General features: G+C 46.7%; 3 protein-coding genes across 10 annotated transcripts; 2 read left to right on the top strand and 1 right to left on the bottom strand.

Annotated features, from left to right (window-relative positions):
* Positions 1-208,634: 208,634 nt before the first annotated feature.
* Positions 208,635-625,993, bottom strand: xmas (RRM_XMAS2 and SAC3_GANP domain-containing protein xmas). 4 transcript variants are annotated; one of them, XM_075896259.1, is made up of 28 exons: positions 625,912-625,993; positions 625,064-625,363; positions 616,445-616,618; positions 591,302-591,395; positions 553,395-553,559; positions 550,392-550,484; positions 536,404-536,528; positions 507,459-507,671; positions 507,133-507,401; positions 474,114-474,339; positions 453,868-454,068; positions 443,141-443,261; positions 441,049-441,131; positions 428,436-428,578; positions 420,375-420,536; positions 369,478-369,681; positions 347,672-347,820; positions 346,482-346,696; positions 331,730-331,885; positions 303,281-303,460; positions 301,929-302,081; positions 288,548-288,662; positions 285,010-285,190; positions 256,439-256,556; positions 248,795-248,885; positions 235,266-235,421; positions 226,499-226,654; positions 208,635-208,812 (listed from the first exon to the last, which is right to left on the bottom strand). In XM_075896259.1, exons 2-28 carry the CDS (start codon positions 625,361-625,363, stop codon positions 208,661-208,663), a joined length of 4,395 nt encoding a protein of 1,464 aa, XP_075752374.1. In that variant the 5' UTR covers positions 625,912-625,993; the 3' UTR covers positions 208,635-208,660. The 4 variants fall into 4 exon arrangements, with proteins under 4 accessions (XP_075752374.1, XP_075752373.1, XP_075752375.1 ...); XM_075896258.1 differs by having other exon boundaries at positions 625,875-625,963; XM_075896260.1 differs by lacking the exon at positions 331,730-331,885 and having other exon boundaries at positions 625,875-625,963.
* An 18-nt stretch (positions 625,994-626,011) lies between these two features.
* Positions 626,012-693,999, top strand: LOC119174075 (uncharacterized). 4 transcript variants are annotated; one of them, XM_075896264.1, is made up of 8 exons: positions 626,017-626,134; positions 632,297-632,417; positions 643,499-643,573; positions 643,667-644,211; positions 668,768-668,878; positions 676,054-676,192; positions 682,322-682,431; positions 693,031-693,999. In XM_075896264.1, exons 4-8 carry the CDS (start codon positions 643,690-643,692, stop codon positions 693,571-693,573), a joined length of 1,425 nt encoding a protein of 474 aa, XP_075752379.1. In that variant the 5' UTR covers positions 626,017-626,134; positions 632,297-632,417; positions 643,499-643,573; positions 643,667-643,689; the 3' UTR covers positions 693,574-693,999. The 4 variants fall into 4 exon arrangements, with proteins under 4 accessions (XP_075752377.1, XP_037280761.1, XP_075752379.1 ...); XM_075896262.1 differs by lacking the exon at positions 632,297-632,417 and having other exon boundaries at positions 626,012-626,134; positions 693,034-693,999; XM_037424864.2 differs by lacking the exon at positions 632,297-632,417 and having other exon boundaries at positions 626,012-626,134.
* A 117,055-nt stretch (positions 694,000-811,054) lies between these two features.
* Positions 811,055-851,072, top strand: LOC142818051 (uncharacterized). Of its 2 annotated transcripts, XM_075896257.1 has the most exons (6): positions 811,055-821,142; positions 822,924-826,973; positions 831,310-831,449; positions 835,249-835,434; positions 837,069-837,866; positions 838,283-851,072. In XM_075896257.1, exons 2-6 carry the CDS (start codon positions 826,487-826,489, stop codon positions 838,286-838,288), a joined length of 1,617 nt encoding a protein of 538 aa, XP_075752372.1. In that variant the 5' UTR covers positions 811,055-821,142; positions 822,924-826,486; the 3' UTR covers positions 838,289-851,072. The 2 variants fall into 2 exon arrangements, with proteins under 2 accessions (XP_075752372.1, XP_075752371.1); XM_075896256.1 differs by having other exon boundaries at positions 811,055-826,973.
* Positions 851,073-1,105,270: the final 254,198 nt, after the last annotated feature.

Genomic DNA, 1,105,270 nt, shown 5'->3' with positions numbered 1-1,105,270 from the left:
ATAAATTGGCATGTATACACACTACGCCAGAGCGCTATTCAAGTATATCTTGTTACACATCTGTTATGTGGAAAATGCATATTCTTTCGTAAGGTTGCCGCTATGTTTGCCAAAAACATTGAGGATGTTTTTGTTGTAACATGTCTGGTTTCCGTACATCCTACTCTTTTAAAATACAACGTTCCAGTTCATTCTAAATAGAGTTCCAAATTCTACTTCGCCAACAGACACATCAGTAAATTGTTTTTTTTTGTTTCTCTTGCAGCCTATACATGCTCGTCGTAGGAAGAGAGGGTGGGAGACGTCTGGACTAGCTCATCATCAAGGCTGGCTCGTGGAAAATTTGACTGCTGGTGCACATCAGCAGCGCATGCCTTCTGTTTCTTCTGAAAAGCGAGCTGCAGAGAGCCACCTGGTAGCTGTATTCAAGGAGCACAAAGGTTCAGGGTGTTCAAAGTTAACCCTTTTGTTTTTTCTTAAAAGAGAAGTCAGCACTGTAAGTTATGTATGTAAAAGCCACCTCTGCTGATAGCTATGTATCCAGGAGGACGCAATGCGAGACAATAATTATCACTGTCAGCGGTGCCATTAAGATGTATTAATCAACTTAAAACTTAATAGTGACTGCAGCAGAAGATCTTGTATGTGTTAAAATTTGAGCCAGTCACATTTCTAAATATTATCATTTGTAAGAATTCTAGCATGCCTGTGCTCAGATATCCTCCTGGAAATTTTGTTGCGGCTTGCATTATTATGTGTGCAGGACAGTGAGCACAAGCACAGACTCTCTGATTTCATGCATTTAATCTGACCGTGGGTGGAAGGCATGGGCAAACATTAAAATGGTTACTCTTGCTATTCGCTGGCGATAGCAAGAACCGACTGCTCGTTCCGCTATGGAGTGATATTTTGATGAACCTCACTGCCTTGCATGCATAATCATGAAAAGCAAAATTACTTTCAAACGGGATATCTAGGAGCATAAACATAATCAAAAAAGTTTTCCAAATGAGACTGTGTAGAAACACGACTGCCTCCAACTTTTTAATGCAAACATACCTGCATATTTGTGTTACTAAAATTTCAATATTTTTGGTTGATTGGGCAGATGACAGCATTATTTTATTACTTTGTGCCTCCTGGACACAATCTGCCAAGGTGTTTTTGTGATAAGGCTAAAATTCAATGTAACTAGGCAGCGCATTTATGAATGTGTCAGTGCTACTTACTGAGCTCTTCATTGGATATTTTGTTTTTTCCAAGATCTACTGAGTGAGTTGCTCGCCAGACTCGCATGTCATGTTAATTGACGCCTTATGTGCAATTGCCATTTAAAACACTTTTTGTGTTGTGATAAAAAGTAGCACATTAATGATTTTATCTTCAGTGTAACCTTCACTGAATATTCTAATATATTTTTTACCTTGTTATTTCAGTGCCTTTGGGAAGTTCATAAGTGCAATCAAATGTTTTCCTACTCTCATACTTCATCATACCTGACTTTGCCAATACCAAACCATTTCGGATATTTTACAGTGATACATACTCATGTTTAAAATTGTTAATGATAACTGATAGAAGGCATACTAGAATATTGTAACGTGAGTCCTTGGATCGGGGGGTTGAATGGTGAATTTTTTCAACTACATAGTAATATCTGCTTGCTTTATTTCATGTCAAGTGTAATGAGAATAATATTTACTGAGGTTAACGTGTTAAAAGCACGATATATTTATCAGGGACACAGGAGTGGAGGGTTTCAGATATTTTGACCACATGGGGTTCTTTAAAATGCACCCACGTCTAAGCAGACAGGTGTCAAGCATTTCTCCTTAATCGAAATTGCAGCCACCACAACCATGGTTTGATTTTGCGGCCTTCAGTTTAGCAGTCAAGGGTTACTTGAAGCGTATATTAGTTTGGGGCTGTGGTCTTGCTTCTATGATGCCTCTTAAGTACAGCAGTTTGGTGCCAACCAGACATCTCTACTAGTGCACTGGTGTTGTGTTTTTGCATTCATAATTTACTGCAATATTTAAGTATTTTATCAAGATGCATTTCTGAGCAGCTCTGCGAAGTGTGTGATGGTGCTTATTATATTCCTAAATTTTTGCAAGAGGTAATGATTGTTGCATGTATTCTGAGTTAGATATGAAGTTACGAATTTTCCTTCTTTTATACTCTGTAAGAGTGCAAAGCCCAACAAGTCACTCTGATATACTTTGCATATTGTACATCAGATGGCTAAATTGTTTGTGCAGAGCTTATATAAACAGCCCATAGTATTTCGAATGCCTTGAAAACTCTCTTAGGATCAGAAAAAACTGTTGTGAAGAGTGGGATAGTCTGGGTGAACAGTGGAAGTTCCTCAGATAGGCTGGCTGATGTTTCGATAGGAGGATTAATGTTCGTCAAAAGTGCCTTTCCTTCTCATCCTTGGCATGTTAGCTTTAAGGGGATTAGTAGAGACGTCATCTCCTGGTGGTGGTGCGTGTCCTTGTTGGCAATTGCCGTCGGAAAAGAAAAAAAAACTAGAAAGCAAACAAGTGTAGTCCTCACTTCACTTCAAGTTGGCTGGTAGCAATTCACAATGTTCTCGGAGGGTAGAGAAAAAAAGGGAAGCAAAGAAGAGGAAACACGCAAAGTAGGAGCGGTGTGCTGCCGCTACAGACACGAAAAAAAGCAAAGAGTTTGAAAGTTCGAAGCCAGCAGACGGTCCCCGCATTTGGCCATCACAAAGGGTTGCCGACGATAAAGGCCTATGCTGTTCTCGAACATCTATGAATGGGACTCATAAGAAAGCGGTTACAAAAAAGCGCGAGAGAGAAGCAGGCGGCTACCTTTAAATGCTAAGATGTCAAAGGTAAGCGACACCAGATGTGTTCGGAAGAGAATGTGTTTAATTGGGAAAGTCATTGGTTAAAATATGCTTTCACTATCCCCGTAGGTGGCCCGCTCAACAGAATTGCCTCAAGAATTTGGTGGCATGTTGGCAGAGAAATGGGGAAATTCAGAATGCAAAGGAATTGAGCATCAACTAAACACAAAAAGAAAGGAAAAAATGAAAAAAGGCGGGTTGGAGGTAGGTGACACGCTAGCGTTAACAGACGAGGAAAGAAAAAAAGAGATGCTTTCACTATCCCCGTAGGTGGCCCGCTCAACAGAATTGCCTCAAGACTTTGGCGGCATGTTGGCTGAGAAATGGGGAAATTCAGAATGCAAAGGAATTGAGCATCAACGAAACACAGAAAGAAAGAAAAAAATGAAAAAAGGCGGGTTGGAGGTAGGTGACATGCTAGCGTTAACAGACGAGGAAAGGAGAAAAGAGACGCAGAGAAATTTGTGGCTTGGCAATGACTTGATTGTGCACGGTAGGAGTGCTTTTTGAAGCGACAAAAGAGGGAAGAAAGCTGTGGTCGAAAGGTTCTGGAAAATAAAAACTTCGTAGTTGTGTGTATATAGACACATGTATATCTATATTTATATTTTAAAAAATTTTGAGAGAACATCAATAGTACAACTTGTAGTCTAGGAGCGATTCCATGTAATACCGGTTATGTGTATTTGAAGGTGGAACCTTTCTCGTTTCTAAATGCTGTCGTAATTATACTATGGCTTTCAGCGATTCCAAATTGCGACGTGCTACATTGTTTCGTGATCGGTGTAGGTGCTTACATTTGTGTATCAAATATCATTCCATGTATTTTCTCTCTTAAGGTGAGCAGAAATTTGTAGAACATAAAGCTTTGCTTGGTCGAAATTGTGGCCATGTTGGTTGAAGTGACTGGCTACTGCTTTTGGTATATTGTGTTTTGTGTCAGCACAAAACACATTGTGTGTGGTATATTGTGTTTTGTGTCTGTTTTGTGTCTGCGCTCCTACTTTGGGTGTCTCCTTTTTTTCCTTTCTTTTTTTCTCCATCCTCTGAGAACATTCTGAATCACTACCACCCAACTTGAATTAAAGCAAGGACTGCACTCCTCTGCTTTATAGTTTTTTTTCAGGCTACGATTGCCAACAGGGACACATGTCACCACCAGGACATGACGTCCTTACTAACCCCCTTGAAACAAATATGCCAAGGATGAGAAGGCTAGGCACCTTTGACGAAGATAGGTTCTCCTATCGAAACTTTGGTCAGCCAGGCATTTCCACCTGTCGGCTCTCATTTTGATTTTGTTGTGAAGAGTGTGTTTTTGAGAAATGGATGCTGATGCTGTCTCTATTACCTAGAAAGATGCTGAAAAATAAAACTTGAAATATTATTATGTGGTGAAGCTTCATGGGGTGAGGGCCGATCTGTTAATCATCTTTCTTCAGCCGCTGACCTTACCTGTTCAAATATTGGCGGTAAAATGCTCTAACTGTAGTATGTATGAAATATCATAATAAATGTGTTTGCTTTCAGTTGAGAGAAAACCTGTGTTGTGGTACATGTACTTGACATTTATCTTACGCCAATATATGTCTACTTTTACGAAGGGGAAAAGATATTTATCAATAAGTGGAAACGATGTCTACCAAAGCAGCTCTGTTATTTTTGTATAATAAGAAAGTTTGAAATGAACTACGTGATGCCGAACTCGCATGGTTTCGCGATACCAAGTGAAACTGCAAATGAAGTTGCTGAAATATGTATATGTCTAAATCCTGCATGAGACGTGTGCACTGTTACGGGTAATGTTTTCAATATAATGTGTTTGTGTGTCTACACAAACGTATGCATACCAAGCGCCCTTGCTGTATCAACTCACTGAGCCACCAATTGATATACCCGAGATGCTTATGTTATTTAACACTAAATATTTGTATTTAATTGTATAACCATGACAGGCAGTCTAAATTTTTATAGTCGGCTTTACAAAGAAGGCTTTGAGGAATATCATTGCATTTCAGTAAGCTTGCTTATATACACACACACAAACACACACACACACACACATATATATATATGTATATATATATATATATATATATATATATATATATATATATATATATATATTGAGATCAAACAGACAATATTGCCAAGGAAAGTATAGGGAAAGTTATTAGACCGAATTGTAATGTGAATGTGAAGAAAGAAATGTGGGTGAAAAGATAACTTGCCATGGACAGGAACCGAACCTGCGACCTTCGAATGATGCGTTACTCGAAGGTCACACACCCTTTAAACACCCTCTTAGAAGGGTGTTGAAGTATAAGAACACCCTAACATTTTGCTGAACACCCTTCGTGTAGGGTGTTCAGCTAACACCCTTTTATTAGGGTGCATCTGAAAACACCCATGAAGGGTTCCTCTGGCGACAAGCCAGTTTACACCCTTAAGGGTGTAAAAAACTTCTTGCGTTCACAGTAAAAATTTTTACACCCAGACGGGTGTAAATGAGCTTGTCCCGTGGACGACACCCTTAGGGTGTTAATTCAGCACCTTTCGAAAGGGTGCTTTTTCGTGCACCCTTAGAATAGGGTGTACGTGTAAAAAAACTGTAGGGCGTTACAAAAACACCCTTAGGGAAAGGTGCCTTCGATGTCCTTCACTTTTTAGCACCCTCTGAAGAGGGTGCGAGGGGTGCACAAGGGTGTTGAGTGCCCATGGCAGGGGTGCCAGTATTCTTTTAGACTGCACTAATAGATATCAGCATGCACTGATTACACACTACTTGAAGAAAGTGGTCCTGATTATCAATGGTGCGCCACCTGTCGAGCTCCATTCATTGCGTGTGGGCAAAAATATAAACACGAACAATCGTGTATGAACTTGTGCTGGATCTATATATACTTCCCAGTATATGCATAATGCGCGTTACAGAAAACGAAGCCTTGCTGCCCTTGCATATTGCATTTATTCAATAGGCAAATAAAACTTATAAACTTTTCTTCTGACACACGACCTTTTCACCAGATGTGTAACATGTTCACGTATACGTACACTACACATGCAAAACCTCAAATGTTCATTATGTTTTTTCAGTTTCACTTTATTGACAATTCTTTGCAACATACAATTAAACTGGTTTCAGTTTAGTATACTGCTTCAAGTACATAGAGACTACAAATGAAATACACGCTAATATATCCCTATAATTCTTTCAAGTATCTACAAGCACAGTGGTTTCCAGTTTAATACCCCTTCATGTACACAATCGGTTAATAGGAATGAAATACAGTCGAATCTATACTTATAATTCTTTTATATATATACAATCACCATGATTTCACTATATACGCCTTCATGTACACAATCGTTCCCAAGAAGTGATGCACACAAAAATATATACGGATAGTGCTTTCAAATGTATACAATCACAGTGGTTTAAGCTTTGTATTCCTGGATGTATACCCATTGGTTATGAGAAATGATGTACATACAAACATATACGGGTTTTCGCACATATAACTTTAGCGAATACTTAAAAAATCAATACAATGATCAGAAACAGAATAAGCTAAAAACGATCACAAAACTGAGTCGGGACACACAAAAAACAAAAGAGGTAAAGCATAATTATGGCTAATGACACCGCTGGGTCACTTTATGCCAAATGTCCCAGCTATTTTGGCAACCATCTCAAATGTATTCGAAAATAGTGAACTTCTGGAATATTTAGGAGAGGAAAAATATTTGGTCACGTGACTGCCTTCTGAACTTCCTTGAATGCCGTTTAGGTGTTGTATGTGAAAAATTTTATTTTAAAAGCACCGCTCCTTCTTTCTATACGAAACTCGTTCTACGTGTTACGTAACAAGAGCTTAATTTAGGCGAGTTGCTTCATCGTGGTTGTGTGATAGTCACAGCGCGACAACTTCAGGAAGAGACAGAAAGGACAGGAAAGAGCACCGACTGTCAACTGAATGTAATGAATGTGCTACGAGTGCTTTTATACGGAGTACAAGAACCGTGTTCATGCACGACGACACGTGTGAGCACTACAAAATAATCTTAACTGTGAAAAGAATACTCCCTCTTGGAAAGGATAAGTGAACGTGTAGTGATGCACTGATCATTGGTTTACCTGATAAAAAATACTTCTACAAACGTTAAATTGGCATTATGTAAACCTATTCTCGTGACGAATGGTGCAAGATTGACTATTCTTGTTGCTGTTTAGTACACACACTTTTGAAATCTTGCTAGGGGTGGAAAACAACACGTTAATATCATATCTGCTGGCTATTTTTTTAATTGTGAGACACGTGATGTGGTAAAACATGCGAAGGTTTTGGTCATTGTTTTTTTGTTGGTCCCGTCTTCTTTAACTTTACTTTCTGCAGGAGTGTTTTGCAAACAGATGTGATGATTCTTTTGGGATATCCGGCATCTTTTAGTCTTTTAATCTGGTTTTTAAGCCTGACCTCACCCTTGTGCTAACATGACTTCTGAAGGGTGGCCTGAATACATGTGGTATCAATTCCTCTTTCTACTAATTTTGAATGCCCACTATCAAAAGTCAGAACATTCTTAGCACTCCTGGGCTGATAGCATCAGCCAATACCCGAACAGCATCATCACACTTGTTTGCGAAACCCTCCTGAAACCCTCCTACATAAAGTAAAGTTTAAGGAAACAGGACCAAAAGAAAAAGAAAATGACCAATGACCTTTACATGTTACACGGTTCTACGTACATAAGGTGTCTCACAATTTTAGGAAAAGAGCCAGCAGATATGACATTGTGGTTTTCTACCCCTTGCAAGCTTTCAAAAGTGCATGTACTTACAGCAACAGGAATAGTCAATCTTGCACCATTCGTCACTAGAATAGGTTCACTGAATGTCAATCTAATCTGTATGAGATACCGCTAACATGTGGAAAAGTAAACATAGGACAAACTGGGCAATGCTTCAATGATCAAGCAAGACAGCATGCTTTAAATGTTAAGAAGGGCTATAGTAGCCTCGGGGCCGGAAATCGTAAAGAATGTAAGTGTAGTCCTAGGTTTCATAAAACACGGTTTTTGAAGAAAAAAAGCAAGGAGAAAAATGAGAGATTTAAGAACTATCGGGAAGGCCAAAAATCAATGCATCAGTACACCTTCACTTATCTTTTCTGAAAAAGAGTATTCTTTTCTCGGTTAAAATTATTTTGTGATGGTCACACATGTGTTGTTTCAGATGAGCCCTGTTCTTGTGCTGAGTATAAAAACGCTCGAAGCACCTACAATAAAGTTCATTTGATGGCGCTCTTTCCCGACCTTTTTCCGATAAGATTTTTATTATAAAAAAAATTTCATTTTCTTACAGTTTCGGTATAATGATGAGTTTTTATTGTATTACAACATGAAGCAAATTGCATCTCAATACAAACAAAATCACGATTTTGTGAAATTCGTGATACTTTCTCGTATAATTCAGCAGCTTGAGAGGTCTAAAGAAATTATTTCCTGAAAATATACCTTCTGTGGAGTAAGTATTCACTGCTTAGATATTCATACAAAGTGGAATACTGCAATGAAAAATGCAAACATAACACATTTTGGCTTTATTCTCAGAAGCGAATGTGGCAAAAAAATCACTAATATTATTGAGCTTCAGATACCTTACAGGAGCACATTTACTTAACAGGTAGACCGAATTTGCTTTAGAAAAATTAAGTAGTAGTATTAAAATGACATTTACCACAAATAGCACACAGACGGCACTATGCCAGGAAGTTCAGAAGCCAGTCACATGAACAAAACTTTTTTCTCGCTGAAATATTCTAGCAGTTCCCTGTTTTCAACGCAGTAAGTTAGCACAGTTTTTTTTTTTCAAATACATTTCAGATGGTCGCCAAAGTGGCTGGGACGTTTGGCATGGAATGGTCCAGCTATATTTACCAAAATAGCTTACACAAATAACAATATTTGTTCATCTACCATGACCACACTAGGAAAAATTGTTCAGGCATTGTGACACTACATTTTCAGCGTCGTACTGCCTGAACAACTTCTTTGATAAACTCCAAACTCACGCCGAGAAAAAGCCGCTCAATCACGATGGTTGTTAAAGGCCTTGCGGCCGTAGACAATGTTGAAAATATAAAAAATCAACTCAACAATGCTGTCACTCCTTCTTCGTCATTACAGATTTGGAAGATTTTTCGGTCATCCACGTGGAGGTTCAGGAACTAGGCTTGCTCTAGGCTGGGGCCGGGGTAGACTACGCAGGACGTCAGCAGCCCCCTGTCATCCTGTAATAAGAGCAAATATGACTTTTCATAAAAGGATGTTCGTGCTGTTCTGGCAGCACCATATATGGAGAATGTAGAGTGTATCCTTTGAAATGGTGTGTACTTGACATTACACCGAACTTGAAGCATACAACCCATACATTCCAATAATTTCGTATGATAAAGATAAGAGTTTTCCAGCATACAGCGAATTCCCAAATTGAGGTGAAGTATAAGACTACAGCTCAAAAATGGCACTTACGAAAGCCTGAACTCACCTAAGAATCAAATTCCTTCTAGGGTAGTGGGCCATTGTGAAAAACAATTCTTAAAGTACAACGTTCAGAACATGTAGCAATAATCAAAACGCACAAGACACTTACGCCTTCATGTACAAACAGTGCAGGCATCTCTGCTTTCTCTTTTACATGAGAACAAATGATCTTGGACATGGCACTAGCAAAGAGGTCTGCAAAAGAAAGTAAAAGATTTACTGACTTTAATCACGCCTCTAACAATCTGAGGAACTGAGACAATTCAGCAATCAGTGCAATTCTGACTGCCTCTATAAGCGCATCAAAAATGAACAATTTTCTCATTCTTCTTACCCTCACAAGAAGCTCCGTCAATGGCATCTAATCCAAATTTGACGCTGTGCTTCCTATTTGCCTGCTTTCTAGACGTAGGGCTGCGAACATGTATTTTGTACACCTAATCTAGCACAGAAATTCGTCATCTATAATTCAATCATCTTAATTCATTGTAATTTGATAAAAGATGTGATAGCTCGTCCAGTTTTTAAAGAGTTGCGGGCCTGCAATAGGCGCTGCCTAGCACGTATGAAAGTATTTATTTTTTTTTAAAAATCCTCAAAGCTGGCTTTCAGAAAAAGCGTCTGGCATATTTCGACAACCAAGCCCATCCTCTGATGGCAATCAGGGGCACGCTATTAGCGATTATTGACCACGGGATTTACAAACGTAACCCGTGCCTAATTACTCAGTTAAACACAATCAAGCAAGTAGGAGTGCTCGAACGACACCAACGCGCGCGGACGCCGTCTACGTTGTAGCAGCCATGGCTTGTGCTAGGGCTACCGCACATAGCTCCCACAGTCACGTATAATCTCTCGATTCTGTTATAACGCCCAACGTTATCGCTGATGAAAGCAAAGCACGAAAACAGCAAACAGAAACGAGAGAAAACAACGCACGGCGACGGCCACAACAACGCGTCTTTGGAAGTCTACTAGATCTTTCCCTGTAGCAAGTGACACGTGTCCTAAATATTTTAAAAGACCGACGCGCACGTGCTGGGAGCATCGCGGCGTATCAGCACCTCAAACTATACCGTCTTTAAGCAAAAAAAGCCATTTCGTACAGTTCGCCTCAGTACATATTTTTTCTCTTTTTCTTTCTTTTTTCACGCTTACACCGACAGAAGCCCGCTGCACATTTGAGTAATATTAGAAATGTTATTACGATGTAGCCTAAAGCGCATCTTGAAACAATATCAATCACTTTGAGCAGAGTAGAGGCAATGTGCGATCAGCAACGAATCGCGCCCTTGTTAAGTGATCACATCACTCACTGTATAAGTGATGCAAGCACTTACACAACATCGCGCATAGCAGTGTGAAGTCGATAAGTCACACGTTTATTCGGGCATCTGCAACAGGCCCGCGAACGCATGCTGTTGTAAATGGCTGGCAGCCTACTTCGGCAGAGCTGCTGCAGGCGCCCAGCTAGCGCTGTATGATTACTACCTACAAAAACAGTACACTCACCGTTAACAGGCCCACGTTGTCCGTGTCCGCCGCTCCATGAATATTCCTTAATCCGAGAGTCACTTCGAACACGATGTCATGCGTGACCACCATTGAAGATGCGCCTGTTCGCTAGAACTCACACAGCGACCAAGACCCCAGACCAACGCAACGCATTTGAAAGACGGATGAGACAGAGAGAGCAACGTTGAGAGAGAGAAGGAGGAGGCACTGGCGGCGGCGCCGCAGCTGTCGACACAGGTGTTCGGTGAGGCAACTATTCGCTTATCTACATCGTCGTTGTGGGGGCAACGCTGTCCGGGGTGAGCGGGGAGGGGGGAGCGGGAAACCCGCCAAGACGGCGCCGAAAGGCAAACGCTATGGCGCATACGGCGGACGGTGGTTCGACGCGGAAGGCAATCCAATTGCGCTTCAAGAATGACTCCTTGTAAATGGCAACTCTCCTTCCAGCCAGCCGCCGAGCGACGCAGGTTATTTACCCGCCTCGGGTTCTTTTAGTATTTTGACGGAATGCGATTACTGTTGGCGAAAAATAGTGAAGCAAAACTTGCGGAAAACAAAGTGCACCATGGAATGGCCAGAAACAATAATTATTTCGTCCTTGGTGGCATTAGCGGGAGAGCATCGCTACACCTTTTTCCAGAGGAATTTCTTTTCGCATTGTCTGTGTCTGGCCATTCCGCGTATGGTGCCGCAAACACTGAATGCGTAGTCGAAGCTGGAACAAATTAATCCATTGTCGCGGATGTTTAGAAGGCTTGTCATGCACCACGAAACGTGCCGAGGTTGTTATAACAAACTTTTTGCTGACCACATGATCAGATCATAATTCCATATGGTTGCCCAATGAGCAAGCTAAGCACCTGTAGCAAAGGGAGGGCACGTTCTTGTTAAACGTTGTTAATATAAACGATGGTTTTGCATAAATGCAGTGACAGCTTTCCGTGTGAATTGGTCATAACCCACGTTTTCGAGCATAGAAGCACCTCAGCGGACCTAATCGGCTACCACAGCAAGTTCGTAAGCAACGATGAGGTACGAAAATGTGCAGCTGTTTTCCATGTACTGAATAGTCCGTGTACAGTGCGTTGACCACCGCCATTCCTTAAGCCACCTCTCATATAGACTCCCAGTCTGAACAGGTGTGGGACCTTAAACACTAAGAAGCAGATCCCCCCCCCCCGCACACACACACACGAAATTCGAGGGCACACGGGCTGATACACACGCATACTTATTCACAGGCGCACACACATACACGTATACACACATACGGCCACACACACACGCGACCGTAAACGCGCGCATGCAAGGGCGTACACATGTGCACAGGCACGCTTAACACAAGCACGGACTCGCACATACACGCGCACGCACACATGCACGGGTGTACACACAATCGCGCTTACACGCGAACACATGCGCAGGCTCACGCACACACACCCATACTTGGGCGAATATTATGTTCATGTATATAATCCATAGCAAACATGTAGCTTATAACCAACGCTAAGGTGAGCTTTCGTACCGTGGATTCCAGTTAAGTGCCCATATAGATGAAACGCGATTTGCTTCTGCTGGCATTCTGCTGTATTCGGAGAGCACCTTCACACATTCTAAGTCTAGGTCGTCATTTAACGCAAGGTCCACATATTCGTACAGTAGCTACGCTGCTCAGCCGCCAATTCGAAGGTCGCGGGTTCGATGCCGGCCATGGCAGTCGAATTAAGACGGAGGCGAAAATGTAGAAGCCTGTGCAATGTGCGATATCAACGCCCAATAAAGAACACCAAATGGTCAAAATCTCTAGAGCTTTCCACTACGACGACCCTCATAATCATATCGAGGCTTTTGAGACGTAAAATCCCAAGTATTATAACTATGTGTTCTTCTTATGCTGCATATTCCATCTGATGAATCGTCACCTACACCCTTCTCAGGCACAAAAGCACCCTTAGAGCCTATTTTAGGGTGCTATCGAGGCAAGCACCCAAACAAAGGAATGCTTTTTTTTCAATCGGCACAAAGGAGTGCTTTTTTTTTAATCAACCATTCATGGGTGTTAAAGGGTGTTGCAAAGGGTGCTTTCTTGTAAAAAAACCCTTTTACACCCTTTTGGGTGTAACAATTTTTACTGTGTAAAGTATTACTCCACTTGCAATCCTTAACTACACTCTAAAAAAAGAGCGAGTAAAAGGGGTGTCTTTTTGTCCCACAACAATAATCGTCATCTATATTGCGTTCCATCCTTGCGCTATCGCCCCGCGCCCGGTACATTCCGGTCACGATCGACATGCCCATTATCAGGGTTACATTGCATTCTCGATAGGAAAGTGGCCAGCGCCGAGTTTTCAAGAAACGAAGCGCACGCAAGCCTGATGACGATTATTGTTGTGGGACGAAAAGACACCTTTTTTACTCGATATTTTTTTAGCGTGTACTCTATCAGAGATTTGTAGATTCCGCCTTATTGGAGAATAGCGAAAATAATTCTTTTAATAAAAACATTATTCTGGGTTCACTTTAGCTAACAATATGCTTATTTTACTTCCATTTATTTAGTAAAATTAATTAAAAATTCTACACATTAGGACAGACAAGTGGTTGGACGAAAACATTGCCCATGACAAATACGATTCAGGCATGGCTGCTCCATTTGATGTGTTCCTGTTCACTTATAAAGCAAGATACATCTAGCGCAGATCACGAAACATTTCGCTGCTTCAGTAACTTTAGATATTTCTAAAATTTTGACAGCGTGCAACATGTTAAAATACTACATTCGGTTACGCACGTAGGTTTATTAAATTACTTTGTTACATGGATTCATTCCTTTTTAAGGACATAGAATTTTATTTTCGATTTGGGTGCACGTTAAAGAACCCCAGGTGGTCAAAATTTCCGGAGCCCTCCACTACGGCGTCTCTCATAATCAAATGGTGGTTTTGGGACGTTAAACCCCACAAATCAATCATCAATCAGAATTTTATTTTCTCTTAATTTGGTGTGTCTTCTTGAAAACATATACAAAGTAGAGGTCTCCTCTATGATTCGGGATTGTCACCACATTTACTGTATGCTATGACACTCCACAATAATGGTCGGACATGCGAAGCGTTTAGAATATATCTTAATTCACCTCCATAGTGTACCTAAATACTCATTATCCCGACCGAAGTAGAACTGCTGTAGTTCTCCCATATATGTAGGAAGGGCAACGAAAGTTGTATATATATAGTGTTTCTGGAAGAAGTAAAAAAGTCATCTAATTTTTGTATGCAATTTGGCGACACCGCGGGGTGCCTTTTAGAGAATCGGAGAAGGGATTTGTAGTGTCGTATCACCATGAGCGTAGGCGTGCGCAGGTTTCCCTTTTCTGGGTAGCAAAGGTTCATCGCAGCGCACACCGTCTCCAAGTGTCAAGGTATGGGGCTGCACTTTGCGCCCCCCCTCCCCATCGCTGAGGCCAAACCCCATTATGTTGTTGTGTGGGACTGTGTTTGCATACCCCCCCCCCCCGCCTCTGCTAGGTAACTGTAGTGTTAGGGTGCACACCTGAGGAATGTTAGGGTGCGGCTACTATAGTGGCCACACCCAAACACTTTTTGGGTGCGCACGTTTCTTGTCGTGAGGTGTGTGACCTCCTGAGACCTTTATTACGTATATACCGGCGAAGCATCCCGGCTGCTGCACGTTTGTTTTGCAGGTGCTTGTGTGGCACCTGTGTGTGAAAGCAGACGATAATCTTCACGACGTGTGTCATAGTCTTGTGTGGTCACGTAATCAAGCCTCCTGCACTGCTACGTCACAGCCCTGTTCGGTGTCCAGAAACCAAAGCTGAAAATGGTCCACATGAAAAGCCATTAATAATTTATTTGTAGAGAACAAAGTAATTTTCATGTGCGTATCGTGCTTCCTGGAGCTACAATAAACGCTTGAAACAGAGAACGTGCAGTCACCAAGTATGATGGCACCACGCCTTTGATGGTGTGAATTCCTGCATGTACAACACGACGTGCAGGTGTATGCATACTGTGACCACATCGCATTTTCCGTTACAGCTGAAAATCTACATACACTGTATCAGAATCTACAGTTTGATATTAATGCTCTATAAACGTGGTCGGACGTCATTAATCTATCATTAAAGACCAAGAAAACCACATTTGTATTTTTCTCCCTGACTGTCCCTGTGCAAACTTCGGTATTTTACAGACAGGACGTTATCCCGCAGGTGGAATAGGTTAAGTATATAGGAGTGACTTATACCAAAACACTCATTTGAAATCTGCATATAGAAAATTTCATAGCTGAAGAAACCTGGGTGGTAGGGTTCCTTCGCAAACTCAGCAGTAAAAGATCTATTACGTCATGATGAACTCGTCATGATGTATTGTATGTATATTTACCCGACATTAGAGTTTGACTGCCTCTTGTTTTCTGGAGCACCACCCTACAAACTTTAACCACGGGTACTTCTGCATGCGAATCTTTACGGTTATGCCTTGGTCTCTCTAGATGTGTCGCAAATAAAATTTTATATAAAAAAGCACGCCTGTCTTTTCTTCTCAGAAGGATTTAAATACTAACAGTTCATATCTTTCGAAAAATATATGCATCCCCACAGAGGAAATGGCATGAACAGAAGTGGTCTAGGGCATCTATTTATTTATTGAATTTATTTATTAGAATACCCTCAGGGCCCGTAGGGCATCACAGAGGGGGTGGGTACAACATTTTATAACACACAAGAAAAAAAGACAAAAAAGAAACAAGTGTCAGATGCGCAAATCACGAAGGCAACATAAATCAACTAAAAATGTATAAGTAAGAATTCAAGCACATACAAGACAAAGATAGATAATGGAAACTGCGTATAGTTACAAACATTGCTGAGAAATTGCAGTCTTGAATAACAAAGGGTCTGTTATTGTTACAACGGAAGAGGGAAGGTGGTTCCAATCGGCGGCTGTTTTCGGTAAGAAGGCTGCTCAAAGGAATTTGGTGCGGCAATACGGAATGGCAACCTTATGCTGGTGATCAATGCGCGATGAGTGGTATGACGGTTGTGAAATGAGGTCTCGCTTCATTGATGGATTGTGAAAAAAATATCTTATGAAAAAAATGCAGTCGCACCAGTTTCCTCCGGACAGTTAAATTGGGCAGGTCAAGGTTAGATTTCATTTCTGATATGCTAGCAGTACGGGAATAATTAAAACAAATGAACCGAGCTGAGTGGTTCTGAACAGATTCTAACGAGTTGATTAAATTTTGCTGCACGGGATCCCATATAGCGGACGCGTACTCAAGCTTTGGGCGAATTATTGATCGGTATATGCAGAATTGGCTCAGTTTCGCGGAACTCAGGATATTCCCGAACTCTGCCGACACCCCCTTATGAACGAGCCAACAGGACGAAAACGTCAAATTCACCATTCAGCACTCTGCATTTCATTGGTTACGTTAGAACCAGTCACCGCTTCAAGGATGGTGGACTAAGTTGGGTGGTGTTTTTAAAAAAGCGGCTTTTTCTTTCATTTGTTCGTCGTTTCACTGATTTCAGATGTGCACCTATGCAATAAATGTGTCAGAAACTTTTTACGGTAATCTTTTTTTAGAGGCAGGATTGTTTAAATTTATTCTCAAGCTTTAAAAGTTTGTGCTTCGCCTGTTTTAGAAAAGTCAGCATGGTGGCCTCTGAGATGAGTACTGACCGAGCGTCTTAAAATATCGCGACCGCAGCTAAATCCCAGGCCACGTGTCCGTCTGTACATTCTAGAGAGGCCATGTGTCAGCGTGTACATTCAAGCGCGCTGCTCGGCCGGTGTGCGTAGTTTTTGTTGTGATCACCTGCTAGCCCCCGAACAAGTGCGGCTGGATATATCGCTATTTTGCTGAGGGGTGTACTTCACTAGTTAGGCCAGGACATGTTATGACCAAGCAAGTTATGCCAAGCCACGGCAAGGAGCAAGTAAATACGCCACATCATAAGAAGACCGTGGTGATGTAGTCATGTGCAGCCAGAACTGGGCTAACAAATGCATGCTAGTTGATGAGCTAACTAAACTATGCTAATTAACATGACATTATCTATGGGCACACTAAACCATGCTAGTTATCCATTACAAATATTATGACAAATAGTAACCTGTTAATCAGGATTACGTTGATTAGCTTCACACTGACCATTCCCTTGTTAATTGCGCCTGAGATATTGCGTTTGAATTGAAGCCTCATTAGTGAACACAAGACAGCTCCGCGTATTGGTCATTAGGCCGCAGTCAATTAGTTCAGTCATGCTTCAGACAGAGGTGATGCCGTATTCACTTCGCAGCCGACCACGCACATGAGTGGACAACCAACTTAAAATGCTGCAAGAACCTATGTTATCATAAGCTGCTCCATGGCTTTAGCCTTGCACAAGCGTTGTAAGCTAACCAAATTGTTCTATATGCGAAGAAGCTGCCGCTTAGCGTTCACTACATCAAACGCTTGACAGTCACACCGTCAAAATCACACTCCCAAGTTGAACTGGGGCGTTCTCAGCATCAACAAGTTTGTATCCGAGTTCACGCGTCAATCAGTTTGATTGACACTCGCCCGCGGCAGAGGTCGGGTAAGCACACCACGTAAATACTTGTGAAGCACTGTTACTAAAGAGACCTAGTCAAACAATTAGAATAGAATTCACCGTACATCCCCTAATAATTGCAAGGATATTCCCAGTAGGTACCCAAATATCATTTTGAAAGGCCACCTGACAGGTTTAAAGAATTAAACATAGTCTGATGAGTGTGGTGACTGAAAACAGCACTTGATATCGGGCTCGGCTACCACGAGGCAGCTAGAGTGAAGTAGAGAAGGAAGAAGAGTACATTATTGCGTGGCTGAGAGATTTTCGAAGGCAAGAAAATGTGATCGCCTTAAGGATGGCTGCGCTTCATCACAGTTTAAACAAACTCTTGCTGAGGAGCAGTACTCACGTCGAGCGGCACGATTTATCTATCAGGTTTATCGAGCAGACCATGCACACGCGCACGTCGAAGTAAAAGTAATATCGCCACGCGGCTACAATGTTTCGTATTCAATTTCACCACGCTCACGAAGTTGCCAATCACAGTTGCGCTGCCGACATGATATGAGCGCCCCTGGTGGCCACTTGTCGTTTTCTTTATCTCCAATATTTCATGGGAGTGAAACGAGCAGCTCAAGAGGGCTGCGTGTGCATACTTGCTGCCTTCGAGAGTGGAAATTTCTATGCTGCAGGTGGAACGAAAGAACCTGTCCGAAAGAGGACAAACGCCCACGAACACGCATGTGGGAAGTGCGTGTTGAGTTGGCAAAAAGATAGCGCGGCAATCACGCTGACGTCGCTGCGCTGTTAAAATGTTGGCTGAGTGGCGACGCCGACGTGTTCGCACGCGCTGTTTCCTTTTTTTTTTCATAACCACCGTAAATATCCCGCATGCATTTCCAACGCCACGCGCGTTCTTGTAGCCATTTTTATCAACGCTGCTACCCGCGCTCCAAACTGTCTTCATGCCATGGCCACTGCAGAGCAAGCTCGTCTACCGAGGAACGCAGACCATCCTGAATTGCACCCTAGATTGACGTGCCCACAAGTCATCGTCGTACAGGAACTCTGGAAACATTGCAAGTAAATACTTGTGAAGCACTGTTACTAAAGAGACCTAGTCAAACAATTAGAATAGAATTCACCGTACATCCCCTAATAATTGCAAGGATATTACCAGTAGGTATCCAAATATCATTTTGAAAGGCCACCTGACAGGTTTAAAGAATTAAACATAGTCTGATGAGTGTGGTGACTGAAAACAGCACTTGATATCGGGCTCGGCTACCACGAGGCAGCTAGAGTGAAGTAGAGAAGGAAGAAGAGTACATTATTGCGTGGCTGAGAGATTTTCGAAGGCAAGAAAATGTGATCGCCTTAAACTGCGCTTCGTCACAGTTTAAACAAACTCGCGGAGTTTCCCAACTGTCTTGTCTCCAATATTATTCAGCATCTTAATAAGTTCAATCCCCCACTTCCAGAATGATCATGTCTACGTGTATGCTGATGACATTGCCTTCTTTGCAGCAAACATTGACATTGATTCCTCATATCAAAAACTATAGAATGTGCTATAGGGGTGGCTAGAGACATTATACATGTTGCTAATGTAAACAAAAGTGCGATGTTGATATTTTCGTTACCATATTTTATATAAATTACGATTTCTTTTAAAGAAGAACCTATTGCCCCACCGCGGTGGTCTAGTGGCTGAGGTACTTGGCTACTGGCCCGCAGATCACTGGATCGAATCCTGGCTGCGGCGGCTGCATTTTTGATGGAAGCGGAAACGTTGTAGGCCAAGTGTGCTCAAATTTGGGTGAACGGTAAAGAGCCCAGGTGATCGAAATCTCCGGAGCTCTCCACTACAGCGTCTCTCGTAATCATATGGTTGTTTTCGGACGTTAAACCCTACATATAAATCAAAAAAGAGCCTATTCTGCAAGTTGATTCGCTTAAATGTTTGGGAATCATGTATAATGATAGATTAAATTGTACTCCTCACATACAGAGTATGTCATGGAAGGCGCAACGTGCCTTAGATACGGTTCGCAGATTGACCAGCAGAGGCTATGGTTTACGTAGGGACACTCAGGTTATGATTCATAAAATGTAAATGCGTCCCATACTAGAATTTTGGTGTGCGTTATTCTCAGGTGGCCCTGCTTATAGGCTTAAGCATTTGATTGTCTTGAAGCGTGAAGTCATGTGACTAGCCTTAGGGCTCCCTAAGTTTGTTGCGAACAGTGTTTTGTATCAGAAGGCGCATTTGCCAACATTGCCTTGTCGATTCGATATTGTGACAGTTGAAACATATCTAAAAGTTTATAGCTATTTGTTAGGACGATCAAAATATGTATACATCATCAACGACCCAGACACTTTTTTTTGCTCATTGGCCACGTTTTAATACACCAAAAAGTATTTTTGTTCTGAAGCAACTAGACAGAATAAACTTGAAAATTGGAGATGAACCAGTACATGTGTCAAATCAAAATCTTATCATAGTGTATGATGGCATTTTCTCCTATAAGCTTAACTTTCAATCACACAGGGTCCTAAATAGCCACTTGCAAGATTATCTTGCATACGTGGAACCAAATATGTAATAGCCGCTGATGCTTAATAATAGACGAAATGGCAGGAATATGTATTTACTCTCCTTCACTTTAGTGGTCGTTTTCAGTAAGACTACCAAACGTCACACCTATTTTTGAAGCTGAACTTTCGGCAATTTTTCTAGCACTACGAAACTGACTTCGAACACCAATACTGCTATAACAACTACAGACTACCTGTCCGTATGTACGTAACTTACAACTTTATATCAGATGCCTTGAAGACATCCCCTATGCTGATTCCTCCACAGCTGAAGCTGGTAAAATTATTATGGGTACCTGGACATTGTGGATTACAATTAAATGAAACGGCAGACTCGTCAGCTTGAGCGGCATTAAATGGGCCATTACTATCTGTCCTTCCTGTATTGGCCAGTGTAACGGCGATAAGGTATCGAAACTTTTCCCTCGGGGCTGATGCCATAAAATCAGTAACACCATGGACTGAATTTAGACATTTAAAATATCAATGGAAAACCGACTGCTCTCATACTAGACAACTGTATGTCATGCTAACTTGGTTACGATGTCATGTGTCCCCTTTAAATCTATATTTACACAGGGCTGGCCTGGGCATAACTCCCCTATGCAGCTTTTGTTCAGATATGAAATCAATAGAGCACTATTTTATGTCATCTCGCCGTTACAGACTGTTAAGAGAAAGTCTCCTTGTCATCCCATTCGCGAACCTTGGGCTGCCCTTCACCTTTGAGAATATACTGTCCTTTGGTACTTCGGTGTTAGGCTACAGCCACAGGAACGCCTTTGATGCCATTTGCAGTTATGTTCATGAAACAAAACGAAGACGCCCCTAAATGCCTATTTGTATATTTTATTATCATATTAATAACCAAATTTTTACATAAATTTGAAGCATGATCAAAATTACCGCAATTTTATTTCAAGATAGATACTAATCTGTCTGTTCTGAATCGCAAAAGGAATTATTGCACCCGTGTTTTTACATTTGTTTTATCCTCTTTTTGTTAGAATAATGTAACACTTGAAAGGCTTTAAATTTGATACCCTCCATTCTTGGCCAATCCCCCTGGGTGGGTAAGAGCCATAGTAAAGGCATCATCATCATCATATAGAGCAACCAGCCTAGCATACGATAGGGTGTACTTGAACAGGGGAGTGTTCGGACCAAACTCCGAGAAGTGAAGCCCAAACAGGGTCAATCCGCTTGTGGCACTGGAATCGGTAGTCTGCAATGTGTCGTCCTTTAAAGAGCTGCACACGGCTCCGTAGATGTGGTTGAGGGGTAGAAGACTCGCTTCCCACTCAAAAGACCCGGGTTCGAAACGGAGATGTGAACGGTAAATTTTTGTTTTTAAATTCACTTGCACAGCTGTATTGCTTGGTTTTATTTTAGGAGCGATGCTTCTTATAGCGTTGGTCTGTCGCTCCTTTGTATGTACGTATGTATGTGTGTATGTACATACTTATATACATACGGGGGTACTGGAAGACGGGGGGGTACTTGGGGTGTTCACTAGATGGACGCGCGGACGGATGGGGTGTTCACTAGATGGACGCGCGGATAGATGGACGCGTGAACGAAGACTAGCAGATGGATAGATGTATGGGTGGATGGATGGACGAGCGGACGTACAGACAGATGGACGCATGAACGAACAGACAGACGGATGGATGGACTGGTGGACGGACGCATGAATTGACGCATGGATGGTTGTGCGGACGGACGGAAGCAAGAACGAATGGGCAAACGGAAGCACGGACGGGCTTACGGACGCTTCGCCCCACTCATCATCATTCACTCCGTGGATATGCTGTCATTTTTTTTCATCTAGATTCGGTTGCTACATGTTGTTTCGAAAAGTGACACGAAATAATAAATAAAAATCGGCCCCGTATTTGCAAGTAATCTGCAAATGTCATCGAAGGACGATAGTCTTGCGTGTGGAGATAGTGAACAAATCATTTATTTGATGTTCTGCGCAAGAGAATTGGTGAATGGTATTCTGGAGGTGCTGCGTTAGAGTGCCTCTAGAATGCAGTGGAGGCGCACAAGCGCATCAGGTCACGTCACACGTGAGACATGAGTGCCACCTGGCAGTTTTTTTTTTTTGGGGGGGGGGGGAATGAAGCACGTGGCTCTGAAACATATATGCGCGCCCGTCTCAGTGGTGATAAGGTGTAGAACGCAAGGCGGTGGGTAGGTGCCTCTCACACCGGTCCCGTTAATTAGGGAGGCGATCACCGGGCTAATTCCAAGAGCCGATGTATCGGCCCCCCAAACCGCACCACGAAAGCGTGGACAATTTAGAAGTGGTCCTTATTGGCGCGCCAGCAGACGCCGGCTGTGGCCCAAAGAACAAGTCAGAGCCGAGAGTTGATAAACAAACAAAATATATTCTCAATAATGGCAGATCGAAAACAATACACAAGTATGCACACTCCACAATAGTTGAGTACAATATGTCACCAATCAACCAACGTACTACACAGTACAATCAGCCACATTCAAAACAACGGACACAGACAACAATTCACACTACAATGCAGTTGCATGCATTTAACAACCAAGACACTTCAGACTAAAGAGATAGAAAACCTATTCAGTCCAAAGTCCTTGAAACAAAAGTCTGAATGATACTCTTCCGAGAATCACTCACTCAAAGTCCAGCGTTGTTGTCGTTCCGCTGCCCCCTGAAGTTTCTCTTCCAGGAAACCTCGCGTCTTCAATTGGCCACTCTTCAAGGTTCAACTTCTTCGCCGGAAACACGTCGGCTTCACACACGCAGCTGTTGCCACGCGTCTTCGCTCGATAGCGGTAAACACACGCTCTTGCCTGTAGCTCGAGCCTTCACCCCTCAGGTGGAAATCCTCTTCTTCTCCTGCTTTGCCCCTACGGACAAAACCTTCGCCGACTACACGGCGGGTTACCCAACGCGCTCTGGCGCTAACTTCCGTCTTCTCCTGATCTCTCGTCTCGGTTGCTCGGTTAAATACCTTCCGCGCGACTTTCCAGAAGGTTCTCGTCATTTCGTCGGCGCGATACGCAGCGAAGGCTGGGGGGAGAGCGAGACGGTTGGAATGCCCTCCGCGGAGGATGACTCAACTCGGTAGGACCACGCCCCTTTCCTTCTAGAAAAATCGAGTGCTTGCTCGGCCACCGTTGTGGGGTGAGGAGGTTCGTCGGCGAAGCCACGCTTCCGAGGGGAGAGCGCGCGCCCGGGGAGCCTTGGATGTTTTTTTTTTCTTTTGACCTCGCGGCGTTTCTCCCGCCCGTTATCGCAAGAATTTGGCGGCGCGCCCATTTTTAGCGCTCGTTCTGTGACAGTGCCACCACCGTCTCGTCTTAGCAAAGCGTTGGAAACACTCGCCTTTTCGTGCGAGCGTTGCATGGTCAGCGCAGCGTTATAAGCGCTACGGTCCTTAAAATTACCTATGTATGCACTTTCCAGTAAAATACGCACAAGGAGAATATATACGTGATGTTATGATTCCCCAGTTATGTGCAATAATTGCTTTTTATTTGACAATTGCACAAATATGAACGCTGAATCTTGAGCAACATTGGTGGGCGCTGCGGATCGGGTCGGTCGTTTTAAATACCCGATGCCGTTAGGAGTGGACAAACAGACAAAATTACAGACAGGCAGACAGGTCAAAATTTTTGCGTCGAAGGTCCCCAAGAAAGATATCGACTTTACAAAGAAGAAACTTCACAGCGAGCGTACTGAGACTTGACCGGCGGCTCCCCAGTACACTCGCTGTCAAGTTTCTTCTTCTTTACTTCATACTTCGTGCCACGCTTCGTAACAACACGTAGCAACTGAAGCTAGATTAAAAAATAAAACCAAGCAATATAGCTGTGCAAGCGAAATTAGGGATAACAAAATGTACCTTTCTCATATGGGTTTCGAACCTAGGTGTTTTGAGTGAGAAGCGGAAACTCTACCTTTAAACCACTTCGGCTTCCTTCTTTATTTCCGGTTCAACTTCACAAACGGGTTGCTAAGATAAGTATATTACAATTCACAACGAACAATACAATAAACTTAAAAATAACTAAGCCCGTCAAGCATTACTATACCACATCACGTCCTAGAATTCCTTCATGGTCAGTAGGGCTTCTACCCTTTCTACCTATAAAGGTACACATTCGTCTGTTCTTACTACCTCGAGTAATCTTGAGATGCTTTCTTTGAAATACTCTCTTGCTGGTATTCTGTCTGGGTCACAATGAAATCCAGCCATTCTAGAGCGCCATATACTGTGCAAGGCAGTCATCATGATAAAATCGAAAGGTAATCCATCCTCATTCTCTATTGCCAAATACCTGATCCCATGAGGGTCTAACGGGAACTCTTTTTTGATTGTCCTTTGTAATACGTCCCAAAAATAAACTCCTTCCCAACAGTGCAGAAAAACATGGTCAATAGTTTCCGGTTTCTTACAGATTAGACAGTGAGATCCCCAAGGCATATGAAACCCCCGCTCCTCTAGGAAGGTTCTTACAGGAAGTGTTCCAGTGTGTAATTTGAAAAAGAACGTTTTCGCACTTGGAGCTGCTGGCATTTTTTTAACTCGTTTAAGTACATTCTGACCCTTGCGTGCTGTATATAGCGCTCTGTACAGTGGGATGGGGAGCATCGTGTCACATAAATCTTTGTACAGTTTTTTCTTTCCAACAGACCACCGGTAGTCAGTTGAAAACCGAACACACAAAAACCGCACGCTGGCCACAACTTCCTTCATGTATCCATGCACAGCCCCTGTGGTAACATGAGTGCTCACAACAAACTCGGGCAACAGTCTACTTAGTTTTGTTTGGCACACTGTTAATAGGAAAGGATCTCTTGTCTCACGAAAAAAGAAAAACCTATTTACTAACTGCTTGATAAACAGATGTCCTAGCCCAAGGCCTCCACACTTCACCCGTCTGAACAAATTCGTGCGACTGCACCTTTCCCAGTTAGAACCCCACACAAATACTGCAAACACCCGATGTAATTTTTGCACATTGACCCGTGAACAGTACAGCACATGCATCACATACCACAGCTTAGACACAAAAAACCAGTTGCATGCAGTAGCCCTAGCAAACATGGACAGATAGGTTGCATTCCACCTATTCGCTTTCTCTTTAATTTCTTTCGTTTGCAGTGTCCAATATTCATCAGTACTTTTGTATGACTCGAGCGGTACTCCAAGATATTTAACTGGCGTTCTTGTCATTTTAATGGCTGCAAAAAATCCTGGTGTTGAAGGCCAATATCCATGCCAGAAGCCGAGGCATTTACCCCAGTTTATATGGCTTCCTGTAACTTCAGCGAAAGATTTAGACACTCTGATTGATTCTTCAATACCTTCATAAGAAGTGCTAAAAATCGCAACATCATCAGCGTATGCGAGTATTTTGACCTCTGATGATTGTACTCTAAATCCATTAATGATGTCATTCTGCAATATCGACCGACATAAAGTTTCAATATAGATGCAAAACAAAAGAGGACTAACAGGGCAACCTTGACGCACTGAGCGCTCAATTCTTATGGGGGGGCCCAATGTCTTGTTGATAATTAGTCTCGTACTACCGTTCTGATATGCCATGGCTACTTCGTCAATAATTATCTTACCAACATTAATGTGCTTCAATACTGCAAACAAAAGAGCGTGGAAAACGCAATCAAACGCTTTCTCCAGATCCAGCTGGAGTATGGCCACATGAGCATAACTGGTGTCAACACATTTGAGCACGGATCGCATTTTATGAACGTTTGTAACTATGGACCGACCTTTTATTCCACACGTTTGGTGTGAACCGACGACATCTTTTATTACTGATTGAAGTCTGGCCGCCAAAATTTTCATGCATATTTTGTAGTCTGCGTTTGTCAGTGCGATTGGCCTGTACGCTGTGACGTGCCTGAGCTTTTCAACCTCGTCTGTTTTCGGAATCAGAATGGTACGCGATTCACCAAAGGATGGTGGTAACTTCTTTTCCTCATATGCCCCATTAAAAACGCCCGCAAGTATTGAAGACAATTTGCTTTTAAAACATTTGTACCACTTGGCACAAAGACCATCTGGTCCTGGAGATTTCCCAGGATTTAACTTATCAATCGCCCGTTCAACTTCAGATGCAGATATAGATAATTCCAAAGCGTTTTTCACTTCCTCACTCACTTGCGGCATGCGTCCTAAATATTCGTCTTTAAATCTTTCTAGGTTTGCCTGTCTACACGCAAAAAGGTTTTCAAAATGACTTGAAAATACGGATAAAATGCTGTCCGTATCGGTTACTTCGTGACCATCCTTCTCTATTTTTTCGATATGATTCCGTCGAGCGTTCGTTTTCTCGACCCCTAACGCTCTTTTGGTTGGCGTCTCTCCAGCCGCTAAAGCCTCAGCCCTAGCACGGACGAGTGCACCGCGGTAGCGTTCCTCGTCATACAGTGCAAGTTTCTGCTTAATGTTGCGTATGTCGATTTTATACTCTCCCGGTTGTTTGCACTCCAAGTCTATTAGTCTTTCCAAAGTCTTTCGGAGTTCTTTTTCTTTCTTTTTCCTTTCATAACTCAATGCGCAAGAACGATCAATAGCTTTTATTTTTATTCACTGCTTGAACTCTTCCCATTGTTCTGCAAGTTTAGCTCCATCATCCATTTTTATTTCATTGATGCAGTTCATAACCTGATCTAAGAAATATTCGTAAGTATTCAAAGTGGAATTCATCTTCCACAGCTCCCATGAGAAAGTTCCACCTTGTGTTTTCTCTCCCATATCACATTTACCTAAACAATGATCGCTAAAGTGTATTGGGTAAATAGCATATGTCTTGCAGTGGGCTAATAATTCAAGCGACACGTAAATGCGATCAAGGCGCGCATGGCTATTCCCCTGAAAATGTGTGAAACGCACCTCCCGCGTTCCCTCCATACAGCTGCCCACGTCTTCTAACTCGAATTCAGTAACTACGTCTGCTAGCGTATTTTATCACTACTACTTTTATCGTAATTGGCGCGTCTCGATCTCGCCCATTGAGGACGCAGTTAAAATCACCAAGTAATACAGATTTCCTTTCCAAAGTGAAGTGCTGCTTTAGGCTTGAAAAAAAAAGTGATCGCTCCTCCCAAATGGTTGATGCATAAATACACACTATACGCCACTGACATTCATTGAATACAAAATCACAGGAAACCAATCTACCAGACGGGCAAGCGAAGGTATCTTGCACTACCAGACCCGGTAACTTCTTAATGAACAAAACGCAGCCTGCAGACGTGCCTATTTATTGACTTACAATTGCGTGGTAACGCGCCGTAAACCTCAGCACCATGCCCCGGGTCTCCTCCTCACCGTCTACTTTTGTTTCTTGTACAGCTAGTACATCCAGATCATGATCCACAAGTAGCCTGTAGACTTGGCTCTGTTTCCGCTTGGCGGCAAGACCTCGAACATTTAACGTTGCCACTCTAAGTTTCGGTGCAAAAGCCATGTCTACACAGTGAAAAAGTTAGCCCGGGGCATGGTGCTTACCTTCGGCGTCTAGCATAGAGCTAGACATCTTTGGAGCCTCCAGGTGGACCCGTGCCACTGGAGGACAAAGGTGGCCAGTGTTTGTCCGATATCGGGTTGGGACGCAGCCTTGTGCTGCTGCGTCTGAACGAAGTGGCCTTCGCAGGTGGCCCCTCTTCTTGCTTTTCGCTGGACGCCTCACGCCGTCCTGCAGACTGCTCGCGGGGTCTTTTGCTTGGCGCCCCACCACTGATACTCTCGCACGACACTGGAAGTTCGGTTAATTCCACCGGCTCAGGCTCCTTCGATGGAGTGCTTGTGAAGCCTTCTTCGGTTTGGCCGGCTGGCTCTTGAGTAACCACCTCCCCAGATGCTATGTCTGCTTTAGCTGTTGGTTCATCACCACCAGTCGGTGTAACTGTACCTGTTGAAGCTTCTGGGTTCACCACGTCGCCTGCGCCTTTCGCCGCGTCTTCAGCCTCGGTCACGCCCATCACCAACTCTGCTGTGTCTTCACCTTCGGCTGATCCGATAGCCGATGCGTACGTGCGCATGCACGCATCTTCGCTGTGGCCGAACCACCGACAACGCGAGCATCGGGGTACCTTACACTCTCTTCTAACATGGCCGGTACCTTGGCAGCGCAGACACTGCATTGGCCGACCAGGTGCAACCACAAGTGCCAGTTCACCAGCCACCCTGATTTGATGCGGGAGATCTTCAACCTTCACGCCACTCTTGAGCTTAAGAAGCACAGTCCGTGTGGTTGAACCCTTGTGGCTGACACCTTGAACACGCCAATGCTCCCTTGTGACTTGTACGACCTTCCCAAAAGCCGCCAACGCCGTTCGCACGTCTTCATCGTTGACGCCGTACAGCAGCCAATGAAGACGCAGCCGCACCTGCTGATCCTGGGGGTCTACGATGATGCAGCGTCGACCCTTGACTTTCAGCTCCTTCACGTCCAGCAAGCGTTTCGTAGCGTCCGCGTTGTTCATGGTGACTGCCCAGACATGATTTATCTGGTAGGCCCCCAGTGCCAACACCTCCGGCAGCAGTCCTGTAGGTCCGAGCGCGTCTCGGAAATCTTCGACTCGATACGGTCTGCCGCGCACATCACCGTGTAAAAACACGGTGTTTTGCGCGACGCGTCCCTTGGGCAGTGGTGGCAAAATAATCTCGTATCCTGCGTCTTGGTCTTCGGTCATCCTGTTACCGCGGCTAGTATGTGCCGCAAACGCCTACGGTGGACATGATTCTTGCGTCCGACGCGCGTGAGTGCCGACGAAAGAATGAAAACCACTTTGGCAGAGCAGCACAAAGCTCTTAAAACGATGACACATTGCAGACTACCGATCGCAGCGCCAAAAGCGGATTGAGATTTACCGTGTTTGGGCTTTACATTTAATACATTGGTGCTGCGGCCATTCCGAGCCCTCCCCTGTTTTAGCGCACTCTACGTACGGGCGTTGTGTCCGATTTCTCCGTTACAATGGCGCAGCTCAACAAGTGTACCTTGCGTCTCAAGCCACCTGTCCGTACCCTCATGGCTCATCGGCAGCGCGGGTCTCTCCATCGTACGAACGCAGTTCACGCTTCCTCGAACATAGGCTTCACGACCCAACTGCTGCTGCACCTACCCACCGAATCAACTGCGGACGGTGTCGATGCCTCCTCGTTGGTACCAGGCTGCCACTTGACAGGCGGCAGGCTACCACCTTCATCTCCGTATGCGCACGGGCTGCTCACATCAGAGTACGTCGCGCACGGATTTTGTGGCCTACATCCCATGCCCAGTTCTCTTACAACGGGTAAACATCCAAAGGACGCTGTTGAGGCTTCCTTGGACGTGCTTGTCACTACCGTGAGTATTCTTAGCACCGCATACTCCACGGATGCGAACCAGAGATGTTCCGAGGCCTCTTGCCACAGAACCGTGGAGCTACGGCGTACCGTCGTGCGCCTTCTTGCCATGGTCAATACTATTAGAGTGACGAGCTCCACGCTCTTCTCTGCCATTTTGCCGGTGCTGAGTACAAGCCACACTTTGTTGGACGCAGTGACCTCAAAACCCCTTGAGGCCTGCTCATTTGAGCAACGCAGAGAGCAGAGGTGCGCCCTCCTGAAGCTCAAACTAGGTCGCCTGCTTTGACTCAGTGATGTTGGGATTCTCACATGCCGACCCACCATCACCGGCCGTCAGCAAACCACTGGAATTCAAAGAACTTCATAACGACGCCGACCGCTGCGTGGCAACCGTCAACGCGCGCGCAGCGCGTGCGTTCTGGACAGAGCTTCAAAAATTGTCCGTGGCGGCAGACCGTCTTCGGGAAAGAGCCACGACGTGATCCCGGTATGAAGGCGTAAAGCAGCAGCAGTCATGGGTGGAGTGGAGCTCCAAGCTCATAGCTGCTTCTGGTCAGATTCTCCGTGATACCCGCCAATCCAACTTCACTTCTCTAAGGACGGCACTTAGGGAAAGCCCTCCCTAGAGTACAATTGCTGGGCCCTTATCAGCCTTCATACCCCGCTGACCAAGGCGGAGGTCACCATCCCGATCACGTAACGTGGTTTGCATGGACGTTTCCTCTATTGCATTTCGAGGACCTGAGGAACACCTGCCCGACGGTGTAGCTGTGTCCAGCTGGTCGCTGCACACCAACTCTCCTGCTGGTGAGACTGCCTGTTACCGGGACATGTCATGCGCATGCAAGACTTTGACAGGGGCCACCAGCTCGACCCACCACCAGCTCAACCCACCACCAGCTCGACCCACTACAAGCACTGTTGGCCGCTCCAGTGCTCGCAGTCATGGCCGAGTGTGCCACTTGCTACCGGGCTCAGCTACCACAAGGTAGCTACAGTGAAGTAGAGAAGGAATAAGAGGCGAAATACAACAGCTTGCCCGGCGAATGAATGTTGTGTCTGGCTCGCTCATTACAATAGCAATAGAGACTAATGCTTCAGTTTGTAAAGAAGAGACAGAAGTGGGAATTGCATTGTCAGTTTTGGATTGGTCGCTTTCAATTCGTTTACCTAGCTTTATGCCTATTTATCAAGCACAATCGCTTGCTATTCTCCTATTCTTTAGCAAATTACACGTATCAACAACAGATGCTATCATATTGAATGACAGACTATCTGCCTACATGGTCTTCATTAACTGTACCTAACATGTCGAATGCCCTATAACTGCCTTATGCTCTTGTCCCAGAACATTAACGTCTTATTCGCTTACTGAGGGTACCAGGTAACCAAGGTTTACCCTTCAATGAACGTGTTATTGCACTATCACATGACAGTTCTATAATTTCTATATTGTCGACGCCAGCATTTGTCTCCGCCACACGATTTCGGGAATTCTCCACGTCGGATAACTTTGTGAAGCCTCGTTTGGCAACATCTGAGTTCGTGTATCTTAACTATTGTTGGAAAAATCGATGGTGCTTCTCTAAAAGAGTGGAAATATCAATTACCACACCACGATGCCGAGTACCCCAACTCAACTTTTACCTACACAGGTCTGGTCAGCAGATCGGTAAAGTCGACCATGTGCCTCCACTTCAACAAGAGTGAATCTATGCATCATTTTTTAGCTTGCAGATTATTTGCCATCGAAGCAAAGAAGAAGATTGTTAGAAGAACCTCTGTGTAAGATGCTTTCATGTTTATTCCTTCCAATGGTATCTTTTTTTGAGCTACTGAAAAGAGCTTAAGCCACAGGGATGTTCGCGAAGCTGTATGAAATTTCCTAAGGGCACCAAAGTGAATAGAATTTCAAGCTTTAGCATAACTTCACCTTATTTTCAACCATAGCTTACTGTGTTTTCTTTTTTTTCCTATAATTATTCTATTTTTATCCCATGTTTTGTCATTGTGTTCTTTTTAAATATTCATATGTAGGCGTATGCAGCAGGTGAAAAAATTTATCTATAACAAGAGGTACCGTCCATATTATGGCTGATCCCCGTGGTGATTTCCGCCGGCACTTTAAGGACCGACCGACTGTCCGACCAACCAACCACACTTTTTCTTTCTGCCACGGATGAAAGCGAGCGTGAATGCGGTCTCACCCGCGAAAGCCAAACTTGACACAAAAATCAAGCTAGCTTGCGATGCAGTGGCGAAGCGCCAACGCCCACAAAAAGGTGCTACTCTGGAGAGGATAGCACGCCATGCGGCAGCTGAAGCTCATGCAGCGTCTACGGAGGCAGCAAACTACTCCGAAGGAAAGAGCTCGGAAAGCAGCGATCAAGCACTCCACGGCTTCCGTTCATGAGCATCTGGCGTTCAACGCACAGCAACAGGCCGTGAGGAATCAATGGTAAGGTGATCAACGTCCCGATAAACTTACAGAAAACGGTGCAATGCCTTCGTAGAAACATACCTGACGACGTAGCAATCGACGTGCGCATAAAGCGAAAGCTTGTAAGCAGTCGCGTAACTAAATTAGACGGTGCCCTGGCAAGTATGTTTCCGCACTCGCTCATAATAATACCTGTAGGAACTATTATATTATTATTATTATTATTATTATTATTATTATTATTATTAATATTATGATTATTATTATTATTATTATTATTATTATTATTATTATTATTATTATTATTATTATTATTATTATTATTATTATTATTATTATTATTATTATTATTATTATTATTATTATTATTATTATTATTATTATTATTATTATTATTATTGTGCAAGAAAGACATTTGTCTCATTCGGTCAAAATATAATTTTTTTTCGTAATTGATGGTTCACTACAGTAGACTCAAACTGTCTTGCACGTCCACGCATTGTAAGACACACCAGAAACCCACAAAGCTAAAAATAATGTGAAGAAACAAATGAACCCTGCCGGTTGCCTGCCGCCATCTCATTTTACGCGAAATATGCGACGTGGGTAATTATATACAACTACAAAAACGAGAACAGCGAAGTAGACATGTAACTGTTCCTATTGTTTTTGGCTATATCACCACAAAGTGCATTGTTCAAAATTATTTTCGCATGCATTACATTTGCGTACTATGTCTACATTTTTACAATGCTAAAAAGGGCATCTAGGAACTCGTTCTGTCAAACCCTGTTTTCGAATATTTTATTTCATTTTCCAATGCCAGTGCTGACTTTGATCGTGAACAACGGCTGTCAAAAAAACATCACAGCATATCCGCGATGTGAACGATGACGAGTGGGGCGAAGTTCTCCGCAGCCCGTCCTCGGGGTAATACAAGTGCGCGTGAGTTAGACCAACGAGGAATAGGCGAACGTCAGTGCTTCGTCCACCGACGTCTCGAAGGTCAACATCGCTCAGAAGTACGAAGTAATTCCGCCCGAAAGAGACACATGGACGGATGGACGCACGGAAGCAGGGATGGACTGATGAACGCTTCGCTGTAGTCATTATCATTCATTCATTCATTCATTCATTCATTCATTCATTCATTCATTCATATAGGATGTTTCAGCCTTAAAAAGCACCAAGCCATAAAAATATAATCAAGAGTGCTACGCGTCTACAGGAAGCGCAGTGTTGTTCGCTGCCGTATAGAGCACAAACAATTAACGTTATTAAATACGCAGCATTCTTTTCGCGTACTGCATGCACCTTTAGCGTCTGTCTGCGATTATATCTATTTACCTACCTCTCCATCTACCTAGCAGCCTACATCAGGGTGCTCTCGTGATTCCTCCCTTGAAGGAGGATCCCTGACCATGAAAGTTTTGTATGCCACCTTAAGATGCGAAGCTTTTTATGGTCGAGCTCAGTATGGTGTGCAGCGTAACCTCCCTTACTGTGCTTGCGCATCCCCTCCCGCTTTCTTTCCTACGATCTCTCTCTGTCGTTTCGCAACGCCGGCGCAGACAGCGTCTGCCAGCCAACGCTCGCTGTCTTCTCTCTCTGTCTGGCCATCCCTTTCCACGCAATTTACAACCCAATTGCACATGCGCTCCCCCTCTTCCTCCTTGACCACGCCCCCACCCCCTCCATCTCTCGCCTCGCAACGCCGACGTAGGCAGCGTCTGCTAGTGAGTTTATTGATTGAAAACACCGACTGCTCGCTCTGTGCAACCGTTCACTGGCCGCCCCGAATATATAAGCACTGCATCTTGACCTCCAAGGCAGTGCCAGTGGAAGATTTTTCCTGTTCGTTGTTGGACACTAAAAAATCGCAGCGTGCCTGTTAACTAAGTTCGCACTGCGGGTCTCGGTGTCCGAACGGAGTCATCTGCCTCTTATTCCCATTAGTTGCGATTGGCATATTCCATCAGGAAGCAGCAGTCTATCACTGCGTGCTTTGCGCCTCCTCGGGTTTCTTTTCTCCGCAATGCCACCACCAGTGCAAGCGTTAGCGCCCACAGCTTGCATCTACACATCACATGGTTCTCTTTAGCGAGAGATGTTTTTTTAGGGATGAAGCTCCTTTTGGTCTAACATGGTCCGGCGTAGAGAGTAACCGAGAGACGAAGAGACAGGAAAAAAAGAAGGTACAATAGGCGAACAGTACGATAGGTGGCGCTGTAAGGTAGAGATCAAACCAACCAGGAAAAGACACATGCCCAAGAGATGGTGAGATGAGGAGGTTAAAAGAGCCATAGTAAGACGCAAGCAAACCTCCAGGGAACACATTTAGCTTTTTCTGCATTATATGGACGATTGCTTTTGCGTCATTAAGACGGCTGAAGTTGAAAACTTCAGATAACATCTAAATTCCGTGCACCCAGCCATACAATTCACGACCAAGTGTGAAAGCGACCACTGGTTGCCCTTTCTCGACGTCCAGGTGGCAAGAAAGCGCAACGACCTGGACTTCTCTGTTCATAGGAAGCCAACGCACACTTGCCGCTACCTTCAATTCTATTCTTCCCACCCCGCCTGCCACGAAGCATCAGTTGTGACCACGCTACTCGAGATAGCTAGGAACTTATGCTCTAATGACACCGAGCAGAAGAAAGAGAAGGCCCGCGTAATTGCTGACCTCAGAAAAAACGGACACCCAAAAAACTCCATTCGAGCCACCATCTACACCAAATCTTCACCCCACTAACCCGGAAGACACCAACTCATGTCCGTGACGCCAGCCACTTCGTGCAGCGAGCGTCAAATATTCGCATCGGCGATGACGACAGCATGGTCTCATTTACCGTCATTTCATTGTTCACCAACGTGCCAGTTCCCTTAGCTGTCTCCGCTGCCAGTGCTGCACTTGAGGAGGACGCAAGCCTGAGTGAATAGACTCCTTTGGCGGTTCACGAGCTCTGTCGTCTACTGGAGTTCTTCCTCTTTAGTACGTACTTCTCCTAGAAAAGAACTAGTTTCAGGTAGAAAAGTAAAACCGCGATGGCAGCTTCTATCTCCATCCCGATGGCAAACCTGACAATGGAGTACATAGAAGAGGAAGCACTCAGCTCTTTCTCGCCGTGACCCAAGCTTTTTCTGCGTTATATGGACGATTGCTTTTGCGTCATTAAGACGGCTGAAGTTGAAAACTTCAAACAACACCTAAATTCTGTGCACCCAGCCATACAATTCACGACCGAGAGTGAAAGCGACCACTGCCTGCCCTTTCTCGACGTCCAGGTGGCAAGAAAGCGCAACAGCCTGGAGTTCTCCGTTCATAGGAAGCCAACGCACAGTGGCTGCTACCTTCAATTCGATTCTTCCCACCCCGCCTGCCACGAGGCATCAGTTGTGACCACGCTACTCGAGATAGCTAGGAACTTATGCTCTAATGACACCGAGCAGAAGAAAGAGAAGGTCCGCGTAATTGCTGACCTCAGAAAAAACGGACACCCAAAAAACTTCATTCGAGCCACCACGCAGCGCGCAGAGTAACAGAGGATACAAAAACACCAATCAACCTCAATTGGCAGCCCCCCGAAACGCGTACCGGTTCCATACGTTCAGGGAACCAGCGAGGCGTTGGCGCTGGTTCCCTCTTCAGGAAAGAAGGGGTTCGCATCGCGCACGTGCCTTCGTGTACGCTGGGCCGCCTCCTCCCCCGCCCGAAAGACAGGCCAACAATAGACAGGCGCCCCGGTGTCGTTTACGAAATTCCGTGTGCCGAGTGCCCCTCGTCGTATATCGGCGAGACCGAAAATATACCGGAACGACTGACGCAACACGCCAACGATGTGCGGAAATTCTACAAAGAGCACAGCGCAGTCGCCGAACATGCTGAGACGGTGGATCAAAAAATAAATTTCAAAGCGACAGCCATCCTTGAAAGCGATTCAAACTGGAGGAGAAGGTTGTTACTCGAGTCGTGGCACATACAGAGGACCGCCCATAATATCAACCACTCTCTCGGAACCCTTCCCCCAGTGTATTCACACTGACCGCGCTCCACGGCAAAACGAGAGAGAGAGAGAGGGGGAGGGGGGTCATTAGCCACCCCGGGAGTGCTTTGAAGACGACACTGCTACGTAGCCTCTGCAGTCACCCCTGAGGAAGAAACCAAGTCGGTTTTGAAACGTCGGGTTTCTTCAAAACTTTTGGTTGAAGTCTAAATCATCTCCCAGTTTCATACCCAAGCAGACAGACTTCTGTCGAATGTTTACTTTGAAATTTATGCTAAACAAATGGGTGCACCAGAAGATGATGTCAAAAGAAAATGGGATAAGATTTTGAGTCGCAGAAAGGAAATTACCTATCTGATAAGTGAAAAGATTAGACAAAAAGAGGCACGATGAATGGCGGAAGTAAACAAAAAAGGATAAAAAGGCAGCTGCAAAGTTTTGGAACTGTCTCAATTCTCTGAGTAATAAGACAAGCATAAAAGAAAGGCTTATAGCCAAAGTTCAAGGAGTTAGGCCCGTATTCACAAACGCTCCTCCACTCGACCCTTCACTCGAAACGCTCCTTAAGTGGCGTTTTCCCATTCACAAACCGCCCTTCACTTGAAACGCTTCCTTCACTTGAAAAAATCTTGAGCGTTTTTTCGAGAGGGGGGCGCTGCGAGCGCTCGATGGTGACGGACGCACTCCACATCGCCTCCGTAGATTTTCTGCTATTTCTGCAGACATCCACCCTGGTACCCCTGAAACTTGGGTTTATCGTCACCGCCAAGTTCTCCGCTTCGCCTAGACAACACCTTCGTCCAGGTGGGTCCAGTTTTGACAACTTGAGGGACATCCTTCACTCCCTGCTACAACGCCGCCTCGCTAAGGGCTCTCAGCCGGCGATGGCGGCCGCCAACGTGGTTACGGGCTATGATCCTACCTCAAGCCAAGTACTGTCCATGGAGATTTCATCCTCCGTAAACACTATGCCATCAGAAGACGAATACCTCGACGACTTGGTGAGACTGTGGCAACACAAGCAAGCCAAATCAAAGTCTGCGTCTCAACAACAACGAGACGCCACAGCTGGTCGCCATTCCCCAGCCTTGCAAGGAACGCCGGCGCGCCATCCCTCCGGTGGTGTGCCTACCTCTGCTCCGTCCTCGCAGCCAGCGAAGCAACGCAAGTGGCGTCCGCGTCAGACTCCTCGCCTCTCTCGCGACGACTACATCGTAGTAGTAAAACCTCGCGTTCCCTACGAGCTACGCACATTTGTCCCGGCCGATCGCGCGGGCGACGCCATCCGCAGCTACCTCGGCGACCGGACTACCACGCAAATTCAAGTGTGGCCAATCTGGGAACAGAACATCTTGGTCTGTAGCACCACCATTTTGCCTATGGCACAGCGACTCCTCGGGGACTTCCAGCTGCAAGTGGGGGATCAGCAGCTGCCCGTTCGAGGCCACGCCAAGGCACCAGGGGATACATGCAAGGGCGTCATCAACGTAAACCCTGCTGAAAGCCCGGAGAAGATAAAGTCTGAACTGTATTGGCCTTGAGGTACTATCCTTGCGGTCCGCAAACTCGGAGATTCCGCGGCGGCGGTGGTGACTTTCGAGGGCACGAAGTTACCCCGCTTCCTCTTCTATCACTGCGTGGCGACGTATATCCGCGCCTACAAGAAAACGGTCCCTGTTTGCACCAAGTGCGGTACCATCGGCCATCGACCATCTCAGTGTCCTCACCCCGCTCCAACGCAGTGTGCCAAATGTGGAACCCCCGCACCTGCAGGTCTCAATACCCATGACTGCCACCCCAAGTGCCTCCTCTGCCACGGCGCCCATGAGACTGGTACCAGTGGCTGCACGGCAAAATATAGGAAACGCAAGAAGCCCTCAACATCTCCTCGAGAAACCACCTCATATTCGTCACAGCCAGACAGCGGCACCAACTTGCATCAGTCGGCTCCACCACTCCACGCCGACACTCAGGCATTCCCACCGCTCGAAGCACCAGCGGCGGTACCTCAGGTGAGCAGTTGGGCAGGGAAAGCTGCTTCTAAGCCTCTCTCATCCCCTTCTGTCGATCCTCCTTCTCCCGAACTTGCGGCCCTTCACCAGCAAGTTGCGGCACTTCAAAAGCAAAATTCTCTTTTGACTAAACAACTCGAACTCTTAAATAAGCGACTTCAACCCCAACAACAGTGTACTGCAAGGCCATCCGGTATCGCCTCCTCTGTCCAGGCGGCTACGCCAGCTACGTCCAAGCTTAGTCCTCGCGCTAAGTCCACTCCCATTAAACTGCCTGTTCAAGCAGCCATGTGTACTCCAGCACTCGGAACCGGTGCCACATCTACTCCAGAAGCTCTTGAGGATCCTGGGGCACCTCAGGTTCTCTTGCCCGCTAACCAAACTCTCCCTAGCGAAGAGCGCACCCCGCGCGTAGAGGAACGCCTCACGCGCGTCGAAGCTTCGATTAATGACCTCCTCACCAGCTTCTCGGTCCAACGCATAGTAGTAGAGGTTACCCAGGCTATTCAAGCCTGGGCAATCACCCAGTTTCAACCCAAGGCATCGCGTTCCCGCTCCTGCTCGGTGAGCAGTGAGGGTACAGCTCCACGGCGTCGTCGTAAGGTGGCTACCACCACCCCGCCGTCGGACGATCCGGCATCTGTGCCCCTCCCTGCCTCTGAGGATTCCGAGCGGGACATGGAGGGCCAAATATAAAACCTAAGACAATCACGATGGCTAACAATCGTACGTCCCGTTCACACATTGCGTCTAAACTCGAGATCATACAGTAGAACGCTGGAGGCTTCGGGAACAGGCGAAAGCGTTCACATCTTTCCCTTTTCCTCAGCTCACTTGGCTCTCAGCCGGCCGTCTTGGCGCTCCAAGAATCTGGCCCTGCTCCATCCCTTTCTGGATACTGCTCCTATGTAGGCGGCACCACCACATGTCTCCTCGTGCATAAAGCTTACACGGCGATACAGATTGACCTCGATCTGGATCTTCCTTACGACTACTGCATGATATCAGTGCTGTCTCAGCGGAGGGGCCAACCATAAATACATATCTTAAACGTGTACTGTCCCCCTCGCCTTGCGAGGGCTTCGTTTGCGCATCTCTTCCATCGGGCGCTGCGTATAGCGGCCCGACAACCACTGGTGATTGTCGGGGACTTTAATGCCCCCAGCCCTCACTGGGGTTACCACTACGAGAAGGCCCGGGGCAGAGAGCTCAAGGAGCTCATTTCCTCGCTGAGCCTCACGCTTCTTACCGATCCGGCACAACCCACACGTTCCGGCAACTCGGTCACGCGAGACACATGCCCCGACCTCTCCCTCACCCGTCACATCCGCGATGCTACATGGGAAAATTTAGGCGAAGCTCTAGGCAGCGATCACTTTTTACTCCGCATTTCGTTCACACCGCGGCAGAAAATGCGCCAACACTGGGGCCAAGCCCGTCTCACCGATTGGACTCAGTTCAGAATGCAACCATTTTCCGCCGTCCTCTCCTCGACCGAATATGCAGCGTGGGCATCATACGCCCTTCATTTGAAACAAGTGAACACTCGCACCCTTGCAACCTCTAATTTGACTCCTGCAATCAATCCACACCTCCTACATCTTTGGCACGCTCCCCGCGGGCTCGTAAGGCGCTGGAAACGCAGCAAACTTAATCGGAAACTTCGCGCTCGCATTGAGGTGCTCACTGCAGAGGCGGCCGCATACTCTGCACAACTTTGCGATGCTAACTGGGCAGACACCTGTTCGAAGACTGCAAACCAGATGAGCTCTAAGAGTGCGTGGCGACTCTTTAGAAGCCTTCTCGGTTCCTCCACCACCAGGGGAGAAACGCAACGCCAGCTCCACCGTGCTCTGCATGCCTTTCAGGGCACTACGAATCAACTCGCGCGAGAACTTTGTGACCGCTACATCTGCCGCACAATTGATCCCGGGGGCCCAGCATATACGTATTCCGGCGCCCCTAACAATGATCTCGACGCCCCATACACGCTTTCCGATTTACGATTTGCACTCACGAAAATGCGACGGGGCACGGCCCCTGGACGCGACGGAATCACAGTATCGCTCCTGGCAAATCTTCCCGACCAAGCAGACCTCTCGCTACTCCACCTTATAAATTCGATATGGGACGGCTCTCCGCTGCCAACGGAATGGACCACATCGGTCGTGACATTCATACCCAAATCGACAAAGTCCATTAGTATCGAGGCACTGATACCCATCTCACTTACGTCCTGCGCAGGCAAACTCATGAAAACCATGGTTCGCGAACACCTTTCCGCCTACTTGGAGGCCAGGAGGACCTTTGCCGACACAATGTTTGGCTTTCGCCCGCATCTGTCGGCGCAGGACGTCCTGCTCCAGCTTCAACACGATATCATAGAGCCGACTACTATGCGCCATAACGATAAAGCCGTGCTCGCTCTCGATCTCCGCGGGGCGTTCGACAACGTCAAACACAGCACTATACTCACTAACCTGTCTACCACAAACTGCGGGCAGAAGACTTTAACTACATTCGCGCCTTTCTATCACATCGCACCGCCTTCATTCGCCTTAATTCTACCGAACACGGCCGGTACTTATTAGGCACGCGGGGTACACCTCAAGGGGCAGTCCTGTCTCGTCTTCTTTTTAACCTGGCGATGATGAACCTCCCCTTTCTTCTAAGCGAGGTCGAGGGAATACAACACGCACTATATGCGGACGATATCACAATCTGTACTAACACCGGCGCCTTAGCGCAAATCGAAGAACGCCTGCTACAGGCTGCCCTTCTGGTGTATACCTACGCTGGTTAATGCGGCCTGGAGTGCTCTCCAGCTAAATCGGCTCTTCTTTCAGTCTCTCCGCTACCGCCGCCTAAAATTTTTCTTCCGTCCGGGCCCGTCCCGCCAGTGCAAAATATTCGGGTTCTTGGCCTTCACCTCACATCGTCCTTGGATCCAAAGGGCACAATAGCAGGCCTCAGACGCACCAGCGAGCAGGTGAGCCGCATGATACGGCGAGTGTCTACCAAGCGCGGCGGCCTCCGCGGGTCTCAGTCCCTCCGATTGGCCCACGCGTTTGTGACCAGTCGCGTCCTCTACGCCTTGCCTTACCTTCGCCTGCGTCGTCGACACGAGCACCAGCTGGACGTCCTTCTTCGTTCAGTATACAAACACGCTCTGGACCTACCTATTGCAACTTCCAACAGCCGATTCGCGGCTCGGGGGGTACACAACACCTTTGCAGAGATGCGCGAAGCTCATCGCGTTAACCAAATCAATCGACTGTCGCAGACGTCTTCAGGGCGCCGTCTTCTACACAGACTTGACCTTAACCCGATATCTGACCAAGACCCTCTGCAGCCGGTACCAGAGCTCTGGCGTCAAAAGCTATGGGTGGAACCACTACCCCGTAATATGAACCCCGACCTACATCCTGGCCGTAGACTAGCACGCGCCGCGGCCCTTCATACGCGACACTCCGATCGTCCTGGTGTTTTCTACGTGGACGTCTCGGGTCCCTCCCCCTCGGGTCACTTCACGGCTGCCGTGATTACAGAGGGCAAACACGTCGATGGCCTCTCCTTTCGAGCAGACACAGTAACGCACGCTGAAGAGGTTGCCATAGCTTTGGCCGCCTCTCACCCTGCCTCACGCACCATCCTGACGGACTCGCGCTCGGCCTGTTCTCAGTACCTTCAGGGTCCCATTGCCCCGCTGGCGGCTAGCCTACTACAGGCAGCCTCTTGGCGCTTTAACCCTCATTCCATTCGTATAGTCTGGACCCCAGGCCACTCGGGCCTTCCCGGCAACGAGGCGGCAAATGCCACTGCCCGCGCTTCTCCTGTCCGGGCCGTTGCCCCTCCATGTCCCGAGACGGAATCTGGCAATACCAACCTGACGCGCTTTCGCGAAATTTTGGCTTATTACCGGGCTTCGCGCCGCCTCTACCCGGACCCCGCACGCGGTTTGTAGAAAGCGGACGAACGACTGCTACGCCGCCTGCAGACTAACACCTTTATCAGTCCGGCGGTCGCCAGGCGCTTTTTGCCGGAAATCAATGGCACCTGCTCGACCTGTCATGTCCTCGCCGACACATATCACGTCGTAGCATCGTGCCCAGTTAATCCCGTTCCTTTCTCATCCCCTTTTCCTATCCCAACTAGAGAGGCTTGGGAGGAGCACCTGCTCGGCTGCTCTACCTTGGCTGCGCAACGCTCCTTGGTGGAGCGCGCACGGGCAGCTTCCAGCTCCACTGGCGTCCCGGAATAGGGTCTGGCCACTCTAGCACGCCGATGGGCCACGTCGGCACTCTCTAGTAGACTTTTTCTGAAATAAATGTTTTTTACCACCTACCATCCTCGAGATTGTCAAGGAAGCGATCGAGCTACCTTGAATCGTCCCTCGAGTGAAATATTTGCGCCAGTATCGCGTCCATGGCGGTGCCCGTCTCACTTCGACGGCGTTTCTCGATCAAGTAGGCTGCCACCGCCGCGTTCTTTCGACAATGACGGTGCGCGTTCACTACGGAGCTGTCTTTGAACGGCTCAGCAACGGCTACTGTGGCGCCGGGACAAGTGGGCGTGGTGTCAAAAGGAGCACTCATCAGTGCCGCGATGTGTTGCGTTCCGTGCATGAGCCAGTGGATTACCTGCCTTAGGGTGTGCGTATACTCTTCGTGCAAGTGCTCCATGACTTACTGCGGATTCCAGTGCTTTGAAGTGTTTTGATGAAGCTCGCACACCGTATCAGTTCAAGCGTGGTGCGAAAACTTGACAAGCAAAGATGCGCTGGGTTCACCGTACTTTAGAGTGGCTTCCTCACCGGTGAGCCTTTGATGCCCCAGCAAAAATTTACGACGAAGCACACCTCCGTTAGACGACCATCTGCATCAATGAGAAGGTAAGCTCTCCTGTGTTTTTTTTAAATTTTTTTCCTGCTTCGGTCAGATTACTATTAAAGACAGTTTAAGAAAGGCACAACACAATAAATTGGGCGCAATGAGTGTGCTGCTGTAGCTACTACGCGTGAAACATAGCTTCTTTATACAGTGTCTATGCAGCCCACAATACCAATGAACAACCAAGTACACATTTAGGGGATCAAGCAGATGATCATGCTTTGTAAAACCTGCATGTACGCAAAAGTGCGTCGAGAGTCGTATGAAAACGCAAACATATGAAATATAAATACAGCAGATACATAATGAGATTGTTTTTTTTTAATTTAACCCCATTCCTACTCCCCGAAGAAGAATTGCTGGCTATGGCACTGATTCGTGCAATTAGATAATGAAATTATATACCCATATGCCTGGTGAGCTGCCCAAGTGCCTGAGCCAAACTTGTGTCAAAATAGTCAAAGCTCAATACTTCAACCATGTCTGTTCTTGAACGCGAGACATACTAATGAATGTGTGCACAGCTAGAATTAAAGAAAAATGCGGCTTTTGTATCCAAGCTATTACGTTTTTCTAATAATATTTCTTGCCTCTTTTCTGCAGGGGACCAGCTGCCGACAGAAGAACACAGAGAAAAGGCCTCCTAGAATCTGCCATACTATCAATGCATTGCAGAGTTTGCACGACTGTATACAAAAGCACAAAAACAGCTATGAATGCGTGCAGCTACACTGCATTAGGCGCGCCATGGTGTCTACTTTCTTAATCTTATTTATGATGTCCTCCGAGCTCGTACTTTATCTTTACAGTGTGTAGGTTGCATATGTTTGATTGATGAACACTTTTCATTTGCATTCTCATGTTTGCACGTTGCTCCTCATCAGCCACATGTCATAAAGGTTCATTTGTTATTCACAACTTCAGTTTTGTTCATTTATTAATACATAATTATCGTCGTGTTTGTCTTGTTATGATGAGACAGGACTGCAAAAACCACTTCTTCGATTCTACAGGAAAGCAGTTCTAGGAAAATTAAACTTGTTTTATATAAAGCAGCACCACTCCTCTTCCACGGAACTGAGATGGCATGGTTCTAACTGGTAGACTTGCTAGTGATGCAGCAATAGCGAATATTTTATTTACAGGGTTCTGACCAGATGTATCCGCGATGACTGCAATACTCTTCAGCATTTTTCACCGCTTTGTTGCACTGGTCTTCAATAAATCAGCAGAATAATATACGCTGCTCTTGACGACACTTTCTCGAAGGTTGAGAGAACCCAAAGGATAGTTTTTAAAACATAACAGCGCCTAAAGTCACACGCGGCTTCAATTTTATGATTTCCAAAAAAATAAAGCATCCCCTATAATTTATGTTGTGCCGGGGCTTCGGAATGCAGCACAGACACCACGATCCTTTTCAACAGGTATTTCCAGTAGTTATATTGCAAATAAAATCCAAAACATTAGTGCGAAGGTCATTCATGCACTAACGATTGTGCTTCTGAGCATGCAGATGAAGGAGACGGGAAAAAAATTTAAGACGTTGCCGCTGTGTGAACTTGGACACAGAAGCTACACAAATTTAAAGGTTACTTCTATGCAAATCTGTCAAATTAGACGCATCCACAAATGCAAAGCAAATAGAAAAACAATGCAAAAACAATAACTTATTCCTTGGAAGTTTAAAATGTTAAAGTTGACACACACACACACACCAGTCCCTGTTAACCGACTATATATGTTACTAAATGAAGAACACAACTTTAAAATGTATTTTTCGCCAATAGTGAAAAAAAGGCACACGATCGCTTTTCTTCCCTTGCGTAGCAGTCTAATTCAAACGCTCAGCCACGAGTATAACATGCCTAGTTTTTAACGCTACCCTGGTATAACCTTGAATATCAGTTACGAGCAATGTCTTTTAAATTTCCTATTATACGCAGAGGAACAACTACGAAAGCGCCACGGTGAAATTCGCAGTAAATGAGAAAAATAAACATTGCACAGGCTCTGAAATTAGGAACTGTGCACGTACTCCCATAGCGAGAACGAATTTACGTACGAGTAATCCTTATACATAATGCGGTGGTGAATGCTAAAAGCACGCCAACATACTGTTATATATATAGTAAAAATACTCATTCCACCGCGTTATACATTCGGTGGCTACATTAGTGATCAGAAGGCTCTCAGTAAAGCGAAAGTAAACAAAGCAACAAACCATCTATTGCGCTTCCTGTCATCACTCACGTAGTTCGTTAGTCACCCCGGCGAAAGTAGGCTCTCAAACGACACACACGCAAACACTAGCGTAAATATAAACTGCAATTATTAGACGCATACAAGACAAAATAAACTAAGCAGGTAGACACGTTCAGCAGCAGACGAAATGCCATCAGCTGTTCGTTCAGCTGCCTGGGTTCGACTGTTGCCAGACTTGAAGGAGGGTTTCGCTAACTCTATCAGCACAAGGCTTAGGGAAACAACACTACCACTCTAAATGCACGTATTTTGCTGCATTGTCAATTTAGAAAAAGAATACCTAAAAAAGGCGTTCTCTTAATGTACATAGATAGGCATTTATTAACCACAATAGCGAATACTCTCGTTATCAGGCTCTTTTCTCGGTGCATGCAGTTCACTCAAGTGAAGATAGCATTTACAAGGCCTCCCTTGGCGAAGGAAGTGTTGAGGAGCGTTCATGAAACGCAGCGGCCCCTTGAGTGGAGGAGCATGCTCAATCTTGGCTTCGTCAAGTCGAGGGGAGCCCTTGAGTGAAGGAGCGTTTGTGAATACGGGCCTTAGACTATAAGTGTATCAGGCAATGAAATGTAAATACCAAGGATGCGCTGCATGCACCATAGCAGATGAGGATGAACCAATTAGCGCAGTGGCTCTACTGGGACAACAAGAGTGAGAAAGGGCAGAGAAGAGGGTTCTTAATAGCACATCAGCTGGTCCTGACTTAAACAAATTATGCTAATTAAGAAACTAGGACCAAACTCTAAGCAAACAATAAGAGAGGCAGCAAGCAAAACAATATTAGATGGTGAAGCCCCCAATGGGTGAAAACTAAGCAGTAAAAACATGATCTATAAAGGAAAGGGGAGAGAAGCTGATATAAACAACAACCATCCTATAACAGTGACATCAGTAGTTTACAGGCTGGTGATGCAGATAGTAAAGACTAAAGACAAGGGTGGAGAGTGAGGGAGTGCTGTGACAACTACAAAATGGGTTCTGTAAAGGTAGAAGGTTGGAGGACAATCTGTTTTCGTTGATTCCGTGTATTAAAATATCGAGAAAAGAACAGAGGCTCCTGTGGCTGGCTTGTTAGATGTCAAGGGAGCTCTATTGTGATTCGAGAAGACTTATGGGGAATACTGGACACACCAAATGTGGAAAATAGAATAACTAATCTTTGAAAGGATATATATAAAAGTAACAAGGAAGTAATCGAATGAGGAGAAGAGGCATCTCAACCTATAGAGATGCAACGCGTGCTTCGACATAGATGTCGAAGCACGCGAAGACTGGGCTCGGTGGCACCGTTCAAAGCATCATGCTAAACTACGTGCTCTTCGTTATACAGGTATGCCTTGGTATTCAAGGGACTGAACGTGCGTCCCTGCTGGGTTGCTGTTGTCATTCCGCCACAACGCCGATGTCATCAAGTACCCAACACGTCAACTTGGGACAACGCTGCTACCGCTATCAGCATGGCCGAACGAACCCCCTCATGATGCGACGCTTCGCACGTCACGTCCGGAGGATCCTTTTGGCACACCAGCGACATCTGGCACATCGGCGGGACTGCATAAAAGGCCGAACATGACCCGCGCGCACTTTACTGGGCTTGGTGGCACCGTTCGGAGCATCATGCTAAACTACGTGCTCTTCGTTATACAGGTTGGTGGTAAACGGTCCTTTGTTAAATGTACTAAAACAAGTTACGTTGGACTAGTTGTGCTGCCAAGCCCACAGTACATGTTGTTTTGCTACCTGCAGTGTGTTCGCGTGATATTTTTGTTATTGCAACTGAGTGATGGCGTAGAAGAGAACCCAGGTCCTGACAAAATAGATCAAATCCTAAAGGCCGTCAATGAACTTAGGACATCTCATACAGCTCTTGACACGGGTCTTAAAGATGTCCAGCTAAGGCTATCTCAGATTGAAAGTACCCTTACTTCATTAAAGCAATGTCAGGAGAAGATAGAAAAATGTGAAGCAACTGTATCGGCTATGCGCAGTGAGTTCACTGAAATGCACAACAAAGTAGAAGAACTAGAAAATAGAAGCCGCCGAAACAATATCATTATTTATGGTCTTAAAGAAACAGAACAAAAACCAGGAATGGTGCAACAACTTGTGACGCGAGGGATATTTTCTGAAATGTTGGGCATCGAAGTGAAATCTGTTGAGCATGTGCACAGGCTCGGTCTTCGGAAGCCTAACCGCGACCGACTGGTTATATTGCGCTTCTATGATTTTACAGAAATAATGCTTGTATTACGAAACTGTTATAAACTAAAAAATACAGCCATATCTGTATCAGAAGACTATTCTAAGTTTGTTCGTAAAACTCGGAGGAAGCTGTGGCAGGCGTCTGCGCTGAATCGCAGCAACGGAGATAAGGTGACACTAGTTTACGACAAACTTAAAATCAACGGAGAATGCTTCACGTGGAATGAGATAGAAAATAAAATGGTAGCTGTGAAACGTGCTCGTACCGATGGTCACAAGAAGGCAAGCACTTCTCAAGCGTGACCAAAAACAAAAGAGCTACTTACGCTGCTTTGCTTTAATGCAAGAAGTATTGTAAACAAAACACAGCAGTTGGAAGAATTGTTGCTTTTGTACAGTCCTGATGTAGTGGTCATTATGGAAGCGTGGCTAAACCCTGATATTCACGATTCAGAGATAGTGCCACCAGCATACGCACTGCTTCGTACAGATCGGGATGGCCGTGGCGGGGGTGTGGCCATCGCCATTAAACGGAACACGCCTTTTCATAAAGTGGCATTGCTGGTCACGAAAGTGTGTGGTGTTCAATCCTTATTGATAACGTCCCTGTGTTGATTGGTGGTGTATACCGGTTTCCGGGTGCTCCTGATGAATACCTTGTAAAGATACAGAACTTTCTTCATGGCTGTGTAGGTGAGTGAACGAAACTAATACTTACTGGTGATTTTAGTGTGCCGGGAATAAACTGGGACACTTTTGTCATCAGAAATACGGCTGTTAAAGGTTCAGATATACTTTTTGACATTATGTTTAGTCACTCGTTAACACAGCTGGTGATAGAACCGACTCGCATCCACGGGTCGGCATGTTCAGTGCTTGATCTTGCATTTGTGTCTGGCTCATCAACACCACAAATAAGTATTGAAGAGGGAATCTCTGATCACAAGCTCATTCTGTTGACATTACATGGCATGGGCAGCCGCTTATCACACGCAACGACGCGCATATCAGTTAAAGATGACTACAGAGCAAATGACGAAAGTGTTATAGATTTTCTTGAAGCATCACAAGACGATTTCTTTAATACGTCATCGGGTGTCGTGGATCTGTGGAATAAACTAAAATCTGGAATCACGCATTGTGAATCAACCTTCATATCTACTAAGCTAAAGAAAAGTAATCGTAAAACGCCGTGGATAACGAGAAACATAATCCACCTAAAGAGAAAAGTACAACGACTCCGCAAACATAAAAAGAAATGCGCTGCGCTCAATGAGCTTTCACGGCAATTAAAAACGAAAATAAAGATGGCAAGAGACCACTTTTTCTCAAGCACTCTGACTGAGTTTATGACAAATCAACCACGTAATATTTGGAAGTACTTATCAAAGCCAAAAAGCATAGTAAATAAAATGGAAATATCGGGTAGTCTTGTTGAAGATGCACGGATTATTGCAGATGCTTTCAACATTTACTTCCAATCAGTTTTCACGCGTACGCAGCCTTCATTTTTACCGTCGTCTAACAGTGAAAACCACATGCCAGAGTTAACAATAACAGAGTCTGGCATACTCAACCTGCTTCTTCAACTCGATGTCGAAAAATTGCAAGGCCCGCATGAAATTTCTAATGCTTTTCTCAAGCGCTATGCCGCTCAGTTAACCCCTTTTCTGCAAAAGATATTTTCCTTATCATTAAAAACAGCTGTGCTTCCGGATGATTGGTTGTGTGCAAAAGTAATTTCTATCCATAAAAGTGGGGACAATCAACTGATAAACACATACAGGCCAATATCACTGACAAGTACATGCTGCAAGCTTATGGAGCATATAATAAACAAAGCACTTATGAATTCTCTAGAGGAAAATAATCTGCTTTATCTGAACCAACACTGTTTTAGAAGGAAGCTTTCGACCACTACAAAACTTTTAGAGATTACTCATGACTTTGCTTTAGCTATTGATTCTAGACTGCAAATAGATGCAATATTTATTGATTTTTCTAAGGCATTCGACCACGTTCTGCACTCGTTGCTCATACAAAAACTTGAATCATTTGGGGTTGACTCAAAAATCGTCCATTGGATAGCCGCTTATCTTTCCAACCACACCCAGTATGTTTCTTATAATAATGGCGAGTCCGACCGTGCCGACGTGTTCTCTGGTGTTCCGCAAGGGTCCGTACTAGGACCAACACTCTTTCTCATATACATCAATGGCATCTACACTGCTATGGAACCAGGTATTACAATGAGGCTTTTTGCAGATGACTGCGTCATATACTCTCCCACTAGCACTACAGAAGACCAGGTGAAACTTGACAAATCTTTAGAAAATATTGGGCAATGGTGTGAAAAACATGGTATGCAAATTAATACAGACAAATCCATGTGCATTACAATTTCCCATAGAAAGACACCACTTCACTTTCAGTACAACTTCTCTGGGGCAGACATCAAGCACGTAAATACCGTTGAGTGCCTGGGGGTTGCAATAACATCATCCTTAAAGTGGAATGTCCATATTAATCAAATTTCTGCACGTGCATTTAAGCAACTAGGTTTTTTAAGGCGTAAACTAACCGGAACTTCCCCTCAAGTTAAACTAACAGCGTACAAGACGCTCATTAGACCCATCCTGGAATATGCAGCTATAGTTTGGAACCCGCACCAAAAGAACATGATTGATGCATTGGAACAAAATCAAAACCGGGCTCTTAGGTTTATTTTTTCAAAGTATGCCAGGCGGGAGAGTGTTTCCGCGCTGCGTTTGCAAGCACGTGTCGCAACTCTTGCTAGTCGACGACAATTAGCCAGCCTGAAATTTCTTTTTCTTCTTTCAAACAACCTGGTAAATTTAAGTAAGAATGATTACCTTAAAGCTCCGCACCGTCACTCCAGTAGAACTAACAATGACAAATGCATACGCCCATTCCTGTCACGTTGTAACACGTTGAAGCATTTTTTTCCCGCTGCTATAGAGATGTGGAATGACTTGCCGAACGACGTTGTCAGTGCACAATCACCTGAATCATTTTCATCGCTGTTGGAAATCTATTTAGAGACATTGCAATAAATCCTGTGCTATCTTCGCCGAAATAAAGGTTTAAACAGTGTATCGCGCATGTGCTCCCACATTTCTTCATGTGCTTAACCGCCTGCATCTGCATATCAATGTTACCGTTGATGTTAACATGCTAAGTATTTTTTTTCAGTGAAACACATGTGCATTGTTCATTTATTGCTTTATACTGTTACATCGTTATTTTCTTTGCGATATGAAGTGTTATTTGCTCTGTACGCCCTCTCCTGTATAGGCCTGGAAAGGTCCACAGTATTGAATAAAAAAATAGAAAATAAAAGATGTCTTTTGTCCCCTTTGTTATTTATGCTGTATCTACATGGACTAAACTAAAAGCCAAATTAGAGGTGAATGGACTCGGCTTCAGCATCTCCTTTGCCAAGTAATGGAAACACATTGAACAGTCATTGCCAGCATTGATAAATGCAGATGATATAGTAATAATAGCCGACAACAAGGAAGATCGGCAGAGATCAATATACATCTCCGGTATAGAGGGAGATAGTTTAAATTTGAAGTTCAGTAGGGAAAAACGAGCATCATGATTAATAATGATAACAAAGGCAGTGAGCATAACATACAGAATGTCACACTGGAAATAGTGGATCAATACGAACGTTTGGACGTATGGATAACTAATGGGGCTGAGTACCTAGGGAAGCACGAAAGACCCCTAATGACTAAGGGTAACATGAATGCAGCTGTAATGAAAAATAGGGCACTGTGGAACTTCAATAGGTAGGACATTGTGAGAGGGATTAGAAAAGGTGTCATGGTCCCGGGTTTGACGTTCGGTAACGCGGTCTTGTGCATGAGATCTGCAGTTCAACAAGATTTAAAATAAACAACGTGGCATAGGTAGACTTGCTTTGGGAGCACACAGGAATACCCCAAATCAGGAGGTACAGGGTGACATGGTATGGACATCGTTAGAATGCAGGGAAGCTGGCAGGAAGATAGGACTTGAGGAGCAATTGAGAAAAATGGGAGAGAAACGTTGGGCTAGAAACGTTTTCAGCTTCTTGCACATGAAACATTTTAACACTAAAGAGAGGAAGTGAACTCGAAATTTGTCAAGCTAGTATTTAGACAGCAGCAGAATACCAAGCCTAAAGAAAACAGAGGTTAAGAAGATGGTAAAGAAAATAGAGAGGGACATGTGAAATATTGGAATGCTTACGAAATCATCAACAGAGACCTGCCGAGCTTTCAAGAAGAAAATTGGAAAAGAAAAGTTCTACGATAATTCTCGGGGTAGTTTTCTGCTGTTCGAGGCCAGAACGGGAGTATTGCGGACCAAGACGCACCAAGCCGAACACGAAGGCACAGACACGTTATGCAGTGTGTGTGGAGAGGAGAAGGAAACGGCTGAACATTTGATAATGTCCTGTAAAGGGATCCACCCTATAGTTCAAGATAATTTCGCGTAATTTTTCAAAGCATTGGGGTTTAGAGATGGTGAAGGCAAAATATACTTTAAACGGGTACAAACAAACAAGAGGAGGTTAACTGATTGGTGGCTACCATCGAGGCACAAATGAAACTCAATCGGTAATCACATAGTGATGGTACTTGACTTTATGGCTATGCGGCGTGAGCCGCCGCCTCATCTAAAGGGCACAGTCGGATACATCCGTCCTTCCATCCATCCATCCATCCATCCATCCATCCATCCATCCATCCATCCATCCATCCATCCATCCATCCATCCATCCATCCATCCATTCATCCATCCATTCGTGCATCCATACAAACTGCAGTTGAGTGAGGATATTCTAAATTGCGCTGTACCGCTACTTTCCAATTGGCTACTGCGCTGGTTGTGCCTTGGTGCACCAGGAAGGAGTGCCTCTCTTCGTCTCCTAGATCGTCGCCTTATGTGGCGGATATTCGGTGGGGCATGGACGAAGCAGAGTGGTGGCTCGTGCTCATGGCCTCATTGGTGGGGCATGAACGAAGCGGAGTGGAGGGTTTTGGTGGCTTGTGCTCGTCGCCAGACAGACAAAAAGGCAGACACGCAGACAGACAGACTGACGGATGGGCGCATGTACAGACAGATTGATGGACGGACGCATGCATGGTTGAGTGGATGGACGTACGGATAGATGGAGAGATGCTTCGCCCTATTCCTCATCTTTCAATCCGTAGATATGCTGTGATTTTTTTACATTAATTACTAGCTTTACGTTTTCTCATACTCAAATTTAATCGCAAATACCGTAACACATCGTATAATCAATGCTATCATCGTTACATCAGAGCGATTTCGCATCAGTTCAAAATGCCCACCTAAATACTACCGCCCCACAGTGGGGCGGCGCCTGTGACTACGTGAGCTGAGACACGGCCGGTCTGGAGAGAGAAGGCGATTCTTAAGAGCGAAAGAAAGAGAAAAGTGAGCCCCGTAACTGTCTGCTTCAGTGCGCGACACCTCAACAGTAGCTCACAAGGGATGGGGGTGAGGAGGGGTAAAAGGGGTAGGAGTAAAGTAGTAGAAAAAAAGGAAGAGACATGAGGTGGTAAGCCAGAAGGAGTGACAACAAACTGGGGGGATAGGAGAGATAGGAAAGATGGAAACACGGTCACGGGAGTCCGAGCACGGGGCACCACTTGCGAGAGCTCTTGTCGGCGTAGTAGATGGCGTAAAGCAAGTCCAGTCGGTCAGAGCTACACTGTCGTCAAAGGTCGTCAGCGTCAGGAGGTGACGTAGGGCGAGCCCAGTCGACCAGAGCTACGCTGACGCCGAAGATCACGAGGGCACAACCGGTCGGCACGGAATTCAGCAAGCGAGTCCCGGTCTGGAGGTATACCCTACTGGAGGCGCGTGCTCGCTTCCTTTAGGGCCGTTCCACGCACTAGCCGCACAGCCACAACGCACGTGCCGGGACCACTGCCGCACTCAAGCGGGGTACAAATAAGCCAATTGGCGACGCTCTTTCACCCTACGTTTGGTTGTGGAGGTGTGCCGGCCCGGCCCGTATACTCTTCTGGAGGCGCGTGCTCGCTTCCTTTAGGGCCGTTCCACGCACTACCCGCACAGCCACAACGCACGTGCCGGGACCCCTGCCGCACCCAAGCGGGGTACAAATAAGCTGATTGGCGACGCTCTTTCACCCTCCGTTTGGGTGTGGAGGTGTGCAGGCCCGTGCGTTGCGGCTGTGCGGCTAGCGCATGGAATGGCTACCTTTCGGCCCGGCGACTTTTGTCACCGCAGTCAAAGACGACGTACCCTGACACATGACGATGGGGCTGCCCTTCGGCGCGGTAACTTTAGTTACCGCACGCAAAGTGGACGTGCCCTCACATTGTCGCACGCCTGGGCGCCTGCGACGTCTCCTCAGGACAGATGGGCTATTGCTCGGCGCAAGGCGCTTTGCGGTATTGGACAGTCTCTTCAGTTCAGTTTATTTCCTTAAAGGCCCCGTTTATAGGGTTGTTACATAAGAGGTGGGGACAAAAAGTAATGGGTGAATCCAAATAAAAATAAAAAAGCACTAGAACTTCGGAAAAAGAGAAGAAAGTAAAACAAAAAAATGTTGATACACTGTGAAAACGAGAGCACGCGCTAAGTAATCACTTTGGTAATATTAAAAGAAACAACATGATGTGGCAATATAACGTAATAATCATTGAAAATCTTGCACAAAAATAACACTGTACAAATAAATACAACAATAACAAAAAATGAACGCTGTAGAAATAAAGACTCGCGTCCAGTACAATCAATGGCAACTAGTTTGGTAAAACAGAAGACACAGCAGCGTAGAACATGGGACGGTTATTTGTAGATACAACATAGTGCGGAAGGGCATTCCAATCTGACGTTGTACGAGAAAAGATGAAGTAGAGAAGGTAGTAGTGTGTGTCCGTGGTTTTGAAACCTGTAGTGGGTGACCAGTGCGTTGCGATATTCTTGATGGTGGGGTGATGTACGGCATGCGGTTAAGTGAACTGTAATAAAACTTATGAAAAAGACCAAGGCTGAATATCATACGACGGTGTAAGAGGAATTGTAGTTTAGATTTTTCTTTTAGGTTCTATATGCTTACGTCATATCAGTAGGATGAATGAATGAATGTTGCTGCGTGATTTTGAAGAGACTCAAGTGCGTTGATGAGGTATTTTTGATATGGGTCCCAGATCGGTGAAGCATATTCAACTTTAGGCCTGATTAGTGTTATGTACGCTAGTAATCTTACGTCGCATAGGGCATGACATAAGTGGCGCCTCAAGAAGCCGAGTTATTGGTTCACCGATGACAAAATTCAAATTATATGTGTGTCCCAGTTAAGATCAAATGAAATTAAGACTCCTAGGTACTTGAATGATGGAACTGTTTCAATGAGACTATTGGCTATTATGTAAGGAAATGTAATGGTGCTGTGACTACGGGTAAATGATATATGTCTGCAGTTTTTTGGATTGAGAGTCATTAGCCACCGGGTACAGCGAGACTGCACGGGGTTAAGATTTTGCTGTAATGTGTCGGCGTCTGTAATATTGTTAATGGTATAATAAATCACGCATTCGTCTGCGAACATACCAATATTACAATTTACATGAAGGGGTAAGTCATTGATATTTACCAGAAAATGAAGTGGGCCAAGAACAGACCCCTGGGGGGACACCTGAAGTAACCGGAAGTGGGACGGAGGACTGATCACTGACGCTGACGAATTGCGAACGGTTGACTAAGAACGCTTCAAGCCATTTTAGTACGTCGGAGATGAAGTTTAAGAAGGAAAGTTTATGTAACAAGTGTCGGTGAGAAACCTTGTCAAAAGCTTTTTTATAGTCGAGGAAGATAGCGTCAGCTTGTCTGTTGCAGTCAAGATTTATATGAAGGTCATGAATGAAAAGAGCTAGCTGTGTTTCGCGAGAAATGCCCTTGCGGAATCCATGTTGTGCAGGATGAAAGAAATGATTGGCATCCAAATGGTTCATAATGAGTGAGTAAATGACGTGCTCCATGATTTTACTTGGCAGACTCGTGAGGGAGATGGGGCGATAATTTAGCGGGTAAAGCCTGTTACCTGCTTTGTAGATGGAAATGACTTTTCCCACTTTCCAGTCGTGAGGAATGCAACCTACTGAAAATGACTGAGCAAACAACATACACAAAAATGACGAGGAGATATCTTTAGTGTTTCTTAGCAGTTTGGAGTTAACATCATCGATACCGGCACAGGACGAAAGTTTTAGGTTATCAATCACATTTGAAATACCATCTACGCTGAGCGTAATGGCCGGCATACTGGATACTATGTTGCTAGACAGTAAGGGTAGAGGAGCACTAGTATCCTTAGTAAAAACTGAGACGAAGGCATTGTTGAAAGTTGTGGCGCAGTCAGCATCAGACATAATGTTTCCCGAATCATCAGCAAGTGTTAAGGCACTAACATGACGATAGTTATAGCGCGAAAACGAAACGACGACACAGAGACAACAAGAATGACACGAAAGACACGAGCGCTCGTGTCTTTCGCGTCCTTGTTGTTGTCTCTGTGTCGTCGTTTTGTTTTCGCGCTATAACTATCGTCATGCCATACCAACTAGCCCAAGCTGCCACACCGCTAACATGACTTTGGTTTATTACTTGCCAGAATTTCTTTGGGTTTTCCCTGAGTATTTTGGGCAATTCAATGTTGAAAAAGCATGCTTGGCACCACGAACAGCAGATAGATATATTTTTCGGCAAAATATTATTTTTCCAAAGTGTTAGCATTCGTACCCTGTTTGGCAGCTCGGAAGTCTTTTCTTATTTTCTAAACGCTTTAAGTGATTAGTGAACCACGGCATCTGCTGATTCTCACGGAAGGTAGTTTTCAGTATATGTTTTTCTGCTAATTGAATCATTTTACTTTTAAAGAGCACTCAGTTATCGTCAATAGATTGCTCGTGAAATCGAGACTGAAAGTTAGATAGAAAGTCAGCTAATTCGTCATTAATGGCTCGGAAGTTTCCTCTATCGTATAGGCTGATTGTTTTGCTACATTTTGCACGTGGTGGTGCGGAAAATAAAAATGTGGCGTGAAGAACTTTGTGGTCACTGATAGGAGGAAGAAAGGTTAAAGATGATAAGCTTTCTGGGTGATTAGTTAGTATAAGGTCTAAGACGTTCGCACAGTCACGCGAAGCACGTGTTGGTTCGGAAACAAGCTGTGAAAGATTAAAGTTTAAGCAGACGTCGATGAAATCTCTAGCCTCAGCGTTAGTTGATGTTCCGGAAGGTAGGTTACGCCAGTTGATACCGGGAAAGTTAAAGTCACCGAATAAAAGAATATGAGCATTAGGATGCGCAGCTGTAACCTGGCACAAAACGCTGTTAACTTGCTAGGAAAATCGGGGCGGAAGTGAATGGAAGAAGCCCGTAGCTTCATTTCGCTCTCTTAATTCAGTTATTATATTGAGTTCAGCATCTTTTTACAGTGAGTGCGGTGGGTGGACTGTCTCCAGAGTGGCAGCTAAACATCGGTGAGTCGGAGTTTCACAACGCATCGCGATCAGAATTGGCCCTTAGTGGGCCCGTGCCTCATACCTGGCAAAGCCCGGGTATTGGGGACAACGAGATGCCGCTAGCGCCAAGCGGAGCACCACTTATCTATCCCGCTCGACTTCAAGTTGCTGCAGGCTCAGCAACAATATCGACGTCCCATACAGAGAACAGCGAGGCCTCGCAGTGTAAGAAGAGGCGTACAGAGGAGGAAGAAAAGGTTGACAACGATGACGCTACATCGACGTACTCCCTTAACGACATGACACAGATGGATACAGAAGCACCCAAGGAAGACGAGGGAGCTAACACGGTGGTCACCCATCACAAGAACCGAGCTACGGGGATACCGGTGGCGTTCAGACCAATCGCTGCCGAGGACTCCTTCTGGAAGGTGAATCCCAATCGCGTGGCATCTGAGATAATCTCTGCTATCAACGAGAAAGTGACATGGTCAAGAATCAACAGAGACGGAAGTTTTTGTGTTAGAGTACGGTCTTTGTACTCGGCAAACAAGTTGCTGCTGATCAAGAGTCTGGCTAGTTTGCCTGTACGTGTGATGATACCTTAGTCTTACATGAAGACCCTAGCAAAGATAAGAGATGTTCCACTCGAATACAGTGATTATGACCTACTGGAATATCTTAAAGATGCTGGAGTAATCTCCGTCACACGACAAAAGAGATGTGCAAGAAATGAAGATGCATGTGCCACAATGCAGCCCATACGTAATGTAATACTCCAGTTTAGACATGACATGCCATTGCCAAAAAGAGTTGCTCCCGGCTTTACGGTTCACACTGTCGAGGAATACATTGAGCCGGCGGTAAGGTGTTACAACTGCCAGAGATATGGGCATAAGGCTAAGACTTGCAGGGGAACCAAGAGATGCAAGGTATGTGCGGGCGCACATGATTACAAAGAATGCACCTCGAAGCGTCAACCTAAGTCTGTCAACTGTGCTGGACCACATCCGGCGTCGTTCTCAGGCTGCTCTCAAAACCGTTTGGCATCAGCGGCACAAAGAGAGAGAATTGTAAAAGGGTACCACAAGATACAAAGAGGTCCAGCACCCAATACGGATATAGTCGAAGATGTTCCTGCGGCACGAAGAAATGCAAAACAGTGGCGCCACGACTCTTACTCGGAAGTACTCAAGCGCTCAGCACCAAAACATCGCGTTGGCAAAGAAGTCCGGGCCCAGGAACATGCTGAAGTGGAACTTTCTGCCGGGCCAGACACAGCCAAGGAGCCACTGACTACCAAAGGGAAGGGTCACAGCAGCTTGCTGAGGAAAAATTCTTCAATAAATGCGATCTCGGCGGAGACAGCCGGAAACGAGCAAGTCATTTGCTCGTTTCCGGCTGTGAAACGAGCAAGTCAAAACAGATGCGCTGGAATTTGTTAGATGCAAGGTGAAGTTTGGTAACGTTACTGTAAATGTAGTTAGTGTTTACGTGCACCCCCAAGCAAACGTTTCATACGCAGAGTTGGCTGCAGTGTGTAGATCTGACCATGATCCCATAATGATATGTGGTGATTTCAACGCGCACCATGAATTGTTGGTTAGTGAGCGTTGTAGTGTAAGGGGATCTGTTATAGTAAAAATATGCGAAGATTATGGTTACACTATACTAAATGACGGTTCTCCAACGTTTCTACGGGGGCATACCCACTGCAGCGTACTAGACATCACTGTGTGCTCCTCTGAATTAGCGGCTGGAGCAGACTGGACTGCAGACGCTGATACAAGGGGAAGTGACCACTCGCCAGTATTCATATATCATCCAAAGTTGAAGAAAACGAGAAATAACCGCACAACAAGAATTACAAATTGGGCAGTCTTTCGAGAACTACAGAGACAAAATCTTGAACATTGTTCTGACGCAAAAACGTATGCATTGAAGATAAAAAAATTTCTAACAAAAGCAACTCGTGCAGTACCCATTCCAGATGGGTATTCGGGTGTTCACGCTGAGCATGAGAGGCTTCGGGCAATACGACGCCGATCTGAAAGAAGATATCGCAGGTCGGGTAATTTAGAAGATTTCAAGGCTGCACAGAAAGTACATTCTGCAATGCATAACCAACTGCAGAAGCTTTCAACCAAAAAGTGGCAAAATTTATGTGCCTCACTTTCTCCATTTACCTCGGCACCTCAACTGTGGAACATGGTACGCGCCCTACGACAGCCAGTAGTCCACTTGAGACCACTACACGCTCTAGCGCTGTCTCGAGGAGTTAGCGAACGTATGATTGCCGAAGAATTTTGCGATCTTATACTGAGAAATGGAGAAACCGCCCAAACTAGCGAATATAAATCCTCAGCAGAATCAGCTTCGGCGGTTGTAACAAAGTTCTCTGCAATCAGTTCATCATATCTGGATGACAGCTTCACACCAGAGGAGCTCCAATATGTGCTGTCTTCAGTAAAACGAACAAGTTCACCAGGAACAGATGGAGTTACATACGCTGCTCTTGCTAATTTGTGCAAAAAAGGAAAATTACACCTGTTGGACATCTATAATAAAAGTTGGCAAGAAGAAAAAGTTCCGGAAAGTTGGAAGATATCAAAAGTAGTACCGTTACTAAAGCCAGGGAAGAGCCCTATGCCGTTGGACTCGTTTAGGCCAGTTAGTTTGACAAGTTGTTTTTCAAAAGTGATGGAAAAAATGATCAATTAACGAATTTTATGGTGGCAAGACAGGAAAAAACTACTACCAGAAAGCATAGCCGGCTTCAGAAGAGGTAGATGCACAATGGACTGCATTCTGGATTTGGTCACAGAAGGAAAACCAACGAACGCAAGGAAACATCACTGTCGCTGTATTCCTTGATGTCCACCAAGCATACGACACACTGAGTCACGTTCACGTTCTGGAAGGCCTGGCGTTACAGGGATTCAAGGGCAAGATACTGCATTGGATCGCTGACTTCCTGAAGCACCGGAAAATTTTTGTAGTTACGCAGGAGGGCCCAACGTCAGAACATGTCGTCAACCAAAGAGTGCCACAGGGCAGCGTGTTAAGCCCTAGTCTTTTAATGCAGTCATGGCACAGCTCCCGTATATTCTTCTACCTAACATCACATGTTCAGTATATGCTGATGATATAAGTATATGGACGTCTGGTCCATCGTTTTCGGATGTACAACAAACTCTACAAGAAGGATTGGATTATGTAGACCGTTTTCTAAAAAAAAAAGAGGTATGGCACTGAGTCTGGCTAAAACAGCCATACTTCCGTTTACATTAAAAAGACCTGGAAATTTCCAGATTATTCTGCAAAATCAGCCTATTAAGATGGTTAAAACTTATAAATCCTTGGGAGTAATTTTAGACCGGAGACTAACATGGTCGCCTCTTGTCCAGTCTTTGGAACAAAAAGTGAATCAGGCCAGTCGAACCCTCCGGCATCTCTGTGGGGCCAAATGGGGTGGTACTACAGAGTCGTTATTAGCCCTACATGTTGCCTGGATACGCCCCATTGTAGCTTACTCACTGCCTCTGCTGCACGGACTCCCAGCCTCCACCGAAAGGAGACTTCACTTGTTATTGGCAAGGAGCTTGAGGGTATGTCTGGGTTCACCACGGTCAACTTCCAGTGCTTTAGTGTATGCGGAGGCTCGAGAGCCACCTTTGGCAGTACTCCGAACTAAAGGAACATCTCGAAATTTGTTTAGAATTTTCACGCAACATGAAAGTCATTTTTTATCTGGGGCACTAACACAAAGAACGGCAACGAGACTACGTGCTACTATATCATCATTTCAAGCAGTAGTACCAGAATTTAAACAATGGAAACCTTCAAAACCACCTTTGACGCTGCCCCTTCTCAACGTTATTCGTGAAATAGACGGCTTAGAGAAGACAGCAGACATGGCACCTCTAGTAACGGCACAGTTGGTACTTCATCAGCTTCATGTAATGCATAATGAAAAAACGAAGATATATACAGACGGATCATGCACAGAAAAAGCGTCAGCCTGTGCGGTCTTTATACCGGAAATTCAGAAAAAGAAGATGTACAAATTATCGCACAAATCTTCATCGACGACGGCAGAATTGGTGGCTATCTTTGAAGCAGTTAAGCTTATCTGCGAGAATCTTGAGCCACGAAAATGGGTGATACGCACTGATAGCAAACCTGCTGTTCAGCTAATCAGAAATGTGAGATCTCCTTACGAAAATGGTAAAATAGCACAATGCATCGCAGAAACTGTAGAATATGCCTCATCGCAGGGTCACGACGTCGTATTCTAATGGATACCCAGCCACATTAGAATAAAGGGAAATGAAGATGCTGATAGTCTCGCGAAGAAACCATTGAAGGAAGGACGAGATTGCGCAATCCCTATGTCTGGGGCGGATATTCGACATTTTATATCGCAAGGAGCTAACCATTGTTCGATGGAAAAGTGGTTTGAGAGCCCTAAATCAAAGGAAACGATACTTTATGAAGTTGATCCACACAGAAAATTTTCCATAGCGACAGACCTCCCACGACACCTAGAGACATTGATCCACCGACTTAGATTGGAAGTAGCATACACAAACAGCTTCCTGCACAGGATACATCGATCCAACTCACCGGAATGCCATCGTGGTTATACAGAAGAAAATGTTCGCCATATTCTTTTGGAGTGCATTAAATAGGCGAATGAAAGAGCAAAAATTAAAGAACAAATTAGCAAGTTTGGACAGACGGCCCCTCACAATAAAGAAACTACTTGGACCATGGCCTCAGATGCATCTCCAGAAAAAGGCAATAATCTTCCTGACAGACTTTTTAGTGGAGACGGGACTGGACAAGCGCCTATGACTGACAGCCAGAGATGGGTATTATATAAAATGTGGTCATGTATATACTGACACTATATTAGTAAAGTGTGCGTGTAAGTAGTTTATGACTGTGTGAAGTGCGCGAAAAAACTGTGTATTGGCATGATATTTGAACTGGTTTCAGTGTGCTATTATGTTTTTTTTTTCTTTTCCGTATGTTAATTTTTGGGTACTGTTCTGTATTATTATTTTATTTTTCGCTGCAGAACTTTGTGATATGGAGTAGCCGAGGCAATAAGCACCTCAACCTCTCCACAGCAAAACAGTTAAAACAGAACAGAACAGAACAGAAAATCGGGGCAGTTAACAGGGCGTCGATAACAGACTCCCAGCATGACAGCCTGTGGGAATGAGCGGAGAAGTAGCCAGGTTATCTCGAGGCCAGCAGGAGGTGCAATTGTTGTGCAAAGTAATTGCTTGCTCAATCCTACAAAAACTCCCCCACTTCACGTTCCCAGGCGGTCGTGACGATGAACTTCGAAGTTTGGCAAATCTGATAATACCTCATTGTCACTGATGTCACCCGTGAGCCACGTTTCTGTTATGATGAGTAAATTACTGCTAGATGGAGAAACAAGACTTGATATATCTTCACGCTATGGAAGGAAACTGCGGGCGTTAGTGAAAATAACAGATAAAGAAAGATTATTCGCTGTGGCAATGGGGCGAGGGTTTCGTAAACCTTTGTTGCGCTTTGATTGCTAGTGACGCTTTTTAACGGTATTGGATGATTCATCATATTCATAGCGTTTGGATCCTATGACAAGTGTCTTGAAACGTAGTTTGAAGGGCGTTTCTTTACTTTTGCCGAAAGCAGTAAGATGTTTGAGGGCATTTCGAACTGCTGGTGAAAAATCTTCGCCAATTGTGCAATTACTCCCCTTTAACTTACGACCGCCAGCCAGGACTAATTCTTTCGTGTTGTAAAGCGAAAATTTAACTATGATGGGGCGGTTACGGCCACGTGAGTACCGTCCCAGCCGGTGTGCACGCTCTATTTTCTTATCATCAAGGCTTATGTGCATGTGCTCACGAATCTCATCAATGAATAATTTTTCGGACAGCGTAAAGGTTTCAGAAGGGTTGGAATCAGGAATGCCATACAATATTAGGTTACTTCTACGAGACCGGTTGTCAGCGTCGTCTATGCGGCTCTCTAGAATAGACACCAGGCGACCAGTTACGCCAGTAGCAGCATGCACTGCTTCTAATTCGTTGCGTAAGGGCATGAGTGCCTGGTAGTGTTGCTCAAGTTCCGTCATTCACTTACTTAGATCCGTCAGTGTTTTATTGGTACTCATAACTTGGCTCTTTAAGCTTTGCACTTCAGTGATTAGTTTGCCCGGCTGTCAGCTTCTGTCTCTCAGCGAGAACATCACTCATACCAGGCCCTGGATTGGTTTCCACATCTCCTGATAGCAACAGCAAAGACTGGATGACATGTATACATTCACCAAACAAAGCAAGGCCGCACTGGGGGCTCGGGAGCTGAACCAAACAGTAATCACTACATTTCTTATTAAATAGGCTGTATTTCGCACTAACCTGCATGGCGAAAACCAGCTTGTTAGAAGACAGCGTTGTGGCGCAGCCACCGAGCCCACAAAGCGGTCGCGATGGTCGCTGATTCTTTAGAGTTGGCGGACTTGCAGTGTCCCTTTCGATGCGGAATCCCACGATGGCTGGATGATCCAGTAGTAGGGTGTCGATATGCGTTCCTCCGGCGAAGCCAAGACAAGCGGAACGGCAATCTGATTTAAGTAATGGTAGAATGATGGCGCATATTTTATTGGCACCATGGTGCATACCGTCTGCACAAGATGCAGCAAAACATGGCAGAGATCGGCGGTGATCATCTGCACGGCGAAAACCAGCGTGTTAGAAGACAGCGTTGTGGCGCAGCCACCGAGCCCACAAAGCAGTCGCGATGGTCGCTGCTTCTTTATAGTTGGCGGACTTGCAGTGTCCCTTTCGATGCGGAATCCCACGATGGCTGGATGATCCAGTAGTAGGGTGTCGATATGCGTTCCTCCGGCGAAGCCAAGACAAGCGGAACGGCAATCTGATTTGGGTAATGGTAGAATGATGGCGCATATTTCAATGTCACCATGGTGCATACCGTCTGCACAAGAGGCAGCAAAACGTGGCAGAGAGCGGGGGTGATCATCTGCACGGCGAAAACCAGCGTGTTAGAAGACAGCGTTGTGGCGCAGCCACCGAGCCCACAAAGCGGTCGCGATGGTCGCTGCTCCTTTATAGTTGGCGGACTTGACAGTGTCGCTTTCGATGCGGAATCCCACGATGGCTGGATCATCTAGTAGTAGGGTGTCGATAAGCGTTCCTCCGGCGGAGCCGAGACAAGCGGAACGGCTATCTGATTTGGGTAGTAGTAGAACGATGGTGCATACTCCATTGGCGCCATGGTGCATACCGTCTGCACAAGAGGCAGCGAAACGTGGCAGAGAGTGGCGGTGATCATCTGCATGGCGAAAACAAGCGTGTTAAAATACAGCGTTGTGGCGCAGCCACCGAGCCCACAAATCGGTCACGATGGTCGCTGCTCCTTTATAGTTGACGGACTTGACAGTGTCGCTTTCGATGCGGAATCCCACGATGGCTGGATCATCCAGTAGTAGGGTGTCGATATGCGTTCCCCCGGCGGAGCCGAGACCAGCGGAACGGCCATCTACTTTGGGTAGTGGTAGAACGATGGTTCATGCTCCATTGGCACCACGGTGCATACCGTCTGCACAAGAGGTAGCAAAACGTGGCAGAGAGCGGGGGTGATCATCTGCATGGCGAAAACAAGCGTGTTAAAAGACAGCGTTGTGGCGCAGCCACCGAGCCCACAAAGCGATCGCGATGGTCACTGCTCCTTTATAGCTGGCGGACTTGACAGTGTCGCTTTCGATGCGGAATCCCACGATGGCTGGATCATCCAGTAGTAGGGTGTCGATATGCGTTCCTCCGGCGAAGCCGAGACAAGCGGAACGGCAATCTGATTTGGGTAATGGTAGAATGATGGCGCATATTTCATTGGCACCACGGTGCTTACCGTCTGCACAAGAGGCAGCAAAACGTGGCAAAGAGCGGCGGTGATCATCTGCACGGCGTAAACCAGCGTGTTAGAAGACAGCGTTCTGGCGCAGCCACCGAGCCCACAAAGCGGTCGCGATGGTCGCTGCTCCTTTATAGTAAGCGGACTTGACAGTGTCGCTTTCGATGCGGAATCCTACGATGGCTGGATCATTCAGTAGCAGGGTGTCGATATGCGTTCCTCCGGCGAAGCCAAGACAAGTGGAACGGCAATATGATTTGGGTAGTGGTAGAATGATGGCACATGCTCCATTGGCGCCACGGTGCATACCGTCTGCACAAGAGGCAGCAAAACGTGGCAGAGAGCGGCTGTGATCATCTGCACGGCGAAAACCAGCGTGTTATAAGACAGCGTTGTGGCGCAGCCACCGATCCCACAAAGCGGTTGCGATGGTCGCTGCTCCTTTATAGTTGGCGGACTTGACAGTATCCCTTTCGATGCGGAATCTCACGATGGCTGAATCATCCAGTAGTAGGGTGTCGATATGCGTTCCTCCGGCGAAGCCAAGACAGGCGGAACGGCAATCTGATTTGGGTAATGGTAGAATGATGGCGCAGGCTCCATTGGCGCCACGGTGCTTACCGTCTGCACAAGAGGCAGCAAAACGTGGCAGAGAGCGGCGGTGATCATCTGCACGGCGAAAACCAGCGTGTTAGAAGACAGCGTTGTGGCGCAGCCACCGAGCCCACCGGACACAGTGAGACTAGATTCCTAAGACTGGATTCCTGAGATAAGACTAACCACTAGGGCGTCGTGAGACGCAATTCGTCCTTTAGGGGCTGCCCTTTAGTGCAGAAGTCACGGCTGCATCACACTTACCCAACGTTCTTGCCAACTTGTTCACCCTCCACAACTTCCTGACGCCGCGTTGCTCTTGCCGTATGGCGCCCCGTCCTCAGACTTCTTATACCGGCTCCCAACTTTCCTATCCTCTTCTTTTTCTCTCGTTTAATGTCCTATTTCCTTGCCCCACCGTGGTAGTGAATTGACTAAGCTACAGGCCACGTGATCGAAGCCCGGCTGCGGTGGCTGCATTTGTCATGGATTGATTGATTGATATGTGGGGTTTAACGTCCCAAAACCACTATATGATTATGAGAGACGCCGTAGTGGAGGGCTCCGGAAATTTAGACCACCTGGGGTTCTTTAACGTGCACCCAAATCTGAGTACACGGGCCTACAACACTTCCGCCTCCATCGGAAATGCAGCCGCCGCAGCCGGGATTCGAACCCGCGCCCTGTGGGTCAGCAGCCGAGTACCTTAGCCACTAGACCACCGCGGCGGGGCCATTTGTCATGGAGGTGCTTAGATTTGGGTGCACATTAAAAAAAAGCCCAGGTGGTCGGAATTTCTGGAGCCCTCCAATACGGCGGCTCTCATAATCATAAGGTGGTTTTAGGACTTTAAACTCCCTATATGACATTATGTCTTATTTCCTTATCTACATATGTTCTATAGTCTTTTATATCCCGCCTTCTTCCATCCCCTACAAGGCGCTGAGCCATGCTTCCGCAAGGGCTGCAGAAAATACTGCCTCCTTTTTTCAAGCAACCACGCATTCAATCGTCACCCTGGCGGCCGGATCCAACAAACCTGGTCTGGCCTACATGCATTTTCCCTTTACGCCTAGTCGTTGCTCAGTTGAAGTTGCACGGGCTTCGCCCTTGTTTCAATTTCTTGAGCGCTTTTAAAAACATTTCTTTATGTTTGTGAACTCGTATATAATTGAACGTCTTGCTACGCAATTTTAGGCTTCTGGTACCGATTTTATTGTCACGGGTGAAGTGAAGCGCTGCGAAGTTTCTTCGAGCGTGCCACCCGTGGTTGTGCCCTTCGTGCGACCTTGTCAGCCGTTGTTGCGGCGAAAATCAGCCTACCCATTTCACTCCGTACGCCAGAATTTGTCAAATGTGGGCGCTTGCAGAAATCAGTAGCCGCAAGGTGAGGTTTTAAAGCTACCAAGAAAATGTGCCCAGCATGGACACCGACAACTGGCAAAAGTCAACCACTTTTAGGGGCGAAGCTCCTCAAGCCATGCGTCCCCTATCTATGAGTAGTATTATTGGGTAGCCACCTCTCGTTCATTTCTTGGAATATTCATTGGATAGTGGAACTTATAAATTATGAATACACGATAAAAATGTGCGAGGTGGTGGTACTTGGAGTGTTTACTAGATGGACGGATGGGGAGACGATTGGAGAGACTCATAGACAAATGAACAGACAGAGAGACAGACAGACAGACAGTGAAGTAGGCAGGCAGCCAGATAGACAGACGGACGGACAGACAGACAAACATACGGATGGACAGACAGACGCACGAAGGAACAGACAGAAGCACGGGCGCGCGGACGGACGAATGGACATACGGACGCAAGGATAGACGCACGGACGGTTGCATAGACATACGCACGCACGGACGCGCAGACGGACTGGTGGACGCTTCGCCCGGCTGATCACCATTCACTACATGGACATGCTGTGATTTTTTTTGTCCGTGTGCCCGCAACGAGCAACCAGGAGCCTCGGGGTTCAAAGTACACTCGCCAATGGCATGCTACAGATAAGGTGACGCGTTCACTTTTCTAACGTCTCATCGGACTTTTATTACCTCATCGAATCTTTTTCTCAACATAATTATTGTTCGCCCTTTCTTGTTTATTCTCCTACTAGTGTTCTTACACTTGTATTCGCTCTAATATTTTCATTTTCTAACCGATCAAGTGGTCACGTGTGGTTAATTTTCACGCACGATTCGTGGGATCCTTTATGTTCGTTAGAATGATGTCGCGATATTAGAAGTGCATGTTTAAGCCTTGGTTATATTGTTACGTGATTTCGTCTGACTGAAAGAGGGCATAGTGGGGCATACCCAAGAAAAGGTGCCTCAGACTGATAGTAAAGAAGTGGACGTTGTTGGTGAGCTGCGTTGTGGCTGCGGACTGACAGCTGTTATTTTCCACGTAACATTTTGGTGGAAGTGCTGGGTGCTCTTCTGACAACGGAGCTACGCAGTGGACGCCTCCTTAAGTCTGCTACCATGGCTCCGGGTGAGGATGCGGCTTCGCCACCTACCTCAGCAACGACAGCAACCAGTGATCGCAACCCCGTGATCCCGGTACCTTTACTGGAGAGGACAACGCGAATGTGGACAAGTGGCTTAGCATGTACGAGCGCGTCAGCAAGCAATATGGCTGGGACCCAACCATTATGCTTGCGAATGTCATTTTCTATCTTGACAAGACCCCTCGCATCTGGTTTGAGACCCACGAGCACGAAATCACAAGCTGAGAAATGTTTAAACAACAGCTTCGTGACCTCTTTGGCAACCCGTTTGGTCAACAGCTTGATGTCCGAAAGCAATTGGCCGTACGTACACAGACGTCCACTGAGCCCTACTTGACTTATATTCAAGACGTCTTAGCGTTGTGTCAAAGGGCCGATCCCAACATGACTGAGGCCGACAAGATTTCGCACGTTTTAAAAGGAATCGCCGACGATGCGTTCAGCCTGCTTGTATTTACCAACGTAACGACCATCGACGCCGTGATCAAAGAGTGCCGCCGTCTCGAGCAGGCGAAGAGTCGACGCATTTTGCAGCAGTTTCAGCGCCTACCCAACACCGCGGCAACGTCGTCTTGCGAAGCCACTCCTTGTCATCCGTCTACAACCGAAGACGTGACGCGCATCGTCCGACGTGAACTCGAGGCCGCTTACCCGGCTGCCAACAAACCGACGTTGCCCGACGCCTCAACGCCAGCTGTCGCCTTGATCCAGGCTGTTGTCCGCCAGGAATTCGCTAACCTTGGTATTCTGTTCACTGCACCCACCCTGGATAATACTGGTCCCTCGATAGCTTCTGTGGACATGAGACGTCGCCATCCGTACTCTATTCGAACCAGGAACCCGTCTAATGGCGAACAGCTGATGATAAGCCGATCTGCTTCCGCTGTGGTCGCGCTGGACACATCGCTCGTTACTGCCGCAGCCAATGGCCATCTATGTCTTCTGGCTCGTACCCCGCTTACAGTAACTCATTCCGTCCACCAAACCACCGTTATCCGACCCGCACTGAGTCTACAGTATTTACTGCCCCTGAGGATTACGGCCACCCTGTCCCGTCGTCGTCGTCGCCTCAAAGCCGCCCTTCTCGTTCAAATACGCGTCGCCGCTCTCCCTCACCATCGTTTAACCGCCGCATGTCCCCGAAAACTAGGCTGTGCAGCTTCTGGAGGTGAAGCTGCCCTGTCGACCTTACCCAAAAATCCTCTGTTGCCCTTACGTTTGAACCGGAACACCCTAGAAGTATATGTTGATGGCACACTTCTTGAAGCTTTGATAGATACGGGCGCTCACATCTGTATTATGAGTTCGCGTTTTCGTCGTCGCATGAAGAAGGTTCTCACGCCCCCCTTGACCAGTGTCGTCAAAGTTGCAGATGGTGCAACAGTCCCTGTCGTCGGTATGTGCACAGCTCAACTTACCGTAGCCGGTCATCAAGTGGTCGTCCTTTTTACCGTGCTTGCAACATGTCCCCACGACCTCATACTAGGCCTCGATTTTCTTGCCGCCAATTCTGCTCTAATTGATTGCTCCGCTGGTGTGCTCCGCCTTGAACTACCACAAATCAGTGCCGCCCCGTACCAACCTACATGCTGATTACAATGCAGCAACTTTGTTCGCCTGCCCTGCAAAACTGTGACGTACGTCAATTTTCTGTGCTCACCAGCTGTGCCCGATGGTGACTATTACGCTACGCCTCTCACCGACGTACTCCTTGCGCACAATGTTGCAGTGCCCTATACGGTGCTCAGCATCACAGATAACAAAACTTGTCTACCTCTTCTAAATTTCGGCTACATGAATCAGGTGCTTCCACAAGGCATTTCTGTGGCCAACCTGTGTCCGTTGCTCGATTCACAAATTGAAGTGCTTGCCTTAGACACACTTGTTTCACCGCAGCGCACATCACTCGCAACGCATTCGGGCAGCCGTCAAACTGTAGACATGATCGCCACTGATCTTCCGCCTCCGCAAGTTGAAGCCCTACAACATCTTCTCGAGGCCTACCAGGATATTTTCGATTTTGGCGACCGACCTCTTGGGCAGACGTCCTTTGTCCAGCATCGCATACACACAGGTGATGCCAACCCTGTTCACCGCCGTCCCTACAGAGTGTCTGCTTTTGAGCGGAGCATAATTCAGAAGGAGGTGAACAAGATGCTAGCAAAGGACATTATTGAACCATCCTCCAGTCCCTGGGCATCCCCGGTTGTATTAGTTAAAAAGAAGGACGGATCATGGCGATTTTGTGTGGACTATCGCCACCTTAACAACATCACCAAGAAAGACGCATACCCTCTGCCCCGCATTGACGACGCCCTTGATTGCCTCCATGGTGCCGCCTGCTTTTCTTCCATCGATCTTCGTTCTGGTTATTGGCAGATTGCCGTGGACCCCATGGACCGAGAGAAGACGGCTTTTGTAACACCTGATGGCCTCTACCAATTCAAAGTCATGCCTTTCGGCCTATGTAATGCCCCCGCCACCTTTGAACGAATGATGGACTCCCTGCTCCATGGATTCAAGTGGTCTACGTGTCTTTGTTACCTGGATGACGTGATTGTGTTTGCTCCCACTTTTGAAGCGCACCTTGAGAGACTGTCGAAAATTCTTGATGTATTCCGTCTCGCCGGCCTTCAGCTGAATTCATCCAAGTGCCGGTTTGGTCGCCGTCGCATTGCAATACTTGGACATATTGTTGACGCTTACGGCGTACAGCCTGACCCAGAAAAAGTTCGAGCTGTGAAGGACTTTCCTGTGCCAAAAAACCACCAAAGATGTCCGTAGCTTTGTGGGGCTCTGCTCCTATTTTCGGCTGTTCATCAAGAACTTCGCGGAAATCGCTCGGCCCCTAACAGATTTACTCAAACCAGATGAGACGTTTACCTGGGGTCCCTCGCAAGCAGCAGCATTTTCCGACTTGACCACTTTGCTCACTTCTTCTTCTGTGCTGGCTCACTTCGACCCTACGGCACCGACAGAAGTGCGCACCCATGCCAGCGGTTACGGAATAGGCGCTGTGTTGGCTCAGCGACAACGTGGGCAGCATCGCGTGATAGCTTATGCCAGCAGGCTGCTGTCCACCTCGGAGCGTAATTATTCCATCACAGAGCGCGAATGCCTAGCGCTGGTGTGGGCAGTCGCGAAATTTCGCCCTTACTTATACGGCCGACCATTTATAGTTCTCACCGACCACCACGCTCTCTGCTGGCTCGCCTCCCTCAAAGATCCCACAGGTCATCTCGCCCGCTGGGCACTCCGCCTTCAGGAGTATTCTTACACCGTAGTGTATAAATCAGGAAAACTGCACAAAGATGTGGATTGTCTGTCACGCTACCCTGTGGCCGACTGCGATCCTACGAGCACTGATTCTGTGGGCTGCGTCCTTTCCATCTCCCAGCTGCTTCATCTCGGGGACGAGCAGCGCCGCGATCCGGATATCAGCCGCTTAATACAACAGCTCGAATCTTCACCGCAAGACGCTTCTGTTCGCATGTTTACCTTAAAGAACCACACCTTATATCGGCGTAATTTATCGCCTAATGGTCACGACCTACTTCTGGTTATACCAAAGCACCTGCGTTCCACAGTCCTACGTGAGCTCCATGACGCGCCAACCGCGGGTCACCTTGGTGTCTCTCGCACATATGACCGTGTCCGCCGCCGCTTCTACTGGCCTGGCCTTTCACGCTCTGTACGTCGTTATGTCAACGCTTGTGAAATTTGCCAACGTCGCAAAAAGCCGACGGGACTCCCTTCCGGATATCTTCAGCCCATCGACATCCCATCGGAGCCATTCTTCCGTGTTGGTTTGAACCTCCTCGGTCCCTTCCCAACATCCGCCTCCGGAAACAAGTGGGTCGCGATGGCTACGGATTACACAACCCGTTATGCAGTTACGCGAGCCATGCCCACAAGCTGCGCTACAGACGTCGCTGATTTTCTACTACGCGATCTCATTTTAGTGCATGGAGCCCCTCGTCAACTGCTGACAGACCGAGGCCGTACGTTCCTATCGAAAGTGGTTGACGATATCCTGCGTTCCTGCTCTACCCAACATAAGCTCACGACATCGTACCACCCCCAGACAAACGGGCTTACAGAACGTTTAAACTGCACCCTGACAGACATGCTATCAAAATACGTCTCGGCCGACCATCGTGATTGGGACCTTGCACTACCCTATGTGACGTTCGCATACAATTCCTCCCGGCATGACACTGCTGGGTACTCGCCATTTTACCTCCTGTTCGGACGCGAACCAACATTGCCGTTGGATACCTTCCTGCCAGCCGCTGCGCAGTCTACTTCTGAATATGCACGCGATGCTATTACCCGAGCTTGCCACGCCCGTCAGCTTGCCCGCAGCAGATTAATGGCGTCCCAAGACTCACAGAAGCATCGTTACGACGAGCGGCATCGCGACGAACACTTTCCAACAGGTTCCCTCGTTCTTCTTTGGTCCCCTACGCGACATGCAGGCCTTTCAGAAAAACTTCTCTCTCGTTTCACGGGCCCATACCGTGTGCTTAGACGAGTGACCGACAATACATATGAAATTGTCAATGATAATCCATCAACCTCTTCCGCTCTGCTGTCAAGGGACATCGTCCACGTATCAAGGCTCAAGCGTTACCACACTGCTCCTGCTGTGGCCCCGTAAACTCGCCGGGTCGGCGCTTTTGCCGCCGGGGGTTGTGTTACGTGATTTCGTCTGACTGAAAGAGGGCATAGTGGGGCATACCTAAGAAAAGGTGCCTCAGACTGATAGTAAAGAAGTGGACGTTGTTTGTGAGCTGCGTTGTGGCTGTGGACTGACAGCTGTTATTTTCCACGTAACAATATCTAGAGGGTTTTTTTTTGTCTTTTCACCTGTGGTGTCATGGCATAGTTAAGGGCTATCGAGGTGTGATATGTCACGCTTTATATTAGATGGTGTTGTATGGCAAGGGTTATTTCTAGATTGTGCTTTAAACTCCTTAATGCAGATGTAGCGAGTTAACTTGCATGAATCTAATTCTACTGTAATACCTTGATTTAGTTATTTTTAGTGCATTTTTTATTCAGAGGTTCATATATTATTTTACTGTGTTATCGACAGAGTCCGACTGCTAATATAAATTTGTTTCCTCACAGTATTCTGTAAATTATGATTGCGTTTTAATTGCATTGACTTGTTCTTGATTTACGTGTTGAGTGTTTGAATCGTGTAAATATTAATGGGCATGAACATTTCTTCAACCACTATTGGCCATTTTTTGGAATAACTGAAGATCTTTCATGCAAATTTCCGTCCTATTTTTTCCTGCTCACGCATTTTCCTGATTGCGTTGGCTTTTAGTAGAAACTCGTTCACACACATAGGCATACGCATGTCACCGAAAAGGAGTGGTTGGTAGACAGTGTTCGTGACTGTCGTAGAGACTTAGTGTTTACGGTTCTTTACTGATGATCGCACAGATCGGGGCTTGACCTTGGACGTCGAGGTCACATTTCGGCGGAGAAGAAATGCTAAAGCCGTGGCGCCAGTTGGGCGATGTTATCCAGAGCCCTCCATGCGGCTACAAACCTCATAGACGAACCGACAAATTGTTTACAGGGCGTGTACGAACATGCTTCAATAGAACGAGTGTAACCAACTGCTAACCTACTGTATTGAAACACAAGTTACTAGATGCTTAACAGGTTGCTCGCGGACAGTTCTATTATGGAGACAATGTTACTGGGTCGTCTATTGAACATTGTTGACAGGGCATTACTACGTGGTCAACGGAGGCCTATAAACAGGATTCTGTTCAAAGCGAGAAGGTTGACAGATAGTTGGTAGGTGATGATTAGTGCAGTTTATAGGCGCAAGGGCCAGATGTGGCCAAAGAGCGCCAGAGCGATGATAATTGAATGTGCATTACGCACTGTGGATAAAACAGATTTGAGGTGGCTGTAAATGGGTCTAAATACAGTCGCTGTAGGTGTGTAAAGTATAGAGAGTAAAATTATGGCAATGACAAATGATGTGTGCTGTGAAGACATAAAATTCATAAAAAATGATACGAATATGAAATAAAAACTTGGCGTGGAGCACTAGTGCCTTGGCTGAGCCCATAAAACAAGGGCATGGAGGCCTGGGCTCATAGAAAGCTGCTATCACAGTGGCATCGTCTGGACAGAGGATGTGCTACGAACTTGTTGGACTAAAAACATTCAATACCACATCTTTTAGAAAGCCAAGGACTGATTTTGCGTCAAAAAGCGGCTCTTCGCGGAGAAACAAAATAGCATGCAGAGGAAGATGATAGCGATATGCTAAAGGAAAATATTTCTTTCTCTCTCTTTCTGCTTCCAGACACTCCAGGAGGACGTGGAGGACAGTTAGCCTCTCGCCCCATCTACCACAAGTAGGAGGCTCATAGCCAGTCAGCAGGAATCTATGGGTACCATATGTGTGTCCGATTCTGAGGTGACAGAATAGGACATCAGTTCACCGTATTCTCGTAGCGGATGGCCAGTAACCTAACTACGGCTTAATCAAGTGAAGCTTATTATTTATTTCTGTGTCCCACAAGCGTTGCCAGTGGCTTCGCAGTTTCTTGCGTAGGATGGCTTTCAGATCTGTTGCAGGGACAGTAGCGGTTGGGTTAATAGCGCGCAATATAATTGACGTGGCCATTTGGTCAGCTAACACATTGCCCTCGATGCTTCTATGGCCAGGTACCCAGCAAATAGTAACACGCCGGTTGGACATATACGCTCTACACAGAACGAAATACAGCCCAATTATTACCGGATTTCTGAATCTGAAAAGGGATCCTAATGCATTTACGACGCTTAACGAGTCTGTAAATGTAATTGATTTTTGTATGTTTTATTTACATATATGCTTCACAGCCGACAATAGTGCACAACTCTCAGCCATAAAGATACTTCTTTCGGGTTAAGTACACCGGATTCCGAGAAGGATGGTCCGACGGCTGCATAGGCCACCCCTGCATGCGACTTAGAAGCGTTGGTATAAAACTCTACGCATGAGTAGTTCGATTGGAGTTGTCGGAAATGCATTTTAATATGTGCGTCTGGTGCGTGTTTAGTGATCTTGACTAATGAGGTGTCACAATGTAAAAGCTGCCACTGCCACAGCGGTAAAAGTTTCGCTGTGGGCATAGGATAAAGTTCTAGCAGTGGACCCATTTCTTCACTTAGGTTTCTCCCACACAAAGAGAACAGATTTCTCGCTGCGGGTCGATTATGGAAGAGGGTGGCAGTGGTCATATCGTTTATCGTAGAATTAGAAGGATGCTTGATGTTTGCGCCTACATTTATAAAATATGTGAAACTGCTCTAGGATCGCTGCAGGTGAAGTGACCACTGATTCTACTCTACATAGAGACTCTGAATCAGACTTGTCCTGAAAGCACCGGTTGCGAGTCGGATACCCAGATGGTGAATGGAGTCTAGGATTTTTAATGGACTTGGCGTTGCAGACTGATAAACTATAGAGGCATAATCAAGGTGCGACCAAGCAAGGCTTTTGTACAACTTCAAGAGGCGCTTTCGATCACTACCCAATGTTGTACGTCATAGGAGCTTTAGGACATTCATTGCTTTCAGGCATTTTATTTTTACATAATTTATATGGGGAATGAACGTCAGCTTAGAATCTAAAGAGGTTCCCAGGAATTTTTGCTCGCTGCTCACAGAAAGTTGGTCTCCTTTGATCGCAACGTTTGGTAGTGGCATTACCCCTCGTTTGTTGGAGAACAGTACGCAAGTACTTTTCTGGTGTATGAAGAAGTATTGGGTCATGCATAGCTCGGAAAACACATCGTCAGTGCTAAGCACGAAACGCTTGCCCCGGACATTGTCGCTGCTTTCGCTGGCTAGGCCTACGCGCCTACCTCGTCTGAAATAAAAGTTCTGACTGTCTCAATTCTTTATTATATTTGGTGGAGTTTGCTGGGTCTCCTCGCAATCCTGGAGTTACGAAGCCGGACTCGACCTGCCGCTATGACCACTGCATCTGCCACAAGCCCTCCGCCTATGGCTCCCCAGGCCATCGTGTGCTCCGGCGCGGTTTGTCAGCGGGACCCCGCCCCCCCTCATATTCAGCGGCACTGACGACCACGACGTCGACGACTAGCTGGCTACCTACGAACTCGTGAGTGTCTTAAACAAATGGGACGAGGCCACGAGACTGGCCACCATCGGCATTTACCTCAGTGAAATCGCCCACTTGTGGCTTCGGAACCACGAAGCCAACGTTCCAACCTGGACAGCATTCAACACACATTTCAGCGAAGTCTTTGGTCGTCCTGCTGTCCGCAAACTTCGTATGGAGCAGCACCTTCAGTCAAGATCTCAACTGCCTGGTGAGAATTTCACCAGTTACATAGAAGACGTCATTGACTTGTGCAAACGCGTCGATGCGAACATCAGAGAGGTGGACCGCATCAAGCATATTTTTAAGGGTATTGACGAGGACGCATTCCAGATGCTCATTTCAAAAAGCCCGGCTACTGTCGCTCAAGTTACAGAGCTCTGCCAAAGCTATGATGAGCTCCGCCGGCAACGTCTCGTCACCCGCAGTCCTGGCCCACATCAGGAATCGATGTCTGGCTTAACTCCCTCGCAGGATCCCGTCCTCCTCTCGCAGATCAAAGACTTTGTGCGCGAAGAAGTTGCCCGCCAACTGTCACTCATCTCCGGCCTTCCGGAGCGCAGTGCGCCGCTTAGCCCTGCACTACGGACTATTATACAAGACCAAGTGTCTGAGGTCTTTCCTCCGCAGCTGGTGCCACCAGTTGATGCACCATTGACGTATGCCCAAGAAGCAGCACGACCACGACCACAAACGTTCCGAGCGCTGCCTCCACTGCCTGCTCCTGTTTATGCCGCCCAGCTGCCACGACCTCTAGTCCACCAAATCCCTAATCCATGGCGCACTGCCGACTACCGACCAATCTGTTTTTCGTGTGGTCTACCCGGACACGTCGCACGTCTGTGCCACCGCCGCCCACTACATTCACGTGAAAACCCACGTTCGTATGAGTACGACCACACGTTTCCCTACACTCCAGACCCAGAATTGCACCCTCCTCGACCAAGCCACCAACCACCTTCTGATCACTGATCTCCTTTTCCACGTCATCGTTCGCCCTTCCCGATGCGCCAACGCCCCCTACAATCGACGCGGAAAACTAAATGACGCAATTCCCGAGGCAAGAACTGCGTCCTCGTCGCAAAGCACAAGCCCTTTTCGTTCGCCGCCGAATGTAATTAATGCCGTTCTTGAAGGTGTACCTGTACTTGCCCTCATTGATACTGGTGCCGCCATTTCTGTAATTGCCGAAAAAGTTTGCCGTTCAATTCGTAAAGTTACAACTCCTTACTTGGGTTCGTGTCTTCGTACTGCCACTGCACAGCCTGTGCAGCCTGTGGGCGCGGGTACCACCAGATTTGTAATTCAACGAGTGCCCTACACAGCGCAGTTCGTAGTGCTCCAGCACTGTTCTCACATCATTTTAGGCTGGAATTTTCTCTCCCATCAAGCCATCATTGATTGCGCTCGTGCCGAAGTCGTTTTTTGTCCCCTTGTGATGCTCTACCTGTGGACGATCACCCTTCCTACGCAAAGTTGGTCATAAGTGACGACACCCAGATCCCTCCGCGCGCTACTGTCTTCACACTTGTGTCGTGTTCCGCCGTCGTCGACGCTACCGCATTCTTCACACATTCCGCTGCTTTCGTTCATCGCCACCTATCACTGCTCCCAACCGCTCTTGTTACTCTTCAAGGTGGTGGGACCGACGTGCCTGTAGGGAGTTTGTTCCCATTCACGATTACGCTGCTTCGGGGCGAATGTATCGGCTCAACCGAATCATTCGAAATCATCGCTACACTTGACGTTCCTGATGGATCATTGGAAGTCAGCGCCCTCACCTGTAGTTCCGGGAATGGCCGTTCAACTGCCGACATTTCCGACAGTGTCATCGACGAAGGCCTAAACCCACAACAGAGGTGTGAGCTTTTGAACCTTTTTTTATAAGTTTCGGCCATCTTTCGACAGTAACAGCGCTACCTTAGGTCGGACATCTACTGCACGCCACCAGATCGACACAGGTAATCACCCACCACTACGGCAGTGGCCGTACCATGTTTCACCGACTGAACGCTGTGTCATCGACGAACAAGTAGGTGACATGCTGAAGCGCGGCGTCGTTCAACTATCAAACAGTCCTTGGGCGTCGCCGGTTGTTTTAGTTAAAAAGAAGGATGGCACAATGCGCTTTTGCGTAGATTATCGTCGCCTAAAGAAAATAACACGAAAGGATGTTTATTCTTTCCCTTGGATCGATGACGCCCTCGACTCTTTACAAGGCGCAGAGTTCTTTTCCTTCCTTTATCTACGCTCTGGGTATTGGCAAGTGCCCATGAATCCGAATGATTGACCAAAAACTGCCTGTGTTACACCAGACGGCTTATACGAATTTTACGTGATGCCATTCTGCCTATGCAATGCGCCAGCAACATTTAAGCGCATGATGGACACTATCCTACGAGGCCTCAAATGAAAGTGTTTGTGCTACTTAGATGATGTGGTGGTGTTCTCGCCCGATTTTCCCACGCACCCTTCGTCGCTTGGAACAGGTTCTACGCTGCCTTTTTGCAGCAGGCCTCCAACTAAACTTGAAGAAGTGTCACTTTGGAGCACGCAAGCTGATCATTCTCGGACACGTTGTGTCGAAGGATGGCGCTCTCCCGGACCCCGCTAAGCTACGTGCTGTTAGCGAGTTCTAGAGGCCCACGTCTCTCAAGAAGCTCCGTAGTTTCATTGGGCTTTGCTCATACTTCCGCCGCTTCGTCCGGAATTTCGCCTCGATCATGGCACCTCTGACAGACCTACTTCAGGGAGACCGCAATCTATCTGCGTGGTCTCCAGCCTGCGACAGTGCCTTTGCGAAGCTCCGTGAACTGCTTACATCACCACCCATACTGCGACATTTTGATTCAAGCGCTCCCACAGAAATCCACACGGATGCTAGCGGTGTCGGTCTGGGTGCTGTACTCGCCCAACGAAAGCCTGGTTACCGACATTATGTTGTTGCGTACGCAAGCCGCACTCTTACAAGAACAGAAGCAAATTATTCGGTAACTGAGAAAGAATGCCTAGCGGTCATCTGGGCCATTACCAAATTTCGACCTTATCTGTACGGCCGCCGTTTCGACGTCGTTACCGATCACCACGCGCTCTGCTGGTTATCCTCCCTCAAGGATCCCTCCAGACGCTTGGTACGATGGGCTTTACGGCTCCAAGAGTACGACATCCGTGTCATTTATCGCTCAGGCCAAAAGCATGCCGATGCCGATGCTCTTTCGCGTTCGCCCGTTTCTACTGATATTGCAAGTGTCTTCATCAAGACAACTTACTTCCACTATCAGGATCCATTGACATAGCTGCGGAGCAGCGCAAAGATTCGTGGATTGCGTCTCTGATGGATTACCTATCGGAAACACTCGCCCACCCGCCATCTCGAACGCTACACCGACAAGCCTCCCACTTCGCCATCCATGATAGAATACTTTATCGCCGCAACTACCACCCTGACGGCCGCAAATGGCTACTCGTCATACCCAGGCAACTCCGTGCCAGCATATGTGCTGCTTTTCATGCCAATCCGCAGTTTGCACACGCCGGTTTGTTTAAAACCTACTCTAGGCTACGTTTTCGGTTTTATTAGCGCGGCATGTACACATTCGTTCAAAAGTACATTCAATCTTGCACAGATTGCCAACGCCGAAAGCATGATCCTAGCCGTCCTACTGCACCAATGCAGCTGTTACCGTGCCCAGTGAGACGATTCGACCCGGTTGGAATAGACCTTTATGGTCCTCTGCCATATACATCAGCTGGGAATCGCTGGATTATTGTAGCGATCGACATATCACGAGATATGCAGAAACGGCCGCTCTATCAGCTGCGACAGCACGTGACGTTGCGTCTTTCCTGCTCCAACATTTTGTTCTGCGTCATGGCGCTCCACGTGAACTTTTGAGCGACCGAGGCCTCGTCTTTCTCGCGGATATAATTCAAGAACTTCTTGCTGAATGCCATGTGGTTCACCGCTGTACTACCGCATATCGTCCCCAAACGAACAGCTCGACCGAACGTTTCAACCACACTCTTGGCGACATGCTTTCTATGTATGTCGCCTCCGACCACACCAACTGGGATCTTATCCTTTCCTATGTAACGTACGCTTACAACACGGCGCCTCAAGCGAGTACCGGCTTTTCTCCCTTTTTTTTACTCTGTGGTCGAGAGCCATCATCTCCAATCGACACCATTCTTCCCCACCGACCCTACTCATCCGAAGGCACACCAGTTTCCGAAGCTGCTCGGTAAGCGGAAGAATGTCGGCAATTAGCTCGCACCCTTACAACACAAGAACAAGGGCTACAGAAATTTCGTCACGACGATGGACGGGCCCACTACCAGTTTTCACCCAACTCTCTTGTTTGGCTGTGGGTGCCTCCCATTGCTGCTCCTGGTACCTCTACACAGTTCGTCAGCAGGTACCACGGGCCTTATCACGTCATACGGCGAACTTCCGCTGTCAACTACCTCATCGGACCCCTCACGCTCCGGACCTGCGCCGCCAAGGCCGCGAAATCGTACACGTGGATCGTCTCAAACCGTATCACGAACCACTTGTCCTTACGACACCTTAGAACACCTACTTGGCTCCGTCTTCAGCGAGGGGGAAATATGTAATGAAGAAGTAGTGGGTCATGCATAGCTCGGAAAACACATCGTCAGTGCTAAGCACGAGACGCTCGCCCCGGACATTGTCGCTGCTTTCGCTGGCTACGCCTATGCTCCTGCCTCGTATGAAATAACAGTTCTGACTGTCTCAATTCTTTATTATACTGGGTATTTATTTTAAAACCATTCTCATCCGCCCATTTAGAGAATTTATTGATTCCAAGCTGCACTTGTCGTTGGCACATAGACGTATTGCACGATTTAAAACTCATCAGCACATCATAAACATATAAAGAATAAAACATCGTGCTTGGAATTACTGACTGCAGGGAGTTCATTTTTACAAGAAAGGGTGTGCAGCTAAGCACGCCCCCTTGCGGAGCACCAGTCTCTTGGGTATATGATCTAGAGAGAGCATTTCCTACTTTTAACCGAAAGGTTCGGTTAGACAGATAACTTGCAATTGTTCCGATGAATGCCCATGGCTGCAAGATCGCGTAAAAACCGGAATCACCATGTGGTATCAAACGCCTTCTCCAAGTCTATGAACACCGAAAGTACAAACTGCCCATGAATAAATGCATCTCTGATGTATGTCTCTATGTGAACAAGGTGGTCTATTGTCGACCTCCTCTTTCTGAAACCACACAGAAGGGGATTTAGTATACTGTTACCTTCTAGAAATTGGATTAAGCGCCAGTTAAACATTTTCTCATATAGTGCGCGTTCACAGCTTGTTAACGCTATTGGCCTGTAGCTGGCGGCCAAGGACGGGTCTTTGCTTTGTTTTGGTACCAGGATGACTATTGCTTCTTTCCATGACAATGAATTATACCCATGGAGCTGCTCGCATGATATTGAAGAGGGCTAGAAGTGTTTTCAGTGCTTTGGGGGGGAGGAGGAGGTACTTGATCATTTCATACATTATATGATCGCCACCTGGCGCCGAGTTGTTGCAGCACGCAAGAGATGCCTTAAGTTCAGCTAATGTAAATGGGCAGTTGTAAGTCTCACTGGATTGACGTTTACATTTAGGGGCTGCCGCTCTTCGCGTTCTTTAAATCTTAAGAACGTTTCTGTATAATGTGATGCACTTGAGACATATTCAAAGTGTTCGCCTAGGCAGTCCGCCTGCTCCTCCAGGCTCTCATCTCGGCTACTTACCAAGGGTAGGGGGTGTACTCCGGACACAATAACTTGTTTACCCTATTCCAAACTTTCGTTTCGTCGGGGTAAAAATTTATACCAGTTATGTACCTATTTCAACTTTCTTTCTTTGCAAGACGACGCGTTCTTCTGGCTTGTGACTTGACCTGTTTGAAATTGACGAGGTTGTAAGCCGTTGCGTAATTTCGGAGTCATCTCCAAGCTTTATTTTGACTATTGCGCGCTTTCCGACAATTGTCGTTCCACCATGGAATGTGACGCTTTATTAGTCATTCCGTTAGTTTGCTTAACACATTTCACTGCAACGTCAAAATAAAACCTGTTAGGTATGCCACAGCATTGTCTATATTAAAATCAGTAATGTCATCTTCGTCTAAAAATTTGTTTGCTCGGAACAGTTCTCAGTTGACTGACTTGATGTTCCAACGGGAGAAGTCAGGAGAGCATGTATCTGCTTTTGTTAACTTCAACATAATCAGGAAGTGGTCACTCTCAAAGGGGTTCTTGAGAACGAACCACTCCAGATATGAAATTAGTGTACTCGAGACCATACTCAGGTCTATAGAAGAGTAGGTGTTGTGTGTAGTGCTATAATATGTTGGTTCGTTTTTGTTAGGTAAACATGCACCTGACGAAAACAGAAAGTCTTCTCTTAGGCGTCCTCGCGCATCCAAACGGGAGTCGCCCCAAAGAGTATTAGGTGCGCTTAGGTCACCAACGACTATATATGGCTCAGGAAGTTCATCAATGAAGCTTTGAAATTGTGTCTTCAAAAGTTGATAGCGTGGAGGAATGTAAATAGAAGTAATCATTTGTTTGCAGCTTCCCGAACAGCACTGCTCGGACAGCAACTGCCTCAAAAGAAGTTCAGACGTTTAATTGCTTACAGGCAACACTTTTATCAACAATTATAGCGACACCGCCCGACGAGGCGGTAGCGTCGTCATGGTCTGCGGAAGATGGCATATTGCTTTAGAAAGTTTGTTTGTGTGGACTTAAAATATGTTTGCTGAACACACAGCATCGTTGAAGTATGTTTATTAAGACGTTGTCTAATATTGTCGAGGTTATGGAGAAGTCCTCTCACATTCCACTGTAATATATGTGTGTCCATTTAGGATGCGTTTTGTGCTGTGTGCTCAAGGATGGAAATTAGCTCACAGACCTTTTCCAGGGGCCGTGACACGAGATTTTTCTTTCTTGGATCGCTCGACGGAGTCGCGCCTCTTGTGAGGCACTGGACACGCGCTCTTGCGAGCGTTGCGTTTGTTTTGAGGGCCCCAGCCCGGAGGTTGGTGGGTCCTTCTTGGATGGCGGAGCAGCACTGGCTGCAACCGCCGAGGGGGCGGATGGCGTCACCGCTGGCTCACTACGCGTGTGCCAGACAGCCGCTGGGGGCTGTCATGGCACTGGCCCCTGGCGCGCCACTTCGGCAAAGCTGATTTCCGGTAGGTAGGACACCTGCCTTCGTGCCTCCCTAAATGAAATGTTTTGTTTGACTTTAATTGTGACAATTTCCTTTTCTTTTTTTTTCAGCATGTGCATGACCGTGAGTACGCGGCATGCTCCCCCTTACAGTTCGAACAGTGAAGAGAGTTTTCACAGGCATTAGATGCGTGTTCAGCACTGCATTTCGCACAAGTTAGGTGGCCTCGGCAGTTCTGGGATCTGTGGCCGAACCGCTGGCATTTGAAACATCGGAGAGGGTTTGGTATATATGGCCTCACTGATGTACCCAGCCTCGGTGTCCCCAGCCTCGATGAAGTCGGGCAGTACACTTGAATTGAAAATATCATGTGCTCAGTCTGGACTTCTTTGCCATCACGCCTCATCCTAATTCGTTTCAAGTTGATGACATTTTGTTCGCTGAAACTCTCCAGGAGTTCAGCCTCCGTCAGCCCTAACAAGTCATCGTCTGAAACAATGCCATGAGTGGTGTTCATGGTTCAGTGTGGGGTTACTATCAATTTGGTATCTCCAAATTTTCTGGTCTCGGAGCTCCAACAGAAGGTCACCACTTGCCATTCTTGCTGCTTTATATTCTGGACCAATGACTTCCGTCAAAGACTTCGAAACAAGAAAAGATGAAAGTGCTCGCATTGGTTTGCCGGGTGTGTCAGCGTGAATAACGTGAAATCGGGGAAAAGATACTCTCCGGTGACCAAAAAACTGGAAGAATTCATCGGTGCGCCCTCTTTTCTGAGGGTGATCAGGGAGTGGGGGGAAGGAACTAGCCATATGATAATGTTTAATTTTCGGAAGCGGCGCCAGCCACCCACCATGGAGTTGTAGTGCCACCATCACCATCATCATTTCTCAATCACCGCGCCGCGCCTCTCGCGCAGCTGATGCTAGCTCGAGCTGCGCGAGGATTAGAACAAGCTAGCGAACTTGGTGTGTCGGACGTGGAAAGCCACGCGGCTCCGCTGCAGGCGTGGAATAAAGTGGCGAGAGAACGACACGACCACGTTGGCCGCCGTCCCGTCTTCCTCTCTCGCTACATTGGTGACCCGGAGAACACGCCCTTCACGAAGCGGCCCGCTGCCATGTTCCCGCAACTCTGCCCGCCAGTGCCGCCGTTCATATCGACCTACCCCAAGGTATGGTTCATGCAGCTCGCTGCCGTTCTTGCGTTGAATGGCGTCACGGACCAGCCGCTGATGCATGCCATTCTTCATGACGCCCTTCCAGTAGAGTTGCGTCATCTCTCTGGCACTTCAACCTCCAGCCAGCAGCCTTACGATGACCTCTGCTCTGCGGTGCTTGCCAGCTATGGCCTCACCTACCACCCGCTGCCGTTTACAAGCGACTTTCAGGTTTTCCCTGCGTCGCAGCGTGCTGGACCCTCCGGCCCGAAGCTCTCATCTGACCGCAACCTAACTTCCCCGGCAACGTCTCCCTCCACCTTGGGTCCGGCCACTAGCGCAGTGATCCTCGCACCCGGTCACAGATCCGACGAGGTGCTTGAAGTCGTTCCTGCTGCCGACAACCTGTCCACCACGAAGTGCGTTTTCTCGAAGTCCTCGGCCGATGGTCCTTATGGCACGCTTGCTACCTGCACGTTTTCCACGAGAGCGACGGCAGGCGACACCGTGGCCCCACCAGACTCCATGACGGCCACCTTGCCGCCCGCCTCGGAGTCTGGCACAGGTGACTTTTCGCCCGTTATTGACTTCCCGACCTCGAAGCTTTCGCCTTCAACAACGTCCAATAAACGATACTTAACCTCTCGTCTGGCCACTAGCGACGCGTGTCCTGCGCCCGACTGCCCATCCGCCATGGTTCTCGACATTTGGGCTGAAGGCAACCAGTCAGCCACGGGGTTTGCGTTTTCATCGTCCTCGGCCGACGACACTGCAGGCATGCTTACCACTGGCTCGTCTCGGCCGACCTCCATGGCTCACAACACGGCTGACACGTCAGGTGCTACGACGGCAACATCACCGAACGCCCTGGTGTCTACCATGACTACGGACATCGACACGCCTGCTATTCACCCCCCGGTCGCGAAGGCTTCAGTGTCGACAATGCCCGAAGGTGCCTCTCCACTCACCTCAATGATCTGCGTGTCCTGCCAGCAGCAACCATCCTCGCCCTCGCAGTCTCTCGCAGGTGAAGTTGAAGCCACAAGCTGTCAACCACGGCCAAGCTTCCAAGACGCTGCGACTATGACTGACGCGCTTGAGGACGACGTGCCCGGTCCGCTTCACACAGGGCTCACCAGACATGCAACGCCTGCGGTAGAGCAATCTAAGGGGTGTTGGCTAGAGGCAGCCATCAATTATGCAGACGTGCACGCCCACCCTCGTGCGCGGACTACCAGAGGTCATTACACGAGCACAGGTGTCCCATCCAATACTCCGGGCGAGCCCACGCTGACTGGGTTCCACCACCACCATTCCCCGGAGCCTTTGCCTCCGGACGGCAACAACCAGACGAGTGTCCTCAGTGCGAGCTCGTGTGTCACAACCGCGACGACACTCATACCTCATACGTGTCTAACACCCATTACCCTACGTCGGCGACGACAACGTGCTTGGCGTCACACATTGCGGCAACTTTTGAGCCGCCCTGCTACGCAGCCACGAGTTGCAGTCACAGCCCTGAAGACGGCGCAAGCGCCTACTCGGCCTATCCGACGCAATGTCCCACCACTAGTCGTGTACCCGACTACCCACCGTACACTTGGCGGCATTGTTAGGACACGTTCCTGCGTGCGTCGGCACGTCTATCTATACCGGCACGTCAGACGCCGCTCGACTTTGAGGTCTGTGTTGCGTCTACCCCAACGTCAAAGCCCACACTGCCGACCCTCAACCGACGTTAGCAGCATGACCTAGCGACACACGGTCCACTCTCGGCCTGTCCGACCAGGTCATCGTGAGACCCCCTTGTCGGCAACCACAACGACCTGGCACTTCCTTCTTCGTCCCTTGCGCTTCTCCCAGAGTCGCCCACCGGAGACACACTGCTTACCGATGGCCTATAAACGTTGACAACCTGGACTTGCCAAATGAACACTCTATGGATTGTCGTTCATGAATATAGCATTTGTCACTCTCTTTCTTTTTTCATATGCCTTCAAATCGCGCAAAGCGCTAGGGGGGGAGCCCTGTAGTGCCACCATCACCATCATCATTTCTCAATCACCGCGCCACGCCTCTCGCGCAGCTGATGCTAGCTCGAGCTGCGCGAGGATTAGAACAAGCTAGCGAACTTGGTGTGTCGGACGTGGAAAGCCACGCGGCTCCGCTTCAGGCGTGGAATAAAGTGGCGAGAGAACGACACGACCACATTGGCCGCCGTCCCGTCTTCCTCTCTCGCTACAGAGTCTTACAAAGGGACGTTGCAGGGTCTGTAAGCACAGGCCCTGCAGACGCCAGCTGTACGCCACCACTATAAGCGAATATGGTGTATCCAAGGTAGAATAGCCACACATGGTTAACCGTTGCCGCCAGGAAACACAGAAGTCAATGGAAGACAGTAGAGGAAAAGAAAGATTTAAAGTAAGAGAAAAGACGAAGATGTGAGGAGGAGACAGGAAAAGGCGACTGCCGATTTCCCTTGGGCGGGTCAATCCGGGGGTGCCGTCTACGTGAAGCCCGGGCCAGAGGGGTGTGTTGCCGCCGCTGGGGGGCCTTAAAGGTCCAGTTACCCAGCATTGGCTCAACCCCCAGGATCCCATTGTCCCCTGACACCGGAAAGCCACACACGGCTAGGCGTGGGAGGGAACCGTAACCCCCGTTTGCTCGGGTCCATGGTGTCGCTACAAACCAAACGCCTACTTGCGCAGACGCCCCTGCGGGGAGATAGTTGGTAAAGCAGTCTACAGAAAGTTGGTATAAACTTTTTTGATTGTCGTTAGGTTCTTGCAACAATAGTCTTTACACAGTCGACTTATTGTTCCTAAGCATTTTTGTAAGGAAGGCCTCACTGACATGCATGTGTGTGAGCATAGCCAACTGAGACGTGCGACTGCAATGTTCATGTCAAATGCTGCGAAAGACACCGCAGAAATCGGCATGAAGTTTCCATATTCAATTATTATCATTACAGCTAAATGATAACGTGCCGATCGCTGAAGGCATTAGACTTCTGACTGGCTCTGTTGCGAATCATGCTCACTGAGAGCGACCATAAAGAATGAAATCTGTAGAACATGACGTATTGATGTGGTGAGGAAACGGAATCGTAATTAGACTGCTCAAATATATTTGACATCAAGGAGTTGACGTGGACGCAATGAACGGTCACAACAAAAAAATTGGCAGATCCCACGTACACTCGGAATCGATGATATGCGAAGCACGAATTAGGAAGGTTGAAATGTCACTTTAAAATCAGCACAACGTTACGAGGTGAAGGTAAATTATGCTTTACATGGCTTCTGTGTCATGATTATCATGTTTGGATGTGTCGTTTACCTTCGTAATCTATTCACGTCACGTGATACCAAATTTAGTATATGTGCAGCTACTTTGTCATTCATTGACGTCAAGTAACACCTAATCAGCAGACCCAGTGCTGATGCAAGGACTGCACCTCACCAAATGATTGCCGGCATACCACCTCAAGCGTCCAGACACGCCGACAACAAATCATCCAAGCAACACAAGACCATTACCGGCTCGCTTGAAGCATGACCAGCGCTGCCAACGATAGACTCGCCATTGGAGCCGCTGGATCGCTCATCTACAATCACTTAGGAACGAGAATTCAGTGATCGTCGCGATAAGGAAATCGTAGACATGGTAAAGGCCCTCATGAATACCATTCGTATGCTCCTCGCTAGCATTAACAGTTCGGCTGCTAAGAGTGCACTTCAGTTACTGGATGCGCTGAAGCCGCTGCTATCAAGTCTGGAAAGGCACCATGGCTTCCCCTCTGCGAGCCTTTCGTAAAGAAGTCAAAAAAGCTTCAATATTTCAGTGTGTGATGACGTTTATTCGAGCCGAGAAGTCGTAGCGAGGTCGCAACGGAAAGTGGGCGTACGGCAAGTCTGGCAGAGGCGGCACAAACTCTCGCGCAAGCAGAGCACGGGCTTTTCGTTGTCTTCCGAAGGCGCATACGCGTTGGTGCGTATGCTCCACTACAATGCCCCCGGGGTGAAGGGTAGCCATCCTGGCGACTAAGCGAGTAGGCACAATGAGGGGGTCGTAGTAGGGCTTGAGACGGTCGACGTGTACGGTCTCGCGTCCTCGATGGCGCAAATCTGGTGATTGTGTTAACGGCTCGATGATGTAATTCACCGGGGAGGTCGCGTCAATGACACGGTATGGACCATGGTACCGGGCCAAAAGTTTAGAAGACAGGCCAGGAACGTGCGGGGGCACCCAAAGCCATACAAGGGAGCCAGCAGGAAATGTAGGAGCTATGCGGTGAGCGTCGTCGTGTCGAGTCTTTTGTAGACATTGAGCCTCACTTGTCAGAGACCGAGCCAACTGACGGCAGTCTTCAGCGTATCTGGTGACTTCCGAAAGCGGGGAGCACTCAGATGCATCAGCGCGTTACGGTAGTATAGTGTCGAGTGGGTGGGAAGGTTCGCGGCCGTACAATAGAAAGAACGGGGAAAAACCGGTAGTCGCTTGCGTCGCGGTGTTATAAGCGAAGGTAACAAAGGGCAATACAGCGTCCCAGTTAGTGTGGTCGGAGGAGGTGTACATCCTCAGCATATCGCCAAGTGTGCGGTTAAACCGCTCAGTAAGACCATTTGTCTGTGGATGGTATGCGGTAGATTTCTAGTGGATAATGTTGCATTCAGCGAGGATAGCTTGGATGACCTCCGACAGGAACACTCGACCCCTATCACTGAGTACTTCCCGCGGAGCACCATGGCGTAGAATGAAGCTGCTGAGAATGAAGAGTGCAACTTCGTGGGCGGTCGCTGCCGATAGAGCTGCAGTCTCAGCGTAGCGTGTCAGATGATCGACTCCGACAATAATCCACCGGTTTCCAGAGCTACTATATGGGAGTGGGCCATAGAGGTCTATGCCCACGCGGTCGAATGGGCGAGCCGGGCACGGGAGCGGCTGTAACATGCCAGTAAGGTGCCGCGGAGGTGTTTTGTTCTGTTGGCAAGTGGTGCAAGACTGAACGTATTTCTGCACAAAACGATACATTCCTCGCCAGTAATAGCGTTGGCGTAGCCTTTCGTAGGTTTTCAGGACACCTGCGTGAGCACTTTGGGGATCTGCATGGAAATTCATGCAGATGTCAGAGCGCATATGAGTTGGGACAGCAAGGAGCCACTTCCGACCACCAGGCATGTAGTTGCGGCGGTACAGAATGTTGTCACGTAAGGAAAAGTGGGCTGCTTGCCGGCGCAGCGCTCTCGTGGAAGGGACAGAAGACGGATCGGTAAGGTAGTCGACTAACAAGGCAAGGTATGGGTCTTTACGCTGCTCCGAAAGCATGTCAGTGCTGTCGAGTGGTGACAAGGTGGTAAAAGGGGGTGACAGAGAAGCCACATCTGGCGTTAATGGCGATCGGGAAAGTGCATCGGCGTCCGCATGCTTGCGACCGGAACGATATACGACACGGATGTCGTATTTCTGCAATCGAAGTGCCCAACGCCCCAGACGTCCGGACGGGTCTTTCAAGGTGGACAGCCAACATAGAGCGTAGCGGTCTGTGACCACGTCGAAAGGACGGCCGTAAAGGTACGGGCGAAACTTTGTAAGCGCCCAGATTATGGCCAAACACTCCTTCTCTGTCACGGAGTAATTCAAATTAATTCAGCCTTCTTAAGAGCGCGACTGGCATAAGCGACTACGTATTCGGTTTGGGTGCCTTTCCGTTGTGCCAAAACTGCGCCAAGACCAACGCCGCTTGCATCAGTGTGAACTTCTGTGGCAGCAGTGAGGTCGTAGTGGCGAAGAATAGGTGGCGAGGTCAGCAGGCGGCGCAGCTGGTGAAATGCGTCGTCACATGCAGTTGACCATGCAGATATACCTTTGCTGTTGGAAAGCAGACTAGTCAGAGGTGCAATGATGGACGCGAAGTTCCGCACGAAGCGACGAAAGTAAGAGCAAAGACCAACGAAACTACTTACGGCTTTCAGTGATGTGGGCATTGGGAAGTCCGCGACAGCTCGAAGCTTATCAGGGTCCGGAAGAACACCGTCTCTTGTGATGACGTGTCCCAAGATGGTTAGTTTTCGGGCTGCGAAGTGGCACTTCTTGGTGTTAAGTTGTAGGCCTGCAGAAGCTAGACACGTCAGAATCTCGTGGAGACGATGAAGATGTGTCGGGAAATCAGCTGAAGAGACTACGATGTCATCTAGGTAACACAAGCAAGTTTTGCACTTGTGGGCCCGCAGTATGGTATCTATCATGCGTTCAAACGTCGCAGGCGCGTTGCAGAGCCCAAATGGCATGACTTTGAACTCATACAGGCCATCCGGCGTTACAAAGGCTGTTTTAGCGCGATCACATTCAGCCATTGGCACCTGCCAATACCCAGAACGCAGATCCAAGGATGTGAAGTACTCGGCGCCTTGTAAACAGTCAAGAGCATCGTCTATTCGTGGTAGCGGGTAGACGTCTTTATTTGTAATCTTGTTCAAGCGGCGATAGTCCACGCAAAATCGAACGGTGCCATCTTTTTTCTTTACCAGAACCACGGGTGACGACCAAGCGCTTTGAGAAGGCTGTATGACTCCACGTTTAAGCATGTCATCTACTTGCTCCGTAATGACGCGGCGCTCTTTGGAAGAAACGCGGTAAGGACGCTGTCGCAGAGGCGAATGTGAGCCGGTGTCATTAGTATGAGTGACAGTCGTGGTGCGGCCCAAAGCAGGTTTCTGAAAGTCGAAAGAAGAGCGAAACTTGTTAAGGAGAGCAACAAGTTGGCTGCGATGCGAGGGGGGAAGGTCTGCGTCAATAGCATTGTCGAAGGCTGGTGAGCTTGATGGCTCAGACGCCTGAGTGATTGCGGCAATGTGACATGGCGTTTCGTCGGGAAGAATAATATCATTGATATGGTCGACAGGTTGCACATATCCTAACGTTTCACCACGAAGCAAGCCAATGGGGTAGTTGCAGTGGTTGGTAACCAGCATTACGGTTAAACCAGACGCAATCGTAAGAACGGCAAATGGAAGCACGATGCCCTTGCGTTCAGTAAAAACAGGAGATGGCGTAAACACCACCGTGGCGTCAGGTTGCGCCACACATGAAAGGCTAATAGGGACTGAAGCTTCCGGAGGCAAGGTGATGTCGTCGTCAGCGATGAGTTTGCAGAGCAGTGGTGAATGTTCGGTCGGTGGAAATTCACAACTTGGCACTAGGGACACTTCCGCACGGCAACAATCGATGATAGCTTCATGACCTGATAAGAAATCCCAACCCAGGATGAGGTCATGAGAGCAAGATGGTAGTACAAAAAATTGGACGATGTACAAAACGTCTTGGACGACGACGCGCGCCGTACACACAGACGAGGGCTGAATGCGTTGCGCGCTAGCCGTGGACAGCACGTTCGTCACAGAAACGGCGTCCCCAGTATCAATTAACGCTTGTGTGGCGACTCCCTCCACATTGACATCAACAACATTTTGCGGCGAAAATGGAGGCCTTGATAATTGCGCAGAAGTTGCAGTTCTTGCCTCTGGAACTGCACTGATTAGTTTCCCTCCGATCGGCGACGAGGAGATGGGAAACGAGAAGTTGATGGGCGACGATCCGAGTCAGAGTGCCTCTGTTCGTATGCAGACGTGGTGGCCTGCTGCGACGCATAGGTAGGAGTTCCAAAGGAGGCATACGCAGGTGTGGGACGGCGGCGGCAGTAGCGTGCAATGTGGCCAGCGATGCCACACGCGAAGCAGATAGGACGGTTGTCATGGGTGCGCCACTCATTAGATGGACGGAAAAAGCGAGGTGAGGGCCTGTAAACCGGAGGCGCTGCCGGAGGAGGTGGAGCCGATAAGGATACTGGATGCGGTGGGGGCCGCACAACCACAGCTGCGTAGCTGAGAGGTGGAGATGGTGCAGGTGGTGCGTAGCTGACAGCTGAGAGATTAGATGCTGCTGAATTGCATGCGTAAGGGGCCTGCACTGTAGGTAGGACATCGCAAATTTCAGTGCGTATGGCCTGCTGCAGTGTCGAAGGCAGACTTGCGGTGGGCGCGTCGCTATGCGGCAACAGGGAGAGCTGTCGGGCGACTTCTTCCCTGATGAAGTCTTTGATCTGGTTGGACAGACTTTCTTGGCGAACGTTGGCATTTGCGAGTGCGACAGCCGAGATCGAATCTGGTGGTGAGACACTCTGTCGGGCGATGGAACGCTGACGGCGTAATTCATCGAAGCTCTGGCACAGGCTTACGAGGATTGCCACCGTGGTCGGGCTTTTCGCTAGCAACATCTGGAATGCGCCATCCTCAATGCCCTTGAGAATCTGCCGAATTTTCTCTTCTTCGGGCATAGATGGGTTAACACGCCTGCAGAGGTCGAGCACATCTTCAATGTAACTCGTAAACGTTTCGCCAGGCTGCTGGGCTCTGTGGCGCAGACGCTGGTCAGCGCGGAGCTTGCGGACCTCTGGTCGGCCGAACGCTTCTGTTACGAGGGTCTTAAAGGAGGACCAGTTGGCGATGGCGGTTTCGCGGTTGGTAAACCAAAGCTTAGCTACGTCTGCCAAGTAAAAGATAACGTAGACGAGTTTAGAGTCGTCGTCCCACTTGTTGCTGGCGCTTACGCGTTCGTACAAGGAAAGCCAGTCTTCGACGTCTTGCTCACCACTTCCGCTGAAGATTGGTGGGTCCCGCTGGCGAGTAGCACCGGGGCAGGTAGACGGGGCAGCCGATGGTGCTGGCTGGGCTGGGACGGGCTGGTTGGCGACTGCGTCAGTCATGTTTCGCGGTAGTCTTTCAGGCAACTTGCGAGAGCGGAGCTCCAGGTCTTCTTGGGGATCTCAGCAGCCTCCATCAAATGTGATGACGTTTATTCGAGCCGAGAAGTCGTAGCGAGGTCGCAACGGAAAGTGGGCGTACGGCAAGTCTGGCAGAGGCGGCACAAACTCTCGCGCAAGCAGAGCACGGGCTTTTCGTTGTCTTCCGAAGGCGCATACGCGTTGGTGCGTATGCTCCACTACAAGTGTAATGCCCGAGGCCTCAAGCCCCGTATTTCTGATATCCGACAATTTGTGTTTAAAAACCAGTTTCTAATTATTGTTAACTGTGAGCCACGGCTACACAGTGTAATACTGTGTAGATAGATTCAGGTACGAAGCCTTCAAGTCCGCTACCTGCAACGTACAGAGTAAAGTCATTGTATATACCAGATGCAACCTTACCTATATCGAGCACTGTGTAGCCCCTCACGATGACAACCAGTATGTCGGCTGCACAGTAAAACGTAGAGACCTCAATTTCACGCTGGTAGGCACATATATATCACCTTCAAGCTGGTTTGAACCTGAAAGACTACATGCACTGTTAACAGCCACACCTGGATCATTGATCATCACCAGAGATTTCAACGCTCACCATCCACTATAGGGAAGTCACAAGACAGATTGCCGCGAAAGGCAAGTATTCTCTTTTGCTTTGGAGCAGCAGCTGCTTTGTGTAAACGACGGAAGCCCAAGGTTTCTACGAGGAACGACATATAGCAGCTGCCTTGACTTAACATTTGTGTCACGAAGCCTAAATGGAAAGGTTAAGTGGTTCGCAGACTATGAAACTCATAGAAGCGACCACATACCAACTTATTAAAGATAAAGAGCCTGGAAAAATCTCAAAACTACGACACTTCGACTCGCATCAGCTGGTCAAAGTTCAGGTTACTGACGGAAAAGAGGTGTCAAGAACATGAAGCACCTCCTTTCAACATCGCCGAGGATATGATTAGAGGTGCTGCTCAAGAAGGGACTTATTATATTGAACATAGTTCAAAATATTGTCAATATCAAGGGGAATTTGAATGGCTCAGAGCGATCTGTCGTCGTGCAGAACGAAAATAAAGGCGCATTAAGTATATTAACGACTTGAGGGGGGCAAGGTGCCTACAGAAAACAATTCAGCGGCCAATCAATTCACTTCAGTCCTTTCGGTGGAAATCTCTGTGCGAATCATTGGATCTGCACAAGCCTTTGACGCCGACATGGAGGATCGTTCGTGGCCTACAAACATCGCCACAACATCGCCCCTTCAAGTGTCTGTCTCTCCACCAAGGCCGCACCAAAATTGAAGTAGCAGAAGATTTCTGCATGAAAGTTGCCGGTCAGGCGTCCGCGTGCACCACGTGTCACCTACAAAACGCTCCAGTCTCCGGAGATTCAAGAATAGACCCATTTTTATCTCTAGAAGAACTCCAAGTGACCTTGACGGCATGAAAACGATCTTCATCACCTGGTCCGGATGGGATCATGTACACGGCTCTTTGCAACCTCGGTGAAGCAGCTCTACGGACCCTGCTATCCGTGTACAACAACTCATGGAGAAGCGGATTTGTCCCTCATTCGTGGAAATCCGGCCGCCTCGTCCCTGTGTTTCAACCAGGTAAATCTCCCCTGGACTGACCTCTTATCACCCCATCGCGCTTACTAGCTGTTTCGGGAAAGTGATAGAGAGGATGATTTTGGCTCAACTAGAGTGGTACCTGAAGCACCACGAGAAATAACCTGATTCTATAACGGGCTTTCGGCGTGGGCGGTCCACAATCGATAACGTTATTGACCTGGTATAGTCTGTGCAATATCAAAAGAGACTGAAACGTTCATCTGTGGCGTTGTTCTTGGACGTGAAAGGTGCGTACGATATAGTATCACATGAAGCCATTCTAGATCTCACGAAAAACGTTGTATTAGGGGCCCGGGTTTGCCAATGTATCGACAGCTATTTGAAAGGAAAGGCAGGACTTTTTTGTACAAACAGAGAATGGCACAACAATGCATCGTTTTCAACTCGCCAACGCACCCATTTCAACTCGCCAAGACAAGAACTGACTGCAGCTCTGGATAGACTAGATGATCAGCCTTTGTCGGAAAAAAAGATTCAGGGTCATTGGCCGAGCCCATTCTATGCCCAGAAGGCTTTGAAAGCTTTGCTGCGCTTTTTGCGGCCTACTCGCCTCAGAGAGAGACTTTAGTGTCTTATACTTTTTGATGTTGCCTTTCCTCTGTCGCTATTTTTTTGTAATTTCTCTCTCTCTCTCTCTCTCTCTCTCTTCGCAACATTTTTTATCATCTTTTATTCCCTCACCCCTTTCCCCAGCACAGGGTAGCCAGTGGATCTAAGAACTGGCTAACCTCCCTGTCCTTCCGCTTGAACTTTCTACCTCCTCCTCCTCCTCCTCATAATTTAGCATATGTGGAGCTAGCGAAACGGCCGCGAGCGCATCATGAAGGACCCAATATACTCCAACGTAACGTTGACGCGCACGCATGCTGGGCAAGGCGACGCTACGTTGATGACGTAACGTGAGTACTCTATAGTCTGACGCCATGCGCGACAGCACGACCAGCGTCCGTTGGCGCTTCCCGATGGCAACCGGCGCGAAATGCGACATGGCGCATTTCGCGCGGATGCGTTACCCAGACAGCACAGGGTCTACCTGTTCTCGTGACGGAGGGACGCCGGACGCGCTGAAACGCGCATTCATCGAAGCAACGTAGCGCGGCGCGTGCCTGTGAGTTTATGGCATGACCGGCGCCTGGCATGGCAACGCCGGCGTGATACGACAAAACTAACGCCGGGTCACGTCAAACACTATGGGCGCCTTGACTGTGGCATGTAGTCTTGCTCTTCCATGACACACATGTCGTAATTATCATGTCTGGATGTGTCATTTACCTATGTCGTCTGTTCGCGTCGCGTAATACCGAGTTTGGTACATGTGAAGCTAGCAAAACGGCCACGACCGCGTCATGAGCGTAGCACGTAGTCTTGTTGTTACATGACACGCATCCTATGAATGTCATGTTTGCACCAGTCGCATACCTTCGTCATCCATAGATAGATAGATAGATAGATAGATAGATAGATAGATAGATAGATAGATAGATAGATAGATAGATAGATAGATAGATAGATAGATAGATAGATAGATAGATAGATAGATAGATAGACAGACAGACAGACAGACAGACAGACAGACAGACAGACAGACAGATAGATAGATAGATAGATAGATAGATAGATAGATAGATAGATAGATAGATAGATAGATAGATAGATAGATAGATAGATAGATAGATAGATAGATAGATAGATAGACAGACAGACAGACAGACAGACAGACAGACAGACAGACAGATAGACAGATAGATAGATAGATAGATAGATAGATAGATAGATAGATAGATAGATAGATAGATAGATAGATAGATAGATAGATAGATAGATAGATAGATAGATAGATAGATAGATAGATAGATAGATAGATAGACAGACAGACAGACAGACAGACAGACAGACAGACAGACAGACAGACAGACAGACAGACAGACAGACAGATAGATAGATAGATAGATAGATAGATAGATAGATAGATAGATAGATAGATAGATAGATAGATAGATAGATAGATAGATAGATAGATAGATAGATAGATAGATAGATAGATAGATAGATAGATAGATAGATAGATAGATAGATAGATAGATAGATAGATAGATAGATAGATAGATAGATGCGCTCAAAGTCGCCGAAGTTTGCCAAGAAATGCTCCGCGTTCAAAAACAACTACGAACACACATGGCAAGCAACTTGTATTGTCATGACTCTTTTACCGTGTGAAATACAACTTGAAAAGGGTAGCTTTGGCAATATGGCAATATGTCATCCGGTAAAAAATTTGCAGGACACGTTGATTTGGGCTTCTTTTGAACAACAAACGAGATTCGTTGAGGCTTCTTGCTAATCACGTTTCTTCCTGCGTCGTGGGGAGGCCGCCAGGGGGCCAGAGAGTTCGGATGGTGCTCGCTTCAGCTCCGCAGAAAGTTGTTTTGTCTGGTGAAAATGCTGCAGTTACAGCAAACAACTCCTATAATCGCCTGCGTGAAGTTCTAGGGATCATCTAGACCACGATTTCAGGATTTTGAGTACGTTTTGGGACATCTTATGGCTATTTCGGTGTCGACTGCGTCTCCGCCTAGCAGAGCCTAACGCTAGCGGTAGAGTGTACTAGAACTTTTGAGTGGCGCGACCGAAACGCTTTCCCCTTGCTTTCTCCATCCCCAACTTGTGGCGAAAGTAGCGGCGGCGCTGCCATCGCCCAATCTTCCCACTTGGTTTACTCGGCTGGCTCGGCGGCATGGCCGGCATCTCGGTTTTAGTCGCGAAATGACGAAGAAGTAGCGTCTAAACGATTGTTACGTGCGAGGTTGCGCAGCTAGATATCCGCGTGTGCAACAAAGTCGGAAGTTATCAATTTTTAAGGCCCCGAAAGACGAAGAAGGACGACTTCTTTGGGAGCGGAACCTCCATCGGCTTGATAAGCCGCTTGACGCCGATTGTGCTGTGTCCGAGTTACATTTCAAACCGCATTTCATTGTGAGAGACTACGTACATGTTATCAATGGTGTTCAAGTCCGAATTCCTAGGGGAACGCCGACACTTGCCCCTGATGCAGTCCCGACGATCTTGCCCAACCTGCCTGTATATTTGACGCTCAAAACTCCAGCTCCGCGGACCCAAACAAAGCGGCGTCATCAGTGTGTGCCGGCTGAGAATGACAACAGAAAACGGCGACGCATTAGCACTCCTGCACAGCTCCTTGTGTATACCGACGGTGCAACTTCTGCAGATGGCGACGAATCTGACGAGGCAAGCTCAAGTCCCTCGTCTGACGCGGTTGTTACTCTCGGTGACCTTCGTGGTCTTGTCCTACCATCAAAGTCATGGGCGCTGCACGAGTTTCCTGGATTTGCTGGCGTGTCGTACGTAGCGTGCTCACTGAATCCTAGCACTCGTGAACTTTGCATTCAACGAGCCGTATACTTCACCTGTGCAGACAATGGAATCGTGCAATGTGAAGCGTTCGTGCAAGGGAAACTAATCAGCAAGTCCAGTTTAGTATCTGTTCGAGAAGCCTCAGATGCTCTGCAGCTTGTTGCAAGCGTCCCACTCTGTTGTAGAGCAGCAGAAACTTCATTTTTGCCACCATCGGACCTTACCCACGGTCTACACGCGCAAATGAAGTCAAGATGAGAAATCTTCTACAGTGTCAAAAGCGCACAGAAGCACCTAAAATTGAGTAGGCTATAAATTTCTACAGTGGCGTAAAAAGGATGTCATTTTTCGTGCATATTTTCTTACACTCTTAATTTTTTGACGGTACACTAAGAAGAAAAACAATTTTTCCTAGAAGAGGCTTGTAAGCGAGAGAACGTGCAAATAATGACGCGAAATCTCAAAATAAATTTTTGATCTTGAATCTTCTTGTATTAAACCTGTGATGGTAAATTTAGCAGCATTAGGTATCTCGGTGCATAATTCATCGATCTAAGCCAATTCATTGTTGCACTTCAGTGTCCCTTCAAACGATCTTTCGGCCATGACATCTTTTTTTTGTGCATTTTGGAAAGACAACCTTAACTCTGTCATTCTGTTTGCTTTGCTTTATGTTATCTTTTGTATCCTGGCTCTATATATTACGTTTTTTACAATTTACCTAATTGCAAATGCATTGTTTTATAAATATGTACACCTTGCATTTTTATGTTATCAATGAAGATTATCATTAGTTACGACTCTGCTTTGCAGTGTTGTTGCGTTTTTTAAACTCTCAAAATCTTCCACTACTACGTTTCACCTAAGACATTCTTTTGCAGTATTACGTATTTGCATTTTTGTGGGTCCTACAACAATGAATCTATTCCCATATTTTAAAACCAAAGGGATGTTTGGAAAAACTCTGCTGTTCTTCAAATATTATCAATAAAGCCTACTTTTTTGTCGTGTGTGCACGCAGCCACAAGCAATGAGCCTTTTATTTGAGTCCAGCTTTGGTGTTTTACGTGGAATGGACCAAGAGTTCTTCGTTTTGTGTGCACCATATTCCTTTTTTTTGGGGGGGGGGCGCTTCCGGTGTGTACCGGCCAGCTGGTTTCTCGTCTAAAATGTGTACACTTTAAAAATTAAAAAAAAACGCGCTCGTTATATTGTACAATGTGCTATGCTGCTTCGGGCTGCAGTGCGGGCCTCAGCAACTTCAATAACAATAATGTCAAATAACCTTTATTTGCGCGGAAAAGGGGAGGTGTGTGAATAAGAAAAAAAAGAGGGAGATCATCTTCACACTAGGCGCGACAGAGAGGTACCAACACGTACGCGGAACGCCTGCCAGCCATCCGCCCGGGAAGATTGGTCGACGGCAGCGCCACCGCATCATTCCACGCCGAAACGGCCGCTCCCAGGTAGGGTGCCTTGATGCCCGCGCGCTCCGCTCGCGGGGGCGCGCGCATCGAGGCACTGTACTCCCAGGCAGCTGCTCGCGCCACTCAAAAGCCTCTAGTACAGTCTACTAGCGGTGAACAAACGCGGCGGTTCGGCGGTGCCCGACGCCTCCAGCGTTCGCTTCAGAGCCCCGTTGTGGAGACGCGACGGCAATGGAGGTGACCGTGGAGTGTACCGAAATTACCCTTGAAGAATTTAGAACCGTGGACTGAATCACGAAAGTTGGAAAACCTGTCAAAGAGCTGTGGGGCTCCGCTAGAGGTGGTAGACAGGGACGCCAAGATGGCAACGCCCGGGCAGAAAGTGGAACCGAGCCCGGCAAAGACAGGAAGAAGACGGTGGCTGCGAACGCAGCGTACAAAAATTTGGGGCACAATATTGTGGAGCGATCGATTGCGTCGCACCTACCACGGTTGCCGGCGAACGACTACAAGATAATCACTTGTCCAAGCCTGAAGTGTGGGCTGGCGCTCACAAAAGTTCCGGACACCAGGCTCAGTGAGGCGGTGCGCATGCAGCGCTAAGTCCATGGATTAAGAAACAAAAAAAGGAAGTGCTCATTGTTTATGACAAGCAAGGCATCCTGGTTTTCAGCACTCCAGACATAGACACTGTCTGGAAGGTGACCAGGATTACGTCTATCAAGATTGAAGGCAAGAACTACGACGTCACGGCGTACCTCGCGCCGCACGAGGATAGCGGGTGGGGTGTAGTGCGCGGCATCGACCCGAGATTGTCAGTAGAGGAACTGACAGAGGCTTTCGGCAACTCAAGGAACCCGCCGATACTTGGCGTTAGGAAGCTGGGGAACTCAAGTTCAGCGGTAATAATCTTCAAAAATGAGACAGCGCCCAGATGAAAGTACTATTATGGCGTACCGCTGAAGTGCGTGCTTCATAAGAAATGATACGAGGTGTGCTACCAATGTGGCGAGCTAGGACACAGATCGGACGTGTGTATCAGCGACCATGTTCGCTGCTGGGGATGCGGAATGACAGCTCCCCCCAAAGACCATGCTTGTGAGCCCAAGTGTAAGCTGTGTGGCAAAGGTCATCTGACAGCAGATCGGAAATGCAAGGAAGCTTTCAGGACCCCTTATACAATAAAGAAGAGACAGTGGGAGGCCTGGCGGCGCATGGGAGGAGAAGAGCGGAAGACGAAAGACGCCGATCCACAAACGTGCAGAATGGAAGAGATCAAAGGACGGTCCAGGAGCCGGTTGAAGCATCGGAGTGGGTCAAGAGGAAGAGCAGGTTCCTTCCCAAGACTACAGAAAAGGCAAGAAGGAGAGCTGCCACTAATGACTGGACCAGTAAATGAGGGGACTTCCAGCAGTGCTGTCATAAACAGTGGGAGACCCACGTAGCCGAACCACTAGGTGGATCGGGGAGAGAGCGCCTCCCAAGATAAACGTGATGAAGAAATGTTAACCATTAAGGAAGAGAATCGCATGCTTAAAGAGCAGCTAGCAATGATGAGTCGGCAAATAGAAGAGCTTCAAATAGCTATTAAGTCGTCTAACACAACACCGGTTTCCCTACCACGAATACCACAGATTCCAAATACAGAAAGGCTGGAGGAGCAGAGCACTACTCCGCCTCCAGCTAAAAAGAGGGCAAAAGAAGCGGAAAAGCCCGTAATAGATGAGAACATAGAGACAGTGGGAGACATGAAAATAGCGCAGCTGGATGCGAACATTGAAGCCAAATCTACCCAGGACGATGAATGGCGTAAGGCCTTCGAGAAACGAATGTTCAAGATGTTTCAAAATATGACACAGCAGTTGCATCAGTGGGATAATAAACTTACCGAGGAACTTAAAACAGAATTCGCGAAGAGGGATCGGGCGTATGAACAGCTCGCCCAAGAAGTATTAGGCAGGCCGATGAATAACCTTATATAGTGGCAATCATGGCTCACAGATCCAGTAAAAACACCGTTTGGCAATGTAACTGCAGAGGCTTCACGCGCAAGCGTGCGGTTCTGCAGGAATTCCTGAGGAAATGGGATCGACCGGATGTTATAGCTTTACAGGAATGGGGGAGAGAGGCGACATTGCCGGATTATAAATCCAATGTAAGCAAAAGCACGAGTACGCAGGTGACCACGCTGGTCAGGCGAAACGTTACGGCGGTGCAGCATGACATTGGTAATGCGCGCATCGACCATGTTCTCATAGAACTAATACCCCAAAAAAAGAAAAACGCTACCTTGTTCGTATAAATATATACAGCTCTCCAAGACAAAGGCGATGCGACTTTGGATATCTCTTCGCTTCTACGCGACGTAAGAGTAGGAACAACCCATTGCTGATCATCGGTGACTTTAACGCTCACCACACGGCATGGGGATATGAGCAAGCTTCAATTAAGGGCAGGAAATTGTGGGATGACATGCAAACTCATAATCTGGATCTAATAACCGACCCGTTGCAGCCAACGGGGAAGGGAAATAGTGTCGCGGTTGACACCACACCCGACCTTACTCTGACGGGGAGCGGCACTAGTGCCACATGGTGCAACACAAACGAGGACCTAGGCAGTGATCATATTGTTACGTAGCTCGCAAACACACGGAAGAGAGAAATGAGCGTATTTCCTATATTTACATGCCAAAGTGACGCTTCAGAGCTGCCAGTCTCTCGCGCGGCGAGTCCACTTCTTTTTCATCGAACTGTTGTCCACGACGGTAGAGCCATGCCCACTGCCTCGTAATATCACCCCCGGCGAACAAAGCGCCGTCACGGCGCCCCTAAGTCAATCAGGACTGGCAGTATAGTAGGGCTTTAGGCGCGACACATGAACAACATCAGTAGATGGTGTAGCAGAGGATGAGTGCGGTTGAACGGGAGTGATGAGGTAGTCGACGTCGGTGACCTTGCGGAGAACTTTGTAGGGTCCTGTGTATCGTGGGAGGAGCTTCTCGCACAAACCTTCACGTCGATACGGCGTCCAGAGTAGGACAAGAGAGTCATCAGGGTAGTCAACGTCGCGGTGCGAGTCATCGTAGCGGACTTTTTGTGCGGCCTGAGAAGCACTGAGCCGAGTGTGCGCGATTTGGCGAGCGACGCGGGCTCGAGAAGCAGCGTCCTGCGCATAGACCGTTGGTTGGATAGTAGCAGAAGGAAGGAGTGTGTCGAATGGCAACGCAGGGTTGCAGCCGTACAAAAGAAAGAATGGAGAGTAGCCGGCGGTGTCATGTCTTGACGAATTATATGCAAATGTAACGTAGGGGAGCATTGCGTCCCAGTCACGGTGGTCAGCAGAGACGTACATAGACAACATGTCTGTAAGAGTTCGGTTGAGACGCTCCGTGAGACCGTTAGTCTGGGGATGGTAGGCAGTAGTAAGGTGATGTTCGGTAGAGCAGCTCCGGAGGATTTCGTCGATAACTTTTGCGAGGAAGCAGCGGCCCCGATCCGTCAAAAGCTGGCGCGGAGCTCCATGCCGCAGAATGACGTCATTTAGGAGAAAGTCTGCGACGTCTGTAGCGCAGCTAGTTGGCAATGCACGAGTTATCGCGTATCTGGTCGCATAGTCGGTTGCGACAGCGATCCACTTGTTGCCTGACACGGACGTCGGGAAAGGTCCGAGCAAGTCGAGGCCGATGCGGAAGAATGGTTCCGGGGGAATGTCGATAGGTTGGAGCAGGCCAGCCGGACGGAGAGCAGGACGTTTCCGACGCTGGCAGCGCTCGCAAGCAGCGACATAACGGCGCACAAATTTATACATGCCAGGCCAAAAGAACCGTTGCCGCACGCGGTGATAGGTGCGTGAAAAACCCAGGTGTCCCGCCGTCGGTGCGTCATGCAGATGTTGAAGAATAGTGGCACGCATGTGTTGGGGAATAACTAACAAATATTCCGGGCCATCAGACTTCATGTTGCGACGATACAGAATGTCGTTGCGAAGGACATATTGACGGAGAGAAGGGTCGGAATGTCCTGAAGATACTCGCTGAATGACCTTCTTGAGGGTTGCGTCCCGGCGCTGCTCTGTGCCGATGTCGTGCAAATCAGATATGGCGAGCACACAAGAATCGCCTTCATGGACAGCGAGGCTAGTAGGGTCCACCGGATAACGCGAGAGACAATCAGCATCTTGGTGCAACCTGCCCGACTTATAAATTACGTCGAAGTTATACTCCTGGAGACGTAGAGCCCAGCGACCTAGGCGGCCAGTTGGGTCCTTGAGCGACGACAGCCAACACAGAGCGTGGTGGTCCGTAATAACTGAAAACTCGCGGCCATACAAGTAGGGGCGAAATTTCGCTACAGCCCAGACCAACGCAAGACACTCGCGCTCTGTTATCGAATAGTTTCGCTCAGATGTGGAGAGAAGGCGGCTGGCATACGCAATAACACGCGTTTGGTCTCCCTGGTGTTGAGCGAGGACGGCGCCGATTCCGTGAGCACTGGCGTCTGTGCGTACTTCAGTCGTCGCAGACGGGTCAAAGTGAGCCAGTATTGGTGGTGAAATGAGCAGGTCGATCAGCGTGGAAAACGCAGCTGCTTGGTCTTGGCCCCACGAGAAGGGCACGTTCTTTTTGAGAAGATCAGTTAGTGGTCGTGCAATTGTAGCGAAATCGCGTATAAAGCGGCGGAAGTACGAGCATAAGCCCACAAAACTCCGAACATCTTTGGTTGAAGAAGGCAGAGGGAAATTCTTGACAGCGCTAATCTTGTCAGGGTCAGGTCGGACGCCAGCAGCACTTACAAGATGACCAAGGATCGTGATTTGTTGTCGGCCGAAATTGCACTTTTTCGAGTTCAGCTGGAGTCCTGCTCGACGAAAAACGGCTAAAATGGTCGACAAACGAGTTAAGTGAGTTTCAAATGTTGGGGAAAAAACAATCACATCGTCGAGGTAGCAAAGACAGATGGACCATTTATAACCACGAAGAAGAGAGTCCATCATGCGTTCGAACGTTGCCGGGGCGTTGCACAGCCCAAAAGGCATAACCTTGAACTGATAAAGGCCGTCCGGTGTGATGAAGGCAGTCTTTTCTCGGTCTAAGTCGTCGACAGAAATTTGCCAGTAGCCCGAACGCAGATCAATAGATGAGAAGTATCGCGCGCCATGAAGGCAATCAAGGGCGTCGTCGATTCGTGGCAGCGGATATACGTCTTTGCGGGTTATCTTGTTCAAGGCACGGTAGTCAACGCAAAATCTCCAGCTGCCATCCTTCTTTTTCACTAAAACAACAGGTGACGCCCATGGACTTGAAGAGGCCTCTATGACTCCTTTGGAGAGCATTTTCTCGACTTCTCGTTGTATGACCTGGCGTTCGGACTGGGAAACACGATACGGTCGCCGTCTAACAGGATTAGCATCGCCGGTATGTATTTGATGACGCACGAAGGACGTTTGACCTAAAGGGCGGTCATCGAAGTCGAAAATATCTCGGTAGGTAGTCAGAACGTGGTGAAGTTGCGCCAACTGACAGGGCAGAAGATCAGGGGCGATCATCATCGTGATTTCGTCGCTAGGTGCGTTTGCTCGGCTGGCTGCAGTATGGGACGAACAGTCTTCAGGGTCCAATGCCACGATGCTACATGCATCAAGTGGGGAAACGTGGGCTAACGAAATGCCTTGCGGGAGAACTTGGGTCGAACTACTGAAGTTAAGGAGCGGAAGCTGAACGTAGTTGTCCACAATAGTCACGATTGTATGCGGCACAGCAACACTTCGAGCCAAGAGCACATCCACCAATGGAGACACTATGTAGTCACCGTCAGGAAGAGCTGGTGATATCGTTAAGGCAACACACGTGGTGGCTTGCGGTGACAGCCGAACATAATCAACAGCGCACAAGCGGTGTGACGGTGAGGACGGCACAGGTCCAAGTCGAGGCAGTTCAAGTTGAAGAACGCCGGTTGCACAGTCGATGAGAGCAGCATGGGTGGACAAGAAATCTAAACCAAGAATTAGGTCATTTGGGCACTGCTCAATAACTGCAAAGAGAACAGATGTGGGGTGATCGGCGATAGTGATGCGTGCTGTGCACATTCCTGTGATGGCAAGACTTCTTCCGTCGGCGACACGAATAACGCCAGGGGCAGCCGGTGTGAGCACTTTCTTCAGGCGGCGACGAAGTCGGGCACTCATCACAGAAATATGCGCCCCAGTGTCAACAAGTGCAGAAACAGTCAGGCCGTCAACGTCGACGTCGATCAAATTTCGTCGTGTCGGCAGTACAAGGAGAGGATTTGAGGTCGGTACCGAGGATGCAGCTTCACCTCCAAGAGCTGCACCGCTTAGTTTCCCTGGTGAGAATTGAGCGGGGAGGTCGGGCGTCGTCGTAGAGGAGAAGGGGACGACGGGCGACGTCCTGGCGGCGAACGAGACTGGTGACGTCGAGGCGACGGTGAGCGGCTGTGCTGCGTATCAGGGGCATCGCAGGCGTAGGAATCGACGGGCAGAGGCCGGCGGTAGTTGTCGGCGATCGGCTCAGGAGGTTGGAAACGACGGTAGCTATCGGTGCGGCGAGCAGTGTTATACTGGTTTCGGGACGAAGACCAATGGTTGTGGCAATACCGTGCGACGTGACCTATGCGGCGGCAGTTAAAGCAGATCGGCCGATCATCCGCAGTTCTCCATTCGGCCGGATTGCGAGAGCGTGGATAAGACCTTTCTTGGGGTGGTGACCTGGGGCGAGGCGGCGACCTTGAACGGAAGCCAATTGGTCGAGACTGAGCAACGGCGCAGACATCGAAGCCCAAATTGCTCAGTTCTTCCCGCACAATCGACTGTACCAAGCAAACCTGAGGTACTTGCAAATCGACGTGGCCGTTGGCGGGAAGAGTAGGTGTAATTGCTTCGATTTCCCGCCGGACAATTCGCGTAATTTCAGACGCTGGTGAAGACTGCCGATGGGAGGACAGTCCATCTTCGCAGGAGGACGTCGCTGCGGTGTTCGGCAGTCGAGTAAATGATCTTGAAATCCGCCTGCTTTTGGCCAGTTCAAAACGCCGGCATTCCTCAATAATTTCGTCGACGGTCGCACAGTTCCGGCACATTAGCAGGTTGAACGCGTCGTCCGCTATGCCCTTGAGGACGTGGCCAACCTTGTCGGACTCCGACATGTCGTTGTCAACTTTATGATCATAGAAATAGTGGTAGAGGGAGGCCCGGCAACACCTCGGAAACGAAGGGTAGAGGCCGTAAATTGAGACTCTTTCAGGGACCTCAGGGGTGACCCCACTCCCATTTCTGGCATTGCCGAGTGGTGCGATGGGGTGTTACGTACTGTTAAGGAAGCCACTGAAGTGGTAGAAACCGAGGAGGATAACGAAGTGGTAGACAGAAGATTAGTAAATCTTTAGAAGAAAAAGAAAGCCTTGCAAAACTGATTATAACAGAGAAGATAGGATCGGAGAAAAAGAAAGCTTTGGAAAACCGACTTCAACAGAGAAGATGAGATCGGAGTATCAGGAAATAAATAGCGGCTTTAAACAGGCAAATTGAAAATCACGCCATCACGCTCACGAAGCAAAAATGGGGGAACGCCTGTCAGGAGATGGATAGAAATATAAGTACGGCCGGGACGTAGCGACTTCTTCGTCACCTTTTATATCCGGAGAGCACGAAGACGGTGTCTAAACAGCAATTAGAGAAGATGGCGCACCAATTTGAAGGCACTAGGAAGAAACCCTTAGAAGTAGTTCGGAGCATAGACATTAATCCCGCCGGATTCGAACCTCTCCCAGATTAAGGAGGACGGAAAAACGCAGCCTTAGACGCCCCTATCTCCCTGGCTGAGGTGCGAGCGGAGATTAATCGGCTAAGGACGAGATCAACGGCAGGGCCGGACAGAGTGACCAACAAAATGCTCCGTAATTTAGACGATAGGTCCATCGCTAACCTCGCAACGTACATGCAGGAGTGTTGGGAAAAAGGGACGATACCGCAGGAGTGGAAACTCGCAAATGTAATTTTCATTCCTAAACCGAGTAAAAAACTCGGTTTAGAGAAACATAGGCCGATATCGTTAACGTCTTGCGTAGGTAATCTCATGGTGCATGTCGTTCAGACGCGGCTCAATAGGTACATGGAATACAATGGTATGTATCCGGACACCATGATCGGTTTTCTACCCCGACTATCGGCGTGCGACGTGATGCTACAGCTTAAGGACCAAATTATAGACAAGACAACGCGATGCGCAAAGGTTATCGTGGGTTTAGATGTGGCAAAAGCATTTGACAACGTGAGGCACGTATCGATCTTGGAGAATCTGAGCTCCCTGAATGTCGAAAAGAGAGTTTATGACTACGTCTAGGACTTCCTTTCGAACAGGACAGCCACTTTAAAAATCGGGGAAGAATCCGTCGAGAACATTAAATTAGGCAACAGGGGGACACCTCAGGGCTCGGTGTTATCACCCACCCTTTTCAACATTGTGATGTTGAAACTGCCTGAACAGTTAAAGGATATTGAGAATTTAAATCACTCCATTTACGCGGATGACTTAACATTATGGATGAACAAGGGCAGTGACGGCCAAATTGAAGGCTCTCTGCAAATCGCCATTGATAAAATCATAGAGTACCTGGAACCCAAAGGACTGAAATGCTCGGCCGAAAAGTCGGAAGCACTCTTCCTTATGCCCGCCGGAAAACGGCGGCTCCACAACAAGCCTGAAGTGGACATTCACTTGTATGTTAACGGTGCAGAGATCCCAGCTGTCGACAGTATCCGTGTCCTTGGGCTGAGGATTCAGGCGAACCGTAAGAATCCTGAAACTCTTGCTAGGTTAGAAGCCAGTTCTAATCAGACATGTCGTCTGATCAGACGAATAGCAAACAAGCATGCTGGGATGAAGGAGGTGAACCTTTTTAGATTAATGCAGACCTTCATTATAAGTAGGATAGTGTACGTGGCACCTTATCTAAAATTAAACCAAGCGGAGCGGGGCAAACTCGACACCATTCACAGGAAAAGTGTGAAAGCCGCGCTCGGACTTCCCCCCAACACGTCCACTGACAGATTTATCAAGTTAGGGGTATCTAACACACTCGATGAGCTTATTGAGGCTACTGTGACTGCACAACATCAAAGACTACTCGGATCTAAAATGAGGAGAGCAATCTTAAAGAGATTGGGCTATGAGCCCATGCGTGAGCAAGCTCGTTCAAAAGACATGCCGATACAGATCAGGGACAGGATAAAGATACCTCCGCTACCCAAAAATATGAACCATACCTTTCATGAAGGCAGGCGTAAAGCCAGGGCAGAGGCATTACAATCCAAGTACACCAGTCGACAGGACGTCGCGTATACAGACGCTGCGGAATATGAAAGCAAAGCGACGCACACGGCAATGGCGGTCAGAGAAGATGGTGGCCTGATTGCGTGCTGCACAGTCCTTGGTGTCGAGACTGTAGAGGCCGAGGAAGTGGCCATAGCTTTGGCCACCAGCCAAAAGGGGGTCAGGGTAGTCATCAGCGACTCCAAAAACGCCGTGAGAAACTATGAATCGGGAAGGGTGACGGAGACTTCCGTCCGTATATTAAACATGGTTGGAGTACCTAAGAGCAGGTTCTGCTTGTCTGGGCTCCAGCTCACCAGGGACTTAGAGGGAACGAGGAGGCTCATTCGGTCGCCCGAGGTCTCACCTACCGGTCAACCCTTGCAACCTCCCAAGTTACCGAACAAAGAAGTGAGGATATGCGCACATGCCGTGAAATCGTCGCACACTACAGGCTGAATCGGCAAGTATACCCGAGAGCGGACAACTCATTGAGTAAGAAAAACGAGGTTTTGTGGCGAAAGTTACAGACCGGGGTATTTCCTTACCCCGCACTTTACAGTAATTGGCAACCCGCAGTTTTCCAGTCCCAGTGTAAGTTTTGTGATGAGGTAGCGAATTAGGTCCACATGGTGTGGACATGTCGAAGTCAAAACGATGGTTCTCGCACTGTAGAATCCTGGGAGGCCCTGCTCCGCAGCCAAGACCCCAACGTCCAGCGCGACATCATCAGTCAAGCCCTTGCTGCTGCCGCGTCCCAAGGGATTCCGGCCGACAGCTAGGGGCGACGGGCCATGCCTGAACAATTGATTAACTTTTTAATAAAGTTTTCTCTCTCTCTCTCTCCTGCGTCGTCTTTTCCAACCAAGGGGTGTGTATACTGCCTCGTTGACAGAAATTATGACTTTCCCTGTGCGAATCGCCAGACATCAGACCATGGCGTACATTGTGTGGATTTACTCCAAGCATAAAACAGCTCCCCTGTTAAAAGTCAATTTTTCTGTTTCAGCAATATAAGTTTTTCCTTCCGCCATTCTGCCACCCCCTCCCGCTTTCCGCTTTGGAGCTCTTGGGGTATGATGATTTTACATATACTATGAAATCACCGTGCACAGCACGGTGATTGTATTGTATCTATTGTATTGTATTGTCCGTGCGTGCGTGCATTGCACAAACGGAGTCACGTTCACTCCCTCTTCTATTATTACGCAAAACGTCACCACAGTCGGCGACAAACCCCGAAAGCAACAACCACAAACGAGATTAACAAAGTGCACGGCGGTGGCCCCAGCAGCACGTGCCGTTGATACTGTTTAGTCAGAGTTCTTCACCTTCCTCACCAGGCGTGTGCAGTTTAATCAATTTCCCACATACATGCTGGAAATTTCCCACTAAATCTTGTTACTTAGCACTGTGTCTCCTGTCGACAGTGTTGTTGGTTATTTTCAGACATTAGTGAAATTCTGCATCAATAATAACATTCCATTAAAAATAAAAAAGGTGAATAACAATCTGCCTTGAAATAACGGAGATATATTGCATTTATCTCGCCGTGTTGCCAGACTGCGTAAAACCAGACATGCTAGCCCTGAGTTTCAAGCTTCCGTTGAGAAAGCCAAGGTGGAACTTCGCGCTTGCACAAAAAACCCTAAAGACTTCTACTTTTCTGTACAACTTCCTTTATTATTTACATCAAATCCTCGCAGGTACTGAATTTCAGTCTTGTCTAGTACAACAACCAGTTCCTCTTTCAAGATTAATGACACCTTTACAAACGACCCCATCGTAGCTTCTAATGCATTTAACTTTTATTTTCAGTCAGTTTTCACCCTTGCCAATCATGTTGTTCCAATTTTTAATCATGACGTACAAACCAATAAACTAGGTGATATTGTAATAAACACTGAAGGTGTATTTAACTTATATTTATTCTCAGCATAAAGAAATGTTGCGCATCTGACGGCATACCGAATTCCTTTCTTGTGAGATACTCCTCATGGACAGCCCGTTACCTCACTGTAATTTTCCAGAAATCCCTAGACTGTGGTGAAGTACCATCTTCAAAGAAAACAGCGAAAGTTTTGCCTTTGTGTAAATCTGGTGATAAACAACTCTCATCTTTTTACAGATCAATATCTCTTACACCACAGTCACGCAAGATGTTGGAACACATTATTCACAAGCACATCATTGAATTCCTCGACTCCGATGAAATTGTAACGTCTGCTCAGCCCGGTTTCTGTTGTGGCCAAAGCAAGGTTACACAATTAGTCGATTTTGTTCATGACGTTGCCTTTAACATAGACAAAAGAAATAAAATAGGTGACATTTTCAATGACTTCTCGAAAACTTTCGACTCTGTTCTTTATTCTAAGTTGCTAGTGAAATTAGATACTGTTCTCAGAAATTCCCGTCTTCTTTCTTAGATCGCCAGTTTCCTTCATTATCGCTCACAAATAGTTTCCTTCAACTCAGTGGATTTATCCCTTGTTGACGTCACGTCAGGCGTTCTTTGGAGATCTGTACTAGGCCTATTATTATTCCTCATATATATTAATGATTTACCTTACTGCACCTCACCTAAAATAAAACTTTATGCTGATGATTGCGTATTATACGAGCCTATTAATTCTGCGGAAGATCATCACCGTCTTTCACAATCGCTCATTTCTTTCAGCTCTTGGTGTAAAATATGGCAGATGAACGTCAATTGCATTAAAACAGTCGTCATGTCATTTACCAATGCACAGAATATGTTTCCATTTGATTATTACTTGAATGGTACACAACTTAAAATAGTCTCACAATATAAATATCCGGGTGCGATTCTGACAAAAAATATTTCCTGGACCAACCACATTGAATATATCAGCGCGAAAGCTCTAAAAAAGATAGGTCATTTGCGCCGTACTTTGGCTAACTCCCCCGTGATACCAAACTACTTCTGTCTGAAACGTTGATTCGCCCTATTCTAGAATACGCATCTGTCGTTTGGTACCCTCACAAACAAGGTGACCTAAATATCCTTGATAGCGTTCAACGTAAGGCCATTCACTTCATATGCCGTAACTACAGCCACAACTTCTCACCAACAAAGGCTCTGCAATCACTGAACATTGTACCAATGCATTCTCGTTATTGCATTGAATCTTTAAAACTATTATATAAAGTCATCAACTTCTCTCCAGGCATCTTTGGTGGTAACTACATCGCATTTATGGAAGAATCTTGCACCCGCAGCTCCCACATCTTGAACATAAAGCCTTTATTTGCTCGTACTAACACACTCAAATTTAGTTTTTTCTCACGTGCTATAGACCTCTGGAATGCCCTACCGGGCAGTATTCGTTCACTATCATTACAAAATTTCAATGATGCCACTATTGCCCATTTAGAAAATAGGTAAAGATCAAGTTTGCAATACCGTAGTGATGTTTTCTTATGTATTGCCGTAATGTGTTTCAGATTTATTGTTGTTTTATTGTCATTGCTCTGTTTGTATTAGTTTTGTATAACTCATCCACTCCTGGCCCTGCATTCGGGCTGCAGTATATTCAAGTAAATAAATAAATAAATAAATCTGCACCTCGAGCTATGTAATCTATACTATACAAAAGCCATTATATTTTCCCCACACGGTGTATTTTTAAGACAATAGCGTTAACGACCTCATTTCGCAGAAATTCCGATGTCGGCGCCGGTGTTGGCGTCGTTGGCTGTGAACGAAAAATCGTCATTTCATGATAATATACGATAACAAACCCTGTAACAGAGTGGGAACCGAACCAGGACTTTTGGGGTGCGAGTGGGGATCAAACCCGGCTCCTTCGCGTGGTATACGGATGCTCTACTACATGGCCACGTCTTTGCTTGTGAAAACAGTGAAAAGAACTTCCTCTGTTTGTAAAATGCAGTGGAGCTAGCTTTCATTCTTCACAAACACATGTGTCTTTTATATGTGCTTCACGATGCAACATGAAATATGTTGGTCTAGTGTCTAAGGTACTCGTCTGCTGACCCGCAGGTGGTAAGATCAAATCCCGGCTGCGGCGGCTGCATTTTTCATGAAGGCATAAATACTATACAAAAGTATAGTACAAAAATCTCAGCACACGTAGGCACGTGTGCTCAGATTTGAGTGCACGATAAAGAACACCAGGTGGTCAAAATTTCCGGAGCCCTCCGCTACGGTGTCTCTCATAATCATGTTTTGGGACGTTAAACGACATATATCTATCGACATGAAATATTGCAGTAACTTTGTGTGGTCAAGCGTTCATTGCCAATGAACGTCAGAATATGCGATTATCATGTTAGCGCCGTGGTTGAAAGCCGGCACCCCACTACAAGTGGCACACATGCTGCTACGCATATTCCCTTAACCCTTTCAGCCCTGAATTTTTTCAGCCGGCAGATATTTTTGTTTGATTTAAAGTTACTACATCCTGAAGAATACGAAAATATTTTTGAGCATCCCTTCGGTACACAAGAAAAATGGCTTCATTTCCTAAATATAGGACATCAGGGGTTAGTGGTTTTTAAGAGAAAAAAGGTGAATTTAAGTGAATCTATTTATTTAACCCTGTTAGTGCAAATTATCGTTGTGAAACCAACATACAGCAACCACGTATTTGTTACAGTGCCTAAACTGCCCAATAGCAAGTATTTGCGCTCGTGATACGCAGCTTCTCATTGCACATGAGTGGCCACCATCTACATATTGAACCCTAATCGGGAAATCCAACATCTTAAAAAAACTGCCACAGCCTGCTTTGTGGTGCCAGAATTGTTTGCGGCCATGTTTGAAAGAGCAAGCTGATTTAACTACGCTTCATCATCGTCTTCTTCTAACTCCATCACACACCATTATTATATTACGTAAAAAACTAAAACATTTTACGTACTATGTCGCTATTATACACCCCTTACATATTCACCCCTTATATACACCCCTTACATATTCAGGATTAGCCTGAATGCATTCAGAAGTCTGACAACTACTCAGCCCTGGTCAGAGTTATTTAATCCACGAGTTGTGAAACTGCGTTCCGAAACAGGGACACGTCATTGGCCGATCTAGCTGGAGTGAGCAGATTGTCGCGCCATCTGGAAGCGACGATTAAAAACACTGCGTCGCCTCCTGAGCGTGCGCTTTCTTTTTTAGGCTACTCAATAGCCTCGACTTGCACGTGCCCGCAGCCATTGTCAGCAGTTTTCACCCTGCCAAGTCCTAACCAGAGCCGTGTCAAAGCGTCTAAATTCATTTCGTCTAAGGTGGTGCTTCTGATTTCATGTTACAAAAGTTTTAACGCTGTGCCCTGATAGTTTTGTTACTCCTCGTTTGCTCGTTTGAAAACGTGCGCTCGAAACCGATTGCTCGCGGGAAGTTTGAGAAGAATCCTCTTAGTGTTCCGCTCTGTGGTTCACGATGTGTCTCACGAACACGACGTTAATAATGGTTGCACAAACAAGACACTGATACGGTGCAGTGCAAACAAAAGAACAACAGACCCGATCAGTACTGACCGCGATTTGGCCGCTTTGTCTTGCGCGCAGCAGTGGAATTCCACTAATCGCGAAAAAACGAGGCACCGACTGGGATACCTTATAATCATGAAAGTACGAAGACGAGAAAGTGGGAACATTGAACATTCCTATTTAGTTGCAACTAGCACTGCAAGCTCTCTTTTCTTTTCAGGTGCCATGCTCGTGGAGTCTTTACAATGGCATCGGCGTTGGCTGCTCGGGCAACGTCATCTGCTGCAGTTTACCGACTTGCACTTACTCCAGATCTGTTCTAGAATTTTCAGATGTTTTGTGTACTAATTGGTGTATTTATCGTGCTGACATTTTAAGACCGAATAAAGTGAAATTGGCATTGCCTAAAGCATATCGTCTGCATCGTGTGTTTTGCCGGAGGTCCTCGGCAGCTGACCAGACTCCCTGCAGTTTCACACTTTCGCACGCTCACACAACACGATGAAGTATGCCTAGAAAATGCTCGGTACCCGGTTGCTCGTCCAGCGGCAAAAGCACCCTATCCAGTGACGATACTAACACAAGGTCAGTGTAGCGAGGCTTCCCGTCGGGTGAACAACGACCTTATTGCAGTTGGGTTAGTGCTATATAAAGAGAAGCGTGACGTAACATGTCATGGGCTTACGGGTGTTATCTGACGGCTGTACATTCGGCCGGGTTACATCTTCCTTTTATTGTAGCGCAAATTAATTATACCTTTCAGGCTGTGGGTATTGGCAGGGCTGGTGGCGATCTCTCGTACTTCGGCGAAGCTCTTGAGAAGAGTTGTCTTCTCTGGGGCCTTCGTTGCTGTGGGTTGTCTTGTCCCGCAGGTGCTCTCTTGTGCGCCTGAATTCTCAACCATCTTCTGTTCTCAGGATCGCTGACCGGGGCATGCTGGCTGGCCTCAGAAAAACCGCCGGTGACCACGTTCGCTGGAGGGTGTTGTAGCGGACACTGGCTGGCCTGGAGACAGGGCTGGCAGATCCATCGTTCCGCGGTTGTAATAGACCTTCTGGCCTTGACGGATCTCTTAGAGCCTGTTGTGAACAGCTTTGCTATAAACTGCTTCTGGTTCCAGGTGGCTTTTGGACACAGGCAGCAGGGTCCTGGTTCGCCGTCTCATGAGTCTCTACACAGGGACCTTTAGCATATCATCTCTGGCGGTATTGAGCCATTCCAGCAACGCCATATAAAAATCCACCCGGTTGTGCAAACATTTCTTTAGTAGCTTTTATAGCTTCCTGTGCGGCTCTTTCCGTCATACCATTGGCACGGGGGTGATAAGGGCTTGTCGTAATATGAATAACGCATAGCTGTCACAAGAACTCTTTGAAAAGCTGGCTGTTGAATTGTGGACCATTATCGCTGCAGAGTTGCGACGGTAAGCCATTTGTGGCGAACAATTCTGTCAACCATAATGTCAGAGCGCTAGCAGTGCTCTGCCGGAGTTTACGGATTTCAATAAAGAAAGAATAGAAGTCCACTATTATGGCGAATGCACGCCCTTCATGGAAAATAAGGTCCATGCCAACAAATTTCCCGAGCTGCTTCAAGATGTCTTTGCTGTGAAGAGGCATTTTGGTGTTCCGCGATTGATACTTCTGAGATACCCTGCAGTTTTCGCAAAATTGCACTATTTCACGCGACATATTTGGCCTGTACATTGTCTCTTGCCCGCGCCTTCATCTTTTAAACTCCCACGTGTGCAGCGTGGAACAGCAACAAAATTTCTTGTTTCTATGAAGTTGGTACATTTTCTTGTTGCTGCGAAAAACAAGACCACCCTGTGTCTGCAGTTCCTCCTTGTAGAGCCAGTACTGACGAACAAATTCGGGCACCTCGGTTTTTTCAGGCCAGCTTGTTTCGGCGTGACCGCGAAGTTTGACCAGGGCAGGATCTTCATTCTTTGCAGCACGAAGATTCGTCAGGCACTACTGCGAATCTTAAATATATTCAAGCAGATTCACTTGAAATTGCTACGTTTCTTCTTGCATAAGCTGTTTGCAGGGAAACCTAGATAACGCGTCAGCTAGGCAGAGCTCTTTCCCTGGCTTGTCGATCAATGCAATGGGATATCGTTACAAAGTCAAACGCATGCACTGTAAGCGAAGCGGACATTGACAAAGTGGTTTGCTGAATATCGGCACCAAGGGGTGGTGATCGGTCTCAATGATCACAGTTTCTTGGCTGAAGATGTAGTCGTGAAACTTGACGCAACCATGTACGATTGCCAATGTTTCCTTTTCAATTTGAGTGTAGTATTGCTGCACCTCTGTTAGTGAACGTGACGAAAATGCGATGGGACGACTGTCTTGAATAAGCACAGCGCCAACTCCCATTTGGCTGGCACCGACAGAGAAGCTAACTGGCTTATTTGCATCGAAGAAAGCAAGAACAGGTGTATTTGCTGAGTTTTCACGCAACTTAGCAGCTGAGAGCCAGTCCGAACCCATACAATGTCCATGTGCAGCAATGTTCGTAGTGGGGCTGTCACGTCGGATATGTTAGGAATGAAGCGTTGTACATCATTCACCACACCTAAAAATACTTGGAGTTTCTTACAATTCTTTGACTTGTCCATTTCCAGTATGTTTTCCACTCGACCTGGGTCTAGGCGGAGGTCTTCAGTGCTAAGAAACTAATGTGCCCGAGGTAGCGGACTTCAGGCTGCAAAAAGGTGCACTTCTTTTGCTTAAGCTTGAGGTTGTTTTCACGACAGCGTAGCAACAAAAGTGATAGGTTGTAGTCAAGCTCCTCTTTTGTGCGGCCCCAAACCAATTTGTCATCCATTATCACGGCTACGCGCGGCAAGCCTTCCAGCGTGCCATGCATAGCTGCTTGAAATATTTCTGGGGCAGACGCGATGCCGAAAGGCATTCGAAGAAACGGATAACGCTCATATGACGTGCTCATCGTGCAGAAATTCAAGCTTGGTTCGGTTAGCTTAATTTGCCAGAACCCTGACGCCACGTCAAGCGTTGAGAAGTACTTTGCACCGGATAGTTGCGAGGCTGCATCTTCTAAGGTTGGCATTGGGTAATTCTGCCGCAGCAACACTTTGTTAAGCGCTGTAGGATCCAGGTAAATGCTAACCTTGTCCTTCTTAACAACTGTCATCATATGGCTCGGTTGGTTCGGTTGCCTTTGCGACGAAATCCTGGGCTTCCATGTGCTGCAGCCCAGCTTTGACCTTGTCCTGAAGAGCCATGGGAACTCTTCTCGCTTGAACGGCGACTCCCATTGCGTATGGCTTGAGCGTCATGTCATACTTCAAGTCTTTTAGCTGCCCGAGTCCTCCGAAGACACCTGCGAAGGATTGCACTGGCGAACACCGTTCATGCTGTATGACTCGCATACGGTAGATGAAGCCAAGACTTTCAGCTGCTGCACCACTCAAAGTGGCAGCGACGTCTTGTTTGACAATAAAAACGTTTGTTCTTTAGTTCAGTGATTCGCTGAACGCATCAACTGAGCTTGCGCATGCGCGGCTGTTGTGTGCCCAAAAAATGCTGTGAGCTTAACGTTGCAAGCTTGCTGAGGTTTATCTGGCAATTTTTCAAAATCGTTTTTTTGAAAAACACTACAGTTAGCACCGTTATCTAGCTTGCATGTGATGGAATAGCCCTCGACGTACACAGTTGCGCTCCAGTCATCACTGGCGATCGCGCCGACAGTCAATGTTTGTAGCAAAAAATTGTTGTCTTCTGCTCGAACATCTCGTATTTGTTGGCTGACGTTTCGCGAGTACTCGAATGACCTGCATACTCTAGCGAAATGGTTTAAACTTCCGCACTTTCAGCATGTTTTTCCTCTCGCTGGACACATGTCACTGTGGTGCATTTGACCCCCACATTTGTAGCAACAGATACTTTTTCCTACGGCGACTGCACTTATTAGGGTGCCTTCACCTGATTCTGAAGCTCCACTTATTTCTTTGAAGTGCTCTTTGCTTTGTTCCTGTGCACGACACATGTCGACAGTGTTTTCGTACGTCGGATTTTCGGCTATCAGTCTTTCCTGGAGGCTTTTATCCGTGGTGCGCAAATGATTCGGCTTCGTAGCATGCGGTCTTCCAGGCTCTCGAATTCACGGTTCTTCGCTAACACACACAGGTTCGTTAGCCACTCGTTAAATATTTCGCCTACTTTTTGGTTTCTTCAACCAAAAAGATATTCTTGAAAAGTCAAGTTGGTCGCAGGCCTGTAGTGCTCTTTAAATGTTTTAATCAGAACTTCCGCATCACTTCTGTACTCCGCTTTCTCGAACTTGAAGGTACTTTATGGCTTTTTTTTATGGTGAGGTATTCTTTATTTATTTATCGTGAATACATTGAAAGGCTGACGACAAAATCTGCATACAAGTAGCTTGACAGGCCCGTCAGCCCAATTCAAACGTCAGCAGCAGACGGCAGATATGCATGCTGTAGAAATTTACAGTAATAGACACAACACACCAAAGTATCGCAATTCTATTGCGATAACAAAAATATGCAAGTAAAAAATATATGCACGCTAACAACTAAACAAAGAAACAATATTGTATTCGAAAAACATGGGAACGCTACAAACAAGAAAAAGAGAAACGACGAGGCAATACTGAAACATACAAAAGTGCAAATAGTGTCAATTTACAAAAAAGAGATGCACCGGTAAAAGAAAGACTGATAGTAAAAAGTATACATATGAGCTACTGCACACAACAGAACAGGAATAAGCGCTTCAAAAAAAATGGTTACACCAATCAGGGTATCACCCACACTGAGATGCATATGCACTAAAATGTTACACATAGGAAAACCAACGGCTAGTAATTGAAGGCCCGAAAAATTGGATGCATAAGCTTCTTCACCTATGGTAACTAACAAAGTGGCTGCTTGAACATTCTATGGCTGTGTGTTCAACTTCGTAGCAGTGGAAAACAACAGAAACTCACTTTCCCAAGTTTTGCAGGCAATCCGAGGTTCCTGTGAGGCCTTTATGGGCTTCGGGGGTGGTAATAACGCTGAGGCTATCGATGCATCAGGTGGGTTCCGCTGCCACCATGTAGCGAGGCCTTCCGTCGAGTGAACAACGACTTTATTGCAGTTGGGTTAGTGCTATATAAAGGGAAGCGTAACGTAACATGTCACGTGATTACGGGTGTTATCTGACGGCTGCACATCCAGCCGGGTTACAGTCAGTGCATTTCTTCGAGGTGCCTAAGACGCTGGGGCCGCGAGTGAAATGGGAACAGGCACTTTTACGAATGGGCGAAGCATTCCGAGGCCACTGCCTCATTTGCGAAAAACTCTTCGCGTCCGAGGACATCTTGAAAAGCCGGATTCACAATACGGAGGGGGAACTTGTGGAGATAAGGAGAGATCAATGGGACGTGAGGGGAAATGCAGTTCCTGTACATTTGCATGAGGCAGAATAGCACATTGGCCCTAGCACAGACACTGCAGAGGGTGCGTCCTCCCAAGAATTGAATGGCTGGTTACCAATTACTGAGATGTCGAAGTTATTAAGCAGTAAGCAGCTCTGTGATTGCACCACCCAAAAACATTATTGATAATACATTTACAATCTACAAGGCTTCTGTGATCAATGCAGTTCTCCTTATCGACAAGGCAATTATTGTGGAAACAGAAGGACGCATCACAATAAATGCAGCTGAAAACGTAGTGGTACCAAGGCCTTTTCACAGCTTTACAAACGCAAAAGATGTGAGAAGTTTTGTGGCCCTCGTGGAGCGGCTAGAAAAATTGAAGTTTGGTGAAAGCTTCGTATTTTAGGTATTTTATACAACCACTATGGCATTTGCGAATCTGTTTGGTTAAATTTTCTCAAAGAAGTAAGACTGAAAATTCAGGATGCACGGGATTTTGACTTCCCGCTTCTTGAGCGGAGGTACCTAGCGCAGACTGTATATTGCGGTCGCATTTGGTACCTTTCTCACGTCGTGCAACCATCTTTACGTATCGTGCGATCACTGCAGTCTGCTTTGTGTTCCTTTTTTTTTGGTCAGGCGGCACTGAGTTGGTCTCTCGCGCGGCACTGGGACAGCAGAGTTCTCAGGGAGGCTTTGCTTTCCCTTCAGTGTCCATACGCTGTCGGCTGCTGGCACTGCGCTTCTTTTCGCGCCTAGTGCAAGGGGAGGAATCTCCCGCACGAACGCTTGCATATTACTTTCTGGGTACTCACCTTCGGCATTTGATGCCTAATGTGCAACTTAACAGGGGGCCGCAGTCAATAACACTTCCTGCGTTTTATGCAACAACTATTGCATTTTTTTGCCATGTCAAGTCGAGCTGTCCTGGCATAGATGTTTTCAACAACCACATAGTTGAGACAACTACTGCTTTGTTGCTTCCGTTGGTCCCGCCAGCCCGCCGTGCTCGCTTTATACGGGTGTCTTGGAGCACCTTAACGGCTTCTTTCCTGCCTGGACACCTCCGGGACTTCATGTGGCGCCTGGGATGGGGTGTGCTTCCCACTCTCGACCGCCTTGAAAGGTGGAGAATAGTCCAGTCTGAAACATGTCCGAACTGCTCCCTTCGGGAAACAAATCAGCATTTTCAGAGGCATTGTGTCATTGCTCGCGTTTTTTGGAGAGCCGTACATGCCGGATTTCACTGCCTAAGAGTAAATCGCTTCCTTTCTTCTGGGCGTTGTTCGCGAGGCCGCTTCGCTTGTCTTCTCATCGTTGCTGGCTCTTTCTGCCTCTGACGCAACCGCTGCGAGGTGGCTGCAGCGGGCCGCCGCCGCCGCGTGCTCTACCAGATCCTAGAACGATTGTACTCGGAGCTGCTGTCTGTTTTGTCGGAGGAGCTCTTCTTCCTCGGTGAAGAGGAATTTCTTCGGCACTAGTCGTGCCCTTTTGTGTCGGTCTATGACGGACGAGTGAAACTTGTCCTTGTCTTTCGGCTGGCCTGGTATTGGTAGGCTGATCTGTCGATGCGCCAGCAGAAATGGCATGCCAACATGTAAATATGCAAAATGTACATATTTAAGTTTTATTTGCGTCTCTTGTTTACCTTGAAGTATTTTTGTGGTTGTGTTTGTGTGAACCATCGAATGTACATGTTCTTTCAACGTCATCTTATATCCATGTTCATGTAAATAACGTCTGTTTTGTCACCATCGTTAGAGTATGTCTAAGAAGGAAATGTTCTGTTGAGTGTTATTGACGTTTGTGGAAATAAATTTTTTCTAAACAAACAGCACAACTAACAAAGCACATGTGCAGAGTAAGAAATGCGCCATACTTGTATACAGTGCAGTATGCACTATGTGCACAAGAGCGAGAAGCAGGGCTGTGGCAGCAACATTCCAAATCCCCCACAAGAACAGGCTGAAGAAAGCAAATGTTGCCCTCAAAAAAACAGGCCCGCAGTTCAAGCAGCAAAAACGAAATATACAGCACTAGAGGCACACACTGAAAAGAGAAAACAGGCAATTGAAGAGAAAGCTAAATTAAGAAAGTGAGGAGGACCTGCCACATGCCCAACGTGTGTAATTATGAACAGCAGTGAAGTTACTGGGAAGAAAATCCAACAAAGGGATGCGCTACGAAAAGGAATGGCTCCTGAATTGCCTTCTGTTGAGAATTTCAAGCCCAAAAGCATATCGTCTGAATGACAATATGAAATTGCTTCCCCTTCCATCAATGAACAGGCTGCGTTAAATTCTGAAATACATGCCATGCTGATTTGAATTTAACAAGACGGCTCTTGAGAACAGTGCTAGTCAGATGAAAAACAAGAAAGGATTCAACTGCTATCGATTATTAATATTGAATGAAATGAAAGTGCGACAAACAGTTGAATTTGATGAGAGCAATTTGAAATTCGAAGGTTTTGTCGACTACGGCAAAGACACCACTGAAAAAGACCTTGCAGACCATGCCCTTGTGATCATGTACATTCCTTTATTTAGTAACTGAGTGCAGTCAATCGCCAGTTTCGCCAGCAAAGGAGCTGCACCAGGTGACGTCCTTGCCAGACTTGTGCTCGAGGCTGTCGAACTTTTCAGGCAAAACGCAGTGGAGATTGCAGTAGTCAGAAATGGTGCCAGCAGCAACAAGTTCATGTGGGCACAGTTCGGGATATCTGGAAGATGGAAAGCTGCGGTTAACTAAGTGAAGCATCCCTGCCTTTCTGGAAAGCATCTTCACTTCTTGTGTGATGCGCCACACATCATTAAGTGCATACGCAACCATCTCCACAAGCACAACGTTGCACAGGTAAGCTATATAGAAATCGAAATTTATACATGCTCTGCAATTCATGTGCACGTGTTTTTCTAGGCTGGACAATGCAAAGTCGCCTGCGATCACTACCACTTGCTCGACAAAGTCGAAGAGAATCAGCAGCTTCGTGTGGTGCCAAAATTGACGCAAGCACACATTGACCCGGACTGCATGCACAAAAATGTACACCTTGCTGCACAGGTGAGAAGTGACAATTGAAATGACACAAGCAAGGAATGGTATAAAAAACTTTTTTTTAGTATTAGTTAACACTATTGTTGTTAGATATATTGTCATGTGGGAACCACATAGGGTAATACTGCTAACGTGTCTCACTGTTGTACACTTAATTGCAGCTTCTCAGCCATGAAACAGCAATAGGGTTGGAGTTTTACAAGAACCAAGGGGTCCCCGGACTAGAGAACAGTGAAGGCACTGCAGGTTTCACTAAAGAGGTGAATGACTTGTTTGACGCTCTCAATGGAAAGCTGCCAGAGGAAGTAATCAGGTCTAGGTCATCAAAACAAAAAATTAAATATGCATGCATCGCTTGCAGAGAATGTGTGTCTACTTCATAAGACAATGCACCAGTGGTTTTTAACATGGCACTTTACGTTGTGAAAAACGACAATGTTTGATTTTGTCAGATATGCAATAAATATAAACACAACTAAAAAAATAAAGGCTCATATGTGTTTCTATGGAATCCCAAAGCATCGAATCTAACTGCTGCCCATCTCCTTGAAACCAGACGTTAAATAGCCATTCAGTGGTTTTTATTTTTTATCCGTGAATTAGACTTCAACATGAAGTAAAGCAGTTCAAAGGACCTGAAGAGTGCTTTCATTTTTTATAAACGAAACCTCTACATTGAATGCATGTATTTTTAGAAAAATATCTGACAACTCTGATGTAGTGAAACGCGTATGGTAGAAGTAAGAGAAACTGAAATATGGCTAGAACTCTCAAAACACGAGTACAATTCCCAAACAAATGCACTGAAGAATCATTCGAAAGCACTCAATAAAAAGTTGAAGCTGAAGCGAAATGGAACTCCGCGACATCGAAGCTTGGCAATTATGAAGCTATGTAGGTCAGAGTTGGCATACCTGTTAGCAAAAAAATGCTCCAACAGTTCATGCCAGCGTTACCTCTTACATACGTTGATTTGTGAAAAAAAACACACTTGAAAATGTTGCATACAAGGTTTATTCATGCTGTTTACAAAAGAAGGTGTTCCCTAACCATAGTGTGAAAATAAACGTAGGGGCGGGTGTTTTGGTGGAATAGAAACATAGCATGTTAGCAATGTAAAAATGCTTGAAAAGAACAGCTAACAAGACAAAAAGACTTCAGTATACTGATTCAAGCCCAAAAAATGATCGAAGTAGCTTGATAGCATGAAAAAATGCAAAGTAATCACTCAATTAAAGGTAGTGCCCAAATTTAGCTTTTCGTGCAGTGGTACAAGTTTCGCAAACCATGGCATGTTATTGCTATAGCTCGTATAATGTAGCAATGTACTCAGATACTGACACACATACTGTGCTTTTCTTTAGAGCGCTCCCCCCTCCCTGCCCACGAGGTTGGTGTCAGGGTGTCGGTAATCAAACACTGCAGTTCAATCAAATGCAGTTCTGTATTCAGTCAGAGCGTTATACTGCCAAGCTTTCACCTCTCATTAACAGCAAAAAGAACAAAAGCATGGCAGGAAAATTGTACCTTTTCTTTTAACAAAGATCTTGCTACATTCCATTCTTTAGGCTTTACACCTCTAGACCTCACGGGATCACTGCAGAGGAGTGTGTATAATGGCAGACGGGAGAGTGTCTTAGGGGTTCACAGATGTATAACAACGTTGAACGGACACGACATCGCGCTTTCTCTGTCATCTAAACCCTTTTGGTCCTGGTGTCCTCAATTAAGGACGCCACACAAAAGTTCTACGAGAACCTTAATATCGTAATTGAACCCGCTTATTCTTGGAGAAGTATTTCTACAACTATCCCCAATGCGATAGACAATTTCTTTGTTTCGTTTTTGTTGAGCATGGAGCCGTAAAGAAGAAGAATCTGGACCGAGGTAGTTGGTAACGATGAAGCCGTGAAGCAGAGAAGGGAAGGCGCCACTTTCGAGTTCAAGTCCTGAAATTATTTAGGAGCTTCAACTTATTCAAATACTACGTTTGTTCAGATTTTGTGCACTCTAGAGCATAGCAGAAATAAATTTGTCATTTTGTCATTTGATGACTATAGGGTCATGATGATCTAATTTATGTCATGGCTGCAAATCCATAAATACTTACACTACTGAATAAATGTTTCGTTTGGGGTCTTCTGAAGCCCTAACTATTAGTAAAATACGTACTGAGAATGTGTCTGACAAAAATAAAAAAACAGCGGAGAGGAAATGAGGTGCGTCCGCTCTCAACGCTGACCGCAACGCCTTCAAGGAAGAAAGGCTGCCACCTCATTTTGTGAATTTAAGGGGCATCGCGAAGACGCGCTGCTGTTTTCATGTGCTGGGCGCTACGTGGCTAAAATTACTCGATGAAGTTCCGCTGTCCTTGAGGTCCGCGCAGAGATGCGACACGTGGCGTCTTCGTGCCGCGGTACAATGCTGAGCTTCCGCCGATTATAGACGTCGGATCACCACGCTGTGCATCACTGACTGATGAGCCGCCGACGCTCAAATCAGTACCAGATATCTAGGTATGGTCCCTCGGAGGCGCCTAGACTGCGATCGCCGTTCGACAAAGCTTCGGTGGTCGGCGCGAGCGCCGAAATCACAAACGCGTTTCACCCCTCTCGCTGGAAGCAAGATTCGCCGAAAGAGGCAGCATCGCCAGGACCATACACGTGTTCGGTTTGTGTATGTGTGTTTGTGGGGGGTGGTGTCGGCATAATGACATTCGAGTGTGCTGCATGACATGTTATTGGACAGTGCCGTATGTACCTATTCTCCGATCTAAGGATCTGGGGAGATGAGACTATTTAATCAGCCCTCACGGGCTACTTAGTGTGCTTCACGGAGCTTGTTCAAGAGACAGCCTTTTTTAATGTAGAGCTTTAAATGTAGAGCTTCGGGACAGAGAACCCGTGCCATGTAAATATAGTAAATAAACCCTCCCTACGAAGTTCAACCTCCTCCTGTCTCGACATCTTGATCCCGGATCTCCAGTGCCGCATACCTCGGTCGCAACACCGGACTACTGCTGACCTTGCCAAGTGGCGTTGACAAATGGTAAATTTACGATGTCGGCCCATCCACACTTGCCGACCTACTGACAACCTGGCCAGATGGCGTAGGCTGATGGTAAATCTATGATGTCAAACCAAGCATGGAGGCCGGCCTACTGCCGACATGGCCAAGTGGTGTTGGCGAATGGTAAATTTACGACGTCAAGCCAAGCTCACTGGCCGACCTACTGCTGACCTGGCTAAATGGCATTGGCTGATGATATATTGTCACGGAACCGTGACGTGGCTAAAGACAGAAAACTTCGTGTTGGGATTTAACTGTTTATTTGGGCGAACCTGTGCCCGGTAAAGAGAAAGCCTAATTACAGCAGCAGTCTTGCACAGATAGCAGTCTCGGACTGATAGCGGCGAACGCAGCGTCGGCCTTCGATCAACAACTGACAAGCGGCGAAGCGCGTCGGCATTTATACCCTTGCCGTCGAATGTTCTAGCGTTATCGCTGGCGGTGGCCTAGGTTCCAGAACAATCTGTACCGTTCGCACAGTGGGCGTGATCTTATCGAAATGATCTACTACAGTCCGGAACCTTCTCGAAACCTGCAGGCGCGGTTTGCGCCGAGAATCGTGTGGTGTTTCGGAACGATAACAAAAAATTTGTGAAATGGAACGTGGCATTGCCCCCATCTGAAAAAAGGCACCGTCCCGATGCTTTAACTAAAGATGAAGGTACAATAATAATGCCAGAAAGTACAATGAATAAAGTACAATACAACAATAATACAAAAAACACTGTTTCAGTTTGTTAACGTGCATGAAACGGCTTGAGGCGTGCGACATGGACGACTTCAGGTCGCGATCGGCGTCGTTGAGAGTTCGTGATGCCGTCGGGGACAACCTCGTAATCAAGTGGGCCGAGACGTCGAACCACCTTGTACGGTCCGAAGTACCGTCGCAGAAGCTTTTCACTTAGTCCACGTCGGCGTATCGGCGTCCACACCCAAACGCGTTCACCGGGCTGGTATTCCACGAAGCGTCGTCGAAGGTTGTAACGGTGGCTGTCGGTCGTCTGTTGATTCTTGATACGAAGACGCGCAAGTTGTCGGGCTTCTTCGGCGCGTTGAAGGTACTCGCTCACATCGAGGTTTTCTTCGTCGGTGACGTTGGGTAACCTGGCATCGAGCGTCGTTGCCGGGCTCCTTCCGTAGACCAGTTTGTATGGAGATATCTGCGTCGTCTCCTGAACCGCCGTGTTGTATGCGAAGGTCACATACGGAAGAATGGCGTCCCACGTCTTGTGTTCGACATCAACGTACATTGACAGCATGTCGGCGATCGTCTTGTTAAGCCGCTCGGTGAGGCCGTTGGTCTGTGGGTGGTACGCTGTCGTCCGGCGGTGGTTTGTTTGGCTGTATGCCAAGATCGCTTGAGTTAAGTCGGCAGTGAATGCCGTTCCTCTGTCGGTGATAAGGACCTCCAAGGCGCCGTCACGTAGGACGATATTTTCGACGAAGAACTTAGCTACCTCGGATGCACTGCCTTTTGGCAGGGCTTTTGTCTCGGCGTAGCCGGTGAGGTAGTCGGTAGCTACCACGATCCACTTGTTTCCGAAAGCCGACGTCGGGAACGGCCCCAGTAGGTCCATACCAATCTGCTGGAAAGGTCGGCAAGGTGGATCAATTGGCTGCTGAAATCCCGCTGGCCTTGTCGGCGGTGTCTTGCGTCGCTGACAGTCCCGGCATGTTCTCACATAACGAGAGACGTCGGTGGTAATACGTGGCCAGTAGTACCTTTCTTGTATCTTCGCGAGCGTGCGAGAAACACCGAGGTGCCCTGCCGTCGGATCGTCATGCAGGGCCTGCAGGAGTTCTGGTCGCAGAGCTGAAGGCACCACAAGGAGGTACTTAGCTCGAAGCGCTGAAAAGTTTTTCTTTTGTAGAAGACCGTTTCGTAGAAAGAACGACGCAAGTGCTCGCTTGAATACCTTCGGGACTTCGGCGGTCCTGCCTTCGAGGTATTCTATTAGGGCCTTAAGTTCCGGGTCGGCCCTCTGTCTTTCAGCGAAGTCGTCGGTAGTTATCGTTCCTAAGAAGTAGTCGTCATCCGGGTCGTCGGGTAGCGGTTGGTCGACAGGCGCACGAGAGAGACAGTCGGCGTCGGAGTGTTTTTTGCCGGACTTGTAAATGACAGTAATGTCATATTCTTGAAGTCTCAGGCTCCATCGTGCGAGGCGACCTGAAGGGTCCTTCAAGGTGGCTAGCCAACACAATGCGTGGTGGTCGCTCACAACTTTGAAGGGTCTGCCGTAGAGGTAGGGGCGAAATTTCGACGTAGCCCAGATGAAGGCGAGGCACTCCTTTTCTGTTGTGGAATAATTTGCTTCTGCTTTGGATAGCGATCGGCTGGCGTAACTAATAACCCTTTCAAGTCCGTCAGCCCTCTGCACAAGAACGGCGCCAAGACCTACGCTGCTTGCGTCAGTATGTATTTCTGTCTCGGCGAATTCGTCGAAATGGGCAAGTAACGGAGGCGTCTGGAGGCGATGCTTAAGCTCCTGGAAAGCGTGTTCCTGCGGCGTTTCCCACTTAAACTCCACGTCGGCCTTGGTAAGGTTAGTGAGAGGATCGGCGATGCGGGCAAAGTTTTTCACGAACCGCCTATAATAGGCACACAGGCCCAGAAATCGGCGCACGGCTTTCTTGTCAGTGGGCGGCGGGAAGTCGGCGATGGCGGCTGTTTTTCGTGGATCGGGACGAACTCCAGACTTGCTGATAACGTGCCCCAGAAACAAGAGCTCCTCATACGCAAATCTGCACTTTTCTGGCTTCAGTGAGAGTCCGGAAGTCTTGATGGCTTGAAGTACAGCTTCAAGGCGCCGAAGATGCTCGTCGAAACTCGAGGAAAACACGACGACGTCGTCCAAGTACACAAGGCAAGTCTGCCACTTCAATCCTGCCAGTACTGTATCCATAACGCGTTGAAAAGTTGCAGGCGCTGAGCAAAGACCGAAGGGCATCACCTTAAACTCGAAGAGGCCGTCCGGTGTTATAAACGCCGTCTTCTCTCAGTCTCTTTCGTCGACTTCGATTTGCCAATAGCCAGTCTTGAGGTCTATTGACGAGAAGTACTTGGCGTTATGGAGCCGATCAAGGGCGTCGTCTATTCGTGGGAGAGGATACACGTCCTTTCTTGTGATTTTGTTCAGGCGGCGATAATCGACGCAGAAACGTAGGGTCCCATCCTTTTTCTTCACTAACACCACGGGGGATGCCCACGGACTCTTGGACGGCTGGATAATGTCATCTCGCAGCATTTCATCAACTTGTCTCTTCATTGCCTCACATTATCGCGTCGAAACCCTGTACGGACTCTGACTGAGTGGTCTGGCATTTTCTTCGGTTATGATTCGATGTTTCGTGATTGGGGTCTGCCGAATTTTCGATGACGACGAAAAGCAATCTTCGTATTGCAGGAGCAGGGCCTTGAGCTGATCTTGCTTATCGTTCGGAAGTCTGGGATTGACGTCGAAAGCTATGGGAGGGGCTTGGTTCCTCTGAGCAGGTTCCGCAGGATCGGCGAGGGCGAAAGCACTGGTGGCTTCGACAATTTCTTCGATGTATGCGACCGTTGTTCCTTTGTTCACATGTTTGTACTCATTGCTGAAATTCGTGAGCATAACCGTTGCTTTGCCTCCCCGCAGCTCTACAAATCCTCTTGCGACGCAAATATTTCGGGTGACCAACAGATGCTGACTGCCTTCAACGACGCCTTCCAAGTCAGGTGATTTAGGAGCGCCGACTGAAATAATGACGCTTGAGCGAGGCGGAATGGTGACTTGTTCTTCCAGCACATTCAAGGCATGGTGTCCTGACGGTGTGCGCGGCGGTAGTTCTTCTTCGGTGGATAACGTTATCGACCTTGTTTTTAGGTTGATGACAGCACCTTGGAGGCATAAGAAGTCCATGCCAAGGATGACATCTCTCGAGCAACGCTGTAAGACTACGAAGTCTGTAGGATAAATACGGCCGTTAATGGTGACTCTCGCTGTGCAGATTCCTGCAGGCGTTACGAGATGACCTCCGGCTGTGCGGATTTCAGGGCCTTTCCAAGCTGTCCTAACTTTCTTTAACTTCGCGGCGAACGACCCACTGATGACAGAATAGTCGGCTCCAGTATCGACGAGAGCAGTCACACTGTGGCCGTCGATAAGAACGTCGAGGTCGCTAGTTCGCCGTCTCGCATTACAGTTAGGGCGTGGCGTCGGGTCACGGCTGCGTCGGCTTGTTCCGCTGCTTCCAAGTTGCGTCGTCCGGCCACCTTCGGTAAGTGAGCTTTTGCCTTCAAGGCTTTGCCTGGTTGGGGTTGTGTTCAAAAAGCTCCGTCGCGTCGGCGTCGTCGTCGGAGGATCTTCGGTAGTTCGTCGCACAGCAACCGCACCTCCATCGGTTGCTGCCCTTAGTTTCCCGGATACGGGCTAGGAGACCGGCCCCGCGTTGGGCCAGAGTACTGCCGGGGGTGCGGTGACATGCGGCGGTTGGGCGACGGCGAACGGGAAGGACTTCGTGGTGTCCATTGAGTTCCTGCCAGGTAGTCGGCGATGTCACGTGGCCGATCTCCTGGCTGCGGACGCGGTGCATTGACGGCGAAGCCACGCAGTCCCATCTGTCGGTACTGGCAACGGCGGTATGTGTGTCCGGCCTCGCCGCAGTGGTAGCAGAGCGGGCGATGGTCAGGGGTGCGCCAGACGTCAGTCTTCCTCGGTGCGCTGCGCTGGCCCGCTGGAGAACGGTAGGACGTCGGTTGGGGTGGTGGCGGCGGCGGCGTGTGGCGACGGAAGTGTGACGGGGCGGCGTTTTGGCGTGGACGGGGAGGAGCGTTGTGGCGCACTGCAGCGGCGTAGCTCATAGTTTCTGGCTCGGGCGGCGGTGTTTCGGGAATTCGAAGCGATTGCCGGACTTCTTCTCGCACAATGTCGGCGATCGAATCCACTTGAGGCTGCGCCGAAGGCAACAGTTTGCGCAGCTCTTCCCGCACGATCGCTCGGATCGTTTCACGCAGGTCGTCGGAGTCACTGGCTTGAGCAGCAGCGCATTCTGGAGTCAGGCGACAATTATACTGTCTGGTGCGCATATCCAGCGTTTTTTCGATGGTGGTCGCCTCGGATACAAATTCTTGGACGGTGTTCGGTGGATTCCTCATTAGTCCCGCGAAGAGCTCCTGTTTGACCCCTCGCATGAGGAAACGAACTTTCTTTTCCTCGGGCATGTCTGGGTCAGCGTGACGGAATAGGCGGGTCATCTCCTCTGTGAAAATTCCAACCTTTTCATTTGGTAGCTGAACCCGGGTCTCGAGTAGAGCAGCGGCCCTCTCTTTGCGAGCGACGCTTGCGAACGTTTAAAGAAAATCGCCGCAGAAGACATCCCACGTTCGGAGCGTGGACTCCCGATTCTCTAGCCAGGTCCTTGCGGTGTCTTCCAGGTAGAAGTACACACGACGGAGCTTTTCTTCGTTGTCCCAGTGGTTGAGGGCGGCCACACGGTCGTATGTTTCTAGCCAGGTTTCCGGGTCTTCAAACGATGAGCCATGGAACGTTGGTGGTTCCCTGGGTTGTTGAATGACGATCGCGGGCTGGGACGCTCCAGTTGTCATTGTCGCTGCAGTCGAGGTCATGGTCTTGGTCTTCCGCGCCTTGTCTTGTAGCAGGCCGTACTCCGGTGGGAGACCTTGCTGTCGGCGGCTCGTTCGCTGCTCTTGGTTGGCGTCGGTGTCTTTTCCGCGAAGGGGGCTGGGTTCACGGCTTGACGGGGGCGTCCGGTACATGAACGAAGCAGCACCTCCACCAGATGTCACGGAATCGTGACGTGGCTAAAGACAGAAAACTTCGTGTTGGAATTTAACTGTTTATTTGGGCGAACCTGTGCTTGGTAAAGGGAAAGCCTAATTACAGCAGCAGTCTTGCACAGATAGCAGTCTCGGACTGATAGCGGTGAACGCAGCGTCGGCCTTCGATCAACAACTGACAAGCGGCGAAGCGCGTCGGCATTTATACCCTTGCCGTCGAATGTTCTAGCGTTATCGCTGGCGGTGGCGTAGGTTCCAGAACAATCTGTACCGTTCGCACAGTGGGCGTGATCTTATCGTAATGATCTACTACAGTCCGGAACCTTCTCGAAACCTGCAGGCGCGGTTTGCGCCGTGAATCGTGTGGTGTTTCGGAACGATAACAAAAAATTTGTTAAATGGAACGTGGCAATATCTACGATGTCGGGCCAAGCACGATGGCCGGCTTACTGCTGACCTGGCCAAGAGGTGTTGGCAAATGGTAAATTTACGATGTCGGTGAAGCACACTGGCTGACCTACTGCCGACCTGGTCAAATGGCGTTAGGTGATGGTAAACCTACGATGTCACACCAAGCACAGTGGCCGGATTATTGCCTACCTGATCAAGCGGCGTTGGCAAATGATAAATTACGACGTCAGTCCAAGCACGCTGGCCGACCTACTGCCGACCTGGTCAATGTCTAGTCATGGGCTGACCACTTTTTTTGGTTGTCTCGTCAACTAAACTGGCCACCGACTGGTTGCCGACCCTTAACCAACCATCGGCCGCTGGCCATGTCCCCTTGGCTATGTATCACAAGACCATCAATACTGGGATCCTGCGCGACGTTCGCGTACAAATCGTCGCGACACGACACAGCAGGCTTTTCACATTTCTACCTATAGTATGCAAAAGAGCCGAATTTACCATTGAACATTGTCATTTCAAGCACCTCGTTCACCAGCGAGTATGCTCGTGGCGCTACTGCACGAGCCCACAATGACCGTCAGCTCACCCGTGCTCATCAAACGGCGTTGCAGAGCAAGCAACGACACCGTTAGGATTCTTCGCATCCCGATGCACATTTCGCTCCGGGTACCCTTGTGTTACTCTAGATGGTCTCCTCATCGTCAGGTGGGGCTATCCGAAAAAAAAACGTTGTTTTGTTACATGGTACCTTACCGTGTATTGCGGCACATAACACATGTTACTTATGAGAGTGGCCTCCCCTCTCCATCGTCATCAGTTCAGTGGAGTGATGTTTACCTTTCAAGCCTGTCAAGGCTCAAGATCTACAACTCTGCTTCTGTGGGCGACCTCGAAATCTCTGGGCCACCATCAACGACAATCCCACAGCACTGGAGCACTCACTTCGTCGTGCTATTCAGAAGCAAGTTGCCGAGGCTCTCCCTTCGGCCGCGTTCCCAATATCAGTTACAGCACTGCTGACTTATTGAATTTGTTTATTCACAGCAACAAAGTTGCGAGGATGACCAGGCAAAAAAGCTGCGTTGAGCAGCTTGAGGGGAACCTGGCCACCTCATACACTGGGCAGCTTCACAGCGGTCACACAAAAACATGGTATACGTCATGAATGAGCTAAATTAAAAAACACAAAAACAGTAAACATCCATGGTCGGAATAAAGAAACAAGGTCATTATAGAAACATTAAAAAAAGGGGAAAAAATAAGCGAAATGCTAAAGACAGAGAAAAGGACAAACAAATAAGTCCTTAGCAGCACAAGCAATTACATAAATACGTTGCGTAGCTTTTTTAGCGACAGAGTTGATACACTGAGACCATCTCCTTTGTGTAGTTGATTTAGCACAGTAGGTAAACAGGATTGTACCATTTGGTCACCGTATGTAGTTCTGTTTTCGTTAACAATCCAAGGCTCGGAAATGACGAAACTTATAAGAATTATGTTGCTGTAAGGATGCCAATTTCGCTAAAGCGTTATCATTTTTAATTTTTTCCATTCTATACATGCGACATAGCTTATATGTGTAAAAAGATTCAATTCTTATTGTTCTAAGCTTTGTAAACAAAGCAGCAGTATGCCAAAGATATGGCACTCTGCAGACAAGGCGTATTGCTGTTTTTTGTAATACCACCAGCTTGTGAATGTTTTCAGCTGAAGTCGTCCCCCAGAGTAGAATTCCGTATTGAACTAGGGAAAGAAACATTGAATTATATAACATCATAATTATGGATGTACAATGGCGACGCAAAGTACCTATTGCTCTAGATAATTTACCGAGTGATTCACTCGGCAATCCCACGACATAGTTGCAGAGAAATATACGCCAAGCGATTTGTAAGACTGTAGTATTTCTATTTCAGTATTATTTAATTTAATGGGGGTTAGTTGAAATTGTTTGTTACGTGGATGAAACAACACTGTCTTTGTTTTTTCTACATTAATCTTAAGATAATTACTTGTAGCCCACTTTTGTATACTTGCAAGCGTCTTATTGGCTCGATTTGACATTTCAGCACCTAAGTCACCGTCAAAAAACAGACTTGTGTCGGCTGCGTAAATTACGCACTTAACCGAGGAATCAACATTGACTATGTCATTAATGTACAATATGAAGAGATATGAACCCAATATGCTCCCCTGTGGGACGCCGGTTCTTACAGATTTCAACTCCGATTGATCCCCGGCTATAGCTACGAACTGGGTTCTGTGCTGAAGGTAGGACGTAATAAGAGAGTGAGCTACGCCGCGAATACCGTAGCGATCAAGTTTTTTTAGCAAAACATCATGACTGATAAGGTCAAAGGTCTTGAAAAAATTGAGGAACAGTCCAAGCACCATTTTCTTTTCCTCAAACTTTTGCAATATAAACTCCTTTTGGGTCATTAGGGCTAATTCAGTTGACCTGTTTTTACGAAAACCGAACTGTGCAGGACTTATGATACCAAAGTGGTCAGTAAACGAAGAAAACCGTGCTAAAATCACCTTCTCTAAACTTTTCGAAAAAACAGGCAACACTGATACAGGGCGGTAATTTGAAAGATCATTCTTGTCGCCTTTTTTGAATATTACTGTCACCTCAGCCGTCTGCATTCTACGAGGGAAAATGCCTGTTGACAAACATAGATTAAAAATGTACTCTAGGCAAGATGCAATTATGTCTATGACGAATTTTACCGGCGCTGTTTGAATACCAAATGCATCTGTGGCCCTGCTGTTACTTAATGACAAAAATCAAAAAATAACTTCTTGTGTTGTAACACCTCTTAGGAATAATGACTGCTTATTCGGTGGGTTCATGTAAGAAAGGTCAATACCGTCACATGCCAGACCAAGGTACAAAAAAAATCGTTAAAAGCATTAGCAAGATCAACCCCTTTTAATTCATTGCCGTCTTTTAGGACTGTGGTAATTTTTTCAAACGCAGTTCCAGTTATTGAAGCAAGTGTCCTCCAAAGTTTATCAGGACGTCCTGCAGATGAACTGAAGAAATTAAAGTAATAGTGCTTCTTAGCAACCCTTAACTATTTTGTAACCAAGTTCCTGTATTCTTTAAATGCTTTTAATGCTTCCGGTGATTTAGTTTCCATAAATGAGCCGTACAACCTGTCTCTCTTATTTATAAGCTTAAGCAGGTGCTTATCTATCCACGGTTTGCGACATTTCTTTGTCTGCTTTAAAGTTTTAACCGGGAAACATGCGTAGTATATTTCCATAAATAATTGCATAAACTTGTCATAAGCCGCATCTGCATTTTTTTCTCTATACACATCATCCCATTTGGTACTGGCAAGACGTTCTCGGAATACTAACAGGGTGTTAGTATTTACGAGCCGATACGAGAACGCTTGATGTACTTGTTTTTGTTTTTCAACTGTGCTAGCAATGAATATAAACACAGGTAAGTGGTCACTTATTGCATATACTAAAACACCAGGCTTCACAGAAGACACATCAAAGTTAGTTAAGAACAAATCTAATGCAGTTTCACATGTTGGCGTAACTCGCGTAGGCGATGATACATTTTGACAGAGATGTATATTTAGGAGAGATTCTAACTCTGATTTCATCTTATTCTCGGTACTCGTATTTATGTTTAGGTCACCTCCAATAACTATTTGGTAATTGTTTTTGTCAACAAATTCTAACAGAGAATCTAAATACGACAAGAACAGCAAATAATTTCCCGATGGAGGCCGGTAGCAAACACAAAAAATTATATTGCTACATTTAACTACGACAGCGCACAGTGCTGATTAGTACGACAGAATTCAGAAAGAAGCTCAGAGGTAAATGAATTTGAAACCAGCATTGAAACACCTCCCCCACGTCTATCACGGCGGTTCATGTAAAAGGATTTGTAACCGGAAAAACTATACACATCATCTTCTGAAGCAAACCATGTTTCCGAAAACATCACAACACCAGTCGACATTCTGTTCCACCAAAAAAGCAGTCAAGTTCATCTCTCTTGTTTCTACCAGATCTAAGGTTAAAATGTATGCAACTGTAGGAATTCAAACCGTGGCTTCGCATGATAGTATCTAAGTCTGAGAAATTTACTCGGTCCATGAAAAACAACGCAGGTTAGAAGATAAGTTGGCTATGAAAATTAATGTGCTGGATAGTTTATCAAGGTCAGTCATGCAGCGGATGACAACCACATATTCGTTCTCTTGCTTTCGAACAAGAACTTTCCCGTTCGCATGCCACGCGAAGCGATAATCATTTGCAGTTGCCCATTCTCTCACGTCACGCAGCAGTTTCCGGTTCTGTACAGTCATGTTTTCACAGATTGAAATGTCAGAGCGCATGTTTTGCAGAACTTTGCGTTTTTCGATCCATCTGTCTCGCAGAGAGAGCTGTAAAAATCGGACGATTATACCAGGTACTTTGCCTTGTCGCGAAGGCAACCTATGTACCGCCTCGACATCAGTAGCGCTCAGCTCTGACAAGCTCACCGATTTTGCTACTTAATTTAGCTTGGTGATGAGATTTTCGTTATCAGTTCCTAGTATTCCATGCACTTCAACGTTCAGCTTCCTGCTGCGCCATTCAAGATCGTTTACAGATGCCTTGAGTTGCTGATTATCGCTTGGCTTTGCATTTTCTTCGAGCTTGGATACTTTTTTCTTCAAGCTGGTTAGTTCTTTTTCCTGGGCAACCTGACGACTCAGTATGTCATCGTATTTTTGAGACATAAGCTGGATTGAAGCCTTCACGTCTTCAACCTGCTGTGGCAAGTTAGTAAGCATGTCTAATTCGCGAGTTATCTCTGCCAAGACGACCGAAAGGTCCGTATCCATCACCGGTTTATCTTTTGGCGCTCTGCACACCGCACATCGCCATGCCCTACGCCCACTCTCGCCTTTACTTTTATATGTTGCTTCACTGCAGCCAGAACAATCACCGAGATGGTAGCCGTACTCACATTCGGAGCATTTCATGAAGCGTCCATCTGCGGGAAGGGAGTCGCTGCAGGAGCGGCATGGCATCTTCAGTGGCCCACTAAGCGTACACACAGTGCAAAGAGTTCCAAAACGCCAAAGCACTTGACACCAAAACAAGTATCAACACGGCGGTAACGGGAGTGGCCGTGGCAAAAAAAATAGGACAAGTCTTTAGTCAGGAATGAACCTGAGTTTACCAACCTGCAAAGGGTAGAATACAGATGTAAGGGGGGCGTCCTTCCACCACCACCGTCACCGCCCGTGTGAGCTGGGTAAGCTTGACCGTCACGAGCGCAGCCAGCACAGCCAAGATGAATAAAAGTTCGTGACGTCAGTGCGGGCAAGAATCCTTGAAGACGGCGCAGCGCTTCGTGGTGAGTCCAGCTGCAAAGGGTAGAATATAGATGTAAGGGGGGCGTCCTTCCACCACCGCCGTCACCGCCCGTGCAGAAGCCATCCGCCGACCTCAGGCCCAACCGCCGCTCCCTTCATACAGTCCAGCCACCAAGTACTACAGGTCGCCAGTTTCATTTTATCTGGTGAATCGACCTTTCTCGCCACCTCGAGCACCTGTAAACTCTTGGCGCACTCCGGAAAACCGGCCCGTCTGCTAAAACTGCAGTATTCCAGGGCATGTCGCGCGCTACTGTCGTCGCCTTAGATTCCACTTTAATGATGCCCAGCATTCCCGTAGCATCCCTCGGCAATCAGAATTGCATGTTACACCTGATGCATCTGACCCCCACTCACGTCGACTAGACTTCAGCCCACGTCGATCTCCTTCACCTCATCTTCGGTCTCTTTCTCCCGTGCTTCGCCATTTCAAACACGCCCACGAGAAAAACTAACAGTCGCAGTTCCTGAGGCAAGAGCTGCGCCGCCGACGAAATTTCCAAGGCCTCGTCTTTCGCCCCCTAACAATATTGTCGTGTTTATGAATGGTTTCGTCACAACTTCATTTGTCGACACAGGTGCCGCTATTTGTATAATCAGTGAAGTGTTATGCCGCAAACTGAACAAAGCGACGACTCCGCTGGTTGAAATTTCTTTACGCACAGCGAGTTCGCAGCACGTCTAACCTTTTGCTGCATGCACTGCTCGTGTTGTGATTCAAGGAGTGCTTTACATCATTCAATTGATCGGCCTTTCGCGTGCGTCTCATGAAATTATCTTGGGATGGAACATTCTTTCACTGATCATGTGGTTGTCGACTGCGCTCATGCTCAACTCGTTTTGTTTCCATTCAGCAGGACATACATAGATCTCCTTTGCTCAACCAAAAAGATGATCATTGCCGCTGACGTCGTCATCTATGCTTTTTCAGTCGCCGTGGTCTCTATTTTGTGCACCTCCGTCTCTGATTCAACTGCCCTCTTTATGCCGTCGCAAGAATGCGCTCGTCGCCGGAACCTTGTCGTCCCGTTTGCCGTCATAACGCTTGCCGATGGTTCCAGTGCCGTGTACATGTGCAATCTGTTCCCTTGTCCCGCTAACTTATTGCATGGCGAATGTATTCGGCGTCTTGATGCTTATGACGCGATCTTTCGATGCCCCTTCTGAAACGACGTCGATATCCGTAGATGCTGTCACGGCTGTCACTGCACACTCACTTCCTGACGAAGACGTTCTGTTGCGCAGCCTGGACACTGGGCTTACGTAAGACCAGCGCAATTAGCTCGTTCAACTACTTCGTTTCCACACCTCCTTCGACAACGGACAACCTTTCTTGAGACGCACGTCAGTTGTTCTCACCATATCGACACTGGCCGTCTTAATCCACTTCGTCAGCGCCCCTACCACGTCTCGCAGGCTGAGCGTGACGTCATCACTCAACACATTGATGAGATTCTGCAACGTGGTATCATTTAACACTCACACGGTCCTTGGGCTTCGCCAGTGGTCCTCGTGCAAAAAAAAGGATGGCTCCTTTAAATTTTGCCTGGATTATCTGCGACTAAACAAGATCACATGAAAAGATGTTTATCCCCTGCCACGCATTGATGACGCCTTGGACTGCCTTCAAGGTGAAAAGTTTTTCTCTTCGCTAGATCTGTGCTCTGGATGTTAGCAAGTGCCAATGGCCGAGCCATATGGTCCAAAAACGGCGTTTGTGGCCCCTGAAGGCTTATATGAATATAAAGTAATGCCCTTCGATCTTCACAATCCGCCTGTGACTTGGACAGTGTCCTTAGGGGACCTTAATGACACATCTGCCTCTGCTATTTCGATGACACAGTTGTCTACTCTGGAAGTTTGGAAACTCATAAATTCCATCTGGAACAAGTTCTCCAGTGCCTTATGGCAGCCGGGTTCCAACTGAATTTCAAAAAAATGTCATTTCGGCGCAAGAAAACTCGCAATTGTTGGCCACGTCGTCTAAAAAAAGGAATATTGCCAGATCTTACCAATCTTCATGCCAGTGCTGAGTGCCCCAAGCCTACTAACGAGCTCCATAGCTTCGTAGGCTTGTGCTCGTATTTTCAGCGTTTCATCTGCAATTTTGCCTCTATAATCGCCCCCTTTACTCAGCTTCTTTCCAGTAGCGCAGACTTCTCGGGCTGGAATTCCCATTGCCATGACGCATTGACGACACTGCGCCGGCTACTCACGTCTCCGCCTGTTCTCCACCACTTCGATCCCAATGCACCTACTAAAATTCACACGGATGCTAGCGGTGTCGGCCTCGGTGCTATTCTCACTCAACGCAAGGATGGCTGCAATGAGTACGTTGTCTCCTATGCCAGGCATACCCTAACGAAGGCAGAGTCCAACTATTCCGTCACGAAAAAGGAGTACTTGGCTATCATTTAGGCTGTAGGAAAATTTCGTACTTACCTTTACGGACGCCAGTTTGATGTTGTCACAGATCACCATGCCTTATGCTGGCTAGCATCCATGAAAGATCCTACTGGCCACCTCGCTCATCGGGATTTACGCCTCCAAAAATACGACATCAATGTTAATTATCGCTCAGGACGCAGACATTCAGACGCCGATGCTCTATCCCGTTCTCCGCTGCCTCCTGACCTTGCCTGCTTACCAACTGCCATCTGCGATTCGTCATCGCTCAGCCTCACCGACAAGCCATCCGAGCAGCGCGAGGATCCCTGGATCAATTCTCTGCTCGACGTCCTCTCTCACAGTTCGTCAGAATCGACTTCCCGCTCCTTCTCTTGTCAAGCAAGACACTTTGCTTTCCGTGAAGGCTTGTTGTATCGCTAAAATTACCTGACAGATGACCGTAGGTGGCTCCCTGTCATCCCCCATCATTTGCGCTCGGACATCTGCAGCGCTGTCTTTAACGATGACCCCCAGTGTGGCCGCGCTGAAGTATTCGAGATTTACTCTCGCCTTTGGCTAAGGGAACACTGGCGTGACATGTATCGGCACGTTCGCCAGTACGTTCGGTCGTGTGCCACGTGTCAACGCCGCAAGACGCCTTCTCACAGCACTGCTGGCCCTTTTCAACCGTTAACCTGCCCGCGTCGGAATGAATATTTATGGTCCTCTACCCAACACTCTTCGAGGCAACCGTGGATTATTGTCGCCGTCAGTCATTTGACACGCTACGTTGAAACATCTGCGCTGACTGCTACCACTGCGAAAGACGTTGCTTAACTTCTTCTTCACCATCTGATTTTGTGACACGGTGCACCTCGTGAACTACTGAGTGACCGTGAACACGTGTTTCTTTCGAACGCTGTCGACGAGCTGCTCAAGGAATGTCGCATTGTCCATCGGAAAACCTCGGCATACCATCCTCAAACCGATGGCATGACGGAACGCTTTAATCGTACCCTTGAAGATATGTTTGCCATTTACGCGTCTGACGACCACACTAAATGGGACCAAAAGCTCTCTTTTATCACGTACGCGTACAACTCTGCGCCACTAACAACCACCGGCTTCTCTCCTTTCTTCCTCCTGTACGGACGCGAACCATCATGCTTTATGGACACCATTCTTCCTTACAGACCTGATGTTTCCGAAGCGATGCCTGTTTCCGAAGCAGCTGCTTATACCGAAGAATGTCGTCAACTTGCTCGCTCGTTTACCGCGGAAGACCAATGGTGCCAGAAAACTGACCACGATGCATCTGCGTCTAGTGACCACTATAACCCAGGAATGTTGGTTTGGCTTTGGGTCCCATCTATTCTCCCGGTCTTTCCCCAAAGCTTTCGTCGAATTACCATGGCCCCAACCGTGTGGTGCGACGAACATCTCTCGTCAATTATGAAGTTTAGCCCATTGATCCGCCTTCAGACCAACGCTGCCGTGGGCGTGAAACAGTTCACGTATCACGCCTCAAACCGTGCCATGACCCCCCTGTCGTGTCATTTCCTTAAGTTGCCATCAGGTTGGCTTCTTGCTGCGCGATGAGCAATTGTACTGGAGCATAGTGGCACCAGCTCTGTGCCAGCGTGGAAAAAGACGTTGACGTCCGTGTGTCTGGTGCTTGCCGGATTCCTTATATATATATATATATATATATATATATATATATATATATATATATATATATATATATATATATATATATATATATATATATAGTTGCAGCAAAGAAATAACGCTGGCCCCGGTAGAATAAGGAAAAGTAGAGCACGATGCACGTTGGTTTTGCACGGTATATTCTGACTGACGTTTCGGCTGGTGGAGCAGCCTTTGTCAAAGTAACCACTTTACTTTGACAAAGGCTGGTCCACCAGCCGAAACGTCAGCCAGAATAAACCGTGCAAAACTAACGTGCGTCGTACTCTATGTTTCCTTATATATATATATATATATATATATATATATATATATATATATATATATATATATATATATATATATATATATATATATATATATATATATATATATGGCACAACGGGAGCGTTGTCAACAAAGATAAATATATTTATTCCCCAACAGTTTCGGGAGGCGACCTCCCTTCATCAGGGGATGAGTTATAGCTCATCCCCTGATGAAGGGAGGTCCCCTCCCGAAACTGTTGGGAAATAAATATATTTATCTTTGTTGACAACGCTCCCGTTGTGCCATATCCCATACCTTCACGAAGACTAACTGGCCCATTGAATTATTACTCCCACTATATATATATATATATATATATATATATATATATATATATATATATATATATATATATATATATATATATATATATATATATATATATATATATATATATATATATATTCTTCGCAGCTGCAGTAAGTGCATGTAGGAGAGCTGGCCATTCCAATGAGATAAGAGTATGCGTTCGTGAAGGCCACTCCAAGCTACAGGCGGCATAGAAGAGTCTCTTCAGCTCGAGATATCTTTGGGGGAAGACAAAGCTGCCGATCAGTATCCAAGTTATGCAGGCGCGCGTTTGTGAAGTCTGTTGAGTTTCACTGTACCAGTGTGAGGTCACGTGCAAGCGAACGAAGTCTTGTAGCTGCGTCGGTTCTTGAGAACGGGATGGCTGTGTATTGGGTACCATCGTGTGCAGATCTAGTGGCCTCATCTGCGCGGTCATTGCCATATATACCGCGATGACCTGTTATCCAATGATACACTATGCTGTGCTGTTTTTTATTGCTTAGTGATGAAGAAGCCATATTTCAGCTACTAACTGTTCATATTGAGTGCAAGCGTTGCTATTGAGCATTTCAAATAAACTTACAGTTAAGTGCTTCAAGTCTATTGAGCTGAATGCACGAAACTGTGCAACTCGACAGGGACTAATCACCGTGGACTTTTTTTTTTTCGAGTGAACTCGTAAGTTAAAGGTACGCGACATATTTTTACAGTGCCATCTGCATTGGCCCTCCTCCATAGAAGCATGTTGCACCTTCAAAATATTTCTTGCATCTGTGCCTCCTAACATTCGCACCATGGAGTTTCATACAATTGCACGAACGTGGTGACACTTCAGTCAAGTTACAGTGGGGCGGGGCGGTCATTCGGGTACGACCGCTTCGAAGAGAATTTCGGCCCAAATAAAACTACCTCGCACCAAACGCAATGGAATCCGAAGACGCCTAGCAGCTTCGCAAGTCGCCTACTTGTATAAAAAACAATTGGGTTAAGCCCGTCTTTTATTACTCTTGACGATGCAGCCTTCAGTGAGAGCACCGGGTCAATGCTTTCGAATCGTCACCGTCGCGCACGGAAACGGATCACCCCTGTCTCCAACATTAAGAGCCGCCGGAGGTAACGTTCTATTCTCGGAAATGTATCCTTTCATCGCGAAGGCGTGCAGCAGCACGGTGTCGAAAGCAAACAGCGAAGTTGTGGCGCGAAGCCTTCTCGGAGAAGCTGTCATGGGCTTAGAAAACCTCTCGCGATGGTTCGCTGAAGGTGGCGCACGCAACAGTGACGACATACACTCCCTTTAATGTGAACTTTTCAAACACGTCATCCGCGAACACAGCGATCTCATAAAAATGGATATTCACAGAGAACAAGCCGAGCAAAGGTGTGATTTGCCGACGACGCGAGACGACGGGGCCATGACGAGCATCGACGGCGTGCCCGCATTGTCATAGCAACCATTGCGAAAGAGCACGTGACTTAAGCCACACTTTTTTTTCTGCCACTTGGATAGCGAGGGCCACTCCTCAGTTTTCCTTCCTCCATGACAACCGTCAATTGAGACACTTCACTTCGAGGCCGCTGATCGACGCTCGCCTATTCTTCTACCGTGCACAATGCGAAGACCGGTGCGTTGGTCGAAACCGTTGGAAATGAAATTAAGACCGCTAAGTTGTGTCTCATCTCTTCCTAAATACGTTTGGCCCACAGAAAAAACATATATATATATATATATATATATATATATATATATATATATATATATATATATATATATATATATATATATATATATATATATATATATATATATATATATATATATATATATGTATGTATTGTAGCGAAGCCTCCGAACTATGAAAGGGGTCGAACTCTTGAGTACCTTCTAGTGGGGCTACCCAACAAGGACGCCGCTCGCGCTGAGGGCCCGTGCTTGGCTGTGACTGTCGCCATAGTGTATTCTCGCTCGTTGCCGGCTAATAAACGCCTTAACAATTTGGTGGAGAGTGCTGCGATCCCTGTCTGTGCCTTTGGAGCTACGATCACGTACCCTGCCATCTACTATGTACCAAGACGCTTCTCAGCGAACGCCTCCTCCAATGCCACCCCCTTGTCCCGGTGTCCCCAGCATCCGCGATCCACCCATTTTCACTGGCGCTGATGGCACTGACGTGGAGGACTGGCTCGCCATTTACGACTGCGTCAGCGTCCCCAACAAATGGGACGAGGACGGCAAGCTGACCAACTTGGTGTTTTACCTTGCCGGTGTCGCCAGTTTGTGGTACAACAACCACGCGTCCGATTTTGCCACCTGGTCCGATTTCAAGACCGCAATCGTCAACGTCTTCGGCCGCCCTGCTGTTCGCAAGCTGCAAGCCAAGCAGCGCTTGCGTGAACGTGCTCAGGAGGCTGGTGAGTCATTCACCAGCTATATTGAAGATGTCCTCGACCTATGTAACAAATCCAATCACACCATGTCCGAGTCTGACAAGATCCGAAACATCGTGAAAGGCATCGACGATGATGCCTTCACGATGCTGCTCGCCAAAAACCCCGGCACGGTGGCTGAGGTCATCACACTGTGCCAGAGCTACGAGGAGCTCCGCCGGCAGCGTTCGATGACCCGACGCTCCCCACCACGAGCTGCAACGCTTGCTGGCTTGGAGGCCAGTTGTGACCAAATGGCGTTGATGGCAGAACTGAAGCCCTTTATCCGTGAAGAAATCGCGCGTCAGTTCTCCCTCCTGCACTTTTCCCACCAACCTGCTGTTCAACAATCGGCTACTACCCTTCTCCCTCCCATCCGCCGAGCGATTGAACAGGAAATAGCGGAGGTAATGCCTGCTTACCACCCCCAACAGCCTCCGGCTCCTGCGTCCCTGAGTTACGCGCAAGTGGTCGCCAGGCCACCCCAAGTCGTTCAAGCACCCGCCCCTCTGACCTACGCTGAAGCTGCTGCACGACCTCCGTCCGTTGCAGCGGGTATGCCCGCTACGTATGTTGACGTAACCCCTCAGCCTCAGCTTCAGTCCACCATGCAGCCACCGTTCCGTCCATCAGTCCTTGCGACATGGGTGAGACCTACCCCGGTGAACAGATGGCGCACAACCGACAACCGGCCCATCTGCTTTGCCTGCGGTTACGCCGGTCACGTGGCCCGTTATTGCCATCGCGTACAGCCGGCTCCAATTTCTTCACCTGTTGCTGGCCAACTCAGCCGTCCTTATCGCGAAGAACAGCCGTCTATGCCACCTAGATCTCGCCCAGGTCCATCTCGAAGATCACCGTCTCCACGACGCCGTTCCCTGTCTCCCATGCGGCCAAGTGCGGCAGCTCATGAGCGGGAAAACTAGTCGCCGCAGTCCCTGAGGCAAGGACTGCGACGCTATCGCAATGTGAAAGCCCTCAGAGCAGCTCCTCGAATGTCATTGACGTGCTTGTGGACGGTGTTTGTGCATCGGCTCTTATTGACACTGGAGCTGCCGTATCAGTTATGGACGAAAAACTCTGCCGCTTACTTCGAAAAGTGACGACGCCACTTTCTGGGTTATCCCTCCGTACTGCAAGTTTGCACCGGATTCATCCTACAGCAGGGTGCACAGCTCGCGTTGTCATCCAGGACGTTCTGTATGTCGCCCAGTTCATCGTCATTCAGGCATGCTCTCATGACGTCACCCTGAGATGGGACTTTCTCTCCCGCCATGACGCCGTCATCCATTGTGCCGCCGCCGAAATTGAGCTCTCACCCTTCTCGCATTTGACGCCAGAAGACAGTCCCCCGACACTGAGCAAGATTCTAACGAAAGACGATACAACAGTGCCCCCAAACTCGACGACGGCTGTGTCTGTCTACTGCGCTGGTCTCTCCGACACCATTGGACTTGTTTCGCCATCTGACCGCGCTTGCAGCAGGAAAGGGTTGCTAGTACCTTTCGCGACCGTGCAGGTCAACCAGGGCAACACTGCTATTTTTGTAACCGAACCCGTTCCCGTACGCTGTTACCTTGCTTCGAGGGGAATGTCTCGGCAGAGTGGAACCAGTCGACGACGCACAAGTCCTGGACGTACCCGATGACACGCGCGCTCCCAGGTCGTGTACCATCAATGCTGTTTCCACTTCTGATTCGTCCTCTGCTGATGTATTTGGCCCCTCCATCGCTGACAACCATACGGCCGTACAGCGTTCCCAACTTCTGGACCTGTTACAAGAATATCGTTCTTCTTTCGATGTCGGGCGAAGTTATCTCGGTCGCACGTCCGTTGTTACGCATCGCATCGACACTGGTGCCCATCCACCTTTACGGCAACGTCCATATTGCGTGTCGCCTGCTGAACGTCGAGTAATTAATGATCAGGTTGACGATATGCTCCGACGCGACGTTATTCGGCCCCCCGACAGTCCATGGGCGTCTCCTGTTGTTCTTGTTGCGAAGAAAGACGGTTCTGTGCGGTTCTGTGTGGACTACAGACGGCTCAATAAGATCACTCGCAGGGATGTTTATCCACTGCCACGCATCGATGACGCGATTGACAGCCTTCATGGAGCCGATTTTTTTTCTTCTCTCGATCTGCGCTCGGGGTACTGGCAAGTACCCATGGCTGACGACGCTCGACCAAAGACCGCCTTCGTCACGCCAGACGGCTTGTACGAGTTTAACGTCATGCCGTTTGGTCTACGTAATGCACCTGCGACCTTTGAGCGCATAATGGACATCGTTTTGCGCAACTTGAAATGGTACACGTGCTTGTGTTACCTCGACGATGTCATTGTCTTTGCTCCGGATTTCTCCACGCATCTCCAACGTCTGAAAGAAGTTTTCGCACGTGTGAGCAATGCCGGCTTACAACTAAATCTGAAAAAGTGCCGCTTTGCAGCGCGGTCCTCACCATACTGGGGTACGTCGTGTCCAAAGACGGCATTCTTCCTGATCCTGCCAAGCTTCAGGCCGTGGCCGAATTCCCCAAACCTGCATCTGTCAAAGAACTGCGTAGTTTCGTGGGCCGGTGCTCATACTTCCGACGCTTCATACGAAATTTCGCCACGATCATATCACCGCTGACGAAGCTCCTTGGAAGCAACGGGCCCTTCAATTCGTGGTCATCCGAGTGCGACGACGCGTTCGCGAAGCTCCGCCATTTGTTGACATCGCCTCCCATTCTACGCCACTACGACCCTACAGCCCCAACGGAGGTGCACACGGACGCCAGTGGAGTAGGCCAAAAAAAAAAAAAAAAAAAAAAAGAGTAGGCCTCGGTGCTGTCCTGGCGCAGCGAAAACCCGGATTTCCTGAATATGTCGTAGCATATGCAAGCCGTACGCTCACGAGAGCCGAGAAAAACTACACCGTCACGGAGAAAGAGTGCCTGGCGATCGTCTGGGCTCTTACAAAGTTTCGACCTTATTTGTATGGTCGCCCATTCGATGTCGTCACCGACCATCATGCACTATGCTGGCTTTCATCATTGAAGGATCCCTCAGGCCATCTCGCCCGTTGGGCTCTTCGCTTACAAGACTACGATATCCGCGTGCTGTACCGCAACGGACGCCAGCATGCTGACGCCGACGCCCTCTCGCGCTCCCCTCTGCCTGAAGGTGATGTGCTCTGCTCAGTATCCTCGGCTGCTGTTTCTGCCATTGATGTTGACATCATCGCTACCGAACAGCGAAAGGATAATTGGATCGGCCCGCTCATCGACATGCTCTCTGACCCATCCGCAACGCCATCCACGCGTGCATTGCGTCGTCAAGCTCGCCATTTCGCCATTCGTGACGGCCTCCTACACCGACGCAACTACGACGCCGACGGCCGGCAGTGGTTACTCGTGATACCCCGCAGTCTGCGGTCAGAGATATGTGAATCATTCCATTCTGATCCGCAATGCGCGCACTCTGGGGTATTCAAAACCTACCATCGCATTCGACAACGCTACTTCTGGCGCGGGATGTACCGCTATGTGCAGCAGTTCGTTCGCTCTTGCCTCACTTGCCAACGCCGTAAACCGTCAGCCCACATGTCGCACGCCAGTCTACAACCGTTACCTTGCCCTGACCGTCCCTTTGGGCGCGTAGGTATCGATTTGTATGGACCACTTCCTCTGACGTCGGCTGGTAACCGCTGGGCCATCGTTGCCGTTGACCATTTAACGCGATACGCCGAAACCGCCGCTCTCCCTGCGGCTGCTGCGCGCGATGTTGCGTCCTTCCTGCTGCATCGATTTATACTGCGCCACGGACCACCCCAAGAGCTTCTCAGCGATCGAGGCCGTGTCTTCTTGTCGGAAGTCGTCGAAGCCATTCTGACGGAGTGCCATTCTGTCCACCGCAAAACTACTGCTTACCACCCACAGACGAATGGCCTCACCGAACGCTTTAACCGCACCCTCGGCGACATGCTTTCTATGTACGTCGCTGCCAACCACACTAATTGGGATAATATACTGCCCTTCGTCACCTACGCCTACAACACCGCCCCTCAGAGCACGACTGGTTTTTCACCTTTCTACTTGCTGTACGGAAGGCACCCGTCGCACACCATGGACACGATACTCCCGTACACGCCGGATCCATCTGAGTGTACACCTATTTCCGAGACAGCCAGGCTTGCTGAAGAGTGTCGCGAGCTTGCCAAGACTTTTACGACGCAAGAACAAGAGCGGCAGAAGAGTATCCGGGATGGCTCCACCACTTCTGAGCCCACGTTCCTTCCTGGTGCGCTTGTATGGCTCTCGATCCCAACCTCTGCCGCTGGCCTCTTTTCCAAACTACGTCCCAAATACGAAGGCCCCTACCGTGTCATCGAGCGCACCTCACCCGTCAACTATCTGATCGAACCCGTTGAACAATCTTCGGACATGCGCCGCCGTGGGCGAGACATCGTCAACGTGGAGCGCCTGAAGCCTTATTATGACCCGCTCATAATAACAAGCTGTTAGGTCGCCAGGCGGCTCCCTCTTTGACCCCGGGGTAACTGTAGCGAAGCCTCCGAACTATGAAATGGGTCGAATTCTTGAGTACCTTCTAGTGGGGCTACCCAACAAGGACGCCGCTCGCGCTGAGGGCCCGTGCTTGGCTGTGACTGTCGCCATTGTGTATTCTCGCTCGTTGCCGGCTAATAAACGCCTTAACAATATATATATATATATATATATATATATATATATATATATATATATATATATATATATATATATATATATATATATATATATATATATATATATATATATATATATATATATATATATATATATATATATATAATCTGTGTGTGTGTGTGTGTGTGTTGTCCCATGTTCGCATTTTTGTCTATCTAAGTACATATACATAAGTAAAATATATATTTGAACAATTTTCTAAAGCAGTTCAAAAATGACACTGTCTAATTGGTAAACTTCCTACCATATTTTTATACAGGCAGCAGCTCGACTTGTACAGCAAGAATAAGTATATTAGTTACCCTAATTCTATTATATCTGGATATCAGTACGGCAGCTTCTATAACGGGCCTTTTAAGCACAGACTTGTGGAATAATGTAAGTTTACCTGGCATTGCTTTTTTGTCAACTGTCGTACTTTACCTAAAACTTTGCTCTCGGTGTGCCTTGCACGTTACCTACACGAATTCAGCACAGGAATTCAGTACAAGAAACCAACCAAGTAGCCCAAATAGCCGTTGTTCTTCGCTGTGAGGGAACCCAGCGCAAAAAGCTATCGTGCGTAGCAGACGCCTCTCGCTTTTTTCTCGCGCGGAAAGCCTTCGGGTGAGGCGCAGCAGCGGTTCACCGCAAAGGACCACGCGGGAGCCTGCGCTTTGGTCACCCTAACCCCAAGACGCGGCTATGAAATGCGGCGCGACCACTTCGTTCGTTCCACTGCCCCCCACCTCCCAAGGAACAATTTGTCCTTGACAAGAGGTTGGCGAGAGGTCTGTGACTGTTAAGTGGTTGGCCCGACCTTGGCAACGAACGTAGAAACGGTCTTGGGGATTTAAATTGGCCTAGAACCGGCACACATCATAACACAACGTAGGGCCGACCGCGTTGGCCGACGAGCCCGAGTGCGTGTCGCGCGCAGGTTGACCATGGTCCGACCTTACACAAGCGTCCATTTATCGACGGCTGTAGGTCGGTTCCAACGTTCCTTGCTCTGCTTTCCTATTTCTCTATTTTGTGCACATGACATTGCCTCAGTGCACTTGTAAGACGAAATTAAACGCCTCTAATAAAAACACACAATAAAAGAAACGCGAACGTAAGCTGCCCCAATTTATATGTTATTTTACAGTTGCATAAATGCACTATGTTTTCATGCAACTTTGTCGCATGGGACGATTTGCTGCAGGCCTTGCGCAACCTATTTATATAGTCGATGGAGTGGTATTCCTGCTATATCACTTCTCTCTTTCGATGAATTTTCGGGCTCTTAGCCATGAATACGTATTCAGTGTGCGACGTCTTACCACCTAAATGCGAGGCTTGTACCGTTCTGTTGCTAGGAAAAGCTGAAAAGAACGAACAGAATGATTAATTCCTAGAGAAATGGAAACTATTTACATGACTAGTTGCACAGTCGCATGCGTTTATAAGCTCTATACGACAATTCGGCAAAACAATTTTGTGGGCATATAAACAAATAAGAAAAAAACTGTGCACTTACAATAATTATGTTCATGCGGTGATATTCTGAAACGTGCTTGAAGCCCCAGAGCACACAGTTTCCTCATAATACGTCGCCGGAAAACAAACAGTACAGCAAAGAAATTAAAGACAACACATCTTATTTTCAAGGTGGGCCAGGCAGAAATTTTTCAGTCGTCGTTTGCAGCTCATTTGCGACCTAATGTAACGTGAAGAAAACTGCGTAGGACTTTAGCAACCAAGCTTTCACCTTACCAAACTTCCTTTCAGCACGGTGAGACAAGTGCATTCCTCTATCCACACTTTTTGCAGTCCTTGTTGCAGTGCTGCCTAACGGGAAAAGTATCAATATATGTCATGTTCTTGCAAGATAAACAAACGAACAATAAAAACACGAAAGGTGTATACATACCCATAAACGATCAACGACAACTGATACAGCAGCCGTTCACCTGAACCACTCTTATCCGTCAACTAGAAGAGACTACTGCATCGACACATCAGTTGCGCAGATCAAAACGAATTTTTCCAAGAGACAAAAAATGGCAATGCGTCAGGAAACATCGCCATTACGTGTACGCATGAAATCCTCGGTGGAGGGACGCGGCTGCCTCTAGGAACATGGCAAAGGAAATGCTGCTCAATGCATGAGACTTTACATGGTAGCGCTTCAGCTATTCGCCGGCGCTCCAAGCGTTGTCTCCTTCGCAGCACCGCGATTTAAAAAAAGTAGGGAAAAAAAGCAAAATTCCCTCATTAGTATTAGGTAACCTTCAGCGGCCTGTTGTGTGTAGCGCAATTAATGCGGCTGATGCAGAGCGCGGAGCCAGTTCCCGACCCGTCAACTAACGAAGCTGATCGGTTCCGCGAAGCCAAACGCGGGAGACCTGGGCACGGAAAATAAAAGAGACTCCTTCGTTCACACGGTTCACGAGCGGAGCCGTCAAGGTCACCCCTGTTTGGGACTAGAAGGGGAAGGCTTACTCGGAAGAGCGTCTGGCAAGAAGCAGGTCAGGCGCCGCCGTCTGAGTTTTAAGCCATTGTTGGCATGTACGCACGTCATTGAGAATGACGTGGGGATGTGACCACTGGGCTGACCGAGACATAATGTCGACACTGACGTGAGCTTATGCTCCCCCGCTATACGTCATTAGTGTCGTTACGATGGCGGTGCGCCTCGCTGTCGCATGCACACCTGGTCAGCGCACAGAGCCAGACGGTGTAATCTCCGCGCTTACGGAGGTAAAAAGCGACATTAATGAGAAAGCTGAGGGAGCCCGAGCGTGAGAACGGCTACCGACAGAGGTCGGCCGATACACGCCCTGGCATGGGAGATAGTGTGACACGCGGACAACCTATCCCCGCTCGTGCTGTATTTTGTAACGGGATTTTTACCAATGCAGTGCTTGTTGTGAATGTGTTTCTGCGATTGGGTGTGTTGATGCGAGCCCACACGTGTGATTGGGGTGTCTGGAGACCATTTGTTCAACCAAGGTTTGAAAAGATGTTTGAATCTGAGTTAGGAGAGCGGAGGTTCGGACTTGGACTCGGGCAGTAGCCTGAGGCTGCAATAAAGCGTCTCTTCACCGGACTATGGCTCTGCCTTCGCGCTGCCACCATGCACTCGTGTCATCGAGGGGACCCATTCCGAACCACAAATATCTTCCCTCCTTAGCTAGTGGTAGAAGCTCGTCGAGGAGAAGGAAATTAACTGCCCTTGTCTCCTTCGCGTCCTTTTGTCGTCCTTCTGCTTTTGTGCTACAACTATGGCCCAACGTACGCTTCGCCCCCATCGGCGCAGAACCGCGTTCATTTCCTCCCTTCAGTTCTTCTTTATCTGAGAGAGATGTGAAGAGTGGTGTATGCGTTCGCTCCCCAAAGCCGAACCGCAGGACCCCCAACTTTTCATTTCTTTTTTTTTCTTTCAAGAAAGGCACATGCTGCTCTGTTTGGTGGGAAAACAAATACCATCAAAAAGAGGGGTGCTTCCGTCTTCCCACTGGCACGGCCGGGCTATACACACAACCATGCAGCAGTAAACAGGCAGTGCGTCGTGCTCCCGACCAGGTTGCAGAAATTAGGTACCTTTACTCATCTTCTAACCACTACCACCACCACCAGCAGTAAACTTCTTGCTTCACATCTGTTTTTCCCCCTTTCCGTGTTTTTCTGCTAGCACGCGATTCCTGAGTTGACCTTGGCTAGCAGGCGCTACGAGGTGCTCCCAACCGGGCCGCAGAAATTTGTTTGTTGGTTTGTTTCCTTGGATAAAGGGCACAACTCACTTTAGGCGGCTTTTTCTTCTTCCAACCACTGCCACCACCTTGGCTTGCCTGTACTTTTCCCGCGCTTTTTCCTTACAAATGGCATAAATACATCTGTTTGAGTCAAATTTGCTTACGCTAGCGATCTAATATTTACATAATCAAATATTTGACGCAGAAATGCATCACTTCTTCAGCCACATTTCCTATAAGAATACGCTGTTGTATTGAAGAAACACAAAAGCGTACTTGCACATCCACACACACACACACACACATATATATATATATATATATATATATATATATATATATATATATATATATTAGGCAGGCATGGTGGTTGAGTGGCCGTAGCGTTGCATATAGTCAAGTAGATCATCCGTGAGCGGTCACAATGTGGTTTATTTCGACGTTTCGGTCTAGAGTCTGGCCTTCACCGGGAATCCTGATGTAAGTATTCAGGATTCCTGAATACTCACATCATATATATATATATATATATATATATATATATATATATGTGTGTGTGTGTGTGTGTGTGTGTGTGTGTGTGTTTAGTACGCATATAGGGTGAACAAGAGCACAATGAATCATTATACACAGTGGCACACTCTGGGACGTGTTTACTCACATCCTACAACAAAACGTTCAAACTTATACAGCAAAGAGTTTCGACTGACCTTAGTGGCACAGGTTACAAGTAAGTTTTTGTACACTTTTTTTACGTTTTCCGGCAATACCACAACATGCGCACACGTAAAATGTTGTATCTGATGCTTAGACACACGGAACTTTATTAACGGTTTCACAATATTGAACGGAATAAGTACTACAGCTTATCTGGTTTTTGCGAACACGATTACCCCAAAGTATGCATGAAATGCCCACGTCATTCCGAACGCTGCATCATCTCTCGACCACTGCCACAGTTATTTATTTTCTTGAAGCCTCCGAGAACGCAAACGCTTGCCGCGCGCTGTAGTCATTTCGGAGGTCACGTTTTTTTTTTTTTTTTATTCTTCCACTTGTTACTCAGAGAGGGCGCACAATGCAGACCAGACTTAGTCTGCGTCGTAGTAGGAGTTCTGTGGTCGCGTCCACCTCGTTTTGTTCTTTCGTGGTAACGTTTGCTTATATTCTTTTTACGTGCTTACCAGAAGTGTGACCACTAGCCATGGATACAGTACACCGCTAGCCCTTCAATGACAATATTTTTGAGGCGGTAACGACCGTTCCAGCAGTGTATACGTACGTTACAACGCAGGTCTTACAAGAGAAAATAAGCGATGACCTCGCATCCGACGTTATTTTTTCGTGAGCGGTGCATGGCAGTGGCTGTTGGCGTCGTGGCAGCTCTATTACTTGAGTGGAGGAACTAGCGCTGCAGTGCGCAAATTTACTATAACGTTATAGCATGCTGTGAATAGGTACTTTTCTGCTTCAGATGCCTCTCGCGATTTGCCTCGCGTGTCAACTTGCAGTCATAGTGAGTGCCACAGTTTTGTTGTTAGCGCTGTGGCTGTGGTGGTTACTATTACTCTGGATTTGGCATACTCTTTTCACAAAGGTGAGTGAGTGTTAGTACTTACCTGCTGTGCACAGCTGTTACTAGAAGTGCATTTTGTGTTGAGTTTCTCACGACAAAAGAGAATCACGGGCGAGAAAGGCATACTGAACGCGTGCATAATTCCGTCTTACCTCTCAGTGCTGGCATGGGCAGTTCGAAACGCATGTGATTGAGAATTTGGTTTAACTGACGGAATTCATTGGTTTACTTTTCACAAAAGTGTAGTTATGATGATGTTTAAAACGCTTCTGATGGTTGTAACCCAGTCTGGCGAATAAACACTCGATGAAATTTCGCAGCCTGTTTCCCTTCGTGCTTCCACCTGCCGTGGTAGCATAGCCGCCTTATTAGGTTTCATGTGACTATGCCGGAGGACGCAGGTTCGACTTCCGGCCACGGCGGCCGTATTCGAATAGGGGTAAGCTGCAAAGAACATCTATATGGCGGTAGCGGCACGTATAACTCTATCAATTGTATATGATCGTGCTTTCACACATGGACTGTACAGTAATATTAGGTTTCCTGGAATGTTGAAAAATTAAGTGTGATGTTTTTTTATGCACCTCGTTGGATTCATGAGTGCTGTTGATGCTATGCAAAACCAAAAATGCGTGGGCTTACCAAGCATGTCGACACCGAAAAAATTCATTATGTGTGCACAGTCTAAGGTAATCGATAAAGCAAGACTGCTTGTGAAGCAGAGCTCCTTGTATTCGTGACAAATTGGTAATATAAAACAACACGAGACACACAGGGAAGTGCGCGAAGCATCGTGCGAGTGCATGGTGATAAAAAAAAGAGAGGCTTTTTCTCTACACGAATAAAACAAGAAAACGTCACTCCTGCATTGCTTGCATCAATCTTAGGTAAAAGTAATCGCTCACGACTGGCCGCGGCCGGCTGCTCGGCGTGCGCATGCGCGCGCGCAAGACCCCCGTGATTGTGGAGAAACTTGATCACTGAAGGTGCAACGTTGCTCCTTTGGTCCTTGCCGCGAGAGGGCGCGACGGGTAAAACTCCCGAAAGGGAGGAAGTCGCTGCACCGAAGGAGAAACGGAGCCCGTCTCTCTATTCTCGCTCCCTTTATAATTATTTTTTTTGTGTGTGTGCCGTTAGTCTGAGGATGGTATGCGGAAGCGGTGCGGTGTACAATGCAGCATTCTTTGAGCGGAACCTCGATGGCATTTGAGAGGAAGACGCGGCCACGGTCACTAAGTAATTCACGAGGGGCTCCACGGCGCAGAATGATATGAAGAAGCAACCACGCGATGTCTTTCGCGGTGGCGGCTGGTAGCGCAGATGTTTCTGCGTAACACGTGAGGTGGTCGGTGGCTATTATCGACTATTATCTAGCGGTTGCCGTCAATAGTGGTCGGGAGTGGACCGAAGAGATCGACTCCGACGCAGTTGAATGGTCGGGCAGGGCAAGGCAATGTCTGTAGAGGACCAGCGGTACCGTGAGTAGGAACCTTGCGACGTTGGCACGCAGGGCACGACTGACCATACCGGCGAACGTATCGATACATGCCACGCCAGTAGTACTTCAGGCGAAGACGCGAGTACATCTTGAACGAGCCAGCGTGACCGCACTTAGGATCGTCGTACGGCATGCACTGCAAATGATTGATTGATTGATTTGTGGGGTTTAATGTCCCAACACCACCATATGATTATGAGAGACGCCGTAGTGGAGGGCTCCGGAAATTTTGACCACCTGGGGTTCTTTAACGTGCGCCCAAATCTGAGCACACGGGCCTACAACATTTCCGCCTCCATCGGAAATGCAGCCGCCGCAGCCGGGATGCACTGGAAATGTCGGCGCGCAAATGACGGGGTATCATGAGGAGCCACCTGCGGCCGTCGGTCAAGTAATTGCGACAATGCAACAAGCCATCACGAAGTGCGAAGTGTTGGACTTGACGACGTAGGGTGCGTGAGGCGGAGTTTGGGGCCCGTTGAGACAAAATGTCAAGCAAGGAAGCGATACAGGGATCGTTGCGCTGTTCTTCAGAGATGTCGGTGATGGTTAGAGATGATGCGTAACAAGTTGAAGCTGGTAAGCCGGCAGAGTTGGAAGTCAGCGGCGACCGAGATATGGGGCGTCAGCGTCCGAGTGTTTTCGTCCAGAGCGATGAATCACACGGATATCATACGCCTGTAATCGTAAAGCACAGCAAGCCAGGCATCCAGTCGGGTCTTTCAAGGACGACAGCCAGCATAGCGCATGGTGGTCGGTAACAACATCAGACTGACGCCCGAAGAGGTAGGTGCGAAATTTACCAATTGCCCAAACAATTGCCAAACACTCATTTTCTGTGATGGAGTAATTTGACTCCGCCTTTGTGAAGGTACGACTGGCATATGCAACAACGTACTCGCCAAAGTCTAGTTTTCGTTGAGCGAGAACCGCGTCAAGGCCAACACCGCGCTAGCGTTCGTGCGTATTTCTGTAGGCGCGTTGGGTTCATAGTGGCGCAGAATTGGATGAGACGTAAGGAGTAGGCGGAACGTCGTAATGACTCATCGCAATCAGCATTCCAAGCTAAGAGGTCGTTGCTGCCGGCGAGTAGCTGGGTCAAGGGGGATATAATGGAGGCGAAATTTTGTATCAAGCGCCGAAATGTGAACACAGCCCAATAAAGCTTCATAGTTCCTTTAGAGTGCTGGGCTTGGGATATTCGGCAACCACTTGAAGTTTGGCAGGATCTGGCGAAATTCCTTCTTTGGAGACGATGTGGCCTAGGATGGTAAGCTGACGGGTGCCAAAATGACATTTCTTTAGGTTCAACTGCAAGCCAGCGTTAGTGAGGCACTCGAGAACTTGTTCAAGGCGAGAGATATAAGATGGAAAATCTGCAGAAAAAACCACTATGCCATCTAAGTAGCATAAACAGGTCTGCCATTTGAGGCCTCTGAGAATGGCATCCATCATCCTTTCGAAGGTAGCAGGAGCGTTGCAAAGGCCAAAAGACATTACGTTAAATTCGTATAAACCGTCAGGGGTGACGAACGCTGTTTTCGGCTGGTCGGCTTCAGCCATGGGAACTTGCAAGTAGCCTGAGCGCAGATCCAGTGATGAGAAATATTCGGCTCCTTGAAGGCAGTCCAGGGCGTACAGGAGGTGGAAGGCCAGAAGGTGGAACCGCCTCAGCAACTTGAGCCTGAATGACACGACGGAGCGAGTGATTCAGTGCCGTGGGACTCTCGGTGACAGACGTGACAATAGAGAGCTGACGAGCTACTTCCTCATGAATGTAGTGCTTAGTTTGCTGCAGTAAGGTGGAATATTCAGCGCCAGTGCTCTTGGCTTCCAAGGATGAGAGGTCCACCGTGGGAATTCTAGCGCGACGGGTAAAAAGACGCTCTTTGCGCAGCTCGTCAAAGCTTTGGCACAGTTCAATGACTTGCGCTACTGTCTGAGGGCACTTTATTATTATTATATGTGTGGTTTAACGTCCCAAAACCAACAAATTATTATGAGAGACGCCGTAGTGGACGGCTCCGGAAATTTCGACCACCAGGGGTTCTTAAACGTGCCCCAAATCTGAGCACACGGGCCTACAACATATCCGCCTCCATCGGAAATGCAGCCGCCACAGCCGGGATTCGAACCCGCGACCTGCGGGTCAGCAGCCGAGTACCTTAGCCATTAGACCACCGTGGCGGGACTGTCTGAGGGCACTTGGCTACCAGCATATAAAATTTCATTTCATTTAGTTTTAGGGGCGAAGCTCCTTATGGCGTGGCTTGTGCATCCCTCGTAGTACGTAACCACCAGTGACACATATCCGAAATAGGTATAACATTTGACCTCCAAGGTGGTGCCGTTGAGAGATTTCTTCTGTGCGTTGTTTAACAATAAAAAATAGTGCTGAATGTACATGCCAATGGCTGCTAATGGAGAATGAGAGACAGGAGCATTCGGCTTTTAGTCAACGCGCACGCTGCGATCCCCATTAGCAGCCATTGGCATGTACATTGAGCACTATCGGACAAGAAAGTGTTGGTACATTATACTCGCTGGGTGTAACCTCCTTAGTTTTAGAAAGGTTAAGCGAGCGTTGAGCCGCAGGGCCATGAATACAATGAACTAGTATATACCATAAATGAATTCGAGGTGGTTAAAGGGGGGAAGCAGATACGAAGCGCAAGCTGTAAGAAATTAAAAGCTGAATCCTCCTGTCTCTCATTTCACATTAGCAGCCACTGGCATGTACATTGAGCACTATCTGACAGGAAAAGTTGCGACGTTATACTCGCTGGGCGTAACCTCCTTGGTTTTAGAAAGGTTTAGCGAGCATTGGGCCGCAGTGCCATGAATACAGTGAACTAGAATATACCATGAACTCAAGGTGGTTGAAGGTGAGAAATAGACCCGAAGCGCAAGCCGTAAGAAAGTGTGCGTGTGCCACCTCTCGTTTAGTCCTTGGAATGTCCACTGAATGGCGGTGCTTCTATATGGGGAATATATGATAAAAAGATGTGAGTTGGTGGGACTTGGAGTGTTGAATAGATGGACGAACGGACACACAGACAGATGCCTGGATGAACGCATGAACGGACGCAGGGGTGGATGTATGAACGAACGCAGGGACGGGCACACGAACAGACGCATGGACGGTCACCCAGACGGACGCATGGACGGGCGAATGCTTCGCCCCACTTTCCATTATTCACTCCGTGGATATGCTGCCATTTTTTTTATTTCCTTAGGACCCCACGGGGCTTATTACATAAGGGGTGGATACACAGGAAAAGAGAACATTTGAACACGTTAATTTTCGCAGCACAGGTGATTTGTAACATTTGTAAAATACATTGTCATCTATGTCTTTTATTATGTCCCTCATTTTGTCAGACTCTACCATAGATGCGATCGGGCGCTTACACAGATCGATGACGTCCTCAATATAACTCGTAAACGTCTCACCGTACCTTTGGGCTTTGTAACCGAGGCGATGTTCGGCGCCAAGCTTGCGCAATCCAGGCCGACCGAAGAACGAAGAGATGGTTTGCTTGAATGCCGACCAGGTGGTGAACTCGGCTTCATGGTTATAGTACCATAGCTTCGCTACATCGGTCAGATAAAAGCTTACGCGCGTCAACTTAGCAGGGTCATCTCATTTTTTGGGACTGCTAACACGCTCAAAATATACCAGCCAGTCATCGACTTGAGTTCGCCGGTGCCGCTGAACATCGGAGGGTCATGTTGACGAAGCGTCCCAGCACACATGACCATAGGTGGTACTTGAGAAGGAGCGGCGTCCTCGGCCATTTCAGGGGCAGATGGTAAATTCCGGTTGCGGAGCTCCAGGACGAAAAGGGAAACAACCCAGCAGCACTCCACCAAATGTAACAAGCGTGTTCTTCGGTGGAGTTTCAGCAAGACGCTCGCCAGGGCAAGTGAGACAGCTGCAGCACAGAAAGCAGGAGGCTGAGAGCGCGACACACGAACGTCGTCGTGAGAAAAGACGACGACGTTCGTGTGTCGCGCTCTCGTCGGTGTCTTCTCCGCGACGTGAGCTAGGTTCACGACTTGACGAGGGCGTCCGGTACATGGACGAAGCAGCACCTCCACCATATGTCACGGGGTCATGACGTAGCTGAAGACAGGAGACTTTGTGTTGGAATTCAACAGTTTATTTGGGCGAACCTTTGCCCGGTAAACGGAAAGTCCGATTACACTAGCAGTCTTGGACTGATAGCGGCGAACGGAGCGTCGGCCGTCGATCAACTATTGACAAGCTGCGAAGTGCGTCGGCATTTACACTCTTGCCATCGAATGTTCTAGTGTCATCGCTGGCGGTGGCATAGGTTCCAGAATAATCTCTACAGTTCGCAGAGTGAGCGTGATCTTATCGAAATGACCTAATAAAGTCCGGAAGCTTCTCGAAAACTGCACGCGCGTTTTGCGCTGAGAATTGTGTACTGTTTTGAAGCGATAAGAAAACCTGAGAAATGGAACGTGGCATTGCGCCGCTCTGAAAAAGGCATCGTCCCGATGCTTTAACTAAAGATGAAGGTACAACAATAATGCAAGAAAGTACAATGAATAAATTACGATACAATAATAATACAAAAAACAATGTTTCAGTTTGTTAAGGCGCATGAAACGGCTTGAGGCGCGTGACATGGGACGACTTCAGGTCGCGATCGGCGTCGTTGAGAGTTCGTGAGGCCGTCGGGGACAACTTCGTAATCAAGTGGGCCGAGACGTCGAACCACCCTGAACGGTCCGAAGTACCGTCGCAGAAGCTTCTCACTTAGTCCCCGTCGGCGTATCGGCGTCCATACCCAAACACGTTCCCCGGGCTGGTATTCCACGAAGCGTCGTCGAAGATTGTAACGGCGGCTGTCGGTCGTCTGTTGATTCTTGATACGAGGACGCGCGAGTTGTCGCGCTTCTTCGGCACGTTGAAGGTACTCACTAACATCGAGGTTTTCTTCGTCGGTGACGTTGGGTAACATGGCATCGAGTGTCGTTGCCGGGCTCCCTCCATAGACCAATTTTTATGGAGATATCTGCGTCGTCTCCTGCACCGCCGTGTTGTATGCGAAAGTCACGTACGGAAGAATGGCGTCCCACGTCTTGTGTTCGACATCGACGTACATTGCCAGCATGTCGGCGATCATCTTGTTAAGCCGCTCGGTGAGGCCGTTGGTCTGTGGGTGATACGCTGTCGTCTGGTGGTGGTTTGTCTCGCTGTATGCCAAGATCGCTTGAGTTAAGTAGGCAGTAATCGCAGTTCCTCTGTCGGTGATAAGCACCTCCGGGACGCCATGACGTAGGACGATATTTCCGACAAAGAACTTAGCTACCTCGGATGCACTGCCTTTGGGAAGGGCTTTTGTCTCGGCGTAGCGGGTGAGGTAGTCGGTAGCTACCACGATCCACTTGTTTACGAAAGACGACGTCGGGAACGGCCTCAGTAGGTCCATACCAATCTGCTGGAAAGGTCGGCAAGGTGGATCAATTGGCTGCAGAAGTCCCGCTGGCCTTGTCGGCGGTGTCTTGCGTGGCTGACAGTCCCGGCATGTCCTCACATAACGAGTGACGTCGGTGGTAGGACGTCGCCAGTAGTACCTTTCTTGTATCCTCGCGAGCGTGCGAGAAACACCGAGGTGCCCTGCCGTCAGATCGTCGTGCAGGGCCTGCAGGAGTTCTGGTCGCAGAGCTGAAGGCACCACAAGGAGGTACTTGGCTCGGAGTGGTGAAAAGTTTTTCTTTTGGAGGAGACCGTTTCGCAGGAAGAACGACGCAAGTGCGCGCTTGAATACCTTCGGGACTTCGGTGGTCCTGCCTTTGAGGTATTCTATTAGGGCCTTAAGTTCCGGGTCGGCCCGCTGTCGTTCAGCGAAGTCGTCGGTAGTTATCGTACCCAAGAAGTAGTTGTCATCCGGGTCGTCGGGTGGTGGTTGGTCGACAGGCGCACGAGAGAGACATCCCGGCTGTGGCGGCTGCATTTCCAATGGAGGCGAAATGTTGTAGGCCCGTGTACTCAGATTTGGGTGCACGTTAAAGCACCCCAGGTGGTCAAAATTTTCAGAGGCCTCCACTACGGCGTCTCTCATAATCATATGGTGGTTTTGGGACGTTAAACCCCACAAATCAATGAAATCACGGCAGAGACAGTCAGCGTCAGAGTGTTTCTTGCCAGACTTGTAAATGACAGTAATGTCATATTCTTGAAGTCTCAGGCTCCATCGTGCGAGGCGACCTGAAGGGTCCTTCAAGGTGGCTAGCCAACACAAGGCGTGGTGGTCGCTCACAACTTTGAAGGGCCTGCCGTAGAGGTAGGGGCGAAATTTCGATGTAACCCAGATGATGGCGAGGCACTCCTTTTCTGTTGTGGAATAATTGGCTTCTGCTTTAGATAGCGATCGGCTGGCGTATCTAATAACCCTTTCAAGTCCGTGAGCCCTCTGCACAACAACGGCGCCAAGGCCTACGCTGCTTGCGTCAGTGTGTATTTCTGTCTCGGTGAATTCGTCGAAATGGGCAAGTAACGGAGGCGTCTATAGGCGATGTTTCAGCTCCTGGAAAGCGTGTTCCTGCGGCGTTTCCCACTTGAACTCCACGTCGGCCTTGGTAAGGTTAGTGAGAGGATAGGCGATGCGGGCGAAGTTTTTCACGAACCGCCTATATTAGGCGCACAGGCCCAGAAATCTGCGCACCGCCTTCTTGTCAGTGAGCGGCGGGAAGTCGGCGATGGCGACTGTTTTCCGTGGATCGGGATGAACTCCAGACTTGCTAATAACGTGCCCCAGAAACAAGAGCTCCTCGTACGAAGATCTGCACTTTTCTGGCTTCAGTGTGAGTCCGGTCGTCTTGATGGCTTGAAGTACAGCTTCAAGGCGCCGAAGATGCTCGTCGAAACTCGAGGAAAACACGACGACGTCGTCCAAGTGCACAAGGCAAGTCTGCCACTTCAGTCCTGCCAGTACTGTATCCATAACGCGTTGAAAAGTTGCAGGCGCTGAGCGAAGACCGAAGGGCATCACCTTAAACTCGAAGAGGCCGTCCGGTGTTATAAATGCCGTCTTCTCTCGGTCTCTCTCGTCGACTTCGATTTGCCAATAGCCGGTCTTGAGGTCCATTGACGAAAAGTATTTGGCGTTATGGAGCCGATCAAGTGCGTCTTCTATTCGTGGGAGAGGATACAAGTCCTTTCTTGTGATTTTGTTCAGGTGGCGATAATCAACGCCGAAACGTAGGGTCCCATTATTTTTCTTCACTAACACCGCGGGGGATGCCCATGGACTTTTTTACGGCTGGATAATGTCATCCCGCAGCATTTCATCAATTTGACTCTTCATGGCCTCACATTCTCGCGTCAAAACCCTGTATGGACTCTGACGGAGTGGCCTGGCATTTTCTTCGGTTATGATGCGATGTTTCGTGATTGGGGTCTGCCGAATTTTTGATGACGACGAAAAGCAATCTTCGTATTGCAGGAGCAGGGCCTTGAGCTGTTCTTGCTTAGGGTTCGGAAGTCTGGGATTGACATCGAAAGCTTTAGGAGGGGCTGGGCTCCTCTGAGCAGGTTCCGCAGAATCGGCGAAGGCGAAAGCACTGGTAGCTTCGACAATTTCTTCGATGTATGCGACCGTTGTTCCTTTGTTCACATGTTTGTACTCATTGCTGACATTCGTGAGCATAACTGTTGCTTTGCCTCCCCGCAGCTCTGCAACGCACATATTTCGGGTGACCAACAGATGCTGACTGCCTTCAACGACGCCTTCCAAGTCAGGTGATTTAGGAGCGCCGACTGAAATATTGACGCTTGAGTGAGGCGGAATGGTGATTTGTCCTTCCAGCACATTCAAGGCATGGTATCCTGACGGCGTGCGCGGCTGTGGTGCTTCTTCTGTGGATAACGTTATCGACTTTGTTTTTAGGTTGATGACAGCACCATGGAGGCATAAGAAGTCCATACCAAGGATGACATCTCTCGAGCAACGCTGTAAGGCTACGAAGTCTGCAGGATGAATACAGCTGTTAATGGTGACTCTCGCTGTGCAAATTCCTGCAGGCGTTACGAGATGACCTCCGGCTGTGCGGATTTCAGGGCCTTCCCAAGCACTCCTAACTTTCTTTAACTTCGCGGTGAACGACCCACTGATGACGGAGTAGTCGGCTCCAGTATCGAAGAGAGCGGTCACACTGTGGCCGTCGATAAGAACATCGAGGTCGCTAGTTCGCCGTCTCGCAATACAGTTATGGCGTGGCGTCGGGTCACGGCTGCGTTGGCTTGTTCCGCTGCTTCCATGTTGCGTCGTCAGGCCACCTCCGGTAAGTGAGCTTTCGCCGTCAGGGCTTTGCCTGGTTGGCGTTGTGTTCGGAAAGCTCCGTCGCGGCGTCGTTGTAAGCGAAGAATCTTCGGTAGTTAGTCGCACAGCAACAGCACCTCCATCGGTCGCTGCCCTTAGTTTCCCGGATACGAGCTAGGAGACCGGCCCCGCGTTGGGCCAGAGTACTGCCGGTAGTGCGGTGACATGCGGCGGCTGGGCGACGGCGAACGGGAAGGACTTCGTGTTGTACACTGAGTTTTTGTCAGGTAGTCGGCGATGTCACGTGGCCGTTCTCCTGGCTGCGGACGCGGTGCATTGACGGCGAAGCCGCGCAGTCCCATCTGTCGGTACTGGCAACGCGGTGTGTCCGGCCTCGCCGCAGTGGTAGCAGAGCGGGCGGTGGTCAGGGGTGCGCCAGACGTCAGTCTTCTTCGGTGCACTGCACTGGGCCGCTGGTGAACGGTATGACTACGGTGGTGGAGGTGGCGGCGGTGGCGTCCGTCGACGGAAGTGTGATGGGGCGGCGTTTTGGCGTGGACGGGGAGGAGCGTTGTGGCGCACTGCAGCGGCGTAGCTCATAGCTTCCGGCTCGGGCAGCGGTGCTTGGGGAATTCGAAGCGATTGCCGAACTTCTTCTCGCACAATGTCGGCGATCGAATCCACTTGAGGCTGCACCGAAGGCAACCGCTTGCGCAGCTCTTCCCGCACGATCGCTCGGATCGTTTCACGCAGGTCTTCGGAGTTACTGGCTTGAGCATCAGCGCATTCTGGAGTCAGGCGACGATTATACTGTCTAGTGCGCATGTCCAGGGTCTTTTTGATAGTGGTCACTTCAGCTACAAATTCTTGGACGGTGTTTGGTGAATTTCTCATCAGTCCCGCGAAGAGCTCCTGTTTGACCACTCGCATGAGGAAACGAACTTTTTTCTCCTCAGGCATGTCTGGGTCAGCGTGACGGAATAGTCGGGTCATTTCTTCTGTGAGAATGGCGACATCTTCATTTGGTAGCTGAACCCGGGTCTCTAATAAAGCAGCGGTTCCTCTTTGTGAGCGACGCTCGCGAACGTTTGCAGGAATGCGCCGCAGAAAACATCCCACGTTCGGAGCGTGGACTCCCGATTTTCGACCCAGGTCCTTGCAGTGCCTTCCAAATAGAAGAACACACGACGGAGCTTTTCGTCATGGTCCCAGTGGTTGAGGGCGGCCACACGGTCGTATGTTTTTAGGCAGGACTCCGGGTCTTCGAACACTGACCCATGAAAAATTGGTGGTTCCCTGGGTTGATGCATGACAATCATGGGCTGGGACGCTGCGGTTGTCATTGTCGCTGCAGTCGCGGTCATGGCCTTGGTCTTCCGCGCCTTGTCTTGTAGAAGCCCGTACTCCGGTGGTAGCCCTTGCTTTCGGCGGCTTGTTCGCTGCTCCTGATTGGCGTCGGTGTCTTCTCCGCGACGTGGGCTGGGTTCACGACTTGACGGGGATGTCCGGTACATGGACGAAGCAGCACCTCCACCAGATGTCACGGCGTCGTGACGTAGCCGAAGACAGGAGACTTTGTGCTGGAACTTAACTGTTTATTTGGGCGAACCTGTGCCAGGTAAATGGAAAGTCCGATTACACTAGCACTCTTGGACTGATAGCGTCGAACGGAGCGTCGGCCGTCGATCAACTACTGACAAGCGGCGAAGTGCGTCGGCATTTATACTCTTGCCATCGAATGTTCTAGCGTTATCGCTGGCGGTGGCATAGGTTCCAGAATAATCTGCACAGTTCGCAGAGTGGGCGTTTTGCTCTGAGAATTGTGTAGTGTTTTGGGGCAATAATTGATTGATTGGTGGGGTTCAACGTCCCAAAACCACCATATGATTATGAGAGACGCCGTAGTGGAGGGCTCCGGAAATTTTGACCACCTGGGGTTCTTTAACGTGTACCCAAATCTGAGCACACGGGCCTACGACATTTCCGCCTCCATCAGGAATGCAGCCGCCGCGGCCGGGATTCGAACCCGCGACCTGCGGGTCAGCAGCCGAGTACCTTAGCCACTAGACCACCGCGGCGGGGCGTTTTGGGGCGATAACAAAACCTGAGAAATGGAACGTGGCAATATTTATATATATATATATATATATATATATATATATAGAGAGAGAGAGAGAGAGAGAGAGTCTGGCCTGATGAAGGCCAGACTCTAGGCCGAAACGTCGAAATAAACCACGTTGTGACCGCTCACGGAGGATCTACTAGACTATATATATATATATATATATATATATATATATATATATATATATATATATATATATATATATATATATATATATATATATATATATATACGAAGGCCGTGCCACGGCCGAAACGTTAGTAAATACGATCCTTTTCTTATGTGCTATCTTCAAGTTATTTCAATATATATATATATATATATATATATATATATATATATATATATATATATATATATATATATATATATATATATATATATTGTACCGAAGCATAGTGGCGCCAGCTCTGTGCCAGCGTGAAAGCAGACGAAGAAGACGTTGACGTCCGTGTGTGGCTCATACTTTCCGGGTTCCTGCTTGTACCAGCTTGTTGCGGCTAACGTTTCTCGAATAACAACCTGTGTTTTTACGCAACCTTGCTCATTGCATTCGGTGGAAACGTGCTGGGTAACGTCCTGGAGCTCCACAGCCGTAAGCTACCATCTCAGTCCGCGATGACCGAGCGCGTCGATCCCCCACAAGCCTCTTCCACGCTGCTGCCTGTCATGTGCCCTGGTGTACTTCGTCTGCGTGACCCACCAGTATACAACGGCACTGAAGATCAAGATGTCGAGGACTGGCTGGCAGAGTACAAGCGTGCCAGTGCGATTAACAATTGGGATGACCCTGTGAAGCTGACTCACGTCATCTTCTACTTGACGGATTTGGCCAACTTATGGTTTACCAACCACCAAGCCGACATCCCCACCTGGTCGGTTTTCAAAGAGGCCATCACGTCGTTTTTCGGCCGTCCAGCCATGCGTAAGCTTCGTGCTGTACTGGGCCTGCGGGGACGATTTCAGCGAAATGGTGAGAGCTTCACGAGCTACATTGAGGATGTGATCAGCCTCTGTAGGCGAGTTGATGCGAGGATGACGGAGGCTGACAGAATAAAGAATATATTGAAAGGCATTGATGACGACGCTTTTCATATGCTTGTGGCCAAAGACCCACTGACCATCATGGCCGTGATTCAGCTATGTCAAAGTTTCGATGAGCTGCGCAAGCAACGAATATCTACACGTCGCGCTAATACGCAAACAGCTGATATTTGGGCTTTAGAGTGCAAAAGCAGTGGCCCAGACTACAGCGTGGTAATGCCTCAAATTCAACAGTACATCCGGGAGGAAGTTGCTCGACAGCTCTCTCTTGTCGCCACCATCAACGAGACCCCCACAGCACTGGACCAATCACTTTGCCGTGCTATTCAGACGCAAGTTGCCGAGGCTCTCCCTTCGCCTGCGTCCCCAATATCAGTTGCTGCACCGCTGACTTATGCAGACGCCGTCCGCCGACCTCCTGTCCAACCGCAGCTCCCTTCATACAGTCCAGCCACCAACTACTACGCGTCACCAGTTTCGGTGTATCCGGCAAATCGTCCCTTTGCACCACCTCGAGCACCTGTAAACTCTTGGCGTACTCCGGATAACCGGCCCGTCTGCTACAACTGCGGTATTCCAGGACATGTCGTGCGCTACTGTCGTCGCCGTGGATTCTATTTGAATGATGTTCAGCATTCCGGCAACATACCTCAGCAATCAGAATCGCATGTGACACCTGATGCACATGACCCCTGCTCACGTCGACCAGACTTCAGCCGACGTCGATCTTCTTCACCCCGTCTTCGGTCTCCTTCCCCCCCGCTTCGCCGTTCCAACCACGCCCAGGAGGAAAACTAGCAGTCGCAGTTCCTGAGGCAAGAGCTGCGCCACCGACGAAATTTCCAAGGCCTCATCTTTCGCCCCCTAACGAGATTGCCGCTTTTGTGGACGGTTTCGCCACAACTGCTCTTGTCGACACAGGTGCCGCTATTTGTATAATCAGTGAAGTGTTATGCCGCAAACTGAACAAAGTGACGACTCCGCTGGTTGAAATTTCTTTACGCACAGCGAGTTCGCAACACGTCCAACCTTCTGCCACTTGCACTGCTCGTGTTGTGATTCAAAGAGTGCTTTACATTGTTGAAATTGTCGTCCTTCCACATGCGTCTCATGAAATCATCCTGAGATGGAACTTTCTTTCCGCCTCTCATGCGGTTGTTGACTACGCTCGTGCTTAACTCGTTTTGTTACCATTCAGCCCGACATTCATAGATCTCCCTCGTTCACCCAAAAAAGTGATCGTCGCCGCTGACGTCGTCATTTCTGCTTTTTCGGTCGCCGCGGTATCTCTTTTGTGCAACTCCGTTTCCGATTCAACTGCGCTCTTTATCCCGTCACAAGAATGCGCTCGTCGCCGGAACCTTGTCGTCCCGTTTGCCGTCATAACACTTGCCGATGGCTCCAGTGCCGTGTACATGTGCAATCCGTTCCCTTGTCCCGCTACCTTATTGCATGGCGAATGTATTGGGAGTCTTGACACTTATGATGACATCTTTCCCTTCGATACCCGTTCTGATACGGCGCCGATGTCCGTGGATGCTGTCACAGCTGCCACCGCGTCCTCAATACCTGACGAAGACGTTCTGTTGCGCAGCGTAGACACCAGCCTTACGCAAGACCAGCGCAATCAGCTCATTCAACTATTTGACCGTTTCCGCGCCTCCTTCGACCACGGACAACCTCCCTTGGGACGCACGTCAGTTGTCGCTCACCATATCGGCACCGGTCATCATACTCCACTTCGTCAGCGCCCCTACCGCGTCTCGCAGGCTGAGCGTGACGTCATCACTCAACACGTCGACGAGATGCTGCAACGTGGTGTTATTCAGCACTCACAGAGTCCTTGGGCTTCGCCAGTGGTCCTCGTGCGAAAAAAGGATGGCTCCATCAGGTTTTGCGTGGATTATCGTCGACTAAACAAGATCACACGCAAGGATGTTTATCCCCTGCCACGCATTGATGACGCCTTAGATTGCCTTCAAAATGCGGAGTTTTTCTCTTCACTGGATCTGCGCTCTGGATATTGGCAAGTGCCAATGGCTGAACCAGACCGTCCAAAAACGACGTTTGCGACCCCTGACGGCTTATATGAATTTAATGCAATTCCCTTCGGTCTTTGCAATGCGCCTGCGACTTTTGAAAGAGTGATGAACAGTATCCTCAAGGGACTTAAATGGCACATCTGTCTTTGCTATTTCGACGACATAGTTGTATTCTCGGCGAATTTCGAAACTCATCTTTCCCGTCTGGAACAAGTTCTCCAGTGCCTTACGGCAGCCGGGTTGCAACTATACTTCAAGAAATGTCGTTTTGGCGCCCGCAAACTTGCAATTCTCGACCACGTCTTTTCAAAAGAAGGAATATCGTCAGACCCTGCCAAACTGCGTGCCGTTGCCTAGTACCCCAAGCCTACTACCCTAAAGGAGCTTCGTAGTTTCGTAGGCTTGTGTTCCTATTTTCGGCGTTTCATTCGCAATTTCGCCTCTATAATTGCCCCCCTGACTCAGCTTCTCTCCCGTAGCACGGACCTCTCTGGCTGGAATTCCCACTGCGATGACGCATTCACGGCGCTGCGCCGGCTACTCACGTCTCCGCCAGTTCTCCACCATTTCGATCCCAATGCACCCACTGAAATTCACACGGATGCAAGCGGTGTCGGCCTCGGTGCCATTCTCGCCCAACGCAAGGATGGCTGCGACGAGTACGTTGTCGCCTATGCCAGCCGTACCCTAACGAAGGCAGAGTCCAACTATTCCGTCACGGAAAAGGAGTGCTTGGCTATCATTTGGGCTATAGAAAAATTTCGCACTTACCTGTACGGACGGCAGTTTGATGTTGTCACAGATCACCATGCCTTATGCTGGTTAGCATCCATGAAAGATCCTACTGGCCGCCTCGCTCGTTGGGCTTTACGCCTTCAGGAATACGATATCCGTGTTGTTTATCACTCAGGACGCAGACATTCAGACGCCGATGCACTATCCCGTTCTCCACTGCCTCCTGACCTTGCCTGCTTATCAACTGCCATTTGCGATTCGTCATCGTTGAGCATCACTGATATGCCATCTGAACAGTGCAAGGATCCTTGGATCAATTCTTTGCTCCACGTCCTCTCTCACAGTTCGTCAGAAACGACTTCACGCTCCCTCTCTCGTCAAGCAAGACACTTTGCTGTCCGTGAAGGCTTCTTGTATCGCCGCAATTACGTGACGGACGGCCGTAGGTGGCTCCTTGTCATCCCTCGTCATTTGCGTTCGGACATGTGCGCTGCCTTTCACGATGACCTTCAGTGTGGCCACGCTGGAGTATTTAAGACTTACTCTCGCCTTCGTCTAAGATACTAATGGCGCAGCATGTATTGGCACGTTCACCAGTACGTTCGGTCATGCACCACGTGTCAACGACGCAAGACGTCTTCTCACAGTACTGCTGGCCCTTTGCAACCCTTAACCTGCCCAGCGAGACCACTCGACCGCGTCGGAATTGATATTTATGGTCCTCTACCCAACTCTCTTCGAGGCAACCGGTGGATTATCGTCGCCGTCAATCATTTGACACGCTACGCTGAAACATCTGCGCTGCCTGCTACCACTGCGAAAGACGTTGCGTCCTTTCTTCTTCACCATCTCATTTTGTGACACGGTGCACCTCGTGAATTACTGAGTGACCGTGCACGCATGTTTCTCTCGAACGCCGTCGACTAGCTGCTCAAGGCATGTCGCACTGTCCGTCGGAAAACCTCGGCATACCATCCTGAAACCAATGGCATGACGGAACGCTTTAACCGTACCCTTGGAGATATGCTTGTCATGTACGCTTCTGACGACCACAATAATTGGGACCAAGTGCTCCCTTTTGTCACGTACGCGTACAACTCTGCGCCACAAACAACCACTGGCTTTTCTCCTTTCTTCCTCTTGTACGGACGTGAGCCATCATGCTCCATGGACACCATTCTCCCTTACAGGCCTGATGTTTCCGAAGCGACGCCTGTTTCTGAAGCAGCTGCTTATGCCGAAAAGTGTCGTCAACTTGCTCGCTCATTTACCGCACAAGACCAATGGCGCCAGAAAACTGACCACGATTCCTCTGCGTCTAGTGTACACTATAACCCAGGAATGCTGGTTTGGCTCAGGGTCCCATCTACTCCTCCCGGTCTTTCTCCAAAGCTTTCGTCGAAATACCATGGCCCCTACCGTGTGGTGCGACAGACATCTCCTGTCAACTATGAAGTTGAGTCCATTGATCCACCTTCGGACCAACGCTGCCGTGGGCGTGAAACAGTACACGTATCACGCCTCAAACCGTGCTATGACCCCCTTGTCGTGTCATTTCCCTAGGTCGCCAGGTTGGCTCCTTTCTGCGCGGGGAGTAATTGTACCGGAGCATAGTGGCACCAGCTCTGTGCCAGCGTGAAAGAAGATGTTGACGTCCATGTGTGGCTCGTGCTTGTGCTTGCCGGGTTCCTGCCTGTAGTAGCTTGTTGCGGCTAACGTTTCGAATAACAACCTGTGTTTTTACGAAACCTTGCTCGTTGCACTATATATATATATATATAGTGGGAGTAATAATTCAATGGGCCAGTTAGTCTTCGCGAAGGTATGGGATATGGCACAACGGGAGCGTTGTCAACAAGGATAAATATATTTATTTCCCAACAGTTTCGGGAGGGGTCCTCCCTTCATCAGGGGATGAGTTATACTGACATGAATTTCCAAACTTCGTTGCTGCCGCGTCCCTCTCGCCTTGAAACATATTTGCGAGAGTGAGGGGAACTAAAATAGGAAAACAACAAAAAAGGGGGGAGAAAAAAAGAAAAAGAAAGAAAGTAAAAAAGAGGAAGAACCACTGCCAACACTGAGAACGAAACCAACTGTCCGTGTACGTCCACATACGTTTCTTATCACGTGCTGTTCAGTTCTCGACGTGTGTCGGGCCACCTAAGATTGTCGCCACGGTGCCGGGAGGGTCCGTGACTGCGTGCGTAAAGAAAGGGTTTCCCCGTAATGGGTCGGTCGGCGTGCGGCGTGCGTAAAGGAAGGGTTTCCCGTTAATGGGTCGGTCGGCTCTTTTTACCTTTAATCTTCGTCCGTTTCCCTTCAATCGTCATCCAGTGGTAGGCGAACGAAAAAACTTTGTATGTGCAGGTGGAAAAAAAAAGAAAAAAAGGAAGAAAAGAAAAAGTGAAGAAAAAACGAAAACAAGAAAGGACAGTGTACACGTACGAGTCAGTCAGAAAAAAGCATGGTCTCCAGCTATCAATCTTTGTCACCAATTTTCTCCTGGCTTACTTCTCGGAGGCAGTTGAGTTTTCTGGGGTACTCGTTGATGCCGGCTACCAATGTCCGAAATTTGAAAATAAAATATGCCTCACGCTGTTCGCCATCGCGTCTGTTTGAGAAACCGGACTGCAAAAGAGTTACGCTGATATTTTCAAAATTCTGGTTTGGCAGGCGCAGATGTCTAGATAAAGGTAGCTTCGGCAGTGAAGTGGCGTGGTACCGGTGATTATTGAACCACAGCTGAAATGGCGTGTCTGTTTGGCCGATATATTCTTGTCCGCAGACGTTGCAATGTAGCATGTATATTAAGTTACTGTAGTCACAATTAAGGCTTTCAGTTATGCAGACTTTGAAATCCGAGAAATTCGCTTTGGATTCACGTGTTGTGACCATCTGTGGGCATACCTTGCATCAAGCTTTTCTGCAGGGATGGCACCCTGATTGAAATTTGGGGGTGGTTGTTTTTGCTCTGACAAGAATGTCCTTCAGATTTTTATCCCGGTGGTACACCACGTGAGGTGGCTTCGCGAAGATAGAAGTTAGTCGTTTGCTTTGCCTGATTATGTTAAAATGGCGGGAAAGTATGTTGTTGATTCGTGGCGCTGATGAGGAGTACGTTAGTACAAGGTTCGTTTGGGAAGTCGTTTTAGATACTCTGTTTGGTCCCTTAATTATATCATTCTTGTTCACGTTGCGAGCACGCAGTATGGCATCGTCAATGATGTCTTCCGGATAATTTTGTTTCAATAAGGAATGCTTTAGGTGTTCCGCGTGTCTGTCAAATTCCCGCATATCGGTGCATATTCTTCGGTACCGGTAGGCCTGAGAATATGGAATACCCGTTTTGCAATGCTTTGGGTGGCTGCTGTTGAAATTTAGGTACATTTCACGGTCTGTAGGCTTTTTGTGAAGGTTTGTTGACAAGCGGTCATTTTCGACCGTGACAGTGACGTCCAAAAAGTTAATGCTAGTTTTGGAAATTTTGTGCGTGAATTTTATTGACGGGTGGCACTTGTTAAAATCCTCTATGAAGCAGAAAAGACTTCCCTCATCATGGTTCCATATCATAAAAATATCGTCTAAGTATCTTTTGTAGTAGAAAGGTTTCAAGGTGCGTCCCTCAATGAATGGGATTTCAAGTGAAGCCATAAAGGTGCTCGCGAAGTTTGGGGCCATTTTCGTGCCCATTGCAGTGCCACTGACCGGAAGGAAATGCTTGCCATTTAACTCAAAATGCTTATAATTTAGTACAAGTTCAAGGAGTGTAAACAGTACCTCGACACTTACACTAGTTGATTAGTCAGATTTTACATATTCAGAAACCATAGCCGCTATTCCGTCATGGTGGGGTATGTTGGTGTACAGTGAGCAGACGTCCATGGTCACCAGAAAACTGCCGCCTGGGATGTCGAGACTTGAAGTTTCGCAGATGAAGTGGTTTGTGTCTTTTAGGCAATAGGGAAAATTTGGGGGGATGTTTTTTATTAAGGAATTGATGAATTCTGATATATTTTCTGTTGATGTGCTGTTACTGGATACTATCGGACGTCCCGGATTACCTGCCTTGTGTATTTTGGGGAGCAAATAGAATCGACCGGGAACAGAATGGGCCGGTAACATTGCTTTTAACATTTTGCCGGTAATTTTCTCGTCCCGGCGGAGATTGTTTAGGGTTACTTTTATCTCCCTTTCAAATTCGGGAGTCGGGTCAGTTGGAAGTTCTTTGTAGAATTTTGTGTCTGATAGCTGTCGTTCCCCTTCCGTTAAGTAGTCCGACGTGTTTAGAATTACTATGCAGCCCTCTTTATCAGCCGGTTTGATGGTAATTCCAGCGTTTTTTCGTAGTTCATCGAGTGCCCTTTGTTCTGACTTTGATATGTTGTTTTGAAATGGCCGATTTTTTTCATACGCTTTGATGATATCTTTTTGAACTGCTGATATATACATATCGAGGTGTTTGTCCCTCTGCTCACCTGGACACCATGATTTGTCACCACCAATCAATCTATTCTCGTCCGTACAGTCCTTGCGATCATGAAAGTATTCACGGAGGCGGAGATTACGCGCAAAGTTATCGAGGTCTTGGTACAGTTCAAATTCATTGAATCTACCGGATGATGGACAAAAGGTCAAGCCTCTCGACGAAAGTTGAAGCTGAGCGGGTGTTAGTGTTTCACATGGCGAAACCATGTACGAATTTAATTACTAATATTTTTGTTATTTCGTCTATAATGTAATAGGATTGTCGCACAAGTACTCTCTGTCAATCAAAGTGATCGAGCTTAAGAACACAGGTATATTGTATCTCACTGTCTCCCGGGTGTATAATTGTTACGTGGTGTAACACACTGGTGTAATTGTTACGTGGAAATAACACTAATTCAGTCGTAAACCACAGTACGGCTCACGCACGAACGTCAACTTCTTCAACTCCCTCTTCGAGGACTTTTTAGATCTGTGAGAATGTTAGTTAAAATCACTCAACAATATATTTTATGCCAGCCTAAATAAATTCACATCGTTTTACTATGCTCACTCGGCAACCAGGCTGGCCCGATGTGTTGCCGACTGGTCACCCCGAAGAATGCTTGGCACGATCGCCGTTCACTCAGCCGCCGACCAAGTGCCGACGTAACCGGCAGCGCACCTTTGGCAGACCTTTTCGAATGTCTGGGGGCCAGTGAAGTCGGCTGCCGACTACATGCCAGCCATCTGCCAATGGTCGGCAGTTGGCCAAGGTTCCTTGGGCTCTTCCCACTGCTCTAGCGGCGCCGGTGCTCGCCTTCGCGTCGAACTGCGGCCACCCCTGTACACTTCTTGTACACTCTAACTCCGGCATGACAGTGGAGATGGCGCCTCCGCCTCACCGATGGATGGATGGATGCTATGAGCGTCCCCTTTATAACAGGGCGGTGACATGTGCGCCACCAGGCTCGCAAGAAATACACGAAAATAAATCTGTCTTTTTATGTTGGGCTTACCAACTTCAAAAAAATCAATCCTATTATAGCAAAGAAAGATGTAAACTTCTGTTCCACATCTCTCGGCCGCTTCACGAAGAATGCCCTCATTTTCCCACTATTTCTGTCATTTTTATTTTTCTTCCGCCAGTACTCCAACCGTCTCGTACTTGCATGCTTGTTCAGCTTTCAGTGTTTGTCCCTGAAACTCAAAGCTTCATGTAGCCTTGTACCTACACGTATACCTGGGTGGAGATCACCGCATTCAACCAGAACATGTTCCATTGTTTCCTCAGCTCTACCACAGCATGTACAGTCGGGTTCGCTGTTAAAGGAACACTTGCATATGCAGCACATTTGTGTTTCACTCTCTTGAAAAAGCACAGTGGCTCAGATTTACAGGAAACTTGTTACTGGTTGTTCGGGCTTCTTTTGACAGGCTAGTGCGCGGCATGAGCATTGTTTCCTTATTCACTTGCCACTAGACGTCCTGCCATTTGAACGGTGATCATTGTAGTGTGTGGGGGTGCTGACATGCCCAACATGGAGCTCTTGGAGTATCGGAGGACAGTTTTTGCGGTTCGGTACAATCTTTTGTTTGAGCCGGGGAAGAGTAGGCCTAGGGGGGACTTCTCATTGCTAGCGTGGGCGGTGTGCTTTCTTGAGAAGCGAGGAGATCGGTTTGTAACGTGTTTGAATTTCTCGGCAGGTGGAGTTTCTATTTTTTATTTTGCTCGCAAGAGTTGTTCTTTTTTGTTGGTGTTAGTTTTCAAAACCGTTGTTGAATTGGCACGAGAACCATGCGGTCTGCATCCTGGGGTGAGCAAGGCCTAGAGCACGTGGTTTGTAGGCCAGGCCCGAAGCGAGTGAGTGCGGAAGCCTCGTGGGTGGTCCGATTTTCTGTAAATAGCTTCTTTTAACTCTTTGGGCTCAGGGAGCTGGGCGTCGTTGTTGTCTTGTATTGTGGCTCGACGCCGGGGCGTCGTGACAGCACCCGGGGCGGTGGACGCCGATCGATCGGTAAGCTGCTGTGTGCGGCGAGCGAGTGGGCTACCTCACAAAGTGTATGTCTCATCGCGGCCGCCTCTTCTGCGCCAAGGCTGGGTGCTGGGTGGATGCCGGTTGTTGCCGAGCGACTCATTAGGCCTAAGGCTCTGCGCAGCCGCCTGTCGCACGTGGCACAACTAGGTGGATCGTGGCGTCGAGGTGTTGCGCCCTGCTTCCCTCACTTTTTTTTCATCTTGCGATGCACGGGTTAATAAAAGTGATTCTTGTTTTATTTTGATGGGCGTCTCGACCGCCGCCGATGTATTAGCTATAGCAGTACTGACCATCGTACCACGTGGCCGAAAAGCCCGAAGCTCCCTTCCCTAGGCCCTGCTCCATTGTTTCTTTCAAGTTTTTTTTAATGTATTCAGCGGGAGGGATGTCATCCATGGCCGGCTGTATTCTGCACATCGTCAGCGTCGCTGGCCAGGAATGCGGTCGTGAGGTCGGGCAATGGAGATGCCTTGGACTTTTGCAACTGCCTGCAGTCCAGCGCCCTCGTGAGTGCTGGTCGCAACTGGAAGACTTGTCGGCGCTAGCGACGGTTCGTCACGCCGACGGCAACGTTGCTGTTGCGGGGCCGGTACTGAGGTGAAGTCGAGCCGGACAGTGCAGCAGTGTCGACCGGCGGTGGTGTCGTGGTGCAAGGACATTATGGACATGTGATGTCAAGCTTGTTTAGCTGATCGCTTTGTTTTCTGGATATGGTTTGATTTGAGGTTTGGGGAATGTAGGGGTCCTGGCACCCCCTGAAATGTTTGTGCCGTGTGGTGCACGTGTCTCACCAAAGGGCCGCATTTCGGGTTACGGCTACCGGGTGGTAGGTGGCGTTGATTACCACTGTCATCATCACGGAGATGCCATATATATGTGTGAAAGAGATGATCATAGATGTGTGTGAAAAGCATGATTTGATCATTTGCAACAGTACCGAGAAATGTGAAGGGCAAATAACATGGAAGGTAGGAAGGCTGCAGTCGACGATAGATTACGCACTGATGTCACATAGGATGTATGATAGCTCAGGAGAATGCACATAGATGAAGGTGGCTCCAGAAGTCTGGGTAGTGATCACACACGTATCAAGCTACGTTTGGGAAGAGCAGTGAAAGTGGAAAGGAGACAAGATGAGCAACTACAGGAAAATTTTCATTGAGAAAGGCAAATAGCAATTGCTACTAAACAAATTGAGAAAGTAATCACTGAGGATAATAAAACAGTGTGACATAAACAAATCTAATTAGACTGCTTGAGCTAGAGCTTGCTAAGGCACGTGACAAGTTACCCTGGAAAGCAAGACACAAGCCCAAGAGTTGGTGGGATGAGGAAGTTAAGAGAGCCATAGCAAAACGTCAGGAAGCTTTTAGGCAACACAGGCATGCTAAGTAGCGGGGTGAACCGAGAAACGATGTTGAAAGAAAATGGGACATCTTTCTAAGCTCTAGAAGGGAAGCATCCCTGCTGATCAATGAAAAGATTAGAAGAAAGGATTCACAGTGGCTGGCAGAAAGGCAGCTGCAAAATTCGGAAACCATCTAAACTCCCTAAGAAATGAAACAAGCCTAGAGCAGAGGTTTACAACTACAGCTCAAGGCGCTAGGCTAGAAGGGGACGAAGCTATTGAATATATAAGAACAAGCGTGACAGAAAAATTTTAACAAAGAAGTGCCTTATGCACCAGAAGAGACAAAGATGGATCAAGTGGCACAATGGCTCCATTTTCACAACGAGTGTGGGAAAGGGCTGAGAAGAGGGTTCCAAGTAGTACACCAACAGGCCCAGATGGCATTCCAATTATGCTGATAAAGACATTGGGTCCGAAGTCTAAACAGACTGAGAGAGGCAGTAAGCAGAATAATAATCGATGGTGAAGTCCCCGATGGATGGAGGCTTAGCAAAATGAGCATGATCTCTAAAAGAAAGGGGTACAAAGCTGACATAAGCAAGTATACCGTGCTATAAGAGTGACATCAGTGGTCTACACGTTGGCGATGCAGATTATAAAGGAAAGACTGCAGGCATGGATAGAGGATGAGGGGGTGCTGGAAGAACTGCAGAATGGGTTTCGGAAACACAGGAGGTTGGAAGACAATCTGTTCTCACTGATGCAGTGCATCGAAATAGCAGAGAAGGAACTAAGGCCCCTGAGGCTAGCATTTCTGGATATCAAGGGAGCGTACGATAGCGTGGTTCAAGAAGACTTGTGGGGAATACTGGACACACTAGGTGTGGAAGATGGAGACACTAATCTTTTAAAGGAAATTTATAAAAGTAACAAGGTAGAAAAAACAGGTATCCAAGCCCACACAGGTGAAACAGGGGCTTAGGCAGGGGTGTCCTTTGTCACCCTTGTTATTCATGACGTACCTACAAGGATTAGAGGCCAAACTATAGGGAAGTGGACTTTGCTTCAACCTCTATTTCGTCAAACAAGGAAAACTCATTGATCAGGCACTACCAGCATTAATGTACGCAGATGATATAGTGCTAATGGCCGACAACAATGAAGATTTGCAGAGATTGATGGACATCTGCGGTAATGAGGGAGATAGGTCAGGTTCCAGATTCAGTAAAGAAAAATCAGCAGTCATGATTTTTAATGATAATGAAGGTTGTGAGCTTCGGATACAGGAAGTCACGCAAGAGATAACAGATAAATGCAAATATCTGGGCGTATAGATAAACAATGGGACCGAGTACCTAAGAAAACACGAAATATACGTGAACACAAAAGGTAACAGATATGCAGCAGTGATGAAAAATAAGGCACTGTGGAATCACAATAGGTATGATGTGAGAAGAATATGGAAAGCAGTCAAGGTTCCTGGTCTAACATTCGGCAATGCAGTCTTGTGCATGAGATCAGAAGTTCAAGCAAGATTAGAGATTAAGCAACGTGTAATAGGTAGGCTTGCTTTAGGAGCTCACGGGAATACACCAAATCAGGGAGTACAAGGTGATACCGGATGGACATCATTTGAGGGCAGGGAAGCTAGCAGCAAGATAAAACTTGAGAAGTGATTGAGAGAAATGAAGGAGGAGCGTTAAGCTAGGAAGGTTTTCAGCTACTTGTACATGAAGATTGTCGATACAAAATGAAGGAAGCGAACCAGGAAGTTGACTGGTAAATACTTAGAAAACAGCAGGTGGCCAAACCAAAAAGAACCATCGGTTAAGAAGAAAGTGAAGGAAACGGAGACTGACATGTGGAAAATGGGCATGATTAAGAAGTCCGCACTAGAGATCTATCAAACTTCTAAGCAGGAAATTGCCAAGGAAAGGATCTATGATAATACTCGGGGTAGTTCTCTACTGTTTGAGGCCAGGACGGGAGTATTGCGAACCAAGACATATCGGGCCAAATACGAAGGGGTAGGCAAGGTATGCAAAGCATGTGGAGAGGAGAAAGAAACTGCCGAACACTGGATAATGTTCTGTAAAGGGCTTCACCCTATAGTTCAGGATGATGGGACAGAGTTTTTCAAAGCACTAGTGTATGGTGGCTAGAAGGAGAGGTGTCAGCATCGGCGCGCTGGAGAGCGTGCGAAAATTCGTCCGGATGCGGCAGCGCAGCGGTCGTTTCCGAGATTCCCCTCCTCACACGTATCTGTTGTTTTGCATTGCAAATATTTCACGCTACCCTGCGGATTGTAACAAAGTCTACATTGTCACAATTCTGGCGGCACGCTGCAAAGCGTGTATTGGCACTGAAAACTGGTGTTTTCAATTAACTTCGTAGTATATCATCTACGAAGCTTAGAAGATAGAGAATCAAGTGACTTTCCGTGAGCTTGACACTAAAACAAAGTCCGTGCAGTTTTCCAATTTGATGCTGCAGTGTTCTCTATGAAGTCTAAATGCACGTAAAGGTATCGGGAATCATTATTTTTATGACTCGCGCAAACAAGGTCTTTTTACAAGCAAGACATTTATTTTCTCGAAAGCGAAAAACAACATGAAAATAAACACAACATATGCATTAGGGTGAAGAAAACTGCAAGTTATATGAAACTCAGCTAAAGCAAGTGAATAAGGCAACTAAAGAGAACAGTAAATATACGATGATACAATGGGTATACATATACACATAACATTGAGATTTCATTGGCAAACATAGATACAGTCACAAACCAGTTCACGAAAAAATTTATTTCTGCATATGTGAACACAGCCAGACAGTAATATCACAGTTGTTAATGGGAGATTTATAACAATGTGAACAAGACAATAGTAAAATCCCAAGAAGCAACAAAGTGTGAGTAATGCACAGTAACATAAAACAAAACCTTGTTTGCTGAGTTAACACTGTGACAGGTAAACCAGACGTCTCAACTTCAAGAACTTCATTTTTTCTGTCTTTTTTTATTCGACGCATTTTCTCCAGCAAAAGAAAATGCATTCTGGTCAGTGTAAAGAATCTGATTTGTCACTTCCAGTTTGTGGTGTTCACAGCCGACCATTTTAAACTCTCCACCGACAGGCAAGAGATAAGGTCTGCTAAGCTGTCACTTTTCAACTTGTTGAAACTGAAGCAATAGGTGAGTCCATCTCCCATAGCTTTCACCAGGTCTGCTAAGGACTCGGAGGAGTCCAGAAAGCATGATTCTGCCGGAAACAAGCTGGAATTATGAGTGAAGCAGCAACCTGCTACATTCGTTGCACTTCGTCTTTTTCACCATCTTCCAGGCCACATAGCCACTGACATAATAAGTGATCTGGGAGTCACTTTTGCGTCCAATAAGATGCGTAGTCAGGGAGGGCTTCACAAGCAACAATAATTTCATGAACGTCATTGAGGCATCCCACATCTAGCAGCTCATCCAGCTTATTCTGCAATTTTATTGAATTATTGTGAATGCCCGGACATAGAAGGCTGCTCGGAACTCCAGACGGTATGTTTCCACTGGGGGTGACGGTGCCAAACTGTAAAAACTGAGGCAAGCCACAGAGATAAAAAATTGTGTCGGCGAAGGGTGATCATTCGAGTCAGACATTTGCTTCAGAATTCCAAAAAGATCTTAAGTGCATCTTGGCAGAGGCGAGACTACATCAAGGATTTATAGCCCAAGGTTTTTATCACATAGTGCCGGATGGAAAGGGTGCTGGTTAAAGTGACGCGGAGTCCTTCGGCAGTGGACTCACTCAAGAACCCACCCTCCTTAGGGACGCTTTTTCCGCTTTTTCCCAAGTTGCTAAGAACCCGTTGATAACATGCTTGTAGCTACGGACGATGAATCTTTCGTCGAATTGAGCTTCGCACACAACGCAGTTCTTTTCCAGTGGTTTGTCAGTGCGAGGAATCAAAACGCTCCCAGGTCTTCCTCTGTTCATTGTCGCAGGGAGCAGAGAAGAGAAACGCTTTCTTCCCTTGTTTGTGGGCCGAAGCATTTCCCGTATTGCATCCAGGTGCAAAGCAGTGTCTCTGCTGTTTACTCATCATTGTTGCTTGGTCACATTGGTACGTATTGATCCCGAACAAGTCCAAATAGGCAAAGCGCAGACGTTGCGACTTGCGAGCACACGAGCAAACGACTGAAAAAGCCGCCCTAGTGGCTGGCAAGCGCTCTGGACCGATCACGGTGGCGACTTGCGCGCCGCTACGCGGCGAGATGAAATACCAGCACGCCTCTTTTCAAGGCATGGCCGGGACCACGGAGGAAGGAAAAAGGTTTCTTTTTCCTTCCTCCGTGGCCGGGACGATGCTGACACCTCTTCTTCTAGCCACCATAACTGGGGTTTAGGGACAGGGAAGGCAAAATAGACCTTAAGCAAGTAGAATTAACTAGAAGAAGGTTATCTGATTAGTGGCTAAAGTCAAGGCACGAGTGAAAATAAACCCTTCACTGTAAAGTACCAGTCCTCAACTCCACTGTTTAAAGAAAAAAAAAGATAAATCTAATGGTTAGTTCACTAAGTACACGGCCAGGTGGCGTCAGCCGCCGACCTTTTTCCTTCCTCCGTGTTGTGACTAGAGGTGTGCGCCGGCTGGTCGGCGCGCCGCCGCCGATAGTTTTCGCCGCCGCGCCGCCGCCGCCGACGCAAACTGATCGGCGCGCCGCCGCCGCCGACGTTTTTCATCGGCGCAATTGGCGCGCCATTTATGCGCCAGTACTGACTTTTCACAGATTTGTCTCCTTTTTCATCCTGATTTATAGCTTCGTTTCACATTTTATGTAGCCAGTAAAAACTAGGCTTCTTAGTTATCTTCATCCAGCTTCAGAGACCGAGAGTACCACTATAAACAGCGGAACGAGTTCGGCGGCCGCTGCATAAAATGACATATTGGACAAATTGACAAAAAATAAATGTAACAGTTACAGTAAAGCATAGACACTGCCATTTTAGGCTTAGAAGCAATTTATCTGTTTTTTGTGTCGTAATTAGCTATGATTACGGTGATACGACGTTGAATGTAATGGCCCAGCGTTTTGATGCGTGCGAGTTCGCCATAGCACAATTCGAATATTCATACGGATGGAAAACGGCATCATTATCAGTCCAAGATGGCAGCCTATAATTGTGCCCGAAACAGGGCGTACATAAAGAAGAAATGAAGTGGTAGCAGTGCAGCACGAATGCAGCGCGTTAGATGAAGGCAGGAAGAGGAATAAATGAGGAAGGACATGGAGGTTAGGCGTTAGATGAAGAACTGATTGATATGTGGGGTTTAACGTCCCAAAACCACTATATGATTATGAGAGACGCCGAGATGTGTAGAGATGTTCGGGGTTTTGTGTAGATGAAGAACTACACAAAACCCCGAAGGATGAAATCGAAAGGGAGAAATTTAATGAAGATTAAAAGCATCGAGGCATAATACATGCTCGAACCTACTCAGGGTATATCAGCACCTGTCCGCGGTGTTAAAGTTGAAAATTTTCGAGGATGACCACTTATATGCAGCGTCTGAACATGCTGCAGAAAATATTCACCATCTGTTTTATTCTTTAACTTGTCTGTTTGTACCGGCCTTTTAAGACATTGGATACCCAATGTCTTAAAAGAAGGCAGATATCGACGCTGTGCATCACGTGCCAGCAAAAAAGGACACGAACATAATCGCGAGGTTTTGTTCTCGGGTCAAGAAGGATGAATTTTTGCGTAAAACACGCCGGGCACGTCTAACAACCGAGTCACTCGGTTTTGCTCAGTCACAAGGTGCCAATGTGTACGTTAATGACCACCTCACACCCAACAACAAAATATTGTTTGCACAAGCGCTCTCACTAAAGAGAGAAAAGAAATGGAAGTTTCTGTGGGTGGACAATGGTCGCATCAAGGTGCGCAAAAATGAGGACAGCCGAGTTCACGCCATCGCCAGCGTGCAGGACCTCTCAGTAATGAGAGAATAGCCACTTTTAATGACCAAAGCGACTGTTACCTAAAGAGAAAGATGGCAGACAAAGATTACGTGACACTCGAAAAATTAGGCGCATTACTTTCCACGAAAAAGAATGGCTTGTCCTTCCTTCATCTCAACGCACAATCTGCGCGAAATAAAGAAGACCAAATAACCGCCCTTATTTCAACTATACGCTCTGAACCTCATGTTCTTATGATGACGGAAACATGGTACAGGGATGAATCTGAGGTTCTAAAATCACCCGGCTATGAAACCTTCTTTTTGAATCACCCAACAAAAATAGGAGGTGGTGTTTTGATGATGGCTAAAAACTCAGTAAAATGTAGGCTGGTTCACGAGTTTTCGCATGTCACTAATTATTATGAAATATTGACTGTACAAAGTGACGGTTTTGTTTATGGTGTTTTATACCGCCCTCCTAGTGGTAACAAGTCGAACTTCTTAGTATTCTTAGATACATACTTGCGTTGGGTTGGAGACACTGGTAGTACACTAGTTCTTGCAGGTGATCTCAATATCGACGTTGCAAAGCCATCAGAAAGTCAGTTAGAACTTTGTCAAGTTATTGAATCCAATGGGTTTTCTAATGTTATCACCATCCCAACCCGCATTGACAAAAACACTGCGACATTAATAGATATGTTCATTACCAACATAGAAGCTTCGAAATGTTTGTCCGGCGTACTAAGCGCACCCATCAGTGACCACCTTCCTATCTTTATGCTGATAAACGAAACCGTAAACTGTGCGCCAGCCCAACTCAGAGAACCGATAGTTATTCAAGATATTAATGAATATACACTGGCTGCATTTCGCAAGGAGATATCGTTAACCGATTGGTCAGGCGTGTATTGCGAGCAAGAACCTGAAGCCGCCTATGATATTTTCCATGACAAACTGATAAGGGTGTACAAGAAATGCTTTCCGTACAAACAGCTCAAGCATACGCGCAAAGCCAAAAAACCGTGGCTGACTAAAAGTTGTCTTAATGAACTAAAACGTAAAAATAAATTGTTCGAAAACTTCCTGAAAAACAAGAACGAAGAAACGCTTAAACGTTTCAAAGCCCAGCGAAATAAAGTAAACAGCCTGTTGCATTACAAAAAGAGAACGTACTTAAACAGCATCTCCAACAAAGATGTAATGAATAAACAAGACTTGGCTTGGTCTAGACTAAACAAATTTCTTGGCCGTAACGGTGATGACTTCAGGCCTACTGAGCTTGTGATAGACGGTGACGTTATTTGTAAGGATGATTTAGCAAACTTATTCAATGACTATTTTGTATCTCTAGCAAAGGAACAGTACAATTCAGCTTGTACCACATATTTGTCTGACAGTATCTCTGAGAGCGCGTTTTTGGCGCCAACCACAGCTGGTGAACTTTCACATGCTTTTTCGTCTGTGAAAAACAGCACGCGTTGTGACGCATATGACATACAGATTAAGCCCATCAAACACGTATTAGATATCATTGCTGAATTATTAGAGCATATCTTTAATCTTGCTTTTTCCACCGGAATTTTCCCACAAAAGTTACAAGTTGCAAAAGTGGTTGTGCTGTACAAAGGAGGAGATAAAAATGCACTAAACAATTACCGACCGATATCTATACTTCCAGTAATTTCAAAAGGTCTGGAAAAACTAATTCAAAAGCGTATGGTTTCTTTCCTAGATAAGCACCACATCATCACTCCTCCGCAGTTTGGTTTTATCAAAGGCCGTACGACTGAACATGCTCTTTTAGAACAGAAAGAATTTATACTAAATGCTTTTGAACGCGAGCTACACACTTTAGGCATCTTCGTAGACTATTCAAAGGCGTTCGACACAATAAATCACATTACGCTGCTAAAGAAATGTGCACACTATGGATTTCGAGGTGTTTTCTTACAACTCATGGAATCATACCTAATGTATCGGCAGCAGGAAGTAGTCGTCGGCAATTGTACCTCCAATTTACTAAAACTTTCAGCGGGTGTACCACAAGGTAGCATATTAGGGCCTCTGCTTTTTTGTATATACATAAATGATATTGTAAAAATTGACACGTCTGTAAAATGTATTATATACGCTGATGATACAACCTTGCTTCTTACTGCTGAAAATTATGCAAACTTAATTAATGACGCAAATGAGGTACTGGTGAAGTTGGCCACGTGGACATGCGTTAACTATTTAAAACTTAACACATCAAAAACAAAAGCTGTATATTTCAGGCCGAAAAATAAACAAACCCCTTGTCGTGTCCCATTAAAACTTGGCAGTTCAGAACTTGAGATAGTACAGCGTATTAAGTGTCTGGGAATAATTTTCGATCAACACATGTCTTGGAACGCACACACTGAAAAACTATGTGGCACTATATCAAAAATTTCGGGCATATTATCCCGGGTGCGTTTCTCGCTACCTAAGGCAGTTAAACTTCTCATCTATAAATCTCTGTTTTTATCTGACGTCAAACTACTGTTATCTGGTTTGGGGTACGACAACAAATATCCGCAAACTGCACATCATACAGAAAAGGGCTGTTCGTGCCGTTGCAAATGCTCCATATCGCAGTCACACCACTCCCATATTTCACGACATGAAGCTGCTACTTCTACCTGAATACTACCGTGCAATGCTTGTGAAACGCTACCAGGCAGGATTAAAAGGCGACAACCTTTTAGGAACCATTGCCAACCTAAACCACCGCAAAGTTCTTTATAACACGCGTTTCAATCACACATGGCTTATCCCGCGCACGCGCACTAACTACGGCAAAGAAATGCTGCGCTTCCTCCTGCCGTTTTCACTTGAATGCCATACCTTCTTCCATTTGAGTGACTGTTCTGATTGTAAGTGTAGTAAGGGTATGGGCACATGCCCCATATTTCTTTTTTTACTTTGGTGCTAATCTTGCGATCTTCTTTTCTTGCATCGTTACACTCTCTTATTGATATCGTATGTGTAAGGAAATAATTACGGTCATTTCTTTGAGTTTATTACTTTTCAATCTTCATGCTTTACTATGCTTATGCTTTATTATGCTTATGCTTATTATACTTTATGCTTTATGCTTGCTCAAATTTTTTGTACATTGTCACTGCAATAAAAGTGTTGCCTATGCTGCCCATTTGTAAGGGGTCGTGGTCCCAGTCAAGCCCATTAGAGGCTTTTTGACCACGGCCCTCAGCATCCCGAATGTTGAAATAAATAAATAAATAAATAAATAAAATAAATACCCGGGATGAAGATGCCAATGCAGTAAGATGGCAAGAGAGAGAAAGGAAGGCTGGGGGATTAACCATATCTTGGCATCCGGTTTGCTGCCTAGCACTGAGGGTTGAGAAATAGGGGCAAGAAAGGGCGTGTAAAGAGACAGAAAAGAAAACGCATGTGCACTCAGGAGTAAGATGGCAAACTTAACAGAGTATTTATTACATTCTGTACAGACAGGGCGGGAGGTCTCTTGCGAATGAGCTGGGTGGCTCACTATAAAGTGTACGTTTTGACTTAATCAGGGAATGGGTCTAGAATGCGCTGTTGAATCACGAGACACACACCATTTCTGACGGTGCCGCTCACACTCGCTCAAGTCAAGGTCTTTGATTGGGGCGTGGCCACCACACTGCACCTGTGACACCAAGAAACCATTGTGGTCGTCTCTTCGAACGTCTTATGGTGTCGGAATGCCACCTCACTTTCCGGCTAAGATGGACAGTACAAGGCGGACAGCAGGCTGGCAGCCCTTCGGTGACTTGCTTGATGAACAAAGAACGCGGCCCTCCCCCGTCGGCCCAGGCGCCGCGCGTAACAACGGCTATCCAGTGGTGAGAAGAGGCGTAATAAGCTTGTCTGAGGCCGCCAGTTTTAAAAATAACAAAACAAAATTTAAAAAAAACTTGCCAGTAGAGACTTTACAAAAGACGGCCGGATTCATCAAAAATGCAGAGACCGAAATTTGAGCGACATGTCATATATGACATAGTCCAGCAAAGTGGTTTTCACCACGTAACTTGAACGGACCTACTTGCACTGGGAGAGGTTAAGAATGATTGTCACTGACAGATGTACTTCTGTTGCGAAGGTAATGCTCAGAGTCAACCAAATAAAACTTAACATTATATTTAAGTCTTGATAAAAAAATAAGTCAAGTTAGAAAGCTCCTCAGGTGGCCAAATAATAAATTACTTCACCATACTATATGAAGTAATTTGCAAATAAATAATGCAACTGCTGTTTAAATGACAATCAATGACGTGACCGCAATCAACGGTGTGTCGTCGCTATAAAACGGGAAAGTTATATGTGGACACGATCAGGCGAATGCGGCGGAGAACGAATATGTCACGTAATAAAAGCGATGTGATGTTGCACATTTTCATCTTAACAACTCCGTGCCCTTTTGCTTGATCGTGATGTGTTCGAAGGAGCTAGCCAAGTCTCAGGTAGAAGTCAAGCAGAGTAGCCGGGGCTGATAAGAGCAACTTTATGTTCACTATTTACACACTAAAGATAGCATCATGGAAGCTTGATGAGAGCTTCTGAGAGCTGGTTCAGAGCGTCTCGGTGCTCGCGTTTTAAGCCGTGGTCTTCCTAAAATTCTCTGCAGGAGAAAACAATAGACAGTTTGCAATATTCTGCACGGTAGCTTTTCTGTAAGGTTAGTTTTCCAACCATAAACTCTCGTTCACAGACTGCTTTTCTCGCTCATTTTGTTTTTGCCATTCACCTTTTTGAGATCTTGTGCTCGCGTGCCTTTGCTGGAATTTGGAAAGGTGACATTTTGTTGTGCTCGCGTGCATTCGCTGGAATTCGAAGTGGTAAAGACACAATGAGGGAGAAAAGCAGTCTGTGAACGATAGTTTTTGGCTAGAAAATAAACCTTACAGGAAAGCCGCCTTGCAGATCACTGTAAAGGGACAGACTGCATGTCCATTCAGTCCAGGGCAGTCCAAAGAAATTGTCGTCTTCATCTCTGTCCCCCAAATGGGGGGGGTAGTGGTTAGAAGAAGGCGCCTGATTTCTGCAGCCCAGCAAGGAGCACGGCGCAGCGAATAAAGATAAAAAAAAACGAGAAGGAATAAGAGAAAGTCAAACACTGCCTTCTTTTCTACCCAGAAAATAGAAAGGATGCACGTTCAGTTCGTCACACCGCGAGAGAGAAACACAACGTAGGTCATAATGCAATAATACGCACAACACAGCACAGTGCAATAACGTTGTATCGCACGTGCAGAATAGGGCCGGCAGCGCTAGGCAGGCTAGGGCCTGGGGGAGTGGAAGACTTGAAAGCACCACAGAGTGTGGAAAACATACCTGACGACGAATCCCAACCTCTCGGCTAATTATTCAGCGCGTCTCATGGCACGTGGAACAAATCAAGCTGCCTCGATTTCCGACAGCTCTTCCTAGGCCGTCAGTTAGTCAGGCGCTTCCAAAAAGTTTTTGACGAGGGCAGCCAACAGCCCTAAAGAATTCGAAGTATGACTTTCAAGTTGTCGCCTCTTTTGGCGCACCTCGAGAGCGTTGACCCGGAAAAAATCAGGGTAGGTGAGGTGACTTTCCGCGAACCTTACCTGCTTTCTAAACCAGTTACTGCATGCAAGCATCCCCTGAATGGATGAATGTGTGGTTGAAGAAAAAGAAAAAGACACTATCTTCCCTTGCGAGACCACGGCTCAGTCCCTTGAAGGAAAAGGGGAGAGTGGAGAAAATAGTTTAGAAGTAGGTAGGAGGAGAAGGTTTGGAAGAACGTGAAGGTCATGGCTGCTAGAGCAGAAAGAGAATAGGGGCCGTCGGCAGGGCAGTCCGAGTCGTACAACTTGGAAATGTGGAGCTGCAACCATGTACGCAGATACCTATGGTCATTCCCACGAGAAAAAAAAATTCTGGATCACCTTTCTTGGGCAAGAATACAGAAAACTAGCTAAACGAGAAAACTAAAATAAGTAAAGAAATAACCGATAATCTAACCACCAATTGTCACCACAGCTGTGGAAGGAAAGAAGCAAAAACGTAATCTGCGACCTCGGCACCAGCGGCTACACAGAGGCATTTCTTCGTGGAACACTGTGTATAAGAAAAGACACGGGAAACACGACACCAATGGCGCCGCAACGACGCCACGTGTCGACCAAACTTGAGCTCACGGAACAGGGAACGAAGCACAATGGCAGAAGACTGCGAGACCACTCACAACATATTTGCGTCATGCATACCAGTCCCGACGGCACGGTGTACAGCTCGTTGGGTTGTATTGTAGTCTTTCTGAATTCCTTGAAGTGCACAAAGAGCGCGAAAGGTTGGGTACAAGGAACTTGAACATAGAAAACGACTTTGCCATCAAGCCTTTTGCAGTGTGTACTGGACGAACGCAGCAACGGGTGATGAACGACCGGAATTCAGTTCTTATGCGCTTCAGAAATGACTATGAATGGAAAAGTTTTTGAATGGGAATGAAAAAAAAATCATCAAAAACATGGGTGTTGCTATGTCGGTGCAACAGAACAGCAAGCCTGTTGGAAAAATATGGCAGCGATATCTCACAAAGAGACTGGAGAATTAAAAGCCTCTCTGATTGCCGAGAAGTAACAGGATTTTTCAATCACGTTACAGCTTGAATAAATTGATTTCCACGAGTGATGAAGGATCACGTATGGCACGAACGGTGCGTTTCTGCCACCTTCCTTCTTGAACTATGGCCGCGACAATTTTCATGGTAACCTAAATTACGCAGCCACTGTTTAATTGGTAGCAAATGACATGACAAAACTTATGATCTGTGTCATCGCTACATTTTAACAAAACTTGAAATCCTGCCAAATGGCGCATTGCTATCGGGGAATTTCGAGCGCTAACTAATGCCTCCACGCGACGTTCACAAGCACCCGTCCTGTCTCTCTCATTCTTGTTAGCGCCTTGTTTGGCGCTCACAACTTTCTAGATCGCCACATTTATTCAAAAAGAAATTGAAGTGGCATCTCAGGTCACAAGCAGTTCAACGATGATAGAGAGAGAGAATGGGCGCTCGATTGCTCGTGAATCATGCTGTTTTCTCGTTTTTGAAGCCACATTAATAATGAATCCGGAGCTTAGCTCTTATTCTCCGTTGATTAGGTACATAATCATAGATCAAGCTCAGTGTGGATTCCGATGTCATGTAATAAAGGTGACCTGGAGTGGCACATGTGTCACAACATGCTGCAGAACCCAATTCCATGCCTTCGTACCGTCATGCTCGTTTTATACGAACGTTTGTAGATTGGACTACAGAAACAACATGAAAAGACCGAGAAATATTTAATTCTTCCGTTCGTTAGTAATGTACTTCGTTATGCGTTTTTCTGTTCTCTGGGAGCATATCACGAGAGTTGTGTAGCATGAATGAACATAAATTGCTGTTTCTATTTCACCACAGTCGTTGAACGGTGTACTCTATAAACGCATCATCTACAATAAACTTCGCGCCAGCACAATGCATAAAATGCTCAATTACATCGCCAGAAAAAAACGCGGATTTCAACAAAAGAAACTCGTAAACCTGGTTAGACATTCATACGTCAAATTTAGAAATAGCACTGCCATGAACGAGATTAACTCCATGGCCAAATTTCACTGCAAAAAGCGCTCGAATAACTGCACCTTGCAGGTATGCAATATACATTGCATGAGGTTTTAGAAGTGTGGTGACATTATTAGTTAAGGTTACATTGTTTTAGCGTTGAATTAGCTCTTTAGTCACGTTTACTGTGCTTTTAAAGTTAATATTTCACCTCATCGGTAATTTAGTGACGTCATTTCATTTCCACATCTTTAAATGAGAGTTATGAATAGTTGATATCCAAGCATTTTTTTAAAGATATGTGACTGGTGTTTATCAAAAGACCAACCCTAGAACAAGTGCCGGGGAGGGGGGGGGGGGAGAGATATGAACAGTTCATAATTTGAAAAATAAAATTTTCGGCTTTACAAGCCAGAACGTCAATACGACACCAAGGCACGCCATAGTGGGAGGTTTTAAATATTCGAAACCATAGGTCGGCAAAATAAATAGAGCCTATACATAGACTCTCTCAGTAAATAGGCTTTTATCTTAGGACTCAATATAGGGCCCAGCCTATAGCTGATATTTCAGTCACATATAGGTCACCAAAAATTTTTTTCTCTCGAAAGGATTTTCGCGATAGACTGATTTCAATGGAGTAAATCAGCCCGACTTTTTTTTTTCGAATACACCTGAGATAGTCGACAAAACGTTTAGGACGTTTGGCGGGGAACGACTGATCAAACTTTACGTCGATACCTATCACTTTTCGTCTCCACTGTCTCTTTCTAAGTTTATGTTCTTCCTTTCTTGACATTCAACTTCACAGTATTTTAACGAATCCGCATCATATTGGTTCTGTAGAAGAAAATAGCTTGTGGTATACGCATCTTAAACAAAACTTGGCCGTGCACTTACGCCCCATCTCACTGTTTTGTATCAATCATTTCACCGTTCTCATTTCATTTACGGTATTGCCGCGTGGTTGCGACGTCAAAGAAGATGGTACGTGGGTTGCTCAAGACGACACTTTTTATTGAGTGAACATGTGCATAGGAAAGTGCAAAGTGCTCGAAATTCGTGCTTTACACAGATAGCGGTAATCAGAGCATTGGTCGTTAATAATATGACCTGCGCAAAGGTACGTCGCCATTTATACACGTAGCATCCATATCGTAGGTGTCTCAAGCTTATCGGAAAATTCTAAAATAATCTAGAGTGTTCGCAGACAGCCAAGCGTCCTTTGCGCAAGGCAACTGATTAATATGTGGTGTTTAACGTTTCAAAACCACCACATGATTATGAGAGATGCCGTAGTGGAGCACTCCAGAAATTTTGACAACGTGGGGTTCTTCAACATGCACCCAAATCGCAGCACACGGACCTACAGCATTTTCGCCTCTATCGAAAATAAAGCAGCCGCAGGTGGGACTTGATCCCGCGACCTGCGGGTCAGCAGCCGAGTACCTTAGCTACTGAACCACTACGGCAGTGCCTTTGCGCAAGACTGTGACATAAAAATACAAGCGAGCGTGGCAGTATAATAATGTTGCGATAAAATTTCAGCAGATACAACATGTTTCACTGTGGATGCCATTTTCATACAGAACCGTCATCGGGTGGCCACGCGTTGCACGGTGGATCGACGTCTTTGGGTATTTTGAGTAGGCTAAGTTTCTACCTAAAACATACCGCGTGACGACCGCACTGACGTTGACTGTAAACATTACCGAAACGAAGTGCACGCTTCGGTGGGATGATATGCATATCATTAAGAAACTGTTGTGTATTCCTCAAAGGTCTAGATCCTCAATGGTCGAGCAACCCTTCTGGATGAAAGGAATATATCCATGTAATGTTTACAGCCAGCCTGTAGACCGAAACAACTAACGGTGTGGGCCGACATCACTCCTGTAAGTCTATTTAGTGATGTATCCGTTACAGTAAAAAGTAACTAAATTCCTGACTAGTTACTCAAATAAGAAAAAGGGGAACGTTTCACGGCTCGACGTTATATAGATACATAAAAAAGGTAACGCTTTACCGTTACCGTAACCGAAAAAAACAGAACGAATGTTACCTCTGCCGTAGCTCCGGAGTCACCAGTTTTAATCAATGTGTCTTTGCTGCAGAAAACCACAATGATAATTTTAAATCTCAAATTTATGTTTCACACATACTAACCCAAGCAAGGATTATACTCAAAATGTTCAATTAACGAGAATTATTTGTACAAATGTACTGAACATTAGCAATGTCATATAGAATGTTAATGATGCCTGCACATGTGATAGCTTCTGACTCTGCAGTGACACAGGATGAAACCATTTTTTTTTTTCATTGGAGCATTATACACAAAGTGAGGTCCAATAATCCACGGTACTCATAAAGAAACTATCACTGAACTCTCAAGAAATTTACAAATATCGGCCTTTTCTTGATCCTTCAGCACCTCCTCCAATAAAGCAAGTCGAAATCGCCACTGTTGGATCTAGCCACCGGAATGGCCCGCTGCGCGCCAGTAGGCAATCACGGAGGCCTACAGACGCCTACATTGGTGCCTTTTTATTAGAGGGGGGGGATTGGGAGATGTCGTGGGGAAAAGGGGGGGGGGGACACTTACAAGTTTGTGACACCAGATGTGCCTTGCAGAGACTTAAGTCTAGAAAAATCACGTCTTGCTACACACATCTTGCAATAGCAGCCTTTTTTTAATATGTTGCAAGTTTTATTTTTGTTTATATAAGAATTCAAATGATGCCTAGAAATCAAATATACAAAAGAACAAAGGTTCCCAGCACTCGTAATTGCATTGTTCTATTGTGTCTTTTCTGGAACAAGTCGAGAGTGGCAGTTGCTATTTCGATTTCTCACACATCTGATGGGTATTGAGCACGTGAACACGCTACAAAAAAGCATTGAAAAGTTGAATGTTTTATACATACTTATCAAGCATTCTTATTTGTGACGTTTTTAAGAGAAATTTTAATGGGGCCCACTTGCAAGGGGTGTTCCCCTCCCCTGACCAAACACCAAGGGGTCGGGGAGTCAACGATCTCTGCAGGCGTGGTCAACGGACGCCCAGCTCGTGACCAGTATGGGCTGTCTATCTGAGCAAATATTGCATTTGCTCTCATCAGCACATATGACCATCGACAGGTTTTTGTCTTGGGGGGATGCAAACCCTTCTTTCAACTTGCATCACGACTGAGGGAGTAGGTCGTGTTGGTGTCGCTAGAGTGGGTATTGCTGGTGGAGCTTGAAGGGTTCAAGTGTCCTTTTTGCACCACCCGCCTCGCCCACGCCCATGCCTACACTTCATTCATTGAACACCGCGCTGAGAACTAGTTGAATAAATGCGCAGATTTGTCTCCTTCCGCATCCTGTACCGCTGCATAAAAGATTCTCACATTGCGAAAAGTAGGTATTTTGATTCGTTTGAAGGAAAGTTACATTCAAAGCATGACAGATACTCAAAAAAGCGGTTTCATGCAATCGTAATAAGAAAACTCGAAGCAGAGGTGCTTCTTCTTTTGTGCAGCGTACAATGTAAAAGTAAAATCAGATCCGGAAAAAGCGAAATGAGTGACGTGCGTCACTGCTTGCTCATTGTTCAATGAAAAAAGGTTTCATGAACTATGACGTTGCCAACAACAACAACAACAAACTGATGCATCTTAAATTTAAAAAAAAGCTAAGTGCTGCACATTTACCGTAGAACATGGACATAGATTGAAATACGCGTTAATTTTTCATGAAAGTGAAACAAAAAATATTTTACAAAACGCTTTGCATTCATCGGCATGTCGACACATCTGTGTAGTGTCATTTATGCTATTTGGATTAAAATTCCTGAATTTCAACTAATTCAGTAACCTGTGGCGGAAGAGCCTTTTGAATTTTCAGTTTCGGTTTCTGCGCCGCCGACGCCGCCGCCGCCGACGAAAATTGGCCGCACGCCGCCGCCGATGAAAAAACCGGCGTGCGCCGACAACGCCGCCGACTCTGGACGACCCCCACGCCGCCGCCGGTCAAAATCGCCCAAGGAGGAAATCGCCTCGGCGCACACCTCTAGTTGTGACCAAGGAGGATATAAAAACCTGCTGGAGTGGAAGCCGCCTATGCTTACCCATGGGAGGGGGTGAAGCCGCGCCGAGCCGCCGGCGGCCATCTTGGCAGAGGCAAGAAACAGCCGAGTACAGCTGCGCTCGCGCTTATCTAAGCAGCAGGTGCAGTTTCTCGCGTCTTCAAAGCAATAAAAACAGTTGTGTCAGGTTGTAAGCATTTATTCTTTGCTTTTTGGTGGCGAAATGGCCTACGATAACGCTTTGAGAAACTCGAAAATGGCAGAAAAAACACAATCACACAAACATTAAAAATATATGCGAACAGTATAGCTGAAACGAGCAGTGCGGGGAGACTCACTGATGTTTGAAAATGATCATTCTTGGAAGAACTGGCCTGACCCTGTCCTTGATGATCTCGCAGTTTCTTTCTTTTGTCATATGGTGGATGCGGATTTTCACATACAGCTCCGCAACTTTTTTGCACAAGCTGTAGATATGATTGTCGAGGGGATCAAGGTCAAGAATGTGCTGCTCTAGCTTCTGAAACCATTTTTCCTCTACAGACAGTCGTAGCACTTCCAAAACGAGATGCTTTGACTGGGAGTTAACTGCTTGAAGTGTTCCACACTCAATCTGTAGCCGTCGCAGCCCCTTTTCAACGGCTTCACACAAGCCAATGACATCCTTGGACGGGGACACAAGCCCACCTCTGTTTTTCTGCTCAACTAGGGGAACTAGCTCATCTGAGTACAGGGCTGCAATGCACTCTTCGCATGTTGTTGTCTTGCACACTTGGCGTACAACGAAGCCTGCGATATAAGGCACCACCGCAACAACTACGGCAGAAAGGTTTTCAGGATGCGTGTAGTCGTGGTCATCGTGAGGCTCCAAGATCGAGGACCTGCACATGTCTGTGAGCGCGCTTGTTGCGTCTACCTGGGCGACAACAGTAGTGGCATTCAGGATGGAAACCATGTCTTTGGTGCAGTTTCCCGAGCTAGAAGACGTCACTTCTGTTTGCACCAGCAAACGCTTGTATGCTGCCATGAACTGAGCAGCGGTTGGGTTGTTGTTATACCCACCTCGGCCACGAACAGATCCGAAGAAGTTCTCAGCGTGATCCTGGCTCAGTTTGTGCGTCAACAAGTACTTCAGCTTACCCTGGCCAACAAGCTCGTCGAACATTTTTTCAGTGCTCGCCATGCAGATCAAGAAGCCCACAAAACCAGTTTTTTTCAAGCCTTCTAAAACTGGCCGCCCAGCCGGATCTCTCAATCCCTTTATATACGCTTGGGTGTAGGCAAAGAATGGCTTTCAGCAGGCTTCATTCTGCTTCCGCAGAGGAGCCTTGTACGACCTTGCAAAAGGGTTCCTAGAATTAAAAAGATCGAACAGGTGATCGAAGACCCTCACGAACTTCGATGTTGCACTGGCGCCCCGGAACTGGGGTAGCTTCAGCACATTTTCACAGAAGTCCAAGGCGTCAGCCACAGAGGAGCTCAATGCTTGCGCAGCATATCGCACCTTCATCTTTTGTTTTTCCCATTGCACGTGGACTTTCGTGAGTTTGTTGCCCAGCCGCAGCCCTTCGGAACGCTGCAATGCCTCCAATGCCACTATGTAGGCCCACTTTATGTGCTTTCCTTCAGCATCAACAATGTAGCTTAAGTTCGCCAAGGAATTGCGAATAAGCTTAATCATGTGGCAGGCGTCTAGGATAATGTAAACATTCTTAGCATCGTCAGCTGGGTTCACAAAGCTTGAAGAAATTTGCTCACAGTCAACACGAAGTTGAGCACCTAAACACCTGGCCATAGTGAAATTCGAAGAGGCTCCATCAAATGTGAGAGAGACTACTTCAGCCTTCACCGACGCAAGCTTCTCAATGCACTGTTTGGCCAGCTCGGCCCTCTCTGCTCCTGTGAGTGAGTCTATTAAGAAGTATCCAACTGGCATCTTAAATCTGACGTTGATTCCAACGATCATGAAGACACACGCATTTGCAGCTTCAGGAAGACCGTCATCGTCAAGCCCAGTTCCGAAGTCAACATACCCTACTACCTTATCTCCAACTAGCTCTACGTGTTTCCTGATGGCCATGTCGTCTACAATGAGAGCGCAGTAGAAGGGTTCATCACGTGCTTCCGCAAACTTCTCAAGGAAAGCAAATGCTTCGGCTGTGAAGCCAGGAGCTCCTTGAATCGACTTGTACCAGCCCCTTAGTGTTCGCTGGGATGGGAGGGCTTCGTTGAATTTGGATCGTACATACTCGTACGCGGCTGGACTGTAAAAATGCAAAGTCAGTGCAAATTCTCGCAGCTCAGGTGGGTACTTGCCCTTCTGCTCATTGCCCACCCTGCAAAGTAGTTGCTGAATGTCATCCGAGAAAACAGATGAAAACACATGTGAGCCTTCTTCTGACAAGAGTTTTTGCTCTCTGATTTCTTTGATGATTTCTTGGGCGGTTTCTTTTCTCTTGACCAGCCTTCGTTTAGTTTGTTGCAGTGTTTTGACCTTCTTCTTCAACTGGGTTATCTCTTCTTGTGAGGAAAGAACCTTGTCTTTGTAGAACAGTTTGGTTGGAGAGTCTTCAGGAAAATTTTCAGCTCCAGGCAGGTCGCACAACCCAGAACACTCAGGACCAGGCGGGGCCGGGAAATCTCGAGACTTAGGGTCGGGACGCTCTGTTTGACCTGGGTTTGAAAGCATACGTTTTCTCAGACGAGCTAAAAAGGCAGCAAGCGCAAAAACTAAATGAAACCTCACACGTATAATGTGGGTACAATTAAGCTACACATTTTCTTTGAAGAAATAATAAATGTATTAAGTAACAAGCTTTTTCATAATCGTGCACGAGACATTGTATGCCAGCAAAAAGGACATGCACCCGCTCTGGTATAACTTTCCATTCGCCGGATGTGCCTTTAAGTAATGAATTGTAACCACTGTCAGTATGCTGTGGATATCAATAATGTTTTTGTAGTAAACATTGCTGTATGCCCATTCCTGCTTAAGACCTGGTAAACAGGTCAGCAGTAATAAATAAATAAATAAATATGTATCTTGATCACCAGTTAAGGCGAAGGTGAAGCAGTTACCATTACCGGTAACTTCACCTTCGCCGGCGGCGTCCGGTAATGCGGTAAACGGTAACGCAAACACGGTAACGATATGCTAAAACTACAGCTACTCCTCCACAGTACCGCCAATTCTCGGCACGCAATCAATGCCACGTATACCCGCAACAACATTTCATGGAACAAGTATTATGTAGCGGCCGTAACGCCACAAGCGTTATGCACGCTACACATTACGCTTCTCGTCCAACGATGGCAGTAATACTCACAGGTTTCTGCAGATGAGGCGGAAAAGCTGGAAACCACGTGGGCACACTTCCCACCCGCAGTCGCGTCGTTTGCCCAGTGTGGTCAAAGCACTCAGGACTGAAATGTACAGAGCACAGGCGGTCTCCATCCTTAGCGCGCCACCCTTCACGGCGAACTGCCCGCTCCCAAAGACTCCGAACTTCTGCATTCTTTGGAAACCTGTCAAGAAATATACGACAATAAACTGCGGCACACGTACACACAATGCCATTTTGCTGCTCTTTCATGCGCGGGCCTGCAAGCAACTACAATGCGGCTGAAATGACCGCGAGTAGAACACGCTAAATTTCATGTACTTACAGGTGAAATGTGAGGCCAGAACCTTTCTTCAGCCTGTTTGTGCATCCGTAGGCGACGCAGGAGGTAACCATTATCCAAGAGCAAGACTTGCACTCATTGAAAACTTTGAAGAGAACAGCGTGCACCAGCAACGAAGCGTGGAGGCGACACACCGGCAGCGCGCTTTCTGCCTCCGCAAGATGGCTGCCGCTGGCGTCACCTGACGGGCGTCGCTTCCACTCCAGCAAGTTTTAGATGCGGAAGCATCTTATACTCGCGCCTTGTAGTGCGCCGTCCGCGCCGTCCGCACCGCTTCTCGAACATTCGACAGCTGACGCGCGCGCATGCGCCGTCGCGCTGTCGCCCACTCTTCCACCATCTGTGCATCCCTTCCTCCTCTACACACCGCGCGCGCTTCACTCCTCCACCATCTGTGCACCCTTCCTCCTCTACACACCGCGTTCGACATCTACAATTCTCCTGATTCTCCAGTGGACGCGCATGTGGCGTCGCGCTTCGAGAACATTCAACAGCTGACAGTGCATGCGCCGTCGTGCTGTATATATACTCAAGGTCGGCGCTCGCTCGCTCAGTTGCCGCTCGTCGGTTGGTTTGTACGGCGCGTCGACGTCCAAGGTCGCGGTGAAATGAATTCCAACGAATCCACAAACACAATGATCGACGTCCCTTCGACCAGCGCCGCCCTTTCGCATACGTGTGTACGTGTTCACTCATTTAACACCCCCTCCTACAACCACGTTAACCAATTTAGCCATCGACCCAAGTAAGTCGCAATTTAACACCCCATTTCACAACCAAGTTAACCAATTTAGCCATCGACCCAAGTAAGTCGCACTTTAACACCCCGTTAACCAATTATATGCTCCGCATCCTCCTCAGTGTTCCCCCGAGGGAAGCTGCGGGCAATTTTTTTATATCCTCCTTTATGGTGGCTAGAATTGGGTGGTGCGACGGTAGTGGTGCGACGAATTGGGTGGTGCGAGGTATGGTGGCTAGAATTCTAGCCACCATACCTCCTTGGTTGTGACAGGATGGATGGATGGATGGATGGATGAATGAACACGGCTGTACCCTTTAGATTGGGCGGTGGCTAGCGCCACCAAGCTGTAATCCTTAATAAACTCAAAACTATATTTATTTATTTTTTCCTTAAAAAGTGAGTTTGAGGATTCGTACTTTGCAGTGAAGAGTTTAATTTTCACTCGTGCCTTGACTTTAGCCACCAATCAAATAACCTCTTTCTAGTCTACTTGCTTAAAGTCTATTTTGCCCTCCCGTACCCCAAAACCACAGTGCTTTGAAAAACTCTGAGCCATCATCCTAAACTATTGGGTGAAGCCCTTTACAGAACATTATCAAGTGCTCGGCAGTTTCTTCTTCCTCTCCACACGCACTGCATACTGTGTCTACCCCTTCGTATTTTTCCCGATATGTCTTGGTTCGCAGTACTCCCGTCCTTGCCTCAAACAGTAGAGAACTACCCCGAGTATTATCATAGATCCTTTCCTTGGCAATTTCCTGCTTAAAAGTTCGATAGATCTCTAGTGCGGACTTCGTAATCATGCCCATTTTCCACATGTCAGTCTCCGTTTCCTTCACTTTCTTCTTAACCGATAGTTATTTTTGGTTTGGTCACCTGCTGTTTTCTAAGTATTTACCAGTCAACTTCCTGGTTCGCTTCCTTCATTTTGTATCGACATTCTTCATGTACAAGTAGCTGAAAACCTTCCTAGCCCAACGCTCCTCCTTCATTTCTCTCAATCGCTTCTCAAATTTTATCTTGCTGCTAGCTTCCCTGCTCTCAAATGATGTCCATGCGGTATCACCTTGTACTCCCTGATTTGGTGTATTCCCGTGAGCTCCTAAAGCAAGCCTACCTATTCCACGTTGCTTAATTTCTAATCTTGCATGAACTTCTGATCTCATGCACAAGACCGCATTGCCGAACGTCAGCCCAGGAACCATGACCCCTTTCCATATTCCTCTCACAACATCATGCCTATTGTAATTGCACAGTGCCCTATTTTTCATCACTGCTGCATTCCTGTTACCTTTAGTCGTCACGTATATTTCGTGTTCCCTCAGGTACGCGGTCCCATTGCTTATCCATACGCCCAGATATTTGTATTTATCTGTTATCTCTAGCGTGACGTCCTGTATCCTAAGCTCACTACCTTCGTTGTCATTGAAAATCATGACTGCGGATTTTTTTTTTACTGAATCTAAAATCTAACCTATCTCCCTCATTACCGCAGATGTCCATCAATCTCTGCAAATCTTCTTTGTTGTTGGCCATTAGCACTATATCATCTGCATACATTAATGCTGGTAGTGCCTGATTAATAAGTTTTCCTTGATTGACTTAAGAGAGGTTGAAGCCCAGCCCACTTCCCTCTAATTTTGCCTCTAATCCTTGTAGGTACATCATGAATAATAAGGGTGACAGGGGGCACCCCTGCCTAAGCCCCCGTTTTACCTCTGCAGGCTTGGATACCTGTTTTTCCCACTTTATAACTACGTTGTTACCTTTATAGATACCCTTTGAAAGATTAGTGACTACATGTTCCATGCCTAGTGTGTCCAGTATTACCCACAATTCCTCTTGAACCACGCTATCGTACGCTCCCTTGATATCCAAGAATGCTAGCCACAGGGGCCTGTGTTCCTTTTCTGCTATTTTGATGCACTGCATCAGTGAGAACAGATTGTCTTCCAACCTCCTGTGTTTCCGAAACCCATTCTGCAGTTCCCCCAGCACCCCCTCATCTTTTATCCATGCCTGCAGTCTTTCTTTTATAATCTTCATTGCCAGCCTGTAGACCACTGATGTCACTGTGATAGGACGGTAGTTGTTTATGTCAGCTTTGTCCCCCTTTCCTTTATATATCATGCTCATCCTGCTAAATTTCCATCCATCGGGAACTTCACCATTGATTATTATTTTGCTCACTGCCTCTCTCAAAGCCTGCTTAGACTTTGGACCTAATGTCTCCATCAACCTAATTGGAATGCCATCTGGGCCTGTTGATGTACTACTAGGAACCCTTTTCTCAGCCCTTTCCCGCTCTCGTTGTGAAAATCGAGCCATTGCACCACTTGATTCGTCCTTGTCTATTGTGGTGCATAAAGTACTTAGCTTGATACTTAGCATAAACTTAGCTTGATACGTTTGTGATCACTACCCAGACTTCTGGAGCCACCTTCATCTATGTGCATTCCCCTGAGCTTATCATACATCCTATGTGACATCAGTGCATAATCTATCGTCGACTGCTACCTTCCTACCTCCCATGTTATTTGCCCTTCACACTTCTCGGTACTGTTGCAAATGATCAAATCAAGCCTTTCACACATATCCATGATCATTTTGCCTGTCGGGTCGGTATACCCATCTATATCTTCTATGTGCGCATTCATGTCTCCTAGTATAATTATCTCGCACTCTCTTCCTAACTCCTGAATGTCCTTTGATATACACTCTATCATTGCCTGGTTTTCCTCTCTGGCCTTTGCTCCCGTCCACAAGTACACGAAACCAAGGAGTGTCATTTGACCTGCCACTTTCCCTTTTAGCCATAAATGTTCCTTGCACTCCTGCTTGACCCTTTGCCAGTCTGTACATTTATAAATGAATGCCCCAATACACCCCCCCCCCCTTTTCTGCTGCCTTCTGTTTTTTACAATCTTCCCATGCGTAGTCCGGATTGTTAGGTGGTTGTTCCTTGTCCCTGATATGTGTTTCTACAAAACGAAATACCATTGGCCTCTCCTCCCTTAGTTGTTCTATCTCTTCCCACTTTTAGCCTATTCCTTCCACCCTGCATGTTAATGTACCCTACGTCTGCATTGGCTCGGCCCTCGTGGCTACGTCTATTTATGCCCCGGACTCTACCTATCTTAGACATTGGTGCCACTTTGAAATCATATCTGTCCATAACACCTGTCGAAGAGTCTCCCTGGTTGTTTTCCTCGTTACTAGCTATCCTGCACCCCGAAGGGCTCGCTTGCCCCCCAAAAAAGCTACTACGCGTCCTGCAAGTCGCCAACCCACCTCATGACCTAGTCGCCCATCGAAGTGAATTCTGTCTCGTTGAAAACCACCCCACCTATGCACCTTTCTGTTTATTTCCACCACCTCAAAGCCTTTCTCTCGACTCATTCGCCATATCTCTTGGTTTGCGTTGACAACCGCTCTTTGCAGGTCGCTATCACGCACAGGTACCTCCGGTATCGTGCATATCACTACCTGTACCTTAGGAGAAGTGGCGCGCATGTCATCGACGGCTTTCGCCAGTGTGCCTGCTAGTCCTGCTGTATCTTCATTTAAGACATCGTTTAAACCGCCTGAAATTATCACGAGGTTTCGTCTATCAGCTGTAGTTTTGAGTTTTGCGCTCGCTTGCCTCATGACTGCTTCAAGCTTGCGTCCTGAGAACGCCCCTACTGCAACCCTCTTGTCACCTCTTACCCTCTCTTTGATGGCTTCTGTGCATCGATTTAAATTCGAGTCCCCGGCGATTATCACATGCTGTGACTTTTCAGATGGAGCGTCCTGCACCTGGGGGCTACTTGCACCTGTGACGCCGGCTGCTATGTCCCCTTCCAGCCCCACCACTACCTCGCTGAAGCTGGGCCTTGCGACAGTTGAACCGGCTAAACCTGTTTTTTCCAAACTTGCTTGTTCTTCCTTCTGCACCGTTCTGGTTGCCGGTTCTCTACTGTTCTCTCCGTAGGCCGCTTCTTTGTTCAGCTTCGCTAGTGCTTCCTCGGTGGACTTCAGTCTTTCTCCTATTGCCCTCGTTTTCTCTTGCTCTGTCGCCAACGCAGTCTCGAGCTCATCGATTCTCACCAGCAGTTCAATTTGGGCAACCATCATTTTCTCCATTTTTTCCTTGACCTCACATTGCCTACACTTCGCGTCAGCCTCTTCTCTATCCGCTTCTACGCTTGAGTCCACTTTCAAACCCACTCCACATCCTGAACACTTTACAGTCTTTTTAACCATGTCTTTCTGACACCAATTGTCCCTATACTCGATAATTATTAAACTCGAGCCGTGCACTACGAAAAAAAAGGAAGTCTAAGCTCTACTACAAAAATTTGCGCGTTCAATGTACGCGCACCTCCCCCACAGGGTGGCAAAAGAAAAAAAACAAAAAAAAAAATTCAAACACACACACACCCGCACTAATAAATACCTGGTGACTGGCCCCCCAAAAAGCCGTACCATAAAATTAGTGCTACGAAGATTTCAACCGCTGCCTTATAATTATAAAGACAAGCTCAAAACATGCAAAAACACTTATCTGCGCAGTTGATCCGGAGCGCCCGAAAAACACGTCCATCCACCGTGACAGCCCGACCACCTGGTCGGGCTGTCACGGTGGATGGTAGCGCCGGTAGTGACCCCTGGCGGAAGGCAAGCCTTGGTGGCGGGCGAGAGTTGAGCGAGCCCTCGTGGTAATTCAAGTGTTGGCGACGCCGCTTTGGATATGTTATTGTGGGTTTGGTGTGTTACTGTATTATGTTGTTTGTATGATAGCGTGCTAATTACAATTGATGTACCGATTCGGCGGATATCGTTTCTTCTAAAATTAGTTAAATAAATGTGTATGTGTTTGTTGGTTTGTACCGACCGCGTCTATGTGTTCGTTCACTTCAAGAGCGTGGCGCTCGCTCGCCAATTCGAGACCCCACAAGTGTTCCCTTTTACAGTGGACGGTACTGTACATTGTTCCTCTTCTTTACTGAATCTCGCTTTATGACTACGTGTTCTAGGGCAACCTGACCTCACTTCAAACAGTATAGCGCTTCCCCTTGAATTATTATGAAACCCTTCCCTCCTTATTTCGTTTTCGCCCTTTCAGTAGTTACTGCATGAGAGCTGACTTCTTTTCCATCGCTGCAATTCAATAAATCCTCTCCGCATCTCTGACTTTTCGCTTAATACCCATTTTTGCCATGACACCCACAATGCCAGCCATATATTTACTGGTGAGCCTCCTATTTCTTTTTCTATAGTTTGTGTCCACACTCTTCTTATACAATTACCTGAGCACCTTCCCTGCCCATTTACTCTTCTTAATTTTCCTAAGCTTCTCTTCAAATTTCATTTTGCTCTAAGCTTCCGTTACTCCAAATCTGTACATCCCATATCCCCCTTTACAGCCTTATTCGTCGCCTTCCCGTGAGCGCCCAATGCGAGATGTCCCACAGTCCTTTGATTCACATCCATTAATGATTCCACCTCTGACTTTGTGCGCATCCCTGAGTTCCCAAATGTAAGCCTTGGAACCACTACGCTTTTACAGACCTCGAAGCACTTCGTATCTATTGTATTCCCATAACGCTCTGTGCTCCATTATTGCAGCATTCCTCTTTCCCTTTGCTGCCGATAGTTTTTTTCATGTACGTCCATATATCTACTTCCTCATTTATTCGTACTACGAGGTGATTGTACTCGCTTAACCTCAGTATTTCTCGGTCCTGTATTGAGACCGCCTGGTCTTAGTGATCATTGAATACCATCGATCCACATTTTGTTGCACTAAATCCTAGTTCAGCAAGTGTCTGACACGGCAGCGCCGCTGCACGGGTGCTCACTGCGAAAGGCCCTGACTTCTCTCATTTGTTCGTACGGCGCTTGGACACTCTCCCTTCTCTAGGCCACTCGAGTGATGTTCAGATGGCCGATAAGTGGCGGCGGGAGCATCTGCATTTTGCCCGCAGCCGTCGTAGCCTACGAAAGCGCGTAACTGCGTGTTTCAAATGCTTCCAACGCATTACTGAGTTTTAAACAGTGTGTCAGCGCCTGCTACTCGTCGTGGCGCACAAATAGATGTGCAGGTGTGTCAAAATTGCGCCGAGTCATTCCCTGTTTGAGGAGCCTGCCGACCCTCAAAGAAGGCTACAGTCTGATTTTACACAGATGCACTTAGGTGCTCCCCGATTGATGTGCGTATTGCAAGCAGCACGTCGAGCCGTGGCACAATAATAGAATACAAACGCACAAAGAAGAGTGACAAAGTAACAAAGCAGCGACAAAAACCTAGTGCTATGTTGGCACTCCCTTCGATATCTAGAGCATTGATGCTTATATGAGCTCCAATGCGCTTGATTGTCTCATTAGTAACCTAGTACACATAGCGCCACCTCAATGTTTATATAAGGAATGGCTGAATACTATTGTGCCAGTTTCGCGCAGTTTATTAAGGCGAAATGCCATCTTATTTCGACAGCATGCTTCAGAGTTACTGTGCATCGTCACCTTGAAGCGCTGTACTCTTCCAAGGTTGTTGTACATAGCTTTTGCTTTCCGCAGATTCCTTGTAAAGGCAAGCAGGTGAAGGGGAGACAGAAAATTAGGTGGGCAGATGAGATTAGGAAGTTTGTGGGTATAAAGTGGCAGCACCAAGCACAGAACCGAGTTGACTGGCAGAACAGAGAAGAGGCCTTTGTCCTGCAGTAGGCATAGTGACGCTGATGGTGAGTACATGTGAGCATGAAAGTGAGTGCGTATGAGTGTCAGTAGGTATGAGTATGAACGTGAGTGAGTTTGTATGTGTGTGAGTAGGCGTGAGTGCCTATGACTGTGAGTAAGCGTGAGCACGTACGTGAGTGAGAGCCGATGTGTGTGTGTCAGTGCCTACGAGTGTGAGTAGGCGTACGTACGTGATTGAGTACTCATAAGTGTGAAAGGGCGTGAATGCAAAGGTGAATGATTGCCTACAATCTTGAGTAGGCGTGAGTGTGAACATGACTGTGTAACTATGAGTGTGAGTAGTGAGTATGAAACGAATGAGTGTGAGTAGGCGTGAGCATGAACGTGAGGAAGTGCCTATGACTGAGTAGGCATGGGCATTAACACGGGATTGCTTATGGACGTTAGCAGTCATGAGTATGAATTCGAGTACTTGTGAGTGTGAGTAGTTGAGTACTCATGAGTGTGAGTAGTCGTGACTATGAATATGAGTGAAAACCACTGAATGAGAGTTGGCGCGAGTATGAATTGTGGGGGTGCTAACACCCCCTGTAAAGTTGTTCGCACCTCGTGGCGCACGTGTCTCGCGCAGTAGCCGCATTCAGGGGTCGCGACTATCGCGCGGTAGGTGGCATTGTGCTCGCGAGCGTTTATTACCACCATCGTCATCATGGTATAGCGCCGGCGGTGACGCCTGGCGGAATCCTGGGTGGCGGCACACGAGAAAGAAGCGGGTCTCTTCGGTGTGTGGCAGTTGGGGCGAATGCTCGTCTCTAGCGGTGGGTCTGCCGTAGGAGGCACCGCGGGCCGTCTGCGGTGAGACCTCGTGATAAGTCGGGCATTGGCGAAGCTGCCTCGAGTGTGTTCTTAGGTTTACGTTGTTAAGTGCTGTGTAATATCGTGTAAGGTTGCTTAGTGTGCTGACAACGATTGATGTATAATAATTTGGCTGAAGATATCGTCGTTCTAAAGGTAGTTAAATATGTATGTTGTTTCGGTTTGTTCCAACCGTGTCAACTGTGTCCGTTCACTCCAAGAGCGTGGCGCTCTCACAGCGATATCCCACAGAACGTTGATTGATATGCAAGGTTTAACATCCCAAAACCACTATATGATTATGAGAGACGCCGTAGTGAAAGGCTCTGGTAGTTTGGCCACCTGGGGTTCTTTAACGTGCACCCAAATCTGAGCACACGGGCCACAGCATTTCTGCCTACATCGAAAAGTGGGTATGAACGTGAGTGCTTATAGGCGTGAGTAGTCGTGAGTATGAGTGCGAGTGAGCACTCATGAGTATGAGAAGTCGTGACTATGAGCATGAGTGAGTACTCATGAGTTTGAGTAGTTGTGAGTATGAACATGAGTGAGCAACACTGAGTGTGAGTTGGCATGAGTATGAACGTGAGTGAGTGCCTGTCAATGTAAGTAGGCATTAGCATGAAGCGAGTGAATGCTTATAGGTGTGAGTAGACATGAGAATGAACGTGAGTGAGCACGAAGGCTGAAAAAATTGTGGTGAGTGAGTAGTCTCTCAAAAGAGTCACGCTATTCTATGAACCATGGGCAGTACACGAAGTGAATAGAACATATATTTATTTTGCTTCACGATTCTAAAACTGTTGTAATAAAGTTTGTGAACATTGCTGATGTCTTCCGGCTATCTTGAACTTTTGTTTCCAGCATGGCAAGCATATCTTCAATACTCTGGGTGGAAGTTGGCCTCTGGCAAGGTGTATCATTCATTTTTCTGTCCTCTGAAATAAAGGAAGAGTTTGAAAAATATTACTGTGGCCAAGTAAAGGTGCCGTAAAATAAACTTCCAAGTGCTAGCTTGAAGAACACATTTTTAATGCATTGAGCCTTGCTTATTCCACTTAGTGACAAGCAGTGTTCAGCAGTGCAAAAATCTTTCAGCTTTATGGAATGCACGAAGCTCTTATACAAGGCATGGGTGAAAATTGAACGACAAAGAAACACAAAAAGACAACTTCCCCCACACAACACATGCAATGCTCCATTAATTATTCACCTCAGCACAATGCATGCACATGCCCATGAGCTGCATTTAAGGGTGATGCACAAGAAATGAACTAAAAAAAAAAGCGGAATTTCTGACTTGGTAGCATGACATACTGCTATACTCAAGGACAACTTCCTGTCGCAATGAAGGGAAGGCTACAAAACCAAAGTGGGCGTGTGCCACTGCTGAAGAAAATTTTTTTCGGCGTGACAATAATGAAAAAACAATACTTTATTTTCTGCTAGATACTGCTTATAAAGGGACGCTGCACGAACCCATGAGATATTATTACCTCTTTTACTTCATGAAGTGTCAATTCGTGTTTTTGCATGCCTGAAAACGTCACACGTTTTCGATGCACTCAGTCGAAATGGCGTCTTCCTTTTCAGATGAGTGCTCGTCCCACTCCAGGTATTACGCAAATTAGCTAAAGGAGCTTTTATCAAATTTCACTCACAAATGGCTGTGTAAGCGAACGCAGCAAATTCTATGCAGTGTTATTATTTGTATACGACCATCATTTGAAACAAAAGTCAAAGTGGACTACTTTGCCGAGGAGTACATGCGCTGGAGCTCCGCCCCTGCAGCTTTCCCTTCATTGCCACAGAAAGTTGTCCTCAAGTATCATCATGACCATCATCAGCCCGACTACGCCCACTGTAGAACAAAGACCTCTCCCATGTTTCACCAGTCAATTCGGTCCTGTGCTTGCTGCTGCTGCTTTATACCCGCAAAGTTCTTAATCTCGTGTGCCCACCTAACTTTCCATCTCCTCCTCACCCGCTTGCCCTCTCTGGGAATCCAGTCTGTGATCCTGAATGAGTAGCAGTTATCTTGCTTTTGCACAACTTGCCTGGCTCATGACCATTTCTTCTTAATTTCGACTATGACATTCTTAACCCCGGTTTGTTCTCCGACTCGCTCTGATCTCTTCTTGTTGCTTAGAGTTACACCTATCATTTTCCTTTTCATTTCTCTCTGCGTGATCCTTAACTAACTTAAGGGGAGACGTGGCAATGAAAACTATTTTTGTTATTTATGGGACTAAAATGATGAAATTTGGCACACCGATGTGATTTGTTATGCTGATATCATAACTGAAATCAGTTTTGAGCTACCTCTTGTAGTTTTTGAGTTACGGCACTTGATATAGTCTTACTGTCATCCTAAAATTAATCAATAAATAAGACAAAAGTTCGTCAAAATTTTTGATTGAGCATATTCAGCAAGGCACACTGGTTGCCGTAAAGCTATTAGTTTATTTTTTTTAATATCCACACGAGCACAGAAAAAAAAAATTTTTGAAATGTCCTATAGATATTTTCTTAACGACAACTTTTGCAAAAATAAAATTATAAAGATTTTTATGATGGCCAGATAAAAATGAATAGCGTTACAGCGCTCACCAATGTATCAGGATCTAAGTGCAAAAACAAAATGATTTTATCTTCATTAGCTCTGAAGTAGCACTACGATGACTGACAGCAACTACACAAGAAATGGAAGCTGTGAAAATGGAGCTCAAAGTTTTATTTCATGAAAGCAGTTAAATATTAACTTTGAACACCTAAAACCCGCCTAGGATGTAGTCCTTTGCCTCTGCAGAGAGATTCTGTTTTGATTTTAATCCATTTTTTTGCTTCTTTGGAGCAGTTCGTGCACTTTGGTCGCCTTTTTCATACGTCGTGCGTTCTCTTCAGCAGCGTGCCGCAGGGAGCACGATTCTGGAATGTAACCAAGTTGTGGTGTGATTCCTTGTCGTGCTTTTCCACAGCCAGCATTAAAACGGCAAACTGCATCTGCCAAAGAACTCTCAACAGTTAGGAGAGAGGCACACTGTGTTTTGGATTGGAACGACCAAATCATATTGTTGAGAATCTCAATGGCATTTTGAGTTCTGCCTTGCTGGCATCTTTCCAGAAGTTCCCTTGCTGAAAGGCGCTTATATATAGGCAGGAGTGCTGCCCGAACATGTGCAGGAAGCTGCAGCTTGTGTGAAGTTGCTGGTTCCCCTGAGGTTTCCGCCGCATTAAACTTGCACAACGAGTTCACTCTAGTAGGGCATTGCACATGGCGAGGCTCGTAATCAGTAGATGTAACATGGTAAAAAGTAGCCATGATGGCCTTTTCCATGGCTGGCACATCGTTTGGGTTACTTTCGATAGCCCATTCATAATAGTTGGTGAGCTTTTTAATTAAGCCATGTGTGAGGCGGCCTCGTCTGCTCATGCTGAGCTCTCGGTACTTGCTTTTGTTTTTCTCAACAAGGTTGTGCAAAGCCGTGCCCATCCTTTTTTTTTTTTTACATGGTTCACACATTCTTGCTTTTGTATGGTTATGAAGCCATACACTTTATCCTCACTGAGGGCACTATACAGGTGGCTATCGCCATCACAAAGGATATTTGTATAGTGGAGCTGATGTTTTTGGAGTGATCGCTGAAACATGGTCTTTGCCGCAATTGTTTCCATCTGCCCTGCATTTGCCTCAGTGTTTTTTTTTTGACACTGTAGTTCATCTTTTTCTTACCACTCCAACTATCCACTGTCTTGATGCTTTGGTCCAAGAGCACAGCCTTGGCAGTAGTTGGAGAGCACAAAGTGGTCCAAGTCAAGGCCAGAGTATAACTCGACGACACAGCTAACACCGATGTGGCTTGTGTGGCCCCTTGTCATCCAAGTGCCATCGTAGATGACGTCAATGTTCCCTGGGGCACATTCAAGGTCCCTATATATCTGCCGCACCTTCTCTGTGATTGCTGCCTCTATTGCTGTGGCTGCAGATGCAGTGGCAGGGTGACTACGCTTGCAGTGTAGCCTCCTGTATAACTTACGATGCAGACCCCTATGCGAAATGTTCATGTGGAAAAAAATATCGTTCAGTGCAGTTGATTTTTGCCAACAGACTGCACAGCTCTCACCTTACGAACGTTTATTTCAAATGGATTGATCTCCTGGGGACCAGCACATCTTGGGGATGACCACTGTTGTGTAGTGTGACTGTGGCCGCTAGGTTTGGCGGCAACAGGAAAGACAGCTACGAACATGTGATGTGTGGCCGCTCCACCTGGCGGCGTTGAAGTGGTCCTGAGTTGTTTTTGATACGCATGTTCTCAGTTGGTGTTTGCCGGCGGAGTGTAGCCTGGCGTAAATAAACGTTCGTGTTCCTCAACCCACAATCTGTAATACTGGCGACGAGGATGGGATAGATCGGCGTGCAACCTGCGCGGCAATGGAGGACGGGCGGAACCCCGGACAACGGGAGGCCTCCAGCAATGGCTTCCTCGAGCAATTCAACTTGTCACAGCCGGACGAGTGGGAAGACTATGCTCAGCGGTTCGAATTCTTCCTGGAGGCGCAGGGCATTACGGACGCTGGAAAGAAAAGGTCGACGTTTCTCAGTCGTTGCGGGGCCGCGACGTTCTAGTTGGCCAAGGCCCTCGTCGCGCCGGACCAGCTGAAAGATACGCCGTACGAGGACATCATCGCTGCCCTTCGAAATCATCTTTCGCCGAAACCACCGGAATTGGCGCGGCGATACGAGTTCCATCGCAGAGAGCAAGCAACCGGTGAGTTCGTCGCTGCATACCTCGCGGCTCTGCGAACGACTGCACAGCACTGCAACTTCGTTGACCTTGATAAGGCACTCCGAGACCGTTTCGTTTTTGGCCTGAGGAACGATAAAGCTAAACGGCGCATTTTGGCGAAAAAAGAAGTGTCGCTCGCCTGCGCCGTCGAGGAAGCTACCGCCGCTGAGGCCATCGACCGTGAGGCCAGCCAGTCGCGACTAAACGCAACCGCGCCGCGTACCGAGCCAGTGCACCAGGGAACGGTCGCCGACTGTGGAGAGGACCAGGACGGCCTCGAGGAATGTGTTCGTCAGTTACGTGCAGACACCAGTCAACGCAGGGACGCAGGACTGGGGGGCGGATCTTGTGCCGGTTGTGGGGGGCCGCACGAGCGCCGGTTGTGTCGTTTCCGTGATGCCCAATGCCGAGGTTGCGGAAAAACAGGGCACATAGCCAAGGTCTGCCGGTCTCAACGGAAGCGGGACCGCCGTGCAAATTTTGAGACAAACGGCAGGACGGACAATTCGCGGACCACTCCGCGTGCGAGTACCTCGTACTGCGACAACCTCACGGAGACCGCCATCCACGATGTGCCCCAGCCCGGGACAAAGAAGATTCACGTTGCTGTCGAAATCGAAGGTGTGGAATGCGAGATGGAGGTGGACTCGGGATCCACGTTTTCGCTCATCTCCGAGGCTACGGCCAGGCAAATCTTCCCGAATGGGCGCATCCCGAAGTTGAAGCAACTCGACGTCGTTATGAAGGACTATCAGGGAAACTGCATAGCAGTGCAAGGGATGGCCACAGTTACAGTAAAATTCAGGGGTTTTGCTGGCCCACTGAAACTTGTCATTGTCAAAGGGCAGCGTCAAAGCCTCCTTGGACTAGACTGGTTTCCAGCATTAGGAATTAAGGTCACCGGAGTGCAGGAGTGCATCGCATGGACGAACTGGCCACGGCATTTGACAAGCTGTTTGAGGAGTTTGCTGTTGTCTTTGACGGGGGACTGGGGTGCTACAAGGGACCACCTGTGAAGTTGGCCTTGAACCCGGAGGTGGTGCCAGTCCGCCTAAAGGCAAGGAGGGTGCCCTTTGCACTGCGCAAAAAGATCGATGCCGAGCTTGACAAGCTGCTACAGCAGGGTGTTCTGGAGCCAGTGGACTGCGCGGAGTGGGAAACCCCTATTGTCACACCATTGAAGAGAAATGGAGACATCCGCATCTGTGCAGACTACAAGTGTACCATTAACAAGGCCCTCCAGCAGCATGCTTATCCGGTGCCGGTGGTCAGCCACGTATTGGCTTCTCTCTCAGGCGCAACCATTTTTGCAAAGCTCGACTTGGCCCAGGCTTACCAGCAGCTGCCTGTCACCGATGAGTCTGCAGCAGCACAGACCATCGTAACGCATCGTGGGGCGTTCAGCGTACGCCGATTGCAGTTTGGTGTCAGTGTCGCACCTGGCATCTTTCAAAATCTAATGGAAACCCTCCTACGTGGAATACCAGGTGTAATTCCATATTTTGATGATGTGCTAATTGCAGGGGCGTCAGGTCAAGAATTGCTCTCTCGCCTTCGCGAGGTCCTTCGCCGTTTCCAGGATGCTGGGCTGAAGGTAAAAAGAGAGAAGTGCCAGCTGGGTGTCGCCCAAGTCGAGTTCTTGGGGTTTCGAATAGACGCCGAGGGCATCCATCCGACCCCAGAAAAAACACAGGCCATTCTTGGTGCACCTCGCCCGTCAAACAAGACCGAACTCCAGGCATTCCTGGGACTGGTGAACTTCTATCATGCGTTCTTGCCACACAAGGCCACTGTTGCGGAACCACTACACTGACTTTTGGACAAGAAGGCCACCTTTGTGTGGGGCCAAACACAACAAAGAGCGTTTGAAAGCGTGAAAGAACTCTTGGCATCCAATCAAGTCTTGACGCATTATGATGAGAAGCAACCTCTCATCCTTGCCTGTGATGCGTCCCCATACGGAATAGGAGCTGTGTTGAGCCACCGATTGCCCGGCGGCACAGAAGCACCGGTCGCCTTTTATTCAAGGACCCTGTCGAGTGCAGAGCGAAACTATGCAGAGATCGATAAGGAGGCACTTGCCTTGGTTGCAGGCGTCAAAAAGTTTCACGACTACCTGTTTGGCCGGCCTTTTCAGATCCAGACGGACCACAAGCCGCTGCTCGGGTTGTTCACGTCTGACCGCCAGACACCACAGATGCTGTCTCCGCGGATGCTGCGCTGGTCTATCTTCCTGAATGGATACCAACATACGCTGCTCCACCGGGCTGGGAGGCACTTGGGCCATGCGGACGGCCTCAGCAGACTGCCCTTACAGCACCAGTGCCACGATGACCCCTCTCCCGCAGAGGTTGTCATGCTCCTGGATGCGCTGCCAGAACCATCCCTCCATGCAGCGGACATTGCCACCCACTCTGCCAAAGATCGCACCCTTTCACGTGTTCTTAACTGGGTCTGGAAGGGGTGGCCAAGGGGCAGCATGGGCCTAGAGTTTTCTGCCTTCACATCAAGGCAGCACGAACTGACTGCCCACAAGGGTTGCCTACTCTGGAGTGACCGTGTGGTGATTCCACAAAAGCTGCGGTTTCGGGTGCTGGAAGCACTGCATTCTGGGCACCCTGGTATTATCCGAATGAAGGCACTTGCCCGCAGCTATGTGTGGTGGCCAGGCATGGATGCTGCCATCGAAGAATGGGTCCGATGCTGCTCCTCTTGTCAGGAGACGCGGCCAGAGATGCCTCGAGCGCCCGTCCACCCTTGGGAGGCGTCTCGGAACCCATGGTCCCGCCTCCATATGAATTTTGCCGGTCCCTTTCAAGGGCAGACCTTCTTAATCGTCGTGGATTCGTATTCAAAGTGGCTGGAGGTCATCCCAACATCCTCTATGACGTCACAGACAGTAATCAGTGCATTACGGAAACTGTTTGCCACGCATGGTCTCCCAGACACCATTGTCTCAGACAACGGAGCTCAGTTTAAGTCCACAGAGTTTCGAGAGTTCCTGGACAGCAATCTGATCCGCCAGGTAACTTCGGCACCATTCCACCCATCTACGAATGGCCAGGCAGAAAGGATGGTACGCACTACCAAGGAAGGCCTATCTCGCATCATCCAGGGGAACTGGGCACGGCGCCTGGCAGATTTCACACTGCAGCAGCATATAACCTCACACACGACTACGGGGCGATCCCCGGCCGAGCTCCTGATGGGCCGCAAGTTGTCAACGATGTTGGACCGCCTGCACCCTGATCGGGCCCCAGAGAAGTCCACACGGTTGGCAGATTCCCCGTCCAAACCACGCACGTTTCAGCCTGAAGACCCTGTCTTCGCACGTAACTATGCTCAGGGGCCTCTGTGGATTCCAGCAGTGATCTCCCGTGCAACCGGACCAATATCTTATGAGGTAACGGCCCCTGATGGTCGAGTACTGCGCAGGCATGTGGACCAACTACGTCGCCGGACGGTCGGGCCTATTCAAACGGCGGGTGCAGAATTGGAAAGACCGCAGCCTGAAAGACGACCGATGTCGACGTCTACCCCTGAAGGCTCGAGTTCTGTCCCGGTGGCCCCTGAAGGCTCGAGTTCGGCCCCTGTGGAGCCAGACGCACCTGGGGAGCAGCCGACTCCTGTGGTTAGCAGTGTGCCCCCACAGGAGGGCGGAACCGTTCCACTGACTGTCCCAGTGGAGGCAAATGGCGAGCCTTTAGTGCCACCACTGTGCCTTCATCGCTCGCAGCGTGCTCGGGGAACCCCGCACCATCTAAGAGACTACGTACTGGCCCTGGCTGACTGCTGAGTTCAAACTTGGAGGGGAGGGGTGTTGTGTAGTGTGACTGTGGCCGCTAGGTTTGACGGCAACAGGAAAGACAGCTACGAACATGTGATGTGTGGCCGCTCCACCTGGCGGCGTTGAAGTGGTCCTGAGTTGTTTTTGATACGCATGTTCTCAGTTGGTGTTCGCCGGCGGAGTGTGGCCTGGCGTAAATAAACGTTCGCGTTCCTCAACCCACAATCTGTAATAACCACTCATTTCTTATTATCCCACAGTGGTTGCATATCACTGCCATTTTTGTTGCGAGCCCAAAGCATAGTCCAGTTTCAAAACAAACTGGGGCCCTCCCACAGTTACGACAGTGAAATTTGGACAGCAGCTTGTCCATAATCACTTTGTTTACAATAAAAAAGGATGCCTCGGGGACGACATTATCGTCACTCTCGCCATCGTTCATTAGTTGAAATTTCCTCTTCGTGGCCGGGGTATCAGATAACGCATTCAAAGCGTCCGCTCGCGTTTCTTCTTGTCGCGCAATCTCTTCAGCAGTGAGAGTTGGAGCAAAATCCACTGTTTAATACTCGATGCACGAACATCTGAGGTCGCCAATGTCACGTTGCCGTTGCTCGCAAAAGCGCAGTCTCCACTGCTTGTGGGCGTCAAAGCCGCACGCGGGCTCGTCATCTCGGCACGTGGACACATCAACACTGCACACGGACCCGTCGACTCGGGACGCGTCGCAAACACCGTATACGCCATCAGCCCCGCCCGCGGTCAGGTCGTAACCAGCGCATATGGACGCACTGTCACTGTCACACACGGGCGAGCTTTCCTGATCTCCCACGTGCTCCGGCGTTTCCTGCTCGGTGAGGTCAGCGGCATTCGCTTCTGTGTCCAGCTTTCTCCTTTTATTTCATGGCTTTGGCCGTTTCCCGTACGCGTGGGCCGTTCGGTACTTTGCTTCTTTGGGGCTCTTCGCAGAACACACACACCTGATTGCGACGATCAAGATAAGAAGATAAAATGTGCAGCTCACTCCCGCGCAAATGTGTGCGAAAGCCATTCAAAACTTATACAATCAACAGGAGTGCACCATGTGCCGCTACGTGACTATTGCAGCCAATCGCGATGCCACTTTTGCTCTTTTCTTCACTCGCTTTTGCTGGTTTCATTTTTCATTGGAGAAATACGGCGCTGCGGCTATCTTCAGCTCTGATTTCTCCTCTTCACAATGACACCAAGATGGCGGCGCTCCGCCGTGCGAGAGCCGCGGAATTATCGGCGCGGCGGCAGTTTCCGAAGCCCGATTTTCTCACGGTTTTCGATGATAACACACAAAAAAAGTGCTGTTTTCTCGATTAGTATTGCATATTTCGTTATAATATTTCACCACGAGGTAGAAGAACGTCCGAGAATAACGAAAAAAAATTAGTCCAAAATTCCAAAATTTTGACCAAATTGACCGTTCCCAGTGCCGCGTCTTTCCTTAAGTTGAACCCTGGTAGTAATCCTTGATGTTTCTGCTCAGTAGGTAAATATGGGTAAGATGCAGCTGTTGTATACCTTCGTTTTGAGTGATAATGGATATCACCATTCAATATTTGAGAATGCCTGCCAAATGTGCTCCATGCCATTCTTATTTTTCTGGTTACCTGAATTTCGTGGTTCGGCTCCGTGGTTATTACCTGTCCAAAGTAGACAAACTTTTGTACGACAAGTGTATTATTACCTATCTCAAAGCGCCATTCCCTTCCGAGGGTGTTGTACGTTACTTTCGTTTTCTGCAGCTTATTTTAGAACCTGTCTTTCGGTTCTCCTAGTCTAATTTAGTGCATTGCACTAAATTAATTGCATTTCGTCCCCTCAGTTAATCAGCCATGCAGTGTCACTCATCAGCGAAGCACAGGTTACTGAGGTACTCTCCGATAACCCACAACCCTAACTCTTCCCATTCTATACCTCTGAAAATCTCCTGCAAGCACGCAGTGTATAGCATTAGGGAGTTTGTATCTCTTTGTCTTGCACCTTTCTTTACTGGCATTCAGTCGCTTTCTCTATGGAGCACAATGGTGGCAGTTTATCCGCTAGAGAGTTCTTCCAGGAAGTTCATATATGCTTTGTCGAAGCCCTGATTCCACAGTGTCTACATGAATGCTGATATCTCTACTGCTTCTCGTAATCTATGGACACTATATATAGTGGTTGGGTGTAATCTGAGAATTTATATGTCATCTAATAGTATGAATGTCGTAGATTGTTGAGCAGCCTGTACGAAATCTTGCTTGATCCTTTGGTTGAGTAAAGTCTTAATTCTTTTAGTAATTACCTTTTCAAATGGTTTGTATACGAAGGAAAGCAAGCTGATCGGCCTGTGCAGTTGACTCTCATTTAATTGTTTAATTCAAAATCGAAGGAACTTCTGAATTTTGTGATGTGTACATCTGTGTTTGGAGCATGCACGGACTTTCTATGACACACCCAGAGAAAGAAAATTTAGTTTTAATTCAGTTTATTCTTCCCTCAGCTTACATATTCATTTTAAAAAAGCAGCAAGGTGACAAGACAAGCAAAAAGAATAAATAACAGCAGGATTACGTACAAAAGCAGAGGCATAAGATAGTAGAAAATATTGCACCAACAAGCTAGCTGCAGCATGAAGTTCATCGCAATGTGTGCACACACCCACACACAGATAAACACAGACACATTCAAAGCTCGTTACAGTATATATTGTCACGATGAGTCACAAGTACTGGGGGATTTATTGAACGACCGGGTAGCTAGCTCTAGGACGATGCGTCAGTCGTGGCTGGCTCTCGAGCCGAGAAGAGGCACGCAATCTTCTTTCTTTCCTCCAGATGGTAGAGCCGCTCTTGCAGTCGACCCACTACGTGTGGGTAGCATTATCCCCCCTTTCGAAAAGAAAAAAAATCCCAAAAGGGGGAAAGAAAAGTACGTAGCACCACCACGATGTTATGACATAGACACGTGGTAAAAAAAGAAATTGGAAATTCGGATAAAGTAAAAGTAGAAATTAACGAGCGTGCCAATATAGGAAAAATCAGTGAACGAAGAAGCAAGTTCACAAAAATAAATAAATAACACAAAGAACAGTGTACGGCAAGAAAAACGTTATGAACAACGCGCAACAAATGGTTTCATGCGCAACACATGAACGACATCCGACCTCGGTCGTGTCCTACTCCGTGCCTGCGATGTTGAGTCCGGAACCACTTCGTAGTTCACGTCACTGACGCGACGTAACACTTTATATAGGCCAAAGTACCGGCAAGTAACTTTTCACTAAGGCCACGGCGGCGGACGGGCGTCCACACCCAAACTCTGTCTCCGGGGTTGTAAAATACTTCACTGTGGCGGATGTTGAAGCGCCGTGCGTCTGCCTTTTGTTGCTGGCCTATGTGTAGTCACGCGAGCTGCCGGGTTTCCTCAACACGCTCTGCGAATTCATTGGCGTCAGTTGCCAACTCGTCTTCGTCTTGACACGGTAGCATAGAGTCCAGCATGGTCTGCACTTCGCGGCCGTAGAGAAGCCGAAATGGCGTGAATCGCGTGGTCTCTTGCACGGCGGTATTATATGTGAAGGTCACGTAAGGTAAGATCCGGTCCCATGTTTTGTGCTGTACGTCGATGTACATTGAGATCATGTCTGCGATGGTCTTATTCAGTCGCTCGGTAAGTCCGTTGGTTTGCGGGTGGTACGCAGTTGTCTTTCGGTGTCTGGTGTTGCTTAGTTTGAAAACCTCGTCCATAAGCTGCGCCGTGAATGCCGTCCCTCTGTCCGTTAGTATACTGGAAGGAGCACCGTGTCGTAACACGATGTGGCGGATGAAAAGTTGTGCTACCTCAGAAGCCGTGGCTCGTGGGATCGCCTGCGTCTCAGCGTAGCGTGTCAAATAGTCGGCCGCGACGATCACACATTTGTTGCTGTCCGCAGACAGGGGAAATGGCCCGAGAATGTCCATGCCGACTTGGTCGAATGGCGTGCAAGGTACTTCAATGGGCTGAAGCAAACCAGCTGGCTTAACAGAGGGTTGCTTTCGGCGCTGACATTCCCGACAGCTCTTGACGTACTTCTTGACGCTTGCCGAAAGTCCTGGCCAATAGTACCTCTCGCTCACTCTGGCAAGTGTCCGTGAGTAGCCCAGATGACCGGATGTGGGTTCGTCATGGCAAGCGAAAAGGATGTCGTCTCGCATGTCTCGAGGAACCACCAGGAGGTAGGCACGGTTGTTCGAACAAGCGTTCTTCTTGTACAGCACACCATCTCGAAGGCAGAACGACTGCAACAAGCGGGATGAATGACGTGGTATGATTGTGCCCTGGCCCTCTAATTGATCGATGATCGGACGAATCTCTGCGTCATCCCGCTGCCGTTTACTCAAGTCTGATGAGCTAATGGCGCCCAGGAAGCCTTCGTCTTCCTCTGCTTTCTGACTGAAGACATGAAGGGGTGCGGGTGACAGTGTGTCAGCGTCTTCATGCTTACGGCCGGACTTATGGACGATGGTGACGTCAAATTCCTGCAGCCGCAAGCTCCACCGTGCTAGTCGTCCTGAAGGGTCGCGCAGGCTTGCCAACCAGCAGAGGGCATGGTGGTCCGTCACTACCTTGAAGGGACGACCATAAAGGTACGGGCGGAACTTGGTGATTGTCCACACGACTGCGAGGCAATCTTTCTCCGTAGTGGAATAATTCGTCTCGGCACGAGATAGAGAGCGGCTGGTGTAGGCTATCACCCTTTTGATGTCCTCTTGACGCTGAACGAGCACTGCACCAAGCGCAACGTTACTAGCGTCAGTATGGACCTCCGTGTCAGCATCATCGTCGAAATGAGCAAGAACGGGTGCTGATTGCATGCACTGTCGCAGTTCATCAAAAGCTGCTTGTTGCTCGTTTTCCCTGACAAACGGCGTGTCGTCCCTTGTGAGACGAGTCAGAGGTTCTGCTATCTGTGAAAAGCCATGAATGAACCGGCGATAGTAGGCGCACAAACCAAGGAAGCGCCGGACGGCTTTCTTATCGACAGGAGCTGGTAATTCGGCAACAGCGGCAAGCTTGTCTGGATCGGGCCGGACTCCTTCGGCGCTAACTACATGTCCAAGAAATTTTAGTTCTTCATAGCCGAAGCGGCACTTCTGTGGCTCTAGAGTGAGGTCCGCCGATCGGAAAGCCTCCAGCACGCTGCGCAGGCGCTGAAGGTGCTGCTCAAACGTGGCAGAAAAGACCACCACATCATCAAGGTAGACAAGACAAGTCTGCCACTTGAGCCCTATGAGGACAGTGTCCATCATTCGCTGTAAAGTTGCCGGCGCTGAACACAAGCCGAAAGGGAGTACTCGAAATTGGTATAGGCCGTCTGGAGTCACGAAGGCTGTCTTTTCGCGGTCTCGCTGATCTACCTCGATTTGCCAGTACCCGCTTTTTAGATCGAAAGAAGTGAAATAATGGGCACGACGAAGTCTATCCAGCGAATCGTCGATACGCGGTAGCGGGTACACATCCTTTTTGGTCACGTTGTTAAGCTTTCGGTAATCGACGCAGAAGCGTAGCGACCCATCCTTCTTTTTAACAAGCACGACTGGAGATGACCACGGGCTGTTGGATGGTTCGATAACGCTATCGTCAAGCATCTCGCGAACTTGCGTACGTATCGCTTCAAGTTCTTTAGCCGACACGCGGTAGGGGTGCTGGTGTATTGGGCGTGCGTCCTCGTACGTGATGATCCTGTGTTGAGTGATGGACGTCTGGCGGATCTTTGAGCAACTTGCGAAGCAAGACCTGTACTCGAACAAGAGCGTTCGCAGCACAGTCTGGTTATCGTTGGACAGATCAGGATTGATGTCAATGTTGCTCATTGATGTGTCTGCGTTATCCACCATTTCTGATGTGAGACAGTTGGTTACGTTTGCTACTTCGTGGGCAAACGCTATCGAAGTGCCACGGAAAAGGTGTCGATGCTCGTTGCTAAAGTTGGTAACGAGCAATTCAGATCGGCCGTTGCGAACGTGTATTACACTTCTCGCTACACGTATGCCTTGCTGCAGGAGGTGTTCTAAATTTGTCTTGGCCACCACATCGCCATCGCTCAAACCACAGCATGTTACGTCGACTAGAACACTGGCTCGGGGAGGAAGCGTCACGCTCTGTTCAGAAATACGGAGTATGTCGACACGCATTCCGTCATCCTGCACGTTGATTGCTCGCTGGGCTGAGAACGTGATGCGGCGCTCTTGCAGATCAATGATAGCTCCATTTCCCTGTAGAAAATCAACTCCCAGAATGACGTCACGGGAGCATTCACGTAGAACAAGGCAGCTTGCTACGAATGTGTACCCTTGAATCTGTACTCTAGTTGTGCAGGCGCCCAATGGAGTAACGACATGGCCACCAGCTGTCCGAATCTGCGAGTTATGCCACGGCGTGATTACTTTCTTCAGTTGCGTTGTCAGTTTCCCGCTCAGTATAGAATAGTCTGCGCTGGTGTCCAATAACGCATTAACTACACAACCATCAATTGTTACTGCTATGTCGAGTGAAAGCCGGCTATCCTTTGCAGCAGCAGGTGATGTCGGACCAGTTTCTGTACGGTTCTGCGTCAATAGGAGGTTTTCAGCGCTTCAACGTTCAGCGACCCGGCCCCCAGAGGTCGCTTCGGCTAGTTTTCCCGGCGGGGGCTGGGAGATCGTGGGGTAGAATACCGCTGGGGCGTTGATGAAAATCGCCTCGGTGATGGCGAGCGCGACAGGGGCCCGGCAGACGGTGGTGCATACTGCTGGGAGAGGTAGTTTTGGATGTCGCGTGGTCTCTGACCGTAACGGGGTGGCGGCGAGTACGCAGAGAAGCCGCGAAGCCCAAGACGGCGATAAGGACACTGGCGGTACAAGTGATCAGCTTCTCCGCAGTGAAAGCACAGAGGTCGGTGATCGGGTGTGCGCCAGACATCAGACTTCCAAGGAGACGAGTGCCGATCGTCGATGTACTGGACCGGTTGCACCGAACGATGGGCAACAGAAGCACCACGGACAAAGGGCAGGGGCGGTGGCGTGTACGGGCCTTCGTAGTATGGTATGTGCTGCGCTGACTCGAGTGAAACTGCAGGGACAGGATGAACGAACAATGGCGGCGATGCAGCAGGGCGTTTCAAGGCTTCCGCGTAGGTTGTCTTACGGTGGTATTCAGCAGGAGCTGACGCAGCTGTATCAGGAGGCAAGGTGTCCCGGAGCGCCTGGTGCAGCTCATCCTTGATCACAGTTGCAATAGAGCTAACCGTAGGATGAGGTGTTACACCAGCCTTTCGCAACTTTTCACGTACGATATTACGGATGAGTTCACGTAAGGAGTCATTGCTGGTCCCAGCGGCGGCGAAAATGTCAGCAGTGGACATGTCACAGACTCGCCTATCTTATTGGTCGTATCGCTGCTGCAGCGTTTTTTCCATTGGCATGGCTTCGGACAAGAACTCCGTGGCCATCTTCGGAGAGCTTCGCTCAGGGCCGGCAAGAAGCTGGTCCTTGACACCGTGCATGAAATGACGCAACTTCTTGTCTTCCGTCATTCTTAAATCGGCCCGTCAGAATAGGCGCGTCATGTCTTCAACCTACATTTCGTATGAAGACTGGACGCGGGCAAGAAGAGCTCGTTCAGCTCTTTCTTGGCGGTCAGCGCTGGCATATGTCTGCAGAAGTCTACGAGAGAATTTGGGCCTCGTCGTGAGCTGCTCCTCTCGATTTTGATACCACGTGCAAGCCCCGTCTTCGAGATAGAAGTAGACACGACCCAGTTTCGCCGCGTCGTCCCACTGATTCAAGTTGGCTACGCGCTCGAAGTCCGCCAACCAGTCCTCAACGTCTTCGCGCTCCGTACCATGGAACGTCGTCGGTGCCCGTGGGCTTTATAACGTATAGCGGTGCGACGTCGTGCTTCCCGTGCCGGTTGGCGAGGTTTCCACCGAAGCACTGGTCATGTTTGTCGGCGTTGTGGGGGCAGGATCGTAGACTTCCAGAGGCAATCCCCGATTCGGTGACTAGGGCGATGCACGGGAGTATTGACTGGCACTGGACTCGTATTACGGCTTCCTGGGGGGGTCTGCAGCATCCGTGAGACTACCCAGCACCTTCCACCAGTTTGTCACGATGAGTCACAAGTACTGGGGGATTTATTGAACGACCGGGTAGCTAGCTCTAGGACGATGCGTCAGTCGTGGCTGGCTCTCGAGCCGAGAAGAGGCACGCAATCTTCTTTCTTTTCTCCGGATGGTAGAGCCGCTCTTGCAGTCGACCCACTATGTGTGGGTGGCAGTATATGTACTTACATGCCGAGAACCTGCCAGGAACGGAGCTAAGTGCACACTAAACGCACAGTATGCATAAACCATGAATCACACAAGCGTGCACATGGTTTCCCTTCAAGGGGTAGGGGTGACAGTTCGTTGCAGTGCCCCCCCTCCCTAACATGCCCGTGCACACGCCTATGACCAAGTTGCAATTTGCATTTCTTTACGTGCGCCGTGACAGCCAAAGAAGGAATGAGTACAGTACCACAGAAAATATTGCCTAAATTGTCTAACACGAATTCATTTCTTTCTTTTCACCAATGTTCAGAAATGATTGGCATTCTTGTACGACTGTACAATAACACGCAATGGGGACACTGAAGAGCATTTCGACGCTACTATGGAGCCCGGAATACGCAGCCAACGCACTGACTGACATAGCGACGATACAGGCATAACCGCCTGTCTACATTAAATGCACACTGTGATCTGCGACTTAGCGAGAATTTACGCAGCTTTTTTTGTGATGCAGTGCGGTCGCAGGAAGCCGACCGTCTACTGGCTAGTTGCGGGCAGCGCTTCGCATAGGCGGCGTACACACCGTGTTGAGCCGCTTGCTTCCACTCTGCTTAGGACCGTGCACAGATGCGGCGAGAAGCCTGAAACGTTAACGCGATAACGTGAGCTTCCAGCAAGCGATGGTTTAGCGGTGCTGGCAGTGAACAGAGGCGCATTTGGGTTGTCGCCACATGAAAGTGTGTACCCTTCATAAAGCGACAGTCCGACAACGCCCAACTCCGCAACAGCGAGCTGCTGTCGTTTCTGTAAAGCGGCGCACGTTGAACACAGCCCCGCACAATGATTGAGGCGGCAGCATTTGGCGTTTTTGCAAAAACATGCACTAGTCTTAAAGCGACGCTACACCACACATGTAGGCTTTTTGTCGATGATAAGTCAGTCATAATGGCGCGCTTTTCGGTAGTTGCCACATCATCTTCTTTCTTTGTCAATAGTTACCAGAAAAGGCCCCACTGATATAGTACGTAAGTCCGAATAATTCATTGGCCGATTTCATGCTTTTTGCAGCAGTGCAAGTTTCCAAGATGGTGACCATCACCTAATCTCCGCTCACGATGCGCATTGACATTGTCCCATGCTTTTTACAGCAGTGCAAGTTTCCAAGATGGTGACCATCACCTAATCTCCGCTCACGATGCGCATTGACATTACTTTCAGTTCCAAAACTACCTTGTGGTGCAGCAATGACACAAAATAGACAAAAAAGAACCTTCTGGAGCATTAAAGCAGGAAGTTTCCGTATGGCACACTAATTTCGAGTTGGCGCAAGTTTCCCACCACTGCAACACCATGCAGTCGGGAAACTTTGTACCCTCCAGCCATTACATAAATCGATGGGAACTACCGCTCTGCGTTGCAGTGCACTGCACTACGAATGAGAGCCAAAAAATGCCCAAGAAATTTTGATGCCGTTCGAAATTGAGCTGACAACAGACAGTTCAACTCGTGGCAGATTCTTCTTGCTTTTCACCTTTATATATGCACGTGATCGTTTTCGTCTTGTTTTCGTTTTCAGCTATATTTTCCGGTGTAATAAACTTACACGCAGTTGTTTGTCAGCGCTTGAGTTATGTGATCATTTCTTCCCTGTCCCCTTTCTGCACTGTTTTCCCTCAATGGTCTGATGATTCAGGCTATCGGCGAAATTCTACATTTTTACGAGAATATGGTGAAATATATAGCCTACTAACCCTGCTCAGGCATGGCGACATCGGTGGGAGTGGTCAGCATACTTTCCAGCTGGGAGGTAAAGGATGCTGAGAGACTCTTCTGGCGTGCAATCATCAGCTCGAGCTGGCGCATGCACTCAGAGTCCACTTTGTCACCAACTGGTGCTTTGTTGTTCTCTGCAACGTGTAAAACATTCCTTTTTAGCTACAAAACTCTCATCTATATCACGATTATTATAATACACAGTACTAATAGCTTCCTTGGCTTCATTATCTCCTGGTTTTCATTACAGTCGAGTCAAACAGAATTCTGAGCACTTGATAAAGCCCACTAAAAAGAGTGTCATGCATTAATATGACAAGATAACAAGAAAGTCATCAAGAATATTCTTGCAACATGCGTGCCAGACAACATCTTGTTAAGCGTCCTATTAGCTTTTGCCAGAAATATATCACTTAGCAGAGGCGCGATACACAAGCCGATCGAAACCTGTTTCCTCTGCAAAAAAAAAAACACGCTGGTTCCACTCAACAAACGTGGATGTCAGGCACAAGCACAAGAGGTCAATGAAAGCTCCCGTATTAACACCGGCTTTGTTTTGAAAATCAAATTCTCCCAAATACTTGATACTCTCCCAAATGCTTTCGAGCAATATTTTGTGAAGAAGGAAGTAATATAGATATTTTATATATATCAAGACCCCGTGAAGTTGTCGACGGCCGACACCCTCGAAATAGTCGATAACTTTGGTAAAGTTCCTAACCAAAAACTGGTAGGCTATGATTAACATCTTCAACTTATTCAGTACGTACAAAACAAGCATTTTCTTCCAAAGGTTTCTCTCTGAGACAATGCCAAGTGTTCTTATTTATATATTTCTTTCATTTCCCAATATATCTTGAGTTGAAAATTAGCGCTTGTCCTCGTCCTTCCTTCTCTCATGTGTTTCTTGTGAGCTACACCGTCTTGTATCGTGCAGTGTCAACTAACCCAATCCACCACCCTTCTCAGGAAGCAAACACACGAATTGAAATTCACCGCAGCTGAAAGTTTGAAGGAGCTCACGGTAGTCCGACAACGCGGCCAAAGCTGCTAGGAAACATCGAAGTGGCACCATCTAGTGCTACCAATGTGAAAGGAGGACGCGGGGACCCAGTTGGTTTAGCCATTGGAGTATATTCTAGTTCCCTATAATGTCTTATAACGCAGTCCACATCCGCTTAGGATGTGGACTGCATTCGATTAGATTGAGCTGTACTGCTGTATTTACTAACTTTACTATTTAGGATGTGGATTGAATCTGATCCGACCCGGATTCCCGTATTTACTATTGATTTGCATTCCCAGCTGATTTTCCCACCTTAAAAATATACTTTTCAGCAAATAAGACTAACTACTACAGTTGAAACTGCTTATAACGAACCTCCATATAACAAAATCTTCGATATTAGAAAGTTTTACTAATCCCCAGCATTACTTCATAGAAGCACACGCGTTTGCGACCTATATACAGTCGAGCCCACATATAACGGCCCCACTTAAAACGAACTTCCCCTTAGAAAGAACAATATCCGCGTGACCGTGAAAATATACATCGGTTCAATGGCACAAAACCGCAGTTACAACGAACACCTCCGAGCGCCGCTGATCGGTTACAGTGGAGTCAGCGGTCTGCCGACTTTTCGGCAAACCACTTTCGACCATTGATCAGGCATCGGCGAGGTGCCCATACATTCTTAATGTTAAACACCAGACCCTGCCTCCGCGACCCTCTAGTTGCCGCTCTCCCCGAACCATGGAGGAAGGAAAGCTGTTTCCTTCCTCCATGCCCCGATCACTTTTTGTTACGCCTCCCTCTGTGCTTTGTCCCCCCCCTCCCCCGCTACTTTGAGCACACCGCATCGCCAGACGGAGCCCGTGTTTTCACACTGCCACTGATCTTTTCAAGATGGGTCGGCCATTTCCCCTGTTTTTGATCGCTGGCACTGTCGTTGGCGTAGCCGGCCTGGAGTGACCAGACCATTTGCCTACATCGTCGGCCACCAACTGTATCCGATAGTCTGCGTCTTGTGCCGCGTTGTGGAGCGCTTGCTCATAGCTGTTGATTACCTGGCAGACAACTTGCCGCTTCGGGCGTCCTGGTATTCGGCTGCGGAGATGGTGACAGGGACGGCTACATGCTCACAAAACTGTTTTCCCGAGGCTGACTTCGTCGACGTCGGGCCCAATGCCGAGCCTGAAGATTACGAACAGGACCGCTGCGGCGGCAATGTGTGGCAGCGCTTCGTCGACTCCGACTTAGAAGAGCGGGTGGGACATCTGTTGCGATGGTTTAATTATGGCCGATGATGATGCCGACACTGCGGAACCGTGCACCGATAGGGGCATTGTGAATGAAGTACGTGGCGAGAGCGATTTGAAGGAATGCAATTGCGAGAACGACGAAACTTCGGAGCCTCATGCAGCTTATGCCACGAACCTCGGTGAACGAGCACCCTGCCGTTTTAAATGAACTCGAGACCGCCTTTATCACTTCTGCTCTTCGAAACACGTGCATCACGGACTTTTTGGGGCAAGAAAAGTTTGTGTTATCACTCGCAACTTTTTTTAAAGGCTGTGTTTCATTTACTAGGAACTTCGGGATACAGCGAACGGATGCCGCGTCATGCTCAGATTCGTTATAAGTGGGCTCGACAGTATAGCAAGGTAACAGCGTGAGACATCCTTGATATAATGAATTTTTGCCACGAACAACCTAGCAATTTCACTCTGCATTTTGTCATTTTGGCACGAGCATGCATCTTCCACAGCCGCCTTGCTGCTGATGGAGCGTGAAGCAGCGGTGGCGCGTACGATGCGCTCGTGGTCCAAACAACTTCCAGGGGAGAGTGAGCGTGCACGGGTGTGCCTGCCTTTCTTGCTGCCATAAGCGCATTCAAATGTGCCCTCCCTCTTCCTCCAAACACACACACACACACAAAAAAAAGAGAAGTACAGTAAAACCTCGTTATTTCGAAGTCACTGGGGCCGCGAGAAATTTTCGAATTAAGCAGGTTTTCGAACTAACAAAACATTCAAAAAGTGGGATGCAAGGAGATTAAAACTGTACAAAGTAATCAGTGCTCATTGTTTGCTCTGGCAGATAGCTTGCGACTCCAAGGGTTCTGTTTTCCAGCAATACCTTGTCTTAACTTTGCTGCAAACACAAGGAAATGGTGGGCCTTGTGCTGCCACTGAAAAAAAAAAAAAAAAAACTGCTGTCGTAATCAAGTGAAATGCGCACCCGCAGAAAACAAGACATCTTCTCTGCAACACAGTAGTGACACACGGGCAGCGTGTCGCCTGCACCTCACTGCGTCAGCACGTCATGATGCGACCATTTGCACATTCTTTCTGGTATAATTAGGAATTTAATAACGACCAGTATGACGAAACTCGCGATGTGTTCTGGCTGGGAAAAATGATCCTTTAAACCTTCAAACTTTGTTTACGAAGTAGGTGTTGCTGGCATGAACTCCACCAGCAGTGCAAAGGTGCAAATTGCTGGAGCAACTGGCGATTGGAGGTTCGCGTACATTGCAAATTCCGCCAAACTGTCCTTTAATAATTTTTTTACGTTCCCAGAAAGAATGAGTGAACTATGACCCACTGACGTTCCTAGAAACACGCAATATGCTGCCCGCGCGTCACCACTCTGTAGCAGTGAAACACGTTCAGCTTTCCTTAGGCACACGTTTTGGTTGACCACGAAACCGTTTCCTCCTCCTTTTTTTTTGCGGTGGAAGTAGCGAGGCTGAGGTGCTTCAGCTACCACTAATTAGTATTGCTACGCTGCGCTGCCTTGTGGCTATTAGGAGCCGTCGTTTCGGCGGATTTGCGGCGAAATCGGGATATGAAACTGGCACATTGCACCCAAAGTTTTCGAATTAACCGGACTGATGCCGGCCGCCGCTTTGAATTATCCACTCAAACACACATTGCAATGTACAGGATGGCGGAAATCCTTCGAATTAAGCAGGATTTCAAAATAACCGAGTTTGACTTAACGAGGTTTTACTGTAATTTTGAATTGGCGGTTAAACACTTTTAGTTAGCGTCACATATGTGGGGCCACGATGCATTTGGAAAGCGCTTTACTGAATATTTTTCTGGGGTGCACATGCCATTTGCCCTTCGTTTTCAATGCTGTGTGCGCGTGCATGGTTTTACTGTGCACACATGGAGTGGCCCCCGACGACAATCAGCTTTACTTTTTTCTTTTTTGAAATACAGACAACTGTGTCGTCACTCCCGAGGAGATGTCAAATTAAGCGCTGATTGAAACTCTCCAAGACCCTAGTGACGGCGATGAAACTTTGGAGATTGACTCGTCACACACTTCCGTCTTGCCCTGCGCGGAGAGTTCAAAGAAACGTAGCGTTTGCGATTAGCCAATTAGCTCTGGCAACATGATGGAGCATTGAATGCAATGCAATTAGTGCAATAGCAGCAAGTTGCAATGTTATACGAAGTAAGGCTGCCAGCCAACTCTCTTTCGACCCAATATCGCGGAACTCCTACAAAACGTTGGTGTGAGCAAAGACAGCCGCTCCAGGGAAAAGTGCTCTTCTCACACAGTCAGACTCTTCCCGTTGAAAGTGCACTGATGCTTGCCGAGATTGCACATGCGCCAGCAATCGCGACAGTGCCCTAAAAATTAAGATTCACTGTTGCTACTTGAGAGCCGTGTTTTTTCATGCTTTTTGAAGACGAGAGGTTTGGGTTATGTTTCCGCATTCGACGGCAGTTCTAACACACGGGGGGATCTTATCGTATGCACCCTCAAAGCGATAGAAATGAGCCAGCTAATTCAATCTCTGCTTCAGCAGCAGTCCCGCGCTTTTACCCGCTCGTAAATGTTGCGATGCGCCGGGGCATGTTATCATGTTCGACTTGTTACGAAACACGGCCGCAACAACGGAAACCCACCAAGAGTGTCCATATAATTGCTATCATAATAATAATGCAGTTCTTGACCTCTCTGCCTTCAGTTCTTCTGTTTAATTTGTGCAGTTAATTTTTGCACCGAGCCTGCATATAACAAAATCCTATTATAATGAATTTTCCGGGAATTTGTCAAGTTAGCTATATCCAGGTTTAACTGTACTTGCGTATCCTGTGCACCTTGCCTTGACAATGTCTAATGACGTCGCAAGAACGGAGCCGTACTGCTAAATTTTCCTTCTTCTTTTTTTTTTACGATGAGCACATGCATGTTCGTGTTTTAATTCCTTAGGCTTTGATGCTTGGAGGGCCACGGAATGCCTCAGATGCCTGAAATGAAAGCTGGGGGTAGCGTTTAAAGCAGTGAAGTTTGCATATGTGGTGGCAAGAAGGAATCTGTCAGGTTGTAACAGCTTCCACAATTCCGTAGATGAATAAAAAATCACGTGATTCGAATCACGTGATGAATCACGATTTTTCAACACTTTTTATGGTCATGAAACTCCCGCGTCACTCAATGGGAGAACTTCATACACTGCCCACAATTTTCGTGCCGCGGCGCTGCCATAGCTAGTAGGGAAACGAGGAATCTGGCTTGGCCAGCTGCTCTACTGGCCACCATTAGTGAACTCTTGGCGCGGAGTGGTGGTGGTCATGCTGGTGGTGGTCACCCTTTTTTTGCTTTTCGGGATTGTATAATATTGACAGCGATGCCCAACACCTGCTGTGTGTCACGCTGTCACTCTGGATACAAGGGCACCGTTGAAAAAGTTTCTATTTTGTTTACCAGCCAATGCAGAGCAATGGGACAGGTGGAAACGTGCGATCCCACGACAGGACGCAGCGAACAGAAACATCGTTTCCCTGCCCCGAGAACAGCCGAAACTGGTGGAAGACGCTGTACATAGGATTTTCGGAGGTTTGCCTTTTTACGTTTCCAAACCGAAACAGCGTTCGCGCGAAGGGAAGAGCCCACCTGTAAAAAGGCCGCAAGAGCTTTCTCCAGAGCGTGATGCGACCGTCGTGAATACAGAGGCCTCCAGTGCAGCCAACAAAGAAATTGATGATAAAAGTCAGGCACCGTGGATGAAATAGCCTGTTCCAGTGTTTTTGTGAACATTATTGAGAACATACTGCTGGACGACCACTCTTCTTCGGCCAGTGTTGGCTGTGGAACACATCCTGTGAGCACTACGGCAGAAGTTGTGCACTTTTATGTCATCTGAATTTTTTCACACGGGAGCAAAACAAACTGTTTCGTGCTGACAGTCGTCATTTATCCTGCCCGGCCAAAGGAGGGTGGAATCCACGGGCGTAAATTTTTTCAATGATTTTTGCTGTGTCGTTCACTCAATCTTTTAAGCTTCATCCACATTTTAGCGAACGCATATTGCAATAAACTTTATGTGCCTGTGCTCAAGGCAGTTTAGAATTCTTGACAATTCTCGGTAATTTCAGAAAAAATAAATAAATAAACACGTCGACATGTTTGCTTACATTTGCTTGCAAAGCATAGCGTAGTTGCCAAAATCAAAATGTTACCCACTGCTATTACTCATAGCTCGTAGTTCATATATCTAGCAGCTCCCAAGAGTTTCATCTCATTTTTTATTCTTTATAATGAAGGGTGCAAATTACAAAATCAAAGAAAAAAAAGGCAAGAACACAACTTGAGCATCCCTCTTTGCCTTGTGGTGTCTCATTCTGACCTTTAAATTTTTTGGCTTTATCACTAACGATATCCCTTAAAGGTACTTCAAGGCTAATAATGCCAAGTCACCCTGATATACAGATTTGTTTATTGGCATGCGAACTTCTATTGGCTGCTTCGTGGTGCTCTATTCAATAAAGTGACAATTATTTCCAAAATGAATGTTAGGTTCAGAAAGCACACAATTGCTCTGCAATGTCTAGCGCAACACATGTTACCGTTTCAGTCATTCAGGACCAGTCAGTGTTCGGTTTAAGCCGAAAGTGATTATGCAGGAATCGAGAAATTTAGAAGTGCTACGAATGCGCATCACTTTACAGACAGACTCAGTTAAAACTTTGCCAGCAATCAAGGACTTCAGCAGTTCTACAATGCAGATCATGTGCCACCTTGACAATACTAAAAGCTGCTATGATTTATTAGCGAGAACACCAAGAAGGAAAATATATGAAGAAGGGTATTTGATGAAAACGCTTTGGTGAATGCGCTACAGCTCTGCCAAGCGCGGCCGGTCAATGCTCTCCTGCTTACAGTGGTGCCTCTGGTGGCCACTTTTGTATCTATATGAAACTTTCACGTGAGTTTCATGACCAGAAAAAAAAACATTAAAGGACCGTGCTTTTATATACATACTTCTCAAAATCGCACATTTAATAACAGTAGCTCAAGAAACTGAAATGAGAAATTTAGCTGAAGTTACGCAATGCTACTTTTGAAATCCCCAATAAGTACACAGCTAGGAACGTTTGCCGATGTATCGCCAATAATATTAGTACTAATCATAAAAGGCATGACATAGCCTGGCAAGGCTCTCCTAATGGCAGTTTAGCCCAACCAGAAGGTCTTCAAGCCGAGCTGAAATCGTGGCCAAGACAAATATGCACAAATTTTCCGACGTAAGTTAAATAGTGGTTCGACAGTCAGATATGCTGCCTGATGTACAGAAGCAACAGACATCAAAATGGTGCATGTACCAACATGGACACTAAAGAATGCATTACTCAACATGAAAGACAAATTGCCGAGCACATACTTATTTCCCTGGTCTTCTTTAGAGGCTGCCACAATTGTGACAACCAGTACATCGGTGAGATCGGTGATTCCAAGAAAAGAATGAAACAACACAAATAAAATCTCACTAAATGACGCATGACCTCGAATGCCCTTGATGAACATTCAGAATTTGCAGGCCACCAAGTAGACTAGTCAAGTGCGCGTGTTCTCGCCAAAGAAAAGAAGCTTGCATTCCGCCAATCAACTCAGTCTTGTGCTTCCTGGTGCCACGTTACACCCGTTTTAATCTCATATGATCACTTTACTTTCCGCCTCCCTTCGCATGTCAGCCTTCTCTGAGAATCCAGCCAGTTACCCTTAATGACACATGCGGAAGAATCTACACCTATTCATTCTTTTTGAATATTTCGAAATTTTCAATAAGGTAAATTTGTATTAAAGCAAATTCGAATACTGTAATATTTGTTCAAATATTCAAAGTATTTGAACATTCGCACAAGCCCAGAAAAATGCATTCACAAAATATCAAGCGAGCGTTACCTACCCTTTCATTCAATTAAAATAAAGTTGCAGCTAGTTTCCTTGATAGGAGCACAATTTCACCGAGTTTTCCCGGAGTTTTTCCACACTATTAAAACTTCCTGAAAATTCCCGATTTGCTCAGTTTTTCCAGTCAGTACACACCTTGCCGGTGAAGTGCCTTGTAGCCTTGATCATTACAATCAAAGGCAAAGGAAAAGAAAACTGCCGTCACCTTTGGCGAATGCATTAGGTATCCTGTGGCTTTTTGATGTCAGGGTCAATGGCAAGTAGCAAGCCCAAGTTCAGGTAAAAGCAGAGTTCTGTCTGCATTGGCACTGCCACGTCACTTAGTAACCACAATTACCAGTGGTAATTAATACAGTAATTGAAAGCATACAATTCACACGTACCATATTGTGTGCCAAACAAATGCAAGTGTTTCAATCTGGCTGAATCATATAAGAAATATCACATGGCAGTGCTGCCAAGTAGGAGCGAGATGAAGTATAGAAACATATTGAAAATACATCCAATAGCAAAGTATTTTATTGACTAACCCTGCTCAGGCTTAGAGACATTGCTGGGAGTGGGCAGCATAACTTTCGGCGGGGAGGTAAGGGAGGCTGACGGGCTGTGCTGCCATGCAACCACATGCTCGAGTTGGCCCATGTGCTCAGTGTTCCCTCTTCCAGCAACAGGTGCTTGGCTCTCCCCTGCAAAAAGTACAACATTCCTGTTTAGCTGCTACGTCACTGCAATAAAATCTCATTCATTTGCCTGTCACTAACTGAAATTTTTCTATTATTCGGACTGAGTGGTTTGGCTAAGTTCCACAGAACTCCATGGCTCGATCACTAGAAAGTAATGGGTAATTGAAAAAAAATTGACTAAAAAGTGGTGGTGCAGGATATCTGCGAATAATCCGGAAGCAGAGGTGGGCTTCATGGCAATGCAAGGTATGCAGTGCAGTCCGCATTCCCATCGGCATCGTTTGGTGCAAAGCCAATAAAAGCGAACGCAGGCCATAGACAGATCCCCTCTGTAGCGTGCGTATTCACTTTTTCCGTGCTTTGTTTGATTTGGTCAACAGCGTGTGACAACAGCGATTTGACAGAGTCTTTCTCTGAGTCAGGTGTAACCAGTTTGTGCCGTTGCTCAGCCTTGTCTGGTGAGGCACCATGAGTAGGTCCCGGCAGCAATCTTTCACTGCGAAAGAAAAACTCAAGATTATAGCTGCTACAGAAGAAATCCGTAACAGAACGGCTGCGAGGAGGCACGATGTCGATGAGTATTTCATTCGCGACTAGCGAAAAAAAAAGGCCTCTCTCGAAAGTGGACGCAAGGAGAAGCGAGAATTTCGTGGCCCGAAGACTGGTGCGTACCCCATTCATGAGAAACAGCTTGCCAAACTTACTGAGGAGCGGAGGAATCGGGGCCACACTGTGACGACCGAGATGAAGCAAATGGAAGTGCTGAGGTTGGCCTATGAAATGAACATCTCACGCGAGTTTTGGGCGAGCCGTATGGCTCCAGGGATTCATGCCAGGCACGGATTTTTGATGCGGCGGCGAACGACCATGTGCTAGCGGCTTCTGAATGCCTACGAGGGTTAGCTGTTGAGCTATCAACGTTATGTCATCGGGCTGCCGAAGAAGCAGAACTACTTGCTCTCCCAGGCGGGAAATGCTGATCGAACGCCCGTGTGCTTCGAGCAGCCCATGGACAAGGCCCGCTCTGCAGAAAAAGGGCTCGAAATCTGTAAGCGTACTGACAGGTGGAAACATCAAACTACGCTGCACAGTAATGTGCGCTTTGGCGTATGATACCAAACTGCGTCCGTACGTAGTCTTAAAGCGCAAAACGCTACCCAGCATTCCACTGCCACCAGGGATTGCACCATGTTGGCTCAAACTGCAGGTGGCCGATGTGGCCTGCATTTCACACCAAAATTAGTGCACCTGGGAAAACCTCGAGGCTGGCTGGGCTTTTCGGGGGAGCGTGGCACAATTTCAGCAATTTTCATGGTTTTGGCGCAGCTGTTGCACTCCTTGAGCCAAAAAGAATGTGGCATGTGCACAGGCATTGTTTCAATTTTTAAGAAATATTGTGCAGGTTAGTTTCCTCATGACAAATATGGCCCTTTTTTTTTCAATATGTGATCCATATATCTATATATATATATATATATCTGTATGTATAAAGGTCACAGTGAGAAACAAACAATATTTATTCTGAGCTATTGGCCAGGGACCGGCCATTATCTTTGATAATGGCAGGTCCCTGGCAACCAGACCAGCCTTTGTTTTTGATAAAGGCCGGTCCCTGGCCACTAGTGCGCATTCGAGCACGCCCTACGTCCTTCAGTCACGAAGAGAGGCAGACGCAGTGCTGTCTGGGTAACGTCCTCAACGCGAAATGCAGCATGATGCATTTCGCGTCGGTTGTCATCGGGCCGCGCTGATGGATGCTGGTCGCCCCTGGCATCAGACTATAAGACTATTGAGTGCTCGCGGTTTACAAGCTTGGCGTTTACAGCCCAGCGTGCGCACGCGTCAACGTTACATTGGAGTATATTGGGCCCTTTACGATGCGCTCGCAGCCGTTTTGCTAGCTCCCCATATACCAAATTTGGTGCTATGTGACGTCAATGGGTGCCGAAGCTATATGACTGGTGCAAACATAATAATCATGAGTTCATGACAAGTGTATCATGTAAGAACATGACACAATACCAAGCTCATGATGCGCTTGGGGGCGTTTCGCTAGCTCCACATACACCAAATTTCATATCAGGTTATGTGAATAGATGACGAAGGTAAATGACACGTCTAAACATGGTAATCATAACATGGAAGTTATGTACGGCATAATATACCTTTGCCTCATAACGTTGCACTGATTTTAAAGAGCCATATCACCGTTTCTCAGTCTCAGTCGTGCTTCGCATATCATCGATTCCCACTGTACGTGGAATCTGCCAATTTTTTTTTTTTTAGTAACCATGAAATTGATTCACTGGAAACGCGCATTGCCTCACAAATTCAACGCCACAAAAATTTTAAGAATCTGTCCAGAACGAGCGAGTTACGAAGATTTGTCACACATTGCAATGACATTCTCTTTTCTCTCGTCTTGACGAAAGCACTGGAAGCTAAGCAGGGAGGAATGGGAGAGGCAAACTAAAAACGTAACGTGCGTGCCGTAACCTTGAGCACCCTTTTCTTTTTTTTTTTCTTCAAGTACGTGGCTTTTTTAGTGCGATCGCATGCGCCATGTTCAAATCAGCCAATAGCTGATAGATGGGCTTACTATGAGTGATGTTTGGGCTTACTGCGTGATTTGTCGAGAGAAAAGAATTTGTAGCTGGCTTTGATAATTTATTGTGATTTCCAGGCCGCATGCTGCGCTATATTATTTGGCTCGCATGTTGTCGGGAGCCTCTGCTATTGATCGGCAGCATTTCCTGACCATGCTCAAAAAGTGTTGCAGGGCCCCTTTAATGAAATGAGAAATCGATTCGAGGGTGATAGGTTCATTTAAAGGGGCCCAGCCAAACTTTTTCAAGTAGCCATGAAATAGATTCACTAAAGAAGCTTATTGCCTGGCAAAATTAACCGCCACAAACATATTTTAGAATCCGTCAAATACAAGCAGAGTTGCAAAGATTTGTTGCACACTGCTCTCTCTTCTCCTCCTGATGAAAGTGCTGAGGAAAAAAAATCTCGTGTGCCTCATGCACTTCGGCACTTTTTTTCTCGTTCTTTGATTAAGCGGCTTTTCAGTGCAAATGCACAAGTACGCGTAAACAAGTGGCAATCTCAGGAACGACCGAGCATGCCATGCCCATAGCTAATACAATGACTGTGACGAGGGTTTTTTGAGGTTGTGGCGTCATTTGCCGAGAGAAGAGAGCAATTTTAGCTGACTGGGATTTATTGTTGATTTAAGGCCACATGCTGCGCTATAACATTTGACTCATGTTTTCTCGGTAGCCTAGACTACCGAATGGCAGCCTTTGCTATAACATTTGACTCACGTTTTCTCGATAGCCTTGGCTACCGAATGGCAGTGTTTTCTGACCATGCCTAAAAGTGTTGCAGGGAGCCCTTTAAATTTGAAGGAGGCCTTCTGGCAAAGCGGATTTTTCCTGTAGAGGTGTTTTCGTGGCTTAGCACTTGTATCATGGTATGCTAAACATCAATCCCAGACTACTTGCGGCCTCTAGGCAGAGTATCACCTCGATCCTTCCACCTTTACGTTGTGTGTTGTGCGACCTCACGTATGCCGAGTTGATGTCTGCAAGCATTCTTTCTTGGTGAGACAATTAAAGACTGGAATACACTAAGCCCGGAAATATTTGATGATGTGATTTCGCTCGATAGTTTTGACGAAAAACTGCCGTCACTGGTTGTATAATGCTGATATTCTTATTACAACTGCAGTGCTGTTGTTTTGTCTAAATGTTTTTCGTCCCGTGTATACTCCAGTTTTTAGTTTGCACTGAGCTGTTTGTGCTATGCTGTTTTTGTTTACTTTTCCTGTATTGTAAACTGTCCCACCTTGTAAAAGCCTGATACCGCTAACAGCATTGAAAATAAATGAATAAATAAATAAATAATACACTGCAGTGAAACCGCCTTTACAAGCAGTTACATGCGGACTAATATACATACATCTATGTTCTTTGCGAATACTTCGAAATTTTCAATATTTTTAATTCGAATCAAATTCAAATACTCTACTACTAGTTCGAATATTCAAACCATTCGAATATTGCACAAACTTAGCAATACTATAAGAAGTAAGGTTGGCACCTAACTCTTTTCGATCGAATATTGTGCGACTCTACAGAGCGCTGGTGAGAGAGAGAGAATACGACCACTTCAGAGAGAAATGCTCTTTTCGCCCAGTCACCTCACTTTGAGATGGCAACATGTGGGAGGGCACACGAATCGTGCACTCATGCTTGTCAAATAGCGTGCGCGTCACTCATTGCTATCGCACCCTTAAAACTAAAGTTCACTGTTGCTGCTTCAGCGACTCTTGGCCCTTCTCCGCATATTTTCATGCTCGTTTGAGACGAATTGGTTGTTTCCTTTCTGCTAAGGCATTCGACAGGAGGTCTAGCATGCTTGAATATGGTCAGTTGTTGGGCTAGTTTGTTTGACATGCATCATAACAGAGTGCAAATTTTGTTTAGAAAAAAAAAAAACACGTCTTTTCAGTCATGTGTTCTTTCTTCCAAGCCAAATCTGCACTCCCTGAAGCAAAATGTCAAACACAAGGGAGAATGTTATTGCATGCACCCTCCAGATGATAGAGATGGGCCAGTTCATTTGATCTCTTCTTGAGCAGTACTCATATATAACTACGGGCTCGCACCCTTCTGCAGGTAAAAGTCATGATACACAGGGGTTTGTTATCAATTCGGACCTCACAATATGGTGTCAACAACAAAACCCAGTCGTGAGTCCGTATAAACGTTAACACAGTAATAATGCAGTTTTCCACCACTAGATAGGTGTTATAAGTAAAGTTCCTTTCTTGTTTAATTTGTGCATTTATTTTTTCGATTTTAGTGCTGAAAGTGCACATCACGAAGACCTGTCCGTGACGAATTTTTCGGGACATTGGTATATTTTTTATATCGAAGTTTGAGTCTATTTGATTTGCAATCAAACTGATATTTGAATTTGTACTGCACCGAATGTTTTGCTATTCATGCAGCTTTAGAATTAATGTTTCAATAGAAGTAGTAAGCTAAGAATAAATATAGGTTCTGACCACAGCAATAGTCTAACGCACGATGAGCTTCATGTAAGGTACAATGAGCTACAATGAGTGATACGTATACAGTATAACCACAGTACAACAGGCATCCATGGGGAAGAGGATTTTGGTCTGTTGGAAAAGGAGTATGCAATATAAGAATAAATATAGGTTCTGACCACAGCAATAGTCTAACGCACGATGAGCTTCATGTAAGGTACAATGAGCTACAATGAGTGATACGTATACAGTATAACCACAGTACAACAGGCATTCATGGGGAAGAGGATTTTGGTCTGTTGGAAAAGGAGTATGCAATATCCAAATACTGCTACAACAGACTCTTAAGTAAACACTTAATGGGTCTGTTATAACCAGAGAGAATTACTAGTCATAAATAGATTAACCCTCAACAGGGGCATAAAACGATTTTTTGAAAATCGTTCTTAGTTTTTGTGGCTTCTCTTTTTAAAAAATCTGATCCCAAAATATTCTCCCTGAAAACTACACTTGTGCGTAGTTTTCTGCGTGCTGTAAAAAATTCTTGCAATTGCAAAGGTCGCAAAAATTACTACAGAAGTGTGTCTTTCTCTCACTTATTCACACACAAACACACACCCACACACACACACACGGCGTTTTCGAAAAACAGCGTTTTTCAGAAAATTGTATAGCTCCAATGTGGCGCAACTGTCAAAAACTGCGCTATTTAGGAACGATTTTGCACTGGTTCTGTGTTTGTGGGACGCAATATAGACAAGACCGCTGAAATTGAAACAAATTGAAATTTCAGTTATCAGATTACAATAGCGCGGCAAACTTGTCGCGAACATTACACATGTCCGTCTCGGGCCCATTGTAATAGCGTTTCGTTGCATCCGCTGCTTTTCATCATTCGAACCTTGGGACGAAAACCCCCGCAGGACAACTCTTTATACTTGCAATCACGTACAATGTACATTGAAACATCGAGCACTGCAGCCACGCACATCACAATCGAGATTTCTGCTTAAAGTCGTGGCTAGGCCTAACTTCGCTTTGAACTTTGCGGGCAAAACCATCCCGTTAGCAGACATGCAAAAATAATGAAGCCGTAATGTGCTTTGTTGAAAGCAACGAATTACATTGCCCGCCAGATTCTCACAACCGCAGATGGGTATTGCGCATTGGCGGTGGACCCCTCGGCCAACCTCAGTATGCAGCGGCTGCTCGGAGCAGTGCCAAGCAATTTCAAGTGTCAGTGCTTCAAAAGACAAGACCAAGTATGCTGCACGCCAATATTCTTTTGTGGCCTTAGTTAGGCATCACTAACCATTAACTGACCGCACATTGGCGGCCTTCGTTGTTAAATATATACGTCGATATCCGCGGAGCCCCGTTACTATCCTGAAAGTATGCTGAAGTATGAGTCGGAAGTTACTGATTTTAGAACGTTTAATGTAAAAAAGTCCGATATAACATCTAATGTAGAAAAGTCCACTGTAAAGGAGTCCTGACAACTTTGCTGGCCTCAAATTTTGGCCAATTATATCCGAATGTCCCTTGTACCAGTACCAGAATTCGTACTAAATGAAGCTCAATCAAAGGAACAAATAGGGTATAACGATGCCAATTGGTATGTTGCATTCGAAAGTCTGTTGTAAGCAGATCCACCATAATGAGGTTATACTGCATGTGGTGCGAAAGTGGAGCCTTTGAATGCCTCATGTGAGGGCCTTTTTGTGTTGTGCATGTAATTAACTCTTTTGCTTGGTCAGGGGTGAAATAGTGTGTATGGGTTCGGGAGCAGTCTTGGGAGCAGGCAAAAGAGCCTTTAGTAGCAGGCTTGGAGCAGCAAGAAAGACTTTTTTGAGCAAGTTTGGAGCAGTCAAAGAGAAGGGTCTAAGCAGATGTAGCCCCATTTCACACACACCCATTGTGAAGCAACATTTATACAATGCCGCATTTTTCAAACACCAAGCTAAACTGTGCAATAGCTTTATTGTTGCAATAGCAGTTATGTGGAAACTATGCACAAGATTTTTTCATTGCCGTCTTGCCGTCATGTTACGTATAGAGTTCAAATTGATAACAAACCCCTCCAGATCATGCGTTTCACATAAGGGTAAAAAGCGCGAGCGGGGATCAAACAAGCTGGCCCATCTCCGCCACTCAAAGAGCACATGCGATAACATCACAACGCTCAGGAGGCCTCCCGTCGAAGTAGAGAAGAAACACAACACCCATCCTGAACGAGCGTGAAAAGAAATGAGGGGGCGGGGGGGGGGGGGGGGTGTGTCTTGACAAGCATGAGCCCACAATTTGTGTACCCTCCCATGTGCTGCCATCTCAATGTGAGGAGACCGCACGAAAAGAGCATTTCTCTCTGCAGTGGCTGTATTCTCTTTCACCAGTGTTGTATAGAATTGCCCAATACCAGATCAAAAAAAGTTGGGTGCCAGCTTTACTTCTTATAGCATTATAATTTCGTGCTAGTATCGCATTCGTTGCTGACCCCTTGTTGTGGGGCAACTGCAACTTCTTTAGCTATGTACATCTACCCAATTTTAAAACCTAGACACGCAAACATGATCCACTTACTCCATAAGTGCCGCTTATACAGCAGAGCGACGAAATGAACGAGAATAAAGGCCTGTGCTTGATGAGCAGTTCTGTGCATCTGTTTTTACTTGGCTTTTCTGGGAGCTTGACACTACCCCCCCCCTTCTCTTGAACACCATTGTAATATTTTTTTTTTCTTTTCTGAATGCTGCCATCAAGTTATAAAAACAATTAGTTTCACTGCAAGAACATAGCAATAAATGTTATAGGAACATATTGTTATGTTATACAAAGTAATTCTGGGAGTCAACTTTTTTGCATTCGATATTGAAAACCGTACAAATCCCGGTAGAGATGCTCTTTTAACACTGTCTCTTCACACTGACAGTGCAGCCCATAGAAGGGTTTACGAGCTATTCATGCTGATGCTTGCTGAGATAGCGCACGCCAGTGATCACAACCTCACAGCCAAAGTTAACGCCTGTCGCTAGGGCTATCAGAGTGCTGACAAAAATGAAACTATAACTGTTTTGACAAAACTGAAAACACATTGCTTCAGCCAAGTTATCTGGCACACTGCACTTTGCAGCACGATTCGGGTGCTGCAACACAGTATGGCGCTGATAAGCAAGTTTGGCCTAACAGGGGTACTTCTGCAGAGGATGTTGCTGTCACAGAACGAGCGCTAAAAAAAAAGAGCGCGCCGCCAAATCCTTGCGACAACGGGCGGCAGAAACGCCGCGAGGTAAAAAAAAAAAAAAAAAAGAAAGCAAACATCCAGGGCTCCCGGGCGCGCGCTCTCCCCGCAGAAGCATGGCTTCGCAGACGAACCTCCTCACCCCACATCGGCGGCCCAGCAAGGCCGCGATTTTTCTAGAACGAAGGAGGCGGGGTCAGACCGAGTGAATCATTCTCCGGAGAGGGCAGTCGAACTGTCTCGTGCCTCTCCCCAGCCTTCGCTGCGCGTCGCGCCGACGAAATGAGGAGAAGGTTCTGGAAGGTGGCGCGGAACGTATTTAATCGAGCAGCCGAGACGAAAGAGCAGGAGAAGACGGAAAGTTAGCGCCGGAGCGCGTAGGGATTCCGCCGTGGAGTCGGCGAAGGTTCTGCCCGTAGTGACAGAACAGGAGGAGACGGAAGTGAGCGCCAGAGTGCGTAGAGATTCCGCCGTGTAGTCGGCGAAGTTTTGGTCCGTAGGGACGGCTCGAGCTACAGGCAAGAGCGTGGGTTTACCGCTATCGAGCGAAGACGCGGGCAACAGCTGCGTGTGTGAAGCCGACGGATTTCCGGCGAAGAAGCTTGAAGCTTGGAGAGTGGCCATTTGAGGACGCGAGGTTTCCTGGAAGAGAAACTTCGAGAGCTACGGAACGACAACAACGCTGGACTTTGAGTGAGTGATTCTCGGAAGAGTATCATTCAGACTTTTGTTCCAAGGACTTTGGACTGAATAGGTTTTCTATCGCTTTAGTCCTTAAGTGTCTTGGTTGTTCAATGCATGCGACTGCATTGTAGTGCGTATTGTTGTCCGTGTCCGTGGTTTTAAGTGTGGCTGATTGTATTGTGTAGTACGTTGATTGATTGGTTTGATTGGTGACATATTGTATGTAACTAGTGTGGAGTGTGCATTTTTGTGTATTATTTTCGATCTGCCATTATTGAGAATATAATTTGTTTGTTTATCAACTCTCGGCTCTGTCTTGTTTTTTGGGCCACAGCCGGCGTCCGCTGGCGCACCAATAAGGACCACTTCTAAATTGTCCACGCTTTCGTGGTGCGGTTCGGGGGGCCGACACTCCGGCTCTTGGAATTAGCCCGGCGATCGCCTCCCTAATTAACGGGACAGGTGTGACAGTTGCAGGTAAGCAAGTGTGCCTATCATTGTTTTTCTTCTCACTTCTACAGTTCAGAATCCCTTCATCTTTGGCCTCATGATTGTACAGATGCACAAGCACGAGCAGCGATGCAAACTTCTTTGCAGTGCCAACCCCCCGAGCCGCAAAGATTAGCACCTTCCATCGCTCACTAGCATGCCGGCAACAGCAGATGCCGCACCAACTGTGCCTAGTTTGGTGTAAATGAACAACGTCCACTTTTATGCACTACAAACGCTGCTACCCTGTAAACACAAGAGGCATTTGGCTATGCGCACATACTTTTTAGCAATGTTTCAGGATGCCTCCACAGTGAGATTTCTTCATCGTGGCACATTTTGCATTCAGGTCACTAGATGAAACCTCCAATGCAAGGCACCTGGGACTTTCGCCTTAACTATAGACACGTCGCATAAATACCAGGAACACAGTAAAAAGCCCCACCCAAAAGTGCTCAAGTAACCATGGGCCGAGCATCTTTTGTACATAAAAACAAATAAGAAAGAATATTCAAGGCAGCACTCATGCGAGTTTCAAAGTATGATCGTGAAATTGACATTTCATTTCGATGTGAATAGCTTGTGTGATTCAGGAAGTAAGATTTTCCGGCCAATCCCACATGACTGCTCATGCAGAATAATGGCTCTAGGCTGCTTTCAGTATACAGTTAAACCTGCTTATAACAAACCTCTATATAACGAATTCCTCGATATAACGAAGTTTTTCTATTCCCCGTCGTTGCTCCATAGAAGCACATGTATTTGCGACCTCTATGTAACAAACTGACAGTGGGAGACAACCTTGATATAAAGGATTTTCCCCACGAACAATCTAGAAATTTTACTCCGCATTTCGGCACAAGCATGCATGTCCCGCGACTTCCCCGCTGCTGACGAAGTGCAAAGCGGTGGCAGCGCGCACGGCGCACCAGGCGAGAGCGATCGCTCCTTATTGGGGGCGGGTAGGTGAGCGCGAGGCGGGCCTGCACTCCACGAGCCGGCGTGCGCAAGTGTGTGCTCTCCCCCAAACCAAAATAAAAAAAGAAAACTTCTTTTGCGCGTCGGCAGTGCCATACTTTCAATCAGCGTCACATATGCGGGGCCATGCTGCACATGGAGGGCGCTTTACCGAATAGTTTTCTGCCATGTCTGTGTCGTTCCTCGTTTTTGAAGCCGTGCGCACGTGCATAGTTTCACTGCACGTGCATGGTGCGGCCCCTGATGACATTCAGCTTTGCTTCTTTTTATTATTGCAATAGCAATGATATGGACAGTCTCGGCTGGTTTTTTGCTGGCGCCACTGCCATTCAGATATACCGTATTTACTCGCATAATCCTCGCACTTTTTTGGGCGGAAAACCGATGCAAAATTGGGGGGTGCGAGAATTACACGGAGAAAACTTTCCACGAAAACGTACAGAGCGGGAAAAAAAAAATGAAGTGGCCGCAAATCGGGATTCTGACACCAGCAACTAACAGCAAGCTTTGAGACGTACTAATTAAAATTTACCTTAACAATAAAAGCACACGTTCAACACAAGGCAAGATTTATTTGAGACACAAAAAGTGCACGCAAATAGTCGAGAATTAGAATACCACACGCAAAGCTTGTGGGCATTGCGGCTGTGGCAGTAGCGTTCGTTGCTCAACAGGAGCCCTCAAAAGGTAAGCGTAGGACGTCAGTATTGGGCTGATAACTATTTAACAGAATCGTCTGCAGTTTCCTGAAAAAATAAAGTTTGCCATCAATCGCAGTTTTAGGCACACGGCGGGCCCAGCGCGTCTTGGTGGCTTTCAGCTGCCGTCACCAGTACCGAACACAAAACTCGTATGCTCCGAAAGGCCTACCGGCGGCCCTGTTGTTGATGCTTACATCATGATCTATCACTTTTAACCTGAAAGCAGCCTAGTAGCTTCAGTATCGCCCCATACATAAGGTGACAAGATTACCGACACAACATACAAAACACGCCGCAACGCACATAAGCCACTTTGGCTTGGCTTGGATTAGATTGGATATCCGTGCAATAATAGTACGCTTGATGCTTAAGAGACGGCGCCAAATGGCACGCGCTATCATCATCAGTAGTTGGAACGAGCAGACGACCTTTTTGTGGTAGTTTTTGGGGGTGCGATAATTACTCGAGGAAAAAAAGAAATCGTATTTTTGTTGGGCGATGTGGGGGGCGCGAGAATTATGCGAGTGCGAGGATTACGCGAGTAAATATAGTATATAAACTCAAAAAAAAAAAAGCAGCCCGCACATGGCGCCCAGTTCGTCACGATGCACCGACGCGTGCTTATCTCCCACTTGTACTTTGCGCCGTGAATCGAGGGGGAGGGGGGTTAGATGCTTGTGTGTGCGCGCTTATTCTTCAATGAAGACAATCGCATGCCTTTGACTTTGACTGGAACAATTGCGTTTAGTTGACGGGCGCACAAAGATCTCTTCCCTCACAGGACAGGCGCCGTTTGCGAAAAGAGTGCGCTTTTCAAACACAGCAAAATAACAACTGGGGCACAATGTTGGTTCGCACTCATATCTGTACCTGCGATTACGTTTAGTGCCTCGTTTTTGTTTAAACAGCGTGTTAAGTGTCGAACGGTAAACGTTTTTAGTTCACTCTCGTCCTGTGTATGTTGTTTTCGTGCGTCATTTGTGCGTGAGCAGCGCGCTGCCCATTTCCATCTGCTTGCGATTCTCAGCGTCAATTCCAAGTTGCTGCTGTCGCATTACATCGCCCTTGCGGCAAAACTGTGACTTTTTTTAGGGGATGTCAGATTAGGAGCTGATGGAAACTCTCCGAGACCACGGTGACAATGGATATTCGGAGGCCGACTCGTCATGCGCTTCCATCTTGCGCCGCAAGTTCGCAGGCTGGTAGCTTTCGCGATTAGCCGATTAGTTCTGGCAACAACACGACCGCGCGTTGAATGGAATGCAATGAACGCGATATCAAAAAATTATAATGTTATAAGAAGTAAAGCTGGCAGCCAACTCTTTTGTATCCTGTATCGCAGAACTCCTACAAAACGCTGGTGTGTGCAAATACGGCCGCTCTAGGGAGAAGTGCTTTTTTCAAGTTGCTCTTTTCACGTTTTCAGTGCCCTTCGCGATGAATCCACACTGATACTCACTGAGATAGCAAGCGTGCCAGCGATCGCGACCGCCTTTAAAATCCAAGTTTATTATTACTACTCGAGCGATTCCCCTCCCCCCAACCCGCGTTGTTTTATGCTTGTTCAAGAAGGGTAGTTTACTTTCCGTTTGAACATTCGACGGCAGTTTAACATGCGAGATATGTTTTCTTATGCACTTTCCAGGCGATAGGAATGGGCCGACTCATTTGATCTCAGCTTCAACAGCGCTCGCGCGTTTTTACCCACTCGCGAAAGTTAGGATGCGCGGGGGGGTGTTATCAATTCGGACTCGTTACGGAACATGGCGGCGACAGCGAAAACCCGCCGAGAGCATCCATATAATTGCTATCAAAATAATAACGCAGTTTTTTACTGTAAAATGAATGTTTTGGGTTAGCTCTGCCTTCAGTCTCCTTTTTGTTTAATTTGCGCGTTTATTTTCTGAATTTTCGCACCGAACCTGCATATAACAAAACCCTCTTTATAACGAATTTTTTGGGGAATTTATCAATTTTGTTATATCCAGGTTTAACTGTATATGTATAGATGGCCCAACAATGAATTCTTTTTTCACTCGTCTATAATATTTTATATGGAAACAACAAACTGGTATTTTTCTGCGTGCCTTAGTAATAGAGCGAAAGTGCTTGTGTTTCACATGAAAACCGACTAGTACAACCATCTAGAAGTGTTAAAGCACAGGTCCACCATGGTTCTGTAGGCGGAACCATGGTGCACATTAAATCGCACTTGCACATTTCTTACCCGTGGTGCCAAGGGTGATGTCGACCCAAGTGTCCCATGCATTGAACTGGTCCAGCTCAGCCGGAAGGTAGTGCACCACCAGTTCCTCTCCCTGCCAATCAAAAAGAAGCAGTGATTCTGAATACACCGGCAGAAATCAAGCAAGAAAGAACGACACACGGCTGCCTTATTGACAGCCATGTCACCTTACTATAAGACGTCCCTGAATTGAACATGCACAAACTACTACACCGAATTGAAGGTCAAATCAAGTTTTTATGATGAAAAAGCAACCATGGCTATGTTGTGCAAGCGATCCACTCATTTGCAATCTCTTCGGGGCTTCTTCATAAAGCAGTGCAACAGACAAAAGCTGAAAAGATCATCCTAAACCTCTGGAAGAATAAAGTTCATAAAATGATACATGCTGAACAATTAAGCAATGATACAGAGGCATAAAACAAACACAATGCAGTCACAGTAGTAAACATTTTCTCATCACAAAATATTGCAAATAGAAATATAGTGAAACACAGGAAATGCCTAATGAAAGCATACAGGTGATATCTAATTTTTCAGCCCGCCAGAGGCTCATGAAGTGGTTTGACAAAATTTAAAAAGGTTCACAACGAACTTTCTTAGCACAAGAATTGCAGTAAGGACAGAAATACACAACATACAAGGTGCACTTGATGCAATTTATGCACTGACAAGTTTGTAGCGAGAATACCAACAAGCCCGTACCAACTCCATACTCAACATATTGATACGGTATGAGCCGAGCCATGTTTTGGGGACAAAGGTAGAGGAAGAAGAAGTTACTTGGTTCGGCCTATGTTGGCCATCGTAGTCGACCGTCGCCTGATCTCTCCTGTAAATAAACATAGTTAAATTCAATTTAACTGTAACAGTTTTATGGTGGAGGTGCGGAGTACCTAACCAAGCAACACGGTTCTGCAACAACCTGAGCTACGTCGAAGCCGCCGCATTGCTGGGCTACCCCCGTTACCGCCGGTGGTCGAGATGTTTCACAGAGAAGACGGAGCCCTGAACCCCGCAGCTGACGGCACTGCACAACCAGTTCCAGCGACACCTTTACTACGAACCTCAGCCGCAGCTGGTCTTTGGCAGCGTCAGCATCTGATAGAGCCCCGTCCTTTCGGGGGCAAATCTGGCGAGGACGCGGACGAGTGGATCAAACATTACAAGCGGGTGAGCAACTACTACTTTTGGGACGCGGCAACTCAGTTGACTAACGTGGTGTTGTTCTTGAGGGACACGGTGCTCACATGGTATGAGAACCATGACGACGCCCTCACAATGTGTGAACGCTTCGTGTCCGAAATCAAGGAGTGTTTCGGGGACACCGTGGCAAAGAGGAAGCAAGCTGAACAAACACTGCTGCAAAGAGCCCAGGTCCCACGTGAAACGTGCACGATGTACATCGAGGCGATCCTGAAACTATGCAAGACCACTAACTCCCGCATGTCCAAGGAGGACAAAGTCGGCCACCTGTTGAAGGGCATTGCAGAGGATGTTTATCACTTTCTTATCGGCAAAGACAGCATTGGTACAGTAGCTGATGTCATACAGCACTGTCGCACGTTTGAGACGCTGAAGATGAGGCGCATTGCTCCTAAATTTGGTCGATTACTTAATGTGACCATGGTAGCGAGTGTTGACAACTACGCGCCTTCTGATCTTGCGTCTACAATACGCGAAATCGTGCGTGAAGAACTCAGTTGACACACTCGCGCCACGCCTTGCGAAGCTACACCCTTGCTGGTTTCAAACCAGCATAAATATCTTGTTTCCATTGCTGCAGCAGGCATCGACGAGTATGACTACGTTTCTGACATACCACCGAGGCCGCAAAGAAGTCACTACCAAGACACCAGGCACCAGCGCCGCTTCAGTTACCCTCGACAGTTGGCCGCCGACTATTAGAACCCGAACGAATATGCACTTGTATCACCACGCCCTCGCGATGCTTTCCAAAATGCATATTGTCAACCTCCTGTGTGCTACAGCTGTGGTGCTCCAGGACACATTTTTCGGTTCTGCCGTCGGCAGAGAGAGATGACATCGAGATACGAGCCATCGTCAAGACCTCCTCGCGGAGGCCACAATTATTATGACGATCTTTGATGGTCCACGTATCCCAAGAGCACCCTACGACAAGGGAGCCAGCGTGGAACCTCCCCCGCTTCTGACCGTAGCTTGACACCTTCGCCTGGCCGAAGGCATCGCTCTCCTTCACCTCTATGGTGGCGGTCACCACCACCACGGCCGGGAAACTAGCCGGCGCGGACGAAGGAGGTGAGGTCGCACAACAGGATTCACCTCATATACCTCCGCCAGTTACGATGGAGAAAAACCGGATATGTGTGTAAATAGACGGATTGTGTGCAACGGTTTTAGTGGATACTGGTGCCACAGTTTATGTTATGAGCAGTTCGTTTAAAGATAGCTTAGGCCGAAAAGTTATGTTTTCCTATCAGGATTCTGGTAGATTTCGTGGCGTGGGCGGGGACATACTTCAACCCGTAGGAGTATGTGCCGTTAACGTGTTGTTGGTGGGAAAGGCGTTCCCAACTGAGTTCCTGATTCTGAAACAGTGTACACATGATGTTATTCTCGGCATTGACTTCCTGCAAGAGTGTGGCGCTTTTGTCGACTGCGGTACGGGTGAAGTTCCTGTTAGCGGTGGTGATGCCCTTCCCGCCTTAGTTAAGCAGCAGCTGCCTCCAGAAGACTTGCTGATTGTTTCCAAAGAGCTGACATTACCACCATGGTCTATGAGTACTGTAGCCGTATCTACTCCCACAGCAGCAGCATCAGTCTTTGATGCCGTCGTTCAACCTCTCATGGTTCAGTGTGTAAAGAAAGATGTAATAGTGCCTTATTCGATTATTTCAATTACTAATGGGTGCGCGTTTTTGTGGGCACTTAATTTTTCGTCTGCGCAGATTATCCTTCCTCGAGGAATGAAGCTCGCACTGTTCCATGGTGTCACGGAAAATTCTATTGTCACCATCAACGACGAAAAAAGTGAGAAACGAGTGGGCACCTCTAAACAGAGTACCTTCCATGAGTCCCACATTTTGAGCATGGTTAGCAAGACGCTATGGTCACATGAGCAACAACAATTGGTCCAACTATTACAATGACATGGGTCAGTGTTTGACTTCGTAGAAAAGGGTAAGCGACTGTCTTTACCATGCTCTCGACCACAGCATGCCATCGACACAGGCTTTGCTCATCCGGTTCGGTAAATGCCTTACAGGGTGTCGTCATCCGAGCGGAAAGTTATAGCTGAACAAGTTCAGGACATGTTGCAGAAGGGCATTATTGAAGAGTCGTGCAGCCCGTAGGCAGCACCTGTGATTTTGGTTCGCAAGAAAGATGGTTTCTGGACGTTTTGCATTGATTATAGATGATTGAATGCCTTGACTAAAAAGAATGTATATCTGCTGCCTCGGATCGACGACGTAATTGACTGTCTAAATTCTGCTTTATACTTTTCTTCACTCAATCTACGATCAGGATATTGGCAGATCCCCATACACCCTGCTGACAAAGAGAAAACGGCATTTGCAACACCGGATGGACTATATCAGTTCAATGTGATGCCATTTGGGCTATGCAATGGCCCCGCAAGTTTTGAAAGATTTATGGACTCGATTTTTCGCGGACTGAAATGGGACATCTGTTTGTGCTATCTGGACAACGTTGTCATTTTTGGCAGCACATACGAAGAACATAATGTTCGTTTGAGCCTCCTTCTGGACTGTGTGGGAAAGGCTGGCTTGGTCTTGAACTCCAAGAAGTGTCGGTTTGGTGAACGGCAGGCCTTGATTCTTGGCCATTTGGTAGACAGAGATGGGGTCAGGCCTGACCCCCGGAAAATTGAAGCGATCAGCGCCTTTAAGCCACCTATGTCTGTAAAAAAACTTTGCAAGTTTCTCGGGTTATGTCCTTATTTTCGACGCTTTGTGCATAAATTTGCGGACATTGTGAACCCCTTGACCAGCCTCTTGCGAAAAGAGTGCATTCGAGTGGACATCTTGATGTGACGCTGCTTTCTGTCAACTGAAATTTCTGCTGACATCAGAGCCAATTCTCCGTAATTTTGACCCATCTGCTCCTACGGAAGTACACAGCGACGCAAGCGGTATTGGCATCGGAGGCGTTCTTGTTCAGCGTCATAATGACAGAGAGCATGTCGTTGCCTATACAAGCCGTTCCCTCAGCAAGGCTGAAAAAAATTACACTGTGACCGAACAAGAATGCTTGGTAGCCGTATTTGCTATTAAGAAGTTTCGTTGTTACCTGCACGGGCATCCTTTCACGATTGTGACAGACCATCATTCCCTATGCTGGCTCGTTACTCTCCGAGACCCTTCTGCACGCCTTGCACGCTGGGCTCTATGCCTCCTGGAATTTGACTTTAATGTTGCATACAAAAGTGGGCGGCGTCATACCGACGCCGATTGTCTTTCTCGCCTTCCGTTGTCTACGACTGACCACAATACAGACACGTTTTGCTTGGCAACTGTTTCACGCGCATTTCCAGATGTCACCACGTTCCAGCGGGAACAGCGCAATGACTTGATTTTAGACACTTTATTCGCCACTGTCAGAAGCCCCAAAGGCAGTGGTCGCTTTTGTCTTCGCGATGGACTGTTGTACAAGGCGAATTTCTCGGCAAATGGTGCGCGGTATTTGCTAGTGGTTCCCCAAAGCCTGCGGTACGACGTCCTCCATTTCATGCATGATGACCCGACGTCTGGCCATCTTGGATTCATACGCATTTTGCATCGAACTGAAGAGCGCTTCTACTGGCCTAAAATGCGACAATGTACGAAGCAATACGTCTTCAGTTGCGAAAAGAGCCAGCGCCACAAACGTCCTACAAGCAGTCCGCATGGCCCCCTTCACCCTATAATGCTGCCCACAACACCTTTCGAACAAGTTGGTATCGACCTGCCAGGACTGTTTCTGCGGTCTTGCAACAACAACCGCTGGATCATAGTCTGCGTCGATCACCTTACGAGATATGCAGAAACTGCTGCGATACCATCTTCCACAGCGGATTCCGTCGCCTCTTTCCTGTTACAATCCATCGTTCATCACCATGGTCCACCTCGTGTCATCATCAGTGATCGCGGTTGCCAGTTCGTCACCAACACTGTAGAGGAATTGCTTCGTCTCTGCACTTCGCAGTTTCGCCATTCAACGCCATATTATTCCCAGACGAATGACCTTGTGTAACGCACAAACCGCACGCTTACTAATATGCTGGCTATGTAGGTATCCTCAAATCACAGGAACTGGAATGACATTTTGCCATTCATCACCTATGCATATAATACACCGAAGCACGAAACCACGGACTTCACTCCGTTCTACCTACTCCACGCACGACCATCGCGCAGCTGCCTCGATACGATACTTCCATTCGAGCTTCGTATGAACGATTCAGTGGCTCAAACACTGTGCCAAGCTGAAGAAGCCCGCCAAATTGCCTATATTTGCACACTGGCATCGCAAGATCGCTCCAAGCAGAGGTATGATTAACGCCACGACACCGTTTCATTCGAAAACGGGGACCTCGTGTGATTGTGGACCCCTCAGCGGAAACGTGGCTTATGCCAGAAATTTTTAGCGCACTATGTCGGTCCATTCGTTATTCTAAATCGCCTGAGTGACTTGACCTACATGGTGGCACGCTTGACCTCAGCTGGTCGTCGGTGAAGCCAAACACAGTTGGCACATGTAGCTTGTCTCCAGCAGTTCCATCCCACACTACGCCAATGATTTGGCTCACCCAGCGGGCTTCGTCTGTGAACCGGGGAATGATACAGTATGAGCCGGTCCATGTTTTGGGGACAAAAGTAGAGGAAGAGGAAGTTACTTAGTTCGGCCTATGTTCGCCATCATCACCGATCGTCGCCTGATCTCTCCTGTAAATAAACATAGTTAAACTCAATTGTTAAACAATATGTTTATCTTACTACAGGGTTTGTGCAGATAAGATCGAGCACGATGTCCTGGTCTCCACTCCCACTTCTGATTAAGTTTACTGTGGACCTAGGCACTGGCGGCAGAACTATGATTTCGGGCAATATTTTGTGAAAAAAAAAGATTTTGTTTGCCCGAAGAAAATATATACTGCTAAAACTCTTGAGGTAAAAACACCCTTCCCACATATTTCACGATTTCTGAATTTTCATAGCACATGAGTAAAGAACACATCCTTCTCAATCCCTGTATTTGTTGTCCATAAAAACATGTGATAGACAATGTAGTGAGGTAATTATTTTTCAATAACAAACAAGGCAAAATGCACACCATTATTTCAGGAATTTATTGCTACAAGCAACTTAAAGTGAGGATATTACTTTGATGCTTTCTTTTATCACATTTGTTTTACTGCACAATTGTGAAGAAATGTAAGTGGTCTACCAAAAATACCAAAACTTGAAAAAAAAAGTACTTTTCTCAATAAGACAATTTTCAATTTTGTTTAAATTCTTCTGATCAAAGTCAAGAACTTTATCTTACCATTCTGTGCAAAAAACAAAAACAAAAAAAAAAACATTCCATTATTTGTTGTTAACAAATTGTACTTGTTAACACATGTGCAGCCTTGCAGTTGCACAGATGCGCCCCCAACATTCATCTGCTGCAGTATTCTGAACAGACTGCTGGCGCTTTCTTGCACATTGAATCTTTTCGTTTTTTAATATGCTCCCACCACCCTCTCTCCCCCGATCCCCCCTCCCTCTGCTTTGTCCGCTGCCCAAACCGTTTAGTTTTTCTCTCTATCTGTGCGCAGCATGTGTCGAGTCTTTTTAAATCGTGCGCCACAGCGGGGTTGATGCCCCGTGTGCGACCCCGACTATCCAACTGGGCTACCCAACTGCCACTTGGAATCTAAACTTGACCAAACCTGCAGAAAATCCAGCATGGCAACTCAGCATGGCAACAAAATCCAGCCGCCAAATAAAGCGGAGTCTCGGAACAAGTGTTTTCATCCAGAAAATTCTACTTCATTATGTAAACTAGTCCTACAAAATCGGTCAGAAAAAAAGTATTACTTCTATGGGAACTTTGACAGTGCACTTATCAAGTCAGAAATATTCATCATGTACGAATTTTCACGTGCATAAGTTTTTGTTACATCTTAGACTAATCTTCCTTTGTGTACATTAATATCTATACATTACTTTTCATCTACTTATTTACCAATTTCACTACTACGTTCTGTAGTCATCTTACCTTAAAGGTATTAAATAAATATGTAAATAAGCTAAGAAAGCAGACACCGATACAATTGGGTGAATCACTCCTGGCCAATGTTCCAACCTTAAAAGAGCATGCTTTAAGATGAACAAACATTGATACAGATACTCCCTTTTGCTACTTTTATGCCCTCACTTGATCTCCCTTGGTCCTCGCTTGATTATTCTTTGATAAGCTGAGTAGGTTCCGAAGTGTTTGTTCACACCGAAAGCACATGTGTGCATTTAGTGACCTTATAAAGTCCTCAAATTATAGTGTGAAAAATGTGAGCCATTTCATAGGAACGTATTGCACACAAAACACAATTCACAAATTGTTAGCCTATTGCAGAGAGTCCTGTACTAGTATGGAGCCTACCTTAAAGCAGAACTCAATGAGAAGATGGCAGAAGCACTCTTGCAGGATGTCAAACCAGGGTAGTGCGGATGACAGCTGTGCACCATTCTCTCCATGCCGCTTCAACGTAGTGGAAACGCTGCAATGGTCATAACAGCAGTTTGAAGTTTGAATTCAAAGCTGCAGTGTCGTCTGCACATAGGGGCACTATGGCGTCTGATTCACATGTATTCAAGTTGCAAGCAATGAGTCATCAAGCACAAGAACAAAGCTAAAACTCACCACAAAGCTCTACGACAGCTACAGGCTTGTGCAACCATTTGAGCACTTCGAATTCTCGAACTAAGGCTGAGCAATTAGCAAAATTTTGGGTGTAAAGTAAACTACAATATCGGTGTGCGAGTGCGAATCTGATCAAATATTTTTTCTATTTCTCAAATATTTCCAGATTATTTATTTAATACTTCTAAATGAAATTGCAGAAAAAGAGAGTGAGAGGCTTTCTAAGCTTATTCTTACAAGATAGCAACATGAAAGCATTTCCTTTGGCTAACTTGATGAAGCAATGGTAGGGTGGAGTTTCATATAATATTTACTCGCATAATATGCGCACCCCTAATATTTTGCAGCTTCACTAAAAAAAAAATTGTTTTATCTAGTATTCTGCACTTCCTGACCCACCCGAGCCAGTTCGCCAACGCACGCAAGAAAAGACTCTGGACCTTTGGAAGTTTGGGACGGGTCCCCCAGTAGGCAAGCGCAGTCAAACGAGCTGAGAGTGTGAAATCCCTTCTTTTGAGGACCTCCCATTAAGTAGAGTCCCTGGAAAAGCATACCCGAACACAGAAACCTGTAGACAGATTGCCGGAACTCCTCGAGTCTTTGCTTTTCCCATAATACCACTGTCGGAATGCAAGCTCGCCTGACGGCACGGACAATTTTTTGTATTGGAGGTGTGCAAGGGCCTGTTGCCTTGTTGCACCAATTATTTCCCTCACTCTCTGCACCAGCGCTGCAAAGCAATGATGCATGCTTAATTGGTTTCAGAAGTTTAGGTTCCGCCATGCCTCCGTCACGTTTTTACAGTTCTCTTGCAATGGGCTGCAGTAATTATATATACGACAAAATCCACGCTCCCTATTATAAAGTTTGCTGAAGAAAACAGGAATCCTGCCACTGCCAAGCAATTCATTGTGAAGTTCTTCAAATTGTACCGATTTGTGCAATCAGTACAAGAGAAAGAAGAAGAGTGTGCGCTTGTGAACAGCCTGCCATTGAAGAAAACATTTTCAATTACAGTCCAACCCACTTATAACGATCCCAGATATAATGATCTATCGGTTATAATGACCATATTTCGGTGAGCTTAGGATTTTTCTATGCTACCTTTTGAAACTGAGTTTACATACAGCGAACATTTGTCAAAGCCTCCTACTTTTACAATGAACACTTCTGACACGGTCCTAGCATAAGTATAACACATACGAAGCTAAAAAAATAATTAAAACAGGCATTTTGAAGTATGTGATTGGTGCGCTCGCATGTACGCCGCTGAAGTTCATTCAATTGCGAGGCAGATATCAAAGCACGCGGTGAGCACTGCATGCACATTTCGGATATCGCGAGCGAGGTCGTTCACATTACAGTCGTTTCTTCACGGGCAGAAGAAAAGTGAGGGAGGATACAGCATAAAAAATTGTGGTCAGCTTTCACACGGCAAACTTTTCTGACGCCATTCTCGGCATCTAAGACCACCGAAAATAAACGAACAATGCCTTCGAACACAAGAAGCCATAAATGCGAGGAGCGATAACGTTTGTCGTGTGAAAGTTCACTGCGACGCTGAACTCTCCCACAACACAATGTGCCGTTTAAGGTTTTCCACCTTTCGGTAACGGCAACAACTGGTCGATTAGTGATAACGACTTCTGTGCAGTTGCGGCGGTGCCTTAACGGATAAGCACAAAGAAGAGTGATAGCCAGGTGGCCGGTGGCGATGAACGTGTCATTTTGACCCAGTGCCGGTGAGCTTATCACAGTCATCTGCGGATAACTGCTCAGAGGAGGGACTATGGTACAAGCACGTCATGGTGCCGTTCGCAAGTTCGCTGCCCCTGCATGGTGCGATGCTGCTTGCACACGTAGTTCACAAAAAACAAACAGGCTACCCACCGCACCCTAGCTTGATCCTGAGTGAATCATGCGCAACGAACGCAGGAACGTGCGCATACATTGGACTGCAAGCGAACTGGCACGCGACGGCAAGAGTAGCTAGAGTAAGCGACATACTGCACGCAACTAGCCAGGAATGATTGGTTCGACGTGGCAGGACGATTCAGTAGAACGGTGCGAGTTCATAGCGAACGGGCGCCACTCAACACACGAAAAGGCCTAACTTGTCAGCATAGGGATAGTTTGCACCTTTTAATAAATATACACACACACACAAAAAAAAAACGGTTTGGCCACTATGTGGCCGTTTTCATGGGCGGCTACATATACAACGAACTACTGATACAATGACCAATTATCACAGCACTTATCATGAGTTCCAGTGTGAATCAAATCGAATAGCACACATGATTCAAAATGAGCAAACAGGTCTATATTGTCAGGATGTCAAAACAGAGGTCTTGCCCCAGAGATTGAGAAACCAGAAGCAGGTCGGTCTTTTAATAGAACGCGCAAGCGAGTTCTTCTTCGTCCGTTTCATAGTCCTTCATGGCACATGCACAACTGCCATCGTCTTTCTTGAGCAAGCACGTGACATTTGCCTCCCTCCGAAAGAGGCATCGTCCCGATGAGCAACTTAAGTGCTCTACCAGGCGTATGAAGTGATTGCACCAAAACGGTAACCGGGAGCTAATTAACTCAATAAATACGGTTTCATATGCACGACGTGCACGATTTCGGGTAAATGCTTTTGGCGCTTAGAACTACAATCAGTGTTGGGAACAACTTCGTAGTTCACGTCGTTAAAGCGTCGCGTGGCACAGTATGGGCCAAAGTACCGTGTTAGTGGTTTTTAAGACAGTCCACATCGACGTATCCGAATCTAGACCCATACCTTGTCACCTGGTGTGTAGCTAGTGAACTTGTGACGGGGGTCGTACTGTTGTGGATCTTGATGCTGCTGATGACAGATGCCCACGTGTGCGAGCTGTCTGGCTTCCTCGACGCGCTCAGTGAATTTTTCGGCGTCTACATGGATGTTGTCGCACTCATGCGGCAACATGGCGTCCAATGTTGTCGTGACTTCGCGACCATAGATCAGACCACGGTGTACGAAAGGGAGGTGACTGATCGCCTCGGAGGCGCAGCAAAGCAGCTCCGTGGAGAACTTGTTCAGGTTCGCCTTCTCCCTACCAGATGGCGCTAGAAGTACCGGGGCCATGCGAGTCGCGAACTGATAGCGGCCACCTCAGTTCGCTCCGACACGAGGCCATCTTTCATATCGAACGTCTCTCTTTTTTGTGAACTATCCGCAATATTTGAAAGTTTTGGTTAACCCTGTGAGCATATACGACGTGCGTGTGGCCACGTAAAAGCGATGGGGAAGACGTGTTTCGTCCCACACTGCAACACAGACTAAAAGCCCTGTAGCGAGAAACTTTCGCTGTTTTCTGCGCCGAGAGATGAAGAACGCCTTCGGGTGTGCATGAATTCCATTCCACGCAGGGATCGAATCCTACAGTCAACAGACCACCTCTGCGAACAGCACTTCCGAGTCTCAATTGGTGAGCAAAACCTGAGAAGCGGTCTACAACGGCAATTGATGTTTTGTGTCGAGCACCCCTGAAAGCGTCCCTCTCCAAAGATGCAGTGCCCAGTATTTTTCCGGACTGCCCAATCTGTCTCTCGAAAGAGAAAAAACAACGCAAGAGGCCAGCCGAGAAACTTGACGTCAACGAGACTTTCAAGAAGCATAGAAAGCAAAGCCAGGAACTCGGTGGCTTGCTTTCTCAATGCTTTCTTGCGGATCCCCCCTAAAGTGGTGCTACTGCTTCGGACATGCTCTTGCATGATTGTACCTCGGCACCCCTCGCAGCGCTGTCAACTTTTGATGAACTGCTACTATGTACAAACCCTGTAACATAGTTTACTATGTTACAGGGTTTGTGTGCCGGAAGTTGCTGAACAGCACAACGTGCGAAACGTGCAAACTTGGCCTTGTGAGACCTATTGCTCACTCGCAGATGCCTGAAGCAGCCCTCGTAAACTGTAAGACCCTTGGAAAGCTCATTCATCCCACAACTAACATATCTGTGTTACTTCGCGCAGCAGAAGTAGTGTTTCAAAGAAATTGCACGCAAAGGAATGCTTACGAGCTCACCATTGATCATATATTAGATAACAACTGGCTCTCATTTCCTTGCATCACCCACAGAAATGAAGTAATTGCTAAAATCTTGCATTGTTATGTGGGCCTTCGGATGAGGCAGTATTGTAAGCAGAGAAAAGAAAAGGAAAATAAGACACACAAGCTCAGAAAACTGTCAAAACTTGTGACTGCACAAGCGTCCTAAACAGAGTACTTGGCTTGGTGTTTGAATGTGTGCGATTTCCTCAACGTTTCTTGTTGGGTACATTTTTCTGTATAACAGTGCAATAAACAAGTATATGTGTGAACACGCTTATCAGGCATGAATAACTGTAAACATTTGTTTAAAAAGTAACAACGCGAAACTGAAGTAGATATCTGATTCATATGTGTGCCCGAGTTCAGCAAAATTCAAATTTACTTTGTATGCCGAAGTCACCGTGGCTGTGGTGGATAGCACTGGTGCACCGCAACAATTAATTGCCCCTATTTCTGTTTAAATTACTCGAGGAGGTGGTTGCGTCTTCGCGAAGAATTGTTGAAGCTACAGTCGCTGTCGCGTCCCGAATAGCGTGCATGCACTTCGGCCTTAAAATTCACACACCAACTCAAGAAGTCCAAAGAACCTCAGTTCTTTCGAAACGGTATTTTCGTTTGAAGCGACCCTAAATTCACGCCACCGAAATCCAAGCACGCGCTGTATGCGGAACAGTGCGAGGCGCGTTTCATGTCCGTGGCAACTGAAAACCCGCAGTACATGACCCCTGTTCGCGCAGCGCCACTTACAAGCGCACACGTCCACGCCGAACCAAGTTTTGGCACGCTCGCCCGCCGCGTTGAGTCACCTCTCCTTCCTACACCGTGGATCAGACTGAACGGTGTCATTCCAGTTGTTTCTTGTCGAGCGGTATTATAGGTAAAGGTCACGTATGGCAATCTGATCCCAGTTTTTATGTTACGTGTCAACGTGCATGGTGATCATGTCTGTGAGGGTCCTATTGAGGCGCTGTGTCAGTTCGTTTGTCGGCGGATGGTACGCAGTTGTTCTCCGTAGTCGGCGGATGGTACGCAGTTGTTCTCCGGTGAGCTGTACCGCTGAGTCTGAGAACCAACTCCAAAAGCTCTGCAGTGAAGGCAGGTCCTCGATCTGTGATCCCTGCTGTCGGGAGTGCCCTGCCGAAGGACAATGTTTTCAATGGAGAACTGAGCGGCTTCTGATGCCGTGCCGCGCTGCATAGCTTTAGTTTCCGCATAACAGGGGAGGTAATCAGTGGCCACAATAATCCATCTGTTCCCTGTTGTGGAAGTTGGAAAGAGACCCAGGAAATCCATTCCAATCTGGGTGAACGGCTTTTCTGGTGCTTCGAGTGGATGTAAAGTACCGGCTGGCTTGCTGGGAGGTGCTTTGCGTCTTTCGCAGTTGGTGCAAGTTCACACGTGATGGTTAACAGCAGCACGTAATTTTAACTAGTAGTACTTGCATCAAAGTCGGCACAATGTTCGGGTGTAGCCTAGATGACCAGAAGTTGCTTTATCATGGCACGCTTCCATGATTCCTTTTTGGAAAGAGGCAGGCACGACGAGTAAGTGCGGGTTACTGGTTGGTGAGAAGTTTTTTTTATGGAGAACATTGTTTCACAAGCAAAAAGATGGCAGTTCTCTAGCAAATAGCCGCGCCTAGTCTTTACATAGTCCTTCTAAATATTCAATGAGTGGACACAGCTCAGGGTCACTGCGCTGCTCTGGTGCAATAGTGGCTGTGTTGACAAATCCCACGAATGCCGCGTCAATGTTTTCGTCGTCAGGAGCAACAGTTTCCACTGGCGACCGTGAGAGACAGAACGTATATTGGGGCTTAAAAAACAACATAAATTAAATGCCTCAGCCTGCACCACCGAGGTATAACAGGCTTAAACCGTGAGAGACAGTCGGTGTCGGTGTTCCTCTTCCCAGATTTATAGATGATGGTCATGTCGAACTTTTGAAGCCCTAGGCTCCCGCGCACCAAACGGCCAGATGGATCTTTAAGGTTGGTGAGCCAGCACAAAGAGTGATGGTCACTAACAACCTTGCAGGAGCGGCGGTACAAATATCGATGAAATTTGATGACCACCCACACCAAGGCAAGACACTCATTCTCGGTAGTCGAGTAGTTCTCCTCCGTGCGAGAGAGAGTTCTGCTGGCGTAGGCTATTACTCTTTCACAGCCGTCTTGCCACTGCACCAGAACGGCCCTAGACGTACATTGCTGGTGTCAGTGTGAAGTACTGCAGGTGCTTCCTGGTCGAAGTGCGCAAGGACTGGAGGTGCTTGCAGGCACTGTCATTGTTCATTGAATGTCATTCGCTTCTGTTCACCCCAAAAGAAGGGGGCGTCCTCACGTGTGAGTCAAGTCAATGGCGCCGCAATAGACGAAAAGTCCTAGATAAATCGCCGGTAATAGGCGCACAACCCTAAGAAGCGTCTCGCGGTTCTTTTGTCGCATGGTGCAGGAAATCGCGCTACGGCGTGTATTTTGGCCGGCGTGTATTTTGAACGCCCTCGGGACTGACAACGTGGCCTAAGAAGCTGAATTCGTTGAAACCAAAATGATATTTTTCCCATTTTAAAGTAAGGCCGGCCGAACGTATGGCTTGGAGGACGGTGAATAGACGGCTGAGATGTTCCTCGAATGTTGCTGAGAATACAATAACATCGTCCAGATAGACCAAGCATGTTGCCGCTTCAGGCCTGATAGTACGGTGTCCATGAGACGCTGAAAAGTGGCTGGTGCCAAACAGAACCCAAAAGGAAGCACCTTAAATTCGTAAAGGCCATCGGGCGTCACAAAGGCCGTTTTTTCACGATCTCTCTCGTCGACTTCTATCTGCCAGTAGCCGCTTCGGAAGTCCACTGAAGAGAAATAGCACACATGATGCATGAGGGAATCGTCTGTGGCATGACGATTCACTCATCACGGTAATAGCAGAAAATGACGGCAATAGCAGGCAATGTGACCTGGTTCTCCGCGGCGGAAGCAAATAGGTCGACTGTCGGCCTTGCGCCATAAGTCAGTTCCGCGAACTGGTGGTCGTCTTACAGAATCCCATTGCCACCAGACACGTCAGCGGGTCGTGACTGAAAGGGTGTCACCACAAATGACGGTGGAGGACAAGGGACCGCACCAGCGTAGCTCGCTTAATGTGGCTCAGGACTTGGTGCGGGTAGTGTAACGGCTTGCCTCAACTCCTGGCAGACGATTTCGGCAATAGATGCGACAGGTGATTGGGTAGGAGGAAAGCAGAGGGCCCGAAATTCCTCACGCAGTATTTTCCTAATCATTTGTCGCAGAGAACTTTCGCAGACAGCAGTGTTCTGAGCTGCAGCACTTACTTCCGTGTGGTTCGGCAGGCGGTCAAAATGTCGGCATCGTTGTTGCAGTGCGCGCTCAATGACAGTCACCTCTTTTATGAATTCATCTACTGCTGTAGGAGGATTTCGTACAAGGCCCATAAACACTGATTTCTTAACACCCTGCATTAGGTGACGCACCTTCTTCGCCTCGGGCACGTCAGGGTCAACTTGTCGAAACGGACGGATCATACCCTTTGCATACATGGCAGCTGTTTCGTTGGGTTTTGGCACGCGGGTCTCAATCGGTTGCTGTGCGCGATCCCGTCGGTCCGAGTTTAAAAATGTGGTGAGGAGCTTCCAACAGAAATCTTCCCAAGATCGGAAAGTAGCCTCGCGGTTCTCGTACCACGTGCGAGCGCTATCTTCCAGTGCGAAATATGCACGGCCAAGTTTGTGCTGTTCGCTCCAGTGGTTAGATACAGTGACCCGTTCGAACTGTTCGAGCCAGTCCTCAACACCCTCATACTCTTCCCCACGGAAAACTTCAGGAACGCGAGGATGTTCAAGAGTCACCTGCGACGGAAGAGTGGTCTGCGATGGTAGGATAACCGTGGATGCGGTAGGAGCTGCCATGCTGGTAAGAGGTGTACGGACTCCGGATTTTAGCCTAGTAGGGGCCGACTGAATCGGTGCACAAGAGTCGTGACCAGGGGCCGAGTCTCTGGACTAGGCGAACGGATCCGAGCAAGACTGTCCTGCATCAAATTGTAGGCTCTAGCACCTCCACCAGTGTCATGACGTCAAAACAGAGGTCTTGCCGCAGAGATTGAGACACAAGAAGCAGGTCGGTCTTTTAATAGAACGCGCAAGCGAGTTCTTTTTCGTCCATTTCATAGTCCCTCATGGCACATGCACAACTGCCATCATCTTTCTTGAGCAAGCACGTGACAATATTATTTCACATGTAACCCCCTGTTGAGGTGGTTTCACTTCAGCCGTATAAACTGTACCGTGAAGCACCTGCCTATGGAAAATCCACACACCTGCAAAACCTCACTTGAAGGTTAAAGGGGAACATGGCACACAAATGAACATATTAGCCTTGCATCTATTCCCCATTTTTAAAGTTAAAAAGCTTGTTATGCCGACTTATACGTTATAAATAAATTTGAAAAAATTACATAATTAACAGGTTACCTCTTGTAGTCTACCAAAACTCAAATCCTGCTGCTGTTAAAACTCGCTTCCACTTCCTTCGAACCAAATCAAATGACATTTGCACATGCCTCGTTTCAATTAAAAACAAGATACTGTGCAGGTTAGATGAATCATATCAAGTATGCTCATTTTTCTGCATAATATGCAGTACATGCTATTAGAATTCAACAAGAAATTATTTGACAAAATCAGTATTCACTTCAAATGTAAAATATGCTACTCGCACAAGCCTAGTATTTCCCAATAAAGATTCTTCTGATGTGCCTCTTTATCATCATCAGTCTGACGATACCCACTGCAGGACAAAGGCCTCTTCCATGATCCATCAATCAATCCGGTATTGTGCTTTCTGCTGCCACATTATACCTGGAAACTTTTTAATCTCATCGGCCCACCTAACTTTCTGTCTCACCTTCATGCATTTGCTTTCTCTGAAAATCCAGTCAGTTATCCTTAAAGACCAGCGCTTATCCTGCCTACGTGCTATGTGCCCGGCCCATGTCCATTTCTTCTTCTTGATTTCAACTATTATATCCTTAACCCCGGTTTGTTTCCTGGCCCACTCTGCTCTCTTCTTGTTTCTTAAGGTTACATCTATCACTTACCTTTCCATTGCTCGCTGTGTCGTCCTCAATCTAAGCTGAACCTTTTTTGTAAGCCTCCAACTTTCTGCTCTGTAGGTAAATACTGGCAAGATGCAGCTATTATATACCTTCCCCTTGAGGGTTAGTGGTAGATTACCATTCATGATTACAGAATGCTTTCCAAATGTGATACACCCCATCCTTATTCTTCTAGTTATTTCACTCTCATGGTTCGGCTCCGCCGTTACTACCTGTCCCTTAGTAGATATATTCCTTTAGAACTTCCAGCATCTCTCCACCTACTGCAAAGTGATGTTTTCTACCAAGACTATTGCACATTACTTTAGTTTTGTACATGTTAATTTTCAAACCTACTTATCTGCTTTCCGTGTCCAATTCAGTAATCATGAGCTGTAATTCATTCCCCGAGTTACTCATCAAGGCAATGTCATCAGCAAATTGCAGGTTACTAAGATACTCTCCATTAACTCTTATCCATAACTCTTCCCAATCTAGGGTGTTGAAAACCTCCTATAAATCTCTTAGCCTTACACCCTTCTTTATTGGGGTTCTGTCACTTTCTTTATGGAGGATTATGGTAGCTGTGGATCCACTGTAGATTTCTTCCAGTCTGTTTATGTAAGATTCTTCGATTGCCGTGATTTCGCAGTGCCTGCGTCACTGCTGATGTCTCTACTGTGTTGACTGACATGTGGGGTTTAATGTCCCAAAACCATCATATGATTATGAGAGACACCGTAGTGGAGGGCTCCGGAAATTTCGACCACCTGGGGTTCTTTAACGTGCACCGAAATCTGAGCACACGGGCCTACAACATTTCCCCCTCCATCGGAAAGGCAGCCGCCGCAGCCGAGATTCGAACCCGCGACCTGTGGGTCAGCAGCCGAGTACCTTAGCCACTAGACCACCGCAGCGGGGCTGTCTCTACTGAGTCAAATGCCTTCTCGTAATTTATGAAGACTATGTATAGGGGTTGGTTGTATTCTACGCATTTTTCTATTACCTGATTGATAGTATGAATATGGTCTATTGTGGAGTAGCAGGTACGAAATCCTGCTTGGTCCTTTGGTTAATTGAACTCTAATGTCGTCTTAATTCTATTAGCTATTATTTTTATAAGTAGTTTGTGCAGAATATACAGTAAGCTGATCGGCCTGTAATTTGTCTATGCGTGATCAAATGTTTACTTTCTGTCATTAACTCAAGTCACTCAGAAGGGTGTTGCCAATCAAACTGAGCGTCAGAAAGTTTCCCCTTCATATTATTATCACCACATGAATTCAAAAGTATTATAAAATACCTCTTGTATTTTCAGTATAATCCTGTCTTATCTTTAGTCAATTATTAGCCTTTGTGTAGTTGCCTTAAAATTAAAAGCTGGCTAAAGCTGCACCTTTATTTAAAAATGGGGATAAACGCTCGACAGGAAACTATAGATCTGTGTCACCAACCTTTATATGATGCAAACTGATTGATCACAATATTGCTTTACATATCTATGAACCCCTTGATCTAACATTTTTTCTTTTCTAACCAACATGGTGTCAGGAAGAGCTACTCTTGTGATTCACAGTTGTTTATCCAACACCCAATCTTAATTTTAACACTAATAAAGTAAACAAACTCACTGCAGTTTTCATATAAATTTCCAAGGCTTTTGACACTCATTCGTTGTCATCTGTTTTTCAAATGATCTGCGCTCTGATTGAATAGCTTAACTCTATCATGGCTACTCAGTTTCTTATGCTTTTGTCAGCAGTTTGCGGAAGTTAAACTGGCCCTGCAACACTTCCAGAAGTAACCACAGAATGGATTGGCTAAAAGAATTTGTTGCCTCACAAATTAAATGCCGCAAAACTTTAAGGATGTGTCCAGTACGAGCAGAGTTACAAAGATTTGACGCATGTTACAAAGATTTGACGCATGTTTCAACTGCATTCTCTCTTCTCTTATCTCGAAAACACTGAAAGCTAAGCGGGGAGAGGTGGCAGGAGGGAACAAAATGTGTTATGCACACCATGAGCACTTTAACTTTTCTTTGAATGCATAGCTTTTCAGTGCGATTGCTCGCACATGTGGGAACAAGTTGCTGTCTCTCGTGGCATCCCTAGTAATGACCGAGCGCACCAATCTCAAATCAGTCAATGGCTGATACTTGGCCTGGAACGTAGTGACTTTGGAGCTTGTAACATCAATTGTCCAGAGAAGAAAAAGCGATTTTTGGTTGACTTTGAGTATTTGTTGTGAATTCCCGACCATGCCCTGCACTATAAAATTTGGTACCTGTGTTCTTGAGAGCCTCAACTGCCATTCAGCAGTGTTTTTTGACATTGCTCGAAAAGTGTTGCAGGGCTCTTGTAACCGTTTTACACCAGGGCTTTGCTATGTCCCTTCTGGTATACCTCAGAGGAGTTTAGGGACACCTATTATTCTCGGTGCTGATTTAAGAAATTTCGAATATTTTTCTAACAGTGTGTGCTATTCAATTTATTTCACACTAAAATTTTTACTATTCGAACTTCCCAAACACAAATGGAGTCAACATCCAACTGAAAGTGACCCCTTCAAACCTGTATAATACTTTATCTCATCACATTTTCGTATTGTGGCAAAGCTGCCTTTAAGGGGGCAGACTGCTCTTTGCGGCTAAAAAGTGACAAAAAAAATCATTTTTTAAAATTGACATATTTGGTATCTGCAAGTATTTTGCTCTCTCTCTGCAAATTTTTACACACCAGGAAGAGGTAATTTTTTTGTAATGTCATTCTAACTGTCCAGATTCTTGGTGCTGTTAACATGCAGAACCTGCAAAAAAAATGGGGAACCAACTTCGAGGCCTCTTTATAATTTGCCGGCACCTGTGTTAGAAGCTCTGCTACGAATTTATGAGAACTTTCATGAGGATTGCAAAACATGCGCACCATGAATGTTGCTTTTTGAAGAAGCTGTGTGTTTTCAGTTTTTTCCATTTTTTTCAAAAAAGTAAATTAACAACTGTTCAATTTTGAGGCCTCAATATCTCTGCAGCTAGGGCAGGTACAACAATAATTCTTTTTGCAATGAAAACCTGCATTTGTGTATAATGCAAGTATGGAAGCGAACAAGCCTTTTTAATTAATTACTCATCAAAACTTTAACACAATTCCAACTGCTTTTGAAAGTGAATAGTTTGCTGTAAAATACTAAGAAAGGCTTAAAAACAAAAAACTCTTGCATTATTTCAATCTATAGTCATTAGTCTATGTTAGGATATTTTAAATATCACTTTTAATTAAGCACTTTTCTTTCTATGGTGGCCTTAAACAATAGGGGGTGAACTTAAGTTATCTCAGGAATAAAATGAGTTACAGAAAAACTAATTAAACATTTAAAATCAGCAGAAAAAACTGCATAATTCTGTGCAGTTTGCTCAAGACCACTGAAGAAATAAACAAAAAATGTCTAAGAATAGTCTGCCCCCTTAAAGCTCTGTTACAGTCGAACTTTTTGAATATGTTGTAAAAGAGCTAGTTGGTTGCTCATAAAAAAAATAATTGGATTAAGCAAGCACACCCAAAAACTAATAAAATAAGGACTAAGTATGTGCACCTGGTGGCGCATGCTTTGTGTGGCTGTGAGGCACAATTCTTTGAGACATATATGCTAGGCAGAAGCACAGAAAGACAGCACACGAACTGTTAGGGATGTTTTTATAAAAATGAATGAGCACCCATGTGTAAGCGTACCTTAGTTATTTTTGTTTTTCTGGTTAAATTCATTTCATCAACTCTAGGCTGTAAAAAGAAGGAAGAGGTCTTGATAGCATGTTGTGTTGGCTTCTTTGTTAGTGTGCATGCTCCACATCGAAGCATTCATGAGATGAATGAACAGTTGGAGGTGAGCACTGTATATGTTTGGCACCACAGTGAGAGCACGTAAAAATGTGCCGTGTGTTTGCATTCTAATTATTATTTTTAAATTTCCATACAATCAACATAAAATTAAAAATGACTCCTTCAAACTTTCAGTATGCCTCTCCTCATAACACATTCTTACTACGAAAAAGCTGCCTTTCAGGCTTCGCTACGATTGCAAATGTGTTAACTTGAGAAGACGCTTGTTTCAATATGGAGATAGATGTAGCTGTGTAAGGGGCTCAATTAGGGCTGTTTTGAACCTGAAATTAGGACAGAAAGTCAGAAAAATCGAATAGAGAAGATTTTTAACATACAAAGTTTCAGATGTTCATGTATGTTGACGCCTACGGGGCACACTTGGAACCCTTAACTCGAACAGTCTTTAACCTTGTCTGCCACATCTGTTGGGCTTCTGCATAACTTGAAAGAAAAGGAGATGCTGAAGAAATATCTGCCTTTCATGTGTAGATTGCAGTCGGCAACACTTTGGTTGCACAAAATCATGTGCTGATACAATTTGACTTCTGTATTGCTTTGCTCTTGATGAGACAACTACGAAGTACCACATGCCACCATTCTATCAATACTTTCATGTTGCTGTCTCATAAGCATACCCTTAAAAATTCTTCCCAACTTTTTTCTCACAACTTCACTTCAAACTATTTGAAAAAGATTATAAAAAGATTAGAAAAATATGTGATTCAATTCACACACATACTTCAATACACTCAAACCCTAATATAACAACGTTGCACCTTACACAAAAATACTTTCATTATACAGTCGACTCTCGATTCAAACACGAAGGGACCTCTGAATTTTGTGTGAATTATCAAAAAGTTTCAGTTATCAGAAGTTCTCAGACAGACGAGTCTGAGTGAAGTGACACCACACAATATGATTATGCATTCATTTTATCACATTTACAATTTTTAAAATGCTTTTAGACCATGACTGCACACAATTAACAGAAAATAGACAAGTAAGGTCCAAAAGTTTATTGGCCATTTACTGCTTATGAGACCTTTTAAAAAATAGTGAACTGCCAACTGCTTCTTTGCTATAGGTAGGTGCCTTCAGCAAAAAGCTCTCTATACCAGTTCGGAAGCATCATAGTTTACCATGCGGTGGGCTTTGTTTGATACATTTGTTTACTAATGAAGCCTTTTTCCTTGAAGGCCTGAGGTGCTTATTTTTCATACTTAGACAGTTAGGATTATATTAGCATGCAAATCTTTAAATAGTAGTGGGAAAACAGCAGATATTTTCAGGTATGAAGCTGCAAAAAGTATGAATCAACCGAATAATGGAGTTTCAATTAAGAGGCTTTTAAGTACTTTGAAAGAATAGAGGGCCAACCAAAAAATTTTCCTTTGTTTGAATTAACCGAAAGTATGAATTATCAGGGCTTGAATTATCATGAGCCTACAGTATCTGTAAAAAGGTTTATTCCTTACACTATATCTACTGCAAGACTGTTTTTCATTTACTTCGCTAGAAACAATATTTCGTTATATCTGGGTTCGTTATATAATGGTACAATTGTATTCAAATTTGCAATTGTATTCAAATTGCATAATCATACAGCTCTAGTATCCATTGGTGACTTGCCTTCTGGTTTGTCTTCCTCTGTATGGCTGTCACTCGATGACTGCAGCACATATCGCACAAAAGACACTTAACAGTCAAACCTCATTTTACGTAACTTACTAACGGTTAAAACATAGTTGCAACGAGTCCTTGATCAAGCCTTATAGAGGCTAATGCATTCAAGGACCACTTAAGCCATAGTGGTTCCCAATATGCTTACCAATTAGTGTGTATCAATTGCGTACCGCAATAACATTTTGCGCCACATAAGTTTAATGCGCCGCTGAACTTGCAAACACCACAACCTATGGCAGATGGTCTTTTTCTTTGATAAGTGCGGTGATGCCTTTGCAAGTAATCATAGATAAAAGTGAGGGGACCCTAAAGCTTCGCCTTTAGGAGTTACACTGGATAGCGATAGCTTGTTTCTAGTGCGTATTTCAAACACTTAGTGCATAAAACCTTTTCGAAATTGTTATTGTCAGTAGTTGATCGACGGCCGACGCTCCGTTCGCCGCTATCAGTCCAAGACTGCTACTGTAATCGGACTTTCCGTTTACCGGGCACAGGTTCGCCCAAATAAACAGTTAAATTCCAACGCAAAGTCTCCAGTCTTCGGCTACGTCACGACCCCGTGACATCTGGTGGAGGTGCTGCTTCGTTCATGTACTGGACGCCCCCATCAAGCCGTGAACCCAGCCCACGTCGCGGAGAAGACACCGTCGCCAACCAAGAGCAGCAAACAAGCCGCCGACAGCAAGGTCTCCCACCGGAGTAGAGGCTTCTACAAGACAAGGCGCGGAAGACCAAGGCCATGACCTCGACTGCAGCGACAATGACAACAGAAGCGTCCCAGCCTGCGATCGTCATTCATCAACCCAGGGAACCACCAACGATCCATGGGTCATCGTTTGAAGACCCGGAAACCTGGCTAGAAACATACAACCGTGTGGCCACCCTCAACCACTAGGACAACGAAGAAAAGCTCCGTCGTGTGTACTTCTACCTGGAAGACACCGCAAGGACCTGGCTAAAGAATCGGGAGTCCACGCTCTGAACGTGGGATGTCTTCTGCGGCGCATTTCTGTAAACGTTCGCGAGCGTCGCTCGCAAAGAGAGGGCCGCTGCTCTACTAAAGACCCGGGTTCAGCTACGAAATGAAAAGGTTGGAATTTTCAAAGAGGAGATGACCCGCCTATTCAGTCACGCTGACCCAGACATGCCTGAGGAGAAGAAAGTTCGTTTCCTCATGCGAGGGGTCAAACAGGAGCTCTTCAAGGGACTAATGAGGAATCCACTGAACACCGTCCAAGAATTCGTATCCGAGGCGACCACCATCGAAAAAACCCTGGACATGCGCACCAGACAGTATAATCGTCGCCTGACTTCAGAATGCGCTGCTGCTCAAGCCAGTGACTCCGAAGACCTGCGTGAAACGATCCGAGCGATCGTGCGGGAAGAGCTGCGCAAACTGTTGCCTTTGGCGCAGTCTCAAGTGGATTCGATCGCCGACATTGTGCGAGAAGAAGTTCAACAATCGCTTCGAATTCCCCAAACACCGCTGCCCGAGCCAGAAACTATGAGCTACGCCGCTGCAGTGCGCCACAACGCTCCTCCTCGTCCACGCCAGAACACCGCCCCGTCGCAAACCCCGTGACACTATGCATCCACTACGTAGCCTTAAGAATTAGGTGCAGTCAAGTGTAAGACTTTTGTAGTGGATGACTGACTTTAAACCACAAAGCCTTCATGATAATCACATGTTCTGATGGCCACTAACAATAGGCACTTGTACCATGCATTACAGTCGAATCTCATTAATTTGAACACGCTTAATTCGAACTTCCTGGTAATTCGAACTCACAATGAGGTCCCGTGAAAGCTATATGTATTCCAATAGGCGAAAACGCCTGGTAATTTGAACGTGCAGGCACTTGTGATGGGTAATTCAAACATACTGCGCTCCGAAAATGCTCTCAACACCCCACCCAATCCCACGGCAGCACCTCCGACACCTAAAAAAAAAAAAGGCTGCGGTGGAATGTTTGCTCTCTCTCAAATGCCGATCTAAAAGAAAGCTACTTTCACTGCAGTTCCAAGCAGAGGAAGTTCTTTTCACACATCCGCCTACCACGCAAATGGCCTGGGTTCGATTCGCACTCGGACCCAAACGACCCTGCTCTTGTCCCAACTCTGCTCCAGGATTTTTTATCATTTATTTATTTTATTTGCATCATTCTCTATTTTTCAGTCACGCATAAAATAATGATTTTTCACTCACAAGCAACGGTGCCCACGCCGGAATTTCTGCGGAACGAGCTCTTTAGCACTGTTGGGTTAAAAAAAGTGCCAGGCCTGCGCGGAAGGCGCAGCACAGTCACAGCGGAAGCTAGAAGAGCGGCCTTTCAGAGTCTATCAAAACACTGATTTGGGTACCACTACAAGCACACATGCTTGATATTCACAAGGTGATTATTAATAAATATAATTAGGTAGTAGGCCGGCATACACTATGCTATTTTTCGTCATTCTTCTGACAAGCGTGGTATCCGCTAAACATATGCAAGGAATTTTGTGCCAATTGTTCATGCAGTGGCTAACGACGATGAAGAATTATGGCTTAAGTGGGTATGCGACACAGTTAATAGGGGAACAAGAACAAGTTTTGTAATAGATTGGAGCATTGTACGACCCACTTCTTACGCTATTCGCATTGTGCGATAACTGGTTGGTCTTTCGCTATTTTATAATGCTTTATAAGTTGTACTAACGCGATTGCCTCCGCAACATCAAGCCCGCCTAAGGCAATTTGAAAACAAGTAACAAGCACCGGCATAGCTCAGTGGTATAATACTGGGCTGGCACCTAGCGGACCGGGGTCAAGGTCTACTGTGTCATTGGTGCTAGTTTTTTTTTCTAATTTCGCGCGATGTGGTTACGGACACCGGGGGTGGACAACTGCGCGTGACCCGAGTTATGATCTCATAACAGCTTTCACTGTAAAACAAACAAGAGGTGACAACCACAGACAAACACACCAGCATGACTTATCGTTGATAAAAATCCTCATTACATTAAGTATACCAAGCTATCTGCTTGGACACACGTGCGACGTAGCGCCGCTTTAAGCTTACTGCACACATTTAATAGGAGATTACATGAACACGCTGGCCCACCGATCGCTGCCACTTATTTGTGCATGATTGTGTTCAAGTGCGCAACGCTTCGTGAAAACACAAGCAGCTTGCTATCATGGAGTTAAAGGTACACTAAAGGCAAACATTAAGTTGATGTTGATTGTTAAGATACGAGGGTGGTCTGATAAGCACTTAGACTCACTGTGAGAGCAGGACGATATTGCATGAGACATATACTAACGTTGAGTATGCTCTCCAAGAGGGACACACGCAAGGGTTCAGATGAATCAAGCTCGTGGTTTTGTTTTGGCCGCTTGAGGAAGCAGACCGTTTTCGTGTGTCTGTAATGTCTGGAATGAGAGAAATATCGGTCGGCGATGCGATTCTTGTTTTTTGGAATAAAAATTGCGCAGCAAAATCAAAGAGCGACTGGATGCCGTCTATGATGAGTATTCTCTTCTGATAGCAACCGTCAAAAATTGGTTCAATAAGTTTAAACGTGGTTGCAAGTCTGGTTTTGATGAGCCTCACCCAGGAGGCCCCGCAAACAGCTACCACGGGCGATAACGTGGCAAAAACCCACGACCTCGTACTGGCAGACCGCCAACTGAAGGTGCGCGAAGTAGCTGGGAAATCTCAAAAAACCATGTGGGTCATATTCTGCATGAAATTTTGGGTATTGAAAAGCTGTCTGCGTGATGGATGTCGCGGTTGCTCACTCCGAACAACAAGAATGTCCGTAGGACAACTTCAGAGCAGTGTTTGAAGCTGTTTAGGCGTAATCTGAAGAAGTTTCTGCGTGGTTTTGCAACTGTCGACAAAACATAGATCCACTGGTGCATACCGGAGACCAAAGAACAGTCGAGACAGTGGACTGCACCCAGAGAACCTGCTCCAAAAAAGGCGAGAACTGTCGCATCGGCCGGAAAGGTGATGGCCACTATTTTTTGGGATTCTCAAGGTTCGATTTTCGTCGACTACCTTGAGAAGGGCAAAACAATGACAGGACCCTATTATACCGAAATAATGGGCCGATTCGACGTGGAATTGCGAAAAAGACGGCTGTACTTGGTGACAAAAACGGTGCTCTTCTACCATGACAACGCGCCAGCTCACACCTGTGCTGTCCCTGTGGCCAAGTTGGTCGAACTGGGCTACTAAGTGGTGCCCCATGCAGCGTGTTTTCCAGATTTGGCCCCAGTGATTTCTTCTTGTTTCCCAACTTGAAAGAGTCACTCGCTCAACAAAAATTCTAGTCAGACGAAGAAGTTATCACCACCACAGAAGCCTAAGCTCAGGAGAAAACGTTTTTTTTTTTTTTTTTTTTTTTTGATGGGATCAAGAAGCTGGAGGATCCCTGGGTCAACTGTATAGTGTTGAAAGGGGACAATGTTCAGAAATAAATCGACACTATTCGAAAACTTTCGTTGTTCTTTTGAAGGCTAAGTAATCATCGGACCACCTTTTTATGGTCCAGAAACCTCGTAGTGCTATTTTTGTTCCAACAAAGTGCTTATTTTGAAATAAAATCCTGGTTTAGTGGTTCACATCACATTACCACACTTCAAATTACCCATGTAAATGCGGTTTTTCGGACATCACTGTTATTAGGTCCAACATTGCTCGCCTTTACTGCGCGACCGCCGACACTAGCAGCAGAAGAGCGAAACTAGCGGTAGCCACAGCAGCAACAACGGCCACTGAACAATTTTCTGCTTGCTTGGTTTAACTCGGCCTCTCTCTATATGGCACCACCTATCCAGCCTGACCAGGTGAAAAGAGAACGTTTGAACCACTCACGCCATTATCCATAGTAGCGCCAGGAGGTTTTTCTTTCTATACATCAAGCATAAATGGACAAGCAGCCTTTTGTTACGTCTCTTGAAGCACGGAAAGTTTTTTTTTTTTTACTGCAGCTAGTTTGATTACTAGTGATTAAAAAAATATAGTTGGATGCTCTCACATGATTGTACATTTCCAAAATGTCCCACTCATGGCACATGTCTTGTGGTGCATTTAGCTTAACTTATTCGTGAGTAGGGCACTACTGATGATAACACAGTTGATCCCAGATATATCGAACTAAAGGAGATTGTCAAATAGTCCGATATATTGATAATTCGACATACAAAATAAGCGTACCTAAGGCCTAAATTAGGGCTTTTCAAGCCTTGGAAATCGTTACAAGTGCTAACATAACGGTTCCCTCACAGTATAACGAACAAACAACAAGGTGTTAACTATAAGTTACCATATCTTATTTTGCATGAATGCAGTCTGTCAACTAGTCTTTGCGTGCCGTCAAGTTCCAGCCATCTTCAATTTTATTGATGCTTTCTAAATAAGCGAATTCAGCTCCTTTGGCCGCAGCAGCGCTGACACAGAACGCTGATGTAAGCTTTGTACCACTGTAAAATGTTGCTTAGTGGCGGCAGCGATGGCATTAGCATATTCATAACCGCACGGATACCCTTTTGCGGTTTCGGCAACGGCAGCAATGATTTAAGCATCAATGCAGTCTGATTTCAGCATCGATGCAGTCAGAAACAACTACGTCGTCACCTGCACCAATGAAGTCGCTCACTATCCGAGATGGTGCTTGCAAATGCTGATAAGTAGCAGAATTCACTGAGCAGGGGTGGAAGCGGGCTTCAGTTTTCTGGAGCAGCTTTGAGAGCAGGAATAATGCGGTTTTGGAGCAGCTTCGAAAGCAGTAAAAAGGAAGTTTTGGAGCATCGAAATTTAGTTTTGCAGCAGATTTCCCAGGCGACACATCATTGTAAATTATAATTTTCGCTGGAGCAAACCTACTTATTCTTTTACACGAGCATTTTGTAGTTGTGACAGTGAGTGTCGCGATGCCAGATCTGGAAGAGTTAGCTGTCAGCCTTCATGTTGTCACGAGGTCGTGATGTCGACGCAGGCAGCAGCCGCTGTTTTCATGAGTGAACTTTTTATTTGGGCTAACCTGTGCCCGGAAAACGAAACATCACTCTACAAGCAATACACATTGAAGACTAATAGCAGCAAACCAGAGCATTGGTCGTTGATAATCTGCCAAGCAGCAAAGTGTGTCGGCATTTATACATGTGCCATCGAAGATTCCAGTGTTATCGCCAGCCATGTAAGTTCCAGAACAAACTGTAATGTATGCATTGTGCGCCTGATTTCATCGGAAGGTTCTATGATTATCTAGATGGTTCCCAGTCATTTGGGCATGGTTTGCGCAAGGCAGGGTTAAATGCGTAATGGTGCAGTAAAAAAAGTTGAAAGAAAGGAGAGAGTTTGGCATCACCATTTTACAACATTACACATTGTAGCTATTGCAGTCATTGCTTTGCCGGTGACAGTGATTTTTATTTTGCTGAGTTTATATGTCAAAAACTTGCCGCACCTTTGCTGAGCAACAGCCGTGCACAACACGTTCTCAGCGGTTGCTCGGCAACGGTGCGGCGTGTTTTTTGCAACACCACTGCCGTCTTAATCGTTTGCTTAACAGCTTTGCTGTTAAGATATATGTAGAGTCTCATATTGAGGTATGCACACAAACGCCATTTTAACAAGAACCATGCATTGTGTTCACGTGGCACAAGATTCATGCATGATCTAAAATACGATGCTTGATATGGACGCAGAATTTTATACACGAATGTGTCCTTTGTGTAGCCCATGTGTGTTGCTCGGTCAATGATAAAACTCTCGACTAAATTTGGCGTTGCGTGTGCAAATTGCCATTGAGGCATGGCTTGGGGCAGCAGGTTTCATTGGCGCAGCACTTCGATCCCTGACTAAGGCATCATACGCCGTAGTCAGCAGTCAAGATGCACCCAAAATCGTCACCTGGACCACCTGGTATGCAAGGAAAGTTTACTATAGTGCTTCGCTTGACGTCACTCCAAGCGCCAGTAATAATTTTTATCACTATGTGTGGGTCAACGTTCTGTTCAACTCTCAAATGAGGATTTATCAGGAACGAGGGAGAAGTACACAAGTCCACAAGGCGCATAAGACGTCGAGACAACGCAGAGTTCTCAGAGTCGACATGTTGGCGACATTGATGTCACTTGCGGCTTTGCAGTTGGCAGCCGCTGCTTTGATGCCAAAAGCTAGAAAACACATGTTTTAGAACCGAAAACACTAAAAATACAGATCACGAAAGCCACGCTTTTCAGGCTCGCATGCCATTGTGTGCTAACAAACAAGGAAAAGAGTGTGAACATTGCAGCGAGATGACCGAATGACTTCGCATTCTCATTTTGGTGCCCTCAACAACAGGGCCTCTTGGGCTGCACGAACCCGATCGAATTACGTTACCGGCCTTTTTTGCCACCTGCAGGAAATGGGATCCCAACTTGTCAGAACGTGGCCGAAAATTAATCAATATTTGCTAGGAAAAGTGCACTTTCTGGGCTTCGGCGAGGCACAGCGTTTGATATAGCGGATGTCCTGCTGTGCAGGGGTTTCATATACGGGGGCACCAGTCCTATACTTTAGCATGAGAAATTCAATAGAATTTCTCAACTGTTCGGTATAGTCAATAATTCGAGTTTGATATATCCGGGATCGACTGTATTGCAATTTTACATGTTGTCATACAATGAGCTTTCACTATGACATAAATTGTTACTTGCCTGTAGTGTCCTTTTAAGTGCTGCATGTCAAAGGCACCAACAACATGCGCACAGTACAGCAAGCACAAAGCTGTGCCATACTACACACTTTCACTAAGCAACAGCCCGAACGCGCCTCCACCACTGCCGCACTACAGCAATGCTAGAGCAGTGCGGAGTGCACATTGCTTTCAGAAGGCTTGTCATCACTGCTTTAACTCAACTCACCCAACAGACTACTCACAGCGCTTTGCCCAGACTGAAGCGGAGTGGGCATATTCTACGGAAAGTGGATCGGCGGTCCCAGTGTGTACCGAACAGGCGAAGCGCTGCACATAACTAGCCAGTAGACAAATGGCTCTCAGCGACTGTACTGCATCGGTTTTCGCTAAGAAGCAGACTGCGGAACACATGTATCACAGACAGTCGATTATGTCCATTCTGTGGCTATACCACGCTGCATGTCCCTGACCCCGCAGCGGTTTAGAGAAGCTCCTCGGCGTCACTACTGCGTGCTGTCGCACGGTTGTACGAGAGTGTTAGAATACTTTTCATGCTTTGGCAAAAAGAAAAAAAATGGCCTTGTAGTAAGCAGTTAAAGCAATATTTGCTGTGGAATATTGGCAATGATGGAACGCGTCAAGAAATGGAAATTTGTAGTTGATGGTGAATGCATAGAATGTTGAGTGCGCAGCTATGCCACATTCTCGGCACATACATATTAATGGGGTTTCACTCAGATGATCTTTTTTTTTTTAAAAGACCTTAATCTAATTATGTTATTGGCGCATTACATGTGTAACTACCAATGCACAAACTCTGCCCAAATGTCTCCGAACATTCCATGTTACTTTAGAATATTTGGTTAGGCTTGAGTGGATAAACAGGAGCAGCTGAGTTTTTTCTGGAACTAATGCGGCCACCAGCGATAAGGCTAGAAAAATCAATGTCGCATGTATAACTGCGGATGCACCTTAGAGCAGATCAGGTTATCAACGATCGGCACTCTGTTCATCTCTATCAGTGTCATCAACTATATATATCATTTAGTAGGCTTGTAAGAATATTCGAATGCTCCGAAGAATATTGAAACAAATAGTAGGTCATTTAAATTCGATTAGATACGAATTTGGATTATTGAAAATTTTGAAGTATTCTAAATGAACAAATATGCGTTCGTTAGTCCAAATATGATCCCCTGTGAAGGTAGTTTCCCTGCAGTGAAGGGGTGCTAAGCCATGAAAGCACCCATTCATACATATATTGGTCTGCGTGTAATCCCTTGTGAAAGTCGTTTCACTGTAGTGGAGAAGTGCTAAGTCATGCCCCTGTAAGGGTGGTTTCACTGCAGCAAAAGGAGCTAAGCCCTGAAAACACCCGTCCAAAAAAAATTCATATTGCTGCAAAGCCTTACTTTGAAGTTTAATGAACATATTACCTTCGCATCGACTCATCATGCCCATTCCATCAGTTTAAGGGGAGACACAGGTCTCGAAGGCCAAAAACTTTCAGAGAAATAAATTTCTTGAAGAATGTTAAAATCACAGATAGGGTCTGAAGGTGTTCCTAATCAGCTATTGCCATGTAATGCGTATAATTCGGTCAGTCAGTTTCGTGACCATTTACACTCGCGAAACCACCTTAAAAACAGCCATATTCGATGCTGTGGCACCTGACAACCATGCCAAGTAACACGGCCATTTTAGTCTCATTTGAAAGATTTGTCTGTAACTAGCAGAAGAACGTGTTTCGTCTAGCAAAAACGCAGCTATCACGAATAAAGAGAAACCAAATACTCGCACATCATTGGTGCGTTTCTATCACGTGAGGCAGTCCCTGGTTCCATATTAGTAGATGTCAAGGGATTCGTCTGCTAGTCAGCGGTGTGCAATCCGCCATTTCGTGACGAGGCCTAAGCGAAGGCTGTGCAATCCAACGTTACTAGAACCAGCTCCCCGTAGGCGCACGCTCTCCGAAGTAGTGGCCGCGGTGGTCGACGCGAGAGCTAGTGTCGCTACTGTTCCATTTTGCTTCAAGCCACACGAGTCATCTGCTTCAGCGTGAATGACCCGTGTTGTCGTCGCAGCTCTAGCCAGTATTGAGTGCCTAAATTCGCCATTGACACATGCGCAGTAAATTCAACTGCCTCAAAAACCAAAATTTATAAAACATTTGCTCCATCATCACCACTAAAATTCAGGAACCTTTCTCAATCAGGGAACTTATTTTTATTCATTTATTTTTTACTTACGTATTTTTCGACAGTCCCTGGAACGCTGCTTTCAGGCGGAATCGAATGGGCCCAAGAAGCTTGCATAGGGCGCTAGTTAGTAAGACATAATTAAGACAATAAACTGCACTAAAGATGAGACAGAAAAATAGAAGTACACAGGACCAGTTGTTGGTCTGCAGTCATTCTTTATTCTGGTGACTCGTCTTAAGCACAGTTTATTTTTCCAATCAGCTGAGCATTTTTCATATTCTTTCCAGTGTTCATCGGTCTGTGAAATTTACCAACTAAATGGCGGCTGTGCTATCATGGCAAAACTTTATAAATCCAGTTTTCTCCTAGTCACATTTTTTTTTTTTTTGAACGAATGGGTAATAGCCATCTTTGTCGGGAGAGAATTTTCTCATAAGAGTAATTAGAGAGCGCAGTTATTTGCCATCTTTCTCACATACTTTCACTTGTTTATTACCCAGCATTCGTTACTTAAGCGATGTCATAAATGACAGCCTTAGCAAAAGAGGAAGCTCAGCCAGGGCACCTTCGGTTCCCTCATTCGAAACTGTGGAAAGCTGTTGCTTAAGAGCCAAGATCTCATTTCGTTCCGTTTTGTGGCAGCCGCACGGGCAAACCACTTTGAGAGGTTGCCAAGCTTGTATTCTGGTTTTCACCACCTTTGCAGGTTCGCGATGGTCTCCGTAGGAACAGGCAGAGGAAGCAAGCAGGCCACTTTGTAAACACTGCGAGGTGTTTATGATGAACAATAAGGGGTGTTGGCACATTTTCGGCTGGTGGCATGCCTCCACAGATGTTCAGGCTGTCTACCTAAATTTCTCAAATCGGCGACAGTGGTCAGAGTGCGCAACGGCTGCTTGTGCACTTTGCTCTGGCCGTTAATACTGCAGCTGCCACATCGTTTAACAATAACAATTTTTTGTGCCAGCAGTTTTCCAGGCACAAGAGTTCTGCAGTACAAAACACGGCACGTCATCCCAGACACAGAGTCATTGATTAATTCTTTAATCCTTGGCGCCGAGGTGCGGAAGGCAACGAGACATTCGTCACTTCATTGAACGTGAACAGTGTAGCTGACATGATGTCTGAGACTCCCAGTGATGTGTCGTCACAAGAATCACTCAACCAACTCCATGACAGCCCTGTTTCATTTTTCCGCATGAGGTCATCCTCGCACGTTTTTTATTATTATTATTTTTTGCGACCAGCTTGTCTTTGTCATCCCTTGTGGCTTTAAGATGAGCTCTAGCAGACCAGGAAAAAGGTGGAGCAATGCCCCTAGCGCTACTTTTCCTCGAGATAGAAATATTTCATTTCCATTTATAATGTGCTTATAATATTTTACAATATCATCCACCTTAAAAGGTCTCTGACATACCTTGGACTTGTGAGTGAGCCACCTATTCTTGCGGCTTCGCATCTTTTCCTACCCTAAGCGCGAAAGCATTAAAGAGCTCGTTTGGCAGAAATTCTGGCGTAGGCATAGTTGGTTGTGAGTGAAAAATTATCATCTTGGACGTGGCCTGAAAATTGAGAAATATTCAAATAAAATAAAAATTACAAAATTGGCATCTGCATGTTATACTGCAAATGTCATCAAAAGACACTATAGTCTTGCATCTGGAGAGAGTGAACAAAACATTTATTTGATGTTCTGTGCAATGCAAAAAAATCGGTGAACGGTATTCTGGAGGCGCTGCGTTAGAGTGCCTGGAGTGTGCAGCGGAGGCGAACGGGCGCATCAAGTCACGTCACAGGTGAGACATGAGCACTATCTGGCAGTTATTTTGGAAAACGAAGCACATGGCATGCGCGCCTGCCTCGGAGGCTATAAGGTGTAGAACGCAAGGCGACCATTAGGTGCCCCCACCGTGTCGTCTTAGCAAAGGGCTGGAAACACTTGCCTTTTCGTGCAAGTGTTGCATGGTCAGCGCAGCGTGATAAACGCTATGGTCCTTAGAATTACTTATGTATATCTTTTCTAGTAAAATACACACACACAGAACATTGACGTGTTGTTTTGGTGCATCAGATATGCATAATAATTGCTTTTTAAGTGACAATCGCACAAGTATGAACGCTGAATCTTGAGCAATGTTGGTGTGCGCTGCGGATGGGGTCGGCTGTTTGGGGTATCGTCTGGTGCTGTTAAAAATACCGTTAAAGACGGACAAACAGACAAATACACAGATAGACATGCATTCATGGTATAAATATGGCTTTGTCATTGAGCAACGTTTCCACAGGCAATGTGCTCACGTGTATCTTGAAGAAAAACGATTGTATAGATCCCCTGTCAATCTCTTTCGCACGTCTTGCCCGGGGGCATTATTCTTTAGTTATCTCTATACTGCTGTGGACATCATTACAGCCATCAAGTCTTTGTACAGTCTTTTTATTGGCACAAGGCAGGCGTTTGCTTGTGAATACAGTGAAAATGATGTCCTCTGCTTAGAAATGCATTGAAAGTAACTTTCATGCTTTACAAACACACACAGCCTGTATAGGTGCTTCACAGTACAACATGAATTGTTGCAGTAATAATGCGTGGTACAAGCGTACAATGTCATTGGGCGTCAAAACATGCGATTATCATGATGGATTGACGATTTAAAGCAGGTGACCCACTACAAGAGGCACACACCTTACTGCACCTATTCCCTTAAGGCCACATATTGGGTGCATAGAAAGTTCAAAAATATTCCATGAACTAAGAGTTTGAAGTTAGCCCTTGGTACAGGATATTGCCATTGCATTCAAATTTTAAAGGTGAATTTTAAGGATTCCCAATTTTAAACTAATCGGGATCTCGCGTTGGTTCAAAGAAAGCGGGATCGGTTTCATTTTTGAAGACGCCTTTGCAGCCCGGCGCAAAAAAAGAAAACACTGTTTATTGGCGTCTCTCGTCACAAGTTAGAACTCTTTCGTAAGAGACGACAGTTCACTAAATAATGGTGGGAGGAAGCAAGCGAGTGCCTAAAACGCGATGTCATGTCTGAGCAGCAACACGTGCATCACGACGCGCGGCGCAGCATGTGAAGCAAAACGGAACAGCAGAGCCATTAGGTAACGTGTCAGCCGCTTGTGCCAAAACACACGCTGAGCTGTGAAACTGACCTGGTTCTAGTAACATTGGTGCGATCAGTGTGATGGCAGGCGGTCATCGAAAGTTTCATACTACTCATGCGTTTGGGAAGAAGCGAAAATGGCAACTGATAGCATCGCAGCGTCTTACCAGTGAAACCCTTTGCCCCCGAGAACACAGAAAAAGCTGGCTATGCAAACACTATCACAAATGCGACTCCCACGATTACGGACACAATAGCCGGGCCAAGGATCGCACGTGAGATCTATGCGTTGGCACTCCCCTGGTTTTCAACGATGAAAAAGTGGCCCTTGAGTGGCGTGCGAGTGACATTCAGAGAGACCTGCGCTCCGTGTTCAACTGCTCGCGTGATCATTCTGCACACGGAACGGACCGTAAAGATAAAGATGCCTAATGGGCACCCACTCCACCAAACTATCGTCCCAATGGTGCACTTCTAGCCGGCACCTTCTTGTTTTCTTAGCCAGAGGGTATTTTAGTGATTATATAGATTCTCTAGCAAGTTCCATTTCTTTGTAGCAACGCACTCCTCACCTTCCAAGCACAGCTGCCGTTGGGCAGCCCAGATACCGATGCCTGTTGCACAGCTGCTCCACGTAGTTGACCAACGTGGCCACCTCACAAGTGTCCCCACACACCTCTGCCAGCTGGAGCGACTTTACATGTCTGCTCAGTGCCTCCAGGTGCTGGGGCTTGTTCCAGTCCGGGCTGTACCCTAGCATGACAAAAAAGCCCTCGACTCAAAAGTAACTCTACAGTGTTAAAAAAAAGCTAAGAACCATTATTGATCTCAGTGATACGAATCTCAACATCCGAAATGCTTCGAGTCTTTTTTTTACTTTATTGCCTTTAATCTACTGCTGCGTTATTCATGCGCCTACAAAGCTGTCTACTCATCATCAATGACTATACCGAAAAGAACTAGGTCATTCCAAACGGAACGTTCCCGCACAAAATTGAACCATCACTGATTCAACTGAAAAAAATTGAGCTGAAAGGCAACTATGTGAGAGTGATTTCAGTAAAGTATTTTTGCTAAAAAAAAATTGTGTGGTTACGTGACCACCCTTCAAATGTGCCGGCAGAAAGAAAAAGTTAGGCGGGAATAAATAATGCGTATGCAACCTACATACTGGGTATGCCGAGAAACTTGGTTCTAAAGCATTATGCTGCCATTGTTCTTTCATGTATGCCATTGTTCTTTCACGTCACTATTAAAATCATATATTACTTCTACAGCCTAAATAGGCTTAGCAAAGAAGCAAGAAAACGCACTGATTCAGGCAATTTTTGTAATAACTGTGGCAAGGTTCTAGCTTCAGAAATTTTTTTGCTTTTTTACCAGTTGATGTTCTACCTACTATAATATTTTAAACGTCTATAAACAAATATTTTTTTGAGAAAGATCCTTGCGAAATTGACAAAAAGTGACTTTTTGGGGAGATTTAATTGTAAATTAAGCATCACAGCCAATCTGCTGAAAATATACGAGATAGTTCATTATGTGATCCAATGCCTCTTCTTTTGATGTGGAAAAATTTATTCCTGTGAATTTTGCTCAAAACGAAAACATAATTTTTTATGTGCACAACCAACGTGTACATATGCGCTGCTGTGTGTACATATGCTTGCTGTCCGTCTGCTTCGCAGCAGATGGCGGTAATTATATAAACACAATTGAACAATTTCAAGCCAATTTCAATTCACTTTTGTGTTGTAGAAGGAGAAACAATGCCTGATCTTCCTATTCGGGAGTTTTTGTTTTGTTCTCCTCACACGTCTGTTTTCGCATTTGGCAGTGCAGTGAAGTTTCTGCAACACGTGAGTCGACACTCGCAGGGTACTGTAGGCGAGGTAATCGTCGTAGCTACTAATATTATTTTAAGCAAAGTTCGAGCTCACAAGTGCCTGATATGTTGTAGTAGCTCACAGGACTTGGTGCCACAACTTGAGAATGGATGAGGAAATCCAAACTCCTGTGAAAAGCCTTCCTAAGCCCCCCCCCTCAGAATTATGCTGCCAAAGGATAGTCGAAGCGTTCGAGAACATGTGAGCCAAGCATAATAGCGCAGCATGCAGCCTGGAATTTAGAATGAATGCTGTCCGCTAGAAATCGTTCTTTCTTTTGACAAATGATGCCATAAACCTAAGTGACTGCGCCATAAACTCCTAGTCAAAACGATTGGCTTATTTGAGCACGGTGCGCTGCATAGTTACACAGAGGCCACTGCAGGTTGCCCTTGTACATACACTCTCAATCACATTGAAAGTAAGCCACACACACACACAAAAATGTAAAATAAAAAGAAAGTTCCGAAGGTCATGACGTGCACTAATAAAATAATAATATTAATAATAATAATAATAATGTTTGTTTTTCATCAATAGTTTGATGAAGGACAGCTGCAGGTAGAAGCTGCTCTCCAAAAGAGGCAGCTTGACAAAGGCCCACAGCTACCTTTTAGCATGACAGCAGTGGCAAACAATCAGCAATATGAAGTCGACAACAATTACAACAAATAGATAAATAAAAAATAAATGTATATATATATATATATATATATATATATATATATATATATATATATATATAAAAATCAAGTCCAAATTCCAAAAACAAAAATAGCAACCATAATAATACAGCAACAGGAAAGAAATCTCAAAAACTAAACATGTGTATATCGCGCAATGGAATCTGCGTACAGTGTAAAAAATCTATGCTAGCTTTCACATATTTATTAAGTAACGTAGGAACTATGTGGGATAACTTATCTGTGGAGAAGTTTGTTCTCGAAGTTTTTATTTTTCATGTTTCTTTATTTCGTGTTTCAAACAATGTAATGTTTGGCTGCAGTTTTGAGAGGTCATACAAAAAATGTCGACTTTCTTTCAATTCACGCCTGATTGCCAATGCTAATTTAAAATTGTAGAGCCGATGTACGGGTAGTATTCCAGCCTGTTGAAACAATTTGCTTGTGTGAGCATCATACGGCAAGTTAAAAATGATTCTAATATACTTCTTTGCATCAGGTACAGTTTTTGCAAGTTCGTGTAAGTTGTAATCCCCCATACTAAGAAACAATAGGCAAAATGAGGATAAAAAAGTGATTTATAAAGTAAGAGTTTTACCTTGTATGGTAGAACAGTTTTGCCACTGTACACCACACCCACTACGCGAGATAACTTACTCAGCACACTGTCAATGTGTTCGCTCCAAAGCATATTGCTCACGAATGTAACTCCAAGAATTTTTATACTATTTACAAGCTCAATATAAGTATCGCCATACTTGAGATGTGTGATTAGTTGTGTGTTTAAAACAGGCTTAGTTTTAAGTCGGAATAGTACCACCTTTGTTTTACTAGTGTTTATGTTTAACAGCATGACCAGAGCTTTAGTTTCACAAGAAATTGGTTCACTTTTTTGCTCAAGCGCGATACATAAGACGTATTTAGCATCTGAATAAATACGACAGATTCCTGTCACTCCGATTGTACTTGACGAATTCTAACAATTTTTTCATTTTTGCTGCAGTTGATTTTTATAGCGATAAGCTCTTTTATTGAAGCCCTTTGACTGTTACTTGGAAAAGTCCTGCCAAGCCCCTTTAATTAAAAAAGAACTTGATATATTACACAAAATTAATGTAAACAACAGAAACACTAGCATGCTATTTTCGTGCAGCATAACTATGCATTGTTTCCAAGAGCTGCTTGAACTTTGTGACAAGTATACGCAACAAAGTGCATTATAACACAATAGTGCAAGTTTAACGAAAATTGGTAAGATGAGGGGGGTTCATTGAAAGAACAAAAACAGGTACTTGCCTAGTTAGATGAAAAACAAACATATATTGACGTTTCAGGGCTGCTACCGGTTTCTTGTTCACAGTGAAGAGCATGCAAGAGGGCGTGACTATAGGGAAAGTGCCTGCTTGATTTCTTCCTAACACAATAAATAAGCAATCAACTACATTCCCACTTTAAGCCAAAATAATGCAGCGGTGGGCAGAGATGTACAGAGATAGCCCATGAGTCTTGCAAAAACTGTTCATTTTGATAAAAGAGCTCACTTGAATGTTTCAATTCAGGTGCAACCACACTCAACCCAAGGAGTTGCTCCGAGGCTGCCACAGCTGCAAGGTGGTCCAGTGTGCAGTTGATCATCTTGATCATGTGGTTGGGAAACTGCGTGATACATTGGACAGTCTAAGTCTTGATGTCACTTAAGTTCAATTATGCACAGTGAATAGTAACATGATAAGGCAGAGCAAAACTTTGTTATCTCAAACATTACGAGAAGCAAGAAAACACTTAAGCTGAATGCCCATGTATCAGAATATGAAGATCAAACAAAGCAATGCCTTCTGCATGAAATTTCCTTTTTTTTAATGTAATGAATTCACAGATCTGGCTCTATCTTGAATAAATGCAGTGTGCAAGCTGCAATTCTCTTATTGCAAGTTTATTCACAATGCAGTCATGACACAAGATCAATGTCTTCACCAGAGATGTACTTCTCTGCAGCCCCAACACCTCTGCTGCCACACACAACTATCATGTTCACATACTTACTTTTTTTGCATGTGAGCTGGCCAGCAACAGACAGATCATGCATACATAGCGATGTAGCTGGCAAATTGCCTGCCAGCATGTGGACCATGATAGAACAGCTCTTCATCCTTTAGAGCTTCCACCATGTTTGAGACAATTTTCTTTAGAAGAATGCAGTTTTTTCAGTCATTTGAGACTCACGAGTCTGCAACAGATGCCACTGAGAATATACGAAAGCTCGATGATGTTTTCACTGTTGCCTGTGACCCTAACATAGACTTGGGAGAAGCAGGGAAATGACAGCTGTATAAATAGATGCTCTCTGCCTCAATAAAAAACATGGAACAAAGGGAACATGAGAATGCAGTTTCCTTTTTGATTCAAGAAGCTTTGTAAATATAAAAGCATAGTTGCTATGCTGCCGAACGACAACACAGAAGTTTCCATGCTCTAGGTGGTGATTCCCTGAAAAGAAAAGAAAAAAATAATAACAGGGTGCCAATGACAACCCTCTTCAGCAGCTGTAGCAATGGCGTAGAGGAAGCTGAGCCAAGCCAGTGGCATGTTGCTAGCTTCCCTTCGGGTTCTTCAGGTGTTGCCATCGTCGAAATGATGACAGCACACCACCGGCAGCAACAATCAAAACGCCATTTAAGCCTTTTTTTTTTTTTTCGACGATTCTATTTGTAAGGCTTCAGAATCGTAGGCATGAAAAAATCTGTTTATCATTTAATTTCAGGCATTCAGAAGCATAAATAGAGCGAACGCGTCGAACATGGGAAAGTAAAGCACTTTAGGTGGCAGCAGCAAGCAGCAGTGTGAACTAGAAAACAAACAGCCGCGCCCTGTTCTCTGGTCACGTCGCGCTGCTTGGAAGGGCACGTGGATATGTTGTATGAATTACTAAAAGTCTGCTGAATTCTGTCTACGAGTTGTGCGACATATTGAGCTACCTAAATGCAGTAACGTTAGTGGCATACATTTACTTACTGCAGCGAAGGTTTTGTGGAGTGCGATGGATATATCAGCCAGTACTAGACAGCTTCTGTGCTTCGGGCATCTGCGTTGGGGCTATGCGTAGTACGTACCTTGTTTGCACATCAACGCTGACGCATGCATGTTGTTCACTGTTGTAGATGCTAAAACGTTAAGTGAAATCTCGGTAGAACGAACATCTCATTAACGAACTTTTCAGATTATTAAACTTTTAAAAATCCCGCACCGACTGCTAATAGTTTCAATGTAAAAATTATTTCACTACAGTTAAACAAACCCCTTCATAAGAGGCATGCTCTGGACAGCGATTTTTGTCTATTATATAAGATGTCTCTTATAGGGACGGGACCTTGTATGCATTTTCCTCTCCCCTGATCACACCACTCGAAAAAAGGACTCCTTTCGGGAGCGTCTTCCATTTAAATATGAGGTACGGGGGAAGCTTGTGCCCACATTGACGTGTAACAGAGCATTGCCGTCACTGTAGTTTTACCGTGGACCGATGTCAGCACGCGAACTTGCTTCGCCCCCTTCTTCTCGACAGTTGTGGTGCCAGGCATGTCAAAGTAAACAGGCGTCTAATCGGCATTCCCGATTTGCCCAAGCAGGTAGCCGTTGTTGTGCCACAAGTTTAGGACGAACCTGTGAAAACTGTGAAGCTTTTCATCGCACTCCTCCGCAAAACTTTTCGCAGATGCCAGTTCACCTTTGGAGGGAAAACCCTTTCCTCTTCATAAAGTTAGTTAGCCAGCACCTGCTCGCTTTAAAGTGGCTCCGCATTAGCCATTTTTTCAAGGCTAATTGCATAGCCCGCACTTGGAGCAGTTTTGTCGTCTTGAGCCACTGTGCCGCTCGCTGCTCAAGCACATACTCGGCCAACAGCTCTTCAATTTGCGGAAACCGACCCTGCTGTGGTTCACTGAAGCCTTTGCGAGAATCTTTTCTGTCCACAATCTTCTGCTTTTGTTTCTGCCAGTCCCGCACGCACGTTTTGGGAACTCCGAACGACCGCGATGCGGCCCGATTTCCGTCCGTTTTTGCACACGCGATGACTTTTCTTTTAAAAGCGGCATCGTGGTGCACTCGAGTTTTTGGAGTCGGCCCTTCCATGCCGTCGATGCTAATGCACTACAAGATGACGAACTCCTCAGCACACGTACAAAGTGCCGCACATGGGAAACACATAAGCAGAAATGGCCGACGCGCCATGCCGACGCATGTAGGGGCGGCCATTTTGGAAATGCCGATGCCAATAGAATGACCGTATAAATTTTTTTTCGTACTCGATTCTAACGCGCATGCGATTTATGAACTCGCTTAACCAGAAAAAAAGGTGCGCGTTAGATTCGAGTAATTACGATACACTTTTCAACTGTTGCACATCCTTCGCCCAATGAGTATGTCATAAACAACTTGGTAATTCAAACAGTTACATCTATTAAATATCTAAGTATTTTATTCCACTTTGATATAACCTGGACTAGCCACGTAAAATACATTACCGCGAAAGCACTATGGAAACATGGTCTTCTTAAGCACCGCCTTAAACTTGCAAACAAGGACACCAAACTTCATGCGTACAATACTGTTATCCGGCCAACCCTAGAATATGCTTCCATAGTATGGCACCCCCCCACAGCAACCCTTACTGATATGCCCGAAACTGTCCAAAACAAAGCCGCGCGATTTATTTTGTGATGTTATTCCCACTATGAAGTGCGTCATTCATTAGGAAAAATTTAAATCTCGCCCCCTCTTGCCAAGCACAGAAAATATTTCCGCTTATCTTTCTTCCGCAAATTATACCACAGTGATTCGCCGTTCCGCCATACGTTCATTCACCCTGCTTTGTACATTTCTGCACGCGTTGACCATGATCATAAAATTGAACCTATATTTTCTCGCACAAAAAAACAACACCAATACTCACCCCTTGTCTTGGCGATAACCGAATAGAACGCTCTGCCTGCCAGCATTGTAACGCATACACAGCAATCATCTTTCCAGTCCGCATTATTTGCGTTCTTTGAATGTGTTGGACAATCTTAGGCATTGCTGTATAACGTATCGTGCAGCTTTTTCAATGTGCTCACTTGTGAAAACCTTGCTGTGTTATTTCTTGCTTATCTTGGTTGACAGACTGTGTATCCTGCGCATGTTTTCTTGTCTTCTTTTCTTGTTAAAAAAATTGCTGTTGTCACTGATTACTGTACGAAACCCCCTCATGTAATGCCCTAGAGGCCCTTTAGGGTATATAAATAAATAGAAATAAAGAACACGTGCCTGGGGCTAGCATCAACCTTTGTTCTGCATCTCACTCGATCTCAATGCTACGCCAGCGCCACCTCTCGCAACGGCAACACAACCTGGCTGCCTCTTCGAGCCAGTTTGCAAACTGAACAGTGTCTAGAAACGTTAATTACAGCAAGCAGTTCTTGAGCCTCCAAGCCACATGACTCCAAGATCGCACGACTCAAAGCCTAGAGTCTTGACAGCCCTCTCCAAAGTTGTCAGAATTGACTGGTGCTCCACGGCTAAATCCCTCCATATTATTGAGCATTTGACAGCCTTGAAGTATACGCAGTTTTCTCGGGACTGTGCCGCGAATATGAGTTAACCAAATTGGCGAGTTAACAAGATTTGGATAAACGAGGTTTCGCTGTATATAATTGGTGTTTTACATTGTAAAACCAGGATATTATCATGAGGGACGCAGCAGTAGAGGGCTCTCGAAATATTGATCATCTGTTGTTATTTAATGTGCACCTAAATCTAAGTAAACAGGCCTCAAGCATTTCACCTCGATTGTAAGCGACCTCCACGGCAGGGATTTGATCCCACAATCTTAAGGTCAGAAATTGAGCAGGCACAGTACATATAGTAGTGCAACAAAAGCATGGGCATTTATTAGCACATCTTGCACAATGGTGAGCTCGTCATCTGAATCTTAAAATAGCTAAAGTAACACAACAAATAACACGACAAATAACACACTAGGACATCCGTATTAACAAGCCGCAGCCCTCCCCTCCCCAGGCCTCTCCATGATAGATGACCATCCACGGGCAGTGCCAAGCCCTAAAAAGTGTGAGTTGTGCCGTTCCTCTTGAGCCCGCACACCTTCACGAGAACGCAGTGTCATCACTTGCATGGTGGCAGCTATGTTAGCTATGCTGCCACTAGTGCACTGCAGTGAAGCCAGCTAAACAAAAAAATGCGTATGTTGTGAAGCGAGAAAAAAAATGCCAGGTTTGCACAGAAAGCACAACACAGTGACAGTGTTTTCTAAACACTCTTTGGGTTAACTGCTGCAAGCACACTTGCTGTGTACCCACTACGGCATTAAAAATAATATTTTCTGGGCAGTAATCCAGCACGTCACTTTTAGTAGTAAAGGTCTGGAATGATATACCATGCCAAATAAAAGAAAGCAAAAGTTTTGCCTGTGCTCTTAAAAAATACTTTCTGTAAAAAAATGAACAGGTACACTAACACACACCTCGTTGTAATCTCCACTTTCGTTATGTATAGATTATATGTCTAACAAAATCATACTTGACATGGTATACGTACTTTTATGTATTTGATGTATTGTATACACACAATCCGTTGTTTGCATGGAACAATGCTGCAAGATACTGCAAATGACTTATCACAAATATGTTTCCTTCTTATATTTTGTTTCGATTTTTTTTCTCTTTTTTTCTTGTATGATTGAAGTGTACTTATAAAATATCTGCTTTGTTAACACAATCTGTTCCTTTAAATGCATATTTATTTAGACCCCCTACTAGCCAGTGGCTATGGGTCTAACCAGTGTTGTGTATTTTCATGTAATAAGAGAACTTGAAATAAAATAAAATGAAAAAAAAATGAAATTTACTATGCTATCCTTCGTCATTCTTCTGAGAAGCGAGGTATCTGCTAAACACTTGCAAGAAATTTTGTGCCAATTGTTCATGCAGTGTCTGATGATGATGAGGATTTATGCCTGAAGTGGATATGCCCAACAGTTGATGATTTATGGTGTTTTTTGGCGCAAGGGCCATTTGATGGCCAAAGAGCGCCAGTTCATGGGACAAAGAATGTGGACAATGATTGTGATTAGCGGCTGTATAAGGGCCATAAAATTCCTCGCAGTAAAGCGGGTAAAAACATACAAGTAATAAAATCATGACCATGCCATGAAAAGTGTGTGTGGTGTGAATAGGTGACAAAAGTTGGTGATAATGAAAAACAATGGTGGACATGTATGGCATTAGCACAAGTACCTCACACGTTAGTACCCTTGCGTGCAAGGGCCGTGAGGCAAGTGCTTTTCTGTGTAGCCACCGCAGCAAAAACCTCTCTAGAGAGGCCGTGCTACGGTATGCCCGGGTATATGATATGAAAATTATGAATTTCCTTTAAAAACGCTAATAATGATTTGTGACTAAAAAGCGGTTCCCTACCGATGAACATTGCAGGGTGTAAAGGTATATGTTGTCGGTAGGATAGTGGGAAGTGTTGTCTTCTTAGAGAGTCTAAATGTTTACATTGAATTAAAACGTGAAGAACTGTTAATGCCTCACCACATTTATCACACAATGGTGGATCACCACCGGACAAAAGATGTGTGTGTGTCGTGTATATGTGTCCTATCCTGAGTCTTGTTAGTGTTACCTCTGTTAGACGTGATTTTGATACTGGTGGCCAATGGCCAAGGTGTGGCTTGATAACGTGTAGTTTGTTTTGTGTGTGTGTATCCCACTTGCTCTGCCAGTAGTCCCTGAGTTTCCGTTTGAGAGACGGCTTAAGATCAAGGGCCGGGATTGATGTCGGTGTAATAACGGTGCTTTCGTGGGCGGATGCAGCAAGCTGATCCGCCATCACGTTGCCTTGAATCTCACGGTGCCCTGGCACCCAGCACACAACAACATATCTGTTGAGTGTGTAGAGGGTGCATAAAATGGAGTAAAGTGAAACGAGGACAGGGTTTTTTTTTGTTTTTTAAGACTGTGCAGAGCCGTTACCACACTGAGGGAGTCTGTATAAATTACTGCTTTTTGTATTTGTGATTGTTTGATGTGTTTAGCTGCCACAAGTATCGCGTAAGCTTCCGCTGTGAAGATACTTGTGCCTAGATGTAGAGGGCCAGCATCTGAAAAGGAATAGCCAACAGCAGCGTAGGACACAGAGGAGTTAGACTTAGAGGCATCTGTAAAGAACTCAGGACGTGTGTATTTGTGTTGAAGTTGTGGGGGTGCTGACACCCCCCCCCCCCCTGTAAAGTTGTCTGCGCCGCGTGGCACACGTGTCTCGCCCCAGGGCGTTATTTCGGTGGTGACCACCACCGGGCGATAGATGGCGTTGTGTTCGCTTTGAGTACCACTGTTAGTAGAGTGGTAGCGCCGGTGGTGGCCCCTGGCGGAAGGCGGGCCTTGGTGGTGGGCGAGCGTTGAGCGAGCCTCTTCTGCGCGTGGCGGCTGACGCGAACGGTTGTCTGTAGCGTGGGCTCCCGGTGCTCTGCACCGCGGGCTTCGCGCCGGGGTCCCACGTGGAAAGTCAGGCGTTGGCAACGCCGCCTTCGGTATGTGTTAGTGTGTTGGGTGTGTTAGTGTGTGTTTATCATGTTATTGTGTGTTTAGTGTGTCCCTGCGTTATGTTGTTTGTATGGTAGCATGTTAATTAAAACTGGTGTATCATTCGGCAGACGATATCGTCGTCTAAATTGGTTAATAAATGTATGTATGTGGGTGCGTTGTACCGACCGTGTCCACTGTGTCCGTCACTCCAAGAGCGTGGCGTGGCGGTGCGCGCGTTCGCCTCGCCGAGACCCCACACTGGCGCCCAACGTGGGGCTCTTGGAGTATCGGACGACAGTTTTTGCGGTTCGGTACAGGGATTTTGTTAGAGCCAGAGTAGAGTAGGCCTAGGGGGGACTTCTTTGCTAGCGTCGGTGGTGTGCTTGGTACCGATCGTGTCCACTGTGTCCGTTCACTCCGAGAGCGTGGCGTGGCGGTGCGCGCGTTCGCCTCGCCGAGACCCCACACTGGCGCCCAACGTGGGGAATGTCGAATGTGGGGGTGCTGACACCCCCCCCCCCCTGTAAAGTTGTCTGCGCCGCGTGGCACACGTGTCTCGCCCCAGGGCGTTATTTCGGTGGTGACCACCACCGGGCGATAGATGGCGTTGTGTTCGCTTTGAGTACCACTGTTAGTAGAGTGGTAGCGCCGGTGGTGGCCCCTGGCGGAAGGCGGGCCTTGGTGGTGGGCGAGCGTTGAGCGAGCCTCTTCTGCGCGTGGCGGCTGACGCGAACGGTTGTCTGTAGCGTGGGCTCCCGGTGCTCTGCACCGCGGGCTTCGCGCCGGGGTCCCACGTGGAAAGTCAGGCGTTGGCAACGCCGCCTTCGGTATGTGTTAGTGTGTTGGGTGTGTTAGTGTGTGTTTATCATGTTATTGTGTGTTTAGTGTGTCCCTGCGTTATGTTGTTTGTATGGTAGCATGTTAATTAAAACTGGTGTATCATTCGGCAGACGATATCGTCGTCTAAATTGGTTAATAAATGTATGTATGTGGGTGCGTTGTACCGACCGTGTCCACTGTGTCCGTCACTCCAAGAGCGTGGCGTGGCGGTGCGCGCGTTCGCCTCGCCGAGACCCCACAAAGTTCCAAGAAGTATGTTCGAATATGGGCAGTAGGCGCATGTTTAGTAACTTTTAAAAAAGACACATCGCAATCTATAGTCTGCCACTGCCACGGTGGCGGGTATGCTACAGGAGCCATTAAACTGTGTTCGAGTGACACTCCAGTGTCCTCAGCTAGACCCTTCAGGCGAACTGAGAAGGGCTGCCTCATTGAAGGCCTGTTTTGAAAAAGAATGGAGCTCGACAAGTCATTAATAGTAGAGTATGAGGGGTGCCTCTTGTCTGCTTTCACCTTAAGGAAATATACAAAGGACATGTAGGTTCTTTGCAGATGAAGCGACCACTCATTTGACTCAACGTAAAGGCTTTCTACGGGGCTGGTGCGAAAAGCACCCGTAGAAAGGCGGATGCCCGAATGGTGCACGGGATCCAGCATCTTCAAAGCACTTTGAGTCGCTGACTGATAAACAATGGCCCCATAATCTAAGCGGGTGCGAATAAGGCTTCTATACAGGTTCAAGAGGCATTTCCTGTCACTACCCCACGTAGTACGTGACAACACTTTTATAACATTCATGGCTTTTAAACATTTTGTTTTTAAATACTTTATGTGGGGTACGAAGGTCAACTTGTCCAAGATTAAGCCTAAGAATTTATGCTCGGCTTTGACGGACAGACGTTGCCCGTTCAGTCGAATGTCGGGTTCCGAGTGCATGCCTCTCTTTCGAGAGAAAAAGGCACACGTGCTTTTTTGTGGGTTAAGTCGAAATCCGTTTTCATCTGCCCATTTGGAGACCTTATTTAAACCAAGCTGAACCTGCCGCTCACACATGGCCAAGTTGCATGACTTGAAGCCAAGCTGAACGTCGTCGACATATGTACAATAGAACATATTGCGAGGAATGGACAAGTGCAAAGAATTCATTTTGATAATAAAAAGTGTGCAACTAAGCACGCCACCTTGTGGCACGCCCTTTTCCTGGACATATGTTTGGGAGAGCACACTGCCCAGACAGACACGGAATGTCCAGTTTGACAGGTAACTTTCGATTATATGAAACATTCTTTCGCGCACACCAAGGTGGGACAGGTCTCTTAGAATTCCGTAACGCCATGTAGTATCATAAGCCTTTTCGATATCGAGGAACACAGAGAGAAAATATTGTTTATGGACGAACGCGTCTCTGATCTGTGCCTCAATACGAACAAGGTGGTCTGTGGTGGATCTACTTTCTCGAAACCCGCACTGAAATGGGTCGAGCAAATTATTTGTTTCAAGAAAATGTACTAGTCGTCAGTTTATCATTTTTTCAAAGACTTTGCACAAGCAGCTTGTAAGTGCTATAGGCCTATAACTCGAGGGTAAAGAAGGGTCCTTGCCCTCTTTCAAAATGGGAATAACAATAGCCTCTTTCCAGGAGGTAGGAATAGTGCCAGAAGACCAAATAGCATTGTACAAACAAAGTAAGGTTTTTCGGGTTTCGTTTGGTAGGTTTTTTAACATTTCATACATCACACGGTCAGAACCTGGGGCAGAAGTACTGCAGGAGTTTAGAGATGTTCGGAGCTCAGCTAAACTGAAAGCTTGATTGTATGCTTCGTATCTAGTGGATTTGTGTTCGAGTTTCTGATTTTCTATTCTTGTTCTGTATTTTTGGAAAGTGTCTGTATAGTGGGACGAGCTGGATACCCGTTCAAAGTGTGCACCGAGGAAGTTTGCCTGATCTTCCAAGGTATCACCTTGAGTGTTTACGAGTGGAAGTGTGTGTACTTGTTTTCCTGCTATCCTACCAACCATATTCCAGACTTTAGCCTCCTGTGTGTATGAATTGATCCCCGATAAAAACTTCTGCCAGCTTTCTCTTCTGGCCTTCTGACGCGTTCTCCTGCCTTGGGACTTTATTTTCTTGAAGGTGTCAAGATTTTCCGCTGTTGGCGAGTTGCGCAGCAATCTCCATGCCCTGTTCTGTTCCTATTGCGCATTACGACACTCCGTGTTCCACCATGGGACGTGTCGTTTGCCGGGCATTCCAGATGTTTGCGGTATGCACCTGGCTGCTGCGTCAGTTAGAAAAGCTGTGAAGTACTTCACAGCTTCATCTATGCCTAATCCGCATATTTCGGTCCAACTTAAGTGAGTAATTTTTTGAAATTGTTCCCAGTCAGCTTTGTTTATCAGCCATTTGGGAACATGTGGAGGACATTCATGTATTATTGGTGTACCCAAACCAAAGGAAAATGGTCACTTCCGTATGGGTTATTTATGACTTTCCACTGAAGTAATGGTACAAGTGAAGGAGATGCGATACTGAGGTCTATGGAGGAGTAAGTATTATTTGCAAGGTTATAATATGTTGCCTGTTTTCTATTCAACAGACAAGCACCTGATGAAAAGAGGAACTGTTCGATGAGACGACCTCGTGCATCACATCGACAGTCACCCCATAAACCGCTGTGCCCATTCAGGTCCCCTAGAACCAGATAAGGTTCTGGTAACTCTTCTATTAAAGAGTGAAAATCATGTTTTTCCAGGCGGTGTTGCGGCGGTATGTATAGAGAGCAGATGGTGACGAGCTTATTCAATAGAACTGCTCGAACAGCCACTGCCTCTAGGGATGTTAGTAGTGGTAGATGGCTACATGCTACTCCTCGATTAACAATAATGGCTACACCACCAGATGATGCCACAGCATCATCTCTGTCCTTTCGAAAGACAACATATTGACGCAAAAAATTTGTATTCTTGGATTTTAAGTGTGTTTCCTGTACACACAGCACTTTTGGAGAATGTTTGTTTAGAAGTTCTTGGACATCGTCGAGGTTTCGAAGTAGTCCTCTGACGTTCCATTGTATAATTTGTGTCTCCATTATGGGAGTAAAGAAGTGCTGTGTGTACGAAATGAGTGTGGCTTGTGTCTAAAGAGAGAAGTGACTTATCTTACAGAGCCTTTAGAAGGCCCTGTAATTACCGTTTTGTCTTTTTTAGAGCGGTCGAGGGAACCCCGTCGCTCTTTTGGCGCAGTCTGCGCCGGTGCAGTTGATGTGTCCCTCGCCTCAGGAGAGGCGACAGATAATGTTTTCGTTGTAGGCTTCGTCGTGACAGACGGAGCCTTAAACCCCACCGGGCTGGAGGTCGAGGGGACCTCTTTAGTGTGGTGCCCTGGCTGCTGCCAAGATTCACAGGAGCCTTCGGTGGGGCTGTATTCAAGGAGGGTGGGGCAGCCGAGGCTGCTCCCCCCATGGGGGCTTGTGGCGTTTGCCTCGGCACGCTGGGCGTGGTCCAAGGCATTGCCGAAAACCGAAGTGGTGCTGACCCCCCTCGCACCACTTCGGCATACGATGTGTTCCCAGAAAAATGCGGGGAAACGCGCTGCCGCGCTTCACGGAAGCTTATGTTCAATTTAAACTTTGTACTAATAATTTCTTTTTCCATTTTCCAGGCTACGCATGACCTGGAATATGCAGGATGGTCACCCTCACAGTTTGCGCAGTGCACTTGTAGCTGACAGTCATCGTCAGCGGTATGACCTTTGGTGCCGCATTTCGCGCAGGTAATCTGTCCTCGGCAGCTCTGGGAGCCGTGCCCAAACCTCTGACACTTAAAGCAGCGCCTCGGGTTGGGTATGTATGGTCTAACTGGCAGTTTAAGATATCCTGTTGCTATTTCAGTTGGGAGGGTGCTAGATGCGAAAGTTAGTATGATGTGCTTCGTTGGGATTTCCTTATTTTCTCTTCTTATTTTGATACGCTGCACCTGAATGACGTTTTCCTCTTTCCAGCCTGTTAGAAGTTCATCATCAGAGAGGTCTATCAGGTCTCCATCTGATACAACACCCTTCACTGTGTTCAAGGTTCGATGCGGTGTGATTGTGATCGGCTGATCCCCAAATGCTGTGAGTTTATGTAGTCTCTGGTACTGTGCGTTGTCTTTTAATTCAAGTAACAGGTCACCACTGGCAGTCTTTGTGGCCTTGTAGCCTGCGCCCAGCGTTTCTATGAGACATTTGGACACAAGGAAAGGTGAAATACTTCTAGCTTTCTTTTCTGTACTTTCACAGTGAATTATGTGGTATTTGGGGAAGTTATCTTTTTTGTTTGGAACAAACTCAAAAATTGCATCGGTGCGCCACCTCTTGGAGGGGCGATTAGTTGTAAGAGGGCTAGGGGTTCCCATAAATTTGATAGCTTATTCGGCGGCCATGCCAGCCACCCACCACCGAGCCCAACAAGGGGACGCTGCGAGACGCGAAGGAGGCGCAGGCGCCAGCCGTACATGGCCGCTATAACCTAATATATCTACCCAAGGTTGGATATTTACACTAGGTTAACCCTTGCCGCCAGGAAAAATTGGAAGTAAAATGAAGTGAGGAGAAGACAGGAAAGATGTAAAGTGAGAACAAAAGACGAAGATGTAGGGAGAGAGAGATAGGAAAAGGCGACTGCCGATTTCCCCTGGGTGGGTCAGCCCAGGGGTGCCGTCTACGTGAAGCCGGGGCCAAAGGGGTGTGTTGCCTCTGCCGGGGGGCCTTAAAGGTCCAATCACCCAGCGTCGGCTCAACCCCCAGGATCCCCTTTTCCCCGGACACGGCAAAGCCACGCACGGCTAGGCGTGGGAGGGAGTAGAAACTCCCCCATTAGCTCGGGTTCGTGGTGTCGCTACACACCAAACGCCTACTTGCGCAGGCGCCCCTGCGGGATATGCCCAATAGTTAATAGGTAAAAAAGAACAAGCTTTTGTAATGGCTCGGCGCATTGGACAACCCTCTTGTTACACAATTTGCATTGTGCGACGCCTGGTTGTTTCCTAGCTGTTCTAAAACTCTTCATTACTCATACTAACGCGAATCCTTTCTCGACATCCCACCTGCCAAAGGCAAGTTTGCAGCAGAGTTTCAAGCACCAGTGTGGCTCTGTGGTAGAATACTGGGTTGGTACGCAGGGGATTCGGATTGCAATTCCATTCATGTCTGTGTTGTTTTTATCAACTAAGTTTCTTTTCTGATTTCGTGCGATAGTGGTTCCGGACACCAATATTGCGGACAACTATGGCACATGCAATCTTTGTTGTGATCTCACAACAGCTTTTGCTGTAATAACTTTACAGGGGATGTAACACGTACCGCCTCTCTGTACAGCAATGCCATATATACAGAGCTACGTGAAAACCCAAAAGAAAATTAAGAAAGCATGAAAGATTCCACGCTGGTCTCATAAAGCAAGGCCCATAACTATGTTTCCAGTGGCAACAAGAAACGAGTGTAAATGCTGTCCCAACTTACCTGCCAATTCATGCTTTGTTGGGCAAGGTCTCTGTAAATGGTGTCATAGACAAGCCGGTAAAATGCCTCTGCGATGAAGTCCCTCAGGAGGCTCGTTCGTAGCACAGGAGACACAGCACGCGACTGCGAACACCACCGCACAGCCTCCTCGAGCTGGAAAAAAACAGTGTCCTAACTGAACATGCCACCATTGAAATCTCCAAAATGAATAAAATGTTTTTCATATAAGATGCATCTCCAATTTTAGAAATGTATATATTTAAACTTTTCTAAATATAGTACCATATTTGGAAAATGCTGCAACGAAAGCTCAGACAAATTTTAAACATTGGTGCAAGTAACAATTTACTTATGCTACACATTCTTATGTTTACAGTAAAATATTGTTAATGTACTTATCGGTTTTAAAAACACACTGCACTTATTGAAACTCAGCTGCAATGACACCCTTACGGGATTCCCTATAGGGCCTAATGTATTTGTCAATTGCTCAGGCCTAATGCAAATATATGCCAACCAGTCAGCGAGCACCACACTCTCTTTTTCTTACCCAAAGGTTCACTGCTCCTTCATCTTGCATCCTGACTGGCACCACAAAGTATCACAGGAGGTTTTCTGCCCTCATAAGTGCAAAGACCGGCCTACTAGTGGTTTTCACTTGTTGTAGTTCTCACTTATAGCGAGATTTCACTCTACTGCACAATAAAAGACCAGTGTCCCCCCTTCAACAACATGACTATTTTAGGCTACATTTACCTTAAATTCCAGCTCCTTTTCGAACTTACCCAACGACAACCCTGGTGATTGCCATGAAAAGGTTTTGATCTCGGTTCGATTCGCAGACCGGAACAAATTTTTATGCATATAATTAAGCAGGTTTCCGAGAAATCTGTATGTATTTTCTTGTGGCATCGTGCTACAAACAGGTGGTTGTCGATTTTCAGAATCTTTTCAGTCACCTTGCGGGATTCGGCAGAACTCATTTGCAACAGGGTTTATTCTTGAGCTAACATGGCCATCAACGATAGCTCTGGAATCTTTGATTTCATGTCTATAAATGCTGATGTGCTTTACCGCCAATGAAATTACTAACAGCTGACAACTGTGATTGGTGCTATCAGTGTACAGCATATATCACTTGTACTTTGGCTTTTCATTTTCCTGGACGCAAGTACGCCTGACAAAGAATTCTGCTTCGAACAGCCTGATTAACAAGGTTACAACCATGTGACAATATCAACAAAACTTCTTTAAAATTGACATCGTCTTAATTCACGTCACTTGAGTAGTATGGCTCTTTCAGTCATCACAAACTAGACAAGCCAATGTGCAAGCTTTGCACGACCACTTACGACCGTGCGGGGTGGCACCTCTCGGCTTCGGGAGAACGTGCGCCACACAGGGGGAAGCAGGCCTTGAAGGAAATCAACGTCTTCCATGACAGCCTCATCTCCTAGATCCACCAGACACACGCACGGCACAGGCTGCAGCCTCAAGGCATCCCTCAAGGTCTTTGCCAGCCGCATCTCCAACTGCATTGCACGGTTGGTACACACCACTACTTACAAGAGCAGAAGTTTGCCCCAGCTGGTAATGCATATTTGGTGAAACTAAGCACAACAAAAGGAACAACAAAAGGTGAACTTCATTTTGCCAAGTATGCAACTTGCAAGCACAGGGGAATGCAACAGCCATTAAGAAAAGTGTTGCAGCTTTGCAACTGCCAAATATGAGAAAATACAGCATAGACCGCTAACAACATAAGTCGTGGGAGACGCAAATATGCGAACTATAAGCAGTACTGCACTACAAGCAAAACAACCTTTTCAAGGGCCGCAGTTGCACAAAACGTGTTGAGCATTAGCCTCGAATGTCCGAGAATCGAAGAATTCGATGCCTGTTGCTTACAAGCATTTAAATTTCCTAATGTTAAAAATATGAATGCGAAAGAAGGGGTTGTCTAACAGAAGAAAGTACCATTGCAAATTTGCCGACTACTTCCACATCAACGGCTAGGCCTAAGCTGCCAGGACCCACATCAACCAAGTCACAAGTGAAGACGAGTGGATTGTCATGGAGACGTAGGCCAAGGCCAAAGTAAGTGTGTTTGATTGCAGAGCAAGCGTCTCGGAGTAATTGCATAGAAGCCATATTGGCTAGAAACTGGTTCGGACTAGAGGCGACCTAACGTGGCTAAATGTTAGTTTTGGTTATGGTGTATAGCCGAGATCTGCGTGCTTTGACTGTTGGCGTTTTCTACGCTGTTAGATAAAGTGAGTTTATCTTGTCACCACGGTCTTCCATCTCTTTTAATCCAATTCTTAGCAAGCACTCCTGAGATATTCGTGACAATGAGCATGTTCACATGATACCAGCATTAAAATCTTGTGATGTCATGAAAGAAAGTATCCTTATTATGCAATGTTAAAAATTAATATCAGTTGAAAGTAAGCCCATGTGTTGTCACTACCTTCCTCTGTCCTTGTGTGCGTGTGCTCAAAAATTCATTAGTTTAGTTTACCTGACATTTTTTAATGTTCAGCTTGTGTACACAACATATTGTGCTGGAAATATTTGCATGCCATTTTGAACTTTTATTTATTTGAATAAATTTTCATAGTCATGCTGTAGCAATGCCTACTCATTTACCATAAGTGAAAAAACTTATACTGCAATGTGAAATCGCACACAACCATCCTCACGAGCTTGGATGCTAGTTTGCGTAGCCTTCTTCAGAGTGATAGGAAAGGTTTACCTGAAATTTGATTTACTTATTCAAAAACAACTCTAAAGACCTTCTTTAGTCAAGTAAAACTAACATCTGCATGTGGTTGTTTGATTCTAGCTGCAAAGTTCAATGTCAGAGGACTTCAAATTTGTAGATCCAGTACGGCATTTATTGGGAGTTTCTCAATTAGTTTGGATTATTTGAGATTCTTGGGTGTGCGAGAGATCCAAAGAAACGAAATATGCCTCCGTTTCGCTTCTCACAATTAATTTCGAGAATGCTTGCGAAAGATTAGGTTGAGAGAGAGATACGCGAGTCAGTGGTAACACGGCAAACACTTTTTAATACAACACAAAATGGCAAACATCAACAACCCCGCACAAATCATGCAATCAAGATACACACACAATAACGGGTTATACCGCAAAACCGGAACTAACTTCAACTAACTTCAATCCGAGTCAAGTTCAATCCTTAGCCTAATCTCTCTCTAGCCAAAATGACGATTCAGTAACGAAACGTTCTTACAGTTCATCCCGTTTTTGCGTCGACTCTATGCTCTTGCCGTGTCGACGGTTCGTCGAGTCTGTCGTCGACGTCCTCCTCAAGCTCCTACAGTCATTGTCAGTGGTTTCCACACAATGTGCCGTTTGTCTTCAATGTCGGCGCCCCTGTCTTCAGTCTCGCTAGGCTAGGCTTAGCTCATTATGGACTCCCTTACTGACGGGTCCACTCTGCTGACTGGTGTGGGCTGCTACCGCCTTAGCGTGAAGTGGGATAGCTGCCAATACACCAGGAACTGCTAGGAAACAGTGCTGCAAGTCCGGGCAGCCTCACACAGGAGGACCTCCGAAGCTGCCGGCCACTTCCTGGACCTCTCACGCCGACATCCTTTTGAACTGGGAGGCTATGCTGCTTCGTCGTGGTAGTGACACTGGTTTTCCACGTCTTCATCGCTCGGAGCCCCACAGCACTGTAAATAGAATCCCATCCTCCGGAATTTCCTATTAGAATCGGGTCGTATGCCACGAGCCTTTCTCCGACCAATCTCGTACATGAACATGGCGCGTCTGCCCATTATCGGGGTCTCGAGCACATGCGCCTCATTCCAGCGCCCGGCATGTGCCTCGTGCCCTTTTACTCATGACACTGCTCATTTTGAAATGTAATCCCTACAATATCGAATGTTTGACAAGTGAATGTGTCTTGCCTCAATGATCGCATCTACTAATCGAATGTGCTAAGAGACTGGTAAGTCTTGTACTAAATATCCCTCCCTGTCCACTAGTGTGGCTCCACTACGGCGTCACTCATAATCATATGGTGGTTTTGGGACGTTAAACCCCACATATAAATCAATTAACCTTTCTTGTTGACTTACCCACTTAGATGAGGTAGCGCATCGGAGACTTCGAGTTATCGTCGCTGTTACGCCACCAGTTATCGCCCATTCACCGCAACAGCATATGGCACTACCGGGCAGCATATGGAACTACCTGCCCAATTTGTGACGCCCCTGTAACTGCAGTGGACGTGACACACTTGCTCTGGTCGTGCCCGGGCCCAGAACAAATGCACCTTCGTCATGTAAGAACAACCGGCCACCGTCCCGGGCTTCTTCTGGTCTTGCAAGGGTAGATAAGCACCTTTTCATCGACCCTTGTTAAACTGTATGTACGAATGCAACTTGTTTGTTCACGTCTGATGAGCCTCTGTTGTATTTATGTATGCTTATGTTATGCCAAAGGGCACTCATTGGAATTGAAAAAAGTGCGCATCCGAGCGAAAGTTTTCGAACTACGCCTTAGATACTTCACTTACATGCCCAATCGCGAAGTGAAGTGAAGTGAAATGAAGTTTATTTGGTCCTAGAGAACTGGTCACACAACCCCCTAGGAGGAGTCTGCATCAGTCGCTGGCCGCGTTCACGCAGGGACTGGAAGACCGTGGCCCTCCACCCGTTCGCAGGCTTTCTGGACTGCCGAGTAATAGACTGAAAGCTCGGAGCTTTTATGGGCCCTCTCCCAGTCTCGTTCTGTGCTGAACTTTGCGCCATGTATGGCCGGGCACTACCAGAGCATGTGAGCAAGTGTGCAGTTATGCGCCTCACAACTAGGGCATCCTGTAGTCATGCAAAGTGGCTGAATGTGCTATGAGATGGAAATAAGCCTGCCTGTAGCAACCGGAGAACCAATGACTGTGGCCGATAGAGGATAGAATGCGAAAGCGGGTACATCCGTCTAGACAACAGATAATAAGACGTCACTTCGTTAAAGGTGCCAGGTGCTTATTGGAAGTTGTCCGCGAACCCATCTCCATACTCTCCATCACCACCGCGGCACGTGATTTCTCGCGCATGGTTATGGGCAAGTTCATTGGTGTTGGAAAGAGCCGGATGCACCCCTGGGCCCATGTGGGCCACAAACCATGTGATTTTGTGGTAGCCTACTACACCCCTGAAATTTCAAATAGCGGCAGCCTTTCTTGAGATTACCACCGAGGCAAAAGCCCAGGCGGCAGCTCTAGAGTCAGTAAATATCTTTGGACACAAAGGGTTCGTCATCGTCAAGGCTACCGCTACTTGCTCTGCTATAGAGGCATACGCTTTCCTCAGGGAAGCTGAGTTGAGTACGCGACCGCAATGATGAATGACCGCAGCTTGAGAATGATCGGAGCGACCATACTGCGCCGCATCGACGAAACCTACACTGTCCGTGGACCTAGCCACAAAATCAAGGAAAGACTTGGCCTTTCGCCGGCCAAAGTTCTACAGCGGATGAGCGTTACGTGGGAAGGGTGCCGCTTCGTACGTGCCGTTCATTATTTGTGATAAGAAAATCTTCAATTCCTCCGCTGACGTATGATATTGCCACGGGGTCGTGACGTGGCCGAAGACAGGAGACTTCGTGTTGGGATTTAACTGTTTATTTGGGCGAACCTGTGCCCGGTAAACGGAAAGTCCAATTACAGCAGCAGTCTCGCACAGATAGCAGTCTCGGACTGATAGCGGCGAACGGAGCGTCGGCCTTCGATCAACAACTGACAAGCGGCGACGCGCGTCGGCATTTATACTCTTGCCGTCGAATGTTCTAGCGTTATCGCTGGTGGTGGCGTAGGTTCCAGAACAATCTCTACCGTTCGCACAGTGGGCATGATCTTATCGAAATGATCTACTACAGTCCGGAACCTTCTCGAAAACTGCAGGCGCGGTTTGCGTTGAGAATCGTGTGGTGTTTTGAGACGATAACAAAAACTTGGGAAATGGAACGTGGCATTGCCCCCCTCTGAAAAAAGGCATCGTCCCGATGCTTTAACTAAAGATGAAGGTACAATAATAAAGCAAGAAAGTACAATGAATAAATTACGATGCAACAATAATACAAAAAAACACTGTTTCAGTTTGTTAACGCGAATGAAACGGCTTGAGGCGCGCGACATGGACGACTTCAGGTCGCGATCGGCGTCGTTGAGAGTTCGTGATGCCGTCGGGGACAACCTCGTAATCAAGTGGGCCGAGACGTCGAACCATCCTGTAGGGTCCGAAGTGCCGTCGCAGAAGCTTTTCACTTAGTCCACGTCGGCGTATCGGCATCCACACCCAAACACGTTCACCGGGCTGGTATTCCACGAAGCGTCGCCGAAGGTTGTAACGGTGGCTGTCAGTCGTCTGTTGATTCTTGATACGGAGACGCGCAAGTTGTCGGGCTTCTTCGGCCCGTTGAAGGTACTCGCTCACATCGAGGTTTTCTTCGTTGGTGATGTTGGGTAACGTGGCATCGAGCGTTGTTGCCGGGCTCCTTCCGTAGACCAATTTGTATGGAGATATCTGCGTCATCTCCTGCACCGCCGTGTTGTATGCGAAGGTCACATACAGAGGAATGGCGTCCCACGTCTTGTGTTCGACATCGACGTACATTGACAGCATGTCGGCGATCGTCTTGTAAAGCCGCTCGGTGAGGCTGTCGGTCTGTGGGTGGTACACTGTCGTCCGGCGGTGGTTTGTTTGGCTGTATGCCAAGATCGCTTGAGTGAAGCCGGCAGTGAATGCCGTTCCTCTGTCGGTGATAAGGACCTCCGGGCGCCGTGACGTAGGACCATATATTCGACGAAGAACTTAGCTACCTCGGATGCATTGCCTTTTGGCAGGGCTTTTGTGTCGGCGTAGCGGGTGAGGTAGTCGGTAGCTACCACGATCCACTTGTTTCCGAAAACCGATGTCGGGAACGGCCCCAGTAGGTCCATACCAATCTGCTGGAAAGGTCAGCAAGGTGGATCAATTGGCTGCAGAAGTCCCGCTGGCCTTGTCGGCGGTGTCTTGCGTCGCTGACAGTCCCGGCATGTCCTCACATAACGAGTGACGTAGGTGGTAAGACCTGGCCAGTAGTACCTTTCTTGTATCCTCGCGAGCGTGCGAGAAACACCGAGGTGCCCTGCCGCCGGATCGTCGTGCAGGGCCTGCAGGAGTTCTGGTCGCAGAGCTGAAGGCACCACAAGGAGGTACTTAGCTCAAAGAGGTGAAAAGTTTTTCTTTTGTAGAAGACCGTTTCGTAGGAAGAATGACGGAAGTGCGCGCTTGCATACCTTCGGGACTTCGGCGGTCCTGCCTTCGAGGTATTCTATAAGGGCCTTAAGTTCCGGGTCGGCCCGCTGTCGTTCAGCGAGGTCGTCGGTAATTATCGTTCCCAAGAAGTAGTCGTCATTCGGGTCGTCGGGTAGCGGTTGGTCGACAGGCACACGAGAGAGACAGTCGGCGTCGGAGTGTTTTTTGCTGGACTTGTAAATGACAGTAATGTCATATTCTTGAAGTCTCAGGCTCCATCGTGCGAGGCGACCTGAAGGGTCCTTCAAGGTGGCTAGCCAACACAAGACGTGGTGGTCGCTCACAACTTTGAAGGGCCTGCCGTAGAGGTAGGGGCGAAATTTCGACGTAGCCCAGATGATGGCGAGGCACTCCTTTTCTGTTGTGGAATAATTTGCTTCTGCTTTGGATAGCGATCGGCTGGCGTAACTAATAACCCTTTCAAGTCCGTCAGCCCTCTGCACAAGAACGGCGCCGAGACCTACGCTGCTTGCGTCAGTATGTATTCCTGTCTCGTCGAATTCGTCGAAATGGGCAAGTAACGAAGGCGTCTGGAGGCGATGTTTAAGCTCCTGGAAAGCGTGTTCCTGTGGTGTTTCCCACTTGAACGCCACGTCGGCCTTGGTAAGGTTAGTGAGAGGATCGGGGATGCGGGCTAAGTTTTTCACGAGCCGCCTATAATAGGCGCACAGGCCCCGAAATCGGTGCACGGCTTTCTTGTCAGTGGACGGCGGGAAGACGGCGATGGCGGCTGTTTTCCGTGGATTGGGACGAACTCCAGACTTGCTGATAACGTGCCCCAGAAACAAGAGCTCCTCATATGCAAATCTGCACTTTTCTGGCTTCAGTGTGAGTCCGGAAGTCTTGATGGCTTGAAGTAAAGCTTCAAGGCGCCGAAGATGCTCGTCGAAACTCGAGGAAAACACGACGACGACGTCCAAGTAAACAAGGCAAGTCTGCCACTTCAATCCTGCCAGTACTGTATTCATAACGCGTTGAAAAGTTGCAGGCACTGAGCAAAGGCGGAAGGGCATCACCTTAAACTCGAAGAGGCCGTCCGGTGTTATAAACGCCGTCTTCTCTCGGTCTCTTTTGTCGAATTCGATTTGCCAATAGCCAGTCTTGAGGTCCATTGACGAAAAGTACTTGGCGTTATGGAGCCAATCAAGTGCGTCGTCTATTTGTGGTAGAGGATACACATCCTTTCTTGTGATTTTGTTCAGGCGGCGATAATCGATGCAGAAACGTAGGGTCCCATCATTTTTCTTCACTAACACTATGGGGGATGTCCATGGATTCTTGGTTGGCTGGATAATGTCATCCCGCAGCATTTCATCAACTTGTCTCTTCATGGCCTCACGTTCTCGCGTCGAAACCCTGTACATACTCTGACGGAGTGGTCTGGCATTTTCTTCGGTTATGATGCGATGTTTCGTGATTGGGGTCTGCCGAATTTTCAATAACGACGAAAAGCAATCTTCGTATTGCAGGAGCAGGGCCTTGAGCTGTTCTTGCTTATCGATCGGAAGTCTGGGATTGACGTCGAAAGCTATGGGAGGGGCTTGGTTCTTCTGAGCAGGTTCCGCAGAATCGGAGAGGGCGAAAGCACTAATGGCTTCGACAATTTCTTCGATGTATGCGACCGTTGTTCGTTTGTTCACATGTTTGTACTCATTGCTCAAATTCGTGAGCATAACCGTTGCTTTGCCTCCCCGCAGCTCTGCGATTCCTCTTGCGACGCAAATATTTCGGGTGACCAACAGATGCTTCAACAACGCCTTCCAAGTCAGGTGATTTAGGAGCGCCGACTGAAATAATGACGCTTGAGCGAGGCGGAATGGTGAGTTGTTCTTCCAGCACATTCAAGGCATGATGTCCTGACGGCGTGCGCGGCGGTAGTGCTTCTTCTGTGGATAACGTTATCGACATTGTTTTTAGGTTGATGACAGCACCATGGAGGCATAAGAAGTCCATGCCAAGGATGACATCTCTCGAGCAACGCTGTAGGACTACGAAGTCTGTAGGATAAATACGGCCGTTAATGGTGACTCTCGCTGTGCAGATTCCTGCAGGCGTTACGAGATGACCTGCGGCTGTGCGGATTTCAGGGCCTTTCCAAACTTTCCTAACTTTCTTTAACTTCGCGGCGAACGACCCACTGATGACAGAATAGTCGGCTCAGGTATCGACGAGAGCGGTCACACTGTGGCCGTCGATAAGAACGTCGAGGTCGCTAGTTTGCCGTCTCGCATTACAGTTAGGGCGTAGCGTCAGGCCACAGCTGCGTCGGCTTGTTCCGCTGCTTCCATGTTGCGTCGTCAGGCCACCTTCGGTAAGTGAGCTTTCGCCGTCAGGGCTTTGCCTGTTTGGCGTGTTCGGAAAGCTCCGTCGCGTCGTCGTCGTCGGAGGAGGATCTTCGGTAGTTTGTCGCACAGCAACCGCACCTCCACCGGTTGCTGCCCTTAGTTTCCCAAATACGGGCCAGGAGACCGGCCCCGCGTTGGGCCAGAGTACTGCCGGTGGTGCGGTGACGTGCGGCGGCTGGGTGACGGCGAACGCGAAGGGCTTCGTGGTGTCCACCGAGTTCCTGTCAGGTAGTCGGCGATGTCACGTGGTCGTTCTCCTGGCTGTGGACGCGGTGCATTGACGGCGAAGCAACGCAGTCCCATCTGTCGGTACTGGGAACGGCGGTATGTGTGTCCGGCCTCACCGCAGTGGTAGCAGAGCGGGCGATGGTCAGGGGTGCGCCAGACGTCAGTCTTCCTCGATGCACTGCGCTGGGCCGTTGGCGAACGGTACGACGTCGGTGGGGGTAGTGGCGGCGGTGGCGTCTGTCGACGAAAGTGCGATGGGGCGGTGTTTTGGCGTGGACGGGGAGGAGCGTTGTGGCGCAGTGCAGCAGCGTAGCTCATAGCTTCCGGCTCGGGCAGAGGTGCGTGGGGAACTTGAAGCGATTGCCAAACTTATTCTCGCACAATGTGGGCGATTGAATCCACTTGAGGCTGCGCCGAAGACAACAGCTTGCGCAGCTCTTCCCGCACGATCGCTTGGATCGTTTCACGCAGGTCTCCGGAATTACTGGCTTGAGCAGCAGCGCAGTCTGCAGTCAGGCGACGATTATACTGTCTGGTGCGCATTTCCAGAATCTTTTCGATAGTTGATGATGATGATGATGATATATGGTGTTTTTTGGCGCAAGGGCCATTCGATGGCCAAAGAGCGCCAGTTCATGGGACAAGGAATGTGGACAACGATTGTGATTAGCAGCCGTATAAGGGCCATAAGATTCCTCGCGGTAAGGCGAGTAAAAACATACAAGTAATAAAATCATGGCCATGCCGTGAAAGGTGTGTGTGGTGTGAATAGATGACAAAAGTTGGTGATAATAAAAACGATGGTGGATATGTATGGCATCAGCACAAGTGCCTCACTCGTTCATATCCTTGCGTCCAAGGGCCGTGAGGCAAGTGCTTTCTTGTGTAGTCACCGCAGCGAAAACCTCTCTGGAGAGGCCGTGCTATGGAATGCCCGGGTATATGATGTGAAAACTATGAATTTCTTTTAAAAACGCTAACAATGATTTATGACTAAAAAGCGGTTCCCTACCGACGAACATTGCAGGGTGTAAAGGTATATGTTGTCGGTAGGGTAATGGAAAGTGTTGTTTTCTTACAGTTTCTAACTGTTTGCACTCTACTAAAATGTGAAGAACCGTTAGTGCTTCACCGCATCTGTCACACAATGGTGGATCGCCACCGGACAAAAGATGTGTGTGTGTCGTGTATGTGTGTCCTATCCTGAGTCTCGTTAGTATTACCTCTGTATGACGCGATTTTGATACTGGCAGCCAATGACCAAGGTGTGGCTTAATAATGTGTAGTTTGTTTTGTGTATGTGTATCCCACTTGCTCTGCCAGTAGTCCCTGAGGTTTCGTTTGAGAGACGGCTTAAGATCAAGGGCCGGGATTAATATGGGTGTAGGGCCAGTGCTTTTGTGGACGGATGCAGCGAGCTGATCCGCCCTCACATTGCCTTGGATCTCACGGTGCCCTGGCACCCAGCACACTACAACATGTTGTTTCAGTGTGTAGAGTGTGCACAAAATGGAGTAAAGTGAGACAAGGACCGGGTTTTTTTGTTTTTTAAGACTGTGCAGAGCCGTTACCACACTGAGGGAGTCTGTATAAATTACTGCTTTTTGTATTTGTAATTGTTTGATGTGTTTAGCTGCCACAAGTATCGCGTAAGCTTCGGCTGTGAAGATACTTGTGCCTGGATGTAGAGGGCCAGCATCCGAAAAGGATGGGCCGACAGCAGCAAAAAACACAGAGGAGTTGGACTTGGAGGCATCTGTAAAGAACTAGGGACGTGTGTATTTGTGTTGAAGTTTCAGGAAGTATGTTCGGATATGGGCAATAGGCGCATGTTTTGTAACATCTAGAAAGGACACATCGCAGTCTATAGTCTGCCATTGCCACGGTGGCGGATATGCTACAGGAGCCATTAAACTGTGTTCTAGTGAGACTCCAGTTTCCTCAGCTAGACTTTTCAGGCGAACTGAGAAGGGCTGTCTCATCGAAGGCCTGTTTTGAAACAGAAATGAGCTCGACAAATCATTAATAGTAGAGTATGAGGGGTGCTTCTTATCTGCTTTCACCTTAAGGAAATAAACAAAGGACATATAAGTTCTCTGCAGATGAAGCGACCACTCATTTGACTCAACATAAAGGCTTTCTACGGGGCTGGTGCGAAAAGCACCCGTAGAAAGGCGGATGCCCAAATGGTGCACGGGGTCCAGCATCTTCAAAGCACTTTGAGTTGCAGACTGATAAACAACGGCCCCATAATCTAAGCGGGTGCAAATGAGGTTTCGATACAGATTTATGAGGCATTGCCTATCACTACCCCAAGTAGTACGTGACAACACTTTTATAACATTCATGGCTTTTAAACATTTTGTTTTTAAATTCTTGATGTGCGGTACGAAGGTCAGCTTGTTGTCCAAGATTGAGCCTAAGAATTTATGTTCGGTTTTGACGGGCAGACGTTGCCCGTTCAGTCGAATGTCAGGTTCAGAGTGCATGCCTCTCTTTCGAGAGAACAAGACACACGTGCTTTTTTGTGGGTTCAGTCGGAATCCGTTTTCCTCTGCCCATTTGGAGACCTTGTTTAAACCTAACTGAACCTGCCGCTCAATCATTGCCAGATTGCAAGATCTAAAGCCAAGCTGAACGTCGTCGACATATGTACAATAGAACATATGGCGAGGGATGGTCAAGCGCAAGGAATTCATTTTTATGAGAAAAAGTGTGCAACTAAGTACACCACCTTGTGGCACGCCTGTTTCCTGGACAAATGTTTGGGAGAGAACACTGCCCACTCGGACACGGAATGTTCGGTTTGACAGGTAACTTTCTATTATGTGAAACATTCTTCCACGCACGCCAAGGTGGGACAGGTCTCTTAGAATTCCAAAACGCCATGTTGTATCATAAGCCTTTTCGATATCGAGGAACACAGAGAGAAAATATTGTTTATGGACGAAGGCATCTCTGATCTGTGCCTCGATACGAACAAGGTGGTCTGTCGTGGATCTACTCTCTCGAAACCCGCACTGAAATGTGTCGAGCAAATTGTTTGTTTCAAGAAAGTGTACAAGTCGGCAGTTCATCATTTTTTCGAAGACTTTGCACAAGCAGCTTGTAAGTGCAATAGGCCTATAACTCGAAGCTAAAGAAGGGTCCTTGCCCTCTTTCAAAATGGGAATAACAATAGCCTTTTTCCAGGAGGTAGGAATAGTGCCAGAAGACCAAATAGCATTGTACAAACAAAGTAAAGTTTTTCGGGTTTCGTTTGGTAGGTTTTTTAACATTTCGTACATCACACGGTCAGAACCTGGGGCAGAAGTACTGCAGGAGTTTAGAAATGTTCGGAGCTCAGCTAGACTGAAAGCTTGGTTATATGCCTCGTATCTAGTGGATTTGTGTTCGAGTTTCTGCTTTTCTATTCTTGTTCTGTATTTTTGGAAAGTGTCAGTTTAGGGGAACAAGCTGGATACCTGTTCGAAGTGTGCAACGAGGAAGTTTACCTGATCTTCCAAGGTACAGTGCAGTCCACTTATAACGATACCACATATAACAATATATCGGTTATAACGATGGGTTGACTTAACAGTCTCATTTTACGCATTGGGGCTATGGGGAAAAAACCATATATAACGATATGTTATCCACCGCATATCGGATACAACGATGAAAAGTTTGCCGTGGACGGCATGTTTCATTCAGAATAATCGTAACATTTCGATTGATAAGTTCCTCTGAAACGAACTATGCCGAGACAAGACGAAAAGTTAGCGTAGGCGAGTACGTATCTGCCGCCACTGCAGCACAGCGCCGGCAGCGCGTCCCGGCCGTTCAAAAAGCCGAGGAGAGCATCGCGAGTTGGCGCGACGCGCTACAGATGGCGCCAGCTGTGTCACGTTTTGCGCCTCGCCGCGCGTCGACCGCGGAGAGGCTGAGAGAATTTAAAAAAAAAAATGCGAAAAGCAAAGCGCCGCGCTCCGCGGCTCCCCGCCTTCTACAACGGCAAGCCGGCAAGCTACTCGTAGCTTGCCGAACGAAAGCGGGAAAGAGAGAGAAAATAAAAAAAGCGAAAAGCAAAGCGGCGTGGCGGCATCGGGGCGGGGCCTCGTTGGCATTCCGGCTGTGTACCTCTGGCTGTGCTTTCTTCCTCCCACTGCTCCCACCCCGCCGTCGGTCAGTCTCTCTTCCTCAGCAAACCCGTGATGCGTTCTTCGGAGTAAGAAATAAAGTCTTGTTTTTGACATCCTACTATCTACAATATTTATTAATTGGTGAAAATAGCGAAATGAAGCCTGGAGCTACAAAAGGTACGTCCGGCGACGATTTTTTGGCGGCAGTCCAGATATAACGATCACCGGTTATAACGATCATATTTTTAGGTTTTCTCAATATCGTTATAAGTGGACTGCACTGTATCACCCTGAGTGTTTACAAGTGGAAGTGTGTGTACTTGTTTTCCTGCTATCCTACCGACCATGTTCCAGACTTTAGCCTCCTGTGTGTATGAATTAACCCCTGATAAAAACTTCTGCCAGCTTTCTCTTCTGGCCTACCGACGCGTTCCCCTGCCTTGAGACTTTATTTTCTTGAAGGTTTCAAGATTTTCGGCTGTCGGTGAGTTCCGAAGCAGCCTCCAAGCTCTGTTTTGCTGTTTACACGCGTTTCGGCATTCAGAGTTCCACCATGGCACACGTCGTTTTCCAGGGTGTCCATTTGTTTGTGGGATGCATTTTGTTGCAGCATCAATCAAAAACGCTGTGAAGTAGTTCACAGCAACTTCAACGTTCAAAGTACAGATGTCATTCCAACCTAGACAAGCGATAGTATAAAACTGTTCCCAGTCGACTCTGTTTATGAGCCACTTGGGAACACGTGGTGGACATTCAGCTACTGTCGTTGTGCTCAAAACTACGGGAAAGTGGTCACTTCTGTACAGATTACTGACGACTTTCCACTGGAGTAGAGGCACAAGAGATGGAGATACTATGCTCAGGTCTATGAAGGAGTAGGTGTTATTAGCGAGGTTATAATAGGTTGGTTCTTCTCGATTTAAAAGACACGCGCTCGACGAGATAAGGAACTGTTCGATCAGTCGACCTCGCGCGTCATACCGAGAGTCACCCCATAGCCTGCTATGCGCATTAAAGTCTCCAAGGAGAACATAAGGCTCCGGAAGTTCATCAATTAGAGAATGTAAATCGCGTTTTTGCAGCTGATAGCTAGAAGGAATGTAAATAGTGCAGATTGTGATCAGTTTATCAAAAAGCACCGCTCGAACAGCCACTGCCTCAAGGGATGTTTGGAGTTGTAAGTGTGTGCATGGTATTCCTTGATTCACTATGATGGCAAAACCTCCGGATGATGTCATGGCATCAACACGGTCTTTTCGGAAAATAACGTATTTACGAAGAAAATTTGTGTGTTTTAAATTAAGGTGTGTTTCTTGTACACACAGCACTTTTGGGGGGTGTTCATGTAAGAGTTCTTGGATGTCGTCAAGGTTTCTGAGAAGGCCCCTGACGTTCCATTGTATAATTTGAGTGTTCATGGTGAATGTGAAATAGTGCTGTGTGTACGAAAAGCGAGTGGCTGTTTAGACAGGGAGTTTGAGTTCACTTAACAGGGCCATCACCAGGCCCTGTTATGTGCTTTTTTGTTTTCTTGACGCGCTCCAGGGAGCCACGCCGCTCTTTCGACACCAAGGGTGCCGACGTATCCATTGCCTCCTCGGAGGCACTGGATGCCTGCACGTGCGGGCTGTTAATTCGAATTTCGGGCCTCGCCTGGTGAGGTGAGGCCTTGAGACCGGAGGACTCTGGAGTCTCCGGTCTCTGTTTGGGAGTAGGCGGTGTAGCCTGGGCTACAGCCGCCTTTGGGGCAGGTGCCACAACCACCGGCTCGGTATGCGCGGGCCGAAGGAGTGGCGAGGGCTGGTGCGGTGGTGCCCCCTGACGCGCCGCATCAGCGTATGTAGGTCCGTAGAATGGAGCGACTCTTCGCCGTGCTTCCTTAAATGTAATGTTCTCCTTCATCTTCAACGTAATTATTTCTTTTTCTTTTTTCCAGTATGTGCAGGAGCGTGAATATGCGGCATGAATTCCTTCGCAGTTTACACAGTGTGGCGGTTGTTTGCAGTTCTCAGACACGTGGCCTAGGACTCCACATTGTGCACAAGTCTGGCGACCACGACAGGTTTTAGAGCCATGGCCATACCTCTGGCATTGGAAGCAACGACGAGGGTTTGGTATGTACGGCCTGATAGATGTCTTTGTGTACCCTGTTTGAATAGATTCCGGTAGTTTACTGGATGGAAATGTGAGTATTAAGTGTTTCGTCGGTGTTTCCTTATTATCTCTTCTAATGATGATTCTCTGTACATTAGTGACATTTTGGCTCTTCCACCCCTCCAAAAGTTCAGTCTCAGTCAAGTCAAGTAAGTCCATGTCAGATACCACTCCGCGAGTTGTGTTCATTGATCTATAAGGTGTTATGGTTATTGGTATGCCACCGAAATCTGAAAGACGGTCTAGCTTTTCAAATTGTTCTTTGTCACGGATTTTGAGGAGAAGGTCTCCACTAGCCATTTTGGTTACCTTGTATCCTGTGCCAAGAGTTTCGGTAAGACATCTAGAAACCAGGAAAGGAGAGACGGTTCTGGCTTGTTCTTCAGTTTTTTCCCAGTGGATAACATGATAGTGAGGATATGTTTCTTTGGGCTGGTTAAAAAAGTTTATATCATCGGTGCGTACCCGCTTTAAGCCGGTACGATCAGACAGTAAGGGGAATGCTCTGTGCATGCCTGTCTTATTTTTGTTCAGCAGCGTTGGCGGCCACCCACCACGGAGCCCAACGAGGGAACGCTACAAGTTTGCGGATGCTGAAACCTGCAGACGCCAGCCGTACAACGCCACTATAACCCAATGCGCCTAGACCAAGGTAGGCTATTTGCACAGGGTTAACCCTAGCCGCCAGGAAGTTAAGAAGTAAACGGAAGAGAGTAGAAGACAGGACAGATAAACAGTAAGAGATAAAGACGAAGATGTAGGGAGAGAGAGATAGGAAAAGGTGACTGCCGATTTCCCCTGGGTGGGTCAGCCCAGGGGTGCCGTCTACGTGAAGCCGGGGCCAAAGGGGTGTGTTGCCTCTGCTGGGGGGCCTTAAAGGTCCAATCACCCAGCGTCGGCTCAACCCCCAGGATCCCCTTTTCCCCGGACACGGCAAAGCCACGCACGGCTAGGCGTGGGAGGGAGTAGAAACTCCCCCGTTAGCTTGGGTCCGTGGTGTCGCTACACACCAAACGCCTACTTACGCAGGCGCCCCTGCGGGGAATCTTTTCGATAGTGGTCGCTTCGGCTACAAATTCTTGGACGGTTTTCGGTGGGTTTCTCATCAGTCCCGCAAAGAGCTCCTGTTTGACCCCTCGCATGAGGAAACAAACTTTTTTCTCCTCAGGCATGTCTGGGTCAGCGTGACGGAATAGTTGGGTCATTTCTCCTGTGAAAATGGCCACATTTTCATTTGGTAGCTGAACCCGGGTCTCTAATAAAGCAGCGGCCCTCTCTTTGCGAGTGACGCTCGCGAACGTTTGCAGGAATGCGCCGCAGAAAACATCCCACATTCGGAGAGTGGACTCCCGATTTTCGAGCCAGGTCCTTGCAATGTCTTCCAAATAGAAGAACACACGACGCAGCTTTTCGTCATGGTCCCAGTGGTTGAGGGCAGCCACACGGTCGTATGTTTCTAGCCAGGACTCCGGGTCTTCGAACGATCACCCATGGAAAATTGGTGGTTCCCTGGGTTGATTCATGACCATCGTGGGCTGGGACGCTGCGGTTGTCATTGTCGCTGCAGTCGCGGTCATGGCCTTGGTCTTCCGCGCCTTGTCTTGTAGAAGCCCGTACTCCGGTGGTAGCCCTTGCTGTCGGCGGCTTGTTCGCTGCTCCTGGTTGGCGTCGGTGTCTTCTTTCTCTGCGACGTGGGCTGGGTTCACGGCTTGACGGGGGCGTCCGGTACATGAACGAAGCAGCACCTCCACCAGATGTCACGGGGTCGCGACGTGGCCGAAGACAGGAGACTTCGTGTTGGGATTGAACTGTTTATTTGGGCGAACCTGTGCCAGGTAAACGGAAAGTCCAATTACAGCAGCAGTCTCGCACAGATAGCAGTCTCGGACTGATAGCGGTGAACGGAGCGTCGGCCTTCGATCAACAACTGACAAGCGGCGAAGCGCGTCGGCATTTATACCCTTGCCGTCGAATGTTCTAGCGTTATCGCTGGCAGTGGCGTAGGTTCCAGAACAATCTGTACCGTTCGCACAGTGGGCGTGATCTTATCGAAATGATCTACTACAGTCCAGAACCTTCTCGAAAACTGCAGGCGCGGTTTGCGCTGAGAATCGTGTGGTGTTTTGGGACGATAACAAAAACTTGGGAAATGGAACGTGGCAATATTGCGAAAGACTAAGCGATCCAACTTTTCTTTTTTTTTTTTTTTGCAATACCGCATTTTTTGCTCCTCCGGAAAAAATTCTCATTAAATTTACTCCGTATAATAAACGCACCCTCCAACTTTGCTCCGACTTTTTGAGAAAAAAAGTGCGTTCATTACGTGAGTAAATACGGTATACATATTTGCCATTTTTTCCTCTTCACAGGGGTATTGTATTTTGCAGCTGTTCTTTCAGGGATGGAACAGGGTAGATGGGTTTGGTAGCTGTCCTGGGAGCAGCTAAATATGATTTTTGTAGCAGGCTTAGAGCAGTCGAAAAAATGTTTCGGAGGAGCAGCCAGAAAAACTTTTTCAAGCAAATTTAAAGCAGTAAGAGTATTCAGACCAGATGTAGCTCTGTTCAAAGCTCCTGTGAAGCAAACTTTGTTCAATGCTGCACTTTTTCAAACACTTAGATAAATTGTGCAAGAGCCTCATTGTTGCGATAGAAAATATATGAACACTCCTGGTCGGTTTTCTGCCATTGCCGTCAAGTCCTGTATAAATTAAAAATTGATAACATACCCCTGCGCACCGTATGTCCTATATGCGAGTGAAAGCGAGTGAGCAAGAGCGATGAACCCAGTTGAAGCAGAGATCAAACTATCCAGCCCATCTCTGGAGCTCAAAGGACACGTGCGATAACATCCGATCCCCCTCTCAAGAGGCCTGTAGTTGAAGCAGAAAGACAGCGCTCTGCCCGTCATGGAAGAGCATGAAAAGAAAAAAAAATGAGAGAGAGAGAGAGAGAGAGGGAGAGAGAGGGATGGGCGGGTGTCATTCAAGTAACAACTATGAACCTTGCTTCTCAGGGTGTGGTCGCGATGGCTGGAGCCACTCACATACACTTCTATGTACTGCACTTTCATCACGAAGAAGCTGTGCCAAAAGTGTTGCTCTCCTTGAAGTGGCCCTATTCTCATACACCAGCGTTTTGTACAGTTAAGTGAGATTCGAATCCAAAAGAGTTAGCTGCCAGCCTCACTTCGTATAACATTACATTTTGCTGCTATGGCATTCATTGCTTCGCCCTTGTGGTGCAACTGTGATTTTTTAGTTATACACAGCCGCCCATGTATTTCTTTTTAACTGAACACATGACCGTCAACAGCCGCGTCGTTAAGCGTGAAGCACAGCGGCCAATTGAACCAGAATAGGCCCATGCGCTCCATGAACTATCACGTGCACGAGTCTCCACTAAAATATCACAGGAATCGGACCCACCACCCTTTCCTCTTTTGAGCAATGTTACTGTCATCCTACTTTATTTTCTGAACGCTGCTGTCAAGTTTAAAAAGAAATGGTTTAACCGGAATGACGAAAAAATGAATATGACAGCAACAAACTGTAAGGCTGGCAGCCAACTCTATATGATTAGATATCGCATAACTCTACAAAACGCTGGTGTACGAGAGTACAGTCATGCCAAAGAGAGATGCCGTTCTCACAGTATCTTCGTGTTGAGAGCGCAGCGCGTAAAAAAGTTCACGCGCCATTCGCACTGATGCCTGCCGCAATAACATTCGCATAGCGGTCTCTACCACGCTCTTAGGATTAAAGTTCACGGCTGCTCCTAGAGCGATCACAGCCTTTACAAAACCAAAACTATAACCATTTCAATGAAACTAAAAAGGCAATGTTTCAGCCATGTTTCTCGGCACGGCGCTTTATGATGATGATGTTTGAAGTTTTGTGGCGCAAGGGCCATTTCACGGCCAAAGAGCGCCAGTTCATGTTACTAAGAATATGGACAATGATTGTGATAAGCGGCTGTATAAAGGCCATAAAATTCCTCGCGGTAAGGCGGGTAAAAACGTACAAGTAATAAAATCATGACCATGCCGTGAAAGGTGTGTGTGGTGAGGATAGATGACAAGAGTTGGTGATTATAGAAAACGATGGTAGATATGAATGGCATTAGCACAAGTGCCTCACTCGTTCATACCCTTGCGTCCAAGGGCCGTGAGGCAAGTGCTTTCTTGTGTAACCGCCGCAGCAAAAACCTCTCTAGAGAGGTCGTGCTACGGAATGCCCGGGTGTATGATATGAAAATTATTAATTTCTTTTAAAAACGCTAACAATGATTTATGACTAAAAAGCGGTTCCCTACCAACGAACATTGCAGGGTGTAAAGGTATAGGTTGTCGGTAGGGTAATGTAAAAAGTTGTTTTCTTATAGTTTCTAAGTGTTTACACTGGATTAACATGTGAAGGACGGTTAATGGTTCACCACATCTGTCACACAATGGTGGATCGCCACCAGACAAAAGATATGTGTGTGTCGTGTATGTGTGTCCTATCCTGAGTCTCGTTAGTATTACCTCTGTATGCGCGATTTCGATACAGGCAGCCAATGACCAACGTGTGGCTTAATAACGTGTAGTTTGTTTTGTGTGTGTGTATCCCACTTGCTCTGCCAGTAGTCCCGAAGGTTTCGTTTGAGAGACGGCTTAAAATCAAGTGCCGGGATTGATATGGATGTAATGGCGGTGCTCTCATGGACGGATGCAGCGAGCTGATCCGCCCTCACGTTGCCTTGAATCTCACGGTGCCCTGGCACCCAGCACACTACAACATGTTGTTTGAGTGTGTAGAGTGTGCATAAAATGGAGTAAAGTGAGACAAGGACTGGGTTTCTGTGTTATTTAAGAGTGTGCAGAGCCGTTACTACACTGAGGGAGTCTGTATAAATTACTGCTTATGGTATTTGTAATTGTTTGATGTGTTTAGCTGCCACAAGTATCGCGTAAGCTTCCGCTGTGAAGATACTTGTGCGTGGATGTAGAGGGCCAGCATCCGAAAAGGATGGGCCGACAGCAGCGTAGGACACAGAGAAGTTAGTCTTGGAGGCATCTGTGAAGAACTCAGGACGTGTGTATTTGTGTTGAAGTTCCAAAAAGTATGTTCGGATATGGGCAATAGGTGCATGTTTTGTAACTTCTAGGAAAGACACATCGCAGTCTATAGTCTGCCACTGCCACGGTGGCGGGTATGCTACAGGAGTCATTAAACTGTGTTCAAGTGACACTGCAGTTTCTTGAGCTAGACACTTCAGGCGAACTGAGAAGGGCTGCCTCATCGAAGGCCTGTTTTGAAACAGAGTTGAGCTCGACAAATCATTAATTGTAGAGTATAAGGGGTGCTCCTTGTCTGCTTTCACCTTAAGGAAGTAAACAAAGGACATGTAGGTTCTTTGCAGATGAAGCGACCACTCATTTGACTCAACGTAAAGGCTTTCTACGGGGCTGGTGCGAAAAGCACCCGTAGAAAGGCGGATGCCCAAATGGTGCACGGGGTCCAGCATCTTCAAGGCATTTTGAGTGATAGACAACGGCCCCATAATCTAAGCGGGTGCGAATGAGGCTTCTATAGAGGTTCATGAGGCATTGCCTATCACTACCCCAAGTGGTACGTGACAACACTTTTAAAACATTCATGGCTTTTAAACATTTTGTTTTTAGATACTTGATGTACGGCACAAAGATCAACTTGTTGTCCAAGATTAGGCCTAAAAATTTACGCTCGGCTTTGACGGACAGACGTTGCCCGTTCAGTCGAATGTCAGGTTCAGAGTGCATGCCACTCTTTCGAGAGAACAAGACACACGTGCTTTTTTGTGGGTTCAGTCGGAATCCGTTTTCCTCTGCCCATTTGGAGAGCTTGTTTAAACCTAACTGAACCTGCCGCTCACACAATGCCAGATTGCAAGACCTAAAGCCAAGCTGGACGTCATCGACATATGTGCAATAAAACATATGGCGAGGGATGGTCAAGCGCAAGGAATTCATTTTTATGAGAAAAAGTGTGCAACTAAGTACACCACCTTGTGGCACGCCTGTTTCCTGAACAAATGTTTGGGAAAGAACCGTGCCCACTCGGACACGGAATGTCCGGTTTGACAGGCAACTTTTGATTATGTGAAACATTCTTCCGCGCACGCCAAGGTGGGAAAGGTCTCTTAGAATTCCGAAACGCCATGTTGTATCATAAGCCTTTTCGATATCGAGGAACACAGAGAGAAAATATTGTTTATGGACGAAGGCGTCTCTGATCTGTGCCTCGATACGAACAAGGTGGTCTGTGGTGGATCTACCTTCTCGAAACCCGCACTGAAATGGGTCGAGCAAATTATTTGTTTAAAGGAAATATACAAGTCGGCAGTTTATCATTTTTTCGAAGACTTTGCACAAGCAGCTTGTAAGTGCTATAGGCCTATAACTCGAGGGTAAAGAAGGGTCTTTGCCCTCTTTCGAAATGGGAATAATAATAGCCTCTTTCCAGCAGGTAGGGATAGCGCCAGAAAACTAGATAGCATTGTACAAACAAAGTAAGGTTTTTCGTGTTTCGATTGGTAGGTTTTTTAACATTTCATACACCACACGGTCAGAACCTGGGGCAGAAGTACTGCAGGAGTTTAGAGACATTTGCAGCTCAGCTAGACTGAAAGCTTGGTTATATGCCTCGGATCTAGTGCATTTGTGTTCAAGTTTCTGCTTTTCTATTCTTGTTCTGTATTTTTGGAAAGTGTCAGTATAGTGGGATGAGCTGGACACCTGTTCGAAGTGTGCACCGAGGAAGTTTGCCTGATCTTCCAAGGTATCACCCCGAGTGTCAACGAGTGAAAGTGTGTGTACTTGTTTTCCTGCTATCCTACCGACCATGTTCCAGACTTTAGCCTCCTGTGTGTATGAATTGATCCCTGACAAAAACTTCTGCCAGCTTTCTCTTCTGGCCTACCGACGCGTTCTCCTGCCTTGAGACTTTATTTTCTTGAAGGTGTCAAGATTTTCGGCTGTCGGTGAGTTCCGAAGCAGCCTCCAAGCTCTGTTTTGCTGTTTGCGCGCGTTTCGGCATTCAGAGTTCCACCATGGCACACGCCGTTTTCCTGGGTGCCCATTTGCTTGTGGGATGCATTTTGTTGCAGCATCAATCAAAAAAGCTGTGAAGTAGTCGACAGCAACATCAATGCTTAAAGTACATATGTCACTCCAATCTATACGAGCGATGGTATGAAACCGTTCCCAGTCGGCTCTGTTTATGAGCCATTTGGGAACACGGGGTGTACACTCAGTCGCTGTAGTTGTGCTCAAAACTACGGGAAAGTGGTCACTTCCGTACAGATCACTGACGACTTTCCACAGGAGTAGAGGCACAAGAGATGGAGACACTATGCTTAGGTCTATGGAGGAGTAGGTGTTATGTGCGAGATTATAATAGGTTGGTTCTTTTCTATTTAGGAGACATGCGTTCGACGAGAGAAGGAATTGTTCAATCAGTCGACCTCGCGCGTCGCAACGAGAGTCTCCCCATAGCCTGCTATGCGCATTGAAGTCACCAAGGAGAACATAAGGCTCCGGAAGTTCATCAATTAAAGAGTGTAAATCACGTTTTTGCAGCTGATAGCTAGGAGAAATGTAAATAGTGCAGATTGTGATTACCGTAGTTTATCAAAAAGAATCGCTCGAACAGCCACTGCCTCAAGGGATGTTTGGAGTTGTAAGTGTGTGCATGCAATTCCTTGATTCACTATGATGGCAACACCTCCGGATGATGTCATGGCATCATCACGGTCCTTTCGAAAAATAACGTATTTGCGAAGAAAATTTGTGTGTTTTGAATTAAGGTGTGTTTCTTGTACACACAGCACTTTTGGTGAGTGTTCGTGTAGGAGTTCTTGGATGTCATCAAGGTTTCCGAGAAGGCCCCTGACGTTCCATTGTATAATTTGAGTGTTCATGGTGAATGTAAAATAATGCTGTGTGTACGAAAAGCGAGTGGCTGTTTAGACGGGGAGTTTGAGTTCACTTAACAGGGCCGTCACCAGGCCCTGTTATTTGCTTTTTTGTTTTCTTGGCGCGCTCCAAAGAGCCACGCCGCTCTTTCGGCACCAAGGGTGCCGACGTATCCATTGCCTCCTCGGAGGCACTGGATGCCTGCACGTGCGGGCTGTTAGTTTGAATTTTGGGCCTCGCCTGGTGAGGGGAGGCCTTGAGACCCGAAGACTCTGGAGTCTCCGGTCTCTGTTTGGGAGTAGGCGGTGTAGCCTGGGCTACAGCCGCCTTGGGGGCAGGTGCCACAGCCGACGGCTCGCTCTGCGCAGGCCGAAGGGGTGGCGAGGGCTGGTGCGGCGTTGCCCCCTGACGCGCCGCATCAGCATATGTTGCGCCGTAAAATGGCGACACTCTTCGTCTTGCTTCTTTGAATGTGATGTTTTCTTTGACTTTAAGAGTGATTATTTCTTTTTCTTTCTTCCAGTTAGGACACGAACGCGAATACGCGGCGTGTTCCCCGTCACAATTCACGCAGTGAGGCGTAGTAACACAGTTATCAGATGGGTGGCCGTGGCTACCACATCTTGCACAAGTTTCCTCACCCCGGCAGTTCTGCGAGCCATGACCAAATCGTTGACATTTATAACACCGTCTTGGATTGGGAATGTAGGGACGGACAGAGAGTTTGATGTATCCTGTGTCTATAGATAAAGGCAGTGTGCTAGATGCGAAGGTGAGTATTAAATGTTTGGTAGGTATTTCTTTGTTGTCTCGTCTGATGACGATTCGTTTCACATCTGTGACATTTTGCTCTTTCCACCCTTCAAGCAGTTCCTGTTCAGACATTTCAAGAAGGTCTGCTTCTGAAACAACTCCGCGTGAGGTGTTCATTGATCTATGAGGTGAAATAGATACTGGGATATTACCAAATGCTACGAGACTGCCAAGTTTTTCATAGTGGTGTTTTTCAGGCAGCTCAAGGAGAAGGTCTCCGCTAGCCATCTTTGTAACCTTGTATCCTGGGCCAAAGACCTCTGTCAGGGATTTAGCAACAAGAAATGGAGATATTGCTCTGGCTTGTTTTGTTGGGTTTTCGCTGTGCACAACATGGAATTTGGGAAAGCATTGTCTGGGTTGGCTGAAAATTGATATGTCATCGGTGCGTCCCCTCTTAGGCGGGAGACGATCTAGGAGACGGGGAAATGCAGGTGTTCCCATAGTAGTGTACTTTTTGTTCGGCAGCAATGGCGACCACCCACCATGGAGTCCAACCAGGGGACGCTGAAGCACTTAGTAGCATAAGGCTGCAGACGCCAGCCGTACATTGCCACTATAACCAAATTATACCAACTCAAGGTTGAGTAATTGAGTTGATGCGGTGGTATGTACACAGAACATATGGTAATGAGTTTGTTAAAAAGTACAGCTCGAATGGACACTGCCTCCAGGGTCGTTTGGAGCTTCAAATGCTGGCATGCTATACTACGATCGACTATAATGGCTACACCGCCAGATGGTACGACAGGATCCTCCCGGTCTTTTCGGAAAATAATATATTGTCGTAGGAAGTCCTTGTGCTTAGGAGTTAAGTGCGTTTCCTGCACACATAGCACTTTAGTGTTAAACTTACACAGGAGTTCTTGGACGTCATCTAGATTTCTAAGTATTCCCCTTACGTTCCACTGTATGATTTTGTCCATAGTGGAAAAAAAGGGAAGAAGTGCTGTGTGCAAAGAAGACGGGGATTAACTCATTTTACAGGGCCTTTGTCAGGCCCTGTAATCGGCATTCTGTCCTTTTTGGGGCGGTCGAGCGAAGCTCGCCGCTCCTTCGGCACTTCCTGCACCGTTTGGCTTGAACTGGTGTCCATAGCCTCTTGCGAGGCACTGGACACTTGCTCTAAAGAGCGATCTGTGCGTCGCTTAGACTTCGCCTCGATCGACGAAGTCTTTGTCCCCACCGAGCTGGGGGTTGATGGAGCCCCCTTGGCCTCGTGATTGCCCTGGCTGCTACCAGAGCTTGTAGAGGTCACTGGTGTGGACAGGCTGAAGGTGGGCAGGGCAGCGCTGGCTGCTCCCGCCGCAGGGGCTTGTGGCATTGGCCTCGGCACGCTAGGCGCGGTCCGGGCAACTGCCAAGGGCCTTTGTGGTGCCGCCCCTCGTTGCACCGTTTCGGCAAAAGGTGTTTTTAGTGCTAATGATAACGAGACTCGTTGTCTTGCTTCCCTGAATGTGATATTTTCTTTAACTTTTATAGTTATTATTTCTTTTTCTCTTTTCCACGCTGGGCACGCTCTGGAATATGTGGGGTGACTACCTTCGCAGTTTGCACAGAGGACCTCGTCATGACTACATTCATCAGCACTGTGGCCAGTTGTGCCACACTTAGCACACATCAGCTGTCCTCGGCAGCTCTGGGATGCATGACCAAATCGCTGGCATTTGAAACAACGCCTCGGGTTTGGAATGAAGGGTCGGACATGGAGTTTTACATAGCCAGTTTCGAGAGTCTCAGGTAAAGTGGTTGAGTTGAAGGTGAGTATCAAGTGCTTTGTTGCTATTTCATTGTTGTTACGTCTGATTTTGATGCGCTGGACTTGTATTACACCTTGATCCTTCCATCCATCAAAGAGCTCTTCTTCACTCAGTGTCATCAAATCTTCGTACAATACTACGCCCTTCACTGTATTCATGGTACGGTGTGCGCTCACAGAGACAGGGTTGTTACCAAAGGCTACGAGGTGCGAGAGTTTATCGTACTGTTCCTTGTCTTTTAATTCGAGAAGCAGATCTCCACTTGCCATCTTCGTGGCCTTATAACCGGTTCCAATGGTCTCTCTCAAGCACTTGGCCACAAGGAAGGGTGAGATTGCTCTAGCTTTTGTAGATGATTGTTCGCAGTGGAGGACATGGTATTTTGGGAAAGTTTCTCTGTTTTTGGGCCAAAGTAAGAAAGTTGCGTCGGTGCGTACCCTTTTCGAAGCACGATCAGTTAAAGAGGGGGTCGGGGATCCCATGAGAAAATGTGTATTTTTCGGTAACGGCGCCTACCACCCACCACAGAGTCCAACGAGGGGATGTGGCAGAGCATGTGGGCATGTCTGCGCAACGCCAGCAGTACGCAGTTACTATAACCCAATATGGTTTACCCTAGTTTGGATATCCACACAAGGTTAACCCTTGCCGCCATGAAAAATCGGAAGTAAATGGAAGAGGGAAGAAGACAGGACAGATTTAAAGACGAGAAAAGACTAAGATGTAGGAAGAGAGAGATAGGAAAAGGCGACTGCCGATTTCCCCTGGGTGGGTCAGCCCAGGGGTGCCGTCTACGTGAAGCCGGGGCCAAAGAGGTGTGTTGCCTCTGCCGGGGGGCCTTCAAGGCCCAATCACCCAGCTTTGGCTCAACCCCCAGGATCCCCTTTTCCCCGGACACGGCAAAGCCACGCACGACTAGGCGTGGGAGGGAGCCGAAACTCCCCCGTTAGCTCGGGTCCGTGGTGTCGCTACACACCAAACGCCTACTTGCGCAAGCGCCCCTGCGGGGGCACGGCGCTTTATGCCTTTCGCACTTTGCAGCTAAATTCTGATTCTGCTGCTGAAGCGCACTACGGCGCTAATAGGCGAGTGTGGCGCAGCAGGAGTGGTTCAACACACGATGACACAGGTAAGCAAGTTTGGCACACAATGGCACAAATTGCGCAGCTGTTTCACCGCCGTTCTTTGAAATGTAAAAATAAGACAGTGTGGTTAGAACTGAGTATGGAGACAGCCAGTTAAGAGATTCCTGTTATAGTTAATACAGTGAAAGCTCGTAAATTCAAACCGCAAGGGGAAGTCGCCTCAGTTCGAATTAACAAAAGTTCGAACTAACAAAAGTTTGAACTAACAAAAGTGAAGAACAACAACAGTACACAGAGAGTAGGGCACAACAATTTATTTTTTGAAAAAATTTGTGATCGCGGTCTGCCTTTTTTCTTTGGAGGCGACAGCCAGCACTTTTTCCTCTAACGAGCTAATTTGGCGCAAGGCCTCTTCTCCGCCTTCTTCAAAACTTAAGACGGGCGGCATTCAATCGGGCCATGACTTCCGCACTGGTGCTTCGTCCTCCTCCTCCTCATCATCAGTGGCAGCGACAGGTTCTGCACTTCTCACCTGACATATTATGTCGCCATCCGTGAGTGCACCACACACCACTGCACTTGGGAAACGCTCCCATGGCAAACGTTTTCCAAAACGTTCGCCATGGGAGCGGTGATGCCGGGTTCGAGCACTTGTGGCTCGTCACCTTGCAGAGCTTCGGTGCTGAAGCCACAGTGGCGAAAGCAATTTGCTATCGTAAGCGCTGTCACTTGCTCCCAAGCACGCACAAGCAGATGTAGTGCACTTAAGAGCGTCACTTGGTAGTTATTGCACAAAATAATTCGTTCCAACATATGACGTTGATAAAATGATTTTGAATTTCTAATTATACCCTGGTCCATGTGCTGCAGTACCGCTGTCGTGTTTACTGGAAGGAAGGCCAGCTTGTCATGTTTGCTGCAAGGAAGTGTTTAGGCACGGTATTTGCCGCGGGTACACGCCATCAAGTCAGAGCAGCAGAATCGCGACAGACGGAAAGCTACTAGCGGCGCTACCGCAACAAACGTTAGCTGAGGCCTAACACCAACACAAAGAATTGCGACAGTCGGAAGCTACTCCCAGCACCAACAACCGAGGTGTACGACGCACGCCCGAGACAGAGACTGCAGAGAAGGCTGGGCAAAGCTACAACGCACTCGATTTGCTGTGTGCTGGTCATGCCATCTGTCATCTAACAGCGACAGCTACGCAGGATTTTCGAAGGCTCCAAGATTGGCGCTTAAAAAAAAAAAAAAATCTTGGAGGTTACGCAGGACGGAGAGCAGGCAGCCGCCGAGAGAGAGAGAGATTGTGGGGGGAGGGGGCTTTAGAGTAAGTGGCGCTATTTTCTGCACTCTGGCCTCCGTGCCAGTTTCTCCGTTTTATTCTCCGCTCCCTGTCCACGCCGCCTCGTAACTCGGCAGCCGCCCTATCGAGTGACTAGCCAAGCCACCGCCGCGGTGGTGCGTAGTTCGAATTATCCTCAACGGAACCTACTCGCGTTCGAATTAACGGGCCTTTTTATTCACAGCCTTGTATTTAGCTTGGCTGGACCACAACTTACAGTATGAATTATCCATAAGTTTGAATTATTGAAATTCGAATTAACGAGCTTTCACTGTATTTTCCTGCAATCACTTTGCAAAAATGTTATGGGCATGATTAATCAAAAGTGCACACAGTACAAGTGCACAGAAAGAGGTGCTGAAAACACTCCAGAAAATATCTTGCTTGCGGCAGGTACCTTCTCAGCCACCAAAGATCAGACAGTGCCTCGTATATGCTCAAGGTGTGTAATTGGCTGAAATGGGCCTGGCCAGAGCCAGATTTTTCGGGCCAGCGCCAGGTACAAGCCATATGTTAAAACAGCGGGGCAGGGCTCGAGCGGGGCGCAGCATGGTGTTTTCAGGCCGGACCAGATGAATCAGCTCGTGCAGTGCTCTAGTACAGTGTCCTTTCAATGTGCCCTCCTCCCGTACATGATGCCATGTTGCCAGGCTATTCCGATTTCGAGACTGCAGTAATGGAACCCACCTGGCCCTTGGGTTCACCATCAGTGACCACCAGCAGCAAAGCAGAGGTGCCCGAAAGAAGCCAAGGCCTTCCCATGTAGTCACGCCCCTCCGAGGTGAAGTCGCCCCCTTGCACAACTGTCACACAGAAGGCAGCATCGCTGGTCATGGTTTCCACCTGAGAAAAGATCAGGGCTACACTGCGGTGAATGACAGAGCTTTTCTGGCCAGCGTAAAGGGGTTTGAGGCTCAAAATTTCAATACATAAGAGTAGCGGTCATTGTGTGACTGCAAAACATAAGAGCTGTCAACCTTCCAGTCATCACAGGTTTAATGACAAAGAAGGCAGACACTCTGCCTTTGCAAATGCACTACACCAGAGGTCGGCAAACTTTTCAGGCTGAAGTCAAAGTTGTCTGAAGCTGACATGGCAGGGGCTGTACAGCATATTGGGGGGTGGAGGGCTTTGCAGGCAAAGAAAAAGCATTCTTCAAATTGACAGTAATGTATGAAACTGGAACAGAAACTATATTAGCTCCATATCGAAATGGCTTCTCTGCCGACAACATGGGAAGTTACCATTAACAGTCATGATAGGAATTTGTGACAAAGGGCAAGGTGAGGGTTGCGGCACTGGACTGCATAAAAGCAGAGTTATTCAATTACACGAGTTGCAAGACTGTGTTCCAAAATCCAGACACGCAGTTAGCTAATTTTTGGGAAGTTAGCTGATGCTCACACCCCCCGGGAGCGGCGACACAAGACAGAAATAATGGGTTTAATAGTGGGAGTCCAGATCAACGGGTGGCGCGACAATCTGCTCACTTCCGACAGAGAGGGGCCAGTAATGCGTTTAGATTTCGATACGGAGCATATAAGAAGTTTCGCAACTCATATGATTGAATAACGTTGCATGAAAGAGCCTTGCAGGCGACAGGTTGTTCTGCACCATTTTAAGCTGAAGCAACGGCTGGTTCACACTTCTGAAAAGGACTGACAAACGATCTTTATAAGCAGTTGCTTACAGAACAATGAAAAGGTGACTTTAGGTAGTCTTTGGAGCTGCAGCGGTTTATTCAAAAAGTGCATGCGTATTTTGTGAGCAACATTTTTATATCTCACAAAGCTCCAAGAAAAGTAGAGACCCTCCTCCAAGAACACTGAGAAGTAACAGCAATGTCGATAGCCCGTTTTGTAAATTGTGACAGCCACTCCTTCAAAAATACGCAAAAAAATGCTGAAATAACTCAAAATACGCACAACAAAGAAACCAATACCAAACCAGGTACAGTAGAATCTCTATGATATGAATTCGAAGGGAGCACGCAAAATATTCATATCATCCTGAATTCGTATAAACAAAAAACAAGTTAAAGCTGATCATGAAAATGAACAAGGACTTTATTGGGGTAAACCACTTCTTGCTGAGAAGTACATGATGTTCTTTTGAACTTTTCTGACTTCACGATCTCTCAATAAAGTGCCACGGCTTCCTCACTCTTACTGCTGGCACTATAAGGCGCGTTCACACTTGGCATCAAATGGAGCAAAAGCGGCAAGGCTTAATAAAAATTCACGAGCTTTGCCGCTGATCTCAGTCAGTTAAACTTGACCACTTCATATCTCATCCATCTCGAGTAACATCTGGTGTGCTGTAAGGCAGTGTATTGGGTCCTCCTTCTTATGAATGACATAGCGTCTAACATAATTTCGTCTATCCATCTTTTTGCGGGTGACTGCACAGTTTATAAGAACATTACTTGCACAGAGGATGTTTCCGAACTACAATTAGACATCACCAGGTTAAGAGATTGGTGCAACAACTGGCAGATGGAAATTAACATAGAAAAAACCAAGCACATATTATTTGCTAATGTCACTTCTGCATGCTCTAGCTCTTACAAAATAAATGATTCGGTAATCGAAAAAGTCACGTCGTATCTGGGTGTAATACTCACTGCAGGTTTAAGCTACGCACCACACATAAATCATATAACTGATAAAGCTCTCAGGAAGCTTGGCCTTCTAAAACGACCCTTGCGTTTTGCCAATAACGACACAAGACTGTGCGCTTTCACAACATCAATTCGGCCATTTATAGAATACGCTTCAGTCATATGGCATCCTCACCGTATAGGTCTTACTAACATGCTCAAAATAATACAAAATAAAGCTGCTCGGTTCATTCATCATTCTACTCGTATTACACAAGTGTTTTTCTTACTAAAGGCAGAGCTCAGTCTTGAACACTTGCTATGCACAGGTGACATACTCGACTATTCTTCTTTCACTCACTTTACCACAGCAACTCATCCTTCGCCCAGTCCCATATCTTTTTGGTCCTTCATATCTCAAATAGCCTTAATCATGTGCACAACCTCGCCTCCATTTTCACCAGGACGAAGAAGTTTCAAAATTCACCATTATCATCACGCATAAACGAGCGGAACTCCCTTCCATTTAACATCGCTGAAATAACAGATCCATCCCTACTTCACACGATGCTACAGGGCTATTTGCATAGCGACCTGTGCCTAATTGTCCTCGTTTTATTTACAGTTCTCGTTCACAATACATATGCAATGTTCTTATATGCAATTTTCATTAGTGTTTACATAATTTTTTAATTTTTTTTTATTCTGTACTCACCAGTATTTTGTACGACTGATTTTGTTTGCATTGGTAAATGTATTTGTTAGCGAATGACGTGGTTCAATTTTCTCGCTGTTTGTTTTTTGTAAATTTTTTGGTACTTCTTTTCTGTTTACATTGTTTGAAATATTTGTACCTATGAGAATTCCCCCCTATGTAATGCCCAACAGGGCCTTTAGGGTATCAAAATAAATAAATAAAAGGAATAAATATATTATTCCCGAAGACTGTACACGCAACGCCACCGAGTGAGCAATTCATAGACTAGAGGTGGCTACATATATACGACACACAAACGGAGGAGGGAACGACCCACACCATAAGGAGCTTCGCCTCTAAAACCTCGCATTCGGTTGCGACTTAAAGAGCGGTTCTGTGATGGTCATCGTCAAGAAGTCTGAAATGCTAATAAGCAGAACCTATCAGTCACCGCGGGTCTGACAGGTCCGTCCGAGACTCCCGTCAGCGATGTTTGCAACGAACGCGGCATTACTGTATGCTCGTGATTGAGCTTCCGGTTGCAGCGATCTTACAGGTCTGACTAGAACACAATTCTAAATAGGCATTTATGATTGCACACAGATCGAGTGCGCATGTGTCACTACTAAATAGCGCGATTTTCAGACCCATTGAACTCGCAACACACCACAAGGCACAAACTGCAGACGCACTCTCTCATTTGGATCAATGGCGAGGTGCGCTGGAGCAACATGGCGGACGTGGCCAATAGGAGGCCCCGAGACAACCTTCAGATATTTATTTTTTGCTTGCTTGTTTTTGAATGGAGGAGCCAGCTGAAGCAGGGAAATTGAACACGAAGAAACGCTCTTTTCAACAAGCCCAAAGCAACGCCACACGTGCCGTTGCGGTGCTAAGATTTTATGAAAATCGATAATCATTTGCAATTTTTGTGTTAATTCTCTCCACTGAAGCAAGTGCAACAAATTTTTAAAAGCACTTGTAGGCATCTTTTAGTGGAGATATCATAAATTAGATGGAAGAAGGTCAGCAGAAACTAAAAATTTATTTTAAAAAATCAATTTTTTTTGGCCATGAAAGTTGCTTCTCCCTTAAGTGTGATTGTGAACACTCACCCGGACTGTGGCAGTGTTCTGCACTGGCCACTAGCCCTTAGCACCTCGCATGAATAAATCAGCCTATGGCTGCGAATTTCAGTATATGGCGTGGTCAGAATATGGCAGCATTTGTAGAAAGAAGAGGGATCAATTTTTAGCTGAATGAATAAATTTCAGGCCACATGCTGCGCTCTGAAGTTTGGCTTGTGTGTCTAGGAGCTTTGACTATTGATCGGCAGCATTTTCTGCCCGTGCTGAAAAAAGTGTAGCAAGATCCCTCTAGTGCTACTGTAAAACGAACCAGCTTGAAGCAGTTTACCTGCACTAAGTAAAGTTGCAGCACCACAAACCCATTGTCCACCTCCTTTTTCAGGCTGCCTTGGCATTGGCCTTGGCTACCAATGTCCGAACCACATTTCACCAGACACCCGTTGGTTTTTGTTAGGTGTAAAAGTTGTCCCGGCCTAGTAGTCAGTGTTCTGGCCAGTAGTGTTTATAAAAAGGCGCATTTTTTGTCTCCCTACTGAGGACATAGCTCAGCACCATGTTCTGTCTACTGCATTCTCGAGGTAGTGCCAACCTCTTTTACCCCTTTTCCCATTTTATTATGACGCTGGACCTCTGCTGCGCTACTTCAACCCCCCCCCCCAGGACAAGAGGGTTCAGATGTCTTTCCTGACTAAAGGCTGCTTTTCTTTTCTCTGCGAAGGGTTCCATCTCCTCTATGGCAGCTGCAAGCATTGACCGTAGGCGTCAGCAGGCAGGTGCAAAACGGGTACTTGCCCCCCTCAAGCCTCACCAGTACTAGCCCTCACTCAAGCCACACAAGAGTTCTCCCCCTCTTCCAGACGCGATGCAACACTTGTTTGAACCCCCTCCCCCCCCCCCCAAGAGAACATCATGCGGACAACCATGGTGTTAACACAGAAATATTGCATTTTACGCACTTATCACAAATAAAAAAGCACATCTGCTTGAGCGCATGACGTTAGTTGTTTGTAGACGTTTTTATAGCGCCCAGTCGCAGTTTCGGTTTCAGAGAGCACTGAGTGAGCCGAATTGACTACGTCAGCACACAAAACCACGTGCAAATATGCACCGCGTTGTCAACACTTCAACGAAGACTTTGTGAATGCTCTGAGACATTGTAAATATGCGTGACCATCCAAACATGCACTTCTGAGGCAAGGACATCAGCATTTGTATATACGCCTGTGCGATTCGGCCCCATATTTCCGATCAAAAGGTCTGCTCAGAGGGATCCCTCCAAAAATTGTGACAGCTAGCACAAACTCGTGGCACAGGTTGTGGTTATTTGGTTACACGAAAACCACAGTAGTGTTTCGCGAGCAGTTGCGCGACACGAACTTCAAAATTGATTTTCAACATGTTCTAGGCGATAAAATCTATGAATATTTCGTAGCTGATCAAAACGCGTTTGTGTCCACACAAATATATTGCAGAAGTTATCTCGCCTTCAAACTATTGTGTCAGCACTCCTTTAACAGACTCTTCGCGGCGTAAGGGCAAAATGGTGATTGAACAGATCACTGACATCTTTGAACCAGAGGAGCTTATGAAATCTGGATTGTTGCCGTCGACGGAATTTTCACTTTTTGTTTATGAAACAGTGTTGTTCACATCACTGATTTTTCTGGCATTCCCGGCGCCTTCTCGCGCACGAAGTTGTCCTTCTCAGAACTTGAAAGTAAGATGTTCTTGAAACGTTGCACCTGCTTTAAGGAGCTACGACAACGAGAAGGTATATACATTCCGTGGGGTATTACTGTCACTGCGGTAGCTTTGTAAAACATTCTAGTTTCCCATATGGTCTCACCTTTGACTCCATTCTGTCTTTTTTAGAGTTTAGTGCCGCAGATCCCCAGCAGTCTGCTTAACCAGCTGCACCCACGGAGCATACAAAAAAAGCAAAAGTGTGCATACCCAGGCAGTTTGAGGTACAATACTCTAAAACTCTCTATTCTATCATCAAAAAATGTGGGAGAGCTTCCGGGGCAGATGCAGATATTTCGGACCAAAGTCGTAATGTAGTTTGTTTGACGTAGCACTGCTCGTAAAAAATGCAGTGCTTGTTACAGGATGAAAGTGAGAGGAAAGGGGCTGCATTCGGCTCTCCTTAGGCCAAGGATTTACTCTCTTATTCGGCGGAAAACAGCTGTGAGGATCGACAAGGCAGATGCGGATAGCGGTGGTCTCACCGTCCTATGATCGAGTGACAAGACACGTGCGTTGCTACCCGAGTTATATAAATGTGGAGATTGATATTGTGGTTGCCACTTGACCCGTCCCAGTGATATAAGGTAAGCGTAGGCCATGCACAAATAAATTACCTGTGTTTAGAACTTTAGGCTAGTTCGTCACCGCTTAATTGTTTTGTTTTTAGTTCAATAATACATAAAATGTGCCCCTCGTTACTAGCTGCAATATTCTAGATACTAGTCACACCAGTATTGAGCCAAATATATTTTACTATGTGTCCTTCATAACCTGCTAAGAGTAGCCAGAATATGACGCAGTTACGAGGACTATACCTATGTACAATAGAATCTGTGATAGCATTACGATTTAATGAAGCATTTTCTTGCTTCAATATATTTTTTCTATACGATAAACTTCGAGCTGTGTTTTTCTAGGCATTTGTTTAGAAAGAATTTCATCATGTATTACTTACTCTTGCATGATATGAACACTGCCTATGACTCTGTGCCGGGACGTTTCAAAGACACTGAAGCAATATCAAACAGGCTGAAATAGATTTGCTAAAAGACTAGAGGTATGTCGCAAGCTTATATATTACAGCCTCTCTGCTCATGCTCAGCCCGATATAATATTTATACGCACATTGTGATTTTCTCCTTCAATCACAAAGGGCAAAGCTATTTTTTTTTAGTTATCTAGCAGGAAGTTCCTTGCTAGGTTCGAGTATGTACATAGGTTTTGACGTCCACGACGCTGCAGCAGTTTTACTTTGCTGATGCTGTCATTTTACATGTTAAAACAATTCGATGTACGCATGGAGCAAGTGGAGCAGTACATGCACAGTTTCCTTTTCGCATCCACTTATCATATGAAAAACTTTTATTCACATGAGTAGGCTCCCCTGTTATCAATTTACATGCTCATATACTCTTGCACGAAGTCTGGGTAGTGGCTGTCAGTCGTGAGCCCTCGTTCTATCGGCATGCCAGCAAATATTTTTATCTTGTATTCTGCATATTGTGACATGTAGCATGAAAACATGAAGCTCGCAATGGCAGCTTGTGACTGTACACCGATAGCATTAGACCATAACATTTTTTTTTTTTTGCAACCCCAAAGCTCTTTTTGGAAAATGAAGAGGTCAAGTTCGCAAAAGATCGACAAGTTCTTCTCTCCTGCTCCAAAGAAAGTCTTACATGTTGCAGTCGAAGGCACCGAACTGACCACCTCCTCAGCAACTGTCCCAACCCTGCGACTGGACGAGCAATACACGGCGCCATGTAGCGCATCGCTACCGCTGCAAGACGAATGCTCACACCTCACTACTCCATGTGACCAAAGTGTCGAATTTCGTCAAAGTGAAACAGTAGACGTGACATCCCCAAGCATCTTCGTGGAATTCTCGAGCGATATAGGAAAGTTCATCGGCGGAAAAGTCGATGAATACACTAAACAGCATTTGTTAGAAACACACTCGTGCCCACCGGATAACTACAGTTTTCCATATTCACTGCACCGGAAAAATGAAAAAAATGAGAAATGATACTTAAGTGAGTCGCATTTAAACAAGTTCAGTTGGATTTTCCTCTCCGATCATAGCAGGGGTCTGTACTGCAAGTACTGCGCTTTGTTTGTACTAGGTGCGATGGGAGGCTACCAGAAAAATGCCCCCCTCCAAAAACTAGTCACCAAGCCACTCTCGTCTTTTGCAAGAGTGGTGAGAAAGGATGGTGATCTTTTTGTACATGAAGAAAGCAAGTACCATAAAGTTGCAATGCAGGCTGGCAAGGAGTTTCTCACACGTGTTAAGGCTCCCGAAAGAGATGCAGCCAACCAAATCAGCAGTCAACGGCTACACCAAGTGAATGACATCCATAACCGCCTGGTCCCAATTATAAGGTCAATGATCTTTCTAGGGCGTCAAAATATACCATTTCGTGGACATAGAGACACCAAAAGCCTTAATGAGCGGACGAATGAGTTCTCATTGACTTCGAACGAGGGAAATTTCCGCGAGCTTCTGAGCTTTCGAGTGTCAAGCGGTGACACGGAGCTTCAAAAGCGCCTTGCCAGCTCATCACCTCAAGCATCAGCAAGACGTCCCAGAATGAATTGATAAAGTGCTGTGGAGATGAGATTCTTTCGACACACATTCAGTGGGTGCATGCATCGGGCATCTACAGCATTATGTTAGATGAAATAACCGACGTATCTCACACGTCCCAGCTAAGTCTTGTTCTGCGGTATGTACACCAGAACGTAGTACGAGAAGACTTCTTCCAGTTCGTTGACCTTCGTATTGACAGCCATGCTGTGGAAGCCAATGTAGCTGAGCCCGTCCTGACAGGGAGAGTACTTGGTGAGCTGGTTCTGAAGATGCTGAAGGAACTACAACTGGACTGGGCAGGTGCGCTCGCATAGCTACAGATGGGTGCAGCGTCATGGTGTCAGAACTGTGTGGTGCCGTCTCTAAAATAAGGTGGTGTGCCACAAAAGCAGTTCACTCTCCTATTTCAATCACGCATTAAACTTGTTGCTATCGAAGTCATAGCGTGTTGAAGCCGTCAGGAACGCGGTGGGGATAATGAAAGAGGTAATTTCCTTCTTCACCGCCTCCCCGAAACGAAACAGTGTGCTGAAAAGCATACTTGGCCATCAACTTAAAGGGCTTAGTGAGACGAGATGGGTGGAGCGACATGACAGCATTATCCAATTTCTGGACTCTCTTGTCCTCGTGGCGAAAGCTCTTGACGTTGTCGCTAACTGGAAAAAGCTTCAAAGCGCTGCAAAAGCAAAGACTCTCCGTGTCGCTGTGGGCGATGGTGAATTCATAGTAGCGATAGCTAGCCTCTCGGACATATTGGCGCACACGCTTCGATCGAGACGCCTGTGCCAAAAGCGGTGCGTTGATGTGCACACAGCGAAGAATACATTCACAGATACTGCGGCTGCCCAGAATGCTCAGAGACCAAGCAGTGAAGAGGCATTTACCGCTCTCTACGAGCAAGCCGTTGCACTCGCAGGCGAACTGGAAAAAGAGCTGCGGCTTTCACGCATCAAGAGACAGTCGCACAGGTCTAACACTCCAGCGCTTGATCCAGTCAGTTTCTACAGGACGTCAGTATATATTCCACTACTGGATAATATGTTGGTAGACCTCAAGTGGAGATTTGATGAAGATACTTTTGGAGTTTGCGAGCTATTCCTATTTATGCCGTCCCAGCTGCTGAATAACATATCACTGGGTGACGCAACAAAAATAGTAACGCAGGTTGCCTCGCATTATGAATCACTCCTAGGGCATGGCCCGATAAGTGCGAATGTCATTGCAGCAGAACTGCAGCTACGGAGAGAAAAGTGAAAGTGTGAAAAAGAAGAAGGGATGGATATCCATGCGACTGCTGTTGAAGAACTCTGCATGTGCGACGTCAACACATTTCCTTCAATCAAGGCACTCTTACAAATACTGGCCGCCCTCCCTGTCGGCGTCGCCAGTGCGGAAAGATCCTTCTCCACACTCCGCCGATTAAAGACATGGCTGCCATCACAGATGAGCAAAACATGCCTGACCGGCCTTGCCTTGCTACACACGCACAGTGACATCCCTGTCGACTGCAAAAAAGTTATTGATCGCATCGCTAACGGGAATCATGGACGACAGAGGTTAGAATTTGTGCTGTAGCAGAAGACTGCTGGTCACAACATGACTGTTCAGTGGAAGGAAGATCCCTGTCACAAACGTCTGAAATCCTCGCAAGTGCACTCCTTCATCGAAGGAAGGGCGCCGTAGTGACAGGAGTGAAATTTCCCACATCAGACACTGCAACAGAATTTGGATGCTTCAGCAGTTGATGATGAACCAGCAAAGAGCGCGGCAATCGTTGTTGCTAGTCACGAATAAGCAGTGAGGGCGTAATGTCCTGCACAACAAATCTAGCCGGCTGCAATACTGAAACCCTCATCGTCTATACTGAAACTGGCGAAATTATCAGCGACACCCATCTTTTCTACGAGCACCATAGCCCGTACAGAACTTTTTATTGTGATTTTTTGTTAACATTTTTTTATTATCTGCACCTGAAACTCTCACTGAGCTAGTGTGCGATATGTCGCACAAGAAGCTCGAAAGCGAGAGCTGGGTTATATAACTTTTCTTGGTTTCTCTTAGAGTCCATCTTATTAACATACTGCATTGTCTGATTAACATACTGCATTGTCTAGCTATTTTTGTACCTGTAGTTATTATTTCAGTGTATATTTTCTTGTCTTTTTTTTGCATCGCCTGTATTTTTTCCTCTATTCTTTTTGATTTTTGTTGCTCTTGCAATTGGCCGTGTTCTAATTAAATGCTTGTTTGTTCTCTATACTAAATGCTCGTGTTCACTCAGTGAGTTCGTCAGTCAACCCAATCATCACGTGCTAACCACGTAGGCCGACCAGCCATCAAAGGTTTGGAATGCACCACTTTGAGCAAGGCATTTCAGTCGTCTCAGGCCTAAGCGCAATGTGGAAGCCTGCGAGTCTGTTTCAAGGCCACTGTTAAACCGTAGGGGCCTCACCGAAGTGTTTGACAGGGCAAAATCTACCAACCTGAGGTTGGGGTGCTCTAGGTGCGCATATATTTTGAGCATACTTTCGGCAGTCTATTCCGCAAACTCAGATTGTATTTACAGTAAAGCTTCATTGTCTGAGTACTTCTGCACCTTTCGAAAAGTACGCACAATAGGAAGGAAGGCTGTACAAAGAAAAGAAGCTACACGGAAAGCGACTATATATAGTTACATCTGCGACTCATTTCGAAGCACTCTCTCAAATAGTTTATTTACAGCCAGCACATGAGCAGCTTTGAAACCCACTTACCAACATGTGCAGCCCCAGGCACGGTTCTCAAAAACACTATTTGCATTTATCTTCTTGTTTCTAAATAAACAAGGCTGCTACGGGCTCGTGCTTGTGTCTTGTCGCCTTGAAAGTTGAAGACGACCTCGAGTGGGCTGTGGGTTTATGGGGAGCAACAATCATTCCCTTTCCTCTCTTTCTCCGTGGATTTCTCGGTGGTGCAGAGGAAGGAAATTCTATGTCGTTCTGCAATACGTCGGCAGCGCCATGGTTGGACCGTTGTGCATTCAGAGTTCACCACAAAGTCACGGTAATACGGTATGGCACGGTATTTTGATATTGTAATGCCGCAGTGACACCACAGCTAGCGAGACAGGAGAGGTGGTATATACTACTACCCCTCCTGTCTCGCTTGCTGTGCTCTCACAGCTCCTATTTACAGTAAAGGTGGCCAAACATCATAAAAGCTCTTTCAAAATTTTTTGTCAGGTGTCACGCCTCATTATTGCCTATCGACTCATGCACTGTTAACTCATGCCTGTTGTTCGGGGTATGCACTGTCACTGGAACTGGCACGCACAACTTGCGAGATAGGGGGAAATGTGGTTGAGTTCAATCTGCTCATTTATTTGGCTACTGGCATTCACTGTGATCTGAATAATGTAAATACTTGTAAAACTTTTTTTTCATACATGAATTTGGCGTTATGACTGCCCGTCAAGACACCAAACCTTATTTGAACTGGCCACACAACCCCATTGGTACAAAATGCTTAACGAAGCAAAATGGCCATTGATCTGAAATGTGGCAGCCCGTAATTTGTGGTAATTTGTCCAATATATTATGATTAAAAAAAACTGATCAAAAGAAGTGAGTGGAACCACTGTAAGCACAAATTTACGGTATTGTTATTGTGGCACTGTTCTTTTAATAATTGTGCCTACTAAAACAAAAATCATCCCCCTCCTCACCGGCTTCCCTTGAACTGCCCCCTCCCTCTAAAATGAGTGGCTGGGTCCCCCTGCTTACCCTGCTGTACAAAATATTACGTTAACATTGCTTTCCACGACCAAACTTGTGGTCTAACTCAGAGTTAAAAAATACAAAGGTTATGCAAAACAAAAACCAAGCAGACATTAAAAAATCATACAAGCAGCAGGAATTTTTCACTGGAAAAAAATTGCATCAGTTCCAAATCAACTGCTCTCTCTCAAAGACGAACAAAAGGTACTATTGCATTTGAAGGGAGCATGTCAGATGCCTCTTTTCAGACAGTTCCTATTTTCAGTCATTTCACTCATACAGGTTGATCGCAGCCATATGCTGGCAAAACTCGTGGAACACACTCAAACTCACTCTTAAAATAAGCAATAAAAGCCCGCGTATAGCCCGGGGCTTTTTTCTTGATTTTAGGGTACAAAATTTTCGCCTCTTACTTATGCGGGTCCCAAAATGTTTGGCCAAAATTCAGTTTTGGTTTCAGCATAGTGTGGTGCTATCATCATGATCAGGTATTTGCAGGCTTCTGCGTTAGGTGCTAGGTAGTGTTGTGGCGGTAGCAGGCGTTAATCTTACAGACCCATGCGTGCAACAGTGGACAGTGCATTTTGCTTCGACTTGGCCCTGATAACAACGGCCACGATTTTGCTCCTGTGATTTTACGAAATGTCAGCACCGCGCAGGCAGTACTCGACTGCTTTTAAAAGGAAAGTTATCACTGCTGCCGAAAGCATTGGCATCTGTACCGCGGAGCAGCAGTTAAGAGTCAACGAGCAGAGTATTCGCGATTGGTGGAAGCAGAAGGATGCCCTTTTTGATTGCAACGGCCTGGAAAAAAGTTACCGCAGATCAAAAAATGGAGCGTTTCCTGACATGGTATAAGAACTTGCTGACTTTGTGCGGGAGCAGCGAGTTGCAGATCTCGCTGTTAACATCGAGCTGCTACAAGCGAAGGCAAGGAAGATCGCCCGAGACAAAGGCATTCACCCACAGGATTTCAAAGCGAGCAAGCATTGGATGTCTCTCTTTACACACCACGCTGTGTTCTCTTTATGTCCGCATACGTCGATCTCGCAGAAGCTAGCAAAGAGCTACGAAGAGGACCTTGTGAAGTTTCAGAAGTATGTCGTTGCGTTGCGAAAGGCTGTCTTCTTTCAGCTGGGCCAGATCAACAACCGGGATCAAACGCCTGTCTACTTGGATATGCCCTCGGCACTGCCGGTGCATCAGAAAGGATCCAGGCAACTTATCATGCGATCGACTGGGAACAAAAAAAAACACGGGTGACTGTAATGTCATCCTGCACTGCAGACGATCGCAAGCTACCACCCTATGTGTAAAGACGCTGCCAAAGGAGAAGACGGTCCCAAAAAATATGTTCATTCGCTGCCAGGACAACGGGTGGATAGACGAATCGCTAGTGCTTGACTGGATAAAATCCATGCGGTGTCGACGACCCGGAGCACTGCTGGGGCTCGCTTCGATGCTTGTGCTCAAAGCGTTTCGGTGTCCTTTGAACGACTCCGTAAAGCGAATGCTGCGCAACACACGCATCGCGCTCATTGTCCTGTCGTGAGGGATAAAATCCCAGCTGGAGCCGCTTTGTATGTGCCTTAATGGGCCACTTAAGGACCATGTCAAGAAAAGACCCCCATCGAATGGCTGAAACGGGCCTCGCCAGCGATGCTGTGCTCGTGGATAGTTGAGGCTTGGGGCTGGATTCCCCAAGGTGCTCGTTTGCCGCACGTTCAAAAAGTCTTTCATCTCGAACGCGCTTGATGGCACTGAGGATGATGTGCTGTGGGAGAACATTCCCAACAAGGGAGCTTTGAAAGAGAAAGCGTCTGTCGAGGACGATAAATGAAGTGTGTTAATAAATAGATTTTTCCCTTTTACTCGGCCTATATTCAAGTGAAAACTTTATTACTTTCATTCGCTATCCCCAAATTACACCCCAGACTATATGCAGGTCCGAGCTATACGTGGGCTTTTACAGTATTTTGTGCTTAGGACTCACCTGAACTGAGACTCCCCTAACTTTTTTTCCAAGCCAGACTCATAGTCACACAAATCTCTTCAAACGAACTTACTTGAACTCAAACTGACCAAAATAATACTTACCCGGACTAAGACTCACTGCTCGATCTGAGTCTGGGCGAGTTTGAGAGAGTTGACTCATGAGTCTGTTAGCCTAGCATTGTTTTTTTACCATGATGTGAATGCTCTATAAAACAAATACCTCATGTAATTGGTACCCTTCCTGGCACTTTCTATATAGTACCTTCAAATATGAGTTGTGAATGCTGGTAAACTGGTAAGTTCTTTTTGGTAGAAAGAGATGACAACATAAGATATATTTATCAAAAACTTTGTTGGAAGAGTTCGCAGGAAGGAGGTAAGTTAAGGTCCTCCCCAACGTAATTCACGCCTCTGTCAATAAATACTGAATGGCATAACGGTGCATGAAAGACCCTGCTTTGGAATATGTTTGAGTATACGCGAGTAGAAACGACAATTCAAGTAAGACTGATTGTAACGCTGGAGACGAGTAGCTATGACCATAGACCGGCAAAAAAAGTGGAATTCACTGAAGAAATATATGTAGCACTCACTCGCACTCGCACTACGAGAATTTTAAACTGAAGTCACTTACACTCGGACGCGCTCTGTGATCTGAGGCCGATTGAGCACGTGTGAGTCGACTTAAGAGTGAGTTGACCCAGTGAGATGATCGCAGCTATCCGAGTCGACTGAATTTTAAGTCCATGTCTCCGTGTCATTTATTTGAGTTTGCCTTTATCTGCTCTCAAGTGACTGAAAGCATGCATTGAAACTAGCATTTGCGCTTGCTTCTTGAACAATTAAGAACAGTTGAAAACACAGCCCCTAGATTTGTCTTCTATTCTATGTTGTCCACGTTTTAATGGCTGACCAACTAGCTGACATTGTGCTTTTGATAGTGCACAATGATAGCCAAGCCCTGCTCACCTGGGCATCCTTCAGCTGGCATCCCAATTTGCTGCGGACATGGGACACGGTCTGCTGCGCCTTGAATGAATGCAAGCACTTGGTCAATGGAAGGCATATGACCAACTTGAATGGAAAATCTTCAGTTGTGCTGGAAGAGGACGCGAGCAGTCGGTACAGGTCCATAGGAGCTCGCTCTAGCTTTTCCGTCAGGGCACCAATCACCTCCATTGCCTCTGGACAAGAAGGAAAATTACTTTGTCACTAGTGTGTCTCAACTTTGTTAGGATTTGTGTGTGTGTGTGTGTTTTTTTAAGGAGACAATCGTCCGTCTGCTTCCAACTTCTTGAATAATTTTCCTCCCCCCACTCCGTCCAGAACCTTGATTTTGCGGTTTTACATCAAGCAGTTTTGGTGCCGTGTGCGCGGCGCAGGAGATGCAAGACCAGGAATGCAGCGCCCCTACCGCCGACGGGTGATGAAACATTCTCAGAAACTCTCTTGTTGCTTTCGCGACGAATGAGAAGGTCGTAAGGAGAGATGCCCGCGTGTATAGTTTAGCCTGGCTGCACCACACTAGGCACGCTTCAGGCAGTGCCACCATGCGGCAAATCCGCTCGATCTTGGGGCGATATTTTATCTGATCGATCTTGTCTCGCGAGTGCCTGGCCTAATGAGTACATATCGTACACCGTGGTTTAGAGGGTTAGGATCTGCGTGCTTGGATTGACTGATGACACTATTTGCAGATGGGCTTTTCAAATAATTTTTTTAAAGATGTTGTTGCTGGTAGCGCTCTGCCCTGTCCATCTGTAACTTTCCTGTTTCCATATTTTGCCTCGCGCTACATAAAATTTTTTCTGATGCATCACCAACAAACCCACATTGCAACTTTCGTCAAGTGCAGATGGGCGACGTGGCCTCTATATCTCGCTCAAATTAGCGCAGCTAAGAAAATTTTTAGGCAGTATGGACATTTTGGGGCAGCAAGGCACCATTTCACCAAATTTCCTCGTTTTGACGTAACTCGACGCAAAAAAATTGAGAACTGCATCAAATTGAAGCAATTTGAGCAGCTGTTGCATACCTGTGAGTTTATTCACCACAAATATTACTGCAGCTTTTCACCACATTCATTGTCAATAAAATCTTAAAATAAGCAGCATGAACTATTGCACATCTATGGGAGGTGCCTTGTTTGCCAGACCTACCAAGTTCTTTGGACAGGAAGCTCATTCTTGCTCTCTTGGGAGGCGGCTGCAGCTTGAGATCAGTCAGGTTGCAGCGCATGCTGGGGGCCGCAGGAAAGCTTTCACGAGCTCTTCTCTGGCGTTTCTCTCGCTTGCAGAACTCCACCCAGCTGCAACACAGGCATAACTGTCACACAGATGAGATGGGCACTTGGTTCCGGCACTGGAGCCCCATTTTGAGCCTGAAATTCACGCACCACTTCCTGATTGCCCATTGTCTCGCCTTAAACAGTGGAAGCACGTTGACATGTTATTGCTTAATACAATTTCCTTCCACTGTCGCAATCAGGAAAAGGAAAAATAACCCGATAAAACTAAGTGGTAAATGTTCTTGTTACTGTAAGCCCGAAAAATACAATTATTCACCAGCAACATTCAGCACTGCGGAAAAGTGCAGTTGACTGATACATTCCGCAGCCAAAACACTCATTTAAAGGCCCATACATTCCCTCTGTAGCGAAGCCTCCGAACTATGAAATGGGTCGAACTCTTGCGTACCTTCTAGTGGGGCTACCCAACAAGGACGCCGCTCGCGCTGGGAGCCCGTGCTTTGCTGTGACTGTCGCCATTGCATATTCTCGCTCGTTGCCGGCTAATAAACGCCTTAACAATTTGGTGGAGAGTGCTGCGATCCCTGTCTATGCCTTTGGAGCTACGATCACGTACCCTGCCATCTACTATGTACCAAGACGCTTCTCAGCAAACGCCTCCTCCAATGCCACCCCCTTGTCCCGGTGTCCCCAGAATCCGCGATCCACCCATCTTCACTGGCGCTGATGGCACTGACGTGGAGGACTGGCTCGCCATTTACGACCGCGTGAGCGTCCCCAACAAATGGGACGAGGACGGCAAGCTGACAAACTTGGTGTTTTACCTTGCCGGTGTCGCCAGTTTGTGGTACAACAACCACGCGTCCGATTTTGCCACCTGGTCCGATTTCAAGACCGCAATCGTCAACGTCTTCGGCCGCCCTGCTGTTCGCAAGCTGCAAGCCGAGCAGCGCTTGCGTGAACGTGCTCAGGTGGCTGGTGAGTCATTCACCAGCTATATTGAAGATGTCCTGGACCTATGCAACAAATCCAATCACACCATGTCCGAGTCTGACAAGATCCGAAACATCATGAAAGGCATCGACGATGATGCCTTCACGATGCTGCTCGCCAAAAACCCCGGCACGGTGGCTGAGGTCATCACACTGTGCCAGAGCTACGAGGAGCTCCGCCGGCAGCGTTCGATGACCCGACGCTCCCCACCACGAGCTGCAACGCTTGCTGGCTTGGAGGCCAGTTGTGACCAAGTAGCGTTGATGGCAGAACTGAAGTCCTTTATCCGTGAGGAAATCGCGCGTCAGTTCTCCCTCCTGCCCTTTTCCCACCAACCTGCTGTTCAACAATCGGCTACTACCCTTCTCCCTCCCATCCGCCGAGCGATTGAACAGGAGATAGCGGAGGTAATGCCTGCTTACCACCCCCAACAGCCTCCGGCTCCTGCGTCCCTGAGTTACGCGCAAGTGGTCGCCAGGCCACCCCAAGTCGTTCAAGCACCCGCCCCTCTGACCTACGCTGAAGCTGCTGCACGACCTCCGTCCGTTGCAGCGGGTATGCCCGCTACGTATGTTGACGTAACCCCTCAGCCTCAGCTTCAGTCCACCATGCAGCCACCGTTCCGTCCATCAGCCCTTGCGACATGGGTGAGACCTACCCCGGTGAACAGATGGCGCACACCCGACAACCGGCCCATCTGCTTTGCCTGCGGTTACGCCGGTCACGTGGCCCGTTATTGCCATCGCGTACAGCCGGCTCCAATTTCTTCACCTGTTGCTGGCCAACTCAGCCATCCTTATCGCGAAGAACCGCCGTCTATGCCCCCTCGATCTCGCCCAGGTCCGCCTCGAAGATCACCGTCTCCACGACGCCGTTCCCTGTCTCCCATGCGGCCAAGTGCGGCATCTCATGAGCGGGAAAACTAGTCGTCGCAGTCCCTGAGGCAAGGACTGCGACGCTATCGCAATGTGAAAGCCCTCAGAGCAGCCCCTCGAATGTCATTGACGTGCTTGTGGACGGTGTTTGTGCATCGGCTCTTATTGACACTGGAGCTGCCGTATCAGTTATGGACGAAAAACTCTGCCGCTTACTTCGAAAAGTGACGACGCCACTTTCTGGGTTATCCCTTCGTACTGCGAGTTTGCACCGGATTCATCCTACAGCAGGGTGCACAGCTCGCGTTGTCATCCAGGACGTTCTGTATGTCGCCCAGTTCATCGTCATTCAGGCATGCTCTCATGACGTCATCCTGGGATGGTACTTTCTCTCCCGCCATGACGCCGTCATCCATTGTGCCGCTGCCGAAATTGAGCTCTCACCCTTCTCGCATTTGACGCCAGAAGACAGTCCCCCGACACTGAGCAAGACTCTAACGAGAGACGATACAACAGTGCCTCCAAACTCGACGACGGCTGTGTCTGTCTACTGCGCTGGTCTCTCCGACACCATTGGACTTGTTTCGCCATCTGACCGCGCTTGCAGCAGGAAAGGGTTGCTAGTACCTTTCGCGACCGTGCAGGTCAACCAGGGCAACACTGCTATTTTTGTAACCAACCCGTTCCCGTACGCTGTTACCTTGCTTCGAGGGGAATGTCTCGGCAGAGTGGAACCAGTCGACGACGCACAAGTCCTGGACGTACCCGATGACACGCGCGCTCCCAGGTCGTGTACCATCAATGCTGTTTCCACTTCTGATTCGTCGTCTGCTGATGTATTTGGCCCCTCCATCGCTGACAACCTTACGGCCGTACAGCGTTCCCAACTTCTGGACCTGTTACAAGAATATCGTTCTTCTTTCGATGTCGGGCGAAGTTCTCTCGGTCGCACGTCCGTTGTTACGCATCGCATCGACACTGGTGACCATCCACCTTTACGGCAACGTCCATATCGCGTGTCGCCTGCTGAACGTCGAGTAATTAATGATCAGGTTGACGATATGCTCCGACGCGACGTTATTCGGCCCTCCGACAGTCCATGGGCGTCTCCTGTTGTACTTGTTGCGAAGAAAGACGGTTCTGTGTGGTTCTGTGTAGACTACAGACGGCTCAATAAGATCACTCGCAAGGATGTTTATCCACTGCCACGCATCGATGACGCGATTGACAGCCTTCATGGAGCCGATTTTTTTTCTTCTCTCGATCTGCGCTCGGGGTACTGGCAAGTACCCATGGCTGACGACGCTCGACCAAAGACCGCCTTCGTCACGCCAGACGGCTTGTACGAGTTTAACGTCATGCCGTTTGGTCTATGTAATGCACCTGCGACCTTTGAGCGCATGATGGACACCATTCTGCGCAACTTGAAATGGTACACGTGCTTGTGTTACCTCGACGATGTCATTGTCTTTGCTCCGGATTTCTCCACGCATCTCCAACGTCTGAAAGAAGTTTTCGCACGTGTGAGCAATGCCGGCTTACAACTAAATCTGAAAAAGTGCCGCTTTGCAGCACGGCAACTCACCATACTGGGGTACGTCGTGTCCAAAGACGGCATTCTTCCTGATCCTGCCAAGCTTCAGGCCGTGGCCGAATTCCCCAAACCTGCATCTGTCAAAGAACTGCGTAGTTTCGTGGGCCTGTGCTCATACTTCCGACGCTTCATACGAAATTTCGCCACGATCATATCACCGCTGACGAAGCTCCTTGGAAGCAACGGGCCCTTCAATTCGTGGTCATCCGAGTGCGACGACGCGTTCGCGAAGCTCCGCCATTTGTTGACGTCGCCTCCCATTCTACGCCACTACGACCCTACAGCCCCAACGGAGGTGCACACGGACGCCAGCGGAGTAGGCCTCGGCGCTGTCCTGGCGCAGCGAAAACCCGGATTCCCTGAATATGTCGTAGCATATGCAAGCCGTACGCTCACGAGAGCCGAGAAAAACTACACCGTCACGGAGAAAGAGTGCCTGGCGATCGTCTGGGCTCTTACAAAGTTTCGACCTTATTTGTATGGTCGCCCATTCGATGTCGTCACCGACCATCATGCACTATGCTGGCTTTCATCATTGAAGGATCCCTCAGGCCGTCTCGCCCGTTGGGCTCTTCGCTTACAAGACTACGATATCCGCGTGCTGTACCGCAACGGACGCCAGCATGCTGACGCCGACGCCCTCTCGCGCTCCCCTCTGCCTGAAGGTGATGTGCTCTGCTCAGTATCCTCGGCTGCTGTTTCTGCCATTGATGTTGACATCATCGCTACCGAACAGCGAAAGGATAATTGGATCGGCCCGCTCATCGACATGCTCTCTGACCCATCCGCAACGCCATCCACGCGTGCATTGCGTCGTCAAGCTCGCCATTTCGCCATTCGTGACGGCCTCCTACACCGACGCAACTACGACGCCGACGGCCGGCAGTGGTTACTCGTGATACCCCGCAGTCTGCGGTCAGAGATATGTGAATCATTCCATTCTGATCCGCAATGCGCGCACTCTGGGGTATTCAAAACCTACCATCGCATTCGACAACGCTACTTCTGGCGCGGGATGTACCGCTATGTGCAGCAGTTCGTTCGCTCTTGCCTCACTTGCCAACGCCGTAAACCGTCAGCCCACATGTCGCACGCCAGTCTACAACCGTTACCTTGCCCTGACCGTCCCTTTGGGCGCGTAGGTATCGATTTGTATGGACCACTTCCTCTGACGTCGGCTGGTAACCGCTGGGCCATCGTTGCCGTTGACCATTTAACGCGATACGCCGAAACCGCCGCTCTCCCTGCGGCTGCTGCGCGCGATGTTGCGTCCTTCCTGCTGCATCGATTTATACTGCGCCACGGACCACCCCAAGAGCTTCTCAGCGATCGAGGCCGTGTCTTCTTGTCGGAAGTCGTCGAAGCCATTCTGACGGAGTGCCATTCTGTCCACCGCAAAACTACTGCTTACCACCCACAGACGAATGGCCTCACCGAACGCTTTAACCGCACCCTCGGCGACATGCTTTCTATGTACGTCGCTGCCAACCACACTAATTGGGATAATATACTGCCCTTCGTCACCTACGCCTACAACACCGCCCCTCAGAGCACGACTGGTTTTTCACCTTTCTACTTGCTGTACGGAAGGCACCCGTCGCACACCATGGACACGATACTCCCGTACACGCCGGATCCATCTGAGTGTACACCTATTTCCGAGACAGCCAGGCTTGCTGAAGAGTGTCGCGAGCTTGCCAAGACTTTTACGACGCAAGATCAAGAGCGGCAGAAGAGTATCCGTGATGGCTCCACCAATTCTGAGCCCATGTTCCTTCCTGGTGCGCTTGTATGGCTCTCGACCCCAACCTCTGCCGCTGGCCCCTCTTCCAAACTACGTCCCAAATACGAAGGCCCCTACCGTGTCATCGAGCGCACCTCACCCGTCAACTATCTGATCGAACCCGTTGAACAATCTTCGGACATGCGCCGCCGTGGGCGAGACATCGTCAACGTGGAGCGCCTGAAGGCCTATTATGACCCGCTAATAATAACAAGCTGTTAGGTCGCCAGGCGGCTCCCTCTTCGACCCCGGGGTAATTGTAGCGAAGCCTCCGAACTATGAAATGGGTCGAACTCTTGCGTACCTTCTAGTGGGGCTACCCAACAAGGACGCCGCTCGCGCTGGGAGCCCGTGCTTTGCTGTGACTGTCGCCATTGCATATTCTCGCTCGTTGCCGGCTAATAAACGCCTTAACACCTCCAATATGTATATTTTAACACTTCAACTAAACACGCGCATCCTGTGGAATGCCCTCATGATCAATAATTCTACATGTGGTAGTCCTACGAATTGCCGGGGTGCCACTAATTCCAAGAAACAATCCCTCTTCTTCTTCAGGCTTTTCGGGCCTCCACGTGATGTCAAGAGTTGAATCTGACGTGCAGCCCGAATACACTGTGATTGGTTGAGCAAGAGCCTATGACTTCTGGTTAGTCTGCAAGCAGTTCTCTGCACTCCTTATTCGTCGTTGTGTTGCCCACGTGCGTGCCCCTGCCTGCGACTTAGTTACTGCGGCCCATAACACAGGGTCCATACTGGCATGATTTGCGTAAGCCTGGGCCGTCACGGCAGCAGCGGTTCGCCAACAAGCAAGCAGTTGGCGAAGTCCAGAAAGGAACAGAATCGCGGAAATTGGAAGGAGACAGTGTTTTGAGCTTCGCATCGACGATGACGTATGCTGCAGGAGATTGGTAGGAGCTTTCGGTGAGTGGGCAAAGCGGCTTTGGGAGAGGATACCGACCGAGGGTAGCAAAAGAAAGAGCGAAAGGAGCGATTGCCTCGTTTCAATGATCAAACGCATCTAACTCCGCTATTACCGCACTGATGATTTGATATGTGGGGTTTTATCGTCTCCCAAAACCACCATATGATTATGAGAGACGCCATAGTAGAAGGCTCGGTGCACCCAAATCTGAGCACACGGGCCTACAGCATTTTCGCCTTTATTGAAAATGCAGCTGCCACAGCTGGTATTCGATCCAGCGACCCGCTATTACAGCACTGTTTCAAAAAATTTTCACAGCTCGTGGTCATACGCTCCCACACAACTCCCCCCCCCCCCCCCCTGCAAATGAGTTTCGACCTCTTGGTGGTCTGGTGGCCTTTTCAAGTAAGCAGAAAGGCCCTTTTCGTCGTGTGCATGTGAAGTGCCACCGTGCAGTGACAGCAGATTTTCTGCAGTAACCAATTACCACTTTTGTTTTGAACTTCGTTAAGAGTGCAGAATGCAGACGCAAAAAAACGAACAAGTGTTGTTCGTTTCCTTGTTCCTTCTGTCTGCATCTCTAGTACTGCCCTCTCGATCAAGTTCCAGATCAATACCAACTGATTCGCCCGATTCCCCATCTTGCCCCGCTTCGCACTTTCACCGAATTACTCGACCGCCCACTCTTTTCCGCACAGCTTGACTGTCGTTTCAGCCATTGACACAGCTCTCTGTCAACCACACATAGAAGTGAAGGTAGGCGGTCACGCTGGCTGTCAAAATCTTCAAACAACTGAGCATAGTTCCACAGAGTACCGAACATGACAGGGAGCGTGAATATTTGCTAATACTGTTAACGTAATTGTTTTCATGTAAAAACAGCAGCCGAGTGTAGGCTTGTGCGAACAGTAAGTTTTGGGTTCAAATTGAACTTGAAGCTAATAGTGAGTTTGGTAGAACAATTTTTAATCAAATTCAAATAGTATATGGTATCACGTATTATAAATAAAAATGAGAATATTTGTCATGACTCCACTAACCTGCACAATATACATATTGTTGCGCATGCCTGGGAAGAAAACGAAGAAGGGTGAACAGGCTGGCTGCCTGAAGCTGGAGGAAGAAAGACGACGACACTGCGACCATCAACTTGCTGGTCGCTCCGGCGCTCCTCTTCGCGACCAAAATAAACGGCCCCCTTCAGCCTATACGTCCTGGTCCTCCTTGTGCGTAACAGACTGGTGGTGGTGCTAGGTAAAACAAATCCAACGACGGGAGCTTCACTTCCAGCACTTCGCCGCCGCCTTGCCAGACTCCCGCCCGCGCCGGTCGTAATGGCCAGAGATCAGTCATCTAACGCTTCAAGGCCAACTACAGTGGGTTCCGTGCCCTACTACCGAGCTCCGCCAACCTTCGGAGGAAAATCGGGAGAAGGTGTCGACACAAGGCTCGTTCAGTACAAGCGAGTTCAGCAAGTCCAACGGCTGGGATGCCGCCGCTCAGCTCAGTAATGTGGTCTTCTTCCTTACGGATACTGCACTCTTGTGGTACGACAACCACGAGGACACACTTACGACGTGGGACGTTTTTGTTGCGGAGCTGAAAGCGTGTTTCGGCGACTACGTTTGCTACTCCTGAGGTGTCCCAGGACATATTTCGCGATTTTGCAACCGTCGACGTGTAACCCCACGGTATGGCCACCCACCACACTTTGCATGGCCTTCCGAACGACTTCGCGACGACCCGCGAGCAACGTACTGTGGCCCACCACAACACTCCACACGATCGTTTGATTGACCACACGACGACCCTAGGGCAACACACCTGCTGCCTCGCGAAGACTACTGGACACGCAGCTTCCGGAACCACTTCCCTATATCTGACAGGAGCTTGACGCCTCCACCGCCTCGTGTTCCCCGTTCTCCTTCACCATGGCGTCGCAACACGTCTCCTTTGCCACAGGAAAACTAGCAAGCGCGGCCGATGAAGGTGAGGTCGCCAGAGACGTGCTAATATCAGAAATACCTCCTGTGTTGACGCTCAAGAACAAAGTACGTGTTTTTGTTGACGATGTGCCTGTGATGGCTTTGGTGAATACGGGGGCAACCATTTCGGTCATGAGTGCGTGTTTTAAAGATACCTTGGGGCAAAAGGTTTTATTTAAGTGGAATCAAGCTTCGAAGTTTTGCGGAGTGAGTGGTGAGGCACTGCATCCTGTTGGTGTGTGTCAAGCCGACGTGTTTCTCGGAGGCCGCGTTATCCCAACGGAGTTTGTGATTATTTCGCAGGCGACACATGATGTTATTTTGGATATGGACTTTTTGAGGGAGTGTGGTGCGACTGTCGACTGCCGCACAGGAACAATAGTCTTGAGTGAACACGTTCCGTCAGCACTCTTGGAAAACCCTGTGGATGGTGAGATAGCATTGTGTGTCTGTAGCGACACTATCATACCACCGTTATCAACCGTTCGTGTACCTGCTGGTTGCAACGACAGCTATTCTGCCGACTTTGATGCCAACGTAGAACCAGTGTACACCAACTGCATGAAAAAGAATGTGTTGATCCCACATTGTGTGGTGTCGATCAGACGTGAACGCGCTGGTTTATGGACTGTCAATTGCTCCACAGAACCCGTGATGTTACCAGATGGTCTAAAGTTAGCCGTCATCAGTGGACAACACGAGGCCTTACTGGTGACCGAGCTTAGAGATGCGCCGGAAGAGCATCGTAGTCACAGTTTTGAAACGGCTCTTCTGTCAATGGTGAATAAGTTGCTGAGCACAAGTGAACGCCGAACATTGGTCAATGTACTTTCGAAGCACGTCTCTGCATTCGACTTTGCGCAGAAAGACAAAACGCCCTTAATCCCTGCTTCTCGGACATGTCATACTATCAACACGGGTTTGGCCAATCCGATTAGACAAAAGCCATACCGTGTTTCGCCATCCGAGCGGCGGATTATTAATGAGCAGGTGAACGAAATGATTGAAAACGAAATCATTCAAGAGTCGGTAAGCCCATGGGCAGCTCCAGTAATTATCATTAAAAAGAAAGACGGATTCTGGAGATTTTGCGTCAATTATCACCGATTGAATGCTGTAACAAAAAAAGACGCGTACCCACTTCCACGTATTGATGATGCCATAGACTGTCTGCATTCGGCCTCTTACTTTTCCTCTGTAGACTTAAGATCGGGCTACTGGCAAATTCCCATGCATCCTGAAGATAAAGAAAAGACAGCCTTTGTAACCCCTGATGGCCTTTTTGAATTCAACGTGATGCCATTTGGACTGTGCAACGCGCCGGCGACGTTCGAGCGATTTATGGACACTGTTCTTCGTGGCTTGAAGTGGAGCATTTGCATGTGCTATCTCGACGACGTCGTCATCTTTGGCCGCACCTTCAGCGAACACAATTCACGTTTGGATACTGTACTGACTTGCATAAGAAACGCTGGCCTTGTTCTTAACTCAAATAAATGCCACTTTGGAGACCGACAAACCCTTGTTCTAGGACACCTAGTCGATCAAGGGGGCATCCATCCAGATCCCCAGAAGACAACAGCCGTTGAAAGATTCAACGCGCCGCGCTCTGTTAAGGAACTCCACAGTTTTTTGGGGCTTTGCTCCTATTTTCGCCACTTTATACCTAAATTTGCCGATGTCGCGTATCCGCTGACATGTTTGCTATGGAAGAATACTCCCTTCGAGCGCGACTCCTCTTTTCATCAACTGAAGTTCCTCCTGACGTCGCGGCCTGTTCTTCAACACTTCAACCCATCAGCTCCAACCAAACTGCACATGCATGCTAGCGGCATAGTAATTGGTGCCGTCCTAGTTCATTGTTATGGTAATCGCGAGCGCGTGATTGCATACGCAAGTCGCTCCTTGAGTAGGCCCGAGCAGAATTACACTGTCACAGAACAAGAATGCCTCGCGGTAGTATTTGCGATTCAGCGGTTTCGGTCTTACCTATATGGACGCCCTTTTACAGTCGCCACCGACCACCACTCATTGTGTTGGCTCGTCAACCTTCGGGACCCTTGCGGCCGTCTAGCGCGCTGGGCACATCCGCTCCAAGAGTATAACTTTATAGTCTCGTACAAAAGTGGTCGACGACACGCCGACGCAGATTGCCTTCCGCGCATGCCACTGAGCACTACAGAGTGTGACGCCAATGACCTCGACCACCTCGTAGCTTCTGTGTCACCAAAGTTTGCCGACCTCAGTACTTTTAAAGATGAACAGCGAAAGGACACCAGGCTATGATCGCTCTGCACAGCTCCTATGGCACGCCATTTCTGTGTACGCAACGGACTCCTGTATAAGAAGAACTTTTCCAGCACTGGCGCATGTTTCCTCCTGGTAGTGCCAGAAAGCCTTCGGACAGCGATTTTAGGTGCTATGCACGACGATCCTACGTCCGGACATTTAGGTTCTGCGCGGACGCTTTACCGTGCTAAGGAACGCTTTTATTGGCCATGAATGCGACAGTCAGTCGAGGCGTATGTGGCCAGCTGCATGCAGTGTCAACGCCACAAACGCCCGTCTACTGCTCCGGCTGGTCTTCTACAGCCCTTGCCACCTCCAAGCACACCTTTCCAACAGGTGGGCATTGACCTCATCGGCCCTTTTCCAAAGTCGGCTAAGGGCAATCGCTGGATAATTGTATGTGTCGATTACCTCACGCGCTACTGCGAGACGGCGGCCATACCAACCGCAACTGCCAGCGACGTCTCTGTGTTCCTGCTGCAGCACGTTATCCTCCGACATGGCCCACCTCACGTGATCATCAGTGATCGTGGGCGACAATTTACAGCAGATATAGTAGAAGAGCTGCTTCGATTGAGTGAGTCCCGTCTTCGTCACTCGTCACCATACCATCCGCAAACAAATGGGCTCACGGAGCGCACCAACCGAACAATTGTAAACATGCTCGCTATGTATGTGGCATCCAACCACAAGAACTGGGATGACGTGCTACCATTTATAACGTACGCGTTCAACACCGCTAAGCACAAGACAACAGGCTATAGCCCTTTTTTCTTGATGTACACACGACCGCCACGGCACACACTCGACACAGTTTTGCCATTCTCGGCGCACGAGAACCTCTCAGTCACCGAAATACTCTGCCTTGCAGAAGAGGCGCGTCTTATTGCTCGTCTACGTACTTTGGCATCACAGGAAAAATCGAAGGCACGCTATGACGTCTGCCACCGGCCTGTAACTTACCATCTAGGCGACTTAGTGTGGCTGTCGACTCCGGTACGAAGACGCGGGTTATGCCAAAAGTTCTTGGCCACATATGACGGACCGTTTGTTGTTCTCGACAAAATCACGGAAGTCACATACACAATAGCTCGCCTCACGAGAAGTGGTAGAAGAGCCGCTAAAACCCAAGCAGTCCATGTCGCTCGACTGAAGTTCTACACACCATGGTGAATCAATTACCTCGCCCGGCGGGCTTCGTCTGCGAGGTGAGGAATGTTGCGCATGCCTGGGAAGAAAACGAAGATGGGTGAACAGGCTGGCTGCCTGAAGCTGGAGGAAGAAAGAAGAAGACAACACTGCGATCATCAATCTGCTGGCCGCTCCGGCGCATCTCTTCGCGACCAAAATGAACGGTCCCCTTCAGCCATTTACGTCCTGGTCCTCCTTTTTCGTAACAATATTTCTTTAATCGAAACAGGGCATGTGCAATGTTCATTGTTCTTGATTAGAGGTAAGCATGGGTAAATTTGAATGGCAGCACGATTTCACTTTCAGTAGAATGCTGGTGCTCAGCTGTAAAAAAAAATGTTACCTGCTAAATTAACCTCAGTTAGACCATGCAAGCCAGTATAGCAATAGTTTAAACTCAAAAAATAATGAATTGATGTGAGAGTAATATGTTAATTTAACCTTGAAGTGGGTCTTTGCAGCAGTGTGGATTTTTTCTCAATAGGTGTTTTCATGGCTTAGCACCTCTCACTGTGGTGAAATAACCTTTACAGGTGGGTAACATGCTTATTGATACAGTTTAGCCCATTTCCAACCAACCTCAGTGTGACGCAGCATCCGTTCGCTGTATGCCAAAGTTTGTAGTAAATAAAACACTTTTGAAAAAGTTCCAAGTGAAAACACAATATTTCTTTTTGCGAAAAAATTCCTAATACAGGTGTTTCAAAGAGCAGAAGTGATAAACGTGGTCTCGAGTTTATTTAACGCCGCAGCGTGCTCTTCGCCGAGGCCCTTGGCATATACAGGTTGCCTGAGGCTATTAATGCAACCAAGAAAGGCACGCTTGTGGGCACTGGGTTCAAAGTTTCATCATCTTCATCATCTGATTCCTCCAAATCGCTCTTGATGTCCACTTCATTGATAATGCCCTCATCTGGCAGGATTTCGTAGTATCAGCATCATTATCGGCCGTAACTAAATCATCCCAGAAGATGTCCTGCTCTGCCATGTCGAAGTCAAGCAAGCGCTGCCACAAATCGACGCCGCAGCGGTCCTGTTTGAAAGCTTCAGGCTTGAGACTTCAGACATTGGGTCCGACGTCGACGAAGCTGCCCTTGCAAAAGCAGTGTCACACAGATGTAGCCATCACCATCACCACAGCTGAATACAGGGACACCTGAAGCGACAAGTTGACTGCCGGGCGGTCAACAGCTATGAGCAAGAGCTCCACAACGCGGCAATTATAGTAAGTCTTGAATGCGTGAACTACCTACGTCCAAGCCAAGCAGTTGCACTTACTATGTTGTGTTGAGTGACACGAAAAGATGGGGAAAGCCTCCCATCTCCCATCCTGACCACACACGCACACGAACAGCAAGCGAAACCCGCACGCGACATACAAGCCAGGATGCATGGAACTAGCATGTGCACTGAAAAGATGCGACACCGATCCAGAGAAGACACAGACGATTGGGTACAGACAGTGGCTAGAGCTGGTGGCAGATGGTCTTGTCACGCTACCCCGGAGGTGCCAATGTTAGTGTAAACAAAACCAGCAATCAAAAACTGAGCGGAGATTAGTCAGCCAAATGGTCTTTGAAAGTCAGTAGCAGTGTAAAAACATGGACCTCACCTGGCGATGCTGGGTGCTTGGAGTAGTGGGGCACAAAGAACGGATGGATGCGTAAAGAAAGACTGTTGGGCAGAGGCAGGGTCAGCATTTAACAATAAGAATCTATAAGCACCTTGCCGATGGCTTATCAGTGGTTGAAAGTGGTGTACCGGGAAGTTGTCGGAATGCCGCTTCCGATCGCTGTAACCCTTTGGCGGTACTTGGCGACGTTCATTGTAAGTGCAATATTGTGCCATTCAAAAAATGAATATTTCCGCAGTCACGCTGGTATTTTTTGTTTTAAGCAAAGGTTCGTTTGAAGTAGAGACGTTACATGTAAGCTCCACTTATACATCTAGTCATTCATTTTGAATACCTCAAAATTTCCTGTAATTTAAGTTCTGATCAAAACAAATTACTGCAGCCAGGTTATGGTGACGGGGCCCGTCAACGCAGTACTACAGTTGGAGTGAGGGGCCAAGTCAGCGTAGTGCAATCGTGACTACAGTGATGGGGCTTGTCACCGTAGTGAAATCGCAACAATGACGGGGCCCGTGATAACAGCGATGCAGCTATAGCCATGGGCCCTGTCACCGTAGTGCAATGGTAATAATGAGGGGGGAACCCGTTGCCGTAAATTTGTAGTTGTTTTTGACGCAACCGCCCACCTTCTCTGATGACGCAGTGGGTTTACACGCAGTTGGAGATGTGGTTGTGCCGCAGGTCATCTGTTCGAGGCCAGTTTTGTTATGTTTTATTTTTTTGTAGTTCCGCGCCAATATTGACGTTACTGCTTTCAAGAAGTCATATCTTAGATTTTTTTTCAAAAAAATCATGTTGCAGTTTGTGCCGATTGTTAGCCCTACCGCGTTTATTTTTCGAGGCACAGTGGGTACGTTGTTGGAGTGCAACATGATGCGTAGTTGGTGTGCGACTTCAGTTCTAGTCGGGCTGACCGACTGAACTTTTCTCTTTCTTTTCTGCTTACAATATTGATTCGAATAATGTTGCCCATTTTAAAGGCAGCATCCTACAGTGGAGCGATGGGAGGTGCCGCTGGCCAGCAAAAGCCTGGACGATCAGCTAAGTCGCGGTTCATGCTGATGGACGTGGCTCGTTAAGAGTGAAAGAGGCCCCAGAGCCCTAGTCAGAGCACACCCCCACCGCGAAATTCACTGCGGTGCAGCAGGTGTAGCGAGTTCTCACCGCCACCATTAGAAGCGGGTACACAGACACTACCGCATCGAGGAAAATAGTACAACGCCGTAATGATGCAATATTGAGATGGCCCGTTTTAACAATCCGGCCTATAGTGGTGGGCCTCATAGTGCAACTGTTACTGAAGTGATTCGAAAAGTTTTTTGTTTGTTTTTTTCCTTACTGCTGAACGAGGTGACTGCATTCAACTCCTTATGGCTATACCTTCCCTCATTGTAGGACACATTGTCGCTGCTAGATGCACATTCATTCTTGCGTATTAATTCATCGAGTTGGTCATGGTTTACCCAAGTCCGCAGCCACACCAGGCCGCACTTGAAAATTAAAGCATCCAGACGACCGGTTCACGCCCATCTCTTCATCGCACTTGCATTTTAATCGCTGAGAACGATACGTCACACGTTCCACTCCCGCAGAACAAGTGTCGGCTCAGGATGGGAAGACAGCTACAGAGAGCCCACCACCGTGCTAGTATTTACAGAGAGCACACTAACGTAGGAGTTTGGCATCAGCCCACATGTCTCCTTTATACAGCGACACGAAAAATACGCGAAACGGATTGATTTGGGAACATCACATTATGTGTAACAAACTATTAGTTAGAGTTGCGGTATCGATGAAAAGGAACAAAAATCCTGCCGAGAGTGGTTGTTCAATGCGATAATAAAGTTAATTCGCATGCATACAACCGAATCTGCTCGCCCAGCGCAGTATCAATCGGAAATCACCGGGAAAGGTCTTCATTCCACGTTGGACGTAAAAGAAAGTGGATAGCTACATCCCCGATGAATGAACATGATTATAATTTAAAACATGTAACAATACTAGAAACCATACTGAGTGAAGCAAATAAAAAAGAGCACGATTCACACCGAAGTCGGACACCAACTACACTGCGCTACAAAATCCACATGGTAGGGCTGTCTAAAAACCACCACAGACACAGACATAAGTTTCTGGCAGCATTACCTTGAAAAAAAAAAAGGAAAACATTCGAAATGGGAATTCGAACCGACGACCTGCGCCACGACATGACTGCTTTCCTAACTGCACGTCAAAGCATTATGCCACCAGAACAGCTAGGCGGTGGCGTCTAAAACGGGTACAAATTCACGGCAACGGCCCCCCTCATTTTTATCATTACACTATGGTGATGGGCCCCCTCACCGTATTCATTGCTTTACGGTGACGGGGCCCAACGCTATAGCTGCATCGCTATTATGATGGGCCCCACCACTTTTACGATTTCACTACAGTGACGGGCCCCCTCATTTTAACGATAGTACTACATTGATGGGCCCTGTCACTGTAGTCAGGCTTACACTATGCTGACGGGCCCCCTCATTATAACATTAGCACCGAGTTGACAGCCCCCTCACTATATTCACTGCATTTACTGTAATATTCTTTCAAACATTTCAAGCACTCGAATATTCGCACAAAGTCAGTTGAACGCTTTCGATAGTGAACTGTTTAGTAATGCAAACAAGATCAATAGGTGCTTCGGCGAGGAATAGAAAGGGAGCTGGGCAGGGTTAAAAAAAAGCACAGTCTGTACTTTTAAATCCTTGTTGCAACTGGCCCAAATTCTGGTTCCAGCTGCATACTCTTGTTTACACAACAAAAAGAGGGCCCTCTCTCCTACCCATCTCCTTCAAGTCATCGCTCCTCGGTCTCATAAATCTGTCAATAGGAACACATCAGTTACAGGGCGCTGTTCTGGTGTTGCTGCAAGTTGCCTGTTCGAACCGTGAAAAGAAACACCGGCGACTATGGAGGGACGAAAAGAGAGGGAGGCATAAAAACACAAAGTTACAATTGCTATCATGATGAAAATATACCAGAACCTCGTTTATACATTTTTGAAAAGAAAAAAAAAAAAAACGCGGGAGATAAACATACGATCTGAATACAGCAAAATATTAAGGCAAGGCTGACAAGGCCGAACAAAGGTGTAATGGCAAAACACATTTATTTCTAAAAAAAAACATAGTAATTTTATGCCCCGGCTTCACACCATTGGACAAGAAAACTACTTCTGCACACATTGTAGACCCTTGTAGCTTTCATTGTTTTTCGTGCGAAAGAAGCTTTGTAAATTTTCCACTCCCGCAAGGGCTTTGGCGAAGTTAGCCAGTCGGCGCATGCTTTCGTTCTTGCTGCTGTCTTTCTATGCCTCGTCCCACACCTTTTTCGCTGCGTCAACCCACACCACCTCTGCGACAATCTCGGCGACATTTTGTGGCTCGCAAGTGAGGACGTTGTCGTTTTTGGAAACGAACTCGGCTAACAATGCATCGGCGCTAGTGGAAAAAAACTTCACATCAATGTCGTCGTCCATGTCAGACGTGCACGCTACAGAGTCGTCGTCGCAGAGCTCTGTATCTTCCGATGCAAGCTGCCGCCGAAAGCCTTACTTCCTCAAATAGCTGCTAACGCTTTCACTCGTCACACTGTCCCAAGAAGTGCTCAAGTAACGCGTCTTGTCAAAAAGCGGTAAGTTCCCGGGGTCATCACCATGTGACACGCGAGCAAGAAAGTGCCAATCCAATCCAAGCGAAGCTAAAGCGGCAAGAGCGCATTACCGCGTGTTAGCTTGTGTTCGTTTACTCATGCTGTGGTTACGCTATGGAGTAATACAGAAGCTACACGACTGCTTTCAAGTTGGAAGTGATAGATCATGTACTAAACAACAACAACAGGGCCGCCGGTAGGCACTTTGGAGTTGACGAGTTTTGTTTTCGCTACTGGCGACGCCCACATGGGCAGCTGAGAGCCAGCAAGACGCGCTGGTCTTTCCATGTGCCTAATACTGAGACGGATGGTAACAGTTTATTTTGAGAGAAGGTTGTTGTACATTGGTCTGTTTGGCTTCGGTTCCACGATCCCTGCCGCAGGTGGCGCCAGTGGTGTTTATGTATATAAGCATGCGCAAGTTGGAATAAAGGGGCTTTTGTTCCGATGGGCACTCAAGTTGTCTAGTCGTTCATTAACCAGCGGCACACGCCGGCACTACATTGGCGACGAGGATGCTCGTTTAGGAGGGGTGTGATTTTCGTCATTTTCGCCGACTGTTTCCCGCACCATGAGTTTTCCGGACTGGCACCACCGCCCCCGTTCCTGCCCACGCCTGGCCGCTGCTAATGGATCCAGCCAGCCTTCGATCATTTCTGGGATTGGTCGAATATTATTCTAGGTTTTTTCCCAATTGCACTGAGATGGTTGAACCAATGCGTGTCCTGCTAAGAAAGGGGCAGTGATTCGTTTGGTCTGACAAGATAGACGCTAGTTTCAAAAAGACCAAAGACGCGCTGGCATCTAGCTCTATACTGAGGATGTTCGATGAATCTTAGTGTCGATGTCTTAGTGTCGACGGACGCATCAGAGTGTGGAGTTGAAGCGGCCCTACAGCAGGTGGACGGACATATACTGCACACTGTCACTTTCGCATCTCGAGTCCTTTCACCAGCTGAGAGAAAATATTCGGTAGGAGAACGGGAAGCGTTGGCCTGTGTTTGGGCGTGCGAGCGGTGGCACATGTACTTGCGGGGACGCCACTTCACGTTGCTCACTGATCATCAAGCCTTGGTGGCATTGCTTTAAACCCAAGGAACAGGAAGGCGCCCCTTGCGAGTAGCGCGATGGACAGAGCGTCTACTACGGTACAACTATACCGTCGAGTACCGCAAGGGGTCGCAAAACCAAGTGACGGACGCACTCTCACGCCTGCCCGCGTCATGTTTCCAGGAAGAAGAAACGCTGTTTGACGAGGTTGTATCGGTTCTCGAAATTCCTTCCTGCATTACCAGAGAACAGTTTGAGCAGTCCAAATTGCAAGATAGGGCGCTGCAACAAAGCAAAATCTATGTGCAATCGTCGTGGCCTGCACACGACGATTACACGACGATTGCACGACGAATGGCCGAGCTTCAGCCATTCTTCAAAGTACGTGACGAACTTTCTGTGGTAGACAATCTTATCTTGCGCGGCGAACGGCTTGTGGTTCCCACGTCACTCACGCAGCAGGTAATCGCTGCAGCACATGAGTAGCATCCCGGAGTGGTGCGAACAAAAGCGCAGCTGCGAGAAAAGTATTGGTGGCCGGGCATGGACCACCAAGTCGAGCTAGCTATCCAGATGTGTAGCATATGCCAGGAAGCAGACAAGAGCGTCAAGGTGCGAGCTGCACCCTTGCAACCGGTCCCCTTTCCAGAGCAGCCGTGGCTCAAACTCGGCATGGATATTGTAGGCCCATTTGAGGAGGCGCCCTACGATTGCAGATATGCAATCACGCTTGTAGATTATTATTCCAAATGGCCCGAAGTGCATTTCTGTAGCAAACGACAACCAGCACAGTAATACGCTTCTTAGTCGCTGTGTTCGCGCGTGAAGGCTACCCAGAAGAGATTATTTGCGATAACGGTCCACAGTTTGCATCTCGGGAGTTGGAGGTATTTCTTCAAGATTGCGGCATCCAGGTCAAACATTCATCTGTATACTATCCACAAGCGAACGGCCATGTGGAACGCTTTAACAGAGTATTAAAAGGCTTCATTCAAGCGGCGGTTCTCAAGCAGCGACCTTTGCGCCAGGCGGTAACAGAGTACCTGGGTGTTTACCGATGCACACCACATGCTACAACGGCAAGGGCTTCAGCTCTTCTGCTACACGGGCGGCTGCCAAGAACTCGGTTGGATGTCGTCGGGCATCCGTCGGTAACCTTCTTTAATGGCCCTAACTCGGAACTCTGGCGCTTACGTGAGCGGGTAAAGCAAAAGCAACAGAACAGCAAATGATACACGGACGCTCGGAGGGCTGCAAGAGAAACTTGAGTTGACGTTGGTGACTTCGTCAGAGTGAAGAAACCCACAACTAGATTTGAAGGCGACCTGGAATTCAGCCACCCAAGAGAAGTGATCAGCAGGAAGAGACCATCTTCTTTTCGCCTGGCTGACGGCAAAACGTCGAATGCATCGAAGTTCTCAAAGGTGCCAGGAGCCTCTGGCGCCCTTTATACGTGGGGAGGAAACAGTATAGCTAGTGGAGGAGGATCTCTGCCTACATGCGGGGACCCCACCCCAGAGATAACTACCAGGACTTCAGCTGCTGCCCCTTCGGCTGCGCAGGCACCCACGTCTTCTGCGTACGATGCCCAGGCACCCACGTCTCCTTCGGCTGCGCAGGCACCCACGTCTCCTGCGCACGCTGCGCAGGCACCTATGTTTCCTCCGGCTGTGCAGGCGCACGGGTCGCCTGCTGCGACACAGTCCGCCAAGTCTCCAGGAGCAGTAACACAACAACGCAGGGTGCAACCACCAAGAAAGAGACTACCACCAGAGCGTTATGGCTACAAGGTGCAACAAGAAAAGTTGTGCTAAAGTGAATGAAACGGACATATCCAGTGTGGCGAATTCCTTTTTGTAAATTGTGCGATATTGTAGTACTAAGTAGTTACATTCATTGTACAGGTTGTATTTTTGTGTAGTGTTTTCTTTGCATATGTGCTAACACACTAAACTACTAAATCGCTAATCCATAAGGCTGTTTTTAAGAAAGGGAATGTGTTGTATATTGGCCTGTTTGGTTTCAGTTCCACGATCCCTGCTGCAGGGGGCGCCTGTGTTGCTTATGTATATAAGCATGCGCAAGTTGGAATAAAGAGCTTTTGTTCCGATGGGCACTCAAGTTGTCTAGTCGTTCATTAACCGGCGGCACACGCCGCCACTACAAAGGTAACTGCGGACGATTCCATGTTAGATGGCGATCAGCCTAAGGCTAACGTCGTACGCTAACACTACACCTGCAACTCCAGCAAGCTTTGTGTACGGTATTGAAAAACTCCTTTGGCCTCAAATAAATCTTGTCTTGTGTTGAACCGGAGGTTTTCTTGTTATGGTAAGTCTTGATTAGTGCTTCTCAAAGCATTTAGTTAGTTTCTAGCATGAGAATCCCAATTTGTGGTCAACTCGGTTTTTTTCACTCCGCACGTTTTTCTACCCCCTAACTTTTCATTCGTTTTCCGCGAAATGAAGTGCAACGACTGTGCGAGTAAATACGGTATCCCTAAATTTTTGCCAAGGTGCCAGCTCATAAAGAAAACCTCTGTGCTACATAAAATAACACACATTTTTTGAAAACCATTTGAAGACTTTGATTTGTCATACAGGTCTGTGTGCGTAGGCAAAGAAACCGCCCTCACCACGCGGCGGTAGTCTGCCACTTGGTTGTCCACAAGCTCGCCGAAGGGCCATCCAGCGGCTTGAGGAGGCTTTGGCGAAGCAACAAAGAAAAGGAGCCGACGACCCATCTAACGGGTGCGGAGGAACCCGAGTAACTGTCGCCTAGTCGGAGCACAACATCCTCGAGGTCTAAGCTCTGAGATTATTGGACTATAATAGCCGTAATCTTAAGATAGGGAACATCTGCGCCCTGCGAGGCCGGAGACTTCTTACACGCCTGATGTATAAATAAATGTCATTTCTCTCTCTCCACAAGCTCGTGAGAGCGGTTTTATTCCTCACCTGAATAAGTTTCTGCTTACGCAACGTATGATACAACTGCAGTTTGCCGAATGCTGAACGTTGCTGCTGAATAATCGTATTTTCTGGTAACATATTAAGCTGAAAGTATTAACCCAAAGCTCTATGGGGCATTTCTAGTTTTCGCAATTTTGAGCATTAGGAACAGAGAAATATTAACAGGGAACATATCCAACGAGGTTCTACTGTATATACATACCCAGACAGTCTAATCTTAGTCAATTATGTGCTGAACATCTTTAAAGTAATGTTCGTGGTAAGTATACACAATATTGTAGCTCAGGCTGATTATTGGTGCATTGGATATGCATTTTATTCAGGTTTCCAAGTGATGACGAGGACCTTGTTGACACAGTTTTATAAAGTAGGGACACCACTAGTGCTTGGCTTCAAGAAAACCTTGCTTTATTGTTAATGAAACCAGTGTTTCGTGGTGTTCCGGAATTTGTTAATTTTTCACCTGCACCATGTATGTTTAAAAATAACTTTTAAGCATAACAATGCTTTAAGATTCACGTACTAGATAAAGTAATGGAAAAGTTGGAAAGATTGAACCGCATCTTTTCAACACTGCCCAAATTCCTACTGCAGTTGCCACGATACCATGCAACATCAGCATTTGACATCACTTTAATGCAATATGACTCTGATAGGCACAAAAAGGCCCTTCGTACCATCTATAAATGACTGTAATCAGTGCTGCACTAGCAGGACAATAAACAAGTTGAACAAACTTGGCAAATGCAGTCGCCATCAGGGAGTGTCGGTAGAAGAGTTCAGCCCTCCTGTGCTTGTCCTCGTACTGTGCCCACTCCTCTGCCAGGCTGTCTCTAGCTACGTGGCTGCTCTCCTCGAGGGGTACTTCGTCCAGCAGGCCGGCCAAAATGAGCTCACTCTGGCAGCTCTGCCACTGGCCCAAAGCCTTCTGGTGGCAGCCCCTGCACAAAAGTGTTGCTTCTCTCAATACAACAAACAAAATACAGCCCAAACATGCCTAAAGTGTAATGGAAGACCTAAATGAACATATCTTAGAGAAATTTTGCCAGCACTTTGGCTACCGTATCATCAATCCATTCGCACCATAAATTAAGCGACGCACATTGTGCCAAGGCAGCTAGAGGCAACCCCACGTTACCCTCCTTTTTAGCCCTGCTTTTCCTCCTTAACTTGTCAAACATGCAGCCAGTCAACATAGAGCAGCCGTTGCCGGCAGTGGCAGCATACTTGACCGGTTGAGCTGTGCTTCCTTTACTCGACCTCTGCAATCAACTCTGGCAGTGAATCACCGAGGCCACATCGAAAGAAGTGCCCAGTCGAAACCTGCTCTGCCAGACGTCCTAACACCACCAACCATGCACAATTCATTCTAAAGTTCACTAATCATACTCAAGCGCCAAGAAGTATGTGGACAAACAAAAGGTGTCCAAGAATTACCACCAATATTGACCGCCAACGTAAACATGGGCAATGTGATGGCGTCTTCACAAAAGAAATTACAGCTGCACACCCATGGATCTTGGCACTGATCAGATATCAAAAGCCTAATGTTCACTCCACTGGCGAGCTGAAACGTCTCCACTCGATGGTTGCCTTATGTCAAGCATCTTGCCTCTCACAGGAATTGTCAAAGGGTCTCCGGCTGACACTTGCCTTCCCACGAGAGAAGTTGAATGACTGGGACACCTGCGTAAGGCTTTTGAGAGCGAGGTAAAGGCCAGGCTCATACTAACCCTTGCTGAAGCGGATGGTACTGATAACGAGAACAAGAAAGGGAGAAAGAGAGAAGATATGGCGCGGGGAGACTTAGCGGCCTAGAAATGACGAGAGATATTCAAACAACAATGGACAAGAGATCCTCAGCTCCTTAACACTGTAGTAAATGGTGATTACAGTGACTTTGCTAAGGTCTTCTGATTTCGAGCAATATTTTGAGCAGAAAAATTTTCATTTTGTAGCACTTTGGAGCAGCTAATCTCACATCCTGGAGTGCACGGGAGAAGCAAGTTCCACAAACATTCTAAGCCTTGAATAATTATTATAGTCCTCTTATGAGAAGCCAGAAATATTTCTATTCATTGCAAATCACATAGAGCCAATGATATCTTCGGAGCACTCCAAATTTCACTCGAGATGCAAAAATGAAGGCGTCCTGCAGGAAAGCATTCTTGAACTTGTGAAGCAATTATTTTTTACTCTAGCTAACGCAACACTGGATCAACAAAATTGTACTTTATGAAATAACATTCTAATGACATCATGCGGATTTCAGCAGACGTGATAGACAACTGCTGCCATGCACAACAATTCCTCAATGCTAAATATACACACTTCGAAATGCATTCCCCTGAAACAACTTCAAGGAGAAAGAGAGGTTGTTTTCCTTCACGATTGATTATACTACTTGGCAAAACATGATGTCACTAAGCCAGCCTCATAAAGTCAGCCTTCTCCGACACCACGTTTTCTCTTTGAGGCTTCTTTGTGCTGCAGCAAGAGCATTCTCGCAGTTCTTTCAGACTATCATTGACACATGCAGCGGGTTGCCTCTGCAGATATGAAGATGGGCTTCAATCGAGCTTCAGTGAAAATTTTAGAAGATGCGTTTAAATATGGACTACAAGGTTTAACAAACATCGCTTTCCTTTTGCGCCGAAGTCATACATAGCTCTTTGCACAACACCCCATAATTTCCTTTAGAAAGACGGTTTTAAGGCGAAAGCCACTTTTTCTTTTATAAAGCGATAGCAATCATAACATTTTGACTGGCTTTCGCCATCGCCGTCATGGTTTGTGTAATGTGCAAATCGACATTTCCCCACGTTTTGTATGTTTTACGCACGGGTAAAAGTGCGCCAGCGGGGGCAATGAACGCTGCTGAAGGAGAGATGAAAAGAGCCAAAATATCTCCATTGCCCGGAGGGCGCATGAGGTGACATCACCCCGTGTGCAAGCGCTGCTATCGGTTGCTACTCAAGCAATGAGGAACGCCCCATCTGTCTTCAAGGGGGTGGGGAGAGGGGGTGGGGAGAGGGTTGTGTTGCTCAGCAGCAACTGTGAACATTGATTTTAAAGGTGCAGTCACGATCACTGCCGCACGCACTATCTCAGCTGCCATCACAGATGACTCATATACCATTCAAGGCTTTCTCTCGCAAGGCGGAGAAACTGCGCAAAAAGTGCTTCTTTCCCTGGAGCTGCCATATAGGGGGTATGCACTGAGCTTTGATCTGCAAGGCGGCAGCACCATTGCCATGCGATTTAGAAGGTCCATTCGTATGCACCCTCTGTGTTGTACATGCATGGGAATGGAATAGATGTACCGAAAGTCTCCACCAGTCATCCATGTTGCTGTACAAATCTTGAACACAGTGCGTTCAGAAGAGACGACACAGAGTGATGCAACACAGTTTTTTTCCCTTACCTTGCAGTGCATCACAAGCATGATGAAGATGTACCAACTACCCCCCATTGAGAGTTTATTAGTGAGCGTTCAGCATATTTTTCTGTGCGTGCGGCAAGTGCACGCACTTTCAAAATTGTGATCTCAACGCTAGCCCTCCTTATGGATGACAACACGACTCACTTCGTCTAACAATATAATTTATTATTACTGCATTCAATCTTAAGAGCTTAAGCAAAATTAATGAATTGTGTGGTTCACGAAGTGAGGTTAACAGCTCTTTCAGACCCTATCTTGTGGAACTCAACAGAAAGCTGGTTAAAAAATATATGACCATCCCAGGTGCCAAAAGACAGCCCAGCATTCTACCAGAGAGCCATGTCGCTGCTCGAAACTATTGCAAAAAGGCCCTATAAAGACAATATGTCGGGAAACAACTGTGTTAAGATGTGTAGTATAGCGTGAGATAAGTGTAAAATATCAACCGTCACACAATCTGAATTTTGTAACCAAGTGTCGCACAATAGGAGTTGCCACTTTTCCCATTTTCACTGTGCTACACTTTCTTCACAGCTATTTATTCTAGAAAGCAAAGGGTCGATGTGTACCATGGCATAGCTGACTCACGGTGGGCCATGTTAAGGAATAAACAACATTGGTCAAGAGGGCTAAGAAATATATTTAGAGCAAAGAAGACTGTAACATTGACATATGGTTCACGGCAAATGCTGCAGCTGATCTTAGTCTTTTTTCTTCTCTGCCCGCTCGTGCTCTTACAGAATAGAGGAAGTTTTTAACACTACCCCCCCCCCCCCCCCCCCCGTCTTGAAAAAGGATGCAGTTCGAGTCATTTAAGACAACGAAAGTTCAATGCCGTAGAGATGTTGTACTGCTCTTTTCATGACAGAGCAGAACAGCCTCTGATGTTCGAATCTCGTCCTTGGCGTTCCTCCACGATTTTTCCGACCTTCCAAAGTTTCTGCCATGCTTTATCTTCATACACGAGCACTAAGTCACCCTGTTAAAGAATGCCAGAATTTTGAGCTTGAACACTGGCGTGGTGTGCAAAACGGAGGTTCAGAAGGTACCCATTTCTTCATCTTCTCCAAAAGTGCTCAATTAGCTGTGCATGGTAAATCCATCTTCTTTTAAGTGTGTCCTTGTAGCTTGAAATGTCGATGTCTTGTTCGTGGTAGGAAATGCCAGTGATTCTTTTACCAGTCAAGAAATGGGTTGCTGTCAGTACTACTTCTGGCGACGACAATAAGTATGTGAAATGCCTGAAATTGATCACGACTTCTATTACATGCAAAACTGTGGTCAACCCTTCAAGTATGAGCCTTTGCTGACCAAGAATATTCCGTAGGGAGGACTTCACTGTTATTATTTTCCAGAAGCTTCCCCACCATGCGGCCCTTTCTGCAATGAACTTTCATTCAAGCTTTCTTTGAGAGCAATATTCTTGAAATTTGCCGTTGAATAATGCGCTCGATAAAGAAGTAATTTCTTTTGAACTCTCGAAGGTTTGTGCATTGTCCATATATATGATAGCGGGTAATCCACAACGTAGGATGAACCTTTGAAACAGCAGCATGAATCTGTCGGCTGATACACTGGACATGAGTTTTAAGTGTATAGCTCTTGTGACAGCGCACCAGAATAGAGCTATATAACTCTTCGAAAATGATTTGTCCACTTTCACGTACAGTGGACTGGCGAAATCTATTACCACAGTCTGAAAAGGATCGGAGCGACACACACTTTCTTTTGGTAAGGGTGCCACAGGGGTTTTCGCTGATTTGGCTCTATACTTAGCACATGTATTGCGTCCACCAATAACTTTTCTCACGACCTGTCTGCCGCGAGGTATCCAAAAGTTCTCTCCAACTTCAGTAAGCGTGCCTTGTACACCTCCATGAAGAACTTGCCGTTGGCAGCCACGTACTAGAAGTTTAGTGAATTCATAATCTGGAAGCAAGATACGAGAATGCTTTACTCTTTCTGCTTTTTGAATTAACTGTAGCCTGCCTCTTACACGCAGTCACTTTTCCGCGTCCAGAAAACGATGGAGCGTCTTTACAGTCTACCGTTGATTTAACAATTTTCCTTTCTCGAGTTTGTCAATCCCTGCCTCCTCTTTTTGTACTACTTTGATCCAATAGTTTTTCAGCTTTTCACAAGTCCTTATCTTTTATGCTGGATGATTTCTTTCAAGGCATGCGTTTCGACAGTTCTGAACGAATATAAAAACCCATGCTGTAATTCGCAAGACTCTTGTGAGATTCGAGTATTTTTCCAGGTTCAAAATTGGCCCAAATGCTTTGGCATATAAGACTTGCATGACAGACTCGCTCAACTCTGTTTCACCACCCGAAGCATTCGGCGTAACGGTCCACCATGTCGCTGCCTCTTCTCTTAACCAGGATGAACCTTGCCACCATAGTTTGTCGCAGCTCAGGAATTCTAACGACATGCCGCGTGTACGATAATCTGCAGAGATATCAGTGCTAAGACGATGTCACCATCAAGATTTGTTAAAGCTGTGTTGAATTTCCGACACGCTGTTGCCAACAAACTGTTGCCGTTGCAATGGCACTCCTCGGATCCTATCTAGCACGACGGTGGTTGAGACAGTCACATATATATTCTGTTCAAGTGTCCTCAGGGATTTATTAAGGAATGTCGCAAACCTAGTTGCAAGCACCACTCCCAGAAGTTTGAATTTGGGCACTGTAACTTTCTGCAAAGGGCTACTCTTGATTTAGACATGAGGAGGGCTGCAGCGACGGTCTTATCATGTCCAACATATCTCAAAAACACGCGGGCTCCATAAGCTTTCCGACTGGCATCATAAAATAGGCATAGTTGCATAGTTCCATCTTCTGGAAAAGCAGTTATTCAACGACTGACGCTGTCTCTTGAATTTCATGCAATTTTGAGCACCATTTACTCCACTGTATACCAAGATTTCCTGATAGCTTCTCGTCCCCCTCAACTTTCCCTTTCTACAGCTATTGAAATAACAGCTTCGCTTGTATATTAAAAGGTGCTATCAACTCCATCGAAAAGCACAGATATCTTGCATGTTTTTTGCTCTGTCTCCAAGAATTCAAGCACCGACTTTGAGACAACCTTCATAACGTCTGTCGACGAGTTCCATATAAGTCCGAGCACTTTCACGGAGCCCAAAAAAATGTCGATTTCCTCAGTCACAGCAAGCTATTGACGTAAAGCCTTCGAGCTTGACGCCCATTTCTGAGACGTATACCTGCCGATTCCATAATCTCACTGGCATCTCCGTAGATTTGCTGAGCTTCCTCCTCTGTTGGAACGCCGAAGAGAAGGTCATCTACGTAGAAAGATTCAGCTGAAATCTCAACTGTAGGCTGTAGTTTGCACTAAATGGTTGTCAGGTGTTGTCGCCAAATGGCATTTAGCAGACATGGGCTCGCTGTGGTCTCAAAGAGAACTCTGGTCACACTCTACTCTTAAATTTCATGGTCCGGATTTTCTGTAGCTGGAATGAATATCTTTGAACCAGAGAAACCGCAGAGTGTCTTGATCTTCTTTTCTAAGACCGATCTGTAGACAGGCCTTCACTATACCAACCGTTAAGGCAATTGGGTTCATCAAGAATATTATGATAGGACCCACCAAACCACTTAGCAGATTGGGACCTTTTCCAAGCACTGGTTCAGTGAAATTTAATCAGGTCTATGCGCTGATGTGTTGAAGACCATACATACTCCTGTAGTTGTAGACTTATTTTGTATGACGGCATAAGGTGCCATGTAATAGATCCTAGATGGTAGCGTGTCACTTTCTTCTAGTTCTTTGTACACCCGTTCAGCATGTCCCATCTTCATATAATTGGTGATGGTCGACCCATGTTCCACTGCGAAATCACGATTAAGCTTCATTTTATTTCCGAGGGGCAACAATTTCTTTAAGGCTTCCGCTCGATTACTGTCAAATTATCCAGTCTGCTTTCCAAGGGAGAGCAACCTCATATAGACTGTCAATAAATGAAACTTTTCTTTGAAAATCTTCCAACACCAAAACACAGCGTTTTGTTGAGCTGTCATCCTCTTGTAATATGCCAATGCTTTCAAGTTTCCAGTACTGTACTTTCCTAGAACCTTGCCGATCATCTCACTTGAGGCATTCACACGTAGTAAGCTCACTTGTGAGGGCAAGCTGACCGATGTGCTGTAGAAGAGTGAAGCTTGAAACATCTATCAGAAGGTAGAACCATGAGAAATTAGGTTCCTGCTACTGGAGCAACGTCAAATCTCTCCTGTCATGAACTTCCACAAGTGATCCGCTGCAATTACGAAATTTATTCCTGGCACAGTGGGCATTCCAGGTGAAAATAGCTTATCAGAAATGGGGCGTTCACTATCTTCATTTTTCCTTATGAACTCATGGTTCACAGGTACCAGTACTACGTCTTTGCAAATGAAGGGAATCGCCATATCTTGAATCAAGTGTTCAGTGCTGTTGTATTGACCATGCAATCGAAGTTCCACGATATGGCACAGCCTTAAAATGGATCCTGTCTGTCCAAAAGTGTTGAGACTGCGACTAATCTTCCCTAGTTCTTTCAGTCCGAGCGTCTTGGATACATATTCTCGTATGAAAGTGCGTCGGCTACCATTGTCTGCTATACCATGGATGTAGGTGCACTTCGTGTGTCCGATAACCCACAGTTGAAAGTTTTGCATCATAGCATCTGTTCTGAGACTGGCGTATGAGCCGGTGTGAAGGCTGTTAGTTGTGACTGTAGCTGGGTTATTTGAATTTTCAAATTTCTCGGGCTTCTATGTAGAGTCAAACATCGAAGACACGTGTCTTCTTTCGCATTTTCTGCATTTTACCTTTCGATGGCACGTTTTGGCATGGTGACTTACGATGGCGCAATGAAAGCAGCGGTTTTCAGAAGCCAGCTTCTTGAGGTTTCCTTCTCTGCTTATACTGCAGCTACAGTCTTCCATAATATGGTTTCTTGAACCACAGAAGAAACATGCCTTGTTATGTGTCTTCAAGGACGTGCATAGAGCTGCTGCTGTCGTTGGCTCAGAAGACAAAACACTTTTCACTCCACGTCAGGTGCATCTCTTCTCCATATTTTTATTGATTCGGCTTCGCTCGCAGCTTTCTACATCTATTCTATTCTACTTCTATTTTTGCATGTTTTAGGTGCAAAGCACTTTAGCCGGCCCGGCTGTTGTATGCTGTCGTGATCACTTAGCGTAACTCGGGCAAAGCAACGTAATCTCATGTCGTTGTGATGTTGATGAAGGCAGGAGTATAATGTCCAAGATGGGGCTGTTTATTTGGGTGAACTTGAGGTCGGTAAACTGGAAGTCAGATTAAAGCAATACCCACTGGCACTCATTGCGGTGTTAGCCATTGATAATCTGGTTCGCAGAGAGGCACGTCAGCATTTATACATGCAATAGTGAACGTTCGAGCATTATCACTGGTGGCTGCATTTGTTCGAGAATAAACTCTGCTGTTAGTATTTGCATGCTCAAGCCTACGAGATGATACTGAAATAATATGAAATGCTCTTAAGCATTTTGGCCCGGTTTGTGTGAGGGATTATCAGCATGTTCAATATGCTGGCTATGTAAAACCCAGAAAAAAAGAAGGGGGAGTTTGCGCATAGCCAGCTGTGGTACACCGAGTCCACCCTGGCACCAAGGAGAAGAGTCTTCTAGGTTTTGTTCTTCAAGTGCCTTGATAATGATATTACGTGCAGATATTGCTGCTACAGCTAGGGAACTTGACAACACAGACGTGATAAATAATTGAACGAATGCAAGCGAGAAAGAAAAGAAAGACATGGAAAGAAAAATAGAAATAAAGAAAAAAAGAACAGCAGAAAAACTGGAAAAGAGAATGAGAGAGAAAGCAGGAGAACAAAACAAAATAGAAACGAAGAAGGCTCCCTAGTCCTGCAATTCCTTCGGGCTAGGCATCACTAGAGCAAAGATTTCTTTGGGGAAATAGCTCCCTGCATGCAATGCCTGCATGCCGCTTTATCGGTTATAAGAAAGACTTCTTGTTGTTGGGTGTCCATGCTAAAAGGTAATGGAACATAAATTCATACCTGCCAATTTCAAGGATTCTGAATCCGGGATATTTCTACAATAGGAGGAGGGGTTGCACCAATTCATATTCTCCACAATTTTTTTTTATCAAAAGTAAACACAAAAACATTGCACAATAAGAAGCGTGCGGAGAGGAGGGTCCATAAACATTGGCATTGCGGTCTTGGCTTGGAGTGGCCGAACACACACATATTTGTATCTCCTCAAATTTCGCATTATCCAAACATACAGCAACAACTATTTCTGTCAAAACAACTCGCCTATGTCTTCAAGAGGGACACGTGAATGGAGAGGACATCGCAGCCGGCTGCCGAAAAAGTTCATGTCGAAGCTTCACTTGAGGCCAACAGAATAATTGGATGCCAAAGTACAGCCAAAGTAACCAGACACAGGAACAACATTACTACATTCTTTGGACAGGAATGTCAAAACGCATCTAGCCTTTTCGAGGCCTTTATTGCCTTTATAATCTATGTTAGCCGCGTGCCCTTAGCTAGTAGTAACTATGATGATCTCATCGCCATGACCATGGTTTCGTGCCCGGTACTTGCGGAAAACAGTAGTTCCGTTTTCGATACACGTGCACTGGCTGCGCACATGCCTTCAAACCAAGTCGTTGTTTGCTATCTACGATCGCATCTGCCGCAGTTGTGTTGGCAGGTATGTTTTTGCCATACATGATTGTGTCTAGAGGAAACCCTGTTTTGTCTATTAGCCCTGAGAACGAACACTGGCGTTGCTGCGGTCGCGGCGCACAGCACGGACTTACCTGTTCCACCAGCGCTTGTTGCCTCTTTCAGCACCCGCCGTGTATGCGCTATTTAGCGATACGTTGTTAATTATTCCTCAATTTCATGATGCCAATTTCTCAACATACAAGGTTCAAGGTTTCACAACTAGTGAAAGTTTTTAAAGCTGTAAGAAGTTTCCATAATTTAGCTTATGATAGGCAGACTACCGTCCGAACGGAAGGTTTATTGTGAACATAGTGATCCAGGAGATAACGTTCATTGTTTTTATCGCGTACACTACAGAATGGATGCTAAAAAAAATATGCCAAGTGGTACTAACATCATACCTGCCAAGTTCAAGGATTCTGAATCCGAAGATTGCCGAAGTGGCGGGAAAAGGGGGGCTGAATTATTTGCTCTTATTTTTTTTTTTCGGCACCAAAAAAAAGGCCCAAGCACCAACAAACAAAAAACATCGCGAAAAACAAGAGGGGGTGGGAGGGGATCTCAATCGCAAGTGCAAACATCAGCGTTGCGGTAGGCTTGGAGTGGCCGAACACAGGAAGGTAGGGTTTCTCACCAAGATGAGAGAGCCTTGTGGCGAAACTGACTTTTTTCTTACGTATTCACTCCCTTTAGTCTACCACTGCGTGCCCTTGAAGCTCATAGATTGCTATCGCGCCGCCGCGACCGGGATGTTGTGCACGGCGGTTGAGGCAAATGGTAGTTCCTTTTTCAATCCCCGTGCGCTTGATTGCGCTGATGCTTTCAAAAGACATTTTATACCGTCTACAATCGCATCTGCCACGGTTTTGTCCGCAGAGTTTTCGGAAAGCAGCGTTGCTTTGACTGGTCGAGTGTTGGACGCACGCACACTTTCGGGACTCTGTCAGTTACGTCGTCGCCATACATGACCGCATCAAAAGCAACCACGGTTTCGTCGACAGCGATTGTGGCAAGGACAATCTCGCACACTGTACTTTCAGTGTGCATGGGTAATCATCGCACGCGTGCTTCCGAAGCTTCGAGTACGCTGCTCTTGGCCTTCGTTCGACGATTTCCGTACTAAAGTTCATATCGCCCGTGATTAGAAAATGTGTTTGGAAAATTCTAATTTTGGCCCAATAGACATAGGAGAATTTCATGAATTCGCATCTGCCGCAGTTTCGCATCACTGAGATTCTACTGTACGTTTAGGTGAACACCTCTAAACTCATTCATAATAAAATAGGGTAATTCAAAATGCCTGGAGCGGATTGAGCTGCTTTTTTGTCAAGGCGGCCGGATCACGCACAAAAATTTCGATTTCCGGGAGATTTTCATGACAACTGTACAAACTGAATAAATGGTCCAAATACGGGAGTCTCCCGGCCAATCCTAAAGACTTGGCAGGTATGTAACATTGTTACAACTAGGCCTAGACTGCATTTGAACATGTCTTTGCCAAAGCATGAGAAATAAAATTGGGATGTTTTCAATTTACTAATACATTGCGCTTTACCATGCAAGTTACTTCTTTATCTGCGAATGATCTAAATGATTTGACGGAACTGCACTTTCTCAGCAGGAGAGATTATGAATGTGACTGTCATAAGCGCTCACGTAACATATTCGTCAAACAAACAAAATAATACTGCTGCACACACAACGATTTCGGGAATAATGAAATATTTCCGTTCACTGGGATCATACATGTACAGGTTTCTTCTCAACAGTCGCCAGAGATTATGTAGTCCTATACCATGATTTGCGTGAAATGCTGGAGTGTTCTACAGCCGCGTCACAAACGCTAATAGAAGCTTCACGCGGGAGCTGCACTGATAGCAACAATTTCAATACAAATGTCAGAAAGTCCAATTGAACTCTTCCTATGGCGCACTCACGGATGTGGCTGGAGCAGTGGCATAACCAGGGGATGGCTCACCGGACCTGTCCCCTACCCCCCAAACTTTTTCCTCAGGCAGAGAGAACGATGACCATTTCGAGTAGGTGCTCTCCCCTGAGCCTGAAAAAAATTTCAACCTTGTGGGGATGGTGACACCCCCTGTAAAGTTGTTTGCGCCGTGTGGCACACTTGTCTCGCCCTAAGGCCACATTTCGGGTGACGACCGCCAGGTGATACATGACGTGTTCGCATTGAGTACCGTTGTTGGTAGAGTGGTAGCCCCGGCGGTGACCCCTGGCGGAAGGCAGGCCTTGGTGGCGGGCGAGAGTTCAGCGAGCCTCTTCTGCGCGTGGCGTTTGCCGCAAACGGTTGTCTCTCGCGGTGGGTCTGCCGTTGACGGCACTGCGGGCCGCCTGCGGTAGGTCCACGTGGTGAGTGAAGCGTTGGCGACGCCGCCTTTTGTGTTCTCTTGTGTTATGTTGTTTGAGTGTTTGATAGTTTTTGTGTTATGATGACTTAGTGTGTTAATTACGATTTATGTATCATTCGGCAGACGATATCGTTGTTGTAAATTACTTAAATAAATGTGTATTGTGTTCGGTTTGTACTGACCGAGTCTACTGTGTCCTTTCACTCCAGGAGCGCGGCGTGGTGCTCGCTCGCCTCGTCGAGACCCCACACTGGCTGCCCAACGTGGAGCTCTAGGAGTATCAGACGACAGTTTTTACGGTTCGGTACAAGCTTTTCTTAGCACCGGAGTAGAGTAGGCCCAGGGGGACTTCTTTGCTAGCGTCGGCGGTGTGCTCTGTTGAGAAGCGAGGAGATTGGTTTTGTGACGTGTTTGAATTTGTCGGCAGGTTGACTTTTTTTTTTGCTCGCAAGTGTTGTTCTCTTTTGTTGGGGTTTAGTTTTCAAAAACATTGTTGAATTAGGACGAGAGCCATGCGGTCCGCATCCTGGGGTGAGCAAGGCTTAGAGCACGTGGTTTGTAGGCCAGGCTCGAAGCGAGTGAGTACGGAAGCCTCATGGGTGGTCCGATTTTCTGTAAATAGCTTCTATCTCTTTGGGCTCAGGGAGCCGGACGTTGTTGCTGACTTGTATTGCGGCTCGACGCTGGGGTGGGGGACGCCGATCGCTCGGTAAGCTGCTGTGTGCGGCGAGCGATAGGGCCACCTCACAGAGTAGATGTCCCCTCGCGGCTGCCGGTTGTTGCCGAGCGACTCATTATGCCTAAGGCTCTGTGCAGCCGCCTGTCGCACGTGGCACAACTAGGTGGATCGTGGTGTTGAGGTGTTGCGCTCTACTTCCCACACTTTTTTCTATTGCAATGCAGGAGTTAAGTAAAGTGATTTTTTAAAATTTTGATGGGCGTCTTGGCTGCCGCCGATGTATCGGCTAGCCGTACTGACCATCATACAACGTGGCCGAAAAGCCCGAAGATCCCTTTCCTAGGCCCTGATCCATTGTTTCTTTCGAGTTTTTTTTTTTGGTGTATTCAGCATGTCTTCAGTGGGAGGGATGTCATCCACGACCGGCTGTCTTTTGCACATCGTCAGCGTCGCTGGCCAGGAACGCGGTCGTGAGGTTGGGCGATGGAGATGCCTGGGACCTGCGCAACTGCCTGCAGTTTGGCGTCTTCGTGAGTGCTGGTCGCAACTGGGAGACGTGTCGGCGCTATTGGCGGTTTGTCACGCCGACGGCAACGCTGCTGTTGCGGGGCCGCTACTGAGGTGAAGTCGAGCCGGACAGCGAAGCAGTGTCGACCAGCGGCAGTGTCGTGGTGCAAGGACATTATGGACATGCGATGTCTTTTTTTTTTGTTAAAACTTGTGCAGCTGATCCTTGTTTTAGGGATATGGTTTGAGTTAAGGTTGGGGGAATGTGGGAGTGCTGACACACCCCTGTAAAGTTGTTTGCGCCGTGTGGCGAACGTGTCTCGCATCAAGGCCGCATTTCGGGTGACGACCGCCAGGTGATAGATGACGTGTTCGCGTTGAGTACCACTGTTGGTAGAGTGGTAGCGCCGGCGGTGACCCCTGGCGGAAGGCAGGCCTTGGTGGCGGGTGAGAGTTCAGCGAGCCTCTTCTGTGCGTGGCGGTTGCCGCGAACAGTTGTCTCTCGCAGTGGGTCTGCCGTGGACGGCATCGCGGGCCGCCTGCGGTAGGCCCACGTGGTGAGTGAAGCGTTGGCACCGCCGCCTTTTGTGTGCTTTTGTGTTATGTTGTTTGAGTGTTTGGTAGTTTTTGTGTAATGATGACTTAATGTGTTAATTACGATTTATGTATCATTCGGCGGACGATATCGTCGTTTAAAATTGAGTAAATAAATGTATGTGTGCTTGTTTTGTTTGCCCCGACCGCGTCAACTGTGTCCGTTCACTCCAAGAGCATGGCGCGCACTGGCCATTCTAGACCCCACAACCTATAGGCTTCTCGACCCATGTAATCACTAAACAACCTTTGCTTCGATGAGGCGACAACTGGTATTACACTTCATGTCCACCAACAGGTAATCAACTGCAAGAAAATTTAACATATGAGGTGGCTATCCAAACTGATAGTTCGGAGCGCAGCCGCACTATTGCTACGATTCTGCACGAAGACAGAATCTGACCGCAATAGGAATTTCCATACCTAACCTCAACTGCACTTAACCTCAGCAATTTCAGTAGATTGAACCTTCCAAGATTATTGCAAAAGAAAGATAAGAATAAACAACATGTTGAGTGAGCAAGTACAAGAAAAAAACACAACAGCGACGGCGGTATTCTAGGGCGAGTGCCTTCCGGTATATGTTGCAATACTCGATGCTGCACGCGAGTGCGGGGCTTGATACACTTGTGAAAGCGCTGTCCGTATAATGGATTCCTACAGTACAAATTTTGCTAAAAGAGGAGACGCACTGATATCTCCTAAATGAATCAATCATACTGATCTCAGCCTTATAATTTAAATATGGTGTCTTAATTCCCTCTAAAAATCACATGGTTATGTGTCAATTAGTTTGTTGTATGAAAAGAGAAGCAGGTTCTAGATTTTCACACCCGTCACAATGTGGCTGTTATCGCCACAAATGAAATCCATCATCAGGATTAGCAGCGCGACACAGACCTTTTCACTCATCTCACATTGCTATATGACCCAGCTTGTGATTTTGCAGCAGCAAAAGTAAGCTTTTTATTGTTTTACCTGAAACCTTACTGAATCTGTTTTCTTCATTTATCTGCAGCCTGAGATAAGCAAAAAGAGAACACAAACATTGAAACAGTACACGAAGTGAGCACATCATTATATAGGCGCGCCGCAACTCAGATCGAAGAGTCCGTGCCGTGATGTCATCCGCCAGGTGGCGCCACTCAAACTTCTCGGGGCTACTAGTGGTTGTGGCAAATGATACCCACAGTTCTGACAATGCGTGTGCAGGCCGCACGCACCCTTCAGAAGCTTCGAGCACGCTGCTCTCTACCGCCATTCGACTGTTTCAGTACTAAAGTTCATACGACCTGCTGCGATGAGGAAATCTATTCTGAATATCCCGAGTTTTGGCCCGATGGACATAGCGAGATTTGACTGGGGAATTTCACAAATTCCTATCTACCTGTTTGGCATCATTAAGATTATACTGTAATTTCAGATGAACGTTTCAGAAATTTGTTTACAATAACATGCGATGAGTTTAAAAAAAGCCTGGAACGGATTGGGCTGCATTTTCCAGCAGCCAAATCACGCTCAGAAATTTTGATTTCCGGGAGATTTTCCTGACAACCATAAAAAGCTAAGAACTAGTCGAAATCGGGAAGACTTGGCAGGTATGGGAACTTACAAGCTGCTGAACCCCTGTCCACAACACCATCCTGAAGCACCCTTTTAGATTCACGGTATGCTTCACTACGTAGCACAGTGACAGTGCCCCCTCCCCTAGCCTTGCCCTTATATTTTTGTCTGAACAGTGAATGCAACGCTGATTATCCTGGAAGACATTTGCAAATAAAGCACGGATGACCGTACACTTCTCATGTGTGCCACTTTTTTTGTTTGTCCATGGTCTTTACTGGTTTATTCTATCAGCGACCTGTGTTCATCAGATCTGTTGTTTGCAAGAGTTGAAGTTCAACTCCTTTCACTACGATATGAAATGAACATTAATTTGCTAGCATTAAAGCAACGCAGACATGCTAAAATAATTATTGAGCACTGCTATTTCAAAAATTGTTATCTGGGAAAGTCTATGTAACATATTTAGCTTGTCTGAAACCAATTCGCACCATAACAATATGAGAGAGAAAGCAAATTTCGTAAACTGTAGGCTTACACGAATAGTGAATTCTATGTTTGAAGCGAATAGCGATTCTGGACGTATAATTTTTAGCAAATTTCAAATAGCACATGTTGTCAGGTCGTTCCAGAGGTCTAGAGAAGATTTGCTGAAGGCTGAGCAACAGGGCTCTTACCACGCGCATCGGTTGGGAAGCTTGCTCACCAGAGCAGGGTGATGATAATGGCTTAAGTGCCTGGCTCACACCCACTCTTGGGGATCAGCCAAGAAACCAGTCATTAGATAGAGGGGATCACATATTACTTGTAAATAAAATGAATTATAAGATGTTCTTAAGAAATTTATATTTTACTTATTGAGAGATTTGAAATCAAAACAACCTTGTACGATTAAGAATCTTTTTACGGGAGAACAGATGTCCCGGTGACAATGAGTGAATGGCTCCCGAAGAGAGATTACTAGAAATAATAAAATCCAATCTAATTCGATTAAAAGCTGCTTTGAGAATGTTCTTCCTCAGTGACTTGAAGTGACTACACAATAAAATATAATGTGCGTACTTCTTTCTTTAGTGGTCACAGCCCTAGCCTTTGCATACGCCTCTCTACTACAGGCAGGTGGCAATATTCTTCCTTAATAAAAAAAACTGGGGGGGGGGGGCATCATCTCGATGTTGCAATATTATGACAATAAAAAAAACAAAGCAGTTTTTGCCTTGTCTATGTGAAAAGACACGAATAGTGAAACAGCACACGCTAAAGTGCATCAATGATGAGGCAATGGCAGTAGCACAGAAAAAGGGCACAAGAAACATAAATAAACCGTACAAGGAATTATAACCACGCAAAATAAGGCGTCATGCGCACCACATGAACTACCAATGAACACACTCGCATAATAAACGCACCTCCAACTTCAGTTGTCAAAGTTTGGATTTTTTTTTTTTTTCACCCATGTAATAAACGCACCCCCTACATACATTCATTACAGTCCCGCTAACTGACACTAGTACCTTCCTAACCCATTGAATCTCTTTCGTTTTTTTTTTTTTATCATTATGCCCAGCTCTTCGGCAGCCTCGGCTCGCTCCCTCCCCCCTCTTTGCCCGTTTCTACCTGCGGTATGTTTTTTTTTTCTCTTTTAAACCTGTCCGCGGCACATCCCCCATCTTTGTTATCTCGTAGAACATATTGTCACGGCTAAAAGCCGAGCAAGAAGACAGAGGACGACAAAGTGATGAGCCTGGACAGCACCCACAGTTCCTCCGAGAAAGACGGCGTCGAAGCGGCTGCTATTTTGTTCTGTTAATACAGACCTCGTTTTTCCTGGTCGCACCGTCGTCCTGTATTCTGTTATTTTCACCTAGCGACATTGGTGGAGGCGCTGGACTTCTCCAACTGATGCTTGGGACACCTCCGCGCCCTGGCAGATCGAGTCCGCCACCGCAATCCATTTCTGCAGTGGATACTCCTGTCCACCGCTACAGTCGCCGACAGCGAAGCCTTAGCCCCGAGGCAATCCGCTCGAACTTCTCCAGCAATACGTGCCTGGAGAAATGGCTACCGGAGGGCCTTCACAGCTTAATGTTGATCAGCCGCTAATTCCTGAGACCTTCCAAGGTGAGGTTTATGAAGACGTTGGGGACTGGTTAGCCGAGTATGAGTGAGTCCCCAAAGCCAACCCCTGGCCCACTGAACAAAAGCTATCGTGCGTCTACTTTTCTTTGGCAAAAAGCGCTCCTGCGTGGTACGAGAACCACGAGTCAACGCTGTCTTCGTGGGATGAATTTCGGCAGCGAATTCTCGGGACATTCGCAAACACCGACCGCCGTGATTCTGCTCTGCAGCTCGTCGAGGCACGCATACAGAAATCAAACGAGAGCGTCGCCATGTTTGCGGAAGACATGGCCCGCCTATTTCAGCGGGCTGACCCCGAGATGCCTGAAGGTAAAAAACTGCTACATTTGATAAGGGGCGTCAAAGAAGAGCTGTTTGCCAGTCTCCTACACAATCTGCCAACAAGCGTATAGCGGAATTTGTCAAAGCGGCTACGACAATCGAGCGAGCACTGCAGCAACGGCACCGATACCATGACCAACCTAACAAGACATTCCCCAGCCTCTCTGCTTTGACTGCCGGTAGTGAGTGTTCTCTGCGAGAGCTCATTTGTGAGGTCGTTCGGGAGGAAATCCGAAACCTCCTTGCGACTCCGCAAGAAAATACCATAGCTTGCGTTGCAGAAGTTGTGCGGCAAGAACTCCGCCAGGCATTTTCGTTGCCCGAATCACTCTCAGACCAGTGGTCTGTAAGCTACACATCAGCTGTCCGTCGACCCACTCCAGTATCGTACAACTCGTCTCCACTGGCTTATCGTGACGTCAGCCAAGGGCCTTACAACGAGCCGTGGGCCCCAGCTCCCAATCCGCCGCAGCCGTATCCACAGTCGAACGTGCCTATGCAAACGTCACCGATGTACACTCCGCCGGCATCTGCATCTTGGTCGCAAAGAATGCCCACCAGTCGACGATTCATCCGTAAGACGGACTTGTGGCACACCGCCGACCGTCGACCACTTTGCTTTCATTGTGGAGAAGCCGGCCATATTTTCCGCAATTGCCCATACCGTGACCGTAGACATCAAAACTTTCTAGAAACCTCCCTTCGTGCTTATTTCGATAACCGCCGTGACAGCAGTGGAGACTCGCAAGCACAGCTCTCCTTCACCTGCACCTAACTCGCCGCAGCAGCGCAGTTACTCTGAGGTGGTCCGGGGCAGATCTCCTAGCCCTTGTCGGGGAAACTAACAGCAGCGACCTTTGAAGGGAAGGTTGCCGCCCGTCTAGTTGCTATTGTCACGAGGCTGTTTAATGGGCAAGCTCTCAAGTAGGTTCGTGTAAAGCAAAAACCACCGATGGCATGACCATCATCGGGAAAAGAGCTGGCGAGACCATTTGCTTCCACCCAAATCCCCAACACTCAATATATTAAGAAACCCCTAAAAGACAAATAGCAGACAAAGAACACAGCGTACATAACTAGAAAGAGGTTAGCAAGAAGAACAAGTGGCTGAAGACGTGAACAGTGCATGGACATAAATGTTCAGTGGAAAATAAGCCTTCTCACAGCATAGCGAGACGTGGTGCTTGCAGCGAAGGCTGTGCTACCAAGGCATGGACACACTCACGCAAACGATGACAGCGGTGATGCGGGGCTTGCAACTGATGCGACCGAGTAATGGTGAAGACGCACTCGTGCAGCAGGGGAAAGACTGGCGATTAGCTTGAGACGCTCACGTGGTTGACTGGCACGGCAGGAAGCGTCGGGCTGGTCAAAGTGAGCGACCTTTCGGCGTTCGGCAGCCGCAGCTCGCACACGAAGCCGGAGACGTTTCTTGGCCAACGCCACAAAACCGGAACAAGCCTGGCCCACGTCAGGTGACGAGAAGAAGCTCTGTGTCCAGGTGGGAGACCACTGGGACCTTGATGCAGGAGCTCTGCTGGCCGCCACTCCCGCGCCCTGGCCACCTTCTTCACTCGGTCCCGACTCGGCCACGTCTGCCTATAGCTTCACTGTTCTTCTCCAGTGGCTCTCCTAAATCTCCGTGAAGGGACCTTATTGGACCAAAATGTTCACGCCCACACGTATCACAACCGAGCGTTATCTTCATCTTCTTCTGGCTGAGGAAGTGGCGCACTTTTTAAACGTGCACAATCACATCACAGCTATCACCCCCCCAACATCTTCTCTACGACGCGATACGACAAATGATACCACGGATCGTACGACGCACGATACCAAGGACGATACGACGTCACCGACATTAACGGAAATCGTAAACACCAATCTAGACATTTGTATAGACGGACGCCCAGTAACAGCACTGGTAGATACTGGTGCGGACTTCTCTATTATCAGCCGTGAACTTGCCGACTGCCTAAAGAAAGTCAGAACAATATGGACGAGCCGAAACATAAGAACCGCAGGGGGTCGATTGGTGACGCCGACGGGCAAATGTACCGCTCGAATCAATATCGGCAGTTCAGATTTCATTGCTACTTCTGTAATTTTACCGGAGTGCTGCAAAGACCCGATTTTGGGCATGGACTTCCTGCATGAATACGACGTCGTTATCAAGATTCCTGAGAGATGGGTTACGTTTTGGATGGCCCCAGATCAAGTTTCGAATGGGCCCTGTACAGACCAGCGAAGTAAACCTTTGCGTGTCTTCGACGATGACGTGACCATCCCACCGCGGTCGAGTGGACTCGTGGCTGTGACATGTGACACGTTGAGCAATTCTGAAAACATCGCCGACCAAATTCCAACACTGCTTGTAATAACCGGATAGTCCTGGGCCATGCCGGTCGCTGGACCGAGTCACACACACGTACGTTGACGGGTTCCACACTGACTAGCTGGTCATGTGCGCCGTATTTATTTCCTTGCAACATCGACACCCCCGGGCGCCGGAACGGCAAACTAATCTTATCACATCCCTCCCCCCTTTATTAATGGTTGCAAACCATTGTTTAAGGTGCGTAGCGCGATACTGGTCGTCGAATTCTGGTACTCCGACGCAGGACAAGAGTACTGGGTGCTGTGACAGCAATTTCCGGTTCCCTCGCCACGTCTTCCCTGGGATCTTGCCTAGACTCTGTGTCGTGAAGACGATCCGGAGATAGCTGCCTCTGACCTACGTCCAAGCCTGGAGCAAGACCAGTTAGCTGCGTCTGACCCACGTCCAAGCTTGGAGCGAGACCAGTAGATACTGGGCTGCCTGACTTTTGGTTGTCTGTACTCAGTTCCTCAGGGGCCTGGCGGATGTGATTCAGATGTCGAGTTAACCGTCGTCCGTCTTCTAGTAGAACATCCATGGTCGAAGTGCGTTGTTCGGTGACGACTGCAGGGAGCCACGCAGGTCCTGAACAGGAGTTCCTTGCGAACACCTGGTCACCCGGGTGGCCCAAAACCCTGGGTTTTGTTTCTTGGTCGCATCTGATTTTCTGATTAAGTTGCTTCTGTAGCACCTTGGTCCTGAGGTCTGGGTGTAGCAGGTCCAACGCAGTCCTCAGCTTCCGCCCCAACAACAGCTCTGACGGACAGCAACCCGTGACCTCGTGAGGCGTTGACCTGTATGTCAGGAGCATGCGGGCAATTTGAGTGCGAATATCTCCAGGGCCAGCCTTCCGCAACTTGTTTTTGACAGTCTGCACGGCCCGCTCTGCAGCACCGTTTGACGCTGGATGATACGGCGGCACCAGCATTCGCCTCACCCCGTTTTTCTTGAGGAATGTGGAGTAAATCTCACTGGTAAATGCTGGCCCATTATCCGACACGACCACATCTGGAAGGCCTTGGTTTGCGAACATAATGCGCATGCAGGAAATAGTTGCTTCAGCCGAGGGTGTAGAGATCGGGAACACTTCAATCCACTTCGAAAACGCATCGACTGCGATAAAAAAATAGGTGTTCCTGTAAGGACCGGCATAGTCCACATGCAGCCGTGACCAGGGTTTCTCCGGGAACGGCCAGGGCATGACAGGCACTGGTCGTGACACTCTTTGATGCTCCTGGCAAATACGGCACCTTTGAATGGTTATCTCTATATCGTTGTCCAGGCTAGGCCACCACACATGGCTACGCGTAACTGCCTTCATTTTGGACAGTCCTGGATGACTCTCATGCAGCAGCTGGAGGACTTCCTTTTGCAAGGATTTTGGAACAATGACTCTGTTGCCCCACAATAGTCAGTTCTCTTGCACGCTCATCTCATGAAAGCGCGTCTCGTAGGGTCTTCCCTCTGACCCTAGGTTTATCTGGCAGCCTGACCACAACGCTGCTCTTACTTGTGACAGCACCGGGTCTCTGGAGGTGGCTGCCGCAACAGCATTTGACGACAGCACCCCTGGGTATACTCTTTCCAGCATTAACACTTCGGCAGGGCAGTCAACAACAAATTCGGCAGTTGGCAGAGGTAGCCGGCTTAACCCATCGGCATGTGCAATTTGTGAACCCGGCCTATACTTCAGGTCGTAACTGTACTCCGACAACAGCAAGGCCCACCTTAGCACTCTCGGAGAACAGGATTCGGGAACTGGTTTGTCTGTTGCGAGCAGGCCAAGCAGCGGTTTGTGATCTGTGACGGCTTCGAATAGCCAGCCCCACAAGTACTGCCTGAACTTTGTAACGCCAAATACAAGGCTCAATGCCTCCTTATCTAATTGGCTGTAGTTTTTCTCCGCGGTTGCCAGGCTGCGGGAGGCAAAACCAATGGGGCGCTCTTCTCCAGATGACTCTCGTTGCGCCAGTACTGCTCCAATCCCGAAGGGAGATGCATCAGTGACAAGCACAGTTGGCTTTCCTGGGTCAAAATGTGCCAATATAGCAGCAGAGGCCAATAGCTCCTTGCTTCTCCGAAATGCCTGCTTTTCATCAGTTTCCCAGCGCCATGGTGTTCCCGACGCCAACAAACTATTGAGCGGCTGTAATACGGCAGAAAGGTTCGGCAAAAACCTTCTGTAAAAATTAACCAACCCGAGGTAACTCTGAAGTTCCTTGACGCGGGGGCTTCCAGCACTGCTTCAGTCTTAGCCGGGTTTGGACGCAGCCCAGCCGCACTAATGATATGGCCCAAGTACTGGATTCTGGTTTCATGAATTCGCATTTGGATAACTTCAGTCGCAGTCCCGCGGTCTTCAGGCGATCCAACACTCGGTCAAAATTTTCCCAATGCTCTTTGTCACTGGTTCCTGTGACCAGAATATCATCAAAGTACACTACGACATGGTCAAGGTCGTGCAACAGATTTTTCATCTCTCGCTGAAATATAGCCGGAGCTAATGAAACCCCGAACGGCAGCCTTGTGAATTGGTATAACCCCTTCGGAGTGTTAATGGTGACTAGCTCTTGGCACTCCTCATCGAGTGGAACCTGCTGGTAGGCATCTTGCAAGTCAAGCTTTGTGAACTTCTTGCCCCCTGTAAGTCGCGCAAAAAGTTCCTCAATCCTAGGAATAGGGTAGGACTCGACGACTGTCACCGGGTTTATGGTAGTCTTAAAATCGCCGCAGACCCGAACCCAGCCATCACGCTTCAATACAGGAACGATGGGTGCGGCCCACTGAGAAGTTTTCACCGGTTTGATAGCGCCTTCCCGTTCCATCCTCTGTAGTTCTTCAAAAACCCTATCGCGCAAAGCAAATGGTATCGGACGTGCCTTGACAAAACGTGGCTTCGCACCCTTTTGTACGGATATAGACACTGTAACGCCGTGAAACGTGCCAAGCTGCGCCGAAAGAACTTCCTGATATTGGCTTACCAGGTCTTCCGTAGACTTCACGACGTTGACTCCCTCCGTCTGAGCGATGCCTAGCTTGAAGGCCTTCATCCAGCTTCGTCCGAACAGCGTAGGACACGCCCCTTTCACGACAAATAGTGATAGCTGGCGCTCCTTGTCGCCAAGTTTGACCATTGCTCCCAGCTTTCCCTGGACGCGTTTCATGTCGCCGAAAAAACTTCTCAGCTGCACACTCAATGGCTCCAACGGCACCGACCGAAAAAGCTCGGCAAACTTGCTATCATCAATGGTCGACACACTAGCGCTGGTGTCTAACTCCATATCGAGCATTATGCCATTAACTTCAACCGCTATGCGCATTGGCTCCGAACTAGCTGTGTGAAGCGTCCACAAGTCGAAAACTTCGGGCTCTTCAGCAGAGACAGGCAGGTCGCCCAGGTTGTTCACACGACTAAACTGGCTCTAGTCGAAATTTCTACTTCCCGGCTGAACTCTGCAAACTCCTGCAGGGTGCCCTTTTTGGCGGCAGTTGTGACAGATCGTGCTGCCGTGCTTACACCGACGCGCAGAATGACCTCCCCCGCAACGGAAGCAACAGCTATCATTTTTCCCCGAGGTGACAACGTTCGCTTGCTCCGGAGCTTTGTGAGATAGTAGCTATGCTTGCTGACAGCTCAATGTGCGTGAAATGTGCGTGAATCTTTACGCGCAGCCTCCATAGCTACGACGGTGTCCTTTGCAGTTTCGAAGGTTAAACACGTCGTTTCCAGCAGCCGTGTTTGCATGGATTCCGCTGACTATCTGGTCGCGCAACATGCGCTCTCGAAATGTTGCGAAATTACAGTCTTCGGCTAATTTCTTCAATGAGGCAATGTGGTCACTTACGGTCTCCCCTCTTTTCGATGTCTTGAGAAAAACTTGAAACTTGCCACTACTTCTGATACGCGAGGGGCGTAGTGCTTGCCAAGTGTGGCAAAAATTTCGGCCAGTCCTGCTTGGGCGGGCCTGCTTGGTGCTAGGAGTCCTCATAGCAGAGAATAAGTCTCTGGACCGCAGCATGTCAAAAATACGGCTGTCTGCTTGTCACTCGGGATGTCGTTCGCGATGAAGCACAGCTCGGCCCACTCACGGTATTCCGCCCACTCCGATGTACTCGGGTCGAACGGATCCAGCTTCCCGAAGACAGGCATGACGACGTGTGATTGTGCTGTGCCCGTCCGGTTCGTCAGTCGACCTCGTCGCCACTTGTGATAACCGGATAGTCCTGGGCCATGCCGGTCGCTGAACCGAGTCAAACACACGTACGTTGGCGGGTTCCACACTGACTGGCTGGTCATGTGCGCCGTATTTCTTTCCTTGCAACATCGACGCCCCCGGGCGCCGGAACGGCCAACTAATCTTATCACATGGTATTTAGCCATGGTTTATCTACCACAAGAGGCGTCGTGAGCATCAAATGCGGACACATGCACTTCAGCTATGAACGCTGACATCTAACGAGAGGCATGGCAGTCGCGTACATGGAGGAGCTTGCCGAGATGACAGACTGCCTAACTCTTGAAAAAGATAATTCAACTGATCTGCCCCCCGCACCTCTATCTGTTGATATTGGCCCAAGTTTGCTGCCGGCGCAGAAGCAAAGTATCATGCAGCTTATTAACAAGTTTGAAGATTGTTTCTCTTCGACATCCAGGGTCCGTCAAACGCCGCTGAAGAAACATCGAATTATAACGGACATGACCAGACCCATCAGGCAAAACCCGTACCAGGTGGCTCCGCGAAAACGTGAAGCCATGAAAAACCAGCTACGACAGACGCTTGAAGATGACGTTAATCAGCCGTCGAAAAGCCCTTGGGCTTCGCCGGTTGTATTAGTGAAGAAAAAAGATGGCGCCTTACGTTTCTGCGTGGATTACCACAAGCTGAATCAGGAGAAAAAAAAAGACAACTATCCACTTCCACGTATCGACGATTCACTCGATCGACTACGGCATGCGCGTTATTTCTCATCGATGGATCTAAGGAGTGGGTATAGGCAGATAGAAGTCGATGAAAGCGACCGGGAGAAAACAGTTTTTGTGACACCTGATGGCCTTTTTGAATTTAAGGTACTTCCATTTGGCTTGTGCTCAGCACCAGGAATGCTTTAGCGGCTAATGGACACCGCACTATCAGGCCTCAAGTGGCAGACATGCTTAGTGTATTTAGATGACGTCATCGTATTTTCTTCCGCATTCGATGAACACGGCACACGACTGCCCTCAGTATTTAAGCTATCCGTTCCGCCGGACTAACACTTAAGCCGGAAAATTGCCACTTCGGCTTCGAAGAGCTTCTGTTCTTGGGGCATCTTGTCAGTAGTGAAGGTGTGCGGCCTGACCCTGAAAAAATAGCTGCTGTTACGAATTTTCCAGTGCCAACTGAAAAAAAGGCGGTCAGACGGTTTTTAGGACTGTGTGCTTACTATCGACGCTTCATTGAGAACTTCTCGCGCATTGCCTCGCCGTTGACCCGCCTTACCAGAGCAGACGTCACATTCGTATGGAATGAAGAACAGCAAAAATCATTCGACGAGCTGCGGCAACGCCTTCAGAAGCCACCAGTCCTCGAAACTTTGATGATGACGCCCTGACAACAGTGCACACCGACGCTAGCAATGTCGGCTTAAGAGCTGTACTCGTGCAGTGGCAGGATGGCGCCAAACGAGTAATTGCTTACACGAGCAGAACTCTTTCACGTGCGGAAGAAAATTATTCCACCACGGAAAAAGACTGCCTTGCGGTGGTTTGGGCGGTTATAAAATTCCGCCCATATCTGTATGGTCGTCTTTTTAATGTTATCAGTGACCATCACTCCCTCTGCTGGCTGACGAATTTAAACGACCCTTTAGGACGGTTGGCACGCTGGAGCCTGAAGCTTCAAGTATTTGACATGACGGTGGTCTACAGATCGGGGAAGCAACATTCAGTCGCCGATTGCTTTCTTGTGCGCCATACGAACCTGCGACGGCAGAAGATGACAATACAGCCTTTGTCGGAGTTGTAAACACGGCAACTGTCGCACAGCTGCAACGAGACGACCCCGAATTAGAACCCATAATACGTTTTTTAGAGGGTTGCACTTCAGCTGTACCTAGACTGTTTGCGAGAGGGCTTTTGTCATTTTGCTTGCGCAACAACGTCCTGTATAGGATGAACTTCACGCCACACGGAAACGACTACTTACTCGTCGTCCCAACATCTCTAAGGAGCGAAGTATTACAGGCATGCCACAACGAACCAACATCCGACCAATACTCTGCACAAAGTATGCGGTTATATGCGTACGTTGCGCAGAGTGAGGCAGAAATACTAGTGGCCAAGACTGACGGCGACCGTTCAACACTATGTTCGGACGTGCCTTAATTGTCAGCACAGAAAAGTTCCACCCGTCAAACCAGCAGGCCTCCTCCATCCAGTTGACGTGCCTGTTACTCATTTCGCTAAAGTCGGAATGGATCTTTTGGCCCATTTCCAACCTCATCGGCAGGTCACAGATGGATTATAGTAGCCACCGACTACCTTACTCGTTACGCCGAAACCATGGCTCCGGAGAGGGGCACGGCAAGTGAAGCAGCCCGATTTTTCGTAGAGAATGTGGTGCTGAGGCATGGCGCTTCGTCAGTGGTAATAATTGAAAGGGGAACTGCATTGGCAGCCGAACTATTACAGACAGTTTTAAGACTCAGTGGCACATCCCACCGGCGAACAAGGGTGTATCATCCGCAAGCAAATGGTCTTACGGAGCGTCTCAACAAGACACTTGCAGATATGCTCTGCATGTACGTCGACGTGGAGCATAAAAACTGGGACGAGATCTTGCCGTATGTCACTTTCGCCTATAATTTGGCTCATCAAGAAACAACAAGAACAACGCCATTCCGCCTTTTTCATGGTCGTGAAGTCACCACTATGCTGGATGCTATGCTGCCACACGAGTGTGAAGACGCCGAAACGGATGCTGATTATATCACTCAGCTTGCCGAAGAAGCCCGACAACTTGCACGTCTACGTATTAGTCGCCAGCAGGACTACGATTCAAGACGGTACAACCTTCGTCACCGACCAGTCTCCTACGAGCCAGGAGAGAGTTTGGATATGGACTCCTATTCAGTGCCGTGGTTTCTCAGAAAACTGTTAAGACGGTGCTTCGGTCCCTGTAAAGTTCTACGACGTCTCAGTGACATTAATTATGAGGTAGTTCCTGATACTGCACACTTTCTAAGGCGTCGAAGGTATGCTCCGGAAGTTGTGCACGTGGTACGCATGAAGCCTTATTTCGCCGAATGAACTCATGCGTTTGCAATGAGTACAAACTACTTTGATTATAAAGCATCGGGACGATGCTTTCTTCAATGGGAGGCTAATGTCACGACTAAAGGCCGGGCAAGAAGACAGAGGACGACGAAGTGATGAGCGTGGAAAGCACCAACGGTTCCTCCGAGGAAGACGACGTCGAAGCGGCTGCTCTTTTGTTCTGTTAATACAGACCTAATTTTTCTTGGTCGCACCGTCGTCCTGTATTCTGTTATTTTCACCTAGCGACAATATTACAGCCAACTATGTCCGTGAATTCCTGGAATTTTTCAGCATGGCTTTGGAAAAGGGTATTCAACGATAACCCAACTAATAAAGGTAGTTCATTCGTTCGCTTCATCTCTGGATTCTAACGGAAAGTAGACGTAATATTTCTGGATTTTAGCAAAGCTTTTGACAAGGTTCCGCATGATAAGCCAATCATAAAGCTTAGAGTTCTTGGCGTCCCTGAACATTTATTTCATCAGATGTGTTTCTGCTTACCTGACTACCAGGAAGCAATATACCGACATTGCAGGTCAATTTTCTGAAATTTCGGCAGTCGCTTCAGGGGCGCCACAAGGCAGCGTCCTAAGCCCCCTGCTTTTCTTGGTTTATAATAATGACACTGTTAACGTAGTAAGTCCCGGTGTTCAAATCCAATTATTTGCGTATGGTTCAAAAAAAATTTTCATCCCAATAACAAAGTTGAGTTAAATGGCAATTTAAATAACGTATTGCAATGGTGTGAAAAATGAGGAATGGTTCTAAACACGGATAAAACCGCTCTCCTCCCCATAACGCGTAAAAAAACATCCCTGCCTTTTACTTGCCGGCTAAGTTCTTCGCCACTTAGGCAAGTTGATAGCACAACTACCTTATCGTGGAATAAAGATATCATTATTATTTCCTCCGCTACACTAAGAAAGCTCTGCTTTCTGAAACATTAGCTTCATGATACTCCAAGTAATGTTAAATCATTTTCCTATTATTCTTTAATGATACCTAAATCATGACGATTTCCGCAACATGGTTGCACCCCCAATTCTCGTTTTGCTTGTTATCCGTGTGTAGAGGAACTTCTCATGCCGAAGCGAAGCAGCGGCCGTATTTCGTCGTTAACATTGTTATCGACGGCTCGTTTTGATGCTTCGGGCGTGACTTGCTGAAATGTTGGTTACATGCTACAATGTTAATGACGTCGTCACAATCATCGTGCAAGGTTGCCACGAAGTTGCCAAAGTGCATCGTAGCGCACGCTTCTGGGCGCCCCTCATGATCACAGCACATACCACTGTCGCAGTTGAACGATTGCGTGAAAAGATAGCCGCAAAACGCTTTTATGGCGTGTGCGGGCGGTGCGGGGACAGCTTGCAGAAGATAGTGCCATCAACAACCAAAGAAGCTGTTTTCCAACAGTGTACATGTATGCCGATTGCGAAAGCCTAGGCAACCTAACTTTTTTTTTGCGTTATCACATTTTTTGCTCCTCCCAAAAAAGTCTTCACCAAGTTCGCACCGTATAATGTGCAAATTAATACATACCCTCGCACATCATATTTTCTACCTGCGGGTAAGAGCGTGCGAGTGACGAACGCGGCTGAAGCAGAAATTAATCAAGTCGGCCAATCTTCGTTGTTCGAAGCATGCATGCGATAACATCATCCTGTTCAGGAGGCCTGCCGCTGAAGCAGATAGCAAACACATCTCCTGTCTTGGAACGAGAACGACAAGACAAGAGCTCAAGTGGAGAAGAGAATGTCCCTCAAGCCGCAACTGTGAACTTTGCTTCAAAAGTCGTAATTGCTAGCATGCACGCTAGCTCAGTGGCCATGAGTGAGCGGCTCGCATCGCGAAGAAAATGTGCGAAAAGTATTGGTCTCACTATACCTCGAGACAACTTTCTATGGCAGCACCGCCAAGGCTACCAAGCCGATACACGCACTTTTTTACTAGCCTTCTGGATAAAGTCTGAGAACGCTAACATTTATATATTATGTATCATAACAGAAAACATAGGAAAAGATATAGTTATGCTCAATATTATTTGCATTGTTATCAGGAAAACTTATTCCGTGCTTTTTTTTTTTTTCTGTTTCTAGCTTTCTGGTGTCACTCCACTCTTTCGTTTCATGATTTTTTTTCATACTATTATTAATAAATTTGTAGTATCAAACTGACTGTGTTCAAAAGATAACTCCTAGCTGTACAACTTTACACCATAAACATTAACGTCAGTAACTTTGCGTGCCATAAAAAATAAGGTTTTCTGGAATACCCAAGAACGGCCGAATTTCTTGCGATCACGAAAGTGTTAAACAAGGTGCTGTGTTCTTTATGATAAGCATTCAAGATTTCGTGCCTGGTCTGGTTAGGGTGACTGTGCAAGTTTACGAGGTCTCCAAAGATGATATTGCATTTGCATGACTAAAAATGCAAGGTGCGATAAGATGGCTTAATCAACTCAATGAATTTTAATGCTCTCCGAGGTGCACGGCGATATATCAACCAGTCGGACCGATGTATATATGTGAACACAAAAACTAATTAGCAACTTTGATGATGTTTGATGTTTTGTGGCGCAAGGGCTATTTCATGGCCGAAGAGCGCCAGTTCATTTTACTAGAATAATGAACAATGATTGTGATAAGCGGCTGTATAAGGGCCATGAAATTCCTCGCACTAAGGTGGGTACAAACGTAGAAGTAATAAAATTATGACCATGCCGTGAAAGGTGTGTAAATCGCGTTGCCATGGATGACAAACGTTTGTGATAATTAAAACGATGGTGGACATGTATGACATTAGCACAAGTGCCTCACTTGTTCACACCCTTGCGTCCAAGGGCGTGAGGCAAGTGCTTTGTTGAGTGTGGCCACCACAGCGTAGACCTCTCTGGAGAGATCGTGCTACGGAATGCCTGGGTATATGGTATGAAAAGTGCAAACCTCTCTTAAAAAAGCTAACGGTGATTTATGTGTAAAAAGTGGTTCCCTACCGACGAACATTGCAGGGTGAAGTGGTATCTGCTGCCAGTAGGGTAATGGAAAGTGTTGTCTTCTTAGCATGTCTAACTCTTTACACTGGATCAGAATGTGGAGTACTGTAAGCGCTTCTCCACATCTTTCACGCAAAAGTGGATTGCCACCAGACAAAAGAAATGAATGTGTAGTGTATGTATGTCCTGTTCTTAACCTTGTAAGTATCACTTCTGTGTGGTGTGATTTTGATACTGATGACCAATGACAGAGTTGCGGCTTGATGACATGCAATTTATTACCTGTGTGTGTGTCCCATGTGCTCTGCCGAAAACCCCTGAGCTTCCGTTTTAGAAAAGCTTTCAATCGAGTGCAGGAACTGGTATCGATGTATTGCTAGCCGTTTTGTTGGCGGATTGAGCTTGCTAGTCCACCAGAACGTTGCCTTGTATTTCGCGGTGTCCTGGCATCCAGCAGACTACAACATGCTGCTTGGATGAGTACACTGTGCATAGGAGTGAATAAAGTGAGACAAGGACAGTGTTTTTGTGTTTTTAGGTGTTTTCACAGCTTTTACTAGACTTAGGGAATCTGTATATATTATTGCCTTCTATAGTTTTATTTGTTTAATTTGTTTAATATGTTTAACAGCCATAAGTATCGCATAAGCTTCGCCGGTGAAAATGCTTGTATCAGTCTGCAGAACGCCGGCTTCCTAAAAGGATGGGCTGACGACTACATACGAGACAGAAGTATTAGACTTTGAAGCATCCGTAAAGAACTCAGGACATGCGTATTTATGTTGTACATGCGTATTCAGACATGCATATTCAGACATACTAAGAAGTATGTCTGAATATGTGCCATTGGCGGGTGCTTCGTAACCTCTAAGAAAAACAAGACGCAATCTGCCACAGTGGCAAGCATACTGCGGGAGCCATTAAACAGTGTTCGAGTGGCACACCGGTTTCCTTCGCTAGGCCCCTCACACGGAGTGAGTAGGGCTGTCTCATAGAAGGCCGTTTCTCAAAAACAGTAAGGCTTGACATGTCATTAATTGTGGAATGTGATGGGTGATTCTTGTCTGCATTTACATTAGGATAATATTTAAGAGCCATGTAACATCTCTGTAGGTGGAGCGACCATTCGTTCGATTCCATGTACAGGCTCTCCACGGGGCAAGTGCAAAAAGCACCGGTGGAGAGACGGATGCCTAGATGATGAACAGGGTCAAGCATTTCAAGGGCAGTAGGTATCGCAGACTGATATGCTATAGCCCTATAGTCTAGGCGGGTACGTACAAGGCTTTCATACAAATTCATTAAACACTTCTTGTCGCTTCCCCACGTAGTGCGTGATAACACTTTTAGAATGTTCATAGCTTTCATGCACTTGTTTTTTTAAATATTTGATGTTTGGTATGAAAGTTAGCTTGGTGTCCAAGATTAGGCTTAAGAATTTGTGTTCAGTATTAACAGAAAGACGTTGCCCATGCAGCTGAATATCGGGTTCTGGGTGAATGCCTCTCTTTCTGGAGAACAAGACACACGTGTTTTTCTGTGCATTCAGTCGGAACCCGTTTTCTTTTGCCCATTTGGATACTTTGTTCAAACGAAACTGAACCTGCCACTCGCACAAGGCCAGATTATAAGATTTAAAACCAAGCTGGACGTCGTCGACATATGTACAATAAAACATATTGCGAGGAATGGACAAGCGCAAAGAATTCATTTTAATGATAAAAAGTGTGCAACTAAGTACATAACCTTGCGGCACGCTTGTTTCTTGGACAAATGTTTGTGAAAGCACACTGCCTATTCGAACACGGAATGTCCGGTTTGACATGTAACTTTCGATTATAGTAAACATTCTGCCACGCATGCCAAGGTGGGACAGGTCTCTTAATAATCCAAAGCGCTATGTTGTATCATATGCCTTTTCGATGTCAAGGAACACAGAAAGGAAGTATTGCTTGTGGACGAAAGTATCTCTGATCTGTGCCTCAATACGAACAAGGTGGTCGGTGGTGCACCTACCCTTTCGAAACCCGCACTGAAACGGGTCGAGCATATTGTTTGTTTCAAGGAAATGTACAAGTCGGCAGTTTATCATTTTTTTTTTAAAAGTTTGTGCAAGCAGCTTGTAAGTGCAATAAGCCTATACCTTGAACCTGATGAAGGGTCCTTGCCCTCTTTCAAAATGGGAACAATAATAGCCTCTTTCCAGGAAGTAGGGACAGCGCCAGAAAACCAGATAGCATTGTACAAACAAAGTAAGGTTTTTTGTGTTTCGATTTGCAGATTTTTCAGCATATCGTACACCACTCGATCAGAACCTGGGGCGGAGACACTGCAGGAGTTTAGTGATGTCTATAACTAAGCCAAGCCGAAAGCCTGGTTGTATGCTTCGTGTTTTGTACATTTGTGTTCTAGTTTCTGCTTCTCAATTCTCGTTTTATATTTTTGGATAGCGTCAGTATAGTTTGACGAGCTGGACACCCGTTCGAAGAGTGCGCCAAGGAAGTTCGCTTGATCATCCAAGCTGTCGCCATGTGTGTTTACGAATGGGAGTGAGTGTACTTGTCTTTCCGCTACCCTACTAACCATGTTCCAGATTTTAGCCTCCTGTGTATAGGAGTTGATCCCTTTAAAAACTTGTGCCAACTTTCCCTTCTGGCCTGCCGACGTGTTCTCCTGCCTTGAGATTTCACTTTCTTAAAGCTCTCAAGGTTTTCCACTGTCGGCGAGTTCCGCAGCAACCGCCATGCCCTGTTCTGCTGCTTTCGCGCATTACAACACTCAATGTTCCACCATGGGACGCGGCGCTTGCCGGGCAGTCCAGATGTGTGTGTGGTGCACTTGGCTGTTGCGTCAGTAAGAGAAGACGTGAAGTACTGCACATCTTCATCTATGCCTAACCCGCATATATCAGTCCAACTTAAGTGAGTAATGTTATGAAATCGTTCCCAGACGGCATTGTTTACCAGCCATTTGGGAACATATCGAGGACATTCATATAATGTTGGTGTATTCAAAACTAAAGGAAAGTGGTCACTCCCGTATGGATTATTTATGACTTTCCACTGGAGTAATGGTACAAGTGAAGGAGATGCGATGCTGAGGTCTGTGGAAGAGTAAGTTTTGTTGGCAAGGTTATAATATGTTGCCTCTTTCCTATTCAACAGACAAGCACCTAATGAAATGAGGAACTGTTCCATGAGACGACCTTGTGCATCACAGCGAGAACCACCCCACAGACCGTTATGTGCGTTCAGGTCCCCAAGGACCAGATAAGGTTCAGGTAGTTTGTCTATTAAAGACTAGAATTCACGTTTTCCAAAACGGTGGTGCGGAGGTATGTACAAAGAGCAGACGGTGACGAGTTTGTTTAGAATGACTGCTAGGACAGCCACCGCCTCGAGGGAAGTTTGAAGGGATAATTATGTACATGCTATCCTTTGACTAACTATAACCGCTACACCATCGGATGGTGGCATGGCATCATATCTATCCTTTCGAAAGATTACAGAGTTACGTAAAAAGCTTGTGTTCGCTCGTTTTAAGTGTGTTTCTTCTACACACAGCACTCTAGAAATGTGTTCATGGAGGAGTTCTTGTAAGTCATCGAGGTTTCTAAGAAGGCCTCGGATGTTCTACTGTAATATTTGTCTGCTTATTAAAAAAAGAGATGCTGCTGTGTGTACAGAGAGTATCCTGTGTTGGAGTGAACTTGTTAATTCAGGTGGCAGGATGATCGTCCGGCCCCGTCATTGGTTTTTTATTTTTCTTGGCACGCTCCAAAGAGCTGCACCGCTCTTTCGGCACCAAGGGTATCGTTGTATCCATTGCCTCCTCGAAGGCACTGGATGTCCGCACATGTGAGGTGGTGGTTCGGATTTTAGGCCTCGCCTGGTCAGGTGAAGCCTTGAGACCAGAGGACCCTGGAGTCTCCGGTCTCTATTCGCTAGGAGGCGGAGTAGACTGAACTACTGCCGCCTTGGGGGCAGGCGCCACACAGCTGACGGCTCACTCTGCGCTGTCCGAAGGAGTGACGAGGGCTGGTGCAGCGTTGCCCCCTGACGCGCCGCATCAGCATATGTAGCGCCGTAAAATGGGGACACTCTTCGTCTTGCTTCTTTGAATGTGATGTTTTCTTTAATTTTCAATGTGATGATTTTTTTCTTTTTTCCGAAATGAACAAGACCATGAGTATCCGGCATGATTTCCACCACAGTTCACACAGTGTGATAATTCTTCGCAGCTGTCAGAATTGTGGCCTGACACTCCACATTGTGCACAAGTTTGGTGACCACGACAGCTTTGCGAGCCGTGGCCATACCTCTGGCATTTAAAACAACGACGTGGGTTAGGTATGTATGGTCTGATCAAAGTCTTTGTGTCCCAGTTTGAATAGTTTCTGGCAGATTACTGGATGCAAACGTGAGTATAAGGTGTTTTGTTGGTGTTTGCTTGTTGTCTCTTCTGATGATAATCCTCTGTAAATTGGTCACATTCTGACTCTTCCAACCCTCCAGAAGTTCTGCTTCGGTCAAGCCAAGCAAATCAATGTCAGATACCACTCCATGAGTTGTGTTCATTGATCTGTGTGGTGTTAGAGTGATCGGAGTGTCACCAAAAGCTGAAAGATTCTGTAGCTTCTCAAACTGTTCTTTTTCTCGAACTTCAAGGAGGAGGTCTCCGCTGGCCATTTTGAAACTTTGTACCTGGCCCCAAGAGTTTCTGTAAGACACCTGGCTACTACAGAGGGGGATACAGTTCTGGCTTGCTTGCCACTCATCTCACTATGTATAACCTGAAAATGGGGGAAGTTTTCATTTGATCGGTTGAAAAAGCCTAAGTCTTCGATGTGTACGCGCTTTAAGGCGGTACGATCACTTAATAAGAAAAAAGCTCTATGCATGCCTCTTCAGAAGCGTTGGCGGCCACCCACCACGGAGACCGACAAGGGGACGCTACAAGTTTGCAGATACTCAAACCTGCAGACGCCAGCCGTACAACGCTACTATAACCCAATGCGTCTAAACCAAGGTAGGCTATTTGCTCAGGGTTAACCCTAGCCGCCAGGAAGTTTGGAAGTAAACAGAAGAGAGTAGAAGACAGGAGAGATAAAAAGTGAGCGATAAAGACGAAGATATTGGGAGAGAGAGATAGGAAAAGGCAACTGCCGATTTCCCCTGGGTGGGTCAGCCCAGGGGTACCACCTACGTGAAGCCGGGGCCAAAGGGGTGTGTTGCCTCTGCCGAGGGGCCTTAAAGGTCCAAGCACCCAGCGTCAGCTCAACCCCCAGGATCCCCTTTTCCCTGAACACGGCAAAGCCACGCACGGCTAGGCGTGGGAGGGAGTCGGACGTGTGCCCCCCCCCCCATGTTAGCTCGGGTCCGTGGTGTCGCTACACACCAAACGCCTGCTTTCACAGGCGCCCCTGCGGGGAGCTAGCAACTTTTGCACAACAATTGAAAGAACAATGAGCATGCCTCTCATAGTACTTTTCTCTGCCCAATACAGGCCCCTGCGACCTGTTTGCGCTCTATACGGAAGAAATGTTACTAAGCATATGGTGCGAAAACACAACCCTCACCTCGTATCGCGTCCCAATTTCCTTTCAGAATGTGCAAAATGCATGCATGGTATAACTGCAATATTCCTAGTTTCTTCGCGAGTGAAGGTCGCTTGAATTAATATTTTTTTTGCTGTGCGAATGAGTGGTTCACAAACCAGTGCAATATGACATAACCAGGACATTGCACCTTCTTGCAGCTTGAAACTATTGGTTATGCATATAATGTGCCCAAGTTTTTTTTGTTTTTTTCTTTGCCGAGCGTAAGTACAGCATAATTATTTCTCATTGAACAATACCTAAATGCCCTGACGCGAAATTCAATTGTGGTATCACTCAATGCAAAATATACTGCATGCAAACACGCTCCGCAGAGAGACTTCAGCATCTTATAAAAATCCGCGAATTATGACAGCAAGGTACCTCACACGTGAATTCTAGTTCCACACTCAGTCTTTGAACACTTTTATAATATGTTTACTTTTTTTTCATCACGTGACTTGTCCATAAAAATTAAAAAAAAAATCTATAGCTGCAACACTTCTCTGCAGTTTTGTGTTAATGGCCCGATCAAACCATGATGGTATTAAAAGCCATAGTGCTTTATGAGCAGTTCATCGTTAATTCAATGTTGCAGCTCACATTTCTCATGATAGCATGTTTTGACCACATGTATCAGTAAGCAACAACTCGCATGCAGCTCATATTCTACGTTTGATGTACACCAGCCAAGTGATACCTCCGCTGACTGTGTTAATCATTTCACATTTCATGAGTAGATACACGTGCAGGAGCGTTCGGACTCTATCCAACAAGCAGGGACATGTTCTTTTCATTTTGTGCTCGCACAGTGCCAACGAGCAACGGGCGTAGGAAAAGCCACTTCACCCGCCGTACCAAACTTTCCCATAGTACTTCGCACAACCGCGGGGCATTGTGGGATTGCTTGAAGAAGGTCCATTGAAAACTGTACGCAAAAGCAATGACCCTTTCTATAAATAACATTCCATATGTGGTTGATATCAGTTTCCTACAATTTCTGATACAATCACCCTAAGGATCACGTGCTGTAACACCGTACCTGTCAGCGTCTATGGCGAAGCAGTTCTTGAGAAGCACAGACTGCTGGGCAAGTTGGTAATTCGTCTTAACTGAGTCAGTCATAAAGAAGCGTCTTGCTACTTTACCACTAGGGGAATGGTGCTCCTCGCTCTCTCTACGCTTCCTGCTCGCGCTGCTATGACACGTGCTCATGCGGGGAAACCCCTGCTCGATTTTTGGCTGCGCACCGATGATGTGTCACAGACGTGTGATGTTGCCGAAGTGGACGGAGCCACAACAATGGGCTACATCTTGTGGGGGTGCTAAGGCCTCGTGAAATGTCATTTGCGCCTTGTGGCACACAGGTGTTTTGTGCATAGGCTGTAGTTAGGGTTCACAACCATCGAGCGATAGGTGCCGTTGTGCTTGGGAGCGTTTATTACCATTACCATCGTCAGGGTTAGCACGGTAGCGCCAGCAGTGGCGGCGATGCTGGCTGGAGGCACGAGAAATGAGCGGTGCTCTTCGGCGCGAATGGTCGTGTCTTGCGAAGAGTCCGCGGTGGACAGCACTGCAGGTCGTCTCCCATGGACACTCGTGGCAAGTCGAGCGGTGGCGCCGCCGCCTTGTGTTTGTTATAGTGTTGAGTGTTGTACAATATTGTGTAAGGTTGTTTCAGCGTCTTGATCACAACTGATGTATTTTGATTCGGCTGACAATATTGTCATGGGTTCGTGACATCGTTGAAGAAGCAGGCAGTACGTTGAAGAATAAACTGTTTCTTTGGGCGAACCTGTGCCCGGTAAACAGAAAGTCGTATCACAGTTGCAAACTTGCAACGATAGCGAGGAATGCAGCGTTGGCCGTCGATAAACTCACAAGCAGCGAAGCGTGTCGGCATTTTTACACTTGCCATCGGACACTTTAGGGTTACCGCTAGCGGCGATGTAGGTTCCAGAGTAATCTGAAAGGTTCATGAAATCAGCAATATCTTAACAAAACGATCTACTACAGCCTCAAAGCGTCTCTAACACTGCATCTCTAACACTGAAGCGTCTCTAACACTGTAGGCACAGTTTGCGCTGAACATATTGTGATGGGGCGATAACAAAATTTGAAGAAAGGAATCTGGCAATATCGTCGTTGAAAAAGCAGTTAAATAAATGCGTGTTGTTTGGTTCGTTTCGACCGCGTATGCTGTGTCCTTTCGCTCCAGGCGTGTAGTGCCTTATTTCCCGACCCCACAACCTTTTACCTATAAAGAAGGGCGGCGAGCAGTGGCATGAAAATTTGAAACCGGCTGAAAAGGATTTTCTAACTCGTATTGTAACCCTTGTTACTTCCTTATTAAAGCACACATTTGCAAAGTTCTTAGGGCAGCATGTTCAGAGCAAAAGTGCAGACATGTCTCTTTATTACAATTTTTGACATCAATGTTATTTCCTGGCCCTTCAAGTAAGTTTTTGTGTATTCAAAAGAAGGAAAACGACAATGTCAAACCTGTGTTCACCGAAATTTAGGACATGGTTTCTCGCCATTACGTTGCACTTCCTGTAACAGTTTCGGCTCGACCGTGCGCAATTTTTATTTTTTTTTTTCAAACATAAATCGTGCTGCTTCCATGATGCTCGATTTGCACGCGAGCCGGATCCACTGGATGATTACCGTTAAAATGAAATTGGCGGAAGAGAACAGCAATGACTTCATGTATTTTTTTCTTTTGCTGGTGCATACATAAGTATCTCAAGGCTTCTCACATCTTTCGATTAAAGCTATATATAACAATTACTTTAAAACACTGTTCCAAAATAACAACATGCTCGTGCGAAAACTTACATGTTGGACGAACTTGCTAAACCGAAACTGAAATCTATTGCAATCAAACTACACTCAAACCTCATTATAAGAAAGTTGCATCTAACAAGCAAAGTTCGACATATCCAAAAATTTGTTATAAAAGTTATTCGTAACACTCTACCTATTTCAAGACTGTTCTTCATTTACTTTGCTATAATCGATATTACGTTATATCTGTGTTCGTTATGTTGAGGTTTCAGTGTACTTGGCGTAGTGACACAAGTGCAGATGCTCTGCCCACGAAGCTTTGGCTGTGCTACAACAGAAAGTTCTTGCAAGGTATAGATCATATGCTCTGGCGTTTCCCCTTGTTACTGGGCACAGACCAAACCAATGTAGAGATGTGACTCTTCGCTATCAAAAGCCTCAACTCGACTGTGGGCTGTCCAGAGGGCCCACGCTGCGGCGGTAGGGCATGGCCTGACTGTCCTAATGTGGCAGCGGCCTGCTGCGTGTTCAGTCGTGCACCTCCCGAGTAACGATCAAGTTTCACACGCATTCATCCATCCATCCATCCTGGAGTGGCTATATTCCCTTACACTGAAGTATTGAAGAGTAACATAATATCATATCAAAATGAGTTAGCTGCCAGCCTCACATTATGATTACAGTCAAACCTGCTTATAACAAACCTCCATATAATGAATTCCTCTTTAGAACGAAGTTTTTCTATTCCTCGCTGTTACTCTATAGAAACACATGTATTTGCGACCTCTATGTAGGAAAGTAACAGCAGGAGACATTCTTGATAAAACGAATTTTCACCAGGGACAATCCAGGAATTTTGTCACGGATTTTGTCATTTTGACATGAGCATGCATCTTCTGTGGTTGCCTCGCCGCCAACAAATCGGCAGCATCACCACGCTTGTGGCCCCTGTGACTCACAGGCGAGAGCAAGCACACGCTATTGCGCGCGGGTGTGTGCGAGGCCGGCAGGCGAGCCTGCAACCCACAAGCCAGCCTGGCCCCCTCAAGCGCATGTCCCCTCCCCCGAAGACATTCAGCTTTGCTTTTTTTTCTTTTTTTCGTCAATGCCGAGAACCGTGCGTCTCTACCGAGGAGATGTCAAATTAGGTGCTGATGGAAACTCTCCAAGACCACGGTGTCGACGACGAATCCTCAACTCGCCAAGCACTTTGCCAGCTCGCATTGCACCGTGAGTTCACGAGACCATAGCTTTCGCGATTAGCTCTGGCAACAACACACCGGCACATTGAATGCAATGCGACGAATGTGATAGAAACAAATTATAATGCTATACGAAGTAAGGCTGGCAGCCAACTCTTTTGGATACAATATTTTGCAACTCCTACAAAACACTGGTGTAAGCAAATACAGCCACTCCAGGGAGAAGTGCTCTTTTCACACAGGCTCTTCGCATTGAAAGCCGACTGATACTTGCCGAAATAACACATGGGCTAGCGATCGCGACCGCCCCCTTTAACTCAACGTTCACCGTTGCTACTCAAGAGACCACCATCCCTTCCCCCTTTCCCCCTCGGGTTTTTTCATACTTGTTCAAAACGGGTAATTTCCTTTATGTTTGAGCATTTGGCACCAGTTATAAAACATGAAGGGCTGTATTGAATGCACCCTTGAGGCGATAGAGATGGGCCAGCTTATTTGATCTTTGCTACAGCAGCGCTCGCACGCTTCTACCCAGCTTGTAACTTGTAATAAAAGTTTCGATGCATAGGCGCATGTTCTTAATTTGGACTCGTTATGGAACATGGTGGCAACAGCAACATGCCGAGACTGTCCACATAATTGCTATCGGAATAATAACGAAGTTCTTTCAAAATAAGTGCACGAAGAAAAAGATGTGCGTGCAGCGAGCAGCATTGCCAACACCCGGCTCTCTCGCCTCGTGCTTCGGTTCGCTGCTGTGCCGGTCTCTGCTGGATGGTTCATCACGCTGTCTTGCCGTTGTTGTTAACTACTAATAAACCTCTTCACATTTGGTGAAGGGTGCTGTTTATCCCCGTCGCTACACCCTGGAGCTGCGAAGCCGCACGCTACAGCCCGTCATGACTGACAACGCCAACCCATCGGCGGCGTCGCCCCAGTTCAACTGTCCTGGCCGTCCTAGGCTACGGGACCTGAAGGTCTTCAGCAGTGCGGATGGGACCGACGGGAAAGAGTGGCTCGAGCACTACGAGCTGGTGAGCGCCAATAACAAGTGGGATGAAGCCTACAAGCTGGGCCACGTTGTATTTTATTTCACTGGCGTCGCAGAATTGTGGTTTAACAACCACAAACACAACATTCCCACATGGAGCGTCTTCAAGACGTCATGGGCCGAAGTGTTCGGTCGGCCGGCTGTCCGCAAGCAGCGAGCAGAACAGCGCTTGCGCGTCCGCTCTCAGCAGACTGGAGAAAACTTTACCAGCTATATTGAGGATGTCGTTGACCTTTGTCGACGCGCGAATGACACCATGCCCGAGTCGGACAAGTTCAAACACATCCTGAAGGGCATCGAAGATGGCGCTTTTCAAATGCTCTTGGCTAGGAATCCAAGCACAGTTTCTGAAGTCGTCAGCTTGTGTCAGGGCTACGACGAGTTGAAGAAGCAACGCACTCTGACTCGGCAGCCTCAGCCTGGTGGTGAGTCGCTGTCCAGTTTCGACTCCATGCCTGACAATTCACCATTGCTTTAGCAAGTCTGAGCCTTCGTCTGTGAGGAAGTCGCCCGCCAACTTTCCTTAGTGCCCTTTACTCACGAGACCACCACCCGTCTACCTGCCCCCGCTTCGCACTGCTATATCGGAAGAGGTTGCACAAGCTGTTCCTCTTGCGCACTACGAGCCACCTCTATCTAGCCCTGGTCACAACCCGGGTGTCGCACAGCCAGTAGGCGCTCCTGTCGCCTATCCGCCAGCCGTTCAGCTTGTGGCCGCGCCCCTAACCTATGCAGCGCAGCCTGTGGCTCCTCCTGTCGCCTTTTCGCAAGAGATGCAGCCCGTAGCCGCGCCGCTCACATATGCAGACGCTGTACGTAGGCTCCCGCAACCACCCTACACCATGCGCTCACTACCCGCACACCCGGCTGCTTATACTGCACCTTGGGCGGCAGCACCAGTTGCCAATCCCTGGAAGACGCCCGATAACCGACCGATTTGCTACGCCTGCTTCACTCCCGGACACGTTGCTCGCTACTGCCGCCGTAGACCTTGGACGTTCGGCAACTATGCCCGGTCGTCGCACCCCGGCAGCCAACCCTTCGTCCAATATGGGCCGGTCTCACCACCTCGCTATGCCCCTACTGACGACCTTGACTTCCAGCCGCAACGCGCACCCTCTCCTCGTCGGCAATTGCCCTCCCCCATGCGTCGCCGACCCAAACCCTCCAACCAGGAAGACTAAGCACCGCAGTTCAAGAACCAAGAACTGCATCGTTTTCGAACTGTCTAAGCCCTCGCTCCTCTCCTGCTAACGTTGTCGCAGTAACTGTTGAAGGTTGTTGTACTTTCGCGCTTGTGGACACCGGCGCCGCTGTTTCTGTTATTGCCGCTATCTCTGCTATTTATTACGCAAAGTAACGACGCCGCTTTCGGGACTGTCGCTTCACACCACAAGCGCACAGCAAGTAACGCCTCTCGCAGCCTGCACTGCAAGAGTCTGCATCGAAGGCATTCTTTACATCGTGGAGTTCATTGTTCTCCCTGTCTGTTCGCATGACGTCATCCTCGGGTGGGACTTCCTATCCGTCATAGACTGCGCACGCGTCGAAGTTGAGTTTTCACCCTTGTGTGATGTCCCATTACTGGACGCTCTTCATCAGCCTCCGAAGTTGCTCGTTCATGAAGAGACCGATATTCTGCCTGGAAATTTCGCACTTGTTCCCTTTTCATGCAACACATACACTGACGCTACAGTCCTTTTTATGCCTTCCGATATCTTCAAATGTCGTCGAGCTTTGCCGCTGCCTTTCACAACAATTGACCTTGTTGCCGGAAGAAGCAACATGTTCGCAAGCAATCCGCTTTCCACACCTGTCACTTTGCTTGCGGGAGATTGTCTCGGCTGCGTGCAGGATCTTGACCCTTCGTCTTTGGTTGATGTCCCGGATAACTACGGCGACTCCCCAAAAGCACTGTCGGCACTCGGGGAGTCGTCCAATGATACGTTTTCCAGCGCCATCGCCGACACTCTCACTCCCACCGAACATGCCGACCTATCTCCGATGCTGCTCGACAATCCGAAGAGTGCCACCAGCTCGCCCGCGCGTTCACCTCGGAGGAGCAACAACGCCAGAAAGAAAACCGTAGCACCTCTCTTCCGGATCCAAGCCAGGGTCTCTTGTGTGGCTTGCCATCCCATACCAAACTCCGGGACTCTCCTCGAAACTTGTGCCCCGGTACGAGGGGCCTTACACCGTTTTGGAAAAAAAACTCTCCGGTTAATTTCCTAATTGAACCAGTTTCCCGATCGGACGACATGCGCCGCGTGCACGTGACATCGTCCATGTTTCCCGACTGAAACCTTACCATGAGCCTCTGCCTGAAACTTAAGTCGCCAGGATGGCTCCTTTTTCAGCGGGGGCGATTGTGAAGAAGATATGCCTGCAGCGAGCAGTATCGCCAACGCCCGGCTCTCTCCCCTCGTGCTTCGGTTCGCTGCTGTGCCGGTCTCTGCTGGACGGTTCATCAAGCTGTCTTGCCGTTGTCGTTAACTACTAATAAACCTCTTCACAAGTGTTTTGGGTTAGCTCTGCTTTCAGTTGCCCTTTTGTTTAATTTGTGTGGTTATTTTCCTAATCGTTTAACCGAACTTGCACATAACGAAATCCTCTTTATTTAAAATTTTTTCCAAATTCATCAATTTCGTTGTATCCAGGTTTAACAGCAGTTGCTACCACAATCATTGCTTCACCCTTCCAGTGAAACTGGCTTTTTCAGTTATGTACAGCCACCCATTTTTTGGTACCTGAACATACGAGCGTGAACTGTCAAATCGCTAAGTGCCACAGCAGCCAAAAGAGCAAAAACATGCGCATGCGTTAGATAACCAGTCTTGTCCTCGCTAGGCTGTTTCGAGAACTGGATACCACCTTTTTTTGAGCACTGCTACTGTCATCCTTTTTTCTTTTCAGAAAACTGCCATCAGGTTATAAAAAAAAAAATCACAGTTTCCCCACAAGGGCAAAGAAATGAATGCACTAGCAACGAATTGTAACTTTATATGAGGGCTGGCAGCTAACGCTTTTGGATCCGATATCGGGTCATCCTACTAAACAATGTTGTAAGCGAATACGGCGGCTAAAAGGAGAAATGCTGTTTTACTAAGTCTCTTCTCGCTGAGAACGCAGCATATAGATAGCGTGCGCTGGCGATCGCTGCCACTGCCCAAGTGATAACAGTCTTGATGAAACAAACTATAACTGCTTCGGTAGAACCAAAAACAACGTTTTAGCCTCGTTTTCGGGCACAGGACTTGATGGCTGTCGCACTGAGCAGCTAATATCGGTGGCTGCGGCACAGTACAGCGCTGATAAACGTGCTTGCCGCAGCAAGGGTGGTTCATCGCAAATAGCGCAGATAAACAAGTTTAGTGCATACAGGCACAAGTGGAGCAACTCTTCCACACCTTATTTATTCTTGCAGAGAGGCTTCACAGCAATGCAGATTGGTTGGTTGCGAAACTTTATTGAGGTCCTGCAAGGTGCGCGTCAGCGCGCAGCGGGCGACTCCCACGTCGGGACCGTTAGGCCAAGCCTATCGGCCGCTCCGCGGGCCTGCTGGACGGCCCAAAGTTGGTCGGCCAGGAGGGAGCTGCGTAGGGCCGCCTACCACCTGACCGATGTAGTGTTGGGGTTAGTGTACATTGCCTTGCACTCCCAGAGCATGTGCGCCAGCGTGGATACATCCCCACATGCGGGGCAAGCGTCATTGGGAAACACGTCAGGTGTCACAGAACGAGCGCTAAAAATGGCCGCGCCGCCAAATTCTTGCGATAACGCGCGGGGGAGACGCCGGGAGGTCAAATGAAAAAAAAAAAAAAAAAACATCCAAGGCTCCCCGGGCGCACACTCTCCCCTGGGAAGCGTGGCTTCGCCGACGAACCTCCTCACCCCACATCGGCGGCCGAGCAAGCCCGGGAGAATTCTAGAACGAAAGAGGCGTGGTCACGCCGGGTTGAGTCATCTATCGCGGAGGGCATTCGAACCGTCTCACCCCCTACCCAGCCTTCGCTGCGTATCGCGCCGACGAAATGACGAGAACTTTCTGGAATGTCGTGCGGAAGGTATTTAACCGAGCAGCGGAGACGAGAGAGCAGGAGAAGACGGAAGTTAGCGTCTGAGCGCGTAGGGATTCCGCCGTGTAGTCGGCGAAGGTTTTGTCCGTAGCGACAAAGCAGGAGAAGAAGAGGATTTCCACCTGAGGGGTGAAGGCTCGAGCTACAGGCAAGAGCGTGTGTCTACCGCTATCGAGCGAGGACGCGTGGCAACAGCTGCGTGTGTGGAGCCAACGTGTTTCCGGCGAAGAAGTTTGAAGCGTGGAGAGAGGCCAATTGAAGACGCGAGGTTTCCTGGAAGAGAAACTTCGAGGGCGCGGAACGACAACAACGCTGAACTTTGAGTGAGTGATTCTCGGAAGAGTGTCATCCAGACTTTTGTTCCAAGAACTTTGGACTGGATAGCTTTTCTATCTCTTTAGTCTTTAAGTGTCTTGGTTGTTCAATGCATGCGACTGCATTGTAGTGCATATCGTTGTCTGTGTCCGTTGTTTTGAGTGTGGCTGATTGTACTGTGTAGTACGTTGTTTGATTGGTGACGTATTGTATGTAACTATTGTGGAGTGTGCATTCTTGTGTATTGTTTTCGATCTGCCATTTTTGAGAATATAATATTTGTTTTGTTTATGAACTCTCGGCTATGACTTGTTCTTTGGGCCACAGCTGGCGTCCGCTGGCGCGCTAAAAAGGACCACTTCTAAATTGTCCACGCTTTCGTGGTGCGGTTCGGAGGGCCCATACTTCGGCCCTTGGAATTAGCCCGGCGATCGCCTCCCTAATTAACGGGGCCTGTGTGTGACAATTAATCTGGCGTCCGCGACAGGACCTTTTGGTGCACAGTGTCCAAAGTAGTGAAAAAGAGCCTCGAGTTGTTGATAGTGCTATCGGAACGATTTTGTGTGTTCAGTGTTTTCGTTAACGAGTGCAGGGGAGTGTTCCGATAGACTGATTTAGAAAGATACTTTTTGCACGCGGCAAGGTTTTATTTGCGAGTTGCGAGACACAATGGATCTCGAAAAGTTAGTCGCTCTTGGTGAGAAGATGGGGCTTTCTGGCGCCGAACTACGGAAGTGGGTAAGCCAGAAGGAGAAAGAGGCGGTGGAGAGAGAGAGGTTGGCAGCTGAGAGGGCCAAGGAAGAAAAAGCAGCTGAGTTGGAGAGAGAAAGGCTGGCCGCTGAAAGGGCGAAAGAAGAAAGAGAGGCAAAGGAGCGACAGCTGAGAGAAGAAAGACAGCAGCAATTGAAGCTGGAGCTGGAGAGAGAAAGGTTGGCAGCTGAGAAAGCCAAGGAGGAAAAAGCAGCTGAGTTGGAACGAGAGAAGTTGGCAGCCGAAAGGGCGAAAGAAGAAAGAGAAGCGAGGGAGCGACAGCTGAAAGAAGAAAGAGAAGCGGAGATGGCTGAAAGGGAACGGCAGCGGCAGCACGAAATTGAACTCGAGCGGCTCCGTTTGCAACAGCGAAGCGAAACTCCCGTCCAAGCTAGAGTTGAAAGCAGCGAACGGGAAGATCATGGCTTCCGCTTGAACCCAAGCAAGCTGCTCGTAGCGTTTGATGAAAGGAAGGACGACCTTGACGCGTACCTTCACAGATTTGAGACGATTGCAAGGAGCCAGAATTGGCCGGAACATCAATGGGCAACTGCTTTGTGTACTTGCTTGAGTGGTGAAGCGCTCAGTGTGTACGGTAGGCTGACGCCGACCGATGCAGCCAACTACGCAAAGGTGAAAGCTGCTTTGCTGAAGCGATTAAGATTTACTGTAGAAGGTTTCCGGGACAGATTTCGGACAGGAAAGCCAGCTGATGGTGAGACGGCTACGCAGTATGCCGCCCGACTTTGTCATTAATTCGACAGATGGATTGAACTTTCAGGGACAGCGCAGGAGTACGATGAACTTAGAGAGCTCCTAATTAGAGAACAATTTCTTACTAGTTGCCACCCAAGCCTCTCGCTGTACTTGAAAGAGAGGAAGGCTGAGTCACTTGAGGGAATGCTTGAATTGGCTGATCAATTCTTGGAAGCGCAAGGTGGAACTAATTTGGCCAAGGTCAAGAAGAAGTGTCCCGATGATTCGAAGAAATTGGCTCCCGAAGAAAAGAAGCGTGCACCAGAGAGCAATCCGCGATGTTTTCTGTGCAACCGGGTGGGTCATCGCGCGAAAAACTGTCGAACGATCTTTACGAGCCCTACGGTAGTAAAATGTTTTAAGTGTGGTCAGACTGGGCACAAAGCAGATGCATGTCGAAACGGAGCGAGTCAAACTCACCAGGTATCCTGTGTGCAAGCAGCACCGAAATCCGATAACAATGCCGTCACCGACGGATTCGTAGAATTGAAAAATGGGGAAAAAATTCCTATTGTGGGTGCCGTAATGTCAAAACAGCTAACCGGTGTTACGAAGGGAATGCCAACGCTGCCTGGAAAAGTTGCGGGCAAAAAGATTACGGTGTTAAGAGATACCGGCAGCTCCACTATTATCGTGCGGAGAAACTTGGTACGGGAAAGTGAATTAACCGGCAAAACGAAACCGGTTTGCTTAATTGACCGTACAGTTCAGATGCTTCCCGAAGCAAAAATTGAGGTTGAAACCCCCTACTTAAGCGGGAAGGTTACTGCTTTATGCATGACGACCCCCCTTTACGACCTTGTCATCGGAAACATCGACAGGGCGCGAGGACCGATTGATCCGGAATGTTTGGGAGAAGATCCTAAGATAGAGCCCTCGCCAACCCAGCGACCGCGAGATACGGTGGAGGAGCATCCCGTGACGGATCACACTCGAGCCCAAGGTGAAGCCGCGGCGCAAGAGACAGCGAATGAGAAGACGATTGTGTTGAATGAGTTCACGCGCTGGGCAGCTGGACGTACGTCGGCACGACCCCAACCAACCGACAGTGTAAAGGAGACGGAGTTGGCCAGCCGGGCAAAATGTAGAGACATGATCAAGCTGGTAAATAAACAGACAGGACCCGTTGAATGTTATGACCCGTTAACGGTGTCGGAAGTGACAACGATGGCTGAGACGCTGCCTCAGATACCGTCCTTGGAAGGGGCTCGCCGGAACAAAACGAGCAAAAACAAGAAGAAGAGATCGAGAGAGCACCGCAAAAAAGGGCGCAAGCGCCGCTCGAAATACACAGGATAGGTGCTGAGGTAGAATCGGATTGTGTTTGGCAGGGCTGAGTGCCATATGTTGTGTTAATGTTCCTGTTGTCCTGTGTCGCAACTGTATGTTGCGACACAGGACAACGTGTATGTAGTGAGTCAAAATGTTTGTCTCGGTGATGTGATGTATAGTAATGATGTGAGTGTAGTAATTGTTGTAATGAGAGAACTTTGTACGTTTGTATTGTTCGGAATGTGTGATGAAGTGTTGTAGTCATGTACCTGTGGCTATATTTCATGTGTCATGAAATTGAATTACAATGTACAGCTGTATTGAGGATCTATTCCGAGTGTGAAGTGTCATGAGCGACGGTTTGTGTTACAGTCTTTCGGAGTGTGTGGTGACTGTTCGCGCTCGTTTGTGTGGTTTTGAATATTATGAGATAATATTCTGAAAGTGGGGGGCAGTGTCACAGAACGAGCGCTAAAAATGGGCGCGCCGCCAAATTCTTGCGATAACGCGCGGGGGAGACGCCGGGAGGTCAAATGAAAAAAAAAAAAAGAAAGAAAACAAACATCCAAGGCTCCCCGGGCGCGCACTCTCCCCTCGGAAGCGTGGCTTCGCCGACGAACCTCCTCACCCCACATCGGCGGCCGAGCAAGCCCGCGAGAATTCTAGAACGAAAGAGGCGTGGTCACGCCGGGTTGAGTCATCCATCGCGGAGGGCATTCGAACCGTCTCACCCCCTACCCAGCCTTCGCTGCGTATCGCGCCGACGAAATGACGAGAACTTTCTGGAATGTCGTGCGGAAGGTATTTAACCGAGCAGCGGAGACGAGAGAGCAGGAGAAGACGGAAGTTAGCGCCTGAGCGCGTAGGGATTCCGCCGTGTAGTCGGCGAAGGTTTTGTCTGTAGCGACAAAGCAGGAGAAGAAGAGGATTTCCACTTGAGGGGTGAAGGCTCGAGCTACAGGCAAGAGCGTGTGTCTACCGCTATCGAGCGAGGACGCGTGGCAACAGCTGCGTGTGTGGAGCCAACGTGTTTCCGGCGAAGAAGTTTGAAGCGTGGAGAGAGGCCAATTGAAGACGCGAGGTTTCCTGGAAGAGAAACTTCGAGGGCGCGGAACGACAACAACGCTGAACTTTGAGTGAGTGATTCTCGGAAAAGTGTCATCCAGACTTTTGTTCCAAGAACTTTGCACTGGATAGGTTTTCTATCTCTTTAGTCTTTAAGTGTCTTGGTTGTTCAATGCATGCGACTGCATTGTAGCGCGTATCGTTGTCTGTGTCCGTTGTTTTGAGTGTGGCTGATTGTACTGTGTAGTACGTTGTTTGATTGGTGACGTATTGTATGTAACTATTGTGGAGTGTGCATTCTTGTGTATTGTTTTCGATCTGCCATTTTTGAGAATATAATATTTGTTTTGTTTATCAACTCTCGGCTCTGACTTGTTCTTTGGGCCACAGCCGGCGTCCCCTGGCGCGCCAAAAAGGACCACTTCTAAATTGTCCACGCTTTCGTGGTGCGGTTCGGAGGGCCCATACTTCGGCCCTTAGAATTAGCCCGGCGATCGCCTCCCTAATTAACGGGACCTGTGTGTGACATCAGGATAAATAGCGTGAAGGGATCTCAGGTTAGGGTACGTGTCGGTCTGCAGTAGTCTGAGCGAAAGGGCCTGTGGCCTGTTAAGATTTGGATGAGGGAGTGGATATTGTCTTCTCGCGAGGTAAAAATATTTTGTTATTTCGTTGTACGTGGCAGGCGCGTCCCTGTTTTCCGCAACCCCGTTGGCCCCGAATCGTTGCCCGGAACCCGCGCGGTCGGTTAGTGCGCGCGCGGCCTCGTGGGCAGACTCGTTGAGGTTGGGGGGAGCGCCTTGGACCTGTCCAACATGTGCAGGAAACCAAATCAGTACGTGGTGCTTGATGCCGTCGCGGCCACCACTTTGGAGCACGCGCAGGGCTTTCTTGGAGATTACACCGCGCTCGAAAGCGCGAATAGCTGACCTAGAGTCACTATAGATGACCTCCCTTTCACCTTCCAGGATGGCGAGGGCGATGGCCACTTGCTCGGCAACCGTCGGATCGTCAGTGTGAACCGATGCGCAGTTGGTGATTTGTTGTTTGGAGTCGACGACGACTGCGGAGAAGGCGCGGCTCCCACGGTACACGGCCGCGTCGACAAGGCTGACGCCGTGCTCCTCACTGTGAATCTGCTTGAGAAGAGTGGCAGCTCTAGCCCGTCGCCTACCACGATTTTGCTCGGGATGAACATTCCTCGGTATCGGTGCCACGGTGATGAGGTCACGAATCTCACGGGGCACCTGTCTCATCTTCTCGTCCACTTCAGCCGGAGAGTGACCGAGCTCTCGGAGTATATGTCTGCCGGTCTGGGAGCTCGAAAGGCGCGCGAGCTGGGCCCGCTCCTGCGCTTCGGCAATCTCCTCCAACGTATTCCCCCTAAATAATTGTTTTCATGGTTTAGCACTATACCATTGCAGCGAAACTACCTTTACAAAGTATTACATAAGAAATAATATACATTTGAATAGGTGCTTTCATTACAGTTAAACCCCTTAATTACAACACCTTTATGACGCCCCCTTTATTACGGTGAAACTACCTTCACAAAGGGTTACACGTAGGCTAATATATGTACATTTGCGACTACGAAATATTTAGTAATTTAAATTCGAACATTTGCACAAGCCTACTTCAATGATTGCCAGGACTGTACAAGTACAGTTTATTTCCATATACTAAACAAAACTGTTGCTATGCCTGCGGTGCCTTAAATTGCTTACCTGCAAATGTCGTCCATCTCTCTCTGGAGCCCCTCATGAAGGATGTCCTCAATCAGGTGCTCCTGTGCCTTTTGCTCATCTTCCCGTGTCCTCCTCTTGGCAAGAAGCTTCTCCTGCAAGCGTTGTTCTTCCGCGTGAAGGAACTCTTCCGTGCAGGCTGCCCTGCAACACACGACAGTGCCTGTCATCCACTTAGGGCACACAACTGGCACCCATTCAAGTAGCAAGCAGGCTGATTCTTATTCCTGCCTGAATAAAAATAATTGATTGATATGTGGGGCTTAATGTTCCAAAACCACCATATAATAGGAGACGCCATAGTGGAGGGCTCCATAAAGTTTTTGGCCACCTGGGGTTCTTTAACGTGCACCCGAACCTGAGCCCACAGGCCTACAGCATTTTCGCCTCCATCAAAAATGCGGCCGCTGCAGCTGGGATTCGATCCTACAACCTGAGAGTCAGCACCTTAGCCACTAGACCACCGCGACGGGGCTGCCTAAATAAGTTTGTAATAAATAAGTAAGTTTGCATTCATGGTCTTTTGTTTATCAGGGATGTGTAAATAGTAAATTCTAGAACTCAATAAAATACAAGTAGAATAGTGATGATGTCAAATTAAAGGAAACTACAAAGTGAAGGTCATTCAAGTGGCTTTCGAGCAGATTGCGCCTGTAATGATCTTTTCATTGATGTTGCACTGTTTTGTTGTGCTACTTACTATAGTATTAATGTCCGAAAACCAACTCCCGCAACATTCAGCTTTCTTAAACATTTTAATTGATTGATTTGTGGGGTTTAACGTCCCAGAACCACCATTTGATTATGAGAGACGCCGTAGTGGAGGGCTCCGGAAAATTTTGACCACCTGGGGTTCTTTAACGTGCACCCGAATCTGAGCACACGGGCTACAACATTTCCGCCTCCATCGGAAATGCAGCCGCCACAGCCGGGATTTGATCCCGCGACCTGCGGGTCAGCAGCCGAGTGCCTTAGCCAATAACCATTTATTTTATAAATGGTTATATATTGCCACGTTCCATTTCACAAGTTTTTGTTATCGTTCCGAAACACCACACGATTCTCGGCGCAAACCACGCCTGCAGGTTTCGAGAAGGTTCCGGACTGTAGTAGATCATTTCGATAGGATCACGCCCACTGTGCGAACGGTACAGATTGTTCTGGAACCTACACCACCGCCAGCGATAACGCTAGAACATTCGACGGCAAGGGTATAAATGCCGACGCGCTTCGCCGCTTGTCAGTTGTTGATCGAAGGCCAACGCTGCGTTCGCTGCTATCAGTCCGAGACTGCTGTCTGTGCAAGACTGCTGCTGTAATTACTTTCCCTTTACCGGGCACAGGTTCGCCCAAATAAACAGTTAAATCCCAACACGAAGTTTCCTGTCTTTGGCCACGTCACGACCCCGTGACATCTGGTGGAGGTGCTGGGTACCGATCCCAGTACCTCTCGCATCTGCGAGAGGTCAGAGAGACCAAATGTCACGGGGTCGTGACGTGGCCGAAGACAGGAGACATCTTGTTGGGATTTAACGGTTTATTTGGGTGAACCTGTGCCTGGTAAACAGAAAGTCCAATTACAGCAGCAGTCTCGCACAGATAGCAGTCTCAGACTGATAGCGGCGAACGGAGCGTCGGCCTTCGATCAACAACTGACAAGCGGCGAAGCGCGTCGGCATTTATACTCCCGCCGTCGAATGTTCTAGCGCTACCGCTGGCGGCGGCGTACGTTCCAGAACAATCTGTACCATTCGCACAGTGGGCGTGATCTTATCGAAATGATCTACTACAGTCCGGAACCCTCTCGAAAACTGCAGGCGCGAATTGCGCTGAGAATCGTGTGGTGTTTTGGGACGATAACAAAAACTTGGGAAATGGAACGTGGCATTGCCCCCCTCTGAAAAAGGCATCGTCTCGATGTTTTAACTAAAGATGAAGGTACAATAATAATGCAAGAAAGTACAATGAATAAATTAGGATACAACAATAATACAAAAAAAGCACTGTTTCAGTTTGTTAACGCGCATGAAACGGCTTGAGGCGTGCGACATGGACGACTTCAGGTCGCGATCGGCGTCGTTGAGAGTTCGTGATGCCGTCGGGGACAACCTCGTAATCAAGTGGGCCAAGACGTCGAACCAACCTGTATGGTCCGAAGTACCGTCGCAGAAGCTTTTCACTTAGTCCACGTCGGCGTATCAGCGTCCACACCCAAACACGTTCACCGGGCTGGTATTCCACGAAGCGTTGTCGAAGGTTGTAACGGTGGCTGTCGGTCGTTTGTTGATTCTTGATACGGAGCCGCGCAAGTTGTCGGGCTTCTTCGGCGCGATGAAGGTACTCACTCACATCGAGGTTTTCTTCGTCGGTGACGTTGGGTAACATGGCATCGAGCGTCGTTGCCGGGCTCCTTCCGTAGACCAATTTGTATGGAGATATCTGCGTCGTCTCCTGCACCGCCGTGTTGTATGCGAAGGTCACATACGGAAGAATGGCGTCCCACGTCTTGTGTTCGACATCGACGTACATTGACAGCATGTCGGCGATCGTCTTGTTAAGCCGCTCGGTGAGGCCGTTGGTCTGTGGGTGGTACGCTGTCGTCCGGCGGTGGTTTGTTTGGCTGTATGCCAAGATCGCTTGAGTTAAGTCGGCAGTGAATGCCGTTCCTCTGTCGGTGATAAGGACCTCCAAGCGCCGTGACGTAGGCATACCCTAGAATTCCCTAGAATTCTGCATACCCTAGAATTCCAGGTATTATTTGAAACGGACATTCACAATCTTTAACAAGAGAACATTACGATTCCTATTCACTGCCAAAAGATGCCACATTTATGTAACCTGAGACAAGCTTTTATATAGCAGCAATTAGGACCTTTGAGATATTTGGCAACTATATGTTGAAATAAAGCACTGACAAGTGTGGTGCGTTCTCACCAGCTTTCAAATAAAACTGAAACATGAAAATCAAACAATGTTTGACAAATCAAGATTAGGCTGGTGCAATTAGTGAATTATAGGTTCAAGGCAAATGGTGATTTGGTTCAAATGATTTCTAATCAAATTGTCGCGTGTCATTCTAATCAAATCAACACTCAAAACCATCGCGTGTCATTTCCGCCGCTTCTATTATCAATTGGGTTAACAAATCTCTGTCCCAATATGACACACACGTCTTATCGAAATAAGGCACATAACCGCATTCCTTAAAGTGGATCGCCAAGTGACCATCTGAACCCTTCTGCACTTTATTAACCTACTGCACTTTATTAAGAGATTTATTAACCCGTTTGATAGTAGAAGTGGTGGAAATGACACGCGATGATTTTGAGTGTGTTAGTGCGCCTTCTATCTCGCTGATGCGGAAAGAACTATGTTTTTTGGATGGGGTGATAGATAATAACAGATAGTAATGTACAGGACTGGCACGTGTGTTCTTTGTTGTCTACATTTTATTATTCTTTTTTTTTCTCTTTTTACCCCCTTTATAAACTCTGACGTTTGCAATAAACGTTTAGTTGAAGTTAAGCGCTTGTGTTGTGTGTTCTGTGTTATAGTGGCTGCGCTTCCTAGCAAGATGGATCCTTACCAACTGGCCCGATACAATTGTTTATTAACCCCATTATATTATTGGGAGATTTCAACTTTCCCAATATGTGTTAGGAATCTGATCCTCCATGCTGTAATCCTTTCTCTTCACAATGTAAGGAATCCATTGATCTCTGCTCCTTATTTTCACTGACACAATTAGTACTCGAATTAACAAGAATCTCGAACAATGCCGTTAACCTCCTCGACCTACCGTAATTACTCGAATCTAACGCGCACCTTTTTTCCGGTTAAGCGAGTTCATAAACCGCATGCGCGTTAGAATCAAGTACGAAAAAAAGATGAATACGGTTATTCTATTGCCATCGGCATTTCCAAAATGGCCGCCCCTACGTGCGTCGGCATGACACGTCGGCCATTTCTGCCTATGTGTTTCCCATGTGCGGCACTTCGTACGTGTGCTGAGGAGTTCGTCATCTTGTAGTGCATTAGCATCGACGGCATGGAAGGCCCGACTTGAAAAACTCGACGAGTGCACCACGATGCCGCTATTAAAAGAAAAGTCATCGCGTGTGCTGAAACGGACGTAAATCGGGCCGCATCGCGGTCGTTCGGAGTTTCGGAAACGTGCGTGCGGGACTGGCGGAAACAAAAGCAGATTGTCGACAGCAAAGATTCACGCAAAGGCTTCAGTAGACCACATCAGGGTCAGTTTCCGCAAATTGAAGAGCTGCTCGCTGAGTATGTGCTTGAGCAGCTAGTGGCACAGCGGCCCGTGACGACAGAACTGCTCCAAGTGCGGGCTAACTAACTTCAGGCTTTAGGCTAACTAACTTTTAGTCTTTTCCCTCCGAAAGCGAACGGGCATGGGTCAAAACTTGCCGGAGGAGTATGAAGAAAAGCTTAACAGTTTTCAGAGGTTTGTCCTAAACTTGCGGCACAAGAACGGCTACCTGCTTGGGCAAATAGGGAATGCCGATCAGACGCCTCTTTACTTCGACATGCCTGGCACCACAACCGTCGAGCAGAAGGGGGCGAAGCAAGTTCGCGTGCTGACATCGGGCCACGGTAAAACTAGAGTGACGGCAATGCTCCGTTGTACGTCAGATAGGCACAAGCTTCCCCCGTACCTCATATTTAAATGGAAGACGCTCCCGAAAAGAGTCGTTTTCCCGACTGGTGCGATTTTGCGGGCCAACGAGAAAAATGGGTACGCGTTGCAATCGATGTCTTACTTTTTTTTTTTTTTCGTCATGGAAACCGGGTGCGCGTTACAATTGAGGGCGCGGTAGAATCGAGTAAATACGGTAATCTCATGTTCTCATCCTGACATAGTTACCAATGTTGCATGCATACCAGGCTTAAAGTGATCACCTTGGTCTCTCGTTCATTACTTCCCGCGCTAAAACGAACTGTTGAAAAAAAGTTAATTTATCGCTATAATAAGGCAAACTTTGATGACATTAATGCTGAGCTAGCCAGCTTCCTTGATCCCTTTTTCAACCATTTTGATGATCGCACCGTTGACGAGAACTGGATAATGTTTAAAAAGAAAATACTTGAGCTGACCCACAAATCCCCTCGAGTAAAATATCCTGTAATGTTAAAACCCTGGTTCAGCGCACAGTTAAAAAGGCTTTCTAATAAAAAAATAAAAGCGAATGTATCGAATAATAAAAAAAAAGTGGTTTGGCTTCGAAATGGGATGCCTACAAGGAAATGAACAGAGCCTATATAGCGGCAATAAAGCTTGCCAAAAAGTAATTTCACATGCACACATTGCTGACAATGCTTGCAAACGATCCCAAAAAATTTTGGCGAGTTATAAACCCTTCTAGCGACAATTCCATGGCATTGATCAATTCCACCGGTTTACCAATACCTGACAATGTATGCCCCCAGCTCCTTAATTTTGCTTTCTGCAACAACGTTGTCGTGCTTTCTAAACCCGAATTTCCCCATATTGAGTGTTGCAATTACCCTGTTATGGATGTTATTATCATTGAGCCTCTTGGGATTGAAACTGTAATTAAGGGTCTCAAGTTGTCATCAAGTCCGGTTTCAGATTTAATTAATGCTAAATTTTTGAAAAGTACTGTTGTTTATTCATCTGTTCTACTTTCAAGAATCTTTCAGCAATCCTTAGACACCCATCAGCTACCTGCTGACTGGAAGGTTGGGAAGGTGGCTCTGATTCACAAGTCCGGTAGCAGAAATTCACCCCTCAACTACCGCCCCGTTTCTCTCACCAGCATTTCCTGCAAGGTTCTCGAGCATATTCTGTACTCACACTTAGCAAAGCACCTAGACAGTAACTTTTTTTTTACGAAATCACAACAAGGTTTCTGAAAAAACTTGTCTTGCAAAACACAACTTCTTTCTTTTACTCACAGCCTCTATCTTATTCTTGACAAAGGTTCTTTCGCAGACTGTGTATTTTTTGACTTCGCCAAGGCCTTCGACAAAGTATGTCACCAACTTCTTCTCTTTAAACTTAGTAAACTTAGTCTTGATGTTAACCTGTTTAGATGGCTTGAAAATTTTCTCTTAAATCGGTCACAATACGTTGCATCAAACAGTCATACATCTTCATTTAACCCTGTGGACTCTGGTGTACCACAGGGATTAGTTTTAGGCCCTCTTCTTTTCCTCGTTACATTAATGACTTACCTAACGCTGTTTCCTCTAACATTTATCTTTTCGCAGATGACTGCGTCATCCTCCGCAAAATCTCAGATAACAACGATCCAAGTGCAATAACAGTCATCAACGATAACATCAATGATAACATCAACGATAATCATCAACGATAACAGGTCCGTACAAGACTATATTAACACTATCTCTAACTGGTGTGACGTATGGCTGATGCAGCTAAACGTTTCTAAATGTAAAACAATGCGTGTAACTCGTAACAATGTCCCTCTGCCAAGCTAGTATCTTAATAACATTCCCCTAGAAGCCGTAAAATTCTACAAGTATTTTGGCGTCTACATAACCTCGACATTTTCTTGGTCTCTACACATTGATAAGCTAATGAGCAATACTAACCGGATGTTAGAATATATCCGGCAAAACTTCTCTTCTGCTCATCCCCGACGTGGTGGTCTAGTGGCTAAGGTACTCGGCTGCTGACCCGCAGGTCGCGGGTTCAAATCCCGGCTGCGGCGGCTGCATTTCCGATGGAGGCGGAAATGTTGTAGGCCTGTGTGCTCAGATTTGGGTGCACGTTAAAGAACCCCAGGTGGTCGAAATTTCCGGAGCCCTCCACTACGGCGTCTCTCATAATCATATAGTGGTTTTGGGACGTTAAACCCCACATATCAATCATCAATTCTCTTCTGCTCATTCCTCATTAAAATTAACCTTATATAAAACACTCATTAGGAGTAAAATTAATTACGCATCATCCATCTGGGACCTTCACTCTGCCACCCATATTCAATCGCTTGAACTAATCCAAAATAACGCCGCTCGTTTCATTTATAGCAATTACAGCCAAACATCAAGCGTAACTTCCATGAAAAACTCCTTACTACTTCCTCCCCTCTCATCCCGACGTAAGTGCTTTCCTCTTGCTTTATTTCATAACTTATATTTCTACAATTCCTACCTGCGTGAAAACCTTTTCTCATCTCCTTCTTACATTTCTTTTCGCATTGATCATGTCCATAGGGTTGGGATAATGCACTGCCATACCAGAACCTGTCAAGAATCATTTATTCCCAGGACGTCTCAAAAATGGAACCACCTTCCCGGCACTATTGTTTCTATCAAGGACCACTCAAAGTTTTACTTGGCTATTATGAACATCATCACTCCAGGACTTAAGTGACCAATTATTTCTTGTATTACCTAGCCACTCTTGCTGCTTTATTTTTGTTTTACTTTTGTATGTATTGTTAACCACTCCCCTCTGTAATACTTCGGTCCTGAGGGTAAAATAAAATGAAATGAAGTGAATGTGGGATACGTTTCACCGAGATTTCACTGTTATTCTGAAAAGTTCGGTATTCTGAAGTATGTGATAGTAAAATAATTTTACATTGAAACTATTAACAGTCGACACAGGATTTTTTAAAAGTTCATTAACCTGAAAAGTTTTTTAATGTGCGGTTCGTTTTACTGAGATTTCACTGTATTCAGCCCTTGCTAGTGTGTGGCATCTGCGGAGTGGGCAAACCATTTTTTTACTCCTGCAGCTAAGCACAGCGCTGAGATCACCCCAGTCCAAGCTGGTGTGGCAAGGCCTAGATCAGCGGCGAACCGTGCCCAGTACTTCGCACATCCTGACCAGTTTGAACAAAATTCCCTGTCTTCTTTTATGAGCATGCAAGCTTCTCTTCTGCACAGCCAATTTTACAAGAACATGGCTGGACCGAATACAAATCCGTACAACAGACAACTAGTCCTAAGGCTGCTTTGTCAATTCTAAACAGAGAACCCACATGATGAACTCAATTGCTTGAATTGAAATTGCTTCGACATGTGGCTCACATGGAGAGCTGCCGTGTCTCTTCTTCCAGCAGGGATGTGGCTGTCAGCTCGGCCACTTCACCAAGCGCACACTCTTCGCCAATGACCTGCAGCTCCTGCTGCACCATGTCCTCAAGCAGCACGTGTAATGCATCTTCCACCACCTGTACACACAAGCAAAATACGCAGCTTCTTAGCTTGACGCACAACCGGCCCGCAGGCTAGAATGCAGCACAGCTATGACTGTCTTTGGCCGTGAAGAAGAAAGGCAATGTGCTTGCAAGATAGACCAATAATAATAAAAAAAAAACAGTCATTGCTTCTCATTTGTCTTAACTGCAAACAGTTGCACACAGATGTACAGGTTAACTTTTCCAATACAGCAGACTCAAAACCTGAAAAGACCAGAAAAATATTGCCACGGGAGTTTCTTATCTTTCACTCTTGTTCGATTTAGTTTTCACCCACACAGCCTGTCAGGATTGCTCCGCCTAAACTGTGCCTCATTGTTCGAGAAGGTATGCGATTATTGTACATTGATCTGTTAAGATTGTTGACAACGCGCGAACACTCGAGATTACTTCAGAACTTGTGCGATGCCCAGTGATAAGGCTGGAATATTCGACCACACATGTTTAAATGCCGATGGTCTTCGCCACTTGCCAGTTGATCCACGGCCAATGCTCAGATTGCTGCTATCAGTGCTAGTGTGTACTGTAATATGATTTTTTTGTTCACAGGTCAGAAGTTTGGCCAAATAAGCAGTTCCAACTTGGACCTACAGTCTACTCCCTTCGTCACCATCCCCACCCCGTGACAATATCTTCTATTTAACAGAAGTTTTGTTTACCAATAGAGGAACGGGAGTGCAGAATACATACACAAAACCAATAATATCAGAGACATTTGTTCCGTTTAGGCAGCTATTCCATTAAACAGATTTCTGCTTTCTGAGAGTCTACAGTGCACCTTTTTCCGCAAGTCAAGGGCAGCAAGTGGATGACACATTCTTCACAGTTGACAGTATTTTTTGGAGCATTCTTTTCTCTTCTTGACATCAGTGTCAATAAGTCGAGAAAGTTGTGACAGTTGTTAGGGGTGAAAATGATTACGTCTACACCAGCAGACATGCCTATTTTCTTCAGATTGTGCCCGACTTTATGTATGTAGGCACTACAACCATCCAGTAGGTGTCTGAATGATAGGCCAAGGGAGCACACGAATTTAGTTGGGAAGACAGTTGTATCAGGCCACTTGTCGATGCACTGCAGAATTGTTGCCTGAGAGCTGCTTTTCGAGCAGTCCTCGGTAATTTCGAGCAAAGGATAAGCCGACATTCGAAGTGATGATAGCCCACCAAATTGATCGTCAGGTAGGAAATTGTGTGAGCACTGCTTCTGTGTACTTTTCAAAAAAAAGGAGATGGATTTTTTGAACATTGACAAGCCTGAGGCAATGAGAAATAAATGATGAGTTTTTTTTTTTTTTTATGACTTTTGTTGGTGCTTGGCCTAGGAGCACTTTTGTTGGCTTGTACCTTGTGTGTTGTTCTTTTATTACCCATCTTTATGTGCACTGAAGCCTTTCATGATGCATCTCAAGGGGACAGCCTGCCAAGCTATCCCCATGAGCTGTGTTACGTGCACTTGACACAATGCCTTCATTTTTCACTGGAACGACTCTCCCGGAGCAGTCAGAGCTGTGAAATTGCTGTAAGGCAAGGCTTGGCTGAGTAAGCTCACTGAGCTTTGACAATAAATATTTTTGCAACCAGATTACCATAAAAGCAGGTCTTTCTTTACTGTTAGTTAATGAGCAACTAGACAATTACAAGGTGTATCTGAAGGTTTTTAGGCTAGTCTGGACATAACTGTGGTTGTTTTAGCCCTTGAGGGCAGTAAAAGACATGCATGCAGTGATTTGTTGCTTTCTTTTCTACTGCTCAGTCCCTTTGACAGATTCAAGGCCTCTAGCAGGTCTATTAAATCAGAAGTTCATGTTGAAGGGCCAGTAAACAACCCTAAGTCCAAAAATTGTCACGAAGACATGCTGCCGCTAAAATTTTGCAAATGCGCACTATAATAAGTTACAGAGGTTAGAACATTCGTTTCAACGGGTTTCAAATTTTTGTGCAACTTTCGCTATTTTCCTCTGCCATAGGGAGAGGAAAGGCGTTGCCAGTCGTTGTGAATCCGCTCACTTTGGCAACGTGACACCAAATCTGCGATATGTCATCTGCGCGCAGCCAACAACCGAGGAGGGCATGCCCCACATGAGCATGTGTAATAGCAGAGCGTTGAGAAAGCGCAGTTCAAAGAGCACCCCTCCCGTAGCGATAAAGTAGCAAGACGCCTTTTTATTTCGGAGGACTTCATTCCGGCAATGCTGCTTCTTCTGGTAGTCTCGGGCACCACAAAACGGCAAAGGGCAGCACAAGAAAATGAAAATGCACACCACGCGGCTGAAACTGCATTACCGCAGGCCCAAGGTGCCGTTTCGGAGAGCAAAGGAGACCAATAGACAAGCTCAGTCGTATGCAAGGTAGCCCAGGCAAGCTTTCGTCCCTCTGTGTGTGCGAGAAGGATTAGTGAGGCGAAGGAAACAGGCATAGGATTGTTTTTTGAAGTGGAGAGTCTGTTCAGTGCACAGCACTGTAATGTTTGAAAAATGTGATTGCCGCGGTGTATGTGCAAGCTGGATAGATTGTTTGCGGGGTGTAGAAAAAAATTCTAGACCTGTTTACTGGCTTTTCAGGACTGAAGTGAATCTACTAATACCATATTTACTCACATAATAAATGCATTTTTTTCTCCAAAAATGGGAGCAAAGCTGGGGGTGCGTTTATTACGTGGGGTTAACTTTATGAAAACTTCTTCGAGAGGAACGAAAAATGCAGTAATGAAAAAAGTTAGGCTGCTAGCCTTTCGCAATCGACATATGCGTACACTGTTTGGACACAGCTTCTTTGTTGAACTTTACTCATCTTCCGTGGTTGATGGCAGTATCTTTTGCAAGCTGTCCCCGGGCCACCCGCGCACGCCATAAAAGCGTTTTGCGACTATCTATTTTCTCAATTGTTTAACCACAATATATGCTGTGATTGCGAGGGGGGCCCAAAAGCATGCACTACGACGCACTTTGCCAACTTTGCGGCAGCTTCGCACGATGACCGTGACGACACCGTTGACATCGTAGCAAGTAACCAGCATTGCAGCAAGCTACCCCTGAAGCATTAAAACGAACCGCCAATAACAAGATTACACAACAAAATATGGCTGCCACCTCGCTTCTACATGAGAAGTTCCTCTACGCGTGGACAACAAGCGAAGCGAGAATCATGGGTGCTACCAAGTTGCGGAAATGGTCATGACCTTTGCTGGACGAGAAGCTATTTTTTTATGGTTTTCCAGAAACATGAAACGCAATAGCGACATATGACCCTTCGCAACAGCAAATCCTGTCATCATCGCTCGAAAATCGCGTGCGCATGGTTGGGCTTTTTCGTATTCGCAGGAAGCGATCGTCGGTTGGCGCGGGCAGCTTTGTGACCTTCGCTTGCTGTGTACTTATTAGCTGCGATGTCTACACTAGCACCGTTCGTGAGCCTCGCTGTGGCACACAGAAAATGCAGGGGACGTCCCGCGCACAGATAGAAAGAAAAACAATACAGCATGCAGCAACGAGGAAGGGGGAGGGGGGAGAGCGAGCTGAGGTGGCCAGCAAAATAAGAAAAAGCGAGAGATTCAACCGGTGACGAGGCGCCAGGTGGCGGTTAGCGGGACTGCAGCGGATGAATGTAGGGGGTGCATTTATTACGTGGGGGGGGGGGGGGGAATCTAAATTTTGATTACTGAAGGTGGGGGGTGCATTTATAATGCGAGTGCATCCATTACGCGAGTAAATACGGTAAGTTCTCTATCCAGCAAATCCCCCTCAATGCCTTCCTTGATTTATGAACACAGGCCAGGGGTGGAACAGGGTACATTGATTGGGGAGTAGTCCTGGGAGCAGGCAAAAAAGCCTTTTGTAGTAAGCTTGGAGCATAGAGATTTTGGAGCATAGAGATTTTGGAGCAGGCTTAGAGCAGGCATAAAGGCTTTTTCTAACAAGTTTGGAGCAGCCAAAGAAAATGTTCAGAGCAGATAGAGCCCCTTTATACACCACTTGTGGTGCAACATTTGTTCAATGCTGCATTTTTAAAACACTCAGGTGTGCAACAGGGTGGTCCATGGCTTCAGGAGCAGTCCTGCGAGCAGGCAAAAGTGCCTTTGGTAGCAGTCTTGAATCAGCCAAAAGAGCTTTCTGAGGAGGCTTGGAGCAGCCAGAAGGACCTGAGCATCCTTTGCGCATTTAACCTGTACATATATAAGAGGGTCATTTAGGCACAATAAACTGTTGGTAGTGAGTGCTGCGTATGGTGTGTGTTTTTCTGATGGATGAGTGAGTGAATGTATGGGTGTTTGTGGGAGTACAAAGTTGCACTAAATTTCTTACAGTATGACGAATTACCAACTAGCCCAACAACTAGTTTAAGGGCACTGTCAGATCTCGCTTTGGACCCCTACACTTATGCGCTCCATACGACCTGTGCCTCCCCTGCACATGGCACCCCATGGCAGAAGCACCCGGTTGACACAGAGCCAGACGAGCGGCGCAATGCGGAGCGAGGCCTGCCGAATCGAGGCGACTTGCAACCGAGTCAGCATGGTTTCCACCGCTGTTGCTACCAGTGTGGCGCGCCGGGGCACATCGCCCACGAATGCGACCACATGCCGGGTCAGGAGCAAACGCACGGTTCGGGAAACGGCCGCCGCCGCCGGTGAACCGCATCAGACACCGCCCAGCGATCAGTAATTCTATCGATGCGCTTGGATCTCTTGCACCGTCAGCTTGTCGTGCAGGTGATGCCGTAGACTCACCCATGCCGCTAAAGTTAACGATAGCTCGAAAGAAGTTCATAGCACTTATGGATACTTGGGCAAGCGCTTCTTTATTTGGGGACGATGTGTTGCACCATCTCTGCGAGAACAATATTCGCTTGAGTCAAAGCAACACCATTTTCCGCCTTGCTACAGGCACAGCATAATCGAGAGGTGCAGCTAGGCTAGTGATCCGCTGGAAGAGAAGCGTGAGGCGACAACATTTCGTGCATCTTCCTGGGCTGTAAATGCCTTGAATCTTGAGTCGAGACTTCCTTGTCAAGTCTGGTATCGTCAATGACATTGCAAAGGGAGGTTACCGAGTGCGCAACGAAAACGTGCGAGAACTTTTCTCGAAGGCTCCAGCGTTGGCAAAGGAGTACGCGAGGTGGAAAGCAAGTCGAGAAAGCGAGTGACCCCACCAGAACAATGTGCAGCGTTACAGGGATGGTAAGTGCGTCAGGTTTTAGTAGAGGCACAGAGCCTGCTAGAAGGGGAAATAGCGCAACTGTCGTTGCTATTGTACGAGTATGACAAGATGTTCACTGTCTGCCCAAGCTGCACTACACTGGTCTAGCACAGTATCGACATGGGGGATGCATGACCCTAGAAATGCAATCCCCAACAGATCAGCTTGGCTAAGCGGAATGCGCTGGATGCCGCCTTGGACGAACTCATTGACACAAGCGTAGTTGAGGGGTCAAAAAGCCCATGGGGTTTCCTGGTTGTTTTACTTCCAAAGAAGGATAATACCGTATATACTTGTGTAAGGGCAGCCCTCGTGTAAGGGCCGCACGTCTGCTTTGAAAAAAGAAATTTCGAGAAAAAAAATTAAAAAGAAAACGCAAAAAGTCCTGCCATAAAGGTGCAGTTAGTTCGATTGTGGCCAGATGGCGCTGCCAGTTTTTTTGCTTCCATTGTTCTGGTGGGGTTCTGGTGTTCTGGTGGGGTCACTTTGTTCTGGTGGGGTCACTTTGTTTTTTGCTTCATGTATGTGGGCATGAATGCCCACATACATGACCTTGACGGATATTCAGACACCAATGGGAAGTTATTACTAGATCTTTGCGAGCAACATAGTCTGGAGATAGTTAACACGGGGCCTAAATGTGACGGCCAGATCACATGGGAAGTCGGAAACAAGCAATCAAGTATTGATTATTGTCTCATGACTGAAGGAATTTACCACAAACTGACAGAAATGAGGATAGACGAGGAAGGCATTAACAGCTTGGGTAGTGATCATAAACGAATAACATTACAAATGGGATACGAAACTAAAAATATGAGCATGGAATCAAAGTCTGGCAGCTCGTATTTAAATGACAAACAAATAATAAATATAGCCGCAAGAGTCGAGGAAGAAGTAGGCGAAATACCAGGCAAGGACTGGGAGTATAGTGAGCTGTTACATCTAATGACGAAGGAGATAGGGAAAGAGAAGAAAACTGTTTGCTGGAAAGGAAAAAGGAAGCCAAAAAGTTGGTGGAACAAGGAAATCCGGGAGGCGATCGAGAAGCGACGCGAAGCATCACGGGAGCATAGAAAGGCAAAAAAGGAGAAGCGGCCGCAGGACGAAGTAAAAAAAATGTGGGAAATATATTTGGAGAAAAAATCCCTTGTACAGAAATTGGTAGAGGCAAAAATTAAAGGTGAAAGTGAACGCTGGATGACAGAGATACACGAAAAAAAGGAGGCCGCGCCTAGGATTTTTCGGAGCCACATAAAGGCGCTAGGTAGGAAGTCTGTCACAACGCAACAACTTATTCTAGATGAAGGAGGAAATCAATTGGAAGGGTACGAAGCGCTAGGCTACATCCAAAAGGTAACAGCCGATTCGTTTCAAAAGAGCGTCCAGGGGATCTCCCCGGTGAGTAAAAGTGTGGCGGAGAAAGCAACAGAGGAAGAGCTAGTACTTGATAATTTCAACTGGAAAAAGGCCGAAGGAAAAATTCCAAAGCGCACTACCGCGGGTTTAGATGGGATTCCCGTTAGCCTCATTAACGAACTAGGACATAACACTAAAGAAGCATTGTTAAAAGCAGTAGAAAAAAGCTTAAAGGACGGACAAATACCGGACAGTTGGCGACAAAGTAGAATGAACTTAATCTATAAAGGCAAGGGAGAAAAGGACAAGATTCGCTCGTATAGACCACTAACCATTACATCGGTACTATACAGGTTGGCGATGCAAGCAGTAAAAATGAAAATAGAAACATGGGCCGAACATAACGATATTTTGGGAGAACTTCAGAACGGATTTCGAGTCGACAGGCGGTTAGACGATAACCTGTTTGTTCTCACTCAGTGTATAGAAATATCTAAAATAGAGAATAGGCCCTTGTACGTGGCTTTTCTAGACATCACTGGGGCATACGACAACGTTAATCAGGAAATTTTGTGGGATATATTGAAAGGAATGGGCATGGGCGACGACTGTATACAGCTTTTGAGGGAGATATACCGAGAAAATACAGTTTGCATAGAGTGGGAAGGAATGCGTAGCAAAGAGAACGTTGAGGTTAGCAGGGGTCTGAGACAGGGATGTCCTTTGTCCCCACTGTTATTCATGCTGTACATGGTGAGTATGGAAAAAGCGCTAGAAGGTAGCAACATTGGTTTTAATCTGTCACACAAACAGGGCGGCATGATGATTGAGCAGAAGCTTCCAGGTTTATTTTATGCGGACGATATCGTCTTACTTGCGGACAGTCGAGATGATATACAGCAGCTGGCGAATATATGCGGAAGGGAAGGTGAAGCTCTTGGACTAGGATTCAGTGTAACGAAGTGTGGATTGATGGTATTCAATGATCCCTGTGATCAGACGGTGTCCATACAAGGCCAAGAAATACCGAGGGTAAGTGAATACAAGTACCTTGGAGTATGGGTAAATGAGAGGGATAGATACATGGAGGTACAGGAAAAAGCCTCGGCAGCAAAAGGAAAGAGGAACGCGGCAATAATGAAGTACAGAGCGTTGTGGGGATACAATAGGTATGAGGTGCTTCGAGGTCTGTGGAAGGGTGTAATGGTTCCAGGGCTTACTTTTGGGAACTCAGTGGTGTGCATGAGGGCAGAGGTGCAATCGGGAATGGATGTAAATCAAAGGACTGTGGGACGCCTCGCGTTGGGTGCTCACGGGAAGAGGACAAACGAGGCTGTAAAGGGCGATATGGGGTGGGCAGGTTTTGAGGCGAGGGAAGCGCAGAGCAAAATAAGGTTCGAAGAAAGGCTAAGAAATATGAAGGAGAGTAGATGGGCAGAGAAGGTGTTCCGTTATTTGTATAGGAAGAGCGTGGACACACAGTGGAGAAAAAGAACTAGAAGACTCACTAGTAAATATACGGCTGGTATTGTGAGCCATATGTCAACAAAGAGCGTTAAGGGAAAAGTCAGGGAGGCGGAGAGGATTTACTGGATGGCGGCTATGGAGAAAAAACCGGCTTTGAGTAACTACCGAAAGGGCAAAAATGAAATAAGGAGGGAGGCATTTTACGATAATTCAAGGGGAAGCGCTTTACTGTTTGAAGCGAGATCGGGTTGCCTTAGAACGCGTAGTTATAAAGCAAGATTCAGTAAAGAAGAAGAACAATGCACATGCTGCGGGAAAGATAAGGAAACGGCGGAGCATGTTCTGATTGAATGTGGAGATATCCACCCAGGTGTACGTTTGGGCACGAGCCTACAGGAAGCCTTGGGTTTTAGGGACAACAATGGAAAGCTGAACACACCCGCGATTGAAATAAGTAAGAGACGGTTAGAGTATTGGTGGCAGAAAATTAGAGAGAAAGGACAAAAATAAATATTGGAAAAATAAAATATGGACAGTGTGCCGTAAATGGCAGAGAACTTAAGCTGAAAATTTACCTTTTTTCCATTAAGATAGAATTTATTGAAGTAGAGGCATTAGGCCAACATAAAAAAAAGGGAAAAAAGGTTTTTTTTTTTTTTTTTTTTTTTTGTCGAGCCTGGTGGCATACTTGTCACGACCCCGTTATAAAGGGGACGCTCATAGCATCCATCCATCCATCTTCCGCCGTTGTGCCGGTGATGGACCTCGGAGTGACAGACGGGGCGGCGCCATTTTTATTTTGTGTGGCGCATCGCTCGCATCGAGTCAATAAGTTTTCGTCGAATTGATGTCTTTGAGCCAGTGCAGGTGAGGGACGATGAGCCGACACTTGAAATAGTTCAATGCAGGATTTAAACTGCAAGTGATTGAATACGTCGAGAAGCATGGCAAGGGCAAAGCTGGACACAAGTACGGCTAAAATGAGAAGCACGTGCGTTATTGGATGAAGCAGAAAGATGCCCTCGTTGCCACCAATTGTAGCCGAAAAGCCTTTTGCGGGAAGAAGTGCAAATATCCAAAACTAGAAGGCGAACTTCTCAAATATGTCCTCGATACTCGAAGGGACAGCTACGCCGTATCGACTGATATGATACGCGTGAAAATCCTGAACATCGGTCGCCAGATGGAAATCCCTCAGGCACAATTCAAGGCAAGTGTTGAAGATGGACTATGCGGTTTATGAACCGCAACCAGCTCTCTATTCACCGCCGAATGACGATTTGTCAAAGACTTCCAAGCAAGTACACATGTAAGGCGATGAAATTCCATCACTTTGTGAATGGTCTTCGGAGGGAGCACTAATATGACCTCTCCCAAATTGGCAATGCGGACCAGACTCCTGTGTGGTTCGACATGCCAGAGAGCACCAGAGTCAACTTAAAAGGCACGAAAAGTGTGACTGAGCGCACGACCGGTGCAGAATGTCAAAGGTGCACTGTGATGCTGTGCGCGATGGCAGATAGCAGGAATTTCCGCCGTACGTCGTGTACAAGAGGAAGACTCCTAGGAAAGAGGTTCCTTCAGGACATTATTGTGTGTGCCCAAGAAAAGGGTTGAATGTGCAAGGAACTTGTGGTAAACTGGGTGAAGACCATCTGGGCAAACAGACCTGGAGGCCTGCTACAGCGGAAAGCCCTCCTTCTTCTGGACTGTTTCAGGGGCCACTTGACGGATTGTGTCAAAAACAGACTCGCCACGACTCATACACATTTGGCCATTATTTCTGGAGGACTGACGAGTGTGTTGCAGCCGCTCGATGTGTGCAGTAACCTTCCATTTAAAGCAAAATTTCGCCGCTGCTATTCAAAATGGATGGCTGAGGGCAATCATGAGAACACCCCGACGGTACGGCTGAAGCAGGCGTCACTCCAACAAGCTTTTGAGTGGATTTTGAGTGTGTGGTGTGCGGTTTCATTTGAAGTAGTCGCCAAAAGTTTCAAAGTAACTGGAATTTCAAACTGCATGAGCGTCGCTAAGGATGATCATCTCTGGGAGGACGTCAATGCCCAGGCGAGTGCTTTCGATAACAAAGACAGTGAGAGCGAAATGGAATCTTAATAAAAACATTCCTGGCTAGTCATTTGTGACTCTTTCACTCTGCTACTGTTGTGAAAACAGTACAGACCTTTAGTGAGTTGTCATCAGTGTGATTCGTGTAAGGGACCAGAAAAATATGTTCTATTAACAGGAGTTCCGTTTACTGAGAGGTCAACATGGGTGCAGAATACAAGCTCGAAACCAAGCACTTCAGAGGCAATAGTTCCGCTTAAGCAGTAGTTCCGTTTAACAGATTTCTATTTACTGAGAGTCTACTGTACACGGTATGTATCGCCTATGTGTAGACTACAGCAGGCTAAATGGCGTTACAAAGAAGGGCGCCTACCCTCTTCCATCTATTTCATCCTTAGTATCCAACCCAGGTGGGGCGAAGTACTTCACAGTACTCGATGCTAGCTGTGGATACTTTCAGGTTGAAATGAACGAGCGGGACAAAGAAAAGTCAGCTCCCACATGACACAGAGGATTTTTTCAATTCAGGAGAATGTCCTTTGGCTTGGTAGGAGCTCCCGCTACATATAAGAAGTTAATGGACCGTGTTTTGGGAGGTGCAAAGTAACAGCACGCCCTTGCATAACTAGACGACATAGTGGTTTACTCGAAAGCGTTCGAAAAGCACTTGGACCAGAGACGTTCTAGAAAGGCTGAGGTCTGCAGCCATCACTCTAAACCAAAACAAAGCTCAGATAGCGGCAACCCGAATAACATTATTGGGATTCACACTTGACAAGAGTCACATTTTGCCGAATAAGAGTAAGCTAGAAGCGATAGTCGGCTATCCGTCGCCGAACAATATCGGTGAGCTTAGGCCCTTTCTGGGGATGGTGAACTTCTATCACCAATTCACTATAGACTGCGTGGCAGTGCAGGCATCTTTGACGAAGCTCTTGAGAAATGGTGAGCGTTGGGCTTGGAGCCAGAAGCAGGAGGTCGCACTGTGTCGACTCACGAAGTTGCTGGTTAAAAAGGCTGAACTGCAGCTACCAAATTTGAACAGGGAGTTTGTGATTGAAACAGACGCAAGCGACCAGAACTAAGGAGCAGTTCTGCTTCAGGACCATGGAGGTTCCCTCTGACCGATTGCGTTCGCGAGCCATTTGTTGATGCCGGTGGAGAGAAGCTACTCCATAACCGAAAAAGAGTGCCTCGCAATAGTTTTCGCTCTCCATAAGTTTGACTTCGATGAAGTTGCATTTGTGATTGAGACTGATCACATGGCGCTCACATAGTTCAGGCGCTTGAACGAAACAAGTGGCCTCCTGGCTCGTTGGGCATTGCTGCTGCAGCATTACGATTCACCGTTCGCTACCACAAGGGTAAGAACAATGCTACAGCCAACGCACTACCACGTGCTCCAGTCCGACATGAAAGTCACGCAACTAGCTCGGAACGAACTGAGAGCGAGACACTTGTGCTAATGGAAACAGCGGAGCAAAGGTTAGTTCAAGGCAAAAGCGTGAACCACGTAGAGGATGTCGATAGTGAAGGGATTGTTTTCAGCAGAAAAGAACTCTTGGAAGCTCAGCAGAAAGATTCGTTTCATCGAGAGATGTTTGACGGGCTTCAGGAGCCAGGTGGCTGTGAGGCCACCATGCACATGGGGGCAGCTGGTATTGCTGTAGGTGCGGAGCGCTCGGCAACAGCTGGTAGTGCTGTGAGCTCGCAGGATTCTTATCTGTTGAATTCTTTCTGATGGAGTCCTGCTGAGGTACACCCATCCAAGGATGACACAAGTGAGTCATCCAAGGTCTTGAAACCACGCACATTGAGAGGAGCACATATTCGCTACTTTCATGATTCGTGCATTGCCGGGCATGCGAGCAGCCCTAAGACTTATGCCAAGTTGTGTGGCCTCGTTACCTGGCCAGGCATGATGCGAGATGTGATTCACTACACCCGTTCATGTCGTGTGTGCCAAAGCGTCAAGCCTTAAGGTGGACATCCACCCTGCCTCATGCAACCGATTAACAGCCAGACTCCCTGGCAAATCGCGTCGAGTGACGTAATGGGCCCGCACCCCACAAATCCTAGCAGAAACCAGTTCTTGCTGGTGATCACGGATCACTTCGCTAAATGGGTGGAATTTTTCCCGCATAGAAAGCTGATGGCTCGAGTGATTGTAGAGAGGTTGATGGAGGTTTTCACCAAATGTTCGGGTTCCTTTTAAAATACCATAGTTCGAATTATTGAGGTTTTTTTGTACGTTACAGTTAAAGTGGCTGAGGGCTCCATTGTGCCCAAAATATCAAACAAGCACTCCTCAAATTGACAAGTCACTAATGCCTGGGAGGCTGCAACTCACCTCATCCGGGCACATAGCTGGCTGCTCTTTCTCCTCTGGCTCCAATTCTGGCTCTTCCTCTTTCACTGCACACTCAGCCCAGCCTGTAAAACACCACAGTTAGCAGAAAATATTTTGCTGGAGTATTACACAGCTCAAACACTATGCCTAATGGACGTATTTGGGCAATTCTTCTGCCACACAACAGCAATCGTCATCTGGCGGCTTTGTGTACTGTTTCTACAGTGCACTTACTACTTGGCTATCAAGAGTGTTGCGCGCCGCTGATTGATAGCCAAACATTCTTCATGATTGGGAAATACCACATGTGAGGAATTAACGCAAGAACAGTAGGCAAGACAGGCAACAATCATTGCTACGTAGAAGAATGACTCCCCAAATACAACCAGTTAGCTTACAGAGGAGGCCACACGCAGCACAGGCACCGATAGTGCAGGACCGGCTAAAAAGGAGTTCTTTAACTACTTTATAAAGTAGATACATATGCCCGAAATTTCAGTCGCCGTTCAACACAGTTTCTATGTAGTGCAGTTCCATGGAGTAGTTCACATGATGTAGGAGGCCTGAAAAGTTCAGAGGCGACTTTCCGGAATAATGCATTCACCTCCCAGCTTTCTTTCGTTTTCTGACTTCATTTTGTTGCTAAAGTGCACATTTGGCTGCTAGCCTATCAATATGCTTCGTTCACATGCCTCGTTTCCCCGATACATGCGGCTGCTAGCTCAACATGTTTTTGCACGTATGCAGGCTTCGAAAAATGTTTTAGTTTACAGAGCAGCAATCCTTACAGAGCACATATTTGTCAACCATGATTTAAGCTACAAGCTGTCTATGCCATTCCTGCAATACTAAAGGGTACTATAGGAACAAACAGTAGCAAGATTCAAAACAAGACGTTGCCAGACCTGCTGGTGGCCAGCCAAACAAGCATTTTTCATGTTTGCAACTTGCTTGAGAACATATGAATGAACTCACCAAATAATTATTATAGCACACATGGTAATTAAGATGCCCTCTTTACACATCTGGTCAAGAAGGAAGAATCTTATTTTTATACTAATCCTTGCCGTAGCGTCACCCTTCAGAATTCTCCCTGCATAAACTTTTTGTTTTGGCCTAGAGTGATCTATAGGCAATGCCTCACATATCTGCCTACTCTATATTATCCCTTTCTCTAAGCAATTAAAAATTTATTGAAGCCTTTTATTTGTAAGCACGATAAATTTTTTTCTATTATGCTATAACAAACAAATCAGCTTCCTTGGTAAGCACAACAGAAATACCGTGAGTATCTGCATTCCCGAGTCGGAATTTTGCGGCAGCTTTTATGCAAGATGAGCGCTCAAAGAAGCGTTGACGTGGAGTCGAAACACGGCAGATATTGAATAAAAAGAAACAGGATCGATGCTATCTTTTTTCCACTACCTTGGCTTTTGCTTCGTCTCTAAACTAACAAGCTCCACTTATTGATTTATTTATTACATATACCTACAGTGCCCGAGTTGGGCATTATCATAGGAAATCAATTACACAAAATATTACAATTAAATGTAACAAGTCATCCACTTGCCCAATGTTGGCTAAAGCAAACTTTAGATTTAGAGCAGTTTAATTGGAAGACGGCGGCACTTATATAATTAAAGGTTTTGAATTTTAAATAGAACACTCCACGTCTTGTGCAGCTAAACAAAAAAAAAGAAGAGGTGACAGTCATTTCTTCTTGCCCTTTACAGTTAAACTTCTGGAGGGTGTGTAAAAACTGCATTAACTATTCCACTTGTAGGCTCAGAGGCTGCTGAAGATTGCCAAGTTTCCGTCTATTTGCAACATATTTACTGTAACATGCCCCTGTTTGTGCTTTTTTGGTGATCGCCTTTCAACAGCAACAAAATATTGCAAAGGTATAGCTTAGGCACAAAGTGCAGTTCCACTTATCGTAAGCTTCTGAAATGGTATAGTATTGTGAATTGTATTCAGGGTGCACGTGCAACACTTGGAGTATTCGAGTAAATAAGGCAATTTAAACGAGTTACGTTGCAATTGTCCTCTCAGATTGGTCACCCCAGTTTGGCAGGCCATGAGAGAGGCTCACATTTCTGAACTTGGTCACTGGCATCAAACGCTGCTGGGCGTAGCGTGCCATCCAGTGTGAAGCTGTCGTGAGGATGGTACTTCTCCTGAGGATCAGGTGGCAGAGGTCCACCATGCACCACCTGCAGTCCCAGAGCAGTGAAAGCCTCAGCTTGCTTGGGCCGTGTACTGTTATAACCATGCACACTCACAAATAAAACACCTTTTGCCATATGAGCCAAATGTTATTACATTAAAAGGAGCAAGAAATCTTACGTCAAATGACAGAAACGACTAAAAGCCCTTCATAATATCAACATTACGTACAAAGCGAGTAGGCTGACAGGTATGCTGACCAAAATTTTCTCAATATTAGTGTTTGTAGCAGGAGAAGACACGTGAGACGACATCGTGAAGGAGGCCGACGGGGCCCTGCCAATCTCGCCACTTTTATTCCTCAAACAGAATAGAGCAGCGGCGGATGCCAGCGTCCGACACGCCTGGTGCGTGAACCTATTCCGTTGCTCGCGCAGCTCGAACTAAACATGAACTGCGCAAGAGGCGCGGCACGGTGTCTAAGAAATGATGATGATGAGAAATTGCTAGCACGACGCTACAGATTGCTCCCCTACTCCCCAACCCCCACAGAAATGAAACCGGAATGAAACAAATAAGAGAATATCTACAAGTGGGTTACAAAACGGTCCGTGAGCAGTCTAGGTCATTAACAGGAAGGCACTATTGGCAACCAGTGAGTCTCTGGCGGGCGACACTGTGAATGGCGCAGAGGGTGATGGTCGTGACGAAGGAACACTTCGGTGCAGTCGGTTGTCGCACGCACTCGAGCACTGATGTATGAAGGATGAATTGTAGCATGAGTGTAGAACAGCCAGTCCAGTGGGTCTAGATGTACGTCCATGTTGCTTCTGGAGGGAGCCTTGATGGGGAGTACGGTCCATGCAGATAATGTGTGCTGGTAGCGTTGCTTGCGGCAGCACATTACCGGCTGCAGCAGCTGCGTGGTCTGCAGAGTAGGGTGCAGACGAGTTGGTAGTCGTGTGCTGTGGACAGAGTCATACCTGCCAAACTGAAGCATTCTGAATCCGGGAGATTTTCGCAGCGGAGGGGGGGGGGGGGGGGGGCTGAATTATTTGCTCCTATTTTTTTGTGGCACAAAAAAATAACACCAGAACAAACAAACAAAAAAAACATCGGCGCGGGCGGGGGTGGGGGGTCTCAATCGCAAGTGCAAGCATCAGCATTGGGGTCGGCTTGGAGTGGCCGAACACATGAAGGTAGGGTTTCCCACTAAGGTGAGAGTCTCAAAGGATTAACACAACTAGCAGAATATTTCCTTCAAAACAGATTGTGTACAGTCAAACCTCAATATATCGAACACGGATATATCGAATTATTGCCTATATCAAACGGTTCCTAGATCACGCGGGAAATCGCATGCATTATTGATTTTTTATTTCAAACAAAGTTTGACATATAATGGATATATCGAACTCAGCCACCCCAAACCGCCCGCGCTCCATTGACAGGCGGCGAACTTTCCCGCAACTCTCGAAAGTAGCGGTAGAGCGGCGGGCGTTTACGAATGCTACACACATCGATGGCGCCAAGAGCACCACTTTTAAGGTAGCGGCGTATGCGCGCCGCAGCCTTGCAGCTTGCAGTCGTTGCAGTCTCTATGGTGTCAACGGCACACTGCGCACTTGTTGCAAGCTCCTCCCCCGTAGCATCGGCAGGCATCGGTCGTTGTGCTCGCAGTGTTCGTACGTTCGGAGTTAGGCCTGTCGCACGCTGTGGTGCACTACAGGCCTAACGGCGGAGCTCATGGCAGCGCTCACGGATGTGGAGATTGTCGCCAAAGCTACTGCTGAGCAGCCAAATGAAGACTCTGCCGAGGTGGATCCCGCAAGCGCTGATGGTGCCCCGCTCCCGACATCAGCTGAGGTCGTAGCTGCCTTGACCCTTGCGCGCCGCCACTGCGGCGCGATTGAAGACACCGGCCTATCACTTATGGATCGCCTGGACTATATTGAGGACGCAGTCGTCAAACACGCCATGGCCAACAAAAAGGAGGCTGCTCTTTTTCAATATCTTAAACCAACACAATAAATACTATGTTTGAATCTTCAAGTGAGTATTTACTGCACCACGCATGAACGGTTCGTTGGTTGTTTTCAGCAAGCTGTTGACGCATTTTTTCCGTGATTTTTTTTATATCGAATTCTGGATATATCAAACTATTTCGCGATTGCCGCGCCGTTCGATATATCGAGCTTCGACTGTATGTCTTACTGGGACACCCGTGAACAGACGGGAGGGCGCAGCTGGCTGCCCCAAAAACTCGGGTCAAGGCTTTGCTCCCTACTAGATTCTTTAGACAGGAATGCCAAAACGTGTCTGGCCCCTTTGTTATTGACAGTCTAGGCTGGTCTTTTGCCGTCGCCGCCACCGTCGTCATTCACTGTATATGTACACTTATCTATATATATTAACACTCTAGAAACAAACAGCCGCGCTCGGTGCCCAGCTTGTCGCAATGTGCCGACGGGCGCTTATCTCTGATGCGTACTTTGCCCCGCGGAGGGGGGGGGAGGAGGGATTGATGCTTGTGCGCGCGCTTATGTTTCTGTGGGGATAATCGTGTGTCTTCGGCTTTCACTGGTACGATTGCGTTATTTGCCGGGCCCACAAAGGTATCTTCGGTCTACGCACAGGCCCCGTTTGCGAAAAGAGCGCGCTTTTCATACACAGCGAGGTATAGGGACACTTGTTAGTGTGTACTCATCCGTACCTGTGATTATGTATCGAGCACCGCTTTTTTTTTTAAACAGCACATTACGTGTTGTGCGGTAAACGTTTTAGTTCGGTCACGTTTTGTGTGTATTGTTTTCGTGTATAATTTGTGCGTGAGCAGCGCACTGCACGTTTTGATCTGCTTGCCGTTCTCGGTGTGACATTCCAAGTTGTTGCTATCGCATTCATTGCTTCGCCCCTGCGGCGAAACTGACTTTTTTTACGTATTTACTGCCTTTAGTCTGCTGCTGCATGCCCTTGGAGCTCGTAGATCGCTATCGCGCCGCCACGACCACAGTGTTGTGCGTGGCGGTAGCGGCAAATGGTAGTTCATTTTTCAATCCACGTGCACTTGACTGCGCACACGTCTTCAAAACAAAGTCGTTTTATGTCGTCTACGATCGTATCTGACGCGATATTATCCGCAGGGTTTGCGGAAAGCAGCGTTGCTTTGACTGGTTGAGTGTTGGACGCACGCACACTTTCGGCAATCTGTCAGTTACGTCGTCGCCATACATGATCGCATCAAAAGCGACCACGGTTTCGTCGACAGCAGTTGTGGCAACGACAATCACGCACACTATAAAAGACAGAGCGTGCACCGGTCGCATGTGTACTTCAGAAGCTTCGAGTACGCTGCTCTTGGCCTTCGTTTGACAATTTCCGTACTAAAGTTCGTATCACCTGCCGCGATGAGAAAATGTGTTGGGAACATTCGAATTTAGGCCCAATAGACATAATAAAATTTCTCTGAGGAATTTCACGAATTTGTATCTGCCGCGGTTTCCCATCACTGAGATTCCACTGCACGTTTAGATGAACGCCTCTTAAACTTATTCATAATAAAATGAAGTAGGTTCAAAAAGCATGGAGCGAATTGAGGTGCTTTTTTGTCAAGACGGCCGGATCACGCACAAAAATTTCGATTTCCGGGAGATTTTCATGACAACCGTACAAACGGAAGAAACAGTCCAAATCCAGGAGACTTGGCAGGTATGCAGACTTAGTGCGACATGGCTTAGCGTGATGGCGAGCCGACTCGGAGAGCGAGGATAGATGGCTTTCTCTGGCCTTTCATTACGTGTAATTTTTAGGCATACGCTGATCAGTCGACGCGGTGTTCGTGCCAGTGCCGATGTTGGGCGACGCAAGATTGAGCAGCAGGTCTGTGGCATGGCAGTTGTTAGGGGCAGTCCAGGACGTTGAAATTTTCAAGCACGTGTGCAGGGCGGCAGGCGGGTGCTCTACTTGCATGTTTTCAAGTACTGTTACAACAGACTTTTATGGAAACGCTGAATAGGTCTGTTATAACCGTAGAGAATCACAAGTCATATACGATTTCATTCACAATGGGGCATAAAAAAGTTGCTGTTTTGGAAATCCCTTTTCAGTGTCCAGAGCCTTTTCTCTATCTGATCACATAATATCTTTACTGAAAACTACGTACAAGTGCTATAAAAAGCTTTTTGCGCTTGCGAAGGTGGTGAAAACTTTCATGAAAGTAAAAAAAAAAAAAGGAGTTTTTAAAATTTTGTAGCTTTCCGACGGCACAACTGCCATTACCATTTTGGGCTCGTCATAAAAGTATTTTGTAAATAGTATTCCGTGTTCAAAAAGCGGATGTTTGAAATTCATTCAGAGGATTCCAATTGGCTGCTTCTGCCATATTACTCAAGTATGCCTCGCTAGTTCGATACTCGTTCCAGATATGCCTTCAGGATAGCGACGTCTGCTTCTAGTGCGTCGCAAGGTCACAGCCGTCTAAAATTGCACTACTTAGTGACATTTTCGAGCTCGTTGTGTGTTCACGGGTTGTTAAGGCAGCTACAAGGGGAAGTTCAGTCTTCAGATTACGATCGCACATCGTACTCGTCACGAACATCGCACACGCGTGTATCGAATTGAATGGCATAGTGTTGACTCGTTGGCGAAAAAGTTCTACTATCAGCGCTTCAGACCTTGCAACCAAGACCCCCAGGGGACAGATTTTTGTACGCGCGATCGAGCATGTCATACTTTGAAACATCAAGCACCACGGCCATGCACATCGCAGCCCCGCTTTTTGCTTGAGTCATGGTTAAGCCCAACTCCGCCTCAAACTTGGCAGGCAAGCCCGTTGCGCTAGTGGATATGCGAAAGCGAAGAAGCCGTAATGTGTTTTGTCACAAGCAACAAATCAGATCAGCCGCTGGCTTCCTAGAACCGCGAATATTGTGCATCGATAGCGAACCCCAGCCATGCTCGCCACACACCGAACGATCGGAACAGCGGTGGCAGTGGCCAGCAATTTTGTGCGTCAGCGCCATAAGGTGCAAAATCATGCATGCTGCGTGCGGATTTTTCGACGCCGTAGCTACGCATAACTAATCATTAACAGATCGGAGATATGCGGCCTTCGTTCTTAAATTCGTACGTCGATATCTGCGGACTTATTCCCGTCCCGAAACTATGCCAAGCGATGTTTGAAATCGGAAGGTATTGAATTTAAGATGTCCGCGGAAGAAGAGTCCACCGTAAAGGAATCCTGACCACCTTGCCGTTATCACATTTTCATATCTCACAATCATCTCACAATCATATCTGAATGTCCTTTGTACCAGAATCCATAGTAAACGATGATCAATCAATAACAAATAGGAAGGTCGGCATAATGCAGCAAATTAGTATGTAGTAACTCAATGTCTATTGTAAGCAGATCCGTTGTAATGAGGTTACACTGTATACGCATACTGCTGATTGTGCAGTCTCCCACAATAAAATACCGATTATAGTGCGGTTGCCAGAAAATATTTGTGACAAGACAGTAGCAAGTGTGCGTCTGAAAGGAGGCGTGCTGGATGCGCCGTTGGGGAGCGAGCAACAAGGTCATTACAGAGGAGGACAAGACGTAGAGGGAAGAAAAAGAAAAGAAAAAAAGGCCCTGGCACACTGCGTGAGTAGCCTTTGCACCGGCGGCAACGTTGCTACATTGCATGCGTCACTAGTGTGACTGTGGCCGCGCACGGCTTATCGACTATGCTTAACAGTTTCCTGTTGGGAAAAGTGTCATCATTATCCAACTTGCTACAGATATTGTACAGTGCAGTCCACTTATAACGATACCACATATAACGATATATCGGTTATAACGATGGGTCTACTTAACAGTCTCATATTATGCATTGGGGCTATGGGGAAAAAAACCATATATAACGATATGTTATCCACCGCATATCGGATACAACGATGAAAAGTTCGCCGTGGACGGCATGTTTCATTCAGAATAACTGTAACATTTAGATTGATAAGTTCCTCTGAAACGAACTATGCCGAGACAAGACGAAAAGTTAGCGTAGGCGAGTACGTATCTGCCGCCACTGCAGCACAGCGCCGGCAGCGCGTCCCGGCCGTTCAAAAAGCCGAGGAGAGCATCGCGAGTTGGCGCGACGCGCTATAGTTGGCGCGAGCTGTGTCACGTTTTGCGCCTCGCCGCGCGTCGACCGCGGAGAGGCTGAGAGAATTTAAAAAAAAAAATGCAAAAAGCAAAGCGCCGCGGCGGCATCAGGGCGGGGCCTCGTTGGCATTCCGGCTGTGTACCTCTGGCTGTGCTTTCTTCCTCCCACTGCTCCCACCCCGCCGTCGGTCAGTCTCTCTTCCTCAGCGTTCGCGCCAGCAACGTCTAGAGCGGAGCAGAGACAACCCTCTATGGCGCCGACGAAGCGAAAGGCCGTGTCGCTTGAGACAAAGTCGAATATTTTGCAGGATTCGCGACGCGGTTTTAAACTGAGCGCCCTCGTAAAAAAATACAAGCTCGGCCAGTCGACGATCTCGACCATCCTCAAAGCCGGAAGCACCGCGCTTTTGAAGGCTGGAACCAGTGGCCGAACCCGTGATGCGTTCTTCGGAGTAACAAATAAAGTCTTGTTTTTGACATCCTACTATCTACAATATTTATTAATTGGTGAAAATAGCGAAATGAAGCCTGGAGCTACAGAAGGTACGTCCGGCGACGATTTTTTGGCGGCAGTCCAGATATAACGATCACCGGTTATAACGATCATATTTTTAGGTTTTCTCGATATCGTTATAAGTGGACTGCACTGTATTTGCTGTCGCGTTCATAAATTCAAAATTCTTGACAGCTCTATCACGCGAGTTTTCGCCTTTGCTGCCAGTGCACAGTGCCAAACTCGGCAGATTTTCGTCATCCTTGATCTCTCGGCCACTTAGAACAAACTTCGCATCATGCACCCTGTTATTCATTCAGTGCTAGAGTGCAATCTTTTCAATGCTGGATCTTCATGTCTTGGGCAACATTCCCCCGATATATAAGTTGCAGTATGGTACAAAATCAAGGAAACTCTTTGTGGTGGCTGCACTTGACCTGAAGGAATACATATTGCTGATGAAAATTAGGGTGGCATGTGTAGCACTTGAGCAGTGGTTCCCGATTCACAGGAGCGCGCCCGGGAAGTCATACAATCAGCATCTTTCAGCAAGCGAAATTTTGGACACGATTCAACATAGTTTCTGCGTAACATGCATAATCAAGGCGGTTTGAGAAAGAGCCGACAAATATTCGTGGTTTTCTTTCATTAAACTCTCCCCTCCTGTTCGTAATCATTATGTTGATAACGTGTGTCTTCAGACATTAAATTTTTTTTTAACATTTGGAAATTTAAATGGTTCTACGCAGCAGGCATCGCATTTTTCGATTCTCAGACACTGCACGCTCAACACATTGAGGACCTTCCGTGCAGTAATTGTCTTTCGCTTTGTGCCTACTGCTGACTCGTATAGATGGCACAGCTCATCAGGTGGCGTTCAACTCGCTGCTTTTTTCTCGCCATCTCCAATTCTTGTGTACAAGCTGAAATAAAGACTTCATTGATTGTTGTTTTTCACAAGTGCAGCCCTTAAAGGGCCCGTAAACCACCCAAAGGTCGAAATTCAGTTGTTGCAGGGAAATTAAGCACGAGCGTATGACAAACACAGAGCCGTGAGAATGTTTCAAAACGGCGCAGTAATAGCGGAGTTAGATGTGTTTGATTGTCGAAGCCGTGACAATCACACCTTTCGCTCTCTCCTGCGCTTCCTTCCGCTGGTATCCTCTCCCACGTTGCTTTGCCCTCTCGCAGAGCCCCTCTCTCAATCTCGCGTGGCATACGTCATCGCTGACGCGCTGTTGAAACACAGTCTACTTCCGGTTGCCACGACTCCAACCGTCGACTCCGTCAGTTGCGTGCTTGTTGGCGAACCATGACTGTCGTAATTGTGCCGGTATGGAACCTGCGTTGCGCATATGTCTTCAAAGGAGTGCCAATGCCATAGACCGGTATGGGGACACGCCATGCCCCGCAAGTGTTACACGCAGGCAGGCAACACGACGAACAACAACAAGCAGCGTGGACAGCTGCTTGCAGACTGATTGGAAATCCTAGGCTCTTGCTCGAAAGCATATTTGGCATATTTGGCTCGGAGCGCCAGAGATGTGGCACGGCACGTCATGCTGAGGCCCGAAAGGCCCGGAAAGGAGGAGGAATTGTTTCTTAGAATGTGTGGTGCGCCGGCAGCTCGTAGCGCTGCCTCGTGCAGAATTGTTGATCGCAACGGCATTCTTCACACGATGCGCACGTTTACTTGAAATGCTTGAAGAAATATTGGACGTGGTTTACGGGCCCTTTAAAAAAGGTTCTTTTAATCATAGTGCAGTACCACTTATTGCGCGGATATTCCTGACTCACGCGGCATACGTTATAAGCAGTCTACACTGTATACTTCCCAATAATACAAAGCGATTACCCAAACGTGCCTCCATCTCCACCTGTGTCCACTGCAAGGCGGCCTAGGGCATCGACGATTGCGCATCGCTTGCTGAAACCTAAAGAACCTGACGTTTCAGCGTTGCCGCTGATATTAAAATGAATTTCACCGGCTATCACAACGACTATTGTGCCGTTAGTAAATGCAGGACCTCAACGCTCAACTGGTGATTACATGCTTGCTATAATAGTGATTATATCCGAGTTTATTAGTTATGTTACAATGATGATTTATTATTTCTAAATCCATTGCTTCTGCTGCCCAGTCCCTCGTGCAGAAGATGATGGGACAACAAACGAGAACTCTGGTGCCAATACCTACCAGCCCTTTAGAATCGAAAAGTTTTCCAGCGGACGTCGTACAGGGCCGCCTTTAAGAAATACGCCGACGACAGAACACATACTACAATGGCGGTAGTAGGAACCTACCACCTGTGAGGCCACGCCAGCAGGTCACGGTATACGACACACACCAGAAGACCTGGGCTCCTGCAGTTCTGATTAGACCAATCGAGGAATACTGCTCGGTGATCGTGAAAACTGAATACGGCCGTGAACTTCGACATACAAGGAAGCACATCTGCCAGGTTGATCCGCAACACGAGTCCAGGCCGCCACACACTAGCCTTGTCCCTCAAGAGGGACCGTGCTCAACGCTGCCTCTACGATAAAGCACAAAACAGCAATGCACAAATTAGCATAAGTTTAGCCTCCACTTGAGAGACATTAAACCTGTGCTAATTTGGCTGTGAAAGATGTAGTAATTAATTATATGTGGAGTTTAACATCCCAAACCACCATATGATTACGAGTGACGCGGAAGACGTAGTAAGGCTCGTAAAGTGCCACGTCACTGTTTATGCCATTACTATGCATGCACTGCCGCAGTTGCATATGCAATCGCTCTTGTTTTTACAATAAAGTTGTTCATCCCTTGACCCCAACTTGCACACACTTGCTATTTCTATACTGCTGTTTTCCTCCAAGCTGTGTGAATTGTGAATTGCTTTGAGGTGTTTGTGTCAATTTCATGCTGCTATTGGCAGAGGTGTAGCTGACATGAGACTTATCTTTGTCCCTTGTAGCCTAAAACTCGCTGCCATCCAGACTCTACACAAGCTACAACATAAGAGCATCCAGCTCTAAATGCTAGGGCGACTGCAGGAGTTCTAGCGGAGTGACTGCCATAGTGTGAGGGGCAATCCAGAAGAAGAAACCAGTTAACATGCACGAATTTGTGTTTTCAATTATGTAAAATCCACTACAACATAGACAGCAGTACACAGGTTATTTCTTCAATTTATTACTTCTTTTCCTTACATTTATGAGTTTTACCTAAAATAAAATATCATTAGCAATGCACCACGATAACACTCTCAGCCTTTTCTTCCACTGAGCATATGATGTCACGTGGTTGTGCCAGTTATGAACACACGTCAAACCAGTAAAAATTGAAGTCCTCATTGGGCAAACCAGGGCTCAGAAAATAAATATTTGCAGCACAACAACAGCAGCAAGCAGTTGTCAGCAATATAGTATACACTAAAATGCATCACCTTTTATATACGCAGCATTGTTCAACCCAGCTTAATCTCTGGTTCTCATGCAAGCTCCCCGATACACCTCACCTACACGCATTAAACGTGCAATCCAAACATTTGAAAACATTCAAGAAAGTTCTAATACATTTAAGTGTACTGTTAGAGCAACCTGTATTATTGAACAGCCCGTGTAAATGTTTTAGACAGTGAAACCCAGTCTCCACGAAATAGGACAAGTACATGTGTCAACAATCCTTGCTCTTGATTAATTCTTTCTTTTTCTATCGGTTCGTAGAGTGGCACCTGTGGTGGCACTGCGGTCAGTGTTGCCTTCAGACAAAAGACAACACTTGTAGGCTTGGTGAGGTTTAGCAGAAAATTATCCTGCCGTCTGGTTGCCTTGCCACAGCTTCTAATTAATAAATGATAGCCACCCAACAGCTTTATGTGGTTTACACATGGCCAGCCAGCCATTAAAAATTTCAATCATGCTGAGCGTCCACTTACCTTGAAATTATAGTGGGAATCAAAAGGCTGTACACGGTGAAAGAAAACTGTGCAAAATTACACAAACTCTGTTATAACCAATAACTAACCTCGCCTACTGATGTTGTGCGCTTGGACTCGACCAGCACCTGGGAGCGTCCCACCCGCAGGGCACCAAGCAGCTCCGGAGGGGAGGCACGGTCCAGCACCAGTGCCTGCCCACTGGTACGCAGCCCCAGGTTCAATGCGAACAGTTCCACCTCGGAGGTCGAGTCAAAGCCCAGCTGCCGTCTAAGCAGCTCCAGCGAGAACTGCGCATCAACCAGGCTTCGTACAGGATTTCAAGAAAATATTCGACTTTTCAAAGACCTTCAAAAATATTTAAGGAACATGATGTTCATTCGCCGTGAGCTCTATTGCACAAAGCAAAGGATGTCCAGTCCACTTTTTTAATAGTTCCATTAGCCTAGAAATTCGAAAGCTCAGGGGACGTCTTTCAGTTTCTTTTTTTATTTCCGCCTTAACACTATCAAGTTCATCAATCTTAATCTTCAGTCTTCCGCAGGCTGTTGAAATGCGCTAGGCTAGTGGCCGTGACCAGTGAGAGCACACTGTACTTTTTTAAGAAATTTGCCAAGGAATACCACTAAAAGCAAAGACAAAAGAAAACCTTTCAAACACTAATACAGTCAAATCTTATCTATACGTACCCGCTTTAAAAGTACTAGTGTCGTAGTTGTGACGAATCCCCGACTGAGTACCATAGAGACTAATAGATTCATGAACCACTTAAGTTGTAGTGGTTCGTTTTGTGCTTACCGGTTAGAGCGTACCAACTGCGTGCTGGGATAACCTTTTGGCCCATAAAAGTTTACGGCCCAGCTGAACTTGCAGACACCAACAAGTGCCGCAAACAGTTTCCCGTCATTCTAATAGATCTGCTAATCAATTACTCTGACTTCCGTGCAATCGCGACAATGATTTAAGGGAAAAAAATGTAGGTGAGATGGTGACCACAGACAAGTAAACCTATTGTTATTGAAAAACTTTATCATAGTAAGTATCCCAGTGGTAAGAATGCCTTCCAGCAATTTGGAGTAGCCATTGGAGCAGGCAGACTCTGCTTTTAGAGTAGCTGCCTTTGCAATTGGAGCACAAATGGGCTTTGCACTACACAATCAGATGAAGAAAAATTAGCTTTAATTAAGTTTATTCTTACCTCAGTTTACATAATCATTTATACAGAAGCAGCAAGCCCACAAAATAAGCACAGAAATAAACCGAAGTAGGATTACATACAGAAGCGCTGACATAAGATCGTGAAGAATATACCACCAAGCTACCTACCGCTCGAACTTCACAGCAGCACACAAACACATTCACACGTGCACAATTATTCAGGACTTGGTACAGTAAGATTTTATTAATACGTACATACATGATGAGAACCTGGCAGGAACACACCGAACTACGCACTACACGTAATATGCTTTAACCATCAAGTGCATAAGCGTGCTCAGGGTTACTCTTCGCAAGGGTGGGGGTGGAAGCAAATTTTGTCGCAGTGCCCCCATGCTATTAAGTCAATATACAGGGCTGGCTTTGCCCCCCCTCCGCCTCACATGCGCACACCTATGACCATGTACCAATTCGCATTTCTTTATGAGCACCATCACCGCTAAGGATGGAATAAATACAGTGCCACAGCAAGTATTGGATAAAGTGGCCACCATGAAGCCATTTTCAGAAAATGATTGGCATTCCCTCACGAACATCTGATGACACGCGGCGGCGACACCAAAGAGCGTTTCGAAGCTACAGCAGAATACGGGATATGCAGCCAATGCAGCGACTGACATAGGGACGAGAAGAACAGGATTGGCTGTCCGTGGTATATGTGTACCGCGATCTTCTACTTAGCGAAAATTAGCAGTTTTTTTGAGACGCAGTACTGCCACAGGAAGCCGATCATATACAGGCTAGTTGCGTGCAGCGCTTCGCCTACTTGATGTACACACAGTGTCTAGCTGCTTGCGCCTACTTCACTTCAAGACCATCCACAGATACGGTGAGAAGTTCGTTGCGTTAACACGATGATGCAAGGTTTCTGCAAGCGATGCTCTAGCAGTCCTGGCAGCAGACGGAAGACGGTTTGGGCTGTTGCCTCATAAAAGTGTGTGCAAGGCTTGCTGTCTCGATGCTCATCAACTCTGCAACAGCGAGCTGCTTTCGTTTCTGCAAAGTGGTGCACGCTGAACACGGTCCCCCACAATGGTTCAGGAAGCAGCGATCAGCGCCTGAGCGCTCTCAGATAGTCACCGGCTACTAGAAGTAGCCGGTGACTATCTGACTATATATATATGCGTGCAGCAGGCTTAAAGCAGCACTACGACTTACATGTCGCTTTTTGTTTGTCGGCGATAAGTAATACTGGCGCGCTTTTCAGTAGTCGCCACATCACCTTTGTTGTTTGCCAATAGTTACTAGAAAAGCGAGGTCATGTCAGTCAGCCCGTAGTTCGCAGCTAAAGAAAGACATCGCTATGCTCCCTACCCCTGATGTTGGTAGTGCTCATCAAAATTTATTTTAAACAAAATTTACAGGAATAAAATTTTCCACATAAAAAAAAAAGGCACTGGATCACATAATTAACTGTCTCATGTATTTTTAGCATGACGGCTTTCATGCTTAATTTACGACTGAGTGTTCCCAAAATCGCTTTTTGTCAATTTCACAAGAATTTTTCTCAACAAATGTTTGTTTATAGGCATTTAAAATATTTTTAGCAAATAGTAAAGTTTTGCAGCTGGAACGTTGCACCAGTTTTTACAAAAATTGCCCGATTAGCGAGGTTTCTTGCTTCCTGGCTAAGTCTATTTAGGCTGCAGAAGTAATATATGGTTTTAGTTGTGACGTCACATGAAAGAACAATGGCAGTATAAACCTTTAAAACCAAATGTGTCGCCATATTCAGTTTGAAGGTTGCATACACATAATTTATTCATCCCTAATTCACTTAAAATCTCTCTCACATAGTTACCTTTCAGCTCAATTTTTTTTCAGCAGAATCACTGGTGGTCGAATTTTGGGCTGGGACTTTGAATGACCCAACTTTTACTTAAAGGGGGAGGCTACTATGGAAGAGCGACTTTTTTGTTTGTTGATTTCATTGAATGCTTCATCGAATGCTTACTTGAACAGAACACGTGCCTAGTCCCAAACTTTGCCTTGCCCATTGCTAGCGACAGAACAACAATCAGCATCCCATGAGCATGGCAAAAGATTGTCTCGTAAAGTGCAAGATTAAAAAGTACGTGTGAGAACCAAGCAAAATGATGCCATCAGATAGGATGGAGACGCGGCGCCCGGAGGCGCTTTGTCGGCAAACGGGGCACATAAGCATGCCCAAAGAACACTGGCACTTGCAAGGCTACACTGAGCGAGCACCGGCACCGGAGCAGGCCCCGTAAACTCTCAAGTTCAAGTGATCACTTGTAGGGAGGCAAAAAAATAAACCGCGGCGCGTTGTGGCCTCAAACACCTGAAGCGGATCTACTGACCCCTCCATTATGCAGCACATGGGCGCCGCCATTCACGCTTTTGCTCTTTGTTGTAGGGGCGCCCTCATCGGGGCCAAGTTTAAATTCTAAAATCATCGAATATTACATTTTTGCATACCGCTATATATAAAAAACAATTTATTCTTATAGCAAATAGTTTTTTTTTTAACATGTGCTGCGTAATCAATTTTTTGTAATAGTTTTTGCTCCAGATCACTCATATTCAGAAGCAGCCTATCGACATCATTGTCCTCATTTCAAAATATATGGCGGCTAATGATAGCGACGGCAGGTAATGGCTCAAGGTACATTTGGATGTGTCTCGCACTGTTTTGTTTCACTGTAAATATTTCGAGCCACTGCCGACCGGCACACTCTTTTTTGTTCGGTTTATTTTGACTCATTAAAATGCTTTCGCAAAGGTAAATTTCAGTGACTTCCGGTCTACGAAGCGACCGTTGAAGCTTTCATCGTATGAACACCTGTTGAAAGCCCAAGAATTATGGGCCGGTGAGTAGAAACCACTTCAGTTTTTTAAGGACGGTTGCTTGCTGGGCTAGTTCATTTCAACATATACAGTTTTTTGCCAATGAATGCGTAGGCATCACAGGGTGGCAGCGCATTGCAATAAATATTAAATTTAACATTAAACTTAACACGTGGGAACGAGTTGCTGACTCAATAATTAATTCTGATATTCTATCGCCAGGTAACACAAACCAAACCGTTGCAATGAGAGAAGGCAAATACATCACCGTTGCCTGGCATGTGTCTTTGTAGCTAGCCCATATATTAGTGCAAAAAACCTACCAGTTAATAGTTTACCGGAGTCACACTTGAGAAGCATCACATAATTATTGGCGTAGTTTTGCTATAGTGTGACAAAGAAAGTGTCACCTAACTCCGAAATATTTTTTTCTGCCACTGCCTCCTGGCCTACCTGACATGGAAGCAGCTGTGTACTATAGGCAAGGAACCTGCTAAATGACATGCCTTATGAAGAAGCAGCCCCGAGAGATACATTTGTTATGATGTACCATTACATATATGTATAAAATACTGCTGTTTACTAGTTAACCGAGTTTATTTGTGTTTTCCCCTACGGTGTCTCTCATACTCATATGGTGGTTTTGGGACGTTAAATCCCGCATATCAATGAAATCAATCAATCAGTTAATTTGCTTACATTGGGAAATTTCATGCATTGATTATGTTTATCAATATTTGGTGATGTTACTTGTTTTTCCAGACTGCCATGCAACAACAGGATGACTACCCCCGAATGACCCCTCTGCAAGCACGTTGAAACATCTGAACGTCCACTACAACAGGTCATCTCGAACCTCACACATGCAATGCTGTATTTGTGAATGTTTTACCACGCAGATCGTGGAGGGGTGTCTTAGATTGGCCACAAGCATCGGCTGTCTACCGTAGCATAGAATCTACACTTCAATAACATGGAAACTGAAACACTATTTGGTAGATTGTGTGGCATTGCTTAGTTCAACAATACAGGTTTGATCCCAGCCACAGTGGCTATGTTTCGATGGGGGTGAAATGCTTAAGGGTTTGTTCGTATGCTCACAACAAACGCTCGATGCTTAAGGGTTTGTTCGATTCGCCTGAACAACATGATGAATTTCACGAGTTGCTGCACCTCATCATTCGTTTCAGCGTTGCAGCAATAATGTTCTCTAAACTGTGCCATTCATTTCAGAAAGAGCAGGAGAGGTACAGCACTAAAACTAGTTCATGATTTTCCTGTACCTCTACTCTGACGGCGCTGGTTTCGTGCAGCCGCACGCACAGCTTAACAAACGACATGGCATTAGACGTAGGTGCCGTACCTTCCTTACAAATGCGGCGTGTTTTGCCAAGATGTTTGCACCTCATTAAATAAAGCGAACAGAAATAAAGATTCCACCTTGTCATCCACTTGTGATGTCGCACTGCTGAATTAGTGCTGCATAAGTTCTGAACTTCTCGTGCACAGCTGTGAACCACTTCCCATTAGTGCAGGTGGACCAAACTGACCCTTACAAATAGAAGCTAGAAAATATGAAAAATCTTTTAACATAAGGTGTCAGAGCAAATGTTTCGACAAGCAGTCTTGTCTCCTGTGAGGCTACCATGTCATTTGGTTTAGCCCCTGGAAGCCAGAGTCAATCTAAATTTGCCCACTGCTGTACGACTCATGACCAAGTACTTCATGGTTGGCATGTGAATCGTCAGAAATTATTAATTGCATTACAAAATGAACACCCCTGCAGTGAGGGGCATTAACAGGCTTTCCGACATTTAGTTGTCCCTTGTGACACAGTTTACAAACTACACCCAGAGCTTTTTGTCTTAATTGACTGTGTTTAGCTCATACAAGTTTAGAAAAAGATGCGCCAAAGCTCATAAGGATGCACTCAATTGCATTAGCTTTGCCCATATTGCCACGTTCCATTTCCCAAGTTTTTGTTATCGTCCCAATACACCACACGATTCTCAGCGCAAACCGCGCCTGCAGTTTTCTAGAGGGTTCCGGACTGTAGTAGATCATTTCGATAAGATCACGCCCACTGTGCGAATGGTACAGATTGTTCTGGAACGCACGCCGCCGCCAGCGATAGCGCTAGAACATTCGACGGCGGGAGTATAAATGCCGACGCGCTTCGCCGCTTGTCAGTTGTTGATCGAAGGCCGACGCTCCGTTCGCCGCTATCAGTCTGAGACTGCTATCTGTGCGAGACTGCTGCTGTAATTGGACTTTCTGTTTACCGGGCACAGGTTCGCCCAAATAAACAGAAAGTCCAATTACAGCAGCAGTCTCGCACAGATAGCAGTCTCAGACTGATAGCGGCGAACGGAGCGTCGGCCTTCGATCAACAACTGACAAGCGGCGAAGCGCGTCGGCATTTATACTCCCGCCGTCGAATGTTCTAGCGCTATCGCTGGCGGCGGCGTGCGTTCCAGAACAATCTGTACCATTCGCACAGTGGGCGTGATCTTATCGAAATGATCTACTACAGTCCGGAACCCTCTAGAAAACTGCAGGCGCGGTTTGCGCTGAGAATCGTGTGGTGTATTGGGACGATAACAAAAACTTGGGAAATGGAACGTGGCATTGCCCCCCTCTGAAAACAGAAAGACTTCCGAACGATAAGCAAGAACAGCTCAAGGCCCTGCTCCTGCAATACGAAGATTGCTTTTCGTCGTCATCGAAAATTCGGCAGACCCCAATCACGAAACATCGCATCATAACCGAAGAAAATGCCAGACCACTCCGTCAGAGTCCGTACAGGGTTTCGACGCGAGAACGTGAGGCCATCAAGAGACAAGTTGATGAAATGCTGCGGGATGATATTATCCAGCCGTCCAACAGCCCATGGGCATCCCCCGTGGTGTTAGTGAAGAAAAAGGATGAGACCCTACGTTTCTGCGTCGATTATCGCCGCCTGAACAAAATCACAAGAAAGGACGTGTATCCTCTCCCACGAATAGACGACGCACTTGATCGGCTCCATAACGCCAAGTACTTTTCGTCAATGGACCTCAAGACTGGCTATTGGCAAATCGAAGTCGACGAAAGAGACCGAGAGAAGACGGCGTTTATAACACCGGACGGCCTCTTCGAGTTTAAGGTGATGCCCTTCGGCCTTTGCTCAGCGCCTGCAACTTTTCAACGCGTTATGGATACAGTACTGGCAGGATTGAAGTGGCAGACTTGCCTTGTGTACTTGGACGACGTCGTCGTGTTTTCTTCGAGTTTCGACGAGCATCTTCGGCGCCTTGAAGCTGTACTTCAAGCCATCAAGACTTCCGGACTCACACTGAAGCCAGAAAAGTGCAGATTTGCGTATGAAGAGCTCTTGTTTCTGGGGCACGTTATCAGCAAGTCTGGAGTTCGTCCTGATCCACGGAAAACAGCCGCCATCGCCGAATTCCCGCCGCCCACTGACAAGAAAGCCGTGCGCCGATTTCTGGGCCTGTGCGCCTATTATAGGCGGTTCGTGAAAAACTTCGCCCGCATCGCCGATCCTCTCACTAACCTTACTAAGGCCGACGTGGAGTTCAAGTGGGAAACGCCACAGGAACACGCTTTCCAGGAGCTTAAACATCGCCTCCAGACGCCTCCGTTACTTGCCCATTTCGACGAATTCGCCGAGACAGAAATACATACTGACGCAAGCAGCGTAGGTCTTGGCGCCGTTCTTGTGCAGAGGGCTGACGGACTTGAAAGGGTTATTAGTTACGCCAGCCGATCGCTATCCAAAGCAGAAGCAAATTATTCCACAACAGAAAAGGAGTGCCTCGCCATCATCTGGGCTACGTCGAAATTTCGCCCATACCTCTACGGCAGGCCCTTCAAAGTTGTGAGCGACCACCACGCCTTGTGTTGGCTAGCCACTTTGAAGGACCCTTCAGGTCGCCTCGCACGATGGAGCCTGAGACTTCAAGAATATGACATTACTGTCATTTACAAGTCCGGCAAAAAACACTCCGACGCCGACTGTCTCTCTCGTGCGCCTGTCGACCAACCGCTACCCGACGACCCGGATGACGACTACTTCTTGGGAACGATAACTACCGACGACTTCGCTGAACGACAGCGGGCTGACCCGGAACTTAAGGCCCTAATAGAATACCTCGAAGGCAGGACCGCCGAAGTCCCGAAGGTATTCAAGCGCGCACTTGCGTCGTTTTTTCTACGAAATGGTCTTCTACAAAAGAAAAACTTTTCACCGCTTCGGGCTAAGTATCTCCTTGTGGTGCCTTCAGCTCTGCGACCAGAACTCCTGCAGGCCCTGCACGACGATCCGACGGCAGGGCACCTCGGTGTTTCTCGCACGCTCGCGAGGATACAAGAAAGGTACTACTGGCCGCGTCTTACCACCGACGTCACTCGTTATGTGAGGACATGCCGGGACTGTCAGCGACGCAAGACACCGCCGACAAGGCCAGCGGGACTTCTGCAGCCAATTGATCCACCTTGCCGACCTTTTCAGCAGATTGGTATGGACCTATTGGGGCCGTTCCCGACGTCGGCTTTCGGAAACAAGTGGATCGTGGTAGCCACCGACTACCTCACCCGCTACGCCGAGACAAAAGCCCTGCCAAAAGGCAGTGCATCAGAGGTAGCTAAGTTCTTCGTCGAAAATATCGTCCTACGTCACGGCGCCCCGGAGGTCCTTATCACCGACAGAGGAACGGCATTCACTGCCGACTTAACTCAAGCGATCTTGGCATACAGCCAAACAAACCACCGCCGGACGACAGCGTACCACCCACAGACCAACGGCCTCACCGAGCGGCTTAACAAGACGATCGCCGACATGCTGTCAATGTACGTCGATGTCGAACACAAGACGTGGGATGCCATTCTTCCGTATGTGACCTTCGCATACAACACGGCGGTGCAGGAGACGACGCAGATATCTCCATACAAATTGGTCTACGGAAGGAGCCCGGCAACGACGCTCGATGCCATGTTACCCAACGTCACCGACGAAGAAAACCTCGATGTGACCGAGTACCTTCATCGCGCCGAAGAAGCCCGACAACTTGCGCGTCTCCGTATCAAGAATCAACAGACGACTGACAGCCACCGTTACAACCTTCGACGACGCTTCGTGGAATACCAGCCCGGTGAACGTGTTTGGGTGTGGACGCCGATACGCCGACGTGGACTAAGTGAAAAGCTTCTGCGACGGTACTTCGGACCGTACAGGGTGGTTCGACGTCTCGGCCCACTTGATTACGAGGTTGTCCCCGACGGCATTACGAACTCTCAACGACGCCGATCGCGACCTGAAGTCGTCCATGTCGCGCGCCTCAAGCCGTTTCATGCGCGCTAACAAACTGAACCAGTGTTTTTGTATTATTGTTGTATCGTAATTTATTCATTGTACTTTCTTGCATTATTATTGTACCTTCATCTTTAGTTAAAGCATCGAGACGATGCCTTTTTCAGAGGGGGGCAATGCCACGTTCCATTTCCCAAGTTTTTGTTATCGTCCCAATACACCACACGATTCTCAGCGCAAACCGCGCCTGCAGTTTTCTAGAGGGTTCCGGACTGTAGTAGATCATTTCGATAAGATCACGCCCACTGTGCGAATGGTACAGATTGTTCTGGAACGCACGCCGCCGCCAGCGATAGCGCTAGAACATTCGACGGCGGGAGTATAAATGCTGACGCGCTTCGCCGCTTGTCAGTTGTTGATCGAAGGCCGACGCTCCGTTCGCCGCTATCAGTCTGAGACTGCTATCTGTGCGAGACTGCTGCTGTAATTGGACTTTCTGTTTACCGGGCACAGGTTCGCCCAAATAAACAGTTAAATTCCAACAAGAAGTCTCCTGTCTTCGGCCACGTCACGACCCCGTGACAATATGTTCAATGGGCGCCTAAAATAATAAATCATAAAGGTGTAGAGCACTTGCAGCACAGCTTTCTCAAACGCGTGAATGCTGCCGTGATGAGTTAAGATTGTGTTCAGTGGATGTGGTACCGTTTTTTTTTTTTTCATATAGCAGGAAAATGTCCCAGATTTCTTTGAGCACATCTGCTTCTGTTTAAATTAAGTTGTCATAGCTATTGTCTATTACTACAAAGTGAAATTCTGTGCACTACCGTCATGAAAAAAATCTAGGAAATCACACAGGTTTTTGAAACATCAATGATCTTAACTTATCCACAGCCACACTGCAAGATAGTACGTCTTCCAAGTCCGAACCTCTATGAGTAGCAGGGAGAAAACAACTTCCGCTTTGAAGCACAAGTATACTGAGAAAGTAAACACAATAACAAGTGTGTAATAAATGTGACCTTTATTGATACAATATTTGGACAGATTCACATCATGTGCCACCAATCGATTTCAGGAGTGCTTGCTTACAACAAACAGAGTGCTCAAGTTCTATCGATATGACTATGCAAAAAAATAAAATAAAGTAAAGATTGTGCTCAGAGCAGAGCAGAGCAATTGTTTATTGTGCTATAAGAGTACCAACAAAGATGTACAAACAACAAAAATGTACAATGCATGCCTAAAGTTCATTTTCTCAGAATGGGCCTTTTCTATCTGTAAGCGCACACCGCATAACTCTGTTCCTTTAGCATACACGTTCACTGCATACTCAGCAGACCGGCTATTACTTGCGATGAGAAATTCTAGCTGTGGTAACTGTGTAACTGAACTCTAAAAAAAAATGTAACAACCTTGAAATATTTTTTTAGGCCCATCACCTAAATACATACAGTCGAGCCGACATATAATGGCCCTACTTAAAACGAACTTTCGCTTATAAGGAACAATATCTGCATGACCGTGAAAATATACATTGATTCAATGGCATAAAATCGCACTTACAACGAACATCTCCGAGCGCCACTGATCCGTTACAGTGAACGGAGTCAGCGGTCTGCCGACTACCCGGGAAACCAATTTCGACCACCAATAAGGCATCGGCGAGGTGCCCATACATTCTTATTGTTAAACGCGACCCTGCCTTCGTGCCCCTCTAGTTGCCGCTCTCCCCGACCACTTTTTCTTATGCACACCTTTGTCCTTTGTCCCCCTGCTACTCTGAGCACCCCGCATCGACAGACGAGGCCCGTGTTTTCACACTGCCACAGATCTTTCGAAGACCGGTCGGCCATCTAACCTGTTTTGATCGCTGGTACTGTCGTTGGCGTCGCCGGCCTGAAGTGACCAGACCATTTGTCAACATCATCGGCCACCGACTGTGTCCGATAGTCTGCGTCTAGTTCACGCGCGTACGCTACCCCACCGACTCTGATCATTTGCGATTCGTTTCGTGTTTAGGACTTGTTCTCGCTCACTTCGCACTCGACTCAGCATGCCTTCCACGCGCGTGTGGAAGCGCGAAAACGGCTGTAAATTTGCGCGGAACCAATCGCGAAATATCGAAGTTCGTGACGCCACGCAAACCTGCCAGCGCAACAAAACGATTCTTCGAACACTGCCGCGCGCACCGATTCAGGCGGTCATGCACTCTTTCAAAGTTTTTCTACGTGCGAGTTTCCCGGGCCTTGCTCGCTCTTGGTGTGCGTACGTGGTCATGATGGCCAACGGCAGGACTAGCACGCTTTTTCGTGCCACTCAACAAAACGTCGAAAGTGTGACCGCTTGGCTTGAGCGTAATCAGCGCGTTAGGTGCCGCGTTGCGGAGGGCTTGCTCATAGCTGTTGACCACCTGGCAGCCAGCTTGCCTCTTCGGGCGTCCCGATATTCAGCTGTGGAGATAGTGAACATTTCATGGGCGGCGGATACGGCTACATGCGCGCGAAACTGTTTTTGCAAGGCCGACTTCGTCGATGTCGGGCCCGATGCCGAGCCCGAACAGGATCACTGCAGCGGCGATTTGTGGCAGCGCGTCGTCGACTCCGTCCTGGGAGAACGGTTAGGACATCTGTTGCGATGGTTTAATTACGTCCGATGATGATGCCGACACTGCGGAACCATGCACAGACTAGGGCATAGTGAATGAAGTACGAGACGAGAGCGATTTGGAGGAATCGGATTGCGAGAACGACAAAACTTTGGAGCCAGTGCCTCATGCAGCTTATGCCACGGGCCTCGGCGAACGATCACCTTGCTGTTTTAAATGAACTCGAGACCCCCCTTATCGCTTCTGTTCTTCGAAACACGTGCATCACGGACTTTTTGGGGCAAAAAAAGATCGTGTTTTCACTCGCAACTTTTTTTAAAAGCTGTGTTTCATTTACTACGAACTTTGGGATACAGCGAACGGATGTCGCGTCACGCTCAGGTTCGTTATAAATGGGCTCGACTGTATTACCTAAGATATGGGCTCATGGCTGAGAATTAAAACTAGTGCCTACCCCGTCGACACGACGCGACATTGCACAACTGTGAAGTACTCAATGGAGCATTGCCAAGCGAGAAAGATTCAGAACTGCACGCGTCCACGATTGTTTATTTGACAAATTTAGCAAAACTACATTGCTCTCACTGCGCAAGATATTTATCGGCAATGTGCAAGTTTCCTTCCCGATTCCACATCATGCATTCCCTTCCCTTCAAGATCAACACTACTTGGCAAGCGCCACATCTGACGGCAGAATCGGACCCTTGTCCTGAAGCCACGCGATTAAACTCAAACGCCACAACACAATGATAGTGATGTTCATTGAGCGATCTCGATGTTCAGTTATATACATATGCTTGTAAGCTTTCAAGAGTTGTTACACATGGGTTGAAAGCTTTTGATGTGTATGAGTGACTTGTTTTGTTCGGACCCGACCGTATACAATGGTTGTACCGGATTGGACACTCGCAATAAACGATGCAAACCTTACTTGATCGACGTCATTTTTGCCAGTCTAGGCCAGTTAGATTACCTGGCGATAATTACACACGCAAACCGCGATTTAGCAACGAGAAAAAAACAAAATACCAGAGGAAGCGAGCAGCGCAAATCAGCAGCGAGCCACAACCTTCATCAAAAAATTGCATCTGTTTAATTAGGATGATAGTACTACCAGCGCCATCTCGCCTCACGGCAGTGCAGTTCAGTACGCCGCTGCTATCTATTTGCATGTTATTTTGATACAACTGCCCAAAGGTACAGTTTCCGCTCTCTAAATTGGTAGGTGTACTGTGGCCGGAGCAGACGGCGAGCTGGGGGAACAGATGCGTCACCGGGTGCAGCAGCCAATAAAAGCTGCATGATCGCCCACTCCCTCGAGATACGCACGCTTCCTCCAATTGCGGCTTTGCATCCGAACGGCGGGAGACTTCAAAACTTCGAGAGCCCCCAATCATGAGCAATTCCTGCCTCGGCCCCGCCGCTGCTGCTGCCGTGGGTGCAAAAATAAAAAAAGGGGCAAAAATGCACGAGCAAAACAAGACTAACATGGCAGCGCTGGCCCGCGTGATTGGGAAATTGCCAATGCACGAAGTTGGGGTATTTTCAGCGCTTGTTGGCCACTCGCCGGCTGCTATGGCATGTTATATAATTGATTTCATGTATTTTCGTGATGAATTGAACACTGATGTTTAAAGAACAGACAGTTTTTAAGACATTTTTAAGACACACTACCCGAATATGTTGTTTTCAAATATCGACTTTTTGCAATTTTTTGGTTTTCAAAGGGCGCATCCCCCCTTAAAGATACGAAATCAAATGGCACCAATTAGCGCACCGATTAGGTGGAATATTCACATCAAAAGGCCACCATGACTGAAAAGCTAATTCTACACTAACACAATACAATCTGAAATAATAATAGCTCTACACCTCTTAAATCTTATGCAATGTATATTGCAGACTTCCAAGGTGCACAGCTATTTGTAGCATTTTCGTAGCGCATTTGATCATAGAGCTAATGCCGCTTGCAGCAACTCGATTTCAAATATTGAAGTTTTAATTTTCTAACGAGACATTAGAAGTTTCTTCTCATGAAACCTGTAATTTCTATGATGTAATAGCGATTCTTTATGCACTGCACTCGCTTCAACTTTACTATTGAGAGGTAATGTGTTTATAGAATGCACCGTTCACACACTACAGCAAAGTAGAAAGAGCGAGTTATGGTAATGTAATGCTATGAAACTTGTGCGATTTTTTCCCAGAGGAGAGAAGAAACATATCAAATCCCGGTACTAACAACAGGCAGAACTGAATAATTATCTTGATTCCATTATTGTGTCTCTAGTCTAATTCACAAATGTTCAAAATAGACGAACATGCCTCTACGAGGGGATGGAAGTGGGCTGCTGTGCAGCTCCCGGCCAATTTTACACGTGACATAGTGATCGCCACTGAGTTTGACCTACAATTACGTATTTAATCAATGGCGAATGAGTGAAATGCTCCAGCTTCATCATTAATATGGCTTCAAAGAAGACAAAGCAGCACGATTGGCAAACATTGAGTGCCCATTCACTCTCTGTTGCATTGAACTGCTTGTATCCGCATATGCCCCTTTGAGTTTTCTATGAACAGATACAGCGATGGGTAAATTTTTTGGTGCCAAACAAAACATTCACAAGAATGAGAGATATGAGACAGGAACTTGTGAATGCCTTATCGATGCACTGTTTGGCACTCAGGAATTTCCCGATACCTATGCACTATCACATCAAATTTCAAGTTTTGTTAAAAATATAGCAACAACACAGACTGTCAGCTTTTATCACCTTATTTACTACCAATTAAACAGCGAGTGCGTTACTTATAACCTGCCCCGTGGTACGTCGAAAGTTTTGCGAGTAGATTCGAAGGAGAAAAGAGGCAAAAACACATTGTTCGTGCCATATGCGACGCTTTATCACTGGCAAAAAGAAATTTGTTCAAGCTGTAATGTGGTAAAAGGTTTCTGTTGCCTCAGAGAATTTAGGCCGTCTTAAACTTTGTTGACTTCTTCGAAATCTTGAGTCGCTTTAGGAGATGTTAAGTACTGCCATATTTTCACAGCACATCTGCAGTTCAGTCCCTGCCAACGCAACATAGCAATGCCTATTTTTTCATATTTTTCTTTTCTTTCCTATTCCCACACCTTTCCATTCATGGTCAGGTTTGATGTGCAGTCAGGAAAGTTGCTTGTTGGGCAGGTTGGTACATACTTAGTTAACTACAAAAGAAGCCACAAAATGTCGAAATCGGAAAAAGCAGAGCAGCAAAAACAGAGACAGAGACGTGGCACTAACAACTGACTTTTATTTCGAAAAAAACTTTCCTCCCACGTATATACAACGCATGCGCAGATAAAAAAAAAAAAAAAACACCAAGCCAGCTAATCTATGCAAATCATCTCTGTGCTAGAAACAAACATTCTTTCCTGGTGAAATAAATTGAAGCTGCACTAACACATTTGTCAGGACCCCGTTTCCAGATATGAAATGCCTCAATAATCTCCCATTCTCGCTGGATGTCAGCCTTACCTAAAATTGTTACCTTACCAAAGAGGGGCGTGCAATCGCATGACTTGCAGTGCGAAGGCAAGTTACCACCAGTGCCCGAGGGTAGAAGATTTTCATGCTCCCTCAGCTGAACATTGACACAACGATCAGATTGTCCAACGTAAAACCTATCACTACCTAACAGAATGATATACATCACACATGTGTTACAGGCGCAGTATTTCTTCACATGTGTTAGGCGCAGTATTTCTTCACATGTGTTATGTCACACATACTGCTTATCGTGTTGAGCTGTGCAACCCTTTTGCAAAGACCTGCGAGTTTTGTGTGAGCAGAACAGACTAGTTGGATATTGACCCTGGCTGCAACCTTCTTCAATCTGTGTGAAATGCCATGAACGTAGGGCATAATCACAAAGTTCTGTTCTTGAACACCTCTTTCAATACTGTGTTCTACACCACCATCACTTCTGTGTTTTGCATTGAGACGCTTAAACTCATGTTCAGCAACAGAGGCTACAGCCGACTTCGAGCAGCCTGCAATTTTGCTGCTGAGTCATGCTGTCTTGCATTTTATGAATGCAACTCTCGACAACAGCATTTGTCAGACAAAGATTGGCAAAACCTCTTTTCACAAGCTTGGAGTGGGAAGAATCATAGGGCAAAAGATTCTTTGTAGTCCTTGGACTATACTTCCAGCACACGTGAAAATGAGGTTGAAACGTGAGTGTGAGGCCTAGAAACCTAATGAAATTTTGCTGCGAAACTTTATGCATGAAACAATAATGTGAACAGCATGCTTGAAATTCTGAAATAATGTAACCAATAACATTTCAAACACAATCACTCCCCCCAATACTAAGAAAACAATAAAATCATCAACATATCTAAAAATACGGACTACCCGGTGATCATCGAAGCTTTGGCAGAAGCGTCTGTCAAAAGTGGTTAAAAAAATACTGCAAAGCACCAGAGCAACGCAAGACCCCATGCATATACCATTTGCCATCAAAGGTGACAAATGTGCCAACAAATAAAAGTTTAAAAGTTCGATGAAGTTCTCGGTTGCAAAGGCCGCACGCGCCTTGAAAAGAAGTCTCGCCATGCGATTCAATGGCCTCGTGCAGTACTGATAACAGCTCGTCACGGGATACAGAAAAATACAGAAAAAGCGGTATTCACTACCAGCTCCTCCACCCTCAAAACCTCAAGCAGGCACACTCAAGCTGTCAATGCAACATGGATCATCGGGAACAAGAGCTTTTAGGGAGCCTTGCAGAAACCTACCGCAACTTCCTGCCATGAACCTTCCTCTGTAACAATGGTTCTCATATTGCGCTCAGGCTTATGCGTCTTTAGCGTGAAAAACACAGAGAGCACATCACCTCTGCTCTTTTTCACCGACTTCACTAGGGCCTCAAGGTGAAGCTGTTCCATGAGTTTAGGAGCATCCTTCTTGACTTTTGACGGTTTTAGGGCGACTCCCCTGGAGCTCTTGCTTTTTGGTGGAAGGAGTCATACGGAAGTACAACAAAACCACCTTCTTTGTCAGCTTGAATCACGGTGTAAGAATAAGTTAGGCGCTGACACTTGCTGCTTCGCCTAAAGAGAAGGCACGGGCAGATTGTGTTCACCGATGACCTTGAGTTACAAGTAGTTTCCGTCGCGGGAGCTGAGACGGTGCTACTGTAAGCCGTGCCAGGTAATCACGCGGTGCTCATTCTGAAATTCGGGTGAAATAAAACATCTTTCTGAAAGTTTTGTGTGCATGGGTTTTTGTGATTTAAAAACATGTTTCCCTGTGCCTGTGAGCATTGCCAGTGCATTTGTTGTGCTGATTTGTCCTTTGTGAATCAGTGCACGTGTACCTCGGCGCTGCATATTACTCCGAGTACGCATGAGCAGCCCCGTCGCTCATTGCACCTGAAAATGGGCAAGTGGTGTTTTGTCCCGAGTTGCTAGTTGGAGTATTGGAAGCTTGTACAGAGCATGTGTCGCTTTTCAAGGCACCGCGTGAACTAGAGTGCTTGAATAAGCGGTGACAGGCAATTCCGAGAGCTGACAGAGCTTTGCAGCTTACTGACCATGTGTGCGTAAAGAATTTCCCAGAAGAAGGGATCTCTGCCACATATCAAGCAGAATACAAGGGAAACGACTGGTTGCACGCACCAAAAAGCCTATGCTCACTTGTGCCTGCCATTTTACCAGGTTGCCCAAAATGCCTGATCGTGCAGCAAAAAACCAGGAAAGCTCGGCGAAAAGGCTGGCTCTACTGCCGACTTTTTGGAAGCGACAGGGGCGAAAAGGTTCAACTATACCTGAAGAGCTTGACACGACCATAGCGTTTATTGCGCTTGCAGACAGCGACTCCACAGCATGGCGATGACGAATCAACAGGCACGCATGCAAAAGGCAGCGCTCATGCAACTTCAGCAGTGATGGGCTTCCTCTACGTAAAGAGGAGGGTGTTTCTCAACACGACACTGATAGTGTGGGCCTATGTGCTACTGTGAGTTCCTCATCACGCTGGAAAAGTAATTTCTTGCTTTAAATTGAGATACTATTTTTTGAGCTGTCTCATCTATTTCTATTTGGACCAAGAAAGATTAATGTTAAACTGAAATCATTGTACATACTATTTCAGTGATGCAGTCGTGTTTTTTTTTTACATTCACTATATTCACGTGATTATAATTACTTTGCCATGCTTTATGTCATAAGGCTAGATTTACCTGTTTTTGGATGTCTCAGCACTTCATCGTCTGCAGCTTGCAATATTGCAGGAACACTTCCGACCACAGTACTTACGACACAACACCGTTTCTTAACCCAAGGCCTTAGATAGCCTTAGACGCCTCATGAAATGTGAAATATGATTGTTGGCGTACTGCGTCGGTGGCATAAGGGACGAGCTGCGCAAGATATACTGCTTTGGGTAGCGTGCTCGCTTTGACTGTCTGATAAGCACTTCATCAAGTTGAAGTCTGTGCGGCTTAATAAAGTATCGCAAAGTATGGCTAATGGCTCTGGCCCGATAATACCGACATGGGTGTGGTACAGGTTAACCCAGGGTCGACCTTCGGGACCCAATGAAGATTTTCCCCCAATACCATGCTGCTTACACTGCCAAAGGCCAAAATGGAGTCATCTACATGACGCTAACAGCAAGACTGGTAAGGGTAGCGTATCGATTTAGGTTCTTAAAGGGCCAGTGAACAGGCTCCGACCTTTTTTTTACACACTCCAAACAAGCTCAGTAATTCGTTGAGTAGACAGCAGCGATCACGTTTTCTGAATATTACAGAGCTGCGCGCCGCACAGAGCCTCCATTTCGAAAAACGATTCCCACGCTCCTTTCCTACGCCTGACTAATGCTCCTTCCATGCGCAGTGACAACAACTCTGCGATCGGCGATGTGATGCAGCACGCAGCTTGTCGATTGGTCTAAACCAGGTATCAACAAACAGTAGTGAAGTTAACGACAGTGCGTGTTCCCACAAACAGCTACAAAAGAGCTATGCAATCATACGAATTGCGAAACTCCCCATAGGCTCGATGTATTGAAATCGGAACACGTCACTAGCCCAGTTTTTGGGAATAAGCAGATTGCTGCGCCACCTGTTGATCAGCACACCCACTATTAAATGCATCATTTGTGTTTTGTGTTGCTGCTACCAGATGGCACGACAGTCTGCTCCTGAAAAATCGAACTCCCGAAAAATCGGGCCAACTTCATGTTCGGGTTTTGGAACGTAGTTTTGCTGCAAACCATTGTCGGCTGCAAATTGAGCGACTGAGCTGCGGAGCAGCATCAGCACCGGGTAAACAGTAAACAACCGGACATCACATCAAGCGGAAGTGCGTTGCGACTGATCGAGTTCGCTGATCACGTCAACCGCTGACGTCTTGTCACATTGCCGAAGTGGGCTGAGTCACAACGACGGGCTATGCCTTCCCCTCCCTCTGAAGGAACAGGGTGGCGAGGCTGCGTGAAAACTTGAAACCAGCTGAAAGCGATTTTCTAGCCCTTGTAACTTCCTTAATATAGCACATATTTGCAAGATTCTTGCGGCAGCATGTTCACGAAGTAAAAGTGCACATATTTCTCTTTACAACAATTTTTAGACCTTAAGGTTGCTCACTAGTCCTTTATTAGAACGCTCGTAAATGTCGCGTTACATTAGTTATTAATTATCTGACAAAGTTTGTCGCTCATTTCGCCGAGCAAACAAAACGCGACAGCGATGTCCCCGCCAAAAGACAAACGCAAGCACACATGCACTCACACACACGCACAAATGCACGTAAACTATCGCTTTCAAAACAGCTAGCGTGCCTTTGCCTTCAAGCTGGTATTCTTATTGCAAATGCCTCAAACTTTCTTTCACGTACAATGCTGCTTTTTTGTTTTGAAGCAAAGATGCTAATGCCGACACTGCCGACGCTGACAGCATAATTTCAGCGAAAGAAGCTCTTGAGTGCTGTTGTGTCAAAATGCGACCACTCTCCAGGCTAACGCTCGCTGCTGTCGGAGCATTTACATGACAAAAACACTGTTATCAAATAAGGTGCATATAAACTAGGAAATCAATTTCGTTACGGCAGAGTCACAGTGTATTAATTTATTGGCATCCATGTATATGTGTATATCGAGAGTAATAAACAAGAGAGGCTCCGCAGCAATAACCTTCTACACATGGATCAAAGTCACTCCCCAGTGAGCGCCTTGCCCCACCCTCCGTGAGCGCCATCTTTTGCATCAAGCGGAAACAGCCCAGGCGGCAAACAAAATCTGGAGGCGCTGCCGAGCGCAGTAACATTAAATATACACGACCCTATAACATGTACTCCCGTCTAATATGCAGAATACATCTGCTTTGAAGTGCAATTCACTCACCTCCTCACTGTGATTGGGCAGGCAGAAAGCCTTGAAAAAGGTCTGGAGGGCACGCACGCGCACCTGTCCAAAATATCGGTGCAGCAGGCAGGCGGCCAAGTAGGGTGCCTGGGCGGCAACCCGGAAGAAGCGCACATAGTTGTTGCTGTTGAGCGCAGCAAAGGCCGCGACCGCACGCTTCACCTCGGCTGACCAGCGCACCTGGGCAGGCAGCTTCTGCACCTGCCTGCATTCACATTCCCATCAAGTGCTCTCTTTCAGTTTTTACTGCGAGAAGCTGCAAGAAGCTGAGTGCATTTGCTAGTTCTATGCTGCAGTGACAAGCAGAGCAAAAGACCCAGAAAGCATGCGCTGTTTAAGGACATTTTTATGGCCTTTTTTCATTCCGACCTATCCGGCTGATACGTGAGGTAAATGAAGCCTACTCACAAATAAGATGTTCCAAGCAAGCATATTGTGTGTGAGTGTTTAATATATGAGTTTTGTTATTAACGGAGTTATGTCTCAGTCCATCGCTCGCGGCAGCTGTAGCCCGTAATCTGTGACAAATTGGCAAGCCTGCCAGGATTGAATTCCTGCCCAGTCACTGATTATCGGTTGTTGTGGTGATGGATTGGGACAAGATTTTAACGGTCATTCGGGAGCAGAAGCTCAATAAAGAACAGGACTTAACGTTCATTGAAGAAGAGAGTGCATGGGTTCAGAAAGAGAGGGAATGCAATCAACGAGAGTTAGAGAAGAAACGTGCTGAGCTTGACATAGTACGCGTCGAAGTGCGAGAAATATAGATTAAGGGGCCAGACTGGGACTAAAAAGTGACAAAAAAATTCATTTTTTAAAATTGAAATATTTGGTTTTTGCAAGTATTTTGCTATCTCTCTGCAAATTTTCACACACCAGGAAGTGGTAATTTTTTTCTAATGTCATTCTAACTGTCCAGATTCTTGGTGCTGTTAACATGCAGAACCTGCAAAAAAATGGGGAACTGACTTCGAGGCTTCATCATAATTTGCCGGCACCTGTGCTAGAACCCCTGCTACGAGTTTATGAGCACCTTTATGAGGATTGCAAAGCATGTGCACCATGGTTTTTGGTTTTTGAAGAAGCTGTGTGTTTTCAGTTTTTTCCATTTTTCTCAAAAAAGTAAATTTACGACTATTAAATTTTGAGGCCTAAATATCTCTGCAGCTAGGGCAGCTACAACAATAATTTTTTTTTTTGCAATGGAAAACTGTATGCACTAGAGCGGCAACTACAAGTGGCACAAGCCACAGGTAGACCAATTTAAGAAACGTACACAGAAGAGTTATCAACAGAAATTAGTGTGTGTGGTGTTCCCTGTTATGCTTCAGTTGAGCGTAAGATTAGCCAGCAGAAGTTGAATGCCAGTGAGACAGGTCATGTGAGCGAGAAGTTGCAGGAAAAGAGATTAGATGCCACATACAGTTGCTTAGGGTAGAGGATGTGGATGCAATAGAACAGTGCATGGAAAAAGCGAACGCAACCAAGCTAAGTAGCAAAGAGACAATCAGTATATGTTCCCGGTTGGGCAGATATATTGACAGGAAAAGCACAACGCATTCACGTATGATGATTCGATTCCAGAGGGTGCGAGAAAGAATGAGATGCTTCACACGTGCATTGTCAAACGCAAGAAAGTAAGAGAAAATAAGACAGCTGTACATGCAGAGAGAACTGGTCATGGACACCAGGACACTAGCAGAGCGGTTTCAAAGTTGCGGACACGCGAGACGAAAGAAAACCACTCTGAAAATGCTGAAGCTATGCCTTGATCATCGGGCAGGAAAACTAGTGGAGCAAAGAGCTAATGAAGCGAGAGTTAAAAGGCTACTTAAGACAGCTGATTCGAAGAGTCATCGGAGTAAAAGAAACAGAAGCATCAGATGTGTCGAGCGTCTCGAACCGTGGGGGGAGAGTTGACGTAGGAAGACACTAAAAAAGACCCGGAACGTGAAAAAGCACACATTGAAGTGAGTTGTCTTAGACTCCTGATTGCTTTCATGAAAAAAGATGGTCCTGTAGAATGTGTTTGAAGGATGTTCGTAGATGACTTTACTTGAAGCTGAATTTTGTACACGATAATTTTTTCAACATTTTCGAACTGTGAGTGCTGCACTCTTGTGGTAGTAAAATTTTCGAGTGCAGCCAAAAGGTTTACGAACGATAATACAGTGAACTTGCCAAACAATACAGTGCAGTGCTAAATGACGTGATGGGGAAAGTGCTTTTTGGTGACCATTGTGAAGTGAAAGTTAATATAAAGTTAACACTAGCAAGTGAATGCAACTACAAGATCAAGAGAGAGAGAGGAAGTTCTCTGAGAAAAATACTCTTGGAAAATGGGGCGTATGTCATGAATATATGACAAAATATGAAGAAGAGGATGACAAAGGGACGCTTGTTTGATTTGAATAACACCTGCTAAATTTGAAGAGAAATTAGAAAAGAGGAAGATCAAAGAGTGAAAAAAAAGGCACGAGCGACGAAGAGGCTGGGACAGACGGAGGCGCATGAGCCTAGCGGCGATCGGCGCGCGATCAGCGACGAGCTGGCATTGTCGCCGTGGGCTACGCAAAAGAAGGATGCATCGCCAGCAAAGGCGATGCAAAGAGGGCACGACACACATCCGACGAACAACGTGCCTAAGATTTTGCTTCCACCTATGCAGGTTATGCTGTGTTTTTCTGCCTTCACATTGCCGTACTGCCTCGGAACTGCTATCGTTCTACCGGACGGACAGCGAGACGAGACTGGGATTCATCCACCAGTGAATACGCAGTCGCGGCGCATTACATCATCGGCGGCGGATCTACTAAAGGAGCAGTACGACAGTGGATTCTTCAGAGGGCACAGCACGCATCTGACGAACAACATACCTAAGATTTTGCTTGCACCTATGCAGGTTGGTTACTTTACGAATGTTGTTTGTTATAGAAGTGACGATCGATTTTTGTTACTAGTGCCGTGCCCTGGCAGATGTTTCAGTATTCTTTGTCATTGCTGTACAACGATTTCAATCCTGCTGTCAGGCGATGTGGAGGAAAACCCTGGACTCACTAATACTCAAATGCTACAAGCTATTCTAGACAACCAAGGAGCCTCGGATTGTAAAATGGACGCACTGAAGGAAGAAATCAGTGCACTGTATGCTAAAACTGAAAAATTAAGTGGCTATTTTACGGTAATACAGGAAATGAATAAACGAATTGAGATCCTAGAGCATATCGTGCAGGAACAAGCTGCTAAACTAGCAGATTATGTAAACCGCAGTCGACATAATAATCTTTTGGTTTTTGGTGTTCCCGAAAGCAAGAAAGCTTCAGCTGTTGATTTGAAGAAAATCGTGGTCGACGTGATTTTTAAAGAACCCCTTGGTATAGAAACTCAAACGATTGAAAGAATCCGTCGACTTGGTAAGGAAAAACGTGGGAAAGATAGGCCCATAATCATGAAGTTTTATGATTACTGTGAAAAAGAAAGTGTTCTAAAAAACTGCAAGAAACCTAAAGGGACCAATATAACCATAAGCCACGACTAAGCCCGAGACACGGTTGAAATAAGACGCAAGGTATGGAAACGTGTAGCTTCAGATAGGGCTAAAGGTTCGCAGGTTAAGTTGGTGCATGATAAGATCAAAATAAAGGGTGATATATAGCGCTGGGATGTCACTGTGGGATGTCACTCCAGAAGAAGGATACCTGTATCAAAATCATGCAGATAAACAGAAACAGAGATATGCTCTTGAAGTTGCTACATCTAACGCGCTAGGAGCGCCCTCTTCTTCACCACAGACATAGCTTCGGCTTCTTTTATTTAATGCCCGAAGCATCGTTAACAAAGTAACTGAACTTGAATCCGTTTTGCTATCACGAAGCCCTCATGTGGTGGCCATAACTGAAATGTGGCTACACAGTTGTGTCCCTGATAACTGCATTGTGCCAGAAGGCTACAAAATCTTTAGATCTGATAGGGAATAACAAGGGGGTGGGGTCGCTATCATAGTAAAAAACTCTGTTGTGGCCGCGCATGTTCAAAGCAATGTACCAGGAACAGTGTGGTGTAAAATTAGCTTTTTTAACACAGTATACCTTCTTGGTGTCGTGTATAGACTACTCGCAACAGCATCAGACTATCTTGATAAATTGAATAACTTCCTTTGTGCCCATGTAAATGGGAACACCAGGCTAATTCTTACTGGAGACTTTAATCTGCCTCACATTAACTGGGACGCTTTTTTGCCTGGACACTTCGAGATTGATAGTGGCGAAAAGATGTTGGTAATTATGTTCGCTCATAACTTAACCCAAATAGTGCGCGAATATACACGGATGACATCTTCGCCTCAGTCAGTGTTTGATCTGGTGTTCCTTTAAAAAAAATTGTGCAATTATAATATCTGTGTTGATGAGATAATTTCTGATCATAGATTGGTCTCTGTTACTATTCCACTGAGTGTTTCATGGGCTAGAACCTATAAGACCGTGCAAGTAAAAGATTACACCAACGCGGATGACACTTCAATTCTTGACATGCTGGGGTATTCATTTGGTCATTCTGAGCACGCATCCGAGCGCCAAACAGTTGAAGAATTCTGGCAACGTTTTAAAGATATTATTAAATATTGCATCGACAAATTCGTTCCTAGTAGAGTAAAACAGACTAAAAAGCGCAATCCGTAAATAACACAAAATATTATTCACAAATAGCGAAAGTTAAAAAGGCTGCGGAGGAAAAGAAACCATGGCTTTGAGAATATAGCACGTGTACGAAAAGAATTGAAGAAATACTTGTTGGAATCTAAGCGCGCTTTTTTTGGTCAAAAGTTGAGTTCTTTTATTAAACATTCACCTCGCAAGTTCTGGCTTTATATGTCCAATCGGCGCGATAAAATTGACCAGCTGAAACGTGGAAATGAAATCGCGACAAAGAATGTTGATATTCCAGATAGTCTTAACATTTTTTTTTCAGTCAGTTTTTACAAGGTGCAGATGTGACAAGGAAACAGAGTTTGTAATAAGCCACTTATCTGAGCCAATGGGTGAGATTACTATCAGTTGAGATGGAGTATTGAATAGCCTATTGTCTTTTGATTTCAAAAAAGCATGCGAGCCTCATGAAATAACCACCCCTTTTTTGTAGCGTTATGCGGAGTGGATATCTTACTACTTAGAAGTTTTTTTTCAAAAGTCTATTTGTACCAGTTCAGTGCCATCGGACTGGCGCACAGCTGTAGTAGTCCCTGTGTTTAAGAGTGGTGATCCGTTGTCTGCCAATAATTACCGCCCCGTATCGCTCACATCTATCTGCTGCAAAATATTGGAACATGTCATTGTCAAGCATATCATCACATTCCTAGAAAATAAAAGTTACTTTTCTCCTTATCAGCATGGCTTTAGGTGTAAAGTCTCGACTACAACACAGCTTATCGAAACTATTCATGACTTTGCGCCAGCTTTAGATATGAATGAACAAATTGATGTCATCTGCATAGATTTCGCTAAGGCCTTCGATAAGGTACCTCACGACAGATTACTGCATAAGCTTCACTGCGCTGAACTAAGTCAACTTTTACTTAATTGAATTAAAGCCTACCTAAATGACAGGAAGTAATTTGTGAAAATCGATAACTCTATGTCTAGCTCACTAGAAGTGTTTTCTGGGTTTCTACAAGGCTCTGTTCTTGGGCCCTTATTGTTTCTGATATATGTCAATGATATCGCAGATATAGCAAAACCCCATGTTAAGCTCAAACTGTTTGCTGATGATTGTTTAATTTACGCGCGAGTGACTGGTAGGAAGGATCAATTGAACATTGTCGAATGTCTAAATGAATTACACTCATAGTGTGAAGCTTCCGGAATGGAAATCAATTATTCGAAGTCAACCGTCACCCACATTTCTAGGAAAAAAACAATAATTCCATTTGAATACTGTATCGGAAATCACACCTTGTTGACAGTCAATGCATTTAAGTACCTAGGTCTCACAATAACGCATAACCTAAAGTGGCACACACATATCGATTATGTTTGCTCTAGGGCCTCACAAAAATTGTACATATTAGAAAAAAACTGCAGGGTGCTAGTATGGACGTAAAACTCCTTGCTTTTAAAACTTTCATACGGCCGATACTGGAATATGCCAGTATTGCCTGGAGTCCCCACCAAAAAGTGCTTGTAAATAAACTTGAACGCATACAACGGCTTGCACCTCGCTTTATATGCTCAAGATATAAGCAGAATGACTCAGTCACAGAAATGCTACAACTATGTGATCTGGAGACGCTCCACAAGCGCAGATGCAAAAATAGATTAAAGTTTCTTTTTCAATCATTAGAAGGCGAGTTTAAAATGAACAAAAATGACTACATAGAACAACCTGGGAAACGAAGCGAGAGGGCAAACCATACACGAGTACTGCAACCATATTTTGCACGAACGAAGGCGTACCGTCATACTTTCTTCCCGATGTCATTGAAGATTAAAATGGAGTACTGAGTAACATAGTCAATGCGGGTGATGTTAATGAATTAGTGCATTAGCTTGATTTATATTTATGTGATTTTATTATTGAATATTATTGCGATTGTTATTCGTTGCATTGCAAATCAGGGTGTGTTTTTCGTTTTCGTTTGGAATGCAGAGCTTTCACGGATTTGTATATATGTATACCTGATTTATCATTGGGAGATGTATAGTTTCATCTCCAATTTGTACAGTGTGTCGTACCTTTTCTGTATTGACCCTCAATAGAGGATTAACAGTATTTCTAAATAAAGATAATAAAATGCACTGGCGGCGGGAGTGGCAGGACAGTGACTTGGCAACATGTGACGCGGGCGTCCCGAGAAGAAGACGGAGACCTTGACCAGCTTCAAGGGAGGCTACTTGGTATGCAGCCTCTGCGCACAGCAAGCGCCGACGTTCCTGGTGCAAACCCCCTTTAAAGCAAGCCGCCGAAGACAGTCCCCGGGTAGCCACGTCACCGTACAACACAAGGTAACGCCATCAGCCGCTAGGCCCAATCACCGAGACATCACCACATCACTGACATGAGGCGACGACGACAACCAGCGACCACGTCAACAGCGGCAAGAACGACGACTTTCGTCAGGAGTATCGAGATCCTCAACGAGGACACGACCAAACTGGACATTAACCAGCAGCGCGTCAGTTACGACAAGTAAGGTGACGAAAAGCATCATGAGAAGCACTGAGGCTCTAGAGATGTCTGGCAATAGTTAGGACAGCTTAGTCTGCAAAGGAATTAGTTTGGAGGGTTACTTTGGGAGTTATTACTCTTGGTTATGTATATTTGTCGTATATAAAGGGTGTGTCGTGTGTGAGTGTTTAATAAATGGGTTTTGTTACTAACGGAGTTATGGCTCAGTCCATCGCCCGCAGCAGCCACCCCTAATCCGTGGCACGTATCCACCAGAACACAAGAGACCTTGTACAAGAGAAGCGTATTTTGGCTATTTAACAATGTTACTTTGTCTTTCAGTTGCCCTGCAGATACGCTGAACAGGAGTGATGGGACGCTTCCGAAAATGCACTCTGGGTGCTTATTATGGCTTTCAGTGTGAACGAGGCTTCCGTATCAGGTGCCGAAACGTCAGTAAACTTTGTGTTCTCTTGGTAGGTGCACACCTTCGTGTTTACACTAAGAAGCTAAGTTATAGACTGCCTGAGCAGGAAAGGAAGATTTGTGGGGTTTAACGTCCCAAAACCACCATATGATTATGAGAGACGCCGTAGTGGAGGGCTGGGGTTCTTTAACCTGGTGTTCTTTAACGTGCGCCCAAATCTGAGCACACGGGCCTACAACATTTCCGCCTCCATCGGAAATGCAGCCGCCGCAGCCGGGATTTGATCCCGCGACCTGCGGGTCAGCAGCCGAGTGCCTTAGCCACTAGACCACCGCGGCGGGGCAGGAAAAGAAGACGAAGTGAAGAATCACTGGGTGTGAGTTTCCTAGAGCTGTTGTTTTTTCACCAATTTTGTAAGTTTTCTTACTCGTCTTCTGCATCTTACTGCCAAGATTCGGCCACCACCTTCGCGGTGCACCAGGCACCACGTCTCCAAGGCGCCGAAGCCTTATGTTAGGCTGCTACGACGGCCGAAAGCTTCGGCTACTAGTGGCGGCCATTCTTCTCGGCGCCAATCAGATGAAGACGAAGTGATGAATGCGTCCGAACAGCAAGACAATCCCGTGTTTCACGGACCCGAGGAGGACTGTGACGGCCCCTCGACGACACCTAACGCCGACGACGAGTGTGTTACTCCGAAGAAGGTGCAAACTGATAATCAAGAGGATTACAGCGATGCAACAATCATCGACTCCGCGGAAATAAACTGTGATGTAGAAGCAGAAGACAGGCCTTTCACAACAGTCACGTACAAAAAGCCCGACCAGCGGGGATACTCGTAATTTTCAAGCTGACAGACATTAGCGCTTCGTTCTGGAAAGTCAATCTGAACAATCTAGCCAGTGAAGTAGTATCTGCTGCTAAAGAGAAAGTGGAGTCGTTCCGTGTCAACAGAGATGGCAACGTCTCCGTAAGTGTCTCTACAGTTGCTGCATCTTTCAGACTTCTTGAGTTAACACATGTTGCTGGTCTTGAAGTGGCACCGTATATACCGCAGTCGTATGTGAGGAACCTAGGAAAGATTAGACAAGTACCAGCGCAATACAGTGAAGATCAACTGCTTGAATATTTAAGAGACAGCGGTGTAATCTCAGTCAGGAGACAGACTAAATGGCTCCGTCGTGAGGATGGTTCAGCAGAGCCACATTTACTCAGCAGTGTAATTCTTCAGTTCTCCCCCGACAAGCCACTGCCGCCTCGTATTCTCCTAGGCTTCACAAGTCATCCGGTGGAAGAGTACCTACAGCCCGCTACACGATGTTACAACTGTCAACGATATGGACATGTTGCCAAATCGTGCCATAGACAACTTCGCTGCAAAATCTGTGCAGGAGCACATGATTACCAAGAATGTACATCGAGAAATCATCCCAAATGTGCCAATTGCAATGGAGACCACGTAGCGTCATATGCTGGTTGTTTGAAACACCAGGCAGCTACTCGACTAAAGCGACAAGAAATTTTGCTTGGAAGAGCTCCAAAAAAGGGATCGCCTTGTCCGAATCCTGAAACTGCGCATCCACTCCCTGTGACTTCAAAATCACAAAAGAGTACATCACCACTGTCGTATGCGACAGTAGCCAAGCGTGCTTCAGCTCACAAAAACGAAAGTACAGCCAAAACGGACCGTAGAGGACAATCACCAAGCGTTCAAAGGCAGACAAGCGACAACAGAACACCGAAACCATCAGCAACTCAGGATAACCAAGCGTCTACACCTTTCACCTCGGCAAAGCCAAAGGCACAACAGCAACATGCACCAAAAACAAGTGATGTGGATATGGTTATGTCGATGCTCTTCCTTGCTTTGAAGGAAATCCTGCGTGTATTTCCACAGGCCAATGACCTACCAGAGGTGAGCGCAGTCTTTTCATTAGAGCCTCTAGCAGTACAACAAAAAATTGTTTCATAGCAAAATGGCTCTACAAATGAACAACTGTTTCCGCAACACAGCTGTGTTTCAGTGGAATGCCAATGGCCTTAGGTCCAAAAGCGCAGACTTTAGGAAGCTGGTTGCTCAGTATAGCTTCTCCGTTCTGTGTCTAAATGAAACCAACGTTGGCCCTGACTTTCTAATTATGTCACATTTCTAACTATGTCACATATGCATCAAGAAGAAATCCAGGCTTGAGCAGGGCACTGTTATGCATACGGCGCGACATACCCTCTTTTGTTTTATACTCATCGGACTCGGACGTGCCAGAATTTGTAGTGTGCAAAATTCAATTCCAGAAACTTACCATCACCATAACTTGTGTTTATTTGCAACCATCGACACGCATCTGCGAATCATCTCTGGTTCATTTATTGGGTAAAGCCCAGGGACCTGCCCTCATCTGTGGAGATTTCAATGCGCACAATACCACGTGGGGCAGTACTCATACCGATTCACGTGGGAGAACACTCGAAAAAGCAATTGATCGATGTGGTTTTGTTGTACTGAATGATGGATCAGTAACGTTTTTAAGAGGTAATAATTATGCCAGCTGTCTAGATTTGGCTATAGCCTCTCCTGACATTGCACGAGATATGAACTGGTGTACAGACCTCGAAACACGAGGGAGTGATCATTACCCAGTTCTTATGCAACACTCAAGAATGCAAGTGCAAACGACCACTTTGATTTCGAAGCTAACTAACTGGAAACTATTTCGTGAACATACTGGACGTGACTTGGTGGGAGTCAATGAATTGGATACATTTATGCCCTGCATTAAAAGCAGTTACTCCCATGCGACAAGATTTACAGCTGTCCCAGCAGGCCACTCCAGTGTAGATGCAGACTATGAGCGCCTACGATCTATTAGAAGGCGAGCAGAACGTCGCTATCACCGCACTGGGACGCTTGACGATTATAAGAAGAGTCAGGCCACACACATCCAATCTAACCGACACATGCAAAAGTTAGGTCGGAAAAGATGGCATGATTTCTGCAATTCATTGACCCCATTTACTCCATTTCCGAAAATCTGGCAAACAATCACTGCTCTAAGTCATCCAGTATCCCAGCGAAACCCATTCAGAGCATTGGCCACATCTCTCAAATTATCCGAGCGTGATGTTTCTAATAAGTTTTGCACAATGCTGACTGGAACTGGACAATTGGTTCACAACACTACTGCACTGCCTAATTCTGTAGAGCAGCAAATCCAAGATGCATACACTTTATCACATGCTCAACTGGATAACACGTATTCTCTACTAGAGTTGCGTACTGCTCTAACACTAACCTGCGTAAGAACGGCAACCGGTCCCGACAACGTATCGTACAGTGTTCTGAAAAATCTAGGACCCAACGGCATGCCAGTTCTTCTACGGATATATAACGACATGTGGACGAAGGCGTACGTTCCAATGTGTTGGAAGGTCGCGAGAATTGTCCTACTACTAAAGCCTGGTAAATCACCGCTTTCGCTTGACTCATTCCGACCAGTCAGCCTCACTAGCTGTGTATCTAAAGTAATGGAAAAAATGAATGACAGAAGATTACAGTGGTGGATTGAAGCTAACAACTCTCTTTCAGAACAGATGGCTGGCTTCAGACGACGGCGATGCACCATGGACTGCGTCTTCGACCTCGTCACATTTGTAGAACATGAGATGAGCTGTGGAAACATGGCTGTTGCGGCGTTCATAGATATTAAGAAGGCGTTCGACTCTGTGAGCCACCTTTCTGTGCTGCATGGGCTTACCTCACTAGGGATTCACGGTCGTATCCTTCAATGGATCGCCAACTTCCTATGTAACAGACAAATATACATTTCAACCAATAACGGAGACAGCGATCGCTTCAACATGAGCAGAGGCGTACCCCAAGGAAGCGTTCTAAGTCCGCTTCTTTTCAATGCTGCAATGGCAGATCTTTCAGAAGTACTGCCCGAAGCCTTGAACATATCCATGTATGCAGACGACATATGCATATGGACGTCTCACAAATCACTGGAAGTGATCGAACATCGGCTTCAACAAGGACTAGACGCAATAAGTGATTACCTCAAAGAGCGAGGCATGCAGATTTCTCACGCCAAATCTGTAGTTCTGCCATTCACGAGAAAAAGAGTGAAAAACTTGAAGCTTTTTGTGGATGGCCAGATTTTCGAAATCGCACGAAAGCATCGCTTCCTTGGCATTACCTTAGATAGCCAACTCAGATGGAGTCAGCATATTGCTGATCTAGAAAATCAAATGAACAGCACCATAAATGTTATACATCGCATCGTGGGAACAAAATGGGGTGGTACATCAGCGTCTCTCCTCCACCTCCATTGTGCACTAATCCGACAGAAAATTGCGAACTCTGCGCCAGTTCTCCACAACATCTCTCAGACGTCGCTACACAGACTTCAGCTGTTACAAGCACGAAGCTTACGCATATGTCTAAGGGTTCGACAGGCAACATCAAGTTCTTTGACACTGGCAGAGGCAAGAGAACCCAACTTTATTAGAAATGTGGAGACATGTCGGCACCTCTTTCGTCTAGTCACGCAACACCCTCCCCATCCGCTCATATCCAACATCGTGAAGTGTGCTGGAACGCGAATACACCAAGTGTACCAACAGTACATTTTTCGGCTTCCTGTGTCGACAGATTGGCCACTGGGCCAAAACTACCCTCCATGGCTGCTTGAGCTACCAACTATTGAAACCTCAATAGAAGGACTTCCCAGCAAACATGAAGTGCCAACCGTTGCCGCTCAGCAGTTGACATCACATCATCTGTATGACAGGTACCAAGGATACACTCACTTGTACACTGACGGCTCCGTCACCAAAAAGACAGCGACATCAGCATTATTAATTTCGGAATTGCACGAATATGCATGACGATTCTTCAACAACGTCGGAGCTCGCAGCGATTTTGCTAGCCATAAGCTTTATTAAACTGTCAACGACACCAAGAAAATGGGTGGTAATTACAGACTCTCTGGCAGCACTGGCATGTGTGGAAAGTGCAACTTCAAGACACATTGATGTGCGTATAGTATACGCTATACTAAAAGAGCTCTCAGAAGCTACGAAGTCGAATCATCGAGTAGCATTTCAGTGGGTTCCCAGTCACTGCGGAATTAAGAGAAATGAAATGGCGGAGGAGTTGGTGAAAATCGCTCATAATTCTACGCAAACGTGCCTCATTCCGGTATCTCAATATGATGTGAATAGAATTTTAAGAACAACAAAACGGGAATTATGCCTGTCTACCTGGTTCACAGACAAAACAAAGGAATCGATCCTATATTCTGTTGATCCTAATCTTGAATACCAATTAGACCATGACCTCCCAAGACGTATCGACACACTCATTCATCGCCTACGACTCGGAACTGCTTACACAAACCACTTCCTACTTCGTATTCATCGGGCAACATCATCAGCATGTTTGTGTGGCCACGACAACGAGGATATCTGTCACCTATTGCTCGACTGTCCGAAACACGACACACACCGAAGGCGACTAGAACAAGAACTGCATAGGTTAGATCCTGAGCGACCATTCGGGTTGAATAAAATACTAGGTCCATGGCCATCCAAAACAAACGGCAAAGCAATGAAGGTGCTGCAACAGTTCTTCGAAGAAATGAAGATTTGTGACAAATGCTGAGCGGACAAAAGTTAAATGTGAGCGTATCCTCTACGTGTTTGTTCTGCCCATATAGGAGAACTTTTGCTCTCACCCATGTAGGACTGTATATATGTACATATGCTATTTTTTTTTCATATTTTTATTTGTACCAATTAAGTGGAAAAGAGTAGCCGTCGCCAAGTAACGGTGACAAAAACTTCTTCGTTTATTTTCTATTTCAATAAAAAAAATATATAGACTGCCTCTCTCTTTTTCCCACCTCTTCAAGCCGTTCGCTGTGGTAGCAGCCAAAGGAGCGCCTTTTTAAGCTTTGATTAATGGTAATGCAAATTTTTGAGACGATCGCCAGCCTTCCATAAGTTTCCAAGACCTGGCCACGTTTTTCAATAATTCCCCGACGTTTCCCTGATATTTCCAAAAAAGTTCGATTTCCCTGACATTTCCGAGCTTTCCAGGTTGGTAGACACAATGATGAATATCCAAAATCAACCAAGCATGTGCTACAGCATGGACAGGCGCGGACCCAGAGAATGACTGAAACAGTTGGCACTAGGCTTTCGAACATCTTCGATGCAGAAAATAGTACGAGACGAGACGTGAACATGCATTCTCACAGTAGCAGAAACGAGAAGATTGAGAGGGGCAAATGCTCGAGCAGTTCAGATGACCAGTCAACAGGACTGGTTGTTCAGGTACAGTATTCTAGGAACTGTAGTTTGAAGGAAGTACTCGGAAGAAGGAACATAGCACTCGCAGCTATTTGATGTACGACTGTGCTCGCATCCAGAAATCTGAACTCTCTTCGTGTACACACAGGTCAGAGAGTGTAAAATATGCGAGTAAATATTAGGGGTGCGCAAATTACACGAGGATGCAAATTATGGAAGTAAATACAGTAGGCTTGTGCAAATATTCCAATGCTTCGAATATTCGAACTTATAGTGAAGTATTTGAAATTGCTTCATTTTTAATTTAAATTCTTGAATATTTCGAAGTATTCGACATGAACGAATAGATGTATACTAGACCGCATGTAACCGCCTGTAAAAGTGGTTTCACTGCAGTATGGGGGCGCTGCTGAGCACCCACGATGGCAGACGTGCCTGACCTCGGCTCCTTGTTTTCTTGTCAGTATGACTAGTTTTTCCCGCTGATAGACCACGGTTCGTTGCCGCAGAAGTGAATACCAGTTACACAGTGAGCCTGTGTCGCAGACAGCGTTTTTGGAGAAACTTTTTTTTTTCTCTGTGTTTTGTGAGCTGACCACCCTAAGCCTAGTGAGCAGCTTCGGACTGGCCTAGGGCACAGCTGCCGGCGGTCGCGTTCGCACCGCGTCTGCGCGGCCGTGCCGTGCCTGGTGAACCTGTTACGCCCGGCGCATTTCACTCCGAATGTCAAGACGCCTACTATGAAAATGACCACGGCATGCACAAGCGTTCCAGTGAACTAAAGCAATTTCCCAAAGCTATCTGACGAAAACGAGACAATGGATGCAACGCAGCCTACGTTGTCATCACAATCGTCTACCGGACCTCATGTCCACAACACGGCAGTGGGCTCTTCTACCGGCACCACCGAACTTCTCGACAACGGGGTACAAAAGAATAACGCCGTGTACTACCAACGCCAAGTGTCACCGAACAGGCTGCACATCGAACGGGTGGGTCGGCCCCGCTATACTGTTTTGATCAGGCCGCTAAACAAAGCGCATGTGACAGACATTCTGAAACAAGCCCTTACAGACGCCATAGAGCAAAGCGCTCTGTCAACCTTTATTGCAGAAATGTCAATTCTCCACTTCGACATAACCAGTAATTGGGTACGGATCACACTTCGCGACGAAGATCATTTTTGCAAACTATGTACACTCCCGCACTTAGTGGCAACAGTCAATGATAGCGTGCAAGTAATTGATGTCGACACATCACCTCTTCAGCCACACGCAGTCGGAAGCTCTCGTGGGGTAATAAAGATCAGACCCGGCCTAACAATTGAGTACATCAAAGCTCATCTGCGCTGTGAAAAGATAACAATCACCAATGTGCGCACGCTCGGTAGAACACAGCTGCTGCTTTTGACATTTGATACAGACTCTTTACTAAAATGCTTGGTGTTTGAATATGAAGTCATCCGGGTTCACGAACATCGGCCTCACCCGGTCGCATGCTACAACTGTCATCGTTTGGGCCATGTTGCCAAATACTGTTCCTTCCTGCCAGTATGCCGGGACTGTGGCAAAGCTCCGCATGAGGTCGACCCAAACTGCAAGCAGTTTCCTCATTGCGTGGCTTGCGGAACGTCCACACACATTTCACTCAGCCCTCATTGTCCTGAATGAAATATATCTGAATCAGCCCTTCCTCGCAACACTAATGATTCATCATCTACAATATCTGACACACAGCCTCTACCCCTCCGACGCCTCGGAAAGTAACCTGGGCTCAAACAGCCGCTTCTTTCGATCTGACTCAGCTTATCAACAGCCTTCACCAAGAAGTACAGGAATTACGGCAGGAGAATCAGAGACTTCGCGACCTAATGCTGGAACAAAAGAAAGGGAATCGGTCTCCAACGCCAAGCCGCAGTCAGTCTCGAAATAAAAGAAAGAGCCGTTCTCCGACTCTTCGTTCTAAACCAGTCACAGACAAGGACTCTGCCTATTCTCACATTATTGGGCTCCTGCGACAAGAACGGGCTCAAGAATCTAGTAAGCTGGAGCATGCGATTCGGTCAGAGATGGTTAACACTCTAATACAAGCCCTTGATACCATGCAAACTCGGTTTCAAAATATGTTTGATGGACTGCAGCGCAATGTCCTTGCTGATGAAAATAAGCGCCGCAAACCAGGGCCTTCCTCATGAGCTCTTTCGCTCAGGGGTTGCAGTGGAATTGTCGTAGTTTTAACCAAACGTGCTCCACTATTCGTAATTATGTTCAAAGGCATCGCTGTTCCTTCTTCTCCAGGAGACGCGCGGCACGTGCTCGCTTCCTGGTTACCGTGCTTTTCATACACCAACCATCAAACATAAGCAGCAGCTTCCCAAAGGCCAGGCAGCGCTTTTGGTGCGTAATGACTGCCCGGCCACTCAATTAGACATTCCTGATCTCAGTTCTTATGCTCGAGAAATAGAAGCTGTTAAAATTTGTCCTCCTGGCCAAAAGCCCTTCGTGGCTGTGTCTGCATATTTTCGCCCAGGAAATATTTTAGTTGGACCATACACATGGCTGGAGACAAGCAAGCATCTAAGAACCTCCCTCTGCTCATTGGAGGTGATTTTAATGCTCGTCACCCTGCCTGGGGTGCCCGAAAGGCGAATAAACGCGGAAAACTTTTGACACTATTGAACTCGCTTCTGTAGAAATTTGTAACGCCCCCGGCACCCCTACAAGAATAGGACTACATAGAGTGCAGGAAGACACGATTTCAGATCTCACCCTCGCCAGTCCCCAATTTGTACGGCACTGGACAGTCTCCAGTCAGTCATGGGGCAGTAAGTAATAATCTCCCGATATTTGTGGCACTTCACCGAAAACACCTCCGGATCAAAACAACAACAACTATGACTAATAGGAATAATTTTCGTAGTAATGTTACTGGATCTTTCTCGACAGTTGAGGGCCTTCTGGACATTGTTCCACAGGCCCGTGAGCTGGCACGCTAAACAGTGCCATGCGAAGACCATACTCAACCGATGGATAACCATTTAGGCAATTTATGGATAACAGCGGACTATTTAGTCAGAAGATACCGCTCGCATAGCAAACGACACTCTGACCTCATGAAAATTAAGTGCCAATTTAAGCTCATCAATGAATATCAGCTCCAACTTCAAAGTCAAGCCTGGCAATCCAGTTGCGAACGCCTTGGCCGTGTACCAGGCCTCCAAGGTCTATGGGGCATTTTTCCTAGCCTCAGCGGGAAAGGAAAGGGCAACTCTCCCCTGGCCGAGCTGTTCCTCAAAGCAGATCCGTCAGTTGTGGAAGACAAAGTTATTACCAGTTTATTTCCTCACGCTTCACTCACTCCGCCTACATCTCCAAAAGCCTGCACCATAACACAACCTGATCCGAATCTCGATCGCCCATTTAGCATGGGAGAAATGCTAGCAGCCATCAAACACGGGCGTCCTCGATCGACGCCTGGTCACGACCGAATCACATGGCAAGAATTCCCAACGTCGGAGATGAAGCCCAGGACACACTTTTGGCGGTAATCAATGACCTCTGGGCCTCAGGAAATGTTCCGGAGAACCTTAAGCTGTCTCTCATCCTATTCCGAAACATGGAAAAGAGAAGACCCTCTGCAAGAACCTCCGGCCAATATTTTTAACGTCTACTTTATGTAAGCTCATTGAACGCATGATTCACACACGCATGTCCCATTACCTCGAGATAACCCGGCCGGGATACCACCCAGCCGAGGCGGGTTTGCGCCCTAACCTTGGCACCCATGACAGCCTTTGGCTGCTACAGCGCGTTATCAATCGTACCTCAAGAAAGATGTTACCTGACTACTTGGTGGCCGTCGACATGCAGAAAGCGTTCGATAATGTTCACCATAACGCTATTCTTGAAGAACTAGCTAAGCACTACCCAAGTCAGCGTGCGCAGACACGGATTCGAAATTTTCTTGCAGCTCGGCCCATTCGCTTAACCGGTGCATCACCTGCATGGAGCCCGAAGACTTACATCTTGGACAGAGGTGTTCCACAGGGATCTATTTTAGGACCGACGCTGTTTAATGTGGCTATGAGCAGGGTAGCAGAAAACCTTGAACGTGACACCACGGCTAGATTCGCCATCTACGCCGATGATATTACTATATGGTCAGAGGCAGTGGATTATTCTGACAAAGAATCAATGCAGACCGAGCTGCAGGCAGCCCTCCTTAGTTTAGAGTCCACTTTTAAGGAAGTAGGCCTGCAGCTGACTCCACATAAAACAGAACTTATAAGCCTAGACGGCAAGAATCACACCAACCTGAAAATGTGCATCTCACTCCATATTGGATCACACACAATACAATAAAAAAAACAGACCAATCAAAGTTTTAGGTTTACCAATAGCCAGCTGCAACAGCCCACAAAAGTGGGTACGTGGACTGTGGCAGGCATGGCCAGCCACCTTACATATGATTCGTCGTCTGTCCAACAAATACAGAGGTGCACGACAACAAGCCTGTCGCACTCTCGCAAGAGCTGCGGCTGTTGGAAAGATTTTGTACGGCGCACCCATATACACGTTCTCTCCAACGGACATCCAAAATTTGGAATGCCTTCGTCGGGCTACTTTCTGTACGATCACGGGGCTCATTAAAACACTAAGATATCCGCCCTTGAAAGCGCAGGGGGCTTGCCTCCTCTGCAAGACATCATTCGTGAAGCCAACACTCGACACCACATTCGCCTGAAAAACACGCCGCAACCTCGTCGCCTTCTGGCCTGGGATTGTCAGCGGCATGATGATGCACCTCGTCTTAATCAGTCCTTACCCCCATGGGAAACTCCAATAGCCTCTCGACTGTTTCATCGCCCCATATCTCGTCATAATAATACTGCCCGCCAGTTTCTTGTCACGCGACAACTCAGGGAAGCGAGCTTAGATACCATCGACATATACACGGACGCAGCCATGTCTGATGGCGAAGCTTGTATAACATGGATCTGCGTGCAGACCACCGAGTACACTGGGGCCTACAGGTGCCATCTACCGAACGGTACCCCTATGCATGCCGAACTACTTGCCATATGGGGAGCGACTGCAAGCCTCCTGTACACTATACAGAAACCCCTTCGTGTCTTTACCGACTCGCACGCTGCCTACTCGGAAATATTTCGCCCAGCGTTGGAGGATGCTACAGCTGCTGCTATTCAAAGCATCATTCGTAGGCATGAAAAGGCCGACAGGCCAATAGAAATTACCTGGACGCCGGAGCATACAAGTGTGCCCGGGGGCAATACGGCGGCACACACCGCTGCTGCTTCCGCAGGTTGGTCGACCAATTTTTCTCTGCTCCCACCCCTCAGGGTGAACCCGTATGAGCTCTTAAGTCAAATGGCTCCCTCGGTAGCCACAATGCACTACGTACGCACGTCCCTGCGTCATGCTAGTAAAAAACCCACTGTGCAGGTTACCCCGCCAGTCCTATTTTCCAGCAAATGTACGCTTTCACACTCCCAAGAAGTCTTCATTAATAAGGTCTACGCAATTTCTGCATACACACCATACTCTTTAGCAAAATGGCGACATCCGGACATTGCGACAGTGACGTGCAATCACTACAGGCTGCGCTGCCGCACAGACCTTCACCACTTACTGTGGCAGTGTTCCGCATTCGAAAAAGGGCGAATGGCCATACAAGCTTTGCAAACCACAAATCATCGTGAAGCGCTCCTTATGGACCCGGACACGCAGTTATTATTTGCCCAATATGGAAGTCAGAGCAGCCTCATCAATGTAGTTTAGGGGGTCCGACAAACCACAGTACTGACCTTATACCGCCTCAGTACCAGTGACGGTTTTAGAAAAAATATGTCCACTGTTACGCAATTGGTCACTACTGTTCATCACTTCTCTGCGGTATTGGACGAGTCTGGACAAGTTTATGTGATTTGCCTCGACTTTAGCAAGGCCTTTGACAAAGTGCCACACGATAAGCTTTTGTATAAACTTAAACACATTGGCTTTCCTGATTGCCTTTTGAAATGGATAAGAGCTTATTTAAATAACAGAAAACAGTATGTTGATATTAATGGTTGTTTCTCTAATTTTCTTGCTGTTACCTCTGGGGTACCCCAGGGCAGCGTGCTGGGACCGCTGTTGTTTCTTCTTTATATAAATGATTTAGCCCACGTAGTTCCCGAAACTGTCTCCATCAGGCTGTTTGCCGATGATTGTGTTGTTTTTAAAGAAATTCGCTCACCTGATGACTGTGAAGTTTTGCAGGAATCCCTGGTTGCAATAGGGAGTTGGTGTGAGCAGTGGGGAATGATGTTGAATGCCGGAAAATGTGCATTTCTACGAATAACGCGCAAAAAACATTTCTTCAACTCCCAGTACTTCTTGCAGAACACTTGTATTGCAGATGTTGGAGAGTACAAGTACTTGGGCCTCACTTTGAACTCTAATTTATCTTGGTCATCCCACGTAAAACCTATTTGTTCTGCTGCATTTACTAAGTTGTGTTTTTTGAGACGAAAATTAAGACATACTCCAAGTCACGTTAAGCTTTTAGCCTATGAAACTTTTGTTAGAGCTAAACTTGAATATGCTTCCGTGATATGGGATCCGCACTTGAAAAAAGATATCTACATGCTTGAGCTCGTTCAGAAAAAAGCGGTGCGTTTTATTTTTAACAAATATGGGCGTTACGATTCTCCGTCGAAGCTCATGACTGATAATGGCATTCAAACCCTAGCAGTTCGTAGACGCTTGGCCCGTTTACTCTTCCTCAACAATATTGCTACTTCTAAGGTGAAAATAACTCCGTCAACTATGATTAAACCGCTAAGCACAAGAAGGACCCGTCACATGCATGCTCATTCCTTTCAGCCTATCTTCGCCAAAACTAATCAGTTTAAGCACAGCTTCTTCCCACGTACAATTTCCGAATGGAATGCGCTCCCGGAAGCAGTGATACAAGCCAAAAATTTTTCCCAAGCGCTCCAGGAAAGCATCTGTCGCTAAGTATATGCATTGTGTGGTGTGCTATGCCTTGACCAATCTGCATTGTACTCCTTTTTATTGTTATTATTTTTATTCTTTGTAACAGTGTTATGTGTATTGCCAATTGCCCCTCCTGCTTGGGCCACAAACTGGCCTGCAGTATTTGCAATAAATAATAATGATAAGAAGAATACAATGAGTGTAAAACCCGTGACACTGTGAACTCCCTAATAATATATTGTCAAATATCCGTTTATTCGCAGATGATTGTGCCATCTATCGCCCTACTAATGGCCTTAATGACTCCTGCATTCTCCAAAATGATCGATTAACTATTGAAACACAGTGCAGAACTTGGCTGATGACTTTAAACATTAACAAAACAAACATTACCTGGCTCCAACATACTTTATTTTCGGCTCTAAGTTATCCCTTATGGACTCCTATAGGTATTTAGGTATAAACATAACTCCTATATTAATTGGACACCCCACATAATAAACATCTGTAACGAAGCAAATAAAGTTCTTGGCTACCTCAGACGAAACTTACGCCTTGTCCCTCCTTTTGTAAAATGTTTAGCCTACCCATTATTAGTACGCCCGAAACTCGAATACGCTTGGGCCGACTGGGACCCGCACCAATCTAATCTATCTTAACTGTCAGAATCTATTCAGAAAAGGGCAGCAAGGTTCATTTACTCTGAATATTCATATCACTCAAGCGTCACTAATTTGAAAGACCAAGCCCAACTTCAGGATCTAGAATTACGACGCAAGGCCGCTATACTATCCCCTTTTCACAAATTATTTCATTCATTGTCTGACGCATCCAGAATTTTGCCAGCACATCGAATCTCTTCTCGTACTAGCCACCGCAACACTGTTTATCCTGCGCATACCCGCACAACTGCCCACCTTCGCTCGTTCTTTGTTCAAACAGCAAAGGATTGGAAGGATCTTCCACCTGACGTCGTGCACCACACAAGCCGAGTCCTGTTCAAAACTCACATCGAAAGAAATTTGTACCACAGCCCACCCCTCATGCAACATGCCGTACTGGGGCATTTGAGGTATAAAAAATAAATAAACTAGTAGTGTAGTCAGAAAGTCCTGCTTATCCCCACAGAGGTCCTGTGCGTCACCCCCCCCCCCCTTTTTTTTTTCTTTTTTCAATAAAGGACATTCCATCCATCCATCCACTGCAGTATAGCGGTGCTAAGCGATGAAAGCACAATCCAGGAGAAATTTGCTTTTCCGCGAAACCCCACTTCAAATTTAAAGGGAACCTGCAACACTTTTTGAGCATGCTCAGCAAATACTGCTGATCAGTAGTAGAGGCTCCCGACAACACGCAAAACAAATATTATAGCGCAGCACATGATCTGAAATGCACAATAAATTCTCAATGTCAGCTAAAATTGCTCTATTCTTTCGGCGAATAATCCCACAATGTCAAAATCGCTCGTCACAGCCATTGTACCAGCCATTGGCTGATTTGAGCATGGGGCGCTTGGTCATTACTGAAGCCGCTGCGTGTGGCTGCGACATGTCCACGCTTACACACACGATCGCACTGAAAATTGGTATATTCAAAGAAAAAAAAGAGAGAGAGAGATAAAAAGTGCTCAGGGTCACGACACGCAAGTGACGTATTTTCCTTCCTTATGCTATTCCTTGCTGCTTTGCTTCAAGCACTTTCGTCGGGACGAGAAGAGAGAATGCAATTGCAGCATGTAGCAAATCTTTGTGCCTTTGCTCAATACTGGACAGATTTGAACAATTTTTGTGGAGCTCAATTCATAAAGCAATAATTTTCTTTAGTGAATACATTTCATGGCAATTTGAAAAACTGTTGCAGGATTCCTTTAAATAAAAATATTATCCTCAATTCAATTGATCATTTTCCGATCTGAAAAGCTTGTTTTGCCGGCTTATACACTTTAGCTGTAATAAATAATATTACGTATTTTAAAGGTTATCACTTGCATCCTACTGAAAGTCAAATCTTGCTACTTCTCAAAGTTGTTTCAACCTCTTTTGTATGGAAAAAAAAATTAAGTTCTTGCATAGAGGCCTTGTTAAAAATTTTATATATTGTGCAGGTTAGTTCTTTACACAACATATATTCTATTCGAAATTATTCAACCAAAATCACTATTTGCTTCGAATTCATTTTGAACCTAAAATTCACTATTCGCACAAGCCTAAAATACAGTATTACTGCTCAACACTGTCAGATTGTGAAACTGTCACAAAAGTCGCCTAGTCCTAACATTTCTTCCACATAATGTCCTAGGGCATGCCCTAATGAAGGATTTTTCCACCGGTGTCAAGGGCGAATATGCTATAAGTTGTCTCTACGAATGGTGTGCCGTGAGCGCACGTGCCTAACTCGGTCTGTCTTGGCGTGAGCCGTAGGAATATGATACCTCTATGTCCTAATATTGTCACAAAGGCCCTATCCCCTGTGCCTTTGTGACAATATGGCTGGACTGTAGGAAAGTTACAATGGCTCTTGCCTTATGTAATTGTAAAACTTAGCTCGTGAAGTTCTTTGACTTTTTGTTTGTGTTTGTATTTTTCCTCTGACATCAAGGAGAACATGCTGTATTTCTCTAGGAATGTTGCGCTGTGAACTTTTTCATGTGACAGTGTGTTGCCACGCGTGACAGGGATATTAGCGATGGCCGTAGGGGATATAATACCTTCATGTCCTAACATGGACAGACCATGTAAGAAGTAGTGGCTCTTGTCTTGAGTAACTTCAAAACTGTTCGCCTGGGAAGGTGGTCTTCTTCCGCCGGCATCATGGGCGTACGTGCTATAATTCTAATTAAGGGCACGCACACCACTTGTATGTTGGTGCTAGCGGTAGGAAGTATGACACCTCTATGTTCCAACATGGCTGAACTGTCTAAGAACCATAGTGGCTCTTCATTCATGTAATTTCAAAACTATTTGCAGGGATAGATGATCAGCTTCCACTGGCATCAAGGGTGAACATTCTGAATTTCTTGTTTAAGAATGCGGCGCCGTGACCGCGCATGGACCCACTAGTGCATGTTAGCATTAGCAGTAGGAAATATAGTGCCTCACCATAGCTTGACGTCTGAGAACCTTGGCTCTTGACAAGTGTTATCTCAAAACTGTTCACTCAGAAATACAACTGCCTGCAGAATATAAACCACGAAATGGAGCATAGAAGCTACGTGTCAAATCACATGCTTTTGTTTTGTATATTATTGAATTGCTCACCGTGAAGGTGACCGAACGCAGAGTATGAACCATAGGACATTGTAAATGAGCTACATGTTAGACCATGTGCCACGTGGCTGGTGCTTTGTGCGTGAGTTGATTGTTCACCAGTGAAGGTCACCGAAAGTCGAGTGTGAACCACAGAAGCAACCAGTGCGCATATGACCATTTGAAGAATGCATTAAAACAACACTGGAAGTTAAGATGCCCAGAGAACCTTATAAAAACGGGCTGATCCTATGCTTCGACAGTCTGCTCTGCACCAGAGAAGAGATCCATGCTGGGTAACGCCTGGGACACAGCACAACGAACAACACGTCTGAAAACCCAACACTTCACGGAGCTGCCGACGACACCTCTCGCCAGCCTGAACGGTCCCTTATGAATGGTGCCGGTGTTAAAGGACTCTGCTGCGCCCAGTTACATATGTAATTCGGTAGAATTTAGTCGACTGCAAACTCTTATTGTTCAGTCGACTGCAAACTCTCTCGCTGTGTGATCGTCCACCGGTTAATGAGCATTGTCTCTACATACTTTAACTGTCATGCATGCTTCACTTGTATTATCAAACGTACAGTAAAAGCCCGCATATAGATCAGACCCGCATATAGTCCAAGGTGCAATTTGGGGATAGCAAAAGCAAGTTTTCCCCTCGGTGATGCTACCAAGGTCTGCTGATTTGGAGCAAATTTTGGAGCAGCAAAATTTTCAATTTGGAGCACTTTGGCACAGTGAAATTTTTCATTTTGGAGCACTCTGAAGCAGCACAATTTTCTATTTTGGAGCACTTTGGAGCAGCAAATTTCCCATTTCGGAGCAATCCTGAGCAGCTAATCTTACAACCTGAAAGAGAAGCAGGTAGCATTTATATTTAAGGACATAAATATTTATTTTGGGGCTTTTGTGAAGACCTAGATATATTTTGATTAATTGCTAAGCTCATAACACCACAGGTCTTTAAGTGCACTCGCTACTTCAGTTGATGCAAAAATAATATCATCATGCCGTTGCGCATTCTAGAAAAACTCGTTCAGCAATTATTTTCGTTGTAGACAAACAGAATACTGGTTGAATAAAATAGTACTTCAAGAATTAACATTCTGAATGCACCCATGTGTTAATCACAGATTCGGTAGACAAACGCTAGAGACTAACACAGTCCCAAATGCATTTATCTATGATGAACTCCAGGATAAAAAGCTCCTTTTTCTTCACAACTGATGAAAAACTATGAACCATCTCCCAGAAGGGAACCCTGATGGTATGTGAAGCAGCGGCAGTGCGCACCGCGTTGACCCAGTTTAAACAGGCACCGACGCGGGTTCTGAACAAACGGTTTGAAGCGAAACTCGGTGCAGTGTTTACTTGAGTAAACATTTGTTTGAAACACAAAGACACGGGAGGGGAGAGACGTTGAAGACACTTGTGCTCGGCTTCCCTAGCTCGTGTCTCGTCGGTGTTACCTGTGCACCGTCTGTATTCTCGAACGCGATTGGTGTTTTTGACTCGCACCTTATCGGTGTCGCTGGTCTTCCCCTATCAACGCTTGCGTTCAGCTTCCCTGGCTCGCGCCTCGTCAGTGTTGACCTCGCCATTCGCGAATGCGATGAACTTCACTAACCCTCGCAATGCCGGCGACAGCCAGGAAAGGTGCACACACACTACGGGAAACCTGCCGCAACAGCGTCCCACCCGTCAGCACGATCGTGCGGCAAGCAGCGGTGCGCTGCTCACATTGTCAGCGCCGCTAGATTCTCGAGGCGCGCACCCGCCAGCTCGCGGCTTTTTCTCGCCGACAAAAAAAGAGAGGCGGCGCGGGTGAAATAATGCCCACATGAGGAGTGGGCTCGAGCGTTGTGAGCGGTGGAGAGGGTGAATTTCGGTGTCACCAGGGGTGTATGAAGAAATATTTTTCATTTTGGGGGCACCTTGATTTTCGAAGAGAGGGGGCAGGCAGGCAAATGGTCATTTTTGCACGATATGTACCATGGCAAAAACAAATTTCACGGTAAGAGACGTTCCCAATGTCTACCCCCCCCCCACTGGCTATGCCACTGACTGTCACCGTCATGTTTTGAGTACTGTCAAAATTAATAACACCCTCCGGTGCATCGAGTTGCGCACGCAGGTAAAAGCGGGCGAGTGGGGTCCACGAAAGCAGTTAAAGCAGAGACAAAAGAGCTGACCTATCTCCTGTGTTTCGAGGAGCACAAAGAGGGGGGCTTGTTATATGAACTTCGACATTAAGCGAGTCATCGCTGGTGCGCTCGCTATTTCGGCAGGCTTAAGGACAGCTGGCATACCCTTCTACCTTGTACTCTCATCGCGAAGTGACTGGGTGAATGTGCTTTGCTTTCTGGAGCGGCCATATAGGGGTGTGCACCTAGCCTTGATCGCAAGGCAGTCACACCATAGTCGCACCATTTTAGAGGTCCATTCGTACACATCATTTGCCGTTGATAAAATCACACTTACCTAGAGCAGCGAAGCGTGTGCCTGTCGACAGTGTTGTTGACCGCGGCTTCTATCTCATGTTAGCTACAAGCTTCCATTGATGCTTACTTTATAGCACAAGGATTTAACGCGCAGTATAACCATGTTTGGTATCATTACGGCGTCCCTCTTTACATATTCCTAAAAAAGAAAACTACAGCAGCTGAAGCAGCCGGCTGGGTGCTCTAGACAAGTCTGATTTTATCTGTACATGCATCGACGTGCAAGAGGTGTTCTGCAAGTCTCTATTCATCCAGGTCGCTGTACAGATATCAAACACCGTGTGTGCACAAAGTTTTCTGCACGTGTGGAGAGTGTGCGGACCTCCAAAATGGCAACCCCGCAGCTAGTGCACCTCGCGGATAACGTCAAGCCTTAATATTTTTCTATAAAAATACAATTTCTTAGCTTCACAGTTAACCTGCTTATAGAGAACCTCAATATAACGAATTCTTCGATATAAGAACGTTTTTCTATTCCCCGCCGTTGCTCCATAGAAGCATGTATTTGCAACCCTTAAGTAACAAAGCAACAGCGGGAAACAAACGTGATCAAACTAATTATCTCCACATGTAATCTAAGAACTTCGTTTACCATTTTGGTACGAGCATGAATCTACTGCGGCTGCAGGCACGGCGCACTAGGCGAGAGCTAGCGCTCGTTATTGCGCCCGCATGAGTGCAAGATGGGCAGGTGGGCCTGCACCCCACGAGCCAGCATTGCCGCCGTTCTCGCCACCACGTGCGCATGTGCATCCCCCCCCCTTCCCCTAAAAGAAAAAAAAACAATTTTAGGGTGTTGGCAGTGGCACACTTTTAGTTAGTGTCACATATGTAGGCAGCACTGCATATGGAGGGCGCTTTATCGAATAGTTTTATGCGGTATCCATGTCCGAGGCCGTGTCGTTCGCTCTTCATTTTCGATGCTGTACGTGCGTGCATGGTTTCACTGTACACGCATGGTGTGGCTCAACGATGTTCAGCTTTGCTTTTTTTTTTTATTGTGATGGCAATTATATGAATAGTCTCAACTGGTTTTTTGCCATCATCACCACCACCACCATTCTCTGTATATGTACAGTGAAATCTCGGTATAACGAACTTCAGGGGACCGCGGAAATTTCTTTGTTATTTTGACAGGTTGTTATAGTGAAAGCTCGAAAATTAACCAAATACTTATTTTTCACCGACCAAAACGACTTACCTTTACAGCGGTGGGTCCTTGAACTTGTTTTTCACAGGAAAAAAACAAATGCACAAGTAAACACCAAAAATGCGCGTTTACTTTAAAGAAGTCAGATTTTTTTTTTCGACGCGAGCAGCACAAACTTTGCAGCGCGAAGGCCTCTAGCTCATCTACATTCCTGGGGTGCGATTCGGTTCTTTGGTCACAACAGCCTGCTTTTTGCCTTCCAGTTGCCGAAGAATATCCATAGTCTCGCTTAGTGAAAATCCGCGTCCATTTCATGACTGATCCCAAGTGGTGGGTTACGCCAGGACTTTGAGGAACAACCAAGCAACCAACCAACCAACCAACCAGCTGTTTCCGCTTTTTCGTCGCAAGCAGAGATGAACTCATTTGTAGTATCACCGCTCGCTGCGTCGTCATCAATTTAACCTGAACCCTCTTTGTAAGCCTCCACGTTTCTGCTCCGTAGCTAAGTACCGGCAAGATACAGCTGTTATATACCTTTCTCTTGAGGGATAGTGGCAATCTACCTGTCATAATTTGAGAGTGCTCGCCAAATGTGCTTCACCCCATTATTATTCCTCTAGTTACTTCAATCTCGTGGTTTGGCTCCGCGGTTATTACCTGCCCTAAGTAGACAGTCTTTTACAACTTGAAGTGCACTATTACCTATCTCGAAGCGCTGCTCTTTTCCGAGGTCGTTGTACATTACTTTCGTTTTCTGCAGAATAATTTTAAAACCCACCTTTCTGCTCTCCTTGTCTAACTCCGTAATCATGAGTTGCAATTCGTCCCCTGAGTTACTCAGCAATGCAATGTCATCGGCGAAGCGCAGGTTACTAAGATACTCTCCATTAACTCTTATCCCTAACTGTTCCCATTCTCGTCTTCTGAAGACGTCCTGTAAGCACGCGGTAAATAGCATTGGGGAGATTGTGTCCCCCTGCCTTACACCCTTCTTGATTGGTATTCTGTTGCTTTCTTTATGAAGCACTACGGTAGCAGCTGATCTCCTGTAGATTTCATCCAGGATGTTTATATATACTTCATCGACGCCCTGATTCCGCAGTGTCTGCATGATGGCTGATATTTCTACTGAATCAAAGGCCTTCTCGTAATCTATAAAGGCTATGTATAGTGATTGGTTATATTCTGAGCATTTCTATATTACCTGACTGATAGTATGAATGTGGTCAATTGTTGAGTAGCCTGTTCGAAATCCTGCTTGTTCCTTTGGTTGATTGAATTCTAATGTTTTCTTTACTCTGTTAGCAATTACCTTTGTAAATAGCTCGTATACAAAAGAGAGCAAGCTGATCGGCCTGTAATTCTTCAAGTCCTTGTCATCTCCTTTCTTATGTATTAAGAAGATGTTAGCGTTCTTCCAAGACTCTGGTACTCTTCCTGTCAGGAGACACCTCGTAAACAGGGTGGCTAGTTTTTCTAACACAATCTGTTCTCCATCTTTCAGTAGATCTGATGTTACCTGATCCTCACCAGCAGCTTTGCCTTTTTGCATGCTCTCCAAAGCTTTTCTGACTTCTTGTATTGTTACTGATGGGGTGTCATCTGGGTTACTGCTAGTTCTTATAGTATTAAAGTCCTGGTTGTCCCGACTACTGTACAGATCTCTGTAAAATTTCTCCGCTATTTTAACTATCTGATCCATATTGATTAAGAGACAAGAAGCGAGCAGACTGGATTAGGGAACAAACGGGCGTTAAGGATGTCAAAGCTGAAATCAAGAAGAAAAATGGACATCGGCCGGAGAAGTAGCGCTGGTCATTAAGGGTAACTAACTGGATTCCCAGAGAAGGCAAGCGGGTTAGGGGGAGACAGAAGGTTAGGTGGGCAAATGAGATTAAGAAGTTTGCGGTTATAAATTGGCAGCAGCAAGCACAGGACCGGGTTAACTGGCGGAACATGGGAGAAGCCTTTGTCCTGCAGTGGACGTAGTCAGGCTGATGATGATGATGACGTAGTATCACCGCAGCGCGAACGCCGACTTGCTTTGCGGACGCGATAAGTAATCACCGAAAAGAGATGAACAAAACTGAAAAAACAAGGCTTCCAAAAAAAAAAAACCCGACGCGTCACAGCTGTCATCGCCTCTTTCGAAGAAAAAAAAGTGCTAAAAGAGCAAATTTTTCGCGTTTCGTTTTCTGCTCTCTCGCCGTTTCAGGTTTTCCGTGCCCATGCTTCCTGCTCCGCAACTCTCACTCTGCCTCACTGACCTTGCCCTCCCGTGTTGCCCTCGCCTCTGCGCCCGCTTGTAAACTTGCAGTGTCGGCGTTTCAACAAAAGAAAAAAAAAAAGTCACCGTTTCGTTGTTTTTTTCCTCCACACCGATGCGCATTTTCCGAGAAGCAAGGCGTCCGTTCGCTTTGTCGTCTGCTTGCGTACCGCTCCTGTGGTCGCAACGAATTTCATTCAGAACATAAGTTCTTAGTACTGAGCCGTTGATATAACGCAGAACTAAATTAACGCTGGTTATTCTGAAAAGTTCAGTATTCAGAAGTATGTAGTAATGAAATAATTTCACATTGAAACTATTAGCAGTCAGCGCGAAATTTTTTAAAAGTTCGTTAATGTGGGGTTCATTCTACCGAGATTTCACTGTATAAGTATTACATTTATGAAAACTAAAGAAAGAAAAGAAAAAAGAAAGCTGCTCGTACTCAGTGTCCAGCTCGTCCTTTGCCCCACGAATGGGGGTGAGGGTTAGATGCTTGCGCACGCGCGCTTATCCTTCGGTGGGGAGAATTGTGCGCCTTCGACTTTGACCGGAACGACTGCGTTTAGCTGCCAGGCGCACAAAGATCACTTTGCTCCCTGAACAGGCACTTTCTGCGAAAAAGTGCACTTTTCTAACACAGCAAAGTAACAATTGGGGCACTTGTTAGTTCTCACTCATATCTGTACCTCTGATTACGCTTTGTGCCTCGTTTTTGTTTAAACAGCGCATTGGGTGTCGAGCGGTAAACGTTAGTTCACTCTCGTCCTGCGTATGTTGTTTTCAATCTGCTTGCCGTTCTCAGCGTGACATTCCAAGTTGTTGCTATCGCATTCACTGCTTCGCCCTTGCAGCGAAACTGTGACTTTTTTAAATCTTGGACAACCGTGTCGTCACCACCGAGGGGATGTCAGATTAGGCGCTCATGAAAACTCTGCAAGACCACGGTGACGACGGATCTTCAGAGGAGGTTGACTCATCACGCGTTTCCGTCTTGCTCTGTGCCGCAAGTTCGCAGTTAGTAGCTTTTGCGATTAGCCGATTAGTTCTGGCAACACGACGGCGCATTGAATGCAATGTTATGAACGCAATAGCAAAAAATTGTAATGTTATATATAAGGCTGGCAACCAACTAAAACCAAAATAAGGCTGGCAACAAACTCTTTGGATCCGATATTGCGGAACTCCTACAAAATACTAGTGTAAGCACATACGGCCGCTCGGGGGGAAGTGCTCTTTTCACACAGTCCCTTCGCATTGAAAGTGCACTAATACTTGCCGAGATAGCACGTGCGGCAGTGATCGCGACTGCCTTAAAATCGAATTTCATTGTGGCTTCTCGAGAAACCCCCCCCCCCCCCTGCGTTGTTTCATGCTCGTTCAAGACAGGTGGTTTACTTTGTTCGAGCATTTGACGACAGTTCCAACATGCAGGAGATTTTAAAAATTTTCTTGCTGAACCTGCATATAACAAAATCCTCTTTATAACGAATTTTTCCAGAAATTTATCAATTGCTTTATATCCAGGTTTAACTGTAGTAACAAATTGTTTCTTTTGAACCTCATATCGCGTAACTCACAAAAACGCTGGCTGAAGGGACAATGATCTCTCTAGTTTCCGCAGCTTTCGTACTGTCAATTGTCTAAACGCAGAGCAGAGGTTAGTAGCACAGAAAGTTTACGAGCAGTTTCATTATGCCTCGAGACATAGCACCCTTCAAGCAACGCAGCCTTTCCCACATCCACCCCTTCAAAACATTAGGCAATGAATGCGATGCCGTGATATTCAATTTTTTTTTATTCGTATGCTACTGAATCTGGAAAGCGAGGAGCATACATATAACATGACATAGCCGCTTCACTGAGGGCCTTTTGACAACAAAGCCGCCAGCGATGGCCCCACTACTGAAAGCCGAGCATATTAAACCGTATTACGGATATTCCGACCAGGACACATGCTTTCATTAAGGAGATAACATTTATAGAGAAGCACTCGGAAATATTTGTGTTGTGACCCTAGCAATAACGAGTTCGAAAGGGCAGGGTCTTTTAGGCCTTTCACCGCAACAGCGATTACAAGCGTGGATGTTCTACAGGAAGGTATTACGAAAAAGCTCTTTTGAATGAATATCCAGAAATAAAGCACACTAAAAGAACTTGTAAACGGGTCCCCATCATTCACGTGTTCTTCTGTGGACACGAAGCACAGGAAATTAGATCGCAATGTGCAGAAGTAGACGTGACAGATATTCTAGCGGCACGCGTCAAGTTATCAGTGAAAACCCTTTCAATTAGACGACGTCCGCCGATAAATTGCCGCCACAGTTTCACACTACCAATTGGACTGGGTAGACGATCGAGCCCCTGCGGAGAGCACGTTTTGCCATTAAGCGGATGTGCACAACAGAAGTTGCATCAGCACCAAACATAGCATCATGGATTATTTAGTACGCACGCACGACCGCTGTTAATTCAGCGGAATAATTATTGGCACGCGATCGTGACTTTGGTGGCACCGAGAAAAAAGTGCACATGTTTTGACGCGCTGGCATGATATTGCCGATGACACACTCTTCCAAATCCGCCTTTGGCACAGTTTGGCGCAATTTCCGTTGATATTATCAGGATGGCGCAGTAAATTTGATGTGGTGCACTTTGGTGCAGTTGGCTCAGGTGGGATCACCGAATTCGTATTTTGGTGGCGTGTCAAGAAGACACTTGACCGTGGCCAAAAACAGGTAAACAACGTCACTGTGATTACCTGTTTTTACAGGTTGTTTCTGTTACAGCACCGTAGTGCTTATACTGAAAGTATTAAAATAACTCCAGCAACTTATATAGAAGTGTTCGGAACAGTGTATCAGAGGCGGTTTCTAGTGGGGCTTTCAAGATTACATTGCATTTATCAGCACTCCGAAGGGGATTGCCTTACCTAATGGTGTCTCCTTCGTTTAGGTGCAAGAGCACATCGTAGGCCCTGAACTCCGGCTCGTTCGGACAGCGCGATCCTCGCAGCGACAGGTCGTAGTAGAAATGCTTCAAAGTTTGTAGGCACTTGACCAGGTTCTCATTGTTGATCTTGGGGTCAAAGGTTGACATGTCCTGCTCGCACAGAGCCGCGGCACAGTGGATATGAAAGCGCGCACACTGCTCCACCAGAGCAACACACGCCTGGTCGCACAGGTGCTGCTGTGTGATGTCCTGCACAGAAGGGGTCCAGCTCAGAGGAGAAGCCGCCAATGACAAAGTGTCTCTCACCTTCCGGATAGCGCGCGTCCGGTTCCAGATGAAGTCGTACCACTCGCCCACCGGTTGTGGCGAATCCATCAGGTGCACCAGAAGGTAGTCCATGGTGTGTCGCAGCACGTGCGGTGGCCGCAGCTCGTGGGCCAGGGGCTCTTCCTGGTCAGCAGAGGAACGGCTGTACTCCTTGACCATGCGAGTGTGGTCCATCACACCATCGCTGCCAGGCTGTGAGACAAGCATTTGGAGTATTGAATCGGCGTTGTCTCACTTCCGGCTAAATCTGCTGCTACTGTGCTCAACAAACATGTTTCTGCTTCGCACGAACACAGCTACAGAGGCACTAAGACACACTGGCAGCAAGAGGGACTCCCAAAGTCTCGGGCAAACTATGCACAACGCTTTTAGAGGACAAAGTTCCCGTAAGACTGCACAAGTACATTGTGCCCCCCCAATAAAAGTAACGAATTCCCAAGGCTATAGCGAAAATTTCGTTATCACAAAATAATGCACCACAAATATAGAAACGGTCAGAAAACAGAAATGTAAATCCTGAAATTGAATAAATGGCCTAGCTCACCATCGCCATAGAGAAAACGCAGGACTCTTACTTCGCAACGCAGCGAATAGTTCATTGCAACATACCGTATTTACTCGCATAATCCTCGCATTTTTTTTGCCAGAAAAGCGATGCAAAGTTGGGGGGTGCGAGAATTACGCAGAAAAAACTTTCCACGAAAAGGCAGAGAGCGAAAAAGAAAATGAAGTAGCCGCAAATCAGGATTCTCACACCAGCAACTTACAGCAAGCTTTAAGAAGCACTAATTAGAACTTACCTCAACAATAAAATCAGAGATTCAACACAAGGCAAGATTTATTTGAGACACAAAAAGTGGAAGCAAATAGTCGAGAATTAGAATAACATACGCGAAGCTTGTGGTTGTTGCGGGCGTAGCGGTAATGGTCGGCGCTCAACAGGAGCCCTCAAAAGGTAAGCGTAAAACGTCAGTATTGGGCTGATGGCTATTTAACAGAATCGTCCGCAGTTTCCTTCTGAAGAAATAAAGTTTACCATCAATCCCAGTTTTAGGCACACGGCAGGCCCAACGCGTCTTAGTGGCTTTCAGCTGCCGTCACCAGTAGCGAACACAAAACTCGTAGGCTCCGAAGGGCCTTCCGGTGGCCCTGTTGCCGTTGTTTAGTGCATGATCTATCACTTGCAACTTGAAGCAGCCGTGTGGCTTCAGTATCGCCCCATAACGTGCCAAGATTACCGACACAACATACAAAACACGCCGCAGCGCGCACTGGCCACTTCGGCTTGGCTTGAATTGAATCGAATCTCCGTGCAATAGTACGCTTGATGCTTAAGAGATGGCGCCAGATGGTGCGCACTATCATCGTCAATGGCTGGAACGAGCAGACGACATTATTGCGGCAGTTTTCGGGGGTGCGATAATTACTTGAGGAAAAAAAATCATATTTTTTCTTGGGCGATGTGGGGAGTGCGAGAATTATGCGAGTGCAAGGATTACGAGAGTAAATATGGTAGTCATGACACAATCTGAGAAATGCTCGAACAGTATCGAAAACATCCCGCGAGTTAGTTGCTCTGTCCCTGTCGTTACTGCCCCGTTCCATAAGCCATGTGCGCAAGGTGCGTGGGCAGGCAGGCAGGCCTGCCTGCTCTGCCCGCCTTGTGCACACTCGCACACAATAACAAGCGTTCATTTTTGCCTGGGAGACGCCAAAGCCCCGAGCACCCCACCCCCACGAGTGCTTGGTTGGCGGCAAAACAACCATGATGGATGCATGCTTGTGCCAAATGGACGAAATCCGGGGCAAAACTCCTAAATTGTCTGTGACCAAATTCGTTATATCAAGGATGTCTCCTGCTGTTACTTTGTTACATAGAGGTTGCACATAAATGTGCTTCTATGGAGTAACAGCGGGGAATATAGAAAGTTCGTATTGTCAAGGAATTCTTTATATAAAGGTTCGTTATAGGCAGGTTTACCTGTATTATCTATTTTGTTCTTCGTCTGTGTAAGTGTACTAGGTCGAAGACTTTTCGAATATGTAATCCAGCCAATTTGGTGTTTGCGCTTTGAGGCTGGAGGACGCAACAGCAACACTCATGAGGGTGCTGGAAGAGAGTAAGATTTCACAACTTCAGGGTGGCTATTCTCGATGTGTCCATCTAAAGAAGTTGTCCAAATTCTGTTTTGGCTTAGCACATTGAGTTACTCAGGAAAAAAAAAGATGGTTGATTCCTCCATCATAGGAATCAGTTTAACACGAAAGTAACACTCCTTCTTACAGAACTAGTTTAATGTTTAACTCTTTTAATGCCCTGCAAAAATGGTTATTTTTCATATATCTTGGGACGACTGTTTTTGCCTGTTTGAAAAGAGCTCCAGCACACATTGCGGCATATCGAATTTTGCACAATGAAATGCTCTTTCCAAAAAAATATATGTTGTAGAGTAAGTAAAATATTTTGGAATGAATTAAAATGTGAAAAGTGTGTAATTTCTTGATTGCTAGCTGGTAAACAGTGCACTAAAGAACAATATTCATGTTGAAATATAAAAAATTCAATATAAATTTTGATCTTAAATGACCCATCATCATTATCACCATAAGCCTAACTACGCCCACTGCAGGGCAAAGGCTCCTCCCGTCCCATGATCCGCCAATCAACCCAGTCTTGTGCTTTTTGCTGCCACGTTATATCTGCAAATTTTTTATTCTCGTCGGCCCACCTAACTTTCTGTCTCCCCCTCACTCCCTTACCGTCTCTGAGAATCTAGACAGTTACTCTTAATGACCAGCGGTTATCCAGCCTACGTGCTATGACCCAGGAAACAGCATAATAACCCAAGAACAGTATAAAAACAGTACACACACAGAACAGTACACGCACATTGGTTTGCACGAAGGTCTGTCGAAAATCACTATGTTGTTAACACGGGCAAAATCAAATTGATGCTAAGAGTGGTGTGGCAGGACTACCGTAACTACTAAAGGTGCTGGGTGCACGGGAAACAAATTAAATGAGCCAAAATCAAGAAACCAAAGTTTGGATAACCGGTGATCGATAAGAACGGGCGTAGTGATAAAAAAGTTAATGCACATTAACCCTTTGCAGTCCGTTGTCGGGCAGCACCCAACCACGCTACAGGGCCGTAGCGGTCCGCTGTCGGGCAACGCCTGACGGGCGTGTTCCTCGTTTAAAGTTTGCGATTTTCTCACTGCAAGTCACACACACTTCTTTTAATACATGAAGCGCCATCTCTCGAGAAATCAGCGAGCTTTGTTTGTTGACGTTTACTTTCTTTTACACTAGGATGCAGCACTATGTTCAGCACGAAACCTAGAGCATATCCACTCCTACGTGGTTCGTTGAAAAGCACGGCCACGTTTTCACAGCATGTGTTTTACGGTGGCGCTTTTAGCAAAAGCGATGACTATGACATTCGTGAGGAAGAGAATTACGTGCCCCCATAAGACAGTGATGACAGTGATTTGACCGAAGTGAATGACGAAGACGACGTCGACGGCGGTGGAGACAACATGTCTGATGACACACAGGAGAATAGTGCGCGACAACGTGCTGCGGACTGGAAGAATAATTACTTGAATAATTTTCACTGCCTGATTTTACTCATTTTTCCTTCACTGCGATGAACGCAGGATCACAAGTAAGGGCTGCCAATCACAAAGAACTGGATGTTTTTCAGCTGTTTTTTACCGATGGACAATATCGTGCACGAAACAAACAGCTATGCGCGTGAAAAAATTTTGAGTGCCGGTGAGCTTCTAAAGGAGTCCATCTGAAAGCTCTGGGAAGACGTCACTTTGATAGAATTCAAAGCTTTTCTTGGTGTAATTATAGACATGGCCTTGAATCCGAAAGCAGAGCTGAAGGAGTATTTTAGGCGAAATTTTGTAAACAAGGTGCCTTTCTTCGCGTACTTCCTCTGCCAGAAGAGATTTCTGCAAATTTATTGGATGTTGCACGTAGCCCCATGCCATGCTGCCTTTTCAGGTCGGCCGCCAACTCGTGGAAGCTAAATAAGGGACATTGTGCAATACTTCAAAGCGAAATGCTGAGAGTATTTTAGAGCCAGCCCCAAGATTTGCATCGACGAGAGCACTGTTGGATTCAAGGGCCGTGTTTCTTTCAAAGGCTACAATCCACAGAAGCCAACCAAATGAGGCATGCATATTTACACATTTGTCGACTGCCAAACTGGGTATATTTCGGCATTTGAGCCCTACTACAGCAGCACAACAATTGACAGTCTCAGCCACCCCTAGCTGCCCTTCACCTGCCGGATTATTCTGCACCTGCTCCAGAAAGTGCAGCAAGATACGCCGGGGAATAACTAACCACCTCTACGGCGACAGATTTCACATTTTGCCAATATTTGCCGATGAGTTACTAAGACAGAAAATATTATTGACAGGTACCGTGATGCGGAATCACAAGCAAATGCCACGGCAGGTCAAGAAGCTAAAGAAAGGTGAAGTGGCAGCCTACAGGAAAGGAGATTCTTACATGGCGCTTGCTTGGAGAGACAAACATCAAGTCACCATGCTTAGTTCTGCCCACAATGTATCTATGAAAGAAGTCACTAGCACACAAGCAGGAGTAAAGAAAGTGACGATGAAGAAACCGGTGGTTACATATAACTACGCAGAAAACATGGGTGCAGTTGACCGTGTGGATCATTAGTGTGCGAGCTACGCATTTTGTCGCAAGACAATGAAATGGCGGCACAAGCTCTTTTTCTGGATTCTGGAATATTCCATTGTCAACAGTTCTATTTTGAGATGCATACAGCTGCAGATACATGGCCAGCACGAACAGGTACACCTGCAGTATTGCCGCAACCTCATCCAACAGCTTGTGGGTGACGTATAGGTTGGAGCCCGAAAACAGAGCACGTCTGCACGGAATGATTGTGAAGAAAGGCTAGATGAGCCACTTCATCTAAAAGCTCCTGGGGTAAAGCAGCAAGGACTGTGCCATTTGTAGCCATGGGCAAACAAAAAGAGACAGGAGGGAAACTGTGTTTTTTGTTTTTTTTTTTTGCAAAACCTGCAATAACAACTCTGGCCTACACCCAGGAGAATGCTTTGTGCAGTATCACACGCTGCCTAAATATCGCTAAACGAGTCGCCTGCAGAATGCAAGAGCAAAAATAAATATTCCGTGAGTTTTTCTTTCACAGATTGTGTTTTTCTTCGCGGCGCCAAAAACTGGCAAAATAGTTTCGGACCGGTAGAGGCAGAAAGTGGGTAAAAGTTTTGGACCGCGAAGGATTAATACAGAAAAACCTGGATATAACAAAATGACCAATACTTGAAACAAATTTTTTATAAAATGTATTCTGTTACAAGCAGGTTTGGTACAAAAATTCACAAAATAAATGCACAAATTAAGCAAATGGGAGACTGAAGGCAGAGCTAACCCAAAACACTTCTTATTTAGGGGTAGAAACTGCGTTATTATTGCAATAGCAATTATATGATCACTTTTGGTGGGTTTTTGCTGACGCCGCCATTTTGCATAACAAGTTCAAATTGATAACATGCCCCGCGCATTGTGACTTCTACAAGCTGGTAAAAGCATGCGAGCGCTGCTGAAGCACAGATAAAATCAGTCGGCCCCTCCCTACCGCCTGGAAAGCGCGTAAGATAATATCTCCTGCGTGTTGGAACTGCTGTCGAATGCTCAAACAGAAAGGAAACCACCAGTCTTGAACGAGCATGAAAAAAAACAAAGGGAAGGAGGGTCACTCAAGGAGCCACAATGAACTTTGATTTTAAGGACGATCGCGATCGCTGGTGCGCGCTATCTCGGCAAGTATTAGTGCACTTTCAATGCGAAAGGACTGACTGCGTGAAAAGAGCACTTTCCCTTGAGCGGCCGTATCCGCTTACACTAGTGTTTTAAGGAATTCCACGATATCGGATCTTAAAAGTTGGCTGCCAGCCTTATTTCGTATAACATTACAAACTTTTGCTATCACATTCATTGCATTGAATTCAATGCGGCGTCGTGTTGCCAGAACTAATCGGCTAGTTGCAAAAGCTACGTGCCTGCAAACTCGCAGCGCAAGACAAAAGTGCGTGACGAGTCGACCACTGAAGATCCGTCATCACAGTGCGTGGCCTCGGAGTTTCGATCAGTGCCTAGTCTAACATCCTCTCGGTGATGACGACACGGCTGTCTGCATTTTAAAAAAAAGCAATAGAAAGAAAGCTGAGTATCGTCGGGGACCGCACCATGCGCGCGCAATGAAACCATGAATGCACGCACGTCGTCGAAAACAAAGAGCGAACGCCACGGACAGAGCCATGTATATCGCAGAAAACTATTCAGTAAAGCATATGCAGTGCGGCCCACATATGCGATGCTAACTATATTCAGGGACAACTTCTGTGGCAATGACGGCTCCGAAACTGAAGTGGGCGTATGCCACCGCTGAAGAATTCAGTCCCACAGATGCGCCTGTGTTTTCAGCGTGTAGCTAATACAGTTAAACCTGCTTATAACATACCTCCATGTAACGAATTCCTCGACATAACAAAGTTTTTCAATTCCCCGCCATTGCTCCATAAAAGCACATGTATTTGCAATGTCTATATAACAATGTAACAGTGGTAGACAACCTTGATATATTGAATTTTCCCCACGGATAATCTAGAAATTTTGCCACGCATTTTCGCATTTTGGTACGAGCGTGCATGTTCGGCGGCTGCCCCGCTGTCAACGGCGCACCAGGCGAGAGATAGCGCTTGTTATTGCGCGCGGGTGTGCGCAAGGGGTGCATGCACCCCCCGAGCTGGCGTTGCCGCCGTTCTCGCCGCTGCGGGTGTGCCCCCCCCCCCCCCCCCAATCTTAAAAAAAAAAAAAAACTACATTTGTGCGTTGGCAGTGCCACGCTTTTAGTTAGCGTCACATATGCAAGGCTGTGTTGCCTATGGAGGGTGCTTTACCGAATAGTTTTTCGCGGTATCGGTGTCTGTTCGTGTCGTTCGCTTTTCGTTTTCGACGCCGCGCGCGTGCACAGTTTCACTGCGCGTGTATGGTGTGGCCCCCGACGATGTTCAGCCTTTTTTTATATATTATTGTGATAGCAATTATATGGACAGTCCCAACTGAATTTTTTTTTTTGTCGCCGCCCCCTCCGTTATTCACCATATATGTATACATGCAAATATATATATAATGCCATGTTCCTTTCCTCAAGTTTTATCACCCCATTACACTACGCTCAGCTCAAACCGCGCCTACGATGTTTGAAAAGCTTCAAGGCTGTAGTAGATCATTTCGTTCAGACTACGCCCACTTCCTGAACATTTCAGATCATTTTGGAGTCGCCGCTAGCAATAATGCTAGAACAGTCGATGGCAAGTGTATGAATGCCGACGGGCTTCACCGCTTGTCAGTTTTATCGACGGCTGACGCTGCATTCGTCGCTATCAGTACAAGTTTGCTATTGTGATCCGACTTTTTGTTTACCAGGAACAAGTTCGCCCGAATAAACAATTTTATCTTCAACGTACTGTCTACTTCTTCATCGACATCACGACCCTGTGACATCTGGTGGAGGTGCTCCTTTGATGTTCCGGACGCCCCCTTCAAGCCATGCACCGGATTTTTTTCTTTCTTGCATTTTCATATATATATAGATACGTACACATATACAATGCATGACACTGACACCGACGGCGAAATCCAGCCAAGGGTGCAATAAAAAGTCTTAACAAGCAAGGGAGTGGAAATGACAGCAAACAGTGAGTGTGACTGCTTCCAGCGATGGGTTGATTTTGTAAACAATGATAGTGAAGTAAATGCCAGAGAAATATGGTGACACTTCACGCAGTTCAGGAGTGAAGCACAAACATTTGAGTGCTTTTTGCAGTATCCTGGCTTTGCTTAATGAGATAATGTATAGAGAAACATCCGTTCAGTTTTCTTTAAGGCTGATTCGCAGATTAGCAACCTTTCATGGTCTAGAGATGTCAGATGCATTGAATTATATGGGCATTTGCCAGAAAGCAAAAAATGTCTTCGCTGTTGTGAAAATTTCATTATTGCAGGTTTCAACTGTAGTTTAATATGCATTAAAGGAACCTTAAAGTCAAATAAAAATCTACGTCAGAGTGAAAGCTCAATGTGGGCAACATCTAAAACGACAATATTATCAACAGCAGTGCGCCACTTACCGAGAAATTGAGGTAAATGCACAAGAACGCAAGCGCCGCAGTAGGACATTTTCAAAATGATCCCGATGACATCAGACGGACCGCCTACAAAAAATCACTAGTAATCGAAACTACACTAAATAGAAAACCTTCCTTGCATCAAGAGAGCAATGAAATGCTCCTTGTTCATTTCTGTTTGATTCATGGAAAGAAAAACCGCCGAACGTTACTATGTGGAATGGTGCAAGTGGTTCGAAAATTCAATTTTTGCGTGGTTACACGGGACATGTGGTGCTATCTAGCGGGGCGCAGTTAAAACAAAAATGTCTGCAATCTCGAAGCCAATGGCGGGAAATTGATCGATGGCCGTTTTTGGTGCTGTGGCTCCCACTGCTTTCGGTCTGTTGCTACTAGCGCAGTAAAGCCGGGCAACGTTGTGCATGGCAACAGTGACGTAAGTCGGTCCAGTCGGTCCGCTTCTTGAGGCGGGTAAATCGGGCGGAAGACTAAAACGCAATTTTATTTTAAAAGAGGCCCTTCTTTGGCACAAAAGTAACACTACGAGGTTTCTGGACTGCCATTTCAACAATCAACTTCGACTTAATAGTTGACTTTAGTGTCCCTTTACCTGCTATTCAGTTTACAGAAAATCACATATGCATCGGCACTAGACAAAAAAAACTTAATTTTGCTGCAGCAGAATGCAGACTATCATACAGTTAAGCCTGCCCATAATGAACCTCCATATAATGAATACATTGATATTATGCAGTTTTTTTAATCCTCGACCTACTCCGTAGACGCACATGTATTTGTGACTTCTATTTAATAATGCAAAAATGGAAGACACCCGTGATATAATAAATTTTCGTTACAGACAACCTAGAAATTTTGCCCTGGATTTTATCATTTCAGCATGAGCACGGATCTTCCGCGGTTGCCTCGCCACCGACAAAGCGCGAAGTATGGTGCACTCGTAGCCCCTGCGACTGCCAAGCGAAAGCGAGTGCTTGTTATTGTGCACGATGTGGGCCAGCGCCTCTTGAGCTGGCAATGCCGTTGTTCTTGCCATCGAGGGCGCATGCCAGATGTGCCGTCCCCCTCTGTTCAAATTAAAAACGAGAAGTAAAATGACTTTTGCGTTGACAGTGCCACTCTTCAATTGTTGCAGAAGTCCCAAGGTGCTCTAAGCAACCCCCTCCCCCATCCCTCCGAAAACTATTAAGTAATGAGGAGCAGTGGGAGGCTGCCTTGTGCAGCTTGAAACCCGAGGTCCAGGAGGCCATCCTGGTTTGGGCAGAGAGGGTTGCGGAGCTGAAGCAACCTCTCCTCCTCTCTGTCCCATAGCCCCTTTCCTTTAAAAAAAAAATAAAGTTTTTACCTACCTACCTACACTGAACTGCACCAGTTAAAGCGACACAGCTGATGCCACTTGAAGAAAAACTTTTGCACTGTTATGCTTTCAGTTAGTATCACATGTGGTGCTCCGCTGCATATAGAATAGTATTCCATGGTATCCATGTCGTTAGCTCTTCGTTTTCAACACCGTGTGTGCAATCATGGTTTCATTGCACAAGTAGGGAGTGGCCCCTGACCACATTAGGTGTGGCTTTTTTTTTAACGTGGACAACCGTTTTGTCACCATGAAGAGATGTCAGACGAGGCGCCAATGGAACCTCTCCTCGACCACAGTGGCACAACAGATCTTCAAAGGCCGACTCGTCACGTGCTTTGCTGTCTTGCACTGCGCCACAAGAACGCGGGACCGTAGCCTTCGCAATTAGACAATTAGCTTTGACAACGCGACGGCGCACTAAATGCAGCGCAGTGAATGCGATAGCAACGAATATACAGAGTAAGGATGGCAGTGAACTCTTTTGGATCTGATATCGAGTAACTCTACAAAGCGCTGGTGTAAGAGAATACAGCCTCTCCAGGGATAAGTGCTATTTTCACAGTCTCCTCGGAATGAAACCGCACTGATGCTTGTCCAGAAAGCATGAACACCAGTAATCACCACTACGATTAGCCCTCCTCCGCACCACATTAATAGTTATTCAAGACGGGCGAGGTGTCTACTCTCTGTCTGAGCATTCGACGCATGTTTAACATGCAGGGGATTTTATCATATGCGCCATCTAGGGGATTGAGATTGGCTGGCTCATTGGGCTCTTCTTCAGCCGTGCTCATCCTCCCACTCGCACGCTTTTTTACCCGCTGGTAAAAGTTACAATCCATAGGGGGCATGCTATCAATTTGGACATGTTATAGAACATGAAGGTGACGACGAAAACCCGTCGAGAGTGTCCATATACAGTGCAGACCACTTATATTGTAACCACTTATAGTGCAGGACCAGTTACAATGCGGTCTTTTTTTACTACACTTTACCTTCCCACAGAACTGTGGGTATATGCATACTGCTTATTGTGCAGCCCCCAGAATAGAAGACTGGTGCCGGAAAATCTTTGTGAGGAACGCGGTAGCGCTTGCCCTTCTGAAAGGAAGTGCACTGCGAGCACAGCTGGGGAGAGAGCGACGAGGTCGTTTCTGAGGAGGAGGGGAAGCGGAGTGAACGAACAAAGGTCGAAGGGAAAAAAAGAAGGAAAACAGCGACACGCTACCTAGGCTCGCCGAGTGAGAGAGGAGGGCGGTTGCCTAGGTGATGAATAAGCGTTTTCCAGTGCTGGCACGGCTACGGTGTCTACTTGCCAGCCCCGCATGGCTGAACTTAGCACATGCGCTCCCATCCTTATCTACTGCGTTCACAGTTTCCTGTTGGGAAAAGCGCTGCCATTATTGAGCTTGCTACAGATATCTCATTCGCTACTTCGTCCGTGAATTTAAAACTTTTATGGCTTTACGATGCAAGCTTTTGCCTTTACTGCCAGTGCGCTGTCTTACATAAGCTTGGTGGTCTTTCGTAGTCCTTGATCTTCCGGTCGCTAATGTAAACTTAGTACAGTCAAGCCCATATATAACGGCCCCAATTAAAACTAACTTTCACTTAAAACAAACAATATCCCGTGACCATGAAAATATACATTGTCACAATGGCACGAAATCACACTTACAAAGAACGTCTCTGAGCGCCGTCGATCGGTTACAGCGAACAAAGTCGGCGCTCTGCCGACTTCCTGGGAAACCAATTTCGCCCACCGATCAGGGATCGGCGAGGTGCCCATATATTCTTATTGTTAACATCCCTCTAGTTGCCGCTTTCCCTGACCGCTTTTTGTTACGCAGCCCTCTGTCCTTCGTCCCCCTCCACTTTTGCGGGGGTCAAAGGACGAAGGGGTGCAAGTTTTAACACTGCCACCGATCTTTCAAAGACCGGTCGGCCATCTCCCGTTTTTGATCGCTGTTACTGCCATTGGCGTCGCCGGCCTGGAGTGACCAGACCATTTGCCGACATCGTCGGCCACAGACTGTATCCGATCGTCTGTGTCTTGTCTTATTGTATCGGTCTAGTGCACGCGCATGCGCTACCCCACCGACTCTGATAATTTGCGATTCGTTTCAAGTTTAGGACCTGTGCCCACTAACTTCGCACTCGGCTCAGCATGAGCTCCGCACGCGTGCAAAAGCGTAAAACGGCTGTTAATTAGCACGGAACGAATCGCGAAATATCAAAGTCGGTGAGGCCACGCAAACCCACTGGTGCAACAAAACGATTCTTTGACCACGGCCGCGGATGCATTGAACACCACCACCGGCACGGGCACTCTCAAGTTTCTCTACGTGCGAGTTGCGCGTTTCGCGGACCTTTCAAGCAAGCTGCCCGACCTGCGTCCTTCTCGCATGTTTTGGTTTTCAAGGTCGCCTCCCGCTGTATCCTCCCTTCTCTTCACCCTATCTCAACTCCTAGCCCTTCTCTCGCAAATCTGCTCTCGTCTCTTGATAACAACTCCTTCGCCCGTCTACACCACTCTAAATTCGAGCCACGCTGGCTCGAATTCAGAAGTTTCGTTTTCAGACTAGAAACCAGCCCAGAGCTGTACCACGCGTTCTGGCATGTGTGTTGCGTGTGCGCGTCTTGCTTGCTCTTGGTGTGCGCGTGTGTTGTCAGGATGGCGGAAAGGAGGCCTTGCACGCTTTTTCCTGGCGCTCAACAAAACGTCGAAAGTGGGACCGCTTGACTTAGGTGCCACGTTGTGGAGCACTTGCCCATAAGCTGTTGACCACCTGGCAGACAACTTGCCGCTTCGGGCGTCCGGGTATTCAGATGTGGAGATGGTGAATATTTCTTGGGCCGTGGTGACGGCTACATGCGCGTAAAAGTGTTTTCGCGAGGCCGACTTCGTCGACATCGGGCCTGATGCCGAGCCTGAAGCTTCCGAACTGGACCACTCCGGCAGCGATTTGTGGCAGCGCGTCGTCGACTTTGACATGGGAGAGCGGGTGGGACATCTGTTGCGATGGTTTAATTACGGCCGATGATGACGCCGACACTGCAGAACCGTGCACGAATTAGGGTATAATGAAATACGCAGTAAGAGCGATTTGAAGGAATCGGATTGCGAGGGGAACCTTTGGAGCCAGTGCCTTACGTAGCTTATGCCACGGGCCTCGGCGAAGAGCCTGCCGCTGTTTGAAATAAACTTAGGACCGTCCTTATCACTTCTGCTTTTCGAAACACATGCATCACAGACTTTTTGGGGCCAAAAAATGTTCTGTTTTTCCTCGCAATCTTTTTCAAAGCTGTGTTTCATTTACTCTGAACTTCGGTATACAACGAACCGATGGCGCGTTTTGCCGTCGCCACCACCGCTGTCCTTTGCAGTATATGTATACGTATCTATATTGTCGCGAGAGGAAACGATAGGTAGGAACTCAAAGTGGAGGGCTGTTTAGTCCGCCACAGCTGCCATTCACTTCTTCGCTCTCGTCTACTGCCAGCAACACAGCGTGGCATTACCCTCTCCCCAAACAAAAAAAGAAGAAGAAGAAGCACCGCATGAATGCCACGGCTCCGAAAAACAACGGAAGGTAGTGAGAAATGTATGTGTCCTTTGAAAAGAAAAAGGACGAGATGAAAAATAAAGAAGCAAGAAAATAATGCACAATTGTCTTGAAGGCCATTGCCACATCACAAAGTTCTTGACTTGCAATCAACGCGAACAGTACGGCTTCATCATGGAGACGTGAACCACATCTGAGGAGCGTGGTCTGCGAGAACGGTGTGACGTATCTGCTGGGACAACTTCGTAGTTCACTTCGCCGAGGCGATGAAGGACTCGGTAGGGTGCGAAGTACCGACATAACAATTTTGCTGAGCGTCCCCGTTGACCTATAGGAGTCCAAACCCAGACTAGGTCACCGGGTTTGTATATTACTGCTCTGTGGTGGGTGTTGTATCGGCTAGCATCTTGAATTTGTCGCGATAAGATGCGAAAGCGCGCCAGCTGCCGGGCGTCTTCGGCACGCTCAACAAATACATCTGTGTCCGATGTAATCGTGTCCGGCAGAGTTGGTTGCAGCATGGTGTCAAGCATTGTGATGGCGTCGCGGCCGTAAACCAGACGAAAAGGAGCAAAGCCGGTGGTTTCCTGCGAAGCCGTATTGTAGGCAAACGTTATATACGAGAGGATTTCATCCCAATTTTTCTGATCCTTGGCGACATACATCGAAAGCATATCTGCAATCGTTTTGTTAAGGCGTTCGGTTAACCCGTTAGTCTGCGGATAGTACGCAGTTGCTGTTCGGTGCGTCGTGCCGCTCAGCAACAGGATCTGTCGGAGCAACTGTGCCGTAAAAGCAGTACCACAATCTGTGATGACGACAGCGGGAGTACCGTGGCGGAGAACGATGTTCTTGATGAAAAAGTCAGCCACCTCGGAAGCAGTTGCTCACTGGGCGGCTTGTGTTTCGCTGTATCTAGTCAAGTAGTCGGTGGCAACCACAATCTAGCGGTTACCAGCCGTAGACTTCGGAAATGGGCCGAGTAAATCCATCCCGACCTTCTCAAAAGGTGCGTGAGGTGGTCGCAAAGGCTGAAGCAGACCGGCTGGTTTCGTCGTTGGAGTTTTGCGGCGCTGACAGGCTGTGCTTGTCTTGACGTACTGCCGGACGGTTTTCATAAGTTTCCGCCAGTAGTATTTGTCTTTGATCTGCGCCAGAGTACGCGTGAAGCCAAGATGCCCCGATGATGGCTCATCGTGACAAGCATGCAAAATATCATCGCGGAGAGCAGCAGGAACGACGAGGAGGTAAACAGTTTTCGTTGAATGAAAGTTGCGCTTGTAGAGGATGCCTTGGCGTAGACAGAAAGATGACAAATCACGCACGAACTGACGTAGGGGTTGTGGGCGACGTTCCTCAAGGTATTCGATCAGTGGTTGTAATTCTAAGTCTTTGCGTTGCTGCTCAGGTACGTTTAATGATGCGAGAATAGCAAGGCAGCTGAAGTCTTCATCCTTGTCTTCTTCAGCGACCTCGACAGGTGCGCGGGAAAGACAGTCAGCGCCGGTGTGTTTCCGACCAGACTTGAAAACCATCGTTATATCGAATTCTTGTAACCGAAGGCTCCATCTTGCGAGACGGCCTGAAGGATCTTTCAGATTCGCTAGCCAGCAGAGAGAGTGGTGGTCACTGACGATTCGGAAGGGGCGTCCGTACAAGTAGGGCCTGAATTTCGTTATGGCCCATACAACCGCCAGACATTCTTTTTCAGTCATCGAGTAGTTCTTCTCCGCAGATGACAACGTGCGGCTAGCGTAGGCGATGACGCGTTCCACGCCATCTTGATATTGCACGAGAATAGCTCCGAGGCCAAGGTTGCTCGCGTCAGTGCGGACTTCTGTGTCTGCTTCAGTGTCGAAGTGACGTAGGATCGGTGGTGTTTGTAGGCGTTGTTGAAGGTCGCCGAAAGCGTCGGATTGATTGGGGCCCCAGACGAAGGCGACGTCATCCTTGACGAGTTGTTGTAAAGGGTCGGCGATTTTCGAAAAGTTCGGCACGAAGCGGCGGTTATAAGCACAAAGTCCCAGAAAGCGGCGAACATCATGCTTTGTTTCCGGTATCGGGAACAAAGCAACTGCCATAGCCTCGTCAAGATCGGGGCGATTACCCTGCTGCTGACAATGTGGCCAAGGAATTTCAGTTCCTCGTATCCAAAATAACACTCTTCCGGTTTCAGAGAGAGGCCGGCAGTGCGAATAGCCAGAAGAACCACCTCAAGCCGCTCAATGTGCTGTTCAAAAGTCGTAGAAAAAATGATTACGTCGTCTAAATACACTGAACAAGAGTACCACTTCAAGCCACATAAAACTGTGTCCATCATTCGTTAGAACGTGGCTGGAGCGGAGCACAGGCCAAAAGGGAGAACTTTAAATTCATAGAGACCGTCCGGTGTGATAAAGGCTGTTTTTTCTCGATCCCGTTCATCTACTTCAATCTGCCAATATCTGCTACGGAGATTGATGATATGTTCATCAATCTCCGGTTCATGGAACAAAGAATGTGGACAATGATTGTGATTAGCGGCTGTATAAGGGCCACAAAATTCCTCGCAGTAAGGCGGGTAAAAACATACAAGTAATAAAATCATGACCATGCCGTGAAAGGTGTGGGTGGTGTGAATAGGTGACAAAAGTTGGTGATAATGAAAAACGATGGTGGACATGTATGGCATTAGCACAAGTACCTCACTCGTTCATACCCTTACGTCCAAGGGACGTGAGGCAAGTGCTTTCCTGTGTAGCCACCGCAGCAGAAACCTCTCTAGAGAGGTTGTGCTACGGAATGCCTGGGTATATGATATGAAAATTATTGATTTCTTTTAAAAACGCTAACAATGGTTTATTACTAAAAAGCGGTTCCCTACCAACGAACATTGCAGGGTGTAAAGGTATACCGTATTTACTCGCGTAATCCTCGCACTCGCATAATTCTTGCACCCCCCACAACGCCCAAGAAAAATACGATTTCTTTTTTCCTCGAGTAATTATCGCACCCCAGAAAACTGCCGCAATAATGTCGTCTGCTCGTTCCAGCCACCTGTGATGATAGCGCACGCAATTTGGCGCCATCTCTTAAGCATCAAGCATACTATTGCACGCAAATTCAATCCAAGCCAAGCCGAAGTGGCCAGTGCGCGTTGCGGCGTGTTTTGTATGCTGTGTCAGTAATCTTAGCACGTTATGGTGTGATACTGAAGCTACACGGCTCCTTCAAGTTGCAAGTGATAGATGACAATGGCACTAAACGACGACAACAGGGCCGCCGGTAGGCCCTTCGGAGTCTACGAGTTTTGTGATCGCTACTGGTGACGGCAGCTGAAAGCTACCAAGACGCGTTGGGCCTGCCGTGGGCCTAAAACTGGGATTGATGGTAAACTTTATTTCGTCAGAAGGAAACTGCGGACGATTCTGTTAAATAGCCATAAGCCCAATACTGACGTCCTACGCTTACCTTTTGAGGGCTCCTGGTGAGCGACGAACGCTACCATTACGCCCGCAACGCCCACAAGCTTTGCGTATGGTATTCTAATTCTCGACTATTTGCTTGCACTTTTTGCGTCTCAAATAAATCTTGCCTTGTGTTGAACCTCTCCTTTTATTGTTGAGGTAACTCTTAATTAGTACTTCTCAAAGCTTGCTGTTAGTTGCTGGTGTGAGAATCCCGATTTGCGGCCACTTCTTTATTTATTTATTTTTTTCGCTCAGTACGTGCTCGTGAAAAGTTCTCCCCGCGTAATTCTCGCACCCCCACACTTAGCATCGCTTTTTCGGCAAAAAAGTGCAAGGATTATGCGAGTAAATACGGTATGTTGTCGGTAGGGTAATGGAAAGTGTTGTCTTCTTAGATTGTCTAACTGTTTACATTGAATTAAAACGTGAAGAACTGTTAATGCCTCACCACATTTATCACACAATGGTGGGTCACCACCGGACAAAAGATGTGTATGTGTCGTGTATGTGTGTCCTATCCTGAGTCTTGTTAGTGTTACCTCTGTTAGGCGTGATTTTGATACTGGTGGCCAATGGCCAAGGTGTGGCTTGATAACGTGTAGTTTGTTTTGTGTGTGTGTATCCCACTTGCTCTGCCAGTAATCCCTGAGGTTTCGTTTGAGAGACGGCTTAAGATCAAGGGCCGGGATTGATATGGATGTAATGGCGGTGTTCTCATGGACGGATGCAGCGAGCTGATCCGCCCTCACGTTGCCTTGGATCTCACGGTGCCCTGGCACCCAGCACACTACAACATGTTGTTTGAGTGTGTAGAGTGTGCACAAAATGGAGTAAAGTGAGACAAGGACCGGGTTTTTTTGTTTTTTAAGACTGTGCAGAGCCGTTACCACACTGAGGGAGTCTGTATAAATTACTGCTTTTTGTATTTGTAATTGTTTGATGTGTTTAGCTGCCACAAGTATCGCGTAAGCTTCCGCTGTGAAGATACTTGTGCGTGGATGTAGAGGGCCAGCATCCGAAAAGGATGGGCCGACAGCAGCGTAGGACACAGAGGAGTTAGTCTTGGAGGCATCTGTGAAGAACTCAGGACGTGTGTATTTGTTTTGAAGTTCCAAAAAGTATGTTCGGATATGGGCAATAGGTGCATGTTTTGTAACTTCTAGGAAAGACACATCGCAGTCTATAGTCTGCCACTGCCACGGTGGCGGGTATGCTACAGGAGCCATTAAACTGTGTTCAAGTGACACTGCAGTTTCTTCAGCTAGACACTTCAGGCGAACTGAGAAGGGCTGCCTCATCGAAGGCCTGTTTTGAAACAGAGTTGAGCTCGACAAATCATTAATTGCAGAGTATGAGGGGTGCTTCTTGTCTGCTTTCACCTTAAGGAAATACACAAAGGACATGTAAGTTCTCTGTAGATGAAGCGACCACTCATTTGACTCAACATAAAGGCTTTCTACGGGGCTGGTGCGAAAAGCACCCGTAGAAAGGCGGATGCCCAAATGGTGCACGGGGTCCAGCATCTTCAAGTCACTTTGAGTAGCAGACTGATAGACAACGGCCCCATAATCTAAGCGGGTGCGAAAGAGGCTTCTATAGAGGTTCATGAGGCATTGCCTATCACTACCCCACGTAGTACGTGACAACACTTTTATAACATTCATGGCTTTTAAACATTTTGTTTTTAAATACTTGATGTACGGTACGAAGGTCAACTTGTTGTCCAAGATTAAGCCTAAGAATTTATGCTCGGCTTTGACGGACAGACTTTGCCCGCTCAGTCGAATGTCAGGTTCCGAGTGCATGCCTCTCTTTCGAGAGAACAAGACACACGTGCTTTTTTGTGGGTTAAGTCGAAATCCGTTTTCATCTGCCCATTTAGAGACCTTATTTAAACCCAGCTGAACCTGCCGCTCACACATGGCCAAGTTGCTTGACTTGAAGCCAAGCTGAACGTCGTCGACATATGTACAATAGAACATATTGCGGGGAATGGACAAGTGCAAAGAATTCATTTGACACACGTGCTTTTTTGTGGGTTAAGTCGAAATCCGTTTTCATCTGCCCATTTAGAGACCTTATTTAAACCCAGCTGAACCTGCCGCTCACACATGGCCAAGTTGCTTGACTTGAAGCCAAGCTGAACGTCGTCGACATATGTACAATAGAACATATTGCGGGGAATGGACAAGTGCAAAGAATTCATTTTGATAATAAAAAGTGTGCAACTAAGCACGCCACCTTGTGGCACGCCTGTTTCCTGGACAAATGTTTGGGAGAGCACACTGCCCAGACGGACACGGAATGTCCGGTTTGACAGGTAACTTTCTATTATGTGAAACATTCTTCCACGCACGCCAAGGTGGGACAGGTCTCTTAGAATTCCAAAACGCCATGTTGTATCATAAGCCTTTTCGATATCGAGGAACACAGAGAGAAAATATTGTTTATGGACGAAGGCATCTCTGATCTGTGCCTCGATACGAACAAGGTGGTCTGTGGTGGATCTACTTTCTCGAAATCCGCACTGAAATGGGTCGAGCAAGTTGTTTGTTTCAAGGATATGTACAAGTCGGCAGTTTATCATTTTTTCGAATACTTTGCACAAGCAGCTTGTAAGTGCAATAGGCCTATAACTTGAAGCTAAAGAAGAGTCCTTGCCCTCTTTCAAAATGGGAATAATAATAGCCTTTTTCCAGGAGGTAGGGAGAGTGCCAGAAAACCAGATAGCATTGTACAACAAAGTAAGGTTTTTCGTGTTTCAGCTGGTAGGTTTTTTAACATTTCATACACCACACGGTCAGAACCTGGGGCAGAAGTACTGCAGGAGTTTAGAGATGTTCGGAGCTCCGCTAGACTGAAAGCTTGGTTATATGGCTCGTATCTAGTGGATTTATGTTCGAGTTTCTGCTTTTCTATTCTTGTTCTGTATTTTTGGAAAGTGTCAGTATAGTGGGACGAGCTAGATACCCTTTCAAAATGTGCCCCGAGGAAGTTTGCCTGATCTTCCAAGGTGTTTACGAGTGGAAGTGTGTGTACTTGTTTTCCTGCTATCCTACCGACCATGTTCCAGACTTTAGCCTCCTGTGTGTATGAATTAACCCCTGATAAAAACTTCTGCCACCTTTCTCTTCTGGCCTGCCGACGCGTTCTCCTGCCTTGAGACTTCATTTTCTTGAAGGTGTCAAGATTTTCGGCTGTCGGTGAGTTCCGAAGCAGCCTCCAAGCTCTGTTTTGCTGTTTGCACGCGTTTCCGCATTCAGAAATCCACCATGGCACACGCCGTTTTCCAGGGTGTCCATTTGTTTGTGGGATGCATTTTGTTGCAGCATCAATCAAAAACGCTGTGAAGAAGTTGACAGCAGCATCAATGTTCAAAGTACATATGTCATTCCAACCTAGACGAGCGATGGTATAAAACTGTTCCCAGTCGGCTCTGTTTATGAGCCACTTGGGAACACGTGGTGGACATTCAGTTACTGTATTTGTGCTCAAAACTACAGCGAAGTGGTCACTTCCGTACAGATTACTGACGACTTTCCACTGGAGTAGGGGCACAAGAGATGGAGATACTATGCTTAGGTCTATGGAGGAGTAGGTGTTATTGGCGAGATTATAATAGGTTGGTTCTTTTCGATTTAGGAGACACGCGCTCGACGGGAGAAGGAATTGTTCGATCAGTCGACCTCGCGCGTCTTACCGAGAGTCACCCCATAGCCTGCTATGCGCATTAAAGTCTCCAAGGAGAACATAAGGTTTCGGAAGTTCATCAATTAAAGAGTGTAAATCACGTTTTTGCAGCTGATAGCTAGGAGGAATGTAAATAGTGCAAATTGTGATCAGTTTATCAAAAAGAACCGCTCGAACAGCCACTGCCTCAAGGGATGTTTGGAGTTGTAAGTGTGTGCATGCAATTCCTTGATTCACTATGATGGCAACACCTCCGGATGATGTCATGGCATCATCACGGTCCTTTCGAAAAATAGCGTATTTACGAAGACACTTTGTGTGTTTTGAATTAAGGTGTGTTTCTTGTACACACAGCACTTTTGGTGAGTGTTCGTGTAAGAGTTCTTGGATGTCGTCAAGGTTTCTGAGAAGGCCCCTGACGTTCCATTGTATAATTTGAGTGTTCACGGTGAATGTAAAATAATGCTGTGTGTACGAGAAGCGAGTCGCTGTTTAGACAGGGTGTTTGAGTTCACTTAACAGGGCCGTCACCAGGCCCTGTTATTTGCTTTTTTGTTTTCTTGGCGTGCTCCAAGGAGCCACGCCGCTCTTTCGGCACCAAGGGTGCCAACGTATCCATTGCCTCCTCGGAGGCACTGGATGCCCGCACGTGCGGGCTGTTAGTTCGGATTTTGGGCCTCGCCTGGTGAGGGGAGGCCTTAAGACCCGAAGACTCTGGAGTCTCCGGTCTCTGTTTGGGAGTAGGCGGTGTAGCCTGGGCCACAGCCGCCTTGGGGGCAGGTGCCACAACCGCCGGCTCGGTATGCGCGGGCCGAAGGAGTGGCGAGGGCTGGTGCGGCGGTGCCCCCTGACGCGCCGCATCAGCGTATGTAGGTCCATAGAATGGAGCGAATCTTCGCCGTGCTTCCTTAAACGTAATGTTCTCCTTCACCTTCAATGTAATAATTTCTTTTTCTTTTTTCCAGTGTGTGCAGGAGCGTGAATATGCGGCATGGTTTCCTTCGCAGTTTACACAGTGTGGCGGTTGTTTGCAGTTCTCAGACACGTGGCCTAGGACTCCACATTGTGCACAAGTCTGGCGACCACGACAGGTTTTATAGCCATGGCCATACCTCTGGCATTGGAAGCAACGACGAGGGTTTGGTATATACGGCCTGATAGATGTCTTTGTGTACCCTGTTTGAATGGAGTCTGGTAGTTTACTGGATGCAAACGTGAGTATCAAGTGTTTCGTTGGTATTTCCTTATTATCACTTCTGATGATTATCCTCTGTACATTATTGACATTTTGGCTCTTCCACCCTTCCAAAAGTTCAGTTTCGGTGAGTTCAAGTAAGTCTGCATCAGATACCACTCCGCGAGTGATGTTCATGGATCTGTGTGGTGTTACAGTGATCGGTACGTCACCAAACGTTGAGAGGCTGTCTAGCTTTACAAATTGTGCTTTGTCCCGAATTTCGAGAAGAAGGTCTCCGCTAGCCATTTTGGTTACTTTGTATCCAGCCCCGAGAGTTTCAGTAAGACACCTGGCAACTACGAAAGGAGATACGGTCCTGGCTTGCTTTCCGGTTTTTTCACAGTGAATGACGTGGAAGTGGGGAAAAGTTTCTATTGGCTGGTTAAAGAAATTTATGTCATCGGTGCGTACCAGCTTTAGGCCGGTACGATCAGACAGTTGAGGGAATGCTCCATGCATGCCGGTCTTATTTTTGTTCAGCAGCGTTGGCGGCCACCCACCACGGAGCCCAACAAGGGGACGCTGCAAGTTTGCAGGTGCTGAAAGCTTGCAGACGTCAGCCGTACAACACTGCCATAACCCAATGCGCCTAGACCAAGGTAGGCTATTTGCACAGGGTTAACCCTTGCCGCCAGGAAAATTGGAAGTAAACAGAAGAGAGAAGTAGACAGGAAAGCAAAAAAGTAAGAAAGACGAGGATGTAGGGAGAGAGAGATAGGAAAAGGCGACTGCCGATTTCCCCTGGGTGGGTCAGCCCAGGGGTGCCGTCTACGTGAAGCTGGGGCCAAAGGGGTGTGTTGCCTCTGCCGGGGGGCCTTAAAGGTCCAATCACCCAGCGTCAGCTCAACCCCCAGGATCCCCTTTTCCCCGGGCACGGCAAAGCCACGCACGGCTAGGCATGGGAGGGAGTAGAAACTCCCCCTTAGCTCGGGTCCGTGGTGTCGCTACACACCAAACGCCTACTTGCGCAGGCGCCCCTGCGGGGTCCGCTACGGAGATTCATGAAAGAGAAGTAACGGGCGTGTCGCAGGCGATCCAAGGAGCCATCAATACGAGGAAGAGGATATAGGTCTTTTTTCATTATCTTGTTCAGTTTGCGGTAGTCGACGCAGAATCGTAATGAACCATCTTTCTTTTTAACCAGAACTGGTGACGCCCAAGGACTACTCGATGGTTGAATTACGTCGTTGTCGAGCATTTGTTTCACTCGATGACGGATAGCATCTTGCTCCTTCTGCGACACACGGTAAGCATGTTAGCGCACGGGTTGCACGTAGGACTCAGTGATAATTCTGTGCTTAATTAGAGGAGTCTGCCGGACTTTCGAAGTAGTGGCAAAACAGTCGCTAAAGGATGAGAGGAGACTGAGGAGCCTCGCCCTCTTAGGTTCTTCCAACTGGCGATTGACCTTGAGGCGACTAGTCACGTCAGTATCACAGCTGTTCTCAGTCAAGATCGTCGTAATCAAAGGGAAGGCGTCCAAATCATCCAATGGCTCCAAGTAAGCTATGGTTGTGCGTTTCGCAAAATGCCTGTGTTCGCCACCGAAGTTCGTAACTAAAACCATAGTCTGGCCATTTCGCAGTTGAACGAGACTTCGAGCAATGGCCGCTTCCCGATCAAGCAATAACGTCAGGTTACTTTCGGCGATGCCCGTAATCGACTGCTCCCGTGGACACTCAACAAGCACGAAGATACTGTTGCGAGGTGGCAATGTGACGCAATCATCGACTACGCGTAAGGCCACGCCAGGATGTTCGTTTTCGATGTCGGAATCTGGAGAAACACAGTTAACAAAACTGACGAACAAATCACGCGAATTAATTATCGCTCCATACTCTTGTAGAAAATCCATGCCCAAAATGACCGGCCGAGAACAATTTGGCAGTACAAGGAATGATGCTACAAAAGCCGACGCACAAATCTCAAGCCTGGCGGTGCACTTTCCTATAGGGGATACGAGGTGTCCTCCAGCGGTGATTAGTTGAGGGCCGTCCCACGTTGTCAGCACCTTGTGTAGACGGGTGGCCAATGAAGCACTCATCACCGAGTAATCAGCTCCCGTGTCGACAAGCGCAGTCACCGGATAACAGTCGACGGAAACGGTAATGGCAGCAGACGTTCTGTTGGCGGTTTCACAAACAGGCTTTAACGGCACGTCGTAAGGCAGCGGCGGAGGGTATTTGTCGGTTTGCGTGACAGCGGCGTCAGCTCCGGAGGTCGCCGTTTTCAGTTTCCCCGGCGTGGGCTTGCGCCACTGACACCAGGGCACCCAAAGGCAGGTCGAGCGCGGTGCATTGATGTGGACGGGCGGGGTGATGGTGACCGTGACTGTCTTCGCAGCGAGACAGGAGCATGATGACTACCTTTCAAGTAATCCAATATTTCTTGTGGGCACTCACCATAGCGTGAACAACGTGCATCTGGGTGGAATTCGCGTAGGCCTATTCGTCGGTAGTAACAGTCGCGGTACATGTGTCCAACTTCTCCACAATGATAGCACAAAGGACGATTGTCGGGTGCACGGCAGACGGTAGACTTCCGCGGGCCAGGACGAAAATCGGCCTGAGAAGGCAGGCGATGGGCTGGACTTGGAAAGCGTCTGAGGGTCCCAGTAGGTGGATGAGCAAAATGTGCCGTCGACGGCGTAGAGACGCGTAGGGCATCCGCGTAGGAAAGCGTGGACGGTTCAACTTGCGATGATGGTGAGGAGTAAACGAACTGCCTAATTTCGTTACGAACGACGTCCGTAAGAGCAGTGCTACTGGGAGGGAATGCTGCATGAAATTTCCGAAGTTCTTCGTGTACAACTTGCCGTATGAGTTCTGTGAGGACCTCACTGTTATCACCTCCTGGTACAAGCGAGCACGCAGCGGGCATGGCCGTCTGACGCTCATACTGCGACACCCGCTGCCGAAGCATGCGCCTCACGTATGAACTCGGACACAGTCGTAGAAGGGTTGCGCACAAGGCCCGCGAAAAGTTGCTCCTTTACGCCTCGCATTAGCAGGCGCACTTTCTTGTCTTCTGGCATGTGGGGGTCAGCCCGTCATACAATCGCGACATTTCTTCGACAAACATGGCAACGCTCTCGTTCGGCATTTGAAATCGCAAAGAAAGTGTCTGCTCCGCTCTCTCTTTTCGTTCGGGGTTACTGAACGCCTCGCGAAGCTGCCGATGGAATTCCTGCCAACTTGTGAATGAAGTTTTGTGGTTCTGATACCACACTCTTGCCCCGTCTAAGAGGGAGATATACACGTTCTTCAACTTACGGCGATTGTCCCGATCGTTGATGGCAGCGACCCGGTCGAAATGATCAAGCCAGTCTTCGACATCCTCACCGGCATCACCATGGAATGGGTTAGGCGTGCGAGGCCTGTTGATGACACAGGGTACGCTAGCGAGTGGGTCATGCTCGGTTTGGGTTGCGGATGTGGCAAACATTGTCCTCACGGAACTTGCCTAGGGGCCGTACTGGGGTGGTAGTCCTTGAAGGCGGCGGCTGCTTCGATAGATATCAGCAGACCCTGGTGCACTGGTGGTGGTTGCTTCTGGTTGTGGGGTCTCGGCGAGGCGAACGAGCGCCTCGCCACGCTCTTGGAGAGAACGGACACACCAGATGCGGTCGGTACAAAGCACACAACATACATACATTTATTAACTAATTTAGACGACGATATCGTCCGCCGAATGATACACCAATTTCAATTAACACGCTACCATACAAACAACAAAACGCAGTGACACACTAAACACACAATAACATGATAAACACACACTAACACACCCAACACACTAACACATACCCAAGGCGGTGTCGCCAACGCCTGACATTCCACGTGGGACCCTGGCGCAAAGCCCGCGGTGCCGAGCACCGGGGACCCACGCTACAGACAACCGTTCGCGGCAGCCGCCACGCGCAGAAGAGGCTCGCTCAACTCTCGCCCACCACTAAGGCCTGCCTTCTGCCAGGGGCCACCGCACGCTACCACTCTACCAACAGTGATACTCAAAGCGAACACAATGCCATCTATCGCCCGGCGGTGGTCACCACCGAAATAAAACCTTAAGGCGAGACACGTGCGCCACGCGGCGCAGACAACTTTACAGGGGGGGTGTCAGCACCCCTACATGGTTCAGGACCAGCAGGCATAAGACGCAGTACAGTACCCAGCACGTCCACCAGTCTGTCGCGAGAGGAAATGATAGGCAGGAACTCGAAGTGGAGGACTGTTTACTCAGCCACAGCTGCAATTCACTTCTTCGCTCTCGTCTTCTGCCACCAACACAGCGTGGCAATATATATATATGAACACTCACTCAAAGAAAAAAAGCCACCGGCGCTTGACGCCAACGCATGCTTATCTCTCATTGTGTACTTTGCCTCATGGATGAATGCCTGTGCACGCGCGCTTATCTTTTGGTGGAGGAATCGAGTGCCTTCGACATTCACCGAAACCAAAGAGTTAGTTGCCAGGCCCACAAAGGTCACTTTGGTCTCTGCACCAGCCCCTTTTGCAAAAACAGCACGCTTTTCATACACAGCGAGCTGTAACAACTGGGACACTTGATATGTGGGGTTTAACGTCCCAAAACCACTATATGATTATGAGAGACGCCGTAGTGGAGGGCTCCGGAAATTTAGACCACCTGGGGTTCTTTAACGTGCACCCAAATCTGAGCACACGGGCCTACAACATTTCCGCCTCCATCGGAAATGCAGCCGCCGCAGCCGGGATTCGAACCCGCGCCCTGCGGGTCAGCAGCCGAGTACCTTAACCACTAGACCACCGCGGCGGGGCAACTGGGACACTTGTTAGTTTGTACTCATCCGTACCTTTGATTACGTATCGTGCTTTGTTTTGTTTAAACAGCGCATTACGTGTCGAGCCGTAAACGTTGTTAGTTCGCTCTCGTCCTGCGAGTATCATTTTCGTGCGTCATTTGTGTGTGAGCAGCGTGCTGCACGTTTCGATTTGCTTGCCGTTCTCAGCGTTACACTCCAAGTTGTTGCTGTCGCATTTATTGCTTCACCCTTGCGGCAAAACTGTAGCTGTTTATTTTTTTTAATTTTTACGTATTTACTGCATCTAACCTATCGTTGCAAGTCATCGGAACTCGTAGATCGCTATCACGTCGCCGCGACCGCCGTTTTGCGCGCAACGGTCGCGGAAAACGGTAGTTCATTTTAAAATCCCCGCGCGCTTAACTGAGCACGCGCCTTCAAAACTTAATCATTTTATGCCATCTACGATAGCATCTGTCGCAGCTTTGCCTGCCGAGTTTGCGGAAAGAAACGTTGCTTTGACTGGTTGAGCGCACATTTTCGGAGTTCTCTCAGTTACGTCGTCGCCATACATGATCGTGTCAAGGGCGACCGCAGTTTTGTCCACAGCGGTTGTGGCAACGATAATCACACGCACTGTAGAAGACGGTGCGCGCGCCGGTCGCACGCATACTTTCGAAGCTTCGAGTAAGCTGCTCTCGGCCTTGGTACTGCAGTTTGCGTACTAAATTTCGTATCACCCGCCGCGATTAGGAAATATGTTCAGAGCATTCGAATTGAGGCCCAATGAACATAGTAAAATTTGGCTGGTGAATTTCAAGATTTCGTGTCTGCTGCGGTTTCCTATCAATGAGATTATACTGTACGTTTACACGAACGCCTCTTATACTCATTTATAATAAAATGGGGTAGGTCCGAGAATCCTAGAGCGGATTGAGCTGCTTTTTTGTCAATGCAGCCAGAAGATGCAAAGAAATTTCGATTTCCGGGAGATTTTCATGACAACCGTACAACCGGAAAAAACGGTGAAAATTCGGGAGCCTCCCGGCCAATCCGGGAGACTTGGCAGGTATGCACCCCGCATCGCATGCTTCAATTCATGGACATGCGAGGCTGCATGCTCAACATGTTTAGCACAGCTGCAGCCCTAAAAAAAAGTTGTTTCGGTAATACTCGGCGACAGCTTTTCTTGACAGCACTGTGGAAGCTATAGAGCCGAACCACCTGCATGCGCGCGCGCCAGGAAATAGTACCTATTTTATTTTCTGATTCTAATAGCTACTTGGCTCAAATAAGTAAAACTTTCTTCATTATAAGAATAGAACAAGTATGGAATGCTGTTCTTGGAAAAGAAGTTATCGTGCGCCCTAGTTTTTTTTCTTTTTTATTTCTTGGACGGCACCACGTTTTTTGCACGCCGGCTGCGTCTGCTGCTCGCTCTTGCAGCGGCGAGCACAGCATCGGCCGTGGAAAAACTGCTCATCGTTGGGACGCGCCGTCTTTTATACATCACGCATCGAACTTTCCAGCCTTATCACTGGTGGCCGCGCAAGCTCTGAAATAAGCTTCACTGTTCGCGTCTTGCGCGCAATCTTAACAACGATCTACAACAATTGTGAGGCTTCTCGAACCCTGAGGCACAGTCTACGCCAATCATTGCTGACAGCCTTTGAGGGCGTAAACCGAATATAGCAAAACTGAAACAAGACAGGCCCGTGGCCGGATCGTGCCGCAACCGGTCTTCCATTTCGCCTGTACCAGGGCTCAATACCGTAAACGTTAACATTCGATCACGTGTGGCGCGTACCCGTATATACTGGGCTGAACACGGAACCTAAACTTCTCTGTTATAAAGGCTGAATAATGCTGGGAAAACGTTCTGAACAACGGAAAATTTTATATGTACCAGTATATAAACAGCACAGTAACTAGCTGCATGTATGCACTCTCATCAAAGTTTAACTCTGACGTTCCCATTTTGCATGCGTACATTTTGCTATAATAAACACACTAGCGCAGCGAGCAAGCAAAAACCGAAACTGGAACCGAAATCGGCTGCAAGCTGCCAGACTACTTGCGTAGTAACACAAATGTGCGGAGGCCCCGCCTCCATAGCCTTCGCTCCAATGTCAAGAAAAGCTGTCGCCGAGTATAGAGTGTGGTACCACTTACAGTGCGTATATTCGCGATTCCCACCACTTACATTATAAACAGTCTATAATGTAATTGCTGTCGAAATAACAAAGCAGTTTCTTAGCGCTAAATAAGTGTTATGGGTAAGCTCCTTGTAGAATTTTCGTACTGAAACGGCATATAACGAAAACCTGTTTCTAATGAATTTCTTTGAGAATTTGTCAATTTCATTATACCTATGCTTAACTGTAGTTAATCTGAAAAAAAGCACAGGCAAGGCATATGTTTAAGAAATTTCAGAAATAATTTCGAATTCGGTGCCAAACCAGCTAGAGGGTTTGGAAGAATAGCAGAAAATGAGTAGCTCATCCAACAGTACAGCATGGAAAGAGACTGCCTTCAGGTGGTATTCTCGACAAGATTTACTGCATTATTTTGCAGAAAACATAGCCAGGTTTGCACTGCAGCTTGGGCTCTTACCAGCATCTCGAAAGAGCTGAGGCACTTCTTGTCGGTGCGAGAGTAGCGTTCCTTCTCGGGGCACATATCAGGACAGGCACCCCTGGTGGCACGGGCAGTGGCAAGGTCACTCTGTTTCTCCAGTCCTGCACCATTATTACTGCAAGGCTCCATAACAGGCTACATAACACACTGACGATCACATTTGCACCTACAGCATTTCTTTATTGCTTTCTTTTATTTCTTCTTTGTTAATTTGCTATCAATGATGCCTATGAAGCAATTCGTGTTGTTACTAACAAGGTCACTGTTCTTTTATTATATCGTCGTCCTCCAAGTAGGGTAGAAACATTTCTTCATTTTGTTGAGTTTTTTTCAGAATTCGCTTCTTTCAACAAATTCAATGCAACAAAACTTGGCGATATGAATATAAATTTACTTGTAAATAGCAATGTTAGTACAAATATTATTGAGTTAATGTCGCCTTATGTGTGTGGAAATGTCTTTGATCAACCCACAAGGGTCACTAAACAATCTGCCACATTGCTCGATGTCTGCTTTACAAGTTCCCTTCTGGAAAACATTTGTGTCTGGTGTGTTTTCGTAGGGAATGAGTGACCATTTGCCATTTTTTGTTCTATTCACCTTGAAAAAACTATTATCAAGAAGTATTTATACGCATAGAATAATAAACACCGCTAGCGTTACAAAGTTCTGTTCTTTAATGAGTGAAACTAGCTAGGATGAACTGTACCATGAACCTGATCCATCAAAGGCCTACGATATATTTATTCGAAAAAATCAGTGAGAACTATAATCATGTTTTTCCACGTGTTATGATTAAGAGGCACAGAAAAGCTAGAAAACAGTGGATAACACCGTCATTATTCAACCGCATTAAAGAAAGAGACTTCATGTTTGCTCGTTTCCTGAAAACAAAAAATCAGAAGATTTATTCACGTTGAAAAAGTATAAGAATAAATTACCGTAATTACTCAAATCTAACACGCACCTTTTTTCCTGTTAAGCTAGTTCATAAATCGCATGCGCGTTAGAATCGAGTACGAAAAAAAAATGAATACGGTCATTCTATTGCTATCGGCATTTCCAAAATGGCCGCTCCCTACGTGCCGCCCGTGCGTCAGCATGGCGCGTCGGCCGTTTCTGCGTATGTGTTTCCCATGTGCCGCACTCCGTACGTGTGCTGAGGAGTTCGTCATCTTGTAGTGCATTAGCATCGACGGCATGGAAGGGCCGACTCCAAAAACTGCACCACGATGCACCACAATGCTGCTTTTAAAAGAAAAGTCATCGCGTGTGCAGAAATGGACGGAAATCGGGCCACATCGCGATCGTGCAGAGTTCCCGAAACGTGCATGCGGGACTGGCGGAAACAAAAAGCAGAAGATTGTCGACAGCAAAGCTTCACGCAAAGACTTCAGTGGACCACAGCAGGGTCGGTTTCAGCAAATTGAAGAGCTGCTCGGCGAGTATGTGCTTGAGCAGCGAGCGGCACAGCGGCCCGTGACGACAGAACTGCTCCAAGTGCGTGCTATGCAGTTAGCCTTAGAATAGAAAAAAGGGCTAATGCGGAGCCAGTTTAAAGCAAGCAGGTGCTGGCTAACTAACTTTATGAAGAGGAAAAGCTTTTCCCTCCGAAGGCGAACGGGCATATGCGAAAAGTTTCGAGAGGAGTACGAAGAAAAGCTTCATAGTTTTCAGAGGTTCGTCCTAAACTTGCGGCACAACAACGACTACCTGCTTGGGCAAATCAAGAATGCCGATCAGACGCCTCTTCGACATGCCTGGCACCACAACCGCCGAGAAGAAGGGGGCGAAGCAAGTTCGCGTGCTGACATCGGTCCACGGTAAAACTACAGTGACGGCAATGCTCTGTTACACGTCAGATGGGCACAAGCTTCCCCCATACCTCATATTTAAATGAAAGACGCACCCGAAAGGAGTCGTTTTTTCGAGTGTTGTGATCATGCGGGCCAACGAGAAAAATGGGTGCGCGTCGCAATCGATGTCTTACTTTCTTTTTCTTTTCGTCGTGGAAACCGGGTGCGCGTTACAATCGAGGGCGCGGTAGAATCGAGTAAATACGGTAAGCTTGGACTTAAACGGCGAAACATCCATATTATCAAAACATGATTTTGCTGCTAATTAATAACCCTAAACCACTATGAGGTGCTGTGAACAAAGTTATAGGAGTTGAATGAACATGTATACCTCCCGAACTAAAAATTAATAAAACAGCCATCTCTGGCGTGACGCTTGCAAATCAGTTTAACATGCATTTTTTTATATCCGGTGCTTTTCTCGACCCCAAGATAGAATCCTCTTTGAAATATGCTATTTCCTGCATTCCTGCAGCCTACAAAAATTCTGTTTTTAACACCTACCTCGGATGAAAATATAGCATCTACAGTGTTCGCACGGAAAGACACGTGCTCGTACGGTAACGATGAAATCCGCGTTTCACCGATTAAAGCTGCTATCTGTTATACTTCTGGTCGGTCCACTAACTTATATCTGCAACAGAATGTTAGAGACTGGCATTTTCCCTGAAAAAATTAAGGTAGCACATGTTACTGTTATTCACAAAGGTGGCAGTAATAATAACCTCAATAATTATCAACCAATATTGATACTACCTCTTTTTTCAATATCACAGAGCATATTATTTATAAACGATTGTACGATTTTATTCAAATTAAAAATATCTCGAAACATCAGCACAGCTTTCAGTCCGAAAAATCGGTAGAATGTGCTCTACTCCATGTAAAAGAAAAGATTCGCAGCAATTTCGAACAGCGATATTTTACAGTGGGAATTTTCGTTGACTTTTGAAAAGCATTTGATTCAATCAAACATGAAATCTTGTTTCAAAAGCTAAGGACATATGGTATCCGCGGACTGGCCATTACATTATTAGAGAGCTACCTCGATTGTGGAATGCACTATACACAGCTTCACGAATCGAAATGAGACTTGGGTAACAAATTTGGGGGTCACTCAGGGATCTATTTTGGGTCCTTTGCTCTTTCTTTTATACATAAATGACATTGCTAACATTCCTTTTAATCCCACCATTGCTATGTACGCCGATGACACCAAAGTTTTTTTTCCTGTCCAGATCTGAAGTCATTAGAGTAGCCTGCCAATATCTGGCTAAACGAACTTCATACCTGGATTAATGTGAACGAAATAAACTTAAATGTAAAGAAACACAGTACGTAATATTTTCTTCAAAAAATAAACCACTCCTTCATGACGTGTAATTGAGCATCAACAACAATATAATAACGCCCGTCAACTCTTGCCAATTCTTGAGAGTCCTTTTTTAGTTTGACCTCAGCTGGTCTGAGCACATAAATCACATTCGTGCTAAGTTGTCGAGATATTTTGGTATGTTATACAAGCTAAAATATTTATTGCCGCTGCGCGTTAGAAGACAATTATATTTTGCTTTTATTCATTCCCACCTAACATAGTGCCACCTTGTCTGCGGTACGTGCAACAAGACTGACGCCAACGGTGTCTCCTCTTTACACAAAAGAAGCTTAAAACTGATTTCATCCCATCCACCCCCATCAACTGACTCTTTGTATAAAACTCTGAATGTGCCACCATTTTCAAAGTTATACCGATTTTCTTCGGCAACAATGATTTTCCACGTATTCAAACATAATCGTACCATGTTCTCAAAAAAACACCTAAACAGAGAAGTTGCATATAATCTTTGCACTATTTCATTAACAGGATCAAGACCAAGGACTAATTAGGTACGGCACAAAAATTATATTCTCAAACTATCTCATTGTTGAATGCATACCCATCCTTAATCGAATTGGCCAATCAAAACTAAAGTATGTCACATTTTAAAAAACAAGTAAAGCAACTGTTCCTGCCTCTTTGAAATATACAATTGTTTTGCAATGAACATGAAAATTATGTAGTTTTGTATAATTGTATATTTGTTAAATGCAAACAATGTACACTTTGAATAATTTCTGTCTTAATGTGTTTTCTACCATTCATTTTTGTTTATATAGGCTGTGCCACGAACATTGTGCTTAATTGTTGTTTTTTTCTGGTTTCTCTGTACTTGTTTTTCTGGAGCATTGTACTTATTTTCTCTGGTTTTGCTCCTGGCTGTCCGACGTGTGAGTCCAGATGAAGACCTCGTCAGGAGACCTACGAGTCTCCTTTTGCCTTGCCTTGTGGACATACTTCATGTTGTATGTAACTATGTTCGAAATAAACTATTCTATTCTAATTCAACACGAACCAAAGGTTGATCATAAAGGTCACTTTGACACAATAGCACACTTGTATTGCTCACGCCTGTCGAGAGCGATGGTACATTCATGGAACAACATCTTTAGTACCTCAGCAAAGCCTGTAGGCCACGGACGTCACATATGCAGATGTGCAAGTCTCTTGATTGCCAGTTACATTAAGTTGTGTGTGCATTGCGTATGTGGCAGGGAACGCTATGATCATCCCATCAACAGCTAAAAAATTTTGCAGCTGGTTATGTAGAAATTCAAGCTGATTTTTTTATAAATCCTAGCAATGGGTGTCATGCTAAAGCTATAAAACAATACAGTAAAACCTCATTAATTTAGGCTTGGTTAGTATTTCAAAATCCTGCTTAATTCAAAGTATTTCCGTGGTCGTGTATTTTGCAACGCAAGTCTGAGTGAATAATTTGAAGTGGTGATCAGCCCCAGTCTGGTTAATTTGAAAATTTTGTGTGCAGTGTGCCAATTCGTAATCCTGATTTAACCGCAAATCTCCAGAAGCGGTGGCGCTCAAGAGTCACTAAGCAATGTGCCAAAGCGATACTAATGAGTGGCAGCTGGAAAAGGCTTGCTTTTTCCAGCATGACAAGTAAAATTATTTTTAAAAAACCAACTCGTGATCAGGTAAAATGTGTGCCTGCAGAAAACAAGAAATTCCTCACTGCAACACAGTGGTGATGCGCAGGCCGCATGTTGCATGCTTCTCGCAGCGTCACTGCATCATGATTTACCCATTTTTTTCTGGGAATGTAAAGAAATTATTGAAGAACAATCTGGAAAAATGTACAATGTATGCAAACCTCCGAATACCATCTTTTAACTGAATACGGGCGTGCACACAGACACGGACACTAGAACAAGAAAATGCCCACAACATAAGTGCCACTCGCAACTAAAGTTTATTCGAAAAAAAAAAAAAAAGGTAGGTACACACACGTGACTTCTGTCACATGACCTGGCAGGTAAAGCATCAAAAAACACTAGGCTTGTGCGAATATGCGAATGCTTCAAATATTCGAACGAATAGTTGAGTATTCAAATTCACTTGAATTGGACTTTAAATTATTGAATATTTTCGAAGTACTCGCAATAAACGAATAGGTGTAAATTAATCCACATGTAGCTGCCTGTAAAGGTGATTTCACTGCACTGTGAAAGTGCTAAGCCGTGAAAGCCCCTATCCAAAAAAGCCCCTATTGTTTTGCCGCGAACCTCCTTTAATTTTAAAGGGGCTTTGCAACACTTACTGAGCATGGTCAGAAAACGCTGCCGATTAGTAGTCGAGGCTACCGGGAACACGTGAGGCAAATATTATAGCGCAGCACGTGGCCTGTAATTCACAATATATTTTCAAAGCTAAAAATTGCTTTCTTCCCTTGTCAAATGACATTACAAGCTCAAAAATCCCTTCCGACAGCCAAGACATTGGAATATACGACTCTGGTCACAGCCATTGGCTGATTTGAGCATGGCGCGCTCGTCATTACCGGGGCCGCCACGGGAGGTGGCCCTTTGTCCACGAGTGCACGCGAGATTGCACTGAAAAGCCGCATATCCGAAGAAAAAAAAAAGGGTGCTCAAGGTCACGAGATGCGTGTGACGTATTTTCTTTCATCGTGCCATTCCTCCCTGCTGAGCTTCCAGCTATTTTGTCGGGACGAGAAGAGACAATGCAATTGCAGCGTGCGACAAATTTTTGGAACTCCGCTCGTACTAGACTGACTCTAGAAACTTTGCGACAGTAAATTTGTGAGGCAACAAGCATGTTTACAGGCTCCATGGCTGCTTGAAGAAGTGTTGCAGGGCCCCTTTAACATGTTACCCTCAAATCAATTCTTCATTTTATTAAGCTTGTTATGATGACTTAAATGCTCCAAGTATAATTAATTTTAAAACATTAAGTATCTTACAGGTTATCACTCGCATCCTACTGAAACTACTACTCAAGGTTGTTTTGACTTCCTTTGAATTAAAAAATAAATGGCATTTGAATAGAGCCGCTATTTCAATTAAAAAATATTGCTCAAGTTAGTTAGGTCATGATAAATATTTCCTTTTTTTTTATATGTCATACATACCATTCGAATTCTATTCGAAATTATTCGATCAAAATCACTATTATCTTCAAACCAAAAATTCACTATTCGCACAAGCCTAATAAAACACAAATACAGCTATAAAACACGTGCCTCAGATCAGACTCTCAGAGTGCTGATGAGGTATGAAAATTTGTTTTCTGTTAACGTGATGGAGGGTGCGCTTACGCATTTCTTCCCAGTTCACCTAATGTTAAACGGCTCTGTAGGCTCTCTCTATTGGCCAGATCTGGGTGTTCAGATAAAACAATAGCATCCCAAAAAATAGGGTTGCAACAGCACGGGCTGCAATGTTTGGACAAGTGTGAACTATTTTTTCTGTCCGACGATCTCCTATGTTCTTGCAAACCTGGTGCTGACACATCTTCCCGTTTGGCCAATGTAGATGTACCACAGGACAATGGTACCAAATACACAACACCTGTTTCACACTTTCCATACGACTGCCTATGATTCTCGTCGCATCCTCCTCGTTACCTTCACAGTTGAACTTCCGAAGGGTGACAAAATCCAGTTTCTAGATTTAAAATCACACCGTGAACCGAACCACATATGCTGGGCATACATGCCACGATTAAAAAAGCCCTTAGTAAACTTTAACTCGGGGCATTCTAGTATTGTTAAAATAGGAATACCGTATAAACCGGAATATAAGTTGAGATATTTTCAATGAAATATTAAGCTAATGTCGCCCCTCGTCTTATGTAGCGGTGTCTAGCCGAAAGTGCGACGCTGTCTGGCAACATGTGGCTTGCATGAGCTTGTGAAGCCGGACACGGCCATATTCGCATATTAATCCAATCGCAGTCTGTTTTTTTTTTTTTTTCTCCATCTGTTTTCTTTGTGTTCGTGATTTGCTTCCGATCTGTACAGAGTTTTCGCTCCGCTTGATGTTGCGCTGCATTTTTAGTGGCCCTTTTTTTTTTCGTTCACTGAATATGTCTAGCGGTGCGAGGAGGCAGTACTCAGCTGCGTTTAAACTAGATGTTGAGTTTGCAGAAGCGAACGGGAATATGGCTGCTCAGCGTCGCTTTGGCGTAGCGGAAAAAAGCGTGCACTATTGGGGGGCGCAGAAAGGGAAGCTGGAGATGTGCAATCCTCGAAAAATGTCGTTTCGTGAACGAAGTGCCGTTCATTTGCATCTGAAGGATAAGCTAGCGGACTCTGTGCGGGAAGTTCGAGCGCGCTCGCTGCCAGTGACCGTGGGTACCATTCGCAAGAAAGCCGAGGAACTCGCTCAAGAAGCTGGGCTCACGAGAAAAGAGTTTCGTGCACCGAACTCTTGGGTGCGTCGATTTATGTGACACAAAGAATTTTCTCTCCGGCGGCGCACATCCATCTGTCAAAAGTTGCCGGAGGAGTTCGAGGACAAGCTCATAAACTTTCAGCGCTTTGTGAACCGGCTTCGGGAGCAGAACGACTACATGATGGGGCAGATTGGCAACGCCGATGAGACCCCCGTGCGGTTTGACATGCCTTCGTCGACCACGATCACGCAGCGCGGCGCTAAGGATGTGAAGCTGTTGTCCACTGGCAACGAGCACTCACACTTCACCGTGATGCTGGCATGCACGGCAGATGTAGAAAGCTTCCACCCTTCGTCATTTTCAAATGCAAGACAATGCCGAAGGGAAGTGTTCCCGCCCGGTGTTGTCGTTCGCGTCAACAAAAAGGGATACATGGACGAGGCCATGATGCTCGAATGGATACGAGTGCTGTGGAACCGTCGGCCAGGTGCACTGCTGCGTCTTCGCAGCATGCTGGTGTTCGATGCGTTTCGTGGCTACTTAACCGACGCAGTGAAACGCGCACTCGGCGACGGGAAAACGGACCTCGCCGTGATACCAGGTGGTATGACGTCCACCCTCCAGCGGCTCGACGTTGTGCTAAACAAGCCGTTCAAGGACCGAGTGCGGCTGGAATACCAAGAGTGGATGTCTGGCGACAACCCCAAGACACCGACGGGCCGCCTACAGAAGCCTCCGCTTGCGACTGTTTGTGTCTGGGTGCTTTCCGCCTGGCGCTCCTTGCCGGATTCCATGGTGGAAAATGCTTTCAAGAAATGTTGCATCAGCAACTCGCTGGATGGCACTGAAGACGACGCACTGTGGGAGGCGGCCAGCGACAAACTCTCGTCTTCAGAATACAGTGGTGCTTCGTCAGACGAATAGGAGCAGTTGCAATTGTGGTTGAGGGGAGCTCCGACGATCGGGGTGCGGTGCTCCCAATTCGCAAATAAATGTGGTTTGGCAGTTTTGGGCTTTTTTCCTTTTTTTCTTTTTTCGGTAACCTGAACTTGGGGGGTCGACCTATATTCCCACTCGACCTATAGTCCAGTTTATACGGTAGCTACGTCTTCTCTGAATCCCGCCAATAAAAAAAACGTGCTCCAATAAAACGGCAGAAAGTTTCTCAAATCATCTTGAAAGATTGAGCAGCGCTGGCGTCCCTCACCCTGTCCTATGCAAGGTTGCACAGAAGCTACTAAAAACAGTAAAACTGGAGGATCAAGGAAATGATAAAATAAAGAAATCAGCTAAAAAACCCTCTGTCATCCCTTACATGCACAAGCTGTCACATGGTGTAAAAAACATTGCAAATCGATATGACGTTTGGGTGGTATTTTCGGCCCCAAACAGATTAAACAATCTATGTAGCTTAATGAATAGAAATCTAGCACTAAACACAAAAGTTCGAAAACGAGGAGGATGCATTATGAATCATAAGCAGTCATATATAAAGTGCAAAACAGGTGTTGTATATTTGGTACCATTGTCCTGTGGTCACATCTACATAGGCCAAACGGTAAGATGTTTCAACACCAGGCCACAAGAACATAGGAGATCGTTGGGCACAGAAGATAGTTCACACTTACCCAAACAGTGCAGCTCGTGCAATTGCCACCCCTTTTTTTGCTATTCTATTGTTTTATCTAAAGACCCAGATCGGACTGCTAGAGAGCTGATAGAGGAGTTTCACATTAGAAGTGGGAAGAAATGCGTAAGCACACCCTCCATCACATTAACAGAACACAAATTTTCATACCTCATCAGCACTCTGAGGGTATGATTCAAGGCACGTGTTTTATAGCCCCATTTGTGTTTTCTGATGTTTTACTAGCCAGGTCATGTGACAAAAGTGACACATATGTGCCTACCTTTCTTTCGAATCAAATTTAGTTGCGAGTGGCGCTTACGCTGTGTACATTTTCTTATTCTAGTAGTATCCGTGTTTGTGTGCGCGCCCTTATTCAGTTAAAAGATGAACCAATACCAACTAGCCATATTATCCGTGCTACTCCGAGCGCAATTGCTCCAGCATTTTGCGCACTTGCAATGCTAGCGGAGTTTTTGCCTGCAACGCCTACATTGAAAACTCGGTTCAAAAGCTTCAATAATCATGTTTACCAGCCAAAACACATCGTAAATTTGGTCACACTGTCTATTATTAAGTTCTTTATTTTACAAGAAGGAATGGGCAAATAGTTACATCCTGACATGCTGACGCATTGGAGTACAGACGACATGCTGCCGAGTGTCACTGCTGTGTTGCAGTGAAGATGTCTTGTTTTTTGCAGACGCACATTGCTGTTGATCACGGCATCTTCCTTGTTTGCGGCAAAATTGTGACCCTGTATTGCTGGAAAACATAACCACTGAAGCCACGAACTTGTCGGCACAGCAAACAACCGGCCCCGATTACTTCGAATAATTTCAAGCTCCTTGCATCCCATTTTTGTATATTTTGTTCATTCGAAAACCCGCTTGATTCAAAGATTTCTCACAGTCCTAGTGACTTTGAATAAATAAGGTTTTACTGCATATGGCATCTCATACACCTTTTGCATTCTGCGAGGCTTCTATCCTAAACACATTAGCACTGTAGTATTTGCCTTTCAGATTGACTGTGTGGCTATTCTTGTGGACAAAGATTTCTTGGAGCCAGCAGAGACTGTCTGGCACAAACAGTTAGTGCCAACTGTTAATAATTCTACCTCTCCCTCTTCGTATGTTTCTTTTGGCGTCCCTCAAGGGAGTGTCCTAGGCCCATTACTTTTCCTTACCTAGATCAATGATCTCCCATCTAATAAATCATCAAATATCAAAATCTTTGGGGGCGGCTGCATGCTCTACAGACCCACAAACCGTCCTAACGACCACCGCATCCTTCAAGATAATCTGAACACTATCTCTAGCTGGTGTAACACTTGGCCTATGAAGCTAAATACTAATGAATGCAAAGTTCTTTGTTTTGGACGAAAACGTACCATCTCAGACTTTTCATACCACATACAAGATGACATACCCTCGCGGGCATCATCCTACAAATATCTGGGCATCCACCTTACACCAAGACTTTCCTGGCTAGAACACGTCACTTCTGTTTGCGCTAACGCCGCCAAAACATTAGGGTATTTACACTGAAACCTTTATCATTGTCCATCTAGCATTTGCAAACAGTTTTGGTCACCCGTTTGGTCCCCTTCCGCTCAGTATCAAATTAACATGCTGAAAGCAATTTATAACAGAGCCAGCCGTTACATTTCTAGGAACTACGACATTCACTCCTGTGTGACTCAGCCTAAACATGATCATTCCCTCCAAGTATTGCATGTTCGCCATCACGTGCCCTTTCTATGCCTATTTCATAAGTACGTGTACAGTAACAAAACATCGCCATTGCACCTTCAATGCGCCTCTGCACGTCACGCAAGTTACACAATCATCTCAGGTACAGACGCATGTTTGGTAACACAAGCACGTTAAACACATCAGCACCACCGCAAACCATCCGCATGTGGAATGATATTCTTGACAATATCGCCTCTGATAGTCACCCTAACACCTTTCGGCAAAAACTTCAGATGCATTTCTTTGATATATCATCGCGAGATTGTTTTACTTGTTTTTTTTAGCTATTTTATGTTGTGAAATGTTGGCCTTTACTTTCATCAGCAAGTTCTAATCTCTTGTTTTAAGTTCTGCTGACCTCTCGAATTGCTAGTTTTTTTTTACAGCTCATTATACTGTTATTATTAACCTGCATTGTATAGTTGTTCCTTACAAATTTACTTCTGCAGTCACTGTAACCCTCCTTACTTAAAACTTTTGGGCCTGTAAGGTATTATTCAATAAATAAATAAACTGAAACCTTTTATAGAGAACATCCTGGGCTATCTCAGTGGCTACCGTATATACTCGTGTAAGGGCCGCCCTCGTGTAAGGGCCGCACCCCAACTTTGAAAGCGGATATTTCGAAAAAAAAAAAACAAAAGTTCAAAATGTCCCGCCAGAAAAGTGTAGTTAGTTCATTTACAGCCAGATGGCGCTGCACGCTTTTCCGCTTTTATTCTACTTCCGCCGACGCGCCGACCACGCTGTTGACAGCGCGCCGCCATATTTGCCTTGTGCGGCCTCTTTGTTGGCATCGTTCCTAGCATCGTGTCGATACGTTGGCAGCGCGACTTCAGATCGGTGTCGTCGGTGTCACTTTGTTGGTTGTAGTGAACCCTGCAGAAGCCAGCGCACGTGACGGACGATGGGCCGGCATCTGAGATCATTCACTGCAGCATTTAAGCTGCAAGTGATTGACTATGCCGAGGAGCACGGGAAGCGGGAAGCTGGACGAAAGTACGACGTCGATGAGAAGCGCGTGCGTTACTGGATGAATCAGAAAGATGCCCTCGCCGCTACTAACAGGAGCCGAAAGGCGTTTCGCGGGAAAAAGTGCAAGTACCCGCAACTCGAAAGCGAGCTCGTCAACTACGTCGTCGACACACGAAGGGACGGCTACGCCGTATCGACTGACATGATACGCGTCAAAGCCCTCAGCATCGCTCGCCACATGGAAATACCCCCGGCACAATTCAAGGCAAGTCGGGGCTGGGCTACGCGGTTTATGAACCGTAACCAGCTTTCTATTCGGCGCCGAACGACGATTTGCCAAAAACTGCCGCGCGAGTACGAAGACCACGTCATTAAGTTTCATCGCTTCGTGAATGCTCTCAGGAGGGAGCATGAATACGACCTGTCCCAAATTGGGAATGCGGACCAGACACCTGTGTGGTTCGATGCACCGGAAAGCACCACAGTGGATTTAAAAGGTGCGAAAAGTGTGTCTGTGCGCACGACTGGTGCAGAACGCCAAAGGTGCACTGTGATGTTGTGCATCACGGCAGACGGCAGGAGGCTTCCGCCGTACGTCGTATTTAAAAGGAAGACTCTCCCAAAAGAGAAGTTCCCTCAGGGAATCGTCGTACGTGCGCAAGAGAAGGGCTGGATGTCCGAGGAACTGGTCGTTGACTGGATTAAGACCGTCTGGGCAAACAGACCTGGAGGGCTGTTACAACGGAAAGCCCTCCTTGTTTTGGACAGCTTTAGGGGCCACTTGACCGACCGCGTCAAGAACCGAGTTGCCGCAACTCGTACGGACTTGGCCGTCATTCCCGGTGGCCTGACGAGTGTGCTGCAGCCGCTCGACGTATGCGTCAACAGACCATTCAAAGTGGAATTTCGCCGATGTTACTCTGAATGGATGGCTGGAGGCGTCCACGAGAAGACCCCTACAGGACGGCTGAAGCGGGCGTCGCTCCAACAGGTGTGTGAATGGATTTTGAATGCGTGGCGTGCCATGTCAGTAGAAGTAGTTGCTAAAAGCTTCAAGGTAACGGGAATTTCGAACTCCATGAACGGCACCGAAAATGACCGTCTCTGGGAAGACGCGGACGCCGAGGCGAGCTCCTCCGAGAACGAGGACAGCGAAATGGAATCCGAATAAAAACATTTCTGGCATGTCATTTGTGACTCTTGCACTCTGCTACTGTTGCATAAACAGTACAGACCTTTGGCCTGTACTGCCTGTACTAAATCGGCCTGATTCGTGTAAGGGCCGCACCTAGCAAAATTTTCGAAAAAAAAGTGCGGCCCTTACACGAGTATATACGGTATGTTGAATACACTGTTCAGAATTATGAAAGGTTCATAACAAGCAGCTATATAAAGGCAATCTACAATTGGCTGGAACAGCTTACCCTACTATATAACTAGGAGAAGGTATAGCTCTATCCTAAACTGAAAATGTACTCCTATCACACTTTCTGTAAGTGTTATGAATTATGGTGACAGAATTGCACTAATAAGTGGTCACACCATGTCTTGCTTTTCAACACATAACTTCGGATTATAAAAAGCCAGCTGCGCTCTTGCCAGAGCGTAAAGGTACAAGTCCTGGACTGGTGCAAGAAACACTGTGACACAGGTGTCTCGTCCAGCACGTCCAACAATTAGTAAAGTTATCTTGGCAAGTTGTCACCCCAAAATAGCACTCGTGAAAAGCTCCTTCTCATGTCAATAATGGCGAGTGAACTCAGTTAAAATTTTGCAATTTTTCGAATAAAGGTAGTGTTCTTTATATAAATATCCTGCGTTATATTCTGCAGTCTTATTTTTTTTTAATGTGAGACGAAACAAACTCTTTACTTCACATTTAAATGCACACAATATACAACAAGGCCAACGCATGAAGAATTCGCTGATGTGACTAGGAGCAAGAATTGCCAACAATCAAGAATGCATGTGAAAAAAGTCATGAAGTGGATTCTCACGCAGCCGGATGATCTTGTCTCGTGCATCGAGTACTCGATAACGCTCTCCCACGCTGTGTGCAGACTGCCTGAGTAGCGCTGACAGGGATTCCTCTGCAAATACACCAGAGAGGGAGTGCTCCACATGTTTACACATCACACCTTTAGAGCATTTCAAGGCCTTACGAGGCATATTTAAGATTAAACAAGTCACTGTTTTGCCGCAAGGGCGAAGCAATGAATGCGATAGCAACAACTTGGAATGTCACGCTAAGAATGGTAAGCAGATCGAAATGTGCAGTGTACTGCTCACGCACAAACGATGCACCAAAACAACACACATAGGATGAGCACAAACTAACAATGTTTACAGATCAACACTTAGCACACTCTATAAACAAAAGCGGCACAAAAAACGTAATCACAGATACAGATGAGTGCGAACTAACAAGTGTCACAGTTGTTACTTTGCTTCGTCTGAAAAGCGCGAACTCTTCGAGAACTGGGCCTGTGCAGCAAGCGAAGCGGCCTTTGCGCATCCGGTCACTACAACACAATCGTTTTTGCGAAAGCCTACGGCGTACGATTCTACCACACTGCGACATAAGTGCGCACACGTACAACCGCCCACTCCCGCCCTCCAAACACATTCCCCACGGGGGTAGGTAGGCATGGAAATGAGCGCATGAGCACATTTTCCAAAGAGTGGGATGCCGAGCGTGTTCTTTGCGTTATCTCGCTAGTAATGCTGATAACGCGCTGATGTTTCCCCCGCGATCGGCACCCCCAGCTATAAATGGCGTAACTAAATAGCTTGCCATTTGAATGTTGACACACAAGCACATTCGTGGCTCTGTGGCTAACGCTCGTCGCTCAGGAGTGGGAGGTTGGATGTTCGAATTCGCACGCCGGAGAGTCTTTTCTTGATTATTTCCTTGCGTTTTTATATACATACATACCGTTATATATATGGTGAATGATGGCAGTGAAGACGTCGGTGGTGAAAATTGAGCGAGAGTGTCCATATACTATACTTACTCGCATAATCCTCTCACTTTTTTTGGGTGGGAAACCGATGCAAAGTTGGGAGGTGCAAGAATAGCGTGGGGAAAATTTTCCATGAAATCGTAAAGAGTGAAAAAGAAAACGAAGTGGCCACAAATCGAGAATCTCACACCAGCAACTAACAGCAAGCTTTGAGAAGTACTAATTAAGTTTACCTCCACAATAAGAGCACAGCTTCAACACAAAGCAAGATTTATTTGAGACACAAAAAGCGCAAGCAAATATTTGAAAATGCAAAGCTTCTCGGCGTTGCGGCCGTAGCGTTAGCGTTTGTCACTCAACAGGAGCCCGCAAAAGGTTACCTTTCGACGTCTTTATTGCGCTGATGGCCATTTAATACAGAATCGTCCGCAGTTGCCTTCTGACTAAATAAGGTTTACTATTCATCCCAGTCTTAGGTACACGAAAGGCCTAACACGTTTTGGTGGCTTTCAGCTGCCGTTAGTGCATGATCAATCACATTCAACTTGAAAGCAGCAGCGTAGCTTCCGTATCGCCCCATTACGCAACAACATTACGGACACAACATACAAATCATGCTGCAATGCACACTTGTCAATTGGGCTTGGCTTGGATTGGATTGAATCTCCATGCAACATTAGTATGCTTTATGCTGAAGAAATGGTGCCAGATGATGCACGCTATTATCATGAGTGGCTGGAACGAGCAGACGACATTATTGCGGCAATTTTCGGGGGTGCGATAATTACTTGGGGAAAAATAAATCGTATTCTTGTTGGGCAATGTGGGGGGGGGGGTGCGAGAATTATGTGAGTGCAACAATTACGTGAGTAAATATGGTGATTGCTATCGCAATAAAGAAAAAGGTAATGCAGCGAAAGCCAGCAGAGATAATATGTACACAAATTTCACAAATATAGGAAAGAAGTGCAAATGACGCCAGCCAGATTTTGAAATGAACCTGACATTTAGGACTGGCTCAGTCCCTGCCTCAATGGCAATTGTACTGTTCGTAGAATCTTCCTGTCTTTTGACCGTAACTTCCCCTTTCTACTGTAATGAATGGAGATTCCAAACCCATCTGAACAAAAGCCACAGTACAGTAAACATAATATTAGTTCATATCTAGCTCAGGTTTCAACTCACAAACACTGAATACACCATAGATTTCCTTTCAATAACCTTAAAACATCCATTTTAGTTTCATAGCAAACATAGATCTCCTTTCACATTATTCTGACTTACTTTGTAACTCTCTAAGTTTAGGCAAACTCTTCTTCCCAAAAGAATATATGAAACATATGACATTTTAAACCACACATTGTACCACAAAAATGTTCTCATGTTTGAAATCAGCACACGAACGTATGCAAACTCGGCAAGTTTCACCAATGTAACCAATTATTTAAAGAAATTGTTCACGTGCAATGTGTCATACCATGGAAGTTTTTGGAAACTTGACGAGCATTGCAACAGCTGCCAATATTTTCCTGTTTGGTGTGACAAGATCATTTTGTTTTATCACAAAGAAAAGCTAACTCGGGAATCAATAGAAGCGTTTCATATCAAGTGTGCCGATAAATTCGTAAGCAACCCATCCTTTGCACTAACTGACAAGAAGTTATCTTTTAGAAGTCACACTTGAGTTTCATATTTTAATGCACATTATAGATACCATTTATGCAAAAATTAGTGTCATTGTGTGTTATCGGTTTTTCTTTTGCTTTTCTTTTCTTTCATTTTCTTGCTTGTTTTTCTACGCACATGCACTCTTCATCTACCCTGGGATATATATTTCATGTATTTCTTTCAATAAACAGTTTTGAGTTCACGCTTGTTTGTCTTCTCGCCTTCGGTTTTCCCATCCACTGTGTGCATGCCGAAGTGTTTCCAAGAATGCAATGTGTCCCTCTTTAATCACTTTGTGCTGTTTCACAAATAAGAAAATATTGCAAACAATTGGCCAAGTCCCAAATGTAATAATCCCTCTTTCATCACCTGCTTGCGTTTTGACCTCAACCAGAGTCTCCTTAGCTTTGACGAGCGGGGCTGCGGTTTGGTTGGGTTCCGGCTGGGAGTGGCCACGTCGCGATGCACTCCTCTTCGAAACACGCGGCTTGGGGGCTTCTGTGGTTGGGCTGGCTGTGTTCTGCGACGTGCCACCTGTGCAAGGGTTTTCATGGCACAACAGCTTCTACAGACCAAGAAGTATATCAATAAAAAATATATTTGCACTAATTGTGATTTTTCAGTTTATGGTGACCCCACTACTAACTTAAGCGAATGATCACCGCGGGTTCACTCTTAGCGAGCCACAGGGCCACGACTCCGCCACCTACTCTCGTGTAGCGCACTGCTCCGCGCGCGCTCAACTAATAAGGCGTTTAGCGCGGCGCGTCAAAGCAGACAGTGTTCAAATACAAAACATACAACACTTTATTGCCGTTGGCGGCACCCCGAGCAACAGTACAACGTCCGCTCCCGGGACGCGGGGATCAAAGGCACCCGCACGTTCACAATAATACCTGGAAAATATAAGCTGGCATAACAAGCTTTTAGGCTTGAAAAGATTATGAATCAATTTGAGGGCAATATGTTAATTTAAAGAGGCCCCGCAACACTTTTTCACGTAGGCATGAAAGAAATTCACTAAAGAAGCTTACTGCATCACAAATTCGCCGCTGGAAAAATTATTAGAATTCATCTGGTAGGAGCGGAGTTCCAAAATTAGTCGCATTCTGATATTTCATTCTTCCTTTAGTCACGACGAAAGAGCTGGAAGCTAAAGCCGGGAAGGATGGCAGGGGCATGAAAATATGTCACATGCACTTAATGACCTTGAGCACTTTTTCTTCCCCCCCCCCCCTTTTTTTACTTCGAATATGCAGCTTTTCAGTGTGATCGAGCATGTCCATGTGGACAAGTCACGGCCACCTGCGGCGGCTCCAGTAACAACCGAGCGAGCCCTGCTCAAATCAGCCAATAGCTGTAACAATGACGGTGATGAGTGGTTTTTGAGCTCTTTGCGTCAGCTGCCAAGAGAGGAGAGCAGCTGACTGAGAATTTATTGTAAATTGCAGGCCGCATGCTGCGATATTATATTTGCCTTGAGTGTTCTCCGTAGCCTTGACTACAGATCAGCAGCATTTTCTGAACATGCTCAAAATGTGTTGCAGGGCTTCTTGACATATCAAGTGAAGCTTCCTGGCAAGGCAGATTTCTCCTTTATAGATGCTTTCGCTGCTTAGCACCCCTACACTGCAGTGAAAACACTTTTACAAAAAGTTGCATACGGGTTAATATATATTTCTTCGCCAATTCTTCATTGCGAATACTTCCAAGTTCTCAATAATTTAATTTCAAATTGAAGCAAACTTGCATACCCTACTATTCATTCAAATATTCACACAAGCTTAATAAAAAGTCTAGCGAAAAGCATATTAATAAAAAGATGTGCAACATGTAAAAAGCAACATGTAGCAAGTGTGAGTCTTGGTTAGGCTTGGGCTAATATTCAAACGAATATTACAATATTCCAATTCGCTTTGGTTTGAATTTAAATTATTGAAAATTTCAAAGTATTTGAAATGAACGAATAAATGTAAATTAGCATGTAAGCCTCTGTAAAAATAGTTTCACTGCAGTGGAGAAGCACATTAAAATGTATACTGATCTAAATAAAATATCCTGTAAAGATGGTCTCACTGCAGTGAAGGGGCACTAAACCGTGAAAACATCTACACAAAGGAAATCTGCACTGTCATCGAAGCTCCATTTTAAGGAACAATGCAATACCTTTTCAAGTTGCCATGGAATGGATTCAAGAAAACAGCCTATTTCCTCAAGAATTACCAGTGGCGAAAAATTTTCATAATCCATCTGGTATGAGTGGAGTTACTAAGATTCATCGCCCGCTCCAATTGCCTTCTCTTTTTCCTTGTCCCGACAAAAGCATTGGAAACTAAGCAGAAAGAGATGACACAGGTAGTGGTGGGAACACCTTTCAGCATTTTGGAGCAGCTATTGGAGCAGCAAAATCGGCTTTTGTAGCAGCTACCTCTGTGTTTGGAGCACACATGAGCTTTCTACGGCACACACAGAGGAAGAAAATTTTTACCTTTCATTTAGTTTAATGTTCCATCAGATGCAAAGGTTGCAAGCCCTCCCCTCAAAATTGAGGCGGCAGAACCTCAATCGAGAGGAGGGGCTCAATGACATCAACGATTGAGGCGGCAGCGATCGGCGCCTCAGCACTCTCGGGTAGTTGCCAGCTATTAAACGCCTGCAGTAGGCTTAAGGCGGTGCTATGCCACACACATGTAAGCTTCTTGTTGTCAATAAGTCATACTGGCGCGCTTTTAGGTTGTCGAGGTGCTAACCTCACCTGTAAAGTCCTTTGCGCCTCGTGGCGCATGTGTTTCGCACAGAAGCCACATTCAGGGGTCATTTTATTGAGCGGTAGGTGGCATTGTGCTCGTGAGCATTCATCACCATCATCATCATGGTTAGAACGGTAGCACCGGCGCCTGGCGGCACGGGAAAGATGAGCGGGTCTCTTTGGCAGGTGGCGGTTGTACCGAACGGTTGTCTCTCGCGTGGGCCCGCGGAGTGCAGCACCACGAGTTGTCTGCAGGGGGCCCTCGTAGTAAGTCAAGCGTTGGCGAAGTCACCTTGTGTGTGTTCTTGTGTTTGTCATGTTGGTGAGTGTTGTGTAATATTGTATAACATCGTTTAGCATGTTGATCACAGTTGATGTATAGTAATAACTGGGCTGATGACATCATCATCTAAAAGCAGTTAAATAAATGTGAGCTGTTCGGTTCACTCCAAGAGCGTAGAGCTCTCTACATCGAGACCCCACAAGGTAGTCACCTAAAAGTCATTGTTTTCGTTGTTAGCCAATGTTTATGAGAAAAGGTGCCGCTGCAATTGCGCAGAAGCCGGAATAATTGATCGGCCAACTCCCTACTTTTGCAGCGGAGCAAGTGTACGCTAATGCAGCAGCGGAAGCCTACAAGATGACGACACTCACGTAATATCCACTCACAATGCATGCTGTCAACATTACTTTCGGTTCCAAAACCACCTCGTGGCACAGCAATGGCACAAATCAGACAAAAGACATCCTTTTTGAGCAGTACGACGTAGTTATGTCCAGTTGGCGCAGGTTGGTGCGATTGGCGCAGGTTTCCCATCACTGATAAGGGGGAGCATACACAAGAGAAACGAAACATTCAAGCAGTCAATTGAAAAAAAAAACAAACAATGGAATTTACAAAAAAGCAGGTGAAATTCCAAGCAGTGAAAATACATGTGAAAGATAATGCCCTCAAAAATATGAGAACACAAATAAACAAAAGCTCAATCTATTATGCATCAGCCCTCAAAAAATATATTAGTACGCTTAGAAATTTGATGGGTGATGTTCAATTACAACATGGTCAGGTAAACTATTCATTTCTAAATGAAAAACGGCAAAAAGAAGTTATTGAACGAATTGGTAGAGCTGTGAATTTTTTTAAGACTGAGGGAGTTGACAGGCGGCGTAAAAGAAAAAGAACCACGTCCCCTAAGAATGAAAAGTTGTAATATAGCTTATAAAAGAGGCATAAGTGAAAGATATTTCTGCAAAGTGCTAATGATTTGATGTCCAAGGATGATTTGATATTAGTGACAATTAGCTGATCGTTGTACTGGAATGTAATAAACAGGGCTGCGCAGTTTTAGACAGCTTCAAGAAGGTCAACAAAGTACGCTTAACGAGAATTCCATACTGTCAATGCAAATTCCAGTTTAGTGCGGATAAATGTATCATATGGTAGTCTGCATATCACGGGTGGTGATTACGATAGTGACCATCCCATGAATCCCAAGGATTTGTCAGTGGCGGCCACCAGATTATAGATATATTCGAACCATGCAAGTTTGCTTGTGATGGTAACCCCGAGGTACCTGTATGATTGAACCGGCTCAAAGGAAAGAGTATGCAAAGAGTAGAATATGAGAGAGTGTTTCCGTGATAAGCGCATGGATTTCAATTTTTTGACGTTTAGTAGCATGAGCCACTGATTGCACCATTTTTCCATTGCAGTGAGGTCATGTTGTAAAAGCATGAGATCGTTATGTGAGCTTACACATCAGCACAGGACGCAATCAGCGGCAAAGAGCCAGATGGATGATGAAATACCTGTGGGCGGCTGAATAATGAAAATGAAAACGAACGGCGTCTGAGGACTGAACCTTGCGGTACTTCCGATAATACTTCAATAATTGTAGATTGTTGTTGCCTGATTACTGTGAACTGCAATCTGCCAATTAGGAAACGGATACATGATGCGATTAGTGGATGGATGCATTTAGTCGATGGATGCATAAGCTGTATACTTTGACCAGTAGTCGTTTATGAGGTACGCGGTCAAAGGCTTTAGGAAAATCTAAGGTAAATGACATATGTTTAGAGGAGAGAATGAAGGTTTATATGAAGGTTAGTGGTGAATTCAAATAGCTGTGTCTCGCATTAGTAACCTGGGCAGAAACCATGGTGATTACTGAAAAAAAAAAACAAGCCGTTAGCTTCAAGATGAGAGGCAATGTGAGAGCAGATAATGTGTTTAACAAGTTTTCAGGTGATAAAGGTGAGCGATATTGATACAAGCCATGATGAAGATCAAGGAATAAACCATAAAGGCGACGATGATGACGATTGAACAAAAGCTCGTGTTGTGGTGGCTCTTTCATCTTGTCTGAAGGACACTGTGTACTCCGTGTCCAATCTGTAGATATATTTCTACCTTCTGTCTACTCTCACCCTGTGAAATTTTGGTGGTGGTGCGGGGTAACAAGACGGTATAACGGAGCTACGCAGCGACCGACGCTTGATTTCATCCTGATGGCACAAGAGGGCCCGGCTCCAGCTTCCCAGCGGCAACTGCAATAACGACAATTGTTCTGCCCCAGCTGAAAGACCCGGGCTAGTTCTGTGGGACCGACAAAGTCGACATCGAGGAATGGTTGCTGATGTACGAGTGAACAAGCAGGAATTATCGCTAGGAAGAAACACTCATGCTGGCGAACATCCTATTCTACCTGAAGGGGACAGCCAAAGTGTGATTTGAGAACCACAAAGCAGAAATTGCCAGCTGGGAAGCGTGCAAAGAAAAGATGCGTGCACTGTTCAGCAAATCGACTGGCAGGAAGACAGCGCCAAGAAGGAGCTCATATTTCGCGCTCAAACGTCGTCGGAGTCGTACCTGTCTTACATACAGGACGTGCTCGCCCTTGGCCGCAAAGCAGACGACGGCATGGAGCAGTCCAAGAAGGTAGCGCACATATTAAAAGGCATTGCCGATGTCGCACTCAATTTGCTAATTTCCAAGGACTGTGATACAGTAGATGCCATTATCCGGGAGTGCCAGTGTTTTGAGGCCGCCAAAAGCTGACTCGCTCGACTTCCCAACACCACAGCAACATGGTCGTACGAAGACAGGCACCGCTGACTGCAAAGCACGTCACGAAGATTATCCACTGAGAACTCGAAGCTATGCCTCCCGCTTCAACTCTCTCCGGTGCCTGTGAGCCCAGCTCCCAAATGGTGCCTTTAATGCATGCCATCGTTCACCAAGAGCTTTTAAATGTTGGCCAGGAATCTGTGTGTGCCTCCCAACCAAATGACCGTCGTTCACCAGTTTTCTACGCTCAAGGCGAGAGGCTCTCAGCGTGTTCTCTCTGGGAGGACTGCTGATGACCGCCCATTTGATTTAACTGCCACTGTATTGGTCACGTAGCCCGCTATTGAATTGCACGTGGTATTGGCGTCAGCCTTCCTATGGCTACAACTATCACACAGAGGCAAGTGACGGCCACTTTGGAACTCACCACGAGTCCCCTCGGCCAGCTGCTGGTGACGGTTTGTTGATAGTGTATTGTCGGTCACCATCCCCTCATGGCCAACAGTCCCACTCAGCGCTGTCTCGTTGCCCATCGTCGCGCTAACCCCGATTTCGCTGTCCTCGTTTGCCGACTGCATACCTCACTCGTGAAAACTAGACGATGCAGCTCCCAGAGGTGATGCTGCATCAACGATTCGGTAGCCAAATCCTCTGACCATGCCGACACGACGCAGCCTCATAGACGTTAAAGAAGACGATGCACTGGTTGTTGCCCTTGTAGACACAGAGGCGCCCACATTTGGGCGATGAACACGGAGCTTCGCCGCTACTTTAAAACGTTTTACCAATGCCCACAGTGAAACTTTTCCTGTGCTTAAGATGTGTTAATGTTGCTGACCGCTCCATAACTGTAATTTTTGCCGTGCTCGAGAAGTGCTCTCATGAACTCATCCTGGGCATGGACTTTCTTGCCGTGCACTCTGCCTTAATTGACTGTGGAACAGGCTTACTTCAGCTTGACTTACCTCATTGCTATGACACTCCAACTACATCTCAACCATGTTTGTGTTCTGAGTACGTTCGCCTAGCGCCCCAAGCCGTTACCTACGTAGCCATGAGGTCTTTTCCTCATGTACCCAAATGCGATTGTTTTCTGGCACAGATTTTGGACGTGTTATTGGACAGAGATGTTGCGCTTCCTCATACTCTGTTGATGATTACGAATAATGTGGTGTTGCTACCAATACTGAACTTCAGCTGGTGTGCTCAAGCTGTTCCAGATGGCATGACTCTAGCCAACGTCTCTTCCATCGTTGAATATTCTGTTTCTGCATTGATTGCAGACGCTCCTTTGCCCACTGCTGCATCCTTTTCACAGAGCCTCACCGATGCCGACTTTGGCAAGATGATCGCCCCAGACCTTGTTCCAGCACAGGAAGCCGATCTCCGGCATGTGTTGGCATCCTTCAGGGATATCTCCGACTTTGGTCACAGCCCTTTAGGTTAGACGTCAGTTGTTACTCACAGGATCAACACTGGAGACGCCAGACCACTCCGACCAAGTCATTATCGCGTGTCACACGCAGAGCGACAAGTCATCCAGCGTAAAGTTGACAAAATGCTCACAAAAGACGTCATTAAAGCATCTTGCAGTCCATGGGCCTCACCAGTCGTTATAGTAAAAAAGACGGATGGCGGCTGGCGCTTCCGCGTCGACTACCGTCACCTAAACAAGGTCACGCGCAAGGACGTTTACCTACTGCCACGGATTGACGATGCCCTCGACTGCCTGCACGGGTCTGCCTACTTCTCCTCTATTGACCTGTGTTCAGGATACTGGCAGATTTCCGTCGAAGAATTAGACCTTAAAAATACCGCAATTGTTACACCGGATGAACTTTGCCAGTTTAAGGTAATGCCCTTTGGCTTATGCAATGCTCCCGCTACATTTGAGAGAATGATGGACTCCCTCCTACGGGGTTACAAATGGTCAACATGCCTCTTATCTCGATGACGTCATTGTATTCTCGCCGTCATTTGAAAGTCACCTTAGCCGTCTGTCAGCTGTTCTGAACGTTTTCAGAATGGCAGGCCTAGAGCTCAACTCCTCCAAATGCCGTTTCAGTCGCCAAACAATCACTGTGCTAGGCCATCTTGTCAGTGCTAAAGGCGTGCAACCCGATCCCGACTAAATTCGCGTCGTCAAAGATTTCCCCACACCACGTTCCACGAAAGATGTACGGAGCTTTGGTGGCATCTGTTTCTATTTCCAACGTTTCGTCCAGAACTTCGCTGACATTGCCGATCTCTTTACACAGCTGCTAAAGAAGGATACGCCGTTTTCTTGGGGACCCCAACAAGTCAATTCGTTTCGCCAACTTACTGCATTTCGCCGACTTCCTTGTTCATCTTGGGTCATTTTGATATTTCAGCGCCCACTGAAGTTCGCACCGATGCCAGTGTACATGGTATCGGCACCGTCCTCGCTCAGCGGCAACAAGGTCAAAAACATGTAATCGCTTACACAAGTCACCTCCTCTCCCCATACGAGTGCAAGTTTTCCATCACTGAGCGCAAGCGCCTCGCTCTTGTACGGGCAGTTGGAAAATTCTGACCATACTTGCACAGCAGACACTTTTCGGTCATCACGGACCACCACGCCTTGTGCTGGTTGTCCTCCCTCAAAGATCCTTCTGAATGCCTGGGTCGTTGGGCTTTAAAGCGACAAGAGTATAGCTTTGATATGACCTACAGGTCTGGCTGAATGCACCAGGATGCCAACTGTCTATCTCGCCATCCAATCGATCCCGCTGAACTGTCAGTGCATGATTCTGATGCGTGTTTTCGCCATTTCTGATATCATGGACATACTTGTGAAACCTCAGTGATGCTAATTTGCAGTCCATCATATGCTGTCTAGCTTTTCACTTCGCTTGTTCACGCTCCGTGATGGAATTCTCTATCAGCAACACAAGCACGGAAGGCCCAGAGCTTCTTCTGGTACTTCCTGCAACGGTTCATTCCACTGTGCTTGAACAACTTCATGATGCCTCAACTTCTGGACATCTCGGAGAAGCCCACACGTATCACGGCGTATGGAGTCGATTCTTCTGGCACGGCCTTTATCACTCTGTGCGCCTATACGTTGCATCTTGTGAGTCCTGCCAGCGCCACAAGCATCCTTCCTTGCCGCCACCTGGTCCATTTCAACCTATCTACATGTCAACAGACCCATTCTACCGCGTCGGCCTCGATTTCATTGGACCATTTCCAAGGTCTCCGAGTCAGAATAAGTGGGTGGTGGTGGCTACACACTACATGACACGGTATGCCATCACGAGAGCTCTACCAACAAGCTGTGCAACTGATGTCGCGGACTTTCTTTTTCACGACGTTATTCTCCACCATGAAATGCCGCGTCAACTGCTGAACGACAGTGGTCGTTTGTTTCTCTCCAAGGTCGTGGACGACATTCTTCGCTCGCGTTCCACACGTCACAAACTCACCACTGCCTACTACCCGCAAATAGTGGACTCACAGAGCACTTCAACAGCACACTAACGACAATGCTATTCATGTATGTCTCGGCAGGTCCTCGTGATTGTGATGCCACTTTGGCTTACATGACGTTTGCTTACAAATCGTCACACCACGGCATTGCTGGCTTTTCCCCCTTCATCTCTCATACAGCCGTCACCCCACTTAGTCTTTTTGACACTCTTCTGCCATCACATACTAACACTCCTACCAGTACGCTCGCGATTCAACTACTTGGACTCGAGCAACCCGCCAGATTGTCCGGGATCGCCTTTCTGCCTCGCAGCTCTCTTAAAAGGATCCCTACGACTACCGTCACAAAGCTGTCTCTTACTCCCCAGGATCGTTGGTCTTGCTCTGGACTCCCTCCTGTCCCATTGGTCTGTCCTCGAAGTTCCTCGCTCGCTACAACGGGCCTTACAAAGTCTTGCGCCAACTGACCGAGGTCGCTCACTTTCCAGAGGTTTCTTCACCAGCCAAACGGACATGAGGAAAAAAAATGTAAATAAACAGCAGGCAGCATGGAGATTTGCGGTCAGCTTTCGCACACCAATCTTTTCAGATGCCGTTCTCAGCATCGATGACTGCCGATGATTAGGCAATTAACCAACAACGTTTTCGAACGCAAGAAGCCACAAAGCGAGAAGCGATAACTTTTGTCGCATAAAAGTATACTGCGATGCTCAGCTATCCACCCCAAAAAGTTTCCCACCTTTCGGTAGCGGCAGAGACCGGTCGATTAGTGATAACAACTTCTGCGCGGTTGGGGCGGTGCCTCAACGGATAAGCATCAGAAAAGAGCGATGTCGAGGTGGCTAATGACGACAAACGTGCCATTGACTCATCGCCGGCAACTAATTGCAGTCATCTGCAGATAGATGCTCGGCAGAATGACGGCGGTACAAGCGCGTTATGCTGCCATTCGCAAATTCGCCGCTGCGCCGTCGTGCAAGGCCGCTTGCGGGCGTTACTCGCAAAATTTTTCGTTGGGTTAAACGAACAGGCTACTTGACGCACCTGAGTACGATCCCGGGTGAGCATGCGCGAAGACAGCACAAATGCAGGCATTGATTGGACTGCAAGCAGGCTGCAATGTAATGGCTAGAGCCGAGTAAGCAACGTGTTGCACGCAAGTAACCAGGGATGATTGGTTCAACCTGGCGGTACCGCAGTTCAGTGGAACGGAGCGAGTTCATTGTGAACGCGGTTGAATTCAGAATTCACTGAAGAGCAAACGGACGTCGTTTAACACGAGAAAAGGCCTAACTTGTCAGAGGTCACACTTTTCAGTAAAAATACACAGAAAAAAAGGTTTGCCTACTAAATGGACTGTATTGTGAGAAGCGCTCTTCTTGATTAGTAGAAGTTTCCGAAATCTTTGTGAGTTATCGTTTTTTCCTGGAGTCTGTTTCAAGCCTCTTTAACATAATGTGACGGGGAGAGATCCAGGCTTGTAGTAGAGCGTCCAAAAAAGAATCGGCAGCCGAACAAGATGCTGAGTTGCCTCTCGCAAACGTCTACCGCACAGGCGTCTTCGTCATCTTCCCAAAGTACCACGCTTGCTCCTGTCCATGATGCACCGTAACATCAGTCTCCCGCGGCGTAAGTGCCGTCGCGGCGGAAGTGCCGTCACGGCGCTTGGTACGGCGGCGACGAATAGCAGTGTGATACGATTTGAGTCTGGAAACGTGGACAACGTCCGTCTGGAGTGAAGGGTTCGAAGAGGCATTGTTTAGGGGTGTGATCTCGTAGCTCACGTCACTGAGTTGTCGTAACACTTTGTAGGCACCATGGTAGTGTGGTAGTAGCTCCTCTGATAAGCTGACTTAGCAGTTTGATGTCCAGAGAAGTACCAGAGACCCCGGCGAGAAGTGCACGCTTTAGTGGGGACTGTCATAACGGTCTTTTTGGTGCTCTTGCGACAAGTGCAGCCAAGCATGGGAAAGCTGACGGGCTGCATGGGCTCGAAAAACAAAATCGCTGGTGTACTAACTAGACAAGGGGGCAGCCGAAGGAATGAGCGTTTCAAATGGTAACGCTGGATGTCGGCCAAATAGCAAATAGAATGGCGAATAACTAGCTGTGTCGTGCCGTGAAGAGTTGTATGCAAAGGTGACAAGGAGGAGTGCTTTGTCCCAGTCATGGTGATCTGGTGAAACTTACATTGACAGCATCTGCGTCAGCATTTGGTTCAGAGGCTCGGTCAATCCATTTCTCTGTGGATGATAAGCGGTGGTAAGTTTGTGCTCAGTCAAGCAGGCACGGAGAATGTCATCCACAATACGTGAAAAGGAGTACCTTCCTCGATCAGTAAGCAGCTTCCGTGGAGTGCCGTGATGAAGAATGACTTCATACAAGAGAAAGTCAGCGACGTCAGTGGAACAGCTTGTCGGCAGTGCTTCAGTGATGGCAAAGCGTGTGGCGTAATCTGTGGTGAATGCAACCCATTTATTTCTGGAGGTGAATGTAAGAAACAGGCCGAACAGGTCAAGGCCAACACGGAAGAATGGTTCCGTCGGCATGTCAATGAGCTGTAGGAGGCCAGACGCTAGCATAGAGGGGCGCTTGCGGCGTTGGCAGCAGTCGCAAACAGTACGATGCGTTTGCGATCGCAAACAATACAGTCCGAGCCAGAAAAAGCAATATCGCACACAATCGTAGGTACGAGAGATGCCTAGGTGACCAGCTGTAGGTACGTCGTGTAGTTGTTCAAGAACGCTTGTACACAGGTGATGGGGAAGCACTAGTAGTAATTCCGGGCCATCGGCGTTGAAGCTGCGACGGTACAGAATGTTGTCGCGCAGTTTGAACAGGCGAACAAAAGGGCCTGTTGGAGCAGAGGTCAGACGCTCGATGATGGAGAGTAACGATGGGTCACGTTGTTGTTCGGTAGAGATATCACCCAAAGCATGGATGGAGAGCACAAAGGGGTCTGATTCAAGGTCTGTAAAATCGGGCGTTTCAATCGGATTACGTGACAAACAGTCTGTGTCTGTGTGCAGACGTGCCGACTTGCTGTGGACCGCGAATGAGAATTCTTGCAGACACAGCGTTCAGCGACCGAGACGTCCAGATAAGTCTTTTAGCGACGAGAGCCAGCAGAAAGCGTGATGGTCAGTAACAACGGAAAAAGATCGGCCATGCAGGTAAGGCCTGAATTTTGTCATAGCCCACACTAAAGCTAGGCATTCACGATCAGTGATGGAGAACTTCCGTTCAGCAGGTGAAAGAAAACGACTGGCGTAAGCAATCAGACGGTCCTTCCCGTGCTGTGGAGGTGGTCCGTTAGGTGGCGTCCGGGAGTGCAGACGTGGCCGCGTCTGCTCCCGCTTCTTTAAATGTTTTCGGACATCTTTCTTGTGTTCTCCACCGATCCATTGGACTTTCCTAAACCAGTTTTGTGCAAGCTATCTCACGACATCGTTCTCGTTGGGGTGAGTGAACTTTTCGGCGAGTTTTTGAACTTCAAGTGTGCGAAGCGAGGAACGCGTCTCTAGGACTAACCACTCGGCTACGAGCACGGAGCTAGGGTTCACTTCGAGGCAGCGCCGGGCCTCGTCAGGCCCCTGCCGCACCTGACTAGGCAGCGAGGATGCCCGAGATGGTGACAGTTGAAGGCATGGATATCACTCCGGAAGATTTCGACGGAGCGGGGTGGACCACCGCCCTTGGCGCCCGGCGGAAACGAGAACCGGCAAGGAACGCAGCGTCTGCTACCGCTGCAAAGTCTACGGCAAACACAGCAAAGAAGCATGGTTTCAACGCTCGCTCCCTCTCAACAGTGCAGAAGGTTGTAGCCGCTTCGCGACTCCCTCGGCTGCCGAGAGACCAGATAAAGGTCATTGTACGGCCCCGCGGAGGGCTTGACGTTTCGAAGACGGACATGGTACTGCTGTCGAGAGCTCTGACTATGGCAGCTGGGCTCACTGACCAAGAAGCATCGGAAGATACAGTCTGCCCCAACAAGGTACAGAATATTCTTGTTATTTCGACTCCGGTCAGATCCAACGCAGTCGCATACGCTGGAATTCAGAAACTTCACACGAAAGTCGGCGCATTTGATGTTTCTGCCTACTTAGCCGCCCCGGAAAACACTTGTAAAGGCGTCATCAGGAATGTTGACCCCTCGATAGAAGAGCACACCCTCAGAGGCATGATTGTCAACCAACGAAACCCGACCGCCATTGAAGTCAAGAGAATCAAAAACACGCACGTTGTTGTGATACTCTTTGATGGGCTTCGAGTTCCCAAAAACGTCATGTGCGGAACGGCCTTAGTGCCGTGTTCCCTTTACAAACGCCAAGTCGATGTTTGTCACGCCTGCGGCCGAGTCGGGCACCGGGCCGACGTATGCCACCAGAGCAAGGCAGAGAAAAGTAAATGCCACAACTGCGGAGACGCACTCTCAAACGATGCTGCAGAAGCCCACCGTTGCACTCCGAAATGCAAGCTCTGTGAAGGTGATCACCCAACAGGTGACCGTTGCTGCAGCAAAAGATACCACATCCCATATGTCGTGCGACGACGCCGAAGACAAAGACGCCACCGCTCCGAGAAAGAAGCCAACGCTGACGAGGTTAACGACCTCGCGGACATGCAACCGGAGATGGCAGATGGTTCCACTCCCAAGCGGCGCTCCAGCTCCAGAGGGCGTTCCCGTTCCAGAGGACGCTCCCGTTCCAGAGGACGCTCCCGTTCCAGACGGCGCACCCGTTCCAGACGGCGCTCCCGTTCCACAGCGCACTCTCAATCCAGCGGGCGCTCTTGCTCCAGGGGCCGATCCTGGTCGAGATGTCCTGGCAAGAAAATGACCTGGGCCGACATGGTTCGCGACAGCGGCTCTGCACCGACAACACCGACAACTTCAAAGCAAGGTAAGGTACAGCCAGAGCATGTGGCAGATCCACGAATACACACATTAGAACGGGAAAACAAAGCACTCAAACAGGAACTAGCTGAACTGAAGGCAACTCTCGCCAGGCTAGAAGGACGTATCCTAAAAGACACACCGCCACCCATCCCTCAATCATCAGGATCTGTGGTCGCATCATGTAGCCCAAATAAACGCAGAGCCGTAAACACCGAGACAGATGACGACACATCAGACGTAGACGACTTTATGTCCGACGTCAGCGAAGCTCCTTCTAACGCCTTAGCTAGTGACAACAAAGCCAAAAAGCACCGCAAGACGAAGAGTAAGTTCAGTAAATTCCAATCAGCAATTGCCGACATTAAAGAGGCACTCATACAAATTTGCGGTAGACTCGATCGTCTGGAAAGACCAATTGCTCAACCCAGAGCCACGAGAAGAATTCCCACGCCGGACCCGGGGTCCATGTCTTCCCAGGGACCCCAACCTGCGCTGCCGACATCCCCTCAGCCACCAGGTCCAATAGGTGAAGCGAACACACAGGGGGTCATGCCAAGTCAGCACCATGGATAGCACACCACAATTTTTCAAGATCTGGCAATGGAACTGTAATTCATTCAACAAAAAGAAAGCTAACCTAACGCAATTAGTACGATCATGTAAAGAAAAACCACATGTCATCATTTTACAGGAGTGCGGGGCGGAAAAGTACATTCAAAACATGTCCTTTTCGGGGTACAGGGTTTCCAGGCCAACCCTGGACCCCGACTTCAAACAAGCCAGGGGCATTGCCACCCTCATCCGTAAGGACATCAGCTTTATGGAAAGGGACACCCCGACATACAAGAAAGGCCTGGAATCCATGATAACAGAAATCATTCCGAGTCGAACTCTTAAAGCTCACCTTTACATACTGAACGTATACAGTTCTCCGACCGACCGACTCAGGAACTTTACCAAACTCCTGTCATCGGCGGTGTCGCAAGCCAAGGACCGGCCGTTGATCGTTGCCGGCGACTTCAATGCGCACAACAACGTTTGGGGCTACAGTACCAATGACAGGAAAGGTCTTAACCTTGCGGAGTGTGCAAACAACCTCAACTTGAAGTTAATCACGGACTCAAGGTTTCCGACACGCAGAGGCAATTCTGTTCAGCGAGACACCACCCCCGACCTGACGTTCCTCGGAAACGCGGAAGGGTCATGGGACAATCTGCAAGAGGACCTTGGCAGCGACCATTTCATCTTAGAAATCAACGTCCGTATCACACCCGCTCCACCTAAGACGTACAGATACGTCGACTGGGACCTTTTCCGAAGAATAAGGGGTAGCGAGGACAGCCAAGGGGAAACCTTTGAAGAGCTTCTGGAAAATCTGAAAAGTACGGTGGCAAAAGCCACTAAAGAAATAACCTTGGACCTGGAGGTTCCAGTCATGGACTCCAGACTCGCACACCTCCTGGAGGCGAAGAATGCGCTAAGACGACGATGGGAAAAGCAGAAGCTAAACAGGAGGCTGCGATCTAAACTAAGGGAAATAAACAAAAAAATCGAAGAACATTCCAGAGAGCTGAGTGCGCAACAATGGGATGAGGTTTGTAATGAGGCGGATGGTAAAATGAGACGGGGAAGCAAGTGGAGCCTCCTCAAAAACCTATTCGCCGACAGCAACAAACCGACCAAGAGCAATGCTCGAATAATGCTCGACAGACTCGTCCACCTGCACACGATTGAAGGCACTAGTCCTCAGGACTTTGCTAACACCCTGGCAGACATATACCTGCCGACAGAAAGCAAATCAGTCCCCTGGGACGACCCGGCATGCGAGTACAAGGGGACACCTCAACGCTCACTGGATCGTCCATTCGAGGTCTCAGAGATTGTGCACGCCCTTCATGGCCTTAACGGCCGCTCGGCCCCTGGTCCAGACGGATCAACTAACAAACTTCTCAGAAACTTAGATAACCAAGCCATACAAATCATTACAAAGAAAATAAACGAGGTATGGACGGCGGGCCGCGTACCGGATGAATGGCGAACTGCCAATATAATTCTCATCCCCAAACCCGGAAAACCGCTCCATGCCGAGAACTTGAGACCAATATCCCTTACTTCGTGCCTCGGAAAGGTCGCCGAACATGTCATTCACAATAGAATTGCAGAGCACATCGAAGCAAACAGCCTTTTTCGCCACAATCTCATAGGATTCCGAAAATCACTATCAACACAAGATGCCATGCTCCTTATCAGGAGTGCTGTGATAGACAATAAATCACGGGACGTAAAGGGCATCCTGGCGCTCGACATAACGAAGGCCTTCGATACGGTCAGGCACGAACATATCCTCAACGAAATCTCCAGTTTACATCTCGGAGAAAAATTTCACAACTATGTCAGATCGTTTTTGGCGGACCGTACGGCTACCATAAACATCGGACAAATCAGAAGCCGTAAGCACAAGCTGGGAAACGTCGGCACCCCCCAAGGGTCAGTGCTTTCGCCACTTCTTTTCAACATCGCAATGCACGATCTGGCGAACCGACTCTCGAAAGTTCATGGGGTAGGACACGTGATTTACGCAGATGACATTACCATCTGGTCCACAAGTGGCCCACTAGGCTCCCTGGAGCAGAACCTACAACATGCCCTAGACACCACACAAGCTTTCCTACAAAATACGGGGCTGAAGCTATCTACGAGCAAATCAGAGCTCCTTCTGTGCAAACACGGCCCCAGAAAGGGACAGCTCCTTAGCTCCCTCCCCGTTCACCTACACACCAAGGACGGAGGTAGTATCCCAATATGTAACACAATCAAGGTCCTGGGCATGGTAGTTGGTGCTTACAGCGGTGACAACGCGGAGGCCCTCAAACGTATAGAGAAAAGTGTCTTCAACTTCACCAGGGTATTATCAAGGGTCAACAGTAGAAGGGCTGGTCTGAAAGAGGACAACCTCATGAAAGCATTTCACGCCTTTCTCATCAGCCACGTGACTTACGCCGCCCCCTTCCTCAACTGGAAGAAGACAGAGCTCAACAAAATTGATACATTAATTCGAACAGGATTGAAAAGGGTCCTGAGCCTCCCTCGCAACACTAGTACGGAACGACTCTTACAATTGGGCCTGCATAATACAGCTACCGAACTCTTTGAGGCACAGCGGCATGCACAGATTAGTCGGCTCTCACTCTCAAAGGCGGGCAACGAGATATTGTTTGAAGCCGGTCTTCAACCTTTCTTCATGCCGCCAGAAAAGTCCCAACTTTGCACACAAGCCATGAAAGCGATAACAGTTGACCCGATTCCCAGAAACATACACCCAACCCACAATGAAGGACGAAGAAAAGCGAGAGCCAAGGCAATACTCGCCAAGATCATGTGCAACGATACGCAGGTCCTCTTCGTTGATGCCGCAAAATATTGGAATCGAGGTGCCTATGCAGTCTCTGTGGTGGACGCCCACGGCTCGCTCGTCAACGCAGCCACGGTAGTTACCAACTTCACCCACGAAGCAGAGGAAATGGCCATTGCGCTAGCCCTTCGAAGCTGCACTGAAGCCTCTGTCATTTACTCGGACTCTAGAACAGCTATAAGAACTTTTTCGGCGGCCCTAGTCTCTTCGAAGGCAGCTGCGGTCGTTAACAGGCTTTTCAACCACGAGACGAAGGAGGAAAACTTTCGGTCTACACACATCGCATGGTTCCCAGCCCACATGGGAAACATTTCCGGCTTTGCTGGCAACCCAAACGAGCGGGCACACACACTGGCGCGAGAGCTCACTTTCCGCGTCAGTGGTTCGCCCCCTCGCTTAAATGCAGCCTGCAGGAACCTCGATTACAAAGACCCACTTGTATCATATCACGAACTCACCTCACATCATAGATTAGAACGTCGAACTTTTCCTCCTCCTCACAGAGATCTGAACAGAGCACAAGCAATCACTTACAGACAATTGCAGACACGTACATACATCACACCAACGACACTAAGCAGGATTAATCCGGACTTTTCCACTGCATGTCCACACTGTGGAAACGAGTATAACAATTTCGACCACATGCTCTGGTTGTGCCCTGCCAACGTGGGTACAGAATTTTCTGACCAGTCCTCCTGGGACTCCGCCCTTCGAAGCACAGAGCTCATCGCCCAGCTCAAGGCTGTCCAGAGGGCCCGGGCCGTCGCCGAGAGACTCTGTCTACCGGTCCCGACCTGGGTGGAGCCGCCGGATTGATGGCGGGGCTTTCGGCACCGCTTTCTTTCCTCTCAGGACCTTAATAAAGTTCATACTCACTCACTTCCCGTGCTGTCATTGGCTGAGGATCGCCCCAATTCCATGGCCACTGGCATCAGTCTGAAGCTCTGTAGGTGATGCAGAGTCAAAATGGGCCACTATTGCTGGCGTAGTCAACAGATGGATAAGAGCCAAAAAGGCATCCGCTTGCTCTACGCCCCATGCGAAGGGAAAGTCCTTCTTTAAGAGATCAGTAGACGGTCGAGCGATGTCGGTGAAGTTGCAGACAAATCGACGAAAATAGGAACATAGCCCTACAAAACTTCGGACATCCATGACTGAACATTGTTCAGGAAATTCTTGTACTGCTCGAAACTTGTCGGGATCTCGTTGAACACCAGCGGTACTGACAAGGTGGCCGAATATGATGATTTGGCGACGTCCAAAATAGCATATTGCAGAATTGAGCTAGCTCTTCGAAAAACATCCAGAACAGCTGAAAGACGTGTGATATGGCTGTCAAAGGTAGGTGAAAAGACATAAGCATAACAGAAACATAAGCAGATAAACCATTCATATTTTCGGAGAAGGAAGTCCATCATGCGCTCGAAAGTTGCTGCCGCATTACATAGACTGAACGGCACGACTTTGAACTGGTAGAAACCGTCGGGCGTAACGAAAACGGTTTTTTCGCGATCCATGGGGTTGACAGAAATTTGCCAATAGCCGGACCAAATGTCGATAAACGAAAAGTATTGGGCATCATGGAGGCAATCGAGGGCGTTATCAATCCGAGGCAAAAGATAGACATCTTTATGACTAACTTTGTTTAAATGGTGATAGTCCACGCAAAAGCGCCAGCTGCCATCCTTCTTCTCAACGAGCACGACTGGGGAGGCCCTGGGGCTGGATAATGGTTCTATGACGTCTTAAGTAATTGTTTTGTCGACTTCATTCTGAATTACTTGGCGTTCCTTGAGAGATACGCAATATGGATGCCGCCGTATGGGACTGGCATCACCAGTGTTGATCCCGTGAGTCACTGCAGTTGTTTGGCCGAGAGGGCGGTGGTCAAAATCGAAAATGTCTCTATATGATGTTACCAGACAACGGAGGTTGGCAGCTTGCGCTGGAGTGAGATCGGGAGCAATCATCTTGTTAATGTCTTTGGCACGCAGAGTGTAATTGCGGCCAAGACTGGGGGATGTAGCATTGGTATCCAAACCAGTAACGCTGCAGATGTCAAGCGGAGATAGGGTGGCCAAAGACATGTCTTGCGGAATAACTTGATTTAAGAGACTGACGTTGACTAGGGGTATAACCACTGTATTATCAGCGACAGAGACGACAGTGCAAGCAAGGGCGACGTCTCGGGCCATCAGTACGTCGACTATAGGAGTGACGAGGTAGTGACCATAGGGCACATCATGTGAGCACGACAAAGTGCCATATGTAGCAGCTTGCGGAAGCAAGCAAACGTGGTGACGAGAGCATAAACCTCGAGAATGGTCTGCCGGAAAATCGGCAAGCTGCGGCAGCTCAAGCTGAAGAGCACCAGTGGCACAATCAATGAGCGCAGAATGACGCGACAGGAAGTCCAAGCCAAGTATTAGGTCATGAGGATGCATTTCAATGACGGCAAACTGAACTAATGTAGGATGACCGGCAATGGATACACGGGCCGTGCACATCCCTTGAACGGCAGGGGTCCTCCCATCAGCAACTCGGAGTGTGCGGGAAGCGACAGGCGTGAGCACTTTATGTAGGCGTCGGCGAAGGTTCGCACTCATTAGAGAAATGTGCGCTCCAGTATCTATAAGGGCAGAAATAGCCACACTATCGTCAACATCTAACAAACTTTGTCTCGCCGGAAGCGTCAAGAGGGGATTTGTGGAGGGAGTCAAAAATTCAGCGTCACCTCCGGGTGCTGCACCGTTTAGTTTTCCGGGTAGGCAAAAGTGAGATTGAATGGGGACGATGGCCTGCGAGTCTGCAGTGAGCGAAATGACTGGCGACGTCCTGGAGGCGAACGCGACTCACGACCATGCGGTGACGGAGATCGGCTGTTGAACCTTCTGTAGTTGTTTGGCGAAAAAAGGCTGCGCGACAGATGCAAAGCGGGTGCTGTCCTGTTGGTAGTCAGGTTCAGATGACGTCCGAGGTGGCGAGAACCAGCGGTAATTGTAGTAACGGCCGACATGACCAATACGGTGGCAATGAAAACAAATTTGTCGATTGTCGGCGGTTCTCCACGCAGCAGGGTCGCGAGATCGGGCCGCAAACTGCTGCTCGTGATAAGACAAGGGTGGACGCCATGAAGCTCGCTGCGGGCTGGGCAAAGCGCACACTGAAAGAATACCTATTCTGGCGAGGTCTTGGCGGACTATGGCTTGAACCATGTTAGCAGCGAGTGGGGTCGTGTCACTTGCAGCAGTGTGAGCCAGAGCAGAGGCAATGGCTTCAATTTCACGCGGTACAATTCAGGTCACCTGATCCGATGAAACTAGAGGTGGCGGCTGTGTTCTTGCACTGTCTTCGCAAGACAACGTTGCAGCCGTATTCGGAAGGCGGGCAAACACGCTGACAATCCACCGGCTCTTCGCTTGCTCAAAGCGCCGACATTCCTTTATAATGACGACCACTGTAGAATAATTTTTGCAAATGAGGAGGTTGAATGCGTCGTCCGCAATCCCCTTAAGAATATGACCGACCTTGTCAGCCTCCGGCATCTCAGCATTGGCTTTGCGACACAATGCTAACACATCTATATATGAGACGTACGACTCCGTTGAGGTCTGCGCCCAAGACGCAAGCATTTTGTTCGCGGCCATTTTTCTTCCAATCGGCTTTCCGAACAGGTCCAACATTTTCTTCCGGCACACTCCCCAACTCCCAAATTCTGTTTCATGGTTCTCATACCACGATTTGGCGGTTCACCTATAACAGGTTCGCCAGCATAAGAGTCGGGCCCCATCGGTGTCGAGTACTCACACGTTCGTACTCTGCCAGCCAATTTTCAACGTCAACTTCATCTAGATCGCCGGAACCGCTAAACGTGCCAGGATCCCGCAGGGATTTGAGCACGAAGGTTGTGGTCGCAGGAGGATATGCAGTCACCGCATCATCTCCAGCCGCAGGAACATCAGGAGCAGATGCAGACGCCGTATTTTCCATCATCATTGCAGAATGACTCTTCAAACAACGGCCGCTGCGAAGTTCCATTGCGAGGTGGTTACCCAGCACCTCTACCAAATGTGAAGATGCGAGATCTAGGCTTATAGTTTTGCGTCCACAGAGAATCGGCAGCCGAATAAGATGGCTGAGTTGCCTTTCGCGCAAGCATCTAAGGCACAGGCGTCTTCGTCATCTTTGCAAAGTGCCACTCTTGCTCCTGACGATGGTGCACCGTAACAATATAAACACGAACTAAGGAATGGGAAACATTTTAATCATACATATATTGTGTCTATAAGTGCCCATTTTGAGGTTTGTGCCTATATCAGCATTTCAGCGCCTAAAATGCCTTTTCGCGTTCATTGAGAAAACGTCTTGCTTAAATGAGCTGTTCATGTGGAGGAAAAGAAGAATCACTTAATGTGGCCATATTAACGACAACACGTGCATAGCGTGCTAATTGTTTTTTTTTTCCGTTCATATTTTTAGCTCCTGGTAAGGTGCGATTATAGTTTGGCGTAGTAGGGTCATTGCGCACATACACTGTGTCGGCGAAAACAGATCATGAGCTGACGCACGCCACAACCAACGTTTATTCAGACTCTGCCAATGCTTTACGAAGCATGTGACGTTGATTGATTGATATGTAGGGTTTAACGTCCCAAAACCACTATATGATTATGAGAGAAGCAGCATGTGACGTTTGCCAACGCTCCAATAATGTCGCGTTACAATCAAACCTCATTAGTGCGTACCCGCTTCAGGCGTACTAACTGTTAAAACTTAGTTGCGACGAATCCCCGACCGAGTCTTAGACAGGCTAATGCATGCAATTTAAACAACCCCTGAATCTGCACAAATAGTATGCATTTTGCGGTCATTCCATGGGCACACAGATTCATTTTGTGAGTTTTATATCGCCCCGCCATGGTGTTCTAGTGGCTAAGGTACTCGGCTGTTAACCCGCAGGTCGCGGGATCGAATCCCGGCTGCGGCGGCTGCATTTTCGATAGAGGCGAAAATGCTGTAGGCCCATGTGCTCAGATTTAGGTGCACATTAAAGATCCCCAGCTGGTCGAAATTTTCGGAGCCCTCCACTACGGCGTCTTTCATAATCATATGGTGGTTTTGGGACGTTGAACCCCACATAACATTATTTTTATATCTGCATCTGTGAACTTGCATGCACACACAGAATGCAGCCATATACGAAAGCTTCATTGACACAAGCCACTTTCAACTTTTTCACTTACACTGCATAGTAATTCACAATTTAAGCTTCTCGAGTAACATCATACAATAAAAATTATACACTAAGTTGTTGAAGTATGCACCAAGGAGAGAATATCGCTATCGCATTCAACGCAAAGCTTAAGGATATCCAGTTTTTTTTGGACGTGCAGGAAAGATTCGCCCCATCCCCAATAGACCAGTCGCTGACAGGGTTGCATCAAAGCTTAAATCTGCCTTGGAAATAATCCCGGATTGTATGTGCTAAAGCAAGCGTCTGAAGTTTCGAGTGGCGATGATTCAAGTATTCTGGATGCAATAATAGCATTGAAAGTGCTAGGCCATAAGTACACTTCACTAACTTCAGTGAACATGGGGATTAGCAGCTGAATGCTTGTACCTAATCAAGTCACTTGTACTTTTTAGTCGACTGAAGAACTGCGCTGCGCCTGCCTTGGCCGTACACTGAAAACTGGCTGACACATCGCCGATTGCAGCTGCTATTGCTCGCTGCCGGCGAGACGAGCTACACTGCTTACATCGCCCCCAGCGCAAGGGAGCCTGATATGCATCGCAGCGCCACCAACGCCATAAGAAGGGCATCAAAGAAGAAACCAGCGGGATTTGCAGCTGAATGCTTGTGCATAATCAAGTCACTTGTACTTTTTAGGTGAGTGTACTATACTCTTGTGCATCACTTTCGTAGACTGGCCAGCTGCGAATCCCAACTGCATGTGAAATTGTGGCATTCTTTGAATAAGTAGTGGGTGTTGAACTTTGCACATACCGTGCTCGAATAGGCTGCTTTTCTACGCATGGCAAAGAAGTCGAGACGCCTTGTCTCATATTTCTTCGTGCGGGCATAACTACACGTAAGCTCTGCATGACAGGTCGATTGACGCTCGTACTGTTTTGCCTTGCACACTTGTCACTTCGTTCTGGAGACATCGAAACAAACCCGGGGCTGGATAAGTTTGACAAAGTCCTCACAGCAGTTAAGGAATTAGTGGCTTCAAGTGAAAAATTTCACAAAGATGTGACAGCGAAAGTAAAGGACATTCAATCAAGTGTCACTGAAATAAAACGGCATCTCTCCAAACTTGAAGAAAGGCCGGATACCATGGTCGACCTTCATAGATCAATTGACAATATGGGACTACTACTAAAGGATTCTCGAGATATGTTACAGAGTATAGAATCCAAACAAACACAGCAGTGTAACATGGCTGTTGATGATCTTAACAACCATATGCGCCGCAATCTTTTGATTTTCAAAGGTATTCCTGAAGCCTTTTGGAAACATGGAAAGACACTGAAGTGCTCATCAAAGAATTTGTAATCGAGAATCTGGGCTTAGCAGGAGAAATTGAGCGTGCCCACAGGTTGGGTGAACGTAAAGAGGACCGCGTTCGTCCTATCATTGTAAGGTTCTTGAACTTTAAGATAAAACCAACATCCTCACAAATGCCTTCAAGCTTAAAAACCTAGAGCAGCGTGTATGGATCGAGGAAGATTTTTCGCCCAGGGTACAGCAAATCAGAAAGAAACGCAAGGATTTCGCACAAGAAAATAAGAAACCTCAAGACAGGTATAAACTGCTATTCGATAAGCTTGTTCTAAACAAAACCATGTACCGCGTTGATTCATCGAGCAATCAGGTTCGTGCTCTACCAAAGTCTGACAGACGTGATACAACGCACTGACTTAGACAACAAAGCTCGGGTAGACCTTTATCAATCTTAGTATCCAACTTCAGGAGTCTATTCCACAAACAGGACCATCTATGTGCATTCCTCGAGAAATGCTCTGCTGATACCGTTCCAGGAACGGAAACATGGTTGTCTGGTGATGTGTCAGATAGTGAGCTGTCTATGTCTAAAAACTTCACAATATTTCGGCAAGATAGATCGGCCTCACATGGTGGTGGAGTGTTAATCGCTACAAGGAAAAATGTGGACGCACGTGCCATTGTAACTGACATGTGCCTTGAAATTGTGTGGGTTGCACTCCGCCCCTCTGCAGCTGTAACTTGTGCTATCAGAGTCTGCTACTGTGCGCCAGATTCAACAGACGACTTTCCAGGGTGCCCAAACAAGTCCCTTAATACAATACAGAACCAATTCCCACTGTCCCCAATTGTGTTGGCTGGTGATTTAATTATCCCAATATTGACTGGCGGGCATGCGTGGCTCTCGGTGGCACAAAAAAACGCGAGTGTCAGGATTCCCTTGATAGCTTAAGTCATATTGTTTATGTACCCACACGCGGCGAATCGATTTTAGATCTCGTCGTCACTTCTGATCCAAGCAACACGTGTGTTAATGTGTTAGAAGGCGTCAGCGATCACAAAATCTTGCACTGTGAATTTGAAACATTCTAAGAAAAAACATGTGATAAAAAGAAAACTATCTTCGACTACGCACAAGCAAATATTGACGCGATATCAAGCCAACTGTCTTCTTTTTCTATTGATTTTTAAGCACTATTGGTGACCATAATGCGAACAAAAACTGGACACTTATCCGGGACGAACTTATCTCACTAAGAGGAAAATACATTCCCAACGTCACCATAGCCGCATCAACACAAAGCACATGGTTCACGACTCACTCAAAACGCTGCATTAACAAAAAGAAAAGGTTGTACTCGCAAGCGAAATCGACAGCATCTGAGGACGGCTGGAAGCGTTATCGTAAACACACAGATATGTAGAACGGAAATCGAAACAGCAAAAGACCAAATTTTATAACTATGATATCTCAAACATGTTAAAAAGCAACAGTAAAAAATTTTGGAAGGTTGTGAGTCCAAGTTACGACTCCAACGCCATAATATCAATAGCAAAAGACGGAAAACTACTTTCTATGGCACACGCCGCGACAGAATTCGATAATTTCTTTAGCTCTGTGTTTACGAATGCTACCTAACCTACCTGCTATTCCTTCAACTTCCCGCATGCAAAATGTCGTTATCACTCCGCGAGGCATCGTAGCAGCCATTGATCGCCTTTCTGCAAATTCTGCACCAGGTCCTGACGAGATATGCCCGAAAATGCTTAAGATGTTAAAGCTAGAATTTTGTCCTTTGTTAAGAGTCGTTTCCCAACAATTCCTCGATACAGGCTGTGTACCCAACAACTGGAAGCTAGCCCGCGTAGTACATATATTTAAATCTGGAGACCGTTTTAGTCCCAACTAACTACAGGCCAATCTCCCTAACTAGTATCGGCAGCAAACTGCTTGAGCACATCACTTCATCAGAAGTCATGAATTACTTAGCGGAAAACAATTTCTTTTTTGACAACCAACATGGCTTTCTGCGAGGTCGATCTTGCGAGACACAATTATTTGAGTTAATTACAGACATTCATACTGCTCTGCATGACCGATGCCAGATCGATGCCATTTTTGTAGATTTTAAAAAAGCATTCGATAAAGCCCCTCACGCCAGATTAATGAAAAAGCTTTCCACCCTTAACTTAACCACTCACAGTCTTAATTGGATATCGGAATTCCTAACTAACTGGTACCAATCCGTTGTAGTCAACGACAAACACTCCCCATTTAGCGCACGTCAAATCGGGAGTACCTCAAGGATCTGTACTGGGGCCTATTCTGTTTCTAATTTACATTAACGATATAGCTACTTTTATGACTTCCACGGTAAGGTTATTCGCCGATGACTGCGTGATATATAGAAAAGTGATTAACAGTGAAGATGCTAATAATATGCAGAATGATCTTAACATATTAGGTAAGTGGTGCCAGGACTGGCAGATGGAAGTAAATGTGAGCAAAACAAAGGTCCTTTCATTTGCTAGAAAACAGACACCAATACTTAATCACTACACATTGAATGAGAAACAAGTTGAATATGTATTCAACTTTAAGTATTTAGGAGTTCACTTAACAAGTAACCTATTATTGAACCTACACACTGACACTGTCACTAGCAACGCTTACAAGACACTCGGATTCATCAGACGTAACTTACATTTTGCCAATTCGGATACTAAACTTTTAGCTCAGAATACACTAGTCCGCTCTAAGCTTGACTATGCTTCTCAAGTATGGAACCCTCACCAGGCTTACCTCATAAATAAAATACTGTCTCTTCAAAACAAAAGTGCCCGGTTCATAACAAAGATATACTCTCAAACTTCTAGCATAAATGAAATTAAAAAGTCTCTAAAGTTGCCGTCTCTGCCGTCACGCAGACTGTTCTCCCTTCTGTCTCTTCTTCACAATCTCTACCATAACCACTCGCAACTGTCTGCACTTATTAAACCTGCTCATAGAATATTTGCTCGTCTGGACCACAAACTCAAATTAGAACCTTTATTTGCCCGAACAAACCTGTTTTTATATTCACCATTACTTCTTGCTGTTAATCATTGGAATCAACTTCCCAACGATATTGTCTGTATAAAAAACTACAAAGAATTTACTCACGAATTAAAGCTTTATCTTGGTGTTTGAATGACCTAGTATAACCGACCCAGATGTACATGTGCTTATATATTAACTTTTTTTAGCACGCTGTATAACTCGCTTACTTGACTATAACTAGCATTGTTTAGCATATAAATGTTCAGCCTCGCTTTTTCTTGAGTTAGCATTTCGTTTAAGTGTAGTTTTGTCTTTATAATTACTTTTCTGCAATTTTGTACATTTATACGTTGTTATTTACTCTTTCATACTTTTTATTACTTTATTGTTCATGTTAGTTTTTATATATATATATATATTATTACCCCCCATATGTAATGCCCTCGGGCCTTTAGGGTACAAGAATAAAAATAAAAAAACATTGAGCGTTCTTTTTCGCATAAAAGCAAATACTGACAAAAAGCAAGCACAATTCAAGCTCGAAAACCTTGAGATGATGCTGGTTTGTCGTTGTTTTCATAGCTTTTCCCACAATGTCAAATTACTTCAGCTTTCACCTAAAGCTGTTCAGATGATTATGCTTCTTGTTCATTCTTTTCATGAAAAAAATTAATTTAGCTCTCCCAAAGCACAGAATTTGCTTGCTGTATCTGTTAGAAGTCGAATTATTGTCCTGAGCACGATACTGAAGTAATTATGAATTGTGCCTATATATGCCTGAAGGATATTTTTAGCGCCTATTTATGCTTAAATGGCAGTTTTTAGAGCCTATTATAGGCGCCTAAAACATTCATTTTTTGTGCCTAAAGTTCCGGTCTCGTGTTATCGTGAAGGATACCAAGAAAATCAAGGTGTAAAAATATTTTTTGATTGCCACTACAAATGATAGTACTCTCAGAGGCATGTGAAATACTTTTCCCACTTGGAATGACACTTTGAAAGTTTGGCAGCCCGAAAAAGGTGCTTCTTTTTGTGATCAAGCTTCCGGAGGGAGTTGGTGAACTATGGTGTGTCAGCATCGCTCTGAATACGGACAAGTGGCACATAATTGTCAACAAGATAAAACATAGCTTCTTTATAAAGTAACCAATCGCTCCCAACACTTGACAAGAAAGCGAACTCCTCAAAGTGCACAAGAAAGGTATCCAATTCCCAACCCCTTAAACTAACCAATGCTTGGCTAATACAGTTATCTTTTCTTTTTGTGACATGCAATACCTTGGTAACTTCCCAGGCCACCTGATCCCTATGACTGGAAAGTATTTTAGTCTCAGGGAACAGCTTAACTACTCTTCCGGGCACTCAAAGACCATTAAAAACAGCATTACCTACTTATGCCTCCGTGCTGCTTTGGCAAAATCTTGTCCTATTAAAATTATGGATAGTTTCAATAGACAGGTTGCTAGATTTAATATAACTGGTTACAAAGAACATGTTCTGCACACATCAGCGCAGAAGTTGGTTCGACATGTGCGCAGGGGTTTATCTATCAAGCAGCCTCAAAAAGATAGGTATTCTGACGAAAAGGAAAAGAAATGTGCCTTGATTACATAATATAAAGAATGCAGGCCGCAGATACCGTCTACATGGCATGTTTTCTGCACCAAACAAACTCAGAAAAGCGTGTGCCAGGCTAGATCGAAAGCTGTCGGTGAAAAGAGAATAAATTTCGGGGCTTCATTAAAGGACCAGTCAACAGGCTCCAACTTTTTTTTTACACCCCCCCAAACAAGCTCGGTAATTCGTAGAGTGAACCACAGCAATCACGTTTTCTGAATATTACAGAGCTGCGCGGCGCGCACAGCCTCCATTTCGAAAAACAATTCTCGCGCTCCTTTCCTACACCTGACCAATCTCCTTGCACGCGCAGTGACGACAACTCAGCGATCGTCGACGTGACGTGACGCAGCATGCAGCTCGTCGATTGGTCTAAACCAGATCTCAACAAACAGTAGTGAAGTCAACAACAGTTCCTGTTTTTACCCACAACTACGACAGAGCTATTCAATAATACGACTTGCGAAACTCCTCAAAGGCTCCATGCATCGAAATCGGGACACTTCACTGACCCAGTCGTTGGGAGTGAGCACACTATCGCGCCACCTGTTAATGACCACACCTACTATTAAGCGCATTGTTAGTGCTTTATGTTACTGCTCCCACATGGCGCGGCAGTCTGCTCCTGAAAAATTGAGCTCCAGAAAAATGTGTCTAACTTCATGTCCGGGTTTTGGAACGCAGTCTTGCTGCAAATCGTTGTTGGCTGCAAATCGAGCGACTGGGCTGCGGAAAAGCATTGGCACCGGGTAAATGGAAAACAACTAGGCATCGCAGCAAGCAGAAGTGTGTTGCGACTGATCGAGTTCACCGATGACGTCAACCGCTGACGTCTTGTCACATTGCCAAAGTGGGCGGAGTCACGACGACGGGCCACACTTTCCCCTTCCCCTGAAAAAGGGAGGCGAGACCGCGCGAAAATTTGAAACCAGCTGAACGCGGTCTTCTAGCCCCTGTAACTTCCTTAATATAGCACGTATTTGCGAAATTCTTGCGGCAGCATGTTCATGAAGTAAAAGTGCGCACATTTCTTTTTACAACAATTTTTGAACTTTGGTGTTGTTTACTGGCCCTTCAAGCATGTTTCTGCATTTGTAGAGTGTAGAACTGCAGTGGTATATTATTGCATGCCCTTGTCATGTGGAAAGATGTACATTGGCCAAATCGGCCAGGGCATTAACACAAGGCTTTCAGAGCATAAGAGAGAATTAGCAAGTAATGCTTACTCTCACATTAGGAGGCATTGCTTAGATTATGACTGCGCTTCTGTGTTCCCAGAGGCTAAAATACTTTCCAGTCACAGAGATCAGGTGACCAGGAAAGTTATCGAGGCATTCCACACCAAAAATAAAGGTAACTGATTTAGCAAAGGATCGATTAGTTTAAGCTTAAAAAAATGCTGTCCAGTAGGTCTCGTGTTTCTCGTTAACTAAGGGTAATAGTAGCTAGTAAATAATTTGAATAGCACAGACAAAGTTGATTATGTGTCCAGATGATCCCCATGTCCGTGCAGCTTCTACTTACTGCTAGGATGCAGTGTTACGGATATAAACACGTCCGAAGCCCGAGAGCGGTAAAACACGAATTCAAAAATACTTTTGTCACTTAAAATAAAAATTAATTTGATAAAACTTTCTGAGTGTGTAGCAAATGACTATTGCTACTAAATCTGCTATTGAGCATTTTATGGTAGGACTGCCTCAATGTTGAATTCACGACCGGACATGTGCAAAAATGAAATTTGTTGCAACTTTGTCGTTGCCTGTGAACTTTATTTCACACTTTATACACCTAAAATCATTTTTGGTCTACAGAAAAAAATTCTGGCAACATGCCAACATCAATTATCACATTTTCCCTAATGTTGCCTCTCTATCACAAAATCCCCAGTATGGACCAGATTCTCCACATTCACGACAACATAAACAATCAACGAAAGCGTTAAAGCTCATAAAACTTATTTTAAGTGAAACGCGTATCGTTGTTCTGAAGGTCAAAACTTGTCTAAACCTAATTTAAGAAAAATGTATTTTTCGACGTGTCTTATGAGCTATGGTTTCGAGCTTTCCAGAAAAATTGAAACGAGGCTTGCGGTACTGGAAAAGTTTTTTCACAAGCGATGTTTGGAGAAACACTTTTCTCTTTAGGTAGATAGTTGTGAATTTTTTTCAAATAAATTGGAGATGGTCGAGCGCCCAGATTGGAACAGAGTGGAATGACCTATAGTTGACAGACATGATTTTGTATGGTTGGCGGGTGGACAGAAAGACAACCAGGCAGGTGGACAGACAGACGGACATTTCAACTTCACCCCACTCATCATCATTCACTCTGTAGATAATATGCTGTGAATTTTTTCCCTGAAGATGCCTATAGCGTCACCTTTTTGTGGCAGCATTCGATCTTTTTATGGCAAAATCTCTCTGGGGCCTTTAGTGGTTGGTGCTCAGCACAGCGCCGTCTACAACATGGCGTACGTTTGAACAGTCCAAGAACATACAAGCTTCTGCCCCACTGCCCTTCTTCGTCTCTTCAGTCCATGTTTACGGGCAATTTTTTCATTCTTCACCCCGATAATTTAATATCCTTTCCTTAATATTATCCTCAGGCAGCCTTTTCCAGTACGTATCATCTTTCCACAAATTCTTCCCTCAATAAATAACGCTCGCCTGAAGTTTTCACACTGTTTGCACGAGTGTGGAGAAGTCCTAAAACAATGTGTATTCAGCATGCAAGTGTCTCGAAAACCTCGACTTCAGCTCATGAAAATGTGTCTTGAACATTACTTCCTTATCGGAATATGAAACTCTGTGCGATAAAAGGACGGAAAGCCTTCAGAAATGCGTTAGCTGCAATGCCAATTCAAACATGTGCACTGCGCTAACCTGCACACGTTTAACGATAACAATATACCCTTTCACGTAATGTCTCCCCTGGAGCCACAGGCACAAATACTGTCCACACTGTTGACTTAACTCTTTCCTTACCACGCCACTAGGCATCATTCACCGGTGAACGACAATTTCACGCCCCTACTTTTCAACAAACACCGCGCATATGGACTTGCAGCGCCATCTAGGCGATTGTACACACACTAGAATTTCTGTTTCTGAACGGTTCGCATTTTTAAGGGTGCGCCCATTCAAAGGTTGAAACGCACGTGATTCGCGTGATGGTGTCAACATCCGAAACCACGCGCGCTCGAAAAAAAGCGATTTCGCTTGATGCCGATGCCTCGACGAGCGATCTTTTGGATTTCTCGAGCAGTGAGGAATCGGATCACGATGTGGTGACATCGGATTTCAGCTCCAATGAAGAAATTTTATCAGATCAGCCGAGAACGTCAACTGTTAGTCGCGAGTAAGTTTGGTTTTCACCTTCTGTTTTGTTTATCGTGTTCTGGAGCTGGCTGACTTGCTCTGTATGTGTCCCACATATTATTATTATTTCTAGCGTGTCTACTTTATTTGGGCGCGATGTGCTGCCTCCAGCACAAAGACACGTGGACTTCTGACCCCAGAGGGATCCGGGCATCGACCTCGGCATGACGCTCCGCAGTAGTGCACAATTTATAGCTCGAGAAGTTCTTGAGCTATAACTTTCACTTTTTCAATCCTACTTCAATACGCTGTTTTAAATATTTTGCATCTTTCATAACTTTTCCATAATTTTTTACTCGGAAGATATAAGTATATCATTACGACGTTTGTTGTGAGCAAACCTAATTATTTGTGTTTGTAAATTTTTGTTACCTATTTAGATCTGCCAGGTCTTTCGTCAAATGTACCTTTCAAACCCTACATTCAGTACTTGCATTTTGGTATGTAATATTTTGCTGAAAAATTTTTTTTCTTGAGAAAAAAAATCTCGAGTAGGACCAACTCAGAACTTCACTATTTCGCTATGCATCAGGCAATTTTTTTGTAACTCAAAAACAGCTTCGTCAATTTTAACAATTCTTCTAAATAATGTTGCCCTGTGATTACTAAACATTTTGTATATTTCAGAATTCCTCAGAAAAACTTTGTGTCGGAGATATCGCTTCGTTTTTTAAAACAAAATTTTAAAAATTTTATAATTTTTTGTATACGAATTTTGCGCGCCAAATAAACTTTCTTTATTGTTTCAAAATAAAAAACATTCAAAAGTACGTTCATTCGTCTTTATTTTGATGTATTGCATGGCACTGTAAACATAGTAGCAACGACACAGAAAATTCCTAGCTGCAACATACAAAAATAGGCCAATTTTCCCGTGGTAAGGAAAGAGTTAAGCAGGTTCGATTGGGACACACTGTCTTTTGGAGAGGTGTTGTAGCTGTTGCACGAGCATTGAGCGAAAATCGCACCCATGCACCACAATTACTGCTCGTCTTAGTGACCACTACCATTCACATAGCTCAGCGTGACTGCTGTGAAAGCCACCGTGACGACGTCATCGATGTATGTCACGTGAATTGAAATGTGCATAATGCTGATATGGTGGCAGCCATTCAGACCAGTTGCCGTCTTCGGAAGCTGTTACATTGTGGAAGGGCGAGCTGAGACCAACAGCGTCTCTGTATTCAGCTCCCTCATCAAGTTGGATATTGAAGGGTACTCTTTTGCTCCGTTCGAAGAGGCGACAAACACAACCGGGGTTCCTTGTCGTACATGTTTCGTGAATTACTTCGGACATTTTATCAGCGGTGATGATCTCCACATGTCCCTTTTATATGTGAAGCAGCTTAGGGTTCAGCTTAGGGTTCAGCTCAATGGCCCAATCTGGTGTGCGGCGTGACCACCCTTATGCCGCATGCGCATCCACTCTTGCTCTCCCTCCTCACCTACTCTTTCCCCTCTTTCGCCTCGCAACGCCTACGCAGGCACCGTCTGCTAGCAAGTTCCTCGATAAAAAAAAAAGACTGATGCGCTGCATAACCGTTCATTGGCCACACCGTATATATAGGCACTGGATCTTGACCTCCAAGGCAATGCCAGTGGGAGGTTTCTCCCGTGTGCTCTCGAACAATAAAAAATCTCAGCGTGCGCGTTATCTAAAAGCAGACTGCGGGTATCTCTGTCTATTCGGAGCCTTCTGTCTCTAATTTCCCATTAGCAGCAATTGGCAGGTTCCAGTAGGAAACACCGGTCTATGACTGCATGCTTTGCACCTATCCAAGTTTCTCTCCTGTGTAACGCCATGCTGAGGGTAAGCGTCAACGTCGCCACTAGTGTAACGACTAGTGTAAGCGTCGGACCCATTGTTTCGCGTCTTCACGTGCTTCCCTTTAGTTGAACATGGTGTAATTAATTTTTCTTGTGTGGCTTCATACTTTTTGCACAAGGTTGAACTGTTCCTTTCTTCAAAGAAATGGCGACACTGCCATGATCTTTCGCTGATGTCCTTGGTAACGCAAATTCTTCGCGACCATATCGGAAACCGATGGCTTTGTTGAACCCTCTTATGTCGATGTCCTGCCTCTGGAATGTCTTTCCAGCAACACCAGTGGTACTGGGCTCCGAAGCTCGTTGTGACAACTAAGACAAATCCTTCTCTCATCGACATCTCATCACAGGATGTAGATACAACTGCTCGCATATTCTACAACTTGCTCCTCGACCGATGATGGTCGTTGGAGAGTCGAATGGTGATTAAGGCTCTATTATCTGACACCCAATGGACTCCAGTGTTATTTGACATTACTTTTTGCAATCGGTTCAATCTACTCAGAAGACCAACTCCGGGTTCGCAGGTGGCGCTTGGGAAAACAACTGCATCTGCCAATGGTTTACCTTCTGCAATGACGAGTTCGTGAAGATTATTCATTTTTCAAGAGTCAACGCTGTCACCGCAGATGAAAAGAATGATGACAGCTTCTGTCTGCACTAATTATGACAGTAATTACAAAAATGAAAACAAATAACCTTTTAACTACTGGAAATAGCCGGCAGAGTCAAATGGGTGCATTTAAGTTCTTGCTATGAATGATTTAGAGCCACTTAGAAATTTTCTAATGGCGGCCACTGGAAATCACCGCGGAGCAATGAAATCTGGCTGATTTAGCTGGCGAAACCAAAAGCGGCGCACCAAGAAAGGCCAACTGTAATTCATTTCAAAAACACCCTCTATGATAAGTCAATGCTTTTAAATTGTGTTTTAAATGGTTTTAAATTTATTTAATTACTGCTGTAAATAATGTTTGTGCACACATAAAGATGACTTCTGCCAAACTAAACGGAACGCCGCAGGTAGCATGCGAATGCCTCCTTTCTGTAATTTTTTCAGACACCCGGTATACGAGACCCGGGGCTAATACGAGCCTGCCTCAGGCCCAGGCCCGACTTGAGCCCAAAGCTCATGGGCCTGAGCTAGGCACGGGCCCGATCCAACATTGCCTTACCCGAGCTTTCAGCCTGACCCTGGTTTGAAAGCCTGGGCCCATGCAGTGCTCTAATTTAAGCGATTGCAAATTGTTCTTTTTAGAAAATACGCTGTAACCTGATCGACATTGTAACACGTAGTACACTATCATGTTGTATGTATTAACCTTGTTTTTTCTGCGAAATAGACTAGTAGTGAGCGCAGCGGTGTCCTTTTTGTTCCTCTGGTGCCGGTCTCAGTGCACTCCTTCATAAGTAAACATGAACCTTAATGCAAGGTATTCTTTACGCATTGTAGGTTGGTGTGGCAGAGAAAGATAAATTAGATTTAATCAGTAAAAGACCCCCCCCCCCCCCCCCCCCGGTGTTCAACTCTGTCGAATCTGTTTGCATTAAACGCTTCAAACAAAAGTTTGTGCCTGTATCTGCAGTAAGCTGTAATGGTAAATATTGCAATATTAGCAGAGCTGTCATCAAGAACGGCTCCTATTAAGTCTTTTTTAGGAAGGTAGTTCCGTACATTTCCCAGAAGGAACTAAATATTATCGTACAGGGGGCCTTTAGGCTGCAAGGATTGTGGCTGTGTAGCATAGACCCTTTTCATAATTGTAAAGCTAGCTTTCCTGCTATGCAGTTTGCCCTATTAATGGTGACTAGTCACTTTCTGCAAACACAGTGTCCAAGCGGAGTTTACTTGCACTAAAACATGAAAAATGTAGGTTTAGCTATATCAAAATTAATGCGCATAATAGACAAGCCTCTGCATGTTCAACTAAGATCTGGTCTTCATTTGAAGTAGGACAGGTGCCCCCATTATTAGGGCAAAGATGCAGTGCCGAGAAGCGCACTTGCGAATTATGAAAAGGGTCTATTGCAGAATAACGGTGAACAGGTTTGCAATGAATGCTATAACTTTAGTTCTTTCACAGAATCAGTCATGAAATCATAAATAAGTAACTTGTTGTTCATCAATAGCTTGTCAACGCAAATCTTAAAGGAGATGGAACGAGCCTTTTGTGAATGCTTAAAGTGTTTCTGGTGGGCAAGTCTGACATGTGCCGAGCAAACTTCGGGAACTAAAAAGGGTGTATCCCTCAACTTTGACGTTGCAGAAAGAACTGCAGTTTTGTTTTTAAACCTGGAAAACTTGACGGTAATGAGGCCGTTTGTTTTCCAACCTGAAATGATGATAGGTACTTGAGAAGCACAATCGATATTTCATATTCCAGGCAATGTTCTTTAATTATAATGTGTTACAATAGTAAGTAGCCATAAAAATAAAGTTTACATACAAACGCCGCAGCTGCAGTCCTTCCGCAACATGTGCCGGGCATAGTAGCTGTCAGCTGCCCAAGAGCAAGAATAGCAGAGTAGTCTTTTTGCTGAATGGCATGTTTTGAATGAAGAGTATTCCTAATAACGAAAACGATACTTATAAGGTGCTCTGAAAGCACCTTAGATAATAACGTCTGTATCCTTGAGCCACTGCTACTGAGGCTAGACACTCCATCACAAAGAAGAAAGTCTGGCGAATGCACTCGCTGGCAAGCCTGCTTTACCACATTTGTCACTAAACGTTTCCATGTAATGGCGTGTAAATGAAACTTGCAGCAAAATGTATTACCTCGGAGTGCATTAATGATGCTGCGTGTGACAGTGGCAACACTACCAACAGTTAGCTGAAGATGTTTATCATAATAGGGTGTTTATCATAATTAAGTGGTACTGGCACGTTTGCTGCCTGCCGCCATGATTCCGAGCGATTCCAGTGATTATCCATCGCACTCTCAGCTTGGCAGTGACTCCTTCATAATTTTAGTATGCTCCACCGTATAACACCTCAACTTTGCATAAAGCTGGCTTTTGAGATCCTTTTTAGCTGCTACAATTCGAGAAAGCGGTGATTGGAGCCTGCATGATGATCAAAGCAGCGACAGTCGTGGTTTCAAATTATGGCATTTCGGACTTGCAATTTCAGCTGTGAACAAAAAAAAATTGGACTCCAAATTTTACATATTTTATACAGTGACCTTATCGTGTTTGTTGCAATGCCGCTAAAACAGCTGAATTGTCAAGGTTGTACGCAACATCGGCAATTCCCTCCTTCAAGTTAAAGATTCTGGCGTGCTGCCCGCACTCACTGCAGGGTTACAAACTACACCTTAACTTTACAAGAATGTCGCTGCCCTCAAAGCTTTATACATTCTAACCCCTTTATAAGAGACACTGATATAAGAGACAAACGGGTATAAGAGACACCAGTGTTCCTAAAATAAAATAAGGGTTGATAGGAAAAGGCATACATGATACCCTGTCTATAAGAGACATCTCATATAATAGACAAAAATTGCTGCCCAGAGCGTGCCTCTCATAAAGCGGTTCAACTGTATCAGTATCATACCTGCTAGCAGTGAGTGAAGTTGTTTATTCTGTATCTTTTAGCAAAGGTGCAAAGTTGTCCACTGGACCTAGGCTTTATTTTCTCGTTGTGGATTCAGATTGCAGTGTGTACAGCTGCTAACCCTCCTTAAAATCTCCTCCCTATTAACCGTACGCATCTCCCACACCACACTTCTGGATCTTCAATGGCGTCATTGCTAATGGCTATCATGACAAGCATGAAAAAAGAGTTGCACTTTGCTTGTAGACATCAAAATGCCTGTAATTATTTTCAAGCGATCTGTTTTATTTTTTCTGTTTGTCACAGCATTCCTCATAAGCATGCAAATACAATCTACAGCCAATTAAAATATAATTTTTTTGTTGACACTTTGCTAAACAAACAAAGCACCAATGTCTTCTCTTCATTTTGTTGCAGAACAGTAAAATTGCAGTTGAAAGGTTAGTTTGATAATTCAAGCAATGACTTACAGTCGGCCTATGTGTGGCCTTCACTAATGGAGCCATGACTGTGCCGAACTCAAAGTGGCATATGCCCCCAGTGTTGCCGATGCACAAAGCATTATGAATATTCCCAATGGAAAACGCTTGAATGTCCCCCTTTTTTTTTTTTTTTCTAGCTTGTCAGATTCGCTCAAAAACCTCTCTCATGTACAGACCCAATGCAACCGTGATTTTGTGTGTTCATGGCCAGTAAATGCTCGGGGAACAAGAATGGCCTTGGTGAAGATATAACTTCAGCATCAAACAATGGCTAATGGCTCTTACCAGAAGGCCATTTCTTTGCACACCAGAAGATTTGAACTGGGGGAAACTGCTTGCTGATGGTCGTCCCTCTTTTCTTTGCCAAGGCAGCAGAATGCTGAAAGGAGGACAATGCTATGTGATTACAAAGAAGCCCTGCCTCCAGAGAATGCATTGCAACCTACACTGCACCAAATTGAACTTGCCGACTACAAAGCGGGAGTTGGCAAAGCCCGTTTCAATGCACAGAACAATCACACTGCCAAGTTTGTTAGAAAAAAATTTCTCGTGTTTCTAAAATAAGACTTACTGGAAGGTTTTCAGAGAGAATAGAACTGGGCCAGTGATGCTAATGGCTCCAGTTCCAAGCTCGTTAACAGGACAATTATGCAATCAGATAAACCTCTATGTATGCAAAATTGCAGTAGTGCAACAGCTGAAATAGAATTTGGTCCAATTTGTGGAGCAGCAGAATGCTACTTTTGGGGCACTAAAACCTGAATTTGGAGCAGGTTACAGCAAACAACATTCATTTTTTATCACGGAAGATCAAATTTGGAGCAGCATAAAAAAAGCTTACATTTAGAAAAAGAAACAGTCTGCACAAATCTTTTAACATCACCTAAATTGTGCAGAGTGAGCATAAGCAGTGCTAATTCAATAGAAATAGTATTTTGAAGCACCTGACCAAACAAACAATGATAATGTCAACATTTGCCGTGACTGTGAAATTCTTTGACACACTCTATGAAATTCAAAAGTGGATCGGCTAAGCTGGAGCATCTGAAATTCGGGATATTCGTAAAACTAAGGATAGAGGTGAAGAAAGAAAAAGAAAACTGGCACACAGTTTTGTTTGTTTTTTTCAGAGCTACAGAAATGTCATACACTAGTCCAAATGACTGCCAGTAACTTGTTTAGATGATCATACTAGCTCTCACAATTGTGCGGTGTATACATGCATGAGTAATTGAACAAAATGTTTCGTGTCCTGCAACTAGTGCTAACAACCCCTTCCAAATCTTCATATGCTTTTATGCAGACCACCAGTGTACTACGGCAAAGGTGGCTTAAGGAGCGTTCTGTACAGGTTAGAACAAGGCCAACAAATGTTCAGGCTGGTACACCCATCAACCCTCTTTTTTTCCCCTTCACAGTAGAATTAGGACAACCGTTTAGGGTAAAACTTCTCGGCTCACTTTCAAGGCGTATTCAATAAAAAATAAAGTAACAATGATGTGCACCAGTTGGCTGGCGACAGCATCGGATATTTATCGCCAGGACGACGCAACCTCAAGACAGAAGTGTTTTATGTGCAGTTGCTGTGGCAACCAACATGGTCGCCAGGAACGCCGGCGCTCGCAGCACGTTGAGATTGTGTGGGCACAGAAAACACGATATACACTTCCACCTTTACTTCCTAACATGCCACTGCCACATTCGCTAAGAAATTCACATTTCCGGCGAAGCGTTGGTGGCTGCGGCATCGCATTTTTGTCTTCAACTTGCATCAACCCACTAATAGCTGTCCGCTGGAATCAGTGGAGCAATGGGTGTGCGACATTCTTACTATCTGCTCTATCACATTTTGAGTGTGTCCTGACCTAGTGTCTATATTCTACACCGTGGTTTGGGGGTTATAATCTGCACGCTTGGACTGATTGAGGACACAAACTGCAGATGGTCAACGTGGCCTCCATTTTTTGTTGAAATTTGTGGAACTGGGAAAATTTTGAGGCTGGTCAGGCATTTTGGCGCAGCGAGGCACAATTTCAGCAAATTTCATGGTTTCGCAAATCACAGCTCAAAAATGCGGAATCGTATCAAGTTGGCGTAATTGACACAGCTGTTGGAGCCATGATAATTGGCAATGCTATAAATCGTTACATTGAAAGTTTATTAACTGAAATTCGTTTTTTTATATAGTTCATACTCACCGATGGATACTTTCTATGCAAGAAAGTGCTGCAGGAAAATTCCAAACAATAGAGTAGCTTTCGAATAGGTAATTCCAACAAATATTTAGTTCTGTGAACACAAAGGGCCACAAACTGCATCTACAGTTTTCTGCCAAGCCAATAAAGCCAACAATGTGGCCTTATGGCACACGCAAAGCCGATAGAACTGCCCATTCTGCTGCTGCAGCTTGCTGCCGAAACATCATCTACTGCCAATTATGTTACGACACTGCTCTTTGCTCACTTCAATGAATACCCAATGTTAAAAATTGTCACACACTCCCCAATACAATGTTACTTTTAAAGGTCCCATAAACAATTCAGAGGTTGAAATTTATTCGTGGTGCTGCAGTAGTGATCCGAGTCTACAATGAGTATGTAGCCGTGGGAATTTTTCAAAATGATGTAATGGTGCAGTTACAAGTGAGTGATGATCAAAATGCTGCCCTCGTTCATTTAACAATCACTGACTGGTCTCCGCTCTTCCCCAACTGCTCCTCCTTGCCATTCTTGTCTCGTCCCTGTGTACCAGCGCTCCAGAGCCTGGCCTGGAAAAGAGGGGAATCGCGGCAGCCTCTACCGTTGTGGTCGGTTTGCTGTTGATGCCTGACCCATGAGAGCTCTTTCAGGATGTAGGTGCAGTTACTGAACAAGTAAAGGTGAAAAAAAAAAAAAAACAGACGCTTCGGGATCCATACAGGTCTTTAATCATACTCATGAGTGTGGACAAGAAACACGCATGGGTCCCGATACAGCTCTGAGTGTTTTTTGACCTTGACTTGGTCAGTGAGGGCATCTACATTCTCATCACGATACCTGACCAGACGAACTTTTGTGGAACTCTCGACTACATCTCTAACTCTTCTGTCTATTTTACTCCCACTTGCTCTTTCCCAAGGCACTGCACCGTGCTCCCTCTTAGGCCCCAGAAATTAGGCGTCTGCATTCTTCTTCTAATCACCATCCTCCTTCTTCCCATGCAAAGAGCAGGAGCAGGGAGCACTTGAACTGACTAGCAAACACACAACTCCTTGTCATGTCAGAAGCAGTGTTTGCTGCTGGTAACGTACTGCAGGGTGCTAGCTCTATCTGAATGACATTAAGAGGAGCACTGCATTGCATTTTTCCCGACTTTGCACAGTGCACTACTGCCACCTCTGGCAATGTTGATGGCAAAGCATTCTGAACTCGATGCGGACATTTTCTCTAAAGTGTCAAAGATGGTTTCATGGCCATTTGAAGAGCCCGTGACCACATTTGCCAAATTTGAGCTGACAAGCGCAATGAGTACATGGGCCGTTAACGATTATGTCTGCCAAAATTTGCAACACTAGATGGCGCCAAAACCAGTCAAATTTCAAGATGTCACTAATTTATCGCCGGAGCGCTTGCGAAGGGTTGGATTGAAAGAGAGACGCAAGTCGGTGGCAACACGGCAAATCCATTTTATTATTACACAAAATGGCTAAAATCCAAACAAACCCTTAAAATGCAAAAAAGAAACACACAATAATGGGCTATACAGTGAAGCCAGGACTAACTTTATTCCGAGTCAAGTTCAATACTAATCTTTCTCTAGCCAAACTGGCATTTCGTTAATGAAACATTCTCACAGTTCCTCCCACTGTCACGTAGACTCCATGCTCTTGCCATGTCGACAATTCGTCGAGTCTGTCGTCAACGTTTTCCTCAAGCTCCTACGGTCATTATCAGTAGTTTCCGCCTAATGCGCTGTTGGTCTTCATTGCCGATGTCCCGGTCTTATCTGTCATCTTCAGCTTCGCTGGGCTAGGCTTAGCTTGTCATGGACTCCCTTGCTGACGGGTCCACTCCGCTGTCTGGTGTGGACTGCTACTGTCCTAGCACAAAGTGGGATAGCTCTCAATACAACAGGAACTGCTAGATAAGAGTGTGGCAAGTCCAGAAGGCTTAACTCGAGAGCACCTACGAGGTCGACGGCCACTTCCCGGACCTCTCACGTCAACATCCTTCGGAACCGGGCGGCTATGCTGCTCCCGTCACTGTAGCGATGCTGGTCTCCCACGTCTTCACAGCTCAGACCCCCCAAAGCACAATGCCAGCTTATCCTCCGTGATTTTCCATCACAGCTTGGGCCAAATGCCACGAACCTTTTTCTGACCAATTTCGTACCTAAACATGGCACGTCTGCCCACCATTAGGGTCCCATGCCCGGCATGAGCCTCGTGCCCTCTTACTCATGACACAAGATGAATGCTTCTTGCCCTTCCTTTCACAGGTGCACGCACAGAGAATGAGGGCATGACGGAGATGTAGGAATTCCCCTACGTAGACAGTAGTGCTGTAACGTCGGTCCTCTATGTAGAAGGCTGTGCTCTGATGTCACCAACAGTAGCACGTTACAGAGCGAAAATTATTTTATACGACACGTGCAGTTTGTGTAATTTGTAGCTTGAACAGATAATTAAAGCTTGTGATAAATAATTAGACACAATATGGGAATGTGTGCACCTGTTTTATTTTTTTTCCTTCAGCTTCGCTGGGCTAGGCTTAGCTTGTCATGGACTCCCTTGCTGACGGGTCCACTCCGCTGTCTGGTGTGGACTGCTACTGTCCTAGCACAAAGTGGGATAGCTCTCAATACAACAGGAACTGCTAGATAAGAGTGTGGCAAGTCCAGAAGGCTTAACTCGAGAGCACCTACGAGGTCGACGGCCACTTCCCGGACCTCTCACGTCAACATCCTTCGGAACCGGGCGGCTATGCTGCTCCCGTCACTGTAGCGATGCTGGTCTCCCACGTCTTCACAGCTCAGACCCCCCAAAGCACAATGCCAGCTTATCCTCCGTGATTTTCCATCACAGCTTGGGCCAAATGCCACGAACCTTTTTCTGACCAATTTCGTACCTAAACATGGCACGTCTGCCCACCATTAGGGTCCCATGCCCGGCATGAGCCTCGTGCCCTCTTACTCATGACACAAGATGAATGCTTCTTGCCCTTCCTTTCACAGGTGCACGCACAGAGATTGAGGGCATGACGGAGATGTAGGAATTCCCCTACGTAGACAGTAGTGCTGTAACGTCGGTCCTCTATGTAGAAGGCTGTGCTCTGATGTCACCAACAGTAGCACGTTACAGAGCGAAAATTATTTTATACGACACGTGCAGTTTGTGTAATTTGTAGCTTGAACAGATAATTAAAGCTTGTGATAAATAATTAGACACAATATGGGAATGTGTGCACCTGTTTTATTTTTTTTCCATGAATTGCAACGCAATGCAGGGCTAATGTGCCTGCATTAAACATGCATTCGGAAAAGCTTGTGTGGGGGCTTTTGAAACATGCAGCAGAAAAAGGCTGTGCTGCAATGTTGAGGACGACAAACTAGACAGACACAGGGAAGCGCTTTCACTGTGTCAGTCCAGTCTTTCGACCTCAACCTTGCAGCGCAGCCTTTTCCTGCAGCATTCGTGTCCCCCACAGTTATGGCATCGAGCAGACGCTATCCCTAGAAACGAAATTAATGGTCCTGTGCGTTCAAGCGGTCAACATGCTCATCTATTCTACAGCATTTAACTAAGTGTTTCCAAACGGGCGCACAGTGGCATCCATCCCACAGAAACAGGCAGTAGACCACGAAATCACACTGGTCAACAAAACAATGCAACTCACGCCCTTGGGGGTTGGGCTTGCTCGGGGACATCATGCACACGTCACCATTTGCTCAGATACCGGAGGGGATAGAGAAGAGAGTTTGCTTGCGAACAATGCAGGAGGCGAGCGGCACGGGTTTCAAGCTCTCCTTCTCTAATCATGGTTTAGCGCCACTTTAGAATACTAGTTTTAAAAGCAGGTAATGAACCAATTGAAAAAAGTCTGAGGCACGGTGCTCTTCTTCAAACACACAACTGCCATCGTCTAACTAGAATTTGTTATGAGGCCTTGTGAGGGGCCCATTAACCAGTGACAGAAACAATAGAATGAGTTTTTCCAATGCACAGCATTCCACAAGGGTTTTGCTTGACACAATGAGATGGGAAATTAGGCCAACTTTATTAGGGCCCAGGGAGATGTGGGAATGCCCATGACAATGGGGATTAAATTGATGAAGGCGAGAAAGGTCACAAATGCAATGACTGAAGCAACATTTTGCCTTTTGGAGCACAATCTGGAGCAGAAAAAATGAAGCCTAGAAGCAGCCATAAGCATCTTAGATCAAAAAAATCCTTTAGTTTGGAGAAGCCATTGGTGTTTTTGAGGCAGATGGCAAAATATTTCTAACAACTTCAGGAGTATAAAGCATCGTTACGCCTGGGAGTCCACACCGAACATCAATGCCTCTGCAAAGGCAATCTGCGTGAAGGTCAGCAATCGCGCCTGCCTGACACGATCGACTCAACGACGTCGTCAAGAGGCGGCACCAGTCTGTCATGCAATGCACAGCGAGCTCCCTCAGCCCACGAGCCCGTTGGAGCTATCGGTGCCTTCCAGCCTGGCGAGTCTTACGCAATGCGTGGGAACGTCACTTGTCCTTGGCTGCAATCACGCGCAGCGGCTCCGGATTCGATGAGCACGACGCGGCCCAGCGGCGAGCCCCATTGGAGGATTCTGACATAACGGCCAGCGGCGCTTCTAGTTGGACGTTGGTGACTCAAATGATCCACCCGGTGCCTATAAAAACAGCCCTGCGGCGCGTCGCCAGCAGTAGACCTATGTGTCAGAGAAGCCTCTCGTTGCTTCGAGCCCCTTTCGCAGTCGGCACGCCCGGTGTCCTTGGCAGCGGCGAGTTTCGTGGCGTCCTTCGTAACCTCGTCGGCGGTGCACTTCATAACAGAGAGAGAAGCCGACGGATGTGTGCGAGAGAAGACATCTCGGTTCTTTGAGTCCCTAAGCTGTCGGCCCCAGTGCCGAATTTGTAACGCCTCTATTTCTTTGCTGTACATAAACCTTGCCTTAACTCACCGTCGTCTCGTCTGCTCGTCTATCAGCTCTGCGCAGAAGCAGTCGCGAGCTGAGTAACACACGCTACCAAACGGCTGGTGACCCTGGGCGGCGGAGTTCAGAGCAGTGGCGCCTTCGAGACTGTGTTGACGTCGCGCCCTCGTAACAACATCTCATAAATATCATTATTTATTAGTAAAAATAGCACACAAATAATATTCACTGCAAATTGAAAGAAACAAACATTTAGGACGATCACTGAACACAAAATATGATAAATAAATATATTCAACATACAAGTAGAGAGGCTGGAACTTTTTTCTAGTGTCGTGAGCGGGCGGCGCCCTCCGCGGGCGCAGTGACATGTGTTCGGATCTGTCCGCCAGATGGCTCTGCAGCCTGCTGGCAAGTCTGAGCGCGGCCAGGCCTGTCAGGCGCGGTAGCGAGGTGTATGCAGTATATTTGTGCGTGTGCTATGCTTGCGCGGTTTCAAACTACTTCGTCTTGATGCTGTGTTGACTTGTGAAGGAGCTGCAAACATCATATATTGTCGGCGTTCACCTTTCTCGTCGGATGTGTGACCATGCCTGCCCGTAAGGGTAGCACGTGCTTTGTGCCACTCTGCAAGAGTGGATACAAGTCGTCAGAGGTAAAAGTGTCATTGTTTCGAGCTCCCACAGATCTTGCTCGTCTGCAGGAATGGTCGAGAAACATCAAACGAGACGACAAGGTACTTGACAATACATGTGTGGTGTGTTCCCGTCATTTTGATGAACGCTACATACAAAAAGCATTCAAACATGTCACAGGATTACCGAGCACGAATGACACGTGCGCGCGGCCGGTTGACACCATCTACCTTTCCGTGGCAGATCTGCATGTGCGGACGCCGATACTGACCTTCTGTATGGACGCTCCGACGCAGCGACAGTTGCGCATGTCCGTGACATCAGCGACCGAGGCTATAAAGCATCCACTGCAGCATTTCTTCGACAGTGGGCACGGCGAGACGACAGCGACCATGTTGCTGACCACGAAGTTCTTCGTTGTACAGGTTTCGCTGCTGACGGTCACAAGATTACCGAGCACGAATGACACGTGCGCGCCGCCGGTTGACACCATCTACCTTTCCGTGGCAGATCTGCATGAGCAGACGCCGATACTGACCTTCTGTATGGACGCTCCGACGCAGCGACAGTTGCGCATGTCCGTGACATCAGCGACCGAGGCTATAAAACATCCACTGCAGCATTTCTTCGACAGTGGGCACGGCGAGACGACAGCGACCATGTTGCTGACCACGAAGTTCTTCTTCGTTGTACAGGTTAGCTACTCTGCTTCCAACATAAAAACTAGTGATGAAGTCATGTTAGTAGTTGTGCCGTGCCCAAGAACCTGTTTAAGTATTGCATATGAGTGCTATTGTGCATGCAAAATGTTACTCTGTGGTGACGTTGAGACAAACCCAGGACCCACGAACGCTGATTTATTACACAGTATTCTTCAGGGCCAAGCAGATATGAAGGCTGAAATACAGCTATTAAAATCGATGAACGAACAAATAATGTGCGACATGGACTTGCGATTTCGAGCAATTGAAGCCAAACTACAGGAATTTAAAGATAAATCACCGGAAGTTGCAGCTCTTGAATCCACTGCAGCTTCCTTTAAAACTGTGCTGTCATGGCAGAGCTCTAAGTTAACTGATCTCGAAGGCCGAAGCCGTCGGGCAAACCTTATCATTCATGGTGTTCTCGAAAACACAAATGAAAATGACACCTGTCTTCGAACTGCTGTTGTAACCGATATATTCGAGAAAGTGAAGTGCAAGTCCATAGCCCGCATTCACCGTCTTGGCCGCCAAGGTAGTCGTAGGCCTGTCATAGCTTACTTTCAAGATTATCTGGAGAAACAAGAAGTCTTAAAGAACTCAAATAAATTGAAGGGCTCCAATATTTATGTGCAAAATGATTATAGCCAGTGCACGCTGCGCAAGCACCGCCTGCTTTGGGAAAGTGCAAAAGCTGAACGCGACAGCAGGAAACGGGTTACTCTTATTCACGACAAGATCAAAATTGATGGCAAACTATTTGGCTGGGATGAAGCCAAAAATGTGCGTGTAGCTCTTAATCCGCAAGCTACAGGTTCTGATTGACCCGCTCGACAGTGTTTGTCAAAAAGTTTGAGAGTGCTTAACGTAAACGCACAAAGCCTGTCAAATAAAGTTGACAAGCTCGAGTACCTTCTACTCACCTACGACCCTCACATTACAATAATCACAAAAACCTGGCTGCACGAAGGTATAAATGATTCAGTACTAATTCCTCCGAGATATCAAATCTTCAGACGTGACCGGCCAACAAGAGGTGGTGGTGTAGCAATAGTTCTCAAAGATTGTATTAGTGCTCGGCCCCTTCAACAAATTCATGAGCACGAAAGTTTATTCCTTAAGGTAAGCTGCTGGGGCCATTACTTCACTGTATGTGCCATCTACAGACCACCCTTTTCAACACACGAATATCTGTCTAGACTATATGACCACATGTGCACGTTTAAAAATGATCGTCTGATTCTTGCAGGTGATTTTAACTTGCCCAATGTTGACTGGCGCGTTCCATGCTCTGGCTCTGATGTAACGATGTTAAACCCTCTCGCTGACATTGCCTTGATGTGCGATCTTGTGCAGATTGTTAATGAGTGCACCAGAGAGGCTGGAAACACCCGTTCTACACTCGACCTAGTCTTTTTAAATTCCGATGTATGCAAATACACGGTCTCTATTGAAGATGGCATTTCCGACCATAAAGCAGTATTTTTATCCTTCGGTATTGGTGAAAACAAAGCACACCGACAAGAGACCAGACATGTCATTAAGGATTACTCGAAGGCGGATGACCAGGCCATTTTGGATTATCTGTCGTTTTTATGTGATAATCTTTCTGATGATGTGTCAATCGCCTGGAACTAAATAAAAACTGCGATACATTACTGCACTGATAAGTTTGTGCCAAGCAAACGGGTTAGGAAAAACCGAAATAACCCATGGATTACCAGAGATATCATACATTTGCACCGCAAGCTAAAACGAGCTAGAAAACAGAAAAAAATACCCTGCAGACTTATCTCCTTGAAGGCCCAGCTTGCAACTCGGCTAAGCGAAAATAAGGCAAGATACTTCAACCACTCGCTTCCTAACTTTTTGAAAACTAACCCGGATAGATTCTGGCGGTACTTGAGCGATGCGCACAAAACACCGACCGAGATGTCAGTAAATGGCTGTATTGTTAACGATCCAGTCAAAATTGCAAACCAATTCAATCAGTATTTTCACTCAGTATTCACTCAGGGAGATTATGCTGACACAAACATTTTTTCTCTGTCTACTATATCTGCCGATTTCATAACTGTCGAAGGTGTCCTTTCACTGTTACTGAAGGTTAAGACAATCTTCCGATGGTCCCGACGGCATACCTAATGCGTTTTTGCAACGTTACGCCGAACCTATCGCGCATGTCTTCACCCATATTTTTCGTCTTTCGTTTCATAATTCAATTTTTCCCAATGATTGGCGTACGGCACGTGTTATTCCCGTGTTTAAAAAAGGTGATCGCCTAAATGTTGAAAACTACCGGCCAATATCATTAAATTCCGGTCCTTGTATACTTCTTGAGCATATCATCACGCATTACATAATGTCATTTCTTGAAGAAAACAGTATTCTGACTCCTTTCCAGCATGGTTTTAGGAAGGGCCTCTCGACTACAACTCAACTTGTCACCACAATTCACGACTTCGCAATGGCACTTGATAAGGGTGACCAAATAGACGCCATCTTCTTAGATTTTAGAAAAGCTTTCGACTGTGTTTGCCATAGTAAATTACTCACCAAACTTTCAAACATTGGCCTACCCATTACTGTAATTAATTGGATCCGCTCCTACCTTACCAGCCGCAAACAGTTTGTCCAGGTCGAGGGCTGCTGCTCTGGGGTTCTACCTGTAACCTCGGGAGTTCCACAAGGCAGTGTCCTTGGCCCTGTCTTGTTTCTCATCTTTATCAATGACATCGTTTCATCTGTTGACACCTCCACCATTAGCCTAAAGCTTTTTGCAGATGACTGCATTCTTTACAAGCCAATTAAAAGTGAAAGGGACAAAGAGTGCTTGCAGAACAACCTAAATTCTCTCTCCGATTGGTGCCATACCTGGTCGATGGAGTTAAACATTAGTAAATCGGTCTATATGCGTATCTCAAATAAAATTACCCTTTTTGCATCACGCTACACCTTAAATAATAATTCGTTGATCGAAGTGAGCAATTTTAAATACTTGGGAGTCAATATTACCAATCGACTGTCGTGGAGTAACCACATTGACGACGCTTGTTCCTCCGCCTCTAGAAAGCTAGGGTTTCTTAGACACAAACTAAAAAACGCGCCAACTCAGATCAAACTTCTTGCATATAATACATTTATTCGACCCCGTCTAGAGTACGCATGCGTAGCCTGGGACCCGTATTTTAAAAAGGATGTTTATAAACTTGAAATGGTCCAGAGGAGAGCGGTAAGATTCATCTATAATGCCTATCACAATCTTGATTCACCTTCGTCACTTATGGCTATCAACAACATTCCGCTCTTGAAACAGCGTAGAACTATCGCCAGACTCAAGTTTCTTTTCCTGCTTCGTAATCATCAGTTTAATATTGATACGTCTCTCCCTCTTCTTCCAGGAAAACCAGGCATGCTCACAATCATGATCTGACACCTTACTTTGCACGTACTAACCTTTTCAAACATTCCTTCTTTCCGAGAACCATTAGCGAATGGAATGCACTGCCTTCAAATGTTTTTCCTGAACGTGGCATTCCCGACTTTGAAAACTACATGCATCTTTTCTGTAATCAACACTGTTGATATTTCAATGCTAGATCACCTCTTCTTATTATTTCAACTGTGTAGCTTTACTTTTTTGTGCTTGAAACTGTTTCTAGAAGTTTGTTCGCTTTTTTTTCTAGATATGTATAACTAAGCATCCTATTTAGTATGACTTGTTTTTCAGTAGCCTTGTGTATTCTAACTTGCTGTATAACTTGTTCGTTTTTTTTCGCTAAGCTCCCTTTTTGTGCCCCTCCTGCTTGGTCTACGGACTGCAGTATGTAATAAATAATAATAATAATAATAATGTCATCAATTGAGAGGTTGTGGAGCTTGAACGCGACAGCCAGCGCTGACCGATGACGCTGTGCCGACCATATTCCCAGATGTACCTTTGTACTTCACAAAGCATGTTCCAAAAAGAAGGAAAGAGAGAGACCTCGCCAACCACTATGCCCCACCACCGAAGTGCATGGCTTTAGATGAAGGCATGCCCGACAGTGAACTCACTGAGAGTGTTGATGTACAATCAGCGTCGGAGACTTCTGCTCACCTGTTCAGCAATATTTCACCGCCGTCAGCTTTTTGCACCAAAATTGTGCTGACTAATGAGCCTGGGGAACTTTGCTTTGGATGGCACATTCGTGGGGAAAAATGCAGAGATGTGCTCGTTCACAAGCACGTCACATTCGCAGGGTGCTCGGAAACGACGCAGGAACAGGCTGAAACATCGTTGTGCCGAATATACTGCCACAACGTCAAGGTTGATGAATTTTTTGTGGCCACTGAAAGTGATGCGCTCGCGGCGTTAAAGAAAGCTGGCGCGCTGTTTTTGTGCCCTGGGTGTGGTATTGAGCCCATCAAGACCGGTCAGTGCATGAAGTTTGGTGAATCGTACTACTCGCACGCATGCTCGGTTACAACAGCAGAAGGGAAACAGTGTTTGCGTTGCAACTACACCAGGAAGCTTATATCAAATCAGATGCGCAGACAGAAGCAGAATCCCAAACAGAAATTCCGGCAACGAGCTGCCAGGCAATCTGTTCAGCTGTTGCGAACTAGGAGAAAGCTCGCAAAAGCCCAAGAAACGGTAGAAAAACAGCGGCTTGTGAATCAGTCTATGGCCGATACGGCTTTCGAGCAAAAAATTTGCGGACTGCCGCCAAAACAGCAGTTGGCTGTACGAACTTGTTTTAAAGCCGCGTCAAGAAAGTCGAGCCGTGGCATGGTTTACGACAAGCTGTGGATTCTGGAATGCATCCTGATGAGGATGAAGAGCCCGCAGCTATATGAACATATAAGGAAACATGAAATCATGGCACTACCAAGCAAGACTTATTTGGACAAGCACTTGCAGGGATTTAAAAGCACATTCGGTTTCAACCCCAAGGTGTTTTCAGCCCTGGAGCAAAAAACAAAGGATATGGATGAGTTCAGTCTCCATGGGGGCCTTGTTTTTGATGAACTGAAACTATCCGAGAATATTGCAGTGAAAGCGTGTGGAGAATGGAGTGGCTTCGTAGACCTTGGTAACTTCACTGAACCAGAAGACAAGACTTCTCTGAGCGACCACGGACTCATCATAATGTTTCAGCCTTTCCAATGTGGGTGGTTTCTGTTAATTATACTCCATTATTGCCACGAGTGGCTTACAAAGAACAAGAATTTGGTTTCTGTCCACTTTTTAATTTCGCATATGTGAAACAAAGAGCCTGGCTTTGTCCAAAACACTGCAATAATTGTTTCGTCTTCTTTACAGGCGGATTGATCCAAATACTTGGCGTGTTTTCTTCTAAAGGCAACGTGAAGGCCCCTCTACTTTCAAAATTCTTCTTGAAGCGACGATACTTGCCGAAAAATCAAGTCTTCGTGTTGATTATTGGACAAGCGACGGTGCGCCATGGAACAGAAGTCTTTGGAAGCTGCTTGGAATAAAGGGTAAGTTGCCTCATTCTGTACATCTTTGTAAAACAATGTTTTTCTTGCCTGCATTAGCTTAAATAATTTTCTTACTGGTTGCAGCATCATCAGTGTAAATCATATGCAAGGCTCCCTATCCTGTTGATTCTGCAAGACACCTACACATGATTTCTGACTTTCCACACCTTGTTAAGTGCGTGCGGAATGCCTTTGTTTCCAAAGGATTTTAGATCCCACAAGGCCACGTCCATGTCAGTCCTATCAAGAAGGCTTGGAAAAATGACAGAGAAGCCATCACACTGAAAGTGATGCCACATATAACACAAGCACATGCCGAGCCAAATGCTTTTGAAAAAATGCGCGTAACCCTGGCATACCAGCTGTTCAGCGAGGAGGTCCTGAAAGGACTCTTTTTCTACAAGAGTGATCTGCAGGAAAAGTTCCGTATAGTCGAGCCTACAGAGCACTTTGTAAGCCTTATGGAGAAGTTGATTTTCATCATGTCGTCGCGAACACCACTCAGAGGTCTTCGATCAGACTCAAAAAGTGCAGGGTTCTTGGAAGAGTTCATTATTTTTTTAAGCGAATGGGAGGAGCATGCAGCAAAGCATGGTGGTGGTTTTCTGAGTGCAGGGACTGCCCTGGGACTTCGTGTAACACTGAAAAGCATGCTGTCTCTTTTGGATTATGCCACTTCCAAGCTTCTATAGAAGTACTTGCTTACTGCGAACCTCAGTCAGGACAAAGTAGAGAACGTCTTTGGGATTGTTCGTCAGTCATTCGGATGTAATGATCATCCGACTCCAGGACAGTTCTTGATCATTATTAATAACCTCAGCTTCTATAGCTTAGCAAGACCACCCAGGGGTGGAAATTCTCAGCCTGAGCTGATCAGTGCACTCTTGGAGCCGTCTGACGCATCTACGCAAGAAGCTGGTAAAATGACAACTCTCGTGGACAGGCTTTTAGATAAAGGAAATTTAGCAGATGCCACAGATATGATGGAGAAGCACAGCTCCTTGCTTCATCACAAGGACTTTGTAGAAAAGAAGAGTGACAGCCGACTAATTTATTATGGAGCTGGTTACGTTGTACGCAAGACCATGAAGAAAATATCGTGTCTCGAGTGGACATCATCACTATGCATTCTTCCTGTTCAGGCCACGTTGAATAGTAACGCTTCACCAACTCAAGCATTTGATCATGGTGGCTTGCTTTACCCATCGAAACCACTTGAACGCCTTGTGACAAAAGTTGAGAACGCATTTACTGTTTTTTTCAGCCGCAACCAGCTGCATGCTGAGAGCATGACCTGTTTTCTTAGCTTTATCCAAGGCAATGAACTCAAGATGGTTGGCTGCCAAGTTCACGGCCGGGAAGTGACAGCAAACATCATCAAATTCTATGCTCTCACGAGGCTGCATTTCCTCGCCAAAGCATCCAACAAATCTAGAAATTTGCAGAGGCAAAAGCAAAAGCTTCTGAAGATGAGGCGGTGCCAGTGAGTGTCGAGTCAAGTTCAGTGTTTCAGTTTCGTGTTGTGAAAAGTTATACAATAAACTGTAAAGATGTTGCATGTGCTGATTTCTGACCTACTGTGTTCTTTCAATATTACTTTGACGCTGTTAATGTGCTGTCTTCAGCAAAAACGTGAGGGACTAATGGTACGCGGCTTCCAGGCCAGGCGCCATAACGTTTTGCCCAGTTTCACTTTAAGCTGTTTACTTAGGTTGTCGACAATGTGGGCGCTTGCGTAATTAGTGCAGCGGCAACGCCGAGGACGCTGTCATTTTGAGGCACTATAAAAAAGCGTAGGTACAAGGTAGGATACCTATTTCGCGCAGCAAGATCGAGAACTTCAATCGCGGCCAACAGAGCTACAACGTACGCGGATTCAGCAAGCAACATTCGCGTACTTTTCAGCCGAAGCCAGCAGTCTTTTGAACTAAATTCACGTTGATGAAAAGGCCAAGGATCCTGCCAAGAGTGAAATGAAGGAAACAACGCTCATTTACCAAGGTGTAGAACGGCAGGATAGCGCGCGCAAGCGCCCGCGCTGAATGCGTGCCAGCGAGCGGCAGCGCCACCTACCCACAGGATAGAGAAATGTTACACCAATACTCCGCCGCTCCGGACACTAGAAAAGCGTTCTAGCCTCTGTAATACAAGTACTCAGGGCAGGAACGATACGAAAGTGATCAAGCTCAGCATCATATTGTCCAGGTATAGTAGACCTAATGTAATAGTGAGACGTTTGAGTGATGTGGCACACGTCATCACCAAAACGACTTCTGACAACCGGCAGTCATGTCGAACCCAAACAGTGCGCGTCTCGACCCGGAGAAATTGTCACGCGACAGGGGTCCGCCGGAAAGAAGAAGAGCAGGAAGAAGCGTGCACGAGCTGCATGCACTGACTGTCCTGTCCTTTGCACTGCACTACACATTTCCGACGCTTCGCCTTGTAAATAAGTCCATTCCATTGTTACAACATTACAAAAGTGGCCAAAATCCAATGTAACTACCGTAGACTCGAAATAATTCAAACGCTTGTCTTTCGGCTAATTCAAACAAAATGAAAAATATTGGTTGCTCCGCTGTTTTTTTTTTTTTCAATGTATATAAAGGCTGCTGAATTCAAGCTGTGTCATTCGTTTAGTTCGTTCTTTTTGCATGTCTATACCAGAAAATATCCACTGCTGTGCCATACTATCTGAAAATTTGCATGCTCGTATAATCATAACAGTCGAAAATGAAAAATAGGCACCTCAAGCTTTCAAGAGAAAGGCTTTGCTAGTAAAAAATTGTAGACCATGATGCTTTGCAACTGGCATAAAGAGATTTGTGTTGAAGGCACATGTGGAAAAGAAAGAGTAGACAATTCACAACTTCTTCAAAGGGTCAGGTCAGGAGTAAAATGGCCAATCAATTTGTGGATCTTATGCCTCCGCTTTGTGTTTATCGTGAGCAGTTATGGTTTGAAAACACCTAGAAATTCTTTAATGTGATTAAAACCAATGCCTGATTGTGTGCTGTCATCATTCCCAGTTTCATTTGTATGAGAATTGCTGATAATCCAAACAAAATACAGGGGTCCCCGTCGAGTTTGAATTAACAAGAGTTGGCTGTATTGCCAAAGCAGCAGTTTATATCAGTACAAGAAAAAAGCAATATGTTAAGGGGCCAGTAAACAATCCCAAGGTCCTAAAATTGCTATGAAAGAAAATCTATGCATGTTCACGTAGCACTTTTGCTACGTGAACATGCCGCTACAAAAATTTTGCGAATGCATGCTGTATATAAGATGGAAGTTACCAGGGGTTAGAACATCCATTTCAGCGGGTCTCAAATTTTTTTGCGGCCTCGCCACCCTTCTCTCCCATAGGCAGCGGAAAGGTTGCCAGTCATTGTGACTCCACCCACTTCGGCGACATGGCACGAGACCCGCAATATGTCATCCCCACGCACCCTACAATCAAGCCGGGCATGCTCAACATGAGCATGTGTAACAGCCGACCGGTGAGAAAGCAGTTGAGGAGCACGCCTCATCTAGCGATAAAGTAGCTAGACACCTGCTTATCTCGGAGGATTTCGTTCTGGCAATAATGCTTCTTCCTGTAGTCTCGGGCACAACGAAACAGCAAAGGGCAGCACAGGAAAATAAAAATGCAGACTGCGCAGCTAAAACTGTGTCGCTAGAGGGCCAAGACGCTGTTCATTAGAGAAAAAAACTATCGACAAGCTTTAGTGGTACTTGAAGTTGCCCATGGCAAGCTTCGGTCACTGTGCGCGCATGTCGAGGCTTGGTCAGGCGTGGTAAACAGGCGCGGAATAGTTTTTCGAAATGAAGAAACTGCACGATGCGCAGAGCTGGAATATTTGGAAAATGTGATCGCTGCAATATTTTTGTCCGTGACCTGTATGCGAGGTGTAAAAAATTGTCTGTTTACTGGCCTTTTAATTTCATATTTCACCAAATGGCCAGCATTGAAAATTTAGTTTTTCCACCTCGGGGGAGCAAAGGTTATGATACTTGGTTGCTGCACAATAGGTCACAGGTTTGATTCCGACATCGGCGGTCAAATTGTGATGAAGGTGAAATGACAAAGGTTCATGTAAAGTTCCATGTCAGTGTATGTTAAAAGGAAACTGAAGATGTTTTAGAATTCGATAAAACTTCATGGTTAACAAGGACATACACTAAAAATCATGTCAAGATTTTTCCCATGGTTTTAGCAGCAGGAGCTTTAGAATATGCCAAAGAAAATATTACCTTGTTCCACCCTCGCAAGCATGCCAAAACTGTGAGTATGGAAACCTATTGTATTTATTCGAGTATGATAGTTTTTCTTTTTTGCAAATTTCTTAGCATCAAGCTCCAGGGTCGACTTAGATTCAAAGACTTTGAAAAACGTGCCATTTTTCATTGAAAAAAGTGGAGCACAACTGGCCCAAACTACACGGTATTACAGCAGCTAGTAACCAAGCCACCACTTGGATGGAGTACATACATAAGGCAGCCATTTTGATCTTTGTGGCAAGTGTTGATGTATAGTGCTTAGAATATACTGTCTTATGTGCTGTCCCCGGCGTTTTAGGTGGCACCAGATTAGATGAATGCCAGCGGCTGCCACGTGGAGTGCCGCAGCGCGGGTGGTTGCGCGGCCCCAACCGCTTCTCGTAGCCCGCCATGTTTCCACAGCATTAGCGAGAGGGCCTTTGCAAGTTGTTTTTTTTTTTTAATCAAACCGCAAAGGTTTTTCTGTTCTCATGTTCAAAAGTGACCATAGGTTTAAAGGTTTTGTTTTCTAATATTGTGCTTACCAAGAGCTTTGCACTTCCGTGCGCGCAAAGCTTGAAGCAGTAAGGCTCATCGGGCATCAAGTTGCGTCAGCTGATTCAACGCAGGTAAACAGAAAATTTTACTTGTATTGTAATGCTCCTCGCAGAATTTTTGTTTGTGAAACAAACGTAGGCTGCTTTGTTTTAACGAGCGGGTGTATGTATAAGTGTGCTGGCAAGATCCTTTTTAGAGGGGTACAGGGGGGGGGGGCACACTAGTTGTTTGCACCCGAGCTCTAGAAACTTGTCACCTTAGCCTAGCTACTATAATTAGGCATTTAGCCATGTCCCCAATATGGGAGACAGAATAAGCGAAAAGGCCCTCTCTTTCCTCTCTTTCTAAATAGCCACTTATATGCTATGAGGACAAAGTTCAATTATCTGTTGTAAAGGCAGCTGCTTGATATGGTTACTTCAGGCCCTGTCTTTCTTAATTAGCAGTATTATAGAAAGTTTAAAGGGGTCCTGCAACACATTTTGAGCATAGTCAGAAAATGCTGCCGATCGGTAGTAGAGGCAGCCCACAACACGAGAGCCAAATATTATAGCGCAGCACGCGGCCTGGAATTCACAATAAATTATCAAAGGCAGCTAAAAATTGCTTTCTCTTCTCTCTACAAATCTTGCAATAGCCCAGATATCACTCGTAGTAAGCCCATCTATCAGCCATTGGCTGATTTGAACACGGAGTGCTCGGTCGTTACAGAGATCGCCACGGGAGGCCATCACTTGTCCACGTGCGCATGTGATCGCATCAAAAAAGCCACGCATTCGAAGAAAAAAAAGAAAAAAGTGCTCAAGGTCTCAAAGTGCGCGTGGCGTTCTTTATTTGTCCCTTCCATCTCTCCCTGCTTAGCTTCCAGCACTTTTGTCTGGGCGAGAGAAGAGAGAATGTGATTGCAGCGTGTGACAAATCTTTGTAACTCCGCTCGTACTAGACGGATTCTTAAAATTTTTGCGGTGTTGAATTTGTGATGCAATACGCTTTTCCAATGAATTAATTCTATGGTGTTTTAGTGTTAAGTGTTTCAGGGCCCCTTTAGGAAACATAGCTTTAGAAAGTCTAGAAACAAAACAAAATTTCATCTAAACAAAACGCCAAGATGTACAGATGACAACACTACATCTAAATGAAGTAATGAATAACTATTTAACATGTCAGTGGCACAGAGAGAGAAATTGTAGGGGAGCGGGGAGAATTCTCTCGCTTGTCCAGTGCCTGTCTTGTCTAGTTGTCACATATAACCAACTAAATACAACCAGCATATATAACCAACTAGCCCGAAAAGCCACATTGACAAAATTTATTCACCTTACAGTAAGCCTTGTATATTTAAGTGACATGGAAAGGTGTGGAAAAGGAAATTGATAGATAGAAGGGGAGATAGAGTATGAAAGAAAAAATATAACGAAAGGCTAAAAATAAAGTGAGAAGTTTAGAGAAAGAGAAAGTAAAGAAAGAGCATCACAGTGAAATAATAGAGAGAAAGCAAAAAAGAAAGCAACACATTTAAACAGATACAAAAAAAGACATACACAAAAGATATGGAAAAAAAGAAGAGAAGGATGAAAAAATTGCAAAACCTTGGCAATACATGAAAGCCTACAGGTAACGCGTGGATGTGGACGAAGGAAGAATACACAAGATATAGTGCAATGCGCACGTCTTGAGTGCGATTTCTTCATCGGCATAAATGCACGATACGTTTTGAATGGAGAAACGAATGTGGCATAGCGGCTAGCACGCTCCATAAGGGAGACTTGCCAATACCTTCTCACAAGGTCTAACGTAAAAATATAATTAGACTTTGACACCGTTTCTATCCTCTCCTCTAGATTTGGTATTTAGTAAGTCAGCTCTCGAGATATGGCGTTAAGGTGTCAATAATCGATGCAAGGCCTAGGATATTTTCCCGGCACTTAAACCAATATCACAGGAGATGTACAGTTATTTGATTCAGTACAAATGTCAGCAGTCATGCTGACACTGCGAAATCAGCGCGTCAACAAAGCATATATAAACATCCTGGAGGAAATCTACAAAAGATCAACTGCCACCATAGTGCTCCATAAAAAAGTGACAGAATACCAATCAAGAAGGGTTTAAGACAAGCGGATACAATCTCCCCAATGCTATTTACCGCATGCTTACAGGAGGTTTTCAGAGGCTTAGAATGGGGAAAGTTAGGTATAAGAGTTAAAGGAGAGTACCTAGGTAACCTGCACTTCGCGGATGACATTGCATTGCTGAGTAACTCAGGGGATGAATGGCAACTCATTACTGAATTAGACAAGGAGAGCAGAAAGCTACGTTTAAAAATTAATCTGCAGAAACCGAAAGTAATGTACTACGACCTCGGAAGAGAACAGCGCTTTGAGATAGGTAATAGTGCACTTGAAGTTGTAAAAGACTACGTCTACTTAGGACAGGTAGTAACTGCAGAACCAAACCACGAGATTGAAGTAACTAGAAGAATAAGAATGGGGTGGTGCACATTCGGCAAGCACTCTCAAATTATGACAGGTAGATTGCCACTATCACTCAAGAAAAAGGTATATATAACAGCTGCATCTTGCCGGTACTTAGCTATGGAGCAGAAACCTGGAGACTTACAAAGAGGGTTCAGCTTAAATTGAGGAGGACGCAGAAGCGATGGAAAAAAAATGATGGGTGTAACCTTAAGAGACAAGAAGAAAGCAAAGTGGATCAAGGAACAAACTGGGATTGAGGATATTATAGTTGAAATCAAGAATAAAAAATGGACATGGGCCGGGCATGTAGCGCGCAGACAGGATAACCACTGGTCACTAAGGGTAACTGACTGGATTCCCAGAGAAGGCAAGCGGGTTAGGGGGAGACAGAAGATTGGGTGGGCAGATGAGATTAAGAAGTTTGCGGGTATAAATTGGCAGCAGCAAGCACAGGACCGGGTTAACTGGCGGAACATGGGAGAGGCCTTGCAGTGGACGTAGTCAGGCTAATGATGATGATGACGATCACTGCTTCACAGCACGCGCTCCAGAAAATTTAGCTCTTTTTGAGATAAGGCCACAGACGGCGTACTCACACACAGCTTCGCACATTTTGCAATAGCGTTCGCCTCAATAATTTCCCGTGTCAACTGGTTACAGCTCTGGCCCTTCTTTTCAACCTTGGGTCATGCCAGCTAACGAGTCGGTCAGTTCGAACTTACTGTAAACAATGTGGCTAAAAGCAGCTACAGCCTGTTGGGCCTTTCCCGCTTTTGTGTAGCTCGCAATGGCAAGGGTTTCTTGACTTGGCTTGCTTTTTCTTAGGTTGTTTATAGCAGCTGGCTTGACGTCTTTTTTATTGGGTTTTTCCTCACCATCTGCTAGTTTCTTATCTTGCTGAGATGTTGTTAGAGCTCATTCAGAGAACTGACATGTTCTAGTATAGCCGAGTGCATGCTTGCCTTGACATCGCCTTGCTTCTTTGTTTTAATTTTATTGACCTGCAGCAGCTGGCTAACTCTCTGGCAATGTCCCGGGTCCAGCCATCCAGTCTTTAATGTGAGGGTCCTTTGTTGAAAGCTCTTGATATTGGCACTCAATGAAACCGTTGTCCTCTTTTTAGTAACGATATGGTTGTGTGGAAGGCACTTTAGTGTCATGTGCGCAGGTGTGTTACACGAAGAGAGTGGACACAAGACACCATATGCAAGTACTCAAGCTAAAGTTATCATCGTAAAGTTATCATCAAACATAACAGCTTCATACAAACATCAAAATGCAGATGACACGTTAAACTAAATAGACAACTCAATTCACCGGACAGCAATTTTCTCAATTAAGAGTATAAGACTGTGCATACAGAACAATAGCTCACAGATTGTCCATCATCCGACGCAATGCAGTCATGACCAATGCTCGTTGCTCGGTGGCTTTCGAGTGGTAATTTGCAGCTCTGAATTAATGCTGACGATGGCTGTGACAGACGGAGTTGGTGATATCAACGCTTGGCCTCGCACATAGTTGCGGGCCTCTTCGTCCGTGCGTGCCTGGTAGCGCCCGCCCAATCTGAACTTAAGCGTGACTCTCCTCCAACTGACGCTCTCTGCCCTGCGGTCATCCGACACCAGCCCCAGGGCATGGCCCCTCCTAATTTCTCCCTTGAAATGCCAGTTGCCTGGTGCCGTAGCACTTTTGTTTATGTCTGTTGTTTGAAATCCGACTGTCTGGGGACGGTATTCGAAATTGCATCTGGTGGGACGATTGTGTCTAGCTGCTACCTTGCAGGCAAGCATCCTGTGTCTTCCAGGGAAGCATTGCAATCACTACAATCACCCCCCACTTATGAAAGTTGTCAGGGGTACAACTTCTCACTATAGCACTGTCGAGGTGCATACACAGCCACACAAGAACACAAACCCATTGGTTTATTCCCCAGTTCACTTGAAGCATGACGCGTACACGATGTGAGTATAAAACAACTTTCACAGATTACATGAAATCGCATGCATGTATATCGTAACAAAATCTTGTACACAAACACAAAATGAGTGTTCCTAGCTCTTCCCATTCTAGGTCACTGAAAACCTCCTTTAAGCAAAATGACATTGCTCTGCTGAGTAACTCGGGGGATGAATGGCGTGGAGCACATTCGTCAAGCATTCTCAAACCGTGAATGGTTGATTGCCACTATACCTCAAGAGGAAGGTATATAACAGCTGGATCCGGCCGGTACTTAACTACGAAGCAGAAACGTGGCTTACAAAGAGGGTTCAGCTTAAATTGAGGACGACACAGCGAGTGATGGAAATTTCCATCATAGGCCTATTTTTTTCCTTTAGGAAAAAAAAAAGATAGGTGTAACCTTAAGCGACAAGAAGAGAGCAGAGTGGGTGAGGGAACTAACCGGGGTTAAGGATATAGTTGAAATCAAGAAATAAACATGGGCCGGGCATGTAGCATGTAGGCAGGGTAACCGCTGGTAATTAAGGGTAAGTGACTGGATTCCCAGAGAAGGCAAGTGGGTTAGGGGGAGACAGAAGGTTAGGTGGGCAGATGAGATTAAGAAGTTTGCGGGTATAAATTGGCAGCAGCAAGCACAGGACCGGGTTAACTGGCGGAACATGGGAGAGGCCTTTGTCCTGCAGTGGACATAGTCAGGCTGATGATGATGTTGGTAAATACGACGCATTTAAAGTACCGCGGGGAAACAATTGCGCAATATTAACATTAGAGATTGGTAAGAGAAAGGCTCGTGGCACACAACCTGAGCCGAGAAAAAAAATTCGAGAGGAGTGGCACTGGGTGTTGAGACGCCGAGCTGCGAAGACGTGGGAAACGGATGTTGCTACAGCGACGAAAGCAGTAGAACCGCCAGGTTCTGAGGATGTCGGCAAAGAGGTTCGGCGAGTGGCCGCTGATATCTGGAGAATTGAGTGGGGCTGCCCGAACTTGCCGCAACCTGTCAAAGAAGTTGCTGGGCGGACTTAAGCTCCTCTGTTTCGAAACAGAACGTATGCGGGCCCGCACCATAGTCAAGACACCGTTGACGACTTAGGCGTAGCCTAACTGAGCCAGAGGATAGGACGAAGACCGGAACCAACCGGCAATGATGTCGAGTGGCTCAATGAGCGACATTTTCCAGGACAACTTTACAACTTCGTTTTACTTCCGGAAGTAGCATCGGAACAGTAAGAATGGCCTACTATTGTGGGAGCCTATGAGAGTAGCCAACGAGAGGCCATCTCGAATAGAGACAGATTAGGGCTAAAAGATAGAATTTGAGTCAGATACTGGTTTCACATATATAGCCGATTACTGTGTCCATGTCTCTTTTTGGGAGTCAATTCTGACTGTCACAATGTTTCTTATTTTGAGTATTATTAACATGGGTTTGCCATGTCACCGCCGACTGGCATCTCTTTCTCAATTCCATCCTTCACAAGCGCTCCTGAGATAAACCCGTGACAAATAAATTGGCGAGCCTCTGCCAGGATTTTCCCTTGTACTGCCCAGTCACATTATCGTCAGGGGTTGCAAGATAGATTACGAGAAACTGATGGCCGTGACCAAAGACCTGGGGATGATCAAGAAGGAGACTCTGAAGTTCTTCGAGAACGGGCAGAAAGAAGTTTAACAGCACAAGCACAAGAAAGAGAGAGCGCGTGAAGAACATGAACGGATGCTCGAACACCACGAGCACGAGAAGAAAATTCTCGAGCTCAAGTTGAGGTTAGCGCAGATAAACGCGAGTGCACGCAATAGGACAAGTAATGCGAGTACCCCCACCTCCGCCCCATTGGCGTCGACCAGCTCGCCTACTCCCAGGCCTAAGCAGACTTGCCCGCGCAAGTTTATGACACCCTTTGATGAGCGAAGGAAAGATTTGCGTGCCTATCTGCATCTATCCGAAAGAATTGCGGTAGGGAAACACTGGGAGAAGAGAGAGTGGGCCGATTATTTGAGTTTGTGTCTAGCGGGCGAGACATTGAGTGTATACGGTCACACGCCTGCACAAGAGTCACTTGACTACGTTCTCGTTTAGAAAACTTTACTAGAGCGTTTTAGGCTAACTGCTAAAGGGTTTCGCGAGAACTTTCGATCATGTAAGCCTGAGAACTCGCAGATTGGCAAGCAGTTTGTTTGCCGGCTTGCTAAATATATAAAAAATTTTACTCACGTGGTCACTGAAATAAATGGTGGCAAACTTGCGCTTGAGGTCACAGCTAACATGCTCCAGCCGGCCAAACTGGGAAAAGTGCTGACTCAGCACCTCACGGTTGTTCAGCTCAGCAGGCATCTGGTTGCACAACAACGCGCTCAGCTTGCTGATCTCCTCGGGTGTCGCAGTCACCTGCCACAGAGGAATGTACAGTCCTGTCTCATTAAACCTACTCAACAACAATGGGTGAGCTGGAAAACCATACACGAACTAAAATTCTATGTCCGCGAACTTTTGGAAGAATGTTATACTAAAAACATTGCGAAGAAAAAAGTCACGGTGTACTTCCTTACTTGTATTGAGCCATAATTGTATTATTTATTATACTTGTTTCTGTTGTGTCTTTCATACTTTTGTACGTTTGATGAAAGTTGCTCATTTTCTTTCTTTTCAAGTGTATTTCTTTATGGTACTTAGTAAATCTGTCTGAAATTTCTCACGGTTTCAGTTTTTTGTACATATATTTTTAATCTTGCTACTGCAAGTTCGTGATGACTGTTATGCGTTATTTTAGAATGCATGTTTTGACATCTGTTGTACTTCTTGAATTTGAATTTTTTGTGCCCTCATTCAAAAGAAGAATGAAATTTGTATCTTTCTTCCACTTCACTTGAGCAAATGTATGGGTGGAGGCACCTTAGTCAGGCAGAGGTAATCTGCCTTTCGTCCCTTCAACCTAGGCAAATCTTTGCTTTTTGTGTGAATAAACAGTGAATGAATGAATTGCTATAATTTCTTTATGCACTGCGGTGTTAAGGTGAGTTACCAACTCTTCCAGCAGTCAGTCTGTGTCTCATTAACTGAAGACCATAAAAAAAAAATTCAGGCAGATGAAGAAAGTGCAGAGTAGCGTAGCCTTTGTCGTTTATCTTTCCTTGTCACTTTCTTTCTTGTTCTTTTTTTCAGTCATATATATGCTATTTTTTCCTTTCTTTCTCTTCCTAGTTTTTGCTTGCTTTCCTGTTCAATTTTTTCATGTAGTTTATTTTGTCATGTTTTGCGAGCCATAATAGTAATGTCTGCACTTTGCATCATCATCAAGGCTCTAGAACAACAAGACTTCTCCTTTGCACAAGCACACAATGAATGTGCCACAGTTGGGTATGTGATATGTGTCACTGTCACTTTGCCACTGATGATAATGACTTGGAGCTTCAGAAATGGTCTCTGCACTCTTCTGACCTTTTGCCAGATGCATCTTCATACACATGTCAACCTGTAGTGCTTGGAATGCTTCCCTGGAAGACACAAGATGCTTGCCTGCAAGGCAGCAGCTAGAAGCAATCGTCCTACCAGATGCAATTTCGAAAACGGTCGCCAGACAGTCTGAATTCACACAACAGACATAAACAAAAGTGCTCCGGCACCAGGCGTCTGTCATTTTATGGGAGAAACCAGGAGGGGCCGCGCCCTGGGCCAGTGTCGGATGACCGCAGGGCAGAGAGCGTCAGTTGGAGGGAGTCACGCTGAAGTTTGGATCGGGCAGGCGCTACCAGGCACGCACGGACGAAGCGGCCCGCAACTATGCGCGAGGCCAAGCGTTGATATCACCAACTGCGTCGGTCACAGCCGCCGTCAGCATTAATTCGGAGCTGAAAACCACCACAGGAAAGCCACCGAACAACGGACATTGGTCATGACTCCATTGCGTCAGATGATAGACAATAATCTGTGAGCTATTGTTCTGTATACATCGTCTTATACTTCTAATTTAGAACATTGCTGTCCGGTGAATTGAGTTGTCTGTTTAGTTTAACGTGTCATCTGCATTTTGATGTTTGTATGAAGCTGTTATGTTCACGATGTATTTCCAATGACAACTTTAATTTGAGTACTTGCATATGGTGTCTTGCGTCCATCCATTCTCTTCGCGTAACACACCTGCGGGTGTGACACAGAAGTACCTTCCACAAAAAACTGGCGTCCACGACAGGACTTGCTCCCTTTTAACATTTTTAGAGCATCACACCGCGGGTGTGTGTCGGCTGAGAATGGACCTCGGAAGATTGTTGGAACTTGGGATGTAACTAGGCATAATAGGCCCAGACGAAAGGACCTGGGTAAATGAGGAGCGGGCAAAAGAACGAGACGAGCGTACAGCCGATAGCGCTGCCACTAAAGAGATAGGGGAGCCTTCCAGAAGTAGTCTACAAGATGAAAAAACAGTGCTTGAGCTTAAGAAATGAACAGGAGGCAAGGCTAGCTCGCGCGGCTGTTACTGACCCATTACCTAGAGCTGTTTCTAGCTCTAGTTCGGTGCAGGGTTATCAAAGCCCACACAAGCTCATTCCCCCATTCAACGAGACAAGGGATGAGCTGGATTCATATGTCCAGCGATTTGAAAGAATGGCCAACAGTCAAGGATGGCCAGCTGATAAATGGGCTCTCTCTCTCAGCTTGTGTTTAAAGGGACTGTGTACCGCTCATAAAATTTTTGCTGATTGTGGCGCAAATGAAAAGATCGTTCATCGCATCGGCGGCAACGATCATTCCTTTGTGCCAGAAAAAGGGAATTATAATTTTTACTTGATGTTGAAAGTCGATAAAAAGTGACCACTAGCTTCGCCCAACAGCAAATGTGGTCAATCTTGACAATCTATTCGTAGAACGAGAAATCCTTGCAGGTAGACGTACTTTGCTTAAAAACAAACACGTTTAACTCGAAATTGTATTTTATGCAGATGAGGTAGCTTTAGGTTGCGCCAGAGAGAAATTTTTGTTTTTTTTTTCTCAGGCGCTCGAATAGGCACCTAGTGGCGCTGCCGGCGGTGTGTTCGCTTGCCTGCATGTCTGCCTGCAAACAGAGGAGAAACGCGACCACGTCGTCCGACGCCGCTCAAGAGAACAACAAAAAAGCGTCTGCATACCTAAAACGACCACTAAGCTATTTGTTTTATTAATAACCAAATTTGGTGAAGCCTGCTAAAATCGCACGCGATTTCAGTTTTCGACTATCAGGGGCACCGACCAGTGTTGTGGGCATTCATCCCACCGATGGAAGGAGACATAACAGGGACGAAAAGCTTTTGTTTTAATAATTTCTATGCACTTGCCTGAGTAACCGATGCAAGGTTAGACATTTCACATGGTATGCTTTTTATTAAGACACAAAACAGGAGAGCAATGAAGAACGATAGACAATCCCTTTAACCGGAGAAGCTTTGAGCGCAGTGAGTCTAATGGCAGCTGACGACGCATTGGACTACGCTAAACTGAAGCAAGCCCTCCTATAGCGTTTTCGATACACTGAGCAAGGGTACAGGGCGAAATTCTGGAGTTGCAGAGCGGAGAACTCTGAAACAGGGAGACAGTTTGCTGCTCCTCTCGTTGGATATTTTGACCACTGACAGCAAATGGCGAAGGCGGAGCGTACTTATGAGGACCTCCGGGATGTTATATCAGACCAGTTTCTTCAGTGATGTCACGAAAAGCTGGCAGTTTTCTTGAAAGAAAGAGGCTGCAGAGGTCTGGACAAGCTTGCGGAGACTGCGAACCATTACCTCGGAGCACAGGGTCTGATGAACCTTCGAAGAAGCAAAGCGGATAGGGAACCAGGAAAGTCTGCAGCGCAATCGAGAGTACCAGACGGGCAAAATGCAAAGAAAAAAATTCTGTGTTTTCTTTGCAATAAGTTGGGGCATAGAGCGGCCGATTGTTGGTAGAAGATGAGGCCACCTAATTCAAAGGGGCCTACGTGCTCGAAATGTCGCAAAGGCAGTCACAAACAGGACACCTGCTCTTATGGCGCTGGCACAGGTGGCTAAGCCTCATGCAGTATGACCGCTGAGAGTGGCCTAAGGGCTTTTGATACAGAGGGCACTTCACCCAGTGGCACTTCTGTTGCGACGAACTGTCACAAGTACACGAAATTGCAAGAGAACAGAATTCCTACGGCCAAAGGCATGCTCGAGGGGCAGAGCGCGACTGTTTTATTAGACACTAGAAAAGATACAAGCAGCAAAGCTTCTGCAAACGAAGAAAGTGATGCGGTCATTTCTGGGCCTTACCAGCTATTATAGGAATTTCGTCCCCAACTTCTCAGAGATGGCCCACCCATTGACCGAGCTGACGAAAAAGAGAGCTCCTAATAAAGTGGTCTCGGGAAAGAAAGAGCAGGATGCATTCGAACAGCTAAAGAGGATGCTTTGTAGCCAGCCAATATTGAAGGCCCCTTACTTCACAAAGCCATTCCTTCTGCGCACGGATGCCTCAGCTAAAAGCATGGGAGCTGTCCTCATGCAACGACATGGCGAAGTTCTTCATCCCGTGGCATACGCAAGTCGCCAGCTGCTGGAATGCGAGAAAAATTATTCGACCATGAACGAGAGGGTCTGGCGCTTGTGTAAGCAGTCAGAAAGTTTCAGATGTCCTTGTGGGGCAAATCGTTCATTTTGCAATGAGACCATGAGCCTCTTGCCTATGTAAAAACAGCAAGGCATGTCAACAATCGTGTTCTGCGCTGAAGTTCGACTCTCATGGAATATGAGTTAACCGTGCAATACATAAAGGGCAACAACAATGTAGGGGCCGACTACATGAGCCGGGTGTAATCATCATATCATATTTCGTTTTCGAGTGAGTGTGACCTTCTGTCATGTTATGTATCAAATGGAATGTGTACCTCATTGCACTAAGTAGCACTCATTTTGTGTTTGTGTACAAGATTTTGTTACGATATACATGCATGCGATTTCATGTAATCTGTGAAAGTTGTTTTATACTCACATCGTGTACGCGTCATGCTTCAAGTGAACTGGGGAATAAACCACTGGGTTTGTGTTCTTGTGTGGCTGTGTATGCACCTCGACAGTGCTATAGTGAGAAGTTGTACCCCTGACAACTTTCATAAGTGGGGGGTGATTGTAGTGATTGCAATGCTTCCCTGGAAGACACAGTATGCTTGCCTGCAAGGTAGCAGCTAGACACAATCGTCCCACCAGATGCAATTTCGAATACCGTCCCCAGACAGTCGGATTTCAAACAACAGACATAAACAAAAGTGCTACGGCACCAGGCAACTGGCATTTCAAGGGAGAAATTAGGAGGGGCCATGCCCTGGGGCTGGTGTCGGATGACCGCAGGGCAGAGAGCGTCAGTTGGAGGAGAGTCACGCTTAAGTTCAGATTGGGCGGGCGCTACCAGGCACGCACGGACGAAGAGGCCCGCAACTATGTGCGAGGCCAAGCGTTGATATCACCAACTCCGTCTGTCACAGCCATCGTCAGCATTAATTCAGAGCTGCAAATTACCACTCGAAAGCCACCGAGCAACGAGCATTGGTCATGACTGCATTGCGTCGGATGATGGACAATCTGTGAGCTATTGTTCTGTATGCACAGTCTTATACTCTTAACTGAGAAAATTGCTGTCCGGTGAATTGAGTTGTCTATTTAGTTTAACGTGTCATCTGCATTTTGATGTTTGTATGAAGCTGTTATCTTTGATGATAACTTTACGATGATAACTTTAGTTTGAGTACTTGCATATGGTGTCTTGTGTCCACTCTCTTCGTGTAACACAACTGTGCACATGACACTAAAGTGCCTTCCACACAACCATATCGTTACTAAAAAGAGGACAACGGTTTCATTGAGTGCCAATATCAAGAGCTTTCAACAAAGGACCCTCACATTAAAGACTGGATGGCTGGACCCGGGACATTGCCAGAGAGTTAGCCAGCTGCTGCAGGTCAATAAAATTAAAACAAAGAAGCAAGGCGATGTCAAGGCAAGCATGCACTCGGCTATACTAGAACATGTCAGTTCTCTGAATGAGCTCTAACAACATCTCAGCAAGATAAGAAACTAGCAGATGGTGAGGAAAAACCCAATAAAAAAGACGTCAAGCCAGCTGCTATAAACAACCTAAGAAAAAGCAAGCCAAGTCAAGAAACCCTTGCCATTGCGAGCTACACAAAAGCGGGAAAGGCCCAACAGGCTGTAGCTGCTTTTAGCCACATTGTTTACAGTAAGTTCGAACTGACCGACTCGTTAGCTGGCATGACCCAAGGTTGAAAAGAAGGGCCAGAGCTGTAACCAGTTGACACGGGAAATTATTGAGGCGAACGCTATTGCAAAATGTGCGAAGCTGTGTGTGAGTACGCCGTCTGTGGCCTTATCTCAAAAAGAGCTAAATTTTCTGGAGCGCGTGCTGTGAAGCAGTGATCGTCATCATCATCATTAGCCTGACTACGTCCACTGCAAGGCCTCTCCCATGTTCCGCCAGTTAACCCGGTCCTGTGCTTGCTGCTGCCAATTTATACCCGCAAACTTCTTAATCTCATCTGCCCACCCATCTTCTGTCTCCCCCTAACCCGCTTGCCTTCTCTGGGAATCCAGTCAGTTACCCTTAGTGACCAGTGGTTATCCTGTCAGCACGCTACATGCCCGGCCCATGTCCATTTTTTATTCTTGATTTCAACTATAATATCCTCAATCCCAGTTTGTTCCTTGATCCACTTTGCTTTCTTCTTGTCTCTTAAGGTTACACCCATCATTTTTTTTCCATCGCTTCTGCGTCCTCCTCAATTTAAGCTGAACCCTCTTTGTAAGTCTCCAGGTTTCTGCTCCATAGCTAAGTACCGGCAAGATGCAGCTGTTATATATACCTTTTTCTTGAGTGATAGTGGCAATCTACCTGTCATAATTTGAGAGTGCTTGCCGAATGTGCACCACCCCATTCTCATTCTTCTAGTTACTTCAATCTCGTGGTTTGGTTGTGCAGTTACTACCTGTCCTAAGTAGACGTAGTCTTTTACAACTTCAAGTGCACTATTACCTATCTCGAAGCGCTGTTCTCTTCCGAGGTCGTAGTACATTACTTTCGGTTTCTGCAGATTAATATTTAAACGTAGCTTTCTGCTCTCCTTGTCCAATTCAGTAATCATGAGTTACTCAGCAATGCAATGTCATCTGCGAAGTGCAGGTTACCTAGGTACTCTCCTTTAACTCTTATATCTAACTTCCCCATTCTAAGCCTCTGAAAACCTCCTGTAAGCATGCAGTAAATAGCATTGGGGACCGACTCGTTAGCTGGGACAGATGCACGACCCAAGGTTGAAAAGAAGGAGGAGGTTGTCCGTAAACTGGAGATGCCCCGCCGCGGTGGTCTAGTGGCTAAGGTACTCGGCTGCTGACCCGCAGGGCGCGGGTTCGTATCCCGGCTGCGGCGGCTGCATTTCCGATGGAGGCGGAAATGTTGTAGGCCCGTGTGCTCAGATTTGGGTGCACGTTAAAGAACCCCAGGTGGTCTAAATTTCCGGAGCCCTCCACTACGGCGTCTCTCATAATCATATAGTGGTTTTGGGACGTGAAACCCCACATATCAATCGTAAACTGGAGATGAAGGCAGAAAAGATGCATAAGAAATGTGGAACGGACGGTGCAAAAGGGGCTGAGGAGAAGCCAAAATGTCACCAGGCTATAGACGGAGGAGGTGAGATCAAGGTGGATGATGACCCTACCTTGATGAAGGACTGAAGGGTCACAAGAAACGGCGGCAGCAGAGATTCAAGAAGTGGGATTCATGCACTGGGCAAGTCGAACCAGGTCACATAAGAGCGCCAGCAGAAACTTAGGGACAACACCAAGGCACAAAAACAGGCCGAGCATCAGACGAAGATGAAGCGTGTTAAGAAGAAGGACAACATCGTTCTAGGATTCTGGGAAGATAATAATGTTTTGGTGGCTGCAAGACTAAGAGACCTAGAAAAAATGGGGTGGGATATGATATCAAAAGCCCATCGAGCATTTTACAAAAAAAAAGAGGGGTTGGATGTGAGACTGCATGCAATCTGGCAGCCTTGTGCTACATGTTGAACCAATTTTTTAGGAGGCGTTGGCTGAGCTAGTCGTGACGCTGTTTTGTAGTTCCTTGGCGTGCGCGTGTACCACGACATTATTGACGCCGTAGCTGCGGGATATCTAAGTCGCTTTCGTTACCTAATCGCCTTGTCTATGTCGCCTAATCCTCACAGCACAAACTTAAAATTGTTCACACGGAAAGATTGTACACCCATATGTGGCAACAGACTTATATATATTGCCTAGCAAGCGATCGGCAAGGTTCCTTTTGGTTCATTCCGTTAATTAAAACGGCCAGCGTCGCTCATGCACTCACGCAATGCACCGCGGATAGCACCAAACTCTTACGGAGAAGCCACAACTACAGGAAAAAAAATTTTCAGCCAAGAAATCCACCGCGGATAGCACCAAACTCTTACAAAAAAGCCACAACTTTAGGAGAAAACTTTTCCGCCAAATTTAGCCGCAGTCTGGCAACAACCACCCCAAAGTCTGGCAACAGACTTATGCAACGCCAAAAGGAACCTTGCCCTTAATCGCAGGTCCACAAGTTCAGCTCGTAATGTAGCACATTACATAGTTCATCTGCATCTGCGGGTATGAATTTAAATGTGTGCTAGCAAAGCAACTCAATGAAATGTGCTCGTCCAGGATAATCGCTTTTGAAAAGGCGCGCTGCAGAGATGACACGAACACAGGTACGGAGCTGCACAGATATTGCAACTACCTCCAACGCACGGTTTAAAAAGAAAACAAATGACACCTAGGGACTCACTCTGGTTCCATGGATTCTTCGCTGCTTCTCAGCCGGCGGCAGGCGGCTATCCCGAGAGGAAACACCAAACACGTCCTTCTCGCAGGGATCGGCGTCGTCAAACACATCTCCAGCCGATGTGTTCCCACCACCACGCTGAATGGGCGAAGCACCGAATGACGACGAGCGGATCGGAGAGGACGGTGAGCGACTTCGACGCTCCGTTGACTGGCTTGCCGCAGCAGAGGGGCTAAGCTGCTTGTTCGCATTTCCGAACGATGATGCTGAGATCGATGGATCGTCGTCGGTGCTTTCGGACATCTGAAACAGCCGTCGTACCACCTCAATTTGACACTCGGGGTGAAAGAACAAAAAGCAGCCTTGGCACTCTCCCCAACAAATATGACTCAGTCGGCAACACAACAACAGAGCTGCGACTGTTTACGAGCCGGTCGATTAACGCGCTAAAGAGGCGCCAGCGGTATCGAACATGACAACGCCAGCAATTGATTGTTACCGCGAGACATACCCGTCAAGTACGTTCTTTAGAATGAACCTTATGCAACACCTCACGAACTGCTTGCATCTTGGCCGGAATGTAGATTCACGTCCGGAAATAATAATAAGCAGTTTATACGGTTTCGAATGTGACCACTTCTGTGTTTTGACAAAGAAGCCGCGAAAAGGCTGGTCGAGAGAACAGAAACTGAACATTAATTCAAGTTTCCAACACGGAATGTTCCGAACCCGTAAAATAACTCCACGGCCGCAGGACGTGAGACCGAATTGCGAGTGCTCCGAGAGAAGCGCGATATCTCGACTGAAAACATACCTCGCAAAGCCCCTGAAATCCGAATGTTTTGACTTACATCACGTTTTAGACAGGTGGAAAGAAACGCGCGCGTTGAGTGAGACGACGCCACACGGCGGAAAGGTTCCGCTAGGTAGCGCCACCAGCTCCACTGCTACAGCAGTGACGCAAACGTCTGGTAGAGAGAGTGTACACAATAGATTAGATGTAGTGCGGCGACGCTTTGATGGTAATACGAGGGTAATTTACCGTATAAAAATCCCAACCAAGGAGATAAATGGGTGAGTAAAACGTTCCCTTATTCATTTCGCGCTCTTCTCCGTTCGTTTTTTTCTTGCCGATCACGCATAAGTCCGTTTTCAATGCTAAAAACGATTTTTCTGCGCTCCACGACGGCTCTAATTCAAAAGCTGCCAACCTTTCCCGCCATTCTTTATGAGTCTCTGCTATCACTTTTGGTACAATTTGATAAATGCCGGCACTCTCCAAGTGTTGTACGCTCATCCAAGATCGCGCTGGTGCTGCGCGCGATGCGCGATCTTTTCGGAAAGCATGCCTGGTGGCAGAACATCAGCGTCGCGACCGCGTTTTCCACGCGAAGGGGGTTTGCCAGCCCCAAACAAAAGGACGAAGTAGGCCTAGCAGCAGGCGCACAAGTACGCAGCCAACGAGCGCGCGCGTCACGGAAGAGCCCATCTTGCGCGACCAATAGGGGCCGCTCTTACAAACGGCGGTTTCGTTCATCGGCCAATCGGGTGGCTCGCAGGCTTTTGTTAGGCTTAACCGCGTGCTTGCGGGTAGCGTTTTTTTCATTAGGTCATGGACGAGCGTGATTGTTTCGTATCAGTCACAAATTGGCGCGGCATGCGGCGGTGACATCGCGGGCGCAGCAGCACGGCTGCGGCTACGGCAGTCGCTGTTCTGGGCACTGCTCATGAGTTGCGTATGCGCAAATTCCGGCGATGCGATCGCCTTTCGCGGTACATTAGGCCTAGCACGTAAAGCTCCGCGCGCCCGCACAATGGAGATTGGGACGACGCGGGTGACTACTACAAATTCGATTCTATTTCTTTTTGCTCCCGTATTGCGGCAAGGATACGGCCGCTGTCAACGCCTGTGTTGTGTTCGCGAGTAACACTGGTTCCGAGTCCGCTTCGTTGTCGCGTCTCCCGACATCGATTTGGGCTTCGCCGCCTCTGGTGCAGATTGTTCGGAATCGTTGGGGCGGCAATCAGTGCGCGGGAATCTTGAGCACGGCTTTTTACGAGTGCCTTCTTGCCGAAGCTCTGCAGTGATCATCTCGCGTGCCTCTTTCGTCGTCGTGTGCTCGCGATATCGCGCATTCGGGCTACGCCTGAAGTCGCGGCGTAATTTATTCGCGAAGGTGACGTTGAGCAATACGATGTGGCTTCGATTAGATGTTGGCGCTAAAGTACTCTTCAAATGCAGGCCTGATTTGTGTAGGGGCTGTAGATTCAGTCGGCTGTAGTAAGGCCGCATGCAGCAATAAGGCGGAGTAGGTGAATATATTCCGCTTTGCAACAGTAAATGCGTAAAATCTGGAACTGCGCAATTTCACCTCGTTAACCAAATTCAGTAATGCAGTAACCTGAAAACATTAGTGGTTTCAAATAGCGAAATGATGAGCAACTTATTTGCCATCTAGATTTGAACTGGCAACAAATTGTCGTAAAGCTTGCTTAAAACAGTTTCCTGTCAGAATCTTGCGTGACGAACTGGAATATAATTCGTGTGAATGGTAGTGCAGTAATTTAACTTACATGATATGGTACATTTGATGCGAACTCATTGTGGCATGTTAAGGTTCTGTATGTGCAAACTATAATGGTGCCTAGAACCCTAAAATTAAGAACACGAGTAGTTTTGGGAAAGCAAAACTAAAGTTCAAGCTGTGTAAATGTACCTAGAGAATATGAATGCACGTCTCACTTCATCAGCGGTAGTAAAGTACTATAAATTATCTATGGTTGTGAATGACTGACACCGTCAAACCGGGGAGAGATGTATGTCAGTGCACAAGGAGGAATTTGTATGTTTCATGTGTCATTCCTAACATGGAGTGCCATGTGGCTGCAGAGCTGACAATGGGAGGGGAGGCTAGGGCACACAAGTGATTCCATGTTGTGCAGTTGAAGTAGTCATCCAGCTTCTCGATATTAAACCATTGACAAAAATAGTGCTGAATGGACAGGACACTCAACACAGGCACTGTTTTCGTGTGTGACACTTGTACAAGTTAGGAAGAAGTCGTGAATAATGAATAGTAAGGCTATTTGTTTGGGCTCCCAGGAACACACCTGTTATTATGTTATGACTGCTCTTATCTTAAAGTTGATGGTTTTTTTTCCGCTTTGCTTAGTTGTGCAGTTCAATTGATGAATATTTTGTATGTAACACAGTTTTTGTCATGTGCATCTGCTATTTGAGCCCCCCTCCCTCTAAAGTAGACATGCTAGCTGAAATAGTAGAGCCGACATAATCCTGTAGTATACTTTGAAAAATCTGTCATCATCCTACTAATTTCAGCTTATGGCAAATGAGAGTACTTTGTCTAAGGTGGGAAGCTGCTCGTTATTGTAATGTGGGAGCTAGTTTCATATCACCCCTGTAAGTTCCTTCAATGCATCCTCCTTGGCTACATCTCTCTGTATCCACTCCATTGCTCTCACTGACCACCTAAGATCAAATCTTTTTCCATGTGCCAAATTATCGTTGCCCCTGTTTTCACTCTCTATTCCTCGGTCTTGCCATCTCTTTAATATATTCTTTTCAATTCCGTGGCCTTCTGCTTTGTCCTCGAAGGGGCACTGACACCATTATTCAAAAAGCAAGTTTACTCTGTAATACAGTTCACCTGTGAATAAAGATGGCTGTGAGCAAATGCTGAAATTTTATTTTGATGTTGAAGTCAGTTTTTCCATGGCATACCTAGCAGCATTGGCTTGATGATCGGCTGCAGTATTTATTTTGGGAACTTTCACGACGCTTTTGTTTCCACCAGCAATGTCTTGTGCGAGCGTGTGATTAGAAGCATGTACAGAAGGAAACGAAACTTCAGGATACACTCATGCCCAAAAATATATTTTCTAGGCTCCTACGAGCTTTTATCCTTTTCTGAAGTTTTGGCCTCATATGTTACTAATAGCAAAATGAGGCAATCTCATTCTGGACACCATTGAGAATAGCTACTGTCATCGAATTCTTACCCTTCAATTAGTTTTTTGTCGCCGAGGATGGCTTTTCTGTCAACTACCTTGATGTACATGCTCCTGCATAGATTCTATGGCTACGTGACCTGCTTTCATTGTCTTGTTGCCTCCCTATTTATGTTCTGACACTCTTCTACATATAACCTTCCATCGGTTTGGCCTGCACAAAGACAAGTGAATACGCAAGCTTTTTCATGAGCAAGTTGACAGAGCATGGCAGTAGCTGGCAAAATGTGGTATACGATGCCCTTTATGGCTCACAATCTTTTAAAACTTTGCTGCATGATTTCTGCAGTCTTTCTCGGTAGTTTCTTCTACAAAATAAAGACTGTTGGCAAGGTGTCTTGGTTCTGTTGTGTGAAAGAATTTTTGTGTCCAGAACCAAAAGAAAGTCCGAAAAATGTCTTGGGGGCTTTTTGCGACTGTCTACAGCATGCCCAGCTAATTTTTGCCATTGCATTGGCATGAAAATTATTTTCAATTAGAGTATGCATATTCTCATGGTAGGCACAATGATATCACACAGGCAAATATTTCCAGGTAGTTTTCAGTTGTATATCTCCACCATCTTGCCTGGTGGTTGGCAGCTGGACAATACAGAAGCGTACGCATTTGGGCTGGTTGGTTCATGTTCACAGAAGTTAAAAAACAGCGCTAAAAAGACGGGACAAGAAAAGAAAGGACAACAGGACAGGGCGCTGACTAGCAACCAAATATGTTAGGCTTAACATATTTGGTTGCTAGTCAGCGCCCTGACTAGCAACCAAACTTATTTGGTTGCTAGTCAGCGCCCTGTCCTGTTGTCCTTTCTTTTCTTGTCCCGTCTTTTTAGCGCTGTTTTTTAACTTCTGTGAGCTGGACAATGTTTCACCACGACCTGCAGTGATGGAAGTGCTGCCCCAATTGCTCCAAACTGCTCTGAAAGAAAAATGCTGCTCCAAACAGTAATTTTTCCTGGTAATTGCTCTAATCCTGCTCCAAAATAGCACTGAAAGAATCAGAATAATTAGCTTTTGTTGTTTGACCACCTTGTGTAAGCCCTATAAAAACTGAAAAGAATCTGTGTACCACCATCTCAGTATGGTACTAGTGCATAGCATTATCGGGTCTGATCTCATTTATGCAACAAGAACTGCAAATAGCCCGTTTGCATTTTTTTTCCCAGCCAGTGTGATGAAATGTTAAAATTAACAAGGTCGCTTTTATCTCATACCAATTATCTGCTGCCTATTTGACAAAAGTTATGTGGGACTGTGGTTACTTCTAAAATGTGTTGCTCAGCTTTACCGGTTTGATTTGATTTCTGCCTCAAATACAATGTGTGCTCATTTCACTGCACATTTTGTGATGACCAGCCATCTTTTTGTTTGTTTCTTGAAATTTCCATTGTTTGTTGCATGTGAAATTACTTTATAATAAATATTATTTACGAGACGTTTCAGCAATGCTTGGAATTCCGATTGGTGTATTGAAAATTTTTTGTATTTGCTCCTAGAACATTATTAGCCACTCCAAACCAACATTTTTTTTTTCTTTCCAAAAATCACTTAGGGCTGCTCCAAAACAATGCTTTTCCTGCTCGGCAGTGTGCTTCAAAAAATGAAAAGTCACTTCCATCACTGTACCTGCAGACATGCAATTTTATTGTAGTTATTACAATCATTGACATTTACTCAACACACTCCTGAATAATACTTTCTAATCTCAATGTGGGTTAGACAAAATTTGCTTGCATGTCTTCACAGCGTTGTGAAAGTGTTAACCACTCGCCGCTATTGCTCACACCTGGCATTCTGAAACATCAGCCCCAGAATACTAGATTAAACTTGTGTTGTTGCATCATCTTGCATTCAATTTCTCAATACTAATGGGTGCAACAAATTTTTTTGGCGAGTTTGGTGTTTGTTTTTTTTTTTTTTTTTCACTTTTAATAATCACACCAAGAAAATTGCATTTTTGAGAATGTGTTCTAGGTTTTCTCTTTTTTAGTATGTGTAAATGATGGTTTATTTGTGGATGTCTGTTGGATCTTAAGGCATTTCTGGTATTATATTTGCTAGAAACTCTATTTAGACTAACAGCTAATATACGCTTTAGGAGGACATATATTGCATGCAGCAAAAAAGCGGGAAACTCTTGTTGACTGTGTTCCTTGCAGAATCACTACTCACTTGCCAAAAAGCCCACTCATAACTTGCACATTTGAACTCTAGCGGGTAAGATCACACCAATAAAGCTCAGACGCCTACACCGCTGTCTTGATAATTCTATTGAATGCGAGTTTGTTGTGGGAAAGGATTGTGCGTGCAATAATAGTCCACACACAAAGTCTCTGGCTTGGCTTTAAGCTCTATGTTAAAGTAGTATGGCCTGGTCCTTCTTGCTTGGCCTCCTGCAACATCTTGGGGTAAGCTTTGTGCCATGCAAATATCAGCCATAATTAACATGGCCACTTTCTCTGGCTGGATATGCTCTTTTGCAACCACGAAAGGAAGAAACATTGGTGTCATATTTACTGAAAAATCTACCCACTCTATTTTTGGAATATCCCTTTGTTTAAACTGGTGCCAATATTTAAACTATAATGACGTTTCTTGTTTCACATGTCGTGTGAAAAAACTTGTAATAGGCTTCGCTGGAGAGCCACAGTGTCTTAGAAAGAAAGCATTTTGTGGGGCTTGACATGATGAAAATGGAGAACACCGTGTAAAGAAGAAAGTCTAGGTAGTGAGAAAATAGGAATAGTGACTACTTTTTCATTTCTTGTAAGTTTGTTAGCCAATCATTTTTCAATGCAAAGCTTTGAAGCAAGGTGTAGCACAGAGGCCAACTCTATGAGACATCAATCACTCGGCATGAACAGAGCATTGGACGCATTATTCAAAGGTCGCAGGTTCGGTCCCTGCCCATGACAAGTTATCTTTTCGTCCACTTCGCATCTGATAACATCCCCTATATTTCTCTCGGCATAACTGTGAGATCTCAATAATATTGTGTCTAATAGCATGAACACGTGGTTTTATCTAGAGACTGGAATCGTATTGCACCAATTTTTTACGGCTAGTATTTAGGTAGTTTTGTTGAGGATTCCTAACACTGCATACGCAGTGTTCATTCTTGCATTAGCTGTATCATTTAATGCAGAGACAACCGCAGCTAAGGTTGGTCTGCCTTGACAAAAACAATAAATAAATGCACTATATTTCATTCCAGAATAAAAAGTGGATGTCAATATTCTGACCTTGGTTGTGATAATATATTTTGGTATATGCTCCCAAATGCACCCTGGGAAAAACAATAGTTGACCAAAGTAGCACACGGATTCTCTTGAAAGGCACGTAATTTTTTTTTACTGTGTTTACCTTGCATTCTGTGTGTTCACACATTCCGCTCACTTTGCAGGGCACGCATGTAGCGCATTTTGAAACACCGTCAATAATTCTCTGTACATACATTACATATTCATTGGGCTCATGCATTTACCTTTCATGGATTTTATCGAAAATTGCCTGATTTTTTGCTGGTTAGCTGTGATAATCTTCGAATTTGCAGTCACTCTAGCTAAAACCTATTTTATTCAATAGTTGTAAAAACATGGCTTAATAAATAAAATGACAAAGGCTCATTTCATCCAAAATTATGGGGCCACTGTATTTTATAGAATAGTGTTGCTTTACATATTCCTTTCAACACAAACAAGATTTTTAAATCCATGTACACAATGCCTTACTACTTGTCGTTCTCTGAACATTGCGCTTTTCTTGTGCTAGAACACATAAAAGTATCTACTTGGTTTAGTAGGAACAGTCTCTTGGCGGCCAGTGCATACTAGACCTAAGTGCCAGTGTCATGTGCCTACTTGTGTAGCTCGTCTAGTTAGTGCTGGCCATCATGAGAACGTCTAGATGCATGCAGGGGCACATAAATCATAAAATAGCCATTGCGGTTTGTTTTTTCACATGATGCGACAGCTGGTACAGTAAGTTGATTTTATGCTTTGTGGTCAAGCACTGATGTTGCCGAACAAACTAAAAGCAATTTGTCAAGAATCACTAATAAGCGTAAATTTGAAAATTTTGGTAGTAATAGTGCTGCATGAAGTGGAGGCAGTGAGCGTGCAAGCCCTGGGGTAGATAAGGTTCCGAGATGGACGATCACTGTAGCAATGCACTGTTGACAGTCCACTAGCTGGTTGCTTCACGCAGATGGATGGAGAATGTCTCAGCTCTCCAACTACTCTATTTTCACTTGGCAATGCAGTAAGGATTACTCAGGCTGTTAGAGACAGGAGACCTCGAAATCAATATTAATCCGTAGGTCACATCAGCATGAAGCACGTTGCAACACAGGCAGAATACGGTCGCTGTTCACCTGAACTTTCCAGACTTAATATCATTGCGTTTGTCTATTCTCTTTTTTGCAAGCCGGCAATTCAAGCCCACAATGGACCCTTCTCCAATGATAAACATATCCTGTAGCAACAAATCTTGCTTGAACTGGTATAGCCTCTGTCCTCTTGTGTCAGTCTGCTCGGCCGTTTCTTCTTCCCCGTAATGCGCTATACCAGTTCAAGTACGACGAACCAACTCGCCCAATCTTCAACACTCGTGAACAAATCTTGCCTTTAGGAAGTTGAGATTTCAATGATAAAGCTCGTGCTCAACGACCATCGAGGACGAAAATGAGTTGTTGTGAACTAAGACACTTAGGAGTGTCCACTCGGTGGCAGACACATCAAACATTTTAAAAGTACCGTCTATCAGATTTCAACCAATCATTTGCCTATATGGAGATTGTGTGTGAAGATAGTGCTATTGGACTACTGAGAATTATACTGTTAAAACATGCCGGGGAATCGGGTACTTGTGTGAAAGTGACATCCCACTTTTTACAAATTCAAAGGCAGAGGCCTCAGTGACATCCGCTTTCCCCATGAATGCTAAAGCGAGGTAAAGGTCAAAACCATGGCATGGTACATTCAGTTCCTCAGAACATAAAAGTTAGTATAATAGTTTGTTTGGAAGACCTGTAATTACTATTTCCGCTTGAAAGCACTGTGGATTTGATGAGTATTATCGTGCAAAGAAGGGCTTGACCTTGGACCATTTCCTCAAAGTGGATCAGTGTAGGCCTGGTTCACGCAGTTTGGAAAGCAATAATAGTATTGAACTAGGAGTGTGTAGCGTCTTGGGTATGTATATTTGGTTATAGTGACAGCGTATAGTGACGCAGTTGGGAAGCAATAATATTATTGAACTAGGTGTGTGTAACGTGTTGACAAGATTTCAGATAGTTTTGATGTATTGAATATTCAATACCAAAAATATAAGGCACAGGTAGCACCCTTCCCCCGCAGGGGCGTCTGCGTAAGCAGGCATTTGGTGTGTAGCAGCACCACAGACCCGAGCTAACGAGGGGATGTGACTCCCTCCCGCGCCTAGCCGTGCGAGGTTTTGCCGTGTCTGGAGAAAAGGGCATCCTAGAGGTTGAGCTAATGCCAGTGTGATTGAACTTTTTAAAGCCCACCGGCAGAGGCAACACACCCCTTTGGCCCCGGCTTCACGTAGACGGCACCCCTGGGCTGACCCACCCAGGGGAAATCGGCAGTCGTCCTTTCCTATCTCTCTCTTCCCTCATCCTCATATTTTTCTCTCACTTTTTTCATCTGTCCTGTCATCTTCTTTCTTCCATTTACTTCGAATTTACCTGGCGGCAAGAGTTAACCCTATGTGTCATATCCATCCAGTCTTGGGTATGTATATTTGGTTATAGTGACAGAGTATGGCTGGCGTCGTGTAGGCTTGTTAGCAAGTGCAGCCGCGTCCCCTTGTTGGGCTCCGTGGTGAGTAGTCGGCTCTGTTGCCGAATACACTAATCCTCTTATGGCTTCTCAAGCACCCTTCAACTTTGATTGGCCCCTCAAAAGAGGCTGTACCAAGGCAACTTTTTACTTTTCATGCAGAACAAAGTAACATTCCTAAAGTACCATGTCATACACAGTGGAAAGATACCAGCAAGAAAATTATCCCCAGTTCTGGTGGCTAAGTGCCTTGAAGGAAAGATTGGACCCATGTATAAAGCCTAAAAAATGTCAAGTGTCGATCAAGTGAAAAAGCCATCTGAACTAACCAGTATTGATGAAGCCACGGTTACAATTTAGGTCCACAGGCCAGTAGAGGGGTAATAGTCGAGGAAGACATTTTGAACTTGCGTGATGAATAGCTTCTTCAAGGTTTTCAAGAATAGTTTTCTTCAAAGGTCCAAAGAATAGTCATCCATCGCAACAACCAGGAGAGTCCTACCAGGCATGTTATACTTACCTTTGGTTCATGGGAAGTGCCCACCTCACTGAAGCTTGGTATGTGAAAATAATTGTCAGACCGTATATACCCAACCTCAGACGCTGTTTCAAATGTCCCAAGATTTGCCACACGTCTCACACATGTTGAGGCAAGAAAACATGCTCCAAATGCAGTTCAAATGACCACACTTCCGAGAATAGCACTTCATCTCCGCTTTATACCAACTGTAAAGGTGATCACCCAGTGTATTCGCGATCATGCCAGTTCTGGAAAAACGAAACAGAAATAATGGCTATGACAATCAACGAAAAGATCTTGTTTCTTGAAGCACGACAACGGTTGTCTCACCTTTTTCGCAGAAGCTACGTCGTGATGCATATGGGCAGCATCACAAAGGCCTCAGACGTCCGGGTCCGTGCAAAGTGGTACGGTTGTGACCCCTTCTTCCCCCTTAATAGAAGCAGTGTCTGCTGCTCCATCCATCCCAAAAAGCCCACAGACTCTTGTCTCACTGGGCCCTAACATAAACAGAATACCAAGACCTGAGACTCGTGTCTAAGCGCCCAGCTGTTGTTAGTATAGCGCCTAGTTGTTGTTAGTATAGCGACCTGTGGAAGTCATAAGGAGTTTGCTGTACAATCTGTACATGTTCAATCCGGCCCCAATGTAAGAGCGGCGACCTAAGACGATGTCAGCGCCGATGATGCGGCACAGGAAAGTGAGACCCAACCAGCCACCTTCACCCGCATCGGAAACATAGAGTGCTACGTATAAGATAAACGTCACTGCTTAATTTCACTCTAGTAAACTGGTACTACTGATACATTCAATCGTAGACAATAAATCTGATAAGGAACAGCGCTATTGGCACTTGCTTTTAGCCGCACATTGGCACGATCCGGGCTACGCCCGGATATCGCGCAGAAACGTCAGATGGTCGGGGATTTTACTGCTCAGCGTTATTGATATAGTCAGTATTGCCCTTTGCAGCTGGCAAGAGGCATGCGAAGAGTCGGTGTGCTATCGCGCTGCTATGCAGAAAACTTAGACTTGCTCTTCTAGACTTGCTCTTCAGAGCATAAAGAAGACTTGGTAAATTGTAGTGTTTTGAGAATTTCTGTGCAAAACACAACCATCAATAAAATGCACAAATTAATTTTATCAAACTCTTCATAAAACATACTATTTCATATATTTGTGTTTTACCAGTGTGTATACAAAGGCTTTAAAATAAAATCTTGTACTTGGAGGAAATGCCACTTTCATCCAAGCTGAGATGTTTGTAGCACCCTATGGAGGTCTTCATCTTCAAAAAAAAAATTGGGAGAAAAGCACGTATGACTGAGAATCATAGCGACTCTTTTCACAGAAAGTTCAATCGGAGGCATTTTTGTTTCAGTGGAGGAAAACATTTTTAAGTTCAGTCCCACTATTGCATTGTTCTGGGCAGTAAAAGACAACTGAATTCGCTGCATAAAAAAACATAGGGGTAGAGCATTTGCACCACATGGTTCAAAGTCGTATTTGTTAGTACTCTATTCTGTATACTACATATCCATGTGATACAAAACAGAGGTAAAGATAAAACGATGCGAATAAATTATACTACACTGTTCTCCCTATAATGAATCTCGTCACATTTATTGCATGTCACATACTGCACAGGCGGCAGTCAACAACTACGCCATAAAAATCTGATATCTCATAACAGCTGTAAACCAGTGCATTTTATTAGACTGACAAGTTCTACGTTAGCCAAAATCTGCTGCCGGGAACAACCCAAACAAGCTGTGAAGAACAGTTTGTCATACTCCGCTCTCACGACGTACGGTGCCCGTACGACGTATGGTAGGCGTAAATGTGCAGGGTGTGGTCACATCGTACGCTGTTTGCGGAATACATAAATGAACTATGTGTGGATCAGCTATAAATGGCCGCGCTCATGCATCCTTACTTACGGTCTATACAGACGTTCTGACATGTTTTGTGATGTCAGTTGGTTCATAGCCACATGCAATTAAATGTAATAAGATTCATTATTGGGAGCATAGTAACATATAGTTTATTCACATTATGTTTTTACCTTATTTTGTTATAACACCGATATTGTCACGCGGTCTTGATGGCGACAAGGGGAGGAGACTAGGTCGAAGATCATGCAAACTGTATATTTGGCTGAATGTGGCCGGTACACACTGGCGCTGATAACATTATGACATAGCGTAGAAAAGAGGGTCGGCCGTCGGATCAACTGACAAGTGGTGAAGCGCTTCGGCATTTATACATGCACCACCACTCTTTTTTTATGAAGCGAGTTCAGTTGGCTTGCATTGCTCCCATAGCAAAACAATGCAATGGTGAGAATAAGCTTCAAAAATGTTTTCGTTCACTACAGCAAAAATGACTACGATTAAACTATCTGTGAGTAAAGTCTCTATGGTTTGCAATCGTACGCGCTTTTTTTCCTGATTTTTTTTTTACTAGTTTAGGGTGTGACAGACGTCGCAACGTATACCAAAGTGGCGTTTTTGCCAAGTTCAAGATTTTATTTTAGAGCCTCTGTATCACACACTGGCAAAACAAAAATATTTACAAATGGAATGTTTTATGAGGAGTTTAATAAAAGTACTTTGTGCATTCTATCGATAGTCATGTTTTGTATGAAAATCCTCAAAAACGTAACAATTTATTCAGTTTTCAAGCTAGTATGAACAACTGATTTATAAAGAAGCACATTGCTCAGCAAAGGCAAAAAGCAAGTATTGGAAGAATGCGCATAACAGTCAATTTATAAAGAACTTTTTTTTTTTCATACCTGGTTTTCTACTGTTTTCATGAATTTCAAATAGTGGTCACGGGTGCAGAAATTTTTGTCGTTCAAAATATCTTGGGAAAATGCCTTAGAAATAATGTCTATATTTGTGTGATTTTCTCGACCGAGCACCCTGGTTGGGGCAGTTCGCGTGGGACAACCCATATCTCTCTTACGCTCCGCCCCTGCGTTCTGCGCACGCGGGGGCGTCTCTCAATCAATGTTTGCTCGCCTATAGTGCCGTAGTTTAATCTGAAATCCCAATAAACGTCGTATTAAGCAGGTTGTAAGTGGTCACAGATACCGCATTCGTAATAAATTTGCGAATGCAAAACCGCTTCACTGTCTCTTCAAGTCAAATTCGCATTGCAATACTGTAAACTCGAAAACAATCTCTTTGTAGTTGAATTAGTTCTCGCACTTACTGAACCTAAAGCAACCTGCCGAGAGGTAGTCTTGAGACTGAACAGTGGATCCGAAGAATAGGGTGTTGTCGGGGGCCTTAAACCCCCCTTCCCTAAAGAAAAAAATGAACGGAAAAGTTGCCGATGGCACTACAAGCGCCTCGCCAATTGGTCGTTATCTAGCCTGTTAGCAAGTCGCCATACATACTCTACATATTCTACGAAGAGGTAAATCGTGATTAAAAAATGTGATCTCGACCTGGCTCGATTACCATAGCAAATTTTGGGCCCTTGAATGAACATGCTGCAAAATCTGTCTTGAGTATCCTTATCTACATGGCAATTTCATGTTTCAGTAAAAATAAATGCGAGTGCCCAAGAGTGTTTTTTTTTTTTTTTTTTGTAAGTTCTATTCATAAGCTGTGTGACAATTCTCAGTAGCTTTTAGAAGATGAATCAGTTTTCGAAGCTGACCGCATTTCCGCCTGTATATCAAAACAACATTGAGAAGTAGTGGCAGTGGCTGTGGGCCCATTCTACAGACATATAATCAATGAAGCATGTGAGCTGAAGTCGCGGGTGGCAAAGGGGTAGGCAGAAAGTTCTTCTGGAGCAGTGCACTACCTTGATTAGAATTAAGGAGCCGAGCAGTAAGATGTGGTCGACTGTGATTTTGTGCATTAAACACCATGTGAAAAAATTTGGGGGGCACGGGCTTGATGTGCCATCTTGGGGCTACATCACTGGCGAACAAAAACCCGTGCAGTCGTGTACAAACATGGGGGCAGACATCCAGGGAGAAGAGGGGGGGGAGCCCAGACTGTGGTAAAAGTTACCTTGGCGCCCCGCCGCAGTGGTCTACTGGCTAAGGTACTCGGCTGCTGACCCGCAGGTCGCGGGTGCGTATCCCGGCTGCGGCGGCTGCATTTCCAATGGAGGTGGAAATGTTGTAGGCCTGTGTGCTCAGATTTGGGTGTACGTTAAAGAACGCCAGGTGGTCGAAATTTCTGGAGTCCTTCACTACAGCGTCTCTCATAATCATATGGTGGTTTTGAAATGTTAAACCCCGCATATAAATCAAAATTTACCTTGGCGAGAGAAGTCGCTTTAGCAGACTGGAGTGGCACATGTATGATGTAAGAACGGTTTTGTCGAATGCGCTGGCCAGTTGCAGAAGCAACCGGCCCCGAAATGGACCGGAATAAGGTAAATAATAATGGAAAGAACTGGACTTCCGGGCATTATCTTTGACTCTTTGGCAATTCAGACGAAGGCGCACATTCTTAAATGTAAATGTAATGACGGCAACTTCCCCCTAGAAACGCACGTATGCCGTATATTAAAATATACATAGTCGGACTGTTTGTACATCAATTTTTCCTTGTAAACGAGGCTCCTGTGCAGTAAAATAAAACGTTCTGTTTTTATGTGAACAATCATGGTCGTTCCTCATTATAACCCCACGGGCTTGAATTAAATTAACAAAGACAACAACAGAGAGAGGTGACAGTGGCCATGACAGTGGCATCGCGTACCTAGTAGCGCACTGTGGCACGCCACCAATAAATTTTACTGCAACTGTCCGGTTTGTGTAGTCTGAAGAAGTCCGCGCACATGACTTGAGATCAAAAGGACGCTGTTCAAAAGTGAAAACACCATGAAGTCGCAGTTAAAAACAACGCATCCAACTGCCAGCTTTCCTTCGCCAGAGCGAGGTACGATCACGTGATCCAACTCTGCACATCAATGGGATTGTTGTGCCGGCTCCTCCAGTGGTAGGCCTCGCGTCCAATATTAAGGTATAAGCATTCACGACAACATGGGTTGTCGCTAATGCCACCGTTTTTAAAAGCGGACTTGTCCTCGAGCAGAAGGGTTTCTTGACCCCTCCCCCCCCCCCCCTTGTTATTCTTTGTATGATCACTAACACTGGCTCTTTCATACCAGTTTACTTTGTACCAGTAGTTGATTTTTCAGGCGATTTTGCTGAATATTTCGAAAACCAAAAGTTCCAGAAAGGAAAAAGGATGCCACTTGACGCTCAAGCCTATTATTGAGTGCAATGGAGCGTCGTCATAGTTAGTTGTGTCAAATATTGAGTCCACTAACTGCACTGGCAATTCCAAAAATTGGCAGCAGGTTTTCATCTTCTTTCTTCTTTGATTTTTAGACTGGTGATTATATGTTACCGTTGGGATTTTGTTTTCGTTTACAACGCCTGTTTTTCGCAAGATGCGCCATGCTTGCCTCGTCACAAGTGCTTCACTTCAGTGCACACCTCTTGCTGTGCAGTGAAGCCAGAATGTGACTCGTGCTAAGAACTTGACCAACAGCTGCTCTCTGCATGTTGGCTTTGTCTCCTTGTTTGCACACCAGCACAATTTCTAGAATGCACACAACTGGGAAAATTCACTGAAAATTTTGGCATGTGCTGCGTCAAGTCATCCTAAATCTCGTTTTTGCTGCTTTGAACTTGCTCCAAAGCACATCTCCTGCTCCAAATGAGCTTCAGAGCAGGCTTTCTCAATCTCCAAAATAATAAACTAGCTGAACCACCACTGACTGCCTTGAATTTTGTTCCCTATCAACGCGTGCAAAGCCTCCCAGTTAAATGTGTTTGGCATCAGGGGACTTATTCGCTAAGCATTTGTACCATGCTATGCAACCCTCAATGCTGATTTCAATGTGAAAGGCTCAAGAGACGCAAATGAAGGATTTCCTTGCTCCAGGCCTAACGTTGCGGGTGATTGTAAGTTTCACCATGCCTACTCCTAACTCTCTTCCTGCCCAGTTCAAAGAGGCTGCCCTACAATCTGGCTGTGGCTCCCCCAGACTTGTTCCTGCGCATGAAACTCCCTTGAATGAACGTCAGTTCAGTACAGTCGAATAAGTAAAGAGCATTTGTACCAAGGCCTAAAAGAATATTCCGAGGGAAGGCTTTTGAAAGTCCTGCAATGCTTTTTGGTCTTTCCTTGAAAAGCCTCGAATTTCTTGACAACTACCGTCGACTGGCTGTGTGGCCCGACTTCTATGGTAGATAAGCATACACTTCGCAGCCTGCCATCATTACGAGCTATATGCCAGCATGAGGGCATGTAGCCTGCATTGTGTCACCTGCACGGAACCCTAAACCTCACCGTGAACGTAGTCAGACTCTGATTGACACAGAACATTGGCTACCTTATTACGATTATGCTGCATCTTTCGTGAGAGAGATTAAGGAAAAGACTTGTCCTATCATTCATTGAATTTTACACTTGTTGGTCCACCTTGCACATCCCGATGGCTTGTCTCCTGCTGACTTGAATCCGCGTGCAGCATTTGAGCTACTTTTTCTTCTTCTATTTCTATCTAGCAAGTAGCCAAGTGTAATTACTGATGCTCAGTTGATATCGGTAGTAGTCACCTGCTCAATAATTGTCTATTGCTCTTGGGCACCTAGATCCTGAAAGTAAGAAGTTTGAATTAATACTATGAATCGGGAAGCTAATACAGGGTGGTTAGCTCTCAATAAGTGTTTTATCGCTCTTTTTTGTTTATACAGTCATCAATTGTATATTGAAATTTCCTGAATAACTGCTCATAGCATGATTCCAATTTGTATCCACTTCAATGTCTATCAGTGTTTAAAACCAAGGCCTAATTATTCTGGGTAGTCGAAAGTAGTATTCATTGATGTGATAGTCGTTGTAAGGGAGAAAAAGAAGACTTAACTTTAAGCGTTCCCTTCTGCTTTACTTGCTTTAGCATTCAGAGAAAGTGACAGCATCGTGTGGCATCACCTTTGCATTTTTGCCAAAGACAGAAGAATGAAAGAGCAGGAGAGCATTACCTGGCTAATGTGCAGAATGGCCACGCAGCTGTGTTGATGTCGTAAACTGTCCATAGTGCTTAGGAAGCATTTTTAAACATTTAAAACTAAAATCTGAGTTTTGTCCATCAAAACCTGAATAAATCCTCTTGTTAACTAGTGGTGTATCCGGTGGCCCAGCAATATGTACTCCCACTTCATACACAGATGTTTGGGATGACATAGCACTCAGAAGGAAGGCATTGTAATAGTATCATAACTAAGTGTACAAAATGAATCTGAATTTTATTGAAGGTGTGCTTATGCTGGTGAAAAGGGCAAGAAAATTAGGCCGCAATCATTTATAGTACAGTTTCAGTTATTCGGGCCTTTCGCTGTAGAGTCTTCCATGCTGGCTGTGCAAGCATCATTTTCATGTATCATTGCATGTTACGTCTCATGCTGAGGTAGAGCTTACTCAAGCAGTGTTGCAAAACAATCATAACACTCATTCTTTGTACGAGCTCTTTTGCAGAGGTACACCCAACGACAAAAGTTTGCGAGACGTTAGATCCACATCAATTCGAATTTCTGCTATATCAGGGCTTAATGCTTGCAAAAGGCTGGTGACTGTATAGATTGCAATACAAAGTGCAGTATGTGACCTTTATTTGGGGGTTACGTTTACAGAAAAGTTATGAATTTATTTTTATGAAACACTTGGCATTCCAAAAAGTTTTGCTCTTGAAAGTACATACTTTGTGTGCAAGGGGGATGTTAACATTTCATAATGATTTCAGAGCAAAATGGAACAGGCTTCAATATTTCAAATTGCAAAAACCAAATTATGCTGTCCTATAAAAACAGTGTTGCCTTGCATCGCCAAGTTAGCTCAAATGGTCACGCTCTGTGTTTTATGTGAGCTTTGCAGATATGCCTCTAGTCATAGCAAATGCTTTCTGCAAAAAAGCATGCAGCACAGCTTACTTTTTTTTTTTTTCACTCAGTATGAGAGAGAGCGCCTGTCTCTGTCCCTGTGTTGTGGCTGGGTGAATTGCTTGTGTGTGACGTCATGCGTGTTTCCAACCCTGTCATTTGTACACCCAGCTGGAAGTCGCGGGAAGTACTTTGGGCAGCAGCTTGATGATTGGCGCCAGAACAGCGAGCTATACTCGAAAAAAGGTGAATTGTCTTGCTTGTTGAGGCGAGGAATGTGGTGGATGGTGTGCATGTCTCTGAGTGTGGCAGCTAACCAAGGTTTCATCGTCGGCCCAGCGGACTACGACTACCACCACGCGATGGCACAGCACGCAGCGGTGGTGTCGGCCGCGGGAGGAGGCCAGCTGCACCCAGCCATGGCGCAGCTGCCCATGCTGCCCACGGGGCTCAACCTGTCCATGGGCTCGGCCGCAAACATGGCTGCTAACATGGCGGCTGCCGCGGGCCTCCAGATGTCGCAGCTGACGGCAAGTGCCAACTCCACTTCGTCGTCCGCCTCTTCAGGGGGTGGAGGCGGGGCTTCAGCGGCTGCTCTTCACCACCATCACCACCACCACCACCAACACCTGCAGCACCAGCACGGCAACGCGCCCGCAGCACACCAGCAAGCTGCTGCACTGCACCACCAGCACCAGCATCATCACCACGTGGGATACATGGGCCACATGGGTGCCGCTGCCGTGGGCGGCAAGCTCAAGCACAAGAAGCCGAAGGTCAACAAGGACGGTGTGCCCGCACCCAAGCGTGCCACCACGGCCTACATCACCTTCACACAGTGGTACCGGGAAGAGATGAAGAAGTCCGGACGCCAAATCCCACGGGTGAGTTGCTTTTCCAAACATCACTTTGCTCGGGCAGTCACTTCCGCCAAACTGTCTTGCACCTCATCAAAACGCAATGCCTGAGCACCATGGTTCATAAATAGCTGAACACTTCTTTTCTTTCCTGTTTGACCGTGTTGCTTTGTGCGTGTCATGAATTTATCAATTTCATTTACTAAATAAAAGTGGAGTTGTTGGCAGAATGAACGCTTTTATTGCCAAATGCACTCTGGCTGAATGACATGACAAGTTGGATAGGCGTATTGTGGCATCTCTTGTTTGGGCACACACGACACGGCAGTGATCTATTCGTTATTTGGGTGACACCTTAAATGAGAGAGCAAGCAATTTTTGTGTCGTGTGTGTGGGCGGGAAGACAATGCAGAGCTCCTCAAAGAAGTTCATGCTTGAATGTAACCAGCTTGTTAAATACTTCACTAACTACTTAGGAGTCTGTGCCACAGCTTGTCAACTGCTGTCTATCAGCGCAAAACCATCGTTGACAGACAAGTGATGAGCCACTGAGTAATTTTGTACTTGGGAACATGGTCAAATGGTTCACGTTGAAGGTTGAAGACAAAAGGGGAAGACAATACCGTATTTACTCGCATAATCGGCGCACTCGCATAATAGGCGCACCCCTAGTTTGGTCGCGGAAAATTCGATTTTTTTAAATTCCGCACATAATAGGCGCACCCCGAATTTGGCCGTGACAATGCCGTATTTACTCGCATAATCGGCGCACTCGCATAATAGGCGCACCCCGAACTTGGCCGTGATCAGAAACGATTCTACCCTCCAGCGGTACAGTTGGAACGCGGTCCCCGTACCCTGAAGAAAAAAAGAAAGCAAATCGACGAGCAAATAAAAAAAATTCGACGTGCAACGACCTAACCAACGTGTTTGTCGAAATAAAACTTGAAAAAAAAAAGCGTCCATGAGCGGGGGGGAAAAAAGCGGCTGTTCCATCAATTACTGATACCCCCCAAATCGCCGCGCTTTTTGGGGGTCACGTGTACAACGCCGGGGGCTCGATCGCCATCACCACCATCAGAGAAAAAGAAAGAAACGCCATTTTGCAAGCGGTGTGCGTATGTTGTGGTCGTGTATTGAACTTTGGTTCCACCATGGGGAGGTACGCGAGCTACACGGCTGGGTTTAAACTGAAGGCAGTGCAGTACGCGCTGGAGCACGACAACCGGGCTGCAAGCAGGCATTTCGGCGTTGGAGAAACCAGTATTCGGTACTGGAGGGACCAAGAAGAAAAGCTTAAGGCGACGAAGAAGACACGACGGGCTTTCCGCGGTGCCAAGACCGGCAGGTATCCGAACGTCGAAGAGCAACTGGTCCGGCATATACGGGAGCTACGACAAGACGGCTGTGCTGTGTCGTTGGATATTGTGCAGACTGAGGCGCGCAGAATAGCCCGAGCGCAGGGCATCGAAGCAAAAGAGTTCAAAGCCAGCTCCGGATGGACAACTCGCTTCATGCGGTGCCATGGCCTCGCACTGCGAAGGCGGACCACCTTGTGCCAGCGCTTGCCCGCAGCATATGAGGACAAAGTGGTGGACTTCCACAGTTTTGTTATAAAGCTCTGACAGCAGAAAGACTTCATTTTGTCCCAGATCGGCAACGCTGATCAGACCCCCCTTTGCTTTGATATGCCGTGGAACACGACTGTGGAGGAGAAAGGTGCACGGAGCGTCATCGTCAGGACGTCTCGAGCTGATAAACAACGATGCACCGTAATGCTGGCGGTGACAGCGGATGGGCGTAAGCTACCGCCTTACGTTATTTTTAAACGTAAGAAGCTCCCAAAGGCAAAATTCCCTCAAGGCATCTACGTCAGAGTCCAGGAAAAAGGCTGGATGAGCATGGTGGATTGGGTGAAAACAGTCTGGGGTCGGCGGCCGGGTGGTCTGTTGTTGCCGTCCATGCTTGTCCCGGACAGTTTTCGTGGGCACCTAGTAGACCGCGTACGAAATGAGCTAAAGGAGCTGCGCACAGATCTGGCAGTGATTCCGGGCGGCCTCACATCGATACTGCAGCCTTTAGACGTGTCCTTGAATAAACCTTTCAAGGACAATGTTCGAAGGCTGTACACCACCTGGATGGCTGGAGGACAACATCAGCTGACTCCAGGTGGTAAGATTATGAGGCCGCCTGTGGAAATGCTGTGCGCTTGGATCGTGGAAGCGTGGCAGGCGATCTCCGACGAAGTCGTCAGGAAAAGCTTCAAGAAGACGGGTATCTCGAACGCACTGGATGCGAGTGAGGATGACATGTTGTGGGGTGCGGATGATTCGGACACCGAAAACGAATCCCCGCTCGGCGAGGATGAATGTGTGATCTCCGACTCGGACTCCGAATAGGGAAAAGGAGGAACAGCTACGACTTTTGTGTAAATAAATTTTACGTGTGTGTGTGTGCAGTTGACGGCTCTCGCTTGTTCATTAAAAGGTACGTAGGTATGTTTGTTTTATGCTGAATTAATTGGTAAACGATAAAGTCGCCTTTTACTTGACAAGTGTGCAGATTTCAAGTGCGAGAACCGAGTTGAAAAAATTTTAGAAAATTTTACCCTGCGTAATTGGCGCACCCCTAACTTTGAGCCGGATTTTCTGAAAAAAAAAGTGCGCCTATTATGCGAGTAAATACGGTATTTATCAAGGTACAGTGATAGATCGAAAAATAATCTAGGACAAAAATTGGCACACAAGCACCTACTGTCGATCAGTCTTGGCTGACTGCAAAGGAAATGCAACGTGTGGTTGACTAGGGTACAAGACCTGCACAGAATAAGAATTGAAGCGACAACACCCTAATACAATAGACTCTCAGCAAATGAAATCTGAAGGGCCCGGAAAAATATGTTCCACATAACAGGAGTTCCGTTTACTGAGAGATGAAAAAGGGTGCAGAATACAAGACCAAAACGAAACATATCAGAGTCATTTCTTCCGTTTAAGCAGAAGTTACGTTTAACTGATTTCCGTTTACTGAGAGTCTATTGTATATGGTTAAATTGTGGCTTGCTAAATCAGAAACGGTTCAAGAGAAATTTAGAGATGGCTCTTGAATGACTAGGCTACAGGGTCAAGCAGGGGTGGAAGTGCTGTGCCAAAACGTCAATTTGCGTAAGCAACGCCAAATTCAGTCGTGTTTTATCATCGACGGAGCAACACACATGGGCTACACAAAGCGCGCAACCCGCCACGTGAACAGAATGCATGAATCTGGCTAAGGTGACATTTGTGTGCCTACCTCATTATGCGCCTACATATGTTTTAACAGCAAAGCTGTTGGCAACTCTCCGCACCGTTGCCAAGCAACCGCTGAGCACAGCACACGCTCTGCAATGGAGACCGTCCAACCTTATAAACTGACGAACCATATAAACTGACGGTTTCACTGGCGAAGCGATGATTGCAATAGCAACAATTTGTACTGTTCTAATGGTAATGCAGCGCGTGTTTTTTTTTTTTTTTTTCCCCTATTTTTCTTACCGCACCATTACGCGTGTAACGCTGCCTTGTGCAAACCATGGCCGAATGACTGGGAACCATCTAGATAATTTTTAACCTTCTAATGAGATTACGCACACAGCGCTACATTAGTGTGTTCTGGAAAATACATGGCCGTTAGGAATAACGCTGGAATCTTCCATGGTACATGTATAAATACCTGCGCACTTCGCTTCTTGGCAAATTATCGACCGCTGACGCTGTATGTTCACTCTACAGCGTACATTGCTTGTAAAGTGATGTTTCGCTTTCCGAGCACAAATTCGCCCAAATAAAAAGTCGACTTATGAAAACAGTGACTGATGCCTATGTCAAGATCACGACCCAGTGACAATTCGAAGGCTGACAGCTAACTCTTTTGGATCCGACATCGCAACACTGTACAAAATGCTGTTGTAAGGCAATACGTGTGGCATTTCCAGGAATAAATGCTCTTATGCCATGCACAATCTCTTCCCGTTGAGAGAGCACCACGTAGATCTGTTTAGAAGCCAGCGCCGATGCTTGCCTATAGAGCGTGCCCCAGCTATCCAAACCATGTCCTTACAGTCAAAGTTCATGGGTGCTGCTCAAGGGGCTCCCCCCTGTCTTTTCAGGCATTCAAGACAGGCGCGTTTCCTTCTGCTTGAGCATTCGACGGCAGGTCTAACATGTAGTGGGATGCCATCAATGGCAGAGATCAGCCGCCTTGCCTTGTTTAATCTCTGTTTCAGCAGTGCTCATCACCCCAGCTTGTGCAATTTTACAGGCGGGTAGAACGTACAATGCGCAGGGATTGTTACAAACTTGTAGTTTACGCGACAGCGAAAACCTGTTGAGTGCCCATGTAATATTTATTTTAGTTGGTAACAACTTTATTTGTAGTCCGGCAGAGGTTTCGTTGACCGGCCTTAGGTCTCCCACGTGGGAACGTCAAGGCCTTGCCTCACCACTGCCTGGCGGGCCTGATGGACGGCGCAGAGTTGGTCGCTGAGGCTAGGGCTGTATGATTCATATCCTAATAAAGAAAATTCACTTCATTGCCTAGCGATGGCCCCGCGAGTGCATCTAAATTTTCTTGCATTTCATGTTGGCTGTGGCACTTCAATGACCAGAACTTAAGTTTTAAATGCGGAGCATTTCTTGGTCTCACGATGTTGCACTTTAGTGTCGGTGGCGCCGTCCACACCCCCACTGCGCTTGAGTCATGTGCCGACAAAGGAAGACACCCTCAAAACTGTCGCTCCAGGAGCCTATAATTTTGAAAGGATAAGACAGCACTGGGCATTCAGCAAGCCGAGCAAAGTGGTGGAGCATGCATTCGTAATTCAGCCAAGGGCGTCTTTCCTTGGCTTTCGCTTGATATCATGCTTTTCTCTACTCAAGATGGAAGCAACAGTACTTTCAAACGGTAGTGGGGCACATCGCAACATTATTGTCCCACCACTCGTTGAAGGCAATGCTTCTCCTTCCTTCATTTAAAAAATAAGAATAGTAAGCACAAAATAAATTAAGCACTACCAAACACTACCCAATTACACAACATTCACGCGATACCCCCCACCGCTCTGCGACGTATTTACTCGAGGTCCCTCCGTGGGAAGATACATAGTTTAGTATGAAGATAACATTTATTATAGTAGCTCATCTCTAGTCTTGAGTTGCTGGTCATGTTGGGTGCGGTGTTTAAATCACATTTTGAACATTTGCAACATTTTAACATAGTTTTTTTAATTCGTTTGAAGTCTAGTAGCTGCTCCCAGCGTCCCTTATGTTTTTTCTTTGAGATGCTGCGCTTTCAGCTTTGGTGTAAGGATTAATGTATATCAATGTGAATAAGTCTGGTCACTTCATTAGCATTGCATGGTTAGTAAAAACCACTGAAACTTTTTGTCACAAAAAAAATTTTAATCGGCAGTGATCTGCTTTAGAACTAAATTTCCATGCTCCAAAACACACCTTTAGCTGCTGCAAAACTCCCCTTTTACTGCTCCAAAAGACTGAAGCCCGCTTCCACCCCTGGTCAAATCGATAAGCGATATAGTTGGTTGCAGAGCTTTCCTAAAAAAATCCTGGTGAGTCCTGTGTGGATGCCATTGCTGGGCCGGTTTCTCTCGGGAGTCTAGATTTGAATAATTCCCTGGAGCTACCTTAACGAGAAGTTTTGTGGTCTGTAGAAGACATTTGTTTCTAGCTTTTTAGATCTATTATGGTCATTTGGAGTTGGGGACGTGGTTAAATGGCTCTGGCAACTCTAGACAGCACTAGTTTCTCAACTGTGATGAGATTCTAGATTCCGTCACTGTACTCAGCGTATTGCAGCAGGGCCTCCTATAGCCTGCGTTTATGTAGCTTCTACTACCGTCCCGCCACGGTGGTCTAGTGGCTAAGGTACTCGGCTGCTGACCCGCAGGTCGCGGGATCAAATCCCGGCTGTGGCGGCTGCATTTCCGATGGAGGCGGAAATGTTGTAGGCCCGTGTACTCAGATTTGGGTGCACGTTAAAGAACCCCAGGTGGTCAAAATTTCCGGGGCCCTCCACTACGGCGTCTCTCATAATCATATGGTGGTTTTGAGACGTTAAACCCCACAAATCAATCAATTATGTAGCTTCTACTTCTACTAATTGACTGGTTTGAATCTTGGTGACATAGCCTCCTATAGCTTGCGTTTATGTAGCTTCTACTTCCACTAATTGACTGGTTTGAATCTTGGTGACATTGCAGTCCGGGCTCACCACATTGTCCCGAGTGGTTTCTACGCAGCTGGGCAATAACGAAATTGCTCTTCTTCTTTGCATACACAATGCACCAGCAAGCACATATCACTGCAGCATTCTCCTGATATAACAGTGATGGCATTGCTGCTTCAATTGCTCCAAAAGAAGAATGCTGCTCCAAACAGCAATTTCTGATAATAATCGTTTCAAATCTGCTTCGAAACGGCACTGAGGGAATGAGAATGACAAACTTTTATGGTTAAACTAGCTCATAAGTCCTGAACAAACTGAAAATAATCTATTCTATCACCCCAGTAGGCTGCTAGTGTGAATCGATGTTGGGTCGGCTGTGATCTCATTTGTGTAACAAGAACTGGCATATTAAGTATTATAGCTCATTTGGTAGTTTTTTTTTTCTCCCCAGCTAGACTTGCAGGCTGGTGTGGCGAAATGTGAAAATGAGCAGGATGAATTATATCTCATACCGAATCCTGTATACAGCTTATTTAGCAGCAGTTATGTGCGGCTGTGGTTTTTCATGTGGCTGTGGTTTCATAATTTAATGAGATGATTTGACGATGCTTTGAACTTCAATTGGTGTATAGCAAATTTGGTAACTGCTCTTAGCAATAGCTATTCCAAACTAACGTTTTTTTCTGCTCTGGAAACTCTTATGGTGGTTCCAAAACAGTAATTTTCCTGCTCCAAAGCATGCTCCATAGAGTAAAAAGTCACTTCCATCACTGTACAATATAATACTATGAAAAGTTGGGCGAATTGGTTTGAGTACGTTTGTCTTTTCGCCTGAAGTTTTTTCACCTATTCTGTGCATGCCAAAGTGTTTCGAAGAGTTACTTGGTGAACATTGCTGAAACATAGCGCCACTCTACACCACCTTCTCAGCAACTTTTGCCATGACCACTTTGTCTATAAAAGTTTTCCTGCGTATGTGTGTGTGTGCGCATGCATGTTCATTTCAAGGCACCTGTGACAAAACTCTACTTTTCCTTAGAAGCAGTTGAATTGCTCTAGGCAGTACGACCTTGTGGCAGCATTTAATTGAAGTGCTATTGTTATCTGAAACTGTGACATTCTCTGTGCAATCAAATCAAGCTGATGTCACTTGTTTCTGTACCTTGATGGGGTAGAGACAGCACAGGCTCGGTGCAATACATCATCAAGAAAAGCACGGCTAGTTACGAGGGCCTCTCACCAGTGACTATTTCCTGAGCAGGTTGTCGCTGTGTATGGCATTCTATGACCTCATACACTGCCTTGTAATTGTGCTGTTTGGCCCCGATTTAAACAAGCACTCATGCACGGATCCTTGAATATCCCTTGATTTGAATGCTGTATCTCTGTCTCGTGATTTACCTGCAGGGGGTGAGATACTGTGGGTGTCGAGGTTGTTTCTTATGTTTTTAAAGCTAATCAATAGTAATTATTGAAATTTTGTAAAATCTGCATCAAAGACCTTAAGAGCGAGCCTGACGGAGTTGTTTGTGTAATTCATACACACAAATTGGGAAATTCGGTCGTCGAATCTTTTTTTGACCAATGGTAGTGCTGTTTATACATCTCAAAAAACTAGAACAATTCATTGCATTGACAAATCTGAGCTTGAGAAAGTTTGCATCTGTGTGCAGTGCTAAAAACAGGGTTTGGATTTTTCTCATACTGTGAGGATCTCAACAACAGCCTTTATCACTTTCCGCTTTACCATGCCTGCACATTGGCGATGTTTTGAGGCTCACTTACACTGAAGGCAGCATGGCCAAAGCAAATTAGTAAGTCGAAGCAGCAGTAGCTACAAGCAGTCCGGGATTCGCGGCCTTCTGCGCTGCTTAGAGAGACCGACAACTGACTTTTTTCGCTTCAGTTTTTTCCTGCGCAACAGAAAGCTTACCCTTCGTAGTGGTCGTAGCTGCAGTAGTTAATCCCAAGAGCTTGTAGTCATTTTATAAGCAGTATTTTTTTGTTATGAAGGGCTCTGAACACGGTAGTGCCTTTTCATCCGGCAACGCTGAGTATTGATAGCGATGCCGATAGCCTTTCTGGTGGCTTATACATGCTGTCGTTGTTCTTATATCGCAGTATTGTCTGGAATTATGCCTAACCACGTTTATTCTGTGCTTTACAACTATTTTTGAAGATAACAAGCCATTACGATGAGACGCTGTGGTTGTATAGAGCTTGCATTTCTACCGGGTCGCCAAGCCAAGTAATCGAAAACGGAACTGCGCATATGAGGTTAACGAATGTAAGTAAATATTTGGGCATCACAATTACAAGCCACCTAACATGGTCAAGCCACATTAATAAAACATGCTCATCTGCTTCTAGAAAGCTCGGTTTCTTAAGACATAAATTAAAAACAGTGCCCTCAAAAATGAAAATCTTGGCCTACAATGCTTTTATAAGACCAAATTTAGATTATGCTAGTGTCGTTTGGGACCCACATATAAAGAAAGATATTAAGAAGCTTGAGATGGTGCAGCAAAAGGGCGGTTCACTTCATCTTTAATGCCTACCACAGAAATGACTCGCCAACAACGATCATGGCCAATAATGATAACCCTTCTTTACAATACCGAAGAGCTGTTGCCTGGCTGAAATTTCTACACTCACTTTATTTTCATAAATTTAACATTAGTCCAGACACTTGTATAAGAAATCGAATCTCAAGACAAATTCGAGATACGCACATTTACACTCTTGAACCTTACTTTGCACGTACTAATCTATTCACGAACTCGTTCTTTCCTCAGACGATCAATGATTGGAACGCATTATCTTTTGAAGCAATCTGTGATAATGAAAATCCGGACTTCGATAACTCTGTATCTTTCCGTTTTTAACCGTACAACTCAAGATCTCAGACTGTCTCACGTTGTATCTGATTTGCATTCTCTGGTTGCAATTTCTTGCTGCCATTTTACTTTGTTCAAATGTTATCCTGCATTCTACTGCCTTAACATGTTTTTATTGCTTGAACTTCCTTTTTATTGAAGTTACATTGCGAATCACTTTTTATATTCCCCCCTGCTTGGTCTTTCAACTGCAGTATTCTGTAAATTTTAAAAAAATTTAAAAATATGTCACGCTGAGGCACACTTATTGCGTACTACTAACACAAGCTTATACGTATACTTTTATAAAATATCTTTTGCTATAAAGAATCAAACAATATTTCAGTACTAATCAATAAATTGTTGACCGTGTTCATTAACGCATGGTCACGTGAGAGGGCATTCATGATAGTTTGTTTTTGCCACCAGAGACGCCACAGGCCATTTCTCGTGATTTTCGATGAAGAAATAAAAAAATGCACTTCTCATGAAAAACACAGTGTTGTCTCATGTTCTGGGCAGTTGTCGGTCCCTTTAAACATGGTCTATACAGAGTGCACTTTTTGACGGCGCAATGAATTCCTGTGTTCTTTCATGAACTTCAGTGCCAATTGCCTTCCTGCACCACTGGATAGGCTGCAGGCCTGTTTGTGCCAGTAAGAAGTATTTGAGTCGCATGTTACCGCATCTGTTCAGTTGGTCTTTCCACAATGCACTAACTAGCTGAGGGCGTTTTGCTCGTGGCCCTGCTTGAGTTCTCGCTTCAATGTTCAACTGCTGTTGTCATTTGTTTGCCATCTTTATGTAAGTGCAGCTTGTCACAATGTCAAAGACTTGGCTGCGGCATTTTGTCTTAATCTGCTAGGTGCACATTGTGAGTACATTAAGTGGGCTTAGTAGCTCTGGTTATTTCACCAAGAATACATGATGGTTTTGCCCTTAATGCATTACGAAATGACATCTCGGTAAGTGGCATGTTCGGCAGCCAACCGAATACGAACTGTGATGTAATTCGCACATGTTTGACGGCTGCGAAAGAGAAACAGTCTATGCCGTCTCCTGCTTCCTGAATTTCGAGGTTGAAGCAGCGCATGGCAGAGGCTGCAATGCGCTGCAGCTCAACAGAGGTTAAGGCTGTTTCATATGCCGCGAAAAAAATTGTTCCGTCTGCAACTGCCGCTAATGGCGGTTTCGTTTCACATGGACCGCGAACGGTCCGCGATTTTCGCTTTGCGATTGGAGCGGGGAGTTCTTGCCACCGCTCATTGTGACAGACACGCATGTAAAGTAATAATATGTGCATTATGATATCATAAAGTTACCGTGAACGGTAACGAAGGGCCCGCTTCTTTCGTCATTTAAGAACACATTCCAGTCTGAATTCATTTTAAATACACAGCATCGGCCATTACCAAAACAAACACGTTGACTCTATTTCGAAGGCTTGGCCGGAGCGGGTCCCGATCAAAAATCGCGCTCGCCGCTGCGATCAGATCAGAGCGAAAATTTCGAACATGTTGAGAGCTCCCCGCAGACCGCTGCGGCGGGAGTGAACTGCACCCCCCCCCCCCCCCCCACCTTTTTTTTGTTTGTTTCGCTGTGAGCGAATTCGCAGCCTGAAAATCGCTACTTTTTGTGTCATGTGAAACAGCCTTTAGGCGGAGGGGTTCGGTTTTTGCCCTGCCACAGCTTGCAGGGTTTAAGCAGGAGAGTTCGTGTCTGTTGTTTTGTCTGATATGCATTGAAAGGTGGGAGGTGTCGGCAGTCGAGGCGGTACTGACCACAAGTGTCGATTGGCAAGTAATACAAGTTGTTATTGCGTAATCCAAAACGGGCACCAGTCTGCTGGCGAGTGAGTCTCCGATTGTGATTGCAAAACGAATGCTCAGCCTAGGTTCGCTTTTTGTGCGTCGTTGTTGTACGCAATAGCGATAGGATATCGTGTTCAACTTTTTAGAGGCGAAGCGGAAGGGTCCCCCCCCCCCCCCTTCTTTTTTTTTTTTAAAGAAAAGGTGGAAGAAGCCAGAGATAGCTGTAACGTTGTGCTTGCGCTGACATTCATATCTTAAGAATTAGCAGTTGTGGGAAGGCCACTCGTAAGGGGGACTAGTTAAGCCAGCGAGTGAATTATTCGGTCTACACCGTATTTACTGAAATGCAACGCCGGCTCGCCTGTCTACCTCTTTCTTTGTATCTGTCCCGGTGAACACGCGAAACCACCGCCTCGCCCTGTCCGTCCTTCACTCTGAATTCCAAAGAAGGCTCATTGAGACGGTCGGAATGGAACGCAGTGCTTCCCTCCTTCTGGCATGACTGCGGAGCGACGCTACACAAGCGAGGCGCGAGTGCTGTCGAGTCCGGGCTACCAGCCCCGATGGCCACCTGGCCTTGTAGCTTCGCTTCATCTTCGGCATTCGCTCCGTAGATCGGCTGCCATTTGAGATTTTCTGGGACACCTCACGTTACCGTCGAATATAGAAATTCTTATTTTTCTCTCTCTGGACGCATGAAAGGTAACCCCTCGCGTTACAATCCAGTAAATATGGCAATACGTGGCCACTATTGCGTCGAAAGTAGCTGTCATTAATATTTCGCGACAATTAAAACATTCTCAGGAACCGAACGCATTTATTTTGCGGCAGCGTGTACCGCGAACACAGTTTCGTCGGTGTCTTGCGCCGGTTTTGTGCCTCGGAAGCTGCAAATGCCCGGAACACCGTGAGCACGTTGACATGGGAGCAACGCGCTTTTTAATCGGGGCCCGTGGCGCGGCGTTCATCAGTGAGCACAGAACAACGCACGGCAATGGCGGTGGCGTTATGTGCGTGCATTAAGTTCCCCCCTCGGTGCGCAATCGATGGCGAGTGACGTCATGCCAAGCAAACAAGACCGACTGCGCCCGAGGAAGAGAGGTGCACGGGGCGATTCAAGAGGGGGGGGGGGGTGGGGGGGTCATTTGCATCTTTTCTCATTGGACACGCACTCGTAGCGTGGTTGTTGAATTCGCGCCCGGTACACTGCGTGTGCGGGGCATATCGGCGCGTAGATACACGGAGCCGCCGCCACCTGCACCCGATCTAGTGGCGTCACACGAGTGCTGGCATGTGCGCGGGGCAGATTTTCCTCGTGCGGCGGCGGGCGGGGTGGTTTCCACGAAGATAAGCGCGCAAAGCCGAAGTAGCGGTAGTAGAGTAGGGGTGGAGGGCGGAGGAGGGCAGCAGCAGCGGCGGTCGATGCCGAGGGAGGTGAGAATGGCCGTCTGCTGCGCCTGCCCTCCCGGGGAGAAAGAAACATGGCCGACCGCCGTTTCTCTCGCAGGCCTCTCTGCTCTCACCCCGCGCGTCAAGCGAGCTTCGTTTTTCTTTCTCGTTGGGTTGCGTCGCGTCTTTTCCTTTTTTCTTGCGCGTTCTTTTGTGTAGCTAGCTGTCGAGCTCTTCGCAGGTTTTGGATGGAAGCAGCGTAACGAGCGCGGTATGTGAAGTATCAAAAAAAAAAAAAAAACCTCGCCCACAGACGATGCATTTCGTCAAGTGAAGGAGACACGGGAGGGCAAGGCAGCTCCCATGAATGACAACATACGTGGTGCTGGAAAAGCATCGGGTAACTTCAGTTTTTTTTTTTTTTTCTATCTGGCATCTAGGGACTGCTTTTTTAGTACCGGCATTGCAGCATTTAATAGAGAGGCATGATCAGCTTATAGGTCGAATTGAAAGCTAATGAATAAACAAAGGAGAGGACATTTTTGTGGGCTATTTTTTCTCGTTAGACACATTATTACTGAAGATAATGTAATTTTCGTATCGAAACGTAACATGGTTAGACAAGTCCATTGTAATATTGGTTCAGGTTTAGAAGAGTTAAAGGAGGAATCTGAAGTGAAAGTCTTCCGAAAATACAGTCATTTCTAGATTACCTCATGCATATGCACATGCGATAAGTTTATAAGAGCGCTTTTAGCTCCATGCACCTTATCTGCAATCTAAGGTAGGGGGCTCCTTATCCTACAGTTCAGTGGATTAAATGCTAACGCTCTCTTTTAGGGGAATTTCATGGGACCCTATATGTAAGATGATACTCCTATCGTTTCAAGACTATGAAGGGAAGAAGTAAATTTAGGGGCTCGTTAAGACACACTTAATGAGAGCTAAGAGGCAGTGATGCCAAGTGTAGGTGATGTTGAGGATGTAGATGCGGTCACTGACCAAGTCAATGTGAAAAAACGTTAACGTTTCGGGGCCCATACGGGTTCTTTGTTCGCACTAAGCAGGCAAGAGCCATATGTCATCATTTTTTTTTTTTTTTTAGTGCTGAAATGTGCTGTAATGAACGGTGTAGCTGGCAGGTAGATTTTTATCTGTTCCATTGATAGTGTTCTTTGTTGTGTGGATAAAAGCAGATTCCAGAAGCAGTCTTCTGGTCGAATTCTTTTTCTTGTTATAATAGTGGCCTTGTCCCAATCGCTAAAATGACCATGATTATTGGCGTGCTCGGCCAAGGTGTTCATCGCTGTATTGTTGTTGCTCACGTCTCTTTGTTGTTTCATTAATCTCCTGGTGAAGTTGTCAGTTTTGCTGATGTTATTGCAGCTGCAATTTGCGCATGGCACCTTATAGACAACACTGGTCTATCGCTTGCTGTCCAAGCAATCCTTCATGTTCACAATCTGATTCCTAAGCTTGTTAGATGGCATGTGCGCAATGCAAAGGTCATGTCTTGTAAAGATACAGCTTAGTGCTTTGCTGACCCCAGGAATAAATGGGAGACTGGCGCGCCTTCGAAATGACATGCTCTGGGATGGCTTATAAAGGGGCTCTGAAAAACTTTTTCAAGTAACCATGGAATGAATTCACTGGAAAAGCTTATTGCCTTACGAATTCTATGCCGCAAAAACTTTAAGAATCCGTTTATAACGGCTGGCCTAGGCATCAAGAAAAGGAAGGCTGCTGTCACACTGATATACTGCAGTAAACTGTATGGCAGGTTTGAATTAAGAATAAGCAGGAGCTGTGGGGCATCGTTCTTGTTGACAATGCAGAATCAGTCGTTCACGTAGCAAATAAATATCTTGGGCTTGGGAGCAAAGTCGGCAAACGCCATCTGTGGCTTTTACTGTTGTACTCTTCAAATGTGTGATGAGCACCTTTTATTATATTATTACTCGCTAGCTGAAATTGGGTGCGCAAGAGCATTTAACTGACCGTCATTGAGGGGAGGACACAAAATCGGTCAATGTCGTTATCGAAATTCCAACTGCTTGTATGCAAGGGTCGTTACAGATGTCACTTCTTGCTTCTAAGGTTAGCTGAATGCCAGTGGGTGAGTGCCCTTCTCCTCCACTTGTGATGCATATTTTTGAGTGGATGGCATCCTTCTTTTACGTTTGTGTTTGGGATTAACACTGTGTGAACCGATCAGTAGGGGCATGCGACAAAGGTCGCGTCAACACTGTCATAACGTCCAAGAGCTTCCGCGGTCATTCCACGCTACCATTTGCACTGCAAAGGGGCACATATTGCACTCGAGAATATGTCGCCTCACAGCGTTCTATTTCTCCTTTCTGAGTACTTGTCCTCTGCCTTGTGCATGCTGTGCTGTTAGCAATACAGTCGAACCCCTTCATAAGAGACTGATATAAGAAGCAAATGTATATAAGAGACACCAGTGTGCCTACGGTAAAATACGGGTTGACAAGAAAATGCATGTGAGGTTCCCTGCTTATAAGAAAGATCTCTTATAAGGGACAGGAATCGCTGCCCGAAGCATGCCTCTTATAAAAAGGTTTAACTGTATTAAGGTGGGACACGGGTATATATAAGAGAAAGGAATCGGTGCCCGAAGCATGCCTCTTATACATACAGTTAAATACGCCTCTTAATGTTAATACAATGCCTCTTAATACAGTTAAACCGCAACGGTTTAACTGTATTAAGGTGGGACACGGGTCTTGGCGACAAAAGAAAAAAACGCCAAAAAGTCGATTTTTCAGTTTGGTGATTTTCGTTATCGTCATATCATCCTGCTCCTAACAGCAAAAAATGAACTCGAAATGACGCGTAGTTGAGCCAAAAAATGTTGTGTTTATTCATCCTAGCACATGGTTTCGCTCACGAAATCGCCGAAAACAGCCCCCTTTTGCATTGCTCGGATTGCGCCAACCACTCATTGGATCGCGGCCATTTTAGTCTCCTTTGAAAGAGCTCTGTTGAGCTTGCTTTCCCGCCAGGAACGAACCTTCAGTGCTGCAGCCAGTCTGCGCTACCGGGCAGAAACAAGCGACGAAACCGTGCGGTATCATTGGTCCATAGCAGTAACATGAGTCAACAACGGCTTGTGATTGTAGCGCGGGGACTGACAACACTGGGGATCACGCGCGCACGGCCGCAAACACGCGGGTGGGCACAGCCATTTCGAAAGATTTGTAATATTGCGATCGAGGTCGAGATGCCGAACCGTGCTCGAAAGTTCCGCACACTTCACAAATTCGGCAAGCGACGGAAAAACGGGCTGTGCAGCCCAAGGAGTCATCGCAGCCAGTGCAGACTACGTCTGCAGATCTCGGCAGAATAGCGCAACGGATTTCGCAACGTAGCGGCGTTGCAACACAAGCAATCGTGACGGCGACCACGGTGCCGTCGAAATCAGCTGATTGCGGTGATACTTCAACAAGGCACCAGGAAACAACGCCGCCGCTTGTGATTAAGGCAGGAAAGAATGCTGCTGCAGCAGATCTCGCAGCCGGAGAAAGCATGACTGCGACCGCTGCCTGCAGTACTTCAAGTATGCGCGATCGAGCTGCGAGGAGAGACGCGACATTTTTTACATCGGCTGACCGAGAACTCATCGCGCCCAGCAAAAAGCAGCAGAACTTTCCTCGGTCTAGGCAACCGATCGCAAAATGAGTGCTCTCCCGAGTCAGCGTGGCACCGAAAGTTCGTCAGCCCTAACGTATACCATGGTTGACCTCGACATGGGGAACAGTTTACTAAACGAACATTCTGCTTGCCGAGTGTGCTGTGGTCAGTTGACCATCGAATGCGACGCGCGTGAGTACAGTGTGGCTGTTAAGGTGAAGCTTCACTGCAGCATCTGCGGAGAAGTTAGTTCGAAATGGAGCTCGCGACGGGTTGGTGGCAGCAGTAACTGCAACCCGTTCGAAATCAACGTTTGCATGGCGTGTGCGGCTCAGAGCACTGGGAATGGTCAGGCGGCTCTGAACGACATCTTTGCCGCTATCGGTGTTTCACATCAGGGCCTTCACACAAAAATGTACCAAGAGTACTTGAAAATGAAGTTTCAGCCAGCAGCAACAAGAGCTTGTGCCGAACATTTGACTAAGTGTGCCACACTGGTAAAGTGCCTCTACAAGGACCTCAATTTCGGCAACCCCTGAAATATTGTCGTCTCTTTGGATGGAAGCTGGCACGCAAGAGGTCATACTTCTCACATTGGAATAGCCACTGTGATAGAAGTTTTTTCGGGTTATGTGCTAGACTATCTTGTGCTTTCTAATTTTTGCCTTAGCTGTGAATGTGGTTCAAAACCCGAGAGCCCAGAATACTCTGAATGGAAAGCCACACGTTCATGCCAGAAAAATACCTCGTGCAAGGCTGGCCAGATGGAAGTAGAAGCAGCAATGATTTTTTTTTTCTTTTTCAGCACTCACTTTCGCTTGATGGCCTCAGGTACACCACCGTGCTTTGTGATGGTGACAGCCGGTCGTACAGTGCTGTCGAAGAAGCCAAGATGTACGGCTTTATAAATGTTGAAAAAGAAGACTGCTCGAACCATGTGCAGAAGCACAAAGGGGACGGCAGCGAGCGCATCAGTGGCAAGGGTCGCCTCACGGGTGACCTCATCACAAAATTGACGAGTTATTACGGCTGGGCTTTGAAATCCCATTCTGGGAATGGGGATTAGATAGATGCACAAGGCTGTGTGGGCTACGTATCATCATGTCACACCCAATGACAAGAAATCAAACTACAGCTTTTGTCCACACGGCCCAATAATGCAGCCATGGCAAGGAATGAGCCCATCCCAAAAAGCAAGTGCAATTTGTCAGAGGCTGTGAGCAATGCGCTGCATCCTGTTTAATAATGCTTGTCCAACAAGCAGCTCCTGCAGAGATGCACCAGAGGGAAGACGCAAAATGCGAATGAGGCCTTGCATTCGGTCATTTGGAGCCTCTCACCGAAGGACAAAAACGTGTCATTGTTTGCCGTTGAGACTGCCATGGCAGATGCTGTTATGCATTTCAACTTAGGGAACAAGGAATCTAGTTCGCTTATTTTGCCTGAACTGCAGCTAGATCAAACATGCACAGGTAACCAGCGGGCGGTTAAGAAAGACTATCGCCGTGCCGTCGACTCGGAGAGGAAACGTGCATCTTCAGCAGCGTTCCAGGCAGCCGCAAAGAAGCACAAGGAAAAACCTACTTTAGACTATTCCGCAGGGGCTTTCTGAGTGATTGTGAATACAAGTGCTGTGGTTTTCATGCACTAAATTTTCATTTTCACAACTTTTTCAGTTTTTGCATTTTTCTCAAATACAGATTTTTGCATGTTTTGAATGTTGGGATGAGGACTGTGTCGCTAATACTGATTCGATTTTCTTGATATTTTTTGTTTGTTTGAATGCTAGGGTATTGAAGTGTGCAAGAAAACCTTGATAAAATGTTTAAGTATATTGTAAAGTTTTGAAATTTTCCAGAAATCACCAGTGGAAAATTCAGAGCTAAGAGACTGCAACAAAAACTTCATAACTACGGGTAAAATTTAGATACTAGCATGAAATTGCATATTTGCACTATTTCAATATTCAGTAATATACAGGTTCACTTACAGCTCTTTTGATGCATCACTTTTTATGCAAGTCACATCCCAAATTCATAAAGTAAGAATAGTAACTTTTCTTTGGATTGATGTAAAGAATATGTAATTACATATTTTCAATAAGTGTACAAAGCTGAATATTCCCTGAAAAAATCATGCCTCAAGGCCTAACACTAGTATATTTCACTATCGGGTCCCGTGTCCCCCCTTTAGAGACCTGTCCCACTTTGGCGTGCGTGGCAGAATGTTTACCATAATCGAAAGTTACTTGTCAAACCAGACATTTCGTGTCCGAGTGGGCAGTGTTCTTTCTCAAACATTTGTCAAACCGGACATTTCGTGTCCGTGTGGGCAGCGTTCTTTCTCAAACATTTGTCCAAGAAACAGGCTTGCCGCAAGGTGGTGTACTTAGTTGCACACTTTTTAATATCAAAATGAATTCTTTGCGCTTGTTCATTCTTCGCAATATGTTTTATTGTACATATGTCAACGACATCCAGCTTAGTTTTAATAAAAGTCTTGTAATCTGGCCATGTGTGAGCAGCAGGTTCAGCTTGATTTGAATAAAGTCTCCAATTTTGCAGAAGAAAATTGGTTCCGACTGAATTCACAGAAAAGCATGTGTGTCTTGTTCTTCATGAAGAAAGAGGCATTCATTCCGAACTTGATATTAAACTGAATGGGCAACGTCTTTCCGTTAATACCGAACACAAATTCTTAGGCCTAATCTTGGACACCAATCTAACCTTCATACCACACATCAAGTATTTAAAAAAACAAGTGTGTAAAAGCCATGAACGTTCTAAAAGGGTTGTCACGCACTATGTGGGGAAGTGACAAAAAGTGTCTAATTAATTTTTATAAAAGCCTCATACGTACCCACCTAGACTATAGCACAATAGCATATCAGTCTGGGACACCTACTGCCCTTAAAATGCTTGACCCTGTTCATCACCTAGGCATCCGCCTCTCTACGGGTGCTTTTTGCACTAGCCCCGGGGAAAGCCTGTACATGGAATGGAACGAATGGTCGCTCCACCTACAGAGATGTTACATGTCTTTTAAATATTATCTTGAAGTGTACGCAGACAAGGAACACCCTTCACATTCGACACATAATGACATCTCAAGTTCTGCTGTGTTTGAAAAACGGCCTTCTATGGGACAGCCCTACTCACTTCGTGTTAGAAGCATGGCGAAAAAAACTGGTGTGCCACTTGAACACCGTTTTATGGCTCCCGCAGTATGCCTGCCACCGTGGCAGATTGCGACGTGTCTTTCTTAGAGGTTACGAAGCATGCACCAATTGCACATATTCATACTTCCTAGAACTGCAACATAAGTACACATGTCCTGAGTTCTTTACGGATGCTTCAAAGTCCAACACTTCTGTCTCGTACGGAGCCGTCGGCCCAACTTTTTGGAAGCCGGCGTCCTGCACTCTGATACAAGCATTTTCACCGGCCAAGCTTATGCGGTACTTGCGGCCGTTGAACACATTAAAAAAAAAAAAACCATAGAAGGCAATAATATATACAAATTTCTTAAATGTAGTAAAAGCTCTGAAGACTCTTAAAAAGCACAAAGGCTCTGTCCTTGTCTCGCTTTGTTTGCTCCTATGCCTAGTCTACTCATCCAAGCAGCATGTTGTAGTCTGTTGGGTGCCAGGACACCGTGAAATACGAGGCAACATTCTGGTGGACCTGCTAGCTGGATCCGCCAACTAAACCGCTACCAATACATTGATACCGATTCCTGCACTCGACTTGAAACCTCGTCTAAAACGAAAGGTCAGGGGTTATTCAGAGCACATGGGACACACACACAGGTAATAATGTACACATCATCAGTCGCAACTTGGTCATTGGCTGCCAGCATGAAAATCAAGCCGCACAGAAGTAATACTTACAAGGTTAAGAACAGGATATACATACACTACACAGTAATTTCTTTTGTCTGGTGGCGATCCACCTTTGTGTGACAGATGTGGAGAAGCACTCACCGAACTTCTCATTCTGATCCAGTGTAAAGAATTAGACACGCTAAGAAGACAACACTTTCCAATACCCTACCGACAACAGATACCACTTCATCCTGCAATGTTCGTTGGTAAGGAACTACTTTTCACACATAAATCATTGTTAGCTTTTTTGAGAGAAGTTTGTTCTTTTCATATCATATACCAGGGCATTCCATAGCACGACCTCTCCAGAGAGGTCTCCGCTGCAGTGGCTACACTCAACAAAGCACGTGCCTCACGGCCCTTGAACGCAAGGGTGTGTACGATCGAGGCATTGGTGCTTATTCCATACATGTCCATCATGGTTTTTATTATCACAAACTTTCGTCATCTATTAACACCATACACTTTTCAGGGCAAGGTCATGATTTTATCACTTCCATGTTTTTACCTGCCTTAGGGCGAGGAATTTGAAGGCCTTTATACAGCCGCTAATCACAATCATTGTCCACATCTCTTGTCCCATGAACTGGCGCTCTTTGGCCCTTGCGTCACAAAGCACCAAGCATCATCATCATCCCTTCAAGTTAGTGTCTTTCATAAGGTCCAGTCAAATAAGGGGGGAGTTGTTGCTACCCTTGTCAAGCCGTCAACACAAGCGATTTTTTTAGCAGATGTCACTGATCTCAAGTTTTTGTGTATCAAAATAAATTGTTGGGATCAATGCTTTGTGCTTTACGTGTGTTACAGACCACCAGACACCGCTCCTGAATATATACTAAAATTGCAAGAGCATATGACGCATTTCCAGAGTAAAGATGTGTTTGTTATCGGGGATTTCAAAGTACCAAATGTTGATTGGTAACTCGTTCAGCAAGCCGCAAATCGAACAAAATTGCCTACATAATATTTGACATTTTGCTTACTCACGACCTAGTCTAAGTGGTTAGGCAGCCTATTGGAGAACAAGGTTCGTCTAGTGCAATGTTGGACCTGGCGTTGTTCCTAAGTTGCAATTTTTATGAACATAGGTAATTGAAAGTTGAATTGAAAGTTGTCTCTCTGATCATCATCTTGTAAGTGTTACTATTCCTTTATCTAACTCAGCTGGTCACAAGCTCACAACCACTTGAACCTTCAATGATTATGCAAGATCTGATGATGCGCCTCTTGTGCAGTATATCGAAAGTTGTCACAATTGATTTATTGTAAGTGAGGGCAATGTTGTCAGGCTATGGAACCAATTTACTAAAATGTGCCATCACTGCATATGATCATTTGTACCAACCAAATCTAAAAAGATTGCTAAAAGCATCCCATGGATTATGTGTAAAATTATTCACCTAAAAAGGCAAATAAAATGGCTGAAAGAGCAATCCCTAATTATCTATTGTTCATGAACCTCAAGAGACCCACAACTGGTCAAAACAAGTGATTAGATTCCGATGGAACGAAAAAGAGCGTGAATTATGGTGACAGGTGACAGCATACATTTCGTGGTGTGGGTTAGATTTATATTTTTAAATCGCGTTTAAAAGTAACCAAAACCGGCATGTCACGCCCCTAGCGTGAGAGCCGTGAACACAAATATGAAGTCCTAATAACTTTGCTGTTAATATTTAAAGCGCACCAAACTATGGGCTTAAATTTCAAATATGTACGTTATTGTTCATTTTCGTTTGTTTCTATGTGGCTTAAAAGGTTAAGGAAGTAGAGCATGAAAAGTGGCGCTGCTTTCGTGGCCTCTACAGGGAAACGGGTGCAGTTGCGCGTGCGCACTGCTGTGCGGCATTTCCAGAGCAGCTCGATTCCCGCTGCGTCGGGCGCTTTGGAAGAAGCACGCGAGCTTCTGAATGCGATCGCTGCGGCACCCGAAATGGTGTCAACTTACTGCTCTGTGGAGAATTGCTACCACTTCATGCATCGCGGCCGCTGTCGTCCGTCGAAGCATGTTGCTCTGGCTTCTTGATAGGGGTCCTAATTTTGCACTTGCATGTGAGTGTAAATTCTTTCCCCGTTCAGGGGTCCTAATTTTGTGCTTGCATGCGAGCATAAATTCTTTCCTCGAACGCGCTCAAGTTGTAAAGTGATGACATTTACAAAGCCGTCCATCTACAACTACACGTGAACTACTATGCATGAATTGTCAATCATTTGTAAACGTGGTGTTTTGTTTGCGAAGACTTGGCTTGGCTCGACTTGGCTACTTGGCTAATGTAAAAAAAATACTACCGTATACGGCCAAAAGTACTTGCATAAGAAGTCCCTGGAAAGTGCTGTGACTCTTGTAAAATAATTTAACAGGCCAGAAAGCAGTGTTCGCGGGACTGCAAGCTTGACAAACTCAACATTACGGGTTTGTACTTAAGGCTTCACTTTTCATCACTGATGCCATTACACTCGCAGATAAACGCTATCACGATCTATACACTGTCTGCAGCTTGCTTCCTTAAGACTGCAGAATCACCGCAATTCGAAAAATTCTGATTATAAGTGTTCCAAGGTGTTTTCCGCGTTACCTATTTGCGATTACAAGCTCTGACCGGTAAGCTTTTCGTTGCACTCAAGAAAACGGGTACTATAAATATTGATTGTGGGTTGCTATAAAATAAATTTCGCAAGTGCTTTGCACGATTCAAAGGATTTTTACTTTAAGACAACACTGTCAAACTTTTTCAAAACTGATCCTACGAAGTTCTGGAACTTCCTGAGTGATAGTAAGAAGCGGGTATCACATAGATTAGTCGATGGAAATAGTTACAGATCTGAAGCTCATTGCGGAACATTTTAACAAATTTTTTCATAATGTGTTTGCTGAGGTGAGTCTTCATACGTGTCAGTAAATAGTATTTCAGTTTATTGAAGTGGACTTTGTCATATTGTGCACTTCTCGAAATGATTTTGAAGTTCAATACTAAATCATCTTGTAGTCCAGACAATATCCCTAATGTTTTTCCTCGCCGTTATGCCAAAAGTATTGCTAATTTTGTCATTGTGCTCTTTCATGTTGGCCGTTAAATGCAAAACTACCCAGTGATTGGAAGAGGGCTCGTGTTGTTCCCATCTTTAAATAAGGCAACTTGTAGAAAAATACTGTCCCATCTCATTAGCATCGCCAATGTGTAAAATGCTCGAACTTGTAAAATCCAAGCGCATTGTGGATTTTCTCAAGCAAAACTCTGTACTGACTGATTTTCACCATGGCTTTAAAAAAAGGTTATTCAACGGTAATGGTGAGTCTCAGTGGTTCATTCATCTGCAGTAACTCCAGATATAAGTGGTCGAATTGGCATCATATTCCTTGACTCTAGCAGGGAAGTAGATAAAGATGTTCATCACAAATTAATTACGAAACTCAGAAACATCAATCTACCGGACATGTTCATGTCCTGGATTCAAAACTATTTATCAGAACGTTCACAGTTTCATTAGATTGGAACAATTAGAGTTCTCTTCCTGTAACATCAGGCGTGCTGCAGTGTGTAGTATTCTGGGGGCCGCTGTTATTTTTAATTTATGTTAACAACATTGTAAACATACCACTACCAGGAACTCAAATTACTTCTTCTGATGATGAACAGAAACTGAACTCAAGTCTTAATAAGATACCAATCTGATGTTAGGACAAGGGTATGGCATTGTAATGCACAAAAAACTGTTTATCTTTGCATGACTCGTTTAAAAACACCCCTTCATTTTACTTATAACCTCGGCTCATCATCTACAACAGGTAAACAAGTACAAATATTCAGGCATGACAATAACTAATTACCTGTCTTGGAAATTCCACATAGACAATGTATGTTCTTCTGCCTTTCGTAACCTGTGTTTTCCAAAGCACAAACTCCTTCTAACATAAAACTACTTAGTTACTTTACGTTTATAAGACCAAACCTAGAATACTTTACTGTTGTATGGGACCCCGTTATTGAATCTAACATTAAGAAAACTCGAAGCGGTACAAAGAAAGGCTGTTGGGTTCGCTCACGGACTCGCCGATCGAACTAATGGCTCCTATCAATATTGAAATACTTTCATCGCGGCGAAAAAACAACCACCTTAACTTTATCTTCTCGTTAATCACTAGTTAGCCCTTGACCCGAGTGCATATGTATCTCCTCTGTCCACTAAGCATACACAACGTGATCACGCTCATTCATTAACCCCATATTTTGCCCAAAACAAACGCCTTTAAATGTTCCTTTTTTCCGTGCACTGTGCCTGATTGGAAATTTCTAACTGATCTCAGCCAACTTTCTGTTGTTTAGAGCTAACATATGAACTGTTAATTTGTTTTCTGTTTCCATTTCATGTAATATTTTGCCATGTTAACTTTTATGTGTTCTGTTAGTACGGGTTCTCAATTCCATTTCTCTTGATATATTCCTATGTTATCACATGTGTTTTCGTTCATAACCTGCCTCTTGTACAGACCAGTTCTTGGTCCGTGGCATTTAAGTATATCGTTAAAAAGTTTCACTACTCAGTTCAGAAGTAAGCTGCTTATTAATTAAACAAATTTTATACATACAGAAAAACTTTCTGGTGACCAGCCAGTCCTCTCCATTGAATAACACATTTGAGTTGCATTGTCATCCCAAAGGCCACCGTACAGACATGTCTTTTTTTGTATTCATCGCTTTGCTGCTGCACACAAAGGGTGACATGGTAGTATGCATTTATTCTTTTTGCAGATTGGGGATTTCGGCAAGGAATGTGCCGGAAAGTGGAACACGATGTCAGACGAAGACAAGCAACCTTTCCTCAGCGCTGCCGCGAGAGACCGTGAGCGATACAAGCGCGAGGTGAGTGGCTGAAGTGGCTGAAAATTGTGAAGGTGAAATTATGGGTGAGGTAGATTTATGGGAAGACATACACAACATCTACGAAATAACAAGAGCAAATATACCGTATAAAGTGGAATATAGGTCGACCCCCTTGCCTTGAGCAGCAAAAAAAGAAGTACATGGAATTGTTCACTGATGCACTCTATTAAATCCTCCGAAGCCTTTCGCTAGCCGCCTCCCAAAACATGTCCTCGGTGCCGTCAGGAGCGTTGCTGATGCAGCACATCTTAAATGCGCACACCACCATTTCTTCAGCCAGAGACCTCCATTCCTCAGAGACCCAAGCACAAACTGTAGCGAGAGGTGACCTGCGCATCCGGCCTGTTGGGGCTCACGGGTTGTTGCCAGCCATCCATTCAGTGTACAGCGCATGCACGCGGTCTTCGAAAGGTTTGTTAAAGACGACGCCAGCGGTTGCATTGTTGATGTCATCACTTCCGGAATGACAACAAGATCAATCTTCTTGTCGCGAAGTATCTCCTTTACTGATGCCGTCAAGTGCCCGCGAAATGCATCCAACATGAACATGTTCCGGCGCTGCAGGAGGGTTCCGGGCCACCGGTTCTACACTGTGCGGATCCACTCGCGCATTAGAGCCTCGTCCGTGTAACCTTCTCTTTCGGCAGCGTCTTCCACTTACAAAATCATGAACGGGGGCAAATTTCTGCTGTCAACCATGCAGGAAAGCATAACGGTGAAGCCCGGATGCTCGCTTTCGGCCTACAAAAGATTCACCTCTATTGCCCCGCGTTCACAGACTGTTGTGGACGACGGCATGTCGAACCACACCGGTTTTTTTGTCGGTGTTCCCGAGCTGGCCTAAAATGTAGCCATGCTGCTGCCGGAAGCTATTCACGTAAAGTTGAAACTCTGTCAACTTCTCCTCGTACTTCTCAGGCAGCTTCTGGCAGATTGACTTGCGCTGTCGAAAGGCAAACTGTTTGCGTCGCATGAAGCGGCAGACCCAGTAAATGGATTCCTAAATTCTTCACTCAACTCGTATTGCTCAATGTTGCCTGAAAGTGATGCACATCCCACTCAAAGCATTCACGCTTGACTATGTCCGGCTTCACGGGCGAGCTCAACAGCTTTCGTGCGAATGAGCTCCGCACTTGCTGGCAGGGAGCTGTCACGGTACTCGCAGATAAAATCCGCCACTTAGTCCTCGAGTTCTGGGTGCACAGCTCAGTAACTGCAAAACGTCTTCCAGGCTTTACATACCAACAGTTAGGATTTCTGGTTGCGCCAGTACCAGTACCTGACGCTTTTCTCAAACACTCCAAACTGCCTCTGCGCCGCCATGTTGCCATTCGATTCCGGGAATTCAATAACTTTTCTTTTAAGCACGGCGGTAAACTGGCGCCATGTCTTGGTATTGTGGGAATTGAGGCTAGCCCGCTGCCTTTGCGCGGGCATTGCCGCCTTTTCTGCCGTTCTCATGTCCCGGCATGTCTGCCCTCCTTTGCTGTCTGCCGCGCTGGGAGAGTGGAGTGACGTTTCACTCCCTCACCCGGTAGCGGATGTTGACTATGGCGCCGCGCGCGGAGTCTCACGAAAGGTTTTCGTGCGCTGTGTCGGGAGCGGACAGATACTCTCTGGGACTGCAAACGGTGAGCCACGCAATCTTTTCCGTCCGTCGACTCCCGTCGCTCGAGGCTCGTCGGACTTCGCTGACGGCGCGCCCGAGGCGAGCGCTCACCTTTTGTTGCCCCACTGCGTACTCACGGCCTAAGGGCGGTACGGTGTCCTAGTGCGTGGCCTAGCTTTTTGTCTCCCCCCTAACCCGCTTGCCTTCTCTGGGAATCCAGTCAGTTCCGCTTTGACTAGGCCACGCAATAGGACACCGTACCGCCCTTCGGGCGCGAGGCGCCGTCAGCGAAGTCCGACGAGCCCGGAGCGACGGGAGTCGAGGGACTGAAAAGATTGCGTGGCTCACCGTTTGCAGTCCCGGAGAGTATCTGTCCGCTCCCGACACAGCGCGCGAAAACCTCTTGAGAGACTCCGCGCGTGGCGCCACAGTCAACATCCGCTACCGGGTGAGGGAGTGAAACGTCACTCCTCTCTCCCAGCGCGGCAGACAGCAAAGGAAGGCAGACATGTCGAGACATGAGAACGGCAGAAAAGGCACCAAAGCCCGCGCAAAGGCAGTGGGCTAGCCTCAATTCCCACATCCCCCTCTCCTAAATTTGCCCTTTGCCAGTCTGCAAAGGGCAGCCGGACGTCACCCATGCAGTTAAAATGACAGTGCTATGAGCGACAGCTAACCTCAGTCCAGCCCTGTTACTGCTGCTAATGAAAAATGATCACAAAGGAGAACCAAAAACAAATAACAAAATAAACACATGACTCTATAAAAACAATTGCGAAAGGGAGCACAGGGGAGTGGGACGTGTGTTCGTGGTGCTGAAGCAGGATAGCGTCCACCGCGCGGAGGGGGCGGAAGAGGGTGATAGTATGCATTGCTGGCCGCAGAGCAAAGTCACCGCCTGATAGGCACTCTAATGGTTGGTTCACACCGGTGACCAGCAGCGGTTGCACGACCACTTGCGACTGGTCGCAAACAGTTGCGAACGGTCGCTAAGCGACTGCTTTGACTGGTCGCTTCTCGAGCAATTTTTCAGTCGCGGGACTGCAGTCGCAAACCTGCTGGAACCAATCAACGATGCCCAGAAGTGACGCCAGCATTTCATGATATGCAGGCTCCTTTTTTTTTTTTTTTTTTTTCATTGCACTGGCCTTTTGCCGCCAGATACAAACGAGAGCGTTCCTCTGGGTCTGTGGCGCCATGGCCACCTTGGAGTACTTGGCTTAGAGATGGTGGGGCGCAGCAGCTCGAGCAAAGTGTCGAATTTATGCGGCGGCATTCGCAAAAAGCTGAACATCGTCAAAATAAAGAGAAAATGGATTGTGCACTATCCTTTCCCCGTATTCATTTTTTTTTTTTTTTTTTCGTGCTTGACTTGTCACCGCATTCAATGCAGCGCGTTTGGGACACGCTTTTGCCGCATTGTAGGCTGTGCAAGTCATGGTAAATTCAAAGAATGTTTCTGAATACGTACCACTCTCAGAAGTACTCCTCGTCGTCTCCGCGCAGCTTGGGAGGTAAACAGCTTGCTTGCATGGCCGGCCAACTCTCGCAAGCGAAGGGATGGTCACACCCACCACCGGCTTTTTTTTTCTTTGGAGGCTTCTGTGCTGCCAGCACGGACGCCATGGCATAGCGCATCAGCGCCATGACAATCTCTAGTTCTTCGCTTCAATCGAACTCCTTGGCGCTGCTGGATGTTCCCAGCAGTGCTAAGGAGTTCGATTGAAGCGAAGAACTAGAGATTGTCATGGCTCATAAACAATAAATACGGTGTGCTCGGTTCGCTCCGCTCACTCAGCTGGTGGGGATCAGCTGATCGGAAACCGGTCTCTAGAGTTCTTGCTGATGATGAGATCTGGACATGACTCTCCATGTTCGCGACTTCCGGTTGCTCGCACGCAGCCTTGCCGGTGTGAACGTCACTCGCTATTTGGTTGCCAGTTCAAATGGTCGCGAGTTGCCAGTGTGCACCGATCTTAAGGGGGGACGCGGCTTTGGGATCGCGAAAAACGGCATAAAAATTGATTTTTTGAAACTCAAGTTTCCAGTTTCTGGAACCCTTTTTCTATCTGGTTCCAAAATATCTATACTGAAAACCGCGCAGAAGTGCTTCGGAAAATTCGTTTCACCCACTTAGGTAGCAAAAGTTTTTCTGGAAATGACGAGAAAACGGCGACTTTCAACAAATTATAGCTTCGCCATGCTTGGGCCGGAAGCCGGCTTTTTGGGCTCATCGGAAAGAGCATTTCTCCGTGTTTAACTTTCCCCCTCAGCGGGCTCCTCCCTTTAACAACAAGCGAGCAAAAAGCAAATGTTTGAAGGTCGTTTTGAGGCCCTTGATTGGCCGTGGCCGCCATGTTGCCTCAGCTCGCCTTGCCATTGGCCCGATGCTTGCTCCGGGAGATCGTCGTCTGCTGCTTGTGCGTCGCGAGGACATGGCTCTCGAAAATCTCCACTTCGTGACTTGTTCACGGCTTGATAATCACTTAAGATATAACTACGCTTTAGTTACGAGCAGTAAGCGGATGCGCGATCAGGTTACTACGAGCGCCGCGCGTCATCGGAGTCGTCTTTAGCCCTAACTCCGCCGACAGCGAGACTGCGGGCAGTAGCGACGCGCTAGCGCGTTCATGGCGACGTGCTTCTTCGCAAGTAACGAAGCTGTAAGCGGCGGCACGATCTGATTCCTAGGAGTGGCCGCACCGGATGCACGATCTGATTACTACGAGCGGGCACGCGGCGGTCTACGAGTGCGGCGCGTCATCGGAGTCGGCTTTAGGCCTAACTCCGCTCACAGCGAGACTGCGAACAGGAAGGACGCGCAAGCGCACTCTTGGCGACGTGCTTCTTCGCAAGGAATGTACCACATCACTTGCTAGCTCCTCTGAATCACGTACGGGCATTTTACGCTAGGCAGCGGACAACACAGTCAAGCTCGTCAACCCCCCCCCCCCTTCACTGCCAAGGATCGCTTGGAACAGCGGCTATCAGTTTCGCGCGTCGTCATTCGAAAATGCGATGCCAAGTGCAGTGCGTGCCGATTTTTTGTCTTCGTAGTTACACATTTCGCGTATCGTCATCGAACGCCGCCGGCAAGTGCATTGCGCGCCGGCTGCACTGTCCACGCGGCCGCGCACCCCACGGCCATATGGAGTGCTGTCAATAAGCTTTTGTGATGCGATTCAGACGTGCTTGGAGCTGTGCTTGATATCGCCACGAACGTCTATGGATGTTCCGAGGTTAATGATTTGCTGTAGATTAGAGTTTCCGCGACCGGCTGTATGATGATGTGTTTCACAGCTAGAGCGGCGAAAGAGCGTGTGTGAATCGGGGGCACGAATTTTTATATGCCCGTTTCGTGTCAATAATTATACTGCTAGAAATTCCCGTGCCACCAGTCTTCTGCCCATAACTTTGTTATTTAGAAAGCAGGCATAGGCCGTCATGGTGTGATCCATTTTTCTGATGCAATAAACCTCTCTCCAAATAAAGAAAATTTCAGTGAATATTTGTAATCAAGTACTTAATTATGCTAATTACAACTTCAGCACAAAAAGTATGTGTAATAATTTCAGTCTATGGTTTTATTCAATTACAATCTTTTCTGTCATACCTATCACACCACTCCTTCATACAAAGAACTTGGTTTGAAATCCATACTTGTTCTTTGTAAATCATGAAAAGGGATAAATCATGAAAATAAGTCAAATATCACAAGACAAACCTGAGATCACAATTTTTAGGTGTTTTAGAGACGTAAAGAAAAGTTGAAACTTTGAACGCAGCTTTCTCAATACTGTTTTTTTTTTTTTTTTTGACATTATGCTCAGCCCCTCCACATGGTTCAATAAAGAAATAATTTGTTTCTCGTAAAGTATTTGTGGTATCGCTTCCAACACAGGATTAATGAATCAATACGGAGTGCAGCCAATTTAGAGAATAATCGACAATGAGGGACAGTATCGAATGCCTTGGTGAAATCAAGGAAGAGGCAAACGGTTTGTTAGTTAGTGTTCATATCAAAGTGAAGGTCAGTCGTGAATTCGAATAACTGGGTGTCACATGAGTAGCCTTTTCTAAAGCCATGCTGATGGGAGAAAAAGAAGTTGTTTGATTCAAGGTGATCATAGATATGAGAAGCCACGATATGTTCAAGTGGGTGTCACATGAGTAGCCTTTTCTAAAGCCATGCCGATGGAAGAAAAAGAAGTTGTTTGATTCAAGGTGATCGTAGATATGAGAAGCCACGATATGTTCAAGTAGTTTGCAAGAGATGCATGTAAGTGAAATGGGTCGATAATTACAGGGCGAGTGCTTGTCACCAAACTTGAATACGGGAATCACCTTACCAATCTTCCAATCCTTGGGCAGCTCACCTGATGATAGCGACTGGAGTCAGAGGAAATGCCTGGAGATATCTGTGGTGTTCTTCAGTATTTTAGAGTTAATGTTATCAATACCTGATGAAGTAGAAACCTTAAGATTCGTGATGAGTTAGGCTATACCTTCGGCAGTGACAATGATTGGGGCCATTAAAGCGAAAGGGCGATCTGGAATGAATGGCACATTGGAACAATCTTCCTGTGTAAAAACGGAAACCAAATACTCATTGAAAGCGATAGCGGAAGCTTCATCAGAAAGCAGCGTTAGTTCATTATCGTGTATTGTAATGTGATTGGGAGACTTGTTGTAGGGTGAAATTATTTGCCAGAACTTTTGGGGGTTATTTTTGAGAAGAGACGGCAAGTCCTGCAAATAATATTTCTTATTAGCTGTGCTTAAGCCTTTACAATAGTCTTGTAAACAGACCTTGTATTTATCCCAGTAGGACACAGAGCCAATGCGTTTTGCGGTATCATAGAAACGTTTTCTTTTATTTCGTAATGTTCGAAGAAGTTTAGTAAACCAAGGGTTAGTTTTATCGTTGGATGCAGAGATCAGCGGCACAAGATGGTCAACTAACTCTAATATTTTTTCTTTGAAAAGAATCCAGTTTTAGTTCACGGTTCGTGAAACAAACGACGGCAAAAAAAAGTTCCTGATAGAAAGCTACATTGTGCAAAAGGAATTGTAGCTCTGGTTGTTCTAGGTAGACATTTACTAAATAAGCTAACAAAGAAAGAGGCCAAAATTTATGTACTGAAGAATTGAGCTAGGAAGATTCATTGGAACAAGACTTCGGCGACGCATTTTCATGTTCTGAAAAATGCATCAAAACGTTGAAGATTTTGTTTACTGCATGGCATTGCTGCATGGATTCGCATCGTCAAGTTTTGTTGAAAGTGGAACGACAAAAAAAATTTGTTGTGGCTACAATATTTATGCAATGACTGCTACGGGCTGCTGAAAACAACCAAGAATTTTTCGTTAAAGTGGGGTTCGACTGTACCACTTCGTGTGATTTTTGCTGTTGACTAAGCCTACTATAAGCAATATTCACTGCACAAATATCTCAAGAGTGTCTTTTGTATCAGATGCATTCAGTACAGGCTAGCAGTAAAGAGTGTCCTGCAGTCAAGTTGCATGTTATGATGAATATCTACAGATGGCGGTGTACAAGCCAGCACGAGATGCAAACAAGCCTAAGCGCCCTGGTACAGCCTTCATGCTCTTCATGGGCGACTTCCGGAAAGAGATGGCCGGCAAGGAGCCTGAGGGCGGTGTGGCTGCACTTGCCAAACTGGGTGAGTGTTGTAGAGTGATACCTAACCCTGATTTTCATGCCTACGTTTGAGAGGGTGCATGTTGGCTTTGTTGTTACTGAAGTTAGTAAATGCTCATTAATTTGTAAAGTAAATAATTTGGGCTGTCTGGTACTGTTCAGCATATGAATTATGTAATGCCATCAAACTCCTTCCTTAATGCTCTCTACACACGTCAACTGGAGATCACTGCGCGACAACTTCGTTCTGGATTTGAAAGTACCGAATTACTCGAATCTAACGCGCACCTTTTTTCCGGTTAAGCGAGTTCATAAGTCGCATGCGCGTTAGAATCGAGTACGAACAAAAAAATTACGGTCAATCTATTGCCATCGGCAAATCCAAAATGGCCGCCCCCTACATGCGTCGGCATGGGGCGTCTGCCATTTCTGCCTATGTGTTTCCCATGTGCGGCACTTCGTACGTGTGCTGAGGAGTTCGTCATCTAGTAGTGCATTAGCATCGACGACGTGGAAGGGCCAACTCCTAAACCTCGAGTGCACCACGATGCCGCTTTTAAAAGAAAAGTCATCGCGTGTGCAGAAACGGACGAAAATCGGGCCGCATCGCGGTCGTTCGGAGTTCCCGAAACGTGCGTGCGGGACCGGCGGAAACAAATGCAGAAGATTGTTGACAGCAAAGCTTCACGCAAAGGCTTCTGTGGACCACAGCAGGGTCGGTTTCCGCAAATAAAGAGCTGCTCGGCGAGTATGTGCTTGAGCAGCGAGCGGCACAGCGGCCCGTGACGACAGAACTGCTCCAAGTGCGGGCTATGCAATCAGTCTTAGAAGAAGGTCTAATGCGGAGCCAGTTTAAAGCGAGCAGGTGCTGGCTAACTATATGAAGAGGAAAAGATTTTCCCTCCGAAGGGGAACATGCATATGCGAAAAGTTTTGCGGTGGAGTACGATGAAAAGCTTCAGAGTTTTCAGGCGTTCGTCCTAAACTTGCGGCGCAACAACGGCTACCTGCTTGGGCAAATCTGGAATGCCGATCAGACGCCTCTTTACTTCGACATGCCTGGCACCACAACCGTCAAGAAGAAGGGGGCGAAGCAAGTTCGCGTGCTGACATCGGGCCACAGTAAAACAAGAGTGACGGCAATGCTATGTTGCACGTCAGATAGGCACAAGATTCCCCCCTACCTCGGTTTTAAATGTAAGGCGCTCCCGAAAGGAGTCGTTTTCCCGAGTAGTGTGATCGTGCAGGCCAACGAGAAAAATGGGTGCCCGTTGCAATCGATGTCTTACTTTTTTTTTTTTTTTTTTTTTTTTGCGGTGGAAATCTGGTGCACGTTATAATCGAGGGCGCGGTAGAATCGAGTAAATACGGTAATGTTCAAAGCATGTGTCGTGAGGGGATATTACGTGGTGGTCGCCATTTTATTGCGATCGCAATTATAGGAACACTTTCGGCTGGAGCCACCGAAGTCAGCGGCATTCACTCGTATATGTATACGTATCTGTATACAGTCGCACTCCTTTATAAGAGACAAATGAGTATAAGAGACACCAGTGTATCTACAGTAAAATACATCTTGACAATAAAATGCATGCATGGTACCTTGCTTATTAGAGACATCTCATATAGAAGACAAAAATTGCTGCCCAGAGCATGACTCTTGTGAAGAGGTTCACTGTACATAAAAACATGAGAAAGGAAAAAACTCTGGCGCGCGGAATTGAATGTCCGACCTCTGAATTGTGAGTGCAAGGCGGTAGCCTCTTAGACACGGAGAACCTCCTTCAACATTTAAACTACAAGATATTTATATCTATCACTTACCGCTGCCGATGGCCATCTTGGGGGAACTGTCCTATTTTCAACACTATCAGCCAGATGGCGCTGTGAGCGGGCATCGCCAGATCGTCATTACACGGCGGCGCGTGCTTTCATCTCCCACGCATACAGTCGTCGACTGATTTTGTTGGATATATTTCGAACTTCATAAATGCACTGTCAGGGTTCCCATAGGGCTAATGCGTTTTTTTTTTTTTTCGACTAATTTTTCGGACGAATTCGCCCCCTAAAGTTGGACATTTAGGACTAAATCGCTTGTTTTGAGCCGCTACGAACCTGTGTGGACGCCGCCATGTTGAATTTTCTGCCGGCTTCACTAAGCTTAGTGGCTTAATTTTAAAATGGCTTTCCTGCCTCCAAGATTGGAAAGCAATCGTCAGATTTGAAGTTTCGGAGACCGTGTCTGCTTTAAAAAAACTCAGCACGGGACCGTTTTTTGGTCTTCTGGCAGCCGTGGTGGTCAGCACTGTCGTCATCGTACCATACAGGGAGGAGGCGGAGCTGCGCAGTAGTGGAGTGAATGTGCCTGCCATAATGACATTAGGGAGTTTTAGAATAGCGCACCACGAGCCCTTGTGGTGCGGTTGCTGCCACTGCGCATGAGTCGCCATTCGCGACCTGCCCGCAGAAAATCCGAAATAGCGTGCGGCGACCACGGCCCGCGAAGTGTTGTGTGTAGCTCCCGTGCATTTGAGTTTGCGGTCGGGGCGAATTTCCTTAAACCTTCTTCTAGGGGGAGCAAATGCTATTCTAGAACGCATAATGCCTCCGCTATACCCGCATTGCCCGCAGCGTCTGATAATGTTATTATTAAACTCTCTATTTAAAGACTTCGCTCGTGCGGACGATGACAATTTCGTGTGCGGAGCCCCCAGACGAAGAAATTCTTCTCCAGGTTGTGCCAAAGCCGGAGAGCGGTTTGGATGATGACGACGATCGCCCGCAGCTGTCGGCAGCGGAGATCGCCATCGCGGTGACGCTTTTGTTTAGCATTTACGGTGACTATGTCACCTTGGTGCAAATATGGGCAAACCAAATTGCTTCCAAGCGTAGTATGAGGCAAGGCAGAATCATGGACTATTTTATGGGAAGACCCGGGTCGAAAAGTCGCGGTTTTCCGGAAAATTCTTGCTTTTTTTTTTCCCCCGGTTGTATTGGCATCCTTGGACTATAACCTTTTGCTTCTGAAAATATCAAGTTGAAATTCGCACGAGGAATGATCTAAAAATGCTTCTAAGTAGGGAGCGGTCACGTGAGAAATGCGCGAACGTCGCCAAAATAGGCATAGTTCGCGTTGTCCTGTCGCGAAAACGATGTGTTGGCCACCATTTGCAATCCTGCACGCATGCTGCGAAGACCTTTCCCTTCACAATCGACGAGTAGCCAGTCTTGTATCTTCACCAAGAATGAAACAAAAACAAGAAAAACAACGCATATGTTACGCGTTTTGAATATCACGGCAAGCAGCACGAGGCCGCCATTGGTCAGCGGTGCGCTCTTCCCCCTTTTACCCTTCCGGCAAAGAGAGCGAAGTCTTGGACGTCGCGATCGCATTGTTCGGTGTTTCTTTGCAGTTTGCATCATGGCAAGCCTTGAAAGCGCAGTCTAGATAACCAAAGTTTAGAACTCGCCCCAAGTATCGAGGGGAACGGCGTCGGACGCTTCCCAAAGCGACAGCGAACGCAGATGTCACTGCCGATCAACGTCCCGACTTCGGATAGGCCTAACTGGCAACGAACCCTGCAAGGACAGTGGCTGTGAAATAGCCGCTGCCGGGGGATTCGTCAGTCCATCCCAAATGAACAGAGGATTCTTCGAGAGTGAACGTAGACTAGTAGGTGCTGCTACTGCCAACACACTGCTTTGCGAAATCGATGCGCTGACTGCCTTGTAGCGGGTGCGCAACGCCCAACCTGCCGCGAATAGGAACTCGGCGTCCGAGGTAGCTGGAAAGCGCAAAGAACTCTCGGCATTCCACGAACTGTGCTGTGAAAATAACGATTGCCCGGAGTCTACACTTTCATTCACGCACGCGTCGAGACGTACTACTTCGGCCAGGGACCAAGGGACAAACGCTCGTTTTGACAGCAGTAGCTCGCATGATAGCTTTGCTGTAAACGTTGAAGGCAGTTCTGGCAGCACGTGCTATAGGCACAGGCCATGACCAACTTTCGCAATTCTGTGTGATTCTCGGTCTTCCGAGCATTCAGTGCTAGATGCTTTTCATTGTGCCCCAATTTGATGCAAAGAAAATAGTTTCTTATTAAAGGCCAACTTTCTATACTTTCAAACTTGTTTTTCTCATTTTCATTTCTTTTGCCAATTTCCCAATTTCCGGTCAGCTTTTCACACACTTACACTAATTGTATAATAACACTTGGCACACATATTCTTCAACACGTGCTGAATGCAAATATCTACTTGAAATTGCAATGCCTACCAGTATTAGTCGTAAAAATATTAGGTTATTGTTTCAAGGGAGATTGCAAATAATTAGTCATTCAATACGATTTTTTTTCCCTTGGTTCTAATATTTCTGTGACATATCTGGATAGATATTTGCACTTTACAATCTACCAAGGGTCTAATAAGATCAGAGACAATGCTTTTACTGAAAGTTAAGTACATGAAACAGTACCTGCAAAACATGTAACTTTTTGCTATTGTGCATGGCGTAACTCGATAACTATAGCAGCTACACAAAAAATGATTGCATATTTGAAATCTACATGAAAAGCTATATGAATAACAATTTTCAAGTGTCTATGACAAGAAATAAACAAAAAAGATTTTTCGAAGAGCATTGATGCAATAAAATTCATATTTCTGACAAAAATGTATTTTTCTGACTTTTTTTCGGTCCTTGCCAGGTCCGAAAAATCGGCCGGTGACTGTACTTTTCCAAGGCGAGAGGGGTGGACACTTGAGTGTGTTCCCGCTTATTTCGCTGTGGGCACAATCGTACGCCTTGGACTTTCAATGGAACGATTCTGTTGTACAGTTAAGCCCCTTTATAAGAGGCATGCTCCAGGCAGCAATTCATGTCTTTAATATGAGATGTCTCTTAGAAGCAGGGTACCATCTATGCATTTTCCTATCAACCCGTATTTTACTGTAGGCACACTGGTGTCTCTTATATCAGTGTTTTTATAAAGGCGTTTGACTGTAGTTACTGGGCGCACAAAGGTAACTGCACTCATTGCACCGTCTCCATTTGCGAAAAGGGCGTGCTTTTCTGACGCAGCGAAGTAACAACTGAGCCGCTTAATCGCATTCATCTGTACCTGTGAATACACTTCGTGAGTCATTCGTGCGTGCGAAACGCAGGGCACATTTGGATCTGCTTGTCATTCTTCACGTGACCTTCCAATTTGTTGCCATCGCGTTCATTGCTTCGCCTTTGGGGCAAAGCTGTGATTATTTTTTTTTACAGGTGCGCTGCTTTATTCATGTTCTGGAAGTGTTGGCTGTATTTGCATACATGCTGTTGTGCTGCTGCAAAAGCATGAAATCGGCGCCATTGCGACGGGGCCTTTTGTGATAAACATTGCCGAAGAACGAAGGCAATGTGGCGACTACCGTAAGGCGCGCCAGTATGACTTACCACCAATAGAAAGTCTGCGCATGTGGCATAGCGCCGCTTTAGACCTTTAAACCGCTTTAGTGGCTGGTGACTACCTGAGAGTGCCGAGGCACCGATCGCTGCTGCCATCAATCGTTGTGTTGGGACCATGTTCAAAGGGCAGCATGTTTCAGTTCTCGGTGAAGTCTTTTTGCATGCAGTAGTGCATGCAAAAAGGCTGCACAATAACTGGGAAAAGTTTCTGTGAATTAGAAATGCAGAAAATGTCCATACCTCGAAGACTAGCTTGCATGCCTTCAGTAGCTTCATATCCTTCAAGCCAACATGGTTCAAACTACACAGTTGAGGCGTATCACAAAAGGGAGCAACACGGTATTGCATCAGAAAATGAACTACCAGGAGAATAGCTTTTGCATTCTGTGAAGGCAAATTGTTCATTTGTCTTACAATGCAAGTTGTCACAAAATCAGAGCACATATAATTGTAGTTCCCCTTGGTATAGTACACTGTTATCAAAGTTTGTATGCTCCATGTACCATTATTTTGACGAACTAATCTGCTCGATAATGCTGTTTTCCTTGCTCTCAAGTAAATTTGAGTGGTGCCACCACGAAATTTTTTGCATAATGAAATATGTCGCAGTTTTTTTTTCTCTCTCTCATCTTTGCTATAGAGTTTTGCAGCGTGATATCTGCTTATTTGACCAGAGAAGCTCTTCATTGTGCCCAGGTGGGGAAAGGTGGCGGGGCATGTCGGAGGAGGACAAGCGGCCTTACGTCGAGAGGCAAAACGAGGAGAAGATGAAGTATGAACAAAACATGGAGGAGTACAGGCGCAAAGTAAGTGAGACCCTGGTTTGCTCTGTCATAACTTGCTACAGACAATGAGATGGAAAAAAAAGTAACTGCTACAGTACATGATACGGTGGGCTGAAAATCGTGCCCATTGATCGATCGCATCTGGAACGTGACGGCTGCCCGAAAATGTGCTGTTTCTTTTTTATTATTAAAATAGTGATGGGAGTGATTTGACCACGTTGTTTAAGGGGGGACGTGGCTTTCGTATCATGAAAAATGGCAATTTTTTTTTTCCTTTTGAAAATCAAGTTTTCAGTTTCTGGAACCCTTTTTATATCTGATTTCAAAATATCTGCACTAAAAAGGGCACAGAAGTGCTTCAGGAAATTTGTTTCACCCTTCTAGGCAAAAATTCTTCTGGAAATGGTGAGAAAACAGCGATTTTCACAAAATTATAGCTTCCCAATGGCACGGCCGAGAGCCGGCTTGGCTCATCAGAAAAAGCATTTCTCTGTGTTCAAAGTTCTCGCCTAAACTGGCTCCTCCATTTTGCACAAAAAGCAAATGTATGAAGGTCGTTTCGAGGCCCCTCGTTGGCTGCAGCTGCCATGTTGCCCCAGCTCGCCTCGCCATTGATCCTATGCTCGCTCCAAGAAATTATCATCTGCTGCTTGTGCGTTGTGAAGATATGACTGTCGAAAATCGCTACTTTGTGGAGTGTTCACGACTCGACGATCACTTAGGATATAATTACGCTTTAGTTGAGGTCTGTAAGTGGAGGCCCGTTTAGATTACTACGAGCGCGGCGCATCATCGAACTTGTCTGTAGGCCTAACTTCGCTGACGGTGGGAGAACGAAGTTTGCGGGCAAGAACGTGCTTCTTCGCAAGCAACGAAGCGCATCACTCGCTAGCTCCTTGAAATCACGGACGGGCATTTTGCGCATAGGAAGCAGACCCCAGTCAAGCTTGTTACACACGCAAGCACACACACCTCCACTGCCAAGGATTGCTCGGAACAGCGGCTAGCATTTTTGCGCGTCATCACTTCAAAATCCCATACCAAGTGCAGTGCTTGCTATGTTTCTTTTTTTTTTTTTTTTTGCAATTGTAGTTACACATATTGCACATCGTCACCGAACGCCGCCTAGTGCATCATGCACCGGCTGCACTGTCCATGCGGCCGCGCACTTCACAGTCATATGAAGACCTGTCAATAAGCATTTGTGATGTCATTTAAACGTATCGCCGCAAGCGTCTATGATTGTTTTGAGACAATGAAAGCCTCATAGAATAACGTTTCCGCGACCAGCCATATGATGATGCGTTTCACAGCTAGAGCGGTGAAAGAGCATGTATAAATCAGGAGCACGAATTTTCATATGCCCGTTTCGTGTAATTAAATATACTGCTAGAAATTCCCGTGCCACCAGTCTTCTGCCTATAACTTTGTTATTTAGAAAGAAGGCATAGGCCGTCATGGTGTGATCCATTTTTCTGATGCAATAAACCTCTCTTGAAATAAATAAAAGGTTGGTGAATATTTGTAATCAAGTACTTAATTATGCTAATTACAACTTCAGCACAAAAATGTATGTGTAATAATTTCAGTATAAGGTTTTATTCAATTACAATCTTTTCTGTCATACCTATCACACACACCACTCCTTCATACAAAAAACTTGATTTAAAATCCATACTTGTTCTTTGTAAATCATGAAAAGGAGTAAATCATGAAAAGTCAAATATCACAAGACAAACCTGAGATCACAATTTTTGGGTGTCTTAGAGACGTAAAGAAAAGTTGAAGCTTTAAACGCAGCTTTCTCAACACTGTTTTTTTTTTTTTTTTTTTTTTGACATTATGCTCAGCCCCTTCACATGGTTCAATGAAGAAATAATTTGTTTCTCGTAAAGTATTCAAAATTTTTATGGAAGCACTGTGAGGTCATTCTTAGTGTCTGTGCCAATTTTCATCAATATCCAACGAGAAACAAAAAAGTTCATTGAATAAAGCCTGTCGAAAACTTCGACAGGCTTTTTCTCACAAGTGTGTTTTGGACATCGTGCATTGCTCGTGGAAAGAGTAGCACGGAAATGACTGGACCGATTTTGATTGTTTTTTTTTTTTTTTTTTTCCCTGAATCCCTGAACATTGCTTGTGGGTACAGCAATCTTCAATTTCTGTTTTATGGCCCTGTTATTTTTCTAGACGATGATTTGTCCGTGCCACTGTTTCTGACAATGTGTGTCGGCAGCCATGATGATCTCTAAAAAAAAAAAAGAGAGAACTTATTAAAAAATTCTGAGAGTGCCATACCCTGTAGCTTTCTTTTGAGTAAAGATCAATACGATTCGCAGCTTTCTGGCATGTTTTGTTGCAGCGCTAGGCTTTCCACGAGCAGACCATGTAATTGGATCGTGTAGCATTATGTAACTGGATAACTACTGAAGCTATCATGATGAAACTGCATATTTCCCTATTAGAGACACTTATGAGTATGCATGCCAAATTTCATTGCTGTAGGTCAACAAATAAAAAAGTTTTTTTTTTCAATGCCACCTCCCCCCTTAAAACACCTGCCCACTGAAACCTAGAAAGCTCTCCTCTCTCTGTATAATGGGATATGGTCTTCCGGCGAGCTACCCTCAGCCTGGAAGGAAGCTATCATTATCCCAATTCTAAAACAAGGCAAGGACCCGGCCTCAGTTTCTAGCTACAGGCCAATAACATTAACCAGTTGTATTTGCAAGGTCTTTGAAAAAATCATTAACAGGCGCCTGATGCACTTCCTTGAAGGGGGGACGCGGCTTTGGCATCGCGAAATTTGGCCAAAAAAGCGATTTTCTGAAAATCTCATTTTCACATTCTGTGACCCCTTTTCTATCTAATTTCGAAGTTTCGTCCCTTAAAACAACGTAGAAATGACGTAAAAAATTTTTATCGAAGCTAGGGTGGCGATGAATTTCACAGAAATTGCGAAAGAAACGGCATTTTTCGAACCGCGATATCTCCGCAACCTAGCGCCGCCATCTTTGTCTCTATGGATAGCGCGATTCTTCCGTTTCAAATTTGCCGCCTCGGGTGGCTGAACCAGGCAAGAGCAAGCCCACAGCAAACCAAAGTGTAAAAGTATCACAACAGTTTCCGATTGGCGACGCGTGTCACGTGACTGTGCGGCGGCTCCGCATTGGTCGCCCGTGCGGTCGCTTGTAGCAATCGGCGCCAAGTTCGTCTGCTCTAGGCGCTGACGGGCCGCTTATTGCATTTGTTTTCAACTCGTCGCGGCGTGGTTTCGTGCGGTCGCTTGTAGCAATCGGCGCAAAGGTCGTCTGCTCTACGCGCTGACGGGCCGCTTAATGCATTTGTTTTCAACTCGTCGCGGCGTGGTTTCGAGATTGCATCGCGCTGCGATAAGACCGGCGCTCCTGAAAGGAGAAAAACGTTGTTATCCAGTTTGGCACATTGCAGTTTTGAGATCGGTTCCCGCACGCGATCATGGACCGGCGATCGTTCAAGAAGAAACGCAAGACTGCGCAGCGATTTGGTGCTCGTAAGCCGAAGCCGCCGATCGTGAAAAAGAAATTCAGTCCGGCAACTTCTGCGAGCAGCGACGACGGCGTGCGGCATGACGAGGACTCGCAGCCGAGCACAAGCACGCACAGAGCATCGTCCGCGAGCATCAACGAAACTGTTCATATGCCTGTGGAGCAGTGCTTTGTGCTGTCTGAGAAAACATCCGTTCGTCGTTCCGCGCAGGCTGCAGACATCGTGGATGCCCAGCCTAGCACTACGCGCGAGGATGTAGACATCGCGGATGCTCAGCCAAGTACTTCGCGCGAGGATGCGAGGCCGTCTACCAGCACCACCAGTAGCACGATTCGGGCCCGATTAGAGCCTCGTTTCGTGTCAGCGGAGGCATCTCGCGAACGCGCCGCGGCTGTTCAGGAGTCCCTAAGAGCAGTGTCTGCAACGGAGCGCAAGATGTCACTGATGGACCAAGGGGACGAGAGCGACATCTAAACGGAAGACGAGGATGAGTTTTTCCTCGTGCAATGCGCGGCCCTGAATGGTCTGTTTGGCAGTGCTCTGTGCCCGCAGTGCAAAGAGCCGGGACTCAAGATGAAGCACGGAACTAAGCACGGGTTAGCGGTAAAGATAGTGCTCACCTGCACTGCTTGCGGCGCGGACGCGAAAAATGCGTGGTCGTCGCCGCGAATGGAAAACAGTAAGTCATTTGAAGTAAATATTCGGGCCATGCAAGCTATAGAAACTATTGGAAAGGGATCAGCTGCACTCAGTGATTTTTGGTCTGTGATGAATGTATCACATAGGGGAATTCACCACAAGACTTTTCAAAGGCATCTCAAGGGGGAATTTCGGCCTGCTGGCGCAGCAGCCGCGGCACGTGTGTTTTGAGACGCTGTTGCAGCCGTTCGCAATGTGTACAGCCAAATGGAGGGAACACCCCCCAAGAATGTCACGGTGGTGTACGACGGGACGTGGATGACACCGCACTGCAAAGGACACTAAGGACTACAACCCTGGTGCCTATTAGGCATGTAAACCGTGACTCATGACTTTGAACCTCGTTTTCTCAATACTGTTTTTTTGGCATGTTGCTCAGCTCGTGGAGCAGATATCTTCGCAACTACTTGACAGATTTTGATTTTTTTTTTTTTTTTTTTTTTGTAATGCTCCTTGAACTGTGCTTCATGGGGCTGCGTTCTTATTTTTAAAATTTAGCCTTTTAAAAATGTTTGGTAGGGTTTCTTGTTTGTAGTGCAAATGTGCTCATTTAAGTATCAGTGGAGAAAACATGAACTACAAATTTTAGTGTTGCAAAAAAGTTATTTTGAGAACGCAGCCCCCTACAGCATACATTCACCTCTGCACACAGTGTTTACCAACTTTCTATGTCATTTTTTAAACTCTCCAGCCGCTCCACGAGGTCCAGTAATGAAATTGTTTGTTTCTCAGAAAGTTTTCATGATATCATCTTGAAATTTTTATGGAAGCATTATGAGATCATTCTTAGTCTCTGTGCCAATTTTCATCAAGATCTAACCAGAAACAAGAAATTTCGTTCCGAAAGGCACGTCCCCCCTGAACTTAATGGCCTACTTGACCCATACCAGTGTGGGTTTCGAGAGGTTCGGTCCACCACTGACCACCTTGTCCGTATCGAGGCACAAATTCGCGACGCTTTTGTTCATTAGCAATTTTTTCTTTCTGTGTTCCTCGATATGGAAAAGGCATATGACACTACATGGTGCTTCGGCATATTGCGAGACCTGTCACATTTAGGTGTGCGGGGTAGAATGCTGACAATTATCGAAAGCTACATGTCCAACCGTACACTCCGTGTCCGAGTTGGCACTGTCTCATCTTGAGTATTTGTCTAAGAAACCGGAGTGCCACGAGGAGGTGTATTGAGCTGCACACTTTTCATAGTGAAAATGAATTCCTTGCACCTGTCTCTCCCATGAAATATTTTTTACTGCATATATGTCGATGATGTATAGATTGGTTACAAATCGTGCAACATCTCGATGTGCCAACGTCAGGTTCAACTAGGGTTGAACAAGGTATCTCAATGGGCAAACAAGAATGGTTTTATACTCAATGCGCAAAAGAGCACTTGTGTCTTGTTCAGCCGAAAGAGGAGCCTCTATCCTGACCCCAACATTGACCTGCATGGTCGACCTCTGTCAGTGAAGACCGAGCACAAGTTTCTTGGTCTCATATTAGACACTAAACTAACCTTCATCCCACACATCAAGTAAATAAAGGACAGGTGCTTAAAAACAATGAACATTTTGAAAGTGTTGTCACGCACTACATGGGGCAGTGACATGAAATGTCTAATGAATTTATATAAAAGCCTCGTACGCACATGCCTAGATTACGGTGCTATAATCTATCAGTCGGCAACACCATCAGCCTTGAAAATTCTCGACCCTGTCCATCATCTAGGTATTCGCCTGCTTTCCGAACTTGCCCTGTGGAGAGCCTGTACGTGGATTCGAATGAATGGTCGCTCCATTTACAAAGCCCTGTCCTTTTTGTACTTTTTGAAGGTGAAGGCAGACAGGAAACACCCTTGCCATTTCACAATTAATGATTTGTTGTTCTGGCTTGTTCGAGAACCGTCCTTCGTTTAGGCAGCCCTACGCGCTCCGTGTAAGGGGCCTGGCCGAAGAAACAGGTGTGCCTCTTTTTGAACACAGTTTGATGGCTCCTGCAACATATCTGCCACCGTGACAGTGGCAGCTTATAGACTGTGATGTCTCTTTTGTTGAAGTCACAAAGCACGCACCACTTGCACACATACACACATAATTCCTAGAACTACAACATAAATATATATGCCCTGAGTTCTTTACCGATGCGTCAGAGTCAAACACTTCTGTGTCATATGCAGCGGTAGGTCAATCCTTTTCCAAGGCCGGCGTTCTTCATCCTGTTGCAAGCATTTTCACAGGAGAAGCTTACGCAATACTGGCGGTTGTAAAACACATCAAACAGATAAAGTTACAAAAGGCAGTAATATACACAGATTCTCTAAGTGTAGTCAAAGCCCTGAAAACTCCTAAAGAACACAAGAACCCCGTGCTGGTGTCACTTCACTCACTTCTGTGCACACAGTACACATCAAAACAGCATGTCGTTGTCTGCTGGGTTCCAGGGCCCCGTGAAATACAAGGGAACGGTTTGGCCGACAATCTGGCTGTTTGCGCCAATGACACTACTCCCAATGCATAAACATCAGTCCCTGCACTTGACTTAAAACCTTTTCTAAAACGAAAGCTCAGGGGATATTGGCAGAGCATGTGGGATAAACCCAGGGCCCCGTGAAATACAAGGGAACGTTTTGGCCGACAATCTGGCTGTTTGCGCCAATGACACTACTCCCAATGCATCAACATCAGTCCCTGCACTTGACTTAAAACCTTTTCTAAAACGAAAGCTCAGGGGATATTGGCAGAGCATGTGGGATAAACCCACAGATAATAAACTCCATGATATTAAGCCGCAACTAGGTTATTGGCCGCCACTATCAAAATCACGACACACAGAAGTAATACTAACAAGGCTTAGAACAGGACATACACATTCTACACATTCATTTCTTTTGTCTACCGGCGATCCACCATATTATGAAAGATGTGGAAAGCCCCTTACGGTTCTCCACATTCTCGTCCAGTGCAATGAGCTAGATGCTCCAAGAAAAAAGCACTTTTTACTGCCCTACAGACAGGCCCCGCCGCGGTGGTCTAGTGGCTAAGGTACTCGGCTGCTGACGCGCAGGGCGCGGGTGCGAATCCCGGCTGCGGCGGCTGCATTTCCGATGGAGGCGGAAATGTTGTAGGCCCGTGTGCTGAGATTTGAGTGCACGTTAAAGAACCCCAGGTGGTCTAAATTTCAGGAGCCCTCCACTATGGCGTCTCTCATAATCATATAGTGGTTTTGGGACGTTAAACCCCACATATCAATCAATCGCTCAATTCCCTACAGACAGCAGCTCCCTCTACACCCTGGGATGCTCATCGGTAGAGATCCGCTTTTTAAACTGCAAACACTTTTCACGTTTTTAAAACATGTACATAGCTTTCACCCGATATTTTGAGGTCATCCGTAGCATGACCTCTCTAGAGTGGTCATGGCTGCGGTGGCAGCCACATCTTCATCATGGTTTTATTATCATGACATATTGCCATCCGCTATCACTACACATACGTCACGCCACTGTCATGATTTTATTACTTCCATGTTTTAACCCGCGTTAGAGCGAGGAATTTTAAGGCCCCTTTACAGCCACGCATCATATCATTGTTCATATCTGTAGTCAATTGAAATGGCGCTTTTTGGCCATCAATTGGCCCTTGTGCCACTAAAAACAACTTATCGTCATCATCAATAGATAATAATTACAGGCCCCTCATTACCGATCAGTTTCGGTTTGAGAGAGTTCCAAAAACTAGGTGCAACTGTCGCCACCTAGCATGTGCAACTATCGACCACGTCAGCACACAGAACTGTGACGCACTTCTGCACGATCCGCAACAAGAATTACTTTCGAATGGGAAACGGTACTGGAATGTCGTTAAACACAAAACTTTTTAAGTGTGCTCCACGGCCACGCACTCGCAACCAGCCGCCGAGAAATAGGGACTTCAGAAACTAACGCGGCAAAAGAAGAATGGCGGCTATGACGTCATCATAACTTGTTTTGTTGGCCGCAGCGTGGTGACGTGAGGGAAGTAAGGGGTCGCCTTGGGGTGTCTATAGCTCTATGGAGTCGGTCGCTCACGCACACTTCAAAATTAATTTAAAATACCTTCCAAGCTATATTCGCTGTTGATATCTTGCAGATGATAGTTCGCAAGAATCGACACCGCAGGCTATCACGACTCCGAAATTTTGTGTCAGTACACCTTTAAATGCAGTTTTCCCAATATTCTTGAACACTCTTTAAACTGTGCTTCAGGGGGCTGCGTTTCTAATTTTTTGTTTTACTCCCTAAAGATTTTTTCATTGGGTTTTTTGCCTGATGTACCGTATTTCCTCACATAATCCTCGCGCTTTTTTTTTTTTTTGGGCAGAAAACTGATGCCAAGTTGGTGGGTGCGCGAATTACGCAGGGAAAGCTTTCCACGAAAACGTACAGAGCAAAAAAAAGAAAACAAAGTGGCCGCAAATCGGTGTTCTCACACCAGCAACTAACAGCATGCATGCTTTGAGAAGTAATAATTACAACTTACCTCAACAATAAAAGCAGAGGTTCAACACAAGGCAAGATTTATTTGAGGCACAAAAAGTGGAAGCAAATAATCGAGAATTAGAATACCATACGCAAAGCCTATGGGCGTTGCGGGCGTAGTGGTAGCGTTTGTCACTCAGCATCATCATCATCATCAGCCTGACTACGTTCACTGCAGGACAAAGGAATCTCCCATGTTCCCTCAGATAACCCGGTCCTGTGCTTGCTGCTGCCAATTTATACCCGCAAACTTCTTAATCTCATCTGCCCACCTAACCTTCTGTCTCCCCCTAACCCGCTTGCCTTCTCTGGGAATCCAGTCAGTTACCCTTAATGACCAGCAGTTATCCTGCCTACGCGCTACATGCCTGGCCCATGTCCATTTCTTCTTCGTAATTTCAACTATGATGTCCTCGACCCGGTTTGTTCACTGATCCACTCTGCTCTCTTCTTGTTTCTTAAGGTTACACCTATCCTTTTCCTTTCCATCGCTCACTGCGTCGTCCTCAATTTCAGCTGAACCCTCTTTTTAAGCCTCCAGGTTTCTGATTCGTAGGAAAGTACCAGCAAGATGCAGCTGTTATATACCATCCCCTTGAGGTATAGTGGCAATCTACCACTCATGATTTGAGGGTGCTTGCCGAATATGCTACACCCCATTCTTATTCTTCTAGTTACTTCAATCTCGTGGTTCAGCTCCGCGGTTATTACCTGCCCTAAGTAGAGATAGTCTTTTACAACTTGAAGTGCACCATTACCTATCTCGAAGCGCTGCTCTTTTCCGAGGTTGTTGTACATTACTTTCGTTTTCTGCAGAATAATCTTAAGACCCACCTTTCTGCTCTCCTTGTCTAACTCCGTAATCATGAGTTGCACTCAACAGGGGCCCTCAAAAGGTAAGAGTAGGATGTCAGTGTTGGGCTGATGGCTATTCAACAGATTCGTCCGCAGTTTCCTTCTGAAGAAATAAAGTTTACCATCAATCCCAGTCATATGCACACGTCAGGCCCAACGCGTCTTGGTGGCTTTCAGCTGCCATCACCAGTAGCGAACAGAAAACTGGTCGACAACGAAAGGCCTACCGGTGGCCCCGTTGCTGTTGTTTAGTGCATGATCAATCACTTTCAACTTGAAAGCAGCCGTCTAGCTTCAGTATCGCCCCATAGCGTGACAAGATTACCGACACAACATGCAGAACACGCCGCAACGCAAACTTGCCACTTTGGCTTAGCTTGGATTGAATCTCCGTGCAATAATAGTAGGCCTAATGCTTAAGAGGTGGCACCAGATGGTGCGTGCTATCATCAACGGCCGGAACAAGCAGACGACATTATTGCAGCAATTTTCGGGGCTGCGATAATTGCTCGAGGAAAACAAAAACGTATTTTTGTTGGTCGATGGAGGGGTGCGAGACTTATGCGAGTGCGAGGATTACGAGAGTAAATACGGTAAGTGTGCCCATTGCAGCGTCGCTGGAGAAAACGTTAACTTCACGTTTTGGTGTTGCAAAAAAAAATGGTTGAAAGCGCAGCCCCCTTCAGCATACATTTGTCTGTGCGTACAGTAATTACCAACTATTTTTGTCATTTTATTAATCCTCCAGCGCTTCCAAGAGGCTCAATGAAGAAATAGTTTGTCTCTCATTAATGAATAAATGATTTGTCTCTCAATAGATTTTCTGCTGTCGCCTCGAAATTTTTATGGAAGCACTTCGAGGACATTTTTTGTCTGTGCCAACTTTCACGAATATCTAACCAGAAACAAGAAAGTTCGTTTTGAAAGGCATGTCCCTCACTTAATGCAGCGGTGAGATTTCTTCAAAAAGTGGGAAATAAATTAGGGAGTAAACTAAAGGACGTCCGTTTTGTTACTCACAGCAGCAAACAGCAGAGAGCCAGGCGGCCAAGCTGCAACAGCAGCAACAGGCAGCAGCCGCCGCAGCACAAGCCGACGACCAAGGTGGCGGCACGCGCGAACAGCAGCAGCAACAGCACGACAATGGCGGCGATTCAGAGTCCGGCGAAGACACGTTCCACGGCAATCAGAGCCACTCGAATCCTCCGTCGGGCAACTCAACGCCCAGCCCTGGCGGCGGCGGGGCCACCACGCATTCCGAGCACACAGACGAGTCGCAGCAGGGCGCTGCGCCGCCCACCTCGTCTGCATCGGCCGTTGGCTCTGAGCGCAGCAACGCAGGTGGCCTGCCCTCACTCGCGTCACCTCTGTCGCTGGCCCACCCGCTGGCCTCGCTGGGCTACCAGCACTCTCTGGCCAGCTTCGGCATCACTTCGGGCGGGTTCGGCGGCGCGCCGCACGCAGCGCACGTGTCGGCCGCCTCGACGGCCGCGGCACCTTACCTGCCCGGAAGTGCAGCCACTTACTCGCAGGCCCACCTGCCCGGACCATACAGCTGGACCTGAGCACAGGGTGCCCAAGGGGGGAGCGACGGAGCGGGGCGCATCGTATGCAACTTGTAGTCTCTTCTGTCGGCCCGCCCCTGAACCCCCGCGACTCAAAAGAAGGCCCGCGGTGTGAATCTCGCAGTATGCCCCCCCCCTCCCCCCCGTGTGCAGCAAGCCGTGCGGGAAGTGCTTTGCTCGTGTGCCAACTGCTGGACTGGGTAGCTTTGGTCCCTGCCTGGGTGGTGAAGTGCACTTCATGCGTGGACCAAACAGGAGATTTGTGTTTGCCTTCTCTTTGAGCTCTCATTGCCATCACGTGCTTAGCGATTTCCTCATCTACATTGTGCTGCGATTGCCCTCTTGTTGGCTGTGTTACGATTCTAAAACTTGTGTCATGGCCTTGTTCTTTCGTCACACACTTGTAAAAAAAAAAAAAGAATGCTGTCCTTGCGCCTTCAATATCTGTACCTCATTTTTTGCTTAGCTATCTATTTCTGCATGAAAATTTTCTCATCATTCTACCAACCTAATTTATTGCTTACAATCTGTGAGGTATTGCCAGTAGTATGATGTAACATCATTTCAAAACACAAAATGTCAATGAGGCATTCGAAGTGGTTGAGGTGCATTTGCGTAGCCACTTGCAGGACGGCTTTATCATCTTCGAGGCTGCCCAGGCGCAGTGCCATTTCTCATGTATCGTTTTTATGGGCCTAGCCAGTTTTTTTCTTGTTGTTTTTTCTCCCCCTCCCCCTTTCCTTCAAAAGCAGTGGGTTTGTGCTAGCATGCAGGGCCACCACAACCTGGCTTGTCATGCAGTTGTATAAAATTGTGTGCCGCCAAACGAGCTCAGAGGTGGGCAAATTGTGATTCGTGCAGATGGCTTGAGAAACGATGGGGCAAGTTACTTAACACGCCTTCTTCTGTGCCGGTGCCGCATTCTCTCTGCTGTTCTAAGCCAAACGAGCATGAATTCCCTTATTTTTCTCGGATGAACGTTTTGTTGTAGAAGACATCATGGAAAAAAAAAACATGCAAGTGCAGATATTTATGCTTCCAGTAGTTTTCCAGGACCAGTGTGTGTGCGTGTGTGTGGGCCTCTCGTAGGGCGTATAACCGGCTTTTTAAAAATATGAACATTTTATCGCCAACGTCACGATGCTGCGCCATCCGTGAGCGTGCGAGGTGGGGCATTTTATTTGAGCAACCTTTGTGAACAAGGCACACGAGGTGGAAAAGACAGCAGTGTATGTTCACTAGCGAACAGACAGAAAAACAAACAATACTCAGACGTTGCATATTGGTCTGCGCTCGGCATTGTAGCTTGAAATGCAAGAGCATACGTTTTGGGACATGTTTTTACGCACATTGTTCTCAGTATTTTTCTCGGTGTTCTGATTTTTGTTGATTGCATTTCTTTGTACATGCTCTAATTGTGACTTTATTCTTCAATTTTAAACACATTGTATCACTGTTTCTGTAAACGGGATGTGTAGCGAATAGCCTATGTTTTTTACAGATAAGTGGACTGAGAAAAAAACCACATAGAAAGGAACACTGCAACTATTGTGATACGGCTCTATTAATTTAACTTGTCTTGCGTTTGACGCCAGTTTTATCTTGCCGTGAACATTGCATGTGTGTCGAAACCAATGTGGGAAAAAAATATATATGTTGAAAGGGTTGAATGCATGCGGGTCCTTTCCATTGCTTTTGCAAGCTCTGTATAAAAGAGCTGTGGTGCTTTTGCAGGCCTGGGTTGGCTCAGTCTCACTTCCCAAGTAATGAAACCCAGTTTCAAGTAATGCATCCATTTGGACGTGCACGTAGAGTATCTTAAAAAGAATAGACCTGTGTTACTAACTCTTTCCTTACCGTGCCATTTATAGTGTCTGGCACATGGTGGTGATTCAGCGTGCTGTCGGACACCGACTTGGGCATTTTTCAGCATGCGCTGCTGCTTAATATGCAAGTTTTGCTTTCTGGCCAAGTCTTCTGGAGGCCAAACAAAACCTGAGGCACCTTAAGTAATAGCGCAAAAGTGTGTGCACCAAAACGTAAAGTCAGGGTCGTCGGACCTTTTGCACGCAACTGCAAGAAAAGGATGCGCAGTACAGCGTTGCATGAATATCATCTACAATGTATATTGCAGAGCAGTTAGTTTCATTGTAGTAGTTAACCTTAGCGTCCATGATTACATTTGCTTGGAAAGGCTGGAAACCTTAGGAAAGCACATACGGAAATTTTCCTTTTGTATAGTCTAAACAGTCTAGCATAATGTTTTTCTTTGATGAAATTGTAGTGTATCTCACAGGATACATTAAGTCGGATGCATTTGATCAACTGAATTGAGTATCGCACCTGCATATATTTTTGTGGCTAGTGTTTGAAGAAAAACGGAAAGGAAAGAGTTAAGCCATAACATTTGCATTATCCACGGTGTTGCCAGCTGGAACACGTTGGGTTATTAGCTCAAGGCACAGTCTGCAAAAGCAGGAACAGCCACAGGGCATTGTGTACGATAGAAGCAGCCAACTTACATGTGAGACTTTTTTTTTTTTTTTCATCACTGTATAAAGTGCAGAGCAAGCATTTCTCTCGCCTCTCTTCTTAGTCCTTCAGTGGGCGACCTCTGGAATAAAAAAAAAGTGTCGAGGTTCTTAAAGTGTCTTGAGTAATGTCAATTGCTTTGTTGTTGTACATAGTGTGTGTTTTTTTTATCATCCCAGTAAATTTGAAGCACCTCAAGTGATTTTATCTTTTTTTTTTACGCTGTTCACACTTTTTATCGTGATTGTTCTATTGCGCATCTGTGAAGCTCGTCTCTTACCTGCCTCACCTGTTGACAAAAAACATTGCGACATTCTTCCCTTGAACTTTTTTTTTCTTTTCTTTTGGGAAGAAATGGTATTCTGTGTGTAGGCATGTATGCATCTGTGTGAAGCAGTTTCCAAATCCAAGGAACGTAGTGCTAATAAAACATCTTTTTTTTTTTTTGTTAAATATTGCCAGTCTGCAAAACTCTTTTACCTAGTACAAACGTGAGCCAAGCTTCTGGCAGCCAGTGTTTGGGATGAAGCTTGATTGCTGCTCAGTGCCATTGGTGTGTGCTTTCCATTCAGTCTGTGTGGCTGAATGCTCTGCTCGTGGGGTCTTACATTTATTGGTTTGGGTCGAACGCAGAACATTAACATATAAAGGTGATTGTCAGTGTAAACATATGGGTTACACTATGTCAGTGCTGTAACATCATTATGCTTCAATAATTAGTGTTTTCTCTTGCACTGCTACAGCTTAGTTACAGAGCCCTGCCAAGTTCAGTCGCTGGATTGTTTAGAATGCAGTATAGTTAACAAGGCTACTGGTGGCCCAGAAAGTAGATTGTAGTTGCTGTAATACAATTGCAACAAATCTTAGCCAAGTATTGCAACTTCTAGAAAAAAATTGCTTCATTTACGTGAATTGTGAGAGCTCGAATTTAAATCCGTTTGCCTGTACATCTGCCTAGAAAAAAATTGCTTCATTTACGTGAATTGTGAGAGCTCGAATTTAAATCCGTTTGCCTGTACATCTGCAGATCAAGGATGAGTTTTCTACCATATTAAAGTTTTTAATTTCCCCACCAAAGGCATTTGTCTTTTCGGCTTAAATAGGATCATTTGCACCGCACTCATTTCAGCAATTATTGAGAGAAAAAAATGCACAATCTCCCACTATAGGGAACCTTGAGTAGCTTGCGAAGCAGTGTATAGATTGATTAAAGAGCCAGTAAACAATCCCACGATCCAAAAATTGTGATAAAAAGAAATATGTACACTTATGCTTTGTGGGCATGCTGCTACAAGAATTTGTGCGAATACCTGCTATATTAACCCCTTAATGCCTGAATTATGAAAGTGCCAAAGAAAAGAAAAATTGTTTTTATTTTCTAGCTTTAAATAGCAACCTTTATATGATTCCACAGTTAAATTATCTAAAATGCACCCTTAATGCATACTTTTACACAGAAGCTAGGATCTTGCAATAAAAAAATTGACCCCGTATCTGCATGTTCCACTGCCAATGTTGAAAGACGATAGTCTTGCATCTGGAGAGAGTGAAAAAAATTGGCAGCATATCCATGGAGTGAATGATGGAGAGTGGGGTGAAGCATTCGTTTGTCCATTCCTTCTTGCTTCCATCTGTCTATGCGTCCGTCTGTGTGACCGTCCATTCGCCCGTCTGTTCGTGCGTTCATGCGTCCATCCATGCATCTGTTTGTGTGTCCGTTCGTCCATCTATTCAACACTCCAAGTACCGCCATTCGCATCTTTTCATCATATATTCCCCATATAGAAGCACCGCCATCCAGCGGACATTCCAAGGACTAAACGGCCCCGCCGCGGTGGTCTAGTGGCTAAGGTACCCGGCTGCTGACCCGCAGGTTTCGGGTTCGTATCCCGGCTGCATTTCTGAGGGAGGTGGAAATTTTGTAGGCCCGTGTGCTCAGAATTGGGTGCACGTTAAAGAACCACAGGTTGTCGAAATTTCATGAGCCCTCCACTACGGCGTCTCTCATAATATGGTGGTTTTGGGACGTTAAACTCCACAAATCAATAAATCAATTACTTCCCACCTTTAACCACCTCAAATTCTTGGTATATACTAGTACATTGTATTCATGGCACTGCGGCTCAATGCTCGCTAAACCTTTATAAAACTAAGGTGGTTACACCCAGCGAGTATAACGTAGCAACCTTTTCCTGTCAGATAGCGCTCAATGTGCATGCCAATGGCTGCTAATGGGAAATGAGAGACAGGAGAATTTGGCTTTTACTTACGGCTTGCGCTTCGTATCTACTTCCCACCTTTGACCACCTCGAGTTCATGGTATATACTAGTTCATTGTATTCAGGGCAGTGCGGCTCAACGCTCGCTAAACCTTTATAAAACGAAGGAGGTTGCACTCGGCGAGTATAACGTAGCAACCCTTTCCTGTCAGATAGTGCTCAATGTAAGTGCCAATGGCTGCTAGTGGGGAATGAGAGACAGAAGCATTTGGCTTTTAGTTAACGCGCACGCCGCGGACTTTTTATTGTTCAACAAAGCACAGGAGAAATCTCCGACCGGCACCACCTCGCAGGTCAAAATGTAACGCTTGTTACACACTACGACTACGAGGGACAAACGGGTGCTGCTGTAAGGAGCTTCGCCCCCAAAGGACATTCATTTGATGTTCTGCGCGAGAAAATTGTATTCTGGAAGCGCTGCGTTAGAGAGTCGATCCGATCCGTGCATCGAAGAGGAACGAGCGCGTCGAGGCACGTTGGACACAACCGCTATTTGGCATTAATCTTCGAAAATGAAGGAAGGCGTGCGTGCCCGTCTCGGAGGCCATAAGGTGTAGAACGCAAAGCAGGCTTCGTATAGGTCCTTGAAATCCTTGAAAACTCTTGAATTTGAGACAATGCACTTTCAAGGCCCTTAAAAGTCCTGCAATTTTTGCCATCCTTGAAAATCCTTGAATTACCTCAGCAGTGCATTCTCGTATCGACATTGCGACTTCTTAAATGTGGTACATCGGTGTGTGAACCTGTCAAACTCCCCTTTTCTGAAGCAGTAATGCGGCGTGGGTGCATGTGATCCCATTTTGCAAAAGTGCATGTGAAAAAAAGGTAGTTTGTGGCGAGGGTAAAGCAGTGAATGTGATAGCAATAAATTAGAATGTCACACGAAGAAGGCCAAGCAACCGCATCCATGCAACGCGCTGATCAAGCACGAAGGACGCACGAAAAGAAGGCGCACAGGACGAGTGCTGATGAACGACTGTCAGAGCTCGACACTGGAAACGTGCTGATTAAACAAACCAAAAACGGTGCTAGAAAAGAACACATGTATCCACAGGGTGAGTGTAAATTAACCACTGTCACAGTTGTTACTTCTTGGTTGTTGAGCAACGTGCTGCGAGTGTCAACTGTGCACAAGCCGGCACTCTTGATGGTGTTGTGCCTATAAATTTCAAGGCTATAGCAAGCACCTTGTGGGTTTAAGAATATATTTCAAGTCACTTCCCAAGTGTACCTGAATGCTCATTCTCCTAATTGATGCCCATCCCGAGCGCATCCAACACTGACGTAACTCTATAGGAAGGGCAACAAAAGTTCTAGTGACGTCACACCAGATCTGTAGTCAGCTGAGTGACTTACGGACTTCTGCCCGCACATACCGGCAAGACGTCGCGGTTGCTGCAGGTAGCGGCGAGTTTGTTTTGCAGGTGCTTGTGTGGCACATGTGTGCGAGAGTTGGCATACTCAGCATGACGCGTGCAAAGCTTTGTGATCACGTGACTAAATACCTCCACAATTCGGTCCCCACAAACAGGAACTTAAAATTGTCCATATCAAAAAGGCGACGAATTATATAGCGAGAATAAATTAATCTTGGTGCATGTATCGTACTTATTGAAGCTATAATTAAAGCTTGCAGCAAAGAACGAGCAAGCCAAAAATATTGTGGCATGACCACACATGCACGTGGAAGCCTATAAGCGCGTAACTTTCCGACATGACATCGAGCCCTCTCTTTATGGAGAGGATGCAAGAAGTTATTAAGTGTGCTTTTTTTGTAACTGCGATATCAATATATTATAAGTGCAATGAAAGTGGTCAATTTTATTTTAGAGGGGATAATTCCAACTTATCATGCCGCTTTGAGTCCTCAAAAAACCCAGGTCCTGTAATGTCTATGAATATCCTTGAATTAAACCTGTCCGAGAACCCTGCAGAGCGACCGGCAGGTGCCACCACCGTGTCGTCTTAGCTAAGGTACAGTGAACTAGAACCTTCTAGTTCACTGCAGCTAAGGTCCCTAGATGAAACAAGTTTCCAAGGTAGCGACACCCTCCCTTTTCCTCCTCGCTTATTTGCCTGAAGCGCCCCCTAGAAGGTTTAAAACTTTCATCCAAAAGCGAATGTTTGGGTTCTGTTGCTACGGTGAATAGATGTAAATGAAACAAAATGGAACGAAATAAGACGTAGAATAAACAGTTACCTTTATGAACATAAACGGCACAACACAAGAGCAAGCGGGATGTGCGTTACTCAACCGGCAACGTTGTGCAGTTCTATACTTTACACCACGGAGGAAGGAAAAGGTAAGGAGAGGCCCTGACGTCACTCGTTGTGAAGCCGCGATGAAGCCGGAAGTCGGCCATATTGAGTAGGCAAATTCTCCTCTCTTGTTTACATATGAATGCGAAGCAGAAGGCGCGACTCCCTCTCCGGCTCGGAAAGCACGTGGGCTGCGCAGCGCGTGTGTCGTGACGATCCGAAACTAATGGAACTGGGCTCATCACTCAGAGCCAGCGGGACACCTTCAGCGAAATCGCTTCGTCCGAGTATTAACAAAAAGTAACAGCTCGCTGACAACGAAGCAACTACGAAAGAACGCGCGCTAGATGCACTGACAACGACGAGTGCTTTCACGTCATTAATTCAGCAACTGTACAGACAACACGATCGGTCGTGTGCCTTCTACGGTTGCATTCCGCCAAGCGACTGACGCAGCGTCCTGCCACTGTGTCCGTGTTCCGCGTGAAACTCACCTGCGTCAGCATTCTGCGACCGTGGTGACTTTGAGCACGGTGCTAGTGACAGTTGAACGTGGTTGCTGTTACGTTGAGATTACATGCAATGCTGGTGGAGAGTGTACCAAGCGGAACAGAAAAGGTGTTTTAATACGCACATGCAAGTTGTTACTGTACACACACAACACGAAACTATGTATGTGCACATGGTCCTCACGGCGTCTTGCTGGGCTCAACAGCGTCGTCCGTTGTCACAAGCAGGAGCACTGCTCAACCGTCACTGACCTGCAAGTTCGTCGTCATTCAGCTTCGTCATGGTGCCCAACGCCATTTCGCTGAACACTAACTGCTTCATCCGCGTCATCCGCCGCACGACACATGGATATGCACTTGTTCTACGCACTGTTGAAACCCCGTGATGGACAAAGAGACTTGTAAACGTTGCTAAGAGTAATGTAACAGCCAGACGAACACTGCGTAACCAATAACGCGGCGCAGAGCACAGATATTGTCCGCCACGGCTCAGCACGAGACCTGGGGAGGCACACATTCTGCCGCCAGCCGCGGCCGCTCACTGCTAGACCAGCTTCACTGCGCAACACGTAACCATAACAACGCCGCCATTGTGCCTACTGATAATGGCTGCCATGATGTCATTTCCGCCACACTTTTTACGCCCTGCACCGACTGGGCATGCCCTCTCCTTACCTTTTTCCTTCCTCCGTGCTTTACACCACTAGCCATGGCGCCTCGCGTAGTACACTTTAGTTCCATGGCCGCGGTATTTCGTCCAGTTCCAACTAGTCCACTTCTCCGATTGTGTTTTGTTCGTGCTGTGACACAGTGAACGTGCTTCTTGCTGGATCCTGTAAGTGGCCACAGGGCGTGACGTTGTGACGATTGATTACAACCGGCTTGTGCACTCGCAAGAAAAAAAAAACTATGACCAGATTGGTACGAACACTCGTCCAGCAGCACTGCGATGACGTTTTTTTTTTTTAATGTGCTCATTTGGACAATCGTGATGCCAAGGGATTCTGATGCGGTGCTGGGAACTTCCTGAAAAGTGAGAGTTCTACTGGTGAGGTGTCTCGAAGCAGCGCATTTCGGCTCAAGCGGGAACTGGTCAAGAGTGAAATGTTTCTGAAGGTGCGTTGATTACAACCTACAGCTGCTCTGTATACGTGCATACCCACATGTATTTGTAACAACTGGCATGCACTAGACACGCATTAGACGCGCGCCTGGCGTTTCAATAAAAACCGTCAAGTGAACTCGCTTCGCAGATCTGCGTCGACACACGTTGACGGAGTTGCACGAAAGCATTCGCGTGAAATGGTCCATGGTTGCACTTCATGGTGCGCTTCATCTCGGAAAGCACGAGGTAAGTTGAAGAGAGCGAAACCATTTTCTGTTGTTTACGGCAACGCAGCATTGCTGAAAAACGCAGATGTTGCATTGAACGAGCATGGCGAAACAATCTTGGTCGACTTGGCGCACACCGAAACGCTCCTCCTCTTCAGTTTATGTTCTGGCTACGATTTCGTCTTTGGTCACGGTGAGAATCCAGCTGGAGCCATATGCGCATGCGTACTCGTTTTGAACCTTTTGCATAATAATAAATAACACCACCAGCCATTTGCAAGATGACGTGCAAGTAATGCACCAATTACAGACGCGGATGGCAGAGAAAAAAGAGGAGTAATCGAGAGAGTGAGGAGGACGGCTCGAGAACAATGAGTGACGCTACCTTGTTTCATCTAGGGAGCTTAGTCTTAGCAAAATGTTGGAAACACTTGCCTTTTAAAGACGATGGTCTTTCTTAGGGACCTTTGACAGAAAAATTTTGCTCTGTCTGTCAGTACAATTGTCTGTTTGTCCGCCCTAACAATACCTCAAACGGCACCTAACGGCCAACCCCATCCGCAGCGCCCACCAATATTGCTCAAGGTTTAGCGCTCATAGGTTGTGCGATTGTCAATTAAAAAGCAATTATTGCGCATATCTGAGGCGCCACAACAACGCTTCGATGTTTTGTATGCCTGCCTTTATACTAAAAGTGGTACACACAAGTAATTCTAGGGAATGTAGTGTTTAACCGCGCTGCGCTGACAGTGCAACGCGATGCCCAAAAAGGTGTTTCCAACGCTTTGCTACGACGTCACAGTGGTGGCACCTGCCCGTCGCTTTGCATCTTTCTCCGTGGACTGCACGCCTTTGTTTTCGAAGACAACTGCCAGATGGCACTTGTGTCTACCGTGCCTCGATGCGCTCGTTCGCCTCCGCTACATGCTCGAGGCACTCTAATGCAGCGCCTGCAGAATACCATTCACCGATTTTCTTGCGCAGAACATCAAATAAACGTTTTTTCACTCTCTCCAGACGCAAGAGTATCATCTTTCGACGACATTTGCGGTGTAACATGCAGATTTGGAACCAATTTTTTAAGCATGGCGTTCTGTTGTCAGTGCAGCGTGATAAATGCTAGGGTCCTTAGAATTACCAATGTGTCCCTTCTCTAGTATAAAGACACACAGAATATTGACGTGTTGTTATGGCGCCTCATATATGCGCAATAATTGCTTTTTAATCGACAATAGCACAAGTATGAATGCTTAAACTTGAGCAATGTTGGTGAGTGCCGCAGATGGGCACTCACCAACATTGGTTAGTGCCCATCTGGAGTATCGTTTGGGGTATCGTTGCGGTGGACGAACAGACAAAGGTACAGGCAAAAAAGACAGACCTAAATTTTTGCGTCGAAATACCCCAAGAAAAACTATCGTCTTTAAAACGCACTTCAGGACTACGCAACATGTCGTGTGCCGTGTCTTGAGGGCCCGCACTCCAAATAAACAAAATTATTAAAGATGGAACTTGCGTCAGTCAGGCGAGAAAGAACAAAGTGAGCGCTCTTGCCCGCACTTCGCGCTCTCTCAAATCAACTACAGAATAATTGGTTCTAGCATAAAATATATTACACAAGACTGCGCTAGATTTTTCACGCTGAAAGCTACGTTGCCTGGAAGTACTTGACAGCCGGCATTGAATGCGGCACGCATTCACTGCCTTGCTTCCTCGAAGTTTTTTTTTTTTTTTTTGTGGGGGGGGGGGGGGGATATGTATATTCGCGACATTAGGCAGTAAACATTTGAGGAGGTTACAGAGGTTAGAACATCGGTTTTAGCTGGTTTCAAGTTTTCGCGTGGTCTCGCCACCCTTCTCACTCACAGGGGGCGGAGAGCGTAACCCGTTGTCGTGGCTGGTTTCGACCAATCGACGAGCTGTGTGCTACGTCAAGTCGCCAATCGGCGACTTAGCGTCACTACGCGTGAGAAGAGGACTGGTCAGACTCAACGTTATTTGGGTCATACCACGGAGAAAGAATATTTGTTCAGGAGAAACTCCCTGGCCTGGAGGGAGCACGAGGTCACGCACCCAGCCTTAGCAAGCCAACCCGTTGTTACAGTGGCTAGAATAGATAACTTTGATGAACGCGCCGGCTCGCGCGTTACGCCTTGGAAGGAAACCGTCACGTGGCGCTGGCACACGTTTGCACACGTTTGATTTTAAAGGAAAGGGGGAAAAGGCTGACATAAAACTACCGTCCTATAACAGTGACATCAGTGGTATACAGTCTGGCGATGCAGGTTATAAAGGAAAAGAGTGCAGGCATGGATAGATGATGAGGGGTGCTGGGGGACACTACACATATTGGGCTTCGGAAACACAGGAGGTTGGAAGACAATCTGTTCTCACTGATGCAGTGCATCGAAATAGAAAAGCAACACAGGCCCCTGTGGCTAGCATTTTGGATATCAAGGAAGCGTTCGATAGCGTGGTTCAGGAGGACTTGTTGGGAATACTGGATGGAGAGTGTGGAAGGTGGAGTCACCAATCTTCTAAAGGATCTCTATAAAGGTAACAAGGTAGTTATAAAGTGGAAAAAACAGGTATGCAAGCCCGCAGATGTAAAACGGCGGCTCAGGCAGGGGTGTCTTCTGTCACCCTTGTTATTCATGATGTACCTACAAGGATTATAGGCCAAATTGGAGAGAAGTGAACTTGGCCCAAGTTTACTTGTCTCTAATTTAGAGGTTGAAGCGGCTTCAACCTCTATTTCGTCAAACAAAGAAAACTCAATAACCAGGCACTACCAGCATTGAAGTACGCAGATTATATAGTGCTAATGGCCGACAACAAGGAAGATTTGCAGAGATTGATGGACATCTGCGGTAATGAGGGAGATAGGTTAGATATGAGATTCAGTAAGGAAAAATCAGCTGTGATGATTTTTAGTGATAATGAAGGTAGTGAGCTTAGGATGCATGATGTCAAGTTAGAGATAACAGATAAATACAAATATCTGGGCGCATGAATAAGCAATGGGACCATGTACCTAAAGGAACACGAAATGTACGTGACGACTGAAGGTAACAGGAATGCAGCAGTGATGAAAAACAGGGCACTGTGGAATTACAATTGGTATGATGTTGTGAGAGGAATATGGAAAGGGGTCATGGTTCCTGGTCTGGCGATCGGCAATGAGGTCTTGTGCATGAGATCAGATGTTCAAGCAAGATTAGAAATTAAGCAACGGGGAATAGGTAGGCTTGCCTTAGGAGCTCACGGGAATACACTGAATCAAGGAGTGCAAGGTGATATGGGATGGACATCATTTGAGAGTAGGGAAGCTAGCAGCAAGATAAAATTCGAGAAGCGATTGAGAGAAATGGGGGGGGGGAGCGTTGGGCTAGGAAGGTATTCAGCTACTTGTACATGAAGAATGTCGATACAAAATGGAGGAAGCGAACCAGAAAATTTACTTGTAAATACTTAGAGAACAGCAGAGGGTCAAACCAAAAAGGATAATCGGTTAAGAAGAAGGTGAAGAGAGCTGAGACCGATATGTGGAGAATTGAGATTATTAAGAAGTCTGCACTAGAGACCTATCGAACTTTTAAGCAGGAAATTGCCAAGGAAAAGATCTATGATGATACTCGGGGTAGTTCTCTACTGTCTGAGGCCAGGACGGGAGTATCGAATCAAGACATTACGGGCCAAATACGAAGGGGTAGACACGGTATGCAGTACGTGTGGAGAGGAGGAGGAAACTGCCGAACACTTGATAATGTTCTGTAAAGGGCCTCACCCTATAATTCAGGATGGTGGCGCAAAGTTTTTCAAAGCACTGGTGTTAAGGGACAGGGAGGGCAAAATAGACTTTAAGTGGGTAGAATTAACTAGAAGGAGGTTCCGTCGTGAACCTATTTACAGCGCAACACCAGAAAAACACAGGACAGGGAAGGAGCAAAAGAGTAAGGAAAGAAGGCGCTGGTCTTGACGGTTGGAGTTAACACATAGAAAAGAGCCCTGGGTACTAGAAATATGTTACGGAAGAGAGACGTCGTATCTACGAGGCTGTGGATGAAATAAATTTCAAACCAGCAGCAGTGGCGGCGTGACCGGTAGACCAGACACCGAGCGGAGACCACTCTTCGTCCTCTTCATCAGACACACACGCCCATCGTCCCACAGAATGTCAACATGCATGTAGCATAATCCCCGGTGGCAGAAGCACCGTCTCGGCGCATCTAGATGCCAACGTCAGCGGGAGAGTGGTAAGGCTTCAAGCGTGCCACATGTACGATATCGGTGGTCTGTGGGGCAGCTGAAAGCGATGAGGCAGTAGGGGCAATTTCGTATGTCGCAGGAGTAACCTCACGAATGACTCGATATGGACCTGTGTAGCGGGAAAGTTTTTCCGACAAGCCGACTTGATGGGTCGGGGACCATAGCAGCACCAATGAACCGGGTAAGAAGTGCACGTCACGGTGCCGTTGATCGTACAAACGCCGCTGGTTCTCTTGAGAGGCCAGAAAGCGAGTGCAGGGCGATTTCGCGTGCGTGAGCAGCCCGAGTGATAGCGTCAAGGGCGTATTTGCTGGTCGGTGTCGTGGTAGACTAAATGACTGCATCTAGGAGTAATGTATGTTCTCCGCCGAACAGAAAAAACGGAGAGTAAGTGGCAGTGACATGGCGAGAAGAATTGTAGGCAAACGTGACGTACGGCAACGCGAGATCCCAGTCGGTGTGGTTGGTAGAAACATACTTAGCGAGCATGTCTGTAAGAGTTCGATTTAGACGCTCCATGTGTCCATTGATTTGCGGGTGGTATGACGTAGTCAGCTTGTGTCTCGTTTCACAGGACTACAAGATGTCGGCTATGACCTTCGACAAAAAGGTGCGGCCACGGTCTGTAAGCAGCTGCCATGGGACTCCGTGTTGCAAAATCACGTCCTTGAGGAGAAAGTCGGTGACATCTGTGCCTCAGCTTGTTGGAAGAGCTCGTGTGATGGCATAGCGTGTGGCGTAGTCGGTCGCCATGGCTATCCACTTGTTACCCGAGGAAGACAAGGGGAAAGGGCCAACTAGGTCCGAGCCAACGCTGAAGAACGGTTCTGACGCAATGTCAAGTGGTTGAAGGCATCCGGCGGGAAGTGTCGATGGTGTTTCGCGGCGCTAGAATTTCTCACGAGCTGCAACGTATCTTCTGACTGAGCGCGCAAGCCCTGGCCAAAAGAAGCGTCGGCGTATTCGGTCGTAAGTGCGTGACACACCAAGGTGATCAGCAGTCGGAAGCTCATGAAAATCATGTAGAACTTCCAAGCGAAGTTGTTTCGGAATGACAAGCAGCAGAGCCAGTCCATCCGGCTCAAAACTTTGGTGGTATAATACACCATCGTGGAGCACGAATGAGCGATGGGGCTGATTGGAATATGGTGATTCGAGGTGCTCAATGATAGCACGCAAGGACGCATCATGGCGCTGCTCGTGCACTGCCATGCATGTCATTTGCGAAAGGGAAAAGACGTAAGGCTCGGTGTCGGTGTAAGGCATAGTGCTCGACTCAGCAACCGGGTAGCGGGAGAGGCAGTCTGCGTCCTGATGTAGGCGTTCGGACTTGTACGTCACCGTGTAGGTATACCCTTGCAGTCGCAGAGCCCAGCGCCCGAGCCGGCCAGTAGGATCCTTCAGTGACGAAAGCCAACATAGCGCATGCTGGCCCGTTATTACAGCGAAATTCGTGCCATTTAAATATGGGTGGAACTTCGTGACTGCCCAAACAAGAGCAAGACATTCACGCTTTATTATTGAATAGCGCTCGGCAGCTGTGAGTAGGCGGCTAGTGCAGGCGATAACTCGTTCGTGTCCCCGCTGGCGTTGGGCTAGGACAGCTCCAATCCCGTGACCACTCGCATCGGTTCGGACTTCTGTCGGAGCGGACGGGTCAAAGTGGGCCAATATAGGTAAAGTCGTGAGAAGGGTGATGAGGTGAGAAAAAGCGGCAGCTTGGGCGGAAAATTACGCAAAAGTCACGTCTTTCTTCAGAATATTGGTGAGTGGACGAGAGATGATTGCAAAACCTTTCACGAACCTTCTAAAATAGGAACAAAGTCCCACAAAGCTCCGGACGTCCTTGACAGAGTGGGGTGCTCGTGACGGCACGAATTTTCTCCGGGTCAGGCTGCACACCTGATGCGTCGACAAGGTGGCCCAACACCGTAATCTGCTGGCGGCCGAATGACATTTCGATGAGTTTAGTTGAAGGCCAGCAGTGCGGAAGATGTCGAGAACCACTGACAAACGCTGGAAATGTGTCTCAAATGTAGGCGAATATACAATGACATCATCCAGGTAGCACAGGCATGTTGACCACTTGAACCCTCGTAATAGTGAGTCGATCATACGCTCAAACGGGACTGGGGCGTTGCATAGCCCTAACGGCATCACCTTGAATCGGCATAGGCCGTCGGGAGTTACAAACGCAGTCTCTACTTGGTATTTCTCGTCCACCGCAATGTGCCAATAGCCAGAACGTCGGTCGATTGAAGAAAAGTATCACGCGCCATGAAGACAATCGAGGGCGTCATCGATTCGGGGCAAAGGATAAACATCCTTTTTCGTGATTCGATTAAGATGGCAATAACCGACGCAGAAGCGCCACGTGTGATCTTTTTTTCTAACGAGCACAACAGGAGATTCCCAAGGGTTTGAGGAGGGTTCAATAATTCCTTTGGCTGCATCTTCTTGACATCTTCTTGAATTACCTAACGCTCTGTGACAGACACCCGGTAGGGTCGGCGGTGAATGGGAGGAGAATCACCAGTATTAATGCGGTGCTTCACGAGGGAAGTCTGACCGAGTGGACTGCTGTCGTCAAATATGTCGTGGTAGGAAGCCAGAAAGCGGGATAGGGCGTCGGATTGCTCAGATTTGAGTTTCGGGTCGATCATAGGGCACAAGGCCGCATCGAGGGATGGCATCCTGCGAGTGACATGGAAGATCGGAGAATGTGTCTTCCGCAAAAGCAGTGACATGGCTGCCTATTAAGGGTCGAAGCGTGGTAACTGAAATTCCGTGCGGTAGTGCTGCATGAAACCGAAATTGATAATGAGCAGACATGTTCGGTTAGAGGCCATGGTTACGAAGGAGTGTGGCACATTGATGTCGCGCGCCAGGAGAACATCTTGAATAGGTGTGATGAAATAATCACCGTCAACTACGGGTGAACTTGTTGCCAATTCAATGAATTTGAGGGTTTTGGGTGGTATCCGACTGAAGTCCGTGGTACAGAGGCTTTATGGCATCTCAGGGCGAGAATCTAAAATAAGAGGGAGTTTTAAACAGAGATTGCCAACGGAACAGTTAATCGGGGCAGAATGCGTCGATAAGAAGTCCATACCGAAGATGAGGTCATGGGGGCGATTGTCAAGCATGGTAAATAAAACAGGAACATGGCGGCCGGCAAGGCTAATACGAGCGGTACACATTCCAATGACGGCCACAGTTCCACCATCAGTGACACGGACGGCTTGTGTTGCGGCAGGCGTGAGTATTTTTTTGAGGCAGCGACAGAGACGAGCACTTGTTATAGACACCTGAGCTCCAGTGTCAACTAAAGCCGTCAAAGAAAGACTGTCCACATGAACTTCCAGCAAGTTCTTATTAGTATATAGCGTCAACGCAGGATTTGGGTCAGTCGCACTTGATGCAGCACTACCTCCAGGAGCTGCATAATCTAGTTTTCCATCCGGAAAGATCTATAGTTAGTCGGCGACGGAGAACGGCGGCGTTGTGGTGACAGTGAACGAGCGGTAGAGCGGCTGTTAAGTGCGTCGGAAGCAGGATACTCGCGGCTGGGCGAATACCGACGGGGGTCTGCGTGTGGCCGACGAGAAGAAAAAAAAATTGGCTCCAACGGAGGGGGGGGGGGGGTCGTCCAAGTGCTGCGGCAGTAGCGGGATACGTGGCCAACTCGGTGACAGCGGAAGCAGATTGGCTTGTCGTCAGCTGTTCTCCATTCTGTCGGATTGCTGGATCTGGGCAGAGAGTATGGTGCATTTACTGGCATCGGTCTGTAGCCCTGTCGGGAGACGGAGCAGGCGACAGAAAAACTAAGGTTAGCAATTTCTTGCCGCACGACTGCCTGAATAACTGACACCACCGCAGGTGTTTGCACGGTGCCCTGGTCGAGTGGAAGTGCATGAAACGGCGCAGGACAGGCCGCCTCAAGCTCGCGCCGAACGATGCGTGTGACATTCTCGTGCAAGGGTGGTGCGGCACCGAGATCGGTACAGGTTGACGTGACAGCCGTGTTAGGGAGCCACGAAAATCGAGGTTGAACTCGGCGGTTTTTGGCCATTTCGAAGTGGCGGCATTCCTTAATTATGATATCGACGGTCGCGACGTTGTTGTACGCGAGCAAGTTGAAAGCACCGTCCGCGATGCCCTTTAGTATGTGGCCGACCTTGTCGCTCTCGGTCAATGGCTCGTCTACTTTGCCGCGCAACGCGAGCACGTCCTGTATGTACGAGAAATACGACTCGGTTGATGACTGTACTCGGGTGGCGAGTTCTTGCCGTGCGGCCGTTTGTCGACCGGACGGGTCCTCAAAGATGTCGGGTAGTCGTTCCTTGAAGATGTCCAAGCAGGTGAGCTCGGCTTCATGAGCTTCGAACCATACATGCGGGGTGCCATCCAAGTAAAATATTACGTTGGCGAGCATCATGGTAGGTTCCCATCGGTGAGACAGGCTAACACGCTCGTACATACAGAGACAGTAGTCGACGTCAAAGCCAGGCTGGGCGGAGAACGTACCGGGATCACGGGGGTGGGACATCGCAATATACCTAGTAGCTGGCGCTCCAGCTGATGGCGGTGACGGGTTGTTATCATTAGAAGCCATGGCCGGAGGCTGGACGGTGCGGCCACTGCGAAGTTTCGTGGTGAGGACGAGGAACGTTCCACCTCCACCAAACATGTTACGAAAGAGAGACGCCGTATCGACGAGGCTGTGGATAATATATATTTCAAACCACCAGCAGCAGCGGCGTGACCGGTATACCAGACACCCAGCTCGTTTTGTTTGTTTGTTTCCCTGGACTGATGGCTCATACCCACTCAGGGGGATTGGCCAAGCAAGCATAGTGCAGTTTTTCTGTGAGCATTTTAACTGTGTGTAATGAATTTGTATTATAATATGACTAATGTAAGGAAAACCACATAAAAAGATAGCAAATGAGAAAAAAAGGAAAAGTCAAGTTAAGAAATTTTGAGATTTCAGTTGTTGTGATTACCACTCAGCTGCGTTTACTTCACTTTGCTATTTAGAATTTTTTGGAGGGGTGATAAATATTAATTATTTGATTGGAGATCACAAAGGTATACGTTTGGATGCCTGAACATAATCGCAAACGCATTGAAAGCATCCCGGTGGCAATGTCCCAAAACTGAGGCACCAAAGCTTAGTGCAGTTTACACCGTCAATCTAACGCCTATTTTCAGAAATGGCATATCTAGAAACCTTTTTCGAAGTATACCGTATCGGCGGCATACAAAAATTAATGTTCTAGTGATTCCATTTCTCCGCAGAATGCGCAGAGGGGTGATATTGTCTGACCAGTTCTGTGTAGATACAGGTTTAGGTGGAAGGGGACATGACATCGGAATTTAGTAATTAAAACTTCGAGCTTTCTGAACTGGCTCCAGTGGGGTCGCCATGGAAACTTGAGGTGGTAATATTGTGACCATTTAGTTACTTTTTTTTATCGTATCAATGGAAATTGCAGATTTTCGATATCTTATTGCTGTAATATATTCAACGTCTGGCAGTATGAATAAAACTGGGCCATCAAGTGCGGCTCGTGCTAAGGAATCGGCCAATTCATTTAATCTTAATCCACAGTGTCCTGTAACCCATAGTAACCTCAGGTGTCTCAACTGCGGGGGTACTAATGTTCTGAATGTCCTTAGAGTTCGAGAGTTCTCTGAAGCTGTCAGAGCTGCACAAACAGAAAGAGAATCCGTCATTTTGGCTGTGTTGTTTTGATTTAACGGAAGTTTTCAAAGAGCTAAAATAATCGCCACGAGCTCCGCTTAAAAAACTGGACTAAAATCAGACAGTCTCACCTAGAAAGATCAGTCAAGCGAGTTAGAGGCAATGCCTACACCGGCCTTTTGATTATTTACTGAAGCATCTGTGGCAATTATATTTTTATTTTCTGCATGCTCCAAGTAATCAAATAATATGTCATTTAAAAATTTGAGAGATTGTAACTTGGCGTTTTGGAGGAATATATCATCATACTCAATTATAACACGACAATACGAGTCATTAGTTTCAATTACATTTCTAATGTTCACAATTATACTTTGTAGATTCTTTTGTTCAAACATTATTTGAAGTGTGTGAAACAATGGTCAATGAGCAAGAAAGAAGGTGTATGGGTTTGCGATAAAAGCATATTGAGATCTTCTTGCCGGTAAGCTATACAATAAAAAAAATGCTTGTACGGTCAAAATGCGAAATCGACTAAGTATATAGTGTAGGCAGGCGCGCTTCCTGGTACAGTACGTTGATAGCCACAAACCTAGGGAGTCCCAGACACATTCGCAGTGCTGCTTGCTCCAAGACAACTAGAGATTTTGTTTTATAAGCAGGGCCACCCGAGAATAGTATGCATCCGAATTCCATGATGGGGCCCATGTACATCTTGTACAACATTATCAAGGTGGGCCTCCGTAACTCATATTTCCGGTTAGGTAGCTTGTGCTGTAAGCCTGAGGCCCATTGTGCCTTGGTAGTTCTACACTCTATGAGTGGACTCCAGTTAAGTGTGTCAATATAATTGATTCCCAAATATTTTATAGAGTCTACTTGCTGAATGGGTCCCAGTTTATATAGGATTGAAATTGAAATTGGGTCTGCAAGCGGAAACACCAAGAGCAGACTTTTGTTGACATTTAACGATAATGAAATCGACTGAAACCAAATTTCTAACATGTTGATATATCTTTGTAATTTAAGTTGTAGTGAGTAAATACCACACTCAGCAGCAAAGAATGCGATGTCATCAGCATAAATGTAGACAGCAACTTCTTGATCTGTTTGAAATTTTGCGCATTAAAGTAATAAATAACACTGGAGATAAGACTGCTCCATGGGGAACTCCGCACGTTTGTTTAAATCTAGATGAGGAACATCCATCCTTGACGCAGGAGAATTCTCTTGATTTTAAAGATTCTGCCACCCGCACAATGAAATATTGTGGTAAATTCAATCTCTTTAGCGTATTTAACAAAATGAAGTGCTCCAGACTGTTATACGCCTTGGCTATGTCAAGCGTTACTAAAGCAGCGTATTGCCTTCTTTTTCGCGCGAGCTGTATTCGGCTCTCTAAATCAGCATGGGCACACCAAATAGAGAAACCACTACGAAAGCCGATTTGGTTCGGTTTTATCACTAAATTGTCTGCCATCCAGATACTTAATCGGCAATGTAGGACCCTGTCTACTAGTTAGACCATGTTAGATGTTAGAGAGATTGGTCTGATATTATCGACTGTTAATCCTATACCCGGATTTTTTAGTATAGGAATCACCTTTGCTATCCTCCAATCCTGTGGCACCCATGAATTTTTTGAGGAGTAGTTTATAACATTGGCGACGTCACTAGGCGATAAATTGAACAGAATTTTAATCATGGGTACTGTGATTCCATCTGGGCCAGGAGACGCGCAGGGTAAATGTTTAATCACGTTGGATACTTCAGTCTGTGTCACTTTGTCAAAGTCAGACTTTGTCGTAGACTTGTGCCAGTTGTTTGGCACTACTGAAGTAAATCTGCTTTCCAGACTGTTACCGAATGCCTCTAAGATTGTGGTCATTTCTTGCGCCGACAGATTATCACAAGCTGCATTAACTGGTGATGGCAAGATTTTCCGAGCTCTCATATATCAGAACAGTGCTTTCACATGTTTAGGCTTCGACAGGTATTCATAATGTCTTCTGTCATATTCTTATTTGCCTTGAGCTACCGTTCTCTTAAATCCCGCAGCAATGAATTTAAAATCGGCCCAGTTTTGGGGGGATTGATTATGTAAGAGCTGCTTCCAAGCTGCCTGACGTCGTCGGTGCTCTCTTGTACATTCACTATTCCACCAACGGCTACATACCCTTTTGTGGATTCAACAGTAAATTCGGCTCTTTTGTAGGATTTTTTAATGACTGCGTTTATCTTCAGTGCTTTTGTATCATCGCTTTCTTCCGAGTGAAAAGCCAATGCTGACTTCAGATCATTCTTTAAGTTAGTGTAATTTACAAATACTCTTACACTTGAACAAGATATAATTGTCGGGCAAGAAATTTCAAAACTTATCGGTAAGTGGTCACTGTTGGTGCCACAGTCCAGCGCTTTCCAAGAAGAAGTAGTAATGGCTGAACTGACAAAACTTAAATCTAAGGCCGGCCTGGAGTGATTACGAATAATTGTGGGGTTCTGACGTTGAGGCATGTGAGGTCGTTAGCCATTGTCCACTCCCACAAGCGTTTTCCACTCAGATCAGTTCTAAAACCCCAACTCGTGTGGTGGCAATTAAAGGAGGGAAAAGAAAGGCAAGGAGGTTAACCAGCCTATATGCAGCCGGTTTGCTACCCTGCGCATGGGGGAGGAATGGGGAAGATGAAAGAAAGCAGAGAGGGAAGATAGAAACAGCACATTTGGCAGCACATGCGCGCACACTCAGTCATAGTCCAGTCTTGTCTTTCGCGGTGTGTGACATTGCTGTTACAGTGGCTTGTTCAAGTCGGTGTCGCGTAGGAATTTCAACAGAGCTTTCGTCACCTTCTGTTGCAGTGTCTTCTCTCGGGCACTTGACAGAATAGTCTCCACAGATATTTGGCTGTTGTCGATGCACGCAAAAGCAGACGCCAGTGACTGTCTCTGGATTTCATACAATGAACAGTCACACAGGATGTGGTGTAGCGTCTCTTCGCAATGACAGGCATCACAGAGAGCTTTGTCGGCCATTGCTATGACAAAAGAGTAAGATTTTGTAAATGCTACTCCTAGCCATAAGCGATGAAGTAGGGTGGCTTCTCTTCGGTCGAGTCCAGTGGGCATGCGGAGATCCATCAAATAGGACAGGTGGTGTTGACGATTCGTATCGATGCTTGGTGGGCACCACAGTGAAAACGTGATTTCACGTGCAAGTCGTCGAAGATTACTGGCAGCATCAGTCCTCGAAAGTGGTATGGCTTCTTCTCGTGTTCCTTCAAGGGCTGCCCGCGCGGCAGTATCGGCATGTTCGTTCCCTATGATGTCGCAATGACTTGGCAGCCATTGAAGCGTCACATGATGCCCTTTCTCGAGTAAAGTGTGGAGAAGGCATCGAATTTCGAAAACAAGCTGTTCGTACGGGCCGCGACGCAGTGCTGAGAGCACAGATTGTAGGGCAGCCCTTGAGTCGCTGAAAATCGACCATTGTTGCGGTGGTTCTCGATTGACCACAGAAAGTGCAGCGCGCAAAGCAGCTAGTTCCGCTGCTGTAGATGCCGTGGAGGGGTCAGTCCTAAAGCTGATGGTAATACCTCTTGCTGGGATAACTACTGCCCCTGACGAACACTGGTGGTTCGTGGAACCATCGGTGTATACATGTATGCTGTCTGAATATTTCTCGTGCAAAAGAAGAAGAGACAGTTGTTTCAGCACGGGCGACAAAAACTCAGATTTCCTCCGGATCCCTGGTACACTAAGATGCACTGTGGGTAGAATAAGACACCAAGGTGGTTTGGATGGTTTAGATGCATGAGTGAAGCCCGAGGGAAGTTTATCGTTGTATTTCACGATAATTTTGGCGAACGATGCTTGGCGCCTCTCTGAAGGCAACAGTGCAAGGTGATGGCCGGGGGCACGTGCGAAGTGTCGGATGTGCGTTCTCAGGACTTCTACAACAATGTGAGTTTGTATCGGATAGTCACCAGCAATTGCAATTGTTGCTTCTGTTGACGTACATCTGGGCAGACCGAGGCACACTCTCAGCGCTTGGGCTTGTACTGCCTGTAAAACACGAACATTGGTCTTGCAGGTATTGCTAAGCACAGGCAAGCTATATCTGAGGAAACCAAGAAACAGGGCCCTGTAGAGCTCCATCATTGCGTCTACTGACATCCCCCACGTCTTTCCTGCCAGGAACTTGAACAGTTGAGAAATAGCGGTCAGGCGCTTCTTCATATAGGTCACATGCGGACTCCAACAGAGGTCCCTATCAATAATGATGCCCAGAAACCGGTGGGTTTTGGCGTAAGAAATCGGTCGCCCGCATATTGAGATGACATAAGGGGTCATTGCTTTGCGAGTGAACGCCACCAGCGCGCATTTTTCTGGTGATATGCTGAGACCTTGTTTGAACAAGTAGTTGGCAATCATAGTTGCTGCTTTTTGAAGCCGGGAAAGTATCTGAGGACGTGTGACTGCCGATGTCCAGACACAGATGTCGTCTGCGTATATTGAGATTTTAATGGTGCTTGGCAAGTATTCAGCAAGGCCAATTAGTGCAAGATTGAATAGCGTCGGGCTAAGAACTCCGCCTTGAGGAACACCCCTGGAAGTATAGCGTCGCGTAGTTGGGCCATCTTCTGTTAACACAAAGAATGATCTTGCAGCCAGGTAACTCGAAATCCACCGAAAGACTCGACCACCAAGGCCAACCACCGCAAGAGCACCCAAAATGGCTTCATGTAGTACATTATCATAAGCGCCTTTCACATCTAGAAACAAAGCTGCAGATAATCGCTTACGGGATCTTTCGTGCTGAACGTACGAAACTACATCAACGACATTGTCAATAGAAGAGCGGTCGCGTAGGAAACCAGCCATTAAATTCGGATAAATCTTGTAGTATTCAAGATACCACTCCAGGCGGCCTAGTATCATCCGTTCCATTATCTTCCCTACGCAGCTGGCCAGTGCTATTGGGCGGTATGAGGTTAGTTCGAGTGGGGATTTGCCCTGCTTCAAGATGGGTAACAAGCGGCTTACTTTCCAGTCATCAGGAACATTGCCATCCTGCCACGAGATGTTGTAGAGGCTGAACAGTTCTCTCCTTGCACCTTCCCCAAGGTTGCACAAGGCTCGGTACGGAATACCATCTGGGCCCGGAGAAGTTGAACGCCTGCAGAGAGCTAGTGCCGCCTCGAGCTCCTCCAATGTAAAAAGGAGGTCCATGTGGTAGTCACGGGAACGGGGGACGTCACCTCTCACTGGAGAATCTGGACGAGTGGCTTGGTTGGCGATCTGCGCACCGAAATCTTCTGCGACATCGATGTCTTGCCTCCTTTGAAATAGCGCGAGCGCTTTGAATGGAAAGCGCTGTTCCGTAGGGTGACGCAGACCTTGCACCGTTTTCCAAATGTGTGAGAGTGGCTTGCGAGGGTCTAGTGACTGGCAAAACGTTGTCCATCGTTCCGACGCTAATCTATTCATGCGACGCCGAATCTTCTTTTGCATCCTCCTGGCTGCCCTAAGATCGTGAATTGATTTTGTACGCCGATACCGACGCTCCGCCCGGCGTCGCAGTGCTCGGAGTCGCTCCAACTCTATATCAAAGTCGTTTCGTGTGGAAGATATCGTCACCGTGCGAGTGGCGTTTTGCATTGTGCTCTTAATTGTTTCCTCTTACCCAGATCGTAGGCCATCGCTGCAAGCATCTTCTATGTCCGATTTGAAGTCGGTCCATTAGACTGCTCGAATGGTCGTCCGTGGACCATAACTAGACAAGCCTTTGATGTTAAGGTAGATTGGAATGTGATCACTTACTCGTGTCTCAACATCTGGAAACCACTTGACGTATCTCGCGAGGGAGTTGGAGACAAAAGCAAGGTCGAGACAGCTGCCGTATGTCACCCCTCGAAGAAAAGTGGGGCTGCCGTCGTTCAGGAGAGTAAGGCCATAGTTGTAGGCGATGTTTGCTAACCTGTGTCCTCTTGCATTTGTCCGCGTACTTCCCCATGCGTGATAGTGCGCATTGAAATCACCTATGAGGACCCATGGTGCAGGACACACTCTCAAAATATCCGCTAATCTCCTGGAATCGAGATTACTTGACGGTGATATATAAACGCCTATGAGAGTAAACATGAGTTGGTTCTTTTTCACAGTGATGCAGACATACTGATTGTGATTGTCATCGTGAGGTGCAATTGGTTGCACAACATACGGCAGTTCACGACGAACAAAGACGATGATTTTGCTGCACGCACCGTTCGTTGAAGACATGACAGCTTCGTACCCCGATAGTCTTATTGGTTTCGACAAATTGGGTTCACAAATGACGATAATTGGAAACACGTTGGTAAACACAAACTGACGAAAATCTGAAAGGCGTGATTTTAGTCCTCTGGCGTTCCATTGGATGACGGATGCAGCCTTGACTTCTTTAAGAAATGTTGAGGTGTGAGTAGCCATCTTCCTAGTTGAGAGATTCAAGCACTGGGCTTAGGGCGTCCAATAGTCCAAGTGCGCTTCGAGCAGATGGTGTCTTCATGTCGACTACTATCGCTCGGATGGCTTCTATAAGGAAACGCAGCACCGAGATCACTTGACGATCAGTTTTAGGCAAATCTTCCATGGTTGGAGACGGCTCTTGTGTGGCCACAACCTGCAGAGGTTCCTTGGCAGAAGAGCGCGTCGGGAGCGTGGGTCATTCCTCCAGAGAAGGAGGCTTCTCTGTTTCTTTCGTAGAAGTGGTGGGCCCTTTCGCGGCGCTACTGGATGGAACAGCTACAGAGTGGGAAGGAGCGTCTCGGGAATGTGCCTTCTTTGAAGACTTTCGATGATGCCGACGTCGACGCCGACGCCGGACTACTTCGGCTGCCTCCCTGTGTGTTGAGTTGTCTCGGGCCATTTGTCTGAGAACCGCGCGCTCCTTTTGGATTCGAGGACAGTCTTTCGACGAGGCAGCATGAGGACCACTGCAGTTGGCGCACTTCAGAGTATCCGCCCGACAGGCGTCTTCAGCATGAGATTTAGCGCAGCGGGGACACCGTCGTAAGTTGGGGCATACGCCCTTGACGTGTCCTAGCCTGAAGCACTGATGACATTGAAGTGGCTTTTGGATGAATGGTCGAACCGGATGTCGAAAATGTCCAACTTTAACGTGGGACGGTATGCAATCTCCCTTGAAAAACACTTTTACGCAGCGCGTATTTCCAAGGCGCCGCACTTGCGTAATGACTGTTCCCTCGTTTGCAGGCTTGATGAGGGTAGACAAGTCAGCATTACGAATGGCAGTGTCGATGTCATAAATTACACCGGCAATTGATTTGTCATCCATCGGGATAAAGGGGCGCATTTTAATGCCACCTAGCTCAGTCATTAGCTGCAGCTGTCCTAGCGCACTCACATCGTGCACGTCTATGGCGAGAATGTTCTTCCTTGGGTTTACTCGTACGTCCTTAATTTGATGTGGCACCGCACATTCGAGAGCAACCGAAAGGGCTTGCCTGTTCAGGAGCCGTAGGTTGCTTGATGGATCTTCGGGCATGAAGATGACGACGTGCGGCCAGCGCGCAGGCCTTGAATGCACAGTCGTTGTGCTTGCAGGAGCTGATGCTGCTGTATTCGCCGTCCTTCTCTTTGCCCTCTTACCCCGGACAGGTATAAAGCTGCCATCGGATGTGTCGTCTTCCGACATAGAATAGAGATCGGTGTCCTCGGTGTCACTGGGAGAGCCAGCTCGCTTCCTTGTGGCTGACGGGTGTGAGGACCTGTGACCAGGCGGGCCTCTGCCATGCTCCATGTCCATCACCGCAAGACGGAGAGGCGAGGCACCTCAAAAGACCGATGATTTCACTAAAATGAAACAGAGCGCTGAAACAAGCGTTCTTCTAAAGAGACCGGTGGCAATTAAAGTCTCCAAATAAAACTTTGGCCTTGCACCACGGCTTTGTAGCTAGATCCAAAATTCGTGTGTCTTGAACTTCATCCGGAAAATACCTATTAACAAGAGTGAAAGGACTGAAGAAGGGTAATGTAATGTCTACTGCCAGAATTTTGCATTCTGGCGACTTATGTTTGTATGAACATTTGACTTTCATACTAATTCTACTATTAATAAAGAAAGCTAGACCCCCACCTCACGATGGACGGTCTAGTCGAAAAGACCTAAAGTTATTTAACTGGAACAAATTATGTACATATAGCCATGTCTCTTGTAATGCTATAATATCAGGAGCGAATTTAGAAGTCAAGTACACCAAATCCGTAGATGCCGAATAAATTGATCGGCAATTTCAATGAAGAATCTTAAGTGGTTTCGAAAGAGCTGCTTCCGCTATAGCTTTCTCTAGAATGCTTTCTTTCAAGAAATCTCTCTTTGAAAGGCTCTCTTTTTCCTTCAGATACTTTTTGTTCTTTGTTTGTTTCGGTGAGTTAGTTTTCCTTGACACATGGGATCTAGATCGCTTCAGGGACCTAGGGTCCAAATCCATGTCATCTGAATCTATTGTATCTGCATCTTTGTCCTCACTTTCACTCTGTATATCTACTGCAGAGGGTGCTGCAGACAGAGAATACGATGGTGCGGTTTCAAAGTCCACATTTTGGCTGTGGACGTCTACTGCAGAAGGTCCTGCAGACGGATAATACGACGGCACAGTTTCAGATTAACGATCAATTATTGGTCGTGAACTCTCAACATGTTGGGATACTAGGCCTGACTCTCACGTTGTACCAAATATGCGAGTCATCTGGTTAGCCAAAATTTCAGACAGAGAATCACAAAGGTTATAGAAGCCAGTCATTCCATGGCTTTTTCTAGAGCCTTTTCTACGACCTCCACGATATTCAGGGAAATCGGCCCATTCATTTTCGAGATTTGTCGTGCTGCAACACTGGCATACCCCTGAGTTCTAGCCTGTATTCCCTCTATGGCTTCTCGTCGAGAACAGTGCCTACGCCCTATGATTTCAAGAATTTGTATTTCTCGAGCCTTAGCTGAGCAATCACGACTATCTTCACAGTGTTGTTTGTTGCAGAGACATTTCTCTTTTTTAGCTTTGCAGTCATTTGTTTTGTGGTTGTCACCACACACTCGGCATCTGAGTTCTGACCTGCATCCTTTAATAGGGTGACCGTATCGCCAGCACTTCGTACACTGGAGTGGTCGCGGTGATAGCGGTTCCACTCTGTTTATTAGTGGCCATGCCTTGATTTCGCTTGGGAGATTCGCTGCAGCAAAGGTTACAATTACCGCCTCAGTCGGGATCTTCTGCTTCTCTACCAGTCGTGCACATCTATAAACGGAGATAGCACCCGTCACGCCAAACTTCCCTAATATCTCAGACGGGGTTAAGTTAAAATCGACGCCACGAACAACACATGCCAGCTGCGGGGGAATAAATGCGCTCACTGGATTGGTCGCGAAACTCGAGCACTTCAGTAGGTCTTGGACACAGCTTATCAGATGAAAAACATAGAATACCACCTCTGCCGAACTGGCGGACCTCTGTGATGTTGTGGAAGTGAGACGTCCCAGCTCTAAGCTCCGCCTGGACCACTTTCGGATTCTTCATCCGAATGAAGCCGTCATTGCTAGGGATGAGGGCCACAGGAACTGGGGGGATGCTGTTTCGCAGAAGCTGATCCACTGGTAACTCTTGTGGCGGAAGAGAAGCAGATCAGAGGAAAGCCCCTAGTCCAGGTGAAGAAATTGGCATCTGAGCGCTCTTTATAGCGCTAAAAGCGCTTACTTAGCTGTAAAAGCACTATAATTAAGAACACCTAAAAAAGACAAAGAAGCCTCAGCCACTACACAAACTTAGGCCAAAACTCTAGAGCAAGCCCGACCACCTACTTGCACCGCTTCTTGGCTCATGAACCCAAATGAACCACAAAATGTCAACATGCATGTAGCAATATATTGCAGTAAGACGCTAAGTTGTGCCACTCTTTTCTTTTCTTTTGCTCCTTCCCTGCCCTGTATTTATCTAGTGTTGCACTGTAAATAAGTTTACGATAGATCCTAACCAACTGGCGCAATTTACGTTCCTACTAGAAGGAAGTTATCTTATTGGTGGCTAAAGTCAAGGAACGAGTGAAAATTAAACCCTTCACTGCAAAGTACCAGCCCTCAACCTCACTTTTTAAAGGGAAAAAATAAATCTAGTTTTTGGTTCACTAAGTATTACGGCTTGGTGGCGTTAGCCACCACCCGTTCTAAAGGGTACAGCCCTATCAATCCATCCATCTATCCACGTCACCCAAGCCGGTGATGCGTTGCGCAGAGACGGGAATCAACCACGAGCGTGGGCAATGTGATACATTTAAAATATATTTTGTTGCTCGTGCATTACCTCAAATGGCGACCAAGAAAATATGTTAAGTAGCTTCTGGAATAACAGGATGCCTACGCGGGTGCCCGACTGAACTGAAATATTGACAGGGTGCTGAAAGTGAGCACGTGACGGCACTGAAACATTTTGTTGGTGTGAAGTGGTAGAAGAGTGGAACGATGAACTAAGTTGTGAATCATTGCTTGCAACACTTTCCACGGCGAAGCGTCACTTCCTTCAGGCCTAATCTGCAAACAAAGCCCCATCACCCGTAACGTGAAACTCAGAGACGAGAATCACGAGTGGCATCTGGATGAAAACCTTCTATTTTTTGCACACTTGTCATACAACGCATTTCCGAGTAGTGACTCGCTATGTGTTTACAACAACGCATTCTTAATAGTTGGTCGCGCGCCTTCTTTATCAAAAAAAGTTTTATAGTTCAAAAGCATGCCACAGAACATTGTTTCCCTTAGGCTGAGAGCCTAGGTGACGCGCCTGAGCTTCAGGTACTTACTCTTTTTACGGGAAGATGCTCGCTCCTTGTGGAGTGCCTTTGTGTAAAGACGCAAATGGGTGAGCAGAAAAACGCATGCTCACTTGATTGGTGAGGCTCGCACTATGTTGTGCGCAACCCAGTGTGAAATCTTTTTTTTTTTTCAATCAGGAAACCAGCTTTTTCAAGCTGTCACTGTGAAGCTCGTCGTAGCTAAACCACTTTGAAAAGGGGGTTTCAAGGGTGTCTACAAGTGCGAAGAGCTTCTCCGAAAGGCCTACCCATAGGCGTCCTCACGAGGGGGGCGAAGTAGGCGGGTGCTCCCCTTTTCTCCCTAGCCACCTGGGAGGGGGTTGCTAAATCTGCTCTATCATTGACTAGGCAACGGGGCACTCTTTTAGTCATCTAAAAGGTGGGCGCAAAATCTGCCTCATACACTCAAGTAATAGGGAGGGGGTGCCCTGCAATGAACGAAACTTTTGGAAACGTGCAAACAATATGGATGGATGGATGAATGCACGGAGGAAGGAAAGGTACGAGAGGCCATGCCCAGCCAGCGCGCTACTTGGAAAGTGTGGAGAAAATGACATCATGGCGGCCATATTCACTGAACAAAATGGCGGCGTTGCTATGGTTACGTGTTGCGCAGTGCAGCTGGTCTAGCAGTGAGCGGCCGCGGCTCGCGGCGGCATGTGTGCCTCGGCAGGTCTCGTGCTGAGCCGCGGCGGACAATATTTGTGCTCTGCGCCGTGTTATTGGTTACGCAGTGTTCCCCTGGCATTTACGGTACTCTTAGCAACGTTTACAAAACCTTTCGTCCACCACGGGGCCGGGACAGTGCGTAGAACCAGCGCATATACATTTGTTGTGCGGCGGATGACGCGAATGAAGGATTTGAAGTGTTCAGCAAAATTGCGTTGGGCACCCTGACGAACCCGTACGCCGTGCAGGTCAGTGACGGTTGGGCAGTGCTCCTGCTTGTGGCAACGGACGAAACTGTTGTGCCCAGCGAGGCGCAATGAGTACCATGTGCACATACGTGATTTCGTGTTTGGTATGTGTACAGTAACAACTTGCATGTGCGTAATAAAACACATTTTCTGTTCCACTTGTTATACTCGTCCCTAACATTGTAATCTCAACGTTAGAGCAACCGCATTCAAGTGTCACTTGCACCGCACTGAAAGTCACCACGGTCGCAGAATGCTGACGCCGGTGAGTTTCACGCGGAAGACGGGCACAGTGGCAGGGCGCTGCGTCAGCCTCGTGTCGGAATGCAACCATGCGAGAAGGCGCACGACCGATCGTGATGTCTGAACAGTTGCAAAATTAATGACGTGAAAGCACTCGCCGTTGTCAGTGCATCTAGCGCGCGTTCTCTTGTACTTGCTTCGTTGTCGGCGAGCTGTTACTCGCTGTTAATACTCGGACGAAATGATTTCACCGAAGGTGTCGCGCTGGCCCAGAGTGTCGCGCCCCGTTCTATTAGCTTCGGATCGTCACGACACGCGTGCTGCGCAGTCTACGTGCTTTCCGAGCCGGAGAGAGAGTCGTACCTTCTGCTTTACATTCGGATATAAACAAGAAAGGATAATTTGCCCAGTCAACATGGCCGACTTCCGGCTTCTTCGTGGCTTCACAACGAGTGACGTCAGGGCCTATCCCACCTTTCCTTCCTCTGTGGATGAATGGATTGATGTGGCTGTACCCTTTAAATCAGGCGGCGGCTAACGCCACCTAACCGTAATACTTAGTGAATCAACAACTAGATTAATCTTTTTTTTCTTTAAATAGTGAAGCTGAGGACTGGTACTTTGCAGTGAAGCGTTTAATTTTCACTCGTGCCTTGACTTTAGCCAGAAATCAGATAACCTTCGTCTAGTTAATTCTACCCACTTAAAGTCTATTTTGCCCTCCCTGTCTCTAAACCCCAGTGTTTCGAAAAACTCTGCGCCATCATCTTGAACATTAGGGTGAAGCCCTCCACAGAACATTATCAGGTGTTTGGCAGTTTCCTCCTCCTCTCCACATGTACTGCATACCGTGAATTGAGCCCGATATCTCTTGGTTCGCAATACTCCCTTCCTAGCCTCAAAAAGTAGAGAAATACCCCGAGTATTATCATAGATCCTGTCCTTGGCAATGTCCTGCTTAAAAGTTCGATAGATCTCTAGTGCGGACTTCTTAATCATGCCAATTCTCCACATGTCAGTCTCCGTTTCCTTCACCTTCTTCTTAACCGATAGTTCTTTTTGTTTTGGCCCCCTGCTGTTTTATAAGTATTTACCAGCCAATTTTCTGGTTCGCTTCCTCCATTTTGTATCGACATTCTTTATGTACAAGTAGCTGAAAACCTTTCTAACCCAATGCTCCTCCCCCATTTTTTCATTCGCTTCTCAAATTTTATCTTGCTGTTAGCTTCCCTGCCCTCAAATGATGTCCATCCCATTTCACCTTGTACTACCTGATTTGGTTCCCGTCGGAGCTCCTAAATCAAGCCTACCTATTCCACGCTGCTTAATTTCAAATCTTGCTTGAACTTCTGATCTCATGCACAAGACCGCATTGCCGAACGTTAGACCAGGAACCAGGACCCTTGTCCATATTCCTCTCACAACATCATACCTTTTGTAATTCCACAGTGCCCTATTTTTTATCACTGCTGCATTCCTGTTAGCTTTAGTCTTTACGTATATTTCGTGTTCCCTTAGGTACTCGGTCCCATTGCTTATCCATACGCCCAGATATTTGTATTTATCTGTTATCTCTAGATTGACCTCCTGTATCCCAAGCGCACTACTTTCATTATCATTAAAAATCATGACAGCTGATTTTTCCTTACTGAATCTGAAATATAACCCATCTCCCTCATTACCGCAGATGTCCATCAATCTCTGCAAATCTTCCTTGTTGTCGGCCATTCGCACTATATCATCTGCGTACGTCAATGCTGGTAGTGCCTGTTCAATGAGGTTTCCTTGTTTTACGAAAAAGAGGTTGAAGCCAAGTCCACTTCCCTCTAATTTGTCCTATAATCCTTGTAGGTACATCATGAATAACAAAGGTGACAGAGGACACCCCTGCCTATCAGCCCCCGTTTTACCTCTGTGGGCTTGAATACCTGTTTTTCCCACGTTATAACTACCTTGTTACATTTAGAGATATCCTTTAAAATATTAGTGACTCCGTCTTCCACACCTAGTGTGTCCAGTATACTCCCCACAAGTCCTCTTGAACCACGCTATCGTACGCTCCCTTGATATCCAGAAATACTAGCCACAGGGGCCTGTGTTCATTTTCTGCTATTTCGATGCACTGCGTCATTGAGAACAGATTGTATTCCAACCTCCTGTGTTTCCGAAAGCCATTCTGCAGTTCCCCCAGCACCCTCGCATCCTCTATCCATTCCTACGTATAACGACTGCGCGCGCCCCCATGCGGCTCCTCCTCAGAGGCTTCCGCTCATCACACTTCCCTATTCTAGCCACTGTACTGTTGTGAAGCTATCAAAGTCATAGAGTTTCCCAATATACACTAGAGGGAACTCTGACGCTAGTGTATATGGGAGCTGCAACGCACGGCGCTTCAGTGAGCATGGGAATGATGGGTAGTACACTCATTTGTCTAAACTTCGTACTTCTGGCCTGCTTTTGGCTCCATGTGTGTTCGTGAGGCTTGAAGCTGTTTTCTCACGAAACAAAAATCAGCAAATGTTCAGCAATGGCACTTGATCGCCCTATTTTTTTTCTCGCATTACCTTTCCAAATTGGGTCACGAAGTTCAAAAGGGTTGAATCTTTCTTTCAAAACAAAATCCAAACACAGCAATAAACGAAGCCGCAAGTATGATTCGCCACCTGGAATCACGAAGACTAGGCAAATGTGTCTACTACCCATCATTCCCATTGTCGCTGAACGATCGCAGCGCCAGAGTGCCCTCTAGATAATTTTGAGAAACTCTATGATCACAGTCAGCCCTTTTGCCGTGAGATCACGCAATAAACGAGACCTACCGAGATGTTCTTGTATGGATCTCGGTAGTTTTTAGTGGGATAGCGGCAGTGTTCTGTGGTTTGGCCGCTTCATGGAGCACCCAGCTGATCCGTACGCTGCTTGGAGTCCGCGCGCCTGCACTTCTGATTGTGGTCTCGTTACGTTTTTCTCAATGCTTGTTCCGCTTCGTTCGTTCCGTGCAAACGAGAAGTTCGGGCGAGTCGTGAAAGGATCCCGAATTAAAGTTAGACGTGCACTTCAGTCGAATGAGCGAGAGCATTGTGAGCATAGAACGCATGTATTCCTCACTTTTGTGATGAATATTATCATTGCGTCCCGGGAGTGGATAATCGCCCGGCAGTCAGCAGAATTGTGTGTGCGGAACTTGGCCAGCAGTGTTTCGTCGTTAGCCGGCTGCAGTCAATCAATCAATCAATCAATCAATCAATCAATCAATCAATGTTTCTTAATTAGCGTCGGAAGTGTACATTGTGAGTAAGCATGCAGGAGGAGGTCCCAAAGTAGTAAACCGTAGGTGGGACCTCCTACTAATACAAAGAAACTGTGCGATACGAAAAACAAAAGAACAAGTCACAAAAACATTTCGAACAATTTTTACAAACAAAGCCTCCTGCAACGGCAAACCTCTCCAGTTCCATATACCTGCGTGATCTGGGTACTGTGACACGAGGGTCTACAGGGAAATGAAGCGGCTCACGCCGCTGCCCGCGAGCACGTCAGCAGGGCTGTCCTCGGACCAAAGGATACCCGATCCGTGGCTGCAGAGATTGAGGTAGTAGAAAACACCTACTCGTCGCTACTTCAACACTACAAAGTGGAGCGACAAGTGTACCCTAGCTCCGGTCCGTCTAAGACTAACCAATGAAGAGAGCGTGATTTTCAGACGCCTACAAAGCAACACTTACATACATGGCATATTAATGCACCGCCTCTACCCAACGACGCATAGCTACATGTCTCCACTCTGCAGCGTACCAGACACACTGGCATGCTTGCTCCTGGAGTGTCAGTGCCATGCAAACCACGACGTTCAACTGGAGTGGCACCAAGCCCCAAGAATAAACATCGACCACCTAATGGAAACGTGGGAGGTTAAGCTCATCCTCGAGGATAGTTATAGCACGAGAACAGAACCACGACACAGAGACAAGAAGGACACTAAGGGCACGAGCACTCGAGGACCTGGAAGACCAGTGACAACTCGTCGCCAGGACCAAGAGGGCAGTCGAAGCCGGAGGGTTCCTGGACTAGGGAACCCTCTCACCTTAGGGTGACACCGGGCCTCGCTCGGAACATTGTTTCTAAATATACGTTTATTTCTTTCTCTCAAAGCAAGATATCTAGAATTAACAGAATGCGGCAGTTATACGTTAATAGAGAATTTTTCAATTTGGTCTTAAAAACATGAATGCGCATTAGCTCTTTCATATCATATAATAAAGAACTATATAATGAAATTGATAAAAACAATAATAATTTTTCCATAATTAGTGCAAACTTTATGTAATAACAGGTTATTGGCTACCGCGAATCTAGTTTTATTGGAATTATTCAACAAGGAAATAGGGAAAATATATGTCGATAGTGAGGGTGCGGTGCAATATATTGAAAAGCAAAATACACATTATAAGCGAACATTTTGGAGATGGGTAATACGTCAAGCTGGCAAAAAATTGCATGCGATGGTGTTTGACGTGAAGCGAAAGGTATGAGTCACATTGCTTGTTTTTGCAACACCTCTAACGGCCAAATATGCACTGAATATGAATTACCCCAAGATGTAATGCAATAAATGAGATGACTGTGTACGAATGCATAATACATGGCGACAGTCAGCATGCAGTTTACACCGATACAGTTATTTGCCGGTAGTTTATTTATTTATGGCTTAACTAGTATACTGTAGCATAACATCCACTGGAAGTGCAATGCCGTGACGACACAACACGATCGTACTGGCTGTTTGCTTCCGCGAGCAGCCGGCCGCAGTTTCCGCGGGAACAGTTATTTGCCGGTATATAGTTTGAGTTAATCACGCAATGGCCTGCTTTGGAGACATCATGTGACTATTACAAACTAGCAGTGGTTTCACCGGCAGTTCGCTTTTGCGAGCGGCCGGCTAGGCCGGCTGTCATTAGAACACCGGCATTTTGCGCGGGGACATGGGTTGCACGTGACGTCATTTCCGGTTGGAAAAGTGAGCGACCGCCTTGTTCGTCAACATTGAGTTAGACCTGGTAGGTGTTCTGTGGTCAGGCTCGTCAGGCTGCACATGCAGCTCAGCGCCGGTTGGGAGCTTGTCGGCGTCTTACGTGCGATATGGCGAAAGGAAACCTGCACGCACTTGGTCCGTCGTACTTCGAAGAGCTTGTGGGACCGACTTGCGTACGTTACCGGGTGAACATTGAAATGTGCGGTAGCATATCGACCCGCACGAGCTGCGGATGGGTAAGGATGCTACACCGATCTGCGGCCTTCCGTGACACACGGCGACATCGTCAACTAGTGGTGCTTTCGACAAGTCACGTCACGTAGATGAAGGCCTGCTGGGCGGCCTTCATGCAGCGGATGGCTACTTCACCATGCAGCGGATGGCTGAAGAGCATAGCAGCTTCCTTTACAGCGTGTCGTCGTTCTCATCGAGGATAGTTACGACGTTCTTTCCCGGTTGAAGTAAAACATGGGCTTCGACGGGATTTTCTAATCAGGAGTGCGACTCGTGTTGCATCGTGGTGGGGGAAACTTTGGCGTTATTTGGGAGGCGCTAATGCCCTCTTTGCACGCTCCTGCCTACGCCCATGTTTAAACGTCACAGTAGTAGTGCTCGGTTTAGTATTGTTGCAATGCTTGGTTCATTTTCCTCTCGTGAGCTACGGTTCCGTGGGATCTACTGTGGATGGCTCATTACGCTCTGGTTCTGCTTCTACGGCAGGCAGTTCAAGCGATGTTCCCGATTCCGTGGACGGCATGCCTACTGCGACTGCATCCAGCGTGTTCGTCCGTCGTTTTTAGAGCGGTGAAATCACGCTGTCAGCGGCAGCGTGACATCATAATGGCTGTAGTCCAGCAACTAGTAGGCTCGGTGCTCAGTCGCGGGCCGCGTCGTTCATTGAATTCGCGCGTTAAAGGAAGACACCTTCACATATTTCGCACTGTTAAGGCGCAGATATTCAAGCGGAAATGGTCGGCTGTGCATCGCTGTGAATCTAGTCTGCATTCCGGAGTAGGCGACGTGATGACGTAAACATTGCGAACTTGGACATACCATAACTCGAAAATACTCCTACCTGTGATAAAGTGATGACTGCAGTCAGAGATATTTTTGAAGTCCCAGAACTACTATATGAATATGAGAGATGCCGTAGTTAAGAGCTTCGAAAATTTCGAACATCTCGGGTTCTTAAACGTGCGCCTAAATCTAAGCACACGTGTCCAAGCACTTTCGCCTACACCGAAAATGTCGCCACCGCGGTCGGGATTCATTTCCGCGACCGGCGGGTCGGCAACCGAGTGCTTAGCACCAGAACACCGTGGCGGGTATTAATCTGCATCCGAAAACGGCACAAATAGACATGGTGAAGCCGGTAGCACGATCGGAGACCAGATTTCGCCGCTGCAAAGCTCCCGACTACGCTTTCAAGCTGCTGCTTATATTGTCAAACATGGCGATTCTTGGTCCTTTCGTCCCCAGATGGGATGTACGTGAAACCCATGCATAGTAGTCACAACAGGTTTCCAGAGCAGGCTATGGCGTGATTAACTCAAGCTATGCCGGGTAATAACTCTCCCCGTGAAAAATGTTTGCAAATTCTTCGCTTTCTGACAGCTGGCCACGCGCGTTACCGAACTGCTGGTCAAACAGCCGGGCAAATAGCTGTACCGGTTTACACTTCATGGCCGCTCGCGTAAAGAAGTGCCGGCAAAGTGTGTTTTGCTACACGAAGCTGCAGAAAAAACCCTACCTGCAACAGGTCACAGACACATAGTAAGACTTTTTGCTCTTCAACTTCTCGCAACAACCTTACACCACATTCCTTGAGACGTGTCCACATAAGATCATTGACAGCGAAAACTCTTCTAGCTTTGAAGAAACACTAAGATTCGACGACAAAGTCCAGAAACTTGAGCGCAGTGTTCACGGTAGTGCTTCTGCGCTATACGAGTGATGAAGCACTTTTCTGAACAAAACGAAACCAAGAGAACTAAAACCTACTGCGCGCGCTGACGTTTTGGTCACGTGTTGGGCCGACTTGGTGGGCTTCAATCGCGTTGCGCAACGCTCCCTCCTGTATTTTTCTGTAATCTCGGAGGCATGGCCTCCGAGATTGCGGGTGCGCGTGGTTCTCTCCGGCCATCCCGATCGCCGCACTCCCCAGCAAAACCAGCGATTATCGCCTCACACGCCCGGTTACCGTGAGGGGGCGCGTTTAATGTGGGTTCCTCGGCAATCGTGGATAGAGGATGAGGGGGTGCTGGGGGAACTGCAGAATGGGTTTCGGAAACGCAGGAGGTTGGAAGACAATCTGTTCTCACTGACGCAGTGCATCGAAATAGCAGAAAAGGAACACAGGCCCCTGTGGCTAGCATTTTTGGATATCAAGGGAGCGTACGATAGCGTGGTTCAAGAGGAATTGTGGGGAATACTGGACACACTAGGCGTGGAACATGTAGTCACTAATCTTTTAAAGGGTATCTATAAAGGTAACAATGTAGTTATAAAGTGGGAAAAACAGGTATCCAAGCCTGCAGAGCTAAAACGGGGGCTTAGGCAGGGGTGCCCCCTGTCACCCTTATTATTCATGATGTACCTACAAGGATTAGAGGCAAAATTAGAGGGAAGTGGACTGGGCTTCAACCTGTCTTTAGTCAAACAAGGAAAACTTATTGATCAGACACTACCAGCATTCATGTACGCAGATGATATAGTGCTAATGGCCAACAACAAGGAAGATTTGCAGAGATTGATGGACATCTGCGGTAATGAGGGAGATAGGTTAGATTTTAGATTCAGTAAGGAAAAATCAGCAGTCATGATTTTCAATGACAACGAAGGTAGTGAGCTTAGAATACAGGAGGTCACGCTAGAGATAACAGATAAATACAAATATCTGGGCGTATGGATAAGCAATGGGACCGAGTACCTAAGGGAACACGAAATATACGTGACGACTAAAGGTAACAGGAATGCAGCAGTCATGAAAAATAGGGCACTGTGGAATTACAATAGGTACGATGTTGTGAGAGGAATATGGAAAGGGGTCATGGTTCCTGGGCTGACGTTCGGCAATGCAGTCTTGTGCATGAGATCAGAAGTTCAAGCAAGATTAGAAATAAAGCAACGTGGAATATGTAGGCTTGCTTTAGGAGCTCACGGGAATACACCAAATCAGGGAGTACAAGGTGATATGGAATGGACATCATTTGAGGGCAGGGAAGCTAGCAGCAAGATAAAATTTGAGAAGCGATTGAGAGAAATGGGGGAAGAGCGTTGGGCTAGGAAGGTTTTCAGCTACTTGTACATGAAGAATGTCGATACAAAATGGAGGAAGCGAACCAGGAAGTTGACTGGTAAATACTTAGAAAACAGCAGGGGGCCAAACCAAAAAGAACTATTGGTTAAGAAGAAAGTGAAGGAAACGGAGACTGACATGTGGAGAATGGGCATGATTAAGAAGTCCGCACTAGAGATCTATCGAACTTTTAAGCAGGAGATTGCCAAGGAAAGGATCTATGATAATACTCGGGGTAGTTCTCTACTGTTTGAGGCCAGGACGGGAGTACTGCGAACCAAGACATATCGGGCCAAATACGAAGGGGTAGACACAGTATGCAGTGCGTGTGGAGAGGAAGAAGAAACGGCCGAACACTTGATAATGTTCTGTAAAGGGCTTCACCCTATAGTTCAGGATGATGGCGCAGAGTTTTTCAAAGCACTGGGATTTAGGGACAGCGAGGGCAAAATAGACTTTAAGCGGGTAGACTTAACTAGAAGGAGGTTATCTGATTGGTGGCTAAAGTCAAGGCACGAGTGAAAATTAAACCCTTCACTGCGAAGTACGAATCCTCAACTTCATTATTTAAAGGAAAAAAAAGATAAATGTAATGGTTAGTTCACTAAGTATTACGGCTAGGTGGCGTTAGCCGCCGCCCGATGTAAAGGGTACAGCCACATCCATTCATCCATCCATCCATCCTCGAGCGGCGGAGACCACGGCAGAAGGCCAAGCGCGCGCGATTTTAGCGTGCGCAATTTTTTTTCTCGCGTGTGAGCGAAAATTGCAAATTTTTTCTGGGTGCACTGAAGGCAAGCATTTTTTACTGCTTTTATTTTTGTCCAATTGATGATTAAAAGCGTGGCAGCTGCTCAATTTTTTTATAGATAACTGTAAGGAGGTAATACTTCGTCCCTGACAGAGACATTCTAGCATTACTTCTATCTGGAGACGCCTATATGGGTGAAAACTGGACTATAGTTATTGTCGTTGACTCTTATTGCCCTCCTATTGTTATAGATCGTTTCACTATTTTATCGCGTACCGATATTTATCAGGTGGTCAACGAAATGACACTTTGGCTATGGATAATTAATACCGCTGGTAGTGCCACTTATTAATGTGATAACTATTTTTGCTGGAATATTGTGAAAGGCTACAATTAGCCGACATACATTTACTCCCTACGTCCTTCACAGTAAGAGTGGTTTAGTTATTATCATCTCCTTTTTTCGTCACCCGTATTTTGTTTATGTTTTGGTAGTACAATGGCAATATCCGTATCGTGTTTGCAGTTATTTCCTGCATTCAAATGAAAGGGTCGCACATGCGGCCGAACGAAGTCTTTCAGGAAACCAAGTATTCGTCGAGGTAGACTACTGGAGAATAAAAAGTGTGAATTCTCACTGCTATGTAACGCACAGTGTTTCATACCAAATACACAGAACTATGAACGCGTGCGGCGTTCCTCTTCAACAAGCAAAATATCTCTATGTTCGTTTTTACATTCTCCAACATATCAACTGAATACCGTAGAACTCACAGTGCGAATGAGCGACCATAAATGACCAAACCGCACCTGTAACCAGCCCGTGGTCGTTGCAGAACCGGTGACGTTCAATCTAGACGTAGTCTAGACCTCCTCTCTGTCTCCTGCTTCTGCGGCGTGACGGGAGGTAGTTGGAAAGAGTAACTGTGGAAGCCTCGCGGGCGAGTGCGAAGCGTTGTATGCTTTGAGAGCGCGGATTTCGCGCCAGACTTGGCGCCGTCAGCACGTTGCACAGAGAGAGTAAGACAGTTGCTGATGTTGAGCGCCGAGTTTGGTCGGCTCAGCGACCGTTGCTCTCCAGCGGTTATTTCTTCTTAACACGTTCATGCGGCGCTGTTCGGTGGTGGTGGTAGTGGTTAGAAGATGAGAAAAGGCACCTAATTTCTGCAACCCGGTCGGGAGCATGGCGCAGTGCCTAAAAAAACATTGTAGCAGAGCGTGGTTCTGCTACAATGTTTTTTATTAGGTACTGCGCCGTGGAAAAAAACCTTGCCTGCATGCGTCGCTGGCGTTCTGCATAGAGGAGGAAAAATTTTGGAGTGGAAGTCAAAACGAATGTTTGATTCAATAGGAGCGATTTATTCATTAGGTTGCCGACTGGTTACGGTTTATACATTTGATACTATGTCAATGCTGCAGTCTTTTTCTGCTGGAGAAAGTGACGTCAGGTCTTGTTTCATCCATTTATTATCAAGAAAATGTCATACTGGTGCGTGCCCTTCTGCACGTCAGATAGGAAAAAGAAACTTGGGCGCGAGACGCCAGCATGCGCAGTGGTGATGTACACGGCACCGCCGACGCCAAATTCGCGAGTAGGTGCGACTCTAAAATGCTCCACATTTAATAAAATCTGACAAACAAATTCACAAGCTAAATCAGAATGCCGCATTCTGCGCTTACGGGTTACAAGCAAATGAAAGGGTCACTTTTTTGTTCCTTTCGTAGAACTTTCCCTGATTTAGATTGTAACGCTGTTGGAGAATTATTACAGGTGAGTGGACGTAATCACAGCCGCAACGCGTAGCGTGATGTAGTTTTATTGCTTTTAGAGACGAAGCTCTTCATAGCATCACTTCGGTCGTCCTTCTATCTAGTGTAGCAAGCATATCGACGGAGTGAATGATATGATAAGTGGGGCGAAGATTCCGTCCGTCTGATGCGTGCTTTAGTGTGATAGGAGTCAACGGACACATGGAGGATCGGATATATGGACGGACGATTCACCCCATTGAGTGGGTGAAGCGTTCGTCCGTCTGATGCATGATATAGTGTGATTTCAGTCAACAGACATATGGACGAACGAATGCACGGAAGGACGGACCGATGGTTCGCCTCTATAATTATTCGCTGTGTGCATACACCGCGATTTTATTTATTTGTCTCTCGCACGTCGAACAGCGTTATGCTCCTAGTTGAGAAGTCTCACTGAACGCATCCTTAGGAGACACCAGTTGTGGTGAGCACGGCTGGACGGCAGGCGTGCCAGCTTAAAAAGCGAAGGACACTTCTAAGAAGCAATAAATTCATATCGCGGCCCAGCTGTGATTACAATATAGGGTATGCAAGAATTCTCGATACTGTGTTATAATGAAAAGCAGTGCTAGTTCAATGAGATGAAGGAGAACCCATTCAATCGAATTTCAAAAGGAATCCATAGACTTAGAACGCGACAATCTTGTGACCTCGTTTGTGGATCGGGCTGCCATTTTTCTTTCTTTTTCGCCGGTGCTACCCCCACCCTACTATACATCCCGCGAACTTCGAAGTATAGTTTCGAGCACATGCATGTCACAGAGACATCGCAATTTTAACTGCTGTAATATGGGTGGTGTTAATCTACAGCAAAACAAAAACCCCTTTTGAAAATAAAAGGCCCCAGCGTTGACTTTGCCTCTCGTGCTCTTTGACCCGACATTTCCGAACGAACTCAAAGTAATATAAAAGTGCAAAATCCTTTTTTTCCGTCACATTGAAGCTTCGCCAACAGCGCGGCAGCCTTTTGGATGTATCCGGCTGTGCTCTTTAGATCAGGTGGTGACACATGCCACCAAGCCATAAAGTTAAGTACTATCACCGTGTGTTTAAGGATTGAATTTTACTCGCACCTCGATAGTAGCCATTATTCAGTTAGCCTCCTTCTGGTTATTTGTACCCGTTTAAAATCTATTTTACCTTCACTGTCCCTACACCCCGATGCTTTGAAAAATTCGGCACCATTATCTTCGACGAGGCGCGATACCGCTGCCACAATGGTTCGCTTGCTGGTATTGCTAACGCAGGTTGCGTTCCTTCTCACATCTGGATCATGACTTTCCGTGCGCCATTCCTGCACTCAACTGTACGGGTCGACACTGTCTGCCTGGGCGGGCATCATCTCGCTTGGTGCTGCTGGTCTTTGTGATCAGGCTTGGTAACGTGGGTCGACAACGGCCATCATCAAGATAACGGCGTGGAATATAACCACCTACCTCTGACTCTAGCAGCTGGGCACGACACCACTGCCATGCACGATGGTTCGCTTACCGGTACATCTAACGCAGGTTAGTTATTTGAATCATGCCTATAGTGTTAGGACCTCAGACCGTTGTTTCATGGCAATTTCGTGCCCACCTTATGTTTTTGCCGTCACTAAGATATTGTTGTTCCTTCCTGCCGTGACGTAATCTAGCACAGTTGATGTGCTACTTTTGGTCGCTGGAGACGTAGAACTGAACCAAGGTCCCGCTATTGCCGATCTGTCGCGCTTCCTGGCTTCGGTTCTGGAGACAGTGTGTTGAATCGAGGAAGGTCAGAACGCTATACTGCGGGAACTTCAGGGCGTAAAAGAAAAACAGGTCGCGACTGACCTTGAAATCAAGAGTTTAAATAAAAGGGTCGGGACTCTGGAGGCAGCCTACTCTCCGGTCGCTCCTCTAGTGAATCGAATGCCTCAAATGTTTCTGACATCGCCGATCAACTAAAAAGCATAACGTCACAATGCGAAGATATCGAAAACAGAATGCGACGTTCTAATGTATTTTTTGGCATTAAAGATGATGGGAAGGAAGATCCGACGGCGGCTGAACTAAAGATCATAACTTTCTGTTCCCAAAATCTTGACATCATAATGACTGGTTCACAATTTGATAGGGCACATAGATTAGGTCGCTTTGCTCCAAACAATTGTCGGCCTATAATAGCAAAGATGACCACCTTCAAGGACAAGCAAAGCATTCTGGCTTCTGCCCGCAAACTAAAAGGGTCAAAATTTGGAATAAGCGAATAATTTTCATCCTCAACACGCCAAGCAAGAAGGACATTGCTGGAATTCGCCAGGGAAAGGCTAAGCCTTATAAATTATTGGTTGATAAGCTCCGAATAAGTAGAGACATATGTGTCTGACTCCTCCACGAACTATGTTGTTTTATCTTCACGATAGCTAGAGAGAAAGAGGAATAAGTGCGGTCGTAGTGAACCTACGAAACCCACCTCCACTTTTCTTCTATCAATTTTATTCACTAACATCAGAAGTATTCTGCCCAAATGCGACCTAGTTTCATCCTTCCTTGATGACAGCTGTCCAAAGGTCGTAGCACTTACAGAGACTTGGTTGTGCTCTAATATCAGTGACAAGGAATCGCTGTTTGATAAGGACTGCACCAATAACAGGCGTGACCGCACACAAACGAGATGTGGCGGGGAACTGCTGGCCATTAAGAACGACATCGCATCATTCGTAATTGATATGTTATCTGATCTGTAAATAATATGGGCAGCATGTAGGGCTCACACGAAGAACATACTAATAGGTATTTGCTTTCGTCCACCCGATGCTAGTCCGCTATTCCAAGATGATTTGCGAAAAAGCATCTCGGCCGCAATCAAGAAATGTCCTACGGATTACGTGTACCTCTTCGGCGACTTTAACTTACCCAATATTGATTGGCCCAATATTGATCGCCCTGCCAAATTTCAACTGATTTCAATAACCTTTCGTTCGATTTCAACTTTTCAGAAGTGGTAAATAAACCCTTACGTGGTACTAATATTCCAGGCTTGGTGCTAACCGCCGCCCCTGATACGATAGGCACAATTGAATACTGTGATGGTTTCAGTATACAATTCGCCATTCACAAACCGGTACCAAATATAGGTTCCATGGCTGCCAAGTTCATTCGTAACTACAATAAAGCGGACTACAGAGGCATGAACAATGAATTAGCGGTCTTCTTCCATCAGTCTATTATACAATCTTTCTCTCTGCAGTCTGTGGCTGAAAATTGGCTTGCACTTAAGAACAAAATGTCAGATTTAGTGGACAAGTATGTGCCTCTTTTCTCTATTGCTCACAATAACAAAAATTTCTTGTTGAGTTTATCACTGCGCAAACTGCGAAATAAAAAGAAGTGGCTCTACACTGCAGCCACACATTCATCCAGCGCGTTTTCCTGGGAAAGGTACAAGACATGTCTGAAAGAATATTCATCAGCGATAAGTTCCGCCAAAAACAAGTACTATTCACATGACCTACCCTCACTTTTGCACTCAAACCCACGAAAGTTCTGGCAAACCATATCTCCTGGAAATGAATGACGACAACGCACCACTAACGGATGAACAATGCTCACACGAGTTCAACTAGTTTTTCTCGTCGGTATTTACTGACGATCACCTAAACGTGCCTTATAATCCAGATTTAGGGTACCCTTATATGACACCAATAACGGTCACTGAAGATGGCGATGCGTGTCTCATAAATAATCTTATCAACATCGGCAGCTGTAGATAACTTAAACGCTAAGATATTGAAAATACCGTACCGCTGTCAAGTGATATGTTGTGCAGAATATTTAATCAATCATTGTCGACTGGACAACTACCTAAAGACTGGAAGGTTGCCAGGGTTATTCCCGTATTCAACGCTGGAAAGAAAAATGAACCAGACAACTACCGCCCCATTTCCGTAACTTGCATTTCCTGTATAATGCTAGAGCACATAATTGCATCGCACATCTACCGCCACTTGGAGACTAATAATTTTTTTTTTCATAAATCAACTTTAATTTCGTAAAAATATGTCAGATGATACGCAATGGCTCGAACTTACTACTGACTTGCACTTTAACATGGACAACAATCTACAAACCGATAGCATTTTTCTTGACTTTTCAAAAGCTTTTGACTGGGTGGCCCATTGTCGACTGTTTTCCCAATTAAACTCCGTCGGACGGGACTCTGCTAGCTTATCTTGGATTAGAAATATCGTTTCATCTCGTCAACAATTTACAGTGATTTACAGTACTGCGTTTCTCCCCTAGCTGATGTAACATCCGGAGTCCCTCAAGGTAGCGTTCTAGGTCCTTTACTCTTCCTTATTTAGATTATTGGCCTGCATAATATTTTTTCCTCAAGTATTACACTATTCGCCGATCACTGTATCATTTATAGAAAAATAAAATCTCCCGATGATAACCACATCCTGCAAAATGACATTAACCTTATAAATATGTGGTGTAAAAAATGGCTCATGGTATTGAGCTCTGGAAATGTAAACTCATTTCTTTAACCCACAAACAATCAAACTCTGATTTTTCCTATGTCATTAAACAACTCTGTCATATCTCGTGTTCAGTCATTCAAGTACCTAGGGATAAACTTGATTCACAATCTTTCATGGTGCCCCCACATTACCGCTCTCTGTGCAAAAGCATCACAAACGCTTGGGTACACTCGTCGTAACCTCCGTAAATCGCCACTAACATTCGCAAGTTAGCGTACCTTACCTTCACTCGCCCGCAGTTGTAATTTGCGTCATGTATTTGGTCCCCTTATCAAGATTACTTAATTACCAACTTAGAGCTTGTTCAAAACCATGCCGCTTGTTTTATTACCGGAAATTACGAATGAAAATTCAGTATTACTAAAATAAAACTCGAACTTTCACTGCACCCTCTTCAGGTTCGCCGGTGTGTTTCCCTTTTATGCCTGCTTCATATGGATATCTTCAAAACATCAGGCCTGATTCTCTCCTTTTGAAAACCCCACTGCGCATGTCTAGGCGCCTCTATAATCGGGGCAGTTTAGAGTGCATCTTCGGCAATACAAGGGCGTTTAATTGTTCTGCTCTGCCACACGCCATCTAGCTTTAGAACGATCTTCCCGGTGATATCACTTCGATCACAAATCACAAAGCCTTTCACTACCGACTACTCGAACATTTCATGCTTACATGGTTATTTCTCATTTATTCTCTCTAGATGTGCTACCTTATGTTTTAAATTGTTTAAGGTTGTAATATGTCACATTGTAGTATTGTAAACGCTGCGAAAAATTTCTTCATTTTTCAACCACTCACTGTTCATGTTAATTAAGTTCGTGTTTTGTGCACGCTCTTCCTTTGTTTAGTTTTTCTACAGGGATGTTGCTCTTGCTTTTCTGGCTGTCTTTTACATCACAGTGCACTTTCCAGATTGTATCGTGTTGATTTCATCTTTTTCTATATTTATTACATGTCATATTTTATCATGTATTGACACCCTTATACACTGCTCCGATAAGGAGCCTGTAAAGTATTGTGAATAAATATACGGCTGAGCCCTTTACTGAACTATATCAAATGTTCAGCCATTTCCTCGTCCTCTACACACGCACTACATATCGTGTCTGTGCCTTCGTAATTTGCTTGGTACGTCTTGGTCCGCAACACTCCCGTTCTAGCCTCGAAAAGCAGAAAATTACCCCGAGAATTACCGTAGATCTTTTGCCTTGCAATTTCCTGCTTAAAAGTTCGGTAGGTCTCAAGTGATGATTTTGTAAGCATTCCCATCTTCCACATGTCCCTTTCTTTTTCGTTCATCTTCTTGTTAACCGATGTTTCTTTTTGGCTTGGTATTCTGTTGTTTAAATTGTTCATGACAGTTTTCGAGTTCGCTTCCTTCATTTAGTATCAACATTCTTTATGTACAAGTAGCTGAAAACTTTCCTAGCCCAACGCTCTTCTTCCATTTTTCTCAATCGCTCTTCAAACTCCATCCTGCTGCTAGCTTCCCTGCACTCAAACGATGTCCATCTTATGTCACCCTGTACCCCCTGACTTGGAGTATTCCCGTGTGCTCCCAAAGCAAGTCTACCTATGCCACGTTGTTTAATTTCCAATCTTGCTTGAACTTCTTATTTCATGCACAAGGCCGCATTGCCGAACGTCAAACCCGGGACCATGACACCTTTCCAAGTCCCTCGCACAACGCCATACCTATCGTACTTCCACAGTGACCTATTTTTCATTACAGGTGCATTCCTGGCGCCCTTAGTCATTACGTATCTTTCGTGCTCCCTTAGATACTCAGCTCCGTTATTTATCGATACGTCCGTATATTTATATTTATGTACTATTTCTAGCGTGACTTCCTCTATCTTTTGCTCACTGCCTTTGTTATGATTAAATATCATGATGGCTGATTTTTACTTGCTGAACTTCAAATTTAACCTATCTCCCTCATTGCCACAAATGTCTATCTATCCCTGCAGATCTTCCTTGTTGCGGGCTATTAATACAATATCATATGCATACATCAATGCTCGTAATGACTGTTAAATGTGTTTTTCTTGCTTGGAAAAAGAGAGGCTGCAGCCGAGTCGACTTCCCTCAAATTCGGCTTCTAATCCCTGGGGATGCAGCAAAAATAACAAAGGTGACAAGGCACATCCCTGTCAAAGTCCGCATTGTATCTCTATAGGTTCAGATACCTGTTCTTCCCATTTGATAACTACCTTGTTACTTTTATACATATCATTTAGAATATTAGTTATTCCATCTTCCACATTTAGCGTGTCTACTATTTCCCACAAGTCTTCTTGAATTCTGTTATCGTAAGCTCCCTTGATATCTAGAAATATCAGCCACAGGGGCCTGTGTTCATTTTCTGCCATTTCAATACACTGCATCAATGAAAACAGATTGTCCTCCAACCTCCCTCGTTTACGAAACCCATTTTTTAGTTCTCCCAGCACCCCCTCATCCTCTGTCCATGCCTGCAGTCTTGCTTTTATAATCTGTATCACCAGCCTGTAAACTACTGATGTGACTGTTATAGAACACTAGTTGCTTGTAACGGCTCTGTCCTCTTTCCTTTATACATCATGCTCATCCTGCTTAGTTTCCACCCACTTTGAGCTTCACCATTCATTATTGCTTTGCCCACTGCCTCTCTCAATGTTTGCTTAGAGTTTGGTCATAGTTCTTTTATTAGCACAATTTGGATGCCGTCAGGGCCTGTTCATGTGCTATTAGGAACCGTTTTTTCTCTGCCATTTTCCACTCTCGTTGTCACAGTGGAGCCACTGAGCTTATTGGTCCATCCTCACCTGGTACGGTGCATGCGGCGTTTTCTTGGTGTTTAATTTTTTCTGTCATCAATGTTTTTATATATTTCATCACCTTATCCCCTTCTAGTCTTACCCCTTGAAATTTATTCATTCATTCTTTATTTCCAACAAGTCTTTTACAACCAGTTGTGGGGTCCCTCATGCGAAAAGCGGTTGAAAAACCACTTGAAAGTGCCTGAAGCCCCACGTACGTGGCAGCAGTTTCAAAATTAAAGCTCTTAAAAAATTTGCTGTAATGTAAGTAGGCAATTATAACAAAAAATTAGACGAATATTCTACAATTACAACAGTAGAACAAATAGACACAGACCCAACTAATAACTATTTATCTGCACTCATGAATACACTGAGCAGTATCAAAATAAACAGAATGGAAAAAAAATGCGATACATCGAGTAATGAAAACATAGCATGATAAAAAGATAGATACTAGGCCAGAGTGAAGAAATATTCTCGCATTTCTTTTTTTGTGAACATTAAAAAGTTGGGCTCATTATCTATATATTTATGAAGTAGGGATGGTAATGTATATCTAAGGGACTGCAGAAAATAACTCGTGCGAGAATGAGGAACGAGCCACCTGTTTATGCTTCGAGTTCGTGAATTCGTGTGTTGAAGACTTATGTTTGATAAGTCACTAATTATGCAGTCAGTTACTTAAGTATAATTATCTCGCACTCTCTTCCTAATTCCTGAATGCCCTTTGATATACACTCTACCATTGCCTGGTTTTCCTCTCTGGCCTTTGCTCCCGTCCACAAGTACACGAAACCAAGGAGTGTCATTTGACCTGCCACTTTCCCTTTTAGCCATAAATGTCCCTTGCACTCCTGCTTGACCCTTTGCCAGTCTGTACATTTATAAATGAATGCCCCAATACCCCCCCCCCCTTTTCTGCTGCCTTCTGTTTTTTACAATCTTCCCATGCGTAGTCCGGATTGTTAGGTGGTTGTTCCTTGTCACTGATATGTGTTTCTACAAAACGAAATACCATTGGCCTCTCCTCCCTTAGTTGTTCTACCTCTTCCCACTTCAGCCTATTCCTTCCAATCTGCATGTTAATGTACCCTACGTCTGCATTGGCTCGGCCCTCGTGGCTATGTCGATTTCTGCCTGGACTCTGCGTGTGTTAGATATTGGTGCCACTTTAGAATTGTACCTGCCTATGCCACCTGTCAAAGAGCCCCCCTGGTTGTTTTCCTTGTTACTATAGCTATCCTGGACCCCGAAGGGCCCTCTTGCCCCTCCCCCCCTCAAAAAAAAGCTACTGCGCGTCCTGCAAGTCGCCGATCCACCTCATGACCAAGCCTCCCATCGAAGTGAATTCTGTCTCATTGAAAAGCACCCCACCTATGCATCTCTCGGTTCATTTCCTCGACTCAAAGCTCAAAGCCTCAAAGCCTTTCTCTCGACTCATCCGCCATATTTCTTGGTTTGCGTTGACAACCGCTCTGTGCAGGTTGCCGTGACGCACCGGTACCTTCAGTATCGTGCATATTATACTTGTACCTGAGGAGAAATGACGCGCATATCATCGACTCCTTTCGCCTGTGGGGTCGGTAGTCCTGCCGTATCTTCATTTAGGACATCGTTTAAACCACGGGCAATTATCACGAGGTTTCGTCCATCAGCTGTAGTTTTGAGTTTTGCGCTCGCTTGCCTGATGACTGCTCCCAGCTTGCATCCTAAAAACGTCCCTATTGCAACTCTCTAGTCACCTCTTACCCTCTCTTTGATTGCTTCTGCGCATCGATTTAAATTTGAGTCCCCGGTGATTACCACGTTCCCTGACTTTTCAGATGAAGCGTCCTGCACCTGGGGGTTACTTGCACCTGTGACGCCAGTTGCTTCGTGCTCTCCCACCCCCCACCCCCCCCCAACTTCGCTGAAGCTGGGTCTTGTGATCATAGAACCGGCTGAACCTGTTTTTTTCCAAACTTGCTTGCTCTTTCTTCTCCACCGTTCTGGTGGCCGTTGCCCTACCGTTCTCTCCGTCGGCCACTCCTATATGTTCATCTTCGCTAGTTCCTCCTCAGCGGACCTAAGCCTTTCTCTCATAGCCCTCGTTTTTATCTTGCTCTGTCGCCAACGCAGTCTCCAGCTCGGTGATTTTCATCAGCAGTTCACTCTGGGCAACCATCATTTTCTCAATTTTTTCCTCGACCTCACATTGCCTACACTTGGCACCAGCCTCCTCTCCATTCACGTCTCCACTTGCGTTCATTATCAAACCCACCCCGCATCCTGAACATTTTACAGCCTTTTTAACCATATGTTTTAATTTACACCAATTGTCCTTATGAAGTGTCCCATTCGATAATTACAAAAGACGGCACACGACGAATCCTGCCCTACGAAAAAATAATTCTAAGCTCTACTAGAAAAAATTTGCGTCTTCAGTGTATGTCTACCTCCCCAGAGTGTGGCAAGAGAAAAAAACACAAAGAAACAACACGCACACACACAAACAAGTAAATGACCCCCGAAAGTGAATGACCCGCGAAAAAGCCGTACAATTTAATATGTGCTACAAAGGTTTAAACTGCTGCCTTGATAATTATAAAAGCAAGCTCGAAACATGCAAAGCCACTTATCTGTGCAGTCGATCATGAGCACTAAAAAACGCGTCCATCCACCATGCCAGTCCGAACTCAATTCGGATGGATGGATGGATTGATAAGGCTGTACCCTTTAGATTGGGTGGTGGCTAACGCCACCAAGCCGTGATACCTAGTGAACCAAAAACTAGATTTATCTTTTTTCTCTTTAAATAGTGAGGTTGAAGATTGCTACTTTGCAGTGAAGGGTTTAATTTTCACTCGTGCCATGATTTTACCCACCAATCAGATAACCTCCTTCTAGTTGATTCTACCCGCTTAAAGTCTATTTTGCCCTCCCTGTCCCTAAAACCCCAGTGCTTTGAAAAACTCTGCGCCATCATCCTGAACTATAGGGTGAAGTCCTTTACAGAACAATATCAAGTGTTCGGCACTTTCCTCGTCTTCTTCACACGCACTGCATACCGTGTCTACCCCTTCGTATTTGGCCTGATATGTCTTGGTTCACAATACTCTCACACTCACCTCAAACAGTAGAGAACTACCCCCAGTATTACCATAGGTTCTTTCCTTGGCAATTTCCTGCTGCAAAGTTTGATAGATCTCTAGTGCAGACTTCTTAATCATGCCAATTCTCCACACATCGGTCTCAGCTTCCTTCACCTTCTTCTTAACCGATAATTCTTTTTGGTTTGGCCCCCTGCTGTTTTCCAAGTATTTAACGGTCAATTTTCTCGTTCGCTTTCTTCATTATGTATCGACATTCTTCATGCACAAGTAGCCCAACGTTCCTCCCCCATTTCTCTCAATCGCTTCTCAAATTTTATCTTGCTGCTAGCTTCCCTGCCCTCAAATCATGTCCATCCCATATCACCTTGTACTCACTGATTTGGTGTATTCCCGTGAGCTCCTAAAGCAAGCCTACCTATTCCACGTTGCTTAATTTCTAATCTTGCTTGAACTTCTGATCTCATGCACAAGACCGCATTGCCGAATGTCAGACCAGGAACCATGACTCCTTTCCATATTCCTCTCACAACATCATTGTCACAAACGAGCGCTCAAAAAAGGGCGCGCTGCCGAATTTTCGTGACCAAGCGCTAGAGAGACGCCTCAAGGTCAACGATAAAGAAGAAAACAAGCATCCAAAGACTCCCTGGGCGTGCCGTCCCTCCTCCCCTCAGAAGCGTAGTTCGCCGACTAACCTCCTCACATAGGCGACCGAGCAAGCCCTGGAAGGTTCTCGAGGGAAAGGGGATGGTGATGCAGAGTTGCGTCATGTGTCGCGGACGGCCCTTGAAACGTCTCGCGCTTTCCCCAGCCTTTACTGCGCATCGCGCCAACGGAAACGTTGAGAATTTTCTGGAATCTAGCGCGAAGGGTATTTAACCGAGCAGCAGAGATGGGAGAGAAGCAGAAGAAGGAATTTTGCGCCAGTGTGCGTAGGGTGTTCCGCCTTGTCGGCGAAGCCTTTTGTCCTCAGTGACAGAGGAGAAGAAGAAAGTATGCGTCAGAGTGCGTAGGGTGTTTCCGCCATGTCATCGACGAAGGTTCTGTCCTCAGTGACAAAGCAAGTAATGAAGAGGATTTCCACCTGAGGAGTGCAGACTCGTGCTACAAGCGGCCCGTGCTACTCGTGCTGCAAGTTGCATGGTGATATTCAGTATATACATTCACTAAGTCGTGAATGTAAATGAATAACTTTCGGTGTTTTTATGTTTTTACAATACAATGATACGTTGAAATAAATAGTGTTTTTTATTGTTACAGGTGTAGTAAATATTTTTTACTATATTACATTGTGCGTTCACTGCTTTATGTGAGCATATTCCCAGTGGGAATCATAAAACGGTCTGCTGACTGTTCCACACGAAAAAAGAAAAAAATACTGTCATGCGCTTCCCATGCATGGTAAGATGAGATGGTGAAATCAGCGAGAAGATTGGAGCAGGACCCCCAGTGAAAATGTCTCAATCCCAACAGGTAATCCCACGGTCATGAACTTCACGCTGTATATTTACCGTTAGAGCCACAATAATAGATTTTGGCGCAGCCCCAAACGGTAGCTTTGTAACGTACGCCAACAAATTGGTCTAGGTATCTATAAATGGTTGCTTCTCTTTTTATGCGCAATCACGCGGTCTTGTTCAAGTTCTGCTTTGCTGGTCATTAAAGCATGGGCATCCCCATACACTGTTCGCGCGCTCCACAGATCCAGCTTGCCAATCCGAGTGCACCACCTACCATCAGCGAATACACAAAAAAACCAGCGCATTTAAATGACGAGATGCTTCATACAAAATTTTGGAAAAGATATCAATTCTGATCGCGTCTGTTACGGCCAAAGCAGTATAAAGTTTGAGACGCGCTTGCCAGGCGTCTCAAACTTCCGTCATGCTTGGTGGCAAGAGTAATCAATTTTCACTATTTGGCACAAACAACGCTTCTGTGTAGTTAAATTCAAATTTCCCGCGAAGGACCAGTTGTTCAGCAACGCCTCTTTCTGTTTTCAAGCTGCGTCTGCTCGCTGCCGGCAGCGCTGCCAGCAGCGGTCCGACGGACGTGCGTCGCTGTTACTTTATCTGGGCTGTGTTTCAATTCTTAGACAGCACGCAGACAATCTACGCAGACTGCTTAGAAGACCGCACTGAGCCCATGCTGTCCGAGAATTGGAACACGTTTAGACAGCTTTTACGCGACGATGCGTCACCTCGCGTCGAGAAGAAAAAGGTAAAGGAACAAACGCAACAGTTGCAATTGGTGGCTTATTTCGTGTTGAAATCAAAAACAAATAAATGTTACTCACATTGAGCGTCTGGAAAAGTGCCTGCTTGTGTGTAGACGGCCATTCTGGCGAGATTTGATCCATCTGAGCGACTCGCTGAGCCGCCATCTTGTTTAGACAGCAAAGTAGCCTGCATCGCATTTGTCTACGACGCGGTCTTCTCGGAGCCGCCTACTTTGCCGGCTACGTGAGAATTGGACTAGGACTTAAGAAGTTAGGATGGCCGCCGTCCATTTAGCTGTCTATTTAGCCGTTTACGGTGAGTATTGGAACACAGCCCTGGTCGATCGCGTATCGCGAGTGTTCTCACCTAAAGTGCCTGTATCTTACACTGTGGTAGAAAGTGCACAGTAGAGCGAACTCACCCGATTGATTTATTATAAAAATTGCTGACCACTTCCAGAAGGAGGAAACGATCCGAAGGATAGCTCAGCTGCTTCGTGATAGTTGGCGGAGATACCTTGAGGTACTGAGGCTTTCATTGCGCAAGTTTACCTTCTTTACTCGGAGACAACTTTTTTCAGCAATGAAGGGAAAGCTACGGGAGTTGAGCTTCCTGCAAATGTGGTCTTACGTGAAGTAGTCCGGTTTGGCGCGCGTCTCGTAACTATATGGATAGTGATGGCTGAGCCAACGCCTCCTAGAAAATGTTTCTAAGAGGCGTTGGCTGAGTGCAATAAGTGTTAATTTGCATACAGACCCAGACGCCGCTTAGCGTTTGAGGCGCACGTAGAAGGCGGGTTTTTCACGTGCGGAAAAACGCAGTGACGCCGTATCAAATTAAAACATTGACAGATCCCACGACCAGTGGGAATCGATGACATGCGAAGCACGAAAGCAAGGTTGATATGTCCCTTTAAAATCACAACAATGTTACGACGTGGAGGCAAATGATGCCGTACATGACTTCCGTGTCATGATTATCATGTTTGGGTGTGTCGTTTTAGCTTTGTTATCCATTCACGTCACGTGATACCAAATTTAGTATATGCGAAGCTAGCGAAACGGCCGCGAGCACGCTATGAGCGTGGTATGTTGTCATGTTTGAAATGGCATGCTTGTCAGTATTACCATGTTTGCACCAGTCATATACTTTCATCATCCATAGACGCCACATAACACCAAATTTGCCAGATTCCAGATTTGCCATATGTGTAGTTAGCAAAAAGGCTGCGAGCCCATCATGAAGGGCCAAATATACTCCAATGTAGCGTAGACGCGCGTGTACACAGGGTACAGCGACGCTACGTTAGCAAAACGCGAGCATTCTATAGTCTGACGCTAAGCGCGAGCAGCGTCCGTCGGCGCGGCACAACGGCAACCAGCGCGAAATGCGACATGCTGCGTTTCGCGCCAATAATGTTACTCAGACAACGCCGCGTCTCCCTCTTTTCGTGACGGAGGTACGCCGGATGCACTGAAACGCGCATGCGTCAAACAATGCTGTACGGCCCGGTGCCTGGCGTAGCAACGCCGGCGTGAAGCGACGAAATGAACACTGGCGAGCACGCGGACCGTGTCACGTCGAAATTTATTGGCGCCTTGACTGTGGTATGTAATCATGTTCTCACATGGCACGAATCTCATAATTATCATGTTTGCACCGGTCACGTTCCTTCGCCATCTATTGACGTCACGTAATACAAAACTTGGTACATATGAAGCTAGGGAAACGGCCGTGAGCGCATCATGAGTGTGGCATGTATTCATGTTGTTACATGACACGCATGTCATAATTATCCTGCTTGGATGTGTCATTTACCGATGTCGTCCATTCGCGTCGCGTAATACTGAGTTTGGTACATGTGGAGCTTGCAAAACGGCCGCAAGCGCATCATGATCGTAGCATCTAAGCATGCTGTTACAAGACACGCATTTCATGTTTATCATGTTTGCACCAGTATCATACCTTCGTTCTCCATTCACGTCCCGTAATAAGAAATGTGGTGTAAGTGAAGCTAGCGAAACGGCTACCAGCGCATCACGAGCGTGGCATGTAGTCATGTGGTTACATGACAGAATGTCATGATTTTCATGTTAGGGTCGGTCGCTTGTGTTCGCCATGCAGTCATGCCATACCATACCAGTTTTGCAACATGCCATGTGAACGAAACCACCGCAAGAACTGCAGGGCCATGAAATGTAAATCATGACATTCATGACATACATGTCATGATTTTGATGTTATGACTAGTCAAATATGTTCTTCATACAGTCATGTTACGCCATACCAAGTTTGGTATCGATATTATTATCGAAACGGTCAGGAGAGCTAAAAGTCGTAGGCGGCGAGATAGATAGATAGATAGATAGATAGATAGATAGATAGATAGATAGATAGATAGATAGATAGATAGATAGATAGATAGATAGATAGATAGATACGCTCAGTCACCGAAGTTTGCTAAGAAAATATAAGACTGGGGCGCGCTTCTTGCCGTCTATAAGATCTACAGTAATATATAAAAAAGTAATTTTAAATGCGAAGCAGCATAAGGTGGGTGCACTCGCCCACACACACAAGCTCGCACACACTCACACACACATACGCACACATGTACTCACGCACGAAAGAGCACACACACATGCGCGCACACTCACGCACAAACGAACGCACGTACAGACAGACGAGTGTGCTCACATGCACACATATTCACACACGGAAGAACACACGTACACACGCACGTGCGCGCGCCCATGCACTCATTCGCATGCACAAAAGAAACAAACACGCGTGAGCACCTGCACTCACCCACACACACACATTCGCACCGCCCGCCCGCCCACACACACACACACACACACACACACACACACACACACACACACACACACACACACACACACACACACACACACACACACACACACGCACACACACACACACGCGCGCGCGCACGCACGCAGGCACAAAAGAACGCACACACAAACGCGCGTGCACTCGCCCACCCAACAAGCGCGCCCACACAGGCAGACGAGCGCTCACTCGCACGTACACACACAATCACTATGGTGATTAGAAGAAGAGGTGTCAGCATCGTCCCGGCCGCGCCTTGAAAGGAGGCGTGCTGGTATTTCAGGTCGCCGTGGAGCGGCGCGCAAGTCGCCACCGTGATCGGTCGAGAGCGCTTGCCGGCCGCTTGCTCGTGTGCTCGCAAGTCGCAACGTCTGCGCCTTGCCTATTTGGACTTGTTCGAGATCAATACGTGTCAATGTGACAATGCAACAGTGATGAGTAAACAGCAAAGACACTGCTTTGCACCTGGATGCAATGCGGGATATGCTTCGGCCCGCAAATAAAGGAAAAAAGCGTTTCTCTTCTCTGCTCCCGCCGACAATGAATAGAGCAAGGCCTGGGAGCATACGGTTCCTCGCGCTGACAAATCACTGAAAAGAACTGCGTTGTGTGCGAAGCTCATTTCCACGAAATATTCATCGTTCGTAGCTACAAGCATGTTATCAACGGGTTCTTAGCAACTCGGGGAAAAGGCTGTACCTAAGGAGGGTTGGTTCCTGAGTGAATCAACTGCCGAAGGACTCCACATCACTCTAACCAGCACCCTTTCTATCCGGCACTATGTCACAAAAACCTTGGGCTTGATGACGTCTCGCCTCTGGCAAGACTCACTTGAAATCGTTTTGGAATTCTGAAGCAAATGTCTGGCTCGAATGATCACCCTTCGCCGACACAATCTTTGATCTCGGTGACTTGCCTCAGTTTTTACAGTTTGGCACAGTCACCCCCAGTGGAAACATACCTTCTAAAGTTCCGAGCAGCCTTCTGTGTCCGGGCATCCACAATAATTCAATAAAATTGCAGAATAAGCTGTGAGACGTGCCCCGCTACGCCACCGATTACCAAAGAGAGGGAAGACCACTCAACCCCTTGTCTATCCGGTTCCCTCTTGGCTATGTGTCTCAATCACTTCTCAAATACAGGGATTCGTGCAGGGGCCGGGAAGTAAGAGACGCTACAACCTGTTTCTGTTTACCGATTCATTACTGATTCATTTATTTATTACTAACTGCAAACATTGTAAACCCGCGTACATCAACCACTACACAAAATTATAACACATGATTTAGGCACTCACGACGTTCGGCCCAGGGCAGGCACATAAAGAAAGTAACTGTAACAATACAAGGGTATGCATATAAAAAAACACACGATGACACAAATGATAAAGTTATCAATGAATAAAACCACGCAATGTCTCAACACGCCACCTCCCGTCCCGCAAAGCTAATCTAAATAGGGTGCGTAAAGTTCGTCTCACGAATGGTCCATGTTGTCAGTCTTCATCGTCTTCGTTGTCTCTCTCAGCGATTTCCATCTTAATCTTCTTTCATAACGTCTCGCAATCACTCGCTTCCTCGTTTCCCATCTCGAACTTTCAGTCCTCGTCATATCATCTAATCGACTTTCATTGCTATCTCTTCACACCGTTATCTTCCTTTTCCATTCCGTCTCTCTACCATTTCGAGCTCATCGCATCGTATCTCTGACTCTCTTCGCATCGTATCTCTGACTCCCCTCGTATCGTCTCTATGGTGGCTAGAATTGGGAGGTGACGCCAGCGCCCGCATATTCGCCGAGCGCGCGCGATCCTCGTTTTCAAGCGCCGCCGCGACGGCCACCACGGCGCTCCTGTCGGCATAGTGATGCGGGCGAAGCGCGCGCTCCGCGCTCTCTCGTCGACTCGCCGCTGGGTTCGCTGGTTCGCCTCTGGAAGCGTGTCTGGGTGTGTGCAGTTTTCCGCGTTGATGTCTCGCTTATGGCAAAATGTATTTAGTTGCTGACATGACAGTGTGAGTGCCGACCTTAGGATGAACTCCAGCACTACGAAAGCGAGGCAACGCCACTGCTTTGCTCCTGGCTGCACGAGCGGCTATGTGTCATCGAGGGAGCAAGGTCAGCGTGCTTCTCTTTTCTCTGTTCCCAAAGACCCTGCCCTCTTCGAAGCCTGGCAACGAGCCGTACCCCGTGCCGACAAGTCGTTGGACGTGAAGTCGGCGCTATGTGAGCTTCATTTCGACGAGCAGTTTATTGAGCGTTTTTACACGCATGTGATAAACGGCGAAACTGTTCAGATTCCCCGAGGGAAACCGGTGCTGAAATCTGACGCGGTGCCAACCATATTCCCAAATGTTCCTGCGTATCTTTCAAAGAAAGTGCCGAAGAAAAGGACGTCAAGAACATCCACTTGCGGCCTACCATCGAAAATTCGGCGTCAGGAACCAAGCACGTCTGCTTGCGAGGAGACAGCTGGCTCGTACAGCACAGAAAGCGACAGTAACCAAATACCTGTTCCGAATGTGCCCGCAATTCCCGACGTCCGCAAGTGTGGTCTTCCCAGCGCTTACTGGGCTCGACATCTAATTGCTGGAGCCGACAACGCCACGGTGTTTACAGTTTGCGCACTAGATGGTGACAAGTTGACTATTGACAAGTATGTGCTAATGACATCAGATGAAAACAAACTTCAAGCGACAGCTTTTGTGCAAGCCACAAAAATAAAGACCCTTGACATTACCGACATCGAAATGGCAGAAGAGTTGCTTCGCGACGTCGACTCCATGATACCATGCAGAGGGTTTGGTAAAACTGGTGAATTTCGAGTGAATTTAAAGTACAAGGAGAAGACTTTTGATGGCAGAACCTTCAGCCCATCTTGCCGTGGGGTTGCTCCAACGCCAGAAAAAGCCTGCCCACAATGCAAGCACCTCAGAAGACTACTCCTGAATCGTGAGTCCTACAGGCGAAGAAAAGGCAAAAATGTGGCCCAGTCCCAAAAGCTTTCATACAGGCTTAAGCTGCGAACAGCGCAAGCGAAAAGGAGTCGCCTGAGTGTCCTGCAGGCTAAATCACTCATCAAACAAATGAAAGAAAAGAATGCACGGAATGATTCTACAGCATTTGAAGAAGCGGTGAAGGCCCTACCCATTAAGCAGCAGCAACAAGTCAAGGCGTGCTTTGCTGCGGCTAAAAGAAAATCCACGAAAGGGATGAAGTATGAAAATGAATGGGCTCTAGAGTGCCTTATTATGTCCATGAAAAGCCCACGCCTCTATGAGCATATACGCAAAAACAACATCATGGCGTTGCCTTCTCGAACATCACTACGTCGATATCTCAAGCGTTACAGGAGTGGATTCGGCCTGAGCGAAAAAGTGTTTGCTGCTGTGGCGGAAAAAACAAAATCTATGGACTTGTTCCAGCGCCATGGTGGGCTGTTAATTGATGAGATTAAGCTATCTGAACACTTGAGCTTGGGAACCGATGGCACCATCGAAGGTTTTGTGGACCTTGGGAAGTTCACACCAGAGAGTGAGCGCTCCGTAGCATGTGACCATGGCCTTGTAGTATTGTTCGTGCCTTTTACAGGCACGTGGCACCAGATTATTGGTGTGTTCGCATCACGCAGCAATGTGAAGTCCGAGACGTTAGGCAAAATAATCCTCGAAGCAGTAGTCATGAGCGAAAACGCCGGTCTGCACGTAGACTTTATCACCACTGATGGAGCTGCGTGGAACAGAAGCATGTGGCACTCATTCGGCATACACGGCAGGAAAGAAAACACAGTATGTAGAAGGCAGCCCCCTACAGACCCAGAACGTTTTCTGCACTTCATCTCGGACTTCCCACACCTTCTTAAATGTGTGAGGAACACCTTTGTTCGAACGGGCGTGAAACTGCCAGAAGGCCATGCCAGTGTTGACCCTATTGACTGTGCCCGGAAGCTTGATGAACAGCATGACACGACTCTCAAAGCCATGCCTCGTATTAGCAAATCGGTTGTGCATCCCAATGGTTTTGAGAAAATGAGGGTAAATTATGCAGTGCGGCTTTACAGTGATGAAGTCCTCAGAGGCCTTTTCTTGTACAATGCAACCATCGAAGAAAAGCATGGGAGCACAGCGGCGACAGTCAGCTTTGTGGAAAGAATGAGAAGGCTCATTGAGGCCATGACTTCAAGGGGCAGTTCGGGTGCACTTAAGCCTGGAGGGATGCACGAGAAGTGCATTCAAAACTTCTTGACTTACCTGGACGATTGGGAAACAGCTGCTGGCTCCGGAGGTTTCCTAAGCCGCAGTACAGCCGAGGGGCTTCGTGTTACCTTATCAAGCACGCTACACCTTCTCCGCTACCTGACGATGAAGTTGAACTTCAGCTATATGATGACATGCCGCTTGAGTCAGGACCCCCTGGAGAGGCTGTTTGGAATCGTCCGACAAATGTCTGGATGCAATGATCATCCGACTGCCTCCCAGTTCCTAATCTAGGTCAACACTTTGAGCTTCCAGAATTTGGCAAAACCACCGAAAGGAAGCAATGTGTCCTCAGGACTGCTGAGAAGTCTGCTGGGAGCTGACAACGGAAAGGACCTCACTCCTCGGAGGAAATTAGACGAGCTTCTTGACGTAGGAAACCTTGCCGAAGCACATGAAGTGCTCAATGAATACGGCCACGGCACCGAGCATGCAGACATGGTCGTGCAAAGCAGCGATGCCAGACTCATATTCTACATGGCTGGATATGTGGCAAGAAAAAGCGTTGCAAGCACCAAATGTGCAGAGTGCAGCCAGCAGCTCCTACAAGGCGAGAACGATCCATCTCCAGCTGCAGCATCCCTCACGGCTGCTGTTGACCGAGGAGGCCTGCTGTACCCATCAGTCAAGCTCAATGAACTCGTGACCACTCTCGAGAACACTTTTACCCACTGCTTCAGTGTTACAGAAGTCAAACCTGACAGCATCATGGACTTGGTTTCCTTCTTGCAGTTAAGAAAGCTTACACTTGTTGGCTGCCCTGACCACAGTATGTCCCTCACAAACAAAATTATCAAGTTTTATGTTCTTACTAGGCTCCACTTTCATGTGAAAGCCCAGAACAGCAAACGAAACGCTAAGCAGGAAAGAATGAAATTGCTGAAGCTTAGACGCGTGCTCTGAGTTTGATATTGTAACTTCAAGCTCTATTGATTTTTTTTTTGCCTAGTGGAAAGTGATTGTATGCCTCTTATTACTTAGTGCCAAGCGATGCGCTGTCTGTGTGCAATGTTTCAATGTTTTTAACTACTCCCGAGCGTATGTAAATGTGCGTATTTTTTCATTTTATTTTATTTTACCCTGTATTCCATGATGTTCAATAGATCTTCCTAATAATATGATGTGCAATAAATATTTGTTTTATTTTCCTCGCCCAGAACTTTGGTAATATTTTTTTTAAAAAAAACGCCGTCGCCTTGCACTCCAAAACACTGCAGGGATATGCGAACGAAAGCTTTAATTTGCGCAGATTCAACGTCACAGAAGTCTTGCAGCGGCAGCCAATTTCTTTTAATGCTTGAAATGGCGTTCTATCAGCCATCGTCACAGTGAGTTATCTGAATCGCCAATTTATCTGAATCATGCTTCAGCAACAGCATCTTTGAAAGGTCCGCGCGCTCAAGGCGCGCGCGCGTAACTAGCATCACCATTCCGCCGACAGCGCCACCGCCGCGCTGCTCGAAACGAAGGAGCGGCTCCGAGCTCCCGTTGGCGTCACCTCCCAATTCTAGCCACCATATCGTCTCGTAGTCCCTTTTTGTAGGACCCGACTCCGCCCTACCGGGCCCCAAACCAATCACCACTATCGACGCGGCATATTTTCTTGTCAGTCCAAGTGTATCATCTTCGACGGCCGTACCCGCGGCCCACACCAGTAGAAAACCCTCTCCCAAACAAAGCCGAGCAAGTAACAATGTACAAACTCAAGCCTCAGAGAGAGAGATGGGCGAGCTGTCCCAAGACACTTTAATTACGGGCGAACAAAGGTCCCGATGCTTCCGGTACTTGATGAGCCGATGTCCAGACCAAGTCTCAACGTTTCCATGCAGCTTGGTGTCTCCCGCGAAATTCTCCGTAGCCGCCGCTTCTTCGTCATTCAACGCCGCGGGTGGCCATCTGTGCAGAACGCAGTTATGAGCCCTGGAGCCATGGAGGCTGATGAAAAGTCAGATCAGACCCGGCACAGGCGCTACGGCAGGGTCGCATTCCCCGAACAAACAAAAGGTGCTCTGCTGCTGCTCCCCCATGCCACAAATCTGAAGGGTGCGCGCGGATTATCTCCACTGTACACTGTCTGTAGACGACAAGGCGCCGCCCGGTCCCCGTGTTTGCGCGGGGGAGCCCGCGAGAATAGTATAAATAATCCTTCCAGGTACTCGACTCCGGAATGCGCATTCGTTACACCGAAGGTTTTCTTTTCCTTTTTTTTGCGTGGGTTTAAGAAACGAGCGAAAACATCTTGAAAGGACCGGGGTTCAGTCCGTGTTTGCGGGGACGTCACAATCCCTTCATCTTCCAAAAGAATTTTCCCAGGAGGGAAATTCAAACACGAGAAATGCGGGCGCACAGCGCCTTCGGGTTGCGCAGCGAAATTGAGACATTGCGGCAGTCTTAGGAATACGATATGCGAACACAGTACACTAGTGATTCAGCCCTGGCGGTAGCGCGTCGCTGAGAGGAACCAATCTGTGATTGTCGCTGAGTCATCACCCACCATGAAGCAGTTTGATTCCGTATTTCTACCGTGCACAACACTCTTGAAACCTTCAGAATCACTGCAGAAACTCGTGGATGACGCGTGGACAAAACGCACACTGGTCACAGCTGCTCGTCCGATGGTTTGGCACGTAGCGTTCAGTCATGAATGCGGAAGGTTCACTACCATGCGAGCACATCACACTCTTCGCCTGCACTGTCCACTTTCGGCACAACCGAACAGAGGATACACACATTTCAATACGTTTTTATTCCACACATGCACAAAATTTTAAGACCTTATCGAACATTTCAAACTAAACGAAAAGCGGGATGGCGGGAGAACATAGGTCATACAGGCAGCAACACTGAATTACCCTCGCGTACCATCTCCTGCCTGGCCTCATTTCAAAACACAATCAACAAAATAAAACAAGTGCACAAGCGAAAGGAAAACAATAAAAAAACTTAAACTTCGACAAAAGGTCTTTACTAAAGTAACATGCACAATGACCGAGTAGAAATTATAGAACATAAAATGGCATACAACATTGCGGACTCTTATGATCCTAGCCGATCCCCGAGCGATCAGCGTCTACCCGTATGCAGACCTCTTCCCCGACTCCGAGTCCCGGACCCTCGTTGGATGGTCCGAGCTTCCACCTACTCAACTCAGTCGCGGAGTGAGGCAAGTGCGAAGCTATCTGATAAGACCACGGCTGCACATTCCCGGGTTTGGTGCGGTGTACATCGAGTGTGCTGCAGTTCCCCTCTGGCCCCACAAAAACTACCCCGTTGCGATCTAGGCATTCCTCAATCTCATCCACTCTCTCTAACGTTCGGTCTACCACCATGTCAACCAAGACTTCGACAACTGCATCCTCTCTCGCCATCCACCCAAGCGACCAACCTGCTTCAAAACTTTCAAGAAAACCCTAATATCCGGACCCGTATCACCTCCCGTAAACGATGAAATCATGCCCGCTAACATTAACACGCTCATTTCCAGTGGGTCGCCTCTGTCGGTTAGCCTTTTCGTTCATTTTGCCGCCTGTACCTTTTCATATTTCTGCAACCTCTTTTCTCCCCTTTATTCCTTCCCCAGTGCAGGGTAGCAAACCGGATGTGCGTCTGGTTAACCTCCCTGCCTTTCCTTGCATCTTTATCTCTCTCTCTCTCTCCATCCCTAGTACGACGATGAAATCTCGCACCGTTGCCCCAGCAGTAATCGCACCTCTGCCACCCCTTGAGACGTCCCCCGCTACGCCACCGATTACCAAAGAGAGGGAAGACCACTCAACCCCTTGTCTATCCGGTTCCCTCTTGGCTATGTGTCTCAATCACTTCTCACATACATGGATTTGTGCAGGGGCCGGGAAGTAAGAGACGCTACAACCTGTTTCTGTTTACCGATTCATTACTGATTCATTTAATTTATTACTAACTGCAAACATTGTATACCCACGTACATCAACCACTACACAAAATTATAACACATGATTTAGGCACTCACGACGTTCGACACAGGGCAGGCACATAAAGAAAGTAACTGTAACAATACAAGGGTATGCATATAAAAAAAACACACGACGACACAAATGATAAAGTGATCAATGAATAAAACCACGCAATGTCTCAACACACCACCTCCCTTCCCGCAAAGCTTACCTGAATAGGGTGCGTAAAGTTCGTCTCACGAATGGTCCGTGTTGTCAGTCTTCATCGTCTTCGTTGTCTCTCTCAGCGATTTCCATCTTAATCTTCTTTCATAAAGTCCCGCAATCACTCGCTTCCTCGTTTCCCATCTCTAACTTTCATTCCTCGTCATATCATCTCATCAACACTCATCGCTATCTCTTCACACCGTTATCTTCCTTTTCCATTCCATCTCTCTACCATCTCGAGCTCATCGCATCGTATCTCTGACTCTCTTGGCACCGTATCTCTGACTCCCCTCGTATCGTCTCGTAGTCCCTTTTTGTAGGACCCGACTCCGCGCTACCGGGGCACCAAACCAATCGCCACTATCGACGCGGCATATTTTCTTGTCAGTCCAAGTGTATCATCTTCGACGGCCGTACCCGCGGCCCACACCAGTAGAAAACCCTCTCCCAAACAAAGCCGAGCAAGTAACAATGTACAAACTCAAGCCTCAGAGAGAGAGATGGGCGAGCTGTCCCAAGACACTTTAATTACGGCCGAACAATGGTCCCTATGCTTCCGGTACTTGATGAGCCGATGTCCAGACCAAGTCTCAACGTTTCCATGCAGCTCGGTGTCTCCCGCGAAATTCTCCGTAGCCGCCGCTTCTTCGTCATTCAACGCCGCGGGTGGCCATCCACGCAGAACGCAGTAATCAGCCCTGGAGCCACAGAGGCTGACGAAAAGTCAGGTCGGACCCGGCACAGGCGCTGCGGCAGGGTCGCATTCCCCGAACCAACGAAAGGTGCTCTGCTGCTGCTCCCCCATGCCACAAATCTGAAGGGTGCGCGCGGATTATCTCCACTGTACACTGTCTGTAGACGACAAGGCGCCGCCCGGTCCCCGTGTTTGCGCGGGGGAGCCCGCGAGAATAGTATAAATAATCCTTCCAGGTACTCGACTCCGGAATGCGCATTCGTTACACCGAAGGCTTTCTTTTCCTTTTTTTTGCGTGGGTTTAAGAAACGAGCGAAAACATCTTGAAAGGACCGGGGTTCAGTCCGTGTTTGCGGGGACGTCACAGCTGGATGAGCCGCTATATGTGGGGCGCCTCAATGACGTTCATGAAATTATTGTTCCTTGTGAAGCCCTCTCTGACTACACTGTTCTCATTGGACGCAAAAGTGACTCCCAGATAGCTTATTACGTCGGTGGCTATGTGGCCCGGGAGATGGTGAAAAAGACGAAATGCAACGAATGTAGCAGGTTGCTGCTTCACTCAGAATTCCAGCTTGCTTCCGACAGAATCATGCTTTCTGTACCCATCCGAGTCCTTATCAGACCTGGTGAAAGCTATGGAAGATGCCCTCACCTATTGCTTCAGTTTCAACAAGTTGTAAAGTGACAGTATAACAGACCTTATTCCTTGCCTGTCTGTGAAGAGGTTAAATATGGTGGGCTGTGAACAGCACAAACTGGAAGTGACAAATCAGATAGATTCTTTACACTGACCAGAATGCATTTTTTCTTGCTGAAGAAAATGCGTCCAACAAAAAAAAAGAGAGAGAGAAAATGAAGTTCTTGAAGTTGAGATGTCTGACTTACCTGTCACAGTATTAACTCAGCGAACAAGGTTTCACTTTATGTTATTGCGCATTACTCACACTTTGTTGTTTCCTGGGATTTTACTATTGTCTTGTTCACATTGTTGTAAATCCCTCATTAACAACTGTGATATCACTGTCTGGCTGTGTTCACATATGCAGAAATCAATTTTTTTTGTGAACTAGTTTGTGACTGTATCTATGTTTGCCAATGAAATCTCAATATCATGTGTGTATGTATGCCCATTGTATCATCGTATATTTGCTGTTTTTTTAGTAGCCTTATTCGCTTGCTTTAGCTGAGTTTCATATAACTTGCAGTTTTCTTCACCCTAATGCATATGTTGTGTTTAATTTCATGTTGTTTTTCGCATTCGAGAAAATAAATGTATAGCTGGTAAAATTAGACCTTGACTGCGCTAGTAATAAAAATAATGGTTGCCGATACCTTTACGTGCATTAGGACTTCATGGAGAACACTTTGGCATCAAGTTTGAAAACTGCACAAGCTCACGACAAGTCACTTGATTCTTTATATTCTAAGCTTCGTAGCTGATACACTACGAAGTGAATTGAAAACACTAGTTTTCAGTGTCAATACACGCTTCGCAGCGCGCCGCTAAAATTGTGACAGGTAGACTTTGTTACAATCTGCAGGGTAGCGTGAAATATTTGCAACGAAAAACAACTGATACGTGCGAGGAGGGGCATCTCAAAAATGACCGCAGTGCCGCCGCATCCGAATGAATTCTCGCGCGCTCTCCGGCGCACCGACGCTGACACCTCTCCTTCTAGCCACCATACAATCGCCTCCCGAGTCGCTAGCACGAAGCCAAGCTGGTAGGTGTTCTGCGACAAAGCCCTATAGCTCACTTCTCAGCGGAGACCTACACTTACTGTAAGAAAGGCCAAAGGGTAAACACCATCTTCATTGTATATACCTCAAATTTTCGCTCATGGCCAACGCAGCTTCTCTCCTCACACACAGACGCCAACGACACAATTTTTACGAAACAAGCTGTTTAACGATGTCGCGCTTTAAAACGATAAGCTTCACTTAAGCGAAACAAAGTACTTTGGTCATAGGGTGACCAGTTCCTGGCGCAATTTAATTCGCAGGTGACTGTCGTGGCCCATCATTTTCACGTTTTTATTCGTCTACATGCCCTGCGCTTAGATGAGAATGTCACATTCGCATCACTGTCGTGCCATGAGAACTAAGAAGTGATAAGTGTCGTGCCCACAATAAAACTTCGCAGATGATCGTGCAGGTGGAAACAACTGTAGCATTACAAGTCCTGCGGTTTAGTTTTTCAGAAATGGGGTGCTGTGAAAGAGCTGGACTGCATAGCTACGCTATGGAGGGTCGACAACGAAAAAAATGCACTTTTTTTAGGAGAACAAGGCCACCTAAATTGACACGCACGGATCCAGGAGGCAGTGGGAGAAACGATCGGTAAAACTAAGAATTAAAAGCGTGGCAGGTCAAGTAGTCAGCTTAATACATGAGTCTTAAAGGCAAAATTTGCGAACAGCTGCGCAGCACGAAGTTGCTTCACGCTGCTTGGCACTGTCTCGATCATAGCATACTACAGACAACAACACTCGCTGTGTCAAGCCCGAATAACAATACATATTAGCACACGTGATTCAAGTCACCACATCAACAACGTCCATTGTGCTTTTCTCCAAGCATGCCTACGGCATGGCGTTGTCCGCGTCGTCTGCAAGGAAGTGGGAGAAGAGCGCTTCGTCGCGGCGCGCGGCGAAACTTCTCCAATTACATTTTTTCAATGGGTTGGACGCCGAATAAAACGGCTGGAGAAACACCGCCACACGCGTCGATCCAGGCTATGGTGGCTAGATGGGAAGGTGGAGCGAGCGCGGCGCCAAAGGCAATCCGCCGTTCCATGACACGTAGCGGTGGCGCTGCGACTCGTAGTAAGATGACCCTACGCCGCGGCGTTCTGTCTACTGCGTACACGGCGCTCATTTCATTATCGGCTGCACGTTTTGGAATGAGCACGACAATACATCTAAGCTTTCAAATTCGCTCTGATGCGGTACAAGTATCCGATACTTGCGTCCCTGCAGTCTTATAATTTATTTCACTGCACTCACTTTTGGCTAAAAGTGTTTGCTTTTTGGAACCGGTAGCCTGTCGTCCAAGTGTGCGCTGTGCGACTGAAGTTCATAGCACCCGCACTCTCTAAACATATGGCTGGGCTAAGCTGTAAGACTATTGCCAAAATATTGCAAAAGTTTGATTGCCACTGCTCGTGTCAAACGACACCGCTTTTATTCACTACAGGCGGACTTCAGAGATTAACACTTATTTTGCATACAAGAATAGTTTACAATAACATATTCATACCTGAGCAACATACAAGAAGCCAAAAAGAAGCAAGAAAACGCATTCCACATACACAAATAAAACAAATTAAAACATAACATATAGCGAAACCTAACACAAACAGAACATACAATAAAATAAAATATCACCCACAGTTATATTAAAAAATCACAGAAATTTTGCCTTAAAAAGTGCCATATTAACGGAATGCAAATACAAATAGTGTGACGTATCTTCCAAAAAAAAAAGAAGAAAAAGCATCTGCTAGTACTCATGAGATTTCTTTGGACACTGAAATGATGCATGAGGAATAGATCATGTCAATACTAGGACCAGTAGCTTTACAAGATGAGACACTACAATCCACAAACACAACCAATAGCAGCATAGTTATCGTGCTATGGCACTGATGCAAAAATTTTCTGCTGAAAAAAAAATCAAAATAGAAGCACTCAACCACACTACAATACACGTCTCAATTTCAGCATTTTCATTCGCTTCTGCCTGTCACTTTGTAAAGAATTCTGGCTTTTCACTTGAAAACGAAGCCTAGTTAACACGTAAAACTTGGTTACCTTGTTGGTGAGAATTGTGCTGTGCTTGGCACATCCAACAAGAGTCAGCTTTGTGAGCTGAAGGCATGAAACTCACTCAATAAGGCTATCACTGTTCACCTGCTTTAAACTAAAGCAGCGTGTAAATGTGTTTTCAAGTGTTGTCACAAGTGAATTTAGCTGCTCTGATGGGTATAAAAGGCCTCCCCTGTCCACTGATTTAGTGAGGGATGCTCTTTCTGGAGGTAACCCATCCTTTTCTTGAAGCATCTGTCGGCAACAATCCGTGCACTTGGTGCTGGCAATACTTCGTCTTGCCACATAGCCAGCCATGTAATATATAAGCCTCGAGTCGCTAGCTTGCACAACCATCGAAATGTGGCCAAGGAGGTCACAATCATTCTGCACGTCATGAGCCTTAGAAAGACTGCCTATGTCAAGAAGATCATCCATTCTTTGCTGAGGAGTATTGCTGACATCATCAGTTCCTACCAAGTTTCTCAAGAATCCTGAAGACACATTTCCATGTGTAAGCTACTTAACGAGGGTTTGGAAACTTAGTGTGTTTACTGAGATTAAAAACTGGCTCGAAGTAGGGTGGTCATTACACCCTGACATTTGTCACACAATCCCAAAAAGCCTTTCAATTGAGTCTTGGCACAACCGGCTTGTCATATGGTAATAGTAGTTAAGCTTGGTAACTACATAATCCAACAAATGCAGAGTGCTCGAAAGAGTGACTCGGAGGCCTTCAGCTGTGCTCTGGCTAAGATAGCCTTCGGATGTAGCTGCTCTTTCCCACTCATCCAAATGTTGCAGGAAGCTTTCAATAAAACGCTTATGAGTGTTTCCTGGCCTCAGAGCACCTGAACTGCATCTCGATGTCATGGCCTCGATTATCCCTCGCATTCTTTCGATAAAGCCGGAAGTGGCAGCTACATCATCATGCCTACTTTCTATTTCATTCTTATACAAGAATAAACCTCTGAGCTCTTCATCACTGAACAACCGGAAAGCAATGTTGACTCTCATGCTCTCAAAGCCATTGGGTGGCACAACTGACTGGTTCACGTGTGGCATTGCTTTAAGTGTGGTGTCATGCCTGTCGTCGCATCTTCTAGCACAATCTATATGGGCTACACGAGCACGTCCTTCTGGCAGATCGAAGTCTTTGCGCACGAAACCATTCCGCATACATTTGAGAAGGTGGGGGAAGTCGGAAATGAAGTAAATAAAACGTTCAGCATCAGTTGGGTGCTGCCTCCTGCACACTGTCTTGCCCTTTTTTCCACACACACCAAATGAATGCCACATGCTCCTGTTCCAGGCAGCCCCATCACACGTTATAAAATCTACATGTAGTCCAGCGTTCTCACACAATACCACAGCTTCAAGCATGATTTTGGAGAGTATATCTGCTTTTACATTCCTATGTGAAGCAAACACACCAACAATTTGGTGCCACTCGCCACTAAACGGTTGAAACATCACCACAAGACCGTGGTCACAAGTGAGCATGCGCTGGTCTTCAGGTGTGAACTCAACGAGATCCACAAAGCCTTCAATTTTCCCATTTGATGCAAGGCTGAGATTTTCGGAGAGCTTCAGTTCATCAAACAGAAGTCCGCCATGGCATTTTGAAGGGTCCATTGTTTTGGTTTTCTCTTTTACAGCAGCCAACAACTTGCTGCTCAGTCCAAACCCACTTCTGTATTTTCTCAGGAAACAACGAAGGGATGTACGCGAGGGCAGAACAATGATTTTGTGCTTTCTTATGTGTACGTAGAGCCTGGGGCTCTTCATGCACATAACTGCACATTCCAATACCCCTTCTGCCTCATATTTCATCCCTTTCGTGCTTTTGCGCTTGCATGCTGCCAGACATGCTCTGACCTGTTGCTGCGGCTTTACAGGCAGAGCTTGCAATGCCTTCTCAAACATTTCTGAGTTGATCTTCGGATTTTTTTCCTTTAGGTTCTGGATCACAGACTTTCCTTTGACAATTGTGAGCCTGCTTCTTTTCAGTTGCGCAGTTTGAAGCTGTAGCTTGTATGACGCTCTCCGACCACGAGTATTACCTTTCCTTCTGTAGGAAGCCTGATTTTGCAAGAGCTTCCGGAGATACTTGCACTGTGGGCATGCCTGCTTCTGACTGTGACACACCGAAGCAAGAAGCACTGAATACCTTGCCGCCATGCGTCTTCTCTTTGCGCTTCGGGTTGGAGCTGAACTTGCCTTCTTCTCCAAATCCTTTGCATGGGATGATCTTATCAACATGTCGAAGCAGATCTTCAGCCATTGCCACGTCAGTGATCTCAAGTGAACTTACTTTTGTGGCTTGCACGAAAACGTTCGTGTGAACTCAACTGCCATTTGCAACGAACAATACCACTTTTTCACAATACAAGCTTTCGCGATGCAGTGCACATACTGTGAAGGCCGTGACATTGCACTATCCAGCAATCGGCTTCCACGTCCAGTAAGCGCTGGGCAGTCAGCAGTGCCCCACATCAGGCAGCACTGGGGAGATTACTTCGGGCGACGCACTTCTTTCTTCTAAAACGTCTACCTCGTCAGTACACGCGGCATTACTTGTCTCGTGTCTCGGAGACTTCACAGGAAGGCCACGTGTCGGCGTTTTCGACTTTCTTTTCTGGGGTGCCTTCTTCGACAAATACTGAGACAAATACTGAGGGAGGAGTGGGAACACAGTCGGAATGGCATCGCTTGTCAGCACAGGTCGATCGCGAAGAATCGTCGCTTTCACGCCGTTGATCGTGTGCGTAAACGATCGCACAATATACTGCTCATCAGAATGCAGCTCGCAGATTCTTGAGCTTGCGTCGAGGACTTGATCTGCACGTGGCACTGCACGCTGCCATGCTTTTAAGCATTCAGGCTCTTTCGACACAGAAAACAGCGACACACTTTGACCAGATCTCCTCGACGAGACGTATCCGGACGAACAGCCAGGTGCGAAGCAGTGTGTTTGTGTCGTTTTCTTCTTCTTGACGCCCGATTCGATAGCGTAGGCGGTAACGCACGAAAACTTGCCCGAACAATCCACGCCGTGTTTTGTAAAACGGCGCGGAGGAAAACGGGCGAAGCACACACGACTGAACGCGGCACAGGCACAGCACGAAAGAGAGCACGTCAGCGCTCCGCGGCGAGCATCGATGGATGGATGAATATGGCTGTACCCTTTAGATCGGGCGGTGGCTAGCGCCACCAAGCCGTAATACTTAATGAACCTAAAACTATATATATATTTTTTTCCTTAAAAAGTGAGTTTGAGGATTCGTACTTTGCAGTGAAGAGTTTAATTTTCACTCGTGCCTTGACTTTAGCCACCAATCAGATAACCTCCTTCTAGTTAAGTCTACTTGCTTAAAGTCTATTTTGCCCTCCCGGTCCCTAAACCCCAGTGCTTTGAAAAACTCTGCGCCATCATCCTGAACTATAGGGTAAAGCCCTTTACAGAACATTATCAAGAGTTCGGCAGTTTCTTCTTCCTCTCCACACGCACTGCATACTGTTTCTGCCACTTCGTATCGATGAATGGATGGATGGATGGATGGATATGGCTGTACCCTTTAGATCGGGCGGTGGCTAGCGCCACCAAGCCATCATACTTAATGAACCCAAAACTATATTTATTTATTTTTTTCTTAAACGGTGAGTTTGAGGATTCGTACTTTGCAGTGAAGAATTTAATTTTCACTCGCGCCTTGACTTTAGCCACCAATTAGATAACCTCTTTATAGTTAAGTCTACTTGCTTAAAGTCTATTTTGCCCTCCCGGTCCCTAAACCTCAGTGCTTTGAAAAACTCTGCGCCATCATTCTGAACTATAGGGTGAAGCCCTTTACAGAACATTATCAAGTGTTCGGCAGTTTCTTCTTCCTCTCCACACGCACTGCATACTGTGTCTACCCCTTCGTATTTGGCCCGATATGTCTTGGTTCGCAGTACTCCCGTCCTTGCCTCAAAACTACCCCGAGTATTATCATAGATCCTTTCCTTGGCAATTTTCTGCTTAAGAGTTCGATAGATCTCTAGTGCGGATTTCTTAATCATGCTCATTTTCCACATGTCAGTCTCCGTTTCCTTCACTTTCTTCTTAACCGATAGTTCTTTTTGGTTTGGCCACCTGCTGTTTTCTAAGTATTTACCAGTCAACTTCCTGGTTCGCTTCCTCCATTTTGTATCGACATTCTTCATGTACAAGTAGCTGAAAACCTTCCTAGCACAACGCTCCTCCTTTATTTCTCTCAATCGCTTCTCAAATTTTATCTTGCTGCTAGCTTCCCTGTCCTCAAATGATGTCCATCCCATATCACCTTGAACTCCCTGATTTGGTGTATTCCCGTGAGCTCCTAAAGCAAGCCTACATATTCCACGTCGCTTAATTTCTAATCTTGCTTGAACTTCTGATCTCATGCACAAGACCGCATTGCCGAACGTCAGCCCAGGAACCATGACCCCTTTCCATACTCCTCTCACAACGTCATACCTATTGTAATTCCACAGTGCCCAATTTTTCATCACTCCTGCATTCCTGTTACCTTTAGTCGTCACGTATATTTCGTGTTCCCTCAGGTACTCGGTCCCTTTGCTTATCCATACGCCCAGATATTTGTATTTATCTGTTATCTCTAGCGTGACGTCCTGTATCCTAAGCTCAAGACCTTCGTTGTCATTGAAAATCATGACTGCTGATTTTTCCTTACTGAATCTAAAATCTAACCTATCTCCCTCATTACTGCAGATGTCGATCGATCTCTGCAAATGTTCCTTGTTGTTGGCCATTAGCACTATATCATCTGCGTACATTAATGCTGGTAGTGCCTGATCAATAAGTTTTCCTTGTTTGACTAAAGAGAGGTTGAAGCCCAGCTCACTTCTCTCTAATTTGGCCTCTAATCCTTGTAGGTACATCATGAATAATAAGGGTGACAGGGGGCACCCCTGCCTAAGCCCCCGTTTTACCTCTGCAGGCTTGGATACCTGTTTTTCCCACTTTATAACTACCTTGTTACCTTTAGAGATACCCTTTAAAGGATTAGTGACTACATGTTCCATGCCTAGTGGGTCCAGTATTCTCCACAATTCCTCTTGAACCACGCTATCGTACGCTCCCTTGATATCCAAGAATGCTAGCCACAGAGGCCTGTGTTCCTTTTCTGCTATTTCGATGCACTGCGTCAGTGAGAACAGATTGTCTTCCAACCTCCTGTGTTTCCGAAACCCATTCTGCAGTTCCCCCAGCACCCCCTCATCTTCTATCCATGCCTGCAGTCTTTCCTTTATAATCTGCATCGCCAGCCTGTAAACCACTGATGTCACTGTTATAGGACGGTTGTTGTTTATGTCAGCTTTGTCCCCCTTTCCTTTATAGATCATGCTCATCCTGCTAAGTTTCCATCCATCGGGAACTTTACCATCGATTATTATTTTGCTCACTGCCTCTCTCAAAGCCTGCTTAGACTTCGGACCTAATGTCTTTATCAGCCTAATCGGAATGCCATCTGGGCCTGTTGATGTACTACTAAGAACCCTTTTCTCAGCCCTTTCCCACTCTCGTTGTGAAAATGTAGCCATTGCACCACTTGATTCGTCCTTGTCTATTGTGGTGCATAAAGTACTTTTTTGTTGAAATTTTTCTGTCACCCTTGTTCCTATATATTCAATAGCTTCGTCCCCTTCTAGCCGGGCACCTTGGGCTGTAGTTATAAAACTCTGCTCTAGGCTCGTCTCACTTCTTAGGGAGTGTAGATGGTTCCAAAATTTCGCAGCTGCCTTTCTATCTTTTTTATGTACTTCTGCCAGCCACTGAGCTCCCTTTCTTCTAATCTTTTCATTGATCAGAAGGGATGCAGCCCTTCTACAGCTTCGAAAGGTTTCCCATTTTCTTTCAACATCATCTGTCGGTTCACCCCGCTGCTTAGCATGTCTGTGTTCCCTAGAGGCTTCCTGACGTTTTGCTATGGCTCTCTTAACTTCCTCATCCCACCAACTTTTGGGGTTTGTGTCTTCTTTTCCGGGGTGACTTGTCATGCGTCTTAGCAAGCTCTAGCTCAAAGAGTCTAATCAGATTCGTGTATGTCCACACTGTCTTATTATCCTCTGTGATTGCTTTCTCAATTTCTTTAGTGGCTATTTTATTTGCCTTTCTGAATAAAAATTTTTCTGTAGTTGCTCATCTTGTCTCTTTCCCACTTTCACTGCTCTTCCAAAACTTAGCTTGATACGTTTGTGATCACTACCCAGACTTCTGGCGCCACCTTCATCTATGTGCATCCTCCTGAGCTTATCATACATCCTATGTGACATCAGTGCATAATCTATCGTTCACTGCAGCCTTCCTACCTCCCATGTTATTTGCCCTTCACACTTCTCGGTACTGTTGCAAATGATCAAATCAAGCCTTTTACGCAAATCAATGAACATTTTGCCTGTCTGGTCGGTATACCCATCTATATCTTTTATGTGCGCATTCATGTCTCCTAGTATAGTTATCTCGCACTCTCTTCCTAACTCCTGAAGGTCCTTTGATATACACTCTACCATTGCCTGGTTTTCCTCTCTGGCCTTTGCTCCCGTCCACAAGTACACGAAACCAAGGAGTGTCATTTGACCTGCAACTTTCCCTTTTAGCCATAAATATTCCTTGCACTCCTGCTTGACCCTTTGCCAGTCTGTACTTTTATGAATGAATGCCCCAATACCACCCCCCTTTCTGCTGCCTTCTGTGATATTACAATATTCCCACGCGTAGTCGGGATTGTTCGGAGGTTGTTCCATGTCCCTGAGATGTGTTTCTACAAAACCGTATACCATCGGCCTCTCTTCCCTTAGCTGTTCTTCTATCTCTTCCCACTTCAGCCTGTTCCTACCACCCTGCATGTTGATATACCCTATGTCTGAATGGGCTCGGCGCTCGTGGCTACGTCTATTTATGCCCTGGACTCTACCTATCTTAGACATTGGTGCCACTTTGGAACTGCCTGCAGCAGCGCCGCCGTGTGTCCTTGGCCGTTTGATGAAGCAAGGCAGCGCTCTCTCTCTCTGCCGCCGCAAAGCCGCTCGTGCTATGGTGGCTAGAGGGGGAGGTGGCGCGAGCGGCATTGCGGCGGCAGAGAGAGAGAGCGCTGCCTTGCTGCATGAAACGGCCGAGGAAACACGGCGGCGCTGCTGCAGGTAGTTCGATAGGAGTTCGGGCTGTCACGGTGGATGGACGTGTTTTTTTAGCGCTCCGGATCGACTGCACAGATAAATGTTTTTGCATGTTTTGAGCTTGTCTTTGTAATTATAAGGCAGCGGTTGAAATCTTCGTAGCACTTATTTTATGGTACGGCTTTTTTGGGGGCCAGTCACCAGGTATTTATTAGTTAGTGCGTGTGTGTGTTTAATTTTTTGTTTTTTTTTCTTTTGCCACCCCATGGGAGAGGTGCGCGTACATTGAACACGCAAAGTTTTGTAGTAGAGCTTAGACTTTCTTTTTTTTTCGTAGTGCAGGGCTCGAGTTTAGTAATTATTGAGTATAGCAACAATGGGTGTCAGAAAGACATGGTTAAAAACACTGTAAAGTGTTGAGGATGTGGAGGAAGTTTGAAAGTGGACCCAACCGTATAAGCGGATGGAGAAGAGGCTGACGCGAAGTGTAGGCAATGTGAGGTCGTGGAAAAAATGGAGAAAATGATGGTTGCCCAGGGTGAACTGCTGATGAGAATCGTCGAGCTCGAGACTGCGTTGGCGACAGAGCAAGAGAAAACGAGGGCAATGGGAGAAAGACTGAAGTCTGCCGAGCAAGCACTAGCGAAGCTGAACAATAAAGCGGCCTACGGAGAGAACAGTAGGGAACCGGACCAGAGTGGTGGAGAAGGAAGAGCAAGCAAGTTTGGACAAAACATGTTCAGCCGGTTCAATTTTCGCAAGGCCCAGCTTCAGCGAGGTAGTGGTGGGGCTGGGAGGGGACAAAGCAGCCGGCGTCACAGGTGCAAGTAGCCCCCATGTGCAGGACGCTCCAGCTGAAGAGTGACAACATGTGATGATCGCCGAGGACTCGAATTTATATTGATGCACAGAAGCCATCAAAGAGAGGGTAAGAGGTGACAAGAGGGTTGCAGTAGGGGCGTTCCCAGGACGCAAGCTTGAAGCAGTCATGAGGCAAGCGAGCGCAAAACTCAAAACTACAGCTGATAGACGAAACCTCGTGATAATTTCAGGCGGTTTAAACGATGTCTTAAATGAAGATACAGCAGGACTAGCAACCACACTGGCGAAAGGCCTCCTAAGGTACAAGTAGTGATATGCACGATACCGGAGGTACCGGTGCGTGATAGCGACCTGCAAAGAGCGGTTGTCAACACAAACCAAGAGATATGGCGGATGAGTCGAGAGAAAGGCTTCGAGGTGGTGGAAATAAACAGAGAGGTGCATAGGTGGGGTGGTTTACAACGAGACAGAATTCACTTCGATGGGCGGCTAGGTCATGAGGTGGGTTGGCGACTTGCAGGACGTGCAGTAGCTTTTTTGGGGGGCAAGCGAGCTCTTCGGGGTGCAGGATAGGTAGTAACGAGGAAAACAACCAGGGAGACTCTTCGACGAAGTTAAAGCAGTCATGAGGCAAGCGAGCGCAAAACTCAAAACTACAGCTGATAGACGAAACCTCGTGATAATTTCAGGCGGTTTAAACGATGTCTTAAATGAAGATACAGCAGGACTAGCAACCACACTGGCGAAAGGCGTCGATGACATGCGCGCCACTTCTCCTAAGGTACAAGTAGTGATATGCACGATACCGGAGGTACCGGTGCGTGATAGCGACCTGCAAAGAGCGGTTGTCAACACAAACCAAGAGATATGGCGGATGAGTCGAGAGAAAGGCTTCGAGGTGGTGGAAATAAACAGAGAGGTGCATAGGTGGGGTGGTTTACAACGAGACAAAATTCACTTCGATGGGCGGCTAGGTCATGAGGTGGGTTGGCGACTTGCAGGACGTGCAGTAGCTTTTTGGGGGGCAAGCGAGCCCTTCGGGGTGCAGGATAGGTAGTAACGAGGAAAACAACCAGGGAGACTCTTCGACAGTGGTATGGACAGATACAATTCCAAAGTGGCACCAATATCTAAGATAGGTAGAGTTCGGGGCATAAATAGACGTAGCCACGAGCGCCGAGCCAATTCAGACATAGGGTATATTAACATGCAGGGTGGTAGGAACAGGCTCAAGTGGGAAGAGACAGAAGAACAGCTAAGGGAAGAGAGGCCGATGGTATACGGTTTTGTAGAAAGACATCACAGGGACATGAAACAACCTCCGAACAATCCGGACTACGCGGGGGAATATTGTAATAGAACAGAAGGTAGCAGAAAGGGGGGTGGTATTGAGGCATTCATTCATAAAAGTACAGACTGGCAAAGGGTCAAGCAGGAGTGCAAGGAACATTTATGGCTAAAAGGGAAAGTGGCAGGTCAAATGACACTCCTTGGTTTCGTGTACTTGTGGACGGGAGCAAAGGCCAGAGAGGAAAACCAGGCAATGGTAGAGTGTATATCAAAGGACCTTCAGGAGTTAGGAGGAGAGTGCTAGATAATTATACTAGGAAATGTGAATGCGCACATGGAAGATATAGATGGGTATACCGACCCAACACGCAAAATAATCATGGATATGTGTGAAAGGCTTGATTTGATCATTTGCAACAGTACTGAGAAGTGTGAAGGGCAAATAACATGGGAGGTAGGAAGGCTGCAGTAGACGATAGATTATGCATTGATGTCACATATGACGTATGATAAGCTCAGGGGAATGCGCATAGATGAAGGTGGCTGCAGAGGTCTGGGTAGCGATCACATACGTATCAAGCTAAGTTTCGGAAGAGCAGTGAAAGTGGGAAGGAGACAAGATGAGCAACTACAGGAAAAATTTTTTTCCAGAAAGGCAAAATGAAATAGCCACTAAACAAATTGAGAAAGTAATCACGGAGGATAATAAGACAGTGTGGACATACACGAATCTAATTAGACTCTTTGAGCTAGAGCTTGCTAAGACGCGTGACAAGTCACCCCGGAAAAGAAGACACAAACCCAAAAGTTGGTGGGATGAGGAAGTTAAGAGAGCCATAGCAAAACGTCAGGAAGCCTCTAGGGAACACAGACATGCTAAGCAGCGGTGTGAACCGACAGATGATGTTGAAAGAAAATGGGAAACCTTTCTAAGCTGTAGAAGGGTTGCATGCCTCCTGATTATTGAAAAGATTAGAAGAAAGGGAGCTTAGTGGCTCGCAGAAGCACATAAAAAGACAGAAAGGCAGCTGCGAAATTTTGGAACCATCTTAACTCCCTAAGAAATGAGACGAGCCTAGAGCAGAGCTTTATAACTACAGCCCAAGGTGCTAGGCTAGAAGGGACGAAGCTATTGAATATATAAGAACAAGGGTTACAGAAAAATTTCAACAAAGAAGTACTTTATGCACCACAAAAGACAGGGACGAATCAAGTGGTGCAATGGCTCTGTTTTCACAACGAGAGTGGGAAAGGGCTGAGAAAAGGGTTTCTAGTAGTACATCAACAGGTCTAGATGGCATTCCAATTATGCTGATAAAGACATTGGGTCCGAAGTCTGAGCAGGCTTTGAGAGAGGCAGTGAGCAAAATAATTATCGATGGTGAAGTTCCCGATGGATGGAAACTTAGCAGGATGAGCATAATCTATAAAGGAAAGGGGGACAAAGCTGACATAAACAACTACCGTCCTTTAACAGTGACATCAACGGTCTACAGGCTGGCGACGCGGATTATAAAGGAAAGACTGCAGGCAAGGATAGAGGATGAGGGGGTGCTGGGGGAACTGCAGAATGGGTTTCGGAAACACAGGATGTGGGAAGACAATCTGTTCTCACTGACGCAGTGCATCGAAATAGCAGAAAAGGAATACGGGCCCCTGTGGCTTGCATTTTTGGATATCAAGGGAGCGTACGATAGCGTGGTTCAAGAGGAATTGTGGGGAATACTGGATATACTAGGCGTGGAACATGTAGTCACTAATATTTTAAAGGAAATCTATAAAGGTAATAAGGTGGTTATAAAGTGGGAAAAACAGGTATCCAAGCCTGCAGAGGTAAAACGGGGGCTTAGGCAGGGGTGTCCCCTGTCACCCTTATTATTCATGATGTACTTACAAGGATTAGAGGCCGAATTACAGGGAAGTGGACTGGGCTTCAACCTCGCTTTAGTCAAAAAAGGAAAACTCATTGATCAGGCACTATCAGTATTAATGTACGCAGATGATATAGTGCTAATGGCCAACAACAAGGAAGATTTGCAGAGATTGATGGACATCTGCAGTAATGAAGGAGATCGGTTAGATTTTAGATTCAGTAAGGAAAAATTAGCAGTCATGATTTTCAATGACAACGAAGGTAGTGAGCTTAGAATACAGGAGGTCTCGCTAGAGATAACACGTAAATAGAAATATCTGGGCTTATGGATAAGCAATGGGGCCGAGTACCTAAGGGAACACGAAACATACGTGACGACTAAAGGTAACAGGAATGCTGCGGTAATGAAAAACAGGGCACTGTGTCATTACAATAGGTATGATGTTGTGAGAGGAGTATGGAAAGGGGTCATGGTTCCTGGGCTGACGTTCGGCAATGCGGTCTTGTGCATGAGATCAGAAGTTCAAGCAAGATAAGAAATTAAGCTACGTGGAATATGTAGGCTTGCTTTAGGAGCTCACGGGAATACACCAAATCAGGGAGTTCAAGGTGATATGGGATGGACATCATTTGAGTACAGGGAAGCTAGCAGCAAGGTAAAATTTGAGAAGCGATTGAGAGAAATAGGGGAGGAGCGTTGGGCTAGGAAGGTTTTCAGCTACTTGTACATGAAGAATGTCGATACAAAATGGAGGAAGCGAACCAGAAAATTGACTGGTAAATATTGAGAAAACAGCAGGTGGCCAAACCAAAAAGGACTATCGGTTAAGAAGAAAGTTAAGGAAATGGAGACTGACATGTGGAGAATGGGCATGATTAAGAAGTCCGCACTAGAGATCTATCGAAATTTTAAGCAGGAAATTGCCAAGGAAAGGATCTATGATAATACTCGGGGTAGTTCTCTACTGTTTGAGGCCAGGACGGAAGTACTGCAAACCAAGACATATCGGGCCAAATACGAAGGGGTAGACACAGCATGCAGTGCGTGTGGAGAGGAAGAAGAAACTGCCGTACACTTGATAATGTTCTGTAAAGGGCTTCACCCTATAGTTCGGGATGATGGCGCAGAGTTTTTCAAAGCGCTGGGGTTTAGGGACCGGGAGGGCAAAATAGACTTTAAGCGTGTAGACTTAACTAGAAGGAATAAGGGCTGCAGCGCGAGCACGAATGTGCTAGAAGAAACAGACAAAGTCGAGGTACGGAAGGCAAAAGAGGACAACACGAGCGCTGATCCTCTTTTGCCTTCCGTACCTCGACTTTGTCTGTTTCTTCTAGCACATTCGTGATCGCGCTGCAGCCCTTATTACTATGAATTCAAACCAACTAGCCCAAATCGCTATTCTTCTTTAACTAGAAGGAGGTTACCTGATTGGTGGCTAAAGTCAAGGCACGAGTGAAATTGAAACCCTTCACTGCAAAGTCGAATCCTCAAACTCACTTTTTAAAAAAAATCTAATTTTTGGTTCATTAAGTATTACGGCTTGGTGGCACTAGCCACCGCCCGATATAAAGGGTACAGCCATATTCATCCATCCATCGATGCTCGCCGCGGAGCGCTGACGTGCTCTCTTTCGTGCTGTGCCTGTGCCGCGTTCAGTCATGTGTGCTTCGCCCGTTCTCCTCCGCGCCGTTTTACAAAACACAGCGTGGATTGTTCGTGCAAGTTTTCATGCGTTACCGCCAACGCTATGGAATTGGGCGTCAAGAAGAAGAAAACGACGCAGACACACTGCTTCGAACCCGGCTGTTCGTCCGGCTACGTCTCGTCGAGGAGATCTGGTCAACGTGTGTCGCTGTTTTCCGTGCCGAAAGAGCCTGAATGCTTAAAAGCATGGCAGCGTGCAGTGCCACGTGCAGATGAAGTCCTCGACGCTAGCTCAAGAATCAGCGAGCTGCATTTTGATGAGCAGTAAATTGTGCGATCGTTTACGCACACGATCAACGGCGTGAAAGCGACGATCCTTCGCGATCGACCTGTGCTGACAAGCGATGCCATTCCGACTGTGTTCCCACATCTCCCTCAGTATTTGTCTCAGTATTTTTCGAAGAAGGCACCCCAGAAAAGAAAGTCGAAAACGCCGACGTGTGGCCTACCTGTGAAGTCTCCGAGACACGAGACAAGTAATGCCGCGTGTACTGACGAGGTAGACGTTTTAGAAGAAAGAAGTGCGTCACCCGAAGTAATCTCCCCAGTGCTGCCTGATGTGGGGCACTGCTGACTGCCCAGCGCTTACTGGACGTGGCAGCCGATTGCTGGAGAGTGCAATGTCACGGCCTTCACAGTATGTGCACTGCATCGCGAAAGCTTGTATTGTGAAAAAGTGGTATTGTTCGTTGCAAATGGCAGTTCAGTTCACACGAACGTTTTCGTGCAAGCCACAAAAGTAAGTTCACTTGAGATCACTGACGTGGCAATGGCTGAAGATCTGCTTCGACATGTTGATAATATCATCCCATGCAAAGGATTTTGAGAAGAAGGCAAGTTCAGCTCCAACCCGAAGCGCAAAGAGAAGACGCATGGCGGCAAGGTATTCAGTGCTTCTTGCTTCGGTGTTGCACAGTCAGCAAAGCAGGCATGCCCACAGTGCAAGTATCTTCGGAAGCTCTTGCAAAATCAGGCTTCCTACAGAAGGAAAGGTAATACTCGTGGTCGGAGAGCGTCATACAAGCTACAGCTTCAAACTGCGCAACTGAAAAGAAGCAGGCTCACAATTGTCAAAGGAAAGTCTGTGATCCAGAACCTAAAGGAAAAAAATCCGAAGATCAACTCAGAAATATTTGAGAAAGCATTGCAAGCTCTGCCTGTAAAGCCGCAGCAACAGGTCAGAGCATGTCTGGCAGCATGCAAGCGCAAAAGCACGAAAGGGATCAAATATGAGGCACAATGGGTATTGGAATGTGCAGTTATGTGCATGAAGAGCCCCAGGCTCTACGTACACATAAGAAAGCACAAAATTATTGTTCTGCCCTCGCGTACATCCCTTCGTTGTTTCCTGGGAAAGTACAGAAGTGGGTTTGGACGGAGCAGCAAGTTTTTGGCTGCTGTAAAAGAGAAAACCAAAACAATGGACCATTCGAAATGCCATGGCGGACTTCTGTTTGATGAACTGAAGCTCTCCGAAAATCTCAGCCTTGCATCAAATGGGAAAATTGAAGGCTTTGTGGATCTCGGGGAATTCACACCTGAAGACCAGCGCATGCTCACTTGTGACCATGGTCTTGTGGTGATGTTTCAACCGTTTAGTGGCAAGTGGCACCAAATTGTTCGTGCGTTTGCTTCACATAGGAATGTAAAAGCAGATATACTCTCCAAGATCATACTTGAAGCTGTGGTATTGTGTGAGAACGCTGGACTACATGTAGATTTTATAACGTGTGATGGGGCTGCCTGGAACAGGAGCATGTGGCATTCGTTTGGTGTGTGTGGAAAAAAGGGCAAGACAGTGTGCAGGAGGCAGCACCCAACTGATGCTGAACGTTTTATTTACTTCATTTCCGACTTCCCCTACCTTCTCAAATGTGTGCGGAATGGTTTCACCACACTTAGAGCAATGCAACACGTGAACCAGTCAGTTATGCGACCCAATGGCTTTGGGAGCATGAGAGTCAACATTGTTTTCCGGTTGTTCAGTGATAAAGTGGTCAGAGGTTTATTCTTGTGCAAGAATGAAATAGAAAGTAGGCATGGGGAGGTAGCTGCCACTTCTGGCTTTATCGAAAGAATGCGAGGAATAATCGAGACCATGACATCGAGATGCAGTTCAGGCGCTGTGAGGCCAGGAAACACTCATCATGGTTCTATTGAAAGCTTCCTGGAATATTTGGATGAGTGGGAAAGAGCAGCTACATCCCAAGGCTATCTAAGCCAGAGCACAGCTGAAGGCCTCCGGGTCACTCTTTCGAGCCCTCTGCATTTGTTGGATTATGTAGTTACCAAGCTTAACTGCCATTACCTTATGACAAGCCGGTTGTGCCAAGACTCAATTGAAAGGCTTTTTTGGGATTGTGTGACAAATGTCAGGGTGTAATGACCACCCTACTCCGAGCCAGTTTTCAATCTCAGTAAACACACGAAGTTTCCAAAACCTCGTTAAGTAGCCTACACATAGAAATGTGTCTTGAGGATTCTTGAGAAACTTGGTAGGAACTGATGATGTCAGCAATACTCCACAGCAAAGAATCGATGATCTTCTTGACTTGGGCAATCTTTCTGAGGCTCATGACGTGCAGAATGATTGTGACCTCCTTGACCACATTTCGATGGTTGTGCAAGCTAGCGACTCGAGGCTCATATATTACATGGCTGGCTATGTGGCAAGACGAAGTATTGCCAGCACCAAGTGCACGGATTGTTGCCGACAGATGCTTCAAGAAAAGGATGGGTTACCTCCAGAAAGAGCATCCCTCACTAAATCAGTGGACAGGGGAGGCCGTTTATACCCATCAGAGCAGCTAAATTCACTTGTGACAACACTTGAAAACACATTTACACGCTGTTTTAGTTTAAAGCAGGTGAACAGTGATAGCCTTATTGAGTTAGTTTCATTCCTTCAGCTCGCAAAGCTGACTCTTGTTGGATGTGCCAAGCACAGCACAATTCTCACCAACAAGGTAACCAAGTTTTACGTGTTAACTAGGCTTCGTTTTCAAGTGAAAAGCCAGAATTCTTTACAATGTGACAGGCAGAAGCGAATGAAAATGCTGAAATTGAGACGTGTATTGTAGTGTGGTTGAGTGCTTCTATTTTGAATTTTTTTCAGCAGAAAATTTTTGCATCAGTGCCATAGCACGATAACTATGCTGCTATTGGTTGTGTTTGTGCATTATAGTGTCTCATCTTGTAAAACTACTGGTCCTAGTATTGACATCATCTACTCCTCATGCATCATTACAGTGTCCAAAGAAATCTCATGAGTACTAGCAGATGCTTTTTCTTCTTTTTTTTTGCAAGACACGTCACACTATTTGTATTTGCATTCCGTTAATATGGCACTGTTTAAGGCAAAATTTCTGTGATTTTTTAATATAACTGTGGGTGATATTTTATTTTATTGTATGTTCTGTTTGTGTTAGGTTTCACTATACGTTCTGTTTTAATTTGTTTTAAATGTGTATGTGGAATGCGTTTTCTTGCTTCTTTTTGGCTTCGTGCCTGTTGCGTAATATGAATATGTTATTGTAAATTATTCTTGTATGCAAAATAAGGATCCACCGCTAGGGGGCCGTATAGACCAGACGCGTCTCGCATGGGCTCCTGCTTTTCGTGCTTTTTAGCCCAAAACAAGGCCATTGACGAACCCAAGAGTTTTACAGCCTCTGCCGCCAAGACACGAGGAATCGACGGACACCAGATTCTTTTGGGTGAGTGAATCCTGTCTCAAGATATAAGACTTAATTCCCGACAAGTGCGCGTCCAGTTTATTGAGCCTCCAGTTTATTAAGTTCGTTCCTGAGCAAAGCCGCGCGGCACGTGCACAACACGCTCAGGCGTTCCTGACGGCACGGCGCGAGCGCTCGCGCTCACCGTGGCGAAAAGCTTAGAATGAGCAGAGACGCAGCCGCAGCAAGCGAAATGAAAAGAAATCAGCAAGACGAAGGAAATACAATGCAAACTGGCCCAGTGGAGGCAAACAATACAACAGAAAATTCGTGGACCTATGACGCTGGCAGTGGCAGAACAATTGCAACGGAAAGCACTTGGATCACGAGAAATAAGAAAGACAAGAAGGCTGTCGCCAATCCAAGGTCACCGGCCAACCAACCCACAGAGCAGCCACCTATCAATGAGCAGACGCTAAAGTCATCACCGACGCAGCAACAACGCAGGCCCAAGATGCCACCTCTGACGCTCGATGACTTCAAGATCGTCTACCGCCCGCAAGCAGGTCTTGACCTCGCCAAATGGAACACCGTCACTTTCACGCATGCCATCGGCAGAGTGAGTGGACTATCACAGCAAGACTTTGACCACAAGGTACGCGTACAAGTCCAGAGAATTAAAAACCTTATCATAGCAAGCACCACCGCCAAAGAAGACGCCAAGAAGCTGGTAAGCATCCAGAAAATACAGCTTGGAGGAAATTTTTACACTGTGAACGGCAACATCAGAACACCGAACGATGTCTCCAGAGGCGTCATCAGTGGCTTGATACCCGGTACGAGCACCGCAGAACTCATGGCTGGAATTCGCGCACCGGCAAGATACACAGTTCTTCATGCCCGAATGCTAGGTCAGTCGACCGCGGCAGTCGTCTTCTTTGAAGGACCGCACGTTCCCTACTACATAATTTTCCAGAGCGTAGACTTCCGCTGCAGACCATATCGTAAGTAAGTGCAGTATTGCCGAGCTTGTGGCAATACGGGTCACCGCCATGACGTCTGTCCGAAACCTATCCCGGATTTCTGCTATAAATGTGGCAAGGCCGGACAAACGCAGGGACATAAATGTGCACCCATCTGCAAGATCTGTGGGGAAGGACACGAAACAGCAAGTAAAGAATGCAAAAGGCGACTAAAGCCAAGTCCACCACCCTTCAACGTAAGACAACAGCGCCTCAACAGGCTTCAAGAAATAGACAACAGCTAAAAAGCCAGCGGAGAAGAGTTCCCTGAGGTTAGCATATCGGCCGCTACCTCTAACAGTAACAATGAGGGCCGCGTCTCCACGCGCAGCAGTTCCAAGTCAAAATTGCGTTCGAGTTGGCGCTCCCACTCTCGCACGCGTTCCGTCTCTGCGCGCAGTAGATCCAAATCAATACTGCGTTCCAGTTCGCGCTCCCGCTCTCGCACGCGCTCGCGTTCCGTTAAACGTGCGAGCTACGCTGCCATGGCAAGTGGGGCTAATGGCCGCAGCAGCTTAACCTCCTCGAAGTCCGACACCTCATCCATACAGGGTCTCGAAGATAGACTGAAAAACCAGCAAGAAAAGCTCCAGAATCAGCACAGCCAACTGCAAAGCCAACAAAGTCTCATAAATAAACTGCTTCAGAGTCAAAAACGACAACAAGAGCTCATTGACAAACTACTTGAAAAGTGCACGCATCAGCAAGGACATTCGGACAATGCAGAACAACAATATCAAGAACAAGCAAATTCAAGCACAGAGCCGGCAACGACGCTGACCAAGGTAGGCGTCCAAGCCCTAGTGAACGCAAGGTGCACGATATTCGAAGAATCTTTCATGAATAACATGCACGCCATGATGGAAAAGATTGTCCAGTCTGCAATAGAAAAAACAGCCTCAATGTTTGAACAGAAGATCACTACGCTTAATGCTAAAATTGATGGGATTGCTGCGCAAGTCAACAATTTCATAGCGCACGTGAAGAAAACTTACGTAACCATGGCACAGTTCGACAGCTTGAACAACCCACGCCAAATTACTCGGGAGAAGGCACGAGCGAACAGTCACAATGCCTCTCGCTCCGTCTCGCCGAGTCGCGATGGCAGGCGTAATATCGAATCGATTGAAGATGGCAGTCCCTAACCATAAGTATAAGAACCAGCATTCAACTTTACGCATATGGCAATGTAACTGTCGGTCATACCGCCCTCGACACGCAAGCCTACAAGAATTCCTCAAGCTGAGCCAACCAGACATCATTGCACTTCAGGAAACCAACACGCAGAACGTACGACTGCAAGGCTACACGACCTGCGCACAAACCCATCGAACTGCCATACTTGTCAAGAAAGCACTTTCAACGCAAAAACACGAAATCGAGGACACTCAAATAGAGCATACCCTAATAGAGATTCTGCCGGAACGAAAGACGCAGCAAAGTCTTTTCATAACCAATATATACAGCCCCCCACGAGACCAACTACCAGACTTCGATCACTTCATACGAGAAATCAGGAAGCGCACAAATGGCCACCAGATCATAATAATGGGAGACTTTAACGCCTCTCACATGGCATGGGGCTATCATATCACCACGAGGAATGGTTCTAGAGTGCACGATACTGCTCAAAATCACAGACTAAACCCTGTGGAACGACCCTCTTCAGAAGACGAGAATCGGGAACAGCGTCTCCAGGGACACAAATCCAGATCTTACATTTACGGCGAACGTCACTAGGCAGAGTGGAGTGTGCTACCGGAAACTTTAGGTAGTGATCATCACATCATCCAACTCTCCGTAGCGCACACTCGTAAACAGACCAAGACTGGAATAGCGCGGTTAACGGAATGGCAATCCTTTAAGAATGACCTTGACGTTGAAACTACCATAATCGACATTGAAGACTGGTTTAAGAATGTGCTCAAAATAGCCGAACTCTACACTAAGGACATACAGCTTGACGTCGATACACCCGCCGTCGACGCACATCTCCTCCACCTTTGGGAGGCTAGAAGAGGACTTCTAAAACGGTGGTAGCGGCAAAAACTAAACAGAAATTTACGAAAACGCATTTCTCTCCTCACCGAGCAAGCTCAAGATTATGCGAACCGATTGGCCAGGCAGAACTGGCATGCTTTCTGTGACAAGCTGCAGGGGACTCTGAGCACCAAGAAAACTTGGCATCTGCTACGCACACTTCTAGCAACGCAACCCTCCAAAGCAGCACAGAAGCAGCACCTTCAGAGGCTTATTCGAAACTACGCCGGTACAGAAGAACACCTCCTAGAAGAATTACAAAAGAAGCTCTGTGGCGATGCACCCACTAGGGCTTCAATTCACACCAAAGAATACGCTGGCGCACCTAACACTGAACTCGACCAGCCCTTCAGCCTGGCTGAGCTGCACACAGCCCTAACGAAGTTGACAAGAAATACCAGCCCCGGAATAGACAGGATTGTCAACAAGCACTTACGCAACCTACCGCACCAGGCCACCACGGCTCTTCTCCGTTATTGCAACGACTGCTGGGATAAAGGAGAGCTACCTGCGGTATGGAAGCACTCGGAAATCACCATGATTCCTAGGCCTAACAAACCAGTCGGCATCGAGAACCTACGCCCGATTTCTCTCACCTCGTGCGTGGGAAAGCTGTTCGAACACATGGTGCACGACCGCTTAACCCAGTACCTGGAAGATAGTGGACACCTACCGGACACCATGTTTGGCTTCAGGTAGCATCTTTCGACGCACGACGTGCTCTTACTACTCAAAGAACACCTCCTTGATCACCTCACCCATCGAAGTAAGTACTCCATACTCGGAGTTGACGTCAAGGCGGCCTTCGATAACGTCAGCCACGACGCGATCCTCAACAACCTCGAAGGCGTTGGCTGCGGCATTAGAACCTACACGTATGTCAGAAACTTCCTGACAGACCGTACAGCAACTGTGGGCATATGCAACATCCGCAGCAAAAGCTTCCAACTACCGAAAAAAGGAACGCCGCAGGGTTCGGTCATCTCGCCGTTACTTTTCAATGTGGCTATGATCAATCTGACAAAAATTCTCGACAAAATACCTTATTTACGGCACGCGATCTACGCTGATGACATCACGCTCTGGACCAGGGCTTCGAACACTGGGAGACAAGAGACCTGCCTACAAACCGCCGTAGATGCCATCGAACGGTATCTCAGAGACTGTGGTCTCTGCTGTTCCCCTGAGAAACCCGAGCACCTCGTCCTCAAAGCGAGAAGAAGAGGCAGACCCCCTCTATACGACGAGCCCGACCCTAGCGTAACGCTGAAAGGGACCTTAATTCCAAAAGTCGAGACCCTGCGAGTGCTTGGAGTTCACATCTACAAGGATGGATCGGGAGCTGCCACCATACCGAGACTCCAACGGACACTATCACAACTCACGCACCTCGTCAAGAGGATCGCGAATCAACGAAACGGACTCAAAGAGCACGACACGCTACGTAGAATGCAAGCTCTGTTCACCAGTCGCATTACGTATGGCACGCCGTACCTAAATTTGAAAACCGCTGAAATTGAAAAACTTAATATCATGATAAGAAAGGCCACTAAAGTAGCCCTGGGACTTCCGCCAATGGCCTCTACCACACGTCTCCTAAATATGGGCGTCCACAACACGTGGCAAGAGCTCATTGAAGCGCATAGGAATAGTCAGCTGGAGAGGCTCAAGCTGACGCCCACGGGGAGGTCGGTGCTCCGGTACCTCAACTACAACGACACGTTCATCGCCGATGCAGACCGGAAAAAGCGCATCCCGCTGTACATTAGAAAGTCGCGGTCCATCGCACCTATTCCACGCCACATGCATCCTACTTTTCACAAAAGTAGACGCAAGGCTTGAGCTAACGCTATTCGACGAAAGTTCAAGCAAGACCCGGACGCCCGCTACACTGACGCAGCCAAGTATCCGCATAGAAACGCGTACGCTGTCAGCGTCGTCGATTCTCAAGGCCGAGAATTAGCGTCAGCCATGGTCAACGCACTCAATTCAGACGCCGCAGAAGAATCGGCAATCGCTCTAGCAACCACAACATGTACAGACGCCGCGGTGATTTTCACCGACTCACAAGCCGCCTGCAGGAATTTTGCTAAGGGCCGTATCTCAGCCAATGCCATCAATATTTTGAAACGGCGAAGCACTCCACTCCCATACACTTGTGTACTATGGGTGCCAGGACACGAGGGTCTGCAGGGAAATGAAGCGGCCCACGCCGCTGCCCGCGAGCACTTCAGCCGGGCTGCCCCCTGCCCACAGGACATTCGACCCGTCGTTGAAGAGACGGAAGTTGTTCAAAACACCTACTCATCGTTACTTCAGCATTAGAAGCTGGAGCGGCGAGTATACCCTTCACCACACCCAAAGCTTACAAAAGAGGAAAGCGTAATACTGAGACGCCTGCAAAGCAGCACATACACACATGGGGCCCTAATGCACCGTCTCTACCCAACGAGTTATAGCTCTATTTGTCCGCTTTGCAACGTCCCGGACACCCTGGCGCACTTGCTTCTTGCATGCCAGTGTATTGCCAGACGTAATCTGCAACAACACACGACTGATAGCGAAGCAGGATGGACGAACGAAGACCTAACCGAAACGTGGGAGGCGAAGCTCGCCCTCGAGGACCTGGAAGAGCAACAAGAACTCGTCGCCAGGGCCAAGAGGGCAGTAGAAGCCAGAGGGTTCCTGGACTAAGGAGCCCTCCCACCTCAGGGTGACATCGGGCATTGCTCGGAACACTGTTTCAAAATAAACGTTTACTTCTCACTCTATGCAAAATAAGTGTTAATCTCTGAAGTCCGCCTGTAGTGAATAAAAGCGGTGTCGTTTGACACGAGCAGTGGCAATCAAACTTTTGCAATATCTCGGCAATAGTCTTACACCTTAGCCCAGCCATATCTTTAGCGAGTGCGGGTGCTTTGAACTTCAGTAGCACAGCGCACACTATGACGACAGGCTACCGGTTCCAAAAAGCAAACACTCTGAGCCAAAAGTGAGTGCAGTGAAATAAATTATAAGATTACAGGGACCATATCGCAAGTATCGGATACTTGTACCGCATCAGAGTGGTTTTGAAAGCTTAGATGTATTGTCGTGCTCATTCCAAAACGAGCAGCCGATAATGAAATGAGCGCCGTGTACGCAGTAGATAGAAAGCCGCGGCGGAGGGGCATCTTACTACGAGCCGCAGCGCCAACGCTACGTGTCATGGAACGGCGGATCGCCTTTCGCGCCGCGCTCGCTCCACCTCCCCATCTAGCCACCATATCCAGGCGGCCGTGATGGAGGAATGCTGTTTACGCCAAAACTCGGCAGATGACGCGCCCGGCGCGTTGCCAGCACGAGTGAAATTCAATCCTTATACACACAGTGATGGTACTTAACTTTATGGCTAGGTGGCGTCAGGCACCGCCCGATAGAAAGGGCACAGCCGGATACATTCGTTTATCCATCCATTCATCAATCCACTCATCCATCCATCCATCCATCCACCCCCCCCCCAAAAAAAAAAAGATCTACGACAATTCTCATGGTAGCTCTCCACTGTTCGAGGCCAGAACGGGATTATTGCGAACCAAGATGTACACAGCCAAATACGAAGACACAGACACGTTATGTAGTGCGCGTGGAGAGGAGGAGGAGACGGCTGAACATTTGATAATGTTCTGTAGAGGGCTGCACCCTATATAGTCCAAGATAATGGAGACGATTTTTTTAAAGCGTTTGGGCTTAGCGACAGTGCAAGCAAAATCGGCTTTAAACAGGTAGAGATAACCAGGTGGTGGCCAACTGATTGGTGGATACAGTCAAGGCACGAGTAAAATTCAATACTTCAACATATTATGGCCTCCGAGATTGTGAGCGCGAGGTTCTCCCCAGCAAAACCATCGAGTATAGCCTCGCGCGCCCGGCTACCGTGAAAGGGCCATTGAGTGGGGGCTCCAGTAATATCATTTATTATAATTGATTGATATGTGGGGTTTAACGTCCCAAAACCGCCACATCCCCGCAGGGGCGCCTGCGAAAGTAGGCGTTTGGTGTGTAGCGACACCACGGACCCGAGCTAACGGAGGAGTTTCTACTCCCTCCCACGCCTAGCCGTGCGTGGCTTTGCCGTGCCCGGGGAAAAGGGGATCCTGGGGGTTGAGCTGACGCTGGGTGATTGGACCTCTAAGGCCCCCCGGCAGAGGCAACACACCCCTTTGGCCCCGGCTTCACGTAGACGGCACCCCTGGGCTGACCCACCCAGGGGAAATCGGCAGTCGCCTTTTCCTATCTCTCTCTCCCTACATCTTCGTCTTTCTTACTTTTTTAGCTTTCCTGTCTACTTCTCTCTTCTGTTTACTTCCAATTTTCCTTGCGGCAAGGGTTAACCCTGTGCAAATAGCCTACCTTGGTCTAGGCGCATTGGGTTATAGTGGCGTTGTACGGCTGGCGTCTGCAGGTTTCAGCATCCGCAAACTTGTAGCGTCCCCTCGTTGGGCTCCGTGGTGGGTGGCCGCCAACGCTGCTGAACAACATACAATTAGCATGCATAAAGCATTCCCTTTACTCAGTGATCGTGCCTCCTCAAAGCGGGTACGCACCGAAGACATCAATTTTTTCATCCGGCCAAGACAAATGTTTCCTCATTTCCACGTTATACACTGCGAAAAAACTAACAAGCAAGCCAGAACTGTATCCCCCTTCGTAGTTTCTAGATGCTTAACCGAAACTGCTTCGAGCGATTTGCCGGAAACTATTCAGACTGGGTACACAAAGACATCCGTGAGACCATATATTCCCAACCCCCGCCGTTGCTTCCAATGTCAGAGATATGGCCACGGCTCGCAAAGCTGTCGTGGCCGGAAAACTTGTGCTCTGTGTGGAGTCGTGGGCCATGCGTCCGACAACTGCGAAGCACCTGCACACTGTGTGAATTGTGGCGGTAGTCATGCCGCGTACTCACGTTCCTGTTCTTTCTGGAAAAAAGAAAAAGAGATCATCACTTTAAAAATAAAAGAAAAACATTACATTTAAAGAAGCAAGAAAAAGAGTCTCGCCATTTTATGGCCCCACATATGCTGATGCGGCGCGCCCGGGGGCAGTGTCGCACCAGCCCTCGCCACTCCTTCGGCCTGCGCAGAGCGAGCCATTGGCTGTGGCGCCTGCCCCCAAGGCGGCAGTAGTTGAGTCTACTCCGCCTACTATTGAACAGAGACCAGAGACTCCAGGGTCCTCGGGTCTCAAGGCCTCACCTCGCCAGGCGAGGCCCAAGCTTCGAAAAACCAGCTCGCATGAGCGGGCATCCAGTGCCTCCGAGGAGGCAATGGATACGGCGGCACCCTTGGTGCCAAAAGAGCGGCGCGGCTCTCTGGAGCGCGCCAAGAGAACTAAGAAGCTCATAACAGGGCCTGATAATAGCCCTGTTACTTGAGCTTGACCTTTGACCTTAAACAAGTCACTCCCTTAACGTACACACAGCACTACTTTACTTCCAATATGGAAACACAAATTATTCATTGGAACGTCAGAGGCCTGCTTAAAAACCTCGACGACGTCCAAGAGCTTTTATACAAACACTCACCTCAAGTGCTGTGTGTACAGGAAACACACCTAAAATCCTCCAATACAAATTTTTTACGTGCTTACGTCATATACCGAAAAGACCGAGATGATGCTGTGGCGTCATCCGGTGGCGTAGCCATTATTGTTAACCAAGGAGTAGCGTGTACACATTTACCACTCCAGACATCCCTTGAGGCGGTGGCTGTTCGAGCGGTACTTTTAAACAAACTCGTCACCATCTGCTCTTTGTATGTACCTTCCCACCAACGTCTTGAAAGACGTGAATTCCAGTCTTTAATAGACGAACTGCCTGAACCTTATTTGCTTCTTGGAGACCTAAATGCACATAGTGGACTGTGGGGCGATTCTCGCTGTGATGCACGAGGTCGTCTCATTGAAAAATTTCTCTTCTCTTCCGGTGCCTGTTTGTTGAATAGGAAAGAGCCAACATACTATAACGTTGCCAACAAAACTTACTCGTCTATAAACCTCAGCATCGTATCACCTTCACTCCTACCCCTACTGAAATGGAAAATCATAAATAATCTATATGGAAGTGACCATTTTCCTGTAGTGTTGAGTTCACAAACAACATATGAATGTCCTGTACATGTTCCCAAATGGCTGATGAACAAAGCAGACTGGGAACAGTTCCACAACACTACACGTTTGAGTTGGACAGACATATGTAGGTTAGACATAGATGAAGCTGTGCAGTACTTCACAGCTTTTCTAACTGACGCAGCAGCCAAGTGCATACCGCAAACATCTGGAATGCCCGCCAAACGACACGTCCCATGGTGGAACACAGAGTGTCGTAATGCGCGAAAGGAACAGAACAGGGCATGGAGGCTGCTTCGGAACTCACCAACAGCCGAAAATCTTGACACCTTCAAGAAAATAAAGTCCCAAGGCAGGAGAACGCGTCGGAAGGCCAGAAGAGAAAGCTGGCAGAAGTTTTTATCGGGGATCAATTCATACACACAGAAGGCTAAAGTCTGGAACATGGTTGGTAGGATAGCAGGAAAACAAGTACACACACTTCCACTCGTAAACACTCAAGGTGATACCTTGGAAGATCAGGCAAACTTCCTCGGTGCACACTTTGAACGGGTATCCAGCTCGTCCCACTATACAGACACTTTTCAAAAATACAGAACAAGAATAGAAAATCAGAAACTCGAACACAAATCCACTAGATACGAAGCATACAATCAAGCTTTCAGTTTAGCTGAGCTCCGAACATCTCTAAACTCCTGCAGTACTTCTGCCCCAGGTTCTGACCGTGTGATGTATGAAATGTTAAAAAACCTACCAAACGAAACCCGAAAAACCTTACTTTGTTTGTACAATGCTATTTGGTCTTCTGGCACTATTCCTACCTCCTGGAAAGAGGCTATTGTTATTCCCATTTTGAAAGAGGGCAAGGACCCTTCTTTACCCTCGAGTTATAGGCCTATAGCACTTACAAGCTGCTTGTGCAAAGTCTTTGAAAAAATGATAAACTGCCGACTAGTACATTTTCTTGAAACAAATAATTTGCTCGACCCATTTCAGTGCGGGTTTCGAGAAAGTAGATCCACCACAGACCACCTTGTTCGTATCGAGGCACAGATCAGAGACGCGTTCATCCATAAACAATATTTTCTCTCTGTGTTCCTCGATATCGAAAAGGCTTATGATACTACATGGCGTTACGGAATTCTAAGAGACCTGTCCCTTGGTGTGCGCGGAAGAATGTTTCATATAATCGAAAGTTACCTGTCAAACCGGACATTCCGTGTCCGTCTGGGCAGTGTGCCCTCCCAAACATTTGTCCAGGAAACAGGCGTGCCACAAGGTGGCGTGCTTAGTTGCACACTTTTTATTATCAAAATGAATTCTTTGCACTTGTCCATTCCTCGCAATATGTTCTATTGTACATATGTCGACGACGTTCAGCTTGGCTTCAAGTCAAGCAACTTGGCCATGTGTGAGCGGCAGGTTCAGCTGGGTTTAAATAAGGTCTCTAAATGGGCAGATGAAAACGGATTTCGACTTAACCCACAAAAAAGCACGTGTGTCTTGTTCTCTCGAAAGAGAGGCATGCACTCGGAACCCGACATTCGACTGAACGGGCAACGTCTGTCCGTCAAAGCCGAGCATAAGTTCTTAGGCTTAATCTTGGACAACAAGTTGACCTTCGTACCCCACATAAAGTATTTAAAAACAAAATGTTTAAAAGGCATGAATGTTATAAAAGTGTTGTCACGTACTTCGTGGGGTAGTGACAGGAAATGCCTCATGAACCTGTATAGAAGCCTTATTCGCACCCGCTTAGATTATGGGGCCATTGTTTATCAGTCAGCGACTCAAAGTGCTTTGAAGATGCTGGATCCCGTGCACCATTCGGGCATCCGCCTTTCTACGGGTGCTTTTCGCACCAGCTCCGTAGAAAGCCTTCACGTTGAGTCAAATGAGTGGTCGCTTCATCTGCAAAGAACCTACATGTCCTTTGTATATTTCCTTAAGGTGAAAGCAGACAAGAGGCACCCCTCATACTCTACTATTAATGACTTGTCGAGCTCCATTCTTTTTCAAAACAGGCCTTCAATGAGGCAGCCCTTCTCAGTTCGCCTGAAGGGTCTAGCTGAGGACACTGGAGTGTCACTCGAACACATTTTAATGGCTCCTGTAGCATACCCGCCACCGTGGCAGTGGCAGACTATAGATTGCGATGTGTCTTTTTTAGAAGTTACTAAACATGCGCCTATTGCCCATATTCGAACATACTTCTTGGAACTTCAACACAAATACACACGTCCTGAGTTTTTTACAGATGCCTCTAAGTCGAACTCCTCTCTGTCCTACGCTGCTGTTGGCCCTTCCTTTTCGGATGCTGGCCCTCTACATCCAGGCACAAGTATCTTCACAGCGGAAGCTTACGCGATACTTGTGGCAGCTAAACACATCAAACAATCACAAATACAAAAAGCAGTAATTTATACAGACTCCCTCAGTGTGGTAACGGCTCTGCACAGTCTTAAAAAACAAAAAAACCCTGTCCTCGTTTCACTTTACTCCATTTTATGCACCCTCAACACACTCAACAGACATGTTGTTGTGTGCTGGGTGCCAGGGCACCGTGAGATTCAAAGCAACGTGGTGGCGGATCAGCTTGCTGCATCCGCCCACGAAAGCACCGCCATTACACCGACATCAATCCCGGCCCTTGATCTTAAGCCGTTTCTCAAACGAAAACTCAGGGACTACTGGCAGAGCAAGTGGGATACACACACACAAAACAAACTACACGTTATCAAGCCACACCTTGGCCATTGGCCACCAGTATCAAAATCACGTCTAACAGAGGTAACACTAACAAGACTCAGGATAGGACACATATACACGACACACACACACATCTTTTGTCCGGTGGTGATCCACCATTGTGTGATAAATGTGGTGAGGCATTAACAGTTCTTCACGTTTTAATTCAATGTAAACATTTAGACACTCTAAGAAGACAACACTTCCCACTATCCTACCGACAACATATACCTTTACACCCTGCAATGTTCGTCGGTAGGGAACCGCTTTTTAGTCACAAATCATTATTAGCGTTTTTAAAGGAAATTCATAATTTTCATATCATATACCCGGGCATACCGTAGCACGACCTCTCTAGAGAGGTTTTTGCTGCAGTGGCTACACAGAAAAGCACTTGCCTCACGGCCCTTGCACGCAAGGGTACTAACGTGTGAGGTACTTGTGCTAATGCCATGCATGTCTACCATTGTTTTTCATTATCACCAACTTTTGTCACCTATTCACACCACACACACCATTCACGGCATGATCATGATTTTATTACTTGTATGTTTTTACCCGCTTTACTGCGAGGAATTTTATGGCCCTTATACAGCCGCTGATCACAACCATTGTCCACATTCCTATCTCATGAACTGGCGCTCTTTGGCCATCAAATGGCCCTTGCGCCAAAAAACACCATATATAATCATCAAAACCGTCACATGAATATGAGAGACGCCGTAGTGGAGGGCTCAGGAAATTTCGACCACCCGGGGTTCTTTAGCGTGCACCCAAATCTGAGCACACGATCTTACATTACCACCTTCATAGGAAATGCAGCCGCCGTAACCGGGATTCGAACCCGCGACCTGCGGGTCAGCAGCCGAGTACCTTAGCCACTAGACCACCGCGGCGGGGCAATGATTTAATATAGAGAAAGTATCTACACTCCTTCATATCCTCTCCAATGTGTCCTATTCTCCTCTATCAAATGTCCAAATTTTATCTATATCCTGTCGCGAACGGCCAACGTGCGAGCGTCGGACTCATAACCCGGCTCGCACCAATTTCCTATCAAGAATGCTATCTGACGCTAATAACACGCGCGATTCACTGTAAGAGGTAAACAGCGCGAAAAACGAGGACGAGTTGTTACGAAGTCGGTGACTTCTGTACAAAATGTTTTTACAGAGGAAAAGCCACAGGCAAGAGTCACAATGGCTGATTGGCAAACTCGTGCACCTCTCCGCTGATTGTGCCCTTCCTCTTCTTTTACATCATTTCCGTAACAGGACCTCGGGCGCTGGAGCGCCGTCTCGGCGCGAGTCCGGAGAAGTGCGACAGAAGTAGGGCTTAAGACGCAAAACACGGACAATGTCAAGAAGTGATGAACTTGGTGACGTATTGGAGTGCGATGGCGCTATCTCGTAGTGGACGTCGCTATCTTGACGTAAGACTAAAAAGGGTCCTGCGTATCGGGACAAAAGTTTTTCGGAGAGACCTAAACGGTGACACGGTGACCAGAGGAGCACGCGGTCACCCGGGGCAAACGTTATAATACGATGCCGGCGGTCGTAGCGGGCTTTTAGATGCGGAGCATCTAATACTGGAGGCTTGTAGTGCGGCGCCGTCCGCAAGCTTCCTCCTCCTTCTTCCACCACCTGTGCATCCCTTCCTCTTCTACACACCGCGTGCGCTTCTCCACGAACATTCGCTAGCTGTATAATGTAGCGCGCATGCGCCGTCACGCTTCGAGAACATCGGCAGCTGACGCGCGCGCATGCGCCGTCGCGCTTCGAGAACATCGGCAGCTGACGCGCGCGCATGCGCCGTTGCGCTTCTCCCCCTTCTCGAACATTCGACAGCTGACAGTGCATGCGCCGTCGCGCTGTATATATACTCAAGGTCGGTGCTCGCTCGCTCAGTTGCCGCTCGTCGGTTGGTTTGTACGGCGCGTCGACGTCCGAGGTCGCAATGATCGACGTTCCTTCGACCAGCGCCGGCCAAAGTGGCATCTAAAAGCCATCGTGCTCAAAGTTCGTCGCAATAAATAAACACCGCCCTTTCGCATACGTGTCGTACGTGTTCACTCATTTAACACCCCTCCTACAACCACGTTAACCAATTTAGCCATCGACCCAAGTAAGTCGCACTTTAACACCCCGTTAACCAATTATATGCTCCGCATCCTCCTCAGTGTTCCCCCGAGGGAAGCTGCGGGCAATTTTTTTTTTGCATATCCTGTGACCTGGTAAGACGAGACTGGGCAACTTGACGAGCCATGTGAGCCCGATCAATGGCTTCGCGAGCGTACTCGGAAGCAGATTGCTTGACAGGTAAAGTGGTTTCAAATGGCAATATGGGGTCGCGACCATAAATAGATAAAAAGGTGAGAATCCCGCGGTGTCATGTCGAGAGGAATTATATGCGAAAGTCACTTGGCCAACGTGGTGTCCCAGTCACGATGATCTTCGGAGACGTACATTGAAAGCATCTCTGTGAGCATGTGGTTGAGACGTTCAGTTAGGCCGTTAGTTTGTGGATGGTAGGCGGTAGAAAGCTTATGCGCTGTAGCACACGATCGAAGGAGGTCGTCGACAACTTTGGACAAGAAAGAGCGGCCGCGGTCCGTAAGCAGCTGTCGAGGTGCACCGTGGTGTACGATGACGTCATTAAGAAGAAAATCCGCGACGTCAGTGGCGCAACTGGTTGGCATGGCCTTTGTTATCGCGTGACGGGTCGCATAATCTGTGGCGACGGAGATCCATTTATTTCCCAGTATCGTCGTCGGAAAAGGGCCAAGGAGGTCGAGTCCCACGCGATGAGATTGTTCAGAGGGGACTGCGTGGAGATATCCAGCTGGCAGCAAAGAAGGTCTTTTACGGCGCAGGCAGAGGTCACAAGTGGCGACATATCTACGCACGCTGCGGTACAGTCCTGGCCAGAAAAACCGACGTCGCACGCGGTCGTATATGCGGGAAACACCGAGGTGTCCCTCTGTTGGTGCGTCGTGAAGTTGTTCAAGTATGGCAGGCCGTAGATGACGAGGAATGACAAGCGAAAGCCCAGGGCCATCAGTGCTGACGTTGCGGCGGTAGAGGATGCCGTCATGCAGCACGAACATACGGGATTCAGCGTCATGGCTGTGGGACTGGATGGCGTCGATGATAGTGCGCACTGACTCATCCCGTTGTTGTTCAGTGCGCATATCACCGATGTCAGCAAACGCCATTACGCTGCTCTCTAGGTCAGTCGCAACGTGATCAGGAGGATCCACCGGATGACGAGAAAGACAGTCTGCGTCCTTGTACAAACGGCCAGACTTGTAGCTGACGCTGAACGAAAATTCCTGGAGCCTCAGAGCCCAGTGACCAAGGCGTCCAGTCGGGTCCTTCAGAGAAGTCAGCCAGCAGAGGGCGTGGTGGTCCGTAACGACTGAGGATATGCGACCATATAAATATGGCTGGAACTTGGCGACGGCCCAAACTAAAGCTAAACACCCTCTCTCGGTGATGGAATAATTCCTCTCGGGGGGAGAAAGCAGGCGACTGGCGTAAGCTATTATGCACTGTCTGCCATGGTGCCGCTAAGCGAAAACTGCGCCAATACCGTGGCCACTGGCGTCAGTGCGAACTTCTGTGGCAGCAGAAGGATTAAAGTGGGCAAGTATGGGGGGCGTAGTTAAGTAGCCGATGAGAGCGGTGAACGCTCGAGCCTGCTCAGGGCCCCATGATAATGTGGTATCCTTCTTCAGCAAGTCTGTGGGTGGCCTGGCAACGTCGGCAAAGTTTTTCACAAAACGACGAAAGTAGGAGCATAAGCCGATGAAGCTCCAGACGTCGATGTAGAACGGGGCTCTGGAAAGCTACGGACGGCGCGGATCTTTTCGGGATCTAGTTGGACACTACCGTCGTTTACAAGATGACCCAGAATGGTAATCTGACGGCAGCCAAATTGGCATTTCTTGGAGTTGAGTTATAGCCCAGCTGTTCTGAAAACTGCGAGAACTGCAGCGAGACAAGTCAGATGGCTATCGAAAGTAGATGAAAAGACTATCATATGGTCTAGGTAACAGAGACAAGTAGACCACTTATAACCTCGCAGGAAAGTGGCAGGGTCGTTACAAAGTCCAAAAGGCATGACCTTAAACTGGTATAAACCATCCGGTGTAATGAAGGCCGTCCTATCGTGGTCCATCTCATCGACATAAATCTGCCAGTAGCCATACCGAAGATCAATAGACGAGAAGTACGTAGCGCCGTGCAGGCAGTCCAACGCGTCATCGATGCGTCGTAGCGGGTATACCACGCATCGATAATCGCGTGATCTTGTTAAGGTGGCGATAGTCAACGCAGAAGCTCCAGGTACCGTCTTTTATCTTCACATGGACGACAGGGGAAGCCCAAGGACTACTTGACCGTTCTGTGACACCTTTGTTCAGCATTTTGTCAATTTCCGCTTGGATAACTCTGCGCTCAGTGTGGTAAACACGATAGGGGCGTCGGCGAATAGGACTGGCGTCACCAGTGTTTATACGGTGCTGAACACTGAATGTTTGCCCTAGAGGTCTGTCGTCGAAATAAAAAAAAAATGTCGGTATATGACGTGAGAAGGCGATGGATGTCGTTGGCTTGCGCAGGATTGAGGTAGGGTGCAATGATCTTCGAGAAACGATTTGGCCGAGAACAGGTGCTGTTGTCTACAGGAGACTGAAGTAAATCAATCTCGGTGGTGAGAGCCGCTATTTCGAATTCATTAGCATTAGATACGTTGGCCAAGAACATGCCACGAGGAAGCAATTGAGGGCACAGCTGCAGTTAAGAAGTGGGAGCGAGGTACAGTTGCCAGTGACAGTCACAAGCGTATGGGGAATGGTGATGTTTCAGCTCAAAAGGACATCGGCGAAAGGAAGGAGGACATATTGACCATCGGGAACCTGTGGCTGTGTGGTCAAAACGACGTAGGTGGCTGCCTGAGGCGACAGTCATACATCCTGAAGAGAGCACAGGCGCGGCAGGGCAGTATGGGGTTCAGCAACTATCTGAGGCAGCTCTAGCTGAAGGACGCCGGTAGCACAATCGATAAAAGCCAAATGATTCGACAAGAAGTCCAGGCCTAGGATAACGTCATAAGGGGAGTGGTCAATCACGGCTAAAATGACAGAAGTAGTGTGGTCCTTTATATTTAAGCGGGCAGTGCACAACCCGAGAACCATCGGCGTGCTGCCATCGGCAACACGGAGCATTTGAGCAGCCGCTGGTGTCAGAACTTTCTTTAAACGTGTGCGTAGGCTTGAATTCATGACCGAAATGCTTGCTCCGGTGTCTACAAGCGCTTGTACAGGTACGCCGTCTACTTCAACATCTATTACACTTCGTCTGGTGAGAACGGAGAGAGGATTTGCTGCGGCAGTCGTCAATGCAGCACCACCTCCGGGGGCTGCAATTCTCAGTTTTCCGAGATGATGCGGCCGGAAGCCACGGGGGACGAGAAGCGCCGTGGCTGTGGCGAACGGGACGATGGACGGCGGATTTGCGGCGAACGAGACTGATGCCCACGTGGTAAAGGCGCGCGGTTGTACCCAGTGTTCCGAGATTGGTCAACGGCATTGGACTCTTTGGCAGTTGAAAAGGTGCGGGCGGTACCGTCGCAACGGGTCATATGGGTCGTTGCACGAGGTGCCGAAGACCATGTGTTGCGGCAGTAACGAGCAATATGTCCCATGCGGTGGCAGTTGAAACATATCGGACGGTCATCTGCAGTTCACCACTCAGCCGGGTTGCGGGTGCGTGGAGAAAACCGTCGGTTAGAGGAGGGCATCGCAAAAGGGTGTTCGCTGACTCTGGGCATGGTGACATGGCACACGGAATGCACTCCGATGTTTTCAAGCTTCGGGCACACGATGGCTTGAACAAGAGGAACAGTTACAGGGGTGGTATCGGTACTGCGCGAGTAGAACGCCGAGGGCACCATTGCTTCCAATTCGCGACGAACAATGCATGTCAGGTCTCCAGGCGGTGACGAATGTTGTGGTGCGGACTGGTCCTCGCAAGTCGATGGTGCAGCGGTGTTTGGAAGTAGGGCGAATGTTTGCAGAATGCGGCGACTTTTCCCTTGCTCAAACTGACGACTCTCTTTGATGATAGCGTCCACGGTGGAACAGCCCTTGCACATCAGGATATTGAACGCGTCGTCGGCAATCTCCTTCGAGACATGCCCCACCTTGTCCCCTTCTGACACGTCGCTTTCGGCCTTTTGGCAGAGGGCCAGCACGTCCTGAATGTATGCGAGGTATGATTCCATTGGGGATTGGGCACGGCAGGCCAATTCCTTTTTGGCGGCGATCTTACGACTGATGGTTTCGCCAAATACCTCTCGCATCTTTTCTTTGCATTGGTCCCCGCTTGTGAGTTCTTCTTCGTTGTTTTCATACCATACCTTGGCCGTGCATCTCAAGTAAAACACAACATTAGCCAACTGAAGTCTGGGATTTCATCTGTTCGGCATACTCACTCGTTCAAACATGGCCAAACAATCGTCAACGTCGACGCCATCAGTCCCGCAGAATGTACCGGGATCCTTAAGTGGCGTAAAAACGTATGGTTGCGACGCCGTGCTCGTCGGAGGCGCTGACGTTGTTGCGGAGGCCTCAGCATTGGCCATGGCTGGAAAACCAATGCGACGTCCGCTGCGGAGATCCGTTGCCTGATGGTTACCTAGGAGTTCCACCAATATGTTACGGAGTCGGTGACTTCTGTACAAAATGTTTTTACAGAGGAAAATCCACTGGCAAGAGTCACAATGGCTGATTGGCAAACTCGCGCACCTCTCAGCTGATTGTGTCCTTCCTCTTCCTTTACTTCATTTCCGTAACAGTATATATAGTACCGGAGCAGAGTAGCGCCATCTCTGTGCCAGCGTGAAAGAAGACGTTTACGTCCGTGTGGCTCGTGCTCGCCGGGTTCCTGCCTGAACCAGCTTGCTGTGACTCATCATCATCATCATCATCATCATCATCATCAGCCTGACTACATCCACTGCAGGACAAAGGCCTCTCCCATGTTCCGCCAGTTAACCCGGTCCTGTGCTTGCTGCTGCCAATTTATACCCGCAAACTTCTTAATTTCATCTGCCCACCTAACCTTCTGTCTCCCCCTAACCCGCTTCCCTTCTCTGGGAATCCAGTTAGTTACCCTTAATGACCAGCGGTTATCCTGTCTACGCGCTACATGCCCGGCCCATGTCCATTTCCTCTTCTTTATTTCAACTATGATATCCTTAACCCCCGTTTGTCCCCTAATCCACTCTGCTGTCTTCTTGTCTCTTAAGGTTACACCTACCATTTTTCTTTCCATTGCTCGCTGTGTCGTCCTCAATTTAAGCTGAACCCTCTTTGTAAGTCTCCAGGTTTCTGCTCCGTAGCTAACTACCGGCAAGATACAGCTGTTATATACCTTCCTCTTGAGGGAGAGTGGCAATCTACCTGTCATAATTTGAGAGTGCTTGCCGAATGTGCTCCACCCCATTCTTATTCTTCTAGTTACTTCAATCTCGTGGTTAGGCTCAGCGGTTATTACCTGCCCTAAGTAGACATAGTCTTTTACAACTTCAAGTGCACAATTACCTATCTCGAAGAGCTGCTCCTTTCCGAGGTTGTTGTACATTACTTTCGTTTTCTGCAGATTAATTTTAACGCAAAAGTCGGATGTATGCACTAAGGGACAAAGAAGGCAAAATAACTACCAATATGGATAGGATAGTTAAAATAGCGGAGGAGTTTTACAGAGATCTGTACAGTAGCCGAGACAGCCACGACCTTAATACTATAAGAACTAGCAGTAACCCAGATGACACCCCACCAGTAATGATAGAAGAAGTCAGAAAAGTTTTGGAGAGCATGCAAAGAGGCAAAGCTGCTGGTGAGGATCAGGTAACATCAGATCTGCTGAAAGATGGAGGACAGATTGTGTTAGAAAAACTAGCCACCCTGTTTACGAGGTGTCTCCTGACGGGAAGGGTACCAGAGTCTTGGAAGAGCGCTTACATCATCTTAATACATAAGAAAGGAGATGACAAGGACTTGAAGAATTACAGGCTGATCAGCTTGCTCTCTGTAGTATACAAGCTATTTACAAAGGTCATTGCTAACAGAGTAAAGAAAACATTAGAATTCAATCAACCAAAGGAACAAGCAGGATTTCGAACAGGCTACTCAACAATTGACCACATTCATACTATCAATCAGGTAATAGAGAAATGCTCAGAGTATAACCAACCGCTATACATAGCCTTCATAGATTACGAGAAGGCGTTTGATTCAGTAGAAATATCAGCCGTCATGCAGACACTGCGGAATCAGGGCGTAGATGAAGTATATATAAACATTCTGGAAGAAATCTACAGGGGATCAACTGCTACCATAGTGCTTCATAAAGAAAGCAACAGAATACCAATCAAGAAGGGTGTAAGGCAGGGGGACACAATCTCCCCAATGCTATTTACCGCATGCTTACAGGAGGTTTTCAGAAGCCTAGAATGGGAACAGTTAGGGATAAGAGTTAATGGAGAATACCTTAGTAACCTGCGCTTCGCCGATGACACTGCATTGCTGAGTAACTCAGGGGACGACTTGCAACTCATGATTACGGAGTTAGACAAGGAGAGCAGAAAGGTGGGTCTTAAAATTATTCTGCTGTGACTAACGCTTCTTCAATAATAACAAGTGTTTATACGTGAACTCGCTCGTTACACTTCGTGGAAACGTGCTGGGTAACGTCCTGGAGCTCCGCAGCCTTCTGATTCCACAGCTACCTTCTGATTCCGCAATGACCGAGAGCGTCGATCCCACACAAGCCTCTTCCACGCCGCCGCCTGTCATGTGCCTTGGTGTACTTCATCTGCGTGACCCACCAGTCTACAACGGCACTGAAGATCTTGATGTCGAGGACTGGCTGGCAGAGTACGAGCGCGCCAGCCGGATTAACAAGTGGGATGACCCTGCGAAGCTGATTCACGTCATCTTCTACCTGACAGATTTGGCCAACCTATGGTTCACTAACCACCAAGCCGACATCCCTACCTGGTCGGTTTTCAAAGAGACCATGACCTTGTTTTTCGGTCGTCCAGCCATGCGCAAGCTTCGTGCTGAACTTGGCCTGCGGGAACAATTTCAGCGAAATGGTGAGAGCTTCACGAGCTACATTGAGGGTGTGATGAGCCTCTGTAGGCGAGTTGATGCGAGGATGACGGAGGGTGACAGAATAAGGCATATACACTCAAACCTCGTTATAACGAAGTTGAAGGGGACTCATAATTATTTTGTGATAGCCATTATTTTGTTATATCGATTATAACAGTTTGCGGCAATGTATGCTCAGATGGGCACACACCTATAACCATGCCAAGAAGAAAACCGCCTCGCGGCCCGATGTACCGCTACGTGACCATGCGAGACACGGGAAATAAACTCAGTCGAATCTCACTATTTCGAACTTTCGGGTAATTCGAACTCACGCTGAGGTGCCGTCAAAGCTATGTGCATTCAAATGGGCGAAAACGCCCTGTAATTCGAATGCACAAGCACTTGCAACGGTTAATTCAAATATACCACGCTCCGAAAAAGCTCTCAGCACCATGCCCAATCCCGCGGCGACACTTATCAACGCTGCGCGCGAAGACGGAGAAGAAGAAAAGGAAAGAAAAGACTGTGGCGGATTATTTGCTCTCTCTCTCAAATGCCGATCTGCGACGCACCTGGGCCACAGAACACCTAGCAGCCTGGGCCACGTTTCTCTCTTTTCCGTCTTTGCACGTAGAGACCCTTCGCCTTTCAAGGCCGCGCGCGGAGAGAGAGAGAAAAAAAAGAAAGCTGCCCCGGAGGCGAGTTTACAAAAGCGAGCGGATAGAGCCCCCCACAATGCACCGCGGCCCAGCGCTCTTGGAGGCTATGCATTTCCGCCGGCCTAGCTGTGTAATCGCGCTGTCTCTCCCCACACTATAGAGGCTAGAAGGTTTTCCTATATAGTGTCCAGCGGGCGTCTCTTACCCCGGCGCCGCTGAAAGCAGTTTGGATGAGTAGAACGGCGGCCGGGTGGTGGCGCTGGGTGTCGGTGGTGAATAGGTAGGCTTGCTTTAGGAGCTCACGGGAATACACCAAATCAGGGAGTACAAGGTGATATGGGATGGACATCATTTGAGGGCAGGGAAGCTAGCAGCAAGATCAAATTTGAGAAACGATTGAGAGAAATGGGAGAAGAGCGTTGGGCTAGGAAGGTTTTCAGCTACTTGTACATGAAGAATGTCGATACAAAATGGAGGAAGCGAACCAGGAAGTTGACTGGTAAATACTTAGAAAACAGCAGGTGGCCAAACCAAAAAGAACTATCGGTTAAGAAGAAAGTGAAGGAAACGGAGACTGACATGTGGAGAATGGGCATGATTAAGAAGTCCGCACTAGAGATCTATCGAACTTTTAAGCAGGAAATTGCCAAGGAAAGGATCTATGATAATACTCGGGGTAGTTCTCTACTGTTTGAGGCCAGGACGGGAGTACTGCGAACCAAGACATATCGGGCCAAATACGAAGGGGTAGACACAGTATGCAGTGCGTGTGGAGAGGAAGAAGAAACTGCCGAACACTTGATAATGTTCTGTAAAGGGCTTCACCCTATAGTTCAGGATGATGGCGCAGAGTTTTTCAAAGCACTGGGGTTTAGGGACCGGGAGGGCAAAATAAACTTTAAGCGGGTAGACTTAACCAGAAGGAGGTTATCTGATTGGTGGCTAAAGTCAAGACACGAGTGAAAATTAAACTATTCACTGCAAAGTACGAATCCTCAAACTTACTTTTTAAGGAAAAAAAATAAATATAGTTTTTGGTTCATTAGGTATTACAGCTTGGTGGCGCTAGCCACCGCCCGATCTAAAGGGAACAGCCATATCCATTCATCCATCCATCCGCTGTCAGCAGCGGCTCGCGCAGCAGTCGAGGGCGCGTAAACGTATACCTTTCTTCGGTGTGGTTAGCACGTGCGTTGTTGGCGTGCTCCTTGTTTCTTCCCTGTGTGCTCAAGACACGATGTGAGGCAGCGTTTTGAACCGTTGTGTGCGCCATAATGACATCTAAAAAGGCAAGAACGTGTTTCGTGCTGCTTTGTAAAGGTGGATACAAGTCGTCAACACAAAAGGTATCGTTGTTCCGTGCTCGAACCGATCCTGCTCGCTTGAAGGAATGGGCAAGAAATATCAAGTGGGAGGACAAAGTTTTGAATAACACCTGTGTTGTATGTTCGCGCCACTTCGATGAACGATTTATCCGGAAAAAGTTTACGCACGTAATCAATGAAGAAACTGTGCAACTTGACCGTGAACGTCCAGCGCTTACAGAGGACGCCGTCCCTACTATATTTCCTGATGCTCCTTCGTATTTCACGAAGCAGGTGCCGAAGAAAAGGAAAGCTAGAGACTTCGGTAACACCGAAGCCGCACCGGCGAAACGAAGTGCTTCCAACACCGACGTTGATGTAGTCGTTGAGATGGATGTCTGCCCGGAGGAAACGCCGCCGCCACCCAAGCTGCTTGGGGACATCATTTTGCCGTCCCCATTGTGCAGCAAGGTTGTCTTGCCAAGTGAGCCTACAGCCCTCTGTTTCGCCTGGCACACAAGCTCAGTACCCGGCGACTTGCGTGTTATGAAACACGATACGATTTCAGCGTGCACAGAAGCCACTGCGGCGCAGAAAAACTCATTTCTTTGCACCGTGTTCTGCCGCGGCATTAAGACAGATGAACTGCCCGTAAATAACGAGTGTGACGCTGAGGAGGCGCTGAAGAAGGCCGATGGACTGAAACTTTGCCCAGGATGTGGCATTGAGCCAGTAGCAAGTGGCCAGTGCGTGAAGTTTGGTGCAGCCCACTTCGCAAAGAACTGGCTGGTGACCAGGCCCGACGGGAAACCCTGTTTGCGCTGTAAATACACTCGGAAGCTGGTGCAGAATCACATGTACAGGCTGAAGAAGAAACGCAGCACAAGCTTCAAACAGCGGTTGGCCAGAAAGTAGCTCGAGTTGCTCCGAACAAAAAGAAAGCTGACAAAGGCACGCAGAAGCCTAGAAGATCTTAGGATAATGAACCAGAATATCGCTAGTTCAACCTTAAATGAGAGAATCGAAGGTCTGCCTCCCAAACAACGCCTTGCTGTGAAAACATGCTTTGATGCTGCCTCCAGAAAGTCGACCAGGGGCATGGTGTACGACCAACTCTGGGTTTTGGAGTGTATACTCATGCGCATAAAGAGCCCCAAGCTTTATGAGCACGTGCGGAGGCATGAGATACTGGCTCTGCCCAGAAAGTCCTGTTTAGACCGACACATGGCCGGTTTTAAGAGTTCGTTTGGCTTTAATGCCAGCGTTTTCGAGGCACTGAAGAAGAAGACTGAAGGCATGGGTGCACACAGCTGCCATGGCGGTTTTGTGTTCGACGAAATAAAACTCTCAGAGAACATCAGTGTCAAGACCTCTGGAGAACTGAGCAGCTTTGTGGACCTCGGCCCATTTACTGAAAGCAACGAGACTACAGTGAGTGACCACGGCCTTGCCATCATGTTTCAGCCTTTCCAGGGTGAGTTCTCTGTAGGGCAGGTCCGCTAGGGGGCCAGGCAAGGCTGACGTGCCTCGCATGGGCTCCGTATTCTACGAAGTTTTTGTCGAACCAAGACTGCTTTTTTGGTGCCAACAGTGGTCTCTCTTGAACTTCAGCAAGTTGCCGACGCCGCTGGTGAGTGCCTCAAACCTTTTTGTTCTTGAGGAGCTTTGCAAACATCAACTCTTGCTGAGCGGGGGAACGCCGCCTCGTTAGCCCTAACGCCACCGGCACCGGCGTCGGGCTCGCGCTTCGACGCGCGTGCACAAGTTTTTCGGCAACGCAATGGCATACATGGTGAGTGGCACGGTTTTACCTGCCACAGAATTCAACCCAGAAGAATGGAGTGTAGTCCTGAATGCCCGACAACGCTCACCTCGACAACAGTCAAAAGAAACTGAAGGAACGCAGTCAAGTAAAGCGGCACCAGCTGCCGAAACGCCAGCACGCAAAACGGAATCACCGCCCAGCGTTTCCTCAAAGCTCGACAGCACAGCTGTGGCGCGTCCTCGCTTAAAACGACTGCCAAGGTTGCCAGTCGATGACTTCAAGATTGTCTTTCGTCCGAGTGCGGGCGTAGATCTGGCCCAATACAACGACGTAGAGTTACGAGCGGCTGTAGTCGCCAAAAGCGAACTGCACTCTGTGGTTGCCGACGAAGATCTTGTGTGCACCAATCTGGCCAAAAATATTTTCACTGTGTCCACATCTTGCGCCGACCAAGTTGCCAACTACGCAAAAATACGAGAACTGACGCTACGTGGTAAAAAACTGGGATTTCACGCGTACATAGCTCCCCCGGACGGGGCACGGGCAGGGATCATCTACCGCGCTTGGAATGGTGAATCACCTCAGGACTTGCTTCAAGAATTACGTCGGGTGAATCCCCTTCTACCAATAGTCCAAGCAAGAGACATGGGGCGTACCTCACGCTCAGTGCTCATTCACTTCATGGCTGAGGAGCTTCCTCCGTCAGTCAAAATGTTTGGCATCCTCTACGCCGTTTTCAACTTTCGACCGAAGGTGGAAGCGTGCCTAAATTGCAGAGAAGTCGGCCACCGACGAGATGTGTGTCCTTTGACAAATCGCCTCACGTGCTCAAGCTGCGGACAGAAACACCCGGAGAACTATCCCTGCACCCCGCAGTGCGTCATCTGTGGGGACGCTCACAAGACGGGTGACAGGGCATGCAAGCAACGCTGTCAGCGTGGCTTCAGCCGTCTCTCTCGGCCACGACAAAGGCCGCAACAAGAGCACCAGCAGGAGCAGCCCGAGTTCCAGCTCGAGAAGGAGTCTTTTCCAAGCATCGACGATAGAAATCGTAGCAGCAGAAGCAAGAGTCCTGGACGAAACCGTAGCAGCAGAAGCAGGAGTCCTGGACGAAACCGTGGCAGCAAAGGCAAAAGCCCTGGACGAAGTGCATCACAAAGCCGCGACTTCAGCACCAAACCCGAAAAGGTGAGCTGGGCAAAGCAAGCCTCCTGCTCCTGTTGTATGCTCTCTGACGCTAAAGAAAATTCTAAAACTCAGGAGACTATCGAACGTCTAATGCGAGAGAATCAAGAGTTAAAGCAACAGTTGGCTCTGGTGCTGGAACGTTTAAGTACACTTACAGCTGCCCCACCCGCGTCTTCTCCACCCCTATCTATCTCCCCCTCTGTCATAGAGCCTGATATGGCAGCAAAATCAGGGACCGATATTATAGATTCCTCTCCACAGCCAGCAAAAAAGAAAAGGACAGAGCAACCCGAGTCATCGGAGGACGATTTTAAAAGCACCAGTCAAAAAATTCGGAAAGAACACCGCGAACTCAAACAAAAGGTTGATTTAGGCTTTACGCAAATTGCTGAACGCTTCAATAAGATAGAGAGTATTCTAGACGCGTTAGTTGCTCGGCTCAAATCTCTCCCACAATCTCAACCCTCTCCAGCGCCTTCGCAGCCATAACCCCCTCCTGCACCCTTGCCTCATCTTCACCCTCTTCACTCTGCATATGGCAATGGAATTGTCGTGGATTAAGAAACAAGAGAGACAACCTCTCACTTTATATACAGCGGTCTACACGGGCCCCTGATGTCATCTCCGCACAGGAGCCTTTAAAAGCTTGCAAACTCCTCGGCTATCAGGCTGTACATTCGCATCCTAGCTCCCCATGGGCTACCACATATATACAGAGAAATATCTCGTTTATAGCGCATGATCTTTCCGATCTTTACAGTGACTGCCTTCTTCTTGAACTTCTCCCACGTCGTACAGGACACGGCACATATTTTATTTTGAATATTTATTCTCATCCTAGAGATGGCCTCACTGCTGTTTTTGAAGCAATTGATAGGGCCATTCAAATAGCAAACTCTGCTCCCATAGTTGTAACGGGTGACTTTAATGCCCCGCACGTAGATTTGGGTTACAGGAGAAACACTCAGAAGGGCACCAGCCTTCTTCAATACATTCAGCGAAACAGGTGCACTCTAGTCACTGACTGCATGCTACCAACACGAATTGGCAACAGTGTGAGCAGAGATACCACCCCTGACCTTACTTTCACTAAAAATGTGCGACAAGCTAACTGGACACTCAGTGGGGTCAACCTCGGCAGTGATCATTACATCCTAACTATTACACTGCCCCATGCCAATTTTCGTCCACAGTTTCATTTAAAACATATTGTTGACTGGGATAAATTTCGCGAAATCCGAGACCGAAACCCGAAAAAAGAAATTCAAGACTACAAAGACTGGGCGTCTCAGCTTAAACAGGATGTAGCTCTTAGCGAAAAAGTAGCCCCCGCAGCACATATCCGTGATCCAGTAGACAGCAGGCTACTCCACCTATGGGAGGCCTATCAGAGCTTGGAGAAACGATGGCTCAAGCAAAAATATAATCGTAAACTAAAACGCAAAATGTCACAAACACTCCAGCTTGTAACTGAACACGCGGCCGAACTTTCATCGCAGCAATGGAACCAGATATGTAACCGGCTCGACGGTACTCTACATATGAAGAACTCTTGGTCCCTGCTTCGCCATATGTTAGAGCCATGCTCCTCGCGATGCGAAAGTAATAAGCGAATTACGAAACTCTTGTTTGAAGTAGAAAAACAAGGGCAAGACGTTGAAACTGCTCTTAAAACAACGTATTTCCCTGGCCCAAGGCGAGAATCGTTACCTTCCTACAATGGAGCTCCCAATGCAGACTTGGATGCACCAATTGCAGAGGCGGAAGTTTGGGCTGCCCTAAGCAAACTTCGCACCACATCTGCTCCAGGACTAGATGGAATTACCAACAAAACACTCCGAAATTTAGACTCCAAGTCAGTGGCAGCTCTTACCGATTACATGAATCAACAATGGGAGCAGGGCACGCTGCCCCAGGAATAGAAGTCAGCTAAGGTGACTTTCATACCCAAACATAATAAGCCGTTAGACCTTAATAATTTGAGACCGATCTCTCTTACCTCATGTACTGGAAAACTGATGGAGCATGTAATTCTCAATCGTCTTAATCGCTACATGGAACAAGAAAAACTGTTTCCCTCCACCATGTACGGCTTCCGAGCGGGACTCTCCACTCAGGATGTCATGTTGCAGCTTAAGGAGGACGTGCTAAATCCTACTTTTCCACACATCACCAGAGCCATCCTTGCATTGGACCTGACTAAGGCTTTTGATAATGTTTCTCACTCCTCAATTTTACAATCTCTTAGTGAACTAAACGTAGGCTCTCGCACGCACAGGTATGTCTCTGCCTTTCTCAGCAATAGGTCCGTCTGCCTACAGTTGGGCACTTTCAAAACCGATCCCTTCATGCTAGGTAGCAAGGGAACGCCCCAGTGATCGGTTTTGTCCTCGTTCCTTTTTAACGTTACTCTCATACCGCTAGCGCGGGAACTTGCCAAACTTTCTTCTATCAATCACTCCTTGTACGCGGATGACATCACCATCTGGGTCAATACTGGCAACCATGGCGAAATCGAATCGAAGCTTCAGTTGGCCGCTGACATTGTTGTTAAACATGCCAACAATATTGGGCTCACCTGCTCGGCGGCTAAATCGGAACTCCTGGTAATTGACTTTAAAAAGCAAGATACATGTCACATTCAAGTCATGCTTGATAACACCCCTATTCGCAGGGTCAATAAAATGAATATTTTAGGCCTTAATATTTCCGAAAATGGCTCGAATGCTGACACAATAAAGTTAATCCGCTCCTCAGTTCAAAATACAGCTTCCCTCATTAAGCGCATATCCAATCGTCATCGCGGCATGAGGGAAGCAGACACACGCCGCCTCATACAGGCCTTTTGCCCATGCAGAATTACCTATTCTATTCCCTACCTCTATCTCTCACTTACGGAGACCGAGCAACTTAACAGACTCATTCGTAATGCCTATAAAACTGCGCTCCATCTCCCTAAATCAACAGCCACGGATAAACTACTTCAATTTGGGGTGCACAACACTCTGCGAGAGCTTGTAGAGGCGCATCTATTCAGCCAATATCAAAGACTATCACTCTCAGAAACAGGACAGGTACTCCTGCACCGACTTGGAATCAACGTTCCTGGTCACACCACGGCCACGCACGCAGTTCCCGTCACTGTTAGCAGCAACCTATTAATTCCACCACTCCCCAAAAATACTCACCCAGAACATAATCGGGCGCGACGGGAAGCCAGAGCCAAGTCCCTTCAGAAGCGCTTCCCTCCTAATTCTCCCGCAGTCTATGTAGACGCGGCCGAATATGTAGATCATCGAGCTTTCGCGGTAGCCGTCGTAGATAGATTTCAAAAGCTGGTCGCTAGTGCGTCCCTTCAAAATTCGACAGAATCCCTGGAAGCAGAGGAGGCGGCAATTGCTTTAGCCATTGTTCACTCCTCCGCTGAGTATATTTTTTCTGATTCAAAAACTGCAATTCGTAATTTTGCCACTTTCCGAATTCATTCTCCGGCTGCTAAAATTCTTGAATCATCTCTTCCGCCTGATCGCCTCATCACCCTCCTCTGGATCCCTGCGCACTGTGGACACCCAGGCAACACGGCCGCTCACACCCAAGCCCGAGCACTCGCCAACCGGGCTCACAGCGACCTGCCTTCGCTTCGAAGTGCCAGGGATCGACTCCTCAGCTATCACGATATCACACTATTTTACCGAAATTCCCGCCTAACGTATCCCCCGCCACATAAGTCTCTCTCCATAAGTGACCAGGCTTTGTGGCGCAGACTTCAAACGGCCACAGTAACGACTCCTTTTCTTCTCTCTCTTTTTACACATGGTGAAGCCTCGTCTCATTGCAACTTATGTCCTAGCACCAGAGCCGACTTCCAGCACATATTTATGAATTTTCCAAACAAACCCAAGCCTCCGTGGCAAGGGTCAGAACACCAGGAGTGATGGGAGGCTGCTCTGCGCAGCTCGCAACCGGGTTTACAGCTCCGGACAGTGAGCTGGGCCAGAAGGGTCGCCGAAGCACAGCAGTGTCCGGCCACCTAGAGCGGCCCGAGGGCTCGTCGTCATCCTGATTCCACTTCCCCAACCACACCCCCCCTCAAAGGATTCCTTCGTGAATCAATAAAGTTGATTACCTACCTACCTACCTCTGTAGGGCATGTGATGATAGTATAATCTTTTCCACGTTTTGATACTTTATACTATGGAACTAAATTGTTCTGCACAAGCATTTCTCTTTGCAAAGTTGTTGCACTTAACAAAGCCCTTTTATTTCCTTTTCCAGGGAAGTGGACCCAGATCCTAGGGGTTTTCTCTTCCAAGGGTTTGATTTCTGGCCGCGGCGGCCGCTTTTCTGAGGGGGTTGAAAAGAAAGAACCCTCGTGTGTTCGAGATTTCGACGCACGTTAAAGATCTCCAGGTGGTCGAAGTTAATCGGGAGCGCTCCACGAAGGCGCAGTTTTGGCACGTTAATCCCCGCAATCAAACTACCCCTTCCGATGAGGTTTGCGTACCCAAGCCGTGGTCGCGTAGTGTGCGCTTGTCAAGCTCACAAGAACGCCATCGTGAGTGTATGTAATCGCATGTTTGATTATTTTTTGTGTGTCTGCGGAGGACTTGTAGTGAGCGGCCAAAAAAATATGCTCGCACGCGAACAGCCGCACAAAAGCGCGCAAATGCCCACGAAAGCCGCGCGCCAGCGAACCGTGGCGCCATCTACTGTAAATCATTGAAGACTATTTCGCTTCGGCGCGCCCCTTCCCGACAATAGGAAAACTTTTCTAGCCTCTATACCCCACACTTTCGAGGCTGCTGCACCAGCGGGGGCCTTGCTCGCAAAACCCTGCCAAGGCTTTTGGACCTGCGCCGAGTTGAGTTGGATACTCGCGAAGAAATCGTGTGCGCCCACCTGTCGCCTCGCGCAACCGCAAGCCGACTCGTTCATGACGCAAGTGGGCACTAGAACGATGTGATCAAGAAAAGGAAAACCCTCTACGATTGACATCTCGCAATCGTTCATGTTTCAAGCAGTGCGCGCGCCTTGTATCGCCGCTGCGCTGCGCTCCTCGCTCTGCCCAAAGTTTTGCCGGCCTGTTATCAACGATGTAAGTTTGGATGTTTACTAAGTCGTATGCAATCAACACAAAACGACGCGATGACGTACTTGTTGCAAGCCTTGCCTCGTCGCTGGTCAGAAAGGGGGTTTCGGAAAAATGACACTCCGCTACGTCGCGGTCGTCACTTCAGCGTTGATTAGCTTTAGCTGATGCTCAGCACTGACTTCTAAGCTACGCATTATGAATAGGGAACATGCCATGCAACCCGAAGACCTTCCAAACGCCATTGTGCGGCTTAAAACAAGTAAAGCTTCCGGCCTCGCCCCGTTCGTATATTCAACGCCTTCTTGGTATATTACACGGACAAAATAATACGCCATCATTAAGGCTAAAGAACGCCGCTGCTTAAGTATTGCCTATAAGCGCAAGTAAGGTTCGAACAAAAACAAAATTTTTTCTGGTACGTCCTGCAGAAAAAAGCGCCCGTGTTTTCTTTTCTTTTTTGGCTTTCAGTGCAGCATGCATGTGTAATGCGGTGAAGCTGTGGGGGCACGCGCTACGTTATAATATGCGACCGAGCACCTCGACATGATGTTTTCATCTTTTTTTTTCTACAACCCGCCCTTGTCGAACAAGGAGTCATGCAAACTTGATGGCAAGAAAAAAAAAAAAAACGTACCTGGCCACAAGTGCCACATAGTCGTCACATGAAATTGAAATGAAAGCAGGAGTGCAGACCATGCATAGAGATACACTGGAGGATGTTCTAAAGCATAGACCATGCTCTGAATGAAACATAGGAAACTTTGATGCTAGTGTCTGTGGCAGCTGCAACGCACAGCACTTCAGCTAGCATGGCAGGGATGGGTAGTACACGGATTTGTCTAATATTCGTTCTTTTATCTCTGTGTGGCCTGAATTCACTTTGCCACAAGACAAATTTTAGCCAAGGTTTAAAATCAATGCATAGCTATAAACACAGCCACAAGTGCAAACACGAAAACTAGGCAAATCTGTGAAGTACCCATCATTCGCATGGCAACTGAACGACTGCAGTGCCAGAGTTACTTTTAGGAAACTATGAGGATCTCGAATCACCCAGGATCTTGCAATTACACCTTGTTTTATTTTTGCATCATTTAAAAACAATGCTTTGCTGGGGCGAAGTGCCATTCGAAGTATCATAGGATCATTGCTTGCTTAGACCCCTCATCATCCAACCTTGTATAGGTGAGAGCCAGTCCTTACGCATGTACCTGTTCAAATAAACATCCGTGCATATGACTGCCTGATTTCTGCAAGGATTATAAGATGCAATAAGACTTCACAATTCAATAGTATACACTTTAGAAACAGATATTAAATTCAATGCAGCAAATAGTTCAACTGCCTCTTGCAACACAGCTTATGCCAGGTAGAAAATGCTGCAAAGGCAAATATATTCTGGAAATTGTTTTGCAAAGCCTTCAGAGGCATGGTGGCAAATATATCGGTTAATGCCAGCAATGTCTATTTTCTGCGAAGCTCTGGAAGCTCTTGCACGAGTTGTCTAAAATGCCTATACACTTCTTCAGCCTATGAACTTGGCGTTTCTTTGCAATGCAATGTTAAAATCAGAAAAAATAGTAAACCGGCTCTAAGATTTTTAAGCTGTTATAAAAAGAAAAAGCAATATATTTCTTAATTTTGAAGAAGCATTCTGAACATGAGTAGACCAACTGAGGCTGCCACAAGTGGCCTTGAAAATGTAAAAATACTTGCCAACGGAAGCTGCTGGTCAAATGTGGAGGCCACGCATTTCAGGCAGCTGCACACATCGATGCTAAGTCTTTGTAATGCTATGAAAATATTCATAATAGCACCTATAGACACAGCATAATACACCCAGTTTATTATGTCTTTTGGCATTGAGGATAAAAGATAGCTTATTCCTTTGCATACATTTCTAATATTTTTGCAGTTATGAAGATTAGAAGCTTGACGACTGCTGGCATAATAGTTTATGTTGCTCAAAGAGATGTGGACATCTATAATTCCAGAAGCCCCAAAATATAAATTTCGACACATGCGAGGATATCCAAATGCAGAGCTGTGAAATGTTATGCTCACACCTCTTATTTAATCTCTATACAAAGTTTCGATTCAGCAAGGCATTATACAAGTATCGATGTTCATATGCCTCATGACTGGCATGTGTCTTTGCACAAGTTTTTCACTGCCATTCAGGGTTGTTGCAAGTATTGTACTGAGCATGTGTTCCTCTCTCCCACTAAAATATCCCTGGTGACAGCACTGTTGCCAGCACCATAAATGAAGCAATGCAGGCAGTGACTACAGTGCCAAATGCATGAAACACCTCGACATTGAGGTCTCGTCATACAAACTAGCTAATCTCAAACTTTGCGAATTATTGGGCTACGGCCCAAGTGATGCAAGGGTTTCTTGAGAGAAGAAAAAAAGTAATAAAAGTTAACTGCTCTCTTAGCCCTTTCAGATACCACCTATGAAGAACTGTATGTACTTGTGTGAAACTGACATTTCAAGGCACTCCATATTCTATTGCTACAAAAATAGCAGCATAACACGAGGTGCATTCAAAAAGAAACCGAACTTGTGCTTTGCTTTAGTCTTTGACTTTGTTTCTCGGCCACAAGTATGGCCAAACAAAAAATTTCATCTTGGAAATGCCGCCTGCTGGCTTAGTCCATATCAGAACTATGCGACATCTGGTGGAGGTGGTTTCTTTCATGTTCTGGGCGCCCCCATCAAGCCATGAACCCAGCTCCAGTGCCAGAAAAGATACCCGTCGCCAACCTTGAGCCTGACATCATCAACTTCTCAAACATTAATCTTTTTTAGATTACTGCGTAATTTTCAATAAAATAACTAGTGGTAATGGCAGTTCATTCCTCCAATCTTACCTAATCTTTTTTAGATTATTGTGTAATTTTCAATAAAGTAAGTAGTGGTAATGGCAGTTCGTTTCTCCAATCTTACCTCAACACTGTAGCAGCTTAGTGCAGCACGTGGCAAATAGATTTAAACATGCATAAATGTAAGCAAATGTGTGTAAGAAGATATGCAGACATCTTGCTAACATACTAGGTAAATGTCCTACACAATCGGGTCAGCTCATATAAATAATTAGGTGTTCTTATCACATTGAACTTACCTCAGGCACCTCACACTGATATGTTACTAATAATGCCGATTACAAGTTAGGCTACATAAATTGCAACTTCTCAAAACCACGCTATACACTAAAACTACTCCTATATGAAACATTATTACGTCCCAAACTTGAATATGCCTCTTCTGTGCTAGACCCTTGCCACGACAACTTGATTCACTTGTTTGTACAGAATAACTCCATCCGCTTGAAACCTTCTCACTGTAATTGCATTGCTGGTATAACTTCAATGAAATCCAGCCGAAGCCTTGCTTCTTTTGCACCCCCTTGGAAAATATCCTATTTGGCTTCATTTCACGAATTATTCTTTCATACCACCCTGCATGACCAACTAATCCTGAATCCTCATTACATATCCCATTGCAGTGACCTCGTCGTAAGGTTGGCTTCGCATTATGCAACTCCCAGTGTTTTCATCTTGTACATTGGTAAATTGAAACCAACTACCTGAAAACATGTCACTGTCAGTAACTGTTTTCCAATAAACTTTACTCAGTATTCTGTAATTATCCAAAATAGACTAGCTAATATTCTGTATTTACAGGCTGAATTATGTATTGTGTTTGTTGTCCTTACACAGCTAACATTGTATAATGAGTTTATTCTTTGTTTAATAACTTTTCATGCTGCATTTTCCTTGTCTACTTTGTAACCAGTCCCCTCTATTAATGCTGTAAGGATTTTGAGAGTAAATAAAATAAAAATAAATATGCAACTGTATGCTGCAAAACCAAGGTAAATGAAGAGATTAGAAAGTCAATATATTTTGATGTTTCTAAGCCCCTACAAATACAAATAGAAAAATCAAGTGGTGTACACAATTGTGTACATTGCGTGTCAAACGGTTGAGATTCACGCAGCATTCCTTGCAAGCACTGAAAGCCGATGCTTTAGTCCTTTTTATGCTAACTTAGTCGGATTTCAGGGGTTGGCACTCCTTTAGGAAGTGGAGTTCGCTTGTTTGGGATTAAACAAAACCAACTTCATGCTTCGAAAACTAACATTTTTCAGGCAAAGTAACATGAAGTATCAACATTTTCAAGCTTGCTCTTGTAATTGTTACAGTTCATTTATAATTTTAGTGAAGTAAAAGGTTAAATTATGTGACAGCTTTGTGTTAGTAACAAGAACAAAGCATTCAGGAATACTACACAAAGGCAGCTGCTGTCCCTATCACTGTACATGTCCACAATGGGGAGAATGTTGGTACACCTTGTGTAGTACATGTGAGAAAAAGACTCGACAGGTTTTCACACAACCAATGTTTTCTTTATTTTCTGTCCCCGTCGCGCCAGTATTGCTGCTGCATCGCACGTGATCACGCGCATCCTCTTCTTTCATCACGACGCAATCCTCTCGCTGTTGGTGGCACTACAACCCAGTGGCATTCAAGCCCTTAGCACTGTTTTTGGTGGCCAGCCTGTAAGTAGGAATGATATCAAAGTCTTTTTAAGTACCGAGTTCAGCGACCTGCTTTCAAGTCAATTTTTATTCTAGTTTCTCAGAACTTTGCAAGGAAATATGAGGAAATGGAAACAGTCAGCAATCCTAGATGTATCAGAACTATAGTACAAGTCAAAAAGAAGGCAGGAAATTGAACACAGAGAAGCACACAAGCAGCACAATAAAGAGGACCCCAAGACATAATGCATACAACACTACGAGAAGTGCATTGTCGATGACAGATTTTGATCACTAAGCTTACCAGATATATTTTTGGCAAGCAGCACACCTATAGGGTACTGCACATGGAGATGCATGTCAACTGTGGGCACACAGTATTGAGTTAACATGGCTCACATTTTTCTATGCTTCATGGGCATGTAGGACTGCCTTGTGGGAATGCGTGACAATGGATGACGGAGCTTGTGCGCTGAGAAGCAGCAAAGGTGGCTCAATAAGGAATGAAAGCACTATTTGCAAAAAAAAAAAAAAAAAGAGTTCAATTATTTTGTATTAACACTGTGTTACTATTATGTCCTTATTGTACCAAACTCATTAAAATGAACATTGGTGATTTTATTATTTCAAATAAGCAAATAAGTACACAAGTGAAACAAAAACTCTGTTTGCATCATTTTTCACACACCCCATGGGCATTGAGAGGCTAGACGAGACCATCTGAAGCTTCTGGTGGGTAGGGTACAATGACGATAAATATATTCTAGCTTTATTTAGTGCTGATAAGTATGTAGGATGACTACCAGTTGGGCGTGTTGGTAAAGGTTCATGATGAAACAAGCACAAACAAGTGCAGTGTCCTCTCCGAGTCTGGGCTCATAAGTAATTCAGTCATTCAAATGCAAGTTCTGAAGGCCAGAATGCAACGCAGCACCCCAAGTAAGTCTTTCACTTTCATGTGACTATGATAGTCCTCCACTGCTTTGCTGCTTTGTATCGCAATAAAAAGCATACGTCTGAAGTGTCCAACATTCCAACGGCTTCTCTGGCAAGTGTGTAGAAATCCTGAGAAAAATTTTTTTTATTCTGCGACAGTCTTCTTCCATCGGAGTGATGAACGCCCAGAACGATGGCTGGTGGACGTGATCACAATGGTGTGAAAGTCTAAAACTGAAACTGTGTGCAGTTTTTGCAAGGCCTTCACCAATAATACTACATACACCTACACCGTACTGGTCGTATAAAGCATGGAAATTGTCAGGTAATGTATTACCGAAGTTTCTCCAGCTTTGTTTAGTTAGCCTCGAAAACCACCACAGTTGAGGGGAAGAGTTTGTTCCAGCAACACTGGTACGCCAGCATTGTGAAACGAACTGTAGTGGTTTTACTCCTGCCAAGTGTGTATGCAACTAAAACAAACATGAAATGTCTTTCAAAAAACAGCAGAAGGTCCCCGCTGTCACAAAACAGCAGAAGGTCCCCGCTTTCTTGCAGTAGTGTTTAGGTGTTCTGCGAAGCATATGGAATGAGAGCCAGCATGGGCAACATGATTAAGCGAAACGTGATGGCAAAATGTTCTCCAATGTAAAGCTTTGGTAAGTACTGTTGTGCACTTTAAGCACAAAGGCTCGCGCAACATTACTAGATGACATAGGACCCAAGGGCAAGGTTTGAAAACTTGCTGAAGTCAGTTGTGCTAATACTTGCCGAATTCTTTTTTTTTTTTTTTTTTTGTTGAGAGCGGCGCCAGACGCAGCACTCGCTTTTCCCCGCCGTAGGCAAGCACGCGGCCGTCTCGCTGGCAGTGCCACGGTGCCTCTTTGAAGACGTGATAAAACAAGCAAAAATACTCGCTTGTGCAGTCTAAAGTTGCCTCAAGTGAATGAAATGCAATTTCAAGTTAAACATGTTTGTTTTTAAGCAAAATCAGCTTACTTGCGAGCATTTCTGTGTGGATAAATAGAACCACATCGCTGCTGGGTGGTGCCAGCAGTTGCTTTGTAGATTTTCAACATCACAATTACCCCTTTTTTATGGTACGAAAACATGCTCATTGGTGCTGATGAGATTAACAATCTTCTCATTCTCACCACAATGAGCAAAAAGTTCTGTGCAGTAGACAGTACCAATAAAAAAACTGTACCAGAACATTACAGCTTCATTGCACTAGAAATGCTGGAAATCGACTACAAATGTCGAGCCCTCCTCACAGCGAATTCCGAATATGCATGAAACCTGACAAGACAGCTTGTATATGCTTGGTAATCTTCAGTTGTACCATTCAACATTTGATTGAAAAATATTGGCCTCCAACAGTTCGCCCTGCCAGAAAACATGCATGTGATTTTCGGCCACAACTTCTTCCACGCACCTGTCCAAAACAGCCAGAAGTAAGAACTGCAAGGTTTAGTGATGGGCAAATAGTTATGTGAGGTTGAAAAAGTAGTAATTTGGTTGAATCATTTAAAATCAAGTATTTTTATTATGATCCAATAACCTTAAGAATTTTACGAATAAGAACTAGGCTTGTACGAATATCACATGCGCTTGTGTAATTTCCTCGCCTCTTAACAGTGTCCTTTTCTGCTCTTATACCAGGAATGTCTCTTTCTTGTAGATATCAGCGAACTCACTTCAGAGTCTACTCACTCTAACTCGAATCGAGGCGCTAGTCTCAGAATGAAAGAGTCCAGTTTAACATTTCTGTAAGTGTACGTCCAAATTTGTCCGTCTCTGGAAAATTTTGGCGATTCTGAATCTGAGTGAGTCCAAAGTGCAAGATACATTTCCTGAGGTAATCCGAGTTCGATTTTTGTTTGCCAAGCTATGGTCATATCTACTCGTCTTCAGCATTACTATCTGCTTTACGTAGATCAGCGTTCATACTCGCGTCAATGCTCACATATTTCAAAGCAGTGTCTTTTATATACCATTTGAATATTTATTGATCAGTGGCATGAATTACATGGTGGAAGGCCTTGACCTTTCTCTTACTATTGACAACTAAAGGAAGTTGGTGACGAATATATATTGCGCTGTCATCTCTTTCAAGAAAAATGACCTTACTGGTTTACGAGCACTTGTAACTCGTATTCGAAGGCACCATATGAAAAGGTGCCAAGAAGAGCATCGATTACGTGAAATTTCGGTGTTAAAAAGCACTGGCATTGTGGTCGAAAAAGACAGCGAGTCCAAGCGAGTCCGGCTGAACAAATTTTCGTGATATTGAGTACGGCTCCCAAAAAAGTTTATTGAGTCCGAGTCTGAGCAAGCTCCACAAGTTTTTCTGACTTACTCTTTCTTGGGTTGAAGCAAAGTGGAAGCAAGTTTCTATTAAATGTATGATTTAAATATGACTACATTGCAAGTTGTACACAGTAAAATATTTGTGTTTAAAGGTTTCCTACTTGGCTCATATAACAAGCTTTTAAACTTAATAGGGCCCTCCAACACTTCGAAAAGTGCACTGTTGTAGCCAAACACCATCAGCAGCTAACACGAGAGATTATGGAGGCCAATGGAATTCAAATGCTGGGTGATCGATGTATCAGCCTGCCTTCGCTTGCTCTGACTAAAAAAGAAAGCGAGTTTCTGGCTTTGACACAATTGATTGTGAACTTGTGCTGAGCAGTGGCGTTGTAACCATATAATGAGATGATGATTGTCTTGCTGTGATGCAATACATTGCGCGATGGTGTTCCGTCATGAGTATATATTTCCAGCATTTTCGTTAATAAAATTTCAGTTGAAGTCAGCGCTCTTTCTGTCCTTGTCTCTTCTTCTGTAGTTAGGTCGTAACTACTCGTAGTCTTGTGCTGTAGAAATATGTTGATTCCTTATCACCAACTAGCCCAAGCATCTGTCTTATCAAATTACGAAATCAAAACACTGTATACCCAAAATTTCCAAAACAAAGAAAATGCAGAATATACATTCTGAGAATAGAGATGACCCAAGAACAGTACAACAAATTTATAAATGATGCATATGATGGTTCTATTCAAATGGACAAAGAAAATTGGAAGCAAGGTGCCACTTCATTGCTCGTGCCGTGCGGTATAAAGCATTGCTCGATTTTTTTTTTTTGGTAACACACATGAACTCGGTTTTATCAATAAATTTTTGTTCTTATTGCGATAAGAGCCCACAAGTGTTTTAATATAGATGGATGATATGATCCCACTATAAATACAAATGGCCAATGAACTTCGCTGTTTAAAATTAACAGGGTTGCAGGCACTATAACCTAACTCAGTCTTGAAAGCTCGCTTCACGGCATTGCGAATATCCCCAAAGTGGTTGGTTTCACCGCACAAAGAACCTATGCGGCAGTGAAACCACCTTTCAAAGCGCTTACACACGGTGAAGTATGTCTCACAGGCGCAGCCGCTCAGTGGTGTTCCGTGCAGGAAATTTTCGCTTTATCGGGGAATTTTCGCCTGTCATTTTGAGCCAAAAGGAATCTTCGCGATATTGCAGGGTATTTCAGGAATGGTTAAATTCTCATATGAGGACCGATAATAAGCGGTCACAGTGCGCCTTCACCTGCTGTAATCGGTTCTGGTGCATGCACCACGCTAGCAGAACCCTTGAGATTTGATATACGTGGAGCGATTTCTAGTTCTTTATTGGTGTTAGACTTGAAGCCCGCAATGTGCAGTGTACTATCACTATATGAATGAATATGCCATGGCTTTGTTGTGCGGCAGCGGATGGGCTAGTCATGATTTCAAAAGTGGCCAGTACGTCATACACGTGTAATTATATTGTTTGCGTAGATGAGGGCGGAAATTAGTACTGTTATGCAGGGTAATATGCTGGAACTTTCGTCAACATTAACAGGGAAAAATCCCCAAAGTAGGGAATTTTCATGTCTATGAATGGGAATTCTTCGGCGTAGAACAAAACATCACTGGCCACAGTGTACACGCTGGATCGGCGGTGACGTCAGACCACTGATCCAGTCCACAAAGGCGATCGCTCCACGAAGTTCGTCCTACCACTGTTGTGACCGTCAAGTTTCTAGGAGTGCGGATTGCGTTGTTGCACAATATCGAGGCACAATGGAGGAGATGCGTCAGCCACTTGAGGTCGTAAGAGATGACCAGCAGTCTACTGAACACGAGTCCGTGTTCCGAGCGAACTTGGCCGACCAAGACGCCGTCAATGAATGGATGGAAGCGTACAGCGTACAGACCAACACTTCTTGGATTGTCTGGCGCGTCCAGAGTGTTGGGGAAAGGTGGGTTGTCTTATCGATGCCATTTGCTGCACTACAGCCGTTTGAGCGATTATTTACACAGGGGTTACAGCTGAAATCATAGTTTTGAAATTCCGCGCCGCGATACAAGGCGATTTTATTGATGTCATGGCCGCAGCTCCATTTGCAGTGACGAGGTTGCTGCGGCAATTGCGCCGAGATGTGAAAACTGCTACATACTGAAACATTTCGACAGAAAAGGCACAATTAACGCTGAGCGTGCGCCAAGACGTCATTTTTGTGGTCTTTCGGCGAAAAAAAAAAAAAAGTGGTAGGCGATCGAAACACTACGAGTGGTCGACCATTTTTCACCATAACGAAAAAACGCGCTCTGTTCCGTTTCCTCTACGCGCCTACATGCAGATCATATTCAATTGTGCTGCCAATCGGTAGTCTAGGCCTCTCAGGGCATGTGAGCCAAACATAGCGCAGCACGTGAAACAGAATTTACAATTCTTAAACACCTTTAAATCGTTCGCTCTTCTCTCCCCCCAATGATGCCATCAACCTAACTAACCGTGCCATAAACTCAAAGTGGACGGCCACTGGCTGATTTGACACCCCGTGATGGGCAATGTTACCGTGGCCGTCACAATATGCGGCGATGTTTGCTCGCTCGCGCTGCAAGTAGCTTAGCATTCCCAGAAAAAAAAAAAAAAAAAAGCGACCCGCGCCGGCGATCAAGTGTGCCTGATCTTGCTTTTTTTTATACATGCTTGTGTAGCTTTCAGCCCGCTAGCTAGTACAGAAAGCACTTAAAAACGCGACCAACCCCATTAACTCTGGCGATACGTGACACTAAAAATTGTTGCGACAGTCGATTCGTCCGACAATGAACTCCTTTAAATAGCCATCAGATGACTACTTGAAAAATGTAGCAGGGTCTCTTAGTTACTGCTGTAAATTTTAGTGTTCATTGAACAACACAGGTAAGAGCTGCATAGTCCTAAAATCTCTCCAGGCCAATAACATCTAGGTGGGAATACCAAAAGCGTAGTAGACACGTCACTTGGCAGCCTAGCATCCTTCCTGTCCCTGTGTTTTTTTGCCTTGGTTGCTTCTGCTTTCTGTTGATACTGCTGGGGTTCCCACCAAGACTATATACCAACTTGCCCAACAAGCCATCTTAACTCAATAACTGAATACTCAACAGAGATTATTTGCTTGAGCTAATGATAATGAAGAGGCAATTGACAAAAGCCACCTATCTCTTGGTTGAGCTCACAATATTCATGTATAACCACCATCTGTTCTGAAACTTTGCCTGCTGCAACCGGTCTTGCACTACTGCAATCACATGCACACATTGCACTATCTTGTAAATGGCTACTTCAGCACCGAAGCATGTGCCCTACCATAAAACTTTGCTTGGTGCATATAGATTACAACATGATGTGTCATTTCACCTAGCAAGCTCTGCAAAAGCTACAAGTATTGGCCTAACCAGCGATGCTGAAAAAGGTGGTAGCTGAACTTGCCATGTGTTGTAGCAGGCTCTTGGTATAAATACCCAACTTGATGTTAATGTCACGTTCATATACTGCCCGTCTCTATGCAATTCTGCCACAAATTCTAGATGTCTCTTTTTTTTCTGGCTCGGGAAAGGAAGAGGGGACCGTCGCAGAAAATACCAACTACAACTTATTTAACACTTTGTCAAGTCAAGCAAAAAAATATTCACTAAGTTGTGGAGTCCAAAATATGTCATAATTGGTGAAGTTAAAGGTTATTGTGAGTATTGAATAATTCTTTGTTGCTTTCAGTCAACAGTCTGTACAGACAGACTGTTGCCTTCAGTCTGTCTGTACGTCCCTGCCTGCGTCCATCTAGTGAACACTCCAAGTACCACCATCTCCCATCCCCTGTGGCACATACCCAGTCCGCGCGTCCATCCATCCGTCTGCTAGTCTGTCTGTCCATCTGTGCGTTCATCTAGTGAACACTCCAAGTACCGCTACATCCCACTTCGCATCCCGGTGGCTACGTAAGACAACGATGGAGGATGGACAGACCCACGCTTTAAGGAGCTTCGCCCCTAATATCAAAAGGTTGTTTTGTTGCTCCAAAGTGAGATTTTAGCTGCTCCAGAAGCTACACTGAAACTACTTCGTTGATCACATCACTGAAAGTGACCATAACATACTGTACTGAGCTGATCATAGAAGCCGTCGCATCATGTTTGGGCAGTAATCTGAAAGCCACCTTGTTTGTTGGGAGATTTTTGTAGGGGATTGTTGGTAGGCACAGAGGATGCAACAAAATGAAAATAAAGGATGTTTTAACAGCTCAGCTACTTAAAGATCAACTCCGGTGATTTTTTGACATCAATGATCTCAATAGAATTCGGCGGGTACGTTCCTCGGCAGATTTTTGTCATTTCTGCCAAATGACAGGATTGAGAGATGCACTGATTGTTTGCAAATAAATTTTTAGGCTCGCCTAGAAATGATCAACTGAGTTGCCATAATTATTGGCAACACTGTCCGTGTAACATCACGTTTGGCATGTTAAATGAAGTCAGAGTTTCCTAAAATGAACTAGAGGAGACTCTAGCAGTACGATCGTTTGGCGACCATGAGAATCATAAGTAGAACACGTATTTGCCTACTCTTCCTGCTTGCAGAACATGCATTTGCTTGCAGGTGGTAGACAAACTTGTCTTTGTTTATTCCTGTGTTATAGTATTGTTTTGAAGGAAAGAACAAACAGTTTCTCATTTCGTAACCCGATGTGAAATGGGAAGCCTGAAAGATTAAGGTGGTGAAGTGTAACTGCCAAACATTTGCCGATTGTTGTTTCATGACAAAGCAGCTTCAAGCCACCCAAAGTCAGAACGAACGTGAAGTACGGCGGCTGGGCAAATCAAGCGGCAGTGTTTGGTACGAAAAAGCTTCCTTCCTTCCTCTGTGGTGTTTGGCCGGCACTTTGCTGGCCTGGCTTTCACAGTTTTCATACTCTGCGCCAGCGGATCAATATGCGACTTCCGGTTCTTACCAAATAGTGTGTCATGCGTAGACAGTGCCCTTGGTTGGGTTTCAGTATTGCGCCTTTTTGCTTATTAAAAGCTTTTTCCAATTTTCTGAGAATTTCAGCTATTGTCTCAAAAACCTACAAACACCTTTACCTTGATATGATTAAAAAATCTCCAGAGTTGGCTTTTAAGCCAGCTGTAAAAACTTTGTGTTTGCAGAAAACCGCAGGTGGGTATGCGCTACAGAATTCGGGCAAGCCCCACTACCAAATACAGCAGGTGGGAGCATTAAAATGAAAACTCTGCTTGGTGAAGTGGAGCTTGTGAAACACGGGACAGGGGAAGAGAAAGGCAGCCAGCTATAAAATGAAACAGGAAAATAGAAAGAACTAAAGGAAATAAAGACGTAAAAAGATAGAAAGAGAGCAACAGACCAAAAGAGACAAGAAGAACTAACAGCAAGACAGGAGAAAGAGAGAAATAAAAAACAAAGAGAAAGAAGCACGAAGAAAAAAAAAGAAACTAATAGAAAGGAAAATAAAGTAGAAAGAAATAATTAAAAACAAAAAAGACCACTCAGTTCTCCTCCTCATCCAGACTACGCAACACCACTGTAAAGCCACCATAAATATTTATTTTTTCATGTGCAGCAAGGTCTTCTTATTGAAAGTGTTCCAGTTAACCACTGGACTGCTGAAGGATGCTAGATAATTGCCCCTAAAAATTTTTTCTAAGACATAAGCAATCACAGAGGTACTGGTAATTATACACCACATATACTCATGCATATTTAAAGGGAAAAATGTGTTGTGCCCCTCTCAAGATACTGGTAGCCTCTTGCCAGACTAGACCCGTATTCACAAACCTTTCGTAACACTAGAAGGCCCTCTTTGATTAGGAAAAAAGTTTCAGTATGAGAAAAGGCAAGGGTATGTTTCATAAACTCGCCTCATTAGGTTTAAAGGCAGCCTTGCATAAGTTCACCTCATCATAATAAAGGATGAGCTAAAGACCAAGGTTATGAACTTTTCCTAGCTCATTGCTGGTTTATTAGCAAGAAAATATAGCTGCGTGCTCCTTAAACCAATAAAATAAATGCCGAAACGCATGCCCATGCAAGTTGTGGACAGAATGCCTGATGTAACCACACAGTATGTTTCTTTTTGTTAATGAATGCCTCACCTTCATAGCACCGGCCACTTGCAGGAGCGCGCTGCCAAGGCGGTGCACGGAGGCAAGCGAGGCGGTCTATAAGAGACTTGAACAGCTGTGAGGCTGCGATCAGGTGTTTTCTCTGGCTGTCTATGTGTGTTTGCACGAGAAAGCGTAAAATGACCATTTTTGCCAAGCCCGACCGCCACTACAGATCAAATAAAAAAAGTTGCTGCGACGGAAAGTTCAACAAAAGAAAAAAATGCACATGTTGGTGACCTGATGCCCGAACACTATATGCCACTTAAACTGCAGCAAAGTAACTAATGCGACTTTCAACTGAGTGCTGCAAAACAAACCCTACACTTGAAGTGGCATGCCTCTGCACCAGTGTCGCAAGCCAATGTCTCATTGCAAGGTTCACAACAACACTTATCGCGATAAGCTTCAATGGCCATTGCTGCTTCTGTGGCTCCAGCTAGTCTTGCTTTGCTGGTACTAGCATCGGCAGCCGTGCAGTAAAGTCAGGCAATGTTGGGCAAGGCAACTATGTCAGGAGCCCCAATTTTTCAGGAGGGCAATTTGAAGCACAATAACACCGTGCGGATCACTCGAACATGATCTTATTTCAAAGTCAGTATTTCCTTGGCACCAGCACTACAACGTTTGTGGACCGCTACTTCAGCAATCTACGCCAACTTGACATTTACCCTTAACGTCTCTCTAATGTCTGGTGAGACCACTGTTGTAAATGTAGCCTTGTGGGTGCACAGCCATGGTAAGCTTGTGCACATAGTCCCTCTAGTCTGGACATGTTCTAAGGCCACCCCAGTTGCCAATTACGCCTGCACTGATGGGGCTACTAACAGTGTCGTCTCCTGGCGTGTACCGAGCCAAACGATTGTTCAACACTACCATCATCTTCATGATGGCATGGCGGCTGAAGCACCTCTGGGGTGCCCCAGTCAGATGTGCGACAACCACTCATATGGTGCTCATACAATCGTACGGTGCCATGCCATTGCACAGAATACAACATACGAGCAGCCAACTGAAAATGTGATAAAAGCATAGCTATTACAGCAGTGTAACTGTGAAAAGAGTTTTGTACTTCTAGTTATTCTTACTTAGATAATTATATTTTACAAAGCAGTGCATTATGAAAGAGCTTATCCCCATTTGCACCCATGTGTGTCATGCAGGATGGCTTTTCATAAAATTTGGCACTGCCAGCATCACACCAAGAACAAGAAGAGTGGCCCACACAATGCCAAGTGCATGGCCAAAGTTGACGTAAAAATAAAGCTGGTAACGTTTGACACCAAACGCAGGGACAAGTATCTGCTGAGAGAGGTGCTTCTTTCTGCAGTGATACGAATCGACGACAGGCACAGCCACAGCACCGACTCAGCGGATGCTCTGCGGCTACTTCGCGGCACCAGGTCAACAAGGCAAACATTCCTCCGTTACTTCAGCGAAGGCATGACCCCTAGTGAAGCAAGGAGACTGCATGAGAGCAAGCTCTCTATGGAAGATGATGGCCCTGCAAAGCTGGCCAATGCGGCTTTAAATCAACCTCAAAGAACAGTCTACCACTGGCACAGCGTTTGGAGGGAGGCCTGTTTTGGCAATACTCACATCGACCCTGTGCTGAAACTGGAGGAAAAGGCTTCTTTGTATGCAGCTCAAGGTATGTCTAAACTTGTGGGAGAATCTGTCCTCTACGTAAAACAGTATTCATAAGCACTCATTTTCAAAGTGTGAATGGTGAAGTTGTAGCTATGACAAATTACAGACACACTCAGCACAAAGCCTCATCTACTTGTGATTCATGCCAGTGGCTTGGTTGTACGTTGCACCTGCCAGTCAGAGCATACATTTACCATTATTTGCTTGGGAAGTAAGAAATTATGTATTTGTTGCTTTGAAACCCACAACGTTCTGATGAATTTATGTTCCTGTGAAATCAGAAACATCAAATACTTGGAGTAACCTTGAGTATGGCAAACTTAAAGCCCAAGAGGTGCACAGGTGGCCGGAGTTTCAAGTGGCAAAACCAGAAAACCAGATCAGATTGATAGGAAAACCAAAATGATGAAAAAGAAAGAGGGAAAGAAGAACATATACATGACCAGATCAAAGAAATAACGAAAACATTATTTATTTTTTTTTGAAAGTGACACTGACATATTTTTAAAAGGTTTTTGTTTCAAGGCATAAGTTGGCAATCTAGAACAACTGACACAATGCATGAGCATCAATTCACAGAGAACCAGCATTATTGAAGCTCGCGAGTCAGCCCATGGAAACAAATTGTGAAATATAAAACATGAAAAAAAGAGATGAGATGCCTCATACTGGCCGGCCTATGTTTTAATGTAAGTATTTATCTTTGTCAAAGGCATTTTGTCCTTCTTGGCTGTTAGTTGAAAGGATTGGTTGTAAATGTCATTAAAGAAAATGTTGAAATTTCGGAAAGCATGAAAGCAGCAGCAACCAGAGCTGTACAGAGTGTCAGCCACACAGGTCAATCTAGAGAGGCCATTTAAACTTGGGAGAAAATAAAAAAAGAAAAGAAGCGTAAAGCGCAAGAACGGGACAAAGGAAGACGATACAAAAATGGGCGCTGACTGCCAACTGAAATTTTAATCGATTGATATGTGGGGTTTAACGTCCCAAAACCACCATATGATTATGAGAGACGCCGTAGTGGAGGGCTCCGGAAATTTTGACCACCTGGGGTTCTTTAACGTGCACCCAAATCTGAGCACACGGGCCTACAACATTTCCGCCTCCATCGGAAATGCAGCCGCCGCAGCCGGGATTCGATCCCACGACCTGCGGGTCAGCAGCCGAGTACCTTAGCCACTAGACCACCGCGGCGGGGCTGAAATTTTAATCGACAAAATCAAGGATATGCGGATACAAAAAAATGGTTAGATTACAAATTTTCAGTCATGTGCGTTACATCAAATTGATTTTTTTTTTTCAAACAGATTAAGTAGCAGAGTGCTCACACATCTATGGCCCCTTTGGATTTGGTGGATGGCAAAAGCCTCAAATATCTCCCATGCGAGCCTTTGACAACAGCATTTTAGGACTGTAACATCCGATAGACGGAGGCATGCTGCACCCATGCCTAGCACAATGTGTGGCTAAATTACTACAAACACCAATCTTTACATGAATTGACATGTTTGCGAGGCCTATAACTGATGCGCCGCCCAGTCTGGGCCACAGACACAGAGCCGCACGAACACTGAATTATGACATATGTTGATCACTGGATGAATGGCTTGATGTGTTTCTTTGAACAGCTTGGTCCGCTTCCTTCCTGCTCGTTCGCATGGCGGCACATTCCGCCTAGCTTGGTGGCACCGATTGCTCTTACTGTTCAGGAAGATGGTCAGGCGTCTTAAACCTATCTTATCCTGGTCCTGGCGCCATACCATTGAAGACTAAGAAGTAGAGCCGAAACAGAGAACACCTTATTTGACAGATGCGAAACTAACAAAAAAAAATTCAGCAGATCCCATGTACTTTGGGAATTAACATTATGTGAAGCATGCGAAGGAAAGGTGGCCGTGTTGTAATTTTTTTTTATTCAGCGACATGTTATGAAATGATGCTAAATATATGTACACATGTTGCAGGAACAGATGCATATTGAACAGTTGCAGATGTTTCTATAACTATAACCAGTTGTTTGCACTTGCACAATTGTGCCATCAGTAACATGAGTACTAGCAACACCAGAAGCGATAAGCTGATATGAAGGGTTTGTGCTTGCAAGGATGATAGCCCTGGACACTGGTACATAAATCCACTTCTGCGCATGACACCTAACTATAATGGACGTTTACACAACATAAAGGTTACACAACATAAAGGAGTAAATATGTAATCTTTATGAGATTGCATAGCCAGCACTGCAACCACGATTGACGTTTTACGAACATTACAGTCTATTTGAAAAATTGTTCCGAGATCTAGCATGGCTCTGTGGTAGAATTCTTGATTGCCTTGCATTATGCTTGGGTTTGACTCCTGCTGGCACCCTGATAGATTAATATGTGGAGTTTAACGTCTAAAAACCACCATATGATTATAAGAGATGCTGTAGTGGAGGGCTCCGCAAATTCCAACCACCTGGGGTTCTTTAAAGTGCACCCTAATCTGAGCACGCGGGCCTACAACATTTCCGCCTGCATCAGAAATGCAGCCGCCGCAGCCGGGATTCAATCTCGCGACGTGCAAGTCAGCAGCTGAGTACCTTAGCCACTAGACCACCGCGGCGAGGCCCTGCTGGCACCCTGACATTTTTCTTTGCGTTTGTCGAGTCACTGCTGCCGCTGTCAGTTTTGTCTTAAAGAGGCCCTGCAACACTTTTTGAGCATGGCCAGAAAATGTTGCCAATTGGTAGAAGAGGCTCCCGAGAACAGCACGTGGCTTGGAATTCGCAATAAATAAATGATCAAAGTCTGCTAAAAATTGCTTTCTCTCGTTTCAACAAATGACGGAGGAAGCTGAAAAATCATTCGGAGGCCATCTATCAGCCATTCGCTGATGTTAACATGGCGCGCTCGGTTCTTACAGGGATCGCCGCGAGAGGCCGCAACTTGGTCTCCGCGTGCGCTTGCGATCACACAGAAAAGGCCACGTATTCGAAGCGAAAAAAAAAAACAAAGAAAAAGTTTTCAATGACAAAAGGCACGTGTGACCTATTTTTTTTTGCCCATGCCATACCCCCCTCCCCCCCCCCCCCCCCCTGCCCCGGTTTAGCTCCCAGAGCTTTCGCCGGGATGAGAGCAGAGCGAATGCGATTGCAGCATGACAAATTTTTCCGAGTCCGCTCATACTGGACGTATTCTTAAAATTTTTGCAGCGTTGAATTCGTGAGGCAATAAGCTTTTTTAGTGAATCCATTCCATGGTTACTTAAAAAAATGTTTCAGGGTCCCTTTAACGTTCATGCGTTACAATGGCCCATGTGTATTCTCGTCGTTCTTGGGTAGATACCAAGTGTCAAACAGCTGTGGCACATACCCACCCGCAGTATGTGCCACTGTTTAACAAGAAGTGTTTAACAATGTATGTAATGTTATTTGTGTTTTGACCAGCATGTCATAATCATCAAACCCTCTTATACTAATTTAGGTTCCCACCAAGTTTAGGAGATTATCACGAGAGCACCCAGATGTAAGTGGCTAGATAGATAGAGATAGATAGACAGACAGACAGACAGACAGACAGACAGATAGATGCCACCAGTGCAACCAGGATTCGATCCCGCACCCTGTGGGACAGCAGCCGAGTACCTTAGCCACTAGACCACCGCGGCAGGGCTTAGATAAATAGATAGATAAATATATAGATGGATAGATACTGAAAGTGCATGCAGTACGCAAAGAAATGCTCCGCATTTATAAGGGAATGCGGGCACTTGCACGAGTCCATGCTCTCTTGATTTTGCTCATCTTCCCTGCTCTATCTGATACTAATATGTAACAATGCTCGCTGATGTAGCTTCTTCCCCTTTGTCATTAATCGCTGTGTAGCTGACAGTGTGCTCGTGGAGAATCAATAAATGAAGTACAAAAAGCTTGCAGTAAACCTGAACTCCACTCGTACTTCAAGGAGTCCAAATATTTTTACTGCAATTGATTTGTGAGGCAACAAACTTCGACAATGAGGTAATGTTATGATTGCTTGAAAAAAGCCTGCAGGACGTTTTTAAAAGGCAAGGTGAAGCTAGAACTAAAAATTATTTTGCACGAACATTCAGCACTGTACAGAGAGCAAAATGACCAGTTAAAGTCATGCGCCTGAAGATTGTTCTCAAAAGACCACCTGCCATTTCACTTAACTTGCCATGCACTCACATAAATGTGACCCGTGGTGGCAGCAGTGCCTGCAGGGCAGTGGTCGTGGTTACCCCCATCATGCGACGAGCTCATGACTTCAAGCTGGTAAGAGAGATTGTCTTTGTCGATTCGACTGCCTCATGCGACACCACCAAATGCACAGCAACAGTGGTGCTGACTGCGACCAAGGCTGGTGCTGTCCCACTCGCAGTACTAATTCACAAGGAGCAGAGCACCGATGGCTACCTGGCTGCTTTCAAGCTCCTCAAGGAAGCCCCTCCTCTCTGCTTTGGAGGCCAACCAGTAAGTAAGGAAGTAGGCACAAATTTGTAAATTTTGTGCGCAGTGAATTGCTATGTATTAATGCCATCCCAATGCTCTACAATAGCGTTGTTAACACAAACTTACAAGAGCAACTAGTGAAGAAAATGTAGAGGCCAGTGCTCAATGCGTGGCTTGAATATAATTCAATAACCGAACTACAGGTTTTCCCACCCACTTTAATCCAAAGGCCAGCTTAAATAATCTTCACGAAATTGAAATAACCTGAGCGCCGAGCTGTTTAATCCATGTGCCAAACATTTAATCCAAGCGCCAACTCAATGAGGCCGCATGCCAGTGAGTTTAATCCAATTGCCATTGACTAATTAAAGTGCCAGTCATTTTAATCCATGCACTATAAACACAAGTTTGCCGCTTTATACAGTATAAATGTGAAAATAACGTAAACATGAAGTCACAGGAAGAACTTTTCCTTCCCCTATACATGCTTGCGCTTATGAAATGAAGCGCGCATTGCTATTTCCTCCTAGCATTTTGGTGTCATAGCTTCAAAATAAAAGAATAACAGTGTGTGTTAATTGCATTTATGGGTACTAAAAGTATTAGCTCATAGAGTCCATGTTAGTCTATGCTTCGTCGCTACTGCATTATTCTGGATAACCATGTACACCGTCGCACATGCATAGATTCGTGTCGTCTGCTAAACAGACGGCTTTCGGCTACTTATTCGCTGAGGCATTCGCAGTCGTATGCTCAGCCCGGTGATAACGGTGATAGACAGATGGTCACCAGGGCCCTTGTCAAGCCCTTCTCGCGGCTTTTAGCCTTGGCGACCCTCCAGGTTTTGTCTGGTAAATAAATAAAGTTTGATTTGATTTCAAACTCAAGTTGCATTTGTTTCGGTTCATGTGGAATTAAGTTTTTTATAAAAGCATCAAAGGAGATACTCCTGTTTTCATGTAAAAGACGACGCTAGTATTCCTGAAGCGTGTTTGCTTGAAACACGCGCTCATCGAATACACATAATTTTGTTTGAATAAAAAGATAATAACTAATGTGAATATAAAATAAGACTCCCGTTTTCCACATCAGGGTCACGAGTTTACGTCTTATGTGCCCTACAGGACGAAAGCCTCTTAAATGATTTCTAACTTGCTCTGCCCTGTGATGGCCCCCTAATTTATTGAGCATGTACCTGTTTCTGACTCATCGCTGCCCACAGTCAAGTTCTTCCTATCTTGTGATGCATCCCGGCACTCCAATAACAATATTATGTCTGCCGCATTACATGACCTGGCCCAGACATGTAATGCTATACAAATCTAATTATGAGCTTTGTTGACGAACACAAAATATTCTTGCTTTTTTCTTTCGTTGCTATTAAAATGACTCCACCCGGGCCAAGCACTCATCTACAAACTTGTACATAGCACAGTATAAGCACTCTAAACATGGCTCAAGCGAACCACGGAATTTTTGTTTCTACGAATACTAGCGGCGAATACTAATAATAATGATTTATTCTACTTTCCGACTATAGTGTTTTATATTGTAGAAACTTCATTTCAAATGCACTGCCATTTTTACGCCCCGTATTGTGCTTTTTGTGCATGGATTAAACTGACTGGCACCTGAATTGAAGCCATTGGCGATTGGATTAAACACGGTGGCACTTGGATTAAAATCACTGGCACGCGGCCTGATTGAGTTGGCACTTGGATTAAATATGTTGGGGCTTGGATCAAATGTTTGGCACATGGAATATAGAGGTTGGCACTCGGATTATTTCAATGGCGTGCAGATTATCTAAGCTGCCACTTGGATCAAAGTGAGCGGGAAAACCTGTAGTTTCCTATGGAACTTCTGTAACTACTTTTGAAGACATTTCTGAATTCGCATAGTGTAAGTAATGGCACAATAGCAAATAGTTGTACCAGGACAGAAATTATTTGTGACAAAAACAAAAGTAAATATTACTGCACAGACTAAGCCAGAGGAGAGGGCCTTTGTGGTTCTTGTGGGGATTTATAGAAATCACCTACATGCTCTCATCATCATCATCATACATTTGGCTATGAATTTTAATCTTTCCCATGTGACAGCACCATTGCCGGTGAAGTGTGCCTGTTCTGTGCATTGCGCTCAGGCTAGACAAGTGTTTCTCCAGCTAAAACATGTGCCCACACCATAAGTCGGCATAACTTGTGGAACTCACTCAGGCTCATTCATGAAATATATCAGTCTGTTCAATTTGCCTGCACCACGTGAACCAGTTCACGATGTTCTGCGCCATGCCATTCGTTTCAGCAGTGCAGCATTGACGACCTCTGAACCTTGCCATTCATTTCTAAAGGCGCAGAAGACGTACAGCGCTGATTCACGATTTTCCCGCCTCTCCCACACTGACAGTGCCGGCTTGGTGCAGCCGCGCGTGCAGCTGAGCAGACGACGCAACACTTTGGTGTAGGCACCGTACCTGCCTCCACTAACACGATGTGTTTTTCGCAAAGAAGTTTGTGCCTCATAAACTGTATGCATAATCATTTCGCCATCAGTCAGTGTTAGCTTAACGGTGTCAACTAAGCGAACAGAAATAAGGCCTGCATCAGCACATCGTCATTCGTTTTGGGTGTTGCACTGTGCCTGCACCACTGAACTTGCGCTTCACAATTTCTGAACTTTGCATGCACAGCCGTGAACCGGTTTCAATTGGTGCAGGTAAATCAAATGGACCTTGTATTTTGAACTTTGGACTCATTGTACTCAGACTCACAAAAATTTTTCTGAGCTGAACTCACTCAAACTCTCGTTCACACATATTTATTTATTTAACAATACTGTAAGCCTTTGTACAGGCCCATACAGGTTCTTAAGCCGGACTCACTTAGACTCAAACTCACCAAAACATTACTCAATCGCACACACTCAGCCTCAGACTCACGGCTGGACCTGCGTCTGAGTGAGTACTACTGAGTCAACTCATGAGTTCATAAGCCTAGAATTAGCTTCTTTGATTGCGGTGTTAATGCTCTTTAACACCAATATCTGACGTAATCGGTGTTCTTCTTAGTGCCGCTTCACACAGCATCTTCGAAAACTAGTTCCGAGTGCTTCCAAACCAGTAAAGTCATTTTTCTTGGAGGAGATGATAAGATATAATAGTCAAGAAATTCCCTGGAAGACTTAGTTCGGGACTGTCAAGGCACCCTTTTGTATAATTCACACATATAATTAATAAATATTGAAACGGTGTATGAACAACACTACTTTGGAATACCTGTGAATAGATGTGAGTATATGTGAAAATGTCTAGGTGGAACCTAAAGTCGGCAAAAGAAAGTGGAACTCACTCAAGAAATATATATTGCGCTTTAGACTCGCTTGGACTCAGACTCTCCAAAATTTTGGTAAGCCGAACCTTCTCGGACTCACACTCGCTAAAATTTTCTTCAAACAAACTCTCTCGGACTTCGACTCACAAAAATATTGCTTATCCAGACTCAGACTCATAATGTGAGTCAGTGTGAGTTGGCCAATGAGTGAGTTCGTCGACTTATTGCCCACACTCTCTCCTTTTTTTAAAATACTGGTAACAGATGTAAACTTATACTTGTCTTTAACCTTGAAACTTACCATAAATGTTACTGCTCTCTATAATTTATTAAAAAGCAAATAGCGAACTCAAATTCAATAGAAAATTATTAGCCAAGGCTATTTATATTTTTAGATTCACCCACGAAAAATGTTCTCACAACATCTACGACTTTTCTATGCCTTTATAACTATGGACAGCTTTCAACTTTATTGCATTGTCTGCCAGGCCCCACAGGTACTCATGAGTGACAATTCAAGTGCTGAGAAGACCGCCCTGCAGCAGACATGGCCGTCAGCAAGGCAGCTTTTGTGCCATTTTCATGTGGAACAAGCGGAGTGGCGCTGGCTGACGACATCTCACAACTCTGTCGACAAAGACCAGAGGAGACAATTCATGTCTGCCTTCCAGCTGGCAAGTTTTTTTGCAATCTAGTTGTAACTCTAGTTCTAAGATACGAGGTCCATTTGTTGCATCTGCACTTAGTGAACAAATTCACAATGGTCTGCTATTCTGGCATTCCTTTCGTGTTTCCAACATGATGGCGCTGGCATTGCAGCATAGGTGTATAAAAAGCACAGCTGTCATGCAAGGCTAGTTCATGAATTACCTTCACTTCCTCGTGATATAATTTGGAGTGTATGCCGCACAAGATGCCCTAATCTGCAGATGACAACGCTGACAGCATTTGTGTCCATTTTAATCAAATTTAAAAAGTACGCCAGTAAACGTCTGGTGGGTTCAAATGATTTCAAATGCCATAAAATTAGGCTTGTACAAATATTCAAATGTTTTGAATATTCAAACGAATAATGCAGTAATCAAATTTGCTTTGAATTGAAGTTAAATTGTTGAAAATTTTGAATTATTCGAAACGATCAAATAGGTGCATATTAGTCCACATGTAACACTCTGTAAAGGTGGTTTCACGGCAGTGGAGGGATGCTAAACCATGAAAGCACTTACCCAAGCGTATTAGACCACATGTAAAAGTGGTTTCACTGCAGTGAATTGGTGCTAAGCAGTCAAAACACGTAATCAAGAGAAATTCGCACTGCAGCAAAGCCCCACTTCAAGGTTTTAATAAAGAATTACCCTGACATCGATTCTGCTTTTTTTGTTTTCAATTGAAAAGCTCGTTACACAGACTTATATGCTCTAAGTAAAAAAAAAAGTTAAAACACAGCATATTTTACTGGCTATTACTTGGATTGTACCAAAAGTCGAATGCTGCTACAATTCAAAGTTGTTGCCACTTTTTTTTGATGAAAAAAAAAAGGCCTTGCATAGGCCCTGTTTCAATTTTTAAAGATCTGTGCAAGTTTGTTTGGCCATGACAAATATGCTCCTTTTTGTTTATAATATGCAATATATATACTATTACAATTCAATTAGAAATTATTCGACCAAAATTACTATTCGCTTCAAATTCACTTCGAACCTAAAATTCCCTATTTGCACAAGCGTACAGAAAATGTCAGCAGCATCAACTTTTATGGACCACTGCTTGGCAATTCGTAGAGCAGACCGCGAAAATCAATTTCCAGATTACAGTGCTGCGCAGCCTGCACAGCCTCCATTTCGAAAAACAATTCCCGCGCTCCTTTCCTACACCTGACCAATCCTCCTTTCATGCGCAGTGGCACAAATTTGCCGATCGGCGACTTGACCAAGCACGCAGCTCATCGATTGGGTTAAACCAGTCACGACGGCAGGCTACGCTTTTTCCTCCCTTTAAAAGAGAAGGGTGGCGAGACCACGCGAAAATTTGAAACTAGCTGAAACCAATGTTCTAACCCTTATGAATTCCTTAATAAAGCATTCGCAAAATCCTTGAGGCAGCATGTTCACGGAGCAAAAGTGCACATATTTTTGATCTTTGGTCCTTGAGGGTGGCCCTTTAAACTGGGGCAAGCATGTGCAGATCACAAAGTGACTTCAATGCAGACAGTGAAGCAGGCTAATGAATCTGCATTATGGTGCAGTTTAAAAAAAGCGAAAATATGCAAATACGAGCACCTCATTGAAAAATTTCCTGCTATCTGCAGGTCATGTATGCAGACACAGCAGAAAAACTTGAAGCTGCGACTGCCGAAATGAAGGCCCTACAACACGAGGCCTTCGTGCCTAGAGTTCTGACATTCTTGCGCCGACAAGAACAGTGGGTGCAGCTCTACCGTTTGGACGTGTTGACAAGGGGCCACAACACCAACAATTTTGTGGAGGCAACCACACGCGTGCTCAAAGACATTATACTGAACAGAGTCGAAGCATTTAACGCAGTCGCGCTCGTAGACTCGGTGGCTCTGGTGTGGGAGAAATACTTTGAAAGCCGTATCCTCCGCCACGCCTACAGCCGTGTTGCAGCCCATCAACTGCTGTACAAGCGGCTGCTGTCGCGAACGCCAAAACACGCAGCCAAGGCCATCCAAGTGGTAGGCCAGGGACAGTACATTGTGCCTAGTGCCACCCACCCCAGCTCCAGTTATGAAGTCTATGCCGACATAGGATTATGCACGTGTCTCTTTGGTAAACAAGGTGCATTTTGTAAGCACCAGGCTTTGGTGCGGAAAAAGTACGGAGGACTGTTTCCAAATGCTCCGGCACTGGGTACTGACAACCGCTACCAACTGGGACAGCTGGCCCAGGGCGAGAAGTGCCTCCCCAGGATATTTTTCGAACCCTTCCAAGAGGAGGAGCCCAGCAGTAATGCCAGAACCATGGAAGGTACCAGTGCCCAGCAGGAGGAGCCAGACGAACTCCAACCAATGCAAGGCACCAGCACGCAAGAGGCCACACACGTCGCACCTGTACCGTCGGTGCCTGATGCAGCCCAACTTGCCCAGGTAGGACAAGCCCCTTGAAAGGGCCCTGAAATACTTTTCAATCAAACATAGGGAATGCTACTGAACAGTAGTCAAGGTTTTTTTATTCCTGTAAGCTTATTATTGTGCTCCACCGCACTAACGAATTTACAATTTCATATTGGTGGATGTCATCATTCTGAGGGCGATTTCAACACTACCGGTGTCGTATTGTTCCATGTTTGCGACTACAGGTCACCAATTGTTGGTATTAGCAGCACTTCCACTAGCAGAATAGTCAAAACAGGTGACAGGAAAAACTTAACTTAAACTGACTCCTCAGCTTAAACTTTATTCCTGAGCAGTTGTCTGCAGTTAGAGAGGAGCAAAATAAATGTGCAGTTCTTGTTGGTGTGCTGTACATGTGAAGTATACTTCTTTCATCACTTTTGGTGCAGGCCTAAGAACATGCATATGATTTCCTGGAGGTCCAGTTGCGGCGTGTGCATTCTATAAATGCACACAATCCAGCTTACCTTGATATCGTGAAGGGCCTTGGAGAGGAGCTTGCTCGTGTTCAGAACAGCAGCGATGGGACAGGACTGATGCTGGCACTCAAGGCTACCGCTGCAGCAAGACGTCGCCGGGCCCGTCACATAAGGGTGCAACCGACCAACACTGCTAGGCGTAGGCCAGGGCTTACAAGGGGGTCCCTACAGGGCGCCCAGCAGTTGAGCCAGCTGCCAAGAAAGCAAAGAAGAGGCACCATTCTTTGAGCCAAAGCATAGAGAAAAATCATCTTAATACATAAGAAAGGAGATGACAAGGACTTGAAGAATTACAGGCCGATAAGCTTGCTCTCTGTAGTATACAAGCTATTTACAAAGGTAATTGCTAACAGAGTAAAGAAAACATTAGAATTCAATCAACCAAAGGAACAAGCAGGATTCCGAACAGGCTACTCAACAATTGACTACATTCATACTATCAATCACGTAATAGAAAAATGCTCAGAGTATAACCAACCACTATACATAGCCTTCATAGATTACGAGAAGGCGTTTGATTCAGTAGAAATATCAGCTGTCATGCAGACACTGCGGAATCAGGGCGTAGATGAAGTATATATAAACATTCTGGAAGAAATCTGCAGGGGATCAACTGCTACTATAGTGCTTCATAAAGAAAGCAACAGAATACCAATCAAGAAGGGTGTAAGGCAGGGGGACACAATCTCCCCAATGGTATTTACCGCGTGCTTACAGGAGGTTTTCAGAAGCCTAAAATGGGAACAGTTAGGGATAAGAGTTAATGGAGAATACCTTAGTAACCTGCGCTTCACCGATGACATTGCATTGCTGAGTAACTCAGGGGACGAATTGCAACTCATGATTACGGAGTTAGACAAGGAGAGCAGAAAGGTGGGTCTTAAAATTAATCTGCAGAAAACGAAAGTAATGTACAACAACCTCGAAAAGGAGCAGAGCTTCGAGATAGGTAATAGTGCTCTTGAAGTCGTAAAAGACTATGTCTACTTAGGGCAGGTAATAACCGCAGAGCCTAACCACGAGATTGAAGTAACTAGAAGAACAAGAATGGGGTGGAGCACATTCGGCAAGCACTCTCAAATTATGACAGGTAGATTGCCACTATCCCTCAAGAATAAGGTATATAACAGCTGTATCTTGCCGGTACTTGGCTATGGAGCAGAAACCTGGAGACTTACAAAGAGGGTTCAGCTTAAATTGAGGACGACGCAGCGAGCAATGGAAAGAAAAATGGTAGGTGTAACCTTAAGAGACGAGAAGAGAGCAGAGTGGATTAGGGGACAAACCGGGGTTAAGGATATCATAGCTGAAATAAAGAAGAGGAAATAGACATGGGCCGGGCAAGTAGCACGTAGACAGGATAACCGCTGGTCATTAAGGGTAACTAACTGGATTCCCAGAGAAGAAAAGCGGGTTAGGGGGAGACAGAAGGTTAGTTGGGCAGAGGAGATTAAGAAGTTTGCGGGTATAAATTGGCAGCAGCAAGCACAGGACCGGGTTAACTGGCGGAACATGGGACAGGCTTTTGTCCTGCAGTGGACGTAGTCAGGCTGATGATGATGATAGAGAAAAATGTGCCTGGTGCAAGGCTGCACTGAATGGCAGCTGCCTCCCACCAACTGGGTGCACGACAGTTCTAGGCACAGAGCCAACTTAGTTTCAAACATAATTTCTAGGGTTTTATGTGGCGAAACGATGATATTGTTGCGTAAAAATGACACGAGGTGTGTCTATTTAAAATCTATATTCAAAATGATGCGTATGGCGTCGACTAAGATGGAAGCAGCACGTGCAACCGACCACTTCCTCGTTGTCGTCTTTTCACCGCTGATACGTCAGCTACGTAGCATTACCCCCTTCCCCCCGGCGGTAAAAGTGCCGTCTCGGTGCACATTAACTACGGTCTTCAGTAGGCAGGTGGTAAGGTTTTAGCCTGCTGACGTGCACAACATCACTGGGTGTAGTTGCAGGCAGGCTTGTGGTCTCAGATGCAGGAATGATCTCATAGGTGACGTCGGTTACCTGGCGGATGATACGGTAAGGACCGACCCATGTAGCGAGACAATAACTTCTCTGATAAGCCAACTCGACGAACTGGGCACCACAGGAGAACAAGAGAACCGGGTGAGAAGTGAACGTCAGCATGCCGGCTGTCGTAGATGGCTTTCTGGGTGGCTTGCGAAGCCGAAAGTCTAGAGCGGGCGATCTGACGTGCGTGGTCGGCACGAGCAATAGCGTCGCGTGCATATTCGGTTGACGGCGTTGTAGTGGTTGGAAGTAAGGTGTCGAGTGGTAACGTCGGATCACGGCCATAAAGCAAATAAAAGGGTGAATAACCAGTGGTGTCGTGGCGCGAAGAATTGTACGCGAAGGTCACGTGAGGTAGCGCCAGGTCCCAGTCATGGTGGTCGGAGGACACATACATCGCGAGCATGTCCGTTAGGGTCTGATTTAGCCGTTCGGTAAGGCCATTTGTTTGGGGATGGTAGGAAGTGGTCAGCTTGTGGTGCGTCAAAGAAGAGCGCAGAAGATCGTCGATCACACGGGACAAAAATGCGTGGCCACGATCTGTGAGTAATTGGCGAGGAGCGCCATGCTGTAGGATGACGTCGTGGAGCAAAAAGTCCACAACGTCAGTAGCGGTGCTAGTGGGGAGCGCTCGAGTGATGGCATACCTAGTCGCGTAGTCTATAGCAACAACGACCCACTTGTTGCCCGATTTCGACTCGGGAAAAGGACCGAGAAGATCTATACCAACACTGAAGAAAGGTTCGGTTGGGATGGAGATCGGTTGAAGAAGTCCTGCTGGGGGCGCAGTAGGTCGCTTCCTACGTTGGCATTTATCGCAGGAGGACACGTAACGGCGAACGGACCGGGCGAGACCGCGCCAAAAGAAGCGGCGACACACGCGGTCGTACGTCCGAGATACACCCAGATGACCAGCAGTTGGTTCATCGTGACGCTCGTGCAGCACGGTTGAACGCAAATTTTTCGGCACGACAAGAAGGAGCTCAGGGCCATCTGGCTGGAGGCTACGACGGTACAGCGTGCTATTCAGGAGGACGTACATGCGAAGTGACGTGTCGTTCGGAGCAGATTCGAGACGGTCAATAAGTTGTCGCAGAGAAGCATCACGACGTTGTTCATCACCAATCTGAAGAAACTGGGACATTGACATGACGCTGAGGCTAGGCTCGATATCTGGTTCGTCGGGCTGATCAACAGGATAGCGGGATAAGCAATCGGCGTCCAGATGGAGACGTCCAGACTTATAAGCAACCGAGTAGGAATACTCTTGTAGGCGTAATGCCCAACGACCAAGTCGTCCAGTGGGGTCCTTCAGAGAAGAAAGCCAACACAGCGCGTGGTGATCTGTGATGACACGGAAAGGGCGGCCATACAAGTAAGGACGGAATTTTGAAACCGCCCAAACAAGAGCGAGACATTCCCGTTCTGTTATAGAATAATTGCGTTCAGACTTAGAAAGCAGACGGCTCGCGTACGCGATTACACGGTCGTAGCCCCGCTGAATTTGCGCCAAAACTGCACCAATTCCGTGACCACTCGCGTCTGTTCGCACTTCTGTGGGAGCATCGGGGTCGAAATGTGCAAGAATAGGAAGTGTCGTTAGAGCAGTGATTAGCTGAGAGAAGGCGTCAGCTTGAGGAGGGCCCCAAGAAAATGGGACGTCTTGTTTGAGAAGGTCGGTGAGTGGCCGTGCGAGTGCCGCAAAGTTTTTCACAAACCGGCGTAGTAGGAGCAGAGGCCCACAAAACTGCGAACATCATGGACAGAGCGTGGGACTGGGAAGTTTGTAACAGCGCGTACTTTCGCCGGGTCTGGCCGTACGCCGGCAGCGTCAACAAGGTGACCCAATACAGTAATCTGACGAAGACCGAAGTGGCACTTGGAGGAATTGAGCTGCAGGCCGGCCCGTCGAAATATGGATAGAATGGTCGAAAGGCGTTCAAGGTGGGTTGCAAAGGTAGGTGAGAAAATGATCACGTCGTCCAGGTAACACAAACATGTCGACCATTTAAATCCTTGTAGGAGCGTGTCCATCATTCTCTCGAAAATCGCTGGAGCGTTGCAGAGCCCGAACGGCATGACCTTGAATTGGTAAAGGCCGTCAGGGGTAACGAAGGCGGTCTTTTCTCGGTCCATGTCATGTACAGTAATTTGCCAGTAGCCAGATCGGAGGTCGAGAGATGAAAAGAAGGTGCCGCCATGGAGGCAATCAAGGGCATCGTCAATGCGTGGTAGAGGATATACGTCTTTTTTGGTAATTTTGTTGAGGTGGCGATAATCAACGCAGAAACGCCATGAGCCGTCTTTCTTTTTTACTAATACCACGGGAGATGCCCAAGGGCTCGTTGATGGTTCGATTACGTTTTTCGTAAGCATTTTGGCCACTTCTTTCTGAATCACTTCTCGCTCAGATGCTGACACGCGGTACGGCCGACGGTGAATGGGCGCAGAGTCACCAGTGTTGATTCGGTGAGTGACAATTTTAGTCTGGCCTAAGGGACGATCGTCGGTGTCGAAAATGTCACTGTATGAGGCCAAAACTTGGCAGAGAGCGTCGGCCTGGTGAGGCGACAGCTCCGATCCAATCATGTTTCGAAACATACCATCGTCTGAGCTGGGTGACCGTGAGACTGCGCTTCGATCAGGAGCAGATACAGCGACAATACTGACATCGTCCTATGTTATGGCAGTTAGCTGGGCTAGAGACATCTGGCAGGGCAACACTTGAGGGGTGAAACCAAAGTTAAGGAGCGGAAGTAACACACATTTATCCGCTATGGTCGCGATGGTATAGGGCACAGTAACACTGCGCGTCAGCCGAACGTCAGTAATTGGCGTAACGATATAATCACCGTCAGGAACGGGAGGGGTCGATGACAAAGACACGTACGTGACGGCTCGAGGGGGCTGGCGAACGAAAGTGGTTGGGCTCAAGCGGCTGGTGGGCTTTGCAGAGTAGTCGGTAAGGATTGGTAGATCAAGGCTGAGGGTATCAGACGAACAATCACTTAAGGCCGAGTGTGCCGAAAGAAAATCAAAGCCAAGTGTGAGGTCATGAGGGCAGCAGGCTAGCACGGCAAAAAGGACCACGGCGTGACGACCGGCAATGCTGACATGAGCAGTGCACATTCCGATTACTGGTACAGTACCGCCATCGGCAACACGTATTGCCTGCGTCGTAGATGGCGTCATAATCTTTTGTAAGCGGCAGCGTAGAGAAGCGCTCATAATAGACAGGTGCGCACCTGTGTCAATGAGGGCGGTCACAGGAACATGGTCGACTTCTACTTCAAGCAGGCTATGGTGCGTGGGAAGCGTCAGTAGAGGATTTTCGGTCGTCATTGGTATTGCAGCTTCACCTCTATAAGCTGCAATATCTAGTTTTCCTGCTGCGGTCGTCCAGAGAAGCTCGGCGAGGAAAAGCGCCGAGGTGGCGGAGAGCGGGATTGGCGACATAGCGGCGACGGGGAGCGAGAGCTGCGGCGACCAGACGAAGGGGCGTCAGGGTAGCGGCGACCGGGCAAAGGGGCGTCAGTGGAAGGCTAGTAAGATGACGACGAATAGAAATTGAAGGGTGTGGCGTCTGAACGTCGAGGGCTCGTCGGATGCATGAGCGCCGAGGTAGAGGAAGTCTGACGTGGTTGGTTTGACCAACGGCGGCGGCAATAGCGAGAAACGTGCCCAGGCTGGTGGTAGGAAAAACAAATAGGTCGGTCGTCGGGTGTTCGCCATTCCGAAGGGTTACGGAAGGGCATTGTTGGAGGTGAACGGCGAGCGTGTCCTCGGGAGTAGGACGGGACTTCAGGGCGAGTCAGGGGACATGCTGAGGGAAGTCCGAGGTTCGCAAACTCCTGCCTCACCACAGCTTGTATTAACGCCACTGACGGCTGTTATTGGTCAGAGGCGAGCGTTGCGAAAACGGGTGGCTGAAGAGGAGCCGGACAGGCGGCTTCGATTTCCCGACGAACAATACGTGTGACGTTGTCATACGTGGGGGACTGGCGGGCGGCTTCACACGATGAGGTCGCGGCCGTGTTGGGCAGCCGGGTGAATCGCTGAGTAATACGGCGGCTCTTGGCTTCTTCGAACCGCCGGCACTCTTTAATGATGGCGTCGACGGTGGCAACGTTGTTGTAAACTAGTAGATTAAATGCGTCGTCTGCTATGCCTTTCAGCGCATGGGCCACTTTCTTCGACTCACTCATGTGCTCGTCAATCTGGCGGCATAGGGCGATGACGTCGTGAATGTATGCGACGTACGACTCCATCGACGTCTGTGCACGGGCCGCCAGTTGAGTTCGCGCTGCGATCTGCCGCGCAATGGTGTCGCCAAAAAGGTTGCGGATCTTTTCTTTAAAGGAGTCCCAGCTCGTAATCTCCGCTTCGTGCGTCTCGAACCACACGCGCGGTGGGCCATCGAGGTAAAAAAGCACATTAGCAAGCATAAGAGTCGGGTCCCACCTATAGCTTGCGCTGACCCGTTCGTACCGGTTTATCCATTTTCTCGACGTCAACGCCATCCTGACCGGAAAATACACCGGGATCACGAGCAGGAGGTAGAACGACGTATGTAGAAGTCACGGTAGGGGCAGGTGGCGAAGACGATGGTTGTTCAACCTGTGACATGGTTAGACCTATGATGATGCGGCCGTTGCAGAGCTTCGTGATGAAGACGGGGAAGTACCCAGCACGTCCACCACAAAGATGTTACGTAAAAATCACACGAGGTGTGTCTATTTAAAATCTATATTCAAAATGATGCGTATGGCGTCGACTAAGATGGAAGCAGCACGCGCAACCGACAGACCACTTCCTCGTTGTCGTCTTTTCACCGCTGATACGTCAGCTACGTAGCAATATGATTGTGAAGCACACCGCAGTGGGCAACTGATGATATGTGGGGTTTAACGTCCCAAAATTACCATATGATTATGGGAGACGCCGTAGTGGAGGGCTCCGGGAATTTCGACCACCTGGGGCCTGGGGTTCGTTAACGGGCTCCCAAATCTGGGCACACTGGCCTACACCATTTCCGCCTCCATCGGAAATGTAGTCACCACAGCAGGGATTCAATCCCACGGCCTGCGGGTCAGCTGCCAAGTATTTTAGCCACTAGACCACCGCGACGGAGCCCACAGTGGGTGACTTCGGATCAAATTAGGCCATGTGGGATTCTTTAAAGTGCAATTAAGTCTAAGCGAAGGAGCAGCTCATTTGTATCGCTGCACTTGATGCTTCATCTTTGAACCAAAGCGAGAACGACTCCTCGCATTAGCTGTAATATCATAACCTTACAATTGGTCACCTTAGCCACAGGCAGAAGCATTTGGCTCTGCACTACTACCTCAGTATCATGCATACAGACTTGTCAAAGTTGATGTTAAAGAATGGTGCCCATTAATCCCACTAGTCCCTTGGATCCACCAGGTGTAGCCCTTACAAGTCACAATCAGATACTCATCAATGTTGTGCAGTAACATTGTGCCATTCCACCATGAGTGACTTTTGTTTCGCCTTGCCGTCAGGAGTTATGAGCTCTTCAATTGCGTTTTTTGAGGGGCGGGGGGGGGGGGTTAATGTCCCAAAACCACGACACTGACAGTATTGTTATGTGCCGTTTACCTAGAAACCGAAGAAGTGAGAAGTGAGAAGACTAGGTGGTACCTGTCCTGGCCACCCGCAGTACTGTTACTGTGAATATAGTAAATACACTCGTTTTCTGTCATCTCTCCGTAACATCTTTGGTGGAGGTGCTGGGCACGTCAGGAGCACACAACGGAATTTCGCAGCGGGCGTATTCTTGGACAGTCCATCATGCCGGCAGACAATTCTCCTGATCCAGCCCCCGCTATGCCGAATGCACCCAGTCACGTTGTCGTGACCCACCTCCGAGACCCAGGCCCCTTCTGCGGGACTGATAACGGTCACGTGGAGAAGTGGCTGGCCAACTAAGAATGCAGCAGCAAGACCGATCGCTGTGATTCGACTTTGATGCTTGCAAACGTTAGGTACTACATCAGGGGTAGGGCCAGTGTGTGGTTCGACACACACGAGGATAATGTAAATGTACGTAACAAAAAAAGATGTATGTAAACAAAAAAATTAAACACCGTTTTGGAAAGCCCATTGCAAGCTAAGAGAAAGAACTCTCGTGCCGTGCCCAAACCTCAAAGGAGCTGCACATGGTTTACATACAAGATGTCTTAGCCTTGATTGATTGATATGTGGGGTTTAACGTCCTAAAACCACCATATGATTATGAGAGACGCCGTAGTGGAGGGCTCCGGAAAATTTGACCACCTGGGGTTCTTTAACGTGCACCCAAATCTGAGCACACGGGCCTACATTTCCGCCTCCATCAGAAATGCAGCCGCCGCGGCCGGGTTTCGAACCCGCGAACTGCGGGTCAGCAGCCGAGTACCTTAGCCACTAGACCACCGCGGCGGGGCAAGATGTCTTAGCCTTGTGCCGGCAAATTGATAGCCAAATGGCTGAAGCCAACAAAGTCACCCACATTAATGAAGGCATCGCTCACGACGCCCTTCACTTGCTCGTGTACAAAGACTGCTCCACCATTTACGACATTATCAGGGAGTGCTTAAGTTTCAAAGAAGCAAAAAGCCGACATGTTACGCAGCAATTTGTTCAGCTCCCTAACACTGCTCCCACGTCGACGCGCAAAGACGTCTAGATCCAGCCGCCGCCCTGTACCAAAAACTTCCTGCGTCTCATGCTGCGTAAGATCGAGGCAGCAACTCCATCTGCTCCCAGGCTAAGTCTCACGAGGAGGCCCGCCCGACAGTGTCATTGATTCAGGCCGCCGTGCGCAAAGAACTGGCGAATGCAGGCATCCAGCCTGTATGTGCCCAAAGTCATTCTATGTCAGCCCTGCTCCATACTAACAGCCACAACTGACTTATTCCAGGTACCATGATTCGAACCAATGGCGCACGCGAGATGACGGGTCGATATGCTTCAACTGCAATGGCGCCGGTCACATTTCCCTCTATTGTCGCTATCGTCGGCCATCGTCTCCTCGTGCACCATACCGTCCAGACGACGCTTCATCCTACCCTTTGCACGGCAATCCACTGAACACTAATGCCCGAACATTGACCCCACATTATGGCTCGTCGCCGTCTCCCCAGACCCAACGACTTTCTCGGTTGCTTATGTCCAGTCGCTCCCCCTCGCCGTCCCTCCTCGGGAAAACAGACCAGCGCAGCTCCCGGAAGGTGATGCTGCCTTGACTGATCGACTCGGAAATCTTCTGTTAACTCTGGCATCTCGACAAAAGCTTATGGATGAAGATGTAGAGGGCATGCCTGTTTCAGCGCTCATCCACAAAAGGGCCCAATCATCATTCATGAGTGCTCACCTTTCTCGTCGTCTTCGTAAGGTCGTTACACGTGCCTTATCACCTGTTGTTCGCGTAGCCAATAGCCAAACACCTACCGTCCTTTGAATGTGCTTTGCGCAAGTGAGCTTCGATGACCACAACACCTCAGATCTCTTTGCTGTTCTGGACGTTGCTCCTTGGACGTTCTACTGACGCGAAGATTAGTTTTGCCTCACTATCTTGTGACTGTTTCTGTGAACAACTTTTGCAGACCTGTCCTGAACGTTGGGCGCTGCGCACAACTGCTTCCTGAAGGTATCACGCTGGGCACAATATCACCTTTAGACACAAACAACCCTGTTGCTCTGGCCATTGATGCTCCACAGTCGCCTCCAGGCAGCCCTGATGCTGGCCAGACACCTGATGACACATTCGAAAACATGATTGCCCCGGACCCTGACCCTTTTAAAAGCCAGGACCTACGCCTTTCCTAGGAGTCATACCGCGACGTTGCTTCACCCAAACTTGGACAAACATATCTAGTGAGACATCGAATAGACAACGCGGACGCAACACCCATTCATCGACACCCTTAGCATTTCTCGGCGACCGAGCGCAGCGTCATTCAAACGGAAGTTGATGAAATACTTGCTAAGGACATCATGGAGCCATTTTAGAGCTCTTGAGCGTCACCCATGGTATTTGTAAAAAACAAAGACAACACCTGGCAGTTCTGCGTTGACTACCGGTATTTCACCCGCACATCAACAAAATAAAAAAATACTTCTACCCATTGCTGCAAATAGACGACGCCATTGATTCCCTTCTAGTACACGGTACTTTTCTTCCATCGACCTTCGTTCGGGCTATTGACAAATAGCTGTTGATGAAAATGATTGGGAGTTAAGTCATGCCCTTTAGTTTGTGTAATGCGCCAGCAACATTTTGAGCGTGTGATGGACTCTCTACTGAGGGGTTTCAAGTGGTCTACATGCCTTTGCTGCCTGGACGATATCGTAGTTTTCTCCCCTACATTCACCAGTCACCTGCAAAACTTGTCGGCTATATTGCAAGTCTTTCACATTGCTGATCTTCAACTCAACTCTTCAAAATGCTGCTTTTGGAGCCTGGAGACCACCGTGCTTGGCCATCTTGTTGAAACTGCAAGTAAACGAGCTGATCTAGCAAAAATATGCGCCGTCATCAACTTCCCTATTACACATGCTTCCAAAGAGGTTCGCTCGTTTTTTTGGCTCGTGCTTCATCCAATGTGCTTCAAAAAAAAAACCTTTTCGGAAAGCCCGTTGCACGCCAACATAAAGAACTCTCGTGCCGTGCCCGAAACTCAACGGAGCCGTACATGGTTTACATACAAGATGTCTTAGTCTTGTGCAACATATACGTCGTAACACGAGGCAGCTGGCTGTTTGCCTTTATTTCATTTGGCTGAAATCCAATGTTGCCTATGGACACCAATGATGCCTCCTTCAACATGCCCACCCACTGAATACGCTCAATAAGCTATAGCCCATGCCGACCCTACACGTCAACTTGTGTGCGTTCGGCTAACCGACTCGCAAACGGGCCAACAATTTCGCTACGAGAGCATTCATATAAACACTCACTTTCCTCCAGGATTCCTGTGCTGTGGTCTCCAGCACGCTGTATTGGGCTTTTTACAAAGCTACTGTCCCCGCCCTCTGAACCGTACCCTGTGCACCGCCAAGTGACCGCCGTGACATAAGAAATTGAATTGTCTTTGTCCTCGTCGACTCAATTCCGTACCAACATCGTTTACGTTGTACGTCTGAAGCCATGTCATACACCGGGCTGCCGCAACGCACATGTATAATAACCACCACTATACCGTCTTTCTCTGACTGCACCGAGTCGGTGCCTTCACCGCCGGTGGGTAACGTTATGTGCCGCTCACATAGAGAGGACGAAAAGGTGAAGGACTAGGTGGTGCCTGCTCTCGCTATCTTAGTTGTTTTTACCCGCATTACTGTGACTGTAAATATTGTAAATATACCCGTTTTCTGTCATCTACCAGTAACAATATCATTTATGAAACACCCGTTGGGGCACAGACATATTTTCGGAGAAGGTTTTTGGGCTATGATTCTATTTCAGGCCTTACAAGGTTTTACAGCGAATTACTGAAGTACCCTATGAGGTTCTCCCAGAAGGCACCTCAATAAACTGCTATCAGCTTCCAGAAAGTGTAGTCGCGCGTGTTTCTAGACTTTAACCGTACTTTTCTTGCTCCGACTCGTCTAATTAGCAACATTACAGTGTATTGACAACTTAGCATGGTTTCTTTTATTTCACCCTCTCCATTTTGTTATTTGCTGTTTATTCTTATTTGATACCTTGCTTGATAGCAGCCGATTGAGCTATTTTGTGTTATGACACGCCGTCCCATTGTATAGTGCACTCATCTTTTTTCTTTCATTCCAATGTGCTGCATCGAGATTGCCACTGCGGCCGGGATTTCAATGCCGTAACCTGCAGGTCGCCACTAGATGTGGTGGGTTGGTCCTCAGTGCTGTCGGCCCACATCATTCAATGTATAAAACGGTACCAGAACACCACTTGTCACTACCAAGTTCCCTGCAATGCACACTTATGTGTTAACCCGGCAAACTACCTGTGCTGTCAGCAATAGTATTCCCTTCTGTGAACACCGCATCATCCAGTGCACCATTATATGATGGCCAACTACCGAGCCTACATTTTTAGTACTGATGTGCCACTTGCATTTTCAATTTTAGCTCAAAACAACAGAGCCCTACTCTAGTCTGAAGATGGCTGAGCCTAAGTACAGTATAGTGCTTTCTAATCAACAGAAAGTCAAATTGATATTGCCTGTGTATGCACCATGCTTCATCTGTGTACTTTACACATATTGGCAAGACAGCATCGTGTCGACAGTGTCCATTTAATATACGTGCCTGCCATGCCGCTTCCACTAAAATTCTAACAAAGACTTTGTGCTTTTTGAATCAATATTTCTTTGCAGACTAGTTGGTTTCATACTTGAAAATCGGCTTGCAGTGCAAGCTGAAGGAAAAACGAGATGGGGGACAGGAAAGAGTACGCTCTTTCCTGTCTCCCTTCTCATTTTCCTTCAGCTTGCACTGCAAGCAGAGTTCATTTTGCTTTTCAAAGTTATTACCATGACTGTTCATACATGAACTCACCAATGTATACATTCACGTACGTCTATGCTTGACGCATAAAGTGTTATCTTTGTTGTGCCATTCTCCTGTAAATACCTTCAGTGTTCTCTCATGGGACAGTTTTCATGTTAATAAATTATTATCTCATGTATTGCATATTTATTTTTGCATGGGTATAGTGGTTACAACAGTTGGCAGCTGTGATTTTAGTAAGCTTCGCCCTAATATATTCTTTTATTGAAGAAGCCTCTCAAAGGACACATCATGCAGAGTATAGCCACATGGAGTGCACACGACAGTTTCATAGAGAAGGGTGGCAGATTATTTTCAGATCACATAATACACAGGGGGCGAAAAAGAAAGCGACAACCACAAACGGGCGAGGATAACTGCGAGTCTAACTTGCCTTCACCTGAACACGGGGCCGTATTGCAGTGAAACCATGGAAAAAAACATTCGCGAAGAGCTCTCCAATAAGTTTAGTTCTCTTGTCTTAAACTAGTTCGAATAAAGACAATGTCTTGAGGCTGCATGCTTTGCTTTTAGCTTCGACAGTGTGGTAGTGACGCACGACAAAGTTTTGCGCGCAGGCTTTCAAGGATTTTACGATCGCACGCATGTATCACCACTACATTTCTGTCCTTGCTGCCCGAGCTCAGTTCGTAGCCTCTATTAAAAAGAAAGTATCGGAAACGCGCTTTCAATAACAGCATGCTGAGAATCAACAAAAACTCACCAAGTGGAGTGCAGTAATCTCCGGTGTGGCGTTTTTCGCAGCAGGACTAGGTGTATCAGGCGTAGTCAGTCGACTCGGCTTCAATGCATCCTGAACGGCGGCGCGGCTTTGCGACTCGGCAGTGAAAGGTGGGGCACACGCTTTCTTCATGAGTATCCAACTCGGCGTAGGGCGTTCGTTCAGTGGGATGCGGGCGCACACGCTTCTTTCGCGAGTATCCTACTCGGCGCAGGGCTTCTGTCCGAGCACTTTGCAACAGGCGTAGTGGCGACTCGGCTTCATTGCGTCCTGAATGACGCGGCTTTTCGGCAGTGAGAGGTGGGGGCACACGCTTTATTCACGAGTATTTAACTCAGCGCAGCGCGTTCGGTCAGACGAGCTACACACGATTACTTCGCTAGCATCCGATTGCAGAGCCATATGCCTTGGCAGGGCTTCCTTCCGCGAGCGCGACCCCCCGCTAGCTGCAGCAGCAGTCTTCGGCAACGCTATGCGAAAGTGCGGGGAGCGACAGCGCGATGATACAATTAGGCCGACGGAAATGCATAGCCTCCAAGCATAGAGTTTCTCAAAATTAACTAGAGGGCACCTTGGCTAAAGTGAGCTAGAATAGGGTAGTGGGCTCACTCGCCGGCCGGCGCCATGCATTGCGGTGACGCCGCCAATGTCACACAAACGTGCTTTGGCGCGCCTCCGTGGCGCGGCGCCACCACCGTATTAAATGTAGCGAGCGTTGGCGCTGGGGCAGTTGCTGCCTCTTTGGAGTGGTGGTCGCTGTGTGCGAGTTTTATTACTTTCAGAACTCGTCGCGCTTTGCATCCTCAATCCCCTAACTTCTTCGGCGAACAGTGATGTGGCCTGACAAGCAGTGACCCTCAAACGAGGTTAAAATGCTTTCGCGGCGGCAAAACCACTGTTTTGCGCCAGGCTGTCGTACAGGTTACGTCCACGTGAAGGGCAGCAAGAAGCCGTCTTTTTTCGGCGTTCCGAAGGATGCAGCCCCGAAGAAGCAATGGGAAAGAAATTTGCATCGAGCGGACAAAGCCCTGGACGACACATCTGCCGTGTGTGACCTTCAGCTGAAGTATGTGCTACGGGACTACGTGCATATAATTTACGTGACTGGACCTCGTGTGACTATAACCAGTGTGCTAGAAATGCTTTCTTATTGAGAGGGAAAGTAGCATTTAAATACATAATGACATCAAAGACCAGCCAAGACCCGTTAGAAAATTTATTTGGTATTATACTGCCACGTTCCATTTCCCAAGTTTTTGTTATCGTCCCAAAACACTACACGATTCTCAGCGCAAACCGCGCCTGCAGTTTTCGAGAAGCTTCCGGACTATAGTAGATCATTTCGATAAGATCACGCCCACTGTGCGAACGGTACAGATTGTTCTGGAACCTATGCCACCGCCAGCGATTACGCTAGAACATTCGATGGCAAGAGTATAAATGCCGACGCGCTTCGCCGCTTGTCAGTTGTTGAACGAAGGCCGACGCTCCGTTCACCGCTATCAGTCCGAGACTGCTATCTGTGCAAGACTGCTGCTGTAATAGGACTTTCCGTTTACTGGGCACAGGTTCGCCCAAATAAACAGTTAAATCCGAACATGAAGTCTCCTGTCTTCGGCCACGTCACGACCCCGTGACATCTGGTGGAGGTGCTGCTTCGTTCATGTACCGGACGCCCCCGTCAAGCCGTGAACCCAGCCCACGTCGCGGAGAAGACACCGACGCCAACAAAGAGCAGCGAACAAGCCGCCGACAGCAAGGTCTCCCACCGGAGTACGGGCTTCTACAAGACAAGGCGCGGAAAGCCAAGGCCATGACCTCTACTGCAGCGACTATGACAACCGGAGCGTCCCAGCCCGGGATCGTCATTCATCAACCCAGGGAACCACCAACGTTTCATGGGTCATCGTTTGAAGACCCGGAAACCTGGCTAGAAACATACGACCGTGTGGCCGCCCTCAACCACTGGGACAACGAAGAAAAGCTCCGTCGTGTGTACTTCTACCTGGAAGACACCCCAAGAACCTGGCTAGAGAATCGGGAGTCCACGCTCCGAACGTGAAATGTCTTCTGCGGCGCATTTCTGCAAACGTTCGCGAGCGTCGCTCGCAAAGACAGGGCCGCTGCTCTACTAGAGACCCGGGTTCAGCTACCAAATGAAAAGGTTGGAATTTTACCGAGGAGATGACCCGCCTATTTCGTCACGCTGACCCAGACATGACTGAGGAGAAGAAAGTTCGTTTCCTCATGCGAGGGGTCAAACAGGAGCTCTTCGCGGGACTAATGAGGAATCCACCGAACACCGTCCAAGAATTTGTAACCGAGGCGACCACCATCGAAAAAACCCTGGACATGCGCACCAGACAGTATAATCAACGCCTGACTCCAGAATGCGCTGCTGCTCAAGCCAGTGACTCCGACAACCTGCGTGAAACGATCTGAGCGATCGTGCGGGAAGAGCTGCGCAAACTGTTGCCTTCGGCGCAACCCAAAAGGATTCGATGAGTGAAAAGCTTCTGCGACGCTACTTCGGACCATACAGGGTGGTTCGACTTCTCGGCCCACTTGATTACGAGGTTGTCCCCGACGGCATCACGAACTCTCAACGACGCCGATCGCGACCTGAAGTCGTGCATGTCGCGTGCCTCAAGCCGTTTCATGCGCGTTAACAAACTAAAACAGTGTTTTTATTTGGTATTATTGTTTCATGGTAATTTATTCATTGTACTTTCTTGCATTATTATTGTACCTTCATCTTTAGTTAAAGCATCTGCCTTTTTTTCAGAGGGGGGCAATGCCACGTTCCATTTCCCAAGTTTTTGTTATCGTCCCAAAACACTACACGATTCTCAGCGCAAACCGCGCCTGCAGTTTTCGAGAAGCTTCCGGACTATAGTAGATCATTTCGATAAGATCACGCCCACTGTGCGAACGGGACAGATTGTTTTGGAACCTACGCCACCGCCAGCGATAACGCTAGAACATTCGATGGCAAGAGTATAAATGCCGACGCGCTTCGCCGCTTGTCAGTTGTTGAACAAAGGCCGACGCTTCGTTCGCCGCTATCAGTCCGAGACTGCTATCTGTGCAAGACTGCTGCTGTAATAGGACTTTCCGTTTACCGGGCACAGGTTCGCCCAAATAAACAGTTAAATCCGAACACCAAGTCTCCTGTCTTCGGCCACGTCACGACCCCGTGACAATACGTCACTCATCCGGCAGCAACGACCACCCCACGCCAACTCAGTTTTTGCTAACCATTACTAGTGTGTCATTCTATGGTTTCGTGAAAAACAGTTAGCCAGGGGAATATTGACCAAGGCGAGCTAGCTTCATTGCTGGAGATCAATGCTGCTTCTGACACACTGCCACAAGACGATTCAGTTGGCAGTGCAAGCACTGTGAATGAGCCTAGTTTTGTGCCAGCACCTATTGACCACAACCAGCGTATTGCTAGAAGTGATTCCAGGCTGATATTTTATGTTGCTGGCTATATTGCGCGAAAGTGTGTCATTAAAACAAACTGCGAAGTTTGCATAACAGTACTGACGATGCCAGTTCAAGGAGAAGATTTTCAGCTCGTTCGTCTAACCACCTTTCGTAACAAAGGTGGACTGTTGTATCCATCTAGCCACCTGTACAGTTTTGTGAGCAAGCTAGAAAACATGTTTACGGAGTGCTTTTCTTGCCAGAAGTTGCATTCTGACAGCATTTTGGATGTATTGACAATCGTGAAAGAAAAGTTTTATCAAGAAGTTGGGTGCGCACAACATGCCCCTGGCCTCTCAAAAGACGTGATCAGCATTTATATTGTTACGCGGTTTTGTTAAAGGCATTAATTCTGATAGAACCGAGAAGCCGGAGAAGCCAAAGCATCTAAAGTTGAGCGCTGCTCCTGAAGAAGAAATATCCAGTAAGCAACTGTGCCCTATATATATCTGGTGAATAAATTTTCATGTACTTGTGCCCAGTACTTGGGGAGAGTGGATTCCCGTTTTTCTTATCTGTGGATTTTTACAGTCTTTGCATAGGAATATTCAGTGGAGAAATAGTCAAATTACAGAGCCAAGATAGCGGAGATCTACAGAAAGAATGAGCAGCTGAAAATTTTTCAATGCTGTGAACTGTATAACATTAAGAGCTCGTGGTAACCTCCCGAGTGTGTGCCAAGGTCAGCATCGGTAATAATTTCCCACGCTCGTAAAAGGCGTGCGTGACGAAAGTAGGGCCCGAGAAATGCAAAGAATCCAGTTTACAATTGATAGCCGCGCAACGTAAGCTTTGAAAAGTTTGCCATCGCTGCTTATCACTTGTAAGAAAATTTAAATGCATCTCATGTTTGCACAGCATCCCTTGCATGCATCGAGTTCTGCATGCAGTTTAATCGCGCGAGTTACGCCGACAGAGTTTATGAAAAGAATGTTTTCTACAGCTTTATTCGCACGACTACTGACGGTATTCGGTGTGTTTCATTTAACATCAAATAACGAGCTAACAGTATAGCTGCATACACCATGCTACAGTGTTCTAGATGGTTACCTTCGCGCACATGTAGGCCAACGGCCTACGCACCTAGCTCCATGCTAGTTTTTTTCTTTATTTTTATTGTCTTAGCAACATCAGAATCACCGTTTACACTGCTGAAATTTGCGTGCATTTCCGTCCAGTGCATGGGATAACAGCGCACAAAAAGCATGATTTCAGTTGCGCACCAACGCCTCCGTCAGGCAGTGCCCTACATTGAAGTCGCTGGTGGCGCCATCACACGTGTGACATACGCGGCGTCAAGCAGGGGACCCCAGCAAGCCCACTACCCAATTCTAGCTCATTTTACCTTGGCACTGCGATCGTTCAGCGACCATGGGAAAGATGGGTCAGTGCCTCCTTTATAACTTTCAGTGCCCGGTAAAAGCGGAAGAGAACAATGGGACTACTCCGTCGGCGCGAGTGCGGTGCCTCGCCACCAGGTGCCGCTGCCTAAACAGGGTGCCGGAGTTCGCTACGTGCCGCAGCCGCCGTGGTTCTGCCTCCACGCTCAAAATGAAACAGATTAAATACTTAATGTTCTGCGCTCAAACCTCAATATATCGCGGCTGTAATCGCTGAATTATGTTACCGAGCGTTTCAGAGATCTGGATGCCAGCTTTCACGCACTAGCCGCAAGCAAAGAACGCCACGCTAAATGAATAGCAAAAACATGCCGCGTACGCACACACCTACATGCTTGGACATGATGTACATGAACTTCTAACGTTGACTTGCCATGCATAGCGACAGGGGCTTTTTCTCGAAGTGCTTGAAAGCATCATGCTTGTCACTGACAGTGAATGCATAGTTCACCAGCAGAGGCTGCAAAAACCAACAGATATCAGCTCCATGAGCTTAGCTCTTTGACTGTCATCCATCTCCTTGCACTTGAGCAGGTTTGAAGCACACAGGGCTGGCACAGCATACTTAACCAGGGTAGACAATGGCTTTTTTAGAGTCGGATTGTCCTTCAGAGCCCGATCCGCAAATGCCCTCAGCACGTCAACGGCAAACAGCAACTGGTCTGACGGGTAAAGTAGCCCACCTCGGTCCTGGCTGCGAGTGAAGTGCAAGATAGGTTGATTCCTCGCTGGCTTTGTGCCGACTGCAGTGCAACTTCCACAACACATGTGCTCGTTTATGACGTGGGCAATATAGCCCCCAACACAAACAGTTGCAGAAATCTCAAGCGACGGCAATTGCTGAGGCAAGACTGTTGCAATGAGCCGTTGCAATACACATGCAGCTGTCTGTAGCTGAGGCAGCTGCTGTGCTAGCGAAGGAGAAGCTTCAGTGAGCAGTGTGCCTGTTGACATTTGGGCACATTCTCTGTGTGCAAGGTTTGATGCCATGCTGGCTGCGGCAAGTCCAGTTTTTAAAACCTTCTCTAGCCCTTGAAAAACAGCACGAACATTCATCAAGCAGCACAACCAACATCAAGAAGCACGAACCAACGATGAATGCACGAACCAACGATGAACTTGCATCAAGCAGCACGAACCAACGATGAATGTTTTACATGAAAATGATGGTCTGGCCTGCAGCTGCGAATGATAAACTCGATGTATGCCCAGCTTGGTCTCTGAGATGCTCCAGGGCTGCAGTAACATCAGGCGAGAAGACCTGAATTGCCCTTGCGACATTCATTTTTTCTATGTTATTCGGATAGACATGTTTTCGGCTGAGGTGGCGGACAGGCTTTACAACCAGGTCCTTCTGTAGGTAATAGAGCTTCTTGATGTAGCAGGATGAGACCTCTCCTTTCGGACTAATGTCGTGGGCCAGAAACTGCGAGCGCATGTTTTTTTAAATGTGGCATGGATGAAAACTTAGAAAGAGGAGCCTGTCGCAGTCACAGGGATGTTCTATCCGGTACGTAAGAAGACCATCGCCCAAAAGTGTCATGCCATTGACGTTCACTCTGTGGTTATCACTCACTAAGCGAACTACCCTGACACTACAGGCTTCTACTTTTTCAAGCACAAAAATCAACAACTAGTGAAGCTGTGGGCCTGTTAACCCCTTGGTAAAATAGTAGGCCACTGGGAGGCGGTACGACGTCGAGAGTCCTGTAATTAGGAAGCAGAGTTTGCTAAGGTGAGGTCCCCACCATGTGTTTCCAAAGAGACATCTGCATGCCCCACAAAGCAGTCCTACTGTTTGTTGTACTGCAGCCTTTCCCTGATATTCATTTCGTCGACTATGAGTGAACACACCCTTGACTGTGGTACAGTCAAGCTTTCGGCTTCTACTATAAGGCGAGCTTCGGCGAGTTTGCTGAAGCCTGTGGTGGTTCCCAAGTAGTTGCTCAAAGTCTTTCTGCAAAGAAGCTTCAAAAGCATTTCACCGCGGATGTGTTCGTACGCCCTTGTAGACAAATGCCTTAAAACTACACAATGTCGGGTTGTCTCCTCAGACCAGCTCGGCCTCTTCTTATTGAAGTTCTTAATCTGATCAATCAAGAATAAAGCTGCAGGTTCCTTTTCTTTCACCCTTTCCTTGATATAAGAAACATCCGCGACCAGGGCGTGCTCGTGCAGCTTTAAACATCCGCAACCAGGGCGTCCTCGTGCAGCTTTTTCAATTCCATTTTGTACTTGTCGACGGTCTGTTGCAGTCGAAGCAGCTGGCTCCTCAACTCTTTTTCTTTTCTTCTCCACTTCGCTTTTTCAGCGACAAGCACACTTGAAGTTGACCTGCTATCTACCTGGATGCCTTGATCACGCAAGTTGGCCTTCGAAAACGTGTCCATCGCACAACAATCCGACATATCCTCCACTGCTGAAACAACGTTGCCGCTCGCGGAGTCGCTGTGCGCCATTGTAGCACTCACTCGTTTGTCGATGTTTGCTGTATTTCGCGCTGGAGTTGATTTCGGCTGGAGACGCGGTGGGTATTCTTCAAAAACTGACAGCACAGCCCCTTTCTTTAGGCGTCGCCGCTTGCCTTCGATGAAGTCCTCTTCTTTAAAGTGGCGACTGCATACTTTGGTGTAGCATGAGGTGGTGTTCGGTGACCGCTTGTCTCGTCGTATTGCGGCAAGCCAGCGCGCTCGAGCGTCTGCGTCAGCGGGTAGTTCGTGAAAGGAAAGCCCTGCCGGTTTCTTTTTCCCGTCCAATTTGCACAGTGGAACACAGCAGTAGGCCACCGTAAAGCATTCTACGCACGCACTTGCCGAAAACTGTCCCACAAAATGAAGTTGCGCACCACTGAACGAGCTGCACGCGACACCCGGACGGAATGGCAGCAGCGGCGCCCTGTTTACCTAGCGCCCCTAGCGGTAGCGGAGAAAAGTGGCGTTCGACGGCCCTCCGATGGCAGTGTGCCCGGCACAGATTTTTATTTAGGAGGCACTGGATGGGTAGTACTATAGTGCCTAGAATATACTGGCTAGTGTGTGGAGCGCGCGCATTCCGTACGAGAGAGGGTGGCCCCGCACGTGATGACTGCGCGCAGTGGCCGCAAGTGGCGCTGCCGGACGAGTGGGTGCATGAGAGCCGCCAAGCTCCTGTCGTCCCATGCTTTGCTCAGCGTTTGACAGCTGTCAGTGTTCGACCTGTTGTAGTGTCAAGTTCGTCGTCGCAAAATGTGGGCAGCAACGTCCTGAGATGTTGAAGGCTAAGCGGCAATGCAAAGAAAGGACGTGTTTTGTGCCGCTGTGCCGGAGCGGATATCGTTTGAACGAGGAAAAGGTGTCTTTGTTCACCGCACCGACGAACCCAGCACGGCTTGCAGAATGGGAGAGCAAAATCAAGAGGGCAGACAGGAGACTGACGCCGAAGGCTGTCGTGTGTGAAAGACATTTTGAGAGTGGCTACATCGAACGATATTTTCAGACTACGGTGAACGGTGTCGTCAATGAAATCGCCCGAGACAAGCCACGTCTGAAGCCCGATGCTGTCCCTACGGTCTTCGAAGATTATCCGACACATCTTGTACCTAAAAAGGCGGTGAAAGGAAAGGTGAGAAACATTTGCGACCAAGAACCCGAACCTAAACAACAGAAGCGAAATGTCGAGCTGGCGGACCCTGAGTAACCACAAGGGTGTGCTTGCAGAACACGGGATGGTTGTGCTGTTTCAACCCTACACCGGTAAGTTGTTTTAAAAAGAGACTACTGTCAAACACATGACATAAGTAACATGGTAATCTTGCACCATCATTGTTCTTGCCCATTTTTTAGGGAGTTGGACACAAATACTTGGCGTTTTTGCCTCGAAAGCAATGTTCAAGCAGCTACGCTTGCAAAAATCATAGTAGAGTGCACCGTCCTGGCTGAACGAGTGGGCTTGTATGTTGACTCCGTGACCTGTGACGGGGCCAGCTGGAATCGCAGCATGTGGCGGATCTTTGGCATACAAGGTGAGCAAATTATTAATTTCACTCACTTAGCATTGTCGGCCTGTGTGTAGGCATAATGGGCATCTGGAAAGCAATGTTTTAGCTACTTGAAATTTTCATGTAGTCATCTAAGAAGCTTTCTTCATCTATTGTGTAATTAGAAGCTGTAATAGAAGCTCTTAAAATGTGTATAAATTATAGGTGGAAACAACAGAGAATTGCGTATATTCAGATTTCTTGCCAATATATTCAAAAGCTTAAAGTTAGAGGTCCTGCACTCCTGCTACCGTGATTAAGATTTCTAAAATGTGCTGCTCTATTAAACTCAATTAAAATTCTGTAAGTGAAGCCTACATTGTGTCTTTCTCACGCTGGCTTTCAAAAGTCTTGTTCTCGCATCATTTCATACTTGACTAATGCACAAAATAGGTTTTTATAGGTTCTGCTATTCACCTGAGGAGCAACAGGAAAAAAAAAAAGCTTTGAAGCCTGGTAATCCAGATAAAAAGTTCCTGGAAGTTCCTCGGCAGACAAAAGGCTGAATCCGAAGGCTGTCGTGTGAGAAAAGCATTCTGAGAGTGACTCGATTGAAATACTTTTCGGATTTGGGTGAACGGTGTCGGGAATGAAATTGCCGTTTAGGCAAAATTTCAAATACTATTTATCTAAAAAATTGAAAATACCCTTTCGAATTTCATTCACACAGTTTTTCTCCCATGTCAACGTCGGACTCCCTTTCCAACAACGTTTTGAGTATCATATGCGGTGAGTGTCAGACTATTCATTGGCATGTTATCATTCTTTGTTTTCACTCGAATCCTAATGGCATGCAGGCTAAGAGGTAAAGGTTTTAGGGTCTACTGTGATAATTCTTGCTCTCAAGAACAAAGCACATTTTAAAAAATAACTCTGGTGGTTATACTGTCAATGGGTTTTAAAATAAATTTCTTTGCGTACTGCAACCACTTTCAGCATCTATCTATCTATCTATCTATCTATCTATCTATCTATCTATCTATCTATCTATCTATCTATCTATCTATCTGTCTGTCTGTCTGTCTGTCTGTCTGTCTGTCTGTCTGTCTGTCTGTCTGTCTATCTGTCTATCTATCTATCTATCTATCTATCTATCTATCTATCTATCTATCTATCTATCTATCTATCTATCTATCTATCTATCTATCTATCTATCGAATCGCCTACGTCCGCGTGCCCTCACGATCACCCCCTTAACTTAGGGTCCTCGAAATACTTTGCAAGAAGAGCCGAATGTTCGTGAAACGCCAATGCTGGTTCCAGTGTTCACTATCCAATTTCTTGCATATATTTAGCGCCACTTCATAATGTTTCACCTAATATAAAATTACAACAGAGTCACCTTTCGTAGCATTGATTCCCAAGTTACGTGGGATCTGCGTCTTTTTTTTTTTTTCGGGCAAGTAGCAGATGGCGAAATGTATGCCACGAAATGATCTTCATTTTGGTATTGCAAAACGCCAGTACTGTGAAAGCAATAGAGTAGTTCTTATACAATAAAGCATTATGTAAAAAAAAACACTCCGAAAATGCAGCAAAATAATAGTTGGCCTCGCGCGGCTTGGCCTCCTGCGCGCTTCGCGGCGCTTGCGGAGCGCAATTGAACGAAAATGCACCCACTCGCACAGCAGCGCACCATGCGGGCGCTGCCGGCAGTCATCAGCTGCGGGGCCATCTCCTAGCCCGCGCTCAGCACACTAGCCAGTATATTTCTAGACACTGTAGTAGTACACACATTTGCCTAGTCTTCGTACTTGCGGGCGGCGAATCGTACTTGCGGCCTCGTTTACTGCTGTGTTTCGGTTTTGTTTTGAAACAAAGATTGAACCCTTTTGAACTTCGTGAGCCAATTTGGAAAGTAAGTTTAAAAAAATAAAATAATGAAGCGCAACCGCTGAACATTTGTTAATACTTGTTTCGTAAGAAAATAGCTTCAAGCGACACGAACACAAACGGAGCCAAAGGCAGGCCAGAAGTACGAATATTAGACAAATGTGTGTACTACAGTATAGTGTTCTAGAATACTTTAACCTTTCTTTTACCTTCCTAGAACACATTAACTACAGTACTACTACCACAGTGGCTAGAATAGGAAAGTGTGATGAGCGGCAACTGGCAAGCGGCGCCTACGGAGCGCACTGAAGCCTCCGAGGATGAGCCGCGTGGGGGAGCGCACAATCGTTTGCACGTTTCCGACAGTTTCGTCGGGCGCGTTCGTCCTCTTTTTTTTTAAATTGCGGTGGCACTCTGACACGAGTGCTTCTGTATGCACTCTGATGGCGCGAAAACAAAGTCATTGCTTCGTCCCCGGGGTTCACTACAGGCTATTAGTCAGCTGAGAAGAAGCATGCGTTGTTCGGCGTTCCAAAGGATGAAGCTCTGTTAGCGCAGTGGCGTAGAGCGATCCCGCGCGCTGACAAGCTGCTTCAAGATAACTCGGCTGTGTGCGAGCTGCACTTCAGCGAAAAGTACATCTCCCGGCACTTCGAGCACACTTAGATGGGCGAAACTGTCCGCATTGAAAGGGGTACACCCATTGGCGTGCTTGCCGTTCAGTGGAAGGGGGGGGGGGGGCGAATGTTTATCGCAAGGTGTCTCCTTTGTATTAAATCAGTGTATGAGGCAGATTTTACGCCACCCATCTAGAGAGAACAGATTTAGCTCCCCCGTCCCAGGTGACCAGCCCCCTTTGCCTCCCTCGTGTGGACGCCTATGGGTAGGACTTTCGGAGAAGCTCTTCGCATTTGTCGACGCCTTTGAAATCACTTTTTCAAAGTGCTTTAGCTACAACGAGCTTCCCAGTGACAGCTTGAAAGAACTTGTTTCCTGCTTGAAAAAAAAACGTCACACTGGGCTGCACACAACATGGTCCGAGCTTCACCAATCAGGTAAAGAAGTTTTTTTCTGCTCACCCAATTGCGTTTTTACACAAAGGTACTCCACAAAAAGCGAGCGTCTTCCCGTGAAAAGAGGAAGTGCCTGAAGCTCAGGCACATAACCTAGGCTTGCAGCCCAATGTTCTGTGGGGCGCTTGTGAACTAATAAACTTTTTCCTTGGGGATAAAAAAATGATGTGCAACAAATTATTAAGAATGCATTGTTGTAAACAGATAGTGAGTCACTACTCGGAAATGTGTTCCATAACCTGTGTGCAGAAAATGATGGATTTCATTAAGACACCGCTCGTGGTTCTCGCCTCATGATCAGGACGCTTTGATTGATGAGGCTTCATTACAGGTTTCAGATTTTCGTGCACGCTAAAAAAAACCCAGTTGGTCGGAATTTCCGGAGCCCTCCACTACGGCGTCTCTCATAATTATATGGTGGTTTCGGGACGTTAAACCCCACATATCAATCAATTATCAATCAATTATTCACAGATTAGTGCTTGAGAAAATGGTGGTTCGCCGTGAAAAGTGTTGCAAGCAATGGCTCACAACTGAGCTCATCGTTCCACTCTTCTACAACTTCTCATCGATAAAATGTTTCAGTACCGTTACGCGCTCACTTTCGGCATCCTGTTGACCTGACGATATTTCAGATCAGTCGTGCACCCGCGTAAGCATCCTGTTTTTCAGAAGCTAATTAACATATTTTCTCGGTCGCCTTTTGAGACCATCCACGAGCAAGAAAATATATTTTAAATGTTTCACTTTGCCCTCGCGCGTGGTCGATTGCCGTCTCTGCGCAGCGCAGCGCCGCCTTAGGTGACGTGATGATGATGATGATCTTTGTGGTCTTCCCCTTTATACCGGGGGGGGGGGGGGCACCTTTTAGTGCCCTGACCGGAACGAGAAAAAAAAAGAAAGAAAAATCACACCAGGTCCATGAACATCACAATTGTTCACTGTCTCCTTGACCACCACTGTAGAAGCCTTGCTTTGGTTATTGCTGTCGCTGCCAGGGGGTGCACGTTGGTATCGTGGCTGTCGCCTCCCGGTGCGCCGCAGACTTTCACAAAGCCGAGTGTCTCCGGTAGTGTGGCGCCATCTGTCTGACGGGGACACAGGCGTTCGCAGTGAAGCACTAGGTGTTCAATGTTCTCCTCGTCTTTCCCGCATGTCCTGCACTGCACAGTGCCGTCGGCCAACGAGGAATCGAAGTGACGGCGATACGCCTGAGTACGGAGCGCTCCAGCACGGGCCTCAAACAGAAGCGCACTGCCGACATTATTGTCGTATAATCGTTCGGCGGAGATGGTGGTCTTGTGAGCTTTGTATAGGGCCAGGCTGGGTTTCTTCTCCATAGCCGCCTGCCACACCGACGTCTCAGCTTCCTGCACTCTATTCCGTACTCCTCCTGCCCATTTCCTCTCACTGTCCTCCTGGACAGGGTCAGTAAAAAGGGAGTACTTGCGGCACAGATTGTGGAGACGCCTGAGCCATGGTGTGTTCATGCCCTTGATGGTGTGTATCTAAATACACGACGGGCCCACCGCTGGTCGTTCATGAGGCGAAGACGTCTTTCGTAGGCCGCCTTGCTCTTTGCCTCGCGTGCCTCGTAACTTGACCATCCGAGGTCACCCTGTACAGCTTCGACAGCCACACGTCCATGACACGCCAGCGCCAGTCGCCCGACCTCACGTTGACCTCTTTCCAACCACTGGCGTGTTGCTGCAGACAGGCAGATGACGGCGTTGGCGAATGTCAGCACTGGCACATGTACTGCCTTCCACAGTTCGCGCACCAGTACAAACCAGTTGCACCCCCACAGAATCCGCCGTCGCAGCACGTTGGCGGCCCTCACAGAAGCCTGTCGAAGGTGCTCCTCTTGCTTGTCATAGATATCTGTGGAGGTGCAAAGGTTGACACCGAGATACCGGTACTGGTTTGGTACCGGAATGCTTCCTCCATCGGGAAGCTGCACATCAATTGTCTCCACGCCTGAAAACTGCAATATGGCCAATTTTTTGGCATTGAAGTGAAGGCCCAGACTTTTCAGGTAGTCGGCCGCCAGTGTTACCAACCTCTGAAGGTCACTGCTGCGCTCAGCCAGTAATACTAGATCATCCGCGAACACCAAGCCGGGCAGCGTCCATGTCTGCGCCACCCCACCAATCATGAGGCGGAACGCGAAGCCAACTCCCGATTCCACGAGTGCCTGCTCGAGTCCCGCCACATATAGCATGTATAGCAGCGGAGACAAAGGGCAGCCCTGCCTGAGTGCTCTTGTCACTCTCACAGACTGTGTTCTGGTGCCTCTGAAGCATGCTACCACCGAGTTATCTGCATAGAGACGCCGGAGAAAGTCTGTCCACACGCTCGTCATTTGTCGTTGGTCTAACTGGTGGAAAAACTCCTCGTGTGGCACACTATCATAAGCCTTGGCGACATCCAGAAAGCATCCAAGCAGACCTCTGGTTTCTCTCCGTGACACCTTGATGGTCTGGATGAGCACGAAAAGATTGTCTTCCAAGCGTCGGTGCCGTCGGAAGCCATTCTGGAGTTCCGACAGTATGCCCCTCTTCTCCGCCCAGCCGCTCATCCACACCTTCAAGACTTGAGCGAAGAGTCTATATAGGACGCTCGTCACCGTGATTGGTCTATAGTCGCCCAGCAGTCCAGCGTCGCCTCCTCTCTTGCACACGAGGCTTACTCTACCACATTGCCAGTCGGGTGGGATTGGGCCGTTCTTGAGGATGGTATTGAAAATTCCCGCAAGGTGTTCTCGAGCCGACTTCCTCAAGCATTTCACAAGGCCCGCCGGTATGCCATCCAGTCCGGTAGCAGTGCTTGCACTGATACGCGGGTGTGCACGCTCAAGAGTGATCCTCGTTATCTGCCAATGGTCCTCTTCACTTGGTTGGTGAGGCTCATCATGGTGATGCGCAAGATTGCTTAGATACGCCTTAACGGCTCATTACAGCACGCACCACATTACAGCACGCGTGCACCACAGCACCACCGTCGCAAAGCCCCTCGCACGTGTATGCGGGAGAAAACAGGCGCCACCTCTCGTGCACAGTCGGTATCTCCACCTGCGGGCGTGGGTGCTGTCGCGAGCCCACTAGAACGAGACCGGCCTGTTAGGCCTCGTCCTCATATGGGCTTTTACAGCGCGAAATTACGCTGTCACCGCACATATATGCTGTCCCGATGGTTCCTGGCACTCGGTGAGACACCTCCCAGCCCGGTTAGGTGATATGGTTGGGCAATATACGCCTTGACAGCACATCGCATCACGAGCACGTTGCAGAGCACCGCTCCCGTCAGCTGTCCGCTCCCGTCCCGTTTCAGCTCGGGACGGGAGCGGGACGGGGGCGCTGGCACACGTTGGATGGATGGATGGATGGATGGATGGATATGGCTGTACCCTTTAGATCGGGCAGTGACTAGCGCCACCAAGCCATAATACTTGATGAACCAAAAACTATATTTATTTTTCCCCCTTAAAAAGTGAGTTCATGGATTCGTACTTTGCAGTGAAGAGTTTAATTTTCACTCGTGCCTTGCCTTTAGCCACCAATCAGATAACCTCCTTCTAGTTAAGTCTACCCGCTTAAAGTCTATTTTGCCCTCCCGGTCCCTAAACCACAGTGCTTTGAAAAACTCTGCGCCATCATCCTGAACTATAGGGTGACGCCCTTTACAGAACATTATCAAGTGTTCGGCAGTTTCTTCTTCCTCTCCACACGCACTGCATACTGTGTCTACCCCTTCGTATTTGGCCCGATATGTCTTGGTTCGCAATACTCCCGTCCTGGCCTCAAACAGTAGAGAACTACCCCGCGTATTATCATATATCCTTTCGTTGGCAATTTCCTGCTTAAAAGTTCGATAGATCTTTAGTGCGGACTTCTTAATCATGCCCATTCTCCACATGTCAGTCTCCGTTTCCTTCACTTTCTTCTTAACCGATAGTTGTTTTTGGTTTGGCCACCTACTGTTTTGTAAGTATTTACCCGTCAACTTCCTGGTTCGCATCCTCCATTTTGTATCGACATTCTTCATGTACAAGTAGCTGAAAACCTTCCTAGCTCAACGCTCCTCCCCCATTTCTCTCAATCGCTTCTCAAATTTTATCTTGCTGCTAGTTTCCCTGCCCTCAAATGATGTCCATCCCATATCACCTTGTACTCCCTGATTTGGTGTATTCCCGTGAGCTCCTAAAGCAAGCCTACCTATTCCACGTTGCTTAATTTCTAATCTTGCTTGAACTTCTGACCTCATGCACAAGACCGCGTTGCCGAACGTCAGCCCAGGAACCATGACCCCTTTCCATATTCCTCTCAGAACATCATACCTATTGTATTCCACAGTGCCCTATTTTTCACCACTGCTGCATTCCTGTTACCTTTAGTCGTCACGTATATTTCGTGTTCCCTCAGGTACTCGGTCCCATTGCCTATCCATACGCCCAGATATTTGTATTTATCTGTTATCTCTAGCGTGACCTCCTCTATTCTAAGCTCACTACCTTTGTTGTCATTGAAAATCATGACTGCCGATTTTTCCTTACTAAATCTAAAATCTAACATATCTCCCTCATTACCGCAGATGTCCATAAATCTCTGCAAATCTTCCTTGTTGTTGGCCATTAGCATGTAGTGCCATCATCATCACCATCATCATTTCTCAATCACCGCGCCGCGCCTCTGGGCAGCTGATGCTAGCTCGAGCTGCGCGAGGATTAGAACTAGCTCACGCACCTGGCGCGTCGGACGGGGACAGCTACCGCGACTCGGCTTCGGGCGTGGAATAAAGTGGCGCGATCGGCACGGCCCCGTCAGCTGCCTACGACGCCGTCTCACGTCTCTCTTCTCATCGCCGCTACAAGCACTATATCATCTGCGTACATTAATGCTGGCAGTGCCTGATCAATAAGTTTTCCTTGTTTGACTAAATAAAGGTTGAAGCCCAGTCCACTTCCCTCTAATTTGGCCTCTAATCCTTGTAGGTACATCATGAATAATAAGGGTGACAGGGGGCACCCCTGCCTAAGCCCCCGTTTTACCTCTGGAGGCTTGGATACCTGTTTTTCGCACTTTATAACTACCTTGTTACCTTTATAGATACCCTTTATAGATACCCTTTATAGATACCTTTATAGATACCAAGCGTGTGCCAGCGCCATCTGGTGGTTTTCTCCCAAGGCGTTACGCGCTAGCCGGCGCATTCATCACACTTCTCTATTCTAGCCACTGTAGTATTACCCATCATTCCCATGCTCGCTGAAGCGTCGTGCGTTGCAGCTTCCATAGACACTAGCGCCAGAGTTCCCTTTAGTAAGTATTGTGGGAAACTCTATGCCTCCAAGAGCGCTGAGCCGCGGTGCACTGTGGGGGGCTTTATCCGCTCGCCTTTGTAAACTCGCTGAAAGACATTGATGATGACGCTTTTCATATTCTTGTGGCAAAAGACCCACAGACCATCACCGCCGTGATTCAGCTCTGTCAAAGTTTTGATGAGCTGCGCAAGCAGCCACTTTCTACACGTCGTACTAATACGCAAACAGCGGATATTTCGGCTTTGGAGTGCAAAAGGAGTGACCCTGACTGCAGCGTATTGATGCCTCAAATTCAACAGCACATCCGGGAGGAAGTTGCTCGACAGCTCTCTCTTGTGGGCACCATCAACGAGACCCCAACAGCACTGGACCACTCACTCCGCCTCGCTATTCAGACGAAAGTTGCCGTGGCTCTATCTTCGCCCGCGTCCCCAATATCAGTTACTGCACAGCTGGTTTATGCAGAAGCCGTTCGCCGACCTCCTGCCCAACCGCCGATCCCTTCATACAGTCCAGCCACCAACTACTACGCGTCACCAGTTTCGGTGTATCCGGCAAATCGGCCCTTTCCACCACCTCGAGCACCTGTAAACTCTTGGCGTACTCCGGATAACCGGCCCGTCTGCTACAACTGCGGTATTCCAGGGCATGTCGCGCGCTACTGTCGTCGCCTTAGATTCCATTTTAATGATGCCCAGCATTCCCGTAACATCCCTCGGCAATCAGAATCGCATGTTACACCTGATGCACCTGACCCCCACTCACGTCGACCAGACTTCAGCCCACGTCGATCTCTTTCACCTCATCTTCGATTCCCTTCTCCCATGCTTCGCTATTCCAAACACGCCCAGAAGGAATACTAATAGTCGCAGTTCCTGAGGCAAGAGCTGCGCCACTGACGAAATTTCCAACGCCTCATATTTCGCCCCTAACGAGATTGCCGTGTTTGTGGATGGTTTTGCCAAAACTGGTCTTGTCGACACAGGTGCCGATATTTGTGCAATCAGTGAAGCGTTATGCCACAAACTGAACAAAGTGATGACTCCACTGGTTGACATATCCTTACGTACAGCGAGTTCGCAGCACGTCCAGCCTTCTGCCACATTCACTGCTCGTGTTGTGATTCAAGGAGTGCTTTACGTCGTTGAATTAGTCGTCCTTCTGCATGCGTCTCATGAAATCACCCTGGAATGGAACTTTCTTTCCGCTAATTTTGCGGTTGTCGACTGCGCTCGTGCTCAACTCGTTTTGTTTCCGTTCAGCACGACATTCATAGATCTCCCTTTCACACCCAAAAAGGTGATCGTTGCCGCTGACGTTGTCATCTCGGCTTTTTCGGTCACCGTGGTCTCTATTTTGTGCAACACCGTCCCTGATTAAATCGCCCTCTTTATGCCGTCGCAAGAATGCGCTCGTTATCGAAACTTTGTCGTCCCGTTTGCCATCATAACACTTGCCGATAGCTCCTGTGCCGTGTACGTGTGCTATCCGTTCCTTTGTCCCGTTACCTTATTGCATGGGGAATGTATTGGTAGTTTTGACACTTATGATGACATATTTCCTCTCGATGCGCCTTCTGATATGAGGCCGATGTCCGTGGATACTGTCACAGCTGCCACCGCACCCTCACTACCTGACGAAGACGTTCTGTTGCGCAGCGTGGACACCGGACTTACGCAAGACCAGCGCAATCAGCTCATTCAACTACTTGACCGTTTCCGCGCCTCCTTCGACCACGGACAACCTCCCTGTGGACGCACGTCAGTTTTTGCTCACCATATCAACACTGGTCATCATAATCTGCTTCCTCAGTGCCCCTACCGTGTCTCGCAGGCTAAGCATGACGTCATCACTCAACACGTTGACGAGAAGCTGCAACGTGGTGTCATTCAACACTCATACAGTTCTTGGGCAGCGCCAGTGGTCCTCGTGCGAAAAAAAAAGATGGCTCAATTAGGTTTTGCGCGGATTATTGGCGACTAAACAAGATCACACGCAAGGATGTTTATCCTCTGCCACGAATTAATGAGGCTTTGGATTGCCTTCAAGGTGCGAAGTTTTTCTCTTTACTCAATCTGCGCTCTGCATATTGGCAAGTGCTAATGGCCGAACCAGACCGTCCAGAAACGGCATTTGTGACCCCAGATAGCTTATATGAATTTAATGCAATGCCCTTCGGTCTTTGCAATGCGCCTGCTACTTTTGAAAGAATGATTTCATTTATTTATTTATTTATTTTAGAATACTGTCAATCCCATGATGGGATTATTACAGGAGTGGTGTCACATTGTACATTGTAAAATCAAGCAATACACAGACTAAAAATACATGTTGCAAGTACTTAAAATTTCAAGCAAATATATCAAACATGCATAGTGCAAAATTCGTCGTAGTGATAGGCAAAGAGTCTTCATGAATATAAACATCAGATGAATTGCTGCGGCAAGCAAAAACAAATACAAAACGTAATTGTACAGACAGCGTGAAAGCTTGCGACATAATTGATTCAGGAAATCACGGCTAAATAAAAGTCAGCACACATTCACTCGCTCGATTAACAAATTTATCAACTGTCGGGTGTGTCAACACGGTGGGGTGCAGGGCATTCCAAGCGCGTATGGCTCGCGGAAAAAAAGAGTGGCCAAAAACATTGTTCTTAAAGAGATACTCATCTAGTGAGTGACAATACTTATTTCGTGTTTGGCGCTTACTGTTAACCTTAACATAATTAGTCAAATTTATTTTCAAAGAGTTGAGTGGCACCAGATACAAAAATCTCAGACTGCCCCGCCGCGGTGGTCTAGTGGCTAAGGTACTCAGCTGCTGACCCGCAGGTCGCGGGTTCGAATCCCGGCTGCGGCGGCTGCATTTCCGATGGAGGCGGAAATGTTGCAGGCTCGTGTGCTTAGATTTGGGTGCAAAGAACCCCAGGTGGTCAAAATTTCCGGAGCCCTTCACTACGGCGTCTCTCATAATCATATGGTGGTTTTGGGACGTTAAACTCCACATATCAATATAAAATCTCAGACTCTGAAGCTTGGCACGGCTCACCAAGGTGGGCAGATCCGCTCTTATCAAAAGAACAGTAGGTGAGTCGGTATGCCTATAACGGTTATAGATAAAACGGCCTGATTTACGTTGTATTCTTTCAAGCGCGGTTACATGTTTGTTTGTGAAGGGGAACCAGGCCACACTCGCTTATTCGAGGATTGGGCGGATAAGCATGGTATAAGCTAAAAGTTTTGTTTGAGGTGTCGACTAATGAAGGGTTCGCTTAAGAAAAAATAACCTGCCGAGAGCCTTCTTTGTAATATGTTCGACATATGCAGTCCAATTTAAGTCGGACGATATCAAGATGCCTAGATATTTGCAGGCAGTGACGTTGCGAAGTGGGACATTTCCCAGCGAATACGAAAAATTTGCCGTCGTTTTTCTTTTTGTAATAGACATGGCGACAGTTTTCTTAGTATTTATTTCCATTTGCCACTCTCGACACCAGGTTTCGATCTTTTTAGCGAATCATCTAGTTTTAAATGATCCTGGTAGCTGTCAATTCGCTGGTACAAGATACAATCATCTGCGAAACATCTGATTTTTACATCAGCTACGTCAGCAATGTCATTATTAAAAAGAAGAAACAACATTGGGCCTAAAAGAGAACCCTGGGCTTTCCTGATAATACTGGAACCGTGTCAGACACATGTGCACCATATTGAACAAATTGGTAGCGGTCGGTCAAATAGTTTTCGATCCACTTGGTCATAGGTCCGTTTCCCAGTAAACTGGTTAGCTTTTGGAGCAGTTTCGGATGGGAAACGCGGTCAAAGACTTTTGACAAATCGAAAAAGACTACGTCAATCTGCGATTGATCGTTAATGCCATTGGCAAGGTCATCCAAGGTCTCAACCAGCTGTGTGACAGTAGATAGTCCGCGACAAAAACCGTGTTGATTGGAACGGAGAATAGCATTTTCTTCCACGTATTCGGTAAGGGACTTTAGAATAATATGCTCAAGCATTTTGCAGAAAGTGCACGTAATAGAAATTGGTCTGTAATTATATGGACAAGACGAGTCACCACTTTTGTGAATGGCAAGCATTTTTGCAATTTTTCATGCCGATGGAACCTAGCAATCCTTTAGGATGACTGCCAGTTGGGCGTGTTGGTAAAGGTTCTTGATGAAACAAGTGCGAAAATACACACACTCAGAGAGGACACAGACAAGCGCTTACTAGCAACTGAAAATTTTATTTCGAAGCGAACACTAATCAATACATCAGATGCATGTACGTCATTCCCGACTTCCCCTGTCATCATCAACAACGTGATATAACAAAATATGCACGCGCCCACAACCGGAAACAAACACGTGTCAAGAACTAAGAAAGAAAATGTGAAAACAAAAAACAAAAACTAAATAACAAAAAAACAGAAAAACCAAAAAAACAAAAAACAAACAAACGTAACACAGAGAAAAACACTGGGTTATGTGACGTCCAAAAAAGCAAATTCCGCATCGGTTAGTAGAACTGACGCTTGGCTGACGCAACTGTTCCCTCCTTTCCTTATTCTATACGCTTCCATTATTTCTCTCGTCGTCCGCTTGTTGTGCCTGTCAATTATTCGTGTGTCGGAAAATTTTCCAAGTCGAAATTCATAAGCGATTTGGAAATTATAAGAAAAAGGTATTTACACACAGATTCAGCGTAATGCTTTAAAAACGCATTGGGAGTCCCGTCGGGTCCACTACCTTTTTTTCCATCAATGTTCAATAAAAGTGATAGCAAACCTGGCTCAGATAATTGAGGCAAGCTTAAAGCACTTAAGTTTTTACCCCGAAACAGAGGCGGCGTATGTTTACCATTGTCAGCTGTGAAGACAGACTGGAAGCAAGTGTTAAATGAGTTAGCTTTCATTAATTCCTGCTCCACTGAAACGACAATAGGGAGGATGTTTTTGAACCAAGATATTGCCAGAACTTCTGGGGCGACTCTCTTGTAAACTTACTTAGTGTTGTGCTGCAGAAGTTCTCTTTGGCACAACGGATTTTTACCCTCAATGACCGACAAAAGCAAGCTATTTATATATTTTATGATGAACGGTATTCTCAAGGGACTTAAACACCTGTCTTTGCTATTTAGATGACATAGTTGTATTCTCTGCAAATTTGGAAACTCATTTTTCCCCTCTGGAACAAGTTCTCCAGTGCCTTACGGCAGATGGGTTGCAACTGAACTTCCTGAAATGTCATTTTGTCGCCCGCAAACTCGCTATTCTTTGCCACGTCGTCTCAAAAGAATATCACCAAACCCTGCCAAACAGTGTGCCGTTGCCGAGTGCCCCAAGCCTATACTACCCTAAATGAGCTCCGTAGTTTCGTGGGCTTGTACTCGTATTTTCGGCATTTAATTTGCGATTTTGCCTCTACATAGCCCCCCTGACTCAGCTTCTTTCCAGCAGTGCAGACCTCTCTGACTGGAATTTACACTGCGATGAGGCATTCACGGCACTGCGCCGGCTACTCACGTATCCGCCAGTTCTCCGCCACTTCGATCCCAATGCACTTACTGAAATTCACACGGATGCTAGCCTTGTCGGCCTCGGTGCCACTCTTGCTCAACGCATGGATGGCTGCGACGAGTACGTTGTCGCCTATGCCAGCCGTACCCTAGCGAAGGTCAAGTCCAACTACTCCGTCACAGAAAAGGAGTGCTTGGCTATGATTTGGGATAGAGGAAAATTTCACACTTACGTTTACGGACGCCAGTTTGATGTCACTGATCACCATGACTGATGCTGGCTAGTGTCCATGAAATACCCTACTGGCTGCCTTGCTCTCTGCGCTTTACGCCTTCAGAAATACGACATCCATGTTATTTATCGCTCAGGACGCAGGTAATCAGAAACCGATGCTCTATCTCGTTCTCCGCTGCCTCCTGACCTTGCCTGCTTACCAACTGCCATCTCTGATTTGACATCGTTGAGCATCACCGACATGCCATCCGAGCAGCGCAAGCAAGGAAGGAATAAACTTTATTTTGTGTCCGGCGTGTTAGTGGGCAGGGCTTCCGCCTAGGTGTCGGCTAGAAGGTCTTGCCTCCTAGCGGCTTCCTCGGCCCGCTGGATTGCCCATAGCGGACCGTCCAGGGCTGAACTGAGCAGCACGGCCAGCCAACGCGCGCGGAGGCTGTCGGTGGAGGCCGCGTTCTCATTACTGTGTTTTAATCCCTGGCATTCCAATAGTATATGTTCTAAGGAAGCTCGTGCCTGACAATCTTTGCATTGAGTGGTCGCGTAGATCTCTGGATACATAGCATGTAGCAGCGCTGGATTTCTATAGGATCTGGTTTGTAATTGTCACCATTGGACAGACTGTGCTCTGTTGAGTTTATGATGAGGAGGGGGGTAAACACGCCTCTGTAATTTATAATGCTTCGTAATTTTATTGAACGTTCTCATTCGGTCCTCCAACAGCCACACATTCGGAAATTCTGACGAGGGATCAACATTAGTCGTAGCCCGGAAGTGAGTCCTCGAGCTAAGTTGTGTGCCACCTCGTTAGGGTTTATATCTCCCGTGGTGTCGGCTATGTGAGCTGGGAACCAGAGAATGCAAACGCATCTGTCGTCTTGGTTGGTTTTGCCTGTCCTAAGAATACGCAGTGCTTCAGGGGAGATTCTGCCATTTGCAAAGTTGCGTACAGCTGCTTGTGAATCGCTGATTATATAACACGCATCAGTTTGTGATATGGCCAAAGCTATAGCTATCTCTTCCGCTGTTTCAACGCGTCTCGTGTGTTGTCAGACTGGCGCTGCATTGTTTCTAGTGGTTCACTACAGCTGCTACGAAGCAGTTTTTGTGTTTGTAACGAGCGGCATCTACAAAGACCGCTTCTTTGTTGTTTCCGTAGCTCTTTGTCATCGTTTTGGCTCTGCTCAGCCTTCTACCTGCGTTGTGCACGAGATGCATGTTTTTAGGTAACGGAGGCACCATGAGCTTAGCCCGTACGTCATGAGGAATGTCGCATTTGGTGCCAAATTTAGTGTGGTAAGTGATTCCTAATTTTTCCAGGATGCATCTACCAGTCTTGGCTTTGGAGAGGCGCTCGTAATGTGCAATACGTTGCGCCTCTATCAGTTCCTCAAGTGTATTATGTAAACCAAGCTCTAACAGCATCTCTGTACTTGTGCTTTGCATGAGCCCCAGCGCTTGTTTGTAGATTCTTCTTATGAGGCTAACCCCACCGAGGGCAATAAAGGGGCGCGAGAGCGTCTAGCCGACATGAAGGATAGCGCAGAAACGAGCGAGGAAACGATAGACGAAAACTCGTTCGTTACTCAATCAGAAAGCAGTGAACTAGTAAAGCAAGTGCAGACGCAGGTTCAAGCAAACAGGGAAAGCATAGCTACTTTACATAAACTTCTAGCTGATTTCATGGCGGAAATGAAAACATTTGTTGTAGAAGAACTGAAAATTCAGAGGCAGTATGTTGACGATGCTGTGGGAGGCTTGCAGAGGGCACTAAACAAACGCTGTCTGTCCGCCCCAGTTATTGACAAACCATCCAAAGCGGGCCGCGACAGCATGAATACGACCATGCAGCATGGCCAAAAATATTATAAAAAGTGTAGAACATTTATAGATTTGGCAGTGGAACTGTCGCACTTTTCACAAGCACGCCGCAGCACTCCAAAATTACATGAAATCGGTACCAATTCAGCCAGACGTAATATGCCTGCAGGAAGTTGGGCCCAAGATGGTAAAACTGCAGGGATATTATTGTTTACAAGATCCAAATTATCCCCGCGTAGCCTCGCTGGTCAGCAAAAGTATTGCAGCAAAGGTTGAGCACATCCCCTCCTTCCTCTGGGTGAGATAATGACCCTCCTTCCTCTAAAGAGAGGCAAAGTGAAAACGGTAATATTAAATATATACAGCCCTTCCAAAGATAAACACGAGGACTTTGGTGCACTGCTTAACGATGTCATCGGCGTTGCAGGGGCGAGAGATCGACTTGTGGTATTGGGCGACCTTAACGCACCCAGGACCGCCTGGGGTTATTCGAGAGATTCCCCTAAGGGAACGCGTCTCGAACACGCTGTATCTAAACTAGGATTGAGCTTAATTACTCTACCCACAACACCTACGAGGCTGGGCAACAGCGTGAGTCGAGACACGTTCACAGATCTGACATTCACACTTAATATTAACGACCCTAACTGGACAAACCTGGAAGAGAATCTCGGCAGCGATCACTACATAATCAGCATTTCCCTGTCAACTCCGAAACTACGTAGGGTCATAGGAGACGTGGTGATCACTGACTGGGAAAGGTACAGGCGACGCGATCCCCCACCCAACTCTGTACCGGAGTAGATTGGGGAATGGTCAGATTACATAATCTCGGTTCACAAACAAACATTTAAACGTATCGCAAGAACAGCAGAGACTCCTGCAGTCGACAGGCACCTGCTCCACCTGTGGGAGAGCAGGCGCCGTATGCTGAAAAGGCGGAAAAACCAGCGACTCAACCGGAACCTTCTCCGCAGAATCGCTGGTTTAGGAGAGGAGGCAAATCAATACGCTAACAAAATTGCTACTGAGGGATGGATCCAGTTCTGCAGTTCACTACAGAACACTCTGAGCACTGCAAAAACTTGGGCCATCCTAAGGAACATGCTTGACCCAGAAAAATCAAAATCGGCCATGAACAGAACACTACAACGAATAATGCATGATTTTCCGGGCACAGAGGAGGAGTTAATACAAGCACTTAAGGACAGATACATAAAAGAGAATACCGATAGTTGCAGTATTGAAATGCAGTACACTGGTGCGAAAAACGAGAGACTCGACACCCCGATTCCCAAGGAAGAGGTCTTTGCGGCTGCCCAAGCAGCCAAGAGAAATTCTGCCCCTGGTTGAGATCAAATCACAAATGCAATGATAAGGAATCTCAGCGATAAGGTAATAGAGGCACTGACAAACCATTTTAATGACAACTATTTGCTCAAAGGGAAGATACCCGAGGAATGGAAAGTAGCCAAAATTATTACGATACCGAAACCCGAGAAGAAGCCATACCTTCAGGCACTCAGGCCCATATCTTTGACGTCATGCATGGGAAAGCTTTTCGAAAGGGTTATTCATAATCGGCTCCAAAAATTTATAGAGGACAACGGCCTTTTTCAGCCACCATGCTGGGTTTCCGCAATGGCCTCTTCACAAAAGACGCATTTCTCCTATTACAAGAGGAAGTTTTTAGCTATATACCTACAGGAGGAGAACTTGTAATACTAGCCCTTGATTTAAAAGGAGCATTTGACAATATCTCACATAAAGCCATCCTAACAGAATTAAAGAACATTGAATGTGGGACAAACACCTACAATTACATCAAGGCATTCCTCACAGAAAGGCAGGCTTCGATAAGCGTAGCACAAGTCACGTTAGACGCTTTTGAGATGCCAAACAAAGGTACCCCTCGAGGAGCCAACCTCTCTCCCCTGCTCTTTAATATCGCCATGTTAGGACTCACGCGAGCTCTGGATGAAGTTCCGCAGTTAGGATACACTCTCTATGCGGATGATATCACCCTATGGGCAACGCGCGGATCTCTAGCTAACAAAGAGCAGACACTTCAAGAGGCTGCAACAGCAGTTGAAAACTTTGCGAAGGCAAGCGGTCTCAGCTGTGCCCCAGAAAAATCTGAAATTATCAGGGTACATGGAAAATGATATCAAAGTAACGAAAGCATTACACATTGAAGGTGTCAAAGTACGCGAGGTGACCGTCGCACGTATTCGGGGTTACTGGGTTCAAAATAATGGACGAGCGAACCATTCAATAAACATATTAAAATCAGCCACGAAACAAGTTGCACGAATGATTCATAGAATAACATACCACAAACAAGGAATGAAGGAAGGATACACAATTAGTTTAGTACAGGCACTTGTACTGTGTAAGGTTACGTATAGTCTACCTTTCCACGTGTTAAACAAATCAGAAGAAGAAACCATCGAGTCTATAATTAGGGGCGCCTACAAAGTGGCCATAGGGCTACCGCTGAGCACACCAACCCAAAAGCTTTTGGACCTCGGTATATATAATACATACCCTGAGCTAAAGACAGTGGTACTGACTGCGCAGAGAAACCGTCTAAGTCAAACAAAAGCGGGGAGAGAGATACTTGCTAGGGTGAGCTTTCCGCCATACCCCAAGAACCTGGACGAGGTTCTTGTAGAAATCCCGGATCCCGTCCACAGCAATGTCTCGGTCTCACTGCTGCCCAAGAACATGGACGTAAAAACAAACAGAAAGCGCCGAGAGGAGAGAGTGCGATGGCTCCGAGAAACATTAAAACACAAATCAAATGTTTTGTATGTGGACGCTTCGAGGTACAATTTTAAACGGTCAGTTGGATAAGTACTTAGCAACGACAACGGCATGGTGACATGTGCACCGCTGTACACGTCCTCGATCGCCAAGGCGGAATGCTTTGCCATTGCCCTTGCAATCAAAGCGCAGGAACAGAGAGATGAGCCGCTGACTACTATCATTTCCGACTCGCAGAAAGCGTGCCGTTTCTTTTTTAAGAGGTCGCCTTCCGATAAAAATAAGCAAATTCTTAGGCGGGTGATTGAAGAACAAATACAGGCTGATCTGGTGTTCAGGACACGCAGGCCTGCAGGGGAACGAAAGTGCCGACGCTTGTGCTCGAGGGCTCACGAACCGAGCAGAGCTTCGACAGCACATTCGATCCTTTGAAACACTCCAGGAGGAAGCTATTGAGGAGGATAATGACCCATCCAGAATGGCCCCTCGCGAAATTCTTGCTAACCAGCGAGGCATGCGACAAAAATACAGCGCCCCCCACAAATCATTAGAAGGGCAGGACGCGATTGACCTCCGCCGAATTCAAACGGGAGTCTTTCCCAATCTTCAAAGATTACACAAAATTTTTCCAACGCTGTATGGGCAAGCGTGTCCGTGGTGTGGCGGCTCGCCATCGCTCTACCACATTTCGTAAGGATGCTAAAACGACCACCAAATTTAGATACCTTTTTAGGTCAGTACAAGCTTTGTAGTACTTTCGAGCAATGGGAGGCACAGCTCGCTAGCTCTGACCCAGAGGTGCAGCTTGCACTTCTGCGTCACGTCAGGCAGGCGGCGGCAGCCAGTGGAGCCCTGGACTTGGGGCTCCACCCATCAAGCTCATGACCCCCTTCCCACACCCTTGCAAACAAAGTTTTTCCTTCCTTCCTTCCTTCCTTCCTTCCTTCCTTCCTTCCTTCCTTCCTTCCTTCCTTCCTTCCATCCTTCCTTCCTTCCTTCCTTCCTTCCTTCCTTCCTTCCTTCCTTCCTTCCTTCCTTCTTATGAGGCTGTTTTTCATTTTTTTCTGCTGCAAACCATCTATGGTATGCGGAAACATACGTAATGTGGCTGATGACAAACGCGTGGATTAGCCTTATGGCATTTGCCTCTTTCATTCCGCTATGCTTATTCGTAATTCTTTCGATTAGGCGCATCGCTTGATAAACCTTCGCTTCGATATTGCGTAACGTTTCCACGTTGGTGCCTTTGGCTTCTATTATTAACCCCAGTACCCTTATCTTGTCGACAATGGGTATGGTGTGTCCATCTCGTGTTTTAAGTTGTATGTCTGTGTAGGTATGTGCGTTGTGGTGCTTGGGAGGTCGTCCTCTTAATGTTGGTCTATATAGTAGCAGCTCAGATTTTTCGGCTGAGCACGTGAGACCAGTTCCTTCTATTGCTCTACGGTGTTGATCGCTTCTTGTAAACGTTGTTCATTTGACCCATCGCTGCCGTTGCTTACCTACAGAGTAATATCATCTGCATATATTGTATGGTGCAAACCTTCTATTTTTTCTAATCTACTTGGGAGGCCAGCTAGAACTAAGTTAAATAACATAGGTGATATCACTGATCCTTGGGGTGTACCTGCACTACCCATAGATATTTCCTCGGATGTGAGGCCTCCTACAACGATTTTGGCCTGTCTATCCATTAGGAAGTTTCGGATGTAATTATACGTCCGCTCACCTAAACCTAAGTTACTGACATGATTCAGTATGGCTTGGTGGGTGACATTATCAAATGCCTTTTTTAGATCAAGCCCGAGGATGGCTCGAGTTGATCTGCTAGGGTCATCTATGATCTAGTGTTTTAATTTTAGCATGGCGTCTTGTGTACAGAGATTTTTCCGAAATCCTATCATTGTACATGGGAGTACGTTGTTGTCCTCTAGGTAGTTAGTCAATCGGGTCAGTAAGGCATGTTCCATTACCTTAACCAGGCAGGAAGTTAATGAAATAGGTCTTAGGTTTTCAAGCTGTAAGCGTTGGCCAGGCTTGGGTATATGCACGACGTGTGCCGTTTTCCATTGCTGCGGTATGTGACCTTGTCTCCAGCATTCATTAATAAAGTCTGTTAACTTGCCAATGAACGTATCGTCTAGGTTTCGCAGTGTTTTGTTCGTAATGGCGTCAGGGCCCGGTGCCGATGTAGTATTTAGTTTGTGTAAAACTGATTGTATCTCGGCTTCGTTGAATTCTTCATCAAGGTCAGGATTCGGCGCTCCTACGTAATCGGCGTGAGTGCATGGTGGTGTCTGGGATATGTATTTAAGCGCGACTTATTTGAGAAAGTCTTTTTCTGTGCCTTTATATGCATGCAGAATTGTGTTCATATTTTGTTTGTGTATTGTTTTTGTGTCTTCGGGGTTTAGGAGGTGTCGAAGTAAATTCCACGTTTTGCCTAGGCTCAGTTGGTTGTCCATGGCGGTAAAAGTTTCTTCCCATTGTTGGCAATAAAGCTGTTGTGCGTATTGTTCGATTTCCTTGTTAAGTGTGGATATCTTTTTTCTTAGCGCTCTGTTATGTTTCTGCGTTTTCAAGCATTTTTGTAACCCTTGTTTGGCTTCCCACATATGTAATAGCCTACTGTCCAGAATTTCAAGCTTAGCTTCCGGTGGGACTATTTTTGTTGCCTCCGAAATATCCTTGTTTAGATTAGCTGTCCATTGATCAATGTTTGTAATGCTTTCTGTGATGCCCTCTTGCATATTTCTAAAAACCCAGTCAACTAGTCTAAGCTGTTTGCCCATGGGTTTGGCGGGCCCCTCAATAAGCTGGATTTCAATGATAGAAGGAATGCTTCCAAAGTCTTGCTGTGTATTCAGCCATCGCGCAGATTGCGTGTTCTTTATAAAAGTAAGGTCGGGCGTGGTATCACCACAGACACTATTCCCCTGCCTAGTGGGTACTGTGGGGTCAGTGATGAGTGTTAGCCTTTCTTGCTGCGAGTCCAGCGAGAGATTCCTACCCTTGGGGTGGACGTGCTTATAACCCCATGTACAATGAGGGGCATTAAATTATTACAATTATTACAATTATTCAACTCCAATTATTACAACTTGGTCATCCGCTATGGTAAGCGTGCGCTTAAAGAGAGTTAAAAATCTGTACCGTGTGAATTTCGGGCTACTGTACACGTTTAGGATGAACACACTGTTCCCTGTTTTTCTCGTGGGTATGATTTCAATTAGTATATTTTCTATATCGGAAACCTGTGTGCTGTGTTGCACTGCCGTGTGATCCCTCCGCACTAAGGTTGTAAGGGCTTCAGCCTACCCCTCGGCACTACCAATACAGTGGTAGCCAGACAACTTAGCGAGACCATGCGTCTCCTGTAAGGTGATAATATTTGGTGTTTCTTTATCTTTAAGATAGTGGTGTAGAATGGCTTTCTTGTTTCTGTACCTTCTACAATTCCATTGCCATAATACGTATTTATTGCGTTTGTCCATGGCGGCAATTATTGCTGAGGAGGCGCCGGGTTCACAATAGCCGGCTTTAGTAGCGGAGGTTTGATGATTGCTTTATAGGGCGCTACTCCACTGTCTTGTAGGCCTGTAGCAGAGGGGCATTTTTCAAGTTCTGTTACCCTAGTAGATAAGCTATCTAGTTGCTGCTGGTGAACCTGCTGTTCTGGTATGACTGTGTTTATTTGCTGCATAATAGCCATTCCCCACTCTTTGATTTGTGCTCCCATGGTTTCCTTAATGTCGTTTACTGCCTCAATTTGAACTTTCACAGCTTCTTCAACTTTGCTTATTCGTAAATCTACGCATACTTCAGATTCCTCTTGACCATTGTGCAACATGTTAGCAGTCTTGGTTTTCTTGTGCTTGCTAGTACCATCGTCGTTGTTCTCTAAAGCCTTACGTTTTGGGAGAGGGGAATCATTGCTCTCCTTCATACTGGTTACACTTTCCTGTGTTATAATTATTGCATCATTGCACTGTACCGTGCCTGTTCTGTAATTATGAATTTCTTCCCTTGATTTTTATTCTCCTCCATCATGGCGTCAATTACCTGATTGTTTTGCATAATCATTTGTTTCAGTTGCGCAAACTCTGCCTCGAGTTTGGCGGTTTTCTGGCCAGAAGCAGCCTCCGCCTCCGCGCGCGTCCCCTTGACCCTGTTTGCCCAGCTCACCTTGAACGATGTATTGGCGCCGGGGTTTCGGGGCTCCTTGGCCCTTGACTGGGAGCGTGACTTTGACCTGCAGCGGTTCCTGGACCTGGAGCGGTTCTTCGACCTTGAGCGGCTTTTACTCTCATGCGGCAAACTGGGGGAGGACTCCGATATGTTGTCCCTTGCTGCGTTGGCGTGAGATGGCCTGTCTCGTGTGGCGAGGGACGCGTTCTCTTGTTCTTGCCCCGCCGCGGTGGTCTAGTGGCTAAGGTACTCGGCTGCTGACCCGCAGGTCGCGGGTTTAAATCCCGGCTGCGGCGGCTGCATTTCCGATCGAGGCGGAAATGTTGTAGGCCCGTGTGCTCAGATTTGTTTGCACGTTAAAGAACCCCAGGTGGTCAAAATTTCCGGAGCCCTCCACTACGGCGTCTCTCATAATCAAATGGTGGTGTTGGGACGTTAAACCCCACAAATCAATCAATCATTGTTCTTGTCTAGCTCTTTCCCAGCGGCGTTTCCGCACTAGAAATGGTGTCTTATACCTTGCTTTGCAGGTTCGGTCTGCTGTGGGGTCGTCTTCGTCGCACAGCTGGCACCTGGCCTTGCATTCGTGGCTTTCGGGAGGATTTGGCATCCTGCAGCCTCGGCAGATCTTATCTTTAGGGTTGGGGCAAACATCCGCCCTATGCCCCAAGCGTCCACAGTGGTAGCACAGGTTCAGTCGTTTTCTGTACAACGAACATCTTAGCAATGCCCCGCCGTATTTCACATAGCTTGGCACACGGTAGACGTCGAATAGTATAATCACATTGGTGGTATTGCCCATTCGCTTGGCCATGAGCGCAGTTGGGTTCCTGGGACTTACAACGTTTTCAGTTATATCTCGGGCAGTGTCTTTTAGCGGTATTCCCCGGATCACTCCCTTGGAGGTGTTTTCTGGGGCTGCTTCATATGCACTGGCTTCAAAAGCTTGCGTGCCTATTTTGATACAGGCAATTCGCCGGTATCTGTTGGAATGTTCTTACACAGGAGTGCTGACTACAACAATGTTTTGTTGGTAGTTGAGGCAGATTGTGTCTTGCTCTCGCACTTCCCTTGGTATATTGGCCGATTCGTAGTCGCTGTTGGCAATGCGGGTGGCACCGTGGTCACTGACGTGAAGTCCCCCACGAGGTCGAACAATTATCTTGCAGTCTTCCCTTGGAAGACGCGGCATTTTGCTACCTCTGGTGATTTGGCGAAGCCGTTGTTTTCTCAGTTTCTTGTCCTTCTGCCCTGTCGAATGCTGCTCGCTTGGTTGGTCTAACATTTGCTCTGTAATTGACCATTGGCGGAAAAGTGAGCGCCCCTTGTCGTGTAAACAGGAAAGCTTCGCTTTTGGTTGGAAAACATCTTCGTCAACTAACACGCTCAATGCAGTGTTTAGCGGTTTAAATGCGCTTGTTTTGTTGCTTTAGGACCAAAAACGCATGCCCGTTACTGAAACAAGAAGGTAAAGGAGAAAAACATTCTGTTGACGTTTGTATACATGGTGTAAAACAAGAATTTCTCGCGTTTCAGCCTGAGAAATAACCAAGTGAGGTGATACCTGCACTCCGCTACCTCGACGGTTCGCCAGGCTCATTACGCCTGCTCTTTTAAGAAGAACATTATGTTATACACTTGAAGTTGAACCTTGAAATGTCTGTCGATTAACTATAGGTTCAGTGAGGACGGCTTGTGCACCGTCTGTGAGGTACAGTGTTTGCGTGAAAACGGCAGTGTTCGCCGTTACTACGGGTCATATTGATGGAACGCCAGGCTGATGTTTTCCAACCAAAACCAAAACGCCTGTACAGGAACGCTACCTGTGCGGTTACTGCTCCTGCGCAGTGGTTTTCCCGCAAATGGTCAATTTTTCGCTGTACCACCGGTCGCTGTCCGGTATTATCCTCAAATTTTTCTTTCGAAATGCTTTCTCCCTCCACAGTCACTTCCATCTGGTCAAAAAACTCGAAACGCCAAGCGTGCCGGGTGCCGCGTTCTTCGTGGTTGCACGCGACGCTTAGCTGCGTCGCAGCGGTGACGGTGGTGTCTACGGCGAACGCTATGCAGGTGGCTCTTCGGCTGGCGTGGCGAAACAAAAAACACATAAAATGGTCAAAGGCAAGTTCTCCCACCTGATGTTTCGTCAGGATGGTCGCGATGACTTGTGGCGTCGATTCGTAACGACGAATCTGCTGGATATGGTGATTTCCACCGAGAAACATCCAGAAAACACGGAGCCGACGCGATGAGCGACTGCTCCTGCCGGGCGCCTCACGCGTCTCCCCAGCGCAAGATTCTCTGGATCAATTCTCTTCTCGACATCCTCTTTCACAGTTCGTCAGAATCTACTTCACGCTCCATCTCTCGTCAAGCAAGACACTATGCTGTCCGTGAAGGCTTCTTGTATCACCGCAATTACGTGACGGATGGCCGTAGGTGGCTCCTTGTCATTCCTCGTCATTCGTGCTCGGACATCTGCGTAGCCATTCACGATGACCCCTAGTGTGGCCACTCTGAATTATTCAAGACTTGCTCTCGCCTTTGTCTTAGATACTACTGGCGCGGCATGTATCGGCACGTTTGTCAGTACGTTCGGTCATGCACCACGTGTAAACGCTGCAAGACGCCTTCTCACAGCACTGTTGGCCGTTTTCAACCCTTAACCTGCCCAGCGAGACCATTCGACCGTGTCGGAATTGATAGTTGTGGTCCTCTACTCAACAATCTTCAAGGCAACCAGTAGATTATCGTCGCCGTCGATCACTTGACATGCTACGCTGAGACATCTGCGCTGCCTGCTACCACTGCAAAAGACGTTGTTTCCCTACTTCTTCACCATCTTTTTCTGCGACATGGTGCACCTCGTGAATGACTGAGTGACCGTGGACGCGTGTTTCTCTCGAACGTCGTCGACGAGCTGCTCAAGGAATGTCACATTGTCCATCGGAAAACCTCGGCATACTATCCTCAAACTAATGGCATGACAGAACGCTTTAATCGTGCCCTTGGAGATATGCTTGCCATGTTCGCGTCTGACGACCACACTAATTGGGACCAAGCGCTCCCTTTTGTCACGTATGCGTACAAATCTGTGCCTCAAACAACGACCAGCTTTTCTTCTTTCTTCCTCCTGTGCGGACGTGAACCATCATGCTCCACGGACACCATCCTCTCTTACAGACCTGATGTTTCCGGAGCGACCCCTGTTTCCGAAGCAGCTTCTTATGCCGAAGAGTGTCGTCGACTCGCTCGCTCAATTACCGCGCAAGACCAATGGCGCCAGTCAGCGTGAAAGAAGACGTTGACGTCCATGTGGCTCATGCTCGTTTCTGCGTGTCGATATATATATATATATATATATATATATATATATATATATATATATATATATATATATATATATATATATATATATTGTAGGGAGGAAGATGAATGCTACTCAGAAAGGCAGGGGGTATGACTCAGTCGGTGAAGAAGACGACGTTTGGCTGGCTGGGTACTCAGACTGGTTCCGCCATTGCCACTTGACGTGTCGTGACCGCTCTCCTGTTTTATAAAAGAGTGCCACTCTAAAACGCCTCATTATAATTGGTGGAGGTGCTGGGTAACGCCTAATCCTGGAATTGCGAAACCGTACGTTGCCTCCAGTTGCTACGATGTCCACGAACGACGATCAGCAGGCGGCCGCCTCGACTCCAACTACTGCAGCTCCTGTCTGTCTCGGCTCCTTTCGGCAACGCGATCCGCCTACCTTCAGTGGAACCGATGACAAAGACGTGGAAGACTGGCTCGACGAATACGACCGGGTGAGCAAGCACAACAACTGGGACGATGCGCACCAGCTTACTGTCGTCCAATTTTATTTGACTGACGTAGCCAGTCTGTGGTACTGCAATCACGAGAGAGACCTCCCCACCTGGCCGGCCTTCCGAACGGCGTTCGCGGACTTGTTTGGCCGTCCAGCGCTTCGCAAACTACGGGCCGAACAGCGCTTGCGTACTAGGGCTCAGCAGAATGGTGAGAATTACACCAGTTATATCGAAGATGTGGTCGACCTTTGCCGGCGTGTCAACTCGGCCATGACAGAAGCCGAGAAGATCAAACACATCTTGAAAGGCGTGACTGACGACGCATTTCAGATGCTTGTCGCCAAAAGCCCGCGAATGTAGCGGAAGTGGTCCAACTTTGTCAGAGCTATGATGAGCTCTGGAAACAGCGTGACACCACTCGTCGTGCCAACGCGCCATGTGCAACAATCTCCGCTTTAACGTCGCCAAGCCCTACTATAGACCACAACGCTTTGCTTCTCGAGATCAAGCAATTTGTACGAGAGGAGGTCGCACGCCAGTTGTCCCTCGTGCCTTATACCTCCGAAGGTGCCCCATCTACTTTAGCGCCATCAATACAGTGAGTAGTCCAGGAGCAAGTGTCCGAGGCGCTACCAGCAGCTCACACACCACCTGTGGCTGCTCCATTGACCTATGCCGAAGCACTGAACGGAACCCGACGTCCACTTGTCGCGAACGACCACGCTTATTTGTCATGAACGTCTACGTCCACGCGCCCCTTTGTCGTACCGACTGAGCTTATGTACCAGGCTGCCCGTCCTTTCTCCCGACCACCACCTCCACGCTTTCAGAATCCTTGGCGCACTCAAGACAATCGCCCCATATGCTTCGCCTGTGGAATTGCGGGGCACGTGGCACGATTTTGTCGACGGCGTGAGTTTTTCCTGCGTGACGACGTCAGGCCCAACAATTATGCTTTCCCACAACGACCAGAGCCTGTAGTATCTGGCGAGACTGCAGCCATGGACACATTTTCAACTCGCCGGAACTTCAACAGACACTGGTCGCCTTCACCTCAACGCCGTTCCCTTTCCCCTATGCTACGTCGACCTCGCCCTGTCCCTGAGGAAAACTAGGAGCCGCAGTTCCGGGGGCAAGAACTGCGGATCTTTCGAACTCCACAAGACCTTGTTTTTCGCCGTCCAACGTCGTTGCTGTCTCCGTTGAAGGTATACCTGTTTTTGCATTGGTCGATACTGGCGCCGCAGTGTCTGTAATGACTGAAAAACTTTGCCGTCGACTAAAAAAAGTCACGATGCCTCTTCACGACTTCGTTTTGAGCACTGCGAGCGAGCAACAAATTCGCCCTTTTGCTGCATGCACAGCACGTGTTGCTATTGCTGACGATATTTATGTCGTCGAGTTTGTAGTGCTACCGCAGTGTTGCCATGACATTATATTAGGCTGGGACTTTCTCTGCACTCATCATGCCGCCATCGACTGTGCTCGCGCCGAAGTGGAATTCGCGCCGTTATGCGACGCGGCTTCACTCGACTCGTCCCTTCCACCTGCAAAAGTTTTCGTTGCCGCTGACACTTCAATACCCCCGTTCTCATCCGCCCTAGTTCCGCTTTCCTGTGACGTCTCTAGTGGCTCAACTGTTCTTTTTACGCCTTCTGAAACCGCTGTTCGCCGCAAGTGCTTCCTGATTCCTTTCGCCGTTCTGAATGTTCACGAGACATCAAGTGCAATTTATGTTTCAAATCCGTTTCCCTCGCCTTCCAAGTTACTGTACGGAGAGTGCTTGGGCTTTGCTGATGACATTGATCCCTCGAGTGCACGTGTAGTTCTTGACCACTCGACTACGTTACCTATTGAAGCTGTTCATTGCTGCGCGTCATCCTCTTCCCCATCATTCACCGACGCGATTTCGCGCTGCATCGACACCAACCTTACGGCCCAGCAGGCACCGACATCATCGCCCTCCTCGAGCGCTTCCGTGCCAGCTTCGACCACCAGCAACTGACTTTGGGCCATGCATCCACAGTATCTCACGAAATCGACACTGGCCTTCACGCTCCTTTATGTCAGCGTCCGTATCGGGTATCGGCATCTGAGCGTCGCATAATCGCGAAACAAGTTGACGACATGTTGAAGCGAGGTGTTATTGAGCCCTCTAACAGCCCGTGGGCATCCCCAGTTGTTCTAGTCAAGAAAAAGGATGGCTCAATAAGATTCTGCGTCGACTACCGCCGGTTGAATACGATCACACGCAAAGATGTTTACCCGCTACCCCGCATAGACGATGCCCTTGACTGCTTACAACGTGCGGAGTTCTTCTCGTCACTAGATCTGCGTTCAGGTTATTGGCAGGTTCCCATGGCTGAGGCTGATCGCCCCTAGACGGCTTTTGTTACCCCTGATGGCTTATAAGAATTTAACGTCATGCCATTTGGGCTCTCCAATGCGCCTGCCACTTTCGAGCGCATGATCGACAACATCCTCCGTGACCTGAAATGGCAGACATGTCTGTGTTATTTAGACGATGTCGTGATATTTTCAAGCGACTTTTCAACGCATCTTCAGCGGCTCGAGACAGTGCTTACTTGCCTCACCTCCGCCGGTCTACAGCTCAACTTGAAGAAGTGCTGCTTCGGCGCTCGAAAACTCTTAATTTTGGGCCATGTTGTATCTAGAGATGGCATTCTTTCGGATCCGACGAAACTCCGTGCCGTTGCCGAATTTCATAAACCGAAGACCTTAAAAGAACTTCGCAGCTTCCTCGGTTTATGTTCATATTTTCGTCGTTTTATTCGCAACTTCGCCTCCATCATATCGCCCTTGACTGACCTTGTTGGCGGCAACAACGACCTTTCTAGTTGGTCGTCAGCTTGTGATGATGCATTTGCCACACTCCGCCACCTTCTTACGTCACCTCCTATACTGCGACATTTTGATCCTCTTTCCCCGACGGAAATACACACGGATGCTAGCGGAGTTGCCCTCGGGGCTGTGCTCGCCCAGCGTAAACCTGGATTTGATGAGTACGTCGTCTCTTACGCCAGCCGTGCACTCATAAAAGCAGAAGCCAACTATTCAGTCACCAAAAAAGAGTGTCTAGCCATCATATGGGCCATAGGCAAGTTTCGACCCTATCTTTACGGGCGCCCATTCAGCGTGGTTACAGATCATCACGCATTATGTTGGCTCTCCTCGTTGAAAGATCCCACCAGCCGACTCGCCCGTTGGGCGCTTCAGCTACAATAGTACGACATTCACGTCGTTTACCGATCTGGCCGAAAACATTCCGACGCAGACGCTTTGTCCCGATCACCTCTACGATGTAGTGACAAGTCGCCGTCTTCGCCTGCCCCCGACGTATCTGCACTTAGTGTCAGCGACATGCTACAGGAGCAACGAAAAGATCCTTGGATCGCTTCACTTATCAACTTGTTTAGTCGAGCTCCCTCGCGAAATATCCCTAGAGGTATGCGCCGTCAAATACAGCACTTCGTTATCATAGATGGTTTATTATACAGACGGAATTATCTCTCCGAAGGACGCCAATGACTTCTAGTCATTCCCAGTCGTCTCCGCTCAGACATATGCGCCTCCTTTCACGCCGACCCACAATGCGCCCATGCTGGAGTGTTAAAAACCTACACCCGCCTGTCCCACCGCTACTACTGGCGTGGAATGTATCGCTTCGTTCGTCGCTACGTACGTTCCTGTCTCGCTTGCCAACGCCGGAAGAATCCTACTCCAAGTTCTCCAGCTCCACTACAACCCTTACCTTTTCCTGCCCGACCGTTTGACCGTGTTGGTATCGACCTGTATGGACCTCTTCCGATTACACCAGCTGGAAATCGCTGGGTAATCGTCGCTATCGATCACCTTACGCGCTATGCAGAAACTTCACCACTCTCTTCTGCATCAGCCAGTGACGTCGGTCGTTTCATACTGCATCAGATCATCTTACGTCACGGTGCACCACGTGAACTCCTGAGTGACCGAGGGCGTGTGTTTTTGTCAAACGCCGTCGAATCGCTTCTCAAGGAATGCCAAGTCATTCATCGCACCACCACCACGTATCATCCTCAAACTAATAGCATTACAGAACGATTCAACCATACATTAGGAGATATGCTGTCAATGTACGTCGCAACCGATCACACCAACTGGGACAGTATTCTCCCTTTTGTAACATACGCGCATAATACTGCTTTCCAGACAACCACTGGTTTCTCTCCATACTTTCTCCTTTATGGTCGCGATCCCTCTTGCACACTAGACACCATCCTTCCTTACCACCCGGATGTCGCTGAGTTGACGACGATGTCACAAGCTGCTAAATACGCGGAAGAGTGTCGTAAGCTTGCCCGCTCCTTCAGGAGTGCTGAACAGCAACGACAGAAACACCACCGCGATAGCCCGACGCCTCCGGCTTCTTATGCATCAGATGACTTTATCTGGCTTCGCATCCCTTCAACCAGCCCTGGTCTCTCAACGAAACTGACGTACAAGTATGATGGCCCTTACCGTGTGGTTAAGCAAACTTCACCCGTCAATTACATCGTCGAGCCGCTAGAGCAGCCCCATGATCAACGACGCCGTGGACGTGAGACCGTCCACATAGACCGCCGAAAACCGTATTATGATCCCTTTATTGTCTCCTGCCCATGAGTCGCCAGGATGGCTTTTTTCCGGAGGGGAGGAAAATGTAGTGAAGAAGATGAGTGCTACTCAGAAAGGCAGGGGGTATGACTTAGTCGGTGAAGAAGACGACGTTTGGTTGGCTGGGTACTCAGACTGGTTCCGCCATTATATATATATATATATATATATATATATATATATATATATATATATATATATATATATAATGTAGGCATCTTTTATGCGCTTCATCGTCGGGTCCATTGCGCTGGTTCGTTCTCGAGTTCACGGCCAATAGAACTCGTTACACCCGAGTCATCATACGTGGTGGAGGTGCTGGGTGGAGGAGCAGGAATAACCTGCTCACGGCATGTTATTTTTTCACCTACTTTTTTTCTTCTTATTTACAACCAGCTGTTATATACCTTCCTCTTGAGGGATAGTGGCAATCTACCTGTCATAATTTTAGAGTGCTAGCCGAATGTGCTCCACCCCATTCTTATTCTTCTAGTTACTTCAATCTCGTGGTTAGGCTCTGCGGTTATTACCTGCCCTAAGTAGACATAGTCTTTTACAACTTCAAGTGCACTATTACCTATCTCGAAGCGCTGCTCCTTTCCGAGGTTGTTGTACATTACTTTCGTTTTCTGCAGATTAATTTTAAGACCCACCTTTCTGCTCTCCTTGTCTAACTCCGTAATCATGTGTTGCAATTCGTCCCCTGAGTTACTCAGCAATGCAACCGCAGAGCCTAGCCACGAGATTGAAGTAACTAGAAGAATAAGAATGGGGTGGAGCACATTCGGCAAGCACTCTCAAATTATGACAGGTAGATTTCCACTATCCCTCAAGAGGAAGGTATATAACAGCTGTATCTTGCCCGTACTTAGCTACGGAGCAGAAACCTGGATACTTACAAAGAGGTTTCAGCTTAAATTGAGGACGACGCAGCGAGCGATGGAAATAAAAATGGTAGGTGTAACCTTAAGAGACAAGAAGAGAGCAGAGTGGATTAGGGGACAAACGGGGGTTAAGGATATCATAGTTGAAATAAAGAAGTTGAAATGGACATGGGCAGGTGGGCAGATGAGATTAAGAAGTTTGCGGGTATAAATTGGCAGCAGCAAGCACTGGACCGGGTTAACTGGCGGAACATGGGAGAGGCCTTTCTCCTGCAGTGGACGTAGTCAGGCTGATGATGATGATGATTTACAACCAATTGGTTCTAATAACTTCACCTATACATTCCTTGGCATCTGTTAGATCTCATTAATATTGTGTAAAAACACGGAAAAACGAGCCCTTAGGTATACACTTCTTTCCCTATATATATATATATATATATATATATATATATATATATATATATATATATATATATATATATATATATATATATATATATATATATGGTTAAATGAAATAATTTATCTACGGAGAGCCATGTCTCTTGCAATGCAATTACATCTGGGCTGAATTTCGAGGACAAATATACTAAATCAAGTGTTTGAAAGCGAATCGATCTACAATTTCACTGTAGAATCTCAAGTGACCCTATTTTACCGGAAAAATTGCCTCCGCGACTGCCTTATCCCAAAAGGTGTCTTTTAAGAAATTAATCTTTGAGAGGCTTGTCTTGTCCTCCAGGTATTTTTTGTTTTTTTTGCATGCTTTGGTGAGTTTTTGTTTTTGATAGAGGGGAGCTAGTGCATTTTGGTGATCTAGGGTATAAATACATATCATCAGACTTCTCACATTCATCATTTACATAGTTCTGATGTCTCTGTTTGACATATAAAGAGGGTCCTGCGTGGACAAAGTCAGACGACGTGGTTGCAGTCTCTACTTCATTAAACGTTCGTGGAAGCTCTGCAGTCTGTGAGGTTGTATTATTTACCGGTGTTCCAAATATATTATCCATTTTGTTGGCCAAAGTTTGAGACTGAGGCTCAAAAATGTTTGCAGAAAGGCACTCCATAGCCTTTTTTGTTGTTCTTTCGACCACTCCCACTATGGATTGGAACAAAGATGCATCCGCCGATGTGGTATGGCGGGCTGCTACCCCTGCATAACCCTGACTTCTAGCCTAAATGTACCCCAAGGCCTCTTTTCAGGAGCAGCGTCTATAATGTACGATTTCGAGAATTTGAATTTCTGGATCCTTGGTAGAGCAGTTAGAATCGTCTGCACTGTGCGCTTCATTGCACAGACAACATTTCTGTTCTTGCTCTGACATTAGTTTGAGTTATGAGGCTCCCCACACATCTGGCATCTAAGAGCAGACCTACCGCTTTTCACCATGGGGTCATAACGCCAGAATTTTACGCACTGCAGCAGTCGAGGCGAGAGCGGTTAATTCGACTCAATAGATAAGGGGCCACACCTTCATTTCTGTTGGTCGACTCGATCCAGCAAATGTTACAATCACCGACTTCATTGGGATTGTAGTCTTATCAACCACGTGGCTACATCTATGAACGGACATTGCACCAGCCGCTGCAAACATCTCCAATACCTCCGATGGTGTCAAAATAATGTCTACGCCTCGCACAAACCCATGATAAGGAATGAATGTGCTAACTGCACTCCCAGTCAGGTGCGGATAACGAATGGCGTATACGTGTTGCGCTCTCGCGTACTGACTAAAATCCTGTCTATAGGGAGTCCACCAATAAAAAAATACCCGTGACAGCCGTGTGGCGCGGAGGTAACGCATACAGCCGGTAAGAGCAGGCGCATAAAGGAAAAAAAAGGGAGACCCACCGCCCCTGTCTCGCCAGCCTGGCGCCAGGAGCCGACATGAACTTACGCAGAACCGTTCAGCCACAAGCACAAGCGCGCACCACGAACCGAAGTCGGAGCCGGAAGTGCTCACCGTGGTTGTCTCGAGTTTATGAAGCCCTACAAACTATTCCCTGATGAAACGCATGCATATGGCACAAAAACAGTTCAAGGTTTCGCCAACGGTTTGCAAAAGCTACTTGGTAGACATATACCCCCGCAAAACGACTCGCCTTCATGCGGTGGCGTTGTGGTGCAATGGGAGAGACGTCTGCTTCAAGTGCATACGGTACCGAGTTCGAGGCCAAGGCTGTGCGCGCGTTGCATGTTCATTTCAAATATGTAGGTGATTGTGATACTAATTATTTTCAAATTACCTGTAGTAACAATATCCGCCACATTATCGGCGAGAAATCACTCTCAGAACCGTAAAATAATGCTTTCTTTCCGCCACCGCATCAGGGCCGGGCCGCCTACAGAAATGTGACTCCTATCCGCACGCTGTATATTGCAACAAAAAATTTGACCAAAAATCCCAGCTGATCTTTGTCCTAGCTATTCTGAAGGCCACTTCAAATCGGGCCTGTTTCTCTAGGACACGACTACGAAGCGGCGTAGAAGTGGCGACAATTTGGCTTGATTTTCTGCCTGCTGGCGCGTAGTCTAGCCAGGATTTGACAAAGAATCTAGGTTGGAGGCAACTATAGAACACTTCAAGAGGTCTTGATCGCCTAGCTGGTCTGACGACAAACAGAGGACACCATCCTTGCCGAACTGTAAGACCTCTGAGATACTCTGGAAACGAGCTGTGGCTCCTCGCAGCACAGCTTAAATTAGGTTCGCTTTCTTCATCTACATGATGCCCTCATTTATTGGGACCAGGGCCACAGGAACTGCAGAGATACCGTTATGTAAGAACAGGCAAGAACCGAATCTGTTTTTCGTAGTATCGGCTCAATGCATTATATATATAGCCTGCCCAATGGAACGTTAAAAGTTGAAAGTCTTACAAGTAAATTTGAAGGAGAGCAAAACCACACCGCTCATGCCATACACGATGCTTCATCACTGGCTTAGTAATGTAAGCTTGGCAACATCACTGGCAAAAAGAAATTTCTTCAAGCTATAATGTGGTCAAATTTTCCTATTACCTCTTGATAATTTGAGGAGCTTTTACACCTTAAAGGCCTCTTGGAATTCTTGAGCCTCTTTAAGAGATATTGCTACCGCACATTTGAAGAACGCCTGCAGTGCACTCTGCACGGACACAACATAGCAGCGCCCGTTTTTAGGTGCTAAGCATCTCTTTGACTAGCCTGTTTAAAGCTGTCCTGTGTAGCCTACATACATCCCCACTGCTCATGCCCGCATCTCGCGTCTCGTGCTGCATGGGCATGCCTCGAGCCGGCCCAGAAAGATACCCACGAAACTGTCGCTCCCATCACCCCCTCTCGCACTAAAACTCATTTCTCGCAGTGCACAACCGTTCACTGACCACACCGTATATGTAGGCACTGTATCGCGCGTTCGGAATGCAGTCAAGGGCGTCTTTACTTGGCTTCCGCTTGATCGACAACGTCAACGTCGCCGCCACAGTAAGCCTTAGCGCCCACTGCTTCGCATCTACACATGGTCCTCTTTAGCGGTAGATGGTTCAATTTTTTTTCGTAATTTTATGCTCTATGCTATTGAGACACCCTTCCATTCATAGTCAGGTTTGATACCAGGAAGAATTTTCTGGGGTCACTCTCCCGTCATCGTGTTCGTCCAGTCCACTCCGCAAACGCTTCCTCACATCGGCGTTTCCCACGTTCAAGTTTCTCGTACCTAAGGTATCGCGGTCTTTGTACAACAAAACGAATGCAGAGAGTGTACGAAACAAATCAATTAGCTCGACACCCTGGGTCGGGGCCTGCTACGCAAATATCTGTATTATTTGAAACCTACACATTTGGTAGAAGTCTGCTTGGCTGGGATAACAGAAAACCTGAAATAAAACAAACTATAACCAATCTTTGTTTAAGAAACCCGATGTTTTTATGCCTAGGGTGCTATGCAGAATGGACTGAGGTTCTCGGGCAGAGGAGTTTGCTCCGAGCTCGCTCCATGGCGGCCATGCCATCAAGAAAGTGCGAAGCGCGTGATAGCATCGTTGATAAAAAATGGCTACGAGAACGCGCGTGGTACTAAAAAGACATGTGGGACATTTGCCGTTGTTATCGAAGAAACACCGCTGGATAGATGGAAGGATAAATAAATTGATATGGCTGTACCCTTTAGATCGGGCGGTGGCTAACACTACCAAGTCATAATATTCAGTGGATAAAAACAAGATTTATCCTTTTAGAAGCGAAGCTTCTCAAAGCGGCACCCGTTCGTCCCTCGTAATTGTGCGTAACATGTCATACGCTTTGACCTGCAAGGTGGTGCCAGTGGGAGATTTCTCCTGTGCGTTGTTGAACAATAAGAACTTCGCAGCATGTGCGTTACCTAAAAGACGAATTCTCCTGTCTCTCATTCCCCATTAGCAGCCATTGGCATGTGCTTTGTGCATTATCTGACAAAAAAAAAAAAGGTTGCTACGTTATACTCGCTGGGCGTAACCTCCTTGGTTTTAGAAAGGTTTAGCGAGCGTTGGGCCGCAGTGCCACGAATACGGTGGAGTAGTATATATCCTGAACTCAAGGCGGTTAAAGGTGGGAAGTAGCACCAAGCGCAAGCCGTAAGAAAGTGTGCGTGTGCCACCTCTGGTTTAGTCGTTGGAATGTCCGCTGAATGGCGGTGCTTCTATATGCGGAATATATGATGAACAGATGCGAGATGGTGGTACTTGGTGTGTTGACTAGATGAAAGAATGGACACACAGACAGATTCATGGACGGGCACAAGGGTGGATGCATGGACGAACGCAGGGATGGACGCGCGGATGGACGTGCAGACGCACGAATAGGTGCACTCACGGAAGGTCACACAGACGGTAGCATGGACGGATGGAAGAAGAACGAATGAACGGACAGATGCTTCGCCCCACTCCCCATTATTTACCTCGTGGGTGTGCTACCTTTTTTTTTCTTATGATAGTGAAGCTAAGGCGCGGTGCTTTGCAGTGAAGGATTTATTTTCACTCGAGCTTCATTGTAGCCACCAATCAGATAGCTTCTTCCTTTTTATTTCTACCCGCTTAGAGTCCATTTTGCCCTCCCTGGTCCTAAAGCCTAGCGCTTTGTAAAACTCTGCGCCACCATCCTTAAATATAGGGTGAAGCCCTCTAAAAAATATTATCAAGTGTTCCGCAGTTTCCTCCTCCTCTCCACACGCACTGCATACCACGTCTACCTCTTCGTACTTGGCCCTTTAAGTGTTGGTTCGCAATGCTCCCGCCCTGGCCCCAAACAGCAGAGAACTGCCCTGAGAATCATCGTATATCATTTCCTTGGCAATTTCCTGCTTGAAAGTTTGTTGGACCTCTAGTGCCGAAATCTTAATCATGCATATTCTCCACATGTCGGTCTTCGTTCTCGTCACCTCTTCATATACGAGAGTATTTTTTTTTTTGGTTTGGCCCCCTGCTGTTTTCTAAGTAATAACCCGTGAAATTTCTGGTTAGCTTCCTCCAATTTGTATCAGCATTGCTCATATATAAATGGTTGAAAACCGTTCTAGTCCAATGCTCCTCCCCCATTTCATTCAATCACTCCTTAATTTTTATCTTGCTGCTTGCTTCCCGGCCCTAGAGTGATGCCCAACCCATATGTCCTTGTACTCCCTGATTCGGCGTATTCCCGTGACCTCCTAAAGCCAGTCTACTTATTCAACGTTGCTTAATTTCTAAACTTGCTTGAACCTCTGATTTGATGCACAAGACCGCATTAGCGAACGTCAGACCAGGAACCATGACGCATTTCCGAATTCCACTCGCAACATCATACCTGCTGTAATTACACAGTGCCCTATTATTTATCACCACTGCATTCCTGTTACCTTTAGTTGTTACGTGTCTTCCATATTCCCTTAGATATTTAGCACCATTGCTTATCTATACGCCAAGATATTTGCATTTATCCGTTATCTCTAGCGTGCCCTCCAGTATCCTCAGCTGACTACCTTCACTATTATTAAAAACCCTGACTGCTTATTTTTCCTTACTGAATCTCAAAATCTAACCTATCTCTCTCATTACTGCAGATGCTTATAAATCCCTGCAAATCTTTCTTGTTGTCGGCCATTAGCACTATATGGTGTGCGTACATCAATGCTTGTATTGCCTGTTCAATGAGGTATCCTTGTTTGGCGGAAGAGTGTCTGTCGTAAAGTTGACTCCCCTCTAATGTGGCTTCTAATGCTTTTAAGTACATCATGAGTAACAGAGCTGACAGAGGACGCCCCTACCAAAGCCCCTGCTTTACATCTGTGTGCTCGTAAACCTGTTTTTCCCATTTTATAACTACCCTGTTACTTTTGAACATGTCCTTCGAAAGCTTAGTGACTCCATCTTCCACACCTAGTGTATCCAGTATTCCCCTCAAGTCCTCTTGAGCCACGCTATCGCACGCTCGTTTGATATACAAACATGCTAGCCACAGGAGCCTGTGTTCTTTTTCTGCTATTTAGATGCACTGCATCAGTGAGAACAGATTGTCCTCTAATCTCCTTTGTTCCGAAACCCATTCTGCAGTTTCCGCAGCACCCCCTCACCCTCTATCCATGCCCGCAGTCTTTCCTTCATAATCTGCATCACAAGCCTGTTAAACGCGTGCGAACATGTCAGCGCCACTACTCACTCAACATCGTAGCAGGGCAGCGACGTCGGCGTGATTGTCGCGCTATCTCTTTGCCAGCTCAACAGGCGCCTAACACAGTCGTGTTCAAGGGCGTTCATCCTCTTTCGTACAGGTTCTTTCGTTCCACCTGAAGCAAGGAAATTTTTGCTCTCGAAGGAAGTGAGGATGCACAGGCAGCGCTCTACTGCTGCTCGTATTGCATCTATCAAATATTGCAGCAAAGCGTCCGACATGGCGGGCGCGTGGCGCCGTGCACCCGCCATCTCGGAGTTCATGATTGCAGATAAATATAAGGACAGGTGCTCACCAGGCGCCGCCGCGGTGGTCTAGTGGCTAAGGTACTCTGCTGCTGACCCGTAGGTCACGGGATCGCATCCCAAGTGTGGCGGCTGCATTTCCGATGGAGGCGGAAATGTTGTACGCCCATGTACTCAGATTTGGGTGCGCGTTAGAGAACACCAAATGATCGAAATTTCTGGAGCCCTCCACCACGGCGTCTCTCATAATCATATGGAGGTTTTGGGACGTTAAACCCCACACATAAATCAAACAGGTGCTCAGCAGGGGCACTCGCATCTTGTTCACTTCGGACTTGTCCAGCTCAGTTCGGACTGGCATGGTGGATGGACGTGTTTTTGAGCACTCGTGATCGACAACGCAGAGAATAGGTATTGAAAGTTTCGAGCTTGCTTTTATAAATAATAAAGCAGAAGTTGGAGCCTTTGTAGCTCGTATTACATTGCACAGCTTTTTCGGGGGTCAGTCACCACGTATTTACTAGTTTGTGTGTGTGTTGGTGTTTTTTTTCTTGTCACACTGTGGGGACGTAGACATACATCGAACAGGAAAATTTTCGCACTAGAGCTTAGACTTTCTTTTTTTCGTAGGGTAGGGTTCATCGCACGCTGTGTTTTGTAATTATTGAGTGGGACAGTTCATAAGGACAATTGGTGTAAAAGCATAGCTAGAAAGGCTAAAATGTTCAGGATGCATGGTGGGTTTGAAAACGAGCCTAAGTACAGACGTGAATGGAGAGGAGGCTGACGCCAAGTGTAGGCAATGTGAGGGCGAGGAAAAAATGGAGAAAATTGTGGTTTCCCAGAGTGAACTGCTGCTGAGAATCACTGAGCTGGAGACTGCGTTGGCGACAGAGGAAGAAAACGAGGGCTATTGGAGGAAGGCTCAAGTCCGCCGAGGAGGCTCTAGCGAAGGTAAACAAAAGAACGGCTGACGGAGAGAACGGTAAGACACCGGCAACCAGAACGGCGGAGAAGAAAGAGCAAGCAAGTTTGAAAAAAAACATGTTCAGCCGGTTCAATGGTCGCACGACCCAGCTTCAGCGAAGTAGTTGTGGGGCTGGGAGGGGACAAAGCAGCCGGTGTCACAGGTGCAAGCAACCTCCAGGTACAGGACGCTCCAGCTGAAAAGTCACAGCACGCGATAATCGTCGGGACTCGAATATAAATCAATGCGCAGAAGCAATCAAAGAGAGGGTAAGAGCTGACAAGAGGGTTGAGGTAGAACGTTCTAAGGACGCAAGCCGGAAGCAGTCATGAGGCAAGCCAGCGCAAAACTCAAAACTACAACTGATAGACGAAACCTTGTAATAATTGCAGGCGGTTTAAGCGATGTCTTAAGTGGAGATATGGCAGGACTAGTGACCACACTGGCGAAAGGGGCCGATGACATGCATGCTATTTCTCCTCAGGTACAGGTAGTGATATGCACGATTCCAGAAGTACCGGTGCGTGATGGCGACCTGCAAAGAGCGGTTGTCAACGCAAACCAAAAGATATGGCGGATGAACGGTAAAATAATGCTTTCTCTCCGCCATAGGACCCCGTACCTTTTGAAGAAAAGATGGTGGGAAAAGGAACAACAACAAGGCGATGAACGAAGAGAAATGAAGATTTTGTCGAACACTAGAGCAACACAGGCATGGAGGGAAGGGTATTCACCAGAAAATCCAACGGAGGAGAAGGGCAACGCCACCCAGGACAAAGGGGGACGACGCAGAGATCGTTCCAGCTCCTTCCCGCGACTCGCCGAAGGGGAAAGAGAAGGGACTCAACACGAACCCAGATCCACACCCAGATCAAGGTCCACTCGTCAATACAGATCCAGGTCACGGGCCAAATCCAAGACAAGGACAACGACATTACCTCAAGGACAGTCCCACGAGGGTCCTGGCGGCGGTCGGGGCAGTCCACAAATAGTGAGCTGGGTGGGCGAGGCATCAGGGGAGTCTCTCCGGTCTGGGAGTGTGCCTGAGGTTGTGGCAGAAGGGTCCACCCTAGGTCAAGAGCTAAACCATATTAAGAAAATGCTAGAGCAACTCACCCGTGAAAACGCGACACAGAGGGACGAAATAAAACAGCTAAAGGAAGAGAACTCTAAACTCAGGCAAAATCAGCTGCGCGAGTCAACTAGCTCCATAGCACCGTGTAGTCAAATTTTAACTCCAGCGCCTGAAAAGGAGTCAGGAGTGCATGCAGCGAAACGAAGAGCAGAGGAAATATCTCCTGTAGAAAATGAAGACCTCTCAAAACCCCTCGAAAAGAAAATCGAGAATATGCTCGGAGAACCTACTAAGGTAATGCAACAATTCGCAGGATTGCAGCTGCAGCTCGTAGAAATAAAACAAAGAATAGATAGCATAGAAAATCGACTAACGCTGGTGGAGAACACGCAAAAAGATTTGAGGTCTATAGGAGCAGGCCCGGTTAAAACTACTACTAAACCCTACAACCGGCCGACTACGACCGAAGTAATCTAAATCGCAGGGGAAGGGACCGTTCCTTGACATGGCACGACGTAATCAGTATAAAATTTGGCAGTGGAACTGTCGTGGGTATCGCCGGAAACGGGGTAACTTACAACAGTTTTTAAACGGAAAGGAGGCACCAGACGTCATCGCCTTACAAGAAACTGGAGGAATGACTAAATTGTCGAATTACAAATCTTATGGTACCTCTGATGAAAAATTGTCCGTAACAACCCTCGTGCGAAGAAATCTCACGGTGATAAAACATGATACAGAAATCTGCGATGTCGATCATGTTCTTGTTGAGTTAGTTCCATCGCAGAAGAGTGGTGAAAGTCTATTCACATTAAATGTCTATAGCAGCCCTAGACAAAAAACCAAATTTAGGCCAGTTTTTAGAAAAACGATCAGTATTACTAAAAAGCAAGCATTGGTTATAGTAGGAGATTTCAACGCGTTGCATGCGGCATGAGGTTATGACAAAGAAAACATCAAAGGTAGAAATCTCTGGATCGACGCCCAACAGGAGGGCCTTACGTTAATAACTGACCCCCTTTTCCCAACTAGGATTGGAAACAGCGTATCCAAAGACACGTCTCTGACCTCACGTTTACTAAGAATATCACCGAACCTTATTGGCTTAATACACAAGAAAATATGGGCAGTGACCACTATATAATTGAGACCACGTTTAAAGCAGGTTCACGTAAAAGAGGAGGCAAAGAGTTAAGGATGGTTGAATGGGATAGCTTTAGAAAAATCAGAGAGAAGGAAGCATGCGATGTCATCGAAGACTTAGATGAATGGCTAGGGAACCTTAAGCAAAATATTCAAATCGCAACTAAGACCATACCAAAAACAGGACTAGAAAGCACAGACAGTAAGCTCCTACATATGTTGGAGGCAAAAAAGAGCCTAGAAAAACGGTGGAAAACACAAAAACACAACAAACGCCTTAGAAAAAGGATAGCCACCCTCAGTAAAGATATTGAGAAGTACGCGGAGCAACTATTCAGACAACAATGGGAGGAAAAGTGTGATGCGGTGGAAAAACAAATAAGTCTCTCTAAAACATGAAACCTGTTAAGATGTCTGATAGACTCGGAAGCGAGCAAGACAGCAGAACAACAAAACTTTATTAGACTTGTCCGTAAATAGAAAGGCACGGAGGAAGAACTGATTGAAGAAATCAGACAGAGATACATTGGGGATACAACCAAAGAGCAATTAAGCTCGTACAAAGGTAAAGAAACTGATTTCCTAGACCGACCCATATTAGAGGCCGAGGTACGATCGGAACTAATGAAACTGAGCACATCCGCCCTTGGCCCCGATGGGATCACGAATAAAACGCTCAGAAACTTAGACGACCAATCTATCACAGCCCTCCCCGAATATATGAACAAGTGTTGGGAAAAAGGTAAGATACTCAAGCAATGGAAAATGGCAACAATCATAATGATTCCCAAGCCAGGCAAGAAACTAGATCTTGATAATCTTAGGCCTATTTCCCTGACATCCTGCATAGGAAAGTTAGAGCATGTCATCCTAACTCGCCTGTCAAATTATATGGAAGACAATGAGCTCTTTCCTCATACGATGGTAGGCTTCAGAGCGAAATTGTCTACACAGGACATTATGCTTAAGATTAAACACCAAATAATTGATTCGGGTCTCAATACACACGACACAAAGGTAATAGTCGGCCTTGATCTTAAAAAGGCATTCGCTAATACATCACATAAAGCTATACTTGCCAATCTTCAAGCGTTAGGGGTAGAAAAAAGAGTATACGATTATATAAAAGACTTTTTAACTGACCGGACTGCAAGAAAAATACTAGGCGAAGCAGAATCCCAAGAGTTTAGTCTGGGCAGCAGAGGTACGCCGCAAGGCTCAGTCCTATCCCCCTTTCTTTTTAACGTGGCCATGATAGGTCTCCCTACCAGACTGAAGGAAATTCCAGGACTCCACCATAGCCTCTATGCAGATGACATTACCTTATGGGTAGCAGAGGGTAGTGAAAGATACATAGAGGAAACTTTACAAACAGCAGTGAATGTTGTAGAAAAATATGCCATCCATACATGATTACAATGTTCACCGGAAAAATCGGAACTTCTCTTCTATAGCCCGACATGTAGGGGTCGGAAAAGCATCCAGAAAAAACCTAACATTAAAGTCTTTGTTGGAAAAGCGCAAATACCTACGGTCGAAAGCACAAGAATTCTGGGACTCCGAATCAGCTCAAACGGGCACAACGGAGAAGCGATTAGAATACTTGAAACCAGTGCGCAGCAAACTATGCGTCTACTTAAACGAATTGCAAACCGGCACTATGGTATGAAGGAAAATAATATGATAAGACTGGTATGTGATTCCGTACCTCAGACTGCAAGTGGCCGAGAGAGAAAAGATTGACAAAATCATTAGAAGAGTTTTCAAACAGGCGATCGGACTTTCAATTACTACCTCTAATGATAAATTACTTCAATTAGGGCTTCACAACACATCAGAAGAGCTTATAGAAGCTCAAAGAATCGCATAATATGAAAGACTAACGCAGAGTAAAACAGGTAGAGCCATACTAGAGGAACTGGGTATAAACTACGCAAATCAATTTGGCGCCAAAAAGGATATCCCGTATGAAATCAGGAAATGTTTAGTAATCTTACCGATCTCAAAAAACTTGCACCCTGAACATCACAAAGCAAGGAGAGCTGAAAGAGCGAAAAATATACATAACAACGTAAAAGATTTACCGGAAACAACATACGTAGACGCGGCCAAATACAAAGCAAATGACAACATGACTATAGCAGTAGTGGACTACAAAGGAAATCATAAGGTCAGTGGCTCGGTGAGAACGAGCTTTGCAGAAGAGGCGGAGGAAGCAGCTATTGCAATGGCCATAGCATCCACCTCGACTTCACTAATTGTTAGCGACTCGCAGACGGCTGTGAGAAACGTTACATGAGGGCGAATATCCCAAATAGCTTTAAGAATATTGGTTGGATACAAAGACCAACAAACAATAGAAATAGTCTGGGCACCCACTCACTCCTCCTTGCCCGGCAATGAGGCTGCACACCAGACAGCTCGAGGACTTACAGACCGAGCCTCTGGATTGCCCTGGTCGAACGGGGAGGACGATGAGAGATTTGAGTGGACGACCACTTACAGAGATATTACGCAGTATTACAGGCTAAGCAGGAAAATTTATCCTCCCGCACACTCGTCATTGAACAAAGGACAGGCGGTGGCGTGGCGCCTACTCCAGACCCACACGTTTCCTAGTCCGGTAACAATGAACCGCTGCGTGCCGGAACTTCATTCGGACAAGTGTAAATTTTGCCACAACAGGGCGGATTTGAGCCACATTTTATGGGCATGCCCACAGGCCCCCATGAGAGGCGAATTTTCAGACGGGAGTGGATGGGATGACGCGCTCCTCAGCTCTGACTCTCAATTACAAGCACGCTTAATAGGGCAGGCCGAAGACGCCGCCAGGGCCCATAGGATCATGGCCGTCGTCAAGGTTTGGTCCTCCCTTCTCCTCTCACACCTGAAAGGGGAAGAGGACCTTTCTGCTAATTAACTAAAGTTTGTTCATCATCTCTCTGCCACCGCATCAGGGCCGGGCCACCTACAGAAATGTCACGCCTATCCGCACACTGTATCTAGCCAGAAGAAATTTGACCGAAAATCGCGGCTCATCTTTTGCCCGGCTATTCTGAAGGCCACTTAAAATCGGGCCTGTCTCTCTGGGACACGGCTACGGAGCTGCATAGAAGCTCCGTAGCCATGTCCGTGATATGCACTATACCAGAAGTACGGGTGCGTGATGGCAAGCTGCAAAGAGCGGTTGTCAACGCAAATCAAGAAATATGGCGGATGAATGGTGAAACAATTCTTTCCCTCCGCCACCGCATCAAGGCCTAGCCACCTACAGAAATGTCACGCCTATCCACACACTGTATCTAGCCAGAAGAAATTTGACCGAAAATCGCGGCTAATCTTTGTCCCGGCTATTCTGAGGGCCACTTAAAATCGGGCCTGTCTTTCTGGGACACAGCTAAAGAGCTGCATAGAAGCTCCGTAGCCGTGTCCGTGATATGCACCATACCAGAAGTACGGGTGCGTGATGGCAAGCTGCAAAGAGCGGTTGTCAACGCAAATCAAGAGATATGGCGGATGAATGGTAAAACAATGCTTTCTCTCCACCACCGCATCAAGGCCTAGCCACCTACAGAAATGTCACGCCTATCCGCACATTGTATCTAGCCAGAAGAAATTTGACCAAGAATCCCGGCTAAACTTTGTCCCGGCTATTCTGAAGGCCACTTAAATCGGGCCTGTTTCTCTGGGACACGCCTACGGAGCTGCGTAGAAGCGGCAACAACTTGACTTCATTTCCCTCCTGCAGGCGAGTAGTCTAGCCAGGATTTGACTAAGAATGTGGGTTGGAGGCAAATATAGAACACTTCAGGAGCTCTTGATCGCCTAGCTGGTCTGACGACAAACAGAGGACACCATCCTTGCCGAACAGTCAGACCTCTGAGATACTCTGGAAACGAGCTGTGGCTCCTCGCAGCACAGCTTTATTAGGTTCGGTTTCTTCATCTATATGGTGCCCTCATTTATTGGGACCAGGGCCAGAGGAACTGCGGAGATACCGTTACGCAAGGACAGGCAAGAACCGAATCTGTTTTTGTAGTTTCGGCCCAATTCATTAGATATAGCCTGCCCATGGTACGTAGAAAATTTAAAGTTTTGCAAGTAAATTTGAAGGAGGGGCAAAACCACACCGTTCATGCCATACACGATGCTTCATCACTGGCTTAGTAACATAAGCGTGGCAACACCACTGGCAAAAAGAAATTTCTTCAAGATATAATGTGGTCAAATATTCATGTTACCTCTTGACAATTGGAGGAGCTTTTACACTTTAAAGGCCTCTTAGAATTCTTGAGCCTCTTTAATAGATATTGCTGCCGCACATTTGAAGAACGCCTGCAGTTCACTCTGTACGGACACAACATAGCAGCGCCCATTTTTAGATGCTAAGCATCTCTTTGACTAGCCTGTTTAAAGCTGTCCTTTGTAGCCTACGTACACGCCCACTGCTCATGCCCGCGTCTCGTTTCTCGTGCCGCATTGGCATGCCTCGAGCCGGCCCAGGAAGATACCCATGAAACTGTCACTCCCATCACCCTCTCTCGCATTGCAAGGCCGCCACAGGCAGCGTCTGCTAATAAAGACTGATTGCTCGCAGTGCACAACCGCTCACTGACCACACCGTATATGCAAGCATTGTATCGCGCGTTCGGAAGACAGTCAAATGCGTCTATACTTGGCTTCCGCTTGATCGACAACGCCAACGTCGTCGCCACTGTAAGCCTTAGCGCCCACTGCTTCGCATCTACACATGGTCTCTGTAGCGGTAGATGGTCCAAGTTTTTCGTAATATTATTTTTTTGCTATTGAGACACTCTTCTAGTCATAGTCACGTTTGATACCAGGAAGAATTTTCTGGGGTCCCTCTCCCGTCATTGTGTTCGTCCAGTCCACTCTGCAAACGCTTCCTCCACCGGCGTTTCCCACGTTCAAGTTTCTCGTACCTAAGCTTTCGTAGTGTTTGTACAACACAAGGAATGCAGAGAGTGTGCGAAACGAAGCAATTAGCTCGACACCCTGGGCTGGGGCTTGCAATGCAGATATCTGTATTCTTCGAAATCTGCACATTAGGTAGAAGTCCGCTATGTTGGGATAACAGATAACCTGAGATAAGAGAAACTCTAACCAATCTTTGTTTAAGAAACCCGAAGTTTTTATGCCTCGGGTGGTATGCAGAATGGACTGAGGTTCTCGGGCAGAGGAGTTTGCTCTGAGCTCGCTCCACGGCGGCCATGGCATCAAGAAAGTGTGAAGCGCGTGATAGCATCGTTGATAAAAAAATGGCTACGAGAATGCGCGTGGCACTAAAAAGACATGTGGGACATTTGCGGTTGTTATCGAAGAAACACCGCTGGATAGATGGAAGGATAAATAAATTGATATGGCTGTACCCTTTAGATCGGGCGGCGGCTAACACCACCTAGTCGTAATATTTAGTAGATAAAAACAAGATTTATCCTTTTAGAAGCGAAGCTCCTTAAAGCGTGACCCGTTCGTCCCTCGTAGTTGTGCGTAACATGTTTTACTCTTTTACCTGCAAGGTGGTGCTGGTGGGAGATTTCTCCTGTGTGTTGTTGAACAATAAAAAATTCGCAGCATGCGCGTTACCTAAAAGACGAATTCTTCTGTCTCTCATTCCCCTTAAACAGCCATTGGCATGTGCATTGAGCATTATCTGTCAAAAAAATGGTGGCTACGTTATACTCGCTGGGCGTGACCTCCTTGATTTTAGAAAGGTTTAGCGAGCTTTGGGCCGCAGTGCCATGAATTCAGTGAACTAGTATATACCATGAACCCGAGGCGGTTTAAGGTGGGAAGTAGACGCGAAGCGCAAGCCGTAAGAAAGTTTGCGTGTGCCTCCTGTCGTTTAGTCCATTATTTATTTATTTAAAAGTTATTTATTAATTTATTCATTTATATAACACGACTATAGGTCTTCTGCAGACCCATACAGGAAGCGGGCATACAACATCACAGGCAACCAAATAGACGCAAATTGAGGAAATACAATATGTTGAGGGACGATACGCACAACTGCGGTACACTTACAATAGCGAGTACAACAATTATACATTGGTGCTCTTCTCATACACGAGAAGACGAGAAAACAATAATAAAATCCAGGTACTACACATGAAAAACAATATATATGTCTAAAAAGTACAATGCACCACTGCAAAACACGTTTTTTATCGCAACAACAAGAACAAAAGGAAAATTTAACTATACTGGCTCTGTTAACTGATCCACATAAGAACAAAATTCATAAATATTTGTAATACTAACAGCTTCACCTCATAGCGCGTTCTAAGCCTTGACAGCACGAGGAAAACGCAATATTTAAGCACATCGCTGTGGGCACTGAAGGAACATATACATAAATCATTGTTCGTCCTACTAGAACGGTGGCCAGGCGGATGAATATAGTCGTATTTACAGATTTGAAGGTGACCGTGAAAAAGGAGATAAAAAAAGCTTCATGAAAGCAACATGGCACCGGAGAGACAGAGTTGCTAGGTGCGCTTGATGGTGCAAGTCTGTTGCACTGTTGCGCCAAGAGTATTTTGAGTATATAAACCCCGGGGCCCTGTTCTGCAAGTTATCAAGTTTTTCGCGAAGGTAGTTTTGATGAGGGTCCCACACTATACTTCCGTATTCTAGAATGGGCCTGACCAGGGTTTTGTAGGCGGTTAGTTTGAGTGCTGAAGGTGCTTTGCTCAATTTTCTACGCAGAAATCTGAGTTGTTTAAATGCCTTGCCACATGTATGGGTAATGTGCTGTCCCCATTGTGCGCTGTTGAACAATAAGAAATTCACAGCGTGTGCGTTACCTAAAAGACGAATTATCCTGTCTCTTATTCCACATTAGCAGCCATTGGCATGTGCATTGGCATGTGCACTGGCATGTGCTTGGAATGTCCGCTGGATGGCGGTGCTTATATATGCGGAATATATGATGAACACATGCGAGATGGAGGTACTTGGCGTGTTGACTAGATGGACAAATGGACACACAGACAGATGCATGGACGGAAGCAGGGATGGCTGCACGGGCAGATGGACGCATGGACGAACGCACACTCTTAAAAAAAATGGAGTGACGTACTCTCCATATAGGGAGGAACGGCGATGTCCCCAATGTTCGTCTTTAAATAGAGAAACGTTGCTCCCTCATCCACGGAGAAACACGTTCCTCCTTATGAAAATCAACATGGCTGCCCCCCGGCGAAGCGAGTAGGCTTAGCAAATGCAACGATTCTCGACTGGTAAGGAGTACACGGCACTGAAAGTTACAAAAAATGGTCCCGCTGAGCTTGATATTGAACGAAATGATTATAAAAACAAGCAGACGAACCTGTGGCGGTGAACACATCGCGAAAGAGAACGACGGAGCAAGTACGTTTTGTTCGGTCAGCGAAGCCACGTTCACTCCGAAAGACACGGATTCTGCAGAGCCCTCACCTGAAGAGCACATGCTAGGCTTGCTGTATTTATTTCTCGCAGATTCATATAGTGTAGCGACGTTATCCATGCGTTTACGGGTGCGCAGGTCACGAGTGTGCCTCCAAACCGTACACTCGATCGCAGCGAAACCATTCCGAATCCGTAGTGCAGCATTGATAGATAGATGCTCAACGTTATAAATGACTGGAGGTGTGAGAGCGTCATAGCAATGAAGTAGGTGGCGCCATCTGGAGGGACTTAACAAAACTAAAAAAAGTTGACTGCCGCGACGTACGTTGTTATTACCCACTATCACGGCTCCCTTGCGGATTGTTTACGCATCAACCCATTCAGGACTACTTACGGACACTGAAAGTCTAATATGTGCTGATGCAATCCATATAGCTACACATGCACACATGGCCACATAGTACAGATATAGTACGCAACAAGTACACTAGCGTATACGCTAACAAGTACGCAACAAGAGCACAATCAACCATTCACACCAACGGCCCACACTTCGACGTGTTTACTCACACCCTACTATTAAAGCGCATCAACTTATATAGCAATGAATTTTGACTGACCTGAGTGGCACAGGTTACAAGTACGTTTTCTTACACTTTTTTTACGTTTTGTATCAATACCACAACATGCGCACACGTAAATATATTGTATCTGATGGTTAGGCAAACCTTAGTTAATCAATGATTGCACAATAATGAACGGAATAATTACTAGAGCTTATTAGGTTTTCACGAAGACGAATACCCCCAAGCCCACGGCATTTCGAACGCTGCGCCATCTGTCGACCACTGCCACAGTTGCTTTTTTTTCTTGAAACCTCTGAGAGTGCAAACACTTGCCGCGCGTTAGCCATTTCGGAGGTCACGTTTTTTTTCTTCTTGTTACTTGGAGAGGGCGCAGCATGCAGACCAAACTTTGTCTCCGTCGTGGTAGGTGTTCTGTGGTCACGTCGACCTCGTTCAGTTGTTTCGTCTTAACGTTTGCTTATATTCTTTTTACGTGCGTACCACAAGTGTGACCGTTAGCCATGGATATAGTACACCACTAGCCCTTCAACGACAATGTTTTTGATGCGGTAACGACCGTCTTAGCAGTGTATACGTACGTTACAACGTGGGTCTTGCGAGAGAAATAAGCGATGACCTCGCATCCGACGGTATTTTTTCGTGAGCTATGACAGTGGCTGTTGACGTCGCGGCAGCTCTCATACTTGAGTGGAGGAACTATCGCTGCAGTGCGCAAGTTTACTATAACTATATAGAATGTTGTGCCTGCATACTTTTCTGCTTCAGATGCCTCTCGCGATTCTCCTCGCGTGTCAACTTGCAATCATAGTGCGTGCCACAATTTTGTTGTTAGCGCTGTGGCTGTGGTGGTTATTACTCTGGATTCGAAATACTCTTTTCACAAAGGTGAGTGAGCGTTAGTACTTACTTGCTGTGCACAGCTGCTACTAGAAGTGCATTTTGTGTTGAGCTTCTCGCGAGAAAGGAGAATCATGGACGAGAAAGGCATACTTCTCGCGTGCATAATTCCTTCATACTTCTCAGTGCTGGCATGGACAATTCAAAACCAATGCGATTGAGAATTTGGTTTAACCTACAGAAGTCATTGGTTCACTTTTCACAAAAGTTTAGTTATGATGATTTTTAAAATTTTTCTGATGGTTGTAATCTAGTCTGGCGAATAAACGCTCGGTGAAACTTCGCAGCCTGTTTCCCTTTGTGCTTTCACCTGCTCTGGTAGCATAGCCTTATTGGGTATCGTGTGACTATGCTGGAGGACGCAGGTTCGACTTCCGGCCACGGCGGCCGTATTCGAATGGGGGTAAACTGCAAAGAACATCCATATGGCGGTAGTGGCACGTATAACTCTATCAATTGTATATGATCGTACTTTTACGCATGGACTGTAGAGTGGTATCAGGTTTCCTACAATGTTGAAAAAATAAGTGTGATGCTTTTTTACGCGCCTCGTTGAATTCATGAGAGCTGTTGGTGCCGTGCGAAACTAAAAATGCGTGGGCTTACCAAGTAGGTCGACACCGAAAAAATTCATTATTTTTTTTACACTCTAAGGTAATCAATAAAGCAAGACTGCTTGGGAAGCAGAGCTCCTTGTATTCGTGACAAATTGGTAGTATGAAACAACACGAGACACACATGGAAGTGTGCGGAGCATCGTGCGAGTGCCTGACGATAAAAAAAAAGAGGCTTTTACTTTACACTAATAAAACAAAAGAAAACGTCACTCCTGCATTGCTTACAACAATTTTAGGTAAAAGCAATCGCTCGCGACTGACCGCGGCCGGCTATAGGCTTGGCGTGCACATGCGCGCGAGCAAGACCCCCGTGATTGAGGAGAAACTTGAACGCTGAAGGAGGAACGTTGCTCCTTTGGTCCTTGCCGCGAGAGGGCGCGACGGGTAAAGTGCCCGAAAGGGAGGAAGTCGCTTCGCCGAAGGAGAAACAGAGCCCGTTTCTCCATTCTCGCTCCCTTTTTTTTAGAGTGCAGGAATGTCATACTCGCTGGGCGTAACCTCCATGGTTTTAAAAAGGTTTAGCGAGCGTTGCGCCGCAGTGTCTCATATACAGCGAACTAGTATATACCATGAACTCGAGGCGGTTAAAGGATGGAAGTAGACACGAAGCGCAAGCCGTAAGAAAGTGTGCGTGTGCCCTCTCTAGTTTAGTCCTTGAAATGCCCGCCGGATGGCGTGCTTCTATATGCGGAATATATGATGAAAAGATGCGAGTTGGTGGTACTTGGAGTGTTGACTAGATGGACGAACAGACACACAGACATATATTCCGCATGGACGGACGCATGAATGGTTGCATGGGCAGATGAACGCATGGACGGACGCAGGGGTAGATGAATGGTCGAACACAGGGATGTTATGCTCGCTGCGCGTAAACTCCTTGGTTTTAAAAAGGTTTAGAGAGCGTTGGGCTGCAGTGCTATGAATACAGCCAACTAGTATATACCATGAACTCGATGTGATGATGATGATGATGATATATGGTGTTTTTTGGCGCAAGGGCCATTTGATGGCCAAAGAGCGCCAGTTCATGGGACAAAGAATGTGGGCAATGATTGTGATTAGCGGCTGTATAAGGGCCATAAAATTCCTCGCAATAAGGCGGGTAAAAACATACAAGTAATAAAATCATGACCATGCCGTGAAAGGTGTGTGTGATGTGAATAGGTGACAAAAGTTAGTGATAATGAAAAACGATGGTGGACATGTATGGCATTAGCACAAGTACCTCACTCGTTCATACCCTTGCGTCCAAGGGCCGTGAGGCAAGTGCTTTCCTTTGTAGCCACCGCAGCAAAAACCTCTCTAGAGAGGTCGTGCTACGGTATGCCCGGGTATATAATATGAAAATTATGAATTTCCTTTAAAAACGCTAATAATGATTTATGACTGAAAAGCGGTTCCCTACCAACGAACATTGCAGGGTGTAAAGGTATATGTTGTTGGTAGGGTAATGGAAAGTGTTGTCTTCTTAGAGTGTCTAACTGTTTACATTGAATTAAAACGTGAAGGACTGTTAATGCCTCACCACATTTATCACACAATGGTGGATCAACACCGGACAAAAGATGTGTGTGTGTCGTGTATGTGTGTCCTATCCTGAGTCTTGTTAGTGTTACCTCTGTTAGACGTGATTTTGATACTGGTGGTCAATGGCCTGAACTCGATGTGAATAAAGGTGGGAGGTAGACACTAAGCGGCGCAAGCCGTAACAGAGGGTGTGTGTGCCACCTCTCGCTTAGTCCTTGGAATGTCTTCTAGATGACGGTGCTTCTATATGCGGAAATTATGATGAAAAATGCGAGATGGTGGTACTTGGAGTGTTGAGTAGATGGACGAATGGACACACAGATAGATGCATGGACGGGCACAGGGGTGGATGCACGGATGAACGCAGGGATGGATGCGTGGATGGATGTGCGGGCGCACGAACAGACGCATGCACGGACGGTCGGATGGATGCACGGATGGTCACACAGACGGACGCATGGGCGGACGGAAGCAAGAACGAATGGATGGACGGATGCTTCGCCCCACTCTCCATCATTTATCCCGTGGATATGCTGCCAGTTTTTTCTTTTGACAGTGAAGCTAAGCAACGGCGCTTTGCAGTGAAGGATTTAATTTTCACTGGAGCCTTCATTGTAGCCATCGACCAGATATCTTCCTTCTTGTTATTTCTACCCATCTAGAGTCCATTTTGCCCTCCCTGGCCCTAAAGCTTGGCGCTTTGAAACACTCTGCGCCATTATCCTTAACTATAGGGTGAAGCCCTTTACAGAATATTATCAAGTGTTCTGCAGTTTACTCCTCTTCTTCACACGCACTGCATACTGTGTCTACCTTTTCTTACTTGGCCCGATAAGTCTTGGTTCACAATGCTCACGTCCTGGCCTCTAACAGGTGAGAACTGCCCCGAGAATCATCGTGTATTATTTCCTTGGCAATTTCCTGCTTGAAAGTTAGATGGACCTCTAGTGCCGACTTCTTAATCATGCCTATTCTCCACATGTCGGTCTCCGTTCCCGTCACCTTCTTCTTAATTGAGTTTTTTTTGTTTGGCTCCTTGCTGTTTTCAAGTAATAACCCATGAATTTTCTGGTTTGCTTCCTCTGTTTTGTATCGACATTCCTCATATATAAATGGCTGAAAACCTTCCTAGCCAAATGCTCCTCCCCCCTTTCTTTCAATCACTTCTTAATTTTTATCTTGTTGCTAGCTTCCCGGCCCTAGAGTGATGCCCATCCCATATGTCCTTGTACTCCCTGATTAGGCGTATTCCCGTGACCTCCTAAAGCCAGTCTACTTATTCCACGTTGCTTAATTTCCAATCTTGCTTGAACCTCCGATCTCATGCACAAGACCGCATTAGCGAACATCAAACCAGGAACCATGACGCATTTCCGAATTCCACTCGCAACATCATACCTATTGTAATTACACAGTGCTCTATTATTTATTACCACTGCATTCCTGTTACCTTTAGTTGTTACGTGTCTTCCATATTCCCTTAGATATTTAGCACCATTGCTTATCCATACGCCCAGATATTTGCATTTATCCGTTATCTCTAGCGTGCCCTCCAGTATCCTCATCTGACTACCTTCACTATTATTAAAAACCCTGACTGTTTATTTTTCCTTACTGAATCTCAAAATCTAACCTATCTCTCTCATTACTGCAGATGCTTATAAACCCCTGCAAATCTTTCTTGTTGTCAGCCATTAGCACTATATGGTGTGCGTACATCAATGCTTGTATTGCCTGTTCAATGAGGTATCCTTGTTTGACGGAAGAGTGGCTGTCGTCAAGTCGACTCCCCTCTAATCTGGCCTCTAATGCTTGTAAGAACATCATGAGCAACAGGGGTTGTTGGACCTCTGAGCCTTTCTGCTGTGGCGCGGCTCACATCAAGCAAAATGTCGTCTTGCCAGATGAAAGGTTTTATTGGAACTAAAGAAGAAAGAAAATTACAAAGGTGAGCCGGCGCTGCCACGAAGCCAAGCGTCAGCTCGCTAGGAGGCTCAATAATGATGATGACTGCTGTTCTGCTGCGAGGGATGGATAAAGGAAGTCACAACAGTTTCCCGCGCCGACAGATGACGCTGGGTGGCTTCCAATGAGTACAGTAGCTGCACTCGACGCTTCACAACAGTGCCGTCGGGCAAGCGTAGAAAGCAAGTCCTCACGATGCCGTAACGTCCACCGATCAGTTCTCCTATGCGAACCAAGGTCCGCAGTTGCCTGGGACCATGTTTTTCTTTGAGTAGAACTACATTGCCTTCCTTCAATATGTGATTTCTTTTTGCTTGATTGAATGTGTAACTCGTGAGTTTATTGAGGTACTCCTTCAGCCAACGATACCAGAAAGCTTGCAGATCCTGTTCTCTCCTGTTCCAATTTTGTTCAGTTGATCGTTGGTCGACTCGGTTTTGATTTCGAGGTCGTAAGGTGGTCGCGTTGTCAGTCTTCTTCCAACTAGAAAATCTGTCGGAGATAGGGGGCACGGCTCATCCACGTCATTGTACACACATGTTAAAGGCCGAGAATTTATTACTCCTTCCGTTAGTAAAGTGACTAACTCTGTCTGATTTATTTACCAAACGTCAACCAAGCATCTTCTTCAAGCAGGTCTTCACAGAACGTACGAGTCTCTCGTAAATTCCGCCTCATCAAACAGCACTCTGGCAAATGAATTTCCACTGAATCTTCGAGGAAGAGAAATATGCAAGTACATCGGGATGTCGAATTGTTTGCGAGAGCTTCTGTTGATCTTTGGACGTTTTGACAAAGGTTCGGGCACTGTCGCTGTACATTGTGTGACACAGGCCTCGACGTGATACGAATTTCCGAAGTGCACAAAGGAACGTCACCGTCGTCAAATCTTCAACAAGTTTCAAGTGAACAGCTCTTGTTATAGCACAAGGAAAAAGAGTGATGTAAGAGCGCTGGTAAAGATGTCCGTTGATGTAAAGTGGACCAGCAAAATATACTCCACTTACAAGAAATGGAGGGGTTTGATTACAACGATCCTGGGGCATACGAGGTGAAACTTGCTCAACTGGTTTAGACTGTAGGCGTTGGCAGATGGCCCACTGTCGTATCGTTTTTTTTACCAGCTGTCGTAATTGTGGAATCTAGTATTGTTCCCCTATTTGAGTCAGTGTGTCTGGTACTCTTTCGTGGAAAACTTTTTCGTGAGCATGATTGATGATTAAAGTAATGAGGTGACAGTCTTTCGGTAGGAGGATCGGATGGCGAGAACCATACGAGTCGTCCGTCAACTGAACTTTTCCCTGTTCCCGAAGCAGCCCGTTGTTGTCGAGACACAATCTTAATTGTCTAACTGGACTTTTGGAAAGAATCAAATTCTCGTTTCCGACGCAGTCGCCTTCGTTACCAAAGTGAGCCCTCTGTTCTTCGCGAATCAAGTAGCACTCCACCTGTTGAATTTCTTCAGCAGATAGCTCCTGGAACTTATCGCTTTCCTTCTTCAACTTTTTGACATAACGGAAAACCCATGCCGTTACTCTTACAAGTTTTTTGAGGCTGCTGAATCGTTCGTTATCAATCAGCGTTTGCATCGATGTTCTCGTGTCAACAGCGTGGATATTGATTTCTGGCCCCGTGTCAGCTGCCTCGAGTTTTCTGTTTTCGAGGTCAAGGTTTCCCCTGATTTCAGGCCAGTATGTATGAGACATGGCAAGCCATCCGTCTCCATACCCCCACAACTGTGATCTACTCAGTTTGTGTGCAGTCAAGCCTCGAGTGAACAAATCTGCAGCGTTTTCTTTTCCGGGACAAAATCGCCATCAAAAATTTGCTGCCATATTTCTGATCTCCTGCGTCCTGTTCCGTACAAATGCCTTCCAAGAAACGGGGTCCTTGTAAATCCAGCAAAGGGTAATCTGGGAATCTGACCAAAATGTTTCTTCACCAATGCCCTGGTCGCAGTTCTTGATGATGTAGGTATATATGTGGGCTGCAAGCAAAGCTGACATCAATTCCAGCCTCGTCAAGGTAACCGTCTTTAACGGCACAACTCTTGTCTTTGCCATTATTAGTATAGTGTGGACTGTAGCACTTGAGTTGACGGTACGAAGGTAGGCTACAGCACCGTATGCTGACTCACTAGCGTCAGAAAATATGTACAGTTCTGCCTTTTCATAGGCGCCTTCACTGCCCGCTGCGAGAAACCTGGGAATACTGATCTCATGTAGCATGGCTACCTCCTTGCTCCATTTTTTCCACACAGCCGACAGCTTCATTGGCATGGTGTATCTCAGCCGAGGTTCTCCTTCTAGAGATCTTGTAGGAAGATCTTTAGCCTTACTATAAAGGGTGACAGAAACCCCAAAGGGTCGTAGATTTATTTACTTATTAATTTAATTATTTATGATACCTTACAATCTCAATGAGAGCATTGAGTAAGGGGGGTACAAACTTCAAAGAGTAATAGGGCCGTCATCAATAACATGGAATACACAGAAAATAACACAACATCGTGACAAAGCGTGTCGAGTCACTGACACTTAAACAAATGTAATACGCGAATGTTTACCGATATGCAGAAAGCTTGAATAACAAGAAATTCAAGGTACATGAACGAAACACAATAAAGAAATTCGGAAGGCGTAGGTGTAGAATTCAAGTGAGCAGCAACGGCGGTGCAACTGAGCAACAAAAACTGGGAGAATAACAAGAACTAGGAGAACAATGGCAATAACAAAAAAAACAAAGAGAAATCGGAAGGCCGAGGTGTACAACATACACACGCATTTTCCAAACACACATACTGCTAGCCGTACGAAGGCGTTTACCAATATAAATTGCAAGACAACGGTGGGTACAGCAAAAGCTAAAGAGAACCAAAGAAAAGTGTGAAACTAGGTGAGTGACACAGCTGCAGCTACGAACCTCAGTGAAGTTAGAGCGATTAGTGCGATGAAAAATGATTACACACATGTTCGCGAAAAGAATCTGGATCGGTGATGGAGGCGATGCAGTCGAGAAGATCGTTCCATAATGATATGGCCTTAGGAAGCGCTGATTAGTTGAATGCCTTCGTTTTGCCGTAAAAGCGAGTGAAACTAAGGTGATTGTGCAGGCGTCTGGACATGCGCAATGGTGCTGTTAGGGGTAGCGTAGAACGTCTTGTGCTGTGAGTATATTTATGCAGCAAACATAACAGTGCAACAGAGCGACGAACGTGCAATGGCGATATAGAATGTTCTTGTTTTAATGTTGTTACGCTGCAATGAGTGCTATAATTGCGAGATATAAACCGGGCTGCTCTGTTTTGTATGGACTCTGGCATTGTGGTTAGGTAATCTTGGAAAGGGGACCAGACTGAAGATGCAAATTCCAGCTGGGGGCGTACATAAGTGAAATAGGCCAGTTTACGGATGCTTGTTGGAGACTTTCGCAGATTACGACGGAGATAACCTAATGTTTTTGAGGCTTTCGCGCAAATAACACTAATGTGTGCCGACCATGAAAGATTGGGTGTTAGATTGACGCCTAAGTATTTGTAAGAAGAGCACTGCACTATTGTATCATTTTTAATAGAGTAGGAACAATTGGAGTTTTTGTGTTTACGACTGAAGCTCATAGCACGGCACTTGGAAGAGTTAAGAGACATCTGCCACACGTCACACCAGTGACTAATTAGGTTAAGGTCTGTTTGAAGGGTAAGGTGGTCGCCATCATTGTTAATAGCTCGATATATTATGCAATCGTGAGCAAATAGTCTTATATTGGAAGATATATTATTTGGCAAATCATTTATGTAGATGAGAAATAATAGAGGTCTGAGAACACTACCCTGTGGAACACCCGAGATGACGTCAGAGGGAGTAGAGGCGTAGGTATTAACCATAGTGAATTGTTTCCGAAAGGAAAGAAAATTGCGGATCCACGAAAGGGTTAAGGAATCGAGTCTAAGTGCAGATACTTTAGATATTAGGCGGCGATGGGCAACGCGGTCAATGGCCTTTAAAAAATCGATGAATACGCAATCAGTTTGTTTATTTTCATTCATATTGAAATAAAGATCGGTTGTTAATTCAAACAATTGGGTGTCACACGAGAAGCTTTTCCGAAAACCATGCTGGTGAGGAAAAAAGAAATTATTTGATTCGAGGTGGCGGCGAACATGGGAAGCGATAATATGCTCCAGCAATTTGCAGCAGATTGACGTAAGCGAGATGGGTCTATAATTATCAGGTGAGTGTTTACCTCCACTTTTATAAATAGGAACCACTTTACCCATGTGCCAATCATCTGGAAGTTGACCAGACATCAAGGACTGTTGAACGATGAGAAGTAAGAATTTGCTCGATACGATTTTTGTGTTCTTTAGTATTTTTGTGTTAATGTTGTCGGGCCCCGATGAAGTAGATAGTTTAAGTTGGTCAATGAGAGAAGCAATACCTTCGACTGTAAGAGCTATTGGCTGCATAAACGCCCAGTCGTAATCTGCGATGAATGGTATGTTGGAATGGTCTTCTCTTGTGTATACTGAAGAAAACAACCTGTTAAATGCGAATGAACAGTCACTATCTGAGAGGGGTTTGTCGTCATCACCACGTAACGAAATATGCTGGCGGTCGGTTCCTGGGGTTAACGACTGCCAACACTTCCGAGGGATTGATTTCAAAAAAGACAGGAGATCGTGGGAAAAATGTTTGTCTTTCGCATTCTTAATTGCAGAGCAGTAGCTCGCCGCACACTCGTCGTACTTTTTCCATGCAGCTTCAGTTTGCCCATTTTGGCGTTTTTTTACAACCGCCTTTTTGTTTCTGAGCCGACGGAGTGACTTAGTGAACCACGGGTTCGACCTGTCATTCGTTATGGTAACTATGGGAGCAAACTTATCGACCAGCCCGCAAACCTTGTCCCGGAAGATACACCAGTTTTCGTTGACGGTGCGAGTATCGAACAAGGGCATCATCCCTTCAACAAGGAATACTTCAAGGTTTGAGTTATTTGCTGCGTAATCGGCCTTGTTATAATCTCGTATAATTTTTCTATCTTTACCTGTGTGGCTAAATGGCACTTCTATAGGAAAATGGAGTAATATGTGGTCACTTTGACCGTCCCGATAAGTGATTGGCCCGATAGTTTCAGGCGCATTACTTAAAATTAGATCTAATAAATTAGATCCACGTGTAGGTGCGTCAACAGTTTGGAAGAAGTTAAAATTCAGAGTTAAATTTATAAATACTACAGAAGCACGACTAGGTGAAGAGAGAGACGGCCAATCAACATCGGGAAAGTTAAAGTCGCCGAGGAGGTAAACGTTTTCACACTGATAGTTTTGCACAGCGGCCGCTATACTCTTTCTGAGTTCATCGCTAAAGGAAGGACCTGTGTCGGGTGGCCAGTAGCAAGCGCCTATCAGTATTTTAGGAGCGAAGCTCCTTAAGGCGTGGGCTGTGCGTCCCCTGTATGTAGCCACCTCTCGTTCAGTTCTAAGTATTACGCTAGCCACCGCCCGATCTAAAGGGTACAGCCATATTCATCCGTCCATCCGTCCATCCGTCCGTCCGTCCGTCCGTCCATCCGTCCATCCGTCCGTCCGTCCGTCCATCCATCCATCCATCCATCCATCCGCCCGCCCGCCCGCCCGCCCGCCCGCCCGCCCGCCCGCCCGCCCGCCCGCCCGTCCGTCCGTCCGTCCATCCATCCGTCCGTCCGTCCGTCCATCCATCCATCCGTCCATCCGTCCGTCCATCCATCCGTCCGTCCGTCCGTCCGTCCGTCCATCCATCCGTCCGTCCGTCCGTCCGTCCGTCCGTCCGTCCATCCATCCGTCCATCCGTCCGTCCATCCGTCCATCCATCCATCCATCCATCCATCCATCCATCCACCCATCCATCCATCCATCCATCCATCCATCCATCCATCCGTCCGTCCGTCCATCCGTCCGTCCGTCCGTCCGTCCGTCCAAAAGATGCAAGATGTTATAAACTAGACGGCGGTACGTGTAGTTGATTATGAAAGATGCAAGGAATGATGCCACATATGGCGCGTGTCATCGTTCGATTTAGTGCGGCGACGTACGCTAGGGGGAGCGTTGCAATAAAATCGGGTGGGCAAAATGTACGGAGGATTCATGGTTTACCAGGTTTACCTCCGAAGCTTCGCCCACTCATCATCATTCACTTCGTGGATATGGCGGCATTTTTTTGATGAAGCGGAAAAGGAGGCAGCCAAAACTATTTCGAGGGGTGAGTGAGTATGAATCAGAAACGATGACAGTGTATTCTTTATCGCGATCAAAACACCACCCCCCTTTCGTTCAGAACGGTCACAACGATAAATACTGAAAATATTCACGCCGAAAAGAGTTCTGCATCGAAAATATTTGGGTGAAGCCATGTCTCAGTTAAGACATCAATGTCCGTATTGCTATCGTCCAAGATCGAAAAGATATTTTCACGTTTCGGCAGCAGGCTACGGATGTTAGTCAACGTCACTGTTAGTGGTCGTACCAAGGTCGAGGAACGTGACCATTGTTGCTTAGGAAGTTTATTTTTGCCTGCTTTCTTATTTAGCTACCTTTGAGAAAAAACAACCGATTTTGTAGAGCTGTCATAAACGTACGTCTTGCCATTCATTTCTAACCTGTCTACTCGTAGTTTAAATGACTGCTTGCTTGGTTTCGCAAACTCGATCAACTTTTTCTGCGCTTCGCGGGTTGCAACAGAGAAATCCTTACTAATATAATAGTCTGTACCTTTAAGTTTTCTTGATAATGCTTGTACGATTTGTTTGTCTTTAAACAGAACGAATTTAGCAATTATTGGTCGGCACTTACCTGGAGAAAACCGGCCAAGGCAGTGGACGCGTTCAAACTGCTGGCTTGTAAGGATGATGTGAAGATTTTCTTCGCAAAATTCAATTAGTTTTTTCTCTGAAGCTTCTCAATCTTTATTAACGTCATCTTCGATACCGAAAAACAGAAGATTCGAGCGGTGCATCCTATTTTCTGCACTATTGCATCGGGATGTAATGTGCTGCAGTTGGTCATTTACACACTGTAAGCTATTCTCGGGCAGGCTGATTTCACCCGGACTGCGGGATGCAATAGACGCTTCCAAGGATGCAACTCTATCATTCAGTTGTTTAATTTGAGCGTCAGTTTCGGCCTGATTTTCCTTAACTCCTTTGAGCTCAGTCAATATTGTCGTCTGTCCCGCTTTCAGCCCACGCACGCTTTCCAGGATGTCCCCTAGAATCTTACCATTGGGTCCCGGGTTTAGCTCAACCTCCCCCGAACAGAGTAGCAGCAGGTTAATGACACTGTCACAAATTCGCGACGTCACAGACAGGTATCTCTTCACTGTTTCACATAAATCAGGGGGAAACGACACCGCTAGCAGACAGTAATTGCTGGTTTTAACACCAGCCCCGCCGCGGTGGTCTAGTGGCTAAGGTACTCGGCTGCTGACCCGCAGGGCGCGGGTTCGAATCCCGGCTGTGGCGGCTGCATTTCCGATGGAGGCGGAAATGTTGTAGGCCCGTGTGCTCAGATTTGGGTGCACGTTAAAGAACCCCAGGTGGTCTAAATTTCCGGAGCCCTCCACTACGGCGTCTCTCATAATCATATAGTGGTTTTGGGACGTTAAACTCCACAAATCAATCAATCATGGTTTTAACACTAGCGCTACTATTCAGGTAACTGACCTGTAACAAGCGCATCGGTGAACGCCCCATTCTCGATGCGATGCCGTGCCCAAGTGAAGAGCGGCCCGGTGGGCGTTTATATAGACTCGTCGGTGCGCAGATGTCAGATGAAGACGTCGCTTGTTGCCAGATTATGTGCTTTTTTTCTTCCAAACCTGGCTGGCCGAAGCATGTCTGATGACGGCAAAGCTGGCGTTCCGTGGAAACGGCCGGCCAGGATACATACGAAAGGACAGGAACTGAAGGCAAGATGTAGCGTCACCTGTAACAAGAGCATCGGTGAACGCCCCATTCTTGATGCGATGCCATGCCCCTTGCAACAGATCCTTGCAACAGTCTGGAACACAAAGCGTTTGGTAATTCGATGCTCCTCCATAAACTGTAGAGTATCCTGGGGCCTAAACGAAAAGATATCCGTCTGTTAGTTCCAATAAAGTCCCAAGACTTTCAGAGGTCCGGAAGGTGGGCAAAGTAATTTTTCGGAAGAACTGATTCCTTATACGAAGACGGCAGATACAACGGGGTCGTTGCTGGCCCATTTACGAATGTTCATTGAATCATATTTGAAGATTTCAATTATATCTTTACGCATTTGAATAGCTTGTTCATTCGTGTCAGTGCCAGTAAGAAGATCATTCATGTATATGGAGTCTTGCAATAGCCGGGCTGTCGAAGTAAAGCGATTTTCTTCGGACCTGAAGTGGTGCTTTAAGGTAGCAGTCAATAGGAAAGGACTTGAAGTAGCTCCAAAGGGTACTCTCGTCATTCTCCAAACTTCTGTTTCTGGCAGTGGGCTGTCAACTTGAGTTGAAGTCTTGAACCACAAGAAGCGAAACGCATCTCTGTCGTGTTCTTGCAGGCCAATTTGAAGGAACGCCTTCTCAACATCAGCATTCGTTGCTATCTTGTAGCGTCGGAAACAAAGCAGTAGCGTCACTAACGCGGGATTTAGATTTGGGCCGGCTTCTAGAAGGTCGTTTAAGGACTTCATCCCGGATTCATGAAACGAAGCGTTGAACACAATGCATACCTTCGTAGTAGATCGGTCTTCACGTATGACGGCTCGGTGTGGCATATAATACCGCGTTCTAAATGATTGGTCTTCTTTTGTAGGTACTTTTTCAGCATATCCTTCTTCGAGGTACATTCAAATAGTAGCTTCGTATTGTTTTAAGAGCTGACTGTCTTCGTTAAGCTTCTTCATCAAACTGTGCAAACGTTTGAGTGCAACTGCGTAGTTTTTACCCTGAGCAACCCTTTACTTCCATTGCAGTGCCACTTCATATCGATTGTTTGCTCATTGATGTTGTTTTCAAAATTTGCCAGCACCAATTCAGTGACCGTCCTCCCTTCATTTTTGGCCTGGATACCGGTGATTTCTATATTCCAGAAATGAGTCAAAAGTTTCGAGATATCTTGCTCGGTCAGTGGGGATTGGAGGACTGCAATACTGGCACGCTGTGTAACATCGGCTGCAGTAGACAATGGTCCTTGCACAGTCCATCCCAGTTTCGTCTTTACAGCTTTCAACTTTTCGACCACAGGCTTCCCGGTACCCGTTACTATATCCCAATAATAGTCTGATCCAATAAGGACCGCAATCTGTTCGTCTTCTACTTTTTGCAAAGAGAGAGCTTGCGTATCCAAGTGCATCTTGTTTATTTCTCTTATAACGTTTTCTTCAGGTACAGGAATCTATTCAGTGCATATCGTGTCCACCACCAGTGCCTCTATTGAAATAGGAAGCTTCTGGTTCGCAGGGAAAATCGATACGCGTACCTTCTTCATAATTTTGTGTATGTTATCACCCCCGAACACACCGATGGCTAACATTTCCTCTTCTATTTGTTCGCATCGAAGTCTTCCATAAGCTTTGGTTATAATGAAGCTTCGCTGATTTCCGCCATCAAAAATGACTCGGTAGCGACCGGATGATTTGGCGCCCAATACGGTGGCTGTCAGACTCTGCAACATTACGACTGACCTTGCCTGCTTGGACATCAGATTGACCTATGCAGATATTACCTTCTTGTTGTTTTTGATGTCGTCGGATGCGCAAACAGATGTTGCGTGCCTTTTGCGCCCATGCCGCATTTTAACCAGCTTCTGCAATCTTTTGCTATGTGGCCCTGTTTTAGGCAACGAAAGCATCGTCCAGCTTTGATAAGCATCTGCCTTTTGTTTGAGAAGTCTATATCCTTCGTATCACAGACTTCGGCAGAATGCTCTTCAGACCGGCAAATTAGGCATTGTAGTGGACTCTTTGTTGAGCTTTGTAGAGCAACTGTCGTGGAAACGTTACGTGGATGACTGTGTTTTACTCCTCCCTTAGACGAGTTTCCGCTACGTCTTGTTCAGCAACAGGTTCCCGACAAGTGAGTTGAAGTTCGAAGAATTCCAGAAGCATTCGAAGCTCGTTATGTTCTGGCACCGTTACACGGTTTGAATTGCTTTGCGTGTTCGAAGAGGATGCAGCCGACAAGGAAGCCTTGTGCATCTCCTGAAAACGCAGCACCATGTCCGTCGGTAGAACTCTTAGCAGGATTTCCCGAAGCATGAAGCGATAAGTTGTCGAGTTTGTGCCAAGCGCATTGAGGCTTCGAATATGAACCTGTACCTTGTAGTAAAGTTGCCTCAGCTTACGAACGTCTGCTGACGAGGACACTGGCTTTATATCCAACGAACCTTGCAAATGGTCGTGCAAAATAATCTGTTCATCTCCGAAACGCTTCTTTAAAATTTCAATAGTCTTTGTAGCATTCTTGGTAGCTTGTAATCCCGATGTGGCCGTCGCGGCTGCTCCGGTAAACAAACTGTTCAAGTAGTTGAACTTGTCAGCTGTGCTTAACTTGCTGTTGTTGTGGACTGCTGATGTAAACTGCGCTCAAAATCTTGGCCATAGTCTGCGGTTACCATCGAATTTTACGAGTTCTAGTTGGGGCAGCTTCCTTTTGCCAGATGATAACGAGTGAAAATTCGTAAGGAGTAGGGCTGGATGGGCCAGGCATTCATTCAGCTTGACTCGTAGATTCGCTGTGAGAGTAACAATCTTGTCGTGGTATTCTCGAGCGTCTAACGTCTCACTGTCCGACAGGTCGTCTGGCGTCTCTTCGAAAATTGCCTCATCCACTTTCTCTATCTGACCATGAAATGAGCTTATTCGGTCGAGGAATACACTTCTGCTGCTGCCGTGACGGCTTGATTTCCTCGCTAGTGGTCTTCCGCCTCGGACAACAGGACATTCAGTTGGAACCGCAGGCTGTGGCGTCGTCTAAGATTCATTCTGCCACCATTCTAAGTTCCATTCTGCCACCCGCAGTCAATGTACCTCGCCAAGATCGCAGCCACCGTCTTCCGAGGTGTTGCGGCTCCTAGCGTCGGTGATGTTGGCGTCGTCAAAGGTCCCGGGTTTCCGGCACCATGTGTTGGACCTCTGAGCCTTTCTGCTGCAGCACGGCTCACATCAAACAAAAACACGTCTTGCCAGATAAAAGGTTTTATTGGAACTAAAGAAGAAAGAAAAAGACAAGGGTGAGTCGGCGCTGCCACGAGGCCAAGTGTCAGCTCGTGAGGAGGCTCAGCAATGATGACGACTGCTCTTCTGCTGCGAGGGATGAATAAAGGAAGTCACTAAAAGGGTGACAGAGGACACCCTACTGAAGCCCCTGCTTTAGCTTTGTGTGCTCATATACCTGTTTTTCCCATTTTATAACTACCCTGCTACTTTTGTAGGTGTCCTTTAAAGCTTAGTGACTCCATCTTCCATACCTAGTGTGTCCAGTATTCCCCTCAAGTCCTCTTGAGCCACGCTATCGCACGCTCCCTTGATATCCAAACATGCTAGTCACAGGTGCCTGTTTCCTTTTTCTGCTATTTCGATGCACTGCGTCACCGAGAACAGATTGTCCTTTAATCTCCTTTGTCCCGAAACCCATTCTGCAGTTTCCGCAGCACCCCCTCACCCTCTATCCGTGCCTGCAGTCTTTCCTTGATAATCTGCATCACAAGTCTGTTAAACGCGTGCGAACAAGTCAGCGCCACTACTCAGTTAACCTTGTAGCAGTGCAACTACGTCGGCGTGATTGTCACGCTATCTTTTTGCCAGCTAAAGAGGCGCCTCCACAGCCGTGTTCATGGGCGTTCGTCCTCTTTCGTACAGGTTCTTTCGTTCCACCAGCAAGGAAATTTCAACTCTCGAAGGAAGCGAGGATGCACACGCAGTGCTCTCCTGCTGCTCGTATCGCATCTATCAAATATTGCAGCAAAGCCTCCGCGATGGCGGGCGCATGGCGGCGTGCACCCGCCATGTCGAAGTTCATGATTGCAGATGGATATAAGGACAGGTGCTCACCAGGCCCCGCCGTGGTGGTCTAGTGGCTAAGGCACTCGGCCGCTGACCCGCAGGTCGCGGGATTGAATCCCAGCTGCGGCGGCTGCATTTCAGATGGAGGCGTAAATGTTGTAGGCCAGTGTACTCAGATTTGTGTGCACGGTAAAGAACCCCAGGTGGTCGAAATTGCTGGAGCCTTCTACTATAGCGTCTCTCATAATCATATGGTGGTCTTGGGACGTTGAAACCCTCATATCAACCACTTAGGTGCTCACCAGGGGCGCTCGCATCTTGTTTAGTTCGCACTTGTCCAGCTCAGTTCGGACTGGCACAGTGGATGAACGTGTTTTTTGAGCGCTCCCGATCAACAGTGCAGATAAATAGTATTGCATGTTTCGAGCTTGCTTTTATACTTATAAAGCCAAAGTTGGAACCTTTGTAGCACCTGTTATATTGTACGGCTTTTTCGGGGGTCAGTCACCGCGTATTCACTAGTTTGTGTGTATGTTTGTTTGTATTTTTTCTCTTGCCACCCCTTGGGGAGGTAGGTGCACGTACACCGAACACGCAAATTTTTGTAGTGGAGCTTAGACTTCCTTTTTTCGTAGGGCAGGGTTTATTGTACGCCGTGTTTTGTAATTATTGAGTGGGACACTTCATAAGAATAAATGGTGTAAAAAACATAGTTAAAAAGGCTTTAAAACGTTCAGGATGAAGATGGGTTTGAAAATGCACACAATTACAGACGTGAATGGAAAAGAGGCTGACGCCAAGTGTAGGCAATGTGAGGTTGAAGAAGAAATAGAGAAATTTATGGTTGCCCAGAGTGAACTGCTGATGAGAATCACCGAGCTGGAGACTGCGTTGGCGACAGAGCAAGAAAAAACGAGGGCTATTGGAGGAAGGCTCAAGTCCGCCGAGGAGGCTCTAGCGAAGGTGATCAAAAGAGCGGCTGATGGAGAGAACGGTAGAACACCGGCAACCAGAACGGCGGAGAAGAAAGAGCAAGCAAGTTCGAAAAAAAAAAACATGTTCAGCCGGTTCAGTGGTCGCAAGACCCAGCTTCAGCGAAGTAGTAGTGGGGCTGGGAGGGGACAAAGCAGCCGGTGTCACAGGTGTAAGTAACCTCCAGGTACAGGATGCTCCAGCTGAAAAGTCACAGCACGCGATAATCGTCGGGACTTGTATACAAATCGATGCGCAGAAGCAATCAAAGAGAGGGTAAGAGCTGACAGGAGGGTTGAAGTAGGGACGTTCCCAGGACGCAAGCTGGAAGCAGTCATGAGGCAAGCAAGCGCAAAACTCAAAACTACAACTGATTGACGGAACCTCGTGATAATTTCTCGTGGTTTAAACGATGTCCTAAATGAAGATATGGCAGGACTAGCGACCACACTGGCGAAAGGTGTCGACGACATGCGTATCATTTTTCCTCAGGTACAGGTAGTGACATGCACGATACCAGAAGTACCAGTGCGTGATGGCAACCTGCTAAGAGTGGTTGTAAACGCAAACCAATAGATATGACGGATGAGTCGAGAGGGAAATTAAAGGTGCTGGAAATAAACAGAGAGGTGCATAAGTGGGGTGGTTTTCAATTCACTTCGATGGGAGGCTATAGGTCATGAGGTGGGTTGGTGACTTGCAGGACGCGCAGTAGTTTTTTTATAGGGTACGCGTGCCCTTCGGGGTGCAGGACAGCTAGTAATGAAGAAAACAACCAGGGGGACTCTTTGACAGGTGGTATAGACATATATAATTCAAAAGTGGCACCAATAATTAACAGACGTTGAGTGCGGGGCAGAAATCGACGTAGCCACGAGGGCCGAGTCTATTCAGACGTAGGGTATATTAACATGGAGGGTGGCATGAATAAACTGAAGTGGGAAGAGATAGAAGAACAGGTAAAGGAGGAGAGGTCGATGGTATATGGTTTTGTAGAAACACATCTTAGGGACATGGAACAACTTCTTAACAATCCGGACTACGCGTTGGAATATTGTAATAGAACAGAAGGCAGCAGAAAGGGCGGTGGTATTGGGACATTCATTCGTGGAAATAGACTGGCGAAGAATCAAACAGGAGTGCAAGGAACATCTATGGCTAAAAGGGAAAGTGGCAGAGCAAATGATGCACCTTGGGTTTGTATAATTGTGGACCGGGGCAAAAGTCAGAGAGGAAAATCAACAAATGGTGCAGTGCATATGAAATGACATTGACAGACTAGGAGAAGAGTGCGAGGTAATTATATTAGGGGATATGAATGAACATATGAAAAATATAAATTAATGTACTGACCCAACAGGCAGAGTGCTATTGGATATGTGTGAAAGGCATGATTCAATCATTTGCAGCAGCACTGAGAAATGCGATGGGCAGATATCATGGGAGGTGGGAAGGCTGCAGTTGACGATAGATTACGCAATAGTGTCACATAGGATGTATGATCGGCTAAGGGTGATGACATAGATAAATATGGGTCCAGAAGCTTAGTGATCACAAACGTATCAAGTTGAGTTTTGAAAAAAATGAAATTCGAAAGGTAGCATTACGAGAAACCACACGGTAATATTTATTCAGAAAGGCAGATAGAAGTAGCAACTAAAGAGATTGAAAAAGAAATAATCACCGAGGATACTAATACAGAGTGCACGTACACAAATCTAACTCGATTGTGTCAGTAGAGCTTGCTAAGGTTCGAGTCAAATCAACCGGGAAGAGCACACACAAACCCAAAAGTTGGTTGGATAAGGAAGTCAAGGGAGCCATAGTAAGCCATCAGGAAGCCTCCAGGGAAAACAGGTATGATAAACAGAGTGGTAAACCGGAAGGTGATGTCAAAAGAAAAAGGGATAACTTTTTGAGCTGCAGAAGGGAAGCGTAAGATTTGAACAGTGAAAAGATTAGAAGAAAGGGGGCCCAATGGATGACGGAAGTAAACAAAAAGAATAGAAAGGCAGCTTTAAAGCTTTGGAATCATCTCAATTCCCCGAGTAGTAAGACAAGCTTGAAATAAAGGTTTCTAACTACAGTTCAAAGGGTCAGACTAGAGGGGGATGAGGCTATAGAATATATAAAAGCAACGATGAGAGGAAAATTTAAACACCATAAAAGCGCTCCACGCACAGCACCAAATGATGATGGTCCAATTATCTCAGTGACTCCACTGGTACAACGAGAGTTGGAAAGGGCAGAGTACGTCAACAGGCCCTGACAGCATCCCAATCATGCTAATAAAGAAACTAGGATCAAACTCTAGGAGAACAATAACAGAGGCAGCGGGCAAAGCAATAAGAGATGGTGAAGCTCAAAGTGAGTGGAAACCAAGCAGTACCAGCGTGATATACAAAGGAAATGGGGCAAAGCCGATATAAACAACTACCGTCCTATAACAGTGACATCAGTAGTTTACAGGCTTGTGATGCAGATAGTAAAGAAAGGACCAGAGACTTGGGTGGAGAATGAGGGTGTGCTTGAAGAACTACCAAATGGTTACGGTAAACGAAGGAGGTTTGAGGACAATCTGTTTTCATTGATGCAGTGTATTGAAATGGCGGGAAAAGAACGCAGGCCCCTGTGGCTGGCATTTCTGGATGTCAATGGAGTTTCCGATAGTGTGATTCAAGAAGGCTTGTGGGGAATACTGGACGCACTAGATGTGGAAGATAGATTAACTATTGTTCTAAAGGATATCTATGAATGTAACAAGGTAGTTATGAAATGGGGAGAACAGGTACCTGAACCTAAAAAGATACAACGCGGCCTTGCACAGGGATGTCCCTTGTCACCTTTATTATTTATGCTGTATCTCCAGGGACTAGAAGCCAAGTTAGAGGAGAGTCGACTCGGCTTCAGCCTCTTTTGCCAAGCAAGGAAAACAAATTGAACAGTCACTACCAGAATTGATGTATGCAGATGATATAGTATTATTAGCCGGTAACAAGGAAGATCTGCAGGGATTGATAGACATCTGTAGTAATGAGCATCATAGATTAAATTTGAAGTACAACAGGGAGAAATTGGTAATCGTGGTTTTTATTGATAACAAAGGCAGGGGGCATAGGATACAGGAAGTCACTCTAGAAAAAGTGGATAATTACAAATACTTAGGCGTATGAATAAGTAATGGGGCTGAGGATCTAAGGGAGCATGAAATATACGTATTGACTAAGGGCACCAAGAAAGCAGCTGTAATGAAAAATAGGGCACTGTGGAAATACAGTAGGTATCACGCTGTGAGAGGGATTTGGAAAGATGTCATGGTCCCAGGTTTGACGTTCGGCAATGCGGTTCTGTGCATGAGATAAGAAGTTCAAGCAAGATTAGAAAGTAAGCAACGTGGAATAGGTAGGCTTGCTTTAGGAACGCACGGGAATACCCCGAATCAGGGGGTACAGGGAGACATGGGATGGACATCATTTGAGTGCAGGGAAGTTAGCAGCGAGATAGAGCTTGAGGAGCGATTGAGAAAAATGGTAGAGGAGCGTTGGGCTAGAAAAGTTTTCAGCTACTTGTACATAAAGAATGTCGATACTAAATGGAGAAAAGGAACTGGAAAATTGTCAAGAGATTATTCAGACAACAGCAGAATACCAAGCCAAAAGGAAACATCGGTTAAGAATAAGGTGAAGGAAGCAGAGAGTGACATGGGGAAAATAGGAATGCTTACGAAATCATCACTGGAGACGTACCAAACTTTTAAGCAGGAAATTGCAAGAGAAAAGATCTACGATAATTCTCAAGTAGTTCTCTGCTCTTCGAGGCTAGAAAGGGGTATTGCGGACCAAGACGTACCGAACAAAATACGAATGCACAGACACGGTGTGTAGTGCGTGTGAAGAGGAGGAGGAAACGGCTGAACATTTGATGTTCTGTACAGGGATCCACCCTATGGTCGAAGATAATGGCGCCGAATTTTTCAAATAATTTGGGTTTAGGGACAGTGAAGGCAAAACAGACTTAACCGGTAGAAATAACCAGGAGGAGGCTGACTGATTGGTGGGTACAATCGAGGCACGAGTGAAATTCAATTAAACACAGAGTGATAGTACTTAACTTTGTGGCTCCATCCATCCATCCATCCATCCATCCATCCATCCATCCATCCATCCATCCATCCATCCATCCATCCATCCATCCATCCATCCATCCATCCATCCATCCATCCGTCCATTCGTTAGTTCGTCCGTCCGTACATCCATCCGTCCGTCCATCCATCCATCCATCCATCCATCCATCCATCCATCCATCCATCCATCCATCCATCCATCCATCCATCCATCCATCCATCCATCCATCCATCCATCCATCCATCCATCCATCCGTCCATCCATCCATCCATCCATCCATCCATCCATCCATCCATCCATCCATCCATCCATCCATCCATCCGCCCGTCCGTCCGTCCGTCCGTCCGTCCGTCCATCCATCCATCCATCCATCCATCCATCCATCCATCCATCCATCCATCCATCCATCCAACGCGGTGGCGATTGAATACGTCGTGATAGTGATAAAATTGAGTGTGAGACATCGTATTCGTGTCGCGATAGAACTTTTACTTTCCCGTGCGCGTGTGCATAGTCTGTGTGATAAAGCTGATAGATTAATCGTGCCGCTGAACGTGAGTACTGCTCCTCGGGAAGAGCAAACGTGGTGGGCGTACCCGATCTTCGTCGTTGGCATCTGTCAATCAAACTGATTGACGCGAGAACTCAGATGCAAACTCGATGATTCTGAGAAGGCTCGAGTTCAACTCGTGACTGTGATGGTACCGGTGTGACTCTCAAGCGTTTGATGTGGTGAACACTGCATGGTAGCTTCTTTGCATATAAAATGATTTGGTGAGCTTACACTACTTCTCCATGGCTGGGTCTATAGAGGAGGTTGCGCAGCTTCTTGCAGCTTTTTAATTGCGTCGTCTACTCATGTGCGTGGTCAGCTTCGCAGTAAAGACCACATCAGCTCTGTCTTAATTTTATTTTACTAGTTAGCTGAAACTTAGCGACAATCAGACTGATATGTCTTGTCTTCATTGATTAGGCTTCAAGTAAAAGGCAGGGATATGCTCGACCGCTAAGTCCGAGCTTTTAAATAAAAAGATGCCCAGAGGTGCTTGTCATCGGTACTGGAAGCCAGCAACCGAGAGCCACATGAGATTATCTCGGGCGCAATTAGCAAGGCCATGACCAGTACGGAGCTCATTAACGTAATCCTGATATGCAGAATACTAATTGTCATCATATTACAAGAGTTAATTAGCATGGTTTTAGTTAGCGGACTCATGATTAACGTTGCATTGCTTGGCATGGTTCAGCTAGCTCATTACTAGCATGCTTTAGTTAGCCCGGCTCTAGCTTTACATGGCTTCATTAGAACGGTCTTTTTAACGACGATAGTTATAGCGCGAGAACAAAACAACGACACAGAGACAAGAAGGACACGCTTCCTAGGTCTTTTTAAGATGGGGCGTAGTTACCTCGGCTTTACCATGACTTGGTCTTATTTGCTTGGTCATAGCATGTCCTAGCGTAACTAGCCAAGTATGCCGTCCAGCCGAAAAATTTAGAGCATATCCAGGGAGTGAATGATGATGAGGGGGGAAAAGCTTCGGAAGGTTTTATTGGTAAACCTTGAATCGTCCGTACGTCCGTATGTCTGTCTGTCCGCTCGTCAATTCATCCGTCTGTCGGCTCGTCAACCCATCCGTCACTCCATCTGTCTGTCCGTCCACACATGGTAAATGAGTCATCAAACTGGGTGGTCACGTACCCCGTGCTAGGAGGGACAGACCCACGGCTTAGAAACTTCACCCCTAATAGCTAATTAACGAGCCGCACTTGCTCGGGTGCTAGCAGGCGATGACAACAAAGCCGACGCGCACCGGCCGAGCAGCACGCTAGAATGCACAAGAATGCATGATGATTATCGAGTGGCCGCGGGCTTAGCTGTGGTCGGGATGTTGTAAGAGGCTCGGCCGGTGCTAATATCAGAGGCCACCGGCTTGATTATTCTAGAAGAGACTTGGCACCGGCATTGAAGGATTCAAAATAAATTCAATTCCCCCGCACCTCTAAAAATATCACCAGAAAAAGTTTGATTTCCCTTCAGTTTCCAGACTATGATGGGCGCGAAGTGCCATTGATGGACGAGGACTTCACCGTGGCTAAGGTCAAACACATTCTCATAACCCTCAACGGGAGATCACCCCCCGACCAGACAGGATAACCAACAAAATGCTGATGCAGCTCAGTGATGACTCCATCTGATTTCTCACAAACAAAATCAACGACATCTGACGCAATGGTCTCACTCGTAAGAGTTGGAAAGTGGACTGCACAGTACTTATACCCAAGCCTAGTAAGGCGCCAAGCATGGAAAACCTCTGTCCAATATCACTGAAGTCATTCGTCGGAAAGGTGGCTGAACATGTCATGCATAACTGCCTCACAGAACACTTTGAGTCTAGCGATTGCTACACGCCCGAAATGATTGCCTTTCAATCAGGCTCTCAGGACGCCATGAAGGCATTTAGGATGCCATGAAGCTGATAAATCGACAGGCCATTTACTCCCACTTCACTGACACCGAGGCGATTCTCGGTTTGGACTTGTAAAAATCTTTTGACAACGTATCGCATTTCATTGTTCTGAAGAGCTTGGCTAAGCTTCACGTCGGAAGACGGTCGTATAATTTTGTGTGTTTCTTCCCTCGAGCTTCAAAAGACTCAAGATTGACAAGTTTTTTCTTCACTAAATTACATTTTGGTCCAAGGGGACACATCAGGGGGTGGTGATCTCTCCAACGCTTTCCGATATTTGCGTGATTAACCTGCCGGGGGCCTTAAACAAGATACCGCACATTAACCACATAATTTATGCCGACGACATCACCATCTGATGCCACAGCGGTTGTGAGACTCCGATCGTGAGCGCTTTGCAAGAGGCCATCGATGTGAGTGAGCACTATCTCCTGCTTACCAGCCTACGGTGCTCGACCACTAAGTCCGAGCTCTTGTACAAAAAGATGCCCAAAAATGCTTCTAACTGGTCCTGGAAGCTAGTAACCAAGAGCCACATGAGGTTATTCACCAGTAACGGCTCTCCAGTTCGGCGCGTAGACATTATCATATCAGAGTCCTCGATATGTTTCTCGAGTCCAATGGAGCCAGTGGAGCTGCCAACAAGAGCATTTCTTCCAAGACCGAGGGTGCCCTCGGGCTGATGAGAAGAATCGCTAACAGGCACCGAGGAATAAGAGAAAACAATCTGATCCCGGTTATTCACGCAATTGTGCTATGCCACATGGCGTATATGGCAGCTATGTACGATGTGCTCGTGTCAGAGCGCAACAAAACCAATGCCTTGGTCAGAAGAGTTTTCAAGCTGGTCATTCACCTTTTCGCCCAAACGCACACGGAAGACCTCCTGAAGCCCGGAATTCACAATACATTCGAAGAAACTGCGAAGGCCCAAATGTTTTCACACTTTGGCAGACTGTCCGGCATCGCAGTGGGTAGGGTCATACTAGGCATGCTGAGACGCAACCCCGCAGTCATGGGTCCTGATGCTGTGAAGCTGCCTAACGAAGTAAGGTCCAAAATTTTCATACAGCGGATGCCACGCAATATGCATACGCTCGGCACGAAAACGAGCAAAGGATCAAGCTCTGCTCGCCAGTGCCTACCTGGACTGGCAAGAAACCTGCTTCGTTGATGCCACTTCATATGCTCAAAAAGAAGTGTTCTCTCAATGGTTGTTGACTGTAATTTCGAAGTAATTAGCTGCATTCGCACTTCTAGCTCTAGCACTGTAGAGCAGGTTGCCTTTGCTCTTACATTGACGGACGATGTTCATGACACAATTTGTAATATTATAAGGCTGCTATCAAGGCTTTTGAAATGGGTATTGTGGTTCCCTAGGTCCTACAGATTCTTAAAAACCAAACACCTAAAATTCACTCACTGGTCTAGTTTCCTGCACACCTTGGAACCATTGAGGGTGCTTCGATCAACCTTAACGAGGAGGCGCATTCGGCTTCACGTGGTTTGACTGACCGTGTACCGGGTAACGCATCATCTCCTGGGCGATCCAAGCCTCTCTGCACGTACAAAGAGATATGCAAGCACCATTAGCTATCAAGAAGAGTGCTGCCCCTGGCACACTCTTCGCTGTGCCAGGTCTCAAGCTGTTACTCTCAGACTGCTCCAACCAAGACCCTACTCGAACCCTGCGGCAATGTACACAATATACCTCGAACGGTCTGAAGCCCGCAATTGCTTCTTGTGTGGTGGTTATGCTGACTTTTAACATGTCCTGTGAGTCTGTACCTTTGCCTGTCACCTGTTCCGACAAGAGAAAATGGAAAAGCTAATTAAGGACCAGGAGCTCACTTCCTAAATCCTGGCCGTCTAGAGGGCCTGCGCGAGGGTGGTTCCCGCGCAGTAGAACCACAATATGTAAATGCAGAACCAAAATATGTAAACGAGAGACGGACCATAATACAAATATATAAATACGGTAATTTGAAGAGAAGAATCTCATACAAAGAATATGGTTGCACAAATATTAAGACACGGGTAGTGAGCTAATTTAGGAAGGTCCATTTGTGGAGTTCCACTTCGACACTGTTCTTGGTAGGAAAGAGTGTGAGTGTCTGTCCTTGTAAAATGAGTGGTTAACGCATGTGTGGGACGATGACGTGTACGCCTCGTAGACAAGGGGGACACAGGTAACGCCGGTCTATGAATAATGCATTATCAATGATTGTAAAGAGTTGAGGCGAAGCATCTAGCGAAACGTTTAGAGCAGCGGAACGTTTATTTATATCACGAGGTGTCTGAGAGCATCGGTGTGCTTTCACTTAGAGAAAATAAATCGAGCAGATTTTCTGTAGATTCTCCTCGTTATTTCATTATTGTGTTTAGTGTGTGGATCTGATTTAATCGAAGCATACTCTAAGTTGTGTCAAATGAATGTCATATAGCTAAGTGATTTAATGCTGGCAGGCGAATTTGGAAGTGTGTGCTTTAGGAAGCAAATTTTACAGAAAGCAGAGAAACAAATATTGTTAATATGTGTGTTCCATGATGAATTGCTCGTGAATGTTACACCTAAGAATTCGTAATTTTGAAATCACCTGGAGGTGAAGTGGCCAGTGTGTAGGTATATCTTAGTGGGATATTCTTGAGTGTTGTGCAAAGACCGTTACTGTTTTCTTGTTGAAAGCCATGCCTGACCGTGACACCAATTTTTGTATATTCTGCGAACATATTTGAAGGTCTGTTTCGTAATGTACTGTAGGTATTTTCCTGAATAAAAAGCAATCCCAGAATAGAACACAATGCATTTCCTGGAATAAAAATAGAAGGCAGTTATTTCCCCGAAAAACGAAGGCACGTTTAGCGTGCACTAAGACGACACGCAATTTAAAAATTACTTTAAAACAAGTCCTAGGCTATATAGTATTTGTTGATATTTTGTAGACCATGATGTGCGTGTGTGTGTGTGGCTACGCAAATATTGCCCACCCTTTATCTTGCCTCCAAAGTTTTGTGGCAGCAGTCCTTGAAATGGAAACAAAAGAGGGAGAGAAAATGGGCTTGTATGAATTAGGATCGGTCTCACAAGCAGACAAGACTCGAGCAATGCTTCCCCCCGTATATATATACATACACACACATATATATATACATACACACACACACACACACACACACACACACATATATATATATATATATATATATATATATATATATATATATATATATATATATATATATATATATATATATATATATATATATGTTGCTACGGTATGTGCCGGGGAGATAGAAGAGGAAGACAACGTTGTCTGGTGCGGCCTGAGGACTCCATCTTTACCGTGACTGCCAGGCAATAAAGGAAATATATATATATATATATATATATATATATATATATATATATATATATATATATATATATATATAAATTGCCGTGACGCAGACACAGCAGAATTTGAATATAGAAGAGCTCACTTTAATTAAATGCAAGGCACTTGTAAAGAGAACCGGGCATGAACTTCACCTTTCTTGCTTGCTGCGCGAGCCCTTCTCTGCAGGTTGAATGTGGCATTTGCCTCACTCCAGGAAGAGCATAGTCCGAAATACGCGGTGTATGTAGTTGACGTATTATGCAACTGGCTCACTGCAATATGGCTTCATTGGCACAACGTGTACGATTTTTGACATTTGCTGGCGAGTTCGCTAGGAACTGCCAGAAATGACCTAGTAGTTCACGTCACTTAGGCGCCGTACAACATTGTAGGGACCAAAGTACTTCATCAGTAACTTTACAGAAAGGCCGCGTCGGCAAATAGGGCTCCAGACACACTTTCTTGCCTGGTTGATAAGTGACGTATCGGTGTCGCAGGTTATAACGTTGTGCGTCTTAACTCTGCTGCCGGGTGATCACACGCGTGCTAGCTGCCACGCTTCTTCAGCTCGTTGGGTAAAGGCTTGAGCATCCGCTTCTGTATCGTCGCAGTCGTGCAGCAACGTGGCATTAAGCATTGTCGTCACTTCATGGCCATAAAAAGACTAAATGGCGTGCTTCGGGCAGTTTACTGCTGCGTCGTATTATAGGCAAACGTCACGTATAGCAGAGCGTCGTCCCAAGTTTTATGATCCACGTCGATGTACATACTCAGCTTGTCGGCAATTGTCTTGTTGAGGCGTTCTGTTAAGCCGTTAGTTTGTGGGTGGTAGGAGTTAGTTTTTCGATGCGCTGTTTCATTCAGCTCTAGCATTGACTTAAAGAGCATGGCCGTGGAAGTAGTACCTCTGTATGTTTTTTTAATCCGTGGAGGGTCATGCCTCACAACGATTTTTTCAATGAAAAATTGTGCCGCTTCTACTGCGGTACCGCTTGATAAATAAAGCCTTTGTTTCTCCGTAGCGAGTAAGATAGTCGGTAGTGACAATTCCCTACTTGTTTCCAATATTCGAAGCCGGAAATGGTCCAAAGAGGTCCATTCCGATTTGTGCAAAATGCATGGTGCGCACTTGAACTGGTCGCAACAATCCGGCTGGTTTTAAAGGTGGCGACTTTCGTCGTTGACAATCGAGGCACGTGCGGACCTAATGCTTTACAGTGTCTGGAAGCTTCGGCCAGTAGTACTTATGTTGGATTCTGGACTATGTGCGCGTGTATCTGAGGTGGCCGGATCTCAGGTTGCCACGATGAGCGCTTGCCACGCTCATCGTGGCAAGCGCTCAGGATCTCATCGCGAATGGATGTCGGAACGAGAATTAAGGGGGCGCTTCCGCTGGAGGAAAAGTTCTTCCTATATAGGACATCACTACGCAAACAGAATGATGGAAGGCTCCTTGCAAATATCTTGGGAACGCTTGTAGACTGGCCATTAAGAAAATAATAAGAGGAAGCAACTCGCTGTCTTCTTTCTGCTTAGATGAATTGGTGATCGTGTCGACCACTCCTAAAAACGCCATGCCGGCCTCTTCTGAAACATCGTCTTGCTTTATAGGTGACCTGGATAAGCAATCAGCATCAGAGTGCTGCCGTCCCGACTTATAGACGATCGTCATATCGAATACTTGTAGGTGTAAGCTTCAAAACGCAAGCCGACCAGATAGGTCCTTCAAGTTGGTAAGCCAGCAAATGGAGTGGTGGTCGCTGAATACGTGGAAGGGATGGCCGTAGAGATATGAGCGAAACTTCATAACTGCCTATTATACAAAAGCAAGACATTAGTTTTTTGTTGTGGAATAATGGGACTCGGCACGGGAAAGCGTCCTACTTGAATATGCAATCACTTTCTCGGCTGAGTCTTGCCACTGGACGAGTACAGCGCCTAAGCCTACATTGTTGGCATTGGTGTGGATCATGGTAGGAGCATCCTCGTCAATTTAGAAGTGTGGCAGCTTGGGCTAGTTGGTATGGCATGACGATAGTTATAGCGCGAGAACAAAACGACGACACAGAGACAAGAAGGACACACAGAGACAAGAAGGACACGAAAGACACTTTCGTGTCCTTCTTGTCTTTGTGTCATCGTTTTGTTCTCGCGCTATAACTATCGTCATCCTCGTCAAACTGAGCAAGCACAGGTGATGTCTGCAGGCACTGTCGTAGATCGTCAAATGCTGCTTGTTACTCTTCGCCCCATAAAAATGGAGCATCGTCTCTCGTTATGCGTGTTAAGGGCGACGCTATGTGCGAGAAATTGGCAATAAATCTGCGGTAGTAGGCGCAGAGGCCAAGAAAACGTCTCACGGCGTTTTTATTTGTTGGTACCGGAAATTTTCGGACGGCATCGATCTTGTCGGGGTCCGGACGAACACTTTCATGGCTCACCACATGTCCTGAGAATCGGAGTTTCCTTGAAACCGAAATGAGATTTCTCAGGTTTTCACGCTAGGCCGGCGGACCATATTGCTCGAAATACTAATACCAGCCATCTTAGATGTTCTTCGAACATTACTGAGAAAACAACTACGTCATCGCGGTATCCTAGATACGTCTGCCCCTTAAGGGCTGATAAGACGATATCCATCAGTCTCTGTAATGTTGCTATAGCTGAGCACAATCTGAAGGACAATACTTTAAACTCGCAAAGCCCGTCAGGTGTAACAAAAGCAGTCTTTTCTCTGTCTCACTCATCGACCTCGATTTGCCAATATCCACTTTTCAGGTCCATCGACGAGAAGAAGCGTGCATGCCTCAGCCAGTCAAGCGAATTGTCAATACGCGGTAATGGGTATACGCCTTTCTTTCTCACGCGGTTCAGCTTGTGGTAGTCCACACAGAAGCGTAAGCTGCCGTCTTTCTTCTTAACTAGCAGTACTGATGATGCCCAAGGCTTTTCGACTGCTGAATGATGCCATCATCAAGCATTTCTGGACCTGTTCTTTGATTGCTTAGCATTGTTTCGGTGCCACGTGGTATGGCTTTTGTCGAATCGGTCTTGCCGTCTCTTCCATTATAATTCGGTGCTTTGTCAGTGGCGTTTGATTTACCCTCGAGGTCGATGAAAAACAATCTTTGAACTGGCCGAGAGCATCTAGAAGACTCTGCTGTTGCGCGGTTGATAAATTTGCACCGGGTCCCGCGAAACGGGTTGGGAGTCCTCCTGGCAGAGTAAGCTTCACTACTGAGGCGACGCGTCCCAGCCCCTCGAAGCCAACCTGTACCCTATTTAGCTACCGGTGGGTGGCCAGCCAGCACTGGGGATTAAACCCCGCACCTTCCCTAGCTGAAGCGGACGCGTACGTGCAATGCCACAGCTACGGTGGCGATACATTTGTGGTCACGTCGACAGGTAGTGGTGTTGAAGCGGCCAGCGTGTCTGGCTGTTGCACTTGAAAGCACGCGCGGAATTGTACAATTTCTTCGAAGTATTCAACTGTAGTACCGCCTGTAATGTGTCGACGCTCATTGATGAAGTTTGTCAGCAGGATCTTTGCTTGCCCAGGCGCTACACTGACGAGACTTCTGGCAATCGCAATTCCTCGAGGGAGTAAAAGTGTCGATACTTTTTCCGCAACACCTTCTCAAGTATGCTGCGTGTTACATGTGAAAGAGACGAGGCGGCATGATAACGATGGCATGGTAACGTCGTCAATGACGCGCATGGGCTTGCGCTGCAGCGCTGCGCAATGGTCCGCTGAGAAGGTCACTGCACTGACCAGTATATTTATGATTGCACCGTACTCCCGCAGGAAATTCATACCCGAGATGGCCTGTTTACAACACTCAGAAAGGATAACGGAGGTTGTGACGAATGATGAATCCCCAATCTCGATTCGTCAGGTGCACTTTCAGGTAAGCATCAGCAGCTGGCCTCCAGCTCCTCTAATTTGCGGCCCCGTCCATTCTATTTTCACCTTCTTGACTTTGTGGGCCAGATTCTCACTCATTGTTTAAAAGTCCGCGCTAGTGTCGACCAGTGCCGTCACGTTGTGACCGTAAATTGAAAGTGTAACGTCGGCGGTGAATATCTCATGTTTCCTCAATTCATTCGAATTGTGCGGCGCTTTGTGCAGTGGTAAGGTTGTATTTTCAACTCTTCGACAATTCGCAACCTTCCCCCCTAAGGTCAATGCTTCTAGTTTCCCCGGCGTGAACTGGGAGATCTTCCTCTCGCCATGTTCGTGGAGCTGCCTCTATTATATTGGGGAAAATGACCAGGGGAGGGCGAGCGTGACTGGAACCCAGGAGAAACGTCCCGCGGTATGGTCGTGCTCGTACCGACGTTGCGTCTTCCGTTGAGATAGCGCCGAGGGGTAGTGGACGGAAATCCTTGGTATCCGGGGACGCGATGAGGACAATACCGCACAATGTGGCCTGCTTCCCCACAATGGAAGCACAAGGGCCTGCAGTCAGGGGCACGCCAGATGTCGGCTTTGTGGAGTGGAGGTCGCATCGGCGTCGACGTTTCCCAATAGTACCAAGGCACTGTTGGCGGCTGTTGCTGGTGGTACTGCTGTGGTGGCGGCACGTTAGATGGCTGTCGACGGAAAATTTCTGCATAGGTTGGCCTAACCGTGTCAGTGTTCGGCTCGGGAAGTGAAAGCGCTTGCCTTATCTCTTGGCGCACAACTTCTGTGACCGACGCAATCGCGCAGTCATTCGGTGCGGCGGCGAGCTTCTTCACCTCTTGCACAATTTCGCGTATCAGGTCACGCAAAGAACGCTCGTCAGGTGTCACAGTGGTCATGGCAGTTGCGCTGATTTGTCCGCTGCTGTTTGGGCGGTCTTACTGGTCGTACGACCGTGGCAAGGGGACACAATCTCCCCAAGGCTATTTACCGCATGCTTACGGGAGGTTTTCAGAAGCCTAGAATGGGAACAGTTGGGGATAAGAATTAATGGAGAGTACCTTAGTAACCTGCGCTTCGCCGATGACATTGCATTGCTGAGTAACTCAGGGGACGAATTGCGACTCATGATTACGGAGTTAGCAAAGAGAGCAGAAAAGTGGGTCTTAAAATTGATCTGCAGAAAACGAAAGTAATGTACAACAACCTCGGAAGTGAGCAGTGCTCCGAGATAGGTAATAGTCCACTTCAAGTTGTAAAAGTCTATGTCTACTTAGGGCAGGTATTAACTGCGGAGCGAAACCACGAGAATAAAGTAACTAGAAGAATAAGAATGGGGTAGAGCATATTTGGCAAGCACTCTCAAATTATGACAAATAGATTGCCAGTATCCATTAAGAGGAAGGTATATAACAGCTGTATCTTGCCTGTTCTTAGATACGGAGCAGAAAATTGGAAACTTACAAAGGGGGTCTGTAGTGGCGGCGTGTGCCGCGGGTAATGAACGACTAGACAACTTGAGTGCCCATCGGAACAAAAGCTTCTTTATTCCAACTTGCGCATGCTTATATACATAAACAACACTGGCGCCACCTGTGGCAGTGATCGTGAAAACGAAACCAAACAGACCAATATACAACACAGTCCCTTCCTTAAAAAACAGCTATATGAATTAGTGATTAAGTAGGTTAGTGTGTTAACACATATGCAAAAAACACTCTACAAAAATGCAACCTGTACGATGAATGTAACTATTTAGTACTACAAAATCACACAATTTACAAAAGGAATCCACCACACTGGATACGCCCGTTTCATTCACTTTAGCACAACTTCTCTTGCTACACCTTGTAGCCATAACGCTCTGGTGGTAGTCTCTTTCTTGGTGGTTGCACCCGGCGTTGTTGTGTGGCTGCTCCTGGAAACTTGGCTGACTGCGTCGCAGCAGGCGACCCGAGCGCCTGTGCAGCCAAAGGAGACGTGGGTGCCTGTGCCGCTGAAGGAGCATCAGCTGAAGTCCTGGTAGTTATCTCTGGGGTGGGGTCCCCGCATTTAGGCAGAGATCCTCCTTCCTAGCTGTACCGTTTCCTGCCCACGTATAAAGGGTGGCAGAGGCTCGTGGCACCTTTGAGAACTTGGATGCATTCCACGTTTTGCCTTCAGCCAGGCAAAAAGAAGATGGTCCCTTCCTGCTGGTCACTTCTCTTGGGTGGCTGAATTCTAGGACGCCTTTAAATCTAGTAGTGGGTTTCTTCACTCTGACGAAGTCACCAACGTAAACTCTGGTTTCTCTTGCAGCCCTCCGAGCGCCCGTGTATCGTTTGCTGCTCTGTTGCTTTTGCTTTACCCGCTCACGTAAGCGCCGGAGTTCCGAGTTAGGGCCATCAAAGAAGGTTACCGACGGAAGCCCGACGACATCCAACTGAGTTCTTGGCAGCTGCCCGTGTAGCAGAAGAGCAGGAGCCCTTGCCTTTGTAGCATGCGGTGTGCATCGGTAAACACCCAGATACTCTGTTACCGCCTGGCGCAAGGGTCGCTGCTCAAGAACCACCACTTGAATGAAGCTTTTTAATACTCTGGTAAAGCGCTCTACTTGGCCGTTTGCTTTTGGATAGTATACGGACGAATGTTTGACCTGGATGCCGCGATCTTGAAGAAATACCTCCAACTCCCGAGATGCAAACTGTGAACCGTTATCGCAAATAACCTCTTATGGGTAGCCTTCGCGCGCGAACACAGCGACTAAGAAGCGTATTACTGTGCTGGTTGTCGTATCGCTACAAAAATGCACTTCGGGGCATTTGGAATGATAATCTACAAGCGTGATTGCATATCTGCAATCGTAAGGCGCCCTCTCAAATGGGCCTACAATATCCATGCCGAGTTTGAGCCACGGCTGCTCTGGAGAGGGGACCGGTTGCAAGGATGTAGCTCGCACCTTGACGCTCTTGTCTGCTTGCTGGGATATGGTACACATCTGGATAGCTAGCTCGACTTGGCGGTCCATGCCCGGCCACCAATACTTTTCTCGCAGCCACGCTTTTGTTCGCACCCCTCCGGGATGCGACTCATATGTGCTGCAGCGATTACCTGCTGCGTGAGTGACATGGGAACCACAAGCCGTTCACCACGCAAGATAAGAATGTCTACCACAGAAACTTCGTCACGTACGTTGAAGAATGGCTGAAGCTCGGCCGATAACAATTTGTGTGCAGGCCACGACGATTACACACAGATTTTGCTTTGTTGCAGTGCGCTATCTTGCAATTGGGACAGCTCAAACATTTCTCTGGTAATGCGGGAGGGAATTGCGAGAACTGATACATTCTCGTCAAGCAGCGTTTCTTCTTCCTGGAAAGACGACGCGGGCAGGCGTGAGAGTGCGTCCGCCACTTAGTTTTGCGACCCCTTGCGGTACTCGACGGTATAGTTGTACCGTAGTAGACTAGACACTCTGTTCATCGCGCTACCCTCAAGGGGCGCCTTTCTGTTCCTTGGGTTGAAAGGAATGCCACCAAGGCTTGATGATCAGTGAGCAACGTGAAGTGGCGTCCCCACAAGTACACGTGCCACCACTCGTACGCCCAAACACAGGCCAACTCTTCCCGTTCTCCTACCGAATATTTACTCTCAGCTGGCGAAAGGACTCGAGACGCGAAAGCAACAGTGTGCAGTTTATGTCCATCCACCTGCTGTAGGACCGCTCCAACTCCACACTCTGATGCGTCCGTCGACACTAAGACTGGAAGAGATTCATCGAACAACCTCAGTATAGAGCTAGATTCTAGCGCGTCTTTGGTCTTTCTGAAACTAGCGTCTATCTCGTCAGACCAAACGAATCGCGGCCCCTTTCTTAGCAGGACACGCATTGGTTCAACCATGTCAGCGAAATTGGGAATAAAGCTAGAATAATATTCGATCAATCCCAGAAATGCTCAAAGGCTGGCTGGATCCGTAGGCGCTGGAGTGTCTCAGATGGAAGCAACCTTTTCCTTCAACGGCACAATACCGTTTGCGGTGATCTTGTGGCCCAAAAAGGCAAGCTCCAGCGTATCGATGACGCATTTTGTATTCAATTTGAGTCCTGCCTCTTTTATGCACCTCAGTGCTGCGGTAAAATTTGCCATGTGCTCCTCTCTGCCCTTCCCAAACACAATGATGTCATCGATATAGAACAGGACGCCGCTGCAGCCCTGCAGAATTTTCGACATCATACTCTGAAAAGCAGATGGTGCCGACGCGAGCCCAAAACAGACGCGCTTAAAACGAAAGAGGCCATCGTGTGTTATAAAAGCCGTTGAATCACGGCTCTCGGGGTGAAGCATAACCTGATGGCACGCTGATGCATGGTCAAGCTTGGAAAAGTGGGTTGCCCCCACTAAACTATGCAATAGCTCTTCTGTATGAAGGAGGGGAAAGCTATCTGCTACGACGGCTTTGTTTACCTGTCGAAGATCTACACAAAGGCGGATACCTCCGTCTTTCTTTTCAACCACAACAATAGGGGACACCCAATCGGATGCCCCTATTCGCTCTATCACGTTCATTTTTTCGAAGCGGCGCAGTTGTTCCGAGATTCGTGGCTGCATTGAGAGTGGAAGGCGCCTGGGTTTTGAAGCAACTGGCTAAACTGTCGACCGTGTTTTGACGCGATGAACAAAACCCTTTGCGATGCCAAGTCCTGGTTTGAAAATAGCACCAAACTCTTCGACTAATTCTGATGGAAGGTGAATGGACTCCTCCGCCTCTGTCACGACTGCGGTGTGCTCCGTTCGAGCGCTAGTACGCACCGCTGTCGTTTTAAGGCATTGTAGTGACGACCCATCAATCTGCAGACTGAGCGCCCTAATTGCAACAATAACCAAAAGCGAGGTGCCTTGTTCAACGACATAGAAAAGAAGCTTTGTTGTGCAGTTATTGTACGTGACATCAGCAAAGAAGCAATTGCACACTGGAATGGGTTTCTTGGAATAGTTCAGTAGTCTAATTCGAGCAGCTGAAAGCTGCTGACCTTTAAAATGCTGCCTAAATAGATCATGCGTCAAAATCGATACTGATGACCCTGAATCCACCAGGAAAGTTAACTTCGTTTCCCCAACTGCTACGGATACGTAGATTGCGAGACGAGTGGATGTCGTCACGGTAAGAATGCCCAATACTTCTTCAGTTATCGAACTTTCTTCGTATAGTACACGAACTGGAGTGGCGTTTCTGTTGCAGACTGAGCGAAAATCACCCATAATACCGCAACCATGACACCGCTTGTTTTTGGCGGGGTAGCGGAATGAAGATGCATTGTGCCGAGGTGAACTGCAGAGGTAACACTGGCCCTGTTGGCTGCGCGACCGCTTCGAGAGGTCGCTGGCAGAAGATGTGGGCGGAGGCGTGTTTTCGCGAGCATTTATTCTCTGGACATCTGCAGAAGCAAATTCTTTGCAATCATTGGTCGCTTGCTCAAACTGCGTCGCTATTAGTACAGCTCCAGTGAACGAAAGAGAAGACCCTTCAAGCAGCAACCGCTTGCACAAGTTCCGAGATAATACGCCTGCAACGAACTGGTCGTGCAAGGAATCTTCCAGAGAAGGAGAACAGCACGTAGCAGAAAACTCACGTAACGCGGTAATGTACTCATTGATTGCTTCACCGACTTGCTGCACGTGCCTACCGAACCAGTGCCGTTCGACCACAACATTTGTTGTTGTCGTGAAGTGCGCATGCAGCGTTGGGACAGTGGTATCGTACGACGACACTTCATGCTGTGTCTGAGAAGTGTACTTGACATCTCCCGAATGCGTATCAGTAGTTGGCTCACCGGACTTTGCGTTGGCCGAAGACTGAAGTGGTAGTGTGTGAAATATGCGCTGACCTTCTACGCCGAGGCTGTGGATTAGGAGAGCCTTGCGACGGTCCGGCGCAGAGTCCGAAACACCAGATGCGAGCAGAAAATTCTCAAAGGTGCGGATCCATTGCGGCCAGGCAACAGCAGGGCGGCCAGGCGTGGGCAGGAACGGGGGCGGTGGTGCCAGTCTGGAAACACTCATGGTGCGGGAAACAGTCGGTGAAAATGACGAAAATTAGACCCCCCTCTTAAACGAGCACCCTCGTCGCCAATGTAGTGGCGGCGTGTGCCACCGGTTAGTGAACAACAAGACAACTTGAGTGCCCATCGAAACAAAAGCCCCTTTATTCCAACTTGCGCATGCTTATACACATAAACAACACTGGCGCCACCTGCGGCAGTGATCGCGGAACCGAAACCAAACAGACCAATATACAACAGGTTAAGCTTAAATGGAGGACAACGCAGCGAGCAATGGAAAGAAAAATGGTAGGTGTAACTTTAAGAGACAAGAAGAGAGAAGAGTGGATTAGGGAACAAACGGGGGTTAAGGATATCATAGTTGAAATCAAGAAGAGAAAATCGACATGGGCTGGGCATGTAGTGCGTAGAAAGGATAACCGCTGGTGATTAAGGGTAACTAACTCGATTCCCAGAGAAGGCAAGTGAGTTAGGGGGAGACAGATGGTTAGGTGGGCAGATCAGATTTCAGATTAAGAAGTTTGCGGGTATAAATTGGCAGTAGCAAGCACAGGACCAGGTCAACTGACGGAACATGTTGAAGGCGTTTGCCCTGCAGTGGACGTAGTGAGGCCGATGATGATGATGATGATGATGATGATGATGATGATGATGATGATGGTGATGATGATGATGACTGGTGGTAGCGTAGCTATAGTGCGCGTTCGATGGCGGTCGCCTCCTTCGAAAATTCGTCGTCGCTTGAAGGTGGGTTCCGCACGAGACCAGCAAAGACCTGCTCTTTAACACCGCGCATGAGGTGGCTGATCTTTGTGCTCTCGGACATATCGGGATCGGCTCGATGAAATAGACGAACCATGTCCTCAACAAACATAGCAACAGATTCGTTTGGCTTTTGAATCCGTGATTCGAGGAGTCGTTGACCACTAGATACAGGGGTGCGCCAGATACAGGGACTGGTCGTTGAATCGGAAACATCTAGTTTATCGGGGAGGTCTGTAGTATGTGATTTCAGACACTTTTCTTCTATATGGTGCGTAATTACTGTGTATGCACCTAATGTGCAATCCGAAAGATGTGATTTCTTTCAGTCACTAGCTGGATATTGCGATACCGACAGGCAGGTTGTAATAACGGGAGACTTTAACTGTGTGCTTTCTGCACATGACAAGACCAGCAGTGCACCATATAGGGATCCTAGTACGGCACCCCTTAGCAATATCATAGACCGATATAGCCTTGAATATTTGGCGAAATGTCTGGATACGGGGCAAATCATTCATTTTACACACTTTCAGAATTCCAGTCACGCTCGTCTTGACAGAGCTCATGTAACGGCAAGTATAATACCAATGTGTTAAAAATACGTAGTCGAACCAGTCTTTTTCACGGATCACTGCCTAATCAGCTTTAATATGTGCTGTGGCGGTGCTAGACAAAGTAAGTTTTCCTGGAACCTTTGGAAGCAGAACTCGCAGCTACTGGAGGATGACATTTTTAAAGAGAAGGTACTAGAACATGTCAGCAAAATTAACAAAAGCAGCGAAATAACCACAGGTGCTCAGGGGCAATATTATAAAAGTGATATCAAGATGGCGGCAATAGAAAGAGCTTGTACAATAAGCGAGAGAAGAGAAACAAGGAAGAAGTGCTAAAACATAATTTTACTGCATTGCTAGAGGAAGAAGTAAAATCACCAGGAACATTCACAGAAGGTATTCGCAAGTCTAGGCATATGCTGGAAGTTTTGATATTGAGCGTTATAAGGGGGCTATAATGCCAGCTCGTGCTGAAATTTTGTTGGTTGGTGAAGCACCAACAAAAAGGTCACTGGGTGCAGAGAAGAGATATGCCCGCAGAAATACCACAGCGGAAATACATCACAATGATGTCGTTTACACAGATAACAAGGGAATAGGAAACGTTTTTTCTAACTACTATCAAGATCTGTTTAAGTGATCAGAGGTTGGAATAGGAATGTCTAGAAAGACATTCTTACCTTTGATGCCAAAAGTGCCCGAAAGTCTTGTTGTAGGGTTGGAACTGCCTATTTCAAACTTGTAAGTTAAAAAAGCTATTGAACGGCTAAACCCAGGAAAGACACCTGGACCAGATGGGTTGAGCGCAGCCTTCTACAAAACGTTTAAATCCGAATTTTTCCCAATTTTGACTAGTCTTTTCAATGAAGCTAACAAGTATAAGATGTTGCCTCCCAGCTTTATGACGGCAAACACTATTCTAATCCCCAAAACAGAGGATAAAACTAAACTCCGCCTAATAAAATCGTATCGCCCCATTAGCTTAACAAATGTAGATTACAAGATCTTCATGAAAATAATAGATGAGCGATTACAGGGTGTAATAAAGGAAACAGTAGGCCAACACCAGACATGTGTAATCAAAGGACGCACAGTTGTGACCAATATACACAAGGCCAGAGCTGTTCTGGAGTGCTACGATGTGGCTGAGACACGTGTGGCAATGGTTCAGTTTCTTTTAGAGAAAGCTTTTGATCTTGTGTCACATGATGTTCTGATGAGTGTCTCGGATTTTGTACACGTGGATTGTATTATCAAAGAGGGAGTGGCTATGCGTATAAGGGCTGAACAATCGCAACTGATTGTTGATAAGTTGGTGGGGGCGCGCATTAACTTACAATGCTCCGTGCGTCAGGGCTGCCCTCTTTCACAATTGTTGTGCAGTTTGTTTTTAGAGCCTTTCTGTGTGAGTGTGAACAGCAGTGCCATACGTAAATTCAAACTGCATGGGAATCAAGTGCGATTACTTGCGTATGCTGAAGATAAGGCAGTTTTCTGTTCAAATCACGACAGTGTTAACGAAGTAGTCCATATTGCGAAACCGTTCGGTATGGCCAGTGGGAGTTCGGTAAACTGAGAAAAGTGCTTGGGATATTGGCATGTGGATGGTCCTTCTACTCCAGACGTCTTTGCCAACATGCCATGGGTGAATCAACTAGCAAAATATTTGGGTGTACCACTAGATTTTTATCGTGACAGTGAGCCGTACTGGCGGCGGCAAGCCACTGAAATGCTGATAAAGTGGATAATGTTAGAGGATGGGACTTTTCGATTTTCACGTGGGCCACCATATGTAATCTTTTCTTTGTCTCTTAACTTTGGTGCACTTTACAGGTTTTACATTGCTCGCGTATAAACGTGCAGAAGCTGCACTGTGTGTTTGCAGTATCTATAAGGGGATCAGTGGGAGAATGGTCTAGTAGCACTAATCTTTTTCGTCGTGTTCGGTTTGGTGGTCTCAGTCTGTCACATTTGTTTTCAAGACGGATCGTTAGTCGCTTTATGTTTCTGCGAAACACAAGACACCCGTTTCCACGTTCAGTTATTCAGCTGAGGCTTGGAAGAGTTTTACCTTCACTCGTTGTCACCACGGACTATGTGCATGGGCGCTTTATGGTTATCTAAAAGATGTAGTTGGTGCATGCAATTTTTTACTGGCACGGTTCTCCAGCGAATATCTAGCGCGAGTAAAACGAAAAAGTTTGTATAGAGACTTTTTTGACATTGCTTTACCGGTACCACTTTACAGAAGTTTGTACCCTGCTGGACGTGGCCAAAATGTACTGGCCCGAGTAAAGAAATGGCTGTCCCATCTAATTCAAAATCTTTTTTCTTCAAGATTCATACAGGCTCTCTAAAAGTTAAAACTTGGATCCAAGAAAGGGGACTGTTTGTACCATGTGGAACGCACTGTTTTCTCTGTCGTAAACCCGAAACCATCGAACATGTCTTTCCGGATTGTTGGGAAGGGGTGTTCTTCTGGGACATTCTGCAGAAAACTATCAAAAATACTTACCGGTTGATGTCTACGGGATCTGGTTTTTGCCACTCAATAAAGAAGGCGGTGGAGCCCCTTATGATACAGTTACGTTGCTCGGCCTTCGCGGTATTTGGAAAAAGTACCCGGCAGTCCGCCATGCCGACATCAATACATTGCCCATTCATGAATATTTCCGCCAAAAGATCACAAAGTTTATTGGAGAGTGTAAAACTGAAAACCCCATTCCAGTGTGGCTCGAACATCTTGAGCCACTTATTTGTATAAAGGAATTCTAGTCGCTATGTAACCATTCCGTTTGTTACCGCTGTATGTACTGTTTATGCACTGTAATACTAATATATGATGTGGAAAAGTAAGCAATAAAGAAAACAAAGAGTAAACACGTCGGAGTATGTGCCGCTGTGGAGAAATCTTGATTGTACTCTTGTTCATTAGGTTCACTCTATATACGTACTAGGTATACCATGTGTCCTTGTGTGCATGCGTAGCTATATGCATTGCATCAGCATATATTAGGCGTCCGGTGTCAGTGAGTAATTCATGAATGGGCTGAGTCACCAACTATCCGCAAGGGAGCCGTACTGGTGGGTATGACATGGTACGTCGGTGCAGGCAACTGTTTCTTTAAGTCTCGTTCAGTCCCTTCAGATGGCGCCAACTACCACCTACTTCAGACTGTGACGCTCTCACACATCGAGCTACTTATATAACGTTGAACATCTATCCATCAAAACTGCACTACTGAGTCAGAATGGTTTCGCTGTGATTGAGTTTAAGGTTTGGAGGCATATCTCGTGATCTGCGTCCCCATGAACGCGTGGATAACGTCGCTACACTGTGTGAATCTGCAAGAAATAAATACAGCAAGTCTAGCATGCATTCTTCGGGTGAGGCCTCTGCAGTATCCGTGTCTTTCAAAGAGGACGTCGCCTCGTTGGCAGAACGAAACCTACTAGCTCCGTCGTTCTCTCTCGCGATGTTTTCGTCTCCACCGGTTCGTCTGCTTGTTTTTATAATCATTTTGTTCAATATCAAGCTCAGCGGGATCGTTTTTTGTAACTGTCAGTGCCGTGTACTCCTTATCAGTCGAGAATCGATGCATTTGCTATGCCTACTTGCTTCGCTAACCTGGCGTCAGCCACTTTAATTTTCGTAGGGAGGAACATGTTTCGCTAGGGCAAAAGTGGCAACGTTTCTCTATTTAAATACAAACATTGCGAACATTGCCGTTTCTCTCAAAATGGAGAGAACGTCAATACATTTTTTAAGAGTGCGTACCCCCACTACTCATCCAAACGTTTTCCGATTATTGTTGCTTCATGTGCACTGTTGCACAACCTTTGTTTTGAAGGTGTTATTAACTTTGACAGTTTCAGCGTTGACAATGGCGACGAGAACATCGAGCATGGGAGCTGTCTCGATGATGACCTCCAACCTTGATTTAGACAAGGAATGTCAGCACACCGAATGTACTTGGGCGAGCTGTCCACCACTGTGTTATCAGCTTGTTTGGCACGACAAGGCAGCAACACCTGTAGTACCGAAGAAAAATGCCCTGGGGACTGCACCGCCTGCAGCAGCAACCGCAGTGTTAAAATATTTCGTCTGCATTGCAAGAGCTCTGACCATCCACGGTTCTTTATCATCCACCTAGTATGAAGTAAACCGATGTTTCTGCATTTCCCCTTCAGGTGTTCTCGCAGCCACTGCTGTGAGCAGTAAAGGGACACACATCCACAAGTATAGTAGTGTGACATCCTATGTGATCAGCTGCCCTGGTGTTACAAAGAATCAGCAAGACATGATGAAGCAGCAGCACAGTCTAGCCCACTCACTGTGAAAGAATCATTTTGGTAATGTTTTCTTGTTATTAAGATTACTGCGTAGGTTCTGTGAGCTGAAACCACGATATAATTAAGAGGCACACTTCACTTCAGGTCTTTGGAAAAATGAAGCACCTCAGGTTTTTTAACGTGCATGCAAACGCTACGCAGGCCTCTTGAATACCACCTCCATCGAAGTACGACCTCAGCAACTTTGATCATTTCTTGTGATCCAGGTCCACAGTCAACAACTGTAACCACAGTGCACCGGTATCATTTTTGTCGCTGCTGCTATCCCGCAGCCGCCGACAATTGTTACCGTCGTCTGCTTCATGCCCGCGCACTGTCTTCTCGCTTCCTGTCTACGCAACACACATTTACTACACTCAGTGACCTTCTGTGGCACATCCACCACACTTTTCTCCTGGAATAGGACAACTCAAACTGAAACAGATAGTCTAGCATTTCAAGTACATTTTTCTCATTTGTAAATGCTGAAGTAATGAGAAAGAACAAGTACGTAGTCATTTTCAAGTTGGAACTTTGAAAAAAAATTAATTTATTCATGCTCATGCCAATGCTAAGATGGCATACACTTTATGTAAATAAATGTATGTCGTGAAAGCAGGGTGTCATGTTTTTAAAGCAGGGATATATAACGTTGCACACATTACAAGAAACATCATGCTGAATGAAACACTGCGTCAAATGTGTAATTAATACTAGAACGCTACATATATACATGCCAGGCTTGTCTGATGAAATGAAGTCACGTGATTTTTGTTGTGTGCATCATTACAGAAGGCTGACGAGCACACGTAAAAGTAATGCGTGAAGATACCCTACATGACTGTGAGAAAGTGGATAATTGAACACTGTTATGTCCCACACTTGTCGTATTGAGAAGCTGACTTGCAAGTAAAACAATACAAAGAAAGAAAAGTTATTAGGGAAAAAATGATGATGCCCATGGTCGTTACTGTGGTGGTGAAAGCAAAGGCTGAAGAGTTTCAGGCACAACGACAGCCAGAGTAGCCGAACGCAAGCCCCTCATTTCATCGACAATCTCTAGATGATGTAGACAAATCGCGTGATGTATTGCAGACCCTGTAATGCAAAAATATACAGGAAACAAAAGTGATGTTCCTCGTGTTCGAGTCGGACGGACAGCAAAACGTGGCATTTGTGATTGACTTGGAAAATAAAAGTTAATTATCAAGACAGAAAAAGCCAACCTTTTTTTTCTGCCCATTTATAACACAGCCCAACCACATGAAGTCAAACAGACTAGCTTCACTTGGCTTCTTCCGAACCTTGCGAGAAGCGCCTCAATGTAGCATTGTTAAGTATGACCTTGTACTTCAGCCTCATCTACATAGTAAGTGGATTGCAGAAATTTTTAGCTGTACAGCATGAATCCATAAGCATGTTGTTAATGAAGTTATCAGTAGCAGCAGTAAATACACCAAAGTTGTAGGGAGTACATAACCTGCATCGTTAGGATGTTGCACCAATTTCAGCACACCAATGATGTTTTTTTGTTCATCCTATTAAAAAGTATGCTTCATCTGTTCATGGCGGCCATTATTCCGTTTATTAGGTCATTTCACTGAGCAGTACTCAAGAGAAGCCTTAAATTGTTAATGGTTGACCAGTAACCATGCAAAAGCTTTGTGTCTAGCTAATTTAGAGACACAACACAATAGTAAATGTGTCTGAAACGGAGGTTACAATGTGCGACATGCATTGCAATGCCCACTGCAAATCTAATTTTTTGGTTCACTGATCACCACCAATTTTCCGCCAAAACTATTGTGCCTTTCCTTACACTTTAGGTACACATGGAAGAAGCTGGGGCTTTGAAAATATTACACTTTGTATAGTAACAGAGGTCATTCTTTGTTATCTCTCTCTACTGTGCATTAGTTTGCTGTCTGACCGAACATTATCTTTTCATGCTAATAATGGAGGCCAAATAAATAATCAAGTGATTTTAGAGGTACGCCAAATAGACACATCCAACTTGTCTCCTGGATCGACCTCCTGAATAACCAAAATGTACCCAAGATAGACCAATTAACTAAGTAATCTACACTTTAGAAACACAGTGCATCGAACACAATGGCAACTGTACTCAGTGCTGCTCTGTCAACAGCACTCGTAATTTGCCGAACCTTAATGACACGACTCAACGCCATAAGCAAAAGCCTGGAAAGTCTTTCCAACACTGTTACCCAACGGGTGACGAGTAACATTAAAACTTGGCTCCATGGTGTAAACCCTCGAAGCCGAAGGGCTTCGAGGGTTTACACCATGGAGCCAAGATTACACCATGGAGCCAAGATTAACGTCCTCTTAAGGACGTTAATCGTCCCTTTAAATTTTCACACGCCATCAGCCTCACGGAAACCTCCGAGGACTCCGAACTTTCACTTGCACAGGGCGCCGAAGTAAGGATAGAGTCCCTCCCAGCCACCCCAAATTCTCAATATGGTGACTCATCTTAACTGCTCCATATCGCCACACCGAAAATTTCACTTACTCTCTTTGATTCAATGGAACATTAGAGGCTTCAAAGATAGGGCCAAACGGGCCCATTTCCGCCTCTATCTTGAAACATTTGAGCACCTCTACGCTGTCACTGCTCTTCAAGAGCCCGGCAATGCCGTGTGCCTCTCTGGTCATAAAAATTTTCAACGAAACCCATTCACCTGCCTTCTTGTACGTAAAACCTTAACTACGCAAGAGGTTGACCTCGAAATTTCAATACCATACTCGTACACTATAGTCACAGTTCTTCCCCTGCGCAGAACCGGCTCCCCCCCCCCCCCCAGTGCACATCCTCAATATTTATTGCAAACCTAAACTCAAAAACATCACATTCGCTGACATCTTCAGCAGGGTACTGAAGCTCGCCACGCATGACCCCCCTTTAATAGCGGGTGACTTCAACGCCCCTAGCAGGCTTTGGGGCTATCGCAAGGAAGAGGCGCGTCGAAGGAAACTTGCGGAGATGTCTTCCACGCTGGCGTGACTCTTCAAACAGTCCCCGCAAAACCAACTCTTGCAGGTAACTCTGTCAGCCGGGACGCCTGCCCCGACCTAACATTCGCGAAAAACATCAGATACGCAGACTGGTTCAATACAGAGGAAACCCTAGGTAGTGACCACTGCATTCTCAACACTACATTTTCTACACGACCCCTACAACACCTCATCGCACAAGCTCACCTACCAAACTGGGAAACTTTCCGGCAGTCTTTACCTGACTCTCCCACCCTGGAGGTCGGTTATTCCCAGTGGGCTCACTCTGTGCTCGAAACACTAAGAAAACACAAGACCAAAATACAACTCACGGATAGCCATCCGGATGTAGATAACCATCTCCTTCATCTTTCGCAGGCCCGTCGCAGCCTCGCAAAGAGATGGCGCCGACAAAAACAGAACCACAAACTCCGCCTGCGGATACTGGATCTCACCCAGAAGGCGGCCGAGTACGCTGCCCAGCTCGTCGATTAAAATTGGGTAGATCGCTCTAAAACTGCCAGCAGGCAAACATCCAGTCGCAGTACATCAAAAATCTTCCACAGTCTGATTTATCCCACTCAAACGCGAGGTGAAACGCAAAAACAACTGCACCGAGCTTTTCACAATTTCCACGGCTCCACAACACAACTAGCCCTATTGTTACGAGACCGATATCTTTATTTGCACTCAGCAGCACACGCGAGGCTCCACGTACCGCTTTGCAGGCAGAGAGAACTCGGCACTGGTTGCTCCTTTCCAGTTACATGACTTTCGCACTGCTCTAGCCAAAATTAGGCGAGGCACGGCTTCCAGGCGAGACAAAATTACCGTTAAAATGCTGGTAAATCTGCCCGATGCAGCGCATCAGTCGCTTCTTGACTATATTCATGCGATCTGGTTCGGAAAAACGCCCCTCCCACTAGACTGGAAAAGGTCTCTAGTAACCTTTATTCCCAAAACCAGGAAAACCGATCAACACTGAGAGTCTCAGACCCATTTCTCTTACTTCTTGTGCGGGGAAGCTAATGGAAACTATGGTCAAGGATCGTGTATCTCCCTTCTTGGAAGAGCGCTAACATTTTGGCCGACTCTATGCATGGCTTCAGGCCCAAGAAATCTTCGTAGGGCATATTCCTACAACTATGCCACGAAGTACTTAATCCCGTAGAACACCCCCACAATGACAAGATCATTCTAGCGCTTGACCCTAAAAGAGTCTTCGATAACGTCAAGCATGAGGTCATCTTAGCTCACCTAAGTGCCACCAACTGCGGCGAGCGCACCTTCAACTACATCCGAAACTTTCTTACTGAGAGAGCTGCGTACATTCGCATCCAAGATCAGGAATACGGCCCCTATCGGATACCCTGGGCACGTGAGGCACACCACAAGGCGCTGTGTTGTCGCCTCTGCTGTTTCACTCAGCTATGGCGCAGCTCCCGGCCTGCTTGGCTTCTGTAGACGGGGTAGAGCATGCGCTTTATGCCGACGACATCACTCTGTGGGCCACAGAGGGATGCCTGGGCAGCATGGAAGACAGCCTGCAAACCACAGCTCATATAGTGAATGAATATGCGGCATACTGCGGCCTTCAGTGTTCCCCACTGAAGTCTCAATTCGTGCACCTTGGGCCGTCGGTGATGTGCACTTCGTCCATCAACCTTTCGCTGCATAGTGGACCTATTATTAAGGCGCAGGAGATCCGTGTCCTTGGACTGCGCATTCACAAACACCGCAGGGTCGAGACAACACTTCACAAGCTGCGTAAGTTTGGAGAACAGGTGGGCCGCATGGTATGCTGAGTCTCCAACAAGCGGGGAGGTCTCAAAAGCAAGCATGAGATTCATCTTGCACATGCTTTTGTCACTAGTCGCATCTTGTATGCGACTCCGTACCTGCACTTACGGAAGCACGATGAAGATTCCTTGGAGGTCACCCTTCGCAAAATTGTCAAGAGAGCCCTAGATCTCCCGATCACTACTTCCAATGCAAAACTTCTGGAGTGGTAAAAAGCTATCGGGAGCTCTGGGAGGCTCACCTAACCAATCAATACACGCGCCTGGCGCAGAACCCGTCAAGCAGACGACTTTTAGACCGCCTACACATTCAGCACGAATTCCACACAGAGGAGAGGGTACAAGTGCCCGAACATTGAAAATACGCGATTTATATTCAACCTCTCCCCACCAATATGTCACGTGAGTCACACGCTGGCCGTCGAGAGGCGCGGGCTCTTGCTCTCCGCGCCAATTTGGCTTTAAACAAAATGCATTTTACACGGACATCACCGGCCCTTGCCGTGGGGGGTTGGTATACAGCCGCCGTGGTCCACCAAGACAGGCAGGTGGATGGTCTGTCCTTCCGCGCAACCAACGCAGAGGTGGCCATAGCAGTGGCTGTATCACATGACAGTTCTCAAATGATATTATCAGACTCTAAAAGAGCTTGCTGAAATTTTCAACTGGGATGTATCACACCCCTAGGTGCCAAAATTCTTAAGTCTTCTCCGCGAGTAGCTTACCCCTCTCCGCGTTCAATAATCTGGACTCCTGGCCATCAGGGCCTCGCAGGCGATGAGTCGGCGCACGCTGCCACCTACGCACTCGTTTCCTGGGCCACTGCCTCACCCATTGATTGGATTGGATAAACTTTTATTTTTTTATTGGATAAACTTTTATTTCACCCATTGATGACCCCTGTGTTCCAGAAGAGAACGGTCCTCTCCTAACTTATAGAGAGATAATTACCCATTACCGCGACTAGCACCTCCGTTTTCCTCCGCCCTGCAAATGACTCAGGAACGCGGACGAGAGAATTCTTCTCCGTCTATTTATCAATAATTTACTGTGCCCGGCAGTGCTTAAACACTTTGGCTCTTCCTTTTCCAGCCTCTGCCACTACTGTCCGGAGGTGGCTGACACCTACCACATGGTATGGGCATGCCAGCTCAATCCTTCTTTATCTACCGAACCCAAATCCAACAAGAGAGGACTGGGAGGCGGCCCTGCTTGGTTGCCAGGACCTTGCGGCTCAACGAGCCATGGTCCAGCGTGCCAGGACAGTGGCCACGACCAATGGCGTCTCTGACTAAGAAGTCCACCGAGTACTGCAGGGAGGCTGACCTACTAGGGGCTGGTCTCCCTAGCAACCTCTGTTTTTTTTCTAAATAAATGTTTACTACTACTGCTACTATCGAAACTTGTCGACGAACTTGGAGCACTTCTGTTCGATGAGCACAAAAAGCAGGCCCACCGTTGCTGGGGAATTCTACCGGGTGGCATTGTAAACGTTATCTCCCTTTTAAATGCGAATCATTTCTTAGCGAATTTCGGTGACATTGAGCGTATCTATCTATCTATCTATCTATCTATCTATCTATCTATCTATCTATCTATCTATCTATCTATCTATCTATCTATCTATCTATCTATCTATCTATCTATCTATCTATCTATCTATCTATATATCTATCTATCTATCTATCTATCTATCTATCTATCTATCTATCTATCTATCTATCTATCTATCTATCTATCTATCTATCTATCTATCTATCTATCTATCTATCTATCTATCTATCTATCTATCCGCCTACGAATTTTAGCTCTCCTGGCCGCTTCGACAATGGTATCAATACCAAACTTGGTATGACATAACATCATTGTATGAACAACATATTTGACTAGTCATAACATGAAAATCATGACATGTATGTCATGAATGTCATGACTTACATTTCATAGTCTGCAGCTCTTGCGGTGGTCTCGTTAACGTGGCATGTTTCGAAACTGGTATGGTATAGTATGATTGCATGGCGAACACAAGCGACAGACCCTAACATGGAAATCATGACATGCGTGTAACGTAACAACATGACTACATGCCACGCTCATGATGCGCTCGCGGACGTTTCGCTAGCGTCATATATGCCAAATTCGGTATACAGTACGTGAATTGCTGACGAAGCTATTTGCTGGTGCAAAAATAATAATTATGAGATGCATGTCATGTAACAACATGACTACATGCCACGCTCACGATGCGCTGTTGGCCGTTTTGCTAGCATCACTTATACCAAATTTGGTATTACGGGACGTGAATGGACAACGGAGTATGATACTAGTGCAAACATGACAAACATAAGATGCGTGTCATGTAACAACATGACTACATGCTATGCTCATGGCCCGCTCTCGGCCGTTTCGCTAACTTCACATGTACCAAGCTCGGTATTACGCGAAGCGAACGAACGACATAGGTAAATGACACATCCAAACATGATAATCACGACATGCGTGTCATGTAACATGACAACAGGCCACATGAAATGCGCTCGCGGCCATTTCGCTATCTTCACATATGCCAGATTTGGTACTACGTGACGCCAATGGATGACGAAGGTATGTGACTGGTGCAAACATGATAATTATGAGATGCGTGTCATGTGAGAACATGACTACATGTCACATTAAAGGCGCCAATACATTTTGGCGTGACGCGGTGCGCGTGCTCACCGGCGTTCATTTCGTCACGTCACGCCGGCGTTGCCATGCCAGGCGCCGATCGTGCCATATACTCGCAGGCGCGCGCTGCTTTGGCGCATGCGCGTTTTAGCGCGTCTGGCGTCCCTCCATCTCGAAAAGAGCGAGACGTAGTGTTGTCTGAGTAACACATCGGCGCGAAATGGCGCATGTCGCGTTTCGCGCTGGTTGCCGTCGGGTCGCGCCGACAGACGCTGGTAGCGCCTGGCGTCAGACTATGGAGAGTGGTCGCGTTTTGCTAACGTAGCGTGGCTGTGCCCAGTGTTCGCGCACGTCAACGCCACATAGGAGTATATTGGGCCCTTCATGATGCGCTCGCGGCCGTTTTGCTAGCTCAAGGTATTCTAAATTTGGTGTTACGTGACGTCAATACATCACGAAATATATGACTGGTGGAAACATCATAATCCTGACACGCGTCATGTAAGAACATGACAACATACCATGACGAGTTCGCTAGCTCCACATATACTAAATTTGGCATCACGTGACGTGAAGAGATGACGAACGTAAATGACGCATCCAAACAAGATAATCATGACACGGAAGTGATGAACGGCATCATTTATCACCACCTCGTTACGTTTTGCTGATTTTAAAGATGCATAACAAGGTTTCTCATTCGTGCTTCGCATATAATTGATTACCACTGTGCGTGGGATCTGCCAATTTTTTTCTTCTCAGTTCTCGTCGCAACGTGGTTAAAAACCAATGCGCAGCATATATCATACCAATCATTGGGCGGCTAAAACAATTATACTAATCAAATCTAATATTTAAATCATCGCGAATCAAACATTGTGGTCTGAAGATGAAAATAAATGTTTTACGCTTTCTTCTGCGAGAGTTCAATTAAGCAATAATTTACGTAAGATGCAGTGGCTAAATACATGAATGCGCACTTCTGTGTTATGTGCCGGGCGCTGTAACGACGCTTGCCCACGCATGGTCATTTCTCATATGAAGTCAATAGACGACAGAAGTGCAGCCTTCTCCGGTTCACACTCTGTTCTTTGTTACCAGTAAGAACTAAAGCAAAGTAAATATATCGCGATTGCAGTATAGCTGGCCTTGTTCACTCACCTTACGGCAAGATTTTCATGATTTCTCGTTGCTCTTCACCGCTTGCCATATCTTTCAGCGACGATGTACTCCCCAGTAGTCGCGATTACATTCTCCTCGCAGATTATATGCCACAGAACGCAAAACGCGCCTGCACAAACGATCAGCAGTTTTTAAAGACGATATAGTCTTTCTTGGGGACCTTCGACGCAAAAACTTTGGTCTGTCTGTATGTCTGCACATTTGTCTTTGTCCGCCCTTAACAGTACCCTTAAAGGCACCAGACGATCAAACAAACGGCCGACCTTATCCGCAGTGCCCACCAATATTGCTCAAGACTCAGCGTTGTTACTTGTGTGATTGTCAATTAAAAAGCAATTATTGCGCACATCTGAAGCACCTTAACAACACTTCAATATTCTGTTTGTGTGTGGTTTACTAGAAAAAGCATACATAATTAATTCTAAGGACTGTAGCGTTTATCACGCTGCGCTGACCATGCAACACTTGCATGAAAAGGCAAGTGTTTCCAACGCTTTCCTACGACGACACGGTGGTGGTACCTACCCGTCACCTTGTATTCTACACCTTATCACCTCCGAGACGGGTGCGCACACCGCGCGCTTTGTTTTCAAGATAACTGCCAGATAGCGCTCATGTCTTATGCGTGACGTGACTTGATGCGCTCGTTCGCCTACGCTGCACGCTCGAGGCACTTTAACACAACGCCTCCAGAATACCATTGACCGATTTTCTTGCGCAGAACATCAAATAAACATTTCGTTCACTTTTTCCAGACGGGAGACTATCGTCTTTCGACGACATTTGCAGTGTGACATGCAGATACGGGGCCAACGTTTTTTTTTCGCTTTTCACACAGCAGCCATTACGTGACTTAGATTGGATGCAAAAACGACTAATATGTGGCTTCTACTCTCAAAGCACAAAAGTGTATCATTTACTTTTAGCAATATAGTTCATTCATGGCAGCGCTAGAAAGCCTATAAATCAAATTTATTCTATTTACGTGGGATGATTTTTTTGTTACATGCTCGTGAATAAAATAAATAGAGTATACGACCCCCTTACGGCTCTCAGCCAAAAAGTCACTAGGGTCCTTAACTTTTCCTCTTCAAAATACCAAGAAAGTACTAAGACTTTTTCACTCAGGTAAAAAAGATATTGAATATACGGCCCCTTTGCAACTTTTAGCCAGAAAGTCGCTGAAGTTCTTAAAGTTTTTTTTCTTAAAATACACAGAAAATACAAGAAATTTAACTGTATTTATACGGAAACTAGGCCAACTGCCACACTTGTCTTGTTTACACACTGTGGGCGGGAACGAGCGCTCTTCATTGGCCAAATAAACAAAACAAAAAAAGAAACTCAAGGAGCTTTTGGCATGGGCGGTGCCTCAAGCGTGACGTAACAGGAAAAACGGAATACAGAATACGGAATAGAAGTGCGTTATACGGCCACAGTTTCTCAGCAAGTAAAAGCTGGCGAAACAGCCGCCGTCATGAAAGCTAGAACAAGCATAACACGAGAGCAGAAAAAAAAGGAGGCGAGTACTTCACCTTCACTCGCTGTGGTTAAAGTTCAGCTTGCTGCTTCGCGGCGACGTCAGCAGGTCAAGCTCCCACGGCACGGAGTACATGGCTCCAAACCTCCCCGGTCGTTTTAATGCCTTGACCATATAATTTTAGTTTTATTTATTTTTTAGTACGCCGAAAACGTTTGCACACGACAGTACATGGCTACTACTGCTGGATACCACATCAAAACAACCATTATATGGTTTTCATAAACGTCGAAACAGCGCATCGGTAGAGTACACAGCTTCATGTCGGCAGAATATGACTTACCTCGAGGCATACGTCGTACACGGTATTATCGTGGAGGACCTGAGAAATGCATTTCGCAGTGACTCGGGCGTCCTCGTCTTCCGTCGTCTGCTTCACATCATAAACTTCACTAACGGGATTTACTCCTTTTGCTGGATTTTCTTCTCGAAAGTGCTTGTCCAGTTCAGAGATCTTTATAAAGCCGCAATGCGGGTGGTACAATGTGAGGTGACTAAACACAGCGCGCGTTCTGTTCTGTGGTTAAAGTTCAGCTTGCTGCTTCGCGGCGACGTCAGCAGGTCAAGCTCCCACGGCACGGAGTACATGGCTCCAAACCTCCCCGGTCGTTTTAATGCCTTGACCATATAATTTTAGTTTTATTTATTTTTTAGTACGCCGAAAACGTTTGCACACGACAGTACATGGCTACTACTGCTGGATACCACATCAAAACAACCATTATATGGTTTTCATAAACGTGGGGTTTTTTAACGTGCACACGGGCCTAGAACATTTCCGCCTCCATCGGAAATGCAGCCGCTGCAGCCGGGATTCAAACCCGCAACCTGCGGGTTAGCAGGTTGCGACCCCCTTACGGCTCTCAGCCAAAAAGTCACTAGGGTCCTTAACTTTTCCTCTTCAAAATACCAAGAAAATACTAAGACTTTTTCACTCAGGTAAAAAAGATATTGAATATACGGCCCCTTTGCAACTTTTAGCCATGTACTGTCGTGTGCAAACGTTTTCGGCGTACTAAAAAATAAATAAAACTAAAATTATATGGTCAAGGCATTAAAACGACCATTATATGGTTTTCATAAACGTCGAAACAGCGCATCGGTAGAGTACACAGGGTGCACAGATTGTTGTTGCTTGCTTTGTGAATTACTTACACTCTAAGGCAAAATGGTGTTAAGCATGAGCACGTAAGCGAGCGGCAGCGCATTGGAGGGAAGGGAAAATGCGCGATATACATATCGGATTTCGACTTTTCAACCAAAGATGGCACTGCCTGTCCAGAGTCACAGCGCCACCATACGTTGCTTAGGCCTCCTAGAATATCAGCTTCCCGCTTCTGGTGTTGGTAATACTCATGTTCCTGTTGCGTAAGGATGCCAACAACAAACATGCGACTGCTTAACATAAGTCTGTGCGCACAGCATTTGTACATACTTCCAGCGTCTTTCCGTAACGTTTCGCTCATTAAAGACTAGAAGACAGCCATGTTCCTTCCGCGCACATCGCAAAGCACGAATTTTAAAGGTAGGTGGGATCAACTGAATTTTTTCCCCCAAAACATTCTCTTGAAATCCTGAAATAAAAACCACACTCTTCTCGCCCCCTTGTTACCTTTCTTCTCGCATCGACCATTATTTAAAAGCTAGTGTTACTTGGCTACAGCAACGTGAACCTTCCATTCTTCATGCCGAACACATCATCCGAACGTAACCACTTCGCTGCTTACATCACCAGTAACTCTGATCACGCGTCAGTCAACACTGCCATTTTGAACACTACTCCTCTACTAATGCCATGAGTTCCATTGATAGCAAATATTTTATTAAATAAAAAATAAACAAATTTGCTAGACGAGTGACCAACAAGAAATAACAAGGTCATAAAAAGTTATCTGTGCATTCGACAGTGTACACAGAGGCTTTCAATTCACGAGTTATTTTTGAAAAGTGACGTGCTCCAATCCCTAGATTTGCATTTAATATTTTCGAGAAAATGCATGTCTTCAAATCATCTTTTCGTGACTACAAACAAAACATCAAGTTCAATGGTATTGCGAAGAAACATTGACAGTACCGTCCTGTGTGTACACTTCATCGGTCTGTTGTCGCAGAGAATGTCGCTGGCGTGCGGCCTTGCTGTCTCGGATTGTTCCATTGAACGCAATGTCTTCGCATTCACAACCCACCAGACGGGTTTAGGTATCCGCAAGTTCTTTAAGATAGGCTTTTTCACAAGGATCTCGTGCGCGTTTATTTTCTTCAGTATGTACAACCACGCTAACGTGTTTCATTATGCGGGAGTTTCACCATTCACAGAAGTTTTTGCCGAGTATGCCTCTCAGTAGCTTTTGGCAGTCTGATCAGTCTCCGTGCTCCGAACCGATGAGGATTTTGTAGTCCTTGTGGCAATCCTGGAACGGCATGGTGTGAAAAATTAAGGAAAATATCTTAAAAAGGATGTTAAAACATTCTAAATTGCATTCCCAGCCAGGTGCGCGACATCATCACGTTCTGCCGGACTAAAGAAGAATAGTTTTAAGTAATATTTATTTACTTCTTTTATTCAAAACTTATTGCCACTCTTACCAGAAATTTCACTTCAGTATTACTCGATCATTACGAGCGGTCACCCCTTTGTTGATGTTCAACCATTTGCAAACACTCCTAAAATGATAAATGAAAGGACCAGATATTACTGGCAGGAAAACGAAAAAAAAAAACTGGCAGGTATCCTTATGCATTCCCTCGAAGGCGAAAGCCACCTTGTTTTGCTTCCTAATAGTCATCCTGCCCCTGAAAAGCTTTGCGCATCTAACGGTGTTTTGCCCTGTCTCCAAGATAGGGGGCTTCCCGCTCAGTTTCGGATTGCCTGCGTCATCAGACCACATTCGATCAAGCCACGATGCCATATGACGACGTCAGCGTGAAATGTTACGTCACGTAACGGCATAAGGACTGTAAACATTCGTGATCGCGAATGTCATCATCGTGAGGCAGTGCTCAGAGTCAACTTGACTAACAAACGTAATTAGGAACAATATCAACGTGATAATAGTAAGCGAGGGGGATGGGGTATGTGTGCATTTTGCTATATCCACGAGCAGTCTGCAGCATATGTGGTGCCCATACTTAGGTAGCTTTTGTTGAACTACGGTAGGGCAACCCTGTAAAGGCGGGAGGAGAAGAAGATGGCGGGTAAGTAGTGGAAAAATAGAGCTTTGGCTTTTTCATCTCTTTCAAGTAGCCATAAAACGAATCAAATAAAAAAGCCCAATGCCTCAAGAATTCACCACCGCAACATGTTTCGGAACCACTTGGTAAGCCATAAGTATAGAGTTACTGTATTTGCTACCTTTAGGTAGCATATGCAGTATTTTTAATCCTAAAAGTGCAGCAGCGTCTCCTGGCGCTGGAGCGAAGTAACAAAGATTCGTTTTACTATGCAGTCAGGCCCCGGAAACTCTCAAGTTCCAGCAATAAAACTCGCATGTTTCAGAGCACAAAACTCGACCGTGGCGATTTTCACCGAGGTGTGCGTACAGAGGAGCTACTCACTACTCTTTTAGAGGTCGGGTAAGTTAATTTGCACTTTCTTTGTTAGGGGCGCTGAACGCGGCTACGATGTTTATTTCAGGATGTATCAAAGGATTGTTAGAAGCGTAGTCAGCGGGCTGTCTTTCATAAAAATAGCAGGGAATCTTTTTGAATAACTTCTACTATTATTACAAGAGCGGCGATTGTATGAGTTCAACTATTGAGATTATCTTGATGCTAGAAAAGCAGCAGACCATAGGCATCGATTTAATTAAAGTTGGTCACTTTGTTTAAGTTCTTTCGTTGTACTTCGAAACCAAGCTCCATTTTAAATCAGCTGTAGTACATCAATGGGAGTTTGTGCGTCACACTTTACGTGCCGCTACGACGAAGCAAGTGAACGTGTCTAAATTGTCTGTGAACCATGTCAGCTGCAGCGCTTCACAGACGTCGGGCTGCGCAGCCTCCAGCACTAAACTCAATGCAAGCAAATCGCTCGAAGACTGCCTAGGAAAATAGAATAATCAAGCCCATTGGGGGTGTACGCCACTGTGATAGCAAATAAGTTGCTTTAAATCTAAACATGGCCATTTTCTTCTGCACGCGCTACAGTTTTTGTTATTTGATTAGGCTTTTCGACTTGTCTAGCTAATAAGATGCACATCTTGCGAATGTTTGAGATGGTTTAGTTCGTTCTCATATTCGTAATATAAGTAATATCTTTACTTCTAAACTTAGTTACACAGATCACAATAACACGGCATAATCTTTACCTGTTTCTACTCAAAGTGAGTCTGCTGTCCATAAATTCAACGCACAGTAGAGCGAAGTGAACATTTAGCACATATACATGTTTGTACATTTTTCATAAGTTCACAATCAAGCATACTACAATTGCATGAACCATACAGTCTATCCACTTTGCAATCATCTAGCTTTGTCTTCTGAAGAACCTCACTAAAACAAATTCATTAAAACGACATCCATACGACAAAATCACAAAAATAGCAATGTAATGTACACGCTACCTTTCCTATATGCAGTGTTCCCATATAAATTTTTCTTTGTCATGCATCACAAATCTGCTCACGCTCCTACCAAAGTAACCGTGAGTGTTTTTTTCCCTCTTACGATCCAACTGTTGCCTCTAAAGAACAGCTCATATCAGCGTACACTTGAGTGCTTCATCACTGAGCCTAGCTGAAGTCAGTGGAGAATATGTCATCATGAAAAATGAACTCATGAGCCAAAATATTAGCAAGATATGGTGGAAGACACTTTATTTATTGAACCTATTTCAGTTTAACCATCCCTGTCTTACCACCCCCCCCTCCATTACTCTTTTTTTCTCTCCGTAAGGTGGACAAAAGAGAGACCATCGATTTTCTAACTACCCAAATCAAGTCATAAAAAGCTCAGCAGCTGCCATAGTGACAACACCATGCGCCACCAATATGACAGGGGGACGAATGGAAGCCTTATGCTGAAAAGCAATGATAGTGTACGGTATCTTTAAGCTGTACGAAATAGGGTGCACAGATTGTTGTTGCTTGCTTTGTGAATTACTTACACTCTAAGGCAAAATGGTGTTAAAAGGGTGTGTGGTTCGTCCTTTTGGGGACTAATGGGGCTGCCACAATCATTAATCTCTTTAAGGACTAACTACACCGGGTCGAACAGTCCCCTCAAGGGACCAACATTTAGTCCACACATTTACACCTTAGTGAGTAACCATTAGTCCCACAGTTAACCCCAATGGACTAACATTTAGTCCTAACAGTTGCACTTTGCTGGAAAAACGGTTGATCTAATCAAATACTTAAATCGAATGAACTTTTTGTCCCCAGTTTAAACATTGTTTTTTGTTTATTTTCCACCAGGCCTAATACTTTTTCGCCTGTTTTTCTACGCAGAGAGCAACAAATTCCGCAGAAAAGAACACACGAAAAAGTAGTTCGCCACCAATGTCTAACTGCTTTCACAGTCACGGCAACAACGAAAGACAAAAGTGAGACATCAAAATCTTTTATTTTTCTACATACACATAAAGTTTCCCCATTCTTTTAAGTGAATTCATGGTGAAGTGTACAAGTCCAGTCTCGTTGTGAAATATTGTTCACTCCTTGGGGAGCTCCTGCGACAGAAGCGATAGATGACAGGCATTGCAGATGCCAGCGCACGCAGCCTCCTGCCTGTTGTGTTCCCACGGCTGCATGTACAATAATATAGTAAAAATAGTTAGGCACACGTCAAAGAAGATGAAGATGCACGTATATGACAAGTAGGTGCACGTTAATGTAAAAGCAAGCAATAAAACATGACAGACAAATAATTTTACCTTCACATCTCGCACAGTCCTTCTGAAGCTGCTCTGACGAAAGAGATGGATGACGGGCATCGCAGACGCCGGCGCACAGTCTCCAGCACGGGGCGTGCCCACGGCTGCACAATAAGTATGTAAAATAGTGAGTCACACGTGACAGAGGATGAATACAAATGCATATGAGAAATACGTGCAAGGCGAAATGAAAACATATGTGAGATATGACATGCTAATAGTTTTACCGTGATGTCACACATCGTCAAAGGCTCATTTCAATCCCCGTAGCGCGACAGCTTAGGAGCGGCGGCCGCAGTCACAACTCCGCGAACCACCGTGCCGCTAACAAGTCGGCGAGTCCTAAGCGAGCGACGTCGTTCAGCTCGAGCAAGCGAACGCGAGACCAAACACGGCACTGAACGCGGAGTGTCTGCCGCCAGCGAACTTCGAACAGGAGAGCGAGCGTGCGCTTGGCCACTGCCACGAACAGCGCCGAGCTGGTTTGGAGCTAGCGCCGAAGAAATTGATGGTAATGTGGCCCTTTTCTACAAACTCGAGCAAATGCAGTGCGCAAACGCGAGTCCGCCTTCGCGGCCAGCGGACAGCTCCGAGCTGCTTGCAACCGACTGGCAGGAAAGCCAACTGTAATGGCGACCAATTTTCAGTCAGTTTCGACGCTAGCGAAAGCTCCGCCAGCCCGTGCTGGTGCACTTACAGCGCGCGACACATTACAACCAAGCTCTTTACGAGAACCCGCAACATGTTTTCCACGACTACCAACACAGCGACGAGGTCTCAGCCCAATATCATCATCCCGGAGCTTATCACAGCGGTGAAGACAGGCGAGCACTCGACGACCGAGCGTCCGGGAGGCCGACGGCAATTTCCAGGTGATCGCAAAGCAAAGGCGAACTGCAGACGCCGAAGCTGACCTTCGCGATGCATTTCGTGCGTGCGATATACAACACGACCGAGCCCGTTGCCGGCAAGTGCGATCCGTATTGCACACACGACAAGTAGAGTAGAATAAAGAATGATAACATACTTGCCTTAGAATCCAGCGCTGTTTTCTGCCCTGAGTCGGACTGAAGTATATATCCGATAGGCCTGTTCTTCTCGGCCACCATATTGGCCTTCCCAATTGTTGTTGTCGTGTATTGGTCATGACTATCTTGAAACCAGAGATATACAGCGTGGCGTGGTGACCTGTCGAAGCTTGCTCGAGACTTCATGGGTGCAGCGAAACGCTAAAGCAGCAGCCCACGCTCATCCAGGCGTACACACAAGCACCACGTCAGAATTCTTAGATCGTCGAATCCAGGCAGCCGTGGTCGAGCACTCCGAGCACGACGCTACGCGACCACCGCCGGCAAAATACGGGGAAAGACTGAGCCAGCAGAGGAGCAGAAAGACATGTGTTCTGTGGAGAAGGAGGGTTCACCTTGGCCACGCTTTTCGCGCTGCCTGCAATGCCCGGGTGGTTCATCCCAGTGAAACTAAGTGGTTTCGCGCCGCACGCTTCCTTCTGTGATTGCTCCTCAACGGTCTATCCGTTCATCGCGCGCGCCTTTTGGGCTCCGTTACTCCTTTTTCTGGTAATTTTGCCTTAGAGTGTAGTTTAGAGGAAATGTGCATGCTTCAAGTTTCTTGGACAGTGCATGTGATGAGGTGCACATACTGTGCTTCACTGTACGTGTGAAAATTTGCATAGGCTATTACATATAAATAGTAAATGGTCCTGTCCAAAGCACTTAGGGGGTGAATACAGTTGAATTTATCGTCTTATCATGACCAAGAACGTAGACTTGACATGAATATACCTCCCAAAATTATCCTGCCTGATTAGAGATTGTTCAAAATTACTGTGCTTTCGATGATGGGATTTTGTTTGCATGACTGACATAGTGTTAATTGATGGTAGTGCAGGATAAGGACATGGACAAAGGACTGCACATTTGAGACACCACAGGACCATTTATTGTTCCTTTTTTGCGTGCGCTTCTTGCGTCCATGTCCTTAGCCTGCTGTACCATCAATTATTATACTACCATGCCAACAAGCTCAAATCGCCACCCTCATTACAAGGTAATATGAGACATATGCTCTGTATCAGGCACGTGTGCTGATTGTATCGGCCCGAATGTGCGTCAGTGATGTGCAGTCTGTTCAAATGCGTTCGCTGGCGCTTTTACAAGCTGACCTCCAATAAACACCGTTGTCTTTCTTGCGCTGACCATGCTGCTGTCAGTGTCGTCCACATGCTCGTAACGCTAGCCACACATGGTGTCAGAAGCGGCCCCTTGACCCCGGAGGAAACCTTCCCCACGTCTGCTGCTTCATGGATCTCCTGAAGACTACGGAGCCATTGCGGCTGTCCGGTAACGTCACGGAAAGCTGGAAGTGGTTTAAGCAGAAGTTTGAATTATTTTGCAGGCAACGGTGGCAGTGGAGCAATCGAAAACAGAAGCATCGAAGGCAGCGCTACTTCTGCACATTGCCGGTGACGACGCATTGGACGTCTTCAACAATTTCCAGTTCAGGCCGAACGAAGACAAGAATGACTGCAGCACCGTGGTGAGCAAGTTTGATGCCTATTGCGCCGAAGTTAGCAATGAAGTACACGAGAGCATTCTGTTCAAAAAGCAGGCGGAAGGAGAACCATTCGAAATATTTTTTCGTGACCTGAAAAAGCAAGCAGCCCAGTGTAACTTTGGCATATTTCAGGACTCGATGATAATGGACCAAATCGTATTTGGCACGCACAATTCTAGACTACGCGAAAAAATGCTGCAGGACAACCGCTTGACGTTGCAAAAAGCGGAGGAAATATGCAGGGCAGCGGAAACGGTAGCAGAGCGAATGAAGTGTGGCGTAAAAGCGAATACAGTGTGGACGTGGTCTCTAGGTGCCCGTCAACTCCAAATGAAAAAAAAAACTGGTGAAAGAAGAAAGAACAACATCGCTGTCGCCGGTGCAACCGCTGGCACAAACCCAAGCAATGCCAAGTCTTTGGAAGGAAATATCGGTATATCATAAGCCCAACCACTCCGCAAGGTGCTGTTCGTCAGCTGTAGTAAGTGAAGTTAGCAAACGACAAGATGAGGACTTTTACCTCCTCGACATCGCAACAGTCAGACGCGAGAGGGATCGGATGATTGAGGCTGTAGTTAGCAACTGCGAGATAAAATTCAAAGTTGACACTGGATAACAAGCAAGCTTGTTTCCTAGGTGAATTTACCGAAAACTGCACGGAGCAGGCGAGTCGACGTTGACGAACTCTGTCCTGCGGACATATAACGGGGATACCATATCTTGTTTTGGAACGTGTATGCACGAAGTAAAGCTTGGGAAGGCTACAGCTATGGTCACGTTTTTCGTTGTGAAAATGGTCGGCAGGCCATATTAGGACTCGAAGCAAGTGGAGCCCTGGGAATAGTCAAGCGTAATGTTCGCCTCGTTGGTAAGACTGCAAGGGCGAACTTCTCAAAAGACTTAGACATGGATTTGAAGGGCTTGGTTGTTTGCAACAGGCATACAGCATGGTCCTGAAACATGGAGCAGTGTCAGTCGTTTAACCAGCTCGTCGGGTTCCGGTGGCGCTGCAAGAACCCCCAAAAAAGAAACATGAAAAAATGGTACGTGCTGGCATCATTGTTAAAATGAATGAACCAACCGACTGGGTCAGCCCTTTAGTTCTGGCAAAGAAGACAGAGGGTTCGCTAAGAGTGTGCATAGACCCCAGAGCTGTCAACACGTACATAAGGCGGAAGCACTTCCCTCTTCCTAGACGGGAAGATTTGGAAGCACGTCTAACCAATGCCACATACTTCAGCTGTCTTAATGTGAACTCGGGCTATCAGATACCACTTGACGAACAAACTTCCAAGATCTGCACGTTCTCGTCACTGTTCGGGAGGTACTGCTTCCTACATCTGCCTTTAGGCATTTCTTCCACACCAGACGTACTTCAGCAAAACATGAGTCAAGTGTTTGGCGGCCTACCGGCTGTACTGGTGTACATTGACGACACCTTAGTATAGGGTTCTAGCAAGCAAGGACACGATGAGCGGTTAATAGGAGTGCTGAAAGCTGCCGAGAAAGCAGGCTTGACTTTCAACCAGCAAAAATGCAGGATATTGGTGAAAGAAGTGAAGTTTCTCGGTGATGTCATCGGCCGAATGGGCATGTCACCTGACCCGAAACTAACCAAAAGCTTGGCGGAAATCACTGGACGTCCAGCGCGTGCTGGGGGGTGCTTAGCTACTTCGGCGAATTCGGGCCGCGGTTGTCCGAGCGAACGACGCTTTTACGCGAGCTTATCAGGTTTCGGTCAGAGTTCCAATGGACAGTGAACCACGCAAGAGAGTGGAAACTATTGATGCAAGTTTTGACCACTGCCCCTTTCCTTGTCATCTTTGATCCCCAGCGAGATACCAAGATAAGTGGGGACGCATGAAAAGGCGGTGTTGGCACAGCGTTATTGCAAAGCTACAATGATGAATGGCGGACTGTAGCGTATACGTCTGTGGTCTTAACAGTTGCGAAAAAAAAACTACTCACAAATAGAAAAGGAAGCACTGGCAATATGTTTCGGCTGTGAGAAGTTTCATGAATTCGTATACGGACGGACGGTGCGGATCGAAACTAACCACAAGGCGCGCGTAGCAATCGCACGAAAAGAAATCGCAGACATGCCACCGCGGGTGCAAAGGTTCTTTTTGAGACTGCTAAAATATGACTTTGTGGTGCAGTATATTCCCAGAAAGCAGCTTATTCTCGCCGACATGATGTCACGGGCAAAAGAGGATCTTAGACACGACAAAGTTGACCCCGACAATGACATCGAGGTCCATGTGGTTGGGTCCTTGGGCTACATAGTGACGCCGGAAACGCAGCGGCTGCTACAGCTGGAAACACATCAAGACAGCTACCTCCAGTCTGTAATGACAAGTTTGGCAATCGGGTAACCGGTAACAGGTGAAGTGAAGCCATTTTTGAAAGAACTGTCTGTCGTTAATGGAGTGATCTTTAAGGGTCCTTAAGCTGTAGTACCACGGAGTATGCGTCAGAGCATGCTGAAGCGAGTTCATGCTGATCATCTTGGGCTGCAGAAGTGTAAAGAGAGGGCTCGAACGCTTATATTTTGGCCCGGGTTGACTGGCGACATTACAGTGCTGGTAGACAGCTGCGCCAAGTGCAGAAAATACGCGTACCGGCAGCCACAGGAACCGCTACTAATGCGATAAGTACCCAACTGTGCCTAGTACAGGGTCGTCGTTGATATATTTTCTTATGCTGTAACGTCGCACGTTATTGCCTACGACGCCTTTTCAAATTTTGCCGAGGTCGAAAAGCTCGAAGACACAACCGCAGCAACCACGATCACCGCTCTTAGTGCTATGTTCGCCCAGTACGGAGAACTAGTAAAAGTTGGTACGTATAACGGACCCCAGTTTTCTAGCCACAAATTTACCACCTTTGCCAAGAGATACGACGTTAAACATGTAACATCAAGCCCTTGTTACGCGTAGTCGAACGGCTTGGTGGAGAAGGGTGTGCAAATCGTAGACCGAATCCTGGAAAGAACTGTAGAGGCGAGGGAAGACTTCTGGCTGGGTCTCCTAGCCTATCGATCAGCACCCCGAGAAGATGGGCATCCTCCTGGTGAACTTCTGCAACGAAGGCGAGTAGTAATGCAACATGCCTGTAGTAGTGCATACTTAGCGGCATTTTTCTTTCACACAAGATTGCTTTGAATGTGAAGACTGTTGCAAGGAAATGGCCAATACAGCTACAGTAGTGCTGAAACAAGAAGTTACTGATACTGCGTGCTTGTTGAGAGTGACACTCTCAAGGTTCTAAAAAATTTCCCAAGCTCTTGTTCCGTCAATAAGGGAGTCATGTTTTGCATAGGTCACCTACAGGGCATAGTCTAACTCACTCTCTAGAATACATAACGTTTGATGACGGGAGTAGGAGAGAGAAATCGTGTGCACAAGGACATTTTGGGCAGTGTTCTACAAAACAGGGTGAAAAAATTCTAAAAAAATTTGAAATATTCGTTTTTAGATCTGCTCAATGAACTCTGCAGCATTCAATGGACTATGGTAACACACACTGCCTTGAAAAGAGGGTGCATCACTGTTGTATTTTGCAAGCGAATTCTATTGTATGTGAAGTTGAGTCACAAACAAAGAACACTTAAAGTAAAAGCTCGATAATTCGTACTCAAAGGGGACTATAAAATTGTTTGAATTAATGGGTGGGCACTTGAATGAACAGGCATTGCACCACGATGCGCGGGCAGAATTCAAGAGAGCCACGTCTGGACATATTATCGCGAATTAAGCGCTACCACACATTTGTAGCAGGTGAAGCTGTAAATTAAGTTTATGGAGCTCTTATAGTGCCAGTATTGGCCGGTCATTGATACACCAAAAAACAAGTTCCGGCATGCATGCGAGCAGTGAGCCTTAATGTTGACACATGTATTATTATTTATGCTTCAGAACATGATATACATGACAAATTTAACGCAATCAAAATAAAAAGCAATCAGTAATTTGCCTTCACTTGCATTTCTTTCAATGCGACTCCATGATCACTATTTGTACCTAGCCCAAGGGCTCAGTTGAGCATCTTAAATCCCTTCTGGTGAAAAATGCTGTTTATTTTTATTTTTATTTTAATTATACATACTTCAGCCCTATTCAGGGCTATCGCAGGAATGTGACGTTATACAATACTAGGCAACAGAGAAAAATACAAACAAATAATACAAATTGGGAAGCAAGTAAACTCGTAACAAAGCAAAAGTAAAAATGAAGTTAATTACGCGTCAGTAAAATATTCATCGAAAGCAACTATGAAGTAGGTTAGTGGTAAGGAACGAATGCTACCAGGCAGGGAATTCCACAGTTCTATTGCACGTGGGAAAAGCTATATTTAAAGGTATTAGTACCAGCAAAGAAAGGTGTTACATTCAAAGCGTGGGAACTGCGGGTACAACTATCATCAGTAAATGTGATGAGGTTACCCTGACCAAGGCCGGAGGAGGAGTTAATAATTCCGTATAAAAATTTTAAAGCTTCGTTTTGGTATCGCGAGAGTTGTGATGGGATGTTTAGTGATTGAAGGGCTGTGGTCTGCGAGAAGTTGCGGCTATAGTTATGAAAAATGAAACGGATAGATTTTCGCTGAATGTTATCTAGCAAGCTTATTTCACAGTGTTTGTAAGGGAAGCAAACTACGGATGCATATTCGAGAACAGGGCGAATGAGTGATTTATATAAAAGCAGTTTAGTATCTCGAGGGACGTTAGGTAAGGTGCGGCGCAAATAACCAATTTTTTTAGAACTTTACGACATACATGATCAATGTGGCTAGTCCATGAAAGGTGTTCGGTAAGACTTACTTCTAAATATTTGTACTGTGAAACTCTATTGAGCTGCGTGCCACCTAGAAAATAGTCAAAAGAGAAGGGGTTGCGCCTATTGGTAAAAGACATTACGACTGTTTTAGTGCAGTTAACGTTCATTTGCCACGTGTCACACCAGTTGCTAAAAGACGTGAGTGATTGCGCGAGATGGTGATGATCGTCAATGGAGTTGATAGTTTCATAGAGGACGCAATCATCTGCGTAGAGTCTTATTTTAGATGAGATGCTATGAGGTAAATCATTTATGAAGAGTAAAAATAATAAAGGGCCGAGAACGGATCCCTGAGGAACACCGGATGTGACGTCAATGGGAGATGAATCTGTCGAGCTGAAAGAAACGAATTGTGAGCGCGAATGAAGAAAACTAGCTATCCAAGAAACAATGCGAGGGTTATCGGAAATGAGGTTTAGTTTTTACAATAGCTTAGAATGAATGACGGAATCAAAAGCTTTAGAGAAATCAATGAAAATGGCATCTATTTGGTTACCTAAGTCTAAGTTATAAGCAACGTCATGCATGAAATCGACTAATTGTGTTACAGTACTATTCCCGCGACGGAAACCATGTTGGGCTGATGGTAGGATATTATTAGAGTCAAGGAATTCAATTATATGTTTGTGAATGATGTGTTCTAACATATTGCAAGAATAAGGTGTAAGAGATATTGGTTTGTAATTAGAAAGAAGATGTTTATCGCCTGATTTATGCAAGAGAAGTACTTTGGCAGATTTCCGTGATCGTGGTACTACACCTGAGTCCAAGGATTTCTGAAAAATTAAGGTAAGGTATTTTGCTGTCCATAAAGAGAATCGTGAGAGAAAAGAATTAGGAATGCCATCGGAACCGGTACATTTTTTAGTATCAAGTTTCAGGATAAGGTTTCAGGATTGGAAGTATGAGTTGAAAGCATACGAAATGACATCAGGGTCGTTGGTTATAGCATCGTTAATCTTAAAACAGGTACTGCCAGTCGTATTAGGCGATACTGACGTCCAGAACATTCGTGGATTTGATTTTAGTAGTTGAGGAAGTTGCACTGAAAAATAGAAATCTTTAGCAATTCTAGTAATAGTGCGAAGTTCATCCTTAGCTTTTTCAAAGGAGACGCGAGCCTCGGGATTATATTGAATAATTTTACGCAGCCTGCTAACACGTCGTGATAGGTGCAAGATATCGCGATTAATCCAAAGAAGTTTATTGTTTATCTTTTTTGTTTTCAGTGAAACGTGGCAAGTTATGCATGACCTCACTAGCAACTCAAAGTAATGGACAAGCACGTCAACATGACACTCGGTATTGAGCGACACAAAATGATCAAGATTATCTGCCAGGGCGTCAACAATAGCCGTATCATCAGCCTTAGAAAAATCATGATATGTGGTATAGCTGAAACGTTCATGTATAATGTGACAGTTAATGTGCGCGAGGACTGCATTATGATCAGAGATACCTTCTAAGATCTCATATGTGACACCTAAATGAGCAAGACGTTTACTAACAAACACTAAATCAAAAATGGAGTTCTGCGAAGTATTTTCATGAACTAGTTGTATTAGGTTATGTGACAAGGATAATGTAACTAGATCCCTACAGACACGGGCACTCGAAGCGGAATACGTAAGTGAAGGCCAGTGAATGCCGGTGATGTTGAAGTCCCCTAGAAGTATCAAATTCGAACTATCCAGGTGATGCTTATGTATGAAATGTGAGAGATCGTCGAACAGATCGTTAGGGCCATCAGGAGGGCGATAAATACCACGTATTTATTATTTATTATTATTATTTATTATTATTAATATTTATTATCAGCTTGCACCAAACTGATTCAACGTTAGGGGGACCAGATAGAGCCTTAAAACTAAAATCTGAGCGTAAAAACAAGGCGACACCACCCCTTTTTTATTCTGGCGATCACAACGAAGAGCAAGGCAACCAGGAGGCGTGAATTCAGAATCGTGAATTTCACCATGAAGCCATGCTTCCGTGATGCATATAACATGAGGAGAACATGAAGAAACTAGCGAAAAAAATTGGGGGAATTTGTTAGTAATGCTTCTGGCATTAACGTTCAAAAACGCAAGATCAGAGGCGGGTTGATAGGACGGTCAAGGCAGTGATGCAGATGCGTTAGTCGTTCTGGCATTGCTGTCAGAACCACGAGCTAATATTAGTCTGTTTGAGGGGCCATCCCAATTATACCGAACGTTATCGATAAATAAATGATCAAACCTCATCTTAACAATTGATCCGTTATTACGATGCTCAGCTGAAGCGTCCCTTAGCTTCTTACGTACGGCGCGTACTTTCGTGGAAAAGTCTTCGGACAGTTTCATATCAGAATTTTTCAACTTGTAAGCATTCTTTACAGTAATAGTTTGTCATTGAAATCTAGCAATTTCAGAATGACAGGTAGAGAACGTCCAGGACGTGTTCTAGCTAGCCTATGGGAACGTTCAACACGCGGACAATCAACGGCAAGCCTGTTGAACACGTTCACTACCCTGGAATGCAGTGTGTCACGGTTCACATCCTTATCTTCTGGTATACCATGAATAATGATGTTGTTCCTTCGCGAACGGTTTTCAAGATCATCAAATTGAGCCGTTATGTCAGTCACTGTTCTTTTTAAGCAAACGAGTTCGGAACGAAGCTTCTCGGAATCTTGCTCAGTCAAAGTTTTGGAGCATGTCTTTTTGAGAGCAGTCACACGCAGTTCCAAGGCGTCAAAACGTGTCTTCACAGTATTTTTTATTTCGCATATGTCTTGCGATAACTTTTTCTGGCAAGCTACTCAATCGGAAAGAATCTTCACGAGGGAAGGGTTATCACAATCTGACACTGCCAGCTCAACCGACGACTCAAGAGCGCTTAGGGAATATTCACGTGACTCGTCAGGTTTACTCAATTTTGAAGCAGCCACTTTCTTTGGGCCTGGGTTAAGCTCAACGTCCCCGCTCAGGAGTAGGCGACTGAGGCAATTAACGACACGGGAACAGTAGCACAAAAAACCAATACGCGAATAACCATGTGGGCAACACAGCAGCAGCAAGAATCAATCATCAGACCGGATACAGCAAGAGTTGTGGAGGTAACATACCTGTGCAAACATGAAGATGCATTTGGGCAACACGCCGAGGCTGCTACTGCTGTTGCTGCATTGTCCACTCAGTTTTTTTCATCTCTAAGTCGTTTTCCACCTCTAGTAAACTTAAATTGGTTTAATTTTGCAAAAGATGCCCCGGCGTGGTGGTCTAGTGGCTAAGGTACTCGGCTGCTGACCCGCAGGTCGCGGGATCAAATCCCGGCTGCGGCGGTTGCATTTCCGATAGAGGCGGAAATGTTGTAGGCCCGTGTGCTCAGATTTGGGTGCACGTTAAAGAACCCCAGTTGGTCGAACTTTCCGGAGCCCTCTACTACGGCGTCTCTCATAATCATATGTTGGTTTTGGGACGTTAAACCACACATAAATAAATAAATAAATAAATAAATAAATAAATAAATAAATAAATAAATAAATAAATATCAAATCAATCAATTTTGCAAAACATTGTGATCACTGTGTGAAGACTTCTGCGACCAGCGACGAAAACAAGGAGCTCAATCCCCGTCATAGTCGTCAACTCCTCCTTGACGACGTCCCGTAAATTTGTACTGGGGGTGTCAGAAGAAAACTGACGTGCTGGAAAACCGAGCGACTGCAGTTCCTCTCGTATCATGGTCCACACAGACCCTCACGGCCACACAGACCCTCACGTCTCTAAAGCCCCACTGACTTACGCGCAAGTCGCCGCAGTTACTCCAGACATCGTTCCACCGATACCGCCGCCGACGACGCCAGCCCATTTCTCCACTGAGTGCTCAGTGGAGAAATTGGAACTCATCCTTTTTTGTTCTGCTGACTAATGTAAGGTTAAACACCCGCCACTACCAACCATCATCCTCAGGATCGCGGAATCCGAAATACTAATAGTGCAGTACATCCACGTTCGCAACCTTCACGTACATGCCGACAGGAGCAATACCATCGCACTAAAGAGGCTTGCGGTGACCGTCACTCATGCCGCTGTCACACGGGCACCCGTGAAGGCCGTTTAACTTCCTCGTCCTTACGACAACGAAGACGCGGTCCGTGTCAAACGGCCACCCTTACACAAACGAAGGTAAACTGATCATTTCGCAAAGTACGTTCAACGATCTCCCTTTGCAGCGAAACGAGGTACTCTCGTCCCCAGCAGTCTAGAGGCCAGAGAAAAATTTCGAGCACTAAGTGGCCGCAGTCAAAAGAATAATACACTTGGGAAATATTAAACGTTCTTTCGTTGTAGTGCTCATTCAGAACGCGTGTTTGTTTACATATATTTACGCCCGCCAGATTTCACTATCTCTCAACACCAATGCCCTACACTCTGTGCCTCGCGAGTCGGGCCGGCCGGTGCCGTTGAAAAATATTTCGTCCACGCGTGTGGTTGTGGTGATCGCTGTGTCACTCATGGCTGAAGAACACAAAATGTGCGCTCACGAGGCAAGGAAGTACAAGAACTTTCGTACACGGGCATGAACACAGGCAACAAAACAACTAAAAGCACAATGTGGCCAGCGTCACTAGCAGCATCGCTACATTTAGCAAATTCGTTTTAATTTGAAATTATTTTTAATGATTTGTTAGCCTCTTACCTACCTATTAGTGCTTTTTTGTAAAAACTCCATAACGAGGATTTACAAAAAATAATAGAGATGAAATTAGAATACTTTTCCGAAAATCACAGCACCAGCTGAGCCCCCTAGCGGCAACTGTTACAACCTTGTCATTGCTGTGTGACACTGCCACAACTGCTTCTCCGTCGAACCCCCTAGGGGAGATTTACGTTGATGGTGTTCAACGGAGTTTAGTGGTGGCTGTGTGACAGGGGTATTAGACTGCCCGTCTGTTAGGAAGAATCTCTCTGCGGAAACATGAAAATGAAAGACCTCCTCAGCCTTGTAATTCACAATACAATAGATGAACTTATCGAAGCACCCTGAACTGCACAAATTGAACAATTGCGTGGTAGTAAAACCGAAAGATAGATAATCCAACGTATCGCCATTTCCTCGTCACCAAGCGGACAAGACATGGTCTCGCTACCACCCCTCATAATACAGCGCTTCATTGTGCAGCCATTGCCGAAGAACATGCTGGCCAGCATGCATGACGGTAGACGATCGGCCCGCGCCAGAAACCGTCACAGTACCTAGGCACGGACACTAAGGCGGCTCACGTCGACGCGGCAAGATACCCTGCCCCCAAACAGGCTTATGCTATCAATGTCTCATCGAAACGTACCCCAGTCAATAAAGAGCCTACCACAATGTGTGGCGGCTCCATACGCGCACAGAACCCAACCGAGGTCCAAGAAGCTGCCATAGCACTCGCCGCAATAGCCGGATATGAAACAATCATTAGTGACTCCAAGTCTGCCATCACCCAATTTGACCATGGCACTGTTTACCCAACCACGGCGCGAATACTTCGTCCTCTGCTCTAAGCGGCACGCAACGCCTCTGACGACTCTGCTCCCAGCAGCACCGACGATGACAATCCTCGTTGTTACGACTGTCATCATTATTGAAGTTTTTCGGCCTTTGTGAACGGGACGAAAATATTTCGCCGCATTCCAAGCATGGGTGTGCCTTAAAGACGGGTTGATTTCCTCTCAGCAAAACTGGAACGAGGGGTTCGGGACTGGTTCGCGCAAAGAAAACGCACGGGCCAAGAGAGGCCATTGTGAGCTCGACTCAAGAAAGGCCATTGTGTTTGCTGCGAGCAAAGCTTTCGAGGAAGACAAGGAGGCAGCTGGGACATTTTCGAGGTCACCGAGGATCTGGAAATGCTGGAACTAGCATGGTATTTGCAGTTCAGGCTGAAAGCTAAAGCCAAACTGGTTGTGGCTGCATCTTGCGAGGAGAAGCGGAGCCCCAGATATGCGCAGCTAAGCCACAGCTTCTAGCAAACAACCAGGAATGAAATGTGGGGTTGAAGGAATGGAAAGGGCACTATCTTCTGTAGCCCTTGCTGGAGCCCGCCTCGGCGACGAGGGATTAGATCACTACTCCTCCTTTCCCTCCTTTCTCCATAGGATCGGCTGAATGGGGTGGCATATTTGGACGATATGCTGGCCCACCACTACATTCTCTTACCCAAACAGTCAGGCAAGCTTGACACGTGTACTGGCAGCCGGTTTCTCGAACTTCACCCAGCTGCCAGAAGAATCTTGGAAACCAAGATCACTAGACGTGCGCGAAACTTGGTGACGTGTGCGAAAACGTCGGTGCAGTGCGTTTGTTACCATATTTGGGCATCGTGTAGACTGTGCCCTCTCCAGATGCATTGTGTGGTGTCTTTCCCCTCCTTCGTGTGTGAAGCACCTAGACCATGGAGCGCGCTATTGGCGGAAGCCGCAGACAATGCGCCCAGGGTTGGCAACGAGGTGCTATATAAACCGAAGACTTTCGTGTATTTGAAGTTCTACAGTTCAACAGTTCTCCTGTACAGTTTTTGACTTCTCGTTCTCCTTCTCAGTCACTAATAATGTAAATAAATTGCCGTTTTTACTAGCGCCTCATCTGACTTGTTCGACGATGGGTCTTAGGACGGGGGCCCACTACCAAACTGAGACCCGCGAGACCCGGAGTCGCCACAACTGGATGACAGCGGTGGGATGGCGTCAACCCAGGTCGCAACCACTGGATTCAGCGGAGAGAGGGCGTCAACCCAGGTAGCAATGACTAGACGACAGCAGTCGGATGCTACGACCCCATCGACTTCGATAGGCGATTCAACGACAATGGTCGGATGCTCTGAGCTCATCGACTTGAGAGGCAGCCGAACGGCACTTTTGGGATGACACGAGGTCATCGACTGCGAGAGGTAACCGGAAGGCACTGCTGAGATGCACGACGTTGGAGGAATGACTGCGAGCAGGGTGAGTGCCGACTTTCTCTGTCAAACTTTACCAGTCATTTACTAATGCGTGAGTAAAAGCTGGTAGGAAACATAGCTTTATGGTTAACAGATAACTTGCGTCGGGCAGATAATTGTGAGATAGCTTGCTTAAGCTATAGTGTGTGGGTGACGGCAAGGTTAACAGTGACAGAGCTATTTCAGTCATCAGGTTAGCAAATAATGTGCGTCAGGCAGATGATTGGGAGATAGCTTTTTAAGCTATAGTCTGTGGGTGACAGCAAGGTTAACGGTGACAGGGCTGTTTTAGTCACATGGTTAACAGATAACTTTCGTCGGGCAGATAATTGTGAGATAGCTTGTTTAAAGCTATATTCTGTGGGTGATGACAAGGTTAACAGTGACAGAACAGGATTCCGTGTAAGAGCTTAAGGAAGCTTTTGCAGACTAAGTTAATAGGTAACTTGAGGCAGGGCAGAAAACTAGGGCTGTCGTTGATGTCAGGGTTAATTAGTTGACCGGAAGCAGTCATGATTCTGAAAGCCCTGCGAAAACCTGTGTTGCTAGCGATTGCAGAGGATTGTCACGATGAGTCACAAGTACTGGGGGATTCATTGAACGACCGGGTAGCTAGCTCTAGGACGATGCGTCAGTCGTGGCTGGCTCTCGAGCAGTGAAGAACGCGATCTTCTTTTTTTTCCAGATTTAGAGCCGCTCTTGCTGCCAACCCACTACGTGCTGGCGGCATTATCCCCCCTTCCGGAAAGAAAAAAAAACAACAAGTACCAAAAAGAGGAAAGGAAAGTACACAGCAGCACCGCGATGCTACTACATAGGCACGTGAAAAAAAATGCAAAATTCGGATGAAGTGAAAGTAAAAATTGAAGAGCGTGCCAACATAGGAAACGTCAATGAACGAGAAAGTAAGTTCACAAAATAAACAAAAAACACAAAGAACGCTGTACGGTAAAGGAAAAGTTACGAACAACGCGCAATAAATGGCTTCATGCGCAACACATGAACGACGTCCGGCCTCAGCCGTGTCCTGCTCCGTGCATGGGGTGTTGAGTCCGGAACCACTTCGTAGTTCACGTCACTGACGCGGCGAAACACTTTATATGGGCCAAAGTACCGGCTCAGCAACTTTTTACTAAGGCCACGGCGGCGGACGGGCGTCCACACCCAAACTTGATCTCCAGGGCTGTAAAACACTTCTCTGTGGCGGGTATTATAGCGTCGTGCGTCTGCCTGCTGTTGCTGGCCGATGTGCAGTCGCGCGAGCTGCCGGGCTTCCTCGGCACGCTCTGCGAATTCTTCGGCGTCTGTTGCCAACTCGTCTTCGTCCTGACACGGTAGCATTGAGTCTAGCATGGTCTGCACTTCGCGGCCGTAGAGAAGCCGAAATGGCGTGAATCGCGTGGTCTCTTGCACGGCGGTATTATACGCGAAGGTCACGTAAGGCAAGATCCGGTCCCATGTTTTGTGCTGTACGTCGATGTACATTGAGATCATGTCTGCGAGGGTCTTATTCAGTCGTTCAGTAAGTCCGTTGGTTTGCGGGTGGTACGCAGTTGTCCTTCGGTGTCTGGTGTTGCTCAGTTTGAAAACTTCGTCCGTAAGCTGCGCCGTGAATGCCGTCCCTCTGTCCGTTATTACACTGGAAGGAGCACCGTGTCGTAACACGATGTGGCGCATGAAAAATTGTGCTACCTCAGAAGCCGTGGCTCGTGGGATCGCCTGGGTTTCGGCGTAGCGTGTCAAATAGTCGGTCGCGACGATCACCCATTTGTTGCTGTCCGCAGACATAGGAAAAGGCCCGAGAATGTCCATGCCGACTTGGTCGAACGGCGTGCAGGGTGCTTCGATGGGCTGAAGCAAACCAGCTGGCTTAACAGATGGTTGCTTTCGGCGCTGACATTCCCGACAGATCTTCACGTACTTCTTGACGCTTGCCGAAAGTCCTGGCCAATAGTACCTCTCACTCACTCTGGCAAGTGTTCGTGAGTAGCCCAGATGACCGGATGTGGGTTCGTCATGGCAAGCGAAGAGGACGTCATCTCGCATGTCTCGAGGAACCACCAGGAGGTAGGCACGGTTGTTCGAACGAGCGTTCTTCTTGTACAGCACATCATCTCGAAGGCAGAACGACGGCAACGAGCGGAATAAATGACGTGGTATGATTGTGTCCTGGCCCTCTAAATGATCGATGATCGGACGAATCTCTGCGTCATCCCGCTGCCGTTTACTCAAGTCTGATGAGCTAATGGCGCCCAGGAAGCCTTCGTCTTCTTCTGCTTCCTGACTGCCGACATGAAGGGGCGCGCGTGACAGTGTGTCAGCGTCTTCATGCTTACGGCCGGACTTATGGACGATGGTGACGTCAAATTCCTGCAGCCGCAAGCTCCACCGTGCTAGCCGTCCTGAAGGGTCGCGCAGGCTTGCCAACCAGCAGAGGGCGTGGTGGTCCGTCACTATCTTGAAGGGACGACCATAAAGGTACGGGCGGAACTTGGTGATTGCCCACACAACTGCGAGGCACTCTTTCTCCGTAGTGGAATAATTCGCCTCAGCACGCGATAGAGAGCGGCTGGCGTAGGCTATCACTCTTTCGATGTATTCTTGACGCTGAACGAGCACTGCACCGAGCCCAATGTTACTAGCGTCGGTATGGACCTCCGTGTCAGCATCATCGTCGAAATGAGCGAGAACGGGCGCTGATTGCATGCGCTGTCACAGCTCATCAAAAGCTGCTTGTTGCTCGTTTTCCCAGACAAACGGTGTGTCGTCCCTTGTGAGACGAGTCAGAGGTTCTGCTATCTGTGAAAAGCCATGAATGAATCGGCGATAGTAGGCGCACAAACCAAGGAAGCGCCGGACGGCTTTCTTATCGACAGGAGCTGGTAATTCGGCAACAGCGGCAAGCTTGTCCGGATCGGGACGGATTCCTTCGGCGCTAACTACATGTCCAAGAAACTTTGGTTCTTTATAGCCGAAGTGGCACTTCTGTGGCTTTAGTGTGAGGTCCGCTAATCGGATAGCCTCCAGCACGCTGCGCAGGCGCTGAAGGTGCTGCTCGAACGTGGCAGAGAAGACCACCACATCGTCAAGGTAGACAAGACAAGTCTGCCACTTCAGCCCTGTGAGGACAGTGTCCATCATTCGCTGGAAAGTCGCCGGCGCTGAACACAAGCCGAAAGGGAGTACTCGAAATTGGTATAGGCCGTCTGGAGTCATGAAGGCTGTCTTTTCGCGGTCTCGCTGATCTACCTCGATTTGCCAGTACCCGCTTTTGAGATCGAGAGAAGTGAAATAATGGGCACGACGAAGTCTATCTAGCGAATCGTCGATACGCGGTAGCGGGTACACATCCTTTTTGGTCACGTTGTTAAGCTTTCGGTAATCGACGCAGAAGCGTAGCGACCCGTCCTTCTTTTTGACAAGCACGACTGGAGATGACCACGGGCTGTTGGATGGTTTGATAACGCCATCGTCAAGCATCTCGCGAACTTGCGTACGTATCGCTTCACGTTCTTTAGCCGACACGCGGTAGGGGTGCTGGTGTATTGGGCGTGCGTCCTCGTACGTGATGTTCCTGTGTTGAGTGATGGACGTCTGGCGGATCTTTGAGCAACTTGCGAAGCAAGACCTGTACTCGAACAAGAGCGCTCGCAGCGCAGTCTGGTTATCGGTGGACAGATCAGGATTGATGTCAATGTTGCTCATTGATGTGTCTGCGTTATCCACTACTTCTGACGTGAGACAGTTGGTTACGTTTGCTACTTCGTGGGCAAACGCTATCGAAGTGCCACGGAAAAGGTGTCGATGCTCGTTGCTAAAGTTGGTAACGAGCAATTCAGATCGGCCGTCACGAACGTGTATTACACTTCTCGCTACACATATGCCTTGCTGCAGGAGGTGTTCTAAATTTGTCTCGGCCACCACATCGCCATCGCTCAAACCACAGCATGTTACGTCGACTAGAACACTGGCTCGGGGAGGAAGCGTCACGCTCTGTTCAGAAATACGGAGTACGTCGACACGCATTCCGCCATCCTGCACGTTGATTGCTCGCTGGGCTGAGAACGTGACGCGGCGCTCTTGCAGATCAATGATAGCTCCATTTTCCTGTAGAAAATCAACTCCCAGAATGACGTCACGAGAGCATTCACGTAGAACAAGGCAGCTTGCTACGAATGTGTGCCCTTGAATCTGTACTCTAGTTGTGCAGGCACCCAGTGGAGTAACGACATGGCCACCAGCTGTCCGAATCTGCGAGTTATGCCATGGTGTGATCACTTTCTTCAGCTGCGTTGTCACTTTCCCGCTCAGTATGGAATAGTCTGTGCCGGTGTCCACTAACGCATTAACTACACAACCATCAATTGTTACTGCTATGTCGAGTGAAAGCCAGCTATCCTTTGCTGCAGCAGGTGATGTCGGACCAGTTTCTGTACAGTTCTGCGTCAATAGGAGGTCTTCAGCGCTTCGACGTTCAGCGACCCCGCCCCCAGAGGTCGCTTCAGCTAGTTTTCCCGGCGGGGGCTGGGAGATCGTGCGGTAGAATACCGCGGGGGGCGTTGATGAAAATCGCCTCGGTGATGGCGAGCGCGACTGGCGCCCGGCAGACGGTGGTGCATGCTGCTGGGAGAGGTAGTTTTGGATGTCGCGTGGTCTCTGACCGTAACGGGGTGGCGGCGAGTACGCAGAGAAGCCGCGAAGCCCAAGACGGCGATACGGGCACTGGCGGTACAAGTGATCAGCTTCTCCGCAGTGAAAGCACAGAGGCCGGCGATCAGGTGTGCGCCAAACATCAGACTTTCGAGGAGACGTGCGCCGATCGTCGATGTACTGAACTGGTTGCACTGAACGATGGGCGACAGAAGCCCATCGTTCCCAGGGACAAAGGGCAGGGGCGGTGGCGTGTACGTGCCTTCGTAGTATGGTATGTGCTGCGCTGACTGTATTGAAACAGCAGGAACAGGATGGACGAATAATGGCGGCGTTGCAGCAGGACGTTTCAAGGCTTCCGCGTAGGTTGTCTCACGGCGGTATTCAGCAGGAGCTGGCACAGCTGTATCATGAGGCAAGGTGTCCCGGAGGGCCTGGTGCAGCTCATCCTTGATCACAGTTGCAATAGAGTTGACTGTAGGATGAGGTGTTACACCAGCCTTTTGTAACTCTTCACGTACTATATCACGGATGAGTTCACGTAGACAGTCGTTGTTGGTTCTAGTGGCGGTGAAAATGTCGGCAGTAGACATGCCACTGACTTGCCTGTCGTATTGGTTGGATCGCTGCTGCAGCATTTTTTCCATTGTCACGGCCTCGGACAAGAACTCCGCGACCGTCTTCGGAGGACTTCGCACGAGGCCGGCAAAAAGCTGGTCCTTGACACCGCGCATCAAGTGACGCAACTTCTTGTCCTCAGTCATTCTTGAATCGGCCCGTCGGAAGAGGCGCGTCATGTCTTCGACGTACGCGGTCACAGTTTCGTTTGGCGACTGGACGCGGGCAAGAATAGCTCGTTCAGCTCTTTCTTGGCGGTCAGTGCTGGCATATGTCTGCAGAAGTCTACGAGAGAATTCGGGCCACGTCTTCAGCTGCTCCTCCCGATTTTGATACCACGTGCGAGCCCCGTCTTCGAGATAGAAGTAGACACGACCCAGTTTCGCCGCGTCGTCCGACAGATTCAAGTTGGCTACGCGCTCGAAGTCCGCCAACCAGTCCTCAACGTCTTCGCGCTCCGTACCATGGAACGTCGGCGGTTCCCGTGGGCTTTCCAACGTATAGCGTATCGGCGACGTGCTTCCCGTGCTGGTTGTCAAGGTTTGTACCGAAGTGCTGGTCATGTTTGTTGACGTGGTGGGAGCAGTATCGTTGACTTCCGGAGGCAATCCCCTGATTCGGCGGCTGGTCCGATGCACGGGAGTGTTGACTGGCACTGGACTCGTATTACGGCTTCCTGGGGGGGTCTGCAGCATCCGTGAGGCTACCCAGCACCTTCCACCAGTTTGTCACGATGAGTCACAAGTACTGGGGGATTTATTGAACGACCGGGTAGCTAGCTGTAGGACGATGCGTCAGTCGTGGCTGGCTCTCGAGCAGAGAAGAACGCGATCTTCTTTTTTTTCCAGATTTAGAGCCGCTCTTGCTGCCAACCCACTACGTGCTGGCGGCAGGAAGCAGTCATGATTCTGAAAGCCCTGCGAAAACCTGTGTTGCTAGCAATTGCAGAGGAGTTGAAACTTGATGTGTTGGACTCCCCAAACAGAACAGAAATGATCGAGCGGATTGTCGGGACAGGGGCAAGCGATTAGGATCTCTCAGAGTATGCCGAGAGAATTCAACAGAGAAAAGAGGCTGAAGCCCAGGCAGACGCCTAGAGAGAAGAGGCAGAAAAAGCCGAAAGGATACGTATACACGAGGCGAAAATGCGAGTTTTAGACGAAGGCATTGAAAGGATAAATCGTGCAATTAGGGCACAGCATCGGAAGCGTCTTTGGTCGTGTATATGTTCAGTATGTGTAGAGCCCGAAAGGGGCGGTGAAGTGGCGATTACGGTGCTGGGTGAAGTCACCGAGGAAGCCGCTGTTTGCGAGGTACCACCCGAGAAAGGTACGCGTCTCTATCAGTGCGACATGCCAAGTGATCCTTCGGCGGCGAGAAAAAAGCAACAGGTTGTTGTTAGTGAAATTGCGCCTAGGGAAGGTACGTGACTCTCCGGTGGTGCGAAGGTAGTGCATGTAGAGAGCGGGACGGTGGCTAGTATGCAAACTGTAGCAAGTACAAAAGGTGTTCAATGTGAGACCGAGGCTGGTTCCAGTAGCCATGACAGGGTCATTGAACAGATTGATGAGCTGAGACCACGCTCGAGCCTCCGCAAGGGCTCGAGCGTGGTCTCAGCTCATCAATCAGCAAATGACCTCAGCTCATCAATCGGCAAATGACCTTGCGGACGTTGAAAGAGAGGACAGAGAAGGTAGTCCTAAATGTAGCGAAGACATAACGCTACTAGAACTCGACAGTACTGCAAGCGAGGGCGAGCTACTGTTAAAAGTGTTTCCTACAGATAGCGTGGGAAGTGCCTCAGAGGGTGAGAAAGTACATTGCGAGGCTGTCGTAGGTGTACAAACAGGCGCAAGTTCGGTGGGGGATCGTTTCGAGGAAAAGTCTAAACCCAGCAGCATGAACAGAGCTTGTGCCGTGTTAGAGACATGCCTCGTGCATCGGCACGTAAACGATCGACCGGACGCTAAAAATACCCAAATATCAAGAAGGACGCGAATTTCCAAGAGTTCCGATCTGTGGAGAACCCAGCGTTTGGTTTCGTGAGGAGTAGCGCAGATAAATGAGCCCGACAGAGCAATGGAGCGGGGAAATTGAAGTGCAAAGACTGCAGAAAGGGTGGTGCAAAGGCACACCTGACCTGTAGGACTGCCAATGACACAAGCAGGAAAGTTTGTTACAACCAAAGAAAGATCGTACGTAAGCGTCACCGCAAAAGAAGGAATCGGCGACGTGCGGCACCACAAAATATGAAGGCAGAGGGCACGCCACAGCGAAAACAGAAAGGTTGGCCATCGGGCAATTCTACAAACCGTCTTTTGCGGCGTCCTGGCAGGCGAAATTGGCGAGAGAGGAGTAGCGGAAAGGGACACGCGTCCCCAAGAAAGAAGTTGTGGTTGATAAGAACAGGTTTGCATCGACAACTATGTCGACAGGTTCCTCAAAGAAAGGCTTCTGGTCCTAAATTCAGGGTGGAAACAAACACCCTAGGACAATGGCGAATCTTTCCCCCACGCTTCAGGAATCTTCGGTGTCGCGAAGAAAGCCGGCCAGAATCAGGAATGAGGCGAGATAGCAAAGATGGGCTAGGAGCTCGCGCTCATTGTGGCCTCTGGCGATCGCGAAAGCGGCAGAGAACACGACCACCATGTGCAAGGTTGAAAGCGTGAAGGTCAGCTGCAAGCTTTTCGCAGAATGTGACCCAGAGTTTCTGGTGGGAAATCATTTGAATCTTCTTCCAGTTTTGAACCTTTGAAGTAAAGTTTTACTTTGTATGTAAGGTTTGATAAGAAAACAAAGACTGGTTTCAAAAGGTTCGTGCCGAACACGGTATGTTGTTTTTGTAAACATTTACAAACAAACGCGCAGTTAGAATATTTTTAGATGGTACGGAAGCGTACATTTGGTTGGGAGATGTTACATCGCTTTATAAGTGCTAATAGAGCTAAAGCACACGAAAGAACCCAGTGCGCTCTTTATCCAAGTGGCTGGCATTATAAGGTATCATTAACCAAACAAGACTATTACGCAAGGTTTATTTCCGTCACTTTGGTTTTCATAGAATGCTTAAGTATCGTGTGATAGTTTGGGTGGAGCGTTACGCGTTACCGAAAGTCGAGGTAAGAGCGACAATTTTGACAGTTGTAAGATTCAGCGGAATCTAGTGTTGAAATTTTGAGTCTGTCAAGGTGTTTCCTAGTAAAGACGTGAAGAAACGGTAACGTTTGAGCTTGGGTTTTAGCGTGCGCAGAGAGCTGGCAGGAAGGCTTAAGTTTTTCTTCGTGTGGAAACGGAACTCATGCGAAAATTCTTCGTTTTGAGCTTTCGTTGTTTTGCAAGGGTCCTCTTTTGGTGGTGGAAAAGCCTAGTGAAGGCAGCACGAAAACTGGCTTACTAGAGTACCAAGTAAGTATTTAAAGGTGGAGCATTGTCCTCTCTCGGGGCTACTGCCTTTGTTCTCTAAGAATGGCCGCCTGCTGTGTGGAAACCTCGTTTTGCAACAGTATACGTTTGACATACGTTTCAAAAAGAGTGATACCCCATGGCAACGCTGAGTGTTTAAGTCGCCGTCCCTGACGCGAACGGCATTCTCGAGAGTTCTGAAATATTTTTTCCTGGCCTAGACGAGGACCATTGATTAGGTTTTGTTGTTGTTTTGTTGCGTTTTAGAGTTCGTTGAACTCATGGTGAGTACATTGAAGACACCACGATTCAAGGTTTCAGGTTGGGTGTGCTTCCAGTGCTGTTATTCTGTTTCAACTCAAACGTAGGAGAGGAATTTAGAATAACTAGGGTACTTCTTTTAATTATTTTTAAAAGGGTAAATACGCCTGGTACGGTTTGACGGAATTATCTGGCGCTCAATAGGTGAGTGGTTGTGTTTCATATACGTATGTGATGTCCGTTGAGCCAAAAATGAAGCAGGTGGTCACTAATTCATCAGGGACATTCTTCACCAGACCAGACGTCTGCGCTGCTCTCTCCGAACTGTGGCTGCAAACCTCAGCCCAACGAGATCTTCACCCCACCGCGCGAGAGACTGTTACGACCGTCATCATTATTGAAGTTTTTCAGCCTTTGTGAACCGGACGAAAATATTTCGCCGCATTCTAAGCATGGGGGTGCCGTAAAGACGGGTTGATTTCCTCTCAGCAAAACTGGAATGAGGGGTTCGGGACTGGTTCGCGCAAAGAAAACGCACGGGCCAGGAGAGGCCATTGTGAGCTCAACTCAAGAAAAGCCATTTTGTTTGCTGCGAGCAAGGCTTTCGAGGCAGACAAGGAGGCAGCTGGGACATTTTCGAGGTCACCGAGTATCTGGAAATGCTGGAACCAGCATGGTATTTGCAGTTCAGGCTGAAAGCTAAAGCCAAACAGGTTGTGGCTGCATCTTGCGAGGAGAAGCGGAGCCCCGGATATGCGCAGCTAAGCCACAGCTTCTAGCGAACAACCAGGAATGGAATGTGATGTTGAAGGAAAGGAAAGGGCACTATCTGCTGTAGCCCTTGCGGGAGCCCACCTCGGCGACGAGGGATTATTTGACTACTCCTCCTTTCCCCCCTTTCTCCATAGGATCGGCTGAATGCGGTGGCATATTTTGACGATATGCTGGCCCACCCCTACATTGTCCTACCCAAACAGTCAGGCAAGTTTGACAAGTGTACTGGCAGCCAGTTTTTCGAACCTCACCCATTTGCCTGAAGAATCTTGGAAACCAAGATCATCAAACGTGCGCGAAACTTGGTGACGTGTGCGAAAACGTCAATGCAGTGCGTTTGTGACCATATTGTAGTGCTGCTGCCTGGTGGGCCAGGCAGCAGCACTACCGGCGGGATGCTCAGTAATCCCTTCTGCTTCGTTCTTCATGTTTTGGCTGTGCTTCAAGAAATTAGGCTATCACAGCGCGGCTGCCTCCCTGGAATCAAGCAAGCCGAACTGCTACGCAGATATGGACCGGAGCCATCGCCGCTTGCCGACTACGGTATCAGCAGCATCAAAAGTCCTCACACCACAAGATGGCCATTGCGACCATCTTCGGTGACGTCACATCACGTGTCCATCTTGGAAGCTACAAAAGGGCGTGAACCGGCGAGCCACCCCAGTGAGCCAGGCAGCAGCACTACCGGCGGGATGCTCAGTAATCCCTTCTGCTTCGTTCTTCAGGTTTTGGCTGTGCTTCAAGAAATTCGGCTATCACAGCGCGGCTGCCTCCCTGGAATCAAGCAAGCCGAACTGCTACGCAGATATGGACCGGAGCCATCGCCGCTTGCCGGCTACGGTATCAGCAGCATCAAAAGTCCTCACACCACAAGATGGCCATTGCGACCATCTTCGGTGACGTCACATCACGTGTCCATCTTGGAAGCTACAAAAGGGCGTGAACCGGCGAGCCACCCCAGTGGGCCAGGCAGCAGCACTACCGGCGGGATGCTCAGTAATCTCTTCTGCTTCGTTCTTCAGGTTGGTGATAACCGGCCATCGCATTGTTTTCGTAGCGACAACCCTTATTTGTTGCTGCTGCCTTGCCCACACTTTGTACTAAATGTTGTTACTTATATTTTCACCCTAGCAAAACGTTTATTACTTTGTGGCGACATTGCAACAAATCCCGGTCCCTTCCAAAGTGATACGTTGCGTGAGTTACTGGCTGGACAACAAAAAATAATGGAAACCATGGCATCTCTGCAATCTTCTCATGAGAAGATAGAAAAGAAATTGTCATGAGTAAGCGACAGAATGGAGGCATTGGAGAAACAGCTGTCTAGTCTTGCCACATTGGGCGATAAGATTAAAGACTTAGAAGACCAAATTTCCCACCTTGATAAAAACTTCGTGGCGCTTAGGGACAAAGTAGATGATTTAGAAAATAGGAGTCGCCGAAATAACCTAATCATCTATGGTCTTTATGAACCCAAGAATGAGACACATGAAGAATTGGAAAAGAAATTTAATAAGGACATTGTAGAAGAAAAACTGGGACTTAAAGCGGTCAGCATTGAGCGAATCCATAGGTTAGGCCGCAGTATGGAAAATAAAAATCGTCCAATTGTAATAAAGTGTCTGGATTATAAAGAAAAGCTGTCAATTTTAAAAGTTTCGCATAAACTTAAAGGCACTTTATTGTCTATTGCGGAAGATTTTTCGCATCATGTTCGTGACCAGCGAAGGATGCTTTGGAAAACTGCTCAAGACGAAAAAGAAAAAGGGGCTAAGGTAAAGCTTATCTATGATAAGCTAAGTGTAAACGGCGTTATGTACGGTTGGGACAGTGACAAGAAATGCCGCTTTCAGTTGAAAAGTGATAGGCGGGTTTGACAAAGGCAAAATGATAATCGATTCTTGAAACTTCTTAACATCAATTGTAGGAGCGTAGTCAATAAAAGCACAGAGCTTGAGGGGCTAATTATTGCTAACGATCCTGATATTGTTATACAGACTGAGACATGGCTCAGTGATGAAATATACGATAGTGAATTCGTTCCATCAGGATACCGAGTTTACAGGAAAGACCGTGGTAGTAGGGGTGGTGGAGTTTGTATAATCTACAAAAGTGCGCTTAATGTATTCTTGATGCCTGAAGTTGCCTACATTGAGTGTTTATTCTGCAAAGCCTATAGTGGCGGCCTTAGGTATATTGTTGGTGCCATGTACAGACCCCCTAACTCTGATGCTTCTACCATGGATGTGTTGAAGGAGTATTTATGTGACCATGTCAAACCTGATGATCGGATAATCCTATCTGGTGATTTCAATTTGCCTGATGTTGACTGGCTAACAATGTCCCCAAAATTCGTAATGACAAGGTAGGAGAGGCAATGCTTGATATTGCTTTTGCCTTTGACCTTACTCAAGTTGTTGAAGGCTTCACAAGAATTCAGGATAGCAGTAAGACTCTACTAGATCTTTTCTTCGTAAGCGGTAGCATTTTCGAGAACGCCACATCTCAAATCATGCCAGGAATTTCCGATCATCAGGCCGTCTTCCTTAGCCTCAGCAATGTTAAAGTCGACAAAGCTAACGAAGCTTCGTATTTTCGAAACTTTTCCAGAGCCGATGACGAAGCTATAATAGACGTGCTTTCGTTTCATCTAGATAATTTCTTTCGCAGTGATGCAAATGTTCACAATCTTTGGGCTTCTTTTACGAAACTTGTACATGAATGTATTGAACAATTTGTGCCATTGATACGCAAGAAAAACAAACGTGTGAATGCCTGGATAAGTCGTTCTACTATACATTTGCAGAGAAAATTAAAGAGGTTAAAGAAAAAACGTCGATCTGTAGGCGACTGCGTAAACCTGGAATCCAAAATTTCAGATTTGTCTCACAAAGTTAAAACACAAGTTGCAGATGACAAAGACAAATATTTTTCAGTTTCATTACCTAGTTTCATTACTAGTTCGCCGCAGAAGTTTCGGCAAGCAATTTCCTCATCTTATACTGATGTGGATGCTTTTACCATTAATGGTGTCCAAATTACTGATGCCACAAAAATTGCAAATGCATTCAATAGGCAGTTTCAGTCCTGCTTTACTAATTATGATGGCCAACTGCCTAATTTTGTGTCACCATTACCGCCGATGCCTGACATTACCGTAAGTGAAAAGGGAATTTTCAACATGCTCTTGAAACTTGATGTAAAAAAATCTGGTGGTGCTGACGAAATACCCAATGCCTTTCTCAAAAGGTACGCTGAATGGGTCGCCAAATATCTTTGCATTCTTTTTACAAAATCGTTGAAAGAAGGACAGCTGCCAATCGATTGGAGGACAGCCAAATTGAAACCAATTCTTAAAAAGGGTAAGAAAGATGAAATTAGTAATTATAGGCCAATATCACTATTGTCAACAGTTTGTAAGTTGCTCGAGCATATAGTTCATAATCATATTTCGGAATTTTTAACTGCTCATAATGCCCTATCCGAGTCTCAACATGGATTCAGAAGAGGCTACTCTACTTGTACCCAATTAGTTCAGACCGTTTACAATTTTGCATTGACAATTAATAATGGTGAGCAGACTGACGCGATTTTTATGGATTTTTCAAAGGCGTTTGATAAGGTTTCTCACAAAAAATTAATCTTCAAACTAGACAACATACTCAAAAACAAGCAGTTAACTAAATGGATTTTATCTTACCTTCATAGCGGTCAGCAATATGTTGTATTTAAAGATAAATGCTCCGAGAGGGTTTCTGTGGAATCTGGCGTCTCCCAGGGTTCGGTACTTGGACCGCTACTTTTTCTTTTATATATAAATGACATTGTGAATGACATACCCGTTAACATAAAACTCTATGCAGACGACTGCGTTATTTACTCCGAGGTAAAAAATTCTAATGACCAAATAAAGTTAAATGCCGCATTTCAAAAAGTTAAATCTTGGTGCGACAGTTGGCAGATGCCCATAAACTTTGAAAAAACCGTATTTATGCGCATTTCACACAAAAAAGAGCCCCTCTTGTTCCAATATTGCTGTAACAATATATACCTTGCTGAGGTGCAGTATTACAAGTATCTAGGGGTTTACATTACAAACAACTTGACGTGGAATAAGCATATCGATTATGTTGCAGCTTGTGCTAACACAAGACTTTCATTTCTTAGGAGAGTTCTCAAGCACTCCACTCCCACTGTGCGCTTGCTGGCGTACAAATCAACAGTTCTACCCATTCTAGATTATGCAGTCGTTATATGGGATCCTTTTACGTTGACTAATAAAAAGAAGATTGAAAAAATACAAAGAAAGGCAGCCCGTTTTATATACAACAGTTATGGTCGCACATCTGTTAGTGCACTGCTAGCGAGAGCTAATCTTCCACCAATAACTGAAAGAAACCGAATTTCTCGTCTCAAATTTTTATATCAGCTAATTAAGAAGCACTATAAGATAGACACTAGCAAATTATTGTCTTTCTCCTCTGGGTATCCGACAAGGCATCGCCATAACCTCTCCATTACGCCCTTTCAAACACGCAATAACTGCTTCACGTATTCATTTTTCCCGAGAACAGTCGGGGAATGGAACAACCTAACTAATGACGTTGTTTTACAGCCATCACTTGGAAAGTTTGCCTTGTGTTTAACTGTATAATATATATGTGTGCATATGTGTGTATGTATATGTATGTATATATGTGTATATATTTGAAATTGTGTAGAATTATCACCCGTGTTTTTTCCAATCCTTGCGTATGTGACTCTGTTTCTGGAATATTTATTTCCTGTACATTTTGAATTGTATTTTGTCGCCATGGTTGATCATGTATTCGTGAATTTTGTATATCAGTTTTTCCCTTTTTTTGTAATTCCGAGAACTGTACTTTGCTTCCGTATTTTTGTTCTTGTTCACCTAGGAATATTTATGATTGTACTTCCCACCCTGCTATAATCCCTCATTTGGGATTGCAGTATCTACAAACAAATAAAATAAATAAATACATATTTGGGGAACGTGTAGTCTGTGCCCTCTCCCCATGCATTGTGTGGTGTCTTTACCCTCCTTCGTGGGTGGAGCACCTATACCAAAGAGCGCCCTATTGGCGGAAGCCGCGAACAATGCGCCCAGGGTTGGTAACGAGGCGCTATATAAGCCGAAGACTTTCGTGTATTTGAAGTTCTACAGTTCAACAGTTCTCCTGTACAGTTTTTGACTTCTTGTTCTCCTTCTTAGTTACTAACCATATAAATAAATTGTTGTAGTTATTACGAACGCCTCATATGACTTGTTCGACGATGCATTCCTAGGACGGGCGCCCGCTACCAAACTAAGACCCCCTGGACCCGGAGTTGCAACACCGTATAACTCAACTCAACTGGGTCCCAGCGCAAGTAGGAAACCCGGGTAACGAGGCCGTCTACAGACAAGCTCGAGGACTCGTACGCCGAGCGGTGGGCCAGACTTCAGTTCACGATACCGAAGCAATCAACCCACTCATCACCTTTCACGAGATCACGCAGTACTACAAGCTGTCAAGGCAAACCAGACCACCCTAGCACCCTGAACTAAATAAAGCTCAACTTATCACTTGACGGCTTCAAACGGACTCATTCCCTTCCCCGTACATATACAGACACATATACCAAGCCTTATTCACATCTGCGTGCACCCTTTGCAAGACACAGGCCGCAACCTTGGGCCACATTGTCTTGGGATGCAGCAAGGACCCTCCCCCACCAAACCTCCTAGAACAGTCACCTCCGAGTGAGGCTTAGGAGAGAATCCTCATGACTAGAAGCCTGGACACCCAGCTCCGAGCCATTAAACGCGCTGACGAGGTGGAGACCAGGAATGGCCTGACAGCCCTCGCCACTTAAGAAACCGTCAGCTGGCTTAATAAAGTTGTTTACTAGCCCCGCCGCGGTGGTCTAGTGGCTAAGGTACTCGGCTGCTGACCCGCAGGGCGCGGGTTCGTATCCCGGCTGCGGCGGCTGCATTTCCGGTGGAGGCGGAAATGTTGTAGGCCCGTGTGCTCAGATTTGGGTGCACGTTAAAGAACCCCAGGTGGTCTAAATTTCCGGAGCCCTCCACTACGGCGTCTCTCATAATCATATAGTGGTTTTGGGACGTTAAACCCCACATATCAATCATCAATCAAAGTTGTTTACTACTACTACTACTTGCTTGAATGCGACCGTCGTGCCCTTGTAGAGGTGTTTGTGTTGCATGCTGAAATTGGTGATAAGCACAGCCGCTCCGCCTTGGTGTTGACGGACGACCTCACGTGACACAAACTTGGCGGTCAAGAAGTAGCTGTGGGTTTGCTTCCACAATTACATAACCACATGAGAGCGCATCGGTTTGAATGAGTGCCATGACACTCGCATTTGGTGAGACTCTTACTTCATCGACGAGGATGGTCAGTGGGGCGCGGTGATAATGTCGCTGCACTGATGCGGACTGTTTTTTCTTTAGTGTTACAGTTTTCGTCTGCAAGTCGATCACTGCACTGTTCTCGTTCAGAAAGTCCATCCCCAGGATCACGTCGCGAGAGCACTGTTGTATTACGAGGAAACTCGCAGGGTAACTGTGACCGGGAACAGCCACACGCGCAGTGGATCATCCAGTAGGGGTTATCAGGTGTCCACGTGCACTGCGTATTTGAGGGCCGTCGCACACGGTTCTAACTTTTTTTAATATGCTAACAAATCGTCCGCTCACAAAGGAGAAGGCAGCCCCTGTATCGACCAGTACGACCACTGGACGTCCGACGAAAGTTACTTCCAAATCAGCTCTTGAAGTGCGGCTTCAAAGTCGATAGGTCACCGACTGTGCCTTTTCGCACGGTCACGGCAGGGCCACATGGAAGTATCTTGGCAAAGCGGCGCGGAATCCCGTCGGGTCATCGCAGTACAGGGCCTCGTTTGGGCGTCGGTTTAAGTCGAGTCATCGTATTACGTTGAAGGTCGCTGGAGGGTTTCCCGGTCACTGGTGTTAGTTTCCCCTCCGGGGGCTGGGGTACCCCTTCCGCAGTAGCCGCTGTAGAACGACGGTGAGCACCGAGAGTTGGGTGACGGAGAACTGAAGCGACGAAGTGGCGCCGTCGTCCTCTCGCAAGTAGGCCTCAATTTCACGAGGTCGTTGGTCAGGTAGGGGTGGTGGGGCGCTGATGTGGTGTCCGCGAAGGCGCATTTGGCGACAGGGCTAGCGTCGCAGAAGGTTATCGGCTCCGCCACAATGAAAACAAGGGGTCGTCGATCTGGGGTCCTCCAAACATCAGTCTTGCACCGTGTGGTTTGTTGGTATGTTGCTGCTGAATGAGTGGGCTGTGGCACGTGCGGCAGTGCCGGGCTGGGTGTCATGCGATGTGGTGGCGTGTAGCTATCTCGTCGCTAGCCGCTTGGTCTTACCTGCCTTCTCAAAGCTGCAGCGTAGGTGAGAATACCTGTCTTCGGGATAGGCAGCGATGTGGGTGATGACGTTTTGGTAGGTTCAACTGTTCCGATAGCTTGCTGAAGTTTTTTCCTTACGACGTACGCAAGCAATAAAATTGCGGAAGGTGTACGCGGTAGGAGCTTGCGCAGCTCTTCGCGTACAATAGCACGAATGGTGTCGCGAATACAATGTGTGGTGGGAGTACGGAGATCATTGTAGTCGGATAGTTGAGCAAGGTAGTTGCGGTCGTACTGCTTAGCGCATAGTTCAAGCGTGTTCTCAACGGCAGCGGTTTTGCTAATCCACTCTGCGACGCTCTTCCGCGGGTTTCAGATGAGAGCCACAAAAAGTCTATTTGACGGCCCTAATAAGATACTGAAGCTTCTTGTCTTCAGTCATGTTCCCATCCGCGTGGCGAAATGTTACTACATTTCTTCAGCAAGGATGGTTATGGGCTCATTTGTGTGCTGTTGGCGAGTTTAAAACAGGGCCCCAGCTCGTTCTTTCCGCACATTTCCAATCACTTTAGATGCCTGCCTCTTGAAGGTATACTAAGCTGTCAAGTACGGCTCTTGGTTCTCGTACCAGGCGCTAGCAGAGTCCTCAAGTGCAATGAAAACGTTGCGAAGTTTGTCGTCGTCAGACCACTTCACCAGGGCAGCAACTCGCTCGTAACGCTCCAGCCAGTCTTGTACATCCTCGCAAGGAACCACAAAACACCGGGAGTTGGTGAGACTGCTGGATGATTACCGGGTGGTTGTACTGGCGGCCTCCATAACTGAAGTTGAACGATGGTTCATGCGACGAGCAGTGTCTGAGGTCGGTCCCAATTCTGCTGGTAGCCCTTGTAGCCGGCGGCTACTGTGGGTTTGTTTTTTTAATGTCTTCTGTGGTGACTTCGTCGGTGTTGGCCACTTGCGGGGCAATTGGGCTGGTGTCGTGGTGCGATGGGGATGTGCGGAACATCAGCACCGCCATGAATTGTCACACAGGTGTTCCATACGCCGCACGGTGCACAGACCAGTGGAGAGGGAGACCATGACACGAATAAAATAAAAATCAAAGCATATCCACAGAGTGAATGATGATCAGTGGGTGAAAGCGTTCGTCAGTCCGTCCATGCTTTCGTCCGCCCATTCGTTCTTGCTTCCGTCCGTCCATGCTACCGTCCGTGCGTTCGGCCGTCTGTCCATCCGTGTGACCATCGGTGCATCCGTCCTTCCGTGCGTCCCTCCATGCGTTCATCCGTACGTCAGTTCTCCCGTCCATCCGTCCGTCCGTTCATGCGTCTGTGCGTGCGGCCGTCTCTCTGTCTTTCTGTCCATCATTCGTCCGTCCGTGCGTCCTCCCCTTCGTCTGTTTGTGCATCCATCAGTCCGTTCGTCCGTCTATCTAGTGAACACTCCAAGTACAGTCATTTCACATCTTTTCATCATGTAATAATCCTATACAAGCGCCACCATCCAGCGGACATTCTAAGGACCGCTCTCTCGGATATGCCACTGGTGGCTACATACACTATCGGAGGATGGAGCGACCCACACCCTAAGGAGGTTCACCCCTAAAAGAAATTTATTAGGCTAACTTGCGCCTGACCGGAAGCGAACACACACCACTCGGCGACGACGAAAAGAAATACAGGAGAGCGGGCTCATACGGTGGCTACCAGACTGGACAGCGGCAGACGCAGTGCTGTCTTGTCTGTTCTTTGCGTCAAGGCAGCTGGCATCAGTATTGTAGTGTCTAAGGAAAAGGAGTCAGTGGCCTAGCCACCACGACGTACGAAACAAGAACCTCCCTTTATTGACGATGTATATGGTTTACATAACAATCTGTAGATGCGCCCCCTAGGGACGTAAAAACAGAAGCGAAACCGAAACTTCATAAAACATACGCTGTATAATTCATTTTAACTGCATAATTCAAACAACTGCATAATTCATTTTAACGTACTATGCTTCAGTTTTGCATTCGCACTGTGGATACTTGTGCGGAAGTATCCACAGTGCGAATGCAAAACTGAAGTATAGTACGTTAAAATGAATTTCACAATGTTTTTGTCGATATAATTACAGGAGGCGTAATCTTTGTCCCTACTTTGAACCATATGATCTAAAGCATTGCCTCCGAGATGCAGCGCACTGCAATTCATCTGTACAGCAGATGACGGAAGACAACTTGCCCTAAAGCGTGTTCTTCAGTCTAATGCGGCAGTCTTCGTGCCCCAAATGATAAAAATTTGTTATGAATCGTTTATGAACTCACTCAAAATTCAATTCTCTTACCTAACGTGTTGCAAATACATGGTCATCACAGCAGCTCCATCTGTGTGTCATTAATGGAGAGGCACCACATATTGGAAGTCTCAGTGCTATACGTATAAGAGTGAATTCAGATACTGTAGAATATCGTGTTCAAAATAGTTACTCCTATCTGCTAAAACAGCCTTCCTTCACCAAATGCGGTCACGTTTACTCGCGTTTGAAGCTTATTGCCGCTTTTCTGTTCCAATTTCTAGATTTCTCAACTTATCAGCGCATTCTCGAAAAGCTCTGATTTGTACCATGAATATTGTCACTAAAACAAAATAATGCAACATGTTTTTCCATATTTCTGTATGATGGCCTTAGGTTGTCTATTTACGAGATTTTGAGAAAAATCGAAGATGGTGTTTTTTATTATTCAAATTTCACTGGAGTACACTTGTGCCAAAATGAGAACATTGAGGATATATATATATATATATATATATATATATATATATATATATATATATATATATATATATATATATATATATAAATTTACATTTGCCCTAAGGCATCAGTAATTTATGTACCCAATTAACACATTATATGCGTAAAACGTGTGAAGTTTGAAAACGCTGCTTGCATACTTTCGGAGAAAAAAAATGGTGAATACGTAACTTATTTTAAACTGTCGCAAAATTAGACATTTTAAAAGCTATTTTCTCAAGGTCTACAAACTTGAAACCGTATGAATTCATTCTTCATTAGACACGCATTTCAGGTAAAAAATATCTTCATTGAAACAAAAATATTTGTGTTTTTATAGCATCTGCAATTTTCGAAAATGACAGGTGACGAAATTGGTGCCTCCGTGTTGGTGAAGTTTGATATTTTTTTTCTCGTATGTTATGCCGTTAATCATAAAACGAAGTTGACTTTCGGGCTACCTGGTGAGAGGTGCACAAAATATAAAATACTCAATGAAATCTAAAATATCGACTTTTGGACCCGTGTCGATCTCCCGTGGAATCACCCAGTGGTAAGTTGTTAATACGTATTAGTAACAACAACACAAATATACACTACTTCAGTACATAGTACAGAATATACACATTTCAGACCAGAAACGAAAAGTTCGCCTGGTAGTCTTGAAGCCAAGCCGGTGGTCAACGTCTTCTGGACGGCCGCCCTCAATGCTGCACTGTCAAGGTTGGCTGCTGCAGTACAGGAGATAGCGACTGCGACCCAGAAGGCAGCTGCTGCACAGGAGGCTGTTGTACGCCAGAGGACAGCGGCCGCGGCTCGCCAGGTCACAGTACGCCAGAAGAGTGCGGTGGTGGCTCAGCGTGTTGCTGCACACCAGGATACTGAGGCTGTGGTAGGGTGGGCTGCGGCACACCGGGAGACCGCAGCTGCGGCACGGCACGCTGTAGCCCGGCCGGCTGTGGTGCCAGGGCTGGAGACTGCGACCCAGGTAGCTGCGACTGGCAGCAATTACGCCTCTCTGGAACTCCGCTCAGCTTAGAGGCATTCCACGTACGGCCGTCTCTCATCGGCGATGAAGATATTGTGAACGTACCCAAGCAGCTGCGCCCATCCGTGCCCGGTCAAACATGAGCTTCCTGGTCTCACCCCACTACTGTTCTACCTTGCGACGCCCGGCTTGTCGCCACTACCATGGGGGCAGTCGGAGCAGATTTTGTAGCTTCCGGGGCGTCTGAGTTCGCGCCAGGACGACGCAAGGCCGTTCTTTTACATTGTTTGGTGGCGGAGAGCCAGCTTTCTTTTTCAGACCTCACCTGCAGAGTCAACCGCCGCAGCACCAGCACTGCCAAGTGCCGCAGCAACCACTGTTAAGGACAGGGACAAGTCTGCCGCATCAACTTTGGACGAGCATGATACTGCACTGGTGACATTACAGAATTAATTCTCGACGTCCTGCAACGTTGTCGTCGAGCGTCACCGCTTGCACCACCGCCTGCCACACTCAGGCGAGTCAGTTCATGACTTTGTTGCCGCCCTCCAGGAGCTTTCATCACACTGTTCATTCTTCGCTCAAGATAATGCTCTGCGGGATCAATCTGTGGCCAGTATAGTCTCCAAACATGTACGGGGGCGATTATTGCTTCAGGGCCCTTCACTTTTGTTCGAAAGCAAGGTGTGAATTGAACTTTTATTTGAACTTGTAGCTGAAGAGCTGCAAGAATTTTCTCCTTAGGTCGACCAATTTGCAATGCAACGTCGTCAAAAAAAAAAACATTCACATTCAGCGCAAAGGAGCAATTCACAGCAACCAGCCCACTATCAACAGAGGTTAACGAACAGCGAGAGTGGCTCACGTGCACCGCCAAGGCGCCACCTCCAGGAACGACACCAAGAACGCAGCAGCCGTTCCGCATCGCGGCCCTGTTTCTGATGCGAATCGCGGGATCACATCACATCAGATATGCAGTGTCCAGCGCATGCGAAAAGTTGTATGTGTTGTGGTCAAAAGGACCACTTTCAAAATGTATGCAACCGCAAACGGGCTCAATTGCAAGGCAGGGTCCCCGAAGTTGAATGAAACGACGATGTTTTGTCGTGCAGCAGCGCTGAGCAAGTGTTAACTGTGGCACTTTCCGCTTGTTAGAGAATTCACATAGAAGTGCTGGTTCCCAACGCCTGGCTTACACTGCTTGTTCATTCAGGATCATCTGTTTCAATTTTGTCACTGCAAGAATTACATCGACATTTTGAGAGCACTTCGCTTCTTCCTGCACCACACGTCAGCTTGTTTGACTATTCCCGACGCCCCGTGTGCATGCTAGACTGTTTCACAGCAAAAGTACAGTTGAGTGGTCGCACCGCATCACTCTGTTTTTATGTTGTTCGCCGTGGAACCTGTCTTATCGGCCTTGCCGGTATTAAAGCTATAAAAGGACCCTCCAACACTTTCCGCGACTTCATATTTTGATATGTTTTTCTGACTGCTTGCGTACACTGACGGCTTAAGAGCTAAGTGCCGCAAGATCGGCAGCGATAGGGCCACGCAGTGCCGAGGTATTCAGCGTATAGATATCAGAATACAATGAAAGGGATGGTTACCCTCACCTCGATTTTCGCGGGCTCACCTTACCATGTTTCTCTTGCCCTCTGACATCGGAAGGCAGCCCACTGAGATGAACTGAAAGCCGTACCATACAGGAAGCTCGCATGACATATTGCCTGTCACGTCCAGCGTATTGAAGACGCTGTTGCGAAGGTAGCACTGTGGTACTTGAAAAGGGAACAATGCGTGCGAAACGAGCCAGCTCGCAAACGCTTCTCTGATATTTGTAGCTCTATTTATCTTTCTTTTTGCAATGACGTATATATATCAACGCTCCTACATTTTGTTAAGTTTCTTCAAAAAGCGGCACCCGGAGCGTCACCGGTGCGTTTTCTCTAACACGTGGTATTCGGCGCATTCTTTGACCAGCTTTGCAGTTTTCAAGCTGAAAAAGTCAAAGAGCATCATTCTCTGTCGCTTGAGTGAGAAATCATGCCGATGAAAAAATAAATACATTAGTAATCATTATTTTCAAGCAGTGCCCTAATCACATTTAACGTTACATTTATGCAATCATACGGCGGCAACCTTCTGGCGTCATTTCCACTCGCAGTAGTTCCGGCGAGAGCCATTACGAGTTGTGCAGTAGGCACCGATGTTTTCAAGCGTTAGAGGACCCCTTTAAGTCTTCTCATTGAGGGTTCCGCACTCAAGTGTTTGTGTACGACTACGTCTCTACTGCGCTGACACGTGTCCATGAACCGGTACCTCGTTCCAGTCCCACACTGTCCAACACGCAGCTCGGTCCGGAAAACCTTCCGCCACCTCCGGCAAAAAAAGTTCGCTTCACTTTTCAGTCCCAACTTTGGCCTTGCTAAGGGGTTCACTCATCGGATCAAGATGCGCCAGGGCGTGCCACCGGTAACTTTCAAGCTTCGCCGTCTGCCCTATTCGCTCAGTGCGCCAGTGTCAAATGAAATTCAAAGGTAACTATGCCTTGTTATGATAGAGTGAATCGATGCTTTTGAGTGAGTGTGCCCCAATGTCATTGTTGACAAGAAATATGGCAGCATCAGGATCTGCGCAGGCCCCCGAGAGCGGAATAAGCCGATTGTTTTAGATAGTTTCCCATTACCGCAGACAGAAGAGCTCCTCCATGCTTTGGTAGGCGCTACATACTTCCCGAAACACGACTTCGCTTCCGCTTAACATCAGGCTTTCTTGCACCCAGACCGCAGGGATGTAACAGCTTTCACCACTCGCGATGGACTTTTTTCCGTTCAAGAGAGAATACTCTGAGTAAGCTTCTGCCCCAGCGGCATTTCAAATGATGATGGCAGTAATTCTTGACCGTTGCCCTGGTGTGTTATTCTGCATCGATGATATGATCGACTTTGGCAAGACTGACGAAGAACATCTCTTGAGCTTGAAAACAGCTCTGCAGAAGATGAAAGATGCAGGGTATGCCGCATGGCTGCACTCGATCACATACGTGGCGCTGGTAAAAAACTCGACATATTTGCACAGCGCAAGACTACGAGTAGTTACGACGTAACTACAGAAGAAACAAGGACAGAAAGAGCACTGACTTCAACAGAAATTTGATTAGCGAAAACGCTGGAGATATATACTCGTGACAGTACATCACCATGCAATCGCGCAACCTTTTGCATCACAGCAAGATAATCATCATCTCATTATAAGGTTACAATGCCACAGCTCAGCACAAGTTCGCAATCTATTGTGCCAGAGCCAGAAACTTGATATATGTTGGGCAAACGGGCCGGTGCCTGACTGAGCGTTTAAAGGAGCGTCATTACAATGTATACTCAGCTGTGCAAGGTCATTTGGGAATCAATTGTAGGGATTGTGGTTGCGGGCCGGAGTTTGAAAAGTGCACTGTTGTAGCCAAACACCGTCACCAGCTAACACGAGAGATTATGGAGGCCAACGAAATGCAAATGCTGTGTGATCGATGTATCAGCATGCCTTCGCTTGCTCTGACTAAAAAGAAATCGAGTTTCAGGCTTTCACACAATAGACTGTGAACTTGTGCTGAGCTGTGGCGTTGTAACTTTATAATTAGATGATCACTATCTTGCTGTGATGCAATAGGTTGCGCCATTCCGCAGTGATGTTCTGTCACGAGTATAAATTTCCAGCGTTTTCGCTAATAAAATTTCAGTTGAGGTCAGCGCTCTTTCTGTGCTTGTTTCTTCTGTAGTTACGTCGTAACTACTCGTAGTCTTGCGCTGGGCAAATATGTTGATTCCCAATCACCAACTAGCCCAAGCATCTGTCTTAAAAAAACTCGATAAGACAGCCCAGTATGTTTCTTTTTTTTTTTGTGAATGCACGTGACATTCTTGTCCAAAAAGCACTATTCGCACTGGCTCAATCTAACCGATGCTTGGCTATTTATTTTATTTATTTTTTGCATACTGCCAGCCACCTCTTGGTGGCCAAGGCAGGAGTGATACAAACTTTCATACTTGCAGCCACATATAACACTACACTTCACGGCGCAGAAATAAAATCACCACATAACAGGTTTGCGTGGAACATGGATACTCGGGTTACAGGAGCAACACAAGAGCGGTATCGAACATACAATCCAAATTTTTATTCCTAACACGAAGTGTACAAACATCATTAGAATAATTGAAATTTGCACATACGACCAGACAGCTTTTACTACAAACAGGCAGTGGCAGCTGATAAGAATGCGTCGGGCGCTGCGATGCTGGTGACGTCATGAGGTAGTTCATTCCAGTCGGAAATTGTTCGTGGGAAGAATGAATATCGCCGAGAATTTGTTTTTGTAAACGGCACCACTATGGTGTCATCATGCTTGTTCCGAGTTTTTCGCGATGTATTGCACTGCATGTAAGTGTTAAAGGCGAGTCCTGAGTGTCCGTTGACTATGTTATAAAGGAATTTTAAGCGATGTAGCTTTCTACGGGACTCCAATGTGGGAAGAGCGGATCTATTACGGAGTTCAGTGACTGAACAGTGTCTACTGTACGCGTGGTAAATAAACCGAAGGGATTTATTTTGGACTCGTTCTAGTAAGTATATTTCTGTTTGTGTGTGAGGATCCCATACAACGTCAGCATATTCCAACAATGGGCGTACCAATGTAGTGTATGCGACTAGTTTTGTTTTGCTGGTGCAGTGCCTCATGCGATGCTTTAAGAACCACAATCGCCGCAGTGCTGCTGATGTTATGCCTTCGATATGAGTTTTCCAGCTCAAATGAGAAGTGATTGTCAGACCAAGGTATTTGTACTGGTTAACAGTTGTTATAGCAGTGTTGTTTAACATGTAAGTGAATTCCGAGGGGTTTTTTTTACGTGTTATGGTCATCTTGACGCACTTTGCTATGTTGAGGCTCATTTTTCAGGAGTTATACCATGCTGTAATAACCGATAAGTATTCATTTAGGGTGGCGTGATCTGTTCTTGATTGAATGGGCAGGTACGCAACGCAGTCATCCGCGAAAAAACGACACTGCACAGTAGATTCGGAGGACATGTCATTTAGATAAACTAAAAATAAAAGTGGTCCTAGGACAGAGCCCTGCGGTACCCCAGAATGCACGGGAGCGGAAGAAGCATTTTTATCTGCTATCCGAACGTGTTGGTGTCGGTGGGATAGATAACTATCGAGCCATCGGAGAATTCTTTCATTGGTTAGGATTAGGCGAATTTTAAACATCAAATGGGAATGGGAAACTTGGTCGAAAGCTTTTTCGAAGTCTAAAAAAATCACATCAATTTGTCCGCCTTTGTCAAGTGTTTTTAGAAAGTCATCAGTCAATGCAGTCATCTTCTCTTTAAGTGGTGTAGAATGCCTCAATAACTTCCCTGGTCAGCTGAACCCTGTGACTGGAAAGTACTTTAGTCTCAGGGAACAGCGAAGCGAAGCCACAATCTAAGCAATGCCGTCTAATATGAGAGTAAGCATTACTTGCTAATGATCTCTTGTGCTTTGAAAGCCCCGTATTCACGCACCAGCCAGTTTGGCCGATGTGCATCTTTCCACATGGTTAGCAGCCCCTTCTTAATCTTGGCTCGACTTTCTGTATGACAACAGCGCACTGTGGCGAAAGTGAGCTAAAGAGCGCTTTGCACACGATAGTTGAAGGCCCGAAATTTTTAGCCCCACTGTGCTTTGTTGTCAGCTTCTTATAGTCGTGGTGCGGGGGATTTCCTTCAAGAGCTTCGCAGCCGTAACCACTTTATCAAGATGTTTGCTGAAAACTTGAGGCTCTCTAGCAAATCAGAAAGCTGGATGGCGCGCGATACGGACAATTTGCCAGTTGACATTGCAAAGCCTAGCTCCCTTTTTAAGACCAACCCTTTCGTTTTTGGGTCCTCGTCTGCCTTTCCTAAGGCGTCTTTATGCGAGGATACTGCAGGCAGGTGTGAACTCAGTACAACATCAGTGCCTCGAGCTCAGCAGCACAAATTGACGCGGTGAGATTAACAAAAAAAGCCCTATATCTGCACGTTTCACACCAAATGTCCTCTAAAGACGATAGTATTCCATCTGAAAATAGTCAATAAAACGTTTGCTTGAAGTAATGCGCGAGAAAATTGGTGAATGAGATTCTGGTGGCGCCGCGTGAGACATAGGTGGCATCTGCCAGTAATCTCCGAAAACGAAGGGATGGCCTCCGATATACTGAGCGCGCGGCGTGTGTGTGCCATACCGAAGGCCGAAATTTGTAGTATGCAAGGTCACGAGTATCAGCCCCGTATCACCTTCGCAAGGCCTAGGAAACGCCCGTTGATCGTGCATAGCGTTGCATTGTCATATTGGCTATGGTACTTAGAATTGCTTGTGTGTCTTTTATATAGTATAAAAACACGCTACAGAATATTGAAACGCTATTGTTGGGCCTCGGACGTGCGAAATATTAGCTTTTGAATAAGGAATTCGCTCAGGTATGAGCTCTGAAACCAGATCAGAATTGGTGTGGTAGGCATTGAGGAAGGTACTTAAGCCTTGTAGCTGAATCATTTTGGTAGACGTGCATGTCGTGCGCCTCAAGGCGTTTGATGCACGTTAGAGAACCTGCGGTCTATAATTTTCTCCTTATTGTTGAAATGATTACGTATTGTACTTTCTTGCGTTAATATTGCACTTATTCCGTGGAAGCATCGGGAAGATGACTTTTTCAGAGGGGGACCACGCCGCAGCGCTTCTCAAATTTGGTTATCGCCCTATTACACTTGTAAGTGCGGCCTTGCGCAAACCCCACCGGTTCACTAAGAAACCTCGAGATGATCTTAGATCAGTTTTATGCGATTATGCGCAGAAAGCCAACATTACAAATTCTTCGGGAACTTACATAACCGCTTGCGATAACACTGGAACATTGGATAGCACATTTATACATGCCGACAAGCTTCGCCGCTTGTCAGTTTATCGACGGCCAACGCTCTGTGTGCCAATCTGTTTCTGTTTTGCGGCCACAAGTTGGGCCAAAGACACAGTTTCATCTTGCACACGTCCACTGCTGCATTCTTCAGCACCACAACCCTTTGACACTATCAGCTTGCCATTGCACTCTACAATGTACTTTTCTGGAATACTGGATACTTTATTTTGCGGCAAGAAATAGTATGTGAGCTCTATGTCGAGGCTGAAGGCTGTGAAGCTAGCGAGGTTATTACAGCTAAGAAGCTTTGTGACAACCTGAGCGTTTTTGCCCCAAAAGGACGCAAAAACCGCTCATAGAGTCAAGTCTGACAGAACCAGGAATTGTTTAAATTAGGTGCAACTGATGAAAAAAATCAAATTGAATGCTGAACGTCCGGTGCGGCAGAAACAAAAGCTTGGTCACCGACGGTGACACTATACCTCACTGAAACATGTGCATATGAAATGCTCGGGATTTTTAAGCATTTACATTTGTGTCCGCTGTAAGCTATCGAAATTTGGATTACTGCTGTGTTGTGTGGTGTACCACTGGTATCACAAATCTAAAAAAAAGTTGTATATGCTCCAAAAAAGACCTATCCATTACATAGCAAATGTACCTTACCTTCATTCCACTGTTGAGCTTTTTCTAAATACAATGATATGCCTGTATATACTTTATTTAATTACAGGTTGACATTGATGCAGCGGTGTTTTCTGCAAAATAAAGAAAGCTACATTCGCAATTTAGCGAAGCTGAAAAAATAGGCCTATCAAGGATACCACATTCCAATAACAGGGCGGGAGGGGGGGTACCTTTAGGGCGTATGGTTGTGCGCAGTCATTGAGTTACACAGTAGCTAAACGATTTATTCTTCTTTTAAACGATGATTTTAATTTTTTGTCGCATCTAATAAAGATATGAGGTAATAATGTATGGGCAAGATCCCCACAGAAGGACAGCGCAAACAGAAATGAATGTACGCTCTGTTTTCGTATGTTTCTGATGTGTTAACCAATGTTTTATTTTTGCTATATGAACACGTAGGCGTTCAGTTTCCTGTTACATTCAGTGTCGTTGTTTCAGTGTGTAATAATGGGTGTAAGTGTGTATAATGAAGTTTTGTTCAGTAGCTAAAGTGTAGCTACTGCTTATTTAAATTATTGTAGAATTGTCAACTTTGATCATCTATAGAATTTTACGTCTTCGATTACATTTATATCTATGAATGTTCACTGCACTGCCATGTACGAGGGAGTCGGAACCCTTGTCAAAGCACTTGTGCAGCTATTACTTCCTTCCCCTCCTTTTTGACAAAGAAAAATAAAGACTATTTTGAAATTTGAAATATAAATTCGAAGAATACGCTATCTGGAAGAAGAATATTATGCGACAAACTGACCTTGTAAGACCTCAGATACTCTCGTGGCGTGATCTTGAGCTTGGAAAGGGCGCAGTAGAATGCGGATCCAGCCCGGTATGGCACCACCTGCGCACAGCGATGTGTCTATCGGTCAACGCTGGAATTCCACCACGGTTCCAAGTTTGTTCTTGCCCTTGGAGACATAATCTAGTCTTCCTATAGAAAAATGTGGCCATGTCGTATACTGAATGAATGGAAACAACTTTATTGGAAGTTCGGCGATGTTTAAAGCCCGAACTCAGATCTCCCATGAGAGGACTTCAAGGCCTTGCCTCGTCACCGCCTCTCAGCTCCGCTGGACTGGACACTCTTGCGTTCTGAAATCAGTGTTCAAGAGAGCGGCTGCCCACTTCTACGCAAGATAATACGGTTCTACTCCTGTTGAAGCTCCTGTAAAAAAGCGCTCCCACAGCATGTGCGAGAGTGTGACTCAAGTTGCCTGACGTAATTTGCAAGTAGCACTCGGGTATTGCGCGGGGAAAACGTGCCGCAATAGCACCGGACTGAGGGAGGTGTCTGCAGCTGTTGCCAGATGACTGCCTGGCATCGTTTTAGCTTAGGATAAGGTGGGGGCCATATATGCCTGTTTACTGGCAGTGCTTGGTAATGTCGTTATCCTGACTGCGGCAGCTGGATTCTCAATGAAGGCAAGAATGCTGTAGGCCCGTGTGCTCAGATTTGGGTGCACGTTAAAGTACGTCTGGTGGTCTGTATTCCTGCAGCCCTCCGCTACGGCGTCTCTCATAATCGTATGGTTATTATAGGACGTTAAATACCACATATCAATCATTGGTTATGTCCCACATATCAATGGTCATTGGTAATGATATACCTCACTAAGCGTTCTCCTACGTTTTGAACCAGGAGGTTCGAACTCGACAAGGCGGCTTCAGACTCTGCACGGCGGGTCATTTTTTGCACATAGCGGTGTGCCACCACGTTTGAATAGAGGGACCTTTGTTGATGGCGGTGGGAAAATGGGCTGGGAACCACAGAATCTCGGCGCTATCGAACTGCTGTCGACCAGCCTTCCTCAGAATATGTAGAGCTTCGGAAGAAATGCGTCCCCGTGCGTAGTTACAAACAGCGGATTGTGAGTTGCTAAAAAGTACCTCGCAGATGGGGTGGATAACCGCAAGCGCAATCGCAAACTCTTCCATGTGTCTGGATAATTTGTACTGACACTGCACGCGTGGGGTAAAGCGAGAGTTAAAATCTACGACTACCGCCATGAACCAGTGTTTGTGCGTATATTCTACCGCGTTCACGAAGCGCGCAGTCCTCTCCCCACCAAATGGGGTGCAGCAGTGCTTTAGCACCAGCCTGGCGTCGGCCACCGTTATGTTGTGGGTGCATATTTCTAAGAGAAGGGGAAACTATCAGCGTGCCGCCGATGTCCTTGTGTAATGTCCTGTTTCTGACTTTGTCGGACGGGATAATTCAGGGCGAGTTTCGCAGATGTAGCGATCCGTGGCTGTCAGAAGCATACGTTCGAGTTGCGACACTCTTTGCGTATCCATCATTTCTTCAAGAGTGCTGTATACCCCCAGTTGTAGCAGACAAGTGGTGCTCGTGGACTCCAGTAGGCCAAGGGCGATCTTGTAGGTATTGCATATAAGGGTGTTGGGTTTCTTCCTTTCGGTGACAGTCTAGTTGTGGAAGGAAGCCGCATAAGTGATGTGACTGATTGCACACGATTGTATAAAGCACATGACGCTGTCCTCCTTTATTCTCGTGTGCTTGTTTGAAATTTGTTTCATCAGGTAGGTAGCGTCTGTAACCTCCTTCAATATTTCTGCTAGTTTTGCTGTTTGATTCATCAGCAGCTATGAGCTTGCCAAGGATGCATAATTTGAGAACTCGGGGAATGCAGGAGTCGTCTTGCACATACGACTGAGTCGTATACTGGTGCTGATTGTTTGCGCGTTCTGGGATGGGTGAAGCAACCGAGAAATAAAAGAAGCTTCAGGGTACGCGAACCGAAGGCGCTCGGAACTGGGGACATGGTGCTTCTAAGCTCATTTCAATAAACAAATATCTTAGTCAAATGACTCTTCGATGAAGCTGAGTCTAATCGCAGAGTCTGGAACGCCATCGTTTAAACATTTGGTGCTGACACCAGCTGAATTCCATTGATGAGAGGTTGAAAGCTAACAACAATGAGCTTAGATTGAACAGCGATATTGAGCACCACATTCATGATGAAAAGTTCATGGCCGAATATAACGCTGTCGTGGATTGTTTAAACAACGCTACTCGGATTCGAGCAGAGATTAGAAGCACGATAAATCGCATACTACGGTCGACGACTCCAACCAAAGAAAAGTTCGCTCAAAGAGCCGGAACACCATTTGACGGAAATGGCGCCGAATTGCCTAAATTAACAGTGGGTTCATTCTCTGTGTAACTGTGGAAATAGACTCTATTATGAGAGCAGTTCAACCAAACTGGACGCTGTTAGGTGACCAGTTTGGTCGAACTGCATCCTGGCCACAGAGAATTTGGTTAGCGGAATTTATTTGAAGGTAGATGCTGCATCGTAATAGCGGGCCTTCCGACGACTGAGAGCTCCTACAACGATGCCATCACCACGCGGTGGAAGCGTTTGGGAACAATACACGCCTAGAGGAAGAGTGATTTGTGAAGACTTGCATACTGAGCCCTCTTCACTCGCGAATTGACACCAAAGCTCTGCGCAGCTTGTATGACCAAGTTGACATCAATATCTGAGGCCTGTGTTGTGTTGTCACCTGTGCTCAGTCATCTGTCTAGTGGCACCACCTGCGTCGGGGACTGATATGGGTATGTTCAGTGCCTTCTAAAAATTATGCCTGAGACATAGACAGCGAACGCGCGGATAGCGTGTTTTAGAAGTGTTGAGTGGTGTGACACCGCCTTGCCGCCTGACCCTTTCGGCGTTGCCCGTAGCGGAGGCGCTGCAGTCTAATAGTACTGACAGAGCCGCGCGCCGCTTGCAGGAACTGCTTTGCGCTTCGGCTCCTACGTCACGCTTTCTTGATGGAGATTTCTTTGTACTTGCCCATAATTCATGTCTAGCACATGATGCCACAGCCCTTGAAGTATGACCAAAGCCCTTGTGAGAGATCGAAAATAATTCAGAAAATGCGTGTCTTATAGTGACTTGTTCTCTCTTAACCCTTCATTCGTTGGTTAGGCGTGTACAAAATTCGAAATACCTGACCTGATATATTGAAACTTAGCTGTGCTCTGAAAGCTGTGAGGTTAAAAACAAATACCGTGTCAGACGCACGTAGAACTAGGAAGCGATAAGTAAAGACGAGAGAGGAAGGGAATCTGAACCCCCTACACCACGAAATGTTTTCATAACTTAACTTTTCAGGGTATACTAAACTATTTACACACATTGACAGCGACCACCGATTGCCAAAGTAAGTAACTCCGCAGCAACCCCCTCCCATCAAACAAATTCCAGGTAGCTGTGCACCTAACGCTTACATTTGGCGAAGGTGAATATAGCATGCCTCTGTGCAAATGCGCACTGTATATTTCACCTTTTCTACAGTATGACGTCTTGAACTAGTTCAAGTCTAACGTAGTCGGACGAAAAATGCACTACCTAAAAATAGTAGCTGTGCTAGGGTCATTGCATAGATATTGTTAAGGGGGTGGTGACGTGTGACTTAAACGCGTGTACATATATATATATATATATATATATATATTAGGACGTCTGGGTTGAGACAGCGTTTATTCAGCCATGGGCTCAGCAGCGAACGGGCAGCCTGAGACCGAGCGCGCACACGCCCGATGATAATATGCATTATCATATTCATCATCATCCGTCCCTCTCCCCTCGAAAGCATAGGTTCGCCGACGAACCTCCTCACATCGCGGCCGAGCAAGCCCTGGAAATTTCTCGATGGAAAGGGGCGTGGTGATGCCGGGTTGCGTCATCCGTCGGGGACGGCCGTCGAACCGTCTCGCGCTTTCCCCCAGCCTTCGCTGCGCATCGCGCTGACGAAATGATGAGAATTTTCTGGAATCTCGCGCGGAAGGTATTTAACCGAGCAGAAGAGATGGGAGATCAGGAGATGAAGGAAGTTAGCGCCAATGTACGTAGGGTGTTCCGCCGTGTCGTCGGCAAAGGTTTTGTCCTCGGTGACAAAGCAGGAGAAGAAGGAATATTGCATCAGAGTGTGTAGGGTGTATGCCTTGTCGGCGAAGCCTCTTGTCCTCAGTGACACAGGAGGAGAAGAAGAGGATTTTCACCTGTTGGGTGAAGACTCGAGCTACAGGCAAGAGTGTGTGTCTACCGCTAGCGAGCGAAGACGCGTGGCAACAGCTGCGTGAAGGAAACTGACGTGTTTCCGGCGAAGAAGTTTGAAGCTTGGAGAGCGGCCAATTGAAGACGCGAGGTTTCCTGGGAGAGAAACTTCGGGGGCAGCGGAACGACAACAGCGCTGGACTTTGAGCGATTGATTCTCAAAAGAGTATCATTCAGACTTTTGTTCCAAGGACTTTGGACTGAATAAGTTTTCGAATTCTTTAGTCTAAGTGTCTTGGTTGTTCAATGCATGCGGCTGCATTGTAGTGCGTATTGTTGTTTGTGTGCGTTGTTTCAAGTGTGGCTGATTGTACTGTATAGTACGTTGTTGGATTAGTGACATATCGCATTCAACTAGTGTCGAGTGTGTATATTTGTGTATCGTTTTGATCTGCCATTATTGAGAATATAGTTTTGTTTTGTTTATCAATTCTCGGCTCTGACTTGTTCTTTGGGCCACAGCCGGCATCCGCTGGCGCGCCAAATAGGACCACTTCTAAATTGTCCACGTTTTCGTGATGCGGTTCGAGGGGCCGATACTTCGGCCCATGAAATTAGCCCGGCGATCGCCTCCCTAATTAATGGGACACGTGGCAATTAAGCTGGCGTCCGCGACAAGGACTTTTTGGTGCACAGTGTGTACAAAGTAGTGAGAAAGAGCCTCGAGTTGTTGATACTGCTATCGGAACGATTTTGTGTGTTGCTCAGTGTTCTCGTTAACGAGTCCAGGGGAGTGTTCTAATAGACTGATTTAGGCAGATACTTTTTGCACGTGGCAAGAATTCATTTGCGAGACACAATGGATCTCGAAAAGTTAATAGCTCTTGGTGAGAAGATGGGTCTCTCTGGCGCTGAACTACGGAAGTGGGTCACCCAGAAGGAAAAAGAAGAAAAAGAGAGGGCCAAAGAAGAAAATGCAGCTGAGCTGGAAAAAGAAACATTGGCGGTCGAAAAAGCCAAAGCGGAAAAAGCAGCTGAGTTGGAGAGAGAAAGGCTGGCTGCTGAAATGGCAAAAGAAGAAAGAGAGGCAAAGGAGCGACAGCTGAAAGAAGAAAGAGAGCAGCAATTGAAGTTGGAGCTGGAGAGAGAAAAGTTGGCAGCCGAAAGGGCAAGAGAAGAAAGAGAAGCAAAGGACGACAGCTGAAAAAAGAAAGAGAAGCAAAGGAGCGACAGCTGAAAGAAGAAAGAGAAGCGGAGATGGCTGAAATGGAACGGCAGCGGCAGCACGAGATGGAACTCGAGCGGCTCCGTTTGCAACAGCGAAGTGAAACTCCGGTCCAAGCGAGAGTTGAAAGCAGTGAACGGGAAGACCACGGCTTCCGCTTGAACCCAAGCAAGCTGCTCGTAGCATTTGATGAAAGGAAGGACGACCTTGACGCGTACCTTCACAGATTTGAGACGATTGCGAGGAGCCAGAATTGACCGGAACATAATGGGCAACTGCTTTGAGTACCTGCTTGAGTGGTGAAGCGCTCAGTGTGTAAGGTAGGCTGACGCCGATCGATGCAGCCAACTATGCAAAGGTGAAAGCTGCTCTACTGAAGTGATTTAGATTTACTGTGGTAGGATTCCGGGACAGATTTCGGACAGGAAAGCCAGCTGATGGTGAGATGGCTACGCAGTACGCCGCCCGACTTAGCCATTATTTCGACAGATGGATTGAACTTACAGGGACAGCGCAGGAGTACGATGAGCTTAGAGAGCTCCTTATTAAAGAGCAATTTTTCACCAGTTGCCACCCAAGCCTGTCGCTGTACTTGGAAGAGAGGAGAGCTACGTCACTTGAAGACATGCTTGAATTAGCTGATCAATTCTTGGAAGCGCAAGGTGGCACCAATTTGGCCAAGGTCAAGAAGGAGTGTCCTGAAGATTCGAAGAAATCGGCTCCCGAAGAAAAGAAGCGTGCACCGGAGAGTGTTCTTCGATGTTTTCTGTGTAACCAAGTGGGTCATCGCGCGAACAGCTGTCGTACTTACTTTACGAGCCGTACGGTAGTAAAATGTTTCAAGTGTGGTCAGACTGGGCACAAAGCAGACGCATGTCGTAACGGAGCGAGTCAAATTCACCAGGTATCCTGTGTGCTAGCAGCACCGAAATTCGATGGTGGTGCCGTCACTGACGGATTCGTAGAGTTGAAAATTGGGGAGAAATTTCCTATTGTGGGTGCTCTAATGACAAAACAGCCAACCGGTATTACGAAGGGAATGCTAACGCTGTCTGGAAAAGTTGCGGGCAAGAAGATTACGGTGTTAAGAGACACCGGTAGCTCCACGGTTATCGTGCGGAGAAATTTGGTACGGGAAGGTGAGTTGACAGGCAAAACGAAATCAGTTTGCCTAATTGACAGTACGGTTCGGATGCTTCCTGAAGCAGAAATTGAGGTTGAAACCCCGTACTTCAGCGGGAAGGTTACTCCTCTATGCATGACGACCCCCCCCCCCCCCTGTACGACCTCGTCATCGGAAACATCGACGGGGCGCGAGGGCCGAATGATCCAGAATGTTTGGGGGAAGACGCGAAGATGGAGCCCCCGCTGACACAGGGACCGCGAGGTTCAGCGGAGAACGATCCTGTGAAGGATTTCACTCGAGCCCAAGGTGAAGCCTGGGCGCAAGAAACAGCGAATGAGAACATGATCGTATTGAATGAGTCTACGTGCTGGGCAGCTGGACTTACGTCGGCTCGACCTCAACCGACCGACAATGTAAAGATGACGGAGTCGGCCAGCCAGGCCCACTGCCGTGACATGAACAAGCTGGTATATAAACAGACAGGACCCGTTGAAGGTTATGACCCGTTAACTGTGTCGAAAGTGACAACGATGGCTGAGACGCCGCCTCAGATACCGTCGTTGGAAAGGGCTCGCCGAAAAAGAACGAGGAAAAGCAAGAAGAGGTCGGGCGAGCACCGCAAGAAAGGGCGCAAGCGCCGCTCAAGGTACACAGGATAGGCGCTGAGGTGGAATCGCAATGTGTTTGGCAGGGCTGAGTGCCATATGTTGTGTTAATGTTCTTGTTATCCTGTGTCACAAGTGTATGTCGAGTGAGTCAAAATTTTTGTTACAGTGACGTGATGTATAGTATTGTACAATTGTTGTAAAGACAGACATTTGTACCTTTGTATTGCTTGGAATATGTGATGGAGTGTTGTACTCATGTACCTGTAGCTATATTCTATGTGTTTTGAAATTGAATTGCAATGTACAATTGTATTGAGTGATCTATTGTGAACGTGACGTGTCCTGAGCGATGGACTATGTTACAGTCTCTGAGAGCGTGGGGACTGTTCGCACTCGTTTGTGTGGTTTTGAATATTATGAGATAATATTCTTAAAGTGGGGGGCAGTGTCACAAAACGAGCACTCAAAAAGGGCGCGCCGCCAAATTCTCGCGACGAAGTTCCGGAGTGATGCCTCGAGGTCAACGATAAAAAAAAGAAAACAAACATCCAAAGACTCCCCGAGCGCGCGTCCCTCTCCCCTCGGAAGCATAGGTTCGCCGACGAACCTCCTCACATCGCGGCCGAGCAAGCCCTGGAAATTTCTCGATGGAAAGGGGCGTGGTGATGCCGGGTTGCGTCATCCGTCAGGGACGGCCGTCGAACCATCTCGCGCTTTCCCCCAGCCTTCGTTGCGCATCGCGCTGACGAAATGATGAGAAGTTTCTGGAATCTCGCGCGGAAGGTATTTAACCGAGCAGCAGAGATGGGAGATCAGGAGAAGAAGGAAGTTAGCGCCAGTGTACGTAGGGTGTTCCACCGTGTCGTCGGCGAAGGTTTTGTCCTCGGTGACAAAGCAGGAGAAGAAGGAATATTGTGCCAGAGTGCGTAGGGTGTTCCGCCTTGTCAACGAAGCCTTTTGTCCTCAGTGACAAAAAAGGAGAAGAAGAGGATTTCCACCTAAGGGGTGAAGACTCGAGCTACAGGCAAGAGTGTGTGTCTACCGCTAGTGAGCGAAGACGCGTGGCAACAGCTGTGTGAGGGAAGCCGACGTATTTTCGGCGAAGAAGTTTGAAGCTTGGAGAGCGGCCAATTGAAGACGCGAGGTTTCCTAGGACAGAAACTTCGGGGGCAGCGGAACGACAACAGCGCTGGACTTTGAGTGAGTGATTCTCGAAAGAGTATCATTCAGACTTTTGTTCCAAGCTCTTTGGACTGAATAAGTTTTCGAACTCTTTAGTCTAAGTGTCTTGGTTGTTCGATGCATGCGACTGCATTGTAGTGCGTATTGTTGTTTGTGTCCGTTGTTTCAAGTGTGGCTGATTGTACTGTGTAGTACGTTGTTGGATTGGTGACATATCGTATTCAACTAGTGTCGAGTGTGCATATTTGTGTATCGTTTTGATCTGCCATTATTGAGAATATAGTTTTATTTTGTTTATCAACTCTCGGCTCTGACTTGTTCTTTGGGCCACAGCCGGCATCCGCTGGCGCACCAAATAGGACCACTTTTAAATTGTCCACGCTTTCGTGGTGCGGTTCGGGGGGCCGATACTTTGGCCCTTGGAATTAACCCGGCGATCGCCTCCCTAATTAACGGGACCCGTGACAATAACTATGTAAGGCCCATTGAAGTGTGGCTGAAATTTGTCATACAGACCAGGTGTAGGAATAGGTGTGAACAGGAGCACCTCGTCACCAGGTCGGAAGAATACAAGGCGATGGGACGCGTCATATATGACTTTTTGATCTCTTTGTCACGCTTCCGTGTTGATGCGAGCACGATCACGACACCGGGCTAGTCTTGAAAGGTATTCTTCGCTGGAAGACGGAAACGAGTAGATGTCACTGTTGAAAAAGGGGACGTCGAGGAAGAAAGTAGGGCAACGTCCATAAATGAGGTAGAACGGCGAATAACCGGTGTTGCAATGAACGGCCGTGTTGTAGGCAAAGGTGAGCAATGGTAGGAGAGTATACCGGTTTTTGTGATCTGGACTGATGTAGACAGCCATTTTATCAGCAAGAGTACGGTGAAACCTCTCGGGGAGACCATTGGTCTCAGGGTGGTGGCTTGAAGCTGTCTTGTGTGTTATTCCAGAGGTGCGCATTATGATTACGTTAAGATTTATTGGCGCAAGGGCATCTAAGGCCAAAATGCGCCAGTACAAGTGCTGTTTCATTTGAGGTTATTAGTTTAAAAATTAAAACAAATGATGTGTAGCAAATATCTATGAACCATTTAAAACATGGTGCATTTAAAAGGAATGTCACTTTGTTAAAAACCTTCAGTTCATTGGCTGAAGTCTGTGACGATAAATTAGTCTGCAAGGCCCAAGACCCTCACAGCTGAAGTCCTTGCCTGAGAAAGAACTGCGAAGGCTCAGACATACTTTTTATGCACCAGGCTGTACCTCACTCTTGAGGCGCAGCCTGGTGGCTAGGATGGAATGATATCATTGTTAAAAATTTGACTTTCCCAAGATAATGAAGAAGTCTCTTAAGGTCAACCACCGCATAAAGTGATAAAAACAACGCTGGATGAAGTGGGATATGATATCAATAGAGCTCCCTGAAATGGGTCAGTCGTGCTTGGTGAAGCACAGGACATTGTATGAGGACATGCAAAACGGTTAGACTCTCTCCACAGTGTATACATGTAGGTGGATAAGTGCCTGTCAAAAGTTGTTTATGTAAGTGTGGCCTATTCTGAGCCGTGTTAGAGTGACTTCGGTGAAGCTGTTGTGTTTTTGTGGGATAACTTTCTCAGTTGGGGTTTTATAAGGTGGAGTTTGTTGCCGACTTCTCTGTCCCATTCAGCTTGCCAGTGGTTGCGTAGACCTCTACGTACAACAGGTTTTAGATCTACACCCAGAACAGATGTTATATCCATGGTTTGCCGACCAGCGGCTTCTCGTGCATTCTCGTCCACTATTTTATTGCCCGCAATTCCAGAATTACCTGAAAACCAGCAAATAACAATAGAAAGTTTTAGGTTATAGGCTGCATAGATTTCCTTAAGGAGCTTGTTTAAAGTAGGGTTCTTGCTGTGCTTGCCACAAGACAGGGTCCTGGCAACCCTCAAAGAATCTGTGTACACAATAGACTTTTGTATCTTGTGTTGTTTAATGTGTTGTATAATAAGCAGGATACCGTAGGCCTCCGCTGTGAAAATGCTGGTATGTGTAAGCATGGTTCTGGTGTCCGAGAACTTTTGTCCGTAGGCTGCACAAGATACAGATGTTTGAGACTTTGAGCCATCACAGAAGAACGCGGTTGAACTATATTTGTGTTCAAGGGCCAACAAATGTTGCTCAATGAGTGCACTTGGACAATTTTTCTTTATGATGTCTTTGAAAGACCAGTCGCAAGTGACTGGACACTGCTGCCAGGGAGGAATGTGCTCGACATGGTCACTTTCCTCTAAGTCATTGAAAAAAATTGCAAGTTTTTCAACTGCAGGTCTTATTGCCAATGGAAACGGTGGGGCGATAGAAGGATGGTTCAGGTATAACTGGGTAGTACACACATCGTTCATAAGTATTTTGCATGGGTGCTGCTTCAGAGACATGATCCTAACTGCATAGTTGACTCCTAGATACGTGTACTGATAGTCCAGTAGCCACTGATCTGACTCTGCATAAAGGTTGTGAATAGGGCTGGTACGGAAGGCACCAAGTGCCAGCCGGATACCTAAGTGGTATACAGGGTCCAACATTTTCAGTGCTGTCCTTGAAGCTGACTGATATACTATGCATCCATAGCCTATGCGTGACAGAACCAGGCTTCGAAACAGAGATATGAGACATTGCCTGTCTGTCTCCCACGACTGATGCAATAAAATCTTTAAAAGGTTCATGGTCTTGAGACATTTTAACTTCAGCTGTTTTCTGTGCTGGATGAAGGTGAGTTTGGAATAAAAAATTACACCAAGGAATTTTTGTTCTTCCGCGATGACTATGATTTGTCCATTCTTTAGTATGCAGGGGCCAGGATGTACACCTCGTCGTCTCGAGAAAAGCACACTAGTAGTCTTGTCAGTGTTAAACTTAAAACCATTCTCATCAGCCCATTTTGCAAGACGGTTAACACCTAACTCTATCTGGTGGTCGCATACAGTCAAGTTACACGATTTGAAACTAATTTGGACGTCGTCCACGTATATGGAGTACGATATCGCAGGTGGAATAACAGAGCGAAGAGAGTTCATTCAAACTATAAATAGCGTGCAGCTTAATACTCCTCCCTGCGGCACTCCATTTTCTTGAAGAAATGAGTGCGATAACAGAGTACCCATTCTTACACGGAACTTCCTTTCAGACAGGTAATCTTTTAAGATGGTAATCAACCTGCCACATATTCCGAAAGACAGTAGATCTTACAGGATCCCTTATCGCCAGGCAGTATCATATGCTTCTCAAGATCAAAGAAAAGAGACAGACGGTATTGATTGTGTACAAACGCGTCACGTATATATGACTCGAGGAGGACAAGATTGTCAGTTGTGGATCTAGCTGTACGGAAACCAGACTGGCACGGGTCCAATATACCGTTGTATTCCAAGTAATAGACCGAGCGGCAGTTAATCATTTTAGGGGCGAAGCTCCTTAGGGCGTGGGCTGTGCGTCCCCTGTAGCCTGTATGTAGCCACCTCTAGTTTAGTTCTTGCAGTGTTCACTAGATGGCGGTACCGTCCCCTGTATGTTTCACCTTCCCTTCCGCATATATTCATGAAAATTTACCTTTTTTTCCATTAAGATAGAATTTATCGAAGTAGAGGCATTAGGCCAACATAAAAAAAAGGAAAAAAGTTTTTTTTTTGTCGAGCCTGGTGGCATACTTGTCACCACCCCGTTATAAAGGGGACGCTCATAGCATCCATCCTTCCATCCATGTAGCCACCTCTAGTTTAGTTCTTGCAGTGTCCACTAGATGGCGGTACCGTCTCCTGTATGTAGCTCCTGTATGTAAGTCATCCCGGAAAAGAAGACACAAACCCAAAAGTTGGTGGGATGAGGAAGTTAAGAGAGCCATAGCAAAACGTCAGGAAGCCTCTAGGGAACACAGACATGCTAAGCAGCGGGGTGAACCGACAGATGATGTGGAAAGAAAATGGGCAACCTTTCTAAGCTGTAGAAGGGATGCATCCCTTCTGGTCAATGAAAAAATTAGAAGGAAGGGAGCTCAGTGGCTGGCAGAAGTACATAAAAAAGATAGAAAGGCAGCTGCGAAATTTTGGAACCATCTAAACTCCCTAAGAAATGAGACAAGCCTAGAGCAGAACTTTATATCTACAGCCCAAGGTGCTAGGCTAGAAGGGGACGAAGCTATTGAATATATAAGAACAAGGGTGACAGAAAAATTTCAACAAAGAAGTACTTTATGCACCACAATAGACAAAGACGAATCAAGTGGTGCAATGGCTCCATTTTCACAACAAGAGTGGGAAAGGGCTGAGAAAAGGGTTCCTAGTAGTACATCAACAGGCCCAGATGGCATTCCAATTAGGCTGATAAAAACATTAGGTCCGAAGTCTAAGCAGGCTTTGAGGGAGGCAGTGAGTACAATAATAATCGATGGCGAAGTTCCCGATGGATGGAAACTTAGCAGGATGAGCATGATCTCTAAAGGAAAGTGGACAAAGCTGACATAAACAACTACCGTCCTATAACAGTGACATCAGTGGTCTACAGGCTGGCGATGCAGATTATAAAGGAAAGACTGCAGGCGTGGATAGAGGATGAGGGGGTGCTGGGGGAACTGCAGAATGGGTTTCGGAAACACAGGAGGTTGGAAGACAATCTGTTCTCACTGACGCAGTGCATCGAAATAGCAGAAAAAGAACACAGGCCCCTGAGGCTAGCATTTTTGGATATCAAGGGAGCGTACGATAGCGGGGTTCAAGAGGAATTGTGGGGAATACTGGACACACTAGGCGTGGAACATGTAGTCACTAATCTTTTAAAGGGTGTCTATAAAGGTAACAAGGTAGTTATAAAGTGGGAAAAACAGGTATCCAAGCCTGCAGAGGTAAAACGGGTGCTTAGGCAGGGGTGCCCCCTGTCACCCTTATTATTCATGATGTACCTACAAGGATTAGAGGCAAAATTAGAGGGAAGTGGACTGGGCTTCAACCTCTCTTTAGTCAAACAAGGAAAACTTATTGATCAGGCACTACCAGCATTAATGTACGCAGATGATATAGTGCTAATGGCCAACAACAAGGAAGATTGGCAGAGATTGATGGACATCTGCGGTAATGAGGGAGATAGGTTAGATTTTAGATTCAGTAGGGAAAAATCAGCAGTCATGATTTTCAATGACAACGAAGGTAGTGAGCTTAGAATACAGGAGGTCACGCTAGAGATAACAGATAAATACAAATATCTGGGCGTATGGATAAGCAATGGGACCGAGTATCTGAGAGAACATGAAATATACGTGACGACTAAAGGTAACAGGAATGCAGCAGTCATGAAAAATAGGGCACTGTGGAATTACAATAGGTATGATGTTGTGAGAGGAATATGGAAAGGGGTCATGGTTCCTGGGCTGACGTTCAGCAATGCGGTCTTGTGCAGGAGATCAGAAGTTCAAGCAAGATTAGAAATTAAGCAACGTGGAATAGGTAGGCTTGCTTTAGGAGCTCACGGGAATACACCAAATCAGGGAGTACAAGGTGATATGGGATGGACATCATTTGAGGGCAGGGAAGCTAGCAGCAAGATAAAATTTGAGAAGCGATTGAGAGAAATGGGGGAAGAGCGTTGGGCTAGGAAGGTTTCCAGCTACTTGTACATGAAGAACGTCGATACAAAATGGAGGAAGCGAACCAGGAAGTTGACTGGTAAATACTTAGAAAACAGCAGGTGGCCAAACCAAAAAGAACTATCGGTTAAGAAAAAAGTGAAGGAAACGAAGACTGACATGTGGAGAATGGGCATGATTAAGAAGTCCGCACTAGAGATCTATCGAACTTTTAAGCAGGAAATTGCCAAGGAAAGGATCTATGATAATACTCGGGGTAGTTCTCTACTGTTTGAGGCCAGGACGGGAGTACTTCGAACCAAGACATATCGGGCCAAATACGAAGGGGTCGACACAGTATGCAGTGCGTGTGGAGAGGAAGAAGAAACTGCCGAACACTTGATAATGTTCTGTAAAGGTCTTCACCCTATAGCTCAGAATGATGGCGGAGAGTTTTTCAAAGCACTGGGATTTAGGGACAGCGAGGGCAAAATAGACTTTAAGTGGGTAGACTTAACTAGGAGGAGGTTATCTGATTGGTGGCTAAAGTCAAGGACCGAGTGAAAATTAAACCCTTCACTGCGAAGTACGAATCCTCAACTTCGTTATTTAAAGGACAAAAAAGATAAATGTAATGGTTAGTTCACTAAGTATTACGGCTAGGTGGCGTTAGCCGCCGCCCGATCTAAAGGGTACAGCCACATCCATCCATCCATCCATCCATGTAGCCACCTCTCGTTTAGTTCTTGTAGTGTTTACTAGATGGTGGTACTTGTAGCTGATGATGAAAAGATGCAAGATGTTATAAACTAGAAAGCGGTACTTGTAGTGGATGAAAGACGCGAGATCTTATAAAATAGGAATGATGTCACATATGGCGCGTGTCATTGGTTGAAGGCAATCGTTCGATTTAGTGCGGCGACGTACGCTAGGGGGAGCGATGTAATAAAATCGAGTGGGCAAAATGTACAGAGGATTCATGGTTTACCAGGTTTACCTCCGGAGCTTCGCCCACTCATCATCATTCACTTCGTGGATATGGCGGAATTTTTTTCAAACACTTTGAGTAGGCAGCTTGTGAGGGCGATAGGCCTGTAACTATTTACCGAAGAGGGATCTTTGCCCTGTTTAAGGATTGGTAGTACTATTGCCTCTTTCCAAGCAGAGGGTATTTTGCCGGTATTGAAAATCTTGTTGTAAAGTGCTAAAAGGCAGTTCAGGGTTTCATCAGGGAGATTTCTGATCATTTCATAGGTAATTGTATCAGAACCAGGAGCAGAACTTCCACAGGAACCAAGCGCAAGCTTCAGTTCATAGAGTGTTAGTGGTTTATTGTATCCGTCTGATACAGGCCTGTTCAGGCACAGAGGTACACTTTCAGCTATACATTTGTGGCGTAAGAACTTAGTGGTATAGTTTTCTGAGCTTGACATTTTCTCGAAGTGTTCGCCAAGAGCTTTTGCCTGTTCTTCTATTGTATCACCGCAGTCATTTACCGAAGGGAAGGGATTTGGGCCTTGTCATTTAAGTTTATGCACTCTATTATAAACCTTGCTGACGTCTGTGAAGAAGTTTATTGAGGATATGTAGTGTGTCCAGCTTTCCCGTTTGGCTATACGGCCAATACGCCTGCCATTCGCTTTGCAACTTTTAAAGGTTATCAAGTTTTCTGCTGTAGGGTAGCGAGAAAAGTCCACAATGCTTTGTTTTGCCGTTTTTTTAGCAATTTCACACCCCCGATTCCACCATGGCTTTGTGTTAACCTTATCATTTCTGGACTGCGGTATGCACTTCTTTGCACAAGTAAGAACATATTCGGAGATATAGTTGGCCATCTCATCTACTTCCAAATGGTCTACCTCTTCGAGGTGTAGTGTGCATAGCTCTCTGAATTTCACCCAGTTTGCAAAATGAAAGTTCCACTTTTTATAATAAGACGCCCGGTCATCCCGGTGTTTTGTTACTAAAAGAGTTGGAAAATGGTCACTTCCATATGGATTAATAACTTTCCAATCTAAGTAAGGTAGGAGTGACGGTGACCCAATGGCTAAATCTATGCATGAATATGTATTGTGTGTGGTACTGAAGTATGTTGGCTCTGCCTTATTGAGCAGACAGGCTACAGATGCGAGAAGAAAGTTTTCTATTGCAAGACCTCTCGCATCACAGTTGGTATCACCCCATAGCAAACTGTGAGCAATAAAATCTCCAATTAACACATATGGTTCTGGAAGCTGATCAGGAAGCTTTTCGAACTCTGTTTTATGGAATGATTCGTCGGGGGCTAAGTAGATTGAGCAGATAGATATAAGATGGTTGAATAGAATAGTGCGAACAGCCACAGCCTCAAGAGAGCTTTGTAGCACAATGTGCTGGCAAGCTACGCTTCTTTGTGAAATGATGGCCGCACCACCACAAGAGAAATTGCCACCATTTTGTTGTTTACGAAAAACCACATATCGATTTAAGAAATTCATATGAGTTGACTTCAAATGAGTTTCTTGAACACAGAACACTTTCGGATGATAGCCATTTAGCAAGTCTTCGATATCATCTAGGTTACTAAATAGGCCTCTGGCATTCCACTGTAGTATTTGCGTGGTCATATTGAGAAGAAATGTATGTGCCCTGTGTTCAGATGAATGTGCTAAAAATATGTGTTAAAGGGGAGGCTACCCTTGAGGTTACCGACCCCTTTGATGAAGCGGTTACGGGATGTTTTCCTTTTTTATTGCGCTCCAAGGAGCGCTGATCTTTGGGCGTCGACGACGCTGGTGTTCATCCATCGATTTCCATTGCCTTCTCCGAGGCACTGGAAGGTCGAGGACCGGGCACAGAGACTTGTGTCTCCGGCCTTAGAATTCGATTCAGCTTCAGGGCCTGTTGAGCCGAGGCCTGCAGACCCACCTTTGATGTTGGTGACGCGGCAATAGCAGCAGCCACCTGGGTGGTGGACGAAGTGACTACTGGGCCTCTGTTGGCGACCGCAGTAGACTGCCGAGGCACTTGTGGCACTACCCCCCGTTGCACCACCTCGGCAAAACTGGTGTGATCAAGGTATGACAGACGGTTCCTTGCTTCACGAAATGTTATGTTTTCTTTTACTTTAAGTGAGATGATCTCTTTTTCGATCTTCCATTTAGGACATGTTCTAGAGTAGGGTGGATGACTTCCATCACAGTTCACACAATGAGGAGATGATTCGCAATCGTCTGACTTGTGTTCATTGGAGCTGCATTTGGCAATGTCTGCTTTCCCCGGCATGTCTGCGATCCGTGCCCATACCGCTGGCACTTATAGCACCGCCGAGGGTTTGGGATGTACGGCCTCACGCGAAGTTTGATGTAGCCTGAATCTAGTGTGGTAGGAAGCACACAGCTGTCAAAGGTTAGTATTATATGCTTAGTACGAATCTGCTCATTTTTCCGGCGAATCAATATTCTTTCAACCTTTATGACATTTTGATTCTGGAACCCATCAAGAAGTTCTTCATCGCTAAGGTGCAAGAAGTCATCTTCTGATATTACACCACGGCTCATATTCATTGTTCTATGTGCAGACACTGTAACTCGTACGTCCCCAATGCATTTCAACACAATCATTTTCTCAAATTGATCTTTGTTCTTAAGTTCAAGTAGCAAATCACCGCTAGTCATTTTCGTGGCCTTGTAGCCTGGTCCAATAGTGTTTCCAAGGCATTTCGCCACCAGGAAAGGAGACAATTTCCGAGCGTTAGGTTGCCCTCACTATGGATCACATGGCATTTTGGACATATGTCATTGCTTTTCAGAAAAAAAGTGGAAGGGTGCTTCGGTGCGCCCTCTTTTTTGAGGGCGATCAAGGAGTGAAGTAGCTTGTTTAGCAATGGGAGTAGTGCGTGTGTTCGGCGACCGTGCCAACCGCCCAACACGGAGCCCAACAAGGGACGAGGCAAGACTTGAACTAAGTCTGTACAACGCCAGCTGTACGCTCTCACTATAACCGTATATAGCGTACCCAAGGTTGGATACCTACACGAAGTTAACCCTTGCCGCCAGGAATCAATGAAGTAAACGGAAAAGAGAAGAGGACAGGATAGATTTAAAGAGGAGAAAAGACGAAGATGTAGGGAGTGAGAGATAGGAAAATGCGACTGCTGAATTCCCTGGGTGGGCCAGCCCAGAGGTGCCGTCTACAGGAAGCCGGGGTCAAAGGGGTGTGTTGCCTCGGCCAGGGGGCCTTAAAGGTCCAATCACCCGGCGTCAGCTCAACCCCCAGGATCCCCTTTTCCCAGGACACGGCTAGGCGTGGGAGGGAGTATAAAGTCCCCCGTTATTTCGGGTCCGTGGTGTCGCTACACACCAAACGCCTACTTACGCAGGCGCCCCTGCGGGGCAGAGGTGCGCATTACTCCATTTAGCACTTCTGACAGGAACACCCTTCCACGGTCACTCAGCAATGTACGAGGGGCACCATGGCGCAGAATGATGGCGTGAAGAACGAAGTCGGCAACTTCCGAAGCTAAGGCAGTTGATACAGACGTTGTCTCCGCGTAGCGTGTCAAGTAGTCTACAGCTGTCACTATCCATCGCTTGCCAGTAGATGTGACGAGAAGAGGGCTGTAAAGGTCTATACGAACAACCTCAAATGGCGTTGTGGGGCATTGAATTGTCTGCAGAAGCCCGGCCGGTGCAGTTGTCTGGATTTTACGACGCTGGCATGGGACACAGGAACGGACGTAGCGCACGATGCTAGTAGAAATACCAGGCCAGTAGAAGTGACTTCGAATGCGTTCGTGAGTTTTTTGTATACCAAGATGTCCGGCAGTCAAGACATCGTGGAAGACTTTGAGCACGTCAAGTCGAAGAGAGCGTGGTAACACGGGAACCCAGCGTTGACCATAAGGGTGGTAGATGTGACGGTACAGGACTCCATTCTCAAGCTTAAATCGCAAGAGTTGGCGACGATGCCACGCGTTAGGTGGATGGGAAGCTCCTGAGAGCTGGTCCATAATACGCCTACAGTACGGATCAGACAACTGGCAGGAGGGAAGTGTGCGCTTGTCGTCTGACAATAGCTGCTCTATTGAGTATAGCGCGGGCGCTGCAGCAGATGTATGTGATGGCCGAACCTTGACCGATGCTGAGCTGGGTATTTGGTAGCAGGCAGCGCGAAAGGGCGTCGGCGTCTTGGTGTTTTCTACCTGATTTGGAAATGATATCAAAGTCATACTTCTGTAAACATAGAATCTACCGACCCAAGCGTCCAGACAAGTTGTTCAACGTGGAAAGCCAGCATAAGGCGTGGTGGTCCGTAACGATCGTGAAATGACGGCCGTGGAGATAGGGACGGAACTTTTGCACTGACCAGACCACAGCCAAGCACTCCTGCTCAATTATGGTATAGTTCTTCTCGGTCGTGGTGAGTACTCTACTGGCATATGCAACTACTTTCTCTTGCTAAGAGGTGTCGCGTTGGAGCAGAACGGCACCTATACCGCGGCTGCTAGCGTCCGTATGTAGGATGGTCGGGGTGGCCTCATCAAAGTGGCGGAGTTCGGGTTCGGACGTGAGGGCACACTTTAACAGATCGAATGCCATTTGACATTCTTCCGACCACAAAAAGGGCACGTCGGAAGCAAAAAGCTGGTGCATTGGGGCCGCTATCGATGCGAAGTTCCGTATAAAACGGCGAAGATAGGAGACGAGACCAAGCAAAGTTCACTACCCCTTCGGCTTTTTGGGGCGCAGAAATTGAAGCACCACAGCAATTTTGTCCGGATCCGGCTGAATTCCGTCTTTGGTCATGAGTGGCGCAAACCTTGATAGCTTTTGTGGCGAAACGGCATTTTTTGCGTTAAGTTGGACACCAGCGGCGGCAAGGCACGTCAAAACGTCATCCAAATGTTGCAGGTGCTGAGGAAATGCTGACGAAAAAATGACGATGTCGTCCTAGTAGCAGAGACAGGTCTTCCATTTGAGGCCGCTCAGCATGGTATCGATCATGAGCTCAAATGTAGCGGGTGCGTTGCACAGCCCGAAAGGCACAAGTTGAATTCCTATAGCTCGTCGGGGGTTGCGAATGCCGTTTTCTCTTTATCCTCTTCGTGCATAGTAATTTGCCAGTATCCGGAACGCAGGTCGAGGCCGGAAAAGTACTTTGCGCCTTGCAGAGAATCAAGGGCGTCGTCAATGCGAGGCATTAAGTAGAGATCCTTGCGAGTGATTTTGTTGAGTGCCCTGTAATCGACGCAAAAGCGCACTGAGTCATCCTTCTTACGAACCAGAACCACAGGCGACGACCAAAGGCTAGATGGGGGGCAAATTAGCTCTCGTTTGTGCATGTCAGCTACATTTTCTGCGATAATTTTTCTCTCAGCAGGAGACACACGGTAGGGCCGGCAGCGTACAACAGATGTTCCGACTGTGTGGATTCTATGCGTTGTAGTAGTAGTGTGGCCCAACGTCGAGGAGTAAACATCAAAGGAACTTGCGTGTTTCTTTTACAAAGAAAGTAGCTGTTGCGTCTGTGAAGGTGTCCAGTCGTCGCTAATGGCTGCAGTAAAGGTGGACGACGAAGCAGGCTTACGCTTAGCGCTGTCGTTGAAGGAGATGGCATGAAGTGGCATGACGCACGCAGGCTCGGGATCCGTCCCGCAGGCCATCGTGCTGTTCTCAGGAAGTAGAATTTTTTCGGATGTCGTATTTAGAGCGGTCACAAATGCGGAACCATTGAGAAAATGAACTACATCGGAAGCAAGAATGATGCCTTTACCGACGCAACTAAATGATGGTGAGACCAAGACGTCGCCATGGTCGATGTCTTTGGAGGTGATAGTTACAATTCGCTCTTTACCTGGTGACAATTCGGTATCTTCCGCAGCTCTCAAACTAAGTGGCCTCTGGGGGTCGTCGTTGAGCGCGCAGTCTATGTCGGTGCGGGGGAAGACATGTTGGTCACAGCAAATAGCCGCGGAGGCCGAAGAAAGAAATCCCACCCTAAAATAATTGGTGAGAGCAGTCAGTCCGGACGGCGAAATGAATGTGGTGTCGGATACGATCAATGAAAACGCGGGCCGTACAGAAAGCGGAAGGGCGAATGGTGTACCCATGGGCAGCGACCAAGGTGAGTCTATCGTAAGGGGTCATCAATTTTTTCAGACGTTTGCCTAAATCAACACGCATAACAGAAAATGCCGCACACGTGTCCACCAGAGCATGCCCGTACACTCCTTCCACTGCCACCGGAATCATGATGCACGGGCCTGGTGGAGGAATATCAGTGCTAACTCGGAATGCAACTTTTTTCCCAGAAACTGCATCACTTAGTTTTCCGAATGAGTGGCAGTGACGAATGAGGTTGGCCGAGGTGGGGAGGAGGAACGGCGAAAGGGTGAAGGTGAACGTCGTCTGGAGTTCCGGCTGTTCCGAGGTGCACTCGATGTGGGCGGAGAGGGAGACCAGTGTGGAGGTGATGAATGGCGTTGACCTTGATAGTACAAAGTATCTTGTTCCCGCATGTCGTAACCGCGGCGCTCGTCTTGCTGGCGCTTGCGGCAGAAACAAGAAATGTGGCCGTGATACCCGCAGTAATAGCAAACTGGGTGAGATGAGCACCAAGAGAAAGGCTAGAAACCATGCGGAGTACTTGAAGAGATTCCGGTTGAAATGTGCAGAGGAACGGTCAGGCGGGATGAAACGAAAGATGATGGGAGAAGCGGCAGTGACCGACGCGTACGATGGTAGCGGCAACGTCGTGTTTACTTCGCTGAGAGGCATAGCAGCGACCTGCGCGTAGGTTCGTATGGGCCGAGACGAAGGTGACTGGGCGTGAGCCGAAGAGTTTAGAGATGTCAGTTCCTCCCTGATAATGTCGCGTAATGCCGCTCCAGTAGACTGTGAAGAGCACGGCGGAGAAGGTGGAAAACCCATGTTCTGCATCTCCGCGTATTATATCTCTTATGAGGTCACAGAGAAGTTTGTTAGACTGTTCGCCTATGTCTCGTTGTAGGCGAACCCAGTCCAGAATATCGAAGCGCTGATATGTCGTGACGACGTCGGCTATGGTAGCCGGGTTATGTGCAACCAGGACATTGAAGGCAACAGGGCCTATACTCTTCAAAATGTGGCGTACTTTGTCAGACTCCGGCATAGATGAATTGGCCCGCCAGCAGAGGGCAAGAACGTCCTTGATGTACGACATGTACGACTCACCGGAATGTTCTGAGCGAGTGTCGAGGGCTCTCTTCGCGACGTCGGACCGAATGGTGTGTGTGCCGAAAACGTGACAGAGCTGCTGCTCGAAGGTTGCCCAGTCGGGTATGTCGATGATGTGGTTAAAGTACCATGTTTTGACCAGACCGGTCAAGTAGAAAGAGACGTAACGGAGCTTGGCGGTATCATCCCACCAATTAGCAAAACTCACGTGGCTGTACTAATCGAGCCAGTCCTCCACGTCTTCCCCGCGAAGACCGGCGAAGAGAAGGGGATCACGCTGGTGGCTGTGTAGGCAAACAGGAGGCGCGGCTGAAGACGGCGGGGAGAGATGGCAGCAGTGATGGCAGCAGCACAGGCCGGCTCGTTCTGTAACATGCTGCCAGACAGGGGGGAGGGGGGGCATCGGCGGCCTCAACACAGCTCCAGGGAGTCGAGCGAGGTGGGAGAGCACCGAGGACCGAAAATCCACCTCCACTACGTGTGACATCTGGGTTGACACAGCGTTTATTCAACCAAGGGCTCACGAAAAAACGGGCAGTGTGAGACCGAGCGCGCACACACCCGATGATGATTGCGGTTACACCCAGTGAAGATGAGGACAACAACGCAGATGGGTGATGATGATTATGATAATGCATATATAGAATCGCATAACGAATGCCCACAATATATATATATATATATATATATATATATATTGTTAGGGCGTTTATTAGCCGGCACACAGCGAGCATGCACAATGGCAACAGTAACGGCCAAGCATGGACTCCCCGTGTGAGCGGCGTCCTTTTTGGGTAGACGCACTAGAAAGCACTTGAGAGTTCGACCAATTTTAGTGTTCGGGCGCTTCTCTACAATTACCCAGGGGTCGAAGAGGGAGCCGCCTGGAGACCTAACAGCTTTCTACTATGAGCGGGTCATAGTAAGCCTGCAGGTGCTCCACGTTGATTATGTTGCGCCCGTGACGGCGCATGTCCGAAGATTGTTCAATTGGCTCGATCAGATAGTTGACCGGAGATGTGAGCTCGATGACGCGGTAGGGGCCTTCGTATTTCGGGAGTAGTTTGGAAAAAAGGCCAGCTACAGAGGTCGGGATTGAGAGCCGTACGAGGAAACCAGGAAAGAACAAGGGCTCAGAAGTGGTGGAGCCATCACAAATACTCTTCTGCCATTCTTGCTCATGCGTCGTAAACGTCTTGGAAAGCTCACGACACTCCTCAGCAAGCCTTGCTGTCTCAGAAATAGGTGCACATTCAGACGGACCCGGCGTGTACGGGATTATCGTGTTAATGGTGAGTCACGGGTGCCTTCAGTACAGAAAAGAAAGGTGAAAAACCGGCCGTGCTCTGAGGGGCGGTGTTGTAGGCGTAGGTGACGAAGGGCAGTACAGTATCCCAATTGGTGTGGTTTGCGGCGAGGTACATCGAAAGCATATCGAAGATGGTGCGGTTAAAGCGTTCGGTGAGACCATTCGTTTGCGGGGGGTAAGCAGTAGTTTTGCGGTTGACAGAATGGCTCCGCGAGAATGGCTTCGATGACTTCTGACAAGAAGACATGGCCTCGATCACTGAGAAGCTACTGGAGTGGACCATGGCGCAGTATGAATTGATGCAGTAGGAAGGACGCAACATCACGCGCAGTAGCCGCAGGGAGAGCGGTGGTTTCGGCGTATCGCGTTAAATGATCTACGGCGACGATGACCCAGCGTTTACCAGCCAATGTCAGAGGAAGTGGTCCATACAAATCGATACATATGCGCCCAAATAGACGGTCCCGGCAAGGTAACGGTTGCAGACTAGCTGGCGACATGTGTGCTGGCGGTTTGTGGCATTGGAAAGCGAGGCAGGAGCGAACAAACTGCTGCAAGTAGCGGTACATCCCACGCCAGAAGTAGCGTTGTCGAATGCGATGGTAGATTTTGGATACCCCAAAGTGTGCGCCCTGTAGATCAGAATGGAAGGATTCACATATCTCCGACCGCAGACTGCGGGGTATGACGAGTAACCACTGCCGGCCATCGGCGTCGTACTTGCGTCGGTGTAGGAGGCCGTCACGAACGGCGAAATGGTGAGCTCGACGACGCAAGGCACGCGTGGATGGCGTTGCGGACGGATCAGAGAGCAAGTCGATCAACAGGGCGATCCAATTATCCTTTTGGTGTACGGTAGCGATGATGTCAACATCAATGGCAGAAACAGCAACCGAGGATGCTGAGCAGGGCACGAACTGCGCCGAGGCATACACCGCTGGCGTCCATGTGCGCCTCCGTTGGGGCCGTAGGGTCGTAGTGGCGTAGAATGGGAGGATACGTCAACAAATGGCGGAGCTTCGTGAACGCGTCATCGCTCTCGAACGACCACGAATGGAGGGTCCCGTTACTTTCAAGAAGCTTTGTCAGCGGTGATATGATCGTGACAAAGTTTCTTATGAAGCGTCGGAAGTAAAACACAAAACTACCAACAAAATGCTCACAAAACTATGCAGTTCTTTGACGGATTCAGGAAATGTGGCCATGGCCAGAATCTTGAGTGGGTCAAGAAGAATGTCATCCTTGGACACGACGTACCCCAGGATGGTAAGTTGCCATGCCGCAAAGCGGCACTTCTTCAGATTTAGTTGCAAGCCGGCATCACTCAGACGTGCAAAAACTTTTTTCAGACGTTGGAGATGCGTGGAAAAATCTGGAGCGAAGACAACAACGTTATCGAGATAACACAAGCCCATGTGCCATTTAAGGTTGCGCAGAACGGTGTCCATCATGATCTCAAAAGTCGCAGGTGCATTATAAACCAAACGGCATGACGTTGAATTCGTACAAGCCGTCGGGTGCGATGAAGGCAGTCTTCGGTCGAGCGTCATCTGCCATGGGTACTTGCCAGTACCCCGAGCGTGGATCGAGAGAAGAAAAAAAATCAGCTCTATGAAGGCTGTCAATCGCGTCATCGATGCGCGGCAGTGGGTAAACATCCTTGCGAGCGGTCTTATTGAGGCGTCTGTAGTCCACATAGAACCATCTTTCTTCGCAACAAAAACAACAGGAGACGCCCATGGACTGTCCGAGAGCCAAATAACGTCGCGTCGGAGCATTTCGTCAACCTGCTCGTTAATTTTCTGACGTTCAGCAGGCGACACGCGGTATGGATATTGCCGTAATGGCGGATTAGTGCCAGTGTCGATTCGATGCGTAACAGTGGACGCGCGACCAAGAGAACTTCGTCCGACATCAAAAGAAGAACGATATTCTTGCAACAGGTCCAGAAACTGGGAAGCTGTACCGACGTAGGGTTGTCATCAATGTAGCGGCCAAATACATCAAGCGATGACGGATCAGAAGCGGAAACAGCACTGATGGTTCGCAAATCGGAACAACGCGAGTCATCGCGTTCATCCAGGACTTGTGTGTCGTCGACTGGTTACACTCTGCCGAGACATTTCCCTCGAACCAAGGTAACAGTGTACGGGGATGGGTTGGTGACGAAAATAGTGACGTTGCCCTGGGTGATTTGCACGGTTGCGAAAGGTACTAGAAACACTTTTCTTCTGCAAGCACGGTAGGATGGCGAAACGAGTGCAATTGTGTGAGAGAGACCGGCGCAGTAGACCGATACACCCGTCGTCGAGCTTGGAGGCACTATGGTATATCGCCTTTCACGAGAATCTTGCTCAGTGTCGAGGGACTGTCTTCTGGCGTCAAATGCGAGAGGGGTGAGAGTTTAATTTCGGCGGTGGCACAATGGATGATGGAGCCGTCACGCGCGAGAAAATTCAATCCCAGGATGACGTCATGAGAGCATGCAGAAATGATGACGAATTGGGCAACATATAGAACGATTGAACAACAACGCGAGCTGTGCACCCTGCTGTAGGATGGATACGATGAGAACTAGCGGTACGAAGGGACAACCCAGAATTTGGCGTCGTCTCTTTTCGAAGCAAGCGGTACAGGTTTTGGTTCATAACTGATACGGCAGCTCCAGATGCAAAAAGAGCAGATGCACGAACACCGTCCACAAGCCCGTTATTGACATTAGATGGGCGGCTCTTAGGGCTTTCACAATGAAATAGCGTCGAAGGCCTTGCCTCGGGGACTGCGATGACTAGTTTTCCCGCTTGTGAGCAGCTGAACTTGTCCGCACGGAGGACGGAGAACGAGGAACGATGTCGTCGAGACGGTGACCTTCGGGGAGATGGAGCTAGGCGAGACAGCGGTGGCATAGACGGCGGTTCGTCGTGATAGGGACGGCTGATCTGGCCAGCAACTGGCGATGAGATGGGGGGCGGCTGTACGCGAGAGCAATAACGTGCTACGTGGCCGGCGTAACCGCAGGCAAAGCAGATGGGCCGGTTGCCGGGTGTGCGCCATCGGTTCGCAGGGGTAGGTCTTGTCCATGTCGAAAGAGCCGACAAACGGAACGGTGGCTGGAAAGGCTGCAGGGTGTGCTGGAGCTGAGTCTGAGGAGCCGCGTCAACATACGTAGCCGGCAAACCCGCTACAAAGGATGGAAGTCATGCGGCATCTTCGGCGTAAGTCAGTGGTGCGGGCGCTTGAACGAGTGGAGGTGGCCTGGCAACCACTTGGGCATAACTTGGGGGCGCAGGCGCCGGAAGTTGTTGTGGTTGGTACGCAGGCATGACCTCCGCTATTCGCTGCTCAATCGCTCGGCGGGTGGGTGGAAGAATAAGTGGCCGATTGCTGAACAAGCGGTTGGTGGAAAAATGGCAGGAGAGAGAACTGGCGCGCGATTTCCTCACGTACGGAGGACAAGTCTGCCAGCAGCGCCACCTGGTCACAGCTTGCCTCTAAGCCAGCAAGCCCTGCTTCTCGTGGTGTGGAGTGACGGGTCATTGAACGCTGCTGACAGAGCTCCTCGTAGCTCTGGCACAGCGTGATTACCTCAGCCACTGTGCCTGGGTGTTTGGCAAGCAGCATCGTGAAGGCATCATCGTCAATGCCTTTGATGACGTTCCGAATCTTGTCTGATTCGGACATGCTGTCGTTGGGTTTCTTGCACAAGTTCAGGACATCTTCGATATAACTGGTGAATGAATCACCGGCCCGCTGAGCGTGTTCGCGTAAGCGCTGCTCGGCTTGCAGCTTACAAACGGCAGGGCATCCAAAAACGTTGATGATGGCGGTCTTAAAATTGGACCAGGTTGCAAAATCAGACGCGTGGTTGTTGTACCACAAACTTGCAACGCCCGTAAGGTAGAACACCAAGGGTCAACTTGATATCCTCGTCCAATTTGTTGGGGACACTCACGCGCTCGTAAATGGCGAACCAGTCCTCCATGTCAATGCCGTCGGCGCCCTTAAGATGGGTGGATCGCGGATCCTGGGAACACCGGGACAAGGGGCGACGTGGGAGGAGGCGTTTGCTGAGAGGCGTCGTGGGACATGCTAGATTGCAGGGTACATGATCGTACTTCCAAGGGCATCGAAGGGGATCGCAGCACTCTCCCCCAATTTGTTAGGGCATTTATTAGCCGGCACGCAGTGAGCATACACAATGGTGACAGTAACGGCCAAGCAAGGACTCTACGCGTGAGCGGCGTCCTTTTTGGGTAGACCCATTATAGAAATCACTCGAAAGTTCGACCCATTTCAGTGTTTGGAGGCTTCTCTACAATATATATATATATATATATATATATATATATATATATATATATATATATATATATATATATATATATATATATATATATATATATATATATATATATATATATATAGTCAAGTAGATCCTCTGTGAGCGGTCACAACGTGGAAATAAACCACGTTGTGACCATTCACGGAGGATCTACTTGACTATATGCAACGCTATGGCCACTCAACCACAATGCTTATATATATATATATATATATATATATATATATATATATATATATATATATATATATATATATATATATATATATATATATATATATATATATATATATATATATCCATCATCCAGCGGAGCACATTCGGCTGGACGTTGGCATAAAAGCGCGTCGGAGCCTACTAAATTTTGTCTGATGAAGATCGGTCTCCGATCGAAACGTCACCAATAAAGTTTTTAGAGGCGTGTACTTAATTTCCCTATATATATATATATACTTATATATATATATATATATATATATATATATATATATATATATATATATATATATATATATATATATATATATATATATATATATATATATATATATATATATATATATATATATATATATTGTGAGCATCATTACTCGTTCCATCTTTTCATCTGTACATACTCATCATCACCACTCCAGTTTAGGTTGTGGGGCACATACTCGAGACAATAAAGAAGAGTCTTGAGGGTACTGGACGCCATCTTACAAGTGGTGGAGGTGCTACCATAAGTCCTCACCTCACTGCTGAGCAAAAGAGAGACCTCTTAGACCTTCTCCAAAAGCACAGTTTTTTGTTCGACGTACATTCCAAAGTTTTGGGCCGCACATCTGTTGCAGAGCACAGCATCGAAACCGAAGGCAGCTCCATTGTGCGCCGCCGCCCATACCGTCCGTCTTCGGCGGAACGGCAAATGATTGAGGAAAACGTCGCCGACATGCTCAAACGGGACATTATTCGACCTTCATCCAGCTCTTGGTCGTCTCTTGTGGTGTTGGTTAGAAAAAGGATGGCTCTGTCTGCTTTTGTGTTGATTACAGAGCGCTAAATAAGATAACGAAAAAAGATGTATATCCGTTGCCACGCATAGATGGTGCCCTGGACTCCTTACAAGGCGCAGAATATTTCTCCAGCCTTGACCTTCGATCCAGGTATTGGCAAATACCTATGCGCGAAGCAGACAAGGAGAAAACAGCGTTTGCAACGCCTGATGGGCTTTACGAGTTCAACGTCATGCCTTTTGGCTTATGCAACGCTCCAGCAACATTCGAGCGCATGATAGATACTGTCTTACGTGGTCTAAAGTGGAAAACCTGCTTATGCTATTTGAACGACATCGTAATTTATTCTTCTACTTTTCCTCAGCACCTTAAGCGTTTGGACGAAGTTCTTACGTGCATTTCGAACGCTGGGCTTCAGCTCAATACAAAGAAGTGCCACTTCGCCAGCAGGAGCATCAAAGTATTGGGTCACCTTGTCAGCAAAGATGGCGTTCGACCCGACCCCGACAAGGTTGCTGCCGTAAATAATTTTCACGTCCGGGCAATCAAAAACAATTGCGAAGTTTCGTGGGCCTGGCGTCTTACCTCCGCCACTTTATCAGTCACTTTGCTGCCATCGCGGGGCCGTTACACAAGCTTCTGACGTCAGGAACGGCTTTCACTTGGACTGACGAATGCGAGTGTGCTTTCCAAGCCCTTAAACGTGCTTTGACATCAGACCCCGTCCTCCATCACCTCGATGAGAGCGCACCCACTTTCATTCACACAGATGCCAGCGGCCACGGAATCGGTGCCGTCCTTCTCCAGCGTGACGACACTTCACGTGAGCGGGTAGTTGCGTATGCCAGCCGCGCACTAACACCTGCAAAGCAGAACTACTCGATAACAGAGCAGGAATGTCTTGCTGTCGTTTGGGCCATCCAGAAGTTTCAACCTTATCTGTATGGACGCCACTTCACTGTCATTACCGACCACCATGACCTATGCTGGTTGTCCTCGCTGAAGAATTTGTCTGGGCGACTCGGTCGCTGGATACTCCGTTTGCAAGTGTACACTTTTGACGTTGTGTACAGGTCTGGCAAACAGCATCAGGATGCCGATGCTCTCTCTCGCTGCCCTTTGCCACTTTCATCTACAACCACGCATTCTCGATGCCCCTCAGGTGATCAAGCAGCTTCCTCTGCACTAACGTTATCACCCCTGGCAGTCGCTGGGCCACTATCTTTAAACAGCAGCGCTCAGTTTGCAGCGTGCCAACGTGACGACCCATACTGTAACCGCATCATCGGGTACTTGAATGACTCGCCTTCTCCACCTAATGCCAGACTACGTCGTCAGCTACGGCAGTTCAAGCTAGACAACAATGTCCTGCAGCGCTATACTTACAATGCGGATGGGCATCGGTGGGTTCCAGTACTTCCCCGTTCACTGCGAAAACAAGTTCTCGAAGCACTCCATGACGATTTATCAGCTGGACACTTGGGATTTCAGAAGACCTACAACCGCTTTAGGAGTCGTTTCTTCTGGCCTGGTCTTTCTACCTTTGTGGCTAACTACGTCGCTATTGTGCACTGTGTCAACGCCGGAAACTACCAACTTCTGCTCCTGCTGATTTATTACAACCCATTCTATGTCCCGATACACCTTTTGTAGTTGTCGGAATAGACCTCGTCGGACCACTTCCCGTAACGCCAGCGGGCCACCACTGGATCGTCACAGCCGTCGACCACCTCACACGATACGCGGAGACCGCTCCTCTACGCACTAGCTCCGCCTCAGACGTTGCAGCCTTCTTTTTAGAAGCCATTGTGTTGCGTCATGGTGCACCTCGCACGTTGTTGAGTGACCGGGGCCAAGGCCTTCATGTCGACAATTCTTGACCAAATTCTTAAAACTTGTGGCACATTTCATAAGACCACATCCGCTTACCACCCGCAGACAAATGGCCTGACAGAGCGATTCCACCGGACTCTAATCGACATGATATCCATGTACATCGGACCAAACCATGATAACTGAGACAAAATCTTGCCGTTTGTAACGTTTGCACACAACAACGCTGTTCAACGAACCACCGGGTATTCACCTTTCTTCCTCGTCTATGGTCGTGCGCCGACATTCACTATTGACGCCTGTTTCTTCAGTGTAACGACAAAAACGTCCATGACTACGCCAAAAAATTTCGTCTCCAGGCTCGCTGACGCACGGCAACGTGCTCAACTCAACATGGAGGCCAGTCAACTAGACCGCAAGCAACGATATGACAGCTTTCATCGAGATGTCACCTTCCGTCCTGGAGACGAAGTACTACTTTGGACGCCTGTTCGTACACCCGGATTGTGTGAAAAGTTGCAGTCACGCTTTCTTGGACCTTACGTTGTTAGTGAGCGAACATCTCCTGTCAATTACCTTGTCACTCCCGTCAAGGGTTCCTCGGACCGTCGTTACTGTGCATCCGAGATAGTTCACGTTTCACGCCTTAAACCTTTTGTTCGCCGTACCTTTCCCGCCGAAGTCTCGACCGGGTCGGCCGATCAAGTGCGCGGGGAAAATAAGTGTGAGCATTATTACTCGTTCAATCTTTTCATCTGTACATACTCATCATCGCCACTCCAGTTTAGGTTGTGGGGCACATACTCGAGACAATAAAGAGTCTTGAGGGTACTGGACGCCATCTTACAATATATATATATATATATATATATATATATATATATATATATATATATATATATATATATATATATATATGTGTGTGTGTGTGTGTGTGTGCGTGTGTGTGTGTGTGTTTTCGTGTCGTGTGTTTACGCTGTACATATACAAGTTAAATTTCTCAAAACAAATGCATCACTGCCTGCTACACTTTCACACCTAAAAATAGAACTATGCTTATAATGCAAAACATCGTGATAAATTTACTGGCTTGGAATGGCGTTTCGCCAATAGAATATTTGGAAAGCAGCACAATTTAAGCTGTCGGTACAAAATCAGAAGAGGTTACAAGGAGTTTACGCACATTGACAGACGGGCTATATATACAATTGGCAATTTTAAATGTGTTCGTGTGTTGTCTTTAATATGTTTAATGTGTAATAAGCCTTTCCAAAAGCAATACCAATTATCGTCCGCAAAACTCGCATGATAAAACTGAGTCGTCTGTGATATAAATGTTGTGACAACGTTACTTATACTCAGGTTTCTCGTGAAACAATAGAGCGCATGTACGCTCATATGAGGAACACTGTGCTCTGGACTGGATATCGTATACACTTCCGATAAAACGAGCGTATGATTTCATCGCGGTTTTGATACTTCTACTCTATTTGTAGTTCGTCAGTAGCAAATTATGATGTGACGCGGCTCAAAGGGCTGCTTGAGTGAGAAGCTAGACGGATCCGTGCAAATACCGATTGACATTTTTTTTGTGGGTTGGCAGGCTCTTGAAACGGTGAATGTATCGACGCAATTCTGGTGTGCCTGCACTCGTGCACTATGGCACGTAGCAGGTGCGTCCACTGATAAAGGCTCCGAAACAAATTAAACGCGCTGAAAACGAGGAAGTACAGGCTTTCGCAGGCTACAGTGCGCACGCTACCAGTGCAAACGCCCCTGAGATCTTCAGTACTATGGGACTACAGCGCAGCCACTACTCTCACCCGCCGAAGAATCAGCCGAGATGCGCCGCGGCCGCTTCGCTCATTGCACTGCCTCCTTCTTGTACACTGTAGCACAGCCCTACCCTCTGATTCTATTGTCCCCCTACGGTACGCAGGCGAACGCCTCTGGTGGCCACCGCCTGCGTACACAGCAATGCTCTCACAGTCGCCTCCGAGCAGCTGTGATGTCACGTGACAGAGCGGTATATTTATGTCACGTGACTGAACGTTACAGAAGTGAGCGTTCTCACAGGGTGGACAGTCGCAACACCCGGTAGGAGGCATGGCCTCAGAGATTGCATGCTGGCAGGAAGCTCCCAATTAATAAGAGAGTGACGTTCTAGGCATATTTTTTTTAGGAGGAGTTGGTGTGTCTTAACGGAACACTTCGTTTTGTGACGTTCACAATTGTGGACGTGCCTCTGGTGTCTCTGGCTTCAACGCGCCTAGTGTCTGAATGAACCAAAACACAACATGGTGTCAGACGTGGTGTAATATAAGCTTTAATTTTCCTGACCGAGGAAAGAAAACAAATCATGGCCAACAGAAAACAAAATCCCGAAAGCAAGTGAGAGGGAGAGAAAACATTTATTGAATGAAACTTGCGAGTGAAGGTAGGAGGGTCACTTATTCCAGGAACCCTCTGGCTTGGACAGCCCGCCGAGCTCGAGCGACGAGTTGACGCTGCTCGACCAGGTCCGGCTGGGAGATCGCAGCCTCCCATGCTTCACTGAGGAGGTCTTGGTCCGCATCTGGTGCTGCTGCTCGTAGTCTTGGGACGCTTACTTTGCACTGCAGTAGGAGGTGTGCCAGAGTGTCTGCCACATTGCAGTGAGGGCAGATGTAGCTGTGCCACGTTGGCCTCATATGGTGCAATAGTTCGCTGTGGGTGAACGTGTTGCTTTGAAGACGCCTATTGTCAGTCTTTTCGTCTCCTGTGAGTTTTGGATGTGGCGGAGGGTATCAACTGCGTTCAAGCCGATAATGTTGCAGCAATGCATGATACGTTAGAAGTACGGGTTCTCTTGCTTCTGCTTCTGTTGTTGAGTTGGAGGTGCCTCGGATCTTGTACGGGAATGCACGGTTGACGCATTCGCGGGCTGCGGTGTGTGCCGCTTCATTTCCCTCGAGACCTTCATGACCCGGAATCCACACGATGCATGTGTAGGGAGGAGGATTGTCCATGCGCTGTAGTAGCCTAATCGCAACCGTGGAGACCCTGCCTTTCAGGTAGTTCCGTGCCGATGTTTGTGAGTTGGTAAAGACCACGAATCGGCGGCGATGGCGTAGTGGTTAGAGCATCCGCCTCGCATGCAAGAGGTCCGTGGCTCAAATCCCGGTACCGCGCAGTTCCCAACCGGATTAAAAAAATCCGCGTGTTGATGGAACTGCATTAAGAGGCCTGGGGTGCGGCCTCACCGGCAAACACCGCCGAGAACGCACTCCCTCACCAGAGAAGGATTGGCCACCCTGGTGCAGTATCTGGCCACTACCTCCCACATGCTTACGTCAAATAACTCACGGCCCTCAGTCCCCAGCAGCTGCGAAGCAACTGACCACGGCGGCGGTCAGATCTGCAACGCAGCAGAGGGTGCTAAGAATCTCTGGATCCGGACAGGCCGCCATTGGAACCTGAACTTGGCAACGTTTAACGCTAGAACCTTATCTAGTGAGGGAAGTCTAGCTGTACTATTCGAGGAGCTAGAGGGTGTTAAATGGGATATAATAGGGCTCAGTGAGGTTAGGAGGACAGATGAGGCCTATACGGTGCTACAGAATGGGCACGTCCTTTGCTACAGGGGCTTGGCAGACAGAAAGGAACTGGGAGTGGGGTTCCTAATTCACAGAAACATAGCTGGCAACATAGAGGAATACTATAGCATTAATGAAAGGGTGGTAGGTATCGTGATTAAACTGAATAAAAGATACAAGATGAAGGTAGTACAGGCTTACGCGCCTACATCCAGCCATGATGACGCTTCAGTTGAAAGCTTCTATGAAGACGTGGAATCGGCAATGAGTAAGGTAAAAACACAGTATACTATAGTGATGGGCGACTTTAATGCAAAGGTAGGGAAGAAGCAGGCTGGAGACCAGGCAGTTGGAGATTATGGCATCGGTACTAGAAACGCCAGAGGAGAGCTACTAGTAGAATTCGCAGAACGCAATAATTTACGGATTTTGAATACCTTCTACCGAAAACGAGAAAACCGCAAGTGGACATGGAGGAGCCCTAATGGCGAAAATAAGAACGAAATAGACCTTATAATGAGTGCACACCCTGGAATCGTGCAGGATGTGGAAGTGATTGGCAAGGTACGATGCAGTGACCATAGAATGGTACGGTCTCGAATTCGCCTAGACTTGAAGAAAGAACGACAGAAACTGATACGCAAGAAGCCAATCAATCAGCTAGCACTGAGAGGGAAAGTACAGGAATTCAGAGTGTCACTGCAGAACAGGTACTCGGCTCTCAGTGAGGAAACCAACCTTAGCGTAGATACAATGAATGATAATCTGACGAGTATCATTATGGAGTGTGCAGTGGAAGTTGGAGGCAGGGTAGTTAGACAGGACACTGGCAAGCTTTCACAGGAAACGAAGAACCTAATTAAGAAGCGTCAAATCATGAAAGTGTCAAGTACAACAGACAAAATAGAACTGGCAGAGCTTTCGAAGTTGATTAATAGACGTAAAGTATGCGATGTAAGAAGGTATAACATGGAGAGAATTGAACACGCTCTGAAAAACGGAGGAAGTGTCAAAGCATTGAAGAGGAAACTTGGGATAGGCAAAAGTCGGATGTATGCACTAAGGGACAAAGAAGGCAAAAAAACTACCAATATGGATAGGATAGTTAAAATAGCGGAGGAGTTTTACAGGGATCTGTACAGTAGCCAAGACAACCACGACCTTAATACTATAAGAACTAGCAGTAACCCAGATTACACCCCACCAGTAATGATAGAAGAAGTCAGAAAAGCTTTGGAGAGCATGCAAAGGGGCAAAGCTGCTGGTGAGGATCAGGTAACATCAGATCTGCTGAAAGATGGAGGACAGATTGTGTTAGAAAAACTAGCCACCCTGTTTACGAGGTGTCTCCTGACGGGAAGAGTACCAGAGTCTTGGAAGAACGCTAACATCATCTTACTACATAAGAAAGGAGATGACAAGGACTTGAAGAATTACAGGCCGATCAGCTTGCTCTCTGTAGTATACAAGCTATTTACAAAGGTAATTGCTAACAGAGTAAAGAAAACATTAGAATTCAATCAACCAAAGGAACAAGCAGGATTTCGAACAGGCTACTCAACAATTGACCACATTCATACTATCAATCAGGTAATAGAGAAATGCTCAGAGTATAACCAACCACTATACATAGTCTTCATAGATTACGAGAAGGCGTTTGATTCAGTAGAAATATCAGCCGTCATGCAAACACTGCGGAATCAGGGCGTAGATGAAGTATATATAAACATTCTGGAAGAAATCTACAGGGGATCAACTGCTACCATAGTGCTTCATAGAGAAAGCAACAGAATACCAATCAAGAAGGGTGTAAGGCAGGGGGACACAATTTCCCCAATGCTGTTTACCGCGTGCTTACAGGAGGTTTTCAGAAGCCTAGAATGGGAACAGTTAGGGATAAGAGTCAATGGAGAATGCCTTAGTAACCTGCGCTTCGCCGATGACATTGCATTGCTGAGTAACTCGGGGGACGAATTGCAACTCATGATTACGGAGTTAGACAAGGAGAGCAGAAAAGTGGGTCTTAAAATTAATCTGCAGAAAACGAAAGTAATGTACAACAACCTCGGCAAAGAGCAGCGCTTTGAGATAGGTAATAGTGCACTTGAAGTGGTAAAAGACTATGTCTACTTAGGACAGGTAGTAACCGCGGAGCCGAACCACGAGATTGAAGTAACTAGAAGAATAAAAATGGGGTGGAGCACATTCGGCAAGCACTCTAAAATTATGACAGGTAGATTGCCACTATCCCTCAAGAGGAAGGTATATAACAGCTGTATCTTGCCGGTACTTAGCTACGGAGCAGAAACCTGGAGACTTACAAAGAGGGTTCAGCTTAAATTGAGGACGACGCAGCGAGCAATGGAAAGAAAAATGGTAGGTGTAACCTTAAGAGACAAGAAGAGAGCAGAGTGGATTAGGGAACAAACTGGGGTTAAGGATATCATAGCTGAAATCAAGAAGAAGAAATGGACATGGGCAGGGCATGTAGCGCGTAGACAGGATAACCGCTGGTCATTAAGGGTAACTGACTGGATTCCCAGAGAAGGGAAGCGGGTTAGGGGGAGACAGAAGGTTAGGTGGGCAGATGAGATTAAGAAGTTTGCGGGTATAAATTGGAAGCAGCAAGCACAGGACCGGGTTAACTGGCGGAACATGGGAGAGGCCTTTGTCCTGCAGTGGACGTAGTCAGGCTGATGATGATGATGATGATGATGATGATGATGATGATGATGATGATGATGAAAGACCACGATGGGATCTTCACTCGTCTGTGTGGCGAGTGCTATAGCAGCCTCTTCAGCTGTTTAGACACGTTTGGGGAGGATAGTCGCCGATGCCAGTACCGCGCCCTTGTAATCTGTGACGGTAATCGCGAAGGCATTACGTCCCGGATATTTGGCTGCGTCCACGTATCGCGCCTGCGGGTCATTGCCATGCTTTTTCCTGAACATGTTAACCCTGGCGAGCCGCCTTTCTCGGTGATGTTGAGGATGCATGTTTCGAGGGATCTGCTGAATTTCGAGGTTTTCTCGCAGCTGTGACGGTATTTTGTCTTTGCGTTCTTCGTTGGGTTCTAGGGTGGTATGGTATCCGGTGCGAAAGCAAGTGGCTCGGCATTTCTTTTCGGCGACCAGACGTGCTTGAATTCGCCAACGCTGTATCTTGGCCAACGTGGAAAATGCGTAAAGAGGACTACGCATGCAGCGGCATCTGGAGTCTGCCAAGCTTCTGCTGAAATGCAGGTACGCTCACTGTTTTACTCTATGAATCCCGAAAGTCGTCACCTGCTCGACACTTTTTCGCCTTCTGCGGACGAGCTGTTCTCATAAGAAACCATCGTCTAGCGTTTTACCGAACACTTTGTGCACCCGGCCAACGAGCTATACTGATCTTCTCGTCTTCACAAGCGCACTCAGCAGCCGAGGAAGGTTTCGGCGCTTCCACTGCAAACTTTTGCCGACTTGTGAATTACTGCGATTGTTGCAACTGCCGTATGCTCAAATCGAAGAACGTATCATGTTTGAAAGATTCTTGGTTATTCTTAGAGAATCTCACCTCTCGGAGTATTTTTGCAGTAAATCCAAGTTGTAAAGAAGGCTTGGACTCCGCTGCGGGCAGACGCCAGGAAAAAAATAGGCAAAACAAACTGCCAAAGACCTATGTGAGTTGAACTGGGCGCAACCAAAGCTCATGAAGCGCCGTGGCGTCTTGATGCCAGGCAGCGTAATGCGCCACTCAAGGCAGAATGCACCGGCGACGCTACTTGTTCTTTTTTCGGATGTTCACCTTAGCTCGCTCGAAATGCCCACCACGTGTATCCCTCTACAATTATTGCTGATAAAAAGGACACTTCGCTGAGGTCTGTCGTTCCCCTAAAGCAAAAGCAACCAAGCTCGCCGCTATCCACTTGCAAACTCTCGTCACACCCGAGCACCGCACACTGACCAGAAGAAGCTGCGTTGCTCACAATGCCCCCTCTCAAAGTTTCTGACATTCACCGTTGGGGACACGCCGGAAAGAGACGCGTGCTCTTGTTCCCAATGTATCCCGGGCACAATCCACTGACAGATGCAGGGTGCGAGACGCGCGAGTCACGTTCCGGTTTTGCTGATGCCGTCTCAAGGTCTCTTTTCTTTATCCGCTAGGCTATACATTCTGGTGCAGCAGTTAGACTGGAACACTCGACTGAACGGCGCCTATAAGTACGTCGACGTCACGGCGGACGACTGTGCCGCCTCTTTCAAGGTACACCCTGCTGCTGAATTCTTAGCAGAGTTATATTATTTCCCGGAGTGCCCCTTCCGCTACACAAAGTGGACAACTTGTTGTCTGATCCAGGAGGGCAACCGCTTTGTGTACTGTGATCATGCGTCGCCCAGCTCTTGTGGCAAGCGAAAGGAAGTGCACATCGACTCTATGTAGTGAAATCACTCACTACTCCATTACTGAGTTTCCCCAGGTTAAGCTCGCTTCAGAGTCTCAAGAGTTGACGAATGTAGCTTGCCCGACGAACTGGTGTTTTTCAGTGGCGTAGCCAAGGGGTAGGAAATTGAACCCCCCTTCTCCCCGCAACTAACCCACCATTTTTGTAGCTTTGCGCTGACATGATACCATTTTTGTAGCTTTGCGCTGACATGATTTATAAAAAGTGGGGCTACTGTCGCAATATCATTCTTGGGCGCTTCACAATGAATAACGTCTGCACACGGAAAAACGTGTCGCGGTGTTTGTCAAGATTTTGGCACTATGTGTGAGTTTGGGAAGAAATCTCGGCCGCGAGAGTTTTAAGTTGGCTTGGCGACCGGGTTAATCCTGAAGCGGTGGTCATACTTGTACCCGCCAGAAAAGATCTCGGCGGAATTGATCACTACGATGAAATTTACTAGGTAGAGGATCGTTTTAATGCAAAAATTTTGCCCGACATAGTTCGAAGATTTGGTAGGCCACGTTCAATGACAGTATAGTGTGACTCTTCGTATGTGTACTAAAGTATAGCCAAGCCAGAGACTAACATACTAACATTTCAATTGCACCTTCGCACGTTCTGCTAACATCTAAACCTAGGCGCATGCGCGCACACACACACACACACACACACACGCACACACACACACACACACACACACACACACACACACACACACACGCAATATTTCGTTTATACACATAACTTCGCTTGTGTGCGAGTGCACAATATATATATATATATATATATATATATATATATATATATATATATATATATATATATATATATATATATAATGAATTCACTTGCAGATAGCACATAAGAAAAGTATCGTATTTACTAACGTTTCGGCCGTGGCACGGCCTTCGTCAGAGTAAGTAGGTATGATACAATGCAGCCGCTTTTATAGGCTCACGTGATGAACTCTCGGTATAGCAGCTAGGACAATCAATGTAAAAAATGGTAATCTGTCAGAACCTTGTGTTCACATGACTGACATGTGACGGATGCATGAATATACAAGTTTCAAATTTCCTTGCGCATCGACACGTGGGGCACAGTATGGTTGGCAGGACATGTAAAAGAGCTCAGAAGTAAAGAAACCACGATTGACTAATATACAATTTAATATACACTAAAATATTTTACTAATCTAAGAAGTCGTGTTGTTATAGTGCGAGGCAGGTGACATTTCCTACGTTTTCATTGATACCTGAACGAATGGTGTTAAATTTGTGGATCAAGAAGAATTTTCTCACTTCCCTATCGTGATTTGTCTTGAAACCGGACTGAATAATAGTGGCCCTAATTTTGTCGAAACCATGGCCAGGCATACTGACGTGCTTCGACAGCGGTAGATTAGGGAGGCTTACGGCATGTGCACGGTGATTATTAAAACGAATTCTGAAACTTGTCTCTGTTTGACCTATGTACTGAGCACCGCATGTTGAACACTCGAGAAGATAGATGACGTTGATACTATCACACGTGTAGTTCCCATTTATCTTTAAAAAAACTGGACGATGTACTTGAAACTGTTTTAGATGTCGTCATGTGCGCGCACACTTTGCAACGTGGTTTGTTGCAGGGATGACAGCCTTCATGATGTGAACACGTGGTTTTAGATGAGGTTAGTAAATCACGAAGGTTCCCCGATCGTCGGTAGACCACGCGTGGTTGTTCTGTAAAGATTCCTTTGAGCCGCTCGCTCTGTATTAAAATGTGAAAATATTTCTTTAGGATATGGTTCACAATTGGAGCTGAGGCTGCATGTGTCAAAATTAGATTAGTCCGCGAACAATCTTTGGGTCTTTTGTTAGTACTCAGCAGGTCTGAACGGTCAAGCTCTTCTGCACGTTTGATGGCGTCTGTGATTATGCTGGCCGGAGAGCTCTGTTTTTCGAGCGCGCTCCGAAGTTGTTCGCAGTGGCGGGAAAATTCGCTGCTATCAGAGCATATTCTTTTAAAACGGACTGCTTGGCTGTATGGAATACTAGTTTTGTTGTGTTTCACGTGACTACTACTAAAGTGAAGATATTGCTGCCTATCCGTGGGTTTCCTGTAAAGATTAGTTATCAGCTTCCCGTTACGTAGAGTGACCATGACATCAAGGAAGCTTATGTTCACAGGTGAATATGAGTGCGAAAAAGAAATCGCCGGATGAGCGTTGTTAAGATCTGCTATGAAAGAAAGAAGTGGCGATTCACTATGGTGCCAGATTAGGAAAATGTCGTCGATGAACCGCTTATAGTAAAATGGCTTATATTCACAATTTGCAAGAAATTTGTTTTCAAGGAGCCCCATAAATATGTTTGCGTAGTTTGGTCCGATTCTTGTGCCCATAGATCTACCGCTAACTTGAACATAATGTGTCCCATCAAATTCGAAATTGTTAAGTTCAAGAATGAGCTTAAGCGACGTAGCTAACGTAGATGCGGAAACTGGTTTGTTGGCGTCGCAATCGTTGTACGCGCAGATAACTGCCTCGATGCCATCTGAGTGAGGGATATTAGTATATAGTGACGTGACATCTAACGTAACGAGAAACAAATTTTTAGGAACCTGTAGATCAACAATATCTGATAGAAAGTGATTGGTAGCTTTATTGTAAGAAGAAAAGCTGGACGGAATGGTGTTGATGAGGCTATCTACATAACGGGAAAGGTTCTCAGTCACTGTTCCAATTCCAGAAATTATCGGTCTACCGGGATTATCTCTCTTATGAATTTTGGGAAGAAAGTAAAACCTGCCAGCTACTGGGCTCAACTGTATTAGGGATTTCAGAGTGCCATAGCTCATTTCTTTATCATTAAAGAGCGCAGTCAAAGTATCACGAACAATATCTTTGAACTCTTTTGTTGGGTCATGATCTTGCCGCTTGTAATATGATGCATCACTGAGCTGCCCATGGCCTTCGCTGATATATTTGCTTCTGTCCATTACAACAATGGTGCCTCCTTTATCTGCAGGTTTTATAATCATGTCATTACGACCAGCGAGGGATTCAATTGCTTGTTGCTCTCTGTCAGTAAGGTTGCGGTGCAATGGTGTACGTTCTTTATATGCCTGCATGACATCGCGTTGTACAGCTCTGATATAAAGGTCCAGACATTTGTCTCTTTGGGAGGGGGGTGTCCAATGCTTGTAAGATGGCAATGATGAGCTATCGGTATTGTGAGCCGAGGACCGATCATAAAAGTACTCACGGAGGCGCATGTTACGTTCGAAATTGTGAAGATCCTTCACCAACTGAAATTCACTATAGCCTCCTGTTGCAGGGCAAAAATTAAGTCCTCGAGATAACACACTACGTTCCTCAATTGATAGATCGTAACATGACAAATTTATAATGTTATCCTGTCCAGAAGATTTACTTTCCAGCTTTCCAGATTTACTTTCCAGATTTATTTCTGAGCTCTTTTACATGCCCTGCCAACCATACTGTGCCCCACGTGTCGATGCGCAAGTAAATTTGAAACTTGTATATTCATGCACCCGTCACATGTCAGTCATGTCAACACAAGGTTCTGACAGATTACCATTTTTTACTTTGATTGTCCTAGCTGCTATACCGAGAGTTCATCACGTGAGCCTATAAAAGCGGCTGCATTGTATCATACCTACTTACTCTGACGAAGGCCGTGCCACGGCCGAAACGTTAGTAAATACGATCCTTTTCTTATGTGCTATCTGCAAGTTAATTCATTATAGAAAATACCCGGACCTGTCATGCCTTCCATTCAAGTTCTTCTTCAACCATGGGTCCTGGGACAGCACTGAAAAAAAGGATGATTTCGAAATACCCTGTGCACACTCCTACCACAGCAGTTGTGGGAGATTCACAAACAAAGTATATACATCAATACTTCGACCCCCTCTGCAATGGCGCACCAGCCTTCATTTCGCAGTGTGGTGCTACAATCGGTGATGTGCGTGACTTACTGGATCTAGTGCCCCGCTCAGCATCCTGTCTTATTCTTCATGTCTGGACGGTCGATGTGGCTTCGATTTCGGGACACGAGGCGTTTGCAAAATACCGCGATCTACTTGAAAGCATTGCAAAATACCGCCCAGAAATTCGGCGAATTTACGCCACGCTGATACTGCCTAGAAGTGGAAACCGTCGACAAAGGAACTGTAACCTGACATTCGTCCGACGCTGCAACAGAGAAGCATCAGTGTTCAACAACATGCTTCGGAATTTTTGCCGCTATTCCCGGCTAGTTTGCTACCTCGATCATGAAATCGAATGGTTACCACCCACACGCGTCCTCGCAGCAGACGGCCTTCATATGAGCTTCGAGGGTGTGTCGTTGCTTGCAAGCCACATCCGCCACCTGTGCTTCAGGAGACCGGTGGATGCGACATCAGCTGCCTGGTGCGATTCATCAACAAATGACGACTCTCCGCATCGAGTGGATCGAGCTGGGCGACCTTCAGCACCCAGTCATCCTACAGCACAGCCGAACACAAGAAACAACACCGCGCCGACAGCAACCTTCACCATGACGAGCAAGCCTTCCGTAGCAGAGAACGTCACCTCGAAAGCATCGCGCGCCCACATGAACAAGTCGCAATCTACACAGCCTACGTCTTGCCTACCGCCGCCTGCGGTCATTGCATCACTTACGCTACGGACTCCGGAACAGGGGCACAACCACGAGAGGAACGAACTGACTAACACAACGCCAGCTGGGTGAGAGTACTTTGTCTGTTGGCTCAATGAACTTTTTAAGGACCAAGAAGGTTATATAAAAACGGACTCGTTGTGAATCGCACATTTCTATGCTTAGAATGTATGTCGCGGCAACAAGTGCTCCTAAAGGTTTACAACTAAAACTGCAGCCGGCCACATCAGAGATGTCAAAGAAAAACCTGTCAAGGTGGAACAACACCTTAAATCGGGCGTGTGTTGAACTAACCAGCATACTTATTAGCCATTATGAATCATCAGAAAAAGGTAAGCGGAATCAGGAAAAACAGTTTGTGCAATCCTCTCAGTTTACGACTGAAGAATTGAAAACTCTCGAATTATATCGGTCACAGAAGTTAGCCGAGCTGGATGCTAAAAAATCAAAGAAGGTCGCGCGTGACAACTTAAGAAAAAAGGAATGCTCCCGATGAGGAAGCATTCTAACTACAGCTGAAATGCGCCAGCCCGAGCTGGAAAGTAAATCTTCTGGACAGGATAACATTATAAATTTGTCATGTTACGATCTATCAATTGAGGAACGTAGTGTGTAATCTCGAGGACTTAATTTTTGCCCTGCGACAGGAGGCTATAGTTGGTGAAGGATCTTCACAATTTCGAACGTAACATGCGCCTCCGTGAGTACTTTTATGATCGGTCCGCGGCTCACAATACCGATAGCTCATCATTGCCATCTTACAAGCATTGGACACCCCCCTCCCAAAGAGACAAATGTCTGAACCTTTATATCAGAGCTATACAACGCGATGTCATGCAGGCATATAAAGAACGTACACCATTGCACCGCAACCTTACTGACAGAGAGGAACAAGCAATTGAATCCCTCGCTGGTCGTAATGACATAATTATAAAACCTGCAGATAAAGGAGGCGCCATTGTTGTAATGGACAGAAGCAAATATATCAGCGAAATCCATAGGCAGCTCAGTGATGCATCATATTACAAGCGGCAAGATCATGACCCAACAAACGAGTTCAAAGATATTGTTCGTGATACTTTGACTGCGCTCTTTAATGATGAAGAAATGAGCTATGGCACTCTGAAATCCTTAATACCGTTGAGCCCAGTAGCTGGAAGGTTTTACCTTCTTCCCAAAATTCATAAGAGAGATAATCCCGGTAGACCGATAATTTCTGGAATTGGAACAGTGACTGAGAACCTTTCCCGTTATGTAGATAGCCTCATCAACACCATTCCGTTCAGCTTTTCTTCTTACATTAAAGATACCAATCGCTTTCTATCAGATATTGTTGATCTACAGGTTCCTAAAAATTCGTTTCTCGTTACGTTAGATGTCACGTCACTATATACTAATATCCCTCACTCAGATGGCATCGAGGCAGTTATCTGCGCGTACAACGATTGCGACGCCAACAAACCAGTTTCCGCATCTACGTTAGCTACGTTGCTTAAGCTCATTCTTGAACTTAACCATTTCGAATTTGATGGGACACATTATGTTCAAGTTAGCGGTACATCTATGGGCACAAGAATCGGACCAAACTACGCAAACATATTTATGGGGCTCCTTGAAAACAAATTTCTTGCAAATTGTGAATATAAGCCATTTTACTATAAGTGGTTCATCGACGACATTTTCCTAATCTGGCACCATAGTGAATCGCAACTTCTTTCTTTCATAGCAGATCTTAACAACGCTCATCCGGCGATTTCTTTTTCGCACTCATATTCACCTGTGACCATAAGCTTCCTTGATGTCATGGTCACTCTACGTAACGGGAAGCTGATAACTAATCTTTACAGGAAACCCACGGATAGGCAGCAATATCTTCACTTTAGTAGTAGTCACGTGAAACACAACAAAACTAGTATTCCCTACAGCCAAGCAGTCCGTTTTAAAAGAATATGCTCTGATAGCAGCGAATTTTCCCGCCACTGCGAACAACTTCGGAGCGCGCTCGAAACACAGAGCTATCCGGCCAGCATAATCACAGACGCCATCAAACGTGCAGAAGAGCTTGACCGTTCAGACCTGCTGAGTACTAACAAAAGACCCAAAGATTGTTCGCGGACTAATCTAATTTTGACACATGCAGCCTCAGCTCCAAATGTGAACCATATCCTAAAGAAATATTTTAACATTTTAATACAGAGCGAGCGGCTCAAAGGAATCTTTACAGAACAACCACGCGTGGTCTACCGACGATCGCGGAACCTTCGTGATTTACTAACCTCATCTAAAACCACGTGTTCACATCATGAAGGCTGTCATCCCTGCAACAAACCACGTTGCAAAGTGTGCGCGCCTATGACGACATCTAAAACAGTTTCAAGTACATCGTCCAGTTTTTCTTTAAAGATAAATGGGAACTACACGTGTGATAGTATCAACGTCATCTATCTTCTCGAGTGTTCAACATGCGGTGCTCAGTACATAGGTCAAACAGAGACAAGTTTCAGAATTAGTTTTAATAATCACCATGCACATGCCGTAAGCCTCCCTAATCTACCGCTGTCGAAGCACGTCAGTATGCCTGGCCATGGTTTCGACAAAATTAGGGCCACTATTATTCAGTCCGGTTTCAAGACAAATCACGATATGGAAGTGAGGGAATCCTTCTTGATCCACAAATTTAACACCATTCGTTCAGGTATCAATGAAAACGTAGGAAAGCTCACCTGCCTCGCACTATAACAACACGACTTCTTAGATTAGTAAAATATTTTAGTGTATATTAAATTGTAGATTAGTCAACCGTGGTTTCTTTAGTTCTGAGCTCTTTTACATGTCCTGCCAACCATACTGTGCCCCACGTGTCGATGCGCAAGGAAATTTGAAACTTGGATATTCATGCACCCGTCACATGTCAGTCATGTCAACACAAGGTTCTGACAGATTACCATTTTTTACTTTGATTGTCCTAGCTGCTATACCGAGAGTTCATCACGTGAGCCTATAAAAGCGGCTGCATTGTATCATACCTACTTACTCTGACGAAGGCCGTGCCACGGCCGAAACGTTAGTAAATACGATCCTTTTCTTATGTGCTATCTGCAAGTTAATTCATTATAGAAAATACCCGGACCTGTCGTGCCTTCTCTTCAAGTTATATATATATATATATATATATATATTGTTGTTAGGTACAATCCAAATGGTGTACGAATAACTGTTTATTGGGGCGAACTTGTGCCCGAAAAGTAGCGGCGTCTGTAACAGGCGATCAGCAAAAAGGGATCAATCTCCGATAGAGAAAAACCCTCGAGTGGTGGTCCACTTCTTCTTCATCAAAATCCCGTGCTGAGGAAGCGCGCGCCGTCACGGCCTTTTCTTGTTTGATCATAAAGCCGCTGATCTCTTGGGGGGCGCATGAACTAGCGCGCGTAGTTTGAATACTGCGTTCACCTTGCGTCATTATCCCTCCTCCGAAAACGCATCGTCCCGATGCGTAAAAGCAGTGATGCTGAGATGGTCTGAATGCGTGATTTCCAATGGAGAAATAGGTATTCCCCATAATCGGGTGTGTATAATTCGATGTTCATTGCCTGTCATAGTATGGCTTCATTCTGACTACATGCACGATTTCTGTGCTCCTTTGGCATCTTTATGAGCTCACTTGTCCTTCCGGTGACACCTCGTAGTTCAAGGAGCTGACGCGACGAAGGACTCGGTAAGGGCCGAAATAGCGGCGCATGAGCTTTTCGGAAAGGCCAGGCGTCCACACAGGAGTCCAAATCCAAACTAGGTCGCCTGGTGCGTAGTCGACTCCTCTCCGACGAAGGTTGTAATGGTTTGCATCCACGCGTTGTTGTTGTTTTATGCGATGTCGCGCCAACTGCCGTGCTTCTTCGGCTCGCTCAATGAATTCGCTGGTGTCAGGCTTGTGCTCTGTATTGTCGCCTACAGGCAGCATTGCATCTAATGGTGTGGTAACTACTCGACCATAGACTAACTGGAATGGTGTCACTTTAGTAGTCTCCTGCACAGCAGTATTGTAAGCGAAAGTGGCGTACGGCAGTATCTTGTCCCACGCACGGTGCTCGAAGTCAACGTAAATGGACAACATATCGGTTAGAGTTCTGTTGAGTCGCTCGGTTAGCCCATTAGTTTGGGGGTGGTAAGCCGTTGTTTTCCTATGACTTGTGTGGGTAAGTTTCATAATGGACTGCGTCAGATTGGCTGTGAATGCAGTTCCTCGATCCGTGATAACCACCTTTGGGGCACCATGCCGTAGTACAATGTTAGTGACGAAAAATTCAGCTACTTCTATAGCCGTGCCCCTGGTGAGAGAGGCTGTCTCGGCATACCGGGTTAAGTAGTCTGTCGCCACTACTATCCATCGGTTGCCCATTGATGACGTGGGAAATGGACCAAGTAGATCCATTCCTACTTGTTCGAACGGAGACTCAGGTGGTTCAATTGGTTGGAGAAATCCTGCAGGTTTCAATGGAGGCGTTTTGCGTCTCTGGCAATCTCTACATGTCCTTACATAATGCTGTACAGCATCCAGTAACTTTGGCCAGTAGTATTTTTGTGCAGATGCGAGCCAATGTTCTACTCACTCCGAGGTGTCCTGCTGCTGGGTCATCGTGGCAGGCTTCCAGGATTTCGGGTCGCAAGGCCGAAGGAACGACGAGTAGGAATTTCTCCTTGCTGTGCTCGAAGTTTCTTTTGTATAAAACGTTGTTTCTCATGAGGTACGAGGTCAATTCCCGGACGAAAACTCGAGGAACACGCACGGGTTGCCCTTCCAGATGCTTGATCAGTTTAAGCAACTCCGCGTCAGATCGCTGATATTCAGTCATGTCTGCGGTGCTCACGGCCCCAAGAAACGGAAAGTCGTCTCCATCTTCCCCAGGTGCAGATTCCATTGGTGCGCGTGATAGGCAATCAGAATCGCTGTGCTTGCGACCCGACTTGTATACGACTGTTATGTCGTATTCTTGCAACCTGAGGCTCCATCTAGCAAGTCGCCCAGAAGGGTCCTTTAGGCCTGCGAGCCAGCACAACGAGTGATGGTCGCTCACTGCTCGAAATGGTCTACCATATAAGTACGGTCGGAATTTCTGTATGGCCCATATTGCCGCCAGACATTCTTTTTCCGTCGCCGAATAATTTATTTCAGCTCTCGAAAGAGTGCGACTAGCATATGCGACCACTCTTTCCTCTCCGTTTTGCAGCTGCACAAGGACGGCGCCTAGTCCCAAATTGCTTGCGTCCGTGTGAATCTCTGTTTCGGCTTCTTCGTGGAAATGTGCCAGGACAGGGTGGTGTAGGAGTCGCTGTCGTAGCTCATTGAACGCCTCTTCTTGCTCGCTTGTCCAGGTGAAAGGCATGTCTTCTTTCGTCAGTCGGGTTAGTGGCTCCGCAATCTTCGAAAAATCTTTAACGAATCTTCTGTAATAGGCACAAAGTCCTAAGAATCGTCTCACAGCCCTTTTATCTGTCGGTCTAGGAAACTTTTCTACAGCTGCTGTCTTTACGGGGTCAGGTCGAATGCCTTCAGAGCTAACCACATGACCGAGGAAAGGCAGTTCATGAAAACCAAAATGGCACTTTTGGGGTTTTATCGTCAGCCCTGCTGAACTAATCGCTTCGAGCACAGTTCGTAGTCGTTCCACATGCTGATCGAAGGTGGCCGAAAAGATCACGACGTCATCGAGATAAACAAGGCAGGACTGCCATTTTAACCCGGACAGCACAGTATCCATCATCCGCTGAAATGTGGCGGGTGCGGAACACAGGCCAAATGGGAGTACCTTGAACTCGTATAACCCATCTGGGGTCACGAAAGCAGTTTTCTCGCGATCTCGTTCGTCCACCTCTATCTGCCAGTATCCGCTCTTGAGGTCTAGAGAGGAAAAGAATTTTGCGTCTCGTAGTCTGTCAAGCGTGTCATCGATCCTTGGAAGGGGATAGACATCCCGCTTTGTGACGACGTTCAATTTTCGGTAGTCAACGCAGAAGCGCAAGGTCTGGTCCTTTTTCTTTACCAGTACTACAGGTGAGGCCCATGGGCTGGCCGACGGTTGAATTACGTCGTCCCTGAGCATTTCTTCAACTTGGCCTCTGATGACTTCTCTCTCTTTTGGTGACACTCGGTACGGGTGCTGGCAAATAGGTCTAACAGATTGATCGACTATGATGCGGTGTTTGATGATAGATGTTCTTTGCACTTTCGATGACGTGGAAAAACATGAGGCGTACTCCCGTATAAGGCTCTCGATTTTTTGTTTCTGGTTCGGTGATAGGGCTGCTTCGATGTGGATAAATGCGAGTATGGAATCTATACCGTCAGGGTGCAGTGGTGCAGTCTCGGAAGAATTCAAATCCGTAATCGGAACGTAATCATGCAAGTGACCAACCACAGTTCCCTTCGCAAGGTGCTGCACCTCATTTCGGAAATTTGTCAGGAAGACACTCGTACACCCATCACGCAGTCGTACAATACCTCTTGCTGCACAGATCCCTTTCTCGAGTAATAGCCCAGTATTGCTTTCTGCCATTCCTTCATAGTCGTTGTACACAATGCTTTTTACGGTGACAACGATGATGGATCTTGCAGGTACTGTTACATCATCACCTGCAATCTGGAGCGCATCGAATCGTTTTTCACTCTCGAAAGTCGCGATGGCGTGTTTCGTCGAGAACGAGACGCACGTTTCCTGCAAGTTTATCACTGCGCCATTGGCCTGCAAAGAGTCCATTCCGATAATTACATCTCTTGAACACTCCGACAGGACAATGAAGCTGGCGACGTAGGTGAAGCCGCGTATCCCAACTCTAGAGGTACACATGCCTGCCGGATCGATAAGGTGTCCCCCGGCGGTTCGCACTTGTGGTCCTATCCAAGGGGTCAGCACTTTTTTCAGCGTTCTGGCAAGTCCCCTGCTCATGACGGAATAGTCTGCGCCTGTGTCTACTAAAGCATTCGTTTCGTAGCCGTCTATAATTACCGACAAATCAGAAGCGACGTTACCATTTCCGCACGTAGTCTCGTGTCCGTCATCACATTTTGAAATCGGCACTGGAGGTTGTTTTCTTGCGTCGGCAGCGGCCTTACCTCCCCAGGTCGCCGATTCTAGTTTTCCCGAAGCGGCCTTTGGGGAAGTCGCCTCGGAGAGTTTGAAGATGGGCGCGGACTTGGTGACCGATACCTCAGTGGTGCTGTCGACCGAGACTGATGCTGCGGCGAGGAGTGAGCCCCTTGACGCGTTGACAAATACTCCTCGATTTCAAAAGGTCGCTCCCCATTCCGTGGACAGGCAGCGTTTACGGGAAAACCCCGAAGTCCAGCTCGGCGATATGCACACATCCGGTAAAGATGGCCAGCTTCGCCGCAGTGATAGCAAAGCGGAATTCGATCAGGAGTGCGCCATATATAAGCTTTTCGGATCCTAGTCTCGGCTGGGGACGGCGTAAATCGAGGTTTCGGCAGATGCGTGCTTGCTGCGGCGAAATAAGGTCCAGGGGTGGCGAAAGGAGGTCCAGGGGCGACGAAATGAGGTACAGGGGTGTTTCTCAGTACCTCGGCGTACGAGACTGCGGGCTGCATCGGAACTGACGCTTGAACAGGCTGGACTTGTGGCTGCTGCTCACGGACTGCCTGTCTCACCTCCTCCCGAACAACTTCCCCTAAAGACGAGACCATTGAGGGGTTGCCGTTTAGCTTCTGGAGCTCTTCTCGAACCACCTATCGAATGAGCTCTCGTAATACGTCGATGCCATTCCCGAAGACTGCTGACACCGCGTCTACGGATGCGACGTTAACATCTCGATTGTAGTGCCTCGCTCGCTGTTGCAGAGTCTTTTCAACCGCTGTCGCCTCGGTGCGAAATTCAGCTACGTTCCGTGGGGGACATCGGAGCAAACCGGCAAAAATCTCCTGCTTCACCCCACGCATCAGGTGCCGAAGTTTCTTGTCCTCGCTCATATTTTGATCAGACCGGCGGAATAACCGGCACATGTCTTCCACATACATTGCGACGCTTTCATTGTTGCGCTGGTTTCTTGCCTGCAAGGCAGCTTCAGCTCTTTCCTTGCGGTCTGTACTCGGGTATGTGGCTAGTAGCTCCCGTCGGAAATCATCCCACGATCGAATGGTACCTTCATGGTTTTCAAACCACGTTCGTGCGCTGTCCTGCAATGCGAAATAAACTCGGCGGAGCTTCCATTCTTCGGGCCATCCGTTGCAGTTGGCGACGCGCTCAAAACCCTCCAGCCAATCCTCGGCGTCTTCATGAGGATCGCCATGAAAAGGGTCCGGCGTCCGTGGCTCATCGACAACGACGTGCGTGGCAGCGACTGGAGACGAAACGGCGTGTGCGGCAGCGGTTCGAGACGACATTTCGGTACTCTCACCGGAGGCAGCTGGAGACACTCTGGGCTCTAGTGGCAGGGGAAATTCCGGCGGCTCACCACGTAGACGACGGCTGTAGCGCTGATGAACTGGCGTGAGCTCAGTTGGTTGGACTGCTCGTGGTTCCGGGCTGCTTCCTCGAAGTCCAACTGGGTTTGGGATTATTACCCAGCACTTCCACCAGAATTGTTACGTACAATCCAAATGGTGTACGAATAACTGTTTATTGGCGCGAACTTGTGCCCGAAAAGTAGCGGCGTCTGTAACAGGCGATCAGCAAAAAGGGATCAATCTCCGAGAGAGAAAAACCCTCGAGTGGTGGTCCACTTCTTCTTCATCAAAATCCCGTGCTGAGGAAGCGCGCGCCGTCACGGCCTTTTCTTGTTTGATCATAAAGCCGCTGATCTCTTGGGGGGCGCATGAACTAGCGCGCGTAGTTTGAATACTGCGTTCACCTTGCGTCAATATATATATATATATATATATATATATATATATATATATATATATATATATATATATATATACATATATATATATATATATATATATATATATATATATATATATATATATATATATATATATATATATATATATATATATATATTTATATATATAGATATTTACTATATGCCCTAACGGCTTTAGGAACTCCAAAGTGTTGTCTAGTGATGAAGGTGGAACACAGGTAAACGTGCAAGAATAAACAAAATAAAGCTGAAAATTTACTACATATATATATATATATATATATATATATATATATATATATATTAATGAGATCTAACAGACAGTAATGCCAAGAAATGTATAGTGGAAGTTATTAAAACAAGTGGAATGTAAATAGGAAGAAAGAAAAGTGGGTGAAAAACAACCAGCCGTGAGCAGGAATCGAACCTACGACCTTCGAGTAACGCGTTCGATGCTCTAACCACTGAGCTATCACAGCAGCCTTCTCTCCACGCACTTTTTTGGGTTTATATGTGAATTTAGAAGTAGGAGTGTCAGTCAGCGCCATGTAATAGCCAAGCGGCAAGTGTGAAACACCATTTTATGAGCAAGTGTGGCGCCACGTAGCACGTGAACTTATTACGAGCGGGCAGCTGACCAATAGTCCCGCATATACAACCTAATGACACGAAGTCTGCCAGTCCGAGACCCTCGTTAATGAATAAGGGAAAGAAGTGTATATCTAAGGGCTCGTTTTTCCGTGTTTTTGACACAATATTAATGAGATCTAACAGACAGTAATGCCAAGGAATGTATAGGGGAAGTCGTTAGAACAAGTGGAATGTAAATAAGAAGAAAAGTGGGTGAAAAAATAACCAGCCGTGAGCAGGTATCGAACCTACGACCTTCGAACAACGCGTTCGATGCTCTAACCTGAGCTATCACCGCGGCCTTCCCTCCACCCACTTTTTTGGGTTTATATGTGAATTTAGAAGTAGGAGTGTCAGTCGAGCCGAGTAAGTTAGAAGTAGGAGTGACTAGGCGAGCCGAGGCGCCGAGGAGAAGGTGAGCGTGGCCGTTGGCTTTGTTCAGGAGGATATGGCTGCTGCGCTGCTAGGTATTGCTGAATCTCGCGAGGACGCTCCCCGTTGCTGGGTCGATGCGCCTTAGGTTGAAATCCCTGAAGGCCCATCCTACGATACGCACACTGACGGTACAGATGGCCCGCTTCGCCACAGTGGTAGCAAAGAGGCCTGTTATCGAAGGTGCGCCATACGTAAGATTTGCGGGTGACTTCACGCGGAACGTCGTACGGGAAAGTGCTCTCGTAGTTATTTCCTAGTGTGAATTGACGGGGCGATGATGAGAAAGTAGAGGATGGCCGGCGTCCGGTACACGATTGAGGACTCCTGAATGCTTCGTTGTAAGACAGAGCAGGAGCTTCCGCACGCATTGGGAGCAATGGGTGGGTCACATTCCTGAGTTCATCGCGCGCGAGAGAGAATGACCTTTTATTATTAACAAATACACACTAAGGTTTCCTTGGGTGGGGAGCTCAGTGCAGGGCTCCATTGCCTTGCGCGACCCTGCGAGCCCGCTGGACCAGCTGCTGCTCTTCCTGTTGGCGTAAGCTGAGCACTGCAGACTTCCAAGAGGAAGGGGTGGGGTTGGGAATGGGAGGACCGCCCTGTGGGGCAGAGCATTCCCACGTGCAGTGGTACGCTGTCGATACGGATCTACAGAAGGGGCTGCAGGAGCGGTAGAAAGTCGGATGAAAGCAATTTAGCATATGAAGGCAAGGAAATGAATTGGTCTGTAGTTGCCGCCAAGCGACAGCCTCCGCTCTGTTAAGTGAAGGATGAGGGGGAGGATACGTCTATCGCGAATAATGTCTCCCAGAATCGTCGCACTTGGGTGAGCAGAAGTGGAAGGGACTTTTTCGAGCTCCTCGCAGACCACGCTCCGCACAAGCTCGCAGAGTGCTGATCAGTCCTGTCCACAGGTGAAAGGTGACACCACGGCAGCATAAGCTTGGTGGTCGTGCTCTAGAGAGCGTTGCTGAAATACCCGTTCTATGGTAGCAGCTTCCGCGATGAACTCATCGACAGTGGTTGGGGGCTTGCGTATGAGTCCAGCAAAAAATTGCTCCAGGACACCCCGCAGGAGGAGTTGAACATTTTTGTTTCATCTATCTGTGGGGCAGCGCGCTTACGTAAGCGTGGCATGTCCTCGACAAACATAGCCACGTTTTTATTTGGCTTCTGAACCCAGCTCTGCAGAGCCTGCTCGGCCTTTTCTTTCCTTTCAGGATTTTTGAATGCCTGGCATAGCTGTCGCTGAAATTCTTGCCGGTTGGTGATAGACAGCTCATGGTTCTCATACCAGATGCGAGCATAGTCTTCAAGTGTGAAATAGACGTAGTGAAGCTTTTTGATGTCATTCCATTCATTGGGGGCTGCGACCCGATCGAAGTGGTCAAGTCAGTCATCTACATCTTTAATACATCATCATGAAACGGCTTCGCGGTGCGTGCTGTGTAGACGACGCTTGGGGTGAATGCGAGTTGGTCTACGTAGCTTTCTTGCGTCTGACTTGCCGTTGTGGTGGTCATTCTTGCCGAGCTGAAGGGACCAAATTCAGGAGGTACACCTAGCAAGCGGCGACTGAGGCGAAGTGCCAGGTTTTCCTCCGGAAGCGATGAAATGGTGGCAGAAGCTTGAAGTGGCTTGAGTTAAAACTAGTGAATGGGGATTGTACCCAGCCGCTCCACCAGTTTGTCACGGTGATAAAATCAGTGCAAGTAACAGTGTAGCAAACAGCGGAACAGCTTCGATCAACCACCGCGAGTTCGTCGTCGTCTTTCTGCCGAACAAATCCTTCGACACGCACAATTACAGATGACACTAGCCACGCAACAGCCAGAAACCCCCTACATGCTCGTGTCAATATATATATATATATATATATATATAAATATATATATATATATATATATATATATATATATATATATATATATATATATATATATATCATCAGCCTGACTATGTCCACTGCAGGACAAAGGCCTCTCCCATGTTCCGCCAGTTAACCCGGTCCTGTGCTTTCTGCTGCCAATTTATACCCGCAAACTTCTTAACCTCGTCTGCCCACCTAACCTTCTGTCTCCCCCTAACCCGCTTCCCTTCTCTGGGAATCCAGTTAGTTACCCTTAATGACCAGCGGTTATCCTGTCGACGCGCTACATGCCCGGCCCATGTCCATTTCCTCTTCTTTATTTCAACTATGATATCCTTAACCCCCGTTTGTCCCCTAATCCTTTCTGCTCTCTTCTTGTCTCTTAAGGTTACACCTACCATTTTTCTTTCCATTGCTCGCTCCGTCGTCCTCAATTTAAGCTGAACCCTCTTTGTAAGTCTCCAGGTTTCTGCTCCGTAGCTAAGTACCGGCAAGATACAGCTGTTATATACCTTCCTCTTGAGGGATAGTGGCAATCTACCTGTCATAATTTGAGAGTGCTTGCCGAATGTACTCCACCCCATTCTTATTCTTCTAGTTACTTCAATCTCGTGGTTAGGCTCTGCGGTTATTACCTGCCCTAAGTCGACATAGTCTTTTACAACTTCAAGTGCACTATTACCTATCTCGAAGCGCTGCTCCTTTCCGAGGTTGTTGTACATTACTTTCGTTTTCTGCAGATTAATTTTAAGACCCACCTTTCTGCTCTCCTTGTCTAACTCCGTAATCATGAGTTGCAATTCGTCCCCTGAGTTACTCAGCAATGCAATGTCATCGGCGAAGCGCAGGTTACTAAGGTATTCTCCATTAACTCTTATCCCTAACTGTTCCCATTCTAGGCTTCTGAAAACCTCCTGTAAGCACGCGGTAAATAGCATTGGCGAGATTGTGTCCCCCTGCCTTACACCCTTCTTGATTGGTATTCTGTTGCTTTCTTTATGAAGCACTATGGTAGCAGTTGATCCCCTGTAGATTTCTTCCAGAATGTTTATATATACTTCATCTACGCCCTGATTCCGCAGTGTCTGCATGACGGCTGATATTTCTACTGAATCAAACGCCTTCTCGTAATCCATGAAGGCTATGTATAGTGGTTGGTTATACTCTGAGCATTTCTCTATTACCTGATTGATAGTATGAATGTGGTCAATTTGAGTAGCCTGTTCGAAATCCTGCTTGTTCCTTTGGTTGATTGAATTCTAATGTTTTCTTTACTCTGTTAGCAATTACCTTTGTAAATAGCTTGTATACTACAGAGAGCAAGCTGATCGGCCTGTAATTCTTCAAGTCCTTGTGATCTCCTTTCTTATGTTTAATATGATGTTAGCGTTCTTCCAAGACTCTGGTACCCTTCCCGTCAGGAGAACCTCGTAAACAGGGTGGCTAGTTTTTCTAACACAATCTGTCCTCCATCTTTCAGCAGATCTGATGTTACCTGATCCTCACCACCAGCTTTGCCTCTCTGCATGCTCTCCAAAGCTTTTCTGACTTCTTCTATCATTACTTGTGGGGTGTCATCTGGGTTACTGCTAGTTCTTATAGTATTAAGGTCGTGGCTGTCTCGGCTACTGTACAGATCTCTGTAAAACCCCTCCGCTGTTTTAACTATCCTATCCATATTGGTAGTTATTTTGCCTTCTTTGTTCCTTAGTGCATACATCCGACTTTTGCCTATCCGAAGTTTCCTCTTCACTGCTTTGACGCTTCCTCCGTTTTTCAGAGCGTGTTCAATTCTCTCCATGTTATACCTTCTTACATCGCATAATTTACGCCTATTAATCAACTTTGAAAGCTCTACCAGTTCTATTTTGTCTGTTGTACTTGACACTTTCATGCTTTGACGCTTCTTAATTAGGTTCTTCGTTTCCAGGGAAAGCTTGCCAGTGTCCTATCTAACTACCCGGCCTCAAACTTCCACTGCACACTCCGTAATGATACTCGTTAGATTATCATTCATTGTATCTACGCTAAGGTTGGTTTCCTCACTAAGAGCCGAGTACCTGTTCTGCAGCGACACTCTGAATTCCTGTACTTTCCCTCTCAGTGATAACTCATTGATTGGCTTCTTGCGTATCAGTTTCTGTCGTTCCTTCTTCAAGTCTGGGCGAATTCGAGACCGTATCATTCTATGGTCACTGCATCATACCTTGCCAACCACTTCCACATCCTGCAAGATTCCTGGGTGTGCAGTCATTAAAAAGTCTATTTCGTTCTTATTTTCGCCATTAGGGCTCCTCCTTGTCCACTTGCGGTTTTTTCGTTTTCGGTAGAAAGTATTCAAAATCCACAAGTTATTGCGTTCTGCGAATTCTACTAGTAGCTCTCCTCGGCGTTTCTAGTGCCGATGCCATAATCTCCTACTGCCTGGTCTTCAGCCTGCTTCTTCCCTACCTTTGCATTAAAGTCGCTCATCACAATAGTATACTGTGGTTTTACCTTACTCATTGCCGATTTCACGTCTTCATAGAAGCTTTCAACTGAAGCGTCATCATGGCTGGATGTAGGCGCGTAAGCCTGTACTACCTTCATCTTGTATCTTTTATTCATTTTAATTACAATACCTACCACTCTTTTATTATAGCTATAGTATTCCTCTATGTTGCCAGCTATGTTTCTGTGAATTAGGAACACCACTCCCAGTTTTCTTCTGTCAGCCAAGCCCCGATAGCAAAAGACGTGCCCATTATGTAGCACCATACAGGCCTTATCTGTCCTCCTAACCTCACTGAGCCCAATTATATCCCATATAACACCCTCTAGCTCCTCGAATAGTAAAGCTAGACTTCCCTCACTAGATAAGGTTCTAGCATTAAACGTTGCCAAGTTCAGGTTCCAAAGGCGGCCTTTAGTCCAGAGATGCTTAGCACCCTCTGCTGCGTTGCAGATCTGACCGCCGCCATGGTCAGTTGCTTCGCAGCTGCTGGGAACTGAGGGCCGTGAGTTATTTGACGTATGCATGTGGGAGGTAGTGGCCAGATACTGCACCAGGGTGGCCAATCCTTCTCTGGTGAGGGAGTGCGTTCCCGGCGGTGGTTACCGGTGAGGCCGCACCTCAGGCCTCATATATATATATATATATATATATATATATATATATATATATATATATATATATATATATATATATATATATACATACATATATATACATATATATACATATATATATATATATATATATATATATATATATATATATATATATATATATATATATATATATATATATATATATATATATATATATATATATATACTGTGACGGGGCGAGATCCAGGCTTGTAGGATAGCGTCCACCGAGATTCGGCAGCCGAACAAGATGGCTGATTTGCCTCTCGCGCAAGCGCCTAATGCGCAGGTGTCTTCTTCATCTTCGCAACGTGCCACGCTTGCTCCTGTAGATGATGCACCGTAACATCACTCCCCTGCGGCCGAAGCGCTGTTACGGCGCTTAGTACGGCGGCGACGAACGAGCAGGGTGATATGGTTTGAGTCTGGAAACGTGTACGACGTCCGTCTGGAGTGAGGGGGTCGACGAGGCACTGTTTTGGGGATGCGATCTCATAGCTCACGTCACTGAGGTGTCGTAACACTTTGTAGGGGCCCTGGTAGTGTGGTAGTAGCTTCTCTGATAAGACGACTTGGCGGTTTGGTGTCGAAAGAAGTACCAGAGACCCCGGCGAAAAGTGGACGCTCTGGTGGTGACTGTCATAGCGGTCTTTTTGGTGCGCTTGCGACAAGTGCAGCCAATCACGGGCAAGCTGACGGGCTGCATGGGCTCGAGAAACGACATCGCTGGCGTACTCAGTAGACAAGGGGGCAGCCGAAGGAAGGAGCGTGTCAAATGGTAATGCTGGATGTCGCCCAAATAGCAAATAAAACGGTGAACAACTAGCTGTGTCGCGCTGTGAAGAATTGTACGCGAGCGTGACAAAGGGGAGTGCTTTGTCCCAGTCACGGTGATCTGGCGAAACCTACATTGACAGCATCTGCGTCAGCGTTCAGTTCAGACGCTCGGTCAATGCATTTGTCTGTGGATGATAAGCGATGGTAAGCTTGTGCTCAGTGGAACAGGCGCGGAGAATGCCATCCACAACACGTGAAAGGAAGTACCTTCCTCGATCAGTAAGCAGCTGCCACGGAGCGCCGTGAAGAATGACTCCGTACGAGAGAAAGTCAGCGATGTCAGTGGAACAGCTTGTCGGCAGTGCTTTAGTGATGGCAAAGCGGGTGGCCTAGTCTGTGGCGACTGCAACCTATTTATTTCCGGAGGTGGACGTAGAAAACGGGCCCAGCAGGTCAAGGCCAACACAAAAGAATGGTTTTGTCGGTATGTCAATGGGCTTTAGGAGGCCAGACGGTAACACAGAGGGGCGCTTGCGGTGTTGGCAGCGGTCGCAAGCAGTGACGTAGCGAACCACAGAACGATACAGTCCGGGCCAGAAAAAAAGCGACGTCGCACACGATCATAGGTACGAGAGACGCCTAGGTGACCGGCTGTAGGTACGTCATGTAGTTGTTCGAGAACGCTGGTACGCAGGTGATGGGGTAGCAAGAGTAGTAATTCCGGGCTATCAGCGTTGAAGCTGCGACGGTACAGAATGTTGTCGTGCAGTTCAAACAGGCGAATGGAAGGGTCTGTTGGAGCAAAGGCCAGACGCTCGATGATGGAGAGTAACGACGGGTCACGTCGTTGTTCGGTGGAGATATCACCCAAAACGTGAATGGAGAGAACGCACGGGTCTGAATCAAGTTCTGTCAAGTCGGGCGTTTCAACCGGATAACGTGACAAACAGTCTGCGTCTGCGTGCAGGCGTCCCGACTTGTAGTGGACCACGAACTACTTATTCTTGCAGACGGAGCGCCCAGCAACCAAGACGTACAGATGAGTCCTTTAGCGATGAGAGCCAGCAAAGAGCGTGATTGTCTGTAACAAAGGAAAAAGTTTGGCCAAACAGGTAAGGCCTGAATTTTGTCATGGCCCACACTAAAGCTAGGCATTCACGCTCAGTGATGGAGAACTTCCGTTCGGCAGGTGAAAGAAGACGACTGGCGTAAGAAATCACGCGGTCCTTCCCGTGCTGTCGTTGGCCAAGGACCACCCCAATTCCATGGCCATGTCGGTCCGAAGCTCGGTAGGTGATGCAGGGTCGAAAGGGGCCAGTATTGGTCGCTTATCAGCAGATGAATAAAAGCCAAAAATGCGTCCGATTGCTCTACGCACCATGGTAAGGGAACGACCTTCTTTAAGAGATCAGTAAGCGGTCGAGCGATGTCGGCGAAGTTGCGGACAAATCGACGAAAATAGGAACATAGCCCTACAAAACTTCGGACGTCCTTGGTTGAGCGTGATTCAGGAAATCGTTGTACTGCTCGCACCTTGTCATAATCTGGTTCAACACCAGCGGCACTGACAAGGTGGCCAAGTATGCTGATCTGGCGACGTCCGAAATGGCATTTTGCAGAATTGAGCGGGAGAGCGGCTCTTCGAAAAACATCAAGAACGGCTGACAGACGTGTTATATGGTTGTGAAAGGTAGATGAAAAGGCGATGACATCGCCCAAGTAACATAAGCAGATGGACCACTTATATCCACGGAGAAGGGAGTCCATCATGCTCGAACGTTGCCGGCACATTACATAGTCCAAACGGCAATACTTTGAACTGGTAGAGGCCGTCGGGCATAAAGAAAGCGGTTTTTTTGCGATCCATGGGGTCGACGGAAATTCGCCGATAGCCGGACTGAAGGTCAATAGACGAAAAGTATTGGGCACCACGGAGGCAATCGAGGGCGTCATCAATCCGATGAATATAAAGCTGTCGGCTGTGTTCTTGCACGGTCTTCGCAAGACGACGTCGCAGCCGTATTCGGAAAGCGGGTAAACACGCTGTTAATCCGCTGGCTCTTCGCTTGCTCAAAGCGCCGACAGTCTCTTATAATGGCGTTCACTGTAGAATAATTCTTGCAGTTGAGGAGGTTGAATGCGTCATTCGCAATCCTCTTAAGATTATGTCCGACCTTGTCAGCCTCCGACATCTCAGCATTGGCTCTGCGACACAATGATAACACATGTGCTATTTAGGAGACGTAAGACTCAGTCGAGGTCTGCACCCGAAACGCGAGCATTTTGTTCGCGGCCATTTTCTTCCAATCGGCTTTCCGAACAGGTCCAACATTTTCTCCCGGCACACTGCCCAACTCCCAAGTTCTGTTTCATGATTCTCATACCACGATTTGGTGGTTCCCCTAAGATAAAATAAAACGTTCGCCAGCATAAGAGTCGGGCCCCATCGGTATCGAGTACTCACACGTTCGTACTCTGCAGCGAATCTTCAACGTCAACTTCATCTGGATTGCCGGAACCGCTAAATGGGCCAAGATCTCGCGGGGGTTCGAGCACGAAGGTTGTGGTCGCAGAAGGAGATGTAAATACCGCATCATCTCCGGCCACAGGAACACCAATATCAGATGTAGAAGCCGTACTTTGAATCATCGTTGTGGAATGACCCTTCAAACGACGGCCGCTGCGAAGTTCCGTTCGAGGCGGTTACCCAGCACGTCCACCAAATGTGACGGGGCGAGATCTAGGCTTATAGGATAGCGCCCACCGAGAATCGGCCGCCGAACTAGGTGGCTGAGTTGCCTCTCGCGCAAGCGCCTAACGCACAGGCGTCTTCATCTTCGCAACGTACAACGCTTGCTCCTGTCGATGATGCACCGTATATATATATATATATATATATATATATATATATATATATATATATATATATATATATATATATATATATATATATATTGTAAAGTTGTAAAGGGGGTTTACTGAAGGAACTGAGCAAGCGGGTGGCAGCTTGAAAGGAACGCAGGCGGACCCAGATTACGGTGCTCGATCGCCGATATCGTGCCTTTTTTTGTGTTGATGATAGTTGAGCCGATGGTATCAACGTCTTTCTTATTCACTATAATTACCCCCGGCGAAAAAGTTGAAGACACCCTGGGAATCTAACACGTGGGAACAAGCGGGTTGAAGCAGGGCTTGAGACGGCTTACGTGGACAATATCACGCCCACGCCAACGATGGTCGCTCGGTGGCATGAGGGGTTCAATGGCGTAATTCACGGGTGAGGTACGCTCGACCACGCGGTAGACCCCATGATAATTAGAGAGTAGCTTGGGTGATACACCATGGGCACAGGGAAGTACATGCAGCCATACAAGTGCTCCAGGAACAAATGTTGGTGCAGAACGATGGTCGTTGTCACGGGTCTCCTTCTGGCGCTGTTGGTCGGCTGTAGTAAGCCGCTTGGCTAGCTTGCGGCACTCTTCTGCGTAACGAGCAGCTTCCGAGACAGGCGTGCATTCGGAGGGATCTGGCGAGTATGGCAGTAACGTGTCGATGGTGGGCGATGGTTCGTGACCCTACAGGATAAAAAATGAAGAAAATCTGGTTGTGACCCGCATAGCTGTGTTATACGCGTATGTCACAAAGGGAAGAACGAGGTCCCAGTTTGTTTGATCAGAAGCGACATGCGTCGCGAGCATGTCCCCCAGAGTACGATTAAACCGCTCAGTCAAACCGTTCGTCTGTGGGTGGTAGGCTGTACTCTTCCGGTGTATAATATGGCACTGTTGAAGAAGTGCTTGGATTACATCGGAGAGGAAAACAGGCCCTCCGTCACTGAGGAGTTCGCGAGGCTGACCATGACAAAGCACAAAGCGATTGAGTATGAAAGTTGCGACGTCTTGTGCTGCATCTGTGGGGAGAGCAGCAGTTTCAGCGTGCCGTGTAAGATAATCCACAGCCACGATAGCCCATCGGTTGCCTGCCGTTGTCAATGGTAGTGGTCTGTAGAGGTCAATTCCTACGCGGTAGAATGGGCGGTCTGGTTATGGAAGTAGCTACAATGAACCTGTTGCAAGATGTGGCGGGTTTTTCCGCCGCTGACATTCGTGCCATCCGCGAATGAACTGGCGGACGAAGGTAAACATTCCATGCCAGTAATATCTTTTTCGTAGGAGCTTGTAGGTCTTGAAAACAGCGGCGTGAGCACATTTCCGGTCGGAATGAAATGACGCGCAGATAGTAGAGCGCAGCGTTCGGGGAATGACTAGAAGCCATTTCCTACCATCTGCTGAATAGAGTCGCCGGTACAAAAGGCCATCTCGAATACTGAAGTGCGGAGCCTGGCACCGCTGAGTTCAAGTTGTTGAAAGTGGCGGTGCCTCAGATAACGCGTCAAGGAGTGAAGCGATCCATGGGTCATTGCGTTGTGAAGAAGAGATGGTGTCCTCGTCAAGAGCAGACAACGTGCTGTCCGAGGAAACAGATGCAATGTCCGGGGACAGGAGAGATCGCAACAGTGCATCAGCATCGGTATGCTTGGAACGGAACGATATACAACGCGGATGTCATATTCTTCAAGCCGAAGAGCCCAACGGGCAAGACTTCCCTGTGGATCCTTGAGCGAAGACAACCAGCATAATGCGCGGTAGTCTGTTACTACATCAAAAGTACGGCCATAAAGGTATGGGCGGAACTTGACAAGCGCCCAAACGATCACCAAGCATTCTTTCTCGGTGACGCTGTAGTTCGATTCAGCCTTGGTGAGAGTTCTGCTGTCGTAGGCGACGACATACTAGCCGAATCCAGGCTTGCGTTGCGCGAGAACCGCACCGAAGCCGACACCACTGGCGTCGGTGTGGACCTCAGTTGCCGCCGTAGGATCGTAGTGACGCAGTATTGGTTTTGAAGTGAGGAGACGACGAAGGGTACACAAAGCTTGGTCATACTGAGAAGACCGTGACGAAATATTACTGGCGCTGCCTAGAAGTTCGGTCAAAGGCGCAATGATAGAGGCGATGTTGCGCAGAAACCGGTGAAAGTAGGAGCATAAACCCACGAAGCTCCGTAACTGCTTCATAGTCGTTGGTTTGGGGAAGTTGGCGACATCACGTGATTTAGCCGGGTCTGGACGTATACCATCCTTTGATATGACGTGTCCGAGAATTACAAGTTGCCGAGCAGCGAAGTGGCACTTCTTGAGGTTGAGATGGAGCTTAGCATTCTTCAGGCACGTGAGGACGTGTTTCAGGTGCTCGAGATGTGTTGCTAAGTCTGGCGCAAAGACGACAATATCGTCGAGATAACAGAGACATATTTGCCACTTCAAACCCTGAAGAACCGAGTCCATCATGCACTCAAAGGTGCAGGCGCATTGCAGAGGCCGAAGAGCATGACAATAAACTCATATAGACCGTCGGGTGTCACGAAGGCTGTTTTTGGTCGATCGGCATCTGCAAGAGGGACCTGCCAGTACCCTGGGCACAAATCTAATGAAAAAAACTCGGCACCTTGTAAAGTATCAAGGGCATTGACACTCCTGGGTAGAGGATACACGTCTTTTCGAGTGATCCTATTTAGGCACCGGTAATACACGCAGAAGCGAACGGAACAATCCTTTCTTTAACGAGCACTAAAGTTGAGGCCCATGGACTTTGTGAAGGTTGAATGACGCCACGTTGCAGTATATCGCCCACCTGTTCAGTGATAACTTGGCGTTCCGCCGCAGAAACACGGCATGGTCCTGCCGTAGTGGCGTATGGGAGCCGATATCGATGTAATGTAGAGTGATAGAATTACGGCCGAGTAAATGTTGAACAACATCAAAAGATTCTCCGTACTGGTACAGCAGTTGGGGGTGTTCAGATGGTACAGATGGTGACAGTCCGTCTGCGATTGCCAAATCAAACACTTCCGAAGCCTATACATCAGAGTGGTTAAGAGCACTGGCGGCGGCGAGGTCCCTTTGGGATAATTCTTGCGGCACGGTAAAAATTTGTCCGTTATGAACGGGCTGCATGAAACCGAAAGATTCGCCTTTAAACGGTTTGATGGTATGCGGAAAGGAATTAGTAAGGCAGAGGGCACTGGCTCCATTAGAAATTGAAAGGGCTGAATAAGGGAGCAGAAGTGGTTTCCGACATGGAAAGAGGCCTGATGGCTCAAAAAATGCTACCTCATCAAGCATGCCATTGGAGACCCCAGGGAGCAAAACAGCTGTTGTCGGTGGAATGTCAGTGTCCTCTTTGACAACTAGCTTGTGCACGGCTTGATTCATGTGGTCGTAGGGCTGGTAGAACAACGGAAGCAGTTCAAGTTCGGAACGGGCGCAATCTATCGCGGTGTGATTACGCAATAGGAAATTCCAGCCAAGTATGATGTCATGAGAGCAGGAAGAAAGAACGATAAACTCAACAATGTAGTGGTCCTCCACAATTGTGAGTCCGGCAGTGCAGACGGCTATAGGTTGAACAGGTTCTCCATTTGGTGCACGTGAGGACATCATATCAAGCGGCGTGGTCACCTTTTGGAGCTTGGGGCAAAGTTTGGCGTCTATAATAGACACAGCGGTACCAGTATATACAGGAGCGTATGCACAGGCGCCGTCCACAAAAACTTCGTCAATATTTGACGTCAAAGTGCGAGGACTTGAACATTTCGACAGCGCAGTTGTGTACCCCTGAACTGCGACGGCTAGTTTCCCTCATTTTGAGGGGCTAGTCGTGGACGCATGGGTTACAAGGAGCGACGATTGGGTGAAGGTGAGCGACGAGACGAAGTTGCCGGGTAGTCACGGGAAGACGTGCTTGACTGATGATCCGAACTTTCATAACCAAAAGGGGTTCGGACCCTGTAGTTGCTCCGTGATCGGGCGTCTGTGTAGCCGGGCACGCGACGACGGCAGTATCGGGAGATATGGCCAGGGCCAACACACGCAGAACAGATCGGCCGGTTGTCGCGCATTCGCCGGGCATTCGCAGCGAGGGGCGCTGCCCATACGGCATACGGCAGAGTCGAGACTGTTGTAGCGAAGAGAGGAGCCCATGCGATGGAAGACTGAGTAGGAGTGGTGACCTGCGGCAGTCTATTGAACGGTGAGGGCTGGTGTGGCTGCTGCCTCTTTACTGCGTCAGCATAAGTAAGAGGCGCGCCGACAACTTGCCGCTTGAAGGGCACTGGCATAGCCTCGGCAATCTGGTTCTGAAGCACGTGTCGGAGCATGGGAGCTAACAGGGTCGGTGGTCGCTCTTGCTGCAGCTGCGGGAGCTCTTGGCACTGACAAAACAGCAGGAGGGAAAGCTGACGTGGACCTCCTCACGCACAAGGTATTTCATTTGTGCTAGAAGGCAGGAGTGGTCAGGCAAGACGTCCAGTGCAGCGAGTGGTTGGTTAGGCTGAAATGAACGACGGGTGAGAGCTCGTTTTGTCGCAATTCGTCGTAGCTCTGGCACAGAGTTATCCCTTCAAACACCGTGCCATGAGACTTCGCAAGGAGCATTTGAAGTACGTCGTCATCGACATCTTTGATGATGTGCTGGATCTTGGCACTTTCCCTCATTGCGGCATCGACGCGCCTGCAGAGATTGAGTATATCATCGATATAGGTGGTTAACGTTTCGCCAGATTCTGTGCCCATGTGCGCAGGCATTGTTCAAGCGCGCAACTTGAACACGGCAGGGCGACCGAAAACCGAGGATATTGCCTGCTTGAAAGTGGCCCAGTTCTCGAACTCGGATTCGTGGTTTGTGTACCACAGTTTCGCCACTTTAGCCAAGTAAAAGTTGACGGTGCTCAACTTAGAAGCGTAATCCCACCTGTTTGGTCCACTGACTTTTTCGTAGGACGACAGCCAGTCCTCGACGTCCTGGTCTTCGGCGCCCGAAAAGATCGGGGGTCTCGCTGGTGAACCGGGCCGGGGCAAGTAGGAGCCGCGAGAGCTGCTGTCTGTTGCGCAGCGTCAACTTGCATGGTCGACGGCAGGGTGTGGGATTGGAGTTCCAGGATGTAGGTGATGTAGTTGCCAGGCAGAATCCACCAAATGTAAAGGGGGTTTATTGAAGGAACTGAGCAAGTGGGTGGTAGCTCGAAAGGAACGCAGGTGGACCCAGATGACGGTGCTCGATCGCCGATCTCGTGCCCTTTTCCTGTGTTGATGATAGTGGAGCCGATGGCATCAACGTCTTTCTTATTAACACTAAATTATATATATATATATATATATATATATATATATATATTGTGGGCATTTGTAACTTACATCGTCCTCATCCCTGCATAATCACAATCACCATCATCCGCTTGTCTCTTTGCCCTCATTGCCACTCTGGGTCATCATCATCGTCATCGTCTGTGTGCTGGCTCTGCCCGTTCGTTTTGCGAGGTCTTTCCTCAAATAAACGCTGTCGCAGCCAAGACTACCAAGACTTCATAATATATATATATATATATATATATATATATATATATATATATATATATATATATATATATATATATATATATATATATATATATATATATATATATATATTGGGCATTTGTTTCTTACATTGTCCTCATCCTTGCATGATCACAATCACCATCATCCGCTTGTCTCTTTGTCCTCATTGCCACTCTGGGTCATCATCATCGTCATCGTCTGTGTACTGGCTCTGCCCGTTCGTTTTGCGAGGCTCAATTAAACGCTGTCGTAACCAAGACTACCAAGACTTCATACGTGGTGGAGGTGGATTTTCAGTCCTCTTACCTCCCGCAGCCCGGTCTACCCGCTGGAGCTTCGTTCAGGCCGCCGATTGCGCCCACTGTCAGGCAGCATGTTCCAGACCGAGCCTACCGGAGCTGATGCCATCAACCACGCACCAACGCAAGCTGCCCCTCCTATTTACATACACGGACATCAGCGGGAACACCCGCTCTTCGCTGGTCTTCGTGGAGAAGACGTAGAAGACTGGCTCGACTACTACGACCGCGTAAGTGTCGCTAATTGGTGGGACGAGGCCGCCAAACTGCGTTACGTTCCTTTTTATCTAACCGGAGTCGCAAAGACAGGGTATTTTAACCACGTCATTGACCTACCCTACTGGGCTACCTTTCAGCAGCCAATGCGACACGTTTTTGGGACTCCGGAAATTTGATCTGCCGTCGCGAAGAGGACACTTGATACTCGCCGACAACATCCCGGTGAATCGTACACTTCATACATCGAGGATGTCCTCGCACTGTGCCGGCGTGTCAATTAATCCATGCCGGAATCGGACAAAGTGCGCCACATATTGAAAGGCATTGGGCCTGTTGCCTTTAATGCACTTGCTGTGCAAAAGCCAGCTACCATCGCTGATGTCGTGACGACATGTCAGCGCCTTGATACGCTGGACTCCTCCAACCGGGTATTGACGACCACCACTCTACGTCTCATAGCCACCTGCGTGACCTCATCCGGGACATTATACGTGAATAATTGCTGTCTATGGGCTTCACACCTCCTACACCACGTCCTACACAGTCTTCGGGAGTGCCCTTGCGTGACATTGTCAGAGAGGAACTTACATCGCTGACCGGCGTTGCGCCCGTACAGCCACCTGCTTCACGCCCCATACCCACGTACCCTGAAGTTGCTGCCGTGCCTCCCAGCGACGCCCACGCGACATTGCTGCGTCCATCCTACGCATCAGTTCTGCCGCTCCCCTGGTAAACTACCATTCCGTGCTCCCTGACCCTCCAGCCCACCTGAGCGCGCTATCTCCAGGTGCCCCGAATGCCTTCTATTCCCCACAGTGGCGCTCGTCTCGACCTGTATGCTGCTACTGAGGCTATCGCGGCCACATATCTCGTTTTTGCCGAAAGCGCCAGCAAGATGATCGTGGGAACGACGTGCGCGAACGGGATTCATACACTGGGGCATATTATGAAGGTCGGCGTAATTCGTCTCCCCCGCACCGGTCTCCATCTCCTCCGGCATCGACTGCACCACGAAACAGACGAAACACGAGACGCCGCTCGCCTTCACCCTTCCGCCGTTCCACTTCTCCACTTCGGCCCGCCTCATTCTCATCTGATATTCATTCGGCAAACTAAGTGATGCAGTTTGTGGAGGAAAAACTGCATTCGGAATGAGAACTGAAATTCTTCCATCAGGCCCATGTAACACGCTTTCTGAGGAAGTGGAAGGAGTGCGAGTCGATGCTTTGGTGGACACAGGTGCGACATTGTCTGTGATACGTGCTGCTTTGTGTGAACATTTAAGGATAGTAATGACGCCTTACGATGACCCCACGTTAGTTGCTGCCCAGAGGAACGTCATTCGCCCTTCCACGTTTTGTACTGTGCGTGTTCTCATCGACGGCATCCGCCATCATGTCCAGTTTGCTGTCCTGTCCCGCTGCTCTCACCAACTAATTTTAGGGTGGGATTTTCTATCATCTGCTTCCACGGCGATTTGTTGTGGACAACGCGTCATTCACCTCACTGACACCAAATACATGCTTGACGACGACAATCACAAGCCACTTCGTCTGGTCGCTGCGAAAGACATCGAACTGCCTCCACTACAAGAGCAAATTGTCAGCCTTACGTCCAATGACATCTATCACGGTGATGTATTGGTCTCACAGTCACCACTTTGCGTTCGTAAAGGTATAGTTCTTCCATCCGGTGTCGTTCGTTTTTGCAATGGCTCTGCACTTGTCACCGCTGTCAACTCAACACCGGAGAAGATCTTACTGCCACAGGGCACTACTGTGGCCCGTGTTGCCGACTTAGAGCCTGTATTTGTCATGCCACTTTAGGCCATCGCATCCAAAGAACCTTCCCTCGATGAGCATGTTTCTTCCTCCGCCTTTACCACCGCTATCAGCAGCGGATTGACATATTCACAGAGGCAGCAGCTGCTCGCACTGTTACAGAAACATGCAAATTATTTCGATTTTTACTCGTCTAAGCGGGGCCGCACTAATACTACAGCACATCGAATTCAAACTGTTAGGACATCTATCGTACACCACCGACCCTACCGCGTGTCTCTAGCTGAAAGAAAAATTATAGAAGAAATTGTTGCAGATATGATTAAACGGGAAGTCATCCGTCCCTCATCTAGCCCTTGATCGTCTCGTATTGTTTAGGTTCGCAAAAAGGATGGCTCCGTGCGTTTTTGCGTGGACTACCGGGCGCTCAATAAGATGACACGCAAGGACGTGTACCCTATGCCACGCATTGACGACGCCCTTGATTCCCTACAAGGCGCAGAATTTTTTTCAAGCATCGACTTGCGTTCTGGGTACTGGCAGATCCCCATGCATGAAGACGATAAGGAGAAAACGGCGTTTGCAACCCCTGACGGGCTATATGAATTCAACGTGAGGCCTTTAGGGCTCTGCTACGCACCCGCGACTTTTGAGCGCATGATAGATACCGTGCTGCGCGGCCTGAAATGAAAAAGTTGCCTTTGCTACCTGGACGACATTATTATCTTTTTGTCAACGTTTCCTGAGCACCTAGAACGACTGGATCAAGTTCTGACGTGCCTTGCCGGCGCCGGGCTTCAAATAAACACTAAGAAATGCTCTTTCGCTAGCAAATCTATCAAGGTCTTAGGACATGTCGTTAGCAAAGATGGCATCCGGCCCGACCCTGACAAGATTTCTGCAGTCCTTCACTTTCCGCGTCCCGAAAAACCAAAGGAGCTTCCCAGTTTTCTTGGCCTTGCCTCCTATTTTTGCCGGTTTATCCAGAACTTTGCTTCTATTGCTGCTCCATTACACCAACTACTCGCTTCGAACGTCCCCTTTCTGTGGTCTGAAGAATGTCAAACGGCATTCGCGCTGTTGAAGCGGGCACTCACGTCTGAACCTCTGCTCTGCCATTTTGACGAAGCCGCACCGACTATCCTTCATATCGACGCTTGCGGCCTTGGTATAGGAGCCGTTCTTCTACAACGCGACAAGTCTTCCCTAGAGAAAGTTGTTGCATATGCCAGTCGCGTACTCACCCCTGCTGAAAAGAACTACACTATAACTGAGAAAGAGTGTTTGGCTGTGGTTTGGTCGGTCCAGAAGTTCCGTCCCTATCTCCACGGTCGTCACTTCACAATCGTTACGGACCACCATGCCTTATGCTGGCTTTCTACACTGAAGAACTTGTCCGGACGCTTGGGTCGGTAGATACTACGCTTGCAGGAGTAAGACTTTGACATAACTTACAAGTCAGGCAGAAAACATCAAGACGCCGATGCTTTATCTCGTTGCCCGCTTCCAACTACCCACATGAGCGTTGGTGAGAACTCAACCGCCACATCTACCAAAGTTCATACGCTCGCATCAATAACGCAACCGTTTTCGGACGACAAGCCAACATTTATCTCCCGCCCGTGGTCCGATTCATACTGCAGACGCATCATGGACCACCTTTTTGGAGTTTCTCATCCACCAAACGCGCGACTCCGTCGTCAACTCCTGCACTTTAAGCTGGCCAATGGGGTTCTCGCCACGTCTACCACCCTGACAGTCAGCGCTGGGTTCCAGTACTGCCACGCTCTCTTCGACTGCAGGTGCTCGAAGCCTTCCACGACAACTTGACTGCTGGTCATCTTGGTTTAAAAAAAACTCTTGACCTCATTCGTTGTCGTTATTACTGGCCTGGCCTTTCTTCTAGTGTAGCGCGGTACGTCGATTCCTGCTACCCATGCCAGCGTCGTAAACTTCCCACGTCTGCACCTGCTGGACCTCTACAGCCACTCCCGTGCCCTTCAATGCCTTTCGAGGTTGTAGGTGTTGACCTTTACGGGCCTCTCCCCTTCACATTTGCTGGCAAACGATGGATAGTGACCACCGTTGACCACCTGACACGCTACGCTGAGACTTCCTCTATTACAGGCTCAGCTGTGGAAGTTGCAGACTTTATTCTTCCCGCCATAATCCTGCGTCATGGGGCTCCTCGTGTACTGCTTACTGATTGCGGCAAAGTGTTCCTGTCACAAATGGTAAAGGAAGTACTGCGCTCTTCTGGAACTACTCACAAGACAGCTTCAAGCTACCACCCTCAGACAAATGGTCTCACAGAAAAATTTCACCAAACCCTTGAAGACATGATAGCCGTTTACGTCCAACCCGACCACAAAAATTGGGGTACTCTTTTACCATTTCTGACATTCGCTTACAACACCGCCGTTCAGCGAACAACTTGCTACTCACCGTTTTACCTCGTTTACGGACGCACCCCGACTACCTTTCTCGACGTCTCGTTCTTTAGTAGCCATTGGAATTCATGTCAGTCTTCTAGCGAAGAATACATTTCCCGCCTGGCCCAGTCTCGCCATCAGGCTCGCATGAATACTGAAGCGAGACAGCACGAACGGAAGACTATCTATGACGAATAGCACCGCGTTGTGTCTTTCCAACCTGGTGAAGAGGTGCTGCTTTTGACACCTATTCGCACTCCTGGTCTCTGTGACAAATTCCAACCCCGCTTCATCGGGCCATACATTGTTTTAGAACAGACGTCGCCGGTTAATTATCGTGTGACACCACTCGTCGCCCCAACAGACCGCCGCTACTGCAGCACAGAGATTGTCCACGTTTGTCGCACGAAACCTTTCACGCGACGTTCCCCGTCACTTTGACTTACGGCGACCGCTTCCAAGTGGGGGGAATTAGTGTGGGCATTTGTTACTTTCATCGTCCTCATCCGTGCATGATCACAATCACCATCATCCGCTTGTTGTTTTGTCCTCATTGCCACTCTGGGTCACCATCATCGTCATCGTCTGTGTACTGGCTCTGCCCGTTCGTTTTGCGAGGTCTTTCCTCAATTAAACGCTGTCGCAACCAAGACTACCAAGACTTCATATTATATATATATATATATATATATATATATATATATATATATATATATATATATATATATATATATATATATATATATATATATATATATAGCCAGGCATGGTAGTTGAGTGGCCGTAGCATTGCATAGTGGTCACAACGTGGTTTACTTCGACGTTTCGGCCTACAGTCTGGCCTTCATCAGGATTAAAGGTACAGTTTGTTGGTGCTCAGCTTTATACAATCTTAAATCAGAGCGAAAGAGGTAAAAAAGACAGAAAAAAAGAAAGGAAAAAGAAAAGAAAAAAAAGAGAAAAAGGGAAAAAAAGAATTTAAGGTGGACTCCCCCCGGGCACCCCCCTTCTACTCTTCCTTCCACTTCCCCGTCATCTCTCTCCCCTTCTTCCCCTTCACCTTTCTGATGTCAGCGGTCTGTGTATGCTTCCTTTCACTAACGCATTCTTCCCGACCAGACGGCGCCTCCTGGCTCAGGCGGTTCGGTGTGGGACAAAAAAGATATTTTCAGGAAGTTTGAAGCCTTTAACTACTCAGCGCCCCATCAACATTTCGTCGTAGAAAGAGGGGTGCGGCGTACTGCGGCAGAGGGTGGTAAGTGGGCTTTTTAGGAAGTTTTAAGCCTTTAACTACTCGGCTCCCCGTCAACATTTCGTCGTAGAAAGAGGGGTGCGGCGTATTGCAGCAGAGGCTGGTAAGCGGGCGCAATGCGAATTCCTTGCCCGCTTCTGGATTACGCGTGCAGTAGGGGCCTCTCGGCTGTGCACAGGGTTGCTGTTGGGCATGTCATGCATGGCACAATTGATTGGGTAGTAAAATAAAACAGAAAACAGACGACAGCTGTACTTAAGAAGAGTAGTTACACTTGGAATTGTTTTGAGTTGTCCAGTGCCCTTCGCAGCTGCAGTGCCGTGAACTCAATTACTATTTTCTTTATTGCCGTTATTGTTTTCTAATGCTTTAATTGCTGCAAGTGTACCAGGATTCTGATTTATTCCTCTATCGAGGGTGTTAAATCGGTGGATAAGGTATGACTCTCGTTGTTCACGTTCTCGGTTTGATTTAAATCCCGACTCTAAGAGCGTTACTTATAGTTTGTCGAATGCATGGTCGGGAAGAATAAGATGTTTTGATAGGGGTAAATTTGGTGCTGATTTCGCATGGGCTCTGCGATTATCGAAGCGAATCCCAAGTGGTGTTTCTGTTTGTCCGATGTACTGCATACTACACACGTTGCATTCGAGTAGGTATACCACATTAGAGGAATCGCATGTTAGGTTTCCTCGTATGTTAATCGAAAACTTGGATTGTATGCGGGTTTCTTTAAGTGTTTCTCGCATCGCCTTACATACAAGACATCGTGACATTAAACAAGGTCGGCATGGAATATTGGGGGTGTGGTATTAATTTGAGAGTGGACAGGTGTGTCTTTGAGGTTACGTGGTCGTTGGTAAACGACGCCTGGAGCGGATGGGAATGCGCGTTTCAGACGTTCACTTTGTTCCAAAATGTTGTAGCGTCGTTTAAGAATTTTGTTTACATTGGGGAAGTTTGTGCAGTAAGTTTAGCAGAGGTTTGTTCGTTGTGGGTCTTCTTGCGGTGGTCGCTTCATAAGTATAAGTCATCACGCTTCAGTTTTCTCGCTTTCTGAAGAGCGTCATCAATTACTTGTAGGGGGTATTTTTGATTCTCGAGCATAAGTTTTAGCCTCTGTGAGCTCGTGTCAAAATCAGCGTTTCTTGAGAAGATTCGCTTAAGCCGGGGAGCCTGGCTGTGAGGGATAGTGTTTTTACAGTGGCGCGGGTGATCGCTTTGGTAATGGAGGTATTGTTGTCGATCCGTTGGTTGGCGATATAGAGTTGTAGAGAGCTTGTCCTCTTCTATCGTTATGGTGACATCAAGAAAATTTACCGTTACTTGCGAGTATATGTGTGTGAAGTGTGTGTTCGGATGTACAGCATTGTAGGTGTCGATAAAGCTGAGAAGTTCGTCCTCGCTGTGGGTCTGAATAAGAAAGATGTCGTCTATGTATGTTCTGTATAACAGTGGTTTTAAGGAACTTTGTGCAAGAAATTCCGATTCTAGCTTTCCCATAAATATGTTGGCATAATTGGGTGCCATTTTGGTGCCCATAGGGATTCCGCTGATTTGTGGAAAATACTCTTGGTTAAACTCGAATGAATTTAATTCGAGGACCATCTTCGTCAAAGTTGCGATGGCAGAAAAATCTGGGGTGTTAGATTCTCTAAGGTGTGTGTACATGTTTTGAAATGCAACTTGTGGTGGTGCTGACACTCCCCCCCCCCCCCCTGTAAAGTTGTCTGCGCCACGTGGCACACGTGTCTCGCCCCAAGGCTTTATTTCAGAGGTGACCACCGCCGGGTGATAGATGGCGTTGTGTTCGCTTTGAGTGCCACTGTTGGTAGAGTGGTAGCGCCGGCGGTGGCCCCTGGCGGAGGGCAGGCCTTGGTGGTGGGCGAGCGTTGAGTGAGTCTCTTCTGTGAGTGGCGGCTGCCGCGAACGGTTGCCTGTAGCGTGGGCCCCCGGTGCTCGGCACCGCGGGCTTCGCGCCGGGGTCCCTCGTGGGAAGTCAGGCGTTGGCAACGCCGCCTTGGGTATGTGTTAGTGTGTTGGGTGTGTTAGTGTGTGTGTATCATGTTATTGTGTGTTTAGTGTGTCACTGCGTTATGTTGTTTGCATTGTAGCGTGTTAATTGAAATTGGTGTATCATTCGGCGGACGATATCGTCGTCTAAATTTGTTAATAAATGTATGTATGTTGTGTGCGTTGTACCAACCGCGTCTGCTGTGTCCGTTTACTCCAAGAGCGTGGCGTGGCGAGGTGCTCGTTCGCCTCGCCGAGACCCCACAAGCTATGCCGTCATCGTGAGGAATATTTGTATACAATGAAGAGACATCAAGAATAACCAAGTACGAGTTTTTCGGCACATGCAGACCTGCATTGTCTTGAAGAAAATGTGTGGTGTATTTTATGTATGACGCGAGGGTGCATGGAATGTGGCTTAATAATTTGTCCACGTACCCTGATATGGGTTAAGTTATTTTACCGATGCCTGATATGATTGGTCGACCTGGGTTACCAGGTTTTTGAATTTTCGGGAGGATGTAGAAGCGACCTGGACGAGAGTATGCTGCTCGCATCAATTTGTGGTCAGTGTTGGTTATCTTTTCTGCATCCAACAGTTTCTTTAGTTATGTTGATACGATACGTCTGTCGTCTGTCGTATTAGTCTGTCGTATTCGTCTGTCGGATCACCTGAGAGGCGTTCATAAAATCTTGAGTCGTCTAGTTGGCGGTATGCTTCTTGCAAGTAGTTGGTTGTATTAAGGACTAGAATTGCTCCTCCTTTGTCAGCTGGTTTTATTGTTATGTCTGTCCTAGATGCCAGATTTCTCATACTCATTTTTTCAGATTTTGTCAAGTTTTCTCGGTTTCTTTTTGTCTGTGGTATTCGTGTAGTATATCTTTCAGTACTGCGGTTATATGAAGGTCCAGGCGCTTGTCTCGATTACTGTTCGGCGTCCAATCATTTGTTTTACGACGGTGAATTGTTTCGTGGTTAGCAGGCCTGTTCAAGAAATATTCGCGCAACCTTAAGCTTCTAGCGAAGTTGTCGAGGTCTCGGAGCAAGTGGAATTCATCGAAAAATTTTGTGGTCGTGCAGAAGCTTAGTCCTGTAGATAGCAGTTTTTCTTCGTCAGGTGACAAGCTCGTGTCCGATAGGTTTACAACCACAGTGTCACAGGGTGTGTTCATAGATGGGTGCTCGTTTCTACCGTTAGTGGTTTCCTGGGTGATGGTGTTGTAGTGATAAGGAACTATATCAGGGAATGTGGGGTTGGGCACATGGTCTCTTTTGAGTTTATGAATTTTTCTGGTCATAATGGCTTGGTATTTATACTGTTCAAATTCTGTTAATCGGGTTATTTCTTCGTTCGATAAAGTGTTGTGGCGGAGAATGGTGTTGGTAATAGCGACCAGTTTCTTTACCTGCTTATCACTGTGATTAGGAACGATTTCTATTAATTTTGGAGATGTCTCAAGTAGGACCATATTCCATGTTATTTGGTCATGTTCGTCAAGGTTTGTAGTGGCTGGTGTGAGGGAGAGTGTCATACCCTTGGGGGCTATTCTAGCACGATGATACACTTGCAATGTTGATTGATTCATTTCATGTTTAATTCGTTTGTCAGCAAGTTTTCGTACTTTAAGGAAGGTGGCACTGCAACTGGGAAGCGATGAGCTGGACTTACATTTCCGAAGTCAATCTTCTTTTGGGTGCGGGGATGCCACTGATGAAATGCGCAGATTGTAGTCATGTCCGGCAGGCCTTCGTCGTTGTAGGGAGGATTTTGGCGTTGGGCTCCCGGTGAACGTGTTCGTAGGCAGTTCCAGGGTCCGCAGTAAATGGACGCGGTTTTGTAGATCGGCAGGCTTCCCTTTGAGGTGTGGTGTAGTGGTGCTGTCGTGTAGTGCTTTTGGTCTCGACATCCGCAATGGAGGGACGTGTGTCGGGTGTTCAGCAGGCTTCCCCCCTAGTAGTGGTGCGCTGTTGATGATGGTGAGGGGGTGCATGTGGCTCGCGGGAGTCACAGTTTCTTCGATCGTCGGGAACTCATCTGTGATGTTGGGTGGGTGTGGGGCTCCGGAAGTATGCTGATATGCAGAGTTCTTGCCGTGGGTGTCTTGTGTTGAACGGATATTGACGGGAGCTGCTGGTTGAGTCGACCACCCCGTGATAGCTTCGAAGTCTCCGCGACTGAGAGCACTCTTCGAAGTCTCCGCGACTGAGAGAACTGACGCTAGTGGGCATGGCATCGGGGCAATGCTATTGCAACACTAATGCGGACATTACCGTGTTATAGCATATGCAAGCCGCCTACTATCTACAGCCGAGCGCAACTATGCAATCACGGAGCATGAGTGTCTCGCTCTTGTGTGGACAGTCGACAAGTTTCGCCCATACTTATACGGGCGTCCATTCCGGGTAGCCACCGACCACCACGCGCTCTGCTGGCTGGCCTCACTCAAGGATCCCACAGGCCGCCTCGCTCGTTGGTCCCTACGATTACAAGAATACACATTCACCGTGTCGCACAAAACAGGGCGGTCACATCAAGATGCGGATTGTTTATCACGCTACCCTGTGGAAAAGGCTGCCCATACTGACACCTTTCCAGACCTTCTGTCTGTGACGCAGCTACTCAACCTTGGCCACGAACAACGCCGGGATGCTTCCCTGCGAACCATCATTGACAAGCTTGAGTCAATGCCTCGCGACGCATCTCTACAACTATTCCTGGCAAAAGACGGCATCCTGTATCGCAGTAACCTCGATCCATATGGCCATGACTTGCTCCCCGTCATACCAGCACATCTTCGTGCGACTGTTCTCCACCAAGTTCATGACGCTCCTTTGGCGGGCCACTTGGGCGTCTCTCGCACATACGACCGTGTAAGTCGTCGTTTCTTTTGGCCTGGTCTTGCCCGCTCTGTTCGACGCTACGTCGCCGCTTGTGAGCCCTGCCAGCGCCGCAAAAAGCCATGTTCCCTACCAGCTGGATTCCTTCAGCCGATCGACATTCCCATTGAACCTTTTTTTCGAGTTGGCCTCGACCTGCTTGGCCCATTCCAAATCTCCAGCTCAGGCAACAAACGGATTGCTGTCGCCACTGACTATGCTACACGGTACGCTACCACACGCACACTTCCGACAAGTTGCGCAACCAACGTGGCGGACTTTCTGGTATATGATATTATTTTAGTACACGGAGCTCCACGCCAACTTCTCACTGACCGGGGCCGGACCTTCCTATGAGCTGTCGTTGATGAAATCTTGCGCTCTTGCTCTACCAAGCACAAGTTTGCCACTTCGTACCATCCGCAAACGAACGGTCTTACGGAGTGCCTCAACCGCACTATAACCGACATGCTTTCTAAATACGTAGTGGCCGACCACCAGAACTGGGACATTCATTTGCCATTTGTGACGTTCGCATATAATTCGTCACGTCACGACTTTGCCGGCTATTCACCATTCTATCTTCTATACGGCCGAGAACCCGCCCTACCATTTGACACCTTGCTGCCCTGGGCCACTGAGTATGCCGGCGAAGCAATCGCGCGAGCCGACCACGCACGCCAACTCGCCCGCAGCCGTCTGGAGGCCTCACAGGAGCACCAAAGACAGCTCTACGATTCCCATCATCGAAACGTGCACTTTTCACCGGGTTCCCTTGTCCTCCTCTGGTCCCCCACTCAGCGTGTAGGGCTTTCTAAAAAACTGCTGTCACGCTACACTGGACCATACCGTGTCGTTCGCCAGGTGACTGACGTTACATACGAGATTGATCCAGCCGATTCAACGTCAACATCGTCACCTTCAAGTGACATCGTGCACATAGCTCGACTCAAGCCTTATCACCGTCTTTCTACGGCATCCGAGTTGCTCAAGCACCGAGACGGTGCTTCTACCGCCGGGGGGTTATGATACACAACAGCCGGCACAGCCTGGCTGCAATAAAGAGAAAGATGACGTTGGTGGCTGGTTGTTGATGAACTGTCGCCATCTTGTTCGCCGAGCACGGTGCATCGTATTTAATTTATTAAATAAGTTACCCGTAACAATATATATACTGTCACGGTAATAAAATCAGTGCAAGTAATAGTGTAGCAAACAGCAGACCACAGCTTCGTTCGAGCAGTGCGAGTTCGTCATCGTCTTTTTTCCCGACCAAATCCTTCGACACGCACAAGTAATGATACAGTCACGCAACAGCCAGAAACCGACTACATGCTCGTGTCACTACTCCTCCTCTTGAAAAGCATCGACTCGAGGCTTTCAAATGTATGAAGAGCAAGTCTTCAGCGTGAGTAATACGGCTTCATCCTAGCCACGTGGGTGATGTCTGGCTGGGCACCACGACGGGAGGACTGCACGCTGGGCTCTGCGATTACTTCGTAGTTTGTATCGCTGAGGTGCTGAAGAACCCCGTAAGGGCCAAAATAACGACGCAAGAGCTTCTCAGAGTGGCTTACGGGACTCCAGAGCCATACTTTTTCTCCGGGGTGGCAGGTGACTTCTCTGTGCCGAAGGTTGTACCTATGAGCATCATGTTGTTGCTGAGAGCGAATGCGCAAGCGAGCTAGTTGTCGAGCTTCTTGACGTGTTGCGCACACTGGTCAGCAATTTCGGTGGTGGTCGTAAATGCGTCAGGTAAGAGCATGGCATCTAACATCGTAGTAACTTCGCGGCCGTGAAGCAGGCGGAAAGGTGTAAATCCTGTAGTTTCTTGCACGGCGGTGTTATATGTGAAAGGTACGAAAATGAGTACATTGTCCCAGTTCCTATGGTCTTCGTCGACATACACGGCAATCATGTCTGTGATGGTCTTAAGGAGCCGTTCTGTTATTCTGTTAACTTGTGGATGGTAAGCTGTCGTTCGGCAATGTACGTTGCCGCTGAGTGTCATCACTTCACAGAGGCACAGAGGCACGGCAGTGAAGGCCTTGCCTCTGTCTGTTAGAAGCATGGCCAGTGCACCATTGCGGAAGACGACAAGATGAATGAAAAAATCCGCGACATCGCTTGCCGTACCGCGCTGGAGTGCTCGTGATTCACAATAGCGGGTTAAATGGTCTGTCGCAATTATTTTCCAGCGATTCCCCGCTGAAGATTTTGGAAATGGACCCAGCAAGTGCATGCCGACTTGTTGAAATGGTTCCCGGGGTGACTCCAAAAGGTGGAAAAGACCAGCAGGTTTCATGGGCGGCGTTTTGCGACGAGAACAGTCTCGGCATGTTTTCCCGTAGTGCTTGACCGTACGGGACAGTTTGGGGCCAGTAGTACGTGTGGCGGATACGTGCCTGAGTACGCGTGAACCCTAAATGCCCGGAAGATGGTTCGTCATGGCACGCCTTAAGGATGTCGTCTCCCGTCGCAGACGGTATGGCCAGTATGGCGGTTCGCTGTTTTTGAGCCAAGTCGGAGGCTGTGACGGCCATGAGGAAACTTTCGTCGTCAGTTTGGTCAGGAGGAATCAACTCGACTGGGGCACGTGATAGGCAGTCAGCATCAGTGTGCTTGCGTCCTGACTTGTAAACCACTGTAACGTCAAATTCTTGTAAGCGGAGACTCCATCGAGCTAGGTGGCCTGAGGGGTCTTTGAGGCCTGCAAGCCAGCACAAGCAATGGTGGGCGGTGAGTACCTTGAATGGTTGCTCATACAAATACGGTCGGAACTTTGCTATGCCCTACACGACAGCTAGGCATTCCTTGTCTGTGGTGGAATAGTTCATTTCAGCCGATCATAACGTACGACTAGCGTAGGCGATCACTCGCTCGATACCTTCCTGACAAGGACGGCTCCGAGGCCGACCGTACTTGTATCTGTATGCACTTCAGTGTCGGCATTTTCGTCGAAATGACCCATGATTGGAGGAGTGTCGCGGCGTCGTCGTAGCTCGCAAAAAGCTTCGTGTTGTTCTGGGGCCCACACAAAAGCAACGTTGTCTCTCGTGAGTTGATTAAAGGGTTCTGCTATTTTGGAAAAGTTCAAAACAAAGAGAAGATAGTACGCACAAAGGCCCAGAAAACGGCATCCATCGTGTTTGTTCGTCGAAGTTGGGAACGCAGCAACAGCCAGTGTTTTCACGGGATATGGGCAAATTCCGTCACTGTTGACGACATGGCCGAGAAACTTGAGCTCCTCGTAGCCAAAGTGGCATTTTTTCGGGCTTGAGCGACAGGCCGGCTGTTCGAAGCGCGTCAAGTACTGCACGAAGACGCTGAAGGTGCTGCTCGAAAGTTGATGAAAAAACGACGACGTCATCTAAATAGACAAAACACAATTGCCACTTGATGCCGGACAAAACTGTGTCCATCATTCGTTCAAAAGTCGCGGGAGAAGGGCACAGTCCAAAAAAAAGCACCTTAAATTTGAAGAGCCCATCAGGAGTAATGAAGGCGGCTTTTTCCCGGTCACGCTCATCGACCTTAATTTGCAAATAACCACTGCGTAGATCCATGGATCAAAAATACCGGGCGGTACTAAGGTGGTCCAGTGAGTAGTCGATGCGAGGAAGCGGATAGACGTTTTTCTTTGTCACGGTGTTGAATTTGCTATAATCAACACAGAAACGTAATGTGCCATATTTATTTTTCACCAATACAACCGGTGATGCCCATGGGATTGTAGATGGCTGAATGATGTTCTCAGCAAGCATTTGTTGTACTTGGTCGTAGATGGCATGTTGTTCTCTGCGGGAAACTCGATAAGCATGTTGTCGAATAGGCCTTTCGCTGGGCTCTGTTATGATTCTGTGCTTTGCGACGGGTGTCTAATTTTGGACGTCGTGGCAAAACAATCCCAGAAGGAAAACAGGAGGGAGGGAACACTCTCTTGCTGTGATGTGGACAATGCGCAGTTCATGTCAAGCTTAACCGGAGACTATTTGTCGTTGCGAGGACCGGAAGAGAGTTGCATTAGTGAGAAGCTAGCTTTCAAGTCTCCGATTTCTTCGAAGTAAGCGACGACACACTGCCCCATGAAGTTCTGGTATTCATGACTGTAATTTGTTATAAGTATAATGTAAATGCAAAGTCAACAGCGGTAGCGGCGTCGGTACAGAAGCAGCAAGAGCAGGCCGAGTATATGGGCAGCGTCGCAGTAGCAACCAGGCAGTCTTAGCTCGTGCCTCGCGCGAACGTGTCGATGTCGCTGCAGTAGTGGGCATTCCTCTTCACTACACTTCGTCCCCAGTCGAAAAAGGAGCCATACTGGCGACTCACGGTGAACAGAGTACGAGCGGGTCGTAATAAGGTTTCAGCCGCTGTACGTGAACAATTTCACGTCCCCGAAAGCGCTGGTCTGTGGATGGCGTAACGGGTTCGACGATGTAGTTAACTGGTGAAGTCTGCGAGACAATGCGGTAGGGTCCCTGGTATTTTGAAAAAAAACTTCGAGGAAAGGCCTGTAGGCACAGCGGGAACCCAAAGCCAAACAAGAGTGTCCGGAAAAAAGTTAGGGTACGGGTGGTTATCGTCATGCCGAGATTTTTGTCTCCATTGATCGATGGTTGTGAACGACTGGGCGAGCTTACGGCATTCCTCGGCGCGGCGGGCAGCTTCAGAGATGGGCGTAGACTCGGAGGAATCGGGGTGGTAGGGCAGAATGGTATCTAGTGTGGTGGAAGGGTCTCGGCCATATAACAGGAAAAATGGCGAAAAGCCCGTAGTCGCCTGTGGAGCAGTATTGTAGGCGTATGTCACAAAACGCTGAATGAGGTCCCAGTCGGAGTGGTCTGAGGCAACGTACTTTGATATCATATCACCTAGGGTACAATTGAATCTTTCCGTCAATCCATTTGTCTGCGGATGGTAGGCGGTGGTAGTCCGGTGAATGATACGGCATTCGGGAAGGAGTGCGTTGACGGCTTCAGAGACGAATACACGTCCTCTGTCGCTGAGAAGTTGACGTGGTGCGCCGTGACGCGGAATGAAGGTCCGTAGAAGAAAAGATGAGACGTCGCGTGCTGTCGCAGCAGGCAAAGCGGCTGTTTCCGAGTATCGCGTCAAGTAGTCGACAGCGACAACGATCCAACGGTTTCCGGAAGCTGTGAATGGTAGAGGCCCATACAGATCAATTCCAACGCGGTCGAAAGGCCTGGCTGGGCAAGAAATTGGCTGGATCGGACCAGCGGCGTGATGAGGGAGAGCTTTGCGTCGTTGGCACTGAGGGCATGACTGAATGTATTTGCGCACAAAGGTGTACATGCCTTGCCAATAAAACCGGGAGGAAAGCCAAGCGTATGTTTTGAAGACGCCCGCATGTGCGCACTGAGGGTCAGTGTGGAAAGCTGAACATATTGCAGCACGAAGATGGCGAGGTATGACGAGTAATCACTTTCGGTCGTCGAACTTGTAGTTCCTGCGATAAAGGAGGTCATCGCGGACCTCAAAGTGAGCCGCTTGACGGCGCAATGTTCGAGAAGATGGAGAAGTTGACGGGTCTGAAAGGAATCGCAGAAGAGTGCTGATCCAGTCATCCTTACGTTGCTCAGACGCCATGTCACAGTTTTCTGGGAACGACACCATTTCGTCCACGGCGGATAGACATGCAGAGCTTTTGGAGGACACAGGTGAACATGATAGGGCGTTGGTATCAGTGTGACATCGACCAGACCTGTAGACAACATGCATGTCGAACTCTTGCAACTGCAGAGCCCAGGCAGGAGGGGTCTTTCAATGTGGATAACCAGCAAAGCGCATGGTGATCGGTGACTACGTCGAAGGGTTGACCATATAGGTATGGTCTAAATTTACCTAGAGCCCATATAATTGCCAGACACTCCTTCTCTGTCACAGAATAGTTCTCCGCTTTGGTGAGGGTACGGCTTGCGTATGCGACTACGTACTCCTCGAATCCTGATTTGCGCTGTGCGAGTACTGCGCCGAGTCCAACACTGCTGGCATCGGTGTGTACCTCAGTCGGAGCAGTCGGGTCAAAGTGACGCAAGATTGGCGGCGAAGTTAAAAGGCGGCGCAACTTTTCGAAAGCATCGTCACAGGCGGGTGACCAAGCGTAACTTTTCGAGTCACTGCGCAGAAGCTCAGTCAAGGGGGCGGTGGTTGGCGTACGATGACATCTGCTCAGGAGGCTGAGATCCTGTGAACGAAGGGCGCGATGACACATAAGGGGCAGGTTCGAAGCTCTGGTGGTAGCTCTGGGGGTGGTAGATAGAGACGCGTCGACAGCAGTATCGCTATGTGGCCAGGTAGGCCACAGGCAAAGCATATTGGCCGATTGTCGACTGTACGCCATTGTCCAGTACTCTGGACGGACCTTGGCTGAGCGAACCGAGGAGTAAGTCGCGGTGGCATGGCTGATGGCAGTGACGTAAAGTCTGAAGAGGTGTTTGAGCGGCCACTTCAGCATAGCTTAGAGGTACAGTTACCTCGGCAAAGGCAACGGGGGTCGGCAACGACGAAGCGTCACGGGCAGATGGCAGAGCCGCACAAACTTGCTCCTGGGTGGCCTGGCTGGAAGAGGTGACTGTGGTTGGCCGACTGTCGATAGCAGCGATAGCTGATGAGTGACTTCAGCATGAACAAACTCCTTGATCTGCGATAGCAGGGACTCAAGGTCAGAGGTGGTGGTTACGCTTGAGAGTGTGTCATCCGCGACGTTAGGGCGTCGCGTGAGGAAGCGCTGTCATCGGAGCTCGTCGAAACTCTGACACAACTCGATGAGCTCAGAAACAGTGACAGGGCTCTTCGAGAGCAGCATTTGAAAGGCGTCGTCGGAAATGCCTTTCATGATGTGTCGTACCTTGTCAGTTTCCGCCATCGTTGGGTCGACACGCCGGTAGAGGTCGAGGATGTCCTCGATGTAGCTAGTGAATGTTTCACCAGTTTGTTGGGACTGGCTTCGTAGACGTTGTTCTGCGCGAAGTTTCCGCGCACCAAGGCGTCCAAAAACATCTGCGATGCAGGCTTTGAAGGTAGTCCAAGTGGGGATATCCGCCTCATGGTTTCTGAACCATAGCTTGGCAACATCCGTTAAATAAAACATCACGGTACCAAGCTTCACGGGATCGTCCCATTTGTGAGTAGCACTAGCTCGTTCATAAGATTCCAGCCAATCCTCAACGTCTTTCTCATCGGTGCCGCTGAAGATTTCTGGTTCTCACAAGAGCTGGGCACCGGGACAGCCCCTGCGTGGCGAAGCCGGTGGGGGTGTGAATACAGCGTCGTCAGGCATGACGGACGGCAGCTTTCGGCTACGCAGTTCCAGGACTGGGGAAGACCGCAGCACTCTCCACCAAAATATAATGTAAATGCCAGGTCAACAGCGGTAGCGGCGTCGGTACCAAAGCAGCAAGAGCAGGCCGAGTATACGGGCAGCGTGTCGCAGCAGCGACCAGGCAGTGGTAGCTCGTGCCTCGCGCCAACGTGTCGATGTCGCTGCAGTAGTGGGCATTCCTCTTCACTACATAAGAATTTTTGCAGGCTCTTGTATCAATTCTATGCGACCACGAGTGACGCATACTTGACAACACAAGAGCACGGACACATTGCTTTCCACAACTCCGAGAGCCGTTCGGTTGATGTCACTCAGCACATTAACCAGAACACTGGAACGGGGTGGTACTGTCACTGAATCGTCGGATACACGCAACACCGACATACGTGATTTACAGTCCTGAGAATGTTCGTTACGTGAAAACGTCACCAGCAATTCTCGGAGATTGATAATAGCCCCATAATATAGAAGCAAGTATAATTCCAAGATGACCTGGCTGGAGCAATCCCGAAGTACGACAAAAGTACCGATGAAGGTCGAAGCGCCAATATGTTCTCGTGTAGTGCACCTCCAAACCGGCGTCACTAGATGACTACTCGCGGTACGGAGCTGCGGAACGTTCCATGGCGTCACCACTTTTCGGAAAGCAGCCGCGAAGTCAGCACTCATAACGGAGTAGTCAGTGCCAGTATCCACGAATGCGGTGGTTGAGTGATTCTCGAACGGTTATAGAAATATCGGCGGAAATCGCTACGTCACGTTCAAAAAATTCCTTCACAGAAATATCGGCGTCGTCAACGTGTCGTGGCGGAGGATGTTAGTCAGTTCGGTCAACACCGGTCCTACCCCCAGAGACCGCTAGCCTCAGTTTTCCTGGCGTGGGCCAGGACTTGGGGACCTGTTTCGTACACCAGAGAACGTGGAATAACGACTAGGCGAGCCGAGGCGCCGAGGAGAAGGTGAACATGGCCGGTAGCTTTGTTCAGGAGGAAACGGCTGCTGCGCTGCTAGGTATTGCTGAATCTCGCGAGGATGCTCCCCGTTGCTAGGTCGACGCGCTTTAGTGTGAAAACCCGGAAGGCCTATCCTGCTATACGAACACTAACGGTACAGATGGCACGCTTCGCCGCAGTGGTAGCAAAGAGGCCTGTTGTCAGAGGTGCACCATACGTCAGATTTACGGGTGACATCACGCGGAACGTCCTACTGGAAAGTACTCTCGTAGTTATTTGCAGGTGCGAATTGACAGGGTGGTGGTGAAAAAGTAGAGGGTAGCCGGCGTCCGGTAGAACGTTTAAACTCCTCAATGCTCTGTGTAAGAGAGAGCAGGAGCTTCCGCACGCATTGGGAGCAATGGTTGGGTCACAGTCCTGAGTTCATCGCGAATAATGTATCCCACAATCGTCGCACTTGGGTTAGCAGAAGTGGGACGGACGTTTTCGAGCTACTCGCGGACCATGCTCCGCACAAGCTCGCAGAGTGCTGATAAGTCCTGTCCACAGGTGAAAGGTGACACCGCGACAACAAAAGCTTGGCAGTCGTACTATTGAGAGCGTTGCTGAAGTGCCCGTTCCATGGTAGTAGCTTCCGCGATGAACTCATCGACAGTGGTTGGGGGCTTGCGTATGAGTACAGCAAAAAGTTGCTCATGGACACCGCGCAGGAGAAGTGGAACATTTTTTTTGTTTCATCCATCCCTGGGTCAGTGCGCTTTTAAGCGTGACATGTCTTCGACAAACATAGCCATGTTTCATTCGCCATGTTGGCTTCTGAGCCCGGCACTGCAGAGCTTGCACGGCCTTTTCTTTCCTTTCGGGATTTCTGAATGCCTGGCATAGCTGTCGCTGAAATTTTTGCTAGTCGGTGATAGACGGCTCACGGTTCTCATACCAGATGCGAGCATAGTCTTCAAGTGCGAAATAGACGTAGCGAAGCTTCTTGGTGTCGTTCCATTCATTGGCGGCTGCGACCAGATCGAAGTGGTCAAGTCAGTCAGTCAGTCATCTACGTCCTGGAATACATCATCATGAAACGGCTTCGGGGTGGGTGTTGTGTAGACGACACTTGGGGTGGATGCGAGTTGGTCTGCGTTCCTCTCTTGCGTCTGACTTGCCGTTGTGGTGGTAATTTTTGCCGAGCTCAAGGAACCGAATTCGGGACGTACTCTTAGCAAGCGGCGGCCAGGCGAAGTGCCAGGTTTTCCTCCGGAATCGTTGAAATAGTGACAGAACTTTGAAGCGATTCGAATTAAAACTAGCGAATTGGAATTGTACCCAGCACCTCCACCAGTTTGTCACGGTAATAAAATTAGTGCAAGGAACAGTGTAGCAAACAGTGGAACAGCTTCGATCAAGCAGCGTGAGTTTGTCCTCGTCTTTTTTGCTGACCAAATCCTTCGACACGCACAAGAAATGATTAGCCACGCAACAGCGAGTAACCCACTACATGCTCGTCCCAATATATATATATATATATATATATATATATATATATATATATATATATATATATATATATATATATATATATGTGTGTGTGTGTGTGTGTGTGTGTGTGTGTGCCTGTGGTGTGTGCGTGTGTGTGTGTGTGTGTGTGTGTGTGTGTGTCTGTGGCCTGGCTCATACGCCATGTTTATTCTATTCTGACTGCTTTCTCTTATACTCCTCCTAATCATCCCTGCCTTCTTACATCATAGGATAACCGTCCTCTAGAAAGATGGCACCGATTATAAACTACACCAAATTGATGAAGAGATTGAACAAAATAATGGTCAAATTCACAGTTTCACGTCCCGACGGAGTTTCACAATCTCACTAAATCTTCAAGGCCGAGGGAGAAGTCCGGTGATTTCTATGACGACTTTGGTGGACGAGCTTGACTGTTGCGTCCTGGATGGCATAACCACGCCCTGGAAATCTGAACTGGTGATGACATCCGTTGTGTTCTTGTGAGGAACGGACAAGGTTGGAAGTGCCTGTAGCATTTGAAGTTCGGATGTCGTTGGGGTTGTATTTTTCGTCGTGAATAATGCATTCCCAGTGCTTCTTGCTTTCGTGCTTTTTGACAGATTGTGACGAAGTGCCTGAGTGCTTGCGGTGTGCAAGCAATGCTTCTGCGTCTTCCACGGCGTTTTCTGGGGTGGTGCAGTCGGTGTAATAACTGGGGCAGGGAGTGCCTCTGGTGACTTTTGTTTGTGCGAAAGTGTCTGACGTCTTGAATCGGCCTTTGATATAAAGATCTTATTCTCCGATGTTCTTCAACTGGTGAGTTCACTTCCATTGAATTTCGCGTTTGTCGATTCCCTCGTTGCAGTCTCTCTCGTTGTCTTCTGAGTTTGTGAACTTGGTTTTGCTTGCTTTGCTGGTGCTGCTCAGGAGATGGCTGTAGTGGCGCCCCTTCTGGAATTGGGCATTCATTTCCTTCGAGGTTTGACGCGTCCTGTAGGCAGTTGATGCATGGTGAGATGGTGTCTTGCTTATCGGGCATAGTTGGTAATGCGTCTTCATTGCTAGCATGCTCTTCAAAAGCTTCGGTATGGTGGTCCAGTATGAACGCTTCTGACAGACAGCTGCGTGCGAGGTTTGATGTATGTATTACTTCTGCAATGTTTCTGTTTTTGGAGCTGTGAGCACTGGATGGGGATACCATAGGTGACGTGGCATTATCAGGTTCGCACTGCACAGCCTGCTGAGCCTTAGAAATAAAGTCTTGTGATGAAAAACACCTTTTCGAGTCATCATGACGTGGTTGGGTATTTTCCCGATGCGTCGATGGTTCATCTATTGTGAACACGGTGTCCTTACGAGGCAGACGGTGAGCGTTACGAGCACCTGAGGAGCCACGTGATGTAAAACCGGGTGGCGGGCCATGTATGCGAGACGAAGAATAGAGAGCATCAAGTGGTTGAGAAACGTCTCGTGTCATATGCTGAAGCGATGATTTTGGAAGTGCCGTCTTGTGTGTAAGACGGAGGCCCACTCGATGGTTGCGGTTTTGCCGAAATACGCTTGGTCGCCTGTCAGTGTACTCATGTTCCACTTTGTGTTGCGGCAGTGGTCAATTCATGCTGGGCGTTCGTAAGCTTGAAGACTGCTTGTGAAATTGACAACGGAGTGCGATTGCCTGTGGATGGTTGGTTATAAGCGAATCTTCGTGATGATCGTCATTGTATTCTTGAAATCGAATGGTCATTTCTTCTTTAATCTTTTTACATGACTCGTCATTCTGAAATATGTGAGTGAGGTAGAATTTGAAAGCCTCACCGGAGATGTAGTCGGTAAAGTTGATGATCAGCTCCCGTTCCGACCATGATGCAGCGGTAGCGTGGAGCTCGAACAGGTCGAACCAGTCATGTACAGGTCCATCGTCCGCTGCTCCTGTGTACTTGGGGATGGGAAGGTTAGTCAATGGTTTCGTAATGATGGTTGCAACGGTGTCCAGTGGTGATGCACTTCTGTGGTCCGCGTTCGGTCACTGCGTCTCGCTGAGGTCTTCGATGATGATGACCGGTTGATGAAGTGGTTGCGAGGTCTTCATCCTGTCGAATCGTGTGAGGCTATGATGACTGGGAGAGGTGGCTTGGCTCATACGCCATGTTTATTCTATTCTGACTTCTTTCTTCTCAGCTTCACTACAAGTCACTGCCTTACTACGTCACACGATTCCCCCTCCTTCCAAAAGAAGTTGCGTCCGACGAACAGCAACGAATACTCAACATGCATGGCTTAAAAGGCAACAATGTAAAAAAAAGGCAGATTGTTCCATGTCCCAGGAAGTTTCCGTAAACAAACTATCAAGCTTTAGCTTCAGAGGAGAGTGCAGCAGTCCGGAAATACTGGAGTTCTGGTGGGCGACGCTGACTGTTGCGTTCTGGAAAACACAAGTACACCTTCAGCATGGAAACTGATGATGACACTGCTTGTATTCTTGTGAGGAATGAACGTGGTGTCAAGGCATTGGAGCACCAGCAGCATAATTTGCGCAGGCTTCGTGCTTTTTGTCTGGATTGGTACACATGTGGTGCCACCCGTTTTCGTATTTGTTGACCAAGGTTGTTGCGGTTATTTCCGCGTTGTTCCAGAATACATGGTGAGGGTCGTTCGACAGACATTTTCAGCCTAATCTCGCTGCAAAAAGAAAAACATACGCCATCAGAAGCACCCGAAGCCATGTCTGTTGTGCTCTCATCGTCAAGTGATAACACGCATGTGGGTCAATGCACTGCAGGAATTTCGAATCCGCCAACGCCGGCGCCGTGTCAACTGACAGAAGCATTTACAATCAATGATGACTCACAACCATCTTGGGAGCTTTCTCATCAGTCTGTCACGATGCTTTCATCGCAAGACAAGCCCAGCAGTACAGTATCGACTACCAGCTATCTACTGATCACATCACCATGCAAAGAAAAGCAGACTCATGTTCCTGAAAGATGCTCATCTGACCAACTTTCGCAACAAAACGAACAATTTCAACAAAGGCAACTCCACGAACTCCAGGAACTACAATGAC

This window comes from Rhipicephalus microplus, chromosome 5, assembly GCF_043290135.1.
Source record: "Rhipicephalus microplus isolate Deutch F79 chromosome 5, USDA_Rmic, whole genome shotgun sequence".
Lineage (NCBI taxonomy): Eukaryota > Metazoa > Arthropoda > Arachnida > Ixodida > Ixodidae > Rhipicephalus > Rhipicephalus microplus.
The sequence above is the reverse complement of the archived record's forward strand: the minus strand, read 5'-3'. Positions and strand labels throughout refer to the sequence as shown.

What these genes read in the sequence shown, in the direction of transcription:
- LOC142818051 (XM_075896257.1), top strand. Translation starts at nt 826,487, where the DNA reads ATGGCTTTTCATAAAATTTGGCACTGCCAGCATCACACCAAGAACAAG. An exon ending in TTCTTTGTATGCAGCTCAAG is followed by an intron (nt 826,974 to 831,309) that starts GTATGTCTAAAC and finishes CCAAATGCACAG; the next exon opens with CAACAGTGGTGCTGACTGCG. An exon ending in TCTGCTTTGGAGGCCAACCA is followed by an intron (nt 831,450 to 835,248) that starts GTAAGTAAGGAA and finishes ATTGTCTGCCAG; the next exon opens with GCCCCACAGGTACTCATGAG.
- LOC119174075 (XM_037424864.2), top strand. An exon ending in CCGGACGCCAAATCCCACGG is followed by an intron (nt 644,212 to 668,767) that starts GTGAGTTGCTTT and finishes TTCTTTTTGCAG; the next exon opens with ATTGGGGATTTCGGCAAGGA. An exon ending in GTGAGCGATACAAGCGCGAG is followed by an intron (nt 668,879 to 676,053) that starts GTGAGTGGCTGA and finishes GAATATCTACAG; the next exon opens with ATGGCGGTGTACAAGCCAGC.
- xmas (XM_075896259.1), bottom strand. Translation starts at nt 625,363, where the DNA reads ATGTCCGAAAGCACCGACGACGATCCATCGATCTCAGCATCATCGTTC. An exon ending in GAGACACGGCAGCTCTCCAT is followed by an intron (nt 420,537 to 428,435) that starts GTGAGCCACATG and finishes CGTGTGTTGCAG; the next exon opens with GGCAGCCTGCACGGAAGAGT. An exon ending in ATGGCGACTGCATTTGCCAA is followed by an intron (nt 347,821 to 369,477) that starts GTTTGTTCAACT and finishes CCTGTGTTGCAG; the next exon opens with CTGGGTGGAGTTCTGCAAGC.